The following is a 1,142,369-nucleotide window of genomic DNA, read 5'->3' as shown; positions in this document are numbered from 1 at the left end:
TGTGGCCGCCCACCCAGGGTTGGTTGGGATGTGCCCCTCTGGCCTAGCCTGTCGCTCACTGAGTAGATGGCACCCAGCGCTGAACGGGTGCATCTCCTATCAACCCCTTGGAGCTGTGCAGGCCCTCCGCTTACCCCCTGTTCCCATTAGAATCACTACGGGGCGACGGCCCCTGCCATGCCCTGGCTGTTGATCTAAAAGATCTGCTATAGGTCCTATGTTGGGGGAAGTTCTATAGCCCGTGTTATACAGGAGGTCAGACAAGGTGGTCACAAAGATCCCGTCTGGCCCCCTCAGCCTCTAATCCCTGGCTAACCTAGAACCAGCACACGGGCACAACACACTCTTAAGAACTTTTAAGATGTCCCATAAGCAAAGCCACAGTATGGGGAGGGGAGGAAAAGAGGGAGTATCACAGTTTACAGAAAATGTCATGCGTCTTGTGATGTGTATCATTTTTAATAGCAAAAAGACACCACACAGCAGCCAGAAACAGTAATGATTAACCTAGTCCTCAACTTGGCTTTGAGCCCCAGGTTATCACTGGAAAATCATCCCAGAGCCAGAGAGAATCAATCTACCACACAAAGGACAGCTCAGACAAAATAAGGAGGCAATGTACCAGCCTCCATTTAAACACCAATCTGGGACAAGGAACAGTGGGTATGAATAAAGGATAGTACCATTAGTAAGTACCAAGAGGCCATCCTGTTTAAACCTCATTATTCCCACCAGAGTCAATAACTATTGGCCATGCTTTCTGCTTCTAGGTGTTATTGTGAAATGAATAATGTGTAAGCATTTTGTTCCCATGAGAAGATTGGTTACAGAGTCCTGTGACTGTTACAAATGTCTTAATAGATCAAAACTATGACTTTTAGAGTCTTTTCTTTACGTCTCCTACAAGACATGGTGTGATGAAATGGGGGTATTTTCTTGGTTTTTTCAACAGTTTGCATACAGAGGGGGTGGAACTCAGTTTCCCTGGGTGTTACTGGTTGAACGAGGTGATGGGAGAGGGAGTTTGTTGTTACAGAGGCCCAGCGACGGAACTTGGGACCCCAGCCAACTACCGGGAGAATAGATACCCCAGCGATTGGTGACCGAGTCACCAGGAGGCCCAGCTCGGCCAACACAGATGGTTCTGGCCAGTGGGAAGACAATGGGCTGCAGAGAGAGGACCCCAGTGACCTGGCCAGCTGGGTCCAGCTAGTGGGGAACAAAGGATGGCTGAGAGGAAAGGAGGCCCAGGCGACCCTGTTTACTTGGGCAAAAGACAAAGGAGAAAGGCGGGGCTTGGGAGCAGGTGATATTGGATGCCCAGCTGGAAAGCAGGAGGTCTCTGAGCTGGAGAGGGAGAGAAAGAGAGCCCACGTGGATGTAGGGGAGACTTAGATGTACTGTGCTGAGGGAGGCCAGGCCTGAGGGCCCTGAGAGTTTCCTATGCTGTGTTCAGACACTCAGTAAACCCTCCTGTTTTACACTGAATGAGAGTCGCTCCAGTCTAAAGAACAGGGTTGCATTATTCCCTCTGGGAGTGGAGGCCCTGGGGTTCCAGAGCGAGTGGACTCCCTGAGCGGGCCCACGGCGAGAGACAGGTGTGCTAAAGGTTCAGAGAGGTGTGGTTCCAAGAGGTGGAGGGGTTTAACCCCCAAGAGTGGACCCCGAGAAGGATGAAGTGAGCTGTAGCTCACAAAAGCTTATGCTCAAATAAATTTGTTAGTCTCTAAGGTGCCACAAGTACTCCTTTTTTTTTTTTTTTTACACTGAAGAGGGTTCCCCCCAGGGACTGTAAGGGGCCAAGAGTGGGCATGACCTATGAGTCCGTGACACATGGCAACACACAGCACTTGAAAACCCTGATAATAGCAAATGTTAACGAAGTTAAATATTAAACCTCTTAAATATTTGCAAGGGAAGAGTAACTTACATTAATTAACTTTTAATCTAAACAAAAAGAATCCAGGGGTCATCTGGTTTCCCAGCAGCAATTGGAAATGCCAGCCTTTGCAGATACCCCCATATGCTCTCCTGTGATGCTCCCCAGGGGTACCCAGGGTTGTGAGGCACCTCACCATTGCCTGCTCTTAGCACAAAATAGTCTTGTCTGTGCCAGTTGTGGGTCAGTACCCTGAAACCACCAGCCTCTAGCAGCAAAACACCACTTTCCAGGCCTTGCTCTCTCTGTACAGGTAGTGATAGACACACACCAACCCCTGAATTCTCACTGCATTCTCTGGAGCATCCAGCCCTTTATCCACTGAACACTCCCAAAATCACCAGGCCTGCTGTTCCCAAAGGAACAGTACACTGAAGCTTGTAAGATTCAGTTTAGGACTATCAGTTTGCTTAGTTAAATTTACTCTTGTTTTCACTATAACTATGTTATCAAAAGAGAGATTCAAATAATAGTGAGTAAGAATACTGGAAACAAATGGCTACATATAAAGCAAAATCATAACTTGCTTCCTAGAGACTAAACTTAACTAACAGTTTAACCTCTAAAGAAGTTTATCTCACCCCAAGTCCTCTTCAGCATTTTCATCCAAGGCTGGTTGAGACCCCTTTTTCATGAAGAAAACTGATGTCCTTCTCTTACTTAGTGAAGGCTGCCTGAGTGTCTTCGCTATCGCTCAGATATACTCAGGCAGATCTTTGATCTGTACCACCAAATAAGATTCTCTCCCCCAAGCTGTTTTTCTCTGTTGGTTTCTTTCTGATGTCCTCACAACCCTTTGTTTGCATTCAGTTCAGACTAGTGATGGGAGACCCATTGTGAACAAGACAATACTAATTTCACATGTAAACAGGTAGATAGATATACAGCTCTTCTCTGACAGGAAACCGGGTTTTTCATTTTTGTTGATGACCAGAGCCGTCTCGTCCATAGGACGGACTGGGGCAACTGCCCCAGGCCCTGTGCTTTGGTGGGCCCTGCATTTCAGGACGCGGGGTCCAGGGCGGCCTGGGGATTTAGCAGCCTGGTGCTGGCAGCAGTAAGCAACGCAGCCCCAGCCTGCCCTGCTCCGCCCCCACAGCTCCTGGCATCACTCGGGGGAGGAGGTGGAAGCCGGGGCTTGGTGGAAGGGGTGGAATGGAGATTGGGGGGAGCAGGGGTGGGAAGAGGTGGGGCAGGAACAGGAGTGTGCAGGGGCTTGGAGAAGGGGTGGAGTGGGGGCAGGACTGGCAGACTCCCTACCGGTTCTGCATGTCCCTCCAGCTCCTAGGGGGAGGGAAGGCCAGGCGGCTCCATGCACTGCCCCCGCCACAAGGTCCTGCTATGCAGCTCTCATTGGCCAGAAACCGCAGCCAATGGGAGCTGTGGAGGCAGGGGCAGCGTGCAGAGCTCCCTGGCCCCTCTGCCCAGGAGCTGCAGGGACACACTGGCCACTTGTGGGGAGCCCCTGCCCCCAAGGTAAGCAGCACCCTGCACCCCAACCACTTGCCCCAGCCCTGAGCCCCATCCATACCCAAACTGCCCCAGCAGCAGCTGGTGCAGCTGGCCCAGGGGCTGCCTGATCTGCTTGGGCAGCCCCGGAGCCAGCCACACCAGCTGCTGCATAAGTCACGGAGGTCACAGAAAGTTACGCAATCTGTGACCTCCGTGACAGACTTATGTGCAAGTTGTAGCAGAGGAAGGGTTTGATGTTTGTGTGAGTAGAGGAGGGGGCGTGGAAGTAGGATACAGGAAATTAGTTAAACAATTTTCTAGTCTTTTGGGGAATTTTCAAGATTAGTCAATAATTGGGATGGTGCTACGCTGTGACACAAAAGGTGGCAAATACACATTGCAAATGGAAAAGGGGAACTGTTTGCAAAGGGAGAAACTCCTTTAGACAGAGGGTAGCCAGTCTATTATCTATTTTATCTAAGCCTTCCTACTACACACATCACCATAGTTCTACCTGAATGTCCAGGGCCATGAGCCTGGAGAATTGGTTTTTGAGGAAATATTTGTTTCCCCAGTGCTTTCCTGCAATGCAATGATAATAATGACTGATATTTATATAGCAGCTTTCATCTGAAGATCTTAAAGTGCTCTACTAGCGGATTTAAAAGCTATTTATAAAGAATCACTTCATCCACCGCTTGGGTGGAAGGTGGCAGGTATTTAACAGTGCACCACAACACTGCACAACAGAAAATCAGTGTTGTATCCAGCTGAAACTACAGGTGCATTTTTAAGGAAATCGACACATAGCTCAATTTCATGTCAATACCCAGCATGGTTGTGAGCTGGGAAAGCATTTTCCTAGCTGTGCTATTGCTGGAACCTACTCTGGGAACAAACTGAAGGGTCTGGCCTTGTTTTGGGATTGACCAAGTTCTTCTCTGTGTGCGTTGCAAACTGTAGAGAAAAACATAGCAGCAAGTCTGTTCCGTGTCCAACTCCTGAATAAGGTCACATAGCTGAACTGTTCTCCAAGTTTCTTTTCTAATCTTAGCATGAACTCACAGTGACTTCTCTTTTGGTGGCTTGTTTGTTTGTAATTTAGCTTTGTTTAAAGTGTACTACGTGTAGGAAATTGACTTCAGAGCAATAAAGTTGAAGAATACTTGTGTAGGGAAGAGACCTGAAAAAACAATACATTTCCTGTGCACCAGACTAACCACCCTGCATCAATACAACAAAGGCCGTAGGCTGTGTCTGCACTGCCACTTTCAGCTCTAAAACTTTAGTCATTCAGGGGTGTGAAAAACACACCCCTGAGCAACAAAAGTTGTAGTGCTGAAAAGCATCAGTATAGACAGTGCTTTATTGCCGGGAACTGTGCTCCTGGCAATAAAGCTACCACCCCTCATTCGGGGTGGGGTTCTTTTTTTTTGTTTTTTTTTTAATTATTATTATTATTGCTGGGAGAGCTCTCCCCCGGTGATAAAGTGTGTCTACACTGCCTATGTCACAGTGCTACGGCACTGTAACATGGACAGTGTAGACATTCCTTTTCATTGCTACTAAGGGTAATGACAAAACTAGAAGTAGTAATAGGGATGGAGGGAGACCAGACTATTTCTCTGAAACTGTGTATGGATAAAGGAACAGAACGGCCAACATAAATTTCCAAAGCACCAAATCTTAAAATTCAGCAGGTAGATAACCTAATAAAGGAAGATGATTTCTGTTCCCCACCCCAGATGATGGCATATCAAATAGAGAGAGAGCCTGGATCCAAATCTGAACATCCCAGCTCAATCCCTTACAAAGATAGATCAAAGTTATGAAGCTTGAATCCAGCTCTGAATGCTCACTCAGAACTTCCCCAAAATTCTGAAAGAGGTTTGCATACAATGTTCTGGATTACCTGGACCATCTAATATTAGTATATTCTGTGAAATAACTGAACCCTCTGATAGGAATGGAGGTTGCTCTGGTAATCAGCTCAGAGGGAGATAGTTGACCAAGGGGATAATTTAAAATGGTTGAGAACTCCCTCAAAACAAATTCTAAAGGGTGCACACACTTCCTTTCTATCAACATGATATTTTTACTAAATGATTGGATGTCAGAGATGCCTGGGACAGGACTCGTCCAGAAGTAAATGCCTAGTGATGCCAGGTTCCAGACTAAAAAACTGGGTATCACCTGGATGCCATCTGAATAGCAAGCAGTTCTTCACCAGCATGCCCCAGTTTGAAGTCCCGGTTTGGGCAGACAGCATTCCAGTGTTAAAATTGAAGTCTAATTAAAATGGTCCAGATTCTTTGCTGCAAGATTCTCCTCCCAGAAGGTTCCTATAGCCTGGAGTCACCAACTATTCTTATTATTCCCCACAAACTCCAGGTTAGTGTCCCTAGCATAACTAAGGGACACTCAGAGCCCTGAGGCACTAAGTGGAATTAAGAGCCAAGCAAACCCAGAAGTCAGGCCAAGGCTGGGGAAAAAACCAAGAACTGATTCAAACAAACAATCTTTCCACTGTAACTTAAGTCAGAAGCAAAGAGTGAACATGGCCGCAGGTCAGAGCCAGCAGACAGGATTGTATTTATAAAGTAGAATCTCTGTCTTCCCTCCTGCATAATTAGTCTGTACATTCCTGCCTCCACCCCCCAGAATGCCTGTGTTTCTCCCAAGACTCTGTTGCTTTCTCCTAGATCACATATCCTAACCATTTCTCTCACCATCATTCTCTGAAAGAAGACCCAAAGATCTCTCCAAAGAGACTAGAATGCTAACACCTGGCACCCTTGACCCAGCAACACCCTCTTACCTTCCAAAGGGTTATGCTGCTTTTTATTAATATCAGCAAAGGGATTTCACTGCATGTGGGGGCAGCGGAAACTAGTGGTCACCTAAGCTCATGCGTAACTTCACCCCTGCTTTCTATGTTATGGTGCCATTGCCCTTATCACCTGGAAAAAAACCAAAACAAACTGTGCTGCAATGTGCCACTGAAATGGATTCTGATAGCAGACATGCTGGCAGGATTCACTCCTTCTAATGCAGATATGAAAAAAATCCCTCACCCAGTATTTCTGATCAAAGTAATTCCATATGTTTAAAAAAAGATGGTGGTCAGGCAGCAAATGAGCAAAAGAACAGAGGTATGACAGCTATAAAATAACATGGGGAGGAGAAAGGACTAGCTGTATTACATTAGTCAACGTGTAACGAACACTATCTAGCTTTTTTCTGGCCCCTCTTTGGTTCGCAAACCAATCTAGGGGACTTCTGTGGGGCATTTGTGGTGTGGGGAGATTCCCTTTAGCTCTGTTTTAAACCGTCCCCTTTACAACATGGCATCTTGTCAATATCATGTATTTTTTTTTATACAGTATAGTTGACTGGGTCTCTTTCTAATTCTGCTTTATTCAAATGAGAGAAGTATTTGTGTCAGATTTAGAGATGGGCCCAACTTGGGGCAGGGCCAAAATTGGGTTTATGTTGGTGGGTGGTTTCAAAATCTGAACCCAGATCAGAATTTTCCAGATAGCCCTTATCTTTATAATGGATCAAACTAAAGCCCGAGATTTGATCACTCCTGGGTTGGGGGAAGCCCTGTATATCAGAAACCTGACATAGCTGGCTTTATGCCATCTACTTGGCCTCTTGCCAGAGTAGGCGGCATGTTGGAGATCAAAAGAGGAGTTGCTGAAGCCCCTTGGAAACTGTTACTGTTGGCATAAAATTTAGGCAGGTCTAAATCATGCCAAGGACCAAACCAACTCCCAGTCAGCCCCTGGATTGGGAAGTGAAAAGTGACTTCAAGCCACCTTCCTCTCCTCCACAGGCCCTGCAGATTAGCCAGATGTGAGAATCCTACCCACAGCCTTCATGGTGGGTAGTGAGCCCCAACTTGTGCCAATCTAGCTTCTGAGGGGTCCTTGTCTCTATCTAGAAAAACATTTCTGTTTAACTGGAGTGAAAGGTTCCATGGGATAGCGGTCTAAGCACTCGATTGGGGCCAGAAACTAGTTGTAATTGCATTTCTCACATTGACTCGCTCTGACACCTTGGTTTGGTCACAAGTTAATTTCTATTTCAGTTTCCCCATCAGTAAAATGGGGCTAATATTACAGTTCACAGGGGTTCTATGAAAATTAATTAGCTCATGTTTATAAAGCACTGTGAAGATGAGGAATGCTAGTAATTATTTATCTGCTGCAGCATTGTGCATGTTTAGCACTCAGGATAAAAGTTCTTTTCTTCTGTACTTAACCGAAATATTTAAAGAGTAACAGTTTTCAGCTGGCTAAAGCCGTATGGAAAATATTTTACAAGCTGATGTTTTCAGCAATGTGGCCACCAGCAGAGGGCTCTCAAATACCCATTTTAATTAAGGGCAATTTCACATTCACTTGAGCAGAGTTTAGAAAGCTGCTTTCAGTAACATGGGTGCTGGCTTCTTTTTAACATCCTCTGTGAGTAAGAAAGACCAAGAAGTTCAAATGTTGAGGTTATCCTGTAGACTACTAACCTTTCTGAAGATGGTCAGTAGCCAATATAAATTGTGAGTTTGATTCCCCAGCCCTCACTTGCTCTTCAGTTCTATGGTGTAATGCTGAGCATGTGTCTGCATATATTTGTTGACTAGTAGCTTGAAATGAAGGGACACACCTAGCTACATTATATTAGACAAAGGGATTTGGGGATTTCCTCCTGTGCTCCCCACTCCCATTCTCCATCCAGCTCAACAGTTCACCTGAATCCCTGCCTGTGTTATGTCTTCCTCCAAAAGGGTGTCAGTCATCTGCTGCAGGCATCCTGAACTCTTAAATGTGGCTCAGAATCCTGTGATGCTGCAAAGGAGATTAGAGGTAGCCCTCAATCCCAGCTGTTTTTCTGTCATTTTCTCATTGCTCAGTTCAAGGGGGAAGCTCTTGTTTGATCTCTAGTCTACACCTCTGCTGGCAAGATTGTAAATGGGCATGTGGCATGGAACTGCTCAAAGGAGAATGCCGACTTTCACTGTTACTGGTTATTACTGCGATTAGATCATAGGAGAACAGATTTGGATGTCAGTATACAGTGTGGTGGTCTAAAGAGATAACCTGCAGGACCCACTGAATTCTGAAGATCCCCCACATCCCATGGCAACTATTTGGACCATGGTATATGGCAACCAGGGAATTTTGAGCTAGGCTGAGAATCATTCTGGAGAGCTTCTGTGTTACTTCTGCGAAGAGGAACGGTCAGCTCAAGCAGAGACTCTGGAGCTGTGAGGGATCTTTACATCTAATCTATAGGCATTTCTAAGGCACTACGCCAGCACCAGTTCTATTTTAACTCCATCCCACATACTGCACATGCTGTATTAGATTTGGATTTGGGTGGGAGGACTACATTTAATATCAACTGTCTCCAACATGACAACACTGCCTCCTCAATCATCATGATGAACTGAGTACCCACTGGATGACATCTGGGCTACCCTGGCACTGCAGCAGCATCCAACCAAGTTCCAGTTGCAACATCAGACGCCTTATCCATAATCAAATAATGGACTATGTTAACCTCATTAGCCTCTGATCATCCACTGAACAGCATGAAATGGAGAGCAGGGTCTTTATCAGCTGACACCCAGAACTGTTGAGAAGACACTTCAGCTGTGACCAAAGGAATCAGTAACAAAATATCTTGGGCTTGTCCAACTCCCAAAGAACAATGTGTTCCTACTCGTACCTACAACTGGAACTGACAGAGTCAAATTGTAGTAATTAGTCCCCCTTGAACCTTTATATCCCCAAGCCACAGCAGTGTCACTCAACCCTCTCAGATAGTAAGGTGTCCAGTAAAAGGTCACAGTACAACAAATGGGTTCTCAGGTGTAGACGTCCATGGCAGATTGCATGGATCTGCAGGAAGATGCAACGTTTGATTTTGCAGACTCCCCTCAATTACCTAGATTAAAAAACCTCCCCAGAGTCATCTACTCTCAACTGTTCAACTCTCATGAGTCTCTCAAACTCTATGGAGTTGACGTCCAAAACTGCGGCTATTACCACTAGACCATACCTTCTCTCTTACATTAGGAGGCGTGGAAGAAACACTGAGCAGGATACCTTTTTTAAAAGCAATTCTCATGTGAGGGTTGTTGGCTAACCCCACTGATGTTTTCCTTTGGCTTCTTAAGGCTAATACTACTGGCTCCACAGTGACACATGGAATTGAACAGACAGACTGAATTCTGAAAATAAACAGTAGTAACTTAAGTCTGACATTGTAAATGATGCTTATTGAACCCATGTCCTGATGAAAAGGCTAGGGGCTGGCAACATGGTATATGGAAGACAAAATAGAAGCTTAATTAATTTAACAGGAAAGCAAAAAGCTTTTATATAAAAGGGAGAGGGCCAATTCTCAGCCAAGAGTTTAGAGGGTTCTCAGACTTTCCAAGAACAAACAGTAACGTGTGTAATGCTGACTTCTTTCCAGCTCTCTCAGTGCCAGAAATAACTTCAACAGTTAAGGAAATTGGTTAGGGAAGTGGATTGGACTGAAGCACTTATGGATCTAAAGGCAGAGGAGGCCTGGGATTACTTCAAGTTAAAGTTGCAGAAGCTATCAGAAGCCTGCATCCCAAGAAAGGGGAAAAACTTCATAGGCGGGAGTTGTAGACCAAGCTGGATGAGCAAGCATCTCAGAGAGGTGATTAAGAAAAAGCAGAAAGCATACAAGGAGTGGAAGATGGGAGGGATCAGCAAGGAAAGCTACCTTATTGAGGTCAGAACATGTAGAGATAAAGTGAGAAAGGCTAAAAGTCATGTAGAGTTGAACCTTGCAAAGGGAATTAAAACCAATAGTAAAAGGTTCCATAGCCATATAAATAAGAAGGAAAAAAAGGAAAGAAGAGGTGGGACTGCTAAACACTGAGGATGGAGTGGAGGTTAAGGATAATCTAGGCATGACCGAATATCTAAACAAATACTTTGCCTCAGTCTTTAATGAGGAGCTTAGGGATAATGGTAGCATGACAAATGGGAATGATGCTATGGAGGTAGATATTACCATATCCGAGGTAGAAGCCAAACTCAAACAGCTTAATGGGACTAAATGGGGGGGCCCAGATAATCTTCATCTGAGAATATTAAAGAAACTGGCACATGAAATTGCAATCTCATTAGCAAGAATTTTTAATGAATCTGTAAACTCAGGGGTTGTACTGTATGACTGGAAATTGCTAACATAGTTCCTATTTTTAAGAAAGGAAAAAACATGTAATCCAGGTAACTACAGGCCTGTTAGTCTGACATCTGTAGTATGCAAGGTTCAGGAAAAAAATTTGAAGGAGAAAGTAGTTAAGGACATTGAGGTCAATGGTAATTGGGACAAAATACAACATGGTTTTACAAAAGGTAGATTGTGCCAAACCAACCTGATCTCCTTCTTTGAGAAAAAAGAACAGGAGTACTTGTGGCACCTTAGAGATGAACAAATTTATTAGAGCATAAGCTTTCGTGGGCTACAGCCCACTTCATCGGATGCACAGAATGGAACATATAGTAAGAAGATATATATATACATACAGAGAGAAGGTGGAAGTTGCCATACAAACTGTAAGAGGCTAATTAATTAAGATGTAACTGTACGCCTCTTACAGTTTGTATGGCAACTTCCACCTTCTCTGTATGTATATATATATATAGATATATATATCTTCTTACTATATGTTCCATTCTGTGCATCCGATGAAGTGGGCTGTAGCCCACGAAAGCTTATGCTCTAATAAATTTGTTCGTCTCTAAGGTGCCACAAGTACTCCTGTTCTTTTTTGCGGGTACAGACTAACACGGCTGCTACTCTGAAACCTGTTCTTTGAGAAAGTAACAGATTTTTTAGGCACAAGAACAAATGGATATAAACTGTCCATCCGGAAGTTTAGACTTGAAATTAGACAAAGGTTTCTTACCATCAGAGGAGTGAAGTTCTGGAACAGCCTTTCAAGGGAAGCAGTGGGGGCAAAAGACCTATCTGGCTTCAAGATTAAGCTCGATAAGTTTATGGAGGAGATGGTATGATGGGATAACATGATTTTGGTAATTTATTGATCTTTGACTATTAGTGGTAAATAGGCCCAATGGCCTGTGATGGGATGTTGATGGAGTGGGATCTGAGTTACTACAGAGAATTCTTTCCTGGGTATCTGGCTGGTGAGTCTTGCCCACATGCTCAGGGTTTAGCTGATCACCATATTTGGGTCAGGAAGGAATTTTCCTCCAGGGGCCCTGGGGGATTTTCACCTTCCCCTGCAGCGTGGGGCATGAGTCACTTGTTAGAGGATTCTCTGCACCTTGAAGTCTTTAAACCATGATTTGAGGACTTCAATAGCTCAGACATAGGTGAGCGGTTTATTGCAGGAGTGGGTGGGGAAGATTGTGTGGCCTGCATTGTGCAGGAGGTCAGACTAAATGATCATAATGGTCCCTTCTGACCTTAAAGTCTATGAACAGAGTGAATTCCATCAATGTACCTTTTACACAAAGCCAGTTCCTCAAAAGAAAGCAGCACATGCTGCTAAACTGAAAGGTAAATGAGGAACAGGAAAGGAAACTCCATATGTGAAAGTGTGACACTCTCCCCACACTTATGCCCCAGCACATGAGAATGGCTGCCACCTTGTAAGAACATGAGCTAATCAGGGGGAAATGAGACCCAGGGGGATGAACCTATAGCCAACAAGCAGCACGGAAAGGGGAAAAGGGTGAGATCGGCCTCTCTGTGGTCCTGGGCTGGGACACATTGGCATCTTACATCATTGGCATTGTCGTTAATTTCTTGTCATTGTTCCAGATTGTTGTCTCAACTACAGAGGTGTAAATTTAGAGTTATTTAATATGTATGCCATGCAGCTGAGATTGGAATCTGGCCAGTTAGAGCAGAAAGCTAAAAGCAGTTACAGTCACCACCCAGGAGCCGGCCTGTTATCTGAAGGAACCATACATGGGGCCCTGGGCTGATAAAACCACGAGAGACTCACATTGCCCAGAGGGTCAAGCATTCAGACACCAGTTGTATCTATGTTGCCTCCAGGACCTCAGCTTTCATTTAAAGAGAAAAGTTTCTAGCCATCATGGTTCCAAAGACAACCTGCCAAACGTGACCCAAGCATAACTAATGCAGTGCTGTCTGCCTGAGTCAGTAGCCAACTTGAAACAAATCCTCTGGGAGGAGTGAATTCCCCAACCCAGAAATCTCACCAGGGTCCTAACTCTAAAAGCTGATAATGACACTTTCAAATACCAGCATTAATTTCTTCATTGTTGGAAGGAAGCCTATGGGGGCAGGAACTGGAACTAGCTGCAGAGGGAAGAAAAGAGGAGACACAAAAAGATGAAGGGAAATAGAAGCACAGAAAAGAGAGTGGGGACAGAGAGAAACAAAGGCCAGAGATAGCCCTGGGCTTAAAGAGGAGGATATTTTCAAATGATACTTAAGGTGCCAGTAAGGTTCTGAACAAATGATTAAGGATAATAATAACTAAAGGTTTAGCTGCTAACTAGATTCTACCCTTGATCTTTGTGCAGACCTCCCATTGCCATCAGTGGGAATTCTGCTATGGGTCCAGAGGAGAATATAGCCCTAAATTTATAGCCTGCCATTAAAAATGGGATTTGGTCTTCTCCACAGAATGAGTTTGACATCCCTGATATGGCTGAATAGAATGGGTTTTGTTCTTTATATATAAATCACCCCCTCCCTCCTATGCACTGCGCTGCTTCCTGAAACATTTAAAATTTGTTTTCCTTTGGTTATTTGTGGTTGTAGCCACCAGCTGGCCTGTCTCAATGCTGAAATGCTCTGCATATTATTCCATTATCCCATTAGGTTGAACATGTCCTTCCTCCCTCAAGAGCTGTTAAGACATCAGTCGTACTGGGGAGAGACAGTCCTAGTCACAGGCAAAGAAAGCCCTGCGTCCAACAGGCACTGCCACCCCTTCCCCTTCTCCTTGGGGAAGACCCACTGCCTGTAGACAACCAGCTGGGTGATCCTGTATCTCAAGGGGCACAGGTGACTTCTCACTCCATGCCAGTGTCTTGTGCTCGTGCCTTAAGAGGCGATACTCTCGTCATTTGGTGCCAGGCTCCCTGACTAAGTAGGTCACATTTATGTTATTTCTCATTTATGTATAAAATCTTATGAATACTACTAGTTGGTTTGAAGCCTGCTGCTTTATCTTTTCAGATGGCCATTTGCTAATGCTGCATTATTTCAAGGTCTCTCCCTATCCCTCCCGTCAGGACTGGAAACTATATTCTAGAACTGCTGCCTCCGTTGCACAGAATCTTGGGAAACGGCCCTGACTCAGGGCAATGACTTTTAAATTGGGGTAACGGTCACCTTTATTTCCCCTCTGAACCCACACTGTCCTCCTGGGTAGTGTGAGAGAGAACATTCCTGGCTGGCTTCCCTGACCCTGAAACTGGGCTTAACAGATCATTCCTTGTTCGTGGAATTCTCTTTGCCCCTGCAGCAAATGACAATGATGCAGCTGGTGTCAGCAGAGGAGATCATTCAGACAAAGCCACTTAAACTCGAAGTGGGTCTGTCCACCTGGCCACACTTTCCTGTCCTGCCTTCCACATTAGGGAACTCGCAGTTGACCATGTCTCCACCCACAAACACAATGACATTAAATTAAACTTCCCCTGGCCCCAGCATAATGAGAACTAGCAGCATCAGCTCAGCTCTAGACACTGAGCAGCATAAATCATCTTCCTGATGCTTCCATGAAGCCAGCCTGGGCTTGGAGGCAGGGGTGGAGAGGAGCCTTCTGACATAATTAGACGGTCATTGAAGGACAAAAACAACCCATCTCCACACAAGCCCAGTTCTCCCACCTCACTCCAGCACATCACTTCACTGGCAGAGCACCATCTGATGCTCAGAGACAGGGGGTGGGGGTGGAGAAGCAAGACACACACGCACACACGGCTTCTACCAGGAGGACCAAGAGGTTGGAATGTCCCAAGAGGACAGCTGCTGGTCTCTGCTGCTGGACTCACTCCAGATGGAATTTTTCATGGCCCTGACAGGCAGGGGATTGCATGGTTCCCCCAGAGAGGGATATGATGGGTAAAAGTTAACAAACGTGCATCTAACGGGTGAGCGTGGGAAGTTAATGAATTAGAAACCAATGGCAAGGGAAAGAGTTTACTATTGGCAGCTCCCAGTGCAGGAGAGGTGAATGGATTATCGTTTACTGATGATCCCATAGCTGGCTGTGTCTGGGAATCTAGCTTTGGAACAGCCAAGATGTTTTACACTGAGCAGCCACTGCCCACAAGAAACAATTCCTAACACAGCCAATCAGCAACATTGGTGTCGTTGTCGTTAGGGGATGCCAGAATGCTTCTCGCAGTGCTCTGCAACTCGGCTCATGCCCAACCTCAGTTCTTATACACAGGGTACTATTTTTCCTCTCCATCACTGTTTGGCTCCCTTCACTACTGTACATCCAGATACAGGCCTTGGGAAGGAAATTATAACAATGATAATCCAGCTATCTATTTACAGTGTTCATTCACCCCTTTCATGTTTTGGCGTGGGCCCACATTTTCTAGTCTTCTGTAGAATATTTTTCATAACAAAGGGCTGGTCAATACCGGAAAATTACATCATGTTGATCATAAGAAACTTTGGCAACTAAAATAAGGTGAAATATGATTTAGCTCTCAGTTTAGACAGGAACTGTCATATTTAACATCATGTCAGCTGGTCATGGTTAACCCTATTTTCTTAGTCTACACTGAGTGTTTAACATGTTATCAGAATTCCTCAACATTGCTTTCTAACACAATTGAATTTTCCAGTGTAAACAAGCCCTCTATGGTAGTAATCTCAAAAAACTATACAGAATAGTTTTCTTTGCATGATACTTCAGTTTTGAGTTAGAAATGTTGTGCCTTACCGAGGCTTGAAGCAAAGAAGTCTTATATCATTGAAAGGGGTGAATTCCTGGCTGAGGGTATAAAAAGCACATTTCTAGCCCTGATGAATCACAAGATATCAGACTTTGAATTAGTGGACCAAGATTGAAAATTGCCCATCCTGCACCTCAGCCCTGTGCAATGTTTTAGATAAGGGAGAGGAGTAGAGATGGGGGTAGAAATTCACTGCTGGGAAAGAAAGAAGGAACCCTTTAATTCATTTTAAAATAGCAGCTGTTTGAATCTGGTCAGAAAGTTTTGGAATGTTAGAATAAATTCCAGGGGAGATGGAATAGAGGTCAGTGCCTAGGGGAGGAAGTCAAAGGTTCCTGTAAATGCTGTGTACCACGTGGCAGTGTAATTCATCACAACTGTCAGCACCATGTACGTGAATATAGTGTGTGTGTACAGTTTACTGATTGCATCAAACACATTGACTATTTATGTAGTATTCAGCCTTGGGGGTGGGGGACACTTTTTTTTTTTTAATCCAATGATAAATATACCCACATGGCCTTTCTACAGGATCTCTCCATTTGTCAAAGCTGCAGCTCATGCCTCCTCAGGATGGCAGAGCCTCTCAGTGTTGGACTTCTGATGTATTAGAAGCCCATGAAATCCTCCTGGCAGAGAAATGCAGGGGAGAGGACAGTGATGGACATACAAGTTCTTTAAAGGTGGAATTTTCAAAAGTGCTCATTTTTGACCTAACTCTGCTTCCATTGAAATCAATGCATGTTTTACTATGGACGTCAGTGGGACCAGAGTTAGGCCAAGGATGAGCCCTTTTGATAACCCCACCCTAAATCCCTTCATTGGCTCCCTTACCCTCCACAGTTTAGCCCTGCCCTATCTTCCCATCCCACTGCAAGGGTAACTCCTGCCTTTGCTCTGCCAGCTTCAAATCACTTCTTTGGCTGCTTCACCCACAAGCCCCTTTGTACTTGCTCCCACATTCCCGTCAAAATCCACAAAGCCACCACCTTATCTTCCCCCAAGTCCCTCCTCAGAGCTCACACCTTCCGAAATGCATACAGGGAATTACTGCTCCTGACTGGCTACGAACTGTACACAGCTAGTCTGGGCTAAAATATCCCAGCACTTGTTACCCGTATTCCCACATCCCTCCTCCTGCTTGTCTATCTCTATCCTCTAAGCTCTTTTACTGTGTGTTTATGCCACATCTGGCACTATGGGGCCCGAGACTGTTGAGGCCTTCAGGTGCTACCACAATACAAGTGTTTAATACATTCACTTCCCTTCTTACACACACAGCTTGGATTAACCAGTAAAGACTCTCTCCCTTTATTAGTTCAGCAACAACCAGATATATGCAAGACCCCAGGGCATTTTTCTCAGACGCATTTACAGGACTGGAATCTGGCGTTTTCTATTTATGTATTGGGCTGGCCTGCAATGACACCTTATTGTCCAGTCTATGACAAAAGATGGGGAAAGGCACTGAAAACCATCCAGTGCCAGGCCTATTAGGGTGATTTACCCTATTTAATTAGCAGCCCTTTGGGTCTGTTAAGCCTCCAGGTAAAAATATCACAACGTGTGCACGTTATGACATGTTAGCAACTGTACTGATGGGAAGAAAATGGCACCTTTATGAGCTGCAAGGTAAGTGAGCAGAGTCACAGCAGGTGTCCGGAAGCTGTAGAGAATGCCCTTTTGCTCTCAGAGCTACTTAGACTGCAGAGGCCCAGCCTACATGAGAGACATTTGAATGTATTATAGGAGAGATTGGAAACTTCTCGCTGATCCTGCCCCAGAGTCCTGCCTTGCCAGAGAAAGATCTGGAAAAACTGCCCACGACTGAGACCAGAATGAAGGAGGAACCTCTCCCTCCCAAACATGCAGCTACCTCAAAGAGAAAAGGACACACTGGCCTTCCCAAGGCAAAGAAGGAGAACAGCTCACCCCTTCAGATAACGTAAGTGCCACCGGGAGAGACTGACCAGTTGAATTAGAGGGAACTTTTTCTAAATTTTCAGTTAAACTCAGACAAGTGAGGCCACAATGACTAGCTAGGAATCTAAAAGGGCCCAGTGTTCAGAGTAAAGTTGGGGCATTAGGTTTTCAAAAGTGCCTATGTCAATGGGATTTGTTCTCCTAAATCACTTAGGAACTTTTGAAAACCCCTGCAGGAAGAGCCAGAGCAGGTTCAAACAGCTCTTTTCCACTGTTCCTGACAATGCACATCAAACGGGCACATCAAAGCAATGGCAGACTCACTGCTGCTGATGGAGGGATGATTGGTAAGTGTCCAAATGAGTGCGCCCTCCAGCAAATTAAGAGTCTGTTTCATGGCTCTGTTTACATAAGGAAAAGATTCCTGAAGATAACTATTAAAATAAGAGTCAGGACCAGGGGAGTGCAGCTTTAGGCCAGTAGTTCTCCTTCAGGACTCAGAGAGAAGCAGGCTGTGCCCAGGAGGGTCTGGGGTGGAGGGTTTCTGGTGGCAGACATTGGTCAGAGGGCATGTTCCACTAACACCACTCCTGACCTTTTGTGAAATCCTACAAGAGATTTCTAGCTGAAGGAGCCCTGCCAAAAGGACATGGGATTTGCCTTCGCTGAACAGATGCACGGTTCTCTAGTCTGGCATTCTGTCTCGGCACCGCATGCTATACTGGAGGCTTCAGAGAAAGGAGCTAATGGTGGTTTTAAACTGTTTGGAAATAAGGCACTAAACAGAGGAACAGAGTAACCTGCACAGGAGTGATGAGCTGATCGCCCCCTAACTACTGGGGAAAGGGAGTGAGTCCTGTCTCAGATCCCTGCCACGACCAACTTTTTGACCATGATTCATGTTCCTCTGAAAAAAAGAAACCTCAGGGGTTTTAAATACACAAACTCTACTTGGGCTGGGTTTTGTGCATGTTTTATCTTCTGTGCACTAGTGTCTGTGTCTTAGTCTATACAAGTATGATCTGGGGCGTGTGTGTGGCCTATAGATTCTTCACAGGTCAAACCCAACTGGGTGTGTAAGAAGGAAAATGAATTTGTTAAACATTTATGTTGTGGTAGCACCTAGAGGCTTCATGGGAGTAAGTCCCATTCCTGTCTCATGTTCCTGGTCAAATTTTCAAAGAAGGTTCCAATGTGGGGGGGGAGGGACGGAGGGATAGCGCAGTGGTTTGAGCATTGGCCTGCTACACCCAGGGTTGTGAGTTCAATCCTTGAGGGGGCCAATTTAGGAATCTGGGGCAAAAATTGGGGATTGGTCCTGCTTGAGCAGGGAGTTGGACTAGATGACCTCCTGAGGTCCCTTCCAACTCTGATATTCTATGATTCTATGATGCTGTCATGTGCTGACAGGACAGGCACAGCTGTGGTGAGAGCAGGTGGAAGGGAAGGCAGAGATGACAACTGGCAAACAATCCTGAAGGAGCAAGTGAGAATGGTGCTGTGGAGAGGAGAGGATATGGCGGCGGGCATGTAAAAAAGGAACTTGTAAGCAGCGACAGACAAAAGCTATAAAAAGTGTGAGAGGAGAAGATCTTCAGAGTATAAGTCCTGGGAGGAATGCAAGAAAGATGGGGGGCAGGGGAGTAGGTGACAAGGAAGTGGAATGAACAGGAGAGCAGACTGTTGAATGCAGAGAATGTGGGTGGGATGTTGGGGACTATGAGACCTTGTACATTAAAGAGTTAACAGGAACACAACTATCATTGCTGTGCTTAAAGCACAAGAGTGAGAATCAGGCGCTCCGGGTTCTATGTCAATTTCTGCCACAACGGGGGGTAGTTCTCTCTTCTGGGGGCATCAGCAAGGCTGTCTGTTGCTGTCTGTAAAACACAGTGAGCTCTTTGGACAGAAGGCGCCATTCTAGTACAAAGCAACCGGTGGTGACCAAGTCAAACTTTGACATTTGACCTCAGCTGGGATGAATGAGGAAGCACAAAGCACTAAGACAGGTTTCAGAGTAACAGCTGTGTTAGTCTATTTGCAAAAAGAAAAGGAGTACTTGTGGCACCTTAGAGACTAACCAATTTATTTGAGCATAAGCTTTCGTGAGCTACAGCTGTAGCTCACGAAAGCTTATGCTCAAATAAATTGGTTAGTCTCTAAGGTGCCACAAGTACTCCTTTTCTTAAAGCACTAAGAGGAGCACTAAACAAGTAGAAACGTACCCAGACCAGTCTGACTCAAAGGCTCAAGACAAATGTGCGTGCACTTGACCAACATGCACTCTGGTGGCCAGCTTCTGCACTGACTTCCACAGTGAACAGCCTTCTGGAGCCAGTGGGGTTTCCCTTAACTTATCTAAGGCTGCCCGAGGGATGCTTTCCCCCAGGATTAACAGCAGGCCCTGGAACTTGGATGTTTACTGCCAAGATGGCATCCTCCCAGTCTGTGCTCCCTGTTCTCATTCTCCCTGCTTTCCATTCAGGTCCCTCTGTGACCCTATTTCTCTCCATTCAGGTCTCTTCTCTCTCCACTGGGAGTAGAGGGGAACAGCACGGGAATGAAGTTGCAGGCCCCCTGATCCAGCCCTATGTAAGCATGCTCACTCGCTGCTGAGTCTGCAGGTAAAACCATGCATCTTCCCACCCTGCTCCCACTGTGGTCCTTAAGGGAAGCAGCTGTGGAGTCAGCTCACACGTCCAGGCGTGCAGGCTCCAGCAGTGCCCAGCTAGTTCAAGCCTCTGTCCTCTGCTCAGCCCAGCCTCGGGCAACCTTCACGGACACCCTCACCTCCCGTAGCATGAAGCTTTCTGGGAAGTGGGAGAATGGGAAGAGGACAAATGGCGGCAAAACACAATGTGAATGGGAAAGGGGGAGAAGAAGAAAAGAAAAAGAAAAAAAAAAGAAAGAAAAACGGAAAAAACAAGAGAGGAAAAGAGTGACAGCAGCCACTGTCAGGATCTGGTATGAGGGGACAACACACACCTGTCCACTAATTTACGCCAAAATTTAGTTCTCTCCCCCTCTCCCCTTCATGCAGATCCCCCCAGCTCTCTACTTTCCCTGCCATCCCCTCCCCAGCCCCCTGACTTCACATTCAATTAGCTTCAGGAACATTTGCTACAGGAAGATGCTCAGAATGTATCAAATTAACGCATTATGAAAATACAGTCAGGAAATGTCCATCTGATCCTTATTCAGTTAACAGGAGATGATAGAGTGTGGATGTCAAGCTAGAAGCAGGGGACAGTGTTCTACCTAGACATATGTTTTCTGGGACATGGTGTCATATCATCTTCCAAACGCTGCTGCTGCCAATCTCCATCACCTCTTTCTGCTTTCACCCTTGTTTATACCCTCAGAGAGGGGATAGGAGGGAGATAAGAGACAGTGAAAGTACTCCTCCCTATTACTCTTAAAGAACATGCTCGTTCTTGGCATGACAAGGCCAGCATAGACCAATGAAATTTTTTTCTCTAGGATAGCTACAAATGGCCTGTGGCTCCTATTACATCACTTTCCTTTCCCAGCTGTTTTCATAGCAACCCCTTCCTTTACTGACACTTTTCTACTATCTGAGATCTTACTGGGATCCCAAGGAGAAAGGCCAAAAGTCACTATTATTAGAAGGGTGGATTAACTACTGTGAATTAAGGGCTAGATTTTCAAAACTGACTAATGATTTTGGGTGCCCAACCTGAGACACCTCAAAAGGGCCTGATTTCCAGAGGGTGAGTGGCGCTCACATCCTGAAAATCAGACCTCTTTCAGGTGTCCATTTGGGCCCTCAAAAATCCAGGCACTGGAAACGAGTAGTCACTTTTGAAAATGTAGGTCTTAGCCCTTGTTTCTGTTCATGAACAGATCCTAAGCTCCAAGAACACAGTAGTTATTTATAAATATTCCCCAGATCTTTTGGAGAAACAATTTTCAGCTCACTAACTCCATTTGCTAATCTTTATTCACGTACTATTATTTCTGTTCCTTGATTAGATGAAAGAAAAGGAGTACTTGTGGCACCCTTAGAGACTAACCAATTTATTTGAGCATAAGCTTTCGTGAGCTACAGCTCACTTCATCGGATGCATCCAGATACATGCAAATAATAAACACTGATTCTAATTTAACTGTCTAAAACTATGCTCATGTTGTGGCTGAAAGCACACTAGCATCAACAGTCTTTAGCAGGGCACTAACACTGTTTCCCTAGCTGATGTGCATGAAGTTATCATCCTGAGATCCATGCTACAGTCTAACCCCACTGGTGCACAGGTAGGATATGTTTAGCACAGTTTAGTAATGGAGTCTCCGGGGGAAAAACACCACAGCTGTCCATGATGCACCGGGGAAGCTGAGCTGGCATGTGTTCAATGCGTCAGCTGTGGTGTGGACAGGCCCTAATAGAGATGGAGTCCATAAGTCCAACAAGGGCTGAATGTGCTCCAGATAATGAGCTGCACATCACCCAGCTCTCCACTCTTGCTCATTTAAGCAGAGAACCTCTGAGATTCCACTTTGAGCAAGCGAGGGAAAGTAGCTGAGCAAGCCTGCTTAGATCTATTTTTATATACTTTCTCCATCTGTTCCTCTCCACAGCTGGCAGAGCCTGGGACTGCAGTGTTAGATCTTCATAACAAAAGCTTCCTTATGAAACATGGGGCACTCCTCTCTCCCCACCGGGTTTCGTTGGCTGGGGCAATCTATTTTGGAAGACACAGATGGCATGCCCATCTTCTCACTGAGCAGCAGAGAAGAACAAGCAAATGCTAGCCAGTGATAAATGCTCAGCCAAATACAACATTTTCACCACATCAAGGGTCTGACAAACCCACAGAGCCGGGGGGATGGGGGGGAGTTCATGGCTTGGGCTGACACACAGGTCCCATCAAGGGGAATGGGATTCATGGGTGAGTCTGAGTTACTGGACAGTTTTCACTAGTATAAAGGCTTTTGAAAGGCATAAAGACATAGCAGAGCGCTCCCTGCCATGGTACCTTCATAGCACAGAGCTGTATGTCCCAGCTCCATCCTGTCTGTTATTTGATTCTGCTGATGCTATGTCCTGTGTTTATTTTTCTTGTGCAAATATCCAGGCGGGGGTGGGGGGACCAGGTTTGACCTGCTGGAAAGCCATTGCATCCCTAACTGCAGCACTGACCAAAAATCAGTGAAGAACTACATGAGGCAGCTTCTACCTACCTTAGGGTGCGCAGAAGCAAGGGGAAGTCAAAGGCTGTGGATCTTGAAAGGAAACAGGTTCCTGTGCATCTCATCTTGAAGGCGATGTCAGCAGCTGTGTCTATTCAGGGAGAAAAACAGGGACACACATTTTAACACTGAGATATCTGACACACGGAGCATTGGACCAAATTGAAAAACAGCAAATGCATTGCTGAACACCTAGGGATCTCCCTTCTTAGGCAGGCAGAACATGGCTGTACTGGGGGCAGAGTAGCACTTCTATCAGGGCCTGATTCATAAAAAGGCCTTAATGTAAATGAGATCCAGGCCCTCAACATTTAGTCTTGCTGCTTCTGAGCTATCTGCATTTTACAGACCTGCAGGCCCAAAGGCCAGAGCAGCTTGACCCGGGGTTTGAAGGGAAGAGAAGGTTAATCTATCGTTACAAGGGTTCCATGCTGAATACACCATTTTCCAGAGTGAGAGGTGAATCGAAGATCCCTATGGGGAGAAATGAAACAGAAGGTGACATCAACCTGCTGACACCGCATCTCACACTTGAGTGGTACAGTGAAATCTTACTGTGAGATTGTTTCTGATGGTCATCAAGAAGGCCATGCTGCATTAACATCATGGGAGGTGCAATCATCCTGGGGATCTCTGATAACATAGGGTATGCTGTCTGGCTCTCGTTTTGTGGAAAGCGTTAAGTTTTGACATCATTTTAAAATGCAGGAATCAGTATGGAAAGGAAACTCCTTGGGGAGCAGGTGTTAAGAGACAGCAGCCAGCTGAAAACTGCCTTTTAGACAACTGCTACCCACAGAGTTGGGGGCAGATCTAAAGAACACAAGACCCTGGTTTTTGATCACACACATGTATGTTGCATTGGTTAGTTCCGCAGCTTGAAAGGCTTTAGTGCGAATGAGAGATATTACTGTGTATTTCCTCTGGAAGGAAATCAAGATGTTGGGTCTGATGAATTCAGAAAGACACAGCTGTAGGACAAGCAGCTGGCCTTAGGCTTTGTTTATGGTGTTGAGATATTAGTAATGGGAGAAGAGAATTTTTTTATGCAACCTTTAGCATCGTCTCCTGTTGGAAGTAAAGGAGGGTCTCTGGAAGGGGTTGATCTTCTCCCTCCCCCCCACTTCTGTTCATGTCTTCAGAAGGGATTTAGAGAAAGGCAGGGAATACCTACATTATTGTGCCAATCCCAAATGGTAAGCACCTTAGTAATGAAGGAGCCAAGAGTGTGTTGCTGCAAGGTGTGAGCACCCCTTTGGCAGGTATGAAGCACCCTCATCTCCTATCAAAATCAGTCTCTGATGCTGAAGGCACCTTACAGGAGATGCGCAGCACCTTTGGCGCTAGGCCCCTGGGTATAAAGCTGGGCATGAAGATCCCAGTTCAGCTCTGGGGTTACACTCTCATTGGCATCACTGGAAAGGGGAGGCCATTTGTGCTAGGGCTGAATTTGGGTGAGGAGTGGGCTGTATAGACATATGTGGATGCAGCCGAACATCTGAACTTGCTTGTTAACATACCTGTGTCTGTAGGTTCACAGCCAAAGCAGCAGCATTTGATTACCCATCACAATGAGGTCTTCAGCATCCCAAAATACAGAGAAGTTTTCCAACATGTTCTGGACTATTGTACTCAAAGAGATGTGTGGGGGTTACTTGCCCACAGTAATGCTTGTTCTCTGAACATATTGCCCCCCAGAGCCTCACTGTAGGGTCTACCTAGATGCACCCTCCCTGAGCTGGGTGACTAAGGATCCCTGCTGGTGTAACAGCAGCATGTCTCTCCCCAAGGATCATCTGCTCTTGCTGCAGTGTCCAGAGAATAGCACTTGGTGTCAGCTCAGGAATGTGTCATTAGTTGTAGCTCCACTTCCCGACACAAGGGAGAGTCAGTAAAAGGCACCAGATCTCTCACTTATAACTCCACACCCAGTGCTGCAGATGGTTAAAAAAGGAGTCTCTGTAACAGGTTGGTTAGAGTAGGTCAGTGATAACCGGCCTTATTACAACACTAGAGCACCACATAAACCGAAGCACAACCTTGTGGGCCAAACAGAGTCTACATATTTTAATAAGATTTAAAGTCACCTGGACTGATTTCTATTTTACGTTCAGCTTCATAGAGTCATAGAATCATAGAATATCAGGGTTGGAAGGGACCTCAGGAGGTCGTCTAGTCCAACCCCCTGCTCAAAAGCAGGACCCATCCCCATTTAAATCATCCCAGCCAGGGCTTTGTCAAGCCTGACCTTAAAAACTTCTAAGGAAGGAGATTCCACCACCTCCCTAGGCAACGCATTCCAGTGTTTCACCACCCTCCTAGTGAAAAAGTTTTTCCTAATATCCAACCTAACCCCCCCCCACTTGCAGCTTGTTTCATATGTATTTAGATAGACAATACTGGACATAGACAATCTATGTACACACTTGTGTAAACTAAAATGATGTAAACATGACGACAAAACGCTAATGAATCGGCCGTTAGTATATTATGGTGAAGCCTTATGAAATTCTCTGGTGGACCATATACGGCCTGCAGGCTGTAGGTTGGGCACCCCTGGAGTAGGTGGTGGCTCTGCCATTCAAACTGATGTGTGTGTCTGCATGGGGCTTGGTCAACATTGACTTACTGTGTGTAGCGTAGAACTTAACTGTGACCATTTTTGGTCTCCATGAAAGTCTCCTGTCCACAATTTCCATAGGATGCTATGTGGCCAGCTGGCAGCTTCTTTTACTTGTTTCTTACAAATGGATCTTTGGTTTGAGGCAATCCATTCGAGAATGAAGTATTCATCCAAAAAATAAGACAGTCCTTAGACAGTGCTGCTGTGTGGAGCATTTCTGTACGTAGCTAAGAAGTTGACCAGTTTCTCTTCCATGTCTTCTGTTGCAGTTTCCATTGATACAGTAAATCCACACGTCAGGAAAACACAAGATCAATCTCCAGTGGCAAGCATTTCTGTCTGGGTTCATGTTTGTGGGCACACCCAAGTGACCGAGAGCATCATCCAAGTTTGCTCCTGATTCACAGTGCTGGTTCAAACTTTTCAGTTCTGCCAGAAACATCTACGGACTTTACAGATTGCTTATTCTGTGGATGGAACCAGAAGTATTTTCATTGGGACAGCGGTATTGGAGACAAATGTCTTCATGAGTTAGCTGCAATCACCATATAACTCTTCTTCTTTGGCTTTAGTGGTACTATAAGTACACACAACAGTCCACAAGTTCACTTATGGCTCAAAAGGGATAATACACAATTAGCATCAAGAAACTGCTCCAGTATTTAATTATATGATTCCCAGCCCTCTTTATAAAGATCCATATGTATCAGAACCCCAGCCACCATGTCTAGGACCAGACAGATTAGGCACACTCTTACTTATGCTAATATTTAACAGAAGAGGGGATGTGGCAGGAATTCATCCAAAAGCTAGCAAGTCTTAAAGCTACAATTCATGCTGCTTGCTATGAGCCAAGTTTTCCAAATGACTGAACGATTTAATATCAGTGGTGTCCATTGTGCAGCAAGGGAAGGGCTATTTGGAAGGAATGAAGGCAGGAAGCAATAATGGAGGAGTTTTGTTTAATCCTCAGAGCTGCTGAGCACCTGCGACTTTCAATAATTCCGAGGACTGGACTCAGCCACAGGGGCTGGAGGGTCTCCACCCCACCAGCTTTCAGACCACTGAGAAAACTATTGGTTTGTTCTGTTTCTGTTTATGGCTCAGTTTTAAAGGCAGAATCAGCACAGAGTCGAAGCAATCTTCTCCATCCAGGATCAGCAGCAACAGACACATGCACACACCAAATGCAGTGCCTCTCTCCTTCGCAAGGCAGCTTCAGCACCTACCACAGCTTAGTCCTTTAACATGCCTCTGAAATAGGCATTTAAAGTTAAACAGAATACATTGCTAAGCAGAACATTCTGCCAAGTCCTGCCACCAGGACTGCATGTTATAGGGCACTTGCCAACTCCTTAGTCAATTTTATTTATTATAGTCTAGGAAAGGTCACAAAGAATCTCAAAAGATAAAAATCTGTGTCTGTCAGGCTGCCTTCCTTATTTTCATTGGCCCAGGCCTCTGCGTTCCACACTAACAATAACAGGATACAGGTTCAAGAGGCACCATCAGTGCAGCACACACTTAAATGGTCTGGGTTTATTTTTCATTCCTTGTATAGCTGATCCTTACTGCTCAATTCTCTGTTCATTAGATTTCTCTTGGATAATATTACCATAAAGTATAAGAGCCTGACGCCACCCTAAAACCCAAACACAGACACATTAGACATTTGCAGCCCAGTGAGTGCCAGCTCCCTTCCAAAGGATGCAGCTGCAAGTCCTTAGTCCAGATGTAAACTCACCTGTCTGGGGCATCCTTAGTCCAGATCCTTAGTCCAGATGTAAACTCACCCGTCTGGACTATCCTCAGCTCTCACACAGACATTTTACACTGCAGTTCCCATGTCCATACTTTTCTGAAGTTGCAAGACCATTTTAGTGTCTCTATCCCTTACCCTCCTGTCCCTCAGAACCATCCTAGCTGATACCAACCGCTCCACTTGGCTGAGAACACCTCTTGTAAGGCACCTGAAATCATCTTTGTAATGCTCTCCTGGATTCTGAGCAGAAGCTTCCTGTCTCCCTGCAGGATCTTACATGGGACAGTTCCTGCCATGTAGGATCAAGGTGCCAACTTGGCTGGCACTGCACACTGCAGCCCTCTGATCCCATCCTGCTCCTGTTGTGGATCTCAAACGCAGTCTGTCTGTCAGTGACTTTAAAAGGAAGAGTTGCTTCCCTGTAGCACCAAAGTGCTGAGCTTGCTTCCCTTACAGGCATGTGAGGCTTTCCCCTCAGCTGCATATTTAAACTGCGATTTTCAAAGAAGCATAAGGGAGTTAGGCATGAAGGTCAATAGGAGCAGTACGTGCCTAACTCCCATAAGCTCTCCTTTGAAAATCCCACCCCCCCATTTTATGAGGAGAGAACATTAATCTCAGATATTTTAAGTGCCCATCATTGCACACACATTGTCCTCAGGGGAGTCAAAGAAGAGATGGGGGGAAATACAGTCCTCTAACTACTCATTATAGGTATGTCTACACCCCAAATTAAGGTGTAATTGAGGTTGCTTTCATCTCGCTAGTGTAACAATAGCAGTGAAGACACAGTGGCACAGTTTGTGACAGGTCAACAACCCACGTATGGACCCAGGTTTAATCCTCACTCCAGAGCAGGGACTTGAACTCAGAGCTTCCCCCCACCCCAGCGAGAAGGCTACAGGCTAGTCTGGAGTGTATTGCTCTCAGTCTTTCCTGTTGAAGCTGTTCCACTTCATATAAATATGTAACTGTTCATTGGGCTAGAGCAAGTGAGCATGACTATAGCCTGGTGATTAAAGCACTTACCTGAGAGCTAGGAGATGTGGATTCAAATCCCTCCTCTGAACCAGGCAGAGAGAGCAGCCCACCCCAGAACAGCCGGTCACCTGGGGGTTAGGATGCTCACCTGGGAGGAGGGATGATTGGGTTCAGCCCCTGCTCCAGAGTGGGGATTCAAACCTTTGTCTCCCACATCCCAGGCAGGTGCCCTAACCATTCTGCTAAAGCCTCCAAAGGGAGGGAGGGAGGGAGGCACACGCACACAGTTTGCTGGCCTGGGAAAGGTTTTTCCCAACCAAAACTAATCAGGTCAAATTCATGAATCGTTTCAGGTCGATTGAAACAGCATTCTTCAGCGATTAAGCTACGTGACTGAAAAATTTCATCCACTTCTCGTGCTGAACCCCTTCACCTGCCACAGACTTCAGTCTGAAATCAGGGGGAACTGAGGGGGCTCTGGACTTTTATGGGTTCAGTCCCTAAGAGAACTACCAATGGGCTCCTAGACCAGGGAAGAACCAGGTAGGGAAATTGCATTAGTGATAGCTTTAGGATGCTGGCTGTTGGCTAATACCAGCACCACCACCTTGGGCACACAGACGTTGGAGATGGAAAAAACACTCAAGATCATCTTGCCTCCCCATTCGAAGGGCAGGTCATCGTCTCTCACAAAGCATGTAACATATTAAACTGTTACTGGGGTAGATCTCAGCCCGGGACTGCAGTGAAAGCACTGTGAAGTCCCTTTGTTTTCTGCCTTTGCCTATGCTGCTTTGGATGAATGAGCCAAGCTGTGGGTCTTGAAGGTTAGATTTCCTGAGCAAGCCAATTGTGTTTTAAACTGGGTGCTCTCTTTGTTCTCCCAAGGACTCAGCTTTCTTCCTGCAGGACACATACTGCCATTGTTCCTCCAGGTACTCCCACTGTACTTGGGAAGGTTCCCATTGTTCCTCCAGGTACTCCCGCTGTACTCCGGCAGACTCCCATTGTTCCGCCAAGCTCTCTCTCTTTGATGCTTCAGAACAAAACACAGTGTTTGTGAAAAACATTTTCAATTTCACCCTTGACTGAGCAGGTCAGGCCTTGCTTGCCCTGAGTCTACAGGGACACCAGCTCACTTCATCACCTCCTGCTACCTGATGTTATGGATCATATTCACTTTCACTAAGCCCCCCTTCCTGGCTGCCAGCGGAGGGGATGTGGACACAGTTCTTTCTTCAGCCTGTCAATGCTGTCCCACACCAGCCTGAGAGGCAGAAGAGGGGTCACTCCCTCCCTAGAATTCCCAGCACTAGCAAAGGGCCAGGACTGGAGAGGCAAGGATGGTGCAGATCAGGATTGACGTGTATTGACACAGCCATATGGGGTTCCAGCAATGGAATAACAAGGGCACTGCAGGCCGGAGGTCCAAGGTGCATTGAGGTGCACTGATAAAGTAGGGGCACCCAGCCAGACAGGAAGTGTGTGCTAAAGTCACAGCTGGCAGGGTTGTCTAATGGTCCAGGTGGTTTCCCCACTCATGTGTCTGGCTATTTAACAACTTGCCATATGCCATGACAAGACCCTGTACCTTGGCCAAACCACCCAGTATGCCACTCAGGCAGACAATGTACAGATATTACATAGCACATTAATGTTATTCCTCCCGGTGCCAGGATAACAGATCCCAGTGAACCAGGGATGCAAACGGCTTCTAGCCTCTGTCTGGGTCTGTCATCTTGGAGCATGTTAATACTTTCAGGGAAAGTCTAACAGAAGGAGCCGGAGATGGGAAGAGGGCAGAGGAAACGCTCTTCCAGGATGAGCCCAGCAGAAATGCTCACAATAATACATTGTTAAACAAAACCAGAGGGCGGGCCAACTTCTGCAGCCCAGGACACAAAGGCACTCACACGCCTTTAGAAATATATTTTATTATTTTAATGCTCATTTAAAAAAAATGTAACCAAGACATTACATTCAGCATCACCAGCAGCGGGCTCCTCAGTTCCCGGCTGTCTGATGACTCATCACATTCTAAACCATTGGTCGATGCACTTAAAATATAATTACATGCACAGAATCCACCCCCTCTTCTCCCACTCCTAAGTGATAGACATTGATAGAGGGAAAGGGGGAGCAGCCAATATATCATTTATAAAACGTTTAAATTAAAAGGGTAAGAGATACCACATATGTACTGGGGTGTTTGGGTCCCCTTGCCCCACGGGTCAGTGGGAAGGTGTAATACAAGATGGAGATGATGGCTCTGAGAAGCAGAGGAAAGAGGAAAAATTCTCCTGTGAGTGGGAAGGAGGCAAGGAGTGAATGCAACAGTTGGTCTGGGATAAAAAGGATCCAGTCCTGATTTTGGTACATTGTGGCTTGAACTAATCTAACTTCCAAAGTAAGGCTGGGAGGTACAAGAAACAGATTCAGGCCTGATTCTTGCATTCTAGGCATTTGGGGCCCAGATTGTCTTCTCACACCAATTTCCCACTGGTGAAACTTCATTTTAATTACTCCTGATTCATGCTGGTGAAAGGAAGATCAAAATCAGACCTTTGACCTCTTCCACTCAGCACTGGAGCGAGGTGCCAGGGCCGATTCCCCTGCCAATGGTAACTATGGAGAGGATTGATCTTTAGGCAGCTTCCTTATCAAAGAATGATGGAGTATTCTACAGCTGTGATGGCCCAGCCCGCTCAGTAGCACTGCTGTTCTTTGGTTAGCCATTCCTGTAGAATATTGTTAGGTTATTTATTCATTCTGAAATAAGGGCTCATCAGATGCAGATCAAGAAGAAAGGCCTTTGCTACATCTGGACGTTCTAAGAAGACGAGCAGCATCTGTGAAGGGGGAGCCCCCCCAAAATCTGACCAGGTGACCAGGTGGGAACAATCAGCTACACCTGCTTGGGGAAATCAAGCATAAATATGGAAAGCATGGGTTATCCAGGATAGCCATGCCACCTGTGTGTGCCCCCGGAACCCACAGTGCATCTCCCCAAATCTTCCAGCATGTGCCTGTCCCCTGAATGCCCCAGAATCCTCCAGCACACTTCTGCCCCCCACCCCGAGCTCTCCAAAATCTCCCTATTTTTTCCAAACCTGTCCCTAAACACAAGCATTCACTCACTGACCAGCACAAATTACAAATTCATTGGTAAACACTCATTGTCTGAAATAGCTCTTCCTGTTTCTTTCCACCAATTTTCAAGTGTCATCTGTCATTCAAACATCTTGGTCTTGTCGATACATAGCTTTCCGCTATTTAACTCTGCAATTGTACTATTCACACAGTCCGTCTGAACCATGCTATACAGAATAAAGTTGTGACGCATTGTGCGCACACAACCAGACAGCACGCTATCAAGCAAAATGCCCTAAGAATGGCTCTTGATAAAGTCAATCCTCGCAACCAGCCAGAACCTCGTCTAAAACTGTGCAAGGAAAATAAACCCTGGAATTTGCTAGTCTCTTGGGAATGATGAAATTCATGGAATCTTCCTCATACAGAATCAGACACTAAATAGCTCTCTCTGTGGGGAGAGGGACATTTTTAGAAGAATAGCTTCACTGAACTGGAACAGACTCCCTCTAGCCCCTACTTCCTTCCCATTGGCCCAATCCCCTGCATCTTGGCTTCCCTAAGAGTCTTCTCCTGCTCCTTCCCTGATTGCCACCTCCATACTCCCCCGCCCTCTGCCCCAGGCTCCTTCTCTTCTTCAGAACAGCTGTGTTTCATCAGCTAACCATTCTCCACTACAAAGGAAGTGAGGAGGATGTGGGAGGGGGAGAAGCACATCATCTTTGACCTTTGTATTGACCACTGATTTTTGAAGTTGAGAGAAGAGCGGTATAACAGATAGATAGTTGAAAAGGACAGATAGAAGAGTCAAGAGAAAAGGATATACTTTGCACAGAGCTCCTCTTCTCTGGCTCTCCTCAGACTCTTGGCCTAAACAGCCATCAGATTACGGTGGTGATGCCCAGTGTTGCCAGTCACAATCAAATAAAGAGCCTCACAATGTGTGATGGTTTTGCTACAGCCCCAGCTCCTGGAGTCACGTTCTCACATTCAAATCTGTACATCCAGTTCACAAATATGGAGACAAACCTGAAAACATGAATCTGAAAAAGGATCAAAAAGAGGAAGGCAAATAAACAGAACCCAAAATGCCCTGCTTTTTAAAAATCTTGTAGTATTTGGGGGCCTGACTGATGATTTTTCAGTGCTTAGGGTTGGCAGCACCTTGACAGGGAGTCCAATACTGTGTCTGTGGAGTTTGCTGTCAACGTCACTATGCGCTAGCAACGCTGGCTCCTAAAGCTATTGATTGCCCGTTTAACATTGTCCAGTGAGCATAGGGACACTTGTGTCCAACCAGTGCTCCTGAGCATGGCAGCCCTCATCTGCTTCTCTGACATTTCCCCAGCAAGATATCCCGAAGGTCCACCCCTAACACATATCAGCCAAAAGACAGACGGGTGTAATCTGATGGGCTCCATGTCATCTCCTAGTCATCTTTTCTGGATGATGATGATCATAGCACCTACAAATCCCAATCATGGACCAGGAACCCATTGTGGTAGGTGCTGTATGAACCTGGAACAAAAGATGGTCCCTGCCCCAAGGAGCTTGCATCATCCATAAATCCTTACAAGCTGAGCTGCCCTCTGCCTGGGGAAGGGATAACAATCTAGTGCAAGCTCCCCCAGTCCTGCCCACAACCCGTGCATCAATCTCAGCCTCAGCTTCCCTTCAGCTTTGGGGGCTAGGGAGACCCCATTTCCTTTCAGCTCTGCATGTTAACAATGAAAGAGCATTTGACACAGCTGGTTGAATGCCCTGAACAGCAATACTGGAGCCAATTCCAAGACCGCTGAAGATCAAGTGAGCTTATATGACAACCCAGTTAGGATGGAGGGTTTTCCAGTGGGACCCCCCAAGTTTGTTAAACCCACATAGATCAACTCTGTCCTTGTAGTAACCAAGCTGCATGTTTGGGTGTGAGGAAGCTTGGGGAGAAGTGGAAGGCAGCCAGCCTGTGTTGGTTCTTGTAAAGTTTGATGTAATACAGCATCAGGCAGATCCCAGAGTGACAGCCACCAGAACGTGACAGCACACACTTTCTGAACTTGTGTGTGTTCCAGCACATGAGCAATGCTGATATTTTCCCACACTTCCTTCCCTGCTTTGCTTCTGTGTAGACCTAATTGTTATGATATGAAGGCAGGATGTCATCTTGTGTTATTCTTAGTAGCATTTCAGCGCCTAACTGAGTTCTGAAAACATCAGAGCCCTTCATGTATTCCTCCACTGCTGGAAGGTTACAGAAGGTTGGAGATGCACAATCCCCCACATAGCATAGAGGAATATATTCCACCAGGAAAGATCACAAGTAATAAAATCCCAAACGCAAGCTATGGAGCCTGATAATACATTCCTCTGAGAGACTACATGGAAGACTCATGCCAAAAAGGAACTGATTCAACTGGACTGTGATGTCTATTGTTTTAATACAGTGGTTCTCAAACTTTTGCACTGGTGATCCCTTTCAAATAGCAAGCCTCTGAGTGTGACCCCCCCCCTTATAAATTAAAAACACTTTTATATATATATATATATATATTTAACACCATTATAAATGCTGGATGCAAAGTGGGGTTTGATGTGGAGGCTGACAACTCGTGACCCCCCCCATGTAATATCCTCGCAACCCCCGAGGGGTCCTGACCCCCAGTTTGAGAATCCCTGTTTTAATACTTGCTTTGTCTTTTTGCTGAGCTCTTTGGTGGCAAAAGTAACTTTTTATCTGTCTGACAGACGTACTTGCTGAAAGCCCTGTACTGGCCTGGGAGCTTCACTGCTAAACTCTCTCCAAAGTCGTACACCAACCCTCCCACCCCCATTCACCCAGGGAACACAATGGAAAGGAAATGCCCTTTAAATAGCTTGTCAATAAGGAATGAAGAAGAATAAGCATTGGGTTTCCTTCTCTTGTCCCCAAATTTCAGAATCTTTCCCCTCAAAAAAAGTTATCCTGATCTGAGGTCTGGGATGGCCAATGCTCAGACCTGGACCAGTGACAGGATTGAGTGGAGATATATAAATGCTTCAGGGTCAAAGAATGGATCACTGGAAAGGGGAGATTCCTAGGTTACCAGTGGGACAGATGGCACCTGCCTCTAGCCCCAGAAGGCCCTGGGATAGATTTTTTTCCACACCAGTGCTACAATAATAGCTATTTTAGGTGATCTTTGGAATAGTTGGGTTTTTTTTTCCGTAACCATACATGGCAGATGCAGCATACAAGCTGGTTGGGCTTGGATAAAGATTTTATTGGCCCCCTTTAGGATGAGTGGCTTCACCAGTTACAAGAGGCCATTCCAAACACATGTAAAAACCCTTTGTAACGCACCACACTGTCACGTACCCTGTATTAGAGACAGATTAGATCATGGTCTATCAGACAGGCAGGCAAAGCTAATGCTATGTCTGCACAGATCCGGGTGGTTATTTTCCAGTTCTCTGAAACACAAGCTTCTCTCTCTCTCAAACTGCACTCACATGCCCTCCACTTGTACTGGTGCACACATATGCACGCGCACTCATTTGTAATGCACACCCACATGCTACAGGGCTTCACGGTTAACCAGATTCCAGGAGTTGTTTGAAACAATATAGAAAAAAAAGGTTTTAATGAACATGGGCTCATTTGAATTCCAACTTTAAAACAAAGTTCAGTTTTAAAAGTTATTTTTACTTTCAGGAAAGATGAGAAATTAAAGTTCACCAAAAAGAGGAATTCTAGAGAAAACGTAACTAAGGCTGTGGAATGAATGGGCATTCTGCGTACACAGGTGCAGAGATACAAAGATAGACAGACGAAAGAATCACCCACAAAGACATTGCAACCATGGACCTAGTACCAGCCTGTGGTCACCTCTCACTGCTACCAACACACCTGCCAGCAATTCACAAAACCTGCCATCACCACCCGATCAGCCCTTCCCACACAGACCTGCCCCTGCCCTGCTGTTACCCACAGCACACAGACACCTTCCAGTGTCCCTTTGGCTAACAGAACTATCAAATCATCATATATATTGTTCTTTCAGTGAAATGGAAGGGTCTGAAATATAGTTACCAGTTTGCTTCAACGTGTCAGGATATAGCTGGGACACCGTAGGCTTGGATGGAGCCACCCACTCTTGTAAACATTAATAACTGACAACATAATAGCACAAGTAACTTCCCAGTGGCCCATCTCCATGGAACACAGGGGAGGTAAAACCTTCTGTCCATATTCCAGCTCACTGGAATATAACTCATAACTGATCTAGCAGTGAGCGAAAAATCAGGAAACCTGTTGCACTATTAAGTTTTAAAAACTGATTTTAAAACAGAATCTCTCAGCTGAAGATGCTGAAAGTTCCCACCAAGTGAATCCCTTCACTCTCCAGGCAGCATAGGCATCTTTCCTGACCAGTAGGCATTGCTATACCCGCTACTTTTGTTGAGGCCACAGTGTTAAAAGCCCCCCCCCTCTTCCTCCTCAGGAAGTAGTAAATGTTTCAGCCACACCTTTATTTCTGTTGGTAAAGACACTAAACTGATGAACAATCACAGACACACAGTACAGCATAATGTTATAACACACCCTGCTGGAGCAGAGTCTCCCAATGCTAAAATTCAGATGTCAGATTTGACCTTTGCTCTCTTCAATCTGAGCTGGGCCTTTGACAGCTATAGTGTCCCTCCTCTTCCTTTGTTTAAAACGGTGCCTCTCGATCTTTTTCCAGTCTAGTTCTTCGGATCTTCCCATCAGTCCTGGGTAGGGACCCCCTATGTGATCGCGACCTGGCCTCGCTCCTCTTTTCCCCTCATCCTCCTTTTCTGCCATAGCAGAGGCAGCCAACAGAAAAAAACAAAAAAAACCAACAGATTTCGTTCCAGTGGGAAGACGTTGTGAGAATCATCAGGAAATGTCAGCTGCCACCAAGGTTGAATTCTCCAGTTCAGAGTAAGAGACACGAATGCCAATTAGCTCTTCACTAAGAAGCTCCATGTTCTTGCATGCATCTGAAAGGTTCCCATTTTTGCAGGAATGTGGGAGATGCCCATTTATCTCCATGTCTAGTGAATTCCCATTGTGGTGCCATGCCAAATCTGTCTTGCATTTACTCAAGTCCTGCATGTCAGTATCTTTGTGGATAGCACCCAACTCCCCATTGGCGTATATGTCCAGGGCGTACTCACTGATCCTAATGCTGGCATTCTCTCCATCCCCACCATAAGTGGAAGTCCTAGTACTGGCAGTACCAGTCTTGAACTGCTTCTTGCCTACAATATGCTGCCTGAGAATTTTACGGAAGGTGAGTCGGAATTCCCTGATCCGGTAGGCATAAATCAATGGGTTCACTACAGAGTTGGCATGAGACAGGATAATGGCCAGGTACATCAGCCAGAGGGGAGGACGGGCACAATCTGGGCAAAAGAGCGTGAAGCAGTTTATTATGTGGAGTGGAAGCCAACAGACAGCAAACAACCCAACGATGATGGCCAAAGACTTGGCCGCATGGACTTCCTTCTGCAAAGTAGAGCGTGAGCGTTCCCCATGTACCATCTTGTTCTCCATCTGTTTGAGCTGCCGCCTGGCTGCCAGAAAGATTTTCAAGTAGATGCCAAACATGAGGAGGAGGGGCACCAACACACAGGCAAAGAAGTTGTAGTAGACCATGTACTCCATGGTGACCACTGTCTCGAAGAAACAAGCTACCATGCTTTTACTGCAGTTGCTGGACAAGGAGTTATTGGTGTCCTGAGTTTCCCTCTTGGAGCATTTGTTCCAGCCCAGCATGGGCGTCAGGCCGATGATGAAGGATAAGACCCAGCAGATGGCAATGATACCTTTGGCTCGCGAGCTGGTCACCAAACCATTGTACCTGGAAAGCAGAGGAGAGGAGGATTAAACAGCGTAACTGGTACAAGCACCTGATGCCCAAGTAACTTCCCAATGCTCATCTCCATGGCATGTATGGGGGAGGTACTTTCATGGAATACTCCAGCTCGCTGCAATGTGCTTATCCAAAGCATCACTGAACTGCAGTGCTGAGCCCATTTCCCTCAACCCAGTGAGGGCCAGAGTGATGTTGCACCTGAACGAGGAGCCCTTCTAATCTATCCTTTCCACTCTTGGGTGGCGAAGCCAGCAGCACAGGTCAGCTCCAAACAAATAAAGCCGATCAACATTTCCCTTCTCTGCCTTACAAATACTCACTCATGGTTATGAGCCTGCTTGTCAAAGCATAGAGGAAGCAACCACCCTGCTCTGCCCCTCCGCCCGCAGGGAACTGAAACACCCAGAGCTGCTGCTCTAACTTTATCTCTATGTACTGCCAAAGGCAGAAATAGCTACTCAGCATCCCTGTTGTATAGTGTTGCTTGCTCCCTGTCTGAGTGCAGGTAGGGTCCCAGGAGTACAGTACAACTGCCCAGTGTCACAGAGCTCTAGGATACTGTGCTAGTTGCCCAATTCATAGAGTTTACAGCCGGGTCTCAGAGAAAGGTCACCATTGGTTCAGTATCAGAGCTCAGACAACACAGCACTCCTTTGATGGCAGTCACTGGGAATTCAGTATGGCCAACCCAACGCTGATCAACTGAGACGGGATCCAGAACCAAGTCTCAGAAGCTGAGCAACGCTGACAGTTGGGCCTTTCACAAAATACCCAATGCAGCATGGCTGGCTGCCTCAGCTGAAGATAAAGGACTCTGAATAACAGGACCTACTGTGGTCTGGCAGAGCTCTGTGGTGAACACATCACTATACCCCTCACGCCCGTGCTTTCGGCAATAAATCCACCCCACTATTTTGAGAGAAAAAACAGAAGCACGGTAAGCACACCACCAAAAGACCTTTGTTTGTTTCAAATATTAGCTGATCCCTGGGGCTAGCAGGCTGCTGTAAGCCCTCAGCTGAAGGTACCAGTTGTACGCTTTGAAAATATAAGTCGTAGTAGTGTGTCACATCTGAGTACAATCTCTTTTCCCCTCATAGTACTTCACACAGAAAGGGAATGGCAGGGTTCCCACATTGTCTGTTGCTGGGTCCCACACTGTACTTGACCCTGTGCGGGCGTGATCTGACTAGGGGCTGCTCCCATGTTCTCCACTAGTTGCACTGCTTCTTTCCCCATGTCGGATTCTTTTAACAATCAAACTTTAAAAAAAAAAAGAAAGAAAGAAAAACAACCCTCGCTCTCTTTCTCAATGGGTTTGTTCTTCCCACACACACTCCTCTCGTAAGGCGGACTAAAGCTCTGCAGGGAAGGGGAGGAGGGATGCTGCTTGTCTCAGCCAGAGAACAGAACTGGGAGCTGGCATGTGTTCTTAGCTCCTGGAAAATACAGCCAGGCCTGAGATGGGAGTGCAGGATGATCATTCATTTATTCTTTAATCTCATTTCAAAAGCATAAAAAGTGGGAGACTGGGGGAAAAACAAAAAAGCATGCTGCAACTCTTTTCTCTACAAGCTGGCGAGAGGACTCAATCCAGATCTGGAAGCTAGATAAGGTTTCTCTAGAAACTGGTGACAGTTGTGTGAATCCTCAGAAAGTGTCAAGAATACTGCCAATCCAGGAGGAGAGAAGTGGAGTTACTCTTAAGTTCAGTTTTAACCGACATGAATGGAATTATACCTGTGCTTCAAAACGTATATTTAAAATTACAAAGAGGGAACAAGAGATTGGCAGATGGCACTTGAAGCTTTAAAAAAAACCCTAGAATTGGCTGCATCTTTGTCAGGAGGAATTTTGAAATTGTACAGCTGTTATCCCACGGCTGGAGAGGTCCCTTCCCTGACACTAAAAATACATTTATTGCAGCTCCCAGTGACCTCTTGCCTCCCTGTGCTCTTACCCTCTGGGGATTTCCATGCAACAGGCTTCAAAGGCTTGTGAAACAGCTTTTAACCCAAGCATCCTCCTTGCTGTACTGCCCTACAGTACTGGGCTGGCAGTAGAATTAATCAGCATAGAACTGGGTCCTTCTATAGCACCTCTCATTCAGGGATCTCCAAGAGGTTTGAGTTGTGCCTCAAACAATCCCGTTTGACAGGTCCATAGAGACAGAGAGAGATGAAAACACATTATCTACAAACAAGTTTGCAGCAATTCTGAAAGTGTCAGGACAAGGTGACAAACCTCACCACCTCTATAACCTAGTAAGAAAGTGATCTCAGGTCTGTAGAGATTCAAGGACTACACACAGACTGGATTTATTGCTGTAGAGCAGCCAAGTGCTTTAGAGATGGGAACCAAATACAAATGTTTAAATAGATAGAAATAAAATCATTAATATAGGATCCAAGAGGGCGCAGGCTCTGAGCATTTAAAAAGTCAGATTCCTGCCCTGAAGAGGTTATAATCAAAGGGACTGATCCTATCAACAGTTACTGCAAAGCTTGACCCCCATTGATTTCACTGGGACCATTCATGGATAATAAGTAGTGAGTCTGGTAGCAAGTGATACTCCAAGGCAGAACATCTTCCAGATGTCAAAAGCCTCGTTACAGTGAGCTGTTCTGGTGCTTCTCAAGCAGCCAGGAACTAACACATGGCTATTGGTGTTAGCATACAAATGAGGAAATAAACTACATTCACTCCAAGCAGGGCTGTTTAATTCTACGCCAGCAAAAGCAAGGGTGTGAAAAACAATGTTTGCCCCAAAACAGGTTACATCGGGAGGGAAGAGCATTACAAACTATGGACAGAAAAAAGGGTGTGAACCCAGGGATGTTTAAGGGCGCATCTGACTGCTCAGATCCAAAACATGGGATTTAAAACAGAAAATCAGCCATTTCAGCAGCCACTTTACTTGCATACGGTTCAATTATCAAGCGTGAGCTACCATACCACATCTGAACTCCAAGATTAGCAATAGGGCAACTAAAGTGGACATTTAAGAAGACTTTTCAGCATTTCAGGTTTCAAGCAGGGCTCACTACATCCAATTAATTTCAATCTGTGGTGATGAAAATGTGACCTTTCATTCCAATATGAAAGGTCACACTAGCCAGCAGGAACACCTTACAGAGAACTTCCAAGTGACTGGGAACATGGGTCTCCGCAATCCTAAGAAAAGGGGTGCCCACAATTACTTGCACATCTAGGTTATCCAGGAGCAAATCAGAGTGGGAAGAAAGATTTCCAGTTCAGCATGTTGTTATATGTATTGACGTTGGATCATCACAAATAAAAGGATTTCTTCCATCGTTGTTTGCAGTGTTGTTGTAGCCGTACTGGTCCCAAGATATTAGAGACAAGGTGGATGAGATAAAATATTTTCTTGGACCAACCTCTGTTGGTGAAAGAGAGAAGAGCTCTATATCAGCTCGAAAGCATGGCTCTTTCACCAACAAAAGTTGGTTCAAGACATTACCTCACCCACCTTGTCTCACAAATAAAAGCTTGTTACCTTTGAGAATGGGGACAATGTGCTGGACAAATGGTAATTTGAGAACTTTTCTGTTTGACTGCAGGAAGAAAACCTGTCTTCTTCTATCCAGTGCACCTCACCTACCTGCTATTTCATCATGGGAATACCTTTTATACCACCCTCCCCCCACACACGCACAGTCATATGCTTGGACATTGTGCCCTCTTAGCCTTTTCTAGCAGCAAAGGACTTGGGAAATGCCTATTGTTCTTGGCCAACAACTTTACCCTAGGGCTAACCAGGACCAACCAGTTTTATTTATAACACCCAGGTTTTGTTGTACCAGTGAGCAGAGGCTCTCAGTGCACCTGGCATATTAGGGACATGAACGACTTACCCCTGAACCATTCAACATCAACATTTTTGGAAAATAATGTTTAGAATTTATGGGATATTTTTAATTCATCACTGATTGTTTGACACCCACTTTTTAAAAAAAATAATTATACCCAAGCGTGTGTATTTTCCCCACCAGCTCTCGGACAGGTCAGGAATGTTGCATCTTTAACAAAAGATCTTTTCCTCCAACTGTCTGTCAAATGTTTGTGTTACTTAGGTGTTGAAAAATGACATTTTGAACACTGTGAATATCACTTCCCCTTTCCATTAACCAGGTTTCGCTTTCTCCTCATGTCTGAGGTCAGAAATCTATTAAGCGATCTATTGATCCATAGATTGTTCTAGGGGAAACAGAGTTGACAAGATTGACCACTGCTACTGGAAAAGACAAACAAAGGGGAACACACAGGCCCTTTTGTACACCAAGCTACACACAGGTTTTTGTACTGATTCAGCGATGTTGCTCATGGGTGCAATTTGTTACCGAAATAGTTAAGTTGGAACAGTCCCCTTGTGTGGGCACAGCTATACTTGTATAAAGGTGCTGATATTGACGTAGCTTATTTCCATAATGTAATGGTATAGCTTACATCCTAGACATGTGTCCAAACTAGGGGGCTGTAACACAACTTTACTGGTTTCCAAATCTATCTGCTAAAGGATATAGTTATAGTGGTACAAAAGGCCATACAGACCAGCCTTCAGGTGAAGAGCACTGCATTAGTTCACAGTGCAGAGAATGTCTTCACAATGATAAGGGACAGAAGCCTTTTTTTCTTAAAAGGATGATTTTATTAATCAATAGGAGTTCTGGATGGCCACGCTGCTCACAAGTGGCAAAGCCACAGCTAAGCCATGCAGATCATCTCAAATGTTTCACCCTCAGAGGTGGTGATTGCAAAAGTATGTAAGTGACTCAACCCTTCAAAAGCCAAATTTATCGCATCACCATGGAATTGTTACATACCACACTAAAAGGGGTTTTGCAGATACATTTGGGAGACATTAAGCCTTATGACCCCAGTCCTGCAAACATTTACATATGCTTAACTTTAAGCATGTGAATAGTCCTAAGGGGACTACTCACATACTTAACTAAGTCTGGTACTATTTTTATATCCTTCCACCTGTAACAGGCCAGGTTTCCTTAGCACCACGAGTCCCACTGTGAAGACCTCACAGGAAGAGAAAAATATAATTAACACATCCTAGAAACCTCTAAAAGAGGCATAAAACAGCTTCCCTAGACATAATAATTAGGCTTGGAAGGATTTGATTTTTATAGATAAATGTTGGTAAATGTTTATTTTACCCCACACACCCCAACGAAAACATATTTCCGTCTCTAATCACTGAAGTTTACCAATAGGCAAAATTAGAAAAATCCTGTTTGAGAACTTAGTTTTACAGATATTAACTTTGTATAATTTTGACATGTGATGTTGATAATTTGTGTTTTAACAATTATAAAGCTTAACTATTTGAACCTCAACATTTACTGTCATTAAATAATTATTTTCTAACTCTCCCTGAATTTCCTGCAACTGTGAAAATTTAAATCAATAAAATTTTTAAAAAGGCTTAAAAATTAAACATCCTTATCTGTCAAAATTATAAAACATAAAAATCTAATTTTGGCAACCTATAAATAATGATGGGATTTTAAGGCCTAACTTTTAGGAGCTTCAGGGCATAGAAGCAAGGGTTGAGCATCCTTTTCAAACCCTGGGACTCTCCCTTTTCCAGTGACAAAATGCCCCTTCAGTTTCTAGCCCTCATGGATCACAAGATGCTAAACTTACCAGTCACTTATACAAGAGTGAATATTTACACTTCTGTGCCTTGGGCCAGTGTAATTTGGGGGAAGAGATGCCACCTTTCTGGGGAAGATGGTAACATTTGTATCCTGGATACTGCCTGGTTTAATAAATAAATACAGTGTGGCCTGACGTGGTGTGCTATTGTACATTATCCTTGGTTGCACACTGCTACATATTTTGCATTCTTCTGATTTTCACAAGCATCACAAGTCTTTTGCAGACTTTCCACTAACTTTAAGTTCTGCTGTAGGGGGAATTAGCTACTCCATATGTTAGTCTTCTACCAGTTACATGAAATTATGCAATCTTTCTATTACATATAGGCTTGGCACAATTAGATTTTGATGGAAAATATCAATGTTTATTTTTAAGCATTTAAAATTCTTATTGCTTTAAAGTTCCACAGTTGTGCAAAATGACAGGGGTGTATGTCAGACAGTAATTATTAAATAACAGCAGACACTGAGATTAAAAAAATTAAAGCTCCATAACCAACTAACACAAATTGTCATCATTACATGTCAAAATATACCCAGTAAATATCCTTAAATCAAATTTAGTAAGTTCTCAAGCAACATTCTGCCTATCAGTAAATGTTGATTATTATAGATATATTTGCTCATCAGTTTCTGTGTACGGTGAAATCAACATTTACCAATAAAAATTTAATCTTTTCAAGCCTTCTGCTCCTCAGTAAATATGCTCAAATTCATCTGATGCACTATTAATAGAGATGAGTGAATAATTCAGACTCATTCAATGAGGTTTGTCTCTCTCTGTGGCATTCGCCTGGGACACAGCACTTGGAAGAGTACCGTTCAAATGAAATTAGCCATTCTGCAGCCTACTTGGCTGATCGTTCTAAGAAATTAGAAGCCTATTGCTAAATTGTGCAGCCATATTTAATTCCTATGCAGAACAGGCAGCAGGCCTATCCTTCCCCACCGCTGGGCCAGGTCTACACTAAAAAGCCAGGTCAACCCAGCTATGTTGCTCAGGGATGTGAAAAAGCCACACCCCTGAGAGACACAGTTAAGCCAGTCTAACTCCAAGTGTAGACAGTGCTAGGCCGATGGAAGAATTCTGCTGACCCTGGTACCACCCCTACAGCAATGGAAGAACTCCTCCCCTTGCCTACACTGAACCGTTACAGCTGCACCATTTCCAGTGATAACAGAGCCTTAGAGGTTACAGCATGTTCCCGGTGTGTCTAGCCTGCTTTGCTGACTGGGGCTGCCATGGAGGATGGGGGAAGATGACTGCCTCCTCCATGCTCCCTTTGATCTGGCAAAAACACCCACAGGGGCACTGGGAAAGAATGGTCAAAGGGATGAAAACTGTCTCTTGCTCCTGCCTTTCCCCATCCTTTGTGCATCTCTGCAAGGATCAGCGGAGAACTGGGCCCTGAGGGTTTCCTTATTGCTAGAAAGGCACAATACCTGGAAATTAGGCTTTATCTCATTATTTGCTTTGGGGTATAAGTCAAAGAATTACCAAACGGGCAGCAAATTGCTTTAATTCATCAAATAGTCAATTAGCTGCAATACTGAATGTGCCTGCCCCCAGGGCGCTCTCGGTCTCTCCCCACTGCCAGGTTCCTCCTCCATCCCTCCATTTATGTCTGAGGGGGGAGGAGAGGAGAGGGCAGGAGAACAGCCCACATCCACTGAGCAGGATCAGGCTGCAGTCACCACCTCAGGAGTGTCTGGGTGGCAAATAAGAAGCAAGAGCCGTTACAATTTCCCTCTGCAGACGAGGGCATCAAAATAATCTGCTGGGGGGTACAGGGGTGAGGTGTGGCGAGGAACAAGCGAGAGGGGAAAAGGAGAGAGAATGATACATAGGAATGGAGAGACAGTTCAGAGGTGTCACTAGTCACAGCCTGCTCTGCTCTGGTCCAGGTTGCCCTTGCTGGAGAATGGAGGGTATCACTCATTTACAGGCTTCCTCTGTGTCTTAAATGCCTGAGAAATGATGCAGAGGCATTGTCAGTTAACTGCTCCACAGAGCTCCCCACTTTGTAATAAGCCCAGGACGTACAGGGTTTGACCTGCGCCGGGTGACAGTCAAGTCCCATCCTGGCAGCATGTATCTGCAGGACTGTGATGATCAGATAGAGTGGCAGCTTCCACACACAAGGTAAAATACCCCCCTGGCCCACGTGAATCTGGCCACTTGTCCATAGAGCAGCAAATGATCTGTTTCAGTTTGCAAGCTCTAATTTTGAAGATCCTTTTCTTCCCCAAAAAGATTCAGTGTGTGGGGTGCCCGCTTGTGGGATGGATTTGGGACAGGACCAGGCCGTCACCAAATAGCTTTCTCTGTTAGAGACGCTGCACCTGATCCACTCTGGATCCTCTTGCTCATGTTGAACAAAAAGCGCACTCTCCCTCTTAGCCTGTGTAGGATTAAAAGCGCCCCCCACCCCGACCCCCAAGAATGCCTCCCATTCCCATCTGCATGCTTATCCTAGAGCAGGGGTTCTCAGGACAAATTATTTGGTGGCCTCAGAGTGTGGCCACTCACACTCTGGTGGCCACTCACACTTTTTCCTAAAATACTTAATTAGCTTTAGGTAAAACAAATAAATATGCAGATACACATGTCCAAATCGTTGTAATTTATGTATTACTGGCTAGTAAGTCTGCTGTGATAAGTGATATTAATCAACATACAAGTATCACTTATCACAGCTGACTTATCAGCCCCAGCAAGTCTGGGGACAAATTAAGCCTTGGATGGGAGATCGGGGGAGGCATCAGGGGCCAGGGGAGATGGGGTTGGCTGGGGGAGGCAGCAGGGTCTGGAGCCTGAAGCCCCGTGGCCGGAGCCCAGGCTGGAGCCCAAACCCTTGCAGCCAGAACCTGCCTTGCCTGAAGCCCAAATCCTGAGCCCCACTGCCTCAAGAAGGTGGGGAACTCACCGGCTGCCAACCCTTGCTGGAAACCCCAGCAACCAACACCAAGGCTGTCCATCCAGGAGCACCATGGAGGGGGCGGGGCTGCTGGTCCTCCCGCCTCCCGCAATCACAGCCCAGGAGGCTGTGGCCACAAGAAAAGCCCCTGGTGCCTGCATGTCACCGCATTTGAGAAACAGTGCCCTAGAGAATCTCACTGTAACAGCACTCCTCCACCGACCAGACAGAGCCCCTGCTGTCCACAGTGGGGTGATACTGAGTGACCTCTCTTTTGTGCTCAGCTTTCCCACGGGGATCTGTCTGGCACTGTCTCCTCCAACTCAGAACACAGATCATTACAGCTAAGTCATGAGTCTGTCTCAGTGCAGAACGTAAGCTCCTAGGCAGGGTCCAGGTAATGCCATGGGCACATACTACATGGGACAAGGAAGAGCTAGAAATAGAAATGCAACATCCAGGAAATCCAATAGGAAGGGGCAAGTTTTGAGGTCTAAAAAGCATTTTCAGATTACAGTGGAAGTGGCGTCATTTCCTTTAACTTTCTCTTCCTCCTTGATTACAGCACCTAGGATACTCTAGAGATGCCCATTCCATCTGCACTCTTCCTCCCCCCGTCCCAGGTCCCACCCACTCTGGGCTTACCTGAGGGGTATCCGGATAGCAATGATTCTGTCAATGGCAATAGCCAGGAGACTGAAGATGGAACTCTGAGTCAAAACCAGGACGAAGCAGGCAATGAAGAGGCAGCCATAGAAGAAGGCACAGAAGCCAGTGCTGATGGTGATGGCAAAGGGGATCGCGAGCACGCCCACTGCAATGTCAGCTGCAGCCAGGGACACCACAAAGTAGTTGGTGACGTTTTGCAGGTTGCTGTTCAGATAGACTGCCCAGCAGACCAGGGCATTCCCCAAGATGGCCAGCACTGCAATGACCAGTTCCAGGATGATGTAAACGACATCCGAGAGGAAGTTTTCATTCCCATATACTAGCATGGTGAGGCTGACCAGGCCAATGCAAGAAGGTGCCAGAGAAGCTCAGTGTCCATATCTGCAGTGCTACGAACAGCCACCAAGGCACCTCAAAACGGTTTGGGGTCTGATGGGCACTCAGCTGCCAGCTGTTGGCCGGAGGCTCACCTGGCCCCCTTCTCCCTTCAGTTGATTTAGCGGTCTACCGCAGAGGGCATAGAAAGATGGAGTGCAGAGTTTGCCAGCTTCATCAGATAGGATAAACCTTGCAGATTCTTGGCATGTTCACAATAATGCAGAAGCACATTAGTGGTCCACTGAACTCCAACAGATACGGCCCCAGGAAAAACCTCATGTAGATGAACCCTTTGCCCTGCAGATGTTGGGTGTTTGAAATGTACTGCCTGGCATAGTCATGTGTGGTGAGGATCTTGGGTGTCCTGTTGACAATCACAGGTCTTGTCACGGTTTCCTGCCACCTCTTGGGATCATCATCTTGTTCTCCCTTTTTTCCTTTTGCTGAATGCTCTAGGACTCAGGGAATCTTCCTGTCAGCTGTTGCAAACGTCCAACTTCTCCACTTGTTTCCTTAAATACAACAAAAATAACCAAACTAAGTAATCAGCGCCAGTGACCAGCTAGGAAAAGCACAATCTCATTCAAGTGGCATATCCAAATGATGTTAGAAATAAAACAGACCTACATGAACATCACGGGCAAAAAAAATCTTATACTTTGTTCCCCTCAAAAGCTGCCTGGTTGAAGTCAATATTGCACAACTGTTTCTGAGGCTACCAACTGAGCTGACAATTCAGCAGCTGCTTGATAGTCTGCCATGAAACATGAGTGCCCAGCTAATTATGCCTTAGCTTTGTGCCCGGATTGGAAAAAGGTGGAGACTTTTACACACATAAACCTGCCTCCATGCGATCACAAATAAATGACTGGTTACCTGCGCGAACACACCAGTGTACTTTATCATTACACGAATGCTGCATGCTGTTGCACAGGAATAACACCACATGATCACAGACAAACCACTCAGTCTAACATAAGGAGGCTTACACTGTGTGCATATGTAAGAGTTCTGACATTTCCTTGGAGGGCTGGGGAAATTCCAAAACACGACTGACCACACAAGAAATCCCCCCCAAAGAACTCAGAGTGTAACATCCTTCAGTACTTTCCTCCCCAGAAGAGACAGACACACACACTACTCCAAGGACCCACGCACAGTGCAGACTCCCACACTCTCACAGACACACACCCTTGCCTATGCACACAATCCCTCACACCATAAGCAAACATATAATAGCTAGCTCTGCGATAGCATTTTTCATTCCTAGGTCTCAAAGCACTTTAAAAAGGAGGTCAGCATCAGAATGATGGACACAACCAGTGATACACACATACTTATGCAGACACATGATCATGGGTATACATACACTCCCCCTGCACAAAGGTACACACACAGATGCTCACATAGTATCACACCCACCCACCCCTGCAAAAAGCAGCAAGCTGGGCCCCAAGGGGACACACTCCCATGCACAGAGAAGCTCTTAATGCCATACACACTAACACAGTAATTTCTGGACACACCCACACGAGTTAGATACATGCACAGCACTTACCGCCACTCCCATCACACCCTCTCTTGTGCAGAGACGCACACACATTTGCACGCAGATAGAGACTCCAATCAAAGAGTCACGCTCAAGAATGAGGCATGGTGAGCTTAATTTAAGGCTCTGGTCCTTCTCAGTCCGTCAGGTGACTACAGGATGCCGTGCTTTAGTTCCTCTGTGGTGAGTTTTAAGCCTCATTTGCTGCAAAAGATCGCTGGGGTTTTGTCCTTTGTTTAAGGGAAAAGTACAGTTATGGCAAAAGAACACGAGTAGGGATGGGAAAGAAAGGGGCCTTGGTGTCAGTTGCTAAATCACCACTGGGTTCAGTTTCTGAAATACATATAAGCCTCCCAAAATGAATGTTTTGGTGCTGTAACAACAGACGACCCTGAACAGCACCACCAGCTGGTTTTCACATCTTCACAAAAGAGACAGTGATCTGAAGTCGGAAACAGAATTTCTCAAAATAAAATAAAGGAGTAAAGATAGTGAAAATACAACGAACTTGTGATTCACATCTAATCTCAGGGAGATAATCTAATTGTGCACCTTTCACTGGTTTTGATCTCTATTGCTAGTACTGTGTTTGAAAGGAGAGGGAGAGGTTCTTTATGGTTTAGAAGTGCTAAAAACATACCTTTTCATCAACTCCCGAAATCCCCTTTTGTTTTATATGTATATTTTGGGGAAGTCAATAGGGGAAATGAACTTGCAATGTAGCGGGTAAGAGGCAGATAAGGATCTTCCGTTTTACCAACAGTCCCTTGAGGAGGGACAGTCTCTATTATCTTTCTCTGTCCAGTCCCTCCAAAAGCTCTTCTCTCCACCGTATGTCAATAAAGTTAAAAGTATAGTCCTGTTTTACCTCTCAAAATGTCATTATCCATTTCAAATCCTGCCTGAAACACACTGAAGGGCCCACTTGCCAAAATGCATTCTAGCCTGAAATCCAGCCCAGAGTAATAGAGTTAACAGCAGATGAACAGAAAGAAAGAGACAGAAAAGCAGGAAAGAGGGCAGAAAAGTGAGATGACAGGAGACAGAGAAAAAGAAGCAGAGATGACAGAGTGAAAAAGAAAAGAAGAAAAATGGGGAAACAAGTGGCAACTTTAGGGATAGGAAAAACACTGCTCAAAATGTTATGAGGAGTGTCTATTGGAAGTGCCCTGCTAGGAAAAGGTTAGCCATTTGAATTGAAGGGTCACAGCTAGAGCCCACAAATGAGGCCTTTGAAGTGGGGAAGGGGACATCAGATTAGTTCACATCTCTCCAAGAGTGCAAAACACACACACTGAGAATGACTAATACGTTGAGTTTAACAGGACTTTTTTTCAAACAATGTGGGGCTTCCTAACTCACATTCATATCTCCACACACATAAATTTAATGAAACTCAAGCTTAAGTACCAACTCACTGTTAGATAAAGACTTAGTGAAATTTAACAACTGCATATGGAGTATCTCAGCCAAAACCTTTGACCCATAAAAAAAAACAACTTTAAAAAGAACAGATCTGTCACATCAAGCTACGACAGCTATAAAAACAGCCATGCTGGAAAAGAACTAACCATTGAAGTAATCAAGTTAAACAGGATGCAGAGAACAATAAAACTGACATCTACCTCTTACATCAGTAGAACTCAAAGCACTTTACAAAGGAGGTCACTAACATTCCCATTTTCCAGAAGGGGAAGCAGGATTAATAGGATCTCTTTTCCCAAATCAGCACTTCTTTGTGCAGGCTGATGAACTCATCTTAATCCTATTTGTGCTTTATTTCACTTGACCACTTCAGCAGCTAATCTTTGTCCAACATGGCTATCTTTAATCTGATTAGGAATGAGACAGCAAGTTTTTATTGGATTTTCCTGATGCTCATCATTCCAGATAAGTCCCACCTAGTTCAAATCCACGCAGGGAGAGACGGAATTTTCTACAATCGAGTACATCCTCCAGGAAAAAGATGCTGTAATTTTAAATTTAACGACTGTCTTTAATTGTCTTATGTCACGAGAGTTCTTGTACATTCTACTTCAACCAGTTGTATCACTGACTGATTTCCTTTTTATAATTTAGTCTCTGGAGGCTCTGAATTTGGCTCATGCCTAGTTCTCTGGTTCCGTTTGCACGCTGCAGTCTTATTTTTCCACCATAGTCTTCACTGTTCACCTCAGTGTTATGTTCAGAAGGAGGACAACTGGTTCTTATACGCTGCTTCGTCATGGGATGGAAAGAAAGCATTCGAGCTGGGTAGAGTTGATATATCTCAGAAGACAAATGACTGGAGGTGAGCAAACATTCCAGCCATGGCATGCCAGCATTGCATCTCCTTCAGCACCAATGTTTCTGTGGTAGCAACTGGCATTAGGTACAGTGTTTGAATTTACGACACTCCAGCATTGTGACTGCCGCAAGCACGCTGGGTACAATGGCCTCTGAGGTGCAAGTGCCATACACCCATTCATTCCCCATCGCCTTCATTTTCCATGTTGTGGGGCAGGACTTACCTTCATCCCACCTGCAGCATGACTCTTTGACTGCAGAAGTATTTAAAGCTTGCTTTAGTTCCAAAATTAGTTTGCAAACCAGGCCCCAGTTTGTTCAGTTCATATTGCTAGAACTGAGTGAGCTGGAATGAAAATAAATATGGACATTAAGGGAAAGACGTATATTCTGTGGGTACTGATTTCTCTGAGGAGCATCTATTCCATGTATGACAACAGTTCAGCAGCCAGCACTGATGAAATTAATTTAATCACAAGCCTGCTTTACTTACAAAGGTACTAGGGGTGGTATATTTAACATTTCAGTTAGGTCCTCAAGGGATCAGTATTGTTAACTTCTTGTGAATTGGGAAAAATAACCTGTACCATGCAGCCTGCAGGACAGCTACAATTAATATTGCTTCTCAAACTCATGTCTTGTTCTGTTAATTGGATTAATCCCTCCTTGTTACCCTGGGCTATGTTCCTGTCTTTCTCCCATTATTAAATAAACCTTTCTTGCCACTTACAACCCCCCTCAGCTGCTCCCCTGTTCATTTTTAATGACTTGGAACACTCTGTTCTAGCTCAGGTTTCAGCCCCAATGAGAATCTGTCCCTTGAAAATTGAATAAAGAATCTGAACAGCATGTTCCAATGAAGCTGTTCACATCTGGAGGCAGAACAAGCTTTTGTTCTGAGCTCTTCCAATTGACTTTGGACTGAGCTGCTTGGGGTTTTTATCCGGAATGAAGGCTCAGATAGTGTTGATTCAAACATTCCTCATATCAACTCCTCTCCTGCTATTGTCCCCTTGAGGCTCAGTTTTGACCTCGTGCTGTTGGATACACATGCCTGCATTATGTATCATCATGCTGGTGATAAGTGGACTTGTTCTTCTCACCATCCAGCCTCCTCATTCGATGAGTATTTTATTCCAACTGTGGAGTAATGGGTTTGACAATATCCACAATTTTCAATGTTGTAGCCAATCTCAGGGGCATTAGCAAAATCCCACAGGGTGCAGGATTTCTCAGTCTCTGATCCTCCAGCCATCAGAATGTGACCCCTCTCTGGGAGCCAAAAATCTTAGAGTCCATTCCCTTTGTAGCCAGAGTGCAGGACCAAGCAGCTCGAGACAGTGCATGAAATGGCCAGGTAAATGTACATGTTGCAATGAATCTCAGCACAGGGGAACTTCCCTGGCAGTGTGATGCATGAGGGAACCATGTGAATTTCTAACATGCAGAAGCCGGAGCTATTGTGATCTAGCACTGTGAGGACTGAGGTGAAAGAAACACCAAAACCAAGCACCTCTCTCAGCCCCTTATTGCTCCTTTAGTCCCCAAGCCCACACTGATAAGCTGAGGGCCTACCACACCCCAGCCTCCTCACAGCACTACCAATCCCACCTCTTTGCCTGGAGCCATTCTGGACTCTGACTGGTCCTTCCCCATTCCAAGCAGGTCTCTGGACCGGAATGGGTTCTCCCGGCCGGTTCCAGGTCAGTGAAAACCACCACTAGGGAAAGTGGGCCATGCCAAGATAACACAGGGAGGGAAGAAGTGGTGTCCCTACCAAGAGAGAGACCATAATTGGGACTCACTCCACAGACAACAGTTTTGAGCTGGCCCCATGGTCCCTCCTCCCCAGCACAGTGCCTCCTAGTGTATCCCTGGGAAATTACACAGTCCCAGGTGCCTAGTTTCCTAAGAGCAAAACCTAGGACTTTTACAGGGCATTATTCCCAAATACCCTAACCCTAAAATTGAGCCAGGAGGTTGGTGCTGTTAATAAGCCATATGTTTCCTGCTTTCGGAACTCAGAAAGGAAACTTTTAGCCACTTGGGAACATTCTCCTCCCTTTGAAGATGCTTTAACTTAGGGGAAGATTCCATATCTTTTAAACCTATTGAAATGTCAAAGTCACATTGCCTCATGCCATATATTTAGAGGATCATCTATCACACAAATTAACCAGCATCCATACTTTACCTGTAGCTGAGAAACATTTTAAGCAACAAATGTACTGAAAAAATCTGTGTTTTGTTCCTTGTAAATTGCTTTTAAATGCTGCTCGCTAGTTTGTTTCCTGCACTTAGATACCAAGGTTTTAGATGCCTTATTTACAATTGTTTCCCAAGTTCCCCATCTACCTCATGTCATGCTACACTGGCTGGCTTCTCCACATCCTGCTTCTCTACATCCTGAATGGGCTTCTCTCATCCTGGCTAACGGGTGAAGAGGGTGGCTGGGGTGCGCAGGCAGGAGGAAGAGTTGCTCTATCTCAGCAGGATGTGGCTCTTCTGGTTTCCTTATTGGCTTTTTATTGGTTACATTTTTAATTGATCTTTTAGTCATCTGCTTCCAGTAATAAGAGGAAATTAAATATTAACAATAGACTGTTTCCCTTGTGACTGTTCGTCATTAACGATGGATGAAAATAAAACCAAGTAGGCAAGAAAACCACAGCACGTTATGAGCCCGATTTTCAGGTGCTCTGAGCACCCACAGCTCCCATAACCTTCAGCTGGAGCCATGGGTGATTGGCCCCCTGGAAAATGTAGTCCTAGACAAGTATAATAAAGATTGAACTATCTACCTACACACAGTATGTGCGCTTATGTACACCCTGACCCCCACAGGGGATAGTCAACATCCCTGTCACAGACCTGGAGAGAACTTTTCCTCATTCTTTTTATCCCAAAGATCTTTTAACTCGTCATCCTACTGACTGAGGAAAGTGTAGATAAGACACCCGTGTGAACCCATCAATGCTGTCCCTTACTCAGCCAGATGAGGAGTGGTGTGTGGAACTCCCACTGCCAGGGCCTGTGTCTGCCGCATTCCCAACCTCTTCCAACCTGGGGAACAGGAGACTGGGATTTAGACTCCCACTTCGGTTTCCTGAGGCTTGGCAGTATGGAACACTTATGCCCAGGCTACTCCCTCATCTATGAATGAAGTCCTCCTTCAGAGAAGCAAATGTAGAAACCCACAGCTGAGCAACCAAGTCCTTTAAGGGCTCCTCCACACCCTCCATTGTTTCACTTTTTATTTGGAACAAAGATGGTTTCAGCCATTTCTAAGACTGAACCAGTCCATTCTGCTGTCCACCAGGGCACTGGTCCCTCTGAGCTGTGCACATGTGCGTGCGTACACAGATCCTAAACCCCGCGGACATGGTAAAACTCTGCGTGCACAAAAATTTGCACAGAAGCACAACAATTTGCACAGAAGAAATTTTTTGCGCACACGGCCTGTCAAAAATTAGAGGGAACACTGCCCCAGGGCAGTGGCAGCCTGTCCCTGCACTCCAACCCGACTCCTCTGTTCTACCTGGTTGAGGGGGGCAAAGAGACCGTCCCTCTTCAGAAGGTTGCGCTACACCCAACCCCAGCCCATCCTGACTTCATTTACTATCAATAACTTTAGCATATTGGATATGGCCTATGCTTTAGCATAACTATCCATAACTAATAAAATAATAATTAAGCCCTACCTGACCAGCCCATTACTGTTCCTCCCTCCTCTATTTATAGATTCATAGACTCTAAAGCCAGAAGGGACCATCATGATCATCTAGTCTGACCTCCTGCACATTGCAGGCCACAGTACCTCACCCACCCACTCCTGTAATCGACCCAGAACCTCTGGCTGAGTGGCTGAAGTTCTCAAATAATGATTTAAAGACTTCAAGTTACAGAGAATCCACCACTGACATTAGTTCAAACCTGCAAGTGACCTGTGCCCTATGCTAGAGAGGAAGGGGAAAACCCTCCAGGGTCTCTCTGCTCTACTTACCTCTAAAGTGAAAATCATAATTTAAGAAAGGCAGGAGGATATACCATCCCAGGTACCAGCCTGAAAGCAAAGCCCATGATGCAGGATGGACCCAGTGTTGCTGCTAGCAGGGGGCCCTCAGCAGAAATATTTTTGCCGCCCCCAACACATAGTAATAATAGGGGGCCCCCTTGAGCTGCTTAGGGCTTTAAGCAATTTCTTAGTCTGCTTATGCCTAACACCGGCTCTGGATGGACCAGCCAACAAGAATGGTTAATCTGAAACTTTGTCTTGGGCTTGGTGCTCCACACTCCAAGAACTAGAAGTGGATCAATTTTTACTGCTGCACTGGAAGAGGGGTTGGAACGGGAAACACTTGACCATTATTTTCTGAGGGGATATTGTAAATGTTAAACAAAACCAAACAAGAAGAAACTTCCCCCACAACAACTCCTCCAACTGTAATGTGCACCAAACCAACCAGTGCCAGTAAAAGTCCAGGAGGGACACAGCAGGCAACTGATAGCACATGAGCTAGATTAAAAAACAAACCCAAAGAAACAGGCTCCTTGGCACCCACTTTAGCTGAGTCTCAGTAACTGCAGTAGACAACAGGAACTCTGCACTCTCCTGCTCAGTAACATGAAGGACCCTGGCCTGAGCCGTTGGATCAAGAGTAGACAAAATATTAATATTCTTACAGTGTCAGTTAAAAAAAGTGAGTGGCTAGACAGTTTCACACAAGAGTAAGAAAGATGTTGAAGAGAATCCTAATGAAAACACAGAAAGAGAATACTGTGAAAGTGAAAGTGCCCTTTTCACTAACAAGTTACCGCCAATGTTAGTCAGAAGAACACGTGGTCTCTTGTGGGAAGATGCCTGGCTGTTGATTGGACTCAATGCTAGTTCTGTTTTTCAGATTCCTCTTCTCCTATTACATCAAGTACACCATTTGCAGACAGTTATGGCTCCACTCAGGAGCACTTAAAGAGCAAAGGAAAAGACAGGGTTTTAAGTAATTCATGAAGAACTAGGCCTTCCTGGAGCACAGTAGGAATTTTCTCAATATTTTTTCGCCATATTGTTGAAACGCATCTGTTCCAGTGTATTTTCAGGTGATGGAATTGACCTCTCTGTGGATGTTCCCTCACCTCTTTTTAGAATGCTCATGGTATCTATAATTCAGAGTGGGGTCTGCCATACCGTTCATCTACACACCCATATATTTTTTTTCTCAGTTTAATTTTAGTCCAGTTGCTCTCCGAGCTCATCTCACCATTATGTCCCCTTTTGTACCTGAAGTGTCATCCATGAAGAATGCCCTCCAGTCTCGCAGATTCTCACTCATTTTCCTCTGGAATGCTTCTGGCACGGCAATAGAGCAATACTCGTCAGATGGCTAAGAAAGTTCTCTGCTTGGCACAGTCAGGGTGGACAGGAACATGTCGGAATCCAGTGCCGAGGATACTGTTGCACCAGCTAAACTGAGCGTGTTTCTTCCATTGTGGGGAGAATACACCTTTCCTCCCTTACTTCTTCACTGAGCCTTTTTAGGTCTATGCAGACCTGGATGTGCCCTCCTGCTACCCATGATGGGCACACTACTTTGCTGGGTCAGTAACATGCCCTATTGCACTGTTCTCCTTGACTTGTCCTGCTCTTCCTTCAATTTGGGAAACAGGGACTGGCACCCTTCAGGCTAGACTTAGTACATGAAGCTTGGCCCCTCACATCAGCATCCACCCTGTCATCTTTAAGGTGGACATTCTGGCTGAACACCGTACCTGCTTCCTCTGTGTGTTCCACCAGGTCCATCTCAATGACTGTAGGTTGGTCTAGAAGGTGACTTGTGCTGGCGCAATTAATACGTGTCAAACCCACTCTCCTTGGGCCTCATAGTGAGGATGGGCTTTCAGTTGACCCAACTTGGCTACTGAGCACTACTCTGGGCTGCTCCAGCTTAGGGGGCATCTCCATAAAAGTCTCTTTATAAATTGGTGTCACTCTGCCCTGGGATCAATGTGTAAATGTAACACCATTGAAGACTAGAAGCCCAAGCCTGCCCATGAATGTTAGCTTTGGACATGGCTCCCAGGAAGTAGGCATCATTCACCACTGTTTGTACTATCACCCTAGGTTTTTGGTTTCCAGTATCTTTTCCCCTTACATTAATATACATCATCTGTCCTGTGTTATCCCTTGTTACACCCGTAACATTTCTGCCCCATGAACTCAGTGCAATTAAGAGGGGTTTGTTTTGGTCTTTTTAATGATGCTTATGTTCTCTCCCTGGGAATTTATTCTTCTGCTACTTGCACTGCAATTTTATTAGTTTCTTGCTGGATGACACATTTTCACTAGCACAGTCTGCGGAGCCAGTTCGAACACCTTTTCTAGAGGGCGCTGAGATCAATTTTTTTTCTAAAAGTTTTGTTCAAAATCCTGACTACTAGCAAATCTTAAGTGTTCTTCTTTACTAACTCAAAAGTGACAGTGCTCACCCTGTGCATTCAGGGATCTAACAAAAACTTCCCTTCTTTCTCTGGGTCTCCATGTTCTTTGGTAAAATCATGCCTGCTTATGTATTACATTCTGCTATGTTTGCTAAATCCGTCCTTTGGATCTGCTCAGCCACTAGACTCTGATGCTCCATTTTGGGGAGAGCCTGTATTGCTAATTACATATGACTTAAAAAGTTTGGAAGCACCATGTTTGGAGATGTAGCTTGCCTTTTCACAAACCACCTTATAAAACATTTTATTAGCACGTGTTTCTTGTTAATTGTTTATGAGCTAAAAGGTTTGTCTAAAGGAAGTGGAAAGGCAAAGAGGTCAGAAAGCAAGCACAGATTCCTTCCAGTAGTGACTTCCAGAGAATGGTCCTTTGCTCCTCTTAATATTTTTCTTGCTTACAATAAAGACTAATTTTTTAAAAAAGCTCCAACCCTTGATTTAGACATTCCCATCCATTTCTCACATACGTGACCCAAACCCAATCCTTATGGTCAGCAAATAGGAAGTGAGAAGATATTCCCAAGACAGATTTTTAAGTGGGCTGTGGGATTTGCTCTCAAGTACAAGGAGGTTTGTAATGGAGATGGGTCCAAACCAACCCCCCAGGGAGAAGATTGAATTCAGAAGTGTTGAGCCCACCTTGGTTGTACCAACCCCTGTAAATGGAAGGAGAAGCCAAACACAAACTATGCAGTAAGGCTGTAGTATGAATGCACGGGAGAAGTCACTGGTCCCCTCAGGAGGATTGAGTATCTGCCCCTTCTCCGGGTAGGTAGGGAGAAACAGACAGCAAAATGAACTGTAGCAAAGGGCCAATTGCATTAAGACTACCTCAGCCCATAGACCCAAAGGATACAATTTTACCTCATCTTCTAACAACTGTAGCCATCCACTAAAAGTTCATACTACCCAGCCACCCCCAGAGTGGTTCCATCTTTGTACAGTTACATAACCTTTCCCAAGTTCCCCCTCAATCTTCCCTGTCCACCTGCATTAGTTAACTTGGACCCCAGTTAGACAGGCAGCTGACACTTCTGTTAAGTATCCAAATGAGCCCCATCTGGTTCTGTAAAGACAGGACTAATCTGGGCTTTTTAAGTGACTAGTGATTTGGGGCACCTTTGCCTTTGGGTGCCCAACTTGACAGCTTAAAGTGGCCTGATTTTCAGTAGGGGGATGCTCAGCAGTTCTATAAATCAGGTCCCTTTAAGGTGTGTCAAACTAGAAACCCAGTATCACTGGTCATTTTAAAAAATGTAGACTATAGGTTTTTAACACATTAGAAATGAATGTGTCTACTTTCTAAAGCCCCCCACACTGCACACAACTATAACCATATTGGCCACTACCAAAGTCAGACTGATAAAATGCCCTCTAGATGCTATCTGGCAATATTATTTTCTTGAGCAGGGGTCTCAAACACGCGGCCCGCAGGCGGCCCACAGAGTTATTTCCTGCGGCCTGCCATAGCTCCCCTCACCCCTGCCTACCTCCCAGCGCTTTCTGCCACCAAACAGCTGTTTGGCAGTGCTTAGGACTTTCCAGGAGGGAGGGGGAGGAGCGGGTACACAGCGTGCTCGGGGAGGAGGCGGAGGAGAGGTGGGGATTTGGGGAAGGGGGCGGAGTTGGGGGGGGACTTTGGGGAAAGGGTTGGAATGGGGGCAGGGAAGGGGTGGAAAAGGTGGGGCAGGGGTGGGGCCTCATAGAAGGGATGGAGTGGGGGCAGGGACGGGGGAGTTTTTGTATCTTTGTATGAAAAGGTGTCAGTGATGTGGCCCTCGGGCCAATGTACTAGTCCTCATGTGGCCCTCGTGGTGATTTGAGTTTGAGATCCCTGTTCTAGAGCACTGTAGAATATGGAGATTGCTGTATGGACTAGATACATATGAACATTACAACTCTCGTAGCAATTTAAGACTCCTGTGGATTGCATTAAAAAAATCACACACCTCTTGGTGACCTTTTATTAAGGGGAACGTTTCCTGCTGAAAGTTTCAGAATTCCTCCCATGAGTGCCCAAGTGCACTGATCTCAGAGTGAAAATGAAGCTTTTATTACCATGCAATGTAAGTTTTGTTAATCCACTTCCCATGACACATCAGCCTCAGGTACTGATTTGTACCCGGACTTACTTGACATTTCTAGAAAACTGAGTGTTAACAGCCAGTTAAGAGAGGTTCCCAAATAAGTCCCAGAGGCCTGAGCATTCCCCTCCCAGAAGATCAGTGGTTCTGGGAATGACAAGAAAAGAATAAACCACTACAAATTCTCACCTCCTCTCAACCCAACATCTGGGGATACATGCAAGTGAGAGATGAATTACAAAACGGAATGGGCACAGATTTAATCCCACCTACGCTCCCACGCTACCACTGCAATACCTGTTCTACCCAGATACTAGACACTTCACTTTGGAAACACTTGTCCCCTTCGTTATGCCGGCAGTGACTGAAAAAAAGGGGCGAGAGAAAAGGAAGGAGGGCATGGTAATGTCACCGCCCAGGGGAAGGGGGACAGGTTGGGAGGCTCCAACACTGGCTGAGGCAAGAGACCAAGCGCGTGTTACTGTCCCAAGTGTGAGAACACGGCAAACCTTGCCACTCCCGAAGGGAAACATTCAGAAAACAGAACAAGCCTGAATCACACTGCACCCTGCTCAGCTTTTCTGCCTCATTCACTTGAATGGGTGAGGAACTGGCCCATTAATATACACAAAGGGTGACCCCCGGCCAAGGCCAGCTCAGAACAATTCCTGCTGCCTCATTGCGCTCCCAATTGGAACAGCTTGCTGCCTAAGGATCCTGAGGGTCCCTCCCAGTTAGGCTTGGCTGGGATAACACGCAGGGTCCGGCCACAGCAAACGCAGGCACTGAATGCAAGACTCTGCTAAGTCAGCTTCAGAGTCTAGCAACAAGTTGGCAGATACAACAAGCCTGATCCTGCAAGGTACAGAGAGTGCTTCCTAGCAGATACTGAGCACCTTTCCCTCCACTGACTCCAGGGTGGTAGAGTGCACTCAGCACCTGGCAGGAAACAGCCCAGCAGGTCATTTCCCACATCACCAAATTTCTCTGAGACCCACCTTTCCTCTAACTGTCCTGACAGGCTAGTTCAAGCCTTTGCACTAGTAGAAGCTTGGGTCTCCACCTGCACTCTCCAGTCCATGCTTGAACCTCACTAATGATTGGGTCTCGCTCACAGCAAATTGTTCCATTGTCTCAATGTCATTGTTAGTAAAATGTTCCCTAAACAACTCTAAACAAAATGTTCTCTTCATGTTTCAGGGTTTGTTATATCACGCTGTAACACCTGGAATCATTCCTCTTTGGCAGCGCTTCATGTGTAATCAGGCCTGACGAAATTCCAGGCTCCGGGGTCAGGGCCATCCCTTGGGGGGCAGGGCCTGGGATGGAAGTGACGAATGTGTCACTTCCAGAACCACCCACGCCAGCACAAGGGCCCCCCAAAGTGCAGGGCCTGAAGGGGTCTCACACGCCTAGTGCCCTGCAGCCTGGGCCCGCGGGCAATTGCCCTTTTTGCCACCTCCCCCCGGTCAGTAGGCCTGTTTGTAATGAAAGAGGTGCCGAGGCTCAAGCAATTTCTTTTACTTTCATAACGGATATGCCAAGCCCAGAGTGCCAGGGCTAGGAATGGCCACAACTTGGCACAAATTAAGTACTTCATCCTGGCCTTTATCTTACTACCTTTCCAATATTGTACAGCTGTTACTATGTCCCACCCTACGCTTGACTAAGATGAATAAGATCAATTGATGGCATCTGTGGTAGAGGTTGCTGCATATACCCCTGTTGCTGCAGCACTTGCTGGTTGACCGGAGGCCTGGATGCAGAGTAGGTGGGAGTAGAGACTGGTTGGCCTTGTGGAGGTGGCAGAGGTGGGGCTGTTGCTATGATATAGCCAGACTGTTGTGTGGGTTGAAGGACTGCAGTGGACTGGCACATGGTGGGGTGAGGATCAGCACCATCAGCAGATGACTGGCGGGCAAGACTCATATGGCTAAACTGTGATCCTAGGTTGTCTTGCTGTACACTGTTGTCCTGGACGCTGCTGTGAGTTGCATGGGGAAGATGTTCTAGGAAACTGCATTAGCTCTGATCCTGGAGGCTGCAAATATCCTGCTGATGAACTTATTCATTTAAATTAAGGAAAGCATCTATATTCAGCACAGCACTTAAGCACATGCTTAAAGTTGAAGTCCTTTCCTAAAACAGAGCCTTATAACCTGTTGCCTCGTGAGAGCAGCTCCCGAGTTGATCTTTATAACAACTTAATTCAGTCTCGTTCTGTTTGCCCGTTTCTCCAAATTCTCGAGATCGCTCCGTTTGTGGCTCAGCAGCTCATTTTATAATACCATCATAGCATGTTCATCTAAACAACTTTTCAATTCCCACGTGCCTATAAAGGCCTTTATTAAATATCACATCCACCAAATTCCCTTGTCCACTAAATTTTGTAATCATATTAGAGTACGCTACCGGAGTGTCTTTATCATTTGGTTTTTATAGAATTCACACTGTCTATTGCTCATCAGGTTATCTTCTATGGAGTCACCAACAACAACCCTTATTGTTCACTCATATTTTCCAAGTCCATAGGCTGAACTTGTTATAAGTGATAGAGCAGTTCCACAGTTTTCTCTTCTAGTCCTTTAAGGATTGAGAACATATGGATGGCATCTGGGCGTGATATCTCACTTGTAGCCCAATGCCTTAGCAAAAAAGGAAGAGGAATGAGAGTTCCCCACCCCATAAAAATGGATGAAAAAGACGCTAGGCCCAGCAGCAAAGATTCTTGGACTGCACTAAACTAGTGGGTTCTTCTGGAGGCTGTCAGTGGGTGTTGGAGAGGGTGAAAATCCAAAACAAAACTCTTCCCAAAGCTCTTATATTTGGCTGCATTTTTTTCTCTGCTCGTTTTTATCAGGATTTACTCACAGGGCCCAACCCAAACCTCATTATAAGGGATTAGACTAAACGATAAGAAGAATAGTTGTTAAAAGCTGATTATATTAAAATGTGGGAGCAAGCAGTGGCTGTTATGGAAAACTATTAAAATATCAGCAATAAAAGATGCAAATACAGAAGTTTGGGCAAAAATACTCATTTTGGATCGATACTTCCCTTCCCACCCATTCTGACAGTTTGATACAGTCCAGGTATCTCCTGCAGGGCAGAGGTGCTGGAACAATTTGCATAGTGGGGTGCTGAAGATGGAAGCCATGTATTTAGGTTATTACGACTTCAAGCCCTGGGGTGCTGCAGCACCCCCAGCACCTATGCTGCAGGGTTCTAATGCCTTTCATCAAAAGCATGTTCCCTTCATCTTTCCTTGGAATGGGGGGCTTGATGTTTATATGTACATTAAAAGTCCATTCCACTGAAATGGATGAAAGAGACTGCCCGCCCGCTTTCCATGAACTCATGCTGCCTGGCATATGTAGTTTTTATTTTCAATACACCCGTGTACACACAAGTAGCCATTGTTTTATATATAAATTTAGGGGGTTACAAATTTTGATTGTTAATTTACAGTTTGAGCTACTTGCCACATCAGAAAAGGTTCTCTTTTATTTTCATATTATTCATATACTTTGAATATTTAATCACATTTGTACTGGGTTTCTTTCTTTCTTTCTTTTTAAACTGAGATTCAATATAAGTGAATTCTTCCACAAATCTAATCCAATTTGGGGATTTCCCATACCCCTGCTTGTTATTCTACCTAATCCTTTTGTAGGCGGCTGTAACGATCTGATCTTGTAGTTTTCTATTTTAAAGTCAAAACAGAAAGGACTGTGCCCCCTGTATAACTGCATGTCTCTATTGCATGCAGGAAGTCGAATTTGTCAATTACCACAGTTCTTCAATTACGGCAAGAGGGGGACTTAAAAGCCTGAATACAAATACGTTCAAAGACAGAGTTACCTAATAGATGCCCATCTGCTTGGTACAATAATTTTGGTTTAAATAGTTAATAAAAGTTGCCTTAATTACTATTTACCCAAATGACTCACATTAACCTTTTTAAGTTAACCCCTTCTGTTTTCTCCTTGCGTCACACACAGACACACCAGAAAGACTCTGTCAAGCACGTTCTTCAAAACGATGGTGCCTTTAGGTTTGTAATAAGGCAGAGGCACGTTGCACTCGTGGCTTATACCAGTGTTTGTACGGCACAGTGCTCAAAAACAGCATTAGAGACACTATGGTGCTTTATAGTGTGAGATCTGAACGGCACTTTGCATGGGTTCCGCCCCTGCATGTTCCACACCCTGTGTGTGTCGCTGCCGCTGATGGTGTCTTTCTCCTTACTGAAAGGAAGGGCTGAAGGAATCCCACCCATCTCCTGGCTTCTCAGTGCCTTGGAATCACACCCACTGCCATCCAGCACCTTGGATTCCCATTAGAAACACCCTCTTTTCCTTACACCAGATCTGGAGGGAGGAACAGAGGAAGCTGTGGCCCTTTTGCTGATAACTTCAGACAATTCAGAAAGCACTATGTAGGGTCCATTCAGAACCACCATAACTTGGATCTCACCCTTGTCATGATCTTCTCCCACTTGCTGAGATACCGGCCACCTCTAGTGACAGCTTCACTAACAACATTTCCACGTACTAAAGCTCAAAGGTCTCCACTTTCAGCAGATAAAGATGTTGTTGAAATGCTGGACAGCATTGAGCCTACTGTAAATATCACAGAGGAAAAATGAACCATCTCATTTATTTCTGGTTAAGTTGTTTATTTAGTCACATCACTTGATTTCAAAGTTAAATGACAAACTCACGACCATTAAATGCTATTGTGTATATACTGGTATCTGATACTGGGGAAACCACAGTTTCCAGTTGACTAAGAGCACATACATTCAAGGAGTCAGCAGCAGTGCTGGGTTTGAGGGGAACAAAGTTAAGTCCTAGAAGTCTGAGGATGATGGGGGGACAAAAGCCGAGAGTTTGAGCACTGGATGGCCGTGAGAAGTCAGAGGGCTGGGGGAGCAAGGAGGATGAAGAGCTTAGACTCCAAACTCAAGAGAAATCAGGGGGGAAATCAAAAGTTGTGGACATCTAGGAATTCTGATGACAAAGAATTGTCCCAGTCTTGCAGTTGGAGGTTTAGGTGAGAGAAAAGGGGGAGTGGATGGTTATTTGCCTTTCCCCCAATGTTCAAAGGCTGTTGATGGAAGGGCATGCCTAACTGTACTACTAACACCCGAAAGGGAAGAGATTCAGATCTAACACCCATGCCATCTCTAAAGCCTGCACACGAACTCTTACTTTCATCCCTCTGAGGGATGCTGGCAAAGCTGGATCTACCAGAATCCTGCTGGAACAAGCCAAATTTTGGCCCCAATTCCAACACCCAAATAGAGAAGTCGAGGTATTCCTACTTCACCACAAGAGTCTGGATTCTGGTGCACCTTGGCACAAGTGCTGTAAAACCTCAGCTCCAACACATGGAGCCTCCTGAGTCTATCCAACTTCCACCCTCTCCCCCCAAATTCCATGGCATGAACAAGGGGAGCTGCTCCTACCCTGCCAGACAGTTCCCAACTTGAACCCATTCTAGTGCCTTAAATTGCACAAAATCCTGGATCTAGCGATAGGATCTTGGCAGGCTTTGGCCCACAAGCCCAACTTGTATGGTCTAAGCAGACGACAAATCTAGCCCTCCTATTTCTCAGGGAAAATCAGGATCTGGCTGTATCTCAGCCCAACAGAACTGGGAAAATACATAACTAGCTCCAAGATCCTATTGGGTCTGACCAATTTTCAACCCCAATTCCCCAAATTCTACTGATCTTAATACAGAAGAAAAAAAACCCAGCAGCTCCTAGTTCACCAGACCTTGCTACAAACTGAGACAGCCCCACTGAAAAGCCATTGTGTTTGGCAGCAGGGTCTTTCTGGAGACAGGGAGCTTTTTACCCCAAACCCAAAACTTAAACCAGCTAAACAGACAAGAAGTGCGGCTACTCCATTTCCACCACAAAATCCCAAACCCCAGTAGTCCCTGCTCAGCAGCATCACAGGCAGAGTCAGCACCTGGACTCTGCTGGAGTTTGCATTTTTGGCCCCAGGCTCCCAAGTTGTATTGTTAAAAGAAACAAGGGACTGATGCTACTTGACCAGAAAATCCCAGCCTCTGACATACAGCAGGGGCTGAGTCTGGGGCCAGAACAGTACCAACCCAGCTGGATCCAAGGGCCAGATCAGAGTTTCTGAGGCACTTCCACACTGGGAAGCATCACAGTCTGGACTCTGTCTGCGGCTCTGGACTTGGGAAGGAGAGGGCTAAAACTTGGCTGGATCTGGCAGGATCCAGGGGCCAGATTTGGTTTGGGGGGCACTTGTGCTGGGATGTGCCAGAGCCCAGAGGCATGGGGGGAGCGGGGGCTGGATCCAGGTTGTGGTGGGGCCGAAGGGGAGGCTCTCTCTCTCTGTCCCCCCCACACACTCCCCCGGCCCCACGCGCAGGGCAGCTGCAGGCTCCTCTCCGCTGCTCTGTCTCTGCAATTCCCAGCGCCCGGGCGGCTCGGAGCGCGATGCCCCGCGGGGCCGGGGGGGGCTGAACACCCGGAAAAGTCCCGGGGAGTGAGTGACTGGCTAGGGGAGGGGAGCTGCGAAAGGGGGAACTTCTCCCCTGCCCGGGGGTCCCCGCCCCGCGCGCGGCACCCACCTGTCCTGGGCAGGGTGTTTCCTCCGCCCGCCCCACGCGCTGCCGCCGGGCTCGCCTGCCCGGCTCCGAGCTCCTGCCCAGCCCGCTTTGGTGCTCGCCACCGACCGGCCAAGAAAGTTTCTCCAAGGCCGCGGCTGCTCCCGCGCCGGCAGCTGCGCCCGAACCGGCCTCTCCCGCTCTGGCCGGCCCCCCGCTCGCTCGCCCGCTGCAGGCTGGTGACTTGAGGAAATAAAACCCACGGACTGAGCCCTGGCGCCGCGGGGCCGGGAGACGCGGGCTGGGGTCTCTAGGGCGCCCCCTGGAGGGTATCACGGCCCCAGGCACGCGAGCCAGGCACGCCGGCGGGCGTTCTCCCCGCAGCAGCCACGTCCCAGGCGCTGGCTCGCCCAAGGTAAAAGGAGGACGAGCCCGGCTGGCTCAGGAACACCGCGCGCTCTGAGCCAGACTTCCTGGGGAGGGCCCGCTTTGTCGGCCCAGTCACACCCTCGCCGGTGGGACTAATGTCACTGAAAGAAGAGGGGGGAAAGGAGAAGGATGGAAAAACACGGACCCAGACAGAGGAATCCTATTTCAACGCAGTTTGCAGATACTCCAGTCTCCAAGGGAGTTCCGCCTACCTCGGGAAAGCTGTCTAGATCGGAGTAAGGGTTGGAGTCTGAGATTGACTTCCATCAAAAACCTAGAGCTCACTTTTCGGGGGGGGGGGGGGGGAGAGAAGAGCTGAGCCATCCTAGCCAATTCTGGAGCTAGGCTATCATTTTCTGTTAAAATCAAATGGGTGTGCCAAGCAGCCTCTGGAAAGGTTAACACTCTCTCCAGTTCTAGAGGACTCTCTCCATAAAAGTAAACACCCTGCCTCCCACTTTCTCTATGCAGTCCAACAGAAATGTTTCACAGCTGGCCTTGTAAAGTGGTGCTGTAAAACTTCTCACTTTCACCCTAGGAAAGCAAGGCCCTTGTTACCCAGGTCACACCCCTGTCAAGTTTCCGTGGTGGGTTTTTTTTGTTTTTGTTTTGTTTTGAACTCTTCCTACTGCCCTTCCCTTCCTCAGCTCCAAATGAAGCAACAACATGTACATTTAACAAGCTATCTGAACCTTAACATGGTTCTATTAAGTAAGGTAGAGGCAGACATGGCACTTTAAACCCTGATTACAGGAGATCGGAAATAGGATGCAGTTGTCACTGGCCTGCTTTAATATCCTCCTCTCTTCTAGGCAGCAATCTAGCCAGCACATGCCTACATTTTGCTAATGAGGCAATTTGATTATATAGGTACTAAAAGCAGGGAAAATCGATTTTGTCCACATATCATTAATAGAGTGTCAATAGTAACCAAATGGATGATAGAAAAGAGCCTCACTGTCTCTTAGAAGGCGTAAAGGCAACCTGCAAAGGTTTGTTTTTAAATTAGGATCAAGTGTTTTTGCTGCTTTATGATAAAGGCGGCCTGAAAGGTTCTCTCTTTCTGTTCCTGCTTGTCCTTTACAGTAGAATTGTCAGGAAAAGATGTTGCTTACCCTACAGTAACTGTCAGGTTAGTAGGTGGCTTTGTTTTAGGTGTAGACCAGGCCTCGATTCCCTCAGAATTTCAAGTCAATGTTGCAGAGGATTCTGAAAGAGGGGATGGAGGATGGGTTGTGGGAGGATAGGACGAGGAGTTCCATCTGCATCAGCTGAACAGTTGTAGTACTGCTCTCCCAAACGTGGTCAGTCCCAAGCGTAATGCTTGTCAGAGGGTCACAGCTTTGCAGATTTCTGATCTGGGCACATTCCTGAAGCAGGCAGAGGAGGCCACTTGAGCTCTAAGGCTCAAGGCTCTAATGTTGGATGAGAGAGTTGGGCCAGCTAGCTGATAACATAGCAAGACACATTGTGTTACCCATTTCAACATTCTCTGTGAAGAGATGGCCTGACCTTTAGAAAGTGTCAGGTTTCTTACTCCCTGTGGCTCTCCAGTTCTGATCAAGGACTTGGAGAAGAGATGTCAAAAGAATAGTAAATATGGCAGGCGACCAGCTTGGCCTAATGGTGAAATCCTAGCGGATCTTAAGCATAAAAAAGAAGCTTACAAGAAGTGGAAGGTTGGACATATGACCAGGGAAGAGTATAAAAATATTGCTCGGGCATGTAGGAATGAAATCAGGAGGGCCAAATCGCACCTGGAGCTGCAGCTAGCGAGAGATGTTAAGAGTAACAAGAAGGGTTTCTTCAGGTATGTTGGCAACAAGAAGAAAGCCAAGGAAAGTGTGGGCCCCTTAATGAATGAGGGAGGCAACCTAGTGACAGAGGATGTGGATAAAGCTAATGTACTCAATGCTTTTTTTGCCTCTGTCTTCACGAACAAGGTCAGCTCCCAGACTGCTGCGCTGGGCATCACAACATGGGGAATAGATGGCCAGCCCTCTGTGGAGAAAGAGGTGGTTAGGGACTATTTAGAAAAGCTGGACGTGCACAAGTCCATGGGGCTGGACGAGTTGCATCCGAGAGTGCTAAAGGAACTGGCGGCTGTGATTACAGAGCCATTGGCCATTATCTTTGAAAACTCGTGGCGAACGGGGGAAGTCCCGGATGACTGGAAAAAGGCTAATGTAGTGCCAATCTTTAAAAAAGGGAAGGAGGAGGATCCTGGGAACTACAGGCCAGTCAGCCTCACTTCAGTCCCCGGAAAAATCATGGAGCAGGTCCTCAAAGAATCAATCCTGAAGCACTTACATGAGAGGAAGGTGATCAGGAACAGTCAGCATGGATTCACCAAGGGAAGGTCATGCCTGACTAATCGCCTTCTATGATGAGATTACTGGTTCTGTGGATGAAGGGAAAGCAGTGGATGTATTGTATCTTGACTTTAGCAAAGCTTTTGACACGGTCTCCCACAGTATTCTTGTCAGCAAGTTAAAGAAGTATGGGCTGGATGAATGCACTATAAGGTGGGTAGAAAGTTGGCTAGATTGTCGGGCTCAACGGGTAGTGATCAATGGCTCCATGTCTAGTTGGCAGCCGGTGTCAAGTGGAGTGCCCCAGGGGTCGGTCCTGGGGCCAGTTTTGTTCAATATCTTCATAAATGATCTGGAGGATGGTGTGGATTGCACCCTCAGCAAATTTGCGGATGATACTAAACTGGGAGGAGTGGTAGATACGCTGGAGGGCAGGGATAGGATACAGAGGGACCTAGACAAATTGGAGGATTGGGCCAAAAGAAATCTGATGAGGTTCAGTAAGGATAAGTGCAGGGTCCTGCACTTAGAACGGAGGAACCCAATGCACAGCTACAGACTAGGGACCGAATGGCTAGGCGGCAGTTCTGCGGAAAAGGACCTAGGGGTGAAAGTGGACGAGAAGCTGGATATGAGTCAGCAGTGTGCCCTTGTTGCCAAGAAGGCCAATGGCATTTTGGGATGTATAAGTAGGGGCATAGCGAGCAGATCGAGGGACGTGATCGTCCCCCTCTATTTGACATTGGTGAGGCCTCATCTGGAGTACTGTGTCCAGTTTTGGGCCCCACACTACAAGAAGGATGTGGATAAATTGGAAAGAGTCCAGCGAAGGGCAACAAAAATGATTAGGGGTCTGGAACACATGACTTATGAGGAGAGGCTGAGGGAACTGGGATTGTTTAGTCTGCGGAAGAGAAGAATGAGGGGGGATTTGATAGCTGCTTTCAACTACCTGAGAGGTGGTTCTAGAGAGGATGGTTCTAGACTATTCTCAGTGGTGGAAGAGGACAGGACAAGGAGTAATGGTCTCAAGTTGCAGTGGGGGAGGTTTAGGTTGGATATTAGGAAAAACTTTTTCACTAGGAGGGTGGTGAAGCACTGGAATGCGTTGCCTAGGGAGGTGGTGGAATCTCCTTCCTTAGAAGTTTTTAAGGTCAGGCTTGACAAAGCCCTGGCTGGGATGATTTAATTGGGGATGGGTCCTGCTTTTGAGCAGGGGGTTGGACTAGACGACCTCCTGAGGTCCCTTCCAACCCTGATATTCTATGATTCTATGTTTTTTGTTTTCTTTTTGGGACTTTCCTTCATGTTGGGAGCTATGCTGGAGCTCTGTCTGGCTCAGTGATTCAATGTCACCTTTATGTGCCACAGGTGCCAGCTTTGCTGCCTAGAGTGGCAGTATGGCTGGGGGAAGGGTAGGTTTTCGGCACGGGGAACTTCACCCTCATTGAGAGGTTGGTGTCAAACTCATTGGTGCTGGCTCTGCTAGTGTCCTCTGCCTTCCTTCCACTTCCAGATATCCAGTGCTCAAGAGAGCACTGGCCGATGCTGGCTTATCCAGCCTCCCTTTGGTAGCGTTTCATTTTATGTTTGTACAGCACCCAGCACAAGGAGACCCTGATCCTGATTGAGGCCTCTGGATTTTACGGTAACACAAATAAATTAAATCACATGGGAACATTCACAGAAGCAAGAAAGTCAAGACTCTTACCCCTATAGAGTTTAAGCCTGGAAGGGACCATTATGATCATCTAGAGCCTGTCCTTCTGCATAACACACACCAAGAAACCTCTCAATTTCTGCATTAAGCCCAGAGTTTCTGTTTGAGCTATACCATATCTTTTAAAAAGTTAATTCTAAGACTGAGTGATGGAGAATCCACCGCATTTCTATGCAAGTTGTTCCAATGGTTGATGACCCTCAGTGACAACGTGTCTTATTTCTAGTCTGAATTTCTCTAACTCCAGCTTCCAACCACTGGATGCCTTTTTCAACTAGATTAAAGAGCTATCTACTGTTCAAAATCTCTTCTCCATGTACGGACTTGTAGACCATGATTGAGTCACCTCAGTCTTTTTTTGGATAAACTATACAGATTGAGCATAAATCTCTCACTATAGAGCATGTTTTCCAGACCTCAGATCATCATTGTAGTTCTTTGTTGATCCCTTTGCAATTTGTTAACATCCTTTTGGAGTGTGGACACTGGAACTGGACACAGTGTTCCAGTAATGGTCTCACTAATCCCACATACATCTCCCTTATCCTATTTGATATTCTTCCCAGTTTATACATTCAGGAATTGTGTTCACCCTCTGAGCTACATCCGATGAAGTGAGCTGTAGCTCACGAAAGCTTATGCTCAAATAAATTTGTTTGTCTTTAAGGTGCCGTAAGTACTCCTTTTCTTTTAGCATCCCACTGGGAGCTCATATTCAACTCTTTGTTCTCAATGACTCCAAATCCTTTTCAGTTGTTGCTTTCCAGGATGCAGTTCCTCATCTTGTGTGACTTGCATTCTTTGTTCCTAAATATAGGACCTGCCTGTATTAAAACCCATGATGTTCAAATAAGCCCATTTTACCAAGCAATCCAGGTTGATCTATATAACTGACCTGTCTCAAACATTACCACTCCACCAACTTGTGTGAGATTCGCAAGTTTTGATAAAGATCTTGAACAGCATTGAGCTCAGAACGGGTCCTTGGGGGAACCACGCTAAAAACACCTCCATTGGATGACTATTCCCCATTTACAATTGCTTTTTGTGATCTAGCAATATCCATATACTAGTGGCTACACTGATTTTGAATTTGTTTATCAGAATCTCATGCAGAACTAAATCAAATGCCTTACAAAAGTCTAAGTGTATTATGTAGTTACCTTTAGCAGCCAAGTCTGTGATCTCCTCAAGAACCAACAATACATTTGTTTGACAAGACCTATTTTCCATAAAACCATGTTGACTGGCATAAATTATGCTACATCTTTTAATTATTTATGATTTGCATCCCATATTGGCCTTCTCATGATCTTACCTGGGATCGATCTCAGACTAACTGGGCTATAGCTTGTCACGTCATCCCCTTTATCCCTTTTTAAATAGAGGGGCATTGGCTTTTTTCCAGGCCTCTGGAACTTCCCCAGTGTTGCAATGTTTGTTAAAAATCAACATTAATGTACCAGATAGCTCATCAGCCAATTCTTTTAATACTCTTGGGCACAAATTATCTAGTTCCACAGATTCAAAGGTGTTTAATAGTTGCTGCTTAACATCCTCTTAGTTATTGCTGGAATAGAAAGTATTTCATTATCACTAAGATATGATTATCTTGCTTCTTCCAGAAATATTTGTTGAATACATCTGCTTTTTCTATGATTGTCTAGACCTATCCCATTGTTAGGACTTTGCTTTTTCTCAATATATTTAAAGAAGCCCTTAAACCCTATCGACCATAAGCTTCCTTTATCAGGAGTCTGCATTTCCTAACTGCAGATCTGTATTCACTGCTATCAGCTTCCTCATTTTCTATTTGTAACTTTTATATTGTTGTCTTCACTTGCCTTCTTATATCATGATAGCTTTTACAGCAAAGAAGCCTTCTTCTATGACTACAGAATTATGTTTTCCTGAGCATCTAATAAAGCATTCTTAAATAACTGAGTTATCATTCACTTTTTTTTGTTTAAATATTTATTCTCCCTCAATTTTGCCCATCATTGTTTTAAGCTTTGGGAAATTGGTATGTATGCGCCTGTGTATGTTCCTGGGGTAGGCACTATATTCTGATTGAACATAGCAAATGGATGTAGATCACAAGCAGTTACACCTTCATTTTTTAGTTCAAGATACTCTACCCTCTAAAACTAAAAGAGTAAATAACTCTAGAATAAATGTTACTGTTAACCTACGCACTACTCTTAAATCACAACAGAGACCTTTCAGCCATAAAAACTGATCCAAAATACTGAAGTCTGTAGGAAACTAGTGTAACATGAATCTTGAACAAGTTTCCTTCTAAGACAGAAGTGAACTCTGTATAAAGAAACATTCACCTTTGAAATGTGCCATGCAAACTATACTCTATGATCTACTCTCTTAGTTGATGATGCATCAATGTTTTGCTTGGGTAAGTTATTGGAAAAAGTAGTGCAAAATAATATAATCAGAAAGAAAACAGCTACTTCCGGCCAAAGTTTCACCACTCCAGATACTTCAGCTGCAAGGTGGTGAAAAAAACAAAACATACTTCCGAGCTCTGTTGGCAAAATGTTGAAGCTGCTTTGAGATTGGAGTGAGCGTAGACTCCTGCTGAAAGTGTGATCACTCAGCTCATCTTGAACAGAATAATGCTTTTGATAAACAGACTTGCATCTATGGATCCAGAGATATTTGTGGCATTGATAAAGACTTGTGTTTGTGCCTTAACTTAACCTTTAGTCAGGCAGGAGGTATCAAAGTTATCTAGCAGTTAGAGATATTAGTCAACACAAGAAGTGAACCTGCAAGTTAAACCACTAAGCTAACTCAGCTCTGGGTAAAGTTTGCTCTGACATCCAGCTTCTAGTGGAGAGGTATTCATATGACAATTGCAAGGCTCAGCAATGGCAAAAGACTGAATGGTCGTGGTCTGTGTCATATACAACTTGTACATGGTAGGTTGCAAGGGTTCTACTAGAAGATCAGGCTTCTGTAGCAAATATGGACTGGCCGTAGAGCTACCATCTCAAAGAGATGCACACTAGAGGTGTTCAGTATAAGATCCTTTAATGCTCCACCAGGTATGGCTAAGTTAGGGTTGAATAAGGTATGTGACACAGCACCACCTAGTGTCCAACAGTAGAATACAGTTTAGCATTCCATTCCATCTCCCCCTTCAAGTTCTTCATTTCTACTATCATGCTGTCTTTGAAGTTCAGGATGGTTCAGTCTGCTGTGTCCCCTTCTTCATGGCTGAACAATATAATAGAGTTTAGAATTCCATTACAGTCTGGAATCTAATATACCTCAGTGACCAAAACAAGCTTCTCACTGTAATCATGCTGTATCAGAGATAGGACCAGAGTGTTTTAGAGTTCCTTTGTGACAGAAGATGCTGTAAACCTTACAAGCCATGCAGGAATGGACTAACTTTCTTTCCAGTTTTCTTGCTCTTTTCATCAGATATCTTCTCCAACATGTGGCTCTTCTTTTCATTCTCTACCCAAACTGGATCTTCCTGCATCGTGACGGACCACATCCAAGCCATGCCCATCTATGGAAATGCATCAAGTGGATGCATGTATAATGCACACACTGGAAGTGTGTATAATACGCATATTTTAAATGCACTTATTGGTGTTTGATATGTAGCTATCAAAATGCGGTTTTGTATAAATAATTGCTTCCTGAACTGCCTCAAAAAGCAGTGAAAGGCACTTTTGTTAAGCATGACAGGAGCAGTGAATTTTGTTTCAGAGATACGATGAGGTAAGAAAGTGACAGGAAAATATTTGGAACATGAATGACACAGATCATTAAAAAACCTCATCGCATAATGAGTTTAGGAGGATATTTGGCAAAAATTCTCCACAAAAATTCTACCCTAGGATGAGATGTGAAATTTCAGGTGGATTGGTTTGGTTTTGGGGAAGTCTGGGGGAAGGTAGTCTTATAACAAGAAATTTACTCATTCTTCCAAAGGGAAGGTAAAATCTCTTAAAAGTTTTTAATCAATCTTTTGAAACTTACTGCACTCTTCTGTCCATTGCCACTCCACCTGCAATGACCCCCACCAGTAAGCTCCCACTGCCCTCACTTACAGAGATTCCCTTGGACCTCCCCTGCATTTCTCCCCAACTTCTACAGGCTCCCCTGCACAAACATATTCTGCTTTTTGTCCCGCCCCCTCCTGCATTTCTTTTTTTAGGCTTGTGTTACGCTATCCTTCAAGATATACCCCAGTTTGTTACTGCTTCTTCATTGTACTTCCCAATGTGTCCCCCATCACTCACCCCTGTAAGTATGCCTGGGGAGTCCCTTAAATCCTCTGTGGCAAGGACCTTTCCTCTCATTTCCCATCAACCAGGAGAAAGCCTCATTTTAAAATATACTGGAATAAAAGTTAGAAGATGCATGATTTTGTTCTTTTCTCTTTCTGATATTCAGGATTTGAACATTAAATACTTGTAAGTAATGTTGGGTCAACTGTTTAAAACTTAAGTTAGACCATCAAATAAGAAGCAGGTCCTTAAATAAAGTTACATATACAAAATGCTTGGAGGAGTGCTTAACATAGACTCTTGTGTTGCACAACATGGCTTTAGCGACAAACCACCCAAAGGAAATTGCCTAAGTCTAAAGACTTAGGCATTCACAGAACCCATTTAAGTCTAGAATAAAAGATTACATAGTATTTACATAATCTATCACAAACAGAGTGTAAACCAGGATCAAGGAAGACATCAGACAATTGTTGCAGATGTTCTCAAACAAGAATTCCCAAACACTCAGCCACCTCACTGTATCTATTCGACTCTATACATCATGGCTAGACATTGGGGAGATGATTTTCTAAAGCTCCTAAATCACTTAGGCATTCCTGAAAATCCCATGTCTGTTGTTAAGGTTTCTTCACTTTTTTTTTTTACTTAATATTTCCTACTGCTCTCTGGCATGCAGTAAAATGGAAAGATGTTGTTCCACAGTAAGTTTAGGTGTTGTTTGTGTACTATTAATAGAAAACTAGTTTGAAGCATGAATTACCATATGCATGTCATGGAGCAATAATTACTCGTGCTCTCACAGTACACAGAATTCACCTTTGCACAATAATACAGCTGTTGAAGTTGCAGTGCCCCAGCAGGATGATGTTAGCAAGGATCAGATGATTTTTTTCACTCAATTTCCATTTTGTTTTCAAGAGCAATGAGAGGGCATCACTTATTAACCAGGATAAGTTCAACATTCTGACTGGAGCTTCGCAACACAAATTTGTAGATACAGAAGAGAAAACAAAACCACGCATCTTAACTATTGACCCCCTTACCCCACTAGGGATAATTGTGGTTTCCAAATACTGGGAACATTGATGTGAGATGATGGAATTTTATTAGCTCATAAAGTTTTAGCGTCTGGGCAGCTCGTTCCAACATATCATCACCCCTTGCCAGCAACAACACTGTCTCAGACCACCCCCAATGTGTTTTGTTTTCTGGGCTGAGTCTGTGACTCCGCTTTCACCATTTCCAATAAAAAAACAAAGCTTGATTTTCAGAAACTCTCTGGACCCAACAACTTTGGCTTAACTGGAGCTGTGGGTACTCAGTACTTCTCAGAATGAGATCCTACAGTAGAATGTAGTGGGATGTGTCTGGCTCTTTGTGGCCCCCTGTAGGAGGCCCTGAAGTCCTACTACACCCATCCCAGAAAGGAGCAACGAAGGTTGGTCCTCCAAGTCTGGCTATTTCCATGAAACCTCTCTAGGAAATGAGACCCCAGCTGGCTCAGCTAAAATGAGCTGCAGGGCCTGAGCAGGTCAGCTCCTGGCTGGGACCAGAGAGGTGGAAAAGGGTTCTCCTCCCTGGCCAAAGGAGCTTGACTAGCTGCATTTACTGGGGGAGAGAGCACCTGAGAAGTGTAACCCTAAGGTAAGAGGTAAGGGAGCAGGCAGTAAGACACCCAGGGAAAACAGCAGCAATTAATTCAAGGAGGGAGTGTGTGGCTGCTGTGGATAGGATCCCTGGGCTGGAACCAGAACCATTGGGTGGGCCTGGGTTCCTCCACTGGCAAAGGAGTCTAAGCCCTGAAAAGGGGACAAGACTCTTTGGGAAGCGCAAGCTAAAGGCTGAATTTATAGGGCTCAGAGAGGGATGAATACCCTGGTGAGGGCAGACAATTTGTTGAGCTCTTTAACCCCAGAAGAGGTTCATTCATTTTTTTTTTTTACTGAGACACCTGGCTGGAGGGCTGAGCCACTGAAAAACCACCTAGCAAGGTCAAAAACCTATAGGGGGGAGCCAGGAGTAGGAAAAAGATTGCAATAGCACACCCAGCTGCTAGGAGCCATTCAAGAAGTGAGTGCCCTGTCACATGGTAAAAACAAATTTCATCTAAGGGAATATGCTGTATTCTTCACCTCTGAAAGGCCTGATCCAGTGCACACTGAAGTCAATGGGAAGACTTCAGTGGGATTGGATTAGGTGCCATAAGCGCATACAGAGCAACTTAATACTGTACTTGAAAAAGTTTTAGTGCACTGCAGGTTATTTATTTTTGAAAAATATGATCTTGTCAACAGCCTTGTGAAGCTGTCTCCAGACTCCCAGGACTCAAGGGTTTTTCATTTTAGAAGGCTTAACTTTCAGTATTCTGGTGTCAAGAGACCCTAAAATTACTTGCAAAAAGGAGGCTTAAAAGATGGGGGAATGAGCTATCCACAGCACTTTACAGGCACACAGATATTTCCCCGCAATATCTATTCAGTACAAAAATCTAGCATTCTAGATATACACTCTACTGGTTTGTTTGATTAATTTTAGTTTTGTAAGGAGCTTAAGGAGGCCTCCGACGATCGGACACCCTGCAGATAGAAGGAAATAAGATTTCAGAAAAATAAGATGGAGACCGTTTAAAAAAATCTATTTCATACACAGAAATTAAATTCTATAAACAGAACTGAATTAAATCATAGTGATAAGGATGGCAACTGAAGGTATAAGAGCAAATAAAAACTTTATTAACTTGGACTAGACTTGTGGCATCAAGTTGCTCTTTATCTTTGTTTTTGGAAGTCTGGATGGAAACCAGGGACTTTTATAAGCAAGGACATCTTTGGGTAAGTTTTAGAATGAATTCATTTGTGATAAAAGAAATGAGGAAAACAAAGCCATTCAACTGGTACTAAACACTCTTCTGATCTTTAAGAAGCACGGGCACTGATATTATAAATCAGTGGAGTTCCCCTTTTTAGTATATGGTTCACACAGCAAACACTAGTTTACATGGACAGTTTAAGAGCCCTCCAGACATGGCCACTTCCTTTCACAGTCTAATTCAAGGAAAAATTTTGTATCATATTCCACTTTTGGACTGGAGAAAAAAGCCAGAATAAAAATCAGTTTAAGATGTGGGGAACAGAATTGTGAAACCAGGCAGAAATCATATGCTGGGCCTACATGAAGATACTGTTGGAAACAGAAATTAAGCAGAGCACTGGGGAGAGAGCTACAAAAGGCTCGACTAAGTTACAATGCAATTGCAAGGAAGTGTTGGGAATAAACCGTTCTACCCAGGGAAGAAAGTCAGTTTTCATAATAAACGATCCTGCAAGGATTCCCTATTCGTAGAGTGACTGGCCAGATCAGCGCCCAGGACATATACAATGTAATACATTAAACCATCTGTGCCTTTGATCAAGATTTAGTTGAGAGCTCCTCCTTTAATAAGGATTTAGTAGAAAGCTCTGTTAAATTGGTTCCTACATAAAAATCCTAATCTAATCACAAAACTTAATTCCCTCCACCACTAAAATAATTTCCCACCCAAAAATATAACAGAGAAAAGTACTGTTGAAATTTCTTAAGATTTTTTTTTTCTTTTCTTACTGCAGATCTTTCACCTGGCATTCGTGGTAAGATTTTTCAATAGTACTTCACCCTAGCATCACAATTGCTTAAGTGAATTGAAATTAAAACGGTTTTAAAATAAATAAAAATACTGAAATGTTTAGAGACTTTTAAATAATGAAAGCTTGCCCTGTCTTCATCTTGGACAGGAACCCTCAAGATCTTTGTTCAGGAACAAAACTATATTTAAAACACTTATTTTATCTAATATGCTCAAAGGAAAGAATTGAAACACTGGCTGGAGCTAGGCAAAGGATCGGCATGTAATGTGCAAGTTTTCCCTACACCACTGTATCAACATACCTCAATCCTGATGTGCAGTCAACCTGCTATATCTGTCCTGGCCCTCCAACTATGCCACAGTGTATGCTGGTTTTGTTATGTTGATAAACGTCTACAAGGGAACAGGCTGAGACAGTCAAACATCTTACTTCTGACGTAAAACAGGAATTCATGTCCAAGTTGATATTAATATATTGTGCTACTGATCCCTGGTTTAAAAAAAATTGAAGAGCTTTAAGGACGTCCATTTCATCAATTACATAGCCCTTCATCAGATTTGGCTCCTATGACATTTTTAAAGTTCCTTTCCTCAGCTTCCCCCTCTTCCCCCCTTCCCCAAAATATGTAAGCCTGCAGATGTGGCTGTTTGAGAAGTTACATACAGATTGGTACTTAGTTATGATTTTCTATTGTTCGAGAAACACAAACCGATATCCAAGACAATGACAGGAAGTGTGCCCTCACAATTTAGTCAGCCCAAGATAATCTTGTGCACAGGGGTATTTATTATTGTTAGCATTATTAATTTTTATAACAATGTACTAGTGAAAAGACAAGTAGGCCTGGTTAAAATTTTTTGAATGAAAAGTTTATTTTGAAAAAGATTTGACCTAAAGTTTGCAACAAGCTGTCAAAAAAATCTTTCCAACATTTCACTTCTTGCTTTGATTTTTCAATAGATTTTTTTAAAATAAAATTTACGATTTAATCCCAACATGAAACTAAACTGCCCTGTCAAAACAAAGTTTACATTTTTAGCCCTGCTCCATCTTTCTTCCCTTTTTTGTTATTTATGTAACTTGTGACTGAAGATGGCCACGAATGGACATTAATTGAATATACAAGTAGACCCACTCCCCGCCGCATAAGGACCTAGGCCACAAATCAATCCAGGTGGCAGCCAAGCCACATCCCTTTGGGACTTTGCATTATGAACTTTTGACTGATCAGTTTTGTTGTGTGATGGTTTTGAATTTTTTTTTTTTAAAAAGCCCATTTACGTTTTTTCTAAATTTCTTATTCTGTGGGATATGGACAAGCATGGCAAAGGATGGCCAGAGGGAGAGAAGATTGGAAGACGTGTTGTGATTGGCTCAGTCTCAACTGATGAAGGACCGACAGTCTATGCAGTCTTATTCTGAAAACAAAAAAGGTGTGAAAAATTGTGAAGAGCCATTCTATTTTGAAAACTGAAAAATGATATTGACATTGTCCACATTGGAGTTTTTTTTCCAACTCGCTCTACTTACAAGTTCAGCGACAGCCATTATTACAGTAAAACTGAGGCAAGATGCGCTTGCTATGAGTAATATTACTGAGAAATAACAAAAGCATATTTATGAATTGTGGGACAGTTAGAAAGCACCCACTAGGGGCCCGCTCTGACTCACTGAGGGCTTGTCTTCACTATTGTGCTCCATCAGCGCCACTGCAACGCAGCTGGTGAAGACATGTTATGTCGCCAGGAGAGAGCCTCCTATCAACATAATTACCCCACCTCAATGAGAGGAGGGAGCTTTGTTGGCAGGAGAGCATCTCCCACCGACATAAAGCGGAGTCTACATTGCACTAAGTCGATGCAACTTATGTCACTCAGGGGTGTGTTTTTTCACAACCCTGCGTGACGCACGTTACATCGACTTAAGCGGTAGCGTAGACAAGCCCTGAGCCAGCCTTTCCTCTAACTTCAATGGGAATCAGATGGGACTCCAAATATCCACCTATATTGGTCTATACAGAATTTGGGAACCACATTTGCAGTAAAGATGGGCCCAACCAAAGTCCTAAATCCCAGCACCCACAAACCTTGGAACAATTGAGCCAGATTTCAGCTGTTTATATGTTTCAGATAAAACAGCATTCACAACTCAGTTATGAGCTAGTATGAAAGAGGCCAAATATAGTTCTCCTTGTTTGCCTCCTTCACAATGACCATCCGTTTACAGTAGTAAATTAAAAAATTGGTTCCTGCATTTATGTGGTAGTGAACACGAGCGTCATTTAAACAACTGATCTTGTGGTCACTGCTACTGAACGGCCCCCATCCTAGTCTGTTTATTTATCTCATTCACCTATTTTGTCCTGTACCCTGGAAGATCTTAGGGACCGGAATTGTCATCTATGTTTGTACAGGACCCAGCAGAACTGGTTGTGTCCTTTTGGTGCTCTACAGTATAAGCTTTTAGTAACAGAAAAAGCCAATCCTAAAAAAGCGGAGCTCAGATCCGCTTTGAAAATTTAAGCCTAGAGAAAAGAATGCTTATAGTGCAACAAAAAAATGCAGGACCGTGGTCACTCAACCCGCGCAGGGAACCAATTTTACCTCTCTCTAAAAAAAGCAAATTTGGGGACTTGGAGAAGTGAACCGATTTCTGTTTTAATCCATCTTAAACATATTATACACTCCAGGCTGCACTTCTACATATCACATTTAGCTACGTGTTCGGTTTTCGTGGCAGAGTAGCTAACATCCGTTTCTAATATACCTTATCACCAGGTTATCCAAGCACTGACCACACTTAATTAGCCCCAGACTCAACAGCATCCCTTAAAATTTTTTTTTTGCCCAACCAATTTTATAAATTTCAATCTTTAGTTATTGTAATCTTTTTGCATACAGCTGTGCAATGACACTCCTCGAAAGCAAAATCTGTAAAACAATACAGTGTTTTTGTAGCCTGGTTGGTCCCAGGATATTAGAGAGACAAGGTGGAGCAGGCAGTATCTTCTATTGAACCCATTTCTGTTGGTGACACAGGCTGAAGAAGAGCTCTGTGTAAGTTCGAAAGCTTGTCTCTCTCGCCAACAGAAATGGGTCCAATAGAAGATATTACCTCACTCATCTTGTTTGTGTAAAGCGCTGCTTCTTCTCCTGTGCAGCTATCCTGAGATAATCCCATCTTCACACTAATCCCCTTTAGGGAGGAGAGGATCACAGCAAAAGTAGGAATGGATAATAGCAATAGCTTATAACAAGAAAAAACAGCAATTCCCTTCTCTATCAATTGAATATTCAAGACCAGAACAATCCAATGTGAAGACAATACATCAACTACCCACTTTTATCATAATATCTAAGGATACCCATTACTATAGTACATAAACCCGTTAGGACAGATGCTTTAAGTTGTGCTGCTAGTGCTAAAATTCTGAGAAATCCACATACAAAAATCAGGAATTAGTTACACCCTCCCATGCATTACATATATGCCACACGCACGACTGTAAACTACCCCTTCTAAATATTGCTCCTGAAAGTCAGTAATGGTGACAGAATGGTACGAAAAGCTAACTGGATCTGAGTTTGTAGGCCCATCTCAGTCAATACAGTACACATTTTAATATCTGTAAAACTTTATTTCACAAACTTAAGAAGAAAACATGGTAACACTGGCAAATGGAAGGCATATATACTAAATACAAACGCAGAATACATTGTTTTGTATAAAGCAAATGCCCAGATCCTTAGTGGAACTTGCAAAACTAAAAAACACACTGTTCCTCCAAGGGCTTTAATTTAAAATAGGATTGCCAGCCTTGGAAGTCCCAATGATTACTGATTTTTGCCTTTCAAACTGGAACCAGGCTGCAGTCTAATTGAAACACATTTTGGATTCCTCCTCTGCTTCCAAGTCTCAGATCCAACTGGAAGGGAAGCTGAGAAAAGATACTATTTTTTTCCCCACTCAGACTGTAAGGTCAAATCTGTGACAACTATACACTTAAAGCTCAGACATTTCTTGAAGCCTTTTCAGTTGTAACAATAGAATGTGTGGTTTAAGAAAGAAGGGAAAGTGCTTTTTGCATAGAACTAGAACTGCTACCCTCACTCAACCCAATCACTGCTAGGGTGATCTGTCATGTTTCAAATGCACACAGAAATAAATAAAACTTAGGAAGAATGTATGGAAAGGTCTTTTTAAAATCAGTTTTGTTTTCATGATTCTTAAAAGCTATGGAACATTCCAATTCTCTCTAGAGCAGTTATGCCAACTGATAAGTTGTGGGCCACTTTGTAAGCAAATACAATGCTTGTGATGCCAGACTGAAGGAGATGGCAATAAAATTCTTTTATTCTTTCTCAACATGGGCTGGAGTGGGTGGGGATAGGACAAGCTTCCCACACTATTCTGCCAGTTATCTCAAACTGGAATTGAAGGTACCACTTCTAAGGGCCAGAAGATAGTTCAGTATCCATCCCTTTGGGTGGTGCCAATTAGTGTCACTCTGATTTCCTGATGTTGACCCCTGCCCGCTATTAACTGGATCACAGATTCATTTCATGTTGACCAAACAACCTTCAGACAGTCATTACTGGCCCAAGCTGGATTTGAACTGGCAATCTAGAGGGGAAATGCTCCATATCCCAGTTAGCAGTCTCATACTTTTCATTTGTATTAACCAATAGGAAAACTAAGGCTTTTTTTGTTCAAGCAAACTTTAGCAGATGAAACATGGAAGAGGTGCAAGTTTTAAAAGCAAATCTACATTAAACTAGTAAGAATAGATTGTAACAAACTGAATATTTAATGATACACATATTTAAAAATATTTTCGAAACACTCATGAAACACTATGTAATTTTTACATGTATAAGTTACTTGGGTATGTCGTCATGCATATGTCCCCCATTTCCTGAAATTCACCATAATTGTAAATACATATTTAGCTGAAAGAAGTGAAGCAGAGAGAGTGTGAGAGAGAGAGCGAGAGAGACATTTTGTGAAGTGGAGTTTTGAGCAAACGTTAACTGTTCCTTTGTTGCCAATACAGTCTACCCTTTAAAATCTTGGTTCATGACCTGTGTATAACACAGACTGTTAGGGCTCTTTTGCACCAATAACTGTTTGTTGTGCCATTCTAGCTACCAAACACACACACGAAGTGCATACGAGTAAAACTATACATATTATTCACTGGAAAGAGGAAATGCACGTAACATAACATGTTGCTTATTCACAGTGGAGTCACAGCGAGTCATTTTTAAATCTTTTCCCTCCAAGAAATCCAGTTCACATTCTAGCACTATATGCAAAATTCTCAGTTTAAAATTCAAAAGCATTAGAAAAGCACAGCGATTCTAAACCCATGACATTTCCTTTAGTTCCTATACCAAATACAAACTATTTCTTCAAAAATACTATTAAACAGAAGGATACTCCCCCGGTGAGAGCTTATATACCAAGTTTCAGCCTAGATTGAGTGATTTTGGCAACACTGCAAACCTCTGAAAATGGGGATGATTGTGGTGCCACAAAATATTCTGTAAGTGACTTGTCTATCGTTCTGCACGCAGAACTCTCACTGAAGTCGCTAGGAAATCTGCGTGCAACTCAACAGCAGATACAGCCCTGTATCAATTAGGGTCAGGAACCTCTCAAGTGAAAAATAAACCACTTTAAACGGGAGAAAAATGCAGAAGCATCCGGCTTCTGTAGCTAAGTATTATTCAAGTTTAGGTGTAGGCAAACAATTTCTTATGGAAGGAAAAGAATTACATATAATTAATTCAGAGACCAGGAGAGTAATCCTGTCAAGCTGAGACAGTTGAAGATCTTGCCACTGTAAAAGCTGGCAAGCATGGAATACACAAGAAATAAGAGACCCACTTCAATATTCTGCTTAATGGCCAAGCCCTTTATACAAAATTACATATAAAAAAGATCTTTTAAACAACTTAGACACCATAATGAACTAGTCAAATGTTCCCAGACCCTAGCACGCTGACCTTTTGACAGTTACCAAATGTACTCAACGCTGACCTAGTTATTACAGAAATTAAGAGCAGACAGAGCTGAACAAATTCTTAGAACTGTCCAGTAAACCCAACTGAACTCCAACAACAGATTTTATTTTAAATTAAACACTGCAGTTCACAATCCGTTCTACTGCAGCAAGCAACTCATTCTTTGAGCATAGGAACTCTCCCTGAGAAACGAGCAGAAAAACTACTCTAGGGGCACAGTCAGTATTAAATCCACATTTTTAGTTGGGGCCATTAAATTAGAAATGTCTAACACTATTTTCATTTATTGGAGAGTTAAGGATTTTAATGCAAAAGCACCAGACAAGCATTACAGTGAGATGTAAGCTCTATGTACGACATTTCTTGATGTGAGGGGGAAATAGGTGTCAACTGAAGAGCTGAAATGATCTGACTTATATTTGGCCAATCAACGTATACAGGCAAGTGGAAGCACAATGAACGGTGTCAACTCTGGGGCACAGAGATGACAATGACTTTAAAATGCAGGGTGGTGTCCACTTTCACAGGGATTCATGCCTTGGCCATTCAGCTCAGGCAAGGCACTGTAGCAGTAGCCAACAATGTGGTTTGGAGGGACATGAAATAAAAATAAGAGTCAAAGGTAAAAATCATTGATCACGTCAAGTCCGGAAGATCATAAAAACTTGGGGACAAGCAATTTGTGCAGATATGACGACGATAATGCCCTTTTCCACAGGTAGCCTTCTTGGGGCTGTGTCTTGAATCAGGGCAGAAAAGGACTACGGTTTTGACATTCTTGGAGCAAGCTGTGAAAGGGATGTCAGCTTGTCAATGGACAGGCAAGTAGGGCTCTTAAGACAACCATGAGTAGAACACAGCTGGTAAAACAAAATCTTGAAAAAGCATACGCTCCTATTTGTTAATTTAAAGCAGAGTTATGGGCCAAAAATTTCATACCTTTGTCAGAATTGCACAGAAACTAGAGATGCAAGAATAAAATATTCTGTTCTACCTTTCATATGAACAACAAAACTGCTGTCACTACCAGGTTCTTTATTACCTGGAATGGTTGATAACATCAGAGGTAGAATGGGTGGTGGGGCGGGGGCAGATGAGATTTGATGTTGAGGTCATTGACAGGGAACAAATATGAAACACCATAGAGATTTTGCTGTCACTGACAACTCCTGAGGCACATCTTTATAACGATTTAAACCACAGTTTTGCGCGCATCATATTAGATTTAGTGGGCAAAATTCTGCTCTGTTCATACGTGTAAAACAGGAGTAACTACTGAAGTCAGTGGTGTTCATATGGATTTACACCAGTGTAACAGCTGAATTTGGTTTCATTGCCCTGGCAAAGTTAGAGACCTCTCAAGGCAGACTGGTTGACTTTTCAAGAGCACAGAAAGATAGGGACAACATATTATTAAACTGGAGACATATATCACTCTCTGATAAATGCAATTTATAATTGGCAGAAACAATGTTTAATATAAATAAGGCAAAGAGTGACATTTTATTCTTTAACCAGGATATCATGTAATTATTAATACAACATTCTGGGTTGCCTCTCCATGGCTGCAGTTTCAATTAGAGGCTTTTGCTTAGAATTTCTAGCAGGTATTGCTGTAGTGAAAGGTCATTATGAGGTCCATTGAGTTACATGGCTAAAACTAATGGATAAGTGTTTTCAGTTAAACATACGAAATACCTGAAAACCCAATCAGTTGCGTCTCATCGATTCCAAAGGTTCACATCACCTTTTTATTGTTACTCTGGACATCAAAGAACTCTGGAGACCGTCTGTCTGAATATTAAAAAATAAGTTATTCCTCCTTTGATGCTAACTGAAGGTAAAGAAAAAGCTTCAACTGTTCATTCAGTTCGCCGCTGATGTACCATGAATATTAAACAAATCTGACACACCTGACTGGATACTGACATCTTTACATTCAATGGAATGTGTTTCACTTAACATTATCCAGACAGCAACAGAGCCAAAACTGCATAAAGACGTCCAAGCTGTTTTGGTTATGTGCACCTCTTACAGAGATGGACATGAATAACACAGACTACTAAAACACAGGCATTTGCAAGGCACATACTAAAATGCAATAAAAATAAATCTACCATATATTGTTTGGCATTTTAAGTACATTAAACAGAACAAAAATATCAAGTCAAACAGCACAAAGCTTGCACTCTACAATGTGTAACCGAACTGGCCCTTTCAGGGTGAAGTATGAGTTGGAACCATACTGAAGAGTATTATTTCTATCCAGAAAGGTTACATAAGTCATTCTTCCAATTAGCAAAAGGAGAGATTTGTTGTTTCCACCTTTCTGAACATTCTGTTACTGGGTACCAGGGTTCAGTTTGTTTTATTTCTTCCATCCCTTTCTTGAATATCCTTTCATTGTGTCAGAAGCACAGTATTCTATTTGTAAAGGCTCAGATGTGTGTCTCGGAAATTTCTTTATGGAGCCACATGCCTCTTTCCAGATGTAACTCCAATACCTGTGTACCATCAACACCAAGTATAACTTCAGACCAAACAAACAAACAAAAAAAACCCCAAAACCAACCCCCAAACAAACAAAAACAAAACCCACCAAAACAGACAGATCGCGCCAAGAAGCAATCTGTAGATTTCTTCATTTCTAATGAAGGTCTATGTTTATTATTTTAAAACTTCCATCTCTGCAGATTCTTAATGCTTCTATCATGTTGCCTAACTGGATATAGTTGAAAAACTGGAGCTCCCTTTTTATGGATGTTTACATGATCAATATTATTACAATTAACAACAGAGATTTCCAGGCAAGTAAAGTTCAGACACCACTTTGCAGAAAAATAGCTAAAATTAGCCCTTGGCTCAAACTATGTTAAAGAAATAGGTTACTAGTGAATTTAGAGTAAGGAGTGCTATCTTTTTAATTAGAATTTTTTTTCAATCTTAATGTAATAAATAAAATGATGCAACTGTAAATAGACAACTTAAATTCATAAGGAAAAGAAAACAGCCTCCCATAGCATAAAAGTGCAGAAATGGGATTTCAGCAGTTTGTGAAAGTGATAGTGTACATTTCCCACTTCTTTCTATTCAACTCTTATGAAGATATTTTTATTTGAAGTCTCTTCTGCAACCGTTTTCTCTTGGTTGCTGAGGATCTTCAAGCCTGTTTACTCACAGCCTGAGAATTTTTAGCTACTTGCCTAACATTAGCCTCCCAATCTGAGAGGAAGTAGTCACCAGAAACAGCTTCTCTGGAAACTTCTCCAAGTGTCCTCTCTTTGGACTAAATGGTTATTTACCAGACATTTAATAAACCCTTCCCCCATCACTAAAGACATTTGTTTTATTCCTTCCACTACAGACACTGATCAGAATTTAAGAGTTAGTTGAGCTTTATAATATAGGAGTTAAGAGGTGCGAGGTCTGTTTAAATGCCAGAGGCATGCTGAAATGCCCCCTCTTCAGATTGGTTACATTCTTCAGGGCTCTAGCTATTCTGACTGGCTATATAGTTTTAATTTGAATCAGTGTTTTTTCTATTCCTGATAGCACTAATAGTTGCCAAGCACAGTTGCATTCACTGAGTTGTTAACATCTATTCATTCAAACTGTCCATAAGAGTTATAGGCACACAATAGGAATAACAGAATCATTGTTTCTAACAGGGCTGTTGGTAGGTTAAGTGTATTTATAAAGGTGGTCATCAAATGAAAGCTTCAGCTCAACATTAGAGAGAGGCTCTTTCCTGTGGCTTAACTGTTGCTATCTATGTAGGGAAGTAAGAGGCAGGAACACAATGGTAGGGTGAAGGCCTCCTCTTGGTATGACAAGTACAGGATTACAAAAATCATTTTAACAACACACGTCAGTTTGCCACTAGAAATCCTTCTGAGTTCCTAATGTTTTGCACAGTGCCCTGGAGCTCCAGGGTCTACCAACTCAAGGATATTTAAGGCACTTGCTTGAACTCTTTTGCCTAGAGAGTTTTGCCACATGAACGGAGGGGCATTTTAGGAGAATACAATCTGAGCAGACCAAAGCTTTTCATTCTTTCCTCAGGAGCATTAGTCTTTGTGATACAATATTCCAGATTGGAACAGGATTACATAAAAATTAATTCCACTACAGTTCTCTTCATAGCATGTTTTGCTTTCTTTTAGTTAGACCAGTATCTGCAAGATCCAAAGAAAAGTGTACATGGAACACTGCAAAGCTGGACATCCCATTACTGACAATTATCTTCTCTGTAGAGGGAGAAATCCCACTGGCATAATTCCACCATTGAAATCAGAGACACTATGCTTGTATTGCTGGAAAGGAAAGATCGGCATTTCTATGTGTGCTATGCAGGCAAAGGAAGAAGGGGATAGAGACAAGTTCTACGAGGATAAATTCTTGATTAATCTCATTAGTTATAATGGAAGCACAGAAAATTATATGAAATACAACTCCTTGTAAATACAGTATACTCTTCAAGCCAGGAATTGTATGTGCTAGTCCTTATAATCCATTAGATAAAGTTGGAAGCCACGTTACTGTGTGACAGAGGTAGGCTTAAACAGAGCTTTACACTGAAGAGTTCTTCTGCGCCAGATTTGTCCAGGTGTTGAGAGCACTTTTCGTCAAGTAAGCCTGACAGAATAAAAGCTCCTTTCCCTTGAATATTGTGCACATTAGAGGAGGAAAAATAATGAAGACAGTAACTTCAGTTACTATTAAGATTTTTACTGTATTGGGGTGCAGTGTATATAAGGGTAGAATATTCACCCAGACACTGTGGTTTCTGATAGTAGAGAAAATTGATTATGATGCTGTTTCATCCTTTTCCTTCTCATAGTTCTAGCTGTACATTCAATCCTGTATATGCTACAGCATTATACACCTCAGTCTCTCTTACGGAAATACGAAAACTTCAAGAAGTCTGGATGTAAAAGCAGTTCCTAGAAGGCCAGTTTTATTAGGCTACGTAATTAATTTGGATAACTCAATACCATGGGATATGCCTAGTACACTGGTAACAAGTTATTGCTTCTAACCTGTGTTACAAGGTTTGTTGGCTGAAGCAGTTTGAGACAATCCATGATAGTGTCACTGAAGGTTGGGGGACATGAATGTTGCCAGATTTTAATGAATCTGGGATTAGCATTTCAGTCATGTTTCTGTCTGGCAGCTAGTGATGATTCCACCCTGCAAATCTTTTGGATTAACAAGGTTTCAGGTTTCAAAGTATTTGTAAATTGCTGTAACATACAGCATGACATTCTGCCAGTCTGGACGCTCAGTTCGCACCATTTCATTGATGTCCTGTCACAAAAAGAAGATCAAAATTATTAATTACCACCTTGCAAGTTCATGTCAAAGCAGTGCTCATCAAAGCTGTAAAGCTCCCACTCTGAGAAAAGCTTAGGGAAAGATCTCCATTTTGCTCAGCATGTCATTTGCAAAGTTCAGATGGTGAAAGGTACTTCACGACTTAAAAGTTTAAAACAGTTATTTCTGCGCCATCTGCAAAGGGCTACCATTTCATTGAAAAGCAACATTAACTTTGTGACCTGCAGTTCATGAGTCCAATATCAGAGTATACCTCAGGTTTCTTCTCATTTAATACTGCTAACAATAAAAACAGTTCAGTTTTGAAACACAAGAACCCCAATGCTGCAGTTAATGGCACGCATGCAGATATCTGCAACCGCACATGCACTTTCAATAGCAGGATCAAGGTCTAGCTTTGTAACAAATGTCCTGGCACAAACTTGCTCTCTAACGGTCAACCTTTTTACTTGGCACTGTCAAGCGTCACTTTACAACAGTATAGTGCAGTGGTGGGCAATCTGCGGCCTGCATGCAGCCTGTCAGGTTGCCCACCACTGGTATAGTGATTTCCAAGGTAGATGTTTAACTAGGAAAAATGAGCATTACCAAATCTAGTAAAATATGTAATCTGAAGGAGAGGCAAAACGTGAGGAGTTAATTCCTACCTCACAAAACTATGAACTGATCTCAAACTATTCTAATTATTTATATTGCACCATAAGTGCGTAAACAGATTTACAAACAATTAAGATGGATACATCTTCCTCCACAATCTACGCATGGAACCTGTACGCAAAGGAAGGGATTTTTAATAGAGTTCAAACAGAAATAGCAATTATTGTGTTAGAGTTCACTTTATGAAAGGAGCTGTGAGTAGTCAAAACACCCTGTTCAAGGAAAAACTGAAATAATTTTCCCTAATGTTACCCTCATTAACATTTGTAGACACAATGACCATTTGCCACACAAAACACACAGTGTATGCTGCATATACTGCTAACAAACTTTCCCTTTGAAAGATACAATTTCCTCTTATAAAATTTAATTCAGTTTGGATGTACCTGAGCCTATGAAAGTGTCTGCATGTGTAGGGATTACATTTTAAGATAGTTTTTGGTCAGCCAGTTCCAGGTATCTTGTAAAGTACACTTTCTAGTACCGTTATGTACTGTAATGTCAAGGGAGAGGAAACTGCCTGTGACACTCTGTACCTCGGGGGGGACACCCTACACTCCCATGTTCATCCTTATAAAATGATTGTGTGGTATCCAATGCAAAGTTGGTTATGTTGGGTGTCTTCGGAAGGCTCATGATGCACTGAGCATGGCTGTTATAGTGATGTTATAATAATTGTTACAGTAATGTTATAGTAAAGTTATACATTATATTTTGATGTATATAGTTATGAGGCTGAAAATGTATCCTCATGGCTTAAAGCAAGCCCGTGCAAAAACGCTCCAAGAACAGAGAGGTAGTTCACACCTCAGCAGGGCATGGATGAGACAAACCCAGCCCAGCCTCACAGGAACAATGGACACTGGCTTAGGCAGCAACAAAAGAATCTGTTAGACCCTGGAGGGAGTCACCCCCTTCCTTTGGGCAGTTTGGGACTGCAATGAGGTAATGCTCACCTGACCCTGAAATGGGGGGGGGGGGCAAAGCCCAGAGGGAAGAAAGGACATTATAAAAGGGAGAGACATTTTGCCATGCTCTCTCTCTCTCACACCTACATCTACAGACACCACCAAGCGACTGAAACGCTGAACAAAGGGGAGAGCTTGGCTGAAGGGCAACCAGCCAGCAGTGAGAAGCATATAAGTTGTTAAGGACATTGAAAGTATTAAGATCAGCTTAGAATGCATTTTGCTTTTATTTCATTTGACCAAATCTGACTTGTTATGCTTTGACTTATAATCACTTAAGATCTATCTTTATAGTTAATAAATTTGTTTGTTTATTCTATCTGAAGCAGTGTGTTTGGTTTGAAGTGTGTCAGAGGCTCCCCTTGGGATTACAAGCCTGGTACATATCAATTTCTTTGTTAAATTGATGAATTTATATAAGCTTGCAGCATCCAGTGGGCATAACTGGACACTGTAAGACGGAGGTTCCTATGGTTGTTTCTGGGACCGGACATATTGGCTAGTGTCATTAGCTTGCAAGTAGCAGGGAGCAGCTTACATGCCAGAGGCTGTGCAAGGGGGTTCTCGAACAGGGGATCTCACAGCAGATCAGGGTAAGGCTGGCTCCCAGAGTCAAGGACTGGAGTGGCCTAGCAGATCACTGGTCCAGACAACACCAGAGGGGAACATCACAATGCCATTTTACTGTAGCTAACTGCATGCTGGCATTTCTACAGCTGCTCTCAATAGTCTATTTTTATATCTGCATTTGGTAAAAATCTTCACATTTCAAAATCACTAACTTCTGAGGTATTTAAAAATTCTCAGTAGTTGCATCTCCATTGTGAACAAATACAATGGCTGGTCAGAGGTTTTGATAAGGATCAAGGAAAGTGCTATTTTTAAATGTCTGACTATATAGCATTGTGAATCGCTAACTCAATGGCAGCTTTGCTAGAATCCCAGTTACACAAGTCCTAATGAGTTATTTAAATTCTTTTTCTGGTCCTGGCAATTCTAGCTGAATTGCTGGAGACATCTACCAGGGCTTGGGTTTCTTCCAATTCAATGGCTTCAGAAAAGTCTTCCTCTTCTGATAATTATTTTCATAATGACAATTAGTAATTCTTTTCAACTCTGCTCAGGAATTTCTTCTTGTAGGAATTACAAAGCCTCTTAACTATTGTTAGAGAAACAGTTTCACAGTTAAAAACTTAATTCATTACAGACCTAGTATCAAATTTTCTATTAATGTTGCCAGTGCTTGATTATGAAGACAAAGAAAGCCCCTCTATCCAACAATAGTTTGGACCATTTGCTGGTCTAACAGATGGACCACAGAAATCATGACCTTCCTACTTTATTGAAAAAAACAACTTTCAAGGGTTTGATTTGCACCTTCAGAATTCTACTAAATTCAAACAATTTGAAATGTAAACCCAAATCTAGAATGTAGGTTGTACCCACAGTTCCTTAAGCCACCAGCACAGACAAATACCAGGCTGTGTAAGAAGCCTAGTATGTCTGCCCTGCAGACTTCCCAGGTCAGAGTATCTGTGAGCAGTTCACCTGTACTCTATTTTAGCTTGGCTGTATTGTTTTGAATATTAATGGTTTCTTTATATCCTACAGTTTGTCACAAGACAAAATACCTGCCCTGTCAAGGAAGAAGCCAAGAAAAACAGAAAAATTCAGGTGAACAGCAATGTCTACATGGAAAAGCAGGCTTCATACAAAATATACAACCATTTTACAAATCACTCTGGGGCAAATTAACTGTCCTCATTATATTGCTTCAGGCCCAAAACACAGTAATCTTTCTGTCACAGAGCTTCATTGTGCAAGGTATAAAAGACATTTAATAAACAGGACATTATCCATTTAACTTAACACTTACCAGAGTGGATTTGATGCCAACACTTTCAGCTGCCTGAAAGGCCAGAGTGAAGTTTCTTCTCTGTAAATGTAATGCAACATTTATATGAAAACAGAAGGGAAACTACTTAAAATTTAACGGACTTGCTGCTTGAAAACATTTCTAATAAAACCCTGTATTGACTTCAGCTAGAGTTTATAACGAAATCACATTTATAAAGATAGATTTCAGAGTAGCAGCCGTGTTAGTCTGTATTCACAAAAAGAAAAGGAGTGCTTGTGGCACCTTAGAGACTAACCAATTTATTTGAGAATAAACTTTCGTGAGCTACAGCTTCGATGAAGTGAGCTGTGGCTCACGAAAGCTTATGCTCAAATAAATTGGTTAGTCTCTAAGGTGCCACAAATACTCCTTTTCTATTTATAAAGATGTGTCACAGGCATCATTCTGTACTAGGGATACATGAATGTCTGTAGGAAGTATTTACTACCTGCTGGATTGGGGTAAAGATTTTTCAACAGTGCTAGGACAGTGATAACTGGGGACTTTAATTTGCCACAGATAAAATTAAAAAAAAAAAAAAACCCCACAAAAGCCAAAGTATCAAATAAGTAGGGAAAGAATTTTGTTAATTCTGGAGAGGGATATGTTTTTACATCTGTTTGTATAAGAAAGATGCAGCTATAAGGGATTGCATTTTAAATTAAATGTTATCAAATAAGGAGAATAAGTGAATACTGAGCAAAGTTTGGGAAATAATAAGTTTAATAAGATTCTAAACTTCAACCATTAGAGGAATTGTTCAAATAAGAGGTAAATATAACTTTTAAAACTTCATTTGATAAAAAGTACAATAGCCTGGCAATGGTAATCAATAAGAGGTACTTGTAGCCACTTCTATAGAGGTGGTGGAGATGCACTCAGGAGAAATATATACCTTTATTAATCTATTCTAGGTAATCCTATAGCACTCCTTAGAGTAGTAACAGATACCATATGAAATAAATCTTTATACCAATGTCCAATGCAGCTCATGGAGGATTCTTCTCTTAGCTCTTACCAGTCTTAGTGTTTATGTAAAACCAGATATAACTTTAATATCAATATGGATACATGATAAAGATTAAATTGAATTTCAAATAAAATATAGCTCTACACAAGTAAAAAGCTGCAGCATTAAGTCTTAGAAGAAACAGAGGGCTGTAAAGACGATATTTAAAGAGAAAAAAGGAAAACATAAGATATTAAGAAACAATTATTTAATATATACCAATGGACTGAACAATAAGAATCAGGTGATTCATTAAGGTGAAAAATTATTTAATTGTCTATAAAAATGGCAAAAGTAATAAATTATCCCTTTGCCTCTGTTAAGAATTTTTTTTTGCATTTGTCACGGAGATTATTAACAATGCATCTCTGGAAGATGTCTCCGTGGGTACGAATTACAACACATTGGAAAAAAATTGAGATTATTCTTTTTCCCAATTTATCTTTAACTTTTTTTCCTCTAAAACACTGATTTTAAATTTTGCTCTGGAGGAAAGCAATAGACACCCTGAACAATATGGGATGGAAGCATGTTCAACAAAAACACATCCTATCACCCAAAAAAAGGGAATAAACTACTCCAAAGCACACAAGTTGCTGAATTTCAGACCTTTAACATTAAACAACAGGGAACATTTTGGTTAAAGACTACTGAATTGTATCACCTCAACTGAAAGCCCTTTCCACCCACTGTTTGTTATCTCCTCACGTTAAAATTTATGGGTTTCAGAGTAGCAGCCATGTTAGTCTGTATCCGCAAAAAGAACAGGCATACTTGTGGCACCTTACAAACTAACAAATTTATTAGAGCATAAGCTTTTGTGAGCTACAGCCCACTTCATCGAATGCATAGAATGGAACATATAGTAAGATATTATATATACATACAGTTAAGTTGGAAGTTGCCATACAAACTGTGAGAGGCTAATGAGTTAAGATGAGCTATTCTCAGCAGGAGAAAAAAACTTTTGTAGTGAGAATCAAGATGGCCCATTTAGACAGTTGACAAGAAGGTGTGAGGAACTTAACTTAAGGAAATAGATTCAATATGTGTAATGACTCAGCCACTCCCAGTCTCTATTCAAACCCAAGTTAATGGTATCTAGTTTGCATATTAATTCAAGCTCAGCAGTTTCTAGTTGGAGTCTGTTTTTGAAGCTTTTCTGTTGCAAAATTGCCACCCTTAAATCCTGCTGATAATAGCTCATCTTAACTCATTAGCCTCTCACAGTTTGTATGGTAACTTCTAACTTATCTGTATGTTTGTATACATAGAACATATGCAAAGAATGGAACATACAGTAAGATTATATACATATCTATCTTACTATATGTTCCATTCTATGCATCCGACGAAGTGGGCTGTAACCCACAAAAGCTTATGCTCTAATAAATTTGTTAGTCTAAGGTGCCACAAGTACTCCTGTTCTTCTTAAAATTTATGTTCGCTCATTGAAGTCTTCTTAACTTTGTCCCAAAGTTCTCATTTGTCCAATGGCCTCAAATAATTGATAGGTCTTAATTTTATAACCACGCTTAACTAATTTAAGTAATATAGTCATGCTCCCATTTACAATTTTAATGCAACAAGTAATCCCAATTTTGTTTCTCTACCGTTGCATGCCCATCCATTATATGTATTTTTTTTAATCTGTCTTAAGTTTTTTTTTTTTTAAGCTTAACTATATTTTCAGTTAACATAGGCTAAACTGGATATTATAATACTGTACCTTGTCCTGGCTGTTCAGTTCTTGATACGGAATGTGAGCTGGGAGGTAAGTATGGAGGACTGCACAGAAGGCCAACCCATCATTCCAACTGCTGCTGAAGTTTGTGATGTCAATATTCTTTAAGGGAAAAAAAGAGTCTATAAATGATAGTAGATTACCATTTAATACTGCTTTAGAATTTGACCTAAGTGATTAGAAAATTATTATTTATGTTGTACCTTTTACCAAAAGAATGCCAAAGCACTTTAGAAATGGAGATGCAACGAAAACTCTTTCAACTTCAGTGCTGAAATGGTCAGAGACCAGAATCCAACACTACTGAGGGTGACAAATAGACCAGCACAGGAAAGGCAGATTAGTTCTGGAACTTAATTTGCCTTACTATCCACAAAAGATACATGACACACGTTAGCAAATGCTTTTGTGTTCCTTTTAGACAGTAATGTTTCAGTGAAGAACATGTTAAGACACAAGCAGAAACAAATTATAGATACATACCTCTGGCCTGGTTTTGAAACTCCAAAAATATGCCAAGCTGCTATGATGTGTTTTCAAAGCATGGGAAGATCAGATTTTCTCATATTCTACTGTATTACTAATTACGCAAAAGGATTAATCAATGAACACAGATATTTTCTTTCCAAATAAGGTGATAATTTTCATTAGGTAGCTGATGCAAAACATTATACAAACCCTTGTATAATTTACAATGCTGCCAAGTTACGTGAAATATCAGACCTCTTCTATTTCAACTAATTCCTGTTGAAAGATGAGCCACTGGAATACCCAGACATGAAATATGGCAGGGAACCAGTTCCTTGAGTAAGACATAGAAGTAAAATCCTTATTTCTTCACTCTGCCATCCCACACACCACAAATCTTTCTGTCCCAATCAGGAGCTAAGTGGAACAGTTAAACAATTCCCTTTATTCCACAAGAGTTTGTACACAAAGTTGTTGAAAAGAGTCTATGGCCTCTGCCAAAGGAAGTTAGGAACAAGATGCCTGAGTGAGCTTTCTAAATCACTGTGCACTTGGCTGCTGTCAGGAAAATAATGGTAAAGAGGTTACTGCCACCCAAATGGATGGCAGTGAGTTTAGATTCTTTTATTTAAGAACCAGTTAAAAACTGCATCTACTGACCTATCATTTGAGATCTGTATGGGGAAATGTAAACTTCTATATGCCAAGTGAACCCCTCCCTTAACTGGACTAGACAGCTCTGCTATTGCTTTATATTTGATGTTGCACTAAAACAGAAACAATCTGCAGTCACAGAATCCAAGAAACAGCAGATAAATCAACCTTTTCCCTCACAACAGTAATACCAATCACACCTCTTCACAAAAGCCTAATTCTAATCACTCCGTCTTGTTTAATCTCAATCAGAAAAGAATGTACAATACCAAACAGGATAAAAACTAAAGACAATGCAACTTAAATCATGCGACTCAGTGTCTTATCAAGCCAATGAAGATTTTGGATTACAAATGGAAAGTAACAAATGCTGCTACTCTGTGCCCCACTGACCCCCTGAATCTTCATTTCCTACCCAGTGTCAGCTCTTTTTATACAAACTTCACAAAATGCAAGTTCAAACTATGGTGATGTAAGTGTACGTGCTTGGACTCACAATGCCTGCAGGCAGTAAGTAGCCTGTGCCTTGCTTTGCAATCCAGCAGCCTGCTTCCAAACGGAAATAGCTTTGTTTGAACCCCTCAGTGCTGTGGGAATATGTTCTTTACATAGTCTCAGCTTCCTCAAGACACAGAATGGAAAAAAAGCTCTCCCTCCTTGCCCCTCAAACCACCAGGAAGCTGGAAACCAACTGAATTAATTTGATTCAGGTTATTTTCAGGAGATGTCAAAATTAGCTAAACGCTACTTGAATTAGGGAAGAAGGGGTCCTTTCAATTTCAGCAAAAAAGAATTGAGCAAATTTTATACAACAGACAGCACCAAAATTCAAAACAGCTCAGTCAAAGCTAATACAAATTCCTTGCCATCTATTTATTCTAAGCTGCTCTATGAGACCTGCTGCCCCGCAAACCCCCAACTCCCAGTGTTACAGGCACTCCCTGGGACTCACCTTCCCCATCACATTTATGCAGAGAACACAGATGAAGCTACAGGGAGGGGCTCTCCTCATCAAAATGCTTGTAAATAGCCTAGCTTTAAAATGAATTCTCTCTCTCTTAGGCCAGAACATAAGGACTCCCACTGCTGCCTTTCATCTTTGCCAGTATCCTGCTGCAGTCTTGGCTTCTTCCAATGTCCTTTTGATAGCTTTCTATTCTGCTTCTATTGTTCATTTCCATGTTACCCTTGTTGTCTCTTGCTCTGGGGGTTCCAGTATAATACCTGTCTTGTTATGTTCTTTGGGTCTTTCCTCCATGTATGTTCTAGTCACCTCCATTTTCATTCCTGTCCTATCAGTTTCTGTTTTGTCCTCCTCCAGAATTCTTCGTTTGTGATTTTTTTCTGGCCATCTGATATTGAAGATTTGTCTATGTCAGCCGTTTATGAAAAATTGGAGTTTAGACAGCAAAGTCTTAATAAGTCTCCCAAGTTTCAGCATCATCCAGTAAGACCAAGTTTACAATGGTATTAAATATTCAAAGTTTAATTTGGAGGGCAAGATTTCTGTTTCTCCAGATTAGCTTTATTGTTACAAATGGGTGTCTGGCTTTCACTAGTCTGGCTTTAATGTTTTCATCTGTTCCATCTGTTGCATTTACAATGCTGCCAAGTTACGTGAAATATCAGACCTCTTCTATTTCAGTTCCAGAAAGTGTTATTGGTGCTTCTTGTGTGTTGATTCTCACGATTTCAGTTTTCTCACTGTTGATTTTCAACTGTACTAACTGTGCACAGACCTGGAGAATTTATTTTGGCTTGCATGTATCTGTGAGTATAGGATAGCTAGCTGATGTCATCTGCAAAGTCAAGGTCTTCTAACTTCTGTGTGAAAGTCCCTTGTATATCCCTTGGTGGTTCTGTTTACTTTATGTTAATTTTTTCCCCAAAACAGTCAGCAGAGAGCAAAGTTAAGTCCTGTCCACCCTCCCAAAACAACCACGTTTGGCTACCATAATTCATTTAAAATTGATAAAAGTCCCTAAAGGTGCCCATCCCATAACTACAGAGACAATGCAATAGAGAAGACTGACCAGACATACATAAATATCCTTCAAACCTCTCCCGAAGGGCCATGGTTTTTTCGGGGTGAGGGTGGTCACCAAACCAAGTTATAACAAAAAAAGGGCCGTTGGCACACATGCCGGACAAACTGTTACATGGCTTTAAAAATTCTTTAACCCTGGACTTAGCCAAAGAATGGTCATATCACACCTTCTGTGAAGTCTAGGAGGCAACTGTTGAGAAAAACAAGTACAATACAAAGAGGAGACAAAAGTTACTTACAATCAAAGAATTAAAAAATGCAGATGCTTCGTGTAAGAACCTATGCCTCTATTCCTCGCCCCTCCCCCACCTTTTCCTGCAGGGTGTCATTTTTCCCCATTAATACCATTGTGGATACCTCACTTAACCAGACCACTGAATGACGTATTCTTGAATTTCTAGTTAACCAGTGAGTCTCTTAGCAACCAATTACAGAGAAAGTAGCCACTTAATACTGTTTCATAGAATCATAGAATATCAGGGTTGGAAGGGACCCAGAAGGTCATCTAGTCCAACCCCCTGCTTGAAGCAGGACCAATTCCCAGTTAAATCATCCCAGCCAGGGCTTTGTCAAGCCTGACCTTAAAAACCTCTAAGGAAGGAGATTCTACCACCTCCCTAGGTAACACATTCCAGTGTTTCACCACCCTCTTTGTGAAAAAGTTTTTCCTAATATCCAATCTAAACCTCCCCCACTGCAACTTGAGACCATTACTCCTCGTTCGGTCATCTGCTACCATTGAGAACAGTTTAGAGCCATCCTCTTTGGAACCCCCTTTCAGGTAGTTGAAAGCAGCTATCAAATCCCCCCTCATTCTTCTCTTCTGCAGGCTAAACAATCCCAGCTCCCTCAGCCTCTCCTCATAACTCATGTGTTCCAGACCCCTAATAATTTTTGTTGCCCTTCGCTGGACTCTCTCCAATTTATCCACATCCTTCTTGAAGTGTGGGGCCCAAAACTGGACACAGTACTCCAGATGAGGCCTCACCAATGTCGAATAGAGGGGAACGATCACGTCCCTCGATCTGCTCGCTATGCTCCTACTTATACATCCCAAAATGCCATTGGCCTTCTTGGCAACAAGGGCACACTGTTGACTCATATCCAGCTTCTCGTCCACTGTCACCCCTAGGTCCTTTTCCGCAGAACTGCTGCCTAGCCATTCGGTCCCTAGTCTGTAGCTGTGCATTGGGTTCTTCCGTCCAAAGTGCAGGACCCTGCACTTATCCTTATTGAACCTCATCAGATTTATTTTGGCCCAATCCTCCAATTTGTCTAGGTCCTTCTGTATCCTATCCCTCCCCTCCAGCGTATCTACCACTCCTCCCAGTTTAGTATCATCCGCAAATTTGCTGAGAGTGCAATCCACACCATCCTCCAGATCATTTATGAAGATATTGAACAAAACCAGCCCCAGGACCGACCCTTGGGGCACTCCACTTGATACCAGCTGCCAACTAGACATGGAGCCATTGATCACTACCCGTTGAGCCCGACAATCTAGCCAGCTTTCTACCCACCTTATAGTGCATTCATCCAGCCCATACCTCCTTAACTTGCTGACAAGAATACTGTGGGAGACCGTGTCAAAAGCTTTGCTAAAGTCAAGAAACAGTTTGGCAACGTTCAGCCAATATCCCTACTCAGCACAAGCCCATAGTCAGTTGATATAAGTGATAGTTGGCTGCAAGAGCCTAGTATTGAACTTGGAGCTCTGACTTTTCCAAATAATTGTGTAGCTTATGGCAGAGTAAAAAATAAGACAAATTAGCCTGCTATTCTAACAGTCTTCAACATTTACTGTGATTCACTAAACCAACTTTGAATAAGCACTCTGGTCTTATCTTATTTTGTAAAGTGCTCAAATATAGAGAACGTGAGATATCTAGCATTTTGCTATTAGGTTTCCTGGTGATAAGCAGTCTTTTCCCAGTTGCTTTTGAAGTTCACTTCCAGTGGTTATTACAGTAACTCCAGCTATTTGTACGTACACCCAGCCAAATGTGTTTGGTTGATATATCTAACCATTTAGGCATCACTTTGGATTTGGTTTTTATTTGAAAAAATTTTTCTTTGCAGCCGTAAAGGTCACAATTTTTAAACCAAAACTTACATTTTGTAGAAACTGATGGCTCACATGCTCACCACTTCACTTGAGTGAACAGGGACCCCAAAGGCTAGCATTACATCATGGAGCCCAAGAAGGACCTAGAGGATCTGGCTGACATGGAGGTTGGGATTTCCTCTTTATTGCTACTAAGGAAAGATTTTTATTCCTTTATTGGGGAAAACCGTCTCTTGAGCAGTGTTTCTGACAGACAAATGAAAAAGTGAATGGCTTTTTTTTTTTTTTTTTTAAATAAAAAGACCAAGAGTAATATCAGTTTAACAGATGAGTCTATCTGAGGTAGTATTTCATGTGCTGGTAGGGGAATGGACAATCCAAAAAGACAATGAACTCTATCTTCTATGACTTAATTAAATATTAATATAATATGGGTGTACATCAGACCATGAAAATTCTAGTCACTCATTATAGCTAATAAGTTATCCTATTGGTTCAGAATCAAAAGGATGGTAAAGCATTAAAAGCAGCAAAAAAAGTGTAAACATTTATATACAAGAATAGTGATTCCTTTTTGGACTGCTTTCAGAAAAGTGTTCAGATATATCATTAAATCCAACAGACCATTTTCATTCTCTGTAAAGAGATTTAAAAAGTCAAATATACGAGAACTCATGCTTTGCTTATAATGGTTACATATGGTTATATAGTCATATGCCTTTGCAACAGGCTTATTTCAAAAATATTACTCGGATAAGTAGTCAATATATTAACTTTGCTCTTGTTTTTTCCCTAGGACATGAAGACTCTCCCCTGAATGTTATGACTTAAATGGTGGGGTTTTATGTTTGTTTTTTCCCCTAAATAAAGCTAAATTATTACAGAAGGAAGAGTTCTGCTGGCTAACTCACTAATACAGAGATTGTATTCTAAATGAAGTCTCATTGGTTACCAACAGAAATTGAACCTTATTTCTCCAATTGAAGAGAAAGTTACTCTTTCTTAACAGGGAAAGTTTAAAAAAATACCAGTGAGACATATTACCTTAGAACACAGTGAGACATACTTATTGACAAAGTCTCTCTAAAAAAATAAAGCTTTTCTTATCTCCTCTATATTTCTACTGCACACCAAGTATACTTAAACAAATGGAAAGTAGGAATAGTGACCTTGGGAAACTGCACCCTCAAAATGATTTCTGGAGACACAACTGATCTGTAATATGCTCAAAGGAAATGTAACTATAGATCCTCTTCTTTGGGGGTATCCTTAACTTCTAATCCAGGACCTGGCCAGCAGTGCCTTCATCAAATTGACAGGGACTACCTGGATAACAATATCATCCAGAATTATCATTAATGGAAACAAAAGTTTTGGAAGGAATATTAAACCTCATGGCTTCAGATCATAAACCATTCTAACTATTAAAGATTAGGATGTGACTTAATATGTAGGCGCTGGAGGAGGTGGGCTGGAGGGTTAGATTATCTCACATTTGCCTGCTGTGCAGTTCCTATACCTTCCTCTGATATACTGGCTATCACCAGAGATAGGATATTGGACCAGATGAACCTCAGGTCTGATTTAGTATCGCAATACCCATGTTCCCATTGGCACCAAAAGGCGTATAACAAAACACAGATCTATACTTTTGGGCTTGTCTACATTACCTGCAGCAATCAATCCAGCGGGGGTTGATTTATTGCGTCTAGTCTAGACAAGATAAATCGACTGCTGAGCACTTAACTCCACCAGGGCAAGAGGTGCAGACGGAGTTGACGGGGGAGCGTCAGCCATCGACTTACCACAGTGAAGACACTGCGGTAAGTAGATCTAAGTACGTCGACTTCAGCTATGTTATTCACACAGCTGAAGTTACGTAACTTAGATTGATCCCCCCCCTTAGTGCAGACCAGGCCTTTGGTTGCACAGCTGAGAAAAGTTTCCTAATGTTACTCAGAGCAAGGTGTCAGCCAAAAAGAAAAAACAACTGTTTTCTTTGTTAAAACTGCTTCTTTTCAAGTAGAAAAAATTGAACTGGCTCCCCAATAACCAGATACAGTGACTCATGAAAACAGACCAATGAAAAGATTCATTTTACATGATGAACATACTCACTATATCAGATTTTGAAAAAATCTTAATGCCATTGTGACACTGCACCTCATATTCCTCATAGTGATATGATTATGACATAATTATGATGTATTTTATCCAAGTCATGTGCGGTGTCACTGGAAAAGTTTTTTTTACTGAATTGATTTGCTGAATACGATTATCTTATTTGTTTTGCATGTTGTATGCATGTATCATTTTTGTATCTGAAGTTATGAATACTGACTATGTAACTAGCCTCCCCACCAAATCAGCACCCCAGTCTTCCCAAGCACACATATCCCTGTCTCGGATCACTTTTTGGGAGAAAGATATGTATTGTTTGTGAAGAGGCAACTCTTTTCCGAAATTCTCCTGACTTCTTTGACCTCCTTCTCAATCTGAGTTTAGGCATGAATATGGAAAGAAAACCATGTCTATCTGATCTCCTGAAAATTGTCTTCTAGAAATGGATGGTCAGGTGTTCACACTTTTTTTTTTTTTTTTTTAAAAAGACCTCTTAATCATACCACTGAACTCCGATTGTGGCAGATGGTATTGCTGGAGTGGTTCATTTTTTCCTCTCAGAGATCCCAAATGGTGGTACTGGACTCATCTATCTCAAAGGTTCTCCTGTTTTGCAGGGATCTGTGCTCTCATCCTTCCTGCTCAATATGGGAGGCCACTAGATGAGACCGATGCTACAGTTCTGGCTGCCATGCCAAGTATGCAAATACCACAGCCTTTTCTTACATCCACATGAAAGGTCTCTTGACTCTCCCAGTGCTTGTCAAAGACTGCGGCTCAAATGAGTTCCAGTTGGTTGATGATCAGTACTACAAAACTGAAATGATACTGATAGGGGCACAATTTGGAGAGGGCAACAGGGGTGATGTCTGACCCTATGACTAGGTGTGTTTGTTCCACAATATGGGACTGCTTCTAAATCACTGATAATTTCTGGAGTGCAAGATTGCATACGTAGCCACGAGCACCTTCTTCCAATCTGTGTTTAGTGCCTTTGTGACCTCAAATCAGTGCAACTTTACATGAGGCTGCTTTTGAAAAAACACTGAGAAACTTCAACCAGTGCAGAATGCAGATGCCTGTTTCCCTCCTGGTTGTCTCACTGTCGTGAACAGTGATAAAACTCAGTTCTGTAAATCAATTATGGGTGCAATGCAGCTTCTCTCTTTCCAGAACACTCCAAAATGCAACTCTCTGAGGGGTCTTAAACTATAAATGGATCGCTTGCCATTCTGAATCCCAATGAAGCAATTCTGACACAAAAAGTAACTAGAAACAGCTAAGTTCTAAAAGAGCAAAGAAGAAGGCAAACCCCTCAGAATATACTAACCCAAATGGCCCATTAGAAACCAAGTTTGATTACCTTCAGATTACCCAGCAAAGTTCCCCTATTTACTCGGGGTTTTGAGAGACTGAAATGCAGAGGGATTGTAGGGAGTTATTTTGATGAGGATGAAATTTGTCTTCGTTTTTGTTAACATGATTTAAGATTATCAGATCAGCACATTCTAATAAATCAGAAAATAAATATTCTTGAGAAGTGTCATATAACTATCAAAAGAAACAGGATCCAGATCCTATTTCTATTACTTGAGTTGAAACTGCTGTTATAAGTGTTTTCTACAAGTTGTATGTATATTTTCCTTTGAATATAAATCAACTGAATAAAAATGAAACCTTAAATAGAAAAATCAATATTTTTCACCGGTTTCAAGGGCAACTAAATGCACACAACACCTGGTCTTTATATATTTACAAAAGCACCAGGTTAATTTGAAGAGACACAATGCATTATTTTTATGCACATTGGGCAAGAAGCCAATATCATTTATGACACCACAATTAAGATTTATGGACAGATTTTTTTGCCTTAATTTTTATTTGCCTCTATACGCTCTCTGGTAACTATAAATATACCCAGAGCAATGCATGCAGTCTCAAATTCAGGCTGATTAAACTATCACTACAATAAAGTTTAAAACAAAAGAAGCTTTCTGACACCATAGTTTCCCAATAAATAAATGTAAATGTGATTTAAATATAAATATTAATAAAGATAAATATTTAGCACATGCAGTATTTTCATCTTCTTGAGTGCCAAGATTAATTAATCTTCTGCACTTTTGTGAGGGCAAGCAGCATCCCCATTCTACAGATAAAAAACTGAGGCAGAAGTTAAATAATTCATCCAAAACACAGACCACAACTGTTAAGAGTTGGGAACATACCACAAGTTTTCTAGTCTCTCAGCTCTGTTTAAGCTATGCTGCTCTCATTTTTTTCTGAAAGATGAATCCCTTCTAGAATGTTTATAGTATATCAAATTATTTTGATAACAAAATGAATTCCTAATGGAATAAGACACAGTATTTACCTTCATATTAGTCTTAAACAGTGCACATTATTACCCTTCGCTTATTCTTTTCTATAAATGCAATACTAAAAGTAGTTTAATTTCAGGACAGTTTTTTTCCATTCTAATTGGAACCACTGGCTACTAGTGTACTAGTAACAAGCTGCTCAAATGCCAGTGTATTGCACACACACTATTTTAGTTCAATAACTGTATGGCCTCTAGTGTTAAACATCACAGAATTATAGGGCTACGCTGGAGGCAAAAGGAGGGACCCTATTGTTAACCAAAAATTATGAACATGGTGTTATATGTAGTACCTTTCTCTTATTCATTCCGATAAACAAAGAGCCAACTTTGCTTATGCTAACACAAACCAGATCACTGAATGTGCCAGAATCCAAACCAGGGATTAATTATGAAATGCTTTTTCATCAAGGGAAGGAGAAATATATTATACTAGCTCTGGCTCTCCATGGGATGAACACTCAATTTGAAATCCAGTGAATTTCAAAATGTAAGGTAGAATTAGTTTCAAATCCTACACCTGTCTGAGTCCCGCTGGAAATTTTTATGGTTTTATAATTATATTTTTCCTCCCCTTTCAAGTGCCTTTTTCTGTCCCTTCTTGCTATGCAGAAGACAGGGGGAAACTGAGTACATGCAAAACACTAGCAGAAGCACAAAAAAACCCTGAAAAAAATGGAGAAAGCTACTTTTCCTTTTAATATTGTAATTACAATAAACTTAAATGTCAATTGCATCAACAGTAGGTAAAAGTTTTCACACAGAGTGTGAACTTTAAGATGATGGCTTCCCTTTAATACACACAACTTTGAATCTTTTAGGAATGTTTCATTATTTTACAGTGAAAGTTCAAAGTGTAAAGTCAATCTGAAAGTGACTGTTTCCAAAAGCTTTATGTAGGAGTTAAGAACAATGTTCAGAAAAAATAGAGCAATCCCCACCTCTCTAAACCATTCCTGTCAGTTCCAGCTTCTCTTAAATAGCACATAGAAAACAAATCCATCTTCCGAGAACGTTAACAGAGCCAGAAAAGCCAAATGGAAGGGGGAAAAAAGCCACAATGGAAGGAAACAATTAAGGGGACCTGCTTCTGTTTACCAGCTGCTTTGTATGTTATGGATGATTTTTATTACATCTAATTAACAGGAGGTACAGCATGGCCTGACGGGCTGACTGAACAGCCAGGAAAGGGACAACTTATAATTTGAATGAAAATCTATGCCCCAAAACATATCCAATTATATTTTCAGGAAGCACGAATACAAAACTGGCATATTTAAAGACAGCAGAATAGTAGCATTGTTGGAGAACCTTCATTATGATGAACTCAATCTACTTTAAAGCTCCACTTTCTTCTATTTAATTTACACTAAACTCTATTCCTCAGGGAATCAATAACAGAAAGATGTCAATTTAAGACCTCCAACAAAACTTCTTTGTCATAGATTTGTATCACTGGCTAAACTCAGAGGAGTCTTTCCTACTGAAATCCAATCCAGAACATTTCTGGATGCTGTTTCAGACCATACAGAGTTAAAGCAATAACCACAAAGGGATGGGTTTCAAGAAAGCTGTCAATCGAGAAATAGAGGACAAGTGGGTCAGGGAGGTTGGAGTACATTTACATAAAAAAGATGGGAGAGCATCTGTCGGAGTATTGGCGGCATTTTAGGAATTAGCTACTGTATTGTAGTTTAAGTAATATTTATTAGTTATGTGAAATCATCTCTAGTATTTGAGATAGATAGTTCACGAAAAAAATCAACTCTATAAAAAGGGATTAGTCTTAAAAAACCCTGATGTCATAATAGGCTTTCTTTGGAAGGCAGATATAAAATGGGGATGAAAGAACATAATTGAGTTCTGGTTTTGTAAAATCTTTACTGTGGGCAGGGACGTGAGAGAAAATATGAGTCCTCATTTCAAACAGATCACAGATTTTATAGCACATCGCACTTAAAAAGCTTCTAACCAGTGGGTTTGTGGTTCTCATAAGTAATTAAATTTCCAGCATTTCCACTGTGAGCCAAAATTCTTGTTTAACTGTACAAGGCAAAGCAGCAGCACCGGTCTGACTGAAGCAAAACATTGCCCTGCAGCACACTTACACAGAAGGAGACCGGAAGCTGCTCCAACAAGAATGAAAAGCAAGAATGAAAAGGTGTGGTCACCTGAGGATAAATGCATTTTACTGGTTAAATGAGCAACTGAACTATTTTTAAACTTCATTATCTCACATGTACAAAATACCACACTAACATAGTGCTAATTCTAAAATTTTCAGCAAAGGCGATCAGCTACTGGTCTCACTCACATTTCTCCTCTGGCTCTACGTATGCTTAAAAGTAATATAGTATCTTGTGTAACTTCTAAGAAGGAGCAGAATACCATTATTTATGAAAGACTGATGTTAAGTAGGTTATCCGTGATAGCCTCTTTTTGGCTAGCTCCACAACTAAAAACCATGGAGATCCAACACAGTTCACAGCTGCAAGTTACAAACCAAGTAGGAAACGTGGTCTCACTTGACTATAGATACTATACTTTGATCATGGGGGCGGGGAGAGGAAGATATACTTACACATCAGCTAGTCCTCTGAACCTAGCTCTGTGTCAATAGGAGATGGGAGACAAGACACTGCCCAGACTCCCACACTCAACTGAACTTGGCTCCTAACTTAGGAGATGGAAGGAAATGAGTAAAAGACAAAGGCTCCATTCCCCTTGGCCCACATTGTGGCAGCTGGTGATAGGACACTGGAAATCAAAAATTAATTTTAAAAATTACAGCTTTGCCAGTGGCAAACACCTAACTCTGCACAGGCTAAGAAACCCCTTGTTACTATAGCAGCCAGCAGTGCCACCTGAGCTCAATAATTTTATGACTAACATGTACAGTTTTGCAAGATGTGTTAAAATAAGGGAAAATCCAATCTCATGTTTCACAGCATAAGCTAATTTCCAGAGAGGTTACGAAGTAATTTTGTTCCTTTCAGCAATGTTTAATACCAAACAACCCGGTAGGTACATTATGGTTTTTGGTTTAGTTTCCAACTTCCTCTGACACATCCAGAATGACAAATGCTGAAGGCAAGACACCATACTTCATTGACCAACAGCTTGATCAATCCTGTATTCCTCTCTGAGTTTTGCTTCCACCTGTTCACATTGCAGGTCCAACAGCACATTATCCATTAGGCTCCTGGGTGCTGCAACACCAAAAACTGCCTCCCTTCTCCCACCTGGTGCTATTCATGCTTGGGACTGCCTCCCTCCACTGCTGGGATCAGATTCAGCTACCATCACCAGACTCTTATTTCAGACTCCAGCGAGGAGTGCCTATTGCTAAACCTTGATGTGATCCTTTTGCCTGTCAGTCCTCGCAACCATCCCTGAATGTGTGTGTTTTGCATTTCCATTCTTGCACTGGGATACTGCAAGGGTGACAGTCTGCAGTTAATGCAAACTGTTATTCAATCTCTACTCGGTTGGGAGTGGCTGGCTCTCAATCCCTACAGTAAGCAGACATTAGGGGGAGCAGAAACAAACATTTCTGGAAATTACTGTTGGGATCCACAGCAGTCCCAATTATCCCCTCATTCCCAACTGCCATGGAAGTGAGCACCAGACAGACAGTTGGAAAAGGCAAATTCCAAGTCAGAGCCATTGTTTGTCTTACTTTTCCCCATTACAATATTAACGACCCCACTGGTGTTTCTTTCCATGCTGAAGACTCATTACACTCCATTTGGGTGAGACACGACCCACAAGGAGTAATCTCTTTTTTCAGCAGTTTTTGGCTAGAACTTCATAAGTGGAAATGCAGAGAGTGGAGTTTTGGCAGTCTGAATACTTTGATGACTCAACCATCCAGGACCAAGGAAAGTTATGTGTAACCTAGAATATTTTTATTTGAATAAAGCCTTATGTTGACAGAGAATTTTGCCCATTTCATTCTTCCCTACTTTATATTCTAACCTATTCAACTCATCTCCAATCTAGTTTAGTGTTCCAAAGACTTTCCTTGTATAAGAACAGGTTTTAAAAATAAACCCAACTAGTTTACACTCCCCACTTCATTATGTTTCTAAAGCACAGTGTTCTAGGTTCATTCTGCACAAGCCAATTAAGCACACATGAAAACATTTTTTTTAGTTTGGCGTTACATTCATTCATCTCTTAACACTCAATCACGATGCAAACCATACAAAAGAGGCTGACCTTTGGTTATGGAATTAAGACTAGGGATGCTTCAATTTAAAATCGTATGTTTGGTTAATAAGAAAACTGTACCTTTTTTTGGGATCCATTTTTGAAGTCAAGAAACTACAACAAGAGTCTGTGGTACAACATTACCTCTGGCTCAAGAACTCTAATTTCACTTTCCTCAAAGATTTTCAAAACGTCTTCTTATTTGGTTCCACAAAGCAAGTGAGCTGCCATAAGAACCTCTACAGGGTGTCTAGTGACCATTAACATAATTAAATAAAGCCAAGCAGCATCTTCAGAAGTTATCTATCTCAGTGCTTAGACTACCCTACCTATCTACACTAGGCCCAGGCAACCTCAGGATAAACTAATCTATGGAAGTACTAAGCAATATTTAAACAAAATTGACCTACCAAATCCCATATCCTCTGGATGGCATCCAAACCACTTTTTTTTTTGGCATGAAGTGGGGGATGAAACCAATAAGGAAATAAAAGATTCACCCCTGCTACAAGGAAGAATGTGTGATAGAAGAGAAAGTGATTGTATTTTGAATGACAGAATATTTGACACAATTTAAAGATTCTGCTTTTATTAAAGTTATTTAAAGCATTATCTATCATTCTTTCCTCAGTAAGATAGTAGGTTGGAACTACAGTTAACAGTAGATTTCCCCTTGGGCATCCCCTAACTCTATACCACAAAATGTACTGGGGCAGATATCTCCAAATTTGCAGGAACATGGCCTGATCTTAGGACCATTTAAAAAACTAAAAAAATTATCCCTCCAAAATCGTCATTAAGCTACATTAAGGTGTAGCTACAGCTGCAGGCACATATTAGCAACTTCAGTGAATACTACCAAGTGAAAACTCTTAGAAATCCAAGAACTATGCAGTTAATATTGCATTTCTCATATCAGACACCAAAACTATTTCAACTCTGCCCCTGAAGTAGTGCCCTTAGTCAGAATCTTATACTATCTTCTCTAGCCACATCTTCATTTTACCACTGACTACAAAACCTAGAATGCCTTAATCTGAACAGCACAGTGATAGAGTTGCTCTGCAGCCTTTTCTTACAGTCCACACAATACACAGAGAAGAATTTTACAGTGTCCTGATTAGAAAAATAGCACACTGAGGCAATCATTCCCAAAACCCTATTAAAGGCCCAAACCTGAAAGGTACTCATGGCACCCAACATAATTTTTCAAGCAATTATCCAATTGTCAGTACACAGAATTAGCATAACTATAATGGCTGGGTCACTACAAAAAGTAATTTTTCCTCTGTTGATATTCACTCCTTGTCAACTGTTGGGAATAGGCCACTTCCACCTTGATTGAACTGACCCCATTAGCACTGACCCCATTTCACTCCATGCATCTGATGAAGTGGGTTTTAGTCCACGAAAGTTTATGCCCAAATAAATGTGTTAGTCTCTAAGGTGCTACAAGGACTCCTCATTGTCATTACTATAAACAAATTTCATGTGTCATGGATTTAGAGCATTAACACAAAAAAGATCAAAGATTAGTGTGGCAAAGCAGCACACTTGGGGCCAAACACAAAGAAAGATAATAAATTTTATAATTACGGAATACATCTTTTGAAACTCCACAGGCAAAGAAGGGAAGACAGTAGGTGTACCGTACTGGGTGCTCTGTTTGAATATAGAACTAACTGTGCTTTCCTGGGTTTATGTTTGTTATTTAACTACAGTTCTTGGAAGAGAATATGCATTTAAATCACTTGTGTGCACACTTACAGTAATATATGGCAATATTAATAAATACTGATACTCATGAGCCTAAAAATTAAAATTTGTTTACTTGTCCAGATGGGGTACTTGCTATGTGTAGTAGTAAGAACTAGATATACAATCAGAAAGAATATCCATTTATTTATTTTATTGCTGAGCTGCAGGTCACATTACTGAAAGCACTATATTGTGTCAAAGTTAACAGGAGTTATGAGATGGAATAGTTGGTATGGTATGCATGAAATCAGATACAAGAGCACAGCTCTGCTCTCAACTATAGCAGAAAAGAATCAGCAATAAATGCTAATCAGCATGTTCTTTAAAATGTCAAATGACCAGCTGAAAAGCGAGTTTTAAAGACATTAGCTTCCTGAGAATAGATATGAAATTTGCTGTCAAAATTTTTGAGATCACTAAATTCACAGGACAGCTTGTGAAAGAATTCAGAGTAGCAGCAGTGTTAGTCCGTATTCACAAAAAGAAAAGGAGTGCTTGTGGCACCTTAGAGACTAACAAATTTATTTGAGCATTCTTGTGAAAGAAGATTCTGGGAAAGCTTTTTAACAAGTTGCTATGTTAAGCATGAAAAGGAATTCCTTTCCAACAGGAAACAGTTTGCTCACTCCATTGTAACATCCAAGTAGCTTTGTTGTTAATTCTACTTGTGAGTCCTAGCATCTGACCTAGACAGACAGTATCTTGATGAGAAAGCACAATGTTTTCTTCTTTCTTCTTACATGTAGGTCACAGAAGTTAGAGGAAAAACTTGTATGCCTTTTTCTATTGCTATTTTTCTAAAATGGAAATAAAGGAACGTTAATGACTGCCATCTTCTGTCTGCATCTGAGCTGCTTTGGTGACAGAGTAATACTGAAGAATCCATACATTCTTAATTATTTTCTACACCTTAGAAGCTAGTAGTGACAGGGATGTATGCACACAAGGTCCAAGATACTGTGGAGTGCTGACCATGTAGTTTTTTTTGTTTAAAGTTGTTTATAATCTCTTTCTGGATTACAGAGTTTGTATTTAGTTTCCACATGAAATTATGTTAATAAATATTTATGCTTTTAAAAACACAACAGTCAAGGAAGGTAGAAGTTAAAGCCTTCATTGTAACATTAACTTATGCTCACTGCACATACTGTAACTGTTGACCTCCTTACAGATACCTCTGGACTTGCATACCTTAGCTGCCATCCTTTATTATCTTATTTGCCCGAATTAGATAGTAAGATCACATTTACAGTATTTAGACATGTAACTGGCTAACCAGTGTGCTATCAAGGCTCCATGTATTCTGAGGTCAGAGATCCACTCCAGAACTGTGCTCCAGAATCTAGGCTTTCATTAAAAAGATTAAATTTCTAGCCCTTAAAATTGAAGAAAACTTTAAATGTGAATAAATTGTAAGAAGGAACGTGCTCTTCCAAAATCTTTAGGCAGCCTGGGACAACAGGTCTGAGAGCTGTAAAATGCCCCCATTCCTGTACAGGACTTAACTCTGAGACCTACTTACGAAGATTTAAGCGTAACCATTAAATATTTTACTGATCATATGAGAAGAAACATCCTGAACCATACACTGGAATTACTTCTATTGATCACTGGGGTAAACTGGGAACCACTAATGCAAATGGAAAAAAATCTCTTCTAATTGAAACCAATGGGGGAACTATGGTTTACCATTGCATTTATCAGAGCTGGAATTTCCATGTAAATGGTACTTGCTAAAGTGATACAGACTCCAGAATGACAGCAAATGGCCAACTCATCTGTTCTTACATCTCATCTTAAAGAGGACTCCCTCCAGCAGCACACTTGCAGGGATCTAGTGGTTGCCACTTTTTGTATTATGTTTCTGGAGAGAAATTCTTTCATCTTCAAAAACAAACGGATAGTAAGAAATGGATTCAAATTCTATTGCCCCCTCCCCTCCAAAAAATATACTGAGTGAATAAGAGCTGTTCAATTATTGTTTTTATTCTATTCAGTGTGTCACTCCTTCCATCATTACTGTACACTGCTCAAGCTGCACAATGAATGAAATAGGGGAATTGTGGATAAAATAGTATGTGATCCTACCAAAAACTAACAATGTACTGATAAAGAGGCAGAGTTAAGACAGGAAGGGCAATCTTACATTGGTATTTCCTGGCTTGAGTGTTTCCTTTCGAACCCTAAAGGTTCTTTTAACAGTTTCTATGCATCACTTTCTAGTGTTCTTTATTTAAGACAAACTAAAAATCCATTATGTGGAATTACTTGCTAGACAGGAGCATGATGCTCTTCCTAGCACAACACAGTGTATCTGCATGTATAAGTTTTTAAAACCATTCTGTTCTATGGTGAAAATTCATTATGATTTGGATGCAATCAGAAAGGCACCTCAGCAAATGAGGGACTATATCCCAACAAACTGCAAGTTTCTACCACCTTCTACTAGGATAGTAAAAATGTTTTTTTAAAAGTTTCAAAGATAATTTCATAATGGCAAAAAAGTATTTTCCTCCACTCTTTGTACGCAAAGAATGGCACTATATTAGCAATGTAAGACATTCGCCGTAAGAGTCACAGGGCTCTGGAACACCCTCCTGCCCCGGTGTGAAACAGCCCAGCCTGTTCTCTATTAACACTTCCAGGGCACACTGCAGGGCTTATTTCTTTCATCTGGCCTTTGAAGAGAGGGAGGTGAGTTGATGTGAAGACTGATCTCTGAGGGTTTTAGTATTTGATCATGTGCTGCTGCTTGGTACAAAGGACCAGCTGATTGCATTGGATTTTGTTTTTGTAATTGGCAAGCTACTTAGAGCCCTTTGTATGGGCACTTTAAATAAAAAAATAAAATACAGACTGGATCTGGCTATTTTTGTCTGGTTAAGTTTGTCTAGTTCATCAGTTTATAGATACACAAACTCAACCATTCTCCACTTCGACTGGGACAAATCAGCCCTGGGGCTCCACAGAAAAAACTTCCAAAACAACCCCCCCCCCCAAAAAATATTATGCCTGGATCTATGCTCTCTACCAAACACAAGCAGCTGAAGTTATTTTAAATTTTCACACCCCCCCTTTTCAATGCCTGCTCTAGTTACAGGCAATCAACTTCACAACCTGGAAGGCTCTGGCCCATATTTATTTAATAGAAGAAACTATAGCTGTTTCAAAGGGGAAAAAGTATAAAAGATTTGAGAATGAGATTGGAGAAGCAGATTTTTGTTGACCGTTATGATGCTGGACTAAACAAACCTTTCCTAAAGTTAGCAGTGGCAAAAGACACAATAAGAAAATGCAGATTTATAGGGTCTGAATAATCATTTTTACTCTTATGCTAATGCTTTTAATTGAACACAAAAGAACTAAAAGTTCCTCTTTTACATTATCACAATAACTAATTCAACACACACAAATGGAAATTAAATCAGAAGAGACTATGCCTAACATTCTAATTTTTCCATCATAATCAGAAACACAGCAGCAGTTTTCAGATAAAGTATGATCTGGTCTAATTATACTATGCTACCGTGATCTTTGACACTGCAATAAGAAATCTTATAAAATTGAGATAATGCAGTTAGAATGAAAACAATAATAATTATACAGCATGATAAGAGATCTAGAAGGGTTTTTGTTTAATTATAAATCATGATTTAAAACCTTCAGCACAATTTAGAAGCTATATTGGATCATATTTGAAAGTTTTATTCTTTTAACCTAGAGTATGTGTGTTACTGAAAATTGTTTCAACTTTAATTATGCTAAACAGTGATTTTTAAGAGTGTAGCCATCTTAGTCTGTATCAGCAAAAACGACGAGTCCTTGTGGCACCTTAGAGACTAACAAGTTTATCTGGGCATAAGGTTTCGTGGGCTAAAACCCACTTCATCGGATGCATGGAGTGGAAAATACAGTAGCAGGTAAATATACATAGTACATAAAAGATGGAACTTGCCTTACCAACTGGGGGGTCAGTCTAATGAGACAATTCAATTAACAGTAGAATAACAAGGGAGGAAAAATCACTTTTGTGGAGGTAATGAGGATGGCCCATTACAAAAAGGTGTGAGTAACAGTAGGGGGAAATCAGTATGGGGAAATTAGGTTTTGTAATGACCCATCCACTCCCAGTCTTTATTCAGGCCTCATTTGATGGTGTCCCAAATTAATTCCAGTTCTGCAGTTTCATGTTTTTGAAGTTTTTTTGTTGAATTGCCACTTTTAAGTCTGTTATTGAGTAACCAGGTGTTTTTGGTTTTGTTTGTTTTGTAAAGATTTCTGAACACCTAATTAAGAGTTCCCCCTCTTCAACCTGGGGGTTATAAATCTTTGGGATCTATATCCTTGACAAAATTACCACAGTCTCTAGACAAATCTGGAAATTCCTGATGTGGAATATACATTTTTTTTATATTATAATGGGGAGAATCAGGAAAATAAATAGAAAGAATGACATTGGGTGGGTTAACATCTCTAAAATTTGTGGGATTTTGAATCAGATCAATTAGATTACACTGCAGCGTGAAAAAATCTCGTTTGTGATGTGCAGAGTTTTAAGGACCAACGGCAGTCACAACAAGACTATCCAAAGAAAGAAAATGTTCTCAAATTAAGTAGACAGAAGATGGGACAACAGAGATATGAAATCATCTGCCCAATAAGCAGCAATTACAAATATGTGCTTCCAACTCATGATCCTGTGGAAGCACGCAGCCGAAGTCAATGCCTCATTTGCTGTCTTGGCTTTACTTGACAAAGCCTTGGCTGGGATGATTTAGTTGGGGATTGGTCCTGCTTTGAGCAGGGGGTGGGACTAGATGACCTCCTGAGGTCCCTTCCAACCCTCATATTCTATGATTCTATCCCCTCTTTATATGTGCTATTCGTTTTAAATTTCTTCAGGACATCCAGAGCTTCTCCTTCCTAAATACAATTTTTCACTCTTTTTTGGCAGACATATGGCTGTACTGATTTCTGTGCTTTATTACCCCCCAACTTTCAAATCCCCCCTCAACTTATTTTTTTGGTCAGGCTTGTTATTACAAGTCTCCCACTAACTGACAACTTTACAAAAAAGTCTTGCAAATACTGAAAATACCCCCTTTTTAGAAGATGTGAAATCAGGCTGGGGTTTTCTTTAAAGACAAAAACCAAACAGGTCCAACAGGGGGAAAGGAATTTTTGCTCAGAAGTGGGGCTAGTATTACATTCTTTGAATATTAAGTGTTGGGAGGTTTTTTAAAGACGATTTTTATTCTCGCCATCCATTATTTATCTTTAAGTTACTACATAACGGACTTCACTCTATAAGGGGTGGTGGTGTAACTTTAAGGTTTTGTTTCCCAGAGACATCCTAATACTTATAAGGTATTGATAATGGGGCTGAGATGTCTGGATAATCTCTACTCATAGTGAGCACATTTCAGAATACATTTATAGCATTACAAAAAGCATAGCAGCAACACCCCACATGTACACCAGAATTGAATTTCAGGGGGATCTTGAAAAACAAATTTAATACAGTACAACAATTTAAAGAGAAATGATAAATGTGGATGTCTAAACAAAATACATTCTTCTGCGATAGCTAACTTAATATGTTCCAACAGTACTAGTCTGGCTCCTTCAGAAAGAGGTTTACGTAGCTCAGAGACATGAGATGATATAGCCCTGCAGCAGCAGCACATGCAGAGAGTCACGTAATAGCTGTCAGAGCAAGTACATGAGGTGTCATCCCTCCCTCCTCCTGTTACCACTTACAAGGGTCCATGTAGATTGGCTAAGCAGCTAGTCAACGTGCACAAGAGGATGGCCTTGTCTGTGTGCACAGCCAGAGAAGGAAAGGTCTTGAGTACTTTATAAAACTTTGTCCTGATAAATTAAGGATGCTGTCAGATGCATCTTTCATTTAGAGATAACAAGCTTCAGATATTTTTCCATTTAGACTTACAGGCTTTAAAGAAAAAGATCTAACATCCTGCCTTTTAAAAAAAAATGAGGAGGAAGGACCATTTCCATAAAGACACTTACACTCAGAAATAGCACAATTTGGTATCAGAGACATGCCACAGGAAGTGGAAGAGGGGCAGCTTGGGTTTATAGCACAAGACTCTCTATTGTACTGAGAGACGACTTTTCCTATGGATGGTCAACCATCCTGTTACGTGGCTTTCAGCTTCCTCCTGTGTTGTGAATTTCAAGTCACTGAAAGAGTGAAGTTTTTAAACTGAGGTCTGTGCTAGGAATTCAAAACACTTTCAATACAATTAACCAAACAAATACATCGTGGCTAGACTCTAACATCCTGGTTCAGTTTGCCGAAGTCTCTATTGTTTTGAAAAATTATGTAAACACAGGAGAAATGTGGGGAACTATCTTGTTAGTTCTTTCAGGTTCTGACAACATTAGGACTAATTGAAAAGAAAGCTGAAAATGCAGCAGAAAGCCAAATACAGTGTGTATGTGAAACAATGCAATCTCCAAAAAAGAAGGAACATGTCACTGTGAACAGTGATATTAAATGAAAGATCCTGAAAGATTCACCTAGGCTCATCCTACACTAGAAAATTAGGTTGGTTTAGCTACGACAGTCAGGGGTGTGAAAAGTCCACAACCCTGAGCGGCATTATTAAGCTGATCCAAGTCCCCATGTAAACAGCGCTAGGTCGACATAAGAATTCTTCTGTTGACATAACTACTGCCTCTCAGGGAGGTGGATCACCTACAGCAATGGAGAACCTCTCCCATCAGCAATGAAGCGCTACAGCAGAGTGCATTTTAAGTGTAGACACGTCCTTAGAACCTCACTGTTTACTTACTAATAATTAACTTTTAAACTCAAAAGTGTTACATTAGCTGTATTTGTCAGATGGAAATCTAGAGTGAACTCTGAATATCTGGATATTAAAGTCTTTATCAGCCTTAAATTATTACTCCTTTATCTGAGTTTCAAATGTGTAATATGTATGATAGTTGTTTTAAAAGTGCCTCAATGGAAGGTCAGATGGTTCTCTTAAAAAAAAACACAACCACCCCAAACCCCCCACATTTGCACTGTGCTGAAAAGTGACTAACTATTCATGCTAGTTAGGTTAGGACTTGTAGCATGTGTTCCTGTAAGAAAGTACAGCACATGCCAGTTTCATTGCGATCTATGCAGTGAACTGTGGAGCAATCTGGTTTGTGCCTTTGGCAGATTTTCATGTGTTGTAATAAGAGTGTGCAGTATTAAACAGCTTTGGAGTTACCTGATATCCTTCGGTTTTCTTCTGACACCACTTCAGCAAGGCATTTCTTTTGGAACCTCCATATTCTCTTGCAAGAGCAGATAAAGGGTCTTTCCTTTCTTCCCTGAGAGTAGAGGAAAAACAGTAAAGTTTTGATATCACACCACTTTTTGCAATAACTGTTAGCAAAGTGAGTACCCATCCCAGTGAGAAGAATAAGGCTCAAAATGCTGTCTGAAGGAGGAATATACCCAGTTAAGCCTGCAAAATTTTCCCTGTGAAGTGGGATCAAATCAATTGTTCCACCAGCAATCACTGTGCATACTGATCAGACAAAGACACTGATTGTGACTGTATTAAGACCTTTTGGTGTTTTCACCACTGGTGTCAGTCAGTTACCACTCACTTTAGGATTAATTTATTTTAAATTAAAGCCTCCTTTATATACAAACAAGATTTTTTCTAAGAGTTCATAATATTAAGCTAATGTGCTAGACTACACCACCACGCACCTGAACTATAAGCTAATTTAAACAACTTTAATTTGTGTTTTACAACAATGAACTGATGGTATCTCTTTTGCATCTCATGGCTGATTAGGCATATAACCTTGAAAGAGCAAGAAATTTGAATATTAATAGCACTCAATTACTGCTAACAAACTGTCTCAAGATCTGGAGCTTTCAGTAGGAGGGACATGCTCAAAGAGATAGTCTCACTGGTCTACTTTATATGCAGGCAATGTTTATTATTTACTTTACTTGTAATGGAATGGTGTCCAATTCCCAATAAGTGCTATTATAGATATAGGCCCCTCAGTATCCATAAGTAATGCATAATTTTTGGTATATTTAGGAATAAGACAAACATGGATACTGAAAGCCTTGAAAAATTGAGTTTGCCCACTCACCCAGGGAGAGGAAGGGTTTTTTGGCTGGGAGGCGGGAGGGGAAGAAATATTCATTTTTTCCCTATGATAAAGGTCAGGAGGAAAAACTGTTCCTGGGCTGGTATGTTTTCATGACAATTTTGAATTATAAATATTATACTTTTATTAATATTATAGTTTTATTAGACTAAAAATCACACTGCTCAAAATAGAAACTGCTACATTAATAGTGTTATTACTGAAATTCACATTTCTGTAGTTGCAGTAAGTCTTTCTGTAATAAAGGGTTTCTTATGCAACTAAAAGGGTTAGGTAGAAAAATCATGGAGCAGGTCCTCAAGGAATCCATTTTGAAGCACTGTGAGGAGAGGAAGGTGATCAGGAACAGTCAGCATGGATTCACCCAGGGCAAGTCATGCCTGACCAACCTGATTGCCTTCTATGATGAGATAAGTGACTCTGTGGATATGGGGAAAGCGGTGGACGTGATATATCTTGACTTTAGCAAAGCTTTTGATATGGTCTCCCACAGTATTCTTGCCAGCAAGTTAAAAGGTATGGATTGTATGAATGGACTATAAAGTAGATAGAAAGCTGGCTAGATTGTCAGGCTCAATGGGTAGTGGTCAACAGCTCGATGTCTTGTTGGCAGGCGGTATCAAGTGGAGTGCCCCAGGGGTCTGTCCTGGGGCCAGTTTTGTTCAGCATGGGGGAAGAGGTAGATATGCTGGAGGGTAGAGATAGGGTCCAGAGTGACCTAGACAAACTGGAGGATTGGACCAAAAGAAATCTTATGAGGTTCAACAAGGACAAGTGCAGAGTCCTGCACTTAGGATGGAAGAATCCCATGCACTGATACAGGCTCGGGACCGACCGACTAAGTGGCAGTTCTGCAGAAAAGGACCTGGGGATTACAGTGTACGAGAAGCTGGATATGAGTCAACAGTGTGCCCTTGTTACCAAGAAGGCTAACGGCATATCAGGCTGCACTAGTAGGAGCATTGCCAGCAGATCAAGGGAAGTGATTATTCCCCTTTATTCGGCACGGTGAGGCCACACCTGCAGTATTGTGTCCAGTTTTGGGGCCCCCACTACAGAAAGGATGTGGACAAATTGGAGAGTCCAGCGGAGGGCAACAAAAACCACTGGGAGCAGAAGCACATGATTTATGAGGAGAGGCTGAGGGAACTGGACTTGTTTAGTCTGCAGAAGAGAAGAGTGAGGGGGGATTTGATAGCAGCCTTCAACTACCTGCAGCGGGGTTCCAAAGAGCTAGGCTGTTCTCAGTGGTGGCAGATGACAGAACAAGGAGTAATGGTCTCAAGTTGTAGTGGGGGAGGTCTAGGTTAGATATTAGGAAAACTATTTCACTAGGAGGGTGGTGAAGCGCTGTAATGGGTTACCCAGGGAGGTGGTGGAATCTCCATCCCTGGAAGTTTTTAAGACCTGGCTTGACAAAGCCCTGGCTGGGATGCTTTAGTTGGGGTTGGTCCTGCTTTGAGCAGGGTGTTGAACTAGATGACCACCTGAGTTCTCTTCCAACCCTAATCTTCTATGATTCTATGAGGTGTTATGCATTCTAAGTAGCTTAATGAGCAGAAGTAGGGATATTTCAAAAAAGATTTTGCAGTTAATCCTAACGTTCTCTATTTAGAAGAAAAATAATGCTATGGCTAGCTAGTACTCTGTGCATGGTAAAGGAGGATTATTTTTAAATAATTCTATGCATATTTAAATAAGATTCTCAGATCCCCATGTCAGTACTACAAAAAATTACCCCTTCCAGACACCTGCCTTTCAAACACAGCTAGCGTATACTAATTATTTAATCCTTGGCTCTGTGTTCTTTAGGACCAGCCATTTCAACCCCAGCAGAAAATAATGTTCCAGTGGAACTCCTGCAGACATAGACCTGGTTTACACTAGAATTTTACATCAGTACAGCTATATCTCTCAGCGGTGTGAAGAATCCACACCCCTGAAAGAAGGAGCTACACTGACTTAATCCCTGGTGTAGACAGCATGAGGTAGACGGAGAAATTCTTTCATCGACCTAGCTTCTGTCTCTCAGTAAGGTGGATTAACAACTGTGATGGGAGAATTCCTCCCATTGGTGTAGGCAGTATCTACACTGAAGTGCTACAGTAGACAAGAGTAGACAAGCAGCTGAAATGTATCAATTTCACAAGCCTTGCTGGAAAAAAAAATCCTGAAATCTGAATTTCACAGAATTTCGTGCACTAATACCTCAGTACAAATTACTATTCTACATGACTTGACGATCTAATTTAATTCCACATGCCATGTAATAGTTCAATGAACTCTAGCTTCAGAAGAAACAAGATTATGCTCCAATGTCAAAATAATTATTTAAGAAAATGAGAGTTTCTTAGAATAGTCATTGTAATATCGAGTCCTAATGCAAAATTGTAAAGTTGTTCAGAATCAGGCAACTCAAATGCCAGACATTGGTATTAGAGAGACAAGATGGGTGAGATATATCTTTAATTGGACCAGCTTCTGTTGGTGACAGAGACAATCTTTCAAGCTTACACAGAGCTCTTCTTCAGGTTTGGGAAAGATACTCAGTGTCACAGCTAAATACAAGGTGGAACAGATTGTTTAGCACAAGTAGTCAACACACTTCAAGGGACCATTCAAGGTGAAGTGGCCCCTTGAAAAGTGAATAGTGCCTTGAAATGTGTTAGCTACTTATGCTAAACAAGAAAAGAAATAAGTATATTTAGACATAAATGCCAATCTCATGAAGAGTTATATTAAAGAAAACAACTTTCTTATATACACTGTATTTACTTTAGAACTAAGAGACAAACAGAATCAGACTCCAATACTGGGTCATATTTAACTTGATAGGCAAGCTAAGGAAAAGTAGTCTAGCTGAATTACTGTAAAACAGTTGTACAACTGGCTGAAAGACCACACTCAAAAGTGCAGTTATCAGTGGTTCAGTGTCAAACTGGGAGGACGTATCTAGTGGAGTCATAGAATCATAGAATATCAGAGTTGGAAGGGACCTCTGGAGGTCATCTAGTCCAACCCCCTGCCCAGAGCAGGACCAATTCCCAACTAAATCATCCCAGCCAGGGCTTTATCAAGCCTGACCTTAAAAACTTCTAAGGAAGGAGATTCCACCACCTCCCTAGGTAACGCATTCCAGTGTTTCACCACCTTCCTAGCGAAAAAGTTTTTCCTAATATCCAACCTAAATCTCCCCCACTGCAACTTAAGACCATTACTCCTTGTCCTGTCATCTGCTATCACTGAGAATAGTCTAGATCCATCCTCTTTGGATCCACCTTTCAGGTAGTTAAAAGCAGCTATCAAATCCCCCCTCATTCTTCTCTTCCGTAGACTAAACAATCCCAGTTCCCTCAGCCTCTCCTCATAAGTCATGTATTCCAGACCCCTAATAATTTTTGTTGCCCTTTGCTGGACACTCTCCAATTTTTCCACATCCTCCTTGTAGTGTGGGGCTCAAAACTGGACACAGTACTCCAGATGAGGCCTCACCAATGTCGAACAGAGGGGAACTATCACGTCCCTCAATCTGCTGGCAATGCCCCTACTTATACAGCCCAAAATGCCATTGGCCTTCTTGGCAACAAGGGCACACTGTTGACTCATATCCAGCTTCTCGTCCACTGTCACCCCTAGGTCCGTCTCTGCAGAACTGCTGCCTAGCCATTCGGTCCCTAGTCTGTAGCAGTGCATTGGATTCTTCCGTCCTAAGTGAAGGACTCTGCACTTGTCCTTGTTGAATCTCATCAGATTTCTTTTGGCCCAATCCTCCAATCTGGCTAGGTCCCTCTGTATCCTATCCCTACCCTCCAGCATATCTACCACTCCTCCCAGTTTAGTGTCATCCACAAACTTGCTGAGGGTGCAATCCACACCATCCTCCAGATCATTAATGAAGATATTGAACAAAACCGGCCCCAGGACCGACCCTTGGGGCACTCCACTTGATACCGGCTGTCAACTAGACATGGAGCCATTGATCACTACCCGTTGAGCCCGACAATCTAGCCAACTTTCTACCCACCTTGTAGTGCATCCATCCAGCCCATACTACTTTAACTTGCTGACAAGAATACTGTGGGAGACCGTGTCAAAAGCTTTGCTAAAGTCAAGGAATAACACGTCCACCACTTTCCCTTCATCCACAGAACCAGTTATCTCATCATAGAAGGCAATTAGATTAGTCAGGCATGACTTTCCCTTGGTGAATCCATGCTGACTGTTCCTGATCACTTTCCTCTCCTCTAAGTGCTTCAGAATTGATTCCTTGAGGACCTGCTCCATGATTTTTCTGGGGACTGAGGTGAGGCTGACTGGCCTGTAGTTTCCAGGATCCTCTTTCTTCCCTTTTTTAAAGATGGGCACTACGTTAGCCTTTTTCCAGTCTTCCATGACTTCCCCCGATCGCCATGAATTTTCAAAGATAATGGCCAATGGCTCTGCAATCACATCCGCCAATTCCTTTAGCACTCTCGGATGCAACACATCCGGCCCCATGGACTTGTGCACGTCCAGATTTTCAGATTTTCTAAATAGTCCCGAACCACTTCTTTCTTCACAGAGGGCTGGCCACCTCCTCCCCATGCTGTGCTGCCCAGTGCAGTAGTCTGGGAGCTGACCTTGTTCATGAAGACAGAGGCAAAAAAAGCATTGAGTACATTAGCTTTATCCACATCCTCTGTCGCTAGGTTGCCTCCCTCATTCAGTAAGGGGCCCACACTTTCCTTGGCTTTCTTCTTGTTGCCACTATTCCTGAAGAAACTCTTCTTGTTACTCTTAACATTTCTCGCTAGCTGCAACTCCAGGTGTGATTTAGCCTTCCTGATTTCACTCCTACATGCCCGAGCAATATCTTTATACTCATCCCTGGTCATATGTCCAATCTTCCACTTCTTGTAAGCCTCTTTTTTGTGTTTAAGATCAGCAAGGATTTCACTGTTAAGCCAAGCTGATCGCCTGCAATATTTACTGTTCTTTCTACACATGGAGATGGTTTGTCCCTGTAACCACAATAAGGATTCTTTAAAATACAACCAGCTCTCCTGGACTCCTTTCCCCCTCATGTTATTCCCGCAGGGGATCCTGCCCATCAGTTCCCGGAGGGAGTCAAAGTCTGCTTTTCTGAAGTCCAGGGTCTGTATTCTGCTTGCAGAGGTCAGTCCTGGGTCTGGTACTATTCAATATTTTCATTAGTGACTTGAATAAAAGTGGAGAGTATGCTTATAAAACTTGCATGTGACACCAAGCTGGGAGGGGTTGCAAGCACTTTACAGGACAGGATTAGAATCAAAACAACCTTGACCAATTGGAGAACTGGTCTGAAATCAACAAGATGAAATTCAATAAAGATAAGTGCAAAGTACTTCACTAAGGAAGGAAAAATAAAATGCACAATTACAAAATGGGGACTAACTGGTTAGGTGGTAGTACCGGGGGATACAGTGGATCACAAATTGAATATGAGGCAACAATGTGATGCTGTTGTCAAAAAGGCCAATATCATTCTGGGGTATATTAACAGAAGTGTTGTATATAAGAGACAGGAGGTAACTGTCTCATTCTATTCTGCACTGATGAGGCCTCAGCCAGAGTACTGTGTCCAATTCTGGGCACCAGACTTTAGGAAAGATGTGGACGTATTGATGGAGTCCAGAGGAAAGCAACAAAAACGTAAAAGATTTAGAAAACCTGACCTATAAGGTATGGTTAAACCATTAAGCATGTTTAGTCTTGAGAAAAGCAGCCTGAGGGGAGACCTGCTAACAGTCTTCAAATATGTTGAGGGGTGTTATAAAGAGGACTGTGACTAATTGTTCTCCATATCCACTGGAGGAGGGATAAGTAGTAATGGGGCTTAAATCTGTAGCAAAGGAGATTTAGGTTAGATATTAGGAAAAACCTAACTAGCAGGGTAGTTAAACTCTAGAATAGGTTTCCAAGGGAGACTATGGAATACCCATCATTGGAGATTTTTAAGAACAGGTTAAACAAACACCTGTCAGGGACGGTCTAGGTTGAGTTGGTCCTGCCTCAGTGCAAGCAGGGGGCTAGGCTTTACTTCTCAAAAAGTCTCTTCCAGCCCTACATTTCTATGACTCTATGCTGTTAGACTGGTGTCTTAAGGAATTAACTTTTCTCTGATATCTCCAGATCAGCACATGCTTTAGCAACCCACATTCTTGCTTAAGTTAATTAATTTGGAGTTTGTGTTTTCACACTAGAATGAAGATTATGCAATGCCACTATAATTTAAGAAAAGAATGGAGATAACGCCCTATAAGATTTGTGACAACATATAAGGAACCTGAGTCAAAATTCTCTTTTCCTGTTAAGCATGCTGGGTAGCCATGAGGGAACTGTACAGCCTGTTCCCAAATTCCAGTAAGGCACATGGTTTATATCAAGTTCTTACTGTTATGAAAACAGTGTGGAAGGAAACAAATGAAAATGAATTGTAGGGAGACAATGAGAAATGGATTGTGATTGATATAAATCTTAAAATGAATATCTTAGGCCAACTGTATTCCAAATCAAAGAACTGATTTATGGTTTCAGGTTGGAATCCAGGGGTTTATATTTATTGTGTAAATTTGCAAAGGCTGATTTTCTTAAAATCCTTATTTTAAATCCTATAACAAAATTTTGCAAGCGACGCACAACATATTAAAAACCCAACAGCAGCTCTCTTCTGAAGAGGATTCCCATGGGGCAATTATTTTTCATTATACTTGCCCTCCACTGCTCTAATAGCAGCAGGTTTTCTTCCTACAGGGCCGAGCACGCTACTTCATACTTACGCAGAGCAGTTGTGCTATTGTGATGGCCATTCTCCATCTATGCCTTATTTATAATCGCATGCTTTCATTGCAACTTTTGGTCTGCAAACAGTGCACGTGTAAATCTTCAGAGGTTAAGATTCATGTAGAAACGTTAGTGAAATTTTTACCCTTACTCAAAATCGAAATGTGGGACTGCCAATAAGAGGTCTGTTTCTTTAGTGTTATTTGTAAATTACCTGTAAATTAAATGGACAAACTGTACATAGGCATAGAACTTCACATAATCAATGACTAAAACTGGCATTATGCTGAAGTACGCCTCAATTAATCTCAGTGAAATCATTGCTCTGGATAATGTCCAGAGCAGCAAACAATTTCTCAGTGTTATAATGTATGTATTTATTTATTTGTCGATGAGACGTTTTACTGTCAGGTGATCTTGGGAAAAGTCATTTAACCTGTGGACCAGTTTCCCAACCTGTGAAATGTACTTAGCTCACGTGTGTTGTAAGACTTGATATTTAAAAAACCTTTTGAGTCCTTGTACAGAAGGCACGATAAAAATGAATATAAAAATATCAGCATCAGTAGGATGATTTATACCTTTGCCACATGCTCTACATGGAGCCAAATCTTAAATTAACGCAAAACTGAGGCTGGTTCAGAATGTTACAGGTCACTTGTTAAATGTAGTTTCTCACTACAAACACAACTTCAAAGCTCAGAGATCTGTCCTGGCTGTCTGTTGGTTTCCTGGTGGAGTTTTTAAGGTGTTCATATCGACCCATTAAGCCGTTAAGTGTCCTGGGACCTGTCTTCCCAAGACATCATGCCTTATGGTGCTACAAAGAGTCTACGCGAAGTTCCAGAGGTTACCAAAGAGCACTATTGCAAAGACAACAGTCAAACGTTGGTGTTTAATGCTCGGACTAAATTCTATGCTTGCATAGTATGGTGTTTCACAGCTCTGAAATTAATACTGGTTTAAAAACATACTGTGTAATAATGGGTTGTACCTTATTCGATTTCGTGTTGTAGGGGTGACAGATGCTGTAGGAGAGGAGGAGAGAGAGAGTTGTGGTGAGGTGGTTCCGATTGCCATGAGAGAGGCTGGAGATGCTCCGTCAGGTGCACTAATGTCCCGTTTGATTTCTTCACTACTTCGTCTAGACACTGAATGGGGGAAAATTCAAAAGCTCTAGAAACAAATATATAACCCCACATTAAGCAAGAAAAACACAAGCCTATATCATTTAATTCTTGATATTTCACCCTTAGTGAAGAATTTTAGGAAAGGAGTAAATTGCTAAAATTACCAAAGTTTTGTATGATTAAATTTTACCTGAAGCAAGGGCAATTTGCTGAGTGGATGACTTTATGCCATCTCTCTAACAGTCTTGGAATGTCTTGAGTAGGGGAGACATTACATAAAACCAAACGATTATATTTTCTTACGGTCCATGCAAAAGTAGTTATGAGGTTAGAATTTTGGTTTTTTTTATAATTTGTTTATAATTTATAATTTATTAAAAGTTCAGTAAAATAAAACAGGCACCTGAGTGAAAGTTGTCAGATGATGTGAAGAAGAAATCCTATTAGCTGTGATAGCTGGCCTTATCAGTAGTCAGAGGGAGATTCTTATTAACAATGAAAAGTACCCATGTAACACCCTGGAACAGTATGGACTGCTATAAGTTTGCCTGATGAAAATTTTAATTACAAAGTGACCAAGACGATCCGTTACTTTACACAGAAAGAAGCTAGAGTGATTTACCACAGGGCAAACAGTTTGCATTTCACCTGCTGGTACCAACACCACATCCTGAACGTATGTCAAAACTCAGAATGGCTGTGTAGTAGCATGTTCTTCTTCTATATAGAGTACTTTCTAATTAAATAAAAGTAGGGAAGCTGAGTTTTGCTTCCTAAACTTGCAAACAAGCTACTGATTGCATCTGTGCAAGACAGAAAAATATGAAGTGCTCCAAATACTTCCAGAGAGATTTAATTTCTATTGGTATCAGGGACTATGTTAATTTATAAATACTTTACACAGTAAATTAGGAAGACATTGAAATAAAAATTACAAAATATCAGTCTTTTGGATGGTTAAAAGACATCTGAAAATCCTGTTTTAAATACATTTTCTTACCTATGTCACAAGATTGAAAGCTTTAAAAATACAATTTACTTTTTACCATTTATACTATTTACTTGCTTTTCTACATCTCTCTCTCAACTTGGATGGTAAAAAGAACATATTCAGACCCACTTTTTGTTTGTATCCTGAACCACTTCCAGGTTCTCAGTGATGCAACATATGTGCTGCACATATTGCATGGGAAGATTTGTTTAAAAATATCCATTGGAATTTAAAAATAGGTACATGGTTTTATATTGTACTTAGGTTTGTTTTTATTAATCTAGGGTTTGGTTTTTGTTGTTACTTTTGTTTTTTTACTTCAAATTAGCATGGACTCTACTTTCTATATAAACTAAATGACACTGATACTGGTGGCCCATGTAAATATTTTCTGTTTTGGAAGCATAATTTTAAAAATGATTACAAACACATTCACTTCCCCTATATGGTTAGCACAAAGTTTGCATAGTGACATATAAAGGAGTACGTTTAAATGCTTTCTAGCAACCATTTCATGTATTAATGTATGATAATATGCTACCACAAAACCTAGCAGTCTCATATTTAAAACAAATAAGCTGGATGGAATTCTTTGCAATGGGAGAAGACCTATATATACACACCTAAAAAAGAATAATGAAAGGCATATTAAACTGCTGTCTATTAAATTAGCTAGATAAGGCAGAAGTCTGAGTGTACTGCCATTATTTTATCACTTAAAAAACTTGTATCCAAAAGGTAAAAACTAAAAACTAGTAACAAACATTTCTGCGTACCTTGCGAGTCAAAATTCTGTGCAACATTGAGAAGAACGGTTATAGAGCAATACTTATTTCCTGGATGGCTGAAGATGAGTCATGCATGAATCTTGGTTCTAGTGTATACGCACAACTATTAAAATATGCCATAGGAGGAAATTGTTCCACAGAGTTAAGCTGCTCAGTTCTGTTTGATCTAATAGGTCTGAATGTTTTATCAAGGGCTTTTATGTTTTTTTCATGTATAAATGTAAGATTAGACTTTGACATTTAAAAATAAACAATTCCAAATAAGCAAGTGGTGCTTGCATACATCAACTGCTAAGTGGTTATAGAATCTATCAGTCACAAGACAGAAATTCTCTCTAAAACCAGTAGATTGGGCATGTAACTACAGCACTGAAAAAAGGGGGTTCCTGCTTTTATCAGGCAACTAGATACAAGTTATTACCTGAAATAGATTTGGCACTTTCCATGGCAGGTACTCTTGGCAATGAGGCTGGTCTGCTGGTAGAGGAAGTTCTCAACAAATGTTCTTCTCAGAGGAAAAAAAAATAACCAGATGCGTCACTAAAGCAGATTTCAGTTGTAGGGATGCAATCAGTGCGGAGACCATGATGGTCATTTATGAATTATAGAATCAGTTCATCTAGCTTATTGTGTTAGATAACTGATTATATGTCTGCCTACAAGGAGGCCGAAGGTTTGTCCGTTACCATAAAGTTCACCATGGAGCCATCCTAACCATCCCTCCACAACACCACTTAATAGACTGCTGCCATGATTTGCTATAATGAAGCTTGTAAACACAAGGCTGGGCAAGAACCTCTGTCTTATGGAGTAGTTTTGGCGTGTGCTAAGTCAGGCAGTAGGAGGTGCTACTAAAGTAGATTGCGGCCATCCTCTATGGATAGGGCCCTACCAAATTCATGGCCATGAAAAACGCGTCATGAACTGTGAAATCTGGTCTTTTGTGTGCTTTTACCCTATACTACACAGATTTCACGGGGGAGACCAGCATTTCTCAAACTGGGGGTCCTGACCCGAAAAGGGGTTGTGCAGGGGGAAGGGAGGGTTTGCAAGGTTATTTTAGGAAGGTCACAGTATGGCCACCCTTACTTCTGGGCTGCTTTCAGAGCTGGGCGGCCAGAGGGCGGTCGCTGTTGGCCAGGCACCCAGCTCTGAAAGCAGCACCCACCAGCAGCAGTGCAGAAGTAAGGGTAGCAGTATCACAAACCACCTACAATAACCTTGTGAAAAAAAACACACCCCACCCCCATTCCTTTTTGGATCAGGACCCCTACAATTACAATGCTGTGAAATTTCAGATTTAAATATCTGAAATCATGAAATTTGCGATTTTTAACATCTTGTGACCATGAAATTGACTACAATGAACTATGAATTTGGTAGGCCCCTATCTATGGATTCAAATCCATCGTCGTCATAACAACACCTTTTATCATCCCATGCATAATAGTAAGAAACTGCTTTAAACACTAAAATGATGAAAGATTAGTTCTGCACACTGGCAGTCAATGAAAAATTAATTTCTTAAAAAGATAAATAGCAATAAAATGGATTTTGTATAAACATAAGCCCCATTTTGATCTAACTTTTAGATTAAAAAATAAATTTTAAATCAAATTCTTTAAAATGAGCACACAAAAGAAACCTGGTTAGAGAGTTATACAGCAATACATTGTTAATAAGTACATAAAATCCAAAGAGTCAGTAACTTTTGAAGAAAAAATGAACAGAAATGCTTTAAATATATAAATGAACCTAATTCATTAACAGAATATATTGGTATATATGAGCAACATAGATAGGTGTAAAAAATACGAATATATACATTTAAAAAGTAACAGATTTCTTACCTACCATGCCTAGCGTTCAGATCTGTGTCTCTCTCTGGTACAAGTTGATTATATTAAATGCATAAAACAATGTAAAGAATGCAGCTGCCTTTTTGAGCACTTAATATATTAAGGTTATTAACTCTTGCAGGAGAAACAAAGAACTCTGAACACAGGTCCTGGCAGGCAACAAGCCTTTCAGATTACTTTGAGAATGTATATATTTCTAATGTTTATGTCTACCCATGTATTTTGTTACAACAATTTAAGATGCAAAATCATTTACTTGGTAAGGCATTTCAATTTTACTTAAAAAAAAAATCAAAGTATTCTAAAAGTAAAACCCCCACTTTACTGAGCAAATAACCCCAATTTGCAGTCAACAAAAGTACAGAAAGAAGTCTGGCATATATAGACATAATTAAAGAGGAAATATACCGCTTGGAGTCATATGGGGATTATCTTGAGAAAACATCTACAAAAAAGCTCCCGAACAGGCATAAATCAGACAGCTACACCCAGCGTATGAAAACAATTCATTCTTACAGGAAGGGCACATTATGAATAGAGTTTGAGAGACAAAACAAAGTTACCAGAACAGGGAACTATTAGGAAATAGAGATATTAACTTGTTAACTTAATTCAGTTTTCTGTCCTGCTGTCAAAGCACCATTTCTTGAATATTGATAACATAGCAAAGAAAATGTAATTCATTTGCATGTGATAGCGTACCCTGTATTTTTAATCTTGAAACCATGGACAGTAATACAATAATTACAGACAAATGTCCTCTTTTAACGACTTTGGACAGTCCTCTGGGACAAAGTAGCATGACTTCATGTCATGGGTGCCATGTTGGCCTGGCTTTACACTGGACTTTAATATATTTTGGCACTTTTAAAGGCATGCATATCCTGATAGGAGGACATGGGATGGCTCTGTCAAAAATTCACACGAGCATGAACTCTACAGAATTCATACATGGGCGAGACAACCTTTTAAATTTTTTTACTAATTTACCAAAGACACACAAGGGAACATTGGAGCTCTGTGTTCCACTAACAGAGACCAAAAGTTTGGGAGACTATAACTAAGGCTATGTTTATGTCATGGAGATCATGGAAGTAATGGAATCTGAGACTTCCAGAGACCTCCCTGACATTCTCTGCTGCAGTCCGAGGAGCTGTGGGACTCTGGAGGTGGCAGCTAGAGGGGCACTGGCAGGGTTCCAGTGACAAGCGACAATGGGCCCCCTGCAAGGTTCTGGTGACAGACTCTTGAGGGGGCCCTCCTCAGGATTCCAGTAATGGGCGACAGCCTTGCGAGGAGGGAGTGGGAAGAGATGTCTCAGGTGAGTGGCTGGGAGTGTCCAGTTTTCTCTCTGGGAAATATGGTCACCTTGCAGCTCCCAGCTGCTGTGAGCGGAGGAAGGCCCCCATGCAGCTTTCAGATGCCGCGAGCAGAGGGGGAACCCCACAGCTCCCAGCCACCGAAAACCAAGGAGCCACAGCAGCAAAAGTCACGGACAGGTCACAGCTTCCGTGAATTTTTGTTTATTGCCCATGACATGTCCATGACTTTTACTAATAAAAACCATGACGAAAATCTTAGCTTTAACTATAACCCATGAAACAATGAACGAGGGAAGATACACACCTGGAAATTTCATTTAAATATAAATTATATAGTGTGTCAAATACTTGATGGGAGGAAACCAGTGTTTATGGTGAGGAATGCCCTGATGGGAATGGCTGAGGTAACCAATTCCAATGTACTAGCCTGTGTGTGGTACTAGTCTATAAAAATGAATTGTACTTACGGTAATTGACAAGGCTGTTGACAGTGAAACATTAGAATTCTGATATATTACAAGCTAAAGTTATCAGACTGAAAATGAAAGGAATGATCACAACTTAATAGCAGGTGCAAGCTGCATAAGTGAAGAGTTTCTAAAAGCTGTTTGCTGCACATTCAGGAGACAGAAACTACGTGGCTCATAAAAAAGGCCATCTACTGTCACAAGTTAGATCTGGAAGAGTTACATGTAAAACTGGCCAGTGTCAGTAAATGTTCATTCCACACAAATCAATTTGCCGTTAGTTACACGTTGCGCTTGTAGAAAAAGCTATATATTCTTTTCATGTCAAATTAACAATAAAAAGTCATAATGAAATATGACTACTAGGATTTCATTTATGAATCTGTTCTGAATAATTAATGTAATTTCAAGTAAACAATATTTAATTAAAACCACTCTGGCTATTGCAATCCATACAAACAAAAACTGAATCCTTTCAAGGGTCTTTATAAGTAAAGAAAAATATTCGGATGCTCAGGATCCCCTCAACCTTTTGAACTGGGATTATCTATGGAATGTGTTTAATAAACTTTGGCAACAATTTTTAAAGACAGATTAATTGTGCAAACAGCTACAACATTCAAAAAAGTACCAGGAATTATTTGTTTTGGGATATCAATTCTTGAACTGCAGTGAAAAAAATGTACATTTCTTGAGAATTAGTCTCTCTCCATGCATCTTTTTGATAACAGACATATATATTGAAATGCACCAAGGTTTTGTGTTTCAGCCTCTCTCTGAAATTCCTAGTTTTTGTGGGTCCAAGTCACACTCACTCAGTGTTTTTTTTTTTTTTTCTTACTGAGAAAAAATATAAAGGTGAAAGCACCACTACCCACTTTACTCTTTATATTAAAGATACCAATTACAAGCCAATGGTAGCATAAGTTTTACAAGAAGTAAAGCTAATGAAGTAGAACACATACCTTGAACAGGGATTTCTGCATAGCTTGGTCTTTTGTCTGACAAAGGTGTAAGGGGTTTGGAGGTTGATATTGGTCCACTTATAGAATGCCTCTGAAACAGCAAGATATCATATAGTAACATATTTAATTTGAAGATAAAGAGGAACCATCAAAATGGACTGTAAAGCAAGTAACCTCTAGTTTGAGGAGTTAATAACTGTATAAAGTCAGCTTAACAAAAAGAACCAGTACACTTATCGTGGTGTCAGAATGTGGCATAAATATATTCAGGTTGGCATAAGGCAACATGAAAAGAGAATTCATGCTCATTTTTGCTTCTGTGAGATAAATAAAGAAGGCAAATGTTACTTTTTCATCTGAGACCTGGTCTACACACAGACATTGCACCAGTTTAACTAAAACTGAAATATTAAACCAATGCAGCTGTGTGTATAAAATGTGGAAAGAGTCCACACACACAACTGCACTGGTTTAATATTGCACCTTTAGTTAAACTGGTGCAACTTCTACGTGTAGACAAGCCCTAAGTCTTACTGCCTGTGCATTTACATTATTCACACTAAGGTCCCATTTACCAAACGATAGTAGGTTTGACATAACAGGTACCAAGGAACTGAAAAATCAAATCAAAGAGTGATTTTTATTCAGAATGACAGTTTGGTTTGGTTAACACCTATTTAATTTGAAACACTCTACAAACAGCTGAAAGTAAATATCTTTGTTAAACATTTATCATACTTCATGATATCAATCTAATTACTTTTCGTATGAAGGTCCTCTGAATAGCAGTTCTACTCTGAAAGGTAACTATGTAAAATTAGCACAATTTTAACATATTTTTGGCCTTTGTGAATCCAGTGTCACATCTTTTTAGTGATACAAGTAAGTTCTCACTGCTCTTTACAGAGCCTACTTGACAAAAATTGAGCTGGATTTTTTATTTTTTCCTTCTTCAACTGAATTTACTAAATTCCAACCAGTTACACTTGTGGAAACTCACTGACAAAACAGTGGAACTCCAAAATGCCCTGTCTACACTCACTTTCAGAGTAGAGCTGCACTTTAATGTTGATTTTTGTGACATGCTGACTCCACTGTTAAGTACATAATCTTTTTCATAGTATACTGTTGTCAGGAGACCTCACGTTCCATTCAAGCACAGCCTTCTGGATACCATCATTGAGGAACTACAGCAACTACTTTCCTAATATTTTTCTTTGTAAGCATTTACATATTTTTAGCTGTAATGAAGCTTTACTCTCTGAAAAGAAGGAGAGCCAGCATTGTGTGATCCGATAGTGTTCCACAGATCACATGCAAACTATGTGTGGACTACTGTTTTGGAATCAATAGGCTATAATTGTGGAATTACATATTTGTTCTGAAATCTGGATTTTGCGTACAGCATGTTGCCATTCTACCACTACATGTCTGAATCTGCCTTGTTTCCAAAAGTGTCAATTTGCAGTATTTTCCAGTGAAGTAAACACACCTACTGGATGCACACACTATTCTTTCAGTAGTTGAATGAACTGTACAGTTTGATAATCATTCTCTACAGTCACCGAGACAGCAGTTAATTTACAGAGGGAATCAGGAAAGACTATTTGCATTATTTCCTGGAAAATTTAATTTGGTTTCAAAATATCTAACGCAAGTTATAGTATACCTTCATTATTTACTTCCCTTGTCCCTCTTAACTATCTGATCAGCCCACTAAAGAGTTCAAAATGAACACCCTGTCAACTTCCCATCTGGCCCATGCTAAGATAAGATGGCTAAACGAGTGGGCCCCCTTATCTTCAGGAGATTTAAAGGCTCAGGTGCTTCTCATGCCAAGTCATGTAGAGAAGCTAAACCCAAAGATAAGATAAAAAACACAAAAGAACAACCTTTAAGTATAGAGTTTGCAACATGTGCTTGCATACACAGGATTACCAGGCTACTTACTCTAGCGTGGCTCTCATATATAACAACCTTTTTGCACTGGCAAGAAAATGAGAAAACTGCCAATGTCCAGGAGTCTAACCCCCATAATATAGCAAGAGGAATTGTATTTCATCACTTCATTATCAGATTATGCTATAAAGATGGATATTTCTTTGTTTAAACATGCTGTCAACTGCAAATCAAGTACACCCTGGGAGAGCTATTTCTAATCCATGCATGAAATTGCTTCTGATAGCTAATTTTAAAAGCTAATGTTCTCCACTTATTCAGAAACTTTAACCATCATGTCAGAGTGAATTTCCCTATTTTACAAAGGAAAAGGAAATAACAGCTATAACTGAAAGAAAGGATAAAATTAAAAAAGAGGAATAAATACATTTTATTTTGGCTAGGCACTGTTTACTCAGATCGCACAGTCTCAACTCAATCAAGGCTTCCCACTGATGTCCTGGGGGCTATGCCTCTCCCAAATATTAAACATAATTGTACCTGGCCTGCCAAAATTGAGAAGCCAAAACTCTTGACAGTACAGCAGTAAGGATTGTAAGATTTAAACCTAAACCTGTCCCATATTTTTCTAAGATCCTCCACCCCTCACCTTCTTTAAAAACAAAAACAAACCCACCCCTCAAAGGGTTTGTTTTTAAACACTTTCCTCTACCAAGGATCATCAGGCAATCACCTGCTGCATTGCCTATCTTTGGGCTAGCCCTGTAAGCACTCCAGCACTCTTAGCATACAGCAGTGGTTTTCAAACTGGGTTATGCGAGCTCTCGTCAGGGGGTATGTGAGAAAAATCCTGTAATGGTGGACAACGCATTTTATTTAGTAAGACTTGGCAATCTAATCATAGGCATATTATGTCCCTATTTCAGATGAGGGTATGTATTAGACTGTATTATTTGGAAAGGGGTACACAGCCGAAAAAGTCTGAAAACCATTGGCATAGAGGATGAGGAAGACCTCCCTTTCCAATTCTACCATCCTCAAAGACTCCAAATTAGTGGAAACCTCCCCCACCTCCAGGAGAAAGCTCCTGCTAAAGCCTATGTAAACATGGAGCCTCGATAGTATTCCTATCCTGGAAGCAAGGGAACATAGCTCCAGACCGCCACCTACCCATGTTTCAATACTACTTCCCCAACCCCCAAGTTCTACTATGTACAGTACTTTAAAAACAAACATTCTTTGAGATAGGGTCAAATAAGTGACAGTCTTACTCAGCTGGTAATTTTCGGTATGTTAGTCATTTCTATTTGTCATAAAACAAGTTGGTTTGGTTTTCTGCTTTTTACTTCTGTTGGCACTTCAGAGCCAATACCATTATATCCAGCCATGTCTGCTCTAGCTAATTTCCCCTAGAATTTTCAATCATTCATACTACCTGTGTTTGCACTAGCGTAGCCAGGCCACAGACATTCTGCGAAATTTTAGGGGGAAATGGATCAACTGAATTATTTACCAGGTTCCAACCAGCAACATCTGCACTAGCCTACTAAGACAGTGACATGCAGCACAGATGTCACTAAGGGAATAATCTGCCCTGCAGAACCTTAATTACACATGATGAGGTGCAAGAAACAATTTTACTTGACTGAGCCTACGATGAGCATAAGGGATGGCGTTACACACTTTACTTGTAAACTAAACTCATTTGATATAGAATCAGACACTAGTATGGAACCTGACCCCCGCCCCGCCAAAAAAAAAACAAACCACCCCTAAGAAACCCCACAAAGTCACTGTTGGACTAGATTTGTCACTAGAACTGCGCTTTAAGTGTAACATTAACTGACTCCTACAAGCCAGTTCTGAGGAACTGGACATGTCAACAGTCAAAGCCCACAATACTAAAAACAAAATGTTATCAAAAGGACAAAAGGGATACACGTCTTCAATACAAACAATGAAGGGTGCACAGATGTGAGCCATAATATTAAATATTGATATAAAAGACTTTCTGCAATCTGTATTCTGTAGCTCCTATTGGTCACTTTTCAAACTACATTAAGAACTCGCAGGAGGAAAGGGGTGAGGATGTTAAAATCAGGCTCATTTGAATGAACTGTATAATGAAAGATGTCCACAGTCTTAAATAAACTGGACCTTCCATTCAGGGCTGTTCCCAAAACATAAAGGTATTTTATAAAAAAGTAAAATTATACTTGCTCTTTATATAAAAAATAAGTTTGATATAAATATACCAGATACTATATGGGAGTCAGCAAAATGTACATTCCTGTTTGCCAGCAAACGCGCAGGCTTATTCTAAACCACATTGGAGAGCTAAAACCAAAACTAAAAATGCCTAGAAAACATTAACAGCGGAGGGGAAAAGTATTATTGATATTTACTTTCAAATAGAAATACAGATTAATTTACCCCTGGAGTAAGGATGAATCTGGCCTAATATGTTTAACAAAAAAGTGGTCTCAGAATTAGAAATAAGATTTACTATGCTAAGAGAGGAACAGCAAGTACACAATCTCACTAATAATAAGAAAATTTAATGTCAGTTACTTTTTTCTGACATTTTCAGGCTGAAGGCAAAAGTTCTGCTAGATAGTAATGATCTCCTGCTTATTATCTGTTAGCATAAATAATTAAGTTAACAGTTTCAGACATCAAAAATCTAATTTTAAATGTTATGGTGTTGGTACTTTCTTAGGTTAATACAGAAATCCATCATGCAGAAAATAATTTGATTAAGTTAGGTTTCCTGGAAATCACCCAGGCTAGAACAATGGGAGTTACTAATCGATTCATAAAGAGAAATAGAAACATACATAATCCTTTAAAAAAGGAAAGTAATCTGTATGTACATAGGTTTTTCAATTTGAGAGGCAGAATGGTGATGGACTGAGTTAGCCCATTAACCTCCAAAGATTGTAGTTTAAATCCCTGGTGGAAATTGGTAAACATCGCTTAAACCATAATCCTGAGTACCTCAGGTTAGTTGTAAAAAGTGTGTGGGGAAGCCAGCACACATTACCAATCTCTGTCTGCTTATCTGTAAGTTATTATATATTTATATTACAGTAGAGCCTAATTACAGAGGGCCTAATCAGGACTGGGTCCCCTTTTGCTAGGTGCTGTACAAGCAGAGGCAGACATGGTCCCTGCAATGAAGAGCTTACACTCTAAGACCTTAATGCTATTAGTCCAGGTTCATGAGAATTACATATACAACATTTTAAAAAATAGTGCTTTCCAGGAAAAAAAAAAAAGGGAGAAAACTATGTATTCAGTTTTTCTCTTAACCCTGTTTTATCAGTTTTCTAGCTACTGAGAGAGAAATATACTACTCTTAATTCCCCATCGAAGGAGATATCTTCTTTTGTACTTTTACATTGAGTGCCTCACTCGGACACTGAGATGAAACCTGATCTACACATGGGAAATTTTGCAAAAATTCCCCATTATTGCCAGCACCAGTTCAGATAAATCCGTGGTAGGAGCCTTAGTGTAACGGGGCTGCCAGCTGTCAGTTAGACCTGCTTTGAGCTAGATGACCGTGATTACAATATAGGTAGCAAGTCAACTCTAGGGCTCCATTGTTGCAAACACCAGCAGAGAGGGAAAAAAAAGTTAGAAACTGAGGAATTTTTGCTATCACAGTTTAAGGAGTAACAGTGACAATCACAGAAATACTCCACTTTGACTAAATCTTATCGCTCTGCCTATGTGCTTTTCGGCTGAGGTGAAAATGGAGGGGTGAAACACCATGCTGAGCTACACTTGCCGATGTCACTCATCAGCACAGAGCAGGAAAATGCATGTAAGACTTGAATGTTGCAGTCGAGTCAAAAGTAATTTAAAATAGTAGATTAAACATAACCCAGTTTGCTCAGCAAAGTTAAATATGACACTGGCATTTAAGCGCAATGTTGGTGACATCCTCCTACTGAAGTGACACTGAAGTACAGACAGACACCTCTTTTGCTAAAGTGTTTTGCAACATAGATATGCACTGTTAAACAGCTGCTCTACTCCACCACCATGTTGACTGCATTATAGTGGAGGGCATAACAAATCCTAGATATGCTGCAGTTACGACTATACTTTGTAATCCTTATAGGTGCATAAAGTAAGATTAAAAATATTAAACAAAATGTTTAATATTCACACATTAGATTTGCTAGAGATGCCTGACACACAAGATAGTTTGAGTGCTGATAAAATGGATCAAATCACAGAAACCAGCCTACCAGTAGTCTAGGGAACTGAGATCAGCAGAAGAAGGAAAAGAGGAGAAATACCTGTCTCAACAGCCAGGACTGGAGTGAAGAGAGAATTCAAGTAAGAACAAAAGAGACACCTTAATGCTTTCCTTTTCTGAACTGGAAGAGAGTAGCAAGATTTGCATTGAAAATATTAAACAGCAACATGCTATAATTGGGCTGTGATGTTCTATCACACCATGATACTGACTTGGATCATCAAGGGAGGTTAAAGGAGGTGTTATGCCTACGTTTGCATCTGGTCTTAAATGGAGATGGGTCTCACTCCAAAACCTGGTTTTGACAGTCTGTCTATCTTACAAGAATACCAGGATGGGAATAAATGGGATTTGTGTTGGCATACAGATTGTCATACTGACCCAGAGTCACTACTTGATCAGACAAGTGCTACCACAAAGAAACTGAGTCAGCAAGGGTATGTATGTCTACCCTGCCACATACAGCATGCTTCCCATAGCACATAGATATGGGCTAGCTCTGCTCAGGCTAGTGCAATAAAAACAGCAGCATGGGCAGTGACTCAGGCTAGGCACCCGAGGATGAACCAGGGGGTCTGGCACAATTGTGCTCAGGCAGCTAGCCCAAGCTACTGCTTGTGCCACTGCAGCCACATCAATGTCTTTAGTATGCTAGCTAAAGATTAGACTTGTTCTAAAGGATTTCAGTACTCGTGCAGTGGACAACCCTTCCAGCTTAACTCAGATCTCATGGCCACAATGACAAACTTGGAACTGTCCCAGGCTGTCACACTCTTAAATCTTGATTCCCAATGTAACTAGAGAAGGAATAATGAACAGAATATTAACGCTGACATCATTGGCAGGGGAGACTTGATAGAAGACAAATTCTAAGAAGTAGGCTGAACTGAATTATTTAGTGCCTTCAAGGGGAAGACAGTAGAAATCAATGTGGTAACATGATGGAAATTCTCTGGGCCTCATTATATCATTCCTTCACTATAAATGGCTGCTTAGATATAATACAACATAAATAAGGTCAACACAGAAAAGTCTCTCTGCATAGTCACACACATTCAGTAAAACCACTTATTTTCAAAAGAAATTAGAGGGAAAGTTGCTGTGTTACACTATTATATTCCTTTTTCAGGGAGTTACTTCCATTCCAGAGAACATCCCACTTCTGACATTCTGCTTGTGCACCAGAAGTGCAATTCAAGATTCAAATTATGGCAGACAGAGAACCTCAAATGAAAAGTAGCAGGCATCATGTGCTAGCTCCCCACTAGTTTAAGATGTTATTTTGGTTACAAAGAACTGAAGTTCATGGTTAATTTATGAATAAATAAAGCAAATAAGCCTCAGGCTACTGCGAAAAGCCTTTGGTGTTGCCAAACCTCTAGTCTAGCCTTTCAGAGTGTGAGATTAAGCATGCTCTTTTCATGAGCAAAGAAAAAAATATAAAGGCAGATCAATGCCGACTGAACCCCCAGCTGATACAAAGCTAGTCAGACCCAGCTGTCTTCTGAAAAACACTGTCACTGCTGACTGAACCACAGAAAGCAACAAATTTTCTGATTAAAACATCTAATTTCTCCACTTTTGTTTTGAAGCTATAACTGTTCATCTTATGAATTGAGTCTCAGTGTGAAGGGATATGACTTATCAATATCTGCACTATAAAATGCTGCCATACTTGGACAACAGGTTTCAAACATTATTCCTTCACTGCCACAAGCCAGGGTTCAAAAAGGTGCTTCCTCTCACAACAACGATTGTAAAATTGTGCCACCACGTATTACAATAAATTGGCAGCATTTCTGGCCTCCAATACTCTGAATCTAATAGAAGAACTACTGATAAGTGAGCATACACTGTCACTGAAGGAAATGAGCACTGCCAGTTCCTTAAAATGCTTCATCCTGCCAACAACCACTACCTTTACTCTTATCTGTTCTGAGCCCAACCCTGCTGGCTTTCGTCCACGTCCACACATCATCCTGATACTGAGAAAACAAAACAGCGGTGTCTAGGTTCATAGAAAGCAAGACTGAGCAATATTCTCAGTATACTGATAACTATGCAATCCTGTGATACTTAATGTTCTCCCCTAGCAGTTGACCAAAGGGGTGGGAGGCTGGAAAGGGGACAGAGAACTTAGCGTACATCAACACGTTGAACGTAACTCTCTGGATCCCTATATAATGAATTAAAATGCCAATTTATGACTTCATCTCTCTAATACAGGTCCTATAGTGAGGCCCACAACACTGATAAATTTGTATCAAAGGCTGATGACCAATCCCACACAGATGCATGACCTCTATCGCCCAAAGGAGACAGAGGACTGAAAACTGACAGACGAGTTCAGGAAGACTGAAGTTAGTCTTCCATATTACAAGAATATCAATTCTCAGTAGCACAGGAATAGTTAGTATCTGACTACAGAACTGTCTTTTTCAGTGTTTCTTACTGAAACCCCTCCCCCCCGCCCGAAAACCACCACCACCACACTCTACAAGTTACACATGCATTAAACAAATCTTTGGTAATTTTTCTAGTACTCCAGTTGGTTAAAGATGTCACATAACCAAACAGTACATGCAATAAGATGTTCCTTCATTAGAATATACCCCAACAGAAAATATTGCTTAAAGGGTAGTCAGAAGTGTGTCTCCATGGGAAGCAAAGTTGGCCCTGACAACATCCTTGGAAATGGGGAGGGAAGAGGGACAGACTGCCTCTGTATCAACAGTAAAATATGGGGGAGAGGTTGTTTCACCCTAACATAACTGGGCTTTAAGGGCAATAATTTTTTTCAAGTGCCCTTAGGCTGTATCAGTTCCTTTGTCCAACTCTACATTTAGAAACTATTTTACCTCAGGCAATATTTTAATACTGTTGCCCACAAAGTCAATCAGCGTCTGTATAATACCATCACCTCCTTTTGCATGATTTCTTTGACAAACAAAGGATGAAATACCATCACATGCACTTACCTGCATAGGAGACACTGCAGCGGCTGGGGGTGTTTTCATGGGGCTTGGACTGAGAGGAGTGCGAGGAATTGTGGCTGTAGCAGGACTTGGAACTACTGGAAAAATAAAAAGGAAGCTATCCCAAATGCAACATGGTTTTCAGTCAAATGGAGAAGTGGCCATATAGCCACATGTCAAGACAACTGTTTAAGGGCAGAACCTGACAAGTGTTTTGTTTGCTCATATTGTGCAGTGCTCATTTTTTGGAAAGCAACTTCGAAAGTTTCAAAAATGCTCAGAGTACCACGTTGGTCACCTCCTAACATGAGCCTGCACTACATCAAAAAACAGAAACCATATAAAACTATTTACAGTATCCAGCTGTTCACAAAAAAAATATTCTCCCCCCTACTTAACTGGAAGTTTTATATACCAAAAGTGGCTTTGGTTTTCTGATTTAGAGGGTTACATGCTTTGTTGCATCTCTTGGCAGTGTACATTGCACATACCAGGGGCTCCTTACTTTCCTCCCTTTCCCACACAAACTGCCTGTGTGACATGCACCCATCCATCTTTATGTCAGGGACTCCCTGCAACCAGCCATCCCCACCTTCATGACAGAGGCTCTAACTCACATTCACCCATGCTAGGGTCCTCCATTTCCCACTCATTAATCTCTCCGCCACATTTCAGGGGGTTGGAGTATCCCCCAGGACATCCTCCCCACATACCATCACCCCCATTTCCCCACTCAAGCCAGGGGCTGTGTGCCCCCTCATTCCCTCCTAACCCCCATATCAGGGCCTCCCCTTTTTCACCACAGGGAACCCTATTTCCTCTTCCACATGGTAGGAGCTCTGTGAACACCCCCATTCCACCCACCATGCCACCATTCTAATTTCCTTTCTTTCTGTTCTGGAGAAGCATTCAGGGTGTCAGCATTTTCACACTATATTGGGAAGAATGGTAGAGCTAAGATAAGGGGTACTGTTATGCTGGAAGATGTTAATGGCTGCCACCAACAAGTTATTTGATCTATAGACAATCACAGAGGTAGTTGTAGTTGCTGGGTCTGCTAATCAGATGCAAGGAACTGAGAGTCCCCTTCATCTCCCCGCTCCAAGTTTTCCAAATTTCAGATAGAAGTGCCATCAAAGTGTGTGTAAACCTCATTTTGCTCAGCCAGTCAGCTGATTCCCTAATTGCATGACTAGCAAATGATGTAAAATTTCTTACCAGGAGGATAGTTTTTATTTTGATATAATTTGTCTGAGCAATCGGATCCTTATCCAAAGCCACAGATGAGCAAGTTTTCTGCTGATTCACTCATGTTACTTCCTCCTTTTACTAGAATTTTTTGCATAATTATCATCAGCAAAAACACTAACAGCCCTCAAATTAGAACGGAGGAGGTTGAAAGCGACAAAGACAAATACTAACAGGGAGAACACAGATGTAAAAATATGACAATCTACAGAATCTCCATATGATTTATAGATTATACTGAATCATATGACAGGTCTTCAGGTGGTGAGCATAAAAATGGGATGCCATTTATATTACGGCTGCTTATATCACTCTGGTAGCACTAAGGGACCTTAAAGTGTATGTAAATGTAATTCAAATGTAATTTACACCCACATTAAGGCCCCTTTGTACTACGAGAGCAATTTAAAGCTGTTTTAATGTAAATGAGACTAAGGGCTTGTCTACAAATTGGGGTAATGTGCTCTACGGGGGATACAATTTCTAAAGCACACTAATGTGTTGTACGTTAATTGGTCTGTGTAGATCCTACTGGTGCTTACTGAAGGTTCCCTAGTACGATTTAATGTAATGCTGTTTCAAGCACTGGTATAGTGCACTAGGAAACTTTTAGTACACACCAGCAGGATCTACACAGACTAAATAAGGTACAATGCATTAGTGTGCTTTGGACATCACAATCCCAGAAAATGCATTATTTCACCATGTAGATAAGCCCTAAATTTGTATAACAACTCTTCAGAAACAGGACCTTAAAGTCAGGCTCTAAATCTACAGGTCCCATTTCCTAAAGTGCCGAGTGCCCAATAGTTCCCGCTGAGGTAAATGGGAGAAGGAGGGTCAGCACTTTTCTGACAGGCACTAAAATATGGATTTTAGGAGCTCAGGCATTTTTTGAAAAACTTGGTGCTAGTCATAATATAGCTTCTAGGATGCTCATTTGGGGGCATGTATTAATGTCAGTGTCTTAATGGGAATACTGAATATATCCTTCAGCTGGGGACACAGCTGAGTGTACAATTGGTATTATATTCCTGTTGAGTGAGTGCTGAATCACAAAGCCTCTAGTGTCCAAATCACTAGGTAAGTGACAGTGAGGAATAGAGAACATTTAACCCCTGGGGTTGGGGAGAGAAGAGGAAGAGAAAGGATAATTCTTTAACAGTAACGTACCCCAGTAATGCAATTTATTGTACGTGGGTTTGTTTCAGACAGCACCTGTAGGTTGCTATTGTAGTTTCATGCAGCTGCATTTTGAATCAGCCAGATCAGAAGTATACATGTCAACATACATAAACCTCTAACTTTGTACAGCTACTACACTGACTAGAAATAATTACCTTGTGAGGCACTGTCGAAGGATTTGATTAGTGTTTTTACGGTGGGAGTTGGCTCCGAGGAAGTGGAGGACCTCCGACTCAGCCCCATTCCTTGTCTCAGAGCTGCCAAATCCCTCTCTACAGCATTCATGTAATTGTATACTCGGCCACGTTCCTCTTCCTGCCTGTAAACAAAAGCTAGGCCATCTTAGACACATCAGAAAAATTTTTTCTTTATGTCAAAAGGCTTAAATGTAAACACAGGAATTGAGCTCATAACTCTACTCATTATATTAACCTACTTTGCTATTTATTGTAATTTAGGTTTAAATTAACAGCCTTAGATACCAGTCAATTTCTTTAATATCTGTCAACAAGAGACCCTAAGTGAACTGAAAGGCTCTCAAATTTTGGGTCTTATGTTTTCTAGTGAGTTAAACTTCAAATTTGCCATAGATTAAAAACTAATCTGCTGAAATCATCAAAATAAGCCTTTACAATTATTTCTGAAGGGGGCAAACTTTTTTTATGCCTGCATAAGTAAAGAAGGCTCAACTCTTTTTTGGGGGGAGGGGAATGTGGTGGCACCGGTAGGGTGGGAGAGGGAAAAATGTATTTTTGAAGTTCAGCTTTGAATTGAGACTGAACTCTAGTTGCAACCCAAAGGACACTAAAATTTAGAATGGAAGGGCCCTTTCAACCTAAGTTTATGTTGGTTATGACATTCACTGGCACTCTGATGGAAAAACCGTCATTCTGTCTGGAGAAAGTCCCCTCGCGCCCCGGGATCTGAGATGTCATTCATTGCCTCAGTTTCAGATCAAATACCATGCTAACTAAATTTTTCAACAGCTATACCATTTCTCTTCTTCTGGAATCTTACAACAAGTTTTTAAAGAATCATTTTCAGCTACTTTTGAATTCTTTGTTCTTAGGAAACCAATGACCAGTATATTATTTTACCTCCATCTGCAAGTAATATGGATTTAGAAAGCACTTCTGGAATCAGTATCAGAACAAACCAAGCAACAGGCTTCTGACATCCCAAAGTGCGACTACCGCATAAAAGGCTTATTTTCAAGTTGACATTTGGTAAATGATTCTGTTACATTGTTAACACAGATTCCAAGGAAAAATGACTTCTAGCTGATTTGCAGGCAGTACATTTATTGTTCCAATATATTTTACCCACCAGGGTAGTGAATTGATACTGCAAGTCAAGCCTTAGCTTCAACAAGGGGATTCAAACAACTCACAATTAGTCTGATTAATTTCAACATAACAGATTTTCTAGATCTAGATGCCAGATCCCTATAATGCAAAGCATAAATTGCAAACTTCCTATTTTGAAAATGCAAAGATTAGGTTAGAAATTCCTATCAAAAGTGGGTGCTATAACATTATGACTTAAGGCATTAATCTCTCTAAACTCCTGGTATGAGTATCTTCTAGGCCAATAGTAATCAGGAGTTTTACTACCTGACAGCCTATTCAAATGGGTAGCTTCACTTCAGATTAATCTGCTTTACCCTCACCATCCAGGTCAACTCTTATTTTCAATTATATCCTCCTCCAGTCTGCTCTCTGCATTTCACATATGCAGCCTGTGCAAAATTCCACTGCAAAAATAATCTCACCCCACTCTGGTGTTCAAAGATTTATATCTGTATTTACAAAGTGTTTATCAGTGTTAACTTACATGGCTCTTTATAGAAGGTTTTAATAATGGGAACATGTATACATGTCACAAACATCATAACTGTAACTGCCGAGTCTCCAGTCTGAATCAAAAGGACCAAATAGCCATGGAGACCAAACTATTCTTTAATTCCTAGAGAGGACTAGTGGTCAGGGCTCAGGTAGATTGGCAGGACAGGGGAAAACATGAATTGTGTCTGAGCTGTATGAGCTATGGATTCATTGAAGACTGAATTTTGTGCTTTTTTGAAAGATGCCCTACTGATGTAATTAGGATCACTGAAAAATCACTACTACAAAAAACCCTCCACAACCAGTTGATTATGAGGCAAAGGCTTATTATTGAAGAAAGTTGACATCAACTGCAGAAAATCCAAGTTGCCGGTTTTCCAAAGTGCTATAAGCATAATTTAATTTTAGGTAAGAAGCATACTGTATCGGCTTCTGTTCAATATATAGGAAAGTCCCTTTTAAAGGTGAGGCTTTTAGTGATTGGTTTCTCATTCTATTTTTTAAAGAGCACACTGCTAGAAGTTCATGGAATGAGCTACACAGTAATATTAACAGATTATTTTCTGATGGTATTTTGGGGAAAAAATTAAATTACTGCAGTAATTAAGTGTTGCAGTAGCAACTACAGGCACCACTGTGCTAGTCACTGTATAAAGTCAGCAAAAAGACTATCCCCTGCTTCAAAGAAACTAAGCATTACGTATCTGACTGGACAAACTCCTTTCCTTTGAAACTGACTGATCATAGTCATTTGTAAAACTCTAGCCCCAAAGAAATCAAGGCCATAATTAGAAATCAAATACCAGATACGAGAATGCCCAGGTTTAAGTAGGTTGTATGCCTTCTAATATTCCAAGAGAAATTGGTTCACATTACCAGTCTATGTAGATTATCTAGAAGTAACCATCTCTTGTAGAACTCCTAGGGATTTCTGTCTCAATTCAAGCTACAACAGATCACAAGTGAGAATCTAACATCTTTTATCTGAGTAGCTTAGCTGTCAAGAATCAAACCCTCCCTTCTCCATGGTAAGATAATCTTGTGTTTTGCTCCCCTCTAGAGGGCCTGACAGCTACACAAAATATACAGTGGAGTCGCATCTTACGCGGGGATTAGATTCTAAAGTCAGTGCGTAAGGCAAAAATCGCCTATAGTAAAAATTACCCTTGAAAATCCCTTAAATCTCCCATAAAGTACAGTATACACTCCATCACATTAAGATTGGTATCAGCATCCATAGCGCTATGTATCCATAAGCCTCGTGTACGTGGCCTTGAAACAGCGTATCACGCCTTGGTCAAGAGGTTGGAGGTGGTATTGGGGCAGGGAGAAAGACAACTTCAACGTAGTTATGCACAAACCGGAGTGCCGCAGGGTGGCCAGGAGCATTGTCTACGATCAGCAACACTTTAAAGTCAAGTCCTTTCTCTTCGAGGTACCGCTCAACCTCTGGAATGAAACACTTGTGGAACCACTCCAGAAATAATTCTGCCATCACCCAAGACTTTTTATTTAATTGCCAGAACACAGGCAGGAAATTTTTGTTTTTGCCTTTTAGGGCACGGGGATTTGCAGCCCTGTACAGCAAGCCCGGCTTTATTAAATGCCCAGCCGCATTGCCACAAAACACAGTCACACGGTCTTTAGCTGCTTTGAAGCCAGGGGCTTGTCTTTTTGATTTCAAAGCGTTAGTGCGGTTGAGCATTTTTTTCCAGAAAAGCCCAGTCTCGTCAGCATTAAAAACTTGTTCCAGAAGATAGCCCTTTTCTTCTGTGATTTTCTTTAATTGTTCGGGGGTAGGCTTTTCCTGCCTCTTCATTGGCAGATGCAGCTTCACCGGTAGTTTGCATGTTTTTGAGGTTGAAGCAGTTCCTAAAACTGTTAAGCCAACCTTGGCTGGCTTTGAATTCCTTCTAATCAGAAGGCTGTCCCTCTTCGGCAGGAGGTTTGAACAGGGCATAGAGGCTGAGAGCCTTTTCTCGCAAAGTGTTGCCATCGATAGGCACACGTTTACAGTTCATGTCTTCCAGCCATAAGTTTAATGCCTTTTCAGTGTTCACAAACACACACCTGGCTCATCACCTTAGCAGTTATTGGAGCATTTGATGCCACGGCTTGACGAATTTCTCTCTCTTGAATCTTGATGGCATGGATGCTAGATTCGTTGCGGCCATATTTATGTGCCGCACTGGACACGGACATACTGTCTCTCAGTAAGTCCAACACAGCCAGTTTTTCTCCAGCATTGGAACAGATCGCTGTTTCTTCGGTTGGGCACCAGATGAAGTAGTTGGCTTGCGTTTAGGGGCCATGTTTTATGAAAAATACGTTCAGTATCTTTAAACACTAGAATCACACTCAGCGCGACGAGATGCTCACAGTATGAGAGGCACGCGGGAACTGAGACTGACGAGGGAACAGCAGATTCACATCTCCCATCTCACGCTCTCTCTGGGGCATATGCTCATTGAGTGGAATGGTGGGCGGAATTGCCTGCACTATTTACAGGTATCTTATTTTTCCTTTTTTTTTTTTCCCCCCCGAACGCATATAGTTGAATCCACGTAAGTTAAATGCACGTATGATGCGACTCACCTATACTTGCAACAGCACAGAAGAGACATTCGTTGCTTGCTTTCCATGCCCTACTCGGGAAGTTAAACCCAAGTCATCAACTCTTATTTGTGACTAAAAACAGACTAATGACTTTCCTTTTTGTGTGCGCGTGAAAATGCCAAAACAGGTACATTTCCTCCACTGCAGAAAATTAAGAGGCCACCTATGAAAAAAAACCCTCTCTCTTACAGGTTTGCCCATTCTTTCAAAATTGTTCCTAGAAGCATGCAGAGAGATCTTAGGCTGAAATGATCTTGCCTCAAAATGTCAGTCTAGCTCTGTGAGTTTCCATGAGTCTCAACAGTGACAGTTAAGAAATCAGTTAACATCTCTAATTGTGTAAAAGCAAAAAAAATACATAACTCAGTTTTCATCAACATACTTGCGTGACTTTATTTCTTCCAGCTCTTTAGTGAGCTTCTCATTTTTCTCCTGAGACTCATGCAGTCTACGCTTTAGGTCTCCTATCTCCTCTTGGGCCTCAGATTTGATATCGTTTGCTATGACCACTGCTGTCTGTAGATCAGCTTGGAACTGACGCCATTCTGCGGACTCCTCCTATAAATAACCAAAACTGTAAACAGCAGCAACTAGGAGTTTGAAATCAAAGAATTATGCTGATGCAAAGTTCCACTGAACTCTCAGAGTGGAAGATTTAAGTGGGTGGTAAAAGTACTCATATTTGACAGTCCAAAAGCAAAACACTAAAGTTACAAATCTTAAATATGAAGATAATTTAATCAGTAATCAGCTTTGGGGTTTTGGAGCAGGAGAATTGGGGAGGTCCTAAAATTTCCTTTTATCTACAAAAAGGAAAGATAGTGAATTCTTTAACCGTTTAGTAAATTTATCCCAAGATGAAGTATTTAACTTCATCCTTGAGCTGATGCCCCTCTCCCCAAAATTATTCAAACTGCTTTTAAACACAGTAATATTCACTTCCCCCCCATTAGTACGTCTGTCATGTGCTTTGTCTTTGGTCAACACCATTAATACCCAGTAAGACCAGTTTCTACCTGTACATATTGAAATCCTATGTACACTATTACACAGCTTTGAAACATTTCTGGTATATTTTTAGAGCAGTATGCAGGGAAGGACAGGCAGACTGTACTATATATGTTTATTGCTGGATGATGTCTCATGTACCACTCTTACGGTGTCCCCCCACCTCTTTTAGTGTTCCGTTGCACACTGGGTTGTAGGTGTTAACCTACCCGCAGCCTCCTGTGAAGAGTCTTTATTTCTCTTTCCATGTCATGCTTTTGGTCCTGAAGTTTTTTAACTGTATCTGGAAAGATAAGTCAAATCCACTTTAAGATAACACCTTACTCAGTGATTTGTCTATGAAAGAGCAACTGAAGCCACTTGTGCATTTTTAAGACTTCCTCATGAAAACATTTTTCATAAGTATAATTTAAAAATAGTTTATTATATAATTATTAATGAATGTCTAAGCATGAAGTTATTTAACAAAGCGCACACTCCTGAAAGTGGGAAATTAGTGTAAACTAACTTGATGAGTATTAGGGTTCCAGTCTCTGCCTTACCATGAACATTAAAAACAAACAAACAAAAAAATAATCACTAAAATGTTACCTGCAAGGTAAGCACAGTGACATGGGAGGATGCTGAATAAAGGTTTTGATGTCAGCAATGTTTAAAATGGGCTGGGATTTTCCCATTTAAAAATAAAAATAAAAGCTGGGTTACCACACCTACGGATTCACACTTCACTTCCCTGCTCGAAGACAGCTGCCATCAGGAATGATTCCCTTCCTTGTTATTTCAACAGGAATAAGATTCCTATTCTAGCCCTCAAAAAGCTCCAATTCTTGTGTATCACAGCACGGTTTGAGATAAGCTGTATTTAAAGCATGAGGGGTAAACATTACAGTATATTCAATGAGATCATAATATGGAAGTAAGATGTTCACTTAAATAGGTCAGCAGCTACACAAAGGGTATGCAGTTTGACCACTACCAACTCCTAATCTGGCGTCTGACAGACTGACTACTGTGATTGTTATTCATTTGTTGCTTTATTCAATGCACAAGAGAACAGCATGATTGATTATTCCATTCCTATAATTGAATAACTGATGAAGATGCATGTGGAATACATTTCTCATTCAGTACCACTTCACTAATCCTTGAGTCTTAGGGGCATTCTATTTCTATGGTTCTGTATGCATATGTAAAATGTAAAGATGCAGGGCCTCTCCATTTGTAGGGCCAACTGTGATAAATTATATTTTTTAGTTCAGGTTCAATATACCAGGAGCAGCTGTGAGCAAATATCTTCTGTGTCTACTGGCAGCGCTTTTCTCACCTGAAGGCTGCAGGTAGCCAACGTATTAAGCTGCTTAAAATCCAAGACCTTGGCATACACTACAGAGCAGTAGGCACATGCTTTCTGATTATTCAAACATCTACTGTACATTAATTTAAACAACTAAATTGACAGAAGGTAAAATTGTGTGGTTCTTGTTCTGTTGCGAAACTGAACTTCCCTAAGTGCTTATCAGTTACAATTAGTTTCAGGGATAATTATGCAACATCGGATTATTTTTAGAACCTGAAATTTAACAATGCTCTTGCTTGTTTCCCCACTTTTTCAAAATTGAGCCCTATATTTTGGCACCCAAAACAATCCCCTTGGTCTGTAGGTGGAGAGCTGTCTTCTAGCATTACAAGACATTTTAAAAACAGCGTATGGTAGACTAAATCAAAATGCTAAGCAAAACCACACACTTATTCACAAAAAGATATTCCATTTCACATGATTTAAACTGGATACTAATTTGGAGACACTATTTGAGCAAAGACAGATTGATCTATAGTTCTTCTGAAGGCTGACAATTTTGGATTCATCAGCTTTGTTATGCCAATAGTCCTAACTACAGCCCCTTTTAATGCCACAGCTAATTTCTTTGTAAGAATGACATAAGCCCTTAAGTGGCTTGAAAAACAGTATTTCAGGCTTGGAAAAGTTCAAATACTTCAAACCAGACATTTTCCTACATATATAGCTATCTTACAGGACTACATATTCTAAGATGCACATTTAGCTGACCTTTTAGCATTGGATGTGGTAAGCTAATTAGCAGTGAGGGTGACTCAATCACATGGTGCCATGTTGCTTAAGCTACAAAAAACGGAAACTTTTGCTAGTCTTAGTACAAAAGGAGGAATTAGCATGGATATTTTTTTTATAAGGCTGAAGCTAACATGCAAGGTTGCCTGTTTTAGTGACAAAGTACAACTGAAGAATTCGAGAACAGGATTTTCAAGATTACTTAAAATGTACAATTTCTTCAGTACTGAAAGTTGCCTACTGAGGGAGCCAGCAAGCCCTACCAAGCTCCCCACACTTGTTTGGAGCAGATTCCAGGAGTGTGGAACTCCAGTGGGGGGGCCAATTTTTTTTTTTTTTTTTTTTAGACAATTCAAGGGAAATGGGTTTATTTTTTAAAAACTATTGATTTTTTTACTCCTAATAATGAGTCATAATTTGTCTAAAAATAAACAAAAAATAGAAAAATAATCACCACAAACCAGAAAACCTAAATGTGCCCTAGAGTTAAAGACTGGGTAATGCCATTGTTTTGAGCTGTTTGTGAGATATGCGACACACCATTAAATTTTAGTACATTTGTGCTTTGAAGTTCAAAACAATGGCCTGAATATTCTCCAGCTACTATAAACAGTGCAGAACATTAAGTGTTCAGTTTTTTTAAACTCTATCAAGGGTTTAAAAAAACTACCTGAAAGTGGGTTCCAAAGCGGATGGATCTAGACTGTTCTCAGTAGTAGCAGATGACAGAACAAGGAGTAATGGTCTCAAGTTGCAGTGGGGGAGGTTTAGGTTGCATATTAGGAAAAACTTTTTCACTAGGAGGGTGGTGAAACACTGGAATACGTTACCTAGGGAAGTGGTGGAATCTCCTTCCTTAGAAGTTTTTAATGTCAGGCTTAACAAAGCCCTGGCTGGGATGATTTAGTTGGGGATTGGTCCTGCTTTGAGCAGGGGGTTGAACGAGATGACCTCCTGAGGTCCCTTCCAACCCTGATATTCTATGATTCTACGGGAGAAGAACATAGAATTGCCAACACCCAAGAATTCAAAAGTCATGAATGAACACCCTAAAAAGTCATGCAATTTAAAAAAAAAGAAAATCATGGTTTTCTGTACTCCCCTTAGCCATCCCAAATGCGTGTGCATCACTTAAATACATAAAATATACAGGCACCAACTTCCCTGTGTACCTACTCTGGGTTAACCCCTTTCTGTCCCCATCTACTATCCAGAGCCCTCCATGACCCCCAACAAGCTCCAGGGTTTGTGAGAGTGAGGCTGCTGCTGCCGCCAAGCTCAAAAAGAGAGACTACTGCAGTATAGCGACCTCATGATAATGCAGGCAGCGGCTATAGCTTCCAGAGGTAGAACAGGGAAACCAGAGTTCTATCACTCAAACTTCCTGAGTTGCCTGTGTTTTTTGCTACGTGAGATGGTTATTTTTATTTTTAATTACTTGCTTTAATAAATAAATAAATATTTAAGTCAGTTGTACAAGGATATGATGTAACTGGAAATTAAGTGCTATTGCAATTTTAGATTACAATTTGTAATGAACTAGGTTATAGATGCTGGGTTTTAAATTGACTTATTTCAGTGTTAGAGTATTTCACTTGAATTTTATAAAACTGTGGAAGATAAAGAATATTAAAAAAAATACTTAATTGTATTTTTATCTATAACCTTTTATAAATCCAAATTGGCACCAAAACTGTCACTATAAAACAAAAGTTTTTTAATGTTAACACCCAATCTGATTAATTTCAATACATTAATACATTTCAAATTTGTTAAAAACGTTACAGTGTTAAGACATCCATATTCTTTCATAATACATCATTTTAAACAAATTACAATCTGTGAACAATCACAATTCAGTTACCACTGAATCCAACTATTCAGATCCACCAAGGATACTTTCAAGACTTTCTGAATTAAGATGCTGAAGAAACTAATTCTGAAGTCTTATCTGTTTCCATGCAGTTTTCTAGGTTTTGAATGCACCAGGCCACATGCATCCGATGAAGTGAGCTGTAGCTCACGAAAGCTTATGCTCAAATAAATTGGTTAGTCTCTAAGGTGCCACAAGTACTCCTTTTCTTTTTGCGAATACAGACTAACACAGCTGTTACTCTGAAACCTGTCATGATGAAAACAGAAATTCTACACCAGCTACTGTCACAATCATAGCCTTGTTTTCTCCCAGGACATTTACTTGAGATTTTTCAGTGTTTCATTGGAGAACAAGACTTTGAAATAATGGAAACAAGGCTTGCAGCTGAATTACTGATCACAGAACCCCACATTCAACATAAACTTCTGCAAATTGAAGAATAAGTACTGATTCCTCTGTTGCGAGGGGGAAACTAGTATGTGATGACTGACACATGCTGGAAAATGACATGGTATAATGGCCAGCTAATGCTTTCTCAACACCAATTTTGCCATCTTTTAACTGCAATTTCAAATCAGGGCTGGTTTTTTTAGTCTTCATCAGCTTCAACATGAATTCAGAATCAAAGGCTATTTTACTGGCTTTAACATATGGACCAATTACTCAACAAGCTTCTTCAAACCAATATTTTTCATCTTCTAACAAACAATGGAGTGTATTGTGACACTGCTTCCCATATATTTTATCGTAATATTCGGATATGATTGTGTCATAATTACGGCTGTCAAGCAAATAAAAAAATTAATCGCACTGTTATAACAGAATACAAAGTGTACAGTGCTCACTTTATATTTATTTGATTACAAATATTTGCACTGTAAAAAACAAAATAGCAATTTTCAATTCATGTAATACAAGTTCTGTAGCACAATCTCTATCATGGAAGTTGAACTTACAAACGTAGAATTATGTCCAAAAAAAATGCATTCAAAAATAAAACAATGTAAAAGTTTACAGCCTACAAGTTCACTCAGTCCTATTTTTTGTTCAGCCAATTGCTCAGACAAACAAGTTTGTTTACATTTGCAGGAGATAATGCTGCCCGCTTCTTGTTCACAATGTCACCTGAAAGTGAGAACAGGTGTTTGCATGGCATTATTGTAGCCGGTGTTGCACAATATTTAAATGCCAGATGCACTAAAGATTCGTATGTCCCTTGATGCTTCAACCACCACGCCAGAGGACATGTCCATGCTGATGATGGGTTCTGCTCGATAACGATCCAAGGTAGTGCAGACCGATGCATGTTCATTTTCATCTTCTGAGTCAGATGCCACCAGCAGAAGGTTGATTTTCTTTTTTGTTGTTCGGGTTCTGTAGTTTTCGCATCAGAGTGTTGCTCTTTTAAGACTTCTGAAAGCATGCTCCACACCTCATCCCTCTCAGATTTTGGAAGGCACTTCAGATTCTTCTATCTTGGGTCGAGTGCAGTAGTTATCTTTAGAAATTTCACACAGGTATCTTCTTTGCATTTTGTCGAAAGTGTTCTTAAAACAAACAACACATGCTGGGTCATCATCCGAGACTGCTATAACATGAAATATATGGCAGAATGCAGGTAAAACAGAGCAGGAGACATACAATTCTTCCCCAAGGAGTTCAGTCACAAGTTTAATTAACACATTTTTTTTGGACAAGCGGTATCAGCATGGAAGCGTGTCCTCTGGAATGACGGCTGAAGCATGAAGAGGCATTTGAATCTTTAGTGCATCTGGCATGCATCTGGCAAAGCCAGGTATAACAGTGCCATGTGAACATCTGTTCTCACTTTCAGGTGACACTGTAATTAAGAAGTGGGCAGCATTATATCCCGTAAATGTAAACAAACTTGTTTCTCTTAGTGACTGGCTGAACAAGAAGTAGGACTGAGTGGACTTGTAGGCTCTAAAGGTTTACATTGTTTTGTTTTGGAGTGCAGTTATGTAACAAAAAACCCTATATTTGTAAGTTGCACTTTCATGATAAAGAGATTGCACTACAGTACTTGTATGAGGTGAAATGAAAAATACTGTTTTTGTTTTTTACAGTGTAAATATTTGTAACAAAAAATATAAAGTGAGCACTGTATACTTTGTATTCTGTGTTGTAACTGAAATAGATATTTGAAAATGTAGAAAAACATCCAAAAATACATTTCAATTGGTATTCTCGTTTAACAGTGCGATTAGTTGTGATTAATTTTTTAATCACAATTAATTTTTTGAGTTAATCATGTGAGTTAACTTTGATTAATTGACAGCCCTAATAATTTTGTACCTAAAGTTAGCAATATTGACTATACATCTGTACTACAGAAGTGTTTACACCTGGGGAATGCCCACCAGACAGAATGCAATCAGTCTGTCTGGCTAGCTAGCTGGGAACAAGTCAATGAATGGACCATTAGGGAGAACAATAGGTCTTTGAAGATGCTAATCTCCCACCTTCCTGACAAGCTTTCCAGGGATGCTTTAACACTGCATGATCATGTGATCAAGCCACCTGGTACTGGACTCCATAACAAAATACCAGTATTTTTCCACTGGTGGGAGGGGGGAGAACCACACTGGAAAACAAAAGCAAAGAGGAGTCCGGCAGCACCTTAAAGACTAACAGATTTATTTGGGCATAAGCTTTCGTGAGTTAAAAAACCTCACTTCTTCAGATGCATGAAAGCTTATGCCCAAATAAACCTTTGTTTTTGTGGATACAGACTAACACAGCTACCCCTCTGATACTTGAAAACAAAGGATTCCCGTCATATGTCAAACCTATTTAAGGCAGGGGAGTGACAAACAGTGTTCGTTCTTCACTGAATCCCTGCCCAGAATGACTGCTGGAAACGTCTAAGAAACAAAGACAAAGTGGGGAGGGGCAGGAGTGGGCGGGTGAGGAGAAGAGCTGAGCTGAGCCCAGGCTGGAAAGGTGTCTAGCCTGTGAAAAATACCTGGAGTTTTAATCTGCAAGCAAGAGCTGCTTGCCTCAAGAACCACTGCAATCTGTCTAAAATAACGTTTACAGTGAGAAATTACTACTTGTAACCAGTTTCTTTAGTATCTTAAGCTTAGTTTGCATGTTTGTTTCATTTGATAGGTAATCTGCTTTGATCTGTTTGCTAACCCTTATAATCGCTTAAAATCTCTCTTTTGTAGTTAATAAACTTGTTTTTGTTCGTAACGGGAGAGGGTGGGGGGAGGAGCTGTACATATCTTCCTCCACATTGAGGGAGGGGGCGAATTTCATGAGTGTACGCTGTACAGTTCTCTGTGCAGGCCAAGATGATACAATTTTGGGTTTACACTCCACTAGCTGAAGCCTACGCATGCAGTGCTGATTTCAGTGTTTGTGTCTTTCTGCACCTGGGTGTGTCCCTACCTGTGTGTATGCTGGAGGAGACCTGAGGGCCTGGCTCGGCAGGACAGTGTAAGGGAGCCCAGGCTGGTGGAACAGGCGGGCTCAGTGTTACCCCAGTACATCAGGTGGCACCCTGAGGGGGCACGGGGGAGGAATCCGTCACATCTATATCTTGTGTATGCGTCAATGATTCTTATTCCCTTGGGCCAATCTAAAACAAAATCTTATAATCTACAAAAGCATTCCATTTTTCTTCTTAGGTCATGATATTCACTCTTTTCAAGTCTTTTGACAATTTTAAAATATGTGCAGTCATGTGTCATGTATTTTCTTGCAAAACTTCCCTAATCTTAGCCATATTGCCTGGGTTGTTTGTCACAAAATAAATCATGTGGCATTTACTTCCTCTCACTCTTTGAGAAACATTAGAAACTGTAGAACAATAGATGAATATGAACAACTGAAGATAAATGCTTGTCCCACAAGTAAACATTACTTCCCTCAGTAGCTACTGTAACACAATACAGTAGAACTTCAGAGTTATGAACACCAGAATTACGAACTGACCAGTCAACCACACACCTCACTTGGAAACAGAAATACACAATCATGCAGCAACACAGACCAAAACAAAAACAAAAAGCAAATACTGTACTGTGTTACACGGAAACTACTAAAAAATAAAGGGAAAGCAGCATTTTACTTCTTCATGGTAAAGTTTCAAAGCTGTATTAAGTTAATGTTCAGTTGTAAACTTTTGAAAAAACAACCATAATGTTTTGTTCAAATTTATGAACGTTTCCGAGTTACAAACAACCTCAATTCCTGAGGTGTTCGTAACTGTGAGATTCTAGCGTAGGCTTGTTGTTAAACTTAAATCACTCATCCATAGTTGCACAGGCACTCAGTTTCTGAAGATACGCATGCTATGCCTACAACAGAAGCACCAGATTATTACACTAGAACAGTGCTCTAGTGTGGACACAGATTATACCAGCCAAGTACCAATATAGCAAATACACCCCCCACAAAGGAAACAAATTATAAAAGTGTAGTTTTGCCAGTATAACTGCATCTCTTTTTCAGCTTTCTTGAATTGTGGATGTTCTATGTAGGCCTGGTCTATATTTGAAAGTTGTACTGGTAAAACTGCCTGTTACTGATATAATTTTTTTTACCAATATACTTACACAGCTACAAGCCTAGTGTGCATCCATTATATTGGTATAAAGGAGCCTTTTACTGGAATAGCTATTTCCCTTAAAGTAGAGTATCTTTATACCAGTAATAACTGCATCCACACTAGCAGAGTTACACCAGTATAATTATGTTGGTATATTGGTGAACCTGACAATAGTTGTAACAATGCTGTTCAAAGACCATTTGTCTATTATGCTCACCAAAATTGTCTCATTGTTTCCTTGTACTCTGCCTGTATCCAGCTGCTCTCTTTTGTCTTATTCTAAGATGGTGCCTATCCAAAAAGAGTAAATGGGTTTCTAGAGCCAAGACCAGGACTCCTACATGCTAAATTAATACAAATAATAACAATAAAATAATGGTTTAAATGATACAGCTTTCTAGAGTAGGAAAACGGTTTGGGTCAACAATACACGGAAGCATGGGCTTTTTGCTTATCTTTTTTGTGTTTGAGTTTCTGTTATTGTCACACAAAGGTGTTAAGTCCATATGATCAGTCTTACTGGAAGAGATTAACACTTTCAGTGACAAATTTTAGTAGAAAGTCACCTGTGTTAAAATCTTAAGTTTTACTATTAGTAAAACTCACTTGCGTTGAATGAATTGAATCATTTTTTGTGTCATACAATAAAAGTGGTATAAATAACCCATCGGCAAGGGTTAAGATGACTGAATTCCACTGAGATTTTAGAGATCTGTGTTTCAAAATATCTTGCATTAAATAAAAAGAAAAGGAGTACTTGTGGCACCTTAGAGACTAACCAATTTATTTGAGCATGAGCTTTCGTGAGCTACAGCTCACTTCATCGGATGCATCTGATGAAGTGAGCTGTAGCTCACGAAAGCTCATGCTCAAATAAATTGGTTAGTCTCTAAGGTGCCACAAGTACTCCTTTTCTTTTTGCGAATACAGACTAACACGGCTGTTACTCTGAAACCTTGCATTAAATATATATACAAACATCTTGATCTTAAGAAGAAAATCTGACAACTGATGTGCTGATTGAAATAGCTAATCTCTGTTATAAAGACAAAATTCACCAAGAGCGTGTGTTTCAAGTGTTCATTCAACATTTATTGTCTGGGTTTTATAGACATAGGGGTTGTTGGTTTTTTTCCCCTTTTTTTAAACATTGAAAACAAATGGCTACTAGACAATTTAGCATGCTTATTTTACCAAAAGACTTTCAGTTCAGTTCATTTGGTTTTTCAAAGCCTGTATCCAAAACCAGAGCAAAAACGCCATCTAGTGTAATGTTTCTATAAAATACAGGCTTAGTTATACTGGGAATTTCTGTACCTAGTATAAATGTGCTGCACTGGTGTAAAAAATACACATGCAATCTTTATTCTGGAATTTGTTAACTTTTTAGTGCATGACCTGGGAACCTTAACATTCTTTAAAGTAATTTTTACATGCTTATACATAGGATTTTTTTTTTTTAAGTTGAAGGGAAAAGTCATGTCACAATCATTAAACACAGTTTGTTTTTTAAAGACATGATTGCATGGAGCATTTTCCTGGTCTTCACTTTCTCCTAGTGCTAACTTTGGTCCTCTCAAACACGTACTAGTGCACAACAACCTATAGTAAGAATCCTTTTCAATAGTGATTTGACTTTTACTGCTCATATTGATTAGCTCATTTAGTTTTGCAAGCTGTTGAACATTATCTACAATTAAATTCCTCATGCAATTAAGTTTGAATTTCATGCCCAGACTGTTGTAATACACTTCTTGCTATATTCCCAGTTTCGTCTTTCTAGTCTCTAGAAGCTATTCAAAGCAATGACACACAACTTCCTGCACTTGAGCTTCTCATATGTCACTCTATTATTTATTCAGGCTGCTCATTAAACTGAATTCATTTCAAGGTCTTATTACTAATTTCATTTATGAAATACACCCTCCTACTTTTATGGACTTGTTTCTATGAATTCTCCAATTGTTCATTAATATTCTGTCACTATTTATTGCTTCTCACATCATTCCCTTCATTTAGTTAGCTTGACACTCAGCACATTCTCTCCTCAAAGAGCTACAGCAGTCACTCTATCCTATTTTTTAAATCTAAACCAAAGACTTTTCTTTCCTATTACTCTTTACTATGGTTTAGTTGTTTTAATATGGAGAACCATGCTTTTTCTGAATGGTGCTATATACAGAAACATGTAATGAAGAATTCTCTACATTTAAAAAGCCATTAACATGGACACCATGTATCTGGCCATGCATCTCAGACTAATTCAAGGCCAAAGGAATTGGTTAATCAATCAATATTAGAGAATTTGCTGTTGTGATGCATTTTTCTGTCACTTTTATACCACCATCTGTTAAATTTTTGCTCATCATTTATCTCTAGGTTCTAGATCTGGGCTCTGAGCACAAGCCCTAAAGAGATTTGTTCCTCCTCTTCAAGATGTTGCCTTTTTTTTTTCTTCCTATGGGAAGCAGTGACACCAAAGAACTACTGCAAGAATTTTAGTTTTGAAGCCATGAAGAGTTGAGTTTTTAAAGGTACTGATTTATTAGAAGAATATTAACAAAAAGTTAGTTTTAATTATACTATTATTTGGTTACCACACTTTACAGCTACCTGAAGGTGTCATTCTCCTTCCTGCCTATACTTACAATACAGGTTGCTTCCTGAAGCTATTACATCAGATTACTATCCATAAAATTCAACTACAACAGATTAGTATCTAGATAACAGATCAAAGAAGATATGGAATTTCTCATGAAGCTTTGAGCCTAGCAAGATATAGGTCTGCTAACTGACTGAACTGAGGTATGCAGCCTCATGACTGCACACAGCCCTTTTGAGACAGATCTGTGTGACGAAATTGGAACTGCTTAGTAATATTATAAGACGTTCTTTTTAACTCCTGGAAATGTGCTGGAAATGGCCCACCTTGATTATCACTTCAAAAGGTTTTCTCTCCCCCCCACCCCACTCTCCTGCTGGTAATAGCTCATCTTAAGTGATCGCTCTCCTTACAATGTATATTTTTTCATGGTGTGCGTGTGTATATAAAATCTCCTCACTGTACTTTCCACTTTATGCATCCGATGAAGTGAGCTGTAGCTCACGATAGCTTATGCTCAAATAAATTGGTTGGTCTCTAAGGTGCCACAAGTACTCCTTTTCTTTTTGCGAATACAGATTAACACGGCTGCTACTCTGAAACCTATGTGGATACCGTATATTAACCGGATTATTGGAGTGTTTACCATATGATTTTGCTTAATCGGGGACTGTGAAGACAAATCAAGAAGGAAAAGAAAGAATGGCTCAAGATAAGCTACCACTAAGCAAACATTTGAGGGACGTTATGTGACAATAGCAGAGCCATTGGCTGTGAGAACTCCTGCGTGATCTTCTGCTAAGCCTACTGGACTGATTTAATCCAGAAAGACCAAAGCCCAAAAACATAGAAGAATAAAAAACTATGGCAGTTCAGGGAAAGTAAACTGATATGAAGACACCTGCCAGGGCATCTAAAGATGTTATGCCTACTGAAGTTACACTCAGGTTAGTCTCTAAGGTGCCACAAGTACTCCTTTTCTTTTTGTGGATACAGACTAACATGGCTGCTACTCTGAAACTCAGGAAACTAAGTCTTTAGGTAAGACAGACAAATATGTAGAATGTTGTTTTAAGATCCTTATTCTTTAAAGGCTTTGTCCCTATTGTTGAAGCAAACATTACTTTGATGTTAAGAAGGATGTTTTGTCACTGTATACTACTGGTCACAGACTCCCAAAGGGAAGAATTGCAGGTCTCTGAACTCAGTCAGATGTGCTGGGTAAGCATGGTTAATCCACAAGGTACTGTAGCTCAGGGCTTGGGTTCAGAGTGGGACAAATGCAGACTTCCATACCAAGATATGTAAAAGGCATGAAGCCTGACACTTGCGACAATGCACTCTGAAACACCGGAAGGGGGACAAAGGTGCTGCTAGCTCTGTAACCATGACAATCTATATTCAGATTTTCAGACATAGACACTCCCCACTGAACTACTAGGCAAGACTGGCAGGCATGATTTTTGCTGGATGCTTTGAGTGAGAGTCTTGAGCCACGCTATTCAGGAAATGGACGCTAAGAGACAACAGGATAGAAAGTTTTCCCAACCTGCTTGAGTTTTCCCAACCAGAGCTGCCAAATTCATTTTCAGTTTCACAGTTTGAGCAAGTACACATGGATGTGACCATGAAGACAACAGTATATGCAAAATTCTTTAGGGTCCCTGTCCAATTTCTCCATTGAAAATACATTTTCTTCAACAGGGAGACTTTTCTTGGTCTAGAAACAATCAAATTATTCAGATGTAGATCTATTTAACTTTTGGAAGTTTATGTATCTTTGCTGTACTGGAGAGATAAGAGAACTTGGGTTCTCCCAGACAGAATTAAATCAAATCACAGGTAATAAGCCACAATCTGAATCTATAACTACATACAGTTCTGCTTGAAAAGTGACTCAAAATGGCACTGAGGCGTCATATTTATTCTCACGATTGCCAGTTCATATTTTCTCAATGTACATGTGTCCGGCCCCATCCCCAACTACTAGTCCTACAAGCCCAAAGTCAAGCTGAGTTCTTTCTTTCTGCAAGGTTTATTCTGATTTCAAATAACATGTGCAAACCACAATTAAAATACTTTTACTATCCTGTTTCAGCTGTTTTCAAGTTAAAATACGCTACAAGAGGAATTCGTATCACTTACTCTCTAAGTCAGATATGATGAGGTTGTCATGAAGTTTCACAGCTCGATGTTGCTCTACTTCATCTTCCAACTCGAAGATGGTTTCTTTCATGTCACTTCTTTCAGTCTCTTTTTCCTCCAGCTCTGCCCGAAGCTTTTCTAGAGTCATATTGAGATCATCAATTTGCTTCTTGGCTTCTTCTTGGAAGACTCTGTATTCATCTTCAACCTGAAGAACAACCATTAAGTGACCATAATGAATTCAGGACAAAGATGAACTCTTAAGATAAAAATTGGTTGCATTTCATTGCCATAGCAATCATCCTTAAAATATTTTTTAAAATCTCATAAGAACTAAATTTAATATCAAGAAGTGTTATGTGAATTGAGAAGCTTTATGTAAATTCATTAGGAATTGCTATATCTGGACCAAGGTGTGATGTGTGATACGTAACTTTTGGTTGCACTGCAACTATCAATTTGGACCACTTTCACAGTTAAGCTTTTATTTCCGAGCTGAATTTATTTCAGAATCTACCAAGCATCCCACCACATGACAAGTGAAGCAGTAACAGAATAGTACTCAGAGTAACAGCCGTGTTCGTCTGTATTCGCAAAAAGAAAAAGAGTACTTGTGGCACCTTAGAGACAAACCAATTTATTTGAGCATAAGCTTTTGTGAGCTACAGCTCACTTCATCGGATGCATACTGTGGAAAATACAGAAGATGTTTTTATACACACAAACCATGAAAAAAGGGTGTTTATCACTACAAACGGTTGTCTCTCCCCCCACCCTACTCTCCTGCTGGTAACAGCTTATCTAAAGTGATCACTCTCCTTACAGTGTGTATGATAATCAAGGTGGGCCATTTCCAGCACAAATCCAGGTTCTCTCCAATGGCCCACCTTGATTATCATACACATTGTAAGGAGAGTGATCACTTTAGATAAGCTATTACCAGCAGGAGAGTAGGGTGGGGGGAGAGAAAACCTTTTGTAGTGATAAACACCCATTTTTTCATGCTTTGTGTGTATAAAAACATCTTCTGTATTTTCCACAGTATGCATCCGATGAAGTGAGCTGTAGCTCGCAAAAGCTTATGCTCAAATAAATTGGTTTGTCTCTAAGGTGCCACAAGTACTCCTTTTCTTTCAGGATAGTACTGAATCACAAGCTGAAATGAGAAGCAGCCAGAAAAATGAGTAATAGTCCCCCCTCCCACACACACACAAACCTGACTGCAAGAACAAGGTTTAAGCCCTGAGCTAATATTTTCATCATTTTATGCTAATTATTGAGAAAGAATATTAGAGTACAACGCATGAGGTACCCCCAAAGTAAATCAACTATAAATTATTTACACCTGCTCAAGGCAATATTTAAAAACAATGATTTGCTTAATTCCAACTAAGGTTTTACACATCTATATTTTCCCTTAAAAACGAGTCATTTATATGCGTAATCCAGTACAACTGCGCTTAGATGTAAAAAGCTTCATAAAAGGATACACTTTTTTTGTACATAAGATCCAGTAGAAAAATCTTGAATACAGGCACATTCTGGTAAAGCTCGTAACTGGTCACATAACTCCAAGGAACAAATTGAAAAACTGTAATGAACAGTAGAGGGAGGGTTGGAGGCTTATACGTATAAGATATAGAATATAATTGTTTGAACACTACCTTAGCAATGGCATCCTGCAATCGATTGGCATCATTGCGAGTGAGAGCCAGCTCTTCCTGCAGACTGCTAGCCAAAGTCTCTGCTTTTTCCTTGTCCAGCCTGACACTCTCCAGCAAATCTTGTATATCTGATTTATCTCCAGAGTTGTGTATAGAGTACAGTTCAGCCACTTTTTGCTTTTCATGCTCCAGCTGAGCTTTTAGCCGGTTCACCTCAATCTGATCACTGGCTACTGTGGCTTTGTACTCCTCTAAGGTGGCTGCTAATGCTGCCTTACTTTTCTGCTCTGACTCAATAATTCGTTCCATGTGGTGGTTCCGTTCTTTCAGTGCCCCTATCATTTCTTGGGCCTCCTTGTTATCTTGCTCTGCCATCTTCAAAGTGTTGCTCAGATGCTGCTGGACACCCAGCAGTTGCTCTCGTTCAAAACGAGCATTCTCAGCAAGGTCCATATAACGTTGCTCTAACTCCATATACCTCCCACTTTTCATATCTTCATCAATAACATATGAGATGTGATGTTCATCTAAAAGGGAGCGGAAATATTCAATCTGTCGGCTGAAGTGTTCTAACTTGTCACTCTGCTGACACAAGGATTCCATAAGAATTACTTTTTCTTCTCCAAGTCTTTCATTCTCACTGTTCAGCTCTTGAGTTATTTGTTGTAAATCTGCAAGTTCCTGAAGCGTTGCTTGAAGCTCCTCAGATGTACTATGCTGGTTCTCTTCCATCTGGTGTATTCGTTCTGTCAGACAAGCTACAGAAACTTCACTTGCATTGCCACTGCTTCCTTTCCTAGATCTTTCTATGCTTGGTACTCCTTCAGACTCTGAAGACGATGGAGCATCTAAGGCATCATCACTTGATGTAAGTGGCTGATAAACTTCACTGCACTCACTGTCTAAATTATCCATGGAGTTACTATGTTGATTGTCCATTAAGGTGTTTTCGTCCTGACTCAACAAATCTTCCATTGAACCAGGAGCAGAACCTTCCACTGAAGATGTAAGAGTGCCACCACCATCACTGTGATTACCAGTTGTGATCTCTGGGCTCAAAGATTGGTAGCCAAAGAGTTTCTCAGAGTTGTCTAGCCTTTGTTCCAAAGAAAAGCCCAATGCATTTAATCTGTCCTTCAACATTCGATTCTCATTCTTCAATTGGTTGAGTTCTTCTCGGATGGCAGTGTTTTGCTCTTGTAACTGCAATAATGTAGACTCTACATCAGTTGGCTGGTGAACAACAATGGCCTCTTTTTCCTCAGACTTCTCATCACCCTCAGGCTGATCTTCATTAAGGCCAAGCTGAGCACGCATGTCTCTGAGTTCATTCCTCAAGTGTAAAATCTCCACATCTTTAGTTTTTGCTAAAGTCAGAAGATCTTTCACTTTAGCTTCCAAAGCAGCTTTGTCACTAATTTGATTGTCCGATTTGGATTTGCTCATCCGAACATCAGACTCTGGATTAGTACGACTACGGGAGCGTTTTGCCAGAATGGTATCATTAGTCCCCTGTCCTGTCAAAGGCAGTTTTTTGCTTTGGTTCAGACGGGAACGATCACGTATTCTTTCCCTAGAAGAGCTAGATTCTTTATTTCCAGATGAAGTGCTACGCTTGGCTGTGGAGGTCGAACCTGTATGTTTTTAAAAATGTAATTTTAATTCATTTAAAAAATCAGCAACGTGAGTACAGGTATGAAATTACATATGACTATATATGTTGCTATGATTATAATAGGGCTGACATTCCAAACCACACTTTTGAAATGAAATATGTACAATCTATTTATGAGTTTCAAATAAGGTTTAAATATTCTTTACAGTGTCTGAAGACATGTTAAGCCCCCCTCAAAACAAGGATTAAAAAACCTATTGTTTGCAAGAGGAAAAGAGATTCTCCCCCAAAGTTTCTAATAAATTGTTTAAAAAAAATGAAGAGTAACTATATGTAAGATACTTGATATTCTTTCTTTAAGTTCACAGATCATAGGTACATCTTCACGTTTAGGTGTGGGAACACAGTTCCCATTTGAGTACTTTTTATAAACATGTATATTCTGATCCAAGAATGAAATCAGTGTATTTAAATATTCTCACCATCAAATTCAATTTCTCACCATTCTCACTCAAAAATGCTGAAGCAGAGAGCAGCAGCATCACTTCTTAACTGCAAGGTGACTTACAATTTTATTAACTTTACTGAGCCCCAAAACTACCAATCGGACAACAAACATATTTCTACTAATTGTGTTGTGATAAACACTATGGAATGTCACACCTGCCTGAAGGCTTTACAAAATTATTTCTCCTTATTTAAGTACATGAGTAGAGATTATTAGCTTAACACCTTGTATTGAAGATATTCATCCCTTACCTAAAACCTTTAATGACCAAAGTAGGGATTTTTCTAGCAGCATGTGTCTACACTAGTTGTTGGTCCCAGTGAATACCACTATAGAAAAAGCTAAATGACCAATATAAAAAAATAGTATATGTAAGGATTTGCAGGTGAATATTTTATCAATACAAACTGGGTGAGTAGGGTCATTGGCAGAATGTTCTATTTGGCCTGGCCTTTGCTGAGCTCTTTGTTAGATGCTTTGTACCCTGCCTATGGAAGAGTTGCAATGGTTTCATAACGGAACAACAAAAAGCCAAGGAAACAACCCTTTGAGACTAATATCTCCTTGTACCTGTAATAGTCTTGGGTTTATTCTCCACGTTGTTCATGGTGGTCCCTGAAGCTGAAGATGCTGTAGATGTGCAGGTGCTCTTCTTTGCCTTCACACCATTGGTCATAGTCACCCCACCACCAGCCATCCCCGCTAAAAGGTCATCACTACTTTTTGTCTGAAAAGGGAAAACGATATTAACATGACTGGATATGAAGTGCAGGACCGGAAATGTTGACTAATCAAAGCTGCTGTTATTACAAGTGAATATTTTTAAACACAATATATTTTAAGATCTAAAAAACACATTCAGTACATTATTGCTTAGATAACACCCACTATTAGTCAATCCACTACTCTGACACACAAGGTGGGTCAGGTAATATCTTTTATTGGACCAGCTTCTCTTGGTGAGAGAGAGAGAGAGAGACAAGCTTTTGAGTTATACAGAGCTCTTATTCATGTCTGGGAAAGGTACTAAGGGCTTGTCTACACAACAAAACTAGGTGGACTTAATTTAGGTCAACCTACAGCTACCACAGTAATTCAATCAGCTGTTGGTGTCCACACTACCCTCCTTCTGCCAGTGTCACATGTCCCCACCAGGAGTGCCTACACCAGCTGACAGCCAAGTGTGGGGCACTAACAGCCATGCAGAGCTCACAGCTGTAGCCCCCACCCTCCCTGGTGTGCCAGCCCAAGCTGTGAGCCTGGCGGAGGCTTATGGAGCCTACCAGCGGTTAAACTAACATGGGGGAGGGGGTGGGCGGCTCACAGCTGGAGCCCTGAAATTGTGCTGGTAGGTTCCTGGCTGTGAAATTGAGCCCCACGCCAGGCTCACAGCTCAGGTGGTCATGCCGGAGTGAGGGCTCCAGCTGTGAGCCCAGTGCCCGGCCATCAGCTTTGGGGGGCTCAATTTCACAGCAAGGATCCTACCAGCAGCAAAATTCACAGCTCTGTGAAATTGACAAGGATGTGAAGGAGACACAATAGCAGCCATGAAACTGACAAGAATGACAACCAACAGCTGAAGTAATGCAGTGTCTACATGGACACTGTGTCGCCTTATCTACTCCAGTATAAGCACTACACCTCTTGTGGAGGTGGAGTTATGTCGTCAGTGTGGCGGCCACTTACTTCGGTGGAAGCAGCATTCCAGAGAAGACACTGACATAATTACGTTGAGGTAAGCTGCCTTACTTGCACCTAACTAGTGCAGACCAAGCCTGAGAGTGCCACAACTAAATACAAGATTAAACAGATAGTTTATCTTAAGTAGTTAGCACGTATTCTAAGGGATCATGAAGTGCCTGTTAACACACTGTTGTCATAGGGGAAAAAGGGGGGGCAGGAATTAGTGAGTTACAGATTGCTGTAATAAGCCATAAATTCAGCGTCTTTATTAAGACCATGATTTTTAGTAGCTAGCAAAGTTATGAATTTAAGCTCCCACGCTCGTCTTTTGTTGTGCAGGTTTCCTTTGAGGATAAGGACTAACAGATTAGATATAGAGCGATCACTTGCTGAAAAGTTTCAGAGTAGCCACTGTGTTAGCCTATATCTGCAAAAAGAAAAGGAGGACTTCTGGCACCTTAGAGACTAACAAATTTATTTGAGCATAAGCTTTCGTGATGCATCCGATGAAGTGAGCTGTAGCTCACGAAAGCTTATGCTCGAATAAATTTGTTAGTCTCTAAGGTGCCACAACTCTTCCTTTTCTTTTTACTGAAAAGTGTTCACCCACAGGTGATATGGTGTTTGTCTTTTATCATTTCTTGTGTCTCTCACCAACAGCAGTTGGTCCACTAAAAGATATTAACTAACCCACCTTGTCTCTCTAGTATTGTAGGATTGACACAGCTTCAATACCACTGCATAATCTACTATTCTAGAACTTTGAAACAAGTTTTTAAAAAGTTTTTAAGACTATTTCAATGCAAGAACCCTGGATACCAGTGCATCTATATAAGCATCCTATTCCAAAGTATAAATACAAATCATCAGTTTCACTGCAGGTGCATGTATAGTTCTGAGCAGCTGTAAAACTAACCCCATCCTTTAAATTTTTCTGCGCTACTGAAATACAGGGCAAGTCTACAATACAGTAAATACAGTGCAATACAATAAAATACAATAAATACAATACAATAAAATCAGTGCAGCTGCACCACTGTAGTGCTTCTGGTGAAGACACTCTAAGCTGACAGGAGAAAGCTCTCCCATCAGCTTAATAACTCCAACCCTGTGAGAGGCAGTAGGCAGCTCTCCCGCTGACATAGCACTGTCTACACTGCGGGTTAAGGTTGGTATAACAACATCACTCAGGGGGATGGATTTTTCACACCCCTGAGCGACGCAGTTATACTGAAGTTTAGCATAGACCAGGTTACAGACAGTTTGAATCCTCTCTCCCTCCCAGATCAGAGAACTGAATTGCTGTATCATTTTTTGTTCACAGAATGAAATATTAGTGAAAGTAAGTAATGAAGCTTTAAAAATTCTCTCTTTTTCATTACTGGTTGAAAAGATGGTCTGTTTGTTGGGATGTGTGCCTTCCCAAGCCCAAAGAGTTGGTTTTCACTGTTCAATATAAATCAAACTCTAGAAATGCCAAGTCATTAATTAGATTGACTGAATTTAAAACCCTTAAAACAATTTTTTTTGTAAATAAAGAGGCAGAAGGTTATTGATTTTATATAATCATAACACTTAAAATGAAAAGAAAATGTGTAAATAAATTTGCTACTCTGAGATTTGGCTTTCTTCTGTTTGCAACACTTACCACCTTTGATTACATGGCAGAAATTCTTAAGACTGGATGACTACAATATGTTGAAGTTTCAACCGGCAATTGCCAAAACCTAGCTCTTAAGATTCACCATGAATTAAGCTAAACTGAATTAAAGACTTTTTTAATTTTGAATAAAAGTACTCACATGGGGATTTAATGTGGTTTAACTGACCACTTCAAATTCACACCATTAGTTAATTCAGATTAACTTTCTTGGATGCCTCCATGTAAACAAACCCTATGTCTTGATTTTCCAGAAAATTTATCAGTTTATAGCACTTTACATGTTCAGAGCAGAGCTCTTATTGACTTCAGTTGCGAGTGCTCAGCATTTCTGTAAATAGGACTTCAGGTGTCTTAATTTGGGAACTCAGAAAATGAGAAAAACAGTTAGCAGCCACCTGTGAAAAAATTCAATTAAGTGACTTCCCCAGCATCATATAGAAACACTGTGGCAGAGGCAGAGATATAATCCAGTTTTCTGGGATGACATTCATCTGACTAAACCACGCGATCATACTTTCTCTTCCTGCAGTCCTCTCTCCATCGCACATCTTCCTGCTTCTTCAACAAAACAGGTGGGGGTCCTGCCAACAACCACTGTATTAACTACACAACTGAGATTCATTCCCAGAGTTCCATCCATTCTTTGCACTGAATGAGGCAGGGCTCCTGAGGACAAAATGCAGTTAAGTCTCCCAGACAAACTTAACACTGCCCTACAGTGACACCATGAGGAGAAAAAAAAAGAAAAAAAAGAAAAGAAAAAGTGTGTCTTTAAATATCAGTTTAATGAGTTCAGTCTGATCTGGAACCAAAAAAATTATTATGAACCATAATAATTTTATGATTAATTACATGGGGTCACTACAGGTTGGTGTTTGAGTGCCTTAACTGTGCATTTCCAAACCTTGTTTGGATTTCTTTAAGTTTAACTTTAATTGAGTGTTCTGTGTTTATATAATGATCTATATAAAATTACATCACTATTTAGGTATTTTAATTAGGGCTGTCGATTAATCACAGTTAACTCATCACAGTTTTTAATCACAGTTTTAATCACATAATTAAACAACCGAATATCAATTGAAATTTATTAAATATTTTTGATGTTTTTCTACATTTTCATATATATTGTATTCTGTGTTGTAATTGAAAGCAAAGTGTATATTACTTATTATAAATATTTGCATTGTAAAAATTATAAACAAAAATAGTATTTTTCAATTCACCTCATACAAGTACTGTAATCTTTGTTGTGAAAGTGAAACACAAATGTGGATTTTTTGTTGTTATATAACTGCACTCAAAAACAAAATAATGTAAAACTTCAGAGCCTACAAGTCCACTCAGTCCTACTTCTTGTTCAGCCAATCGCTAAGACAAACAAATTTGTTTACATTTACAGGAAATAATGCGGCCGTCTTCTTATTTACAACGTCACCAGAAAGTGAGAACATGGCACTTTTGTAGCCGGCATTGCAAGGAATTTACATGCCAGATATGCTAAACATTCGTATCCCTTTCATGCTTCAGCCACCATTCCAGAGGACATGCTTCCATGCTGATGACACTCATTTAAAAAATAATGCGTTAATTAAATTTATGACTGAACTCCTTGGGGGAGAATTGCATTCTGCCATATATTTCATGTTATAGCAATCTCAATTGATGACTCAGCACATGTTCATTTTAAGAACGCTTTCACTGCAGATTTGACAAAACGCAAAGAAGGTACCAATATGAGATTTCTAAAGATAGCTACAGCACGCGACCCAAGACAGAAGAATCTGAAGTGCCTTCCAAAAATCTAAGAGGGGAAAGGTGTGGAACATGCTTTCAGAAGTCTTAAAAGAGAAACACTCCGATGGGAAAACTACAGAACCCGAACCACCAAAAAAGAAAATCAACCTTCTGCTGGTGGCACCTGACTCAGATAATGAAAATGAACATGCGTTGGTCTGCACTGCTTTGGATTATCATCAAGCAGAACCCATCATCAGCATGGATGCATGTCCCCTGGAATGGTTGTTGAAGCATGAAGGGACATATGAATCTTTAGCGCATCTGGTACGTAAACATCTTGCAACGCTGGCTACAACAGTGCCATGAGAACGCCTGTTCTCGCTTTCTGGTGACATTGTAAACAAGAAGCGGGCAGCATTACCTCCTGCTAATGTAAGCAAACTTCTTTGTCCGAGCAATTTTTGAATGCAGTTTTTGAATGCAGGTTTTATTTTTGAATTCAGTTTTTATTTTTACTTAATTCTACATTTGTAAGTTCAACTTTCATGATAAAGAGATTGCACTACAGTACTTGTATTAGGTGAACTGAAAAATTCTATTTTTTGGTTTTTTACAGTGCAAATATTTGTAAAAAAAATAAATAAATAGTGAGCACTGTACACTTTGTATTCTGTGTTGTGATTGAAATCAATATATCTGAAAATGTAGACAACATCCAAAAATATTTAAATAAATGGTATTCTATCATTAACAGTGCAATTAATTTTTTTAATCACACGATTACTTTTCTTAATTGCTTGACAGCCCTAATTTTAACCTGAATTACGGATATGTTCTCAATCGTAACTCCAGCTAAACAACTTTTGTCTAGGAATATGTATTAAAATTCACAAAAAAAATACAACAGACACCAATAAATTTTAAGGTTAGATGACATTTTCTGCATGAAGATGACAGCATGCCAGAGGCTTCATAGACAACACCATAAATGATAAAATTACATAGATAAGTTCCTTTTAAAATGGCAGTAGCTTATTGATATTTTAACTCCCTCAGACATATAAATTGCCAGCGCGCTTAAGTCTACAAACTACAACCTTCAAACTTCTCCTACATATGGGAACAGTTGAAAGATGTACATAGTTTTATTTCACACAGCTGGCATGATGACAACCGCATGAGAATGAGTCACTCAGCTATGTCACTAAAACCGAGCTAAAACCCTTAAGGTGCAACAACGCTCAGTCACTAGTTAAGAAGGGAATTTCTTGCTCTGCCTAAGATACGTGTAATTGGCATAATACTCTTTAAAACTGTACACCTGAGTTGCCTGAAGTGCTACCGATAAAGAGAGAAAATTGTAAACACACCGTAGGCCAAATCCTTTCAGAGACAGCTAGATAGATCATTCTCTTCTTTGTTTTGATTGGAGGTATGACAGCTGGAAGCTCTTGATGAGTAAGCTACATACCACAATCAGAAGTACATGCCAGTCAGCTCTTAAGAGGACAGTTGTCGATGACACTGGACACTACTCAGAATGGCTACGTATCACAAGATGGTTTTGTATTAAACAGGATGCAAGGTACAAACAATGTTTTGTCAGGAATCTATTTCTAAACATAAGAATGTGCAGATTCACCAGCTGGGGAGAGAAAATAAAGTCCCAAGTACAAGGCATTTCACATGTCCCTGTATTCAAGGCTCATTTTATTGTTAAAACAACATCCCAAAACAAACATCACAAAATTCAGGGTAGTAACTATCTAAGACTTTCCTAATTTCTATTAGCTGGTAGGGGAGAGGAACACCCTTTGATTTTGGTAATCCTGTCTGGTTATTTTGGAAACCCCGGACATGGATCTCCCAGATCGTGGGTCTCTCCTGTCTGCCACCCATCTGAGAGGCAAGAAAGATTATACTTGGCTTCCTGTAAGTCACATGCTTGCTCCCAGTGATGTTCCCTGAGACTACACCACTCAATTTTAAAGGGCCCAGGGGACGTAAAAGGTGCAATGTGATGTGCACATATACTCCAAAGCCTGGTGCCTTGTTAAGCTGAGAGTAAGGAAAAACCTACAAGATAAATAAGAAGATGGAAAGTAGGAGCAGCACACACCAGTTAGGCTGAAGCTCCACTCCTGATACAAAATGGAGAGAGCATAGAAAACTACAGGAACAGTGCGGCTGCAGGGATCTGACACCAGTCACCAACGTTAAGTATACCAAACACGCAGTCTCTTAAAATATAGTCCTCTCAATTCCCCACTGAAGTATCCATCTTGAGAAATTTCAATTGGAATTTTTAATCTTTACACAGAGCTTATCACATCCTACTACCACTCCACGAGTCAGTCAAAGAAACTTATTCAAGAGCAACACATGGCACTCCGTTTGAGACAGCGATTCATGACACCCAGTGGAAGGCAGCTCAGTTCCCCTTTTTACAGAGAAGTCAGGAAAGTTAAGTTCCATAAGGTGCATTGCCTTCCACCATAGTACATATAAACACATCAAAAGCAGCAATACTTAATGACCATAGCATTCGTAATCTCTCATTATGTCCTGCATTGTGTAACTACTGAAATTCTCTTCAGTCATTGAGAGATTATGAATCCCAGTTTTCCACTGCATCAGTATACTTATTCTAAAATTCTATCCTTCCAAATCCCTTACTGTCCAAAAAAATCAAGGCAGTCTATTAGAGCTTACCTTCAGCAGGGATGTTGATGTTCCAGTTTTTGAGAGTTTTGTTACTGCAGACACTGAGGAGCCGTTTTCTGGTTTGATTTTTTCTATTGTTTGAGTTTTATTTATCCCGGGCACTTTGGGCACTGAGCCAACAGACCTGCTTGCTTTCTTCATTCTGGGCTGCCTCTTTGTGATTCATTTACAAACAAATCTGTGAACCCCAAAAAGTGTTAGAGAAGTGTTAAATACAAGACAAGTGAGATGTAATATAGCTCTTTGAATGATTTGTTTAAAATCAGTACCCCAATGGTAACAACAACAAGCATAAGCCAGAGACAAATGCACATGATTGAGGAAGAAGAGTTTTCACAGTAGAGAGATTTTTGCCAAAAATTAAGTGTTCAAAGCAACAGAACTCCCAGGTTATATATAAAAAAAGTCTTCAAAGTCTCTTACCACAAATAGCACTGAACTGATGGCATTTTATAATCCTGCCTCCTTACCAGCAAAAACAAGGCTCATCAGGACAGTGATGTTTTTGATCTCTGACTGAAGCGAAGAAAAATACAGTGGGAGTACTCTCTATCAACTGACTGATAAATGATTACCAACACTGGCCTTAGGGAAAGAGAATCTGCCAAGCTGAAAGGAAAGTGCTGTAAAAGTTCTGGCAGTTAGAGGGGAAAGACGTATTAATATATAAAATTCAATGTTTGAAAATCCACTCTCCCTCTAAACAGTTGTGAAGAGAACGTTGTCTCTGGCATTCATGGGGGTCCAGCCATGTAGTTTAGAAGAAATTACGTCCTTAGCTCTTATGATTGGGAAGATTTCCTTCTGAATGGGAGCCAAACATAAAACAGTACACTACTGTCTTCCTGAGTCTGCAGACAGGCCACTTCAATGCTTCTGTCATTGCTCATAGTCTTTTGTTGCTTGTGAAAACTATCAGTTTCACTACTACAATTCCCAATATGTTGAGAGCATATCAGAATTCCAATTTCACCCTCTGGTGCACGAAAAACCTATGAGTAGCAGCAGTGGTGAGCACTACTGCTGTTCACAAGGGCAGACAACTCAAAATAGAGACTAGAGCAGGGGTCTCAAACACGTGGCCCGCGGAGTTATTTGCTGCGGCCCGTCAAGCTCCCCATGTCCTCCCCCCCGGTCCCCTCCCAGTTATTTCCTGCAGCCGCCAACCTCCCCTCCCTCACTGCCCCCCCCCAGGGCACCTCGTCCCCGCTCCTCTGCCTACCTCCAGGCACTTCCCCGGCACCAAACAGCTGTTTGGCAGCACGTAGAGGTTTCCAGGGGGGAGGAGCAGGCAGCCGCGTGCTCAGGGGAGGAGGCAGAGAAGAGGTGGGGCAGGAGCAGGGATTTGGGGAAGGGGTTGGAATAGGGGCAGGGAGGGGGCGGAGTTGGGGTGGGGACTTTGGGGAAGGGGTTGGAATGGGGGTGGGGTAGGGGTGGAGTGAGGTCGGGGCCAGCTGCAGCAGGGGGTGGGGGGCGGAGGCAGTGTCAGTGATGCAGCACTCGGGCCAATGTATTAGTCTTCATGCAGCCCTCCTGGTAATTTGAGTTTGAGATCCCTGGACTAGAGGGAAAGGCAAAATAATGGAGATCCACCACCCACAGCAGCCAGGGAGCTGGATGAGGATTAGAAAAGGAGGGAACATTCTCACTCTTTCAGGAGCCAATTAGTGAAGAAAATAGCTATTATCACTCCTCTCTCCCAGTCAAGAGACTCTGGAATGGAAGAAGAGAAGGAAAAGAAAGCTTCTGCTCCTACGAGGCAGCCATAAAGTCAAGGGAAGTAGGTGTTCAGATTTATCAGAGTCTCATTATCTAGTGCTTACTGGAAACATGGAACAAGAACATCTTTCTCCCCTTCTACAAAAAAGGGCATTTGAACTACATGAATGGTTAGAGATGATTCAGAGTGTGGAGAAATGCTGCATATAAATGCAGTGATCAGGACTACCAATAACGTTTAACAAAATAAATGCCTAAAAGAACCTTACACGACTCCCCTTGCCCAATATGCACACAAACTACTTTTTAAATTTAAATTTCTTTCAACTTAAAAACCTTTATGTATTATTTGGATGCATTCAAATCTGCAGATACTGTTAGCAGCAGCACTTTTCATTTTTAAACTCCTGAAATTTATTACAACTGATCACAAGTGTTCTTCTATTCCCCTGGCAATTACATGTAATTGGCAAATAGAAAGTAAGAGGAATTTGCAATTAAATGGTTGTTTATAACCTAAACCTTCCTCATTGTCAACCATTTGATATGGCTGATTACAGCAAGATTCTTCTCCCATCCCTGAATTCGAACATTTTAGTTTGGCCATTTTTGAACGATCAGAAAGCCAAAAAAGCTTTTAACTACCACCACATTTGTGTAACAAATTCTGCTCTGTTTTACAGACAGCATTATATAATCAATGAAAGACCTTTCAGAATGTCTATGCACAAGACAGAAGAATTCAAGGGACAAATTTTTTTTTTAAATTATGATTTCAGGGAAAAACCTACAGTTACTACGGCCTTCTCAACTTTACATTATTTACAGGCGACTTATAATTGCTACAAGCGCCCTGTTTGATTTGTAGTTGGAGACTGAAACTAATCTGACTTAACAGTAAAGGTCAACCAAGACATATGGATCTTCCCAATTCCTCACACTGTATTAAACCCTACCCTTTAAATGCTCAGAGCTAAGACCAAGTTGTCACACCTACACTCGTATCATTTATCAAGTGATAATTTGCAACTATTTAAAATATGACAAATATTAACTATATATTCACACCCAAGATGAGAAATATTCTTATCCTTTCATCTATGACAAAAGATTGTGCTTTATTAAATTGTGAAAAATATATGGCACAGGCAAAATTCAAGATGTGAGGATTATTATTTCTTGAGCAAGCTTTTGCACTATGATGAAGTATGGGATCTCTTCTTATAATTTTGTTTACTGTTCTAAAGCATACAAGCTTTGCCTGTGTACCTGTAAAACAGGTTGCAGGCAAAATTCAAGTTATATCTTGACTTAAGACAAGCACCTTGTACAGCCAATATCTCACTGCTCTAATGAAATCAAGAATACCCTCTGTGGTGGTAAGAAAAGAGCATGTGAAAGATATAAATATAATATGTGGTTGATGTAGCATAAGGAAAAGTGTTTGGATATTTCATGTTATTAGCCTTTCCTAAGAATGGTTAGGAAGAAATGAACAATTTAAAAACAAGGAAACTGAGAGGATGAGCCTTAAGGGACTGCTTGGCTAATCTAGTTATCTATTTAAAAAACCCTGGTTAATCTGAAATCTCCTTTGAAATTAAAATAAATTTAAAGTTTGCATACCTGTCCAAAATGTGTTAGTATTCCCATCCCAAACTGTGTGTCTTTCTGTAGCCAATGCCCCTTTCAGATTTACACCTTTCTATATTTTACTATTTGTATGTAATTACATAGACTAGAGGAACTGGTTTACTGCAGCAAATAAAGTCACCAGATTAGTCTAAAAAAAGATACAAATATAGGCAGTCAAAACATTTTCACAGAAAGATGCAGTTTAGACTTTCTGCACTTGAATTATGGCCTTAATCTTGCACTAAAGTAAATGTGAGCTTTGTCACGGACTTTAATAAACGTAGGATCTAGCCCTATGAGAGCAAATATAACAAAATAAAGTATCTGTTCAAGATCAGATGGTTTTTATTCATAGTGAAGCTCAGAGAAAACATACTGCTGTAATTTTCATTCAAAAATTACTAGTATATACTCCAAGAATAGCAACTACATGGTAATGTGACTAAATATTTCTACGGTATTTGGAAAAAGAGAACTTTACACCCAAAAAAACAAATACCTTCAGATAGGACTCAAAAAATTACACCCTTCAGATCAGGGATCATGCCTGCCTCTATAATCACAGTGTATGGCACAATGGTGCCCCAGTCCTAGCTGGGGCCACTGGTTATTACTGAAACACTGAGTATTAATGAAAACTGTTTCAAAACATTTAATGTAGACAAAAATTGTATGTAGATAATAATGTATTTGGATATGTACAGAATCTTTTTTCAACATGAAAAAAAGAAAAATACCTAAAACAAGCACCTGAAATTATTTTTGGTCACTTTAGATTTGAATTAATTAACAGATATAGACAATATACACAAATTCATTTTTAAGCCAAAAACTCAAATACTAAGTTTCAGTGCAACACTACTGTTTAAAAATGGCAGTTAAAAATCCTTCCAAAACATTTTATAATAGTAAGACAGTTATGATGCTATAAATACCCAAAGACTGCACTCAAGTAGGAATTCAATACTAATAAGTTTCAGAGCGTACTATGAAAAGCATCTGCAAAAACTTTGCTATTATCTTTTAAGGATCAAAACTTGCAACAACCCCTTCTCATGAAGGGAACTGAAAACAAAAATGTCTACTTACCCATTTTTTATTCTTTTAGATGTAAGTCAGAATCCAGTGTGGATTTAGCAATAAATGAAAAAATACTGAGAGAGAGAGAGAGAGGGACAAGACCTATATAGCTAAATCCAAAGTGATATTATAGGAGGAGTTTTTTTGTGTTAATGTTGCACTGAGAGAGAATGTCAACACCATACATGAATTATGAACTAGGGCATAAATAACAAAAAGGAGGACTAAAACAAGTCAAAAATAATCACATCAAATAAGTCAGTGTTAGCAAGAGAGGGAAAGAACAAGCCACAATAAGCAGAATGTGAACATTCATTCTAACCTGTTTCCTTTGCCTGACTTCTCTTTCAGCAGAACACATACAGCAGAAAACTAAAACCAATACTGTGCAATAGTCTGTCCTCACCGTTCTAGTGGAGACAGATGCAGATAGTCCTACACTTTTATATCAGCTGCAAATAAAACTCCAGAAACATTTTTAAAATGCTTTGCCCAATAAGAAGGCACAACACTGTACTACAAACCGATATGGTATGGCTGCCCAACAGCATGAGATTCTTTCAGAGTTACTGTTTGGACATCAATTAAAATGTTCCACTCCATAACTCTGTAAATGAGGAGTAGGGGAGGGGCATCTTTCCCTATGAATACTAAATTTATGTTACTTATAGATTAACTAGTGGTTTATTTTAACAGTTCTTGGTTTTGTCGTCGTAATTTACATCTCATCCATTCTATTAAACAAGATTACTCATGCCAATCATGCCATTATAGGAGAACCTTGGAAAAAAGTGCCCGAGATATTCCTTAGTGAACAAGATATCACATCTTCTATGTATGAAATGAAAAATATATAACCTAAAGAAGTTATTGAACAATAGTTCTAGCTACATAAGAACCATTAAGAGAAGGGTAGAATGGCCTTTTCATGAGAATTCCATGAATCACAGCAGAAAAAAAAATAGAGACCTCCCAAATTCCAGTGAGTATATTAACAGTATCTTATGAAAAGTCCAAGAAACAGATTATAAAACACCTACCAAAAACAAAGGGTCACAGAGCTTCCCAAGCCATTAAGGGTGCTGGCCCCACTAGACTGTTGACTCTTGAGGGAATTCTGTGTCAAAAAATTAAAATTCTGCAAATTTTGTCAATAAATAAATGTGGAGGCTCCAGCATGGCAGCGGGGAGCACAGGGCACTGGCTGCACGGAGGTGGGACATCACCCTGCAGCTCCCTGCCCTCTCCCAACACAGACTCAGCAGCGAGGCTGCACCTGACAGTGCAAGGGCCAGGCCTGCCCCAGAAACATCCCAGGGCCCTGCCCCTCTCCATCAGGCACATCAGATATGGGCAGGCAGGCTCAGCCCGGCAGGATCCAAGTGTGGCAGGGCTAAGTGTGGGAAGGATACAGGTGTGGGGTGAGAGGGTTCTCTCTGGGGCAATCTGGGTACAGGTGGCTCAGTGGGGAGTCCGGGATGATTTGGATGCAAAGGGGCAATGGGAATCTGCAGAGGGTCCAGTTGAAGGTGGTTAGGGCTGAGTGTGTGTGGGGGAACGGGGGGGGGAACTCACTCAGCAGGGATGGGTCCGACTGCTGTGGGAGTGGGGCTTGGAAGGATGGGGGTCCAGGTGCAGCTGGTTGGGGAGGCAGGGTGCTCAGTGGGGTGGTCCAGCTGCATAGGAGGGTAGGGCTTGTCAGGGTGGGAGTTTGAGTGTGGGAGGCTAAGCTGGAGTGGCCTGGGTGCAGCAGTGGGGGTTCATATACTGGGAATCAGCGGTGGGGGTCCGGATGCAGGGGGCTGGAGGTCGGCAGGGATTCATCTCCGTGCAGGGGTGGAAGTTGGTGGGGAGGGACAGGGAATTAATCTGACCTAGCCCTGGTGCCCAGTGGCTCTGACTCAGCCCTGGCTGGGCCATCCCAAACCCCACCTGCCGCACAGCGATTTACCTCTCCGCCAGCTGCCCGAAACAACTTGCCCACGCTGCTGGGGAGGGACATGTGACCATTCGTGCAGCTTCCCTTTGTTTCCTCGTCAGAAAGTAATTTTTCTGCGGGGAAGGAAAGAAATCTGCAGCAGACAGGAATTCTGCACATGAACACTGGCATAGAACTCTCCCAGGAGTAACTGTCATTTCATATCCACATCCACACATTCCCTGCCCCAAAAGCCATTCACCTCTAACAGTGTAAAATTTCAAAATAAATAATTAAGGACAAACTATGGCCAACTGAGCAGTCACAGAAGGCCACTGGGGTGGGGGGAAGGAAAGTCTATGCACAGGAGGTTTTACAGCCCCCTTCACGATAGAGAACCACATTCTGCTGAAATTCCCCATGCCGGAGCATAGACAGAAATTTTTGGGCAAACTACGGGCTGGCCAGTGAATTGATATACAGGCAGTCCTCGGACTTATGACACAATTGGTTCCTGAAAATTGAGTTGTAAGTTGAAACATTGTAACTCGGAATCACAATTCACTCCACTGCAGGACCGAGCATCATAAAGTCTAAACCAATTGTTGTAAGTCGAATCAGGGGGTCAATTCAGAAACATCATAAGTGCTGTTCGTTGTAAGTCGAATGTAGTAAAGTGGAGGACTGCCTGTACTATACACAGATGCAGTGAATTCCAGCTCTTAGTGCTATAGCAGATGTAGCTTATACTTTCAGCCCATGAGCTCCACAAGTGCTTTGAGCCTTGCTTCTGGGTAGAGGGACAGGGAAGGAAGAAACTCTATTATCATTTCTGAGCTCCCTAGAAGTTCATGTAGTTTCTTTTTAATGGGTTTGTACAGGGAACCAGAACTTCAGAAAATACAAATTAAGGGTGAAGTATCTGAATTCCTACTTATTTTGGGAGCACAAACTAAAAAGTACATTTCTCTATAAATTGTGGAATAATCACTGGGCAAAAACTAGATGCTAAGCATCCTGATTTCCTTACTCCTTGTTTGGAGAAAAATTAAGCCCCATGTCTCTTTGAGCAATGTTTAACGGCTGCTAATACTTAGCATTCCAGACAAGTGATAGAAACATTCACAGAAGAACTGCCTAATTTATGATGAACTGTGTTCCATCTTTTAATAAAACAAAAAAATTCATTCTTGTTTTTAAGCTGGTATTATAATTTAACCAGCAGGTATATCAAGACACTGTGGAGAAAAAACAGTGACTGCTTCTAGTTAACTCAAACTCTGCCGTTAAAAAGTTCAGCTAAGTTTTCTGGAAACTGAATTGCAAAATACAGAATGCTCACACAAGGATTCCAAATGTATATTAATTTTAAAACAAATTTAAGATAATTGTATCCCTATAACAACCTTTGTAGATAGTGCACCCGTATAAACTTTCTATTACAGAAGGATTCCTTTTGTTTCTTAACTGGATTTTCCAAGAAATTCATTTCTTGCAGGAATTAAAACTAGAGATGAGGAAAAAATTCCAAGTGAGTTAATGGAACAAAGGAATAATTATTCCTCAAAAGTGCTATACCAGTGACTTAGAATACAGTCCACAGTACAATTATATAGGATTTGCTATGTTAGCAATATTAGGATCCACATTTGTATGTGTATTTGAATGTATATATAAGCCCACTATAATGCAAATTGAAACAAAGTTTAACTGTCAAAAACGCACATTAAGAAGAAACACTGAAGAAAATCGAAGAAGAAAAATATAAAGTGTGGCATGGTTCTCCTTTAAGGTTTCTGTCATGCCAGCAGCAAAACAAGGCTCTGTTTAATGTTATTGTTTTCCATATCCCATTGGTAAATTTTAAAAGTTATACTCAAACTAGCAAAAATGGGCCAGCAGTTGGAATAATACACAGAGTTTCAGTATATCAGTTACAGCTCCATTTCAGGTCATAAAAGTATTACACAGACAACAAAAAATGTAGTCCTCAGCAAGAGCCTTAGGCTGCATTTTCATGGAAAATTAATCAACTATTACTCTGAAGACTGGGTTTCTGGGTTAATAGCATTGGTGGACAGAAAAGAGTTCCAGTTCTAGCACGCAAAAAGAAAAGGAGTACTTGTGGCACCTTAGAGACTAACCAATTTATTTGAGCATGAGCTTTCGTGAGCTACAGCTCACTTCATCGGATGCATACCGTGGAAACTGCAGCAGACATTATATACACACACAGAGATCATGAAACAATACCTCCTCCCACCCCACTGTCCTGCTGGTAATAGCTTATCTAAAGTGATCATCAAGGTGGGCCATTTCCTGCACAAATCCAGGTTCTCTCACCCCCCTCCAAAAACCACACACACAAACTCACTATCCTGCTGGTAATAGCTCATCCAAAGTGACCACTCTCCCTACAATGTGCATGATAATCAAGGTGGGCCATTTCCAGCACAAATCCAGGCTCTCTCAGCCCCCCCTTTCCCACCCCCCCCGGGACACACACACACACACACACACACACACACACACACACACAAACTCACTCTCCTGCTGGCAATAGCTCATCCAAACTGACCACTCTCCAAGTTTAAATCCAAGTTTAACCAGAACGTCGGGGGGGGCGGGGTAGGAAAAAACAAGGGGAAATAGGCTACCTTGCATAATGACTTAGCCACTCCCAGTCTCTATTTAAGCCTAAATTAATAGCATCCAATTTGCAAATGAATTCTAATTCAGCAGTTTCTCGCTGGAGTCTGGATTTGAAGTTTTTTTGTTTTAAGATAGCGACCTTCATGTCTGTGATTGCGTGACCAGAGAGATTGAAGTGTTCTCCGACTGGTTTATGAATGTTATAATTCTTGACATCTGATTTGTGTCCATTTATTCTTTTACGTAGAGACTGTCCAGTTTGACCAATGTAAATGGCAGAGGGGCATTGCTGGCACATGATGGCATATATCACATTGGTGGATGTGCAGGTGAACGAGCCTCTGATAGTGTGGCTGATGTTATTAGGCCCTGTGATGGTGTCCCCTGAATAGATATGTGGACACAGTTGGCAACGGGCTTTGTTAACTCACATCTGACCAATGACTGACTGGCTTGCTTTAGCTACAAACGCTGTTAGTTTAATAAAAGGACATGATCAACCTAAAAATTACACTCTGAAAATGTTTTTTCTTTCTATTGTTACAAGTAACACCTAAGATGAGTGATGCTGAGCATCAGGTAAACAGGAGAGAGAAAAGTAGCCCCCTTCCACATCTTTTGCTCATTTGATTGCTTACTGCACTATACATATAGTCAGTGTCCCCACTTACCAGCTGTCAGTTCTCCCTGCAGGTATGAGTGTTTTACACAGCAAAACTGAAAGAGAAGCATTCAAAAAAAAGCAATTGTAAGACCACAAAAACTGGCAGGATAAGTCCAGCACCTGCCCTTGAGTTAAAACTAAAACTTTAATTCATTTTTTAAAATGACTAGATTTCAAGCTGTGTCCTTTACAGTGTGATTTTCACCCACTGACATAACTCCTCACAAAAATAATGGTCAGAGTAAGTGGCCAGTGTTTACCTTTTAAGAAATTTTATTTCTGTATTTAAGGGCCCCATACCTGATCCTATCCTTTCTCCAGTCTGAAGCCCCACCCAGGTATACTCCTATATCAGCAGAAGCGGCAAAGCCAGCATGAGCAGCAATGGTTGCCTAAACAGGCTTTAGCAGCCCTAAGACCAACATAAAAGGAGCACCTGTGCCAAAAAACTAATCTGATGCAGGTTGTAGAGGGGCGACAAGGGAGAGGTGACAGAGTTATCAGGTAGATCACCTGTGACATCCCCTATCCCAAAACCTGGAGCTCTCTGGAGGGAATGGGAAGATCTCCTCCCATCCCAGAACTGGGGAAGCGAAAGAAATAGATCTAGCAAGGTGCATTTGTAAATCCCCACCACCACTACGCAGACATGCAGGCAGGGTGGATTTGATTTAAATCACTAGTCAGGAAAACTCAATTTAATCATGGTTTTCTACATAAGTGCATTCTTGTTGGTTGTTATAACCTTAATACATATTCTTCACAACTCAGATATAGATGTAGGCTTTGTTTTTAGAAGGTACACACCATATATTTTTAAACAGGGATTTATTTTGAAAACGTTTCAGATTAGTTTTACAGCTACATCAGAAAATTAATGTTTGGTTATTTCATTTACCAAAAGTAATTGAAGCAGATATTTATGAAATCATTGGGAGGTGAACTATGTCCAATTCAACAAGTTAATCCTTAATATTTGGAGGATTTTCTTGCCATGCTGTATAGGAGGAGAACACCACCAGACAGACATTAAAATGTTTTTATGTAACTAAAAACAACAACTTTAAGTATTCTGGATTTTTTTCTTCAACAGCAAACATACAATATTTTAACAAAAGAAGCACATGTCCCTCACTTCTCACATTTATCTCCAGACTTCTTCTCCTTGTCCAGATCTATTCCACCCCCAACAATCTTCTATTCACTGAACTTTCTGAAATTTTGTCCTTTTAGAGAGAGGTAAGGGATTGACTCTGTACACAAATTTGCAGAGAAACAATAGAGTTAAGGTCTGTTATTTCTCACCTCTATATATTTATTTAAAAACATTTTTTCCTGTTAACAAGCACGCTGCCTCTAGAAAACAAATCCACAGTTTGAGAACTGCAAAACTAAGCATCTCTAATGGCATCTTCTAGACTGAGCCCCATTGGGTAGATAGAAAGATTAACCTAAATAATCTATACAGAAGCCTGTGGAATCCCATAAGATTGGGTCCCTAATCCATGAACTATTGGAACTCGTTTAAAAAACTTGTCTTTAACATTACATGAATATATTGTCTCATAGTATAGAATTAAAATTTATAATCTCTATTCCATGATGAAATATCTTTGAGCTATAATGTATCTTAATTAAAACTATCTTTAGATAGCCTTTTTCCTCAAAAAGCATTTTAGCAAAAAAAATCTGATTTAAATAAAAAAGATCCAATTTAAATAAAAAATGTTGATTTTTTGGATTTTTTTTTTAAATAATTGATTTTTATCCACCCTGCATGCAGGTATATTTTTTGTGTAGACTGGGGAATAGGGGAGAAGCACACACATGCCCCCCACCTCCCCCCCCGAAAAGATGGCAAAGAAGGGAAGGTGAACACTGTAGGGGGCTCAAGATTGGTTACTGGACCCACCTCTGAGCACCCTGCTCCCTCCTGTTGTTGCCTACAGAGATGACAGAAACCCACTGAGCTCCTCTCCCAGCATCTCTCCAACTTGCCCTGCAGAAGGAAGTAAAAGGAAATTCCATTTCTGGCTGGCAAAGAACTGACAGTGTGTGCAAATTCCATATTCTAGAACTATTTTACTGATTCCATAAGAACATGATCCTTAACTGAGGCACTGGAATCTAGTTGCCCAAGACAGAGGCCTTGTCTGGTTACTCACCAGTAACTTACTTTGTTTTAGCTACATTCATGCCAGCATTGCCCCAATTAAGAATTAGTAATTACTAATCACTATCCTTAGCCTAAGAGTTTCCTTGGAGAGAGAGGGAAGAAGCTGTAACAGCTTCTTAACGTATTTTGTTCCTATGGAGTATACTGCAAGTGTATTTTAACCATACATAGAACCTTTCTTCCTAAAACACTTTACACGTTATATACGTACAGTACAATGAAACTCTAGGAGTAGCAGCAACTGACACAGACAATACTGCATAACAGCTGGAGAGGAAAAAAGTTTCATGAAATGACAAAAGCAAACCCCCATTCTTGAAGAATGCTTCACAAACAGCAAGCAGACTTTCATATTTTAAAGCCTCATCTGAAAAAAATCTACATGGTAAACAGCCTGAAACTTGCTGTGTCTAACTTGAGAATGCAAGTAAACCCTGCTTGGGCTTAGTTTGCATTCCCATAAATCACATCTTTATTGACTGGTTCATTGAGAGTAAATATTTGCAAGCTTTATGTTCAGACGACTACACAAACTCCTCCAACAAGGCCTGAACACTCCTTTTCTATGGATAGCTTCTCATTTTCTTTTAAAAAATGTCACTCTTCCTGCAACCTAATCTATTCTCATTAATAGATCATAAAAATCTCCCACCTCCTCCAGACTGTGTGGAAGGGAACAGATATAGGACATACTGACAAATGTTTGTACTATATCATGCAGTGCTCTGTACTCCTCCGAGCTCTAGACAGCAGGTAACTGCTGAATTTATTAAGAACTATAAAATATTTCTATTTAATATTCAGAGCCTGGTAAAGCATTAATATTTTTATCCCCTTTTTGACCTGAGCAGCTAGTCAAAGTCAGGGCCCCTGTGGATGTTCCAGTTAGGTATAGAAATTGGTGGTAGCCAGGTATTTCTTTGAAATAGTCTTATATACAAGAACTGTACAAATTCCTCTGTCTCTGAATGCAGAAGGAACCAAGAACAGTTTCTTAGATTACCAGCCCCCCCCCCCCCAAGGCCCCTTTAGCCGACATCAGAAGCAAAAATCATTCTCCCTAGCATCTTCCATACTTCTGCTTGTCTTTTCCTTGTCTCTTTTCCTATGCCTCTCTTTCTCTGTTCTGGTCTGTGACCTCAGTATCTGTGTGTTCTCTCACACTCCCAAACACACCTACCCAAAACGATACTCAGCCTAAAAGCTCCTGGGCAGGTTCACACACACCTTTTGTCCTAGGCGGGGCTTATGTTTACAGCTAACTGAAGGGTGAGTTCACACTTACCAACTTCAATAAGGTTTTAAGAACAAACAAGGTTCATCCAACTCATAAAAATATCCCCATTTTATAAATGGGATAAGAGGTTCCCAAGAGTGCACAGCAAGAAAGCATCAGACTGAGGAGTAAAACCCATGTCTTTTGGCTTAGAGGCTGAGGCCTAATGCACTATCCCACAGGACAAGTCATTCAGCCTTTCAGTGACTATTCTCTTTTCTATAATATGGACCTAATATTTTATACTATCACATCTGTAAGATTCAAAGCACTGGACAAAGGAGGGTAGGCCTGAGTGACCAAATTTAGTGCAATTAAGCATATATTTGAAGTAATTTTACTCAGACACTATTATGAGGCATTCCATCATTACATATAAACTATTACAGCAGAATACAAGGTTCTGTTCCCAGCTCTTCTATGACTTTCTCTAAGAACCTGGGCAAATCACTGTATCTTTGTGCTTTGGTTTTCATTTGTAAAGTGGAATAATGATATATGCATTCATTCTTCAGCAGTAGTGCAAAGTCACCTTTAAAACTTTATTCAAACCAAGGGTATGTCTACACTACCCGCTGGATCGGCCGCCAGCAATCGATCCAGAGGGGTCAATTTATCACGTTTAGTCTTGATGCGATAAATCGACCTCCGAGCGCTCTCCCATCGACTCCTGTACTCCACCGCCGCGAGAGGCGCAGGTGGAGTCGACGGGGGAGCGGCAGCAGTCGACTCACCATAGTGAAAACACCGCGGCGAGTAGGTCTAAGTACATTGACTTCAGCTACGTGAATAACGTAGCTGAAATTGCGTAACTTAGATCGATCCCCCGCCCTAGTGTAGAGGAGGCTACATCCTCACAGGAAAGAATGAAGGATGACTTTACAGTTGAGAAAACCATCCCTGCTAATTCTGTACTAGATAAGTAGGAGAGAATAGGGCAGTGGTGGAATTATACATAAGAGAATTAAGCCAATTGTAATATATTAATTTTTGTCAAAAAGAGCAAAGGAATAACAGAATCTAGAGGTGCACCCCATCTAATATTTATCTTGTCTAAATGCCACATCATTAAGATGAGATAGTCCAAAGGGAATTTGATGGTATAGCTTCCAACAGCTGACTCCATAATAAAGTGTATGCACCATCTTCACGACCCATATTTAAGTCTTTACTCACTCATATCAAGCCAAGATATAAAACTGCTTTGTAAAATTCTATTTGCTTTTTCTTTGGGGTAAGGCAGGGGTGGCCAACCTGAGCCTGAGAAGGAGCCAGAATTTACCAATGTACATTGCCAAAGAGCCACAGTAATACATCAGCAGCCTCCATCAGCCCCCTCTCCCAGCACCTCCTGCCTGCTGGCAGCCCTGCCAACCAGCACCTCCCCCTCCCTCCCTGTGCCTCCTGCCCGCCGCGATCAGCTGTTTCGCAGTGTACAGGAAAGCTCTGGGATGGAGGGGGGAAGAAGCAAGGGTGCAGTGAGGGAGGGGGCGGGAAGGGCCGGGGCCTGAGGTCGAGCACCTGTCACTCCAGCCCCAGAGTCAGCACTGATGCAAGGAGCCACATACTAACTTCTGAAGAGCCGCATGCGACTCTGGAGCCACAGGTTGGCCATCTCTGGGGTAGGAGGAGAAATACAGGTGAACTCATCAATTTTTTCATCTTCAAATCACAGTGAAGAGCAAGCAAGCAAACTTGTTCTGATCAATTTTGGCAATACAGCATGACCATGATGCCCATAAAGTAGAACAAACCACATGAACTTTCCCAAAGAAAACTTGAAGGACTCCACTAACAAATCCCTCCATATGATGACAATACTTACTATATGACTTTGTGATGTCCATCAGGTAGGGAATTACAGAAACAAAGGGATATTTGTTTAGGAAAAGCAAAGCCATATGTAATGAGCAAGGGAGTGCTGCTGACAGGGTAAGAACAAAAGATAAGAATTCTCCTGCCCAATGGATACACAGTTAAAGTAATTGCTGTCAAATTTCAGGGACTGCTTGCTGAATAAAGATCAGTGGAACTTAGTAATGCAAGTAAAACCAGCTAACCTCTAACTCTAAAAAGGTCAAACTTCACTGATCATTTTTACAGACTTTTCTATTTTAAGATTGCCAAAGTTTTAGCATCGTCATTTGTACAAGAAAATACGATGAAGACTCTCTCCCCTTCCCCCCCAAAAATACTGAGGAAATTTCATATCACAGTTTTTAAAGAGTGCCCCATGTGTCAACACCAATGTCTGCTTTTAATTAAGAATGAAACTTGCTACACATTTAAACAAAGAGTTCTAAGAATTTCAAACTCTTGGCCAAAAGTCTTTTCAAGACTGTTTTCAAGCAGCCACAGGTTTATTTTCCATTAACAGAAAAGTAGTTCCTCTGTACAAGAGTGCAGAAAGGAAAGAAAAAAATTAATTCCTTTTCAACGTTTAATGAAGAGACCATCAGTCCCTGTGTTATATTGATTACATAATGTCTTAATTTATTTGTAATGAACTCTGGTTCAAGCGATGATCAAAGTCAAGTAAACTTTTAGATTAAAAAAGGGAACACAAAGAAAATTAAACTACCGTAACTGATGTCTAATTACAAAATTACCAACAACCACTTCAATTGTCTTCAAGATACACAGTTATTCAGAAAAACAACAAGGGAGTCTGGTGGCACCTTAAAGACTAACACCGGACTCCTCGTTGTTTTTGTGGATACAGACTAACACGGCTACCCCCCTAATAGTTATTCAGATGTCTAGGTTTTTTTAACATGATCAAAAATGTGAATGTAGCAAAATATGACAATCTAGAGTTTCAACTCTAGGGAATGGTCAGTAAAAGAGTGCATGCTGATTTATATGCACTCATCATACTCACCAATTTGTGCCAGGATGTCCACTAGTTTGACTGCAATTTTGCAAAAAGATGCAAGAGGATTGCAAAATTGCCAAACATTCAGTATGAAAACAGATGTAAATTTTGTCTAAGTCTTAGCAATGAAGCCAAGTTTAAAAGATGAAGTATGTAAGGAACACTGGTGTGCTTCACCTAAATATTCTTCCCAGAAGATCTGATTACTTTACAGCACCTAACAAGATGTTAGAAGTGCCTCATCCTAGAATCTTCCGTTTCCTATGCAGTGAGCAATCCTAGGATCTGATCCTGTAATTTACACCCATACTACATTTCTTTCCCAGTTTAATTTCTGAGTAGCTTGCTCTGTGGTTTATTTGGAACATATTTCTTGTAAATAACTAACATTAAGAGATCCTGAGGCATTCAGACATTAGGTACAAAGATAAAAATCAAAGTAACTATTGTTACCACATAGGAAAATAAATATGATTAACGCAATTGTCCTCTTACTTATGAAGAGGAATGTAATTGTGTGTGTGTAAAAAGTTTAAACGGCACATTATTTGTCGTGTCTGCTCAGACATGGCAGCCAACCATCACCAGCAAGTTGTATTAAATAATAAGTACTCCCAATGGTGAATTCTCAAGTAATTTTAATTTAAATTAGTCCATCAAAGCAGAATAAGTACACTTTTCTTGTGACTATACACATAATCATATCCTCAAACTCATTCAATCTCTACAGCCAATTATCTTTTTCTTCTTCATTATAAGTGTATTACGAAAAAAGATTAAATCTTTAGGGTAATCAAAACAAACAAACACTGAAGCACATGCTTAACATTATTCACATGATTTTTCCCATTGAAGCATATGGGTTTACTCACATTAGTAATGTTACACACTTGCTTAAGCATTTGTAGGATTACAGCCAATATTTGCTAGTTAGACTCCAAAGGTACAAATAAGAGGCTGAAGAACAGGATTTCTAAACAGAAGTAAAGGATTCCTTGCTTTAAAAAGTAAAAAGCAACCAGAAAACTCCTTTTGAAAACAATGCAGCCAAAAAGGCAGGTCACCTACAAGTACTATTATTTATTTACACTTAAAACAGTAACAGAGACCTATTGAATGCTCTATTATCCAGTACAGTGAAATTCCAGAAGCACTGCAATAATCATTTCAACAGGAACTTGGCCTGCCAGGCACATACATAAACTAATTTCCAACCCTTCATCATTATGGGAAGCACACCCTTCAGCCCTCTTCTCAAACCCTAGCAAAAAGATGTCTTTTACAAAGTGTCTGGAAGATTACAAAATTTGGGCTATTACACTCCTGAGTGGTAGGGATAAATTCCAGAACATAAAAAGCAACCCATGAAAAATTAAAGATCCTGGCATCACAGACCACGGTAACAGAACCTGTATTCCTCCTCCATGGACTCTCAAGGGCACCCATTCTGGATTCCTGGCTCTCCAACTATCACCTCTCTTGGCTAGAGACCCATGTCTCTCTCCCTCTTGACCTGGGTATTTCCAGTCTGCACAGTTCCCTGCCTACACTGTGATGTTCCCAGCAAGCCAGAATGCCTAAATAGGCCAGCATCTGCACTTTACTTTCTCTCCAAAGGCTAACAGCATCATGACCCTCACATATAAGTTCTCACACAGCTTTTTATAAGCAAGCACATTTATTCTTAATGCATTACAGCAGACCATTAAAAACAATAAAAGAACCTTAGACATGCACACCAGAGATCACCCAAACAGCAACCTTCGGCTCTGGTAGGTTTCAGTCCTTCAAAACACACAAATGGGTTTTCCCCATTGTTACAACCACCACACTTTTTGTTCTAAAAGTCCATTCTTGTCTGGCAAATTGTTAAATATAATCCTCTAAACCCCCAGATCTCACATCTTTTGTACCTCCTCCCCCAAGACGCTGCATGCAACCATGTCTCATAATTCCAAAGCCATTCACTTAAAATAATGCACTCCAATGCAACTCTGTTTTACACAGAAATTCAAATCCCAGGCAGCTGACTGTAGCGACTGGAGAAATAACAAAATGGTGACATTACAAGAGACAACAGAGTAAAAACTGAGCATCTGAGAGGAAAAGGGATTTTTAGTCAAACTACTTAAAACTGGTTTGGGTTTTCAATTAACATCTACTTACCCACAATAACTAAATTTTTGGAAAAAAAGGAATACTTTGTTAGAGATACAACACCTATGGTATTCACAAATATCCCCAAGACACCTCAAAGGTCTTCCAACAAAATCAAGGATGACCAGACTTGATACTTTTATGTTGCTAAGGTAAAAAAAAACAAAAAAAAACCCCAAGCAAGTGGGGGGGGGAGCCACTTTCAAGACTATTTTATAATCAACATGGTGCTCATGCCAGCAATAGCCAGTCTTTTCTATGACTCTCAAAGTTGTTTACTTTGGTGAAGAAGAACTGGTGTTACCAACAGTGGGGGGAAAATGTTCAAGAGCCCTAATGTAGATAGGACCTTCATATCTGTAGAACAATATTCACACTGTAAAACCACTTCCCAATATAACTGGTTTCACTCTAGCAGAAAGGTCCTCTAGGAAGGTGCCAACCATTTCAACCACCAGCATAGATAGAATACTTCATCCACAACGTGTTCCAGGCTTTTTGGTAAGGAGAAGGGAGTTCAGTGCCGTGTGCTCAGCAGGTGCTGAACCCCCACCACCTTGATTTCTTCTCTGATAACGTGGGGGGACTAGGGAATACAGTGAGCCTGAGCTTTAGAGGGTACATTCTTTGCCATTTACGTGTGTAAGGCCACTCTCTATATTCGTTGCCTAGCCAGCATGAAAAGTTTAGGAATTCCTAGCTGCAAAAATATGCAAAGGTAGCCACACACACACACAAAATTAGAGTCCTGGTAGTGATGATTTCTCTTCATTACACAGTAATCCCACTACAAATAGGATAGAATTAGGACATGCTGCTCTTCTTGGAAACATATTCAGCTAAATTTGCCTCTTTGGGGGAAAAAAAAACAACACATGAGGGAAACAATGCTGCTTAATTAAAATATTTAAATAGAATCATAACAACTATTTCAATCAAGTCACAAGTAGCCAGTGGGATATGTTGATTTTGTTTAGTTAATAATGAAGGAAACTTTTTTCTTGTAATGTCTTTTTTTTTTTTTTGAACAGTGTGATATGTGAGTAAAGTGTTCTAAAGCCCACGGGGGTTAGTCTGCAGGTCCCCTGCGAATAGCTATACAGAAGAGGCCTTGGGGAAAACGGAAAGGAAAGGAGTCCTACATGGGCACGGGGGTACAGGGAGAAGCAGTAAGGCAAGGAGGGAGAAAACAGGTAAGGGAATAGATCTCGAGGAAAGAAAGTAAACAAGAGAGTGGGGGAAGGAGTAAGGAAACAGCAGGGCAGCCAGAGAGAGTTAAGGTGGAAGGAGGGAGCAGAGTGGAAGGGGAGGGGGTCGCTACCTTTCTTGGCAGGACACCGTACACAAGCCCGATGAGTGAGATAACACGGCTTTATTGTGTCTTATCTGGGTGAAATATTCGGTGAACGGTTTATTTACGCCCCGACGCTGCCCCCAGCGCCGTACCCGAGGCAGAAATGCTTGCCCCGAGCAGCTAGGACACGCTCGGCCCCAGCGGGAGCCCGCCGGGGCAGGCGAGGATGACAGCCGCGCAGGGGCGGCACGCTGGCTGGGCAGTGGGGCGAGGGCGGGAGACGCGGGCGCTGGTGCCGGCCGGAAGGGAGCTCTAGCAGCGGCCGCGGCAGGGTTAGCCCAGGCTGGCGCCTGTCAGCGCCATGGGGGAGGGCTGGGCACAGACCGAGGGGGAGGGGACAGGCTGGAGCGAGGGAACAAAGATGGGGGGGAGCTGCCGGGGGGGCCCCCGGAGCGGAGAGCAGGCTGCGAGGCGGGAGGGCGGCGAGCAGGGAAGAGGGAGGCCACGGAGGGGGCTTGAGGCAGGGGCGAGTTGCGGGCCCGGGGGGGACGCTGGGGGCAGGACGGAGAAGGGGTCAGTTGCCCAGGGCCTGTGTGGCCGGCACGGCTCGGAGCCCCCCCGGGGGTGGCTCCCGGGCTCGGTCCTTACCGGGCAGCGCCGCCTCCACGCTCGCTCGGTCGGTCACACGCCCGGCTCCCGGGAAGCCGCTCCGGGACCCGACAGCAGCGAACGGGGAGGGAGGGGTCGTTACGGCGATCGTCACTCCCCCTCCCCGACCCTCCCCTCACAAGAGCTACTACACTGCGCAAGCGCCAAGCTAGGGTAAGAGGGCGGGAACTGGGCGCAGGCCAAGACTACGCAGCACACGCGTTGGGACAGCGCATGCGCGGCATCTCCCTCCGTCAGGTGAGGGCCGCTTGGAACGTTTGTGCGCGTCGACCGTTTCTCTGGGCCGCCGTGAGGGGCGGAGCCAGGCCCAGCGCCTGGAGAGGGCGGAGCCAGGCCCACCTGAAGGCTCCTCCCACCTACTGGTGCCCAGCGAGCGAGGACCTCGCCCCGGGTTGGCCTGGTCCCCACCGTGCTCGGGACCCACTGCCCCAAACGGTAGAACGGTTTTGGCGGCTGCTCTGGTCAGGCGGGGTCCTGGATCCAGTCGCACTGGGAAAGGACCCTCCACCCCCGTCTCCTCAGCGGGCACTGAAGGGGGCTTGTCAGCCAGTGGTAGACAGGGATTGGCCTAAGACCCATCCTGCTCTGCCAACGCTCTAGCTCACTCCAGGGTGACCAGATACCAAGTGTGAAAATCAGGCCCAGCGGTGGGCGGTAATTGGTACCTATCTGGTCACTCCAGTCCACGCAGAGATGCCATGAAACGTGTCGTAGTGCCGCCTCCGGAAGCAGCCAGACAGTCATCAGCATCACATAGGGGGAAGGAGAACAGAAAAGCTGACGTGTTCTTGACAGCCTTGCTGGACTACCGTCCTTTCCCTACTGGTGAAGGGCTCAGCAGGAGCCGGTTTACAGGGTGTAATCCATACAGATGTTTAATTTGTATTGAAAAAAAATTAGTGCTAGTATGGATGCAAGTGGTTGTGGCCAAGTCAGGCCCGGGCACCTAGAGACACAAGGTGGGTGAGGTAATATCTTTTATCGGGCCAACTTCTGTTGGTGAGAAAGACAAGCTTTTGAGCTTACACAGAGCTCTTCAGGTCTTCACCACTAGAAGCTGGTCCAATAAAAGGTATTACCCCACCATCCACCACTTTTACCCCACTTTTAGCATTAATATGACATTCAGTATGAGCTACTAAGAGCAACCAAATTCCCAAAACTTAATGTTTCTCCCATAACACAGATGTGGCAGCTTTGCACATATCTGCAAATTTTATGGGATAGGTTAAAAAGAAACAGTAGGACGATAGTTTAAATTAGTTATTTAACATTTATATTGCAGTTTCATCCAGAAAAGCAAATCAGGGTCCTGTTAAGCTAGATATTTTGGTGAAGAGCTTACACTAGAAGGAGAACGTGGAAAAAGAATTTCCTTTTTGTTCAACATAACCAATTTAACATGTCAGGAGAAACCTTAACTTGTGGAATTCAACAAATTAAGAATACTTTGTCACTCCACTTTACTGTTGCATAAACTCTGGCATTTGCATTTAATATCTCTGGATTTTTAAGGAAAGCAGTCAGGTGGCTGTAGGGAATAAGATCAAGTTCACCAGAGGTTGGTCCTGCATTGTGGGGTTTACATCATGTGTGTGCAGGCATGGCGTGGAAAGGGGCATGGCCACAGTAGTTAGGGAAATGTGCCGATTTAGCACATCTCTGTGCAAGCCCTGACCACAATTTAAAGCTGCCCTCCCTCAGCAGAAATTCAAAGGACGGACTATGACACCATCATTCCCTGCTCTCTCTTGGGATGTGTCATTTACCTCACTGCATCATGTTGGATAAACTTTAATTTTTAGTATTTTCAAAGTCAACATGACCTGTAGATTTTCAGAGTTCACTTTAAAATGACAACGTGACGAGGATGTTTTCTTTTCAAGTGTTGAAACAGAACTGAGTTTTCATGATGGATTACATCTCCTGCTTGTGTATTTTACAAAAAAAAACCTGGCCTTCCATTTAGATGTCTTTCCCAGCTCATTTCTCCTGTGTGTCTTCAGTCTTGACTCAGCATTAACACTGCATGTCAATTGGCATTTTCAGGCACGTACAGAGATTAATTTGTTCCCCTCCCACACATCCTTGAGAGAGCAGAGGAATAATTCTATTAGCAGAGATGTGGTTCAGGTCAGGACAATATTCAGCCTTTTAGTAGAGGGATAAACTGAAAAAAGAGAGTGAGTTTTGTTGACGTGAAACAGTTTTTGCAAGTATATATCAAAGTATGTATATTTTGCAAAGTAACTGTTAAAAGGGTTTATACTGCAGTATTCCCTGTACTTAAAATGGGAAATCCCTCAAACATCCTTGATCCATTTACCTGCTGCTAGGGGAAGGTGTCTAGTTTTCAATATTTGGGGTGTGTGTGAGTGTATTTATTCAACCGTTTGTAAAAGATAAATCAGATTACGCAACATCTTCACTTGTTTCCTTTAAAGAAAAAACACTTCCAGTAGGATGTAATAGTAGCACTACTTTGGCCTGAGAGCTATAATAAAAATGATGAGGTAGCAGTGGATTGGTGAAGAAATTAGCGGTGGGTGATCTGAAGCCAGTCATGGGTTCAAATCCATCTGAGATGGGTGATGACAAAAATGGTGCTAGCAGATGGTGTGTACTGAGTGGCCTATGTGAAATGAGTTTTGATCTTAATCCAGTCTTAACGAGGGAGTATCCACATCACAAAAATCCACCATCATAAATGGCACCCTAGTTGCAATCTCAAGAGGTCTGTACACAGGCATAAAAACCTTCTCCGTTTGTTATTGGTAAGATCCAATACTTCCCATTAAGATTCCTCACCTTTGGCTTAGTAAAAGTACTATTAGTAGTATTCTGCCAGCTCTACTTTGAGTCACTACCATGTTGTGCAAAAAGGTAATTTTATATTAAAATGAAAATGAATCAGCTTTAATTTTGGACAGGGATTTTAAACTGGCAATGATTATCTCAGTAAAACAAGCCATTTGCTGTTCCGTCAACATGAAATAATAGCAGCATTTGTCTTACTGTTTTAAAGTTATCGAACATGGTTTGCATTGCTAGTAGAGAACACATTTCTCACTTTAGTCAAGGAATGTTCTGCCTTCTGTTTTGTAGCAATGGAAACATTGTACAGCTCAGTAAATTAATATTGAGAACAGGGAAAGGACTTATTATAAGACTGTTGTAGTCTCTTATTGAGACCTGCCTCTGATCAGCTAGTCATCCCAGGTGAGGTGGGTACACAGATTCCCTGCTTCCTTACATGCACTGCCAGGCATTTGGTTAATACTCTCACTGGCATGACAGGCAGAACTCTGTATTGGTAATGGTTGGGTCCCACTGAATCTGAGGTATTTCCTGTGGGCCAGATGGATAGCTATATGGAAGTATGCATTCTTCAAGTCGAGAGCTATAAACTACCCTTGAGTTTGAAGAAATGGACTGATGGAGGCAAGTATTACCATCCTGAATCTGAGAGGGTATATGTATTTGTTGAGTTTCCTCAGGTGTAGGAGTAGACCTCCTTTCTTCTTTCAAATGAGGAAATACCCAGAGAGTGTGGTATTTGAGTCCTTTGGTGAGTACAGAGTATCATCTGTCCTCTTTCTGAGCAGCTCTCAGTCCTGAAGCAGCAAACCCTCAGTCATGGCCTATATGTTTCTCTGAATGCCCACTGCCTGGAGCTGTGAGGGCTAGCACATTGTCATCACAGTGGTCATAAAGGTAGCCTTAGTTTTGGAGGCATCCATGGCCACCACTTGACCTTCTTTAGTCTTGAGGCTCTTCTTGGCTGTAGTACCTTCACAAGGTAAGTGTTACTCTCTCTTATGTTAGGAAGGCAGTTAGCTGCACGCAGTTGTAGGGAAGCTGAGAAGTACGATCCAAAAAGGTCCAGCCTTTTCAGATCCTTGCCTTACTCATATTCAACTTTTAGTATATTGTGGATTTGAAGAAGGAGCTTGGGTTGTGGTGGATGTAAAATATTCAAACTCCCAGGGAGGTACTTGGTACCTCTTCTTGACTCGCTTTGCAGTGGAAGTTAGCATGGTCAGTGTATGCCATAGGGCCTTAATGAGGTCAAGTAATCCCTCATTTGTGGGGAAGATGATCCTGGCTGGATCTGAAGCTGACAAGACATCAAATAGCTTGTGTGATTTCTCAGTTATGACTAACATCTCTATCGCCAGTCAATCCTCACAGGAAACTTCTGGAACATTACTATGTCTGGTCTGATATCGAATGCTGAGGATACTGCTTCATCAGGTGACGAAGACAAAAAGTGCTTTGGATCTGGCTGGATCTGTCCCTGGATCTGGCTCTTCCTGGTAGTCTGGTGTAGGAATGCTAATGGGGAGTAACGTCTTCCTCTTGAGACTGGCATCTTAATGCCTGAGATAGTGGATCCCTGTACCTCCAATAATTACACTGTGGCATGCCATAAGAATACAGCTGTCTTGTTGGGTATTGGTCAGTCCACAGCCATTCCTTACAGATTGGTGGCAGCTGAGCCCTATAGGGTAAGCTGGGAGGCACATCCATAGTGTCAATCACTGACCTCAGAGGAGAAAGTTCTTAACTGGGAGATGGGGAGAATGTATGCCCTGGTGATGGTGAGGAGTAGACCACTGTCATGGGTTGTGCCAAAGTATATGGGATTCTTGCTATTAGAGTCGATAAATGTCTTAGCTCAGATGACGGTCTTGGTTCTCTGGGGTCATCCTCCAAAGTGAGCACTGACTCCAGTGAGTGGGTCATTGTAGCTGGGGTTGGTGCTAGAGTTGTCTGCTACATTGTATGCTGCTTTTCCTCAACCCTTGACACCATGTGGGGCATTGTGGGATTTATGTCTGGAGGCTTTATGGCATCTGTCCTTATGGGATGAAACTGAGATCCCTCTGAAATCTCTGTATTTGAAGAGACTTCTTTGATACCAGAAGTGTTGGTGCCAGGTTTGATGCCAATGATGTTGAAGATGGCTTTGATGCAGCTGCTGGATTTTGTGCTGGTCTTTAGTGTTGCTTGTCTGCAAGGTTGGATGCTGGATGAAGATAGAATTCCGGAATTTGTCTCCCAAGGGTCTGAAACCTTCATGGACTGTGCCAGAAAATGGAGCTTTAGCCTTACATCTCATAACTTGCGCATTCTCATGGAGAGTGACAAGTATACCGACATGATGCTCCATCTATGAGTCCTACTGTGTCCTTCTTTTGGGGTAGTGGGGGGTTAGACCATTGTAGAATGGACAGGATTAAAGCCCACAGATTTTGTCTCCCCCCGGTTAAGGGGCCCTGTATAGGTGGACAGGGGTGGGTGTCTATAGTGTGTTCTGTACAGAAGTGTCTGACTTGTAGAGTTCATAAGGTTGGAAACTGTTCACAGAGGTCTATATAGAAGATCGGAAGTAGTTCTGAAGATTTTCTTAAAGATTTATAAAAGTTTTGCTAGAGCTAAGACTAGTGGGTCAGATATACACCAGGTTCTATTTCGTGGCCATGGTCACAAAGAGGAAACAAAGGGATGGTTGCAGCCACCCTAGCCTTTATACTGTCTTTTGGGTGGCACAAGGAAGCACAGGGTGCATGCCTGACCTCAGCAGCCACTGCTTTTGAAAACATTTCAATATGTGCACCTAGAGTGGGATCCACACTGGAGCATGCTGTAAGAATAAGGGTATTGGTTAAAATAAAAAAATAAGATCCAACACTTCCTCCAGGGCCCGTTCCAGAACTCTCGCTGAAATCAAGGGATTCTTTCCATTGCCTTCAATGAGAGAGAGAGAGAGAGATCATGCCCAAAGCAAGGAAATATGTCACTAACCTACACATCTCAGAGCACTATATCTGAAATACTTAGATATAATTTGTCCTATTAAATTCTGTTTACCAATATGATAATCTAGGCATTGAGTTTTGATCCATTTGTAACAATGAATGGTTACACTTAAATTTTATTTTCTGTCATTTAGATTTTCAACCAATCTTTGTTCAGCTTGGTTCTTAGGATTTCCTTAGAGTTTGATATCCTTTTGCCATTTAATTTTTTTATGCTTATAAAACAAACTGGCAACTAAGTTAATTAAATTGTGACGTGGTGGCCTTGCCCCATGTGTAGAACTCTACATCTCTGCAAAAGTGGGTGTAGAATGCTACCAAACCAGAATAGCAATATTTTACGCCCACTTTGCACAAGAATAAATTACTATACCAGGGCAAGACAGTGGAGAATCATGTCCTGTAATTACTTTGTACAGAGCATTGATTAAACATACTGGGAAAGGTGTGCCCATTTCTGGTGCAATAATAGAGGAAGCTTGGAAAAGGTACAGGTAAATAATATCAAAGGCATCAATAGTTAAGAAAACTAGGCTAGCATTTATTAAGAGCCAAATACTTGTTCTGTTGACAACAATAGGAATTTTATTATTTACTTCAACTGGAAAAGGATATAGCCTTAAGGGATTAGCTGAGTGGAAAGGGTCTTGGAGGGAATCTTAACAAAGGGTTGTTGTAATTATTTAGGTGGAATATATGAACTAAAAGTGTTAATGTAGCCCAGTCAGTGTCCTACATTAAACAGTGTTAATTAAACGAGGTCTGGGGTTTGGTATACGGAGACTTCAGCCTGGGTAGTATTTTGGCAAACATACTATTTCCAAATCTTTTAAACTTTTTATTAACGATACCGAAAAGGAAAAAACAGTTAAAGCATTTTAAATGTGAACTCTTAAGGCAGGCTTTCATTTTAACAACATTTCTTGTACCCTTTCCCTTTATCTGGAAAGTTTAAAATGGTATCAACTATGGCAATAACTGTCCTTTTGGGGAACGGAGAAGAAATTAGCGGAGATGGGGTGGAGGAGATGCTGCTGCTGCTGTTAAAGTCCAATCTTAGATGGAAACGTGCCCTTGTTTGACAGTTTCTTAGATGGTATCAAAGATGGTAATACCTGTCATCCCGAGTGGTGTTTGGGATTCAGCTGCAGCCAGTAGAGGTCACCCAGTCTCGGGCCCGGTCTGTTCAGGACATTTCTCAAGATTAGGGCGATGAAGGCCTGGAGTCCCAGAAAACCAGGGGGCGTAACAGCCATGATCGTGAAGCTTGCTCTAGTAGCCTTTGTCTCTTGGTTTTGTTTTTTTCATACTTTCCCAACAAAATCTTTTTCTTTTAAGAATCCGTAAATGGAATGATAGGTGGAATAGTCCATCCCCTCATCATTTATTTACTAATTAGGCTTATTATTTGACATATCTTTTGGCTTTACATTTTTTTTTAACAAGCATAATTTTAACAGTCTTAATTATGTTAATGTGGCCTTTTTCTGTTTAGACTTCGTCAGTTATTGTCTCCCTTTTGTACCTTCCCCGTTAACATTGCTTATTATAGGTTATTGTAACATCTTATGAACTTTTATATACTTTTTACAGTTGAACTCACAATTCGGGTAAAGTTGTAGGTCCAATTGTTACAAAAGGGCTCAATCCTGCAGTTGTCTTGCAGGCAAAATATATCCAGAGTCATTAGAAATCTGTTAGAAACCAGCAAAGGATGTTCAAAGTTAACTCCGGTCTTTCAAAAGAGCACTTCATAAATGAATTTAGAGGCACAGTTGTGAGATAAACAAGTAAGGAAGTACTTGAGAATTTTGTTTTATATAAATATCATACTATAAATCTAAGATTAAATATTTCAGATCTTTCCTTCATAGTTTTTCTCACAATTATGCCAAACACCCCATCATATGCCACATTGTTTGTACATAATCTAAGAATATTTGAAGGTTTACCAGTCCCAGAATGCTGCCTAGTGTATTTTAAATTCTACTGAAATGTAATGGTCTGGCATAGAATACAAGGATGCTCTTTGACTGTGATTCCCAAACTTTTGAGTACTGTTGCTCCTTTATGAATATTTTAAAACTTGTGGGGTTCCGCACAACCAAATTCTGTGTTTTTTTACTGATTCAGGACATGGGAGTTTGAATGGTTTTGCAACTTCTTTTCAACTGCATACAGTTTGTTTAATTATATAATATGATTTAAGCTGGGTTTTTAAAACTATAATTTGAAAATATGGATGTTTTTGCGTGTTCACAGCCTAAGATTTTAGTGAGAAGAATGGGCCTGTTTCAGACTCCGTAATTGTACAGTATTTGGTTGAATTTCTAATAGCACCAGATATAAATAGTTTTCCAAGTTGAACTATTTCTGTGTTTAGTTTTCACAGAAATTATTGCTGAAAACCCAGACTCACAGAAATAACTGGAAGCACGCGAAAGCAATATTTTCATAGCTTCCTCTCTGAGTTCTTTATACTTCTCTTTAACAGGAAGCCAGAATTGCCGGTTTGAAAATTTAGTCTTTGTGATCACTCGACAATTCTAAGCGATTTTCTTGTTTTGAGATACTTAAGTTTGGAATGGAGTCAGCAGTTACCAAGAATGGGTATAAAATCCAGTCAGTATCATGTTCCGCTGAATCTATGCTATGTGAAGGCTTAGTACCTGTCAAAATTCTTCCATTATAAAGATAAGAATCACCTGTCTCTCCCTCAGCCCCCCCTCCCTTATTTGCTAGTGCTGGTGCTGCTGCCAGTATTGGGAGGCTCTCTTTGTTCTCTGCTCCAGCAAGGACTTGCAGGTGAGAGACTTCCTGCTGAATGCTTCCTCCAAGAGAAAGTCCCTTTGTTGAAGGCCCCCTACAGGAGCAGAGGGTACCGAGATGCTCCCATCCCCAGTACCAGCATAAGATGCAGACTTGTGGGTAAGATACAGGTGATTTTTAAGCCTAGAAATGGGGAAAAAATGGCATATTGATTAAATCAATCCCCCCCGTCCCCCCAACCACTCATAGCTCCCCAAGGGAGCCATCCCTCACAGTTTGGGAGGCGTTCTATGGTTACTGAACTGCAAAGGGATGCTCTCTGATTGGCTCAGGGCCAGTCAATGCACAGGAATTTCCAGTCAAAACTGTACTTTCAATTCCTATACACAGGGCTAGACCTGGAAGGGGGAGCACATCCCCTTCCTTTATTAAAAGCAGAGGGGAGCTTCCCCTCCTCTTCCTGACTTAGGTAAGTAAGCAGTACTCACCCAGAGTTCCCCACCTTCTTGACTGGTGTGTTGGGAGCTCCCCTTCCTGATTCAGTGTACTTCAGTCACTGTACAGCCAAGTTGCAACTCCCTCCACTTTGATTAAATATTGCCATCCGTTATGCCCACAAACCATGGCTGTCTCAGAGTAACTTGAAAGATCCTCAGGCCAGGGGCCATGTCTTTATTCTCTCTGCAATGTACCATGTGCACCTAACTGCTCTATGTCGTAGTGTTAAATTACGAAGTTTATGGCTGGTTTCGTTTTGGGGCAAGAAGCTTATAACAAGTTTGGCATAGTCCTAAAATACACTATTCTGCATCTGCCACTGTCTGCATGTACATCTCACGGTAGCTTCCATTTAACTCAGCAATAGTTGTAACCTGGGTCATGGAGTTCATTTAACCCAGAATCCTATTATCTTGCAGATAGGAAGTAGCCACAAGATAGCACTTGATAAAAATCTAAAGTTTAAATTGTACATCATAAACTCTTATCAAATGCCATTCACACATTATCAGATGCCATTCACGCATTCAGTCCAGCTTTCATGGACCAAATGTTTATTTAAATAAGACCAATGGAACCTGGCAAACACAGATACAGGAGATTTTATTTAACCTTGTGTACAAACAACGGCTAAAAAAGCCTTAGATTTTTATTTTCAAATACAGTTTTTGAATCCTTTTTTATGCCATTTATCTTCAGAAAATTTAAATAAATCCAGCTTGACCATTTTTTATTTTTTCTCTGCTGCACTCTTGGGGCCTAATCCTGAGAGATATTGAGCCCTGCAAGTCTCATTAATTTCAATGGGAGTTACACGTGCTCAGCACCTTTTAGGATTAAGGCATTTATTTCAGTTTTTGAAACAGAGCTCTAATTGGGTATTGAAGCACTAATAATAGTGGTATAAAATGTCGAAGCAGAGTCCTTAACATGAAACATGGTGGTCTTAAACAATGCAGACAATATTAACTCTACGGTGAAACTCAAAATTACCCACCAACAATGAACAAGTTTCTTCTACACCGCATACTTTAGCACTAATTATATAATTTAATTGTATTTATATTTAAATAAATAGTTCTATCATCTGCTTTCCTTTGAACTCTGCATGGATTATAAACACTTGCAACAGTAGAGATAAGAACAAACTACACAAGTTACATAGGCAAGAGAAGGCTTGGTTTTTATTTTATTTTTTCGCTAAACAGACACAGAAAGGTCATAAATTTCACAATGTCCCTTTCTTTTTAAATTCACTGTTTCATTCTGACTTCCTCAGTTATCCAACATCCTTTTCTTCCAGTTTTAGTATCTCGTAGTCACTTGTAAGATCTTGGCTTGGATACTCATCATTGGAAACATTTACTCTGGTGTAGGTAACAGTTTTACCAATGCTCCTATGTTGCAGTTGTTGTGCAAGATTCACAAGCATTTAAAAGTTGATGAGAAGCCCAATCCAAGACATCAGGCTGTGAGTATCTTAAGAAGGAATCAGGGAGGGGATAGGTTAGGAAGTACTGCTGTGAAGGATTTGTTATGGTTCTTTCTGCATTAAGTATTTGAAACAGTTTTCAAATATGGTTTTAGCTTACCATTACTTCCACAGTTAATGTCTGCACCCAAATTCATTTCTGCAGGCCCAGTTGCTTCCCCAGTTGGCCTAAAAGGGAGGAAATGTGAGGCTCTCTTTGCAAAGATTGATGCTTGATGATTCCACCAGGGGTGGAGGAAGAGGTGGATTTGCCCCTCTGCTGAACAGGCAGGCAGGCCCACACTTAAACTCCATGCATCCCTTGGGAGCAGTGGGAATCTGGGGAATCAGTAGGAGATCAAGGTCATATGCGTGGAGGCCCTGTCCATTATCCATGCAGGAACCCCAGACTCACAGAGCATCTTCCATGGCATCTGGGGTAAGCAGAGGGGTGCTGCCACTTAGGCAACTCAGCTCTCATTCCATGCAAAAAGGTATGTTCCACACACAGAAGGTCCCCTCCACACATAAATTAGGAGATAAGACTAGGCCCTGTAATACAACTGCTTTCAGAGTCCAGACTATGGAGTAGCTAGATGGTTAATCTGGTGCACATCTTGAGCTAATATGACTTAAAAAATAGCTTGTCTCCACTGGACTGAGAAACTGCTATAGCTGTTCTAACAGCCGTCATACTGGCAAATTCATGTGGAATGTTTCTGATAACAGTATTGGAACATAACTGTAGTTAATACATATCAAGCTGTAGAGCAGACAGGGCCTAAGACACTACTGCTATGCTGGGGCCCTTTGTTGAAGTACTGTAGTTTTCAGACATGTTTAAAACATGGATCCTAAGAGTGTAAATGCAACCAAACTGTTTTAATCATGTCTCTAAACAATGGTGCAGCCCTGCAAGTCCAAAGCGATAGCACAGTTGGTCCACTGTGTATTCAAAGTCTAAACTGTCTCAGATATATCAGAGAACAGCCACACTATAACTGGCTCTGCCAAAGGACAGTTTATACACTGTACATGAACATTAAGTGGCTCAGATTTTTGCTAGAAAAGAGGTGCTTCTTTCTCCTTCCAGGGTTGAAGGACAGCCAGGGACATGGAAAGTACATGCATAGATCACCTGCATATGCATTATTTTACAATGGCCTCACCTAAGGTTTCAGTACAGCAGAGTAGTGCACAGAGACTCAGCAGCAGGAATGGGGGGGGGGAAATAGCATGAGTCACTTCTATATTTTCTGCTTGTTGGCAGTTCCATTGCTACGGTTTGTGTGCCCTAGAAAGGCAGACTGGACTTCCTAGAGATGTGCCCAGGAGAGAGGACGACTCAGGAAGTTTCAGTTCGCCTCCATGTCAAGGTTGTTTTGGTCCTACTGCTGTGACCACTTCACAGTTACTGTATATTGTGACATTTTATGCTCACCGTGTAGAGGTTGGCTCTTTTTTTTTTTAAGTCAACTTCCAAGTGATTATCTAGTTCTGGACCGGGTTTTATGAGCTTTTTTTCCCCTTCCTTTTTTGTTGTTACAACCACTAATGTATAGAGCTTTTTTCCCCCCTCAACAAAAGAAAACCATATTTGAGGACAACAAGTGACCAGACAGAATACCGATCATTGGAATGTAACTGCTTCCAGTAGCAAGAGTAAAGGATTACAGCACATCATAAGTGGCACACTGCAAGTACTGAATACAGTGTTTTAGTTTACTGAAAATACAATCTTAGCTCAGCGTACGTCTGGGGGCCTGGGCTTTTCCTGTGACTTTTAAGGAGAGGGGGTTGTTTTCTCTTTTGCCAGACTATGTGATTTGTGTGATTCCCAATCAGGCTTCTCTCCTTATAGTCTTTTATTTTTCTTACTTAAAAATCTGTGGGGTGTGAGGGTGGATATTAATTATTATTCCGCTGTAAGAGTTTCCTTTAAAGGAGATTCCCTTTGATTTTGAGGTCAACCTAGGTACACTCAATGAGAACTTTTATATACTGAGCCTTAACGCTCACTCTTCATTGTAGCTTAGTATGGGGAAGTTATTAACACTAAACCGGAGACCTCAGTGTCTTAATGCTAAGTAACTGATTTAGAAGACATATGCTATTTCTTCAAGGCACATAAGTACAGTGTGAACGCTTCTGTCTTCCTGTAATAAAATTCCTCCTCCTTTGAAATTCCAAGTGGAAAAAGGAAAGGGCAGAGTTCATTTGAACATTTCAAATTCTTTTTAAAAAAGTTTCCAAAGTAGGACTGCTGCACCCAAAATAATGTCACCTTAGTACATAAGTAGGCACTGAAATAAATGATGGACAGGAAGGTATTATTTTTCCATTATTAAGATTCAGGTTTTAAGCACCTTCAAAGGCCATGGTGATCAATTTCTTATGCATTTTCGAGGAATGGCACAGTTGAGAGAAGTGAACACATACCATAATGCCTGTAAGTGTTGCAATGGGTAATGAGAAAGCTAGGAGATCCTTTATACACTTTACAGAACATCACATTTGTTTAAATGAACCTATACAGAAAGTGAACATAACAATATATCAGTGGATCAGATTAGGGAACCTTTAAAATGAGTAAGTAGTGTAAAAATACTGCATCTCCCATTAACAGATTGCATGGTTGCACCACCTAGTGGCCTACAGAAATGTTGCAGTTTCACATCACATGCTACATATTGATTGCCCTATACTTCACTTAGCAACTGAAGGTCAGAATGAAGGCAGGCAGCGAGCATCAGTGAAGGTAATCAGGCATTGCTGTATTTTGCCCTTAGCTGATAGATGAAAGTTAGCAGCATATAAAAGTACAGCCTAATTTAGCCTAACCACTACCTCACCTCTTTAAATTGTGCAAGAGTAAAATTCACCAGCAGCATTTCAATGAATATGTTTCAATTTGGTTTCAACTAAGACACTCCCCCCAATACAAAATGACACACACACACAAAGATGAAACAGATCTAAGTAATTAATTTTTATCAGTCCTCAAAAGCTACTTTTCATGGTTTATTTGCCCATTTTACTCAATATTACGTTACTTTGCTGGTTTAAAAACCTACTCAACATTTAAAATAAAATAAAAAGGAACAAAAACAAAGCTATTTCTGAATGAAAGGAGACCCTTGCTTTTTTTTAAACAAATGGTGATACACAGACAATGTTCAAATCATCTGGAAAATCCTATATGAATGTTCTAATGTTTCAAATTAAAGTAGCTGAAAGCTACAGGCTTGGAAGGGTCTGGTAAATATGTTGATACCCAAAAAAGTATTAGCCCCCAACACGTCACAATCAACTTTAGGGGGAAATTCTTACCAGTTTTCTCTGTCATACCATCTGTGTTGCATCTTCTTAAATGTAAAATGGGAGAGCCTGGTTTTCTCAAAAAGTTCAGCAGGAAATATGAAACTGTGGTAATCAGAAGGGACTTTGGCCCAAGCTAGGTTTTGCCCATTGCTTTTTGTTTAGTATGGTGGGGCTTAAGAAAACACTTAATGGATTACTAGGCAGAGCAACAAAAATCCTTTTGTGAATTCTGAATTTCTGAAAACACGGTCCATTTGTAAAGCTTACAACTCTAGGGGAAGCTCAACTACTCCATTCTCACATTTCAAATAAATCAACGGTCTCACCCTCATTATAGGATGTGCTATTTCTCCAGCCCAAAATTACCAGCTTTGGGGAAAACGTACACTTATACTCAACTGAAATAATTCATGTGTTCTGTTAAATTAACTACAAAAACTCTTCTCATCCACATGCCTGCATGTTAGATAGGGTTACAGCAGAATCAGGCATTGTATTGTACTGAAAAACTAAAAGCAACAACCTGTAACAGTAACCAAAGCAGAAGCAATTTTCTTATTGTTACACAATATAAATTGGTAACTTAATATTAAAATTATACTTCCTATATAAATAAAAATAAAAAAGTCAGGCAAAAGTAAATTGGCACAGTCATTATGGTATTGCTTTCCAGTTTAAACACTGCAACCAGCACCCACAGATTACAAACACCAAAAGGGGGAAACGGTCACCACTGATCGGAGTGGAAGTTCTGAACTAGAAAACCCTACAGTGCTGCCGCCTTAAAAATAGCAAAGAAAGATTTGAATTTTGTCAAGGAGTGGGTGGTTGTGCAGCTAAGAAGCAGAGCTGCTATTTAAAAACAAAAACAAGTATATAAAAGCAGAAAACTCTGGAGTATGTTACTGGTCTGTAACCCTTTCTAGAGACAGTATCTTTCAGGATTGCCCAGTTTTTACCTTTAGTTTTACAAAAGGCCAACCCCCCCCCATTTTTAAACCAAGGTTTTGTTTCTCTTCACCCTCCCCCTGCAAGCACCTCTTTCTACACACACCTTTCTGTCTCAGGGGTTCTAACAGCGAGGGGGGTTGGAAGCTGGAATGTAGTGGAAATACAGTTGAGAGATTTTCTGGTTGTATGTTACAACACGCAGAGATCTGTTCCCAGACCTAAGAAAAGAGGGGTGCTAAACAATAGTAACTTCCTCTAAGAATCCTTACAATAGCATGCAAAATGCTGATATACTCACAAAATCGAAATCATTTATATTTTTCTTTTGAATTTCCAACTTCACAGTACAACGACATCTATTTTGCAGCAGTCAATTATGTTGACTGCTAAATAGTTTCTCTTGTTTTTTAATTTTTATTTTATTTTTTTCTCCCTCTTGTTTGGAAGATTCCTCTTATTTTTCTGAGTGGAGAGTAGGGAGACCTTCAGAAAATTTGGCATAACAAGATTTGTTTTTTCTCTTTAGTATTTCCCCCTGCCCCAAATGGTGCTTACGATTCAACTACGCAGATTATTTTTAAATTTGCTTTTCTCCCCTTCCCCCTTATTCTAATTCTTTCTCTTGTCTTCAGGCTGCCCTTTCCTTCGAGCCAGGGTGTTGATGGGTGGTTGCAACTAAAGTGGATACTGCATACTGGGGTGGCTAGTACAGGCTAAGGGAGACTCTGATGCAGCTGAAATCTCTCCCCAGATGCTTGGCACATCTATTTCATGACCTGAATAGCCTCCTCTGGCCTGGAGACCATGCAGTTAGCTTATGCTTACAATTCCCCAGGCAAATACTGCTCCCACTTACACCCATGTAGCTCTACTGACGTCAGTGTGGTTGCACAGCTGTCAGTGGAGTGGGTATCAGGTCGCTTTATAGAATTTTCTGCACCGCTCTCAATTCAAACAGAATTTCTGAAGAATACAAAATGCCACCTGTTAGCAGATTGTCCACACAGTACATTCTGACATATCTTATCAAAGTATTTGTAGCTATCAGAAAAAGACTCTTGTAGAAGCAACATACAAAGCCTCAAAAAATTCAAGTATCAAAAATGTCATTTTGATAAAAGTTTGGATTAAGCAGCCAGTGAGAAAGACAGCTGTTGATTTTTTGTCCCCAGACACTTGAAGATATTTCAGTACATGTTTGTAGTGCTTTATTTTAGCACAGGTAATAACATCTGTTTGTGTGGAGAGCTAGGAGTTTCGACCATTCAGTTTCCATTCAATTCCAAAGGTCTCAAAGAATTTAGCCACCATTTTTGGACAACACTGCCTCTGCTTTAAAAACAACTAAGTGAGCTTGTTTGTTCCAGATAATGGAATTAAAGTGCTCAGCCTAGTTCTCCCTGCTTTTATTTCATGTACTGTACTTGTTTGTTGTATAATGCAAGTGGGTCTGGCTCTTTTAACACCAAAAGAAAATGTCAGAAGTGCATCAAAGAGGCAAGAAAAGGATACCCCCTTTCCTAGAGTTTGTACAAACATTTACAAGGGAAGGGGTAGGAGAGAGACAAAAAAACAACAGGTCCAGTTGTACACAAAACTTCTAGTTTATTTTTTAAAAACCCTGTTCAAATCAAGACTTGAATTTCTCAGTGGAGGAATCAAAGATCCCCTTGCTGAATGATACTATTCTGTGTGGCCCAGGACAGTATTTTAAAACAGCAGTTATTAAAGACACACTTGTGATATAGCCTTTAATTCCCCTCTAACCCCAGAAGGGCATCCTGACAAGTGTTCGTGTAGAAAGCTTGAAGCTTCTTGATGATAAATTTCATCCATAAAAATGAGGAATACCATCTCACCTTCCCAAGAGCAACAACCGCACTCTGTGTTGCATTTGTTAAAGTGTCTGTTGCTCCTTCTACTGGAGCCTTTCAGCACAGCTCCGTGTCCAGTCCAATTCTTCCCTATTCTACGGATCAAAACTAGAGGGAGTTTCTCCTTTCTCTTCAGCTTAGCTCTGTTTGACAAACAGCAGAAGCACTGAAGGCTATGCTTCCTTATGACAGGAACAGGCCAATAATGTCCGAAGAAGAAACAGTCCTCCTGTTCTCAGAGTGGCAGATTCACACCAAGAACAGTTCTACAAGCCCCCTTGTTGTGACCAGACTCCTACACCTCTGTGGAAAAGAGGATGCTTTGCCTTTTGCTGTCTGGGGTGGGGATAGTCTCCAACTGCAGGAAGTAAAGAAGAACTTGAACCTGGAAGGAGGAAGGGAGATGAAATCGTAAATCAGCCCTATATTGCAGTGCACAGTGTGATCATGAATATTTCATAGAATCATAGAATATCAGGGTTGGAAGGGACCTCAGGAGGTCATCCAGTCCAACCCCCTGCTCAAAGCAGGACCAATCCCCAACTAAATCATCCCAGCCAGGGCTTTGTCAAGCCTGACCTTAAAAATATCTAAGGAAGGAGATTCCACTACTTCCCTAGGTAACGCATTCCAGTGTTTCACCACCCTCCTAGTGAAAAAGTTTTTCCTAATATCCAACCTAAACCTCCCCCACTGCAACTTGAGACCATTACTTCTTGTTCTGTCATCAGCTACCACTGACAACAGTCTAGATCCAATTTAGTCAACTTAAATGTTTCAATGGCTCTCTGTTCATCCTACATGTTAAACTGAGGTACAGTGAAGTTGTCAGTATTCCAGATCAGCCCAGTTTTGAAATCTTTCTGATTACTAACTCACCTTTACCAAAGCCAGAGAATCCAAAAGTCTAACCTGCTTAACTAGCATGCATATTGGAAATACCTGCCAAAAGGCATTGTAGCATCAGTGGACAATGACTTCTGGAACCAGCAAAAAGTCTCTTTGAATGTTGGTACACATGGTACAGTGTAAGAGAAAGAAGCATTGTGAAAAACACCAACAATTACAGCTGTGTGAATAACTGATTTTTTGGTTTGGTGGCAGTTTTGAAAAATTGAAAATAAAATCTGAGTTGGGTCGAACCAAATCAAATATTTCGGAATTTCTGGTGAATCAAAAAAGTCCATTTTCGGCCTGTTCCAGGGCAGGGATATTCAAACCTGGGTCTCCCACATCCCAGGGGAGTGTCCTAACCACCAGGCTAAAGGTTATGAAGAGTTGCCACAGCACCTCCTCCCCCTTCTTGTTTTCTTTCTCTGGCCATTTTATGAATGGGTGAAAATATCTGTCTGAAATTTGCGAACAGTTTCAGGTCAGTTCAAACAGTATTTTTCATCAGATAAACTATTTACCTGAAAAATGTCATCCAGTTGTACCAATAATCTGTTAGCCCCAGAACCAGTTACTAAGGCACTGAGAGATGTGTGTTATGGGAATTCTTGTTACTGAAGTACATACAGAGCTGTGATGTGGGTGCACCAAAATGTTAGTGCTAGCGACCGAGTTGGTACAGATATATGCTGAACTGTCTGAGCAAACACTGCCAAACTTGGTTTAAAGATGGTGTTGAGCCTCACATGGTGGAAAGTTGCTCTGTAGATTAACCCTCTGGCTTGTTAGCAGTGTAGTTTGTAGCACTGATTTTACTAGCATGCTTTTTTAAAAATAACCCTCATTCACACTGAACATGCTGTTCTAGTTAAACTGTGCTGGAAAACCGGAAGAAGAGCTTTGTATAGCTCAAAAGCTTGTCTCTCACTAACAGAAGTTGGTCCAATAGAAGATATTACCTCACCCACCTTAGAGAACAGCTGTTAAGGATGGCTCTGCCAAAGCCTCTTGGAATGATTGCAGGTAGCCCGGTTATGGACAAAGAGGCTAAGATATTGTCTCTATCAGATTAATTAAAATATTTAGCTTTTTACCTGGGACATGACTTCTAGTGACCAGCTATCTGTCATTGTTATAGGCTGGGTTGGGTTAGCAGGAATCTTACTGTCCTTCTCTGAGGGTCTGAGCAGCGTTGGTCCAAAGACAGTTGCCAGGTTGTGCAGGGACATCTTGTTGATGCTTTCTCTCTCGGCAACCCTAACAGGAGAAAACAACGGAGAAAGAGGATGTTTCTACATTCTGTGGCTCAAAGAAACATTCCTATTAAGCAGCTTTATTTTTACCTACTTTTAAGAGGTTTTAGATACAGACATTCAATAAGCAACTATACTAGCTATGTCTCTCATTCATAGATTCTAAGACCAGAAGGGACAATTGTGATCATCTAGTCTGACCTCCTGCGTACCACAGGCCATTAGACTTCCTCAAATTTTTATTATTTGTATTACAGTAGCACTTTGAATTCCCAACTGAGATTGGGGCCTTATTGGATTAGATGCTGTACCGTCACGGGGGCTTGTCTAAGTGCACTAACTATCTGCCTGGATCCAGCTGCCATGCTCCAGAAGTTCTATAGTGTGCTTTAATCTAACCCCATTTCAAAGTGTGCAGCAGCAGGGTCCACACAGACGCTTAGTGCACAGCACATTAGTGTGGGGTAGATTTACACCCCAGCAGGGTTCTAAACCCAGATCTCCTGGATCCTAGACCAGAGCCTTAACCACAAGGCCATCCTTCATCTCTACGTTCCCTAGCATGAACACAAAGCAAATACATGAATATTAAAAAACTACATTTCTTACATGAAAACACCGTGCATGTAATAAACAGGCTCATTTCATGAATACTAAGGTGCTCCGAGCACTGTACCATAATCTTGTAGTAATTACAAACACACAAAAGCACCATATACTAAAGTCCCCCTGAAAAAATGGCAAACAAATAAGACCAAAAAAGACCTTTAAGCGAGGAGGAGGATAAAGGGGAAGAAACATCTAACTATGGGGTGACAGTAATAAGCACCTTTGAAAATGGAAGGTTTATAGGTGTTAAACAGTTGGGAGGACTGATACAGCTAGGAAGGGAGAGCGAATTCCATATAGCAGGCCCCACTCAGCAAGGAACAATCTCTTGCCAACACAAGAAGTATTGTTGCAATTCCTAAAAGACGGGTCTTGTTAAAGTGCAAATACCTGGTAAGACAAGGCTCCAGGAAGAGCCCTTGAACGTAGTCAAGACTTTTAAGATTTATCCCATTTACTGTGTTTGGTTACTTCGTTCACGCACAAGTGTGATTTTATGGAGATATGATGTGTGTCCTTCAGGGTGTGTGTGTGTGTTGCAGATCACATTTTCACTGTAAAGATCTTTCTCATCCCTTCCTTGGGAACAATTCATAATGGCTTCAGTAACAGTGAGCATGGAACACAGGACTTAGCACTTTACCAGGCCTATTTTACCTGCATTACTCAATACAGAGCAAAGGAAAATGAAATCAGTGAAGGGGCTCTTTGAGTAACACAGCACATCTCCAAGAAAGGGGCACCTCTCTCCACGGCACTTGGAATGGATTTACACATGAAATGCACCTGTCTGAAGGGTCTGTATATTACCTTTTTAAATGGTCCAGAAGGAAAAGGAATGTCACGAGGTTGGGTTCTGGAAGCGAGAGCAGTAAGTTCAGCATGCAGCTTTCCTTTGCAACAGGGTCTGAGAGTGCTATGGGAGGAGAGAAAAAAAAATACAGGAAGGGAATGAGAGCTTTACTGACGGTGTAAGAAATGTGAAAATATGGGTGATGCTCAATGTGCTGCAATTTCATTATAGAGACAAGAGGCTTAGAATTCAATCCAGGCACAGCCTCACTCCCCGTCTGAATTCAGTTCTCCCCTGTTAGACAGGTGATGGAGAATCCTTTCTTCTGTGCAGGAGACCACAAGTGCATTGCAGACTCAGAACACTTAGGCCTTGTCTACACTACCGGGGTAAGTTGACCTAAGTTACGCTACTCCAGCTATGTGAATAATGTAGCTGGAGTCGACGTAGCTTAGTGCAAGTTACTGTGTTGTCTACACCACGCTGTGTTGATGGGAGATGCTCTCCCATCAACTTACCTTACTCTTCTCGTTCCGGTGGAGTACAGGAGTCGACCAGAGAGCACTCTGCGGTCGATTTAGCGGGTCTTCACTAGACCTGCTAAATTGACCCCAGCTGCATTGATCACAGCTGCATTGATCACTGGTAAGTGTAAACGTGGCCTAAGATACCTCCCTTCTGGGTCAACACAGGAGATTACAGCCCATCTCAAACCAGATTTATCTCGTTTTGGAGAATGAATAGGAGAGATACCATTTCAGGGCCTAGACAAATAGGATTTCTCTTCTCTTAATAGGTAGGCAATGTCCATCCTAGTACTTGAATTTTTCCATTCTTGCAGGTAAGTGAAACCACTGCCCACACTAAAACCTGCACAGTAAGGCAGGATTTGAATTCTCTTCTGAGCAACTCATGAGCCAAAGAAATAGCCTCTGCCTCCCTTCTCCACAGTCTGTCACAGGACTTCCTTCTAATATTCTAAATATTATTCTTCATATTGAGTAAAGCCTTTTCTAAGGCCTCAGGAGCAACCTCCTAGAGAAAACCATCACAACACTTAGCACATGGTAGATATCAATGATTTCTTCTGTTACACACCAATGCCCTCAGCAAAGTTGGGGTACAGTTCATCTGTGAAGAGGGGTTCAGGCAGTTCTCTGAAGTATAATTTTAATGTCCCTGCAATGGCATTAACATCCATCTCACTCATCATCACGGACACATCTTTGTTGTCTGTAAGAGAAAACAGGGAGACATACAGGTACTGAAGCTGGTAGTCCTTCAAAGTCATTCCTTATTCTTGTTCTCTTTTTCGGTTCCCTCTGTTTATCCTTTATTTATCTTCTCCCCCTACCCAAATAGCTGACGCTCATCACCTGTAGTCACTTTGCTCAGGTTGGTTTCTGAGTTCTCCATTTATATTATCCCAGTGCTGCTTAATAGATCAGAGTAGCTATAATGTGACCACTTTGCAGCTAGACCCCCCAGGACAGCCAGGATGACATCTAGCTTTACATCTGCTGGGGACGGGAGGAGGGCGCAAGAAAAGAAACTTAGCTTTACTTAGAATTACTTCTGCTGTACCAGTGTCGTGGGCTGGATCCAACACCCAGTGAAGTCAATGTCTTCAATGAGATCCAGATCAAGCCCCGTATGAGGCTGAGCCAGTGTCAATTAAATGCTTTTCAGCTTCCTAATAATATGTTGTATAATAACTAATAACAGCCACGTCCCCATCGGGAACACTCTGGTACAATCAGAAGCACCCTCAGTATCTCCCAATTAAGCAGAGTTCAAGAGACAAAAATCAAGCAATTTAGGTCAGAAATGTGAATTTTGTTAAAAACACCTCCTCTCACCAAAGACAGCCTCATATGAAATGTGTTAGCATTTACACAAAAAAATTGCATTTTTTAAAATGTAAATCATCCTCCCGCCCCCATGGTGCTGGAAACCCAGAATGTAGGTGAGGACATTCTTTAAAGTGTAGCAATAACATGGGACCCCTTTTGCATCCAAGGGACTCAAAGTGCTTTACAGAGCTTATTATCATCCCATTTTACAGATGGGCACGCTGAAGAACAGAGAAAGCTTTGCTTGCCTGAGGTCACACAAAGCACTAATGGGAAGCATTGGGAAGAGAACCCAGGAGACCAGACTCTCAGTCACATTCCAATAACCAGAATTTTCTGCTTCTCTATCAAATCCTTCAAAAAAAATTTCTCAAATTATTTTGATGTTGCCAGTGCTCCTTTAAACAAGAGTCTCAAACAACCATAGGGACTTCCTGTTAATCCAGAATTCTCATTGACATTGTGGAAAATAAGACTGCTGGTTGCTCCCATTTCCCCTGAGGAAAGTGTCTGCCATTTACCATGGCAAGGCACACAAAATCGCCATTTCAGGGCTGCTGGGAGGAATAATAAGTATTTCTCAATAAACGGGTTCATTCCACTGAATACCTCAGGTTAACATCTACAACATCCGATGAAGTGAGCTGTAGCTCACGAAAGCTTATGCTCAAATAAATTGGTTAGTCTCTAAGGTGCCACAAGTACTCCTTTTCTTTTTGCGAATACAGACTAACACGGCTGCTACTCTGAAATCTACAACTGGAGGACAATAATAAAACACACAGCCGGGGTAAGAGGATACTCCTTTGCACCAGGGTCTCCGCCTCTTCATGCTTCCTGGGCTACATGAGATTAAAATAGCACAGTAACCTGAAAGGAGATTGTCATAAATATAAAGGGAAGGGTAAACCCCTTTGAAATCCCTCCTGGCCAGGGGAAAGCTCCTCTCACCTGTAAAGGGTTAAGAAGCTAAAGGTAACCTCGCTGGCACCTGATCAAAATGACCAATGAGGAGACAAGATACTTTCAAAAGCTGGGAGGAGGGAGAGAAACAAAGGGTCTGTGTCTGTCTATATGCTGGTCTTTGCCGGGGATAGACCAGGAATGGAGTCTTAGAACTTTTAGTAAGTAATCTAGCTAGGTATGTGTTAGATTATGATTTCTTTAAATGGCTGAGAAAAGAATTGTGCTGAATAGAATAACTATTTCTGACTGTGTATCTTTTTTGTAACTTAAGGTTTTGCCTAGAGGGGTTCTCTATGTTTTTGAATCTAATTACCCTGTAAGATATCTACCATCCTGATTTTACAGGGGGGATTTCTTTACTTCTATTTTTTATTAAAAGTCTTCTTGTAAAAAACTGAATGCTTTTTCATTGTTCTCAGATCCAAGGGTCTGGGTCTGTAGTCACCTATGCAAATTGGTGAGGCTTTTTACCAAACCTTGTCCAGGAAGTGGGGTGCAAGGTTTTGGGAAGTATTTTGGGGGGAAGAACGCGTCCAAACAGCTCTTCCCCAGTAACCAGTATTAGTTTGGTGGTGGTAGCGGCCAGTCCAAGGACAACGGGTGGAATATTTTGTACCTTGGGGAAGTTTTGACCTAAGCTGGTAAAGATAAGCTTAGGAGGTTTTTCATGCAGGTCCCCACATCTGTACCCTAGAGTTCAGAGTGGGGGAGGAACCTTGACAGAGATCATCACTCAGGAGATCATAACGCAAAGGAAAACCTCAGGAGCAAATACTTACTGACATCAAAGGCAGCTTTCAAAGCTTGGATATCAGTTGCAACCCCAGAGACACGGTAGATGCCCACCTCCTCCATCCCACGTCGCTCTATCTCCTCCACGCACTGGCGCACAATGTAAGGCACCTTTGATCTCTCTCTCCTTGAGAAAAAACAGGAAGAAGAGTTCAGTATGACATAGGCAGAGAAAACATGGTTACCAGAGTTACATTAGGCACTGGATAAGATGAGACTGCTTGAGTGAAAGGAGCTCTAGGCCAAGATTTTCAAAAAGGACTGAGTGAGCACTCACCCTATGAAAATCTGCTCCTTTAAAAATGTCTCAAATTGGACACCCAAAAATGGAGACATCCAAAATCACTAATCACTTAAGTGTTTAGGAGGTGCAGACTAACACAGCGGTAAGGATGAAAAAGACAGTTACCTTTTCCATAACTGGTGTTCTTCAAGATGCATTGCTCATGTCCATTCCGTATTAGGTTTATTTGCTTGCCACATGCACCGGTGCTGGAAGTTTTTGCCTCAGCAATATCCGTAGGGGACCGGCTCTGGCGACCCCTGGCATGGCATGTACTGCATGGCATAGTATAAGGGGCACCGGTGGCTCCCCCCAACCTCAGTTCCTTTTTGCTGGAAACTCCAACCATGGGGAAGGAGGGCAGGTCATGGAATGGACATGAGCAACACATCTCGAAGAATACCAGTTACGAAAAAGGTAACTCTCTTTTCCTTCTTCGAGAAACTTGCCACATGGAGACAGAGGAAGCCCTGGTGCAGGAAGCAGCATCTGATGTTGCCTGGAGGGCTGCCCTGGCCACAGTAGTACCCTCATCAAGGATCGCTTGGAACTCCTTCTTGGAAACCTCAGGGAGCAACCCTTCGAACTTGGCCATAGCTTGCCACATATTGAAATCATATCGGCCAAGGAGGGGTTGGTGGTTGGCTACTCTCAGCTGAAGGCTGGAAGACTAATAAACTTTACGTCCAAAAAGATCCAGCCTCCTGTAGTCTTTATTTTTGGAGGTGGCCCTGGGTTGTCCCTGCCTCTCCTTGTGGTAAACTACTTCAACCGCAAGGGAATTGGGGGCTGGGTGGGTGTATAGGTACTCATGCCCTTTGGTGGGCACAAAGTACTTACGTTCGACCCTTTTAGAGATAGGGGCCAGGGAAGAGGGGGTCTGCCACAGGGCATTAGTGATTTTGGAGACCCCCCTCATGAAGGGGTAGGTCCACACTGGCGGGAGCCGAGAACATCAAACAGAGAGTCTGAGGGCTCTTTCAATTCCTCTGCCTGAAGACCCAGGTTAGAAGTGAACCTCTTCAAAGTTCCTGGTGCGCCTTGGTGTCATCCTGAGTAACTGGGTGAAGGGGCCCCATGATAGCCTCGTCCAGCGACGACAAGGATAATGCCAGTGCCGCGGGAACGTCCACATCCATTGGTGGTACATCAGCTTGCTCCCCTGGGTAGTCCTGGACCTGCAGGGTCTTACCCCTCTGAAGTCTTGAGCACCGTAGGGGGACGGGATACCGAGGCCTCTGGCCTCTCCGAGGCTCCCGACACCAATCGGATAGCCTGGGAAGGCTGGGTGAGCCCCCAGGGGTTCTGGCCACTGCGCTTGGGGCTGGTTTCGGTGCTGATAATATAGTCAGCACTGCCGGTACCAGGGCTTGTCCCGCAGTCAGGGAATCTTGCTCCAAGCCAGAGCTACCAGCGGCGCAGTTGGTACCAGGTGACCAGGATTGGGCTGAGTGGTGGCTCTTGTCCGACCCATGCTAGTTGCTGCGTCCCGAAGCCAACCTGTCCAAGCGAGACTGTCTTGGTCGGGCTCTCTGAAACCAACTGTGTTCGGTGGATCTGTGTTGGATACCCAGTGATCTACACCTCCACTACTTGACCAGTACCGGGACATCGAACAGGACCGGGAGCTACTATGGGCCAATTGCCAGGAAGATTGTCCTGAGTAGGGCGACCTACTGCTTGGAAGTGGGCGATGATGGCCCAGCAATCGGCGGTCTCTGGTGTTCCCTACGGATACTTCTTAGGGAAAAACTTCCAGCACTGGTCCATGTGGCGAGCACACACACCTAATATGCAATGAACATGAGCAAGCATTTGAAGAAGAACCTTGCTCCATGTTAGAGGGTTTACTTGACCAAATCAGCAAATATCTTCACAAAAATACTGACATTGTACCAGCATTTTTCTATAGCCCAACACTGTTAGAGAGGAAGAATATCCATTTAGGAAGTTCTCTGAAAAACCCTCCATTTTGAGAAGTCTGGGCTGTTATAAAAATGGCAGAAGATACTGGTTATTATGAGCAAATTATTCCAGTCTCAAGGGTTTAGAATCAAGAGCAGTCAGAGCTGGTGTCCTCTATAGCGAGACGACACTCAAATGGTGACACTCACATCTGTGCTCTGGGCAAGCAAAAGGCCCATGCACTTTACAAGTCTAACTTTAGCCATATTGTGTAGCCCCTAAGCTGGTCCTTTTCACAGGGGGTGTATTCCTAGTTTAGGAAAATTTAGCAGCTAATTCCCCCGGAGAGCTTATCTGTTTTCAGCAATAGCAAGACTCGTATACATCACACAATAGCTGGATTCTCATAGTCATATGAAAACTGTCCATAGAAAGCTCGTTTGTTTGTTTTTCCTGAGTAGCTGATTTAATGTCTGTTTTTGTAGAGAGGTTATGAACTGTCTCATCTCTGCACATTCAGTCCCATGAAACCTCTCCCATGGAGGAGCTGCAGTCTTATAGAGAAGTAAGTTTGGTGAGCTTGCAACGCTAGCAGGTGATTAGAGGATTCCTATGCAGCCCTTGGACAAATAGCAGTCATACTGCTCTCAAGTTAACAGTAATTCCGTGGGGAGGAAGTACCAGGTCTCCTAAATTATCTAACACGAACAAACAGGTTTCTTCTGGCAAACGATACATGACAAAAGATCAGGGGTTAAAATAAAATAAATGGCTCCAAAGAGCATGAACATTTCCAAGTATGGAAAGGAAATACTGCAGTTCAGTAGCTTTGGAAATTTGTTACCAAGTCAGCCAACTACAGAGGAAAAGGGCCAGGGTGTTTCCGGAACACGGCAGAGTGAGAGATGTTGAAAGTAAACATACTGGATTTCCAAGCAAGGGTGTGTGTGTGTTGAGGTCTTCTGGAGGTTTTTTTCCATACACGGGATGAAGCTGGGAGAATGTGAAACAGCTCCTGCCTGCAGAAATTGCCATGTGTTAGCCACACAAGGGCAAGAAAGTATCTGCATACCTCCATTCACTGAGGGCTTAAGTAGGTGCAGCCCCATTGGCCTACTGTGTTTAAAATAAAACAACAGAGAAAAGCATGACCTGACAACTCACTTGGTGACAACGGCAATCTTGACTCCAAAGACCCCAGTCTGTTTACGAGATGGCATTCTTTTCAGACTGAACTCCCGGCTGGTAAATTTCACTGACAGCTTCACTTCAACCTGCAAGGATGACTTTAGTTGTTACTTTTCAAGCAATAAATGTTTTATTTAGTTTTCCAAAATGTTATGACAAAGAAGAGAGAGAATAAATCTGACACACAAGGTCAGGCAAAGAAGCAGTGCCAGCAGTTTGTACTCTACTTACTCCATTCATTGAGATGACTGTGCGTTGCCAATCTTTATCCTGTAACACCTGCGGATCCAGCTGAAAAACATGGAAGTTGCCTGTGAGTTGAGAATTGGTTTCAGAGACTAAATCACCCAGTTTGAAAAAATCTATGCAAGTCTGCATGGCAATGCCTTCACCACTTACTCCCATTTCCACAGGGGAATCAGAAAAGCCCTGAGTTTCAGATGTCGGGTAACTCATACAGAGTTCTGCACTCTAACCAAGGTATGGGTATGGATCACACATGTGTATATGGAAACCCCAGTGTCAAATGTGCAATATCCACTTAACAAGAGAAACCTCAAGAGAGCTAAAACGCTCTTCTAAAGCCAGTAATCTCACCTTTGATAGAAAAGGAGGCTTCCTTCGCTGCCATAACATAGGAGCCATATTTAATAGACAGCAGAGGATCATCCCACCCCAGCGAATCGGGAGTCAGGAAGGGAGAGAGTAAATTTTCTAAAAGGAAAGGGCTAAGATCTGAAACACAGCTAGGGCTTGTTTCTCTCTGAAAACACAGGTAAGCAAGCTGCAGGTCCCAAACCCAAACACAGGTCCTAAGCCCAAATGCTGGCACCAGTTTGGTCCATGATAATACACTTCAAAGAGTATTTTAACATTTATTTCCAAAGGTCATGAATAACAAGATTAAGAACAGGAATTAGGGAATATTACATATATACGATTCCCAATTCCTTCCTGTTCCTAATAGAGTGAGTGAGTGAGTGTGTGTCTCTTTTTATTTTAGCTTTGGAAGCCTTTTCTGTGGGTGCAGTTTCACAGGTCCAGGGTACATAAAGTTTAAATACTGAGTTATTTACAGCCTTTTACATCCTCTCCATCCAACTGAGTATCAGAATTTTTCTAGCTCTTTTGTTCAACTCCTGCTAGTGAAACAGCTACCAAGGACACTGAATAGACATTTATAAACATCTGCTCCAACAATCAGAAACTGCTGATTAGTAACTTATTACATCTTCAATAATAATCGTCTTGCCTCTGTCACTTAGACTCTTTCTATCTGATCCATCAAGGTTCTCACAACACACCCATCACCACAGTTGCTGAGTACCTTATACGTGTATTAAAGTGAACACAAGTACTCTGTATCGGGTGCTCTCCTTCCCCCATGCTGTAGGGTATTCTTATTTAATTAATTTTTTTATTTAGAAGTCTCTGGTTTTGGGGGTTACTAAGCTCATCCTCCTTACAGTCAGTCAGGACGTCTTCAGCTCTGCACTCTGCTGTTTCCCCCTCTGTACCAGCCCACGGAACTTTCTGGGAGTGGAGAGAGAAGTCTGCTCCCCCGTCCAAACAGACGATGCAGTCTACATGCAGAGGACATGTGGCAGAGATTGTACTGCCTGAAACACCTTCCCTCCAAGAGCTACCCCCAGGTGGTATGGCTCCCACACTTCCTCAAATACAAGCCAGAGGCCAAACGCTACAATCTGGCCGAGAGGGGAATTTGGATCACAATTTCCCAGAGACAGGCAGGGCTGGAGTACTCAGCCCCAGGATGAAGTGAGGAGCGGGGCTTGAGGGAGTGCTTCACCAGCATCTCTGTCAAGCTTCCCTAGCACTGGAGCTTTGGGTCGGTTTCCAAAAAGGAGCTACATCCAGTTCTCCTAGGCTCCAAAGACATGATGACCCGATGCTGGGTCTGACAGTCAGAGAATGGAGGAGGAATATGGGGTGATCCAGGAGGACTTATACATGCCATCCAAAGAAAAAATTAAGCACACAGAACGCTCAGAAAGAAATTACTACTTTTTTTAAATCCTGCTCTGATTTGGGAATGAAGCAAGAGAAGAGCTGAATGGGAAAGCAGCCCAGAGATCACAGGAGAAGGTAGATATAGTGTCTTACTCTGGCCTGCCCTATTCTTTTTCACTTCAGCTCCAACACAAAGGGAGAAAATGCACCTGAAACTGAAAGAGAGACCCCTGCTGTTGCAAGAATCCACTGATCAAAACCATGCTCTGAAATGAAATCCTGGGTCTCCATTGCTAACCTAGCTTGATTTCTTTCAACAGGAAAGTTACAAGGCTGGGAAATAGCTTGTCAAGTTCTATAGGAACATCCCCCAGCAAGGTCGGTGATATCTGTGAAACACTCACCTCCAAAGAGCCACAACTGGCTCAGACTGAACGTACAGAAAAGGAACAACAGTTTGAACATGGAGCTATACCAGCAATTAGAACCAGACAAAATGAATCTGTGATTCCTTACATGGCTTTGCAATACCAAAGTCTATTCCCTGAAAAATGCAAGGCAAGGGGTGGGTGAGCGCACTAATCTTTCACCTTGAGACGCACAGGTTCAAATACACCTTCATGCACAAATGAAAAGGAATTTAGTAACTAACACTAATCTCATACCTCATCAACCCTGTCCTTCCCCCCCCTCCAATATAACAGCACTGGCATCTCACTGCACAGCGGAGGATGAATGCTAGACGAGCAGGGGTAATGCAACCCACAGTATCCTTGACTCTACCGAGTATGTTCAGCCTCTCCCTTTCCGAAGCCTAATTCCCACTTCCAGCTCTCAACACACAGGGCAAAACGTTGCTGTCAGTTACACACATGAAACCCCAGAAAGAAAAGCTTCTCCTTCTCCTATGTTTCAGAGACCCCAGATAAAAGGAGGAGGAGAGAGAGTCAAGCCCACCTTTTCTCTGCGTACTTTGTTTCGGACGTGAGTCCACAACGTGGTGTTGCCGGCATGTGTGTGTTTCCCGGTCGAATCTGCCTGGCTCCGATAGGTGCAGCTCTGGTAGAAATATCTGAAGATCCCTTGCATAGTGTAGTTGGTAACCAGCAGTTCCCACATCGTGGCTGCACTGTGTCTGAAGTTAACAAGGCCAGTTGTGCCAAGTCACTGTTACTTCAGCAACCCCAGACTCTACACTTAGCCAGGAGGTTTTTGAGGAGACTTCTTCCTGAAGGCCCGCCTCCTCCTGTCAGGCTGGCCAAGTCACTGCCAGGCAGCCACAATCTACGTTGTTCCCACCCACACCACAAGAGTTTCCAAGCTGGAAGAATTCTGCAGTGTAAGAGGTTTTTTTTCAACAAGCACATTCTCTTCCCAGGCTCAGGAGGAAACCAGTTCTGAAATGTTTGGTTTCCTATGCAACGCAGCTGAGCCCAGCCAACTGCAATGGCCTTTCACTAAGGACTCTGCTGAAATGGCCCTTCTGGTGATCTCTCCCATGATGAATAAGGCCGAGGCTCTCTGACCAGGATGTTTTTTGCCCTGCATCTTACAATGGTGGGTATTCATAACCTAGAAGCAGTAGCTAAGTTTGGAGGTGGGAGGGGGCAAGAGAGAGTTGGGTGCTAGCACTCAGAGTGGGCCTGGGTGTTCCGAACTTTTACAAGAGAAGCTACACGAAGGGTGGTACCAGCAGGCCCCAGTTAGAGTTTCCTCCATTATCAGTGGAGTTCAGGCTCACAATTACTAACTCACACCAGACTGGCAAGATGAATGCAAGTCAACAGATGTTTCAAAGCACAAGCCAACTGCATTCTTGTTTGTTGTCTCCAGAGCACATGCCATATGGCTGGTTAGGACCGTCAGCGTCCTCAGGCGAGTACTCTTTGGAAGCAACAGCCAGATGGATGACTGTGAGTGAGCCTTGGTGCCTGCTGAAGGCTGACATAATAGCTTCTGCTGCCTGTCCCTTCCTCCACCCCCCACTTGAACACATGCTCCCCCAATCCTGAATTCTGGATTGGAAGAACTCCTACTCCCCCCAGGCTGGAACCTCTCCAAACAGAACAGTGTGTACTCAATGGAGAGGAAGCTGGGAGGAAGGTGCATGAGAAATTCAAGGTCAGGTGGTAAGTGCCATCCCTGTATATTATATAATCAAGGTTAAAGTGCTTTTCACGTTGTTATTTAAAGTGCTATTGGGATAAACAAATAAAAGAATGAGACCTGAAAAAACCACTCGGCGCTGCTGAGCAAGACAGGAAGATCAGGCCTAACAACACAGGAGGAAATAACAGAGCCAAGGGCAAGCAGAGCTTTGAGCAAGCCTGCAATACTGGCCTGTGCAGACAGTTGACCTCCAGCGTGGGGAAAGGGCAGCTGGAGCAGACAGGGCGCTGGCTGGAGGATGAAGACAAAAGGTGCTAGTGAGTGAGACACTTCAGCACAGAGGGGGTGCTGACAAGCAGGGGGGGGTCACATTGACTGGCTTTAGGTCTGATTTATTGATCAATGACCTGGAAAATGGAACATCCAGGAAGAGAACAAAATCTGCAGATGATGTGCCCCCACAGAGGACAACTGCTGTAAGCGAACTAGGCCACAACGATGCTGTCAGTCTGAACGTGTTACAGAAGGCTGGGGAGGGCTCTGAGAGAAGGCTGCCTCTGTCATGATTTCAGACTGTGTATCAGTTTCATTCAACTTGGTTTAATACCCAGGGCTCTCTCCATGCATCTCCTGAATCAGTTAAAGCTTGTGTCTGGTGTGTTTCCACAACCAAAGAGGACAAGGACAGACCTGCCACAGACTCCCTCCTATGAGGTAGGGAAGACAGTCTATAACAGAGTCTGGCTAGCATAGTTCTCCTCATTGCTCAGGGAAACCAGGCCAGGACCACCTTTAAACTCTGCTGTTGCTAGCAAATATTCAGCTGCAGTGTGAACAGAACTGCTCTATTGGCCCTGCTGAGTTTCACAGCTGCCTGTTCCTTGGTGTTCCCTTGTGGTGACCTATAAAGTGAAACGCAAATGAGCCAAGCAAATTCCTCTCTAAAGCCTGCACAGATCACAACAGCATAAACCAGCTCAGCACAACAGGGATTTCTGCAGGAAGGACCTTGGCCCAGAAGCAGTTAAGGAGCCTTGGCACCCATTTAAGTAAAAATGATGATGACCAGGAGGAAGAGGAGGAGGAGAAGGTGGTGGAAACGGGAGCTGAGGGCACTTAGCACCTCATGGGTCAGGCACAAGGAGAAGAGACCCAAATTAGGAATGTAGGTGGAAAAGGCATGTGGCAGAGGGACAGCAGGAAACGGGGTGGTGGGGAAGGTAAGCCAGGGACTAAGGAGAAAAGGCTCTGGTCTGGCTCAGTAACCCATCACAGTGTGCACTGGCTTTTCACAGAAAGAGCAAAGGAAAGATACATAAAGGGAAAAAGGAAGGACTGAGAGAAAGAGGAATCGACGGAAGAGGGAAGCGGAGGAAACAAGAAACACCTCCTTTCAGGTAGTGCATTTTATGTTATTTATTCATATTACTTCCTCCCTTTATTAAATTTCCATGGCAGTTTCACACTCCAGTGGTTTCTAACTGTAACCAGTGGGAAACTATTGTCTGTGGCTTGTTACTTCTGGAAGCACCCAGTCCTGCCTGGACCCAGTCTTCCTAGAGCTCTCCACTGTCATGTTAATCCTTCCCCCAGTGCCCTTTAGGCATGACCCAGAGCTTTCTTCATTTCCACCCTCTTTTCATTGCTAGGATGCTGTTCCGCATGGCCAAGCTTCTTAAATTAACTCGAGTGTGGAAATGGTTTTGGAGGTGGATCTTGGGGGCTGCAGCCTGTGACTGTCAGTTTTGCATGAAAAACATGTATCTGTAGGTCTAAATAACAGAAAGAGGAAGAGAGATAGCCCGTGCAATTCTACAAGCCAGCCCAGATAATGGAACAGATAGGGGTGATGGTCTTGCATGGCAACAGAGGAATATTGGCGAACTGCTATTAGAGCATCAGAATATTTGTGCTCTAAGGTCACATCCTCCTTCCCACCCCCACCCCCACCCCCACCCCCTGATTTTCCAGCACTGTTTTGGGGGAAAGAGGGTTGGGCTTGCCTGAGCTGCTCATGCAGAGAAAGGGACTGTTGTTCAGAACTGTACTGGCTTTAGGAGCAGGATCATAGTGCACAGTGTCAGTTCACTCTTGCAGCCTATCCCAGGGCTGGGCATATTTACGCTGACATCCTCACTCACCCGGATGCAGTCAGAAGAGTAAACAAAAGGCTTCCATGTTAATTCCTGCAGAGCTAGAGACACAGGGAAATGAGCCTGCTAGACGGAGAAGGGCAAAATCCAGAGGGCAAAAGGGCCCAATGGAGAGGAAAAAAATCTTAGCTAGAGATGAGTGGAGCTGATAGTCTCCATGCAACTAAACCAGGAGTTCCCTGCTATGGTAATACAAAACAATATCCTAACACCAGCCCCCGCATCCCTGCACCGTGCCCTAGAACAGGGGTTCTCACAACAAATTTTTTGGTGGCCTCAAAGTGCTGGTGGCTGTGCTGACAAATTTTTCCTAAAATAATTAACTTTAGGAAAAATAAATACATATGCACATATACACAGCCAAATCATTGTAATTTACTGAAACGTTTTGAAGACTCAATAATAAAAATAATGCAGTTGTCTCTACTCTTTACTGGCCCTAAACAGAATAGAAACATAAATAAGATGCTCTGCAGGTTCTTGTATTTTTTGTTGTTGTTTCTTTTGCTTTTTTAAAAAGACTTGCTAGCAAGTAAGTCTGCTGCTGTGAAAAGTGATATTAACAGGCATACAAATATCACTTTTCACAGCAGAAGACTTACTTAGTCCTGGCAAGCCAAGGGACAAATTAAGCCTTGGATGGGGAGGTCAGTAGGGGGCAAGCAGGGGAAAAAACAATGGGCTGGCAGAGGCAGCAGGGGCCAGGGGCGATGGGAGAGCCCCGCAATTGGGGGTTGGAGCCCCGTGGCCAGAGCCTGCTGCCTGCCACCCCCCGAGCCTGCTGCTGGAGCCTGGCCCTCCTCTCCCCAGGAAGCTGGGGAACTCACTAGCTGCCTGCTCCGCCAGCATTTGTCTCTCCAGAGGGGGGCAGGGTCCAACCCCTGCTGGTGGCCCTGTGGGAGGGACCACTGCTTTGCCCCCCCCCCCCCGTCTCCCATTACTGCCCAGGAGGCTGTGGCTGCATGAAAAGCCCGTTGTGGCTGCAAGCGGCCACAGTGGCTGCTTTTGAGAAATGCTGCAGAAGCCCATCTTCTGTCTTCACTTCATTTATCAGTGCATCGGACATGGTAAGTAGGCATGTCTGTGCATACACAGGGTGTTAAAGAGCCCTTCAGCTTGCTGCCCTTCCTATGACAGGGAGAAGGGGCCCTAGGAGGGGGATTTTACTGCTAGGTTCACAAGCAGCACACTCACAATAAAGTTCTGAGGCTCATAAAAACGTGGGGAAATTTGGAGTCTACAAACAATAATAAAGCTCTTACATGTGGATGTAAAAGAGGTAGGTAAAACATTCCATAGGAAAGGAACATATGAGCAATGGGAGCCATTAAACTGCTGCCCGTTCCTGGAAGCCTCCACAATTTTCTGCACACCATGGACCAATTTAGAGCCTTCCTTCCTCCTCTTCCATTATGCAACAGACAGAGCTAATAAACTTTTCACAGCAAACACAGTCCTGGTCTTCTAGACTCATTGTCTTTGTCTCTGCAGCACGGAGTTTGGTGATTCACAAATCCCAGCAGTGGGAAGTCACCGATTTACAATAATAATAAATGGTTTCTAATAAATGGTTTCTAATACACGGTGGTTTTAGCCAAAATAAATGTTTTCCTAGTTTTTGCAGAGGGAGGATGTGGATGTGACTCTGACTGTTCTGGGAGGCTAGGTTAGGCTCAATGAGCCCGTGGAAAAGCTCACCCCACTCCCATTGGCTTCCATAGAATGGGTATTTTCCACTGAATGCATCCGATGAAGTGAGCTGTAGCTCACAAAAGCTTATGCTCAAATAAATTGGTTAGTCTCTAAGGTGCCACAAGTACTCCTTTTCTTTTTGCGAATACAGACTAACACGGCTGCTACTCTGAAACCCATAGTTAGAATGGTGTACATCTTAACCCAGGGCAGACTTTGGCCTGGATAATGACAACACCACAAAGCCCCAGAGGCTATTAAATGAAAAAACGGCACAAACCAAAAGTCTCTGGAAAAGTCTTGAAAGAAAACAAATATTCAAAATAGCAAAAGGAGCAAATGCGGACATCACTAGTTAGAATTCCCACCAGTTTATCCCCAGGATTTTTGTTATATTAGAAGTATTTCCTGATTTTAAAAAGGAGCGTTCAGTGGCCTCTTAAAAAAATAAATCGGCCCGTAGCAATTCTTATCAACACAGATCCCAGCAGTGTGGTTATTTTAGGACTGCTTTTTTTCCTCTTTTCTTTTTTTTGAACTACACAATAGTCCTGAAAATAAACACTGTGATGAGACAGACGTTCCTGAGAATTAAGGACAGCCTGACTTGGCCTAATTTCAGCCTGTTCAGAAATGTGACAGAAGGGTTTCTTTGTAAAATTAGGGGGGAAAAAAATCCAGTAAAACATGAAAAGGTGGGAGATTGTTTATATTTAGTGCTACAGTGGAAACCTGACTTTAGAGCCGGTCAAAAATTATTTTATTGAAATATTTCCTTAAAAACGTTCAGGTTTTTTGTCCAAAAACGAAAATCCCCCAAACCAATTTTAATTATTTTTATTTTTTTTTGTTTTGTTTTCCTGATTGAAAACTGAGAAGTTTAACCCAAAACAATTTTGTTTTTTCAATTATGAAAAAATGGAAAAATTTAACAAAAAAATAAGGTTTTTGTGAAAATGTCTGTTTCACCGAAAAGCCATTTTTTGTCCAAAAAAGTTTTAAAGAATTTTTTTTTAAACCAGCTCTACCTGAAACCTTTGGAAAATCCAGGGTTTGGTGACTTGGGGGTGCACTGACGAAAGCACAACTAAGAGCTTCAGGGCTGAAACTTTGAGCATCAGTCAGCACAGCCCCAAGGGAAGTAACCAGTCCCCGTTAGCCTGACTGTGCTATGCGGGAGACAAGGTGTGGGAGGTAATATCTTTTATTGGATCAACTTCTGTTGGTGAGACAAACATGCTTTTGAGCTACTCAGAGCTCGTCTTCAGGTCTGGGAAAGGGACTAAGGGCAGGTCTATACTTAAAACGCTGCTGCAGCGCTTCACTGAAGACGCTCCTACCCCAATGGGAGAGCGTCTCCCATCAGCTCCGCAAGAGGTGGTAGCTATGTCAACAGGAGAAGCTCTCCCGCCAACATAATGCTGTCTACACCTGGGTGGGATTTTTTACACCCCAGATTGACGCAGTTATACTGATATAACAGATATGGATCTGTAGGACTATTTCCCTTGGAAACAGGAGGACAAGGCCTGTGCAGTTACCACTCAGCTGTCCAAGAAAGCGATGCCGAGGAAGTGGTGAGGAAACGGACAGAAATGGGTGAAGAGTGCTGGTAGTTATTTCATAGAGTGCCATAAGCATACAGGACGCTTTACAGAACACATGCACAGACAGGGTACATGCCTTGAACAGCTTATGGTCTAACTCAAACAAATATCATACTCAGGACAACTGTCCAGGCATGTCACTGGGGCTTCAGAACAGAAGGGAAGAGATTTGGAGCCGGAGAGGGAATAATTCAACATGTTCAACCAGCCCCCATCCTATAACAGCTGGGATCTTTGCCAGAAACTTAATGCCCAGAACTTTAGGCCACCGCCACTCAATTCTCTGGGAGCATCAGCCCCTTTTGCTGCCAGCCCATCATCTCTCCAAACTCTGGTGCTTGCAAAACACAGAAATGTTACACGCTGAATGAAGAAGAGGTCAAACAGCCCATTTAAATCTTAGATGTACCCTGTTGTCATGGACACAAAGTTCTGAACATGGCTGTTGTCAGAGTCCTGCTTGGTTTTACCATCACGTCAATACACTCACGGCATGTACTTTAGGGCAGATAGCATTTTCTCTAGACTGACTTATTAGGGGACTGATAGAGGCCACCCCGTGTCTCTCACACAAAGCCACTCCCCTCACTTTCTCTTTCCCTGTGCAAATGGAGCACATAGGCCCCAGTGACTTCGAGTTGTGACCATGAATTCTCTCCAGGGAGGATTTGAGACAGGACAGAAGATGAATCCCCCAATTATCTCCAACAATAAACCCCCTGCAGAACGCCACCACTGTTGCGGCCAGAGGAGTATAAAAAAGGCCAGTAACACATTTAACCTCCCAGCGGTGTCTCAAAGAATCCTCAACCTGGCTGCCAGTCTTCCAGCATTCGGTGCGTTCTCCAAGAGACAAGGGAGCTCCAGGAATCAAAAGCTCCACTGTTTATCCTAGCGCAGGGCTTAGGAATGGATAAGGGCAGCCCCACCTGGATCTGGCCTTTTCCCATGATTCGATCTGTGATCTCTCCATCTTCTTTGGTGAGCTTGGTTTTGTTATAGCATTTTTCATAGCACAAAATCCGTAGGGTCTGTGAGCCCTCCAGCTCAATCTCAAACTCCTGCAGCAAGGGGAAGGGAGAGGAGAAGGAGAAGAGCAGCAATTAGTTAACAAGGAGATAGTGTCTTCTGGATATTTGACTCTGTATAGCCTCACTGAAATCAATCTGAAGGAACCACTCAAGTGACTGACAAAGATCTTTCATCTAATGGAGTGGGTCTTAAAGAGAGGTCGAGCAGAACAGTATTGAGTCCATTTGGGGGGCACTTTGGAGGCGAGCATGAAAGATGCTTGGTCCCTTGGTCAAGTTTCAATATGTTGTAGTGGTGTACCGCTGAAGAAATAGATGGTCCCATATTTCTTGTGTTTAATTACACTTCACTAGGTTTAAAATAAGCCTGCTATAAAGAAGGTGGAGGCTGAAAGCTAAATTTATAACTGTACCCTCTCCTTCGAAAAATACTTCCCTATTCAATGTGTTTCCACAGATACTTTAAAAAAAAATACACAGACACAGACACACACACAAATAAAGGCTGTGCAATCAGCTGGCTGATCATGCAAAGTGCATCTGCTGCTGAGACATTCATTTCATCAAGATTAAAATCTCCTACAAATGGTAAGAGCCCAGAGGAAATGACAGGAACCCTGCAGACTGTGCTTTCAGGTGTGCTGCACATGTGAGAAGGGTCCAGTTCATGCAGTACAGATTGCAAACCAAACAGCCTCTTCATTTGCAAATGTTCTGCCTCAAGGGGATAAACAAGGCCCAGCATGGCTGATAAATCACACGAAGAACTATCCATACCCACCTCATTCCAATTGGGCTCTGTAGTGTCCCTGTACACTCTGGTCTTAGCTTTGTTCACAAAATATCCAAAGGAATCCACCTCCAACGTGCAGTACAGGTCTGTAGGGGAGACATAGAATCAGAGGCTTTGTTAAGATTAACATAACCTTTTTCTATAACCACTGCTTCCTAGATTCTCTCTCACCTAAAGGCCTCTCTATACTGAGGACACTGGAACCAGTGTAGCTACACCAGTGCAAACCCTCCGTGTAGATGGGTGGCATAGTGAGGCTTATCCTGGGCTAGTGCATGGCCTGTATTACACTGTGATTATAAAGTCCTCAATTCAGCCCAGGAGGTGCATTTCTGTCACTTAGTAGAAAGGGCACTTTGTCTCCTCTTTTCTTAGGCTTGTTTTGTGTGCAGTTACACAGAGAGAAGCGTGTGCACCCTGGAAGTTAGGGTCCATTCCAACGCTCAGCAAAGCCCACAGGAAGACCCCACTGACTTCAATGGAAATTGGATTGGTTACCTTAGCTGCTGCAGAAACCGTGTGTGTATTTTAACAAGGACTCTCTCCACACCCCACACTGCTCAGCTTTGCCTCCTGCTTGATCCTCCAGTGAATTCCTAATCCAGTGTTTATTACCATGGACATTGTTACTGTGGGGTCAGAGACTGAGCCTTGACATTTCACTGCAGGATCAAACAGGGTTGGAAAATGGGCAATGAGGGAGCAAGAGCCGATTTACCCATAAACTGTTGGGTAAGCAGCACATATGGTAAGAAAAATGACAGAAAACAGGGTAAGAGTGAAATGATTAGTGTTGGAGCCTGATCTATTTGAGAGTTTTTATTGCTACAAAAAGCTAGTCAGCATCCCCCAAATGTACACTAATCTCCCACTCCCAATCACCCAAACTGATTCTCCTCACCAAACCCTGTATCCCCAAACTGACATCTCTGCGCCCAGAGTACCCCATTCCTGTCCTTTGGCCCTAACAGACCCCCACTTGCACATCACAGATCTGCCACTCACTTGTGCTCTGCTTGAACCCCGTGGCAGAATGAACAATGACGTTCAGGAATCCATAAAGCCCGGGCGATTCATCATCTGTACAAAAGACCCAAGAGATTTTAGTTCAGCTTCAGAGAGGTGGCAAAAGGGAAGACACTGAGAGCAGATTTACATCACAGAGATTGCAGGGTGGAAGATGAAGTGTCTAACCCTGGTAGCAGGAACATGACATCTAGTCAGCTTTTTTTAGAAAGGAGTTGTAAGTTGCTCCAGGTATCGCTCCTGTCCCAGAGTCCTCTTGACAATTCTGGAGCTTTTACAATCACACTTCGTTATTTTTAAATTTTTCATCTCCCCCAGTGTTGCTGCGAAAGACCCAAACAACAGAAGAAACCAACTGACTATACAGGTAAAGCAGTGAAAATGACTATTCACAGAGGGCTGTCAACTGCACAAAGGAAAACTGAAAAATATTATTATTTATATTACAGCAGCACCTGCTGGTCCTAAGCGAGATCAGGGCCCCAGTGAGCTGGGCACTTTACAGAGTAAGCGAGAGTCCCTGCCTCAAAGAACTTCTCATCTAAACAGGCGAGACTGGTAAGCATTGCAGAGGAAACAGGCACAGAGCAGTGAAGGAATTTACCCAAAGTAACCCAGCCAGTCAGTGGCAGAGTTAGGAAAAACGTAGGTCCGACTCAGCTTTTCTTCTCTCTCGATCGAGGATTTTCACTCTAATTTGTCAGCGACACTGATCTTAGCCGTTACTTGTAACCACAGTAGGTAAAACTTTTCAGACAGAAGCGTGAGTCTTAAATTGCTGGCATCCCTTTAAGCAGTGGCCTGGCATTAAGAGTCAGAGATTGTAAGGATCTGCGGGACTGGAGTCTGGGGCAGCTGACATTCCCCCATCACCACCAGGACACCATGCAGAGCTGCAACCTAGGAGCACTGTGGAGATTAGTTGCTGCAGGAAGTGCCGCCCAAAGCGTTCAGAGCAACAGTACCCTGCGGCCTTCTGATTGGCCCACGGTTACTACTTAACCCTGGAGGTGATCCAAGAAGTTGCTTGGGCAAGCACACAGAATTCTGGCTGCCGCAGCTCCAGACCTTGCCCCGCTGTCTGATCTTTGGTCTTCGACTCCGGCCTGCCACTGACTCTTGCCTCCTGACTCCAGCCTGGTAACTACTCCTGATCCTGAGTCTCTGACCCTGGCCTGACTCTGACCAGGACTCTTGCCTACTTATTTCAGTTCTTGCACCGACTCTGATCCCTGCTTGCCAACTACCATCTTGTGGCCAGTCCTTGGCTCCATGACACCAGCCCAGTAACAACCAGTAGGCCAGACTGCCTACGCCCCGATCTCTACAGAGAAGACCATATGATACACAGTGATTATGTACAGGCTGCATTTCTGAATGCTGGACTCATATCTGCAAAGTCACCATCACACTAACTGACATGCACCACTCCTCTGCAAATCTACTCACTGAGAACCAGCAGAAACGTGCTCCCAGCATCTCAGACATCTTGCCTCCCTACGTTTGCTTCATTTCACGTTTTTGCAGCAGCAGCACCCATCATTTCATTACAAATGCCCTCCCCGTCAAACACGTAGTCCACGAATTTCACCAAGTCAGCTAAAATGATTTCACACTAATGCCTTCAGCTGATGAGGATGGAGACAGCACAACGGAACAGAGCGGCTCCCCCACCACAAACATGCAATCTGAAAATCCTGCGCCTGTCTCAGTCATAGGCAGGGCTGTGGCTACTTTACACCTTTTTCTCATGTCCAGCCCGTTCGTTTTAAAATCACATTCTAAAGAATATACCAAAGAGACAATCCCACAGACATACGTGTGCCAGGGAAGTGGAGGGGCTGTACTCCAGGAGGAAGGAGTGGGGTTGTGGGTACAATGGCTAGGGGGTTAGTGGTAGGAGGACAGGAGAAGGGACTTCAGTCCATTGAACGATGGGGGAAAGCAAAAGGAATGGTAATGACTGAAATAATATGAGAATCCACCCAATAACAATGGGAGAGATGGAGTAAAGCTACAGAGGATGGGCAGGAATTCATTGTCAAAGGAGCAGTGGGAGAGAAACTAGGAGGAGAGAAAGTGAACTGCAAACATTCCACAGGTTGTTTATTATACTGTGGGACTGAATAACTCTGGAACCTTTGAGCAGACCCTCCCCTGCCCGCTCCCTCTGCTTGCTGCATCTTGTCTACCCAGAGCAAACTTCTGGGGGCAGGGATTGTGCAATCAAATCTTCCTACAGTAACTAGCTGCAGCAGAACTGGGTTGTTCAGGGTTTAAGTGTGGTCAGAATTGGGATTGTTTTACAAGACCATCCACTCACAGCTGCCTTGAGGCCTCTGGCCAGAAGGAATGGTAAGAGCAGGACAAGGGGGTGTAAAGGAAAGGCAGGGGGTGGGTCATGACTGCAGCTGGTCCACACAAGGGCACTGACGACCGCTCTCACCTTCTTTATTGATGGTGAGGGGGATGTTGTGGACGGTCTGAAGCTTGACGCAAGAGTTTGTCAGCATCTGGAGCTCCACGGATGTGAGTGAAAAGCTTTTAAAGCCTGTCAAGGAAATTCAGAGGGAAAGGTATCTGCACAGGGCACAGAGCTCCCTGGACACTCCCCCCAGCCCAGGCAGGGGGTACTTTCAGATGCTTCCAGGGCAATGTTAGCAGATGGCATAAGGGAGCGTTTCTGTGTTTGGAAGGAACCATGGTTCAAGCACAGACCCCCAGCCATACTTCAGCCCAGTCACATGTAGGGGCTCACTTGTTCTATGGATAGTCTCTGGATCTTGCACACAGAATGAAAGAGACTCTTCTCCCCTTGCAGAGCCATAGCCAACCCCTTTCCAAAAATAAAGCAACCCCTTCAGACAAAGGCCAGGGGAACGGGGTGGGCCTTTCACTGCCCCAGAAAGGCAGATGACTCTGGTTTTGGCAGGCCAATGGGAGAAATGACTCCATTGGGGAGAGCTCTCCCTGTGCCCTTGCTCCTGGACGTTCACTTCTAGGGGCTGGGAGCAAAAGCATCTCCACTGGCTTCAACTGCAGCGACAGGGCATGAGAAGAAAAGGCATCCACGTTGTCTCCTGGATATTCATGCATCTCCTCTTCCTTGTGGCAGGGGGCCATTCCCCACTTCTATCTAACTCCCCAGGATAGGGGAAGGGTTGGACAATCCCTTTCCTGACTCCTCCTCCGGGGGGGGAGGGGGAAGGGGCATATGCGCTGAGGTCACCCAGTTGGATGGTCCCTAGAACGCCCTAAGACAAGGGCTCTGATTGGTCAAGTGACACTCACATTTCTTCTGCTGCTCCCGGATGTTCTCTCTCCACTCTGCCCGTTCGTAGTCCGATGAGATGAGGAATGTGTAACTCTATGCAGGAAGAGACATGGGAACAAGGAACGTGACATTCTGACCCGCCACCTCCCAGTGAGAGTTACTGGATCCAGACCCCACTAGTACACCTGCCTGCTTCCTCCCAGCACTGCTTTGGCAGTGCCAGATGGGACCGTGGCACTGTGAACGCCCTCCCAACAGCATGCCTTCAGCACCAGCAAGGACACCTGCAGCCTGGGCTTCTTCAAACGACCACCCTGTCAATGGCAGCTGGGACTGTGGCAGCACGAGGTTCCATGACTGCAGTCTACTCTGGCCAGGCCATCCAATAGTGCGTGCCATGGGAGACTAGGCAGATGTGTGGCTAAGGAAGCAGATGCCAAAATGCCTTCGAAATGAGCTGAAGAAAATGCTGGTGACTAGATCTTGAAATGATCCACTGCCGAGTACACACAGATACCACAGTCACCAATAACCCCACACATACAGCGCTGGAGATAAACCTAACACCATGAGCCTCTCCTACTAGCTGAGAGAGAATCTCCCATAGTCTGTTAGCAGTCAGGGGCCAATGAAATTAGACCTATGAGTACCCTCCCCATGCAACTTTACTAACGGATGAGGCTACGGCACAGCAGTTGCAGGGCTTTGTCCCGGGGAAGTGATGCAGTTCCCACCCCTATCCAGTTAGATCCAAGCACAGGCAGATACTAGGGTGAGGGGTAAATTTCTGATTTTATTTTAAAAAACGCAAATATACATGCAAATTAACCCTTGGGCTCCTAGTAAGTTGCCGAAGTGGCCTTCAGTGCGGCATGGGCTGGACACCTGCAGCTTGGAGACTATTTTCAGATCAGCCACTGGACAACGAGACAATTACAAACTGACAAATGCTTGAGCAGCTCCGATTCCCTTGGGTGGGGCACAGTGACACGCACATGCACACAAACGTCCCCCTGGTGCCTCATTCTCGGTCCTGTATGCAAGGCCCCAGAGACACCCGTGGAGCAGCTTACCTTGCCGTTCCGGTTGTGAACCCGGAAAGCCATGTTGGGAGACATCAGCAACAGCAGGGATTCCTGCTCAGACAGCTTCTTTTTCAACCTCTCAATGACCTTGCTGCCCTTGTTAGCCCTCTAGAGAACAGAGACACATTCACAGAATCATAGAAGATTAGGGTTGGAAGAGACCTCAGGAGGTCATCTAGTCCAAACCCCTGCTCAAAGCAGGACCAACACCAACTAAATCATCCCAGCAAGGGCTTTGTCAAGCGGGGCCTCCAAAACCTAAGGATGGAGATTCCACCACCTCCCTACGTAACCGATTCCAGACCTTCACCACCCTTCTAGTGAAATAGTGTTTCCTAATATCCAACCTAGACCTCCCCCACTGCAACTTGAGACCATTGCTCCTTGTTCTGTCATCTGCCACCACTGAGAACAACCGAGCTCCATCCTCTTTGGAACCCAAAGGCTGCTATCAAATCCCCCCTCACTCTTCTCTTCTGCAGACTAAACAAGACCAGTTCCCTCAGCCTCTCCTCATAAATCACATGCCCCAGCCCCGTGATCATTTTCGTTGCCCTCTGCTGGACTCCCTCCAATTTGTCCACATCCTTTCTGTAGTGGGGGGCCCAAAACTGGACACAGTACTCCAGATGTGGCCTCACCAGTGCTGAATAGAGAGGAATAATCACTTCCCTCAATCTACTGGCAATGTCCCTACTAATGCAGCCCAATATGCCGTTAACCTTCTTGGCAACAAGGACACACTGCTGACTCATATCCAGCTTCTCATCCACTGTAATCCCCAGGTCTTTTTCTGCAGAACTGCTGCTTAGCTAGTCAGTCACCACTCTGTAGCGGTACATGGGATTCTTCCGTTCTAAGTGCAGGACTCTGCACTTGTCCTTGTTGAACCTCATCAGATTTCTTTTGGTCCAATCCTCCAATTTGTCTAGGTCACTCTGGACCCTATCCCTACCCTCCAGCGTATCTACCTCTTCCCCCAGTTTAGTGTCATCTGCAAACTTGCTGAGGGTGCAATCCATCCCATCATTCACATAATTAATAAAGATGTTGAACAAAACCGGCTCCAGGACTGACCCCTGGGGTACTTCGCTTGATACCGGCTGTCAACTAGACATCGAGCCATTGATCACTACCCATTGAGCCCGACAATCTATCCAGCTTTCTGTCCGCCTTATAGTCCATTCATCCAATCCATACTTTTTTAACTTGCTGGCAAGAATACTGTGGAAGACCGTAGCAAAAGCTTTGCTAAAGTCAAGTTATATCACGTCCACTGCTTTCCCCATAGCCACAGAGCCACTTATCTCATCATAGAAGGCAATCAGGTTTGTCAGGCATGACTTGCCCTGGATGAATCCATGTTGACTGTTCCTGATCACCTTCCTCTCCTCCAAGTGCTTCACGATATTTAGCTGGAGGACCTACTCCATGATTTTTCCAGGAACTGAGGTGAGGCTGACAGCTCTGTAGTTCCCCAGGTTCTCCTTCTCTTTTTTAAAGATGGGCACTATATTTGCCTTTTTCCAGTTGTCTGAGATCTCCCCTGATTACCACGAGTTTTCAAAGATATCGCCCAATGGCTCTGCAATCACATCAGCCAATTCCCTCAACACCCTCGGAAGCATTAGATCTGGACCCATTGACTTGTGCATGTCCAGCTTTTCTACATAGTCCTCAACCTGTTCTTTCACCACTGCGGGCTGCTCACCTCCTCCCCATACTGTGTCGCCCAGGACAGCAGTGTGGGAGCTGACCTTATCTGTGAAGACCGAGGCAAAAAAAGCATTTTTCCACATCAGCTTTTTCCACATCATCTGTCACTAGGTTGCCTCCCTCATTCATTAAGGGGCACACACTTTCCCTGACCTTTTTTTTGTTGCTAACATACCTATAGAAACCCTTTTTGTTACCCTTCACATCCCTTGCTAGCTGCAACTCTAGTTGTGTTTTGGCCTTCCTGATTACACCCCTACATGCTCAGCAATATTTTTATTCTCCTCCCTCGTCATCTGTCCAAGTTTCCACTTCTTATAAGCTTCCTTTTTTTGTTTGAATTCACCAAAGATTTCACTGTTAAGCCAAGCTGGTCGCTTGCCATGTTTGCTATTCTTTCTGCACATCGGGATGGTTTGTTCCTGTGCCCTCAATATGGCTTCTTTAAAATACAGCCAGCTCTCCTGGACTCCTTTCCCCCCTCATATTAACCTCCCAGGGGATCCGGCCAATCAGTTCCCTAAGGGAGTCAAAGTCTGCTTTTCTGAAGTCCAGGGTCTGTTTTCTGCTGCCCTCCTTTCTTTCTTTTGTGAGGATCCTGAACTCAACCATCTCATGGTCACTGCTGCCCAGGTTGCCACCCACTTCTACTTCCCCTACCAATTCTTCCCTGTTTGTAAGCAGCAGGTCAAGAGGAGAATGGTCCCTGGTTAGTTCCTCCAGTAGTTGCACCAGGAAGTTGTCCTCAACACTCTCCAAAAACTTCCTGGATTCTCTGTGCACTACTGTATTGCTCTCCCAGCAGATGTCAGGGTGACTGAAGTCCCCCATTAGACCACATTATGGTGGTCTCATGCCAGAATCAATGTGGAGGAGGAGATTTGGCTCGATTTTCTGATCTGTCCCCCTCTTCCCTGTACAGGTGGCCAAACAACACTTCCACGCAGCAGTGGTTCTGCTGACGGGGTGGGTGGAGCTCCACCCCACTTAGGAAAGAGGGAACTCTAGGTACAACAGTCAATACATTTCCCATCAGGCCCAGCTCTGGGCACTACTCACAGCTGTTCATTTGAACAGCCCTTCCTGCTGAAGGCTCTACATGGGGAAGCTATTCACTGCCCCAGACTGTACAGTGCACATTTGACTAGGAGCCTCCAAACCCGTACGACCAGTGCTCCCCCACAGAACAGCACTGAGGGGCACTTTCAAAAGCATCCTTAATTAAGCATCTCCTGTGCAAATGGTGTGCTGGAGCCACTTGGGTTATGCAGCAATAGCAGCCCCCAATCCTTCTCCTAGCTGTATGCATCTAAACCAGTTTTCAACAGAGGAAAACTAAGAGCAAGATTCTCCTTGGATGCTTAAATCCCAGAGCCCAGTCAGGCACATGCTTTGGCCCTGAAGTGTCTAAACTCACGTGTGAATCACCAGCTGAGTCAGTTAAGAGATTTTCCCATGGATGCTATTCATACTACCCTTCTCTTCCCAAGAAACCTCTCTGAAGAGCTATCCAAGACTGTGGACTGGAAATGTGTCCTTTGTAACTATGGGGGGAAAAAATGCTGAAGATGTTTGTACCCTGCTGGTTACATAGCAGGGTTCTCAACCTCTGCACTCTTGGCTTTCCTTCTTGGGGATAGAATGGCTTGGATTCTGCGACACCTGAGAAAGCGCACGTCTAGCAAATGAAGAGAGGCCAACATTAGAGGCACAGAGCCCACTGTTTGCCTGGTGACAGTGAAAGAGGTTGACATGTTTATCTATAGACTTGCTTATCCATCCAAATCCGCTAGGCTTCAAACACACTTAGAAGGCACTGCTGATATGGTGAAAATTCAGAGGTATCTTTGTATGTGACCAAAGCCACACCCAGGCTCGTGCTTAGATATCCAAGAGCCGAAATCTCTGAAAAACAGGCTCACCACACTTCTATCTGCTCTTGTGTGCCCTCGGCACAAAAGCCACCCCATTCCTCCTTCAACAGGACGTGTATCCAAAGACATAGCACCATGAGCAGGGCCTGCCAACACCATGAGAACAATCAACACCTAGCTACTGGATGCTGTGTTATTCCTGGATGCCCAGAGGACACTATCACACAAGGGATAATGCATCATGCCTAGGTATAGCTGCCTGCCCATCAACTACATGCATAACCAAAGTTTAGTTCTACAGCATATCACAAGCAAGTGCTTGCTTGCGGCATTACCTGTCCAAACAAACAAACTCTGGAGGTGAGTTACTCCCCAGCAGCACCCCATCTCCAGTTTCGGACGCAACGTGCACCCTGGGCTTGGGGAAGACAGCTCCACCTGCCATTACCTTTTCTCGCTGGATGTCATTCTTTATCTGGGAGATCTTGATCTTCATGGCATCCAGCTCCTCGTCAGGCACGAGTGGGATGTTGGGCACTGCCTCGGACTCGTCCACAGTTTGGAAGCTGAGGTCTGTGAGCGGAATGTACCATTTACAATCATACTGCTGGCTTTTCCTGAAAAGAAGAGGGGACAGGGCTTTAAACACCCTTGCACTCCATAAGCTCACACTGCTCTTTCCATGCTTTTCCCCCGTGACGGTTTCAGCACGGCAAGTTACAAGATAGTGAAATAGGCTCAACCTCACTGTAATCCCTGAGATGGAGGCACAGTTGGGGTAGGTCTGTTTTCCAGCAATGAACCTTGAAGGAGCCAAACCCCCCTACCATGCTATGTACAGTTTGCTGCCCGCTGGTGCTGCACGTAGATTTTATTTCTTTTAAAGTGCTCACTCTGAAGCATCCCAAAGCACTTCCCAAATACAGGGATATCTTTCAATACAACCATCTCTGAGGCAGAACGCAGCAGCTTGCTGCACAAGAGCTTAAGGACTGAACCTGGGACTTCTGGATCTAAAAGCAGGAGCCTCTGCTGCCTGCTGTAGAAGTTTTTCACAAGCTGTAGCTGCCTCATAAACCCCAGTGAGATCCAGCCACTAGAGGGAGATAGCAAGTAACACTACGTGCAGGCTGCAACAGGAAGCGAAGACCACCACCTGAAACTGCAGGGGGAATAAAGGGAGGCAGAGTTAAATGACCCCTGCTGGAATTTGTCCAGGATGCCGCAGTTAGCACCCCGGCTCTCTGGAAGATAGCCACGCAGTATTTAACTCCCCGAAGCGTCTCATCTGAAGGACAACGCTGCACTGTACAATGTTCCCTGTATGGGCCGCAGCTTTGCTGAGTTGGGTGCACAGGTGCAGTCAGTATGCACTGAACTAGCATTCTGCCAAGTCCACTGCTCTGCATATAGGGTGTGAAGAACAGGAAAATGGGGTGTGAAGCAGGGAAATCCTCACCCTCCAAGCTGCTTCTTGAGCTTGGCGCACAGGAACAGGTCAGTGAAAAGAAAGACGTGGCGCAGTTTCCGAGCCCCCTCTACCAGCTCCACCATGAAACTGTCCTTCAAGAGCTGCCGGTGCTGTCAGAAACAGGAGACACAGTTCTAGTTAGGACAGGAGGGGTCAGTCTCTGAGCCAAGGCACTATGGCTCCTCATCAATACCTCCGGTAATATAAACCTCCCTAGCACCACCCCAAGGCTAGATCCTCATTTGATCGATCACTGGTGGAACATGGCAAACCTGCCCCACCCACTGCTCTCTCCATGACTTTCTGTTCCAAGGGAGACCCTCTCTGTGTGCCTGACTGAAGGGGGGCCTGAGAAATGGATGATCAATGGATGGGTCTCATTAATTGGCCTGCATGTTTACTTTTTTCCCCCACTCGTGCTCTCTCCTTTTCATGCCCTTCCTTGGGACTTTATCGCCTGGCTTTCTCAGACCCAATAAGGATGCACACTTTGCACAGAGGGCCATCCCAGTGACTTGGCTGGGGCCATCCTCTCTGTTGCTAATCCTGGCCACTGAATTAACTCTTTGCAGTCTGGTCCCTTCCTGTTGCTCTCTCCATCACTTGCAGGAAGTGCATAATCAGAGAAAGTGGCTGAACGTTGGGTTTCAGTTTTTAACTGGAGTCAAATCTCCACCTCCAGCTGGTGAACTGCCAGCTGGCTTGGGGCAAATACTTCTGAGAGCTGCACAGAGCGTGGTCACCCTCTGCCTGGTGCAAATGCTGGACGGCTCACCCAGACTCTCCAGTTCTCAGCCCCTCTTTCCAGTCACTCTTGACTTTCCAAGTATTTTCTCTGGGGGCTGAAACGTCACCTGCCTGCTCTCACTCAAAGGAACCTGGCTGGAAACATCAAGCAAAATCCTTTCAGCTGCTTTAATTTATGGCAAGTCATTGACAGACCATTACCATACACACAGGGCTTGCCAGCAGCCTTCAACAGCAAGGCATTCCACCGTTCACTAGCAGAGGGCAGCATACACCACTTCACCAGGTAAGCTTTCACATCTAGCTGCAGCCACTCTGCAGAACTACCAAATCCAGACCATGGAACACCCTCCTCCCCACTCTGAACCTGTTTGTACACAGCAGCTGCTAAATATTCCTGCTGCTTCCCTATTCCAACAAGTGCTGCTAAGGGACCTATATTTGCTTAGAAAAGCTAAATCCACCAGCAGCCCCTAATCAGCCAGTACTTGAACAGTCCCATCTGGATGTGTTTTTCCTCTGTATTTATTTAAAGCCTTTTTCTGTTCCTTATAAAATTTCCCCAAAACACTGATCAGACCTCAGAATTAGCATGAAGCATAGCTCTGCTGCCTTTATCCCCCTCAGAAGACAGGCTCCTAGTTTCAAGGGCCTGAATGAGTTCCTTGGGCCAAGTGGTTTGTTTCAGACATGCGGACTGTCCCCCTTTTCCTCCCCTTGGGCCTCTCCTTCGGGGTGGGGCTCTGGAGTATCATTCAAACAAAACCAGGCAGTAGTACATAGTCATCAGCGAGTTGAGGTGTTCTATACTCCGACTCTGACCCCCCCCCCCCCCCCCCGAATCAATGGCAGCCTGAACGTGAGCTAGGGGAGGTGAAATATTGCAGGAGGTTCCAAATTGGGCTTTGGGGATTCTCAATTTGGGGGCAAGTCTGATCCTCACAAAAGTGGAAATCTTCTAGCACTGCCTTGATCCAAGTACCGAGCAGGCTTCTCTGCCCAGTTCTGCCAATGCACCCTAATCCTGACCCACGTCACCCCTGTTACTCTGGTGTTGGGTCCACACACGTAGATACTATGGTGATCGGTGCTTGAGCAATAACTTTTATGCCTACGTATTCTGGTGACAGCTCTGCCAATGTTATTCAATACTGATCGAGCCCTCCCTCCCCGGGCTGTTTTACTATCTGCCCCCTGCATCAGCCCCCACACAGACAGCTTTGCCAGTGCACCGTGCTCCTCACCTTCAGTATCTCTACTATTGCAGTACCAGGCTCTCGCATGCAAAAATTGCCAATTCCCAAGCTGTGCTACGTTTTGATTGGGAAATGGATGAGGTTGAAACATCCAGATAGTTACTTGTAACCAAATCAGAGCTTAAACCTACGCCTGCGAACGTAACGCCCTGTGCATTAACTCACGGTTCTCATGTCCTCAACACCTGCAGAACACTCTCAATGTGGAGGACACATCTGTAGGCGTGTTCATACCCACCAACCCGCTCTCTAAACTATCTTTATCGATACCGTGATGTGAGTCCCAACAGACATGGTAGGGAATACAAGGCAGAGTGATGAAGCACAAGAAGCAGTTCTTGTTTCCACATTCACAGTCAGAGCATTATGCATTTTTCAGTATAAACCAACACATTGCACAAGGCTGCACTAAAGCCTTTTCAGGGTGCTAAAGAGCAGGAATCAGTCCCAGGGATGCTTGCCAATCCCAAATGTCACCGCAATTCTGTGACCACTAGCAGCAAATGTTCCACTCAGTCAGTGGTGTAAACCTGTTCCCTGACAGGTTACGGTACCGTTTCTGGGCAGGATCCTGGGGAGCAGGGAAATCCAACGGTGAGTCAGGCTCAGAAAGGTCTGTGGATGTGCCGATGTTTATTTTTAGGTGAGTGTGAGCCTCCTCAATCCTACCTGGGTTTGGAGAGCATGCCTGCCTGCATTAATGTCTCTGCTACTGATGTGTGCTCATTTCCCGCCCCCCAAGGACTAGACAGCGACCTGCAGCCCAGATATGGAACCAGGAGTATCTGGGCAGAAACAAAGGATAGGCCTTGTCAAGAGCAAACCCCCACCTTCCACAGCTGGGGAGGATTCAATTTGAGAGAGAAGAGAAATGAGGCAGAAAAAATGGTATTTTTCAGCAATCCAGAACTCTAATTTAACGTTTTTAGAGCTGATGAATATTTATTACGATGCAAATCAACTCTGCTCCTCTGAGGCATGTGAACAGCTGCTTGTTGCCAGCCAAATCTCTGCTCACCATCCTTAGGTGTAAATATGTTCTCACACATCAATCTCATTTGTTACCTAGTTGCAATTCTGGGGTGCAGTGCTGATCCTCCATTCCTCCCCCCACCCCACAAGGGTCTTGTGGCACAATCCTGCCTTAGGGGAGGCTGCTACTGTGCCCCTGTGGCAGGCCGGGGATGAGAGGGTTAGGCAGGTGTGGTTAACAAGGTCCCGACTATTTGCTCAGTAGCCAGGCAGGAGGTTCCTTTCATAACACTCTTTGAAGCCGATGGGGAGCAGGAACAGGGCCACTGTCTGCAGCCTCTATCCCCTGCTGAAGGAAACCATGTCTCTAAATTCTGATCTGAAAACAGAGGGGACAGGCCACAGTGGCTGCTGGGTCAAAGGCAGCTCTTGCCCAAAGAGCTGCCCATTCAAGGCAGGACTCCCATCCTGCCGAGACGTTGCTGGCCTAGGGAGAAAATTTCCTTCTTACAGGGGCCTTAGATGAAGCCATTCCTGGTAGCTGATGCCAGGTCACAGACAGTGCGCCCCCTTCTGAGAAATTCAGCGAAGCCAGCAAATAGCCTAATGCTTGGTCCTTGCACAGACTCATGTGAGCTGTTCAAGAATGAATCTGTTCTGCTTGGCTCTGATTCAGTTTCATCTCCCCTCTGGATGTGTCAGAGCTCTGATACCTAGGCTGAGGGTCAGAACGGAAGAGTCTCCACAGGCCTGGACTACCTTGGCCATGGCTCCAAATACAACCAGGGACTGCAGCCAGTGGAGTGCTGAGGGTTCCCACCTGCCCCCCATAACATCACAAGAGTGTGAGGGAGGGGGTAGGTGCCGGCAAAGGCAGTGACCGCAGGGGACTGAGTGTGAGAATATTCTCACATGGCATTGGGATTCCAGATCCACCCACTGCCACCGACCCCACTCAGGGCATCCACTCCCTTCTGTTACCAAGAACCTCAGTCACAGGGGCCATCTGCATAGCCCCTGCCTGTAAACATCCAGGCAGGCTCTTCCAAGTAGCAGGTTCCCTCTTGCTCAGAAAAGTTCCATGTCCAAAATTCCCCATCAACCCAAACAGGAAGTTCAGTACCGCCACAGGCAGAGAGCCCTGCTGTGATGCGGAGAGCCACCATCCTGTCAGCCTGTGATGCTGTTCCTGAGGCGATGCTGATCTATGCTGAGTTTATCTGATCTAGCACTTGGGGGATAAATTGTCCAGATCCTCGAGACAAGACGCTAGCATGAGGCACCGGAATGACTCCTACGGAGGTGGGATTTCTCAGGAAAGGAGGCTGGCTGGGGAGCCTGGTGGAGGATGTATTCTAGTCAGGCGTAGGAAGTCAGGGAAGGGGGCGGAGGGGATGTATTCCAGTCAGCGGCTAGGAGGGAAAAATTTACCAAGCCGCACAGAGAGGAGGATTTTCTTCCCTCTTCTGCTCTATTAACAGTCCTGACTCATGAGCCTACCAGAGACATGTCCCTGCAAGGGGGACCCAGGGAGATACCTTCATAGGAGATGACCCAGGGAGCTCCCAGCTACTGTGGGCGAGGGGCAGGGGGAAAGGAAGCCTGAAGAGTGGCTTTGTAGAGCAGGCTGGGATCGCTCTCTCCACAGCAGGGTGCTTGCTGAGCCTGAGCTGGGAGATGGATTTAGCTGCCTGCTTCTCCTGGAACTTGACAAGACTTGGTATAATAGGTGCACATCAGGCTGCTGATCACTGATTGGGGAGGTGGGGTGGGGGAGTGTTTCCAGTAGGGAGCTGCTGGGGTTACATCCTTTGCTGTGATGACTCATCTGGCAGGAAGGGTTCAGCAGGTCAGAGGGAGACAATAAAAGGATTTCCCAACCAGCTGACTACAGGCTTCTTTGTGAGGGAGCAAAGGGTGCCTCTCCCCATGAGTTGGTCAGCACATGCCCAATCCCTCCACCCAGTCCCAGGAGAAGTCAGCATGCCCCTCAGACCCCCAGCATGCCCCCAGCACCCGTCTGCATGCTCCCAGCACCCGTTTGCACACGCCCAGGGTTCACACACTGCCTTAGCCACATTTCCTGGGCAGAGGAGACAGAGTCCAACAAGGAGCCTGCTAGACAGAATCTGCTGTACCAGCAGCTGTGTCCGGCTACAGGCTGCCTCAGTGCAGGGGAGCGAGAGGCCCAGGGAGCATGCCCTACAGGACTGCAGTCAGACAGTCTCCCTGAGGAAGACAGAGCCAGCCTCACAGATGTGACCCCGTCAGCCCCCTAGAACACAGAGACTGTTCACTTCCTCTTCAGAGTCCTCACCAACCCGGCCACTGAGCCAGCACCCATAGACCTTGGCAACTCACACCATACAAAGGGGACCCCAGCAGCTCAAACCCTGGCTGGAGGGTACTGGTAACCTAGGTCAGGATGTCTCCAAGTCAGCGACATGGGTCCCCCATTCCTTTCCCTCCCCATCTCTTCCCCCCCCCCCCCCGCCCAATCAACCTCCCTATCTAGCTGTCTCCTCACTGGCATCCTTTCGGGGGCCCTATGTTTATAACAGACTTCTGGGCCATAGGGTGTTTTGGGCAGATGGCTGTTTGCTGCAAGGCTTTCCTGTCAGAGTTACCGTACCCACCCCACTTATCCAGCTTATTCCTCCTGGCCTGACTGAGGAATAGCAACACAATCACCAGTGTATAAACAACGTAAGAGAAGAGCCTCCCCCACCATCCAAAGACCCTGGGGGGGCATATGGGCTACGGACACATTCAGGTGGGCTTCATACCAGAGTGGTGACTGGGCATCCAGCACACATACTTCCATCAGTAACACCCTAAGATGAGCACCATTCCTGCCAGGACAGTGCAGTACTGCCAGGCAAGAGCCTGGGCTGGGTCCCAGCATCCTGCTCCAGCCTTACCTCCCAGACCTTCTCTCTCTGCCTTACTTCCTATTCCCTTTACATATCTAGCACCTGCCTCCTCCCTTTTCTGTCAGTGCCTCACTGCTTTGGGCATAAGAGCCTTCCCCCCTGCTGCTCCTGCCACCTGGACAGCCTCCCTGCGTTTCCTGCCTCTTCATCTCTTCTCTCCCTTGCCTTTGAGTTCCTCAACCAGCCTCTCAACCGCCTGCACCTTCATTTATTCATTGCATCATTTTTTCACTGATTGCTGTCTCTAATGTCGTGTGCTGTCTGCTGTTGTGTATTATTTAACTCCAGATAGCGAGGCAGGTTACCTGTTTGTCTGAGATGCACAATGCAAAGTAAAACTTGTAATAGCTGTTCATCTGGATTTAAGATCTGCAAAGGGCTGTCTGCCTGTCAGAGCTGAGGAGGTGTATCCTGGGTGGTGACGGCAGAAGACTGCAGTGCGTGTGGGTGAGAGTTACAGGAAAGAATGGAACGTGTGATGCAGGAGGAGGATGGTAAAGCGCAAAAGGATGGATACTGGCACACGTCATTATGGATATTGGCACATGTCATTAAGGTTTGGATTTCTGCAGAGCGTAGGAGGAGAATGATTCCTGTGTGTGATGCAAGAGCAGCGTGACAGGACATCGGGATCATCTGCTGAGGAATTAATGGGCTTCTCTTAATAGTCTAACAGCCTTTTGTTTTCCAAAGTGACTGTCAGTGAGAGCTATAGGGCTTCAGCCAGGAGACAGGGCGTGGGATCCAAACCTGTATTTCTGAGTACACTGCTGCAGACAGCATCTGCCCAGGGCCACTAGAAGCAGCGATCCCCAGGCCCCAAGGGGTCCAAGACCAGCCCACAAACCCAGTGACGCTCCAGTTCACACCCTTGCCGGTTTCCTTTTGTAAACAGTCCCCTATTGTTCTCTCTTTCCCTACCTCAAACTCTCCCTAATGCGACTGCAGCCTAAACCCAATGATGCTCTGCCATTCAGAGGTCACCTGGCTGATCCCTCAGAGGCAATTCACCATCAGATGCGTTTACCAGTTAACTTCAGAAATATGGCAGTCCACAGCCAGGCTTGAGCATCTCAGATACGATGGTGAAAAACATGAGACAGGCTCAGACAGACGGACTGGGGCCCTCCCACAGTGGGAATCTGCCTCTCTCCCCTAAGGGGCTCAGTGCTTTTAGCAGTTCCATTAACTCCTGCGTTACAAGAAAAGGCAGAACTGGATAGGGAACAGTGGAGGGGAAATTTCAGCATTAAGCTCTTGCTCAGAAAGGAGACATTGACTCCTCCAGCCAGCCATTCTCACACCGGCTGCAGCTAGGAACCTCTGGGAAAGCTGCACCGGAGTGGTGCCAAACCAGCCTCCCCACTGGAGGTTGTGCAGGATCGCTGGTACAACCTTAGGGACTGATCCTTCTGGAGCGCTTGGGGATTTTTCCCCTCAAAAGACCCCCTATAACTGAAACAAAGGAAATGAATGGTGGCGGGTGAAGAGTCGGCTGTGAGCAAACAAGGCCCCATCCACAAAACGAGGTCCTGGCTTGGAGCTGCGGCAGGGCCACATGCACAAGACAAGAAGGAATCTGAACTTCTCACATGCCCTAAATCAGGAGGCTTCATGTCACTCAGGGACACCCCAGCGAGCTTTTTATTGCTACTTGGCAAGTTACTGAAATGGGCACTTAGGGAAGGATCAATCAGAAACACTAACAAGCAGGAAGGAGAAAAGAGGATGAGAGGGAGGGAGGCATTTCCATGCTCCTTGGCAGGGGAGATTCTGGAGCTAAGATATGTCCCCAGAGGCATAACATTCCATCCAGGTTTCTGTTCCTTCGCAGGGGGATGTCCCCCCATGATGGGTCCAATGGTTATCTCCTTCTGCCACCCACAAACCAAATCCTAGACACTGCATCTTTCCCCACAAGTCCATGGGTTGTATGCTGGGGAGACAAGCGACTCAATTCCCCACAACAGGCTAGAGAAGAACCCCAGAGCCACACCTTGGCCTTGACAGAGCCTCATTTCTTCTGGCTTTTGTTGTAATTAGCATCCTACCCACATCCCTGAAGCATGCAGAAACTCTGCCCCCCTCCTTACGTCTGGGACCCGCCAGGCCCACACACTCGGGGAGCCACAGGCTGCCTCAGGACCATGCCTCCCACTTCAATTCCCATGGAAGGATCGAATGCACAGATCACAAAGGAAACGGGGCTGGGGCTGAAGCTCTCCCTTGCCCTGTCAGCATTGCTGTATTGCACAGTAAGCAGAGACACTGCAGAGAAGGGGGACAGGTAATATCGATGGCCTTGAGAGCAATGTGCTGGGATGTCCTTGCCATGCCATACAGGTCACAGCACGTCCTGGTTTGGGCATGGACTGAGAAGTGTCTTGTGCAAGATGCTGGAGTTACTTTATGGAATATTCCAGTGGATAGGATGGGAGAGAACGAGCTCCTCTGTGGTGAGCAACCCTTGTTTTCCTCACTGTGTGCAGGATGCGGCCAAGTGCCTTGTAGCAAATGAAAGCTCCTAAAGCAGGGGATCAATAACTTTGGGTCACACCTTGGGGGAGGGAGTGTGTGTGTGGAAGGTTGTGTATTCACACACACACACTTACTTTTAGGAGCCTGTCACTAGGGAGATTAACCATTGGCTGCTTTCACCAATTCAAAGCAATCCAGCAAAAGAAAGCAGCAGCAAGAGGCAGGCAAAGGGGATTTACATCCTCCCTGTGCTGTGCTCACCAAACACTCCACATTAAAGATGGGGATTGGGAGCCGTTTGCTGGCTGGAAAAAAAAAAGGAAGAGAAACAGGGCCCCTTTATATGCACGCTAACAACGGAGGTCGGTACCTGAGCACTGTATGAGAGGAGGAGGCTGGAGCTACAGCAGCTAGCCCGCTCCCCCGCCAAAGGAATCTCCAATGGGAGGGAGGTAAATAATGAATAAAAGCCATCAAAGCAAGCTGGCTATTCATTAAAATAAAAAATGCATTATGCATTGAGAGCTGTCAGTTAGGACATATAGACTGCATGCTATCCCATCACCCCGGGGAGGGCATAGACAAGGGGAGCAGAAGGAAAGGCTAAGCCAGAGATTTACACACACACAGACAAAACCCAGCTCTGATCCCAACCTGGAAGGGCTGTTGGTGGTGGGGAGCGGGGCTTGTTAACTCTTTAGGAAGATAGTGCACAAATCCTTCATTAATGAATGGCTGGGAGTCTACTCCTGTTGCAGGCAGTTGGATCACAATTTCAAACCATGGAAATGGTGAACACTCCCCAGTCTGGACAAGCTTTGGGGAAGAAGGTGGTGCCCTGCCCCTCTTAGAGGCAGGGCCTTTGGTGCAGAAAAGCCAAAGGAAGCAGCTAGCATTCGACTCCCAGAGGGAAAGGAAGTTAAAGGGCAACACAGAAAGATCTGGAATAAGCATATTCTTCACCTTGGCTTGGAACAGATTGTGAGCAGAGTAGGTGCATGCGAGTGAGAGAGAGTTATAGATTCCCTCCATCGCATAGGAAAACCTGTTTTCAGCTCTGATTCTGCTGTCCCTGCCACAAGAGTAAACACGGAGCAACCACCCAAAGTCAATATTTTCACCACCGCGTGAGTGGGAATAGGAGCAGCCCTGCTGAGCCCACTCTTTACACACCCCATTCTCACTTTGTAAGTGGATGACAAATCCACAGCTCACCAGAGAGCACAACTTCATTCCCACTGCCCTGGCTCCTGTCACTTCATTAGGATTCCACAGGACACGCTGCAAAGCCTGCATCCCTCATTGAGATGCTAACAGACAATCTGAGACTACCGAGCACTCCCTCTCCTGGGACAGGGGCATTCCAGCCTGTGATACCTGCCATGACTCGATCAGCATCCACTTTAATGAGGCCTTCTGCTGTCTCCAAGGCCCTGGCCACTGATGTGTGTAATTGCATCCCACCCTGCTACTGCCTGGTCCCCACAGCTCTAGTCTCAGCACATCTCAGCTGCAGCCTTGGGGTTCCAAAACAAGCCCCAAAGCAGGAGGTAAATGGGGGAACTCCTGCTCAAAGCTGAGGAACAATGCACTCTGGGGCCCTGTCTGAGTACCCCAGCCCCATTCTGCGTCTGCCAGAGAACCCTCAGAGCTGAAAGGGTCAATGAAACATACAGTAATAACCCAGGAATGTGTATGTTTATAGGGCTGGGGGACTTTTCACTGGAATGTCTTCAAGGGGATCCCTGGGTCCAGTTGTAGTCATCTTGGGCTTGGCAGGGGACTACAGGGCACAGTGCTGACGTGACAAACTCCAGCTGCAGTTCCTCTACCACAAATCTGAGGCTCTTGATTCCGCTCTTTCATCCAAGCTTCCCCACCCCATTTCATCCAAGCTTCCCTGCCCCCCAACTATCTCCTCCAACACTCCTCATCAGTCCTGGCTGTTACTGAACAGGAGGGACCAAATTCATCCCTACCAAAACCACACTGGAGTTACCTTAGAGATGGATCTGCCCCAGGAACTCAGGGAGCCACACAGAGCCATACCACTGCAGAAGTCTGTCTCCATTATAAACAGTCTAGTCTGTGGGTGAGGGGGGACAGAGCCCAGCACTTCTGGGTCCCAATCCAATTCCCACAGAGTTAATGGGGGGCTTTTTTCGGACTCTAATGGACACTGGATTGGCCCCTAGATAGATGAACAACCCTAAGCTTCCTATTTCAAGGGGACTCTCTCATCCCATTTCGATTCCTTCCTACTTCTCTTTACATTCTAGCTGAGAAATGGCTCTGATTTTCCACCTCTTTGCCCTCACACAGTGAGTCTCTGTGTATTGGACACTGGGGCTGTAACATGTATTTCTCTGCTGTACCTTGGGTCCTGACATCATTCTGGGGATACTTAAGAGACAGAGATCACAGTGCCAACTCCTAGCATCATTCAGCTTGCCCCCCTCTCGCTCGCCACAGCAGATTGCTATAGCACGCCCCCAGGTGAGATTTCCCTCTTGCCCAAGATTGTAAGCTTCTAGAAGATGCAGAAAATGCATTTCATTCTGAATGTGCAGATTTAGGTGAACATCCTGCCAAGTTGGTTCCTGAAAGGGGATGTAAGGGTCACGAGTGGCTGGAAAATGCCCTTCTAATCTTCCATTACTCCAGCAGCTGCCTTCCTTCCTTCTGATCCATAGGCCCTTATTTGGTTTCAGTTTGCACACAGAATACTACCAAGAACTCTCCCTGAATTGGGTTAGCACACGCTATGCACGTTGCAGCAATAAGGTCTGCGATTCTAGTCACAATTCCCCTTTGGTAGCTCCAAATAGCCTTCTGAACAGAACGTGCAGTGAGCCACACCATGTCCTGGGGAACACAAGGACTGTGCATAAACTGTGTCTCAGCAACCCAGGAACTAGTAGCATGGGGTTTAAGAAAATCTACAAGAAGGTATCAACCTCTCACAGAATGAAGGGATGGCCTAGAGGAGTGAACACTGGTCTGGGAGCCAGGAATTCTTGAGTACTAATTCTGGGTCTGCATGTAACTTTATCTGTGTGTGCCAGCATGACTCCCCACAGAGTATTAAGATTAGCTAGCATGCCAGAGTTCTACACCAAAAGGAGGCCTAAGTCCTCCGATATCCCTGCATTCACTGTAACCTTCAGAAGGCTAGGGTAGTCTCCTAATTTCCAGCCCTCCCAGAGAAAGGCAGAACTACTGTTTAGAAATAGATCTTGTCACTAGAGGATGGGGACTCACCTCTCCCTTCTTGACTGTCATAGATTGTCTGCGGGGTGTGATCTCTTCGTTGATACTGGACAAGAAGTTCTGAGAGATGCGCAGAGCATCCTGCAGGAGTGGGTGGTCGGGGTGGCTTGCTGGAGTGTGTTTCAGTAAATCCTACCACCAAGAACACAAAGAAGGGACAAGAATAAGGAACGGCGCCCACCAGAACAGTGAGCCACAGGCTCCAGGAGCCCTGTTATTGGAACCCTTGGCACAGGTGGCTCTGGCCTCCTCTCATAGTTTAGGGCAAGGCTGCAGATGACTGTCCCATCCCACTGCAGCTGTGGAGTCTAACCTAGCCTGCTAACCCCGCTGGGGACACGTCACTGGTTCCGCACATGGAATTATTCTCCACCAGGAACTTCAAGTTGCTCCTCCACATATAAAGACAAGACACACCCAGGCAGAGCGGCAGCCTCTTAATTTCCCCAGTCCTGTCTGTGCAGGAAAGGCTGGAGGGAAGAGAAAGTGGGGACAGTGCCTGTGCTCTTATACTTGCCATTTAAACACACAAGCTACTTACATGAAGAACAAGTGTGCTGCGTGTCACTCGATCCACCGGCTTGTATAGCAGAGCTGTGGACAGAAAGCAGCAGAGGCATAAGAAAGGCAGCCATCTAAAAACAGAGTGCTCTACAGAGCACACTGAGCCATGCAACCAAACATACAGGCACAAAACTAGTACAGAAGAAACATCCTGGAATTCTCTTCTCCACCGTTAATGAACTACAGAGTAAATAAAACACACAAGTGTGTGGAAAGAAGCAGTCAGCAGCCACACTGGGCACACCCCTCCGCCCCCCACAAACATTCCCCCCTCCACACACAGAGTTCATTACTGCTAATTCAAACATTCAAAACACACTGCACAAACACAGAGAGAGACACACACAAACACAACCTACTGCACACCCCAAGCAACACACAGCTGAGGGAGAGTGAATGGTGAGCTCGCTGAATGGCACACAACACTCCCAGCAGGGCACTCTTCTGATTAACCTCTTACATCCTCCAGCTCTAGATCTTCATGGCTGACCCTGCAGCTGAGTACTGTGCCTAGCCACACCCTCTAGAGCCATTCCCCTTCAACGCCTCTCCTAATCTTGCCAGGAAGGTCTCTGAAAGGTGATCAAGGCACCACCTCCCCTCCCAAGCTCAGCATGGCATCTCTAGGGTGCTCCCAAATCCTGCCATCCATGAGGCTTTGCCTTAAACAAGTCTGGAACCTCCTTGGAGCAGGGACGATCTCTTGCTATGTGTACGTACAGGGCCTAGCACAAAGAGCCCTGACCTCAGCTGGGACCTCTAGCACCACCGTAATACAAATAATAATTCCTTGTATGATGATGTTTGTGCTACTATTAGGCAATAGATGCTCTTCAAAGATCATGGTTGTTCTGTGCATGGTCCATTGTTGCCCAAGGGGAATGACTAGCCAGTAAGATGAATGGAGGCTTCCTGTGCAGACATGCAGCTTTCTAGGCAAGTGCTCTGCTAATGAGCAAAAGGGAGCAGCTTCCCGGGGACAGCAAGGAGTCACCATAACCCACCAGCATTCAGAAAGTAAAAGGACCATGGAAGGTGGGACTGGGGAATGGTTATTCCACAATATATCTACCCTCCACCCAGGGCAACAATAGCCAGCTCCACTCCCACCCCTCCAAGTGCCGACAAACCAGTGTCTCCTCCATACAGAACACTCACTTTCCAAGGAGTTTTTGGTTGTCTGATCTTTTGAGTCCTTTGTATTTCTGGCCTTGAGATTCTAAAAGAAAAAGAAAATCCATGTAGGAGACCGTTCATCACCCAGAAACGCCACCCTGGAACCCAGAACCTCCTCAACACCTCCAAGGGAGGAAGAGGTGCCTGTGTTCATACAGTCAGCCTAAAGCAGCATCCAGAAAAGCCCTGCCATATTCCATGTCAGTGAAGGAAAATGTATTGTCCTGATGGTAACTCTACCACCACCATGTCACAGTCTGCCAGGAGCCTGCAGCTCCAAGCAGAATTCCTAAGAGTGAGTCCTTAGAGACCTGAGAAACCAGGGAGCCACGTACAGCATATGGGAGAAAACCTGAGGATGGCTGAGTTACCACCAGTCAGACGGGCGGATGTCCACAGGGATGCATGTGCCATTGGCCCAGTGTACGTATAGTCTGGTAGCTAAAGCACAAGGTGGGCAGTCAGCAGACCTGGGTGCTATTCCTGATTCTGCTGCTGCCCTGAATGTTGAGGCTGAATGTATTAATGTGGGTAAAGTGCTGTGAAATCCTTAGCAGGACATGGGCACAGAAGTGCAAAAGTACCACCATATTCATCATCGTTACTATTTATTACATTATGGTCATTGCCAGGGCTTTAGCGCTTACCCACCAGGAAATCACATAATATGTGGTGCCCAGAATTTGCATTTGAACAGTGCCTAGCATGAGGCGGCCCGGATCCCTTTTGTGGCATTACCACAACACAACTCATAAATCTAACGATTAGTCAGAGGAGACTTTACAGACTGTATTTATCTAAATTTAAAAAATGAAGGGTGGGGGAAGCTGCCCTGATAGCAAGGTGACACTGCTGATGCTAGGGGCTGTGTCTGAGGCTCAAAACCCCGCAAAGAGCCATGGCTGCAGATGGGAGGTGGGGAACCCCCTCACACTGTGATGAGAACCACAGCATGTTTCCAAAGGGCGTTGCCAGTTTGCGTTCCCTCAATCTTAATGTCTTGAAACGTTTTACTTTTTAATTTTAAAGATAAAAAAAGATTTGGGCTCCTCGACGAACTAGTGTTTTGAAAAGAAATAAACGCCTCTGGCACCGTGCAGATCCGATACAGAAAAGGTGGTTCCATTTAAATCCAATTTTTCTTGGCAGCTGCTTTTTTCCAGCTGTGGCGTTTCTTGGGGCTGTAATCACCACAGCGACACTGTCCGCTGGACAAGGAGCTCCACCCAGGGCCCATGGCATGAGAAGCCTGCAAAGTACTTCAACACACAGAATCCCACTCAAAGGGAGGAAATCAAAGCAGCCTAATAAATAATAAGATTCCACTTGACACACTTGTCATTTTAAACAGCGCATTCTAACGCTACCTCTTTCAGCACTTGAGGCTAATTGAGCCTGTGGTTCTACCGACAGACATCATGCAAGCTGTTAGAGACGGCCTTTTACACCACAGGCAGTGTCATTATTTGCGAAAGAGACATCATGAGCTCAAACACAACCTTCCTCTTTAGGACTGCATGATGCTGGAGCAGAGTTAGGAAAGTTCAAAGCCATGCCAGTCACTATAAGAGTCACTGTGGGGAACAGTGAGCAAAAACTGCCTATGGGAGAATTCATAGTTCCTCCCGGGCCAGCCTTAGCTAAAGGCCACTGGAGAGGCTGGGGCTGGGGCTGGAGCAGTGGCTGTGGGGAAGCTCACAGCTCCTCCAGTCCCAGCCTCTCCAAGGAGCGATCGCTGCAAAGGCACTCGGAGGCTGCACAGGAGTGACACTGCAGCGTATTAATCAGCTCCGGGGCGGCGCATGTGTCTGAACATCCTGACATTACCTCGGAGATTTCAGCAAACTGAGCATTGGCCTGGCAGCATTTCTCTGCTGTCTCCATGGCAACCTCATAGTTATCCACGAAGGCCCTGTACACTCCCAGCTGGCTGGCCTGCAGGGATCAAAACAAAACAAAGTAAACACCAGGGAGGGGGATGGCTTGGGACAGCTGCTGGTGGGAGTCAGAATAACCAGGGAAGAGGCTGATTTACACCAATCCAAAGAAACTCAGGATACTCTGAACAGGAAGTGCCCTCCCTCCTGTGGGTTCTCCCCCACTGGAACAGGTGCTCCTTGTGTGGTGGCTCCCTTTACCCAACAGAAGTTAATTTGCAAGCCTGGGAGGATGACAAATCTTTATTACCATCGCCTAGTTTTTCCCTTCTAAACTGCCAGATTAGCGACTATTAATATTTTAGCTCATGGATGAAACTTTGCAGGAGCCTTTGGCTGTTTGCATGAAATATGAATCAGACAGGAGTGATTCAGCCGTATAGCACGAATGTGACCCCAATGAGCTACTCGTTTGCTTCTGTGCATCTGCTGAAGCTGTTAAAGCAAACCCAGATATTAACCAAGATCTACATATGCAGACATTATCTAAAGCCACATGGTTGAAGCATTAAGGACAGAAGTGCTGAAGAGTCAAAAACAATACACACAGCATAGAACCACTGCTGGAAGGCATGGACGGCAATGCAGGATTTTGCAACCGTAGAATGTGTGGTGGACCCAGATAAAGATACGGCAAGCCTTGGATCCTGTAATGAGCCATTATTAATCACTAGGTCTTAGCACTGATCCTGTTCGCTGATTTCTAAATAGCAGTCATGTTCATGCCAGACAGCATAAGATCCAGCTGGGAAATCCATGGGCAAATTCCAAGCATGTCTGAACTCTAGAGTAACCTTTGTGTTGCAGACCCATGCAGCTGTGCTATAAACACCTCAGCAGTTCAAATGGGCTTCCCAGCGTACAATCAGAAAAACACCAACAGAAGGAGCATTGAAGGACTCTACTGAAAAGGAGAGTATTTTCAATCCTTCACTTACCCTATGACTACCGTGGGTCCACTGCCAGCATGGACAGTATTCCCTACTGTGACTGCTCTGGGAGACTGGGAACGGAGGAGCTGAGAATTTCCCCACAGTCAGTGATCCTCCACCATTCTAGAGAGACTCCAGCTCGGAGACTCTCCCACTAACATAGCTGTGAGCTTCCCCCACAAACAGTACTTCTGCATCATTCCCTACATTGCCTCCTGCAGGAGAGCCTGGCACTTGAGTAGCTTCCCAGTACCTCTGTGCATCTTTCCCTACACAGTTTATTGAAGTAATGGTGGCTTGAGAAATGGTGAGCTACCTCCTACAGTGATCTTCACAAAGAGATGAGGGAACTAATTGCAGCCCCGCTGTACAATGGCACAGCTCCTTCTGAAATCAGTGGCAATTGTGCATGGATGCCAGGGAGGGTCTGGCCCCAGGCCTGCAGAGAGCACATGATCCATAGCTGGCACTGTTGCACCATCCCCAAATGAGCAGTAATCCTGACCGTAGCCTCTGCTGGGAGAGACTTATAACATTTCAGTTTTGGAATCATGTCCTAGAGATGGCAGCTAGGATGTAAATGCTTTGATTTCTCCATTAGTGCAAGGGCTCTTGCTTTCCCTACCATGCCTGAATAGAGTTGGTAAAAATCATTAAGACATTTTTGGATGAAAAATGCCTTTTTGACCCAAATAACTATTTTCACAGAAAATTCTTATTTTGGTTAAAATTTTCCCATTTTTCTATGAAAAACTGGAAACAAAATTTTTTTTGGTAAAACAATTCAGTTTTGTTAAAAATCATTTTTCAGTTTTTGAAAAATGAAAAAGTTAAACCTTTTAAAAAAACAAAAAAAATTTTTTTGAGACACAATTTCCGTTTTTCATTAAAAATCAAAAAATTTCAAACCCCTCCAATACAATTTCAAAATATTTTACCCAGTTCTACTCTTGACAGCTGGTGCTTTTTATCCCCCAGCTGAAAAGATGGGATAACACAGCTACCTTGTCAGCTTCTGATAGCAGCAACTCACTGCAGAGTGCCACCGTATGTAAGATTTTAGAATCTCCTTTGTATGCTGCCTTCAGTTTCGATCTATGGTTCTTTATTTTACAGGTTAAATAAAATGAATGCCACCAGTGCCCTGAAGATAATTATCAAGACTCCAAATTATCACCATAATCATACCTCATGGCATGGCCTCACATGTGAAAAGGACCTGATGTGCATCCTGACTGACCATGCATTAATGTCTAGTATTTCAGCAATCTCTCTCTTGTCGAGATGGTTTTAACTGGCTGCTAAGAATGGTTTGGCTCTGTCCAGTACAGCAAAACACTCAGTTTGTCAGAAAAAATAGCGGAATAAAGTGACTGCTGCAGTATCTGTCAGAACACTGCATTGAATTACCAGAGCTGAAATAGCTAAGCAAGCCCAGAGCTCCCCGGGATATTCACTCTGCGTAGCTGAGTTATTGCTACACTAGGGCAAGCTGCTCCCAACACAGATCCAACATCGCTTGCCAATTCTGTAAAAAAAAAAAGGTTCAGGGGAACAGAAAAAGAGAGTATCATGGATGCCCGGTACATGGACCTGCCAGCCTCATCTGCATGGCACGGCCTTAAGCTCAGGCCAGAGTAGCAATACAGCAAGTCAAAGTTTGCTGGGACAAGCCAGCTATGGTAATTCATCTGAAGAGCTCTCCCTCAGCTAGTAGCATTATTTCGCCACCCTCTCAAGGCAGTTTATCAAGCATCATTTGATTGCAGTGCTCTTCCTGCATCTCAGCTTTAGCAAGCTGGGGAGCAGCAGCAGGCAGCTGAGACCTTGTGAGCTAATCTCTGAGCACCGCATACCATGTCCATGAGCTATCTGCTAAGGCACCAACTAATCTCCTCCTGACTAAAATACACCAGCAGTGAAAAGCAGCTTCTTGCGGTTTCATCTTGAGCTGCTGGAGGGCACATAAAATATTGTCCCCCTGTCTCAAGTCAACAGGGAAGGGAGCTGGTGCACTGCTGCACAGATGTTAACAATTAAGTGACCTGGTGAACTGCACTCTCCATCCAATAAGCTACTCCATGGAATGTCTCACTAACTCAGGGAACCAGAGGCACCTAAGGAATGCGGAGCTTCTTTTCTTTTTAGAAAAGAAAACGAAGCTCCCATAATCCTTTGCTTTCTGCACACTATCGGGGAGGGGCTAGAGGGATGCCTTTTGAATGCAGACAATCAGGTATATCTGGCTTGGGAACCCCTAGGTCATCTTCAGGCTCTGTACATTGCTTTATTCTTGTCTGTTCTGTTCTGCACACTGAGGTCTTTTGTTGAACTTTGCTAGGGGAACTCTCCGCAGCAGACTGAAACAACACAGCCACAATCACAGCAAAGGGAATAGCACAGGGGGAGGAGGGTGGAATATCAAAGTACGAGGTAACAACAGTGCAGATGGAGCAAAGCAAAATGGGGAGGCGGGGGGTGGAACAGAGCAGCAACAAGTGGAAATGCACATAAACACACACACCAGTTTCCTTTTTCAAACATCTGAAACTAATTCATTTCTCTGGCCAAGTGAGAGCGGCAGTGTCCCGAGGCAGTCAGTGCCTAAAAGAAACAACCATCTGATAATGGCTTGGTTTAAACTAGCTACAAGAGAGGACCGGCTGCCAGAGCAGAGACAATGGGTATGTCTACACTACGAAATTAGGTTGATTTTATAGAAGTCAATTTTTAGAAACCGATTTTATACAGTCGATTGTGTATGTCCATACTAAGCGCATTAAATTGGAGGAGTGCGTCCTCAATACCATGGCTAGCATCGACTTACAGAGCGGTGAACTGTGGATAGCTATCCCACAGCTCCTGCAGTCTCCGCTGCCCATTGGAATTCTGGGTTAAGCTCCCAGTGCCTGATGGGGCAAAAACATTGTCGCGGGTCGTTTTGGGTACATGTCGTCAGGCTCCCCTCCCTCCATGAAAGCAATGGCAGACAATCGCTTCATGCCTTTTTTCCTGGGTTACCCGTGCAGACGCCATACCATGGCAAGCATGGAGCCCGCTCAGCTCACCGTTACCGTATGTCTCCCGGGTGCTGCTGACAGACGCGGTACTGCATTGCTACACAGCAGCAGCTCCTTGCCTTCGCGGTAGACTGTGCAGTAGGACAGACAGCCGTTGTACGTCTCCTGGGTGCTCCTGGCAGACCTCGGTGATGCTTATTGGGACGCCTGGACAGACAAGGCTATTCTCCTCTTTGAGCACCAAATGGGAGCCAGAGACTCCAGGTCATTCTCTTCTTTAAGTTTCGTCTCATGGAGATTCAATCCTGCCTGGAATATCATGCAACCTGGAGGCTTCTGCCTCAGGGTGCTCGCCCAGCCGGCAGCACCATGCCGTTGCACCTACCCCAGCCTACCACTTGCTCCCATGGCTCATGAAGTCTGGACAGTAGTAAGGAGCAGTTCAACTATAGGCTGAGCAAGTGCAGAATGGTGGTAGAATGTGCCTTTGGACGTTTAAAAGCTCGCTGGCGCTGTTTGAGGTCAGACCTCAGCGGAACCAACATTCCCATTGTTATTGCTGCTTGCTGTGTGCTCCAAAATATCTGTCAGAGTAAGGGGGAGATGTTTATGGCGGGGTGGGCGGTTGAGGCAAATTGCCTGGCGTCCAATTTTGAGCAGCCAGACACCAGGGTGATTAGAAGAGCACAGCAAGGCGCGCTGCACATCAGAGAGGCTTTGAAAACCAGTTTCATGACTAGCCAGGCTTCAGTGTGACAGTTGTGTGTGTTTCTCCTGGATGCAAACCCACCCCCTTTGTTGATTTTAATTCCCTGTAATCCAAACACCCTCCCCTCTTTGAAATAAAGTAACTGTTGTTTTGAAACCATGAATTCTTTCTTTATTAAAAAAAAAAAAGAGAGAGAATGGACAAGGTAGCCCGGGTGGGGTGGGGGAGGAGCGAAGGACAAGGCCACATTGCTTATTGTAGCCACACTAAAAATCAAACTGTTTGAATTACAGCGTTCTGTTGCTTGGGCCATCCTCTGGAGTGGAGTGGCTGGGTGCTCAGAGCCTCCCCCACTCCCCCCCGGCGCGTTCTTGGGCGTCTGGGTGAGGAGGCTATGGAACATGGGGAGGAGGGTGGGTTATACAGTGGATGCAGCAGGGGTCTGTGCTCTTGTTGGCTTTCCTGCAGCTCCAACAGACACTTCATCGTGTCCATTTGTTCCCCCATTAGCCTCAGCATCGCGTCCTGCCTCTGCTCTTTGCACTCACTTAATTCTTTCCTGGCCTCTGCCACTGAATGCCTCCGTGCATTAAGCTGTGCCCTATCAGTGAGGTAGGACTGCATGATCTCAGAAAACATGTCATCGCAAGTGCATTTTTTTTGCCTTCTAATCTGCGATAACCTCAAAGACGGAGATGATAGGGGGAGCGTAGAAACATTCTATGCTCTACGACTCTGGGGGGACTGCATGGTCACCTGTACTGCTGAGTTCGCCACGCTGACCAAACAGGAAATGAAATTCAAAAGTTCCCGGGGCTTTTCCTGCGTACCTGGCTAGTGCATCGGAGTTCAAAGTGCTGTCCAGAGCGGTCACAATGGAGCACTCTGGAATAGCTCCTGGAGGCCAATACCATCGATTTGCACCCGCACTACCCCAAATTTGACCCAACAAGTTGATTTTAGCGCTATTCCCCTTGTTGGGGAGGAGTACAGAAGTCAATTTTAAGAGCCCTTTAGGTCAACAGAACAGGGTTGGTTGTGTGGACGCAGTCATTTTTATATCAACCTAACGTGGCTAAATTCAACATAACCCAGTAGTGTAGACCAGGCCAAAGAAAGGATTTGAGATGCTAATTCCTAATAAGGGGCCTTCTGTGTGTATAACCTAAGCAGCTACCTGTAGCTTTGACCTTGGCCATGGTTATAGTGAAAGAACATGGTTATTCCCCATGAGGCTGCCTCTCTCTACTACGCCCAGAATTGTGACAGGTGAGCACAGACAGCAGGAACGGTTCAAGGAAGAAGAAACACCACCAAGGTCCTAGCAGCTGGTCTGGCAGTCTAGTGCAGAGCTTGCAGAGTGTTATGTGTCTGTTAATACAGGGTAAGCAAGGGTCTACTGGTGGTGGAGTAAAATCTCATTCATTTTATCAATATCATCACTGGCACGGTCAGGCTGGGCACATGGATTTTGTGCCTGGGCTAGTAAGTTTTCATTAGAATTTTGCAAATGCTCGTGAAATGCACTGCCATATGTGCTTAGGGGGTCAGCAGGGGATGTGGATGCAGCAGATCATGATTTGGTTCTCCATTTGTACAGAGCAATGTGGTCAGGGTCTGTGACTGGGGCTCCTAGTTGCTATCACAACACAAGTAATAAATAATAGTAGTAAATCTCTAGGATGAGAGAACACACTTCCTGTCCCTCTGTAGTAATCCCTGTAGCTTGTTCTGGAACAGGACTGGCAGGCTCCAAAGGAAATTGTGTTCAAACAGAGGCTGGATGGTCAGGTCTGACACAGGACGTTTGAGGACAGAAATATAGGGAAGAACTTTAGGGTTCTGAGAGCTGCTTGGAAGTCCTCCGCCACAGTGGTTCCAACCTCCAAGGCAGAGTACGAATTATACTGAGTAACTGCACAGCCAACGCACCACCAGCATCTAATTCACTCCTATAGAGTGTCACGGGATATTTTATACAAGAAGTGAAATATGAAACTGAACTCTATGCTGTGTGTCCCCAAAGGGCTCCGACACTGTCTCTCTCTCAGATGTCAGGTTGCCATGCCAGCCTCCTTGGTAACTGAATGATCAGCAAGTGACACACTGCAGGCTTTGTGGAGAGCTCTAAAGTCTTCTGGAAGACTGACTGGTTTTGTAATATTGGTGGGGTCATGATGTAGCCTCTAAGTGCAGAACACAAAACTGCCAGCCTAGTTATGACCACACCACAGTGGAAAGATGAATTTAGAATTCTACCACCTCATCCAGCCATGGACCTCCACACACCAGAGCCATGCAAAGGAATGAATGTGAGTCTCAGACACACCTGGAAGACATGCCTATTTAACCTGCATTGAGGTTAAAGGAACGTTGGTGGTGGCAGCTTACTCACCAGTTTCTGGAAGAGGTCTCCGACACGCTGCTGGTGACTCCACTGCTGGACTCGGGGAAAGAGCCCATCATAGAACTCTTTGTGGATCTCATACAGCTCAGGCACTTTGAAGAAAATAGTCTCAATCTGCTGACTGGTCAGTACAGGCTGAGAAGTGGTGGCAGCAGCTTTCAAAGGCTTCATGGGCTAAAAGTAGAATCAAGGAGATTGTTACTACACGCACCAAGTAAACCTGTCTTTGTCATGTTCTAATGCCTCCTTCCTAGCCTGTTAAGTGATGTTCCCACTGACACTTCAGTGACTCTCTGAATACTAGACTGTACCATTTCTCTCCTTGGGGCAATTCAGCAACTCCCAGTTCACAGATTTTCCCAGGACACAAATGCTGAAATTACAGTCCCTGTGCCCCTTGTTTTGCTCCCTTAATCTCTTCCACTAGCTGCGGGGCAGCAGGTGTAGTAGTTAAAAGAGGAGGACTAGAAGTCAGGGGTCCTGGATTCTATTCCGAGCTCTGCCAATGACTCCTTGTGTAACCTAGGACAAGTGACTTTGCTTTTCTATGCCTCCGTTTCTCCACCTGCAACCTGGGGATAACAGTTACCTACACTTCACCAGGTTACTGAGAGACAGTCAGTGTTTGTGAAGCTCTTGGAAATCTTTGGATTAAAGTTGCTCTGGAAATGTGAATATTATCATTAAATCTGGTGTCTGTGACAGGTGCTTACCAGCAGCAGAGCCTCTAGGTGGCTCAGGTAGGTTTCCTCACTGGCTAGGATTCCAGACAGGACCCATTTTCTCATCTCCAAGCCCTTCTCCAAGTCTGGCTCACTCTACAGAGAAAGAAGATGAAAGGATAGGATTAGGGAGCACTATTCAGCATAGAAAATATGACCTCAGGACAAACTAAATTTATTGTATTTAGGTACAGAGTAATAAAGAATGTGACCATCACTCAGCTTCTGGACACACGAACAGAGATAAAAATAATATACACAGTTTATTTACCCAGTATCTTAGAAACGTAATGATAATTCTCCATGAGCTTGACTTAATTGTGTGTGTCACTTGGCACCCCTCCCCACCCCAGTAGCCTGGGGTTTCCACAAGATGACTGCTTGTTTCTTTTCTGCCATTTGTTAAGATAGTTCTCAGGTACCAAATTGCCCCAGTTATTCTTTTAACAGGTCTATTTTGAGGGTAGGATAATCTGCACTACTTGGGATCTCAGTGCTGATTCTCTAAATGGGTTTTTCTTATCTGGATTACATGCAATATTAGTATTTTCACAGAGATAACCCAAAAGAGAAAATGCAAAGACAAGAGAAAGACAGGAAAAAAGAATTCAGAGTCATGTGAGTAAAAATAAAGGCTAGAGATAGATATTATGGAGAGCTGGCAACTAGAGCTGGGCAACATTTTTGTGATGTATAATAAATTAATCAAAACATGCAGTTTGGGGGCAACCAAAACTAACTGCAAATTCGGCAAATATTTTCAGCCACATAAAAAATGAGGGGAAAAAAATCAAAACACTTCACTTCAAAATGTCATTTCATTCATATTTTTTAAGTTTTTCATCAGCGTGAGAAAACCCCAGAAAATTCTATTGTTTTTTTTCAATTGTTGACACCGAATTAAAAAAAAAATCAATGGTTTACTCTGTTCTAGAGGTAACCTCTTCACAGTTGACGTGTCTGCTATAAAACCCCATTTTAGCAACTCAATAAACCTGTGGCTTGGAAACTTTGTTTGGCCTGAAAACAGCCAGATTTTATCTCAAAGGTAAAGGGGAGCCATTCTGCAAAGTTTGAAGAAAAAGTGTCCAATGGTTACAATACAGGTCATTAGAAGTGTCCATCTATTTGAAATTCTATTATACATTTCTTGGTCTCCCTCGAACGCAAAACACAGCTTCTTACAACCCTCTCAAGCACTCATACAGTCAAATCTCCTTGAAAACAGGAGAGTAGTTTAGAAGAGTCATTATGGTGCTTGTGCATGGATAGTTTGGGGATCAGTCCCGCCCCAGTTAGTATCAGAAGGGTTTGGGCTGTTCATGTCAGTGGGAACAGGACTGCGATCGATGTGAATATGACAGTAGGCTGCATGCTATTGGCCTAATGTCAGTCTTTCCATATCTGAAATCTAACAAAGCTCTCCTTTAGCTGGGAGACCCTCGTTTTGGGCTCTGGAGATACGTGTGATTTATTATGGAGAGGGGATAGCCTCTTCATCGTAAAGTTTGCAGCAACAGTCCCATTATGAGGTTGTTTTGAGCCCATATGCAACTCCAAGAAAGAGGGATGCTCAGCGACAATTACAATATTTTTTAGCACGTTTATTAAATTGTGTAAGCACTTTTTGAGAGTGAAAGACCTTAAAATGGCTCCTCTCTGGTAGTTCTGCAACGTGTCAAATACCGCAGCACCTCGTGAAAGGAAACGGCAGATGGAAGCTGCTCTAAAGAAACTGGTAAAAACTATACACAAGCCAACTAAGATATGGAAGAGGAAAGCACTTGAGTTTGCAACCTCCTTTCAGTGAAATTCTTAGAGAAACAATGTATTTTGTCATCTTGAAAGGGAGTTTCTGAGGAGCTCAGGAATTTGTAATCCAGCAGACAGTTTAAGCTTCAAGGAAAACACACCAGTGATTAGGCACAGCATCTTAAATACTATACTGAGCTGGACACAGAATCAGAACTGCTCAACTATTTATGATTATTATTTATCTCTCAGGTAACAGGAATGCCTAGGAGCCCTACCCTGGACCACAGCTCCACTGGGCTAGGCACAGTACAAACACACAACAAAAACATATGTCTAAAACTTTTAGCAGATTTCCTTCAACTCAAGGGGAAAGGGCCAGGTCATTTGAATGATCAGAGGCCTCTCCTGGCTGTATCTGCGAAATGCCCAGTGGCCCAGATCTGCAAAACAAGGCCAAGCACGAAGCTCCTGGATGGCCAAGGATTTGTTGCAATGTTTACAAGTAACTTCACAAAAAACGTTCAAATCCCATCACCGCTTCAACCTCCCTCCTGCTGCAAATGGTGTGATTGGCACCTTATTGATATGGCACTGTAATTCTCATTAGCAGGCCCAGCCTGATGACAGAGTGTAGGACTGTGAGAAACCAGGCGTGATCTGTAAGCACGGAATTGCAAAGTCGTGGAACAGGAGCGATATAATGAATTTTGTATAGACAGAGACAGTCGGATTCTGATGAGTCCTTTAAATCTCTTTTAAGTTAACCCCAAAAATATTGCTATAGATTTACTGTCACGCAGAGTTTCCCTTCCAGCTCTAGAAGCCCCTGTTTTCCCATTCATAGGAATAGGTCTGATTTCTAACAATCCCTACTGGGTATTCTCGGATGGTAAAGATGGAAGTTTCTGGTTTGATTGTTAAAATTTCTTATATACATATTAAAATTAGCAATATATATATATAATTTCTTATATATATTATAAATATATATTTTAAAAAAGATTTACTCCCCAGAAGTTCACACATCTCTCCCAGGGCTCTGCCGTGGCTGGCCTCCCCAAAGACATCAGATGGAGAGGTCACCTCTGAAAGTCTTTGGAATGGTTTTTAATCCCTTTTATGTAACCAGCTTCAAGTGTGATGCTGGAAGATTCTTGTCCCCTTTCAGTTCTATCCAGCCCAAGTGGCCCGGCTACCTCGGCTGCAGTGCAGCAGCTGCATCAGGAAACCCCAGGGGAGTTGAACCTACAGCCGCAGAGCACATTAAAGGTTTCCAAGGCAGTATCTGACATTTACACACAGATTCCTAGAGCTCATTCAGAGGATCTGCTGCTGCTGCACCTGCTGCTGTCAGGGATCAATAAGACACCATGTTTCTTCTGTCTGGGTTGTGCTGCTGCTCAGCGTTCCCCTCCCGAGAACTGATTATCCAGTGCACATTTCCTGCTGAGGACACCCTGTTTTGACACTTTTATCTAGTACCTTACTGAGTGGGCAGCTCTCGCCACCAGAAGCGAATCAGGATCCAGCACCAGTGCCTCTTCACCCTCCAAGGGGGACTGCATCCTCCACTCTTTATATCCCACTCAGGGAAATGTACTCTGGGCCCAGGAAAGTCACAGGGAATTTGGCACCAGACTTCAGCTGGTGCAGGAACAGGGAGTTAGTTTCGATCATCCAACTGCTGTTTCCTTTCCCATCTGCAGAACTGGAAATGGTCTCACCCTCTCATCAGTGGTGAGTCAAAGTGGTGAGCAGCCCTGGGCAAGGAGGCAACACCCCTCTCCCCCACTGAAGCAAAGAGGCAGAGCAGGGAGGAGCACACCAATTCCAAGAGCACTCTCTGCTCCGCCTGGTGCAACTAACAAATGAGGGCAGTGCCCCTGGGACCAGAGCTTCACTCCTTGCCTTACTTCTGCAGTCCAGGTAGAGAAAGAAGTGGAATGCCCAGCACAGAGGCATGGAAGAACAGCCCCCTTGCCACACATGGGGGAGAGGAGAATCTGCTAGGACTAGGAAGTCCTTCCCTCACCTTCACTCACAGGGAGCAGGAACTCTGAGTCTGAGCACACCCAGCTGTTGCAGAGGAGGGTGGGGAGTAGGCCCTGCATTTACCAAATTCACACCGGCCAAGCAGCAGCGCTCCTACAAGACGAAAGTGCAGCCAAAGATGGGGAGTCCTCAGTCGGGTGCAGGAGCAGCACATGGCGGAAAGCAATGTACTCCCTGCCTGGCCTGGGGAGAGGTGGATGCTGGGCTTCCTCTAATGCTGGCTTGGCCCATTTTTCACCTGTAGGTGTCCAACAAGCATCCTGATTCTATCCCTCCCCCTTTTCCTCAGCACCCTCCCTGAGCCCTTTCCTCCCTTCTAACCCTCCTCCCCCCACCCCTCAGCTACACTCCTCCACAAATTTAAAAATAAGTGTATCTTGTAAGAGCATCTCCTGGCAGCAGCCAGAGCCCATCTGTCAGTCGTGGGAGCACTCTCTGTGAAGCTCTGAACAAGCTTGTAATCAGTGCTCTCTGCTCCTGCCCTCCCTGAGCTGCAGGCATAACATGGAGGAGGGAGAGGGAGCACTGATTAGAACAAGAGCTTCAGGAGCATCGTTCGCCAGCAGCGCTATTCACAGGCTGGTGTTTCCTCCACAGCTGGACTGTGCATCACGCTCTCCTGGGGATTTCAAAGCTGATATGTTGAGTCGCTCCCATTGGCGCAATCCTGCAACCTGAACCCAGGCCAGTCTGAGTGGTTAAAAGTGCTGGATGTTATACACCCTGCATATGCTGGCCCAGGGCCAGGGCGGTTTTGAATGTGTTTACAACTTGTCAGTCTAAGTACTTTAGTTTACTAACCAGGTTGGCACTGTGTGTTATATTCAATTACTGCAAGCCTGGGATTCACCAGCCCCAAGGATGAGACAGATACAGCTCTTCCCAAATCTATTTAAAGGACTCGGGGCTTTCTGGCTGTTGTTTAAATTAACAGCAATAATCGTTTTATTGTGAAGGTTGGGAGCATACGAATTAAGAATCTGGAAACACGATGAATAAGATTTTACAAAGTAGTCCCAGCTGGCATCTCCCTGTGAAGGGGAATGTTGCCTCTGAGTGGGTGTATTAAAGGGAGCTTTAAATTTCTCCCCACCCTTTGGTAGAGTGTTTTCAGAAACCACGCAATTAGCATGTTCAAAGGAGAAGTTTCCAGTAAGGATGGTTCTGAGTCTCAGAGAGAGGCTGGCAGCCTTCAAAGGGAAAAATTATTAAGTATGGTTTTTAAAATGTAAATATCTTTGGAGGCTTCTGTTTAATAGGCTGGGGGTGTCTCATTGTCTGGGAGATGTTAAACAGGGAAGCATTCTGTAACCAGGCCAGCCCTGTTTCATGCAAGGAGGGCTGGGTGGGAGCAGGGAGAGGAGCCAACATTATTTATAACATCAATGCTGTGTGTGCCAGCTATCCTCAGGAAGGGCTTGTACATCCAGGCAAAGCCATTAAACAGCAAAGAGAAAGAAAGAATAGGAGAGAAAGAGAGTGTGGGGGATGGATGCGATAACAGAAAGCGAAGACAGGAGAGAGATCACAAACAAAACTGGGAAGGAGATGGAACGAGAACGTCTGAGGGGAAATGACAGAATGAAACAGGGAGAAAGCAGGAGGGGGCAGATTTGGAGGTGCTGGAGAAAGATGTGCAGACAGAGGCAGAGCAAAGTCATAGGGCTGCGCTGGGGACAAGATCCTCTGAGGTGCTGATGCAGTTTCAGAAGTCACCTTGCTTTTTCTTCCCTGACAGATCCTGTCAGCTCCATGTGCAAACCTGAGTAGGAGGTGCCCTGCCTGTCCCCTCCAACATGGAACAAGGTCTGTAGGGAAAAAAAACCTGGTGTGTTTTGCCCCAGGGGTGCCACAGTGGGAAGTGGAGTCAACAGCTGGGAGCAGATCAGGTGGGGTAGCTTGCACCCCACTCCCTCACATTGCTGGAGGATATTCTCTGACTCCCAGGAAGCGCCACCTAGGCTGGTGCAGGTCATCCTTCCAGTGACGGTCACCCAGAGAGTGTCTGCTTTGGTAATTTGCAATAAAGGACTTTTGTAAGCATGGGAGGCAGAGCCTGTCACACCAGTCAGAGGCCAGCTTTATAAAAGGGAGTTCCAACTCTTGACGCTACTAGTTTCCAGAACTCCAGCCCTGGTTATATTGGCAGGAACAGTCAAAGTTCTGGGTGATTTAAACACAGAAGTGTAGCCTTACACAGTAACTTCAGTGTTCTTCCTAGCACTCACCTTCACCAGGCTCTGGGGAATTTAAAACCCTCTGCTTCCTGCTTGAGCTCAGGATTGATGAATCACAAAGCAGGAGGAGAACAAAGACTAATTAAAAAAAAAGTAATCTCTATAGTTTAAAGACTATTTAAGGTCCTTAAGCATTCACAGAGGGGCAAGACTTTAAACACTTTGGGATGGGGATTTTTTACCCTGCTAAGGCCTGAATCCAGGCCCTCTGCTTACCATTTATTATTTGCAGAGCAACAACAGTGCTAGGCACTTTGGGACAGGTGAGAGGACCTGAGAACCTAAAGGCTCAGTGCACAAATGAAAGACGGGGTAGCAGACTGAATGGGAGGTAGTGTGATGGATCCAGAGCAAGCAAAGAGGACTGACGGGGCAGCACTGTCTGCAGGTCTGAGGGACGTTCTGGACTCCTCAAAGAGCACAGACGGTTACAAGAGCAGGCTGACATGGGTGCCCAGCAGAGGAACCGCAGAGATGTAGGCACCAGTGGAGAAAAAGGGATCTAAAAGCTGGTGCCAGGGGAAATTACCATAGGTGGGCTGAAGCTGACAGCACTCTATCCAGGGATTAACGTCTAGCTCCCCCTACTTGGCTAAAGCAAAGGGAGAACTCCCCCTGCTCCGGAGGAAATCTGCTCCCCCAGAGCTGCTGCTCCTCTCTGGTTGTCAGCGGGACCAGCAGGGGGAGCTGGAGCCTGTGTAGCAGAGGCATTACTAGCCCATTGGGGGCCCTAAGCAGAAATATTTCCCCCTCCCCAACACATAATAAAAAGTGAATAGGGGATCCCCCTTGAACTGTTCGGGGTCCTAAGCAATTGCTTAGTCTGTTTATGCCTAGTGCCGGCTCTGCTGGCTAGGGAGCCCCTGGCTCTTTCCCTGCAAGTGGGTGTTAGCACAGCTGAACCAGACCTGGGAAGAGGGGGCATCCCAGCCGAAGTCCCCATTCACAACCCAGCTTCCTCCTTCTACAGGGAAAGGAGGCCAGTTCTGACACTCCCACCCCTTGTAAGGGGAGAGGGAGAGAGAAATAATCCAAAAGATTGGATTTGGAATAAAACTGATCTAAACATGCAAGAAATGGATATTTGTAATTTTTCTGGGGGCAGCATGCTTGCCCTCAACCCCACATTGTCATTACATCCCTGCATTGCTGGAGCAGTTCAGATGGGGAACACCAGGGACGTGACCCAACCCAGCTCCACATACTGCATGTGTCTGGCTGGCGCGCGGCTTGGGGACAGGAAGTTCTTACGGATAGATTTCTCCTCTTGTCCCTCTTCTCTTCCCCTTGCTTCCTTCCCTCACCTCAAGAGGATGCAACACTCACTCCATCATAACAAGCCCCCCAATAGCCACCACCAAGACTGGGGAACTCCCCACCCTATTCTGACCTGCTCTGAGCTCTATCCCTTCCTGTACCCTTCTTTCCAGCAACAAGCCCCCAGTTTGAATCCCAAGCTCTCTATCAGAACTCTCCTTTAGTGACATGTGCCACTGGCTGCCCCAACACGCTTATATACCCAGAGGTAAGCTCCTTTTATGCTGACCTGCTCCCAGCTACTAACTCCAGTTCCCACTCCCAAATACAAATGTAACCTCTATATTATAGGCAAGGCTGGTAGAACTGCCTATTATTAAGGTTGCCCCACACTTCATATTATTACATCCCGTTTTCAACTTTGCCAAACTTCAACTATTTGGGCTGAAATTTTCCTAACACTTGTACGTCTCAGGCTGAACATTTCCAAAAAGTTTCAGACAAAATGATTCAGCAGTTTCCAAGAATGAGGCTAGGAAAAAAACCACATTGCTTGGCAATGTTAAAAAAAGAGTCTGGTAAGCTTTTCTTTTGAGAAGCTCGAGTACTCGATGTTCAGGAGCAGGGACTTGAAATTTGGGCAAGGAGGTGGTCTTTGCGTCAGGGACATGCCTTGTGCTGTTCCTGTCAAAATCCTCCCAAATTTGACCTTTGAAAAAAATCTCAGTTCGCACCTGCCAGTAGAGATTTCTTAGAGTTTAGCAGCAAAAATCTCCAAAGATTTTATACACAAAGAACACGCTCTAATTCCTCACGCCTCTACTGCAGGCCAAACAGCGTGTGCACCATCTCCTCACAGAAACTAAGCACGCTCCATTTCCAGTCCCCACAGCTCCTACGTGTGACAGAACTATGCAGGAACAGTCCATCTCTTCACAGTTGCTCTGGGCTAGGGTGGGGCTGGGCACTGGTACTGAAAACAGGGCGTCTGTCTCTTCTGTGCTCTCTCCCGCTGCAGGTTCTCAGGGGCGTGGAGGAGGAAGCCACCTGACTCCAATATAATGAGACAGATCATGGGGCTGGGGGTATGGAAAGGAGTAGTTTTGGCCAAGGAGCCTGGAGACACTGCCACTGGAGGGTGGCGGGAGAAAACCCCCCACCTGTGACTGGAAACTGGGGAAGAGTGGAGACTGAACTGGATGGGTAAATAAACTGAGAATTGTGGGGGAGGGGGGTGTTGGAGTCTGGAACTTGATAGGCAAGAAGATTAGGACTGAAAGCTGGGGGAGAAGGAGGGGAGATTGTGATGGGCTGGGTAAGGAGACTGGGAGTGGGGGATAGGTAGGGGAGGCTGTTAGTGGCTGGACAAGGAGAATGGGACTGAGAACCAGCGAGAGAAACTGGGGGGACTGGAGAATTTGGAAAAGTCACCCTAGACACCAGTGACTGAATCAGGCAGAAGAACAAAGCTACTTATAGAGGAGAAAGTTTCTATTTACACACCATCTTCTGGGTTTCAGCGACTGTGGGAAAGGAAATTCAGGAGGTTCATGTTACAGCTTTACAGGCTTCTGGTCAAATACGTTTTGTGCGCTTGCCCCAGTGCACCACGTTGGGCACTTTATACTTTGTTACAGTGACACCTTCTCCAAAGCAGCTGCAAGTGCAACCATGATGACAAGTGGTTTTGCAACTTGCAGTAACGAGGGAATTAATGTGGCTGTAAAATATTGTAACAGGGTTGAAATTAACCTTGTAATCCCTGTGGCTGACACTTCCTCACACGTGCTGGCACCAATATCTGCAGATTACTTACAGTGTAATCAGGAGTTTTAATTGCAGCTCAAGGTCAGGAGTTTGAGGTAGTGCTGGGGTCCCTCCCTCTCTCGGCAACTGTACTGTGCTGGACAAGAACTAACCATAATTAACACAGCTATCCACTCATCTATGAAGCAATAGGTACAAGCAGATTTCCCCATACTCTATTTGTAACAAGCCACTTTGACATCAGCACCTGCAGCAAGTGGTCACTCCAGGAAGTAAAGGAGCTCCACCCTGATGCATGTTAGCACTCTTCCTATCAGAATGAAATGACCCAGGTGCTCCAGCAGGATATGGCAGGGCTGCCCCAGGAATGCCCGTGCTGGGATTTTCTGTCACAGCCCTCTCATCCTTCTAGTTACATTTTTGCTCTCTTTCCCCCCCCCCATATTTAAATTTCTGTAATAAAGAAAACCAAGAACTCAAGTATGAACAGAAGCCCCATTCCTGATGGGTAGAGCTGTAGTGACAGCGAGTGGGACAGGGGCCTGAGAGGTTACACTCAGCTCAGCTTTACCTACCCTCCGGAACAGGTGCTCGGGGAAGGACTGCAAATTGGCAGCTTTGAAGTAGGGGGTGGGAACGCCTTTTGGAAAGTCAGGCCCTGCACCCAGAGTCACGGGACAGGGTGGAACTCCAGGCCGGGGAATTTTCCATTACACCTCTTTGCCTAAGTCAGTAACCCATTTTGGTTTCTGGTCATAAACATTACTTTGGAAGAAAACCCTTGCTGTCTGCAGCTGCGTTTAGTTTCTAGTGGATCACACTGAGCTAACAGTTAAATTTGACTGAGCAAGAATTAATTACCCATATAGTTATTGGGAGGGGGAGGGGGATTATTAATTCTTTTAAGGTTAAAAAAACTCCCTCCTGGAAGTATTTACACATGGGCACAATGGATCCAGTCAGCTCTAAGGTCTATTGCAGGGGGTCACATGAGCTGCTACTGAGTGCACACAGTACATTTTTAAATGAGAAGCATCTATTTCATACGCACCGTCACCACCGCTTGGCAATTTTAATTCCTGTTGTCCTCCAAGCTTCAAAACTTGACTTTACTTGTCAAAGTCTGAGAGTTACCTAAGCATAGTTCACTCCCTTCCAACCCCCTCCTGTTCCTCCCTCCCCCAATTTTTTTTGGTCGCAAATCATAATTACCATGTACCCCCTCAGCATGTCTTTTTACTGTGTTTGGTCCCAGACCTTCTCTAAAAGCACCAGCTGGTATTTAGAGCTTGATTCTGCAGCCCTTATTCACTGAGTAATCTCACTGATTCAACAGGGTTACATATTCACAGGAGTGAGGCTGAACAATTCGCCTTAAATTTGTACACACGTTACACACCCATGAAACATGGGATTAACACATGAAAGCCACTTTAACCATAAATGCTTCATTCCTAGCAGGTACCACTATCACGTCACTCAGTCCTCCTTCCCATGCTCATGGCCCAATGCTCGTCTCACTCGCACACACACACACCATGCTGATTCCATGCTTAAAGAGAGTAAAAAGGACTCACTGATTTTGTGGACTCCAAAGACCCTGAGGAAAGAGTATCTCGGCTGCCCCGACTCTTGGAACTGAGATGGGGTGAGGAGGATGGAGAGTCATCAATGTAGGGCATCATGTCATGGTGTCGCCGCTGTTCTTCGGCACGGTCTGCATCATAGGCATAACTAGGTGGTATTCCACTGAATGAAGCATCTGTAGAGAAAAAGCTTAGCTTAAAAACAGAACTGGGAAGGAGATAAGCATAGGCCGAGTCCACTCCCTGCTCCCAACAAGGACACATACCTTGTCAGTATTCAGCAAATCCACAATTATTGATAGCGAGATTCAGCTTCATCCCAGGCTTAAGTGTAACAAACTCCCGCTTGTTAAGCGGACACCCTATTCCACTCATTATCAACTCTGGGAAATAAAGCCTTTTCTGATACATAACAAATTCTTCTTTACTTAATCACAGTTCATATCCCTGGGTTTTGCCCTTATTGCATAATGTTAAATATTGATGCATTTGTGCTTGATGCATCACGTTCTTTAAAGTGTTAAAGAATTCCTAGCAAGATTCTTGTGGGGTGCCCTCCATGGGTTGCCAATCCTTGATTATGTCTCTCAGTGCCCCATTTTCCTAAGATGAGTATGATGGGTCAGGGCAATGAACCTTGTCCACTTAGCACAATCAATACAGATGAGGCCTCCATGAACGTTAGCAATGATACAGACTTCATAAACTGACATACACTAGGATGGAAATCCAGGGTTTCTCCAGACCTCTCAGCAACAGGAAGACTAGGAAAGAAAGATCTTAAGAGCAAAGCGAACAGCCTTCTGCCAAAAACAAAAAACAACCCCAAAAGACACCCCTCCTTCTTAGATTCCTGATTAATTCCTCAAGTCTGGGGAGAGAGTGTCAAATTAACCATCATTTGGTGAAAACTGAGTGAACTTCTGCAGAAAAGGCAGATGGGAGAACTGCTGTTTGCATCCTGTGCTGGAGGAGGACAGGAGGCTGCTGTAAGTGGAGTGTGAAGGCCACACACTGAACACCTTGCCCAACATCTCTGCTGTAGCCTAATAATCCTCTCTGATCACTCTGCACATACAGATGTACCCAATGAGTGAAATACACCACCTGTGCAGGGAGCCAGCACAAGACCTATTTGACTGAAGAGAGACCCAAGCCATAGAGCTTAAGTGGTACATAGCTCTCTTATTTATCCTCTGCACAGCGATCAATTTCATTTATCTGAAATTGCCCAGAAATGTCCCCTTAGGGCTACTGAACATGGGACCTGAAGCTGCAGGGCTACAGCTTATTTCTCTCCCCACTCCCAAGTATTACTGCCCTTCTTTTACAAGCTATTGAGGGGGGGAAATGATACACTGCAAAAGAATAAAAAAGATTTCTATAAATCAGCATGTACTGTAACAAGGGGAGCCCAATACAAACAGTGCCATGTGAAGTGAATAACTCCAGCTTTAGATACCACACAGAAGACAGACCCTTCTGTTTTGGAGGTATGAGGAGCCCAGCATTAAGACCGTGCATTAAATACAGGCTGAAATACAAATAGGACTGAGTTGGACTCTTTTCCACAACACTATTTAGGTTCTGCCAATGTAATGAGGACAAGCAGCTACCAAATATACCCAGCAATCCCCTGGGAAAACCTGGACAGGTGGCAACCCTGCATCTCCAAGAAACTGTGACTCACTCCAGCAAAGAATGCACACACTGTGTGAAACACAAAATAAACCTTTAGAGATGAGGGGCTTGTTCGCGGTGGGAGGGGTGGGGTGTGTCTGGGGAATTTATACAAATGATACACTTAAAACCCAACAAACCAACTGCAGAAGTGAACCTCTGTACTGTACCAAACACCAGCCAGTTAAATAACTGCAGTGCCTGAGACCTGGGCCTCGTAGGTCCTCACGGGCCCATGACAAAGTTATTTTAATAGGCCTCAGGGGCCTTGAACCACCAACACCCTTGTGGTGCTACCCTAAGTTCCCCAAGTCCCTGGAGTTTGCTAGACAGTGCAAGAACCACAGGACTGAAAATTAAAAGCAAACACGTGTTCTTTAGGGAGGCCTTTGCACAGAGGCCTTCCAGAGTCCCCTGGTGACTCAGTGGAGTTGGTCTGGACAAATGGCTGCTGGGGAGGGAATTGTATGTTGGATTAGGAATAGGGTGACCAAATAGCAAGTGTGAAAAATCGGGATGGGTGTAGGGGGTAATAGGAGCCTATATAAGACAAAGCCCCCAATATTGGGACTGTCTCTATAAAATTGGGACATCTGGTCACCCCAATCCGGAAACTTAGTGGGAGTTAAAGTCTCTTTTATCTGGCACTTCACCTATCAGCAAACTCTATAAACCGGAGGGGCTGCTGGGAGCGCTCTGGGAGTGATTTGGGTCTGGGAGGGGGCTTGGGGTGCAGGAAGGGTTCAGTGGGCACTCACTTCCAGCTGTTTCCTGCAAGCAGCTCCCCATCCCTGCTGTTGCTGGCAGAGGTGCAGCCAGGTGGCTCTGCAGGCACGCTGCCTCCGTCCCCCATCCCCGAGCACTGACTCTGCATCTCCCAGCCCATTGGCCAGGAACCATGGCCAATGGGAGCTGCAGAGGCCGCATCTGCAGACAGAGGCAGCGTGCCTGCTTGCTTCCGCCAGGAGCGGTGGGGACAGGGAACTGCTGGAGATGAGCGTCCCCCCATCCAGCATCCTAAGCCCCCTCCCACGCCCCAACCCAATGCCCTAAGCCCCCTCCCGGACCCAAACTCCCTCCCAGAGCTCGTGCCCCGCAGCCCCTCCCACACCCCTCTGCCCTGCGCACACACCCCCCACCCCGCACTCCAAACCCTTCCCTCTGAGTTAACTGGCATTTTTAATTTACTGGCACCCCCCCCCCCGTTCCCCCAGCATGCCTGTTAAAAAAGCTTTTACTGTAGCATCTATCACCATGGTACCTAAAGGCCTCTAATTAAGCTATCTGTTTTTTCATGTGGCCCTTGTACAGTTTTCTAGCCTGACAAGTTTGCAAAATATTGTTATTTCGAGTTTCAGACTGGCATTATCCAAATAGAATATCAGCCTCCGTACAGGGCTCTAATCCCATTTTCCTGCCTTGATTAGGCAAAAGCACTTTCTCCCTCAAAAGTTTCTTCAACCCACTCATAATCAGACTGCTTTCTCTCTCTCACACACATGCAGAGGTGAGATAGTGCTGCAATGCAGAGCCAACAGAACCACTAACCCAGGAACCTATCCTTGCAACAAAGCCCGTTGCCAACTGTGCCCACATATCTATTCAGGGGACACCATCACAGGGCCTAATAACATCAGCCACACTATCAGAGGCTCGTTCACCTGCACATCCACCAATGTGATATATGCCATCATGTGCCAACAATGCCCCTCTGCCATGTACATTGGTCAAACTGGACAGTCTCTACGTAAAAGAATAAATGGACACAAATCAGATGTCAAGAATTATAACATTCATAAACCAGTCGGAGAACACTTCAATCTCTCTGGTCACGCAATTACAGACATGAAAGTTGCAATTCTTCAAGAAAAAAACTTCAAATCCAGACTCCACTGTTGAATTGGAATTCATTTGCAAATTGGATACAATTAACTTAGGCTTGAATAGAGACTGGGAGTGGCTAAGTCATTATGCAAGGTAACCTATTTCCCCTTGTTTTTTCCTAACCCCCCCCACCACACACACACACGTTCTTGTTAAACCCTGGATTTGTGCTGGAAATGGCCCACCTTGATTATCATACACATTGTAAGGAGAGTGGTTACTTTAGATAAGCTATTACCAGCAGTAGAGTGGGGGGGAGGTATTTTTTCATGCTTTGTGTGTATAAAAGATCTCCTACACTTTCCACAGTATGCATCCGATGAAGTGAGCTGTAGCTCATGAAAGCTTATGCTCAAATAAATTGGTTAGTCTCTAAGGTGCCACAAGTCCTCCTTTTCTTTATGCAGAGCTGGAGGCAGGAATATTTCTTCCATTCCCGATGGCCACACTGGATAATTTACTGTCTACTTACTTACTGCTTATGGAGGAGCTGACTCTGAAATCTTTTGGTACAAGCCTCTCTGCTAATTTAGTTTAGATTGAATCAATGTACCTTCTCTACCCTGCACTCTAGGGAATGGTCTCCACACCTCTGACCTCCAGAACTCACTCTGTCCCACACTGCTCTCTCTCTTTACGAAAAGGCAAGGCACAGAACTAGGACTCAGGAGAGCCAAGTTCTAGTTTCGGCTCTACCCCAGGCTTCCTGGGTCACCTTAAACAATTCACTTAACCTCTTGTATTTCAGCTTCCCCGCTGTAAAATGGGTCTAATATTGCCCTCTCTCCCTTCCTCGTAAGAGTTTGAATCCATTAGCATTCACAGAGTATCTGAGATCTGAAACTGGAATGCACTGTACAAGCACAAAATATAGTTATTATTACCATCCCACCTCTTCTCTCTACTGTTTGTTCTGGGCACAGGGTGCAAACTCATTTGCGGAGTTTTCCCACTGTCCCAGGGCAGGAGGAGCTTTCTGCTTTTACTCCCCATGGGAGATTACCCCCACCAACGGAAGCAGCATGTTCCTGTACTCAGGGACCACTAGAGAAGGCCTGATGCTGATAACCGAAGTAGATTTGTCTTTTCCCACCCTGTGATTAAAAAGACGGTTGTGCTAGGGAAACTAGGTTATTCAGATCCCTCGGAACCCAGGCTGGCACAGTGTGGCCCAGACTGTGAAGCTTTGAAGTCCTCTCCAGAAGAGCGGAAAGAGTGTTGAGCGAATAGGCTAAAACCAGCAGCACAGATACTTTCAGCTGCTCTGGATGCTGTTACTGTAAGTGACGAAAGGAGGCAGGTTTCTTGCCCAGTGTCTCAGGTAGCTGAGGGCGCCCCTTCACACAGTCAGGCAGTGGGATCTGACATGGCAGTGCATGTTCCGCTGCTAAATCCCACGAAGACTCAACCCAGTTTGTTTATTTTCCAGTCACAGGCTGGAAGTGTTTGTCTCACTCAGCTCTCCGTACCTCAAAGGTACGGCAGCCAGGGAGAGGGGAAGTGAGCAGTGGGGTCTGCCCGCCTCCCCTTCCCACAGATACTCGCCAGTCTGTCAAGAAACAACAGGTCCCAGGAGGTCCCCAATCATCCCAAACAAATCATCATTGGGGGTCTCTCCTCCCTGATACAAGGGGCAGCCTATCGCAGACTCCTGCCCACTCAGAAGAGCAGCAGTAGGCATGGAGACGAGCCTTCACAGCATCCTGTAGCAGCCAATGCCACCTCATTCACATCCCCACCAATTACCTCCAGGACTCTAGGGGTGAGAAGAAGGCCTGCCTGCCTACCTACCTACCTCCCTTCCATGTACCGGTGAGATGCCTGGAGGGCTACTGGGTGGACTACAAAAGCCCTTGCTGCTACTCAATTCACTCCACAAACCGCAGGACTCTGGCCTCTGTCACCACGAGGTGGGTTCATTGACACTCATCTCACTTTGCCTGCTTTCCAACTGATCTGATGAGCCTGCGTTGCCTCCCCCCAGCATCTACCTTCATCCCTCTGACCTGTGTCTCTACCCTGTGCCCTCTCCCTTCTCTGTGCCAGCCATTAGCCTACCTATCTCCTGATCCTTCTCCTCTTCCAGTCTCTCTTGCTCTCTTCATGCCCTCTAACTTCCTTCACTCACCTCTTCTCAGTTACACACATACACACACACCACCGACCCCACCCCAGCACACCTACATTTAGGTACTGAATGTGATCTTTAAGGGATTATTATAATAAAGCCAGGTAATTGCATGCTCTTATTGTTTCCCTTGTCCTCCTCACTTGTCTTACTCAAGGGGAAAATATGAAAATATAAAATAGGTCTTTAAAAATCAGCCTAATCTCATTTGGAACCACAAATGATTAAAATATGTCATCATACTTATACAGTTAATGCATAGTGTCACTACAAGACAGTTAAGGTTCCTTGGGAACTTGACTGTGCACTTCCATACCTTAATATAATTGGATTTATTTCAAGTTTAACCATAACTCTGAATTTCCTGGGTTATAACACTTGGTTCGGGGATAACGTCCCTGTAAATTTTTTTTACCCTGAAGTTACAAGTCTGTACTCTCAACCTTAACGCTGTCTTTAGATTGTTTATTGCCAGACCAAAAAGACACCAAAACCAAAATTATAATATATCATGGCACCATTTTCCCTACAATGGAAGCTGCTTGCGGTCTGGTGTGGGATTCAAACTCAGCACTCAGCTTCTGCAAGAATAACCAGATGTGGAGGCCAACCCCATGTTCTGTGAATGCAACTGTGCAAGGTGCTAGGGAGAGTCACGAAGCACTTTCAGGCGTAACATTAAGCATTTTGTTTGTTTCTCTGGCATCACTCCCCTAAGTGCAGGAGGAAGGGGCTGATGGTATTGAAGGCTGGTCTACACTGGAAAGGTAGGTCAACCCAGCTATGCCACTCAGAGGTATGAAAAATCCCCATCCTGTGCTGACCTAACCCCCAGTGTAGACAGCAATAGGTTGACGGAAGAACCTCTCCCACTGCAGTAGCGAGTGTCCACACTGAAGCGCTGCAGCCGTGCCACTGTCGCATTTTAAACGTAGATTCAGCCTTCGTGCCCCCTACCCCAGCTCAGACTCACACACCATAAACACACTGCGCGCCAATCTCTCCCTATAGCCAAGATCAAATATCACAAGGAAAGGGGATGCATATTTGCCATGTCAAATCCCAGTGGCTTTATTCTGCTCAGCTGGATGAAGAGAAAGCGGAGATGCTAAACAGAATCAGAGGAGATTCTGCTCCTAGGGCACTGTATCTCTTCCATAAATAGGGCAAGTGTATTAGCATGTAAAGAAGCTGTTTAGCAAGCTCCACTCACACATAACTGGCTCTGTACCATCTCCTGAATATTTGGAAGCTGTGGTCTTTTCTTCTGGATATGCAAAGTCACCACCGCGATCCGCACAGCTGTAGCCTCTCAGCTGTACTGATGCAATGCTCCTTGTTTGGAGCTAACCTTGAAAAGCCACCCCTAGATGTTGCAGGACGCAGCCACTGTCTTTCTTGGAGACGGCTGGTGATGCCCACATTCCATGGGCTGTCCGTTTACTAGCTAGTGAGCTCCAACATTTTCATATCAGCATCTAAAGCCCTGATTAAGTCTACCTGAGGGCCTACGTGCTGCTCTATTAATTTCAGTGTTAGAACGGCAAGTTATACAAACGCTGCCAATGGGGAGAGAGAGACTCCGTCAGCTACCTGTCAGAGGTGGGCACTGTGCACCCAGCACAGAGCTGCACAGTGTGTTAGGGGCTAAGCCTGTGTCCACTCCTGACTCAAGTGCAGGTTATGTCCCAGCTTCATGCAGTTCCTGCCATCTTCCTCCTTCCTCAGTTTCCCCCCACATCATTTCACAATGAGAGTCCTGATCATTTAACGAAATCTCTTTCTTGCACTGAAACCGCTCACCATCCAGTTATACAGGGCCTGCTCCAAAGCCCTTCAAAGTCAATGTGAGCCTTTCCCAATTGACCATAATCTGGAAAGTGCAGGAGGCAGGGCCTTTTCCATCGAGGCCCATGCCTTTGGAATCCTCCCCTGCTCTTCTACATTCCTGGCAGCCTTCAAGGTTAGACTGGAGACATTTTCATGTTCAGCTTGTACTGGCAGTATGCATTTTAGATGTTCTCAGCAGAGTAAGTGTCAGGAGCTGGACTCGTTTCCTTTCCCATCTCTTGCTCGGGATTGTGCATCAGGGCAAGTTGCTTTCATTTGTTGTAAGTCTAGAAGCGTAATGTAAGTTTTAAGGCACTGGACGTCTGCAACCCAGTCCTCAAGAATGGAAAGCCAATTTGACTGCGATGATACACGCACAGGCAGACAGACACACATGCACAAACACACACAGCTGTGCACCCTGGAAGCCAATGGGAGTTTTATCACTGACTTCAATGGGAGTAGGAGCAAAACCACAGTGGGTGAGCAGCATCAGTTTCACTAGAGACAGGACAAAAACTAACACATGCGGTTATTATTACAAGAGAGACAAAAACAAGCCAACCCATTTCAGAACAGCAGCAGCTGCATTAGGAACGGAGATAGTTTTAGTTTCCTTTCTGCAAGAAAGTACCTGGTTTCAGAAAATCCAGTAACTCAAAGCCTAGAGGAAACAGCATGTACTGGCCCCCCACTTTGGAGCTGCTGAGAGTCTCATAGCTGGTGAGGATATATTCTTTGGCAGGACGAGCAGATGAACAGACGAAACAATAACCAGCATGCTGCTTCCTACCGTGTTCCCAGCAGCCGTTTCCACAGAGAGCTTCACGTCTCCTCCTAACTTCAAACAAAATACTGCAGTGTCAGCTGCTGGAGAGACCGAAGGGATTAAAAAACAAACAGAAAATAGAACAAATGCCACAGCAGAGGTTATTTAAAAAAATTAAATAAATAAAAGCCACCACCATGCAGGAGCAGGCCTATTTCCTGCAGTTAACTGGAAACGGCGAGAAATTCCTGCCATGCAAGGGGGAAAGTGTTTGTACGAACATGGGTTTGTGCTAAAGGAATGCATGGGTCTGAGAGTTGGGAAGGAAGGTCCCTCCCGTAACAGTGGGGGGGATTTACATTTTATTCAATAACATCAACAGGACTGATAAGAAAACTAGCTTGTTTCCAGACCTTCAATCTCCATTCCCCATCAGGATCACCTTTGCTCTGCTGGTATTTTTCTAGTCAATGTGGCAAAATTAAAAGGCCAAGAGGCCAATAAAGTTGGACACTATTCCTGTTTAGGCTCTACATCTAGACACTGAGATCTTATTTGTATGTAGACTAACAAATAAATAAACAAAATCACTGAGTTATCACCTCTGCCTAGAACAACTAACTCATGTGTCACTGAACAGATAGGCCCTGTCCGTCTACACCACACTAACAAATCTTTTTGAGCACAGCTGTGACCCAAACATGGTGGAGAGGGAAGGGGAAACTGAATGTGTTATAACAAAGGCAGAAACAGGCAGACTGGACTAGATGACTTTTCAAGTCCCTTCCAGCCCTATGATTCTATGAAACATTTTTTAAAGCTGGAAGATGTTTACGGTAGGACATGGCTTCCTACCAGGCTTAACAATGTTTGTTTATTTTTTGCTTTGCACCAAGGTAAGAGGAAACTGTTATAACATGGTTGGGGCCACTCCACGGTTTGTTCTTAGCCAGTATGTAGTGGCTTCCTTCTTGTTCTCCAGAATCTGTTTTCATTAACAAAGAAAGGTCAGGTCTACACGTAAAACACTTCTCTCACTGGCTTAGTTAATCCTCCTCTGCAAGAAGCAGTAGCTGTCTACACTGGTGCTTAGGACAATACAACTAGGTCACTCAGAGGTGTGGATTATTCACACTCACGTGATGTAGTTACACCAAAGTAATTCTGTAGTGTGGACCAGGGATAAGTCTCAAGTTGTTACATCTATAAAGAAAACCTTGAAAACATGACCTGAGTATAACCAATACAGCCATGTCTGCTTGAGGTTTGGTCTACACTACATACTTATGTTGGTATAACTATGTCCCTCGGGTGTGAAAAATCCGCACCTCCAAGTGACACCGTTATACTGACCTAACACCCGGTGTAGACAGTGTGATGTCAACAAGAGGGCTTCTCCCATTGACATAGCTACTGCCTCTTGAGGAGGTGGAGTACCTACCCCGATGGGAGAAGCTCTCCCATTAGTGAAGGTAGTGTCTTCACTAAGCGCTACAATGGCACAGCTGCATCAGGGCATGCCTACACTACAAAATTAAGTCGATCTAAATTACATTAGCCTATAGCCACTGCAGTAATTACATTGCTTGTGCATGTCTACACTTTGCTCCTTGTGTCCGCGGTGTGCATCTCATCAGCAGCACTTGTACTGATTGTAGTGTCAGTGTGGAGCATTGTGGAACAGCTTCTGAAAGCCAGTAACAGTCGATGTACGCAACACAGTGTCCACAATGACCCTACGTCAACCTAACTACATCAACATTGACTCTCACAGACACTTCCTCAGTTAGGGTGACCCAAGGCAGCTTATGTTGACCTAACTCTGTAATAAAGACCAAGCCTCAGTGCAGCTTCGCCCCTGCAGTGCTCTATGTGTAGACAAGTCCAAAGATCATGAAAAAACAGCTCTGAAGTGTGGACTGTCCCATTCATTCCAATGGGTGTTCACTCATGTGCCAGTGAGGGTACTTTAAATGTCAACATGGTTAACTATTCCTCTGCTGCTCAAAGCATGTAAAAAAAAAAAAAAAAAAAAAAAAGAGAGGGAGGATCATATTATGAAGATCTACTCAGTCTAGGAAGGAGCCAAGCCCCAGGACTCCAGCGGGGCATTGGAGCCACACCATGGTGGAAAACAATCTTGAGGAGCTCACAGCCCATGGATTTATCTGAACCTCACTAAGAGACAGCCAAGCCCAAGGAGGCCAGAGAGCTGCATGATCTTATTTTGAATATCTGCCCAAGCTACAGAAAATAGCATTTCATTCTGGCATTTTGAATGTGTGGGTCTTACTCTGTGGGCAGAGCTTGGAAGAATACCTTTTCCACACCCCAATTTGAGCCTGGTCCAGTGGGTTATTTCTGTACTGTAGACAGAGCTATAGCTTGCCCAAGGGCTGCTGTTTTACTCTGAAGGCTTCAAAAGACCATTAAGATCAAATAGCTGTGAGCGAAGGACAATCCAAGAGGAGCCCATGTCTTGTGACAACAGAACTCTGGAGGACACAGGCTGGGTAGCAAGGTTTCCCAGGGGCCTCTGGGAAGGAAGGCAGTGGTTCCACTTTAGCCTGGATACACTTGCAAGAAGCAGCTATGTAATAACCTAAGACTATGACACTGGTGAGGACAGACTGCATTTGACAGAGCAGCCCAAGCTAGGTATAGAAGCTGTTTCAGGGGCGGGGGATGCATCTTCAGCCCACAGCCTTCATCTGGAGGAGGGAACACACTACACCGTTCTGCAACGTAGCTTATGAGGAGTCCCCTTTTCCAGGGACTGCAAGTACAAGGCTCCAACAGGCAGAGTCAAGTTGTAACAGCCCACATAAATAATACAACAACAAAGCTTTGTCCTATTTCCAACAGGGTGCCCACAAAGTGAAGCGGTCTGCGTGGATGCTAGCACTAAAAGCGCAGTTGCTGAAGGTGCCCCTGTCAGCCAGTCACACACTAGTTCGAAGTAATAGCCCTGCACAAAGGCCGGGTAGAAAAAAGCCCATGGTCTCATTTTCAAATATACTGAGCTCCCACATCCCACACCAACTTCAACAAGCGCTGAGAGTGCTCAGCACCACAAGCAAATAGACTGCATGCTGATCTAGGACCAGCTAGGCAGGAGAGTTGGTACTCAGATTAGAGACTGGCTGTCTGAGCACACAGCACATAACTGTGATTTCCACATGGCTGGCTCTACAAGAGCAGCAGTTCAGAAGCTGGACTGCACAATGGGTGGGTAGGGGAAGGGAGAAAAGCGTGAGAAGGAATTACCTGTGAAAACACAACCAAGCTGCTCTCCGTGCTGCAGGCCCCACACAAGTCTTTGTGTTACAGTCCACTGAGGACTGTTGGTAACAAAGGAACAAACTACAGGGCTAGTCACAAGGGAAACAACTTTTCAAGGGATTTCTGACTTTTCTGGAAGATCCCCCTTTCCTTTCCCCTAAGCTGATGGTGATTTACTAGAGGATTCCCTGGTACCAGGTGCATGAAAAATGTCAAGATCGACTATGCATGCTGTGTGAATGCGAGAGAGATGAATTATCTGAGGTAATTTCACATTCGCTTTTGCTCAGAGGGAGGGTCCAGGGTGGTGGTTGTGGAGTTTGTAATTATTGTCACCCCAACCTTCCATTTCTCTTCTCATCTCCTGACCCAGGCCTGAGCCAGCAATCCAGGCAGCAGAAGAACACAACAAGAGCTTCTCTGTGACCTGGCACTTACTCTTTTCCAGCACCTGTAATGTCCTGAGGACAGCCCCTCCACATTCTGGAGCAGGAACTGGCTGTTCCAATGAACAGATTGGCACCCAGAAAATCCTCCCCAGGTTTCACGCTGAGCCCAGAGCATTGTTTGGACAAAATTTTGAGAGTTCAGGGAGGGACATGTGGATACTCGTGGCACAATGAATAGGGCCCTACCAAATTCATGGCCATGAAAAACACATTACGGACAATGAAATCTGGTCTTTTCTGTGCTTTTACCCTATGCCATACAGATTTCACGAGGGAGACCAGTGTTGCTCAAATTGGGGGTCCTGGCCCAAAAGGGAGTTGCAGGAGGGTTACAAAGTGATTTCAGGGCGGATCGCAGTGTTGCCACCCTTGCTTCTGGCATTGCTTTCAGAGCTGGATGCCCGGAGAGCGGTGGCTGTTGGCCGGGCTCCCAGCTCTGAAGGCAGTGCCCTGCTGGCAGCAGCGCTGAAGTAATGGTGGCAATACCATGCCATGCCACCCTTCCTTCTGCACTGCTGCCTCCGGAGCTGGGCGGCCAGAGAGTAGCGGCTGCTGACCAAGGGCCCAGCTCTGAAAGCAACAGCGCAGAAGTAAGGGTGGCAAGACCACACCAGGCCATCCTGACTTCTGTGCTCCTGCTGGCAGCGGCTCCGCCCTCAGAGCTGGGCCCCTGGCCAGCAGTCGCTGCTCTCCAGCTGCCCAGCTCTGAATGCAGCACCGCTGCCAGGAACAGTGTGGACATAAGGGTAGCAGTACCGCGACCCCCACACAACTCCTTTTTGGGTCAGGACCCCTACAATTACAGCACTGTGAAATTTCAGATTTAAATATCTGAGATAATGAAATGCACGATTTTAAAAATCCTATGACCACGAAAGTGACCAAACTGGACCATGAATTTGGTAGGGCCCTAACAATGAATGATGAAGCTCCTTGCTGTTAATACCTCAGTTCAAGTCCCCGTGCTTTAAGCTGCTCCCCATAACCCAGGTCACAACAATACTTTCCAGCAGAGCTCAAAGCACTTTACAAATGTTAATTAAGTCTCAAACCCTTGTTTGATAGGTACTTTTATTATTAGGCTCATTTTATGGGTGGGTAAACTGAGGCAGAGAGCAATTAAGTGACTTATCCAAAGTCACATAGCAAGCAGGTGGCACAGCTGGAAATGGGACCCAGGAGTCCTGGCTCTTATTCCCCACGATCTAACCACTAAACACCACTCACCTCCAGAGCAGATACTTTAAACACAACACTGTCAAGAGAAACTTCTCTGATTTGTTTTACAAACAGCTTCTTCCTGACCTTCCACTGGCCTCCCACTCTCTCTTCCCATTGGAGGCGGTGAGTCCTTCCCTGGGCGTAGCCACTGAGAATCCAGAAGGACTGAGCTGCCATAATCACCAGGATCTGACACCAGCACTTAAGGCCTGTTTCTCATTTCAAGCCTAAACAAATCAATTATTCACCACAGCAATGACCTACTTAAGAAACCAGGGCTGGGATCCGCCATGAGCAACATTTTGCTCCAGAACAAGTGGATTTAATAAGGAAAATAAACAGGTACAGTTAGAGCAGCTCTTGCAAGGCTGCCATTGTATCAGCCACCAACCTGAGCTGTTAGAGGAGCGGCTAATGAACAGTCCGAGGCAGCTTACCCAGCTGGCAGGAACTGGACACCACCTCCCATTGTTTCAGTCACCAATCAGCAGCTCCTCCTTCTTTCCACTAACTCTGGCACCCCATGAGGGCACTCGCTCGAAAGAGCCTGCAGACTGCCAGAGCAATGAACAGATCAAATGATTGTGACAGGTGCTTAATCGTCATCCTTGTCATTGCTATCTCCCAGGGGCTCAGCACTGGACAACATTCAATCCCAAGTTTTGGCAGGCAGAAGCAACCCCAAATCCATGGGTGGCTAAGAAGAGAACCCTTAATAGGGCACCTGCAGCTGGCAGGAACTGGCTGTTCCAATGAACAGATTGGCACCCAGAAAATCCTCCCCAGGTTTCACGCTGAGCCCAGAGCATTGTTTGGACAAAATTTTGAGAGTTCAGGGAGGGACATGTGGATACTCGTGGCACAATGAATAGGGCCCTACCAAATTCATGGCCATGAAAAACACATTACGGACAATGAAATCTGGTCTTTTCTGTGCTTTTACCCTATGCCATACAGATTTCACGAGGGAGACCAGTGTTGCTCAAATTGGGGGTCTTGCTAATGGCAAATTGGGGGCTTTGCTAATGGCAAAACCCAAAAATGGCAGCCCAGGAACATGATGGCTTCCACAGCACTGCCAGAGACCATGGGTGACACACAAGGGCCTGGATTTCTAACACAAGGCAAAACATTACCAAACGGAGTTCACCTCATACACAACCGTATTGCAAATAAGCATGTGCCCCAAGCACCCTGACTACACAGCTCTGGAAAGGGGAAAGGGCTGAAATAACCCCAGTCCTGTGGGTCAGCAAAGTCTGCAAGATGCAGGAACAATCCGACATCACTTTCTACTACACTTGCTTTCTGACCTGGTGGACCATTTTAAAGGGAGTGTGGTGGAAAAAAGGTGTTCCTGAAATGATCAGCCAGACACACAGTCACTTTTATATCCCATGCAGTGCCATCTGTATGCATACAGCTAATCCTCTTGCTGAATAGCATGCTACGCACCAAGAACCATCATCACACTCCTGCACTTAGCACAGCTGTGGCTTGCTGGTAACTCTAAAGGCCAAGAGCCTTGTATCTTTGTTCCCATTATAGAATATTTATTTACTTATATTAATCACCCCTCTTTCATACAGCAGTTGGATGCACTTTGAAGTATTTCATTAGGATATAGAAAACCTCTGCCCTCTTTTAAACAGAGCAAATGTAAAATCAGAAGCAAATAAACACAGCCAGGGGAAAAAATAAAGGGACACTTCTGCAAAGATGCTATATTTAGGCCCTGCTTTACTGGGACTATTACAGAAACTTGGAAGATGTGCTGGCTTGATGCTTGGTCAAGCCTTAAAGCTTCAAGCTATTTGATGCAGCCCTGAAACAGCAGTTCTGACACTCAGCTGCATGGAGCCAATACTGTTCAGCAGCACAGGGTCTGTTCCCTGCACAGCCTCTGTGTACAGCTACATTCCTGGGATTAATAATAAAAACGCTGCTGCAAGTGAAAGTGTAACAGCAATGGCTATGATGTCTTGCAAAAACGGCTAATGTCACGCTGAGGTGTATTAACAGGAGCGTCGTATGGAAGAGACAATTGTTCTGTGCTACTCGGCACTGGTGAGGCCTCTGCGGAAGTACTGTGTCTAGGGGCACCACCCTTTAGGAAAGATGTGGACAAATTGGAGAGTCCAGATGAGAGCTATGAAAAAGTGATAAAAGTTTAGAAAATTTGACCTGTGAGGAAAGGTTACAAAAAGGGGGCATGTTTAGCCTTGAGAAAAGCAGACTGAGTGGGGGACCTGGTAAACAGTCATCAAGTACGTTAAGGGCCATTATAAAGAGGACGGTGATCCACTGTTCTCTATGTCCACTGAAGGTAGGACAAGAAGTAAAGACTTCATCTTCAGCAAGGAAGATGTAGGAAAAACCTCCTAACTATAAGGAAAGTTAAGCACTGAAATCCCTGCCACTGGAGATCGTCCAACCTGTTCTTAACAAACACCTGTCAGGGATGGTCTAGGCATACTCAGTCATACCTCAGTGATGGAGGATGGAGCAGAGGACTTCTGGAGGTCCCTTCCAGCCCTATATTTCTATGATTCTGACATGTCATTGGAGAGCTGGAAGACTGGCGAAGATGGCAGGGCTCGTGTGTTGTTTGAGAACTAGGATAGAACCTAGTAGCCCCAGTCAAGGCCTCACTGTGCTAGGTACTGTATGTACACATAACAAAAGATGGGCTTCACCCCAAATGTTAGGTTTAGTCTGGACCAAAGAAAGCCAAGAGCTTCAACTTTAAATACCCACTGGAAAGTAGAAAGTCAGAGCCATTAATTATTTCCATAGCCCCAGAGATAATCTATGTAAAGCACTATGCCTATTTATTACAATTCATATAAATGTACCCATCCAGCACTCCGGGCACACATTCGTTATAAAAACCATACACAGCAATTGGAACTCATGGACAAAAAGAAAAGTTAAATTTAGCCATGCAGATATCCCCTCCCAGATTTTCCCCCAGAAGAAAAGCCTCTCTCACCTCACCCCCAACTATTCAACCAAAAATAAAACAAAAAACAAACCATGGAAAAGCAAACAGACATTGCACCATGCCCTGGGAAGGTGAACAAATTTAGGCTTTTGAAATAGAAATTAGCAAGGGGGGAACGTTTCCAAAAATGTCTACCTGACTCAGGAGCTTAAGTCTCATTTTCCAAAGTCACTTGGGTAAAATTTGCAAAAGCACTGAAGGATCCTGTTTTAAGAGACTTGCAATCTAACTGCAGACAGTGGGTACAGAATGTCTTAAAAATGCAATGAGTAAAAACATCACTTGGTTAGGGTTGGAGGGGAAATAGATGGTAAACAGGGGGAGAGAAGGTTCTCAGACTTTTTTTTGGTACACTCAGTTACAACCGTTTGCGTTGTCATTTCCATGGTAGTGAGTTTCTAATCCCGTCCATCCCCATCCATGGTTGGACACTGGTGAGGCAAGAGGTAATAGAACAGCCCCTCCATGCCAAAGCTAGTGTTGGCTGAGGGTCTCTGCAATCACACTAGTTTATGGAGGATACATTTTCTGTTAGTGGAAGGTATACAGCATTGGCCAATAAATCCGGCTGTGCTGAATGATAATTTTGCCCTCAGTTGGATTTGCAGGAATATCCTGGGGTTTTTTTACGAGACACAAGGGAGAAAAAACAAAGTGTTGCTCCTTCTTTATATCTTCAAACATAGCAGCCAGGAAACAAACACTCAAGAGACCCACACGAGCCTGAACAGACGATCCATGCACATTAATGGATCTTAATAGCTTATTTTGTTCACAAGGGTGAAAGCAGAATTCATTGTGCAAGATGATATCTGCCTGAGTGGAGCTATGGTGCCTTTCTACCTACCAACTCACTCAAGGCAGACAGACCCATGAACCTTTCTGGTGCACCTTTGTTGGGAAGCACCCTCCAGCATGAATGGGAAAAACTATACTCCACTGAGGTGTCCCATCCACATGTGCCCAGCACCTGATCCATTGTGAAGCTTGGGCTGGGGAGGAGGCGCAAACATATCTCACCCTAGTGATCCATTTCTAAAGGAAGCATCAGTTGCTAGTTAGCTAGACGGTCTCTAAGTCTACAACGTCACACACTAGCTAATGTCTCAAGGTCCCATTCCCAATTGGCTTGCTCTATCTATTGCTCCCCAGATTAGATACAGGCAAGCCAGTGGACCTTAAAGCAAGGCCCTTCCTCCAAAGCTTCCCTGCGGGGGTTCATCCTGCAGAGTGCAATTACACAGAGGTCACACACTGCTGCTCTGCCTCAGGAGAGGCAAGTCCCAGGAGCAGAGGCGGTGGGAATGGAACAGGGCTTCTCAGGAGCTGAAGTGCTACCAGAAGGGACATTCGGTAGGTAACCACAAAGTGCTGCTGCCGTTTCTTGGTTACCTGGGTTTGAGCATAACCTATGAGCCTGCAACTATGGCAGTTCCCTCCTGCAGGGGAAGACGAGCACTGATGGGTCTCTAGAGAACAACAGCCGTCACCCCCTCTCCCAGCAGCTTCTGAGAAGCCGAGTTCGCTGTGGGACTCGGCAAGAGGCCAAGGGGTGAAAAGCAATATTTAGAAACAGCAGGAACTGCAGCACAGCTGCCTCATGGTACACAGACTTCTCTAAAGGGATTACTGACTATCAGCCGCTCTCAGAGGGGGCTCTTTATGCCAGGCTGGCACCTCTCCCAGGAAAAACTGAGGAACAGAGGCATAACCACCCAGCACACTCTAGTCAAGAATTATCCCCTTTCGAGGAGCCGGGAAAAGCAGTCAGTACAGCAGGGGGTCTTGCTAAATGAGAGTAATAACACTGCAAATGCCAGCTGTCCGCTGAACAGCTCTTAACCCAATAGTGCCTATGTCTGAGGGAGATTATCCCTTCCTCCTGCCCTTTGGGTAGGCATGTGGGACAGGGGAACTTTATGCTCTCAGGGCACTCGCTGTAGATGGCCACTGTCAGGATCTGTGTGTTCTTCCACCCAGTTTAATGAGATCATTACTTACAGGTGCCATTTTTCAGCAGGTGGGTGGAAATCTCAGCCAGGAGAGTGGGAATGCAGGCACCACACACCTTGTCCACATTCACCAACTGTGGTGCGCTGCACGTATTTCGAGAGCGAGCCTTGGGACAGGGACCACAACTCCACAGCCCGCTCCAAAATTTGTAACTGTGAACCTCAAAATATGCAGTTTCCAGCACTGTATAAAATCTCTCATCCAGACATGATCTAGGCCCTGACGCCCCTTTCAAGAACATAAACAGTCCTGAATTAATGGCCTTCTCTCCAAGGCACAAACAGAAACGGTCCCACTCCGGGATTCTCCCGAGACTAGGGCAGCCTCACCTCTCCCTACTGTTTCTTTGGGCCTGGTATGTAAAGCAGCTGGGCCTGGCCGCCCATGACCTCCAGCTGCCTTGACCTCCCACATACTTAGCCCTTTCCTACTTGGCCCCTGAATTCTTCCAACAAGCACAGGACAGGGAAGGGTTTCTGAGTCTGAATATTCTCACCCCAGTGTCCAGAGTCCACAAGACCCAGATGTGAACTATACTCCATCACTGTACCCAAAACCAGGCTGAGGCCAAACGGCACAGTGCAAGCAGCCTGGCAGGACGCTGCATGCTGCACTTTTATCAGAAGTACGTTCTGCACAGAGAGCATTACAAAAGGCTCTTGGCCTCCCTGGAAGCCCACTAAAAATTCTCTCCTCCTACTGAGCGCTGGTCACATGATACAGGGAATCCGAGAATGCTCCAGCGTGGGTACAGCACACAGCCCTCCACATCTGAAGGCCTGTGAACAATGGAAGGCCATGGTTGCATTGCTCGTCAGATTGCTGCAGGCACCGTGCACTCAGCCAGTTATGTGGTTATGCGCCTGGTCTCAAAACACCATATTCCCTTTTCCATCATATCAAATGGCCAAAGTGATTAGCCCAAACACTGTAGGTAAAATATATATTTAAAACAAAAAACCAAAAACATGCAGCCACGAATAGAGGCTTTTATGTCAGGTCTCAGACCATCTGGCTGCTGGATATTTTAAACCTTTTTCTCCACTGCCTGTGGTTAACCGAGTTCAAGAGGAGAAGAGGAGGGAACGGCCTCGGGTAACTCACTACTGAGCTTCTGCTTTAAATGGCAACAGCTTCCAATTTTGCTTCACCAAGTGGAACGGAATATTAGCATTTCCCATCACCACAATCACTTACTTCATATAGTTAGTTACTTATAATTCACTAGCAGGGCTGGTTTTCAAGGTCTTTTCCTGGTTTCCAGCACTGATCTCTCCCTGTTCTCATGCTAGAGCAAAGACAAGTGCTCCTCCCCAAGAGAAAAACATACATACATACATATACATATACATATATATATATATATATATATATAATATCTCCCCCTCCCCCCTGTTACAAAAACCCATGAGAATTGTCCTGTCAAGACACTGAATAAGACCTTGGTTGAATCAATCATCTGCTGCTATAAGTTCTATATAACCACTTGGAGGGAGGAAGTTGAGATTTCTTGGCTACCATCATATTAGAAGTCTGGACCACACACAGAGGAGATGAAAAGGGAAGAAGAGGTGAACCTGGCTCCTGACGGGCAGGTGCAGTGCTAACGGCAAGGCTGTTATAAGAATTCAGTTGTTACAATGCGAAACGATTCCACCCATGGAACACCCTTCTTCCCTCAGGCGAAGCACCTACGCAGACACTGAACATTCTTTCAACACTTCTACCCCAAAATGCGAGTATTTCATACCTAGACAATTTCCCAGTGAACCGCGTGCTAGCCTGGACTCTGCAGGAAGTCTGCATCGAAGCACCTTTGTAAGCACCTGCTGCACTTGAGAAAAGAAGAGACACAAGAGATGTGAGTGACTGCATGGGGGCACACCTTTAAGGCCAGACTGCTAACATGTTACCAGGCTTGTTTACTAGCTACTGCCAAGACAGGCAACAATTCACTTACATATGTGTAGTGCGGAAGCAACATCAGTTTTCCAGCACATGGCATCGGCCCAGGGCAGAGCAGCCTGTGGTCAGAATTGAGCATGACTGGCACATGCCTCTGGGATGCCCGTCTTTCCTAAGGAGGGTGGAGAGGAAATTCAAAACAATGATAAAATCAGAGCAGCTGGGTTATTGGCACAGAAAATTCACTCGAGAGAGAGAACAAGAGAGGATATGGCTTCCCTAAAAATGACAGCTGGAGAAGGGAGAACCTCCTGGCACATGGGAAACCAAGACAGGAAGCAGCTTCCAGACTCCCTAGACTGCTGGAGACTAAGAGTAGCCCAGGAGCTTGAACCAGGGATAAGTAACATTAAAGCACTATACGTGCAACCACTCTAGCCGGGAGATAAATAGAACCTCCCACCACCCCTCATAGTCAATATCATTTGTGAGAGTGAAGTTCGTCACTAGTTCTCTATTCCATACTCTAAGCCCATCAGAACGAAGAACTTCTCAGCACCCTGCAGATATGCACAGCAGACTCTACTGTTCAGTCAGTGGTACCCAGTGAGCAGCAACCTTCCTACTGAGAGTAACCTCAGATTCCATTTTAAGGCCACTTGACTCCTTCTCTACCACGTCCATCATCATCCCAATTTAATCATTGTGAAAGCCTGGAATCACTCCATGTAGGTTGTACAGACAGTGCCAAGGTTGGAATTCTGGTATGGCTGAGATATCTCAGCACATGTCATACATACCCCTCCCAAACCAAGCACACGTGCTGGAACAATCTGGGGTGCACTGAAAGGTACACCAGAAAAAAGCAAAGTGACAAAAATCCATGAAATTATGGGTGGGCTAGTGAGATAGGCTCACAAAGGGATCGGTTGATGGAAGGAGTATGGGATTAGCTCAGCACACAGGCACCAGGAAATGTAGCCCAAGCCTTGCAAAGTTGTATTAAAATGTCTCTCAATCCCTCTCAACAGGAAACTCAACAAAAAATAATGCTTTGTGCAAGTGTCCTTACAAATAAAGGGGGTCCACATTGTCAGAGCTTGCCAAGACAGACTATTAGGAGAGTTCAGGATGTAAAAACCTTCTCTCTCTTCTTGTCCCGCATTGTTTAGGCTTCTATGTCACAGAACTTTCTCTTGGTCTGCTGGGGAAGCAGCCCAGGTACCCTCATGTGAACAGGCACAAAGTATCTAACAGCACCAACTTCTCATTTCCTTTGATCTCTCAATAAATCTGATTTGTATTATGTTTAATTTTCCTTTCTATTATCAAGATGCATGTAACAGAAGACTCATGCAGGCCATGACTAGAGAGACCATTATATAGATTTTACAGCAGCGGATCGGGAGTCAGGATCCCTGGGTTCTATCCTGCCTTTGCCACTAACTCCATGTATGATTCTGGGCAAGTCAGAGTCTCTTTCTATGCTTCAGTTTCCTCATCTTTAAAATACAGATAATGCCTACTTCCTAGAAGTGTTCAGAGGCTCAGGTAGTTAACATTTGCAAAGTTCTCTGATATCCCTGGATGAAAGAGCCTGTAGGTCCTTACAGGAGAGTACAGGACAGCAAAATAAATAGAACTATTACCCGAACAAACCTTCAGTTAACCATCAGCTGAAAACTTACAAGGCTTATAAGAGGCTTTGGTAAGGGATATACGCCCCCCTGTGTCACTAGTATGAGAGGGGCTGACTGATTTGATAGCACAGACAGAAATGTGAAGGACCATTCAGGAATAGATGTTAATTCACTCTGTTAATTAATGAATGTTAATTCCTAATTCAGAAATCAGTTAAAAATATACAGAGCAGCAGAACATGAGGATCACATAAGCCAAAGCCTCGAACCATAAGACTACCCATACAGCCACACCCAGTGGTAACAAATCTCTTACCAGCCATCCTAGAAAACCTGGTACCAGGAAGGAGCCACAATGGGCTGTTAGTGACCATCTGGCCGATCTGCCACCCAACAGGGCGGGCAGAGAAGGGCAGGGCTGAACGGCAGACATACAATCTCTTTGCACTTTGAGACATCATAAAGAGCAACGTGTCATTTGTTCCACATCAGCTGCAGAAGAACAACAGAGACTAGACCTACAATGCTTAAGGAGAGATGAAGGGGAGTGCCTGCCTGTCCTGTGCAACTGACTTTTGTCCAGCCACACTTCGCCACACTGAAAGCACCCACCCATGCCGCGTTACCCCAGAGCCAATGAGCGAAGCATCTCCAATCTCATAGTCCCACACAGAGTGTACCCACCCCCACAACAGCTACTTCCCTCCAATCACATTCTGCAACAGTAAGAGAGCCCACCTCTGCGATATTGCTCAGAATACTTACATCTCGTGGTAGCTACCCCCAATGTGAACAACATATGGTTCTAGTCCTGCAGTGTAGATGGGACTGAACAACATTTTAACCACGTTTGTGAGCCAGGCTACAGCCCTACAACATCCAACCTTGTGGCACTAGTCCGAGACATAGCAGATGGGAAAGCCAAGCCACGCTCCAACTGTACTGGGGGACAACCGAGTTTTAACTGAGCCCCCAACCCCTGGTTGACATCACAGTGCAGATGAAACCATGGCTTTCCTACTGTGAGTGAAAGAGCACTTAATACCTACCCCCATACCTCCATTTCTCAGGAAGCAGCACAATGTTCTAATCACTAAGAGTCATTTTCATTAAGATCTATAGCTGGCATTTTCAAAGAGGTTCCCAACTCCCATAGGGCCAGCTCCCACTGAAATTCAAAAGGATTTAGGTTCCCAATTTTCTTAGACTCCTTTGAAAATCCCATATGTCCTCTACTGTTCAGGTCCTGCCAGCTCTTCACAATGAAAACAGAGGATGTTGAAGACAATGATCTTTCTATCACTTAATCTAAATTCAGAATACCTTCAGCCCTCTCCTTCTTCTGCTGCTCATAAAGGAACCCTTTCCTCAGCTGCTAACCCTAACACTGCATCAAAATTTTGGCTCCACCTCTCCCAGCTCAAGCTGTTATATATGATCCACCTCTGAGGAAACCCAGGGGATTGGGCTCGATAGTCGTGGTTTGGGAAGACACAGATAGGTTCAGCAAGTAGATTTATCATACACATTCACCCAGATGGGTTGTCCTAGAGGCGATATCTCTGCACTGTGGGAGACTTGGGATCTGGATTCATGTACACCTCACACTGTTGGACGAAGACCCCCTGCAGCCAATGAGGTGTTGCACTCGCAGGCTCTGAAGAGAATCCCAGATGGTGTTCAGCTGAGAGGATGCTAGGGCCCTGGACTGGTGTTTGAAAGTAGGGCTACAGCACAGGAGAAGGAGGAGGAGGAGGATACCCATGATTTAAAGAAAAAGGAAGTGAAGGGAAAGTTGACTTTTTTGGGGGTAATTAAAGAGTCCGCAAGCATTATTAAGCATGAGCTCTTTGTTGCATCACCTGAAGACTCAAGAAGCTGCAAACAAGTAAAACCACAGCTAGTATCCTCAGGCTAAGAGCATGACCTGTCCAGACTATAAACTTTGCCCTTCCATCCCCAGCCCCTCATCACCACCAAGTGAAATTCCACGCTACAATCTGCTACTTACTAAGCACCTGTGAAATCACAATATTCCCCTTCCTAGAATGGCCCCAAAACCACAGCCTGACCCTGCAGCAATGCCAAGTAAACTGCAGCTTGTTTAGTGGAATATGGAGGGTAGAATGTGTCAGAGAAAAACCCTAAAGCTTATGAACGAGAAATATGAGTTTTCCTGAGCTCTCTGTTCAAGCCACTCTTGCAATGTGACTGCAAGCACTTGAGCAGCAATTCCTGGGAAAGAGCTGAAATTCATGTAGGGATGACATGGCACCTTCAGATAAGAAGGGATGAGACACTAACTACTTGTCCCCCTCACACTCCCCGTTTGGTGTTTGAAAGTAGGGCTTTCTATGACCATTAGAATCATGCTCTGTCATACAACATCATATTCAGCTGTCAAGGGCACAGCAACATGAGCCAATGACCTCTGTACAAGAAAACATAGCCAGCTCATACCTGGGTGCTCCATGTCCATGCACCCAGGCAGTCTTCCAGAGCCCAGCCATATCCACAGTGTTATTCCAAACTACAGCCTGCCATGTGTGCTTCTCAGGTGACATTTAAATAGAAAGATTTGTAGAAAGATGATCTTTTGACCTCAAGGTTCTGCTGCCAAAGTGCTGATTCAGCATGAGAGGGCTCAAACCCTGGGAACCTGTGCTTGCCATGGGAACAGGCCGCGGCACATGGCAAATAGCACTGTGGCCACTTTATACAGATTCCAATTGCTTGGGGGTTATTATTCTCTTACTCTCTCTTTAGAGCCGAATCCTGGGTTTTCCTGTTGTCACAGGCTGGGATTCACTGCCTCAGCCCTGCTTCCTCTAGGACACATGGAGCGGAGAGATAAGCCCTCCCTTTCAGTCGTGACAGCTAGAGATAAGGGCAGGAGCTTTATTATTTTGCACCTGTTGCCTACCAACCACAGCAGAATACAAGTAAGGAGAATCTTGAACTTCTCAAGCTGGGAATCGGGAGGAAATAAAAGCTTCCTAGATCCGTCTCAGCTCACTAGTAAGGGTTAATCAATGTGAAAGAGATTCTGGGATTAGAAATGAGCCAGACTTCGGTTCCTGGAGGACAGAAGAAACCTCTCTGCTCTTCCGTAAAAATGAGTTTAAATAGCTAAAGCATACAGCCATTTTTTGGAAAGTAACATGCCCTGAAACAGCTTCTTAGGCCAGCCTAGAAGCTGTGTCAGTGCGTGTTACTTTCCAAAAAAAAAAAGAAAAAACTTTCCATTCGCTGCGCGGCTCTGCAGTAGGCCTAGCTCAGACTCCTTTCTCTGCAGGTTGCCAAGCCTCGAGGTCATAAGCCAGGCTCCAAGATCAAATAAACTTCTGAAGCAAAGATGCTTGTAGGGGTAGCGGAATGGATGGGGAAAAGAGTTTTGTCTGACCCACTGCTAGAAGGTAGTGGCAGCAGTGTTTAAAGACTAATTTAAACAGAGACAAACTGAAGGAAATTAAGGGCCAAAAATTAGATTTAAAAATAAACTGTCACTACAGTATGGCAACAAAAGGCAGGAAATTCCAAGTCCTGGCTCTTATTTTGTTCTTAAAACATGGCCCTGTGTATGGGAAGGGTGTGCGAAAAGCAAGTAATTTGGTGCACTTACACCATGTGATGCTGCACAGAGATAGCACAAGTACATTCCAAATGGAATTTTAGTCCAAACTCTGGACTTGTTGGCTCCCCTCTATTTATATTGCAAGAGGTACAATTTTTTAGCATGCTTTCATACTGTACCTAGCAGCCAGGGCTCTGACTGGAGCCTGCCACAGAGGTTTTTTCCTGGAATAATAAAAATGCCCATTTTGAGAGATACACAGAGAAGGCTAGCTGGCCACCCACCTAGATCTCAGCAACCACCCATCTCACCTTCTAAGAGTGGTACACGTGAAGGACGCTTAAGTTTATCGCCACACTCCAGAGGACAGATGCCAACATGGCAACTGCAATAACAATGGTGTTCAAAGCAAGATTTCCCAGCTTCAGATGGAAAAAGATCTCTAAGCTCAGGCACATGGCAGCATAACACAAAAGCTATGGTCAAGGTTGCAAAGAGATTTCTAGGCTAAGTCCCTGGTTTGAGGCGCACGTAACTTTCTGAAATATTCGCCTCTCAGGCTTAAAATTTCCAGTCTTGGTCTCCTCAAAAGTGATTTACTTTTTCTGAAAAATGTGAGCCAAAACAGTTCTGCCATTTTTGAGTACAGGGAAAGTGGAAAAACAAATTTAAAATACACCTGGCCAGTTATAAAAAAATCTTGCAACGATTTTGTGAACAGCTGTGGCACAGAAAGTGCTGGGGTTAGAAATTACAACTGAGCAGGGAAATAGCCTTCAATGAAGAGAAGTGCCCTTGGGCAACTAGCTGAAAAATTATTGAGATTTGACAGCATTATGAGCCCCTGAATGTGCTGCATATGATCAGAACAATTCGTACACTTTCTCATTTAATTCATAAGTACACAGATAAGAAAGGTCATATTGCACACACATCAATAAATAACCTAGCTGTGCAAGCAAACATTTAGGGCTTGTCTACACTTCGCAGCTTTTAGCAATAAGGCTGCTTCAGGGTGTGTGAATGCTCTCCGTCGGTATTTTATTGGCATTTTTGAAGACAAAATACTTCCAGCCCTGCAAGCAGCATTAGCTTTGTCGGCAGGAGAGCGCTCCTGTGGACAAAGCCACATTCATACTGTCACTTGTGTTGACAAAACTTTTGTCTTTCGCGGGGAGGCTTTTTTAAGTACCTGTGAAAGACAAAAGTTTTGTCGACAATGTCGCAGTGTAGACAAGCCCTCAGTGAAAGCAAGCAAAGAAGGAAGTTCTGTAGGAGCCCTTGCCTCATTTCACTGCATGAGTAGTGGTGGAAGCCTGGCGGAGATGAGGACTTCATGTTCAGGGTGCACAAAGTTTTCTAAACACACCCCTGCATACTTTGGAAGGTGAAAGGCGCATGGCTCCTAAGGCCACAGGATCGGAGCTCTCTCCTGCAGAGCTCAGATGGTGCATTGGGTAGAGCATTCCAGTGCCTTACTGAATCATTTCATGTATAGTACACTTTTTTTTTTTTAAACCAACCCCTCTCCCCCTAGGAAATGCAAACAGACAGGGAATCAGCAGTAAGGGTACTTGTTCAACCTTAACTTAATCATTTTGATATTAGTGTAGCTAACCATCCAACTTTCACATTCTTCTGACAATGTTTTTTGATGTGGTATATGAGAGGAAGAGTGAGATGGGTTAGGAAGAAAACTTTGTTCCTGATGAACTGTACCGGAAGGATGTGCCCTGATTGGATGGCAGAAGTCCCTCTCATGAATCTCTCAAAAATAAACACACATGCAGTGCAGCACATCAAATTGCAAAGCCCCAGAGCACCTCACCTTACTTCATCTTCCCTCTTCACAGCAAGGGCAGAACTACACCTCTACGAGGGGGAGAGTAGGGAAGGGTGCCCTATCTCTCTTGCATTAAGTCCGTGAGACAGTCAGGTTTCCTTGGAAAGCTGCATTTCAGCATCATTGCAACACAGAGCATAAGGCCAGACGGCCACCTCTACCTATAAAACATGGTCACATATTACATCACACACACAAAAGCGGTGTCTCATATCAACTCGTATTTGTTTGCAATTACAGCCTATTACAGCTGTAGCCAGAACAGAGTTATTCACCAAATTCTGAAGACATTAGCCTGCTGGGGAGTACAAAATGTTTTTTCAACACCAGAAAGACCATCTGGCTGGGGATTATGGCTGTGATAAAACCTCTTTTGCCCTCTGCCCTCTTATGAGGAGAGCATCAGGCTATAAGGCAATGGGAGAGCCACAAGTGCTTAAGTAAACTGATTTATGAAAGGGAGAGTTGAGGGAGCCATGGATCAGGTTCTGAAGATCACTCATCTAGAGCCAACTTAAACCAAAAAAAGATGCCACCTCAAAGGAGGAGCACCCTGGCTGATGACAGTCTGTAGCGGGGTAGGCACTACCCTGAGGGGCTTAGAACAGCCCCATAGAGGGCTGTGGCTGGGGAAAAGAAGCCTGGGCTGACTGAGGAAGGCAGCAACAGCTGGGACCAGGCCCCAACCAGGCCCAGCTGGCCCCTATGAGAGGCTGTGAGCCAGGCATCCAAACACACTCTCTCTGCCTGTAGAGAGAGAAGCACCTGGCTGCTGGGGAGTCTAACCAAGTGCCTAGAGTGGAGTAGGGCTGGGGGAAGGCCTGCGGAGCTCTGGCCTTGAAACCCCTCAAGCTGTGGCCTAGTTGAAGGCCAGTCAGGTACTGGGGTTGCAGGGGGCAGGCCATGGGCAGGCAGAGGCAGCAGGTCCAAACTCCCCTTGCCTGTGATGAGTGGCTTATTATATACTGCAGTCAGCTCCAGTGAACGGAGGCTAGATAATGACTAGGCAGTAGTCAAAGACTGAGGCGAAGTGGGGATAGGGGGTGGGGGTTCCCCTGGGTGGGGAGACCCTGCAAGTGAGGGGTTACTGCCAGGGGGCAGCACCCCGGTGCACAAGGGGCACCGGGTCCGGGAGGGACATGAGAGCCTGGAGTAAGCAGGACACTGGCCTGCAGAGGGTTCTCCAAGGCTGGAAGTAGAGCTAATTCCCACGATACCAGCAGGAGGCGCCGGAGGGGTGAGTCCCACATGCTTACACAGTCCCATACAGATTTACAGACTAAATGCCATTAAAAAGAGAGAGCAACTCCACATTTTACAATTTGGATCCCATCTTCTTAGCCACCAGGGATTAAATATTAAACTAATACAAAGGCTTCTACAATTTTAGCTCTCACAGAGGCCCAACTATACTCCCAGAGCGAAGAATACAGGCCAAAGGGGAAGGCAGAACAGCTGGTCATTCCTACTGGACTGCACTGGGCAAATGGTGCCTCGTTGCACCAGCACGAGAAGTCAACCCACTTGTCCATAGTCAAATTATGCTGCTGAGACGTCCCCAGAGTCATTTATCAAATCCCCCCTCAACCCAGTTCCCCCTCCAACCTGAAGATGGCCCTTGTACTAGTGGCAAAGTAGACAAAGCCATAAGCCAATGAGATCAGCTCAGCAGGGAAATGTTACTTTAAAGTAAAATAAAAGGCACAGAATATACCAAGCTATTCTGCTAATTTCAGATTATAAATCCAGCTTCATAACAGCTAAAAACTGATCGCTACATCCATGGAGACCTCCCTCCAGAGCACATCCTGTCCAAGACCAACCACTATCCTGTCTCAGGATTTGTCTGCATAAGAATGTTGCACCAACTTAATTTAAATCAATTTAAAATCCAGTTCAGTAAAAGCAGATGAAACACTGACTTTAGTTTGAGAGTGGTTTATTTCAGCTTGTTCAGCTTTTACTGCGCATTCTGTATTTGTGTTTGCTGTGTGGAAGGAAGAAATACAGCTAGAGACTTCTGCATAGTTGGTGTCAATTTGGATTAAGCCTGAATGCCTAAAACAGAGCCCTGCTCCATGAGGGTGACTATTTGTTTAGACTTGAGCCTCAGGTGAAATTTTCCCCACATCACCCCCTCCCACCTCCACACACCACCAGTCATAGACACGTATGAAGCCGGGTCTATTAGCTCCCACTCCTCCAAAAATGACAGTTCCAAGCTCCACACCTCTGGATTTCTCCTCCGCTCTGCTTCCTGTCTGTGTGGGGGGGAAACAACACAACAAAACACCACAAACTTCTCCCTTGGTGTCTCCCATCAATTGAACCGAAGCTAAGTGAAAAGGCGTTTGAAACTTTGCAGATGCAGTGTGTGACAGGGTGCATTTTCCTTAGGGCTTCTGCTAGGTCTTCTGCGTAGTACGTCATCCTTGGACCTTTCTGTCAGCAGGAAGGAACAAATGGTTCTTGCAGTTTACACAAGTGTGCACTTTTGGCACAAGGGCTCAGCTGTGCCAGGCTGCGTTTTGGACAGACCCCAGAGTTCATCTTGATGGAGGATTATATAAAAAGATCATGGTGTTGCAGACCTTTTATAAATGAGGTGCAGGCTAAAGAGTTCTACTGATCACACTTCTTCCAGAGACCACCTGGCATATCCCATACACAGAGAAATGCCAGCTGCCCCCATCCCAGAAGCAGTCTCGAACACATACATATAAATGAAACATGCCCCTGTGCCCGAGTCACACACCCACCTAGCCAAAAACAGAACTGGCACTTTACAAGGCATTACTCTCACTGGCTTCACGCAGGCAGCGTCCCAAAAATGCCAGCCAAACAGCTATAAAGATTTGCCATTTTCAGGATTTACTAAGTTTACACAACAAACAGATTTAGATTCCTTTGCCTATTGCAAAAGTTTCCAGGTACTACAAGATTGGGGGGGGAGGAGGGAGGAGAGTCCTAGAGACACCTTATGTACAGTACATCAGCAGTTTACACATTCAGGATGTTAAAATGCAAAGAGGCCTCAATCCTAGGTGTGTCTGCCACACAGCGAAGAGGGGTGACAAACCAAGACACGCGGAATCTGACATTTTACAGGCAGCCATTTCCATACATCTGCAAGCACAGAGAAAAACTGGATCCAAATCAGAGAAGGACCCCATCACGTGATTTTGAGCGGATCCAGAATAAACCATCAATAGTATATGTGCAAGAGCCAGAGATGATCACCAATGCCAGCGGAAAGCCAGTCTTTGCTCGCTGCTGCTGCTGGTAATTTCTTGGCAGATGATGCATGTAGCTTATCAACACAAAAGCAGCAAGAGAAGATTTGTTTCCGTCTCTCATCTTCAGAACTTTCAATGAACACTCATCAAAGTAGTAACTCTCGCTCAAGCTTCATAAATACAGACCACGTTCAAATAACGATAAGGTGCCGGCTGAGACAGAGAATTCTATGTCAAAGCCCCATTCCATCCTTAATTCACCCTTCTATCAACAGGTACCGCAGAGCGCATGCTGAGCAGATCTGCAGCACCAAAAAGGTTTTACAAACCTCTTCTCTCTCATTACACAAGATAAGCTGATCTTTACCTTGGCCCTGTTCCCGCAGAGCTCCTTCCCATCCCTATCAGAATCCTCTGCAAACCTCCTCTGCTTTACACAAACCCACCACCACCTCCAACCTTGTCTCACACTTGGCTACTACCACTTTATTAGCCAACGATGGAAGGATGAAACCTGCCATCCTCCAGAGTAGACTCTTTGAAGGGATGAAAGGGGCTCACTTGCCCACAGGATTCAGCTCACTGCCTCCACAGCACTTCCAGCCCAGGAAGCAAGAAGCTTAGCACATAGCTCTGCTATACGGCAGTGCAGATCTCCATGAGTATTTTATTTTACCTTTAAGAGTAGGGTTTTCAAGGGGGCTCTGTGTTCGCCTAACTGCTCCCACCAAAGTCAATGGACGTTTTACCACTGATTTCAACGAGAGCAGAGTTAGGCCTATGCAGAGCGTTTTTGATAAAAACCCATCCTTAAATAATAAATTAAGTCTTGCTACAACGTGTTGACAAAGGTATTCCCACCCGCACGCCATCCTGTAGTGACCTCCCCTGGCAGATCAACAAATGACACGGTGGCCTGCCAGGGGAGTCTTCTGGGGCCAAAGAAATATTGCTGGATCACAGCAGCTTGAGGACTATACGTCACTGGGGGGAGAGTCCTTGGGCTCCCTGCCCAGAAATATAGCATCAATGTGGAGAGGGGGGTTGATTCCTTGAATGGTTTCCAGCACAGCTCCTGCAGCAGCAACAGCAGCTAAAGATTCTAAACACCATTAACAGAGCTGTCAGCTGTGGTCGAGGAACAAGCAAACAAGATATCTTTTGTGTTGCTCAGTACTTAGGCAGCTGCAGGAGACGGGAGCGGAAGGGGGAGGGAAAAGGAGATGTTTCAGCAGAAGGACCCATGGGTGATCTCCCCGACACACCCAACAGAGAAGAGCATCAGCAACCATGGAATAAAAAGGGAGAGGCTATGGAATAAGCACACAATTTCCCATGTACTGACATCCTATCCTTCCTTTTAGCTTGCAGTTATTTATTCCAAGGGCTATTTTTTAAACCTGGGGAAATTCCAAGTCCAGTTAAGGTTGGAAATAAAGCACATTCAAAGTCTTGTCTGTCCATAACCCTTAAGGGACAAGGGAAATGAAAGCATCCTAGTCAACTGCAGTAACTCGCAGTGTCCATTAGCCAGTGATTGGCAAGAGGCAGACAACTGCAAGGCTGGAACAAGCTGGGAGCTCCATGGGCTGCCCATGCAGGCACATTTATGCTGGATGCCAAGAGCTCAGTCTTGCAAGGCAGCCAGCCAATATCGTAATGGTATGAGCAACGTGTTTACATACCACAGAAAAGGTGGGACAGGACACGTGGCAAATTAAAAGGCAGGAAAAGGGAGCAATGGCTGATGGGAAAAGGAACATGCACACAACCATCTCAATCGCTCGCAGCTGTAATTAACAGAATATATTACAGGGCAGCAGTAGCAACTCCCTAGTTAGGGTGACAGTGCAACGTGCACATAACACAGGACCAAACTCCCTTTGTTTCACATTTTAAGGATTATACGTAGCCTTCAAACCTGGCACAATAATTCTTTGGAGGACAATGGAATAACCCAGATAATGTGTCTAGATAACATTTACTAACTTCTGCAGAGGAAACATGCTCCTTCTGGAAATGTTGCCCCGATTTCCCCCAAACTTCTTTGGATTCCTCTAACAAAACCACCACTATCCCCCAAATTCCCAGTTTCTCTCTCTCACACTTGCACAGACCCCCACCAACCCCCTTTCTGAAATCTAAGCTTCTTTTGAAATGTTAAAAATTAAGCACAGAGTTCCTCGTTCTGGATAGCATAAATCAGCAGGGTTAAGATTAGCAGCCAGAACTGCTCAGATCAGTCTACTACTTCTGTTTTATAGCACTGGCAGACAGACTTACCAGCTGTTCTCTGCACATACCCCTGGCAAACCATGGAGGCAGTCTGGGCAGGAGAGCTTATGGGGATGGGCTCTAGAAGTGGGGTGGAGTGGGATGGTGCAAACACAGATGAGAAGTGCAGCTCTGAAGAGCACAGGAGTGGAAGCAGGGTTATGGGGAGGCGGGACCATGGGAGACATCGGCTATGCGGCACCCTATATGCTGAGGCATATAATACATAACTCTGATAGCTATCAGCACTTATTAAAAAAAAGGAAATTCCTTCATGAGTAACTACACTAAATTTGATTTATGATTGCTATAGACTCATAGCTGTCCAACCCCTGGCATAAGAAGTAAGGAAATAAATAAATAAAGTAATTCAACACCCCATCTACACTCTTCTCATCAGTTTCCCATCCCAAATCTCAACTGCTTCCCTTCCATCACCCGCGGCCCATGTATCCATTGAATAGTCTGAACTCAGACTACTAATATAATACACCAACATATCCACATTTCAATCCTGCAATTGCTACATAAAAATCAATACCAACCTCAGAATGATCTAGAACATAGATCACTCATTCCTAAAACATTCCCTAACTGTTCAAGAAAAACATCTCTCAGCCATTATAGCTTGCTTCCCCATACCGTTACAAGAGCCACATACACAGCTAGATACAATGCAATTTATGACAGCCAGATCAATCCTAGATTAATCATCAGAACACCGGAACATACAGCCAGTGAATGTGGCTGGAGTTCAGGGGTACTCACTGGCATTCCAGACAAAGGTGGAGATGCATGGTCAAATACACTCAACATTGTCCGCAGAGGATGATAATATTTGAATAGGTTTTATCTTTCCCATAATAATAATAATACCTAGCTCTTTTATAGAGCTTTTTATCAGTAGATCTCAGAGAGCTTTACCAAGGAGGTCAGTACCATTATCCCATTTCACAGATGGTGAATGGAGGCACAGTGAGATTAAGTGACTTGCCAACATCACCAAGCTGGCCAGTGTCAGAGCTGGAAATAGAACCCACATCTCTGGAGTCCTAGTTCAGTGCTCTATCCATCATACCACACTGCCTAGTTTCCCTTCTTGTGCCGCACCATCCCTTTCTTGAGAAGTCAAGGCAGGTTCTAAAGTTTCCCTCCTCATGTACTTGAGTAGAGCAGGTCTCAGTTCAACTGGAAACCCATCCTTCCACCTGCGCCTAGTAATGTGATGAGAAGGAATGCTATAGGGAGGAGACAGCATTGTGGAGCAGTGAATAAGGTGCTTTTAAAACATGTGTCCCCAGCAGGAGTCTTCACTGCTCTAACACCCAATTCTTCAGGTCACTCTGTGTCTGTGTGATACAGGAGCAGCATCCTCCAGGCTGGCATTGTAAGGAAGTTGGGAGGGAGGATGGAGAAGCACAGATATTGCAGAGTATCAGGGGGGAGCCGTGTTAGTCTGTATCCACAAAAACAACAAGGAGTCCGGTGGCACCTTAAAGACTAAGATTTATTTGAGCATAAACTTTTGTGGGTAGAAACCTCACTTCTTCAGATGCATGGAGTGAAAGTTACAGATGCAGACATAAATATACTGACACATGAAGAGAAGGGAGTTACCTCACAAGGGGAGAAACAGTGTTGACAGGGCCAATTCGATCAGGGTGGATATAGTCCACTCCCAACAAAGATGAGGAGGTGTCAATTCTAGGAGAGGCAAAGCAGCTTATGTAATGAGCCAGCCACTCCTAGTCCCTATTCAAGCCCAACTTAATGGTGTTAAATTTGCAAATGAATTTTAGTTCTGCTGTTTCTCTTTGAAATCTGTTTCTGAAGTTTTTTTGTTCAAGTATAGCTACTTTCAAATCTGTTATAGAATGTCCAGGAAGATTGAAGTGTTCTCCCATTGGCTTTTGTGTGTTACCATTCCTGATGTCCGATTTGTGTCCATTTATTTTTACACAGGGACTGTCCGGTTTGGCCAACATACATGGCAGAGAGGCATTGCTGGCACATGATGGCATATATAACATTAGTAGACATGTAGGTGAATGAGCCTCTGATGGTGTGGCTGATGTGGTTGGGTCCTCTGATGGTGTCACTAGAGTAGATATGGGGACAGAGTAGGCAACGAGGTTTGCTACAGGGATTGGTTCCTGGGTTAGTGTTTCCGTGGTGTGGTGTGTAGTTGCTGGTGAGTATTTGCTTCAGGTTGGGGGGCTGTCTGTAAGTGAGGACTGGCCTGTGTCCCAAGGTCTGTGAGAGTGAGGGATTGTTTCCCAGGATAGGTTGTAGATCGTTGATAATGTGCTTGAGATATTGCAGAGTTCCATCAGCAACACAGTAGGGCTTCAGTGAACTCACATTATTTTACAAAAAGAAAAGGAATACTCGTGGCACCTTAGAGACTAAACAATTTATTTGAACATAAGCTTTAGTGAGCTACAGCTCACTTCATCGGATGCATACTGTGGAAACTGCAGAAGACATTATATACACAGAGACCATGAAACAATACCTCCTCCCATCCTACTCTCCATACTCTCACTTTGGATAAGCTATTACCAGCAAGAGAGTGAGTTTGTGTGGGGGGGGGTGGGCGGAGGGTGAGAAAACCTGGATTTGTGCTGGAAATGGCCCAACTTGATTATCATACACATTGTAAGGAGAGGTTTCAGAGTAACAGCCGTGTTAGTCTGTATTCGCAAAAAGAAAAGGAGTACTTGTGGCACCTTAGAGACTAACCAATTTATTTGAGCATGAGCTTTCGTGAGCTACAGCTCACTTCATCGGATGCATACCGTGGTCTGCTGCAGTTTCCACGGTATGCATCCGATGAAGTGAGCTGTAGCTCACGATTTGTGCTGGAAATGTCCCACCTGTTGATCACTTTAGATAAGCTATTACCAGCAGGACAGTGGGGTGGGAGGAGGTATTGTTTCATGATTTCTGTGTGTATATAAAGTCTGCTGCAGTTTCCACGGTAAACATCTGATGAAGTGAGCTGTAGCTCACGAAAGCTCATGCTCAAATAAATTGGTTAGTCTCTAAGGTGCCACAAGTACTCCTTTTCTTTCTCCCTACAATGTGCATGATAATCAAGGTGGGCCATTTCCAGCATAAATCCAAGTTTAACCAGAACGTCTGGGGGGGGGTAGGAAAAAACAAGGGGAAATAGGCTACCTTGCATAATGACTTAGCCACTCCCAGTCTCTATTCAAGCCTAAATTAATAGTATCCAATTTGCAAATGAATTCCAATTCAACAGTTTCTCGCTGGAGTCTGGATTTGAAGTTTTTTTGTTGTAAGATAGCGACCTTCATGTCTGTAATTGCGTGACCAGAGAGATTGAAGTGTTCTCCAACTGGTTTATGAATGTTATAATTCTTGACGTCTGATTTGTGTCCATTTATTCTTTTACGTAGAGACTGTCCAGTTTGACCAATGTACATGGCAGAGGGGCATTGCTGGCACATGATGGCATATATGACATTGGTGGATGTGCAGGTGAACGAGCCTCTGATAGTGTGGCTGATGTTATTAGGCCCTGTGATGGTGTCCCCTGAATAGATATGTGGGCACAATTGGCAACGGGCTTTGTTGCAAGGATAGGTTCCTGGGTTAGTGGTTCTGTTGTGTGGTATGTGGTTGTTGGTGAGTATTTGCTTCAGGTTGGGGGGCTGTTTGTAGGCAAGGACTGGCCTGTTTCCCAAGATTTGTGAGAGTGTTGGGTCATCCTTCAGGATAGGTTGTAGATCCTTAATAATGCGTTGGAGGGGTTTTAGTTGGGGGCTGAAGGTGACGGCTAGTGGCGTTCTGTTATTTTCTTTGTTAGGCCTGTCCTGTAGTAGGTGACTTCTGGGAACTCTTCGGGCTCTATTAACTATAAGCTAATAAGCTATAAGCTATTACCAGCAGGAGAGTAGGGTGGGAGGAGGTATTGTTTCATGGTCTCTGTGTACATAATGTCTTCTGCAGTTTCCACAGTATGCATCCAATGAAGTGAGCTGTAGCTCACTAAAGCTTATGCTCAGATAAATTGGTTAGTCTCTATGGTGCCACAAGTACTCCTTTCCTTTTTGCGAATACAGACTAACACGGCTGTTACTCTGAAACCTCACATTATTTTAGTTAGTTATTTCCATTTTTCAACCTAATTCGTCTCCCTTCTCACACTGCAATCTTCCCCTTATGGAGGATGAGGTAGAACCAACCAGTTCTGGAAGGGAGGCAAGAGAAGTTAGAGGCAAATATAACCAGCCCCAATAAAAGGCAGGGGGAAAACACAGGGCAGGCCTGACCAGAACCTGCTTTGATCCATGACATCTGGCAGACAGAGGCTTAGGGACAACTAGAGCATGGGATTGCATCCCTTACCATTTTGGCAAAAATCCACCGATGGACCTATCCTCCATGAACTTATCTATTGTTTTTAAATCCAGTTATAGTTTTGGCCTTCACATCATCCCTGGGGAATTCGTTCCACAGGTTGCCTGTGCGTTTTGTGAAGAAGTACTTCCTTTTGTCTGTTTTAAACCTGCATTAATTTCCTTGGATGGCCCCTGGTTCTTGTGTTATGTGAAGAGGTAAAAAACACTTCCCTATTCACTTTCTCCACACCATTCATGCTTTTATAGGCCTCTGTCAGATCCCCCCTTAGCCATCTCTTTTCCAAGATGAATAGTCCTAGTCTTTTTAATCTTTCCTCATATGGAAGCTGTTCCATACCCTTAATCATTTTTGCTGCCTTTCTCTGTACCTTTTCCAAGTCTCATATATCTTTTTTGGGATTGGGCAACCAGAATTGCATGCATCTGAGCGTACCATGGATTTATATAGTGTCATTACGATGTTGTCTGTCTTATTACCTATCCCTTTCCTAATCGTTCCTAACATTATTAGCTTTTTTGACTGCTGCTGCACATTGGGCGGATGTTTTCAGAGAGCTATCAACAATGACTCCAAGTTCTCTTTCTTGAATGGTAATGGCTAATTTAGACCCCGTCATTTTGTAAGTATAGTTTGGATTATGTTTTCCACTGTGCATTACTTTGCATTTATCAACACTGAATTTCATCTGCCTTTGTGTTGCCCAGTCACACTATTCACGGAGATTTCTTTGTAACTTTTTGCAGTCAGCTTTGGACTTACAAAATTACTCAAGATAGCTATCACTTGCAAATGTCGTCACCTCACTGTTTACCCCCTTTTCCAGATCATTTATGTCCTATCCCACACCTCTAAAGTTCAAATCACTCTTAAAGTCTGTGGTTAGCAGTGGCCCCACACCAAGGAACGTGATTTCCACCATAAGACACTTCCACCATGGAGAGACCCCACAGAGAACAAAGGATGCTGCACTAGCCCCATGGAGAACACAGGTGGTGCCTTATGCTAAGTCACCACCTCCATACAAGCAGGCCCATAATTAAAGGACCAGCCTGCTTTTATGATCTCTCCCTTCCCTTTCGCAATAGATTATTTTTGAGGGATTATGTTTCCTGTTTTCACTGCTCTGCCTCCTCCATTTGTCAGTCATCATCACAGTCATTAAAGCAGGAGGGAAGCACAGGGACAGCCTGATACCACACAAACCTTTATGGCTCAGCAAATGAGGGATTAAATGTTTTCTCATCTCTGCCTCCAGCTTCCTGCACCCTATTACACACACACTCCCGAAGCAGGCTCTCTGTAAGCAAAGCTTCTCCTCCAGCACATATCCTGGCTCTGACCTCCCCTGAAGACCAGGGATTTCTGAATGGAGCAAACAAGCAGTCCATTCATCTTGGCTGCTGACAGCCGCATACGCTCCACAGCTAGTTCATCCTGGGACAAAATGAACAACTGTTCGGATAGCCCTCTGAGCACCTCTTGCAGCTGGGATGCCACTGGGCCCGTTAGGTCAGATGGAGGGGGCAAGGGCAAGACACCCTCTTCAGAACACCTTCTAGTCAGCAGCTTTGTGAAGAGTGTGGGCCCAGTTCTGCCCCCTCTCTCACACGCTGCTAAGAGTCAGGAGTAACGCCACTGAAATTAATGACAGGTTTCAGAGGAACAGCCGTGTTAGTCTGTATTCGCAAAAAGAAAAGGAGTACTTGTGGCACCTTAGAGACTAACCAATTTATTTGAGCATGAGCTTTCGTGAGCTACAGCTCACTTCATCAGATGTTTACCGTGGAAACTGCAGCAGACTTTATATACACACAGAAATCATGAAACAATACCTCCTCCCACCCCACTGTCCTGCTGGTAATAGCTTATCTAAAGTGATCAACAGGTGGGCCATTTCCAGCACAAATCCAGGTTTTCTCACCCTCCACCCCCCCACACAAATTCACTCTCCTGCTGGTGCTAGCCCATCCAAAGTGACAACTCTTTACATAATCAAGTCGGGCTATTTCCTGCATAGATCAAGGTTTTCTCACATTCCCCCCACCCCCATACACACACAAACTCACTCTCCTGCTGGTAATAGCTCATCTAAACTGACCATTCTCCAGGTTTAAATCCAAGTTAAACAAGAACATCTGGGGGGGGGGGTAGGAAAAAACAAGAGGAAACAGGCTACCTTGCATAATGACTTAGCCACTCCCAGTCTCTATTTAAGCCTAAATTAATAGTATCCAATTTGCAAATGAATTCCAATTCAGCAGTTTCTCGCTGGAGTCTGGATTTGAAGTTTTTTTGTTTTAAGATAGCGACCTTCATGTCTGTGATTGCGTGACCAGAGAGATTGAAGTGTTCTCCGACTGGTTTATGAATGTTATAATTCTTGACATCTGATTTGTGTCCATTTATTCTTTTACGTAGAGACTGTCCAGTTTGACCAATGTACATGGCAGAGGGGCATTGCTGGCACATGATGGCATAGATCACATTGGTGGATGTGCAGGTGAACGAGCCTCTGATAGTGTGGCTGATGTTATTAGGCCCTGTGATGGTGTCCCCTGAATAGATATGTGGGCACAATTGGCAACGGGCTTTGTTGCAAGGATAAGTTCCTGGGTTAGTGGTTCTGTTGTGTGGTATGTGGTTGTTGGTGAGTATTTGCTTCAGGTTGCGGGGCTGTCTGTAGGCAAGGACTGGCCTGTCTCCCAAGACTTGTGAGAGTGTTGGGTCATCCTTTAGGATAGGTTGTAGATCCTTAATAATGCGTTGGAGGGGTTTTAGTTGGGGGCTGAAGGTGACGGCTAGTGGCGTTCTGTTATTTTCTTTGTTAGGCCTGTCCTGTAGTAGGTAACTTCTGGGAACTCTTCTGGCTCTATCAATCTGTTTCTTTACTTCTGCAGGTGGGTATTGTAGTTGTAAGAAAGCTTGACAGAGATCTTGTAGGTGTTTGTCTCTGTCTGAGGGGTTGGAGCAAATGCGGTTGTATCGCAGAGCTTGGCTGTAGACGATGGATCGTGTGGTGTGGTCAGGGTGAAAGCTGGAGGCATGCAGGTAGGAATAGCGGTCAGTAGGTTTACGGTATAGGGTGGTGTTTATGTGGCCATTGTTTAATGGAGTTGCTGATGTGAGCAGGAGGAGAATCAGGCGCTATGTTTATAATGTATTTCCAGGCACTAAGCTGGCAGCAGACTCAAGGAGCCCAGCCACAAGCCACCTCTTTAATAAGTTTATGTCTTTCTCCACAGCAATCTCACAAACCTGCACAGGCAAGCGGGTGGTTTTGCTTCTTGCCAAGTGTTGTATTCCCTCGTTTGATCGACTCTTCCACAATGTGGACTCGGGTGTGGCGGCCCACAGGGACGGCTGTCTGGGAACAAGTGAAGGGCAACCTTATTACAGCCATCATGGTGCAGTGGCTCTTCCTCGCAGAATTCAATCTTTTGTACAGCAAAGTTCCTAAGAGTATCACTATCTTGTGCCGTCTCAAAGCATGAACTATGCAGATTCTAACACCATACCAGCAGCATCTCCAGCATGCTGTGGAACAGGGGGTGAAGGTCAGCTAAAAAAAAATCAGTTTTAGGGACAGTGAGTGAGCTCAGGGACAGAGAGACCCAGAAAATGAGCAGAATTTAATTGTTTTTATTAGACAGAGGGATAAGAGTCACACAGATGGGCCTTGAAAAAGGGATCTGAAAGGAAGGAGGTGGTAAGTTAGGCACAGAGTGGGGGTCAGCATAGGAGAAGAGACAGGGCCAGGAAGAAAGATGTTCGGGATTTGGAGAGGGTGTAGGGCGGAAGCAGGAGAATTGGAAGTGAGGAGATTGAATGGCAAGGAGAGCAAGTAAGCGTATCAAGATCTTGAATAGCAGGAGGGGGATTTGGTATGGAGTCTAATGACTGGGGCCAGCGTAGAAGTGGATGCGTTTCCATTTCCAGGGATAGTGCAGCAGTAGGTTTAGTCTTAGGGAACCTCAAAACAAGTGAATTGCAGCAGTCCAGAGGAGAGGAGATGGAGGTATGGCTAAGAGACAGGTACTGTTTGCCATGGCAGAGGTTAGAGCAGAGGTTCTCAAACTTTTGTACTGGTGACCCCTTTCACATAGCAAGCCTCTGAGTGCGACCCCCCCCTTATAAATTAAAAACACTTTTTTAATATATTCAAACACCATTATAAATGCTGGAGGCAAAGTGGGATTTGGGGTGGAGGCGGACAGCTCGCGATCCCCCATGTAATAACCTCCTGACCCCCAGTTTGAGAACCCCTGGGTTAGAGGTAAGGTGCACAATGAAGTGTCAGAGTGCTCGGCAGAGGTGGGGGAGGAGAGGTGCTGATGCTGAAAGTGGAAGCAATTTCTCCATGGCCAATATCAGCCTGTTCCTTGTGTAGGTAGCATTAGAAAGTAACTGGGTGTCACCAGTGCCTTTGCCAAGAATGGCTGCATCACCTAGCACACGAAGGGGAGTCCTACACAATTGGTGTTTTCAGCCCAGGAGAGGCACCATAATGATTAGTGTCAGTCTGTGGTTCTCAAGGTTTCCTAGTGGTCAGGATGCCCATGTGGGAGAGAGCAAGTGACAGACTGTAGGGTCACTCAGGTCAAAGCGAGAAGAGAACTGGATGTACCCTTATTAGATTTTAAATTCTGCAGAGGGGGAACAGTCTTCTTGTTCTGTTCTGTGTTTGTACAGCACTTAGCACAATGGGGCCCTGGTCCAGGACTGGTGCTGCTGCAATAAATTATGATACTCAGCCAAGGTGGAAGAGATGGGTCGGTTTGAGAACCACCCCATTTGTTCTCACAGTACAGTTGCACTCCCTGGCTGACTGAACATGCCATGCCATGACCTCATTGATCACGTAAGAATGAACATTAACAAGGCCTAATTGGGGACTTTCTAAATTTCAGGGGAGTTTTGGCAGGGAGAATCCTGACAAGTTAACTCAGGCTTAAATGCAACTGACCTTTGCTGTAAATGCAACTTCTTAAGCACCAAGAACAACAGGCAAGTCTGCGTTTGGAGAAATGTAAATAAGAAGAGCCGGTTAATCTGGAAGTCAATCCTGTAGCACAGGAAAACTGGAATGTGTTTAATTCCGGTCTCCTTCATTCTGTTCCCCACTCTCTAAAATGTAAATAATGCCTGCCTCATAGGAAGGCTGTGAAGCTTAATTAATTAGCCTTTCTAAGGCATGTATAGGTCCTGGCAAGTGTTGTTAGTGCTACCTGTTCTTATTTTGTGACAGGGAAGACTCCCTCCCTCCCCCCCAAAATCAATTTTATATACTGTCTTCTTCCTTTCCTGTATGGAAAAGCTCCTTCTCAGACTGACTTGTTTTTTCCTCCCTCACACATGCATTACATCAACATAGGATGATTTTATTTGCCCTTTTAAAGCCAATAAAAAAATGTAAAGTTCTGTAACATCAACTGTAGATAAAAATCCTTCATCTAGCTCATAAGGGGTCAGCAAAATCTTCCCACAAATCCCACACAGCTCAGCGTGTTCACAGTTCTTCAACCAAAGTTTTAAAAAGGAGAGTGCTATGCTTCCCTAGAAACACAGCCCTTCCGTGGAACTACAACTTGCAAAAGACTCGCCCACCCAGTTCCTCTTATCAGGAACCTGCTACATTCCAAAGTGCTTTGCTCAAGGTTGTACTGTTCCTTCCCAGTCAACTTGCTGACTAGTTCCTTGCCAGCTCTAGCATTTTGCAGGATACACTTGTTTGCAAGAGCTCAAAAAGTGTGACATTACAACAGGTCTGCATCACACGTTGATGGTAAGGGCCAGGGTCCTGTTTACCTCTGTCAGCAGGAAAGGAGGTGTATTTTTAAAACCAATTAATTTGTTAATATCTGACATGTCTCTTGATTCAGTCCTTTGATTCCAAAACAAAATAGGGTATATACATAAGTAAAGCACCACTGACATGCAGCCACCTCCGGAGTGAGCAACCAGAGCTTGCCGCTCCCTCATGTTGTGCCTTCACAACACACAGCACAAGGACAAACCCACATTCTTATGAAAAAAGACATAGCATTTTTAAAGTCCTAGCAGAGCAACCAGGACCTCAAAGTCTGACCTGAAAGCCGCACACGCAGCCAACAGCATGGTATTCATGGTAAACAGCTCACTACTTCCTGCATCTACCTCTAAATAATGATGAGCCCTCCCCTTCTGCCCCTGCCCTGAGCACAGCACAGCAGTTCCTGGGTTCACACATTATGTGTGTGCTGAGACATGACCTGAGAGGACCTGACAGCAGCAGATTCCACTTGGATTCATCTTCTAGGAAATTCTAAATGAAGCAAAATCCACTTAAGCTCCTGATACAGAATAAAAATAAACCTGTTAAAAGGATCATTCTGCATACATGTTTTTTTTCCTACAACAGCTGTATTGGTTGCAAAAGCCCTTTAAGAGAATACCAGATAAGGGAATGAGCCTGTGGCAGACAGCCCCAGGCAACAGCATATGGGAAACAGGATTCTCAAGCCCAGCATAAGTAGAAACAAGCTATGTAAAAAGGGAAGGGAAAAAAAGTGCCCCATCTTTATGTTAGAACTGCCTCCAATATTAATCCTATTTCAGGAATGGAGGAGGGTTCTGGGCACAATGAGTCAACAGGATGGGGCATTGTTTTCCATGTTGGTAGACCAGGCAGGGAACAGAAAGAGCAGAAGACCAGGGGTGGCAGGTTTATAGAAATGTTGGTGGTGCCCAGAACCCGCCCCCCCACCTGCCTAAGGCTCTGGGAGGGAGTTTGGGTGTGGGGGAGGAGGTCTCAGGTGCAGGTCCTGGACTGGGACTGGGGATTAGGGTGCAGGAGGGGTTCAGGGTGCAGGCTCTGGGAGGGTGTTTGTGTGGGGGAGGGGTGCAGGCTCTGGGATGAAGTTTGGGTGCAGGCTCCAGGCTGGGGCAAGGGGTGGGGGTGCAGGCTCTGGGAGAGAATGCAGAGGGCTGGGGTGCAGGCTCTGGGAGGGAGTTTGGGGACAGGCTCCGGGCTGGGAGAGGTGGGCAGGAGGGGGTGAGGGGTGCAGGCTCTGGGATGGAGTTTGGGGATAGGAGGGGGTACAGGGATGAGGGCTGTGGGACTGGGGCAGAGGGTTATGGTGCGAGGGGGATGATGGCTCTGTCTGGGGCTGGGGATGAGGGGTTTGGGGCATTGGAGAGGCTCAGGGTTCAGGCGGAAGGGCAGCCTGCCCTGGCCCAGTGACGGGGGGCACTAGGACCCTGCGGCAGCAGTTGATGCTGGAAGCCAGCAGAGCAGAGTCAGCCTGAGCTGCAGGCTCCGGGGCAGCAAGTGGGGGCAGCAAGCGAGGGCAGGGGAGAGACCCGGTCCCAAACATTGGTGGAGCCAGGCCCCCGGGCCCTGAATATTGGTGGAGCCCAGGCACCATGAGCCCATGTAACTCGCCGCCCCTGCAGAGGACATATTAAAAGCCAAGAACCCAGCACCTGGCTACTATTACATTAGGCATATAGCAAGACAAAGCAGAACAGATCACAAATATCTGTGTCCTCAGGGTCCACAGAATGGAACTGTTTATCTTGACAGAGTCATGGAAACGACCTGAGTGAGGCAGACAGAGGTAGACTGAAAGCAGGGATGTTTTAAAGGGACAGGCAGAGCAACAGAAGGCTTTTAAAATTTCTTCACAATTACTTTTGCTGAACATCTGTGGTTCCCCTCCTCACTTTAAAACCAGTATATCAGACGAGCGATGCTGCTGTTAAGGATTATTTGCATTTTTGGGTCAGGAGGGTAAAATTCTGTCTTTCCCCAAAAAACCACGAAGGAGGGTCTGGCAATGGTCTCGGCATGAAAATGCTCAACTAAGGAAACTGTCCATGTACTGTGCAGCTATGGGGGACAGAATGCTGCAGCCGAGTGCTTATTACAGCAATTACATCAAATGATAAAAATAAAGCAAGTCCTACTCCTCACCACCCTCCCCTCTTCTAGACACACAGACACAGAGTATAAGTTAGCCAAGAAGACCTACCTAATCAGATTTTCCAAGGTGATCCAGTCTCCTCGTAAGGTGGTGCTGATCTAGCATCCACCCCAAGCTCTCCTTCCAGATGGTTTATTGACCCAAGCAGTTTTCAAGCAGGAGCCAGAGGTCTTTCTATTCTTGGAAGAGAGGGATAATTGCATCCTCTGTCCCAGCCTCTGTTGGACACAGACACCCAACACAATATTGCTGATGTAATAAAAAAAAATTATAAAAATACTTCAATGGGTAGCTGAGAAAGAAGAGTCCGTCACATGGGTTTGGGAATACCACCTGGTCTGTCTTTTAATGATGCTCTGAGCTGACCCAGAAACTTGTTTTTCCCTTGAAGGTTGTAACTGATACTAGACAAAATGATACATAGGTGGATTCTATTTAATCATCTATAAAACCTGAACAACTACTGACATACATTTCCACCCCTTACACCTGCAATCAAGCCATTATAAGCAGGGGTCTGACTGCAGAAAGGATACTCTGCTCCAAATTTCACCCCAAATCTCCTCCACAGAAATTGGATGATCAGCCATGAAATTGTTAACAAAGTTTTACAAATATATGTGAATATGAGAGAGAGTCATCATTATGGAAAGTCAACACCCCCGTTATTAGCACACCCAGTAGCACCTAATGGTCCCATATTGGGCTCACTGATGCTGGGACCTGTACAAACATGTAATCAAAGAAAGTCCCTGCCTCAAAGACTGTACAGTCTAAACGAAATAAGAGAGACAAAGGGTGGGAGGGAAAGAGATGCAACATCCGAGCAGAACAACTAGACGGATGGGTAGCAAATGCCATGTGAGTTTTGCATTTTTGTTTTTAATTATTTAGTGGGGGGGACACATTGAGGGGAAGAAGGTACAGGGATCAATTAATAAGCACGTGGATTTAGGAATAGATAGCAGAGGGAAGGAGAGACAAGAAGAAAATGGAAAGCAGAAGGAATGAGGCTGCAGCAGAGAGACTGCGAAGGGAGCTGGTGCTAACAGAGATGAGGCACAGTTCATACCTTTCAGAGCTATTATTTCTCCGCAGAAGCAGTTCTGCAATTATTTGTGACAGTTTTCTTTGCTATAGAAGAGCTAGAAACAAAGGCCCAACCTACACAGTTGTAACCCTGGCAGGAACCCCAGTGGAACAGGCCTTAAGTTTACTTTGTTTAAAACACAAAAAACTAAAGCTTCCATTCTACAGAAACTAACTACCAGAGATGAGTGCCAATATGGCTTTCTATCACAGACTAGAGCTACCCATCCCCTGTCTGCAACAGCTATTAGAATCACCAAAAGCCAGGGATCATCATTTTTGACAATTTTTTTATGTCAAAACGATGAGAGGGCTTTGTAATTTATTTGTAATCACATAGCTGTAGACAAGCTTTTCCACTGGAAGGCAGTGTGACCCACAGAAAGTGCACTATACTACAGTTCAGGAGACCAAGGTTTCATTCCCAGTTCTCCTACTCGGCTGTGGGTTGACCCTGAGCAGGTTTCTGGGCCTCAGCTTACCCATCTGTAAAATGGAGATAACGATACTGACCTACCGATCTCTAAAGCACTTTGGGATGAAAAGCACTACACACAAGCTAGAAATTATTTTAGAAGAGATTCCTTCAAGGTTGGAGGTAACAAAATTTGACCTAATTTTTTCCTTGTATGTTTCCATAGTCTGTGCAACTATGTCTATTTCCCTACCCCATCCAATGTAAAAAAACAAAGAACAAAAGGAGATAGCTCATATGCTCTTTTTAAAAAAAGTAATCTATGATTAACCCTATATAAGAGGAGAAAACAAATTCAGTAAGGAAACAGATTTTAATGCCAACCTAGCTCTGGGTTATTATAATAATAGCAAACTAAAATACTTTGAAATAGTTTAAAAATGAGCAACTTTAAAAGGTGTAACACTGTACATCTGCACAGTGAATAGTATGAAACACGAACACATGGAAATCGAACAAACTTCTGAAGTTCCCACCCTGGTCTTGACTGCTTTGTTTTGTAGTAGTTGTTTTTTGCTCACTCTCAAAGCATATATGGAGCTTGTTTACACAGCAGATAATAAAGCAAAGTGACATGAAGTGGGAAAACCCAGACCATAATAGGTAATAAAGCTGGAGATGGGGACTAAAACTTGAGTTACTTCGGTCCTATCTGCAGTATAAATTTTACTGTGTTTAAACATCACACTTAACAACAGCAGCACACTAGCCATGTTATAACATGGATTAGTTTTGCCTGAGTGGGTGAGATGAGATTCATAGATTCATAGATATTTAGGTCAGAAGGGACCATTATGATCATCTAGTCTGACCTCCTGCACAATGCAGGCCACAGAACTTCACCCACCACTCCTAAAAAAGACCTCACACCTATATCTGTGCTATTGAAGTCCTCAAATTGTAGTTTGAAGACCTCAAGGAGCAGAGAATCCTCCAGCAAGTGACCCATGCCCCATGCTACAGAGGAAGGCGAAAAACCTCCAGGGCCTTCCAATCTGCCCTGGAGGAAAATTCCTTCCCGACCCCAAATATGGCGATCAGCTAAACCCTGAGCATATGGGCAAGATTCATCAGCCAGATACTACAGAAAATTCTTTCCCGGGTAACTTGGATCTTACCCCATCTAAAAACCCATCACAGGCCATTGGGCCTATTTACCATGAATATTTAATTACCAAAACCATGTTATCCCATCATACCATCTCCTCCATAAACTTATCGAGTTTAATCTTAAATTAATGATGATCCCATGTTATTTAAAGGTCAGGGCTCAAACATGTAGGGGTTGGCTGGTCAAGGGCAGAGTGAGGGCATTAGCTTAACATGCTTATAACACAGTCAGTCACATCAAAACAAATTAAGACCAAACAATGTTAGAACATGTCTAGAGCATGTTGCCTAAACACCATCCAGCTTACAGGTTAGATGGTGTCTTGTTTTATTCTTAGACAATATAGTTTAATTCAAAATACAGAAACATAGCTCTCCTTATATAAGTAAAGTGTACTTTAAAATTTTTTTAATCTATTAAAAGTTCAAATGACATCTCAAGATTAAGCCAATTAGAGAAGCATGTTGAAAGAGTTGTATGAACAACTCTGTATGTTTGTGAGCACATCGACTTTTTTTTGTCAGCCTCAAGATATTTGTCGGTAGAGATGTATGCTGACAAGTGTTAGCAAAAAATGCTTTCCAAACTGGGTTGGCGTTTCCATAGTACCCAGAGCAAATGCACGTGAGCACTCAGCACAGTTCTCAGACAGGCAGAGAAACATTACATCAAGAACGTGTTTGAAACTGCCTGCCTAGCAGGGCTCAGATACCTGTCTATGCTACTACTTCCAACATAGTGGCTGTAACATGGCTTTTGAAATTGGGTGATACGGATGCAAACCAGGCTCTCCACTTTTAAACCATTTACAAACAAGTAGAATGAACACCGTTGTTGGTTTTTGGGGGGTGGGGTGCTGTTTGTTAGAAACACACAGGCTTAGGAGTTAAACATCAAGCCCAGCATCTCACTTTGCAACCTCAGGCAGGTATACAGAAACTCCTAGTTATCGCTCTGAGGCTGAGCCAAAGCTGACTGAAGTCACTGCGGGATCCTTCCCAGCCCGTAGTGAGCAGATGTTTAGTACATGCCCCTGCCCTTCAAAAGGGACTCAGTTGGGGTGACCATCAGCATGTGTAAATGTGTTAACTAACAAAAATAATAATACCTGCAAACATAAGAACAATCCCTACTGTTTTCTCCAATTGTTCCCGTACAGCAGAGGCTGCACTGGGTCACCCTCATCCATACTGGGACCCTTCTGGAAACTCCACCCCATCTAGTCATGATTTAGTCAAGAATCTCATCCCATTTAGCAAGATGGGAAGGCTGTGGTGGTTGCGAATCCCCGACTCCTGTTCATGACCCACAGGTTGAGAACACACATCAAATATAAACCTCCTTTCCAAGGCCACCCTTCAATAGCCCACACCTGGTCCAGATGCATTTTAAGAGGCTTCCTTATACTTGACCCATAGAATCAATCCTGCCTGGCCTCATAAGGACGGATCCACGCAGCTGTTTCTTCTAAATGTGCCTTATTTTGGAGGGCACTGGGAGGCTCTCTTGGACTTTAGCACAGGAATCAGCTTTCCAAACTGTCTTTCTAGTGCAACCTCAGGCATCCCTGTGAAATTCCCCACTGCAGCTCAGAATTCATGAGGATTGGAACACATTCAAAGGGAGTATCTGAGCATAGATACGAGAATACTAACCCTGTGGATCTAAGGTGCTGTCTGCATTTACACTCTAACCAAGTCAGAAGACCTATTTACAAAACAGCTAGCCCATAACCCAGTTAACACTATGGTTTGAAGTTGTAGCATAGACAGGTTCAGTAACTGCATTAAGACTTGGACTGTCCAGTGCATTAGCCTGGGTGTGGAGACAAGGTTAGTGCCCATCTACACTACAACTTTTAACCACATTTCAGAGTAGCAGCCATGTTAGTCTGTATCTGCAAAAAGAAAAGGAGGACTTGTGGTTGTTAGTCTCTAAAGGTGCCACAAGTCCTCCTTTTCTTTTAACCACATCGTGACCAGGTCAGGAGACAACTAGGTTGTAACCTGTTCTCCGGACACTTTTATAGTTACAGAGTAGATAAAGCCTTATGTAATATTGTTGGAAAATATATACCTGCTGGAGGATTATTTTAGAAGCCTGAATCATCAATGCCTGGACTTGACACTACCTACAGGTAACAGTAGCCATTCACACTTGGATCACCTTACTGCAATCCAGCAGCTTTGTTAAATCTGCTTAATACAAAACACATCTGGGTGGGTTTTCACCCAGACAGCTTCAGGTTTTTGAAAAGGTTCAATGGTAAGCAATACTGAGCATGTGGCTAAGTGTTCTGAGTTTTATTGCATGTATGGGCCATCAAGTCACTAAGGTAAACATATTCGACTAAATGTGGAGGCTGAGAATAAATTCAGATTTGAGGGGGTCAGAGTGGCAGGTTCGTGCATGGGATCTCCCTACAAAAAAATCACTGCAGTTTCCCAGCATATTCAGGGAGATGATGCGCCTATGTCACCTTGTTCTCGTGGGCCGCAGTTTAGCTTCCTCCAGGCAACAGACAGACCAAAAACCTAGAACTGCGCTAAAAGCAGCTTCCCAGCATTAGGGAATTCTTATCCTTTCCCCTCTCCGGACACCACATAATGATTAGCTAGCAGCAAGGGATTCCACACTTGGAGAAACCTCCCTTTGGGAAGGAGGGAAGAGTGCAAGACACTGCTCTGGAACATGCCATAATCCAAAGTCATGAAGCAGCAGAGCTCCTAGATGTGCAAGGAACAGAACCCAGCTGCCATCCGAGTGTTAAATTAAGAAGAGCCCCATGTTAGGAAAAGATGAGCTTAAAATTCCACTTTCCTGCTCACCCTGGCAAGTCAAATCAGGGAGTGCGGCCAGCCTTGCAGCTCAGCGATCTCCCTGAAATTCAAAGGCAAAGCAGGAAGCAGAGCTCTGAGGTCCTAGATACACTTGTATGAGGAAGAGCAGAGCATTGCAGCATTATCAGTGCTTTACCCTGTGCACAGCAGAGTATGCACTATAGGCAATGAAGTATAAACACTTTCCTTCTAACATGGTTAAGGGACATTCCATTGAGATCCCTCATGCATGAGTGTGGTGGAGGGGGTAGGAGGGAGCGAAATGGGAGATGACAGAGAGAGAGTCTCCAGCCCAGCACCTAGGATGGCAAAGTTGCATGCCCCCCTCCTCCTGTATCCAATTAGGAGGGAGCTCTGAGCTTCCCACTGAGGCAGTACCCAGACTCCGCTAAGTATACCCTTCTCTCCTCCCCCTCCCACTATGCTTCGATACCGAGTTTGATTACTAGATTACGTGATCCATATTTTTTTGAGCCACAATGTTAATAGAATTCTTTTCTGCAAACCCCCCCCCCCGACTAGCAGAAATCATCTCCTTTCTGCTCCGTGCCACACCATTCCCTTGCACACAAAAAAGCAAAGTAATTCACTCCACTGTTAGAAATCCTTTTGGGATAACTTTGCTTTGATCTCTCTAGTGAGAGCTCTCTGTTCCTGAGCAACACGTATGTCCCAGGGCTGAAGAATATATTTCCATCCTACTACAGCTTCAGTCGTAAACAAAAGAAAGCCGTTGCTGTTCGTAAACATCTTGAGAGAAACAGAAAGGATAAAGATGCCAAATTTCGTCCGATTCTGATTGAGAGCAGAATTCACAGGCTGGCTCTTTACTACAAGACCAAGAGAGTACTCCCACCCAACTGGAAGTACAAGTCATCCACTGCCTCTGCTCTGGTGGCATAAGAGTTCACTCTTCTTTTTACTGAAAGAATAACTCAGAGATTTTACTTATCAGCTCTTAATAGCCTTAAAAGCAACACACTTCAATTGTGTTGCTCCATGCCCGTGGTCTCCACCCTTCCCATGACAGCAATCATCCTGAAGTCACGCAGACTGCACAACCCCTTCATAAAACAGCTTTTAATCACTACTAAGTTTAAGCATCAAGCTTGCTAGCAGCCAGTTAGGCTCAGACTGGAGATCTGCTACGATGATTAACAAGATGTTCTTTTACTGACTAACCCACAAATCCATACAAGTAACTAGTGCAACCAGCAGAAAATTCATCCAAATACCAAGATTCCCTGAAACAAGGACAATAACATGACACTGCAAGACTCCAAGGCATGTGAAAATGTTGACTTCCTCCCTGTTAAACTTCAGTCCAGGGATGATCTTAGGGGAACATGAAGCAAGTGGTCACAAAAGACATGAGAATGTGGGCAGGGAACTCCCAAGCCAAAGCTCACAACCTATCAGGATCTAAAAGAGATACACAATATGTGTGTGTGTGTGTGTGTCACAAAATGAAGGGCACCAAAAAATAGCATAGGAAGCCTCAGACAATGTGCAATAAATTTCCTTAGCATCTTATTTTTTGTAACTTTATATGTTCATATTTCAGCATTGTCTACTGTGAATAATTTGTAGGACCAAAACAGAAATATCAGATTGGTGGGATATGGATGTCATGTGGCTCTAAACTAAGAGGCAGTTGGAAGGTAACATACTCACAAACTCTTCCTTCTCTTGCCTTATTCAGAGCATCATAATCTAGTCTCAGTTAGAGCATAGGAAGCTGACACCAGCCATGCTGATGAGTCATTATTATCTTCCTGGGTGAACGCACCGAAAAATATATAGTTCCTGCCGACTTTAGTCCAAACTGTAGCAGATACAGTTCACTCCATGTTATTGGAAATGCATATTGTGCAAACAGACCAGTAATACTCAGTTTTCACTGTCTTGGGCGCATGTTTGAAGCCCAATGCTCAGGGAACTTAAGTGTATTTTCTTCAAAACAGATTACACGGGGATGCTCCTGGCCCATTTTCACAGAGCGTGCGGCTGTCACTGTCCATACTTGAAAATGATTTGGGGACTGGATTTTGAACTGTTAAGGCCGTGTTCTAACAACAAGAGCCCTCTTTCGCTGCAGGCTCCCACAGGGCATTCTCACCCAGCTGACTCTCAGGCAGTGAAACTCAGAGTGTCTTCCTTGTCCTAAAAATGCTGTGCAGCAAATTACTGGTGCCATTACAATGGCTGTCACAACCCATCTCAGATGTAGCTGCATTTCAGAGCTAGGTGAGGCGGATCAGAATCCTGTTCTACGATATTAAGTCTTTTGGGGGTCAACAGCAGGCATAAGGTCCCAAGCCTGTGCAGTTCTTGTGTTCCCAGACACCACACACAGAGATAGAAATGCACTAAGTTTATAGAGTCCAAACACACGGGCTGTCCATTATTAAGATACGTCTGCAACCCACTATCCCATAGGTTTGGAATTACAGGATAAAAAATATTTGATCCACACAGTGCTATATGCTACAGCTACTACTTTCCTACAAGCACAGTCCAATCTATAAGCACCTTGGGTCCTTGCCACACTACAATCTGGAGTGACATGCAGAGAAACACTGTTGATTTTGGTATAACACCATAAGAGGTTTCTTTCTTTGAAAGATGCAGTAGGGATTAGGATGCAAAAAAAAAGTGGCCACTAGAATAGCAGTTTATTTTGTAGGCTATGCTAGATTTGCTGGTAGCAAATACAGAGATCCCCATCAGAGACTGTTATACCAACGTGTACCGTTCAAAAATATTAGCAGATATAAAAGTGAATGTGCAGCACTGATAAAGCTCATTCAGACAGTATGGCCACCATGGACTCACATTTGACAGGTAACCATATGACCATGAGGCAATCCAGCTCCAGCTGCCACATTTACATTGGGTTTCCTCTCAGATAAAGGAGATTCTGATCTTGTTCCGTTGCCTAGTTAAATAGAGGGTTTGAGTTGTATAAGTTTGAAAGGGGGAGGGGAGTAAGGGGAGAGAAACTATTATTTTAGTAACTAGAACAGATATGTTTCAGAGTAACAGCCGTGTTAGTCTGTATTCGCAAAAAGAAAAGGAGTACTTGTGGCACCTTAGAGACTAACCAATTTATTTGAGCATGAGCTTTCGTGAGCTACAGCTCACTTCATCGGATGCATGCCGTGGAAACGTTTCCACGGCATGCATCCGATGAAGTGAGCTGTAGCTCACGAAAGCTCATGCTCAAATAAATTGGTTAGTCTCTAAGGTGCCACAAGTACTCCTTTTCTTAGAACAGATATGCAAACCACATACAAATACTGTGACTGGAGCACCCCGCATCAGCTCTGTACAGATGACAGTTTTAGTGCTTAAAATACGCACACTGTAATTCAAAACAAATTTTAGGATGTTACGGATTACAAAGCCCCGCCTCAGCATTTACAGAAGCTTTGATGTTCAAGGATTTATTTACAATGTACAACAATCCCAGCCCTCTGTAAATTACACAATTTAAAATTTAAAAATCAGGGCAGAAAAATAATACACCTTACAATTGGTGCGCTGGCTAAAAACTGCTTTGTATCTCAAGAATTTGATTTCTGCTTTGAGAGGACTTCCTTCATACACTGCACACACCCAGCCAAGACACTCAGGAGTCTAGATATCAAAATGTGCAGTCAAACTCCCTCTCTCTCTGACAATGTTTGTGGTCCACTGGCTGAATCACGATATAGCACTAAAAACCTGTTTCTTTTCTCACGTGTACCAGCAAGAAACAGACGTAACTCCACTGAAGTCAATGAATTTTCAGCACAGTAAGAGCAGAATCAGGCCCTTATAGTTCTTTCATGCTTATCTGGGTGGGTGAAGCACACTAAAAGGAGAAAGTCAAACAACCTGCTGCCCTGGTCTTAGTTTCTCTGGGGGAAAGGTGGCTTCACGAAAGCTGTGCCTCTGCTCCACAATCGGATAGGTTTTCCTGTGGTAACTGAAACAAAGCATTAGTCCTCCGACGGCCAGTTTGCCAAGTCTTACCTCATTAACCTTTATGGACTGACCTCCAAAATTCCTTGAAGGCAAAGCACTGGCCCCTTTTGCCTCGGGCATTGTGACTGATTATCCCCAGTGGGCTGGGAAAAGGGACAGGACTCTGTTAGGCTTACAGTGCACCACAGTGCTCGACTCTGAAGTCAGAAGCATGTTACCGGGTCTCAAACTCACAAAGGCTTCTTTGCTGGCCTGTCTTTCAGCTGAGGTTCAAAACTGTAGCTTGGATAATTAATTAATGATAATTAAAGAGCCTACATTACTTCTTGCAAGAACTGGGAGCATTTGGTCAGCATGCTGGCCATCTTTCAACTTGGGCCTCCTTAAAAATTCCTGTCACTTCACTTGAGTAAGACATCTTTTGCCCCCAAATCTATCCATCTCCCCCATGCATGTCATCCACAAGCACAGCACATTCCAAAAGTAAAGACATTACCTCACCCCACCCCTCAACGTTGGCAAATTCTTATTATCTTTGCTTCCTGCCTTACACCCGTGGGCGTAGTTTAGCTGGCATTGTTCTATAGCTGCCGTGACCTATACTCAAGTGGCTGCATTTCTGTGAATGGTAAGGTGCTCTCTGTAGGGAGCTGGTAAAAGTCTGAAAAGCAATCACTTTACATATTCACATAACTGCACATGAAATAAATGTTCTACTTCAGTCAAATGGCAGGAGGGAAATGCTGGCAGCACTAGCTTGAGCCATGGACAAGTGCACAGTGAATGGCCACTGCTATTCCGTGCAGAGGCAGGGTAGGCAAGTGACCCCCACCTCCCCCAGGTTTATTATTAGTCATCTCTCTCCTCTCTTCTCCACCAATGGGGAAGCTAGTCCTATTTCTGTTGCTTCTACATTATACACTATAGGAAGGCCCTCTGCTGTCATGGAGCAGGATGGTGACAACAGCATCCTCACAACAGACACAACTACCATACTGGTTGGTTTGCAGCCTGCTTGTCCTTTGGGTATAGCCAGGCCCAACTGGAAACAAAACAAACCAGAGTACACAGCGAGCTGGAGAAAAAACGGTTTATCTGCATCTCCCTGTTCTGAATACTGTGCAGGGCCACAACTGAGAGTCTGCATCCACTTGCAGGAGAAAGAGGGTGCACAGGAAGGAGGAGAGGTCATGCTCAATCACATTAGCAGGGCCATCAGCAACGAGCTTCAGCTCTTTCATCAGAGCTGGTGGGGGAAGAAGAGGGCGTTCCGCTCACGCACTCTGGGAAGGGGGGCAATATAATAAGCAGCTAAATAATGTCAAGAACAAACAATCTCTGGAAAGCACTGAGGGGGCCATTTAGGACAGTGTATTGTCATTAGTGTGCCTAGAAAATCCGCTGCCTGGTACTGAAAAGGATTAAAGTGGGGGCTGGGTTATAACAGAGAAAGGCTTAAAAAAAAGAAAATAGCAAAATGAACTACAGACAAATGTCAGAGACTAGATCCAAGCCTCATTCTTGACGGAGCGAGCCACTGACAGACCAACAGCCAGGAGCTACAGCCAACAGCCCTAGACTTAGATGCCACAAAGTAAGTGGCAATGCCTTAACCATATGCGTGTTGTAAAGGCCACTAGGATCTCTTCCATCCTTATCAAGGGGAGTACTAACCTTCTCTCCTTGAGAGAAGGAGGGCGAAATGCACTTTATGGAATTTCCTAGGTTTGAGGTTCCCAAGAGTAGAAGGAAAGTGCAGCAGATAAAATCCCATTTTAGCTGCTCATAGTAGAGTGCTGTTTCTAAACAGTGACAAAGGCACAGCATCTGCCTCACTGACAGTCACTGTTTACATTGCTGTGGAATAGCAAAGCACTTTAGAAACAAAGCATCCTAAAATCCATGGGAGGTGGCTAAGCATCATTGCACCCAATTTAGCAGGGAAACTGAGGGATAACAAGGGCAAGAGACTGGCCTAAGATCACACAGCAGAGAAGTGAGGTATGGTCAGGAAAAGAATTTAGGAAACATAGCTCCTGATCCCCTGTTGTAACCACCAGACAACACTCTCCCTCCCCTGTCCTCTATATTGTACTTTGTCTGGGCTGCACACTGAAACGGTATCAGTAATGACCTTTAAACCAATACTGCTAATAGCCAGGGACTTACATGCTTGACTATCTAGCTAGGCATTTGTAACTGAAGAATCTAGGTCCCTGACTGGGCATACGCTTTACAAAGCTATTCTGTTCCAAAGGGACCTAAATTGAGTTTTGAGCCAAGCATTCTGTTTGCATGGATCCATTTCAGAGTACTTTTCTCCATCCATAGCCTGATTATATGCACTGCTCCAGGAAGAGGCACTCTGACTTTCTGTGCTAGCGGAGATACAAAAATAAGCATTATTAAACCCTGCCCATGAGCTGACCAGGGGTCTACAAACTTATTACCAATGGAGTAAAATGACATACAAATCCTATTCCCAAATTGAGCAACACTGGTTCCTGCTAACCTTCTGGGGTGCCATTGGCAGAACTCTGAGGAGAGCTTTGTTCAACTCTCCCAGGTGGACAGAAGTCTCCACCGCCACAAGGGTATTCACAGGAAAGAGCTTTGTAGACAAATACTGCCTTTGTGGAGAATGTAAACTGCACTTAGGACCCAGGCAGGCTACCTACTAACCAGACTCTAGATGTGGGGTTTCTTGCTCTTCAGCATGAGGGCACAGATCATCTCATTCACAGAGCAAGCATCCGTCAGACTTCCACATCCTGCTGAGCTGGAAATATAAACACAAGCTACAATTTTGGTGTGATCAGTAGCTAAAAGAGAGGGAGACTATTTTAAAAACTGAACTGACCAAGGTCACAACGAGACCTCTCCATTTCATAGAGGTCCCTACATTACTTTTCCCCCTTAATTACGTGCAGGGAGCACCATGGGGTTATTTGCAACAGCAGATAGAAAAAAAGAAATAAAATCCATTAGAAAATGTGTTATCATTCTCCATACAAATAATTGTGATAAATCTGAGAGCTTTTAAACTATGTTAAGACTTTTCCCCCTCCACTCACATTACATGAAATAATTATAAGTGTTGCATAATTCACCTGAGGATGCAAGATGTTGGATGAAAGTTGTTTATGAAATTTTACAAATAGTTATTAAAATGCCCACACTCACGGAGCAGCATCCCCCCTACAGCCATTCAGAAAGGAGCTGAGTCCCCGCTACCTGGGTCTGCTGTTAGAATTCTAGACACCTCTCATTTCTGGAAATCTAGGTTTAAAACTTGGCTTAACTCCCAAGTGAGAGCGTTTAGTGATCTCACCCTAGTCCCCATCCACATCATAGAACTAACACATGGTTTGGCATGACTGGCAGCCTCTGCGCGAGAGGCCTAGGACTGACGCAGCAGGTGTTTGCTGGCTAGCATGAAGATACACTGGCAGACCCACAGAGGAAGTGTGCATAGCACACGTCTATATGCCTGGTTCAGTTCAGTGTTAGCATGAACCAAAGTCCTGAAAAAAGATTCACCCACAGAATGTAAAGCCAGGAAATATATGAAATCTGGATGCATGAAGGAGCCAAATACCGTAGGACAAGTCCAACTTGACACTAATTACCATTAAGGCTGAACAGAACCTGCGGTGACCTAGACCTGCACATCCTGTTCAAACAGCTTCAGGGAAGATTGGCAGGACTAGCAGTGGCATGGCTCAAGCACAGATACAGTGCAGGCTGGCTGAAGCAAAGAGATAGTTTCACAACATGTAGTCTCTAAGGTGCCACAAGTACTCCTTTTCTTATAACATGTAGAGTGGAGGATAGTCCCTATCAGGCCATATATGGAACACCACATGATGCCTCTTACACCTTTGGTTTGTGTTTGTTTTATGAAGTCAGGACTCTGTCAGTTTGCTTAGGCTCAAATATACACCTTCCTAAGCATAAGAAAAAATCCCATTCAGCATGCCTGCAGAATGACTTATAATGGAAATGAACAGCAGTGAACAAGAAACGTAGTTGTCTTGTGGACATAGAATCCTTTTTTTTTGCAGTAGAGTAGAAAGTAGCCACTACTTACCAGGTTTAGACAATTGTAAACAGCCACCCCTACAAAACCAGCTTATGTTATCCCCTAGGCTGGAGAAAGCAGGGAGGTAAAATATACCTGGTCATGTGTCTGCAGTTCTCTGGTCATAACCAGGAACAAATCATTGGGCTGCAAACCAGGAGTTGGTTTGGGGATCTCAGATGCCAGCAGGCTCTTTTGTTAACATACGTTCGCACATAATGTATTTCACTTATCCAGCAGTATTTAAAATAAAATCAGATCACTGCCTTTCAGGAAGCCCAATCTAGCAGGCAAAATCTGCCTTGGAGAACAAGCTTTATCCACCGTTGTTGTTTTCTCCCCATTGTTCCTTTCTGGAAAATTGCAACAGCTAGAAGGCTCCCCAGTCATCTAAAGCACATCAGTAAACAAAAAGAGCAGAGACAGATGGCTGCAGCTCAGTTTAAACCAGCATTGGATCCAACCTCCCTCTGCTTCTCATCTACATCCCATAAGAACACACAAGACCAAGGGAGAGCACAGAAGTCATGGAACAGACAGCGCATATGTATATATAATCTGATAAGGAAGGGGTTGCTGCAAGGACAAGGTGCCAAGGTTTGGAATGCTCAAGCAGCTTTCATTTTTAGTAAACAGACATTTATACAGAACAGCCTTTCACTAACACAACAATGGAACTCCAATTTCATGGGGGTTGAAACTGTATCTGTGAAACCTTCCAGCCAAATGCTCACCCAAATACATGCCTCCAACAAGCAGCAGGGAGATCTCCTTCCATTTAAATCACTCACTCTGAGAACTAGAGCAACTTGAGACAATGAAAACATCCTTGATAGACCTCCCTCTTTGAACCTCTTCAAAGCTTTGAATCCACCACTACTACAGGAATTCAATCCTGTTTGCAGACATCTGAGTTAATCCCTTATTAAAATATTGACTTAAAAAGAGAGAGACGGAGATTAAGATTACATACAAACTCAGAGAATGATTGGACTCTGTTAAACCTATCTCAGGGATTTCTTCACTCCTGAAAACCACTTCATTTCTTTCCCTTTAAACGTTGGAAGGCTAAATGAGTCAAAGGAAGAGGTTAGCTGCTATTGCAATGCATAATGACAAGGAGTTCAAATGTCTACATAAAATCCAGCATATCCCTTTAAATCAAACAATGTAATTAACTGTTAATTTCTACTCATCCAGACCCAACTCTGAACATGGTCCCAGTGTTTCCTTATTTCATCAAATTCAGTCAGATGCAGCCCTGAATACATAAATGTAGGAATGGGTTCAAACATGCCCCTCCCTTCTCAAAACAATCCATTTCTGTTTTGGGTCTGATAAAGCTAAACTAACCAATCTCCCATAAGGCATCATCTAGGGCTTCCTAACATCCCATGAACCTCACTCATTTAAAAACACAATAAAACACAGGGGAAGGGCTGGATTATCATTCCTTTAGCTTGTGTAATAATTAAAGGATGATACAGCAGACAGAATGATGTCTGAGGTCCCCAAATACCAATGGGCAGGAAAACAGAAATGAGGGAGCAGCATTTCTATTGGTAAAGCCCTGGGGTAACAATGCCAGGTTACAGCATCACTGACATGCACCCCATGCAGCTATGGGATGCAGTTCAACCACTATACAGCACAACAGCAGAAGGAAGGGAAATATTGGCAAAGGACACTAGGACAAACTTCTATCTTTATAAAAAGGGGTCAGAGGAGCTTCACTCAAGGCACTGGTTTATATAAAGTCTTAAACACATGAAATAAATTGCATGGACCCCAATTTATTACCTCCAGAATGATGCAGAGTTGTCAGCCTTCCTGGGAACCAAATCTTTCATTCCAAGAAGTCTAACTACCCCAAGCTTGAGTTTTAGCCTATGAGGTCAACCCCAGATCAGGGCAGCTTTGAGTTATAGCCCGGGTTCTCTTTTTAGACCGTTGCCTCCCTTTGTGTGGTCAACCCAAAGCACCCTTCCTTCCCCACATGTGGACACGAACATGTGAATTAACCAAACCCCTGTTTAAACAAGATGTACACACCTGCATCTCCATGGAAACAGCTGTCCTGAGGACCTCTCCCAGATGGCATATCTCCATCATTTGGCCAGATCTGTCCCGTTTTCCGTACTCCCACAATAGTGGCTTCAGACACAATGACTGGCTGTTGCCTGGGCCGCTTTTGAGACTGGGGTGTTGGTGGGCTGCTGCTGTCGAAGGATTGTTGAGAATTTTGGGACGGAGAACGGCTTTTCTCCCGATACATGCGGTAAGTGGTGGGGCTGGGGGAAACATGGCTAGACTGCCCTGAAGAGAAATCTTCCTCACTGGATGTGAGGTTCTCATTTGAGCTACAATCTGGAGTATACCCTCCCCCAATGTCCTCAAAACTCCTTGGGGAATAAGACCTCCTGGGCCATGTAAGATGCTTTTCCTGATCAGAGGCACTCTGATTCCGCAGTACAGGTCCTTTGCTTTCTCCTTCCCCCATCATCCCACCCACATAGATGCTTTGGTAGGGCTGAAAGTCCATTGGTTGCCAAGGGGGTCGATTGCCTCCATTGACATTTATTAGGTTGTCTTTCAGAAACCTGGGGTTCAGTTCAGCATCCTCATATTCTCCATCATAGCCAAAGCTGCTCTCAGAAGACCTTCCCCGGTAGGCCGGCCTCTGGAACTCATTAAAGCTGGGTACCACATTAGACGGGAGGGAGTGCAAGGATTTTTTGCGTTCCATCTGCATGGCTTGGCTACCAAGGGAGCTTATTTTATCAGAAACTTCTTTATCATTGACCTTCACTAAACCCTTCTCATGGTGGTACTCCATGTTCACATAGAAGGGCTTCTCAGCAGCATCCTTGCTATCACCAGAACAATGCGAATTAACCTTTTTAATCCTCTCAAAGTTGGACCTGAGTGCTGCCACACTGGTTGCGTTCCCTTTGTCCTTAGCAAGGGGCTCAAAGGACCCCTCTTTCTCAGTGGAGCCCACCAGCCTGCGGGTGGAAGAGGGCCTGTGCTTTGAAGGGGATCCATCCATATCACAGCGATTCTCCATATCTTCCGCCACTCTCTTCAGTTTCTCTTCACTGTAGTATTTACACCTGTCTTGCTCCCCTTCCCCATGCTGGGGGCTCTCCAAGGGCAACAGGTCCGACCCATCGCTCTGGGCAGACAGCTTCCTCAGAGAAGGTATCCTTGGCTTGAACTTCTCCTCTCCGTGGTGGGGTCTGTTTTTTTCTGGATCCCCTTGCTCGGTGCTTTGGTGATCATGTGGGTCCTGGTTGTGCAGCTCTGCATCCCCTTCAGGCAGCTGGGAAATCCTCTTGAAACCCCACCTCTGTCGGTCATAGCTCTTCTTCTCCTTTGCCAAGAGAGTCTGCAGGTAAATCATACGGAACCTCTCCTTGTTGACCTCCATCTCCAGCCTCCGGATAGAGGCTTTGCACATCTCCAGCTCCTGCTCAATATCTCCCACAGATTTCAGCTCCATCTTAGGAGGCTCGGAGTCTGCAAACTGGGCTTTCCAAGCCTCCACAAACCCCACTGGGTCCACCATTTTGCATCCAGGGAAAAGATCACGATGGGGGAACAGGAGGTGGAGAGAATCCGCCCGCTGAATTTCACATGGAGCGTTTTCACAGAACGGCCAGAGACAGGTTCACACTCACGGAATGGATCTTTTCCCCAGTCCACGCATGAAGGTAAACCAGGGAGGTAAAGCCCGGTGGTCCTGTGTCCGAGAACGTCCCCTCTCCTCCCCTCCCCTCCTGCTTCCGACCCCGCAAACACCCCCTACTTCGCCCCCCGCATGCCCAAAGATAACAATGCCCCCGACCCAGCAAGCCGGAGCCCTTCCGAGGCAGCGTGGACAAAGGAGCGGAGGTGGGAGGGAGGGAAGGTGAATCTCACCCACCCCCGCTGCCCCGGGCGGGGGGCCGAGGACCTGGCGCAGCTGCGCTCGGCGGCAGGGATGTGCGGGGCAATGGAGAGCCCCGCCGCTCGGTCCTGGCTCCGCGTTGCGCGCTCCCTCCTCCCGGGCTATTGTGCTGCCCTCTGGCCGCGCACACTCCCAGGCCCCGCCGGGCACGGGCGGCAGGGCTGCGGCTTGTCCCTCGCCAGCTCCGTCGCTAGCCCATGGCTCCGGAGAGCCCGGCGCCCCTGCGAGTAGCCTCCCGGCGCCGCCGCCGCCGCTCCCGGCTGCCCATCTCGCCAGCCCAGGCTCTGGCGGCTGCTCTGTGAACCGCACTCGCAGCCGTTGCAGGAAGGGGAGGGGACGCTGCGATTGACAATCCAGGAGGGCCTCTTAAAGGGGAAGCGCTGTTTGACTGCGGGCGGAGGCTCAAACCTACCAGGGTCAGTCCCTGCGGGACAGGGGAAGGCTCCTAGGCCGGGAGAACCTTTCATTGTAGTAATACACCAGCAGCATTCCGCCTCGGGAGCTCAGCTGGGGCTGCCCCATGTGGCACATGCAAACAAACACACACACAACCTCATCCCCACAGATGCACACACCCGCAAACTTGCTCAGATATGGACACACACAGAGAAGCTGGTACTACTCACATCTACATTTGAGCACACACAAATATGTATACATTCATAGCTGTGTATCATGACCTACACATTCACCTGCGTGCTCAAACCTAGGAAGTATACATGCCCACACAGCTCCACATCCGCTCTTGTGCACACATATACACTCTTGTGCTCAGACCAGCACTCCAAATACCCACATATAACACACTCAGACCTGTAATAGACCTTCATAGGAACATGCTGACAGGCCAATATCCTTCACAAATTCAAAACATGATCTGTATAGGAATAAGGGCAAGGAGTTCCCAATACTCCACTAAATGATAAGCAGGACACTTGTGATGGATCTGCAAACTAGTGGCCAGAAACTAGCATGGTCTTCATGGATTAGTGGAATCCTGTTGCTAGACTCATGTTTTAGTTCTGCAAAATTACAAAAGCCAAAGCTCCCGGGTGGGATGCTCAATCCTCAACTCTGAAACAAGGATGGCCAGTAGCTAGAGTAGGAGTTTGGGAGCTGGATTCTATTCCTAGCTCTGCAACTGATTCATACATCCTTGGACAAGTCCCTTATCTTCTTGCTGTCTCAGTTTAACCATCTGTAATATGATGACAATATTTACTTGCATCACACCACTGAGTATTCTATTTTAACCAGGTACTTATGAATTCATCACTATCTAAGCATCTTACAAAATATACATAAATCCAACTGGACAGTCCTAGAATTCACTCTTCTCTCCCCTTTTTCATGAATAAGAGGGTTTTTTAAAAAAATATATAATGTTAGATTTTGTTTAATGTTTGATACAAGGCTTGTTGCAGGACTGCTATATAGCTTTATATATGTGTGTATGTGTGTAAATACTTAAAAGATAAAGTAGCAGTAGAAGGGATCACGACTATGTAGAACAGTTCCTCCAGTTTGTAGGACCAACGAAACTTCTTATGACTTCTGCTGGTAGCTCTTTACATCAGCTTTTAATAAGGTTCCATAAAGTATCAGACAATTCATTATATTAAATTTGTTCACTAAATTAATTCAATTCATTAATATTTGTAAAGTGCTTTGAGGTCCTAGGAGAAAAAAACACTGCTGTCCACAAAGTTAGCTAAGATTAGCCTTTTATACTTCTGATGTTGTTCAATAGCCCACAAAACCTTTTCACGCATCAAAAATGCATTCTGCAACTGGCTAATAGTGCCTTCAGCTTTGCATTGTTCTTTCTTTTGCTGTTTATTGCAGAGCTTTTACTTTCCCCCTTCCTTCATAAAAATGCCTACCTCAACTAGTACCCAGGCTTCTAACACATATGGGACAGAGATTGATCAAGGGTTACGGATTCATTGACATTACATTTGAAAAAAAAATCCATATAATGACATTTATGTAAACAGCAGTTTTTATAAGGCCATATGCATAACATTATAAATTACTAATCAATAATTTATATGTTTAAATATACAGTTTGGATCTAACTTGTCATTTGAATTCACATGCTGATTTAAGATTACTCAAGTCTCAGTTTCCCTTGCTCTTTATTTCTCACAAAGATGTTGTGTGATAGCCTAAAGTGCATGGGAATCAGGCAGGTAAGGTTTCCATGCCCTTTCTCCCCTCTCCTGTGTATCCAACAGAGTGAGAAAACACAAGAATTCTGATGAGTATTGAAGCCAGAGGCTGAATTTCTGTATGACTCATTCAATTTTAATTAGTATTGGAATTAAACAACTCAGTCTCCATACCTATTGCGGTCTCTGTGTCTGCATCAGGAATTTGGAGGAGCATGAGAAGTAGCTGCTGGACTTCTGAGCAACCCCCAAACACTTTATTTACTCAGAATAGTACCATTCTAAAGACACACAAAACTTTGTAAAGGCAAAGTTATGATGGCAGGCATATAGCAGTGGTCTGAGTGCACATTACTTTTCAAGTACAAAACTGTTATGATTTTGTGGCTATGACTAGCAGTTAGAGCAGCCAGCATGCCCCCTCTAGTGGCACAGAAAATAAACTACAACATGGCTTCTCTACTTCAAGCAAGAACAACCATAACTGACCCTGAGGCACCCTCTTGTGGGCAAAAGCCAGTCACTTTTCCTAACAAACTGTAGCCCTCCCACAGCCGCAGCACTCTCTTCTCACCAAGGGCCTGATCCTGAAACAAAAATCAATGTGCGTTTAATATAAGTGAGACTGGGACCCTAACAGCAGAGTCCTTTTCAAGGAGTTTTTAAACGCAGTCTATCATTTGCCTGTGATCGATGAAAAATGTTTTCTAACAGTGTGTGACTTCTGCACAAGAGCTGGAAAGAGAGAGGACTCCCACTCAGGATCCTGCCAATGAATATTTCTGTATTTCCTGGAATGAGTCAAAGCCTGAGAGGAGACAGAATGGGAATAGACTTATTCACCTATCTCGAATGAACGTGTAGCACAGAAAGGAGAATAGCCTGCACTGGGTTGTGGTGCACATCTGAAATGGACTCTGATCTCAACCCACTAAAGGAATGAGCAGGGTGACTGAGATATTATTTTTCCCTCTTCTCTCATCCATCTATCCTCATGGTTTCTGTTCTGCCCAGGATGTTATTACACTCAGCTTTCCCTTATCTTTCCCATATCTGGCATGGGAGTAGTTGGGCAGACAGAATGGTGACCAGAACAATGTATTCTAACAGATGCATGTCAGTTATTAGTAATAAAGCACTGAATGGATATACAGCACATTACAAGAGGAAAACTGCACTCAAGTCAGTCCTCAAACAATTTATAATCTAAGAGCACAAATTAGCAGAAATCTGACACACAGCAGTAGCACCTCTCTCATGTGACTCACCAAGTGATCCATGTCACACTCACTCAAAGATTAAAGCCTCTTTCCTAACTTCCTACCCCAGAAAAGAGAAAGACATGAAGGCAAAGGACTATAATGTGGTTGTAGCCCCTCTGGGAAACTTGAAGTAAGTCCCATATTTGTTCCCTAGCTCCCAGACCTGCAGAGACTGGGAGTGTCATGAGGGCAGCACACTCAGCCCCTGCTTGAGGGAATGCCTCCAACAACTGCTCCTGATGAACTACCAGGAGGAGAGGTTAGTGTAGCAAGGACCCTGGGATGCAGGGGAGTAAGAACTGAAGGGATCCAGGGTTCTGAGAGGGACATGAAGAACCCTCCTGTTTGTAGGGCTAAAGAGAAATGAAGGAGAAAACTGATAAGACCTGGGATGAAGAAGATGAGGGGAGAAACAGGTGATGAAGAAGGTAAACAAAGAGCTAGAAAAAGTAGGAAGCACTGCCTGCAGAAAAGCCAGTGAGATTCTGACCCTGCAGTTCTCATGCAAGAGACAACTGATGATTATACTGGGAACAATGCACCTGTAGGGACAGCAGGCTTGAATCTTGTAGGTGCTGAGAAATAACAGGAGAGATGTGAATCACATGACCTACTGGCAATAAGAAAACTGACCTTCATATATTCACTCACATGGCAAAACTGATACTAAAAAATAAAATCAATTGCTCTTCTAACAGCTCCTGGCCTTAACCTGAAAGCCCACAACAATATCACTTGCCACAGGGCTGTTTGCTAAATGGCCTGTGATCAACTATCTACTGCTTTGACTAAAAGACATACATACTCATTGTTTAAAACAGGCAATCAGCGCGTTAAGTTCAATTTATTGAGAAAAAAAGAAGCATCACATTTGTATTTGTTCTGAGAAAAATTACTACACCAGCACCTTAGCTTTGTCTTCAGATGGCCCCCAATCACCACCCTTCTCCACACTCTCTGCAACAAAAATCCCCAAAGGAGACAGGCATTGTTGCCAAATGTACTGTGGGGGATTCACCAGCTAGTTCCAGAGTTAATATATCTAGGAATGCTACAGACAGCCACATTCAGAACTGATACAGTTGTCCTCTTTCCTGACATATTACTCACTATATAAAAGCCTTCTTCAAAGCAACTAGGCTTTTTGTTAGAATTAAACACACACAACTAAAATCTAGGCCAGAGACATGAACATCTGCCCAAGAAATTACAAATGAACAGTGGTGTTTACTTTTCAGAGAGTTGGAACCCTTTCCTTGTGTTCCCCTGTCTAAGTAATTCATCAATAGTAACATGATCAGAGTTTCATTTTTACAGAATCAATTATTAATAGTGGGCTCTGTGCTCTGGAAATCTCAATGGGGTTTTCAAGGCAGGCCTTGCAGCATCCATCAATGACTAGGATGGATTAGGCTCTTTCCGAAGGCTATTTATTGTCCTGCTGTTATAAGTGTGATTCTTGGAGGTAGAAGAGACATAAAATGGTAGTGACAACAAGTTACTGTGTCATTTCTGTTACTAGAAAACAAAAGGCAGTTTTCTTCCAAGTTCAGTATTTCCAATACATAGAAAAGGGAAGGGAGGAGCCCTCTGGAACCAAATCTCACTTTCCCTTGAGGCCAAGGTACTGTGTGGTTTTAAAGGACCCGTACTCTTCACAGACATAAGGTGGGAAAGCTGCCCATTTGATTTTCAGAGCAATATCATAGCATTGCTGAAGAGACTGTATCCACGAGTTTTTTGCACAAAAGTCTAACAATAATAAAAGCAACACTTGCAGGGCAATTTAAAAAATATTCTTCTTCCCAGCTTTGTCACTGACTCACTGTGTGACTGTGGGCAAGTCACTTAAGGCCTGATTTTAGAACCATTTTTAGAGGCGCAGTTTTCTGTCTATAACAAGTTATGCCCACACCTCAGCACCAACAGTGAATTGCCAGGACAAAGCATGACTGAACCCGGGATATAAAATTTTGGGGCCCAAATTATTTCAGGCACTATGCCCACAAAAATAGGGGCCTAGTTTGAAAATCAGGCCTGTTATCCTTGTGAGCTTCAGTTTACACCTCTGTAAAATGACGCTAATACTACTCACCTACAATATAGTACCTCAAAAGGGGGCTTACGTGACAATTCATTTATGCTTGCAAAGCATGTTGGTTGCTTCTGCTGAAAGACATCATATTATATACATATATGGTATCCTCCAGTACAGTAAGCCACCCCTTCTACTCACCCATCCAGTAGTGATTCAAACCCAGTAATCACAAAGAAGTTAGATATGCTGTCCACTGAATGGAATGAGCATGGTTTAAGGGAGCATCTATTCGTCATCCTCATGAAACAGTTTTGAGAGATAAACAACTACACAGAATATCATAAGGTCAAAACATTACATATTTGGATCGATAACTCTACACAGGCACACATATTCACCTCCTCCACCAAATGGTACACTCATTTTCTGTGCCAACAGGACTCGCATGGTTGCTAATGACAGCCTTGTCTGAAGAGGAAAGGAAGAGAGAAGTTGCTAAGAGAAGTTGCATACATACAATTCCATGAGACTGTTCTAATTTACGCTGTGAGCAAAACAGAAGATGGGAAATACAAAGGCAGCTTTAAGCCATATTTCTCCTCACTTTCCGCCCATCCCTATCTAAATGCAGGAATGGAATAACTGAGAATCAGGCCCATTGTGTCTGATTATTTTTTATATTATTAAGGTCTTTCTGTTATTTTCCTTGGTATGTTTTGAGGCATTGGGCTCCAATTAGATTGTTACATTCAGCACCCTGTTTACTGATGCATGTGTAGTGACTACATGATGGGGTTAATAATTAATAACTGTCCTAGGGTCTTCTGCTTTCTTTCCGTCCAAACCATTGTACTATGAGTATACTGTACATTATGGGAAACATTCTGCTCTCACTTATGCTGGTGTAAATTCAGAGTGATTCCATTGGCCCTAGGGCTTTGTGGACATCAAATTATTGGTGAACAAGATTTCTGGAATGGTGGACTGATGCCTTGGTTTGATTCTTGAGGGCGATTCGTTAATTGACTCAGAATGTTTATAGTAGTTTTTTATGGCTCTGAGTTTTCCTGGTTTCGTGTAGGTGAAAGTTTTACAATACATCTTTTATGTTTGGAGGAATACTGCCTATTAGGTACCTTAGGCTGAATGTTACAAATCAGTGAGAGATTGCCTTGTTTAAATTCCTTCTTCCTCTCTAAAATTTGTTCCAGTAAAGAAGAGTGTAAGAATAATGTAGTGTGTTCTATATGAAGTTTAAGTCCATTTCTTTATGTCAATGTATGACCATAGATATCAGCTAGTTCCTTTCAACATACTCTTGGGTGTTATTTCTTGATGTTTGCCTTGTACTTTTGCTGTATATGCTGAAGTTCAATAAGCAAAACCAATCTGATCAGAGATTTATAAACAATAATCATGCATGGTAAAAGCGGTCTCACAAATACTGATCCAGCAGGTATGTAATACAGTTATTTCTGACAATACTGTGCCATTTAAATCAGCAGGGACAACTAACAAGGTTTAAACAGGAGTCCCTACGGCACCAAGTCGGGGCTGCCCACACTGCAGAAAACTCTCCAGCACAGAGTTGCTTTACTCTATTTCCCAATGCCTCTGATTTTCATACAATCTGTTCCATGTTACATGGGTCTTGTTTTAACACATGATCATCCTAGCTCCTAAAGAATCAAACTTATAGGGGTAGGGCAGAAAGGTATTTAACTCTTGGAAAAACAGAGGAAACCAGGGAAAGTGCATGACCTGACAAGCTCACCAGGATGTGGCAATCATGTAGAGAGTGCTCGTTCTGCAACAGCCACTCAGTTAAGAGACCTGCACACAGCAAGCACGTTAGGGTTTCTGTATTGGAAAATTCTCACTCTCTCTTTCTATGTAGAAAGAGTGCAAGTACACATAAACACACACCATTTTGGTAAAAGTAATATGAAAATAAGGACAAAAATCCTTCCTTTTCAGTGTTGCTTCAATTCAGCTATGGAGCAAGCTGCTCCTAGCATCAAGGGACTGGAACACTTTTTCCAGCCAGGGTAGTCAAACCAATTATATGCCCAGCCACAATATAGCATCTAACCTTACCAGCTAACAGTTGTCTAGCATGGAGAGGGGTGACGAAGTTCATTACTTCGGCTGTAACATGCTTCAAAAAACCATGTCCTATCTATATTATGAACAAAAAGAGACATTAGAATATGTCACTTATAATAGCTGTGACTGGTTAGACTTGTAGCGTAGACGGGATCTATGAAAAACAAGTGGAGGGGAAAGGGTATACCCACTTCCTCTTGCAATTACAGAATACATGGAATCGGATTCTCCTGTGCCTTGCACTTTCTGTTGCCATTCACACATGCACAAAGAGTGAAAAATTATAATATTCTGGTTATATATAAAGAGCTGGTACTATTTTACACAGATGCACATGCTTATATAAAGCATAAGGCCGAGAAGAATCAAGCCTTTGGAATGTTAAGCAGAGATGGAATTAAACTAGAAATTTCAGATCTGGACTTCCACAAAGTTTTGGAATATTTGGATCCTGGGTTCTGGTTTTGCCCACCTGAAATGTCAAAGGCAGAAACACAGTGACACTAGATCAATAAAAAAATCATTATCAGAATTTTGCTACAACCTCATAAACTTCCTTTCCTATCAGTGTTTATATGTTCTCCTTTACTATACCTATTACATAATTTCACAGCTTTCTCCATTCAATGGAATCTCCCTTTTTGATTTTTACCCTGAAGTTGTATCCATAGGACCAGATTCTGATGGCAGGAGGAAAGATCTGCCACCCATTCTACAGAGAAGTAAAGGGGAGCAGGATTAAGGTCTTCTTTCAGCAGACTTGATATGCTTTTAAAAAAATTATAAAAGCAAAATGTAAAAACTGTCTCAGACCCTAACTCATTAAACAGGAAAAGAACAATTACTTACTTGTAACTGTTGTTCTTAGAGATGTGGATGCAGAAATGTAGTCAATTCGGGGGTGAGGGTGGGTACGTGTGCGCGCTCAGCATGCTGGAGCCAGATATGTTTTCCGCAGCAATACCTGTTGAAGTGATGCACATTCCCTGCGCCTCCTTATGACCCCACCTGAGGCTATATAAGGGTGATGCTGTCCCCATCTACCTCAGCTCCTTTGTACCAGCCAGTGGCCTAAAATTCTGATACAGAGGAGATGACAGGTTGGTCATGGAATACACATCTGTACCCACATCTCTAAGAACAAACAGTTATAATACAGGTAAATAACTGTTCTTTCTTATTCGAGTGGATGCAGATGTGTATTCCCTTCAGGTGACTCACAAGCAGTATCATAGATGGCAGGGCTTGAACTCTATTTGAACAGTGACCTTGCCAAAGTTTGCATCTTCCCTTGAAGCTCTTGCGATCGCATAGTGACAAGTGAATGTATGTATGTATGTATGAATGTATGCATGCACATATATATGTAGGACCAGGCAGCAGCCTTCTGAGTGTCCAGAAAAGGTATATCATTGAGAGAAGCTACAGACATCACTTAAGCTTTGAGTTGGACAAAGAGACGTTAAGGAGGTGGAATACTAGCCATATCATAAACAGTGGTAATAGCAGTGATCCATCTACAGACTGTCTGGGTCAAGACCACTTGGCCCTTCATCCTATCCTCGTAAGAAACAAAATGTCAAGGAGAACATCTAAACAATTACCTCTGTCTATGAAAAAGGCCAATGGCCATCTTACATCCAAGGTATGTAAAACACCTTTCTTCCCAACTGACATGCAGGTTTGGAAAGAACACAGGACTTAGATATAGCGTCTTATTAAGGTGGAATGTTGACACTACTTTAGTTAAAAACTTTGGGTGAGCCATTTTGTCCTTAAAAAGTGAGTGTACGGAGGGCCTACCACTAATACTTGCAGCTTGCCAGCTCTCCTCACAGATGTGATGGCGATAAGGAAGGCCATCTTGCAGGACAAATGTGCCCAGGAGCAAATAGCCAAATTCTTCCCATGAGAGTGGCTAACATTGTGTTCAGGTGAACTGATGCTTTTACAGGTGGAAACAGACAAGTCATTTACTTGAGAAACTTTGTAGCCATAGGATTGGAAAACACTATTCTCCCCTGAGTGGCAGAAATAGCTGCCAGGTGAACCTTCACTGAACTTAAGAAAGGGCCAGAACATTTGTCCTGGACACTCATCCTTATTGACTGAATCCCTTGAGCAGAAGTCAAAAGTGAAGAACACTTCCACTTAGCTAAATAGGTGGATCTAGGTGATTGTTTCCTTCTGTTACGTAAACTCTCCTGGAACGTGATGAAGCCTCTCTTCCTGGGGGTATGTGCATATCCCTTGGGCCCCCATGAACCACCCAGGTGAGCATCCCAGCCTAATGTAGAAGTGTCAATTATAATTGTCCTAGTTGGAAGGGGACAAGAAAAGGGATTCCCCACACATACAATGTCCTGGTCCATTCACTACTCCACAGAGTGTAAGACTACAAGAGAAACTTGGACTAACTTTTCCAGATGCCTGCTTGGTTGGTAAATCAACTTTAGCCGTGTTTGTATGTAAAGGATGAAAATGCAGTCTGGAATGCATGGTCACGTACATACATGGAGCCATGTGACGTACCAATGTGTGACATGCTCTGGCCATACTGGACAGGTGAGACCTGAGGGACACACAAAGATTGTAAATGGTCAGAAACCTCTCAAGAAAAAAAGGCCCTCGCTACCATAGAGTCAAGCAAAGCCCCAATGAATGTCAGCCTCTTCCTGGGCACTAATGTGGACTTCTCTTTGTTCTGCATGAGCCCTAGCCAGTTAAAGAGATGGAGAATGAATTGGAGCTGACTGAGGACTTCACAAAGTGATATGCCCTGGATGAGGCAATCATCTAGTAAGGGAAGATATGTATCCCAATCCTTCTCAAGAATGCTGACACTTCTGCTATGCATTTCATAAACACATGAGGAGCTGACAATAGGCCAAAGGGAAGAACTGTGTATTGATAGTGTCTCCTCACTACCATAAATCTGAGAAACTTCCTATGACTTGGTATCACTGTGATGTGGAAGCAAGCACTGCAAAGATTGAGGGCAGCAAACAAATTGTTCCAATCCTGAGGGGGAGGATAGATGTCAGGGAAACGATGTAGAATCTCATGTATTTAGTGAACTTGTTGAGACTGTAAAAGTTCAAAATGGGCCTTAAACAACACTTGGACTTGGGAATTAGAAAATGGCCAAATAAAACTCCTTTCCTTGAAACTGTATAGGAATTTCTTCCACAGCCCTTACAGCAAGCAGTATCTGGACCTTTTGAAGGAGCAGAGGCTTGTGAGTTGGGTCCCTGAAAACGGATGGGGAAGGGGGAATGGAAAGGAATTGGATTGACTATCCCAGTCTCAAGGTACTTAGTACCCACTTGTCTGTCATTATCCAGAAAGCAAGATAGTTTGCTCCCAAATGGAGAGACAATAGTGTGTGGATTGTGAATAATTAGGTTGCTGTCCTCATTGGAAAAGTGAAAAGGCAGATTTTGCTTGCAGATGTCTGAGAATGGGCTTGCTGGTTGGAGTCTGAGCTAGTGGACCTTCTTCTCTGAGGTCTATGCGTACTTTTCAGCATGTCATCTTGCCTAGTAGAAAGGATTTCTATAGTACTGCTAGGAGTACTGGGTATGCTGGGAGTTGTGTACGTCTTTTCTTGGACACTGGGACATAAACTCTTAAGAAGCAGAGGGTTGCTTAGAAGTCTTTTAAAATGAGTGCAATATTTCACCAATTTTATCTGAAAATAGAAAATGCCCAAAGGGAAGGTCTTCTATACTGTTGTATGTTGCAGGCTATCCCAGAGTTATATAGTCACGAAACTCTTCACATTATCATCATTGCCGAGGCCACAGTCTTTGAGGAACCATCTGCAACATCCAAGGCAGACTGAAGAGATGTCTTTGTGACCAGATGGCCCTCTGCCAAAAAGGCTTTGAACTCTTCCTTGGAGTCCTCGGAGAGTTTATCTGTAAATTTTGATAAGGCTCCCAGGTACGAAAATCATACTTAAGTAACAGCACCTGCCGATTAGCTATTTGCATTTGGAGAGATAACTTAGAATAAATCTTTCTGCCCCAGGCCATCATTCTTTTCAGTTCTCTTTCTTTGGGTGCTGACTTGAACCTTTCTTGCCTTGACTTCTCATTGGCAGCCAAAACTACCAGGGAATTTGGAGACAGATGAGAGTAAAAGACACTTGAACCCCTGGGCAAGCACACCATCGCATCTGTGAGTGCATTTGGCTGTGGAAGCCAGCAAAGCAGGTGTATTCCATAACACTTTCGCTGGCTCTAAAAGTGCCTCATTTACTGGGAGGGCTACCCTTCTTGAGATTGCAGCTTGAAGAATGTCCAATAGCTTGTAGGTATTCTCCTGTAAATAACTTGGAATATATACCAAGTGCAGAGGCCATTCTTCTAAGCACATCCTGACAGGATTAAAAATGCTCTGGGACTGGCAAGAGTGAGCCTGGGGAGGGAGAGGATAAATTGACCAGAGCTGAAGTAGCCTCCTGAGACAGAGCTCGTTCCTCCAACATGGCTCATCTTATTGAGCTGGTTGTTCAGAGGGGAGAGCTTCTAGTTGCTCTTCCAGTGCACAAGGCCCTGATGTGGATGGTTCCAGGGACTTTCTCCTAAAACAGGCTGAAGATCAAGATCTGGAGGATCTAGGAGCCATCCAAGCATTCTATATTGTCACAAGTGGGATGTGTGCAGTCTGACCTAGTGGTTGGAGAGCGAGTTAAGGAGGCAGGCAGGGTCAGGTTACCAGGAGATCAGAGTCAGGCAGTAGGAGCAGGTAGCACAAGGGAAGCAGTCCTAAGCAGGGAAAACCCAACTGCATGGACAACTTCCTCTTCCTGTGTTTTGTTTAAACACAAGCAGAGAAAAAAATCAGGACTCCCATTGTTCCACCTATCAGATCCCAGGACTGGAGTTCTCTGTTGGAATTCAGCTTCTGGTTCTGGCAACTGTTAGCAGGTCACTGGGTGGCAGGTCAGAACTTCCTGGTTCCTAAGAGTCCTGTAGACCAGGGTTTGAGATGTGCGACCCCTGACACATATAAGCCAACAGGTCATTGGAGGTCAAAATGTCTCAGGCCACACTGGCCTCTCCTTGTTATTGGAATGGTACTGATTCCAGTTCCAAGGGTCCCCCTCTTAAGGTGACCTAGATGGTTTACTAGACTTTGCATGCCTTGGTGGGGATGGAGAGGAGCTAGACAAGTCTGACCTAGATAGGCCTTCTGAATAATCAGTCAGCATACCAGTGCCCAACCAAGTGGGGCTATTGGATGGCCCAATCTGTCCAACTCCCAGCAGGGGGAGGTAAGTTTGGTACCAGTGGTGATACTGCAGTCAGTACCATAAATTTATCTCGGGACATAGAAGGTCTTGTTTCTAAGTCCAGTACCAAAACAGGCTCCAGAGGAGGTGATGCGTAGCCTGATGTCTACACCCAAACCCAAAACTGAGGTTGCAGTCAGTGCCAACACTAAAGAACATCCAAGAGCTGATGTAGAGGACACCCAGGCACCAGATGGTGCAGATGAGACTGTCTTAGACTGTCCCCTTAACCAGTACCAGTGCTGATGCTGACAGCATTCTCTGCTCCAGTGCCAAAGAGGTTGATGGTCCAGAATAGCCAGAGGTAATACCAGCCCCACGGACTCCTGGATCAATGGCAAACCAGGGATAGATAGGCAGAGCAGGTCATTCACCACCCCAAGTGTCTGTGAAGTTGTAAGGATTGAAATAGGTGGCGCTGAGACAGCATCCACCAGTACCAGACTTGATGGCTGCTGAGAGGACAGATCCAGAGTCGATGGTATGGTACCAGGAGTTGCTCGCCTAGCTACTGGGGAAACATGGGCTTACAGCCCTGCCCTACTCTAGGTACCCTGTGAAACTCTGTGTTACACCAATCCCCTATTTGCGGTGGAAGAGGAGCCTCTCTTGGAGCTCGAGTGGCTCTTATTAGTCTTATGGGTCTGTGTGCAAGGAACCCAGAGAGAGAAAGACTGACCTCTCCTTCTCCTTGGAAAGGAGTCCAAGCCCAAGAGCCTGTCTGAAGTCTTTACCATAGTAGTGACTGACTGCATACAGCGCAATCTGGCAGGGCACAAATGCAGAGGCAGACCTCATGGCCTATGCTAGGAGATGCTGCATAAGGTGCAGATCCTGGAAATCTGAGTGTGTTTCTTGAAGGAGTGGCAAATGCTACACTTCTCCTTGATATGTCCTTCACCAAGACACAACACACATAGGGCTTGTCTTCACTAGGGGCTAAATTGGTGCTGCTGCGATTGATGCAGTGGCATCGATTTAGTGGGTCTGGTGAAGACACAATAAGTGGACGGGAGAGTGCTCTCCTGTCGACTTCAGTGCTCCACCTCAACGAGAGGCAGAAGCTCTGCTGAAAACTACATCGACTTAATATATGTAAGTTACATAACTTAAGATGCGTAACTTACGTCAACTTAACCCCCCCTAATGTAGACAAGGCCTATGTGTGTGTGTGTGGGGGTCATTATTAGGAAGAGATGCCCCACGTGAAGGGCAGTGCTTGAAGCCCAGAGAGTGCTCCATGCCATTCTAGAAATAAAAAATGTACAGAAAAACCTATCTAAAGGGTGCTAACTGATAACTTCATTAAATCTGTAAATAGCTAAGAGCTAACTATGTAGCAGAAAAAAAAGCATGAGGGGAGAACCACATGGGAAGTTGCGACTCAGGCCATGAGTGATAAGAAGGGACTGAGGGGGGTCAGGGTGGCATCAGCCTCATATAGCCTTGGGAGGAGCCATGAGGAGGCTCAGGGCATGTCTGTCGCTCTGATGAGTACTACTCCAGCACACTGATCACACACACACACCTGAGTGGAATTCTGGTCTGCATCCATTCGAAGAAGAATATGTATAGACTTAAAAATTACAAAGGATCGACAGATATCCTGAAACCAGATATCCTGACCCCAGATACAAGAGGAATATTTCTCTCACTACTATCATGGTAAACTAGGTATGCTTAAGTGCAAGTCAGCATAATTTTGTACAAGGATTTTGTGTTTAAAAGATAAAATAGATCAAATGCACCACAATAATCAGCACTGCCATGGGTTTTCTGCTCCCACAAGAATGGGGCCAGGACTTCACTGTCCAAGATTCTAGAGTTCTGGTAGCTACCAAGAACACAAAACAAGTACAGAACATTGTTTACAGGTCCTCCTGGTAGCAGGAGGAAAAGTTGGGTTGAGTCCATCCCCTTAAGTAAAGGCAGCTTGCCATCACACAAGCAGTCTCCCCCTTGCACAGGGAAGGTTTATGTACCATTGTGCTGCCTGCACAAGGTGAGCACAAAGCAAGGGGTAGAAGAGAGATCATCTGTCTGAAGGCAAGTTGCTTGAATCATTTTCAGCTCCTCCATTCTTTCCTGAGATAAACTGACTTTCAATCTCTCAACTGGAAGCTACTTGAGAGCTTTCCCTGCTGCAGGTGTACGCACATGCAGATGGAGGTGTGATGCTTGCAGAAATGACTGGCAGCTAGCAGCAGTTCAGGCTGGCTTGGCTGTTGCTTTCTGGAGTCTCAAGTGAATTTCCTTCTATTTCTGTAATGAGGAAACCAAAGGAAACCATAATTAATCCATGTAGAATCACCTTCCTGTAATAAAGATGACAGCGACCAGATTCAGCCTTCAGTAACACTTGTGCAACCACACATAAGAACCAAGAAAGACAAAAAATTAGGTCAGAGGTTGCGCTGGTATAAATGAGGCAGAATTTGGCCCTCAAGAAACATCCGCACTTCCCCAAACTTTTAAGTGATTGAAGTGTACAGGGAAAGTGAAGTTGAACGTACTGATGAGGTTTCCTGCCCCGATCTGGACCATGCGACCATTGCTCTTCTCCAGCTCCTTCAGCATAGACTGTTCAAAGGCCAAAGCAGCAACTCGAGAAAAAAACTCCTTTACATTTTCCCCTGGGAAACAGGAGAGAAACACCATGTTTTACAAACCCACAGCTAAGCAAGATCAAATATACAAATATGAACACAAACCACGGGTCAAACTGGAGAGAAAAGTGATAGTGTGCCACCCTAAAAGTGCTCCCCACAAAGTGAAAGTATACTCTGGATCCCCACCACCCCATGGTGACGCTTTCTCATTTCCCTCCTTCAACCACACATACAAATACATTTTTGATGAGCAGCAGTAGAGGAAAGTTGTGGTGCAATATAGCTTCCTATGGCCCCAATTTGAGCACTGATACACACACACTCAAGCACTTGTGCACCATCGTTTATGAATAAACCTAGACAATGCATAAAAATACAATGCACATTTCTGCAACCATGACTGTACAAATGCACATACATACAGCCATACAGAACCATTTCGAAACACACATCCTCAAACACATATATAGCCTCATGTGCACATGACCAACTGGTGTGCACATAATCAGGGGAACTTGATACCCTCTTTCCCAGCAAATGGCACTGGCCACACTCAACCAGTCTCCAATGCAGTGACTAACCTGTTTTTGCTGAGACAGACCAGTATTCAGCCTTCATCTCATTGGCAAAGCGAATGGCATCCAGTTCTGTCCGCTCACATGCGGCACCTGACTAAGAAAAACAGCAGGGAATCACTTTGTCTGTAACATAAAGCAGGCACAATACTCCCAGAATATATCTGGGGTAACAGTAACACAAAGATGCTACCAGTCCCTACATTGTGAGGCTTTCACAGGGGTCAGTCCTTTCTTTTCCTGGCCTTGCCTTAGAGCTTGTACACCAGGACGTCCCATATATCAAGACAGAACTAGTGAAAGAAAACAGCTAGATAGATATTTGACAGGGGAAATCACATAGGACTTCTTTTTAAATATAATTCTCCCCCTGTATTCCACAGCAGTGAAGCATCAGATAGCAGAAGTGAACCATTAACAATATGGTAGTCTAGAGAGCTATCAGATGCTACCTTCAGGTGGTTATTATTATTATCATAGCAATGAGGAGCCCTACTCAAGGACCAGGACCCCATTGTGTTAGATGCTATACAAACACAGAATAGAAAAGATAGTCTCTAAATAATTCTAAGCAGAAAATTACAGGAGCCACCAACAATAGGGCATTAATAATTGTGAAGGTCCTTTCTCCTTTCTCTTCCTCCTCCATCTGTCTCATGTTGCTCTCCTAATTTCACTCCTCTTTCTAACCCTTTTGTTTTTACTGTTTTCTCCCCCGCCCTGACTTTTTTTGCTCTCTTGCTAGTCTTTTTTCCCTCTTAATCTGCTTTTCTGTTATTGCCTTCTTTTTCTTTCCCTTCTATTTTTATTTTATTTATTTTTAATTTCTTGTACCTTTATTTTCATTTTAAAAGACTTTTTCCTCTCTTAATTTGCTCTCTATGGTCAACGGGCTACAGATAGAAATTGACTAGTATTGTATAATCCCAAAGCCCAGTCCTGCAAAGTGCTTAATTTAAACATGTGAGTAACCCCAATAAAGTCAATGGAACTACTCAAATGTCTAAAGTTAAGTATTTGCATAAGCAGCAGCGGGATCAAGACCCAAGTCAGTTTCCCATTGCCACTGGCTACATGTATTAAGAGCTTCTCACTGCTTCAGCCACTATTCACTGGCTGACAATTACCCAAAGTGCATCTGGGAGAGTGACAGATGATCAGCAAGCACCTCAAGAGTATTAATAGGTGGGGAGTCTAATAATCAGCCTATTGTACCTGCTGACAACTTTCCAGTTTTAATCCAATATTCTCCTGCCACACAAGACAAAGTCCTACATGCCTCCAAACAGAATTTCTTCTTACTTCCAGTTCCACCTGAGCCCAGCTCGTGTCCCCTGACCTCTCAAACCTGTTTAACTTTTTCTGCTACCTACCCTATCTGCCCTGATACACGCCAGAAGATTCTAAGAGCTTCTCATGTTGTAACTGACAGGAGCAAAGCCTTCTGCGGTGCATTAGCGCTCCTTCAGACAGCCAAGGAACTGATGGAAAATAAGTGGGCTAAGGAGCTTTAGGGATATGAATAGCATTGCAGGCAGCAACTGAAAGAAAATATAGCTAAACAGCAGGAAAAGGGTGTTTACTTTTGAATCTTTGAATTTTGACAGGGTGGTGGCTAATGAAGGAGATAAACTCAAGTCTGAAGAGGCCAACTGCTCCCTCCTCCTTTTGCAAATGACCCCCTCAAAGAAGCAGGGGGTGGGGACATAACTGAGCTTTTAAATCCGTTGTCTACAAAGCAGTCTTTAGGGGTGTTACCATGGCACTGAATCTTCTCAGGTCTTAAAACTTTGCTGTGTGTGATTTCAGGTGTGTTTGGTAAAGCTGTGCCTCCATCAGAACAGGGAGTGATTTGGGGACCTCCAGCACTCTAGACAATGTTTACTCTCTTCCATTCTGTGAGGCTTACTGCTCCAGGTCTACATGACCCCTCTTTGCTTTGGAGTTAATACAGTTTGTTTCTCAAGATCTTTGCAGCAGCTACCACAGATTGTGGGGACTCAGTACCTGGACTTAACTTCAAATGGAAATTCGCTGGAGTGGGTTAGGAGAGACATATTTTATGAACCGCTTTTGTACTACTTACCACTAAATCTTTCTTTGTTCCAACCAGAAAGATGAAGCTGGACCCTGGCTCATTCTCCCTCAATGCATCCTCTAGCCACTGCCTGAAACACAGAACGGAAGGAGTAAGATGTAATGAGAGAGGAAGAAAGAGGGCAAAGAGGAGTGAAAGAAATAGAGGTATATGGGGGAAAGGGAAAGAGACAAAGAAACCAACAACAAAGAGAATGAGAGAAGAGGAAGATGCCGATGTGTCATGTGCCTTTCCCACTAGAGAATAAATGGCTTGAAAGCTCCTCTGGATACACGCTTACCATCTTGTGAAAGTAGTTCTTGTTTCAGCCAACCTTGCCCACTTTAGAATGTAAGTCCAACAATGATCAGAGCCCCTAGAGAAGGAATGCAAAAGTGCCACAGTATTCACCCACAGCAAGGGATGTAGCCAAAGTAATGGTGACACTGCACAGAGATAAGGAATAAGATGCAAGAACAGGAAGAGAGAGTGAGAAGCAGAGATAGAATGAAAAAGATGAATGATGAAGTAGAGAAGAAGAAAGAGAGTGAAGGAAAGCGAGAGAAACTCCCACTGGGGCAAGAATCTAATGGAAGAGATCACTCTGAAGCTGTGCCTGATTCTTATCTCGCACCAGTTTTACACCTGTGAAATGCCATTGACTTAGGTGGAGTGATCTTTGAGTTATCAATGTAAGAGAAAGAAAAATTAGGCCCACAGACTTCAACCTTCTTCTACCAAGCAGAGACACTATTTAATAAAATGATATTTGTACACGCTGCAGACACTGCAGTACTTATGACTGATCTGTGCAAGGTAGTCTCTCCAGTATCCCATTCCCTCCTTTACAGCCCACATTCTGCTTTAAATCTAAGTACCAGAATCTTTTCTATCAGAATCATCACTACAGACAGTACTGGAGTAAGAAAAAGCTAGTTGGTAAGTAGAAAGCCTAGGAAATGAGTAACATTTGAGACACTAAATTATTCAGACACATTGGCTAAATCCACCCTTCATTTTTCTGGCTTAGTAAGATACCTACACATAAAATCAGGCCCAGTGAATTTTAATTCCCAGTTCAGTTTTATGCTGGAGACCTTTTACTAAAATCTCAAAGACTTGGCCAGGAACTTACTTCGTGTGATCCAAAGTCTGGATATCAGCCAGATCAAACACTGTTATAATAACTGCAATAAAAACAGCACAGAAAAAATGATTAAATGAGACAGTGGATTAGAAATCTTACGGATTCAATTCAGTTCCTGAAGCATACAGTGAGAGCACAGTTCATTTGATCCTGACTGTGAAGTGCTTTCTGACTTACTCACCCTCTGCTCCTCTGTAGTAAGCAGATGCAATGCACTTGAACTTTTCCTGACCTGCTGTGTCCCATCTGTGCAGAAGGAAAAGAGAAATTTCAGGTCAATCAAACCCAGTGCAACCTGAGCAAACACACTAATGAAGCAATAGACTGGTACAAGTTGGAGAAGAATGTGATACCAGAGAAGCTTACCATCTGGAATATGTTACCCATTAAGTACTGTTAGACATCCTGTAAAATGTAAAGCACCATTATTTTAATGAAGGCATTTTAACCCTGTATTTGCTATTCTCAGAACAGACATGATTTAGCCTTGGGGAAGCCATTTAGGCCCAGATCCACAAAGGGTCTTAGGTGTTGCAATGCTGAGCATCACAGCATCTAACTTTTAGGTGTGCAGAAAATCACAGTAACACCATTATGAGCCACAAAGCCTGAGTTAGACGCCTAGACTCCCTGTACTCTCTCTGACTCAGTGACTATTTAAGTCTATCTATCCATAGTGAAAAAGTCACTGGCGGAAGAGACAGAGAGATTGGTTCTGTAGCCCAGTGATTAAGGCAACAACTGAAGGAGGTGGGAGACTCAGGCTTCAATCCCCCTCCTCCAATTACTCTTTAATTATTTATCCAAACTAGAACAGCTTCAGCAGGAGAGACTGAAGTAGCCTCAAAGCTCAGTGGCTAGAGCACTCTCCTGAGAGGTGGGAGACCCCCCCCCCACGCACCATTCAAATCCTTTCTCGCACTCCAGCAGAGTCCCAGGCACGTGTACTAACCATTGGGCTAACAATTATAAGGTGGAAAGCACTACTTCCTCCTCCAGCAAAATTCTGAATGGGACCCAATACAGTAGATGGTCTCGGACCAAGCCTGGCGGATTGGGCCCTGCACATGATTTAGGCAGACAAACACCTATCTTCCCCGGTTTGTAGATTAATCTGGGGTTTAGACAGGAGATAGGCATCCAGATACTTAGAATGAGGTAGAAGTGTGCATGCCCAGAGGCAGAAACTTAGGTGCTGAGGGAGCTTTCACCCAGAAAACTTTAGAGCCAAGTGAATTTAGGCATCTACAGGATTTGGAAAGAGTTTTGTGGATCACAGTGGAACCAAAACTGGCATCTGAAGATGAAATTTAAGCACCTAAGTCTGCGGTTTGTGGATCTGGGCCTTAGTGCTTGATCCTACGCCACTGAGAGCTTTGCCACTGACTTCAATGGGTACAGGAGCAAAGCCTGAATCTCATAAAACCAAATTCTGTATTCATTTACATCCATGTACTCCCACTGAAGGCAACAGAGTGGAATAGATGTAGCCAAGGATATAATTTGCTGCTCAGGGCTTAATTCAATCTTACAGGAAGACTGAGTAAAAAGAAAGAACCCAACTAAAAAATCAGACGTGGTATCTAAGGAGAGTGTGGGTGGTACAATTATAAAGCTTTCAAAGACAAGGAACCCAACAGTTTGAGGTTTATACTAAAATCCTGAAATTCTTCAGTGCCCAAGGACAGCAGGTGTTTCTCACACTGCACAATGTTGTATGGAATATAAACCAGAGGTTTTGATACCATTAAAGCCTGTAGCAATTCAAGTTCTGTTCAAACTGTAGGCATGTAAGAAAGAAAACAGCTGGTACTATAAGGTTCCAACTTACATCTGGAGATTATATGGCACTCCAGCTATTTCAAACCGCTCAATTTCAAAATCTACTCCAATGGTTGCCTTGTAGTCTCGATCAAAAATATCTTTACAAAACCTGCAATGAAAAAGGTATTAGGAGAAAGCTAATAGCATGGTGTTTTTTAAATTTTATATCATGCCTCAGTATTGTGCAAGGTGTGTTATATAGGGAGGAGTTGAATAACTGTGGAGCAGAAGTTCAGTCACATTGTATTTCAAAAATATTTACCAAATCAATGAGAAACAAATTGATAATGAAGAGAGTAGTTACTCTGAGTAAGGATGAAGTAAATGAAACATAAAGGGAAAACTATAGTGGGCTTCTCTAAGGGACTGTCTACACTGAAGCGGAGAGCGAGCCTCCCAGCCCGGGTAGACACACTTGTACTAACAGGCCTTGAGCTAGCATGCTAAGAATAGTAGTGTGGATGTCGTGGTCCCAGCAGAGACTTGGGCTAGCTACCCAAGCTCAGATCCAGACGGTTAGGTGGACTTGAGAACCTGTGTTGCCTCCCAAGCCGCAATGTCCACACTGCTATTTTTAGCATGCTAGCTCAAGCCCCACTCTTAGGGAGTCTGTCTATCTGTGCTGGGATGCGTGCTCCCAATTGTAATGCAGACATACCCTAACAGACCCCCAGGACTGGAGAAAATCAGAATAAACTATTTCTTGACTATCAAAGAAATTAAAACCACAGAATACTTCATTTATAAGGGATATCTGATAGGTGGCAAATATAGATGAATATGGATCACATTAAGTAGAGAAAAATGAATTATCCAAAAGGATGAGAAACCATCCAGAATCTACTTCTTACCAATATTTAGGAACTGACTGAAATTGTGAGGATAGTAAGGAAGCTATCGTGATAACAAGCTATTTAAATTCCATATCCTGATACTGTCATCACACCATGAAGTATAGAACTGGCCTGAGGATTCTGGGAAGTATCAGTGAAATTAATGCTTCAGGGTCCTCATGCTTAACTGACTCAGTTTATACACAAAGGTGTGAGAGGAATCTCTGGGCTCCCAACAATCTCCTGCAGAAGTAGAAGTGGCCTGAGCTGCTTCTATTGGGGTCAGTGAATAGGCAAGATCTTTTAAAAATGTTTTAAGGAACAATTCTCCAAACAAGACTGAGAATCTGAGGGCCACTCCAGCCTTCCAAAGGAAATGTTGAAAGCCCCATATCTTGGGATCATTTAAAACGAGACTGGTCAAAATATCTGAGAATATACCATAGAGGGAATAATCCTGCACGGCCAAAAAGGACTGATCAAGGTGCTAACAGGGATTTTCTATGATGCTGTAGTGAATTTTAGTGCCTATAATTGTAGGTTTTCTGGTTTTCCTTCAGTTTAATGCCCAAAAACCATCTTTAGACAGACAATGTGGGGCACTGTGATCAGCAGAGGGGTGAATAGAAATACTTAATATTTTTATTACTGATTTAATAGAAAACTGAAAGTCCTTACTACAATGAGGCAATCATCCTGAAAACATAGATGGTAAAGGAAGAGAGTCCAGCATGCAGAGAAATTGGTATACATTTAAACAGAAAACCCAATCTGCTGAGATATACTGTACCTGTTGATGAGGCTGGTTTTCCCAACATAGAGGTCTCCAACCACAACCACTTTGGATATTTTCAGCCTGTAACAAATATTTTGTTATTGTTCAGTAATACTAGGGCAGGTCTACACTACAGCCTAAGTCAATATAACTTACGTCACTCAGGGGAGTGAAAAAGCACCCCTCCCCTGAGTGACGCAAGTTTGGTGCTGTTCACACCGGCACTATGTCAGTGGGAGATGCTCTCCTGCCAACATAGCTTCTGCTTCTTGCCGAGGTGGAGTAATTATGCCAACAGGAAAGCACTCCCTCATCGGCATAGCACGTCTTCACCAGACACGCTGCAGTTGTGCTAATGTAGCTCTGTAGTGTAGACTTGCCCTTAGTTTCAATATTCTTACCATGTAATGGTGACTTAGGCTCCTATCCAGTAAGTTGTAATGCACAGGCAGAGTAGTATGCTTTCGCAGAATGTGTGCAGCTGCAAGAGTCCGCCCTAGCTTAATCAACTGCAGTATCGGAGCCTGAATTTGCAATTACTAAAGGAGGAGAAGGGAGGACCCTGAATTTGCAATTGCAAAAAGAACTGGATACTGTGAGCGGAGATAAATACTGTGTTTCTTACACTGTACAGTTTTTCTTAAATTGTAAATTCTTTGGGGCAGAGACTCTCTCCTACTAAGAATGCTTGTACTGTATGTTTATGTGTGTGTCCAGGTGTGAGCATCTGCACTAGGGTGATCAGACATCCCAATAAAAGCAGGACTGTCCCGATTTTTAGTTATTTGTCCCGCGTCCCGACCGATGCACGGTCGGGACCCCATTTGTCCCGATATTACGGCTTTGGCTGCTCCGGCGGGTTTTTTGTTTTGCTTTGGCAACTCAGCTCCGGCCGCTTTTTTTTGTTTGTTTGTTTCTCCCATGTCTCCCAATATTTTGTCCGTTTCATCTGGTCACCCTAATTTGCACATAACGGCATATAAGAATCTGTGTATTTGTGAGCATTTGGAAATGTGCGGCCTCAATCCTGCTGCCACTAAAATCAACAGCAAGACTCATTGACTCAAATGGCACAGTATCGGGTCCTATGGACCTGAACAAGAAAATAGCTTATAATGACTAATCTACTGTGAGATTTATCTCTGGAGAAAACACATCATTTAGTGCCAAAAGATTTCCTGACTATTTGGAATAGTATTAATCTGAGGCTGGCTTCAAATAATCCTCTTTGCTCTGGATCCTCCCACAGGAAGCAGCGGATGGGCTTTAAGTTACTCAAGTTGTACTCTTAATACTGTAATTTTGTATGTCTTTAAGGAGCTGCAGGTGGGTGGGTAACTGTGACTGATTTCAATGAACTAACCTCTGAATGATAATTTAGTGTCTCCTGTGTGTATGCTACAGTAATAGCTTAGTAGATTTAATAGTTTTATACTGAATTTTTAAAAGAGAAACAAATCTTTTATTTAACAATCTATCAGGTTATATCACGGCTCCATGAAATTCTGATCCCTGATTATTAACTGCTGATGATATGATACTTGATGAAATCAGCTCCATTAAAGGCAAAAGGAATCAAAAGAAGAATATAACTGTTTGAATATGTGACTTCCATTAACTCCTAGTAGAACAAAATACTCTGGGGCTCACACACTGATGGAACATGAACAGAGACTTAATATATGGTCCACCGGTCACTGAATTGCTCACACTATTTTGCTGCATGCGAGGAGAAATATTCCACATAACTAAAAATAATAAGAAAGGAAAATAACAGCTGTTCATGACAAGTAATGCTCTTGTTTTGTATATATTGGGTCAAACCATCAGCTGTCTGCCAAGAAGCAGCATAAGAATGGTCCGATCTAGTGACCATTGAAAAGAGAGGGCTTTAATTTTATTAAGGAGCCAAAATAAAAATCCTTTTAGCCATTCACTGGGGCCAGATTAAATGAAAGGGGAGTTACTATAATTCTTGTAAAAGCAATAATGTCTGGGTTACAGATGAGAAGAATATTTCTGTTCAGTAAATAGTATTTTGCCAGCATGCTGAAGATTCAGAAAATGGCCCTGGGGTACCTGCAACAGATGTACAGCAAAGAAAAACTAGCAATACAGGGCCATAGTATGCCCTTATATCCTCCGTTTTTAAGCAAGACTTCCCAATAAGATGAATGAGGAGTTCTGCTTAAAGATGGATATAGCTCAATAAAATTAACAAGTTTTGTCTTTAAGAGTAGTAAACTACATTCTGAGTACTCAGAATACAGTTAGCTTCCCTTAGAGAGAGAGATTTTCACACTGGAGCAACCCCCCCCCAAAAGGGAATATTTATATCATTGACATACTTTGCCAGTAACCTTCTCAATTTTATTTTTAAACTATTTATTGTAGTTGAATAGGGATGATCTCCCTCACAGCTCAACTCTCTGCCTTGACTCAGCAATGAAATCATAAGGCTGAGTTTGTGAAATTTAACTTTACAATTTAACTGAAGGAACGAGTAAAAGGAAAGCCTGCTCTGGGAGAGATGACATTTCAAAAAAACAATTCAAGAAGCATTATGAAAGGCAAAAGAAGAAAATTGATTTGCATTTCTCAGCACAATATATTATTCTTCTCCAGAATAATGCTCCAGCTTTAAGGAGAAAGTATAAAATGTCTGTTTTCCTGAAAGAAATAGTTTTGAAGGGTTACGGCCAGATTCCTAGGTAACTCCATTGACTGAAAATGGAGCCACCCCACATTTACACCAGCGTAAATGAAAACAGAATTTGGCCCAAAGATTTGTATTAATTACTGGTTTTCTATACTCAATCAGTATTGGTGTCAACTGAGAGGAGGACAGCAAGGCTACATCTACCCTATTCCCTACTGCTAGTTTTGAACTTGGTTGTCCTGCTGGTGTAGACAGGACACTGCTGGTGTAGACAGGACAGACTTCCACACCCATTTAAAAATCACGGTTGACCCTTTGGACTTGGATGACCCTGACCGTGGTTGACCCAAGTTGTTGAACTTGGCTGACCCTGTCTACATCAGTAGGAAAAACAACTTCAGCACCAGTTTGTGGGAAGCAGAAGGAACTCCATTGGACAACTATTGTCAAATATGACTGAGAATTCTAGTACAGACACAGCTTAAAATACATGGGGGCAGGGGAGAAGTGAGGCTAACACACTAAGGAAAGTATACATAAGAACTTAAAATAATTTTTAAAATGTAAAGACCAGTTTATTACAGAGACTCACCCAACTGTCCCAGTATTGTGTTGCTGACAGGCACTCCTGACCAGTGCATGGAAGTGATCTTTGAACTGGAGACAGGCCTCTGGTGTGTACCACTGCAGATAATACAGAGCAGTCACTTGGATGTATTGTGGGATGATGTCTAACATATTAATTTGTTCCCATTTGGCTGGACTCCTTACAAGATGATGAATTTGAAGCCCTCATCAAGGACAGGTATGGGAGAAAGATTCCCTGGATTAACAGGCAGTGAGGCTACACAGTATGTGGGTCTGTCTACACATGAAAATTAATCTGGAATAAAACAGGGTATGAATTTAAAGTGGATTTACTATTCCAGATTAAAAGCACCCACACATGGAGTTAATCAGGAATAACTTCCCAAGTAGACCAGCAGCTTCCCCTTCAGACAACAAAAGTATCGTCTCCATCACTTATTTTATCACTTTTTTGAGTGTAAGCCTCCTTCATCATGTAAATCCCTAGATAAACTCCACAGTACACAAGATATCTCTGTGTTTTTTGTCTGGCGTTAAAGATTCAGGAACTTTAATTTCCTCCATAAAATGAAAAAAATTCACAGTTGTGGTCATGCTATCCATCAGGTCATTCTTACTACACTGTCTTTTATACCTCATCTTGTGCAGGGAGCTCTTTCTGTTATGACTGATTTCTAATAAAGCAGGCTTGATTTCCCTTCCCTTCCCACTCCCACAACCCTCCCAATAAGTCCCTGCTATTTCTTAAATTCAGTCATAGTATCACGAATTTAAATGTCCCTAGCCTCTGTTTCCCAGTAGCTGGGAATGGGCAACAGGGGATGGATCACTTATTACCTGTTCTGTTCATTCCCCCTGAAGTATCTGGCATTGGCCACTGTCGGAACACAGGATACAGGGCTAGATGGACCACTGGTCTGACCCAGTATGGCTGGTCTTTTATTCTTATGGTTATTGTACCCTGCTCTGACTGTTGCATGATTTAGGCAGTGGTTGTTACCCTTGTATCCTGCAAGATTTTACAGGTGTGCAGGCTAAGGCTAATAACACCTCTTTCGCTAGAGGGAATTATGCAAGTGCAAACATTTCAAATGGAATATTTTAAAAAGTGTATTTCCCTCCATGCTTGCATAATTTATTAAAACAATTGAGCTGACTCTGACCAAATTAAAAACAAAATCTTTGGGCTGAGATCAAGCATGAACTATTTCAGGCACAGCCCAAAAGGACTGTGTTTAAAGAACTTTTGAGCAACTGAAAAAAAGAACATGAGAAAGAAAACTCCATCAAATCCTATAACCCCCACTCGATCTATTTTCCTTTTTTGCCTATTAAATCCCAGCCACATTTTTCATCTTTCCCAAAATACTGTAACAACTCCTTAACTGTGGCAATTATCTGTGTCAGTTGAAAGAACAGGTGGGAATTACAGACAAGGCTTTTGTGTCAAGATGTATGTCCATTTTTGGTTGAAGGAAGGGATCAAGGTTGGTAATTGAGATACCAGCCTTGGAAGGGAACGGAGAAATGATGGTCCCTCTGAAATGCTGAGAAATTATTAAAATTTCTGCATTTAAAAAAAGCAAAAAATAATTGTATGTAAATGGGGGGAAAAAACTCCTCGGTGGGTGGGGAAGGCACTACTTAGCCTGCCAGGTGCCAAGCTGTATGGGCACAGGAAGGAGGAGCTGCTTACCTTGGGGAAGTGGGAGATTATTCTGTCCCTACTCACTGGAGGAATCAAATGCATTAGGCTGGACTTCATCCTCCAAATCCAGTCTGTCTCTGTTAGACATGAAACCTGTAAAGGAGATAAACAATCATCTCAGCAGACCCCAAACATGAATGAAAAAAGGAAATGACCATTCCTTATGGATACTGCATCTTTGTTTTCCTGGTACAAAACCAGGCAGTTGGCAGCCCACTGCTTGTAGATCTTTGATTTCACTTTGTAATAAATGCCCCATTTCTTAGCTAAAAGGAACTCTTTCACTATGTTGCTGTAACAGCAATGAGTGGCTTTCTGAGGTTACAATGCAGCCAAGTCTCATTTCAGTAAGATGGAAGAGACTCCCTCACTCAGGGATTAATTTTACAGACAAGTGTTTATAGTTTCTCCATCGGATAAATAATTTTGTAAGGTGTTGAAACACCACATTTAAAAATCTTTCTCATAATTATTTGAAATCTCCCTCATGCCCCTTCCCAATGCATGTTACATTATAAATCCTACATGACATCATTTCATCCAATTGGTTGGAGGCGGAAGGATCATGAAGTTGCCACTTTTCCTGATACTGAACAAAACTGTCATCCAAAAGCAGCTCAGACAGAATTAAGTCAATACACAACGTGACTTGGAAGAAGGGTAATGTTCATATGAATCATGCATATATTAAGAAATCCCAGTCACCCCAGCCACCTAGAGACGTATTCCAAACACATCCGTTTAGCTACACAATGTAGCTTTGGGGAATGCAGGGAAAAGTCCTTTATTAGAGTAATTATCTGCTACCAGAATTTACAATAAAGACATTTCCAATAAGAAAACTGATCATGTAGCAAAGTAGGACTCACCATGCAGCAGCTGATGCAGCAGGTTCTCAGCTACACGAGCAGCTCCGCCTGCTACTGCGTGACCATAGCAACTGGTTTGAAACATTCCACCCCGCCGCCCCCCCCATCTGACGGTGGAGCTGGAATAAAGAGTAACTAACTACATAGGGATACTGCAGATCTCTCTAACAAGGAGCAGTTTTAAAGGGCTGAACTGGTTACTTATGGATGTGGGTAGTCAGATGCTATTGGTTAGTAAGCACAATGGGCCTCTGATTCTGCATTAAGGAGATAGTGCCACTGAATTCAGTGGGTGGTGGGCCTGAGTAAAGACTTGCAGGATCAGCCCCTTAGATAAGGGCCTGGAGGGCTGGGAAACTAGCAATAAAGTAATATTAAGGATACTAACGATGGAACCCCTGAGAGAATGTGATGAAACCCATGAGGAATTTTCAGAATTTCAGCTAAATGGATTTCAGCTCAACTTCAGAATCAGGCTGCACAGTTCACCAGCAAACTGTTTTAAAGAGTCCTTTATACAAAGAATTGTTTGTTCTATCAAGCCGTTAATTGATCTCACCTCCTAACATCCTGGGAGCAAGAGACAGGCCCTGAGGAATCAAATGCAGATCTGCACGGTAGGAGCACTCTCCAACCTATTTATTAGTACACAATGCATACCGTCCTTCCCTCTATTCCAGGCTTATGGATTAATTCTAATCTTGTATAATGAAGGATTTTGCCATCTCTTTCAATGAGATTTAAAAATCGTGAATAAAAGAAATCTCTCACATTCTATTTCTCAGTCCTGGAGTCCAGCCTGGAAGTCCTGGAGCAAAGTCTTGAGGGGCAATCCCACTTGGATCAGTACCTTACAAAATGACACATGAATGTACAATGAAAGATTGAGAAACTACAATGATTTTTTCAGACTATACACAATGAATATTACACAGCTGAATTCCTAATCTGCTACCTAGAACCAGTGCTTTTGTTCTCTATTGTGTGCAGTTACTTTTAAATATTTTTAGTCATTCATGTGAACATAAGCATATTGCAAAAACAAACAAGACCCCAGGGTTTGCTGTCAATAGATCATCCAGAGAAGCTGGAATGTTATCAATTCTACAACCCCTGGACTAAATCCAGCTTGTTTTACTTATGTGAATAGTCCTAGGAAAGTAAATTAGCTTACCTGTGTGTGTACAAGGTGAGATCAATTTACCAAGGATCATGGGGGATTCTCCATCACTGGCAATTTTTAAATCAAGAATGGTTGTTTTTCCAAAAGATCTATTCTAGGAATTATTTGGGGGAAAGTTCTATGGCCTGTGTTATACAAGAGGGTCAGACTACATGATCACAATGGTCCCTTCTAGCCTTGGAATCTATAAAGGATTTAGCCCTTTACGTATAAAACCCCTTTGTGGCTAATGGGGATAGATTTTAGCTAGTTTTCACATTTTAAATTAATAATTTAAAATCACAACAAAAACCTTATTGCCTGGGTGACAGCCTCACCATGTAAGCTGCTTCCTTAACCTCCCCCTATTCTGTTCTAGAACATCCTAGGCATGTAAATAATTGCCCTGTGTACACAGGCTGAGTCACTGCTTGTCTCCTAGAGCCCTTTCACAAAAGGAACTATAAAAATCAATACCACTCTCAATGAATCCAAAGTGCAACAGAGACCAAGGTAACCAATTTAAATAAACAGGTTGTCTTTGTTGGTACCCAGTATATTTACTTTGCTCATGCTTCAGTCCCACTCCCCCAGCAAGTAAATCAATAAACTGTACTGTACAATGAGGGAGCATGGATAATGATATAAGAAATACAACTCTGTCAAAGAACACTGAGGAAAATAAGAAAACTTTAAAGCTGACTATGACCAGAGGTCTGTATTAAGGCCCAGATCATTTCCTCTGCCTACGGGGTTGCAGGGGACCTGGTCATAGAGAAAAAAAAGGGACACACTGCCTTCATGGCATCATCCCGCATTTCCATCAGTGCTAGAAACACCTTTATCAGTATTCTATGTAAAATAGACTCTATGGATAGAGAGGGAATTTGGGTCTGGCAGGCCAGCTACTCTCCATCTTTCTCTCCAACATCCTTCAGAAAACTAGAATAAATTAATGCTGCCCCTCTTACTCCTGAAGGAGTGTACAAAGCTAATGGCCTCTGGAGAAGCCCAGGACAGCAAGGTTCCTGCCAAAGGACCAAGGAAGTAGGAGAGAAGGCAGAGTGGAGGCACGGGTCCTTTGTAGGGATGGCCTGGTTTCCTGTGGATATTGGGAGGTCTGCAGGTTATTCAGGACACCCTCTTCCCATTCTGCAAAGGGAAGAGCCCACATCCCAATGGAAGTGTACACTCAATGAGTTTCTAACCCACAATATGGGACTAGCTGGTTTACTGGATAATTTGCTCCCAAATTCTGAGATTAAGAAAAGAAGTATGTTTTCTTGAAAACCATTTTAACAGTAACAAAGTTTGCCACTGTGGATTTCAATGACAAGCCAGCATCTATTCCTTTGTCTGATGTTAATTCTACTGATCTGACTGACCCATACCATTGTCTTTGTAAAATCCTGTCTAAGAACTCTGATTATTATAGCTGTTGCACAACCATAATGAAAATTAGTTCATGGGCATGAATATTTAACTGCTTTGTGAAGAGTGGGGAAGTAACCTTTTTTGTAGCACAAGCTGCACAAACAGTTGATTTTCCCTGATGCCAGAACATGTCACAGTCGCCTGCGTGAGAACCCAGAGCTCCCTGAGAGTGAGGTAATCAGCATTGCAGTGACATATGCTTCCTGCCTACCAAGCTATCAAATTTTAAACTTACACATAAAGCTATGTCATAAACATTAATGGGCTGATACTTAAAAACAGAGGCAAGTCTCAAGACCACTTACGTGGATGCGTAAGGGTCTACCAAGCGGAAACAATGTACAGAAGAAATAATCCTCATATAATCTAGATGTCACATCTGTGGTGGGTCTCCGGAAAGTAATGTGGAGGAAGAAATGTGGGCATGGTCCAGAAATGAGGGTATGACTAGTAGATCTATGCATAAGGTAAAGCCATATGGCCAAAACCCTGCATAGGTGGAGAACAGCAGCCAAAGCAGTGTATGTCTAATGGAAAGCATAATTTTATATTTACTTTCAATTGTTTTAAAATGTTTTTGTTTTTAAATCAATCTTATTCTAGAGTGATTAACTAGCATTCCCACATAATTGTGCCCTTTTCAGTCTCTAACTTATAGGCTCCAACTCTCAGCTATTTTAAAACAGTAGTTGGATCTTTTTCAAGCATTTGGCTGCACCAAAGTTTTTTTCTGAGCTACGTGTTTTATTTCTGTGACAAAAGTATCAGGAGGGATGCTGACAAACCAGTGCATCAAAATAATGATTACTACGTATCTTAGGTGTTTGCCCAGCATCACATGGCGTGGTTTTCATAAGGTCCCGAGGCCACTGATACAGCTATTTCACACCTTCAGGGATTCAAAGTCCCCTAGAAGCATAGGTTTGATGTGAAATATGGCTCCCGCCCCCCCCCTTTTTTTAAATATGCCTGAAATTTCCTTCTCTCTTAAAAGGCTGCATGGTGAGAAACCATTTCACTAATTGTTTTAGGTGCAAAAGCTTTAACATAAATAAATTAAATATATACTTTTCAATTAAAAGGCAAGAGACCCTATTCTGCTCCAATTGAAGTCAATAACAAAGCTATAATTAATTTAAATGGGAGAAGAAGGAGCAGGTCATAAATCTTACTTACTATTCACAAGACGTGTCCCGTTGATTTCAGTAGAACTACCAGTATGAGGAAGGCAAACACAGGACTGTGCCAGTCTCTATGAAGCATGGGGATTTAGTATGATGTAAGCATTGTTAAATCAAATAATCTTACACAAGTTCTTTTGTTATGCATATTTGATCTGAGACAATATCCACTTTTACATCTTCACATACAGAGGGATTAAAATGTCTTCAACCATCTGCTGAGCCTTCTTTTTTATTGTTCTTTTTATTAGGAAATCACAGAATCTTGAGCTTGTTTGTGCCCTTGTGATACCAATTTTAATGCAGATCAGTCCTTTCACCCTGTAAGAGTAGAACTCTAAATCAAATAACATGAACCAGGCTAGATACTCTTATCTTGGCTTTCTTGAACCGAGAACACGAAGCTATTAGATTGTTGTTTTCATGTTCAAAGCACTTCACAAAAATATACCCATCTACTGTAATATTTACAGCAGTTCTGTGGGGTATGCAAATATTAATCCACTTTAAAAATGGAGAAACTGAGACAGCAGCTAAATGACTTTCCAAGGCTATAGAAAGAATTAGAGGCAGAGCTAAGATTAGGATTCAGGAGTGCCTGTCACCCAGTCCCACTATTAAATTACTAAACAATGCCTCTCTCTTGGTCAATATTAGTATAATTTGAAATATTTTGTTTTCTACAGAAATAATAGTCTGCAAATAGGTCCATTAAAAAGTGTTGCCTTATTATAAATCAAGATTTTTTTATATATTTTGGTCTTTAACATTCCGGCATATTTTCCCCAAAATAACAACAATATTCTGCATTTATATATCACCTTTCATTTGAGGACCTCATAGCACTTTATAAAGTTGAATATTATTATCCTAATTTTGCAGACCAGGAAATTGAATCAAGAAGTTAATTGATTTGCCCAAAGTCATGCAGCAAGAGAGTGAGTGGCACCCAGAAATATAACCAACAGCTTATATAGTTCTTTAAGCCTGCAGGAGACACTTGGATAATAGTCATGCTGCATATATGGTCAGAAAACAGGGATCTGCATACCATACAGCTATTGAGAAATAATCTTACAGTAATTATGGAAACCCAAACTCCTCAGCTAGAGTGCAGAAAGAGGCATAAAAGAGCCATAAGCATACAGTTATAGGTCAGTCACTGTGCAATATCCCTGCATTCTGACTGTCTGAAATCATTCAAGTTCAATATTATTACCTACAAATAATAGGTACAGGTAAATAATGCACCTCCTTCTCTTTATTACCAGGCTAAATAAAATTATTTTGTATTGACTTCCCCAAACCTCCTTCTTTTTTCTCCTCTGTCTCTTCTCCCATCTTTGGGCCTGATTCTTGAATCTTTATACAGGCTACACTCCCATTTTCCTCAGAGTGAACCTTGGTGCTGGCCTTTCTCCACAAATGATTTAATTATATCCTCATATACATTGGGATACTGTGTACATCTGCCCCTGATTATATATGTATAATCACAGATAGGCCAAATTCTGGCCTCAGTGACACCCCATGCAGCCTCGGTGATGTCAGCGGGTTGCAGGGAGTCTAGCTGTGGGCAAGATTTGGCCCAGGGACCCTGGGCAGGGTGTATAAAAGGAGTGACCAGCAGGCCAACAATCCTAGTGGAGGGCCTCTCCATGGCTCTCATTTGAAGAAGGCAGATTTCAAACACTGATAAGGGAGGGTTCAAATGACCCACGCAAACGCATACAGGTGCGCCCTCCCCCCCATGGGGCAGGTTGGGGGCGTCTCCACTTTCCCCAGGGATTTATAAACACTCTCCTCACCGGGGATCACATACTCCCCCCGCATAGGAAGGCGAGATTATCAGCGGGCCCCCCATTATCCGGCCCTAAAGAGAGGGGGGCTCACCCCTCCTAAGAAGAGTCTCTCTCCCCGTCCCGCCCAGGAGGGACATCGCCTCCCCAGCTCGATAGTTCGGTCACTTCTCTCCTCAGTGCCCTCCCCAACGCTAATAACGGCCCCAGTTTCCTATTCACCAACTACGTCACTGGCGCTGGCCCAGCTTAGCAGCAAGCGGAGAATGCCTTAGCTGCGCTGTTTGCGCAGGCCGGTAGCCTGCAGTGGCAGGCCCCGCAGTTACCTATTCACAGAACCGGGCGCACACAGAGAGCGTCTCCGCTGCTTAGCAACCGGCGCCGGCCCGGGCCCCAGTGAGCTGGGCGAGGCGCGGCGCAGGGGGTCGAGGAGCGGGGCCCGGCGGGGTACCCACTTGGCTCCGTTCGGATTGGGATTTTTTTAAACAGGACAGACCCTTACGAGGTGTTGTTTTTAAACTTCAGACCAAACCAACGGCTTCGGGGAGTGCCCTGAAAACGACCCTGTTCCCGTAATTCGGTCAGAGGGGCGGTTTTTAACGTTTCTGGAGGGCGGGAAAAAGCCCCCTTACCCCAGCTACCCCACTGTAAACCTGCCCCGGGGGGAGGGGTTTCCTTTCGTTTTTTGGCTTTACACCAGTCAGACCCAAACTATCCAGCCGAGACAGCGCAGCAGAATTCGACAGAGACAGAAATAAACGAGGGGGGGGCGCGTCCTCCCCCCGGCCCCCCATCATCCTCTGTCCTAGACTCGTCACCGTTTGACTCCTTCCCAGAGTAGCTCTGCTTGGGGCTGGGAGCTTAGTGCGACTTGAAAGCAGGAGCTCCTGCTTCCTCGGGTACTTTAGCCACCCCCTCTGGGAGAGTGATTTTTGGGGTGTCTTTAGCGAACAGAGGGAATCCATTCCTTCGTACCTAAGGATGGCACATGCTCGTATCTCAGCCAAACTGCCCCCCGACATTGACCCCACTAAAGCCCCTATTGCTTTTGGGGAGAGGGCCCTACCTAAACTGAATGAGGAGTTAAAGTCCCCTGAGCTGCTGACCCGGCAGAGGGCACTGATGGCCCTATGTGACCTGGTGCATGACCCAGAGAATGTTTACCAAGCAATAAAACTAGGTAAGTGATCTCTGATGCCACAGATTTCCAGAATACCTGGCCCTGGGAAAGGGGACAAGTGGTTTTGTTTCTTTCTTTGGGATGTACAAAAGCCCTGTAAAGGTTTTCATTTTATTCCTGCTTGTTTTTTACCTCAGAAATACAAGGAACATCATGCCTCACATGCCCTGGTTTAGCAAATGTTTTTAAAAAGTTGTAAATAGTCCAAGAGAAAAAGACTTTCCCTATCCGTTAATTAGATTTTATGTGCATGGGATTTCTGCTACTTAATGCTACCAGTTCTCCTGTAGTAAATAAGCCTTCCAGGAGACAAAAAGTAAGGGAGACCTGACTTTTAATATGTAAAAAATGTAAGCCACCCCCCCCCAATGGCTGGGGGAAGAAAAACCTTTCAGACTAGCATACAGGAAGAAAACAGGGCACAAACCCACTTTTTTTTAGTTGTAGGTTATCTTTAACTTTCTTCCTACATTGTGTCTGAGGGTGGAACTGTTGTTCTCGGAGTCCCCGAGCATTCAGGCTGTTCTGCGCAGTTGGACACTTACGCCCACGTGCAGATCTACTGACTTCATTGGGGCTTTGCACAGGGATAGAGTCCACTCATGGAAAACCACCCACGTAGATCAGATAGTGCTGACATTTACATCCATGTGGAGTCCTGTTGACCTCATTGGCATTCTGCACAGTTGTAACAGTCCAAACCATCAGTTCACATTGCAGGATCAGGGTCTACTCTGATGAACCTTTAAATAATATGGAATAAAATATTTGTCAGGCTTACAAAACTATGAATATTATAACAGTCATCTGCATTGTATCTTAGCACCTCTGTTTTCCCCAGATTTGGATCAATATTTTCCTTTAGTGTGGGCAGGTGGGGGGAGGGATAGCTCAGTGGTTTGAGCATTGGCCTGCTAAACCCAGGGTTGTGAGTTCAATCCTTGAGGGGGCCATTTAGGGATGTGGGGCAAAAATTGGGGATTGGCTAAATGACAGCAGGGGGTTGGACTAGATGACCTCCTGAGGTCCCTTCCAACCCTGATATTCTGTGATTCAGGTTAAATGAGCTTCTGCTGCAAATGGTCATATAAAAAAACCTCCACAAACAAACCCCAACTCAGCTCTGGCACAGCTCCATTGAATTCAGTCTCCTATGCATTTTTTTGGCACTTCGGGTGCTGCATACCTACAGCTAGTTTAACTTAAACTAAAGAAGGAATTTGCCTCAGCTCTGCCACCATTCTAATCTCCATGCCCCATTGCAATCCTTGAAGTCCTTCCTCTGCTGATATTTCCTCTAGCCAGGAATACTGGTCATCCCATTAGGAATCTGTCAGGTTATTTTTTAATCCGAACTACAGTAGCAAAGGTAATAATAAAAGGAGTACTCCTTTTCTTTTTGCGAATACAGACTAACACGACTGCTACTCTGAAAAAGGTAATAATGTGAGACTCATATTCTGCCCTTGCTACCAGGTGTACCACTTGTCTTCCACCCCCAGCCAATAATGGCTTAGTAAATGTATGGCCAAGTAAGGAAATCAAGTTCATTTCTTCTTCACATAACTTCTGCTTGGGGCTACCCTTGAAAAAAGTCCAAAAATTTTAGGCTCCAGTCCTACAAACATGTATGTTCTTAGTCACATGAGTAGCTCCATTGACTTTAGTGCAGTGCTGGTTGGGCACCCAGCTCGGAAGGCTGCGCCACCGCTAGCAACAGTGCAGAAGTAATGGTGGCATCATGGGCAGTGCGTGAACCACCGGCCCTGCCCCTTCTACACCCTCCCACCCCCCGGTGGCTGCCGGCTCTGGAGTGCGGGGCGATGTGGCCCCAGCCCCAGAGTGCCGGGAGGATGGGCAATGCAGCCCCAGCCCTGGGACCACTGCACAGGGGGAGCCGCGGAGCATGGGCCTGGCTGTTTGGAGACGCACGGCCTCCCCAGCCTATATGATACCTGCCGCCCATTGGTGGAATGGTATTGGAGAGGGGTGCGGGGAGGGCTCAGTCATCACAGCCTGAAATATTTTCAAAGGGGGTCCAGCAAAAAAGTTTGAGAATGCCTGCCTTAGTGGGTTTACTCTTAGCTTAAAAGCTTAGAGTTAAGCAAATGCATAAGTATTTGCAGGATTAGGGCCTTAGCTAGTGCAGAACACAGCAGCCTAATTACTTATGGCCCCACCAGTGCCCACTGAAGTTAACAAAAATCTTTCCATTGTCTTCACTGTGTTTTGAATCATGCCCTTAGTGATGCTAGCTGTGTTAAGCATATTACAGCTATAACTCATACACTACAGTTGTGAAATTTCAACACTGGGAGATTCGTGGCATGGCATTTTTGGTGGTAAATCTTCAACTCTGGAAGTCACTTTCTTTCTTGATGTGTTAGTGCCAGAGTTTGACCCAATCATTGCAATTTTAATAAACTAACCCTGAAGTAAAGAAATGTTAAAAAAAAAATCTATTCTGTTTTTTAGGATTCCTGGATAATCTGAAATATTTGCTTCTTGACGAAGATAGCACTGTTCGAGAAAAAACAACCGAAGTCCTTTATATAATGGCTACTCATAATGTTGGCAGGTAAGTATATTCCCCAGAGTTTACTGGATGGTATTGGAGAGTGGAGATGGTAGCTAAAGTTTAAGTGAAGAATACTCAGCAGCAGTTTCCAAGTTTCATCAAGATTGCTGGAATGATTTAGATTTAGAACAGAATGTCAGTGAGATTATTACACATTGGTAGGATTTATGAGTTTTGTTTTGCCTAATTAAATCTCCCATAAACCCAGCTTTCTGGTTTTAGGGATGGCTTTATAGAAAATGGAGTCATTCCTGCCCTGTCCCAGCTCTTGAATGATCCAGTGGATATCTGTCGGAGAAACATGCACCGGGCGTTTGAAATAATGGCAGAGTTACCGGCTGGTAGGATTTTTTTTTTTTTATTCAAAGTATTTCTTTCAGAAGGATACATAAAGTGCTCTGGCATCTTAATCTTTCCAGGTCTATTTAAGTATGCATTTCAAATGATTAAATACTTAAGGAGGCGAAAGCAGATAGTTGAATGTACCTTATTCCAAAATAATTTACAGCTTAAATTTTTTCAGTTTCCTTAAAATTCCATTAATGAGAAATAACTTTAAGTAAAGAAAATAAGATCAGCAAAAATAAGTAGTGTCTTATTTTTGTAATTTATCATTGAGTTACATCTGAAGACTTTAAAAGAATGTCTTGCTGCTTTTGAGTGAGGGACAATTATACTGCACGATGATCTGTTCTCACTTTTTAAATTGTTTGCAGGTTTTGTAATAGCAGTGTCAATTCTTACTTTTAAAAGATAAAAGGCTCACTCAGTTCACAGGTCATGTTGAAACAAGGTTCTATTGTAATGTGTCAGAAAAGCAATGTATGTTTTTTTCTTTTGGGTTTGATCTTGCAAACTCTTACTCACAAGGCATATTCCATTGACTTGAGTGAGACTGCTTGCATGTGTAAGGCTACTCTCTTGAATAAGAATTTGCAGGATTTCAGCCCTCAGATTTGGATTTCAGGAATTCCCATGAATGATATTGCATTAAAGAGGCTGCTTATTCTCTCTCTTAATTTTAGGGGGCTGACTTTGGCTACTATTCCAGCCCCCATACTCTACTCTGGCAGCTCATAGGGGCTACACAGGAGCTGCAAGAGGCTTGGGGCAAATTTCTCCAGTGCAAGGGTAATGCAGATCCTGTGTAAATATCCCTCACCTCACCCTACTCGCAAGCTCTGGTGTAGGGGGCATATCAGTGGCAGAAGGAGCACGCCAATAACATCAAGTGCTCCAGGGGTTCTGGGCTACTGTGCCTAGGCTATGGGCTGCTGTTTCAGCCCTCTAGCAGCCTAGAATTCATAGGGTGCAAAAATAACAAAACTGCATCTTTGCCCCCCACCAATCTTGTTGGGCTGCATCTCTCAGGAAGTGGAGTACAGCATTTAGCCCTAGGAGTTCAATCATAAGAATTTGTCTCTGACTTGAAATAATAGTGGGATAATTCATTATACTTTTTAAATGTTTTCTTTAGTCTAACTACATACATTTTTAGTTTTCTGTCTTCTTTTTGCCTTAAGGGTTTGGCCCTGATTTTTGATCCTTTTGTCCACATTTTTTAAAAATACTGATTTGTGTCAGAGTTCAGAAGTACAATAGTATCTACAGGAAATATCCATTTAAAATCCATTATATTAAGACAAAGGAAAACATACCAAATTTCAAGTGGAAGACTTCCATCATAGTAGTGGTGCTTAAAAGGCATTGAGAGAATGTTTAAAAAAAATTGCTGAGTGAGCATGCTTGAATTATAGAAGAGAACTTTTATGTGAATGCAGCCCGTTGTGAAGTTTGAAGTGAATAAATCAGTTAATAGCAGAGCAATCCAGTGGAAAACAAAACAACCAACAACTTTTATGTGATCACCATTAAGGTGTAGTAGATCACCTATCTATCAGATAAAAGGATTTTCTAGTAGAATTTAAAATTTTTTTTGCATTATTTTGTTCTATTAGTCATCCTGTAGACTTTCAAATCTAATGAGAAGGTGGCTTGCAACGTGACTCTTTAGTATGTCCTGATCTATCAGGGTACTTATTCATTCAGCTCTGTAGTCAAGATGATAAATAGCATTTTGTGGCACTTGTGAGAGAAGAAAATGTCGCAGGAAGAAAATATGCCAGTTGGTTCACAGCAGAATTATATGTTTAAAGAGTTGCTGTCAAGGCTAGCAGGCTTAAAATTAGACATATCACTGTGTATGTATTTTCAAGCATCTGTTTGAATATCACACTGTCCCTTTGCTTTTCCTTGACTGACTGTTCTTCAGTGTTGACAGTGTGTTGAAATGTTAAAGGCAAGCAGGATTCTTGGTATATCCTTTTCAGAGCAGAACAGTTTAACATACAAATAGTCGCAGATAGCAACGTAAACAGACCTTAACATGAAATAAATTACATTACACTCACATAACCCCCTTAACATTGCCAGAGTGATATAAAGGGGCTTTAGTGTATAAGAAAAAAAATCACACCTTTCATGTGTCATTTTTTTAACCATGCTGCCAGGAATTTCTTGCAGAACATAATGGCAGTATGCCATATATTATAAATCCAATGTATTCTCTGGCACGCCCGGAGCTACTAATACTGAATTTATTGCAGGATCATCCATTAGAGATGTTTGAATGTAAAAAGTACTGCAGCCTTAATTTTAGGGAACTATTCATGAATATTTTTGGCGAAGATTTCAGTGGCTACCAGAAGACATGTCTGACCCCTAACTGCTGTCAAAAACCTTATTGGAGCTCGTGGGCGTGAGTGCCAACTTTCATTCAGGATAAACATAAGCAGCACATAAGCTTCTTTTTGGAGTAAGATAGCTGAAACAATAGCTTCCACGGAAAACACAAACCACATACAACACCAGTCAGAAACTGAGCTGTGTGGGTGGAATAGTTTTATTGGGATCTGATTGCAAATGCATGGGGCTGTGGATCAGAAGAAGCTGTAGGGAGGCAGAAAGCAACAAGATAGGCACAGTAAACATGGTCCTGAGATAAAGTAAAGAAAGAGAGAGCCTTTTGGCAGAGTGATGGGTTGAAAGAGTCTTGGAGTATTGAGCTTGGAAACAGTCTCTTGTTTGCTTTCTGCTGTGTTCAGGGAAACAGGACCTTGTGTACGTTCTTTGTAAATAGAGGTATTTCTTTGATACAATCCTGTTTAACTAATTTCTCTTGCTAATGGAAACAACTCTCAAGACCACAAATATTGGCTAACAGCATGGGTCAAAGGGGGTAATACATAGTTCAAGTACCTTTTTGCAAAATAAAGTCAAGACATGGGACTTCTTACTCTGTGTATTTGTTTAGTATCAGGAAGTGTTTCTATCTGGATTTTGGTTTGTAGAGAAAATGTTCTATAAAGTAATTAATTTTGCAGGACAGGTGAATGCTGCTGTCTGACTTCAGGTAAAACACTTAGATCCTGATCCTGGAATGAGATCTTTTTGGATTCAAAGGTTCACCTACATGGAGCTCACTGCAGGGTTGAGACCTTAGTTTGTTCTGATCAGTAGTTAATGGAAATGGGTGACACTGTTGAAGAACAGTCTTATTTTACCAGCCTTAGATACCGATCCTGAATAGAAATACAAGTCCAAAGTTTTGTGATTTTGCATACCTCAAATTTTGGGAGCCAAACTGGAGAAATCTTAAAGGATCCTGATTTTCTCTAGAGTGAGTGCTGAGCACCTCTTTTGTGACTTAATTTTTTTTATAAAAGACAACGTGAAAAATACAAAAAGGTGGATGACTTGTAGTTTGTATATGTTTCCAAGAACCATACGCTTCATGGGATCCCCAAAAGACTTATGCAGTTTTACAACTCAAAGCTGCAAGACCAGACAGTACAAAACTAGACAATACTACAAATACATAGTTACAGTGGGGGGTTATAGTAATCAAATAGGCAAAAATGTATACAAATAGGAAAAACAGGGGACCAAAGAGGGATAGAAAAGGAGGTGGTGTTTGAAGGAATGGAAGTGTGTTCTTCTTTGAGCAGTCTAAATATTTTTAATCTAAATATATCTAGAAATGCAGTCAAAATTTCTTTGAATCCATATAACTGATCTTTACAGCGATAGGCTATTCTTTCTTTGGCTGTTAACTCAGATTGGTCTATCTATCACTGCTCTATTCTGGGCATAAGCCTACATTTCTGTAAAATCATGTACTTGGTGCTCAGCATTTTCTGAAAATCAGGGCCTTTCAAAGTGTCTCAAGCAGCACCCCGAAAAACGGATGCACCCAAAAATCATTAGTCACTTTTGAAAATCCATCTACGGCATATTCTCTGTGTATATTTTACCGTCAAACATTTGCACAACCTCTTGTTATCATTTTGCTATCAAACTGTGACACATAAAGCACATGCCAGGTAAAGTTATTTCATTAGTAAACCTGAGGGTTACCAACATTGTATTTAAAAAATAAGGGACAAATTTTGAAATCTGTATTTCAAAAATTAGCACCCCTGCCTCACCTCTCCTCCCCACCCCTCCAAATATTATCATCATCAATAATAAGCAGTACTCACCTACATTTGCCAGGGCTATTTCTTGCTGCTTTTTGCAGCACTTAGCAACTCCCAATCTTGTAATACAGAGATGAAAAAAAAAAAAGGGATGTCCCTTGTAATAGTGCACTGTTGGCAATCCTAGTAAACACTCATTGTGGCATACATGATCTAAGCCTTGTATACTTGGAGACCACCCTGACTTAAATTCTCCAGGAAAAGCTCCTGAATTCTGTAGCACTTCAGTATGACAGACTAGAGATTCTGTGGCATCTTCAGATGATTTTTTTTTAATGGAAGATTTTAGTGAATTAAATATGAAGGTGAACGAAGGCTGGAAATAAATAATACAATCAGGATAGTATCCCTTGATAATAAATTCAGTTTATGCTGTCTAAATTTTCAGTGTAATGCAGAACTTTGCATTGAAAATGTATAACTGCATTGTAGAAGTTGTTGGGGGAAGCAGGAATTTTGGCAGTTAATGAAGGAATAATTCTTTTGGCAGCAGCAAGGTGTGGGAGGCAGTTTGGGATTGTAGGATAAACACTTTAGGTGTATATTTGTGCTGAAATCAGTGATACAGCTAATAGTTGACATTTAAATTGTAATCATTAAGCTTTTGAATTAACACTCCATTGATATATGTGGGCCAGATCACAACTCCCATTCAAAGTCTATGGAGTTTGAGGGCACTCAGTACCCCAAAGGACCAGACCTAGCATGTAAAGTACTTCTCTTGTAGCCACTGTAGGCTTTTAACAGGGAAGATCACTGTTTACTTATGAGTATTTTAGTGAGAAAATGCTCTATTTCCTAATATTTTAAGGCCCAGTCTCAGGATGTGCAGAGTACCCTTAACTTTGATTAACTTCAGTGAGCAGTGAGGATGCTTCCTGTCTTTAAAGATCAAACCATTACTCTCACATTTCTGAAGCTGTGTGATTGCATGGATCTGTTGACTGGTGCTTCTTCAGGTTTTATATTTAGTTTATAATTCAAAGTTATTAATGAATTACCTGTATGATTTAGCTGTATCTGTCACACAGCTTTTTTTGTTCAGTGTTTAATCAGATGTGTGTGACAAAAACAGTTGATGAAATATCTCAAGCTGTAGTTTTCATTTTATTCTTCAAGTTTTACAAAGACAAATGATACAGCAGTAGCATCTACTTCCAAAATAATTATTTTTCCAGGAGCACTATCACTGCAAAACAAAACTATTTTTTCTTTCACATGAATTTCTAGAGACAGACTTTTTTGAGGGTTACAGAAAAAGCAGACAGCTTTGGATTTCATTAGAACATCTGAATCTATCTAGCAATGTAATGCAGTAGTAAGCAAAATTGGCTCTTGGTGGTGCCAAAGCCTAAAACATTACTACTCAAAAATTCCACATAAAACAAAATGTGCTGTTAGTGTGTGTCATAGTGATATCTAGACCATTATTGCTAGTGGCTAATAAGCAGATAACAAAAATCAAATATTCCATACATTTTTGACTAGTGTGACGGGGCAAGGCCAGATGGCTATAGAAAAGTAGAGGGAGATAGATATATTAGCTCAAGGCTAAACAAATCCCTGGTACCAGGTTAAGTGAAATGGAAGCTGCTCCAGGTCAATTAAGACACCTGGGGCCAATTAACTTTCCAGAAGGCAGGGAGAAGGCTGGGTTGATTGGGACACCTGAAGCCAATCAGGGGCTGGCTGAAACTAGTTAAAAGCCTCCCAGTCAGTCAGGTGGGTGTGCATGTCAGGAGCTGTGGGAGGAAGTTGTGCTGTTGGAGAGACTGAGTAGTACACACCATATCAGGCACAAGGAAGGAGGCCCTGAGGTAAGGGTGAAGTGGAGCTTGAGGAAGTGAGGGCTGCTGTGGGGGAAGTAGCCCAGGGAATTGTACATGTCATGTTTCTAAAAGGTCAGCTACCATAGCTGATACTATTAGGGTGCCTGGGCTAGAGCCTGGAGTAGAGGGTGGGCCCGGGCTCCCCTCCCCCCCCGCACCTTTGCCCCCTGATTAATCACTGAGACTGGGAGACAACAGAGACTGTGCAAGGAAGGATAACTTCTCCTCACCTCCCTTGCTGGCTTATGATGAAAATGGCTCAGTAGACTATGACCCTTGTCTCTAGAGAAAGAAGGGTTACGTGGAGGATCACAGTGAGCCTCTGAGGCTAGCGAAATCCGCCAGGAAACGCGGGACCCACGGAGGCAAGGACAGAGCTTTGTCACGACTGGTGTTAAAAGTGGGATTTCGTTCACAGCGTGGCAGAAGAAAGAGGTTTAAAAAAAAAAGCGCACTGGGGTTTTGGATTTTATTTATTTATTTATTTAGGTTCTTGTTTGTTTGCTTTGTACCACAATGGAGGAGGTGGTAAGAGCTCTGGTACAAGCCACTGCAGCCCAGCAGGAGGCCACCCGGGTTCAGGCAATGGCACAACAGGAGTCTATGCGGCTACAGCAGGAAACCAATCAATTATTGATGAGCCAGACGACGCAAGATCGTGCCCTGTTGAGGGAGGTGGTGAACCAGCTGAAGATCCTCACCACCCAGGCCCGTGGGTCTGACAGTATGCGAACCCTGAGGGCCACTGGTTGTCTGCCAAAGATGACGTCAGGAGATGACGTAGAGGCATATCTCCTCTCATTCGAAAGGACTGCTCAGCGTGAGGCGTCGCCCCAGGAGCACTGGGCCAGCATTCTCGCCCCTTTTTTGTGTGGAGAGGCCCAGAAGGCCTACTTTGACTTGCCTGCCACGGATGCCACTGACTATACCCATCTGAAGGCAGAGATCCTAGCACGATCAGGGGTAAAGGCAGCGGTAAGGGCCCAGAGGTTCCATGAGTGGAAATACTAGGAGAACAAACCCCCGAGGTCCCAGCTATTCAACCTCATACACCTCGCACAGAAGTGGTTACAGCCCGAGGTGTACAGGCCGGAGGAGATTTTTGAGATCCTGGTCATCGACCATTGCATGCGGGGACTGCCGCCAGATCTCCGCAAATGGGTAGGTCAGAACGATCTGTCCACGTACAATGAGATGATCACACTGGTAGAAAGATGGATGACAGCCAGGGAACTGACCCGACTACCCAAGGAAAGCCACTTTTGAAGCAAGCACCCGACCCCAACCCTGGAAGCTTGGGCAGCCAAACCCCTGGGGAGTCCTAGGTGGAAGAAGGGGGGTGAAAACCAGCAGGGACCCCAGAAGGAAGGGATTGGCCTGAGTGGGGGGAACCCCGGGACTAAACCCCCTAACACCCAGGATAGGGGAGTGATTAAAAGCAATTATAGATGTTATGCATGTGGGGAGTGGGGACACATAGCAGCACTGTCCCAGCACCGAGGAGCCTATGCAATGTAACTTGGGGGATTGGGAGGTCCCATGCTCCCTTATCCACCTCCTGGGGGTCGCATTAGCCCCGCATAATTACACCAGGCCAGTGAGGATAAATGGAACAGAGACTACAGTGCTTGTGGACTCTGGGAGTGCTATCACCCTCATATCGGGTAAGCTGGTAAAAAATAGTCAGCTACTACAAGCCAAACGCGTAGCAGTGATGTGCGTGCATGGGGCCATGAGCCATTACCCCACCATCCCAGTGGAGATAGAGGTTCAGGGAAACCCCACTGAGGTGGCCGTGGGCGTAGTTCCTAAACTTCCATATCCTGTAGTCATTGGCAGGGACTATCCAGGGTTTGATAATTTACTGCCCCTGGAGAGGCTGGAGGGAGGTGGGAACTCTGAGGACAGCGACTCGTCACCGGGTGAATGTCAACCCCCGATGTTCGCTGAGATTTCTCAGGATCTGTTCTCAGCCACCCGAAAGACCCGGAAGACAGAAAAAGAGAGGAAGGCTGCAAAGGCCCTGGGAACCTGGATCCTGACCCAGGGCCAGAAGACCTCCCTAATAGGCAGGTGGACGCGAGCAGCCAACAGAGAAACTTCCACCACAGAAGGTGAGCCAGAAGCTGCCCCCAGCCATAACGGTGGCGAGCCATTGGAAGAAGCAGAAGCCGGCCCCTGGGAGCTTGGGCAGGTTAGTCCCAGGAGAGAGACTTTTGGGCGGGACCAGGCGGAAGACCCCAGATATGATAACACCAGGAAAGAGGTGGCCGAGATCGATGGGATACCCGTGGATGGGAAGGTCCGGGGTTCCGGACCTTACTTTATAGTGAAGAAAGATCTCCTGTACCGCGTGGTGCAAATGCAGGAGCAAGAGATACAACAACTTCTGGTGCCACGAAAACATCAAAAAGCCATATTGAGTCTCGCCCACAGTCACCTGTTTGGAGGACACCTGGGGTAGAGAAAACCCAGGCACGGATCCTGTGGAGGTTCTTCTGGCCAGGAGTACATGAAGATGTCCGGCGATACTGCACCTCTTGTCCGGAGTGTCAGTTACATACCCCTTGCCCGTACTTGCGGGCTCCTTTGATACCTCTTCCAATAATAGAGGTTCCTTTCAAACGGATAGCCATGGATCTGGTAGGGCCCCAAGAGAAGACAGCTTGGGGCCACCAACATGTGCTTGTGGTACTGGACTATGCAACCCGGTACCCGGAAGCTGTTCACCTGCGCAACACAGCTTGCAAGACAATAGCTAAGGAGCTAGTACAGATCTTTGCCCGGGTTGGGCTACCCAAGGAGATATTGACTGATCAAGAGACACCTTTCATGTCCAAGTTGATGAAAGATCTCTGTTCATTGCTCCATGTACAAGCCCTACGGACCTCTGTATACCACCCGCAAACAGATGGCCTCGTGGAAAGGTTCAATAGGACCCTCAAGGCCATGATCAGGAAAGTGGTGAGCTGGGATGGGAAAGATTGGGATACCCTATTGCCTTACCTCATGTTCGCCATCCGGGAGGTTCCGCAAGCCTCCACGGGTTTCTCTCCATTCAAACTACTATATGGGCGCCACCCTCGGGGCATATTGGGTATAGCCAGAGAAGCCTGGGAAGAGGAGCCAAATCCCAGAAGGAACATAGTTGAGCATGTAATGCAGATGAGAGATCGGATAGCCCAAGTTACACCCATTGTACAGGAGCACTTGGAGAGAGCACAGGAGACCCAACGACCCCATTATAACCATCAAGCTTCAACGGTTCCAACCAGGGGATCGGGTGATGGTACTGGTGCCCACAGCAGAAAGTAAGCTGTTGGCCCAGCGGCAGGGACCCTACAAAATAATTGAAGCCATGGGACAGCTGAACTATAAGGTGCGGCAGCCAGGCCGCTGGAAATCAGAGCAAATTTACCACATCAATCTTCTAAAACCTTGGCACGATCGAGAGGCATGCTTAGTCATGCAGGAGACCGTTCCCCAGGAGGATAACTTACATGAGCAAGTGAGGATATCATCTGATTTGACGCCCAGCCAAAAGATCGAGGCAGCCGACATGATTAATCGCAACCAAGATGTGTTCTCTACAAAACCAGGGCGGATGACTGAGACCTATCACCATATCCGCACGATCCCTGGAGCCAAGATAACATTGAGACCCTACCGAATCCCAGCAGCCAAAAGAGAAGAAATCAAGGCCGAAGTAAAAAAAATGTTAGAATTAGGGGTTATTGAAGAATCTTACAGTCAGTGGTCCAGTCCAATTGTTCTAGTGCCTAAACCTGACGGTACCATGAGATTCTGTAATAACTTTCGCTGACTGAATGAAATATCCCAGTTTGATGCATACCCCATACCACGCATCGACGAACTGGTTGACCGACTGGGTAGTGCCCGATTCTTAACTACACTGGATCTGACAAAAGTGTACTGGCAGATTCCTCTGACCAAAGAAGCTAAAGAAAAGACAGCATTCTCCACCCCGGATGGGCTATTCCAGTACACTGTGCTCCCTTTTGGGCTACATGGGTCCCCAGCCACATTCCAGTGCCTCATGGATAAGCTGCTGCAGCTGCATACCTAGATGATCTCATCATTTATACGGCAGACTGGGGAACCCACTTGGACAAAGTTGAGGCAGTACTGCGCAACTTAAGGCGGGCTGACCTCACTGCTAATCCCGCTAAATGCGCCATAGGGCTAGCAGAGGCTAGGTACCTGGGATATATTGTGGGAAGGGGCATATTGAAGCCCCAAACGAATAAGCTAGAGGCAATTCAAAACCGGCCCCAGCCGACCAGAAAGAAGCAGGTCCGTGCGTTCCTAGGTGTGGTAGGCTACTACTGACTGTTTATTCCCCACTTCGCCACTAGGGCAAGTCCCCTAACAGACCTGGTGAAGGCCTGAGGTCCAGACATGGTAAAGTGGACCAATGCAGCAGAGGGGGCATTTACAGACCTCCGGACGGCCCTCTGTAATGACCCCGTACTCATAGCCCTGGACTTTAACAGGGAATTTATTTTACAAACAGACGCTTCCGAGGTGGGGTTGGGAGCAGTTCTGTCGCAAATGGTGGGAGAAGAGGAACACCCGATCCTCTACCTAAGCAGAAAGCTTCTCCCAAGAGAACAGAAATACACAGTAGTCAAGAGAGAATGCTTTGCTGTCAAATGGGCTATGGAGACACTGCATTATTACCTCTTAGGCCGGCGATTTACTCTTGTGATGGACCATGCACCCCTCCAGTGTAATAAGGAAAAGAATGCAAGGGTCACCAGGTGGTTCTTATCCCTCCAATCCTTCCAGTTCCGCATACGGCACAGGGCTGGATGCCACCATGGCAACGCTGATGGTCTGTCATGAGCATACTGCCTGGCGTCCCAAGTTGCCCAACTCTATGGTGTTGGGGGGGGTGGATATGTGATGGGGCAAGGCCACATGGCTAAAGAAAAGTAGTGGGAGATAGATATATTAGCTCAAGGCTAAACAAATCCCTGGTACCAGGTTAAATCAAATGGAAGCTGCTCCAGGTCAATTAAGACACCTGGGGCCAATTAAGAACTTTCCAGAAGGCAGGGAGAAGGCTAGGTTGATTGGGACACCTGAAGCAAATCAGGGGCTGGCTGAAACTAGTTAAAAGCCTCTCAGTCAGTCAGGTGGGTGAGCATGTCAGGAGCTGTGGGAGGAAGTTGCGCTGTTGGAGAGGCTGAGTAGTACACACCATATCAGGCACAAGGAAGGAGGCCCTGAGGTAAGAGTGAAGTGGAGCTTGAGGAAGTGAGGGCTGCTGTGGGGGAAGTAGCCCAGGGAATTGTACATGTCATGTTTCTAAAAGGTCAGCTACCATAGCTGATACTATTAGGGTGCCTGGGCTGGAGCCTGGAGTAGAGGGTGGGCCCAGGCTCCCCCCCGCACCTTTGCCCCCTGATTAATCACTGAGACTGGGAGACAACAGAGACTGTGCAAGGAAGGATAACTTCTCCTCACCTCCCTTGCTGGCTTATGATGAAAATGGCTCAGTAGACTATGACCCTTGTCTCTAGAGAAAGAAGGGTTACGTGGAGGGTCACAGTGAGCCTCTGAGGCTAGCGAAATCTGCCAGGAAACGCAGGACCCACGGAGGCAAGGACAGAGCTTTGTCACATTAGTTACATTGAAAAATACTGGAGTTCTCAAAAGAGCAGGTGTGAAAATAAGATAGAGAAGCTACAGCCATATTTTATATGGGGAGAATAATAGCTATCTGTAATGGGATACACTCACCTCACGCAAGCACCCTTTGGTCAAGTGTGCGCGTGCCTGCAGTTTTTTCTCCGCTCACAGTACCCCCTGTCAGCTGCTGCGCTTGTCAGACAGGTCTTCAGTGACTCAGCCCTCCAGCCAAGTCACACACAGTCCATGTGCAAAACAAACTAATCCCTTCCACTGTACAGTCCAAAATGTCCTGCAGCTCTCCCTGGGCTCAGTCTTCTAACAGTCCAACAGGGCCTGTAGCATCAACCTAAGGGACCTCCCTGGGCTGAGGCCCTTAATTAGTCCAACAGGGGCCTATATCAGTACCCCCTCAGGTGGTGCATCTTCCTGTAGCCCTTCCTAGTCTCAGTCTTTAAGCAGTCCAACAGGGCCCATTACGGTACCCTCGATTGGTCCAGCTAGTTTGCAAGGTTCCTACGCAGGTACGGAGCAGCACCCAGAGGGCTTCTTCCCTGGGGACACCTTGCCTCTACTTGAGTCCTCAGTGACCCCAGCCTTCCTGCTGAGCCACCCCTCTTGGGCTCAGTTCACTGACCACAGCTCCCCGCTGAGTCAGTCCCAGTGCAACCGCCTTCTCTGGGCTGCCACAGTTCTAATTCCCTTCCTTAGGATGTATCCACTTCCCCCCAGTGCTGATGGGGGGAGGATCTGGTCCCATCCATTGCTCCAGGCCCCAGCCCAGGGACCCTATAGGTAGCAGCCACATGCTGCATCCCTTTACTAATTGCTGCTCTACATTTCCCTGGGCCACTTCCCCATAGCCCATCTTAGTTGAGTCCCAGCAGCCAGCATCTCCTTCCTCTTTCCTCCAGTCCCTGCCAATAACTAACTGCTTAGTTCCAGCAGCCCCCCAGAAGCTATTCTTATACCCCCCCAGTCCCTACCAACAACTGATCTGTCCAGCCCTTTCAGCCACTGCAGCCAGCCAGGAGCACCTTTCACTCTCCCATTCTGTGCCAGCAGACTGAACTCAGTCTGGCCCAGCAGCAGCTTTTACACAGGACTGCTGGGCCCTGACTGGCTGCTCCCTGCAGCCTCTTTTCTGATTGGCTGCATCCCATGCAGTCACTCTAGGGAGCTTAGAGGACCCTCTCCACTACCCTTTTCTGGGGTAGGGTGTGGCAAGACATCCACCAGGGGGCCTGAGGGCCTAGTCCACCCCGTCACACTATCTAAACTGTGAAATCTTTTCTCATTAGATTTTCTCAAATAGATTCTTTGAACATTTGTTACCTTTTTTTCTACAGAAAGACTCACAACAGTTAATATTGAGGAAACAACAGATTTACATAGTTGTGAAAATTACTTAGTTAGGCAGTAAGAAAAGGCCACAAGTACTCCTTTTCTTTTTGCGAATACAGACTAACACGGCTGTTACTCTGAAACCTGTTAGTTAGGCAGTAAACATACTTGCACAAAATTGTCATGTGCCCTCATTGCAAATTCAGTTGAAAGGAGGAGGCAGAATTGCCTTATCAGGGACCAAATCGCAGAGGTCTTTTTTTTAAAAAAAAAAAAGTTTGTGTTACTGTTGTATGTTGTTAGTATTTTGAACACTTCCACTCATTTCTGTTACACTTGGTCCAATCATGCTATGTATCACTTTGGGCCAAATTCTGCTCATTTTACATGTGCGAGTAAAGTCAAACTGACTGCAATGGGACTATTTGCATGTGTGAGAAAAGCTGAATTTGACATACATTTTTCAAGCAAAAAGTTGCTGTCTCCAGCACTGTCTTCTTATGGTTTGTTTGAACCATACCCCTCTAACTGAACTCTAATCTTTCTGTTAGAAACTCCATTTCTTTTGCTGTGGAGTGCCTCAAAATTTTTACTTTCATCTCCTAGCTAACTCTTAACTTCTTGCTATTAAATGTTTCAAAGACTAATGTTATTCTGGGTAAAGAGCTCTTGGCTGAGATTAAGACAGGGTCTTTGCTATCTTCTGCTGGTCTAAATATTGGTATATGACTCCTAAGGCAGAAAGTTTGTTGTGAGGAGGTTGTGGTGATAGAAAGTGGCTGCAACCTTTGTCTATCAGGAGGACTTGGGGGGCTACTGCAATGCAAAAATGGGTGGCAGTCTCCAGGAATGGTGACTGGTCAGGGTGGCTGGGGGATGCAGTGAGTTGGCACGTTACTTGAGAAGCCTCAGGTGGCAGAGCCCTGATAGCAATTTGAAGCTGTCTTTGCCTAGCAGAAACCTTGAGGGAACTGTAACATCACCTCCCTGAAATCTCCCACGGCCCATGGAGGTATGAGGAATACCTTCCTGCAAACAACTTGAATGAATCTAGCCCTTTGATGTCCCATGTCTCCAACTCTGCTATCATTCTCCCTAACCCTTAAAACATTGGAATTTTCCATTTGGTGAGCCAAATAAATCTTTAGACAGATACGTATATAGACCCACTGTCTCCGTAGTTCAAAAACCAGTCAGAGAACACTTCAATCTCTCTGGTCACTCGATTACAGACCTAAAAGTGGCAATTCTTCAACAAAAAAACTTCAAAAACAGACTCCAACGAGAGACTGATGAATTGGAATTAATTTGCAAACTGGATACAATTAATTTGGGCTTGAATAGAGACTGGGAGTGGATGTGTCATTACACAAAGTAAAACTATTCCCCCCCCGCCCCCCACTGTTCCTCAGACGTTCTTGTCAACTGCTGGAAATGGCCCACCTTGATTATCACTACAAAAGGTTTTCTCCCTCCCCCCCACCCCGCTCTCCTGGTGGTAATAGCTCATCTTAAGTGATCACTCTCCTTACAGTGTGTATGGTAACACCCATTGTTTCATGTTCTCTGTGTATATAAAAATCTCCCCACTGTATTTTCCACTGAATGCATCCGATGAAGTGAGCTGTAGCTCACGAAAGCTTATGCTGAAATAAATTGGTTAGTCTGTAAGGTGCCACAAGTACTCCTTTTCTTTTTGCGAATACAGACTAACACAGCTGCTACTCTGAAACCTGTCTCAGTAGGGTTAACTCAGGTGTTAGTTCTACATCTTAATCTTGCCTGATGTCAGCTTTGACCCTGAACTTACTTTTGTCTCCCATAACTCCCTTATCTATAAATAAGCCTGTCCATTACCTCTTCTGGAACATTGCAAGAATTTGTCCTTATCTTGACCCTGTTCTCTGCTGAAATCCTTATTCATGCTTCTATCACTTCACATCTTGACTATTGCATTTCTGTCTTTTATAGTTTTCCTGAATCACTACCTTATAAACTTCAAGGAGTCCAGAATGCCATGCCATGACTGCTTTCTTCCTTCAGGAAATGAGACTATATCAACCCCATCATTTCTCACCTTCACTGGCTTCCTATCCATATCTGAATCCAATTAAAAAGTGACTTGCTGGTTTTCAAAACTCCATGTGAACTCATTCCACGCTGTTTCTCTGACCTGATAGCCCCCCATTCCCCTGCTTACTCATCTGCCTTTCCAGTGTTATCCTCATCTCTGTTCCTTCATCTTGACTCATCACATTTGACGTTTGCTTGACCTATCAATCTGAAACTTTCTTTTTCTCTCCAAGTTACAGAGACACTCTGCTTTTAGCACTTTCTGGTGCATTATTATGAAGTCTTCTCAATTTCTTACCAGTAAGTGGCAGTATGTGATTAATCTTGCAGGTGCTGGTGAATGTTAAATAGTTCCTGTAGAATTCTTTTTTTCTGTGCATATTATTAAGGTACTTACATCTGATACTCCAGAAGAAGCCTTTTACTTTCCTCAGGATAGTGAGTCTGGATTCTTAAAAATGTAGTAGTATAAGTAGAAAAAGTATACAGAATTTTGCATATTTTTGCTTTCACGGTATATTAATGGGATATAGATGCCACATATTGTTTGGAATTTGGATACAAGTATACTGAAATATATGTGGAGATGTATGAGGTTTTTTTATACTTACCAGTATATATTTAGGGGTAGATTTTCAAACATATTAGGCAACCTACTCTCATTGACTTTCATTGGGAGTGGGGCATCTAATTGCTCTTTCTGCCTTTGAACATCTTCCCTTTAACATATACCCCGGACAAAAACTTAGTTAAGATTATTTTAATGTTGAGAGTACATATCAATAATTTAGGATTAAATACATTCTTCTTCAAGGGCCTCCATGCATTACTATTTCTGGGATATGATACTCCTGGAGTTGAACTGCAGAACTACTGTGAAAAGCCATGACTATTGGGAATGACAGAGATCTCATGACAAGGTGACTTCTTCACCCTATTCTGTATAAGGGAGTACATCCCCTGCCAAAACAGAGAGCAAATGGAATTCATCTTCATGTCCACAGATGAGACCTTCCCTTAGCCTAGTTTAATAAATAATAATTTAGGATAGTTTAGTGAGGATATCCCTTTCCTTGTCCTGGGAGACTTTGGCCCCTTACCGGGACCATGTCAGACCCAGAGCCCCATAAGTGTTTTCAGAAGGTGCATCCTGTGCCCATCAATTGTACTGGAGACCAACGCGCAACTCTAGTGTCTTGTATGTCTGGGCAAGACCCTCTCAATAAAGCAATGTTTTGCTGTGCCCTCACTTCTCATGGTGCAAGGGAGAAACACGTGGGGCTCCAGGCTCATCTAGCTTCTTGATGCCTGCATCCTGATACTCCAGTGGGCCCATTCAGGGAATTAAAACCAGACTCTGTGTTGAGGTCCTCTGACACATGACCCCAGGCTCACTTTGCTTCTCTGGCCATCTTCTATTATGGGTTCAAGACTGGAATATCCTATGCCTTATGCTGGGAGTGAAGCTCTCATCCAGCACCAGTTAAATCAAAAGCAGCACTGAAGACCAAACCACCACTGCCTGTAAAGGCCTCAATAGCCTTGATGCTGATGCAGGAAGCACCCACCTAAGTGTTTACCTTCACCTGGCACCACTGACCTTGGGATATTGGACTTCTTTCGTTGCCTCAAATCCAGGCGGCATGGAATGATATCATGCAGGGCCCTCTTGTGTTACGCTTGTGGCTCTACATAGAGGACTCCATGAAGGCCATTTTGGAAGGCCACTTTGGTGGCAGTGCTCATACTCCTTTTGGTACCAATGCCCTCAACCAGAGCCTATTCTTCATCTGGTGCCAGTACAACCTTCCTTACTGGCACCAGATTCCTTACATATGCAGGGGGATCTGCCTATATTTGAGGAATGGAATGAGGCTTCAGAGAAACCATACAAGTTACCTTTGGAGGAAAGTACAGAGCTCCACAGCAGAAAAACAGAGTAGTGATTCATCTGTTTATCATCCTGATGATCAAAGATATTTTCAGGAGCAAATGGAACAACTGCAAATACTCTCCAACTGCAAACAAGGGTCAAAGCACTGGAAAAATCTAATTCCCTATTTGACATATCTCAAATGCAGACCATGGAGAATTTGGCTCTGCCTCTTAGCTCTGGCTATCCCAATCCAGGTAAGGATATCTGTCTATTTCCCCTTTCTTCTCTTCTCTTACCCAGTTGTGGTCTCCTGTGTCAGTTGAAGGACATACAAAATTCTCCAACTAACATCATGGTGATGCCTGCAGCACAAGAGAGAGTCGGGGCAACAAAATGTTTCATTCGACTTCTTCTGACAGAGAGGAACATAAACTAAGTGCATTTGGCAGCTCTTAGTCAATAAGCCTTCAGATGGTCAACTATCAGGCAATTGTCTCACTACAGTTTGTTTTCTGGGATGCCAGGATCCCTGTATTTGTATTCTCTTCTGTAAAAAACAGAGGATGTAGTCATATCATATGATGATGATAACTCTCTTTCCATTCCATTAGTATCTCAGGCGTATGTTAATCAGCAGCTACTGAAGACAGACATTTTAAAATCAGCAGGTCCAGATAACTTGCATCCAAGAGTTTTAAAAGAGCAGGCTGAGTTGGTTGCTGGACTGTTAATACTGGCTTTCAATAAACCTTGGAACACTGGGGAAATTCTAGAAGACTGGAAGAAAGCTAATGTGCCAGCTTTTACAAAGGGCAAACTGGATGACCCAGGTAATTTTAAGTTTGTCAGTCTGACATCAATCCTGGGCATGATGATGCAGGCCTCTGTTAATAAAGAATAAAAGAGGATAATATAATTAAAGCCAATCAACATGGGGTTATGAAAAATAGATATAGTCAAACGTGATATCTTTTTGATGGGCATACAAGTTTGTTTGCAAGTTTATTAAAGATAATAGTGTTACGTAATGTACTTAGACTTCTGTAAGCCATTTGACATGGTACTACATCGCATTTTGATTAAACAACTTGAACAAGTAAAAATAGTGTGGCACAGATTAAATGGATTAAAAGATGATTAACTGACAAGTATCAAAATGTAAATGGAGAATCATCACCGAGTGGAGGGTGTTTATAGTGGAGTCCTGCACAGATCAGTTCTTGGCCCTACACTATTAACATATTTATCAATGACCTGGAAAAAAACATAAAGTCATCATTGATAAAGTTTGTAGATAACACAAAAATTGGGGAAATGGTAAATAATGAAGAGGACAGGTCACTGATACAGAGCGATCTGGATCACTTGGTATGCTGGGTGCAAGCAAACAATATGTGTTTTAATACAGCTAAATGTAAATGTATATGTCTAGGAACAAATAATGTAGGCCATACTTACAGGATGCAGGGGGCTCCATTCTGGGAAGCAGTGACTCTGAAAAAGATTTGGGGGTCAGGGTAGATATGAGCTGAACATGGGCTCAAAGTGTGATGCTCTGGCCAAAAGGACTAAGGCAATCCTTGGCTGCATAAACAGAGGATTCTTGAGTCAGAGAGGAGAGATTATTTTACCTCTGTATTTGACACTGGTGCGACTGCTGCTGGAATACCGTGCCCAGTTCTGGTGTCCATAATTCAAGAAGGATGTTGATAAATTGGAGAGGGTTCAGGGAAGAGCCATGAGAATGATTAAAGGATTAGAAAATATGCCTTATAGTGACAGACTCACGGACTTAGTCTATTTAACTTAACAAAGAGAAGGATAAGGGATGACTTAATTACAGTCTATAAGAATCTACATGGGGAACAAATATTTAATAATGGTCTCTTTGAATCGTATAACACGATCCAATGGCTGGAAGTTGAAAGTAGACAAATTCAAACTGGAAATGAGGCATACATTTTTGACAGTGAGTGTAATCACCAAGTTTCCAAGAGTTGTGATGGATTCTTTATCACTGGCAATTTTAAAATCCAGATTGGAAGTTTTTAAAAAAGATTCACTCTAGGAATTATTTTGCGAAGTTCTATGGCCTGTACTATACAAACAAGAGGATCACAGTGGTCCCTTCTGGCATTAGAATGTATGACTCTCAGATTCCTTGCCAGAGGAACAGAAGAAAGCAGGCAAGACTCTGGTCGCCAAAGGTCATTGTGATGGGTTCCCTCCGATGTCCCACTTAGAACTTGGATACCATTGAGCCTGCCTGTTCCACCAGCCTGGGTTCCCCTTACTCTGTGCTGCTGTGACAGGCTCTCAAGCCCCCTTCCAGCACACACACAGGTAGAGACACACCCAGTTGCAGTTATATTCACACAGATGCTGAGATCAGCTCTGCATGGAAGAGCTCAGCTAAGGAATTGCCCAGCACACAAGTGCACACCTCCTCTGGAGTGTAAACCCAAAATTGTATCGTCTTGCACTGCACAGTGAACTATATAGCATAAGATCATAAAATTCTCCCTCAGTGTGGAGAGAGATATGCAACAGCTTTCTGCTCCAAGTAGGAGTTCCACACTGGTTTTAGAGACAAACCAAGACAAGTTTATTAACTACAAAAGATAGATGTTCAGTGATTATAAGTGATAGCAAACAGATCAAAACAGATTACCTTAGTAATTAAACAAAAACCGCAAACTGAGCTTAACACAACAGATAGGTAGGATATGAATTAGCAAATTCTCACCCTGAGTGATAAACAGGCTAGCAGATTCTTAAGCACAAGTTGCCTTGGCTTTCCCAGGTTTTCATACACAGGCTAAAAATCCTTCCAGCCTGGAACCATCAATCACTTCCCACAGTTCAGTCTTTGTTCCTCAGGTGTTTCCAGGTGTGTTGTTATAGGGAGAGTGAGGTGCCCCCATGATGTCATTTTCCCCCTTTTATATCCTCTCCCCACTTGCGGGAAAGCTCTTTTGCTGTGTCCTGGGTCAAACAGTTCCCATTGTGTAGTGCTATCTCTGAGAGGTTTCTATTGTACACAGTTCCTGGAGTAATCCTTGTGCTTGTGTGCATTTCCTCAATAAGCCATTAACATTGTTTGGTCCTTTTACTGTCCTACCTGAAAGGCTGGTTGTGGGTGTTCTCAACTTCAGGTCATGTTTCAGCACCACATACATAGCCACACTTCAGAACTTCACATACATCAATAGCATATACAATCCAATGAGATATTACTGTCTAGCAGATGAAGACTTTTAGAATGACACCTCACAAGGCATACTTTGTATAAGAGTATCCTAATTACATGACAGTGGTGAATATTGGGGTGTCAGGGTGTCACAGTTGTATGCTTGCTGACACTCTCTAAGAGCAGCATATAATGCCTCAGACACCAGTGCAAGGCCAATGGCTTCTGGAGTGGCTCTTAGGAGGTACTCCTGGCTTAGATCCTCCAGTCTCACATTTGACTATCATGGAAAATTTAAAACATTTCATCTGGGGGCAATGGCCTTTTAAGCATAAAAAAGGAGGTGACCCTGAAGAAGATCAAAGGTCACTAAGGCCGCTGCCCACTTCCTGGAACTAACACAGTCCTCTTACTCAGCTGAGAGGAGGTTCTCCTACCTGTCACTCCACTTGCAGAAACAGACTTCCTTAACACCAAGGGATGTAGTCCCAGAGGTGGTAGAATCCTCTTCCTAAACCTACTCCTGCAAACAACCTCAGCATTATAAGAGCATGATTCCTCATTGCATGTTCTCATAGCCCTTAGCAGCAGCCCCCAAACATCTATTTTGATATAACTGAGTGCTATACACTGATTTGCATCTCTGATGGGGTACACAAACCCCACAGGGGACCACAAGGGGTTAAGGAGCTGCTCTTAGCTCAACCAGCTCCATCTGGCCACACCTGCAAGACATGCACAGTCTGGAGAAGGAGTTTAAAAGAGAAGCTGAACAGCTCACTTGTGAGCAGACCAGGGAAGAGAGCAAACTTCAACCCTCAGCTCCTGAGAAAGGGCTGACTGAAGACAGGAACTTCCCTGACAACCACTGCCTGAAAGTCCCTCCCTGAGGGAAGGGAAGGCCTGACCCTGATACACCCCGAGAGAGAGTCATTCCCCTCTCTCTGTTACTAACTCAGTTTATTTGTGTTAATTCCCTTTGCTTTTTGTTTATGGATTATACCAAAAGGAGAGGGACTTTGAAGTGACCTGGCCGGAGAGCAGCCTGCAACAACAGACCCCAGTGGAGAGAGATCTGCCACAACACACCCTGCCCCAAGGAGATGCCAGTAATGAACCGATCCTTTTACAGCACCACATCTCATGTCCATCCTCCCTCATCTGCTCCCTTTGGACTTTATCTCTCCTCTCATAGAATCTGATACAAGATTACTTCCAACAGTGGTTACTAGACATCATCAGCGACAGATATTCCATCCTGTTCTGCATCAGGCCACCTCGCCATCTCTCTCTCATCCTCCTTAAGGACCCATTTCAAGAGAAAGTCCTGCTGGGAAAAGTGGATTCCCTCCTCAGGAAAGGAAAAATAGAAGAGGATCTGTAGGAACACAGTGAAGGAATTTATTTTTGCTATTTCCTGGTCTGTAAGAAGAGCAATAGTTTGAGATACATCCGAAACCTCAAACATCAACAGGTACATAAGAACATTCAAGTTCAGGACACTTAATCTAAGGGACATTATCCATTCCTTATCTTGGGGAAATTGGTATGCAGCTCTCAACTTTCACGTGGCAAACAAACAGAGTCTGGATATTCTGTGTTGTGACAGGACACTACCACTTCAAAGTCCTTCCTTTTGGCTTGTCCACTTCTTGTATGTCTTCACTAAGTGCCTTGTGGTGGTGGCCCTTTCTTATAAAAACATTAAATTATTTTAGGCACCACTTGAGCTGGACTGGCTTATCAGTCTGCCACCATCTCTTTTTAGAAACAATTCCAGTTATAATACTTTCCCAACTCTCAAAAGTGTCTCTTCCATCCCATCCTTCAACAGCTAAAGAAATAATAATCTACATAATCCATGGATAATCGGTGTTGAAGGGGAAAAAAATTCTTTTTGAAGCCAGTGTTGCTGCATGGAGTGCCAAAGCTGAAGGAGGACAGATGGCACCCTCATTTCAACAGATGAAACATCTATTCTGTGAATGTCATCTTTGCTAGGGTGAAGTGGAATCCCAGGTGTATTACTGGACTTGTCCTTCCACATAGTAGTGTACTGCATCACTGATGAACAAGAAGACTGAGGAAACAGATGCATATTTAATTGAATGATTTATCAACATCCAGGAAAAGACTGACTCCACCATGTCTGAAAAACCAAGAAAGGTAAAAAATTGTGAAACAGGAAAGAGGAGGACAGGTGGATTATGGGAAAAATATAACCTAACCCAGAACATTATTTTTTCCTTAGATATGATAAAAGTGCATTGCAGATGAATTGCTCACATTGGCTATATTCAAAAATCAGGAGTATAATCTAAAAGTAAGAATGAAGAGTTATTTTCAGCAAAGCTAATTCACACAAAGGGATGAATCCATTAAATAAATTAGGTGGAATTTGGGGTCAAGGAGCTGTTTTCGCAATCTTTATGTCAAATGTTTGAGTTGGCTGAAGATGTGAATGGAATACAGTCTGGAGGGTAAAGCAAAGGACTAGGACTTGGGGACTTTGGTTCAACTCCAGTCCCTGGGATAGGCTTCCTGTGTTGTCTTTGACAAGTCACTCAGCCACATCTTTGTGCCTCAGGTTTGTTATTTATATGTTGGGGATAATAAAATTACTCTACTCCATCTGCGTGCTAAGCTGAATTAATTAAAGTTTGTAAAGAGCCTTGAACTCTTCAAATAGAAGACACCACAGAAGTTATTCAGAACACAAAGAACAAATATTATTGTGCTTTCATGAACAGAGATCGTCTCTGAATCACAGGATTTAACAGCAAAAAGCAGCTATTTAAGAAACAAGTACTGAATATATGGAAAGAAAGATGATTTAAACTTAAGTGTAAAACTGCATTCCTCCTTTCCTTCTCTTTACCCTCTTCTGGGGCTGAGTAAGCTATTTAAGTGAACTGCAGTGCTTCACCTTTTCTCTTCTCCCCTGAGACTAGTTGTACTGTTGCAGTTGTAAGGGGACTGTTGCCCCCTTACTAACATTCAGTGAGGGTGTTTTAGTTGCTAGCTCCCAGTACTAAAAAGGGGGAAGGGTCGATGGGGAATCAGGACCCTGAGACTGACAGCCCCCAGGAACAATGGGGAGAGGCCAATGCTCCAGGTCAGTCTGAATGACAGGGCGGGCAGGCTAATCAGGGAGTCAGGAGGCCAGGGAAGTCCCATCCTCTTCTGTGTGAGCTGGAATTGTCTGGCTCAGACAGAGTGGGGCCGAACTAAGGAGAAAGCAGGGGCCAAAGCTAAGCTGGGGAGCAGAGCTGTGCCAGATCCAGAGGGACCAGAAAAGCAGCCCAGAGAGAGCAGACCCTGTCCTGGGAGTAGAGCTGCAACCCAAAAGCTAGAGGCACAGCTCAGAGAGAGCAGACTTGCCCTGGGAGCAGAGCTGCAGAAACCAGAGCCAGAGGGGCCAGAAAAGCAGCCCACGAAGCAGGTCAGTGTTGGGAGCAGAGTCACAGAAGCAGCCTGCAGAGCAGACCTGTCCTGGGAGCAGAGTTGTAGCAACCAGAGGCAGAGGGGTCAAAGAAGCAGCCCAAGGGAGCTGGAGGCAGAGCAGCAGCAGTGCTGAGACAGAGTGGTGGAACTGGGGCTGGAGCAGTCCGGAGCTGGGTGCGGTGAGGAGCTGGGGAAAGCGAGGTGGACCCTGGGCAGCGGGCCCAGCACAGAGAGACGCCTCAGCCAAGAGGCTCTGCAGGCCAGGCTTGGATTGTAACCCTGACAGGGCAGGGGTGACATTGGGAAGAAGGGTCCTACCACTTAGAGCCTGAGAGCGTTTGACCACCACCAGAGCAAGTGTCCAACCCACAGCATCCCTGCAGCACAGTCAGGGCCTGAGGAGGCAGCCTGGGACTTACAAGGAACAGACTGTGAACTGCCCTGACATTCCAGAGACACTGTTTGTGAAGTTCCCTGCCACAGCGCAGGTTGATGTGTCCTTTAACCTTTCCCATTTTTCCTTATTCTTTTTAAAATTGTTGATTAAATAACTTGCATTTGCTTTGAATTGTATGTAATGGTCAGTGGGTCAGAGAAGTGCCCAGTGCAGAGAGAGTACCCCGGATTGCGGACACCCTAGCCCCTGTGACCACAGCAGGGTTGGGGGTTGAGCCCCCCAGGAATCCTGGGCCCAGCCTTGTTGGGGTTACGAGGACTCTGCCAGACAGGAGAGTGGAATGGGAGTCCTCAAGGGCAGGGAGGCCACTGGGTAAAGGAAGTGGGAGCGAGGACTCAGATCCTTTCGCTAGCCCACTTCACCGGTGTAGTGCAGAAGCCAGGAAAGTTCCCCACCATAGCAGGACTATTCCCCCGCTTACACAGTGAGTGAGATAGATGTAACCAGTGCCCTACGGCTGAGCATTTCCACTGCCTGTGGTGCTGCTGTTCAAGGACCTGCCCAATTAAAAGATTTTTTTTTTAAATTAAGGAAACTTTTCTCGCAAGTTTCTTTTGTCCTTGCTTACATTGCCTGGCAGTCATTACCATTTCCAGATATCTGTTCTGCTGCAGTTAAGAGCATTGCTTACTTCTGATTCCTCTGGCCATTTCTTGTCAACCTGGAATGGCCATAAGAAGTAATATGGAGGCTAGTGCTGAAATGAAATGGTCACACTGTCAGTCAGTACAACATATAACTCAAAAGGAAGCATAAACCCATTTTACAACTTTATTTTCCCAGTTCAAATTACTGATGATAGCAGATTATGATATGGAGGGAAATCTAGACTGCAATGCAGTCCCAGTATGGGACAAATAAATGCCTTCATAGGGGCTAGTACAGAGGTGGGCAAACTACGGCCCGCGGGCCACGTCCAGCCCGCAAGACTGTCCTGCCGGGCCCTTGAGCTCCCGGCCAGAGAGGCTGTACCGTCTCCTCCGCAGCCTCAGCTCACCATGCCGCTGGCGCTCTGGGTGGCGGGGCTGTGAGCTCCTGCCGGGCAGCACAGCTGGCAGACATGCTGCTCTAAGCCGCATGGTAAGAGGACGGGGGGGTTGGATAAGGGGCAAGAGGTCCCAGGGGGCAGTTGGATGGGGCAGAGGTTCTGGGGGAGGGCGGTCAGGAGACGGGGAACGGGGGGGGTTGGATAGGTGTGGGAGTCCCAGGGGGCCTGTCGGGGCGGGGCTGTGGATAGGGTCGGGACAGACAGGGAGCAGGGGGGGTTGGATAGGGGGCGGGGTCCTGGGTGGGGGTGGTCAGGGGACAAGGAGCAGAGGGGGTTCGATGGGTCGGAGGTTCTGAGGGGGGCAGTCAGGGGCGGGAAGTGGGAGCAGGCGGATAGGGAGCGGGGGCCAGCCTGTTTGGGGAGGCACAGCCTTCCCTACCTGGCCCTCCATACAGTTTTGGAACCCCGATGTGGCCCTCAGGCCAAAAAGTTTGCCCACCCCTGGGCAAGTACTTTCACCAGTGGACTAAGTCTAGAACAGTGATACTGACAGTCATTAATGTGTTTCCTGCGGCTCTTTGCAGTACATGATATTAAAATACTGTGTGATTTAATTATTAACCAATCTAAGTTATTAACTAGTCAAGATGCTTTTTCTATGTTATTAACCAACTGAAGTTGATAAAATAATACCTGATTAATCATTTTGCTGTAAGTATATAATAAATATAACTATAAACTAAATATTTTCCCTGTCATACTGTTTAAATATGAATATATAGTACTATAGTAAATGAAACAATGAATTCATACTACTGTGGCTCTTTTAGGTAACATTGATCACTAATTTTGTTCCTGAACCACTGAGGTCTGGGTATCACTAATTTAGAGGATCTTGCACTTATGCATTATAATATTATCAAACATTGGCATTTATAGTTGATAGGAACCATAACAAGTCAGCACCTTGAATACTTGAGAGGGATTTTCTCATAATTGATTTAGGGCAGTGCTGAGTGCTTTTGAAAATCCCACTGTTAGTTTATAACTTGAGACAGTGATGCCCATATACCAGGGGTAGCCAAACTTGCTGAGCCTCTGAGCCACATACAATAATCTTCATAACCTCCAGGGCTGGGCATGCCTGCCGATGCTCAGGACTGCCCCAAGCCCCACCACCCCACTGCAGAGCAGAAGCCATGAGCTCCCCCCTGCCAGTCTGGTAGGCAGAGAATGGGGGGCATGGTGGGCTCTGCGAGCTGCACTTTAATTGTAAAAGAGCCACATGTGGCTCGTGAGCCACAGTTTGGCCACCCCTGCCATATGCCATTTGACTACTTTTGTACCCTCCCAGTGCTGTTGAAAAATATTTGCTCTGAACTCAGACCATTGCCTTTGAATGTACTGTAGTCCATATAGCAATCTCAAATTCCTATTAGACTGTGCCGCCATGTTGCTTAAAGAAATCCTAGCCAACCAGCAGACCAAATTTTGTGATGAATCCTGGTTCTGTGCAATCTGAGGCACGTTGCTCATACGCTAAGATGAAGCCTGAATTTAGATGTTTCTGACTCCCTTAAAAGAGAGTAGGTTCTTAAATAAGAGATGGGAAAGGTGTGACTTTGGATGCACACATGGTGACATGTATAGAGGCAAATCAAAGGGCTTCAAATTCCCCCAAGCACTTAGAATAAGAAAGGAGTGCACAGTGAAATTATTATTTCCACAGCTGATCTTAAATGTGATAAACAAGGCTGAAACATTGCAAGTCAAACCAGACTTTACCTCTAAGGATGTTCTTTATCTAAGATCTTTCCAGCAACTAATCTTTCCAATAACTTTAATGATTAGAGAAAGGAAGAAGGAAAAGCTCCATACTAGAGCTGCAGCAGCTGTCGTGCCTTCAGGTCACATTATTGGTTTGTATTGCTTGTCTGGACAGCAGTACAGCTAGATTATGTTGCTCTTTTTGCCCTGGGCTCCAAGCATTGAATCCTTCACAGCTAAAAACTCTTTTATCTTTGAGTGAGCACATGGTAGATTGGGCCAATGTATCTAGGAAGTTTTTCCTCTCTAACACTGGACTGTTTACCTTTGTGAGTTATGGAAATCAATTACTACTATTTCACTCTTGTGGCTGTTTTGCCTGAAAACAGTTTAGCAGGTGGGAGTTAGCATCAGAACCTTTGTCCGTTCATTTATATGCTCATCAATTCATACCAAAAGAGTGACAGCAAAACCTTAATGACAATCTCTGCAGTACTAAGGTAGAATAATGTTACTCATGGGGAATGTGTGGCAGCCAGGTGTGCCACTTTCTTGATACAAGAGGGCATGAAGTTGGAGATAATGTTTTGCATTAGAGTGCAGCCTAGGTGAAGGTGTGGTATATATTGCTTTTTGGTAACTGTTGGAAGTAGAAGTGAATGTTTTGTAAAATGTAAGAGTATGTTATTGACACCATTGTAGATTATTTGAATGTGACAATGAATTCTGAAGACTTCCCTTAACTTCTTCCTTCCATATTTTTATGGTTTTCGGTGAGTGGCGTGTGCCTTGTTATCTTTGTTTGTGTTATTGTAGATGGATGAGATTTCCAAAGAGCCTAAGGGCAAATTTTTGAAATTTTCAATGGGACTTTTGTGACTAAATCACCTGGGCTTCATTGAAAAATCCTTCATATATGGCCAGCATTTTGAAAAATGGATGCTCTTAAATCCATATTGAGATCCCTAAATAAATGGCCTGATTTTCAAACGTATTAGGCAACCAGCAGTACCTGTTGATATTAGTGAGAATTGCTGAGAGCTCGGCACTTTTGAAAAATCAGGCCACTTCTTCAGGCCCCTAAGTATGAATTTAGAAGCCTAATTTTAGGCATGAATTTTTAAAAATCTTGGCTATATACATACCTATATATAGACATATATTGCTGAACATGAGGCTTGTGAAAGCACCACCTAGAGCCAGGCAATGCAGGTGGGTGTCATGGAAGTTTCCTCCACAGAGCTCCATCTCAATCTTGAACTGCAGTACCCCTCTTAGAGTTACTACTGGCCCTTTTCTGAGGAATCCTATTGAATTTTGTGGTGGTTTTGTCAGAGGAAAAAACATCCTCTCTGAAGTAATTTGAGGCTTTAGATACAATTTTTGCTGTACACTAAGATTATCCTTAATCTTGGTGGATGAACTGTGAAAAGAGGTTTGTAGCAAATGAACAAAATTCTGCAGTCTGGCAAAAAGATTTAGAAACATCATTCAATTGTGCAAACTATTAAATTGTAATATCAATAAATGAACACACTGTGGACCAGTTCAGTATCATTCTGATTATTTATTTTCTTAATGTGGACAACCTTTAACTTTGATGGTATAATTAACTTTTTTTCTTTTAAATTTCTTAGAGCCCTTGGCTGAGAATTCTCACACTAATCTTGGTACATGTGGGGAACAAAGGAAGAGAGGAGATTTTCCATAGTGTGTGTGAATGTGCTTTACAATTCTTGAATGTATATTTACACATTGACTTTACACTGAAGTCTGTAAGAAGTCTTTTCTATGGAAGGGGGTGGGGGGTAAAGAATCAAATGACCAGAGATTTAGGCCCATTTGATCCATGTGAGATTTTCCAGTATAGTCCCACAGAGCTCGTCTGACATTCAAATATGCCATAATTTCGCTGAAACAGTACTATATCCAGTAGTATTTCTGTACGAGATGAAACCTGGAACTAAGGAATGCATCTCTTCTGTTTCTTTAATTTCACTAAACTGCAAATAATTTAAATTATTAAATTCAAATATCAAGACATTTAGTTATTGTTCATATCGCTCATCTGTTAACCTTCTAATAATACATCACATTTTTTAAATAAAAAACAACAAAAAAGACTTTAAAGGCTATATAATACACAGTTTCATTGGCTCCAGCTCCCTGGGAAGGTTTTTACGATATCACTGTATTTCCCAGAATTTCTTTGGAGCAATGGAGCAGAATGTCCATTGGCAACTTTCACACTCAGCAATCCAGACACTAAAACGATAGTTTAAAAAATTACCTTGTGATTTTTTAAATTTTTTTGATTGTGTCTGTGTTTAAAAAAAAGAACACAGCTTTTTTTGACTTTCAGGGTTTTTTTTTTTGTTTGTTTTTTTGTGAAACACCACAAGACTTGGCAAAAAAAGATGTAAAGAAGACTCTTGATGTATAAAATTCCTCACTGGTAGAAGAAACACTGACCTTGATTTGGCCTAGTTTTAATTAGTTATTTCATTCATCTACTCTTGCTGCATATTTTGAAGCTTTGAAGAAAGGGCTAAAGGTCAGGCTAGAAATCATAGAACAGTTCTGTACCAACAATTCCTTTAACAGGAAAGGTGTCCATGACATAATGAAGCAGAGCAGAAGTGTGTAAATAGTATATGCTGCGAGTTGTGTGCATCTCTTTACATGATGTGTGTGTATATACTGTGTGTGTGTGTGTGTGTGTGACAGTATGGTGGATACGTTTTCCTTCTGTACAGCTGTAAGGAAGACTCTACTGAAATTCTCCTGTTCTGTTGCCTTTAGATTGGAACTAGCTCTTCTCCTAGAAAAAAAAACTGCAAGGCAGGCCCATTTCCCATTCAACAGCTCTGCATCTTCCTCGCAGTAAAATGGATTTTAGGACAGTTGGATGAAGTATTATTTCTTACACAGAATATGGTAGCTCTGCCATCTGAGGAAAATGAAATGAAACAAACAGAATGAGCCAGCGGTGACTGTGGTGATAACATTTCCACATAGTTACACCTCAACTTTTTTTTGGAGCCTTTGCACCCTGCAAAACATGTATTTTTGAAAAAAAATGTTTGTGGCGGGGATAAGAGGGATGTGTGGGGGCTGTGAACATAATTCAGCTTTCCCCCTTCCTCTCCTTGGGCTTCAAGTACTACCCCATTGTTTCCGCCACAAATGGAGGTGGTAAGACCCTTTTGTGTCACCTCAGGAAAACAGACTGAGGCCCATAGATTTTTAGCAGAGGCCAATATATTTGAGATTGTTCTGAATGATGACATCTGTCACCGCATCAAAGACAAATTGGATATTACTGGTATCAGTGGCACAGGTGAAGTGCGAATAAATCTCCTTGGTCTCCTTGTTGCGATTCAAGTCCTCAAATTGGCGTTGGATGTAGACTGCTGCCTCCTCGTAAGTGTTTTGGCCCTTGTACTCAGGAAAGCAGACTGTTAGCGGGATGCGTCGGATTTTTTCTGCCAGAAGATCTTTCTTATTCAGAAAGAGGATGAGGGAAGTGTTGATAAACCAGTTGTTGTTGCAAATGGAGTCAAAGAGACGCAGACTCTCTGCCATCCGACTCTGCAAGGAAGGAACCAACAATGTCAGCAACAGTTTGTGAACAAAACTATATAAAATACATAGAAATACATAATCACAGCTGTTAGTGAACAACTCCCTTTTGTTTAGAATGTTCTTATCTGTTTCTCATTCCTGCTTCCTGTCTGACTGTACATCTTACCTTAGGATGAATTTTCAGGAACCTTAATTCACTTAAGTTGACATATTACAGTTCACTATAGATTACAGCTTCATTTAGTTTGATTTAATTTTTTTTAATAATCGGTAACTGTGAGGCAAAGTCAGACTGAAGTTTTTAAGAACAGCTGCTGTAGTACTTCACTGTTTTCCACAATCAGGCTAGCATTGCAAACACATTTTTTGGGCTGCAATGACCAACAAGCACATAATTTTACAAAAATAGAAGAGTAGGTTTATGGCCAGAATAAAGCAGTGGAATTCACACCTGTCTGAGTTAGCAGCCAAAGAAAGAATAGCTTATTGTTGTAAGGATAAATTATATGAATCCAAAGAAATTTGGACACTGTTTCTAGATATATTTGAATAAAAAATGTTGAAATGGCTCAAAGAATGCCAGACCTCCATTCCGCCAAACCTCTTCTCTTTCCCCCTTTCCACCTGGTCCATTCCTCCCTTCCTCTTCCTATTTATGTATGTCTTCACCGGTTTTGTTACAGGTATCCCCAACCTAACATGTTATATCTATGTAGTATTGTCTCGTCTTGAAGCTTTGACAAGTTGTATATATAAATTATGCAATTTTACTTCATTTTTGAATTGATCCCTTTTTCTCCTGTATTTCCTTTCCCATTTAATAATAGTAACTTTGGAAAGATATATATGAAAAAGTATATTTTCCTCCAGATGGCCAAATCCATTCTCAGACAGAAGGGGCAACTCAAAATGAAGACAGAATTTGGCTAAAAGGGTTTAGTAGACACCTCTGATCTTCCACTTGCCACTCTAAACTAATAACTACCATTGACAACACGTTGAAGTGACTGACAGGAACCGTTTATTTTGGAAATACCAATTGAGTCATCATCATCAGCGATCCCTCGATTCAAGGATGATCTCTACCACAGATTTACTATGGGTCCTGAGATGTCTCAGGAGTCCGATCCTGGAACCACAGATCCACCCGCAGTAAGTATAGACATTTCCTGGCAGGCCAGATGCCTGCTGGGAAAAAGTTCTTTCTTTTTCCTTCCTTTTCAGCTTTGAGGGCAAGGTGCTTTTCCTCAAAGCGAGCTACTGCCTGATGGAGGATGTGGCACACTGGGGTCAGTTGATGGCTTGTTCCTCCCACCTTGTGATGTCCATCCACATCAGTTTTCTTGAAATACGCTTTCAGTGTGCCTTTGTAGCGTTTCCTCTGACTACCACGGGATCTCTGAGCATGGGTGAGCTGAGACTAGAGGACTTGTTTTGGGAGGCGAAAGTCTAGCATCCACACACAATGTTCAGTCCAGTGGAGTTGCTGAATGAAGATCATTGCTTCAATGCTGGTGACACTGACTTCAGTGAGGAGGCTGGCGTTAGTGCAGCGATCTTTCCATTTGATGCGAAGGATCTTCCGGAGGCATCAGTGGCGCTGGAACACTTTTACTAGTGGGGGTGCTAAAAGCCAGCCCCATTACCCCTGTCCATCCACCCCCGCAAGCTGGGTCCAGGAGCAGGGCCATGTCTACAGGAGGGGGGAACCCAGACAGAGGTAAGGGGGCCAAGGTTGGGGGTGGGTGCAGGGCCAGCAGCTGGGACCCCACATGTGGGGCCGGGAGCAGAGCCCGAGGTGCAGGGTGGAAGCTGGGAACTTGTGTGCAGAGCCGGGGTGTAGCCCCCGGCATGAGGGTAGCAGCCAGAACCCCATGTTGGGAGCCAGAAGCAGAGCCCCAGGCATGGGGCTGGGACCCCACATGTGGGCCTGGGAGCAGAGCCCCATGTAAAATATGGGGGTGCTGCAGCACTCCCCATACCCGTAGTTCCTGCACCTATGGGAGGCATCGTTGGTGGTACCTCTCCAGACTCTTGAAGTGCTGTCGATAGGTCACCCAGGTTTTGCATCCATAAAGGAATGTTTGAATAATAGTTGTCTTACAGACCTGGATCTTGGTGTCCTGCCACAGGTCATGGTCTGTGAAAACGCATCAGAGCAATTTTGCAAAGGAAGCACTTGCGCACTAGATCCTGTGCTGGATCTCACTGTCAATTTTTGCATTTTGAGAAAGTTGGCTACCGAGGTAGCAAAAGTGCTCGACTGTCTCCAAAGTCTGTCCCTCGATAGTGATTTGTGGTGGGTCATGTGCAAGGCATGAAGAAGGCTGACAGAGCACTTTAGTGTTCTCAGTATTGACTGAGAGTCCTAGGCTTTGGTAAGCTTGTGCAAAAAAATACAGTGTGGACTGAAGATCATTCTCAGTGTGTGCGAGGATAGCAGAGTCATCAGCATACTGAAGATCAGTAATGGACACCTTGAGGACTTTAGGCTTCGAGCGGAGATGTCAAAGATTAAAAAGCCGTCCATCCATTCTGTATTGAATGTCAACTCCACTGGGGACGCAGTCTTTAACTAGCACTAAAATGACTGCTAAATAGATGGGAGAACAGGGTTGGGGTAATAATGCATCCTTGCTTAACCCCAGTTTTGATGATGAAAGGGTCAGTCTCAAGGCCATGACAGAGAACAGTGGCATTCATCTGATCATGGAGAAGCCTTAGGACCTTAATAAATTTTGGAGGGCAGCCAAATCTGGCCAGCACCTTCCATAGGGCTTCGCGATTGACTGAGTCGAAGGCCTTTGTCAAATCAATGAAGGCCATGTACAGGCCCTGATTTTGCTCCCGAGACTTTTCCTGGATTTGGCTGGCAATGAAGATCATGACAGTTGTCCCGTCAGTTGGTCTAAAATTGCACTGAGATTCTGACAATATTTTCTCAGCAAGGGAAGTAATTGGTTTAAGAGGATACAGGCAAACATTTTCCCTGCTGTAGATAGCCAGGCAATGCCTCAATAATTTCCACACTCCGACTTATCTCCTTTCTTAAAGATTGTAACAATGTTGGCATTTCTCAAGTCTTCTGGAATCTTCTCATTATACCAGATATGAAGAAAAAGTTTGTGGAGCTTACTTACCAGTTCTTTACCTTCAAACTTATAGACTTCAGCTGGCATGCCAGCTGCTGCTTTATTGTTCTTGGTTTGCATAATGGCTTGTGTTGCTTCTTCCAGGACAAGGAGGTCAGCAAGAGATTGTCTTTCATGTCGTTGAGGTATAGATTCAATAGTGGCATCAGAGACAGTTGACTCATGGTTCAAGAGTAACTCAAAATGCTCCTTCCATCTGGCTTTGGACGTCCTTAAAATATGTCAACCCATCTTGGGCTCAGAGTGGTGTGGGACTACGGGAGCGGGGACCATAAATGGTCCTTACTGCCGGAAAAAAGCTCCTTATGTCATGTTTATCAGCAAAAAGCTCAATCTCCTTGGCTTTTTCTCACTACCATTTATTTTTGATGTCATAGATTTTCCTTTGGGCTTCAGCCTTGAGTTGCTTGTATGACTCTTTCTTCTGCTGGTGTAATATGTCATTTTGCCATAGCAATGAGCTTTTCTTTTCTGGTCGAGCAGACCCTGAATCTCAGCATCATTCTCATCAAATCAATCTTGGTGATGGTGGGTGACATAGCCAATGAACTCAGCATATGCCAAGAGAATGGCAGTCTTTAATCCTTTCTAGAAATTTTCATTATCATCATCAACTGTAGGCATAGCACTGAACCTCTCTTGGAGACACTGTTGAATTTTCTCCCAAGTCACTATATCTTCAAGGGACTTGATGTTGAATTTGTTTTGTACTGTTTTTGCCTGCTTGCAATGCCATGAGGCGATCTGGAAATTCATGGTAGATCTAACAAGGCAATGGTCTGTCCATCAGTCATCGGTTCCATGCATGGCCCTCATGATGAGGACATCCTTCCGATCTCCAGAAGGTGCCAATGCCTGGGGCAAGGGTGTCTCCAGGTTGTCTTATACGTCTCACTTTGTCTGAAGAGGATGTTTGTGATGACCAGGCCATGTTCTACATATTTGCTCAGGAGGAGGATGCCATTGGAGTTGGCCTTTCCTACTCCTTCTTTTCCGATAGAGCCATTCCAGAGATCCGATTCATGCCTGACTCTAGCGTCAAAATCTCCGAGGAGCATGATCTTGTCCTCCTTGGGAATGTTGGTCAAGACTCTGTCAAGATCTGTATAGAATTGTTCCTTGATATCCCTGACAGCATCGAGTGTTGGGGCATATGCACTGATGACAGCAGTAGACTGGTTATTGCTGAACTTAAGATGAAGAATCATATGACATTCATTGATTCCTACAGGAAATTCTGTAAACTGACTGACAAACTTATTCCTAATTGCAAAACTGACACCATGAATGCGCCTGCCCCTTTGCAGATTTCCCTTTCCAGAAAAAGGTGTAGCTTCCACCTTCTTCTCTCAGTTGATCTTCATCTGGGCACCTTGTCTCACTAAGGGGAGCGACGTTGATGTTATATCTTGCAAGCTCCCTGGCAACGTTAGCAGTTCTTTTTTCCAGTCATGCATTATATTTGTTATACATCAGGGTGCGAACATTGCATCTAGCAAAAGTCACTGTCTTTTTATAGCTTTGACAGCAGGCAGAGTGATCCCACTGGACGCGGTAATCCAGCCAGGATTGGGTGAGACAGCCTAGGTTTTGGGCACCTTTTCTAGCCCTCTCCCCATGTGGGGTGAGCAGAGGGAATCCTAAAGAGGACTGCTCAATTGTGATAGTAGCTGCCAAATTGCACCCCGTCTCAGTCCAGGTGCCAGACGACCATATAACTACCACCACCTACATGCAGATTCGTGGCTAGGGAGTGCCAGATTCACTAATCCTGTCCCTATCACCACTAGTCTGTTGCCACACAACTTGGAAGGCTGGAAAGATATTATTTCCCACTGGTGAAGCCTGCACATGATTTCTTTTAACATGGGGAAGCTGGTGCGCTTACAGCAACCACACAATCACGACAAGTTGGAGGTCTGGGGCAGGGAAAGTCTGCAACAATTGGAGATCTCCAATTTGCTGCAGCCTTCATCCGCTTTCACAGCTGTTAAGATCTGAAGATCCTTTTCCACCTGATCCGCTGTTGAGGACTTGAGGGATTGGACCATGCTTTGTCTGGACCTCCCCTCAGACCTGTTTGCCTTGGGAGACCCTACCAGGAGCATGAAGCTCCCAACAGCATAGTTCTCCGATCATTGGAACAGGCAAGCCCCTTCAGCACAAGAAGGTAACAGTCCCCGAAGAGGACCTAAGAAAACTAACGTTGGATTGAAACATCTGTTAGAAATTGTGGGCCATATTTTACCCTTCTTCTGCACACTGTTCTCCCACATATTGTTGCTTTGAAAAATAAAGGCTGTTTATATGGGGACATCATAGAAAATTAATATGAATTAACTAAAGATCTGTATTTTAAGTGGATTAGTTAAACCGCATTAAACTGTGGTGTGAAAACCCTCATTCCGAATTAAAGTTGCCTTAATTTGATTTAGTTTAATTAACTTTGGTTTAATTAACTTACAGGGGTTTAACTAATCCACATGGGGATGTCCCCCTGTAGATAAATGGCAGATGGAGCTGTCCATGGTGCCAATTGCTATTGGAAAGTTGTGTGCCAGAAAGGACCTTCTCCTTTGTAACATACGTTTTTTTGTGCAGAGAAGAAAATTGTTCTAGCAGCTGTCAATATTTCAACTAAATATTGTCCAAAAAGAAGACAGAAAGAAGTCTCACGCTTACAGATATTTACACTAAAGGACATTTCTTTCCAACACGTTGCAGATTAGGTACTAATTCCTGTAAAAAGTTTTATTGGGATTTCAATCTCAAAACTTTAGTCGGCTCTTTTGGTCTTAAAAGTTCAATGTTTTTTATTCAACATCAAAAGCCTTCAGACTCCAACCATTATGTGTGTACCACCACCACACTTGATAGTGACACACCATTAAATTTCACATAGTGAGACTCTCAGTGAAAAAATATTGTCTAAAACTGTTTGCTGAGATTTCAAAATCATAAGATCAGACAAGAATTTATAAAAGATTTCAAGTTTACAGTCAAGGTCTCTTTATATGTGTTGAGGAATTTTAAATAATTTTAGAGTTGAAGTGGGCATCACAAATCTTCAAGCATTTGCCCACCTCTGATATTTTCAGTGTTCTCTTTTTAGAAGACAAGAGCATCTTTTAACAAAGTCATTGTGGTATTGTACAGGCCATCCTTCCCACTTAGAGCTGGTAAAGAAGCACCATCAATTAATCTTAACATATCACCAAGGAGTCATTCCAATCTTTTTCTTATTTTTGAATACTCTTTACTGATATTTCTTAATAGAAATAATGACAGAGCAAAGAAAGAAAATGGATACACAAAGGCAGAGGTGTTTTTCCAGCCATATAATATCATGATAATAATAGAAGAGATAGATAAGAATTGGATACAGGAATCCGCACTAGAATCCCCACATATGACAATATTTCTCAACTAACCCAGTAACTTAATTTCAGTCAATACTAGATTAGTCATGTATAATCCTCCCGAAAAAAATCCAATCCTTAGATATCCCAAAAATCCTTCTTCCTCCCTCAAGTTTAAAATAGAAAATCCTCATATCATTAAAAGGGAAGATGAAGAAGTACAATTCAAAACCCCATTTTACAAGATCTCAAATTATTGTAATTTAGATAAGAAAGTGCTTTGTGTTAAGACTTGAAAACATCCCAAGAATCCTCAGTATTTTGTATCTTATTAGACTTATAACTGCTGTGAAATGTTCAAGAAAGTGTAGACAGAGCCACAGCAATATGTGATTTCATTCTGAACAACTGGAAAGGTGTTAAGTATTACCTTTCGGAGCAGTTCACTGTATATGTACCCACGACCTGTGTAAAGTGAACTGAAGTCAATAACTCTCAGTAGCAGTTCTATTTATTTAAGCAGTGATATGTTCCTATCCAAATCTTATGCCCAATTTACGACCAGATCTTTGTGTCAAGATGTGGTTAATAAATTGGCTACAAAGAAGGAAACATCTTGGTGACATTTTCCAACCCCAGGAATAGTTTGGGTTTGGCAGGTAGGGGATATTTTTGTCCAAAGTCCCTTAAAGAACTCTGCCTCCAGATAGTCAAATTCCAAGGCTGAGTGTCGTATCATACTTTTGTCCAGAGCGTTTAGTTGGTAGCCCTTGTAAGGGTGGATCTGGTGTAAAAATATGCTAGAATGGATTGGAGAAGACAGGACATGTTGTGTGTATTCTTAGTGGCAATCACTGTGTATGTATGTGTGAGAGGGGAGGATGCCTCAAGTGTCTTCTCATTGTCTCCCTTGGCTACCAGAATTTTATTCTCTAGTGATGTCACACACAAGTTGAGGGGCAGGGAGTAGTAATAGGAGGTCTCTGGTAGTGATGGAGCAGAGAAAGTCTGAGAGTTTCTTCCACAGGAGAGGGGAGATGTCTTCTGCCGCGCTCCTCTGCTGGTGATTACAGGTATTCACAACAGGAGGCAGCTGAACAGATCTGAGAACTTGTTCCTCAAAGATGTGAATCAAAGTGTTCTACTATGCTTCATTGGCTAGCATGATAGGAAAATTATTCCAAGACTGGGATAATGCTTGCCAAATGTATCTTGTCTTAAATTAGGGCTTCTGCTTTATTTGCCCTGGTACAACCCCACTGAAGCAAAAATTATTGCAGCATTGCCAAGTGCCTCTAAAAATGGTCTCTATTTCTTAGCAAACTGTCATTATTTAAATTCTGTACCATCTAAAATTTATTTACTGCAGTTCAGTTCACTGGGTGTTAAAAGTGTCCCCGTTGTTCCCTTCAAATGTTTCTATCAGAAGCACTGGCATTTGGACATCTTTCATCTTCCTGGTGAGGCATGGGCTGATAAGCAGCCCAGAAAAAAATACTTTGTCCACCAATCAGGGGTAATGCACACATCTTTGGTTGCTAGAGAGGCAAGTGCAGATTCCTCATCATAAAGTACATGCTCTTCATCCAGAGCATGAGGCATCTGGATCCTAATTAGTGCCATACTACAATTGCAGTGTCTTGAAAATGACAAGGGTTCTGTGTTTCCACTATCTCCTAAGAACTGTTTTTGAGCTCACAGAATATGCTTTGAGTTTTTTCAGTTTCAGGCTTGCCTCAGTTGTAGTGCTCTGACTGAGATCTGGGTTGTTGGGTACAGCTGATGAGGAGTGTTTTATTTAGGATGCTACAGCTGGAAATAAAATGATAGACAAAAAAAATTGCACAGGAGGAGAGACTGGAAAATAATTTAGGAGTTTAGTTTAGGACTCCCCTTTTTTCCTCTTTATCTGAGAAAAATGGCTATGGCAAGTAAAAGAAATGAAAAATGAGTGGCAGCAAAACAGACACAAAAAGGCAGCCAGAAAAAGAACTGAAATAAAAAGAACAGATGAAGGATGAAGAAACTGAGAAGATGGGGAAAAAAGGAGTGACAAATGTTAAAAAAAAAAAAAACAACCCAGAAAATGAAGCAGCAAATGAGAAAAAGCAGTTAGAGGAAAATGAGAGAAAGTGGGTAAAAATCCCTTACAACTACAGGAGTTAAACATTTTATAATAAAGTCAAATAGAAACCCATCAGGTTTGGAAGCATACTGTATTTCCACGGTATTTGAACAAGAAAATATTCCACATTCCATTTGAAAGCAGAATTTATTTTTTATCTCCTTGTGTTTTCTGAGATAAAGAAAAAAAGCCACTAGCCACACTAAAATATCATCAATTTTTATGTAATCTCTCTCCAGCATGGGGAGCTGGAGTAGTTTGGGTATATACACACAAATAGCCATACTTGTCTTATTGAACAGGATCAAAGAACACCTAAATGCATACTTATATGCAAGTGCCTGATGTCCAGGTCTAGAGTGGATGTGTAAACACAAGATGCTAGTTTGATGTAATCTTGGCTACAGGGTGGCTAATTTGTTTCTTGAACATTTACAATATGGTTAGATAGTCAGGATTAAAACAGGCTCTGAACTCTTAATGAAACTCCAAATATTCATAATACAAATATATGATATGTGGAGCTAGTCATAAAACTGTAGTTCAGATACCTCATACTCCCGTTCTCCTCTATAGATTGGGCTCATGGATATGATACCTCACATGACGCACCACAATCGTCTTTCCCAGTGAGGAAAGGCAATACATCCTGGGAGTTCCTTGGTCACAATTCAGCATGGGAGAGGGAATCCAACTGAGGAGCCTGCCCATGGAGAAGAACAGGGACATGAGGCAACCATACTGCAACTCTCATGAAACACTGCAGCAGCATCTCTAAGTTAAAATATTTTGGTTTTTGGTTAAAATATTTCAATTTTGATTTTAAGATAAAATCAAAATTTTCCTAAGGAAAGCAGACACTTTTTACAAAAATGTTTAGCGAGGCCTAACCGTATGAATTTTGAGAAATGTATACTGTGATGGCCATACCTGTTCAACATCAGCTAATATTCCAAGCCAATAAAGTCTTTTCCACATTCTGCAAGCTCAGAGCTGTTTATGTGACAGTTTCATTACTTTGCACTGTAGAGGAGGGATAGAATGTGAGCCTGCTTAAAACTCATTCTTAAATCCACTGGAACACTGACACAAATTAAGTTAATCATATTTGGATTTGAGATCCTCCAGCCATATATATGTTCCTGTGACATGTGTCTTAGTAGGAAACAGAAAAGTGACAATTTACTATGGAAAATGGTTGCAGAATATGAGTGAGGCTAAGTGGTATCATGCTAATCCACATTGAATACAAAAGATACAATAGCTAAACATGATGATCTTAATCCTCAAATCAAATGGATTTTTGCCATCTTTATGCTCCCCTGATTTGGGAACCAGTTGGAGCCCCTGGAGCAATTTAGGATCATAAGAGCTGTAGCCTAAATTTTGGTATTTTTAATCTAATATTTTCAGTAATAGCTTGAAGTTATGGGACTACTGTTTTAGAAAAAAAATATTCCTGGTCTAATTGGTGGCTGTGCTGTATTACATCAGTGGACATCCTTTAGCCTATAGAGCTCATATGCCAATAAATAGAGTCTCTCATAAGTTTCTGAGCAGCTTCAAAAGTAGTTATCAGACTGTAGGTTCACTTTCAACATATTTTAGCAAGCTAACGGACATTTCTGAGAATTAGTTAATCTCTCAGTTGTAGAATGTACTTAGTGAAATAAACAAAACTAAGTAAAAAAACATTGGGAAGTGGAAGGTTAACCACCACCTGGGTTCTCATGAGGGAAACAATGCAAAATTCATAGAAAAGCATTAAAATACATAATCTTTTAATCCCATCTGCTTTATCTCACGCATCCACTCAGTGACTAGAGGAATTAGATTAAAAACAAATCTATAAACACACCAGTGAAATGCAGAACTAAATGTAAAAGCTCTCTTGGGTTCTAACATAACCAAGGATCAATAAAATCAAGGTCTTTACACAACATGTTCTGTGTTAGCACATTTGGAAAGAGGACTCACTAATGAGAGTAGTTCGGATTCAAAATACAATTGTAGTTTTCCTATACCAACCACGGACACAAAATAGTGGAAATACTACACATATGCAAAACAGTCCTTAGTAGAATCTCTCACAAATGTCTAGACATTAATCAGAGTAATTTTTCTGCCTAAAAATCATCTCTTGGGCCAGCAAATATTATCCCTCTGGATCCATGAACTGTTCCACAAAAACAAATGGTAAAGCCTTACTAAATAAATCACCATAGCATATTTCTTGGAGGTAAATTTGGCCAGAACAACTTGGTAAACTGATCTCCTTTATAGTTTTGCTTCAACCTGAAACAAATGAGTCTCCTACAAGAAAATTATTTGCATAAGCAGATTTCTAACGTGTGTCAAGAATCTTAGTGGAGCTCTGAAGCCTTGCTGCAGAATCACACTTCCACATCTGGGTACAAAAAACACATACACCCTGAATGAAAAATCTAGATTTTATAATAATTTTTTACACTTACTTAAATAGCACTTTCTATCTATGATTATGAAAATGTTTTATAAACATTGATTTGGTAAGCCTCAAAACAACTCAGTGAAATTGTTAAGTATTACAGATTATTCATTACAGATGTGTGAAATGAAGTTCAGGGTTGAAATGACTTGCCCACAGTCAAACAATTCTGTGGTAGAGCCAGGAATAGAATTGAAGCATAAGTTCAGCATTGTCATGACATCTTGATCAGATTGTGAGAAATAAAATCTTATTACTTTGGAGTTTAACTTTGAATTTGGCTTTGAACGTTCTCTGTGAAGTTGAATATTATGGATCCGATTCATCACTGCACTGATTATGTAGGTGCATCTCAGCTAATTTCATGGAGCTCTACTGGTGTAAAACTAGACCAACACAGTAGCAAATCTATATTTAAAATTCTTTAATGATGATTTTTAGATTTCTGGTCTTCATTTTTCTTTGGAACTAAAAAACTGAGTCCATTCATGGATAAATCTCTGCTTAGTATAGTAAGTTAAACTTTAAATAATTGTTGCAGAGATTTTATAGGATGTGGAAATTTCATCTCCAGGAAAACCATAAAATGAAGATTGATAACTTGCATTGCTCCCATGATGTCATTGTTTTTCATTGAAAAGGTCATTTCTTTATGTGCCAGTTCTACTTCAGAAGGTATTGGCAACTACCCACTTCTCAACATGTGTGATTTGCTGCTATTTACTTTTGTCTTTGTGTTGCACTTCTCTGCCCTGTGCCAAATCATGAGTTGTATTTTTCATCACACTTACCCACAAAACAACCACCAGATTTCCTGAAACAATCACATAGTGATTGTTTGAACATCTGTGGTACATCTTAAAAGGAAACCTTGAGGCATGTCTCCTGTGGAATTGATCTAGTGAATAGGTCTCTGAATAAATTTCAAATGTGTACACTAATATTATGTTAGATAATCACATAATATGAAATTCATTCCTCCTAGTGCAATACCACAGACAGTTCTGCAAGGGTTGGGAGAATAGCATTCACCTTTCAAACCATGAAAAGTTGCAGAGCTGCAACTAATCTTCTAACCTATTGTTAAAATACTGACCATACCCTTTGTGTGTTTTACACCACTGTAATCATGAATATGAGGATACTGGAGTTTCTTCCACGTTTTCACCTTCAGCATCCCCTTCCACATTTGCCGGGTCAGAACTGGCACAGAGACTCCCTATGCAGTACTCATGGGGTGCAGAGGATCTCTTGTGTTCCTGTATCCCTGGCATGCCAACACACCAGGGGCTTAAGTATAATGGAAGGCCTTTTGTAAATCCCTATTACAGTGGTTGAATTTAACCTTAAAAAAGAGTAAAAGTAAATGAAACAAGTATGAAGTTTAAAATTGGTTAAACTTATAACCTGTACAAGAGCTTCAATGTTAAGCTTCTCTATAGAGATGCAGATATTCAAAGGGCTGTACTTTAGGATTCATTTGCCAGTGTCTTGCAGTCAGATGTATCTGTCTGACCTTGAATATTTCTAATTGACTTCTTCATTTCACTAATTTTTGTAATCTATTTGTACAATTCAATATAGTTTGTGTCATTTTCACTTTTCCTTCACATAAAATGAGTTTGCAATATTGGCATGTTAAATTAAGAAAAGCAATCATGTCCCATTACGAATACATTTTTTTTCAAATCAATATTCTCTGCTCAAGAGATTGCACATGCTTTGATATAATGTCTTTAATTAGTTCACATACCAAATTTAATTAAAATTAGGCAGAATGATCTGAATAGGGCATGAGACAGCAGAAGGGTGCAGAGTAAGTAACTAGGCATGATTAATGTGGCAGTGTTAGGGTGCGGTTCCAAATTCCCCTTCTTTGTTGCCCTTGCCCTCATTTTGTATCACACGCAGACCCTGGGTAATTTAATAATTTGTGCTAACATTCTTTCACCATGAAGTTGTTGATTTCTGAAGAGAGGAAGAGTATGTCTGCGAGATGGTAAGCAGTTTTGCACATTGTGATTGGCTTACTAATTAAGAGTACAGGCAGTTGGTTTAGTATATTGTCTTAACTTGGATTTATTTTCTTCAGACTGGAAAAAAACAGTTATTGGAAGGATCTGGTGTAGAGTTTGGAGCTAGGCTTTTGCTACTAGCATTTCCCGATTGTCCCAAAGGGCACAGTAAATCAATCTGTGTTTACAACTGGATTTTCTCAAACAATTCATAGAACAGTTTCTTTCAAAGAGCCTAGACTCACCCCCAAGAACTAAAAGTTCTTCCACAGTCAGAAGCATTATGGTTTCTTCCGAACCTACTGATTTCCCTGCTGATGACCATGTTTGTTGCCCTCATTGATTTTCTGATCTTTTAGCAGAAGATAAGAATAAATGAATAAAAAGCAAATTAACTAATGGACACTTCGGAAGGTTATTTTCTTCCTGGGAGGTGTTTTAATTGCACTCCCCAGAGCCTAAAGAAGCTTTACCTCTTCCTTTACAACATGCTGTGTTGCTCAGGGCAGGAGCTTCTCTTGTGTTTCCTGTGCAGGGAGATGTAATGTCCCAAAGAATAGTGCAATCACCTTGGAAGAACCAGGTCGAATGCCCAAGCATCAATGTAATTCAATCTCTTGTACTCACACTGCACTCCATCTTGTGTGCAATTTGTTAGCAAGTATGCTCTATTGCATTAGGAACTTCATTTGGCTCCTCGAGTGAGTGTAACAGAATCCTGTCTTTCTGAGAATCTGTTCTCAACAAGAGGGCAACTGAATTCATTATGCTGATGAGACCTCCGTGAAAACTTCTAAATTAATAATTTATTCACGCCCTTGTGACGAAGTAGGAATTTTCTGTGGTATTTTTATGAAACCTGTGTGTGCCTCAGTTTCCCCCATATGCTGCATTGTTACAATGAGGTGGAAAAGGACTGTGTGCTCTCAGGGCAGGCTAAGAGACACAGATATGAGTGTAACCTAGCTGTCTAGGCATTAGTCCCTGTAGCAATGGAGCATCTGAGAAGACAATGGCAAATCCAGTCACCAGGACATTGACACCTACCAACCACCCACAGGGAAGATTTCACCACCTCTCATCAGGCCTACATTAGAAAATTAGGTCGATATAACTATGTTGTTCAGAGGTGTGAAAGAGCCACATCCCTAAACAATGAGTTAAACTGACCTAACCCCTGGTGTAGACAGCACTAAATTGACGGGAGAATTCTCCTGTCAACCTAGCTACTGCCTCCTGGGGAGGTGGATTACCTACATTGAAAAGAGAAGCCCTGCTGTTGCATAGGTAGTGTTTTCACTGAAGCACTAGAACATTGCAGCTGCACTGTTTTAAGTTTAGACAAGCCTAGAGCAACAATCCTCAGCTGGAGAACAGAGGACTGGAGAGGTGTGAGATATGAGTTGGCTGCTGGAGGGAGTTGGGGCTCTTACCTGGAGTCAGACCAAAGAGGTCAGATGGAGAGATAGGCTGAGCTTGAACAAAGGGGTTCACTAGAGCTTGGCTGGGCTCTGGGCTAACCAGATTGGACTATGCTTTAACCTTTAGTTCTGTATGCTACCCTAAGGGCTTCCTGTGCTGTATTCCAGCTGACTAATGAACCCAACTCTTTTGACAATGCTGTTTGGGGTCACTACAAATGCTTGGTGAGCTGCATTAATCCCTGAAGAGCATACATGTCTCCTTCAGCAGTCTGTCTCAGTTGGGCTCTCTGAACGTGGTATGGAACGTGGAGATCATAGTATGAAGCAGGAATCCTGAAAACCCAGAGGTCCAGTCTAAGGAGGCAGTGAAGCCATGTGGCTTACGCTGGAGGAAGAGTGAGACCCGTATGGGATCTGACACTCCTAGAGACTGTTCCAAAGATGAGGGCATAGCACCAGTCCTGTGGCTCTGTGACAGTACTTTTCCGCATTTCTGGATTATCTCTGAACAGTCTCTTGTTTTTACAAATTTTATTTTATTGCTATTTATAACCATGACATGGTTTTGTGCAAATCATTTTCAGTTTATGGATTGCACACAAATTGTTTGGTGCAAGTATTCTTTAATTGCTATTTGCATTGTGCAATTGATCATCTAAGGCATGTGATTTTGTTTCTGTTCTATGATTGGATCATCTAACCTTTTATAAACAAAAGCTGTGCCTTTAGAAATCATTGTGACTTTGATTATCTGCATGAAGAGATCAGAACATTTTAGGGCAAGAGAGACAGCAGTAGATAAGCTGAGTCTTGGAATATTAGAACATTTAAAAGTCTTTCCCTGGCTTTTATCACACAAGAAAACATTTTATTTAATTGCCTGCACAGATCCCAGATGTAAAAGTACTTATGTTCTTTCCTATCTGAGGGAGAGAGAAAAAAATATTTGCTGTTTAATTGATTTTACATTCAGTTTTCTTTTGTGATACAAAGTGGCATATTTTGGACATGTGCACAATGCTATTTGAAAAGAATGCAGTCACCTCTCTTTCTGTCTGTCTTGATTAACTGCCAGAATGCCAGGTCTCTGGCTGGGGCAGTTTGGAAAGCAGCTAAATATATCGTCGCATCTAGAACATACTTTTTTATACATCTGTCAAGTATATGTATTGAATCCACTGGTCTCTATATCATCACATAACAGGACAAACCATTCACCACAGTCATATAGGGAACTGGATTCAGTGTCCCTGCACAGTACTCTTTACAGGACTAGCAGAATCCAGTATAACATCAAGTGGAAAGAAAAGAGCCACACACCCTTCGGAGGTGAAGCTGCCACCAACAAGATACAGAGGGACAAAGGCCAACAACATGCCCTCAATGTGATTCGAACACAAAACCTTCTGCTCTGAAGTCAGACATACATCAAGTGCATGAGCAGGCACAACATTCCTTGTAGCAAAAATAGCTGAAGCATATTCAGCAGACGTGGTACTGCTCCTACATGTGCTCTCACAATGCCAGCAGCCACATGCCCTTTGAATGTTCTCTGTGTTTGAAGTCCTTTGTAGTCATAACAGTTGATCATCATAAATTATTGCCCTGAACCTGATATGTCAGTATGCTAGTGACCGCTCTGCTGCCATTCTTGGTGGGTTGCCTGGTTGCACATCACTTCTGTACCTACTCCTCATTTTATTTATTTTTAATTTTTCCATCTGTTTCTTTGAAGTAGTTCCACTCTTTCCTTCTCTTTTCTATTTCCAACCCACAAAAAGTTCACCATTTCAGAACAGGAACAGGAACATTTCCATTGCAAATACTCTTGCAGATATTAATTCTTACTATCCTATGCAATGCTTTTCCTTCCTACGAACACTGTATATACCAAGTCACTCACCTGAATGTTCCTGAATAAGTGCATAAAAGATTAAGAATACCAATGAAGGGTATCAACAGATTTTATTTGTAAGAATATTTGCAAATAGAGCTGTGGTGAATAGTGGACTTTTCAGTTAGCTGGTAATTCTGCGAAGAAAAAAATGTTTCGCATCAAACCAAAACTGAAAATTTTGGCAAATCAAAAAGTAAAAAAACCAAACAATTTTCTAGATTGAACAGCCTTCCAAGGGGCAAAGACTGAGCTTGATAAATTTATGGAGGGGATGCTATGAGATTGCATACAATGGCATATGGGCCATCCATGATTGCTATTTAGCAAATATCTTTAATGGCTGGAAATGGGACACTAGAGGGGAAGGGCTTTGAGTTACTACAGTGAATTCTTTTCCAGGTGTTTGACTGGTGGGTTATGTCCACATGCTCAGGGTCTAACCGATCACCATATTGGGGGTTGGGAAGGAATTTGCCCCCAGGTCAGATTGGCAGAGACCCTGAGGGTTTTTCGGCTTCATGACACTGGGGCATGAGTCACTTGCGGGTCTGAACTACAGTAAATGGTACTGTCTGTGTAATTTGAAGTCTCTAATTCAAGATTTGAGGACTTCCGTAATTTAGCCAGAGTTTATGGGTCTACTAGAGGCATAGGTACATGAAGTTCTATGGCCTGCAATGTACAGGAGGTCAGACTAGATGATTATGATAGTCCCTTCTGGCCTTAAAGTCTATAAGTCTATGAAATGGTTTCCATGTAAGAAACACAAAGGAGTTGGAAGTAAGGAAATCTCATCGCCCTGTCCATCAGTGGTACTCAGGTCATTTGTATCTGGAAATATAAGAATTGCCATATTGGATCAAACCAACTCCAGTGTTCTGTATCTGTCAGTGGCCAGTATAAGATGCTTCCGAAAAAAAAAAAAAGCAAACAACATTGTAGTGGACAATAATGTAATAACTTCCCCATTAGGTAAATTTCTTCCTAACTCCATCAGCTCTTGGGTGTTGACTTATGCGCTGAAGAATGAGGATTAATATTTCTTCTACTTTTTTCCCATCTAATGTAAGTGTGAATGTTCTCATTAGTCATATAAATATCTAATCCTTTTTTAATCCTACTGAACTAATGGCCTCAATGGTATCTGATGGCAATGAGTTCAATAGCTTAATTGTGTTAAATGTTCCTTTGTATCAATTTCACTGAATGTCATCTTGTTCTTGAATTGTGAGAAAGGGTAAATAGGAGGGGCTGATGGAGGAAGGATGGTCCAATGGTTAGAATGCTAGCTTATGACTCATGAAATGTGGGTTCAGTTCCCTTCTCTCCCCATACACTCTGTATGACCTTGGGTAAGTCATTTAGTCTTTCTCTGGCTCATTTCCCTATCTGTAAAATGGAAATAAGAGAACTTCCCTACCTCAAAGTTCTGTTGTGAGGATATAAAGAATGTGGGGTGCTGAAATACTTCAGTAATGGGGGCCATACCAGTACCTTAGATAGATTTGCCTTCCCTATGCCATTCGTTAGTGTGTACACCTTCATCTTGTTCTCTTATTTGTCATCTCTTTCTAAACTTAATCTTAAATCTTTGTGGCCTTTCTTCATATAGTAGTTCCCGCCCAATGGGAGCTGCAGAGCTGGTGCTTGGGGCAGGGGAGCGCACGGAGCCCCTTGGCTCCCCCTACATCTAAGAGCTGGAGGCGGGGACATGCCGCTGCTTCCAGGAGGGAGGGAGCCTGCCTTAGCCCCGCTGTGCTGCTGACCAGACTTTTAACAGCCTGGTCAGTGGTGCTGACTGGAGCCGGCAGGGTCCCTTTTCAACCAGGTGTTCCGGTCAAAAACTGGACACCTGGCACCCTACTGGGGACTAGAACCCAGGTCTGCAGAGCTTGGGGTGGCTGGTATTCCCACAGTGTCACTGGAAGGCCCTGCAGACACACACCCAGAAAGCACTGTGGAGAACAGGCACCCCAGGAAGTACCACCCATGAGACCCAGAATGACAGTACCCTGCGGTCCTCTGATTGGCCAAGTGCCCCTACTTAACCCCAAGTAGTTGTCTTGGCAACTGCACAGATCATGACCTGTTACTGTGTTGGACTTTGCCTTGTCTCCTCATCTCTGGTCTCTGACTCCAGCCTGACTTGCACCCTGATTCCTCCCTCTTGATTCTAAACTGATACTACCTGTGACTTCTGGTCTCTGACTCCAGCCTGACCATGACTCTGACTCTTGTTTACAGAATCTGGACTTGCAATTCCTTTAACTCTGGCTCGGCAACTTCCATCCCTGGTGGGCAGACCTCAGCCCAACCGCGACCATTAGACAAGACTGCCTATGCCCTTGGCCCCTTACAGTGTCAAATGGAGAATTGCCTGAGACATTTCTGGGGCACTGCTTTTGTCCATCTGTACAACAGGACATTTCCACATTGTCCTGAACAATGTGAAACCCAAAACAAGGGATGTCAACTTCAACCATCACAGTTACCCAGTTAGGCACCACCTTGTTGGGTGTGGTTTCTGCTGAGCAGATGTTCATATCAAAGGTATACAGATATAAAAGTGATGTGGTTAAAGAAGCTCAATTCATTTGTTTACATTGAACTCATTTTATCCAGATTTCAGAGTAGCAGCCGTGTTAGTCTGTATTCACAAAAAGAAAAGTCGTACTTGTGGCACCTTAGAGACTAACAAATTTATTTGAGCATAAGCTTTCGTGAGCTACAGCTCACTTCATCGGATGCATTCAGTGGAAAATACAGTGGGGAGAGTTATATATATAGAGAACATGAAACAATGGGTGTTACCATACACACTGTAACGAGAGTGATCACTTAAGGTGAGCTATTACCCCAACCTGGGATATTCTGTCTACTACCCAAGATCCATAAACCTGGAAATCCTGGATGCCCCATCATCTCAGGCATTGGCACCCTGACAGCAAGATTGTCTGGCTTTGTACTCCTCAGGCCCTACGCTACCAGCACTCCCAGGTACCTTCGAGACACCACTGACTTCCTGAGGAAACTACAATGTGTGTGCTCACATTCTCCACTTTTCCCCTTTCCTCATTTTCCCTTATACTCTCCTTCTACCCCATATCATGATTTCCAGTTTTCTTCCCCATGTCCAGGGCTCTGTGTGATCCCCAAGTCCTCCCATGCCAAGGGCTCTGTGTGCCTCCCTTTCCCACATCCAGGGTTCCATGTTCTCTCCCTCGTGTCAGGGGCTGTATGTATGCCCCCCATTCCCTCCTTCCTCCTGTACCAGGGTCCCCCAATCTTCTCCCATCAGGGGTTTTATGTGTCCCCCCCTCCCGAAAGTCCCTTTTTCAGGGTATCCCAATCCCCACCCCTCCCAGCCAGAGGCTCTGTGTGCCTACCCTTTCCCCACTTCTATTATTTCTCTTTCTGTCTGGGAGATCAGTCATTCAGGGTGTCAGCATGTTAAACTCTATTGGAAGAATGAGCAGGTGTATTGTTATGCTGGAAGGTGTTAATTGGTGTTATCAATCAGTTCTTTGATCTATAGACAATTGCAGAGGTGCTTGAAGTGTGACTGTGTTAAACAGATGGCAAAGGCTCTGGGTGTTCCCCATTTTCTCCCCTTCTGCATTTTCAGTTTCTCCCAAATCAGGGGAGAAATGCTCATCAATGCCTAGAGCATTTCCTGAAATTTTGCAATTAATCAGATGCAATGTTCAAAATTTCTCACTTTACAGCCAGAGAAATGTCATCTAGGTGAGTGGGTGAGGTAATATCTTTTATTGGACCAGTTTCTGTTGGTGAGAGAGACAAGCCGAGCTTCTCTCGGCTTCTCTCTCTCTCACCAACAAAAGCGGTTCAATAAAAGATATTACCTCACCCACTTTGTCTCTCTAACATCCTGGGACCGACAGGGCTACAACAATGCACACATCTAGCTGAGTGTAAGGCTTGCTCAGCCAAAAATTTTCAAATAATCTTCAAAAGACATACAGTAGCAAGTGATGGACAATGCCCATACAAAACAAATCCTCTGTTACTCTCTTTTCTCACATACTAACAGCCAGAAAATGGAAAAAGGGAGATTTTGGTCCTACCTTGTAAATTGTATCTGAAGAAGTGGGGTTTTTACCCACGAAAGCTTATGCTCCAATAAATCCGTTAGTCTTTAAGGTGCCACCAGACTCCTTGTTGTTTTTGTGGATACAGACTAACACGGCTACCCCCGATACTTGTAAATTGTGTTTCTTTGAAGAATACCTGTTTGCAGTCTGTGCTATGCCTAGCAGTACCACAAAATTAAGTCCAGTTGGACTTAATGAGGTAGACCTAGGGAGCACCTATTGCCACAGTCCTGGCACTGGCCCAAGGACTCTACATCCAAAGGCCTCATCTATGGTTGCACAGACATCAGCTCTGTAATGTTGAGTATATATGCAGACTGACTTCTTGATATCAGGTTGGCACATTTCTTCCACTGAGAAATATTCTCTTTCTGCTCAGGCTATGACTGGCAAGTGTCAGAAATAATGAGTCACAAAAAAAATTGCTTTCCTTTAACAATGAACAAGAAACTAACTATTAATTGAAGCGAAGGGAAAAATAGACCCCTGCAGCCCTCTGTGTAGACACTTCAAATGCAGAGGTGGTGTGCAAAATGCGATTTATTTTTCCACCCCTTGCATGTGTTCTGCCTTTAGCCTTTGTGCCTCCCACATGGAGCAGACCACCTACTTTGTCTCTCTTTATGCAAATGTGCTTGGTCTTGTCAGGTCTCCCTTCCCTCTCTGGGATAGTGAGGTTCCCACTGTGTGAGAGAGGGAGAAGGTGCATAATGGGAAATTTTCAAAAATGACTAAGTGACTTAGGAGTGCAAATACCATTAAAAGTCACACTCCAAACACATTCTACAGTGACTGAAGTGATGTGCTTGCTGCTTGGATCTCACCACTGTTGCCATTGCTGCATGAACTTCTGCCCAATTGTGAAGCTCAAGAATGTAAATGAGTGAGGGCTGCTGGAAGAAGGTGCTGCTATATATGGGCATGCACATACATATACCCTATTTATTTATCCATCTACACACAAACACCTGCCCATATGCATGAAGACACACACTCACTATATATGCGTACATCATGCCCCCTATCTTATCTATATAGGTTCTGTGGATACTGTGCCCATCACCATGGTTTTATAAAAATAGTTTACAAATGTATTAAAGTGAACACAGGAAGATCTGTCTCATTACCCTTTCTCAATTCTATATTAGGTTTTTGTGTTTTTGTTTTAAAATATTTTATTTTGGTGGTGCTATTGGGGAAAGGCTAAGTTGGAGAAGTGGTCAATGAAATTTTGAATGAGCGGTGGTTCATGAGACACATATGTGGGGCCCACACCATGAAAAATTTGAGAACTCCTAGTACAGCGTTGTGCTCATCTATACCAAGGAGTCAGAGTTCTACAGAGGGAATGATAGGCCTTAATACTTTGCAGCTTGGAAGCAGATGGTTGTCAAAGTGGAGGCTATTTTCTGGCAAGACAACATAATGTGTGATAATTAAGGCGGGGACTACTTGCACCTCCATAGGGCTTCAAAATATATGAAGCTTGTTACCTGTAATCATAGAATCACAGAAGATTAGGGTTGGAAGAGATCTCACTAGTGTGCAACAGAATCTGTTTGGAATTTTAGTCTGAGTTAGGCATAGACTGGGTAATGAAAAGGTAAACATTACATTGTGCTTAATTCCTCTAATGAGACAAAGTTTTCTTCCATTTTTTTCTAGACAGATAGGGAGAAATACAAAATGGCACTTAGCCACTGATAACGTTCACATTAATACATACCTTCCCTTATGAAGGATATGGCCAGATGATTCCCCAACATCCACTGCACATATAGTCAATGATGCTTTACAACTGAGAGAGAGACCCTGCCTTGTCATTCTGTGACATCTAATCTTTTCCCTTCTCAATTCTGCTAGTCTAGCCACCCACATGGGACATTCTAAAAGAGAAATAGCACTATCCGAGTCTAATCTCTTTTGTTTACTCGATTCTCCCCTATGGAACAAATCACATCAGAGGAACAGGTGAAATTGTATAGGAGTTTAGGAGTTGCCATACTGGATGAGACCCATAATCCATCTTGTCTAGTATCCCATCTCCAACAGTGTCCAGCACCAGATTTTTCAGAGAAAAGTGCAAGAAACTCCACAATAGGCAGATGTGGGATAAATTGTCCCCCATAAAGGTCTCACATTAAACCCTAATAGTTAGAGACTGGCTTAAATCCTGAAGCATGAGCTTTTATCCCCCTTCCAATACTCTGTTATCATTAACTGTTACAACTAGATAATCATGTTAATCTTTTGAGTCATGCTGAGTTCTTGGCTTCAACAACATCCTGTGACAAATTCCACAGTCTAATTATGTATTTTGTGAAGAGTATTTCTTTTTATCAGTTTTGAATTTGTCACCTTTTAATTTCTTTGAATGTTCCCATGTTCTTATGTTATGAAACAGGGAAAATAGAAGTTCCTGATCTACCTTCTTTATTTTATATACTTTTATCCTGTCCCCTCTTATTTGTCTCTTTTCTATGGTAAACAAACTCACTTCATGCTTTTCATAATACTCAAGCAATTTTGGAGTCTTAGACTCAAGCCAACTATTTTACCTGAATACATATGAAACAGTTCAACAGAGCCAAACTCAGATACATTCCTGAACCTACCTCCTACCCAGGATATTCATCATCTCCAACTCCAGTAGTCACCAGGTTTTGTGAAACAATAGTAATGGCATAATTTTGTTTTACCTAAAGTGGGCGTCCACCATTGCTGATGATTAATTCCTTGAGCAAGTAGCAAGCAGGCATTGAATATATGTATATGTAAAGGGTTTTTCTAATATGTTTGTAGTATATAGAATTGAGATGTATTTCTTTAAATAGTTTGAGAGTCCTCTAGTGTCTGTGTTTTAGAAACTAGTGAGAGCAATAGTATATATATATGTAACTAGACCTTGGATGCTGTGTATATATAATAAACGCAGTTGTTGGGAACCCCACAGCTCTCATGTGGCTTCTTTATATTATTACTGTTGTGTAAAGGACAAAAAACAACACTGGTATCTAACTATTACTTTGTCATCACAGAGAAAAATCAAACTGCTGAATGTTTTCCTATATAGAAGCTATATGAAGAACAAGACGAATTTATTCAATAGTCCTTAAACCTGAGAAAAATAATTCTTTCATTATGCAAAGGGAGCTTTACTCTGTACTTTCTCTGGGCCTGTCTACACTATAAACTTAAGTCAACCTATGTTAGGTCAACTTACAGCCACCACAGTAATTACCGTGATGATTCATGTCCACAACACACCCTTTCTTCTGTCACTGGTACGCATTCTCACCAGAAGTGCTTCCACAGACTTAAGAGGGGTAGTGTGGGGGGCTGAGAGCCAGGAACGGGGCTGCTGCACCAGGCTTCTCATGTCCCTGCTCCCAGCCGGGAACTGGGCAACTGCACCGGGCTTCTCAGTTCCCCACTCCCAGCTGGAAAAGGAGCAGCCTCACTGGGCTTCTCCACTGCTCGCTCCAAACAGGGCAGCCTCACCGGGCTTCTCCACTCCCCACCAAGAATGGGGCAGCTGCACCAGGCTTCTGGGCTCCCTGCCAGGAACGGGGCAGCTATACTAGACACCAGGTGCAGATCTCCCCATCAGAAGCCCGGCTGCCCCCACAGGCTCTCGGCTCCAAGCACGGCAGCAATTGAAAGTGATCTGGCAAGATTGGTCAGTTTCAATTACATTATTTATTCATTTGCTGTGGAAAAAGGCAAGAAAAGCACCATTATAAGTTAAAAATCTTTAAATAAATTTTATGGAAACATCTTTTATCCTTTAGCTTTTTTACTGCATTCTTTATTATCACAGACTATTAGTTCTCTCTCTGCTTATAGTTAGTTTGTACTTCAATCTTGTATTCATCATCTCTTTGCTTGTATTCATCAGTTGAATTTATTTATTTCTGGAGATACTGGTACTTTATCTACACAGATGTTACAGACATTTTGGGGGCTCCAGTACATTATTTCCTCTTTCCCTGGTCTTGTCAACCCTGATGCACCAGAATTATGCTGAAACAAAAAATGAATAATTGTTCTGCTGTAACAGCAGTTATAGATGAAAGTGCCATACATGACAACTATCTTTTTCTCTGATGGCACTAGGACCCATATGGTGTCCTCTCCAGCCTCGCTATATGGGCTTGGAAAAGTAAGAAATTCCAGGGAGGAGCAGCTCTGAGGCCTAAGAAACTATCCAGAAGGAGAAAATGTAAGGAGCAGCCTTAGCAGGTATTGCAGCACATGTCAAACACTGCTGTCATCACACTCCTTTCTATAGTTTTCACTCTGGATGTTCTCTCTGACTGTTTGCTCAACCTCCACTGCTTCCCTCTCCCTAAGTCTCTTCATTTTAGCCTCTCTCCAGCTGTCCTCCACCTTTCCCTCCCTCCTTCCTTCCTATCCTGCCCTTATCCCCCTTATCTCTTTCCCTTCTAAATATGTCCCCTCTCCCTTTCTTTGTCTTTCCTTTGAGCCATTCCCCAAACAAGATGCCACCCACAGATGCGTGAAGAGAAAATTGTGGAACATGACATTAGCAAACCATCATTCTCCTTGTATGTTATATATCTCTTTCCCCCTGCCTTGTGTCCGTCTCATCTATTTTGACTGTAAACTCTTCAAGGAAGGACTATTATGCTATGTTTATACACTGCCTAGCAAAATGGAAGTCCATTTTTGGTGGGCCCCAAGGCCATACCAGAGTGCTAGAGGAGCCAACTAGGGGGGGAGCTTTTCTTGACCTGCTGCTCACAAACCGGGAAGAATTAGTGGGGGAAGCAAAAGTGGATGGGAATCTGGGAGGCAGTGACCATGAGTTGGTTGAGTTCAGGATCCTGACACAGGGAAGAAAGGTAAGCAGCAGGATACGGACCCTGGACTTCAGGAAAGCAGACTTCGACTCCCTCAGGGAACAGATGGGTAGGATCCCCTGGGGGACTAACATGAAGGGGAAAGGAGTCCAGGAGAGCTGGCTGTTGAGGTTACAGGGACAAACCATCCCGATGTGTTGAAAGAATAGTAAATATGGCAGGCGACCAGCTTGGTTTAACGGTGAAATCCTAGCGGATCTTAAACATAAAAAAGAAGCTTACAAGAAGTGGAAGGTTGGACATATGACCAGGGAAGAGTATAAAAATATTGCTCAGGCATGTAGGAATGAAATCAGGAGGGCCAAATCGCACCTGGAGCTGCAGCTAGCGAGTGATGTCAAGAGTAACAAGAAGGGTTTCTTCAGGTATGTTGGCAACAAGAAGAAAGCCAAGGAAAGTGTGGGCCCCTTAATGAATGAGGGAGGCAACCTAGTGACAGAGGATGTGGAAAAAGCTAATGTACTCAATGCTTTTTTTGCCTCTGTCTTCACGAACAAGGTCAGCTCCCAGACTGCTGCGCTGGCAATCACAACATGGGGAATAGATGGCCAGCCCTCTGTGGAGAAAGAGGTGGTTAGGGACTATTTAGAAAAGCTGGACGTGCACAAGTCCATGGGGCCAGACGAGTTGCATCCGACAGTGCTAAAGGAATTGGCGGCTGTGATTCCAGAGCCATTGGCCATTATCTTTGAAAACTCGTGGCGAACAGGGGAAGTCCCAGATGACTGGAAAAAGGCTAATGTAATGCCAATCTTTAAAAAAGGGAAGAAGGAGGATTCTAGGAACTACAGGCCAGTCAGCCTCACCTCAGTCCCCGGAAAAATCATGGAGCAGGTTCTCAAAGAATCAATCCTGAAGCACTTACATGAGAGGAAAGTGATCAGGAACAGTCAGCATGGATTCACCAAGGGAAGGTCATGCCTGACTAATCTAATCCCCTTCTATGATGAGATTACTGGTTCTGTGGATGAAGGGAAAGCAGTGGATGTATTGTTTCTTGACTTTAGCAAAGCTTTTGACACAGTCTCCCACAGTATTCTTGTCAGCAAGTTAAAGAAGTGTGGGCTGAATGAATGCACTATAAGGTGGGTAGAAAGTTGGCTAGATTGTCGGGCTCAATGGATAGTGATCAATGGCTCCATGTCTAGTTGGCAGCCGGTGTCAAGTGGAGTGCCCCAGGGGTCGGTCCTGGGGCCAGTTTTGTTCAATATCTTCATAAATGATCTGGAGGATGCTGTGGATTGCACTCTCAGCAAATTTGCGGATGATACTAAACTGGGAGGAGTGGTAGATACGCTGGAGGGCAGGGATAGGATACAGAGGGACCTAGACAAATTGGAGGATTGGGCCAAAAGAAATCTGATGAGGTTCAATAAGGATAAGTGCAGGGTCCTGCACTTTAGGACGGAAGAACCCAATGCACAGCTACAGACTAGGGACCGAATGGCTAGGCAGCAGTTCTGCGGAAAAGGACCTAGGGGTGACAGTGGACGAGAAGCTGGATATGAGTCAGCAGTGTGCCCTTGTTGCCAAGAAGGCCAATGGCATTTTGGGATGTATAAGTAGGGGCATAGCGAGCAGATCGAGGGACGTGATCGTCCCCCTCTATTTGACATTGGTGAGGCCTCATCTGGAGTACTGTGTCCAGTTTTGGGCCCCACACTACAAGAAGGATGTGGATAAATTGGAGAGAGTCCAGCGAAGGGCAACAAAAATGATTAGGGGTCTGGAACACATGAGTTATGAGGAGAGGCTGAGGGAACTGGGATTGTTTAGTCTGCGGACCCCCACCCCACTCTCCTGCTGGTAATAGCTTATCTAAAGTGATCACTCTCCTTACAATGTGTATGATAATCAAGGTGGGTCATTTCCAGCACAAATCCAGGGTTTAACAAGAACGTCTGTGGGAGGGGGGTAGGAAAAAACAAGGGGAAATAGGCTTGAATAGAGACTGGGAGTGGCTAAGTCATTATGCAAGGTAACCTAAGTTAATTGTATCCAATTTGCAAATGAATTCCAATTCAACAGTCTCTCGCTGGAGTCTGGTTTTGAAGTTTTTCTCTTGTAATATCGCAACTTTCATGTCTGTAATCGCGTGATCAGTTACTCACGGCTCAGAACAGAGTGTAGACTCCCTCCTCAGGCCCTACGCTACCAGCAGTCCCAGCTACCTTAGAGACACCACTGACTTCCTGAGGAAACTACAATCCATCGGTGATCTTCCTGATAACACCATCCTGGCCACTATGGATGTAGAAGCCCTCTACATCAACATTCCACACAAAGATGGACTACAAACCGTCAAGAACACTATCCCCGATAATGTCACGGCTAACCTGGTGGCTGAACTTTGTGACTTTGTCCTTATCCATGACTATTTTACATTTGGGGACAATGTATACCTTCAGATCAGCAGCACTGCTATGGGTACTAGGGGAAGGGGAGAAGGGATCGTCTTGTGATAAATGAGCAGAAGAGTCTGTGCCCACTAGAACACATTCTCCTCCAGAGCCTAGAATGGAACCCTTGACTTTTGAGTGTCACCATTCCTCTCCTCTCGGCCATCTGTGAAATCCTATGGAAAGTGTCTCATCCCTTCTAGTGCTGGTCCACACAGAGGATGACAACTAACTTAGTCTCTAAGGTGCCACAAGGACTCCTAGTTATTTTTCCTGATACAGACTAACACAGCTACCACTCTGAAAACTAACTAATGCTATCAGTTACTCTGTTAGCTCAAGTAGCAGAGGTCTGGGCAGTGGATCTAAAGGTTCCAACCCAGCTGATAAAACATGATGGAATTTGTTGTTTTCAACAGGCATTTTAAAAAAAACCTAATACATTACACACCAAAACTATATAAAAGGAAATTAAGTTGCAAAATCAAGCCCTCAAAAGTTAGGAAATGCCAAAATTAAGGTTTAATGTGTAGTCAACTGAGTTATAATTCAGTATAACTATAAGAACTGAATGCCTTTTAGTAGTGTATTAACATGACTAACATCTGTCAGGTGTGGGTCATTCTTTCTTAACCTCTTCTCTGGGGGGAAATTGTGTGTGCAGTGTAGTGTCTTAGTTTGGGTTTGTGTTGGAGTTTGTTTTAAATGTGCATGATGTCATGTGTTTATATTAGAAAAGGCAAGTTTGAAGAAGTATTTCAATTTGGAGTGGAAGTTTTGTGATGGTTCTAAGTTCCTGTAGGGGTTTGTTCCAAAGTCTTGGTCCAGCACCCAAGAAAACTGTGTCTCCTGCACAGCTCAGCTTTACTGTTATGGTAGAAAGTTCCATTTTGCCTGAGAAGCAGAGCTGTCAATCACTGTCTTCAACCCAGAGCTTTAGACCTTTTAAATATGCTGATCACTGACCACTGAACATCTTGAAAATAAGGACCAGGACTTCGAATTTGACTTGATATTTTACAGCAGGGGTAGTCAATAGGCGGAGTGAGGGCCAAATATGGCCTGCCAGACACTTCTGAATGGACCCCAAAATCTTTTTATTTACTTATTGTTATCATTATTGTTGGATTTTTTTTATTATTTTCTCTGGGATATGGACCTTGACTATACCTGGACAAAGAAATCTGGATCTTGACAAAAAATAACTATCCTGTTCTGTAGGAAGCCAGTGTAAAGAGCAAAGCACAGATCCGATTTGCTCACAGTAGCCCATGTTTCTGTGATGTGCTGCAGAGTACTGTACTAGTTGGACTTTCCTAAGGGCTGATGGTTTTATGCCCAGATATATTACATTGCTGTAGTCCTGACAGGAGGTGACAAAGGCATGTATAATTGAGGCCAAGTCCACCAGCCAACTGGAGATGTCTGAAAGGGTTACTCATAGATGCTTCTACATAAGAATTTAGTGTCAGTAAGAAATCTAGGAGCACTCCTAAACTACGGATCAACGGAGACTGCATCATGGCTGCAAACCCTTCGAAGTGCTTTCCTCTGTCTGCCAGCATAACCTCTGTCTTGCTTGGGTTCATCTTCAACCAGCTGTTATTCATCCATGAGCTGGTTTTGTCCAAGCACTGGGCTATCTTTGTGGTAGTGGTCTGGTGGTAGTGAAAGATAGGTAGATTAGCATATTGTTGACATTTGATTCCATGTCATCTTACCAGTTCATCTAGTGGTTGCATGTAGATGTTGAATAGGACTGGAGAAAGAACTGGTCTTTGTGGGACTTCACAAAGTGAGGGGTCTAGCAGCAGAGATGGAGTTTCCCATCACTACTCTTGTGATTCATCCCTCCAGGAAGGACTTAAACCATTTTATTGCATTCCCCTGGACCATTACTACCTTTCTCAGATAGGACAGCAGTATCTCATGATCAACAGTGTCAAATACTGCAGTGAGCAGGGCCAGCCCACAACATTTTGGCACCTGAGGCGGGGAGCTCAAATGAAGCCCCCATGCCCCCTTGCTTGGGTCAAAACTTTGAAAGGTCTCAATTCTGCCTTCTTCCTGTTCTACTCGTCTCATGGTACTGCTCTGCTACCTACCCCAATAAAGGAGAATTAACAACTTAAAATGCCTTGTTCAAAAATTTCAAGTAACACCTAACTTTCAAATGCCTGAACAGCAAATGTAACTTTTCTTGTCTGCATAGTAAACACTGGCATTTTTATCTGTTTGGATAATCAAAGTGGTGCTTTCCATGCCTTCTTGGTTGCAAAGATGTGAACTGCTTCCTGAAGGTCCACAGTCTGGGCCAGCTCATGCTCTATTGAGATGGTTGCAAGGCCGACCAGACTCTCCTGTGTCATTGTGGAGCGTAGATGTGTTTTTATTAACTTCAGCTTGGAGAAGCTGCATTCTCCACTGGCAACTGTTACAGGAAGTGTTAGAAGTATGCGCAGAGCAACAAAAGCATTTGGAAAAAGGATGGTCATCTTATTTGTGCACATATATTCCAGAACAGCCTTTGGAGTTGATCCTGCTGAAATGTATCTTGAAAGGGCTTTCAGTTCATCACCTAAATCACTCGCATCAATATTGCACATGTCATGATGTGTCAACACTGTCTCTAGTGCCCTGCATTGCTGGTGTAGGTCTTCTTCAGGTATGGTGAGGAGTTTTGGAATATCATACAACATGCCAAATATACTGCTGTGTTCCTTGAGCCGCATGAAACGTTCTTCAACTGACTTTTGTATTCCACAATCTAGCACCTGGTTAAAGAATTCAACTTTGAATTGTTGTTTGGGGTCTCTTATGGGATTATCCCGTGCCTTGTAATCAAAATGTCGTCTTCTTTGGTGACTCTTGTATTCTTGAATGGGTGAGAAAATAGCTTCAGTGTGAAGTTCCTCTGCCAACTTCTGTGCACTCTTCCGAATGTTTTCAAATCCCTCATCTGACCAGTAAGACTTTGCTTTGTCCAGTTGTTCCATTGCTCCAGATACATCAAGGTCAACACCTTGGAGTCTCTTGCTTACAACATTTATTTCAAATAGTAAGCCACACAGAAATTTGAAGTTATGTATGTTTCTGGTGATTCCATTTCCCTCTGCCACTGTTCTCCCACAAACAGTTCCTGTCATAGCATTATCCTCCATAATGGCAACTATGGCATCATCTATTTTCCCAATTTGGTGTTTGATAGCTTTATCGCCTCCACTCGCCTTTCCCATCGTGTGGCACTCAGTGGTTTCAGTGTCAGAGAGGATGTTCCCAGATGTTGCTTCAAAATTTGCAGTTGATGCAGAGAAAAATACATCGATGCTTTGAATTACATTAAAAAATTCAGCAGCCTCACTAGAAGCTGATGCTGCATCACTGACCACCAAGTTCAATGAAAGAGAACTGCATGGGACAAAAAAAGCTCGAGGGTTTAACTCTCGGATCCGTGTCTGCACTCCTCTGTTCTTTCCTCTGATGTTGGCACCATTATCATAGCCCTGACCTCTCATGTCAGCTATCGCAATTCCCGTATCTTCCAGCTTTTTAAGAAGCACATTTGTCATACCAGCTCCTGTAGTATCATCAATGTCAATAAATTCTAGAAAATGCTCTCTGACAGTCACCACTGCAGGGACATTTTCACTAGGTTCTGTTGTTGTTACAAAACGCACCATTAAAGTAATTTGTTCCATATGGCTGATGTCAGGTGTGCAGTCCAGAATAATGGAGTAATATCTTGCTGACTTCAGATCTGCCACAATCTTCTGTTTGACTTTTGTTGCCAGTAACTGTATGATCTCATTTTGAATTGTTTTTCCAAGGTAGTGGTGTGTGTACATTTCTTGGGTGGTGACCCTTCTTAGATGCTCCTGGAGTACAGCATCAAACTCAGCCATCAGCTCCACAATTTTAAGGAAGTTTCCATTGTTTGGCACCTACAGCTGATCTGAAGTGCCACGCAGTGCTTGGTTTTGGGTAGCAAGCATTCTCACAATGGCAATGAGCCTTTTCAGAACATTTTGCCAGTAAGGGGACTCAGAGGCAATCTTCTCTTGATGCTGATCATCTATGGTGGCCTTTAACCTTAGTCTCATCTCAAGTTCTTTCCGCCTATGGCATGCTGTCTGGTGATTTGCTGCCTTCTCATGGCATGCCAGATTTCTAGCCAGATTTTTCCAGTCCTTTGTACCTGTAAAACCCAATGTGGGTGGAACATTAGACTGGAAGAGTTTGCAACAAAAACAGTATGCAGCATTCTGGGTTTTTGAGTACATAAGCCATGGGCTCTCTACTTTGTCGCCATTGGGGATTTCACGCCAGTAATGTGTTGGATGGAAACTTCTATTTTCATTGTCTTTGGGGAACATTTGGGAAACTTTGGGGAAGCTTTTCACTTGCTGTGGTCCATGCAGTACAAGGAAGTCCCTCAGGCTACTGCTCAAGTGGGTCCACAGTCCTGGATCATCTAGACTGAAGGAACTAAACTCAGCAGCAGCTGTTTCTTGTGCCTCTACCACACTTCTTCTCTGAGCTATACTTTTCTTCAGGAATGTGCTTGGTTACAGCCATTTGAGATGGAGATATGGATGCTGCAGTAGCTTCCAGGTCACCTGCACTCTAACTGGAAGATCGGGCATCTCCTCACCACTCACATCCTCACTGGGGCCGGAAGGCTCACCGTGAACATTTGTGTCTATGTATCTCAGGAGTGCTCCTTCCTGCTTTGATAGAAAAGCTTCCTTTGCTTGCTTGCTTTTTCTGAATGCTGCCCCAGAGGAGTGTTTTCTTCTTTCATTCATGACTGTTGTTCTGTGCCAGCTATAGTGGCTCTCAACACTCAATTGAAGGGGACAAATAAGCAGGCTGGTAGCAGGGCCTGAGTGAGGGAAGATATCAGTGTCTTAAGGGCTTAACTGGTTCCTACTACTTCAGTTGACTACCTGTTCTCCTCAAGTGGGTTCAGGGAAGCAGCAGGAAACAGGAAACTCCCTGAGAAGTTGGTTTTAGAGAGGTACATAAGAGGCTCCTCCTCCTCTCTCTCCCTGAAGCTCCTGCTGCTTTCTGTTATTCCCTCTCAACTTTTCTCCTACCTGCCTGTTATGTCTCTTGTGCCTTCCTTCCTCCAGCACAGCAGTCCACCATCTCTGTGCATCTAGAGCAGAGAGAATACATATGCACCAGCAGCAGACACAATTTTCTACACTCTGGGTCCTAGTGGCCACCCTCCACCCCAGTCTGACACCTGAGGTGGCCTCCTCAGTTCGCCTCATGGTAAGGCCAGCCCTGGCAGTGAGGTCCAGAAAGATGAGAATGGATGTCAGTCTACCATACACTGTTAGGAGGAGATCATCCATCAGTACTACTAGAACTGTCTCCATACCAAGAGCTGGCCTAAATTCAGATTGTGCCAGGTCTAGGATATTAACTTAAATTAGATGAACTTGTGTGGCAACTTTCTTTATAAGCTAGCTCAGGAATGGAAGTTTTGATACTGTTAGTATATCTGTGATGACTGGCTGTGATCTTGGGTCTTTGTAATAAAAGATACGTTCTTGCAAGATGCTGAGAGCACCCAATTCCCACTGAATTTTTTACCTAGTTGAAAAGGGTTAGATTGTTGGCCTTGATTTGGCACAAAAGGTTTGAAAAACTGGGGTCCATTCTTAAGGGACCATTCTTGCCAGCTGTTTGGCTGTTCTAAGGTGTGCCTGGGCCAAACTAGGCTCTGGCCAGCTCCAGCATTTGGGAGTGGTAGGGTTGGTAGGGTTGGCAGATAGATGCCTTAGAATACAGTGGCTTCAAAAATATTATTTTTCCTACAAAAAACTTCAATGAAAATGATGGAAAAAATGTTGATTTTTTGGTCTAAATTTTCAGTGGAATTTTTTGACTTTTCATAAAAAATCTTCAGTTTGGGGGGCTTGTTGGTTTTCTTACAAAAATCAAAAATTATGCAGACATTTCCACAAAATATTTTCATTTAATCAAAAACTAATTTTCCATTGAAAAAAGTTTCTAAAAAATATTTTTATTTTCTTTTTTTGTAATCTGCTTACAGCATGTATTATAATAAGTACAAATGAAAACTGAGACCTGGAGAAACCAGGATGAGTCCTAAGGTTCAGAATGTTGTTCACTAGCGTGATTCTGAGCCAAATTCTGCGTACAATTACATCTATGTAAATCTTGAGTAACACCAGTGACATCTTGAGTAACACCAGTGATATCAGTGGAGTGACTCCTAATTTACATTGGTGTTACTGTAAGCAAAATTGTAATCTTTGGCCTTTTACTGCCCTCCCAGCTATCCCACTGATTCTAAAGTGGGACAGACAGCAAGAGCATAGCTGATGATTGCACTTCTGCAACAAGCCAGGGAGAAGAGAGGCAGTTTTCCAGGATCCACCATTTTCCCCCTTTTTACTCTTCTGCCCACACCCTCAAAGAACAGATACCATGGCAACCCTCCCTTAAGCTGAAAAGGACTGGATGTGATTCCATTTAAAAACCAACAATGCTACCTGAAAGTCAACCAGAATAGACGACTGGTGCCTCCAAGCTAAAGGGGAGGACACATAACCACCCCAGGTATCTCCCCTGCCCAGTGACCCCTCCCGTCCTGGGCCCAGCCTGGGGCCACAGTGCTCATTTGCCCCATAACCTCATCCGTACAGAACACAATGCCATCACAATGCCACAGTCTCAGAAACAACTCTGACATCATAATCAAAAAGACTGACAAAGGAGGTGCTGTCGTCATCATGAATAGGTTGGAATATGAACAAGAGGCTGCTAGGCAGCTCTCCAACACCACTTTCTACAAGCCATTACCCTCTGACCCCACTGAGGGTTACCAAAAAAAAAACCCTACACCATCTACTCAAGAAACTCCCTGAAAAAGCACAAGAACAAATCTGCACAGACACATCCCTAGAACCCAGACCAGGGTATTCTATCTGCTACCCAAGATCCATAAACCTAGAAATCCTGGATGCCCCATCATCTCAGGCATTGGCATCCTGACAGCAGGACTGTCTGACTATGTAGACTCCCTCCTACACTACCAACACTCCCAGCTATCTTCGAGACACCACTGACTTCCTGAGGAAACTACAATCCATCGGTGATCTTCCTGAAAACACCATCCTAGCCACTATGGATGTAGAAGCCCTCTACACCAACATTCCACACAAAGATGGACTACTATCAGGAACAGTATCCCCGATATTGTCACGGCAAACATGGTGGCTGAACTTTGTGACTTTGTCCTCACCCATAACTATTTCACATTTGGGGACAATGTATACCTTCAAATCAGCGGCACTGCTATGGGTACCCGCATGGCCCCACAGTATGCCAACATTTTTATGGCTGACTTAGAACAACGCTTCCTCAGCTCTCGTCCCCTAATGCCCCTACTCTACTTGCACTACATTGATGACATCTTCATCATCTGGACCCATGGAAAAGAAGCCCTTGAGGAATTCCACTATGACTTCAACAATTTCCATCCCACCATCAACCTCAGCTTGGACCAGTCCACACAAGAGATCCACTTCCTGGACGCTACGGTGCTAATAAGCGATGGTCACATAACCACCACCCTATACCGGAAACCTACTGACCGCTATACTTACCTACATGCCTCCAGCTTTCATCCAGACCACACCACACGATCCATTATCTACAGCCAAGCTCTACGATACAACCGCATTTGCTCCAACCCCTCAGACAGAGACAAACACCTACAAGATCTCTATCAAGCATTCTTACAACTACAATACCCAACTGCGGAAGTGAAGAAACAGATTGATAGAGCCAGAAGAGTTCCCAGAAGTCACTTACTACAGGACAGGCTCAACAAAGAAAATAACAGAACGCCACTAGACGTCTGCTTCAGCCCCCAACTAAAACCTCTTCAACGCATCATCAAGGATCTACTACCTATCCTGAAGGATGACCCATCACTCTCATAGATCTTGGGAGACAGGCCAGTCCTTGCTTACAGACAGCCCCCCAACCTGAAGCAAATACTCACCAGCAACCACATACCACACAGCAGAACCACTAACCCAGGAACCTATCCTTGCAACAAAGCCTGTTGCCAGCTGTGTCCACATATCTATTCAGGGGACACCATCATAGGGCCTAATCACATCAGCCACACTATCAGAGGCTCGTTCACCTGCACATCTACCAATGTGATATATGCCATCATGTGCCAGCAGTGCCCCTCTGCCATGTACATTGGTCAAACTGGACAGTCTCTACGTAAAAGAATAAATGGACACAAATCAGACGTCAAGAATTATCACATTCATAAACCAGTCGGAGGACACTTCAATCTCTCTGGTCACGTGATTACAGACATGAAAGTTGCGATATTACAAGAGAAAAACTTCAAAACCAGACTCCAGCGAGAGTCCATAGTTCGTTTGTTTTTAAATCTTCACAATCATTTAAAATAGTAAACTGTGCTCCCCAAGAAGCTGAGTATCGGACCTTGGAATTCCTGTGCTGACCTTCCAGTTATTGGCACCCATCCAAATCTCTGAACACCAGTCAAAGAGGGATGTTGAGAGAAGAGTTGCCTTTTGCTGGGATTTGGAGACCCTGAAGGAAGGTTTTAATTGGATCATTGAGGCCGAACCAGTTGTAACTGGAACAAAGGTTACCACTGTTCCTTCTCTTCAGTAGTATCACAGTAAACTACAGTGAAAAAGCCTATTCTAGAACAAAAGAAAGGTAAATGATTAAGCTGTCACTTTGCTCTTTCACTGCATATGTTCACTGTGGGAAAAAAATCCTGAGGCTATTTTTGCTGTTGTGTGACATCATGATAAGAGTGTTCTCAGAGCTTTATGCAACTGCAGTTCTTGTGGGAGGACTGGCTGCCTTCTCCTTTTATCACATCTTTGAAGATATTTTAAGCAGAATGCTTGCAGAGCTTGGTTCAGTTCAAGTTCTTACAGGAACAATGGCTATCTTCTCCCTTTATCCCATCTATGATACATGGTAAAAGTAAAAAGAAAAGGTATACTTGTGGCACCTTAGAGACTAACAAATTTATTATCATTATACTATAACAAGAGTGATCAAGGTGAGCTATTACCAGCAGGAGAGTGGGGGGGGAGGGGGAAGACACCTTTTGTAGTGATAATCAAGATGGGCCATTTCCAGCAGTTGACAAGAACATGTGAGGAACAGTGTGGAGTGGGGGGGAGGAGGGAAATAACCATGGGGAAATAGTTTTACTTTGTGTGATGACACATCCACTCCCAATCTTTATTCAAGCCTAAGTTAATTGTATCCAATTTGCAAATGAATTCCAATTCAACAGTCTCTCGCTGGAGTCTGGTTTTGAAGTTTTTCTCTTGTAATATCGCAACTTTCATGTCTGTAATCACGTGACCAGAGAGATTGAAGTGTCCTCCGACTGGTTTATGAATGTGATAATTCTTGACGTCTGATTTGTGTCCATTTATTCTTTTACGTAGAGACTGTCCAGTTTGACCAATGTACATGGCAGAGGGGCACTGCTGGCACATGATGGCATATATCACATTGGTAGATGTGCAGGTGAACGAGCCTCTGATAGTGTGGCTGATGTGATTAGGCCCTATGATGGTGTCCCCTGAATAGATATGTGGACACAGCTGGCAACAGGCTTTGTTGCAAGGATAGGTTCCTGGGTTAGTGGTTCTGCTGTGTGGTATGTGGTTGCTGGTGAGTATTTGCTTCAGGTTGGGGGGCTGTCTGTAAGCAAGGACTGGCCTGTCTCCCAAGATCTATGAGAGTGATGGGTCATCCTTCAGGATAGGTAGTAGATCCTTGATGATGCGTTGAAGAGGTTTTAGTTGGGGGCTGAAGCAGACGTCTAGTGGCGTTCTGTTATTTTCTTTGTTGAGCCTGTCCTGTAGTAAGTGACTTCTGGGAACTCTTCTGGCTCTATCAATCTGTTTCTTCACTTCCGCAGTTGGGTATTGTAGTTGTAAGAATGCTTGATAGAGATCTTGTAGGTGTTTGTCTCTGTCTGAGGGGTTGGAGCAAATGCGGTTGTATCGTAGAGCTTGGCTGTAGATAATGGATCGTGTGGTGTGGTCTGGATGAAAGCTGGAGGCATGTAGGTAAGTATAGCGGTCAGTAGGTTTCCGGTATAGGGTGGTGGTTATGTGACCATCGCTTATTAGCACCGTAGCGTCCAGGAAGTGGATCTCTTGTGTGGACTGGTCCAAGCTGAGGTTGATGGTGGGATGGAAATTGTTGAAGTCATAGTGGAATTCCTCAAGGGCTTCTTTTCCATGGGTCCAGATGATGAAGATGTCATCAATGTAGTGCAAGTAGAGTAGGGGCATTAGGGGACGAGAGCTGAGGAAGCGTTGTTCTAAGTCAGCCATAAAAATGTTGGCATACTGTGGGGCCATGCGGGTACCCATAGCAGTGCCGCTGATTTGAAGGTATACATTGTCCCCAAATGTGAAATAGTTATGGGTGAGGACAAAGTCACAAAGTTCAGCCACCATGTTTGCCGTGACAATATCGGGGATACTGTTCCTGATAGTAGTCCATCTTTGTGTGGAATGTTGGTGTAGAGGGCTTCTACATCCATAGTGGCTAGGATGGTGTTTTCAGGAAGATCACCGATGGATTGTAGTTTCCTCAGGAAGTCAGTGGTGTCTCGAAGATAGCTGGGAGTGTTGGTAGTGTAGGAGGGAGTCTACATAGTCAGACAGTCCTGCTGTCAGGATGCCAATGCCTGAGATGATGGGGCATCCAGGATTTCTAGGTTTATGGATCTTGGGTAGCAGATAGAATACCCTGGTCTGGGTTCTAGGGATGTGTCTGTGCAGATTTGTTCTTGTGCTTTTTCAGGGAGTTTCTTGAGTAGATGGTGTAGGGTTTTTTTTTTGGTAACCCTCAGTGGGGTCAGAGGGTAATGGCTTGTAGAAAGTGGTGTTGGAGAGCTGCCTAGCAGCCTCTTGTTCATATTCCAACCTATTCATGATGACGACAGCACCTCCTTTGTCAGTCTTTTTGATTATGATGTCAGAGTTGTTTCTGAGACTGTGGCATTGTGATGGCATTGTGTTCTGTACGGATGAGGTTATGGGGCAAATGAGCACTGTGGCCCCAGGCTGGGCCCAGGACGGGAGGGGTCACTGGGCAGGGGAGATACCTGGGGTGGTTATGTGTCCTCCCCTTTAGCTTGGAGGCACCAGTCGTCTATTCTGGTTGACTTTCAGGTAGCATTGTTGGTTTTTAAATGGAATCACATCCAGTCCTTTTCAGCTTAAGGGAGGGTTGCCATGGTATCTGTTCTTTGAGGGTGTGGGCAGAAGAGTAAAAAGGGGGAAAATGGTGGATCCTGGAAAACTGCCTCTCTTCTCCCTGGCTTGTTGCAGAAGTGCAATCATCAGCTATGCTCTTGCTGTCTGTCCCACTTTAGAATCAGTGGGATAGCTGGGAGGGCAGTAAAAGGCCAAAGATTACAATTTTGCTTACAGTAACACCAATGTAAATTAGGAGTCACTCCACTGATATCACTGGTGTTACTCAAGATGTCACTGGTGTTACTCAAGATTTACATAGATGTAATTGTACGCAGAATTTGGCTCAGAATCACGCTAGTGAACAACATTCTGAACCTTAGGACTCATCCTGGTTTCTCCAGGTCTCAGTTTTCATTTGTACTTATTATAATACATGCTGTAAGCAGATTACAAAAAAAGAAAATAAAAATATTTTTTAGAAACTTTTTTCAATGGAAAATTAGTTTTTGATTAAATGAAAATATTTTGTGGAAATGTCTGCATAATTTTTGATTTTTGTAAGAAAACCAACAAGCCCCCCAAACTGAAGATTTTTTATGAAAAGTCAAAAAATTCCACTGAAAATTTAGACCAAAAAATCAACATTTTTTCCATCATTTTCATTGAAGTTTTTTGTAGGAAAAATAATATTTTTGAAGCCACTGTATTCTAAGGCATCTATCTGCCAACCCTACCAACCCTACCACTCCCAAATGCTGGAGCTGGCCAGAGCCTAGTTTGGCCCAGGCACACCTTAGAACAGCCAAACAGCTGGCAAGAATGGTCCCTTAAGAATGGACCCCAGTTTTTCAAACCTTTTGTGCCAAATCAAGGCCAACAATCTAACCCTTTTCAACTAGGTAAAAAATTCAGTGGGAATTGGGTGCTCTCAGCATCTTGCAAGAACGTATCTTTTATTACAAAGACCCAAGATCACAGCCAGTCATCACAGATATACTAACAGTATCAAAACTTCCATTCCTGAGCTAGCTTATAAAGAAAGTTGCCACACAAGTTCATCTAATTTAAGTTAATATCCTAGACCTGGCACAATCTGAATTTAGGCCAGCTCTTGGTATGGAGACAGTTCTAGTAGTACTGATGGATGATCTCCTCCTAACAGTGTATGGTAGACTGACATCCATTCTCATCTTTCTGGACCTCACTGCCAGGGCTGGCCTTACCATGAGGCGAACTGAGGAGGCCACCTCAGGTGTCAGACTGGGGTGGAGGGTGGCCACTAGGACCCAGAGTGTAGAAAATTGTGTCTGCTGCTGGTGCATATGTATTCTCTCTGCTCTAGATGCACAGAGATGGTGGACTGCTGTGCTGGAGGAAGGAAGGCACAAGAGACATAACAGGCAGGTAGGAGAAAAGTTGAGAGGGAATAACAGAAAGCAGCAGGAGCTTCAGGGAGAGAGAGGAGGAGGAGCCTCTTATGTACCTCTCTAAAACCAACTTCTCAGGGAGTTTCCTGTTTCCTGCTGCTTCCCTGAACCCACTTGAGGAGAACAGGTAGTCAACTGAAGTAGTAGGAACCAGTTAAGCCCTTAAGACACTGATATCTTCCCTCACTCAGGCCCTGCTACCAGCCTGCTTATTTGTCCCCTTCAATTGAGTGTTGAGAGCCACTATAGCTGGCACAGAACAACAGTCATGAATGAAAGAAGAAAACACTCCTCTGGGGCAGCATTCAGAAAAAGCAAGCAAGCAAAGGAAGCTTTTCTATCAAAGCAGGAAGGAGCACTCCTGAGATACATAGACACAAATGTTCACGGTGAGCCTTCCGGCCCCAGTGAGGATGTGAGTGGTGAGGAGATGCCCGATCTTCCAGTTAGAGTGCAGGTGACCTGGAAGCTACTGCAGCATCCATATCTCCATCTCAAATGGCTGTAACCAAGCACATTCCTGAAGAAAAGTATAGCTCAGAGAAGAAGTGTGGTAGAGGCACAAGAAACAGCTGCTGCTGAGTTTAGTTCCTTCAGTCTAGATGATCCAGGACTGTGGACCCACTTGAGCAGTAGCCTGAGGGACTTCCTTGTACTGCATGGACCACAGCAAGTGAAAAGCTTCCCCAAAGTTTCCCAAATGTTCCCCAAAGACAATGAAAATAGAAGTTTCCATCCAACACATTACTGGCGTGAAATCCCCAATGGCGACAAAGTAGAGAGCCCATGGCTTATGTACTCAAAAACCCAGAATGCTGCATACTGTTTTTGTTGCAAACTCTTCCAGTCTAATGTTCCACCCACATTGGGTTTTACAGGTACAAAGGACTGGAAAAATCTGGCTAGAAATCTGGCATGCCATGAGAAGGCAGCAAATCACCAGACAGCATGCCATAGGCGGAAAGAACTTGAGATGAGACTAAGGTTAAAGGCCACCATAGATGATCAGCATCAAGAGAAGATTGCCTCTGAGTCCCCTTACTGGCAAAATGTTCTGAAAAGGCTCATTGCCATTGTGAGAATGCTTGCTACCCAAAACCAAGCACTGCGTGGCACTTCAGATCAGCTGTAGGTGCCAAACAATGGAAACTTCCTTAAAATTGTGGAGCTGATGGCTGAGTTTGATGCTGTACTCCAGGAGCATCTAAGAAGGGTCACCACCCAAGAAATGTACACACACCACTACCTTGGAAAAACAATTCAAAATGAGATCATACAGTTACTGGCAACAAAAGTCAAACAGAAGATTGTGGCAGATCTGAAGTCAGCAAGATATTACTCCATTATTCTGGACTGCACACCTGACATCAGCCATATGGAACAAATTACTTTAATGGTGCGTTTTGTAACAACAACAGAACCTAGTGAAAATGTCCCTGCAGTGGTGACTGTCAGAGAGCATTTTCTAGAATTTATTGACATTGATGATACTACAGGAGCTGGTATGACAAATGTGCTTCTTAAAAAGCTGGAAGATACGGGAATTGCGATAGCTGACATGAGAGGTCAGGGCTATGATAATGGTGCCAACATCAGAGGAAAGAACAGAGGAGTGCAGACACGGATCCGAGAGTTAAACCCTCGAGCTTTTTTTGTCCCATGCAGTTCTCTTTCATTGAACTTGGTGGTCAGTGATGCAGCATCAGCTTCTAGTGAGGCTGCTGAATTTTTTAATGTAATTCAAAGCATCGATGTATTTTTCTCTGCATCAACTGCAAATTTTGAAGCAACATCTGGGAACATCCTCTCTGACACTGAAACCACTGAGTGCCACACGATGGGAAAGGCGAGTGGAGGCGATAAAGCTATCAAACACCAAATTGGGAAAATAGATGATGCCATAGTTGCCATTATGGAGGATAATGCTATGACAGGAACTGTTTGTGGGAGAACAGTGGCAGAGGGAAATGGAATCACCAGAAACATACATAACTTCAAATTTCTGTGTGGCTTACTATTTGAAATAAATGTTGTAAGCAAGAGACTCCAAGGTGTTGACCTTGATGTATCTGGAGCAATGGAACAACTGGACAAAGCAAAGTCTTACTGGTCAGATGAGGGATTTGAAAACATTCGGAAGAGTGCACAGAAGTTGGCAGAGGAACTTCACACTGAAGCTATTTTCTCACCCATTCAAGAATACAAGAGTCACCAAAGAAGACGACATTTTGATTACAAGGCACGGGATAATCCCATAAGAGACCCCAAACAACAATTCAAAGTTGAATTCTTTAACCAGGTGCTAGATTGTGGAATACAAAAGTCAGTTGAAGAACGTTTCATGCGGCTCAAGGAACACAGCAGTATATTTGGCATGTTGTATGATATTCCAAAACTCCTCACCATACCTGAAGAAGACCTACACCAGCAATGCAGGGCACTAGAGACAGTGTTGACACATCATGACATGTGCAATATTGATGCGAGTGATTTAGGTGATGAACTGAAAGCCCTTTCAAGATACATTTCAGCAGGATCAACTCCAAAGGCTGTTCTGGAATATATGTGCACAAATAAGATGACCACCCTTTTTCCAAATGCTTTTGTTGCTCTGCGCATACTTCTAACACTTCCTGTAACAGTTGCCAGTGGAGAATGCAGCTTCTCCAAGCTGAAGTTAATAAAAACACATCTACGCTCCACAATGACACAGGAGAGTCTGGTCGGCCTTGCAACCATCTCAATAGAGCATGAGCTGGCCCAGACTGTGGACCTTCAGGAAGCAGTTCACATCTTTGCAACCAAGAAGGCATGGAAAGCACCACTTTGATTATCCAAACAGATAAAAATGCCAGTGTTTACTATGCAGACAAGAAAAGTTACATTTGCTGTTCAGGCATTTGAAAGTTAGGTGTTACTTGAAATTTTTGAACAAGGCATTTTAAGTTGTTAATTCTCCTTTATTGGGGTAGGTAGCAGAGCAGTACCATGAGACGAGTAGAACAGGAAGAAGGCAGAATTGAGACCTTTCAAAGTTTTGACCCAAGCAAGGGGGCATGGGGGCTTCATTTGAGCTCCCCGCCTCAGGTGCCAAAATGTTGTGGGCTGGCCCTGCTCACTGCAGTATTTGACACTGTTGATCATGAGATACTGCTGTCCTATCTGAGAAAGGTAGTAATGGTCCAGGGGAATGCAATAAAATGGTTTAAGTCCTTCCTGGAGGGATGAATCACAAGAGTAGTGATGGGAAACTCCATCTCTGCTGCTAGACCCCTCACTTTGTGAAGTCCCACAAAGACCAGTTCTTTCTCCAGTCCTATTCAACATCTACATGCAACCACTAGATGAACTGGTAAGATGACATGGAATCAAATGTCAACAATATGCTAATCTACCTATCTTTCACTACCACCAGACCACTACCACAAAGATAGCCCAGTGCTTGGACAAAACCAGCTCATGGATGAATAACAGCTGGTTGAAGATGAACCCAAGCAAGACAGAGGTTATGCTGGCAGACAGAGGAAAGCACTTCGAAGGGTTTGCAGCCATGATGCAGTCTCCGTTGATCCGTAGTTTAGGAGTGCTCCTAGATTTCTTACTGACACTAAATTCTTATGTAGAAGCATCTATGAGTAACCCTTTCAGACATCTCCAGTTGGCTGGTGGACTTGGCCTCAATTATACATGCCTTTGTCACCTCCTGTCAGGACTACAGCAATGTAATATATCTGGGCATAAAACCATCAGCCCTTAGGAAAGTCCAACTAGTACAGTACTCTGCAGCACATCACAGAAACATGGGCTACTGTGAGCAAATCGGATCTGTGCTTTGCTCTTTACACTGGCTTCCTACAGAACAGGATAGTTATTTTTTGTCAAGATCCAGATTTCTTTGTCCAGGTATAGTCAAGGTCCATATCCCAGAGAAAATAATAAAAAAAATCCAACAATAATGATAACAATAAGTAAATAAAAAGATTTTGGGGTCCATTCAGAAGTGTCTGGCAGGCCATATTTGGCCCTCACTCCGCCTATTGACTACCCCTGCTGTAAAATATCAAGTCAAATTCGAAGTCCTGGTCCTTATTTTCAAGATGTTCAGTGGTCAGTGATCAGCATATTTAAAAGGTCTAAAGCTCTGGGTTGAAGACAGTGATTGACAGCTCTGCTTCTCAGGCAAAATGGAACTTTCTACCATAACAGTAAAGCTGAGCTGTGCAGGAGACACAGTTTTCTTGGGTGCTGGACCAAGACTTTGGAACAAACCCCTACAGGAACTTAGAACCATCACAAAACTTCCACTCCAAATTGAAATACTTCTTCAAACTTGCCTTTTCTAATATAAACACATGACATCATGCACATTTAAAACAAACTCCAACACAAACCCAAACTAAGACACTACACTGCACACACAATTTCCCCCCAGAGAAGAGGTTAAGAAAGAATGACCCACACCTGACAGATGTTAGTCATGTTAATACACTACTAAAAGGCATTCAGTTCTTATAGTTATACTGAATTATAACTCAGTTGACTACACATTAAACCTTAATTTTGGCATTTCCTAACTTTTGAGGGCTTGATTTTGCAACTTAATTTCCTTTTATATAGTTTTGGTGTGTAATGTATTAGGTTTTTTTTAAAATGCCTGTTGAAAACAACAAATTCCATCATGTTTTATCAGCTGGGTTGGAACCTTTAGATCCACTGCCCAGACCTCTGCTACTTGAGCTAACAGAGTAACTGATAGCATTAGTTAGTTTTCAGAGTGGTAGCTGTGTTAGTCTGTATCAGGAAAAATAACTAGGAGTCCTTGTGGCACCTTAGAGACTAAGTTAGTTGTCATCCTCTGTGTGGACCAGCACTAGAAGGGATGAGACACTTTCCATAGGATTTCACAGATGGCCGAGAGGAGAGGAATGGTGACACTCAAAAGTCAAGGGTTCCATTCTAGGCTCTGGAGGAGAATGTGTTCTAGTGGGCACAGACTCTTCTGCTCATTTATCACAAGACGATCCCTTCTCCCCTTCCCCTAGTACCCATAGCAGTGCTGCTGATCTGAAGGTATACATTGTCCCCAAATGTAAAATAGTCATGGATAAGGACAAAGTCACAAAGTTCAGCCACCAGGTTAGCCGTGACATTATCGGGGATAGTGTTCTTGACGGTTTGTAGTCCATCTTTGTGTGGAATGTTGATGTAGAGGGCTTCTACATCCATAGTGGCCAGGATGGTGTTATCAGGAAGATCACCGATGGATTGTAGTTTCCTCAGGAAGTCAGTGGTGTCTCTAAGGTAGCTGGGACTGCTGGTAGCGTAGGGCCTGAGGAGGGAGTCTACACTCTGTTCTGAGCCGTGAGTAACTGATCACGCGATTACAGACATGAAAGTTGCGATATTACAAGAGAAAAACTTCAAAACCAGACTCCAGCGAGAGACTGTTGAATTGGAATTCATTTGCAAATTGGATACAATTAACTTAGGTTACCTTGCATAATGACTTAGCCACTCCCAGTCTCTATTCAAGCCTATTTCCCCTTGTTTTTTCCTACCCCCCTCCCACAGACGTTCTTGTTAAACCCTGGATTTGTGCTGGAAATGACCCACCTTGATTATCATACACATTGTAAGGAGAGTGATCACTTTAGATAAGCTATTACCAGCAGGAGAGTGGGGTGGGGGGAGAGAAAACCTTTTGTAGTGGTAAACACCCATTTTTTCATGGTTTGTGTGTATAAAAAGATCTTCTGTACTTTCCACAGTATGCATCCGATGAAGTGAGCTGTAGCTCACGAAAGCTTATGCTCAAATAAATTGGTTAGTCTTTAAGGTGCCACAAGTACTCCTTTTATTTTTGCGAATACAGACTAACACGGCTGTTACTCTGAAACCTGATTCTTGTTAAGAAACAGGATGTTCTGTTATAGATGGTTATATTTTATTGGTTGCTTTTATTCAAGGAAGGCACCCAGCTACCTTAGTGATAGACACCAATATGCATCCTGTAAAGAAAAAACATACATTCAAAATATGCGTATTTTAACAAAACTGCAATAATAAAATTGTTTCTTATGATGTAAACTACTGCCCAAATAGTATGTCAAAAAGGCACAGAATATATTTTAGGAGGTGTTATGCAAGGGTGACTAAAAGCCTTTCTTTGCACTTTCATATCCTGGTGAAGCTCTTTGCACGGCCTATCCCTCTGTGTCATGTTTAGGGCCCTACCAAATTCACAGTCCATTTTGGTCAATTTCACAACCAGAGGGTTTTAAAATTGGTCAAATTCAAGATTTCAGATGTTTACATCTGAAATTTCACAGTGTTGTAGCTATGAGGGTCCCAACCCAAAAGGAGATCTTGGGGGGTTGCAAAGCTGTTGTAGGGGGATCACAGGATTGCCACCCTCATTTCTGTGCTGCCTTCTGAGCTGGGCTCTGAAGCAGCAGCCATGGAGCTTCCTGCAGTGGGAGGAGGTTCCCAAAGGTGGAGGTGGGTTCAATCTCCCCCATGTTGCTGGGAGAGCCCCAGCCAGTGACTCCCAACTGCTAGTTCCAGCCAGTGGTGGATTAACATAGGCCCACAGAGCCAGTGTCCAGGGGCCGCATCCAATTTGGGGGCCCCTTGGAAAAATGGGCACCCTGAGCCCAGGCAACACAAGCCCCAGCAGAAGCTACGGGCAGTGGAAGCTCCGAACCCAGTTCCGGGGCTGCTGCAGCGCAGAAGTGAGGATATACCATCTTCATTTCTGCACTGTCTCTGGCAGTGGGCTCGATCTCCCCATCGAGAGTGGCCTTTCCTTTGACCACATCGTCTTTTCACTGCTTTACCAATGAAGAGCACCTAAAATGGCTCTATGTCATCAGAGGGATTACCCTTACACTAGGTTTCAGAGTAACAGCCGTGTTAGTCTGTATTCGCAAAAAGAAAAGGAATACTTGTGGCACCTTAGAGACTAACCAATTTATTTGAGCATAAGCTTTCGTGAGCTACAGAAGTGAGCTGCAGCTCACGAAAGCTTATGCTCAAATAAATTGGTTAGTCTCTAAGGTGCCACAAGTACTCCTTTTCTCCTTACACTAGGCTGATTCTTCCTGGATTGGCTAGAGAAAATATAAGGAATCCTTTTGAAACTGTATGCATACTACTGAAGACTCAGTTGCAGATTCAGCCATCAGCTTACTATGTAGCCACTGGGGTCAATGGAAATCAAGTTTCAGTTTCTCAAGAGAGGCCAGCTACATCTATTAGCCACATTGCCTGTGAAGCCATGTAAAATGTCATGTGTGTTGAGCATGTTGTGCTGACACTTTGCACAGAAGTGAATTTCCCTCCCAGGGAGAAGAAACATTACAATAAAAAGAAAGCTCACAAAACCTTTTGCTGCACAGGTTACAAATACCTAAAGCAGGATTCCCCCAACAAGGGAAGCAATGTGGTAAGACAGCCAAGCCAATGTCACCAGTACAAGGCCAGCACACTGCTGAAACGCAGGCATGGCCAGGAGCCAGGCAGAAGGGGACAGCTACCCTGACGCCGTTAGCTGTGTCATTGATACATTACAGAAACACTGAAGAAACAAAAAAAAAGTAGCATCACATTAACTTGCTCTAAGAAAGTAAAGAGAACACACCAGAAACTGCTAATAGCAAAAACGTTTGTGAGCTGATCACATCTCCAAAACAGAGGTAGTCCTGGTAACAGAGTTGGAGAAGATATGCCATGAGGGTCCACAGTGCGTCTTCAGCAGGTTTTTCTCTGTATACATGAACATATATGGTGCTGCAATCTTTTTATGTGCTGTTTAATCTTCAATAGTTTTTCTATCTCCAGTCCTCACTTCACATTATTTTTATTATTATTTGTATTCATAGAATCATAGAATATCAGGGTTGGAAGGGACCTCAGGAGGTCATCTAGTCCAACCCCCTGCTCAAAGCAGGACCAATCCCCAATTAAATCATCCCAGCCAGGGCTTTGTCAAGCCTGACCTTAAAAACTTCTAAGGAAGGAGATTCTACCATCTCCCTAGGTAACGCATTCCAGTGTTTCACCACCCTCCTAGTGAAAAAGTTTTTCCTAATATCCAACCTAAACCTCCCCCACTGCAACTTGAGACCATTACTCCTTGTCCTGTCCTCTTCTACCACTGAGAATAGTCTAGAACCATCCTCTTTGGAACCACCTCTCAGGTAGTTGAAAGCAGCTATCAAATCCCCCCTCATTCTTCTCTTCCGCAGACTAAACAATCCCAGTTCCCTCAGCCTCTCCTCATAACTCATGTGTTCCAGACCCCTAATCATTTTTGTTGCCCTTCGCTGGACTCTCTCCAATTTATCCACATCCTTCTTGTAGTGTGGGGCCCAAAACTGGACACAGTACTCCAGATGAGGCCTCACCAATGTCAAATAGAGGGGGACAATCACGTCCCTCGATCTGCTCGCTATGCCCCTACTTATACATCCCAAAATGCCATTGGCCTTCTTGGCAACAAGGGCACACTGCTGACTCATATCCAGCTTCTCGTCCACTGTCACCCCTAGGTCCTTTTCCGCAGAACTGCTGCCTAGCCATTCGGTCCCTAGTCTGTAGCTGTGCATTGGGTTCTTCCGTCCTAAAGTGCAGGACCCTGCACTTATCCTTATTGAACCTCATCAGATTTCTTTTGGCCCAATCCTCCAATTTGTCTAGGTCCCTCTGTATCCTATCCCTGCCCTCCAGCGTATCTACCACTCCTCCCAGTTTAGTATCATCCGCAAATTTGCTGAGAGTGCAATCCACAGCATCCTCCAGATCATTTATGAAGATATTGAACAAAACTGGCCCCAGGACCGACCCCTGGGGCACTGCACTTGACACCGGCTGCCAACTAGACATGGAGCCATTGATCACTATCCATTGAGCCCGACAATCTAGCCAACTTTCTACCCACCTTATAGTGCATTCATTCAGCCCACACTTCTTTAACTTGCTGACAAGAATACTGTGGGAGACTGTGTCAAAAGCTTTGCTAAAGTCAAGAAACAATACATCCACTGCTTTCCCTTCATCCACAGAACCAGTAATCTCATCATAGAAGGGGATTAGATTAGTCAGGCATGACCTTCCCTTGGTGAATCCATGCTGACTGTTCCTGATCACTTTCCTCTCATGTAAGTGCTTCAGGATTGATTCTTTGAGGACCTGCTCCATGATTTTTCCGGGGACTGAGGTGAGGCTGACTGGCCTGTAGTTCCTAGAATCCTCCTTCTTCCCTTTTTTAAAGATTGGCATTACATTAGCCTTTTTCCAGTCATCTGGGACTTCCCCTGTTCGCCACGAGTTTTCAAAGATAATGGCCAATGGCTCTGGAATCACAGCCGCCAATTCCTTTAGCACTGTCGGATGCAACTCGTCTGGCCCCATGGACTTGTGCACGTCCAGCTTTTCTAAATAGTCCCTAACCACCTCTTTCTCCACAGAGGGCTGGCCATCTATTCCCCATGTTGTGATTGCCAGCGCAGCAGTCTGGGAGCTGACCTTGTTCGTGAAGACAGAGGCAAAAAAAGCATTGAGTACATTAGCTTTTTCCACATCCTCTGTCACTAGGTTGCCTCCCTCATTCATTAAGGGGCCCACACTTTCCTTGGCTTTCTTCTTGTTGCCAACATACCTGAAGAAACCCTTCTTGTTACTCTTGACATCACTCGCTAGCTGCAGCTCCAGGTGCGATTTGGCCCTCCTGATTTCATTCCTACATGCCTCCTTTTCTCTGGAGGAGAATGTGTTCTAGTGGGCACAGACTCTTCTGCTCATTTATCACAAGACGATCCCTTCTCCCCTTCCCCTCCAACCTGTCCCATACCAGACCTTGTCCCTCGCTGAGCATGGCAGAAAGAATGAATCATTGGTGTTACCTATTATTTCAGTTTCAACTCTTTGCTAGCTTTGCATTTTTGAAATTATTTTTCACTCATGACTTTTTAGGGTAGTGGAGATAATGCCTCTGGCCTGACCATAACCTCAAATGTCTCAAAATACCTGCAGATCTGCTGAATGACTGATTAGGTATATCTATGGATCTGTGCATTTTCTTAGCCTGAAGTTACTGGAATGGGGAGGTTCTTTGTTTGCATAAAAGTTACTAATCGGAGCCTGTCTGGTGATGCCAGTGACCCCAGAAATTGAGTGCCCCATTCAGATTTGCCAAAAAGCTCCTGAGGGGAGTTCCACTGGGAAGGAACCAGCCAGTGCCCCATCTTCAGAAACTGAAAAAAGGAAGAAGCCTTACTGCTGGCTTGCTTGGCTTCTGGCTTATTTGCCCGTGATCATTGATTGCTCATACCAGTCACAGACCAAATCTCAAGGGCCACATCCCAGCCAGCATACAATGTCAGGAAGAATTAAACACCAACAGCAGTTACTGCCTGCATTGCAGGTGCAGTTATTTATGTATTTATTTTACCAAATATGGTAAATCCTCATAAATTTTTAAGAAATTCAACAAATCTGCAAGTTTTATTAAAGAGGAAGAATAACTTAAAGCTTCTGGGTGTTTCTTCTGAGTGTATATATTTTTATTTGTTTGCCTTTTGTGACATTCATGCAATCTCCTAGATGTACAACATCTGTGTTACTCCTGCTTGATTTTTCTATGACTATTCCCACTGGTCCAGTACTCAACTTTTTTGGGGCTGTCTCACTAGAGCTCTTACTGCCCCTGGCTCGTGAAAAGGAGAGAGTGAAAAAAGATTTTTGAGTCATGGATGATTTTTTTTTCCTCAGGGTTTCTCAACAATCAACTTCAACGTAGGTCCCTAACTGAGATGTCTAAAATTACTGGCCCTGATGAGTCAAGCCAGCATATTTTTAGTAAGGATGAAATACTGGTATACTGCAGCTTTGTTTTTTAGCATTGAGTCAGGTGGTGTCTTGTCACCTTAATGTAACGTGCATCTTTTACACAAGTTCAGTAACAGCAGTTGTAGAAGGAAGATGGCTGATGTTGAATGGAATTTATAGGATTTTTAATTTGTGTATATGGTATTTACATAGTAATTAGTTTTCTGAGTAGAACTCTTAAAAAAAACTGTTGCAATTTGTGGGACCATTCAAAAAAGCTGACTGACTTTTTTAGGCACTGTTTTGTTTTTCTTCTTTAAGAGGTTAGCTTTTCCCCAAACCATGGCAGTATCAAACACCACAGGTTGAAGTGGCTGATTTTCTGAAAGCTGCTATAGAATTTAGGATCTGCCACATTACTAAAGCTTGTTATACATTCATATTTTTTTAATTAATGACAAAAAGCTGGCTACATGCTTTTCCCCTATAACCTTTCGAGATTTACCGATCTGTGGAAGAGTAATTTAGCTAATTAGCTCTAGGCTGTGTAAATACAGGATAAAGCCCTGATACTGCAAACACTGATGCACATGCATAATATTATGCACATAAGAAGTCCAGTTGAGCTCAATAAAACTATTTCCACGTGTGCAGTTACAGACGTGTGTTTGCAGGATCAGGGCCTTTCTGTAGGCATAAGGTTTGAAATGTATTAAGTAATCCTATCTTCTCCTCAGTTTTATGAGTTTTGTCAAGAGATTATAATACATCCCACCTCCAATGTATTTGAAGCCAGCCTGAGTATTAGATATTCGTGAACTGCTGTACAAAAGACTCAAAAGACTGATTTGTTTCATTCTGCAGTGAGCTGCATTGTTAATCCTAACTCTGTTGTTACTGCTGTATGCCACATTTCATTGTATTTCATTTTTCTTTTCATCCTCTCTCACTACTCCTAGTGTGTCTTCCTGGGAGCACCTGTTAAGTCTACCAAGATAACATGTTATTAATACTTTTAGGCCACATCTACACTTAAAAGGGTTTGTGGGTATAGATATACTAGTAGAGCTATACTGGCAAACCCCTCCTAGTGGGGATGCAGTTTATGCTGACAAAGTTATTTTGCCAGTATAGCTTAAACCAGTCCTCTGACCAGATTAAGATAATGCGATTATTTTTGCTAGTATAACTGAATCTACATTAGGTCTTTTGCCAGCATATGTATGTTGGTTATGGGTGTGGGTTTTTTTACACTAATAACTGACATAACTTTCCAGATAAAGCTTCCTAGTATAGACAAGGCCCTAGAATTACTATTCTTCAGGAAGTTCCCTTAGTGTGTTTTTGCAGCATCACTGCCTCGAACAGATGTTGGAAATGATGCTTCTGGTAGGGCAGCTTTCATACATGGCTAAATTTACAGACAGGCCTCATTGCATGAAGCACCTCTTCCAAAGGGATAAACTCTAGCTCCCCAAGTTCCTGGGAGCGTTAACACCCTTACAAAAATAGAAACAGTATTGAATACATAGATCACATCAGTGCCACAAGGAGAGGAATCAGTATCTTTGCTCCTAAATTCCCTTTTATTCCAAACTGGCAAGAGGCTGTTTTCATACTTCTAATCCCTGTGGTTTTTTTCTGTGCCATGGTATTTTCGCTTCATACCTCTAACCTTCAGAGTACTTTCTTTCTCACATTGGGAAGGGACACTCTACACTATTCTTCTAAACTTCAGGAGTTCCCTCTCTCACACATTGGAAAGTAGTAATTTTTATACTACCTCTAATCCCTAAAATTTACTCTGCTCTTCTCTGGAACATTGGGGAACTATTTCAAAATCCTTCCTCAAATAATTCCTTCTGCCCCTCACTGGGAAAAATATTTCCATATGTCTAACAACAACATGACTTTTTCCCGTCTCAAACTGTAAAGAAGGTGTGTGTCTACACCCTTTGGCCTCAATTTTTGTTCTTTTCTTTGTTTGATCTGGAAAGGATATTCATTATATAGACAACGCTTGAGTATGATATTCTGAAATTTCCCTCCCCTAAAACTACTGGAATATATGGGATTCTGTGGATTTCTGGATATACTATATCTGAACCACATCACTGCATTATTATAGTTTGTCTTAGAATATGCCTCACTAGTAGTCCCAGATCACACAAAATTTTGATACAGCTGTAAGTCGGCAGCAACAGAGTCCAACAAGGCTGCTGGACTCTGCCAGGCTAAATGACCCATACTGCTGCTGCACCTTGGGGTGGCGAGAAGGCAATGGGCCACTCTAGATGCCTTGAGGTAGTAAAAAGATGACCACGGGATTCCTTTGGAAAATCACCCTATTGCTTGTGATGGTGGAAAGTTGTACTATAACAAAATCAAAGGTAAAATCATGAGATAAATATTGGTCATAGAGAAGGAGAGACTGTTGAAGTGGGGAGAGGAGTAGGGTGATATTGGGGGAGATATGGAAGAGAACCCTCCAAAAAAGCAGATAATCTTGGGGATGAATATCTAAACTGAACCAATTCCAAACCTTCAGAGGTTCACCCACTTAGGGTGACCAGATGTCCCGATTTTATAGGGACAGTCCTGATTTTGGGGGCTTTTTCTTATATGGACTCCTATTACCCCCCACCCCATCCCGATTTTTCACACTTGCCCTCTGGTCACCCCACACCCACTACAAGTAATGATGCAATAGTCTTTGTAGCCCATCTGAGGTCTTTTTCAACAATATCTTTTTTAGTGCTGTCTCTGCAAAATGAGAGCCTTCTGGTGAAGGAGTTCTTAATTAATGGCTCATTGACTGAATCAAGAAAGAGCCATTCAGAGAAAGAGTCGGACCAGAGGAAAAAAGGGTACTACTAACCAGATCACTAGCTACTGCAATCTTGAAGTGAATTTAGTAATTTACCTGGCTATTTGTCACTTGTCCATCTCACTGTCTTATAAAAATAAATTAGAGATCTACTGAATCATTAGAACAGGGCTGTTTGTTTTTCTGCTTTTCTTTTTCCATCTTTGGGTTTACAGATGTTGACAAATGTTCAAAGCACTTATTTCCTGCAGTGTGCCAAATTCATTCCTGGTGTAACTAAATTGAAGTTCATAGAGTTACACCAGGGATTAATTTGTCCCAGTGACTCCTGAATTTATCCTTGTAGGGAGAGAGAGCAAGATGCTTTCTCCTCTATCCTGTGCATTCGAATGCTGTCATTCTGACTGACTTCCTCTGCAGGTTTCCATGGAAATAGCAGAGAAGTGTGCGTATATGCTTGGTGTTAAAATATTCACAGAGAGGGAGAAAGAGATAAAGAAATGATTTATATGGCAGATGCTGTACTGCTGAGGCAGACACATAGAGTCAGGAATAAAACTGCTTGCTATATGTAAATGTTCACATGCCCATGTGCACATACCCTGTTGAGAAAAGGAGAAGGAGTTTCACAGAGGGAAAATGCCTGGTTACTCTGAAAATGAGATCTGTAGTGCCTGAAATAGGAGATATCCTAGAACAATAAAGAAATCACCACCAAGTTTCTCCCATTAAAATTACTAATGTCTCTCAAGGGAGTGGGGATGATTTTAGACATGCAGCAAAGATGAATAAATACTACACTAATGGTCACAACATTTACTACAAGATCTTACATAACTATCGTACTATTATGTTTCTAGAGTCAGAAATTTATAGGTTCTCTTAGCAGCCAATATATCACAGGTATAAAACAAAATAAAAGCTGCCCTATTTATAGGAAAAACCTCTCCCTTTATAGTATCCTTGACTGCACTCACTTGTTTCTCTTTGCATACTGAAATCTATACAGGGTCATCTTACTAAGACTAGAGACTTACTAAGGCTTGTATCTTGTGTGTAATTGTGGAGACTAGTTTCATTGAAAAACACATTATCAATATTCAATGTTTTCTACTCTGCACTAGGTACAAATAACAATCATTCTTATTCCTTAAAGAGAAATAAACACATTTTACTCAAGTCATTTCCTATATAGACTCTTTAGCAAGTTCAGAATTTGAACTGTTATCCCAACGGAAAAATGCCCAAAGCTAATATAGGACACCTGTTCACATTGGTCTCCTCATTATTTCCAACATCCATCTACTAGATCAGATGACTGTACCCAGTGTGAAAGGAGATTACACATCACTAACGAAACACAAAGAGAACTATTCTTTGTCATGAAACTAGGACTAATTTAGGATTCATATACTCCAAAACCTAAAGTAAGGGTTGTGTATAAACAGTCACATGACCAACTAAAGATAACCTTTTCACTAATTCAGAGAAAACTATGTGGCCTTTCACTTACATTTTTTCACAATAGTGATCCTTCTTCATATTTCTTGTTTTTTTGGGATATTTTACATTGGTGATGAGTCTTTCATTTATTATGTACCTTGGTGCAGGTATGTGTGTGTGTTACATAAAATGCAATCAAGTCTTAAACACAACAATAGCTAAGACTGCCTTAGAGTATAATGGAAAAATTGTACAAGGCTAGGTCATGAAATCAATTCAAGATTGGGGGGCAGTTTGTAATCCTTAAGGGACATTTACCCACCTCTTAATATTTCCTACTTTGTAAATCCCTCCTCAACTGGAACCAGTTGGGTTTCAGAATTTCTCGCAGCATCCTCACAGTCAGTGGTCTTTCCAGCACGAAGTTGCAGTATCAATAGTCTCAATAAATTTTGTATAAACAACTGTTCTGAAACTGTAGCCATAAAAAAGCTTTACTGCAAGTCAGATATTTTTTCTGATCACTGATTGCCATTCTACTGCTCCCAACCCAATATTCAGTAGAGAGTCAGTATATAAAATAGATATTTTGTTGCCTAACTTTGGGATTTTGATGCCAAAATTAGGTATCCTAGTATGAAAAATAGATCTTTGGCTTCCATCTGGCCTAAAAGTGATGGGTTAGCAGACATGTCCATCTCCAGTTTACACTTATTCTCCTCTGATGGTTACTGAATGGTTTTGAATCTCTTTATGCTGTAATTTAGAAGTTTAATGAGTATCTGAGTAATTGCTGTAAATACCAATCCAATGTCAGAAACCATTATCTTTTTAATCCCATGTTTAACATCCTGATTTTCCTCCTAAATGCTCAAAACTTTGCTTCTGTTACTTCATATGACACTGATTGCTGCAAAGCCTTAAAATAAACTTGAACTAGCATTGCTAATAAAAGGGTGGAAAGGGGTTTTTGTGATGAGAGCACTGTAAGAGAAGAATAGGTAATGTACACGAGGTCAGAAAGATGCATTCTCAAGAGTTTGAAATGTGATTAAGGCCAGCTGCTTTTGTCAAAAGGAAGTGAATGGTGAAATACAATTTTTATCAGAAGATCTTATACCTGTGAATAAATTCACCTCATTTCTTGAATTTAATTTGACTGGGAATAATTACAAATATCATCTGCCACTGGGTAAAGACTGAGTAGAGCTGGGCAAGAACTGCAGAAATGTCTCCATGTTTCAGCAAACTCAAAATTCAAATCCCATCAGTCTTCCTTCAAGAAGATTCCGGACCTCCCAGATTTTACCAAGAAAGTGCAAATGAAATTAGAGGGCAAAAAATCTGGCTTCATGTTATATAATAGCATGAAATGTGTCCTCCCACAGCTTATAGCAATCAGCAGATCTATTTCTTTATCTAGTTATTGAGAACTTTTGAAAAAAAACACACATAAGGCTCCTTGTTTTGTTTTTTTCCTAATACAAATGCATCGTCATAGACTACTTATCTGTTAGGTCCTCAGTTGGGCACTAAACCTACTTCTCACCTATGCCTGTCTAAGACACAATAGTATTCTAAAAAAATAGTGTAAGGGAGCACCGTGTGCCTACATGTGGGAAGACATATTCCATGTTTCACTCTTCACTGTGGATTTACGTGGCAACCATGGAAAATTTCAGCTTCATCTCTTTTCTACTTGAACTAGAGCAAAGGACTTAACTTGCCTTAGTCCTGGAATGGGAGAACTTGGTGTTGGGTTTCCAGGTAGAATTCTGCTATGGCTGCCCTATGGGTAAAGCACTATTGTAGAAGAGGAAACCAGGAAGAATGGGACTACCAAAACCTATGTCTTCAGCAGCAGGAAGTTTATCCAGTGTGATATACCCACCTGATCCCAATAGAAGACCCCCTCTTGGTACTCTACAGGAAAGCAAATATCCCCCAAGTATCTTCCAATATGTCCCAAGGAAATATTTTCTCAATTTTAAATCTGGTAACCAATTTAATATTATGCATATAAACAGAAATCACCATATTTAAGCACCTAATACCCTTTGATATACCACAGTTGTCCAGTTTTTCTTGAATCCTACTAAGATGGCTTCTATCTGGCTGACACAGGGCATGGTTGCCAATAGGGCCTCTTGATGGTCAAGTGTTGCACTGCAGCTACTCCCTGCCTCAATTTCCCTCCCTAAGGTGAGTTTCCATGGCTCTCCATAGTTCTGGAGATGTCTCTTAACCCTCCAGCCAAGTCACAAACCAAGAAGTCCAAACTAAAAAGTCCCCCCCCTCCCCCCCCAAAAAACCGGTTCTTCTGCCCTTTGGCGCTTTTCTTCATCCCACCCTTTCACTGTATTCCATCCTCCTTTTTTGGCTATCTTTGAGAGGCTCTTTCTCTGCTCTGGGCTAGAATACTGGCCCAGGCTGGTTGCCCTGGAGTAACCTTTCCCCTGTAGACCCTGGCTCAGGGCTTTCCACAGGAGCCTACTCACTCCCTGTAGTTCCAACTGCCAGACTAATCTCTCTCAGCACTCTTTTATAAGGACCACGTGTCCATTAAGCTATCACCTGGCCCTCCTTAGGCCCACCCTCTCACGTTGAGAAGCATCTAATTAATTATGGCACAGGTGTGTCTTGCCCCATGTCCCCAGGGGAGAGATTCCAAATGTTATTTACCCTCTAGAGAAAAAAATCTTTTCACTTTGTATTTGGCCTACACACACACACAAAAAAAGCATCCCTGTGTTCTTCTGGCACCTTAGCAGCACTTCTAATTTCAGCCCATTGTTTCAGCTAGAGGATTTCCACTCTCAGCGAAATCTTTTAACAGAATTACCCTCAGACAGTTGACCCCTTTCTTCCCACTAATAGTAGTTCTGCTATTGCCTAACTTCGCTTCATTGCTAACGGATAATTAAATGGTATTCTCTATGTATAATACACATCCTCCTCTTCTACCCTTCATGTTTCTACGATATAACTCATCGTGCTGCATCACTAGTCAGATATAAGTGCCAGTCCTCCAGGCTGTGAAGTCTGTACTCAAGGTCATAATACTTCCTGATTATTTGAATCCAGCCATGGCTTCTTGGATTATCTGACCCCTCTGTGTTCTCAAGAGCTTCAGATAACCAGGGTTCGCTTCTGCTATAATTATGTCATGTATTCTGTGTTCAAACTTTACATATTCAGCTTATTTTATCAGTGTATTTACAGCCAGATTTTCAGAGATGCCACACACTCATAGTGCCCATTGACTTGACTAAGAGTTGTGGGTGCTCAGTACATCTGAAAACCAGGCCCATAGTTTATGGTGGTACTGAGAATGTAACTTTTAGTATGGTGCATGTATAGTGTACATCACCTTGCATCCATAATTTTTCATACTAAGTTAATAATTGGACAGATTTGCTGTTATAGTTATAGCCTGTGGAATAAGGGATTTCTGCAATAAAAACTACATAGCAAATATTTGTTCAAAAGCAGCCTGGTCAAATGAGGAAGGCGAAATCATTTTGTTGCTAAGGTTTGGGCTAGAACTCAGAAGATCCTGGTTCAGTTCCTGGCTCTGCTACAGACTTCTGGTATGATCTTGGGCCAATTACTTAACCTCTGTGTGTTGCACTCTCCCACCTCTTAAATGAGCATGATAATACTTGGTACTTCAGAGGAGTATTGTGAGGATAAATCCATAAATACGTGGGAGGTTCTCAGATATTTAGTTGTTACTGAAAATAATCAGTGACTATCTCAATGAATAGTTTCAATTATGAGCCTTAAATGCATTTTTGTAGGGGTGGGAGGGATGGGAACAAAGGTATGTCATGAAGACAGAATAAATTAACATTGCTGTGGAATATAGGGGTGCTTGCATATGGGACTGTTATACTATGGAGTACATAATCCCACAGCGGTGGTAATGGAAACAACAGAAGCAGACATACAGGTATGAGACTCACAATTGAACAGATAATGAGTATCTGAATGCTGTAAAATGTTTCAAAACACCTTTTTAAATACCTCAACCTGACTGACATGGTCACTGTTTCTGGATAACAATTGCCAGCTGAGTTTCTATCATTGGTTTCTCTAACCTGTTAGCTTTCAGGTCACTTATGAACTCTGTCATTCATCTGCCTGATTAATGTATTCCGTTGTGTACCCCTAATTGAAATACACTCCCTAAACATGTCTGCAAGTCCATTTTATTCTACTAAAACCCATCCTCAGTGATAACATTTCTCCTGACCCAGAGGATGCCATGGTTTCCTAAGAACATAAAACTCTTCTCTTGCAGTATTGTCTTAGTCATATATTGAAGCCACTGATCTACTTCTGCTCAGTTTCATCATATTCCTAACTTGTGCCATGGGTGGAATTTCTGGGAGACCTTGCTGATTACTTTATTACACAGGTCCTGAAATAGATGGTGTGGAACCTCTGGTTTCACTCTTCCTACATCATTGCTGTCAATGTGCACTAGAACCTCTGAATTCTTTCCATATTAAACAGCAAATGACTAATACCAACATCTGAGTGTCCTGGGCTCAGAGCAAAAATGATCTCAATGCTGATTCGTTCCTGGACCAGCTCTCTGCTTTTTGACCCTCTGTGACAAGGTGCTGGGCGAAGGGTTGCAGATTCAGCCCTCTGTCATGCCTGCTCCTTGTTAGGGGAACAAATTAGAGCAGACTGGAGGTAGCCTGGCCCTAATTGGGGAGGTGGAGACAGCTGCTACCTAATTAGCCTGCGCCTGCATAAAAGCCTCAGGGGAAGGAAGCCAGGGGAGAGCAGGAGGAAAGGGAAAAGGCAGGGAATGGAAGCAGGGAGGTAGCACTCCACTCCACTCCACTCCACTCCTTCCCTTCCCTTCCCTTCCGCAGATGGTGAAGGGTTGTACATGGTGAAACGGTAGTGGGAACAAGCCGGAGAATAAAGTGCACCAGTGGTTATTAAACCTAGGTCTCCAAGTGACTTTGTGAACGTAGCAGACAGAGAAGCCAAGAGAGGCCTGCTGCACTCTGCTACATCCTCCTTCTGCAATACATTATTACTCCTGAGGGCATTCTGCACCAAAAAAATTAAAATTCAGTACCAAAAAATTAAAAATTCTGCAAATTTTATTTGTCAAATAAACATGGAGGTTCCAGCATGGCAGTGAGGAGCACAGGCCACTGGCTGCACAGAGGTGTGGGTTGAGAGGGTTCTGAGTGGGGCAATCTGGGTGCAGGAGGCTCAGTGGGGGATCTGGGTGAGGGCAGGATCTGGATGCACAGGAGCTTGTTGGGGGGGTTCTGGGTGCAACAGTAATGGGACTCTGCAGGGGGGTCCAGGTGAAGGTGGTTGGGGTTCAGCGGGGGGTATCTGGGTGTGGGGGGATAGAGCTCAGCAGGGGGGTCTGGGTGTGGGGAGCTCAGTATGGGGGTCCAGATATTGGGGGAGTGGGGCTCAGTGTGGTGGGGATCCAGGTGCAGCTGGTTGGGGCTTGGTAGGGTGGGGATCCGGGTATAGGTGGCTCATAAGAATGGTCCAGGTGCAGGGGGAGTGTGGCTCATCGGGGGAGTTCTGGGTGGGAGAGGCTCAGTGGGAGGGTCTGGGTATGAGGAGGTCTGGATGCATGGGTGTTGGGTAGATGGGGGAGCAGCTCCCTGTACAGTGATCCCTCCCCCTGTAGCTGAGGAGCAATGGGTGCAGGAAGCGCCCCGGGGTGGGGGGGACAGTTTGCAGAACTTCCTACAGCCGGGGGAGAAATCTGGGGGTGGGTCTGACACAGCCCTGGATGCCTTTCAGGGGAAGAGGAAGTCCCATCCTTCCCAATCCAGCCAGGACTAGCAGCTGAGCCCAGTGCAGAGTAGGAGCCACCAGCTGAGTCTTCCCCAGTCCTGCCCCACAGTGATTTACCTCTCTGCCCGCTGCCCTGGGCACCCAAAACATACTGCGAGGAGGGTCGTATGACTGCCCTTGTGACTTCCCGTTGCTTCCCTGTCATAAAGTCATTTTTCTGCAGGGAAGCAAAGAAATCTGCGGGGGACATAAATTCTGCACTTGTGCAGTGGCACAGAATTCCCCCAGGAGTAAATACATGCTATTTGTTTCTGCTTCATCCCTCCCTTATTTTCAATGCTTAACACAGCATTCCATTCACCATTTTCCAACATAGTAATGAGCAAGGAATTTATAGGTCTACATCTTCTGGCAAATGAGCTTAGACCATTTGGCATTCAGCCACAATTCATCTTGCTCAGCTATTGTTCACTGACCTCTAGGCATTTGAGCTCTTTTAAGATCTCATTGTAACAAACATGTTCTGCAACAACACACAATTACTGAATAAATCACTCGTGCACACTGTGGGGTTGTGACTAGAACTCTGGTTCTTCATCCCCAACAATCATCTAAGATAACAGTGAACACCTTTTGCTGGTATTATTTGTCCTTTGTCCTCTTAATGGAGACAACATCACTCATTCATACACACAAAGCCGAGTCCACTCTCAAAAATCACACACACACACAAAAATCCTAATCAGAAAATAGCAACCAGCAAGCGTCTAAACAGTAACTCTCAGAAGCTAAGTCAAATATTAGCATAGAATGCATCAGATAACTCACTATCCATTCAGACTATTTGGATGACCAAAAATTGTGAACCTATTAAAGAGAGTCCACTGGACAGTGAAATGGGCAGAACATAGCTCTTACAAAAAATCCAATTTTTTTTCACTCAAACAAAAGATATTTTAAAATGTTCATCATGATAGCAGGAAGCTTATTTTTTTAAAAAGTCTGCCTTTGATAGAGACATCCTGCTGTGATTCAATATGACAATCACTTGACCCAAATACACCACTGACCAAGTTTTTGATGTCCCCGTAAATAGTTTTTGCTAACCTAATTTTAATTTACATGCTTTCTTGGTGTTACATGCAAGGAGAAAATGATTAACAGTGGTAATTTATTTATATATATATGCATGCAGGATCAAGTTTGGGACTACAGGCAAACATACCAACAAGGGGTTAGACTGGATAATGACCACTGTTAAAATTATACACACACATACACACACAATAGTAAAATCACCCTGACTGGTTAATAATTAATGACACAGTGTTTTAATATCATGTTCTGCAAAGAGTCACAGGAAACACATTAAAGAGCCACTTGGAGCTTGTAAGCCTCAGTCTGAGTATCACTGTCCTAATGTATGGTGTTAATGTAATACTGTTCAACATAAATGACACACAGTGGGGAAATAATGCGTACTAAGGCTTCTAGGCACTGCAGTGTTAAGATTATAGTGTTCAGAGTAACAGCCGTGTTAGTCTGTATTCGCAAAAAGAAAAGGAGTACTTGTGGCACCTTAGAGACTAACCAATTTATTTGAGCATGAGCTTTCATGAGCTACAGCTCACTTCATCGGATGCATACCGTGGAAACTGCAGCAGACTTTATATACATACAGAGATCATAAAACAATACCTCCTCCCACCCCACTGTTCTGCTGGTAATAGCTTATCTAAAGTGATCATCAAGTTGGGCCATTTCCAGCACAAATCCAGTCACTTTGGATGAGCTATTACCAGCAGGATAGTGAGTTTGTGTGTGTGTTTTTTGGAGAGGGGTGAGGGGGTGAGAGAACCTGGATTTGTGCAGGAAATGGCCCACCTTGATTATCATGCACGTTGTGTAGAGAGTTGTCACTTTGGATGGGCTATTACCAGCAGGAGAGTGAGTTTGTGTGTGTGTGGGGGGGGGGGTGGAGGGTGAGAAAACCTGGATTTGTAAAATAAAAGAAAGCTCATATTTTCCTCAAGCTTCACTGTATTTTGTTTTTGTAGTTTGGTTAAGCAGTCAAATAGATAGCTTTACAACTCCAACTTAAACTAGCAATGGTCAAGAACCTGGAATATACCTCACCAGATAAAGATATATTTTGTGGACTGTGTCTATTAATTGGAGCCATTAATTCAAGTTCCATAGGAACCTAAATAAAATCGAAATTATTGGTATTTGACACAACAGAGCATTGTAGAGCCTTTTTTGTATTATAAAAAGCTGATCCAGTACTCAACGCCAAGGGCTGACAAAACATCTGGAACCTAGATGCCCCCAAAACATCTGGAACCTAGATGCCCCAGGAAGCCATCTGTAGCTTCCTCGCTCAGTAGTGTTTACTTCAGCCATTTTTAATGCATGGTGGAATAAAAAATTTAAATCTCACAGTTCGATAGGCAGAATGTATAAATTTCTGCAGAAGTGAGTACATAAAGAATACTTAAATGAACAGATGTTATCACAGTTTTACAATAATCAGGATTTATCTAATCACAGATTTTGGCAAGCAAGAACTTCAGTAGGTTTTCATGGTAATTTGTTATTGCAGAACAAAGCCTCATGTGTTCTTTGTACTCAGAAGGTGGAGGTCTTGGGCGCAGCTGATATTTTAGCTCTTTTCCAGGTGGCCTCTGCTTCATTCAGATTTGTGAGATCAGAGAATCATAGGGTTAGGAGGGACCGCAAGGATTGTCTAGTCTAACCCCCGACCAAGGTGTAGGATTTGTTGTGTCTAAACCATCCAAGACAGATGGCTATCCAGCCTCCCTTTGAAAATCTCCAGTGAAGAAGCTTCCACAACTTCCTGAGGCAATCTGTTCCATTGTCCTACTGTTCTTACAGTTAGGAAATTTTTTTCTGAGATTTAGTCTAAATCTGCTGTGCTGTAGTTTGAACTGCCTCTTGTCATACCTTCTGTGGCAAAAGAGAACAACTTTTCTCCATCTTTTTATGGCAGCCTTTCAAGTATCTGAAGACCACTATCATATCCCCCTTAATCTCCTCTTTTCCAAACTAAACATACCCAGTTCCTTCAGCCTTTGCTCATATGACTTGCATTCCATCCCTTTGATCATCTTTGTCGCTCACCTCTGGATCCTTTCCAGTTTCTCTACATCCTTTCTATATATTGGTGACCAAAACTAAACCCAGTACTCCAGCTGAGGCCTAACCAGTGCCAAGTAGACTGGTACTATCACCTCCAGTGACTTGCATGCTACGCCTCTGTTAATGTAACCTAAAATTGCATTTGCTTTTTTTGAACCAGCATCACATTGCTGACTCATGTTGAGGTTGTGATCCACTACAACTCCCAGATCCTTCCCAGCAGTGCTGCTGCCAAGCCAGTTTTCCCCCATTCTGTATTTGTTCATTTGGTTTTTCTTCTCTAAGTGTAACACTTTACATTTGTCTTTGTTAAATTTCATTTTGCTGTCTATAGCCCAGTTCTCCAATTTATCAAAATCCCTCTGAATTTTAGCTCTATCTCCAAAATATTGCAACCTCCCAGTTTTGTGTCATCTTCAAACTTGATCAGTAAGCTCTCTATACTTATATCCAGGTCATTAATAAAGATATTAAACAAGACTGAACCAAGAAGAGATCCCTGTGCAACCCCACTTGAGACCTCCCTCCAATCAGATATCATTCCATTAATAGTTGCTCTTTGTTTGTAGCTGTTTAACCAATTATGTATCCACTTAATGGTAGTTCTGTCGGGCCCGTATTTCTCCAGCTTACTTATCAGAATGTCATGTGGGACTATGTCAAAAGCCTTGCTGAAGTCCAGGTATATTATGTCCACCGCATTTCCCCTATCCACCAAATCAGTTACCCTGTTAAAAATGGAAATCAAGCTGGTTTGGCATGCTTTGTTCTTGGTAAATCCATGCTGGCTGCTCATGATTACCCCTTCATCCTCCAGGTATTTGCAAATTGAATATTTTATATATTACTCTAGTATCTTCCCAGGTATTGAAGTCAAGCTGACTGTTCTATAGTTTCCCGGCTCCTCCTTTTCCCCCCTTTTAAAGATGGACACTACATTAGCCCTTCTCCAGTCTTCCAGGACCTCTCCTGTCATCCATGAGTTTGTAAATATTATTGCCAGTGGCTCCAAGTTTTCTTCTGCTAATTCCTTCAGTATCCTTGGGTGAATAGCTTCTGGCCCCGCTGATTTGAATTCATTCAAATTAGTCAGAAGATCTCTGATATATTCTTTACTTATCCCAATCTGCATTCCCTTCCTCTTTATCGTCTATGGTATCTTCACTAGTCTTCCGGTCACATGTTATTTTTTGTAAGAAGATTGAAGCAAAGTAGGAATTGAGCAGCTCTGCCTTCCTATCATCTTCTGTTATCAGCTCAGCTTCTCCATTGAGCAGTGGACCCACACTGTCCTTGATCTTTCTTTTTTGTCTGACATATTTGAGAACCACTTCTTGTTGTCTCTAACATTTCTTGCAAGCTGAAACTCATTCTTTGCCTTGGCTTTCCTGATTTTGTCCCTACACTCTGATTTTGTCCCATGTATACTTCCTTGGTGACATTCTCCTCCTTCCATTTCCTGTATGTATCCCTTTTGGTTTTTAGATAGCTAAAATGCTCCTTGTGCAGCCACATTAGCCTCTGTGATTCTTCTCATCTTTCCTCTGCATCAGAATAGCTTGGTGTTGAGCCTCTAGTATTACATATTGTTGGAACTGCCAGCCCCCTTTGACTCCTTTTCTTCCTAATTGGGACCTTGCCTACTAACTATGTCTCTGAGTTGGTTGAAATCTGCCTTTTTGAAGTCTAGTCCTTGTTTTGCTGTTCTCATGTCCTCCTTTCCATAAGATCTTGAATTCAATCAAATCATGATTATGTCCTCCCAGAGATGTGCCCTCTGCTGTTGATGAACTTTAGGAACCTTCTAGAAAAGCAATTTGACATTTATGAATGTCCCCTTATGGCACTTTGGTTCAGAGATGAGGTTTACAAGAAACCATGGAGTGATTTCCTTCCTTCCATAACTAGCAGTTGCTGTAGGGACCTTCACTCCAAGTCCAAGAAGCTTTTTCTTGGTTTTTAAGCAAAAATACCCTGTCAATCTGTTTTTCTACTTTAAAGACATTTTAAGCAATTTAGTTAGGCAATTTTAAGTAGTTTTTTGCAGCATTGCATAATCTCGATTCTCAGACTAACTCCAGCTTTGTTCTGAGATGTCTAATCCAAAAGATTAGAAGAAAGACCAGGTTTAAGCTGTGTGTTTCTTGCCCCTTGGTCTTCTTGGAGTTGGATGAAAATACTCGCTCCCTGATGTGCCTTGAGGAAGGCTGTTTAATAGATTGTTGTTCACCATGCCAGGCTTTTACACTTCAGGCCCAAAAGGACAGGCACACTAAATTAGTGATAAGATTGCATTGATGGCCAGTCTCCATAATGTTTCCAGTGTAGAAATCTATAGGGTTGCCACACAGTTTGAGTCACATAACTACATACAAATTCTACTCTCTTGACTTGGCATCTACATCTGAAGCTCACTTTGCAAAGGCTGTTCTGCAGTTTTCATTTAATCAGAACTAAGCCTCTTTTCTTCGGGGCTGCATTCCTTGTTAGGCTCCCAAGAGTGGGAGTATGCAGAAGCCATGTCAAAGAGGAAAGACAGGTTGCTTATCAGGAACTGATTCCTTGAAAGCTTCCTCTGCTTTTTCATACTACCTGCCCACCTTTGCTTCTTTCTTGGAGTTGTACTATCTTAAACACTGTCGGGTTTTGAAGAAAGAGTTGCGTTAGCTAGGTCAAGTATGACCCCTTACAACCTCAACCCCAATTGCTTGGTGCTGCAAGAGAACATTCATCTCGTCCTTATGGGCACTGCTTTTCTAAACATTTCCCAGAGCACAGCAGCAGAGGCAATGTTTTCAAAGGATCACTTATTGGTGAGTAACCTATTTGTGAGCTTCATCACCTCTATCACTCCCCTTTCCCTCCTATCACTCACGTAATAATTTCATCTACTTGTCATTTTAATCTCTTTATTAAAGAACTGCTTGTATAATGATTGTGAATCAAGCTGCAATTGAAATCAAGAATCAGGCTGAAACTCTGGATGGATAGCTGACCCACTCTTGTCATTGAACACTGATGATTAACCAACACAGCAGAGAATTTCAGGAGGATATTGTGGAGAGGTCTGTGTTCTACTCTGCTAATTTTGGGGGCTTTGTTTTGTCTTTTTAAAAATAACTGGCCTGCCTCCTGAATGAACTATGACAGGTGTAGGCTGATACAGAGTAGTTGCTGAAGAATACAGCTTGTGTTGTGACCGCACAGTTTCGAAGTGTGAGTATTCAGTCGCCTACAGTTTCTCTCCTTCCTCTGCTAGTATACACAAGGTGTAATTACCCTCAGGGTAGTAATAGCTCCAATCCTAGCTGCATTTTAAAACAGCAAGAGCTGTTTAAACGAGGTAACAAGCTGAAGGTAAAAATATAATTTAAGCACAACTGAATTTTTAAATCTGACAAACAGTCTGGATAATTATTTCACCCTGTATACTACAATTTATGTCCTTTTCCCCATTACTTTGCAACATGTTCTCTTTTAACATTGTACAGAGATACACTTACCAATTATCCTATTTCCAAATAAGCCTAGAAATAAACATAATTCTTGTATTTCGTTGTTTCATTCAGAATCAATATTAAAATTTGCCATTGAAATAGCCTGCAGTAGGTCTGTTTGACATGTTTCTCAGATTTTTTTTTTTTTTTTGAGTCAGGGGAGCTGCCGTTTTGATTTTCTACTTCACCTTAACCCTTTGAAAGTGCAATCCACCCTCATAATATGTAGCATTCCACTGCCAAATATATGATACGCCCCACCACAAAGAATGCAGAAGTTCTCCAGCCACAACCCACAGCCAAATCCTTTCTTATCACCTGCCCTTGAAACAATGCTGGATTAACACCTAGGCTTTAGGGCTAGGATAAAGAATGACTCTCCTGCCTTTGACATAATTTAGGGTAATATTGTGGTTATGCACTTCATTTCGCATCAGTTGGTGGCTGTTTACAAACTGTAGTGTAATATGAGTAGTGCACAAAATAGTCACATTACTATATATTATATAATAAGATTCATATATAGAATTGGACTTAGGGATGTAAAATATTAACCAATTAACTGGTAAGCATCAGTCTTCGCAGTTAACCCTCCTTAACCGTTGGACCGGCCGGCCCCGGCAGTCCTGCGCCAGCCAGCCCGTCAACCCCAGCTGGCCAGCCCTTTAATCAGTTAGCTGTTTAAACAAAATATTTTTAATTGTTTAAATGGTTAACATTTAAAATTGTATTTACATGACTAATTAGAATCTGCTCAGTGGTATGCTTATACAGTAGGGGAATGAGTTCAGTACAGAAGCAAACAGATAGCAAAGAGCACAATAGGGATCTCTCCCCTTCTCTCTCATCCATGCACAAAAAAGGATTTCTTCATAGCAGTCAAAACAACACTAGGTGAGCAGGTTTCAGAGTAACAGCCGTGTTAGTCTGTATTCGCAAAAAGAAAAGGAGTACTTGTGGCACCTTAGAGACTAACCAATTTATTTGAGCATGAGCTTTCGTGAGCTACAGCTCACTTCATCGGATGCATACCGTGGAAACTCAGCAGACTTTATATACACACAGAGAATATGAAACAATACCTCCTCCGATCCCACTGTCCTGCTGGTAATAGCTTATCTAAAGTGATCATCAAGTTGGGCCATTTCCAGCACAAATCCAGGTTTTCTCACCCTCCACCCCCCCACACAAATTCACTCTCCTGCTGGTGATAGCCCATCCAAAGTGACAACTCTCTACACAATGTGCATGATAATCAAGTTGGGCCATTTCCTGCACAAATCCAGGTTCTCTTACCCCCTCACCCCCCTCCCAAAAACCACACACACAAACTCACTATCCTGCTGGTAATAGCTCATCCAAAGTGACCACTCTCCCTACAATGTGCATGATAATCAAGGTGGGCCATTTCCAGCACAAATCCAGGTTTTCTCACCCCCCCACCCCCATACACACACAAACTCACTCTCCTGCTGGTAATAGCTCATCCAAACTGACCACTCTCAAAGTTTAAATCCAAGTTAAACCAGAACATCGGGGGGGGGGGATTTGGAAAAAACAAGGGGAAATAGGCTACCTTGCATAATGACTTAGCCACTCCCAGTCTCTATTTAAGCCTAAATTAATAGTATCCAATTTGCAAATGAATTCCAATTCAGCAGTTTCTCGCTGGAGTCTGGATTTGAAGTTATTTTGTTTTAAGATAGCGACCTTCATGTCTGTGATTGCGTGACCAGAGAGATTGAAGTGTTCTCCGACTGGTTTATGAATGTTATAATTCTTGACATCTGATTTGTGTCCATTTATTCTTTTACGTAGAGACTGTCCAGTTTGCCCAATGTACATGGCAGAGGGGCATTGCTGGCACATGATGGCATAGACTCATAGATATTAAGGTCAGAAGGGACCATTATGATCATCTAGTCCGACCTCCTGCACAATGCAGGCCACCGAATCTCACCCACCCACTCCTGGAATAAATCTCTCACCTATGTCTGAGCTATTGAAGTCCTCAAATCCTGGTTTAAAGACTTCAAGGTGCAGAGAATCCTCCAGCAAGTGACCCGTGCCCCATGCTGAAGCAATCACATTGGTAGATGTGCAGGTGAACGAGCCTCTGATAGTGCGGCTGATGTTATTAGGCCCTGTGATGGTGTCCCCTGAATAGATATGTGGGCACAGTTGGCAACGGGGTTTGTTGCAAGGTTAGGTTCCTGGGTTAGTGGTTCTGTTGTGTGGTATGTGGTTGTTGGTGAGTATTTGCTTCAGGTTGCGGGGCTGTCTGTAGGCAAGGACTGGCCTGTCTCCCAAGATTTGTGAGAGTGTTGGGTCATCCTCCATGTCAGCCCTCCACTGCTCCAAGAGGGTGTGTTAAACAAGGGACATGTCAATTTTCCTGCCCACAATCATTGATACTGGGATTGTCAGCACATGCTGAGAGGTACACACTTTTCAGAACAGCAGTAAAGTGCACCTGGCACAGTCTTTCAGGTCCACACTATGGCATCTTGCTGTGGCCAGCCAAGATTCCTGGATCTTCTCTTAGTGTCCCAGCTCTCTTTTGCAATCCAGTCAAAGCAGGATTTGAACTTTATCAGTATGTAATACCACCTATTGATAAGCCTGGGGCACTTTCCAGTATTAAGCTGCGATACACAGACAGGCAAAGCCTAAAAAGAATTTTCTTTGTTATATTTCTTTCTCCATCTTTATCTGTATTATTTAAATGTAATTTAGAGCATTTAATTTCCATGTTGGAGTGTAAGCCTTTCTCCACTAAATCAGTGTTAAACAACAATTTACAATAAATTATCAAAGCCTTATTTTTTAAAAGGATAGGACAATTTTAATGTCAATATTTTCATTTTCTATTTCCAGGAAAACAACAAACATTTGCACAATACTTAATATGTTGTCAGTTAATGTGAGAGTTAGTAGTTTTAACTTTGTAATAGCGTCCTAAACTCATGCTGACATTCTTGTAAGCAAAGCAGCACTTATCCTTGGCCAAAATCTTTTAATAACATTGTTTAATAACAGTTTAATCATAACTTTAAATTCTTATTTTAAAAATATTCTGATAAAATAAATCCTTCCCTTGAAAAGGAACAGGAATCCTTCCATTGCAAAGGCAAACAACTACCCCGTCTACCTCCCACAAGAAAAAAAACTCCAGGAATCCAAAGTGTTTAATTAAAATTAAAAAATCCCGCCAGAGTCCTATCTAGAAATTTAATGTTTGTTTCGCTTATTGCAAAAGTCTGATACTAGATCCAAATTAAATTAAAAGTTTGGGATCCCTAAAGCAAACAAAAGTAGTTTAATTCTTTTAAACTCTTTTAGTAAAATAAATGTTATAATATCAGCCTTAAAACCTTAAACACATCTTTAACCTGATGCAATTTGAAACAGGTAATGTATTGAGTTTGTGATCTACTTTTTTGTTGTTCTATACAATGTAACTATTTAATTTAATTTATCCAGTTTCGAGAGAACTGAATGCTGAGCGTCACTCTCTAATACAATAAATGAACATGTAACTTAGAACTTAACTTAGGTTTGTTAATTACAAAATTAGGTCCCATCCCTGTACTGAACACTGCATAGGTAGTATCAGGGCCCTTATGGGAGAAGGGAACATAGTAGGTGTAATATCCAGATTTTGTAAAGTATCTGACAGTAAAAATTAGAAAGATTAAAGAGTAAAAGCAGGCAACGTATTAAACCTCACTGATAAAATATTTACAGTGTAGAATTTTCATTTGTCTTAAATTTTCCAAGAGACTGAGGTAATTTTTAAAAAGTCTTAAAATTTTTAAGAGTATGAAAGCATAGCACATATGACATGAGTAATTTAGTCACTTTCAGACATACAATGCAAAAGTCAGAATTGTCAAGTACATTACATTATCCTGCCCTTAAAATTTAAATCCATTAAAAATGCCATGTATTTCCCCAAACCTAAAAAGTAATAGTTATATTTCAACCCAAATAATTTGTTTCAGGATACATGTGGGGTTTTTTTGGGGTAATTTATAATTGCCCTCTTGATTTATAGCAGTGTTTCTCAACCTTTTAGATACCAGAGACTGTCTTGCTGCCTTCCTAAACTGTGTCAGGGAAATCTCAGGGACCGGCCATCAGTGCACAGAATGGTCGCTGAGAAACACGGATTTATAGTACCCTTGCTGTCAGACTGAAGCTGCTCTCGTGAATGAAATGACCAGTGTATTTTTCAGTAGCATAGCCAGTTATTCCACATTTTGTACCTGTACATTTGATTTTTCCTTCCGAAGTGAGGTACTTTGCACTTGTCTTTATTGAATTTCATCTTGTTAATTTCAGACCAATTCTCCAATTTGTCAACGTCCTTTTGAATTCTAATTCTGTCCCGCAAAGTACTTGCAACCCTGCCCAGCTTTGTGTCATCCATAAATATTATAAGCATAATTATGGGTTTAATTTGCAGTAAGGGAGATTTAAGTTAAATACTAGAAAAAATTTCTAACTATACAGATGATCAAGAACTGAAATAAGCTTCCAAGGAAAGTTGTGAAATCCCCATCATTGGAGATTTTTAATAACAGATTAGATAAATATCTGTCAAGGATGGTCTAAATATACTTGGCCCTGTCTCAGCACAGTGGGTTGGATTAGATGACATCTCGAGGTCCCTTCCAGCCCTGCATTTGTATGATGCTATGAATTTAAATCAAAAGGCACTGTTAGGAAGAACATGAAGGAGTTAAAAAAGTGGTCAGAGGTTAGAGACCTCTGGGTAAACAACTTGAAGGGAGTTAAGAGAACAATGGCTCGGCCATTTCTTGGGAAGACACTATTTCTAGGTACCAGCCAAAAATTACCGCAGTTGGTTTGCCAAGACTGAGAGCCTAAGATCAAAAGGACATTAAACAGTTAAAAATATCTCTCAATGGAGGGAGGGAGGAATGTTCAGTCATCAGAGGGATGTTCACAGAGAGCAGATAGACAGAGCCCCATGGGATGGGTTGAGGTAGCAAGGCTTGCTTTAGCTTTGAGGGAAATTATAAGATGTAGGAAAAACCCAGGTGTGTAGGCCTTTCGTTTTTTTAAAACACTTTTCTCTGATTGTTATGTGCCTTTGGATGAAAGAACAATGAGTATTTTGAAGAAGCTGTTCTGCATCACTTCAATCTGCTGCTGGTCACAGGCTTCCTGAGGGAAATTTCTTGTAGGTGCCAAGTAAAGTTGAGTCTGTTGAATTATCACGGCTGGTAAACAGGGGGACTGCCATAAAGAGAGCCGTAAGAGTGGTTGAACTGAGGGTTCTACTCTTGAGAGGACAGAAGGAAGCAAAGATTGTGAGAGGGATGTACTCGAGGGGGACTGCAGTGAGATCAAAAGTACTGCTCTCCCTGTAACTGAAAACGGTATTATCACAGTTCCCAGCATACCTTTCTCTCTCTCACTTCCTCCAAAAATTATTTAGTCATTACACAAGTTGAATAATTTTTAAATTCTTCTAATTTAAGAGTGGTTTTGGATCAATATCTATCACCAAAGTTCCCTTAAAAATGTTAGCAACTGGCAGCCAAAATATTTTCAGAATAAACTACTTGTTAATGTACAGTTAAATTGTTGAGAATTAGCATAATTTCTACTCAGCACCTGAAACAGGTGCTAGGTGTTTCATGGAAAGAATTACATAACAGCAAAATGTCATAAAAACTACAAAGATTAAAAGTATCATTGTTCTAAAGATATTTTGGTTTTGTGCAAGATAATAAAATCTGTTTAATATTTTAAGTGGACAGTGAATTATCAATATTATTTCTACCAGTCTGATCTTTGTAGGCTTGGTTCCCTGACATGCTATGGTCTTTTGAGGGTGTTTTGGGTGCTCCCAGTTTCTGTGGCTTTTGAAAAGCATTGTAACGTTATATGAAGAGATCTAGGTCCATTTCCAAACAAGAACATAATGGAGAGACAGAAAGTCTTTGAAAAATGAATGACTCTAGGATTTAGTAAATCCTTTAGGAGGCAGTTTGTGTAATAGTGAGGAAGATGTAATAAAAAAGCATTTGTGAGACTGATTTCAGAATCAATGATTATGAGTATGCACTGGAACTTTCAGTTTCCTGTAAGGAGAAAGGATTCTTGGTGAAGGCTGGAAGGGAGGAATATAATTACCGTAAAGGTTTCTGTTTTAGCTTGAATCAGTATTTTTCAGTAAAACCCTGAATGAAAGGAGTTTCCCATCAAAACAATTATTCAAAAGATTATCATCACCAAAACCACCATTGACCAACAATGACAACTACATTCCACTGAAACTATGGATTGTCAGCAACAAGGGAGAGACTCAAGAGTATAGGGGACAGAAATCTCTTGGCAGCTGTCTTACAGCAGTGAAACTTACTCTTGAACACATCAGAATGTCCATGGATCTTATTACCTTCAGCACAAAATCCAAAACTAATTTATTTGACTTAACTTTGCCACAATAAATAAATTACTTTTTAAAAAATTATGTAGAGAAGGATGGGGAAAATAACATACTTAAAATGTTTTTAAATGTGTATGGTGCTCAGGTATCACAGTGGTTAGCATAGTTTTTAAAACTTTGATTATCTCATTATCATGGTCTGGTAAACCAGTGTTAGAAATCCACCTCAGGGATGAACTCCTGACCCCACTGAAGTCAATGGCAAATTTCTACTGATTTCAGTGGGCTAGGATTTCACTCCAGATCTGTATCTTCACTCCTGTTTGGCAAGTCATGGAATGCTTAGTAGAGTACCTCTGCATAGGGCATCGTCTCATTACTACAGTTTGGCTCGTTCACCTTTGGTAGTGATTAGAATCCATCTCTGCCAAATCTCATAGTCCTGATGTTATAGATAAGATAATAATTCAGCACCACAATTATTAAAACAATTTTCCTGAGTGAGACTGGCTTTCATGACTTTTGATGAGCATAACTAGTCTGTGTCTGACATGATTTCTTAGGAGTGTTCTGCTTGTTTTTCTTGATGAGTCTTTATCTTAGATTCATCCATCCATACCCTCTGACATTAGAGTGCTTCTGATAACAGACTCCGTTTTTGGTACCATAATATGGTGATATGTCTCAAATGAAAGTGAAATGCGGTATTTAACAATATGCATGATGTAAAATATGTCTTGAACTTTCATGTTGAATAAATGCATAATGATTAGTGATAAAAGAGAATTAGAAAAGATGGTAAATTAAACTGAATTTTATAGCTCTAATTAAGTGAAATAATCCTTAAAAGATTTTCTTAAGGTTATACCGGTTTGTTTTTTTAAATGTCACGCAGAAGTCCCTAACCGGGCTGCTACAGTAAGTTATTGAGTGGCTTTTTACGCTAATCTGTTTTAAAGAAGCAAATTAGTTCCATTTTTAGCTATAAGCTCTATTTAGCTACAAATCAAGCAGTGTAGAGGGATGGGGCGGTACAGAGAGCTCACAGTAGAAAAGTCCCCGAAGGCACCATTTTACAACCTCATTTTATGTTGTTCCTTATGGATAGATGGGTAGTTGGGAAGAGGGTGTGGGGGAAGAGGAACAGGATGGCTAACAATTCACAAAGCTCTGCTAACTGAAGGCAACATCCGCTCTCCTTAAACAGTGAACAAGCAAATTGATTTGGCTTATGTTGTATAAGATGTATTATCCCTGTTCTATATTTCTTCAGAGACCAGTTAATATGATAGACCACCTTTGTCATCCAGAACTTGTTATTAGACAAGAGCAGCAATACCAGGGAGAAATGGCTATTACAGCAGGACAAACACTTGTGATTTCAGTTTGAGTTTAGCCTGAACTTCTCATGTTGTCCAGTTCATATGAATTTGTAAACCACCAAAAGAGCTCTTATTTGAATGAATGAGAGATTTTTCTTAAATTCTGTACATAAATGCTAGGAGCATCCAAAGCAATTATGTGATGATGTAGTAGATGATATAGAACACATTAGTGACACTTGATGTGATGATTTTCACAACTGGAAAAGTGGAATATCAATTATAAATGGGTATAATCTTTGAAGGATAGATATTAAGGAAGTAGGAGGTTGGAGATGAGTGATAATTATTTCAAATGTATTTATAATGCCAGAGAGCTATAATCCATCAGCAAAGAGTGTGATGGTAAAATTATTTTCATAAGGTTACAAAGAATGAAAACGAAGAAACAGTAATGGTAATCTTATACAGATTACCAAAACTGAAGGAGAGCAAGAATGATAGATGACCAAATTGGAACCGCAAGGACCAATTACTTCCATATCTTTTGACTAATAAATTCAAACATATATTATCAGCTCCTCAGTTACACAGACACAGAAATTAACTTTGTGAATCAGAAAGTAAAAGCTCCAAACTAAAAGTTGCCAATAATTTACTTATTAATGAAGGAATATGCAAGATTAATAAAGAAGATAAAACCAAACACAATTAACTACTTCCCCACATACAGAATGTCTGCAATGAACACAGAAATAAAAAGCACTACATTTCAGGGCAGCAAAGTACAGGGAATTAATATATGGGGCCTGGTTCTACTCACATCAAAGTCAATGGTAAAATTTCCAACATCTCTCTCTGCTCTACTGCTATGAGAATTCACACTACTGGGATTCAAATTGGTATTGAAAAGGCAGTAGTGTAAAAAGGAGTCAGCACTGCTAGGTCCACAGACATCCAGGGCTGATATTATCAGGGCACTGCTTCATGAAGGTTCCCATAACTGGAATCCCAGCTGACTTTTTCATTCCATATTTTCTTTTTATTTATATGGCTAATGAACTTTTTACTATTGGTTTTAATTTCCTTTGCAAGGTCCAGGTCTGCTTGGCTTTTGGCAGTTCTCACTTTAGCTCTAAACTTTCTGACCTCTAAGAGGTAGCTATTCTTGCCGATCCACCCCTTCTTCCATTCCCTATAGGCTTTTGGCTTTCTCTTAATAACTTGTTTGAGATGCCTGTTCATCTAGTTGGGTCTGCAACCATTCTCTATTAATTTTTCCTCCTTGCTTGGGATGCAGGTTCCAGATACCTTAAGTTAAAGGTATAGAAACTAATTCCAAGCCTTCTCCACATTCAGATCCTTGAGTTCTGCAGCCTAGTCAACTTCCCCAAATAATTCTCTTAACTTTTTTAAGTTTGCCCTTTTGAAAACAAGGACCCTAGTTGCAGATCTATTTTTGTTTATCTTTACATTTAGTTTAAACTGAATTAACTCATGATAACTCAAACCAAGGTTGTCCTCTACAAACAGGTCTTCTGTGAGGTCCTGCTACTTCCAAATACTAAATCTAAAATGGCATCACCTCTTATTAGTTCATTGACTGTTAGGTGAAGAAATCTGTCAGCTATCACATCCAGAAATATCTGGGCCCTGCCATTTTTAGTAGCACTTGTCCACCAATCTATATCTGATAAATAAAAAACTCCCATAATCACACAATTCCCAATAGCATTTATTTCATTAAAAATATTAAAAAGGTCTCTATCCATATCCAAATCAGAGACTTGGTGGTCTGTAGCAGACCCCAAGCACTATTCCAGTACAGCCTCTTACCATTCTTCCCCAAAGTGATTTTGACCCAAACAGATTCAGTTTTATCTGTTCTATCACTTCTAATTTCTTTACAGTCTACCTCATCATTAGTATACAATGATACTCCACCATGTTTACCTTTATTTCTGTTTTTCCTGAACAGCACATACCCTTCAATACCTGTATTCCAGTCATGACGACTATTCCACCATGTTTCCATTATCTCTCTGATAGCTGATTTAACTTCCTGCACCAGTAGTTCTAGTACCTGCATTTTGTTACCCAGGCTCCTTGCATTGGTGTTCAGACATCTTAGTTGTGTCTACTTGGCTTCTCCCAGATTCCTTGCAAAATTAAATACAGTCATTTTGCTGACAGAATTGCCTATCTGACTGTTACTGTCATTAGTACTGGTGCAATCTTTCCTCTTGTTGTCCATTCTCCTACCCTCTGTGGTTCCTTTTCTCTTTTATTTGATTTACCTCCCACTCAATATCAGAATCCGGCATGAAGATTACATGAGCAACTCCCAACTGTGTCCCCCAAATTCCTAGTTTGAAACTCTTTTAATCAGTTGTTCCAGTCTTCATCCCAGAAATCTATTTTCCTCCCTACTCAGATGAAGTCATCCCATCAGAACAATCCTGTCTATGAATGCCTCTCAGTGGTTGAACATCCCAAAGCTCTCCTCATAACACCATTGCCTGAGCCATCATCTGTTGATCCCCATAATCTTGTCTCACCTTCACCCTCCTCCTCTAGGGACAGGTAGAATTCCACTGAAGATCAACTGAGCTTTCATTTCTTTAAGCATCTTCCCCAGCTGGAGTAGTCTTCCTTGTTGCATCCCAGTGATAATCTAGCAGTAACATTTGTTCTGACATGCAGACAATTAGTGGATTCTTTCTCATGCTGGTTAGGATTTTCTTCAGCCTCAGGTCCACCTCCTGCATCTTTACTCCCAGCAGACAACACACATTTCTGTTCTCTGGATCTGCTCTGGTTACAAGCCTATGTGTTCTTTTTAGTACGGAGTCTCAATTAGGTAGACCTGCCTCTTCCTGATGTTCAGGTGATTCCTATGCCACCCCCCTTCTGTTCTTTCGGATGAAGTGAGCTGTAGCTCACAAAAGCTTATGCTTATGCTCAAATAAATTTGTTAGTCTCTAAGGTGCCAGAAGGCCTCCTTTTCTTTTTGCGGATACAGACTAACACAGCTGCTACTCTGAAACATGTCACTCAGTAGTGACTCTTGCAGCCAATTTAGGAATGATGCCATTGTGCTGTCAAAGGAGTCCTGACTTGTCTTCCACAGTTAGGAGGATAGTAGCTCTGATGTGGAGCCTTGAAGGTGGAAAATGTTAAAGAGGGAAAATAGTGAGCCCTGAGGTCTCTGTAGGGATCACAAAAGATTCCATGTGGGGAAAAGTGTTTTGATATGCATGAAGAATAGCTGGCTTTCTTATATAAATGCATTGTTTCTGGGGGTTTTGAAGATCACAGGGGCCTAATCTGATTACAATATAGCATTCTGTATATTTTCATGTAATGAATTTAAAATAAAGATAATCACTAGAAAGAGTTACAAATATAAAATATGAAGTCAAAATGCTTTGTTTCTCCTTGCCTCTTTAACTGAAAAAACAACCTGGTATGAACCAAATTCTCAATGTGAAATTTGTGCTGCAAGTAAATTTTAACAGCCCAAAGAATAAGGTTTAGAATGTAAACACTGACAGTTCTGCAGAAGTTAAATAAAAGAATGGAAGAAATAAGAGAAAACAATCACAAAACTTCTGGAGAATAATGGAATCCGATTTTTTTTTTAAAGAATAGATTTTGTTGGACATTTCTGTTGATTCATTGGTTTGACAGAACTGCAAAAATAGCAGAGGAAGAGAAAGTGGCCAGTGCAACATATTTGAATTTTAGTAAAATATTTGATAAAGTGTCTCAAACTGTACTCTCAAAATTACTTAATATTGGTTTTGATAGGAACTCTGAAAATAGACAAAGTGGCTGAAAGACCAAATAAAAGGGGAGTGCTAAATACAAATCATCAACTTTAGAAGAAGCATCTAGCCAGATACCACAGGGATCTGTTGTATGTCCAGGCTTATTTAATATCTTAATTAATTATAGAAAAGAGAGTACATACCATCTAAATGAAATTCACAGATACTACATAGGAACAAATTTTAAACACCAGTGAGAATACAGAAAAAATACCAAAGGATTAAAATTAATTAAAACTTTGTGCCAGATTCAAGTCTCATTTGCACCATTGTAAATCTAGAATAATTCCATTTAAGTCAGTGAAGTTACTCTGGATTTACATTGGTGTAATTGAAACCAGGATCTCACCTTGAGCCTTGGACTGAAAATAATAAAATGAAATCAGGTTATGAAACTCCAAATTATTGCATCTGGACGGAACATTTTCAATTTGAAGGAGAAATAGAGAAAGAAGTAATGTTCAGAGGGGGTCTGGTCTAACCTTTGAACCTATCTATGCAGGAACATAGTCTTTTTGTCTATACTCATACTTACAATCAGGCAGTTTTAAAATACTAATATGCTTGTGCTGTTAGTCCCAATGTTTCCCAAGATAGAGCCAGTTTTGTTGAGGGAATCAATTGGCCGCTTTTCACTCATGCTGGCCAATTCATATGGGATGCTCTCATGATATAACCAAACAAATGGATAAAGTATTGCCAACCTCAGGAGATCAAAAATCATGACCCAGACCCTCAAAAATCATGAGATTGACACAGACATTCATGAGATTTTCTTTAAGTCAAATTATGTTTTTTAGTTTGTCTTTTGACCTACCCTATATTAATCTACTACTGTGTGAGAGAGAATTTCACGGTGAGAAGTCAGCCTTAAATGCACACAAAAATGGACACCTCTCCCTGGCTGTTCAGATAGATATTTCACTTACCCTCTCCTCACCTCTGAGACAGAGGAACTGCCTTCCATTTTCTATTGTAGTCATGAACAAGCAGCAACATTTCTCTCCTTCCTGCTGCCCAAGGACACCTCTACCTGGAACCCAGCAGCACTATTTCCCCGACTCCCCTCCCAGCCTGCCGCCAGCTGCCCTGGGACCTTCTTTCTGCTGTTGAGCCATACATGAAGGCAGGGCTTAGTGGTAGGGCAGGACTGTGTCAGGAGGCTCTCGCACACAGCTCTGCCTATGTGCCCAACCCTGAAAATCATGGCATCAGAGTAACTTCTTGAGTCATCACAACAGCTGCTCCTGCGGGCTCCAAAATTCTGTTATTCATGATCAGTTGACAAGAGTGGGAATACTGGAATACTTCCTTCCTCTGGCTGCTCAAAGGGAACTCCTTTTACCCACCACTACACCCAAGCTGGGGGAGCCACCATTTTATCCTCTGTCTCCCACCTCCATCAGCCTCCTTCCTGCCCCCACATCCCTCCTGTACTCCATTCCCCTGCAACCTCTAAATCTGCCTCCTGCTCCCCCTGCTTTTTCCTATCTATTGTTCACAGTGTCTCTGCTGCTTCTCACACTTCCTGTGTCCTGCTCGCCCACAACCCATAGAGTGGCAGCCATTTAACATTTAGCTTCAATCTAACTGTAAACAGTGAGACATAGCAACCAACTTTATTAAGGGCAGCCTCTCTTCCATATGCACATAGACTGTAGGGAAATGGCAGCCATCTTGCTGACTTCAGCCCCATTGACAGTAATAGAAGGTGGCCGCTTTGAATACAGGAAAATTTTTTGTGCTGACAGCCTTTCATAATGTTTTCATGAGTCAGGTAAAAACCCCGAATCACTAGAGTTGCAATAAAATCATGAGAGTTGGCAATACTGTGGATATTCTGTTGAAAGCAGCTGCAGAGACACACCCATTCCTTTAGCAGTGAAGGTATTAACTATAGTAACCTTGCATTCTTCTTCTTCTCATCCCAATGCATCTTTTCAGACACAGGGAACAGTACAGCATTGCCATTCATTCCTATCCTTCCTTGCTTTGTTTGTTCTTCCATTAAACCTGTTCTGGTCATGTCCCTGTGTACAACATCCCACTATCTAGTTAACTGTTGGGCTCTGGGACCGATTGACCTTGGTTGCATTTGCATTATTTTTAGGGCTGTCAAGTGATTAAAAAAAATTAATCGCTATGAATCACACTGTTAAACAATAGAATACCTTTTATTTAAATATTTTTGGATGTTTTCGACATTTTCAAATATATTGATTTCAATTACAGCACAGAGTACAAAGTGTACAGTGCTCATTTTATATTTATTTTGATTACAAGTATTTGCACTGTAAGAAAACATAAGAAATAATATTTTTCAATTAACCTAATACAAGTACTGTAGTGTAATCTCTTTATCGTGAAAGTTGAACTTACAAATGTAGAATTATGTACAAAAAAATGCATTCAAAAAATAAAACAATGTAAAATTTTAAAGCTTGCAAGTCCACTGAGTCCCACTTCTTGTTCAGCCAATCTCTCAGACAAACAAGTTTGTTTACATTTGCAGGAGATAATGCTGCCTGCTTCTTGTTTACAATGTCACCTGAAAGTGAGAACAAGCATTCTCATGGCACTGTTGTAGCTGCCGTCGCAAGGTATTTATGTATCAGATGAGCTAAAGATTCATGCTTCAACCACCATTCCAGGGGACATGCACCCATGCTGATGACGGGTTCTGCTCTATAACAATCCAAAGCAGTGCAGACTGACGCATCTTCATTGTCATTATCTGAGTCAGATGCCACCAGCAGAAGGTTGATTTTCTTTTTTGGTGGTTCAGGTTCTGTAATTTCCACATCGGAGTGTGGCTCTTTTAAGACTTCTGAAAGCATGCTCCACACCTAGTCCCTTTTGGAAGGCACTTCAGATTCTTAAACCTTGTGTTGAGTGCTGTCGCTATCTTTAGAAATCTCACATTGGTATTTTCTTTGCATTTTGTGAAATCTGCAGTGATAGAGTTCTTAAAATGAACGACATATGCTGGTTCATCATCAGAGACTGCTATAACATGAAATATATGGCAGAATGCGGGTAAAACAGAGCAGGGGACATACAATTCTCCTCCAAGGAGTTCAGTCACAAATTTAATTAACACATTTTTTTTAAACTTGCGTCATCAGCATGGAAGCATGTCCTCTGGAATGGTGGCCAAAGCAGTAAGGGTCATACAAATGTTTAGCATATCTGCCATTTAAATACCTTGCAGTGCCAGCTACAAAACTGCCATGCAAATGCCTGTTCTCACTTTCTGGTGACATTGTAAATAATAAGAGGGCAGCATTATCTCCTGTAAATGTAAACAAACATTTGATGAACAAATAGGAGGACTGAGTGGACCTGTAGGCTCTGAAGTTTTACATTGTTTTTGTTTTTTTTTACAGCAGTTATGTAACAAAAAAATCTACATTTGTAAATTGCACTTTCACGACAAACAGATTGCACTATAGTACTTCTATGAGGTGAACTGAAAAATACTATTTCTTTTGTTTATCCTTTTTACAGTGCAAATATTTGTAATAAAAATAATATATACTTTGATTTCAATTGCAACACAGAATACAATATATATGAAAATGTAGAAAAGTATCCAAAATATTTAATAAATTTCAATTGGTAGTCTATTGTTTAACAGTGCAATTAAAACTGCAATTAATCATGATTATTTTTTTTAATCATGATTAATTTTTTTGAGTTAATCTCATGAATTAACTGTGATTAATCGACAGCCCTAATTATTTTCTTTGGTATCCTATCATCTGTTTATCTTCTATGATATCCCTCCATCATAATATTTTCAGTTGCAGCCAATCCTGTATCCTGACTTCACATTCTACTCCCCTTCTAACTTAATTTGTCTTAAAATCATTCCACTTTACAATTGCCATCTTCTGAATAATTCTCATTTCTTCTGCCTCCAGCCTCATGATGTCTGTTTCATTTAATGCAGCTGCTTCCAGACCATAAGTAACATTGTTAGTACACTGGTTTGATAAATTTTTGGTTCAGTACCAAATGGTTTTTACTAATCCATAATTTCATCAACTTCTGTACAGAACTTGTAGCCAAAGGACATAATCTTTTAACCTCATCCTTGATGGAACCATGGGCACTGACCAAGCTTCCCAGGTACACCTAAGATTTTACTTGTTCTATGACTTCATCACTGTGACATTTCAACACTATCTGTTGTCCCTTTTCCAAGATGAAACCACTTTGTCTTCTTGGCATTTATTGTAAATCCACGTTGACTATACCATTTTTCATTAACTCAAACATATCAACCACTTGTACAATGTCACCTACATAAGCTAAGGAGATTAACTCCAAGTGTCATCTTGTATGCTGTCCTCATGGATCTACTCTTAACTTATCAAGATCAATTTTTGCCTTGCATGGTCAGTCTTACTTCTGACATTTCCTAACTTTTGATCCTTGACTTTGCAACCTTAAACTTCTTGTATTTTTTTGTATGAAATAGGTAGGTAATTGAATATCATCAGTGTAAAAGGTCATAGACAGGGTTAACAATAAAACCAAGAGGAAGAATCATAGAATCATAGGACTGGAAGGGACCTCACGAGATCATCTAGTCCAGACTCCTGCACTCATGGCAGGACTAAGTATTATCTATACCATCCTTGACAGGTGTTTTTGTCTAACCTGCCCTTAAAAATCTCCAATGATTGAGATTCCACAACCTCCCTAGGCAATTTATTCCTAGAGATATTTAGACAGGAGTAGAGGGTCAAGAATTGAACCCAGTAGTACTTTGTAGAAGAGGGGTGTTAACGCAGAGGAAATGCCAGTCCCAGAAAAAGGGAAAGAATGGTTAGATAAGTTCAAGTGAGTCCATGACAGGAAGGAAACAGACACGTGTAGCTAAGACGAATATGTGACATTGCACCCCATAATGCTTTATAGAAATATGCTTATGAGTGTAAATATGACATAACTGGAATAGGTTTTAAGATAGATATGCCATGTAACATATCTTTGCAAAGGTTATGTTCTACTGCATATATTCATCCTATTTGTATGCATGTATCATTTTTATATCTGAAGTTATGAGTGTTGGCTCTATGCTTGTATTTAAAGCGTTTGCTGTAGAAAGCACCTAAGGCAGATTTGGTCAACATAGTGTGAAGGGGTTATTCAAGTAATTGGGAGTACTTGGCTAACAATGGACCTTGATAGATGCCAATCCACATCTGAGCTTTCCTGGGAACGTTCGGGCTAACTTGTGTGCAATGGCGTCGGCCTGTAGAGAACTGAGTCATGCATAGACATGTGACTTGTACATGTAACTCCAAAACTCCATCTTGTAGCTGTGATTCTACACAGGGGGAGAGAGGGGTTTCCACCCACGAGAGAGACTATATAAGCCCCTGGAAACCCCTCCATTTTGTCTTCAGCTGGCTCAAAAAATAGCCTCTCCATCCAAAAAAGATGCCTGAAAGAAACTGGAACAAAGGACAGTAACTACAGGGGAGTGAGTGATTGCTGGACCCAGACTAGGAGGAAGTCTAGTCTGTAAAAGAAGCTTATTGGAACATCTCTGAGTGTGAGATTTACCTGCATTTATTTCTTATTGTAGTAGGCTTAGACTTGCGTGTTTTTGTTTTATTTTGCTTGGTAATTTGCTTTGTTCTGTCTGTCATTACTTGGAACCACTTAAATCCTACTTTTTATATTTAATAAAATCACTTTTTACTTATTAATTTACCCAGAGCTGTGCATATCTCTCTATCAGTGTTACAGAGGGTGAACAATTTATGAGTTTACCCTGTATAAGCTTTATACAGAGTAAAACAGATTTATTTGGGGTTTGGATCCCATTGGGAACTGGGTATCTGGGTGTTGGAGACAGGAGCACTTCTTAAGCTGTTTTCAGTTAAACCTGCAGCTTTTCAGGGATGTGGTTCAGACCCGTGTTTGTAGCAGGCTAGTGTGTCTGGCACAACCAGGAAAGGTGCTGAAGTCCCAAGCTGCCAGGGCAAACAGGCTCAGAGGTAGTCCCAGCACATCAGGTGGCAGTTCCCAAGGGGGTTTCTGTGACCCAACCTGTCACAGAATGAATAGATGGAGTGGTCTACATTGTCAAAGTCTGTACTGAGATCAAGGAGAATGAGGAGAGATAAGATGTTATCCACAGAAATGAGGTAAGATTGCTGACTTTACATAAAAGAGAGACATCTGTCCTATTGGAAGAGCAAAACAGAGATGAAAGTTTCTGGATAAAATGTTAAACTGTTATGTGTAAGGTGATGGTAGAGATGAGAGAAGGCTACTTGCTTAAATACTGTGCTAGGAAAGTTTAGGTTAGCGATGAGGTGGTCGTTAGAAAATGTCACAAGTGCATAAATAATTATTAAAATTATATTAGTTGCTAAATTTAAGGGTTTGTGAGGCAGTGCATACATATAGTACTAGGAAAGTGCTGCAGTTAGGAAAGAAATGGAGAAGCTTTAAAATAGGTTTGTTCTTCAAAAATATTTATATAGCTTTCTTTTTTTAGATCCAGCACAGGAATAGGTTTTCCAAAGATCTAGATCTGACTATCAGATGGCTGTGAGCAGCTCTTTAGCCAACTTTTGTCCAAATTTTACTTTTTTTAAAAAGTAAAAATTCATGTTCTTATTAAGTGAGCCATTTCTATTTTTTCACATTTTATTACATTCCTCTAAAAACACATCTATCTGCTCAAAACTAATATTTAGGTGTTAATTATTTCTTCTCTCTTTTCCCCTTAATTGTCTCTCTTCTGTCTTTGGCCCTGTCTGAACTATAGCTTCAAACCAAACTTGTTATAATAATTTTTGAAAATGGTTAAGCACATATCTGCTTAGCAGTGTCAAGTATTCACACTACTGAATCCTGTTATGGATAATGGTGCTAGTGCATCCATGTTGAACAAGGTTCAGAAATACCATGAATAGGTGTGAAAATGGGGATGAGTTAAAATACACACTTCTCCAGGGTGACACCACATCCACTAGGTAGAAGAAAATAGGAGTTCACCCCGGGATCCCAACCTCAGACAGGGAAAAAATGAATCCTCTGCTCAGGGATCCCCATGGCATTAGCAGCAGCTGTTTGAAAACTATTTAAAATGTGGTTATAAGCTCCAGGGTTAACGGGACTTGAGATGCAGTGCAGTTGTAGTCGCGTCAGTCCCAGGATATTAGAGAGACAAGGTAAGTAAGGTCATACCTTTTATTGGACTTGAGATGTGCCGTTGAAATCTTTACCACTCACCTTGTAAATATAAATGGACACCTAATGCTTTTGGATTTCACAAGTGATTTTTTGTCAGCTTTGTCAGAAAATTTTTTTCTTGTCCACTAACAAATTTAATAAAAATGTCTCACATTTTTCCAAGTTTGGAAATTTGATTTTCACTAACTCAGATAGGGTAACCTCAGTGAATTGTTCCCTGACAAAAATATTTTTAAGCACACACGTATTGTAAATTTCAAATGCACTTTCCTCCTCTTCCCCCTCCCCCCCGCAGTGCAATAACACCTCAGAAATGTGTACACTTTTACTTGACAGATTACTGGCATTTTTAACAAAATACAGGCTACTCCCTGGATGAAAATTAACTGTGTATATTTAAAGAGCTATTTAACCAAATTAAGGTGAGGCAAACTATATTTTAAAATCTAACCTTATAGCACTAAAATGGTCTCTGAGCCAAACTCATAATTTCTGTTTTCTCTAAGTATGGGAAATATTTTTGTGTTTGGACTACAGATATTTTTTAAATTAATGTGTACTGATGTTGACTGCTGGAAGAGCTCATGGACTCCGTAAACTAACCACATTGGTCAATAATGGTCCAATAGAGCCATGTGGTTTTTAAAAGTTTACTTTCAACTCTGCATATTGTATGATGGACTGTGCCACTGAAAGTTGTTTTCCTGCTGTTCTACCGTGGGTGACCAGGTGTCCGGTTTTTGACCAGAACACCCGATTCAAAAGGGACCCTGGCAGCTCTGATCAGCACTGCCGACTGGGCCGTTAAAAATCCAGTTGGTGGTGCTGTGGCGCTAAGGCAGGCTAGTCCCTACCTGTCCTGGCTCACACCACACTGCGCCTGGGAAGCGGCCAGCAGGTCTGGGTCCTAGGCGGAGGGGCCAGGAGGCTCCACGTGCTGCTCTCGCCTACAGGGGTCTTGGTTGGCTCCTTAACGGTGTGATTCCCCATCCAATACATGCTGCCTGTTCTACTGAACAAGTGATGAATGTTTTTTGCAAATGTGCTGTTGATTTAGTGTTTTATCCAAACTGTATACATTTTATGGCCAAAGGAAACATCAACAAATATCCTGTAAAATTTGACAATAAATCTGTATGTGGGTGCAAACTCTTGTATATATGCGTGTGAATTAGTACATTAGCTGCAGTTATTCATTTTACAGGCATCGATGTCTGTGGGCATAAGTGTGTGTTCCTGCATGTATAGTACTGTAAATGGGAGTGCTCTTAAGTTTTCTGGGCATGTTTTTGGAAGCCCCTCAGAATAGTGAGTTTATTAGTCAATTCTTTGGTTTGCAAAATTAAGTATAATATAGGAACAGGGTCTCATCCTGCTAACATACTTGATACTATTGGATGGAACGTGATAGTTTTACTGGTGCATAAAATAGCTGTTTCACCATAAATTTCGTAATACACATTTTTGAGAATTTGGTAGTTACTTCAGTGAGTTTTCCAGCTTGCCTATATGTTTGATACATGTACAAAGCATTCTGGTAATATTCTATATTGTTTTCTGACAAATGTTGCAATCGCTGTAAGAGAGTATAAAAACCTGATTCCTGCTGTTCTCATGCTCCCCAAACTCTGGACATTCAATGTCTGCAAGATCAGACTGCCTTCTCTTGATTTTTCCTTAACTACTTTTGTTCTGTAAATACAGATGCTGACTTGCAGGATCTAATGCATAGTTAGATATATGAAAACAAAAAGAAATAAATTAAGTTCTTGTCATACTGGAGTAAACTTCAAAAAAGATATATTTTCTCTAACAAGAAAAATACTTGGCCAGTATTTTTATGTGTTCTCTTGATATTTAAGAATATATTTATGGGGGGAGGAAGAGAATCTTTGGATTCAATCTCATTTTCCTTTTAGAACTACCTTCTCCATCCTATTGATTCTCAAGCCCATTCCTCCTTGACCTGCATAATAGCCTTCGAAGCCCATTAGTGTTGCTGCAAGCAGCAGTCAGAAGTAATATTTTGGAAGTGACATGATCTGCTTTCCTCCCTCAGCAGCTGAACTAACTTATCATGTTTCTAACTCCTGCCAGCCTGGAAGGCTTAGAATCCAAAGTTGGATTCCTTTGTGACAATTAATAGTAGTTATTTAACAAGGGCAGTCTTCCTTGAAGCCTAATCTCTTCTTCAGCGTGATCCTTCAGTGAAATCAGTCTTACGTTTTTCACATTGCAATTTGCTGCTAGAAGTTATTTTGTTGTAAATTCAGCATTATGCCCTGATTCTCATTTACACTTAATGCCACCTTACACCATCCTAGAGGTGTAAAAGAGCCCTATAGCGAATGTAAAAATAATTCACTCCCGTTCTCCTCTTGACCTGCTGCTTACAAATAGGGAAGAATTGGTAGGGGAAGTAGAAGTGGGTGGCAACCTGGGCAGCAGTGACCATGATATGGTTGCGTTCAGGATCCCCAGAAAAGGAAGAAAGGAGAGTAGCAAAATATGGAGCCTGGATTTCAGAAAAGCAGACTTTGACTCCCTTAGGGAACTGATGGACAGGATCCCCTAGGAGGCTAATATGAGGGAGAAAGGAATCCAGGAAAGCTGGCTGTATTTTAAAGAAGCCTTATTGAGGGAGCAGGAACAAACCATCCCGATGTGCAGAAAGAATAGCAAATATGGCGGGAAACCAGCTTGGCTTAACAGTGAAATCTCTGGTGAGCTTAAACACAAAAAGGAAGCACACAGGAAGTGGAAATTGGGACAGATGACTAGGGGGGAATATAAAAATATTGCTCGAGCATGTAGAGGTGTAATCAGGAAGGCCAAAACACAACTGGAGTTGCAGCTAGCAAGGGATGTGAAGGGTAACAAGAAGGGTTTCTATAGGTACGTTAGCAACAAGAAAAAGGTCAGGGAAAGTGTGGGACCCATAATGAATGGGAGGCAACCTAGTGACAGATGATGTGGAAGTACTCAGTGCTTTTTTTGCCTCAGTCTTCACAGACAAGGTCAGCTCCCACACTGCTGTCCTGGGCAACACAGTATGGGGAGGAGGTGAGCAGCCTTCAGTAGTGAAAGAACAGGTTAAGGACTATTTAGAAAAGCTGGACATGCACAAGTCCATGCGTCCAGATCTAATGCATCTGAGGGTGTTGAGGGAATTGGCTGATGTGATTGCAGAGCCATTAGCTATTATCTTTGAAAACTTGTGGCGATCAGGAGAGGTCTCGGACAATTGGAAAAAGGCAAATATAGTACCCATCTTTTTAAAAGAGAAGAAGGAGAACCCGGGGAACTACAGGCTTGTCAGCCTCACCTCAGTCCCTGGAAAAATCATGGAGCAGGTCCTCAAGGAAACCATTTTGAAGCACTTGAAGGAGAAGAAGATGATCAGGAAGAGTCAACATGGATTCACCCAGGGCAAATCATGCCTGACCAACTTGATTGCTTTCTATGATGAGATAAGTGGCTCTGTGGATATGGAGAAAGCAGTGGACATGATACATCTTGACTTTAGCAAAGCTTTTGATACAGTCTCCCACAGTATTCTTGCCAGCAAGTTAAAAAAGTATGGATTGGATGAATGGACTATAAGGTGGACAGAAAGCTTGTTAGATTATTGGGCTCAACAAATAGTGATCAACGACTCGATGTCTAGTTGGCAGCTGGTATCAAGCAGAGTACCCCAGGGGTCAGTTTTGTTCAACATCTTTATTAATGATCTGGATGATGGGATGGATTGCACCCTCAGCAAGTTCGCAGATGACACCAAGCTGCGGGGAGAGTAGATACACTGGAGGGTAGGGATGGGGTCCAGAGTGACCTACACAAATTGGGGTATTGGGCCAAAAGAAATCTGATGAGGTTCAACTAGGACAAGTGCAGAGTCCTGCATTTAGGACGGAAGAATCCCATGCACCGCTACAGGCTGGGGACTGGCTGGCTAAGCAGAAGTTCTGCAGAAAAGGACCTGGGAATTACAGTGGATGAGAAGCTGGATATGAGTCAGCAGTGTGCCCTTGTTGCCAAAAAGGCTAATGGCATATTGGGCTGCATTAATAGGAACATCTCTAGTAGATCAAGGGAAGTGATTATTCCCCTCTATTCAGCACTGGTAAGGCCACATCTGGAGTACTGCGTCCAGTTTTGGGCCCCCCACTACAGAAAGGATGTGGACAAATTGGAGAGAGTCCAGCGGAGGGCAACAAAAATGATCAGGAGGCTGGGGCACATAACTTACGAGGAGAGGCTGAGGGAACTGGGCTTGTTTAATCTGCAGAAGAGAAGTGTGAGGGGGCATTTGATAGCAGCCTTCAACTACCTGAAGGGCAGTTCCAAAGAGGATGGAGCTAGGCTGTTCTCAGTGGTGGCAGATGACAGAACAAGGAGCAATGGTCTCAAGTTGCAGTGGGGGAGGTCTAGGTTGGATATTAGGAAACAGTATTTCACTAGGAGGGTGGTGAAGCACTGGAATGAGTTATCTAGGGAGGTGGTGGAATCTCCATTCTTAGTTTTTAAGGCCCGGCTTGACAAAGCCCTGACTGGAATGATTTAGTTGGGGATTGGTCCTGCTTTGAGCAGGAGGTTGGACTAGATGACCTCCTGAGGTGTTTTCCAACCCTAATCTTCTATGATTCTATGATTTTAAGGCACCCCTTACAATGCCAGAGTGTCTTTATTATAAATGAGATTGTCATTCTACAGTTTTAGGAAGCAGTGAATGAACAAAGCTCTTATTTAAAACACAGACAGCATTATTAATAGCAAACATTTAAAAAACCTATTAAATTCCCATGGACAGTAAAATGGTTGTTGGGTGTATGTGTAGGTCCAAAATATTAGATAGCCTTTCCCAGTATAAAAACTTGTTCAGAGATTTTTTTTTAAATGGCTGATATACTGCCCTCTGTACTACTGATGTGTCTCTACATGTCCACAGCAGAATATATACATAGGGATCTATGACATAGAAGATTATCTGTTAGTTCATAAAGTCTAAGCCTTCAAAATGGCAAGCACATTGACCTTACTAAGACACCATCCCCCACACTAAATATGCAGAAATAAGTGGTCAAAACTGTCTAACTCTGCCTTTCAATGGTGGATTTTGTTACATGGAATTAATGCGGATTTCAATGAGATGAAATGGGGGTAAAACAAACAAATATATAACCCCATAAAGCTGAAGGAGAAAGAACACTCACATGAAAAAATCCCCTCTGATTGTTCATGCTTTCACCATGCAGAGAAGGGTACATAATGCTGTTATTTCATAATGGAAAGCAATAAAAATCAATTCATTCTTATCTTCTCAAACTTTGAAAATACAGTACTTCATGTGAGGGGAAAGGATACACCATCAGTAGCTATCTAAAGTAGTTCCTTGTTATTTGTAATATGACATCTATTTCTCACTGTTAATATTTCATTGTGGGTTTTTATTGTGGGTTGGAGTAGGAAAATAGTCAATCATTCTCATCCATTCAGGAAATCGGAATTAGTAATCCATAAAGGGTGGTCTGTGTATTTAGGCTTTTTTTTAAAACCAGATGATCTAAACAGAAGCTTGGAATGAATAAAAACCGTTGCTGACATAAAAGTTATTGTGATGTAACAAGTTCAGCATGAGGGCTTCAGGATCAAGAAGGAAGAGAAGATTGGCAGGGAGAAAAGATTCCCGTATGTCAACACAACAAACTTTGGTATTAGCAAGTAACGTAGGAAGAAGTATGAAGATGTCTGATGGATAAGTGGTTTTATATTTTTAGTCTGGAATATTTGGTAACTTTCTTGCAGCATCAAAGTTCCTCTAAGATTACTGTCCTAAAGGACACAAGAGAATTACAGTATTGGGAGAAGTAGATCATAACCAGCAGACAACTGATACTCCATAACCTAATGATGTTTAAAATATCAATCTTTCATGTTAATTTTCACAGACATTTTTAAACAGATCTTGAGAGTTGAGTTATTTTAAGATAATTCCATGCCAGGGAGAGCAGTACATGAAATTTCCCCCTCAGAAAAGGTAACATTAGAATGCTTTATGGACTTGCTGTGTTTCATTGCTTGACAATTGCAGGAACCATCTTAAAGTAAGCATTTTAGATGTACTAATAAATGTACTGGAGATAGGGAACTTATTTTATATTTTTGGCACCTAAACTGGGTATCCAAATATTTTATGTGAGCACTCAAAATTGCACGTATGTGCATAAAAGAGGCCACTATATATATATAAAGGTTCCTTAGTTTGAACATTGAGTCCTAAATGTTTAAGAAGTGAATGAAAAAGAAAAACCTGTCCACAAACAGGAATAAACCAACAATGTTCATGGAAAAAAAGAATGGAAGCTAACTCTAGAAACAGATGTCCAGCCTTCACTGATTGTGAACCCTCCTGTAATCAATTTGGACATACTATCCAATGAAGGTTTTGCCTCCTTGCAAATAGTTGTCAGAACTGATGCTGATATCAGCTCATTTCCCCAGTCAGAATTACTGTTTCTCCGAGCTAGTATAGCATCACACACAATGACATGATTGTTCTAGCCAGTGTATCAATGATGGATCAACTATGATACCTAAATCTGTCTGCCTAGCTGTTCGAGTTATCATAAAAATTAAACAGCAATGTATATATATGCTGGTATACAGCTTATAACAAAATATTGTTTAATTGTTATCTAAAATGTATCATGCATCTTCTCCATCTTTACATAACAAGTGTGTTATTTTATAAATACAACTGCCTCTATAGGCCAACAGCATCTCTCCAGACAGGGTGTTTCTATGGACACCAGTGTGGGCTCTACTTCCTACTACACTTACTCGTTGCCAAGAAAACCAAACTCCCAATGGGAATCATATAATGAAGGTCGGGAAGGTGGACAGCCACAAAAATACTTGTAAAGTATTACTAGCCCAGAAACCACATGACAGTAGCAAAATAGAATGATGGTGAACAGAGAAAGATGACTTGCCATTCTGCCACTAAAGAGACATGGTATAAAAGGATTTGGTTACACAGTTAGTACCACTTATCACTGGGATTACTTTATATTCAATAGCTGCCTACATTAGAGTTTTTCCACACACCAGAAGTGCCATGGCAATCTGGAGAAAATCTGCAATACAAACTTAAATGTAAATATGGGAATTTCACATTACAGCAAAAATGATCACAAGATCCCTCCTGATTCTTAATAGCATGAATAAACCTGGCAAATCATTTGGAACTGTGGCAATGTAGACATTGGGGTTAAAGGAACTGAGATCAGCTGGTTCCATTTTCGCAAGAGTTTTTGTTGGGCTTATTTGCGATGGAGTCATAGGAAGACATAATTTACTGGTGAGCCACTTTGGATTATGATTGCATTTCTAACAGCATAATCTGGGGAGTTCAGTGAGACGACATAACCTGGAGGCTTTTCACCAGCAGGTTTTTTCTTCCTAGCCAAAGTCTTTTTCTAGCAAAGATTTTGTTTCACATGTTGAAACCAAAGGAAGTTTTTCTTCAGAACCAGTCAGAAAAGTTGGGGATGTGGAAATTTACGTAAACCAATTAAATCTCCTAAAGGGCTTGCTATTTGTATTTGGCTATTCCTCCATTTATTTGAGAATCTGAATAAAATGCGGGAAATAAATGCCTTTATTTGGGTGCAATGTTTGTGAGAGTTTTGCAGTCAGATCCTGTTTTTGTGTTACAGATTATTGTTGTGGGAAAAAATACTTCTGCACAACCTGGTCTCAAGTCTTAGAATTACCTAATTTCCTTTTATTCAATTAATTTTGCCACTTTCTGTCTATAAATTATCCATAAACTAACAGCAATTTTCTCAAATTTATTGCTCAAAAATAATTCTCTAAATAATGTCTTAGTCTGTAGAATGTCAGCTGGTAGCTCATTTTTAGTATTTAATGTTCTGGAATACTAGGAATATTCTGGAATACTAGGTCAAATTTCAGTTTAAGTGCACATTCCTGCCAGTAAATTTATTTTCTTGAAAAGTGAGCACACAAGAGGTTTAAATAGTCAAAGCAATCTTTTAAAAACAGTAAATGAAAGTTTGTGGAAAATATTTTGCAGTCTTTGCTCAGACCTAAGTGTCACTGCACCTAGGCAGCTTTGCTGTACTTCTGAAACTTTTGCTTTAACTACATTTAACGGGAGGAACATCTGCAAGAAACTGGATTAAGCAAAACAAACAAACAAAACCCACATACCTCACAGAGAAGTGTTATAGTATTTACAATAAGAAGAGATTTTAGCAGCTTCTTTAATGTACCAATAATTATAGTAGGTTTCACATCATGATATTTAACCCACCTCCTTACCTGTTACATGAGGAGTGGAGGGAGTGGATTTACAGCCCTATAATCTAACATTTAGACCACGCCTAGAAGAAGAACAATGTTATCCTACTGCCAGACCTTCCATTAGAATCTTGTCTGCTTAATAGAGTGGCTTTCCACCAAAAAATTGAAATAAGGTTCTTGGAAAGTGCTGCTGCAAGAGTCTTGTTTGTTTTTTGTTAAATAAAAGGTCTGGCTGGAATGGCACCAGATAAATAACTGAAATAGATTAGAGAGACAAGTCTTAAACAGTCTGAAGTACTGTCATCAACTTGTCTTCATTCAGTGACGTAATGAATATGATGTGCTACAATTTTCAAGAAGCTGTTACAGATTTTTAAAAACCTTGCTGCAGTTATTCCAGGAATTCCCAACCGTAGAGGTCTTGACTATGTGTTATGCATCATTAAGCATGATAGCCCTTGACTGCCACAAATCTTAGCAGAATACTTAACTGATCAATGCTAAGGACGATTGGGCCCAGTGCAAAGCAGTGAGATAGTTAAAGTCTGAAAGGTTCCACTCTCCAGGTAAGTGGTATGGAGCTCTTTAGGGGAGTGGGAAGCACATGAAAAGTAGTTCCTCACCCTGCAAGAAATCCTATCTGGCGCCTAACACTTCCACTTCACCTCACAGAGCCCATGAAAGCTATGTTCTTCCCCCCATAAATTTAGAAGGAAAGGCATCTTCAACCAGAAGAATACATTGTCTCCCCAGGTTTAAAGATCTATTTCTGAGTTAGTTGTCAGATTAGACCACAGGATTCATTCATTCGCTCAGGATGTTACGTATTTAAGGAGGAATTTAGCTCCCTGACCTTGCTGGGATGTTAAGGAGACACTCCCCCTTTCAACTTTATTTCCCAGCACTTGGCTGCTCTGTGTCACAGCCATGGGAAGGGGATGGATTTAGTAGGTGCTACTTGCCACTTCATCGTGGAGTCCCAGGCACCCAGAGTTCATTTTGGCATCCGGGAAGCCCAGCAACATCACACAGCTATTAGTAGCTTCACATCATGAATTCACATAGGGCCTGGATTTGATCCCGTTTATGTATGTATGAGCAGATACACAGAAAGCACATTATCATGAATTCTTACCAGGATATTCTCTGGCAAAGCTCAGACATAACAAACACACTACATACAGAAGAAAACAATAAAATGACTGAACTAGCTATGACAATTAATGCGGTTAGTGGAGTATTTCCATAACGAGCAGATCCCGTAACAGTCTGCCAAAAACAGATCATTAGAGTGGTAGAAAGGATTTCTTAAGTGACTTACTGTAATACAAACACTGAGAATGTACATAACCATCGCAATTAGAGTCTAAATACTGTATACAAAACATATTCTTGGGATCCCCCTTCACTGAAGTACTGTTTCTTCTGTGAAAGAACAATGCACACAGCATTCTGGGGTGCTCCAGAGGCTGCCTTGCCTCAGGAAAGTTCCACCAAGGTGAAACAACTGAAGATGTCTGAGGGGGATGATAGGAAGTGGGTGCACCTTTGGGTAAACAGTAAATTAGTTGTCTCCAGACAGTGATTTTCTGGGGGTGGATTTTAGTTCCTCCTGATGGTCAGTTGTTTTTAAACTGGAATATGGGCAAGTAGGGAGCTGTAGGAATCTTTAGATATTTCTACCAACACATCTGATTGTTTCTTAAGCATCATGTCCATTTATGGGGTTACAATAGCAAAAAATATGTAAAATGTCCAAATAGTACCTAAAAAGGTCAAGTTAAGCAGTCTGAAAGCGATAGCAAACACATGCATACACACACTCACATATACAACTATTTCCATAGTTACAGTATCTGTGTGCTAAGCAAACTGAAGACTAGTATTAGTATTACAAGGAGAATTCAGGACCAATAGTTATTTATTGGACAATAAGTAGACTGGTTGCATAACAAAAGTAGCCATAAAGCAGACTTCTAATGACAGTTTCCATGCCACTTAAAGGGCACTCACTGTCAACTTGATTGTTTGGAAACTGACTAATTTTAAAAATCCCAGTTTCTGATCGCACCCTTTAAAATTTTATCTTTTTATAAAACATTTCTTTTAAATGTTTTAAAGGCTTTTTCTGCTCACGCTGATCTTTATAAGCAAGAACAAAACTGACGCTACAGGGGAAATCAAAACTGACTACGCACAAAATGCTGTCAAATGCATAAAATAGATTGAAATGGAGAAAATTATTTTCGCTAACTTTTCAATTATAGTAATTTTAAGTGTTATTTGTCACTGTAGTAGGTACAGTATTTCCCATCTGAAATGTGATTTTCTAGTTGACTGTGTCCCTTTATAAAAGGAAGCCATAACTGCCCAAAGACCTCTCCCAGATTTTTACTGACTTTTGGAGTAATGCTTAGCCCAATAGGTCCGAAGCTTCTGCCTTAGACACAAACTCATTTTGCACTACTGTGCCACATGAGGAAGTCCTATTGATAGCACTGAAGAAACAAAGCCAATGGAGAAAGGCTACGTGCTGCTAGGAAACATAGTTGCCACGTTGTGAGTGCAGAAAAAATACTACTAGATTCCATGTATGCTCTTTTGGACAGGTGTCTTTTTGTTACCTGTGTAGGACAGTGGGGCTTGGGCCTCTAGACACGACTGAACTACAAATAATAATAAGCCAAAACATAGAAGAAACCCAGAAGTACTCACCGTTTGGTTATCCTCATACAGCTTCAAGTCATATCCACTCAGCTCCACGCAGAAAATTATTGCTGTAACCCCTTCAAAGCAGTGGATCCATTTTTTGCGCTCAGACCTCTGTCCACCCACATCCACCATTTTGAAAGTCAGCTCTTTGAAGGTAAATTTATTTTCCACAATCCCTGTGGTCATGTCCCGAGAACGCAGAATATCTTCCACTGTAGGGATATAGTCCAGTGCCGCAATCCTTTCTAGGTCATTCAAATAGTATGCAGCATTATCCTCTAGGTGGTACTCATTGGATCGGCAGAAGCACTCCTGCACACCAGGGTCTGCCCAGAGCCGTTTCATGACTCCCAGAAGCTCAGGAGTAATCTCTCCTTTGCTTTCAGCTGGGCCTGTCAGGGCAAAAAGCTGCACGGCATCATAGGCCCTGTCAGGATTGTGGAACTCTATCTTAAGGGTGGCTAGAGCACGAATGATGCGTGTGAGGGAGTCAATGGCATTATAGATAATCAGAGGTTTGTATTCCTTGCAAGCCTCCAAGTTAAAGCCACCACTGTGAATGATTTTCATTTGCTTGACAATAGTACTCTTGCCAGAGTTGCTTGTACCCAGCAGTAGGAGCTTGATCTCACGTCGTTGTCGTTGACTCTCAGAGCGCAGGTGGCGGTCAATCCTCCGGGACCGCCGCGCTGCCTCTTTCTCCTCAGAGCTTTGCCTACATCCCATGGTATAGCAGACAGTAACAGAAGAGGAGAACTGGAGATTCTCTCTCTCTCTCTCTCTGAGCAAGAGCTGCAATATCTTTCAATTCTCGTGCCAGGTGCACCCTGTGGGAAAAAAATCAGTATCCAATACCTGATGGGCCAATAGGCCTGTACCAACTAGTTCAGTCCCAGCAGGGGCGCAAACAAATGTAGAAATGCAACCACAGACAGATAGTCTCCTCAGTAGATCTCATGGCACTCCCCTTTCCTGTGAATAAACAGTGGCACATTCCTGTTAATGAAAGGACACTTCCCTATTCCATAGTGTGCCTGGATCAGTCAAATATTCTTTTCTCTTCTGCATAATTATTTTGCTCTCTTCTGTCCAAAGGTAAGGAGCTGCACCTTCATATGCTCCGCTTTAGCCCCAGTTGTCTTTTAATTGTATTTTCTGGTTGCTGTGGTGATGCTGCTAGTTACAGCTGAAGGTCTGGTATGGTTTTGTTGTATTTGTTTTGTTTCTCCCCCCGCCCCCACTTCTTTAGGCTGATCCAGTTCAGATCTGTGAATCTGGGCTCTCCACCTGTCAAACAGTGAGAGAAAAGAAATTAATACAACTGGGGGACTTTGCTTCCTTCTGCAGAACATTCACATTTTCTCTGCTTCTGACACTTCTGAACATTGTATTACCCCAAATAAAATCCCGATGGAAAATGTGTAAAGAAAAGCAATAAAAATATTTTAGAAAATCTGTACCCTGAGCAACAGTAAATCAAATCCCTTTTCTCTCCCGCCTTCTGTGTTTTTATTACCCAAATCCACGTGAAAACAAACAGTGCTGAGCTCTGTCCCAATTCTCTCTCAGCAAGAGCTGATGGCAGCCCTTTTCCTGCACAGCCCTGTTCTGACCGGTTTCCCAAAGTAGAGTGCATGAGAGATTCACAGCTACTTTCCCCCCCCTCATTTATATTTATATTGTTGTCTGGCACTAAAATGTGTGTACACATGTCCTCCTGACTCTTCTTTCATCTTTTCTGTCCATTTTGTTTGCATTGAACATTTTTGTAAATAAATGATGAAATGAAAGGTGGGGATTAGGTTTGCATGAGGGTTTTGTGAAAGGGTTTATCTGAAGAGGCACAATTATTGATCTTCGCAGGAAACTGTGACAAGATGTACCAGCCTTGCAGTCCTACTACACTCCGCCTCAGGGAAAGAGCTGCAAAGGTAGGCCCTCCAGGTCTGTCTAGAGAGGCAGAACAGAAGCAGCCAATCAGAGCCTGGCAGACTCAGATAAAAGGAGCTAAAGGGGCTCAGCAAGTCAGTTCCTGGCTAGGGTTGGAGAGGTAAGGGAAGGTGCTCCTCTTTGGCATAGGAGCTTGACTGATTGCATTTGCTCAAGCTGGGAGAGAAAGGACATGAGAACTTCAACCCTAAGGTAAGGGGTGAAGATAAAGGGCCAGGTGGGAAAAGGCCCAGGGAAATAGCTGTAACTAAATGAAAGGAACTGTATATGGCTGTTCTTTATAGGGCCCCTGGGTTGGAAACTGGAGTAGTGGGCTTGCCTGGGTTTCCCCACCAGCCACTGATGAAGTGGCCTAAGCTTTGAGAAGGCTTGTTTAGAAGCCTGAGTGCAGGACTGAATTTAAAGGATCCAGAACCAGGGCTGACGACCCTAGTGAGGGCAGACCATTTATTGACCACTTTGCTACCCTGGAAGGGGTTCATTGTTGACTGTAACACCCAGTCTAATGGGTGAGCCACTGAAGACCTCCAAGTGAGGCTGATAACCTACAGGGTGCCAGCAGCAGGAAGAGGTCTGCAGTACCATACGCAGCAGTGGGAGGGACTCAAGAGGTGTGTCCCCGGTACAGAAACATTAACAAATTCTTTCTTCCCCTTAGGAAACAATATTTTGTAGGGTATGATGCCTGTCCCCAGCTTAATTGATACAGTGATATATTAGTCAAACAGATCATTCTATTTTAACTCCCCTGTTTCTGGTTTTATCACAGTAAAACTAGGGTGCCATTAATATACAAGGTGGATGTTTTGTACTCTGAATATGTAGAAAATATCTTCTAAAGAGCCTTTTATGAGAGAGAAAAGTATGACAGTTCATGCAGTTCTTACTGACCTTCATATACTGGTAGTTGTGATACTCTGGAAAGTAGACCAAGGGTAAAATTTTAAAAAATGCCAAAGTCCCATTTTTAAAAGTGACTTAGGAGATCAAGTGTCATTGTTTTTCAATGAGACAGACTCCTAAGAGCCTGAGGCACTCTTGAAAATGGAACTTAGGTGCTTTTGAAAATATTATCCTGAATGAATCTCCTGGCATTTCAATCTAGACAGGAACAGGCACTAGAAAATGCATTAAAGGGAACAATTCAGTCTACCGGGGGGGGTGGGGGGTGAACTTTTTCTAACAGGGCTTTTCCATTTCTAGTTCCTATGAGCTAGATTCAACTTTTAATGAGCCCTGAAAACAGACTGTGACTCCGTCACTGTTCCTTCCCTGCGGCCCCATGGGCTTGAGGAAAGTAATTTACAGCATGAAGCTTACCTTCTCTCTGTTCTTGCCAGTTCTGCTGGCTAGCACTTTGGATGCGGAGGGTGGAGCCAAGGCTCTGCCTACTCTTCATCCACTGGCTTGGGAGGGAAGTGCCAGGTTCACAGCCCCTATTCTCCCTCTGCCACACTGGAGCCATGATGTGAGGACCAACTGCACAGCTGTGCAGTAGATTGATGTCTCACTGCCATATGAGTACTTTAGTCAGGGGCACAATCTGGTCTACATTTATGACTTTTTAAAGCCAATCTTTCATCTTTCTTAAAAAAAAAGTTGATCAGTGCAGCAGTTCTTTTATGTTACAGTATTTCTTTGAATGGCCCTGTGAAATTTGCTATTTGCACATTTCAGTTTTGTTGGCAGAATTCATCAGCAAGGGACTTAATGAGATCTACCCTCCCCAATCAGGTGTCATTGCAGCAGAGGGTAACTATAACAGAGGATAATTTTAACTATTAAGAAAACAATCTAAATTGAGATACAGTATCAGGGAGCAAACTGCCCTCATTTATACCCATGCAACCTGCCAATGAAGTCAACTTCCAGTTGACAGAGGTTGCATCAGTATTAAATGGAGGCAATTGAGTCCAGTTTTTATTTCATAGTACTTTATGTGTAAATGGGAAACAACCCTTTTCCTTTCCTTGGAACACTCATCCCTAAATGGTGGGAGGATGAACTGCTATTTCTAGGATTTCATCCCTCAGTGAGGTGATGAAACAAGTTTGGTGATCTCACCTCCTCCGCTTAGCAGCACACACTTCTATTTTAGTGCTATATTTACTTTAAACCTTTATAACAACGGACTCTGAGCAACATGTGTGTATCAATTTTAGTTTCTGTCATGCGGTTGTCATCACTTGACAAACTTGAAGCATGTTGCAAATATATCTTGCTCTGCGCTGAGCCCTTAGGTATAGATTGTGTCCGCATTGGGGGCCTTAGCCTCCATTATTCTAAATCACTGGGGCCTGCAATTACGCAAGAGTGCCTTGACGTTATGCAGGTTCATGTACTGCAAAAGCTTGATTCACAGCACAGGTTCTATGACATCTATATGAAATCATTCCAAAAGGGCTGAAGTGTATGCATACAGAAATGCAAACCCAGTAGCAGCAAAAATCATTGTTAACTCATCCAACATGCAGTTAAAGGGTTTATTTAAGGGTGGCCAAAGTCCACAAACAGCAACTGTGCCCTCTCTTTGCTGAGCCTGTCCATGCTCTTAACTTGGTGTGTAGGCTTTGCTACAGTTGAGGCCTCTGCTACTTATTTCCCAAGTTTATTATTTGTGGACTGTGTCTTTATCCTTACTCCGAGTCTGAGTCAGGTATCAGAGTGGTAGCATGTTAGTCTGTATCAGCAAAAAAAACGAGGAGTACTTGTGGCACCTTAGAGACTAACACATGTATTTGGGCATAAGCTTTCGTGGGCTAGAACCCACTTCATCGGATGCATGCAGTGGAAAATACAGTGTTACACCCATTTTTTCATGTTCTCTGTGTATATACATCTTCCTACTGTATTTTCCACTGCATGCATCCGATGAAGTGGGTTTTAGCCCATGAAAGCTTATGCCCAAATAAATGTATTAGTCTCTAAGATGCCACAAGTACTCCTCGTTTTTTTTTTGAGTCAGGTATGGATTTAAAGCATAGACTTCAGAGCTGTGGGGGCCTCCCAGGGTACATGGAAATTAGGGTTGTCTCTTGGCTGGTTTTTGACTTGCCTTGCTAGTTTTTCTACTTTCTTGATGGTTGCCAGTTGAGAGATGTAATTTACCTTTTTTTTTTTTTTTTTTTTTTTTTTTTTTTTTTTTGCTGCACGTGTGACCACACATGAGATCTGGCAACCAGTGGCCACACATGTTATGGCTGGTGGGGTGCACCGCACCCGGCACTGGGTCCCATTCCATGAGCACAGTGTGCCACATGCTAGGCCCTCACCTGTCAGCTGCCAAAACTACAGCAGCTCCACTCTGCACCGAGGAGCAGGTGAGAAGCAGGACAAACCTGTCACCTGTGGGCAAGGTTTGCCAGTGGGGGGGGTAAGGAGCAGGATGGGGAAGGAAGGGATCCTGGGAGTGGATGGGACAGGGGACTCCCGCAAGGGGGTAGGTGCTCATGGGCTGGGTGGGTCAGGTTGCTGATGAGGGTACCAGAAAAAGAAAGAAGAGGGCCAGGGAGGAGGCGGGGGGAAAGCAAATCTATCTCCCCCACTTTAAATGGTACTTCACAACTTCTGATTTAAGGAAGACTTCAGACTGAACCACTGTAGACACTGAAAAAATCATGGTCCCCAGAAAGTGTCAGAGGCGTCCCTATGGATCAGAGTTGGCATTAACAGGAGAGCTGTACTGAGGAGAGTTTCAGACTATTACCTACAACAATCTGCTCTGCAAGTAAAAACAATCTACACTTCTGTAGCCAAAGTTGGCGTTCTCACTACAGAAAATTCACAGAAGAAGTTGTTGTAGATCTGGGCCAAACAGACTGTGCTTCAAAGTCCCATTCATTCCTGACTGTTGCTGTTTCAGATTCCCAGCCGCTATTGTTAACATGTATATTTTTGAAAGAGCTGCTCGTACACCTGTTCTAACAAGGGTTTTCATAACATTGGCTACACCTTTTCATATCACCACATCGCCTTTTCTTCCTTGTTGCTATTTAAATCCCTGACCTCTCTCCTCCTTTCATTTATGTGCTCTAGCACCCACCCATACATGCCAATTCCCACCTTTAGATGTGCTAGATAATTTTACTATTGCTGGTCTCTTCATGAACCAGTTTCAGAATGAAGCTCCCCTTGTCATGCACCCTCTCCTTTTCCCCCAAGTAGCACTTCTCCATGGTTTAAAAAAAAAAATGGGAGCATGAACAGAACATATAGGCATATCATGTAAGCCTCAAATGCATTCAGGACTTAAAATCTGTATATTATACAGGCTTCATAAAGTAAAGAGACTTCAGTAGTTGAAATATTTCAAGTGTATACCACACATTTTAAAATAATAAAGACTTTTGAATCTAGTGAAGGTGAAATAATCCCAGAGAATTCATTTCAGGGCCTGTTAGTTGTGCGTGTCAAAGTTAAAATACATATTGTACACAAAGACACTAGCAGAAGACCAAATTGCCCTCTGCATCACTAACGGCACTCTATCAAGCCTGCTGAAAAAGAGCGCCAATATCAGCTGTTGGTATTTACCTTGTTTTTCTTTACTACTTCCCTTGTCTCTTGGGTATTCAGTTGGCATGTAATGAAGTCATGAAGTACAAGTAATGTATCAGCATAAAATGAAAACATGACACAGTATATGATAGAGTGGTAATTACCAAAACCTTGCTCACCGTGGCATAGCCAAACACACTACTTTAAGAAAACCCTCCACTAAAATGTGGAGCTGTACTTTCTTCACAGAAATAGCTTTGTCCTAGTGCTGCATTTGAGACAAAATTGAGGTATGATATCTAGATTTCTGTTTGGCCATGTGAATCAGTACTTCGGGCCAGAGTGGAAGAGTGATGTGACGACATTAAAAATATGGCGAAATTCTGCTCTGTTATATTGGTTTAAATCTGGAGTTAGCTCCAGTAACCTGACTCTGAGCATAAATACTCTGGCGTACCTGGAGGCAGGATTTGTTCCACTTTTTCTGTAGAGTCCCTTTAATGGAGGATTCCATTATTTATTAACCATATTGCCTTAACTTAAAGGGTTTTTTCTTTCTATGCTTCCTGCTAATGGTGTTGCCATTTCAGATGCTGTTTGCACAGACTTTTCCCCCCTCAATCTATGCCTGTTGTAGCAACATATAAATTGCCATACTGGATCAGACCAGTGGGTTGCTGTCATCCAGCATGCTGTCTCTGGCAGTGGCCAGTACCAGATGTTTTCAGAGGAAGGTGAACAATCCTGCAGTAGACAGATGTAAGATAAGCTGTTGCACAGATTAGGTCTCTTATTCTGATCTCAAATACTTACAGGCTGCCTTAAACCCAGAAGGCTTAATATCCTTTCCAAAATTTGTACCAGTAGTTATGAAGTCTGGATATAATAGGTATCTATATAAATATACAATCCCTTTTGGAACATTAAGTTATTGGCGTCAACTTCCTGTGGCAGAGAGTTCCACAGTTTGTTTATACGTTGTGTAAAAAACACTTCATTTTATCAGTTTTGAATTTCTCACCTTTTAACTTCATTGACTGTTTCCTTGTTCTGTCTTAGCCTTGGTCTACTCTAGGTGTTGAGGTCGAATTTAGCAGCGTTAAATCGATTTAACCCTGCACCCATCCACACGACAGAGCCCTTTTTTTCGACTTAAAGGGCTCTTAAAATCTATTTCTTTACTCCACCCCCGACAAGGGGATTAGTGCTGAAATCAGCCTTGCCGGGTCGAATTTGGGGTAGTGTGGACGCAATTAGACGGTATTGGCCTCCCGGAGCTATCCCAGAGTGTTCCATTGTGACTGCTCTGGACAGCACTATCAACTCAGATGCACTGGCCAGGTAGACAGGAAAAGGCCTGCGAACTTTTGAATCTCATTTCCTGTTTGGCCAGCGTGGCAAGCTGCAGGTGAGTGCAGAGCTCATCAGCAGAGGTGACCATCATGGACTCCCAGAATCACAAAAGAGCTCCAGCATGGACCAAACGGGAGGTACGGGATCTGATCGCTGTATGGGGAGAGGAATCCGTGCTATCAGAACTCCATTCCAGTTTTCGAAATGCCAAAGCATTTGTCAAAATCTCCCAGGGCATGAAGGACAGAGGCCATAACAGGGACCTGAAGCAGTGCCGCGTGAAACTTAAGGAGCTGAGGCAAGCCTACCAGAAAACCAGAGAGGCAAACAGCCGCTCCGGGTCAGAGGCCCAAACATGCCGCTTCTATGATGAGCTTCATCCCATTTTAGGGGGTTCAGCCACCACTACCCCAACCGTGTGCTTTGACTCCGTCAATGGAGATGGAGGCAACATGGAAGCAGGTTTGGGGACAAAGAAGATGAGGAGGAGGAGATTGTAGATAGCTCACAGTAAACAAGTGAAAAAACTGGTTTTCCCGACAGCCAGGAACTGTTTCTCACCCTGGACCTGGAGCCAGTACCCCCCAAACCCACCCAAGGCTGCCTCCCGGACCCGCCAGGCGGAGAAGGGACCTCTTGGTGAGTGTACCTTTTAAAATAGTATACATGGTTTAAAAGCAAGCATGTTTAATGATTAATTTGCCCTGGCATTCGCGGCCAGTACAGCTACTGGAAAAGTCTGTTAACATGTCTGGGGAAGGAGCGGAAATCCTCCAGGGACGTCTCCATAAAGCTCTCCTGGAAGTACTCCCAAAGCCTTTGCAAAAGGTTTTTGGGGAGGGCAGCCTTATTCCGTCCACCATGTAGGACACTTTACCACGCCAGGCCAGTAACACGTAGTCAGGAATCATTGCAGCGTTTGTTTGCTGGCGTTCAAACAACATCCGATCTTTATCTCTGTGTTATCCTCAGAAGAGTGATCATTCATGGTCACCTGGTTGAAATAGGGTGCTTTTCTGAAAGGGACATTCAGAAGTGCCCGTTCCTGCTGGGCTGTTTGCCTGTGGCTGAACAGAAATGTTCCCCGCTGTTAGCCACGTGGTGCAGGGAGGCAAAATGCGACCTTGGAACGAAAGAACATGTGCCATGTATGTAATGTTAACAGCAAGGTTTACTGTGAAAGAGTGTACCCATTGTTCTATAAAATGTGTCATTTTAAATACCACTGTCCCTTTTTTCCTCCACCAGCTGCATGTGTTTCAAGGATCACAGGATCTTCTCCTTCCCAGAGGCTAGTGAAGATTAGAAGGCAAAAAAAATGCCCTCGCAATGAAATGTTCTCTGACCTCATGCTGTCCTCCCACACTGACAGAGCACAGACGAATGCATGGAGGCAGACAATGTCAGAGTGCAGGAAAGCACAAAATTAATACGAGTAAGTGGCGGGCTGAATGCGGATGATACTAAACTGGGAGGAGTGGTAGATACGCTGGAGGGGAGGGATAGGATACAGAAGGACCTAGACCAATTGGAAGATTGGGCCAAAAGGAATCTGATGAGGTTCAATAAGGATAAGTGCAGGGTCCTGCACTTAGGACGGAAGAACCCAATGCACAGCTACAGACTAGGGACCGAATGGCTAGGCAGCAGTTCTGCGGAAAAGGACCTAGGGGTGACAGTGGACGAGAAGCTGGATATGAGTCAGCAGTGTGCCCTTGTTGCCAAGAAGGCCAATGGCATTTTGGGATGTATAAGTAGGGGCATAGCGAGCAGATCGAGGGACGTGATCGTTCCCCTCTATTCGACATTGGTGAGGCCTCATCTGGAGTACTGTGTCCAGTTTTGGGCCCCACACTTCAAGAAGGATGTGGATAAATTGGAGAGAGTCCAGCGAAGGGCAACAAAAATGATTAGGGGACTGGAACACATGACTTATGAGGAGAGGCTGAGGGAGCTGGGATTGTTTAGCCTGCAGAAGAGAAGAATGAGGGGGGATTTGATAGCTGCTTTCAACTACCTGAAAGGGGGTTCCAAAGAGGATGGCTCTAGACTGTTCTCAATGGTAGCAGATGACAGAACGAGGAGTAATGGTCTCAAGTTGCAGTGGGGGAGGTTTAGATTGGATATTAGGAAAAACTTTTTCACTAAGAGGGTGGTGAAACACTGGAATGCATTACCTAGGGAGGTGGTAGAATCTCCTTCCTTAGAGGTTTTTAAGGTCAGGCTTGACAAAGCCCTGGCTGGGATGATTTAACTGGGAATTGGTCCTGCTTTGAGCAGGGGGTTGGACTAGATGACCTTCTGGGGTCCCTTCCAACCCTGATATTCTATGATTCTATGAAGCTGATAGGTGGTGGCAGTGTGATGAGAGGAGGCAGGATTCAATGCTGAGGCTGCTGGAGGATCAAACTAATATGCTCCAGCGTATGGTTGAGCTGCAGGAAAGGCAGCTGGAGCACAGACCGCTGCTACAGCCCCTGTGTAACCAACCACCCTCCTCCCCAAGTTCCATAGCCTACTCACTCAGACACCCAAGAACACGGTGGGGGGGGGGCCTCCGGCCACCCAGCCACTCCACCCCAGAGGATTGCCCAAGCAACAGAAGGCTGGCATTCAGTAAGTTTTAAAGTGCTGTGTGGCCATGTCCTTCCCTCCTTCACCACCCCTCCTGGGCTACCTTGGCAGTTATCCCCCTATTTGTGTCATGAATTAATAAAGAATGCATGAATGTGAAGCAACAATGACTTTATTGCCTCTGCAAGCGGTGATTGAAGGGGGGAGGGGAGGGTGGTTAGCTTACAGGGAAGTAGAGTGAACCAAGGGTGGGAGGGTTTCATCAAGGAGAAACAAACAGAACTTTCACACCATAGCCTGGCCAGTCATGAAACTGGTTTTCAAAGCTTCTCTGATGCGCACCGTGCCCTCCTGTGCTCTTCTAACTGCCCTCGTGTCTAGCTGCGCATAACCAGCAGCCAGGCGATTTGCCTCAACCTCCCACCCCACCATAAACATCTTCCCCCTTACTCTCACAGATATTGTGGAGCGTACAGCAACCAGTAATAACAGTGGGAATACTGGTTTCGCTGAGGTCTAACCGAGTCAGTAAACTGCGCCAGTGTGCTTTTAAATGTCCAAATGCACATTCTACCGCCATTCTGCACTTGCTCAGCCAGTAGTTGAACAGCTCCTGACTACTGTCCAGGCTGCCTGAGTATGGCTTCATGAGCCATGGCATTAAGGGGTAGGCTGGGTCCCCAAGGCTAACTGTAGCCATTTCAACATCCCCAATGGTTATTTTCTGGTCTGGGAATAAAGTCCCTTCCTGCAGCTTTTGAAACAGACCAGAGTTCCTGAAGATGCGAGCGTCATGTACCTTTCCCGGCCATCCCACGTTGATGTTGCTGAAATGTCTCTTGTGATCCACCAGTGCTTGCAGCACTATTGAAAAGTACCCCTTGTGGTTTATGTACTCGCCAGCTTGGTGCTCCGATGCCAAGATAGGGATATGGGTTCCGTCTATGGCCCCACCACAGTTAGCGAATCCCATTGCAGCAAAGCCATCCACTATGACCTGCGCATTTCCCTGGGTCACTGCCCTTGATATCAGCAGATCTTTGATTGCGTTGGCTACTTGCATCACAGCAGCTCCCACTGTAGATTTGCCCACTCCAAATTGATTCCCCACTGACTGATAGCTGTCTGGCATTGCAAGCTTCCACAGGGCTATTGCCACTCGCTTCTCAATTGTGAGGGCTGCTCTCATCTTCGTATTCTGGCGCTTCAGGGCAGGGGAAAGCAAGTCACAAAGTTACATGAAAGTGCCCTTACGCATGCAAAACTGGTTTTCAAACTGGGAATTGTCCCAGACCCGCAACACTATGCGGTCCCACCAGTCTGTGCTTGTTTCCCGGGCCCAGAATCGGTGTTCCACGGCATGAACCTGCCCCATTAGCACCATGATGCCCACATTACCAGGGCCCGTGCTTTGAGAGAAGTCTGTGTCCATGTCCTCACTCTTGTCACCGCGCTGGCATCGCCTACTCACCCGGTTTCGCTTTGGCAGGTTCTGGTGCTGCATATACTGCTGGATAATGCGTGTGGTGTTTAATGAGCTCCTAATTCCCAAAGTGATCTGAGTGGGGCTCCATGCTTGCCGAGATATGGCGTCTGCACTGAAAAAAGGTGCGGAACGATTGTCTGCTGTTGCTCTGACGGAGGGAGGGACGACTGATGACATGGCTTATAGGGTTGGCTTACAAGGAATTAAAATCAACAAAGGGGGTGGCTTTACATCAAGGAGAAACAAAAACAACTGTCACACAGAATAGCCCCTCAAGGACTGAACTCAAAACCCTGGGTTTAAGCAGGCCAATGCTCAACCCACTGAGCTATCTCTCCTCCCGGTATTCCAGGCAGGACTGAATCTCCATTAAACTTCTCAAGATGCCCCTGACAGACCTCACCAAAACTATTGTCGGCTATTGATTTCATTGAGGGAGGGAGGGGGGAGCAAATGAATACAAAACAAATCTGGTCTATATCTTGTTTTGATCTACTCCATCTATCTTTTACATCTTTGGCTGGCAGCAGACGGTGCAGTAGGACTGCTAGCCATCCTCATCTCCTGGCTGCTTGGCAGAAGACGGTGCAATAGGACTGCTAGCCATCCTCATCTCCTGACTGCTCAGCAGAAGATGGTGCGATAGGACTGCCGGCAGGACTAAAGAGAATGACCTGGTCGAGTCACTCCTATTTCAGTCCCTGCGCACATGTCTGCCCAGGCGCTCCTGACCAACCTTACCGAGGCGGCCAAGAGCACCTAGAACATGATGACGATGGTTATCAGGCCTGTTGCACCGTCTGCTGCCACAATGCAATGAGCTGCTGCTGTGTAGCAATGCAGTACCGCGTCTGCCAGCCCCCAGGAGACGTACGGTGACAGTGAGCTGAGCAGGCTCCATGCTTGCCGTGGTATGGCATCTGCACAGGTAATCCAGGAAAAAAGGCAAGAAACAATTGTCTGCCGTTGCTTTCACGGAGGGAGGGAGGGCCTGACGACATGTACCCAGAACCACCCATGACAATGTTTTTGCCCCATTAGGCATTGGGATCTCAACCCAGAATTCCAATGGGCGGCGGAGACTGCGGGAACTGTGGGATAGCTACCCACAGTGCAGCGCTCCAGAAGTCGACACTAGCCTCGGTACTGTGGAAGCACTCCGCTGAGTTAATGCACTTAGCGCATTTTGTGTGGGGACACACACAATCAACTATATAAAAGCGATTTCTAAAAGAATGACTTCTATAAATTCGACCTAATTTCGTAGTGTAGACATACCCTTAGATACTCACATCTATTTCTCTGTGCAGCCAACATGAGAAGTATATTAGGAGCTGCTTCATTTATATTTATTTTCCTCCTTATAGCAAACCACAGTTAAAGTCCTCCTCCTCTGCCCTAACACTCTTATTTGAGTAATTTTTTATGTTCTACAAGTTTTAGAGGGAGTCTGACATATCTAGAACATTCACAACTAACCTAGTAATTCAGGTTTTCTGTGAATGTTTACTATGAATTTCCTTTAACCCTGTTCAATTCCTCTGTTTGCTTTCTGTCAGCATTTGAGAGGTCAAGTTTTGCTGGCATGAATGTTCAGGGACAGTAAATTTCAAAGTCATGTGCCTGGCCTGATTGTTGCAGAAATGAATCAACTTCCTACAAGCTAGTGTTTGTACCAGCAGAAGTACTTTTGTACCCATCCAACCAGGGAACAGAATCATGTGAATTTTCTGACCACTGATGATTAAGCAGAAAAGAAGAGGGTAAAGCCATTGGAAAAAATTGTGAATTATTCATTCAAATTCTACTTCTAATTCAGATTGTTGTCATCTAGCATGGTAACTAAAGCTGTGTTAAACTGTTGTTACAAAAGCAGGAGGTCAGACTAGACGATCATAATGGTCCCTTCTGACCTTAAAGTCTATGATTCTAAGCAAGGGTCTCTGAAGTTCACATACAAATCTGAAACTCCAAGTGAAACTAAAACGGCTGTCAATCCCCATGGACTGAATCTACCAATTTATGTTCCTAAAAATGGGAACTATACAACTTGTGAGTTTCACATCATCCCACTAATAGCTTTTTTCATTAGACTGCATGATACAGCAATTGTGATAGGGATGTTCAGGCTAAATTAAAAATGAGATAGCATTTGGAATTTTAGTTTGGAACTCAAATATTCATTTAAGTGGAAATGTGTATTGTAAACCTGTCTGGGAAATATTCTAGGTATATACTAAATAGCTTGTGCCATCCCATTCTACTCCACAAATGCTGGCAGAGCCAGATTCTCAGACATGTATGGCCCCTTTGCAACATTCAGGTAATGTAAAGGGGCTCTAATTTGCATGTAAATCACCAGCAGAGAATTCTCCTGGTTTAGAGGAACTCCCTGGATAGTGCACTTGTGCCACTGCCTGCACAAGTAACACCAGTAACAATTTACTGCTCTAGGTGTGGCAGATCATCTGAGTCAGAGGCAGGGCCGGCTCTAGGTTTTTTGCCACCCCAAGCAAAAAATTTGCTGTCCCAAGCTCCAAGAGCACAACTACCCAAGCAAAAAAAAAAAAAAAAAAAGGTGGCCGGAATGCCGCTCCTGGAATTCTGCTACCCCAAGCTCATGCTTGCTTTCCTGGTGCCTAGAGCCAGTCCTGCTCAGAGGACAAAGAGCACTTTCTATAGGAGGCTTCTGTACTCTAGTTCATTTCTTTGAAACGGGTTAATGCTCATCTTGAGAAAGTACTGCAAACATTACCAGCCATGCCTTTGCAACGAAGTAGGGCTCCCATTTTAAATACAAGTATCTACATCTTATGGCAAAAATGTACTTCAAGTTTGTTAAAAATATTGTAAAAATGTGTAAATATGTAACTTTCCCAATAATAAATTTAAATGCAAGAAGGATGGGTCTATAAAATACCAAATGATATATAAAGTTGCATGGTTGGGGTAAATCTATTCTTTATTTTGAAATAGTAGTTTCCTTTCAAATTAGCCCAGGAGTAGTGAATGTATGGTAAGAGAAACCTAAACAAGAAAGGACAACATTCTTGAGATCCGACTACCGCAGCAACTTGTTCAGTCACACTATGCCACTAGTCCTCAGTCAGTCAATGCACACAAGTGACAGTGCTGCTGGCACTAGGCAGATGACAACTTCTGGGAACTTTTTCAGCAACTCTCTGCTTGGTGAACAGAGGCATGAAAAAGAGTCACGTTCAGGAAAATAATTGTTTTACAACAGTTTACAGATTCTGTAGGGCATTTCTACTTACACTCTTTTACCACATGACCATCAATTATTCATTCATACCATGGGCTTGCGTATGCGAGCAAATGCAGTACATGCTCATCTATTAGGATGTTTAGCACAGAAGAGGAGGTGCTTCCTCATAATTGTAGGAAAGATCTTCAATACATACTACACCTTGTGTTTATGAAAGCAAACTTGACAGTGATGGATTTTTATGTAAATTGTTAGTTTTTAAATTTTATTTGTATGTAATTAATTTTTAATTAGGCCATTACCATAATGGCTAACCTCCTGTGTATTAAATAATAGAAACAAAATGAAGTGATATCACTGCTTTCCTGTTTTACAAGGCACTAATATAAATGCTGAGTAGATAGTTTATTACAGTAAGGAAATCCAATCATGGCCAAAGAAAACAAAGACAACAATACTATTTATGTTGTAAATAGTACTGGTTCAGCACCCTCAGATGCGCAACCTGTAAATCAACTAAAGTGAACCAAATTTACATATGTGCATTTCTCCAGTAATAAACAATTGATAACTGAAAATTTTCCATATTGTAAAAGATGCCTCCCCTGTAGAGTTATAGATGCAAGCACAAAGTCAAACTTGTTTAGGGAAAAATGGATGTCTGGCCAAATAAATACACTAGTACATACCACCCTCACCCAGTAGCATATCAAACATACTGCAACCTTAACAATAGTGTGCATATCCAGTCACTGTAGTGAGAATAACTTGGCTGCTATATAAACCTGCACATAGGCTCAGTCTCTCCATAGTGGTTGTTTACATGAATAATGCTGATGCCTGCATTTCTTGTGATATTTGTATATATGTGAGGATTAACTTGGGAGCCTTGCAAGTTCTGGATCTGATCCTTCCTTTGTCTGTTCTGCATTCTCATTTTATTAAGAATCCAACAGCTGTTGCCCTCATGCATTTAAGTTCAATGGCATCGAACTAGCTGGACTGAGAAGTGCATCTGTTGACCAAGCTCACTCTACCATCCTGCCGGGGCAGAGGTGAACCCTCTTTCAACAGTTTTACTTTTCTCTTGGAATAAACTTAATCTGGCCTTTAATGCAAAATTAATAAACCATGGGTTTTTAAATCAGATTTGGGTTTTTTTTTTAATACTCATTAAGGGCCTGATCCAACTTCCAATGCTATCAATGGAAGTCTTTTCATTTACTTTCGTGGAAGTGGGATAGGGCCCATATAAAGGACTGCCACCTCCCTACACCATGCCAGGATTCTTTATATATGTTGGCCAAAAGAATATTACATAACTGATGTCTAAACTCATGTCTCTGCCTTCTACTGACAGTTGAGGCTATTCAGACTGTACAGAAATCTGATGTTACATTAGTCATTTTAGTATGATTAAAAGAACTAGCTCTTTTATCATAAAATAAGATTACCATGTCCCTGGGTTCTGAGACAAGGATCCACTTAATAGAATTAACACCATAAAAGTTCATTAGTTGGGGTGGGGAGCGCACATTATACGTAAATAAAATTATTATTTTATTATACAGATGTTCGGCCGCATTTTGCATTGACTTTCATGTTATAGTCTACCGAACCCCATTTAAGAGAGTGGAAATATCTAATGCTAGCATGGTACTCTATTCATGCTTCTTGAGCCAGTTATCAGAGCAGTCATTACTACTGCTATTTGTCTAGCACTGGCATCCTGTCTCTGCTTGTCTACTGTGAAGTTCTGCAGCTACGATCTCCCTCCTCCTCTTGGCTGTGGGAGCAGGAAACTGTTCCATCCCCAGATTTGTCTAAGGCTTCCTAGCAATGGAGGGCTACTCCACACACCCTCCTCTGAACTGGCTATTTAAAAACAATCCTTTTCTTCAACGGGACTCGAACAAGTAGTGTCTCTTGTTGCAGTAAGTGCCATCACTTTGCCGTGTTAATGCCCTAGTTGAGAATAGTACCTGTCCAAAAGACCTTACCTGGAGAAGCAGCGAGTGAAGGATGTAGGAAGCAGGAGTGATAATACCAGTGATAGCTGCTCTCACAGTCAAGTTAGAGAACATGCTGTGAGGTGCTAGTAGCAGGCAGTGTAGCCAGCACAGTACGCTGGGTTATAGACTTCACACTTATAAAAGAGACTAACATTAATGTTGCATTAAGCTTAGACAAATGGAGGGTACAATCAAAGTTACTTCATTGACTTCAATGGGAGTTGAGGGTGTTCAGTACTCCACAGGACCAGGAATTAAGTATGCCATAATCAATGGACTGAATTTTTGTAGGACCATAAAAGTCAATCAAGTTACACCAGCATAAAAGCTAGCGTAAGGACCAACGTTTGTACAGCAATATTAACCATCGTGGCCAACAGCCCTGATCTATCTAGAATAGTCCCAGGTTTTCAAACCCATCCCTGGAAACTGCTATCTTGGCCAATGTTCTGGGACTGTGTGCCAGCAGAAGAAACCTCCTCTGAGCTGCTCTTCTCCTAGTAACAGATCACAGGCCCTGATTCCTTGCCTGCTTCTCCTTTCACACTGTTTGTTTTCACACGGTTAGACAAACACCTGTCAGGAATGGTCTAGATAATATTTAGTCCTGCCACGAGTGCAGAGGACTGAACTAGATGACCTCTCAAGTTCCCTTCCAGTCCTACGATTCTAAGACAAGCCCTTGTTGTCTGCAGCCTGAACCCCAGCCAGCTGTCAGGGAGTAGGAAGCACCATCTAGGTGGAAAGTGAAGAAGCACAAGTGGGGGACGAGGATGAAGAATGTGGAGGAGTGAATTCTATTGAAGGAGATTAGGCAATGTCAGAGATAAGACTTCAAAGAGTGAGAGTATAGCTTGGAGTAAACACCCTGTTCAGGAAATTACCCTGATGGTGAGTGAAATAAATCCAGAACTGTGGATCAGATGAGGTGGCTAGTGAGAGAAAGTGAATAGCCACTCATCCAGTCTAGATTCTGCACAGTATTTCATTTATTCTGAGCTAAAAAGATTCCAATCACAATAAAAATAATAAAATAATTTGTGCAACATTGTTTTAGAAAGTCCTCAACTCCTTCTGCCAACATTCTTTCAACTTCTCAAATTCTAACAGAAAATGAAGAAAAAAAGATGAAGAAAAACTAGAGGGGAAAAAAATACCAAACAAGGGTGTTTATTGTTCAGTTAATGAAAATTAATTGGAGACTGGAACATGGAGTTAGGAACAGGCTTGGGGATTGACTGAGATTCCTAGATTCCATTCTGTACATTCTGAGATTGGATGAGAAGCCAAGGGAGGGAGACTGGAACTGGGAGCCAGTGGGGGGTGAGGTGGGGTATAGAGAGATCAGATGAGGAATAAGGATGGGGGGGACAAGGAATGCCAAAGCAAGGAGGAGACTGGGGCTAAGGGTGGAAGGGGGAGAGACTGGGAGGCAGGGCTGATAACCTGGCTTATTAAGGTTGCCCAACAGTTACGATTATAAGACCTTTCTTCAGTTAGTTATAACCATTTGAAATTTCACCCATTTGGACTGAAATTTTCCATGATAGACGTCTGCCTCAGGCTGAATTTTTTGGAATATTTCAGTCAAAACAGTTGAACTGCTTCTGAGAATGAGGCTAGAGAAAAGTACTTGTTTTGCCCATGTTAAAAAAATTCTTGGGAGTATTTCTTTGAAATCCTCTACCACTTACGTGTTCTGAAGCAGGGACTTGACATTTGGCAGGTAGTGACCTTTGTGCTGGGGGTGTGCCTTTTGCCATTCCCCGAAATATGAAAGTTTAAGATATAAGCCTTTAAAAATTATGGTTTGTACATGCTCACTAGAGACTACTTCTTTTAGCTGCTAAAATCTCCAAAGAGTCTGTCTTCTTTGAGCACGCTCAAGCTTCTCTCAGTGCCTAGTGCTGACCAGACTGCATATGTGCGAACTCAAAAGAGCAACTGAGTATCACAGAACCTGTGTGTGACTCACCTGCTCATGTGCCATTCCCACAAAGCCACTGAACATGCTCCTACCCAAGGCTGCAAGGGCTCAGAAAAACCTTCCCAATAATTGTTACTCTGGATTGAGGAAGAGCCAGGCACTAAAAGTGAGAGCAAGGACCCATTCTCTCCTGTGCTCTCACTAACACACTTGCTGGCACCTGGGCAGCATGGAGGAGGAAGACATCTGATATAAATGCAGAAGATACAAAAGCTATACAGGGAGGTGAGAAAGGGTAGATTGGGACAAGGAGATCAGTGAGACGGCGTTGCAGGGGAGAAGAGAAACTTGAACTGGTTAGGTAAGGAGGCTGGGAAGACTGGAACTGGGATAGCTGGTGTGAGAAACAGGATGACAGGGAGCCAGTTGGCAGGGGAGTGGTGAATATTCTGAGATCAATTGAGGAGCTGAAGCAATAGGGAGACTGGGACTGGCTGGGCAAAGAGACTGAAATATGGAGTAATGGAGGGGTTTGGGTGACTGACTAAGATTGGATGAGAAGCCCAGGGAGGGAGACTGGGACTGGAAGCCGATGAGGTGGAGGGTAGAAAGATGAGAAGCAAGGAGGGGGGAACAGGGACTGCTGAGGCAAGGAGACCGGTGGTCAGATGGCGATCCCAGAGGGAGAGACTAGCACTGGATGAATGAGACTGGGATGAGAATCGTGAGGCGTGAAGACTGGGACTGGGGCAATGAGGATGGGGTGGCAAAAAAGACACTGGTTGGAAGGGACAGGGTAGAAGTGATCAAAGCTAGGGAGAAGAGGCAGAAGAGTGTGCCCACTAGACCCCACTCCCTCTCCAGAGCCTAGAATGGAACCCATGATTCCTGAATGTCACTATTCCTGTGCTGTCAGCAAATGTCTGTGAAACCCAGTGACTATGTGTCTCATCTCCCACTGGTGCTGGTCTACATGAAGGATGGCAACCTGCTATCACTTACTCATTTAGCTCAAGTGACAGGTCTGTGTGGTTCCAACTCTGCTGGTTAACCATGTGGGTGTCACTGTGAAGACACATGATGGAATTTGTCTTTTCAGTTTGCTTTTTTAAAAAGTTAGCAAACTACACATACATTTAAATTAAAAGAACATTATTACTGCTGGAATGTCAAGTACTCAAAAGTTGTGCGTACGCATTACGATACAATCTTTAATTATATGATCACAGACTACTTTTTCCATAGGATCTTTGCCTCATTCAGTGCACATCATGGAGCTGCTGTGGGGATGAATTAGTAAGAGAGGCTGTTGTCTATGCGATTCCAGCCTCCTTTACTGCAGAAGTTGGAAAGTGTGTAGTGAATGAGGCAGGAGACTGCTGGAAGAGAAAGGGTGGTGGTCCCATATTTAAGAGACAATTGAATGCTGCCTTGGAGAACTGGATTATATCCCTTCCTCTGCCACAGAGATCTTTTGTGATGCTAAGCAACTTGCTTAAACAAAACTTTTCACAGGTGGTCACTAATTATGTGTTCCTTGTTTTCTGGGTGCCCTATTTGTGATCTAGCAGCCTGATGTGAAGAAGTGTTGAGAACTCACCACTGCAACTGAAGTTAATGGGAGCTGTTCATGAATATAATATACAGGGTGCTATATAAAACTAAGCATGCTGAAAAATCAAGTCCCAGGCATCTCAAATTGGGCACTCAAAATTAGCGGATACTTAGATCTTAATCTCTGAGTGACTGAACTAGATATTAGTAAAATTGGAATAATATCCACCCTTCACATCACAGGATTTTCAAGATAAATTAACAGTTGGGTAGCACTCTGATACTATAGCGATGAAAGCCATGGAAAAGCCCACGAAGAAATTAGTAATTAGTAGGGTTTGAATAATGTGCAGTAGGTAAGGCCAAGGACTGCACACTGAACAAGGAGGATAAAACAAAATATTAAATAGCTGTTTATCAATTGAGTGCAGTCCATCCTGTGCACTGAATGAGGCAGGAATTCTGTAGAAAAAATAATATGATCATGTAATTAAAGACTCTCACAATACATACAAAGGGGTCAAATTAAGGTTGCACAGGCAACCTTAATTCTGTAATTTCCTAGCTTTTGGGTGTATGACTTTGCAATGTTAATAATGTTCTTTTACCCTAGTTTGTGTGTAATTATAATACAAATATTATCCCATTGACAACAGACACTCTCAATGTGATAAACTACTTGCCCTTTACTCTTGTAGTTTTTCCACTTGGAAATCAAATTGTTCCCAAGACAGACAGTAGGACAAGATATTACTGAATTAAAATATAAATATGATGTATTTTGGGGGCCCCAGATACATTAGTGATCATCAAACCAGTAAGGTGAGCTCCTTGTTACCAATGGTGGTGTCTCGACTGCTTGGCCAGCTCACTAGCAGCTGCTTTTTAGTTTTATTTTTACAGAAATGGCTGGGAGGAGGCCCATTAATTTCCTTTTTTCTAATTGTGATTATTATTACAGGACTTCATAGATCTGTGGCCTAAAACCTTGGCTCAGTCTATAAAGTTGCCAGATGGGCACATGCAGGCAGGAGAAAGGAGGGAGACTGGAAGGGCAATATTGGAGTGAGTATGAAGAGTATGTTGAACAAAGTTTTAGAAGGCACAGGCCCATGTGTACAGTGTGTGCACATGCACAGACATTGGTTCATACATTTACTGTAACTGTTCCAACACATTAATAAATGCCTCTGCAAATTGGGTATTTAGACATGTTTGTGCACACATCAGTAGTAATAGTGCATGAAAAGAGAGATGGACATGTGGGCACTCAGAACTCTACCTCCCCTTTTAAAAACTTTTGATCAGTAATTTAAAAATATAGGAATTTTAATGGTGGAATGGTTCAGTGAATTGCTGTTGCATGTTTATTTAGGTCATGATATGATCTAGACATGACTGACAGGTTTCCTGAAGTGAGATTTTACTAATCTGTTTTATATTCATAGTGTCTGTGTTTGGGAAACACCTAACATAGTTTAGGCAGTATCAAAATATAAATATTAGTTGTCAGTGGTGTCCACAGGCTAAGATGTGCACCACAGCAGACCAGGTTTCAATAATTTTTCATTCAATTCTATGAACGTGCACAGGAAGCATGCCATATTAATTCCAGGCCTATCTTCATGAGACCAGATTACAATCTTTAGTTAATGGAGTTTCTCAGGATTTATGCCAGCGGAACGGAGATCAAAATCTGGACCGTTTTAGAGCCTGAGGTAGAACTGCTAGCTGAACTGAGGTTTTAGCTACACCAATCCCAGACTCTTCTAGCAGGAGCTGCTCTGGAAAATGGTGATGACTACTGGCTATGAGGCATTAACACTTCACTCCCACTATGTCTCAGCAGGAGCTCCTGTATGGGAATGGTGTAATTCCTGCCCTGTTTAGTAACTCTAGACCAGAGGTGGGCAAACTACGGCCCATGGGCCACGTCCAGCCCACGGAACCCTGAGCTCCTGGCCCGGGAGGCTAGCCCCCAGCCTGTCCCCCGCAGCCTCAGCTCACTGTGCCACCAGCAAAATATTCTGGCCAGCAGCGCAGCTGCAGAGCCATGGCCCGACCCGGTGCTCTGTGCTGCGCAGGCGGCATGGTTGGCTCCATTGGCTGCCTGTCCTGGTGCTCTGGGCGGCGCAGCTATAGCGCTGCCAGCCACCGGTGCTCCAGGCAGCGCGGTAAGGGGGCGGGGAGGGTTGGCTAGAGGGCAGGGGAGTTTGGGGTAGGGAATCAGGGAGCAGGGGTGTGGATAGGGGTCGGGGCGGTCAGAGGGCAGGGAACAGGGGGGGGTTGAACGGGGGCAGGGGTCCCCAGGGGGCAGTCAGGAAGGAGAGTAGGGTTAGATGGGGCGACGGGAGGCAGTCGGGGCAGGAGTTCCGGTGGCAGTCAGGGGACAGGGAGTGGGTGGATGGGGCAAGAGTCCTGGGGGGGCTGTTAGGGGACAGGGGGGGTTGGATGGGGCAGGAGTCCCGGGGGGGCCATCAGGGGGCAAGAAGCAGGGGGGACTGGATAGGGGGCAGGGGCCGGGCCACACCTGGCTGTTTGGGGAGGCACAGGCTCCCCTAACCAGCCCTCCATACCATTTCGGAAACCCGATGTGGCCCTCAGGCCAAAAAGTTTGCCTGCCCCTGCTCTAGACAAACACACTTACACATTTTCACACAATCAAAATAGTGTCAACACAATCACCACAGCCAGCATGCAATCCCAGTTGCTTCCTGAACTGAGATAAAACAGGCCAAATTCTGGTCTGAGATGCATAGATGTAAATCCAGATAAACACCACTGACTTCGGTTAGAGTTACTTTGCTTCATAATGCTATAACTAAGACCAAAATCTATCCACAGTTGCTCTAGATATGACTTTTATCCTTTCATAGAGGATGAAAAGATACAAGAATATTACAACAGATATCTAACAGGTGTGTGGAGAGGCCTGGCTGATAGACAAGGAATGATACAAACTACACACACAGAAACTGCCTTAGGGATGTACAAACATCATACTCAGTGAAAGATGGAGCAAAACAATGAAAAAAGGCAGTGCCCTGTCAATATGACAACAGCAGTGTTCTGTCAGCCTCAGAGGAATAGAAGTTTCACCCTGCTGCAGGCTATGACTTCTTTGGTTAAATTTTCCTTATTATTATTTATTATGTATATTACCATAGTTCCTATGAGCCCTGATCATGGACCAGCACCCCACTGTGGTAGGCACTGTACAGAGAGAGAACAAAAAGATGGGCCTTGCCCCAAAGATCTTATAAATCTAAGTATAAGACATCAGAAAAAAGATAGAGACAGATGGGGGAGTACAAGGAATCAGTGATACAATATTGGTCAGTACATTAGGCAGTATCAGCAGATCCACAGTCTAACATTGTCAAGTTTTTGGTAGACATCACAGCAAATGAGAATTTTGAGGAGGGACTTGGAGGATAATGAAGTAGCTTTGTGGATGTTTATTGGGAGCTCCTCCCAAGCATGAGGGGCAGCACGGAAGAAAGCACAAAAGTACTTGTTTGCAAATGTAACAAGTGAGAGATGGAGGCTGGTATCACTGGCCAACCAGAGAAAGAAGTGATTTTGATACTGACTGAGAGATGATAGGTAGGTTAGGATAGGCTGTGAAGAGACTTGAAAGGAAGGACAAGCAGCTTGTGTTTGATGCAATAGAGAAGGAGGAGCTAATGGCGGGATGCAAAGAGGGATGATATGGTCAAAGCGACTGGGTGGGAGAATGATCTTTGCAGAAGCATTCTGGATGGATATGACTGAGGCAAGATTGCATTTGTCAAGGCCAGAGAAACCAAGATGTGAAATGATGAGAGTCTGGATGAGCGTTTTCATTGTATGGATGGATAGGAAAGGCCATATCTTAGAGGTGTTATGCAAACAGAATCTGTAAGATTTAGTCATAGCCTGGATGTGAGGATCTAGAGAGAGCTGAGTTTAAGATGACATCCACGTTATTGGCCTGAGTGACAGGCAGGATGTTGGTGTTATACCTCAGTAACTGAGAAAGGGGGTGGGGGGATTTGGGAGGAAAGATTAAGAGCTCCCTAACTATGAGCTTGATCTGACAGCTGGACATCCATGAGATGATGTCAGAGACACGCAGAAATTTTAGTTTAGACAGAGGGTGACTGACCTGGAGTACAATAGATCTGATTCATCAGCATAGAGATGGTTGTTGAATTTATGTTGGAGAATGAGATTTCCCAGAAATAAGGTATAAAAGGGAGAAGAGAAGGGAACTAAGGATAGAGCCCTTCTGAACCCCCACAGAAAGTTGCGGGGGGAGGGGGGGACCTCTGAGAGACACACTGAAGGAGCAATTAGAGAAGGAAGAGGAGAACCAGGAGAGGAGAGTCACAGAAACCAAGAGGACAAGATTTCAAGAAGAGCAAGATCAGCTGTGTCAAAGGTGGCTGAATGGTCAAGGAGAATGAGGGTGGAGTACTTGTTCTGAGCTCTAGTTAGGAAGAGGTTATAAGAGACTTTGAGAATGGTTTCAGTGGAATTCAAGGGGTTGAAGAAAGCCAGACTGGAAAACATCTAGCCTGGAATTGGAAGGGGAAATTCCAGACAATGATTGTAGACAGCCTGTTCAATAAGCTTAGAGATGAAGGGTTGATGAAGCTGTAGTTTGAGATACAAGTGGGGTCAAGAATGGATTTTTTAAGATAAGAGAGACTAAGGATTGTGAGGAGAAAGAGAGATGAAGAACAGCAAGGGAGGGGATGAGAGTGAACGTGAGGGATATCAGGGAATGGGGTGGGGTCTCTGGAGAAAGTGGAGGAGTTAGAGGATGATAGCAATTGAGAAACTTCTCCATCTGTGATAATGAAGTAGAGAATTGTAGGAGGTGAAGGGAAGGCAAGCCAAGGGATGGCAAAGGTCACATCATATTTTGTCATATTTTCTCTTGGATTAAATCTGTAAGACCCTGTGCAGAGAAAATAATGGAAACAGGAGTGGGGAGAGTTTGTGGAATGAGTCAAAGGTGATGAAGAGGCAACCAGGATTGCAGGCATAGGATTTAGTTGAGTTGAAGAAGTATAATTATTTAGTTAGGAAGATGGCAGAACTAAAGGAAGAGAGAACAAATTTGTAGTGGAGGAACCAGCCTGGTCATGAATCTGCTAGAGATGCTCTACAGCGTGAAAGCAGGAGTGGAGGAAGTGGATGTTGGGGGTGAGCCAGGGCTAGGAGTTGGCAGGGTGGACCTTGCAGTGGGAGAGAGGAACAAAAGAGTTAAGGGTGGACGAGAGTGAAGCACGGAGAGAATCAACAGCCCAATCAGTGGAAGAGAGAGCTGAGAGCAGACAACAATTCACTGCTGCTGATGGAGTGGAAGTCACAGAAAGGCCAAGTGACATGGCATTGGTATGTATATTGAGAGATTTTTCAGAAAGAGACTAGATGGTGCCCAGAGAGAGGGATCAGCGAGAGGGCAGTGCCTGGTGAAGACCAACTTAAATGAATGGCCTTTTGATGAGTCGGAGAGTTGAACCAGGCCTGCAAGTCAAATTACCAGGTGATAGCAAGGAAATGTGCAACAAAGGGGTCGAATGGATCTTCAATGCAGAAGTTGAAGTCACCAAGGATGAGTGTGAGAGACTGTGCGATGAGGAAGAGAGATCCAAAATGAGAAAGAAAGGCTCATGAAAGCAACATTGAGAGGGAGAGAAGAGTGAGATGCAGTGCTATTCGAAAGAAGAAAAGAAGTGGGAAGAGTGAGGCAATGGAAGCTGCAAGAATGGAAGAGGAGAAGCCCAACATTCCCACCATGGGTTGATCCAGGGTAGGATGTGTGAGAGAAGGAGAGGCCTCCATAAGAGAGGGCAACTGCAGATGCAGTGTCAGATGAAAGGACTCAGGTCTCTGTTAGAGTCAGGAACTGGAAAGAAAAGATATGGAGAGGCCGTGGACGGTTGTGATATTTTTACAAATATAGCAGGCATTCCAGAGACACCAAGAAAAGGGGGGAGGAATGGGGATGAGGTTAGGAACAGTGGCACAAGAGGGGTGGTGGTGGGGCTGGAGGGAAGGCCAGGGTTGGGGTAAATATCACCAGAGGTGAGAAGGAGGATGTGGAAGTGGAAACCTAGATTTCCACTGGCAGAAGAGGAGGCAATCAGGGTGGAGAGCAGGTAAAGCTGGTGGGAACTACAGAGGGGTGAGTAATCAGGAAGGGGAGATGGAGCCAGTGGGAGGAAGGGAGGAGCAAGGAGGAGGAGGGTGGCTGGTAAGATGCAAAAGAGGGGTGTGATAAGAGCCATGAGCAAGTGGCAGCTGGACAAGATTACTATGGACCAAACTGAAGTTGCTATTTAACAAGGGCTAAATTTGGCCCCTAGTCTGCATATAGAAACAATCATCTGAATGCTGTCTTAGAAAGGAGCTGTGGATCACTTAAGTTCAGCCTTAAGGATTCAAATTAGGCAATGATTTTATACTCACTGAGGGAAATGGAGAAAGTGGAAGAAGCAGTAGGCTGCAGCCCAGAGCTAAAACGCAAGGGGCTAACCAGAATTCGGAGTATACTCTAAAAGGTGACTCAAGGGAGAGGCCATCCATGGTATGACGCGCAGCAGTTTACAGCGGCAGCAGCTTACAGCTACAGCCTATGCCTTGTCTAATTTTCTGTTTCTCTACTGGGATCCTGAAATACTGACAACCTTAAAACCTTACAGCATGCTGTAGCATCAGCAGGTATATATTTCAGTCCTAGATGGTTACCTTTCTTCTTTCTTGATCCTGTCTAACGATTGTTCCAGTGCGTCTGTTTCACTGAAAAAACAATCACTGTCTCCATTTCATTTTAAGAAAGAATCTTAACTGGAAAAAGAGCTGGGTGCTTCACTTGGAAGACATGGCTCAACTCAAGAACAAGAGACTTTTGGGGGCTTTAGAAATAATCTCCTCTCTTTGTTTTGCAGTTTACAGGATTTTCTTTCTCCTTAAGATCAGATACTTTGAAGAGCTTTAACACCATTACTTTTATTGATTTTTAAAGGGACCTTATAGACTCAATTGGCCATTATCCTTGTCAAGAAATGAAACCTTTACCAGCTAATGATAATTAAGAAACTAATATAAGATCCCCTTTTTCTGTGGCAACCCTCAAAGATCTAATATTATATACTATGCATTGTTTTTAATATTCCAGCCTTGTACTACAAAGCTTTATTATCTTTCAATAGACTAGATGAAGCCAAATATGTGTTTGCACTTACTGTTGCCAGATTTGTAATCCGTTGCTATGTCCTCTCTACATCATCTGACCTGCACTAAAAGTTGTTTATTCAAGATGCTTCCTTAGAAATAAAATGTGAGCAACTTTTAATTGTTGCTTGAATGTGGTCAGATTTCTTCAAATGTGGGTTCCAGTACTTCTCCTTTTGTATAAACATACATGGGAGTTGAATTACTGTTGCTATGAATCTCAACCTTTAAAGATATCCCTCTACCTTTGCAGTTCCATATCTGGGCTTAAAGAAATCTTGCTGCCCTGTGAACCTGTCATAAATATAAAGGGAAGGGTAACCACCTTTCTGTATACAGAGCTATAAAATCCCTCCTGGCCAGAGGCAATATCCTGTTACCTGTAAAGCATTAAGAAGCTCAGCTAACCTGGCTGGCACCTAACCCAAAGGACCAATAAGGGGACAAGATACTTTCAAATCTTGGGGGGAGGGGAAGGTTTTTGTTTGTGCTCTTTGTTTACATGGTTGTTCTCTCTTGAGACTGAGAGAGGCCAGACAGAAAACCATCTTCTCCAACCCATCCTAATCCAAGTCTCCAATATTGCAACCAGTATAGGTAAGCCAGGCAAGGCGGATTAGTTTATCTTTTGTTTTATGTGAATTTTCCCTGTGTTAAGAGAGAGGTTTATTCCTGTTTTCTGTAACTTTAAGGTTTTGCCCAGAGGGGGATCCTCTGTGTTTGGAATCTGAATACCCTGTAAAGTATTTTCCATCCTGATTTTACAGAGATGATTTTTACCTTTCTTTTTTTTTTTTTAAATAAAATCCTTCTTTTAAGAACCTGACTGATTTTTCCATTGTTCCAAGATCCAGGGGTTTGGGTCTCTGATGATTTTGTAACAAATTGGTTAGGATATTATTCTCAAGCCTCCCCAGGAAAGGGTGTGTGTAGGGCTTGGGGGGATATTTTGGGGGAAGACGTCTCCAAGTGGTCTCTTTCCCTGTTCTTTGTTTAAAGTGCTTGGTGGTGGCAGCATACTTTTCAAGGACAAGGCAAAGTTTGTACCTTGGGGAAGTTTTTAACCTAAGCTGGTAAGAATAAGCTTAGGAGGTCTTTCATGCGGGTCCCCACATCTGTACCCTAGAGTTCAGAGTGGGGAAGGAACCCTGACAGAACCCATGTAAACATGCTGAGTCCCTACCCCATCCACAACATAGCACACAGACCCTGAGTTAGTGTCCAGACTCATTCACTTCCAGGATTTTGGCAATAATGGTAACTCAAAAACACCACCATACAGTTTAATTTTCCTCCCTCAGCTTGGCTGCCCCTAGGATTTCCCATCAGGCCCTCCTCTAGCCCAGTCTTCTAGGGCTAGTTCCACAAAAGGATTTTGGTGCTTAACTGCCACTTTAAGCACCTAAGTCCAACATTTAGGTGCCACAGAGATCCTCAAACATCCCAACTACACTGCTATTAGGTATTCTGGCATTGGGAGAGGGTCTATATCTTTATTTGTGAAGGGGTTGACCTGTTAGGTATCTAATTCCAAGGGAATGTTCACGCTTGAGAATCTCAAATGGAATTAGGCACCTAGCTACCTTTGAGAGGCAAGGCTTAGGCCACAGTCCTCTTCTCAGCATTTCTTCTAGCAACTTTAGGGAGCTACCCAATCAGCTTGTTGGCTTCTTTTAATCCCTTTCTTGGGCACCTGACTCTCCCCAGTCATTATATGGGGAGCCTGGATACCTAACTCAAGGCTGTAGATTCCACTGGGCAGCAGGGCACCTAAAAGGTATTGCAATGCTCAGCATTGCTATGCTGAAGTCCCTTTGTGGATCTAGTTCCTTCCCTTCAGAGGGACACGCCCAACTTCCTTATACCTCTGTTGGAATTAATTAGCCACACCTGCCACAGTGAATCAGAAGAATTTCAGAGGCTTTATGTAGGCTTCCAACAACTGCTAACTAGGTGGGTCTACAGAGGAGCTTTGCTATCCTGTTGCACTACACATACTGCATATATTAGGGAACACTGAAGCAATTTATGTCTCTTACATCCAACTAAGTTTTTGTTTTAAGCAAATTTAGCATGGCTGGAAAGTGCTGGCTTGATAGTCCTAGGGACCAAAGGCCTAATTTATCCACAGAAAAAGCACAGTACAAGCTTTCCTGATACTACCACCAGTGCATATTCAACACCAGTCCTAAAGAGAACCATGTCTACACACAAGGTTAGTTTTTATTCTCATTCAGTCTTAGTCTCTACAGAGACATCAAAAAACAAAGGTTCCAGTTGGTACTAACTGTGATGGTCCTTTTTTCCTTTAACATGGACACTAAGAACAAAATGAGACCACAAAACTTATTTTATATAAGGTCAAACAACCTACAGAGGATAACAACTTTGGGGAGTGGGGGAATGGTCAAATGGAAATAAAGTACTGAAAATATGACAGGTAACCTTTATGTGATTCCCAGCCAAATTCTGCATACTTAAAATATTCAGATAATTTGATATTTCAGATATGCAGCTGCACTTTTGAGAACTTATTCTGAACCAAGCATTAGTAGTGGGGGGAGGGAGTGAAACTAGAGAAGTGGAAGCCTATGATACATATAATGAAGTAGTATTCTGGGGCCACAGCATTCATAGTTTCTCATGAACAATGCAAACACTGGCATCATTGTCAGAGATGTTCTGGGCCAGATCCATCTGCCATTAATGGAAGTCAGTGGGAATTTTTCCATTTACTTTAATGTGAGTTGGATTGACCCCTATGTTTTGTTTTGAATGAGATAAAGATAAAGTGAATGCTTTGCATCCACAATACTGTATGTGGAATACTTATTAAAACTAGCAGATAATTCCTTTCTATTGGTGGAGATCTGATCATGTGAAGGGAAAGTTTGGATCTCTTTCCTCCAGCCAGATTTGCAGTGCAATGAGAGAGGGTTCAATAACCAAAGCATTTAGTAAGTGAGTCACAGCAAAACAGCACTTTTATCTGGTGATTTCTGTGGCTGTTCAGTTTCACATCTACTTTATTAGTTCCACATTACTGTATAGTTGTCATCTTATTATACTATTTGTACATGTCACAGCAGAGGTGGACAAACTATGGCTGAGGGCCACATCCAGCCCACGGGACCCTCCTGCCCGGCCGGCTAGCCCCCGGCCCTTCTCCTGTTGTCCCCCCTCCCTCGCAGCCTCACCTCACCGTGCCACCAGTGCAATGCTCTGGGAGGCGACCTCCTGGGGCAGTGCAGCTGCAGAGCCCAGCCTGACCCAGTGCTCTGAGCTGTGCTGTGCATGGCTGGCTCCAGCCAGGTGGCACGGCGGTAGCGCCGCCAGCCATCAGTGCTCCAGGCAGCGCGGTATGGGGGCAGGGAGTGGGGGAGTTGGATAGAGGGCAGGGGAGTTTGGGGGCGGGTGTGTGGATAGGGGTTGAGGCGGTCAGAGGGTGCGGAACATGGGGGTTGAATGGGAGCAGTCAGGAAGGAGGGGGTGTTGAATGGGGCAGTCAGGGGCAGGGGTTCCGGAGGCAGTCAGGGGAGAAAGGGTGGTGGATTGGGCAGGGGTCCCGGGGGGAAAGTCGGGAAGGAGAGGAGGGGTTGGATGGGGCAGTCAGGGGCGAGGGGTCCAGAGGCAGTCAGGGAACAGGGGGCATGGATGGGGCAGAGGTCCCGGGGGGCCATCAGGGGGCGAGAAGCCGGGGGGGGGGTCAGAGAGGGGGCAGGGGCCGGGCCATGCCCGGCTGTTTGGGGAGACATAGCCTCCCCTAACCAGCCCTCCATACAATTTTGGAAACCTGATGTGGCCCTCAGGCCAAAAAGTTTGCCCTTCCCTGTGTTACAGCATTGTTAGATCATCACTGTTGATGTTATTTTATAGATTATTAGTTTCCAGCTACAGCTAAATGCTACTACATGGATGTTGTTGGTGTTGCATTATGTATAGATGTCTCTTCATAGGCTTAAACAGTACTGCATGTATAGAAGACAAATTTTACTATGCAGGTTCTGTTTTTACTGTATTGTGGCAATGCAGGAAATTGGTTAGTATGGCTTTGTGTGTTCATAGAATCATAGAATATCAGGTTTGGAAAGGACCTCAGGAGGTCATCTAGTCCAACCCCCTGCTCAAACCAGGACCAATCCCCAATTTTTGCCCCAGATTCCTAAATGGCCCCCTCAAGAATTGAACTCACAACCCTGAGTTTAGCAGGCCAATGCTCAAACCAGTGAGCTATCAGATTATTTCAGTGTGGTTCATGGAAGTTACTAAATGGATTACTTCAGGTTCATGCTCTCTGTAGATTTTACTGTAGGGGTTTTGTCACTGTTAAAACATACGTATCCTAGGTAGAATATATCTGTACAGATTTGTTAATATTGAGCTGCGTGAAGATTTGTCTCTGTTGGTTGGGTCAGGTCTGTTATCAATCTCGATGTATGTGAAGTCCTATCTGTCCATATCTTCATCTAGGTATTTATATCATGTATGAGCACTGAGAGTTTTGTTAATAACAGGCTGTGTGGACGTTACCTTACAAGCATGAGCAGTGGCCTACTCTGTATAATATTTACAATACAGGTTATTTCAGTATTCAGTCATGTATGCAGTAGACTGGTTCTGTTACTAGTAGAGATGGGCCAGAATCAAAATCCATAGATCTGGAAAATACTCAAACTGGAGGTACTGAAAATCCAGATGTGAATTTTTGTGCTTGATCACATCCCCAGTTACTTTTGAGTTGTATGTGGTTGTAATTCTCCTGGTTTTGTCACATTTTGTCACAGTGCTGGTGTAATGCACTGAAATAAATAGAGAAACAGGGTCTTAAAACTTATGTAACAGACTGAAGATTATGGCCCTCAGAATGGCAGAAAAATCACACAAACTGCTAGCAGGATTTTCCTTGGATTAATTCAGTACGACAGTATGTCAGTAACTGGTGTGACAAGGGTTTCCAGTGGGATACAAGACGACAACTGTTCCAGAGGTACACCAGACAACCTTTCAGCCATCTGTGTAGGAAAGGTCATCCTACTGGGAGAGGAAGACTATTTCACAGTACACTTCCATCTCATCCTAGTGCCCAGTCCTTCCAGGACTTTCAGCTTATTAACAACCATGATTATTCGAATGCTCAGCCCCATCCCACTGTCATTACTTCTCAATTTTACACCAGTTCAATCTAATCTTCGTCCACCGCAGTCTCCACCATTCTTGATTCCTTTTTACCCCTTTCTCCCATCACTTAAATCCTATCAGCCAGCCCCCAGCTCTGGCTCACCCCCAACATCCATTTCTACAGCACATAGCTGTGAAAAGTCCCATGATTATGCTGATTTTTCTCCACTACAATTTCCTACTTTCCTCCTTCAGTTCTGCCATGTCCCTGCAAGCAGCACCCTCACTGAATCCATCACCTGCACCCCAGTTCCGTTTTTGTCACCTCCACAACTCAGTTCTTAAACCTTCCTGCCCCTCTCTCTGTGCAAGATCTCCCTGCATCTTTTCAGAGTTAATATTGACAAAATCTACCCAGACCCTTTCATCTCGCATCTCAACTAGTGTAACCTCTTCTCGGATTTATCCAATTGTTCTCACCATTTTGTCTCTACTCATTCACTGATCTTATTTAGCTAGTATGCAGTGTTATTCTATTCTTGTTGGAATGGTCCCAGGATGATAGAGAGGCAAGGTGGGCAAGGTAATATCTTTTATTAGATCAACTTCTGTTGGTGAGAGAGAGAAGTTTTGAGCTACACAGAGTTCTTCTTCAGGTGTGGGATGTCTCTCACCAACAGAAGTTGGTCGAATAAAAGATATTACTTCACCCACCTTGTCTCTTTATTTAGATAGTAGGCTTTTGTGACCAGTGTACATCTCCATCTGTGTTTGAGAAGTACAGTATTAGCTTATGACACTATAGACAGGTAAGGTTCTTTTTGGAGCCATTGTAAATGCACTGTTAAAATGACACACAGAGCTGAAAAGGTCACCTTTAACAGTAAACCATAGGTTCCCATATTAGTTGGTGCTTTTACACATCACATAGGCTCTGAAGGCAGGAGCTGATAACTTAATATTTCACATCCCTTCTACTTGCCAAAAGAAGGTGCAGCTGCTGTCACTGTAGGGAAAAAGAACAGGAGGATTTGTGGCACCTTAGAGACTAACAAATTTATTGGAGCATAAGTTTTCGTGAGCTACAGCTCACTTCATCGGATACATACAGTGGAAAATATAGTGGGGAGATTTTATATACACAGAGAACATGAAACAATGGGTGTTACCATACAGACTGTAACAAGAGTGATCAGGAAAGGTGAGCTGTTACCAGCAGGAGAGTGTGTGTGTGGGGGGAACCTTTTGTAGTGATAATCAAGGTGGGCTATTTCCAGCACTTTACAAGAACAGTAGGAGGGGAAATAAACAAGGGGAAATAATTTTACTTTGTGTAATGACACATCCACTCCCAGTCTCTATTCAAGCCTAAGTTAATTGTATCCAGTTTGCAAATTAATTCCAATTCAGCAGTATCTCATTGGAGTCTGTTTTTGAAGTTTTTTTGTTGAAGAATTGCCTCTTTTAGATCTGTAATCGAGTGACCAAAGAGATTGTAGTGTTCTCCAACTGGTTTTTGAATGTTATAATTCTTGATGTCTGATTTGTGTCCATTTATTCTTTTACGTAGAGACTGTCCAGTTTGACCAGTGTACATGGTAGAGGGGCATTGCTGGCACATATCACATTGGTAGATGCACAGGTGAACGAGCCTCTGATAGTGTGGCTGATGTGATTAGGCCCTATGATGGTGGATACAATTAACTTAGGCTTGAATAAAGACTGGGAGTGGATGTGTCATTACACAAATCATCAATCTCAATAAGGGCAGAATCATCAATCTCAATACCATAGAGCATATGGAACTTGGAGAAAATGACAGAGAGGAATGGAAGAGAGTGGTTTCCTCCCTGTGTGGCAATATTGGCGCAGGAAGGATGTAATGTAATGTAAATTTGAATGAGCCCCACTGGAGGGAAGAGTAGGAGCTATCTGTGCCAGCTCTATGCCTGTTGAGGACTCCATCACACTGGTGGAAGCCTTGAGTGGTTTCTTCTCCCTTTATGCCACATGACTTGCACAGAGATAGTGGAACAGCAGAGCAAATCTGCCTAGAAGTATTCATTGTGGCCCTTGACCTTTCTGAAATGTGTTCAGACTCAAGCTGAGAAGGTGGGATATCATTATCCAGATATGTGCATACTCACTTTTTTGACTTTGACATTTACTAGAAAGAAACTCCATCTATGGCGCATACAGGATTTCCATAAGGAGAATTTATTAGGATAAGGCCTCCATTCTGAAAGATACTGAGCACCTGTAACTGCCTCTGAAATAAGTGGAGTTACATGTGCTCAGAACCTCTTAGGATCAGGCCTTAAGCCAGGAAGTAAAATCTTGGTCTCTTTCAGGGCTGGCCTTATATACTGTAAACTGGTGCATTAAGTAAAAATGCAATTTGGCTCTGATCACTCCAAAATATTTTACATTGGCAGCAGGAGGTATCTCATTATCCGGTTTAAGGTCTCTCAAGATTTTTTTTTTTTTAAATAAAGAGGTACAAAGCCTTAGGAATGAATCTTATCTCCATCTCATTTTCTGAGTTCTCCTTTTAATCCATCTTGTCCTGAAACTGCTTTGTACTCTTCCAATTGTTTTCTGATGACCTCTACTTTCCTGGAGCGTTGCAAGCTTGGTAGTTCCAATACTAGAGTTGAGCAAATAATCCACAGCAGATAATTGTATCTGATATGAACGTCATAACTAAGCAGCACTGAACTACTCATAGCCTTTTTTAAAAGAAATATATTTTAAAAAATACTATATCAGTAGTATCAATGATGATTGAAAGAACAGAAGCATATACAAAGGAAACAATATGATTCAAATGCTCTTAATATAACTGTCAAGTATAAGTCATCTAAACTTCTCAGATAAAGAGCATCATTAAAAAAGAACTAAGATAAAATCCACACTGCACTAGCATATAATTTTTCATTGGTAAATAAGAACAGTACTGCCACATATTGACAACATTCCAGCTGGCCTCTCTCTCACTCTCTCTCTCTCTCTTTGTTTTTAAACAAAAATGTCTGAAAACAGTTTACAGTTTTCTTGAATCTATTTTTTTTATTACAAATCTCTTTATTTTCCAGATGACTTTTGTGAATAATTCTTGGTTGGGTAGCTTGATTATGAATAGTTTATTCAAAGATATTTGATATTCAGAATTTGAGCTGTATTGATTAGCTTTGACTGGACATAGATCAGGGGTGGGCAAACTTTTTGGCCTGAGGGCCACATCAAGTTTCCAAAATTGTATGGTGCAAGCTTTTTGAGAATGTGGTGGTGAGGCAATTCTGGAAACATTTGAGCTCCTTAGATCTCTTTGAACTTTCAATCATACTTTTAGCCTGAGTATGGTATGGAGACTTCACTGGGTTTGTTGGTTGAAGATCAAGGTCGAAAATAAGGTTTCCGTGGTGATTCCTGTATATGTTAGTGGCCTTTGATACTAATGATCAAAAGGTTTGACTTAACTATGGAGGGGTTTATACTTGAGCAGTTCTTGTTCTTGCTTTCAGAGAGATCTTAGAGGGTGACACAGGGTAATTGCTCATCCATCTTGCATGTGCTTTCTTGGGTAATTTTGTACAGTTCTAGTCAGTCAATCCTTCCTGTCCAGCAAGTGTGGCAGACTGCTGGGGGGATGCTGAGGTGATTTAGGCTGTAGTACTAGTATGCTTCCCTTTTGAATTGAAACCAGGTGAGTTCCATGTCTTTATTTTCTCAGTATCAGGTTGAGAGTCTGTCGGCTGAGGCTCTTTCCAAAGAGGATAGAGGAAATAATTCCTGGTGGGGGAATTATTCATAGAGTTTGTTAGAGAAGACCATGATTACCCAATGGCTGAGGGGTTCTCCCACCCTTTGTCAATGAGGAAGGTGCACAATTTAAAGAGTCTGGAGTTCCAGCTGACTGTGGTGGCCAACTTGCTTTTTTAAATGTGTTTTTGTTGCAACAGATGTTACTTTTTCTTTCTGATACAATTCTTGTAAAAGTGATCCTGTCCCCTTTTATGTTCCCCAGGCAAGGTTACTGTAATGCATTTTACATGGGCCTTTGGTATCTTTGAAGAGTCTTCAGAAGGTTCAACTTGTGGAGGGGCGTGGCTGCTTTCTTTCTTCAGTGTTAGCCCAATGAGCTAAAGATTGCCTAGATTCCCCATTTTACAGTTCAGCATGGATCTTTAAAGCCCTATATGGTTTGATTCCTAAATACTTGAAACAAAGCTATTTTCTCCTGTGCTTCCTGTGCACAGCTGAACTGATGAGCTGTTGATAATTGTGCCTACATTTGAATGTCTGATAACAGGAGGCAGTTTATTTTCAGTGGATGACCTTTGCCTTTGGAATTCACTTTCCCCTCATGGTATGGCAAAGCTCAAGTCTGTTGAACTTCAGATCAACATGGACAGTCCACTCTTTACTCAGACTTCTGTCTGAGGAAACAGATGATGGAGCATGTTATTTGGATAGATTGATTTTAAAATGTCTTTACTTGGCATGGATTGGCTAAATGTGTATTTTTAAAAGAATTTCTATGCAAGTACCTAGGGCAAGTCAAAAAGTCAAAAATGCATGCTGGACCCAATTCTTGGGACCAGCTAAGCTGTGCTAAGTGCAAGATCCAAGAGGGGCAATGGTGGGCTTACATCACCTTTGTGGATCTTGGATTCTGAAGCCATCTGAGGGTTGGTTCGGCCCCCAGTTTGACTCAAAGTAATCTTGATCTATGATTAGCAAGTTTTTAAGCATATAAACACTTAGTAAAGCAAATTTTAAGTTTGCTTTTGGTGAACACTTGCAGCAAGAAAGCAGTCCAGGAAGAGAAATAATACTATAATCAACCAATAGCTCAAATCTAAAGAAGACTAGTCTTAGAATTTTAAACATCATATTAAAAGTCATTGAATAACAAATTAAAATAAACTGATCTGTTGTGGACACTTGAAAAAGCAACAAAATGTACCCAAGAAACTATTAATGACTGTGAGAATGTACTATTGCCTGGGTATTAAGAAAGGGAACAAAACATAATAGGCACTTACCAGCAGGAAGAGAGAAAGCTACAGTTACAAAATGGTTACTATAGCACTGCAGCTGCTTGGCTCAGCCAAATTTAAAGGGCCAGCCACAGAAAGAATGCTGGGAAAAAATTCCAATAAGAGAGCAGCCATGGCCAATGAAGATTTCATGTAGGACTAGGAAGTCACCAAAGTGATATGGACTGCTTTAGTTTTGTAGCTGTTGCATAACACTTATAAATTATTCACTCAGCTCTATTAACCACTCAGCACGTAGTTGAATTAGAGGGCGGCTAGTAGTGTTATCTGCATTATTTGATTTACAGACTTATAAAGTCTGGTGTCTTTATTTATATAGAGCAGTTCTTAATTCTATTTTTATAGAGTTCTGGTTTCATAAGCCTTCTTCTATCATAGCACAACCACAGTGGAAGTTAGCCACTGAACTTATTTTCTTTTCTTTTTGTTTTTAAAACACCAAGACAGAAATATCACTTTATTCCATGTATAAATGTATTGTGGGTGTTAAAAATCATTTTATTAATATAGTCTGACCATTTTGATTTTATGCCTTAATCAAGTGTCAAAGGGAAGGAAAGGTGGTGGTTTGGGTTTTTTATTTGTTGTTTATTTTAACAACATAACACAAATAATACTTCTGTGTGCTACAGGTCCTCTCAGCTAAACCCTGAGTATTCACAGATAAACACCCATTCTGAAGAATAAGGCTCTATCTGTGCTATAAAGGACAGCTTTATTTTTGTAACCAGATTGTCACACTCTCATCTGACCTGGTTACAACAAACATAGCTGAGTTAGTTTTTCACAACACAACTATGTCAAGTGCATTTGTGTATCAACACCTATAATGCTGCCTGTTTCTGTCAGTGCATTTTTGGAAAATGCAAGCAGTTATTTCACATTGCCTCAACAGAGAACTGAAGTCCTAGAGGACATGCACACAGACCAGCACCAGTAACACGTGAGGAATGAACTCTTGAAGGTTGCTCAGAGAACTAGGGGAAAGGACTGGCTAACTGGTCTATTCAGGGCTGGTTAATGAGTCCCACCTACATAATAAAATAACATTGTTAGGATTGGGTTACAGGAAAAAAGTTATGTGCCAGCCTAAGCAACTAACAAGACCATGATTAGCTGAAATGGGTAGTTACTGTGCATTAACTGTGTGTGTGACTATAAATCATGTTGAGAAGCAATTATATCACTAACTAGTTACAATGTTGATTAAACATTATAGTGTAGATGAGACTGAATTCAGCTAGTGCTGAGCCACATGCCTTGCACTGTTCTATGGACCTACTGCAATCCCCCCACCATACTAGCTAGTTCAGGGTACCTGTCTCATGGACATGGCCAGGTCTGTTTAGTGATTTAAGAAATAGCTATGAATTTTCTGATTACAGGTATTTTTATTTGATCATCATAACATAATCATGGTCAGCAAACCTCCATCATGGTTAATGCCTGCAGTGACAAACTGAGATGGTCCCGATATGTGGGGGCAAATTTTCAGCCAACCTGATACTGTCCCCAATGTTGTATGCCTATTTTTGAAACATGTAAAAACATGTAAATGTTAGTTCATCCACCATTTCAGCCATGCAGAGAAAACAAACATGCCTCTATTTTTGTGGGCACAGTCAGTTGCATGTTCAAAAATACATGTTTAGAATTTGAGACCATTTCTGAACATTTGTCCTTCAGTGTTTCTCTGTTGGCTAATATGATCCTTAACAATTTGGCTGGCTCTAGTCACAGCAAGACCATCTCTAGAAATGGCTTCTCTCTCTTCTTCCTCAGTCTTTGCTATTTGCATGTGAGCCAGGAGTCAAGGGGAAAATAATCCATGGGATGGAATGGGTTTGAGGTCCTGGAGAAATAGGGGCAGGATTGAGCAGTAATGTTTGTAGGACTGGACTGTATACTGTTAAATATATTTTGAGAGTTTTAATAATATGAATAATCTATGTCCACTTGGGATATGGGACTGCAGAGAGATTTGAGTATCTGATGAGCCACTGAAAATAATTATGTGATTGATCTTTACGACTTGAAGTGATGTCTTGGAAGACTATTCCTTTCTGAAATCATGCCATTAATTCTGTAGGCTGTGATTTAAAAAATTATTCTCTGGTGGGAAATGTTTAAAGTCTAAAGAAAATGGAAAATGATGGCCCAGATTAATAGACAGCACTTTCCCACCCTACTTCACCAACGCTCTTCAGCCTTAAATAAAAATGACAATTGAGAAAGCTGAGTTCTTTCACTGTATTTTTTTTTATTTCAGGGGCTAAATTCTGCTTTCAATTACATTAGTGTAAATTTGGAGTAACTCAAATAACTAATTGGGGATATTCCAGATGTACACCAGAGTAAACGAGAGCAGAATCTGGTCCTCTCATATCATAGGCTATGTAACTCTACCCTAGACTGAGTTTCCAGAGACCAGTTGGAATGAGAAGGAATTTCAGACTCTTTGCTCATTGAGTCCAGGTTTCCCCACTGGAGTCATCTTAACTTTATGACAGCTGAAATTTGGACTTCTTAGTCACTGTTCTTTGACTCTGGAAAGATTATTTGATAACGTGAATTTTGAGTATGGATTATAAAGTATAGGCCAAATTTTGCTCTTGGGTATCCTGAAGTAAATGCAGAGTAACTCTGTTAAGGGCAATGGATTTACTCTGGATTTTCACTGGTGTTACGGACAGCAACATTTGGTCCTATATTATTCAATATAGGACAACTCATCCCACGAGTTAGGATCTTCCTTGTTCCTGAATGTGGTGTTAGTACTGATTTGAATCTGAAGTTATCTGGTCTAAAGAGAGTTACTGAATATGCCATACTATCAGGAAATATACAGTTTAAAATAAACTTATCTCTGACTTTATTCTTACAAAAATGTGTTAATTACCATTTTATCATGCTGTTACTGGTGCAAGTGGGTAGTGTCAACCTTTACAGTGTTTATGGAAGGCCAATTATTTAGCAATAACACAGCATATTTCACAGCAACTACAATGCAATTTCTGATTTCTGATAGGTTACATAGTAGAGTTGATGATGTTGTATAGAGTGATGGAATTTGCCATTGTGTCAGTGACCTTGTTGAAATCTGCCACTACATTGTTCAGCATTATTGTTCCTAGAGGGTTTAGGAGAAATTGATTAGCAAACATAGTGGATATGTGCACATTCCTACTGAGTCTGCTCCTGCTCCCATTAAAATCTGTGACAAAACTTTAATTCTTCTGAGAACAGGTTCACGTCTTTAAGCTGAGACAATGGGCCAAATTGTGCTCTCACTGACCCTGTTGTCAATCTGGAGAAGCCCTTTAGAAGTCAGTGGTGTTACTGCTATGTACACCAAAGTAACAGAGTATAATTTGGACCAAGGATTCTAATCAGATTAAAACGAAGTGATAAGATTCCTCCATACTGCTTCATTGTTGCACTTCAGTCTGTACGTGGTGAGATCATTATCTGCTGAAGGTAGAGGGGAATTCATTCTCTGGGCCATATCCTCAGCTGGTGTAAATTCATGTAGCTCCACTGAAGTTTAGAGAGCTGTGCTGAATTACACCAGTTGAGGATCTGATCCCTTGTATTTGTCTCTTGAGTTTTCCCACACACCTAACATGATTATCACTCTAACCTTCACCTCAACACACACTCCGTAAGATGGAGGGCCAGGTTCCATCTTCTGTTTCTGTCTATAAATTGTTGATCAATTTTATCTTCTTACTGTTAACAGCAAAAAACCATTCACATGTAAACTGACCCGAAACAAGGTACACACTTCCATTTCAGACTTTCAGAGCCACCTGAAAGTAATTTTTAAACACTTCTGTCATGTCTAAATTCAAACCCAAGTCCTATAGATGAAATGCCAACTGTACTGGAAGCTTATTTTCTCTGATTCTGTATTAATTACTTCAGAAGAGTCTCAGTTCAGTTCATCACTGATCACTGAAGCAAGAATGTATTCCACAAACTGGGGTGCTCTGAAGCATTCTTTAGGTAATATGTAAGAGTTGATTCATCTTTTTAAGGTCCACCTCTCAGATATGAGAGAGGTCTTCCCAGCTTCCACAGAAGTTCTTTGGTTTCCCCTCCATACATGCACATACACAAAGAATAGGGACTCTTCTGCGAAAAAACAAGATCCAATGCATTGGTACTGGGGGATGTCAAAGGCTTTAATTTTAAATGTGCTGCACACCCAAAAGCTCCTCTACTTGATTGTACACATCCCCTGCTCTCTTGTAGAAAGCAACCCCATCCTTCCTTGTATTTGGGCCCATCCTGTGATAGTGTCCTCCATCCAAGGGCAGAGATCAATCCCTTTTGGGTGACAGTTTCCCAACCAAATCAGTCAGTAGTGAGCCATGTTAATGGCATGAAGCATTGTCTCCTGCAGAAAGCTGAAAGTATCCCTTCTATTACCAGATATATGCACTACTAAAGAAAAGTCAATACACCTACACAAACAGAAGATTTTATCTATCACTTGGATATAAAATACTTAAATTCATAAGGTTAAAAAAACTTCCTTAAACAACAAAATACAAACTAGTTTTTACTTCTTGTTAACACATATAAGTATTCACATTGGCAGGGGTTTCTAACTGACCTACTGCTATAACCTTTACAGTGAAATTGATTTTTGTCTGTCACCCTAAGGGTGTGACCCACAATGGCGCGAATTATGGAGTCAATGTTAAGAACAGATTGTGGTGACAGGAGTGTCAGTGACAGCATATTAATGAATACTGAGTGAAAAGCATTGAATTTTTCACAAATCTTGCAGAGGCAAAACGTAATAAAGATAGGTCAGTAGCCCTTAGAATTAGTACTGCGAAAGCACATATTAAACAGTTTGTACAAAGCAATGGCCACAAACAGAAGAATTCTATTACCAGAAACAAAACTGGCATGTATTTCCCTGCAGGTATTCAGAGCTGTAGTTTCCTGGGCTATCTTTCCATGTTTGAATAACTTATTAAAATGTAGATACACACGTATCTAAAAACTCATGGTTCAGAACTGCAGATGGGAACCGTGCACAAGTACAGATTAATATAATAAAACCTCTCCACGCCTTCACATGCATGAACACACAATGAGATAATGCGCCCCAGCTCCACAGAGCTGCTCCTCACAGCCAGGCATGCTTAGGATTTAGCAAGATGTGCCATTTATAGGGAGAAGCTATCCTAAGAATCCAACAGCTAGGTGCCTTTTCTAATTAATGTTATGCTATCTGCATCCCTCTAGGATGAAGTGGTCTTGTGCAGGGGAATGTGAGGGGATGGAGGGAGGAAGGATGGCTTCCAGCAGGGACAATCTGGCTAATTACCTTTCTGAAATATTAGCTGAGCACAATGGACCTTAGTATGGATCAGGTATTGGATATTTGTGGATTAGAATCCAGAATAGTAAAGGAGATGATGACTTTATTCTGTGAAAAAGAGAGCAGGCTGAACCAGCAGCTGACACAAGGCCAGTATCCCTTGGGAAGGTCATTTTCACTGTGTCAGCAGCCTTCCCCCCCCCACTTACTAATTTTTTCTCTACACAGTAAAACATTTCTCCCTCACAGTGACATTCAGCTGTGCCTTCAGACAGCAAAACCTTCCTCTATTGTTTCAAAATCACAGCTTTCCCTCCTCCCTTCTACAAATTCCTTCCTATTCAGAAAACAGAGGAGAGAGTTATGCTAATCCTTAATCTGATTTAAGAGAGCCAGAGAGAAATGCCGAGCATTTCACTTACCTCCTCACGGCCAGGCAAGCACCTACCTCCACCTCTTCAATTCATCAGTGTCAACGTTCCCATCCACGAGAAGAGCTTCCCTGTCTCTCCTGTGGCCCTTTTTCACATCAGTGTCTAGGATTCACAGGGAGAAGCTGGACAGCAGCTGCAGAGGCATTAGACCAAAAGCCCATGTGAGGCAGAAAATTTGCTTTTTTCCATTTTCTTCCTTTTAAAAAAATAAAAACGAAGCACTTGTCTGTGTCCTGTGGTCCCCTGGTGTGAGACAGGGAGGTGTTTAATGATCACACAGAGAAGACAGCGCAGGGGGAGCTTTTGGTTGGCTGTAGTGGGAGGAGTCAGGTAGAGAGCTTGTTTCCAAGTCAACAGAAGGTGGGGGTACAGCTATCGTTACACTGAAAGGAGGACCACACTGTAGAGCACAGCTGTCTGAGTCTGAGGTGCTGGCTAACTTGCAGAGGCATTGTACTTCGGGATTGGCTAGTTTGGAAACAGAGCCTGGATTGTCACACGCGTTCTCCAATGAAATAGCAGGGAATGTGCTGCTGCTTAGGGAGGGGAAAGGCAGTGCTGGAACCGTGCTCACTGCAGTGCTTCGCTTTCTCTTGCTCTTTCCCTGTCAGCTAGGTGGGTCTCCTTGTATAAGGAGCTATGTTGCTAAATAGTTTTCTTGCCTTCGCTGCTATATTACACACACATTATATAACACACATGCACATATACACACTGTACTGCATACTCTACCTATACACACACACACACATTCATTTTACTCTTCCATTTTTCCTGCAGTTGTACAGATTTCCCTCATGTCTGTCCCAGTCTAGATGAGTGTTGATTATTTTTTAAAAATAATTGCACTGTTTATTTCTTTCTAAGGCAGTGATGCTGTTGTACTAGCCACCATCTACATACATTTTAGAACAACAGTTCTCTTGAGGGAGAACATAAGTGTATGAGGGCATAGATTTATTTTTGTGTTTCTGTTGCAGTTTTTCCTTCTCGCTCACTCTCTACTTAGCACATATTTTCTTCTCTTTGTTTTTCCTTTTTCCTTTGACATTTTCTCATTCTTTGTCCCTTTCACAGCTATAGATTTGGGTGACCATTGCACTATTTTGCACAGTGTCCAATATCAACATCTTACAAGCTTCAATTTACCTGTGAAATAAAGCATTCCATTACTGTGTTAATGCCTTCATTAGCTTACTTATTATTTTCCTTGTTTGTTGATGAGATTTTCCTTTTAATTCTTTCAAGCTAATCAGAAACTTCTCAAACTGTATATGAGTAGCCTCTAAAAATGTGTGATCCTCCTGTCCTGATTGACTAAGGCCATTTCTTAGCCATATTTCATCACGTGGGCATCTCCACTGGAGGTAGCAATGGTGGAAGCTGCAGTGGAGATTGGCCTTGAGTGTTTTTGGGTTTTTTTTACCAACAAGTAGGGCTAGACTACAAGGTGGTAAAAGCACCCCTGAGTCCTGTCTACATTACCAATCCTCCAATTTGTCTACAGAGGGACCTAGACAAATTGGAGGATTGGGCCAAAAGAAATCTGATGAGGTTCAATAAGGATAAGTGCAGGGTCCTGCACTTAGGACGGAAGAACCCAATGCACAGCTACAGACTAGGGACCAAATGGCTAGGCAGCAGTTCTGCGGAAAAGGACCTAGGGGTGACAGTGGACGAGAAGCTGGATATGAGTCAGCAGTGTGCCCTTGTTGCCAAGAAGGCCAATGGCATTTTGGGATGTATAAGTAGGGGCATAGCGAGCAGATCGAGGGACGTGATCGTCCCCCTCTATTCGACATTGGTGAGGCCTCATCTGGAGTACTGTGTCCAGTTTTGGGCCCCACACTACAAGAAGGATGTGGATAAATTGGAGAGAGTCCAGCGAAGGGCAACAAGAATGATTAGGGGTCTGGAACACATGAGTTATGAGGAGAGGCTGAGGGAACTGGGATTGTTTAGTCTGCGGAAGAGAAGAATGAGGGGGGATTTGATAGCTGCTTTCAACTATCTGAGAGGTAGTTCCAGAGAGGATGGTTCTAGACTATTCTCAGTGGTGGAAGAGGACAGGACAAGGAGTAATGGTCTCAAGTTGCAGTGGGGGAAGTTTAGGTTGGATATTAGGAAAAACTTTTTCACTAGGAGGGTGGTGAATCACTGGAATGCGTTGCCTAGGGAGGTGGTGGAATCTCCTTCCTTAGAAGTTTTTAAGGTCAGGCTTGACAAAGCCCTGGCTGGGATGATTTAATTGGGTATGGGTCCTGCTTTTGAGCAGGGGGTTGGACTAGATGACCTCCTGAGGTCCCTTCCAACCCTGATATTCTATGATTCTACCACTTCCACTGTTGTTATTGCTGGTTGAGCTGCAGCACTGATTGAGTTTTCAAGTACAGATACAGCCTAAAAGCGTGCTCTCACATCCAACACATAAATAAAAGCCCAGCATTGAATCTCAGAGTAAAAGGAAGATTTCCCCCCAAGCTTTAGGCATTTTCTTCTTAGGCACTGTCTACATTAGAAAAGGTTTGCCAGTACAGCTATACCAGCAAACTCTTTTCGTGTAGCTGCAACTTATACTAGCAAAAACGTGCTTTTGCCAATAGAGCTTATACCAATTCACCACACAGAATAAGTTCTATTGTCAAAATCACCTTTTCCCCTGTATAATTGCATTTACATTACAGCTTTTACTGGCACAAAAATGTAAAATATATTCAAGCCCCAACCAACATTATTATACCAGCAAAAGTTTTAAGTGTAGACCCACTAAATGTTCTGGGAGACTGTTGCTAGAAATTCTAAATATGCAAATACATTCCAAGGTGCATATGCATTAAGAGACAATGACCAGTTTTGAAATCCTACTAGAAATAATGTTTTGCTTTTAATTTTCAGTGTGCCTTTTCCTTCCCATTGCACATGAGACCATCTCAACTACACTGCTAAAGGAATGCAGTCACAGAATAGTTTCCATATATGTGAAAGGACAGTATGTGGATAAAAGAATCATAACAAGTTTTGCAGGTTAATCTGCTGTTCCATAAAGAACAAGTACTGTAGTTACAAAAGAAGCTGACATTACATTCTACTGTACCTTCAGAATAGTACTTTACATTTGAAAAACAGCACCAATACATGGATAATGAATTTTAGAAGTGAAGCTGTTCTGAGAATGAGGCAAATCAGTGGTGTGGCAACTCTCTTTGGTGACACAATTTTTAGTTTTGTTGTGGCAGTTCAACACTATGGAGACAATTCAAATCTTCTTGATCAACGGCACAGACAAAACCCATGTTTCCATACAAACTCATACAGGCAAAAAGGGTTTCAGTATCCCTATACTGAACACAAGCATATCTTTCCCTCCATTTCATCTCCACATCCTCCTGCAGACAAGAAGTCTCCACATCTTACTGCAAACAGCAAGTCTTCAGTATGGCATTTCTTTTTTGAATTGATTGTAACATTGGCACTCCAACTCCCACAATAATTGTAAGGAAAATATATGGCAGACGAGCCTGTGAGGCTGGCAAATGACTCTTATAGGAGATTAAATGCCAAAGTAAATCTGGGGTGTTTGATAACCAGAAAAGCCATTTATTGTTAATAGATTTCAATGCTGTAACTGTTGTTCTGATTATATGCCCAAATAACCCCATCCCCACAAAATCCACAGCACATGTTGAAAAAGAATATGTATAGCTTTCATGTCTTGAGATTGTTGGACAATTCTATGGTGCTGTCATCTTCTTAGGAATTCCATAAATGTCACTTTGTGAGGTGAGTCTTGATGAATAATTTTTTGAGAGAGTAGTTTGGTTAGGGTGATGTGTCTGGACCCTTTCTTCCCCTAATGCCTCTCTGTAGGGCAGACCAGGATTTTACCCATATTTTCAATAAGAATTTTTATGTCAATCTGAAGGAGATAATGTTTACCTAGCAAGATGTCATGAAATCCTTTTCTTGTAAAATACCCAATATACAGTATAGCTGGATCCATGGTTGCCCAAGTATTTGTTCATCTTTACATTGCCAATCACTCACTAAAGCTGAATCCTTGCTTGTTTACTGGCATTTTGGGGAGGGGTAGGTTTGTTTCTCAGACCAATCAAAACTCTTAAAGTTATACAGAATTCATACATGTTTAGTTTCAGTGTAAATTCTCATAAAAATAGGAATATGTTAGAAGAAGCTGCAAAATCCAGTAGGGTTTCTTTCTAATTTATTTCACTGAGGTTTATTATATGTGAATAACAATATCACAACATACACACATAGTTTTTGTAGAAAAAAGCAATTCAAAGACCAGAGGTATCCCTCAATTTCCCTTCTTTGTACTGCAAAATTTAATTATAATGGTTTCATTTCATTCAACTTTCTATCTAGCACCCTCTTTTTAAGGAGTAATTTTAGATTGGGGTTAATTATACATAGAAAGACCTGTGATTCACTTTTTAGCACATGAAGAATTTAACAGAATATTTAGAGAAGATTACAAGTAGCTGTATTCTTATTTTTAATTTTTCTCATGTGGAGTTATTTGAAATAGCATCAGATACAGATGACTGGATTCTGATATTTATAACTTTCAGCGATACAGCTTCTTTGATACCAATGGCTTCAAGAAGAGGAAAGAAATAATGAATGCACTTTCCTGAAGGTGAACTTGTGGCACCTTAGAGGCTAACACATTTTTTTGAGCATAAGCTTTCGTGAGCTACAGCTCACTTCATCAGATGCATTCAGTGGAAAATACAGTGGGGAGATTTATATACACAGAGAACATGAAACAATGGGTGTTACCATACACACTGTAACAAGAGTGATCAGGTAAGGTGAGCTATTGCCAGCAGGAGAGCGGGGTGGGGGGGATCTTTTGTAGTGATAATCAAGGTGGGCCATTTCCAGCACTTTACAAGAACAGTAGGAGGGGAAATAAACAAGGGGAAATAGTTTTACTTTGTGTAATGACACAGCCACTCCCAGTCTTTATTCAAACCTAATTTGAAATTCTAAGTTAGTTGTATCCAGTTTGCAAATTAATTCCAATTCAGCAGTCTCTCGTTGAAGTCTGTTTTTGAAGTTTTTTTGTTGAAGAATTGCCACTTTTAGATCTGTAATTGAGTGACCAAAGAGATTGAAGTGTTCTCCGACTGGTTTTTGAATGTTATAATTCTTGATGTCTGATTTGTGTCCATTTATTCTTTTACGTAGAGACTGTCCAGTCTGGTCAATGTACATGGCAGGGGGGCATTGCTGGCACATCATGGCATATATCACATTGGTAGATGTGCAGGTGAATGAGCCTCTGATAGTGTGGCTGATGTGATTAGGCCCTATGATGGTGTCCCCTGAATAGATATGTGGACACAGTTGGCAACGGGCTTAGTTGCAAGGATAGGTTCCTGGGTTAGTGTTTTTGTTGTGTGGTGTGTGGTTGCTGGTGAGTATTTGCTTCAGGTTGGGGGGCTGTCTGTAAGCAAGGACTGGCCTGTTTCTCAAGATCTATGAGAGTGATGGGTCGTCCTTCAGGCTAGGTTGTAGATCCTTGATGATGCGTTGGAGAGGTTTTAGTTGGGGGCTGAAGGTGACGGCTAGTGGCGTTCTGTTATTTTCTTTGTTGGGCCTGTCCTGTAGTAGGTAACTTCTGGGTACTCTTCTGGCTCTGTCAATCTGTTTCTTCACTTCAGCAGTTGTAAGAACGCTTGACAGAGATCTTGTAGGTGTTTGTCTCTGTCTGAGGGGTTGGAGCAAATGTGGTTGTATCGTAAAGCTTGGCTGTAGACAATGGATCCTGTGGTGAAGTCTGGATGAAAGCTGGAGGCATGTAGGTAAGTATAGAGGTCAGTAGGTTTTCGGTATAGGGTGGTGTTTATGTGACCATTGCTTATTAGCACCGTAATGTCCAGGAAGTGGATCTCTTGTGTGGACTGGTCCAGGCTGAGGTTGATGGTGGGATGGAAATTGTTGAAATCATGGTGGAATTCCTCAAGGGCTTCTTTTCCATGGGTCCAGATGATGAAGATGTCTTTAATGTAGCACAAGTAGAGTAGGGGCGTTAGAACAACTCTTCCTTAGCTCTTGTCCCCTAAGTCAGCCATAAAAATGTTGGCATATTGTGCGGCCATGTGGATACCCATAGCAGTGTCGCTGATTTGGAGGTATACATTGTCCCCAAATGTGAAATAGTTCCTGAAGGTGGTATCAGCTTGGGCTCAAAAAAGTGAGAGCCCAGTGGATCTCAGCACTGTTAGGGTGAAATTCTGGCCCCAGTCAGGCTTTCACATTTAGGCCCTAATCCTGCATCATTAAAGTAAATGGGAGCTTTGCAGAAGATCAAGCCCTTGGGGTATGTCTGCACTATGAGCTGGGGGGTGAGTCCCCTGCTCACGTACACATACTTACACTGCCAATACCCATGCTACTGTGGCTTCACTGCTATTTATACTCACATTAGCTCAAGGAGAGCTAAAGAGAGTATGTGTACAGGAGCAAGGGACCCACACCCCTAGCTCCTAGTGTGGACATAACCCTAGTCTCCCTGTCAGGTTTGATAGTGAAAGACACTTTTGAGGATTTAAACCTCAATGTCTCATTTGATACTGCTAATATTACCAGTAGGCTAAATGGGATGTCCTTTCTATTTTTGTATCTTGAAAGACTAGAAAAATCTAAGAATCAGGTGTCCCATAAACAAAATGTTTTTCAAGAAAGTTATTCCTCTGAACTGAGTGCATCTGCAGATCAGTTCTTACTATGTAGGAGTTTTTCCTTCATATTTTTGTTATAGTCCTATTATATCTGTCACTCCCAGTTATTGGGTCAAATGCAGAATCAGCATTTACCACAGAAGCCACGTCTACAGTAACAAGCACTGAATCCAGCAGCCGGCGGACAGCTGCCTAAGGGCTGGCCTAGAGACCTGGAAGATATGCTAGTTTTAGCTGTGCAGTTAACATTACATAGCAGTTTTCACTTATCATAAACCTTAACTCTTACAGAGTCTCAGAAAAAATAACCGAACAGGGATTGTATAAAATAAGACAAAAGTATAATTCCTTGTAAAGCATCCAGCCTTCAAAATTACAGCACCATTAGGGAGCTACTGCTTTATGGAAATATTTTGGAAAACAATGTAAAAAAATAAATAAATCTTGTTTGTTGGGTTGTACTGAACGGCTGTAGTTTTCTCTTAGTTTTGTCTTCATGCATTTGTCCTTATTAGTAAAAAACAGTCTGTCACAAGATAGCAATAATTGATCATCATGAAAAACTGTAAAATGTATTTTTGGTTTTCAAACAAATCAGAGGTTTTATATTTAAAAAGTACACAAAGTGACCCTGAATCTTCAGCTGTTGCAAGTACACACACAAACAGAACAACACCCAAACTAGACCTAGCTCGTGTTTCTGAGAAATAAATACACGATCAGAAAAGTGAGTATTTGACAAACTGTCATTTATGACCAATAAGAAAATAAAGTATATCTCCCATTAGTTCCTGAGAGACAAAGCAGAAACAGTAGTAAACTTAACTCTCAAAAGAATGCTTTTTTTTTTTTCAAATAAGCAATCACAGAAAAAGTAATACATCAGATTTCACAAAGTTCAGTTCTATTTGTATTATTTTCAGGTGTTAGTGCCATAGGCAGGAAGCAATTATAGAATACAGCCATCATATGAGTAGCCAGCACTAGGATATTCCCAACCAGTATCTGAGCCATTAGAATAGGAGTTCAGTAATGAAGAAAGAAAACTGAAATATTCAGCCATTGGATTTCTCTTCATTGTGCTGTGGACAGAAGTCATGGCTTAGCTCTTGTGCTGTACGAGCAGGCTGACTTCAGACTCTAGAAGATGTAAGATTTTTGTCTTTAGTTCATTTTCAGTTGTGCAGGAAACAGCATGCCATCAATATCTTCGGCTTTGTATTTCAGGGTTCAGATTGGGAAGAGGGTTTTTGCCCCTAACAAGGATATCTTTGTTTGGTTCTAATAACCTTACAGGTGGGCTGCAAAATAGAGCTCTCTCTTATAGACTTCTGACTAGACCTTTGGAACATGAACATAAAATGCCCCTCTATTTGGCATTGGTGAGGCCTCATCTGGAGTACTGTGTTCAGTTTTGGAGCCCATGCTACAAGACGGATGTGGAAAAATTGGAAAGAGTCCAGCAGAGGGCAACAAAAATTATTAGGGGCCTGGAGCACATAATTTATGAGGAGAAGCTGAGGGAACTGGGATTATTTAGTCTGCAGAAGAGAAGAATGAGGGGGGATTTGATAGCTGCTTTCAACTACCTGAAAAGGGGTTCCAAAGAGGATGGATTTAGACTGTTCTCAGGGGGAGCAGATGACAGAACAAGGAGTAATGGCCTCAAGTTGCAATGGGGGAGGTTTAGGTTGCATATTAGGAAAAACTTTTTCACTAAGTGAGTGGTGAAGCACTTGAATGGGTTACCTAGGGAGGAGGTGGAATCTCCTTCCTTAGAGGTTTTTAAGGTCAGGCTTGAAAAAGCCCTGGCTGGGATGATTTAGTTGGGGATTGGTCCTCCTTTGAGCAGGGGGTTGGACTAGATGACCTCCTGAGGTCCCTTCCAACCCTGATATTCTATGAAGGGAGAATGTGTCCAGAAAATTCATCCCATGCTTTACTCTAAATCCAATGCATGTTGGCACACACCTTGGTAGCTTAGCCAGTGCAGTGCAGATACCCATGCAATACAGACTTGATCAAGAACGTTCAGTTATATACTTCACTATAGAGTCTCAGGGCCTGAATCTCCACTACCCTGCACATTTTATAGTCATTTACACATGTGCAAACTAAGTGCCAAGTGGCTGTACAACATTACCACACGTGCACGTGGAGATATCTGATTTGGTAGAACTTTATACCAATTTTACACAAACATCAAGATACTTATCTACTTCATAAAGTGTTTTGAGATTTATGGATGAAAACTACTATGTAAGAAGGAAAGGAGTACTTGTGGCACCTTAGAGACTAACAAATTTATTTGAGCATAAGCTGTAGCTCACAAAAGCTTCTGCTCAAATAAATTTGTTAGTCTCTAAGGTGCCACAAGTACTCGTTTTCTTTTTGCGGATACAGACTAACATGGCTGCTACTCTGAAACCTGTCACTATGTAAGTGTTAGGTATTGTTATTAGGTTAATATTATTATTACTACATAAAGTGCAAGATAGTAGAGCAACAAGCACTGTCAGCTCAAACTTGTCAGTTGTAGAAAAGGAATAAGTTTCAGGACTTACCAGTCCAATTTTTGTGATTTGATGATACATAGCAAGAAAGGAGAGAAAACACTTTTAAAAGACCCATGCAAATCACAGAGGGAACTGACTATACATGGAAACCAGTGAAACAGACAACACAATCTGCTGCCAAGTATACACAGCAAACAAACTGATTTATAAAAAAAACCTTTTTCTTCTAATCTTTCTGCTATTGTAGATTTAGGAGTTGCTTATAACAACAACAGTACATTTTAAAAGCTCCAGAAAGAAGTGTGATTTTAGAGTTGCTTGTGTCCTTTTAAGAGGACAGTTCCTGGAATCTCTTATAATTCAGGTATTGTTTGTTTTCCCTTCCCAGTTAAGGCCCCAATTCTGCAAAGACCTTTGCAGGTGCTTAACTTTAAACATATGAGTAGTCCCAGTGAAGTCAATGGGATTTCTTGTGCTTTAAGTTAATAATGTGTATTTTTGCAGGCTCTGAGTCTAATACTTTAAGGTGTTACCCGGGGTTCTTTCAACCCAAAGTCTCCCTGTACAAAGGCAGATTAAATAGGAGGTCCTTTTTATTTTTAATCTTGAAAGTTTAGAAGACTAATGGGAATGCTGTAGCATTGTACTCTTTTTACTAAAATTACTGAAAACAACCACCTGTTTTCATTGTTCAGCTGTCCTGGTGTTAGCACCAATGGGAGCTGTAGTGTAGAAAAGGATCCAGTGGCTACTGGTAGATGTACCATTTGCTAGTTCAGCAGATCTGGCCATAGGAGCCTTGTCCATGTTAAAGTTCTAAATCCACACTTCTGGGTGCTCCTGGTTCAGTTATCCTCTAGATGCTTGGAGAGTTTTTCTCTACATATTGATTACATATCTTTCCTAGGGATCAAAAAAAAAAAAAAAGTGTGTGTGGGGAGGGGGGCATAACTTAATTGTTGTAAAGCCAACTGTAAAAATAACCAGAAAATATTTATAGTAAAATGATAAAACTTGCTGTGCTGTGGCTTTAAAATCCTCCCTTACTTGCAGGGTGAATGCCATTGAAAAACACTGAATTCCAGTAGCAAAGACACCCCTCAAAAGAGGTGGAAGTTTAAGGGGCAAGGACTATACCTTACAGCAGTTTTGAAATTCTGATTTATAATTTTTTCAAATGGAAAATCAGTTTTTTCAATCTTTGGACACAAACCTGCTCCTACTGAATTTAATGGGAGTAATCAGGTCTCTCCTGCATCATCAACCTGGGCCCTTGCAACAGAGGATCATTAAGGCTGCAGCTCTCACAGAGAAACAACAACTTCTTTCCCTAAATGGCGATAATGCAATGACAACAGGGAGTTTAGAATATGCTTAGAAAATTCTTTTAGAAAAGAATATTCCCATTTATCCAAATGAGATTTTATAATATACTAAATAATAATAATATGTAGCTCTTGCATAGCACTTTTCATTAGTAGATCTCAAATTACTTTACAAAGGAGGTCAGTATCATTATCCCCATTTTACAAATGAGGAAACTAAGGCACAGGGATGTGATGTGACTTGCTCATGGTCACCCAGCTAATCAGCGGCAGAACTGTGAATAGAACCCACATCTCTTGACTTGCAAAATAGTAGTCTAACCAACAGGCTGGAGGCCCAAATCCTTAAAGGGATTCAGGTGTTGCTAACTCCCAAAGGTTCCCAAATACCTTTGAAGATGTGGGTCACACTGCCTAGAGTGATAAACAGAGTTTGATTGTTCGCCCAGATCTCAGCATAGTGAGCCTTTTGTGTGTGGATCCCCACTTCTTCATGGAAGGGGGTCAGAAGTCAGCCTGTACCACAAATGCTCTATATGCATGAATAGGGAGGACTCTTGGGTTCTGTTTCCAAGTGAGGTCTAATGGTTAGAGCAGGGGGGCTGGCATTCACAACTCCTGGGGGTCTAATCCCAACTCTGCCACTGACTTACATTCTCATCTTGAGCAAGTCTGGCCCCTATGCTGTGCCTCAGTTTTCCCAATTATAAAATGGGGTGTAGTACCTTGCCCTTTCTCAAAGGGTGTCATCCACTAGGGAAGTCTTTGCATTCCTGTATGTGCACTGAGCAGCATCTGCAGGGTTAAGGAGCTGTGTCTTTACAATGGATTTAATTTGTGGGTTTTATTTCTTGCCCCAGTCCCTGGAGTTATATTAATACAAAATAAAACAAATGCAAACAGGAACTGGGGTCCTTGGGCTCTGAATACACATGATCCTTCCCCTAACCCCACAAATTCTTGGCCTTACCTTTTGTGCAAAGCCCCTGCCCAATAGGGAAGGGAACCCTTGGTTCCAGAAACAGCTGCCTGTGGGGATTCCCTGGCAGGCCGCTAAACTGGAACAGTGTACGAGTCAGCTGGGAGGCAGAGTGGCTTGAAGCCAGTGTGAAGGATGGCACTGTACCTCTGGCAGTTTCCTGAGATTAATGAGGCTTAGGGGCCACACTCTCTGCTTCTTCCATGAGAGGGATAAACCTGACCAAACAGAAGACTTTGGAGGAAACTCTACAAAGAGAACAGGGTTTTCCTCCTGCTCCTTGGGATTTTCCATTCCCCTGGGACTGCTCCACATTATTTGTAAGTTGACTGTGTCCAATCACACCACTTTATGCAAGTCTACTAAAATACAATATCCTCTTCCCAAAACTGGAGCAGAGTGACTGGAAATGAATCCCTAAGGGAGAGCTGCTCACACTAGAGCTCTGTTCTGCATGCTGATCTCCAGGCACTACTGCATAAGCTGCTTTAAGGTAAAAGATGGGGAGGAGGATTATCTGTGTTTCAGAGCTCTTTATCTATTTCATGCACATCATCTAGGGGCCAGGCACAGGTTGAATTTTTTTGGTACAGCTTGCGCAAATACAACAGAGTCTGTGGGCCTGATTCTTCATTGCCTTCACCTTGTATAATCAAAACGGATAGCAAATGCTACCACATCAGAAAGACAGTGTTTTATTCCCACTTTGCATCCTTTCTGCCTCTCTACTGCCCATCACACAAAGAACAGGACAGGAGAGAACTAGGCCCCTTATCACAACAGACAGCCTCAGTTGAAAGGCAGAAAGACGTCTCTAGAATATGCAGTACCCACCTGTCTTGTTTTAGAGAGTGATAGTGATCCAAAACCAACGTTTCGCTCAAACATTTGACTCCCCCAAATTTCACATGGAGTTTCCAGTTTTCCCTAGATTCTAAGCAAATCTGGACTGAAACCAAGTGAAACTCCTTGGTTTCATACAAAATCAGGGAATTTCACCACCCTTTTTTTCAGGGGCCGCTGTCTCCCACCAAACTCAGCCTGCTTCCCAAGTTGTCTTTTGTTATCTACTTATGTAGAGTGGGTATTTGGCTTTTTACTTCATCCTTGCTTAATATGTGAAGGGGAGGGCTGGCTGGCATCCTCTGTCATTCCAGAGCTTCACAGGGCATCTGCGTTGTCTCCCTTTCCTTCCTCTACCTCTTTGGGAAATGACCTCGGGTGTTTGAGCAATCTGGCACCTTCTCATTTAGTTACAGAGCTAGAGAGTGCTCCTCCTGTCTTTGATTCTCATGGACCCTAAGTCTGAGATGCACCCAGTATGCACTGAGGCTATAGGAAATCCCAAGAATTTAACCTGACTTGTTTCATTATGAAAAATTCACACAACCATTGGCAGAAACCACTGGAAACAATTCCCCTGGGATAGGAAACATCTGTTCTTAGAAGCACTGAGAACTGAAAATACCTTGAGAGGGAGAGAGATTCAGGAAAAACAATGTATTGAGGCATGTCATGGAGCACATACACCCCATCACTCCTGGGGAGTGGGGTAAGGGCATGTAGCTCCACAGTTGAATCGATATGGCTGCCCTTTGCCTCAAAGAGATGTGGCCTAATGGACAGAATCAATTGGACTCCCCTCCACTGCAGGGAAGTGTGTCCCAATGGCCAGAGTCAATAGTGGAGGTTTGGTGGGCCACCCCACAAAGTGGGGATGGCCTGGGTAGGGGGACCCAGGCCCCCCCTGCTCCACCAGGTCCCAGCACAGGGGCCTGGTGGTGGTGAATGGGTTTGCCACCCGGTTGGCGGGGAATCCGCCTGAAACACGCTGATGTTTCGGGGACACTGGCTAGTCCCTCTACAGATGGCCTTTGGGATGGGGGAGTGGGGCAACAGGGTGGCCCGCCAAAAAGGGTGTTGTGAGCTGGCCCAGCCCAGTGCTCCACTTGCGCATTGTGGCCAAGCATCCGCAGCACTGGTTCCTCTCCCCCCCCCGCTCCCCAGCGGGCCCAGGGCTGCCTTCTCCCCCCCACCCCGCTCTTCTCCGCCAGCTGAGCGCTCTGGCCGTTACTGGGCTGGAGAGGAGCCCTCAGCCACTGCAGCTCCGCTCTGGCCCCATCTCCTCCCCCAGAGGCTCTTACCGCTTGATGGTGTGAGCAGGGGAGGAGGGAGAGGCTTGGCGGCAGGCCCAGGGGTTTCTGGCTGCCGCAGACAGCTGGGCTCCCCCATGGCATGGCCCCTGCCTCTTCCCTGGGCTCTCAGGCCCCTGCTGGGCCTGGGGCAGTGCTGGTGGGAGGGTGCTGCGCATGCAGCTCTCTCCCCGCCCTGTGTGCCCGCCTTAGCCCCGCCATTATTGGAAAGCCCCGCCATTATTGGAATGCGGAGGCCGGGGAGCGTGCAGGTCCTGAACCATGCTGGACAGGAGGTGCACCAGCACACAGTGGACGGACACCCCGGCCTGTGGGTGCTCCTTGCTCCAGGTAAGTCCCCTCAGTGCAGGCCCCACAGAGTAACTGGAGTCCCTTTGCCCCATCCCCCCACCAGCACCCCTGGGAGAGACCCAGTGCGCCCATCCCCCCACCAGAGGCCCTGGGGGAGACTAGACCCCCTAAAAGTTTCCCCTGCCCCATCCCCCCCACCAGTGCCTCTGGTCTAGGGAGGGATGTGGGTCTGGTTCAGTTCAGGAAGTTTGGCCTGGTCTTTTGGGAGCACAGCTGGTCCTGATCCTAGTCTCTGTGCCTCTCTGCCTTGGGGTGGAGGGGAAGGACTAGCAACAGTAGTATGAATAATGACACTGTAAATAAAATGTGTTCAAGCTTTTCAGATTTTTTATGTTTAAAAAACTATTTACAGTGTTTTAATTCACCCCAATTTCATACAAAATTTTAATTCAAGGCCTGGTAGTTCATATCAGAAATGTGAAGGGTGAGATAGTGTGATGGTTCCCTTTTAGTGGGAGCAGCACATGGCTGGCGTTTTGGCCAGCTGTGGCTTTTGTTCGCGGTTTTTACCCACACACACTCTCTCACACAGTTTCCCTCACACAGTCCCCGCAACGTGCACGCCAGGGCTCCTGCATCCAGGTCACTTTCCCCACCTGGGCTGGGCTGGGCTGAGGCACCAGCAGCTGCTGCTCTCGCACCCTCTCCTTATGCAGCCCAGGCTGGGAAAGTGACCTTGACACATGGAGCCCTGATGTTGCTCCTCCCCTCACAGCCCCTTGGGGTGTGCAGGGCAGAGGAGCAGCAGTCCCTGGGGAGCAAGTAGCAATGCCAGCTGCTTCATGCATCCAGGTCAGTTTCCTCACATTGGTGCAGGAGGGAGATGCAGGAGTTAGGAGTGAAGGGGGTGCAGGGACTAGGGGCACAAGCCTTTGGGGTGAAGGGAGCATGGGGAGCCCATGAGGGCCAGGGGCACCACACCCACAGGGGCCAGGAGCACCAAAATGCAAGTTCACCCAGGGTACCATTTTCCCTAAGACCAGCCCTGAGTCCCTCCCTGGGTTACGTCCTACTGTGATTCCTGTAGTTGAAGTCTGGGCATCTTCGGAGACCCTGGGCTCTTCGGGCGGCGCTGCTCCTAGCGACCACAATCTCCCTGGGGCGTCTGCAGGTGTCTGGGCACCTGTCTGGGTCTCGGTATCACCTGCGCCCATGGAGTTGGCAAGGTGCATCCTCCCTCCTCTGCAGTCAGCCCTGACTGAGCTGGGCTGCTTCTTTTTATACTGTAGCAGCAGTTGGAGCATGCCCAGCAGGGACAAAGGGACGTGGCTTCCACTGCCAAAAGTGCTGCCTTAACTCCTTCCTCTCTGATGCTTTGTTGTAGAAATGTCAGCAGATATTTCAGGCTTCCGCAAAGAGATCCTCAGGTCCACCAGAAGATTTCACAAGCCAGTCAAAAAACTAAATGCTACCCTGTAAGGGTAATCCTAAATCTTTGGAATTAGCAATGAAGCATAAAGAAAAAGGGGCATACTTGCCTAAAATAGTTTGCATTTTCTCCTGTCTCAAAGACAATTTTTCACTTGTAAAACTACCTTTCTCTTGACTGTATTTTAATTCCCTTATTCATGCTGAGTAGTTCCTTATCTGTCAAGTAGCCCCACTGAAGTAACTGGGAGTACTCATGGAGTAAAGTAGTACTCAGCTTGTATGAGTCCAGCAGCACATGGCCTTCTGTAAATCCCCCATCTCTGTTATCAACAGCATGAGAAGCTCTTTTTTCTGACAAAAATAGAATTAGGGCAGAATTTTAGAAATCATGCTGATATTGCAAAATTCACACACACTTTACAAAAATCAAAGAATTAACTAAAGTATTACACTTACCTAAATTTCAATAAGTAATCTAATTAATTGTTTGCACAAAAAAGAAAGGAAAAAACAGCGTTCACAGCAAAAAAATCTGGAAAATGAAAACTTGTAAGTACACATTTCTAGGAAGGAGCCCAAGTGAAGTGCTCTTAATTCCTCTGGCCCTTAAAGTAGCTGGATTTAAAAGTTGAAAGCCACTTTTGTTAGTGTGAAGCACTACCACTGCTCTCAGCAGTGAGTTTTCCCAGTGTCCAAGAAGGTGTTTGAACATGGAGTGTGTTTATTCTTTGTTGGGAGAGAAATGTGTGTGTGCTCTCTTTTTCTCTCTGCCAAATTCTGACCTCAGATATATGCATGCAATTCCTGTTGAAGTCAATGTGAGTTGTTCATGTATATCCCAGAAATGTGGTCCATTTTTGCTTTGTTGATTTATTTTGCTATTTCTAAGAGTGGAGCTGCTTGTTGGCTCCTTTTCAAGCTACCTAAGTAATCTTAGTTGTACACTAATGCCAACAACTGTTCACAGCATGGAGAAAACAACACTCCCCTCTTGTGTGCCTGCCCTTTAAAGGAGACTGGAAACCTCACCATTTCTAGCACAGTTTGGATTGGAAACACTGGGAGAAAAGCCAGAATAGCCCTTTTCATGGGATTTCTGCTATATCCAGCAGGTACAGAGATGTGGAGATTTTTCTTCTTTTTTTTGTTTTGTTTTTAAGATAGAAAAATCTTTTCAAACTTCAGAAATTCATGTTTTGTTTGGACGAAGAATGGCGAGAGTCAGTTCATATTTTATCCAAAACGTTCCGCTATCTCTTGTTTAAATGAAATTTACAAATGAAAAGCCTGATTGTAAAAACATTGTTTAAAAACAATTAACATTTATAAACCACTCTTTCCCGATGCTTAGATAACTTAAGCTGCTCAACACATTTTTATGAAACTTAATTTAAAAAAAAAACCCACCAAATTTCTGCATTAAGACCAAACGTAAGACATTTCAGACTGAAAGGTAGTGTTTCAAGAAAGTTGTCTGAAAATGGAGATATAGAGCCAAAATGCCATCTCTACCTGTAAGTGTAGATGAAAATGAATAGTTATACTAGCTTTGCATTCTTATGCCATATAAAGAGAGAGAGAGAGAGAATCTTGAGAGGCAGAGTAGTCTAGTGGATGGTGCAGTGGGCTGAGCATCAAGAGCCCTGGGATCATTTTCATACCCTTTCACTGACCTCTATCTCTCTATACTTATATTTATATTTCCCCTCCCCTCCTTTGTCCGTCTTCTCCATTTAGTCTGTAATCTTGTTGAAGCCGAGACTGGCTCTTATGCATTTGTACAATGCCTAGTACAATGGAACTATGATCTCATTTGAATCCTCTAGGCATGACTGAGATAGAAAATAAAATACATGTATATAGTTACAGAGCCTGTGTATCTCAAATATGGATGATTATTTTATTTGTTTTAGTGTATCCCTTGGCTGCAATTGAATGATTTTTTCTCTTTTTAAATATTGGGCTGTCCATCCTTAAATCGGAGCTTAAAATAATTGTTTAGGGTGCCAAGGTAGTCTCTAACTTCTTGGCCTTACTGTCAGAGAAGTGAAAAGTCAACTTCTATATGCAGGAGTCAGTTTTAGGACTTTTCATAAATATAATAAGGTAAATGGTTTAAATGAGAATATCCTACATGCAATATCAAAGCCTGTTTAGAAGAAGAACACAGGGAATAGAACAAATAATGAAAAAACAATGCAGCCAAACTCAGAGAGCTATATCGTGGACTTAGACAGTCAATGGAAAATGCAGAGCAGCATTTGATAAATTATTAGATCTGGTAGAGGCTTATTGTAGTAACAGTTAATGATTGTCTGGGCCCTCGATCTACACGCACAAGTATTTAGGCAAGTATAAAATCCACTTTTAACTGAAGAGACCCGAATCAATGCAAATTCTCTTATGAACATGTTCACTTTGTTATATGCATTGAATTATCTTTCCTTTCTGTAAACAAGTTAAATCATGCCAGGTGTTTGTGGAAGCAATGATGTCATCAGAGCCTTTTATGGCAGGGTGTTTTATGAGTCACTTTGCTCTTACTCCATATTTGTATGTCTCCCTTACTGCTCAGAGGAGCAACGAGGGATTTGTAATCTGTCACATCTGAAACTTGATTGTAGCACATGGCTGGAGCACAGATCCTGAGCATTAGTTATCATCTGAATGCTTTAATTCACTGTATATCATTTGAACTCAGCTCTTCAGAGCAAGCAATACAAATGTCAGATGTGTTTCCTGCCTTCATGTTGTTTTTTAGAAAGATCTTCACAGTGGAGGGAGTTCATAAACACGTGAGGATCACATTCCAGTTAGTAAGTGAATTATCCCAGACAAGAACCTGTGGCCAAACAACATTTTCTTCTGAACAAAATAAATTAAATTATTTTGCATACACTACAAGATGTTTCCTAATTTATGATCATCCAATATATACAGTTGAAGCCAAGATCTCAGAAGAAGAGATTAGACTTTATATGGATGGTGAACATTCAGAATTAAATGAGACAGGATGAAAATTTGTATCATAAAAGATAAAATACTCATGCTTCAGGGCATGAGCCAACCACTAACTGACAGGGCTGGGAAGAAACAGATGTTCCATAATTTTTCACAACAGAGTTTTTTAGTGCCCTTCCCTGAAGCATCTGGTACTGACCACTGTCAGTGATAGGATGCTGAATTTGATGGACCATTTGTGTGATCTAGTGTGTAATTCCTATGTAAAAATGTAATCCAGGATCTATTTTTTTAATTTGGAAACCCTGAAGTGTATTCCTTTCTGCCTGTCTGAGAACATTCAGACAAAAGATTATTTTTGTTCTCTGAGTATTCTTGTAGACACTGACTTTCTTTCTAAGACAACTTTACTGTAAACAGAGCACAGATTTGGATCTGCATTTAAAAGAGAATTAGTTTGACATTTCAAGGGATGTCTATAGAATGTCTCTCTTCAGTAAGAAGACTGAACATAGTTAGCTAGATGTTGGAAGTAGTGCACACAGGTGGGCTCTTTTTCACTTTTGGTGGGCCTATCCACTGCTTCAAACACCCTGGAAGGAAATATTAGTCTAGTTCAAGCATACTGCTATCCTTTATCTACTCATTGACATATCTTTTGGGGGAGAGTGGAGGGCCCTGCATTCTCAATCTTAAAATTACATTAGCTACTATGGGACTTTCAAACTGTGTTTTATAGACCACCAGTGGTCAATTCTTTCCAGTGGTCCAATGAATGAAACATTTTGAGAACGATACAGTGGTGGATCAGGGTGTTGTGATGAGAGGAGCACAGAGAGGATCACTCCTTTACAAATTGGCCTGCAGAAAGGAAATACTGGAGAAGCACTGAGCTACTGCATGCATTTAATCTATGCTGCTAGTCACACAATTGCCCTAAAAATAGGTTGCTCCTAATCTAGAATGCTGGTGATGTCAGAAGCATGATGTTGCAGTTACAGGTAAGGCTTACTGACTCTACATGACACAAAAAAGAGGTGCTGCTAAGTCTGAGACCTATTACTGATGCATTTTTGTGCTTCCAGCAGCTAGTGACCTTCCGTGTTGGACTTTCTCAGCTACTATGTGCTGGACAGTTTACAAGACGTATCCGATCCGGTTCTGTTTCCTCTTTTAGTTTTCTGTCCTTCACTACAATGAGATGCTCTGTTGAGGACTGCAAGTAAATATCTAGAAATCGCAACTCAATGCTTCATATTAACAAATGACATGTAATATAGAAATCTGTGCTGAGATAAAGCCAGTTTCTTTAACTTAACTACAGTGTTCCACACTGTACAATATTTACTAGAGCTTTTCAAATGTTTGCTTCTCATTAAAAAGGACATTTTTAAAGTGGCTTTGATTTTAAAAATGACATTTGTAATCAATAATGTAGTGTAATTGCTTAGGGAATTAAAAATACTGTTATTTGTAAATGTTTATTATGTCCCCTGCAAAATTTCATAAAACACTTAAAACTTTGTCCTACAGCCTGATTGAGAGAACACAATAAAATGGCAACACCACTTTGAGTCTATTTTTTTAAAAAATGACAGGAAAGGAGACAATGGGACTAGCCAGAGGGCTGTGAGAAGGAGAAGATGAGTGCGGAAATAAGAAGAAAAAGTGGCCCAAGGGAAAATGCAAGTTCTCAGAGGACAATGGATCAATACTGAAGTTAACTATGCAATTCCAATGACAGCAAGTTACATTTTGTAACACTTCTTTCACATAGTCTTAGATGTCCCTGTGACGTGCCCAGGCTACAGTCCGGACTAATGAGTGGCTTGTGTCAACCCTGCCTTCTAACCTGGGGTGCCCTTTACAGTCCTTTGCTGCTGTAACCTCCAGTCTGGACTGCACACAAACAGTCTCTGGCAGGCAAGTCATGCCCAGCTAGCTCTGCGAGTGTTGCAGCCAGCCAGCCACACCTTGGCTCTTACCAGCATTGGTTATGCTGCAGGGTGACTCCAACACACTCACGGTCTTAGATTTCCCCCAGAAATGTATGCCTGGTATTGCCCAGACCTCTGCTGAACAATAAAAATTCATATAAAGTCTGCATTTCTTTAACAAAATAATACACATACACTTTGTTACCCCAAATGGAGTTTCCCAAACATTTCAGTTTAAACACACTGGATTAGATATAACAATAGAACGAGTTTATCAACTACAAAGAGAGAGAAGATTATAACAATAGTGTGTAGGGTGTGGACACAGGAGTACATTCTGTTACAAACCTTAAGTGTTACTATTCACTGCTCCAAATGTATCTGGTAGACTGGACAAATCACAGCACTACTGCTGCACAAAGTAAGTTACCTTTGAAGTGCCAGTATTTCAGTGGAAAGTTAAGAGTTCAAGGGATGCCACTGCATTTGTCAGCAGCATAGAAGCTGCAGGAGCTGCCAGCTCACCCTCCCCATCCATTGTTTGTACAGTCAGGTGTAAGGAATTCACTTCTTTCACTTTAAGATTGCTCTAATTTGCAAGCATCACCCCTACAAATGTTCACTAATTATTTCTCTTTCCTTTTCTTTTCACTTCTCTAGTCCCCTGATCTTTTCTGGTATAACTTGGTCTCCTAAGGGGAAAAAAAAGAAATTTCAGTCTGGATTTTTCAGTCTTCTGTAAACCAGTCTCTTTTCTGCTGACACTAGCATCGCTTGACTTCAGTGAAGCCTTTGGGATGGAGAAGCAGCCCATCTTCCTAGATCATATTCTTAACTGTGCAGTTTTCTTTAGTACCTTCTCATCATGGTAGCAGTCCTGTCAAGCTGCTCTGTCTTGGAGCAGAGACTGAACCTCCATCACGGAACACTTGACATAGCAGATGAATATTAGTAGTGAAAAGAGCCAAAGTACTTGCACAAAAGTAAATAAGTAAAATGAAATATTTTTTAAAAACCCGTCTAAACAGAAATTGTGGAACTAGCTGTGATTCCTCAACTCAAGAAGTCATTACTTCTTGTTACAGTCCAGCCAGCAGCCTCTTTCTACAGACTGTAGGTTCTTTTAGGAGAGACCTTGTGTTCCTACTTTGTTTGTCAAGCTCCAAGCCCACTATTTGGACTATATAAGATGCTCTGTGCAACCCCAGCCAACTCACTGTAACAGAAGGAGACAAGATGGTGGGTGTGACACATATTTTGCACTCAGAGCCTCAATAGCAAGGGCCTCCACCAATGGCGAGCCATGAAGAGGAAAAAGTGCAGTTGATTAAAGATGACTGAGTCAAAGAAGATCAATAAACATTAACTGGCAGACACAAACTCAAAAGTCAATGAAAATGGGGCAAACAGTCAAATAGATCAATGCCATATGAAGAGACGAGAAGTGCAGGATGCAAACACAGAGACATGGGACATTAATTTTGATATGTAGCAAAAGACATATGTAAGGTTGCAGGTAGAGTAATGCTACTGGAGATAGCAAAAGCGCTAGGCTAGTACTCAAGAAGGAAGGCATGAGAGAGAGACGGAAACAGGAGAGAAAAGATGATGGGATAGCACGAGGCAGAAAGAGATGCATGGCAAATATTTGGCAGAAAGGAATTAAGAAGAGTTGATGAATGGACAAACACAAACAGAAAACAGGCATGAGAGGAAAAGCATTAAGAGAAAAGTAATAACAGACAGAAGGAAAATGAAAGTGACTGATTGCTTGTCATGGCTTATATCAGAGCTGAGTGTGCTATATGAGAAGCATGTTTGTCTTATGAAATGTTAATGCCTAGATTGTGACCCTTACCTGAGGAACAGCAGTATGATTGTGGATGAAAACTACACACAGGGCCTGGAAGCAGGAGGAATGTAGAGCTTTTAACTTCCGTTCCTCACTATATTTATTTTTACATTTTGCATTCAGCATGCCATCTGATCAGGGAAGACTAAGTCTGCGGAAGAGAAGAATGAGGGGGGATTTGATAGCTGCTTTCAACTACCTGAAAGGGGGTTCCAAAGAAGATGGATCTAGACTGTTCTCAGTGGGAGCAGATGACAGAATGAGGAGTAATGGTCTCAAGTTGCAGAGGGGGAGGTTTAGGTTGCATATTAGGAAAAACTTTTTCACTAGGAGGGTGGTGAAACACTGAAATGCGTTACCTAGGGAGGTGGTGGAATCTCCTTCCTTAGAAGTTTTTAAGGTCAGGCTTGACAAAGCCCTGGCTGGGATGATTTAGTTGGGGATTGGTCTTCCTTTGAGCAGGGGGTTGAACTAGATGCCCTCCTGAGGTCCCTTCCAACCCTGATATTTTATGATTCTATCTGCTTGCAGGTCAAAACCTCCTCTGACATTGAAACCCCCAATTTTGCACATAGTTATTTGCATGGCAGACCTACATTTGCAAATATTAGGAAGTTTTTGGCTATCCTACTCTCATGTGCCAGTGGGCTTATGGGGAGATTTTTCTCATGAACAACTAAGGGGGCAGTTTTAAAGGCTGTTTTTTGAAAGTTTGTCTCTTACTACACAACTTACTTCAAAAGACCTTCAAAACATGTGCAGGCAGATTTTTGGGATCAGACCGGTGAGAGAAATATGTAGGTCAGCCCCCACAGGTTATATTTTAGGCTGCTCTCAGTTATTCCTGCAGGATCAGTTCTCTCGGGACCAAGCTGCCAGCCAGGAGATCTTGGCACACAAAGCACTCCGTGCTATATCCCCACTGTTCTCCAGCCCACCCCCAACACAGCTCTATGGCAAAGGAGCCAAAAGTCAGTGAGAGTCAGCGATACAGACTTTATTCCTTCATGAAGAGAATCTCTAACTGGCCCATTAGAGAAGCCAGTCATCCCTTTTGTTCCATCATTGGGCCAGAATCTGGTCATGAGTTTCTTTCTCCTCGTGCCGGAAAAAGAGAGAGAAAATAGGTTAAAGAAAGGAAAATGCAAATCATGCTTAATTACAATATCATGCCTTGGCAACATGACACCCCACTGCAGTCACACTGATCTATGGCATTATGGAAGACATGTATATGCTCTCCCCACATCACTGTCCTGTCACAATACACAATTCCAAGCTTAAAACATCACTTATTTGTAGCCTTCAACATAATTTTTATGATTCCAATTTTCATTTTTTCCAACTTAATCATTTTTGTATTCCTACAGCAACTGGCTTCCAAATGTAGCAAAGGTAGCAAAAGCTTTAACAACATCACTGTCACGGCTTCTTCTGCATTAGGAGAGTAAAGTCCAGTAAGTAATGACATATGAAATTACTCAATGTCAGCAAAACCTCAGAAGTAGAGTAGAGGTTATTCTGTTCTATACATTGATAAAGGGCCATATTCTTAGGCTTGACTGTGAACTCAAGGAGTTTTTCCCATGGGTTAACAAAAGGTCATTGAAATCCTTTTCTAGCTGTACTTGCGGGAAAGATCCCTTTATCCCTGAATAAGGAGACAGCCTTTTTGCTTCTCATACTTCCTTATCCAACTACATATGAATCACTTCAAATGGAGCCACTTTTCTCTTAGCAACCAAAGAACTGTCTTAGCAACCAGACGCTGAGGATTTTGTTTCCACATAGTTACTGGTGGACAATGGGTTCTCTTCTGCTTGCTAGTTTTCCATGGCAATGCTGTTAGTAATGTTGGCTTAGTATTATCTAAGAAACAGAACACTTAAGAGTCAGCCACTCAGCCCTCACAGAGAACTGGCTTGCTGGGCAGATCACAGCTGTGCTGTAGCCCAGTAAGATTCTCCTCTCTAGGACGTAGCGAAGTGCTGACGGCTGGGAAGCTCAAAGCCCCGTTTCTACCAGTATAAATTTTTGCAAGGAATGGTGTAAGGGAGCACACAGCTATTCCACTTTTGTAATCTCTCAGCAGGAGTTATTATAGGGAAAAATATTGCACTTGTGGATATGGGAAACATCAGAGCAACTGTAACTTGAGCCTCACCTGGGTTGAAATCATTGTAGGAACAGCCATGAGCTGTGGCAGTAGATAATTTGTTGCCTCTTAGCAAATGACGCTGGAGAGAATAAGGTTGAAGGGAATGACTCTGCAAGAAAATACATTTGAGAAAACTATAAACTGCTTACAGTTTGCAAACAGGTGAAATTTGCCAAATAAATCCTGGGGAAATGTTGGAGGAGTGCTGGTACGGTGCCCACAGTTACAACAGTCTCCATCTCTCAACACCACACTATTGTAGGGACAGAAATAGCTGGGTACATTTTGATCATGGTAGCAAATTTCAAAATGTTGATTGAAACATTAAATGGCTTAGCACTTTCAGTCCAAGTTTCCTTTCTGTCTCCACCTGCAGGTGCTGTTGGCATAGTGGAAAGCAATTTGATTTCTTCACTTGTTCTTAAACTGAAAACTGAAATGGATGAAATCCAAGAGTTGATACTGGACACGCTCTCTGGCTGCCTATGTGTAGAGGCTTTTGAAGCTCTAGCAACAGGCGCTGTTCCCATTCTGAAGGAAAAGCTCACTCATCCATCAGTGGCCATCAGGAGCAAAGCTGCCCGTGCCCTTTTGGGAATTAGGTAACGGAAAGAAAGAACTATGCACATGGGTTGTTCCAAGACAATATTTATCTACTGATTGAGTCCCATGCACTAGTTTGCAGTTGTACCACCTTACACTTTAAACTTGTCTCATCTCACATTGCAGCGTAACATCAGGCTAGATGTATACATGGACTTAGCTGCTCTGGTGTTGGCGATTCAGTAGATGGCACACTTTCCCCTCCACCCCCCACACCTGCCGCCTATGTTAGCAGTGAGCTAATGCCCCTGCATGGTGCTAAGCAGTGCAGCACTGCTGGAAGTACCATTTTGTATAAGAGACAGTGTAGAACCAAAATCCTGATAATTTATGATCACAAAATCGATCCCATAATAACTTTTTGCAAGAGGAGGAATGTTAAAATAAACTAAATTATTTTTTGCCTACCTAAATTTTCATTTGGATACAGCATTCTTCATTTCCTGTTATAAACTTTGTCGTATTTCTTACTATGTACTGTTAAATAGTTGCTGTATTTCATCCTAGAGTAGCTGTATTTCAATGGATAAAACATCCCTGTGTATACTTTGTATATCAGTTCGTTAAGTTGGTAAAGCATTTCACAATCCTTGGAGTAAAATATACAATATAAATGCAATATAAATGTTGTTAATAGAACACTGCAGTATGGTGAAGGATAACACAGTTGGTCACTATGATGTAATACAGTTCAATATAATAATCCTCCATGGAAATGGCATCATTGTTTTTGAAAACTACCATGCTAAGTTCAGCCCAAACAGATGCTGAACAGGGAGCTACAATATGGCAGATCTTCTTAAACAAATGAGATCTGTGCACTGAGGATCATACTGTGGCTCTTCATTTAAGACTTAAATTCATCATCCACAGAGTACACCAATAAGAGTTTTTAGTGAATCAAACCCAAGAGTTCAACTACAAGCCTGCATCAAGGCAAGGACCTTGTATTTTATGTTATTTGTACGGTGACCAGACAGCAAGTGTGAAAAATCGGGACGGGGGTGGGAGGTTATTGGAGCCTATATAAGAAAAAGACCCAAAAATCGGGCCTGTCCCTAGAAAATCGGGACGTCTGGTCACCCTAGTTATTTGTGAGGCACCGCATTTAAGATTTAGAATATTAGACAATATGAACACTTGGTTTCTGGCTTTTAAAGGCAAATGGCTGTGGAAATACTAGGCACTCAACCCCAGTGCTCACTGCTCGTATCACCAAAATACCTCAATGAGTATTGAGGTATTATATAGAATCATAGGACCGGAAGGGACCTCAAGAGGTCATCTACTCCAGTGCCCTGCATTCATGGCAGGACTAAATATTATCTAGACTATCCCTGACAGGTGTTTGTCTAATCTGCTCTTAAAAATCTCCAATGACAGAGATTCTTCAACCTCCCAAGGCAATTTATTTCGGTGCTTAACCACCCTGACAGTTAGGAAGCTTTTCCTAATGTCAGCCTTAACAGCCCTTTTTGCAATATAAGCTCATTCCTTCTTGTCCTATCCTCAGAGGTTAAGGAGAATTTTTTCCCCTCCTCCTTTTAACAACCTTTTATGTACTTAAACTGTTATGGCCCCCCGCCCACCTCAGTCTTCTCTTCTCCAGACCCAGTGTTTTCAATCTCCCCTCAAAGGTCATGTTTTCTAGACCTGTAATAATTTTTGTTGCTCTTCTCTGGACTTTCTCCAATTTGTCCACATCTTTCCTGAAATGTGGCACCCAGAATTGGACACAATACTCCAGTTGAGGCCTAATCAGTCTAGAGTAGAGCTGAAGCATTACTTCTCGTGTCTTGCTTATAACATTCCTGATAATACATCCCAGAATGATGTCTGCTTTTTTTTTCCCAGTAGCGTAACACTGTTCACTCATATTTAGCTTGTGATCCACTATGACCCCCAGATCCCTGTCCACAGTACTCCATCCTAGGCAGTCATTTCCCATTTTGTATGTGTGCAACTGATTATTCCTTCCTAAGTGGAGTACTTTGCATTTATCTTTATTGAATTTCATCCTATTTACTTCAGACCATTTCTTGAGAACATTTTGAATTTTAATCCTAACCGACAAGCACTTGCAACCCCGTCCGCAAACTTTATAAATGTATCTCTATGCCAGGGGTCTCAAAGTCCCAGTCCATGGGTCACATGTGGCACGAGAACCTCCCCACTGCAGCCCGCAGAAACTTTTTAAAAAGTTCTTTCATCCAGCCCTCATGGCTGCTGGCGGGGTCAGGGGACAGAAGGGGAGCGGACTGGAGAGATTTACATGCCCCTACCCCAACGTTACTCCATCCTGCTGCTCCTGGGACCCTCCCAGGGGTTGCATTTGGCAATGTGTCGTTCACCTCAGTCAGCTCCGCTCTCTGCGAGCGGTTCCCTATCCCTGCTGTTGCTGGCAGAGCCACAGAGGACAGACCCACGCAGCCACACTGCCTGCTACAAGCGCCGCCCCCCCATAGCTCCCAATTGGCTGGGGGAGAGGGACAGAGATACCATTACTAGTTGTTGGGCAGAGTCATCCATGCAGGCAGTGTCACTAGTCGCCGGTCAGAGTCAGCCGGGGCAGCACATGAGGCCAAGGGAGTGAGGAAAAAGGGTGGGAAACGGGCTGGGAGGTGGTGTGAACACCATCTTCAGTGACATTATTGGCCTGCTCAGAGGATTTGAGGACTGGTACTGGCCCTAAGGTAAATTGACTTTGAGACCCCTGCTCTGTGCCATTCTCTAAATCACTGATGAAGATACTGAACAGAACTGGACCCAGAACAGATCCTTGAGGGAACCCACTTGATATGCCCTTGTAGCTTGACTGTGAACCACTGATAACTACTCTCTGGGAGCAGTTTTCCAACCAGTTATGCATCCATCTAAAAGTAGCTCCATCTAGGTTGCATTTCCCTAGTTTGTTTATGAGAAGGTCACGCGAGACAGTATTAAAAGCTTCACTAACATCAAGATATACCACGTCTACTGCTTCCCCCCTATCCACAAGGCTTGTTACCCTGTCAAAGAAAGCTATCAGGTTGGTTTGACACAATTTGTTCTTGACAAATCCATGCTGACTGTTACTTATCACCTTATCTTCTAGATATTTGCAAATTGCTTAATTATTTGCTCCATGATCTTTCCGGGCACAGAAGTTAACCTGACTAGTCTATAATTCCCCAGGTTGTCCTTATTTCCCTTTTTATAGATTGGCACTATATTTGCCCTTTTCCAGTCTTCTGGAATCTTTCCCATCTTCCATGACTGTTCAAAGATAATTGCTAATGGCTCAGATATCCCCTCAGTCAACTCCTTGAGTATTCTAGGATGCATTTCATCAGGCCCTGGTGACTTATTTTAGCCTCTGATCCTACTCATTTTCACTGGCATTTACTACGTTAGATGTCCAGTCACTACCAACCTTTTTGGTAATAACTGAAACAAAAAAAGTCATTTAACACTTCTGCCATTTCCACATTTTCTGTTATTGTTCCCTCCCCCAATTGCGTAACGGGACTATTTTGTCCTTGGTCTTCCTTTTGCTTCTAATATATTTGTAGAATGTTTTCTTGTTACCCTTTACCTCTCTAGCTAGTTTAATCTTATTTTGTGCCTTGGCCTTCCTAATTTTGTCCCTACATACTTGTGTAATTTGTTTATATTCATCCTTTGTAATTTGACCTAATTTTCACTTTATGTCGGACTCTTTTTTGAGTTTCAGATCATTGAAGATTTCCTGGTTAAGCCAGGGTGGTCTTTTGCCATACTTCCTATCTCTCCTATGCATTGAGCATGTAGTTTCAACACTAACCACTCTGCCACGAACTGACCTCTCCCCTGTCCAGTTTGTAGCTCTAGCATGGGTGTTTAAAGTGCCCTCTAACATTCAGAATAATTTGGCTCCAAACAGAACAGAAGAGAATTCTGCATCAGCATTCTTGTTATGAAATGAAGGGGGGGCATGGTAGGTGACTGTAGTCAGTTGTACATGTACAACTCACATGACTGGAGTACTGTCATGGGATGGATATAAACTGTTCAGGAAGCACAGGCAGGGCAGAAAAGGTGGGGGAGTAGCACTGTATGTAAGGGAGCAGTATGGCTGCTCAGAGCTCCGGTATGAAACTGCAGAAAAACCTGAGTGTCTCTGGATTAAGTTTAGAAGCGTGAGCAACAAGGGTGATGTAGTGGTGGGAGTCTGCTATAGACCACCGGACCAGGGGGATGAGGTGGATGAGGCTTTCTTCCGGCAACTCACAGAAGTTACTAGATTGCAGGCCCTGGTTCTTATGGGACACTTCAATCACCCTGATATCTGCTGGGAGAGCAATACAGCGATGCACAGTCAATCCAGGAAGTTTTTGGAAAGGGTAGGGGACAATTTCCTGGTGCAAGTGCTGGAGGAACCAGCTAGGGGCAGAGCTCTTCTTGACCTGCTGCTCACAAACCGGGAAGAATTAGTAGGGGAAGCAAAAGTGGATGGGAACCTGGGAGGCAGTGACCATGAGATGGTTGAGTTCAGGATCCTGACACAGGGAAGAAAGGAGAGCAGCAGAATACGGACCCTGGACTTCAGAAAAGCAGACTTTGACAACCTCGGGGAACTGATGGACCCCCTGGGAGAATAACATGAGGGGGAAAGGAGTCTAGGAGAGCTGGCTGTATTTTAAAGAATCCTTATTGAGGTTGCAGGGACAAACCATCCCGATGTGTAGAAAGAATAGTAAATATGGCAGGCAACCAGCTTGGCTTAACAGTGAAATCCTTGCTGATCTTAAACACAAAAAAGAAGCTTACAAGAAGTGGAAGATTGGACAAATGACCAGGGAAGAGTATAAAAATATTGCTCTGGCATGCAGGAGTGAAATCAGGAAGGCCAAATCATACCTGGAGTTACAGCTAGCAAGAGATATTAAGAGTAACAGGAAGGGTTTCTTCAGGTATGTTAGCAACAAGAAGAAAGTCAAGGAAAGTGTGGGCCCCTTACTGAATGAGGGAGGCAACCTAGTGACAGAGGCTGTGGAAAAAAACGAATGTACTTAATGCTTATTTTGCCTCTGTCTTCACGAACAAGGTCAGCTCCCAGACTGCTGCACTGGGCAGCACAGCATGGGGAGAAGGTGACCAGCCCTCTGTGAAGAAAGAAGTGCTTCGGGACAATTTAGAAAAGCTGGACAAGCACAAGTCCATGGGGCCGGATGTGCTGCGTCCGAGAGTGCTAAAGGAGTTGGTGGATGTGATTGCAGAGCCATTGGCCATTATCTTCGAAAACTCATGGCAATCGGGGGAGGTCCCGGATGACTGGGAAAAAGGCTAATGTAGTGCCCATCTTTAAAAAAAAAAGGAGGATCCTGGAAACTACAGGCCAGTCAGCTTCACCTCAGTCCCTGGAAAAATCATGGAGCAGGTCCTAAAGGAATCAATTCTGAAGCACTTAGAGGAGAAGAAAGTGATCAGGAACAGTCAGCATGGATTCACCAAGGGCAAGTCATGCCTGACTAATCTAATTGCCTTCTATGATGAGATAACTGGCTCTGTGGATGAGGGGAAAGCAGTGGATGTGTTTTTCCTTGACTTTAGCAAAGCTTTTGACACGGTGTCCCACAGTATTCTTGCCAGCAAGTTAAAGAAGTATGGGCTGGATGAATGGACTATAAGGTGGATAGAAAGGTGGATAGATTGTCGGGCTCAACGGGTAGTGATCAATGGCTCCATGTCTAGTTGGCAGCCGGTATCAAGTGGAGTGCCCCAAGGGTCGGTCCTCGGGCCGGTTTTGTTCAATATCTTCATTCACGATCTGGAGGATGGTGTGGATTGCACCCTCAGCAAGTTTTCAGATGACACTAAACTGGGAGGAGAGGTAGATACACTGGAGGGTAGGGATAGGATACAGAGGTCCCTAGACAAATTAGAGGATTGGGCCAAAAGAAATCTGATGAAGTTCAACAAGGACAAGTGCAGAGTCCTGCACTTAGGAGGGAAGAACCCAATGCACCGCTACAGACTAGTGACCGAATGGCTAGGCAGCAGTTCTGCAGAAAAGGACCTAGGTGTTACAGTGCACGAGAAGCTGGATATGAGTCACCAGTGTGCCGTTGTTGCCAAGAAGGCCAATGGTATTTTGGGCTGTATAAGTAGGGGCATTGCCAGCAGATTGAGGGACATGATCATTCCCCTCTATTCGACATTGGTGAAGCCTCATCTGGAGTACTGTGTCCAGTTTTGGGGCCCACACTACAAGAAGGATGTGGAAAAATTGGAAAACGTCTAGCGGAGGGCAACAAAAATGACTAGGGGACTGGAACACATGACTTATGAGAAGAGGCTGAGGGAACTGGGATTGTTTAGTTTGCGGAAGAGAAGAATGAGGGGGGATTCGATAGCTGCTTTCAACTACCTGAAAGGGGGTTCCAAAGAGGATGGATCTAGACTGTTCTCAGTGGGAGCAGATGACAGAACGAGGAATAATGGTCTCAAGTTGCAGTCGTGGAGGTTTAGGTTGGATATTAGGAAAAACCTTTTCACTAGGAGTGTGTTGAAGCACTGGAATGCGTTACCTAGGGAGGTGGTGGAATCTCCTTCCTTAGAAGTTTTTAAGGTCAGGCTTGACAAAGCCCTGGCTGGGATGATTTAGTTGGGGATTGGTCCTGCTTTGAGCAGGGGGTTGGACTTGATGACCTCCTGAGGTCCCTTCCAACCCTGATATTCTGTGATTCTATGATTGTTGACATAGGTTCAAGAAAGCACTTTAACCTTCTCTCTTCCTCAGTGTCCCTCTGGAAGGAAAAAATGTTGTGTGGGATGAAGAGGTTATCCCAGTGCTGGTCAGCCTGTTGGAGGATTCAGATCCCGAGGTCCAAGCCAATGCAGCAGGAGCACTGATGAATGCCACCATTACGACCCAAGGTGAGAGAAGCAGCTCCTGCTGGGATACTTCCTGTAAAGCAGAGAATTCTTCGTTCAGCTATCAGACTAGTGCCATTTGATCAGCTGACAGTTTTATTTCATAACTTTCCAAGATAAATTTAAAAAAATCTAGGTTCAGATAATGCTAAAGTTGTTGCAGAAACTAGTAAAAACAGGACATTTCATTAGGTCTGTCCCTCAGCTACTTTTTTCACCCATAGTGTCTAGGTATTGCAATATAGTTGGTTTGATCTACCTCCACTGGCTCAGGGAAATGTATGTCAGATCTACTTGTGCCTGGGGAAGATTCACTCTGGCAGAGGGCAAGTAATGGTTATAACGCCACCCTCCCTCAAAGATGCTATTAGGAGGAAGCCTTAAGTTCAGGTCAGAGTCCCACAACCAGCAACTGCCCTGGGAATGCTTTGAACCTGCAATCCTTAGCTGAGAGCAGGAGTGCCTACGTTTTCCATTACTTTCCTGTAGTTTTGTGTGTGCTTAAAAGGTACCGTTTCCCCCAACAACCGGGGGGGGAGTGGGAATTGGAGAAGTGCATAAGTTCTCATCAAAGTCAGATACATGACTTTGAAAACACGAATGGGTAACTTTTCAGTGTGCTGAATGTGTAATTGGACATACAAGAATCCTTAATAACAGTAATTGTGTTTCAATCCTCTGCCTACCATTGCAAATGGTCCCCTTGCTCTGGAAGATAATACAGGAGTGGATCTAAGTATTTACTTAGACGGTCTTAGAAAAGAAAAGAATGTAGGGTGTTCCTGAAGACATTTGCCCTGAGACATTTTTTCTTATCGTTTGATGTCTCTTGAGATCGAAGTGATTCTTTTCAAAGTAAAATAAATAAAATGTGGAAAGTAGGGGGAGTTAACTAAAGTAGTGGGATTGCTCTCTTAAGAATAAAAAATTGAGGTTTATTGTGGTCTCTAATAGAGATGGGCTGAACCAAAACCCACAACTCTCAGCACTACCAAACACTGAAGTGTTCAAAATCTAGAACCAGAGCTGGAGATAGAGCTAGATCTCTTTGTAGTGTGTGGTCACGGCTGTTTATTAACAGGTTCAGGCTTGTTAAGTGGTTATTTGATTATAGTCAATAACAAATTTTAAGTCTAATTATTTCTTGCTCAGGGAAATTTGCAGCTCTTAATGCAGATGCCATTCCACCTTTACTGAAGCTGGTCAATGATGAAACCAGCAAAGTACGCTTGAATGCAATCAAAGCCCTAACCATACTGTCTGAGGCACCTGAGGGTCGCAAGACACTACTGAATCATGTGGACCTCTTTCGAGGGCAGTTGAATGACTCCAGCGAGGCTGTAAGCAGAGCAGCAAAAATTGCCATCAAAGTCATCGAATGGAAACCTTAAACCCAGGGCATCATGAAGCAATAAAATAGCAGCAAAACCCCTGCACATTGTGTGACAGACTTTTTCTCAAATGTTCTGTATTAAATCCCTACCTGTTTTAGCACATCAAGAGTTTTACTTCACCTACAACTGCTCCTCAGTATTTCTGCCCATAGAAATCTATAGGGAACAGTGTGGTCTTGGGGTTAGAATAGGGAACAGGGAGTCCCTGAAATATTTACTTTATTACTCCAGTATGGCCATTCTGTGTAACTATCTTTTACCTATGATAAGTGAAGGTACTATAGCTGGGGGTTACATCCCACACTGTACCTTCTCTGTCCTTCTTCAAGGCACCAAACTGTATGGCAAGTAAATGTTGCAGTCCCTCAGATTCTAGAACTTTAAAACCCACTCAGGGGTTCATTTTTCCTAGAGCTCAGTAACATTTTGTAAAGGAGTCAAACCACTCATGCCCTCTCATTGAGCTCCTTGGCATAAGCCAAAGGGAATCAACCTATCTTGGAGCATCCTAACATTCCCTGAAAGAGATGTCACATCTTCAGAGCCCCCTAGCATCTTCTGCAGGGGCTGCCCAATCCTGGAGCTCTTTGATTGTTTATGCTTCTGCAGGTGATTTTTCTGTGACATCTCTTGAGTGGAGACTACCATCCACTATGGTACTATGTATCTTCTGAAGGCTCCATGTCTTTCAGGATCTCCATGATGTTCTTTGATGAAGCCTAACCCCTTCTTAATAGTTCAGTCCATTTTCTGAAGGGGCGAGGAAGGCCGGTTACATAGATACACCTAACTGGACATTATTCAGCTAATAAAGCCCGACTTTTCAGTGCAAACATCACAGATAGTCCATAGTCCAATGGTATCGTCCATAAGCAGACTTTCCATCTGTAAGAGGGCATCGACAGTCCTGACAAAGCCCAGGACACTGGGCAGTTCACCCCATGTGGGCCCTCGATACACTCTCCTGGAAGACGTGGCTATCTATGCAGCTCCAGAGTCCATAGTTTTTGTGGCACCAACACTGTTGTGGAAGGTCCCCACTCCATTGATGCAATATTTGCCAGTACCAGGGCCTTGCTGGGAACTGGAGGCTCAGCCTCCATCTCTTTCCTATCCACCTCTGACAGAAACAGGTCCCATCAGCCCCAGTGATGGAACACAAGGACAAATCTATTGGACAAATATGAGTCAGTACTGTCACTCCCTTCAGCTAGCCGACAGAGGTCTATCAGTCATGACATGGCTTCCAGATCAACTCCATTTCCCTGCCTTGTCAAGAGTAATTCTAGACCAGGGACCAGTGGTACCGAGCATGGGGATCACCTCTCTTCCACTATGATCCACCACAGTGGATTTAATCAAGCTCCTGGGATCCATGCTTCCGGGCATCTGAGTATGAGGATCCTGAGTTCCTCACCCAGCAAAGTAGTAATCTCCATGGGAACAGCTGATGGAGGAGGATCAACCAGCACCACCTGCTCTCCAGACAAGGCAGTATCACCAGTCTCTCCCTCGCGTCCAGATGATTGTAACCAGTAGCAGGCCTTCTCAGGAGAATTGCAGCACTCTCCAGACTCCTCTGGAGGAGGTCCAGAATGAAACCCTTAAGCTCCTAGACATATTTCAGGCTACAGCTCTTTTTAAAATGGCACTCATGATTAATGAGGCTATCATGGAATCTCCCAGTGTAGTCTGGCATATGTCTGCATCCGAGCCCCCAGCCCCAAAGCAGGCTGAGAAGCATTTCTTCTCTCCTCCCCCACCCCAGGGGAGTGGAATTTTTCCCTCCTTAACCCCAATTCCCTGGTGATGCACACAGTTACAGAACCAAGTCGGCTATACCAGCCCAAGTCCACTCTCCCGGATAGAGATACCATGCAACTAGACATCTTTGGAAGGAAGCTGTTTTTCTTGGCTAGCTTAGCATTCCGGATAGCAAACTAACATGCTTTAATGTCCAAATATGACTTTTTACATTACAATAAGCTATCAGAATTTGTGAACAAGCTCCCTCAAGAATGTGGACCTCAGTTCCAGGACATCCTGGATGAAAGAAAGCTAGATGCACAAACTTCCCTCCAAGTGCCCCTCGATGTGGCTGACAGCGGCACACTCTAGGGCTACTTCGATAGTCATGAGAAGAGATTCATGGCTACAGGCCTCTAGTTTCCCCAAAGAGATCCAAACCACAATTGAGAACCTCCTATTTAAGACTACCAACTTATTTAGTGACAAGACTGACGAGTCGCTACATACCCTCAGAGACACTTGTGCTACCCTCTGCTCTTAAGGTATTTTTACTCTGACACCCAGGAGAAAGTATTCTAGGATTCCTCCACCTCATCATCATTCATTGCCTCCATCCTTTTTCCATCAGAGGACAGATGCAATGGAGTAGACACCCAGCACCACTGCCCTCCTAAATTCTCTCTAAGCTTTGTGGCAGTGTGGCTGCACAGCAGGCTATCAAGTGCCACGCACTTCAGGTGCCCCTCTCCCCACTGCTCCGCTGCTCCTGCCCTCTGCCTTGGAGCCGCTCCTGGGAGCCTCCTGCTTACTGTGCGGAGCTATGGGGGGGTGCTGATGTCAGGGTGTCCTCTCTCCCCCTGCCCCTGTACCCCATCTCTGCAGATGAGGGGGACGTGACAGGGCTCAGGAGTGGGATGAGGGAGCTTGCTGGTGGCTGCTGCTGTATCTGTTTTGAGTGCCGATCTACTTAAAAGGGCAACATATTTAAAGGGGCAACGCATGTCTCTCTCACACATACAACAGTGTCTGTCTGTCTCTCTTTCTCACACACACACTGTCTTTCACACTCACCTCCTAACACATACTTGTATTGTTGTTGTTGCTGCTTCTTGATACTTCCTGCAATGCACATATATTCTCTGCAATTTTATTCTTTCAAAGTGCTGTTATTTGAGTTTTTTGACTGGTCTATGCATTTAATAATTTGTATTTCTCTCTTATACTTAAATTTAATTCTTTGAGTAGTGAGTTCTAAAATGCCTAACCTGTCCTGGTTGGAGTAATTATCCCTATGGTAACTTTTAAAAAATATATATTGTATCTAGGTTTTTTGTTTTTACTGGTGGCGCACAGCCGCACATTACCTCGATATTGGTACACAACAAAATTCATTCTGCACATTAATGGAAAAAATTAGAGGGAACATTGCTGCCCTCCACTTCTCAGTGTCATCCACCTCCTAGGAAGGTGTTTTGATGTGGTGCCCAAGACTCCACAGTCAGTCTCTAACACCTGCTACCATCCTCTTTGGGGGCCACCTAGCCCATTTTTTCTCCGATGTGGTGTACCATCACAACAAATGGATCCTGAATATTATATCAAAAGGCTATACTCTAGAATTGCTTCCCCCAAAAAAACCCCTCACCTTCCCATCCCTTTTCAGGGACTCCTCTCACAAGAGGATTCTCAAACAAGGGGCGGTCTCCCTTCTTCAGTTGGAGGCAAGAGTCCACCCAACAATCTCACGTAGGCAAAAGGCTTTTGCTCAAGGTACTTCTTCACTCCAGAAAAGAACAAATGTCAGAGACCCATTCTGGACCTTAGCAGTTGAATGTCTTTATATGACATAAACTTCAGAATGACCACCTTGGCCTCTATCATACCCTCCCTCACATCAGTTGACTGGTTTACAACCCTTGATTTGAAGGGGACACATTTTCATTTGGACTTCAGCACACTTACAAAAGGTCTCTGTGCTTTGCAATGGGCCAGAAGCACTTTCAATACAGGGTGCTCCCTTTTGGTCTCAGTGACCCCAATGGTATGTACAAAAGTTTTTGTGGTGGTGGCCACAGATAAGGGAGTTTGAGATTTCCTTACCTGAACAACTGGCTGCTCACAGGTTGGTCCTACCAAAAGATACAGGCAATTACCACAGCCACACTTCAATTCTTTCATTCCCTAGGATTTCAAGTCAATTTAGATAAGTCCATATTAACACCCTTGAAAAACATACAGTTCATTAGAGAAGACCTGAACTTTAGTCACAGCAAGGGCCTACTTACCTCTGGACTGATTCCTAGCCATGAAGGATCTCATCAGCCAGCTTCATCTCAGCCCTCCTCCTACAACCTGGTCTGCTTAGTTCTGTTAGGCCACATGATGGCGTTTTCCTGTGTCACTTCTGCCTCTGTGATGCCTTCGTATCTGGTTAAGGGCAGTCTATGCCCCAAGAAGGAACTCTCTAGACAAGAAGCTCTCTCTTCCTCAAGACATACTGACATTGCTCACATGGTGGGAAAAGAAAGGCAGTAGGTGTGGGGGTCCCTTTTGTTCCCGTACCACCTACAAAGACTCTTATTATAGATACCCCCATGCTAGTAGAGAGGCATCTCAATGGTCAGACAGCTTGAGGCTCCTGGTCCTCACAGGAATCCAGACTACATATCAACCTACTTAGGCTTTGAGCAGTTCTCAAAGCATGCAAGACATTCCTGCCCATCTGTCACACTATGCCCCATATTCTTCATAGAAATATTGTTATAATATGATTATAGCATATCTAAGATGTATTTTATGCAAGATGAGTCTTGTGGATATCATTGGAAAGGTTATGATTTACTAAATCTGATTATCCTATTTGTATGCATGTATCATTTTTTTTATCTAATGTTAGGAATATTGACTATACATCTGTACTACAAAAGTGTTTGCACCTGGGGAATGCCCACCAGACAGAATGCAATCAGTCTGGCTGACTAGCTGGGGACCAGTCAATGGACCATTAGGGAGAATAACAGATCTTTGAAAATGCTAATCTTCCACCTTCCTGGGATGCTACAAACAGCCTTTGACTCATGGCTGCTTTGACACTACAGGGTCATGTGATCATGTCACCTGGTACTGGACTTCATGATAGAATACCAGTATTTTTCCACTGGGAGGGATGGGGGGGGACCACACTGGAAAACAAAGGATTCCCGCCATATGTAAAACCTATTTAAGGCAGGGGAGTGACATAATCAGTGTTTGTTCTTCACTGAATCCCCGTCCAGGATGACTGCTGCGAACATCTAAGAAACAAAGACAAGGCGGGGTGGGAGAAGAGCTGATCCCAGGGTGGAAAGGTGTCTGGCCTGTGAAAGAAATACCTGGAGTTTTAAGCTGCAAGCAAGAGCAACTTGCCTGCAAGAACCTCTGTAATTTGTCTAAAAACAACATTTAGGGTGAGAAATTACTACTTGTAACTGTTTCTTTAGTATTAAGCTTAGCTTGCGTGTTTGTTTCATTTGCTGGGTAATCTGCTTTGATCTGTTTGCTAACCCTTATAATCACTTGAAATCTATTTTTTGTAGTTAATAAACTAGTTTTTGTTTTCTCTGAAACCAGTTTGTGGAATTCATACCTGGGGGGAAAAAGGCTGTGCATATCTTCCTCCACATTGAGGGAGGGAGCGAATTTTATGATCTTACACTGTACAGTTCTATGTGCAGCGCAAGATGATACAATTTTGGGTTTACACTCTAGAGGGGGGTCCACTTGAGTGCTGGACAATTCCCTACCTGAGTTTTCCCATGCAGAGCTGATTTCAGTGTTTCAGCTGATTTCTTTCTGCAGCTGGATGTCCCCCTACCTGTGTGTGTGCTGGCGGAGGCTTGAGGACCTGGATCAGCAGGACAGTGTAAGGGAGCCCAGGCTGGTGGAACAGGCGGGCTCAGTGGTACGTCAGGTGGCACCCCAGAAGGGGCGGGGGGAGGCGTAACCCATCACACCATCATTCTGTTCATACTTTTCCATGTCAGGTCAGTCAACATGACCACCATCTACTATATAATTAAGCAGGGAGTAGTGAGATTCCTGCTTTGTATGAAGACATAATCCACCTTTGGAACCAGTGCAGTGGATCACCCTCTCAGGTGTACACATCCCAGGGCTAATGAATTTATGGACAGACAGCCTCAGCAGGCATTTCTGCATGGATCACAAGTGGAAACTTCACCCAGCAATAGGGCATCCCATCTTGGGATTGTTTCAAGCCAGCACAACAAAAAGCGTCCAGTTTATTGTTCCCGGACTGCCAAAGGCCTCAACCCCAGAGGGGGCACATTCCAGGTACAATTGTCAAAACTGCGGATATGTGCCGTGTCTCCCATCCCTTCTGTTTCCTCAGGTACACAGGAAGATCAAACTTGACAGAGTGACAGTGATACACATAGCACCCTGGTGTCAAGGCAATTTTGGTTCACAACCATACAACTACTAGTCTTTTGCCCATGCATCCTCCTGCAGCCATTTCAGGGGCTATTGTCCCAGACTGAGAGCAGGGCAAGCCAACCCATAACTTTTGACAGTGTGACTTTTCAATGGATACTGAGCCTAGAGCAAGCCTGCTCTGAGGGAGTTCAAGCCATTCTCCAGAACAGCAGGAGAGCTACTTTGCGAAATGGAAACGATTCTCCTGTTGGTGCCTGTAGCACTGCTTATGTGCAGAGGCATCAGATATCACTCTTCTACTGCCATTTCTTCTCTCGCTAAAGACGTCTGGTTTGGCAGCTAATGGCATTTTCCACTCCCCAGTGAAAAGCTATTTTGTTTTTACTCACCCCATTAGTGCAAAGTTCCTAAAAGGCATCATAAGGACATTTTCTCCAGTTTTGAAACCAGTCCCTGCCGGGAACCTTAACCTTGTCCTTTCTGCCCTCATGGGACCACCTTTTGAACCTTTAGTTTCTTGTTCCCTCCTGCACCTGTCCTTCAAAGTTACCTTTCTGATGGCTATTACCTCTGCCAGAAGGATAGGGGAACTTGGACCCCTTAAGGCAGATCCACCTTATACTATTTTTCACGAGGACAAGGTTTCTTTACACCTACATCCTAAGTTCATATCTAAGGTGCCATCTGAGTTTTACCTTAACCAATCTGAATACCTCTGCTGTGACATCATGAAAGCCCCTCCTCCTCAAACTGTCAGGGCCCATTCTATGAAAGCTCAAGTTGTAGCTGTAGCTTCCTTACAGGGAATTCCCCTCTCAAAGACATGCAGAGCAGTCACTTGGAGTTCCCTACACATTCACCAGGCATGATGCTCTGGTCCAAGCTTTGGCCGCAGATGCCTCCTTTGCTCAGTGATCCCCCATTCTGTGGTACAGCATACTTCCTCGCACCTCCTCCTCAAGGAGCAATGCTTGGGAGTCACCCACAATAAATAACTCTAAAGACCATCACTTCAAGAAGAAAGGAAGATTACTCGTCTTAGAGTAGCTGCAGGTCTTTGCAGCTGTGTGGTCCCAACTGGTATTCACAACCCACCCTCCTTCCTCTCGCTGTAGTCGGAACTGGGGTGCAGTCAGTCCATGCTGCCCTTTATGCCCTCACATGGAAGTACAAGGAGGCACAGGACACAGGCATGGATCAAGAGACACTATTAAAGAATTTCCAGCCCTTAGCACCCAGAGCATGTGTGCACCTACAATGAACAGCCATAGGGACCACACATCTTAAAACTGCAATTACTATAAGGTGAGTAGCCTTCCTATTTTCCTGCAATAGGAGAAATTGATCCCTACAGGATCCATTCTCTCCCTCTTTTAGTATGAGTTCCTTTCCCTTCCTGATCTTAGCTGAACCAGCAGTAACCAATTTCCATTATAAGCAATTCCTTTAAACTTCCTGAACAGCCCTGTCTATACTTAGAAATTGCCCCATTACTGACAGTTGACAGAGACTTGATGAGACATGCATTCTGTAAAGATGCTGATAGCCATCTTGTCCAGATGCTAACAACAGCAGTCAACAATATAGCATTTTCCCACTTTAGACAGAACTTAAGATGAGAACATACCAAGAATGCAGGATAAGGATAGAGCTAAATCAATCTATCCCGTAAAAACACAGGTATTGCCATACCACTTTAAAACAATGGTTCATCTAAGTCAGTGGTACATACCAGATGCATCAGCAGAAGGTGTAAACCTTCATTGTGGACAATTATGCAGTAACTTCCCACAGGCAAATTTTCTGCCTAACCCCAGACAGTTAATGGTTGGCATATGCCCTGAAGCACAAAAGTTTTATATCCTTTACATATTTTAACCTAGTTAATTTACCTGTGGATATATATTATTTTCCTAATAGATGACTATTGATTTTTGTAATGCTACTAAACTCTTTACTATATATTTTATATATTCTGGGAGTGAGTTCCACAGGTTCGTTATGCGTTGTTTTTGTTACTCTTTCAGTACCCTATGGAACAATATTTTCCCAAGCACGAGTGGAAGGACTAGATGTTTGTAGGTCTCTGGAGATGATCTATCACTTGAGTGTAAAAAACTAACAAATAATCAAATCAATTAGTTTAATTTTTTTTCAATCTTTGAGGGGTTTTGTTGTGGCATCTTTTTTGAGAAAAAAATAAACACTGAAATTACTTTTATAAATGAATGGATGAAATAAACAGTGCGGTGAATTGAAGAGGATAATTTTCTACTTCGGAAGAAATTCCTCCCTGAATTTTCCTTGTACTAATTCACCACTTTTAAAAAAATCGTCCTATACACAGAATTGAAAACAACATAATATTTACATGAGCAGCTTTGAGTAAAACAGCTGCCAAGCAACACAAATATTGACTTATGGAAACAAAATTTGTGAACTCTGGACTCCATTGGTTCCTGTTTTAAAAGCTGAGGGATAGTTGTTAAAGAACAGGAGAGAGAGAGAGTTAAGAATCACCTTACTCACTACAGAACAGATGACTTACAATGGTTGGTGACTTGGTTTCAAGACGATTCATAGATTCATAGATATTTAGGTCAGAAGGGACCATTATGATCATCTAGTCTGACCTCCTGCACAATGCAGGCCACAGAATTTCACCCACCACTCCTAAAAAAGACCTCACACCTATATCTGTGCTATTGAAGTCCTCAAATTGTAGTTTGAAGACCTCAAGGAGCAGAGAATCCTCCAGCAAGTGACCCGTGCCCCATGCTACAGAGGAAGGCGAAGTGGAAGTGTTACATTACTAGATGAGAATGGTGATAAAAATGTCAGATCCCTACTCAGGAAACAAGAAGTCCATACTATATAGACCTGAGTCTTAGGCTCAGTTGCACCCCTTGGGTATGTGAATGCATCATGCTTCCCTCCCAAGTACCGCACTGGTACTATTACATCTGCCCGTTTAAAATGCATGCGTCATTTCAGTCACAACAATTTTTTTCTATACTGGCCTCATATTGTTGTGTACATATATTAATTAAAAACTAGTTTTAAAATGTTAAATTCCACATACAGTACAGCAGTGATCCTTTGTACGATCCTATTTGCATTATGAGGCTATGTTTGCCAGACTGCTGCCAGACTGTGCATAACAATAGATTAAACTCATTTGCTTTGGTAGAGCGCTGCTTGCTGCAGTATACTGCAAGTGTGAATTGCACAGATAAACATTTGCAGTAGCAAAGTGGAGCATGCTGCATAATGGTGAAAGTATTAAGCAATACATATGATACAAAGAATGCTACAGGAGAATGTATGCTAGTGCAGAAATAATCCCAATTATTGCAACACAATGCATCTACCCATTCTACTCTATCTAAGCCATAGTAATTCTTGAGCCCTTGTCACCTTGGTATCTAAGTGCATGGTATCTCATGCTGTAAAATACTGCAGAGGAGCAGTGTGTTGTGATGCACTGCATTGACACAGTGCAGAAAACTGTGGAATACCACAGGAGACAAAGGAACAAAATACAGGTTTACCTGCAGTATCAGAAAATTGCTTTAATGCCATCACTGTATCCCTGCCCCTCAAGAGCCTGAATTAGGAGGGACTTTTTAATTTTTCAGTTTAAATTTGTAGTGGCTCATACTGCCTCCCCCACAACTTCATGGTGATCCCTGCATCTCCCTGCTAAAAATCAGACCCTCAACCTCAGCTCGATATCTGAGAGTTCCCCTCCAGGATCTGATCCTCCTGTTCAATCTCATGAAGGGCTCTGGGACCCTCAGATAGGGCAAGAACAAACTAAATGGGTTAGATGGTCTTAACCAGGATTTGCCACATTCCTCAAAAAAATATTATAATGCAACCTTTCTACAATAGATGGCACAAAATAATCTCATTTCTTATGAGAGGAACTAACAGAGAAGGAAGAACCATAGCTATGCATGAATTATACAGCAGAACTTCCAATGTGTTGTGCACACAAGACCAACATTCCGGTGCCAAGAACATTCATCCATGTTACGGATTACCACCTAGTATGTCCTGTAGGTCAGTGTATTCCTAGCCCTTCCTGTAAAGTGGTGATCATGAAATGAAAGGACAGATATAGCAAGATTGCACTGGGGAATCAAGCCAAACAGGAACATATATATATGTAAGGAAGATTTCACACACAGAGAAGTAAAGGGATCTGCGGGTCATAGTGGACCACAAGCTAAATATGAGTCAACAGTGTAAGGCTGTTGCAAAAAAAGTGAATATCGTTTTGGGATGTATTAGCAGGAGTGGTGCAAGCAAGACATCAGAAGTAATTCTTCTACACTGATTAGGTCTCAGCTCGAATATTGTGTCCAGTTCTGGGTGCCACATTTCAGGAAGAATGTGGACAAATTACAGAGAAGAGCGACAAAAATGAATAAAGGTCTATAAAACTTGATCTATGAGGGAAGATTGAAAAAACTGGATTTGTTTAGTCTGGAAAAGAGAAGAGTGAGAGGGGACATAACAGTTTTCAAGTATGTAAAAGGTTGTTACAAGGAGGAGGAAGAAAAATTGTTTTTCTTAACCTCTGAGGATAGGAAAAGAAGCAATGGGCTTAAATTGCAGCGAGGGAGGGTTAGGTTGGACATTAGGAAAACTTCCTGTCAGGATGGTTAAGTACTGGAATAAATTGCCTAGGGAGGTTGTGGAATCTCCATCACTGGAGATATTTAAGAGAAGGTTAGACAAATACCTGTCAGGGATGGTCTAGATAATACTTAGTCCTGCCACAAGTGCAGGGCACTAGACTAGATGACTTCTCAAGATCCCTTCCAGTTCTATGATGCTATGAAATAAATGAAATGTTTACATATTGTCAGAAGGCCTAAAGTAAACTTCGAAGAGAAAGTCAATCATGTACAAAAACTATAGGTGAATGAAATTTAGCAGAGCATTTTCCTGAAGCTTAATTGTTTCTGAAACACTAGATTAGAATTTTACCTGTAGGGCTCTTAGTGCTTCTACTCTTCATCTGTTAGGCACGTTTAATTTAAGAATTTAACAATTAATCATTTTAATTAATACAAATCTATATTTCACATAAGTTTCTCTCTGTACAATTAACAAATTTAAGATTTCTCTTTTGAAGAACACAGTGCAATCTCAAAACAACAGCACTAGAGTTATTTAGGTCATCATAGCAACACTGATTTATAGGTGGAAAATATCCATAGCCAAATACAAGCATGCTAAGTTACTCGTATTTGTTACTTCTTAGTAAATGCCAACAATGTACTCAGCACAGACAGAGACATAAAATAAGACCGTCCCAGTCCTGAAAAGCTAACATTCGAATAGAAACAGAGACAACAGGATGGATGCACTGCGAAGCCTTGAGGCAGGAATAACTTAGAGGTCATTTGGATTTGTTAATATTCAATTTGGTTGAGTTCTTTGTGGTCATCTCCAGTGAGATGATGACAGTGACACTTACTTACCTGTCTCCAAATGGGCAGCCAAAAGTGCTGATCAAGTTTCTCTGCATAGCTTCCTTCTCTTCCTTGTTCAATTTTGGACTTATATTCTGGTTTAAGCACAGAACCGGTTATGTCTTGAAACATCCCTGCTCTTTGTCAGGTACATCTGTGTTAAATTCATGAGAGCACACAATAGAGGAACATGCAAAGTCCTAAAATGTGGTGCATGTGTAGAATCAAAACACTATCAATTAAGGACCTGACCCAGTTTTCACTGAAGCCAATGGAAAGACTCCCATTGAGTTCAATGGGTGGTAGATTGAGTCCCAAAACAATATCTTACAGTTACAGAGTACTCTGAAGTATCTTTACAACACATCTACATTTGAGTTAACAGCCCCTAATTTGTGGGCTTGACACTTATGTAAAAGAAGTCTGGGGGTTAGCGGCACAACAGCTGCATCAGCAAAATGTGGCTAATTGATGGTACGTACATTCACTGACTAATTAAAGACCACTGAATAGTCCCCACATTTAGTTACTGTAAGCCTTAGACTCCTTGTTCATTTCAGTTGATGCCACCGTTTTTCAATTGACTATACCAAGTGATATAATTGCAAAAGACTTAGTCACTCACAAATGCTAAAAATCCCTTTGAATTGCCTCATGCATATTATAAATACTTAAATTAACATGTCAGGAGCTGGCATCCTCATACCCTGTAATTTAGCCTGGTGTTTCTGAGGAAATGTGTTGGATACAGCAAGTCCTTGTTTTTAGCACTATGTTTTTATGCTCCCCAAAGTGTTGTTCTACATTGTGACGCCATCAGCATGTAGACAAACTCGTACATCGATAATAATTTATTTGTCTTTTTAGCTTGATGCCAACAGCGATTAAGACCCAGCTATAATTAATATGGTCATGGATCAATGAGATGAGTTCACTTACACATGCAGAGATCACATTTTCAGCTTAGCCAGCCATCACTGTCAGTTAATGAAGAAGGTTTTCTGATTACGAGAATGACAGATGAAGTGGTGCGGGCGGGTAACTATGCTCACTGGGAGTGGAATTCACCCCTATGTATAGGTCTTGTGTTGACCCTTTCCATGTGGAGGAATCTCATCCTGGAGGCACAAAGGTTTATATTGTTTTTCTCACCCTTATTTTCTGGAAGGATAAGGACCCGCCGACTGTATCTGCTCACGGATATGCTTACCATGTGTTCTTATATGCTGTTAAAATATGCTCATCTGGGGCAGGAATTAAAAGCCATTAAACACCAGTGTAAGTTTTAGAAGCTTTGGGAAACGGCAGCTTTTAATTCTATTTTTTGATGCTCCAAAGGAAAATTTTTCTCCCATCTTTTTGTGTGAAGAGTTGTAGGATCAGACTTATGTCAAAAGGAAAAGACATCAGCTGGCATTTTGTCTAAGGAGAAAGTAAAAACTAAGTGAGGACCTTCAATTTTGGTTCACTGTTAATTACTATAATATCTGTAAAAAGGAGAACGGTTTGTCGTACCCAAATGCAAAACCAGTACACTAAAACTCTGAACCTCAGACCCATGCTAGCAAGGGCAACTGCTTTTGCAGACTTCTCCCTCTATTGCCTTGCCTAGACATCAAGGTGTTGCTATTGATAAAAGATTTCCATAACTATTACAGTGGTCTGTTACAAAGACAATTTTGAATATCAACTCTCAGTTACTTGAGTTTCAGCCTCTTCTAATATAAGGACAGGCTGTGAGGGAGTTCAGTCTGTCCGAGCATCATTCTCTGTAGAGAACAGGTACACGTTCTACCTGTGTGAGTTTACATTTACTCCAGTTTGTGATTCTTCCAGTTAGAGTCAATCCATAGAACAGTGTAAGTGCTGCTGGCTGGGGGCACTCACAGCTACTCTAGCCTGAGCCTCTCACACTAAAGGGAATGGGGCGGGACTGGTGACTTCAGGAAAAACTCAGATGCTCTATCCCAGTCTCTCCCAGCAGGGGTCTCTTGCACTGAAGGTAAAAGTCTCTTGCACTGAAGTCACTGGAGAGAATATATGTGCACCCAAGGTGTTTCCATCCCAGATCTGCACTGGAATTGATCCTCTATACACATTTCACTGAACAATGGCATGAAGCCCTGTTGAATGCAGTTTTCATCATAATTCCTAGTGATCAGTTGTCCTCTGTTGTTACATCTGTTAGTGGTACGTTATTTTAACGTAAGCAGAATGAGAGCTATATAAATGCAGCTCCCTTCCCCTGCTGCTCTAGTTAGCTTCTATTACAGTTGTTTGTGTCTCATGCAGAACACAAAGAAAAACAGCTGGGCAGCCTACACTGCATTAGAAAAAAAAACCTCCTTCACTTGCCAGCAGCCTCTCTAGTTTACTCCATTATCCCACTACCTACTCATATCCTCATTGTCCCTCTTCAGCCTCCATATCCAGTGCAGCAGATTCATACCTCCCTCCAGTATCTGAATCAAACAAATTCAAGGTCTCGTCAGAGAAAACTACCAGTGTTCCAATACATCATTTACCCCATCTGTCAATCATCACCTCAATACAATACATTGCAATTTGTCATTACCCTTGTGCGTGGACCTCCAGTCAGTTTTTAATATGTGGAAGTGTTCCTAGCCAAACCAATTTGGAATGAATTTTGAGTCAGTCTGCGAACAGTTAGATACTTTATTAAATCTGAACGTATTACATCTACTACATTCACTTTGTGCCTTAAGATCTCAGGCCTGTGCGGTGCTGAGTGCTCTATACTCCCCATGGCCTTGGAGGCTAAGGCACTGGATTGGGATTTGGGAGATCAGGGTTCTGTTTCTAACTAAGCCACAGACTTCACAAGTGATTTTGCTTCCCTAGTTCACAGCACATTCTCAAGCATATTCATTAATGTCTGGGAAATGCTCAGATACTTCAGTTACAAGGATACAGAAAATAAAATGAGAGTAGGGTTGAAATGAGGGTAATCAGCACCTCACAGGATTTGACCCTAATTTAGTAATTCTATTAACGAAAGATCACACTTGCCTGACAGCATTTGTTCTTTATAAATCAATACTGTTTATGGCTCAGAGTGCTATTAGCCTAGATACTTACAGATTTTTCACTACATGGTTCTTCCTTTATATCACTAGAAATTAATGTAGGTTTGCAGAACTATTTTATAAGAAATGTATACATCTAGATACGAAAACATGACAGGCTATGCTAACCTGTCCCAAAAAATCTCTTGCTATTTGATTACATCATGTCATGAGGGTGCCCTGATGTTTTTCTGAAGTAACTCCACTGACCTCAGAAATTCCAGATTTACAATGATGTGAGACCAGAATCTGCCTCCCCCATCTCTACAGGAAGGGGGATTTTCAATTCCTGTGCACTTTAGTCCTTGACTTTGTCTACTGATATGCACCAGTTTAACAGCACCTATGTGATGCAGACAGTAGGTCTGCTAGAAATTGGACTATTGAAATTGAAACCACCAACTCGATTAATAAAACCCATGAAAGTGACATCAGATAGTAACACTTACCAACCAACGATGGAGTTGAACGGCTCCATGTCCCATCACCAATCGCTGAGACATACAGTTTCACAGGCAGCGTTTAGTAGAACTCCCACAGGGCAAGACAAATTATCCTAAGATGCAGTCAGCTTTGTCTATGGTTGTGAACCCTGGATTCTGCCAGCTCTAGTTGTCAGGTCACTTCACATGTGTTTCAAATGTTTGTCCCTGCAATTCTCAGTCTATATTTTTAAAAAGCTTCATTACTCAGCCTGGGTGGAGAAATGAAACATACAAGCATGACAGACCTTGACTATCAAGAATGCCCAAGAAGGGTGTCATGGTATAGGCTGCTCAGCTTGGCTGGGAGATCCAGCTGTGTTATTTCTGCCTTTATCCAAAAGGTCTGATCTCAGTGTTTTCAGGGTAGTTACAAACAATAGCTAAGAAGGAGCTGCGTCATCCACAAGAAGGGCTCATTTACCAGTTTCTCATCTGCTACAGCAACCCAGAGCCACCGTATGATACTAGACCCCTAGACATTGGCATCGGACTCCCAGGTGTGCAAGTGATCAGGACTGAAGAGATCTGATTTCAGCATTTAATCAAAGAGAATTTTTTTTATTTTTTACATTTTCCATTGTCTTATACAACGAACTCTTGACTTTGCAGACCCCAGACACTTTAGAAAAATTTTAATACATACAAGCCTTCACAGTTAGTGAAATATAATGAATTCCACAGCACAATAGAAGTGATGACTTAAGATGCTCCCTGCTGCTGTATTCATTACAAGAAGACAGTTTGCATTAGGATTTAGATTATACTGATTTGATTTGGCACGGTGCAGTACATGTCAGGATTCTGTAGGGAGACAGAATTATACTGAAGATCATATTGCAGCTGCAAGAGGACAGTACATTCTGTTATGCACTCCTCTGAAGTAGCAACAGACTGTGAGACAACAGCACAGTGTGATGAAAGTTAAAGGGATTTACAGAAGACCACATTGGCTTCCCTGTTACATGTTGTAGCACAGTTCACAATGCTGTACAATACTGCTGGTAGATGAGATGCATGTTACACCTCACTGTGTAGGAAGCTGTAGTAGATAAGGCAACAAAGGATTGTAATACAGATTAACTGTGCCAACTGGGAATTTCCCAAGTGCCTTCTCTGTATCCATGCCTCCTGGGGAAGATGAATTAGATGGTAAGAAGTTCTATCTATTTTCACTTTTCAACCTGGACTTGCAGTATCACACATTGTCTCATCATAGTGGTCTCTGAGACCCAAACCAGGATCATTGCCTCATCACTGTCTCTCAGTCCCAAATAAGGTGAAGACAAGTGGAATGGTTTAGATAGTGTCAGAGCAGAGACTGTTTTCCTTGGGGAAACTATAGTGTAACAGTCTTACTCATGGCATGAATGAAATTTCGTAGCGAAATTGTCAGAGAAGGAAGATTCATAATTTGGCAGGAAAAATACTGTAATGTCTTTGTGTACTTGGAAGCAAGACACAAGGCCAGTGTTCTGATGCTTAGAACATTCACCCATGATAAAGAATTGCCAGGTGGTAAATCCACTAACTAAGAAGGGGAATTAAGAGTACACTAGGGCCTTCCTTATAAAATGGAGGTCTAAAGTAAATGCAAATGGATGCTAACTTTGACATATCATGCCAGGGAAGCAAAATCAACAAGAATATATTTTTAAAAATAAAGCTTTTACATTCAAGGATAAATTCATATTAAAACTAAATGTACAGTCTGTGTACGAACTTTTAAAGCTAATCTTGAAGAGTCAGGCATAAACACAACTCTTATTAGGGCTGGCCAGACTTGTTTTGACTAATTTCAAACCAACTCACACAGAACAAATACAAAAGTTAAACTCAGAAGCTACTGGGGTTCATATTTCACTTAGGAGAAAAAGTGAACAAAGAGTCGAGAGGAAACAGTCCACTGGAAAATAGCATAACATATGGAACAGAGACTAGAGGCGGAAAAATTCTACTGAAAAAAATAGCTATAGTAGCAAAGGAATACATCAATAAAATGTCATGCATAGGGAACTTACATAAGGCAGCCTATATTTTGAAAGGATTCATTTATCCTGAATCTATAGCACAGCCCTCCATACAGCTGAACTGAAAAAAAACCGGGATCACTTTAGGGATCTAAAGCAAGGAAAAAGGGGCATAGAAATCAAACTAGTTTCACCAACTTCTAAAAATAACAATGAATAAATCAATTTAATGAATTCAATCTCAGCTTACTAGTCTAATACGTGTATCTAGTGTAGTGTTGTTTATCTTTTGAAGAATACAGTGCAAATTCAAAAGGAAAATTAACTTGAGTTAGACCTTCATAAAAACTCTGGAGTGTAAGGTTGGATTTATGCAAAGAAGGCATGACAGAATATAGCCACAGCCAATAGAATGACCCCATTGATGTTCACAATATTTCTCCAGAATGGCACCTCGGAAGTGTCAGTCAGTTTCTTCTCCATCGCTTCCTGCTCCTCTTTGCTCAGTTTGGCCTCTTTTTTCTGATCGAAGCCACAGAACCAGTTGTAGGCCTTCTTCAGGAACCCTTGTCCTTCATCGCCTTCTTCTGTGATAGAGAGAATAACACAATGGTCAAGAAACATGGTGTGTGTGGACCTATAAGATTGGCACTAAAACAAGGTCTCAGTAATACAAAGCATTCTGAAGAGACTCTTGTAACTGAAATAACAGCCCCGAATTCGTGGTCTTAATGATTCAAAAGCTCTCTAAGATGAATATTGTAATTCCACAGCAGACCTGTGAAGTGAGTGATTCATGACCACCAAATAGCATTGCAGTCAATTCTTTTGTACCCTACAAATCCCTATGCTTTCCAGTTCACTAAGAAATCAGTATTTACTGTACCTGTGTTCTTTGAGATCTTAGGCAGACATGTATTCCACCTAGGTGTATGCATGGCCCAATGCACCAGAGCTGGAGAAATTTGCCTTAAAGTACCCGTAGAGGGACAGTGTTCATGCCCTGTGGCCATAGCCCCTCCCCAGCTACATGAGATAGTGCCACCCTGGCCCTCCTTGAGTTTCCTCACATTGAATGCCTGGAAACGAGATTCTGATGCAGAAGGGACAGAGGGTAGGTCATGGAATACACATCTGCATCACATCTTGAAGAAATAAGAAACCATTTCTTCTTCAAGTAGATGCAGAGAGGTCTTCCACTTAGGTGACAAACAAGCAGTACCCCCTCCAGGAGGCAGGGCTCAGAGTTTACCTAAACAAGGACATCAGGACCACTCTACCACAGCCTCCATCCACCCTGGAAGATGCAGCTACGGCATAATGGTTCATGAACATATGTATCTATGACCACGTAGCTGCCCTGCAAATGTCCAATATGGAAATCATGGAGGAATGCTATGGACATTGCTTGCACCCTTGTAGAAAGAGCTTGCCCCTACTGAAGGGGGGTAGCCAAAGCTATTTCATATGCAGCCTTGATGCAGGATGTTGTCCATTTGTATACAGTCGGTGAAGAAACTGCTCGACTCTTCATGCCATCTGCACATGACACAAACAAACGAGGCAAAACACGAAACCATTATGTCCTGCCCAGACAGAAGGTTAGACATCGCCTAACATATAAGGTGTGGAAACACTGTTCCTCTGGAGAGGAATGTGGCTTAGGAAAGAACACAGGTAAATATACCACCTGGGTCAAATGAAATTGAGAGACCACTTGGGACAAAAATTTTGGATGCAATCACAAAGTCACTTTGTCTTCCGAGAATTGTGTATAAGGAGGCTCTGCCATTAAAGCCTGCAACTCACACTTGCCTTGCTGATGTTATCAACACCAGGAATGCTGTTTTCTGACACAGAAGTGGAAAGGGACAAGATGCCTGAGGCTCGAACAGAGGTCCCATTAAGGCTGCTAGGACTGAGTTAAAGTTCCACAGAGGTACTGGCTCTCAGACCAGAGGATATAGACAAAGGAGCCCTTTTTAGACTCTTGATAACATGGCACTGGAAAAGACTGATCTGCTTTGAATGGCAGGGATGAAATGCCGATACCACTGCCAGATGCACTTTCAATGTACTAAACACAAGACCCAACAACTGAAGGCGAAGCGGATACTCCAAAATGTCCAGAATAGAGGCCAGGGTTCACTGGATTCCACAGGCTAGTGACCACACTGAAAATCACTTCCATTTTGCTGAATAGGCCATCCAGGTGGAGGGTTTTCTACTGTTAAGGAGAATTTGTTGGATAGCTGCTGTACACTGCTCTTCCTCCTCATTCATCCATGAGATGCAGGGAGCTGAGTGCAGGATGCAAGGTGCAGCCTTGGTTCTGAGGGAGGAAGTCGGGATGGGGAAGAAGTGGTACAAGAGGCTGAAGGTCGGAGAACCAGCACTGTCTCGGCCACACTGGGACAAGAATGAGCTTGTCCCAATCCAGTTTCAGTTTGAGGATGATCCAAGGAATGATCAGGATTGGGGGAAAGGATGCACCAAGCTGTGAAGATGACCCGGAAGACCTTGTCTTCAGGGACCACTCATCACTCAGGGAAAAATACTTGCTGAGATGGTCTGCAAGATGATTCTGAACCCCAGGCAAATGAATAGCTGTTTAAATAATGCTCTCCTCGATGCAAAACTACCACAACCTGATCGCCAGAAGGCGGAGCCACCTGGAGTCTGCTCCCCCTTTTTTATTCACATAATACACCACGACGGTATTGTCGGTAAGTATGTGAACCACTGAGTCTCTGATACAGTCCCGAAAAGCATGACGTGCATTGCAGATGGCCCACAGCTCCAGCATGTTGATATGGAGTGATTACTCCTGTTCCAACCACAGCCCTTGTATTTTCAGTGACCCAACGTGCGCCCTCCAATCCCTCAGAGAGGCATCAGTAACAACCAACATGGTTGGCAAGAGCTAGATAAAGGGAACGCCTTGGCAAACATTCTCTGGATGCATCCACCACTGCAAGAAGTCCAGGGCCAGTGGAAGAAGATGGACCAGTCTGTCTAGAGGGTGAAGAGTAGGATGGTAAACCTTCCTGAGCCACATTTGAAGGTGCAGACTTGCAAACTGGACCACCTGCATTCAAGCGGGAATGCAGCCCAAGAGTCTCAGACACGTCCAAACTGTTGTGGAAGGCTAAGACTGCAGACTGAGGCAATGGTGGTGAATTATCTGAAAACAGTCAATCAGCAGAAACACTTTTGACATCATGGAATTTGAGAGGGCCCCAATGAACTCAATTTTCTCAGCGGAAACAAGGTTGCCTTCCCAATGTTTAGGATGAGACCCAGACAGCCATGCGAGCACAGCGTGGTGCTGATGTGAACAAGAACTTCCTCTCTGGAGTTCTGTCCCTCAGTAACCAGCCATTCAGATACAGGAAGACGTGAATTCCTTTCTTCCTGAAATATGCTGTAACAACGACCATGCATTTGGTAAAAACCTGGAGGGGAGGGGGAAAGAGAAGAGAGGCTGAATGGAAGCACTGTGTACTGAAAGTGGTGCTCTGCCATGACAAATTGAAGGAATTTTCTGTGGCTCAGCAAAATTGCCACAAGGAAGTAGTCATCCTGAAGGTCCAGAGCAGCAAACCAGTCGTTCTGAGACAATGCAAGGAGAATATTAGATAGACAAGGATTTGGAACCTCATGTACCTGATATATTTGAGGCCGTGAAAGACAAGCATAGGTCTTACTCCTCCCTTGGATCTGGGTACCTGCTTGAGGAGCAGTATCTCACGAGAGAGGGGTCCCTGAAGAGGGACTAGGAGGGAGGATGGGGAGATGGTGTGTAGAGAAACTGGGTGGCATAACCCAATCTGACAGATCCAGCTGTCAGTGGTAATCAAGCCCCAAGCATTGTGAAAACAGGCCAGCCTGTCCCCAAAAGGGGGAGATGAGGAGGGAGGAGCAAGGATGGGAATAATGCTCTGGACCAAGGAATCAAAATGGGCATGTGGAGGGCGCCAGGGAGGGGCCAAACCCCGAGTCCAACTGCTTTCTCCTGTGGGGTCTCTCCCTCTTTCTGGGGTAGTCCCATTGCCTCAGAGGAGCGAAAGGCTGGCCAAGCATGCACTGCAGATGATACTGCTGTTGCACGCCCTACTGGCTGGGGTCTACACCCCAAAGACCACAGGGTGGCCCGGGAATCAAAGGAGTGCAGCCATTTTGTCCAAAACCAGTGTTTAGCCATTGAAGGGCAAATCCTCAATGGCTTGCTGGACATTAGGGGCACTGCCCAAATTCTGCAGCCAGGAAGCCCTCCTCATGGTGACCGTGGAGGCCATCACTCTGGCTGAGGTGTCTGTGACCTCTGGTGTGGACTGCAACGACATCTTAGCCAGCAAGCAGCCCTCAGTGACAAATGTCCAAAATTCCTCTTGTGAGGCCTCAGGGAGCTGCTCTGCAGACTTTGACACAGTTGTCCAGTTAAAAAATCGTACTTGGACAGTAAGGCTTGCTGGTTAGCAATTCACATCTGTGAGGTGTAAATCTTCCTGCCCATGAGGTCCAATCATATAGAATTCCTATACTTGGGGTTGGATTTAAACCAGCCCTGCCTGGCTGTTATTCACCACAGTTACAGCTAAGGAATTTGGGGCTGGATGGGAGTAAAACCCCTCAAATCCCTGCATGGGAATGAAACAATGCTTTTCCATGTGCTTATCTGCAGGCAGTACCAAAGCCAGCATGCTCCAGAGGGCCTTAACTGGTTCAGGGAGCGCATCATTGATAGGAAGGGCAATTCTACCAGGGCAGACAGCTGCAGATATCCAATAATTTGTGGGTGTTCTCTTGCAAGAACTCCACTTGGATACCGAGGGAAGCAGCTACTTGTTGCAAAAGGACTTGGTATATCTTAAAATCCCCCAGTACCAAAGGGGAGGATGAGCTGGGCAGCACGGAATCGTCTGAAGACAAAGATGAGGCCCTTAGCTGAGCCAAACCAGATCCTGTTCCAGGGCTGATGGGCCTTTATGGGAGGACTCTGAAGACTCTGCAGGGTGAAGCATCACCAGTGCCTGGGCCTGCGGAGGATGGACAGTCACACCACGTCCTGGCTGATGATCTTGCCTTTGAGCAAGACGAAGAGCAGGACCTCCAAAACTGAGGGGCATTCCACGGATTCCATGGAGGCCACGGACATGGGTAAGGCATTGGTGGCCAGTAGGTGCCGAGCCAGGGCCCTCCATCCTGACCACAAGACGTGTGCCAATCCTGGTACCCGTAACAGTCCATCAACAGCTCCCAATGCTGGTAGGTGATGGAGAACAGGAGAACGATGACACCAACTCAGACACAGAGGAGCCTCGGGATCCTGGAGATAAGGACAGAGCGAGACCAAAGGGAGTGAGTAGGAACAAAGCAGGAGGCAGCACTGCTAATAGAAATGATACTGTTGGTACAGAGCATGCTGGTGCCAGAAGGGACTTTTGGTCCTGAATTGAACAGTGATGCTGGGGTGTCTTATGATACTGATGTCAAGGGCAGTGAAAGCCACCACAGAAGCATTTGCAGAGCCAACTGCAGCGGTCCGAGGAGTTTCCCGGTACTGAGGTCCCCTGTATCAATCCCAGTACCAGCCCTGCTTCCACAACATGTGGAAGGGGAACACTGGGGTGCAGTGCAAACAGACCTGAGGGGTCAGTGGCTTGTTCAATCAATGGGGCAAGAGATGATACAACCCTGGCAAAGTCCTGGACCAAAGGAGAAGTTGGGACAGAAAAGCAGAAGTCTGTAGCTGCCTGGTATGCTCTCAGTGTGGAAACAGTCAGTACCAGAATTTCCCTCATTGGTACCAGACTAAACAGACACCCAGAGGCTGGAACCAGACTCAACAGTACAGGGTTTCTGACCTCCTTACTCGGTACCAAAGAAGGGATGGAGATACCCGTACCATCCTGTGTGCCAGCATCAACTCCGTGCTGGTCCACGTTTTTCCTGGGGGAGGTGGAAGAGTCACTCCAAGATTTGGAATGATCTCAACTGGTCTTATGCAACCTTTTCCTCAGCACAGTTGACAGGGAACAGCTCCTCTGTTTCTTCGGACAGACACATAGCTCCAGTGTTCTGGGCGAGCATACATCCTAAGTGGAATATGGGCCTGCATCTACTCAAAGAAGAACAGTTTGTTCCCAGTTAGCCGTGATATATCTGAAAACACTGGTAGCTCACAAATGCTCACTGGTAGCTCACGTCACTAAGCTGATTCAAGCACATTATAAATACTTAAATATACATGATTTGCGACAGGACTGAAAAATGTTGGGTACATAATAATGGGCCAGATCTTCACCCCCGGCCCTCTTCCACTACACGGCCATTTGCAGCAGGGGCAGCCACACCCACTTTCCTTCCTCAACCCGCCTTCCCTCCAACATGCTCCCTCTGTCTCTTACACAAGGTAAGGTTAGGGAGGGTAGCTGCACAGACGGCAGCTCCAACGTTCTGCTGGAAAAGAGATGCCTTGCAAGGAGCATAGAATCATAGAATATCAGGGTTGGAAGGGACCTCAGGAGGTCATCTAGTCCAACCCCCTGCTCAAAAGCAGGACCCATATCCAATTAAATCATCCCAGCCAGGGCTTTGTCAAGCCTGACCTTAAAAACTTCTAAGGAAGGAGATTCCACCACCTCCCTAGGCAATGCATTCCAGTGTTTCACCACCCTCCTAGTGAAAAAGTTTTTCCTAATATCCAACCTAAACCTCCCCCACTGCAGCTTGAGACCATTACTCCTTGTCCTGTCCTCTTCCACCACTGAGAATAGTCTAGAACCATCCTTTCTGGAACTACCTCTCAGGTAGTTGAAAGCAGCTATCAAATCCCCCCTCATTCTTCTCTTCTGCAGACTAAACAATCCCAGTTCCCTCAGCCTCTCCTCATAAGTCATGTGTTCCAGACCCCTAATCATTTTTGTTGCCCTTCGCTGGACTCTCTCCAATTTATCCACATCCTTCTTGTAGTGTGGGGCCCAAAACTGGACACAGTACTCCAGATGAGGCCACACCAATGTCGAATAGAGGGAGACGATCACGTCCCTCGATCTGCTCGCTATGCCCCTACTTATACATCGCAAAATGCCATTGGCCTTCTTGGCAACAAGGGCACGCTGCTGGCTCATATCCAGCTTCCCGTTCACTGTCACCCCTAGGTCCTTTTCCGCAGAACTGCTGCCTAGCCATTCGGTCCCTAGTCTGTAGCTGTGCATTGGGTTCTTCCGTCCTAAGTGCAGGACTCTGCACTTATCCTTATTGAACCTCATCAGATTTCTTTTGGCCCAATCCTCTAATTTGTCTAGGTCCCTCTGAATCCTATCCCTGCCCTCCAGCGTATCTACCACTCCTCCCAGTTTAGTATCATCCACAAATTTGCTGAGAGTGCAATCCATACCATCCTCCAGATCATTTATGAAGATATTGAACAAAACCAGCCCCAGGACCGACCCCTGAGGCACTCCACTTGACACCAGCTGCCAACTAGACATGGAGCCGTTGATCACTACCCGTTGAGCCCGACAATCTAGCCAACTTTCTACCCACCTTATAGTGCATTCATCCAGCCCATACTTCTTTAACTTGCTGACAAGAATACTATGGGGGAGACCGTGTCAAAAGCTTTGCTAAAGTCAAGATACAATACATCCACTACTTTCCCTTCATCCATAGAACCAGTAATCTCATCATAGAAGGCGATTAGATTAGTCAGGCATGACCTTCCCTTGGTGAATCCATGCTGACTGTTCCTGATCACTTTCCTCTCATGTAAGTGCTTCAGGATTGATTCTTTGAGGACCTGCTCCATGATTTTTCCGGGGACTGAAGTGAGGCTTACTGGCCTATAGTTCTCAGGATCCTCCTCCTTCCCTTTTTTAAAGATTGGCACTACATTAGCCTTTTTCCAGTCATCCGGGACTTCCCCCGTTCGCCACGAGTTTTCAAAGATAATGGCCAATGGCTCTGCAATCACAGCTGCCAGTTCCTTTAGCACTCTCGGATGCAACTCATCCGGCCCCATGGACTTGTGCATGTCCAGTTTTTTTAAATAGTCCCTAATCACCTCTTTCTCCACAGAGGGCTGGCCATCTATTCCCCATGTTGTGATGCCCAGCACAGCAGTCTGGGAGCTGACCTTGTTCGTGAAGACAGAGGCAAAAAAAGCATTGAGTACATTAGCTTTTTCCACATCCTCTGTCACTAGGTTGCCTCCCTCATTCATTAAGGGGCCCACACTTTCCTTGGCTTTCTTCTTGTTGCCAACATACCTGAAGAAACCCTTCTTGTTACTCTTAACATCTCTCGCTTTAGCTGCAGCTCCAGGTGCGATTTGGCCCTCCTAATTTCATTCCTACATGCCAGAGCAATATTTTTATACTCTTCCCTGGTCATATGTCCAACCTTCCACTTCTTGTAAGCTTCTTTTTTATGCTTAAGATCTGCTAGGATTTCACCGTTAAGCCAAGCTGGTCGCCTGCCATATTTACTATTCTTTCGACACATCGGGATGGTTTGTCCCTGTAACCTCAACAGGGATTCCTTGAAATACAGCCAGCTCTCCTGGACTCCTTTCCCCTTCATGTTAGTCCCCCAGGGGATCCTACCCATCTGTTCCCTGAGGGAGTCGAAGTCTGCTTTCCTGAAGTCCAGGGTCCGTATCCTGCTGCTTACCTTTCTTCCCTGTGTTAGGATCCTGAACTCAACCAACTCATGGTCACTGCCTCCCAGATTCCCATCCACTTTTGCTTCCCCTACTAATTCTTCCCGGTTTGTGAGCAGCAGGTCAAGAAAAGCTCCCCCACTAGTTGGCTCCAATTCTCTACCAACTACTTCTGGCTGATTTAAGGCAACTTTGCTCTGCTTACATGGTGCACAGAGGCCTTAGCAGTCTATAGACTCTTCAGCCTGAGATTGAGAAGCAGGTCACAGTGCACGTTTCTCTCTACTTATTCCACTGTTTTTGTATTTTTTTCTTTTTATTAAATGGCTGAATTCAGTGATGCTTGGTATCAGAGCCTGAAGCCAGGCAGAGTTTTGTGCAAGTTTCCCCAGTGCAATTCTGGGAAAACATCTTCACCCTGCTGTGCACCACCTTTACTGTTCCAAAAGCTAACCCCCAACACACCACTTCCAAATACATCTTTGTTCGGTCCTTTCGCACAGCTCTGCCATCACCCCTCACCAGCACCACCCCCTTTGTTCTAGCCCTGAGTCTCTCATCTAATTACATGAAGTCTTTTGTGTTATGCACAAAAATCAACAGGGAACTAGACTGCCATCATGTAGTTCATTTCACTCCCAATCTACATCAGACCCAACAGACCAAGAGTGGTGAAAAATGAGTGCACTAACTCTCTGTGCCTACTAGCCCTTCAGCATCTGTTTTCAAGGGCGTACAAGGCACTTCATTGTTTCATCAGGAACGAAGTTAGGGACCTCAAATATGTTGATGGCTTCTACAAATCTAAACAGAATTTTATTCAGAAATCACCTGATTCATCCTCTTTACTCTCAAGTACCTCAATCCTCTCATCTGCGTCCAGGTCAATACGCTTCTCCTTGCTGTTCCGCAGAGTCCAGCACAAGCCATAGAGCTGCCATTAAACAAAATGAGCTTATAAAGCTGCAGCCTTAGAGTACTGAAATCAGCAAATTGAGATTGGTATAGTATTTGGGGGTCATGAATGTTTGATAAATAATATTCAGGGATAATTAGGGATCTCATAAGAGTAGGGAGATACTGTAGGAGACTATTCCTGTTTCCCTTCCTTAATAGCTTCATTCTTGAAATCTTTGCTACACCACAGAAAATGTACCACCTACTGTTTGTGGCTCTTTGGGGTCAACTTTCAGTATTATTCCACATTTTATACTATATAATGTCTTCAAGGTGTTTCTGATTACAGAATAATCTCCAGAACACTGTTTATCTAGCAGAGAGTGCTGCATTTCCAGAGACATCAGGACCAAGGAATAATTTGGGGAAGATGTAAAATTTCACTGTGAACCCAATTAGCTGGGAGGATCCTATATGATTTGCATACTCTAAATTCTAGGGTTGAATATACTTATTAATACTTGTAAAGTGTAAATTAAAGTGATGGGTTTTTCCATTGCTCTCCAGTAGCTCAGGGAGCAGGAGGGGGAATAAAAGAGCAGGAGAGACAATGATACTCACATGTACATCAGGAATGGGTTTAGTTATCAATGAGATACCCAGAATGACGATGGTGGAGATCCCAAAAAGGATTATAGCAAAGTAAAGGTAATGAACTCCACAAATGATCTTTGGACAGTTGCTGGGGTTTACACAGCTTCCAGAACCATAGGCAAACTCTGCAATCATTCGACTCAGCCCAACGACCAGCCCAATGAACAAGCCCCAGAAAGCACCCTGCAAAAGAAAGTGACCCGCAGAATTATCAGAAAGAGCTGTTGTGGATATAGAAATACATCACCTCTTTTAATCTCTCAATATCAATACAATATGTAATGCTGCCATTGGACACGTGAGCAAACTACAGCAACAAGTGGTTAAGAATAGAGAGAACATGAGCATTCTTATTGGCCAGAACCAAACCAGTTATTAAAATGTACTGGGTTAGGACAACAGGAGAATCTCCAAAAGTCTTTTGCTTTTCCTGATTTTAAAAGTAATTCTTGTCTTTTCTGTATAAAACTGCATCTTAGAACCTTGAGCCCCACTTCCCTCATTGAAATTACACACAGGTTAACTGTAGGAAGAAAAGGAGGACTTGTGGCACCTTAGAGACTAACAAATTGCCACAAGTCCTCCTTTTCTTTTTGCGGATACAGACTAACACAGCTGCTACGCTGTTAACTGTAGGATGGCTTGGGAGTGCTAGCCTGTACTTGCTACTTTGTTGTTGAAGGTTTGCTCTTGAGTGCTGGCTTATTGGCAAGGGTTCTAAGAAAGAACAGCAGCACTGCAGAGCTTGTTTTTAAAATAAATTCTCTCTCAAGAATGACATGCAATTTGCACACAGACATTAGAAGTAAGGTTCTTCTTCAAGGCCTGGCCTACACTGGTGGAGGGGGGGAAGGGAATCGATCTAAGATACGCAACTTCAGCAATGTGAATAACGTAGCTGAAGTCGACGTAGTTAGATCTACTCACCGCAATGTCTTCACTGCGGTGAGTCAACTGCTGATGCTCCCCCGTCGACTCTGCCTGCGCCTCTCACGGCAGTGGAGTACAGGAGTCGACGGGAGAGCACTTGGGGGTCGATCTATTGTGTCTAGACTAGACGCGATAAATCGACCCCCACTGGATCAATTGCTGCCCACCAATCCGACGAGTAGCATAGACATACCCGGGCTGCAGATGTGTATTCCTCTGAGATGTGTGAGCACCCATCACAACGAAGCTGGAAAACTTTGCCTAGCAGTACCCACAGGGGTGGTGCTCATGCCCAGGAGCTCTAGTCCCTTCTCTGTCTATTTAAGGGCAGCACGGCCTCTACCCTTCTCAGTTCCTTCTCACTGCCCACACCTAGAGTCGGAGCATTCTATGTGGTGATTTACCTCACACTGTTTATCTCAGTTTCTTTGGGAACTCATTGTATATAGCTCTTCTTCTTCTTCGAGTGCTTGCACATGTCCATTCCAATGTGTGTGTGCGTGTGCATGATCATTGGAAGGTTTTACCCTAGCAGTACCCGTCGGGTCAGCTGCAGAGCCCCCTGGAGTAGCGCCTTCATGGCAGTGTACATAGGCCCCTGCCGACTCGCCAGTTCCTTCTTACCGCCAGTGACGGTTGTTGGAGCAGCTTGTCTCTTGCTTTAGCAAGTGCTTTCCTAGTGTTTTTTCCTGTACGTATTGTTAATCATTATTATAGTAGTTAGTTTCTTAGTTAGTTAGTTAAAGTTGGGGGTTCCCCCCTCACCAGGCCCCAGGGGTTCAAGCCGTGTGATAGGTGTGGTAAGCGTATGCCCAGAAGGGATCCACACACCACTTGTCTGAAGTGCCTGGGAGAGGGACATTTGCAGGACAAGTGTAGTATTTGCAGAGGCTTCAAACCCAGAACCAAAAGGAAGAGACATCATCAGCTGAAACTCCTTTTCATGGAGTTTGCTCTCCAGCCTCAGCCAGCACAAGAGAGGGCACCAGCAGCCTCGGTGCACAGCACACCAGCCTTGGTGCGCAGGCGCCGAGGAAGGACTCTAATAAGGAGCATCGGCACCACTCCCCTGCGCGGAAGGCCAGCTCATCGGTGCAGCACCGATCACAACCTCTGGTGCCACATAAGAAGAAAAAGGTGGAGAGGGGCCGTTCCCCCACCAACAAGAGTGGACAGGACACCAGTGTGGCATGTCCCACGCCGGGACACCAGAAAGCTGGTCCGTCGGTCCTGACGCCGTTGACTCCAGCCTTGAGGGGAGGTCTGTTGAGTCCAGTGTCAGTGTTGGAGGAGGTCTGGGAGGTGTTGGAGGAGGGCCTGGACCTTCCCTCCACACCAGACACTTTCGAGGCCACGTGGGATTGATTGCCAAAAGGGCACAGTACCCCGCCTCGCATTCCCAGGCGCTGGTTTAGGTACAGATGCCACATGCCCCGGCTCATCCTGCAGCGCTGATGCCCAATACATCTGCTACACCACTTTGGGCACTGACGGCGGCACTGCCTGCAGCTCCGTCTGCGGCACCGATGTCAGCACCAACTATCCAGTACTAGGGCAAGCCCACCATGATGCGGCACTGTTCCCCATCGCCTCAGTACCGCTCCCTGGCACCATCCGGGTCCGCCCCTCTCTGGTTGGGCTCTGAGTCAGGGGCAGAGTTGTTCGTGTCCCGACACAGCTGGTACCACCAATGCCTGCAGCACAAGCACCACCAGTCTCAGCAGCGGTGGACGTCCCTGAGCACATCACCAGGGAACTGGAGGGGCAGGAAGACCCTGTCCCACCTTGAGCCTCATTTTCTTCCTCACCAGACAAGGCAGTAGCAGGTACTACTACGTCCCTCCTGAAGCCCACCAGGACCTCCTTAGGAGGGTGGCCCAGAACCTCAATGTGCAAACTGAGGAGGTTGTGGAAGACTCAGACCCAATGGTCGACATACTCGCCCTGGAGGGGCCCTTCAAGGTGGCATTGCCACCTATAAAAACTAAACAAAACATGAAGGTGCTCTGGCAGACCCCGGTCTCTATACCACCTATGGCCAGGGGTGTAGAGAGGCGTTACTTCGTCCCACAAAAGGGATATGAGCACTTCTTCACCCACCCACAACCAGGGACCTTGGTGGTGGATGCAGCAAACCACAGGTTGCAGAAGGGGTAACCGGGACCCACCCCTGAAAATAAGGAGGCCAAGAAGCTGGACCTGTTCGGTCAAAAGGTATACTCGACTGGGGGGCTCCAACTTCGAATTTCCGACCAGCAGGTGGTACTTAGCCACTATGCATACAATTCTTGGAATGCCCTCTCCAAGTTTCAGCAACTGCTCCCATCAATGTCATGACAGGAATTTGCTCCAGTCCTAGAGGAGGGCAGAGTGGTGGCTAGAACCTCCCTCCAAGCTGCTTTGGACTCCACTGACTCAGCAGCACGGACTATGGCTACGGCCATTACAATGAGGCATAGCTCATGGCTGCAGGTCTCGGGACTCCCCGTGGAGGTCCAGAATACAATACAGGACCTTCCATTTGACAGTGACGAGACGGACTGGAGACTGCACAGTCTCAAGGACTCATGAGCAACCCTCAAGTCTCTGGGAATTCACATGCCAGCACCTCATAGAAAGCCCTTCAAGCCCCAGCCCCCCTCACACTGCTATCCAGGACCTCCTAAGCAGGACTATAATTGAGGGAGGGGCAGAAACAACAGGAGGTATCCTCCACAGTCCTCCTCCGGCCAGGGCCAGGGCCAGGGCTCCTCCAAGCAGCCGTCCACCTCGAAGCCGAACTTTTGAAAGTGCGCCTGAGGACGGAGCACCAGCCCAAATCTCGGATCCTTTTCCTCCCTTTGTGAATCGTCCGTCCCGCTTCTACCGTGCCTTGGCCCAGATTACTTCAGATTGCTGGGTCCTGAGCATGGCAGGGATGGGATATTCTATCCAATTCTGTGCCCTTCCACCCTCCTACCCACTTTCCCCGTCCCTCTTAGGGACCCTTCTCATGAGCAACTCCTTCTACAGGAGGTGCAAACACTCCTTGCTCTAGGGGTGATAGAGGAGGTTTCTCAGGAGTTCAGGGGCAGGGGATATACTCTTGATATTTCCTCATCCCCATGGCCAAAGGTGGGCTCAGCCCTATGCCAGATCTGTGAAACCTCAACATATTTATAAGAAAGCTGAAGTTTCGTATGGTCTCTCTGGCCACCATCATTCCTTCCTTGGATTCAGGGGACTGGTACGCCACCCTTGACCTGGAGGATGCATACTTCCATATATCGATTATTCTGGTGCACAGATGATTCTTGAGATTTGTAGTGAGCGGCCGACATTACCAGTCCATTGTACTCCCATTCAGGCTTTCAACAGCCCCTTGCATGTTCACAAAGTGCATGGCAGTTGTGGCAGTCTCTCTCTGCAAATGCCAGGTACAGGTCTTCCCATACCTGGATGACAGGCTCATCAAGGGCGATTCTCGAGTGCAAGACCACATGGCATTAGCACAGGCCACTTTCAGCACGCTGAGGCTCATTCTGAACATGCCCAAGTCTACCCTAACCTCAACCCAAAAAATAGAATTTATTGGGGCTCCCCTGGACTCACCTCAAGCCAGGGCTTCCCTGCCCGAGTCCCAATTCCAAAGCATCGGGGGCATCAAGAGCCTCCGCCGGTTTCCAGCAACTACGGCCAGAAACCGCATGAAGCTTCTGGGGCATATGGTGGCCTGCACGTATGTAGTACAACACGCCAGATTGTGCCTTCGCCCCTTCTAGGCTTGGTTGGTGAAGGTATACAGACCGAGCCGGGATCCTCTGGACAGACTGGTGACCCTCCTACCCCCAATTCTCGAGTCCCTCAGCTGGTGGCTACAACCTCAGATTGTCTGTGTGGGAGTGCCCTTCACCAAGCCTCAGCCCTCACTGTTGCTGGTCACGGACACATTAGAGATGGGCTGGGGAGCACACCTGGGCAGTATCAGAACTCAAGGCCTGTGGTCACAACCAGAACTATCGCTGCATATCAACGTCAGGGAGCTGAGAGCGGCTTGTCTGGCTTGCCAGACGTTCCAGGCCCATCTTCAGGACAAGTGTGTCTCAGTGATGACGGACAACACCACAGCAATGTTCTATATAAACAAACAGGGTGGTGCTCGCTCCTCTCCCCTGTGCCAGGAAGCTCTCCGACTGTGGAACTTCTGCATCGCACACTCCACCCAGCTACAGGCCTCGTATCTGCCGGGAGCACAGAATGAACTAGCGGACCACCTCAGCCACTCGTTCAACACTCATGAGTGGTCACTCAAGAGCGGACATTGCCCTTTCCATCTTCCAGAGGTGGGGCTATCCCCATGTGGACCTGTTTGTGATGCAGAGCAACAGAAAGTGCCAGCTGTTCTGCTCCTTTCAGAACCACAGCCATGGCTCCATAGCAGACTCTTTTCGTCTCCCATGGACGGGTCATCTGCTATATGCTTTCACGCCCTTTCCTCTCATACACAAGGTCCGGCAGGACAGATCTTAGGTGATCCTCATAGCAACAGCATGGCCCCATCAGCACTGGTTCACCACGTTGCTGAAGCTATCAGTGGACAGGCCAATAGCCCTTCCTATGCTCCTGGACTTCATAACACACAACCACAGTCAACTACAGCACCCCAGCCTGGAGTCCCTCCACCTCATGGCATGGAAACTCCATGGTTGAACCCGCTTGAACTGCAGTGTTCGGACCTTTTAGGGAAGTTCTGTTGGGGAGCAGGAAACCCTCCACTCACACAACGTACCTGGTGAAATGGAAGTCTTTCTCCATTTGGTCCCTACAGAAAGGTGCCTCCCCGCAGCAAGCCCCTATTCCCCTTGTGCTAGTCTACCTTCTGTACCTGAAGCAATAGGGGTTGGTGATATCATCTATTAAGGTGTACCTGGCTGCCATCTCAGCCTTCCATCCAGGCGTGGCGGGTAGGTTGGTCTTCGGAAATCCAATGGTTGGTTGATTTCTCAAGGGCTTGGACAGGCTTTATCTGCAGGTGCAGCAGCCCATTCACCAGTGGGATCTCAACCTGGTTCTCTCAAGACTTATAGGGCCCCCCTCGAGCCCATGGTGACCTGCCCTCTATCCTACCTGTCCTGGAAGGTGGCTTTTCTGGTGGCCATAACCTCAGCCAGAAGGGTCTCCAAGCTCAGAGCGCTGACTTCTGAGCCCCCCCTACACGGTTTTTCATAAAGACAAGGTGTAGCTACACTGTCACCCAGTGTTCCTACCAAAAGTAGTCTCACACTTTCATGTAAACTATGACATATTTCCACCAGTATTCTTTCCTAAACCTCATGCCAGCAACAGAAAGCGAGCACTCCCTTCTCTGGACATCAGATGTGCCCTGCCTTCTACATTGAATGCACAAAGCCATTTCGTAAGTCACCACAGCTCTTTATTGCAATCGCCGAAAGGATGAAAGGGCTTCCCATCTCATCTCAACACATTTAGTCGTGGATCACGTCCTGCATCAGAATGTGCCTCAACCTGGCTAAGATTCCAGCCCCGGCATTGACAGTGCACTCCACAAGAGCACAGGCTTCTTCGGTCACATTCCTCGTGCAAATCCCTATTCAGGACATATGCAAGGCAGCAACATGGTCTTCCATCCACACCTTCACATCGCACTACGCCATCACTCAACAGGCGAGGGATGATGCAGCCTTCATCAAAGCAGTACTGCAATCAGCAACTCTGTGAACTCTGACCCCTCCTCCGTGGAAACTGCTTGGGAGTCACCTAATGGAATGGACATGAGCAAGCACTTGAAGAAGAGAAAACTGTTACTTACCATCTCGTAACTGTTGTTCTTCGAGATGCGTTGCTCGTGTCCATTCCAAATCCCACCCGCCTCCCCTCTGTTGGAGTATTCAGGAAGAAGGAACAGAGCAGGCAGGGGGTCGGCAGGAGCTATATATACCACCAGGAAGGTGCTACTCCAAGGGGTTCCACAGCTGACCCGACAGGTACCACCAGGATAAAACCTTCCGATGATTGTGCACACAGTGCGCACACACCCCATTGGAATGGACATGAGCAACACATATCGAAGAACAAGAGTCACGAGATAGAAAAAACGGTTACTTACCTTGTGTAGTCTAGTAATGCCCTTAGGTTTAGTTAAAATAGTTAAGATAGCTAGTTTGTTGCACTGGATGATGCTCTTACTGTGGTTTAAACGTTGTCCATTGTATGGGGTCGCTATCCCCAACAGTGAACCTCAGCCATGGTGTTTGTTGTGCCTAGGAGAAGGGCACAATAATGAAAGGTATTCTATATGCAAGTCCTTTAAGAGGAGGACTCAGGTTTCAGGTCCCTTGTTACAACACCTCTCAAAGTAGGCCATGAGGCCCTCAGTACTAGGGACTTCTTCAAACCACATAGCTCTGTGCTCTCTTTCAGAGCAGACATGAAATGTGGCTCCTAGCTTAAGAGCCAGTGCTTCTCCTAACAGAAAAAGAAACTGTTCTCCTTCCTCAGGTCCTCCAAAGAAGAGGTCTCATAAGACTGAGCAGGACTACTGCAGGGCTTGGAGGGGCTGCATCATATAACTGCATGCACTTTTGTAGACCAGCATGCAAGACTGTGCTTTTGCCTTCTTCAAATGTGAAGTTGTCGACTGTTGGACAGTCTTGTCTGAGTGCCTCTGGAGATCCTGGATTCCCTACAGCAGTTCTGAGCATGTATGCCAGGATATTCCCTTTGCATGTCCTCCACTGACCAGGACTATAGTCACCAATGCCATCACCAATAGGTTGGAGAGCACATCTAAGAGCGTTGAAAATTCAGGGCTTGTGCTCAGAACAAATCAATGTCTTTGAGCTTCAGGCCATTTACAATGCCCGCCAAGCCTTCTGGGATCACATCAGTAGTACAGCGGTTCATGTGTTTAACAATAACACTGCAATATGTTACGAGAACAAGCAGGGTAGAGCTCACTCCAATTTGCTGTGTCAGGAGGCAATAAAGTCATTGGCAGTTCTGCATCTGGGAGAGCATCATTCCCACAGCCACTCACTTACCTGGGGCTCAGAATCACTTGGCAGATCACCTCAGCAGGAATTTCTCCCAAAATCATGAGTGGTCTCTGAAGTCTTGTATTGAGGTCCATCTTTGTGGAATGGGGCATTCCCAACTGTTGACCAGTTTGCAACAAGACACAACCAGAAGTGACATTAATTTTGCTCTTGAGCAAATCTTGGTCCAGGCTCCTTAACTGATGCCTTCCATATCAATCATGGATCAGCTCTAATGTATGCTTTCTCTCTGATCCCAAAAATCCCACAGTTCATTCTCAAGCTGAAATTGAACCATGCCAAACTGACTCATCGCTCCAACCTGGCCAAGGCAATGTTGGTTCTCCGACCGTCTCAGTCTATCAATTTGGCCTTCCATATCTCTTCATCCCGACCTACAGACTCAGCACTAGGGTCGAGTTTTGCATACAGCACTTCGCATTTTACATCTCACAGCATGGATGCTACATGCTAGATGAGGAGGACGACTGATGTTCTGAAGCTGTTCATCAGGTGTTGCTTAACAGCAGGAAGCCCTCTCCACTTAACCAAAGAAGTCGCCTTAGTAAACATTTTTCAGTTTGGGCACTTGCTCGGGGAAATCAGCCAATGCTGGTTGGTATTCAGGGCACTTTGGAGTACCTATTACACTTTCAGTCTCCTGGTCTCTTCCTCAGCTCATTAAGGGTTCACTTGGCAGAAATTTTGGCATTTCATCCACCCATCCAAGTAAAGTCAGTTTTCTCAAAACCCCATGGTGGTGAGATTTCAAATGGGAATCATTCATCTCCACCTGCCTGTGTAAAAAGCCAGTTCCCTTGTGGGACCTTCATAGTGTCCTGGCTGCCCTTATGGGTGTCAGTTGAAATCTCTGTCCCTCCTACATGAAAAGACAGCCTTCCCTGAAGTTATGAGATCTACAAGAGTATGCAGCTGAAGACCTTAATGGCAGAGCCCCAATACACACAGTTTTTCAGTGACAAAGTAGCTTTATGGCCGCATCCAAACATTTTCTAGAACGTGGTTTCATAGTTTAATCTTAACCAAATTTTATTTACTTTATTTACTGATGTTTTCCTAAACCACAGTCCAACACAGATGAACAGTGCCTTCAGATGTTGGATACGAGGCAATGGTTGGCATTCTACCTGGACTCTGTTTATCTCCTATGCACTTTTAATGAAGGGACAGGTGATTTCTGGGCAAACAGTTTCCATGGATAACTTCTTGCATTCCTTCTGCATGTGAAATAGCTGAGACCATGCCTCCATAACGACTGTGGGTTCATTCGACGAGGGCCCAAGTGATGTCAATAGCATTGATCAGTGATGTTTCAATATTGGACATTTGCAAGGCTGCTACCTGGTCTTCTATACATACTTTTACCAAGCGTTATGCAATTACCACTGCATCTAGGTCAGATGAAACTTCATGAGGGCAGTCCTGCAACCATTCTTTAAGTATATTCCAAGTTCAACCTTCTATGAGTACAGCTTGTGAGTCACATGAGTGGAATACATGTCTACAACCATTTGAAGAAGAAAATATAGTTACTTACCTGTATTGTAACTTGTTCTTCAAGATGGGAGGAGGGAAATGCATATTGCATGACCTACCTTCTGTCCTCTCTACATCAAAGTTTCTACCCTTGATATCCAGTGTGAAGAAATTGAGGGGGGACTGGGGCAGAGCTGCCCCTGTGGGTACTCCTAGGAAAGTTCTCCAGCTTTGGTGCACTGGGCATGTGCACACCTCAGTGTAATATATGTACACCCACATCTTGAAGAACAACCATTACAATACAAATAAATAACCATCTTCTCCTATCTTGACATATGCCAATAAGATTCATGAGTATGCCTGCCCCAGTTCTTGGGTGATGTTTTTTGGCCTGTGTTATGCAGACTATATGATCATAGAAGGTCCTTTCTGACTTTAATAACTATGAAGAAAGTAAAATCTCCTGCCCCTACAACACAGCTCACATTCAAGCTGTTTTTGAAGTCTGGAGAATGTCAGATGAGCAGCTAGCATTATCTGAACCAAAACCTTTGAACCGTCAGAGCACTGTCTTTCCTTATCTATCTGTTTACTCTGTCTGTCGCTCTCTATTTTGAATATCATAAATATAAACAAAATATACAGAGCCAGATTCACTTCTGAAGTAAACAGGTGCAGCCCTATTGACTTTAGTGCAGTTGCACCCGCTTACATCAGCAGTAAATTTGGTCCATATGCTAAAAACCACACGACTAATGACAGTGGTATGGAATTATAAACCCTGCTGGAAATTTTCTAGTTAGAACAAATTTATTATTAAATGGTCAGAAAAAAAATCACAAAAAGGTATTGGAATAAGACAAGATGAGAACCTCAGTTTATCATAAAAATAAGAACTTTTCAGAAAAGTCTAATCTTGGATACTAAATAAAAATTGGTCTATGATCCAGGCAGTGCTTCAAATCTCTTTGACTTTTATTTGTTCCCAGTATTTATTCTAATTAGGACTGCGCCTTTGACCAAATGCTGAGAGAGTCTTAATAGTTCTTAATCCACTCTTACTCAGGCAAAATTCCAACAGAAGTCAATGGAAGACTTCCCTGAATAAGGACCTCAGGATCTGATCCATTAAACCATGAGGTTCAACCAAGCAGTGACTGGAAATGGAACATCCCTGCTTACGAAGTATCTAAGCACTAGTAGTATATACACCAATGTCCAGAGAAAGAGAAGTGTTAGAAAGGAGTCAAAGTAACTAGAAAGCTCCAACCCCACCTGGAAACAGTGTTAAATTATTTATCTGTTGGCTTTCCTCACAATTGCATCTGTGAACCTCACAAACATTAATGAATTTATCCCCATAGGGTCCACAGGGAAGTATTATCCTCAGTATTACAAGTGGGGAAATGGAGCTACTGGGCTATTATTGGAGTGATTTTCAGAGGTGCTGAGCACACAGTTCCCACAGACTTCTGAGGGAGTTGTTTTCAGTGATCAACACCTCTGAAATTCAAGCCATCAGTGACCTGCCTATGTTCTCACAGGGAGTCTGTGGCACAGCTGGGACCAGAACCCAGATCTCATAAGTTCCAGTCCAGCAGCTTAATCATAGGACTTTCCCCCTTCCTTGTTGAAGCCTACAGAACCCACAGAGAACCTATAAGGTTGCATTAAAGCAGTGTTTCCCAGAAATCATCCCTTCAGCAAAAGTCACAGTGAAACAGTAGGTGGTTCCAGCTTCACAGCTGTCTAGGAGCCAATAAAGTCCAACAAAGTCCATGCATATTTACATATATGTGGTGGAAGGAGAGTATGAGGATTCCTCAACTGAGCTAAGAGCCCCTCAAGCATTCGGCTTTGGAACCTCAGGCACTAGGCTGTAGCAGGAATAGCCAAAGAAATTGAGAATCAGATGCATTGAAACTAAGAAAGGGCAGTTGTCCCAATGCACAGATGAATGTCTTTTGTGAACTTTTGCACACAGAGCTCTTCTCCTAGCCTGTACTCACCTCCTCATTGACCCTCTTACAGAAGATAGCAAGCAGGAAGACAGCAGCAATGGGTGGCCCCAGATAGCTGGTGATCGACTGTATATAATCAAAAAGCTGCCCACTTTGAGCTGACTGCACCACAGGAATCCAAGCAATGCTGATACCAATTAAAGCTAAGATAAATAACCTGCAAATACAACCAATAAAAAAACTGTTAGCCACTTATTTATAAACATCAATCAGAAATACAGAAATCACAATGAACCAAATCAACAATTTAACAATTCATTGGGTTATTCAACTAGCATTAAAACATGAGCAAAAATAACAGTAATCAGCCATCAGCACTGGGGAAAAAGAGCAAGCAGCAATGAAATCTCACCCGATCCATCAGCTCTCAGTCAACTCAAAATGAGAACTCTGCTCTCAAAACAATAAATCAATAAGTCACAAATAAACACAGCAATCAATAAAACAGCAGAGAGAGATGAATAAAAGAGAAATCAGCAGCATAGCTAGTGAATATTACTGATGTTGTAGCTTTGTGTAACTGGCATCTTGGAATGAAATTTAAACAGATCCCCTGGAATATCTGTAGGGAATAGACACCTCAGATTAATCCCTAAATAAGAAACATGGCCTGGAAACTACCTCACAGAATACCCAGAAAGGCACACATGGGATTAAGCTGTCAGGCCACAAGAGGTCACTGCTGCACCACATGCATTCAGTGAAAGGTTGTTCATCAAGGCACTTAAAAGTGAACTTTGAAGGGTACAGTTTTGTTAGGTTCCTAATGCTGGGAAAGGGCGCAGTAACACTTACCTTCCAGCCAGCATGAGCTCTCTCTCAGATGCCCGGGATCGTATTTTGGTGTAGATGTCCATGGTGAACAGAGTGCTAGCACTATTAAAAATGGAAGTCAGGGAGCTCATGAGAGAGGCCAGCATGACTGACAACATCAGACCTCGCAAACCTGAAACACAGAGAGACACCACCTGAGCTGGGGAGGGTCAGTCACTGGGAAAGCTCCATCAATGACATCTCTGAGTGCATGATCTGACCTCCCCAACCCAGCTATCTCTTAATAAATGAAGTATGCCCAGGTTATAACAACTGCATGGTACCCTACTGGACATAAGCAGAATGATGCCTTCTAGGTCAGGAAGCACAACATTTACAATACCACATAATACCCAGGCTGGGCTGTTAGGAGATGGATAATGCCTGTGTGTATTTACTCAGATGGGGTCCTTTGTGTACAACATCAGGGGTCAGAGACACTCCCAGAAACATACATGATCGTCATTTATACTGCCTGATTGGACTCTGGGTCAGTGGGAGAGAAAGAACACCGCCCAGGAATTACCCCTAGAGGGGTACATGATCAAACAGCATTATGATACTCAAGGGAAGATACCAGCATTACATACAACTTGCAAGAGATGACTCCACAAGGGGCATAGCAAAACCAATCCATACACAAGGGAAGTGATAAGAAACCCAGACATTGATAATCATAGGTCTACCTAATACGGAAATGTCAGCTATCTCAATTCTCAGTCCCTGATCCAAACTCAGCTTGTAGTTACGCCAGAGTAAACTTTAAACATTTATTCTAAATTTATATCTTAAAGTCAGTGGCCCCTTGTGACCACTCTACCTTTTCGCCCCTAGCTCACAAATGTTACGAATTACACCTGGTAGGACATGCATACAACTGCTGCGAATTATACCTTGTAGGACACGCACACAAATGCTACGAATTACACCTCATAGGACACGCACACAAATGCTACGAATTACACCTGATAGGACACGCACACCAATGCTGCGAATTATACCCGATAGGACATGCACACCAATGCTGCGAATTATACCTGATAGGACACGCACAGTTCGAATCTAGGCTGAGGCACAGAAACAAAGTCCACAACTGCAGAGTTCCCAAAAGACACTAAGTTTATTACGCTCGAGCGTGGTGCCCCCCTGCTAGCCGGGGGGGGGGACCCTGAATACAGATTATACAAAGGTTATACACTTTTTAGCAAAGCATGTTGCCCTTGGGCATCGGAAACCTTAGCCAATAAACAAACCCTTGTCTTATCTACCACCTATCCCTGCTTGGTGCATTCCTCGTGCTATACCAGTATGTTAAATTACACAGCATGGTCCTAAAACCATGCATCAGTAACTTTTATTATCAGAATGGGAGGCCTCACATCAAGGCCAAGAGACAGGGAGTTAGAGACTAACAAAAAACAGATACTGGGAGTCAAGGCAGGCTGGAGACAAGGAGGAGGATTTTCACAGGGATTCAGTATCTAAGGATCACTCCTCCTGGTGTATGATGTGCTGGCATTTAAACAAAGGTGGGCCCCAAACCAAAATGGAGTCACATGTGCTAACTTTTCCTTAACACAAATGAGGCTCGGATGCAATGGATGATCATTTCTCTTATCTGAGAGAAATGGCAGGTCCCCACTGAGTTGCTGATGGGTGGCAGCTGCTGCTTCAGTTGATAGGTCTAGGCTTTGGATCTCATTGGAAGCCAAGCTTTTCACCTTGGCATTACACATCCTCCACCCTCCACAAAGCCCTGCTGCCTTTTACTGTGTTTAACTCCAGGTGCTATCTTTTGTCAGGGCAACTATCTGTCCCTTCTCTGTACAGGCCTTCCTACTCTCATGTTTCCTTGGCCATCTTTCCCTTTGCCTTCTGTGCTCACATCCCTGGGTCTAGCTGGCTACTTCTTCAGCTCATGTCTCTTGTAACTCTTCTCCTTAGTGGTCTGAGGCCAAACCTGCCAGCATCACTGTCTAGCAGTCTCTTCCCAGAGAGGGGCAGTCTTCTCAGCATGCACTGAGTTCTCAAACCTTCCCTGCTGTACCCTTCTAAAATCTGCCAAACTCATAGGCCAGGTAAAGCAGAGGCCCCATGTGTATGCGGCTTGGCTCTCCCAGCTCCTCTTCCAGGAATGATGCTACTTTTCCAAGTGAGAGACTCTTGCCAGTGAGAAGTGAGGGAAACAGACCTCAGGCTGAGTTCTGCACAAGCAGCCTCCCTCAAGTAGCTTTTCCTAATGCAGACAGCTGAGAAGCAGCCCTCCTGGCTGTGGCCTAAGTCTGCACAAACCCATCCCTTCTTAGTGGTCCATTTGGAAACCATGGGCATAACATGAAGGCTTATACTTAAATGAAGTATAAGCCTTATCCACTCCTGTGGGCAGCCTCCATTTCTTTTTCTTTTCCCTCCATTTCCATCTTTCTGAGTTCTACCCGTCTTTCATGTTTCTTTTGTTCTTCCTCAGCTTCAAATCTGGTTAATTCCAACTTCTGTTGAACAGTGCAGTCTGTCATCCTAACCTCTCTGTTTTTAACTAACTTTACACCCAAGAGTTAGAAAGAAAAACAAATAAATAAACAAACAAACAAAAAACTGGCTTGTAAAATTTTCCTGTGCTGTAACCGGATACCTTTTTTGCCCCCTGATAGCTGTTCTCAGCCTACACAAAAATCCTTTTGTTCTGCCTTGGGGACAGAGCAGCAGGCATAGAGACAGATTCTACAGCTGCAATCACCTTTTACAAAACCTTTTAAAATCCTGCTGTGCTTCTGGTTCAAAATTATCTCAAAATGATCCCACCGCTCTGCCACCATGTCAAGGTTCTTTCCCCACTCTGAACTCTAGGGTACAGATGTGGGAACTTGCATGAAAGACCCCCCTAAGCTTATTTTTACCAGCTTAAGTTAAAAACTTCCCCAAGGTACAAACTTTGCCTTGTCCTTGAACCCTTTGCTGCCACCACCAAGCGTGTTAAACAAAGAACAGGGAAAGAGCCAATTTGGAGACGTCTTCCCCCAAAATATCCTCCCAAGCTCTACACCCCCTTTCCTAGGGAAGGCTTGATAAGAATCCTCACCAATTTGTACAGGTGAACACAGACCCAAACCCTTGGATCTTAAGAACAATAAAAAAATCAATCAGGTTCTTAAAAGAAGAATTTTAATTAGAGAAAAGGCAAAAGAATCACCTCTGTAAAATCAGGATGGTAAATACTTTACAGGGTAATCAGATTCAAAACACAGAGAATCCCTCTAGGCAAAACCTTAAGTTACAAAGAGACACAAAAACAGGAATATACACTCCATTCAGCAGAGGTTATTTTAACCAGCCATTAAACAAAAGGAAATCTAACGCATTTCTAGCTAGATTACTTATTAACTTAACAGGAGTTGTAAGTCTGCATTCCCGATCTGTTCCCGGCAAAAGCATCGCACAGACAGACTAACTCTTTGTTCCCCCCCTCCAGATTTGAAAGTATCTTGTCTCCTCATTGGTCATTTTGGGTCAGGTGCCAGCTAGGTTACCTTAGCTTCTTAACCCTTTACAAGTGAAAGGGTTTTGCCTCTGGCCAGGAGGGATTTTATAGCACTGTAAACAGAAAGGTGGTTACCCTTCCCTTTATATTTATGACAGCATGTATAGGAATATACTGTGTATACTGGAATGATCTAGGGCCTACGATAGCTGAGCCCTGATAACTCAAGAAAGTGCTGCAGTACATTAATGATGTCAAATCAGACTAAATGAGAATGCAGGTCCCTAGTTCTGGTAGCCGAATTCCAGCTCTGGGACATCTCTCCCCCACGACATCCAGCTTCTATTAATCCGTCATCCATGTCTTTCCCACAAAAACACTATCTTACCATTCGGCATAAGGTCCACCACCATTTTTGGATAAGCAATGTTTGAACAGCCAACTTTGGTGCCACAGTAGTTCTCACATATTGAAGGCACGACACAAGCCACCATATCTGAGAAAAAGATAACAAGACAGGGTTAGCTGGAGTCATAGCAGCAAGTTACCCATAAATCAAGAGAAGTTCCCAAACCCATCTCCATGCTAAACCACTGGATTTATTTGCCTGATCTCACCCTTGACTCCGCAGCTGTGGGAAGGAATTCCATTCCTGCATCACCTCTTTCCTAGCCGGAGAACGGTGATGATGGTGCTGAGGTCAAGCCACCAAAACTGCATTTGCAGAACTGCACAGGAGGTCGGGACTGAATCATGCGAGGACTGCAAAATCGGGGCTCAGGGGCCAGGGCAAAGTTAGCGTGTGCTCTGAAAGGCCCTCTCCTGCTCCGAGTCACCTGCTCTCCTTTGTTGTTGTACACACAGCTCATCGGAGAGGGGAAAAAACAACTGGTCCTGCGCTCACACTGAGCTCTGGCAGCCTGCAACTCACAGGCATTTCCGTGATCTGGGAACACTCCTCTGTGGGATCCAGGCACAACTCCCTCTGCGCCAGCGAAACGTCACTCACAGACAGGAGTGTTTCCCACCCACTCAGGTAGAGCAGGAATGCTACCAACGAAGAGGGCAGGAGAGAGAGAGACTCAGCGACACCTGTTCTGCACCAGGGACAGTGGAGCCCTGAGCAGGGGATGGAGAAAGAGCAATAGCTTCTTATTTTGTGGGAGCAGCTGGTGTGTGCATGTGTTTTGGGTGAGGAGAGGGGCTGAAGGAGTGGGGGAGGGGGAAACAGTGAAGAGAAAACTGAGTGGGGCTGGAAGAGGAGTGAGAAGAGAATAAGGAGGCTACAGTACTAGGTCTTACCTGTGTACAGAATTCGACTGATCATCCCAGGCATCACCATCACAAACATGGGCAGCAGCTTCAGGTACCCACACATGACACAGCCGGCCTTCACATGGGACATGTTCTTGGCTGAGAGGCATCGTTGAACAATAACCTGTCAATGAGACAGTAGATGTGAATTACTCCAGCTTTGTCACCCACATACGATGCCGGGCACACCAAGGCACAAATGAGACTCTTTAAACTGTGTTCCAATTTGCCCTTTCCCATAATTACAAAAACAAAAGAGCACTTGAAGGTCTTAGAACAAACCTAAATGGATAAAAGAAAACACTTTTGTCCAGGGTATGTTTAACCTGTGAGACTCCCTGCCACAGGATATTATTGAACCAAGAAGCTTAGGAAGTTTCAAAAGGATTAGACATTTAAATGAATAAGAACAGCAGACACAGTTACACTAGCTAGGATACAAATTATAAGGACTTTCAATCTGATCACCAGCTGGGGGCTGGAAGAATTCCCCCCAACTCATACATGGTATGCAATACTGCAACATTACAGTAGTACATTTTCCTTCTGAAACATACCACTTTGATCATTTTTGGAGACTGGAAGGACCATTGACCTAAGGAGAAGAAAAGGAAAGGAAACAGATGGACAGTCCCCCAGCCTAGCACGGAGGGACTGACATACACAGACCATCTGCCCAGCATTGTTTATGCAAGGAGATTGCAGCAGCACACATACAAGATACACCTAGTACAGCTGGATGGAAAGCCAGGTCTATACCAGGATTGATAAAGGTCATTATATTTATATTGATGTCCTACTAAGATGCGCACATTTGAAAACTAGATCACAAGAAAGGGAGAAAAGCAACACACAGAACATATGCTCAGCCTGACATCAAAAGGGTAGTAAAGGAACACACACACACCCCATTGACTTAACATAGAAAGGGCTCAGCATTTAAAAGCTATAGAGAAAAATCACCTTCCCTTAAGGAGATAAAGGCATGGGGGGTGGGGTGGGAGAGAGATCAGTCCAACTACACTGCAGATTTTAGAATGCTCTGAAATTCCAATTGTTGCCTTTACACTACCTGATCTGTGCACCAGTACCACAAAGCGAGGATGCTCAAGCCAAAGGTAAGCCCCGGCCATGGCAGGTCTCCAGTGATTGGGTCTCGGAAGATGTGGAAAGAATCTTCCCGAGGGGTGTAGCATTTTGGATCAATGTTAATATTTCCATATGAGGTGTTTCCTGGAATTGCTTTCATATATTTCTCCTTAAAGGCCTCATATCCTCCTACTTTGGCAAATGCTGAAAAACAATGTAAAGATGCTTGAAATTCCTGATGGAGTGGAAGAGCCCCAGGAGAAAACTCCATGCTATCCGTGTGACAAATCTGCCCAACAGAGATCAACACTGTCAGAAGACATCAAAGTATGTGCTATGAACAGTCTCAAAAGCAAGGAACCACAGTGGCTTTCCTTCTAAAGATTCCTTTATACTCCACTGTCCTTCCCATGCCTCAGATGCCTGCTTACACCTTGCCAGAAAGTATAATGTAGGTATAATATCTCCAGGCTGCCTGACCCAGGTAACGACCAGAGACAGAGTCCACCAGATGAAGTCAATCTGAAATGTTTATTGTGAAGCAGGGGGACAACTTCATTTCAGTGAAAAGCTTCCAAAGAGGAAGACCAAGCAGTAAGAAGCTACAAGGTAAGGGAGAGGAAATTACAGCCTCACAGGGCTCCCTGCCTTTACTACCTCCTCTTGATTAATTTTGTAGGTTGATCCCTAAATACTAGGGTTCTGTGTCACAGGTGGACTGCATTTTAGTATCTTTGTGATCTTGTGGACACCCAGCCTCCTATTCACAATCACGCGGCCCACCTCCTCTGCCACTCTATGCCATCCTTATGGTAACTACAGAACCTGCATAAATATTTAATGTATTTGAGCTTTCGTCATGCAATTTAGCAGCTGGAATCAAGGTGCAGCCATACCATATGACCAACCAGCTCCCCAGTTAGCAACAGAGGTCCATGGACCACAGACTCAGAATCTTGGTCCTACTTTAATATTATGCATTCCTGGATGTGTTGAAGGTGCAATGGTCGGGATGACAGGAGGGCTTAGCAATGCAGCCTTCCCCTTTCCCCCAGCTAATACATGAAGCAATTGGACCGCCTCAGCTGTTAACCTGTCAGGACTCCACAGTGCTGGATTCATTTCCACAGGACACCGGGGGCTGCAGCTGATCATTCCAGCTCTCGTTCATCAGATTTACTTACCAAATCCTGTGAGAATAAAGGATCCCACCAGCATGATGATGGTCTGTAAGGTGTCTGTGTAAATCACGGCAGCAAGGCCACCTAAAGGCAAAGAAAAGCCAGAAAAATATGAGAGCCCCTGTGCTAATGCCTTAGTGGGAATCACCTCTCTTTGTTTCCTTCTCTCTCTCACTCACACACACACCCCTCTCCCCTTTCGTGCTCTCATTTTTACCCTCTTACTCCCCACTTCCATTTTCATCTTTCTGGATCCCCTTTTAACTTGTTTTTAATTTATCAATCTGTTCCACAAACTCACCTGTGATAGTGTAAAGACCAGTAACACCCAGCAGTATGATTATGGCCAAATAAAGGTTTAGCCCCATGGCCATTTGGATAAATATAGCTCCAGAGAACATGTCTGCCTAATAAAAGGAAAGATGACAGTTTAGGGAATGCTTAAGACTCATCTCTACTGATAGCATCTCTTTCCCCCCCACTCCCCCAAGCACTGCACAAAAGAATAAAAGCACATGCAAAATAAAGACTAGTCCTGTCTCCTTGGTCACCCAGATCTGCTTTATTTTAACTGCCAGTGGATTTTTGAAGTTCACGTCTTTGTTTCTGCAGTTTTTACAATGGTTTCCAGAAATCTGTCAGTGATCCTTCCTAGCCAAATCTGGCTACCCACCTCTCCAGGCCTGTGAATTTATGTATAGGGAAACAGTTCCACAAAGTTCTTAAATCCCAGACCATCCAAGTCTTTTGATAACCTTTGCATTATATCCAGGAAGAGTTTTATTTAAAAACTCTTTTGTCTTTATTTAGGTCTTTGCTCAATGCCATTCTTCCAGGCTCACCTTTCCAGTGCAACACAGATGCTTGGTATGACTGGTCTGCCTAGTTGAGGACAAACAGAAATCAAAGATGACACCTTATTTTACACAAATTCCATGAATATCTGTCAAAGTAATTAGCATTCAACAGGCCAGCTAGAGAAACAATTAGCTCTTGTAATGACATGGATTTTCAACTTCGTGAATACGGCCTGGGATTTTAGTTACCAACACATTTGCACCAAGGAAACCCCCTAAAGTAGAGATAATTTGAAATCAGGGTAACCAATTCATGCCTCATCAGTGTAATTTCTATCTCTATTAGGGGTTTGCAACAGTGCAGCATGCTGCACCACTGCAAAGGGGGGAGTGTCTGGGGGTGGGGATTTTCCACAGTGCCTACATGCCTTAGGAGCATATATGCCATTAAAAGTCATCTCACTGAATTTGTGCTCCTAAATCACTTAGGAGCTTTTGAAAACCTCACCCTAAAATCCCAGGGCAGACAAGGCGTAAGAGGGATATTTAGTCCTCAGCTCTACTAGGCTTTAGGGCAAACATTTATTCAAGGAACATAGGGAGCGCATCTAGTCAGGTATTCTGCCACAAGGAGAGGGGTAATATAAAAGTCATGCCTCTGGCTAATTGTGCCATGCTGTACATAACACTACTTAGCACATTTTACCTTTCAAGCCCTTTACAATCAGTAAGTAACATATCCTCATGACTCCCCAGTCAGCCAGGAAACTGAGTATCATCCTCCGCATTTTACAGACAAGAAAACTAAAGCAAAAATATAAAGAGGCAAATCCATTCCACAGCACTCAGCCTGAGTAGCTGGGCAGATGCTGGAGGAAGAAAACCTCTCCCCCAGGCCACTGAGGAAACTCCACCTTGAGACTGTCACCACCTCAACACCCCGCCCCTTCACCCCTTCTGCCTTCCGGGCAAGGAGGAGACCTGTGCAGCTGCAGATCCTCCAGACTTGCTCCCACCACCAGCCACATGCAGAGGCATTGTGAAGCTGAACTGTGCACCACACAGGGTGTGAAACGTATGCCTGGTCCCACCAACGAATTCCATCCCTGCTTTCACCATCTGTGGCCATGGAGGCTGGGGCTGGGTTAAGATGCAGGAATTCAGAAAGCGTAATCCCACAGGCTAACTATGAGCCCGTGCTGCTCTGTATGGGAGATGATTCATTCCTGACCCTCACAGCTGATCATCTTATGCCCCAAAGTTTGAGGTTTAAAACGTAGTTAATTATTTAACATCCTGAGCAATATGTAAACTCCTTGGATTTACTGAATCGCCTTCCAAGTTCACCTCTTCTACCTCCCAGTTACATTATTTACTGCTAATGTTTCCTTGTTATGGATACCATTAAAACGTTATATCTCTGAATGTACTAAACCTTCTCCATGCAAAAAACTCACTCTAGAGCTAGGCACACATCATTCAAGAACCACTAGGCAAAACTATTAATGACATGAGTGTCCTTTTACAACTTCCATTACATCTAAAGAATTCCAAGGAACACTTGCACTGCATTCACAGACTTGGGTTTTAAATTCCTTCAGATTACGGGGGAGCATCCAGGTACTTGTTTCCCCAGACACCTAGTCTTAATGTAATCAGTTACTGGTCACCAGTGCCTTGCCTACACTAGATGATTTTCTTAAAACTGCCCCCCCCCGCTCTACCATGGGTACAGCTCCACTGGTGACAGCGATGGAAGAAGCACTAATGGTTTTCAGCTCCCTGAAAGCTACCATGGCAACAGCTCGCACAGAGCTGTAGGCTCATGCAGCAGCCAACTGACTTAAGCGTCTCTACTCTGCTTCTGCAGAACTCATCTTGGTTATGGGAGCCCCATGGAGTCAACCCTGACAGCACGGAGTTTCCCAGGGAGCCACAAAACAAGATGGGGGAGGGGAGGACAAAAAATACACAGAACAGAAACAAAAGAGAAAAGAGGCAGAAAATGGGCAAGAAAAAGGAGAGACGGTAGCAATTCTGCAAGGAAACATGGAAAAAGGGGAGCCCATCACTGGTGCATCACACAGGGGAGGAACTCTGCCCCCAAAAGGAAGGGAACTTCTGCAGTAGAGAAACCATGGAACATAGAATGTTGCACATTGAGCAAAACCCCAACAATCACATGTACAAGTGATGTAAATGAAGAACCAGCATGTAAAACAGGCACCCACGATACAAGATACTGTGGAGATACAAATATGAACTGCACTGGGCGTCACTGTGACCTTATACTTTATTTCAGCTTCAGCCTTGGCAGCCACAATGCCCTGATGTGCTTTGATCATTAAACTGAGAACTTCATCAAAAGCCAGCCCCCCTTGGAAGCTACCAACTCCCCCATATTCTTAATTCCCAAAACAGAATTACTAATTAAAAGCTTTGCATAGGGGGTGTTGGTCTGCCAGTTATGAACCACCCTATTTCATTCCCATACAGAGGATAACCACTCATGGTAGTTCATGGGATGCTCTCCCAGAGACTGATTAATATCAGCTACGGGTGTTATTCCAGTTAGTCCTGGATGGAGAATATTCACAGTGTTGTTAAACAACATTCTCCCTAATCTATAGTCTTTGGGGAGAGCATTCTAAGCATTTTTATCAACAGCCATTTGTAACACATTAATTAAAATCTCCCTGATTAAGATGATACAACCCTGCCCGCTATTTTAACCCTCTTAGCAAGCAGAATGATGAAATCACCTGTGTTCATATTCCAATATGCTCATCTACAAAGATTAATGCTTCTATATTGGTCAAGGGACATTAGGTGTATTTCCCTCCTCATCTGAACTTTCCTCCTCATCTCAGCTTTTTCCCTGACAAGACCCTGCTCCTCCAGGTCTTCTGGTGGTATCAGGTAGCAGCTCTGATATTAACCTTCCTCCCAGAGAACCTGTTTTCTGTCCCTACTTTTTCTTACTTCTACCAGCTGCCACAAACAACGCTCACTTAGGACTTTCCCAAAAGTTGTGTAACCATGAGCCATCACATTCCAGGTAATAACCTTCCCAGTCACCCTCTTCAGGCAGGCTCAGATAAGGAGATGCAGAGGGGTAACCCCAAAAACCAGATTTGCCCTCTTAAATACCCAAAGCTATTCTTGTGGACCCTCTTGTTCCAGTCTACACTTATTAGGACCAACCAGAGTGCCTTGATTTGCTGTGGTGAGCTGTTCTTCAACCACTCTGTAGGCACTTTTAAGGTCCTCTGCCTGCCGCAGTAACCCCAGCCTACCCAATCAAAGACAAATGTCATATTCCATTATACCCTACATTTCAGTTTTAACCTGCTTAACAACATGTTTTTAACCAATCATTTCATTTTGTCCTTTGTGGTTTGGAATGTCTTATACATTGTCCAATCATATGTTAATATCACATTGTGATTATGCTCCTGCAAGGTGAATCGTCTCCTCATACATTTCCATTGTATAAGCCCTTTCTTTTCATTTCAGTAACAACTTCATTAGAGAATCACAGGCATAAAAACAACCTTAAAATAGATTATGAAACTAGGTCACACTCAACCATATTTTCACTCTATAAGTAAGGCTACGATTATGTCACGGAGGTCAGAGAACTTCCATTGATTTCCATGACTTCCATTGACCTCCGTGCACTTTCTGCCCCAGGGCTGGAGTTCCCAGCCAGCCCCTCCCCCCCTCCCCCCCAGCTCCCAACCCCTACCCTGGTGGAGGGACCCTGCAGCTGTCCAGTCATGGCAGGGGGCTGGTGGACCCTGCAGATGCCCACATGCCCTGGCTGGTCAGCTGCAGAGAGTCCCTGCCGCCCGCCATAACTGGACAGCTGCAGGGACTCCCCACTGCCTGCCGTCTGGGCAGCTGGAAGACCAGGGGCAAGGGGACCCTGCAGCAGCCCAGTCCCACGGGCAGGGGGACCCTGGAGCTCCTGCCCACTGCAGCGGTGGGGGACGTGGGAGCCCCAGCAGCGGTGGGTGTTGAACCCGCTGACCCCTTTTTGTCAGGGATGTTTTTGGTGAAAGTCAGGGACAGGTCACGGGCTGCTGTGAATTTTTGTTTATTGCTGGTGACCTGTCCCTGACTTTTACTAAAAATATCCATGACAAAACCTTAGCCTTATCTATAAGCAATATAAAAATCTACCTACTTGCAATTCTTTATTGTCTTCTTTTAATGTAAGTCCCATAAAGCTTTGCAAAATAAAGCTAACAGTTTCATACATAAGGGATGCTTGGAACCCTAGATCTATGTGCTAACAATACCATGCCCGATTAAATGGATGCAACATTTCCAATTACAGCTGCATATAAGAAACAACAGTTGTGTTGACAGCTCCTCATGGAAATAAATGCTACAGAAATGAAAACGGAAACCAAAAAGCCAACTTGGGGATTCGCCATAGACCTAGCCTATTTAATTTAACCTTGGTAAGAATCAGTCATTGTAAGAGAGTGTGAGAATGGGAGCAAAAGGCCAGCTCTTTTAGGTTACATTGGACTATTATCACACTCAGCTCCTATGCAGAGGGCAAAGAGTAACCTTCCATGGCAACTGCAGGAAAACAACAGAGCCAGGTCTGCCTGACCTGTGGACTTGGATGGAGATTTAATGGGTTCAAAAGGGAAGGAAAATCACAGCTCCCTTTGCTCCTGCAATCCCCTTGTTAGCCACACTTCATAGCTCAAACTAATCCACAGACAGGCTCTTTCCTCTTCCCTCCCTTCCTCTCCTTGCACTTTCCCACTCCTTTATTTTCTAACCCCATCTCTCTTCTCCCCACCTGCCTTCCTCTCTTTTCTTGCTTTTGCTTCATTAGTACTAACAGGTTGCATGTTCAGCTGAGGATACAGATGGAAGGATGTGTGAAAAGTGGGGACAAAAAAACCATTTCTTGAAAGCCCAAGGCCCCTTTTCTCCCACTAGAGCCAAAGTGAGTTACTCATACTCTGCAGCAGGAGAATTTGGCCCAGAATGGGAGACCTTAGAAAGAAGGCTCTAAAACAAAATGCTGAAAATGGGGTGGGGTGAATGTTCCTGGGTAAGAAGCAGCAATAGTTGCCTTTGAGGGACAAAGGCAGAGAACCGGGTATTAAAATTCTGATAGTTTGAGACCTTCTCTTCAGTTTCTCTCACTGACGCCTGAGATGGCGCATACAGTATGTAGTACAAGGCTCCAGCCAGCCTAACCTGTTCCGGAGGGGAGCACATGTGGAAACAAAATCCTGGAAAAAGAAAGCTAAATCATAACCACCATCTAGAGAAAGAGTCCCCTGGTATAATCCAACATGCGCAGACAAACAGAGCTGTAGAGCTGGTTTGGATGGTCCGCACTGCTAGACAGACGAGTGACAACATGGAGACAGATTTTTACCTACCTAAATAGAGTCCAGGCAACAAATGAGAGAAGTGAGCCAGACAGGTAGAGAGATTTTATGTGAGCATAAAATAATAATACAGATAGGAACTTCACTTAGAATAGAGGAACTGGAAAAGCTTAACTCACCGAGATCTTGGTGAAAATATAGAGGAGCAGAGAAAGGATTGACAGATATATCTGAATCCGTCGGCCACCAAACCGCTTCTTGAGATACTCTGGCATCGTCACCACCTGCAGAGGGAGAGGGAGAAGAATTCACACTATGAACAAAAGACAATTACCATAGGGGGCAGAGGCTCTTCTGTCCAGATACCACACTGGTAAGTGCACTAGAAATGCAGATGGCCTCCAAGAAGCACAGAAAGACAGTCTGTCAGATGCTCCTCATGTCAGGATCTCAAAGACACAGAGACCTTGTTTAAATACATAGAAACAACTTATGTCGAGTCCCTGTCACAATCAGGTCTCTCCTCCCACTGACAATTGTTTTGGGATAGTGCTAGACCCACAAACACAGCAGGCTGAAACAGAAAGATGAAAGCTGGGAACAATAAAAGGCATAACCTAGTGTTTGTACTTACCCCAGCCCTGATGTAGATGGGTACAAACAACCAGCCAAGAACAAATACAATTATCAGGGCCTGTAACCAAGGAAAGAACAGCTGAATTAGCCTCTTGTCCTTTCACCAGCACTTTCCAAGGCCACGTATCCAGCTGCAGAGAGTAAAACGGTGACCAGTGCAGGCGCCCCTGGCCTCATTCTTTCTCCTTGTCTGGCATTTTACAGTTGGAACTCCAGGGGTGAAGTCCCAGCCTTACTGAAGTCAAGGGGAGTTTTGTCTTTGACTTGAATGGAACTAGGATTTCACCCCAGGTGTACAATAGAAGCACCCAAGGAAGAGTCCCCCACTGCAGCAGACTTATTGAAGTATCAAAGAGAACGTTGCTTCAGCATTTCCCCATGTCTGTCCATGGGGAAATTCACTTGTAGTGTGTCTAACACTGGTCTCAAAATGTCCTTCTGTTGCACTATCCCACTACAGCTCCACCAGTAGTAGCAACCACCAGAGCATTCGTGTACCCTGGGCACAGGTGCTTAAACCACTGTTTCATTAGTCTTGCCCGGAGCAGGCCAAGGCAACATGGTGTTTTAAACACCAGAAGCACCCAGAAACCTCTCTGTGTTGGCAGATTCACCATTGTTACCACTGGGAAATGTGAAGAAAGTCTAGGGATGCCACCCCAGCACCCTTTACTAGTCTCCAGGCAGCCACCGACACAGGAAAGAAACCACTAACAAATCCAAGTGTGTTATGAACAAGTCTCACTTGTGACTAGCTCTGCTACTCCAAGGTGTTGGACAGCAGAGCTTACTTCCATGCCCATGTCACCCACCAGACTTGCCCACTGACCTGCCTTCTGCAGTGGGAGTAGTTAAGAGGTGTCCTTATATATTATAAGACATATAATACTCTCATATTTGGGACTATACACTGTAAAGTATGGTAGCTCTGCGATACTACATACTGTATATTCTGAGCATCAGATATTTTATTGTAGATCATACATCAATATTTCTTACTTAAATGTTAGCGATTTGTTTTGTGCAGACTTGTGCACATTAAAACCAATATAGAGCTAAATTCTGCTCTCAGAACTGCACTCTAGATCTCTCATCCACACGCTAGTTCTTTATTGCCTCTCTGAAGTTCTGCTCATAGATCAAGCATAGGACATGCCAGCCATATTGGGCACCATGCTGCTCTCACTTCCACCCATGTACATCAAGAGTAACTCCACTGAAATCAATGGAATTACACTGACACAGAGGCAGTATAAGTGAGAGCGGAATCAGGTCCAGTTCTCTCTCTTGCTAACACAATCAGTATGGATCCCAAAGCAGCATTTTCCCATGTATATTAGCATGTTTATCAGTTCCATTGTGTTGTTTGTATTGTAATGAGCTAACTAGCTAGCTTCTGTGTACATGTACACACATGCACATCACTGTCCTCTACGTCATCAGAAAATAATAAAAAGTGACAGTTTAAACTAACTGATTCCTATGTGTGCATCTCTCTAAGCGAGCGTCTACTCCCTTCCCCTTACACAAAGAAGTTGCAATCTATATGGGGCTCATTTTATACCCAGCACACTTCTATTTTAAAAAAACCTAAGGCCCATATGCTTCCTTTGATGATTCAAATCAATTACAGGGAAACCCCAAATCTCCAAGGTCTTTTGTTGTGTTGCATAAACTCCTTTGTGAAGTGCAACAGCCAGGGGCATGGCCACTATTATTCCAGAGGCTGAGGATCTAAGGGAAAGAGCTAGATCTCAAGGCTCTTGGCTCATTCATGTTCTCTCATGTCCAGATCTTCCTGGAGCACCAGGTAAACAGCAGCCTGCTCCAGACTCCTTGCTGCCAGGAATTGACCTCCTAGTAACTGTGTCCCCAATTTCCTTCCAATGAGTACTGATGGTAGAGAAGCTAGTGCTGTTCAGGGCAGTGGTAACATGTGATGCAAACTGCACCTTCAGACCAGCTAACCTGAAAGGGGAAATACATCATAAAGGGGAGTTCCCCAACTCCCGGCCACACATACATGAGCTTTGTTGCTGAATCCATGGAGGACTACATGACTACTACTGACTGAGGAGAGGGAGCACGTTACCTTTTGTCCTGCTCTCTCCCCCAGATCCTTTCCCAAACCTTTACGGTTCTTCTGCCACGCTCCAAGCAGTAGTCATAGTACTTTTAACCCATTGAGGTGTTTGGTTATAGGACAGGGGTCTGGCCCCAGCAGACTGAGCACAGACCCACACTGGTGGTGCATTAGGAGGTAGCCTCTGCACTCCTTCACTGCTGTCCCTTAGTGAGAGGGGAATGAGAGGACACGTAGGGGGTGAAGGCAACCCTAAATTCCTCACTTCCTGGAGGAAAGCAAAATACACCTCTCCCCCAATCCCACTTCTACAAAGCAAATTCTCAGCAAAAATGATACAGATGAGATCAGAAAAGCTGTCCTTTCCCCCGATATCTGGAGATGTTGTTTATAAGTATTTGAAAAGCAACCAAAGGACAAGGATAGAGTGGAGGAAATCACCAATATATTTAGAGAGAGAGAAAAACACCTCTGTGGAAAACTGGTTTCCTAATATAGCAATGGCCTTTTCTTCTCCCATTGACTGCGCTGCAGGTGGGAGTGGTGAGAGAGGCTGAGGAATGGGAATCGACACAGTGTTCTTGTGGTGGGTGGTTCTGCCAGTCGCCAGCCCTTGGGGAGGCAGGTGCTGCTGGGCGAGGGCTCTGACGACACTGAAGTGAGTTGGAGTTTTAGACAATGTGGGCTCGCCTGATCTCTTTGGATACCCCCGAGGTTACAATTTTTATTTAAATGTGTACCACTTACGTTCCATTCAAATCCTGCAATGGCGATTCCTGCAGCCGCTCCTGTGCCTGCCAAGCCCACAAAGTGCCCACTACCAATGTTACTGGCAAACAGAGAAGCACCAATCTGGAAAGAGAGAGACAACAGATGTGGGTCATAGATCCTGGGCTCAGGCCCTGGCTAAAACAAGAGTTGTATTTGTGATTTTTTAAAAAGTGCATATTTGGTGTTTTGAGATTTCCTGTCTGCCACCACTATGGGACCTGAGTGCCTGATTTCTCCTCTTAAAACCCAACATTGCAGCCATCATCCCTACAGGCAAGGAGGACTGAGCAGGACATCACATATTAACTCAGCCAGAGGGGACACCGGTGAATGCTAATACTCCCTCCTCCACTTGAGCTGAGCGCGTGGCCTACGCCCATATAGAATTTCAGCTCTTTGGAGAGCATTTCCAACGAACATGTGGGTGATGCATTGCGGAATGAGCAGCCAGTGATCTCGGCTAGAGGTCCAGGCAGCTAGCACAAAAGGCTGATGTCACACATCTAATCTGCTTCAGGGACAAGAGGCTGATTCATGCCCCTCTCAGGAAAATGAGATATCTCATTGGGCGAAAGATCCACAAGCCTTACAGCTGACTTGTATCTCCAGTGGGACACACACCCTTTTTGCACTTGACCATCAAGGGGAAAATAGGTTAACTGAATGGGACTCTGGGAGGTGCTATGGTAGATACAGCTACTGACCCAAGGGTGCAGTACATGTGAGTGACACACATGTGCATGCAAGGCATGTTGGTATCTCTAAAACCTGTAACATCCTGTATTGATCCCACGGACTGAGTAATGGGGAGAAACAGGAACTGCTGTTATATACGGATGGAAGGAAAGAAAGAAGTTAGTGCTGGATTAAAAGTAAGACAGAGATTCACAAAAGGGAGATCATACCTATGTAACCCTTCTGCCGGGTGGTGGCAGCAGCAACAAGGGACAGGTTAAATATCTAGAGGTCCCTCTTAACATTACAAAACTGGCTTGGGACCCCATCCAGAAATCTTGGAAAACAATTTACTACCGACCCCTGGGAGCCTCTAGGAGGTAACACTTCCCCACTTGCAAACACTGAGTCTGAGTATAACAAAAGAAAACTTTATTAAGACGAAATGAAATACATCGTTAATCTGGGAAAACACAGCAACAATTACTCAAAAGTATGCTAACAAAAAGTAAGCACTGGCCCCATATTATCTTGAGCAGTAGACTTTTGCCTCAGTTTCCCACCTTGTAGTGTGAAAGTCCAACAAACAAACCACTCCCCTTTTCCCTCCGCTGCACCCCACTCACATTTGTCATCTGAGGGCAGTGAAATCCCAGCGTCCAGGGCTGTATTCAGGTGGGTTCACCTCCTGCCCCCAGGCTCGTGGGATGGGGGAGAGATGCCTCTGCTCACCACTGTCACTGTTGCTGCACACCACCATGAGCCTTTGACCAAGAAGAGGCAGCTAAAACCAATGCCCTAAACAGCCTGATGCTAAGACAAGTTTGCCAGGTCTCGAAAGGGCTGACATGCTGGGCTTTTTTTCCAGCAGCAAGGTTGCAGTGAAACTGTATTTTCTATCTTTGCTAATCTTTCCTCTCCCATTTTTGGGTGGTGCTTGTCTGGTTTTGTCTTCTAGGAAATGGGACTGGACTTTAAATAACAATTCCAGCCCATCTCAGCTAACTTCCCCTCTTTCCCCACCCCAAAAGACAGTTATTACCATCTTTAATGCCATCTAAGAGACTGTCAGACAAAGGGTGTTTCTTTCTAAAAGCTCTCTCCACCTGAAGGGAAAGTGAATAAGGGATATTTTTAAAATGAGAGCCTTACTTAATATTTCAAATGCTTTAAGGTTTTTCCTTCTTTTTCCTATATCTTTAATAATAGGTTAAAAAAAGGTTTAAAGGTGTGTTTGCTAGGGTACTAGGCAGCCTGAGGTCTCTGTATACCAAACCTTGTGTAAACTGTATAAAGATGGACAGTTTCAGGGTCACATTGACTCTTTGGGCCCATATATTCCATCTATATCAGGGGTCTCAAACATGCGGCCCACATGAGGACTGTGGGGTTATTTCCTGCAGCCCATCAAGCCCCCCCTCTCAGCGCGCCGCATCCCTGCTCCTCTGCCTACCTCCAGGTGCTTCCCGCTGCCAAACAGCTGTTTGGCAACACTTTCCAGGATGGAGGGGGAAGGAGCGGGGAGCCTTGTGCTCAGGGGAGGAGGCGGGTCAGGGGTGGGGATTTGGGGAAGAGGTTGGAATAGGGGCAGGGAGGCGGCGGAATCTCATGGAAGGGATGGAGTGGGGGCGGGGCCAGGGGGGTGTCAGTGATGTGGCCCTCTGGCCAATGTAGTAGTCCTCATGTTGCCCTCGTGGTGATTCGAGTTTGAGATCCCTGATCTAAATTAATACAACACCACAGAGTAACATTCCCAGCTTTACCCATGGCCGTATTGTATTGTCTGTGTACATTTTTAAAAGAAAAATACAAAACCAAACAAAAAACAATGCAGTTAGCAAAACATTTCAATTAACACAACAGTCATTATTCCCAATTTCAGGACAAAAGAATGCCAACATATGGGTCTATTACTTTCTGCTTCTGTTTGTCTTTCTGACAGGGGAAAGACTCTGTACAAGAGGATCATAAGATCAGCATACACTAGTTACAAATACAATCTAAAAACAAAATCTTTTTCCATAATTGCACGTATATACATAGGGACAGATTTTTTAATTCAGAACTGTGAAAAGAAATTTGCATGTTTTGCGCCAATACTTTATTAATTTGCAGCAAGAAAAAGTTATGTGGAAGAGGTTAGCTGATGGCTGGCAACATGTTTGGCAGTTACTATGTTTTAATTAAACCAGAGTATCTACATAATGCAGATGTCCAGGGCATTCTGCTTAACTTTTCAGGATGGGATCTTAATGCCCTTAGGCTGCTTTGACAAATCCCAGCCTTAGAATATAAGAGCAGCCATACTGGGTCAGACCAAAAGTCCATCCAGCCCAGTATCCTGTCTACCGACAGTGGCCAATGCCAGGTTCACTCCTTCTGGGGCATCTAACAGGTAATGATCAAGTGATGTCTCTCCTGCCATCCATCTCCACCCACTGATAAACAGAGGCTAGGGACACCATTCCTTACCCTTCTTCTAGATACATCATAGACGTAAGATAGAGAAACTGGGCCTTAAACTTTGGATTGTCCCAGACAGAGTTGGACACTAAATCTCATCAATGAGAGTATGTGGGTGCTGTAATATATCGCTGCAGAAACTAAAGGATTCTGGCCTATTTTCCAAGCAACTCCATGATGCCGGAAGGTTGTCCCTTCATGACAGGGTCAGCATTATGATTTTCAGGGAGCTGGCCATTAATGATCTCCCCTTATGATCATGCTGTTAGAATTATGACAAGTTGGAGGGGGTGGGTTTTCTTCTCCTCTGAACAGACCTGACAGACACAGAGCGTGCATAGGATGTGGGGCCGTGAGGGTACACTTGCTGAGCCTGCTTCTCTGATGAGGGAATTTCAAGGAAAAAGTAGCTCCCTCCACCAGTTAGCACTGACTGCGTTTCGGAAAGGATACAGTGGAACTAGAAGTGGGCATGAGGGTTTGAAAGGGAAGGGGTCAACTGTTCAGTGAATGAATGAAAGATATAATGGAAGAGAGGAGATGAAAGATGACGAAAAGGAAAGAAAGACTGTTTGTCATAAATATAAAGGGAAGGCTAATCACTTTTAAATCCCTCCTGGCCAGAGGAAAAAACCCTTTCACCTGTAAAGGGTTAAGAAGCTAAAGATAACCTCGCTGGCACCTGACCAAAATGACCAATGAGAAGACAAGATACTTTCAAAGCTGGAGGGGCGAGTAGAAACAAAGGGTTCTCTCTGTCTGTGTGATGTTTTTGCCCGGACCAGAGCAGGAATGCAGGTTAGAACTCCTGTAAAGGGCGAATAAGCAATCTAGTTAGATATGCGTTAGATTCTGTTTTGTTTAAATGGCTGATAAAATAAGTTGTCCTGGATGGAATGTATATTCCTGTTTTTGTGTCTTTTTGTAACTTAAGGTTTTGCCTAGAGGGATTCTCTATGTTTTGAATCTGATTACCCTGTAAGGTATTTACCATCCTGATTTTACAGAGGTGATTCTTTTACATTTTCTTCAATTAAAATTCTTCTTTTAAGAACCTGATTGCTTTTTCATTGTTCTTAAGATCCAAGGGTTTGGGTCTGTGTTCACCTATGCAAATCGGTGAGGATATTTATCAAGCCTTCCCCAGGAAAGGGGGTGTAGGGTTTGGGAGGATTTGGTGGGCGGGGGGGGAGGGGAAGAGACGTTTCCAACCAGGCTCTTTCCCCGTTATATATTTATTAGATGCTTGGTGGTGGCAGCAATAAAGTCCAAGGGCAAAAGGTAAAATAGTTTGTACCTTGGGGAAGTTTTAACCTAAGCTGGTAAAGATAAGCTTAGGGGGGTTTTCATGCAGGTCCCCACATCTGTACCCTAGAGCTCAGAGTGGGGAAGGAATCTTGACACTGTTGAAAGAGAGAGAAGGAGAAGGTTACTTTAAAATCCTCTGACAGGTCAATTGTTGACAGGGGCTCACTATTCAGGAAAGCACAGTCAGGCTGAAGCTATAAGAAAGTTACTGTATATTTGACACGTTATTCATTAATCTATTCGCCTTACTATTTTCATTGGCTTTTTGCTCCCCAGAAGTCCTGGTGCTTGCTGCCCCACAGGCCTCCTAAGGAACCTGGAAATCCTACACTTTGCCTAGCAAAGTAACTTAAACAATCCCGAGCCCCTACAGTGCACTATTTATGCCATTGATCCACCTCTTTACGTAGGGACTTTACCCTTGTGGAATGACACTGGATTTTTTTTTTTTACTTAACTATTTTGGGACACAAAAGTGTATTTGTGCAAATCCACAGCTCTCCCCACCCTTAACCACTCAAACTTGCATATTGCTTAGCGCCTCTGTAAAACCTTTGCATGCACCTCTCAAGACTCAGCTACCTTGAGAAAGGAAAACAGGTTTGCTATTCTGCTGCCCTACGTTCTCTGCAAGATCTACATTTTGCATTATCATCTAATCAGGTAGTTTTAAAATGGCACACAATTCTTTAACCAACAGAGATGGACATAGATTTCTCAAGTAGCACAGGCTATGTTGTAATGTGGAATCACCTGTGTCCCTTCTTTCCCATCCCCCACCCCCTTCCCTGCTCGGTGCTATGCAATTACTTACCTCCTCAAACCTTGCATATCCAACAATGTTTTAGGCATCTTGCTGGGACTTCATATGCAAGCGTTGGCTTGGAAAGCAGCCCAGCCTCTGCTAGTTGCTTAGCAAGCCAGCCTGATACTTTAGCTTCCCCATCATCAAATATGCAGGCACCAGACCCCGTGCCCACAGTCTTGGGAAGGCATCCCACTACTAGTCCCATTAGAGGAGTTGGCAGAGTCATTAGAACTTGGATTTACTGCACTTTTCCTTTTCTATCAAAGATTCACTTTGGTTGAATGTTTGGTTGGTCTTTTTACCTTAAACAGTGGTGGTTTCACCCTGGCCTACCACTAAAAATGTTTCTACCTCAATCCACTCCTTCTAGGGACAGAAAGCAAAATATTTATCCCTACTACCCACCTCCTATAACCTGCCTACAGAACTGCTAAATTAACAAACAGGAAAAACTTTTAGTATATAAAATAATCCCTTCACACACAATGATCAGAGAAACCTACTCAGTGGGCAACAACGAAACATGACTGCATTAAACTGAAGTGAAATTATCTGCATATCCCAATTCTCTTCCCTTCTTTGACTGCTGGGTGTTACTCATTTACTGTTGCCCTAAGCCTTGGCCTGTCCAGCCCATAAATTAATATATCACTGACCCGAAATGGGAGAGCTGGATTTAATTTCTGTTTTAAGGGAAACACACATACACGTCTCCAAATATTTCCCACTAAGTAGTCACTAAACTCTTCAAGTTATTGTTAAACTTTTCATGCCCAGATAGTTTATGTTCTTCAGCTTTTCTGTTCCTTTAAAATTTATTTCTTAAAAAGCACAGATTAGGCTGGGATGTTTCTGTGTGAATCAGAGCACCCTTGAATACAAACAGAGAACAGAAATAGGTTCCGACTCTGACATTTTTATTATTGTGTGTGTTTATTTTCAGGGCCTGGTCAATACTGAGAGATTGGCCACATAATGAAGATATCAAGATTTCTGTTTGTCCAGAAACAGATAAACACTTCCCTAAAACAATACACAGCCGCCAATTATCTGGCTGAACTACTCACCCCTCCAACTAGCAAAAAAAGGGAACATTCAGTTTCATTCAGCAAAGAACAGGGAAAACACACCACCTCTTTTCTTTTCTCAATCCCCAGCTTATGCCTACCGCTGCTTGGTATAGCAGGGAACAGCACGACAATTGAGGAATGAAACTAATCCAATGGAAATTTAATTTCTAAAACAGGTTATTGGAGTTATATTTTCTTTTATTCTCTATTGCAGAAAGCAATGAATTGTGCAGTCAAGTCTCAATAAGCCAAGTCAAAAGGAACAAATATACTATGATGGGAAAAGTCCATTTATAAAGCACCATCCCCACCTACAGACTTGGGAAACTCACCCTGGTTTCCCTGGAACATTCCCAGGTTATAATCACACATGGCACTGCCCCAGAGTGAAATCAGAAAAGGCATTTCTCTAACACTTTAAATATTGCATTAGTTGGCACAGCACCAAGCTGGTATTTCTACTCTTTTTGGCCTTTTTATATTTTATCCCCTCTCCCGCCATATCTATTTGCACTAGGAGGCCTGAGACTGGCCCAGACTAAAACCAGGGAAAGGGTTTTCCAGAATCTCACATTCTTTCATTCAGAGTAGCCCTCCAGAATAGTATTGTTAATATAAGTGTTTACTTTAACTAGGGATCTGAGTGCTCGCCATGTCTTTTGCTTTTATCTTACCAGGTGCTGCCAAGGGTGGAGAGGAAGAGATTTCCTGTTAGGTCACAAGGAGGTATGTGTGCGTTCCAAAGTGAAGGAGCTCATAGGGAGGAGGCAAAGATGGTTTCAAGCAAATATTGATCCTAGAGACAATTCTGGCAATACAAGATCATCCCCTCTGGCCTCTGATATGCCTCCTACATGGACAAGAGGCTTAGGCGATATAAAGCTGGCTACATTGCTTTATGTCTCTGGGGGACTCCCCTGTGTCAGGGGAATTCCCGCCTGCCCCTTTAGGGAAGCTTTAAATCCCCTTTGTGGCTTTAGAGTGGTGCAAAGCAGCTTACCCAGGGCTGAGGGTCTGACCCATGGTGTTTTTGTGTTGTAGACACTGGGCTGGATTCCCCACTGCCTTGCACCATGTGCCATCATTTGCACCTGTACAATGTGATAGTGTTTTACACTCACTATTCATAGGTATAAAGAACTATACGAAGTGTAAAGCAGCAGAGAATCAGGCCTAGTGCATTTAGTCAGGCAGGGGTCCTGATTGACCTCTATGTTTGTTATCCAGTTTCAAGGCAGCGTCACTCCACTGATTAAACAAAACAAATTTGCCTTAAAATAACTTTGAGATTCTCCATTTCCCAATGGTTTCTATTAGTACCTGAATGTTCTCAATCCTAATCTACTCACGAGATCCTCCTCCTGCTTGGAAAGACAATGCTCTAACGTTAAAATGGCAATTCCAATCCTGCCCCAATTCAGGCAACGCTGAATGGAGACACTGAAAAAGTGGCAGGGATTTCTGAAAGCTGTTCTGAAAATTCCTACAGTCAGTAAATATTTATTTAGTTCTCCAAGACCCCATCCTGCAATTGTATCCGGGTGGACAAAGCTCTGCATCAAATCCCACTCCAGTGCAAAGGTCCTGCCGCATGGGTCCAACTGCAGGATCAGGGGTAGGTATTTATAACCAATCACTGGAGTTTTCCTTCCAGGGCGAACTGCAAAGATGATCACTAAAGTACCATATTAGTGACACTCAGAGAATGCATCTATCACTATCTGGGATGCAATCCAGACTAGCGAGAGCTTGTGTCACCACCTGCTCTGCAACCTTAGGTGCCTCACAATGCTTTGCTGCTGTAGCTCCCAACCTGGCCACTCACAAACAGCCAAACACCCCAAGCGTCTTTGTATAGCTGCAGCCTTCCAGCTACACATGAGCCCCACTCTAGATTCCCGCAGCCTTGGTTACTACTTGTGGGGTAATCCCAACACACTCCCAGTCCCAAATTTTCCCAAGAACACATGCATTCTGCAGTGCCTAGCCCTCTCCTGGACAGTCACATATTAGAGGTCCATTGCCCCATAAGGGGTCAATGAACAACAGTTTACTACTTTAATTGGAGTTATCAAACAATTCAGTTTAAACACAACACTGGATTGGTATTGATTAAAGAATAAATATCGTTTATTTAACTACAAAGAGATAGGTTTTAAGTGACCACAAGTACAAGATATTAAAAAGTCATAAAATGCTTTCTAATGCCCCCACTTAAACTAGATTTGGTTCCAGGTAAAATCCTTACCACACATTCCCAGCAACATAGCTGACCAAATTTTCAAGTCAGGATCTCTCACAAAGTCCAAAGGCTGGTTCCTCTGTATTCTTGGGTGAAAGAGAGACAGACAGATAGGGAGAAAAGAAAGTGAGAGTACCTGGGGCGTTTTGCACCTCATTGCACCTCATAGTCCAGTCACCCTCAAATGCATTTTGCTGAAGTAAAGTTCCTTCAAGCTGTGGAGATGGAGGCATGGAGTCTCATGGTGAAAGAGGTTCCCTGTTTGTTAAAATTCTGCTAAAGGATGGCCACTAGACTGCTGATTGCAAATCAATTTTGATCACACCTGGCTAAAGGCATTGGCTTGTCTTTGAGAAATAGGTTTACCCCCTCCCCAAACTTGTCTGGTAAACACACTTCAGCCATAATTTTAGCCTATGTTCATAACTTTACATGTAACATTGTTACATACATTTCATCTTGATATTATTGGCCAGCAAATTATTAGTTTTCAAATGATGGCTCACAAGGCACATTTTGTACAAAGATTATTACAGTGGTGTGTAGGGTGTGAATACAGGGATGCATTCGGTCACAGAACCACATTTATCTAGAAAGATTTCTCCTTTGCCAGGAAGTCTCATTCAATAGAGAGATGATGACCTAATGGAGAGAGCATTCGACTAACTCAGGAGACTTGGGTTCTCGTCTCAACCCTTGCTACCGGCCTGCTGGGTGACCTTAGGCAAGTCACTGCACCCATCTGTGAATCACTTTCCCCATCTTAAAACAGGGAGAATGACACTTACCTCCTCGGTAAAGTGGTTTTGGATCTACAGCTGAAATGTGTTGTGTAAGTGCTTGATACTATTATTATAAATATAAACTCTGATTTGTTATCGGTAATTTATTATGAACATTCCAGGGTTCTCGCCTTGCAATGTTACAGCAAAAGACTAGATTACGCAGCCACATGAAGGCAATACAGCAGCACCACAGAAACCACACCTACAAATCAATTCCTCTCTCTACCTTGTACCTAACAGCAATCACCTCGCATGAGCCAGGCCCTCATACAAAAACATTAGGGTCCAGAGAAGGTAGTAAGCATGGGCGGCGAGTCCTATGGGCCCATGGTGCCTGGGCACCAGGAATATTCTTGGCCCGGGGCCTGGCTCCAGCAATGTTTGGGGCCGGGTCTCTCCCTCGGCCCTGCCTTCCGCTCCTGGGTCCCCCCCATGCATCTCCCGGGCTATTTAAAACAGCCCAAGGCCCCCACTCATACTGGCCGCGCAGCAGAGCTGAGCGACTTCCTTCCTGCTCGCTCCATGTGGCTGCCGGCCCCACCCTGCAGCCCCTGGGCAGGGTGGGTCTGTGCCCTGCCCCAAGTACCCCTGCAGCCAATGGGAAGCTGTGGGGGCGGTGCCTGGGGGTAGCAGCACATGGAGACTCCTGGCCTTCCCTGCCTAGGAGCCCCAGGTAAGCGCTGCACCCCTCCACCCCTTCCCAGAGCCTGCACCCCCTCCCTCCGTCCCTCTCTGGCCCCAAACTCCTTCCCAGAACCTGCACCCTGTCCCTCTGCACCCCCTCCCGTCCCCAAGCTCCCTTCCAGAGCCTGCACCCCCACCCTGCACCCAAACTCAGTCCCAGCACCTGCACCCCTCATCCCCTCCTGCACCCCCAGCCCCTGCCCTAGCCTGCACACAGCACCCAAACTCTGTCCCAGAGCCTGCACCCCCACCCCCTTCCCACACATCCCCTCCTGCCCCCAAACTCTGTCCCAGAGCCTGCACCCCCACCCCCTTCCCACACATCCCCTCCTGCCCCCAAACTCCCTCCCAGGGCCTGCACCCAAACTCTGTCCCAGAGCCTGCACCCCCACCCCCTTCCCACACATCCCCTCCTGCCCCCAAATTCCCTCCCAGAGCCTGCACCCAAATTCCCTTCCAGGGCCTGCACCCAAACTCCCTTCCAGGGCCTGCCCCCCTCACCCTCCCCCGCACCCCCAGAGCCTGAGCCCAGCACCCAAACTCCATCCCACAGCCCAACCTTTCACCCGTCCTGCACCCCAGTCCCCTGCCCCAGCCCAAGGCCTGCACCCCAGACCTCCTCCCCCCACCCAAACTCCCTCCCAGAGACTTAGGCAGGTGGGGGGCAGAATTCTGGGCACCACCAAAATTTATACAAACCTGCCACCCCTGGTAGTAAGTACAAAACACTGAATAAATGGTGAAAGTGATGTGCAGCCAAACATTACGTGTGGACTAAAAGCAAACTTATGAACACACATACACACACACAGAGCAAATAATACAAACTCACCGGCCACCACACCATTTTATGTCCAGCCAGGAAGAATCCTCCCACTGTCCCTCGGTTAGACAAGAACATGGCCTGGAAAAAGAATGACTGGTTAAAATTTTCAGCTCTAAAAGGCAAACTATAGCCTGATGGCATAAATAACCAGGGCATCAATGAGAAAGAGGAACCAATATAATGCCCAGAAAGGGCCAGGGGAGAAAGATTTTGAAGGGAATAATATGACCTACCAATGACTGAGAAATGATTCTTATATCAATCTATAAATTAACCATTTCAAGCTTTATTGCTTCAACTTTCATTACACAAAGCCTGCAAAACCCAAATCTAAACACTGCACATGTTAAATACAACAAACTATACAATAAAAATAAAACACAAGAAAGGCATCACTGACCAAGGGCCTTGCCTGCAAACTGTCACTCATGGGAGCACTCCTGAAGGTGAGCAGGCCTCAAAACTGCCGATATAGCGAGTTTTATGTTCATGCACTAGAGATGACATACCTAGCTTTCTTACTCAATACTAGAGTGCTCCAGAGTTTCCCTGCAGGAATCTACTGCATGGCAATTTAACCTTTCCTGTTCTGATAGGATTGCCAAGGTACCCATACTTGTTAGCCTTTCTTCACTTCCACCGAGTAGCCAGTTAGGAATTATTTCCCTTACTCTCATATATCTATCAGGAGTGACTTTACAGGAAGTTTCCTTCACATATTTCACAGGGCCTGATCCAAAATCCTTTGCAGACAATGGGATCAGACCCAGAGAGGGCGTAAGCAAAAGTGAGCCAGATCGCAGATCCTAATATAGAAGCAAGAAAATAAACAAACAGGGACATGTTTCACTACATACAATAGTTGAATCAATATTTGTCTAATGGAAAAGGACAACACTGGTGGAAAGACACATTTAACATTAAACTTCTTAGCAACTATTCAAAACAAGTAGAAACTTCAATGCTCCAGTGCCTGAAATGCCACCTGCCAGCCCTCTTCTGCCCCAGGAGTTTATGTTACAAAGAATTACAGTCAATAATAAATTACAATAATCACACTTCAGGTCAGATTGTACCTTTAAGGCACAAGCCTGGTTCCCTCCCCAAGATGCAATGGAAGTGTTTCTGCCACAACACTCCTTAGAGGAGAGCATGCTGCACCCTTCTGAGTCAATGGACAGCTTGGCTGGCTAGAATGGGCTGATGAGGGGGCCTCCTCCCCATTCTTCCCTGCTCAGCTGAGGTTGCTTGCACCTCAGGGTGCGCTAGGAAGAAGCAGTGCTCTCATGAAAGGTATGGACCCTCAATTGTGTTTTGCTTCTATGGGACGGAAAATAAATGGACAGCCTCTCTGGTACAATCCAACCCTTGGCCTCCAATACACTCGGCCAGAGGTACAGGTGCAGGTACTTCACATCTTCTAAGTGCTGAACAAACTTTAACTAGTTCATTGGCCTCAAAAGTTAATCACTTTTCAAAAGTCTGACAGGCTGCTAGTGTGGAAGATTTTGTCTGCAGCTGCTGCTCTGTTCTATGGCATGGACTCCTGGGTTATTTCAGGGGAGTGCACAGGTCGGTCACCGAGGGGCAGGTTTCCCTGACTCATTCTGGTTAACTGCTGGCTCTTTCCTCAAGGGACTAGCAGCATTTTCCCCAAGGACAGTCTCTGATCTCTCCTCAGATAGAATACACAGACTCTGTTCCTGAAAGGGATCTCAGCTCTTCAGTCAAGTGACACACTAGTGTTTTCCACTAGGGCAGCATCACAACAAAAACTATCTCCCTTTTTCCTTTGAATGTTTCAGTATCTAGACCTACTTTACCCATTAGGTGTGAAAGAACTGGTTTTTCTCTAAGGGCTTTTCTACACTAAGAATTTGTTTGCAGCCACCTGGGGTGTGACTCTATCCTGCATTAGCCTGCCATGGACTAACTTCAGTGAAATCCTGTTGATGGAAAGTCGTCATTCTCCTGTGTCCAGACCTTGTCTGTGCTCTCATCCATTTCATATCCATCCTGCAGTAATGCCCATCTGCCACTCCATTACCACCTCTCTTCCACCTTTAGCTCTATTCCAATTCCCACCATTTGCAACTTCGTCCAGTACTCATCCCCACCTTCCTAGCACAATCAACCTCACTGCAATCCCCATTTATCCCACCTCTCACACTTCACTCCAATTCCTACGCCATCATGAATTCCCACTGCAGTTGCCTCTGCTCCAGGACCCCATCTCCAACCATCCACCACCATTACCATCCCATTCCCACCTCCACCCCCACTCTGTACTTCACCAGGTCCCCACCTCTAATCTGCTAAAAACTGCACTTCACCATTATCCAGATCTCCATCCATCAGCCATCTCCTGTAGTCCTATCAGTACAGATATCCCTCCTCCACCTTCACTCCGAGCCACATCTATGCTCCCCTCCACCACAATCTCATCTTCTTCACCCCCAATCCAGGCCTCATACCAGGTCCTACTTCCCCAGTACTTCCCAACATAATCTCCATCCTGCCACCTTTTAATCCACACCCCCAATAAAGCAGCAGGCAATTTATACATTTTAATTTATGAAGCCATTTTCCTAGAATCCAATAAACTATATTTTCATTAAGAAAGAAAAATCCAGACGTACCCACATTCCCACTGCCAGGGTTACCAAGAAATAGAGGACTATGACCAAGATGTCTGCAGCATTATTGATTTTTGTGGAGGAGTCCATCCTGCTTGCTTCTTCGGTTCCCTTCCTTCTCCTATCCTTAGATCACCGTTTGCAGACTTGAGATAATGATAAACCCGTTATTCCCCGACGTTTTGTTTAATGTTTAACTTCAGATTCACTTATTTCCTATGAGGTGCAAGTTGAAGCTGGTGCTTTTTCTTGAGCTGTGATTCCCACCAAAAACCTGCTCCTGTATTACAACTGTTGCAGTTTTCATAGGCAAAGGAAGTCCCCAGTTCACATCCACTGCAGAAGGTACTCAGTGCACTTGTAGCCTGAGAGCAGGTGTCTGGGAAGCAGTGAGCTGTAGAAGGAGTGGCGTGGACATAACATACTCAGTGTACGTACCTCACTCTTTGTGGATACTTTTTCTGTAGTGGTGGCTCCTGTAAATCTGGTCATGGAATGAACTGTTTCCTTAAGAACAGGATGCTTACCAAGACCAAAGGAAGAGTGACCTGACAGTTAGGGAAATGCCACGGTTCTCTGAGCTGACACTCCTGCTATGCTATCCCTCATTCCAACAAGAGTACATAATGGAGGTACAGCCCAGGATTTCTGGGAACAAGACAATAGGAAGTCACTTTGATCTCTTACATCCAGATATTTACAGATGTGTCTGAGCCATAAAGAACTGGATAAGGAACTTGCTGGACCGTTAATGTTGATTTTGAAAAGCCTTAGAACCCTGCGGAAGTTCCAGAAGACCGGTAGAAAGCTAAAGCTGTGCCAATATTTAAAAGGGGCAAACTGGATGGCCCAAGTAATTGTAGGCCGGTCAGTCTGACATCGATCCTTAGCAAGATAATGAGTGACTGATATGGTACTCAATTAATAAAGAATTAGAGGTGGATAATATAATTAATGCTAATCAATATGGGTTTATGGAAAACAGATCCTATCACATTAACTTGATTTTTTTACATGCAATTACAAGTTTGGTTGATAAAGGTAACAGTGTTAATGTAATACAATGGCTCTCAAACTTTCCAGACTACTATACCCCTTTCAGGAGTCTGATTTCTCTGGTATACCCACAAGTTTCATCTCACTTAAAATCTACTTGTATACAAAATCGGACATAAAAATACAAAAATATCACAGCACAGTAATACTGAAGAAGTGTTTACTTTCTCGTTTTTACCATATAATTATAAAATAAATCAACTGGAATATAAATAATGTACTTATATTTCAGTGTATAGTATATAGAGCAGTATAAAAAAAGTCATTGTATGAAATTTTAGTTTGTACTGATTTCACTAGTGTTTTTTATGTAGCTTGTTGTAAAACTAGGCAAATATCTAGGTGAGTTGATATGCCCCCTGGAAGACCTCTGTGTACCCCTGGCTGAAAACCACTGATGTAATATACTTAAACTTCTGTAGGCATTTGATTTGGTATCAACCACATTTTGATTAAAATCTAGAACAATATACAATTAACATGGCACACATTAAATGTATTAGAAACTGGCTAACTGATAGATCACAAAATGTTACTGTAATGAGGAATCACCATCAAGCAGCTGTGTTTCCAGCAAGATCCCACAGGGATCAGTTTTTGGCTCTATGCTATTTAACATTTTAATCAATGACCTAGAAGGAAACATAAAACCATCATTGATAAAGTTTGCAAAAGACTCAAATTGGAGGAATGATAAATAATTAAGAGGACAGGTCCTGGATAGCGATCTGGATCACTTGGTAAGCTGGTCACAAGCAAACAATATGTATTTAAATATGGCTACAGGTAAATCTACACTTTGTAGGAACAAAGAATGTAGGTGGTACTTAAAGGATGGACAACTCTCTCCTGGGAAGCAGTCACTCTGAAAGAGATTTGGGAGTAGTGGTGGATAATGAGCTGAGTGTGAGCTTCCAGTGCGCCACTGTGGCCAAAAGGGCTAATGCAAACCTTGTGAGCATAAACAAGGAAACCTCAAGCAGGAGTAGAAAAGTGACTTTACCTCTGTATTTGGCACTGATGTGACCAGTCCTGGAATACTGCATCCAGTTCTGGGGTTCACAATTCAAGAAGGATGTTGATAAATTGAAGAGGGTTCAGAGAAGAGCCATGACAACAATTAAAGGACTAAGCAGACCTTATAGTGGTAGACTCAAGGTGATTAAATCTATTTAGCTTAACAAAGAGCAGATTAAGGGGTGACTTGATAACCATTTATAAGCACCTACATGGAGAACAAATATTTAATAATAGACTCTTCAGTCTCTCAGAGAAAGATATAATGTGATCCAATGGCTAGAAGTTGAAACAAGACAAATTCAGATGGGAAATAAGGCATAAAACTTTAACAGTGAGGGAAAGTAACCATTGGTACAATTTACCAAGGGTCATGGTGGATTCTCCACAACTGGCAATTTTTAAATCAAGATCGGATGTTTTTCCTAAAGATCTTAAAAGGGTTTGGTGGGGAGTTCTATGGCCTGTGTTATCCAGGTCAGACCACATGATCACAGTGGTCCCTTGTGGCCTTGGAATCTACAAATAACAAACAAATAAAGTTGAGATTCAGATATCAACATCGTGGAAGTGAACACAGTTCAGCTGTTCAGAACCAGGGTTTTTCCTCTGCCCACTGTCACCAATTATATAGTTCTAATTCCAGATGCCAATGGCCCCAAAGTTCAGCAGTGCTTAGGTCTGGTCCCATCTCCCATTATTTATTCTTTCTTGGGCTTCAAAATTAAATGAAACAAAATGACCTGATGCAAAAGAGAACTCAGATGTGGGGCAGGTTGTGACTCAGCAGAGTTTCTAAGTCAGTCAGAAACAGACCCTGAAAAGGGAAGTTTCCTTTGGAGATTCCTGTGATCACCTCTGATTGAGCAGGAGGTGGGTATCACAGTCATGATCAGAGGAGTGCAGGAAATGTAGGCAATAGGCCCAGGCATGGGTGGCGGGTGCCATAGGCTGGCGGAGGCTGTGTCTCCCCAAACAGCCAGGCGTGGCCCTGCCCACGCTCCACTCCCAGTCCCTGCCCACGCTCCACTCCCAGTCCCTCCTCCTGCTTCACGCTCTGCGTACAGCTCCAGTCCCCCAGTGCTGGCTCTGGCTATGCCACCTGCCATCCTGGCGCTCCCGGTCTGGGGGAGGGCTGCGGGCGTGTGCCACCCACCCTCCTGGCACAAGGAGGGCTAGCCTGGGTTGGGGCCCAGTGACTGCGGTGGACGGGGGGAGAGACTCTGAGCTCCAGCGGGAGAAGGGGCGGGGCCTCGGGCAGAAAGGGCGGGGCTGCGGGCTAGCCTCAACCAGCCGGAAGTTCACACACCACCCATGGGCACAGGTACAAGAATTTCAGGGCTCTGGGGATATTTTGAAAAAGTGTTGTCTCTACCTCTACTTTGCCCCATGCAATCACAATTCATTTACAGTTCAGTAGGCTGCCTGCCAAAAACTGATTGCCTCATGGCATTTATCCTAAACAGTACACACAAAGCACAATGGGCTTGATTGTGATCTTATACAGGTTCTACATCATTGACTTTAGTGGAATTACTCCAGATTTTCAGTAGTGCTTGGAATCCTTTCCAAGCTATAATTGTTCTATGACAGCTAGTCTTTTTTCCTGTAATTAGTAGCTAAACAGGTGAGAGTATCTATATCTAAAAGATCATCAGAAAGAACCATTCATCTGAAATCACAGAGTAAAAGAAGAATTCCATCTTTCTCATCTATACACTGCAATGCAATTTAAGCACCTACACATTTACAAGACGCTGTCCTCCAATATTTTAGGCACCTCTTCTTCAGCAGTCTGAAACCTCAGTTTGTTCTATAAACAGGTTGTGAAAATGCTACTTTTAAATCCAATAGGGAAAAAATAATCCTAAAAGCTGGTGAGCACCCACAATTCTACAACCTTTTGTAACCACAACCTCTCTTGTCGTCTGCTCCAGAGAAAAAGGTCTTATTTACCAACCCTACTTACCAGGCAACGGTTTGTCTAAGACAGTATCATACAAAGGCTGATGCAAATAGATTCCCATGTGTCCTTGTAACACAAATTGTTTCGTTTTCACTCATTCTTAGTTCATGAATTGAATTCCCGTTTCAGCTCCTGTAGCCACAACCAATTCTGCCAAAAGCAAATAGTAGGTTGTTGGACCTGTTTCTCCACGGCCTGGCGCCCTGAGTTGTCATCCACCCCTGTGCAAACCGTCAATAGACTGTAAGATGCTGCTATTGGTGTAAATGACTGTAGACTTCTGCTTTACACCCACGGCACAGGAGAGACTCAGACCCCAAGAATTAATAATCACACAATTCACATCTTTACCTGTGGTGGCTGTATTGGTTTGGTTCTGCTTTCTCCTTGTCAGGTACAGATGTAACTGAGACACTCATTACAGTGTCAGGAAAAGACTGGCTGTGATCATCACAATGCTTGTGCCTCCATATCCTCCAGAGCCTGCAGTTCATATGGAATCCTACAGAGGCGTTGTACTCAGCACTGCACACAGCCTCTCTCTCTCTCACACACACACACACACACACACACACAGCACAAAGTCAGCCTGTGGAATTCACTGACACGCAGGTACTCTAGCTGATCTTAAAAAAAAACCTGGCCAACAACAACATTTGTATTTATTCATGCAAAGATAGGAGCAAATAAAGTTCCTGCTGCAAAAGTGGGAGCTTCTCAGCAGGGGGCAGGAAATAGACTTCCACCCCACATTCCTCGGCAGGACATTCACAATTAGCTAGGTCCATTACTGGACATTTTCATCTTCCTGAAATACCAGCTCCAAAACTGGGCACTACTGGAAGCAGGACACCAGACTTGAGTGACCAGTAATCTGATTCACTATGGAAAATCCTACATTCCTTCTTATGGGTCCATTTCAATTCCCTTTAAGTCAGAGACTTTCCATGTATATTAATGGGAGTGGGAGCATTCTCTATAGACCAGAGATGGGCAAACTACAGCCCGGGGGCCCACATTCAGCCCTCCAGATGTTTTAATCCGGCCCTCAAGCTCCTGCCGGGAAGCAGGGTCTGGGGCTTTCCCTGCTTCACATGGCTCCTGGAAGCAGTAGCATGTCCCCAATCCAGCTCCTACACATAGGGGCAGCCAGGGGGCTCCACACGCTGCCCCCACCCCAAGCGCAGCCCCCGCAGCTCCCACTGGCTGGGAACTGCAGCCAATGGGAGCTGCAGGGGCAGCACCTGCACACAGGGCAGCACGCAGAACCGCCTGGCCACGTCTCTGCATAGGAGCCAGAGGAGGGACATGCCGCTGTTTTGGGGAGCTGCTTGAGGTAAGCGCTGCCCGGAGCCTGCCCCCCTCCCGTGCCCCAGCCTTGATCCTACCCTCCAAACCCCTCGGTCCCAGCCTGGAGCATCCTCCTGCACCCCCAACTCCTCATCCCCACCCCAGAGCCTGCACCCCCAGCCGGAACCCTCATGCCCTCCTGCACCCCAACCCCCAATTTCATGAGCTTCATGGCCTGCCATACAATTTCCATACCCAGATGTGGCCCTCGGGACAAAAAGTTTGCCCACCCCTGCTATAGACTGTATATAGCATAACGCAGAACTGGGTGAGAGTCCTGAGTCCAACCTATGCTGACTGCTTCTCTCTGGATTCAGTTTGGTGGATGCTAATCCATCATGGAGATGACACACTCAGGGTTAGATTAACTCGAGCCTTGCACAGGTAGGGAAGAGGGTACAAAAAGCCACCCTCTGCCCTGTGCCTCTGTTTACAATTAAAGATAATGGATTTTTCACCTATAACTGTAGAGACAGAGAAATTCTGCATCCTCCATCTCAGAGACAAGCTGCCAGCATGCTTGTCTTCTGAAGGGGAGGGATGGAGCACAGCCAACCTGGTTGTTAAATGCTGAAAGAGAGACTTTTGGATGAGACAACCTTTATGAGTAGGGCCCTACCAAATTCACAGCCATGAAAAACGCATCATTGACTGTGAAATCTGGATTCTCCCTGTGAAATCTTGTCTTTTGTGCGCTTTCTCCTCTACTATACCGATTTCACAGGGGAGACCAGAGTTTCTCAAACTGGGGGTCCTGATGCAAAAGGGAATTGCAGGGGGGTTGCAAGATTATTTTAGGGGGGATTGTGGTATTGCCATCCTTACTTCTGTGCTGCCTTCAGAGCTGGGCAGCCAGAGAGTGGTGGCTGTTGGCTGGGCGCCCAGCTCTGCAAGCAGCAGCACAGAAGTGTGGCAATACAGTACCAGGCCATCCTTATTTCTGCGCTGCTGCTGGCGGCGGCTCTGCCTTAAGTGCTGGGATCCTGGCCAGCAGCCGCTGCTCTCCAACCGCCCACCTCTGAAGGCAGCGCCAACACCTGCAGCAGTAAGGGCAGCAGGGCTGGCCTTACCATGAGGCGAACTGAGGAGGCCGCCTCAGGTGCCGGACTGTGGGGTGGGGCGCCACTAGGACCCAGAGTGTAGAAAATTGTGTCTGCTGCTGGTGCATGTGGATTCTCTCTGCTCTAGATGCACAGAGATGGTGGAGTGCTGTGCTGGAGGAAGGAAGGCACAAGAGACATAACAGGCAGGCAGGCGAAAAGTTGAGAGGGAATAACGGAAAGCAGCAGGAGCTGAAGGGAGAGAGAGGAGAAGGAGCCTCTTATGTACCTCTCTAAAACCAACTTCTCAGGGAGCTTCCTGTTTCCTGCTGCTTCCCTGAACCCACTTGAGGAGAACAGGCAGTCAACTGAAGTAGTAGGAGCCAGTTAGTCCCTTAAGACGCTGATAGCTCCCCTCCCTCAGGCCCTGCTACCAGCCTGCTTATTTGTCCCCTTCAACTGAGTGGTGAGAGCCACTATAGCTGGCACAGAACAACAGTCGTGAGCGAAAGAAGAAAATGCCCCTCTGGGGCAGCATTCAGAAGAAGAAAAAAAACAAAGGAAGCAGGAAGGAGCTCTCCTGAGATACATAGACAAAAACGTTCACGGTGAGCCTTCCGGCCCCAGTGAGGATGTGAGTGGTGAGGAGATGCCCGATCTTACAATTAGTCAGAGTGCAGGTGACCTGGCAGCTGCTGCAGCATCCATATCTCCATCTCAAATGGATGTAACCAAGCACATTCCTGAAGAAAAGTGTAGATCAGAGAAGAGTGTGGTAGAGGCGCACGAAACAGCTGCTGCTGAGTTTAATTCCTTCAGTCTAGATGATCCAGGACTGTGGACTCACTTGAGCAGTAGCCTGAGGGACTTCCTTGTACTGCATGGGCCACAGCAAGTGAAAAACTTCATGTTCCCCAAAGACAACGAAAATAGAAGTTTCCATCCAACACATTACTGGCGTGAAATCCCCAATGGTGACAAAGTGGAGAGCCCATGGCTTATGTACTCAAAACCCCAGAACGCTGCATACTGTTTTTGTTGCAAACTCTTCCAGTCTAATGTTCCACCCACATTGGGTTCCACAGGTACAAAGGACTGGAAAAATCTGTCTAGAAATCTGGCATGCCATGAGAAGGCAGCAAATCACCAGACAGCATGCCATAGGCGGAAAGAACTTGAGATGAGACTAAGGTTAAAGGCCACCATAGATGATCAGCATCAAGAGAAGATTGCATCATGGTCTCTTTACTGGCAAAATGTTCTGAAAAGGCTCATTGCCATGGTGAGAATGCTTGCTACCCAAAAACTGAGCACTGCGTGGCACTTCAGATCAGCTGTAGGTGCCAAACAATGGAAACTTCCTTAAAATTGTGGAGCTGATGGCTGAGTTTGATGCTGTACTCCAGGAGCATCTAAGAAGGGTCACCATCCAAGAAATGTACACACACCACTACCTTGGAAAAACAATTCAAAATGAGATCAGACAGTTACTGGCAACAAAAGTCAAACAGAAGATTGTGGCAGATCTGAAGTCAGCAAGATATTACTCCGTTTTTCTGGACTGCACACCTGACATCAGCCATATGGAACAAATTACTTTAATGGTGCGTTTTGTAACAACAGAACCTAGTGAAAATGTCCCTGCAGCGGTGACTGTCAGAGAGCATTTTCTAGAATTTATTGACATTGATGATACTACAGGAACTGGTATGACAAATGTGCTTCTTAAAAAGCTGGAAGATACGGGAATTGCGATAGCTGACATGAGAGCTCAGGGCTACGATAATGGTGCCAACATGAGAGGAAAGAATAGAGGAGTGCAGACACAGATCAGAGAGTTAAACCCTCAAGGTTTTTTTGTCCCGTGCAGTTCTCATTCACTGAACTTGGTGGTCAGTGATGCAGCATCAGCTTCTAGTGAGGCTGCTGAATTTTTTAATGTAATTCAAAGCATCGATGCATTTTTCTCTGCATCAACTCATTGATGGCAAATTTTGAAGCAACATCTGGGAACATCCTCTCTGACACTGAAACCACCAAATGCCTCACGATGGGAAAGTCGAGTGGAGGCGATAAAGCCTGTCAAACACCAAATTGGGAAGATAGATGATGCCATAGTTGCCATTATGGAGGATAATGTTATGACAGGAACTGTTTGTGGGAGAACAGTGGCAGAGGGAAATGGAATCACCAGAAACATATATAACTTCAAATTTCTGTGTGGCTTAGTGTTGTGGCATGACATATTGTTTGCAATAAATGTTGTAAGCAAGAGACTCCAATGTGTTGACCTTGATATATCTGGAGTAATGGAACAACTGGACAAACCAAAGTCATACCTACAGTCTTACCGGTCAGATGAGGGATTTCAAAACATTCGGAAGAGTGCACAGAAGTTGGCAGAGGAACTTCACATTGAAGCTATTTTCCCACCCATTCAAGAATACAAGAGTCACCGAAGAAGACATTTTGATTACAAGGCACGGGATAATCCCATAAGAGGCCCCAAACGACAATTCAAAGTTGAATTCTTTAACCAGGTGCTAGATTGTGGAATACAGTCAGTTGAAGAACGTTTCATGCGTCATCTGAGCTCCCTGCCTCAGGTGCCAAAATGTTGTGGGCCAGCCCTGGGTAGCAGTATCGCAATCCCCACTACAATAAACTTGCGACCCCATGACTCCTTTTTGGATTAGGACCCCTACAATTACAACACTGTGAAATTTCAGATTTAAATAGCTGAAATCATGAAATTTACTAATTTAAAAATCCTATGACCATGAAATTGACCAAAATGGACCGTGAATTTGGTAGGGCCTTATTTATGAGACAGGAGAATGTCTTGTTAGTTTAGACTCTAATATGTGTAATATGATTTCATTTTACATGTAACCCTTTGTTTCCAATATTTATGCTTGCTAGCGTTTGAATGGCTATTTTGTTAAATAAGCTTATACTTGGCTTTCTCTGTAAACAAATCTAAGTGCTGTGTTCTACAACCGAGCTGTGTTCTACATTTAACTGGTAAGCGGTGGTGTACTGTCCCCAGTGCGTCTGGTAATTCTGTGAGTGATCAAGGGCTAGATGTTGTGGAGGGATGCTCAGAGGACTCGGGGTAAGACTGTGCTTATCATGATCCTGTAAAGAGGGAGTAGGGCCTGTGGAGGCCTGGAGGGGAGTGCTTGTGTTGTCAATAGCCAGTGGAGTCAGGGAGCTGACCCACAGAGAGCACAGACAAGGCTTCCTCATGCTAAGGGCACGTGGTAGTGAGGTACATCACAACCCTGGGTATCCCCAGGAAGTGTTAAACCTCCCAAATAGAGGTGAGGGTGGGTCCAGGGCCCCTAGCAGCCCCTTCTGAGATTGAAGCATCATTGTGCTAGGTGCCGTGCAAACACAGTATGAGACAGTCCCTGCCCCAACAAGCTTACAGTCTAAATAGGCAAGAAATATGAAGGGTGAGAGAAGAAACAGGCACAGAGCAGTAAAGTGACTTGCCTAAGGTCACACAGCAGGTCACTGATAGAGCCTAAAAATGAACCAGACCATAGATTCTCAACCTGAGGGTTATGTCCACAGCACTGACATGACCACCCTTCTTGTACTTACAAGAGCATGGGTGTCGACTGTTACCAGTACGTCACATTTCAGAACACTCAACAATTAACGCAATGGGACACTGAACTAGGTGTATCTGCGGTGGCTGATAATACTTTCCATGCGCTCCCTTCCCCACCTAAGATATATGTTTCCTGATGCAGTATTATAACAATAAATGGGAATTTGCCCCTTCTGTCACAGCTACAAAAAGAAGTAAATAATGGAACAAATACTAAGAGTGGATGCAGAATCACCACCACATCACTCACAACTATGTTTATTAGGGATTTGAGGCAGGAGAGTGAGTTTGTGTGTGTTGGGGGGGGGTGAGAAAACCTGGATTTGTGCTGGAAATGGCCCAACTTGATTATCATGCACATTGTAAGGAGAGTGATCACTTTAGATAAGCTATTACCAGCAGGAGAGTGGGGTGGGAGGAGGTATTGTTTCATGGTCTCTGTGTATATAATGTCTTCTGCAGTTTCCATAGTATGCATCCAATGAAGTGAGCTGTAGCTCACGAAAGCTTATGCTCAAATAAATTGGTTAGTCTCTAAGGTGCCACAAGTACTCCTTTTCTTTTTGCGAATACAGACTAACACGGCTGCTACTCTGAAATAAGTCTCCACTGATACATTGCAGGGGACAGACTCCAGCAGATGACTTTCTGGCAATCCCTTCAACACAAATGATTCTCTGCTTGTTCAGGTTATAACAATGAAAACCCAATCTACGAGTGGATTTTGTTTGAAATAAACAATCATTCTTAACCAATGGACAGCTTAAGCTACTGTGGAGGCTTGGAATGCTCTGAAGCCATAAGCAATAGCAACTATATTATTATTTATTAAACTGACAGATTCATTTGATGAAAAAAATTTCAGAGGAAGAGGGAAAAGAACATAACTTGCTAAGATACAAGTCTGACATCGGTTTGATTATTTGCTGTATGGGATTCCTGGGGCATTTCAGTTGACTACTTGTTTGTGCTTCGTCCGTTTGGAAAATTAAATGATGGAAATCTAAATAAACACTGCCATCTCCTTGATGTGCAGAGTTTTGAAACCTATGGGAAAGCTTTAAGCTACGACAAGCCTCATGGGGGATTGAGGGAGAAAACCAGAGGAAATATTATTAGATGAGTGGGAGTTAGCACAGGTAGTAGTCACCCTTAACTCACATTATTTAATTGCTCCGGCAGCATAAAGGCCCCAGAAACAGCCCCCAAGGAATATCCTCAACACAAGGGGAGATCCCTGAGCAAGACACATCTCTGGCAGAATGGCCCAAAACCAACTTATCACTAGAGAGGTAGAAGAGTCCACAAATAGACCATGCATGAAATGATCAAGCCACAAGTTTTATTAGCTTGGCAGTAGGACTTTTTAGAAGAGACTGATGGATGGATTGAAACTGAAAACAAGAACAGGAAGAAAGGAACAGAAAACTGAAGGAAGGAAGGAAGGAACAGAAAGACCCAGATAGGAACTCCATAAAAGGGAAGTAATCTTCTTTTCGTTCTTTTGGATTAGAAGTAAGGATCACATTTGAGAGACTGAGAATTGGGAATAATGAATAGGGAGGAACCTTTGCTATATTAAATGAAAACCTTATAAGCAGGGTCTGGAAATAGATGTTAGCAAACTTACCCTACTGTCCAAATGTTTCTTTCAGCTACACCACAAATTTCCTTACACATTCAGAACAGAAAAAAGAAAACAGATGTTGTTTCACACTAAGTGTTACTTGTGGCACCTTAGAGACTAACCAATTTATTTGAGCATAAGCTTTCGTGAGCTACAGCTCACTTCATCGGATGCATATTGTGGAAAATACAGAAGATGTTCTTATACATACAAACCATGAAAAAATGGGTGTTTACCACTACAAAAGGTTTTCTTTTCCCCACCCCCCTCTCCTGCTGGTAATAGCTTATCTCATTTATAAAAATGAGATATAAAAATGAGATATAAAAAGATCTTCTATACTTTCCACAGTATGCATCCGATGAAGTGAGCTGTAGCTCATGAAAGCTGATGCTCAAATAAATTGGTTAGTCTCTAAGGTGCCACAAGTACCCTTTTCTTTTTGCGAATACAGACTAATACGGCTGTTACTCTGAAACCTGACACTAAGTGTTGTTTATCATGTAATAGGGTGATATATAAAGTATCAGTCTAACTGAGAAAAAGAAATTATACCCATTTCTATATCTTCAGTACCACAGGCAGAGAGAGGCCAGGTCTCAGCCCTTGTGCCAGGCAGCCATCTGGCTTTGGGGTTTTGCCATAGGGCACAACACACTAAATGAAAATCTCATGAGTCATATTTGACCCACAGACCAGACTTTAGCTGACCCTGATCTATATAGAAAAATCAAGCCTGATAACCTTGCTTCACTTCCCTCCTAAGAACTCCTTGTTGCTAGAGAACTTGCTGGGGCCTTCCTTGAACCAGAAGATGTTTCTTTAAATTCTGAAGAGGTCATAGGGCCTGGTTTCATTTAAGTCAAAGACAAAACTGCATGTATGTAACTGGTGCCATATCAGGCTAGTGATCATAAGCCATGGCACCATCACCTGCAGTGCCTCAGTGCCCGTCTTCGGTGCCTCATATTTCCGTTTAATAACAAAGGTATAGGTTCTGAAAACTGACAGGAGACACTGGATCATGAATCTGCAGAGCAACAGTCAGAGAACTCCAGCCACTGGTAAGCTTTGGAACTTGCTTTTAACATTATTTTAAGTCTGCACCTGTATTCATTTTTAACATACACATTCCTAAAAATATAGATATACACTGTGGAGCATTAACATTGTATAAATTATTAAAAGTATTGCTTTTTGTACGTTTCTGAAATTAATGCTGATGAAAGGAGCTGAACTGACAATTCTGAAGAGTAAAGTCCTCTATCCCACTAAAGTATTGGAAGCACCAACAGACCTCTGTTCCCAGTCTGCTTCATGAATTTGCCTCAACCCTTCCTTGGAGGGGACCAACCTTAATGGCAAGAGGGGAGTTTAGTTTCCACCTCCTTACGTTCCATAGCAGCTCTGGTGAGACTGTTAATGAGGGTACCAACTGGCATGATGGTGGTTTAATAATGATAGATGAAGACTGGTGGTTGTTTTAGGGCTATAGACACCTACACCTGTCTATCAGAACTTTGAACTGAGATCACCCAATTATCTCACCTATAGTTTATAATCGATTAATCATCCATCAGATGGCAATGACGTCAAGTCACTACCAACATAGACTGGATTTGACCATATAAAGTTAAAAGGAAGAAGATTCTGTATCCTGTACTTTTGGGTCACCCAGTTCCCTGTTTCTCTAATATATTCCAGAGAATCTTTTGTTTCATGTAGATTCCAATGCATCATCCTGCCCTGTCATAAGACCACTACAACACTTCAATAGAATAATAGGGAAGAGGGAGCCTCCCTACTTTTTTGTTCATTTCAAGAAAAATCAAATGGCTAATCCATCAACATGAACCCATCAGCATCTCAGCATTCTGGCCAGAAGATATTGGAACTATATGGACACTTTGAAAGAAATATACCAGACAATACTGCAAAAAAGGACTAAACTTACACCTACCAAGATGGAGAAAGCAGCAAATAAGCTTGTACTAAATGGGGCTGGAGGTGAGGAGGTAAGACTGAAAAAGCCATGGAGTTTTGTCATGTCCTTGGGAATAAGTAATCGAATTAAGGGCAGATAAATGCTGAAGAGATAGTTTAGTGGACTCTAACCTCCATACCACAGCATACAAAAAGGACAAGAAGTGTTGGAACACAGAGTCTTTCATGCAAGGTGCCAGATAATTAGATCATTTACACTCTCATACTGTAGTTCAAATGGTGTCATATGATATAACAAGGTAAGAGTGCTGACACATGCCCTGTAGAAACCTGAATAGCAATTACAGGCAGTATTTTACACAGTACCCAAAGTTAACTGAAGCTGCTGGGAGTTGTGCCCCAATTCTGTGCTCAGTGGGAGCTTTGAGGAGCTAACCTGCAGCACTTCTAATCAGGGAACAGGAGCTCATTGGAAATAAAGCTTAGTTTCTGCTTCCTGGGCTTGGTTTTCACTAGAAAATTAAGTCACACTTGAGGACTTATTAACATACCTGAAGTTAAATATGACTTAACAGTCAGCGTAGACAAGGGCCGTTGGGTTTCAGTTCACGTCAGCAGGCTGTGGATAAAACCTTACTGAAACCAGTTACCTTTGACTAGCTGACAAAGCTACATATGACTTGTCCCCATCTACACTGACTGCAAAGTTATGTTCTACATCACAGCAATTAAAACAACTACTCAAGTTCATGTTCTAAGACGACCTGATTTTCTAGTGAAGACAAGCTCCCCTGAGTTAATTCACTATGGGCTCTTGATTAGGCTTGATTATTCAAGACTTGTGGAGATGGCAGGCTCTTGCTGACTCCCACTGATGCTGTATAAATGAATACATTTTCTGTATAAATAAATACATATGCTGAACACAAACCCAGGTTATATCTTCTCCCTTTAGCCCCACCTCACTCCCCGCATATATCTCAGAACTAATATATCGTCAGTGGTTTTCAGACTTTTTTCATTTGAGGACCCCTAAAAATTTTCAAATGGAGGTGTAGACCACTTTGGAAATCTTAGACATAGTCTGTGGACCCCAAGGTTCCGTGGACAACAGGTTGAAAACCACTGCTCTAAACAGTACTTTTAAAAATACCTCCTGCCAAAAGAGGATGCATCTGCATTTGGGAGTGGGAAGGTTGTTAAGCTCCTTAATTCTAAAATAAGGTATGGCCTTCAATACTTCCCTCTTGATTAAGAAAGCCCCACAGCCCTCCTTCTAGATCTTGGACTGATCTTCTACTGTGTCCTTTTAATTCACCCTTCACCAGCTCCTCTCAGGCTAGCAACAAGTCTGCCATGAACAGAACTCAATGGAGTCTCTCCCCTGGTAGCCCAACACAAACCAGTTTTAAACTGGGCCCAGCCCACATTTTTACCTGGCTGCAGCTCAGCCTTCTGCCTTCCATGGTGTCAGGGTCTTTCCTGCATGAGCCTTTCTTCCTCTGTGTAGTTTCTTGAGCTTCCCCCCTTCTCAGAGCAGCAGAAAGCTGCAATGAAGCGGCTAATCCAACCCAGATGTGCCTCTTTAGTAATCAGGCTTGACTAGCCCCAAGCCTTCCAGCCCTTAAGAGGCAAAACACCCTGCTACAATAGTGTGTGCAGCCTGTCTTTCTGAGAGGAGGGAAACCAAAGATGTGAATGGTTCATATGGCAAAAGCATTATGTGGGCTCTCTCAGATGGGTACAATACTACCCATATCTTGTTTACACAACTCCATACAACTTATTTTCAGCCACTCCAGTTTTAACGGCGGTATAACATATAGGCTCCACCTAAGGATGGGTTCCACCTATATCAAAACGGAACCAGATTGCCGGCATGTAAAATTAAAAAGGTTGTAGAGGTGCTTGTAAACTAAGGGCTGAGGGAAAGCCAACAGGTCCAGAGGATCACACCATTCAGATAGACACGTCCCTTAGCAAAGGATTTATTAAAGAGGATACTCTATTTCTCTTCAGTTCTTACCTGTACTTTATCCACATAAGTCTACCTGAGGATGTTCAAGGAAGTATGTAAACCATGGCCGCTACCTGTAAGTTCTGAGTCATGCAGGGACAGTCAAATGAAAAAGAGTCCCATTCAATTACATCACATGAAGGCAGACAACTAAATATTGACTAATTTTATAAGTGCTTGTATACAACTGCAAAAAGTCTAAATACTCGGAGGAACTTGAGTGCCTGGTATTAAACAAGGATATTGATATAATAAGCACTGCAGGAACTTGGTGGAATGATGACAATCAATCAATGGGACATTGTAATTCCAGGGTACAAAATATATCGGAATGACAAAGTAGGTCATTCTGATAGGAGAGTGGCACTATATGTGAAAGAAAGCATAGAGTCAAATACAGGAAAAATCTTAAATGAATCAAACAGTACTATAGAATCTTTATTGATAGAAATTCCATGCTTAAACAATAAGAGCATAGCAGCAGGAATATACTATTGATCACCTGATCAGAATGGTGACAGTGATTGTGAAATGCTCAGGGAGATTAGAGACTACAAAAACAAAAAAACAACCAATAATGATGAGAGTTTTCAACTATCTCCATATTGACTGGGAAATGTCACCTCAGGACAGGAAGCAGAGATAAAAGTTCTAGACACCATTAATTACTGCTTTTTGGGGCAGCTAGTCCTGGAACCCATAAAGGGAGAGGCAATTCTTGATTTAGTCCTAAGTGAAGCACAGGATCTGGTCCAAGAGGTGAATATAGTTGAACCGCTCAGTAATAGAGACCATAATGTAATAAATTTAACATTATTGTAGGGAGGAAAATACCGAAGAAATCCACTACAGTACCATTGAACTTCAAAAAGGGGAACGGCACAAAATGAGGAGGCTAGTTAAATGGAAATGAAAAGGAACAGTCACAAGAGTGAAATTCCTGCAAGCTGCATGGAAATTTTTTAAGAACACCATAATAGAGGCTCACGCTATATATACACCCTGAATTTAAAAAAAAAAAACTAAGAGGAACAAAAAAAGGCCACCATGGCTAAACAGAGTAAGACAAGGCAGTTAGAAACAAAAGGACATCCTTTAAACACTAACAGTCAAATACTAGTGAGGAAAATAGAAAGGAGTATAAACTCTGGCAAGTCAAATGTAAAACTATAATTAGGCAAGCCAAAAAAGAATTTGAAGAGCACCCTAGCAAAAGACACAAAAACTAACAGCAATTTTTTGTTAATCAGAAGCAGGAAGCCTGCCAAACAGTCATTCTTTTAAGGTGACAGAGCTGAGGAACAGTCTCAGATTGAGGCATCAATAGAGGTTTTGGAACAAATTGATAAATTAAATAGTAATAAGTCACCAGTGCGACGGTGCCCCCCATAAGGCTTTATGGAAATATGCTTATGAATGTATATATGACATAACTAGAATATGTTTTATGCTATATATGCCATGTAACACATCTCTGTAAAGGTTATGATCTACTGAATCTATTAATCCTATTTGTATGCATGTATCATTTTTGTATTCGAAGTTATGAATATTGGCTGTGTACTAGCTTGATTTTTAAGTAACCTTTATGAAGCATTTGGTCAGCTTCTTGAGAAAGGAATGTGCAAATTAAGTGCCCGATCAAGAAGCACTTAACGAACAATGGATCTTGGAATGCGTCAATCCACATAAGTCTACTTGAGGATGTTCAAAGAAGTTTCTAAACCATGGCCACTACCTGTAAGTTCTGAGTCATGCAGGGACATGTGACTTGACCATGTGACTCCAAAACTCCATCTTATAGCTGAACTTCTACACAGGGGGAGGAAGGGGTATCCACCCACAAGAGAAAGTCTATTTAAACCCTGGGAGACCCCCTCCATTTTGTCTTCAGCTGGCTAAAGAGATAGCCTCTCCACTCCCAAGGTTACCTGAAAGAAACTGGAACAAAGGACAGTAACTACAGGGGGGATGAGTGATTGCTGGACCCAGACTAGAAGGAGACTAGTCTGTAAAAGGAAGCTTACTGGAATTCCTCGAAGGGTGAGGTTTTTATCTGTATTCAGTTTTCTTAGACATAGATTTGTGTGTTCTATTTTATTTTGCTTGGTAATTGACTTTGTTCTGTCTGTTACTACTTGGAACCACTTAAATCCTACTTTCTGTATTTAATAAAATCACTTTTTACTTATTAATTAACCCAGAGTATGTATTAATACCTGGGGGAGCAAACAGCTGTGCATATCTCTCTATCAGTGTTATAGAGGGGAAACAATTTATGAGTTTACCCTGTATACAGGGTAAAACAGATTTATTTGGGGTTTGGACCCCATTAGGAGTTGGGTATCTGAGTGTTAAAGACAGGAACATTTCTTAAGCTGCTTTCAGTTAAGTCTGCAGCTTTGGGACACGTGGTTCAGACCCTGGGTCTGTGTTGGAGCAGACTGGCATGTCTGGCTCAGCAAGACAGGGTGCTGGAGTCCCAAGCTGGCAGAGAAAGCAGGGGCAGAAGTAGTTTTGGCACATCAGTTGGCAGCCCCAAGGGGGTTTCTGTGATCCAACCCGTCACAACCAGGACCAGATGGTATTCACCCAAGAGTTCTGAAGGAACTCAAATATGAAATAACAGATCTATTAACTGTGGTATGCAACCTCTTTCTTAAATCAGCTTCTGTACCAGATGACTGGTGGATAGCTAATGGAACACCAATTTTTACAGAAAGATCCAGATCCTGGCAATTACTCACCGATAAGCCTAACTTAAATACCAGAGAAATTGGTTGAAACTAATGAAAAAAAAACAAACCAGAATTATCAGACACATAGATGAACATATGCTGGGAAAGAGTCAATAAGGCTTTTTTAAAGAGAAATCATGCCCACCAATTTATTAGAATTCTTTGGGGGGGGTCAATAAACATGTGGAAAAGGGTGATCCAGTGGATATATTGTACTTGAACTATCAGAAAACCTTTGACAAGGTCCCTTATCAAAGGCTTTTAAGCAAAGCAAGGGGTCATGGCATAAGAGGGAAGGTCCTCTCATGCATCAGTCACTGGTTAAAATACAGTAAACAAAGAGTAGGAACAAACAGTAAGTTTTCACATTGGAAAGAGGTCAATAGCAGGGTGCCCCAAGGATCTGTATCAGGACCAGTGCTGTTCAACATATTCATAAATGAACTGGAAAAGGAGGTAAACAGTGAGGTGGCAAAGTTCGCAGATGATACAAAATTACTTACGGTAGTTAAGTCCAAAGCTGATTGCGAAGGGTTATAAAGGGATCTCACAAAACTGGGGGACTGGACAACAAAATGGCAGATGAAATTCAGTGTTGATAAATGCAAAGTAATGCACACTAGAAAACACTGTCCCAACTATACATACAAAATGATGGGGTCTACATTAGCCATTACCACTCAAGAAAACGACCTTGGAGTCATCATAGGTAATTCTCTGAAATCATCTGCTCGGTGCGCAGCAGTACTCATAAAAGTTGACAGAATGCTAGGAACCATTTGGAAAGGGATAGATAATGGAACATAATGCCACTACATAAATGCATGGGTACGTCCATACCTTGAATACTGCGTGCAGTTCTGGTAACCCCATCTCAAAAAAGATATATTAGATTTGGAAAAAGTACAGAGAAGGGCAACAAAAATGATTAGGGGTATGGAACAGCTTCCCTCTGAGGCGAGATTAAAAAGACTTAGACTGTTCAGCCTGGAAAAGAGATGACTAAGGAAGGGATATGTTAGCGGTCTATAAAATCATGAATGGTGTGGAGAAAGTGAATACGGAAGTTTTACTTACTCCTTCACATAACAAGAACCAGGGGTCACCCAATGAAATTAACAGGCAGCAGGTTTAAAACAAACACAAGGAAGTACTTCTTCACACAATACACACAGTCAACCTGTGGAATTTATTGCCAGGGGATGCTGTGAAGGCCAAAGTATAACTGGGTTCAAACAAGAATTAGATAAATTCATGGAGGATATATGGTTATTAGCCAAGATGGTCAGGGATGCAACCCCATGCTCTGGGTGTCCCTAAACCTTTGACTGCTAGATGCTGGGAATGAATGACATGGGATGGATCACTCAAAATTGCCCTCTTCTCTGAAACATCTGGCACTGGCTAGATGGACCATTGATCCCATCCAATATGGGCATTCTTATGTTTGTATATAATCAATGTTATAGTTGATGTAACTGGGCTAGATTTGATAATCAGTTCTCATGGTAGTCATTTGGCAAAATATAGATCCTTTAAAAGACCTCTGTCTTTAAGACCTTTAAACTTTAAGATCTACACTGTCTTCTAGAGACACTCTTACCCCCACTGAGGACAATACAGGGAATAGGATCTCAAATCTAACATCCCTGTTGGCCACTGGGCTGAGGCTGAATACCAGACACTCCATTTCTGACCTCCCAGGTTAGGCTAATGTAACAACATTTATTTTGTCAGTGCCCCAGCCAAAACACATGAAGTAGGAAGCAAAGACACCATTGCCTACTAACGATGTCAAGCATCTGCACCTCTTCAGTACATCTGCTGTGGGAATGCCATTTGGTTAGAGAGTCCAGGACCACATGTACACGAGAATCAAGTTCATGTTCAAAGTGACTTCTGCCCTTATTTAGTTTAATTCTGCTGACAGCAATCCTTAATCTCTCAGCTTCAAACTCTGTCAACAGATGATTCCTCAGAGCCTCCCTGTAAGCAAAAGTCTAGATATTCATCACTGTAAACTGACAGCAGTTCCAAGATCAAAAGAACAGGGAAATGAAACAAACAAGAAGGCAGTTCTGGAGAGAGCCACTTACAAAAGCCTTGAAAGAGTTAAGAAGTTAAAAAAAATGGTCTGGACTTTGGGACTGTAACTCACCTGGATCAGGAATTGCTTCTAGTGCTACAGAACTGTAAAATTGTACTGGGCTTGTCCATGTTATACTGCACACATCTACCTGATTATCCTTTCTTTTTCTTCAAATAGCTCCATGTGGATCCTTTCTTCTCCTCTGTGTTCTTCAACTCTCTTTCTTTCTTCATTAATTTATTCTCCAGGGAGGGAAGCTCTCCTTTGTCCATTGTCATTCTGTAGTCTAAGCTTGTCTGCTCAGTTTGTTTACCTGAAACAATCAGAAACGTTAGTCATGGAAAAAATGGTATTTAACTGTTGCATATGAACAGGAGAAACACAGTGTAATGTAAAGGAATGGAAACAAGATCTGAAAGACAGGTGGAAGAAAGGGGACAGAATTATTAATAGATACAACAGACCTATTATCATGGGGACCTCTCAAATTCAAGGTTAATTGACTACAATAGGCATGAATAAATGTAATGTGTACTGGAAACACTGGTGGGAGTTTAGGTGAGGAAAAGGAGGACGGGGAAGAAAGCAAGAAAGTAGAGCTGTTACAATTGGTGAATTTGTTTAAATAAAGAATCCTATTTAATCTTTCTCACTGCTTGCTTATTTCAATCAAAACATAACAGAGGCCTGATGCATGCAATCAAGATGGCTTGTTGCTATTGTGCTATGAAAGTGCACAATAAGAGAGCCAGACCTATTTGTTTTATTGGTGTAAGAACTCAAGGCACACCTGAGTAGAACAGACCAAGCAATGACAATAACCTAAACCATCTTTCAATAGATTAACCTGTTAATTATCATATTGGACTCCTTGAAAATCAAGCCCTGGGAGTATAATTTGATTGGCTGGGAGGAAAGAAGGGCCCCAGCCAGCTGGAATTTGTTAGTGGTAACTGGGGATAATAGGGACTCAGTTTATGGAAAATGAGGAACCTATCGTGAACAGGACTACAGCATCAATAGGAGATATCCCAGATGGGAGCAGAGAGGAAGTAGCTCTGAGATTACGAAGTTATCTGATTTGCACATTAATAGCAGCCCAGAATATTAGAAAACTACAGCACAAGGATAATAGAGAGGGGGAGACTTAATTTTGCTGGATTTGGGAAATCAACCTTAGAGAGAAGGAGGGAGCCTCTGCCAGCAATGAGAGATCGTGGAAATAAAGCATAGACGACAGACACAAAATCCTTTTTAAAAGGGATGTCAGAGGAGAGAACTGTGAGTTGGGATTTGTGAAGAGGAGTACTCTGGGAAAGCCTGTAATCTCTGGAGGGCAGAGGGAGCTACTGGAGATTGCATTCCTGAGGGTGTTAAACTTCATTTAATGAGGAGGAGTTTGGGGGGATATTTTTGTTGTAATGCTGATTTTTATTAAGCTTGGTTGCTCCCCCTCTCCCATTGAACTCAAATGCATAGAACCATTTTAAAGAACCAGGAAAAAAGATTTACTGACCCAATATTACCTTGGATTATTTATCAACAGTGCTAATAGCAATTTATTGGATTCACTGTCTGTTCCTTCTCAATCCTGGACATATTATTATATAGTGGACAATCAGCCAGAGACCCTGTAATTCATACCAGCAGAAGCAGCCAAAGCAGGGACAGCTGTATGGAAGAAAGGGGTAAAATGGGACCCAACTGGAACCACCTCTCCCCACAGCATCCCTCAGGACCTCGAACTTTATGCAGGTATCACACACACTCACTAGAAGCCAAGTGATGCCTCCCTTCCCCCCAGGATGTGGCCTTGGAAGGGGTGGGGGGGGAGAGGCTGAGAGCAACCAGCCAGAGACTCCAACTAGTAGGGGCAGATGCAGCCAAAGCAGGTACCTCAGGACATTCAGAAAACATTCTACAGGTTTGACTGCAATTTCTCTGCCCTGTACAGATTGGCTGCTTGCTCCAACACTTTCCCTCCCAGTCTCTTCCCCCGAACTTGCCTCCTCTACTCCCTCTCACCTCCTTCCCCTTCCTTTTTCTTTCCGTTTAGCTTATTCCCCTCCTAGGTAGTCTCCCCCCCAAAAAAATTGTGGAACTAACAGGACATTTGCTGCCATGCTATTGTTCACTCTGCTTATGTGTTATACCTCGTCTCCCACCCTGCGTCTGTCCAGTTAGATTGTCAACTCTTCAGGGCATGGACGTCTACTACTCTGTATTTGTACAGTGCGGCCCCAATCTTGCTTGGTGCCAAGGGAGAGTTACTTCAAAAAAGGAGTGGACTGACACCCTTCCAGATTTCCCAGGACTGCTACTTCAAATAAGGGACAATCCTGAGAAAGCCAGGACAAGTGGCAACCCTATCCCCATTACCAGACATATTGCTGTGGTAACAGTATAGGAAGACAAAGCCCAAGTGTTAAACTGAAGGGGGCATTAGCATAATATTCTGGACCAAGATTCCCTGAAGTACAGTGATGGTATCAAACCATCTGTATTGACGTATCATCATGTCACACAACAAAGTCAATCTAATCACATACTTTCTCCTGAGTATCTACAGAACATGGGAGGGGAAAATGTTCACAGATCAGAAGGGAAGAGTATGACATGTTGCTTTTCTAGAAAATTGATCAAATTGCTATTAACCACTTCCAAATTTGTTTTTACTACCCGCAGGCAGATTGCATAACTATTTAAATACAAGCTCAAAATCAAAGCTTTGGGGGTAGTTCCTGTAAGAATAAAATCAATTAATATCTGATCAGTTGATAAGTGCTGAAGTTAAAGCATACCAACAATGGCAAGTGACTGGATGCTATATTTTAAGTGACCAGGTTCAGTCAATAGCTTTACTAATACTGGGAGGACAGGACAACATTCATACCAAACAGGTGCTAGAATTAGTGACAGGAGTCAGAGAACTGAGTTTAAAAAATGGGTCTAACAGCCAATGCAACATATTTGAATTTTACTAAAGTATTGCTCGTGTCTCATGAAACTCTACTCTCAAAATTACTTAATAGCGGGTTGGATAGGAACGCTGTCACAGACTCTGATCTATATTAAGTTTTAATTCATTGTTATCCTTTTGTATTGTTTCTCTGATCTCACTGGTGTTTACAGATTGTTCCTAGTTACTGCCCATAGTATCATGTTACTGCCCTTTTAGTGCTGGCTTAGTACATGTATGATGTGCAAACAGGAGAGGGATACCTCACAGTCTCTGGACAATTCCACCATTTTTGTCGCCTGGGCTCGTTTGCAAGGCTGCTGATAGATGCCAGACTCCTTCTGCTGGTCTGCTAAAGAATAAAGCTACTTGGCAGTGCTTCCAGTGAGACAAGGGGTTTACTCTCACTAAGGCAGTGGTACCACCCTAGAACTCACACTCACACAAGCAAACAAATTAAAAACAATAACTATAAACTTTACAGAAGGATTTGATTAAAAAGAAATACAGGATTAGTATAAATATTAAATGACTAAAATGATTAGATATATTAATGCATTTTAATTACTAAAGGCTATGCCAGCAAGCACACTAGGTCATGTGACCACATACTCCCCCAACTTTCCTAAACAAAAGCCTATCCCCTCTCAATTCCGTCTATTTCCCCCACATACCCAGGTGGTGCACATGGAGACACACTGCGGGCCTGCAAGGAGATCCTGTTAGAAACATACTTGATTATACTGGGAATTTGCAGATGCAATGTACTTTAATGGTGCAAGATTAAACCCTAACTACCTCACTATAATACAGGGTACTCACTCAAAAAGAAAAGGAGTACTTGTGGCACCTTAGAGACTAACCAATTTATTAGAGCATAAGCTTTCGTGAGCTACAGCTCACTTCCTCAGATGCATATCGTGCAGCAGTGGGCTGCAGTTTCCACGATATGCATCTGAGGAAGTGAGCTGTAGCTCACGAAAGCTTATGCTCTAATAAATTGGTTAGTCTCTAAGGTGCCACAAGTACTCCTTTTCTTTTTGCGAATACAGACTAACACGGCTGTTACTCTGAAACCAGGTACTCACTCAGGCTCCTATTTTGCGTGAGCAGTCAGAGGACTGATGTAAGCAAGCAGGTCCTCCCTGGGGATTGTTGGAGAGGGACTAATCCCCCAGTCCCTTCTGGAGCTGTGCTGACAGTCTTTAAAATTTGGAACAAAGTTCAGCTGCAAGCAGGTCACGTCTCTTGATCTAAAATCCCAGATCTGGGGTGGGCTGCTACGGGGGAAGCAGGCTGCAGTCAGTGGTAGGAGAGAGAGGCTGGTGGAAGGAGGAGCGGATTGTCCCCTCCTCGGGCTTTTCTGTAGGCTGAGGTTACAGACAGGCCAGTTGCTGGTCCTGGATGTGCTGTGCTGGTAGGAGACCTTCTTTCCTGTCTGCTCCCCAGTTGGTCTCTGCCTGGTGGAGGAAAAGCATAGCTATTGATAGCCTTCCTCCTGCTTTCCCAGGCATCTGGGGCACTGCACGGAGCCAGACGCTGCTTGCAGTCTTTCTGGCTTTCTTCTGCCCTCTAAGCTTCTGGGGTCTGCTGTCTTCCTTCCTCCCATTGGTTGAGGGAGGAGGGTCACAAGGGTGACTGAGGGGAGCCATATCCCCCTCACCTGCCCTGCTGCTCTGGAGAAAACAGCAGTGCAGGACTCTGGAGTGGACCCCCTAGTACCAACAGGTGGGTCTCTTCTCTTGGGGCATCCCTGCTTGTTCAGGGGGCTACACACAAAATGAGATTAAGGTTGGAAAGATACAAATTATTGCATGTGGGAGGATATTTTTAATGGTGGGAAATAAAAAAAGACAATGCTAAGAGAGGCTTTGGTCTAGAGTGATGAGCCTTTTGAACCTACCCATATCAAAGAGATTACATTCAGACTTACAAAATGGGCAGTTTTAAAACACTAATAAGATTGTGCTGTCACTCTTAATGTTCCCCAAAATTGAGCCAATTTTGTTGAGGGAACCAACTGGTCGCTTTTTACTGGTGCTGGACATTCATCTGGGATGCTCTTATGAGATATAGAGAAACAAATGGATAAAGTATTGCCAACCTCAAAAGATCAAAAATCACAAGATTGGCCCAAATAAATTGGTTTTAAAAAATCAAATATGTTTTCAGTTTGTCTTTTGGCCTCCCCTCTATTCTTCTGCCACTGTGAAAGACAGATTTTCAGGTTGAAAAGTCAACCTTTAACACACACAAAAACACAGGCCTCTTCCTGGCTGCCCAGATGGACATTTCACTTACCCTTTCCTCATCCCTAGACAGGGGAACTGCCATCCACTTCCTATTACTGTCTTGACCGAGCAGCGACACTTCTCTGCCTCCTGCTGCCACAGGACTTTTGTACTTGGGATCCAAGAGTGCCACTTCCCAATTCTTCCCCCTCCCCAGTCAGGGTCCCAGCACCAGGGTCCCAGCACTTCTGGACTCTGCCCCTGCAACTGCCCCAAGGCCCTCTCTCTGCTATAGGGCTGCACAAGAACACAGGACAGGTCTGTGTCCCGAGCCCCTTGCACACAGCTCTGCCCAGCCCTGAAAAATCACAGAATCAGAGGAGCTTCTGGCAACATTGCCACAGCTCCTCCTGCGGGCTCCAAAATCCTGTGGCTCGTAATCAGTTATGAGAGTTGGCCTCACTGCAACATTGCCTTCCCCGGCTGCTCAAAGGGATGCCATTTACCCACCACTGCTCCCAGGATCGGGGGAGCCACCAGTCCATCCCTTCCATATCTCTCATGCCCATCACAGTCCTCTGTTTCCCCCCTCATCCTTCCTCCAGCCCCCAGTGCTTCCAGCCCCCCATTCCTCTGCAACAACTAAATCTGCCTCCTGTTCCCCTCACTCTCCCCAGCTATCTTTCACAGTATCCCAGCTGCTTCTCACAGCCCCCTTCTCCTGTCTAGCCCCCGAATGATGGAGTGGCAGCCATTTTTCCTGTGGGCATGGCTTCAGCCTCCTTGAAAACAGTGGGAGGTGGCACCCATTACTGAGGGCAGCCTCTCTTCCATATGCAGCTAGACAGTTGGGAAATGGCCACCATCTTGCTGGCTTCAGCCCCATTGACAGTAAGAGAAGATGGTGGCCATTTTGAATGAGGGAAAATCCATGAGTTGGCGCCTTTCGTCATCGTGTTTTCCTCAGACAGATTTAAAAAAAAAAAACACCCAAAATCGCTAGAGTCACGATAAAATCATGAGCATTGCCAACGTTGGGGATAATCTGTTGAAAGCTGCTGCAGAGACACACACGTTCCTGCAGCACCGAAGGTGTAACTATAGCGGCCTTTCATGGGCAATCTTAATTCTGGCATTAATTCCAGGGCTTGACATCGCAACCTTCAAAAAAAATTAAAACGAAGATTAATGTAATCTCAGGGCATTTGCCCTGGCTTCTGTGATAGGGTTGCCAACGGTCCCTTATTCCAAGGGACGTCCCTTATGTTTTTCATCTCTGTACAACAAGATTGGAAGTTGCCGAGTGCTGCAAAATGCAGCCAGAAATACCCCTGGCGAATGTAGGCAAGTATGCTTAGTATTATTATGAATACTAATCATGATGATAATAGGAGGAGGGGTGGAGCGGGGGTGCTAAGAAAACAGTCCCTTATATTTGAAATAGAAGGTTGGCAAATCTATAATCCGCCGTGTCTCCATGCCAGTAGCTCGGGTGGGGAGTGCCGGGGAGAGAAATGCTGCTCCCAGGAAGTTGACAGCCAAGGCCCGGCTCAGCCTTGTCTCCCCTCTCTCCCTCTAGTTTGAGAGGTAGAGGCCTCTGCCGTCTCAGGGAGTTATTGCTGCGTGTGACTGGATGGCCACCAGCACACCTTCTCAAAGGAGGCAGCAGAGAGAGAGAGAGAAGGATTACATTGAGGATTATTAACTGGTTAAGCCCAGAAAAATGGAGCTAGCATAACCAATGAGGAAGATGCTTGAATAGGCCATTATCCACCACCCCCAGTTAAGGAGGGAATAGCTGTGTTGGGAAGAAAGAGGAAGAACCTGCCACTGAAAGGATATGCTTTTTGGTGAGCTTGGGTGTCCCATGCCTGCAAGGAAGGTCACCCTTGAAAACTGGCCTCTGGGTACTTGGCAACAATATTCCTGGTCCTTGTTAAAAGGAGCTCTCAGTTTACAGGTTTCAACTGGGAAAGCTCCCAAACTAGTTTAGGACTAAATTAGTCTCTTAGCTGTCTAGCTAAAGCAATAACTTCTAGATTTCTAGCTAAAGCATAAATACTTCTTGTTGCTAGACCAGGAGTTCCTGCTTGTTTTAACTTTCAGTTGGGTTTTATAAAATAAGAAATGAGGATAGGATTTTTTGAATTGTTTTTTATATTGTCTGCACCTGTTCCCTGAGTCTCTTCATGGGGAGAGTTACCTCAGAGGCAGAAGCTGTATAATTTGGGTAGTAAAAATATTTCTGTATAATTTTGGTAAAAAAAAAAAAAAAATCTACACGACCAGTTTAGGATTGCAGGGACCTTGACCGAGACAGCCTTTGGTTTGTAAATGGTAAAACTTTAATGGAAGTTAGTGGTTAAGAGTAGGTGAAGATAAAATGGCAGACACCATCTGAAGAATAAGGCTTGTAATTCATTAGTGTTGTAGCTGTCACTATTGCATTAGATCAAAGCAGTCCCCATCCCATTAGTGACTTCCTAGTTTTACACTAAATCTCCACTCCTCAGGATTGCTCTCTTACAGGATTTTTTCCCCCAGCATTCCTTTCTGTGGCTGATCTTTTAAATTTGGCAGAGCCAAACAGCTGCAGTACTATTGTAGCCATTTTGCAGCTGGTAGCTGTAGCTTTTCTCTTACACCTGGTAAGTGCTACTTATGTTTTTTCCCCCTTTCTTATTGCCCAGGCACAATAACTTTTATGACTTGTTAGTGAAATAGATGGTTCTTTACTACCCATGTCAGCTAATCATGTCCTTGTTAGTGGCCTAGGCTGGCAAATTATTTTCTTCCTGTAACCAAAACAATGTTATTTTATTATGTAGGTGGGACTCCCTTACTAGGTTTGAGTACCCAGGTTAGCCAGTCCTTTTCCCTAGTTCTCTGAGCAACATTCTAGAGTTCACTCCTCCTGCTCTGTGTGCATGTTCTGTAGGATTTCAATTCTCTACTGAGGGTCACAACCTGGTTACAAAAACATAGTAGCATTTATGACAGGTTTGAATGCTGAATCTCTACGTAAAAGAATAAATGGACACAAATCAGATGTCAAGAATTATAACATTCATAAACCAGTCGGAGAACACTTCAATCTCTCTGGTCACGCAATCACAGACATGAAGGTCGCTATCTTAAAACAAAAAAACTTCAAATCCAGACTCCAGCGAGAAACTGCTGAATTGGAATTCATTTGCAAATTGGATACTATTAATTTAGGCTTAAATAGAGACTTGGAGTGGCTAAGTCATTATGCAAGGTAGCCTGTTTCCTCTTGTTTTTTCCTCCCCCCCCCCCCCGATGTTCTGGTTTAACTTGGATTTAAACTTGAAGGGTGGTCAGTTTGGATGAGCTATTACCAGCAGGAGAGTGAGTTTGTGTGTGTATGGGGGTGGGGGGGATGTGAGAAAACCTGGATTTGTGCAGGAAATAGCCCAACTTGATTGTCATGCACATTGTGTAAAGAGTTGTCACTTTGGATGGGCTATCACCAGCAGGAGAGTGAATTTGTGTGGGGGGGTGGAGGGTGAGAAAACCTGGATTTGTGCTGGAAATGGCCCACCTGATGATCACTTTAGATAAGCTATTACCAGCAGGACAGTGGGGTGGGAGGAGGTATTGGTTCATATTCTCTCTGTATATATAAAGTCTGCTGCAGTTTCCACGATATGCATCTGATGAAGTGAGCTGTAGCTCACGAAAGCTTATGCTCTAATAAATTGGTTAATCTCTAAGGTGCCACAAGTACTCCTTTTCTTTTTGCGAATACAGACTAACACGGCTGTTACTCTGAAACCAATAAAATAACATTGTTTTGGTTACAGGAAGAAAATAATTTGCCAGCCTAGGCCACTAACAAGGACATGATTAGCTGACATGGGTAGTAAAGAACCATCTATATCACTAACAAGTCACAAAGTTGATTCAATGTTAAAGTGTAAATGGGATTTAATTCAGCTAGTGCCAAGCCAGATGCTTTGCTAATTTTTGGACCTGCCACAAAAATATCAAATTACCTAGTTCAGGGTACCTGTCATGTGGACATAGTCAGATCTGTTTAATGATTTAAGAAATAGTTATTACTTTTCTGATTACAATCATTGTTGTTTGACGGTCATAACTTAATCATGTTCAGCTTCTCAGCAACCTCCATCATGGTTAATGCCTGCAGTGACAGATTGAGTTTGTCCCCCTGATATGTAGAAGCAAATTTTCAACCCTACAACTGGCCTCCAGAGTTGTATGCCAATTTTTGAAACATGTAAATATGGTAGTTTGTTTTCTCTGCATGATTTAGACAGTGGGGAACTAACACGCCTGTACTTTTGTCAGCACAGACATTTACATGTGCAAAAATAGATGCTTAGAATATGAGATCAGTTCTGAAAATTTGCCTTTTGGTGGGTCTGTTGGACAATGTGATCCGTAGCAATTTGGCTGGCTCTAGTCATGGCAAGACCATCTCTAGAAATGGTTTCTCTCTCTTCTTTCAGAGTAACAGCTGTGTTAGTCTGTATTCGCAAAAAGAAAAGGAATACTTGTGGCACCTTAGAGACTAACCAATTTATTTGAGCATAAGCTTTCGTGAGCTACTACCCAAGATCCATAAACCTGGAAATCCTGGCCGCCCCATCATCTCAGGCATTGGCACCCTAACAGCAGGATTGTCTGGCTATGTAGACTCCCTCCTCAGGCCCTACACTACCAGCACTCCCAGCTACCTTCGAGACACCACTGACTTCCTGAGGAAACTACAATCCATCGGTGATCTTCCTGATAACACCATCCTGGCCACTATGGATGTAGAAGCCCTCTTCACCAACATTCCACACAAAGATGGACTACAAGCCATCAAGAACACTATCCCCGATAATGTCACGGCTAACCTGGTGGCTAAACTTTGTGACTTTGTCCTTACCCATAACTATTTTACATTTGGGGACAACGTATACCTTCAGATCAGCGGCACTGCTATGGGTACCCGCATGGGCCCACAGTATGCCAACATTTTTATGGCTGACTTAGAACAACGCTTCCTCGGCTCTCGTCCCCTAACGCCCCTACTCTACTTGCGCTATATTGATAACATCTTCATCATCTGGACCCATGGAAAAGAAGCCCTTGAGGAATTCCACCATGATTTCAACAATTTCCATCCCACCATCAACTTCAGCCTGGTCCAGTCCACACAAGAGATCCACTTCCTGGACACTACAGTGCTAATAAACGATAGTCACATAAACACCACCCTATACCAGAAACCTACTGACCGCTATTCCTACCTACATGCCTCCAGCTTTCATCCAGACCACACCACACGATCCATCGTCTACAGCCAAGCTCTGTGATACAACCACATTTGCTCCAACCCCTCAGACAGAGACAAACACCTACAAGATCTCTATCAAGCATTCTTACAACTACAATACCCACCTGCGGAAGTGAAGAAACAGACTGATAGAGCCAGAAGAGTTCCCAGAAGTCACCTACTACAGGACAGGCCTAACAAAGAAAATAACAGAATGCCACTAGCCGTCACCTTCAGCCCCCAACTAAAACCCCTCCAACGCATTATTAAGGATCTACAACCTATCCTGAAGGATGACCCAACACTCTCACAAATCTTGGGAGACAGGCCAGTCCTTGCCTACAGACAGCCCCCCAACCTGAAGCAAATTCCCACCAGCAACCACATACCACACAACAGAATCACTAACCCAGGAACCTATCCTTGCAACAAAGCCCGTTGCCAACTGTGTCCACATATCTATTCAGGGGACACCATCACAGGGCCTAATAACATCAGCCACACTATCAGAGTCTCGTTCACCTGCACATCCACCAATGTGATATCTGCCATCATGTGCCAGCAATGCCCCTCTGCCATGTACATTGGTCAAACTGGACAGTCTCTACGTAAAAGAATAAATGGACACAAATCAGATGTCAAGAATTATAACATTCATAAACCAGTTGGAGAACAGTTCAATCTCTCTGGTCACGCGATTACAGACATGAAAGTTGCGATATTACAACAAAAAAACTTCAAATCCAGACTCCAGCGAGAAACTGTTGAATTGGAATTCATTTGCAAATTGGATACAATTAACTTAGGCTTGAATAGAGACTGGGAGTGGCTAAGTCATTATGCAAGGTAACCTATTTCCCCTTGTTTTTTCCTACCCCCCTCCCCCCAGACATTCTTGTTAAACCCTGGATTTGTGCTGGAAATGGCCCACCTTGATTATCATACACATTGTAAGGAGGGTGGTCACTTTAGATAAGCTATTACCAGCAGGAGAGTGGGTTTGTGTGTGTGTGTGGTGGGGGGCGTGTGTCTGAGAAAACCTGGATTTGTGCTGGAAATGGCCCAACTTGATTATCATACACATTGTAAGGAGAGTGATCACTTTAGATAAGCTATAACCAGCAGGAGAGTGGGGTGGGAGGAGGTATTTTTTCATGCTTTGAGTGTACATAAAAAGATCTTCTACACTTTCCACAGTATGCATCCGATGAAGTGAGCTGTAGCGCACGAAAGCTTATGCTCAAATAAATTGGTTAGTCTCTAAGGTGTGACAAGTACTCCTTTTCTCTCTTCTTTCTCAGTCTTTGCTATGCTGCATGTGAAGTAGGAGCTCAGAGGGGAAATAACCCCCTCAGTGAAATGGGTTTGAGGCCGTGGAAATAGGGGAGGTTTGGGGCAGTCGTGTTTGTAGGGTTGGATTGTATATTATTAAATAAATTATTCATATGATTAAACTCTCAAAATACATGTCCACTCTGATATGGGACTCTAGCAAGATTTGAGGTTCTGCTGAGCTATCAAAAATAATCAAGTGAGCTGCACCTCTGGAGGTGATGTCATGGAAAGCTGTTTCTTTCTGAAATTATGGCATCAGTTTTGTTGGCTGTGATTTAAAAAAAGATTTTATGGTAGGATATGTCTGAAATCTAAGGAAAGTGGAAAATGATGGCCCAAATTAATGGACAGCACTTTTCAATGCTCTTCATTCTAAACTAAAAATGACAGTTGAAAAAGTGAAGTTCTTTCACTGTACTTTTTTAGGGAGTAAATTCTGCTCTCAGTTACAATTGTGTAAATTTGGAGTAACTCAAATAACTAACTGGGGTTATTCCAGATGGACATGAGAGTAAATGAGAATGGAATTGGGTCCTCTCCTATCATATGCAGAGTATTTCTTCCCTAGGGACCACATGGGATGAGAAGAAATTTCAGTCTCTTTGCTCTTGAGTCCAGAGTTTCCCAACTGTGCTTGTCTTATATTAATGATAAACTGAAATTTGGACTATAGCCACTGTTCTTTGACTCTGGAAAGATTATTTAAGAGGGTGAATTTTGAATATGGGCTATAAAATATCAGCCAAATTCTGCTCTCAGATATCCTGAAATAAATCCAGAGTAACTCCATTAAGGGCAGTGGACACAAGGCCAGTATCCCTTGGGCAGGTCATTTTCACTATATCAGCAGCTTTCCCTAACCCCTTACTAATTTTCTCCCCCACGCAGTAAAACATTTCTAGCTCACAGTGACATTCAGTTGTGCCTTCAGACAGCAAAACCTTCCTCTATTGTTTCAAAATCACAGCTTTCCCTCCTCCCTTCTTCAAATTCCTTCCTATGCAGAAAACAGAGGAGAGAGTTATGCTAATCCTTAATTTGATTTAAGAGAGCCAGAGAGAAATGCCGAGCATTTCACTTACCTCCTCACGGCCAGGCAAGCAGGGAGCCTCCACCTCTTCAATTCATCAGTGTCAATGTTCACATCCACTAGAGCTTCCCTGTCTCTCCAGTGGCCCTTTTTCACACCAGTGTCTAGCTGGAGAAGCTAGACAGCAGCTGCAGAGGCATTAAACCAAAAGCCCATGTGATGGAGAAAATTTGTTTGTTTCCATTTTCTTCTTTAAAAAAAAAAAAAAACAGAAGCACTTGTCTGAGTCCTGTGGTCCCCTGGCGTGAGACAGGGAGGTGTTTAGTGATCACACAGAAAGGACAGGACTGGAGGAGTCTTTTGCTAGCTGTAGTGGGAGGAGTCACAGGGACAGAGCCTTTTTTTAAGTCAACAGAAGGTGGGGGTACACTAGAGTTACCGCCTGGCTGGTATTTGACCAGCCTGGCTGAATTTTTAATATGGATTTGCCAGAAAAAAAACCAAGTAATCTGCCAGGGTTTTTTACATAGGTCTAAAGATTTGCTTTATCATCCCAATACACTGGGCTATCTAATGTTAAAAGTTTGTGTGCCCAGCTAAAGATGCTGCAGTGTTCCCACTTATGCAGTTTAAGCAATAACAGATCGAAAGTGTTGAAAATACAGCAGCTGGCTGCCCACTAAAACACAAGCACACTGGGCATGTGTGAGAGAGAGATTAAATCAGAGTGAGTAGACCTGCAATGTTATCAATCTTACCTATACGTGTTTCCTCTCTAGATACTATATGTGGCTGTTGAATGTGGGGGTCACGGAGTTGCCTTCCGTTTGGGAGATGGGGTTGGGGCAGGCTTGCCTTGTGCAGGAGAGTGGGGTGAAGGGGGCTGTTTTTTGTTACATTTCAAAAGTGGTAGCCCTAGAGTACACTGAAAGGAGGACCACACTGTAGAGCACAGCTCTCTAGGTCTGAGGCGCTTGCTAACTTGCAGAGGCATTGTACTTCGGGATTGGCCATCTGAGGAGACAGAGCCTGGATTGTCACACGTGCTCTCTAGGGGAATAGCTGGGAATGTGCTGCTGCTTAGGAAGAGGAAAGGCAGTGCTGGAAGCATGCTCATTGGAGAACTTCACTTTCTCCTCTTTGCTCTGTCTGCTAGACAGCTCTCTTTGTATAAGGAGCTATGTCGCTGGTGTATTGCACACACATTATATAACACACATGCACATACACACACTGTACTGCATACTCTACCTATACACACACACACACACACATTCATTTTACTCTTCCATTTTTTTTCTGCAATTGGACAAACATGCAGGAAATCAGCACCAGGCTAGATTAGTGTTGATTATTTTTATTATTAATTTTACTGTCCATATTTCTTTCTAAGGTGGTGATGCTGTAGTGCTAGACTCCACTAATATACATTTTAGAACAGTTCCCTGGAGAGAGAACAAAATTCAGTTTAGGTAAGGGGGGATATAATAGAGGTCTATAAAATAATGACTGGTGTGAAGAAAGTAAATAAGGAAGTGTTATTTACTCCTCATTACACAAAAACTAGGGGTCACCAAATGAAATTAATAGGCGCCAGCAGGTTTAAAACAAACAAAAGGAAGTATTTCTTCACACAACGCACAGTCAACCTGTGGAACTCTTTGCCAGAGGATGTTGTCCAGGCCAAGACTATAACAGAGTTCAAAAAAGAACTAGATAAATTCATGGAGGTTAGGTCCATCAATGGCTATTAGCCAGGATGGGCAGGAATGGTGTCCCTAGCCTCTGTTTGACAGAAGCTGGGAATGAGTGACAGGCAGTGGTGAGCTGAAGCCGGTTCGCACGAACAGGTTGTTAAATTTTGAAGCAGTTTTAGAACTGGTTGTTAACCCGCTTCCCTGCAGGGGGCGCTGAGGCTTTGATAGCTCTGGCTGGGAAATGGTGTAATTCTCCTCCGGCCGCCGGGGGCGCTGTGCTGCAGGAGCCACGTGGGCTGCCACCTGGCCCTGGGCATGAGCCCTGGTGCTGCTCCTGCTCCCCCGACTCCTGGCCCTGGGGCTGCCGCTGCTGCCTAGTGGGTCCCCGGCTGCTCTGCTGCGCTGCTCCGAGCCGCCCGCCCTATGAGTACCCACTACCCTGCCCGCAGCCAGCCCCCATCTCCAGCCACCCCCTGCACCCCCTGCCTGCAGCCAGGCCGCATCTCCAGCCACCCCCTGCCCACAGCCAGCCCCTGCCTCCAGCCACCCCCTGCACCCCTGCCCACAGCCAGCCCCCATCTCCAGCCACCCCCTGCCCACAGCCAGCCCCTGCCTCCAGCCAGCCCTGTACCCCTGCCCACAGCCAGCCCCCATCTCCAGCCACCCCCTGCACCCCCTGCCCACAGCCAGCCCCTGCCTCCAGCCAGCCCTGTACCCCTGCCCACAGCCAGCCCCCATCTCCAGCCACCCCCTGCACCCCCTGCCCACAGCCAGCCCCTGCCTCCAGCCAGCCCTGCACCCCTGCCCGCAGCCAGCCCCTGGCTCCAGCCAGCCCTGCACCCCCTGCCCGCAGCCAGCCCCTGGCTCCAGCCACCCCGCACCTCTGCCCACAGCCAGCCCCTGCCTCCAGCCAGCCCTGCACCCCTGCCCGCAGCCAGCCCCTGCCTCCAGCCAGCCCTGCACCCCTGCCCGCAGCCAGCCCCCATCTCCAGCCACCCCCTGCACCCCCTGCCCGCAGCCAGCCCCTGCCTCCAGCCACCCCGCACCTCTGCCCACAGCCAGCCCCTGCCTCCAGCCAGCCCTGCACCCCTGCCCGCAGCCAGCCCCTGCCTCCAGCCAGCCCTGCACCCCCTGCCTGCAGCCAGCCCATCTCCAGCCACCCCTGCACACCTGCTTCAATGAGGGGGGGCAGGGAGCAGCTGGGATCCACACATGTGCACACCCTAGGGTGACCAGACAGCAAGTGTGAAAAATCAGGACAGGGGGTGGGAGGTAATAGGACCCTATATAAGAAAAAGACCCCAAAATTGGGACATCTGGTCACCCTAGCACACCCCCAGGGAGTGACAGGGACCCACACACATGTGAAACAGAGCTCATTTCTAGTTCAGGCCCATCTTTTTAAAAAAGAAAATTAGGTAGGGTTAACATACGTCCGTATTTTCCCGGACATGTCATACTTTTTGGTTCTTAAATTTATATTTTTAAATTTTAAAAATTCCTCCCAGGAAAATATGGAGGAATGGTAACCCTACTGGTACAAAAAATACATTCTTTGGCACATCCCTTAAACCAGAACTTTTTATAGGGAACCGGTTGTTAAGATTTTGGCAGCTCATCACTGGCGACAGGGGATGGATCACTCGATGATTACCTGTTCTGTTTATTTCTGTTGGGGCACCTGACATTGGGCACTGTCAGAAGACAGGTTACTGGGCTAGATGGGCCTTTGGTCTGACCCAGTATGGCTGTTCTTATTTGAGAATACATTTATTTTTCTGTTGCTTGCATTTTTTCCTTCTCTCTCTCTACTTCACATATTTTCTTCTTTGACTTTCCTTCCCCTTTGACATTTTCTCAGTGTTTGTCCCTTTTACATCTATAGAATTGACAGACCATTGCACTTCTTTCACAAATAGTCATTGTCCAATAGTAAGGTGACCAGATGCCCCATTTTTTAAAGGGACAGTCCTGTTTTTTGGGACTTTTTCTTATATATGCGCCTATTACCTCCCACCCCCAGCCTGTTTTTGCACAGTTGCTATCTGGTCACCCTATCCAATATCAACATCTTACAATCTTCCATTTACCTGTGAAATAAGACATTTCATTGCCATGTTAATGCCTACATTATCCTACTCATTATTTTCCTTTGTTTATTGATTACCTTTTCTTTTAATTTTCTGGAGCTGATCAGAGACTTTTCATAAAGATGCATACTGCATATTAGTAGCCTCAGAGACTATGTGGTCCTCCTGCCCAGATCACTAAGACCTTTTCTTAGCCATATTTCACCACTGGTACATCTCCACTGGAGGTAGCAATGGTGGAAGCTGTAGTGTAGACAGGACATGGGAATTTTTAACCAGCAAGTACGGCTACACTACAAGGTGGTAAAAGCACATGAGTCCTGTCTACATTACCACTTCCACTACTGGTCTCACCAGTTGAGCTGCACTATTGATGGAGTTTTCAAATGTAGATATGGCATAGAAACCTGCTCTCACACCTAACACATAAATAAAAGGTAAGCATTGAATCTCTCAGTAAAAGGGACATTTTTCCCCAAGCTGTAGGTTTTGTCTTCTTCAGCATTGTTTACATTAGAAAGGTTTGCCAGTACAGCTATACTGGCAAACTCTCCTAACATAGACACAGCTTCTGCTGGGGAAAAAAAAGAATGCTTTTGCCCATACAGTTTATACCAATTCCCCAAACAGAATATGTTATGCCACCAAAAACATCTTTTTGCCTGTATCATTGCATTTACATTAGGGCTCTTATCAGCATGGAAATGTCATAAAAATAATCACATCCCAATCAACATTGTTTTACCAGCAAAAGTTTTCAGTGTAGACCTACCAAGTCTTAATAAAAATTATGATCACTTTAACAAAAAATCCTGGGAGATTATTGCTAGAACTTTTAAATCTTGCAAGGTACATGTGTATTAAAAGACAATGATCGGTTTTGAAATCTTTCTAGAAATAATGTTTTGCTTTTAGTTTTCAATATTCCTTTTACTTCCCATTGCACACGAGGCCATCTCAACTACAATGCCAAGGGAATGCAACCAACAGAACAGAGTCAAAGTCAGTTTCCAGATATGTGAAAGGACAGTACATGGATAAAGAAACCATAAGTGTGCAGGTTAATCTGCTGTTCCATAAAGAACAAATACTGTAGTTACTATAGAAGCTGTCTTATCTCTTGGTACTGTACTTTCACAATAGTAGATTTGGGAAACAGCACCTTTAACACTGACCAACTTTCAAAGAAATTATAGTATTATCTACAATGTTCTAAAGGATCATCTTTCAACATATTTTCTCCAGATTGTATTCTACATAATGTTTCTCCAGATTGTGTTATACACAATGTTTGCTTTTGAATATTTTGGGGAAAGAGACCCAAGGGTAGGAGACTGAATATTAGAAGTGAAACAGTTGAGGCAAATCAAGTGTGGCAGCTCTCTGGTAACAATATTAGTTTTGTTGTGACAATGCAACAGTTTATGGGCACTATTCATATCTCCACAAATGTTCCCATACAAACTCATCTAATACAGGCAAGAAGGGATTCAGCATCCCTTTGCTGAACAAAAGCAAATCTTTCCCTCAGCTCCACCTCCTCCTGCAAACAGGAAGTCTTCAGTATGGCATTGCCCTTTTGAATTGATTATACCATAGGCACTCCTCCTCCCACAATAATTTTAAGGAAGCTGTATATTGCTCTTATAGGTGATTAAATACCCCAGATTAATTTCAGCATTTAATAACCACAAAAGCCATTTATTGTTAGATTTCAGTGTTATAAAATGTTATTCAGAGTATATGCCCAGATTAAAATAATCCCTAAACCCACAATACATGTTGAAAACTTTTTGTCCCTTGAGATTGCTGGAAGATTCTGTGCTGCTGCATTTTTACGCATTCTATAAGTGTCATTTTGTGGGGTGAGTGTCTAGGTGAATAACTGTTTGTAACTGCCATCTATTTGGGATGATGCAACTGGACTCTTTCACCCCCTAATGCCCTTGTGTAGGACAGGCCAGAATTTTACCCATATTGAAGGCATTTGATTTCAGCATTTGATCAAGAAACTTTTTTAATATTTTACATTTTATGTTGTGTTATATAAAGAACTCTTGTCTTTCTGGTCTCCAAACACATTAGAAACATTTTAATACATACATACATACATACAACCTTCAAAGTTGATGCAGTAAGAGGACAGCACATTTTGCTATGGACTCATCTGAAGTAGCAATATTCTGTCAGAAGACAGTGTGTCATGAAAGTAATAGGGATTTGCAACAGTGCAGCATGCTTCAGAAAGACTGCATTGGTTTGCTTGTTACATGTTGCAGCACAGTGCAGTGTGCTGTAGAATACTGCAGGAAGATGCATGTTACACTGAATTGAGACATTGCAGGAAGCTGTGGTACACAAAACAAAAAGGACTGTAATATGGATTAGCTGCAGCAACTGGGAATTTCCCATGTGCCTTCTTGGGAAGATGAATTTGGTGATAAAAAGTTCTGGTTTCACTTTTCAGCCTGGAACTGAAGTATCACACATCTCTCCATAGCTTCTTACTAGTCTCTGAGACCCAAGCCATGGTCATTGCCTAGAGTTGCCAACTCTGACTGAAGCTATCCCAGGAGATATTTTTTTCCAACATGACAATGTCATTTTCGTAAAATATCCTATTAAAATCTCCTGGATTGCTTTTAGTAGTCACCAGCAGATTGATGCCAATTCTGGAAAACTCCAGGCCAAACCTGGAAGGTAGGCAACCCTATCATTGCTTCATCAAGGTCTCAGCCTGGTTTCATACTCCCAAACAAGATGAAGACAATTGGAATGGTTTACATGATGTCAGAGTAGTGACTGTTTTCCTTGGCGAAACTATAGCGTAACAGTCTTACTTCACGGCATGAATGAAATTACTTAATGAAACTATCAGAGAAGGAAGATTCGTAATTTGCCAGGAAAAATACTGTAATGTCTTAGTGTACTTGGAAGCAAGACACAAAGCCAGAATTACCAGGTAGTAAATCCATTAACTAAGAGAACACTGGTGCCTTTCTTATAAAATGGAGGTCCGCAGTTAATATAAATGGAGTCTAATTTTGACACATCAAGCTAGGGAATCACAACTACCATGAATATATTTTTATAAATAAAGCTTTCACATTTAAACAGAGATTCATATTAAACTAAATGCTCAGATTGCGTTGGAACCTTTGAAGCTAATCTTGAAGAGTCAGGCATAACCACAACTCTTATTAGAGCTGGTCAGACTTAGTTTGCCTAATTTCAAACCCACTCAAATAGCACAAGTACACAAGTTAAATTCAGATGGTACTGGGTTCATATTCCACACAGGAGAAAGAATGACAAAAGAGGAGAGAAGAAAAAAATCCACTAAAAACAATGTAATAGATGGAACAGAGAATGGAGAGAGAAAAGGGCTATTAAAAATAGCTATTGTATCAAAGGAATACATCAATAAAATGTCATCTATGGGGAACTCACTTAAGGCAGCCTTTATTTTGAGGGGATTAATTTATCCTAAATCCATAGCACAGTCTTTCATATAGCTGAACTTTAAAAAAAATCACCTTGGGAAAATGGCACAGAAATTTTCACCAGTCTCCCAAAATAGTTTACAAAATCATGAACTCCATGCAGCTCATCCAGCCCTGGTTCTCATGTTCTGAAATTGAGCTGTGAAATGTATTTCATAAGAAGAGAGATTTACTAAATTCTCCCTGATGTATGGGATTAAAATTCTACCCTTTGGGACTTCAGTACTCCTGCTCCTTAGCCAATAGATGTTTATTTACCACCATATAACCAATGAATAAATCAACTTATTCATACAATCTCATTGTACAAGCCTCATAAGTATATCTAACTGTATAATTTAGAAAGCATAATTTCTTTTGAAGAATACAGTGCAACTTCAAAAGGAAAAGGGAGTAGAATTAGACCTTCATGTAAACTCTGGATTGTGAGATGAGATTTATGCAAAGAAGGCATGACAGAATACAGCCACAGTCAGAAGAATGATGCCATTGATGTTCACAACATTTCTCCAGATTGGCCTCTCAGAAGTGTCAGTCAGTTTCTTCTCCATTGCTTCCTGTTCCTCTTTGCTCAGTTTGGGACCTTTTTTCTGATCTAAGCCACAGAACCAGTTGTAGGCCTTCTTACAGCATCCTTGCTCTTCATCACCTTGTTCTGTGATAGAAAAAAGAGCACAGTGGTCAAGTAACGTGGTGTATGTGGCTCCATAAGACTGGCATTAAAACAAGGTCTCAGTGATACAGAGTATTCTTTATAGCATTGTTTTTCGCATGCGGCCATCAGGGCCTTTTCTTGCGGCCACAGCCTCCTGTGCTGTGATTGGGAGGGGGGGGGTCCCACAAAGCAGTAACCCTCTCCCAGGGCTGCTGCCCCCACAACCCCCAGAGACACAAACGCTGGAGGTGCAGGCAACTGGTGAATTCCCCACTTTCCTGGGGGCAAGGGAGGCAGGCTTCATGCTCCATCCACACAGTGGCAGGCTCTGGTTCCAGTCTCCGGAACCAGGCTCACCACCCCCACCATCATCACTGGGCCCTGCTGCCTCTCTGCCCACCTCCCCATCCAAGACTTAATTTGTCCCAGGGCTTGCGGGAACTGAGTAAGTCTGCTGTGAAAATGATACTAACAAACATACAAATACCACTTTTCACAGCAGAAGACTTACCAGCTAGCAAGTCTTAGGGGGGGAAAAAGCGCAACCAAAAAAGAAAAAGAAACAACAAACAACAACAGAAAGACAAGAACACGCAAAGTGCCTTATTTGTGTTTCTATTCTGTTTAGGTCCAGTAAACAATACAGACAACTGTAAATTATTTTTATTACTGAGTCTGGAATAAAACCCTACATAAATAAAATACAATGATTTGGACATGTATACGTGCATATTTATTTGTTTTTCCAAAAGTTAATTATTTTAGGAAAAATTGTCAGCACAGCCACCAGCAAGAATTGGTGGCTGCACTCTGAGGCCACCAAAAAATTTGTTGTGAGAAGCGCTGCTTTAGAGCCTCTCGTAAGTGAAATAACAGCTCCAATTTGTGGTCTTAATGATGAAAAATGCTTAAGGAGAGATGGGGGCTGTAGGATCAGATGAACACTATGATTCCACAGCAGACATGCAAAGTGAGTGATTTATGATCACCAAATTGCTCTGTAGCTATTGCTAATAATTTTGAACCCTACAAACCCCTGTGCTTTCCAGTTCACTAATTGTTTGTTCTCAGTTTGCAGTGACATAGCTGAAAATAATGGTAGCTCACAAATGCTAGAGATCACTAAGTTGATTCAAGCACATTATAAATACTTAAACATACAGGATTGAAAAGTGTTGGGTACAGAGTAATGGGCCAGATCTTCACCTCCTGGCCCTCTCTAACTACATCTCCTTATTCTTTGTGCTGCTATGGAGTAGGGAGAGAGGAAGGGGCCACAGGGAGCCATATGGGGCACCCTGGGTCAAGGCTGCACAAGGACAGCCCTAATTTACAACAGTGAACAATCTGGCACAGCAAAGGTCCACTCTGCCGCATCCACTCTCCTTCCCTTTTCTCCAACTTGCTCCCTCTCTCCCTTACATGGGGTAAGGTTAGGGAGGGCAGCTGTGTAGGAGGCAGCTCCAACTTTCTGATTGCAGAAAGATCTCCTGCTGGGGGGATTCTCCACCAGCTGTCTCTGGCTGATTTAAGACAACTTTGCCCCGCTTACATGGTGTGCACAGGCCTTGGAGGATAGAGACACCAGCCATGTCTCTTCAGCCTGAGATTGAGAAGTAGGTCACTGATTTGTGCAGGGTTTACATCTGCTTATTCAAATTTTTTTGTATTATTTCTCTTTTTTATTAAATGGCTGAATTCACTGATGCTTTCAACCTTGTGGAAGTGAGCTTTGTGTCAGAGCCTGGAGACAGGCAGAGTTTTGTGTAAATTTCCCAATGCAGTTCTGGCAAAACACCTTCACCCTGCTGTGCACACCACCTTTGCTGTTCCAAAACATACCCCCCTACACACCACTTCCAAATGCATCTTCATTCTGTCCTTTAAAGTATAAGGCCCACACACAACTCTTGCAACCACATCACTCCTGAGCTGTACCACCCCATTTTGTTCTAGCCCTGGGCTTCTCACCTAATTACATGAAGGCTTTTGTGCTGTGCACAAAAATCAACTGGAACTAGATTGTCATCTTGTAATTAATTTCACGGACAATCTACACCAGATCCAATTAATGGACAGTGGTGAAAAATCTGTGCATTAACTCTGCCTACTAGCCCTTTAGCATCTGAGTTTTCATGAGAGTACAGGGCACTTTCACTGTTTCTTCAGGAATGAAGTTGGGAACCTCAAATACACTGATGGCTTCCACAGATCTTAAAAGAGAATGCTATTCAGAAATCACCTGATACATCATCATTGCTCTCAGGTTCCTCAGTCTTCTCATTTGCATCCAGGTCAATACGTTCCTCCTTGCTGTTCCGCAGAGACCAGCACAAGCGGTAAAGCTGCCATTAATCAAAATGAGTTTACAAAGCTGCAAGCCTTAGAATGCCGAGACCAGCACATTGAGATCAGATTAGGACTTGGGGTTCTCATGAATGTTTGCTAAATAATATTCAGGGATTAGCAAGGTTCTCGTAAGACCGGGGACAGATAGTGAAGGAGATTATTCCTCTTTCCCTTTCTTAACACCTTCATCCCTTAAGTCTTTGCTACAATGCACAAAATGCACCATCTATTGTGTGTGTGTCTCAGAAATCAAATTCCCTTCTTATTGCATATTTTTGCACTACAGTAGAGCTTCAGCGTTATGAACACCTCTGAAATGTTTGTAATTCTGAACAAAACATTAGGGTTGTTCTTTAAAAAGTTTACAAATGAACATTGACTTAATACAGCTTTGAAACTTTACTACACAGAAGAAAAATGCTGCTTTTCACCATCTTAATTTAAATGAAACAAGCAAAGAAAGTTTCCTTACTTTGTCAAATCTTTTTTTTACTTTTTTTTTTTTTAAGTAGTTTACACTGAATATAGTACTGTACTGTATTTGCTCTGTATGTGTGTGTGTGTCTTTGTTGCTGCCATATTGCATACTTCCAGTTCCAAATGAAGTGTGTGGTTGACTGGTCAATGCACAACTCTGGTGTTTGTAAAACTGCGGTTCCACTGTACATAATGTCTCCAAGGTGTTGCTAGTTACAGAGTACTCTCCAGAGCACTGGTTTTCCTAGCAGAGTGTGCTCCATTTCCAGAGATATCTGGACCAAGGAATAATCTGAGGAAGATGCAAAACTTCTCTCTGAACCCAGTTAACCAGGAGGATCCTATATAATTTGTAATTTGTATAATGTAAAATTCAAGGGTAGAATATACTTAATGCTACTTTCAGTGTAAATTAAAGTGACTGACTGGTTTCATAGATCTCCCATATCTCGGGGAGCAGGAGAGCAAGTGAAAGAGCAAGAGAGACAATGATACTCACATGTACATCAGGAATGGGTTTAGTTATCAATGAGATACCCAGAATGATGATGGTGGAGATCCCAAAAAGGATTATAGCGAAGTACAGGTAGTGAATTCCACAAATGATCTTTGGACAGTTGCTGGGGTTTACACAGCTTCCAGTTCCATAGGCAAACTCTGCAATCATTCGAACCAGCCCAATGACCAGCCCAACAACCAAGCCCCAGAAGGCACCCTTCGAAAGAAAGTAACAGGCAGATTTATCAGAAAGCTGTTGTGGATATGTAAATACATTACCTTCTTTAACCTACTAATGTCAATGCAATGTGCACTACTGCCAGTGGACACGTGAACAACCTACAGCACCAAGGGATTAAGAACAGAGAGAACATAAGCCTTCTTATTAACCAGACGCAAACCAGTTATTAAATTGAACTCCTAGTGTAAATGCACATCATGTACTGGCTAGGAAATCCAAGAGAATCTCCAAAAGCCTTTGAAAAGGTCAAAGTGCTTTCCCTGGCTTTAAAAATAATTCTTCTCTTTATATAACCACACCTTAGAACCCCGCCTCCCTCCCCTACAAATGTAGGGTGACTGTAGGGTGGCTTGGGAGGATTAGCCTGTACACGCTACTATGTTATTCAAGGTTTGCTCCTGAGTGCTGGGTTGCTGGCAAGGGTTTTTTTAAAAGAGCAGCAGCACTGCAGTGTTTGTTTTGAAAAGAAATTATCTCTCAAGAATGAGATGAGTTTTGCGCTCAGACATTAGAAGAAAAGGCTCTGCAACCTCGACATGTCCCAATAAAAATGCTAGATTCTTTGGCCTGTGATATGAAGGTTAGACTAGATGATCACAAAATTCCTTTCTGGCCTTAAAATCTATTAAATCATTACAATCCTCTGCCCCCACAGCACAGCTCACATTCAAGCTGTTTTTGAAGTTTGCAGACTGTCGGATGAGCTTCTAGCATTTTAGATCCTTATCTGAACTCATGCTGTGCAGTAACTGAGATTTTTCAAGATCTGTTTCCCTACAGGTGCTCCCCTGTAGATGCAATAGCATCCCTGCACCTGGGATTGGAGATCTTCACTAGCAGGACCTGTTAGGCCGCACATGGGCTCCTCCTCCCAGTCTCGTGCTGAGAGTGGCGTCAATATAGCGCTATGTGGTCCAACTGCTGTCAGTTCCTTCTCTGCCGCAGAGTCAATGTTTGAACTCTGAAGCAGTGGGGAGGAGGGCGAGTAGTGAGCACCCATAGGAAGACACATCTCAAATAATCTCAGTTGCTGCATAGGTGAGTAACTCTCCTCTTCTTCAAATAGTGTCCCTATGGGTGCTCCACTGTAAGTGACTGGAGAGCAGTGCCCCTAGTTGGAAGGCTGGGAATGATCTCTACTGAGGAGGACAGGCCTGGGTGTCCTAGTAGGGCACCTGATGCCATGTTGTGGGTGATCACGTACTGATGACTGAAGGCGTCTATGGACACCCAGGTGGCTGCCCTACAAATGTCCGTAATCAGCACATTATTCAGGAAAGCTATTGATATGGAGAGCAATCGAGTGCCAGATAGGGGCCGAAGTTTGTGATGTTGGTAGCAAAGGTGGATGCACCCCAAGATCCATGTAAAAAGATGTTTGGATACAGCTGAACCTTTTGATCTTTCAGCAATAGAGAGGAATAAAAGTGGCCATTGTCTGAACAATTTGGTTCTGTCAAGGTAGAAGGCTAGTGCCCATCTGACCTTGGGCTGGTTACCATGTGGCTCAGGGAAGAGGAAGGGAAGGTGGATAGGTTGGTTTGGATGGAATGAGGATGGTATCTTGAGTAAGAACTACTGGTGAGGTCAGAACATGACCTTATCTTCATAGAAGATTGCGTACGGGGGTGGGTGCGTGGGGGGAGTATGCCGACAGGGCATAATCAGTGGACAGACTGCCATGCACAAGAGGTTAGGATACCATATCTGTCGTGGCCATGTTGGGGCTCTGAGGATGATCCTCACTCATTCCACTTGTATCTTGTTGAGCACTTTGAATGGTACGGAAAAGGGTGGGAATCCATAGAGGAAGGCATCCCTGAGAGATTGGTGACCTAGACCTGCTCTTGAGCAAAATTGTGGGCATTTGGTGTTTTGGGGAGTGGCGAACAGATCTATGTTCGGAAATCCCCAGCAACTGAATGTGTGTTGTAGGGTTCTTGTGTCCATCTCCCACTCGTGTTCTGTGAGAACCTTCTGCTCAGTGAGTCTGCCATGGTGTTTAGATGTTCAAGTAGGTATGTGGCAGAGATGTCGATGCCATGTTGGATACACAAGTTCCACAATTTCAGAGCTTCTGTACATAGGGATTGGGACCTCTCTCTCCCCCCATCTGTTGATATAGAACATGCACACAATGTTGTCCGTCATTACTCTTATGGTCCTTTGCTGATTATTGGCAGAAAGTGTCAGCATGCATTGCAGACTGCACATAATTCTAGGAGGTTGATGTGCAACATGGATTCTGCCGGGGATCACTTGCCCTGTACTGTGTGAGTCTGTAGATGTGCTGCCCATCCAAATAGTGAGGCGTCGGTTGTCAATATCAAAGACAGTGTTGGTTGGAGGAAGGGGACCCACATGCAGACATTTCAGGGTTGTGTCCAGTCTAATGAGTCCTTGATCTTGATTGGTATTGAGAGCAGTATGTTTAGGCTATGTCTGTGGAGCATGTATTGTGTTTGTAGCCAAACCTGAGGGCAGCGCATGTGCAATTTTGCATGTTTCACCATGAACTTGGCCACTACCATATGACCAAGCAGCTGTAGACAAGTCCTGGCGGAGTTCCTTGGGCTGGTTCTCACAGTGGAGATGGGGCTGATTATTGTGGAAAATCTGTGCACTCTGAGAAAGGCTCTGGCCTTTATAGCATCCAGTTGGGCCCCAATAAATTCCAGATGCTGTACTGGCATCAGTACCGATTTTCGTATGTTTATTTGGTGGCTGAGGTCTGAGAAAAGGTTCATCTGGATGGAGCCTTGAGGAAGCAGTCATCTAGGTATGGGAATATTACAATCCCTTGTTTGGAAAGGTGCGCTGCCACTGCTGCGAGGACGTTGGAAAATACCCTGGGTGCTATAGAGAGGTCAAAGGGTAGTACCTTTTATTAATAATGGTCAGACCCCAGATGAAATCTGAGGAATCACTGTGGAAAGGGTGATGTGGAAGTACGTGTTTTGGAGGTTGAGGGCCCAGTCCCCCTGTTCTAGTGCTGGGATTATTGTTGATAGTGTGACCATCTTGAAGCATTGTAGTTTGATAAACTTATTGAGGTTCCTCACGTCTAGGATAAGTCTTCACCTGCCGGATTTCTTTTGGATCAGAAGATAGTGGGAATAAAAACCTTTCCCTCTGTGTTGGAATGGGACTAGTTCTATAGCACCCAGTCACAGAAGGTGGTTTATTTCTTCTTGTAGAAGATGTTTGTGAGAAGGGTCCCTGATACGAGACAGGGAAGAGGGGTGGGGGTTAGGGGAGAGAGAGGAACAGAATAGAATACCCCTTGCTGATAGAAGAAAAAGAGTACTTGTGGCACCTTAGAGACTTAACAAATTTATTTGAGCATAAGCTTTCATGAGCTACAGCTCACTTCATTGGATGCTCACGAAAGCTTATGCTCAAATAAATTTGTTAGTCTCTAAGGTGCGACAAGTACTCCTTTTCTTTTTGCGGATACAGACTAACACAGCTGCTACTCTGAAACCTGTCCCTTGCTGATGATTTCCATGACCCACTTGTCAGAGGTGATTTGTCACCATGATGGCTAGAATGGAGTCAAGCGGTTGCCAGACTGATGGATTACTGGAGATGGTTTCAGCAACTGAACCGGGGGAGGCATCTCAGGACCTCGACCACATTTTCAAAATTGTTGTGTAGAGGTGGATGGGTGGGGTAAAGTTGCTTGCGCCAATGTCTGTCTGTGCTTTGGAGGAGGTCTCTGTCATCTGCATTGTGTATCTCAAAGTCATTGAAGGAGGAGGTCGAAATCTTGGAGTAGATTGATATCTACCAGTCTTCTCTTCAGCGCTGGTGTATATATGCCAGGAGAACTCAGTGTCACTCTAGAATTCATTAAAGAATGTAGGGACTCATCAGTGCGCTCAGCAAAAGAGTTTAGATCCTTCAAACTGTAGATCTTCTATCGTGGTCTGCACTTACCTGGGGAACCCTGAGAGATGGAGCCATGAAGCTCGTCTCATCACTACAGATATTGCAATGGAGCGGGCCACTGTGTCCGCAGCATCCAGAGAGGCCTGCAGTGCCGAACAGGCCAGAAGTTGTCCTTCCGCCACCTGCTCCTTTTTGTCCTCTGGAGATGTTGACTGACCTCATGAAACTTGGAATAGTTCATATGGTTATATTTAGCTAGGAGAGCCTCAATTAGCAAATCCTCTTCCTCTTCCAGTTCCTGTCGTAAGGAGCTGTCCTGGAATGGTTTTGTCATCCTTTCTCCTGCACCACATTGACTACGAGGGAGTTTGAAGTAGGATGAGAAAATAGGAATTCCATGCCCTTAGCAGGGATATAGTACTTCTTGTCCACTCACTTGAAGATAGGTGGTATTAATGCTGGGGTTTGCCAGATCACCTTGTCTGGATCCAACAAGGCCTTGTTGATTGGAAGTGCAATCTTTGCCAATGTGGAGGCCTGCAAGACGTCAAGCAACTTGTGCTGTTGCTCTCTAACTTCCTCCAGGGGGATCTGGAGAGAATCCAGAATCCTGCGGAACATTTCGTGGAACTGTTTAAAATCATCTGCCGATGTTGGAGGTGATGGCCTCATTGTGGGAGGACGAGGAGATGTGGGCTGGTGATGTAACCTCTTCCTCTGTTTCTTCATCATGCTCCTCTAGCAATTCTGGTTCAGAGTAGGAAGCCTACAGTCTGACTCTGCTCCACAGGCGGTTTGGAAAAGAGTGACCTATATGCAGCCCAAGGCCACTGTAGGGGAACAGGCACCTGGGGCTGCCTCCAGGAGTGTCCATAACAAGCACCTGGGTCATTTCTGGTCTCTATGTATCAAGGGCAGTAGTATGATTCTGTGTGGGGAGCCCTTTGAGATGATCATGGGGTGTGAGGCATGATGGAGTACTCCTCTTCTTCTTCCTCGCTGGAGAAGGGTGGAGCGGTATTCGATGGTGAAGGAGTCCGGTGTGTGATATGGACTGTTGGGAGCTTGGTACAGAAGAGCGGTGATTCTGGAGTGTCAGAGATGACTGGGTCTCTCAGGTAGCGGAAGTCTTGTGATACCAGCAGGAGCATCATCGGTACCGATGGCTATATACGTATTTGTGCAGACATAATGGATAGCGATGGTGCAGATGTTAAGTGTCTTCTGCTGGACAACCAGTAGATGGTGCCAGGAGCTTAGTGGGCACCGATTGGACTCAAAGTCATTGAGGGAGAATTTTGATGTCTGTCTCAGTGCCAAGTGATTGTGTGTCTGTTTGTGGTCCTGTCCTATTAGGGCCCTTGGATCTTAACAGTGCTGGGACTGGAGGTGTCTGGACGGTCACAGGAGCCAGGAGTTTCCCCCAAAGATGTTGAGGCTACTGACCTTGCGGGAGTTGCCTTTTTCCAAAGTGGCTGCTTGGTGAGTGAGCTGGGGGCCTGTCTCTTCTCCTCTTGATGTGAGAGAGAAGATTTTCTTTTTGTGGTGCGTGGGGGTCGGCTGATGACCATGCTGATTGTGACTGCCACGAAGGAGAGGTATCGGGGCCATGGTCGGAGGCTAGTCGCAGTGAGCTCTCCATTATTAAAATTTTTGCCTCAATTCATGGTCCTTTCTGGACCGAGCCTTCAATTTGAGACATTGTGTGCACTTCTGTGATATGTGCCTCTCACCCAAACAGTGTGAGCTATGAGTAGCCATCGTTCACTGGGATGGCTTCATGACAGGAGAAGAACGTATTAAACCTGGAGGATCTGGGCATAGCTCCAGTAGGGACAGCTAGGGAAGGGCATAGAAAAGGAAACCTATGCTAATCTAAAAACAACGGGAGGGAAAGAGCTAAAGGAAAAATTATATTTTTTGTAAGAGAGGGTAAAGGAAATTTTAAAAATTTTAAGAAAACCGCTAATAACTAAGAAATAGTAGCAAAAACACTAGTATTATGAAGGACAGTAAAGACATATGCAAGACTCTGCGAAGGATTCAGTCACAGACCAAGGCAATTGAGATGGAACGGAGGGCGGTTGGACCGCACAGCTCTGTACAGATGCTGCTCATGGTGCAAGTCTGGGAGGAGTGCCTGTATGGCCCAACGGGCACTGCTAGGGAAGATCTCCAATCCCAGATGCAGGGATGCTACCACACCTGCAGTGGAGCACCCATAGGGACACTACTCAAAGAACCACCTTCAGAGATTTGTCCTTCCCTATCCATGTGTTTACCTTATCTGACTCTCTCAATTCTGCACCTCCTAAATACAACAAAACCAACAGACATACAGAGCCAAGGTCACTCCCGGAGTAAGCAGATGTAGCCCTCTGACTTTAGTCAAGTTGCAGCCATTTAAAGCAGAATTTGGCCCATAGGCTAAAAAGGAGACAAGTAATGGTACAGAATTAAAAATCCTGTTGGAAATTTTCTACTTTGAACAAATTTTATTGTGTGACTATTATTGTTAAATTGTCAGAAAATGACAGAAATATATTGGACTAAGACAAGATGAGACACTCTGTTTACAGTAGAAATAAGAATCTTTCCGAAAAGTCTAATCTGGAAGATACTAATAAAAATGGGACTTTGATCCAGGCAGTGCTTCAAATTTCTTCTGCTTTTACTTGATCTCAGTATTTATTCTAATTAGGAGTGTGCTTTGGACCAAATGCTGAGGAACTTACTAGTTCTTAATCCATTTTTACTCACGACCTCAGGATTTGATCCATTACATGAGATTCAACCAAGCAGTGACTGGAAATGGAACATCCCTGCTTGGGAAATATCCACCACTACTACTATTAGTATATCCACCAATCTCCAGAGAAAGGAGTCAGAGTAACTAGAAAGCTCCAGTCTCACCTGGAAACAGTGTTATTTTGTTTATCTATTGGCTTTCCTCACCATCGCATCTGTGCGCCTAACAAACATTAATGAATTTATCCTCATGGGGACCATAGGGAAGTATTACCCTCAGTATTACATGTGGGGAAATGGAGCTACAGAGCTATGATTGGAGTGATTTTCAGAGGTGCTGAGCACACAGTTCCCACTGACTTCTGAGGGAGTTGTTCTGAGTGCTCAGCACCCCTGAAATTCAAGCTTCAGTGACCTGCCTGTGTTCTCACAGGGAATCTGTGGCACAGCTGGGAACAGAACCAAGATCTCATGAGTTCCAGGACAGCAGCTTAACCACAGGACTTTCTCCTTCTTTGTTGGAGCCGACAGAACCCATGGAAAACTTAGAAGGTTGCATTAAAGCAGTGTTTCCCAGAAATCATCCCTTCAGCATAAGTCACAGTGAAAAGGTAGGTGGTTCCAGCTTCACAACTGTCTAGGAGCCAATAAAGTCCAACAAAACCCATGCACATTTACATATATGTGGTGGAAGGGGAGTATGAGGATTCCTCAACTGAGCTAAGAGCCCCTCAAGCATTACACAATATTTACAATTCCCCTCAGGCACTGGGCCGTAGCAGGAATAGCCTCAAAGAAATTGAGAATCAAAGAAATTGAGAAACAAGGAAGGGCACTTGTCCCAGTGTACAGATGAATGTATTTTATGAACTTTTGCACACAGAGCTCTTCTCCTAGCCTGTACTTACCTCCTCATTGACCCTTTTACAGAAGATAGCAAGCAGGAAGACAGCAGCAATGGGTGGCCCCAAGTAGCTGGTGATAGACTGTATATAATCAAAGAGCTGCCCGCTTTGAGCTGACTGCACCACAGGAACCCAAGCAATGCTGATACCAATTAAAGCTAAGATAAATAACCTATAAATACAATCAATAACAAAATCTGTTAGCCACTTATTTATAAACATCAATCAGAAATACAGAAATCACAATGAACCAATCAACAATTTAACAATTCATTGCGTTAGTCAACCAGCATTAAAACATGAGCAAAAAATAACAGTAATTAACCATCAGCACTGGGGGGGAAAGCAACCAGCAATGAGATCTCACCAGATCCCTCAGCCAATCCAAAATGAGAACTCTGCTATCAAAATAATAAAATCACCTATAATAAGAAGTCACCTATAAATACAGCAATCAATAAAACAGCAGAGAAAGATGAATAAAAGAGAAATCTGCAGCATAGCTAGTGAATATGCTGTAGCTTTGTATAATTGGCATCTTGGAATGAAATTTAAATAGATTCCCTGGGATATTTGTAGGGAACAGCCACCTCCGACTAATCTTTAATTAAGAAACATGGCTGGAAACTACCCCACAGAATATCGAGAAAGACACACATGGGATTAAGCTGTCAGGCCACAAGAGGTCACTGCTGCATCACATGCATTCAGTGAAAGGTTGTTCATCAAGGCACTTAAAGGGCAGTTTGTGGTGCTCCAATATTTAATTAGGTTCCTAATGCTGGGAAAGGGCGCAGTAACACTTACCTTCCAGCCAGCATGAGCTCTCTCTCAGATGCCCGGGATCGTATTTTGGTGTAGATGTCCATGGTGAACAGAGTGCTAGCACTATTAAAAATGGAAGTCAGGGAGCTCATGAGAGAGGCCAGCATGACTGACAACATCAGACCTCGCAAACCTAAAACACAGAGAGAGACATGACCTGAGCTGGGGAGGGTCAGTCACTGGGAAAGCTCCATCAGTGACATCTCTTTGAGTGCATGGTCTGACCTCCCCAACCCAGCTATCTGTTAATAACTGAAGTATGCCCAGGTTATAACAACTTCATGGTACCCTACTGGGACATAAGTAGAATGATGCCTTCTAGGTCAGGAAGCACAACATTTACAATACCACATAATACCCAGGCTGGGCTAGTAGGAGATAGATAATGCCTGTGTGTATTTACTCAGATAGGAGTCCTTTGTGTACAACATCAGGGGTCAGAGACACCCCCCCACAAAAACACACTCTTGTCGTTTATACTGCCTGATTGGACTCTGGGTCACTGGGAGAGAAAGAACACCGCCCAGGAATAACTTCAGGAGGGCTGCACTTTCTGTTCCCAGACCAGTGAGTTTAGTGGAGGAACCGGAAGTACATCCCTCAACACAGAGATCCTGCAGAAGCTGCCTCTTAATAACTGGCAAATATAGGCCAGATTTATTTCTCACACTAGGCTAACGCCAGCAGCATCTTACTGCCTCATGTTTGCAAATAAGTAACATTGTCATGGTTAGTTTGTAACCATCTGGGATCTATGGTCACATTGATCATAACGCACGGCACGTACAGGAATAAACTGTGTATTGGAATGATCTAGGGCCTATGATAGCTGAGCCCTGATAACTCAAGAAACGAGTGATGTCTAATCGACTAAATGACAATGCAGGTCCCTAGTTCTGGTAGCCGAATTCCAGCCCTGGGACATCTCTCCCCCTCAACAACCAGCTTCTATTAATCCGTCATCCATGTCTTTCCCACAAAAACACTATCTTACCATTTGGCATAAGGTCCACCACCATTTTTGGATAAGCAATGTTTGAACAGCCAACTTTGGTGCCACAGTAGCTCTCACATTCTGAAGGCACAACACAAGCCACTGTATCTAAGAAAAAGATAACAAGACAAGGTTAGCTGGAGTCATAGCAGCAAGTTACCCATAAATCAAGAGAAGTTCCCAAACCCATCTCCATGCTAAACCACTGGATTTATTTGCCAAATAAACAAATATTTATTTTATTTGTCTCACGCTTGACTCTGCAGCTGTGGGAAGGAATTCCATTCCTGCATTACCTCTTTCCAGTGATGATGGTGCTGAGGTCAAGCCACTAAAACTGTATCCACAGAGCTGCACAGGAGGCCAGGGCAAAGTTAGCATGTGCTCTGAAAGGCCCTCTCCTGCTCAGAGTCACCTGCTCTCCTGCCTGCTGTTGTACACATAGGTGGCGAGTTATATAGGCTCATGGTGCCCGGGCTCCAGCAATATTCAGGGCCCGGGGGCCCAGCTCCACCAATGTTTGGGGCCGGGTCTCTCCCCCAGCCTTCTGCTGTCCCTGCGCACCTCCCCCAGTCCCGGAGCACAGTGTCCCTGTCTCTCCCCTGCAGCTCCCTGCTGCCTCCCTGCATCAACTGCCACCGCAGGGTCCTAGTTCCCCCCATCCACTAGTGGCAGGGCAGGCTGCCCTTCCTCCTCAGACTCTTCCCTTTTCTGGCAGGACCTTCCACCAGCACAGGGCCCCCGCCCTGCCTGCAGTCACCGCTCCTGCCCCATGCTGGGCAAGAAGCAGCTCCATCCCTCACCCCCAAGTGAGGCTACAGTGAGGGGCATCAGCAGAGGAGGCGGCGCACATGTGATGGCAGTCCCCCATCCCCGGCCCCACCGCAGGGGAGGCGAGGGGGCTTCCTGGACCTGAGAGGGGCCCTAGGAGCACGTGCAGTGACAGTGGTGCGGGGTGAGTGTGCTGCCGGGGGGGGGGGGCCCTCCCGCAGAGTTCACTGCTGCCAGCGGGGAGAGGACTGGGGGGAGTCCTCCTCTCTGGCCCCATCCCGGGGCAGCCTGCCTGCACCCCAAACTCATCCCCAGCCCTGCCCCATCCCAGAGCCCGCACCCTCAGCCAAAGCCCTCACCCCCACACATGCCAACCCTCTGCCCCAGCTCTGAGCCTCTCCCACACCCCAAACCCCTCAGTCTCAGCCCTCATCCTCCCACACCCTAACTTTCTGCCCCAGCCCTGAGTCCTGCATCATGAACTCCTTATCCCCAACCCCACCACACACCCCAACCCTCTGCCCTAGCCCCGAGCATCCTCCCAAACCCTTCATCCCCAGCCCCACCCCACAGCCCTCACCCCAGCACCCCCTCCCTCCACACCCCCTCATCCCTAAACTCCCTCCCAGAGCCTGCACCCCTTTCCACCCCCAAACTCCCTCCCAGAGCCTGCACCCATTACCCCCTCCTTTACTCCCAGCCCAGAGCCTGCATTCCACCCCCTTCCCACACACCCTCTCCTGCCCCCAAACTCCCAGAGCCTGCACCCCAGCCCTCTGCACAGCCTCCCAGAGCCTGCACCCAAACTCCATCCCAGAGCCTGCACCCCTCACCCCCTCCTGTACCCCCACCCCTTGTCCCAGTCCAGAGCCTGCACCTAAACTCCATCCCAGAGCCTGCACCCCTCACACCCTCCTGTGCCCCTACCCGGAGCCTGCACCCAGCACCCAAACTCTCTCCCAGAGCCTTAGGCGGGGGAGGAGGGTGCAGTTTGGGGGTGGGGGGGCAGGTTCGAGGCACCACCAAAATTTCTACAAACCTGCCACCCCTGGTTGTACACAGAGGTCAGCGTGAAGGGAAAGAACAACTGGCACTGCAGTCACACTGAGCTTAGGCAGCCTGCAAATCACAGGCATTTCCATGAGCTGAAAACACTCCTCTGTGGGATCCAGGCACAACTCCCTCTGCCCCACAAAATGTCAGTCACAGACAGGAGTGTTTCCCCCCCGCTCAGTCAGTAACAAATTCCAACAAAGAGGGGACACACTCTAGGCCCTGGTCTGCACTGGGTCGGGGGTTGACCTAAGATATGCAACTTCAGCTATGCGAATAGCGTAGCTGAAGTCGGCGTATCTTAGGTCGACTTACCTGGCCGTGAGGACAGCGGCGAATTGGCCGCTGCTGCTCCCCCGTCAACTCCGCTTCCGCCTCTCGGGAGCTGGAGTTCCAGAGTCGATGGGGAGTACGTTCGGGGATCAATTTATCGTGTCTAGACGAGACATGATAAATTGATCCCTGATAGATCAATCACTTCCCACCCATCCAGCAGGTAGTGAAGACCTGCCCTTCGATTCCTGTCCCCACAAGGGACAGTGATAGCATCACTGGGAGCCCTGAGCATGGGAAGGAGAAAGAGCAGTGTCTTCTTACTTTGTGGGAAATGCTGGTCTGTGTATGTTTTCATGGTCTGAGTCAGGAGAGGGACTGAAGGAGCTGGGGGGTGGGGGGGGAACAGGAAAGAGAAAACTGAATGGGGCTGGAAGAGGAGTGAGAAGAGAATGAGGGGGCTACAGTTCTAGGTCCTACCTGTGTACAAAATCCGACTGATCATCCCAGGCATCACCATCAAAAACATGGGCAGCAGCTTCAGGTACCCACACATGACACAGCCGGCCTTCACATGGGACATGTTCTTGGCTGAGAGGCATCGTTGAACAATAACCTGTCAATGAGACAGTAGATGTGAATGACTCCAGCTTTGTCACCGACACACTATGCCAGGCATACCAAGGCAAAATGACTCTGTTTCAGCTGTATTCCAGTGAGAACTCTTTGCTCTTGCTCATAATTAGAAAAATACAAGGGCATTTGAAGGCCTGAGAACACATTTAAATGTCTAAAAGTAAATACTCTACTGTCTAATGTATGTTTAACCTGTGAATCTCCGTCACAGGATATTGTTGAACCAAATAGCTTATTAAGAGTCAAAAGGGACTAGACATTTATATGAATAAGAACAGCAGACTCTATTAAACTAGCTAGGTTACAGATGATAAAGGCTCTCAATCCTTGTGCTCCAGAGAATAGGTTGATCACCAGCTGGGGGCTTAAAGAATTCCCCCCAACTCACACATGGTTTATAATACTGCACAATTACAGTAGTGCAGTCTCCTTCCTCTGAAACATCCCAATTTGGTCATTTTTGGAGACTAGATGGACCACTGACCTAGACAGAAGGAAAGGAAAGGAAAACACATGGACAGTCCTGCACCATAGCACCTGATGAGGGGACAGACACATACACAGAGCAACTGTCCAGCATTCTTTATGCAAGAGATTAAAGCAGCACCAGTGCTCCCAGTCCTGCCAGATCACTCCCGAATGGTGTGGCACTTTTGGGGGGAGCTGGAATGGTGTCTTGAGGCACTTTAGTACTACCTTTCTGGCACTTCTCAAGTATTGCACTTGCCCCCGAGCAGCCCACATAGACAGAGTAGATATGCCTAATATGGCTGGATGGGAAGCCAAGTCTATACCCAGATTGATGAAGGACATATGCATGTAGCTGTCCTATTAAGATGCCCATTTTTTAAAAATTGGACCGTAAATGTTCATCCAGCGTGTCGTAAGAAAGGGAAAAAAAACATCACACACACAACATATGTCCAGAATGGCATGAAAAAAAAAATAGTAAAGGAACATACACATCCTATTCACTTAACATATGAGAGGCTGAGAATCAAAAAGCTATAGAGAAAAAAAAAACACAATTTCCTCTTAGGAGATAATAGCCATTTTTATGGCACAGGGTTGGGGCAAGAGATCAATCCACCTACACTGCAAATTTTAGACTGCTCTGAATTTCCCAGTTGTTGCCTTTACGCTACCTGATCTGTGCACCAGTACCACAAAGCGAGGATGCTCAAGCCAAAGACAAGGCCCGGCCATGGCAGATCTCCAGTGATCGGGTCTCGGAAGATGTGGAAAGAATCTGCCCGAGGGGTGTAGCATTTTGGGTCAATGGTAATGTTTCCATATGAGATGTTGTTTGGAATTGCATTCATATATTTCTCCATAAAGGCCTCATATCCTCCTACTTTGGAAAATGCTGAAAAACAGAATGTAACGACACTGATCATGGTACTGGACGCTTGAAATTCCCGACGGAGCTGAAGAATCCAAGGAGAAAACTCCATGCTATCAATGTGATAAACCTGCCCCAATAGAGATCAACATTGTCAGAAACATCAAAGTATGTGCTGTGAAAACTCATTAGCAAGAAGCCACACTGGCTTTCCTTCTCAGGTCGCTATGGAGCTCTAAAAGATTCCTTTAGACTCCACTGTCCTTTTTATGCCCCAGATCCAAGCTTCCACTTTGCCAGGTATAATATCTCCAGGCTCCCTGACCCAGGTGAGGACCAGAGGCAGAGTCCACCTGATTAAGTCAATCTGAAATATTGTTTATTGTGAAGCAGGGGGTCAGCTTCTTTCAGTGAAAAGCTTACAAAGAGCAAGTCCAATGAGAAGCCACAAGGCAAGGAGGAGGAAATTACAGCCTCACAGGGCTTTACTACTTCCTCTTGATTAATTATGTAGCCTGAACCCTAAATACTAGGGCTCCATTTCACAGGATGGACTGCATTTTAGTACCTACATGATCTCATGGACACCTGGCCTCCCATTCACAGTAACACAGCCCCTATTTTGGGGAGTTCTATAGGCTGTTATACAGGAGGTCAAAAGAGATGATCACAATGGTCCCTTCTTGCCTTGGAATCACATCCCTATGGCAACTATAGAACTTGGTCAGGATGACAGGAGGGCTTAGCAATGTGGCTCTTCCCCTTCCCTGGCAAATACATGAAGCAATGGGAGTTCCTTAGCTATTAACCTGTCAGGACTCCACAATGCTGGATCCATTTCCACAGGACACTGGGGGCTGTAGCTGATCATTCCAGCTCTCGTTCATCAGATTTACATACCAAATCCTGTGAGAATAAAGGATCCCACCAGCATGATGATGGTCTGTAAGGTGTCTGTGTAAATCACAGCAGCAAGGCCACCTAAAGGCAAAGAAACGCCATTACATGAGCCTCTCTGCTAATGCCTTCATGGGAATTGGCCTCTTCTTGGCCCTCTCTCTCTCTCTCTCTCACACACACACCTCTCCCCTTTCATGCTCTCATTTCTTCCCATTTACTCCCCACTTCCATTTTCATCTTTCTGGATCCCCTTTTAACTTGTTTTTAATTTATCAATCCGTTCCACAAACTCACCTGTGATCGTGTAAAGACCAGTAATACCCAGCAGTATGATTATGGCCAAATAAAGATTCAACCCCATGGCTATTTGGATAAATATAGCTCCAGAGAATATATCTGCCTAATAAAAGGAAAGATGACAGTTTAGGGAATGCTTAAGATAAAAATAACATTTCTATTAGTATCTATTGATATCCTCCCCACCCCAAAGCTCTGCACACAAAAATAAAAGCACATGCAAAATAAAGACAGATCCTGTCTCCTTGGTCACCCAGACCTGCTTTATTTTAACTGCCAGCTGCTTTTTGAAGATCACTTCTTAGTCTCTGCACTTCTTACAATAGTTTCCAGAAATGTGTCAGTGATTCCCTCCTAGCCAAATCTGGCTACCCACCTCTCCAGGCCTGTGAACTTATGTATGGGGAAACAGTTCAGCAAAGTTCATGAGTAAGTCCTGGAATTTTAGTTACCAACACAGCTGCATCAATGCAAACTCCTAAAGTAGATGTAATTTGAAATCAGAGTAACCAATTCCAATCCAAATCATGCCTCACCAGTGTAAATCGTCTCTCTATTTGGGGTTGGCATGTGCAACAGTGCAACATGCTGCACCAGTGCTAAGGGGGGATTTTCCAAAGTGCCTACATGCCTTAGGAGCATATGCCATTAAAAGTCATCTCACTGAATTTGTGCTCCTAAGTGAGCTGTAGCTCACGAAAGCTCATGCTCAAATAAATTGGTTAGTCTCTAAGGTGCCACAAGTCCTCCTTTTCTTTTTGCGAATACAGACTAACACGGCTGTTACTCTGAAATAAATCACTTAGGTGCTTTTGAAAACCTCACCCTAAAATCCCAGGGCAGACAAGGCTTAAGAGGGATATTTAGTCCTCAGCTCTACTAGGCTTTAGGGCAAACATTTATTCAAGGAACATAGGGAGCGCATCTAGTCAGGTATTCTGCCACAAGGAGAGAGGTAATATAGAAGTCATGCATCTGGCTAATTGTGCCATGCTGTACATAACACTATTTAGCACATTTTACCTTTCAAGCCCTTTACAATCAGTAAGTAACATATTCTCATGACTCCCCAGTCAACCAGGAAACTGAGTATCATCCTCCGCATTTTATAGACAAGAAAACTAAAGCAAAAATATAAAGAGGCAAATCCATTCCACAGCACTCAGCCTGAGTAGCTGGGCAGATGCTGGAGGAAGAAAACCTCTCCCCCGGCCACTGAGAAAACTCCACCTTGAGACTGTCACCACCTCAACACCCCGCCCCTTCACCCCTTCTGCCTTCAGGGCAAGGAGGAGACCTGTGCAGCTGCAGATCCTCCAGCCCTGCTTCCACCACCAGCCACTGCATGCTCACATGCACAGTCCCACCAACAAATTCTGCCCCTGCCTTTGCCATCTGCTGCCATGGAGGCTGGGGTTAAGATGCAGGATTTTGTAGAGCATAATTCCACAGGCTAACTGTGAGACCATGCCCCTCTAGGGCAGAGGATTCTTTCCTGACCCTCACAGAGGATCAGCTTATGGCCCAAAGCTTGAGGTTCATTTATGTTTAGCATTAGCTTAGTTTGCATGGCTACAAATATTAATGGTCATAAAATGATCCCACAAGAAAACCTAGTTAATCATATAACATCCTGAGCAATACATAAACTTCTTGGATTTGCTTAATCACCTTCCGAGTTCACCTCTTCTACCTCCCAGTTACATTAATTTACGACTGATATTTTCTTGTTACTCCATTAACTCTCTTTTATGGATACCATTAAAACCTTATCCTATCTTCTCCATGCAAAAAACAAACAAACAAATCACTCCAGGGCTACACACACGTAATTCAGGAACCAATAGGCAAAGCAACATATGACATGATTGTCCTTTTACAACTACCATTACAGCTAAAGAATTCCAAGGAACACTTGCAATGCATTCATAGACTCAGGTTTTTAATTCCTTCAGACTATGGGGGAGCATCCAGTTACTTGTTTCACCGGATACTTAGACTTAACTTAGTCAGTTACTGGTCACCAATGCCTTGCTACACTACATGATCTTCCTAAAATTGCCCACCTTTTCTACTACTGGTGACAGCAATGGTAGAAGTGCTAGTGGTTAGCAACTCTAACCCTGAAAGCTACCATGGCAACAGCTCACACAGTAGAGCGACCATGGAACATACATACAATATGGCATGTTACATATGGTGTTTGAGATTTTGCCCAACGTGGCGTAAGTGAGGAAGCAGCATGTAAGACAGGCACCATGAATGCAAGATCCCTCTGAGATGCAAATATAAATTGCATCAACACTGTGAGTCAAATTGTTAGGTGTGACTTGCTAGCAAGCATAAGAAAAGCTGTCCTTTCAAAGCAGGATGACAAAAGCCCTAGGAACTGCAAGGCAGGGAGTGTCTGCTAAGGCAGCAGCCAGGGAAGCAGCATGCAGATCTCTCAAATCTCTTGGAATGTTTTGATTCACGCTGCTGGGCAGCACTGGGTCTGCCTCTGGCACCTGGAGTGAAAGATTCCCACAGAGCCATGTGCAGCTTGCTTCCCATCCCGCATATGCCACCTGCAATGATGCCTAGATAGCACAACAGATGAATCTACATAAACAAAATCTCTTATGTACAAGAGCTGGTGTCCACTGGCCTTCTGTATCGATCCTTTTCCTGGTGACATGCTGGACTGATGGGCACTTGGCCACGCAGCACGGTGCACTGCCAGTGGCCAGATAGCTCCTTGCCATGGCAGCAGGCATACCTTCCGGCCCCTTGCTGTGCACCAAATACATCTGAATTTCCACAGTGGTCACCACTGGACAAGCTATAATTGGAGTGGCATTTGGACTGGGCTGCCCCTCTTATTCTGGGGCATGTGGGCCATTCTTCTGGGTTAGCTGGGTCCATGACTTTGTTCCACCTGAGCTATACCAGCCATCAACAATCCCCTAACTTACAGCAAGTTAATTTAATGCCTTTCCCCTCTTACACCACTGAACATGATCTTATCCTTTTGGCCTAGACATGCCCCTTTTCTCTGAAGGGCACAAAGCTTTTCTTTCCCCTGCTCCCCACTTACACCTTCCTTTCAACTTTTACATGACTGCACTGGTGCATCTCAATGTTCATGCTTTGCCCAGTTACACAGCTCAGAGGCGTAGGCATAACTGAATAAGATGCCATTTACAGTACTACAGGATTTGGTTCTTTAGTGATCAAGATGCTAGCCTGCACCTTCAAAGTTCTCTTCCTCCTCTCATTTCCTCCAACTCCTTCATTCTACCTCTCTCTCACCTGTCTCCTTCACCCAATCTAGACTGCATGTTACACCATATGCTTCACACATTATTAATTTGAATCGTTCGCCCTCCCCTTCCACCAAGCAGATGCTAAAGACCCACCTATTCCATGAAGCATCACAGCTTTGTTTGTTTTCTTTTGTGCTCTATTGTATCTGCCACATCTTTAGTTCATCAGCAAGTGGGCGTTGGTGTCTTGCACACTACTGTACACTAACAGTGCTTCATAACAAATAAGAATGGGAACTGAGTCCTAATAAACACAATACTGTGCATATATTCAATGAAACACAACATGTAAATCAAACCTTCAGTTCGTTCTTTAACACAAATCCTGCCCCCTTTTCTACTGCTGCAGAGGACTACAATGCAGCAGAAGCATTAGGTGCATTCAATACAGTGAAAGATTGTGAGGCACTCAGATCCTACAGTAACAGAGGCCATACAATTACCCAGGAGTCAGACAGACAGAGGAAGAGTGCTTCTGCTGTATCAGGAGGAAGGGCGTGATTTGGGGAATTTATGCAGGAGCTAATACACCGAAGTGCCAGAAACCAGTTCCATAGTGGCTCCCTGTGAGTACTTGTGCAGCTCTGTTTGTGGGCAAGGTGGGATGATTGTATGGTAGAGCCAGACTGGGACTAATTGATCTGTTGCTGTGCAGACCCACCAGCTATTGCCCTGCTCCGCACTGAAAACTGAGGGTGCAAGAATATTAGGGGCTACTTCATTTTCAGGACTATAATGATAACTGCGAGTGAGTGGAGCCACTCCATTTGCTTGGGAGGAGGGTCCCTCTGCTGGAGTTGATGGAAATCCCCAATGCAGAGTACCGATACGTAAGTTGGACACAGGGAGGAAATTTACCCATAAAAAGGGAATTATTTTTGTGAATCTGGCATATAGGTAGCAAGTGATCATACATAACACAGAAATAGAGATATAGGTTTTGGATTAGAATGATGAGCCATTTATCTGTATGGATTCACTCCACATCCACTAGAGTTGAAGGAGTGATACCATCCCCTGTGAAATGAATGCAGCATTTCCAATTACAGCTGCATATAAAAACAGTTATGCTGACAGCACCTCACTGAAATAAACGGAAAGCAAAATCCAATTTGCGGGTTCTTGATAGTCCCAGCCTGTTTAATTTGTAACCCTGATAAGAATCAGTTATCATAAGAGCATGAGAATGGGAGCAAAAGGCCAGGTCTTTTAGGTTAAATTATACTATTATCACTCAGTTCTTATGCAGAGGGCAAAGAGTAAACTTCCATGGCAACTGCAGGAAAACAACAGAGCCAGGTCTGCCTGACCTATGGACTTGGATGGAGATTTAATGGTTTCAAAAGGGGAGGAAAATCACAGCTCTCTTCACTACTGCAGTGCCCTCATTAGCCACACTTCATAGCTCAAGCTGATCCACAGAAAGACTCTTCCCTGCCTTCCCTTCCTGCCCTTGCTTTTCTCACTCCTGTATTTTCTAACCCCATCTCTCTGTCTCTTCTCCTCATCTGCCTTCCTCTCTCGTTTCTCACTTTTGCTTCATTAATACTAACAAGCTGCATGTTCAGCTGATGGAAGGATGAGTGTGAAAGCGGGGCCAAAAACCCAAGACCTCTTTTCTCCTACGGGAGCCAAACGGAGTTACTCATACCCTGCGGCAGGAGAATCTAGCTCAGGAGTCAGAATAGGAGACCTTGGGCCCAGATGATACATAGGAAGCTCTAAAATTAAATGCCTAAATGGGTGAGTGAATGTTCCTGGGTAAGAAGCAGCAATAGTTACCATTGGAGGACAAAGGCAGAGAACTGGGAACTAATACTAATGGCTTGAAACCTTCTCTTCAATTTCTATCAGTGATGCCTGAGGTGGAGCATACTGTATGTAGTACAAGGCTCCAGCCAGCCTGACCTGTTCCAGAGGGAAGCACATGTGGAAACAAAATCCTGGAAAAAGAAAGCTAAATCATAACCACCATCTAGAGAAAGAGTCCCCTGGTATAATCCAACATGCGCAGACAAACAGAGCTGTAGAGCTGGTTTGGATGGACAGCACTGCTAGAAGGAAGAGTGACAACATGGAAACAGTTTTTTATCTACCTAAATTAAGTCCAGGCACCAAATGACAGACAAGTGAACCAGACAGGTAGAGAGTTTTCATACAAGTGTAAAATAATCATACAGATAGGAACTTCACTAAGAATAGAGGAAATGGAAAAGCTTAACTCACCGAGATCTTGGTGAAAATATAGAGGAGCAGAGAAAGGACGGACAGATATATCTGAATCCGTTGGCCACCAAACCGCTTCTTGAGATATTCTGGCATCGTCACCACCTGCAGAAGGAGAGGGAGAAGAATTCATACTACGAGCAACAGACAACTAACATAGTTCATCAGCAAGCTCTGCCGCCCAGGTACCACACTGATAAGTGCACTAGAAATGAAGGCGGCCAAGGAGCAGGGGCCTCCGGGAAGCACAGAAAGGCAGAGTCAAATGCTGCTCATGTTGGGATCTCAAAGACAAAGAGACCTTGTTGTTTAAATATATACAGACATAACTTATGTAGAATGCCTGACACATCCAGGTCTCTTTCTTCCCATTGAGAATGGTTTTGTGATGGTGCTAGACCCACACACAGCAAAATGAAACAGAAAGATTAAAACAGAGAACCATAAAAGATGTAAGCCAGTGCCTATACATACCCCAGCCTTGACGTAGATGGGAACAAACAACCAGCCAAGAACCACCACAATTATCAGGGCCTGTAACCAAGGAAAGAACAGCTGAATTAGCCTCTGGTCCTGTCACCAGCACTTTCCAAGGCCACATATCAGGCTGAATGCCAACTATAAACACTGCAGTGAGTAAAATGGTGGCTAGTGAAGGCACCTCAGCCTCATTCTTTCTACCTGTCTAGCATTTTACAGTTTACCCTAAAACTCCAGGGGTGAAATCTTGGCCTGATTGAAGTCAATGGGCGTTTTGCCGTTCAGTTGAATGGAACTAGGATTTCACCCCAGGTGTCCGACAGACACACCCGAGGAAGAGTCCCCCACTGCAGCAGAGTTACTGGAATATCAAAAAGCAGATTGCTTTGGCATTGGCCCCATGTCCGTCCATGGGGAATTACATTTGCAGTGTGTCTAATGCTGCTCCTAAAACGTCCCCCTGTCGCCGTATCCCATGGCAGCTCCACTAGCAGCAGCAGCCGCCAGTGCATGAGTGTACGCTAGATGCGGGCATTTGAATCGCAGTTTCACCAGTAGCGTAGCTGGGGGGGGAGTGGGGCAGGGCCGCCGGAGATGCCCGGAGCGAGGGAGGCCCGGCCGCCGGGGCGCCGCCGGCTGAGTAAAAGCGCCGCAGTGGGTGGAGCCTTTTTTTTGGCTCGCTCCCCCTGTTCCCTCCCCCTGGCTGCGCAGCTGGGCTTCACCTAGCCTTGCCCCGAGCAGGTCTGGACAACGTGGTGATTAGAATAGGAGCAGCCCACAGAAGCCTTTGTATGGTGACAGATGATTATTGCTACCACCAGGAAACTGAGAAAGTCTAGCGCTGCCCCGGCCCCCTTTACTTAGTCCCTCGATCCAGTCTCCAGGCAGCCACCAGTACAGGAAACATTCCATCCCCAAATCCAAGCGAGTTATGATCACGTCTCATCTGTGATTAGCTTTGCTAGCCCCAGGTGTTGGAGAGTGGAGCTTATTTCCATATTCTTGTCAACAACCAGACTAACCCACTTCTTTAGATAAAATGCAGGTGTAACTGACGACCTTCTACAGTGGGGTTCAGTTATAGGATCATAGAAATGTCGGGATGGAAGGGACCTCAAGCCCAGCCCAGCCAGCCCCCTCCACTAAGGCAGGACTAAATATACCTAGACCATCCCTGACAGGTGTTTGTCAAACCTTTTCGTAAAGTGACCGGGATTCCATAGCCTCCTTTGGAAGCCTATCCTTATAGTTAGAAAGATTTTTCTAATATTGAACCTAAATCTCCCTTGCTGCAAATTAAGCCCATTACTTCTAGTCTTACCTTCAGCGGACATGGAGAAAAATTGATCATGGTCCTCTTTATTATGGCCCTTAACATATCTGGAGACTTATCAGTTGCTTTCGTCTGGACTCTCTCCAGTTTGTCCACCTCTTTCTTAGAATGTGGAGCCCAGAACTGGACACAGCACTCTAGCTGAGGCCTGCTTATGAAGTGGCCTTGCGCATTATAAAAGATGTACTGTATTCTCCTGTATGGAACTATATACTGTCAAGTATGGTAGCGCGGCTGTACTATATACTGTATATTCTGTGTATCAGATATTTTGTTGTCGATCATACATCATAATTTTTCTGACAATATTAGCAACTTGTTTTATGCAGAGCTGTGCACATTCAAACAGATAAATACAGGTCAAAATGCTGCTCTCAGAGCTGCGTGCTAGATCTCTCATCCACACACTAGTTCTTTATTGCATCTCTGAAGTTCTACTCATATATCAAGCACAGGATATGCTAGAGATATTGGACCCGATTCTGCTCTCTTTTACACTGGTGTAAATCAAGAGTAACTGCACTGCAGTCAATGGAATTACACTGACACAAAGCCAGTATAAATGAGAGCAGAATCAAGTCTAGTATCTCTTTTGGTAAGAGAATCAGTGTGGATCCAAGAGCAGCATTTTTCCTGTGTATATTAGCATGTTTATCAGTTCCATTGTGTTGTAAGTATTGCAATGAACTAACTGGTTGGCTTGTGTGTGCATGCATGTACTCATATACACATGCATCACTGTCCTCTACCAGACAGAATCAAGACAATTCAACAATGTGTCTTAGGCTGCCTGCTACTATCAGTTAGGGGAGAGTTCCCCCTTGAGCTCAAGTCCTGTGCTTATGAAAGAGGATCTGGATTCTATCCCTTCAGATGTCATGAAGATCCAGTAGCCTTGGTTTGGAGCCTGGATTTGTTAAAGCAGTGGCAACATAAAATATTAAAAGGTGACAGCTAAACTGATTCCAATGTGTGCATCTCTCTCAAGTGAACTTCTACTCCCTTCCCCATGCATAAAGAAGTTCAAAACAATATGGGGCCCTATTTTATACCTAACACAATTCCATTTTTAAGAAAACTTAAGGAGGGGCTTGCAGTGGAGTGCAACAGTCGGAGGCATGGCCAATAATTCTTCCAGTGTAAGGATCCAAGGGAAAACACAGGGCTAGATCTCAAGGACTGTGCTCATCCATGTTCCCTCCTCACGACAGGTCATCCAGAGCACCAGGTAAACAGCAAAATGCTCTGCAAGGAGCTGTGCCCCCAGTTCCTCTCCAGGGAGTACTGATGGAGGAGAAGCTAGTGCTGTTCAGGGCAGCAATAACATGTGACGCAAACTGCAAGCTATGACCTGCTGATCTGAGAGGGGAAATACAGCATAAAGGGGGTATTCCGCAACTCCTGCATCTCCTCCTGGTGCACATATTGAATCCATGGAGGGTTACAGGTAGACTGACTGAGGAAAGGAGGCACATTATCTTACCCTTTTCCAAACCCTTACGGCCCTTCTGCCAATTCCAGACAGTAGTTGTAGTCATTTTAATCAAGTGAGGTGTTTAGTTATAGACAGGCTCTGCCCCCAGCAGGCTGAGAACAGAACAGCACTGATGGTGGATTACAAGGTAGCCTCTGAACTCCTTCGCAGCTGTATCTTAGCGGGAGGGGAATGAGAAGACAGAAGGAGAAAAGGGCTCTTCGGATCAGGAAAGGAGTGAAGACAACATTGAATTCCTCACTGCTGGGATGAAAGCAAAAATGATGACAACTCCCCCCAACTCCTACACACCACGCTCCCAGAAAAATGATGCAGAGGAGATCATGATTTCTTAATATAGCAATGGGATTTTCTTTCCCCACTGGCTAGACTGCAGGTGGGAGTGGTGAGAGAGGCTGGGGGAATGGGAATTGACATAAAGTGTTCTTGTGGTGGGTGATTCTGCCAGTCGCCAGCCCTGAGGGTTCTGACAGCATTAGACTGAGCTGGATTTTTAGACAATGTGGACTTACCTGATCTCTTTGGATACCCCTGGGGTTAAAATTTTATTTAAAATGTGTACCACTTACGTTCCATTCGAATCCTCCAGTGGCGATTCCTGCAGCTGCTCCTGTGCCTGCCAAGCCCACAAAGTGCCCACTACCAATGTTACTGGCAAACAGAGAGGCACCAATCTGGAAACAGAAGAACAGACATGGATCATAGATCCTGGGCTCAGGACAAATCTCTTAAAAACCGATGCTTATTTAGTGTTTTCAGATTTCCTGTGTGTCATCACTTAGGGATCTGAGTGCCCAACAATTTTGAAGGTCCCCCAATATTTTCTCCTCTTAAAACCCAACATTGCAGCCATCATCCCTACAAGCAAGGAGGACATAACAGGATGTTGCATATTAACTCAGCCAGAGGGGAAACTGGTAAATGGTAATACTCCGTCTTCCGCTGCAGGTGCACACGTGATCTCAACCCATACAGAATTACGACTCTTTGGAGAACTTGTCCAATTAACACATGGGTGATGTATTCCAGAATGAGCAGCCAATGGTCTAGGCCAGAGGCCCTGGCAGCTAGGGCAAAAGGCTGATGTGATATGTCTAACCTGCTCCAAGGACAAGTAGCTGATTCCTCCAGGAAAGTCAGATATAACTCTTTGGACTTAAGATCCAAAAGTCATTAAGGCCGGCTTCTATCTCCAGTGGGAAACACCCTTTTCATACTTGGTTTGCTTTCATCAAGGGGGCAATAGGTTAACTGAATTAGATTCTGACACTGCTGTCATAGGTACAGCACTGCACCCATGGGCATCTAAAGTACTGATCAAGGATTTGCAAATGAGGCATGTTGATATCTAAGACCTGTAAACATTCTGTATTGATCCCACAGAGAGAGTAATGGGTAGAATACAGCAACTGCTGACTGGAGAGATGCCAAAGAAAGAGAAAGAAATTAGCGCTGTATTAAAAATAGACAACAGCAATTCACAGGAGGGAGATCATACCTAAAAAGTCTCATTCTTCATCAAACAACTCAAAGAGACAATAGGAGAAAATGGAGAGAGAAGCTGTGAACATCATTTCCCTGTACTGAGAGTTTTGGAGGCAGTATAACACAGCAAACCATCAGAGGGGTAGCCGTGTTAGTCTGGATCTGTAAAAGTGGCAAAGAGTCCTGTGGCACCTTATAGACTCACCCATGAAAGCTTATGCTCCAATATGTCTGTTAGTCAATAAGGTGCCACAGGACTCTTTGCCGCTTTTACAGCAAACGATGATTTACAAGGTCAGGAACTGAAGTATTAGGGGTCAGACACTTGAATAAGGGGCGAAAAAAGACTGGCTTGGATATTACAAGCAGAGGGTACTCATGAGCTGCAGTGATTAGAAATGAAAAAAGTCAGTCAGTGAAGTGTTTTTCCCCACGCCTATTTATTCTTCAACATCTAGGAGAGACAAAGAAAGAAAGAAAAAGAAAGAAAGAAAGAATAAGGGAGGGGGTCTGAGTACTGACCAGTTGCCACTGCCCTTTGATAATTAAATATTATAATCACCTCTCAAATCTAATAAGAAAAGTAGTAGTTGTGGCACCTTAGAGACTAACCAATTTATTTGAGCATAAGCTTTCGTGAGCTACAGCTCACTTCATTGGATGCATACTGTGGAAAGTGTAGAAGATCTTTTTATACACACAAAGCATGAAAAAATACCTCCCCCCACCCCACTCTCCTGCTGGTAATTGATTACTTTAGATAAGCTCTCTCCTTACAATGTGTATGATAATCAAGTTGGGCCATTTCCAGCACAAATCCTGGGGGGGCGGGAACCGGATTTGTGCTGGAAATGGCCCAACTTGATTATCATACACATTGTAAGGAGAGAGCTTATCTAAAGTAATCAATTACCAGCAGGAGAGTGGGGTGGGGGGAGGTATTTTTTCATGCTTTGTGTGTATAAAAAGATCTTCTACACTTTCCACAGGATGCATCCGATGAAGTGAGCTGTAGCTCACAAAAGCTTATCCTCAAATAAATTGGTTAGTCTCTAAGGTGCCACAAGTCCTCCTTTTCTTTTTGCAAATACAGGCTAACACGGCTGTTACTCTGAAACCTCTCATATCTAATATAGACCATTCACATTAAAGGATCCCAAAGGGCTTTACAACACAGATATAGCGCTCCTGTGATTAACATACTTTCCTCATCCACTATATAGTCAGTTGGAATAAGTTTACATATCTATTGTAACTAGGGTGACCAGATGTCCTGATTTTATAGGGACAGTCCTGATATTTGGGGCTTTTTCTTATATAGGCTCTTCTATACCCCCCACCCCCGTTCCAATTTTTCACACTTGCTATCTGGTCACTCTAATTGTAACAGGTCTCAGAGTAGCAGCCGTGTTAGTCTGTATCCGCAAAAAGAGCACGAATACTTGTGGCACCTTAGAGGCTAACAAATTTATTAGAAATTTATTAAAAAACCAGTAGGAGAACACTTGAACCTCTCTGGCCACTCAGTAAGATTTAAGGGTGGCAATTTTGCAACAGAAAAGCTTCAAAAACAGATTCCAAAGGGAAACTGCTGAGCTTGAATTAATATGCAAACTAGATACCATTAACTTGGGTTTGAATAGAGACTGGGAGTGGCTGAGGCATTACACATATTGAATCTATTTCCTTAAGTTAAGTTCCTCACACCTTCTTGTCAACTGTCTAAATCGGCCATCTTGATTATCACTACAAAAGTTTTTTTCCTCCTGCTGATAATTAGCCTCTTACAGTTTGTATGGCAATTTCCACCTTCTCTATGTGTGTGTATATATCGTCTTACTATATGTTCCATTCTCTGCAACCGATGAAGTGGGCTGTAGCCCACGAAAGCTTATGCTCTAATAAATTTGTTAGTCTCTAAGGTGCCACAAGTACTCCTGTTCTAAATGTAACAAGGAGAGATACTCAGTGTCTACCACTGAAAGAAAGGTTGTAGGGTCCTGGGGGGGGGTCTGAATGGTAGGGGAGGCAAAATCCCCCAAAACCCTAATCACTGTAGTGAGCTCTCCAATATCACAACAAAAATTAACTCAATCTTTGATCTTCAATCTTAACTTAATTTCAGTCTTCTTTTTTGAACTCATATGGATAGGAAGGGGGGATTTTAGTATAGAAATTAGCTACTGAAAATGCGGCTTGTATTAGTTAGGATATGTCAAAGCCAGGAATACAGTCTCCAGCTCCTGACTGCCAGTATTGTGCTTTAATCACTAGATAGTTCTTCCAGACACATTTTATATGCAAGATATGCCATGCATGTAACAAAACTGAACAGAGAATCCCATAACTTCTTTCCCCATTCCTATTTTCCCCTCATTTCTTCATAGTGCTCTCATGTTTTCTTCCAGTCTTTTTGTGAAGGAACAGCTCTCTCAGAACTACAGGGAATGTCTGTGTTCAATCCTGGATTTCCTTACACTTTTCCAATCAGTCCTGCCATCAAGAAACTTAACCTCTTTGTGACATCATAAGCATTTCCATAGTAATGCTTTGTGATATAACGAAACACTAGTGGCATCAGTGAATGAGTCAAAGAGGAAGAGCAAGCTAATTATAAAGATGAAAGCTCCTTCATGCGGCCAACACTATAACAGGGTTCAAAAAAGAACTAGATAAATTAATGGAGGATAGGTCCATCAATGGCTATTAGCCAAGAGGGGGAGGGATGGTGTCCCTAGCCCGTTTGCCAGAAGCTGGGAATGGGCAACAGGGGATGGATCACTTGATGATTACCTGTTCTGTTAATTCCCTCTGGGGCACCTGGCACTGGCCACTGTCAGAAGACAGGATACTGGGCTAGATGGACCTTTGGTCTGTCCCAGTAAGGCCGTTCTTATGTTATCTTCTTAAAGAGAAGGGATTCATTGTCCCCACATACATTTAATTCTGGACTTCCCCTGTGTTTTCCCACCAGGGCCCCAGAGTGGGAATTAAGCTTTTATCTTCCTTCAGACCTGTGAAAACATCTAAGAATAACAGCTCAGCAATGACATTACATGCCAAGTTCTGAGAAGCTCAGATCATCTACAGCTCTCACTGAAGTCAATGGGAATTGTGGATGCCCAGTACCTCTCAGGATTTGGCCAATAGGCCTGATCATGTTTCCACTGAAGTCAGTTGCCACTGCCTTTAATGGGAAAGGAGCAGTCTCTAAAAGAGAGAACAGTGTTAATGTCTTTTAAAAGAGAAGTAGGCAGGCTTTTTCCCTCAAAGAGATTTTAGCTGCACGACCGGCAACTGGAACTCATTGCTGAGAAGGCTGGCTTCAGGGCAAATATGAATGCTTTTTATTAAAACTTTATTGATTTATTTGGGGGAAAATTCTACATCTTGACTTTTAGCTCATCGTCAGCTGTTGTTCACTCAATCCCCTATAAATAAATTATTAAACCTCATTTTGAGTTATTAGGAATGCAGTCCTCAGAAATGATTAACCACATTATCCTCTGATTCTCATTAAATCTGTTCCTTCCACCCTAGCTGCTGCTTTAAAAGCTCAAAATAGCCTTTTTAACAGTCACACTGCACTTTCAACAGCTTCAGGTAACAAATGCAGCCAAAGAAAAGCCCAAAAAAATGACAGCTGCAGCTACCATGCCTGTAGTGCCCCTAAATGTGGGGCACATTGGCGCACTCACCCTCACAGGAACATTTCCAGCTTTACCCAAGCAGCTCTGTATTTTCCTTGTTAATTTTTAAAGAAAAATACAAAGCCAAACAAAAAACAATGCAACTAGCAAAAGATTTCAGTTAACACAACAGCCATTATTCCTGGTTTCAGAACAAAGCAATGCAAATATTTCAAATCTATTGCTTTGTATTTCTGTTTCTCTCTTTGATATAGGAAAGACCATCTGCTGGAGGATCATAAGATCAGCATATATTAGTTACAAATGTAATTATATAGGATATCTTTGAATTCAGAACTGGGAAAATAGATTTCCATGGTTTGCTCCAATACTTTTGTAATCTGTAGCAAGAAAAAGTTATGTGGACAAGGTTAGCTGATGGTTGGCAGCATTTATGGCAGCTACTATGATTAAGGGTACATTTATGTCACAGAGGTCACGGAAGACACGGAATCCATGACTTCCAGAGACCTCCCTGACATTTTTCTGCTTCAGCTCCTGGGGCCCTGGGACCGGAGCTGGCAGCCAGTGGAACCCGTGCAGGGTTCCAGCGAGGGATGACAGCTTCCTCAGGGTCCCCCTGCAGGGTTCCAGGACAGGCAACTGCCTCCTCTGGGTTCCAGTGAGAGACAGCACACGTGTATGCACAGGGGGCGGGGTGGGGGAGAGGGGTGTTGGAAGAGATCTTCAAAGGAGCTGAATTCCCTTAGGCTGCTTGGTCAATTCCAGCCTTGTTCTAGAAACATTGTAGACAGCATGAGCAAAGGTAGAAAAACTAAGACTTAAACTCTGGATTGTCCCCAACAGGGCTGGATACTAAAATCTGATCAGTCAGAGTAGGTGGGTACTGTAATATAACCCCTCATTAGCTAAAGGATTCTGACCTATTTTCCAAGCTTCTCTATGTTACCATACAGTTATTCCTTCACGACAGGGCCAGCACATTACCATTTTCAGGAATCTGGCCATTAATCACCTCCCCTTATTCCAGAGGTCTGATGAGTTAGATGAGTGTGATTTTTTCTTTTCCCCTCTGAACTGATCTAAGAGATACAGAGCTTGCACAGGCTGCAAGGCCCTAACGATACACTTGCTCCACCTGTTTCCCTGCTGAGGGGATTGCACGGAGTAAGGTTCCCTCCACCAGTTAGGATGGACTGGAACTAGGAGAGGGAGAGGGCAGGAGGGCTTGCAAAGGAAGGGGTCAATTGTTCAGCTAGTGAGGGATAGTGGAAAGAGAGGAGATGAAAGATTAGGGGAAGGGGAGAAGGATTGGTGACAGGGAAACACATGGTAAAAAAGTGAACTGGGAAGAGAGGAAATGTGGAACATTAACGAGTTTAAAATCTTTTGACAAGGGCTCACTATTCAGAAAATTACCATCAGGCTGCAGCTATATGAAAGTAACTATATTTTACATGTTATTCATTAATCTAGTCACCTTATTATTTTCATTAACTTTTTGATGCCCAGAAGTCCTGGTGCTTGCTGCCCCACAGGCCTCATAAAGACCCTGGAAATCCTACACTTTGCCTAGCAGCCTAAATGAAAAATTCCCTAGTCCCTACAATGTGCTATACATACCACTCCTCTCCTAACCTAATGCTGGGCCTCTTTTGGTGGTGACTTTACCGTTGTGGAATGAAACTGGTTCGTCTACTTCATTCTTTTGGGACACAAAAGTGCATGAGTGCAAATCTACAGCTCTCCCGACCCTTAACCACTCGGAAAACCTGCATATTGCTTAGTACCTCTGTAAAATCTCATTGTAGATCTGTCAAGACTCAGCTCCTTGAGAAAGGAAAGCCGGTTTGCTATTCTGCTGCCCTCCTAACGACTCCGTACGTTCTACATTTTGTATTACCACCTAATCAAGTAATTTTTAAATGCCACACAATTCTTTAACTAAAAAGAGATGGACATGCATCTCTCAAGAATCCTAGGCTTTGCTGCACAGCGTAATCACCTGTGTCCCCCTTGTTGAAGTGCAATTATTTACCTCTTCAAACCTTCAGTTGTTTAGGCACCTCACTGGGACTTCATAGGAGCATGATGAGTGTGAGATCAGCACAGCTGCTGCTACTTGCTAGGAAGCCAGCTTGATACCTTAGCCCCTCCACTCTTAGATATGTAGGCACCTGACCCAACACCTCCCATCTTGGGAAGAGGCATCCCACTGAAGGGCTTGGAGAAATCTATAGGTGTTTGATTTACTGTATTTTTTACTTTCCTATCAAAGCTTCACTTTGATCGAATTTATGGTTGGTCTTTTTATCTTGAACAACCATCATTGTTCACCCTGTCTCTTGCCCTGGGCCAAGACTAAAAGTGTCCACTCCAACTAGGGACAGGAAACAAAATATTTATCCCCAGTAGCCACCCCTAGGCTTCTTACAGCCCTGCTAAATTCAACAAACAGGCAAAACTTTGAGTATACAATAATCCTCTGGACACAATGATCAGAGAAACCTATCCAGTGGGCAACAGTGAAACATGGCCATATTAAACTGAAGTGACAATTATCTGAATGTTCCAATTCTCTCTCTTTTCTGACTGCTGAATGTTACACATTTACTGTTGCCCTAAGCCTTGGCCTGTTCAGCCCTTAGGTTAATATGTCACCGATCCTGAATGGGAGAGCTAATTTAATTTCTGTTTTAAGGGTAACACACAAACAAGTCTCCATATATTTCCCAGTTACCATTAACTAAAGACTTCATGTTTAACAATAATGTCTGATCCCTAGAGAATTTATGTTCTTTGTCTTCTCTGCTCCTTTAATACTTATTCCTTAAGAATAGATTAGGCTTTGACATCTCTTTGTGAATCAGAGCTCCTTGGTATTTGAGGCCCTGACTTGACATTTTTATTATTGTGTATGTTTATTTCCAGGGCCCTGTCAATACTGAGAGATTGGCCACATACCCAGGATTATCAAGATTTCTGTTTGCATACTTCCCTACACTGGTAAGACAAGGCACTGTCTGCAGCCAATTATCTGGCTGAACTCCTCACCCTTCTAACTAAGGGGTGGAGGAAGGAAAAGTCCGTTTCCATGGTCAAGAGTTATGATGTTGAAAGTTGGCTTTTGAAAGGAGCCACAAGTAGCTACAACTGAAGTAATTGAAGCAACCTTGAGAGCTAAGGATTACCAGATCCAGACACACTCACTGATCGCCCAGTAATGAGCAAGTGCTGAGAGAATGCAGAATCAGTCAACGCTTCGCTCAGCTGATGCAGCAACTCATGGTGTTGGACGCCATCAGGTGGTTGAGGGACATCTACATAGAACACATCACAGGACGTCGGCAATACCAGGAGGGATGAGCTGAGTGCCAATGAGAAGTGCAGTCAGGAAAGTAACAAATACTTTCCTCATAGATTGTATTTTCTAAATGGACAACCAACCTAATTCTCAATTATTGAGGGACAATCTCCAGTCATTGATATATTTTGCTTTCCACAACCAAATCTCTGTACAACCTTTCATGAGTGATGTACCCGAGTATTTGGATTCTAATATCTAAACTGTACTGTTAAATCCGTTCACCTAAATTTGGGTTATTGCAGACTATGTACACTATGTATCATATTACTTTTAAAAACTAACTTTATAGTTGTGGATAATCTAAGCACTATACCCAGATGTACAGATGCTCTTTTCCCAACCTATGTGTTATATAATTTTTTTAACATTAGCTTTAACAAAATTTTTAAATCTTTTATTGGACCAACTTCTGTCGATGAGAGAGAAGGTTTCAAGCTTACATAGAGCTCTTCTTCCAGTCTGGGAGAGGTGCTCCCAATCTCACAGCAAAATGCAAGGTGGTACAGATTTTTCAGCATAAGTAGTTAGCACATATTGTAAGGGACCATTCTAGGTAGAGTGGCCTGTTAATACCTCTGCAGTCATAGGACATACATGTCTTTCCTGAACATCTGTGCCTGAATCCTCAAGAGTAAAAACAATTCATTTGGTATTGTTCCCTTTTTAGAGCAGGCCCAAGGAGAGGCCACAGCTTCCATGTCCTATGGGAATGAACCGTGGACCTCTGGCAATCAATGAGAATGAGAGTTACACTGAATCCTCTCATTAATTATTGGAGCTATTGAATCCAATTAATCTCTGGCACTGCTGACTTAAGGGGAGCAATACTAAAGGATGAATTGGGCCCACAGACTGGATGGAACAGCTAGCCAGTGCACACTCTGTGCCTCATCCTGGTAAATGCCGACCATCCTCAATTCCCATGAAAGTCAATTTTTGAGCCAAACATAGGAGCCAAAAGTGGGCAGGTTTTGTCTAATTCAACTGCATTATCCCCCTTTACAGTTAGAGAAACTAGACACAGAGGAGAAAGTGACTTGTCCACTCACACAAGCAAGTCAGTGTCAGATGCCAGATTACACTCCAGTTCACCTGACTGCCAGCCCCTCATCTAGAGACACAAGGTGGGTGAGGTAATAACATAAAAGATATTATCAATAAAAGTTATTACTTCACCCATCTTAACAACAAGGAGTCTAGTGGCACCTTAAAGAAGTGGGGGTTTTTACCCACGAAAGCTTATGCACAAATAAATCTGTTGGTCTTTAAGGTGCCACCGGACTCCTTGTTGTTTTTGTGGATACAAACTAACATGGCTACCCCCTGATACTTCACCCATCTTGTCTCTCTAATATCCTGTTGTTGGATCATATTAAAGAAGTTCTGTATTAAAATCACAAATGAGTTTGATTCCCCATAGTTTAAATTCCAGGGTATTACTAATTAAGAAGTCTCTTGGTTTTTGGTACTGTTTCTCTCCCTCTTTGTGTGAAACTTGCAAGCTGCTAATTGTGCTAGTACATTCTAAGACAGAGTCTGTTTTCAAAGCAATTCTTTGTAACAACAACTACTCACACAGAGACTCAAAGCAATACTCTGTAACAACAGAAACAGCACCCAGAGACTCCCCGCCCTTTTGTTGTATTCATCTCACTTTGTTAACAATTGTGATTAAAATAGAGATAGAGGATGTATGTGGATGGATGTTTGGTGTGGATAATAACTGAACAATCAGGGAGGTGCCAGCCTAAGAATCCAGTGTCCATCGGCTGAAGAAGGCATCAAGTGGAAATAACCAGAGGGCCCCCCCACCCCCCACCCCCCGGAGGGCAGACTGGAATCCACCCAACAGCCTCAAGAATGGGAGAACCAAAGAACAAGATAACATCTGGCAGCACGGAGCCGTCAGGAATGTGACATCTGCTGATTGATTCAGCAACAGCATGATGAAGCAATTCCCATAGACTGACATAGGAAGAAATTCCTATAAAACTGGACTCTGGAAAGTGAGAACTTTGGGGTCCGATTCTTCAAACCAACTTCCAGGAGCATCAGATGTGTATCTGATGAGGCCCTGCTCCCTCCTGATGTCCAGGCCACCTGGCCAGTGGCTTGGCATGAGCAACTCTAAGGCTGGTAACTATAACAACCTTGCAGAAACTGTTTGTGTGTTTGTATGAATTAATGTGTGAATAAATATGAGATTGAATGGAATGTTATAGCTATAACTGCTTACTATGATTCTTTCTGTATTCACAATAAATGTGGTATTTTGCCTTTTCCCTTTTAATAAGATCCTACTGGTTTTTATTTTATTGGTAACACTGTGACTGACCCGGCTACAACTACTTTGCATATAGCCCCTCATCTAGCCTCCTAGACCACAGCTGCACCATTAAAATTAACAGATTCATATTATTGTTCCTATCAGGAAGTAGTCCTGGAGAAGCCACAACTAGAAACTTCCATGAATGTGGAATCAACAAAGAACAGGGAAAAAACACCATCCTTGTTTCTTTTCTTAATCTTCAACCTATGCCCGTAGCTGCTTGGTATAGCAGGGAACAGCATAACTGAAGAATGAAGCTAATCCAATGGAAATTTAATTTCTATACTAGGTTATTAGAAATATATTTTCTTTTATTATCTATTGCAGAAAGCAATGAATCATGTAAGCAAGTCCAAAGGAACTAATATACTATGGTGGGAAGGGTCCATTTATAAAGCAACATCCACATTCTACAGACTTGGGAAATAAGTCATCCAGGTTTCCCTGGAACATGCTCACATGATTATAATCACACATGGCACTGCCCCAGGGTGAAGCCAGGAAGTGGCACTTTTTCCAAAATATTACATATTGCATTAGCTGTCGCAGCACGAAGCAGGTAATTCCTGCTTTTTTTGAACTTTTAATGTTATTTCCCCCTCCCCCCCCCCCCCCCCGGAGGCTCAACCCCCACCCAGACTCTGAAACCAGGGAAAGTGCACATTCCCTTGAGCAGAGTAGCCCTCCAGAATAGTATTGTTAATGTAAGTGTTTAACTAGGGATTTGAGAGTTTGCCACGTCTTTTGCTTTGGTGCTGCCAGGGTGGAGAGGAAGAGATTTCCTATTACGTCACAGGGAGGTATGTAGGTGTTCTAAAGTGAAGGATTAATGAGAATGTAATCAGGAATGTAGATCCTCAGCTGCACTGAGCTCACAGTGTAGCAGGGAGGCAAAGATAGCTAAGCAAACGTTAATCCTAGAGACAATTCTGGCAGTACAGGATCATCCCCTCTGGCCTCTGACATGGACAAGGGGCTTAGGCAATGTAAAGCTGGCTACCTTGCTTTATGACTCTGGGGGACTCCCCTGTGTCAGGGGAATTCCCAGCTGCCCCTTTAGGGAAGCTTCAAGTCCCCTTTGTTCTTTAAAGCAGTGCAAAGGGGCTCACCTAGGCCTGAGGGTCTGACCCATGGTGTTTTTGCGCCACTGGGCTGGATTCCCCTGCTGCCTTGCACCTTGTGTCATCATTTGCACCTGAAGGTTGTTTTATACTCACTATTCACAGGTATAAAGAATTACACAAGGTGCAAGACAGCAGAGGATCAGGCCTAGTGCATTTACAGTCACTCAGTCACGGGTTCTGACTTACCACTATGTTATCCATTTTCATGGCAGTGTCACTCCATTGATTAAACAAAACAAAGTTTACCTTAAAATAACTTTGAGATTCTCTATTTCACAATGGTTTCTATTAGCACCTGAATTTTCTCAGGCCTAATCTACTCATGAGATCCTCCTCCTGCTGGGAAATACAATGCTTTTATCATTAAAATGGCAGCCCCAACTCCTCCCCAATTCAGGCAATACTGAATGGAGACACTGAAAAAGTGGCAGGGATTTCTGAAAGCTGTTTTGAAAATTCTTACAGTCAGTAAATATTTATTTAGTTCTCTAAGGCCCCAATCATGTCATTGGATTCACATGGACAGAGCCCGGCATCAAATTCCTCTCAAGTGCAAAGGTCCTGCCCCATGGGTCCAATTGCAGGATCAGGTAGTTATTATAACAAATCACTGACGTCTTCCTTCCAAGCTGAACTGCAAAGATAACCATGAAAGTACCATATTAGTGACACCTAGACAATGCATCACATTTGTCTAGAAGGTTTTCTGCTTTGCCAGGAAGATTCATTCACTAGAGAAAGGGTGACCTAATGGAGAGAGCACTGGACTAACTCAGGTGACTTGGGTTCTACTCTCAGCCCTTCCACTGACCTTAGGCAAGTCACTTCTGTCTGTGACTCAGTTTCCCCATCTTAAAACGGAGATAATGATACTTATCTCCTCTGTAAAGCATTTTTAGATATACAGCTTAAAATGTGCTATACAAGTGCTAAGTACTATTATTATAAACGTAAACTCTGACTTGTTATCAGTAATTTATTATGAACATTCCAGGGTTCTCTCCTTGCAATGTTACAACAAAGGACTAGATTACGCAGCCACATGAAGGCAATACAGCAGCACCACAGAAACCACACCTACAAATCAATTCCTTTCTGTACCTTGTACCTAACAGCAATCACCTCACATGAGTCAGGCCCTCAGTGGAAAACTTCGGTGGGTCCGGAGCAAATAGTAAGTACACGGCATTCAATAAAATGCTGACGTGATAAAGTGATGAGCAGCCAAACATTGTGTGTGGTGTGGAGTGAAAGTACAATTCCTTTGTGTGTGTATTGCACTTACCGGCCACCACACCATGCTCCGTCCAGCTAGGAAGAATCCACCAACAGTCCCGCGGTTTGTTGAGAACATGGCCTGATAAAAAAAAAAAAAAAATGGTTAAAATTTTCAGCTCTAATAAGCCAAATTTAGCCTGATGGCATCAACAGCCAGGGCAGTGATGAGAAAGAAAAATTAACGTAATGATCAAAAATGGCCAAGGGAGAAAGATTTTGAAGGGAATAATATGACCTGACAATGACTGAGCAATGATTCTTATATCAATCTATAAATTAACCATTCAAGCTTTATTGCTTCAACTTTCATTACACGAAGCCTGCAAAACCCAAATCTAAACACTGCACATATTAAAATACAATGAACTATACAATAAAAATAAAACACAAGAAAGGCATCACTAACCAAGGGCCTTGCCTGCAAACTGTCACTCATGGGAGCACTCCTGAAGGTGAGCAGGCCTCAAAACTGCTGATGTAGAGAGTTTTATGTTCATGCACTAGAAATGTCATACCTAGCTTCCAGAGTGGTAGCTGTGTTAGTCTGTATCAGCAAAAATGAGAAGTCCTTGTGGCACCTTAGAGACTAACACATTTATTTGGGGTTTTAGCCCACGAAAGCTCATGCCCAAATAAATGTGTTAGTCTCTAAGGTGCCACAAGGACTCCTCGTTGTTTATACCTAGCTTTCTTACTCAATACTAGTGTGGTCCAGAGTTTCCCTGCAGGAATCTACTTGCATGGCAATTTAACCTTTCCTGTTCTGATAAGATCATCAAGGTACCCGCACTTCACTTTTTAGCCTTTCTTCACTTCCACAGAGTAGCCAGTTAAGAATTACTTTCCTCACTCTCATTTTATATGTCAGGAGTGACTTTATGGGAAGTTTACATCACATTTTTCACAGGGCCTGATCCAAAACCCTTTGCAAACAATGATCCTTTGGATCGGGCCCAGAGAGGGTGTGAGAAAAAGTGAGCCAGATCATTGATCCTAATATAGAAGCAAGAAAACAAACAAACAGGGGCATGTTTCAGAGTAACAGCCGTGTTAGTCTGTATTTGCAAAAAGAAAAGGAGGACTTGTGGCACCTTAGAGACTAACCAATTTAGTCTCATCGGATGCATTCAGTGGAAACTGCAGCAGACTTTATATACACACAGAGAATATGAAACAATACCTCCTCCCATCCCACTGTCCTGCATGTTTCACTACATACAATAGTTGAATCAAGAGGCACATTTAACATTAAACTTCTTAGAAACTATTCAGAACTAGAAACTTCAATGCTCCAGTGCCTGACATACCACCTGCCAGCCCTCTTCTGCCCCAGGAGTTTATGTTACAAAGAATTACAGTCAATAATAAATTACAATAATCACACTTCAGGTCAGATTGTACCTTTAAGGCACAAGCCTGGTTCCCTCCCAGAGCTCCCCAAGATGCAATGGAAGTGTTTCTGCCACAACACTCCTTAGAGGAGAGCATGCTGCACCCTTCTGAGTCAATGGACAGCTTGGCTGGCTAGAATGGGCTGATGTGGGGGCCTCCTCCCCATTCTTCCCTGCTCAGCTGAGGTTGCTTGCACCTCAGGGTGCGCTAGGAAGAAGCAGTGCTCTCATGAAAGGTATGGGCCCTCAATTGTGTTTTGCTTCTATGGGACGGAAAATAAATGGACAGCCTCTCTGGTACAATCCAACCCTTGGCCTCCAATACACTCGGCCAGAGGTACAGGTGCAGGTACTTCACATCTTCTAAGTGCTGAACAAACTTTAACTAATTCATTGGCCTCAAAAGTTAATCACTTTTCAAAAGTCTGACAGGCTGCTAGTGTGGAAGATTTTGTCTGCAGCTGCTGCTCTGCTCTATGGCATGGACTCCTGAGTTATTTCAGGGGAGTGCACAGGTCGGTCACCGAGGGGCAGATTTCCCTGATTCATTCTGGGTAACTGCTGGCTCTTTCCTCAAGGGACTAGCAGCATTTTCCCCAAGGACAGTCTCTGATTTCTCCTCAGATAGAATACACAAACTCTGTTCCTGAAAGGGATCTCAGCTCTTCAACCAAGTGACACACTAGTGTTTTCCACTAAGGTAACATCAGTACAAACACTATCTGCCCTTTTCCTTTGAACCCTGCAGACTCAAGACTTATTCTAACAGGACAATATCTGCCTTTCACCCACTAAGTGCAAAATAATTCTTCTCTTCCTAAGGCTGCAGTCTCCGTACTTCCCGCTGCATCATCAGCATGCTTCAGGAGGAGGCACAATCCTATCTGGGCTTTAAACAGAAAAGACCCGAACACCAGCAGCATTTGTCCTCACTGAGATTTGTTCCTCCTCGGAGTCTACATGCACCTGCTCTCTGCAGTGAAGTCTTACTGATGAAAAGCTGGCATTCTCCTGTGTCCAGACCGTGTCTGTGCTCTCGTCCATTTCATATCCATCCTGCAGCAATCCCCGTCTCCCACTCCATTACCATCTCTCCTCCACCTTTAGCTCTATTCCAATCCATACCCATTTACAACTCAGTCCAGTACTCGCCCCCCATTCCTACCACAATCAACCCCACTGCAATCCCCATTTACCCCACCTCTCACACTTCACCCCAACTACTACTCCATCACAAATTCCCATTTGCAGGCTCCTCTGCTCCAGCACCCCAAAGTCCATCCCCACTCACCACTGCTACCATCCCATTCCCATTTTCACCCCCACTCTGTTCCTTACAGGTCCCCACTCTAATTGGCTAAAAATGTCCACTTCACCATTATCCTGATCTCCATCCATTGGCCTTCTCCTATAGTCCCTTCCCCATCCATACCCCTTCTTCATCCCAGCCCCATCTATCCTCTCCTCCACTACCATCTCATCATCTTCACCTCCAATTCAGATCTCATACCCTGGTATCCTACTGCCCCACTGAAGCCCAACTTAATCCCCATCCTGCCAACTTTCAGCCCATCCCCCAGTTAAGCAGCAGGCAATTTACACAATTGTAGTTTTAATTTATGAAGCCATTTTCTTAAAACCGAATAAACCACACTTTCATTAAGAAAGGAAGATCCAGACATACCCATACTCCCACTGCTAGGACTACCACAAAATAGATGACTATGACTGAGATGTCAGCAGGGTTATTGATTTTTTCAGAGGAGTCCATCCTGCCTGCTTCTCCGGCACCTTTCCTTCTTCTTCTCTCCTTATAATGTCTCTCACAGACTTCAGGTTAATGATAAACCCTTGTCGTCCCCCTCTCTCTTGTATAATATGTAACTTTAGATTCACTTGTATGGATACAAAGCAAAGCTGATGTTCTTTCTTGAGCTGTGATTTGCTCCAAAAAACTGCTCCCCTATTACAGCTGTTGCTGATTTCAGAGCCAAAGACCGACCCGAAGTCACATCCCCCGGAGAAGGTGCTCAGAGCTGTTGCAGACAGAGAGCAGAGTCTGGGAAGGAGTGAGCTGTGGAAGGAGTGGCTTGGACACAATATACCCAGTGTATGCACCTCACTGTTTGCAGATACTCTTCCTGGAGAGGTTGTTCCTGTAAATCTGGTCATAGAATTAATTGTTTCCTTGAGAAATTGATACTTACCAAGCCCAAAGAAAGAGTGACTGACACTCTGGGAAACCCCACAGTTCCATGAGCTAATACTCCTGCTGTGCCATCCCTCATCCCAGCAGGAATACACAATGGAGGTACAGCTCAGCATTTCTGGAACAAGACAATAGGAAGCCACTATTATCACTTACATCTAGATCTTTATAGCGATGTGTCTCAGCCATAAATTTGAGATCCAGAAATGAACGCTCTCCATCCCAGTGTTCAGAACCAGGGTTTTTGTTCTGCCCACGGTGGCAAGCTATGATGTTCTAATTCCAGATTCAAATAACTCCCAAAGTTCCGTGGTGCTTAGGTATGGTTCCATATGCAGTTATTTATTCTTGGAGTTGAAAATTTGACCAAACAAAATGACCTGATGCAAAAAAGAGAACTCAAAATGTGGGGCAGGCTGTGATTTTCCATGGAGCTTCTAAGTCACTCAGAAACAGCCCCTGAAAAGGGAAGTTTCCTCAGCTCCCTGTGATCCTCTCTCATTGAGCAGGAGGTGGATATCACAGCCAAGATCAGAGGGGTGCAGGGGACATAGGCAACAGACAGGTGTAAGAATTTCAAGGCTCTGGGGATATTTGAAAGTCTGTCTCCACCTTTGCTTTACCCCACGCAATCATAACTCATTTACAGTTCAGTAGGCTGCCAGCCAGGAATTGATTGCCACATTGTATTTACCCTAAAGAGAATGAACAGTACAGAACATACAAAGCATAGTGGGCTTAATTCTGATCTTATGCTGGTTATACATAATTGATTTCAGTGGAATTACTTCTGATTTTCAGTAGTGCAACTGAGATCTGACCCTCTGTTAGGGAATCCTTTCCAAGGTGTAATTATCCTAGGACATTTTGCTTTTTAAAAAATTATTATGGAGTAGTAGTAGTAGCTAAACAGAAGCATATCTATATGTAAAATACCATAACAAAGGACCATTAATCTGAAGTTATAGAGTAAAACAAGAACTCCGTCTTTCTCATCTATACATTGAAATGAGAAAGATACCTACCAATTTCCTACAAAATGCTGCCCTCTGATCATTTAGGCATCTCTTCAGCACAGACTTTTATTTGTTCTACAGACAGTCAGTGACAATGCTGTTTGTAAAGCCAATAGGTGAAAAAAATAACCCTAAGAGCTGCTTAGCACCCACAATTCCCATTAACTTCAACCTTTCCTGTTGTCTGCACCACAGAAAAAGGTCTTATTTACTAATCCTAATTACCAGGCAACAGTTTGTCTAAGATAGCATGTAGCTGGTCTTTCATACAAAGGCTGATGCAAATGGATTCCCATGTGTCCTTGTAACAAATGAATTGTTTTGTTTTCACTCATTCTTAGTTCATGAATTGAATTCCAGTTTCAGCTCCTGTAGCCACAACCAACCAACATAAGAAAATAGTAGGTTGTGGAGCACATGGGCTTGATTCTCCACTGCCTTGCCCCGTGAATGGTCATCCATCCCTGCGCAAAGCAACAATAAAGAGACTGTAAGATGCTACTACTGGTGTGAGTGAGTGGAGAATTCAGCTTTACGCCCACTGCACACACTTTGGCCAGGTCTAGATGATTCCACAACATGCAAAGGACAGGAGAGACTCAGACCCCAAGAATTAATAATCACACAATTCACATCTTTACCTGTGGTGGCTGTATTGGTTTGGTTCTGCTTTCTCCATGTCTGGTACAGACATAACTGGGACACTGATTACAGACCGGCTGTGGGGTAATCACAATACTTGTGCCTCCATATCCTCATACCTGCAGTTCATATAGAATCCCACAGAGGCGTTGTACTCAGCAGAACGTCAGCACTGTACAGCCTTGCACGCACACAGCACAGACAAAGTCAGCCTGTGGAATTCACTGCAGTGCAGGCGGTCAAACACTCAGGTACTCTAGCTCAGTGTTTCTCAACAACTGGTCCGTAGACCGGCGCTGGTCTCTCAGATTTCCCTGACACAGTTTAGGAAGGCAGCAAGCCAGTCCCCAGTATCAAAAAGCTTGAGAAGCACTGCTCTAGCTGGTTTTAAAAAAAATTTGGCCAACAATATTTGTCCCTATACATGCACAGATACAAGTAACTAAACTTTCTGCTGCAAGGTGAGAGCTGCTCAGCAGAGGGCAAGAAAGAATCTCTTCCACCGCACAACACTGAGCAGGGCATTCACAATTAGCTAGGTGAATTATTGGAAAGGCTACGATTTAGTCACGGAGGTCACGGCAGTCACAGATTCCATGACTCTACCAGACCTCCGTGACTTCTTCGGTTTCAGCTGTCAGCAGCCGTGGCTGGGGCTGGAGCCGGGGCTATGCGCCCCACATAGCCCCACGGTGGGGACCACTGCCGGGGCCATCCCTGGGGGGGTGTGGGGCCCGGGACAAACCCCCTCAACCTGTTGTACCTTTTAATAGGTCACTCTTGGATCCCCACACAGCTTTGCTTGCCCATTGCGAACGTTGTATGCAACAGCAGTGCTATTTCATTCCTGGGCCCCAGACAGTTCTGTTGATGCCCCTTGCTTCTCCTGACTCAAAATGCCTCTGCTAGTCCAATCTTTAGGCCTCTCTCCTCAGCAGAGAATTATTGCGATGCATAGTGTGGTACGCATGTGATGTAGACAGCCACAAGTGTTAAATACATGCTTGTTGATAATATTGCAATTAACAGTGTACATTGATGTAGTTTTTCGGTGGGGATTGGAGCCAACAAAAAGGATTAACAGCCCTACAGATGCATCTAGTTGAGGACGAGCTGGTTAACAGATGAGAATAAATTCTCTTAAACATGCTGTACTGGTAACAGCAGACATTCAAATCCTTTTGCTGATGAGAAAGGTTCTGTGAGTGAAAATGGGTTTCTTGTTGCAATGCAAAACAGTCACAGGGACAGTGACACACCTGCCCAGCCCTGGGAAAAATCCAGCCACTTTGGACCGCAGGTGGCTGAGGCTGGTGCCCTCCCAGAGACACACTCTTAGGAGAGGACTTAATTTTCCGGAGAGGAGTTCTGACACAGTCTTACAAGAGCTGGCCACTCCCAGATCAAAATGTCAGATCATCCCTTATTGTTAGCCTTCCTCCTGAATGCAGCAAATGATGTTGAAAATAATAAGCAAAACAATAAATGATAAAACACAAACCAAAAGAGAAGTTTACTAATGATGAATTAGATTACCTGAAGCCCACAGATTACCTCCATATCAGAGAGGTAAAGAGCTAATACTTTGAACCATCATCCCATGGGAGGAAATTCCATTTTTAAAGGCTATTCAGGATGGAAAGTGACAGGGCTCATTCTGAGGAGTGACAGTAGAAATGGCGTGGAAACAGGGGCATCTCCACTAAGCCTCTTCTGACCATCCCTCTGCAGTAATATATTCTATCATGGTGGAGGACTCATCAGTGACATCATCCCTCTTTGTACACAGTGGTCTATGTACAGCGGATAAGGGACAAACCAAGCTGAAAACATGCAGATATTTAACTCCCATATGCAAGAAGCCATGCAGCAGGCTGGTATATTCCCTTCTCTCCATCCCCTGGTTGGGTTGTTATCCATTTTTAATAATATGGACATTTATTTAAGGAAACTTTACCCTAGGATGGTACTGAATGTGACATATCACCGGTACTAAATCGGGAAGTGTCTGGAAGTGGACAAGATAGGCGTTCACAGGCTTCCAATGGGTTTTGCTGAGATGGCTCTAATAATACGGCAGCTGGAGGACAGCAGATGTGGAGCACTTACTGTCTCTTCTCTAGTGCTAGGTCTTTACACCTTTGTGCACTCTTGTTTATTTTGAGCAATATTTTAATTTGACTAATTTGAGCAATTTCATAGAAGGGGAGCAACAGTGATGACTGTTTGAAAATTAAACCTGTGTGAGGGATTTTAAAAAATAGAAATGTACAGTTTAGAGAGAATGGAAGACAGTAACCCCTGTCTAAAAGGATGTCAAAAAGAAGGTAGGGCTCCTTATCAGCTCAGAGGAGCAAATCAAGAAGCAACAAGCTTAATTATGCACAGGAAAAGCTTTATAATTATGTCACAGTTAAGATCTGGACAATAGGTGAGGTTATTTCCTTGCAGGGAGAGAAATGAATGGATATGAACACAAAATACTGTATTCCTAATCTAATTTTCAACCAAGTATCTATTGCTGAATAGAGCTATTGGAAGACAAAAACAGAGTCCAGCTTATAATGCACAAATGTAGCACAACTGAATTCAAAACAAGCAGCTATTTTCAAACCTTCAGCCAATTTGTGGTCTCTGCCTATCTATGCATTTATAACGTGCCCATCCCCATGGTATCTGAGCATTACCAGGATTATAAAAGCAAACAGTAAAAAGATTGCATTCTGCCCAGGTGATGTCCTCAGAAAATAAGTGAGATAAAGCTGGTCTTTGTTTAGTTTATTAATTCATTATTATTTTAGTTTTCATCATTTGCCATCTTCAGAGGTTACTGTGAGAAAGCTAACAACAAAGAGATGAAACTGGCATTTCCATTTCAGAGTGCTAAATTTTACAAGACTGTGTTCTAACTCCTCCCTAAGAGATTAAAAATCCCTGCCCAAGAGTACATGCCTGGAATAGCAACACCTTCAATAACCAAAGGGACAAAGCAGCTGCGTTTTTCTAAGGGCGGTGCAGAGGTGTCACCCTCCTTGTCTGTTTCACATTGCAACACAAAACCTATTTAAACTCAGTGACACTCCCTCTTAAAAACAAGAACATGAGTGTCTTCTGTTACCAGTACATCACGTTTCAGAACGCTCAACAATTAACCCAACGGGACACGGAACTAGGTGTATCTGCAGTGCTTGATAATACTTTCCCTGGGTTCCCTTCCCAACCTAAAATATGTTTCCTGATGAAGTATTATAGTAATAAATGGGAATTTGCCACTTCTGTCACAATTACAAGAACAACTAAATAATGGAACAGACTACCAAGAATGGATGCAGAATCACCATTACATCACTCACAACTAAGTCTATGAGGGATGTTTTAGGAATAATTAAGTCTCCACTGATACAATACAGGGTAACATACTCCAGTAGATGATTTTCTTGAGGTCCCTTCAACCTAAATGATTCCCTGATTGTTCAGGTTATAACAACACCACCATTTACTGGTGGTTGGATTTTGTTTGAAATAAATAATCAATCATTCTAAAACAATGGATGGCTCAGCTCCTGTGGAGATGCTTCGATTGCTCTAGAGCCATAAGCACTATCATATTATTGATTACATTTGATTAAAGAAATTTCAGAGGAAAATGGAAAATATAATCTGCTAATGTATGAGTCTGATATCTATTACTTCCTGTACAGAATCCTTGAAACATTTCAGCCAGCCTCTTATTTGCGCTTTGTTTTGAAAATTAAAATATAAAAATCTGAACAACACAGCCATCTCCTTGATGTGCAGCATTTTGAAACCTATGGGAAAGCTCTGAGCTACAGCAAACCCTTGGGGCGGGGGGGAAAGGTGGGATAGTGAGAGAACTAGAGGAAAGACTATTAGATGAGTATGAATTAGAACAGGTAATGGGCACATTTAATACACATTACTTAATGGTTCCAGCAGGTTAAAGGCCCCAAAAACAGCCCCCAAGGATCATCCCCAACATAAGGGAGATCCATCACAGCATAGAGCTGGCAGAATGGCCCCAAATCACCTATCAGTCCAGAGGTAGAAGAGTCCACAAATAGACAATATATAAAATGATCAAGCCACAAGTTTTATTAGCTTGTCAGTAGGACTTCTTAGAAGAGACAGATGGATGGATTGAATTTGAAAACAAGAACAGCAGACCTATCCAAACCAAAAGAAGGAAGGAACAGAAAGACCCAGATAGGAGCACCACAAAAGGGAAGAAATCTTATTTTTCTTCTTTTGGATTAGAAATAAGGATCACATTTGAGCGACTGAGAATTTGGAATAATGAATAGGAAGGAACCTTTGTGTACTGAATGAAAATGTTATTAGCTGAATCTGGAAATAAACATAAGCAAACTTACCTCATACACTGTCCAGATATTTCTTTCAGCTCGTCCCCCATTTCCTTACACATCCAGAACAGAACAATAAATGTTTTTTCACACTAAGTGTAGTTTAGCATGTAATAGGGTGATATATAAAGTATCAGTCATGAAGTCTCACTGAAAGAAAGAAATTATATCTATTTCTATATATTCAGTACAATTTACAGACAATGCTAGATTTGTAAAGGTAACCACCTGCTCTTATCTCAGAGAAAAATACTAATCTAGTCTGCTGGCTAAAACTCTGATTGTTTTGCAGACCACAGACTATCCCAACTCTCTGGGCATGGATACCCTTCTTACCAGGTGATGATGTGACAGAAACCAGAATAGCTACCTGTTCTGGTGACCACAGAGGATGTGGACATAACATGAAGTTTCCAAAAATACTAATGATCATAAGAATCCTCAAGTTTCAGAGTAACAGCCGTGTTAGTCTGTATTCGCAAAAAGAAAAGGAGTACTTGTGGCACCTTAGAGACTAACCAATTTATTTGAGCATGAGCTGTAGCTCACGAAAGCTCATGCTCAAATAAATTGGTTAGTCTCTAAGGTGCCACAAGTACTCCTTTTCTTTTTGCGAATACAGACTAACACGGCTGTTACTCTGAAACCTCTCCTTACAATGTGTATGATAATCAAGGTGGGCCATTTCCAGCACAAATCCAGGGTTTAACAAGAACGTCGGGGGGGGGTAGGAAAAAACAAGGGGAAATAGGTTACCTTGCATAATGACTTAGCCACTCCCAGTCTCTATTCAAGCCTAAGTTAATTGTATCCAATGCAAATGAATTCCAATTCAGCAGTTTCTCGCTGGATTTGAAGTTTTTTTGTTGTAATATCGCAACTTTCATGTCTGTAATCGCGTGACCAGAGAGATTGAACTGTTCTCCAACTGGTTTATGAATGTTATAATTCTTGACATCTGATTTGTGTCCATTTATTCTTTTACGTAGAGACTGTCCAGTTTGACCAATGTACATGGCAGAGGGGCATTGCTGGCACATGATGGCAGATATCACATTGGTGGATGTGCAGGTGAACGAGCCTCTGATAGTGTGGCTGATGTTATTAGGCCCCGTGATGGTGTCCCCTGAATAGATATGTGGGCACAGTTGGCAACGGGCTTTGTTGCAAGGTTAGGTTCCTGGGTTAGTGGTTCTGTTGTGTGGTATGTGGTTGCTGGTGAGTATTTGCTTCAGGTTGGGGGGCTGTCTGTAGGCAAGGACTGGCCTATCTCCCAAGATTTGTGAGAGTGTTGGGTCATCCTTCAGGATAGGTTGTAGATCCTTAATAATGCACACTCTCACAAATCTTGGGAGACCTGGTCTGAGTAAAGCAATAGTTAATCTGATTTCTCTGATATGAGAGTGCCCGGTTACATAGTATGTGTATGAATGCGAGCATCTGCATGTGTGTTTTAGAGTGGAAGTAGATCTATAAGTGTTGGCATATGGATGGGTAAGTGTCTTTCAGGGACTGGGACTGTGGCATGAGGAAGTTGTTTATGTTCAATGGGTGTGCATTTGACAATACCAGTGTACAGGAAGTACTCCATCTTCCCAAATGAAAGGCAAAGCGTATGATTAGTCTCTCTCTATGGTCCTTTCTACACTAGGGACATTTTTTAAAATGTTTAACTGTTGCTAACACTGAATCAGCTCACCTAGCATTGGCAATGCTGAAAGCCCTAGTGTAGACAGACTGCTGGTGTTTTAAATGCTATATTTAAACTTCTGCTTAGAGCTCTTCTAATTGCAACAGTGGCAGCAGCAGCCACTGGGCCTTCTATGTTAGTGCTCCCAGTGTTGCTGGGAGCTGGTGGAGCTGAACCAATGTCAACAATGGCAGGAAATGTGGAAAGTGTCCCTAGTATAGACAGAGTCTATGATATTTTTTTATAAAGACGCAATGAGGATCTGACATGTTCTAACACACAACTTTAGTGCTCATGCACAATAAGGAACAAGCCTTCTGGCTGGTAGCCAGGCCCTCCCTTATTCCCACCCACAGATGGGATCAGTTTGTAGAAAGGGAAAGGAACACACAAAGCAGCTATAACCAATGGGATGCACAAATCAGCAGGGAAAAGATGGAATGTATTCAAGAGTATGCCGTTTTTAAGGGCCACATCTTCCTCTAAGTCAGTGGTCCCCAAACTGTGGGGCACACCCCTCTAGGAGGGCATGGAGGAAAGTTCAAGGGGACACAGCAGGACCTAGGCCAGCCCCCATGGGCAGGGGAGAGGGAGTGCCAGCCAGCCTCACTCTGCCTCCAGCTCTGCCCCAGCTTTTGGCCCCGGCCTCGGCTCCTGGCCGAGCGACAGCTCTGCCCCCAGCCCTGGCCCCCTTACTCCTGCCCATGCCCCCCCAGAAGCCACAGCCCCACTCCCAGCCCTGGCTCCCAAATGCAACTCCCAGGGTGAGCGTAACGTGAAACGTTTGGGGACCACTGCTCTAAGAACTAACATCTCAAAACAGACAGCAATCCAGCTTAACTAGCTAAGTAATAATCCCTCCCTCATGTAGAAAGAACGAGGAGTACTTGTGGAACCTCAGAGACTAACACATTCATTCATTCATGTAGAGACACTGTAGGAGGCTTTTCCAGAAGAAAGGGGATGTGGCTGGAGCAATGCTGCACTTTGGTTATTCCCTACAGCTAGAAATGTGCCTTGTGGCCAAAACCCCCTGAATCTGTTCTATGCTGTACCGGGGTCCAAACAACCCTCTGGATAGCCATAGGATTGGAAGGAAATAAGAGTGGAAATCATTATTGCATCATCCACTCCCTTGCTCCTCACCTATGTCAGGCATTGCTCCAGTGCTGCTGAGGATCTGGCCTGTAGCCTTTTATTTTATTTAAAGTGAACATAGTATGTTGTATTACACCACCATGGGTTCAGCTCCAGATGCTACAGTTTCAAGCTCAACAGAGTAAAATTGCCTCTGGTGCTTCTCTCAAATTTGGAGTCTCTAGGAACACACAAAGTCCAAGGATAATGACCACAGACACAATCATGAGTACAAAGTACTATCTTTGACAACTATGACAAGCTACATTAAAGCAATAAGTAAAGTTACAATTATCCGTACATATAGAAATCCTACAAAAACCTATGCAATAATTATAACTGTAGTCATAATCATACTCATATCCTCAAAGATATTCTTGGGTCGGATGGACCTCTCACTAATTGATCATCAGTAGAGGGATGGTCCCTGCTGGGGTTTCCCCATGGATATTCCCTTGGGTCTTCCCACTCTTATACAACCAGGGAACCCTCTTTTATATTGTAACTCTGACTAATTCTGTAATTATACATCTAACACCTTATGCATATGCATTAAGGTGTCAACCCTCTTTTCCTTATCTGTTCTTCCACACCCCAGGAATATTGGGGTGCCCCATTTTTCATAGGTTGTTTGTAGTTCCTCTTATTCTCATTAGCATCTACACATAACATGTACTCTGCAGTCAAGACAGACATTCAAAGATGTTACAATCAGGTTTTTCGTCGTCTTGGACAATACATTGCAATCTATTGCAATCCATTTTTCAGTAATCTCATCTGTTTGCACATTTTATGCGGTAACCTTGTGACCTTGCTGGCATAGGGTTATTCCTAGGCCACCCAACTCATATTAAGGATTCTTAAGTCTATGACATAGTCTGGCTAAGCTAAAATCTGACAGGTCTCAGCCTGTAGGCCTTGTGTTTCAGCCATGCTTTACTAACACTATACTTCTATATTCCTACAATTTAAATCTATTTAGCATACATTAATTGTATATGAAAGAGCACATAAATTGACCATAACATCACATAGTTCATTTTATCATCCATTTATCATTGTGTTAATTGGCTATAGCCCCTAAGTCTATCTAAAGAACGGGTGTCGTTTCCAGTCCTGCAAATAATATCCCTTCTAAGAAAGGACGCCCTCTTGGATCTCAACTTCCTATTGTTGGAGACCCCAGGGTATGGCCACTAGTTAAATTGAGGGGATGGAAGGCCATAAGGGTCAAGGAAGTCTCCCTGCTCAAGGCCTAAGGGCTTCTTCTCAACCCCCCTTAATAGAATTCAGGCCTGGCTGGTTTGAGTAAGCTCTTTTGCTCTTAAAACAATGTTGCAGCCGCAGATAATGCCTTATAGTGTAAGGTTTGCTGACACCAAGTTAAAGATAATAGGAGATAGTTACAAGGCCAGACAGAATGTGCTGGTTGTTTAAGTTGCTAGGAATGCTTGTTAAAGGTTGCAGGAAATAAACATTGTTGTAACCCATATAAGGAAGGCAGAGTATTTGTGTAAAGTTTTGATTGGCTAATGTGTAGTGCAGTAGCATTAAGAAATATAAAAGTGTGTGTAATGACCTGCTCTGGTGTGCAGGATTTGAGATTCTATTCTCCCTGTACCTTGTTTGCAGCTGCAAATAAACTTTTCTGCTTCTCCACCCCGTTGTGATTATTGAGTGAAGCACACCGGGTAACGAACCCCTGCTGTTGTTTTGCCTCTCGGCACTGAGTGCCGGTAACACTATCCATTACCATGATGTACCTGTTTCTCTCGAAAAGTACTCTCTCCAAAGAGAGATGGTTTTCATTTGTCAGATGTATTGCCCACTTTCCAGATGACTTCCAGAAGAGACCTATTTTTACGTCAGGACACATATTAAATTAGGCAGTTCACAGTAAACAACAACATTATGTAGAAACAGTAACAAAATTGTGTACAGGAAAACTAAGCCAATTTGGTGGGGCGAGGGGTTGGATGGAGAGGAACCTCCTGAGATTACATCATTTTTGTTTACTAACAACAAAGGGATAAGGCTGCCATATTACCATCATATGGGTTTAAGTAATCCAATTTTCCTCTCTAAACCAAGAGAAGGAAGCTATTGGGCCTTACTGGGAAATAGAAAACAAATTTTCATTAAAGCTTGTACAGATAACAGGGACATAATAGGCTCACTTGTCTTCAAGGTAAAACCACCAACACAGGAATTCGTATCCATTTAACTGGGTCAGGCAGCTCATTAACAGCCTGAAAGCTCAGTACCCGGGAAATTTTTGGCCCGAAATTGATGTGACAGGTCATAACTAGACCTGGCCAATCTTCTCTGTAGCAATACTTGTTTTATTACTTCCATTTGATGTAGTAATTATTATGTATTTAGCTGCATCTTAGAACACAATCACTTGTCCTGGAAAACTTACACCCACAAATTTGTTACACCTAACGTAATAGGCTTCCTGAAATTTGCAAAAGCAAAGCCATCTGGAAGAAGTAAGGGCTATTAAACATATCCCCGAAAGTCCAGAGTACAAACACAAAGACAGCCAAATGAGCTGAGTATTAATAGAACAAGGAAGTTAAGTATTTTGTTGACAGCTTCCTAATATACAAGCCCATAAGATAGGAAGATGTTTAGCCACAAATGCTGAGACAATAGCCTTTGCTAATTTCCCAGTTTAAACTTCTATAACAAGGGAAATGGGTATTCCTAGATAGTGTGCTGCATTTCAAAAGGGTATGTAAAATTTTCAACAAGTTAACGCATCATGCCTTTGTTCACAAATTCTAGTTTATGGGCCAAATCTTGCAGGTCTTTCTCAGGGAAAAATCCCATTAAACCAATGGGAGCCTTGTTTAAATAAGGATGGAAAAAAGAGTTTAAGGTCTGGCAAACATATTGTATTGATGTTTTATCTGAGCAGAAACTAAGTTGGGACTGAAGGAATCAACCCATACTGCAGTGTCATGGTTTGTTCTTTCTGGGCTTAGTCCTGAAATCCTTACTCACCGTTTGCTTAGTCTATACTCAGGCCAGCACTTTCTGGAGTGATGGGCATTTTATCTGAGCAAGGACAGAGCTAAGGTACTGTGGATGTCAGGATTTAACCCGTGAACAGCCCTAGTTTATTGCTTTATGCATTCCAAACACTTTGAGCATCACTTGGAGACCAAGGTTACCTATCCCAGTTATTGCACTATGTAACCTCCTTTAGCCCTGGGGGACAATGGTGAAAAAGAGATTACTTATCTGTACAGTAACTGATGTTCTTCGAGATGTGTAATCCATGTACATATTCCACAGTTGGTGAATGCACATCCAGTGCACACATGTCGGAGAATTTTCTAGTCAGCGATATCTAACGGGACAGCACATGTACCCCTTCCTTTCCTCGTTCACTTCACAAAAGGTACAACAGGCAGAGCTGCCTCATCACAATCAGTTCCTTCACCTCCACAAGAGGCTGACATCAGGACTCTGAAGTAGCCGGGATGGCAGGTAGGCTGTGGAATATGTATACGGACTGCTCATCACAAAGAACAACATCAGTTCCTGTATGACTAAGTGACCTCTTCTTCTCTGAATGTTTCTCTGTGTACATATTCCACAGTTGGTGACTCCCATGCAGTAGTCATCGCTGGGGGCAGGTACAGGGAGTCTCTGTAAATACAGACTGTAACACAGCTCTTCCAAATCTTGCATAGTCCCTGGCTACATTCACCAGCTTGTAGTGCTTCATGAACGTATGACCAGGTCACTGTTTTCCAAATATCCTCAACTGGCAAGTTTGTTGCAGAGGCCACGAAGGTGGAGTGTGCCCTGGTGGAGGCAGCTGTCATTCTGTCGGGCAGCTGCCTACCTGCTATCCAGTTACATGACCTGATGCATTCAGTAATCCAGTTGGATAGTCTTTACGTAGACATGGGCCATCCTTTGAGTCTCTCTGTGTAAGCAAGAAACCACCTGGGAGATTTTTTTTTGAAGGCCTTGTCCAGTCCAGGTAGAATATGGCCCAGTGGATGCCCACCGGGTGCAGCCTCTGCTCCACTCTCCCAGTGTGAGGCTTGGAGAAGAACACAAGCAGGTGGATGACCTTGTTGGTGTGGAATTTGGACACCACCTGGGGAAGAAATCTGGGATGTGATCTCATAGAAACTTCGGAGACTCTTTGGACACTATGAATGACTGTATAACGTGGCTCAGCCATTAGAGCCTGCAGTTCCTGGCCCTCCTGACAGATGTAATTGCCAAGAAAAAGGCCACTTTCATGGCTAGATAGGGCAGTGAGCCCACAGCTAGAGGTGCAGAGGGGACATCCATCAGCTTTGAGAGGATAAGTTTAAAGTCCCACCCTGGGGCCATGTCCCCGACTGGTGGGTACAGTATTGAGATGCCTTTCAGGAACCCCTTTGCCATCAGGTGGGAGAAGACTGAGGACTGGTCACTCGGTGGGTGGATCATGGAAATGGCCACCAGGTGAACCCACAATGAACTCAGAGAGCCCAGAGCTCTTCAGGTGCAGTAAGATCTCCGGTATCCCAGAATGTAAAGGGTATATCTGGTGCTGTTGCACCCAGTGGGTGAACTTCATCCATTTAGAGAGCTAGGTGAACAGAGAGAAATCCTTCCTGCTACTAATAAGGATCTGATGAACGGTTGCTCTCCACTAGCGTCAACCAGTGAGCAGCCATGCTGTCGAGCGGGGGGAGCTTAAGTTCGGGTGCAAGACTGAGCCCTTGTTCCAAACTAGGTAAGGGATCAAGCATAGACAGATTGGCATTACTCCGGAGAGGTCATGGAGATCCCTCAACCACATTTGCCTCAGCCAATCCAGGGATATCAGGATTAATCTGGCTTTCTCTTGCCTGATCTGCCACAGCACTTTGGGGAGCAGGGGAATGACAGGGAATGCATAGAACAGTCTGTTCGTCCATATAAAGAGAAAAGCATCAGAGAGAGAGCTGGGACCGTGTCCCCTCCTGCATGAACAGAAGCGGCAACGCTTGTTTTTCTCCATTGTTCCAAAAAAAGTCCATGTGGGGAACCTCCCTGTCGCTGGACAAAGTCCTGAAGGTATCAGGGTTGGAAGGGACCTCAGGAGGTCATCTAGTCCAACCCCCTGCTCAAAGCAGGGCCAATCCCCCAACTCCCTAAATGACCCCCTCAAGGATTGAACTCACAACCCTGGGTTTAGCAGGCCAATGCTCAAACCACTGAGCTATCCCTCCCCGCTCATGCGTCCACCACTCGTGAGTGTTCCAAAAGTATCTGCTCAGGCCATGTCCCTTCACATTGTCCATCCCCAGGACAGGGACTGCTGTCAGGGTAATGTGCCCTATGGCAATGTCCGAAAGCTGGATGGCCTCCTGGCACAAGAGCTCAGACTTGCTCCCTCCCTGTCTGTTTAAATAGAAGACTGCTGCCATATTGTCCAGCATTACCAAGGAAGGCCAAATATAAACTTTATATGGACCTGTATTCTAGAATATTTATGTGTAAGGCCGTCTCCATAATTGACCACAAGTCCTGAGCCATGACATTGCCCATATGAACTGCTCCCCCGCCGCCCATTTGAACATGGAGGTTTCCGTGATCATGGTTTCTGTGGGCAAATTGGGGCTGTATGGGTCCCCCTTGCAAACAGTGTCTAGTGACTGAGGACTACCAGGGAAGATGCATCGCTCTGCCTAGGTAATGTCTGTCTTTTGTGAACTACCCAAGACAACATCCCTGAAGTCGTCAGAAGCAGAGCCTTGCCTATGGAATAAGAAATGTACATGCCACCATAGGACCCAATAGTCTGAGCCAGGATCTTACTCACATCACTGGCTGGAACTGCAGGCAGAAACAGAAAGATTGTAGGTAAGCAGTTGTCTGCATGCTGAGTGCAGCCCCAATAAACTTTATCTGCCATGTAGGTGTTAACATGGACTTTCTCTCATTCAACAAGAGGCCCAGACACATGTGAACAGCTAGAGAATAGATGTGATGTAGGCCTGGACTCGAGATACTGAGTGGCGCCTGACCAGTCAGTTGTCTAAGTATGGGAACACTTGGACACCTGACTTTCTCAGGCAGGCTGCCACCATTCATAAAAATAAGGGTCCTACAGAGAAAACTACAGGTAAAATACAGTACTGGTAGCGATTGTCATCCAGCACAAACATCAGGAAGTACTTGTGTGCCGGGTGTATCATGATGTGAAAATTTGCATCCTTGAGGTTGAGGGCTGCATACCAGTCCTTCTGGTCTAGGGAGTGATGATGGACACAAGAGAGACCATCTTGAACCTGAGTTTCTTGACACAGGTGTTCAAGGCTCTAAGGTCCAATATTGGTCAAAGTTTCCCAGTCTTCTTGGGAAAAAGGAAATACCTTGAATAGAACCTCCTCTAGACCATCCAAAGAAAAGAGGGGGTGCACTTCTTGTTGAAGCAAGCTCTTGTTGGAAGGGTTCCTGATGAGGGATGGTGAAATTGGGGGGAAGGGAGAGGAACTGAATGGCATAGGCTTTCTGGGCCAAATTCCTAATGGTCTGAGATGATGCTGGACCAAGCCTATTGGATGTAAGCCAGACAGTTGCTGAATGGAAGGAAGGGCAAGGATAGCAGAATTAATAGTGTACCGTCTTCAGGCACTGAATCAGATCTGCTGCCTAGTCAATGCTGAAGCAGGGTGGTGCAACTGAGAGGTAGACCTCCCCTGTGGATTTTATTCTCATGGGCTTCTGCCTATGGCCCAGGGGCTCAGCCAGCCTATACTGGAAGAAAGGCTGCCACTGAGGGTTGGGGACTGAAATGCCTCCTTTTGGAAGCCAGGGCATAGAATGCCAATGATCTGCAGGTGGCCCTCGAATGCTAGAGGGATCTCATTGCTTTGTCAGTCTTCTTGTGGAAGAATGAGCAGCCCTTGAATGGCAGGTCCTCAGTAGTCGCTTGTAACTCTTTCAGTGTGCCTACTGAGGCTAGCAGGGGGAGCTGGATGGTGTGACCACCATTGCCATCACCCTTGGCACAGAGTCTCGGCGTAGGGAGGCCTGACTGGATGGTGGAACCATCAAAGCCACTGGGACCAAGAACCTGCACTGCATTGGGGTGAACATGGGTCCAGAAGTCACACACAGGTCATTGTGCTGAAGGGACACACTGGAGCCAGTGCTGGAGGCAATAGAATGGCTAGCACCAGGGTCAGACTTATACCCAGTACCACACTTGCCAGTGATCTTTCTGATTGCCTTGATACTGAGGAGGCTAAAACAGCCATGGCATGGCTGGACAGGGCCTCTATTGCGGACAGATCTGCTCAGCTGATGTTGGCTCCAAAGTGCTCAGGGAAGTTTTCCTAAGTTTTGAGGCACTCAGTGTCTGACAGCCTGGTACCTTTATTTGGTCTAAAAGCCAGATCCAGGGAGGGTGATTTTTACCTCTTCTCCTTTTAAGACTTAAACTCTGAGACTGATTTGTCCACGCTTCCCAGACAAGGAAGCCGCAGGCCTGAGTGACCCTATGTCTGGTTTTTAAGTTGATGCTGGGACAGATTTCAACTGCCTCTGGTCCCCCACAGATCCAGCCATCTGGAATCTGGGGTCAGAGTCTGCTCTCACCACCTACTCCATGAGGAAAGCCCTCTGGTGCACCTACCTCTAGTGTTGTGTCTGCTTCAAGAAGGACCTGCAGATTTCACTGCCTCACATGACAGGCAGTTCTTAAAGGCTGGGGACTTGCTATGGTCAGTATGGTGGCTGATACCACCAGCGACAGTGGGGAAAGGAGAGGAGGAAATCTAATTTTAAATGTCTAAGGTATTAAAACAAACTAATATAAAAATGTTTCCAATTGTCTAATTCTTTCCTTCACCCTTTTTTTTTTTTTTTTTGGTATTATATTCTAAAGGTTCTTCTAGAAATCCTGGCCCTGATCATCCTCCGACTTACACTGACTTTACACTAACATGACTGCACTGACTTCAGCTGAAAGAAAAGGAGTACTTGTGGCACCTTAGAGACTAACCAATTTATTTGAGCATGAGCTTTCGTGAGCTACAGCTCACTTCATCAGTTGCATCCGATGAAGTGAGCTGTAGCTCACGAAAGCTCATGCTCAAATAAATTGGTTAGTCTCTAAGGTGCCACAAGTACTCCTTTTCTTTTTGCGAATACAGACTAACACGGCTGTTACTCTGAGACTTCAGCTGAGTTACTCCTGATTTATAACATACGTGGAGAATCAAGCATTCAATACATTACTGATGTGAGAGGAAGAAAGCACACAAAGGCCCCGCTCCCATTTGCTCTATCCCAGACTTAGAGCTAAATGACTTGTAATTTCCCTTTTCACCCTTTCATTCCCCAGGCACACTGTTTCCATTAGCTGGAAGGGTGCAAGACTATTTCATTAGGGTTTTCACAGCACTAAGAGAAAGAATGTTTACAACCATATTTATTTCTTATAAATTATGCTTTTGGAGTTTAATAGCTCATGTTTCCTTGGCAACACTTCATTTGCTGTTTCAATAAATTTTGCATGTGTGTTGGGTAAATCCCAGTTGACAAGGTTAGGGTACATTCGGCACCCAGAGAAGTGGTTCATACTTTGGCCAGCTGAGGGCCACACTGGCAACTTGGCAAGGGGAACAAGAGCCTCATCTAAATTTTTATAAATGGTGCAGATCCCTTTATCTTTAACATAGTGAAGGAGAATGTGTGGACCATCAGTCCCAGCATGCAATGCTCTCTCTTCATCAGAGCTAAACACTGTAGTGTAGAACTCCATGGATCTGATCCTTATCTCACTAGCATTGTTTTTGTAATTCCAAAGACATCCTGATATACCCTGTACTGGGTGAAAGCAGAACCAAGTCCCATGAGTCAAATTTGCACTTTAGCCTACTGTGACCTACGGAGAAAAATCAAGCCTTCTAACCTTACTTAATTTCACTCCTTAGACCTCCTTGTTACTAGTGAACAAGCAAAGGCCTTCCTTGAACAAGATGTTTCTTCAAATTCTGAAAAGCTCATACGGCCTTAGCCTGCATTAATTTAAGTCAAAGGCAAAACACCATAGAGGTCATTGTCAGGCTAATGAAGCATAAGCCTTGGCACAATCATCTGCAGTGTGCCTCTTCAGTGCCTCACCTTTCTGTTTAGCAACAAAGATACAGATACTGAAAAGCTGAGAGGAGACACAGAATCAGGAGTCTGTGTGGGTGTCAGCAACATACCTCTGCTCCCAGTCTGCCCTGTGAATTTTCCTCAACCCTTCTTTGGAAGGGACCAAACTTAAAAGTGAGAGAAGAGTTTAGTTTCCATGTACTTATGTTCCATGGCATCCCTGCGGACTGTTTATGGGGCCACCAGTTGTCATGATGGTGGTTTAAATGATGGTAGATGAAGGCTGGTGATTGTTTTAGGAATATGGACAGCTACACCTGTCTACCAGAAACTGAACTGAGGCTACCCAATTACCTCACATACAATTTATAAACAATTAATCAGCCATCAAATCACTACCAGCATGGACTGGATTTGACTTAGAGAGTTGAAATGCTACTGCAGAGGTAGAAGACACTTTGAGCCATCCAGGTCCCTTTGTTTCTGTTACGTGTTCCAAAGAACACTGTTTCCATGTGCAGTACACCCATCCTAATATAGCATTCTTCCCCTTCATAAGCCCACTACAACACTTCACTAGAACAACAGGTGTGGGGGTAAGGGTGTTCCTTTCTATCTGAGCTGGCTATGTTGCTCTCATACACGAACACAATATCCCTAATATTTTGTTCACTGCAAGGAAAATCATGTAGTTAATCCATCAGAATGACCCCATGAGCATCTTCTGTCTGAAGATATCGGAACTATATAGACACTTGGAAATAAATCTGAGAATGATGTAAAAAAAAAAAAAGACTAAACTTGCAGATGGAGAAAGTAGCAAACAAGTTTTGTATGAAATGGAGCTGGAGGCGGGCAGGTAACACTGAAAAAGTCACAGATGTGTGTCATGTTCCTGGGAATAAGTAATCTAATTAAGGGCAGATAAATGCTGAAAAGATAGTTTAGTGGACTTTAACCTCCATATCACAGCACAAAAGAAGACGTGGTAAGATGAGGCCCTGAAACATAAACCCTTGTATCAGAGGCCCGGTATGAGACCTAAAGCCTGAACTAAAGTAATGGTCAAGACTTTGCTGACATAAAGCAAAGTTAAACTGTGAGCCAGAGGCAGGCTCTACTCACAGAAGTTGGCAAGAAGGTTGACGTTGCAATTATACACTGTCATAAAGATACAGCTAAGGGTAGCATAAAATCCCTCCTTTACCTGTAAAGGGTTAAGAAGCTCAGATAACCTGGTTGGCACCTGACCAAAAGGACCAATAAGGGGAGAAGATACTTTCAAATCTGTGGGGGAAAGTTTTTGTTGGGTGTTTCTTTGTGTTCTCTCTGGGTCAGCGAGGAACTAGGGCAGGGAAAATACATCTCCTAAACCCATACCTGAACTAAGCACCTAAGATTACAAATTGTAAGTAAAAGGAAGGAAATGAGTTAGATTATCTTTTGTTTTAGCTTGTGAATTTTCCTTAGGCTAAGAGGGAGGTTTATTCCTGGGTCTTTTTGTAAGTTTAAAGTTTTGCCTAGAGGGGAATCCTCTGTGTTTTGAATCTGATTACCCTGTAAAATTACCTTCCATCCTGATTTTACAGAGGTGCTTCTTTTACCTTTTCTTTATAATAAAGTTCTCCTTTTAAGAACCTAACTGGGGTTTTTAGTGTCCTAAAAACCCAAGTATCTGGTCTGTGCTCACCTTGTTTACTCTCAAGCCTCCCCAGGAAAGGAGGTGAAGGGCTTTGGGGGATATTTTGGGGAAACAGGAACTCCAAGTGGTCCTTTTCCTAAATCTTTGTCTAACTCACTTGGTGGTGGCAGCGATACCGTTCCAAGGACAAGGAAGAATTTGTGCCTTTGGGAAGTTTTTAACCTAAGCGGGTAGAGATAAGCTTAGGGGGTCTTTCATGCAGGTCCCCACATCTGTACCCTAGAGTTCAGAGTGGGGAGGGAACCCTGACATACACATACCTAAAAGGTACTAAGCACTAGTGCCAGGATGGTACTAGAACATTCCGGTATGAACACATTCCACACAGATAACAAGGAACATGCTCACTCCTTCTAAAGATAGCATTAAAAGGGTAACATGCTGTACAGAGTTGTTTTGTTCAAACCAACATGTACAAGGTGAGAGGCAGCATCCTAACACGTAGAGGGGTTGCACCTCTATACGTTGGGAGTGATGTGTAAATTGGTCAGTCTCTAAGGTGCCACTAGTACTCCTTTTCTTTTTGTTTGTATCTGTGTATAAAAGCGTAGCCCTGAAGAGTTGTCTTTGTCTGGCCTAGGGGGTAGTGATAAGTACCACCACTGACTGACTGAGTCCACTGTCAGGGGCACATATCCATAGTATGTCCTGTAGAGTCTGCGGGAAACTATTACTGTGTTTTGTTTGACAATAAACCTGGCCGGGTGCCTTAATACCTTATCGGAGTCTGCGGTCATTGGGGGTTCTCTCAGGGTCTGCTGTGTCAGCTATCTGCGCAGAGCCAGGGCAGCACACAGAGGGAACACATGCACGCAGCCAACTGTTATCAACGTTGAACAGAGCAGAGCATCACACTGGTGACGTCTGGCAACAGAAGACAAGTGTTGGAACAGGGAGTCTTTCATGCAAGGTGCCAGATAATTAGATCATTTATACTCTCATACTGTAGTTCAAATGGTGTCATTTGATATAACAAGGTATATGAAATATTAAATGAGTGCTGACACATGCCCTGTAGAAACCTGAATAGCAGTTACAGACAGCATTCTACACAGTACCCAAAGTTAACCAAAACAGCCAGGAGCTCTGCCCCAATTCTGGGCTCAGTGGGAGCTCTGAGGAGCTGACTCACAGCACTGCTAATTGGTACTAAAACTTAGCCTATACTTTCTAGGCTTGTTTTCACTAGAAAATTTGGCCACATTTGAGGACTCTCATTAACGAGCCTGAAGTTAAACCCGACTTAACGGTCAGCATAGACTAGGGCTGTTGGGTTTCAACTCATGCCAGCAGGTTATGGGTAAACCTTACTGAAACCAGCATTACCTATGACCACCTGACCGCAGTTAGCTACACATGACTTGTCCCGATCTACACTGACTGCAAAGTTATGTTCTACATCATAGTAGTTAAAGCAGCTACTCATGTTTGTGTGCTAAATTGACCTAATTTTCTAGTGAAGAAAAGTCCCCCTCAGTTAGCTGTGGGCTCTTGATTAGGTTTGATTGTGACACAGAGCTGTGGAGGGGCAGGTTCTTGATGACCCTATTGAGGTTGTGTATGTGAATAAATTGTCTAGACTATTTTGTGCTGAGTGCAGGTTATATCTCCTCCCTCCAGCCCACCTCACCCCCAAATACCCCAGAATTAATACTCTGAATAGTGCTTTTCAGTAGGGTCCAAGCAAAAATGGAGAATTACCTCTTGCAAAAAAAGGATGCATCTCTTTTGCGGATGGGGAGGTTATTAGGCTCTTTAATCCTAAAATATGAAGTATGGCCTTCGGTACAGCCAGGATTGGGGAAGGGATACTACACTCACCAACCTATCATGGGTACGGGCAGAGGCTCTCATACCTCTGACAATTCCACATCTATTGGGCTCTACCTATTACAAGCAATTAGTATCCTTCTTCCTGTAATATATACTACTAGATGTATTTGAACAGAATTAACTAGATCCACATGATTCAGTCCTTTATTACTTGCTGAATCCATAGTGCGTGCAGCCTGTTTTTCTGTTAGAGAGAAATGGAAGATGTGAAGGGTTCATATGGCAAAAGCATTCTGTGGGGCTTTTCAGATAGCTACAATGCTAAGCCTTATCTTGTTTACAGAACTCCATACAAGTCATTTGCAGCCACCTCACCCAATTTTGGCAGAGGTAGAATATATACTCAATAAAAGCAGCAAAGAGTCCTGTGGCACCTTATATAGACTAACAGACATATTGGAGCATAAGCTTTCGTGAATACTCACTTCGTCGGATGCACGTAGTGGAAATTTCCAGAGGCAGGTATAAATATGCAAGCAAGAATTAGGCTAGGGATAACGAGGTTAGTTCAATCATGGAGGATGAGGCCCTCTTCCAGCAGTTGAGGTGTGAACACCAAGGGAGGAGAAACTGCTTTTGTAGTTGGCTAGCCATTCACAATCTTTGTTTAATCCTGAGCCGATGTTAACATCAATGTTATAGTTGACATAACTAGGCTAGATTTGAGAATCACTTCTAGTCCCTCATTGTCTTTTGGCAAAGGATTGATTCTTGAAGAGGCCAGGTACAGCCATCTCCACTGTCTTCTAGACACACACTTGTCCCTGCTCAGAACAGTATGGGAATAGAATTGGACATTAACATCTTGGAGGGCCACTGTGATGAGGCTGAATGTCAGACACCCCACTTCTGACCTCCCAGGTTAGGCTCATATAACAAAACTTATTCTGACAGTACCCCAGCCAAAATACATGGAGTGGGAACCAAAGATGCCCTGTTGTCTGTTAAAGATGTCAAGCATCTGTACTTCTTTGGTACATCTGCTGTGAGAATGCCTTTTGGTAAGAGTGCTCAGGAACATGTGCACAAGAATCAAGCTCATGCTCAAAGTGACTTCTGCCCTCTCTTACTCTATTTTTGCTGGCAGCAATGTTTAAATCGCTTAGATTCAGATTCTGTCAACAGATGGTTCCTCAGAGCCTCCTCTGTAAGCAGAAGACTAGATTCTTAACATTGGAAGGTGACAACAGCTCCAAGATCAAAAGAATGGGAAAATGAAACAAAGAAAAATGGCAGTTTTGGAGACAGCCACTATTAAAGCCTGGACAGTCTCAAATTAAAAACAAATAGTTTATACTTTGGGACTTTTTCCTCAAGAATTGCTTCTGGTGCAACAGAACTGTAAAACTTAACTAGGTTTGTCTGTGCTATGCTATAGACATCTGACTGATCACCTTTTCTTTTTCCTCAAATAGCAGTCCATGGACCCTTTCTTCTCTTCGTTCTTCAGCTTGCTCCCTCTCAAACTTCACTGACTTTTCTCCAGAGAGGGAAACTCTGCTTTGCCATTGTCACTCTGTAATCTATGCTTATCTGTTTGGCTTGGTTATCTGAAACAATCAGAAACTTTAGTCAGAGAAAAAAGGTGTTTAACTGTTGCATTTGAACAAGAGCAACAGTGTAAAGATTATAAAATGAATGGAAACCAGATCTGAGAGACAGGTGGAAAGAAAGGGGATAGAACTTAATAAATATAACAAAACAATTAGCATGGGGAACCTCCTGTATTCAAGGTTAACTGAATAGAATAGGTGTGAGTAAATGCAACCTGTACTGAAACAATAGAGGGAGCTTAGGTGAGGAAAAGGAAGAAGAAAAGAAAGCAGAGCTGTTCCAAATGGCGAGTTTGTTTAAATGAAGAACCTGTTTAATCTCTTTCACCACACAAACACAAGGAGCCTGATGGATGCAATCAAGATTGCTGTTATTGTGTCATAACAAGCCTCGCTGAACATCAAACATCAGATCAAATTCATCCATGTCACTAATCCTTTGGCTTCAGTGGAAGTACACCAGGAATCAATCTGGTGCATTAGACTACAGCATGATCAATGTAAAACTCGATCAGCAAGTTTCAACTGTGAGTGCAGCCCCTTTGAAGCTTGCAGACTGCGGCATCAGTCACAAAGGTTCAACAGGGAACTCCATGTGCATTAAATCAGCCTCTCACAGTTCTGCAGAGGGGCCAGAGCACAGAAAGTTTCCAGTGAAAACAGCACTGATATTGCAGAGGAGTTTCACCAGATGGATTCATAAATAATCAGCTGCAATGTTCAGTCCCCATCTTTCCAGGATCCATGAGTAGTTTGATTTCCTGACAGACTCCACACACTGGGTGCATCAGATCATTTGTCTCCTACCTTTCTTTTTCTGAAGTAGGCAGTTTGCTCCTATTGTTTATGGAGCACAACACTGTGCTTAGTACTCTACAAACATATCAGGAGGCATAGTCCTTGCCCCCCGAAAGCTGACTTTGTAAACTTCTTTAACAATTACTTTCACCTACCATTATAATATCAGATACCATGATTAAAATATTCCAAATCAATTCCATTCAGTAGACAGAGAACTGGTCTGGTCCAGGGTATTGGGAGTCGGAAAGCCTGAAGCCTATACCTGACTGTATCACTAATTCACTATATGAACATGGGCAAATGACTTGACTTCTGCACCTTTGTTTCCTCAATTGTAGAAGAGGGATAATGATGCTAACCCTCCTTTGTAAGGCACTTTGCACTCTATATTATTAGATACTAAATTAATCTATATATTGATGACTCTTATGGCTTTTAAAAATCATCCATATAAATATATCAGAGCCTTTCCTGTCCATTGCAAGGCAAACACCTTGCCTTCTTGCATCCTTTCCCCTTTGTGGGTACAACAACTCCCACGAAGCATATTCATCTCACTCTCTTTTTCTGCAAAAAGAAAAGGAGTACCTATTATCCACTATCACCATTTTACCAGGAGATGAGCAGGTCTTGCATTTGCACTTCATGAGGAGGCCAGCCATGGGTTACTGTAACTTCTTCACTGTCATCTTGTCTGGATTCCTCTCCTCCTGTCTCTACATGAGATAAATGAAGACATTAATCTCCTTGGCCCACAGCAGCTTTTTAACTGGCCTCTGTCCTGCGAGCTCCCCTGCCCAACTCCAGAACACTACCTGAGCAGGCTGCACATTCACCTACTGTTCCATCTCTGAACACCCCCCCAGAGCCTCTCTTTATGGATATTTCTAAACTGCAGTCATGAAGTATAACATACCAAGTTAGTTTAAATCTGTCTCTTGCTGAGGCTCTGGCTGAAACCTGCTCCTCTATGCACACCCTATTCATGGCCCCACTAAGTCACGAGACTCTCTCATCAACCTCCTCTCTGCACTGGCCAAAATGGCCATCTACTAATGAAGGAGGATTTAGAGGCTCTCTAACTTGTCTTTGACTGTTGGGCCTTTTTCCATTCCCTGGCCATTTCATGCATCTGGGCAGAGACTCCTCTGGGTAATATTCACTGTCTCCTTGGACTCCTTCATGGAGCAGTGGATATTTTTGGGGATACTGAGCAGTGAATCTCAATCTGCTTCCCCTGTTTCACACCTTTGACCCGACTCCCATTCCCATTTCATGATCTGTTGTCCGTTCAGTTTATTCCTGGCTCCGTGGCCCCTCTCCACATCCTTCCAGGATTTCAGATAGGCTAGCACCTTTCATGATCACTAAATTCACTTACATTGGGGATTATCCCTGCTGACTGTCAGACATTTCCTTCCAGCCCCACACTGTTAGCATACGGTAAGTCAGTTACAGCCCTTCCACCCCAGAGATTGCTGCATTTAAGTATGTATGCATACAGTTCTAAAGCATTTGGAATCCTTATAGATGAATTAACACTCTGGAAATGTAAATTATATTCATACCATATCTGAACAAAGGATATATTTCCAAACCAAATCTTTTAAATATCCAGATTCAGACTTGGCAAACAGTTATACAAACATCTTTCAAATTTAAAACAGTGTGGCACCTACAGAGCAGTTTCTGTGCCAGTCACTTAAGATGCCCGAAGAACTATCCTTGATTTTATTACTAGCATAAGACTTCAGATCTCATCTACAGAGCACAGTACAGACTCCATGTAAAAACAAACTACTCCACTAGGTGGTAGTATTGCCCAGTAAAAGCTGAGTTGCCCTATGCACAGAAAGAAAAGGAGTACTTGTGGCACCTTAGAGACTAACCAATTTATTTGAGCATAAGCTTTCTAAGGTGCCACAAGTACTCCTTTTCTTTTTGCGAATACAGACTAACATGGCTGCTACTCTGAAAACTGCACACAGAGCTAGCTATCTGCTCAGCATTGCTGCATGCCACTTCTCCCGCTCCTAACCCCCTCCCCTCAGGGTTTTACTGACCCCTGGTCCCTTGTGCTTCTTAATTGCTAGAAAGCAGTGTAATCCCTTATTAGTCTGACATCTCTGGTTATTAGTATCAGATTGTTATTGAGGGGCTGGCTGTCCTGTACCCATTAACAAAAAGAGGACATAGGGAGGAGGGAGACGAGGGATGCAAAGCTGAGCAATAAATCAGGCCTATCTAGAAACTCTACAGAATTCTTTATTATTAGTGATATTGAAATGGAATTACCTCAGCCAGTGAGGAAAGCTGTGCAATTATAGACCCACATCTCCCAATTATGCAAGTCCCTGAAGTCTGATTGGCTGAAGGGGACTGATTTGCATATTGATTGTAAGGTTATTTCTCAACATCCCAATAGGCAAATAGTTCTACTCTTATTGCCTGATGACAATGACCAAGCCAATGAACCTCAAATCCTACCCCAATCACAAGTTTCTATACTACACCTTTCATATCAGGAACCCTGGAATCCTACACAAATCTCAGGGGTTGCAAAATTCTCTTGTTTTGCCTCTCAGATCAGGATTGCCACCAGTGCCCAATGATTTCTCTAATTAATTTCCTGTTCCCAGCTCAAAATGCAATAAAAGTTGTGTGATTTCAGGTTTTTAGCCTAGCACATGAGTTCTCAGCCTAAGGGTCATGACTCAGCCTCTCTGTACAGCTAGATGAGAGGAGGTATCCCAAATCTATGCGGGGAAGGATCCCAAAATGTTTTCCCGATGAAACACACTGTGGTATGAAAAAAAATTGAGAATCAATGGCCTGGAGAGATACTGGAAGATAGACACAAGGCTTCAGGGTTCTCTTTATCAGGACACACAAAAATGCATGCACTTCACTTGTACTTCATTTCTTCTTGTTCACCATATCTGAGGGAGTTTGGTAACTGATTATTTTGGTAGTTATTTAATTGAGATAAACCCTGTGTCTTTATCAAGACCCTCTCCTCTGTTCCTTTTGAGGCTGCGGCTATATGGAACAGGAGATCTGAGTTGCATATACGTATCCTGGCTCCATAGCAGATGCAGAGAAGACAGAAATTATGCTTATTAGCTAATGCTTCTGGCAGATTTCTGCAGCTGCTTAATGCCACTGAAATGCAGTAGCTTGCAAGCTAGTTTCTAACAGAGCTCTGGAAAATTTGCAGACATTAAGTACAGAGACTATTTGTTCTGCTGTTGAGTAGAGTTAGTTACTCCCATGACTGCATGGGGAACAAGAAATTCTTTTGAAATACACAGAGTCTAGAGAAGCAGCTTTCATAACAGTGTATTCATCCACAGGGTTACCGCAGGCAAAACATACGCACTGCTATACCAGAGGTACTCGCATGTACGTTCATACACACACACCTGCCACGTGATGCCATTCCTACCACACAGCTACATTCCCACACATCCCTACGCACATTCAAGTGCATCAGACACTGTCCTACATGAAATCTCACACACCTCTGCATTTATTCAAATGTACATGCACATAAGCGCACACCCCTACAAACACTCCTACACATATACACATTCACGCAAACTCAAGCCAAAGGCACCAGATCTTTTTATGTCCATTAATGTTAGAATTGAAGTCCTTACCCGAAGGACATGGTCCAAGGTTTTCCCAACAAGCTATATATGGTCAATATTGGAAGAAGATCCATTCTAACAGAACATTCAAACAGCATTCTGAGTCACATGCAATTTTGGAGCAACAGGCTCAAGCCACCCATTTTACCTGGACACATCATCCATCTCCCTCCCCATCTATTCATGTCTCCAGCATTAGCAGTTTTGTTTTGTGAGACAATGGGTCAGCTTCTCAGGCTTTATAAGGCATTTCTGTCTAATGGAGCAAAAACTGGTTTACATGCCCATCTGAAAAGGGCAGAGAGAAATCCTCAGATGGCATATAGTTTATTCCTTGCCACTTCCCCTGCATAGCCTTTGGCACAGGGGTAATGCTGGAGTGGACTGTACTCCAGTGATTCCTCAGGTGCCATAACAAGTCCCTGTATACTATTGCAGGTAGCTGTACATTATTTACTGCATTTATTGAGGCTGCTCTAAATTATTTTGGGGGCCAGGCAGATCCAAAGATGGCGAAGCACAAAGTCACCTTTCCTAGCCCCCCAAGTCTTGCACCAAGCACAGCTACACCAGACCCAAAGACTGAAGCCAATGTTACCATTGCAGGACAGTATCAACTTAAACATATTTCCTACTTCAGCACAATCATTTATTGGCTGGGTAAATCTATATAATCTATCTAATTTATGTATTTATAATATGGCCATTTATATATCTGAGTGCCTCCCAAACTGCAATGCATTTATCCTCAATTCTTCTGTGTGGTAGAGCAGTTCCACTGTCCCTATTTTACAGATAGAGGAACTGAGGCACACAGAGACTAAGTGACTTTCAAAAAGTCACAGAGGGTGTTATTGGCAGAACAGGAGAATTGAATCCAGGTCTCTGACTAGCACCCCAAGCACTGGACAATTCTTCTTCTTTGTCTTTGGGTCAGATGAAATCTTACTTTCTATTTTTGGTCATTTGTTTCTGCAGGAAAGTTCATCTCAGATGCTATATGGGTTGGTCAGTAGATCCCTAGGTTTTTACACACTGTCCTGCTGGGCTGATTAAGGCAGAAGCCAGGTAGGTTGCCTGAGATAACGCAGTGCTTCAGTGCTTCATCCAGGATATCAGAACCCTCCTCTCTCCTTCAAACCTTTTCCCCAGTTACTTGACTATATTGCATTTTAAAGTTGTGAACTCCTGCAACCTGATTCTGCTTGCTTCACCTTTGTGGTATCTTCCGGAAGGGATTTCACCTAGGGCTGGCCATTATTGACCTATAATGGCTGAATCTTCTTTTTTGTTAACATGTTTCACCTTTCAGGTTAGACATTTTGTGGAGCTGCTGGAATTACTAAGGTATGTTCCCATCATCAGTGATAGACTGGAAACAGGAATGGGGGAGGCAGAAGGGGGGGGAAACTCAGATTGCTGGTTGAGGTACAGAACTATATCCCCCTCAGCCGCATGAAGCTCACGCATGTAACATACCATAGACGTCTGTGTGGTCAATGACTGTGCTGGATTATTCATCATGGAAATGAGAGGAACCTGACAGTAAAAGAGGATGGACAGAGCAATAAAGAAAAGAACCCATGCCACCAGGGAACACAACTGGACTATGGCTTATTCTGCTTTTATTATGGCCAAATGCTGCCTATGGTGGCAGGCACATTAGGAAATATATGAGAGAGATCAGATAGATAAGAACACAGATAAGCTGAGACTTAGTTGAGCATTCTATATCAAGATAAACTGAAAACTGAGATTTTTGAATCTTTGGCGGCTTCTTTTTCATTCCCCCACCACACACACCATTCTCCCTCCTCCTTAATGGGAACATTTCCTGATGTGGGTCACATGACAGCCCCTGTTCCCCACCACAATCACCCTAGCAACGGTCTCCAGTACAATGACATCACGCCATCTCCTAGGTAACAGTTCCTAGTACAATGACATCATGACATCACCATAGTGATGCTCCATGAGGCCAGGGAGAAAATATTTTAAGTGGGTGGATTGTGGGAAAGAAAACAGAAAGAGGATTCTGTTGGGGGAAGCTGGATAAAAGATACCTAGGGAATGAAAGATAAAGCATGAAACTGGTGAGGAGAAAGAGGAGAGGGGGATGGGAAATGGAGTGGAAGGTATGGGGGAGGAGGAATCTTAGAACACTTTATGTAAAAAAACAATAAAGACACTCTGATCTACCTTAACCGATAAATTATTTAGGTCAGACTGTGGCTTGAGATATTGGAGCAGAGTGAGGAGGGGCCACACAGCAAGCAGGAGTCTCTACCGGAATTGCCAGAATTCCTCCAGGAAAGCGCTGACTGGAATGAGAGTGTAATCACCCAGAGTGCAGCAAGTCCAGCAGAGGAAGGGCTGTGTCACAGTCCTACCCTTGACCATCCCCACTGGGGAGCTAGTGTAGCAGTGACATTAACCTGGCAGCATTCATACTCCTGTGCAGGGCAACAGAGTGAAGGCTCAGTTGTTGTCCTCTCTCTGCCCTTTGTGGATCCACACAGGACCAGCCACAATCTGGCCAATTATTGCTAAAAATGTCCTGTTTCCATTGACCAGAATGGTCAGACCTCCACAGAGAGGGGAATCAAGAGGTCAGTTGTGCCTCTTTCCTCTTCCCTACCTTTCTAGATCTTTCCCCCCTGCTTACATACTTTCAAATGTTTGGGTTTGTTGAAAGTTTAACCTTCGTTCTGAATTAGTTTGCTTATTAATTCTGGACAGTCTCAGGTAGTGGGTAATACTGACAGCAGCCTCTGTCAGAAAAACAGAAAAACAACAATAAAACATTTGTTTCTTAGTTCTGGGCTGACTTGGTGTTGTGTTGCTGTTGCACTGTGTTATAACATCACAACATGATGCAATAATATGGCACTGCAACAAATTACAACATTTTGGATATTCATGTTCTGAAAAATAACCTCATCATGGAAGCTAATGAATTAAAGAAAAGATCCATTTATCCCCTCAAGCTTCTGAGAAAACAGTAGATCCTACCTGTTTTTCAACCTAGTGAGTAGACACTGTGATAAAAGCCATGGGTTAAGAATGAGTGTGTGCACATAACCTTGCCTTCAGTGCTATTGTTATCTCATGACTTGAGGAAAATCCCAACTCAATTTCACACACACACACACACCCACCCACCCACAAGGTTTCTGTTCAGCTACATGCCCTGAAGACGCCTCCTCCACCTTTCCTTCCCACAAGAGGGCTTAACAAAGGACAAGAAAACTACCAAACAAATTTGCAATGTGATAACGTGACTGACTTCTTTGACCAAAAGGGACAGAGTTCATTTCTGATCATTAGAGAAACTCAAGTCACAGAATTCAGATTTCAACTACCACCAAAGTTCAGGACTTTTGGGATCAGGCTTTGGGTTTGGATTTCAAACGTGCCCAATCAGAGAGGGGGGTGGGGAGGCGGAGATGGGGTTAGAAACAGGTTTTGGTTCAGGCCTAATTCTCAGATAAGCAGAATGGAAAGGTCAGTGCTACTGGAACTTGTGAAAATGTCTATACATTTCAACTGAAAGGAAGATGGGGGGTTGGGGCTAAGTATATCAGATGTTTTGTAGCAATAATCAGTAACTAAACAATCTCACATCAGGTACTCCTGCACCAGACCATTATTATTTGATTTGCAGCAGTGCTTTTAACATACTAGTCACTTTGAAACACACACACACACAGTCAAGTATAGTATAGCCTGGCTCCTATGAGTAGGGCATTTTGAGATACAGCCCTACTGCAGTAATTCCCACAAGAGTCTCATTGCAAAACTCTGCAGTCATCAGGCTGGAAATATTCCAGGCACTTAATCACAGGCAGGGTGAGAGTGGAGAGAAAGAAAATCTCAGGGAGATAGCAGCAGCACAAGGATAGATATGGGGAATGAGGGAGAAAAACAAGAAAAGGAGATGGGGAGAGGAAAGGGAGAAAGAAAGTCTCACATACTGTTGACCAAAAATAAACACCCTATCTGAGAGACAGGTGCAGGAAAGCAGGGCCAGCTTTAATTCAGCAAGGTTATTTTTGTCCCCCTCCCTCTCTGAAAAATGCACTCAGAGAATAGCAAATTACACATGCCCCATGTACAATTCATGCCTGTTCCACAACAGTTCTCCTAGAATCAGGTAGCCCAGCCCATCACCCAAGGTTTTCACAAGTTCCAAATGCTGCCTCTGCAGAAGGAAAAGTAAAAGGGAGATAATCTTAGAGAGCCCAGCACCAACATGAAGGGAAAAGAATGCAAGAGAGAACAGCAAGTGGGAGAAAGGAAAAAACATGTTTTACAGGTTTGAGCTGTAAGGCTGCGGCAGCTACATGAATGGAGACTTATGTTTCATTCTAGGCTGTCATATCTCCAAAAATAGGTATTTTTAATGACACAGAAATGGTGGCAAAATATAAGCCAGTTTCAGTTTTACTGCTGATGCCCTTAGATTTTGAGTTCCTATAAAGACAGAAGACAACACACATGTGTACTTCTCAGAAACTGCCAGGGTTCTGCTCCTAGGTGGTGAGGAGAAATGGGCTAACCAAAGAAAAGAAAATTCACTACAAGGTTTTTTTAAATACGTTTTCTTAAGTCATTATAATGAATGAATATATACAAATGCCTAATACGTTAAAATTACCATGGAAAATACTACATTTTATATTTGCACATACAGGTATAATGCAGCCATTAAGTATGAGCCAAATTCTGCTCTTATTTACAAGCAGAATTTGGTCCACTAGATATCACAGGGAAAATCCACTTTAAGGATATGAACAGCAGCAATTTAGTGTGATGTATTAATAAAACCTAATTAACGTGGAGACTCAAAGCCTCCTTTATCAGTTGCTACAGTGCCTGTGGAGTTTTAAGTACATAGGAAATGGGGGTATAATGCTAAGAGTTGTTTTTTTTTTTTCCCAGTAAATGTGTATTGCAGTAAGACAAAGCAGACTCCAGAGAAAAAGCCATTCCGGTTGGAGATTAGAACCCAGACATAATTGTGACTGGCATTGGGATAGATGAATGAATAATGTGTAAAGTTTCCCACCAGATACACAATGCCATCAGCACTTCCTATTAAAGCCACAAGCAACCATTAGAAATGTTTTGGAGAATTAAGCAATATACATGGCATACAAACAGAATAAATAATCATGTGTGAAATGCTTAAGATTGAAATACGAAGATAAACTCAAAACCATCTCCTATACTCCCATTGTGAACCTTTTGCAACTGATACTAATCACAGTGACACTTCATGGCACAAATTGTGTGTCATGCCTGTGTGACATATTGTGGAAACATATTGCATGAAGGTTATGAATAGCTATGTATCACTGTGGGCCAGAGATTAGATGTGGCTCCAAGGGGGAGAGTTGCCAGAGGTCTGCCAAAAAATAAAAACAGTGGGATGATTAAGGTGCATCACCCTAGGTTATAAACACCTCCAGAGAGGTACCGCCTCCTAAGGAGGCATGCATATACTGTTTCAATTTTTTTCCCCCCCAGAAACAGGCAAAAAGGGCTTTTGATTTAAAAAGGCTAGGTTTAAACTGACTCAGGTCTTTCTTTCTGAACCAGCAAGCGGACAGGGTTCCACAAGACTGATGGATGACTCCAGGTACGTTTAGTGTGTGTCAATCTGTTTATAGTTTTTATTATCTTTATGCTTAAGGTAAATGCATTAATAGAAATATGCTTGCTTAGAAAGATGGGTGGTAACTTGTAACTGGGCAATACATAGTTCATAGCCCTTTTATACTATTCATAGTCCTTGGAGAGAGAGCAAAGGACAGGCACTGACCTTTTTAGGCAGTCTGGTTTGATGGGTATATCACAGTGTAAGGCAGGGAGCTGTGCAGCCTTAAAACCTCCTATCAGAAGGGAGAGATGTAGGTCTCCACTCAAGAGAGGTGACAGTTGGGAGCCAGAAACCTTAAGTGAATGTCCTTGAGGGTCCATAAAGGGGGAATATAAGTGTGGTTACCCTGAAACTGTAAAACCTGTTAGTTGCAGATTCTTTCGTCCCCAGAAAGGCTAAACTGACCAGTTAAATATTGTAAATTCCAGGCTCTCTACATGTCATACTGACTGAGGATAACATGCCTGCAACAAAAGATAGCAGGACAAAAGACAGGTAGGACAGGGTGCTGAAGGTCTGATTCTGATTTAATTTACACTGTTGTCACGGTTCCTCCCCCACTCTGAACTCTAGGGTACAGATGTGGGGACCTGCATGAAAAACCTCCTAAGCTTATCTTTACCAGCTTAGGTCAAAACTTCCCCAAGGTACAAAATATTACCCCCGTTATCCTTGGACTGGCCGCTACCACCACCAAACTAATACTGGTTACTGGGGAAGAGCTGTTTGGACGCGTCCTTCCCCCCAAAATACTTCCCAAAACCTTGCACCCCACTTCCTGGACAAGGTTTGGTAAAAAGCCTCACCAATTTGCCTAGGTGACTACAGACCCAGACCCTTGGATCTTAAGAACAATGAACAATCCTCCCAACACTTGCACTCCCCCTTTCCTGGGAAATGTTGGATAAAAAGCCTCACCAATTTGCCTAGGTGACTACAGACCCAGACCCCTGGATCTTAAGAACAATGAACAATCCTCCCAACACTTGCACCCCCCCTTTCCTGGGAAATGTTGGATAAAAAGCCTCACCAATTTGCATAGGTGACCACAGACCCAAACCCTTGGATCTGAGAACAATGAAAAAGCATTCAGTGTTTTACAAGAAGACTTTTAATAAAAAATAGAAGTAAATAGAAATAAAGAAATCCCCCCTGTAAAATCAGGATGGTAGGTATCTTACAGGGTAATTAGATTCAAAAACATAGAGAACCCCTCTAGGCAAAACCTTAAGTTACAAAAAAGATACACAGACAGAAATAGTTATTCTATTCAGCACAATTCTTTTCTCAGCCATTTAAAGAAATCATAATCTAACACATACCTAGCTAGATCACTTACTAAAAGTTCTAAGACTCCATTCCTGTTCTGTCCCAGGCCAAGACGACTACAGACAGACACAGACCCTTTGTTTCTCTCCCTCCTCCCAGCTTTTGAAAGTATCTTGTCTCCTCATTGGTCATTTTGGTCAGGTGCCAGCGAGGTTACCTTTAGCTTCTTAACCCTTTACAGGTGAGAGGAGCTTTCCCCTGGCCAGGAGGGATTTCAAAGGGGTTTACCCTTCCCTTTATATTTATGACAACTGTGTAAGGGCTTTCCTACACTTGGAAATTTACTGAAATAGCTATTTTGGAATAATTATTAATTCCACTTCCAAAGTGGAGTAAGCTAAATCAGAAAAAGGCACTTTTATTCTGGAATAAGAGCGCCCACACAGGGAGCTATTCCAGAATACCTATTTTGGTAAATTTCCAACTGTAAACAAGTCTTTAAGGACTGACTGCACTGAAAACAATGAAGTTACACATCAGTAATATAATTAGTCTGAGATCAGATTCAGGCCCTAACATATCTCATTATAGAATTTTTATTTCTGTTAAGAACTCACTCAAATCAAAAGAAAAAGCGGCAGCTGTGAGGATATTATTCTGAAAAGATATGTAACATCTCAAGCTTAATTATCTAGATCATATGAAATTGCTTAAAATTTTTAACTAATTTACCTGTTATTTTTATGCCATTTGTTCACATTTTGCATCTCAGTTTGGGCAAGAAGAACTTAAAAATTTCACTGATTTTTATAGTTTGCTTTTAGTCAATTTCACTTTCAACTTCTCATGCACTACCATTATAATCTGATATTGGCTTTGAAAAACAAGGAAACATTTGTGGTTTTTTGGGGGGACGGGACTCTTTTCCTTGGAATAAAAAAAAAGGCAGGAAATAACGATGTTTGTTTTTAGTTATGCTTTTTTTTTTTTTTTTTTTTAAAAGAACAAAACCTACATTTGCAATCAAAATATAGCCTGACAATATCGCTAAGATACCCAGCTACTTGGGCAGGCAGACCTTTACACCTGCATGGAGCTCCTCTGGATACAATGGGGTTCCATGCAGCTGAAGCAGTCCACACACGATGTTACTTACATGATCAGAGTCTTATTAGACCCAAAAAGTCAAACTTTCCCCTCTAGGTTTTGGCTGTACACCTTGTCAGAGTTTCAGGCTGGTAGAGTGTTGGCCAGCTGTCACCAGGTATCAAAGAAAAGCTCAGGCATGGAAATTGGATAAGGGGCCTGTTGAGTTCACACACCTTATCCTTCAGTTTCTAACCAGAACAAAGAAATAAGCCTAAAAATGCACAACCAAATGTTTTTACACTCAATCAGGAAAATGAAATGGCTTACCTGTTTCTTTTCCCATCTGAATGTACACATTATGGAATTTTTCATAAATCAATGGAAATTTTAGATATGTAGTCTTTACAGATTGCTTTGTATTCCAATGAGTGGCACTGATTCATAAAATGAGGCAGAATAGCACTCTCTATTATGTTTTTGTAAACTTGAAATACTGTTGATTTTTATTATAAAGACATACTTTTTACAATTTCTTTTATGTTTGATACAATGTTAACTACAAAAATGGAAGAAATATTAATTCAAGGAAAGAGAATTGCTAGGGCAACTAACTGAAAACCAAGAGAACTGCAAACCTCAGATATGGAAGCCAGGACAAGGGTTAACTCAAGGTATCAAACCACTTTTGTGCACTAATGTTGACAGATTCTTTTTATTTATTGGTATCATCAACCAGTATAACAGATGAGTGCCAGCATATGCTTTAAATCCAAGTCAGCCATGCCTTGAGACCCCTTGCTGGGGAATCTTTATAGGCAAGGAAGCCTTAATGGGACATCTGTTAGAGTCAGCAAATACAATACTTAGAAAGCTAGAGGGGGCACTACTGAGCAACAAGAGATATTCCTTCCCTAAGGACATGTTGGAATTCCAACATGGCTACACTACATCACCATGCTGGCCAACCAGCAAAATACTTGGGAGACAGCTACACTATTTCCAGCCAAACATACTCATGCCACCTGCTTCCATCTCTGAATTCAGGCTGCAAAAACAGTAATGTGAGATCTTTACTTCAGCACTGCTCTGGTTGCTATGGCGACAGGAAGCTGCTGCAGATGGTCCCTGATTGTCTCTTATAGTCCTCACAACACACAGCCCCTGGCAGCACACATCAAGAATTCACATAATCTGACTAAAGTACTAAGGTCCTTATTCAATTTATATTCAGCCCTCTTTCAGGCAAAACTCATTGAAGTAATTAGGAATGTGCTGGAGTACAAATTAAGGATGCCAGAATTTGGGTCTAGTATTTTTTTTTAAGACACAAGTAAACATGGAGACTACGTGTTATTTTCTCATCCCAGACAGAGCACTTTCTCTGTATTTAATACAGCAGAGCCAGTGAATCTGTTTCTATGCCCATCCACCAGCCACTGGCCCTTGCAGAGCTGGGCTTCAGGAACCATTGACACTACTGCAAACACTGATGCTGCTGCGACGCACCCTCTATGTAACCCTTCTGCCCGTCAGAGTTGGCAGCAACAAGGGCCGGGTTCAATATCTAGGGGTTCCATTCCAATAACACAATGCAAACCGGCTCGAGCCCCCACCCAGTGACCTGGGAAAAATATATACCACCCCCGCTGGGCGCCTCCAAGAGGCAATACTTCCCCTCTCGCAAGCACATAGTCTGAGTGTAGCAAAAGTCTTTTAATAACAGAGAGAAACAATGTGGCATTATGTTGGGGAAACACCACCAACAGGATTCATAACACAACCCATGAGCAAAAACAACCCCACCCCAGGCAAATTGGGGCATGCCCTTTTCCCTTTGGTTCTTGAGTCCAGCAACCCCAAATCACCCAAAGTCCCAAAAGTCCAATGCCCCAAAAGTCTCTGTCCCTGGTCAGGGCAGCCCCAGAGTTCGAAAGTTTATCGGAGGAGCTTTACCTCCCAACCTGGGTGGAAATGGGACGGGGGTAAGAGGCACCTTACGTGATCTGAAGCTGACCGCCCCATAGCTCCATAGCAGCGCTCCGCTCCGCCAGCTGCCCCACGAACTCCTTCGCTCAGCTGCCCCACGAACTCCTTCGCTCAGCTGCGCTCCGCTCCGCCAGCTGCCCCACGAACTCCTTCGCTCAGCTCCACGGCCCACAAGCAGCTCCTGCCATCCACACACTGCTCCGCGTCGAACTGCTTCACCAGCCGTCCCGCAAACTGCTCCACAATATATCTTCAGGCTCCCCCACTACTTAACACAACACTCAGTGATTTCAGCTCTTAGGTGAATTCAGCTTATAGTAGGGGAGCCCCAGTGCTGGTGCACTGTCAGCCCAAAGTGAGCTCAGCAGCCTATAACTAGACTTCTAATGAAATCAAAATTAGCTCTGATATTCCACAGTGGAGAGAGGAGGAAGTGCAATCAGCATGTAAGGCCCTCACCAAGGGGCCCATGCCACCAAGTACTACTACTTGTCCCCAGCCTCTCTCCATTCATGCAGTTTTGGAACCCATGACCCTTGCCTAGCGAGTGCTACTTAGTTGATGGTGAATCCCTCCATCATAACAAAAGGCCACGTACAGTTCCAAGCACAGTTCCCATAATCAGGGTAATAACAATTTATTCTTCCTGCCCCAATAACAGAGACACTGGGGATCCCACAGCAGCCAAAGTGACCATTTGGGCAGCTATGGTCTCATTCTAGGCGTGGTGGGTGTGCCTATGCAAATGAGATCGGCCCCTGAAGTTCTTTTCCACAACTTGCCACACCTCACCACCAGATGTCAGGGTGGAGCTCATCCTGACACTGCTTACATCTATATAAAAAGAACAGGAGTACTTGGGGCACCTTAGAGACTAATCAATTTATTTGAGCATAAGCTTTCGTGAGCTACAGCTCACTTTATCAGATCACAAAAGCTTATGCTCAAATAAATTGGTTAATCTCTAAGGTGCCACAAGTACTCCTTTTCTTTTAGCCATTAGGAGGAATCCCCGAGCAATCACCTGAGCTGGAACAAGGGCTGTACCGGGGGAAAGGATTGTGCCCAGACTAGGAAGGTGTCCAGCTCCAGTCTGTGAAAGAAACATATTGAAACATCTCTAAGGGTGAGATTTTATCTATATTCCGTTTTTATTACTGTACTAGACTTAGACTGGTGTGTTTTATTTTATTTTGCTTGGTAATTCACTTTGTTACTACTTGGAACCACTTAAATCCTCCTTTCTGTATTTAATAAACTCACTTTTTACTTATTAATTAATACTTGAGGGTCAAACAGTTGTGCATCTCTCTCTATCAGTGTTATAGAGGGTGAACAATTTATGAGTTTACCCTGTATAAAGCTTATACAGGGTAAAACAGATTTATTTAGGGTTTGGACCCCTTTGGGAGTTGCGCATCTGAGCGTTAAAGACAGGCACACTTCTGTAAGCGGCTTTCAGTTAAGCCTACAGTTGTTAGGGTATGTGGTTCACACTTGGGTCTGGGTTTGCAGCAGGCTAGCGGATCTGGCTCAAACTAGGCAGGGCACTGAAGTCCTAAGCTGTCTGGGCAGGAAAGCAGGGGCAGAAGTAGTCTTGGCACATCAGGTGGCAGCTCCCAGGGGGTTTCTGTGATCCAACCCATCACAGCTGCAACAACAGAGCTCAGCTAGGGGGTAAAATTTCTCTCAAACTCCATATAATCCTCCAAAATGAGTATGACTGCTCAGAGCTCCGGTACGAAACTGCAGAAAAACCTGAGTGTCTCTGGATTAAGTCTAGAAGTGTGTGCAACAAGAGTGATGTAGTGGTGGGAGTCTGCTATAGACCACCGGACCAGGGGGATGAGGTAGATGAGGCTTTCTTCCGGCAGCTCACGGAAGCTACTAGATCGCATGCCCTGATTCTCATGGGTGACTTTAATTTTCCTGATATCTGCTGGGAGAGCAATACAGTGGCGCATAGACAATCTAGGAAGTTTTTGGAAAGCGTAGGGGACAATTTCCTGATGCAAGTGCTAGAGGAGCCAACTAGGGGGGCGCTTTTCTTGACCTGCTGCTCACAAACTGGGTAGAATTAGTGGGGGAAGCAAAAGTGGATGGGAATCTGGGAGGCAGTGACCATGAGTTGGTCGAGTTCAGGATCCTGACGCAGGGAAGAAAGGTAAGCAGCAGGATACGGACCCTGGACTTCAGGAAAGCAGACTTCGACTCCCTCAGGGAACAGATGGCCAGGATCCCCTGGGGGACTAACTTGAAGGGGAAAGGAGTCCAGGAGAGCTGGCTGTATTTCAAGGAATCCCTGTTGAGGTTACAGGGACAAACCATCCCGATGAGTCGAAAGAATAGTAAATATGGCAGGCGACCAGCTTGGCTTAATGGTGAAATCCTAGCGGATCTTAAACATAAAAAAGAAGCTTACAAGAAGTGGAAGGTTGGACATATGACCAGGGAAGAGTATAAAAATATTGCTCGGGCATGTAGGAATGTTATCAGGAGGGCCAAATCGCACCTGGAGCTGCAGCTAGCCAGAGATGTTAAGAGTAACAAGAAGGGTTTCTTCAGGTATGTTGGCAACAAGAAGAAAGCCAAGGAATGTGTGGGCCCCTTACTGAATGAGGGAGGCAACCTAGTGACAGAGGATGTGGAAAAAGCTAATGTACTCAATGCTTTTTTTGCCTCTGTTTTCACTAACAAGGTCAGCTCCCAGACTGCTGCGCTGGGCATCACAAAATGGAGAAGAGATGGCCAGCCCTCTGTGGAGAAAGAGGTGGTTAGGGACTATTTAGAAAAGCTGGACGTGCACAAGTCCATGGGGCCGGACGAGTTGCATCCGAGAGTGCTGAAGGAATTGGCGGCTGTGATTGCAGAGCCATTGGCCATTATCTTTGAAAACTCGTGGCGAACCAGGGAAGTCCCGGATGACTGGAAAAAGGCTAATGTAGTGCCAATCTTTAAAAAAGGGAAGAAGGAGGATCCTGGGAACTACAGGCCAGTCAGCCTCACTTCAGTCCCTGGAAAAATCATGGAAAAGGTCCTCAAAGAATCAATCCTGAAGCACTTGCATGAGAGGAAAGTGATCAGGAACAGCCAGCATGGATTCACCAAGGGAAGGTCATGCCTGACTAATCTAAATCGCCTTTTATGATGAGATTACTGGTTCTGTGGATGAAGGGAAAGCAGTGGATGTATTGTTTCTTGACTTTAGCAAAGCTTTTGACACTGTCTCCCACAGTATCCTTGTCAGCAAGTTAAGGAAGTATGGGCTGGATGAATGCACTACAAGGTGGGTAGAAAGCTGGCTAGATTGTCGGGCTCAACGGGTAGTGATCAATGGCTCCATATCTAGTTGGCAACTGGTATCACGTGGAGTACCCCAAGGGTCGGTCCTGGGGCCGGTTTTGTTCAATATCTTCATAAATGATCTGGAGGATGGTGTGGATTGCACTCTCAGCAAATTTGCAGATGATACTAAACTGGGAGGAGTTGTAGATACGCTGGAGGGGAGGGATAGGATACAGAAAGACCTAGACAAATTGGAGGATTGGGCCAAAAGAAATCTGATGACGTTCAACAAGGATAAGTGCAGAGTCCTGCACTTAGGACGGAAGAACCCAATGCACAGCTACAGACTAGGGACCGAATGGCTAGGCAGCAGTTCTGCGGAAAAGGACCTAGGGGTGACAGTGGACGAGAAGCTGGATATGAGTCAGCAGTGTGCCCTTGTTGCCAAGAAGGCCAATGGCATTTTGGGATGTATAAGTAGGGGCATAGCGAGCAGATCGAGGGACATGATCGTTCCCCTCTATTCGACATTGGTGAGGCCTGATCTGGAGTACTGTGTCCAGTTTTGGGCCCCGCACTTCAAGAAGGATGTGGATAAATTGAAGAGAGTCCAGCGAAGGGCAACAAAAATGATTAGGGGACTGGAACACATGACTTATGAGGAGAGGCTGAGGGAGCTGGGATTGTTTAGCCTGCAGAAGAGAAGAATGAGGGGGGATTTGATAGCTGCTTTCAACTACCTGAAAGGGGGTTCCAAAGAGGATGGCTCTAGACTGTTCTCAATGGTAGCAGATGACAGAACGAGGAGTAATGGTCTCAAGTTGCAGTGGGGGAGGTTTAGATTGGATATTAGGAAAAACTTTTTCACTAAGAGGGTGGTGAAACACTGGAATGCGTTACCTAGGGAGGTGGTAGAATCTCCTTCCTTAGAGGTTTTTAAGGTCAGGCTTGACAAAGCCCTGGCTGGGATGATTTAACTGGGAATTGGTCCTGCTTTGAGCAGGGGGTTGGACTAGATGACCTTCTGGGGTCCCTTCCAACCCTGATATTCTATGATTCTATGAAAGGGTTGATTGGTTTGATTCACGTTAACAATCCTTAGACTCCTCTGCTGGTTGCTCTCACCATATTATGGCTTACCAGAAAAACAACACCACATACGTAAATACTATCCTTCACACTCATGCCCAACACCGATGTGCAACTAACTATAGAATATTTAAGACATTATCAACTATAATGAGTGTATCTTTAGCCTTCCCATTTATGACAAGAAAAAATGAGCATCTCTAATTGCAACAGACAGTGAGTTCCACAGCTAAGGCTCATAGTTATATCCTAGTTCTTATCGCCTCTAGTTTACAACTGAGGGAAATCTAATAGCTTGCTGATTCTAACTATAAAATCCATCAAAGACTCTTACTGGCAATGAGGATGAGAATCCTGGGCCTTGATCCCAAATCATTAATACTGATAGCCATGTGTCCGAGATTGATATGTGTCCCTTTCCAACTAAGTTATTCTCAACCACCACCCCAGATCTCTGCAGCACCTGAAATGTTGAAGTCACAGTAGGACATCTGCTCACAATTTGCTCCTTCCACAAGTCTTTACGCTCTTTCTTCTACACCATACCTTATGCATGGACACTCTTCCTTAACTGATCCATAGAGCTACAGCCCTTACCTTCAAATCCCTCCTGAGGGCTTACTTCTGCTGTGACCCCGTCAAGAAACCAGACAACATATGAAGCGAGGCTGAAGAGCACTTGGGAAAAGTCCATGTTTATGGAACTAAAAACAAAAAAGCAAATATCCATAAAATGGCATGTTTGATTTGTTTTCCTTCACTTTCCCACCTTTTTATGCTGCTTGTCTTCTTGGAGCGGACACTCTGTCTACCTCTCTGTTTGTACTGGGCCGAGCACAAATGGGCCTTGATCCCAAATTAAGCCTCTGGGGCTTGCTGTAATATGAATATTAAATAATTTATTTATATCAATTATGATTTCCCAACTGAGTACTTAATACGTCGCAGAGGCATACCATACTATATCATTTTCTCTAACACGAAAACCTCTAGCAGTGACTGTTTTTCAAGTTAGTGATCCCACATGAGGCATATATAACATTTGCTTTTCTAGGAAACACTTGAACATCTAATTAAACTATCTTCTGAAGAGCAAGCCTTATGAAAAACTGAAAGCAGATTGGAATTATGCACAATTTCCAGTGGGAGTTAACTTTTACTGTGTCTAGCTTGAATACCAATGCAGTGTATTCCTACTACGCTTGAAATAAATACCCCATCCTACTGCATAATCTCCTAAGTAGTTTTCATGCTAACTAAATTGTGTTTTGTTTTCTCTTTATTTTGCAAATGTGCAACAGGTTCAATCATTTGGCCAATTTCTAGACTTGATTACATATTACAATCAGGTGTTAATAAAACTTTCAAAGATTTTGCATGGTTCATGTATAAGATGTGTATGCATAGCCAATTTCAAACAGGGACAAAATATGTCATTAAAATTGGTGCATCAAATTGCATCAATGAAAGAGCAAGAGAGTCTTGAAGAACACCACCACTGGATGCAGAGCTGGTAGGCTTTTGTAGCATGGCTTTTAACCCCTGGGCATGTGTCTAGATTGGATCACATTCTGAGAAATCTTGACCTCTTATGAAATTTGGAGATGGGCATATTTCAGCCTCTAAACTTCTTTTTTATTTCCATTTATAATTATCCGCTTAACATAACTGCTCTCTTTAATATTGCTAATACAAATATTTCTGATGTACACGCAATGTTTCCAAGCTTAGATTTAAGTAAACACAACAGAAGAAAGACAGAGCAAGGAAAACAGCTGATGCGCGGTAGTACATTGAACAGGGAATACACATTGTCTTATGACATTTATGCATAGCTAGATAGGCCTCCCATCTAAACAAATATTGCTATTTATATTGCAATAGCACATAAAAGCCCCAGTCAGGATTGGGGTCTCATTGTGCTAGGCACTGTACAAATACCTAGGAAGAGATAGTCTCTGCCCTGAAGAGTTTACAATCTAAACAGAAAAAACAAATGGAGAGGGGGCAGGATACAACTAGCAAAATGAAGGAAATACTAGTTAATGAAAAACAGTCTCAAACACAGTAAAAACATGAAACACTATAGCATACAGTCCCTCTACATACAGTATGTTAAGTCTAACAAGCATGCCACAACCCCGGAATTACTGCACTGATTGTAACCCTTCTATATCAAACAAAAGTGAAAGACAAAACAAAACAGAAAAGCTGGGGTTAATTAAAAGCACAATAGAATAAGGCAAGAATCAAACAAATAGATGTAAAAAAAATTGTAATTTGCCTTTTTTCTATTAAGCCGGGTTGGTGTTTTTGTTTTTTGGGGGTTTTTTTGGAAGACTGGAACTAACAAAATCTAATGGCCAAGTGTCTCTCTGACCATTTGTCCAAGAGATGAACTTAAGATTTGAAGATTGCCATGCTGCTAAGCTACAACAGGAAACCAGGATGGGATCTACTACTACTTCTCGGAATTCACTTACTCCTGAGGACATTCTGCGCCAAAAAATAAAAATTCGGTGCACAATATTTTAAAATTCTGTAAATGTTATTTGTCAAATAAACGTGGAGGCTCCAGCTTGGCATTGGGGAGCACAGGCCACCGGCTGCACAGAGGTAGATCATCACGCTGTAGCTCTTCCCCCTCCCGGGACATGGCTCAGCAGTGAGGCTGCACCCAACCCTGGCACAGCCCAAGAACCAAGCCTGCCCCAGAAACACCTCAGGGCCCTGCCCCTCCGTACCAGGTGCACCAGGTGTGGGCGGGCAGGCTCAGCCCAGCAGTATCCAAGTGTGGAGGGGCTTCGGGGGGGGAGGGGTGTGTGGAATTCAGGTGTGGGTTGAGAAGGTTCTGTGTGGGGTAATCTGGGTGCAGGAGGCTCAGTGGGGCAGCCGGGGGCAGAGATCTAGATGCACAGGAACTTGTTGGAGGATTCTGCGTGCAACAATAATGGGACTCTGCAGGGGAGTCCAGGTGAAGGTGGTTGGGGCTCAGCAGGGCAGGGTCTGGGTGTGCAGGGGATCGACAGGGGAATCTGGGTGTGGAGAGTTCAGTGGGGGGTCCAGATACTGGGGGAGTGGAGCTCAGTGGGGTGGGGACCAAGTGAGGGTGGCTCGTCTGGGTGCTGGGGGAGTGGAACTCAGCAGAGGGGGTTCTGGGTGTGTGTGTGGGGTGTGGTTTGGTGGGAGGGTCTGGGTATGAGGGAGTCTGGATACACGGGGGTTGGGGGGTGGATGGGGGAGGAGCTTCCTGTACAGTGATCCGTCCCCCTGCAGCTGAGGAGCAATGGGTGGGGAGTTTGGAGAGAGTTTCCTGCAACCTGGGGAGAAATCTGGGAGTGGGTCTGACCCAGCCCCGGATGCCATGCAGGGGAAAAGCAAGTCCCATCTTCCCCAGCCCAGCCACGACTAGCAGCTGAGCCTGGCGCAGGGTAGGAGCCACCAGCTGGGTCTTCCCCAGGCCTACCTCCTGCCCCACAGTGATTTACCTCTCTGCAGGCTGCCCTGGGCACCTGAAATATATTGCAGGGGAGGGCTGCATGACTGCTCGTGGCTTCCCTTTGCTTCCCTGTTAGAAAGTAATTTTTCTGCGGGGAAGCAAAGAAATCTGCTGGGGACATGAATTCTGTGCATGTACAGTGGTGCATAATTCGTGCAGGAGTAATTCACTGTCCACTACCAAAAGAGCCATGGACATAATCAGAGAGAGAATCCTGAGGTGTTTTGAGTTTGTTGCCTAGAAAACGTGAGAAATACCATTTTAAATTAAAAACTTGGTTTTCAAATATATATTTCAAGCTTTTGGGTGGCTGAGCTGAGCTCATTGACGAACCTAAAATAGTCTTAAGCCTGAAAATGTTTCTAAATTATTGTTGTTGATCCATGTACGTTTTTCTTTCACTTATCAAATGAAACTTATCTTTTTCTCTAATAAATCTGCCCACTCAGCTGAGCTCTGAGGGATCTCATTGGTTAAGAGCTAAAACAAAAGTAGATTTCCTGAGCAAATCCTCCCATGGATGCCTCAAATTCCAAAGCTAGAAGCTATTTAGTTTTAGGTTAATAAAGTTTTGAAAACATTTTGGTTTCAAAACTGAGGTGCACAAAGCAATAGCTGAATCATAGCAACATAGCTGGAGTTTAAATTATCAGCCCCACCATCAATTATATTACCATGACAATTAAGTAACTATCTGAAATAAGCCACACATAAAAGAGCCTCTGCAACATTCATGAAGCAGCAGTAGATGATATTGTGCTGCATTACCCACTGTTACAGCCTGGCCTAGTAACCCACTGTACGGTCACCAATCAGTTGCAAGTGGACCTAATTACTGGGTCCTATGTGCTGGTAAAGCAACTGGGTCTGGATAGGTCTACCCACCGTTTCCAGATCTGGGTCTCCAGCAGGGGTCTCCAACCTTTTTATGCACAAGATCACTTTTTTAAATGTAAGTGCAACCCAGGATCTACCCTGCCCCTTCCCTGAGGTCCCAGCCTGCTCACTCCATTCCCGCCCCCCACTGCTTGCTCTCCCCCACCTTTACTCACTTTCACTAGGCTGGGGCAGGGGTTCATGAGGAGGTGCAGGCTCTGCACTGAAGGGTTCGGAATGTGGGAGGGGGCTCTGGGCTGAGCCTGGGGCAAAGGGTAGAGGTGCAGGAGGGGGTGCGGGCTCTGGGAAGGAGTACGGGTGCAGGAGGGGAGTTGGGGTGCAGGTTCTGGGAGGGGTCTCCCAGTCTGCAGCGCAGTGGGGCTAAGGCCCCAGCCCCACTCAGGCACACTGGCACCCCCACCCCATCATGAGCTGAGCCAAACACCACACCTTGCCAGCTGGTAGTGCACCACATGGCCATGCCGCTCCCGGAAGGGGCCAACATGCTCCTGCAGCCCCGGGGGGAGGGGGGGCACATGGCTCTGCGCGCTGCCCCTCTCTGCAGGCACCACTCCCATAGGCCACAGCTCCCCATTCCTGGCCAACGGGAGCTGCGGGGGCAGTGCTTGCAGGCAGGAGCAGCACATGGAGACCCCTGCCTCACCCGCGGGGGCATGCTGGCCACTTCCAGGAGCGGTATGCGGCAGGCATGAAGCCTGCTTTAGCGGCAGCCCCACTGAGCCACCACAGCTGGAGATCGCGATCAACTGGTCAGTGACCACTGGTCAATAGGGTACATACCCAGGCTCAGACCTCCTGTTTGATGACTACCTTCCTTGGGCCACAGCTGCTCAGCCACTTTAACTGCCCCCCCCAGCAAACCAATGTCTGAGACCTCCAAACCCTCCTAGTCACTTATCCAAACTCCCCCAGAGCTCCATCTAGTCTGTTGACTCTCTGGGCTTCTACATTTATCCGTATGGGTAAAATATGGCAGGAAAGCCAAGAACACCGGCTTAGCAAAGCAATTTCTTAACCATAGTCATTTTACTCTTAAAAAGCACTTAAGGGTTGCAGATCTTTGAAAAATAAGATCTGAACTACACTTTCCAATTCCAAGGTTTGTCAGCATTTCGGGCTGGGCAGAGTCCCTCCTACCTTCTCTCCTGCACTTCCTGCCTACTTGTGGCAGTGGTTGGCCCCCTGCACAGAGAAGCACCCACTTTTAAAATGAGTCTCTGTCTCTTTTGCCGTGTGATCCACATAGCATGCATGTCCCCTTGTGGACTCCTGTATAGGAAAATCCATTGTTTCATGAGGATAGGCCAGTAGTTCAAAGACAGAATCAATAGCCCTAGATTGCCATCTTGAAAAACTATCATCAAGAAGCCATCAAAAAGTTGTCTAGACTTTTTCCTGGATAGTGCATTGTCTGGAATACATTACAGTAAATTGCCATGGACAAGTTTATACATGTGATAAGTGCAGTAAATAATACAAAATGAAGTTTATAATTGGATATAGACACATCCCACTGTCACACCCAGCCCTTATGTGGTGGGGGTGTCATGTCTGGAGGCAGAGGCATAAGGACAAGATGGCAAGAAGTAGTTATGTTTTTTATAAACCTATTTTAGAAATAAAAGTGTTGCAGATTGCCTGCATAGCCTTGATCTTGTTTAAGGCTTCCCTCAAATTTACAGAAACCTGCCTTTGGTCCTGGGAACTTGTTACACATCTGTTTTCTCCATAACTTTCCCAGTAAAGCTATCAATGACAGGAAAAGAAATAGCTTCTATTTATTGAACCAGGTGGAGACAGTCTGGCAGAACAGCTCCCTCAGAACTTCAGATTCTGAATGACTTATGATGACAAAACATTTGCAAACTGATAGAGCCTTATCTCAAAAATAAACTACACACTTCGCCCTCCTAAGCATGTAGCCATTGGGTGTGTCTGATTTGCAAATCCCTTCAACTAAACACAGAAAGCCAATATTTAAATTGGATTTTCAGTGACCTTTTCTATTCTAGAGAGATAACCACATACGGTGGAACAAATTTATCTAGAAGTACTGAGTTTGATAATTTAAAGTCCTGAAGCTTACTCTATTTTACTGGCCAGTGGCAACAGAGGTAGCAGAGTTTATATTAGATGGCTCTTCTACTAAATGAACTAGATTCCGATTTCAGTTACATCAAAGTAAAACCAAACTAACCCCACTAAAGTCAACAGTTACTCCAGATTTACACAGTGAGATCATATCTGATCTAATATGTCCACCAATTTAAACATCAGCCAAGTGACAAGATATTAAAAAGGTACATTGCAAAATGGCAGTTTTAGTAACTAAGAAGTAATATCAGATCTGAAAAATATCAAGTTCGCTAACTTTCACTTTTGACCCTTTGGGTCACTCAGCAATAGAGCTTTTCATTTTCAAAGCTCTTTACAAACATTAACTAAATAATCTGAAGAACAAAAATCAAATCAGTGATAGGGAAAAATAATTTAGTTAAGCAAAAATAAACTAAAATTAGGATAATTTAATGGCTGTTCATGAGAACTACAAGTTTTCAGACAGCCAAAGATTCACAATTGCATTTCTTATTTTGAATGCAAAATGAAAATGAATTGTCAAGTGGAGCCAGAGAACACCATGTTGGCCCCCCCAAGTTCCCTACTATTAGAGTACCAAAAAGATATTTTAAACAGCAATCAAATGTGCATATTCACTCCTTAAAATAGATGATAACCACAGTCAAATGATAACATCTGGATCACGTCTTCAGTGTAACATCACACACAATAAAATGAGCTATCAAATAAAACTAAGGAATTCATTTCTTTTGGGAGCAGCAAACAGAAGCCTGCATTCGTAATTCATAACATTTACAGAATAACTAACCCTCATATAATCTATCAAGTTTGTCCACCACCACCACAATATTCTTACCAACAAGAGTGAAACTTTCAAGGACTATTGTCCCAAAATGCACTTGTTGGACTTGTTGCCAGTGACTGACTAATTTCTGTGCCTCTGATTCATGAGTCACCCAGGGTGTGGAGAACTATTAAAACAAAAGAGAAATTGTGCTTTGATACTCTAGTATAATATGAATGGAGACTGGTAATGCCAAAAGATATTCCTTGCACTGTTCTTTACTTAAAGCCTCAGGTATCTCAAGCAATTAGATTAACTTTACATAAAGACAAAATCAGAATAATTCTTAAACCGTGGAAACCAACCATTTCCCCTATCAGTCATACCACAATGAACCTACCTTCAGTAAAGCATGTTGGAAAGGGATCACACCCTCACTGAAATACTTTCAGGACAGTACCAACAAAATCAAAATATCAAAGTGACAAACTTGGTGTGACCAAAACGAAATGGTATTTCACATTAAAGCAGCAACTTTAATAAAGGTGTCATATACAGGAGGGCTGCCCAGAGGCTGAACTTTATTTCCTGTTCCCAGTCACCCAAAATCAGATCAGGATTACAAAAAGAGTATATCCCGTCACACAGTGGGATTCAGTAACCATTGATTCCAGTGGTTATTACAGTAAGAACCAATGTTGCAATATACTTTATGTTTTGAGACTTTAAACTTTGGCAAAAAGTGGTTTAAATTAGCTGTAACTATCCTTTGGATGACAGGTTTCAGAGTGATAGCTGTGTTAGTCTGTATCAGCAGAAACAATGAGTCCTTGGGGCACCTTAGAGACTAATATTTATTTGAGCATAAGCTTTCGTGAGCTACAGCTCACCTCATCAGATGCATGGAGTGAAAAATTCAGTAAGCAGAATATATAGCACATGAAAAGATGGGAATTACCTTACCAAGCGGGGGATCAGTGTTAACTAGCCAATTCAATTGAGGTGGAAGTGGCCTATTCTCAACAGTTCACAAGAAGGGGTGAATACCAACGGAGCGACAATTACTTTTGTAGTGCTAACGAGATGCAATGCAATCAGGGTGGCCCATTTCCAACAGTTGACAAGAAGGTGTGAGTATCAGCAGAAGGAAAATTACTTTTTGTAGTGCCCATCCACTCCCAGTCTTTATTCAGGCCTAATTTGATGGTGTCCAGTTTGCAAATTAATTCCAGTTCTACAGTTTCTCGTTGGAGTCTATTTTTGAAGATTTTTGTTATTGAAGAATTGGCACTTTTAAGTCTGTTGTTGAGTGTCCAGGGACATTGAAGTGTTCTTCTGGTTTTTGAATGATACAATTCTCGGTCTAATTTGTGTCCATTTATTCTTTTCCGTAGAGACTGTCTGGTTTGGCCAATGTACATGGCAGAGGGGCATTGCTGGCACACGATGGCATATATCACATTGGTAGATGTGCAGGTGAACGAGCCCCTGATGGTGCGGCTGATGTCAAGTCCTATGATCGTGTCCCTTGAATAGATATGTGGACAGAGTTGGCAACAGGGTTTGTTGCAGGGATTGGTTCCTGTGTTAGTATTTTTGTTGTCTGGTGAGTATTTGCTTCAGGTTGGGGGGCTGTCTGTAAGCGAGGACTGGCCTGTGTCCCAACGTCTGTGAGAGCAAAGGATAGTCCTTCCAGATAAGTTGTAGATCCTTGATGATGTGCTGGAGAGGTTTTAGTTGAAGGATGTAGGTGATGGCTAGCAGCGTTCTGTTACTTTCTTTGTTGGGCCTGTCCTGTAGTAGGTGACTTCTGAGTACCCTTCTGGCGCTGTCAATCGGTTTCTTCATTTCACCAGGTGGGTAATTAGGCCTGAATAAAGACTGGGAGTGGATGGGCACTACAAAAAGTAATTTTCCCTCTGCTGATACTCACACCTTCTTGTCAACTGTTGGAAATGGGCCACCCTGATTGCATTGCATCTAGCTAGCACTACAAAAGTAATTGTCGCTCCGTTGGTATTCACCCCTTCTTGTGAACTGTTGAGAATAGGCCACTTCCACCTCAATTGAATTGGCTTGTTAGCACTGGTCCCCCACTTGGTAAGGTAATTCCCATCGTTTCATGTGCTATAATATATATTCTGCTTACTGAATTTTTCACTCCATGCACCTGAGAAAGTGGGTTTTAGCCCACGAAAGCTTATGCCCAAATAAATTTGTTAGTTTCTAAGGTGCCACAAGGACTCCTCATTGTTTTATCCTTTGGATGGCTTTTATAGCTATTTGTCAGCTCAAAATATGTCAAATGCAGCCAAATAAGGCTTTTCAGGGATGTAGCAATAATTCCATTAATTAAAGAAAATGTGAAAGGGGTAAGGAGAATATATGAAAACTCCAGATCCTAATGATTGTGTCATTTACTCCAAGTACACCACTGAAGACTCTCTATTAGACATGGGACAAAATCCTTAGATCAGACTAGAACAAACATTCTCTCTATAGCCAAGGAGCAACATCCCTTTACCTTTCATCTCCTATAAAAAGGATCAGAGCTGACATCAGGCAGGTCCCACTCAGAGCTGGTCTACACTAGGAACTTACCCCTGAGAGACATAGCTGTACTAATGTGTGAAAAATCCACAATCCTGATATAGCTAATACCAACATAACCACCAGTGTAGATAGCACTAGGTCAACGGAAGAATTCTTCACTGACCTAGCTACAATTTCTCCAGGAGACACAGCTGTGCAGCTGCAGCATTTCAAGCATAGACCTTCTCTTTGTTCAAATATTTTACCCTATACACAGAGTTGTATGACCCTTAGAGGACTTACAGACTCTCACAATCACACTGTGAAGTTGAATGACCAGGTGGTGTGGAATAATACCCTGGTTGCGTGCCATTACCAAGGAAACATAGGATATAAATTCTAGAAGCTAGATCTGCAGAGGTGAATGAAAAGGCAATGAAGGTCACTTTTGGAACAATCTGATGAAAGCAAAACAAAATTTATTTATTTTTTTAAAGTACACTGAAGGGCTGAATTCTTAGCCCCAAAAGGCTCAGTGATCTTGCGCAGTATGATGGATGGAGATGAGACTGGGGACGGTCAGGGGACAAGGAGCAGGGGGGCTTAAATAGGGGGTGGGGTCTTGGGAGGGGTGGTTAGGAACAAGGGGGTCTCTGGAAGGAGTAGTCAGGGGACAAGGAGTGGGGGGAGGATTGGATGGGTCGGGGGTTCTGAGGGGTCAGTCAGGGGGCGGGAAGTAGGTAGGGATCGGATAGGGGCAGGGCCAGGCTGTTTGGGGAGGCACAGCCTTCCCTACCTGGCCCTCCATACAATTTTGAACCCTGATGTGGCCCTTGGGCCAAAAAAATTTGCCCACCCCTGCATTAGGCGTTCTCATCTCTCCCACCTATTTTAACTTCGTTTCTAAATTGTGTTCAGTATAGACTAAACTTAAATTGTCTCACTAGTTGTATTTTGGAAACATTGTAACTCTATGCTGACATTTTCTAAACAATTTTAAAAAACTGTTAGCATTAAAATACCATTGACGTGATGGCAAGTAGTTCACAGCCACGGAAACGAAAGGCATGGACAGTCAAAGAAAAACTGGAAGCTCTGGACAGACTGAAATCAGGAATGAGGCAAACGAAGGTCTCAAAAGAACTAGGAGTGCGGGAAACAACATTAAGAGGGTGGATCAAAGATGAGGAAAAATTACGATCAATGCTAGTTGAACTGGATGAAAGTGCAGGTCTGGAAAGGAAGCACCTAAAAACTGCCCAGGATAACCAATTAGATAAGAGTAGTATTTACATGGTTTACCCAAGAATGCTCCAACAGCATGCCAATTTCCAGTGACATTATAAGGAAACAAGAGGAGAAATTGAAGAAGGATCTCAATTTTAGACGCTCAGCCGAGAATGCTTCTGCACACTAAGGTAATGAATTTAAAGCTAGCAGTGGATGGCTTAATCGTTTTTAAAAACGTCATGGCATTCGGCAAGTTGCAATTTCAGGAGAGACGCGCTCCACAGATATAAAAGCTTGTGACGAATACCCGCTAAAGTTACAAGAAGTCATCACCGAGGGTGACTATGCTCCGGAGCAAATCTATAATGCCGATGAAACCGGCTTATGTTACCATATGCTGCCAGATAGAACACTTGCTTCTAGGACCGAAGAAGCAAAGGCCTAAGGTTTTAAGGTGATAAAAGAGAAAGTAACAATACTTTTCTGTGTGAATAAAACCGGTTCACATAAACTTAAACCTCTGTGCATAGGCAAATCCAGGTCACCTAGGCTTTCCACCATAAGAACATGGATTTGCTTTCATTCATTTATCACCATTCAAAAAGTGCCTGTATGACATCGGATATTTTCGAGGAATGGTTTAAGAAATATTTTGGACCAGCTGTCCGGAGCCACCTATGCAGACAAAACCTGGAGCCAAAGGCATTGCTCCTACTTGACAACTGTTCTGCCCCCCCCCCCCCCCCCCCAGTTGAGACCTTAACCAGCAAAGACGGGAAGACAAAGGTGAGCTACCTTCTTAAGAACACGACATCCAAAATACAGCCCCTAGATAAAGGCATTATAGCCACATTTAAAATGAACTATTGTAAAGCCTTTGTAAAGAAAATTGTTGAGAACAACAGTAACATAATGGGATGTAATCAAGAAATTGAATTTGCTGGATGTATTTAACTTAAGCGAGACAGCCTGGCTAGGAATCACTCCGTCAATGATAGAGACATGTTGGCATCGTGGTCTCAAAAGTGCTTTTGTCGCTGAAAGCGAGGACAACCAAGATGAGGAAGACGACGAAGATGAGAACAACTTTGAAGGTTTTACGGAAGAAGAGGCCATGGAGGCAGAACAAGTCTACAGGAAACTTATGGCTCAAACCGGAATAGCTGATGTTCAAGAGTGGATGGAGGTGGATGCCATGTGTCCAACCTATGAACCGACTTACAGATGAAAATATAATTCATAATGTTGCCCCTCAACCACCTGGTGCCTCAGAAAATGTGTCTAACCCTGAGGATAGTGACAAAGAGCCACCGCCCAAAGCTGCTGATGCAGTTGTAGGGTTAGATATTGGTCTTAAGTGGCTAGAAAGCCAGGATGTGGATAGACTGCAAATACTGCAGTTAAAATCCATAATTGACCTGGCGAAGAAGGCAGCTCGCGGTAGTATGAAGCAACAAAGTATAACAAGTTTTTTTTTTTAAATTAAAAAAATGTTAAGGGGTGCATCTTAAATAAGAAAGCATCTTGTACCCCCAAAAGAGGGTATTTACCAACGTCTCTAAAACTGGATTATTTTACCTTTTTTAGCTTCATTTTTACCTTTTCTATAAGTAAAAACTCCCATCTCCAAAATGTTTTCAAACTGCAGTCTATTTAATAGTTAACAGTTCATATTACAGTACTTCAAAAATCTACATATAACATAGTTGGCTAAGTGACAAAGTGGCCCATGCTCCTATTTGCTAAAATACCAAAATCTTTTTTTACAACTATGTGTAAGGACGTGTAATTAAAAGCATTTTCTGATATTTTATGTAAATTTTGCATTTTCCTAAGCATTACACGCAGAACAATTGATGTATGATGAAACCTAGCCCACATGGTTGCATTTAGCAGTGTTTAGTTTACCTGTGTTAATACATTGTATCTTTTAAGTAAGCTTATAAAAATAATTGTTGTAATTAAAGGAGATAATTTAACCACTGTAGAACAGATCTATTTACTGCATACACCGTGTTAGTTCTAACAAAAATGATTTGCTGACTAATAATGGAAATGCTCGAGGCCAAAGCAAGTTCGATAGAACGCGGTTTCACCTATAACGTGGTAAGATTTTTTGGCTCCCAAGGACCGCATTATATCCAGGTAGAGGTGTACTATTAAACTTCACATATTTGATGTAGTAACTTCCCAGACAGTTGGGTGAGGCTTGAAAAAGACTAGATGAATGAATTGGCTCATATAGAACTCAAAAGAATTTTGGGCAGGTACTTGGGATGTGGCCTCAGAATAACCTTGTCCTATGATACATTGTACAAGGGGGACATGCAATGAGGTCCCAAATCAAATCTCCCCTACCCTTCAAATTGATACAACAGCTGCCAAAAAGCCAGTCTTCACTGGTAGGTAGTAAAGGGAGCAGGTGAGCAAGTTTCTAAGGGCTCCAACAGAAGGATCCATCAACCTTGTTAATATTACACTGTGGTCACAAGAGAATCAGGAAAAAAAATTCATTAGATGAAATAAAACACCTAGATTAGTACATCATGAAAAAAAACAAGCATGTCTAAATTAAGAGTAAAATGAGTTTTTAAATCAATGGTTCAGTCACTAATTTATACAAATTCCCTGAAAACTAAGAACTACTGAATGTAATTTATATAGGCATTGAAAGATTTTGATAAAGTCTCTCATAAGAGCTCAAGAAAATAGTTACCTCAGGGCATTCCTTTAGTATTTGAAAAAGTGATTTTCCCCATATTCCTGCAAATGTTTAAGGGAAGAAGCATCACCACCTCATGCATACCCCTCTCCTGTTCACAGCCCTATTTTCCCTCCCAGCCAAATTCATGCCACACAGAGTATTCACACACCTTCAATTATAGTCTTTAACTATCCAAGGTAATTCTTGTAGGAAGTAGACTCTTCAATCCCTGCAAGGCTGCTACCTCCCCACATAACTTCTTAGATCACTCCTTCTCCCTCCTCAAATTGCTCATAGATATGACCATACAACTGCTGTCTCCTCCTAAAAACACTCAATCATTTTTAATATAACTGCATGCTAACAGTATTACTAATGTTTTTAACTGTAGTGTAGGCAGAAATGGAGGTGTTTTTAATACTGCATCAGGTAAGCATAGCTGAAAAAGCGTAACTGGACTTAGTAGGTTTTAACACAGAAAGGACATAGGACGAAGCTGCTCAGAACAGCAGCTGTTTGTGAAACAACCACAGCCTTGCATAGCAGAAACTGGATGAGTAAAGTATGCTACTCATTAGCTGAATATTCCTCCCTCTACATATTACATTGTTAGCTGTGAGCAATCAGTGAGAGAAGCAGAGTGTGAAGCAATTCCTCTCTGACACCTCTGTGGCTGACTGACCAGTTGTTGGGTCAGAAAAAAGTGTCTTTATTCAGCCAGGACTCAGCCAGCTCAACTCCACTCCAGAGTGGGACTCTGCTGCCTAGGACTCTCAGGAACTTCAGGGGCTGCCTGGATGGCCCAGTGATTTCAGGCTGAATTTAAACCACACGGTGAGAGGTGATGGCCTGTTACGGATAAAAATGTGGCTGAGATAGGAAGAGAAAATGACTAAATAGGTTAATGCAAGAGCAGACAAGGAATCAATACATATTAACTAATTTGTAAGAGGAGATATAGCAATTAAGTGAATTTGAGAATCAGATTTAAGTTAGTTTGAAAGGAACTCCTTAAGATCCAACACTAATTAAGCAACATGATTGCATTTTGTTTGGATAGACAAGTGCAACATAAGGCTATGATTTTAGTTAAAGAAACTTAATTCAGAATTCATTAATGGGTACAAGCAACTCGGTTGAGATTTCTAAGAAAAAAAATCTACAAGTCATTATGGACAGAAGCAATAAATACAAGTCTTTTTGTACCTAATTAGTAAGTCAACAAGTAATGCTCTTTAGAATCTTGTAAACATTAACTGGCAGGCTTGCATTACAGCTGCACTGAATATGCAATTGGCAGCCCCAATGGGATATAGGTGAGCAATGTTACGTATTTAGTTTGGATTGCTACATTCTCTTCAATGTATTTAGTACAATTTAAATCTTTGCAAGCTGGACACCTCTATAAATCTCCATTCTTATGAAAAGATGACAGGACAGCTCACGTAGAGATAATATTTCCGAAGCAGCATTTTATTTTATTCTTTTAATTCCAAAACATTAAATTTAGAAGTCTGGCATCTCAGAGAGTCATCCATCTTAACATGGGCTAACACTGACATGGCGCTGTCAGAACACAGACAACTAAACAGCCAAAGAGTTTACAAAAAATAAATTCATGATTTTTCAAAACAACTGCAAAAAAGGTTACAAGTATCAAAACTTTTAAGTAGATGCACTGCATTAAATGAAAGTCTGTGCACATCATAAGTTAAAGAGGCAAAAAACAAGTTGCTACCAAAACCTCACATTCTGAATAGTTTGTAAACTGATAAATAGAACTAAGTTGTCACTTCACATCAGCTTAACTGTTTTCATCGGTTGAAAAAGTTTTTAGGGTGGCTAATTTGCTTTGCATGCACAAGATGTACTGCTTAACAAAACACTATCAGCTTGTTTCAAATGGAAAATTTAAAGATTAGATTTCTGATTAATTCACTTTCTATTATTCTTGCCCATATTTTATGATCAACAGGCAAACTAAAATGCCTCTTTAATATGCATCTTTCTGCACCACTCAAGTGCAACTATGATAAACAGGGCAGCTCAATCAATCAATCCAGCAATGCTCATGAAGACTTATCCAAAACTGCCTCCTGATAAAGTGGACTGCAGATCTGAACAGCTGTGCTGACAATACAGATATGCTTAGCACTAGATATTTAGTGAGACTGGCAAGGAAATATTGTGGGATGGTGATAATGGGGATGGTGAAGTGGATGATGGAGGGCTAGGATGAAAGCTCTTTAGTTATTGCCCTCTCCTGCTTCCTCATCCTGCTGGTCACTTGTCCAGAGAGTGAGGTTGTCTCGAAGTAACTGCATGATAAGTGTGGAGTCCTTGTAGGAATCCTCATTTAGTGTGTCCAGCTCAGCTATGGCATCATCAAAGGCTTGTTTGGCTAAAAGGCAGGCCTGCTCAGGTGCATTCTGGATTTCATAGTAGAACACTGAGAAGTTGAGTGCCAACCCAAGCCTTATCGGGTGAGTGGGCTGCATGTGCTCTTTGCTGATTTCAAAAGCCTCTTTATAGGCAGCCTCTGAAGCTTCCACAACACTGTTCTTCTTCTCACCAGCAGCAACTTCTGCCAAATAGCGGTAGTAATCTCCTTTCATTTTCAGATAAAAGACCTTGCTCTCATACTGGAAGTCATTGCAATTCTTGATCAAGAACTTATCTAAGAGGGCCAAAACATCATTGCAGACTGTCTCCAGCTCCTTTTCAATCTTCTCCCTGTAAGCTTTAACTTTTTCCAGCTTTTTCTCATTCCCATCCGCCATAGTTTTCTGCTCTATGCTGCTGATGACTCGCCAGGAAGATCGTCTAGCCCCAACCACATTCTTGTAGGCTACAGACAGCAAGTTTCTATCTTCATTGGAGAGGGGCTCATTCAGCTCAGTCACCTGCAAATATACACAGAAAGATCAACTTAAAATAGCTTGACATTGAGGAAGAAGAGAATGCAATCCTCATTCAATATTTCCATCATACCAACTTAGAAACTGCAAGGGGAAAAAAATTCCTTCTAGACATGATGGTGTTCTTGTTCAGTTTAACCAAAATTGAAGACCTGAGTGCAAGTCAATTCCTTTAAGAAAATTCATATTTCACTTTAAACTTCACCATATCACCTCCCTAAGGTATTTGTAAACATTTATATACTACGCTTTTAAGTCTTATCAAGGAGACTTTATTAAGAACAGCCACTGAACAGTGTTCATCTAACTGGCAAGATGCAGAAGTATTCAAGAGGAAGACAACTGATTTGGAAAGTCTTTCCAAAAAGGCAAATACACTACACTTTTCCTATTGAATTCAAATGCGTTATACTGCCAAATCGCCTAGCCACAGTATAGGGCAGCCAGACAATTCAGTTCCTCTCTATATTCAAGGTGTGTACTAAGGAGACAGTATGCTCAGCCACTGGAGGAGAACTGGGTTGTACTGCTCCACAACACGTCCTTTATTGTGTCTTATGGATTTAATTCATACAATCTGATTAAAATTTGTCCTGTTTTCAGCTAAAATGGTGGTTGTAACCCAGGATTTTGAAGCTAGGCAAGGGAAGAAATTATATAAAATGGAGTAGGTTGGAAGGTTCAAAAGATAGAGGAATGTCCGTTGGGAGTAAAAAATAAAAAAGTTAAAAACACATATTGCAATAATTACAAATGAATTGTTACAACTTTTATACTGACTCATGACTATAGTAACATTTTTAAATATTGCATGTTTATAATACATTTAATTTACTGCACTTTACTATAGTTTGTGAAGAAAGTTTCTGAACTCTATAGATTAGGATTAGTTCTATTTTAGCAAACAATTGGAGGTTCTAAACTGGAGAATGGTTCTTGATGAATGCAAGTGTTTTGACTTATCTAAGTTTACAATACTAAGCATACTTCATTAGCAACACTATATTAAAAATTTATGACAACTGTGGAAAAAAACTAATGTGGCAAAGGAAATGGTTGCTTCCCATTGCCACTGAGATGAAGCCAAAAAGAAATTTTTATATTTACACTGCAATACACAGGCATGCTACAAATAACTAAATCAGACATTTAAAGTTCTCCTCACCAAATTCAAGAGGATAACTTATATTTCTAGAGTACCGCAGTAACCGATAAACTATTCAAGAATGGCATCTAATTTTTCAAATACAAAACAGTTCATCTTAATGAAATATTAGAATTCTCATGGCACTAATGGTTGCACCACATTTAGAACCTCTGAAGACACACTAACTTCTTTAGTATTTATTTGCTACCCATTCCTCCATAATGCACTGTTTCTACAGCTCAGTGACTCAAACACAGAGTATACTGCTCCCCATCACTTTCCAAGGCAACCTATGGAAAGCTAGGTTCCCAAGAACCAGCTACAGTCCTCTTTAATGACATCTTCATTTAAAAAGACAATTTGAATAATAACCTAAGCAAAACTATTGGTTGTGCTTGCAATTTAGAGAAACGATACACCATGTTTAGCCTCAGTTCACCGTATCTATAGCATATTTTTTAAAGCTAATGTAATCCATCAGCTGTCCAATTTCTTTCCATGCTCATGCTTCTCATACTCCTGCCTTTATATCTTTCCCCCTCAGTTTCTCTCTCCTTTCCACTTCAAACTTTAGCATCCCCAATTCCCCGCAACTGTGTGCATAATGAAAATTTTAAAAGTGTGAAAGTTGAAAATAAAGTGCATTATAACACGTGGATACTGGACAGCAAATTAGTATACATTAATTACAAAGCCATTTGACAAAAATAACTGAAGAACTCTCCCTCGCCAATCACACAGAAACTCAAGTTATGTATATACCCATCCTTAAGCAAAAGAGTGAGCAACTAGAATACTCAGGGGACTGTTGCAAAAGTGAAACTGACTATCAGACCAACACAGGAAAGCTCATAGACTGGAAAGATCTCAACTGAGAACACCTTCCCCCAAGCCCCTGACAACTAACAACTTTAAAAACTGAATTAAGTGTCTCAGCAGATCTTAATTTCCACATAAAGCTACATAATTTCCACATAGTCTACACAACAGCCAGGATCCAAACCACACGTGGTTTTATAGATCAAAATGAACACAATTTATTACACCTACAAGAAAAATAGGAGGCTGTGCAACTTCGAGAACACAGGTCTAACATGCTCCACACAAGAAGCACCAGTTAGTGAGCCACTAGATTCTGCATCACCTGAAACTCCAAAAAGGTGTTTAGGGGCACAAACAAGTCACAAACATGAGGCTAAATGCAGCCTGTATTACACAAGAGGAAGGTTGCGCCCTCCTTGCCAGAAGTATCTGTGAGAAAAAACATTATCCAGGATCCTCTCACAGATAGGCACCTAATGGATTTGATTTAAAAAAAAAAAAAAAAAAAGACAGAACTGGGTATCACCAGCACATATGGCTACATAGCTCAAACTGTCTAACTATTTCTCCTAGTGACCTATTATGTACTGACCAGGAGGAACTGACAGAACAGTATCCAGTGGCATGCCACATAAGCAGCAACCTCAAGGCAAATAAGCAGTTTCCTCAACACCACAGTCTGGAGACCTCTCAAGTCATTTCTGCAAGCAGGTCAACTGGAACAGAGGCTGCTGAAAGATACAGAAGAAGCAGTATGGACATCTAATTCATATCCATTGCTGTAATACCACTAAGCAAGGAGACCAGCAGTGTCTTTGTATCATACTCCAATGCCAGATTAAGTGGGTGGTTCCAAAGGTAATCAGAAGATTTTGGTCTGCCATACATAAATTTCAAGAATTTTTTTCCTATTAAAGGAAGTCTAAGAACAGCTTAGTAACTTCAACATCCCAAAAATAGTTTGACAAACAGGGCTTGCTTTCCACACAGCTGTTCTATAGATACAGTCCCTTTGCAAATCCATACTGGGGAAGTCATTTGGCAAAACATGTAATTCCCACAGTGAGTGCAAAGCCAGGGTCATGAAGGACAATTAGCATTCAATTTGAAAGAAGCAAGTATTTTTTTTTTTTTTTTTTTACAAGAAGTCACGGTATTAAAAAGGTGATAAAAAGCCTAAAAAGCGTTGTGAGTACTTTTTTTGTTACTTTATGATTTATTAAGGTAGCCTGAAAGTGAACGAATTTTTGTTAAAAGATTCATTCTGCCCCCCTACCTTGTTTAAAAAATAAAATAAATAATTTTTCTGCCCTTAAAAGCTACAGATGGTGGAACAAGAAGTAAGATTTTAAGATTGCAAGTACCAAGGAAGTGAAACCTGACTGACTCAGTTATTTTTATTCTTAGTTCAAAACTGTTAATAACACCTGCTTAACTACAATATTTGAGAGAAGAGCTTTATCAAGCATTCAGCACCCATTCCTTTAATTAAGGGATTAACTTCCAGAAAACATCTGAAACCTGCAGTGTGTGTGAGAGAGAAAGAGCGCTTTCAGGCTGTCTTTATAAATCAAGGAAACAAAAAAAGTACAAAAAAGTACAGGGTACCTTTAACTATCTCACCCTGTAGTGGGCCCAACACCACTTCACATTTGCCTTTGTCAGACATGACAGGTATGGAATCTTGTAGGTTGTATGCTGAAGCTATCTATGCATCACCATGAATCTTCAACCTGGAATCATATTCTGAAAATATTTTTTTAGATGAGCAATACATACAAGTGAAAACAACACACCCACACCATTCCCAAATCTATCTGTCCCCTGCCCCACCTCCCTCACCACAGGGTTATAATCAGATTAGTTTCATGTAGAAACTGACACTGACATGATTACCTTCAAAATAGGCATGGGCACATTCACCTCTGTACACAATTGTGACTATAATACAGTATGTGGTACATACACTGCATTAAACTCAGTGTAGAACTGTAGTGACCATACACTGTTAAATCTCAACACAGTTTTGGAAAGACCTGTTTTTCATCAAGGGCTGCCTGAATGGAGTAAAACTCCACTGTAACCTCAGCTGTTTGGCCTGTCAGTTGTCTACAACTGAGGAAAAGGGCCTCAAAATCTGCAACTCAGCAGCAGCTCATGGTAGGAGGAGGCTATTCAGTGTACTGAATTAATTTCAGCACTGCTTTTGTTCTGCTCATGGCAGAAGTTCTCTACATTAGTGTCTCTCAGTCTTTTTGATTCCAGGGACCAGCTTGCTGTCTTCCTAAACTGTGTAAGGGAAATCTCAGGGACCGGCACTGGTCTACAAAGCAGTCCTTGAGAAACACTGCTCTACACTTCTGAAGCAGCACTCCCTGCCTTTCTGTGATCAACTGATGGGTACCCCTCCTTTCTAATGTCACCCTTGCCCTATGTTCCAGGATATCATTTTTTCTGTCCATCTTTTTCCTGACCAGCTTTCTTCTAGTGTGTGTTTTTCGAAAGGGTTTTTTTGAACTATTTTATTGTTCACTCACTCAGATAGCCTTCTAAATGGATGGACAACAAACAGGAGTCTCAAGGTTCCAATCACATTACTCCTGTAGTTTACTTCAGTGCATGAAGAGTGAGAGAAGCAGGGTGTTACAGGCCTGCAGATTTAAGTTGCTTCAGTAACCAACAGCATTTGGGTATACTGTGGGAGCAGAAATGGAAGGCAGGTGGCTATCAAGAAGTCACCTCCTGCTTTACCCACTGCAGGAATAAATTTCCATTAATGGTGGATGATACACATTTTGATGTAATGTAGAGGTCTGTGGCATGCAGACAGCTTCTCAACCCCACCATCTCCCACACATGGGTGAAAAACACTGTCTTGAAAGACAGAAGGCAGCTTCTCTTCCCCTATACCCATAGCCATCTCTTGTTGGAGATAGAGGACTCTTGGGCTTTGCAGTGGGTAAACATTACCTATTACCTGATGGTCAGCAAAAAGCATGCTCTCGCATTACTATGGTAAAAGTCACAGCAGTGCTAGGAGTATGATAACGAGCCACTGAGGGTGCGTCTTCATCCAGTTAACTCAGGCTCTTATTCAGGTGTTGCCCCTAACACCCCCCCACCCACCCCCAATCCATGTAAGACTGGAAATTTGACCAATTCAAAAATAACTGGTCAATTGCCCAGTCAGGCTTGATCAGATAATGTCAGAAATGGTCAAATATTTTCAAGCACTAGTTTATTAGAACATAAACAACGGTAATAAAAGGAATAAGACTTTATGGTCCCCAATAAGATTAGCCTCAGATAGAATTTTATTGTTTTGCATTTTTCTGAGTTAAAATACCCCTGTTAAGTAACTTGTTTTTCGTAAATGAGGTATAAGTATTTAACTCCCCCCCCCGAAAAAAAAAAAGAATGGCACCATGATGCAATCAAAAAAATAGGCTGGCACCTATATCAGGATATGCTTGCTGAATATTTGACCGTCAAATAAGCAGCGGTCAAGTAACCTTTTTGACTAGGCAACTGACCAGCTTGCCAAGCCTGCATCCACACAGAAAATCCACTCACGTGAGTCTACCTGCGCTTTCAACTCAGGCTAGCTGGCCTTTCTGAGAGCGTGGATTAAAGTCCAGCTGCCGATTTAACTCAAGGTAGTAACCCACCCACTGTGCAGTGGGGACATCCACTAAATTATTTGAGTTTGACAGTTCTCCAATGCCTTTCTACAATTTGACACCCTTCTCCCCAGGTCTGACTAACTGGGCACCCAAGTTCTCCCACAACTGGCTCAGAAAGATTCAGAGAGGCTCAGTTTACCATAGCACAAAGAACATGGGATAGGACCCCAAAAGTCCTAGAGAAACACAGGTGACAAATAGCATCAGTGAGAACGCAGTAATCTGGGTATGGCTTTGCAGTGTGGCTGCTCACACCTGGGCCAGGCTAACTTGGATGCCAATCTCACAAGTTAACTCTGTATTGAAACCATACCCTTAGTATCAAACCAGCACAAAGCGCTAGACAGTCTTGCAGCAGGCAGGGGTACTCCTCGTTGTTTTTACTTACATCAAAAGCATCCCTGCTACCTGCTTCTCCACACACACAATATTACCAAAAAGGGACAATCACTGGAAAAAGAAAAAAGAGCCAGAGGATGTAATACTGAAAGTGCAAATCTGTCAAAATTCTTTAACACCTAATGTGAAAAAGGAAATTTCAACAGCTCCCTAAAAATTAAGTTAGAGCCCTATTTTAGATAGACAAAAATACTGATAAAAAGTGAAAATGATGTGCTTACCATATTCATTTATGTTCTATATATTTTTTCCATCTGCAGTGAGCCTTGGCAAGGAGTTCAGTAGTCCACATATCTCACAAGAATTACTCAAGATTACTTCCTCTCAAAATTAATAATTCAGTTCTACTTAACTTACTCATTTCTAATTAGTGTATAAGATGTGTCACTAAATAGCAACACAGACTAATCAAAATCTTGAGCAAAATGTACAAGAATTCATATATTTTGAGTTCTACAACTCATGGTGTATATAGCAGAATAAGCTTAACTCTTTTTTTTATTAGTCAATATTTCATACCATTTCTGAAATTCATTTGAACAACAAAACATTTAATGCAATATTGCTTCTTCATATAATTTTTCAAACATCAGACATATGAAGTGCCATTCTTATACTAAAAGCATATTTTTATTTACTCTGTTTTTTCACAGCTATGGCCTGTTCCTGTTCTCTGTATAATAATTAAAAACATCAATACGGAAGTCCAGCAGAAGAAGGAATGTTAGTTTGCTGGAGCCCTAGAGAAGGGTTTTATTAAATGAATGTGCCACACCCCTTGGCAAAATGCCATTTTACAGAGGTACATTTGACTGTATTTCTCATGGAGGGAACTTTAGGGTTCTGAAAGAAAACCAAACTCACTGTCTATGTCACACTGCAGTCTTATCTTCCTCTCTTGCTACTCATCATGGTAGGTGGGAAAAGGCTGGCATTCAGCCAAGAAGAAAAACTCGACGGCAGTTAATAATTGTTCTATTACTTTAACAAATATACAGTATTTCCTATAAGGTTTAAATTATTAGAATTGCTACATCAACTAGCTTTTTACAAAACTACCATTAACTTGAAACATGCTGTTAAAGTCTTTAGTCTCTTTGGCAGAAAATGTGAAATGTATTTCTCCCACTATACACAAGTGTTTTTGAATCCTCATATTAAGAAATGTCTTAGTTTAAGAATATTCACGTCAGTTTACATTTTTGCATGTAATTGTCAGAGAAACTAATGTACAGAGGAAAATATTTGCTTTTGTTTTTTAAAACAGGGGAAGGGCTACTTTAAAGGACAGAAGCTTTTTACTTAGGTTATACGTACTGAAATTAGAAGAAATGTGTTAGTTGTGTGTAACTGTAAGAGCCCACATAATACATTTTTATATGAAAGACAATATAAGCTCCCACTCTTTCCCCAAAACCTGCCCAAAATGGATGTTCTAAGTTACAGCATGTTCTAGAATGAACACCTGCAAAAAAGTATCCAGATAACCAACACTTTATTAAAAATATATTTGGAGAAACTGGAGTGAACTACTTTTGTATTCAAGGAATAACTAAAGTTATTTCACCATGTGTAATAAAGTGGAAACATTTTAACTTCCATTTTAGTTTGGTTTTTAATTGCTTATGTGAGGTATACATTAAAGAAGCAATTAGCACCTTTGTCAAAATTCAATGCATTGAGCCAAATATTGAAGTAAGAGCCCGAAAGGAACTGCACTGTCATATGCATTATTGGAGGGCAAAGGAAATATGGTAAAGCAAAGGCGAATGATTTTGAAACAAGACGGAATGATAAAAAAAATAGAAAAATATTTTTAAATTTAAAATGGTCTATTAGACAAACACTAATTATCCGCAGCATTTCCTGAAAGATGGTAGCTCCACTCTGCTTTTGTGTTCTAATTTCATGCATTCCAATATTTGAATAGGAAATTTTAAATAGTAAAAATATTTCAGCTATCGTTTTTGTATTTCTAAATTTATCCCAGTTTTACAAAGTATTTCCTGGATCACCAACAGACTTCACTAAAACCTGTATATGGGCTTGTCCAATTCAGTATTTTTTAGAATGAGCAATGAAAGGTATTTCTAAGGGTAGAGTCATTCCCACTTCAATTAGCAAATCTAGTAGTGCCATTAATATAATTTCTCACTTCAAACATAATAGCTCTGTTACAGATATATGCAAGAGCCCTTCTGTGTAAGAACTGTATTAGCCAAATAACAGGTTGTGCTGTACTAGATTACATACAAAGCAGACCATAAAAATCAGTACCGAACAGAATTTGAGAGGTTTTTTAATTTTTATTTTAAGGTGTGTGATATAAACGGAGAATTTGATGCATCATAACATTTTTGATCTTGGACAGATTGATTTTGTTATGATATGAACTCCATTTGAAACCCAGTTCTTTGGGCAGGGACTGTCTGTCTATTTAGATAGCACCACCCCACAACATGGCTATGAACTGGCGGGGCATTTGGGGGCTAACACCGTACAAATTAATATGATCATAAATAAGAATTAGGTAGAGCAGACGAGCTGGAAGGATGCTGAATGTTAATTCAACATTTAATTTTAAAAAGCTAAAATACTCTTCACTGGATCTCACATATAGTAAGAGAAGTTTAGACATGAGACTTTCGGTTTGCTAATTTATTACCTGTTCAGTACAAGTTACTGTTAAATGCTTCGTTTTAAAAAGGAGCAGGTTTAATCCACCTTTAAATATTATTTGAATACATTTCAGTATTCAAAATTATGTACAGACTGTAGGCAATATAGCACTGAGAAAAAGAAAGGCATGTCTTGAAGGATCTTGTGCTGTGAGTGATTATGTTCCCGGATGCAGCTATTACATGATCTTTGAATGAAAGCTCCCCAGGTTGGCGAGTAAGGCCTCCTCCAGTCATGCCTTCTTGATGCAACAGAAACATCTAGAAAGGAAAAGGTCCTCTTGCCATGTTAGGCTTCTCCAGACCCACCTCTAAACACAGAAACTGACCGGGCCCCACACACAGCACCATGAGCCCACGCCTACAGCTTTAAGACTGGTCCCAGGTTAGCTGGACGCGCTAAACCAACGCTCCAAGGTCAAACCCAGCATCTCCCGCCCACCCCAGAGGATGGGGGGCCCTGGGCCGGCGTCAGACAGGGGCGGGGCAGGATCGATGGGGAAGAGGAAGTTTCCCCCAGCAAGGACAGGACGAGACAGTGTTAGTCCATCCGCTTGCCCCGGACACTCACCGCTGAGAGAGAAGGAAGAGGGGCACCCAAGTACACCCCCTCTGTGAGGAAGTGTCCGTAGCGTGCGGGGGCGGGGGGAGCTGGAGAGCGGAAGGGCTGCACACCCCGCTGCAGCCATGGGGATTTTGGCTCCGTCGGCTGAAAATGGACCGGCCCCCTCCACTCCCAGCTTTGCCGAGATAAAGCCCAGGCTCCCAGTGCCGAGCTATAAGGCGCCACCCAGGACTCCTGAGGGGACACAGCAGCGAGCGTGCCGTGGTGCCGGACCCCACCCCGCCCTGCCTCCCTCCCTCCCTCCGGTGGGACCCAGCGGCCCGCCTCACCCGCCGGGGCCTCAACTCCGCCTTCGAGCAGCTTCCCGCTCTCCCTCCGCGTGGGAGCCGCCGCCGCCAACACCTTTCTCCCCACTCACCGCCTTCATGGCTGAGGCCATGTCGTCGTATCTTTCCGCCTGCTCGGCCAGGCGGGCTCGCTGCAGCAGCTGCTCTCGGTCCCCCATGGCCGCTTCCGTGGTGACTGCCGGGCTGGGCACTCGGCGGCACCCCTCTCACGCGGGGACTGAGGGGAGAGGTGGCGCTTCACGGGCTACCTGGCGCGCGAACGCGCTCACTCCGCGGCCGTTGGCGCCTTGCGCTCAGTGACCGTCGGGCTTTTCAGCGGCCGTTGGCGCGTCGCGCTCGCCGGGCAGGGGTTAGTGGGTACCTCAGTGACCGTAGCAGAGCGAAGATCGCGCGCTCGCTCTGTTCCCTCACCAGCGTGTACAGCTCGCGAGTCGCGCCTGTCTCACCCCGCTCTGTGCCTCGCGCACTGTTACCGCCCCCCGCGCCTGCGCCCTGTGAGAGCAAGGGGTGGGCGGAGTTCAGGAGACTGCAGGGGAGGGGAGGAGGCGCTGCTCCCCCGCGTTCTATTTCTAGGTGACGTCACTTACTATAAATAACCAGGACTCGACTGGGGCAAACGCATGCGCACTACGAATGCTGCATTTTACTGCTGCAAAGGTGGAGGTGGGAGACAGGGAGGGGGTATTGCAGAGCGGCTGAGGGAAGGAGGCGGTGCTGGGTCTGGCCTGCTGCCCATGCATACACACTGTAGCTATAGCACTGACGGTAGCTGTCGCGAACCCCTTGAGAAAGGAAGGGCCTGGCTGACATGAAATCCATTGACCACTGCAGAGAATCCCCACTAGCCAATATCCAGGCAACCCTCAGCTGGTGACTAATGCCTCAGAAGGTCAAACAGCAGTGTCAGCTGTATGCCAACAGCATTCATGCAAAGCATCATACCTTGCCTTACAAATGTGAGAGATTTTTCTCCTCTGTACAATTTTGCACAATGTTTCTCCTGTGTACAGCCATTGCTTGTGGGGTATTTTCTCCAGTGCATGATTTTGGCTGTGTATGACTGTCATTTTGTATGTGTAATAAAACACAAGAGTTCTCCCTTCAATATAAGCTTTGTATTTTTCACATACTATTTTTTTCTTCCATTTCACTGAAACTGTTGGTCACTGTAAACCCTGCATACCAGCTATTACGACCCTCCAATAATGGGGTCAGTGGGAATATGCCGTTCACATGATGCTGCCTAAAAGTGATGGCACTAATTTATATTTTAGTATATATTTTATTTCATAGTGATTAGATATTTATTTACAGAATTGACAAAGTAAATGGTGTACATAAAAACTACCTCTAATGGGCAATATTACAGAAGTCCTGCAGATGCTGGCCATGCCTGCAGAAATGTTAGCTACCACATTGTTCATCTGCAGAAATAAAAGTTAAAATAAAATCAAGATCAACCCAAAGCTAACCCAAATGTAGCTGTCTTGTCCATCCCTGAAGCTCACTGTAGTCAGGGCAGACCAGCAGTGGATTGTTATCCCACTTCATGCATCCAAAAAGCTCAGTCTCATGCATTGCAGTGTTGTTAAAAAAGGTGTGTGCTTATTCCCTACCCACTCCCAAAACATGCCCATTTATTACTTTCAAATATAGATTCTGTACAGTTTTTAGTATTCTGTTAGGGCTGCATTTCCTTTAGTAAGTGGATACTGTGACAAAGCTCTGTCCTTGCCTCCGCGGGTCCCGCGTTTCCTGGCAGATTTCGCTAGTCTCAGAGGCTCACCATGATCCTGCACATAACCCTTCTCTCTCTAGAGACAAGGGTCACAGTCTACTGAGCCATTTTCATCATAAACCAGCAAGGGAGGTGAGGAGAAGTTATCCTTCCTTGCACAGTCTCTGTTGTCTCTCAGTCTCAGTGATTAATCAGGGGGCAAAGGTGTGGGGGGGGGGGGGAGCCCAGGCCCACCCTCTACTCCGGGCTCCCGCCCAGGGACCCTAATAGTATCAGCTCCGGTAGCTGACCTTTTAGAAACATGACACGTACAATTCCCTTGGCTACTTCCCCCACAGCAGCCCTCAAGCTCCACTTCACCCTTACCTCAGGGCCTCCTTCCTTGTGCCTGATATGGTGTGTACTACTCAGCCTCTCCAACAACGCAACTTCCTCCCACAGCTCCTGACATGCACACCCACCTGACTAACTGGGAGGCTTTTAATTAGTTTCAGCCAGACCCTGATTGGCTTCAGGTGTCCCAATCAACCTAGCCTTCTCCCTGCCTTCTGGAAAGTTAATTGGCCCCAGGTGTCTTAATTGACCTGGAGCAGCTTCCATTTCACTTAACCTGGTACCAGGGATTTGTTTAACCTGGAGCTAATATATCTATCTCCCACTATTTTTCTATAGCAATCTGGCCTTGCCCTGTCACATATCTGCCCCCCTCTGCTCAACACCATAGAGTTGGGCAACTTGAGACGCCAGGCAGTATGCTCGTGACAGACCATCAGCGTTGCCAGGGTGGCATCCAGCCCTGTGCCGTATGTGGAACTGGAATGGTTGGAGGGATAAGAACCACCTGGTGACCCTTGCATTCTTTTTCTTATTCCGCTGCATCCACTGGAAGGGTGCATGGTCCGTCACAAGAGTAAATCACTGTCCTAAGAGGTAATAACGCAGTGTCTCCATAGCCCATTTGACAGCAAGGCATTCTCTCTCGACTACTGCGTATTTCTGTTCTCTTGGGAGAAGCTTTCTGCTTAGGTAGAGGATCGGGTGTTCCTCTTCTCCCTCCATTTGCGACAGAACTATCCCCAACCCCACCTCAGAAGCGTCTGTTTGTAAAATAAATTCCCTGTTAAAGTCTGGGGCTATGAGTACGGGGTCATTACAGAGGGCCCTCCGAAGGTCTGTAAATGCCCCCTCTGCTGTGTCGGTCCACTTTACCATGTCTGGACCTCGGGCCTTTACCAGGTCCATTAGGGGACTTGCCCTAGTGGCAAAGTGGGGAATAAACCATTGGTAGTAGCCTACCACGCCTAGGAACGCATGGACCTGCTTCTTTCGTGTCGGCCAGGGCCATTTTGAATTGCCTCTAGCTTATTCGTTTGGGGCTTCACTATGCCCCTTCCCACAATATATCCCAGGTACCTAGCCTCTGCTAGCCCTATGGCGCATTTAGCAGGAGTAGCAGTGAGGTCAGCCCGCCTTAAGGTGCGCAGTACTGCCTCAACTTTCTCCAAGTGGGTTCCCCAGTCTGGTGTATGGATGATGACATCATCTAGGTATGCAGCTGCATAACTAGTATGGGGGCGCAGCAGCTTATCCATGAGGTGCTGGAATGGGGCTGGGGCCCCATGTAGCCCAAAAGGGAGGACGGTGTACTGGAATAGCCCATCCGGGGTGGAGAATGCTGTCTTTTCTTTAGCTTCTTTGGTCAAAGGAATCTGCCAGTACACTTTTGTCAGATCCAGTATAGTCAAGAATCGGGCACTACCCAGTCGGTCAACCAGTTCGTCGATGCGTGGTATGGGGTATGCATCAAACTGGGATGTTTCATTCAGTCAGCGAAAGTTATTACAGAATCTCATGGTACCGTCAGGTTTAGGCACTAGAACAATGGGACTGGACCACTGACTGTAAGATTCTTCAATAACCCCTAATTCTAACATTTTCTTTACTTCGGCCTTGATTGCTTCTCTTTTGGCTGCTGAGGTTCGGTAGGGTCTCAATGTTACCTTGGCTCCGGGGATCGTGCGGATATGGTGATAGGTCTCAGTCATCCACCCTGGTTTTGTAGAGAACACATCTCGGTTGCGATTAATCATGTCGGCTGCCTCGATCTTTTGGATTGGCGTCGAGTTGGATAATATCCTCACTTGCTCGTGTAAGTTATCCTCCTGGGGAAGGGTCTCCTGCATGACTAAGTATGCCTCTCGATCATGCCAAGGTTTTAGAAGATTGATGTGGTAAATTTGTTCCGATTTCCAGCAGCCTGGCTGCCACACCTTACAGTTCACCTCTCCCACGGCTTTGATTATTTCGTAGGGTCCCTGCCACTGGGCCAACAGTTTACTTTCTGCTGTGGGCACCAGTACCATCACCCGATCCCCTGGTTGGAACCGTCGAAGCTTCGCTTGGTGGTTATAATGGGTTCGTTGGGTCTCCTGTGCTCTCTCCAAGTGTTCCCGTACAATGGGCATAACTCGGGCTATCCAATCTCTCATCTGCAGTACATGCTCAACTATGTTCCTTCCGGGATTTGGCTCCTCTGGCTATATCCAATGTGCCCCGAGGGTGGCGCCCATATAGTAGTTCGAATGGAGAGAAACCCGTGGAGGCTTGCAGAACCTCCCGGATGGCGAACATAAGGTAAGGCAATAGGGTATCCCAATCTTTCCCATCCCGGCTCACCACTTTCCTGATCATGGCCTTCAGGGTCCTATTAAATCTTTCCACAAGGCCATCTGTTCGCAGGTGGTATACAGAGGTCCGTAGGGCTTGTACATGGAGCAATGAACAGAGATCTTTCATCAACTTGGACATGAAAGGTGTCCCTTGATCAGTCAGTATCTCCTTGGGTAGCCCAACCCGGGCAAAGATCTGTACTAGCTCCTTAGCTATTGCCTTGGAAGCTGTTCTCTTGGAAGCTGTGTTACGCAGGGAAACAGCTTCTGGGTACCGGATTGCATAGTCCAGTACAACAAGCACATGTTGGTGGTCCTGAGCTGTCTTCTCTAAGGGCCCTACCAGATCCATGGCTATCTGTTCGAAAGGAACCTCTATTATTGGAAGAGGTATCAAAGAAGCCTGCAAGTGCGGGTGAGGGCTGTGTAACTGACACTCAGGACAAGAGGTGCAGTATCGCCAGACATCTTCATGTACTCCTGGCCAGAAGAACATACGCAGGATCCGTGCCTGGGTTTTCTCTACCCCTAGGTGTCCTCCAAACAGGTGACTGTGGGCGAGACTCAATATGGCTTTTTGATGTTTTCGTGACACCAGAGTTGTTGTATCTCTTGCTCCTGCATTTGCACCATGCAGTACAGGAGATCTTTCTTTACTATAAAGTAAGGTTTGGGACCCCGGACCTTTCCATCCACGGGTATCCCATCGATCTCGGCCACCTCTTTCCTGGCGTTATCATATCTGGGGTCCTCCGCCTGGTCCCACCCAAAAGTCTCTCTCCCGGGACTAACCTGCCCAAGCTCCCAGGGGCCAGCTTCTGCTTCTTCCAACAGCTCGCTGCCGTCATGGTTGGGGGCAGCTTCTGGCTCACCTTCTGTGGTGGAAGTTTCTCTGTTGGCTGCTCGCGTCCATCTGCCTACTAGGGAGGTCTTCTGGCCCTGGGTCAGGATCCGGGTTCCCAAGGCCTTCATGGCCTTCCTCTCTTTTTTTGTCTTCTGGGTCTTTCGGGGGGCTGAGAACAGATCCTGAGAAATCTCAGCGAACATCGGGGGTTGACATTCCCCCGGTGACAATTCGCTGTCCTCAGGGTCCCCACCTCCCTCCAGCTTCTCCAGGGGGAGTAAATTATCAAACCCTGGATAGTCCCTCCCAATGACTACAGGATATGGGAGTTTAGGAACTACGCCCACAGTCACCTCAATGGGGTTTCCCTGAACCTCCATCTCCACTGGGATGGTGGGGTAATGGCTCACAGCCCCACACACGCATGTCACTGCTACGCATTTGGCTTGTAGTAGCTGACTATTTTTTACCAGCTTACCCGATATGAGGGTGATAGCACTCCCAGAGTCCACAAGCACTGCAGTCTCCGCTCCATTTATCTTCACTGGCCTGGTGTAAATATGCGGGGCTAATGCGACCCCCACGAGGTGGATAAGGGAGCATTGGACCTCCCAATCCCCCAAGTTACATTGCATAGGCTCCTCGGTGCTGGGATACTGTGCTGCTATGTGTCTCCACTCCCCACATGCATAACATCTGTAATTACTTTTAATCACTCCCCTATCTCGGGGGTTAGGGGGTTCAGTCCCAGGGTTCCCCCCACTCAGGCCAATCCCTTCCTTCTGGGGTCCCAGCTGGTTTTTGACCCCCCCCTTCTTCCACCTAGGACTCCCCAGGGGTTTGGCTGCCCAACCTTCCAGGGTTGGGGTCGGGTGCTTGCTTCAAAAGGGGCCTTCCTTGGGTAGTCGGGTCAGTTCCCTAGCTGTCATCCGTCTTTCTACCAGCGTGATCATCTCATCGTACATGGATGGATCGTTCTGGCCTACCCATTAGCGGAGATCTAGCGGCAGTCCCCGCATGTAATGGTCTATGACCAGGGTCTCCAAAATCTCCTCTGGCCTGCACAACTTCGGCTGTAACCACTTCCGCGCGAGGTATATGAGGTCGAATAGCTGGGACCTCTGGGGTTTGTTCTCCTGGTATTTCCACTCATGGAACCTCTGGGCCCTTACCGCTGCCGTTACCCCCGATCGTGCTAGGATCTCTGCCTTCAGACGGGTATAGTCAGTGGCATCCATGGCAGGCAAGTCAAAATAGGCCTTCTGGACCTCTCCACACAAAAAAGGGGCGAGAATGCTGGCCCACTGCTCCTGAGGCCACGCCTCACACTGAGCAGTCCTTTCGAATGAGAGGAGATATGCCTCTACATCATCCCCTGACGTCATCTTTGGCAGACAACCAGTGGCCCTCAGGGTTCGCGTCCCATCGGACCCCCGGGCCTGGGTGGTGAGGATCTTCAGCTGGTCCACCACCTCTCTCAAGAGGGCACGATCTTGGGTCGCCTGGCTCATCAATAATATGCTGTAGCCACATAGCCTCCTGTTGTGCCATTGCCTGAACCCGGGTGGCCTCCTGCTGGGCTGCCATGGCTTGTACCAGAGCTCTTACCACCTCCTCCTTTGTGGCACTACCCACAATGCACAAAGCAAACAAACAAACCAAAAGAAAAAAAAATCCAAAACCCCAGTGCACTTTTTTTTAAAAACCTCTTTCTTCTGCCACGCTGTGTACGAAGTCCCACTCCTGACACCAGTTGTGACAAAGTCTGTCCTTGCCTCCATGGGTCCCGTGTTTCCTGGCGGATTTCGCTAGTCTCAGAGGCTCACCGTGACCCTGCACATAACCTTTCTCTCTCTAGAGACAAGGGTCACAGTCTACTAAGCCATTTTCATCATAAGCCAGTGAGGGAGGTGAGGAGAAGTTATCTTTCCTTCCACAGTCTCTGTTGTCTCCCAGTCTCAGTGATTAATCAGGGGGCAAAGGTGTGTGTGGGGGGGAGCCCAGGTCCACCCTCTACTCCGGGCTCCTGCCCAGGGACCCTAATAGTATCAGCTCTGGCAGCTGACCTTTTAGAAACATGACACGTACAATTCCCTTGGCTACTTCCCCCACAGCAGCCCTCAAGCTCCACTTCACCCTTACCTCAGGGCCTCCTTCCTTGTGCCTGATATGGTGTGTACTACTCAGCCTCTCCAACAGCGCAACTTCCTCCCGCAGCTCCTGACATGCACACCCACCTGACTAACTGGGAGGCTTTTAACTAGTTTCAGACAGCCCCTGATTGGCTTCAGGTGTCCCAATCAACCTAGCCTTCTCCCTGCCTTCTGGAAAGTTCTTAATTGGCCCCAGGTGTCTTAATTGACCTGGAGCAGCTGCCATTTCACTTATCCTGGTACCAGGGATTTGTTTAGCCTGGAGCTAATATATCTATCTCCCACTACTTTTCTATATTCTTCCATTGACCTAATGCTGTCTACACCAGCGGTTAGATTGGCATAGCTACATATCTCAGGGGTGTGATTTTTCACAGCTCGAAGAGATGGAGCTATGCCAGAGTAAGTTCCAAGTGTAGACCAGCCCTAAGTGTAGTCATACCCTGAGGCATACACAGGTGAAAAGTGTCCAAGGTGTCTCAGAAGGTGAGTGACAGAGTTACTAGACCACACTGCCTCCCTAAAAATGCAGGATGACATACAGACTCTACCAACAAGAATGGGAAAAGCTCATTCATATGAGTTATAGACAGGGGGTGAATTCTGCTTGCATTCATGCCAAGTACAATCCCATTGTTTTCACTGTTGTAACCAAGAGTACAATTTGGCCTATTATGTCAATCTTAAATTTTAGCCTTATCTTCAAATTCCCTAGGAGTTTAGGTTAAACCCTTAATGTTAATTGTAATTAGTTTTTAAAAGGGACTAAATACATTTTATGGTCAATAACAACAAACTGTAATTAGGCATAAAATATGGGTGATAAAATCTTATGTTTAAAAATATAACTGATTGTCAATAGGATTTTGACTTGTCCCAATGTGCAGCATTGGACGAGAGACAGGTGCATTATGGGGTGAAGGATCTGTCTTCCTCTGAAGAATCAACCATGCACATATCATGGCTGGTGCCAAGATATTGGTCTTGAGAGGCCAATGGTCGAATAAGGCTTGGCAAATTCTGTGTCCTTTAGTGTAGTTCTTTTGTGACTTAATTTTCTTTTCTTGTTTAGCATATATTTTTAAGAGAAGGCAGCGTTATCAGTTCTAAAACCATAGCAGAATGAATATGATCAGTCCAATCCTTACTCATGCAAGAGTCCCATTGATGTCAAAAGGAGCTTTCTGTGAGTGGGATCAGGCTCTGAAAAAGGGGTAATTAGACTTTTTGGAGATATTCTTATTTATTCTTACATTAATCTGTAATAATAAAAGATGGGCCCAAACCAAAACCACAGATCAAATGCTCAAACTTTGGAAAGAGCTGGATCCAGGGACAAACTTTGCAGCTTGGGTTCTCTCTAGTAATAATTAGCTGGCCCCATAAATTGTGCCTACACTTTTGGAAACTTGCAGTGTACTTTCGAGTCATGTGAAGCTGTTTCAGACTCTTGAGGAACACACATGAACATGTACTTTTAAAACTGGTGTATTTATTTAAACTGCTAAACCAGATAATCTGTATTAGTCTGTCATATGAATGTAGATTTACCCACAAAAAACTAACACTCTCATGAAATGGCTTTTAAAAAGTTGCTTCCCCTGTGTAATGGCCATTCTTCAGTCTAAAATATCTCAAGTATGGGACTCACCACAGCGGCGCTTCCCGCTGGTTGCTCTGGGAATTAGGTCAGTCCAGCTCTGGTGCGCCCTCTGCAAGTGGCATCTTGCCCATTATCTGCTCTACTCTGCTGTTTCGGACCTGCGTTGCTCCCCCGCTTCAACGATATCCTCTGGCAGTGCCCACTACTTTTCTCCCTGCTTTCTGGAGTCACGGCAGTCCTTTGGCTTGCACCCGCCACAGGAGCCAACCACAACTCAAAGTCTAGCCCCTCACTTCAGGGGCAAGTTGCAGTCTGTATTGGCCATGCTCCTCCCCGGCCAGGTGCAGTGCAAAAGGGGGACCCAGGCCCACCCGCTACTCTGGGTCCCAACCCAAGGACCCTCTAGCAGCAGCCTCTGTGCCCTCCTTCTCTCCCCTTGTCTGCCTATCATCCCTGAACCTCTTCCCCTTAGCCCTTGCACCTTCTTGACCCTTTTTGGCAGGGGCCTGCAGCCTAGCAGGTAACCAGCCAGAGCTCACCATCCGCTCCCCTGAACCTGCCCAACACTGGACTCTCTCAGGTGCTATCCCTGGGAGCCAATCCTCCTCCCTGAGGTAAGTGGGAAAGCGGGATACCGGGAGGAAGCACAGGTAGGAACATCTGTGAGGGGAGGGCTCCTGCCTCATACTGAGAATGAGGGGCAATGAGCAGGTTATCTCAAGTGCCTATATACAAATGCACAAAGCCTTGGAAACAAGCAGGGAGAACTGGAGGTCCTGGTGATGTCAAGGAATTATGACGTGATTGGAATAACAGAGACTTGGTGGGATAACTCACATGACTGGAGTACTGTCATGGATGGTTATAAACTGTTCAGGAAGGACAGGCAGGGCAGAAAAGGTGGGGGAGTAGCACTGTATGTAAGGGAGCAGTATGACTGCTCAGAGCTCCGGTATGAAACTGCAGAAAAACCTGAGTGTCTCTGGATTAAATTTAGAAGCGTGAGCAACAAAGGTGATGTAGTGGTGGGAGTCTGCTATAGACCACTGGACCAGGGGGATGAGGTGGATGAAGCTTTCTTCCGGCAACTCGCAGAAGCTACTAGATCACACGCCCTGGTTCTCATGGGCGACTTTAATTTTCCTGATATCTGCTGGGAGAGCACTACAGCGGTGCATAGACAATCCAGGAAGTTTTTGGAAAGTGTAGGGGACAATTTCCTGGTGCAAGTGCTAGAGGAGCCAACTGGGGGGGAGCTTTTCTTGACCTGCTGCTCACAAACCGGGAAGAATTAGTGGGGGAAGCAAAAGTGGATGGGAATTTGGGAGGTAGTGACCATGAGTTGGTTGAGTTCAGGATCCTGACACAGGGAAGAAAGGTAAGCAGCAGAATACGGACCCTGGACTTCAGGAAAGCAGACTTCAACTCCCTCAGGGAACTGATGGGTAGGATCCCCTGGGGGAATAACATGAAGGGGAAAGGAGTCCAGGAGAGCTGGCTGTATTTCAAGGAATCCCTAATGAGGTTATAGGGACAAAGCATCCCGATGTGTCGAAAGAATAGTAAATATGGCAGGCGACCAGCTTGGCTTAATGGTGAAATCCTTGTGGATCTTAAACATAAAAAAGAAGCTTACAAGAAGTGGAAGATTGGACAAATGACCAGGGAAGAGTATAAAAATATTGCTTGGGCATTTAGGAATGAAATCAGGAGGGCCAAATCACACCTCGAGCTGCAGCTAGCAAGAGATGTTAAGAGTAACAAGAAGGGTTTCTTCAGGTATGTTGGCAACAAGAAGAAAGCCAAGGAAAGTGTGGGCCCCTTACTGAATGAGGGAGGCAACCTAGTGACAGAGGATGTGGAAAAAGCTAATGTACTCAATGCTTTTTTTGCCTCTGTCTTCACGAACAAGGTCAGCTCCCAGACTGCTGCGCTGGGCATCACAGCATGGGGAGTAGGTGGCCAGCCCTCTGTGGAGAAAGAGGTGGTTAGGGACTATTTAGAAAAGCTGGATGTGCACAAGTCCATGGGGCCAGACGCGTTGCATCCGAGAGTGCTAAAGGAATTGGCGGCTGTGATTGCAGAGCCATTGGCCATTATCTTTGAAAACTCATGGCGAACGGGGGAAGTCCTGGATGACTGGAAAAAGGCTAATGTAGTGCCAATCTTTAAAAAAGGGAAGGAGGAGGATCCTGGGAACTACAGGCCAGTCAGTCTCACCTCAGTCCCCGGAAAAATCATGGAGCAGGTCCTCAAGGAATCAATTCTGAAGCACTTACACGAGAGGAAAGTGATCAGGAACAGTCAGCATGGATTCACCAAGGGAAGGACATGCCTGACTAATCTAATCGCCTTCTATGATGAGATTACTGGTTCTGTGGATGAAGGGAAAGCAGTGGATGTATTGTTTCTTGACTTTAGCAAAGCTTTCGACACAGTCTCCCACAGTATTCTTGTCAGCAAGTTAAAGAAATATGGGCTGGATGAATGCACTATAAGGTGGGTAGAAAGTTGGCTAGATTGTCTGGCTCAACGGGTAGTGATCAATGGCTCCATGTCTAGTTGGCAGCTGGTATCAAGTGGAGTGCCCCAAGGGTCGGTCCTGGGGCCGGTTTTGTTTAATATCTTCATAAATGATCTGGAGAATGGTGTGGATTGCATTCTCAGCAAATTTGCGGATGATACTAAACTAGGAGGAGTGGTAGATATGCTGGAGGGCAGGTATAGAATACAGAGGGACCTAGACAAATTGGAGGATTGGGCCAAAAGAAATCTGATGACGTTCAACAAGGATAAGTGCAGAGTCCTGCACTTAGGACGGAAGAACCCAAGGCACCGCTACAGACTAGGGACCGAATGGCTAGGCAGCAGTTCTGCGGAAAAGGACCTAGGGGTGACAGTGGACGAGAAGCTGGATATGAGTCAACAGTGTGCCCTTGTTGCCAAGAAGGCCAATGGCATTTTGGGATGTATAAGTAGGGGCATAGCCAGCAGATCGAGGGACATGATCGTTCTCCTCTATTCGACATTGGTGAGGCCTGATCTGGAGTACTGTGTCCAGTTTTGGGCCCCACACTTCAAGAAGGATGTGGATAAATTGGAGAGAGTCCAGCGAAGGGCAACAAAAATGATTAGGGGTCTGGAACATATGACTTATGAGGAGAGGCTGAGGGAACTGGGATTGTTTAGTCTGCAGAAGAGAAGAATGAGGGGGGATTTGATAGCTGCTTTCAACTACCTGAGAGGTGGTTCCAAAGAGGATGGTTCTAGACTATTCTCAGTGGTGGAAGAGGACAGGACAAGGAGTAATGGTCTCAAGTTGCAGTGGGGGAGGTTTAGGTTGGATATTAGGAAAAACTTTTTCACTAGGAGGGTGGTGAAACACTGGAATGTGTTACCTAGGGAGGTGGTAGAATCTCCTTCCTTAGAAGTTTTTAAGGTCAGGCTTGACAAAGCCCTGGCTGGGATGATTTAATTGGGGATTGGTCCTGCTTTGAGCAGGAGGTTGGACTAGATGACCTCCTGAGGTCCCTTCCAACCCTGATATTCTATGATTCTATGATTCCCTTGCTTGTCAGGGAGAGACTCCTCTCTGCTCTGATGGGCAGCCCCTTATATCTGGGCTGCCCCAGCAGCGGCCTCCTGTCTGGCTCCTAACAAGCCTCGCCCTAATTAGCTGCAGGTTTCCAGAGCCTCCCTGGCTGCTTCTGCCCCAACCCCTGCTGGAGTGGGCCACCTGCACCACTACACATCCTTTCCTATGAATTTGCAAAATGGCATGTCACATGATGTCAAACATCATTCCTTTAAAATCAAAGACCGTTCCGAATCTGACAGTGGCAAAATCCAAAGTCAGTCAAGATTTTATCTAGCATTTGGATAGCTTGATTATAGCCAAAGAAGGGACAGATAATTGATTTAAAAACACACAAGCTATTTGGGCAGGAACTTTATTTTTGTTAAACGTGTGTACATAGACAAGCACAATGGGGCCTCAGTCCCTAATTGGGGCCTCTAGGAGCTATCACAATACAAATAAGAAATAACCATTAGTATGTCACTAAGAACTTGTGCACTGAGATTCATTTTGTCACAATATTTAGGGGCTGAATTATGAACGCCTTGAAAAAATGAGACTATAAACAGAGATGCTGACAGACCCTTAAGCAGAGCATTACATGTAGTGTACCACGCTGCAGAGTGCCAGGGCTTCCCACAGAACTTCAGACTCCAGGCATTTTGCATAATGCTGTAGAGCTCCAGGATTCCCAGCAGAGCTCAGAAATATTGTTCTTATAAAATGGGATTCAAAAGTTGTTGGCATGGTTACCACACAGAGCAGGGATTTATCGCTGGAGAGATTGGACATTTATGGTGCTGAGAATCTCATCACCATGCCGGGCAGAACCAGTACTTTGTTGCATGTCAGACAGCTGTAAAGAACTGACATGCCACATCTGGCTGGCTAGAGTCCCTTGTTAAAATGTCATTTGTCCTCACTGCTCTACTACACATTGGATCAATAGGAAGAGCAAAGCTGTCTTAGATCAGTTTTTCTCCTGTTACTGACATGGAGCAGGGACAGAGTGCAGCAGACAGGGGGCAGAGCTGCAGGGGCCATTGGCAAGGAGGAAGCAGATGGCAGGGAAAGCTGCAAACACCCTCTCCCAGAACCATCTTCTCTCTCCCTCATTTTGCTTCAAGGCCAACCTCCTTGGTTACAGGTGGTGAGAGGCTTTGAAGCATCCTCTTCCTTCTCATTACCCTTGAGGGTAGCTGCAGAAGCAGACTGCACAGTGGAGGCACACACTTCTGTATGCCCTCTGGGTCATGGGAACACTGCAATGGCAGCCTAAAAGGTCCCTGCTGCTGACAGCCTCTTCATCCCTGGAGCAAGCAGCCCTCTGTCTGCCCCTCCCCTGCAGCAAGGAGACCTTTTCCCCTAGGGACTCTGAGAAGCGGAGAGAGAAAAAGGAGCAAAGCACTGAGGAAAGGAGAGTGAGAAGAGGCGCAGTTATCAAGTGATGGGCAGATGAGGCTAACTAGCTTCCTCCAGAGAAGAATTTGAATTTGCCAGGAAGTAAAGAGGGCAGAAGGGTGAAGAGGGAGATGCTGAGGGTCTGGATTGGGATGTATTGGGGAGTTCACCTGGGACTAGAAGCATTGGGTGATACTATGATGATGGATTGTACAGTCTAGCAGGCTAAGGGCCACCACTGTTATTGCGTTAAAGTGAGATAATTTCACATCAGTGAGGGCAGAATGCTGCAAGCAATGGTGGGATCAAAGCAGAAGACAGGAGAGGGCACAGTTTAAGTATCACGTAGAAAAACTGAATCTCTCGCAAACTAGGAAAGACTGTAATTCAATCACATATTTCTAGTCAAGCCATACATCCCATTTTAACAACTGGTAGAGTCTCCCAAGCAGTCATGGTATGGTCTATAATTCATCATATTTCACCTTGATCATAATCTGTAAAATCCTTATTTTAGAGGCCCAGCTTGAGTCACATGGTGCTTGATTTTTAAAAGTGCTCCTCTGAAAACGAGGCCCAAGGTGACTCAAGCTGAGCACCGAAAATTGAGCGCTGAGCGGCCATTTGAAAATACTGGCTTTGGAAGCTGCCTCTCCTACCATTTGTTTAGGACAGGTCTCTGACCAACCATTTCAAACACATTTGCATTGAAACTTCCTCACAACGGAAAAGGATGGCATAGAGAGACGCATGAGAAAGATTACACAGGTTTCTACACAGAAGCATTAGGGGTCATGCTGTGAGAACATATTCAGCAAATGTGGGGAAGTACTCAAGAGAGAAGGGAAGTGGATTCTGCAAGATCAATGAGGCTATTGCTCACTAGGGTAGTGGGGAGGGAGATCTGTATAGTGAAACCTGCCTGGGGCCATTGCACAATATTTAATAATACTCAGCATTTACGAACAGTAGCCCTTTGCGTGTTCAAAGCTCTGTCCAGGCATGAGATAATGATAAACACCCCTCACAATGTGAAATACAATATTCTCAAGCATTTTTCACTTCAGAGTCCAATGAAGAATGAGCACTATGTTTGAATAAAAGATTATGGCTGTGATTTCCCTTGCCAGAATGATTCAAAGATATGCACAGGGAGCTGTGAAGCATGCTCAGTAGTGGAACATTTGTGCAATGGCGAGCACATAGCAGCTAATGCAAAGCAGCTTTATCTTTAACTCTTAGAGGGCTGGTTCAGACCATAATGCCCTCCACGGGCCTGTCGAGACAGGAAATTAAAAAAAAAGTCACAATAATGGAATTAATCAAAAGTAAACTAACTAGAGATACAGGAATAAACAAGAAAATAAGATAAGTTGTCATCACAAAAATTCACTAGAACAAACTAGGGGAAAATAGGAGAGAAAAATCTTCCTTCTATAATCAGTAAACATCAAAAGGAATAAAAATAGGATATTTTGCATGTGTTTTCCAGAGGGGCTGAGGACGTACAGCTTCCTTTGGCTTCATATGCAGGTTCGGTGTTCAGTATTTCTGAAATCAGGTCCAAGATGTCTCAGGGTGGGCACCCAAAACTGATGCACTAGAAATCAGTGGCCACTTTAAAAAAATTGGCCCAAATCTTTCTCAAGAAATAATTTTTACTGCTGTTCAAACCTTACACTCTATTTTGAGTCATGAAAGACCTTAGGGATACGATTAATGGGGTGGAGAAACAAAATGAAGGTACTGCAGCCTACATTTTCCAAAATGGCTCCTTATTTTAGAGGCCCAGCTTGAGTCACAGGGTGCCTGATTTTCAAAAGTGCTCCTCTGAAAACGAGGCCCAAGGTGACTCAAGCTGAGCACTGAAAATTGAGCGCTGAGCAGCCACTTGAAAATACTGGCTTTGGAAGCTGCCTCTCCTACCATTTGTTTAGGATAGGTCTCTGATCAACCATTTCAATACACGATTGCTGGCAGAGACTGCTCAGGGGACCCAAAGCAGGCAAATCTATTTCCCATATAATTAATCCTCTTTGGTGTTGCAGCAGATTGAGTTCAGAGAAACTTTTGATGAGCAACTGCAGTGCAAGCTTCCCTAAACTGCTGGCTAATGTTCTTCATTCCTAACCCAGAAGGACCATCTTTGCTGAGCAAGGTGACAGCTCAGTCTCCATGTCCCACTCAGTCCTTGGCCTCTCTGCTGGGACTCCCAGAGGTGCTGATTGTGGTGGCTGTTTTTTTGTTGTTGTTTGTTTGTTTAGAAATGTGGATACTTGCCTATGTGGAAATGGATGGAAAACACTCATCTCTTTGCAGAGAGTGACTACAAAACAGGATTTGCAGAAGTTGCTTATGGCAAATTTCCATCTCTTTTTCCATGATCATTTAACACAGTGGGTAGACAGAGACTGGGTTTTGTTCTCTGGGGTCATACTTGCATTTTAAGACAGAAATGCTGTAACTTTGGCTTTCCAATTTGGGGTAAAATCTTTCCTTTCCTAGGCTGTGCCATCTTCTAAGGGTGGAGGAATGATAGCAGTGCCAGTGCAGAGCAGCAACATGCTCAGCAGTACTTCTTACTGCTGCTCCAAACAGGAAGACCACATACATCCATATCCACAGCCTGCTACATTCGGCAGCATATGCATGGAGGAGGGAAGGACCTGGCTACACTTCTTGGGTCAACACTGTGTTAGCTGGGTCCTGGTCTAGCACTGAAGGGAGCACAGGACTGTAATCCTACCCTGCTGTTGCACAGGTGAAGATTTTCTTTGCACCCATTTTCCTGCTAGAATACCCACAGTAGGCAATACAGGATTTTGCCCTGGCTGGGCTACCCTGAACCTGTTTAGTTCTGCACTCCTGTGGTTTCTCTTACTGTATTGTATCAACAGGCAAAACCTTCAGGAAGCCACAGCAAAAAATCTGGGCTGTAAACCACAGGAAACTAGAACAAGGCACGATGCAAAGTGGGTGATTTTAATACTGACCCAGATAGTGCTAGATAACATCATTTAAATAATTTCCCTGCCTTCTTCCTTAAAGACTAACTCCTTTCAGCCCCACTTTTTGTAGGGCGGGGAGGATCACACTATAGGGGGTCACTGATGTACAGCGCTGACTCACTGGCTTTTCTTCTATACCCTCACCATGGATCCAGTCTGTGCCAGCTCACAGACGGGGAAATGATAGCATATTTCTGGACTCCTCTCTGCTCCCAGTAGGTCAACATGAAAAGCCAGATCCTTTGAGACTTTCTGCAAGAATGTCTTTTCCAAATACCTGTTCAACTGCACTTATCGCCTCAAAGTCTCTCATAAAAATTCAATATTATTGAGGCTACATGATGCAAAGACTGGCTGGGGGTCAGACTGGGGTTCTGCTTCAGCCACCTGACTTCATGTGTCTTGCAGATGAATATGAAGAACCCACTTTTTTGATTTTTTGGGTACAACAGACAAACCTTAAAAGAGAAGGAATAAAATATTTCATCTGGGAAACGACCTAGAAAATTCAACTGTCCTCTGAAGAGCATTTGTACCAAATTTGGAAACATAATTAATTAATTAAACCATGGGTTTCAGAGTAACAGCCATGCTAGTCTGTATTCGCAAAAAGAACAGGAGGACTTGTGCCACCTTAGAGACTAACCAATTTATTTGAGCATAAGCTTTCGTGAGCTACAGCTTACTTCATTAAACCATGAAACAGAGCGGTTTTATTCCTGCTTTAAGTACTAAGCTTCATGTAAATTTCACTATGGAGTAGCTACCAGTGTCTCCAGATAAGTCAACCTCAGGGATTCTGCTGATTTGAGCTTCATTCTTGCGTCACAAAAAAAATCTAAATTCTTGGATAGTTTTAAAAAAATAACAAAACAATCCAAGGTGGACTGCTGTTGTAAGGTAAGAGACCAAAGGATAATTGCCTCCAGCACTCAAGAAGTATGATATCTCAAACAACTGCATGCCTTGGCATGTTATTTCTCTTAGAAATGGTGTCTTTAATTGTAATCAATAAGAACATAGGAATTGCTACACTGGGTCAGACAAATGGTCTAATAATCCAGTGTTCTGTCTTTGACAGTGGCCAGGACCAGATGTTTCACAGAAAGGTGCCAGAAATATGCCTCACTACAGCACAGGCATAATTTCCCTTGTGATTCAAGGTATCACTCTTCAGTAACAGTGACATGGAACCCTCCATGGTTCCATGTATATACATCACATAGCACAGAATGACTGTATCGTAGATAATGACAGTGGAAGATTATTTTGTTGGGGGTAAGTGATCAAATACCTTCTCTGGTGTCCTATGTCTACATTTACCAGGATCCCTCATGAATGGTAACAGAAGGCCATTTCAACTCTGGATTTTACACCAGTGTCGCTGAGATCACAATGCAGCCCTTTGTTCACACTGGAAATGCCTGTTATAAGCAGTTTCTGGATCTGCCTGCTTATTTTTCCACGTCTTGTGAAGATTCCAGCATTTCCTCCAGAATATACTTATTTATTCATGTGCCACTTGCACATTAGATGCACAAGGGAAGTGCCCGTTGCTTTATTGTTCTTGTAAGATACTGCAGCCCAATGTATCTGTCAGACAGAGCCATCTTCCGCTGTTGCTATGGCTCGACAGCATGCTACAGCCAATTGCGAAGGAGATGGATATATTTGTCTCTGTTGCTAAAGGCAGACCAGGATCCATACCCAATCAGGAGGCAGACGGAAGCAGGGCTGGGACTTGCTTTGAAACATCAGCTCTCTATAGGGACCAGCATTTTCTTCTCTGCATTTTATTATTTATGTAGTTTTTAAGAACGACAAATGGCCTGTGGCAGCCCTTCCATGCTGCAAGACTATTCTACACATGAGAGGGATGGGTTAACTAGCCAGTCAGTGTTGAAAATGACAGCACAAAGCCAGTCTGTTACGATAGGAAGTACACATTTCAAAATGACTTGAAAGAGTCCTTCTGCCTCCACTACATCAAATGACTGCTCCCCTCCTGACCACATATACACTCCAATTCACCTAAATCCCCCTCACTAAAAAACAGCAACAATCTCATATAGCCCCCTCCAAACACAAGTGTTTCAGATGCAAAAAGTTTGGAACCCGAGTTAGAAAAAGCAATCAAATGCCAGTGCTGGTACTGAGACTTAGGTAAGAACTATAGAGATGAATTCCTGAGGGAGCTCCCTGTACACCCCGCAGTAGTAGGTTCACAGCACAAACGTGCCTGAGGCCTGGTGGAATTATGCTTTTTAAAAGACTTTTTATAACCACACAATATTCTACTCTGTGGAAAATGAACCATGGAGAGAGATGTCCATTCATAACCTTTATTTGCAAACTTACTTCATTACAAGAGAGTCAATGTGGGCATCAGCCTTCCACCCGTGAACCCCAGGCCTGGACTCTAGGCAAGAAGGATCCTCTTTTGTGATCCAGAATCTTTTTTTAAAAGATACACAATTGAGGTAAATACTTAAAAAGCTAAACAATGATTTACCCCTCAGTTTTTTTAAGCCTGGGTGCAAATGAACCCCCCCTCCCCTATTTCTCTCACAATTTCCATTTTTTAGCCCCAGGTTGAGATAAAAGGAAAAGTGCAGGGCTCCTGATCTGTGATATAACAAAAAAACACAATGGAGAGGGAGCAGAAGCAGATGGCTTGGAGGCTGGTTTGGGAAAAAGTATCTGGACAGAGGAACAGTTCGCAGTACACTCCTCCGATCCTCAGTTATTTGAGGAGCCTCAGCTATTTGCCCAAAATTCAGGTATTAGACTTCAGCTGAATACAGTTACCAATTTCTATTAGAGGCCACATACTCCTGCAGTCTAAGGGAATCTGGGGCTGCACAACTCAAAAGCTGCTTTGCAAGGTACTTGGGGACATACAGGGCCTGCTTCTCCACTGCCCTGCACCTCAAGCAGTCATTTGCACCTGCAAAATAAATGCAAAGTCAATTTAATATGCTACCAAATGAAAATGGTAGTGTTCTACATTCACTTTGTACAGGTGTAAGTGCAAGGCAGTAGAGAATCAGGCCTTCAGTTTCAGTAGACTGTGGGAAAGGCAACCATTAGGACCAGTTGCAGAGCTCCTGTCCAGCTGGAGTTGGGATTCTAAGTGTGGACTGAAAGGGTTCAGATGTCCCCACCCTCTCCATTCCTCCGACCTTCATGGGGAATTCAAGGTCCACCTGCTACTGGGCCCTGACACTCTGGCTTTCCCCATCTCATCCTCTATAATACAGTTTTGTTGGGTGCTATGAATTCTATAGTGCTCCAAAACGTGTGATCTGTGGCACTATGGGATTTGCAGTGCCCCAGAATTCACAGCACAAGTGAACTGCAGAGGCGGGAGGAGGCAGCTTTGTATCAAGGCTCAGCTAGGTCCCAAATTCTCCAGCCCTAACAAACCCACAGGGCATCCACACTGTAGACGACATTTCTGAGGTTTTACTCCCTTTGAATTGAAGGTCTTTTTACACAACTTCATCAACAACAACAATAGGTGGACCCAGAACCATCTCATCCAGATACACCCCAGTTATGAATACGGGGTGATCTGAACAATTTAACTTCCATAGAACCAGTGACTAAATACTTGCAACGGGCTACGCAGCTTCAAATTGTCCCAGTTAAAGTCTGTGATCGGCAAGAACCTCAGAGAGCACTGCTTTTGTTACTTTTAAAACTCTTGATAAAACTGTAGTCAAAATGAACTTAGTAACAATTAGAAAAGGTCTCCTTTCCCAGTTAACTACACTGTGTTATCTCACAGCCTCTTTTGGCGAGAAAGGGGCAATCACTGGAGAACTGCAGACCACCATACAAAGTCTAGCTATGTGAGTTACATTCGACCACCAACTGAGAATTCAAAGAGGAGCCATGCTGCCCAGAATGTGTCGCTGGTCATGGGATCGCTTAGTGGATTCTCCAGCACCTGAAAGACAAAATAAAGAACGACAAACTTCATTGTACACTTCCTTTAAGGATGCAATTACCATCTGCAGAGGAGCTCCTGTTTTCCTTCCTGAGCAGAGATACAAGAGCACAGATGTGTGTGGGAGTACCGGGGTAACGATGGAGTATATGTACAGAGGGGGCTGAAAGCAAGAGGAATTCTTGTTCCTTTTACTGAATACCAACAGGGCAAATCATCACACAGAGTGAGAGAGAGAAAGGGAAAAACTGTTTACCCACAATGTCTCCCTTCCAGATGGGAGAAATGTGAAAGCTCTAGCAACAGAGAGACTGCGAGCCCTGGAAATCTTAGAACAGGCTCATTCATCATCAATGTCCAAAGCTTTCCTAGTCATCTGGTTCATGTTATGGCTGTAAAAAGGTCATTTTCCAAGATAAAGATCTTCATCCTGCTGCTCTTAGAGGCTCAAAGGGTGTCTCTGTTACTGTCTTCAGAGCTGCAGCTGCCTCCCACAATAGGGTTAACAGACATTTTAAACTATCTTTTCAAAACATTTGTTCCACCAGATTATATCAGTATAAGAAAAACAGAAACTGATGCTAAGTGGTCTCTACACCAGTAAATCTGAGGCCAAGAAATAAACGTGACAGGTAGTTCAAGATGGATGTCAGATGGAAATTTCTTAGGTTGTACTGTTTATCATCCAATTCAGAAATGTGTCACCACAACTCTCAGCACACTGGATTTCTTGCTTCCATCCTCAGGGATGCTGCTGCCTTAAATAGCAGTGTTAAAAAGCAGGTCACCTACTAAGGAAACTAACTCATTTGTTTTGTTTACTATTTCCTGTTGCAGCATTACTTTCTGCTTCTATAAGATGGTTGTTACGGGGGGAAAAATCCCTTTTCAGGGACAGTAAGAAACATTTTGTAAAGAATGTCATATCTAAAATGCTAATGACACTGGGAGAACAGATTCAAACCAGGGATGTAAATATTTTTAAAAGTACCTATTTAAACATCGGTTATATCGGTTAACCCTTTAATCATTAACAAGTTCACAATCTACCCCACCTATCTATTATCTTTGTCACTTTTCAGAGGCAGTACTAGCCTAGTACTGGCACCCAAGTGAAGATTTGTGCTTTAAATATATTATTTTTCACCTGACGGGTCCCGAGAAAGCCGCTGCAGACACACGGCAAACAAGCCAGAGGGAAGGGGTCTGCAAATGGAGGCAGTGATCCCCAGAGCCCCAGCCTGTACGGCAGCCGTGGGAGGCCATGGGACCGGTGGGTCTGGGTGCCCAGACAAACCCATGCTGAACACATAGGGGTTCCTGAGGGGGCACGGGCTGTAGCTGTCTGAACTGAGCGGTTAGGGGGGCAGGGACAGGTTGTGGCACCATGAGGCAGACCGGCACTTCACACTCGCCCTGTAGGAGATGCCCCTTCTGCCCGGCCGGTCGTTGCCTCAGGAAGGAGGTTCCTCCCTGTCCCCCATCACAGGGATTCTCCCCTCAGGGGAGGGGGTGGCAGAGTCACACGCTCCACATCTGGTCACACCAACAGCTTGGGCGGAGCCTCATGCGTCCCCTCCCTTCCCTTCCTGGCTGGTGACAACTGAATTGTCATAGTAACATTAGAACTCAGAGGCTGGGAAAGTTCCGCTTCTGCAGTTCCATCCCATCATGTGACACCCTCACCCCCGCCAGCCCCAACCAAACGTTAACTGCAATATATTAACGGTGAGACTAATACTTATCGGTTAACCGTTTAACCATTTAATATTTTACATCCCTAATTCAAACCACACAGCTGCTGTTAGAAGGTGCATACCATTTAAGCATGCACAATCTAGGGTGGTTAGCTATACACAGTTCTGTGCAGACCTCCTACAGTGTGCATAAACAGTGCATTAAACGATATGTTCTGCAGGATCAGCAGCTACAGTGACATATGTTTAATTTAATCAGGGTTGGATAAGCAATTTATGTGAAAGAAAATCCCTCTCTAGTATTTGGTGGACACTGCCCAGGGAATTGGCCTCTGACAACTTGCCTAGATTGGGTTCGGAGACCTTGGGGTCGAGGGGTGTCTCTGAGCATTAAAAGGAGAAGAATTGCTAGGACATGAATCAACATCTTTAATATGCCACCAGGAGCTAATCCTTCCTGAATGCCTACTGGACTCTGTGACTAAATAATGGGAGTGAGCAATAGACGGCTGGGATTCCCCATACCAGGCTTCTCAGTCAGAGACCCAAATTGCTTACCAGCTATTCCCATTTCAAGGATTTGCCTCTGAGCATGCAAAAGCCAGTAAGCAATGGACAGCACTGAAGGAGTTTATATTCTTCCTAGGAAGAAATCTTATCACACTGTAAATATCCTGAGATTGCAATGGCCCAAATATCCAAGTCACTGTGCATGAATGTCAGAGCCAGGCTAGCCTGCCTTACATAGGATCCAAGACCTTTAAGGGACACAGGAATAAAGATAATAGGAAAGGAGAAAGGAGAACACTAGTCAAACCTGCCTCACAGCTCTCAAAAAGAAACACTCAGAAATTTACCAATATCTTCACTTTCTTTTATAGGACGGGACATGATGCCATGGCTGAGGGAGGAGATAAAAACATTTCATTTACAAGAGATAAATCCCACCTGTACTGAGGGAGAAAGCCAGTAGAAATTAAACCTTAGACATCCAATGCTCAATCTGCTAAAGAAAATGTCACCTTGTAAAAGGCTGTGGCTGGAATAGCTAGGTGGCTCCCTTGCAAGGAAGGCTGGATTTTCTATACAGAGTTCAGCACCCCCTTTCAAAAGGGCCCAGGACCCAACACGCACTGACTGTGCTGAGCTCTTCTGAAAATGAATGGGAATTCTGAGTGCTCAGCACCTATCAAAATCAAAGCACTGAGTTATGTGTTTATACCAATTCTGGTGACTAATTTTAGACAGCCACATTTGAAAATGTTGGTCAGTGGAGGGGACCTACCTCTGGTGGAAGAGCCTGGAAATAGAACACTTGTGTGCATGTTTTCACCACATCCTAAGAACATCAGCAATGGGATATGCTGTTGTTACCTGTCCCATCATGATGATCCTTAAAGAATTGCCCTACTTTCTACTTCACATCTCCCATCTCCATCTGGAGAGGATTACGCTCCCGATGTCTCTTCCTTTATAGGTTGAGTGCATTCTCTTACCTGGCTGTGTCCCAAGGCCTGGATTTCCTCCAGATGGGATGTGGAAACAGGTGGACACTGGGATTTGCCAAGCACAGCCTGGGGGGAACTGGAAAACCATCGGAACAAGTTAGCTCACATGAGAATCTGAGACCTCCTGGGTGTTCCCTTTGCAATCATGCACGACCCATCATTTACTTTAGCCTCACAGCAGCAGGTCTGGAGGGACATTTGCAGGAGAAGCTTCTGTGCACAGACTGGTGAGCACTTACGTAAACCCACGCCACCTCCCTACCCTTATTAGAATGGTTTAATTAAACAGATCCTGCAGTGAGAACACTGTCACTGCCAGCAGGGCTAAAGAGGGCTGGCACAGAAGCAAAATCAGGAATCTGTGTACCCAGAACACACTCTACAGCAAGGAGACATCTACCAAGGATTGTGTCTATCCTGGAGAACAGGACAAAAACAATGATTTTAGAGTCAAAATACACAGCTTTTCGAACTAACCAAAACATCCTTAATGCTGCCTCTACAATCTGTCAAGGCCTCTAGCTGAGAGTCTCAGATCTCAGCCTGCAGCTTGCCCCTCATCCAGACATCACATCTGGGCTTTCCCCCAAGGGTCCCATCTTGGGGCCACAGAAATGCTGGCTATGCTCAGAGCCACAGGTGCTAGGCCAGGGAAAGGGGAGTGGGGGGAGATGACTTGACAGATGGGATGAATGCATCTCTCCCTTTCTCTCAATAACCACCTCCAAGTCTCAGAGGTACCTCCAGATCCTGCCCGCTGTGTTAGCAGTACTGTCCATGCTGCTCCCAGCAACACTCCTCACTGTCACTTGGCTTACAGCAGATGCAGAGCAGAGGACCCATTGCTAGAACCATTCCCACCAGCCTGAGTTAGGTTCCCAACAATGCAGGCAGCACCCACAATTTGCAATGAGCACCAAAGCATTTGTGCATCCTAAACCAACATGCTGTCTGGAAAATCCAGGTTTTCTTGCTCCATGAGGGTGAGCGGGCTTTTCTGTTTCAAATGCCCATCACTAGGGACTTTTGCTCTGCATGAATCATGAGCTGCGTCAAATTTCACCCCCTCCAACCAGAGGAGCAAGGAGGACACAGCAAGGTTGGTCTGAACAAGCAGTGGCTTGGGGCCCCACACGGAGCCATAGTTTACTTGCTGGACACAACTATTCCCACCCAGCAGCATGACCAGATAGTCCAATTCCTCCCCCACACTCCTTCCTTGTAGCCGTGGGCCCTGCAAATCACAAAGCCGGATTTGGATACAGTCCAGGGGCTTAAGACAGACTATGAAGAGATGCAGGAAATCTCCTGGAGTTGTTCTAATGAGCTTTCAGGCTGAGTCCAGTCAGGGTGAGCACCTTTACAATGACACAGAAGCAGACTGAGGTGCTCTCAGTTGACCTGTAGATCTGCTCCTGCAATTGTCACCAATCAATAAGGGATAGAGGGTGATCTGGTAGTGAGAGCATGTGGCTGGAAGTCCATTCCAGGCACTGACAGCATGTGACCTTGGGTAAGTCATGTCCCTCTCTAGGCCTCACTTTTCTCATCTGTAAAGTGGGGACAATGCCATTGACATGCCTTACAGGGTGTTTGAGAGGCTCCTTTAATTAATATCTGAGATCCTCAGATGGAAGGAGCTAAGTGTGATATTATTATTAATTACTGTTGTTATTATTGAGTGGAAGGAACTGGAACTTTTCCTCTGAGGCAAAGATTAGTTGGGGTTACAGTGGCCCACCAAGCACAAAGATATTCCCCTTTCACCATTGGGCCAGATGTCCACTGATTAGAGGTCTAGCCCATAACAATGAAGGACAATCCTCTGTGGCTTCCAGTCTCCATGGGTAACATTTTCAAAAGCACCTAAGTGACTAAGGAGCCCCTAAGTCCCATTGCCTTTATAGAGACTCAGATCCCTAAATGCCTAAGTCACTTCTGAAAATTCTACATCTTGTGCCAATTTCAGAACCCTCCTGGGAGAAACTGAGGCAGGTAATAAGTCAATGTGCAGCAGTAGCAGCAGGGATAGGAGAAGAGGAAACTAACTCTGTCCTCATGTCTAGGTGTCCTTGCAATCAGCAAGGGTTACCACTGCCGGAGTATGATAAGGAGGGATGGCATGCAGCTTCTTGACATTGGTTATGTACCCAAGTCACATACCGCAACAAGGAGACATTTACCCTATATTTTCCCCAATTGCAGAATATATTTTAAAAATAAATATGATTCATTCTAGAAACAGAACATACGGTTTTAAATCCAGCCATAACGTCAACAGCGGCTCCTCTATGATCCTTCTTGACCTTTAGTTGCTATTTAAGACTGTATGAATCCCAGAACTCAGCCTGCAGCCCTGCCCCATTGTGTCTATTACAATCCCCAGGCCTGGGCAATCCCAAACCACCCAGTATGGGATATTTGAAATGCTAGTCCTGGCAAAAACTGCAGAGGAAGACAGGAAAAGCGTCAAGACATTTCAGCAAGGGACTGGGAATGAGAAGTTTTGAGTTCTATTCCCAACCTTCACACTGACTCCCTTTGTGCCCTTGGCAAGTCACATAACCTCTCCATGCCTCAGTATCCTCATCTATAAAATGGGGATAATAATGCTTATCTATCTACTAGGACTTCTGTGAGAATTAATTACATAGTGTTTGATAATGTCATTATTACACAAATGGTAGAAAGAATGGAGGAGAAGGTCTGGGATAGGAGGTTGCTGATTGTATTTTCTCCTGCAGGTTAGTAAACAAAAGCAACTTCATGATATTTTCTCTGTGACATCTACTGCTATGTAACATTACGATGGTACCAGGGCATTTTTGCATCCCATGAGCTGCAAAACCTGTAGGGGAAAACCTGCAACCATGAAACATCTCGTACAGACAGAAACCTTGGTGCAGAGACAGACAGACAGTGCAGCTGGAGTTCAGGGACTGCCACCTTTGATATCCTGCTGGATGGAAGAAACTTGTTTTGATGCTGTGCATCTCCAAAAGCTATTTCAGGATGATTCACAGGCTCCATAAACCCAGCTGTCAGGATTGAGGATGGGCCCATCACACTCAGGACAGGTGGCATCCACTGTTAGAAACAAGCTGGGCAAGCAGTTCAGACACTGAACCCAGTTCAGATGGGGGTGGGATGGATTTGTCCCTTCTCGTACAAGACTGGGGGCCTGATTCTCCTTTGCCCTGTACTATGTGGAGGCATTTACGCTGCGCACAGTGAGTGCAATTATGTAGCATTTCACACCCCTGTGCACAGATGAAGACGTCAACACAAGGCCAGGGCAGTGGGAGAATCAGGCCCCCGGTGTGGGAAGTATCATCACACTGTTCCCAAAGCCCTGCTCAAAGGCAGGGAGCCTGGAGACCAGGGAAAGAACGGAGCACAGAACTCCATTCTCACTTGTGTCCTCCACGCCTGTTACCTGTGGGGAAGAATGGCTTCCAGGGGCCCTAGATGTCCTTCTCTAAGCATGAAACTTTCAATCTCTAAATCTGCCTGGTGACTGATGCTTTCTGAACTGGCCTCAGTACAGCCACCTCGAGGGACCCTGCTCCCAGAAGCTCTGACACCTGCTGGAGTAAATGCCAATGTTAAGCGAGCTGCGGATAACAAGACTCAGCCCACAAACCCAGCCTTCCTCATCAGAGGCTGCATGACAGACGCACCACAATCCCACACCCATAATTATGGCCAGCCACAGTAATTAACTGGCACCTAGCTGCTGCAAGACTGGCTGCTCCTCTCCCCACCACTTCCATCCAACTTCCCTTCTCAGCTCTGGAGACATGAATTAATGTGTCCAAATTAGACCATTCCAGAGAAGGGGGAGAAGACAGGGAAAGCTGCAGGATCAGTGAACTACATGGGGTGGGACAGGATGGAGCGAGTGAGAAGGCAGGGGAAAGAAAGGGAGAGGTGCAAAAGACAAGGAAGATCAAGTAAGGACAAGAAACTGAAAAAGGGTATGTTTCTGAAGGACTGATACGCTCTGCTAGCAGGAGGGCTTGGGTGCCCTGGAGTGACACACAGCCAGGAGGTGAGTGCCTGCTGAGAGGGACTGCCTAGCCAGTGCCAGGGCAAGCAGCACTCGGCTGTTGAGAACCAAGAGGGTTTAAATATTTAAAAGCTAGTAGCCGATTAAGGTGAACAGCAAACAGCTGAAGGGAGCTGGCCAGGGGAGCAGCTAAGGAGTAAGTGTGGCCTCACAGAAGTGGCTGGAGGGCCTGCAGCCTGAGCAAAGAGGTACAGGGGTAAAAATAAACGCTGGTCAAGCCCAGTGATCTCAATTTTCAGACTTGCTCCCTGACCTGTTGAGAGCAGGACCCAAGAGCTCAGGTTAAGTCCAGCTCCCCTGCTTGTCACTAGACAGAGGAGGCTGCCTGTGGAAGCAGGAAGGTCTAAGACAACAAATCAAGTTGTTTTCAAACCAACAATGGCTCTGAACAGAGGGCAGTTCCACTTACCTGCTCTACCAGGGCTGCTCTCGCCAGAGACTCCTTCTGCACTGGGAGTTGGCTGCGTTGCGTCCAGATATTCTGTTTGGAAGGGAAGCGAGCGACAGGAGCACAGGACAAAGTTCTCCAGCCAGGGGCTAGTGGCAGTAAAACTTGACGTCTGTCTGGTCTCCGTGGTGGAAGAGCTAAGGCTTATTCTGTGCTCAGCCTTAGTGCAGAAAGCGGTAGGCTCTTCAGTGTTGAGAGGGGTCACTGAAGTTTTAGTTGACCTCATTTCCTGTAACTCACTGCTCTGCAGAAAGCTATAGTGATGCAGTGAATGAGAGGCTTGACTTTACTGCTCTACAAAGAGCATGATCATCTCTTAATGGGAGAAACCGCTGCTCAGTACCTATAGCAGCTCCACCCCTAAGCCCCCTGTCTCCTAGAAAGGAGTCACTGCCAACTGAACCCCGGAGCACCAATCCAGGGGGATGGCGAGTCTGTGCCAGCTGCTCAGAATGGCTGAAGCTGATTTTGGGGCACTGATCACTCCCATCTATGAAAGGAGTCAAGACTCCAAACTGGTCTCACTGGGCACTGCCAGCTTGACGGGAATGTCAGTCCTGCGAGGGAGATTAAAGTCACGCAGTCACTGCACTTCTCCTAGAATGATGAGATTCCCTCATACATCACCTGGATTCTAGCAACTTTGAAAAGGTCCCATCAGCAGACCAGTCCAGACCCGCAGCTGACTGCTCCCACCCCGGACCACAGGGCACAAGGGTAATCTCTTTCTGCTCCGAGCCAACGCCTGCATGAAATGCATCTGCAAGACACAGAACAGGGTAGGTGACCCAATACTCCTGGGAGCCCTAGGGTCAGTACAGTTGTGATGCCGAAAGGAAACTAACAAAGGTTGGTGCTAGTGGGCAAATACAACAGGGCTCCCCCTGTCATTATTGATGACTGAATTCTGGTTATGACCCTGGAAGGGTGCAATGGAAATGCTCAGGTTTTGTACTAAGTTTTACTGGAGTGAATTGCGGCTCCAGGGTCACATGTCTGCACCAGGCTACCCCACTTATTAGCTTGGGGAACAGGATTCTTCTAAACTATTATTGTGTTGCTAGCAACTCTTAGTATTCATGATCTAGATTGGCGCTTTGCACCCTGTCCAACCTTGACAAGGCATTTGGGTAGTGTGAGAGACGTAGGTGCAACCTTCAGATTTTCACTTGCCAGGCTGGTGAAGGGCAAGACATTAGGAAAGTGACATGCTACGTCCATGGAGGTGTGGGGCTGGAAGGAACCAGATGCCAACTTCACCAATGCGTGAGCACTGTCAACTGCCATGACACCCGCTATACCCTCTCCAGAGTGGTGTCTACCATGTTAACAGTTGGATGCAGCAGTAGGAGTCAACTCTGCTATAACTCTTTTGACACCCATTGTGTCAACAATGATGCCCTACAGGAATAGAGTGCTGCAAGGAGGAGATGACTTTGATACAAACTCCCTATTTCCACACTAATGGCTGACAGCGCAAACAGGAGGCCTGTATACCAGAGCATAATCCTGCCATGTCTGCTTGATTCAGTAATGCTGAGTTACTGATCCCAAGGAAGCAGGGGTAGCTAATAGTGACCCCTCTGTTTATCATGAGGTGATCCTAAAACAGGCTTCCATATCCCAAGCCCACTCGGAGGAGACCAACCTGCAGCTTGTGGAATGCAGGATCCACTATCAGGCTGATGTTTTGCTTGGTGAGTTGACGGCTCCTCATTGGTTGAATTGATGAGCTTTTCCAGCCGACTGAGCCGGGTTTTTTGACGACGACGGTAATTGGCAAACCAGTTATAGACCTGATTTGGCTGCAGGTTCATATCCTGAGCCAAACCCTCCTGCAGATCCAGGTAATCAGGGGAAAAAGAATAAAGCACATCCAAATAACCATGCTCGTCCCTCCAGTTTCCAAAAGCCATCAGACAGTATGAGCTTCCAGACCCTTATGCAGGTACCTGGAGAACATGCATAGCTCCCACTGATTGATCAGCTCATAAAGAGGAAGAGAACAGAAAAAGTTAATTCTCCCTTGACATCCTATTTGAGAAAGGGAACCCCAAGAATCCCAATGGGTTTTTGCCTTATTTGTAATTTAACTGATATAAATAACCAACTAATGGAAATAAGCACATTTTTAAAACTGAACGTAATTTACCATTGGAAGACAAATTATTGGGCTCAACGCAGGAATCACTGGGTGAAATTCTCTGGCTTGCCTTATGCAGACTAAACTCTCATAATGGTCCATTCTGGCCTTAAGAAATAATCTATGACAGGTCTTTAAAATCTCCTGTGTATTACATTAAAAAACTACATTAAGAGAACATTTGATTTAAGCAATCAAAAGTCAAGAAATGCCACAGTTAAGGTTACACATGTAACCTTTACTCTTCTCCCTTATATATAATCATTACTATAATCTTTCATTAAATGATCACAGATTTCTTAAATACAGTATAACATTTTTTTCTATATTAGATACATGTGTAGCATCTTGTAATATATTTTCTTACTTTTAAACGTACTATATTATCATTGTGATAATGAAACTATGTCTTTATTGATTTTGGCTATTTATATAATAGATTTTCCTCTCTCTCAAGTAAGTAGTTTAATAATTTAGTCAACATACATGTATTATATATTTTCTTTTCAATCAGAAGTGCAACCTTCCTGGGGTGTAATTCAGGGAACAAGGAAGTTAACTACAAAGCTAATTTGGTCACAGACTTGGGTACCTTATGCATGCTAGCAAATTTCACTATTATTCTATGTTGTTATATTTAATCAGTAGAATACTGCATAAGAATGGCTTGTTGTGTGCATTGCATAAAATAACTTTAAGAGACTCGAAGTAGTACACATGCACATATCTAAGGCTATAGAAAAATTATCTATTATATTAAACTACTTGATAAATTACATGATCGTGTATCATAATGCCCGCACACAACAGGACAAAGTAATGATCTAGTGTGCTACTTTCCACTGTCACTTCCTGACTTTTAAGTGCTTAACTGAGCAACCTTAGCATTCTCTTAAAACAGATTTTTGTAAGTTGCTGCTGTTTTAATGAAAAATATTTAAAAAAAAAAAACAAATTTCACAATGCAGAACTAAGCTAAACATGCCCAGAATAACCTGTTCCCCATAACCTTGGGGGCTTGAAGGAGGGAGCCCCTTGAGTGAAAATTTTAGGAGCACTGCAGTTTTTACCTTATAAAACAGGGAATCAGACAAGGATTCCTGCCAAGTCCTGGCTCATTCAAAGGCCACTTTCACTACATTTGTCTCTGTCCAGCTAAGCTACATGCACATACGCACAAGGGCTGACTATCCTGGTTGCAAACTTTACAAGTCTAGCAAGAAAACTCAGTGCACTTTTAAATGGGTTATAATTCAGTCAAATCACAACCAGTTAGCACCAGAACGCCTACAGTGCTTCTCAGTAAGAGCTATTTCCCTGCCAAATTTCACCCAGCCATTTCAACACTAGAGCTGTTAAAACACTATTATAACAGGGAATACATTTTCTTCCACTTCTTTGCTCCACATAACAACTGGATTTCTTTTGCTTTAGCTTAAAAAAATATTAAAATGCACACCCCTTTGGGCAATGATCAAACATGAGAAACTTCAGTCCAAAAACTGACTGAAACAAGGGATTAGATTGGAAACATTTATGTGGCTTTGATCACAGTAGTTGCTGCTGTTCCCGTGCAAGGCAACCTTCAGCAACAGCCTGAGTAACACTGTGGCATATTGACAGGTTTCAGAGTAGCAGCTGTGTTAGTCTGTATCCACAAAAAGAAAAGGAGGACTTGTGGCACCTTAGAGACTAACAAATTTATTTGAGCATAAGCTTTTGTGAACAATGGGTGTTACAATACACACACTAACGAGAGTGATCAGGTATGAGAGAGTGAGCTATTACCAGCAGGAGAGAGAAAAAAACCTTTTGTAGTGATAATCAAAGTGGGCCATTTCCAGCAGTTGACAAGAACGTGTGAGGAACAGTGGGGGCAGGGGGGGAAATAAACAGGGGGAAATAGTTTTACTTTGTGTAATGACACCTCCACTCCCAGTCTTTGTTCAAGCCTAATGTAATGGTGTCCAGTTTGCAAATTAATTCCAATTCAGCAGTCTCTTGTTGGAGTCTGTTTCTGAAGTTTTTTTGTTGAAGAATTGCAACTTTTAGGTCTGTAATCGAGTGACCAGGGAGATTGAAGTGTTCGCCGACACCACATTCTACAAGCCATTACCCTCTGATCCCACTGAGGGTTACTGAAAGAAACTACACCATCTGCTCAAGAAACTCCCTGAAAATGCACAAGAACAAATCCACACAGACACACCCCTAGAACCCAACCAGGGTTATTCTATCTGCTACCCAAGATCCATAAACATGGAAATGCTGGACGCCCCATCATCTCAGGCATTGGCACCCTGACAGCAGGATTGTCTGGCTATGTAGACTCCCTCCTCAGGCCCTAGACTCCCAGCACTCCCAGCTACCTTCGAGACACCACTGACTTCCTGAGGAAACTACAATCCATCAGTGATCTTCCTGAAAACACCATCGTGGACACTATGGATGTAGAAGCCCTGTACACCAACATTCCACACAAAAATGGACTACAAACCATCAGGAACAGTATCCCCAATAATGTCACGGCAAACCTCGTGGCTGAACTTTGTGACTTTGTCCTCATCCATAACTATTTCACATTTGGGGACAATGTATACGTTCAAGTCAGTGGCACTGCTATGGGTACCCACATGGCCCCACAGTATGCCAACATTTTTATGGCTGACTTAGAACAATGCTTCCTCAGCTCTCGTCCCCTAATGCCTCTGCTCTACTTGTGCTATATTGATGACATCTTCATCATCTGGACCCATGGAAAAGAAGCCCTTGAGGAATTCCACCAGGATTTCAACAATTTCCATCCCACCATCAACCTCAGCCTGGACCAGTCCACACAAGAGAGACACTTCCTGGACACTACGGTGCTAATAAGCGATGGTCACATAAACACCACCCTATACCGGAAACCTACTGACCGCTATTCCTACCTACACGCCTTCAGCTTTCACTCAGACCACACCACACGATCCATTGTCTACAGCCAAGCTCTACGATACAACCGCATTTGCTCCAACCCCTCAGACAGAGACAAACGCCTACAAGATCTCTATCAAGCATTCTTACAACTACAATACCCACCTGCTGAAGTGAAGAAACAGATTGACAGAGCCAGAAGAGTACCCAGAAGTTACCTACTACACGACAGGCCCAACAAAGAAAATAACAGAACGCCACTAGCTGTCACCTTCAGCCCCCAACTAAAACCTCTCCAACGCATCATCAAGGATCTACAACCTATCCTGAAGGATGACCCATCACTCTCATAGATCTTGGGAAACAGGCCAGTCCTTGCTTACAGACAGCCCCCCAACCTGAAGCAAATACTCACCAGCAACCACACAACAGAACCACTAACCCAGGAACCTATCCTTGCAACTAAGCCTGTTGCCAAATGTGTCCACTTATCTATTCAGGGGACACTATCATAGGGCCTAATCACATCAGCCACACTATCAGAGGCTCGTTCACCTGCACATCTACCAATGTGATATATGCCATCATGTGCCAGCAATGCCCCTCTGCCATGTACATTGGCCAAACTGGACAGTCTCTACGTAAAAGAATAAATGGACACAAATCAGACATCAAGAATTATAACATTCAAAAACCAGTTGGAGAACACTTCAATCTTACAGTGTGTATGGTAACACCCATTGTTTCATGTTCTCTGTGTATATAAAATCTCCCCACTGTATTTTCCACTGCATGCATCCGATGAAGTGAGCTGTAGCTCACGAAAGCTTATGCTCAAATAGATTTGTTAGTCTCTAAGGTGCCACAAGTACTCCTTTTCTTACTGTGGCATATAGCATCCATACCCGCTGATCCTTGTTTGGATTCACTGTCACATTTGCAGCAAATCTGTGCAGCTTTTGGCGCACTTTTTCAGGATAGTTTCGATCCTTTATTCCTTCAGGACAGAGGGAAACTGGTGGAGGATTCCTAGGCAAAAAAGAAAGTATAATCACCAAGGTCCCGAAACTGCACCATTAAACTCAATGGAAGTTTTGCCATTGATTGCAATAGGAATAGGCCAAAGTTTCAGGTTAACGGTGAAACCTGTTCCCCAATAAACGTCTATCTTAGGATGTGAATACAGCCCTTGAGTTTCCATCCACCACACCCCCAAATCACAGTAAAGAAGAGCACCAGATCATCCCACTGCCAAGGTACCTCTTCCTGCACCGGAATTTCTGCACCGGTGTCAGGGAATCTGTGTGGTGTTTCTCCATGACTTTGTGGTAGTGGATCTCATTCCAAAGTTGCACCAGCTCCTTCTTTTCTTTCACCCTACAACACTAAGACAATGGCAGGGCTGAGCACATCCTCTCCAGACAGTCAACCAATGTCTTTCACAGAGGGGGAAAAAACCCTCAGCATCCTGAAACTTACTGAAAGGGATTCACACTGGGTCAGCTGAGTTGGTAGCCTTCCCCAGAAATATGAGTCTCTTATGGCCCACTGTTACTTCTCAAACCTGCACAGGGCTCCTTGTGCAAGAAAAGAGCTCATTATGCACCTAGTGAATTTAGACCTGGTGTATGGACCTAAGTTGACAGCTCTGGAAGCTGAAGTCTCTTCTCTTCACAGAACACACATAGCACGATCACTGGCAGCCCAAGCTTCCTCGCACCATCCCACCCATGAGTCCATCCTCTCGCACCATCCCACCTATGGGTCCATCCTACAAGGGGCTGAGCACTCAGGACCTGATCCAGCGAGACACTTAAGGACATGGTGAGCTTTAAGCACAAGAAGGATCCCAATTCTAATGGGAATTGCACTTGTGTGGTCCCTGGAGTCTTTTACATGCCAAAAATTGCTTTCTTTTACTAACAGATGTTTTGTCCATGATTTCCCTCAGAGATCAGCACTGTATACCCCTCCCCCAAACTCCTCAGGGACCCCAACAGGCTAGTCTCCTACTTGTTGTTGCTGTAAGCACTGATGTTCTGACTCCTGACATGTATGTTATCATTGCTTGTCTAACACGACTTCCTGCCCTCCTTGTAGTTTCACTGAAGTGACCAAGAACACATTCCTACCTCCAGGAGTCTGCAGGCTGTGTCATGCTGTCCCCTGTGGATATGGACAAGCACATAGGCTCGGACTACATTGATGTTGGTGAGGAAATATTCCTGAAGCTTGCACCCCATCATTGCCTCAACCAGCTTCTCCAGACTGGGAGACATGCTCTGAAGATTGCAGCAGAGCTGTCCTGCTAGATCGAGCAGCTTGGCCTGGGGAGGGTCCTTGTTTTTATTCTTTTTAAGCAGCGCCATGAACCGCTTCATGCTTACACTCCTCTGGACACCTCTTCTATGCAACAAAGAAACAGAATCTGATGTTTGAGCTGCTAGACGAACACTCCCCTCCCTATCAAGGCACATTGCTAGCTTCTAATTCTCCCTTATACTATACGTTAAAATACTTCACTGCACTTCTATAGCACTTTCTACCTGAGTTTTTCAAATTACAAAGAGTAGTTAAGCCTCTCAATCCTCCTGTTAAGACAAGAAGTATTCCAGGCTTGCAAGTGGGAAAACTGAGACACAGAGAGGTACAGTGACTTGCCCCAAATGACAAGACGGTGGAACACTTTGTAATCATCAAACTTAGAGAACAAAATACAGGGCAAATGAGCATCAGTAAAAGGTAAAGAGAGAAAATACATTGAATACATGTTTAAAGTAATTATTTATAAAAATGCTCCTCCCACAAAAAATTTAGTCTGCTACATAATTGTAACCACCGACCAGTTGGGCAAAATCTAATTATCCAGCAGAATGGGGTAACTAAAACCTCAATCTGGGTCGGTGAGATAAAGTTACTTTCTGCCCATTGGAAAAACACTGACTTGGAGCATCTAAAACTCCACAAGTGCAATAAATTACAGGGACAAGTGACCTGCAGGTGATTCACTGGTCTCTTGTATTCTTGTAAATGCCATCAAGTGGTAACTTCTCTGCACACTGAACTTTGGAAGGAGTACCTACAGAATTAGCTACATATGCTCCTCTTGAAGAATAGGACAGAATAGTGGTTCTCAAATTGTGGGTTGGGACCCCAGTGCGTCGTGAACCCATTTTAATGGGGTCACCAGGGCTGGCGTTAGATTTGCTGGGGCCCAGGGCAAAAGCCCGAACCCCATCGCCCAGGCTTTGGCTTTGATCCCGCCACCTACAGCAGTGGGGCTTGGGTAGGCTCAGGCTTTGGTCCCCCTTCCTGGGGTCACGTAGTAAATTTTGTTGTCAGAAGGGGGTCACAGTGTAATAAAGTTTGAGAACCCCTGGGACAGAATGCAACTTGCTGAGAGACAGAGTTTAGCTAAGTAGACTAGACCACATGGGCAAGTCATCCATTGCTGACCCTCAGGCTTTGTCTTCACTGCAAAAAAGGTGTGTTTTTGCATCAAGTTGGCCATCTCACTGTATAATCCTAGTGGAGATAAGGCACAGGTAATTTTTACCTCTATGTAGCTAGCTGGGGTTGGTCTCAGGTTTCACTGAGGTGAAAACTTCAGTGCCTGGTCTCGACTCGGATTTTACATTGAGACAACTACATTGATTTAAGCACACTTTTTACTGTGGTGAAGACAAAGCCATATGCCTTTTCTTGATGAGGAAAAGGGTGTATTTTTAAATTTGTTAACTAATCTGTGTTAAAATTCTGGTGAAGACAAGGCAGTTGTAGGTTTTAACACATATTACCTGGTCAAGGTAAACCCTAGCATTTAATCATAGTTGGCTCATGCTTAAGTCTTCTCGCTCCCCTTTCACCCCCCCCACCTTTTTATTTAAATTATGCCTTCATTTGGATGCTTAGCATTAGTTTTATATTTTATTTTTAATCTATTGCTAGAAGATTAGGAAATTCTACTGTAGAGTTTACTTTGACTAGCTAACATGAGTTAAAACTACAACAACCTTGTCTTCACCAAGATTTTAACACAGGTTAGCTTAACATGGGTTAAAAATGCACTCCCCACCACAGCGAAGAAAAAGCCCTAATTGCATTTACAGTGGTTCTGGACTGGGAGTCCAGTTTTAATTTTCAACCTCAAGTCAGACAGGAACAAATCCAACACCCACTGAAGTCAACAGGAATCTCTCCACTGACTTCAAGGGGCACTGGATCAGCACACACAAGAATTTTAAGTGCTGACTGGCTCTGCAACTTGTCCTTGAGGTAGGGACATGCAATATCCATACAACAGATTCATTTTAATAACTCATTTTGGCTCCAAAAATAATCAGGACAAACACTTTATCATCAGACAACCACACTGTCGATCCCAGTTGTCCTTGGACAAGTCACCTTAAAAAGAATTTCCTAGCCTGCAAACAACAGGGGAAAACTAAAATACACAGCCAAAAGCAAATAAAGGCATCACTTAAAAAAAAAAACAAAAACCACACACACAAAAAGGTGGGGAGGTGGGAGGAAGAAGTCATCCTACATGAGTCCACAGCGATTAAAACAGAACGCACATCTGAAATTATGGTTCTGAATATATTCAGAGTTGGGCAAGAGTGGTGTGGTGCATATCCAGTGGTTGGAAGTCCCAAATGCTGTGGGTTAAGAACAGTCTCCTGGTTCTCCAGGGCACAATGGGGAAACCCCCATAAGTGGCGAGTTCTGTGGGCCCGTGGTGCCTGGGCACCAGGAATATTCCTGGCTGGGTCTCTCCCACGGCCCCACCTTCCACCCGGGGCCCCCACCCACCACCGGCAGCGCAGTGGAGCTGAGCAGCTTCCTGCCTGCTCGCTCCATGTGGCTGCCGGCCCCTCTCTGTGGCCCCTGGGCGGGGTGGGTCTATGTCTATGCGCGCTGCTCCCACCCCAAGTGCCCCTGCAGCCAATAGGAAGCTGCAAGGGCAGTGCTAGGGGTAGCCCCCCCAGCCTGCCCTGCCTAGGAGCGCAAGGTAAGTGCCGCCCCCCCTTTCCCCCACACTCCCTCCCGCCCCCAAACTCCCTCCCAGAGCCCGCACCCCCAGCCCAGAGCCTACACCCAAATTCGCTTCCAGAGCCTGCACCCCTCAACCCCTACTCCTGTACCCCTGCCCCAGCCGAGAGCCTGCATCCCTCCCCCCCTCCTGCACCCCCACCCCCTGCCCCAGCCCAGAGCCTGCACCCTCCCCACAACCCCCCTCAAACTCCCTCCCAGAGCCCAACTTCTCACCCCTTCTGCACCCAAACTTCCTCCCAGAGCCTGCACCCCTCCTACCCCCCAAACCCCTGCCCCAGCCCAAGGCTTGCACCCCAGACCTCCTCCCCCATACCCAAACTCCCTCTCAGTGCCTTAGGCAGGTAGGGAGCAGAGTCTGCAGGGGCAGGCTCTGGGCACCACCAACCTTTCTGCAAACCTGCTGCCCCGGGGAAACCCCTACAACACCGGCGGTGTCAGACAGCTAACACTGTTCTGATGGAGGCTCATGAATTTCCCCTGTGGTATCCACGAAATACAAATGCAGCTGTGAAAACTCCATGAACTTGGGAGAAAAAAGCTTTATCTTCGGGCAGGGCTACCAGGCCTGGCCCACACCCCAGCCAGGCACTGTGTGAACCAGCCCCGGGGCGCAGGGCAGAGTGGCTAAGCTCATGCCAGCCCTAGAAGCAAGGGGGCTCGGGCTCCTCCATGACACGCAGGCGGAAGCCCACCAAGGGGTGTTGGGCTGGGTCTGGAACACCCTAAAAACCTTTTTTCCAGACGCTCTTCAGGGGCCCGCAGAAGAGGCTGCTGCTGCCCCACCTAGGAGCCTACCCCCTCCGGGCCTCCTTCAGCCCTGCCCCCGCTTTGTAACCGGCCCCCCGCCGTGTCCTGCCCCCTCTCCCCGCAGCGGAGACACGGGAAAGGCTAGGCGGGGAGCCGGCCATTAGGGGCCCTGCCTAGAGGGCGCCCAGCGGGTCCCCCGCGACAGCAGCCGGAGAACCCCCGGCCCGGGGGGCCCGAGCCCAGGGCGCGCCCGGCCCCCGCTGTACCTCCCGCGGGCGGCCATCGGCGGCCTTGGCGCCGGCCGGGCTGCGAGTCCCAGCGCTGCCGGGAGCTGCCGCGGGGAGGAGCTCGGGGCCGCCCCCGGACACGCGGCGCCCGTGGGACGCGCCCCGGGAACGCACCCCCTGCAGGACCCGCGCTGGGGCCCGGCCCCTGCTCCGTTGCCGCCTGGGCTCAGGCCGGTTTATTTCTGGCACGTGGCCTGCAAACGCCCCACGGCCAAGGGCCAGAGCTCTCTGCCCCCCGGGGTGCGCAGTGCGGGATCCAACAGGGCCCCACGCGGGTGCGGCAAGAACAGCAAGGCCCGGGCCAGTGGAGGCGGGGCAGCGTTTCCACTCAAAGTGAAGTTTCGGAGGGATTTAAAATCTAACCACGTTTCAGGGTAGACCGGACAGTCCGGAAGTAAATAGGGCAGCTGAACGTTGGAAAGCCGCAACTCCCTGTGATAGGGACAGTCTCGTTTTAAAAAAGGGGTTCTTTATAAAACCTTTCAGTAAACATTGCAAGGGGATTCGCTTCTCTATCCCCCCCACCAAATACTTCCCTGCCCCTAGGAAAGTGTAGCAGTCAACTTTTTTTTTTTTTAAACAAAAAGCTTAGTTAGAGGGAGCGGCTATTGTATGTGTAAAATAGGGACTTTTCATAGTAAGGCAGTTGAGTAAACTAGGTGACAGCAGTTTACAGCAAGGTACCTGCATGGAAAAATGGTAGGAAATAACTTTAAAAAAAAATTAATGTAATAGGAACCAGACATGCACTGGTAATTACAATACACTGAGATGAATTAAATGAAGAGGGTGGCAGCTCAAACCAGACTTTTGTACATACATAAGTACTCCTTTTCTTTTTGCGAATACAGACTAACACGGCTGTTACTCTGAAACCTATCAGATACAGTCACTCAAACACTGGTTCTTGGATACAGAAACTTTTTGGGGATAAAGACACGTTTTTGTTGAAACAATGTTTATGACCCATCTCTCTCTCTCGTTTCTGTTCACAATCTTCCTCAATCCTGTAATCAACGGCATCTTGTGTTCAGCAGTCATTGATTTCTCCCGAGACGTGGATCTTCCCCTACAGCAACTGATTCCTTGCTCCTGCAGCATGACACACATCTCTGGGCCCAGAGTACCCCAAAACAGCAAGTCCTGACAGCTTAAAGGGCAGAGACCCAATTCAACTGAAATTTAAAGTAATTGTGACCTTTTCACAAGCATTAAAGCTTCATACTTGCCATAAGAAACAACTTCCTTCGGGCAAGGCTCCATACTCTGCATACTCCTTTATTGACCTATAGAGCCCTACAAATCCATGGACTGTGGATTGGATGAGGATACACACTTAGTATCTGCACAGGGCTCTATTCACCAATAACTTCTCTTTTACTCACTGCCTGAGTCATGGCAGAACCACATTACCCTTTTGATTTTCTGCATTTTTTATTTAATAATATATTAAAACATATAAACACTTACCATGATTGTATGATACAGTGTATCTTACATATGCACACAAACATACATGCCAGAGATGTGAGGCATGATTTTGCCTGACATGTCACAGGCTTACAACACCTGGTCATTTCCAAAGGTCACAGAAACGTATGGTGACCTCTCTTCCCTGTAACAAACCCCTGGTCTCAAAGTCTTGCCTTCACCTCAGTTTAGGTGAGTTCTGGCAAGTAGGGGATGCAACTATTTGAAGCATGGCTCTGTTCAGGTGATGAGTATTGGTGTGAAAGGAGTGTCCCTGGGATACAGTCTCTTCTCCCAAAAGCCTACTCAGCTTCTATTGATTATCAATAGGAATACTGCTCAGATTAGGCTGGGTTCCAAGGTAAATTCACCCTAAGAATGGCCTTATCTGGCAGTTCTCTGAATCTTCTTCCTCATCACACTCCCACGCTTTTAATTTTCTCTCCTGCAGATGCACGATCTCATGGTGCACTGGCATGCATCTTATCCAGACAGCCAGTCCAGAACAGGACGAGCCGGCCATCTTTGTTCCAGCAGAACTCTGTGAAGTCTTTCAGCAACCGATCTGCAAACTTCTCATCCCCTGTGGCACTGGACCTCCACGTTTTGGTCAGCATGGTATTGTGGGCCCAGTTGTAACCAATGCGCTCTTCACAAAACATGTTCTGGTTGGCTGAGCTGGTGGAGTTGCGCCGCCGTCGTTGCTGTCCACAGGAAAATTTCCGCTTGGAGTAAGGCAGCTGCAGAGAAACCGTCCCTGTGGGAACCGGACAGGAGTTTAGTCCGTGGTCAAGGCTAGATCCTAGCACTGTCAGCTGACCCAAATGTTTCTAAGGGAAAACTAGACTGAGTTTCATTTATTGTCTCGTGTAGCAGGTAAAGATGCACTCAGCATTACCCCACTGCTACTTGCAAGGGTAACAAGGCTCATCGATTCCTTAAAGCAGGTACTCAACCTGCTGCTTTTTACTCGTGGCAAAAGTAATAATGCTTTATACTTATTGTAGGAGATGACTGGTCTCTCCATTGCCTTCTGTTTATGACCCTTTGTCCCAGCTGCTACAGCTATTGGCCAGCTGATCAGTGCTACTGAAGAACAACATTGGAACTAGGAGTGCAAGAATGGCTCTCATTGCCTGCCAAGCATTGCTCACCTGTGACATGGATGTACTGGGGTTTGTTCTCAGATGGGAAGTTGAATGCAGAGGCAGAGTATTTATCTTGCACAAATCCAAATCTGGGGAAACAAACACTAGAAAGAATGAGGCTATTCCTGTTGGGACTCCTACAACCCATGGGATGGGAAAGGGGTGGGATGGGGAAACACATATGCACATCCTTCTCATGGTCCAAAGGGAAGGAGGCAAAGAGGGAAGGAAGGGATCCCCAGGTTCTCCAATCCTGTTTTTTCCTGAGCATGGGGGTGGGGTTGGTCTCCTAGCTTATGTATGAAGCAACAGAACCAATAACCCAATCTGGAATGTTATCTGGCTGTCTGTTAAAAGGACCCAGCTCTGTGTGTGTGTGTACACACGTATGTACGTACGTACACATACACAAAAAAAATTAGGAGAAAGCTACAGAAAAGCTTCTGGTATGGTGCATCAAGTTATAGGAATTGTTTGATCAGGCTGGACAGTTCTGCCAGATGACTAGTGCTGCTTTGGGAACACACATCCCCCTCTGGGCTGAAGAAAACACCATTTTGAAGCAAGAAAAGGTCCATTCCAAGAGCCACCTTCTCCGTGATAGAAAGAGAGCCTGAGTTAAGCACTGTGAAACCAAATTCCAGTCAGGGACCACACTGAAAGCTTTGTGAAGACCCATAACAGGGGATGTTACACAGCCAGCCAAAGGCAGGAAGGATTGGCACTGGGAAGCTTATTTGTGCCTTCCAATTAACTCCTCCACCCTTATTGGCCCTTCTCTCACTAAGCAGTGTTCAAAAGAACACCATCAATTCCTCCTCAACTTGTTCCCAGCCTCTCACTACAGGTGTCAGATCCCAGTTACTTGCTTATTATCACTTAAGTTATCACTCAGAGATTCAAATCAGGATTGTCCCAAATGCTGTACACAGAGATGATGACAGTCGTTATCAGAGATACAACAATTTACCTGTTTCTAGCCTAAGAGAATGGGACACCTTTAGAACCTAATGTTACACTTAAGACAATCCATAGGGTTTGCTAATGAGTGACAACGTTCCTCCCACATATTGAGAGCATCCATCCCATTCCCACCCACTGCCAACTGTGCACATTTGAAGACATTCTGATTAACTTAGTATCTTTCAGAGGACTTCAAGGAGACACATAACTCATGGTCTCAAGTTTAACAGTACTACTTTAAAGCTCCAAAATCTGACTAGATCTTTACACCACACTCCACCATCATAGCCAAAGATGGATTTGACTCTCATCTACCGTGCTACACACATACCTGTGTGCAATTGCCTCCTGAAGCAGATGCATGCGATCCCAGTAAGTTTCAGGTTCAAAGCCTGAAACAAGAGAACCAGACAAAGGTCAGCTGAAACCATTTAATCTTAACCAACCCATAAGAGGCTTCCTCAGGCCAGCTCCATTGTGTGCTTCCCCCTATTCCTTTAAGCCACCTCCTTTGGTCCTATTTTATCTGTCAGCACTCGCCCTGAACTCCCAATATCCCATTAAGAGGATTTTTTAAAAACACCAACAGTTGATTCATGAACCAACCCTGGATTTGGCTTTTATGACCCTGGAAGGAACATACATAAAACAGTAAATACATAGGATTTGAGAGGGGAGGTTTCACTGTTTGTTGCTCTTGCGATACTATCGAATATTGTCCCATGTTTCTACTTTGCCCACCTTTGGGCATCAATAAGAACTTAGTTTTGGCAAGGGGGAAGGTCTGGGGTTAAAACCAACTCACCCTCCGTGAGGGTCCCTCACCCCAAATGATGAATATATTTTTATTTAGTGAGGATCAGGAAAAAAATTAGCATGACCACCATTTTGAGCATCAAGGCATTAAAATAGCCTATTTAAAGCCAGTGGGGCTACACCTGTACCACAACATGTAGAGTGTTCATTGCTCTTTCTGCATTTACAGTCAGACTCCAGGAAGAGTGTTACCAGGGGTGAGAACAATTTAATCAATAAAATGAATTTTTAAAATTTGTAAACTGTGTTCCTTTTCAGATCATCCCTCTGTATGATGCATCTCTCTGTGCTAGGACTCATGAAGCGCTGACCTCTGGGCAAGGCTCACAGTTGAGGCTTACCACAATAGCGTCACTAGGAAGGGAGAGGTCATACTAAAGAAAAAAAGGATTGCAGTTCCAGGCACTTAATCTCACAAGCAAACCTTCCTACCCAGAATGTAACCATGGCAACAAAAAGAGGATGCCAACCAAGGAAGCCTAGCCAGTATAATCTCAGAGAGAAGGGAATGAACAAATGCAAGATACAAATGCAGACTGGCTAGCAGGATGGATGGGAGCTGTTGGCAGAATGGGCTTTTATAATTTTTACAAAATGACAGCACGGTTAACTACCTGACATAGTTTCTATAGAAGCATTCAGTGTCATGGCAAAAGAGGAGAATGAAGGACATGGAACTCTCCCTGTTGATGGGCACCTCTCATTACCAACATGATGCTGTGGTGTGTGCCAACTGCCCTGAAGTACAGCTTCCCTCCTCATCTTTCCCTCATCATGCTGAATGAGCTGTATCCTTAATAGCAGATAGGAGGGAATGTAATGGCAGGCATCTTATGCAGCCAGAGAACATATTGTAGGTGTGATTCTTTATGCTAGCTACACATCCCAGTGAGAGTTCTCCCTGCAAGAAGGTACCCAAGGCTGGCTGGGGAATATTTCTTACCATCAAACAGATGCTCACTGCCCTCCTTCAGCAAGCAGCTAACATTGAGTGGGATGAACAACTGTGCTCGAAGTGGGTCTCCATATAGGTAACTGGGCAATGCAAATGGACCCTCCAGGACTGGAACCAGCAAGAAACCACAGGACGTAGCTTTCCGATGCCAACCCTGAACCTGTGAAGGGATTCAAATAATGAATCACATCGTGTATACCTGCATGGAAAGGAGTACTTATGTGGATAAGAGCAGCTTGTCTCGCCAACAACAAATCAGACACGCTCAGTTACCAAGGGCTTTGCCTGCTTTGCATACTGAGCATGCAATCATCTTCATAAGCAAAGCAGCACAAATACAAGATTTCAAAATTTTATTTTTTAAGGCATGTCACATAAATCAGAATGCTCAATTAGATCAGGCCATTGCAGAGAAGCTAACTGAAGTCTTGCATCAGTCCTCACTGCAGAGGATGTGAGGTAGATTCCCCAAACCTGAGCCATTCTTTTTAGGTGACAAATCTGAGGAACTGTCCCAGATTAGAGATGTCATTAGAGGAGGTTTTGGAACAAACTGATAAATTAAACGTAATAAGTCACCAGGACCAGATGGTATTCACCCAAGAGTTCTGAAGGAACGCAAATATGAAATTGCAGAACTACTAAGTGTGGTATGTAACCTATCATTTAAATTAGCTTCTGTACCAGATGACTGAAGAATTCCTAATGTGGCTCTAATTTTTTTTTTTTTTTCCTTTTTTAAAGGCTCCAGAGGTGATCTTGGTAATTACAGACTGGTAAGCCTAACTTCAGTACCAGGCAAATTGATTGAAACTACAGTAAAGAACAGAATTATCAGACACATAGATGAACATGATTTGCTGGGAAAAAGTCAACAAGGCTTTTGTAAAGGGAAATCATGCCTCACCAATCTATTAGAATTCTTTGAAGGGGTCAACAAACAGGTGGACAAGGGTGATCCAGTGGATATAGTGTACTTGGATTTTGAGAAAGCCTTTGACAAGGTTCCTCACCACAGGCTCTTAAGGGAACTAATTAGTCATGGGATAAGAGGAAAGGTTTTCTCATGGCTCAGTAACTGGTCAAAAGATAGCAAAAAAGGGTAGGAATAAATGTCAGTTTTCAGAATGGAGAGAGGTAAATAGTGGTGTCCCCCAGGGATCTGTACTGCGACCAGTGCTGTACAACATATTCCTAAAAGATTTGAAAAAGCAGTAAACAGGTGGAAAAATTTGCAGACGATACAAAACTACTCAAGATAGTTAAGTCCAAAGTAGACTGTGAAGAGTTACAAAGGGATCTCAGAAGACAGGGAGACTGGGCAACAAAATGGCAGATGAAATTCAGGTGTTGATAAATGCAAAGTAATGCACATTGGAAAACATAATCCCAACTATACATACAAAATGATGGGGTCTAAATTAGCTGTTACCACTCAAGAAAGATCTTGGAATCATTGTAGATAGTTCTCTGAAAACATGCACTCAATGTGCAGCATCAGAATATTAGGAACCATTAGGAAAGAGACAGATTATAAAAAAAAAAAAAAAGGAAAATATCATAATGCCATTTTATAAATCCACAGTACGCCCACACTTTGAATACTGTGTGCAATTTTGGTTGCCCCATATCAAAAAAAGATTTATTAGAATTAGAAAACGTACAGAGAAGGGCAACAAAAATGATTAAGGATATGAAACAGCTTCCATGTGAGGAGAAATTAAAAAGACTGGGACTTTTCAGCTTGGAAAAGACGACTGGCGGGTGGGATATGATAGAGGTATATAAAATCATGAATGGTTTGGAGAAAGTGAATAAGGAAGTATTATTTACTCCTTTACACAACACAAGAACCATAGGTCACCCAATGAAATGAATGGGCAGCAGGTTTAAAACAAAAAAGAAAGAACTTCTTCACAAGATGCACAGGCAACCTGTGGAACTCATCGCCAGGGGATGTTGTAAGGGCCAAAAGTATAAATGGGTTCAAAAAAGAATTAGATAAGTTCATGGAAGATAGGTCTATCAATGGCTATTAGCCAAGATGGTCACGGATACAACCCCATGCTCTGGATGTCCCTAGCCTATGGCTGCCAGAAGCTGGGAGTGGACGACAGGGGATGGCTCACTCAATGATTGCCTGTTCTGTTCATTCCCTCTGAAGTACCTGGCATTGGCCACTGTTGGAAGACAGGATACTGGGCTAGATGGACCACTGGTCTGACCCATTATAGCTGTTCTTATGAATGCACTTAAAATGGGATATTTCTAAGGAAACTGATTTAGCCTGATTACAGTGAATGGCCAAGGACTGCTTAACTGGAACAAAATTTCCATTTAGAAAGAGGATGTACGTGACCAATGCCAAGGGTCTGAATGGAGAGTAAACGGTCTGGGATTTCTGAATGCCAGTTTCTTGATACAGAAGTTGCCAAATTACAAAAAGAAACAAAGTTAAAGTAAACAGCAAATGTAGAGAACTTCTTGTATTTTTATCCTTGGTGTTTTCAGTGGGTTTTTAAAAAGCCTCTTTGCTGAACTGGGACAACAGGCTGCCTACCCCACGGGCTCCATTAACATTTTTCACTGCTTTTCATTTTAAAATTCAAGGTACAGTGGGTTACACTGTACTGGCTCTTTGCACAGGGTCAAATCCTACACAGTGGCTCAAGTGGGACTTAAAAGTAATGCCTTGGCCTCGTGCTGGCTCTCTGCACAGGGTGAATTTAACTCATTAAAAGAAAGAGAATGCTACACCTAGGATAGGGTGACTAAACACACTGATTTATAGCAATGATAAGGGACACAAACTCAGCAACACACATTCATAGCAGTAGCAACAAGCAGCAAAATGGTCATTCAAAATCATACAAACTTCACACCACAGCATCTATCCTAGCACTTCTCACTGGCTTCCCACTAATTGCCTTGCTGAATTTCCCTGCGCACTCGGGTAAGGACACATTTAGTCAGCTTGGCAAGTTTGAGAGCATCCAGAATACAAGGACCCTTACCATCTCAAAGAGAACAGCTGCTGTTACTGCCATCCAATGCAATTTGATCTCGAAGGCAGCATTCAGCGAGAAATTGCCATGGTAGTAACAACTGCACCACTCCAGGCGGTCAGTGCGGTTATTCACATCCACATCCAGAGTCACTGTTCGCTGCTCGGGTACTGTGGCAGCTATGCAGTTACGGAGTCAAGAGTATTTTAAAAAATGTATCCAGAAGGGGAGAGAAAGAAAATTAAAATGAGACTGATTCGTTTTAAGCATGGGTTGCTTCATCCCCCTGCCTTGCACTTTTAGGGCCAACAAAAATAGCTCAAAGAATCTTGCTAGCCTAGATCACAAGAATGAAAAGGAGAAGAGAATTCCACCCACACCAGGGAACTCTGCTGCCCCAATTCCTCCTCCAGAAATTATTACTCTAATCAGTCCAGTGACATCTAATCTGGGGTAGATGGGGACTCCCTCCTCTAGGAATCAGAGTAGCAGCCGTGTTAGTCCGTATCTGCAAAAAGAAAAGGAGTACTTGTGGCACCTTAGAGACTAACAAATTTATTTGAGCATAAGCTTTTGTGAGCTACAGCTCACTTCATCGGATGCATTCAGTGGAAAATCATTCTATAATATGTTCTATAATTTAGTAGTATTCCAGTGTGGAACTGAAGGTGCTATGGAGGGCTACCCATGTAACATTTGCCTCTGAGGCATTCCAATTTGATTATAATGTTCTTTACATTTCTCCATACAAATCACAACACTGCACATTTTTACACCAGGGAAGGAGTATTCCAGAGTTTACAATGACAGCAAAAAGGAGATGAGGAATGCATTTAGTTTCCAGAGTAAAAGTGGTCTATATTAATGCAATGTTAAGGCTGCACATTACAATTTTTAAAAAGGCAAAAAACCAAAAAGGTTCCTACAGTATTATCATCTTTGGCTTATTGCATTTAGGTAGCATTCTTTTCTTTTTTTAAATTAGTATTTCTGTAATGCGTAGAGGACCCCTCCAAGACCAGGGCCACATTGTGCAAGGCCACATAGTACAGCCACATAGTAAAAGAAGGTCCCTGCACCCTAGAGCTTACACTCTATATAAGTGAGGGCTTGTCTACACTTACGACTAACTCGGCTACAATCGATGCAGTGGTGTCCATTTAGTGGGTCTAGTGAAGACCCGCTAAATCGATGGGAGAGCGCTTTCCTGTCAACAAAGCGCAAAGTAAGTCAGAGGGAGAGTGTCTCCCGTCGACAGAGTGTGGTGTAGACACCGCTGTAAGTCGACCTAAGTTACATCAACTTCAGTTACATTAGGTCGACTTACAGCTTTAGTGTAGACCAGCCCTAAGACACAAAGGGTAGGAAGGGAAAACAGAGGCACAGGAAGAGGGAGGGACTTGCCCAAGGTCACACAGCAAGTCAGCAGCAAAGCCAGGAATACAACCAAGGTCTCCTGACTCCCAGTCCAGGACCCTACCCCTTAAACTAGACTGCCATTTCTTGATTTTCTTATTACATGCCTTAGTTTAATATGTTTCTGTGCTGTTCGATATTGGACATAAAATACCAACGATATGCACTAAGGCTGTGTTAATATTGCTGAGACATTTCCCAACCTGAATATTTGAACTGTCTTTGATTAACTGTTTGGTATTTTTTAAGCAGAGAAAAGGAATTGCTCATGTTTTGTAGTCTTAGCATTTAAAAATTCCCAATTAAGTTTTGAAATTCAGCGCCAAGATGGAGGGAATTGGGGCAAGGGCAGAGTTCCCACCTTTGCTTCTGCTCTAATTTGTCAGAAGACCATTTTCTAGGAGGCTGGGTTAACAGTGCAACATCCTATTGTTTATGCTGTAATTACTTTAGCTTGGCAACAGAAAAAGAGATCGAAATAAATAATAATAATAAATGACAGAGGTGTCATCTTGGAGAGCATGCAGATGCTCTTTTGTAAATAAGTCTCATCACTTCCTGGCAAAGATTTATCTCCTCCTACTCCCATCTAGGCCAGGTATTGTCAGACATACCAACATCTTATTCTTTTATTTTTCTTGCTGCTTTTTACTCAGATATCACTGAAGATGCACTGTTGTGGGTGGCTTAAAGTTACAATACCAGCTTTTCAGGAGCCATGCAATGTAACGTAAATGATGAACCACCACAGAAACCCAGTTTGGGATGTTTGAGGGAAGCATCCCAATAGGAGGTAAAGCAGAAGCAACTAAATCAGTAAGGAAGGCAGGTGCTGTCTGCCAGCGCAGCTGCCAGACACAACAATACACCAGCCAATTTGTATAAATTAGCACATGCTGAAGAATGAACTCCCTGCTCCACTGCTAGATCGTTTCTCCTCCAAGTTACTGGTAACACAAGACTCTCTATCAAGACTGCAAACTGTCTCGTTCTACCTTACCCAGTGCCTCTATTCACAGACCAAACAACTGGAGGCAAATCCCCATAGGAGCACTCCTAACAATCCCACAACTTCAAAACTATCACTGGATTAGCATTTTAAATCTCTCTAAATTTAGGAGACTCAAATGGGTTCTTAGAAAATGGTCCTAATTTGAAGTTATAACAGAAGACCTCTGGCTTCCATACGCTTGGCTGATTTTAAGAGAACTCACCTGCTTCCCAACTGTGTCTTGTACCAGTATTAACTAATGAGTTATAGTGCACATTGGAGAGGAGCAGACAGGTTACTCTTCAACCAGAGATTAATTATGTACATGGTTATAATTACTAGTGCAGCATGCATTGCTATAAATCAAAAGGGACAAGATTACATATATCACAGATCAGATTTTCATTGGGAAGGGAAAAGGGACAATCATCAGATAAGTGATAGGGAAGTTGGCAAGGATAAGGATTTTACGGGTACACAGAGCTTGTTCCAGAGCTCCCAACACTTGCATGCTGTTTCATATCACAGGCTGACATTTAGGGAAGGTGGAGGAGGGGAAGAAATCAAATGCAGCCAAAGTCAAGAGAGGAACAAATGAAGTCACGTGGACCGGCTGCCATTGAGGTTAGTAAAGCTTCCTGCCTCAGATGTACTGGTAATGTTTTTGGAGTGTTTAGATGAGAAACAGCATTGAAGTGGCACACAAACTTGTTTCTTTCTGAGAACAGGTAACACCACATTGTTTACTGTAGGAAAATCCAATCATCCTTTAGAACAAACCAGAATGGACAACAGCAGCAGTATGGAAGTGCTTTTCATCCCAGAACAGCAAAACTGATTACGGATCATTATCTCCATTTTATAATGGGGAAACTGAGGAACAGAGGAGTGAAGTGGTTTACCAAAGCTGCATGGTGAGCCAGACAGAGTCATGAGCAGAACCAAGGTCTCCAGAGCCTCAGTCCTCTGAACCACACATTATCTGGACACCAGGCTGGGCTCAGGTTCACCTAGCTCATTAATTATGCCAATAAGGTTTTGTACTGGCCAAAATGATAGCTTTAGTGTGTAGTAGGTAAGGAGCCTCCTGCTCACTTTAGCTTTAGATAATAGAATTGTGAGCTTATTGGTCTAGGCCCCTCCCCTCATTTTTCAGTTTCTTATGCTGTTCCTCTTTGAACAAAGCTTTCAAAAATATACACAGATTACCATAGCTTCAGATTTAGAAGATACAGTTACTATACAAGAAGAAGGGTTATGTCACTTCTCTTCAGAGGAGTCAAACATATAACAGAAGAGCACTGGGGATTCTCTCTTTCTAAATTTAGATGAGATTTTATAAGATGCATCTTATAAATCTGAAGTTATGGCAATGGACTTTTCTAGCATGTTTTACAGGGAACATATAGCATATGGCAGGAGCAAGTGACTCAAACTGGCCTGGAAATGCAACAAGAAGATGACAAAGCACACATATTAGGACATATAACTAGTGAGTTTCACTGGCTGTTAGCGGTAGAAAAGGCACCGTGTGTGTGGTCTCTGTGGCACTCTAGTGAAAAGTGCTTTACAATGGAAGGAGATTTTAAGATGGGATAATGATATCCACTCCCATTGCATGCCCTGATGTTCCAGATTCAAACCCCCAGTTCATTCACACTGCTGGTATCTTTTGTAATTGTGGCCCCAGGTGTCTGACCTGGAGTTCTTCCCCATTACACCCTAGACTGGTGCCACCACGGTCTCCAAGTGTCACTGTACACAGGACTCTCCTACACTTCACTCCATTCTCAACAGGAAGAGTATCACCAGGGCTCTTGCCACTGGCAAACACTTGTTGAAGAACATTAGATTTAGTTAAGTGAAGTTTTGGTGCTCTGTTGTTCTGACATGTCATCATTTCCATGTGCACAGCAGGGACCGAACTCCATCATGTGGTTGTGAAGAGTCACACCAGCTCCACATGGAGACAGGAGAGGAGTATTATCTCTTCCTCAAACTCTGAGGATGGTGGGAATATTTTAATTTTTTGCTTTTAGGTAACAATGAATAGAGATTGTTCCTCTCAGCCAGTGAAACGCATCCCAGAGACATGACAATGAGACCACCTGCATGACAAATGTACGGCCAGCATGAGATCTGCAGCCTGTTGCTGGTCCACGTGAGATCATACCCTTGGTTGGCTGCTATTCCCCTTCAAAACTACTCCCTTGTACTTCACCAGATGTCATCTGTGTTCCGCATCTACCTAATAGTGCGGCTGCCTGGCTCCGTCCTCCGAAACTGCGGCTAAAGGAACTGTGCCTACTTGCATAAGAGGCTGGGCGGCTGGGAAGCCAGGGCAGGAGGAATGCTGGGATTTCTGAATGCAAGAGCTCTTCTGCCACAAATGCCACCTCGAACCATTTCCTCTGGAAAGTGGAGAAATCGTCCATTGCTGCTGTGTGCCACATGGTGGGCGGCTGCTGCATACCCACTGGATAAAGGCAATGGGAAAGACTGGTCAGTCAAGAACAAGACCCCTTAACACACAAGGTTACCATTACACTTCCTGAGTTTCTAGAGTCTAGGTTCAGAGGGAGCTGGAGATCTCACATTTGTCCTCCGATTCCCATCCTGTGAGTCGACAGTTCAAGGAAATCTGGTGATCTTTTCTAAAGGGTATGTGGTGAGGAGGATGGGGAGAGCTGAGCTGTCCAGCTGTCATTAAATTACCCTTCATTTTTTGGTGTTAAATTCACAAAGGCTAGTACATCTCTTTGGATCCCTATACACCAGAGGTCTCAATATCCCGGCCCGCGGGCCATCTGCGGCCCGAGAACCTCCCCACTGCGGCCCGTGGAGGAGAGACGCATGTAGACAAGCTGCTGGCAACGTCTGCTGCAGGCGCCGCCCCCTGCAGCTCCCATTGGCTGGGGGAGAGGGACAGAGATACCATCACCAGTCGCCGGGCAGAGTTAGCCACGGAGGCAGCATCATTTTTTTCCACAGAGAATATAAACAAGTCAAAATACAGAACACAGCTATCTGATGCCCACCTTGCTGCAATCCTGAAGGTTTCAAACTGCTCAGTTACTGAGGCTAAACATCAACAAACTGACAGAACTGAAGCATTGCCAGGTTCCTGACAAACACTAAAAACCTCTCTGGCAGGCAAAGAATTGTATAAAGTTGTATGACAGATTCATTATTTCTGAGAAACTCAAAATAAAAAATACAATATAAACGTTTTCTTTTCTGAACACCATCTTCAGTGACATTACTGGCCCGCTGGGAGGATTTGAGGACTGGCACTGGCCCTAAGGTAAACTGAGTTTGAGACCCCTGCTATACACCATCCCCCCTCCTGCAAACATTTATTTAAGGGTGCTGCTCCCCTTTCAAATCCCTTCTCAAGATGCACTTCTGCTGCAACACCTACAACAACTCAACAAAATTCAAGGGCTACACTGAAGGGCAATAGGGGAAAGCTCAGTAGTTACATAAAAGCCTGACCTCGGTCCGGCTCCTTATCGACGACAATCTTGTAGAAATAGAACCCATAGATGAAGGTGCGCAAGGCCTCTCCAGATGCGTGAACGATCAGCTGCTCATCCAGCATTTTCTAAAGAAAAACAAATGAAAAGCAGCTTTCAGTGGTGAATCGGGGCTTTGGGGTTGGAACGGGGAGACATTAGGAAAGTGAGTCTTTCCTTTGGAGACATTAAAGGTTCAAGCTCCTCACCTGTAAAGATGAGAACGGCAGCAGTGCTTCCCTAGACGTGCCGAAAACCCAGCAGGCTAGTAGTGAATAGGGTCAGAAGTCCTCATCTTCCAGATAAACTGTATTTTGTCCCTTTGAAGTTCCCTACTAACTAGACTCTTTCCACTCTGTGTACTACCTCCAGTGTTTGCCGTCTTACTTATGTGCCTTTGTCTAACATATGGGTTTTCAGGAGCTGTAAGTAGCCATCATGTGGCTTCAGGGCTCAGAAAGGTTCTAGGATCCTCTTTGCTAGCTGGTGTGGTGTGGAGTCTCAGTAGAAATGAATTCTAGAGCATTTCTGAGCCTCAAAACACAAACCCTGATGTGGTTCAACAGGGCGTGTGTGTGTATTACACATAGTGTGTGTACTTATGTAAGTATCCTTGAACAGAACAGTTTTATGCTCATTGTTCTCATGACAGCTCCAGTACCCAAAGCAGTTATTAGAAGAAAATACAATCACACTGCAGTGACTTACACTCCTAGCTAAAACGAGGGCTTTTGGTAACCACCAGTCAGTGTGAGATTGTATGTAAAACTGCCACCATCACACCAGCAGGGGAAAAAAATGCAACACCTATCGCACATCATCATGCTGCTCTGTGATAGGACATCTAAAATCAAACCACTGAAGAAAATATTTTTTCCAGCCAGTATCTGACTTACAAAACAAACATTGTTGCATATTTATTGTGATCTCCATCTCAAGCTAATACTTACTGGGGGAAGGAGAGGTATAAAAACCTAGTGATAGAAAGTCACATTTCCCTACACATACGTAGTAGTGGAGACACTCTTGAAAACTATATTAGTAAGAGGATTTTAAATATGAGAGAGAGAGAGAGACACACGCACACACACAGTTTCCCAAGATCTATGCTTTCCCCAGTAAATGGGACATTTCTCTCACCTGCATGATGTCAATGGCCATAGCCTGGGTCTGCACCCCTTCCAGGTTGTTCACCAGCCAGTGGACAACCTCAGCACTGATGAAACAATACGGAGAGAGGCCCTTCTGTTCAGAGAGCAGCTGGATCCCTGTACTGAATCCCAACAAGTTAAGCATGTAACTAACATGAACTGAAATCACACAGGAAGACAGAAAAATTACTACTGCAGAGGAGGAAAACCCAGAATGAGAAATCTGAAGTTCTCTGTAGCTTGTGTACCGTTAGTCTCTGAGACTGCAGAAGATTGTATTTTACAATGGAAAAAGCTCCGAAATTACTCCCTCTACAGTGACTCCTGCTTAGGCAGGCCTGGGACTGTAGCACCTGACCTCTGTGTAGCCACATTTTGTACCCTAATTTCTACAGTGACTCCTGCTGGGAGAGGCTAGAACTGAATAATACAAAGATCACTTAAGAAAAGCTATTCCACCCTAGACCATGAAACTCTTCCATTGGGGGCCCACCTATCAAATCCTGCTTCAAAGCCTCACAGTGAGATTTTAGGCATGTTTTGACTCAAAACTTACGTGGGGTGCTTCATGGCTTCAAGAATCTCGATCAGAGTAGAGGAAGAAGTCAGGGAGCTCGCAGAAGACTGCTGAGAGCTGGAAAGTAAACAAAATTGTGTTTACAAGTCCTGTATCTGCCAGTCTAGTTTGACAGATGTTGAGGAGAGCTGCTGTTTCTTCTCTTCACAGCAATAATTGTTCCACGTTTTATCTTCTGTTCTTGGTGCATGTGCCAGTAATTTGCAAAAGGGAGGAGAGTCCAAGCATGCAGCTCTTGCCTCAGAAAACCTCCTTAGTGCAGCACAGAGCAAAGGGGAGGAGTTAGTTACCTTTAAGGAACAGAGATGACTAAAGAAGAACAAGTGAAAGCTGCAAGCACATTTTTGCACTGGATTTACTCATGCTATACAAACCCTATTTGCACGCACTGTAGTTCAGAAGCAATTCAAAGCATGCCATTTGAAAGTTATTAACACGGGAAACAGATGCTACTGTAGGTTTATTTTTAATACCACTTCCCCCATCGTGTTTCACCACCAGATTGGAACCCCTTGGATTCCAACAACCCACTTGATCTAACGATGCACTGGAGGGTCCCCTGTCTCCTCGGAGAAGAGGGGATATGGATTTCCACACCCATTCAAACCCTGGCTTTCTCAGAGTGCTCCACGAATAGCCACAAAAAAGTTCTGGAAGGAGCAGACCGTTGCGGTGAGGGAAATCCGGCTCATGTCTATTCAGTGCTGGACAACTGGGCTAGAAGGCTGGTTTTTGGTGCCACTATTCAAGGACAGCGTTCTCCATCTAAGTCACAGAACATGATCTTCAAGTGACATGTGCCTTCCAGTGCTGACACACATGAAATGAGCACAGCACGTATTGTCCTATGTTTCCTGTGCTAAGTACCCCTCCTGCCCCGTAACCAGCAAGAGGAATGTATTGAACAGAATATCATTACTGAACTGCTGTGCTCGTCTTACCTGTTCTCAGTGGAGCCAGCTGTGGCATATCCCTGGTCTCCTATATTCTGGGAGCTTCCAAAGGGCTGAGTGCTGCCCCTATCAGCTGACTGGCCTGTGTTTATCAACATGTTGCCATCTAGGGTTGGAGGAACTGTCTGATCTAGAGAGACCTGTAAGGAGTGAGACATAGCAACACCTTTATACAATTCACAGCACATTCCTTTTTCGACTTTCCCTGCCTCTCGTAAGCACCCCAGCTCAGACTCTTCACAGGGCAAGCAGTCCTTTATGCAACCATAGACATGTACAACAAAGACAAACACGGCCTTGTTTTAGTTGGAGCTACTGACAACTCTGCAATTCATTACATCAGTGTCCCAGATTGACCCAGATTAACATAAAGATCACCAAGTAAGCAGCAACCGTGCTAACAGAATTGGTAGCAAGGTAGCAAAGCTGGCTGCAGCCTGATATTTTCAAATTTTAAAAACGAACAAGGAAGGATTTAGATTTAAGAGAATAAGCACCACCACACAGCCATGGTGACTGACAGAACAGGAACTCAAGTCGCTGAATGGAAGCGGTGAGCAATTTAAAAGCTCACTGCTCTTCCTCTGAGATTGAAGCATGTGAATTCACCAGAGGGATTTCAGTTTTCATTATGGAAAACAAAAAATAAAAAAACACCCATGCACACCTCTCTCTCTCTCTCTCTCTCTAAAAAGAAGCCATAATCCATCTATCTTTGATTTTTTTAGGGTAGTATCAGAAAACTGATTGGCACTCGCCCACAGCCATGACACTGAGTGATACTACAGGACACTTTCCTCCTGCAGAAACACTTGTACTAGTCCATGGCAGACTGAATAGTTAGCAAAAATTAACATAAAAGCCTTTCAGAAAGAACAGGAATGCAGAAAGATTCAGCAAAAGACAGGCTGTAATTATCAGCTGCCATCTGCCATTAACACATATGGCTTAGGGAAAGACACATTATGTAAAAGCTACATAAGAGGAGTGGGTGAGGGAGATGTGAATGGCAGAGAAAGTCTAACTCAAACAGGTGTATAATGAGGGCTTATCTGCCTTTATGATTCCACAGTGCCCAGAGTCAAGCACAGGACCTGACTGAAGGCATACAGCTCCCCTTGGCAGGGAGTTTGATGGAGGATGACAGCCAGTTCGGGGGGTTGGAGAAGGCTTTTACTCTGTGTCACCTCTCCTCACTGCCATCACCCAAGCTCTCACACTTTGCAAATTGTGCCCTTTCGATACAGCCAAAAGTGGCAGATGCTCCATATTGAAGCTACAGCACATTCATCCCTCCCAACCCCAGAGCTGGCTTGGACTAGCAGCACCTTCTGAGGATGCATTACCCTGTAATCAACTACTAAGGAGTGCGCAAATGGCATCTGACACTACTACCCCACGTTTCAGAGTAGCAGCTGTGTTAGTCTGTATTCGCAAAAAGAAAAGGACTTGTGGCACCTTAGAAACTAACAAATTTATCTGAGCATAAGCTTTCGTGAGCTACAGCTCACTGCATCCGATGAAGTGAGCTGTAGCTCACGAAAGCTTATGCTCAGATAAATTTGTTAGTCTCTAAGGTGCCACAAGTCCTCCTTTTCTTTTTACTACCCCATGAGACCACAGTGAATTCCACAATGTTTCCATCCCTGAGTAAGCTAAGAATTCTAAGGTGGCACCTTGACCTGGTTCTCTACAGCACCAGCTATCGAGGCAGATACCACAGGAGATATTTAACAGAGAATTAGACAAGTAAGAGCTATTGCCATCCTTGTTTAGTGAAGGTAGAAATCAGGAACTTACTAACAATGTGAAAGGAAAAGTCTGAGTATTTGGCAAGTAAAGAATAACAAGGAAGGGTTCAGGAGCATCCAAAACACAATACAAATACAGAGCTGTGGATGGAAATAAGTGCATTCACCAGCAGTCCCTTTGTATTAATTACTACCCTTTTAGTGCAATGCACATCTCACCGCTGCAGAAACCAATGAGCACGGGTGGTAACTAGCGCAGGCCTAGCTTCCTCAGTTACAAATTCAGGACCTGAGATGCAATTCATTGTTTCAATCCAGATGTCAGGGATGGGAAGATCTGATTCAAAACTGACCTGCGGGTAGAAGGTCGAAGCTGTGCGTGGGCTGCGAACAAACTCCATAAAGAAGGCCCCATCCTGAAGGCATCGGAGGAAGTAGAAGCAGTAGCAGCAGCAGCAGTGACAGGAACAAGGAGGTGAAGAAAAGCAAAGACAGCATTGTGCAAGTGTGCAGTCACCACAGGGAGGGAGTGAAAAACCAAAAAGACACCTCCATCCAGATAGGCAGGCAGATCAGAGTTCAGAGCATCGGCAGACTCTGCTCTGAGACATTCCACCTCCCTGTTACAAATGCCCCAGACAATCACATGAGACTATCACACTAATCAGGGGCCTGGCCAAGCACATGCAGCTCTAAGCACAGCCTCAAAGTCTATTATGGTGTAAGGGAGAGGGAGAGAAATTCACTGTAAAGAAGCTCTTTCACCAATGTCAAAGCATGCACAAATTAAATGGGCACGCCCCCTCCTACACACATACCTGGCATGGACTCTTCCCTTGCTGCTAACCAAGGTATTGTGCCAAGATTCTCTCCCGAAAAAAGATAAGGCAATTGAGCCCTTTAGCTTTTCATTTGTGTTTTCATTCTTTGTTGCCTTCTTTAGGCACAAGCCTTTCTCCAGTCTGAAGTTACTAAGATGGGCCTGTACCTGCGGGTACATGTACACCTGACTTAAGTCCTTAGGGACTTCACCACGTGGTTATAAACCTGGCACCTTCTTTGGTGCAGGAACATGGCAGGTAAGCTGTGGCCCCAATCACAAATGCTAATACAAGTAACTTTACAAACTGCCAGGTGTTCCCCGAATGGTTTTTGTACCAAGCTAACTCATCATGCTAACCACTCATGGTTGGCTGAGAACTACCCGCTAAGCTGATCCACCATAGTGTCCTGCAGCCTGGGAAGGTGCATTTTGGTGTGACTTTGACTCAGAATGCTCCCTCTTGTCTGTTGATATAACACACAGCTGTGGTCGTGTCTGTCAGCACTTGGATTGTTGATCCCTGGGGTTGCAGCAAGGATGCCTTGCATGCCAGGTGGATGGCTCCGAGCTCCAGGATGTTTATGTGATGCATGAGGTGATGTATTCCAGAAGTCTGAGACATGCTCTCATTGATGTTTTTGGGTGAGGCTGAAGTTGCTTGATGAGGTTTGCTATTGTTCGGAATCTTTCATATACTAATGGAAACATTTAACTGTAACCTGTGAATGTGAAAATACCCATTGCTCTCTTTAAAATCTCTATTTGTAGGTATTTATAAAAGAGCTTTTCACTGGAGTATCCGGACACTGCCAGTGACTGATGAACTTGTCTGAACTCTACACTAAATCTTCCATGAAGGATAGATTTTAATATGGCTACTTTTTGATTATGGCCAGCCGTATTTGTGCTGAGAGCAAGGTCTCCTATGTAGCATGTGATAAAATACTTTGCCAGTGGACTCAGCAGGAATCACTGACAGCCAAGCTATTCCTTCCTCCATCTGTAGAGCATGCTGGTTCCCCATATCACTCTCCTCCCCCACGTCCTGCTATGTGAAATCCCAGCAATGCAAAAAGTAGTGTGGTTTTTAACTAGGGAAGAGGAGAGCAGAAGTGCAGGCTACTATGCAGTAGAGGTTTAAGAGGAGATTTTATAGCACAAATTAAGGTCTGAAGGTTTGCAAATGTACTTCAGTCTTAACGTTCTGCATCTAGCTTTTCCAAGTTTAAGTGTATTGACCCTGTCCTCTCATGGAGCTCAGTGAGGTCCATGTCTCCAACATAAATAAGTTTTTTTCTTAGTGAAAAGGTCAAAACTTCAGTGCCAGTTCACTTGGCAATACAAACTACATTCCAACGCAGATCTTCAAGGGGATGCTGTATATGCCCTGGATACTGTACCATCGGGCACTTTCTTAATGGTCAGTGCCAGGGCACCAAAGGGGCCCTTCTCAGGCTGTTGGCTGCTCCTTGACAGTTAATCGTGAGACAAGTCAGACTCATGAATCTTGTGTCATGACTCAGTAGGCACCTGTGCCTCAGCTCTGGAGCAGTGCTCATGACGACCCCATCAGACATTATGAAAGCCAGAACGGAGGCAAATAAGTGCAACTTCTTGGTCAACATAGCCCTGGAGGCTTAGGGTGGAATCTCGGCTCCCTGGGGCTCTCATGGAGAATGACAGACTGGAGGACTGAGGTCTAGAGCTGCATCCTTCCTTTCAGTGTCCAATGAGGCTTACAGAGTAACAATTTTAAGCAGCCTTTGAGTTTGCTTAGAAAAGAGGTGATATATGGTACATCGCTCAGGAACACATCCCTCTCCTAAACAAAATAGGCACTTAGAGAGCTCATCATTAAGTGGCATTGAAGCTTCCCACAAGGGCCAGGTTTCAAACCTCGGAGATTCAGCTTCTGCCATTTTGCTAGAGCCCCTGTATGGGGCTGTGTATGTGGTGTTTCTGTCTTAAAACCTGAACCTGTCTAAAATAAAGCATACCAAGTTGTGTGTGGTCAATGGGCAAGAAGACTAACTTACGACTAACTGAGCACAGTGTGCAGAGAAGCAGGCCAACGCGCCAGGGGTTCTGTCTGTCACAGGTGTTTAGAATGAACTGAGGGACAGCTGGACCTGCCCCACCCTTTCTGCCTTGGGGGTGTGGGGGGAGCCACAAGGACATTTAGGATGCAGCAGCAGCTCCAACAGACATTGCTAGCTTAAAAAAATCTGACCTCACATGCATGGCACATATGCGAAGCAAGACTGGAATCTATGTGTACAATCACTCCAAGAACTCTCTGTTACTTGAGAATGTCTCCTCTGAAATTATCAACTAGAGACTGGGCCAGAGTGTTGTTACCTTGCGTGGGCTGTCCACATAGGTGGGAGTGATGGCAATACTCCCACTCTCAGCAGGTTGGGCAGAGCTCTTCCCAGCAAGCATTGCTGCCTGCTGCTCCCCCAGGGTCCTAAAACAAAGGATAAAAAGCCATAAAGATTGTTACATAGTGTCCCAGGTTGGACCATACACTGGCTGAAAACTATTGTTTTGGGAGGAAGCATTGGTGTGCTTTCTAGAGACAGATGCTTTCCCCTACACTCAAGCTCAAAGGGGTCTATCAGTTTTTTAGAAAAGGATGATTTTACCCCATATACACAATACCTTGGAGCCCTGAATCTATTAACTGCTTTTCCTAACACACAATACTTGCTGCCCTCTGAATATGTTCAAAGCTCTCCCCTAGTACACTAGCATCACACTCCTTGTTTTCAGTGGTGTATCTGGTACCAGCACTCTTGGAATTTACTCACCATCATTCCTAAATTATTGCTGGTAACACATCTACTTAGCCTCAGTTTTACAGCCATTTTAGGCAGACACTTTTGTGCAAATGCAGCTAACGTAGAGCACTTTCCACCAGGATTTGCAAAAGGAATACTACTAGAGTTTATAAAACGCGACCAACTCCTTTGTCTTATGATGGGAGTTGTTAGAGTGAAAATCTCTTACAAGTAGCTGAGCATTTGGTTGTTTTTTAAGAGGAAAATGGCAGTTGGGACTGCAAAAATAGATTATGTCTTTTTTTTTTTTTTTTTTAAACCATGAACCTATAGACTATTTCTGCCTGAGCTGACGTATCTCAAATATGGACATTCAGTCAAAACAGAGCCAGGACACAAATATTTTTCAGATATAGAAAAGAAGATAAATTGACATTTCATAGAAAATGAACAGGTGCTTCCCCCATCCCACAATGTATTGCTAAGCCCAACACAAAAACAGAAGGAAGAGGTAACTAGGCCCTGGTCTACACTAGGAGTTGAGGTCAAATTTAGCAGCATTAAATCGATTTAACCCTGCACCAGTCCACACAACAAAGCCCTTTTTTTCCCCCGACTTAAAGGGCTCTTAAAATTGATTTCCTTACTCCACCTTAGCGCTGAAATTGGCCTTGCTGGGTCGAATTTGGGGTACTGTGGACACAATTAGATGGTATTGGCCTCTGGGAGCTATCCCAGAGTACTCCATTGTGACCGCTCTGGACAGCACTCTCAACTCAGATGCACTGGCCAGGTAGACAGGAAAAGGCCCGCAAACTTTTGAATTTCAATTTCCTGTTTGGCCAGCGTGGCAAGCTGCAGATGAGCATGCAGAGCTCATTAGCAGAGGTGACCATGATGGAGTCCCAGAATCGCAAAAGAGCTCCAGCATGGACCAAACAGGAGGTACGGGATCTGATCGCTGTATGGGGAGAGGAATCCGTGCTATCAGAACTCAGTTCCAGTTTTCGAAATGCCAAAACGTTTGTTAAAAATCTCCCAGGCCATGAAGGACAGAGGCCATAACAGGGACCCGAAGCAGTGCCGCGTGAAACTTAAGGAGCTGAGGCAAGCCTACCAGAAAACCAGAGAGGCGAACGGCCGCTCCGGGTCAGAGCCCAAAACATGCCACTTCTGTGATGAGCTGCATGCCATTTTAGGGGGTTCAGCCACCACTACCCCAACAGTATTGTTTGACTCCTTCAATGGAGATGGAGGCAACACGGAAGCAGGTTTTGGGGACGAGGAAGATGAGGTTGTAGATAGCTCACAGCAAGCAAGCGGAGAAACCGGTTTTCCCGACAGCCAGGAACTGTTTCTCACCCTGGACCTGGAGCCAGTACCCCCTGTACCCACCCAAGGCTGCCTCCTGGACCCGCCAGGTGGAGAAGGGACCTCTGGTGAGTGTACCTTTTAAAATACTATACATGGTTTAAAAGCAAGCATGTTTAATGATTAATTTGCCCTGGCATTCGCGGCTCTCCTGGATGCACTCCCAAAGCCTTTGCAAAAGGTTTCTGGGGAGGGCAGCCTTATTCCATCCACCATGGTAGGACACTTTACCACTCCAAGCCAGTAGCATGTACTCAGGAATCACTGTAGAACAAAGCATTGCAGTGTATGTTTGCTGGCGTTCAAACAACATCCCTTCTTTATCTCTCTGTGTTATCCTCAGGAGAGTGATACAATTCATGGTCACCTGGTTGAAATAGGATGCTTTTCTTAAGGGGACATTCAGAGGTGCCTGTTCCTGCTGGGCTGTTTGCCTGTAGCTGAACAGAAATGTTCCCCGCTGTTCGCCATGGGGAGGGGGATGAGAGGAGGGCTAGCCACGCGCCGGGGGGGGGGGGGAGGCAAAATGCGACCTTGGAACGAAAGCAAATGTGCTATGTATGTAATGTTAACAGCAAGGTTTACCATGAAAGAGTGTACGCATTGTTCTAGAAAATGTGTCTTTTTAAATACCACTGTCCCTTTTTTTTTCTCCACCAGCTGTATGTGTTTCAAGGATCACAGGATCTTCTCCTTCCCAGAGGCTAGTGAAGATTAGAAGGCTAAAAAAAAAAAACATTCTCTGACCTCATGCTGTCCTCCCACACTGACAGAGCACAGACGAATGCGTGGAGGCAAACAATGTCAGAGTGCAGGAAAGCACAAAATGACCGGGAGGAGAAGTGGCGGGCTGAAGAGAGGGCTGAAGCTGAAAGGTGGCGGCAGCGTGATGAGAGGAGGCAGGACTCAATGCTGAGGCTGCTGGAGGATCAAAGTAATATGCTCCAGCGTATGGTTGAGCTGCAGAAAAGGCAGCAGAAACACAGACCGCCACTACAGCCCCTGTGTAACCAACCGTCCTCCTCCCCAAGTTCCATAGCCTCCTCACCCAGACGCCCAAGATTGCGGTGGGGGGGCCTCCGGCCACTCCACCCCAGAGGATTGCCCAAGCAACAGAAGGCTGGCATTCAATAAGTTTTAAAGTTTTAAACTTTTAAAGTGCTGTGTGGTCTTGTCCTTCCCTCCTCCGCTACCCCTCCTGGTGCTTCTCTCCTCCACCACCCCTCCTGGGCTACCTTGGTAGTTATCCCCCTATTTGTGTGATGAATGAATAAAGAATGCATGAACGTGAAGCAACAATGACTTTATTGCCTCTGCAAGCGGTAATCGAAGGGAGGAAGGAAGGGTGGTTAGCTTACAGGGAAGTAGAGTGAACCAAGGGGCGGGGGGGTTCATCAAGGAGAAACAAACAGAACTTCCACACCATAGCCTGGCCAGTCATGAAACTGGTTTTCAAAGCTTCTCTGATGCACACCGCACCCTCCTGTGCTCTTCTAACCGCCCTGGTGTCTGGCTGCGCGTAACCAGCAGCCAGGGGATTTGCCTCAACCTCCCAACCCACCATAAACGTCTCCCCCTTACTCTCACAGATATTGTGGAGCGCGCAGCCACCAGTAATAACAGTGGGAATATTGGTTTCGCTGAGGTCTAAGCGAGTCAGTAAACTGCACCAGCGTGCTTTTAAACGTCCAAATGCACATTCTACCACTATTCTGCACTTGCTCAGCCTGTAGTTGTCCAGGCTGCCTGTGTATGGCTTCATAAGCCACGGCATTAAGGGGTAGGCTGGGTCCCCAAGGATAACTATAGGCATTTCAACATCCCCAACAGTTATTTTCTGGTCTGGGAATAAAGTCCCTTCCTGCAGCTTTTGAAACAGACCAGAGTTCCTGAAGATGCGAGTGTCATGTACCTTTCCTGGCTATCCCACGCTGATGTTGGTGAAACGTCCCTTGTGATCCACCAGTGCTTGCAGCACTATTGAAAAGTACCCCTTGCGGTTTATGTACTCGCTGGCTTGGTGCTCCAGTGCCAAGATAGGGATATGGGTTCCGTCTATGGCCCCACCACAGTTAGGGAATCCCATTGCAGCAAAGCCATCCACTATGACCTGCACATTTCCCAGCGTCACTACCCTTGGTATCAGCAGATCTTTGATTGTGTTGGCTACTTGATCACAGCAGCCCCCACTGTAGATTTGCCCACTCCACATTGATTCCCGACTGACCGGTAGCTGTCTGGCGTTGCAAGCTTCCAGAGGGCTATTGCCACTCGCTTCTCAACTGTGAGGGCTGCTCTCATCTTGGAATTCTTCTGCCACAGGGCAAGGGAAAGCAAGTCACAAAGTTCCATGAAAGTGCCCTTACGCATGCGGAAGTTTTGCAGCCACTGGGAATCGTCCCAGACCTGCAACACTGTGCGGTCCCACCAGTCTGTGCTTGTTTCCTGAGCCCAGAATTGACGTTCCACCACACGAACCTGCCCCATTAGCACCATGATGCCCACATTGCCAGGGCCCATGCTTTGAGAGAAGTCTGTGTCCATGTCCTCAACACTCTCATCACCGTGCTGATGTTGCCTACTTGCCTGGTTTCGCTTTGCCAGGTTCTGGTGCTGCATATACTGCTGGATAATGCGTGTGGTGTTTAACGTGCTTCTAATTGCCAAAGTGATCTGAGCGGGCTCCATGCTTACCGTGGTATGGTGTCTGCACAGAAAAAAGGTGCGGAACGATTGTCTGCCATTGCCCTGACAGAGGGAGGGGTGACTGACGACATGGCTTATAGGGTTGGCTTACAGGGAATTAAAATCAACAAAGGGGGTGGCTTTGCGAGAAACTGAATGGCCCCCTGAAGAATAGAACTCAAAGCCTCAAGGACAGAACTCAAAACTTGGTTTAGCAGGCCGTTGATTTCACAGAAGGAGGGAAGAGAAAATGAATACAAAACAAATCTGGTCTATTTCTTGTTTTGAGCCACTTCATCTATCTTTATACATCTTGCTGGCAGCAGACTGTGCAGTACGACTGCTAGCCATCGTCATCTCCTGGGTGCTCGGCACAAGACGGTGCAGTATGACTACTGGCCATCGTCTTCTTCTGGCTGCTGATTAAAAGAGAGTGCGCTGCCAGTAGAACTCAATCGCCATGAGACGAAACTTAAAAGGGAAATGACCTGGCTGAGTCACTCCCATGTTTGCCCAGGCGCCCCAACCTCATCGAGTTCGGTTAAAAGAGCACCTAGGACTACGTCGATGTTGGCTACCAGTCATACTGCTCTGTCTGCTGCCAAAAGGCAATAAACTGCTGCTGTGTAGCAATGCAGTACCGCGTCTGCCAGCACCCAGGAGACATACGGTGACGGTTAGCTGAGCGGGCTCCATGCTTGCCGTGGTATGGCGTCTGCACAGGTAACTCAAGAAAAAAGGCGCAAAACGATTGTCTGCCCTTGCTTTCACGGAAGGAGGGAGGAAAGGGGGGCCTGACGATATGTACCCAGAACCACCCGCGACAATGTTTTAGCCCCATCAGGCACTGGGATTTTTTACCCAGAATTCAAATGGGCAGCAGAGACTGCGGGAACTGTGGGATAGCCACCCACAGTGCAACGCTCCGGAAGTCGATGGTTGCCTCGGTACTGTGGACACACTCTGCCAACTACATGCACTTAGAGCATTTATGTGGGGGGGGACACACAATCGACTGTATAAAAACGCTTTCTCCAAAACCGACTTCTATAAATTCGACTTAATTTCGTAGTGTAGACATACCCTAGGAGGTTTGAAACTTGCTTATACTGAGTTGTTAGCTACCAGTGCATCCACACCCATACCTAATCTTTAGTGTAGACATGATTTAAAACAAGGTAGCTCAGTTTCTAAGATGCACCAATATCAATCACATTGGACCAGTGCAAGACATGTCTATTCTAGAGGGTTTGCATTAGTGCAGCTACACTGGTGGCTGAAATCTCAGGTGTGGATAAGGCTTTAGTCTTGCATCAGAAAATCAAATACACTGAAGGTATTCCAATAGAGAGGGAAGGAAGCTCACAAAACTAATGCGCAAACATAATTAACCAGCAGCGTATCCTACAGTGTATGAATTGTGGCTTCAAAAATCCTTCTGCAAGACTCATCTCCCTGCTGGTGTCACCTGCTCAAGGACTTGAATCAATTCTCTCCTCGTGTGGGAAGGTGCATTCGAGTGTGTGTGTAAAACTGATTAGCACGAGTGGGCGTTAACAAGGAGTTAGAATGTCTGTGATAATGGGACTTACTCTCAAATCCACCCACAGCACTGAGAGCAAAGCAGACTCTTGTGTGATCACAAAGTGGAATTTGGAATCACACCAGCGATTCCCTGTTTAGTCTCTTTCCTCCCTGTACGTTATATTTCCTGAGTTGAAGTAACTGTCCTGCCACCTCCTCTGAAGTGTTTTAGTTCATAATGAAGATTTTGAATATTCTAACAACATTAATCAGGAGATTCAAAATAAACTCGTTGTGTCATTAAAGATCTTGGTTTTAATCCATAAAGATCTCTACAGTTTGGGATCTGGTTAGCTTAGAGACTGCCTCTCTCCCACACACCATTCCAATGGACTAGATCATCTGAGGAGCTATTGCTGTCAGTCCTAGATGGGCACAACTGGATTGGAAGCAGGGTGTCTTCAGCAACGATCTGGAAATAGTTCTGTTTGCACTGACATTGGTACAGCCTTCCTGTTGGCTTAGTCTTAATACATCACACACATTACATCGGATGTTTAATACCCTCAGAACAGTAATAGAAAGGAAACAGTGATGTGTTACCTCCTTGAGATATGCAATAGCTAATGGATATAAACGAGCATGAACATGAACTCCATTACTGGAATGTGAGTGTAGTTGAGAGACCGTCTGATGTTATAACTCAAGGATGTTAATGACATATCACTGGACGCTACAAACCATATCCCCAAACGTTTTATGAACAATTCTGTACAAAGTAATGCTATACTGACTGCGCTGTATCCTACCAGCTGGAGGGGAGGATCTCAAACGTGGAGCTCATTCCCTCTGAACTGTCAGTGCCAGAGATGGTCATCCTTCAGAGCCTGGTGCAAGGCTCATCTTTTTAGCCAAGACTTTGCTGGGTGGATCTAAACGAAGGCACTTCCTTACCACTCTCTCCACTTTCCTTATTTTGCTCATAGTGGGCAGGTGATTAATTCAGGGGTAGGGACAGTACTGCTGCCCATAGCAAGTGGTACAAACATGTTTCATGTGTGACGCACCAAGGTACCATGGTGATGATCTTGTAAGCTACTAATATAATCTTATCTCTTTGCTACCCTTGCACTTGTACAGATGTAACATACCCAGTCCTACTGAAAGGAATGGCATTTCCCCACCATCGTAACTCCTCTCAGGGAGCAAAATCTGAGCTGTTCCCTTTGTTTGATGATAAATTCCCCAATGTGCTGAGCCCGTGCCAGGTGGGTGCTCTGGGATAAGGGTGTTTATTAACTTAAGTGTTGAGACTCACTTCTGACTGGCTTCCATTTCCAACAGGGCTGAGAGGGCAGAGGTTCCCTTCTTCCCAACAGGCGGCCCAGAAGGCTCCAGAGAGTGAGTGGAGATTGGGCCAGCCAACTGCAAGCCTTTCATAGCAGCCCCTTTCTAAGCAAAAAGGAACAGAAGAGGAAACAATGAGTCAAGGTCTTCAAGGTTCAGCTGAACAACAATAAAGTCAGACCTTATAACAGTGATAATATTTTGGAGACAGCACCTAACAAAAGAGCAAGGGCTTCTCTACACGGGGAAACTAACTAGAATAGCAATTCCAGAATAGCTCCCCATAGGGACACTTTTCCAAAATAAAAGTGACTTTGTTCTGGAATAATTACTGTGCTCACAAAATGGAGTAATTATTTCAGAATTTATTCCAGAACAGTATCTCCACACAAGCGAGTTATTCTGAAATAGGTAAGTGGGTCATTCTCCCCCTTTCAGATAAAACCTAAGACAGGAAAAATAATTAGACTGCCCTGAACTAGCAAAGTTACGAAACATACCCTCCTTCACTTATACACTTCTGAAGCTGCACAGGACTCTTTGGGTGAATTTCATACACTTGCAAACAATAACTAATAGTACTGGCCATTTGGTGATTCTCAAAGTACAATTATAGACAACGGATCCACCAACCTGTATCACTTCCTCCACTCGAGCTGCTGAGTGCAGCACTCGGCCTGCTCAGTTCGGAAAAGTAAATTGTTCCATTCCATCGAGAACAGGGATCTCCCAAGCATCATTCCCTTAGAAGCAGGATGCACAATGCCCCCACATTCACCATTGCCACAGTACAAAGCAGTGCAAGAGTCCTTCAGTGGATGGTGGTTCCCAAATATCAGTCTTGTTTCAGCAACAGACTGTCTCTGAGCAGAAAGCAATGCAGCCAACAGGCTTAGTGTACAGTACAGCAGCGCTTACTGCAATGCCAGTCAATTGGGAAGGTCACTAGAGGGCTAGAAATGCTTCAAAAATTCAGGCTCTCACCCCACTAAGGTTTAGTTACAACAGTGACTCACCCTGATCATCCGGTCTGATCGATGGCGCCGACGAATGCGATTCAAACCCTCCACAAACCGGATGAAGCCATCCAAGAGCTGCCATTCCTCTTCATCAGAACGGGGCTTGTCTCCATACACATCACAGTGTGCTTCACCTTCTGTAATCCGCTTTGTGGCACTGATGCAGGCTGGGAGCAGCAGAAAGCGCGTCCTCCAGAATTTCAGTGACTCAATAAGGCTGGAGGAAGGAACACAATGGACAAATAAAAAAAGCAGACGGTACAGCATACATCACAGCTGTGAATGAGAGATTCTATAAAACATAGCTGCGTGCCAGCTTGCTTAGAGTCCAACATGTAGATGACAATATCCCTGAGTTACATCTGCAAAGATCACCATGTCCCCACTGCACTCCCACTTTAATTAACGGAGTTAATACTCGCTTGCATCCATGGTTTTAATGGATCTCATGGCTGTGCCATTAAGCATCAAATGTCCTACATGTGATGGGGCATTCAGTAGGATGAATGTCAGTGGGAGGTATTTAGCACCAAGCATGTTGAAACACAGTACAGAAAAACTAATTTCCAGGTTGATAATGTCACACGGACCCTCACTTTTAATGTAACCCATTAGGCAATGCCGTAACAAGTTTTTACTGTAAAAAGCAAAGGAAAATAAATTTAAGATATACAGGCTAAGGCACAGAGGATTTCAGCTGAGACTTGAAATGAGATGGAAAGATACAAGGAGGTGGGTTCACTGGATAGACGATATAGAAGAAAAGGGGCTCATCACCTTTGGGGATACTCTGTGAAGGGACAAAGAGAAGGCCAGTTTTAAAGTAGACAGAGGGATGGAGTAGAGTTAAGCAAGGTCTGTGACTTGAACAAGTCCATAGAAGGTTTTAAAAACTAAGGAAGGAAAATTTGAATTGTATCTAGAAATGAATGAGAAGTCAGGGAAACTCTCCAAGGATGACAAAACATCATCATATTTCTTTGCATGCCCGGGGAATGGAGGAGGGTAAAAAATAGATCACAAATACCAGCATGCGTGAGACTTTGCACCAAAATCAGGCAATGCAAAAATGGTGCTATGTAAAATTCAAATAAGTTAACAGAGCTGCTAATAGCATATCAATGAAAGCAGGTCAAACACTCCCTCAAGTACCATGTCATCAGAGGTATTCAAGCCTTTACGGAGAAAAATGTTGGATCAATTGTAGATCAACAGGAAAAAAGAAAAAACAAAAAAACAAAAAAAGCATAGGACAAAGAGCAATTAGGATGGAAAATGAGATCTCTCACCTGAAGTCTTCAGAGCCAGCGGAGCAGATATACTGATCCAAGTAATTCCACTTGTACTCTTCCAGCCGCTCATGGGAGAACTCGACCCAGCAGGAGACAAATTCAGAGTCAGAGTGCGAAGGGCACAAGCTGTAGGTGTAGTTTATCTGAGCAGATTCATATGGATACCTGACAAAAGACAAAGCTAGCCTCACCAATCCTGGCACTATCAACGGCAGCTCCTCCTTGTAATAGAAGGCACGGAATACAGTCATCCAAGCAAGTACAGGTAGGAGGAGACAGCAAGTCTACTGGACAGGTGGTGCTAACTTACTTGAGTGGAGAGATACTCACTTGGGCAGGTATCGAGTGACAGTAATTATTTTGTCCTTTAAGATGACTTTGTGGAACGTACGGCCCATGCTCAGCCAATACTGATCTTCCTCCTCAGGTTGGTTTCGTGATACAAGGCCTATAAGTAATGCATAAAGAGAACATCTTTCTATTAACCTATGTTAATAGTCACAGCTTTGTTGCACAAACTGCACCTATACTGTAACATTCCATGAATGAGCTTCCAAACACAATTTAAACCAAGCGTCATCTTTAATACTGTTTCTCTGAGGAAGGCTTGCTCAGCAAGATCAGCAGTAGACATGCTGCAGGAAGTGTTGTGCACCTAACTGATGGGCTGGTAATTTCAACATCATTTTCCATCCTTCTCTGTGCTTCATTCCTGGAGCTAGCCCCTTAATGTGTTGTTTTTCCAAACGAGTCTCACCATTTAAGCCTCCGCTTCCCACCCGAAACCAAGAAGGGTAATAGTTCTAGTTCCTACATTCACCTCCCTCAAGCCTCCCCTTACTTTAACTCTGTCCAAAAGACACCATCATTAACAAAATTTTAAATCAAAGCTTGCACTTAGACTGTGATTCCAACACAGGGAAGTGGGACCGCATTCCCCCACATAATCTAGAGCCCATCTACACTGGCTATTAAACTGCATTAGCGGAAACATGGTTTTAAGACAGTTCTGGCTAACCATGCCCACTCTGGACTGGACACAGCCATTTTTAAGTCATGTTTCAAAAAAGACTTATTCTAGACTAAAACTGGAGAGAAAAAAAAGTTTCAGAAATAGCTGTACCTGTTCAACAGTGACTAGGCAAACTATTTAAACCTGTGTTAGCCTGAACTATGTTAAACTGGCTCACCTACATGTTTCAAACCCCAGTGGGTACAGGGCCCATTTTTTATAAGTCTCCAAATAGAGGTCAGAACTGCTCTCCTGGATACACTATGCAATCCCCTCCCTCCCACAACCCCATATCCATCTCCTGCAGTCACAGCTGACTCTCCATTGTCTGCAGTGGAGTACTCCAGGACATGTATCACAAGAAATACGGGGGTTGTTTGTTTTTTTTTTATTAAAACAAACAACTGGAAATCTCTCCCTCCAAGTAACCAATCACAGAAGACAAAGTAAAACATGAAGAGAAAGAATGAGTCACACTGAGAGGGAGGGTTACCACCAGCTCTTACTCCTGATGACTGCGGAGGCTGTTGGGGGAAGAGGAGTGAAGGAAAGACAGGACAGAATTTATTGTGGAGAAAAGGAGCTACAAAGCAGGTGACGCTCACCTCGGCTGTAGAGGGGGCTGCTGCTCAGAGGGGGTGGTACAGTGGTAGTTGGTTTCTGTGGTTTGGGATGCACAATGATTTGATATCCTTGCATAAGACGCTGACAAATGAACTCCTCAAACACTTGTTGAGCTGTCATCTGCACACCTTCCTCATCTCTCCTGAGCACAAGGGGTTAATCACAAGAACAATCAGCATAATGAACTGACCACACACCTGCTCTTGTTTCCACTTTTCCCAGTTGAGGCCCTATTACTGCAATGGAATCTGCACCGGTGGAGCCTTGTGCCTGCACAGATCGACTTGCAAGATCAGGATGTAAGACAGTTGCATTTCTATCGCTTCTATCAACAGTTCATGGGGATGGATATGACCAAATTGTCTGCAAATATTAGCTGGCATTTTGCAAACAATTTTGAAGCTAGTGAGAATAAGAGGTATTCTGACCATCAAGATTTATTTACAACAGCAGAAGTTAAACTTCTGACAGTTGTATTTTTCAGCACTTGTACTATTTAGCAAATATATTCACAATGATATTCACTTCTATAAGACTTTCCATCAGAAAGTCACAAAGCAGCTCAGTAACGTGAATTAAAACTCAAACACCTTTAAAAAGGGGAGAATACTTTCCTTCCTCAGAAAGGGGCAATTTAAAGCACAAAGAGATTAAAAGATCATCATTGCCAATGAGCAGGAGAGCTGAGAATAAAACCCAGAAGCCCTCACTCCCAGTGCTGTGCTGTAGCCAAGAGCCCCTATTATCCCCTTCTTCTCCTGAACACTGGTATCCTGCTCTTAGAGGGGCAGACATTTCTCCAAGCAGATTAATTGACTTTAATGCTGCCATTTATTATACCTTCTAAGTGCCTAAAGTGTAAGATTTCAGTCTCTCATGTGAGAGGTTTTATTCCTCCCTAACAGGGCAGTAGCCAACATAGCTCTGTTTTGTTACTTCACAGTTGGTGGGAAGTTTCAGAGATGTTGAAAGGAAGACGCATGGTTTTGGGAAGAGTGTTCTGCTGTCTGGTGGCTACTGCAGAGTTGCAAGAGAATCTCAGAGTGTCTTTTGGTTTATCACACCACGTTCCTTCCAAAATTCTCCCAACAAAGCATCTCTAGAAAGGGGATGGAGAAGCAGTATTTTTTTTATTTTTTTATTTATTTATTTTTTTAAGAGATACTCAGTATTCCAGGACATTTATCACAAGAAATGTGGGGGTTGTATTTTTTTTAAAACAAACAACCATGTCAAGTTTTGTACCCAAACTAAATTTCTAACAAACATCCAGAGGGAGGCAAAATGGACAGATGTTACCAGTGGACAAGGTGCAAAGCTGTCATCTAGAGAGAAAGGCTATCTATTCCACTGCCAACCATGTTGGCAACTCTATATATTGTACGAAAGGCACAAAATGTTCATCTTCCACCAGATTATCCCTGCCTGGGATTACCTGGAACCTTTCAGTTCAATGCCAGAGAGTGTACTAGAGGAAGTGTTGGCACAAACCTGTCAATGTCGGCTTCTGGGAGCAGGTCATAGCAGCCCTCAGTGTAGTCATTCTGCAAGCTCTGGCGGTCTGGGAAGTAGTCCGTGGTGAGAGGAAGGCATGCCGGAGTAGTGAGAGATTTCCAGTCCACCCCAACTGTACAACAGAAGCCTGGCACTACGGGGGGAGCAGACAGTGTCAGAACTGCCTCGTTGCATCATGGGGAGCAGACAATGGGGGCACGTGTGATCACACATGAAAAATTAGGGGTGGGGAGGGAGAAGACGGATGTGTGAACAGAGGAAAGTTGGAAAGAAAGATAAGTGTAAGATATGAATGAAAGTCACCAGTGGGTTGGATGGGGAGGGAAAGAAGGCAAGTAAGAGAGAAAAGGGGAGGGAGAGAAAGACACAGTTTGTTAAACAATGCAGTGCACATGCTAATTCAATCCCATCATGCAAATGGGATTCAAAGTTAATACCTTAAATTATCTGTTGATTGTAAGCTAGAGCTGAAATAGCTGCTGAGGTTACTGCAGATCAAGTGCAATTTCATATTATTAAACATATAAAAGAAAAAAAATCAACATTCCAAGTCTGGACAAGCAAATCAGACCAGCTCCTCCTCCTGGATGATTGTAGGAGAGGTTGGTGAGGGAAAGAATGACAGCCTGTTTCTGGAATAGGTAGCATACAACAGCAGAAAAGAGAACATTTCTACAGTTATAAAAATAGAAGACAGCCAGAAGAGGTGGGAAGAAAGGAAAAATAGTATCTTGTAACCTGCTTTCCCCCCACACCCCTTTAAATTTCGACTGCTATTGTAAGATTCTGGAGATCTAAAAACACAGATAATTCAACATCAAATAATCTACATCAATCATCTGTCCAGGGATGCCTGAATCAACCTGCCCTAAGAGCTCTTGGTGATTACTGTTACAAAAATCATTGTTGCACAGATCTCATTGACAAAACTGTTTCGCTTTACCTTAAACATTTTATTTTAACATTAATGAGGGGGGAAATATTGTTGCAAGGAACTGATACAAGACAGACTGTTGCAAGAAATGTTCTCTGAAGCAGAGCCATGCCCATACTCTTGTAATAGATAGAAGCATGTAAGCGTCAGTAAAGGGTATCTCGTACATAAAATGCTGGCCTTCCTGTTCTCTCATTATATTGTCCAGCTGGCACCAAACAGAACCTTTATGGTTCAGGAGCAGACACAGGAGAGTCCAACAGCCTCTTAACCTCTTTATGTAAAAATTATGGGCAGAGGATGAATTTAGGAAATGATACAGCTATTGATTTAATGAATTCTTAGACAGGAACAAGTAAAGCCATAGTATATAAGGGCTCTACGGAGAGCCACGGACAATGACAGGGAAGCAGAATGTAAACCCGACTGCTGCCACATAGTCAGGGCATAACTACACTACAGCTGCAGTGCTGTAGTTTAATACTGCATCAACGGAAGCGGTTTTTCCATCAGTGAAGTTAGATTAACTACACTGATGGAAAACTCTCTCCGAGAGGTGGTAATTAGGTCAATAGGAGAATTCTTCTGTTGACCTAGCCCTCTTTACAGAGAGGGTTAGGTCAACCTAACTACATCGCTTAGGGCATGACGTTTTTCACAGCCCTTAGCAACATAGCTATATCAGTCTATTGAGGCCTGGTCTACACTTAAAAATTAGACTCCCAACTCCTTGCTCACCAACCCCCTAATGCCTTTGCACATGTACACACCCCAGCCCATGTTTACACAGGCCTCCTGCCCAACCCTCCCCTCCCGCTTACTTGGATCCAGAGAGGTTGAAACAGCATCTTCCAATGAATCTTTGTTCTGCGTTCTGAGGTTCATCCCTATGAGAGGCAGACATGTATTTTATTACAAATAATCATTTGTGCATAACATTCATTCCTCTTCCCTCCAAGAGAAATTCAGACAAATGTGTGTAAAGCTCTAAGTAATTATATAATGCCTCTCCCCACCCCCAAGATATTCAGGGCACCGCATAACATAAAATATGTAAATACAGCCAACACATACAAAGCCACCATCTTTAAATTCAATTAAAGTGGTCCAGTACTAAAATGGATACCACGGTGATGGGCACCTTTATAAACGCTTGCAATACAAAATAATTGAGAGTTACTCGTAATTATTTAGCTTGCTAGCCTCTAGATTTTATATTTAAAGGCTAATCCATTTTTTCCTAAATTGGGCACTTTTTTTGAACAAGCAGGATGTTTCTGGTTAGATTTTTTTCTTACTTAAGGGAAAAAAGTGAGAAGAATTAATACATATAGAATGTATCGAGGAAGATGCTAAAGTTAGTAAAAACAAACAATGGAAACTGCAACAGAAATATTTATATAGCAAAAGAGGAAAAATAAGATTTACTACAGCGTTCAAATAATTTATCAGAATAGATTATGGGGATTCAAGGTAGCCCAGATGTTTTAGACACAGACTACCAGTGTACATGGCTTTCTGAGAAAAAAAACCACACAGACGGTCCTTTGGATTCAGCCAGTATAGCTCTACCTGGCTGCCTTAGCACTTACTGAGCTGGAAATTTGGAAAGCAATAAGCTGCTAAGGATTATTGCAATAGATTATATCGGGGGGGAAAAAACAAAAAAAAAACCCTGCTAAAATATTTTTAAGTGGAGAATATTGGTGGATAATAAAAGTAATCAAGGTGCTGAAAATATGGACATTCATTCATTATTTTTCAATATATAAACTGTACTTGTCTGCACCATTCTCACATAAAGGGGAAAAGAGACAATTACCCATGATCAAGAGGGAAAAATTACAACTCTTGTGGGCATTTTCAGATTTTGAGCCAAATTTTCCTCTGTGCTAGACTTAATCAAAACTAACATTGAGTTAAACTGAGTTACTATGGATTTATACTAATGCAACTGACTGCAGAGTTTAAACCTTTGTGTTTAACATCTTAACTATCATGTTAAAGATATGAAATGGATTTACAGTTCAGCTAAGTTGGAGAACACATACTTGGCACAGTTTCTAAATATTCACAGGGGCTGATTTTATAAAGTTGGAACCCACTATTTTATCCAATGAGTGAATATCCAAGAAAATCATGTTCTCTACATTATATAGCAATTACTGTAAGAACAGATGGGTTTTTGATTCCATGATGATGGCAGGAAATCAGAAGAGGAGGCAAGGACAAGTTGCCATTAATCTTACGTCAAACCCATTAATGACATCCGCCATCCACTTAGGAAAATGCAGTAAGACTTGTTTTCTCTAAACTGCCATCTGGCATCTGCTGGACAATACAGATAACATGTTGAATGCCAATGTAAATAGTTGGGGTAATTTTTTACTAAAGAGGCACATGTTGCAATACCTGGATGAACTATACTGTAGGCAGGAGAATGATGCCCTGATGTGTTGGAAAGATCTGTTCTGAATCATAGATGGCTCATGCCATAGGAAATGGAAAGATATAGGCTGGAGACACAGCCGTGCAGTAGTGGCTTCAGCTCATTAGAGAGTTCAGTTATGAAGAGATGCTAATAGGGACTTTTAAGAAGCATGATAACTATAGACATAATTTTGCCTACAAATCACATATGTAGTGGCTGTTACAGAGGTTATGAGGCTTCTCAAAACAATACAGTTGAAGAAGGAAAACATTTTTATTACTAGGAAAAATTATATATTCCGTGCATTCATGTTGCACAAATTATATACAGTATTTGAGGTGCAATCCAACAACTACCAAAACAAAAAAATTAAATCAACTTGGAAGATATAAAAGTAAGGTAAGAATATTAACCATGTTCAAATGAAACCCAGGGAAGGACATGAAATAGAAATAACTTTACAGTGACTAGTTAACTGATACGGATTTCCACACAATTATAGATGCAAACAAATGTTATTGGCAGTAAGTTTGCTAGCAAATTGTTTCAGACACTGTATTGTGTGGAGGGATGTGTGTAATAAGTGCAAAAATCATAACTGTACATTGGAAGGCAAAAACTCAAAATTAACCCGTGAAATTAGAAAGAAGAAGAGAACAAGGGGAGTCTAAAATACTCCATTCGAAGTGTTGGAAAATTCTACCATTTATCACGTTTCATCTCAATAGTAGATCGGGGTCAGCAACCTTTCAGAAGTGGTGTACCAAGTCTTCATTTATTCACTCTAATTTAAGGTTTCATGTACCAGTAATACATTTTAACATTTTTAGAAGGTCTCTTTCTATAAGTCTATAATATAGAACTAAACTATTGTTGTATGTAAAGTAAATAAGGTTTTTAAAATGTTTAAGAAGCTTCATTTAAAATTAAATTAAAATGCAGAGCCCCCCGGACCGGTGGCCAGGACCCAGGCAGTGCAAGTGCCCCTGAAAAACAGCACGTGTGCCATCTTTGGCATGTGTGCCATAGGTTGCCTACCCCTGTAGTAGATGATACTTTGAAAAGTTAGGCCACAAACAGACAGTTACTGCAACAGAACGCTTAGTTTGGCGAATTTGTTTTACTGGCTTTAAGAGATTCAGAAGAAATTTTCAGTAACTGGGGTCTCAGTATAAGAGAGACACTCCTAATAATCTGCAATTTAGTGTTTAAAAGTGCATCTTATTTCCACAAGTACAGATTCTCATCCAATTGTTCACACAGGCCCAAATCCAAAAAAGCAATTAATCACATTATGTAATCTTGTTTTAAAATAGGCACATGCTTAACTGTTTTGTTGGATCTAGGCCTTAAAGGCTGTAAAAAGCTACCAACCCAGCACCTACAGTTCAAAATGGAAAACCCTATTTACAACTTCTCTTGAAGCCTACAGCTCACTACTAATTACCACAGACTTTATTCTCTGAGAATTATTAGAAAGATGGAATCATCTCAAACAAGCAACTCAGATATTTTAATACATATTCAGATTCATTTTGCTTTAACCCAAGAAGGGGAACACCCAATATAGTATAGCACAGTAAAGCACACCATGGAGCATTAGAGAAAATTTTGCTCCATTTTTTCCCCCCCCCCATGTCTGGACACCAGATTTTGCGTTAATGGAACAGATTATCTTACTTTCAACTGAACACATTGTAAAAGCGTATTTGTTAAGAACAAACAATAGACATCTTTTCTATACAAAGAAATTTATAAAATGTAACTAGAGGAGCGGAAAGACAGATACAAAACAATAAGAGGGGATAATGGACATTAATTTCTCAATGTACAGTTATATATTAGTTTGGAACTATTAAGTGCTTAGTGTTATTCATCACCTGTACCCTACAGCTCCTGGACCCATCCATGTTCCATGGGTCCTAGCTCTGTTACTTTCTGACTGTTATCCTCTTACATAGCATCCTCTGGTAGTTCCATATCACCAGTCCTTTCATACTTCTATTTAAAATCCCCAAGCCTGCTCTGTTGACTGTTTATTACCTGCACCATTAGTGCTGACCAAACTGCCTGAAAACTCATTCATTCCACCGAAGCTCAGGAAGGAGATGCTGTCACCTGGACAACGAGAAGTGATGTGCCTGGAGAGAACAAGATGCTGACAAATTGGTTCATTACAGAGAAACAATACCCCCTCTCAGAGTTAGGTCAAGTCTTTTAATCAAAATTTAGATGCAAAAGCAACCTGGGGTCTAAGCTCAGCCTTTGGTGAATCAATGCTCCATATGACACACAGGGATCAGGACAGGCCTGGAAGGATCTTAGGAGATTCTGTACCAACGCAGAATATTGGTCCCTATAATTTGGTACCCAATCTATGGCAGTGACCTATACTGTCTTCTCACAGGATAATGGATTTCATGGATGACTAGCTACCCATGCATCCACTAGGAGACAAATACAGCTAAACAAGGATGAAGAAGATTCCCATGTTATGCACAGGTCCAACTTTAAAAAATGGAAATTCCAACCAGATCCAAATCTACCATGGATCTATTTATGTTCAATAGGGAGGAACCAACTGAGAATGTATGAGTAGGAAAGCCTGATGTTAGTGATCATAAATTTAACATATAAGGAAAAGCTTCAAATGAATAGATTTCTTTTTTAAAAAGCAAAATTTGAGAACTAAAACTTGGTAAGTGTAGTGTAATGGGAACATTAATATCCATTGTAAGTGGGAGGAGGCTAGAGAATCGTAAAAGACAACATTGTTTAAAGGTGAGACAAAAACTTGTCTTGAAAAGAAAATTGCAAAGAAGAAGAATTAACCAGTGTGACTTCCTGAAAAACTGCTTAAAAGATTGGAGAGTGAAACAACCCTGTACTGGAAATAGAGAAGGGAGAGGAAACCAAAAAAAAGGAGGGTCAATCACAGCTAGGGCTTGAAGTGAAATGACAGAGCAGCAAAAAGTAAAAGTTAATATCAGCCAAGAGATGAAAGGGGAACAATAAGGACTTTTACAAAGACATAAGAGAAAGTAATGCTTGAAAGGAAACAGACCCATTAAAGTTAATGACGGAGGAAAGAGATTAAGTTAATGACAATTCTAAAGTGATTAAGTTACTGAACATTAAAAAAAAACTTTAAATGAGAAAAAAGTGAAAAACATGGATACAGAAAATAATAAAGACCTTGTTAATAGAGATGTAGCTAAAAAGCTAGTAAGGGAATACCTTCGTGGGAGGAGTGTGGGAGGATAACTGTGCAGCTCAGCAGATAGACCCATCACTAGATCTAGGCTAACTTCCAAAATAACTTTTAAAAAAAAAAAATCATATACATAGTGACTAATGAATGATTTAGCTCTCGCAGGGGGCAAGATGCAGTGACTATGCTGATACTGCAGGTCTGTGTAATCTCCCAATACTGTTTGGTGCATTGAATGAGATTTGTAGGTAAACAGAAAACTTTAATTGAAGAACAGGTAGCCATTCTTACAGTCAGTCCAGCTCTTGCCTGGCATTTTTCACATTTCCCTATCCTGTCAAACACGGTGTTATTTCTCACCAGGTCTCAGTAGTGGGGAAAAAGAGGGCTGAAATTGCTTAACAGTACTATAAGGCAAAGCTCTTCCTTATGCTCAAAATATACTTCTCTGGAATGGCAAGTTACCGCTTTTGAGATAGCAACTGCTTCCCTGCACCAAGAAGTAAGGCAGTTACTGAAGGCCTGGGGCACCTGCCATGGCCATTTCTTGGATGATCCCAGGGGCGATACACTGGCATGATTGTGGGTCTCAGAGAGCCAGCAAGAAGTAACCTAAGTATGAATGAACTGAGCGAAAATAAACCCTATTTCCCATGCTTGCTCCTGGGGCCTTATGCCTGACCATAATAATTGTGGCATACGCACACAGCGCTGGTGCTGCATGCTACAAAATATGTATGTCCTGAACCTTTATTTTCTTTATCCCACACGTGGCTAGCCTTTGACACATTTTTTTTTGAAACTCAGATCAATTTCTTTACTTGGGTGATGGCCTTACCTGCCAGTTGCCTCATGGTAGGCTAGCTCCAGCAGCTCAGCAGAGGAGTGCGTCAGATCCCGCTGCCCGTTGCCCTGCATTTCTGCCATGTTCTGACGAGTTTGGTGGTGGATCTGGATTGCTTCTCCTGATGGACCTATCCAATTATATATTTATCAGTCTCACCCAATCTTCTCCTGTTGCGTTAGTTTTCCCCAATTCACCCCCAACTCCTTCTCCACAGCAGAAGCACCACTAATAGATACGGAGCACTAAAATGCCCCTTAGAAATTTTGTAAGACACAGTCCTCTCAATCTGCAGGAGGTATCAAATGAAGTACTGAAGATTCCCGTTCTAAAATACATAGACATACTTTTTGGAAGGCCTTTTTACAAGACTCAAGGAAAGCTGCGCATAGTTCATAATTTGAATCTCAAACCTGGAACATAAAGGTGTGCACTTCCATAATAATTCGCTTATTGAGCTCAGTCACAGCCCCTCCAGAATCTCCTGTCTAGTAAAGGCCACCAGAAATTCCCATCTGCTGCAGACAACAAAAAAGGAGAACTCTGGGCTTCCATATCCTCCGTCTTCCACAAACTTGCTCCATGATATTCAAGCACTGAAGACACCAGCAGATGACAACATTCCCAAGAGACAATAGGGCATCAGGTTGTGTCAGTTCTTGGCTCAGTCCCCATTGTGCTGCACTCTACCTCAGAAAACCAGAACAGTTCACTCTGCCAGCTTATCTAGAGGGGTGCCCTCCCCATGTTAAAGCTCAAAAGCTTTGACAGTTTCAAAAAAACATACTATAACAAAGACTCACCCACAGGAAACGTGTGCATCCAACGCCTCCTATTGGATGTGAGTTTCATGGGCATGCGGGATGGCGCAAAGGGATTTATTAATGCCCGCTGTGGTGTATACCCCCCAGGACGAATGTGCAGCATGGATTCTGCACTGCCTACATGAAACCTCCCTGGTGCACTGGAGTCTCGTTGCTGTGACTCTAGCATATTCTCAAGGACATCTGCAAAACACAATTTTCAGTTAACAGAAGACCGAACGAGCCACACAAAAGAAGGTACACTACTTAGTAAAATAAGAGCCACTAGGACAAGTGGGGACGGGCAGAGGGAGGCTGAAGGAGGCAGACGGCACTAATCCAGAAATTACACTATAAATCGGAGTCCAGACAAGACAGAACCAGGATTTTCTGAATTTAAAAGCATTAAAGTAGGAAAGCCAGAGAGGAAGCAATTTTTAAACAAGCCATGAAGAACTGTTATTTCTTCCTGTTTTTCAGTAATAAACAGGGGGTTCTCACCCAGAACTCTAGACATTCCTGACAAGTTATAACAAAATATTGATGATGAAGCAGAAATTTAAAGAGAGCAACTGCAGTGAAGTTATAAGAGATGGGACAAAGGGGAGATCTAAGTACTCCATTTTTTAAAAAATGGGCAGTTTCAACCATTGAAAGAAGTGGCAGGAATCATTAAACTAGAGCATGCTTTCACCACTGGATACAAGATCTTGGTGAGCTCAATTAAGTCACTACTATCTGATGCACAGCACAAAAGCATTTATTTAGAATTAAGTGTAAATGAAGGAAAGAAATGAAGTATGCAGGAGAAGGAAGTGTTGAGGATTGGAGAACACAGAAGAAGTGTCTTAGACAAAGGCAAACAGGGCACCTAAGAGAAAGTCAGTGAAGAAGTTAAGAATACAAAAAGGTCCAGACTATGCAAGAGGAAACTCAAGGCAATAAAAGTGTGCAGTGCAGAGGAAACTGCAAACAACAATGAAAGAGGATATTCAATAACGAAACAGAGTTCCCAAAAGCCGTAAAACAAAAGATCCAATTAAAGAAGAAAACAGGTGTGACAGAAACAGAAATGGAAGAGCTAATAGAGTACATCCTGGGCATAGTTATAGCAAAAAATGTGAAGGGGAAAGAAGAGGCTTAAGACCGTACCCATATGGGGCAGACACTCCTGTAGTGAGGCAAGAGGGATAGTTTCCAGATTACAGAAGATGACATACACTGACATCCATCAGTAGGAGGAGATGGGCTCTACTGCAGAACTCTTAAGAGCCCAATGATAGCTATCTGGCTCTTATAGAACACTTTCCACCTATAGATGATGAAGTACATTACAAAAGGTAAGTATCAATTATCCCCAGTTTACAGTGGGTAAACAGACTCAGAGGGGAAGTGACTTGCCTAAGGTCACATAGTTGGTCAGTGGTAGAAATGGGGAAAAAGTCTTTGACCCCCTTCCTCAGCCCAGTCCCCCAGATGGTCTCCTTAAAAAGTAAAGCAATATCTGAAATACAATCATCTTGATTTATACATTGCTTGATATAGGGAAAGTACTGGAGAACTTAAGCAACAAAAGCAGTAGTACATTTTTAATAGGACAGTCGGCAGTTACAGGCCAGCATGTCCAACTCCTTTCACAGGGCAGATACTGGTGTCAGATGAGATGGCAAGACCGCAGTGAAAAGGAAAGCACAAGCAGCCTTCATTAAGAGCAGATTGAGTGAAAAAAAAAAAATCAGACTGATTTCTTCTAAAGAGCATCAAAGTACCGGTGAAAGGTGGACAGAGTGCAATTTACCTAGATTTCAGCAGGGCTTAGGAGAAGGTACCACATGCTGTCAGTGAATGAAATTAATAAAAAGGGCAGGCACCAGTGCTAACATGGCAAAATGGCTCTGTTAGCTGGCAGGAGGAAGGATCAGAAACTATAACCAGAAAGTTATAGTTAATGACAGTAAATCCTCATGGAGAGGAGTTATAAAGGGGGTCCCACAGGACCCACTGCTGAGAGCAATTCTATTATACAGATTCATAAGTGGCTTGGAAAATGGAACATCAGTTGCACATATCCATATTGCAGAGGATCCAAAGGTAGGAGGGGTCACAGAAGAATACAGATCTCTTAAAGGAAGATGTTAACAGCGAAGGAAACTGGGCAGATCAGTGTCAGTGCCTATACAGGGTGAGCCAATAAGAACACACAAGGGAACTGGACAAGTATAAAGGGAGAGACAGTACTGAGCGCAGAGGTGTGCATTGCTGATAAACACATTTCCAAAGCTGTAACAGGAATGCTGATGCGAAAATTTCCCCCTCTGTGTTGCTCTGGAAGTGACTGACATGAACTCAAGACCTCTCTCTTCCTACCCCACAACCAATGGGCACAGCAAAGGGACTTCCCCATCTCCATTCGTGCCTCAGTCTGACCTCGGGTGCTGGTGTAGCCCAAGGAGCTGCTGACTTCGTATTGGTGCAAATGAGGCCGTGGGATCATCAAGATGTTGGAGATCTTTCCCAGGGAGCTGTCATCGGAAGCTTGGCTCCTCACCTCCTCTGGGAGCAGGCTGCGGCTCTGCACAGAAGGGCTGGACGAGACATCATAAGAGCTAGAGCTCTTCCTGGTGCGGCTCTCTCTCTCCCTCGCAGACCTACTGAAGGATACATAGGTTCAATAGCACTGAAGTGAAATCCCACTTCCTGGGCAAATCAAGAGGATCCAACAGCTTCCCACTTATCCAGGAACCTGTAGACTGATAGCTGAATCCAAGCCCAGTGGTAAAGGGTTAGTGTCACCATCTTTGAATATATGAGTGCAATGGCACATTTGCCTTCCCTAGCTAGCATATTAAATAGTTATCCAACAACATAGGATACCGAACACTAGAAATCTCCTAGCTAGGCAGCAGTGCTCCAAAGGGAGCCTGCTCAGCACCTCCCACAGTTCTGCAGCCACCCATGGCATTGACAGAATTTGGAAGGAACCAGTCCCAGCCCTACACAGCTAGAAAACCAGACTGCCCAGGGAGTTCTAGAGTGCCCTTAAAATTAAATTAAAGGTCTTTAAAAGGTACTGGCATCTTTCCAAGCTGAACTCGATCAGCTCAGTACATGAGGGAATGAATCCATGTATGCAGATGTTTGTGTACAAAGCTCCCCTATATAATGCCTCCTAAGCCCTGAAGGAAAGATATAACTGATGACACTCTGAAGCAGCCCCATTAGGCCCGTTTTTGTGAAACTGCTCCTGGAACTTAGGGAGATTGAATGTAATTGGCCAAAAAAAGCATTTGGCCAGGACATCAGGATGAACACCCTATCAAAGTTTCAGTGACCCCATGGTCATAGCTCTATTTCAATTTGCATCCAGAAATTAACACTTTCAGTTGTTCAGGGATTCTACACCCCCTACCCACTCTGTTTGGTATCATCTCAGAGGACAGAGCACCACTCTCTGAATGACCATTTCCACTTCCAGCAACTCCGATGTGTTCCTCAAAAGTCATCCAAGTATGAAACCAGCCTAACCATGCCTAGCTTGCAAAATCTGACAGGAGCACAGGAAAAGGAGAAATGGCTACAATAATTTGTTTGAACAAGCAAGCAAAATTTAAATTGGATGGAAATATATTGATAGTTATTCCTTTTACTTGCCCCCATAGCATTAGTGTGGCTTCACAGTAGTATGGTGGGAAGGCCACCAGCAGGAAGGTCACTGATACCAGCAAAAAATATTAGTTCTAAACACTATTCTCAGACAAGTTTTAAGCTCTTGGTGTTTAGCCTTCCCCATCTTTCCCAAGAGCATTTTATACAACAGCAAACACACAGAAGTGGTGAAGCTGAACCAGAATCAGTTTGCTTGAAAGCGTCTTACCTGAAAGTGGTACAGCGCTGGGCTCGGGATGGGCCAGGCAGTCTGAACACTTGGGCATCATAGCCATCATAATCAACTTGAATGGGAAGGGCATTCTCAGCATCTTTAGGAGCCCCTAATGCTGGAACACAGAACATTTAATTCTGGAGTCTCATTTATAATTACTGTTTAAGCTCTGAGATTGCTGGACAAATTATAAGCAGCCAGCTATCACTTCAGAGACAAGGAATTGTCCCCAAATATATGGTAAGGAACCGCATAGAAGAGTCTTGTGTATAGAACAACTGAACCAGATCTATTAGCTCAACTGGGAAAGCAATCACCTAGGAATCAGCAATTTAGACTCACTATTAACTCCTCCCTTACATTCAGTCATTCGCAGACAAGTCTTCCTATTTCTATGAGGTGTTGTGACCACCTCCAAATCAGGACGTGCAAGTTTGCAGAAGACCTCTTGTGTAAGGACAAAATAATTACCCCTTCTGTTCATATGCACATTCCTGAAAAAAGGTGGTACTGAAGTATGAAAACCCAGAGATTATGTAATTCTGTATATACGGCATTGCCAGCACTCGACCACGGCAGTCAAGGCCCATCCTTCCCACGAGCCACACTGCTAGAGGGCCAAGGCCTATAAATCAACTTGACACTATCTCCTCTAGCCATTGACAAGCAGTCAGGGCTAAGAACCTACCCCATTGATCACATACCAGGAAGTCAGATTAGACACCTATACCAGCATCCCAGGACACATGAGTCTTGTTTTCTGCCTTTTGCCACAATTATCCCCTTTTCAATCCCATCAATAGTGGTTTCATTGCAGTGTCATTGGCTTGTTAGAGCCATTTATTGTTTTTTTAAATCAACTGGGTCATTCCAGTACTGAATTACTCACAGGGGTCTCGACCATTTTTCACTTTCTCTGTCAGCAACTGGAGGAGCAGACACAGGAAATGTGATAAAGAAAATAAAACAGGTTAGCATGTACTAAGGAAATTTGACCCCACAGTGATGGAGTGTCAGACTTAATACTTGGTATCAGACTGCAGGGTTTATTCTGCTGACTCAAATCAGGCAGCCAGACCATCTCAGTGATGCAGAAGTTTGATACCCAGTCACAACCCCCAGAGACATTTTTCCTCCTCCTCCCCAGTGTCCCTTCTCCCTCCCAAGACAGACGGAGGCTTTCTAATGTAATAATTATGTAATAATTATGACAGAGCTAGTAGCGGGCTTTGATGCCTGGCACCAAAAAGAATTACAAGTATTTTTGAACGATAAGAAGACAGGGGTTCCTTTAGGTCACAACTGAATTAGTATGGACTGTGGAAAAGATAAGCACTGAACACCATGCCTCAGCTAAGGAGGCAACAGTTTGTCCAGATGACAGGAAGAGATCCCAGCAACCAGCCTACCTTCCTTCCTGCCAGTTTAATCCGTGGGGTGAAGCTGTTACATAGGAGCTGGCTTTTGGATGTGTAGAAACTGGAAAGGAAAAACATAAGCTTGTTTAGTTAACTTTTAGGAAATAGGCATTTTAAATAAAAGTGTTGAGTTTCGTTTATTTTCTGCCGGTACAGACTGGGAAAAGGGAAGAATTTTGAGCCAGGCTCTTTCTGGAAAAGAGATGAAGTAGACATCAGGAAAGATTCGGATAGATGGTTACAAAAGCACTTTAGTTCAAGAAAAAGTTGGAATCTATAAAGGCCCCGGCCTTAGACTCTCAAATGCAACTTAACCCACAGTTCACCTCAATAATCTAACAATTGAACTCTCTCATTTCCTTCCTCTTTCTCCAGAAAATTGTTCACGTCCATTAACTTTTGCAAGATGTGATGCTACGTGCCATTGGTGACTCTCTCCCTAATTTACTTAGCCCCTAATGATCTCACCATAATTGTTTATAAGCTGCTCCCATCTGAATTTGCAACCAGTCAACTATTTGCGATAATGTGCATCTTGCCGTAAGAAAAGATTCAGATGAGAAATCCTAGAGCACTCTTTCATATAAGGCAAAGAACTGATGAGAAGATCAATCTATTTGGAAGGACAGAATATGAGCAATCTGTGTGAGTGATCAAGACACCCAGGCATGCAGAGACATGAAGAGGAAACTTGCCTCTACTAGCAGCAGCTATATTGATATTGTTGAATGTGTGCACGTGTGGGGGGGGGGGGGGAGAGGAAGGGGGGATAATTCAACCTCTGGCCCAGCCTCTTATGAAAACAGAGAATACGGTCAGAGTACTTAACAAAAAGATACTTGAAATAATGAAATATAACTATACCATGGCCTGGTGGTTGAGAACATCACACTTATAGGTCTCAGTGTTTCACTAGGATCATATACTTGCTCCAGTCTTTACCCACTTCAGACCCATTTTCCTTACCCGTAACAGCTTATTCAGGATTTACTCCTGAGTTGGTAGAAGTGATCTGACTAGTCCATTCTGATTTCCATAACTTCCTGCATTTGCCCAAGCAAACTTCAAAGACAGAAATGAGTCTGCTGGACATGGAGCCTCAGAGCAAGACTCCTTCCTTTACAAGTTGCTCTATAACCTTCAAAATTTTGTATGTATGCACTTTGCTTTACTTGTGCTTTGCATGCTGTGACAAAGTTCCTCCCCTACCTTGGTGGGTCTTGCGCTTCTTGGCAGATTTGCTCGCCTTGGAGCTTCACGGCAGCCCTCAGCTTGGCCGTTTTTCTGAACGCACAGTCCAGGTCAACTCCTCCTGTGTCTGACCAGGAGTTGGGAGGATTCGTGGGGAACCTGGGCCTGCCCTCTACTCCAGGTTCCAGCCCAGGGCCCTGTGGAATGCAGCTGTCTAGAGTGCCTCCTGGAACAGCTGTGCAACAGCTACAACTCCCTGAGCTACTTCCCCATGGCCTCCTTCCAACACCTTCTTTATCCTCACCATAGGATCTTCCTCCTGGTGTCTGATAATGCTTCTACCCCTCAGTCCTCCAACAGTCCACATTCTCACTCTCAGCTCGTAGTGCCTCTTGCTCCCAGCTCCTCACACGCACACCACAAACTGAAGTGAGCTCCTTTTTAAAACCCAGGTGCCCTGATTAGCCTGCCTTACTTGATGCTAGCAGCTTCTTGATTGACTGCAGGTGTTCTAATCAGCCTGTCTGTCTTAATGGTCTCCAGAAGGTTCCTGATTGTTCTGGAACCCTCCCCATTACCTTACCCAGGGAAAAGGGACCTACTTAGCCTGGGGCTAATATATCTGCCTTCTATTACTCTTCTGTAGCTGTCTGGCCCGACCCTATCACAATGCATAGAAACTAACAACATGGAATGAAATGAAGACTTCAGCAGGTCAGTGGAGAAGAAGAACATGCAGCATGAAGGCTCAGCACTAGCTGATATTTACCTATAACCCTAACAACACACCTACCTATGGTTTATCCAGTGTGGAATATTGTAGTCATCTCCTAAGCGAGAATCTCCAGGACCACTGCGATTGTGCAGCTAAAAGAAGAGAGAGTTCACAGGTGCAATAATCACTGTGAGTTTTGTCCAACTAGTCTCATAATAAGCAGCACTTTCAGGGGAGCCAAGATTCTGTTACCTTGAAGAGCGGAACAGCATGCAGTGGTTGCTCCCCCATGCACACTAAATCTACACCAATCCCTGAAAACAAAGAAATGAAGGGGTCAAGCCACATATTATCCAGAACTGTTGCTGCTGGCCTAATCCAAACAGGACACAAGTCTGAGTTAAAGTTACATAAATCTGCTGTATTTGAACCAAATTTTTAAATCTGATTACAATAAACTGCTAATGATCCCATGCTTTCTTTGCATTAACTACTGAGAAGCAGAAGCAGCCTTCTTTATAAGCAGGCTGCTCTTTCTCATCTAATCTTTAACACAATGGATTTGCTTCCACAACAGTGATCTGCAATGCCAAAAAATGATGGAGAGCATAGGTGTGCCCAGATGTTGTTATTGCTGTGGTTTACCTATACAGCATGCAGGAAGGGAGATAGGAAAAGTTTCCCCCATGACAAATGCATATCAGATAAAATTGTCTTTCAACAGAAAGTTCCTCATGGCCTGATTTTAAGAAGTGCTGAGCACTCACAAATCCCAGTGAAACTAACTGGAGCTGCAAGTGCTTAGGACCCCTAAAAATCAGCCCATTATTGCACTTAATATGGAAATAAGTCTTCCAGCTATAAACAATCATTGAGATGGATACAGGACTTTGTGATGGTGACTTTTGGAGAGCTAAGGTTGTTTGCATACATGGAGGTTGTAAAACATTGCCAGTTCGTTATGAAAACTATTTTACCATTATCTATCATGCGCTGTTTGGTCAGGATCATGAGGAGACGGTCCACTTCAAACACACCCACCCCAGGTGTGATAACCACAGACATCTGTCCAGTCCGGTCAAAGTTTCGGTTTATGTAATGCTTGTCAAACACTATGAGATAAATCAGAATCAAGGAACAGACATATTTTAAAATAAAATTATGTTAAAGTTTTCATAAGCGCTCAAGAAATAAACTCACTACTGATGGTGCTAGGAAGCAACCTTCCCCAAACACAGGAGTGCAGCCAGTTAGTGCCTACAAGGCCATGACCAAAAATGTTTGCACCCTGATTTTCAAAGACATGGTAGATTGGCAGTAGAGTTACGCAGAAGGGCACAGATGATGGGTGTAGGCATCTATATACATGGGTGCCTGTCCTGTCAGCTAGAGTTTGCTTTACTGCCACTTACACAAGATGTCAATGACAGTGAACAACAGGATCAAATAGTATGATATGCCTCTTTACAAAAAAATAAAGCCACTGCATTATGGTGACTGGAGGACTCTGATGTATAGAAGCCACACCAATACACATTTAGACAAAGGAAAATTAAATATTTAATGCAGACACAGCTTTGCAGTTTGTTCCAAGAACCTAAACTGTCCAGCTTCAGATCTTTCATCTTTAATATCAGTTCTCACTGAAATAGATACAGACTAGTTACTGTTGAATGAAAGAAGTGACAACTTAAATAGTTTTCCCCTCCTTGCTTTCACAGGTTAGTGTTAGGCAAGCAGCACTCCACAGAAAGCTATTGGCTGTAACTCTCTGTGGTCCCACCTCTCTGTACTTTGCACAAATTTATGCTTCATTACTCACCATTGAATGAAAGATTTATGGCCTCCAGGTAGTTCCCTTGTGCTGAGGTAGAATTATACCCTGGGGGGAAGCCATCTGGACAAGAGATTGAAAGAAGTAATTTTTTATTAAATTATTATTTTATTAAATTATTAAATTTATTTAGTAAATTTTCATTTTTAATATAGGCAGACAAATGGACACTTCCTATACTTCAGAGTTATTCCCACACCTCTCCCCTATGCAGAATCACAACCTGCACTTCCTAGGCCACCTCAGACAGAGCCACAAGAAACTGGAGGCAGCAAGACTGTCATTTGTGGCATAAGCATTGGAACAGGCAACCTCAGTGTAGAGTGTTGCTAGACGGAGAGCTAGAAGCTTTGCAGCTAAGTTTCACTTAAAAAAACCACCACTCCCTGTCTTCCCCCCGGGGAAAAAAACCCCCAAAACACCTAAGGAAGATCTCCCTACCTGCCTGCTCCAGTCGCACCAGCACCGGGTACTGAATAAAAAGTTTTTTAATGGTCACAAGCAAGGACGTCCACTCTTCTCGTCTCTCATTCTGAACTACAACCCTGAAAGGAACACAACTTTTGAGAACCATGGAAGGAAGGAGAGCACGAGGCTTCTCAGATGAAGTTTTAAGAGGCAGAGAAGGATGCACAAGCTACAGCTTGAGGAAATGAATGATAGAGAAGAGAGTGAATACTTCTGCAACTCTGTCTCCAAGGTGAGATAGCTACCACACATCTTATTATGTGTATTGGTATCCATTCGTACCCACAATGTGCCAGGTGCTGTACAAACATCAAGGCAGGCAAGGTCCCTGCCCTGAAGACCTTACAATCTATGGCTTATACAAGATCTTACATTATAGCCTACATGTAGGACAGAAATATAGTAACATGTTCTATGTTTAATATGGAAAAGCATCATTTCTTTTTAAAGGAGGAACTGGCATTCCAAGCTGGACCAACTTTACCAGCTGGCGAAAGCTTCAATAACCATATCCCATCCTGATCAGTAGACACAGAACTTAACTGGAAATATAATCAAAGTTTCAGCACTGGCAACCCACAAAGGGTTCACCTGTCCTTTGGCTACTCAAAAAAGTAAAAATTCTAAAGACAGCCAAGTCTTACATAAAATGCTACCATCAGCACTACAGAGAAAGCCCTAAAGCCTCTGAAGTTTGTCACTGATTTCTATAACTAAGCAGCAGTATGACTGTGTTGTGTACCATCCACTCAGAAAGACAATTCAGCAAATGTGAGTGTAGGGAGAACTGGTCAATATGCGAGGACTCAGAGAGGGGTGTCTCTCATTGTGCTAAGATCTTGCCCTTGTGATGTATTCTAGCAAGAAATGGGTCTCATTAATAAGAATTACATATGTGTTTGTTCAAAAATATCCCCTAAAACACAAAACAGTCACAGGGGAAAATATACTTGTAGAAATCTTCATAAAATCTTCCCTCGTGATCCTGCCGAATTGAGGCACGGTATATCTCAGGAAACTCATCTGAAATGGAGAGGAAAGCAAGGATGAAGATGGTTCATTCAGAAATCTGAAGGGGGTCCCAAAGGCTTACTCCCCTTTTTAGCCAAGGGAAGTTATTGCTAGAGCACATCTAAATCTGTAAGAAAAACTTCAGATCTCTCTGACAATATTAAATTTGGTTTAAAAATGAAGTCACAGGGGTCTTTCTACAAGAGTGAGTACTTTGGGGACAATTTGCATATATGCTCTTGTCATAAAAATAAAGGGAAAATCCCTCCTGGCCAGAGGCAAAACCCTTTACAGGTGAAAGGGTTTTGCTTTTCAAAGGGTTTCACCTTCCCTTTATTTTTATGACACGCCCCCTAAATCACAGATAGGGTGAAAACACTGGCTGTGATTTCTTCCTGGAGCTCTAGGAGAAAACAGAGTTAATAAGACACATGCACCTCTAAATATACTACCAACTGTATAAAGATTAACAATATTTTCCACATCTCAAGGACGATTTTAACCAGTTGATTCTGGGAAACTTTCACGGGAGAGTGCATCAGCCACTTTGTTAGAAGCTCCTGAGATGTGTTGGATGTCGAAATCAAAATCTTGGAGAGCTAAACTCCACCAAATAAGTTTTTTGTTATTTCCCTTGGTGGTATGAAGCCACTGTAGCGCAGCATGGTCAGTTTGCAGGTGGAAACGCCGTCCCCAAACGTATGGGCGTAGCTTTTCCAAAGCGTAGACAATAGCTTAACATTCCTTTTCACTGATTGACCAGTGGCTTTCCCTCTGAGACAGCTTCTTGCTGAGAAACATGACAGGACGGAACTCTTGATCCGGTCCTTCATGCATTAAGACTGCTCCCACACCACGCTTGGACGCATCTGTAGTTACTAGGAACGGTTTGTCAAAATCTGGGGCCCTTAGCACAGGGTCAGACATGAGTGTCGCTTTAAGCTGATTAAAGGCCTTCTGACACTCTTCAGTCCACTGAACTGCATTTGGCTGTTTCTTTTTGGTTAGGTCTGTCAGTGGGGCAGCGAGGTTATCTTAGCTTCTTAACCCTTTACAGGTGAAAGAGTTTTGCCTCTGGCCAGGAGGGATTTTATAGCACTGTATACAGAAAGGTTGTTACCCTTCCCTTTATTTTTATGACAGCCCCACATCCTTTCATGTTAGGTTTTTCCTTAAAGGATTCACATAGGGACTGATCAAGCACCCACTGTGTTTGGCACGGACTCCTTTGGACAGAGAGTGCATCCACCTAACACAAAAAGGGCAGCTGTGCTCACCTTTTGAAATATACTTGAGTTACAGTACAAGAAAATAAGGTTCTCTGCAAGTTTACAGATACTCTGATCCCTTCTCATCCCCACCATTTCCGAGGATAACAAGGACTTAACAGAAATTATAAAAACAGACTCAGAGTTGTGCAAGTTGTACATATGCAATTTTGAGGACTGTACGTATCTCCTGAAGCATCCACGGTCACTGATACTCCCTGCGTAACACATTCTTAATGAACTCCAGAACACAGCACCCAATAATGGAATTAAGTTTCTCATTGGCACAAACTATTGTTAGCTAACACCAGCCTCTAAGAGATAAGGGGGACAGACTGAAGACAAGAGTATGGAAAGGTGGGGCAGGAGAAGGAGGAGAAATTATTATTCAATAGCTTCTTACCTATGGATTTTGCTTCATAAAAAGTTCGAGAAAATAGAACCACTGTCACCTCATGGCTACAGTTCTTCTCCTGTTCAAGAGGAATAGAAAGAAGTTGGGGGCGGGGGAGAAGAAAAATAGTTCTTCTCCCTGAAATCACACACTCATCAGTAAGTGACTAATAGTGCACACATACAAAAGAATAGGGAGCAGAGATGATCACAAACAAAAGGAGAGCAAACACTGATACACCTGTAATCAACAATGCACAGGGCTTATATGGCTGTACAACACTGCTGTGTAGGTCCTGTAGTGCCAAGCTAGTAGAAGGGGGTAGGAGGCATACTACGCACCATTCTCTAAGAGGACAACTTCTTGCCAATGCAACAAATGGCACTAATGAGCTGTAGAGAGCACCTGAACCAGATCTCCCAGTCTCCCTTCAAAACGGAAATATGGGCCCAGGTGAGGAGTTGAGAGAAAGAAATACTGAGATATCCAAGAGGATAACCAGAGGGCAACTTCTCCTCCTCTTCCCCCAGTCCCAATATTAAAACAAACTATACTCACATCTCACAGTTTCCAGCTGCATAAAGTCTTACGTGGCTCCTATCAGTTTCATAACATTGCCAAAAAGCAGCACGGAGATAAGACAACCCTAAAGTGTACACTTCTCGCGTCCTGGACTCCTGGCAATGTCAGACACACTTTGCATGCATTTGACATGTTCAAGATTTAGGGCTCTTGATTATTTAAATCTACCCTTGCCCTCTAATTTGTTGATTTGACATTCACCCCTATCTTAAGTGTCTTATTCAAGATTGCTGTGATTTCCTTATTTAAACTAAACTTTTTCGTGCCAGGGCCCTTGTTTGTGAAGGTCCATGACTAAGGGAGTCATGACCACTGGAAATTACAACTGAAGACTCACTAAATGTGTAAAAAAATCAGGGTCTTATCTTTTAACTTTGAATAGCCGGCTTGTGGCTCTTTTTAAAGAGGATATCAGCACATTAGATAAACAAGTGATACTGGAGAATGGACAAATACATGGGATGACTTGTTCTTTTAGAAGCAGGCTCTATACGAAACTGCAACAGTACCTTCCATTTGGTGAAAAGATCAGCAAGGAAACCGTTCACAGCTTTCTCAAAGTACAGGTCCCCTGCAAAAAAAAAAAAAAAGCAGCACAAAGGTATCAGAAAGCTGCCATTATTTTTATTACACACGCACCCACACACTTCCCTGTTTTGAGGTAAACTTATCTTGAGGGTTCCAGTACAAAAAGTTGTATTAGGATCAGGGCAGCCCACCTTACAGGCATTAAGAGTCACTGCTGATGTTACCAGAGAAAGGAACACGACAAACAACAACAAGCAGGGCTAAGGTTTTAGATGATGGGAAGAAAAGCACAACTTTGGTGTCAATAGCAACTGACCCTAACTTCATATTTCCAATGCATTGTCTACGTACAAGGCAGGACATTTAAATCAAGTACGTGAGAAAAAAAGTTATCTACATACCATAGATGTCAAAATCCCACATTTCACAGCTCATCTGGATACAGATGTAAACCATGGCTGAAGTTGAGCGGAACACCACCTAACGAGGAGTGAGAGATAGTGTCATGTGGTGACATACCTGCTGAAGGCTTCATAAGGTTATTAACTAGAAGGAAGCTGTTTAGCTCCTGAGCAGTTATCCCAACATTCTCTAACATGGGCATTAATTATTAAGCTACACATAAGCTCCGCCTACATAGACTGCACTACAGTAACCTCTGAGGGGTTTGCTTTTCAAAGTCCTGTGTAATTCTTAATATAGTTGAACTCATTGCACTGGAGAGTGTTAATCGTGTGATTTCTGGAATTTGTTATTCTCCACATCCTTCATAGCCAGCAGCATGTGTCACCATTAATTTGTGAGTGAGCAATAATGAAAAGGAACTTGCAAGGGTTTCACTTAAAGTATTTGTTGGTGAATGGGGCAGCACATTGTCCTTTGGTAAAATTCCATTTTGTTCAGAGTTTACATTTCAGCGTCTCTGTTATATTTTCTGCCAGTTCAGAAAACAAAAAACAAATAGTTAATGAAAACTTTCTGTTAGGGCTGTCAAGCAATTAAAAAAATTAATCACGATTAATTGAGCTGTTAAACAATAATAGAATATGATTTATTTAAATATTTTTGAATGTTTTCTACATTTTCAAATCTATTGATTTCAATTACAACACAGAATACAAAGTGCACAGTGCTCACTTTATATTTATTTTTGATAACAAATAAAACATTGTAAAATTTTAGAGCCTACAAGTCCACTCAGTCCTTCTTCTTCTTCAGCCAATCGCTCAGACAAACAAGTTTGTTTACATTTGCAGAAGATAATGCTGCCTGCTTCTTGTTTACAGTCACCTGAAAGTGAGAACAGACGTTTGCATGGCCCTGTTGTAGCTGGTGTTGCAAGATATTTACATGCCAGATGCACGAAAGATTCATATGTCCCTTCATGCTTCAACCACCTTTCCAGGGGACATGCGTCCATGCTGATGATGGGTTCTGCTCGATAACGATCCAAAGCAGTGTGGACTGACGCATGTTCATTTTCATCATCTGAATTAGATACTAACAACAAAAGGTTGATTTTCTTTTGCGGTGGTTTGCATTCTGCAGTTTCCGCATCAGAGTGTTGCTCGTTTAAGACTTCTGAAAGCATGCTCCACACCTCGTCCCTCTCAGATTTTGGAAGGCACTTCAGATTCTTAAATCTTGGATCGAGTGCTGTAGCTATCACATTGGTATCTTTTTTTCATTTTGTCACATTTGCAGTGAAAGTATTCTTAAAATGAACAACTTGTGCTTGGTCATCATCTGAGACTGCTATAACGTGAAATATATGGCAGATTGCGGGTAAAACAGATCAGGAGACATACAATTCTCCCCCAAGGAGTTCAGTCACAAATTTAAATAACACTTTTTTTTTTTTTTTTAAACAAGTGTCATCAGCATGGAAGCATGTCCTCTGGAACCATGGCTGAAGCATGAACAGGCATATCAATTTTAAGCGCATCTGGCACGTAAATATCTTGCAATGCCAGGTATAATAGTGCCATGTGAATGCCTGTTCTCACTTTCAGGTTATATTGTAAATAAGAAGTGGGCAGCATTATCTCCTGCAAATGTAAACAAACTTGTTTGTCTTAGCGATTGGCTGAACAAGAAGTAGGACTGAGTGGACTTGTAGGCTCTAAAGTTTTACACTATTTCGTTTTTGAGTTCAGTTATGTAACCAAAAAAACCCTATATTTGTAAGTTGCACTTTCATGATAAAAGAGATTGCACTACAGCAGGTGTTCTCAAACTGTGGGTTGGGACCCCAAAGTGGGTCGTGAGCCCATTTTAATGGGGTTACCAAGCCTGGTGTTGGCCCTGGGCCCCAGCAAGTCTAAAGCCCAAGCCCCACTGCCCAGAGCTAAGGTTACATGCCTCCTGCCTAGGGCAAAAGCCCTTGGGTTTCAGCTTTGGCCGCTCACCTGCGGCGATGGTGCTCGGGTGGCAGGGCTTGGGCGGGCTCGGTCTTCGGTCCCCCTTCCTGGGGTCATGTAGTAATTTTTGTTGTGTGAAGGGGATCACGGTGCAATGAAGTCTGAGAACTGCTGCACTACAGTACTTCTATGAGGTGAATTGAAAAATACTATTTCTTTTATTTACCATTTTTATAGTGCAAATATTTGTAATAAAAATAAAGTGAGCACTGTAACCTTTTTATTCTGTGTTGTAATTGAAATCAATATATTTTAAAATGTAGAAAACATCCAAAAATATTTAATAAATTTCAATTGGTATTCTATTATTTAACAGTGTGATTAATTGTGATTACTTTTTTTGATCGTGATTAATTTTGAGTTAATCGCGTGAGTTAACTGCGATTAATCAAGCCCTACTTTCTGCTCATAGCAACCTCAGTCCAAAGAAAAGAGCAACCAAAGGAGATCATCAAATAGAGAGAAATCCGATATACAGTAACATATTAAACATCAAAACTGCTACCAAACCAGTAATATGGCTATAGCCAATGGCACAGTGGCAAACTCACTGGTTTGGTAGCCTGAAACATCAGCTGAAGGAAAGGGAGAAAAATTTTTAAAAAATCCTACCCGGGTATCTTCACTGATGTACCCACATGTGACCTTCTCGCTCTTAACCCATAGCTCACCCACTTGTGCCCTATAAGCAAAACAAAGAAAGGAATTCAATGCAAAAATAACCTTTGTTAAAGAGAGTTGGTATGGAGATTAGAGAACTACACGCTATGTTCTAGCTAGAGATACGACAAACATTGCATTCAGTTGGGACATTAATATAGCCCTTAACGGTCTTTGGGTAAAATCAATTGAAACAAAACATACTTTAAATGGCTGCCCCTGCATGGCACCAGTGCCAAGTGACCTCCCATTGCAGCTCCCTACCACAACCATTCCCTCTTGTCACCTCAACACCAATCCAAAGGAACCCTTCTTTTGCTCCCTCTCACCAAATCTCTTGTCACAACAGTATTCCGTTATCACCAAATACCAAAGGCAAATTATGTGGCACTCCCTAAACCAAATGATTAGATTTGTCCCATCACTAACTCCCACAAGTCACCAAATGACATAAAGAAGACCACTAAAATGTGGAGCTTTAAGGTCTTTTGCATACTGCTCAGAATTCCTGCCACAGGTTTATTTTTTATCAGGTGCAATTCATTCCTTTTCATTCCAGATTAGAAACAAGCAGCCTGCACTACACCCATGAAGTGACCAAACAAAGAATTATGCCACTGAATCAGTGTCAGAACACAGGGACACAATGAAAATTCCAGGGAAGTAAAAACCAGTGTAACCATGGGAAATATACTTTATGGCTCTCTTGGAACAGAAAGCATTCAAGATAATTTCAGCCACAGTAAACAGCTGACATACATTCAGTTATTCCTGTAATGAGGCCCAGTGTTGCTCAGACAAACAGGTCATGTCCTCATTTGGTATACTTTCCTCTGCCCCATCAGTCATTGACTTAAGAGGGATCACTACCAACAGAATTCTCAAGGCCAGCATAGTGCTTAGTGTTCTGCACTAGCATGATCACTCCCTTGTCCAGCATCAACAGCGATATCTATCAAACAGCACATAGCAGGGAAAGCCTATACCTACACCTCTGGGTGACATAAGAGCAGCAGTGACAGTCTCTACAGGAAACATCATCCTCATTGCTGGAAACAGTTGAGCACAATATATGAAGTAAAGGAGGTTAGTGATCAAACAGCTCCAGAAGACTGGAAGAAAGTGAATGCTGTGCCAATATTTAAAAAGGGTATATGGGATGACTTGGGTAGTAATAGACTTGTCAGTCTGACATTGATCCTGGGCAAAATAATGGAATGAATGATACAGGACTCAATTAATAAAGAATTAAAGGAGGGTAATATAATTAATGCCAATTCACATGGGTTTATGGGAACTAGATCTCAGCAAACTAATTTGATATATTTTTGATGAGATTATAAATTTGGTTGATAAGATAATAGTGTTGATTAATATATCTGAACATCTGTAAGACATTTGATGTGGTACTGCACAATATTTTCATTAAGAAACTAAATGATACAAATGCAACATGGCACATATTAAATGGATTAGAAATTGGGTGGCAGATCTCAAAATGTAATTGTAAATGGGGGACACAGAGAGGATACGGTTCCAGTGGGGTCCTGCAGGGACTGGTTCTATACGATTTAACATTTTTATCAGTGACCTGAAAGAAAACATAAAATCATCATTGAAAGTTGGCAGATTGTGCAAAGAATGGGGGGGATGGTAAACAATGAAGAGAACAGGTCACAGATACAGAGCAATCTGGATCATTTGATAAGATGCGCACAATCAACCACTGTGTTTTAATATGGCCAAAAGTAAAGTCATACATCTAGGAACAAAGAATGTAAACCATACTTACCAGATGGGGAACTTTATCTTGGGAAGCAGTGACACTGAAAAGGACTTGGGGGTCATGATGGATAATATCAGCTGAATATGAGCTCCCAGTGTGATGTTGTGGTCTACAGGGCTAATGTGATGCTTGTAAACTGTGCAACCTTGGGTAGGAGTAGAGAGGTTATATTATGTCTGTATTTGGCACTGGTGCAACTGCTGCTGGAATACTGAATCCAGTTCTGTTGTCCACAATTCAAGAAGGATGTTGATAAATTGGAGAGGATTCAGAGAACAACCATGGGAATGAATAAAGGATTGGAATTGGAGAATATGCCTTACAGTGAAAGATCCCAGGAGCTCAATCCATTTAGCTTAACAAAGGGAAGGGTAAGGGGTCACTTGATCACAGTTGTTAAAGTACCTAACAGGGGTGAACAGAAATTTGATAATAGAGGGATCTTCAACCTCCCAAATAACAGTATAACAAGAATCTATAGCTGAAAGCTGAAGCTAGACAAAGTCAGACTAGAAATAAGGCTCAAATTTTTTAACAATGAGGATAATTAACCACTGGAACAACTTGCCAAGGGTTGTGGTAGATTATCCATCACTGGTAATTTTTAAATCAAGATTGGATGTTTTCCTAAAAGATATGATCTAGTTCAAAAAGGAATTAATTCAGGGGAAGTCCCAGGATCTGTGTTATTCCGAAAGCCAGACGAAATGATCACAATGGTCTCTTCTGGCTTTATAATCCACAAATCGATTAAATAGGTAAACTGGGGAGAAAAGGGATACTTAGAGCTTTGAGATGGGAAGAGGGAATGTACTAGAGAATAAGATATTTCAGAGACTGGAGTGCAGAAAATTTACCTGCCCTTTGTTTGTTCTCATATTGGGTGTGCTCAGCTCATTGATCTAATGGCACAGGCAACAACAAATATGTTTACTGTACCTGGGCAGGACGGCTAAAAGCAGCAGCTTTCTGCCTTGACATTTTCATTAATTAATAGCTAGCAGAGTTAAAAATATGGTATACAAACCCCCAAGGCATTTCTTCTTTCATTCAGTTACTTGCACAGCCAGATATCTCTGCATATAAACACTTCTCTACATCTACTCATAAGAATAAATCAGGACAATTCAGCACTCACCGGATACCTGCAAATTCCACCTTTTGGGTGACATAGGCACATGTGCTGACCTAAGACACAAGAGTTACAGATGATGGAAAAAGCAATAACTCCCAAAGCAGCTAGAATGAATCATAGGAAACAGTTGTTAGAACCCTGAGACCCTGATCCCCCTCCCTGAAGTCCACCTTAAAGGCTGGAGGCCACTTAGCACATTTACAATTAACATCTCAACCTAGGGAGTATTCTGCTATGGCTTGCGTAGGTAAAGGGATATAGTTTAATGTAGCAGAGAGCACACGAGCAAGAAAAACAGCTATCCTTTATCTGGTATACTGCTCATCTGATTGGACACTAGCTGCACTCCAGAATACAGAAATGTGGGAATTCTCAGCTGTTGTCTAACAATGGCAATGTCATGAAACAGTTAATTCTAGCACATTTTTGGCTGAAGTTCACTTGGACCCAACCTCTCCAAATATTCTAAATTCTTTTCACTGAACAAAGAGTATGATGAACAACCATTAGCATTGTTGGCTACCAGTGATCCACAGTAATGAACACTATTTTCCAGAAAAAGGTTGTGAAGCAACTTAATTAAATACTGTAATATTGTTACATACAGTTCCCACTCAAGTCCCACTCACTAGTACACAGAAAGGAAGGAGGCAGATTTCTGCCCTTGAGCTTTTCCTCAGTGCTCCATAGCTTTGCATGATAGCCATGTTCATGTCTCATGTTCCTGAACAGTGAGAAAAGACAGTGTCCCCTCCATCCCACACATTACAACCATAGGCCTTACCAAGCTTTTTTTCAGTCGCCACATATCCCCACGCCCAATGTATTGATCCTTAAAGGTCAGCTCCACCAGGTCAAGAGTCACATCCTTAAAAAAGGAATCAGTACATAGATTTCAGTGTGTGTTCCCAATACAGCACTCTCTTATATGACCTCATGTTACATGAAAGGCCCTTTCAAAGCAAGTAAATGCTCTTAAAAGGGAAGGCCTAAAACTACAACTACTGAAAGCTCATATGGCTGGAATACAGGGACAATCATGAGTGGCAGGCTGGCATATTCTGGGGATTAGTGAAGTTCAAAGTAAAGGTCTAAGCACACTCCCCACCCCCAGCATTGATCTGAAGCACAAGAGAAAATACCTTTTTACAAAAAACAAACAAAGGGGGAGGGGGAGCTTTATTCTAACTCTAAGGCAAATAAGATCTCTGAAAGACTCCCATTTGTGCTAAATTAGGAGTAGTCAATAGGCAGACCGTGAGCCGAATCCAGACCACCAGATGCTTTTGAACAAACCCTGAAATCTTTTTATTTACTTATTATGATTACGTTATTATTTTTATTATTTTCTCTGGAGTCTGGACCTTGACAAAGAAATATGCACCTTGACAAAAAAAAAAAATGACTTCCCCTGTGCTAAGTGCAGAGGCAGATGGAAATATTGTTATTCACGGTTGTAATATTACATACCTTTGGGTCGACAACATTCACATGGACATCCTGGTATGGTCTCAGTCGGAATACCTGAGCTACAGTCTGATCCACACTTATAGTTTCTGCCATAAGGAAGAGAAAAATAGGAGAATACTTATTCCCATTTAATCCATCCCTTGCTATAGCCCCAATGAGAGAATGGGCCCTGCTTGTGGACATACAAAGTAAGCCATTATTTTGACAATACATTTTAGATCTAGGTATCCACATTCCACTTGAACAATGTGAATGGAAACTGCCATTGTCCTGAGTCTTCCAAGCAGTTTGCTGCAGATAGCAGGCATGCAGCCCCCAACAGTTCCATGAGAAAAGCAGAGATTTGACAAGTTGCAATAAAGAGAGTCATTTAAAAAAAAAAACCCAAAACAAACCTAGAAATTGTGGTTAATTTCATTGTGATTTCCTCTGTTAAGCCTTATAGTCACACTATAAGAGTCTGGAATCTTACCTTTTTGCAAATCTTCCTTAAGTGACTTCACTTGCAGGAGCAGAGGGCTGGAACACAGAAGACAGAAGGTGAACAACGACATGGAGAAACCAGCCATCTATCCTGCTGTCACCATGGAGGGCTTGAATTCCTCCATCTCAGTAAAGGCACCTCAGCATAGGGGATAAGCTAGAGCATTAACAATACTCACCTAGCAGAAAAGGTGCTCAGAACCAGACAATTTCTAAGAGAACAAGTTAAAACATCCCTTCCCCTTGATCTGATCAGCCATTACCATTCTTTACCCTAAAAAAGCTAATTATTATTATACAAACCTATTCCTCAGGACCCATGGGATTAAGGAACCATCGCTATGTAACAGCAAGAAAGAAAATAAAGGCCTGAGGACCTACTTCAAGAACAGCTGTTACTCATCCCAAGTATGGCCAGCAAAGCCTCTAATGCCACATAACACGGAACATGTCAAACTACAGAAGAAGGCCATTTGATAAAGTCACCCCTTTATTTCCTTTCAAACAGAAAGATATACCTCTATGCTACAGCAAAATATCTATATTGCATACCCAGTGGTCCCTCAGTATCTACTCACTCTTCAAGTTGTTACACACTAAAGGAATGGAGAGATTAGTATTTTAGGTGCTCCAGCTACACTTGGCTGATATTAGCAGAAAGACAATTCACCTGTACTCATCATTAGGGTGTGCAATCTCAACAACATCTCCCAGCTTGATGTGAAGAAACACTTTGGGATTCATCATTAATTCGTCATCTGGAAAACAAAGATAGCAATTCAGTGAGGCAGCCTGCAATCAACAGATAAAAATGAAAACGCAGGAACTTATGCACTGTAATATGCTGTATATCCATCTGTTAATTTACAACTCAGTACACGCTTCAGACAGAGTCCTAGGTCCTGCCAGTGGGACCCACAAACTCTGAGTCCACACATATCCATGTGCAGCAATACGACCTGGCACTAGAGCCTCTCCCAATTCTGTAGCTAAGCAAGAGGCAACAGGGATAGCAAAAAAGGAGGCCAAAATGACAAATGAAAAGGTGTCAAAGATATTTTATGTCACAGAAACTAACATTTTTACTGTAATCTGGCACTTGTGGATTTTAATTTGTATTCTACTATCAATCGGCTTTCCACCTTCTGACGAGTGACATTGTAGGTTACAAAAAGGCTAATCCCTTAATATTTTGTTTGAAAAAGCCTAACAAAAATGGAAATCAGCTTTGTCACTGTTAAATTAGAAAAATTATGGAAAACTGCTGATTATTCATTAAACCAGCAGTCCTAAAAACACTTATGACTCAATGGATACTGACCACTGCCCCCAAATCCCTTCTTATGTATGACGAGTTTGTAGACCTTGTTGGTTCTCATTTTGAATCCTGGTTCTTCTCAGCTACTCCAAGTAAAGAGAACAGATGACATCTTGTCTCCCTGGTAAGTAAAAACAAAAACAAAGCAAAGAAACTCAGCCCTTTCCTTATTATAAAACTCTTCTACAGCTCTACATTTCAAGAGGAAACCTTGGAGGTTCCAGTCTCACAGAGCAACACCAGCATCACTCATGCTCCACAAACAATGCGCTTGTACCAATTCCATAGCTGCCTAAGATTTCCTATTTGTCAATATGCGTCATGCTGGTCACTTACGACTTGACAGTCACTATTATGATAGAATTTGGGTCTTTCATATGAAAAAGACAGGATGCCACACTTTGAACTAGAAAAGAATTTCTATTATCTGTTGACCGTACAACACAGTTCAGGAGCACTTTCTCTCTCACAGAGTCACATACACACACAGTCCAGAATGTAAAATTCAAGCCTAACTCTTTAACCAAAATGCTGTAGCTTTTCTGAGCTGCAAACTGTCCATAATCCTTCAGATCAATCCCCACCCCCCATGACAAAAACTGGAGTCAATACCTCATCTCAGTGACACAACCCACGGCATAATGACAACTCCTGGGCCAGCAAAAGGCCCCCAGCCAGCACTGCCCGCTACTCAGACAACTACAGGGGTCAAGGAATCCGCAATTAGGGGTGTCAGATCTCCTGCAGTCCAATGCTCCACCTACCCGTGGGAACGAGCCCCCGTGGGAGCAGACACTCCCCAGCAAACAGAAACATAGAAATGAAGGGCTGGAGGGGACCTGGTCCAGACCCCCTGCCCTGAGGCAGGACCATGTAAACGTAGTGTCTCCATCCCTGACAGGTGTGTGTCCACCCCAACAACGCAGTGACCATGCCTGGGGGTGAACCCCTCCCCCAAAGAGAAAGAGACCCCCCCCCCCCCCATCCTAGAGAAGGGGCAATTCCTCCCATCCCCATGACAACCACGCCCCCAAAGGGGAGGCAAATTCCCCCGCTCCCCGCGGCGAAGGAGATGAGCGAGAGGCAAATAAACCCCCACGCCAAAAACTACGGGGGTGGGGGAAGGGCCAGAGCAGGCCCCGGCTCCCCGATTCTTACTGGTCCCGGCGGCGGCTGGAGCCAGGGCAGGGGGCGGCTCCCGAGGCGAATCACCAGCACAGCCCACAGAGCGGCCTCACTTCCTCATCCGGGACTTGCGGAGAGAGTGCGGCACCATAGAGACGGGAGGGGAAAGAGAGGCTTCCTCAGGCGGGACCGCGCCACCGCGGGAGCCGGGGCCCGTGGGCGGGGGAAGCCGTTGTAGGTCCTGGCCCGGGGGCGGGGCGGGAAGGTGTCCTTCCTAGCCAGTTCCCTGGCGGTCCCCCAAACCTGTGGGCAGAGACCAAGCCTGGAACATGCAGCCCCCAGCTGACAGTATCAGACAGTCCTAACCAGGTGAAAACGGGGTCGTGCTGGGGGAAAGGGCTCGCTACTAGTGAACAAGGGGTTAACGCCACTCCTCCCCCATGGCCGAGGCGGAGGGGAGGAATGACTTGGACAAAACAGAGTGAGGACAGTGTGTTGGGTGAGCCTTTTGGCCGGGGTCAGAGGATGAGGCGGTTGATGTTCCCTTAAGGGAAAGATCTTCCGGACTGTAACTTCGTACTCGGTTGCGTTGAGCTTCATAGTCTCAAGCATTCTAGAAGTTCACAGCCGCGGGTGCTGCCTGTTTGGCAGCTTCAGTGGGGTAACTAGAAAGGGTTTACAGTTTAGACGATAAAATAACCCCAGAGTGGGCTGAATACATTCTGAGATTGAAGGCCCAATGAGTTTATTAGACTGGGATATTGTTACTTGTTAGTTAAAAGTAAGCACCATCTGGTTGTTAGGTTGAAATTAAATGTTCAATTTTTAAATATGAACAATTATAAACAGAAACAAAAGCGGTTGCTAGACTGCTATAAGTAAACTTAAAAATTTTGCTTCTTTCTTTTCCCTCATCATTTTTTACCATAATTTCTCCCTATTTCCTTTTACTTTGCCTTGGTCCTCTTTCCTTCCTATGTCATGCAGGTTCTTTTCTCCTGGACCGAGAAGAATAGGCTGTAAATCAGCAAAGGCCAAATCCTGCAAACTGATCATCGTGGGCACACCCCTGCATTTGTATAGAAACTAAATGTCTTCATGAGAGCATAATGGTGTACTCACATGGATAGATTTTCAGAATTGGGATAAAAGAAAGAAACTTCAAGAAATAATGGGAAAACACATGCTTTTAGGATAGCTATTGTGGGGACATGAGCACTTCTGATCTTAGGGATCAGAAAAAGGAATGAGAAGAAATGCCAGATCTTGTCTTTTAGCATGTAAACTCTTTGAGACAATGTCTGTAATTTATTATATATTTATACAGTGCCTACCACGATGGGGCTCTAGTTGGGTTGGCTTTTAGGGGGTTGATTATGAGTTAAATGTTTTAAATAATATGAAGTCTCAGAGGGCCAAACTTCCTCCCAGTCAGCTCAATAGGAATTTTGCCATTGCTTTCAATGGGAAAAGGATCAGATAGTGAATCTGGAGGTATGTGACATATCTTTTCTCAGGAACATAAGTGGGTATGAAAAAAAAAAATCATGCCTTTCTTCTTTGTCCATTTCTGAGAAATGCACAGTCAAACTTTGCATGGATTTTAACTTTTCCGATGTCTCTTCATCCACACATGCTGAGTATAACAGGACAAATTTTGTTTTATTGCAGGAGTTGGCATGTGTTCCACTATATCATGCCACCAAGTAGCATGTTGTTAGGAGCGTTCTGCCCATCAGCATGGAACCTGGGCATGTTCTACCTCTTTGTAGACTACAAGGCATTTGTATGTGACACAGTGCTGCTGACTTTATGTATTTCACTTGGTAAGTCGTGCTGTGGTGAAGTGGGGCCAGCGGGAGAGGTACAGTGTAGTACTGTAGCGTGGGAGGAGCAGCTGGGAACACTAAGAGCCTTTGTGTGGAGAGGTGCTGAGAAGAGTTGTGGACAGGCAAGGAGGGTGGTAGTGCTTGGAAGAGTTGTGGCAGGTGAGGAAGGGGGGGGTGCGTGGAAGAGCCCGCTGGGACGGCGTGCCGGGGGGGGTGCGTGGAAGAGCCCGCTGGGACGGCGTGCCGGGGGAGGTGCATGGAGGAGCCCGCTCGGTCTACGTGCTGAGGGAGGTGCGCGGAAGAGCCCACTGGGAGTGTAAGAAACCGCAAGCGAGGCAGCAGTTGGCTCCTGGCGAGTGAGCAGCAGCCAATGGCTGGATGAGGAAGTGATGTGACCATAGAGAGGAGGCGGGGGGGAGGGAAGGAGGAGAGAGCGGCTCTGGAAGGAAGAAGCGGGGCTGGCGGCGGGCCCGTACCCCGCTCAGGTAAAAGGGGTAGTGCGCCCCCTGTACCCCCCGGCCGCACTTCAGTCACGATCTGGCTGTGCTGGGGACCTTCCGCCTTGGGGTGGGTACGGTCCCGTCTTTCGCCGAGTTCGGAGCTGGCAGCTCCCGATAGGGAGGGACCCGGCACCCACGGGGGAGCCCTCCTTTTTGGGGAGCAGTTGTGCAGAGACCTGGCACCTGTGAGGGAGTACCCTTTGGGGGAGGGGTGCGGAGACCTGGCACCTGCGGGGGGGCCCCTTTGGGGGTTGTGTGGAGACGTGGCACCTGTGGGGGAGCACCCCTTTCTAGGGAGCAGTTGTGCGGAGACCTGGCAACTGTGTGTGGGGGGGCACCCTCTGGGAGGGATGCGGGGACAATCCATCCATCTGGGGGAACGTGTGGGGCAGCCGCTTGTGAGTGCATCAACAGGGGTACAGGGTCTCCTGGCATCCTTCACAGGATGATGAAAACAGCACCAGCTTGATGCCCTGGTACTTTTATCCCGAGGGGCCTTGAGATGGCTGGGATAAGGACTGTGGATACTGCTGGCCTTGTTTCAGAGTCCCTTCGGTTATGAAAAACTGTTTTCATTTTCAGATTTGGGATGGCTGGCTTTCCTTGGGCTTCTCCAAAAAATGAACTTTGGGGCCTCATTAAAGCGAACCTACTCAAGCTTGTTTATAAATATTTTTTTTATAATTTTATTTTACATTGTTTGCTTTTTGGTGGGCCACTTTCTAGATGTTGGAGCAGGTCACGGGTTTGGGTGACCTGGGTTCTATTCCTGTGTCCGAAAAAGAAAAGGAGTACTTGTGGCACCTTAGAGACTAACAAATGTATTTGAGCATAAGCTTTCATGAGCATCCAATGAAGTGAGGTGTAACTCTCAAAAGCTTATGCTCAAATAAATTGGTTAGTCTCTAAGGTGCCACAAGTACTCCTTTTCTTTTTGCGGATACAGACTAACACAGCTGCTACTCTGATTCCTATGTCTGCAACTCTTTGTTATTTTGATTTTGAGCAAGTTACTTTACCTCCCTAATACCTGGTAGAGGTTGTGTGTGTGAGAAGCATTTCTGGATCACAAGAAAAGATGTAGATGACTGGAATGTGTTTTTCCTGTGCTGAAAGACAGGCTAGAAGAAAATAAATCTGAAGTGTTTTTGTAAATGGGTCCTTCTTCCTATCTTTGGTAAATATATGCTAAGATTCTGCAGCCTCTCAGCTGTCTTTTGCTTACAACTGATATTGTCATTTTAAAGAGGGATTAAAATCAGGGTCTAGAATTTAACCCATGTTTTTATTACCAATTCCTGAGGAAAGAAGCCATGCGTAGTGTTTATTTAACTTGTAGATGGTCAGAGTTTGTGTTTATTTGTAGCTCATTAGTGTTTTGAGACCATATTATGTTGTTTTTCTTTTAAATTAGCCATACGCTAGTCAGTACTGCTAGAAATGGTGTAAGTTTTTGAAGATAAAGGTTTTAAATTTTTTTGAGCAACATTCCTCCTCCCCTATTGTTTCTTTTGTTTTGTTTTTTAAAGAATCTTGAGGATTTTAGTTATGTATAGCATAGAAATATTGAGCTAGGAGAAGGGATTGATGTTCATCTATGTTTTTGAGCTGTGTAAAGAGTGGCAAGATCAACATTTGAGTAATAGGATTGGGTTTTATTAACCTTCTGTTGGCTGTTAGCTGAGTGATTGGTGCAACCTGACCTAGCCTATGGTAGCTTTGTGTAGAAACTCTCAATGGAGATTCATGAGCATGTCAGTGTTAAGTATATAGTATTCTTCCATCAGGGCTCTATTAAAAAAATTTTTTTTTTAAGTGACCCTTTACTTAATGTAGTTCAGAGCACTTGTGGTTAACCATGTTGTGGTCATGCTGACACTATGGTTAGAACTGTACTAGCAATAACTGTTTGAGCATAGATATTGCTAGCATAGTATTGGCCATTGGATACTGATGAGTTGGGCTCTCGGCTATAGGATGAATCAAAGGTTAACTTTAGATAACAAACCTAGTGATAGCACCATATTTTTCCTCTGTTTATAATGGGAAAGTCACAAGGAATGGCAAGTGATAGTGCATGTGTTAGGATGCATTTTCTTGTATGGCTTTTCTATCTAATGAGAAATTTTTAAAAATATAGAAAAGTAAAGGAAATTTGGTTACTACTATACCATCAAACTGGCAGGATGTTTGACACCCTGTTTTAGGTCCACAAGTGCTAGTAAATACTTTTCCTCCCCATTACCTCTCTTCCCATTTTCTACAGACACCCATACAAGGTCTTAGTTTTAGGCTAAGAAGTGATGTTGGGGTAGGGAGAAAGTGTTATGTGAGAAGAGAGGAATAACCTTATTCATGGTTTGTGTGGCACTTACTCTAACACTCAGTAATTCTAGAATCACTTTCTTACTAGGAATTCATTTGGAACATACTCTTCTAGAAGACACACATTTGAAGCACTTAGCCTTTTATTTTTTGGTTTAAATTTTTTATTAAGGCAAAGTTATAATAAAATGTTAACATACTACATTTTATATTACTTATTCATGCTCAGGTTAATATTCAAAGAACCTGGCTGAACATTTTGGTTTGCTGACTGAGGAACCCTCCTACTGTGAGTGCCTTAAAAAGGGACCAAACTTTCTAAATATCTGTCCCCTTGTTGTTGCTTCTCGGGTGTACGTACCTTTGTCTCAGACAACAACAAAAACAATGATTACTTTTGTGTATGTGTGTGTGTCTGTGTAGTGACTTAGTGTTGTCTTTACTTTTAGGGTGAATTTAGAAAGGCATAGTCTTCAGCTGCCTTTATGCTATCATCTGGAGTGGAGTCCCAAGAGAGAAGCCACCCACATCCCCTTGATTCCTCCATGTCTGCTGTGGTACAGGAATTGTACACTGGACTGCCAGTCAGCATCTCTGCTGAGCTTACTGTTGGGTCTGATCCTAATGTTAGACTAGATACAAAACCTGAAGCATCAACACTTGTGCTAGGACGTAGTAGCAGTTTGTTGTCTGAGTCCTACAGAATTAATGGGGTGGAAAGTTGCTCACAGGAAACTGATAACCTGGATCATGGGGACAAGCTTACATCTGATGGGCTGGTGGGATCCCTTTCTGAAGAGCCTATGGGGGCTGGAAACCTTGCTGAGAATGAAGAGGCCAAAAGTGGAAGCTTGGGGAAGCAGGACACTTGTGCTAATGGGATCCAGAAAGAGGAGAGAGGATCTGCGAAAGAAACACAAGATGCTGAGGAAGAGCTTGTTGGATGTTGTGCTTTAACCTCTGAAGACAAGTGGTGGTTGAGACAGGTAAGAAATAAATTGATTACAGTGAATGTTTGAACATAGCAGAGAGGGATTTGTTCGGAACTTGATGTCAATGTGCTTTTTGTTCTCTTTCTTTAAGTCTTGCTATCATAGCATCTTGCTCTATGAGTAATTGTTTGGCTCTTCACTGTTTCAGTTTAAGTGAATATATGTCTGAATTGTCTACATGCCTGTTAAACATATTATCTTTATTTTCACTTTAAGAAATATTCCTAGAATGGTATTTGGCAGGTTTGTAGCAACGTGAAGAGCAAAACCTTTAAAGAAGGACAGGAGACGCAAGCGATTAAAAAAAAATTAATTGTGCGATTTAAATAACAATAGAATACCATTTATTTTAAATATTTTTGGATGTTTGCTACATTTTCAAATATATTAATTTCAATTACAACAGAATAAAAAGTGTACAGTGCTCACTTTATATTTTTTATTGCAAATATTTGCACTGTAAAAAAACAAAAAAAAATTATTTTTCAATTCACCTCATACAAGTACTGTAGTGCAATCTCTTTATCATGAAAGTTGAATTTACAAATGTAGAATTATGTACAAAAAAACCTAGCATTGAAAAATAAAACAATCTAAAATTTTAGAGCCTGCAAGTCCGCTCAGTCCTGCTTCTTGGTCAGCCAATCACTGACAAACAAGGTTGGTTACAATTTGCAGGAGGTAACACTGCCTGCTTCTTGTTTACAATGTCACCTGAAAGTGAGAACAGGTGTTCTCATGGCACTGTTGTAGGTGGCATTGCAAGATACTTATATGCCAGATGTACTAAAGATTCGAATGTCCCTTCGTGCTTAACCACCATTCCAGAGGACATGCTTCCATGCTAATGATGGGTTCTGCTTGATAATGATCCAAAGCAGTGCGGACCGACACGTGTTCATTTTCATCATCTGAGTCAGATGCCACCAGCAGAAGGTTGATTTTCTATTTTGGTGGTTTGGGTTCTATAGTTTCTGCGTCAGAGCGTTGCTCTTTTAAGACTTCTGAAAGCGTGCTCCACACCTCGTCCCTCTCAGATTTTGGAAGGTACTTCAGATTCTTAAATCTTGGATCAAGTGCTGTAGCTATTTTTAGAAATCTCACATGGGTACCTTCTTTGCATTTTGTCAAATCTTCTGTGAAAGTGTTCTTAAAATGAACGTGTGCTGGGTCATCATCCGAGACTGCTATACCATGAAATATATGCAGAATGCAGGTAAAACAGAGCAGGAGACATACAATTCTCCCCCCAAGGAGTACAGTCACAAATTTAATTCACGCATTATTTTTTTAATGAGCATCAACAGCATGGAAGCATGTCCTCTAGAATGGTGGCCAAAGCATGGAAGGGTTATACAAATGTTTAGCATATCTGGCATGTAAATACCTTGTAATGCTGGCTACAAAAGTGCCATGCAAACGTCTGTTCTCACTTTCAGGTGACATAGTAAATAAGAAGCAGGCAACAGTATCTCCTGTCAATGTAAACAAACTTGTTTTTGTGATTGGCAGAATAAGAAGTAGGACTGAGTGGACTTGTAGGCTCTAAAGTTTTACACAGTTTTGTTTTTGAGTGCAGTTATGTAACCAAAAAAAATCTGCATTTGTAAGTTACACTTTCACAATAAAGAGATTGCACTTCAGTATTTGTATGAGGTGAATTGAAAAATACTATTTCTTTTTATTATTTTTACAGTGCATATATTTGTAATCAAAAATAATATAAAGTGAGCACTGTGCACTTCGTATTCTGCGTTGTAATTGAAATCAATATTGAAAATGTAGAAAAACATCCAAAAATATTTAATAAATTTCAGTTGGTATTCTATTGTTATAAGTGCGATTAACCGTGATTAATTTTTTTGAGTTAATTGTGTGAGTTAACTGTGATTAATTGGCAGTCCTAAAAAAACCCAAACCCTCACAAATGCCAAATGTCCGTCTTCCCAACTGTTGAGGAGGATATGTTGTAGTCTAAAATGTCATAATACAGGTAACAAAACTAGCCATTATGTGGTCATACTATTGGTACCAGGTTAAAATGACTGACAGTGCTAGATCTGATGCTGAAGCTATATATGACATCACTTATGTCTTAAGTACAGTCTCTGCAGTATCTTTCAACTCAACTCTTCAATAATTGGACAGTGGATCAGTGTCTCTATTTCCTTTTTTACTTCTCAGCTTATATGTTGTGTTTTTGTCCAGCAGACACTGACATTCCAATTATTATTCCAAGGCAAAAAAGTTTGTGAGTTTAGAGATAAAATTGAAATTAATACTTCGCTGGGGAAAAACCCCACAAACATTCAAGTTTTATTTAAAAAAAAAACTTGAAAATTCCGTGTTACAGGTTTTACTATTTGGCACAAGGAATTCCAGACACTTGAAAGTATGCAAATACAGTAAATGAGAAAGATTGATTAAATTAAGGAACTGAAAATTGAGCTTATATGGGGAAGTGAACTTCAAACTTAAATTTCTGAGAAATAATTGTCTCTCCATAATGTGGTCACATGATGACATTTAGGTTTCTTTGATGTCTTTATAATACGTATTAAGATGGTTTAAATGTTACAGATGCTCATTAAACTTTACAATTGCATCTGCTGTTTTCTTTCTCTCTGAGCAGAATCTCTCCCCAAAATCCCCTATCATTTTAAAAGTGTATGTGAGAGAGGAGATTTAAGTCAAAGCTTGTTATTTGGTAGTTACTTAATTTTATACAACCACACTTCATACTTAGTGTACTACTTTGCTTTTTTGCTGGGGGTAGTGAACAAAAAGCTATTTTTTCTAGTAGTAGAAGCAGTGGGTACACAAACTACAAAGCAAATAGTAGGAGTTGTACTAGAGAATTATTTAAATTTAGCATGTTTTCAATGGGAGACAGAAGTTAGTTTTGAATTTTTATTTTTAAACAAGGATGGTTCTCTACAGTTCCAAAAAAAGCTGATTTCATAGTGAAATCTTCCTAATCATATGACTAATCCTACTTTCTCTTTTTCAAAGTTCTTATTTTCTTTTCCAGTAAAGCCACTGTAGACTGACTTTACATTTGTTTGCATCAGTGGTACATCTTCCAACTATTTCTATGGGTTTGGGTTTGATTAATTGAAAATTAGTGTGGAGGGCAAGACAAGATAACTATAAATTTGCTCTAGATGTTTATAAAACCTGAAACATCCATCGTGAGATGGAATGGATTTTGGAGTTTTGTCACTGGAAAGAAAAAGTCTACGTGTCTTACTTGATTTGGCTCATCTATGCTCTGAAAATATTGGACTGTACAGTTGTGAATTGACTGCTGCTTCTGTTTGAAAATTTATTCTCTGGACATGTGACATGGGCTTTAACATGTCAAGTAGCTGCTAAAGCTGGAGTGCACACAAGCCAGAGCTTACCCCAAGGGACAAAATAGAAAAACTGCTTCTTCCATCAAGAGTCTTCACTCTGCATCCATCAGCTTCACCCATCACTGCCAATTAAATATAACAGACTTTGCTAATGTAGATAGATTTATAATTCATACACACAAAGCCAGTTCTCTCTCCATTTCTCAGCAAGGCATTAATAGCAAAATGCTGTAGTTAAGGCTCCTGTTCATTTAAGACTTCATTATTTTACAAAATATACTAGAGAATGTTTAGTACATGAATGTCATTTTTTAGATAAATATATTAAAATATTTTTATTAAACATACATTTTTATCCATTTGCCAGTTCTGGAGCATGTCTGCATTTAAAAATTTTGAGGGTGAGGGTTTATTGCAGGGAAGTTAATAAATATGATTGTCACACTGCTGTTGCCTTAAGAAGGAAACTGTGATTTAGCGGTTCAAAACTGGGGTACAATATTACAAGGCCTGGATTCTATTCATAGCTTTGCAATTTACAGTATTTACTGTAATACTTAAGATGAGTCACTTAGTCTTTTTCCTTTCCAGTATTATAAGGAATAGTATAAGCAGTATTGAGACAATGTTTGAAAGCACTTTAAGGTCTCCATAAGGAAAGTGTTGTAGAAATGCATAATAATTCATTAATAATCTTTTTGAGGAACACATAGTTGGCCTTTCTAGTGCCTTTACTAATGAATTTCTAGAGCCTTCACATTCTAGTGCCTTTACTAATGAATTCCCTTTCATGTGTATCTGGGTGCAAACTACTTAACTGTTAATGCAATACTAAGTTTGCACAATGAAAGTAGTCAGAAAATGCAGGAGTTAAGGTTTGGCAGGAGAGTTAACTATCCACAGGTAGTACAGTGAGGAGGGTAATATTTTCTTGTGCGTTTTTCATCTGCACAAGGGATTCCACTGTGAGGGATTATAATAATGGTTTGGGGTTTGATGAACAATTACCATTCTGTTTCATATTGGGACGCTTTCTGTTGTATTTAAACCACTTACTGCTTTAATTGCTATTTTGGCAAGACTTTACTGGTGCTGAGTTTAAATCTTTTCTGGATGTGTCTCCTCCTGAGGATAGGAAAGACTAATGCAGTATCTTCAACAGTGAGTAAATTTAAAAAAAAAAAAAAAAATTAAGAGGAAAGATGTGATGAGGCAGTGGGTGAGAAAGGAAGGAGAATTTCTCATGTTAGGTGCTTACAGTTTAATTACTTTCTTGTATTACCACCCTTGTAAGTGTGTTTATGGTGTACACATGACTTTCTCCATCATTTCCCCCCAAAAGCCTAGCATATTATGTGGTATGCTAATGCTTAGTGCATCCAGAGTTAGAACTGGTTGAGCAGGTACAGTCCCTGGAGTCTAGGAATAGTCTCTGAAATCTATAATTACCAGTTAGTCTCAGGTGTTGCTGCTACTATGGTGACTTGTTCCTTTATTTCAGGAGACGCCTCAGATAAACCGAAGTGGGGGAGAATTTTCAAGAATCTGCTGTACTGAAATGGCAGTCCCTCTGAAGAGTAAAGGTGTGTATTTCAGTTATTCAGCTTTTTTCCTTTAGGATCCTCTTTCATTCACAGACGTGCGTGAATGATTGCAGGGATAGCTCCTCTGTTCTTTTTGGTAGTGGAAGTTATTGCTCTGTTTGTGTAGAACAATAGCAAAACTTAATCCTGTGCTCTCTCCTGGCCATGTGCTGATGTGATTGAAATGCTCTGATGAAGAGAGTCCGCATTTGGTACTACTTAGTCTGAAATACTTTTTGACTCCAGTGCAGATACTCTTGTTTGTAATTATTGTTTTGTATTGTCTTATTTCTCAAAACCAAACTATATGAAAATGTTAGCAGTAGAAATGTGCAAAAGAAACAATAACTGGCTGACTCAGTCACCATCTAACACTTTAGAATATGCCGTTTCCAAAGTGAGAGGGTTTCTGCCCTAATTCTTAGTCCTCCTGTTAATGATCTGCTCCTGCACACTTCTGTCCACACATGCTTTGATCACTTTGCCTGCATCTGATGGCTATTCTCTCTCTTTTTCTCCACAACAAGCAGGCATGTTGTGACTCTATTTAACTCCAGGATTCTGGAACAACCATATATTGATTTTAGTCCTGTGTTTATTGCAAATCAGGCCTGCTTGGCTGTGGCTAATATCCTGTTCTATCTTGAGTTCTCAATCACCACAGATTCTGTTGACTTCATACTAAAAGAGCTAGTATTTCAAATAGAAAATTTGGGTCTGTCTCTGCATGTAATTTGGTGGCACCAGATGTATCTGCTGTTCTGTGAATTACTGTCATTCAGACTGAGCATAAAACAAAACCAAGAGAAGACCAGCCTTAAGCAACACATCAAATTTATGCTTGCCTGGAGGCCAGTTTTCCGGTCTTGGTCTCTGAAAGTATGGAACAAGTCTTCAAATGTTTGAGCAAATACTGTTCAGATGTTTTTGAATAAAGAAATTGAAAATTCTTTTCCAAAACTTATGACCTCCTTTGAACAAAACTATTGTTGAAATGACCAGAAGTAAACACAAAATGAAATTTGATGTGGAAATAACTCTTGTTAAGTGTCTTTGAGTGTTCTGGTGGAAAGAGTTTTGATTTGAAAATAGTTTGAGAATTCCATGGTGCACAGTATATTTTACCAATTCATAAAATGCCAGCTAGAAAAACTGCTGCATTGTACATGTTTATGGCTAACCTACTAGCACAAGGAAGAGTGCAATGAAGAGATTAGGGAGGGCTGCTGTGCGTTTTGAATGGCAGCAAGGCAAAGGGCCCCAATCATGTACGCCTCAGAAGGTGCTTGGGACAGGGAATTCTAGTGGTGTTAAACCAAATAGCTTCCAGATTATGGAATTTACTTGTTGCCATTTTTTAAAAGTCTGCTAACTCTTGGATTTTTCTACTCTTTCAAAAAAAGTAAATTCCATTGAAAACAATTAAGAAAACCTCATGTTTGTAGCTCAACATTCAAATCAGGAAATACTTAGTTAAGGTTGCATGTGCAACCTTTAATTCTGTGTCTTGTGTATATACATTGTGATACAATCTGATTATGTACCATTTTTGAATTATGATATACAATTTTTTTCTTAAATACATGTAGCCTCTTGTAATATTTTGTACTACAATGTGCATGCTAGACAGTTCATGAAAGTCGCTTATATGAAAAGCATGGAATAAACCCTACATACGTAGCATACCATATTTAAGAGTAAAGCCTAAAGCAATGTTTAAATTTTTTTGGAATGCATGAGCTACATATGTTTCTAGCTAAAATAGTTTTACAGATAACTGCCTCATCCATTTAATTTCACAAAAGAAATCTTTGTAGCTTATTGAAGAGACTGCATATAGTACATAATGATTAAAGCCTCAGTTGTACAAACTCTCATGCCTAACTTTATCCATGTGCATCGACGTTGGCAATGTTGGGGCCTAAACTACTAAAATACACACGTTACAGAGAAGAAAACTTTTCATGTAAAAATTCAGTCAGTAAAGAGAGGTTTCAGAGTAGCAGCCGTGTTAGTCTGTATTCACAAAAAGAAAAGGAGTACTTTTGGCACCTTAGAGACTAACCAATTTATTTGAGCATAAGCTTTCGTGAGCTACAGTGTTGCTGCACCATTGTAGCAATGAAAATGTGAGCATAAAAGAATGAAAAGTTTATTAAAATGAAAACCTAGCACGAGATGCTGCATCTGTTTCTAAAGTTACAAAAAAATTGTATTTTTGAGAAATGTGATCATGTAATTAAAGACTGTATTGTAATGCATCTGCAAAAGAAAGCAATGTTAAGGTTAAGTCCTGTTTCGACCATATGTCCTAACTTGTAAGGCACTTAACTGTACAACCTTAATGGTCTCAACATAGCAATTTGGATAGAAATTCAAAATTACATGGTACATTAAAATCATTGTTTCCTTCCTTTTTCTGACCCTTCCTTTTGTGGTAAGGGTTGGAGGGGACAACCTTTTGGGGGTTTGAACTCCTCTTCATGCTTCATTCCAGGGGGCTGGACTTGATGACTTCTCGAGGTCTCCTCCAGCCCTACTTTTTTATGATTCCAGTAACTAGCTACCACTGGTGCCACTTACATTAAATCAGTGTTTCTGTTAAAGTGATCATTAGTGAAATAATGTTTACAGTTAAACTTTCTTTTGGTTTAACACCTGTTCAAAATTAATGGGGAATTTGAATGGCTACTGACAAATTTCTGTCCTCTGTGCAATAAGTTTTCTCTGTCTTCCACACACACAAACAAGGATTTAAAAATAGGAGAATGTGATGGTAAAGCCATATATGGCAAGGTGGACTCAGGAGTAGCCATCATATGTGTAACTATTCTAATTTTTTTTTTTTAAATGACTAAATTTCAAGATAGTGGTGTCCCCTTCAGTACTTTGCTGAGCTGTTTCAGGTTGTTCTGCAAGGAGGACAGCATTGCATTGGCTTATGTTCAGTTCATTTAGAAGGTTATCCGCCACAAGGGCTAAAAATGTAATATCTTAAAAGGACAGAAGCAAAATTGAACATGTTCTACCCAAAAGGAGGCAAAAATCCTCTTGTCCTCCCTTCGTATTGAGAAAAAGGTTGGAAGCCTCTCCTGACTCTCGGTTGTTTTTCATTCAGATTAAGGGAATGAGCAGATCCTAGAGAAACTCATCAAATCTCTAATATCTTGACAGAGCAGGCCCAAGCAACATAGATTCATAAACTGGGAAAGCCAGAAAGAGACCATTGTGATTATGTAGTCTAACCTCCTGTACAACACAAGCTATAGGACTTCCCTGAATTAATTTTTGTTTGAATTAGAACATATCTTCTAGAAATCCATCTGTCTTCCTCCCCATCATCATTCCGTGAATGTCTGGAACTTAGCTTATCAAAGGAAAAGCACCCACACACCCCACCCCACTCCCCAAAAAAGTGTAGGTTGGAAAATTCCATGTCCCCTGCTTGCGAAGAGAGACAATTGTCAGACTGACTCCAAGTCTCAGGAGAACAAGCCTTTTTGTCTTAATGTTTTGAATCTCTCTTGAAGTATAGTAGCAGGCCTGGAACACTCCTAAGAAGCCTCCTCCTAGTGGAAGAAACTGAGTGAGGAAGCCAAATATTTTCCATTGGAGCTGTATATTCTGCTGCCTGCAGCTATAGAGGATGCCATTGGGACTGAATGAGAATATGGTTAAGGCCAAAGTAGATGCAGTCTAAGGATCTAATGTACCAAGGAATAGATTCTTCCCTGAGAAGAAATTATGGCAACTTCCACATCTTTTGTTAGGGTATTAATGGCTTGGACAGTTTCCCTGTCTGAGCTAATTTCCTTAAAAGTAAGGAAGTCCGATAGCCATCGAGCACCATTGGGGAATTTTTCTTTCCTGGCAATTGCTTAATTGGACACCCTAATATTTTTCCACAGAGCATTCGGACCTAAAATCATGTCTCACAATCATGTGGGTAAGGTGACTGAAGGCTGACATACAGGCAAACCAACCATTAGTGTCCTTCAGGTATTGAAGAGGAAGATTGTTTTCGGAGTGGGTGGACATGGTTTATCAAGGAGTCCTACAGAAAGACCTTGGCCAGTGCTACACTGTATAAGAGGAAGTACAAGCCAAGCCTTTCATGCCTGCTGTTTGGGAAATATGGGAGTAAATCAAAGTGCTAAATCAAAGTGGAATAAAACATGACCGGGATGACGTAAGGGTGACTTCCGAAGAAAGCTCTTCGTATTGTCCTGCTTACTGCTTGGTCTCCAGTAGGTTTACAGTAGACTAGAGCCCTACCTAGTAGGCAGGTTGCACAAAGTTAGCAAAGAGAGAATCCCAACTGGATTGGACAAATGGGTTCTAAACATAGCACATCAGGGCTAAGTGATAGTTACAAATCTGCATGTGGGAGTCAATGATCTTCCTTCATTGAATTACCTCCTCTCTGTAAAAAAAAAAAAAAAAAGAAAAAAAAGAAATATGGAGGCAGCAACCCAACAGTCTAGATTTGGGAAACAGAGGAAGTTTGGAGAGTGGAGGTGGCCCTGGGTCCATACTTTCTTCCTGGTTCCCAAAGGCCCAGGGGGATGCAGGGTAGTATCAGACCTTAATGTCTGACTTTTTTCCAAAGAGACTTGTAACTTTTATATTGTCTCAACTTTTGGGTGTACCAATTTATCTTAAAGAAGACCAGATTTTAAGTACACCTCTACCATGATATAACGCTGTCCTTGGGAGCCAAAAAATCTTACCATGTTATAGGTGAAACCGCATTATATTGAACTTGCTTTGATCCACCGGAGCGTACAGCCCCGCCCCCTGGAGCGCTGCTTCAGCGCTTTATAGCCGAATTCATGTTATATCAGGTCGCGTTATATCGGGGTAGAGGTGTAGTATTGAGCATTTACCTTCTGAAAAATCAGGTCCCTTAATGTGTCTGAAGTTGGCTACACAAAATCACTCGTCACTTTTGAAAATTTAGGCCAAAATTCATGATGTCTGAGGGAGCTGGGATTCAAGAGGGAAATGCTTAGGTTCACTCTTTTGGTTATCTTCGAAGGTGAAATGCTGTTGTCAATCAAGCTGAGACATGATATGACTGTACATCTTTATAACACTGTCTTTAGAAGAGGATGCTTTCCTTACAGTAGCTGTCATTTCTAATACACTCCCACCTAGCAATATACATAAGTTTTATGAAAGAACTTAGTAACGTCAGTAAACTTTTCTCAAACAAGATGAGATCTATGTCTGCCCCTTGCTAGATGATTTGCTTATATCTAAGAGTGCTCTCACAGAGAATAAGGGGAAATGGCCAGCCAGTATGCAGCTCAATGTTTAGACAAGAACATTATTGTCATAAGTCAGTACAAAGAATAGGTAGATGCCAGAAAAATTGATCTTTCACTGTAGAGTGTGAATTGATAGCAAGAGCCACAACAAGCTCTCTGGAGAGGAAAGAGCTTGGATGTTAAACACACAGCTAAAGAGGTCCCTAACTACAAATAGCCAAGGACTGTTGTTTCTACTAAGTGTCATGCTGTTGGGCAAGACTATACGTGAAATTGTTAGTTTTCTTCTCTAATTGCCCTGGCATATCTTACCAATTTATCAACCTGTGGCACTTAGGTTCCAGGAAAGATAGCTAAGTCTCTGTGCTAATGGCTAAAGAACAATATGTATCTAGCGGGTCACAGGATTACTGAGCCAGAGCAGCATTTTGATAACTGTAGATGCCACCTGAACAGCTGGGGTGCACATACAGAAGGGAAGTCAGTACAAAAGGAGGAAGGATCCATGACAGGAGCTCATAAAATGAAAATCGACTGTCCTGGTAAACTGGCTCAGCAGACAGTTAATAGATTCAAGCTTCCATCTCAAGATTATTTTTTAATTGCAAGTCAGGTTTTTGAGTGGACTCTCACTGGATTTAGTCATGTCAAGATTGAGCAACAAGACCTCCCAGATTCCTTTCCAGGAGAAGGAACCACAAGGGTAGAGCAGTTGACATCCGGTCCAAGAGATGGCTGAAATCCTTTCTGTATGTCTTGCCTCCTGTATTCATACTCTGCGAAATGATATAAAGGAGAGAGCCAAGGTGATTCTGATCGTTCCTTAGTGTCCAAAGAGCCTTGGTCTTCTGACCTGATCAGTCTATTGGTCTGTCTGCCCATCTTCTTTCCCTGCAGGAGAAAATATGCAGTTGGGGGTCCAGTTCTGAACATGAGCCAGAAAAGTGAAGTTTAGCTGCATGACACTTGAAAGGAAGTAATTGAAAAGGGAAGGCTGGCCTTCTACACCACCTTACCTACATCTAGACTGTTACCCAACAGTCTGTATTATAGAACCTGGTCATGGGTTCAAGCACCAATGGAGGTGCAATCATGCAGTACTGTACAAGTCAAGGCCAAAGTTATGTTCTGAAATCCCTAAGTCAGGGCTTGACAATACATCTAAAATATCGGACTTTAAAATCCAACATTGAAGCATTAATAGTGCACTGGATTCAAAAGAAAATAGACTTCACTCTATCCTGACACCAGAAGGTTCGTCAGGACACCTTGGCTAATTAACCATCTATATGTGTATGGAATACAGCACTTGTGTTCAATACTCTGTAGATGTTAGAAGGGCACTCAAAATATACTGTTCATCTCAGTGCAATCTGATGTTTTTACACTGTCTTTATTCTATACCAGCTGCCTGGTGAGCAAGGTAGCCTTTTAGGTTTCAGTATCTGAGTGGATCAAATTAAGTGTATCAGAGGCTTCTAAAGCTAGAATTCGTACTCTCCCTTCAGGACTTGCTCCTTACCCTTAAGAGCTGTGGCAGCTCTCTGGGCAGATACGACCGTAGCACTTATGAGGGAATTTGTAAGGCACACACTTGAATCTCTACTAATATGTTTACCAGTTGTATAAGATAGACCTGCAAGTTTCATCGGATGCTTCCTTTGGCAGAAGAGTTCTGCATGCGGTGGCACTTCAGTGATTAGGTAGTGACAGAGAATGAATAGAATGCTGTGTGTGTTCATGGAGCCATACACATAGACATCTTTGGTGATCTTAACGATAACATTCTGAACACCTGTATAAAAGGGGCATGAATTCCCAATCCAGAAATATCAAACTAGGAAAAATTTTCCAGTGAATTGATGGAAGCTAGCTGGCACAGAAGTAGAGGCTGCTAAAGGAGAATCCTTTTTACCCAAGAGTGGGAGAAGGCAATAAAGGGAGTGGTTAGAAAAGAAGATACACTTGGAAACAAATTTATTCAAATCTTTGAAGGTGAAGCTGAGGCATTCGTTTTTTGTAGAGAAAGAAGAGGCATTAGTGAAGAGATTTACGAAAAAGAAGATGTAATCAGACTGTTTCGGTATTGAAATGGACTTGAACAATCTAATGGGGTCTCTTCCACCTCAAGCTTCTTACTTTTAACTTTGGTAATATTTGGATAGATTGGAAGAGAGAAAGGGAATAAAAATGCAAAATGCTCTTGAAAGAGTTGCTCCATTGTAAAATTTCATTTCAACAGTGCATACATATCTTCCTCTAGTTCCTTGTCTGCAGAAGAACGGTAGTTGGCAGTACAAAAGTTATAGTACAAAAGAGGAGACTTTTTAATCTTCTCTCCTGTAATACAATTAAGACAGTATAAATTCATTCAATTTTGAAACAGCTTACTCTGTCCCACCAGATAATTTAAATACACATCTTGTCTACTTCCCACACTTCTAAATCTGTACATACAGTATTTTAATTTGCTGTTCATCACAGAAAAATGCTACTGAAAATAAGCACTGCCACTAGTTTGATAGAACTCCTATGAGCTCTGGCTCTGAACTCCTGAATTACAGTGATCTGAGAACTCAGAGTATTGGATCCATACCAGGTATGTTTAATATCCATGCAAATAGGTTACAGTTAGGATTAAAAGATAATTTTGATTTGTTTTAAAGTAGACTGGTGGTAGGGTTTGTCAAAGTGATTAAGGATCAATCAGTAAAACTGTGCTGCTAATAATTGTATATTAAGTAGAGAAGAAAGTAAAACGGAAGTTTTTTTTAATTTATTGTGCAGTACTGATTTTTTTTTTTTATTGTGCAGAAGAAAACCAAACAAACGTACAGGTGACACCTGAAATTCTGCCAAAGCCCACTGAAGAAGTACAAGGTATGAAGGCTGATGGGACTAGGATATTTAGTAAAGCAGGACACAGGAATGACAGAGTGAGTAAAGGTCTTCCACCTGAGAACAATGAATGCCCAGATATAGACACTACCATGGCCGGTGGTGAGGTTTCAGAAACCAACACCTTAGTTCCCTTAGAGCCTTTAACAGTTGTGGAGACTGGATCAACAAAAGAACATCCACAAGAAGAAAAAGAATGTAGAGGATTAACAGCCTGTACTACCATGTCGTTGACCACCATGGGTTGTGCTATTTTTGATTCAGAGACTGGAGAAGTAGAGTTGTCTAGATCAAGCCATGTTAATGAAACTAATGCAGCACCTGCAAGTTACCAGACTTACCAGCAAAATGAAGAAAAGAGCCCTCATAACAACAGTGCTGTTTCTGTATCTAAAAGTAGTGTTGAAGTTGATATGCCTCTCTCAAAAGAAAGCTCTGAAGCTTTATGTGGTTCATTAAGAAGTTTGTGTAGTCTGGAATCTGGACATATGCCACTAGAAGACAACACTATTGAGATCTGTGAAATACAGGAGGAGTATCTTGCAGAAGAGATAGAAAGCCCAAGCTGTGATGATGATAGTCAAAGAACTGAGTTTCTAGAGAACTGGATCTCCAAGCCTATGGTTGAAGAACAGCTCTCTCCAGTGCAGAGTGAAGAAATGTCCAGTGATGAGCCCGAACAATCGGAAATGGATAGTTGCACTGACCATTCATACACCTATGGTTCTGGGAAAGCTGCTGAAATCCAGAGAGAAACTGCTATGAAGAACAGTTGTGGCATGAATAGTGGGCATGATATTCAAGAAAGTGTTCATTCAGAGAGCTCTAATTCGCCAGTTCCTAGTTCTGTTGCTTCATCAACTGAGGAGTTTCCAAAAGGAGATTTAAGAATCCCCTCAAAAATTAATAGCTTGAAAAAGGATGGGGACCAGTGGAAAATATTTATTAATGATGTGTGCTGGGGTGATATAGTAAAACAACATACAAAAGAAAATGGCACTCTATTGGTGGACACAAAAAACCTTGTCAGTATTAAGACTCGAGACATGCATACATGCTATAATATCTACAATAAATATGCAAACTCTCCTCCTACTGTTCATGACTTTCTGGACTACGGCACCAAGGTAGGTGAAGTTTCCCTTGAGGCACAACTGTTTGAAAAGGAAACCAACAGCAGTTCAGTGGTAGAAGATCTGAACAACAGTTTTGGTAACGCTCCAGAAGCAAATTGTGTTAATGTTAACTTGCCTGCATGCAAAGAAACTAACTTTGCTTCTACACTAGGTGAAGCTCTTAGTCATGATGCAGAAAAATTAAGAGTGTCTCTTGGAGTTATAAGTGAACTTTCTTCTTGTAATACTGATATAGTTTCAAACCGAGATGTGTACCTGTACAGACTGTCTAAAAAAGAATCCATCCTTGCTTCTGCAAAACTGGAGACACAACATACGGGCCTTCTGCTTCATAAAAATGAAGAATTGTCTTTAGTAAATCACAGGAATTTCAATACTTCTAATGTAGCAAGTGAAGGTCCCCAGAAGAGCATCCACTTTGCACTGGGGGCTACAGAGAAGATGGTCACTGATATGGAAAATGAAGAAAGTAACCTGTATACTCATAATGACCAGTGTATAAAAGACCACTGTTCAGCTGTCAAGACCTGCTTCATCTTATCAGATAGAACCAGCTTGGATAATACTACACTGAACAAGGATTCTTTTAAAGTGCAGACTAAATTGAAGACTGAAGAAGTCAATGGCTTGGAAACAGGAGACTTACTTGTACATAATGATAAAAAAGCAGTCAACCGTCCTGAGGAGAACACTCATGTAGCATGTGAATCTGTTCCTTGTGAAGATAGTTGGAATTGCAGCAATATGTTTCAGTATATGGCAAATCGTACTTCCACAGCAGAGAAGCTATTGCATTCAGCTTGCACTCCAGATGAGTCCACGACTAGATTATCAGAAGTGGAGATTTCAAATACAAATATCGAAGTAGAAAGCTTGAAACTCTATGATGGCCAGAGTGAAATAACAGAGGAAAGGCTAGATTCTGGCACCACAGAGAGAACTTCTGATACAGATAAGGGACAAGAACAAATTAACTCTTGTGCATTACAGAAAGATGAAATTGATAGAATAGAAACTGTGGATAGTGTAAAAGCTCATGAAGGCAGTCACCAAAATGAGACTAGTGAAGAGTCAGTCAACAGAGATTTGAACAAAACCATATTTGGTATCCATCTTGATCTTGGCAACACAACAGTAGTCCTGGGAGAGGGAGAATTAAAGATGTACAAGAAGACTGTGTTACCTTGTGAATACAATTTTTCTGAAGGCGGCACTTCAAAGAATGACACAGACTCCAGCATCCCAAGTCATGAAAAACATTTGGACCAATCCTTTGACTTAGAATTGTCAGGTTTTAAACATTCAAAGCAACCAAATGAGACCATTTGTCAGATGGGAAATCAATATCTTGCATGTCAAAGTGAGCTTAATGGGCCGGTTTCATACAAGCAAAATGAAATCCGAGTAGCCGATCAAGTTCTAGAGTTCCAACAGTATGACTTAGACATGTCCAACACTGGTGTACAAACTTTGACAAGTTCAGTGGATGAACCTAAAAGATCTATCCGCTCCAAGGAAAATGAATCATTAACTCTAAAGAAAGATGAAGAAACAACTCCACTGGTTCATGAGTCTTTAAGAGAAAAGAGTTTTCAAGGAACTTTCAAAGAAATAATGGTGGATAACTCTTCCAATAGTATGGTAGATACAGACTGTTCCGAATACACAAATTCCATCAGTGATCTATCGGAAGGGGAGAAAGTAGAATTAAAAGAATCTGATAATGTAGGTAGCAGTACAAGGGAAGATCAAGGAACTTTCAAAGGAAGTATGGTGGGCTGTAGTTCTTCCAAAAGTTTGGTAAATGTGAACCATTCAGAATACACAGACTCTCTCAGTAGTGCAAAGGAAGATCAAAAAGAAGAACATACAATATTGGCAGAAAATACCAAACTTTCTGCATTATTGAACACGGGTAGCTTGGTTATGGGCCCGGAAAATAAAATTAAGACCATTGTTGAATCCTTTTCTGTGTCTCAGTCAGCCTGCAAGAGTCTTTCATGTGTACCAGAAGATATGACTCTCGTTCCAGAGATCACAAATGAAACATGCTTACTGTTGGATTCTTCAGTAAATCATAGAATCATAGAAAGAAATAAAGCTTGTCCTCAGCCAGAACTTGTGACTTTTACAGTTCCTGATGGTCAAGAGCGCGTAAATCAAGTGCAGTCTGAAGAGTTCTGTGTGAATCAAGAGCTTTCCAGTTTGAAAGGAGTAATTTCAGAAACACCTTTAACTCAGAACTCAGAAATCTGCCTGCCTCAAAAAGATGAGCTGCCTGCATCATCTGAGAATGCACAGATAGTTGACCAGGATTCGTCTTCAGCAAATGCCCTCTGTCATGACTATTCTGCTATAGAACCTCTTGAGCTGATAGAGTCATTTGAGAGAAGAGCTGATGGCAACGACAGCCCATCTGAAGAGAGAGAAAAAGCAATTAGCTCCCTAAATGATGCAGTTAAACTAGAAGTGTGTACGGCTTCTCATGCTCACAGCAAGGAGAAGTCTGTAAGTGCAGGGCCAGTTGTAAAAGAGATGGATGTAATTTCATCAGACAGTATTGATTGTGTACAGAAGTTTAAAAGACCATCTGTAGACGACCAGAGGCAAAATGCAGTAACTGCAGAAAAAATAAAGAAGCCAATGCATTCTATTTTTGACCATAAAAATTATTTAGGAGTTTTGCTAGAAGACTTGAAATGTTCCGGTGACGAAGTTAGAAGCTGTGTGCCTCTGAATGCTGAGACTTATGAAAAGCCTTCACAAACCTACTCTACTGAACAGATCCCAGAATGGAGTTTGAATAACCTTTCAGATAAAGGGAAAACTTACGTTAAAGATCATTCAGAATTAGGAGATGTCAAGTTGCTTTCAGAAATCGTAGACAATTATTTGCAATCTAAAGACTTAGTTAACAAAGAAACATCAGAAGTCCATTATAACACAGTATGTAGCAATAAGCTGTCAAAAAACGACACAGAAGCATCTTTAAAATGTCTCGATTGCAGCGAAGTGTGTCTGCCTTATGAATTAAATTCACAGAGCAAAGACAACAGGAAGGAGGTTATAGGAGACCAAATGAAGATACCACATGACTCAATCAGTGCAGAAAATGAGGTGTCTGATGCAGAGAGATTGGGCAAAGTAGGCGAATGTCAAACTCTTAAGCGAAAGATGTGTGAGGAGACTGAAGAATATCCAGCTCAAAACATCCTACTCCGTAAGGGGCAAGCACAGCAAATAAAGGAGTCAAAAGATCAAGAGAAAGCAAAAATCCCATTGCAGGAGAGTGTGATGTTTGATAGTGAGCCTTTAGATAGTTCTTCAGATGGACTGGTAGCATCTTCGAGAGTCATGAAGATCGAAGGTCCTGGAGAGCAGCTCTTTGCTGTCATGAGCAGTATAAATGATAGTGACAATAAACAAATATATAGCACTTTACAAGGAGTCAAAAGGCCAAAGATTTCCAAGGATGAAGATAAGTCAGAGCATATGAAGACTATGGACTCAGAAGTGGAAAGCCTGAGCTTTCATTTAGGGACCCACATTGAATTGTCAGCAGATAATACCCCTTTCATTCCTGTTTCTCTCTCACAACCACAAGCTAAAAGCTTTGCTGGGGATGATGAAATCCACGGTGCCTTTGGAAGTACACACAGACTAAGAGGACTTTTTTCATTCAAGAAGCAGCCACGAAGGAAGTGCAAAAAGGTCCCCACACCAGATGAGCTAAAAACTGTAAGAAAAAGTAACAAAGTTAAAAGCTCAGCTTTTATAAGGAATTTCCCTGAAACTGTTCCTATGCAAGAACACAAACTCCTCAGCTCTGTATATTTTGCATGTAAACCATCAGTAATGGAAGCAGAAATAGCCATGAGACTCGACCATATGTCAAAGCAGAGAGCCAATAGGTGCAGTTTGTTGAACAGCTTGAAACTTAGTAAATGTACCAAAGAACCAATACTGTTAAGCAGGCTGTCTACTATGGCCAATAAACTGCTGGCCCCACCCAAAAGCACCCACAGGTTAAAGACTCTGCAATGTTCCTCTGAACGTCCAATGGTCGAAAGGTTCAGCCAACTTAGATCTAAAAAGCTACTGGAAGGTTTTTCATGCATTAACATGAAGTTAAACTCTCACCAGGCTGATGGCTTGTGCACCAAGATGTTCAACCTTCAGCCATTGGCACTTTATCCTGTAGACTACACCAAAATACACATTTTAGACTTGAGTAGCAACATTCCATCATCAGTCTTCAATACCCCCATTTCCCCAATTTCTTTTCATACAAAATTGGACTCTGATTCTTTGATAAACCTCAGAGGGATTACATCCCAACAGTGTGTACCTGATATACCAGCTTTAGGAGAGGCACCAGTACATCCGTCACAGCCTTCAAAATGGACCTTCTCTTTCCTCCTGTCCCAAAGCTACTCAGGTACAGCAGCTTTCAGGGAAGACGCTAATCTCAGTAAGGAGCTGCACTCTTCTACTCTAACAACCACAGAGGCTGTAATCCCTAGTCATGACATTAGGAGAAATCTCATAGCTAAAAGAAGAACAGGGTGCTCCATGCTTGGCCTTCACACAGTGTTAGCACTTTCTTCCTCTGGATGTTACAGGATCTGGACAAAAAGAAGAAATGTAACCCGTCGAATTCCTACTGTCCAGAGACTGTTTATGTCACAATTCACACAGGGTTTGAAAGGGTTAAGGTCTCCATCTTCGGTATCAGATGACCTCTTCTCTTCATGGCCCTACTCACTGGGCAGGGTACTTTCCATATGGAGCCAGCATGGTCCTTCTGCCTGTCCCTCCGAATTCACTCCTCTCCATTCCAATCACTGCAAGTGGCAGCCAAGTCTGGGCATCGAGAACAGGTAAAATCCATCAACTTCTTTCTGAGAATAAATACATAGTGTATATAGTTGCAGCTTTTGGGGAGGGAGAGGGGTATTAGAGTTTGGAGTAGAGGGTCAGTTTCCGGTACTTCCTGCACACTCCACTCAGGAAATGGCTCAATAGAAGACTCTTCCGTACAGAACCATCTCTGTTATCTGAATTTGAGTACGTTTTCATTGGTTTCTTTAATAATCTCTTCTGGCAGAACCGCTAACTCTTCTTCTTCTGCCTCTCTGCAATACATACACAGCATGCACCAGAATATATATTGCAGAAAGGTGAGCTACTTCACTAACTCTGTTCTAAATGACTGCAGAGCTACTAGATTTTTGAGGTAGGAAAGTTTTTCAGACACCTGAGTTACCAGTCTAGCTTGAGCCATGACCAGATGGATTTACGTGGCTGGGCAAATTCTAAATCTGAACAGAAAGGAATAATTGTGTTGCACCCAGTTGAACTTTTAATCGCATTCTAATGAATTGTTCTACATTAATTTTAATTGTAACCTGTTCTGTATAACTGTTCCTGTTGACCGTCCTGCAAGATGCACTGTTAGCATAAATAAGTGCAGCTCCACCGAGATCACTGATGAATTTTGGCCTTTTTATCAAACTGAAAAGGAGTAAGAGAGGAATAAAGACTGTTTGTTTTTTTCTTTTGCTGCTAATTACATGAGAGGAAGGGTGGACTTGTTAAGGCATTACATGGGGAATGAAGAGAGATGGGACCACTGGCTCTGCAGCTGCTGCAAGCTTCCTGTGTGACATTTCTGTGCCTCAGTTGTCCCATTTATAATATAGGATAATTCTGCTGCCTAACCTCACAGGGGTGGGCTGTTTGAGAGGTACTCAAATACTACAATTATGAGCACTATAGAAAAGCCTATAAATTAAAATAGATAAACTGATGAATTCTCTTGCCTACCACTGTGATCTCTAAAGAAATGTTGAACTTGGCTTCTCTGTGTCCCTGTTTGGCTATTGGTATAGGCAAAAAATCTTGCCAGATAACTAACTACATACATTTCACTATCTGTGAACTGAGACCTTTGAAGTTTAAAGTGGCCCTTGCTGGCCAGAGCTAATCAAGTATTCAGTCCACTGATTTAAATTCTCTTGGTCTACCAAGGTCTTGACAACCTTCTATACCAGTTCAAGTGTAAAGCATAAGCTTTGGAACTTTTTAAATAAAACTCCTAGGGAGTAAAAGAATGGAGCTGAATAGTATCCTATGGAACCAACTTTATCATCCTGTGGAGCTGTGATCTCTCTGCCAGACTTTGTGAAGCAATATTTCAAGTACAGCTTTTTATAATATAGATTCATAACTGTGTTGGAGTGACCAGGTCTAGCCATAGTTTGAGAACTGAGCAGAGTTGGTAACTCTTAATCACCACCACTATCCTAAGAAAAATGTAAACCCTTTTTTTTATAATTTACATCTGTGTATCAGGTGAGTTTTTATTATTTTGAGCTGAGAGATGTAGCACTTGGCATGGGAAGCTAATGCTGAGTGCAGCCCTTGATAAGCTAGTTTTTTGGGCATCAGCCTTTCTTCCCACTCTTCTTTTCCACACAAGTCAGACTATCTAACAGGCTGTGCTGTGATTGCAGACTATCAGTCTGTTAACATAAGTGAAGATTTAATCCCTGCATTTAAAGGCCAATTTTAAAAAATCACTCTGAAATGTACTTTACTACTAATGGAGAGAAGCCAAGTAAAATCTAAGTACTTCTCAGGACAGATAACAAGAGTCTGAAATGCAGTATGCGGTCCCTAAAATTCAGTCCAAGAAATGTTACGTTCTTAAAGTGAGAAGAAATTGTGGTTGACTCTTCTGTCCCACTCACAGCTTTTTTAAAGAGAAGTCATTGGAGCATGCTATAATAGCTGGAAAGGGTGATGCTCAATGAACTCTCAAGTACAGCACTGAACAAATTCTGCTCCTAAAATAGGCAATCAAAGTGATATTTTGAAGGATTTGGTCATAAGACAATGTGGGAGGAAAAGCCAGCATAAATGTTTAAAACAGAAGCTGTGAAATATTTTAAAAAATTTAAAAACTCAAAACATGTTATAAATATTTGGATAAACTAGTAAGATGTTCAATTTTTATTTTAAAAAGGGTGTAATCTCTAAATTAGGCAGAAGTGCGAGGGGGACTGAATCTTGTACTCAATCTTTCATGAAGGAATTGCTGCTGCTTTGTGGAGAAATATATTTGCTGCAATATATGCCAAGGCCAAGTAACCATCTCCATGTCCGCACTTAATAGGATCAAAAATTTATTAGGCTATTCTGATGAGGATGGGTGAATATCGGGAAAGGATTTGACATGTACGAATGTCAGCAGAGTTTGACACTATCAATCATAGCAGGCCTAAGCTTCACATGGACCTTTTCTTGTGATGAGAAAGTTCCCTTCCAGTTGGATTCTTTCATTTAGCTTTGGCTTTTTCATAACTGACCAGGCAGTGAACACTGGAATGTTTTTTTCCTTCCTGTAAAGCTGCTGCTACCAGACAGTGATCAGAATTTTTACTTTAAGCAAAACCTTATTCCACATTACTGCCTTTCTGAGACTAAACTTTTTAGAGGAGTGGAATGTTTTCATCATTCTTACCTGCATTTTTACTGCATGAAGCAGAATATTTTGTTACCAACAGGTGAGACTTCCATGCACAAACTACCAGTTCAAATTCTAGCACTGCCAGACTAGTAGTGACTAGAATACTGGTGGAGAAGAAGCACTGTACATGTGTCACTTAATGATAAATGTGGTAAATAAATTCATCGGGTATCTATGTAAGTGTCTTCCATGCCTACTGCTGCTATGCTGTCTGCATTCTACAGCAAAAGTATATATATGCTTCTTAACAGATTGTTTTCCATGTATCCCAATCTAAGTGTCAAGCTTTCTAACTTTAGTAGGGTTGAATATATTTAGTTATAGGCACATGGAGAGAACAGGTAAGGGACTTGGGTCTGGTGTACACTACAGAGTTAATTTGATAGAATGCAGCTTATGTCAACCTAACTATGGAAGTGTCTACACTTAAATTTTGCTTCTGCCAACGTAACTGCTCTGCTTGCTGACCTGATAACTCCACTTCCATGAGCAGTGTAGAGTCACAGTTGATGTACTTAGGTCGACACAGTGTCAGTGTAGACACTGTGGTGTTTACTTCAATTGTTACTGGCTTTCAGGAGCTGTCCCACAGTGCCCCACACTGACAGTACAATTGATACAGGCACTCCTGTTGAGGAGACACACCACCGACACAAGGAGCAAAGTGTATACTTGCACAAGCAATGTAATTACTGTGGTGGCTGTATGCCAATGTAGGTTAGGTTGACTTAATTTTGTAGTGTAGACATGGCCTTAAACTTAACAAATGAAATCAAAACTGTTCCAGATAACTGAGTTGTTTAATTTTTCTTGTGTGTGATGCGAATAGTGCACATACAAAAAATAGAAGCTTAGCCTTAGAAGATCCCAAACTGCTGTGTTGGTCCTTTTTCTATAGATCTGTGTAGCCAGTAGTCTTTATAGAATAGACTTTGATATTCCCATCAATTAAGAGCATTCCATCAGGAGTTAGAGAGGATGTGGAGTTAATCTTGTGGAAGTCCTTGATCATACTTGTTTGGCTACCATGCTCCTTTTGTTTGGCAGACAAGTCTGTCAGGGCTTGTTTTTTTGTTACTTTAAATTTACCTTTCAAACAAACACACAAAACCAGCTTGCAATGGAGAACCCAGGGTCTCTTGAAAACACCTCTAGCTTTCATACTAAAACAAACTTCCTCCCCTTCTGAATTTTTCTGAGTTTCTTCATCTTACTTTTCAGTTAAGAAGTGAAAATAGAAGTATTTCCCTCCTGGATAATTTGTCAGTGAATCTTAGACACTAATGACAAATGTAGGTTGCTGTCATGTTAGGTTTTTGGTGGGAATGGAGTGGGGTAAAGAGAGGGTACTTTGACATCCCTGACATTTCTTTGCTTCCTTGGAGTCTAGATTATACTGATGAAGTCTTTCCTCCCCTTTTCTGGTGTAGACCTAATTTAGCTTTGTTTGTTTGTTCTTTTTGAACTAGTTATGCCGTGTTACCACACATGACTGTCCAGGGAACAGAAGCTGCAAGGACCACGGGTGCTGAGATAAGGTAAGACTCTTACTCTGTAATATTTGTTACATATGGTGGGAACGTGAGTTTTTCCACATTCTGGCAGTCTGGCTTTTCAGGTTTTGGTAGATCCCTTTACAAGGGTTTGTTTGCCAAAACTGCAGTGTAACACCGATTCTGAATGGCTGGGTATGGGTATGTTTATACACACAACAGTAGATGCTGAATGTAGCAAATGTAGATAACCTTTCAGACCTTCTGTGTTGCTTGTCATGAAGATGCATGAAATTATTGTGGTCCATTTTCTCACCTGAGGTACTTTATCTTGTTCAAGAGCTGGACTTCAAACACTGGTATTCACTCACATGTACCTTTGGTGCTTATGTGGGAGATCAGTCTCCTTTTAAATATATCTAGTGAACAAAGCAAACAGTTGGAGCAATCCAGTCAAGGTTCTAATTTATAATATGGCCTATATTCTAGAATACTGTCACAATAAAAATCCATCATTAATCTAAATATTCTCTCTTCTTCATCCCCCTTTTCCCTCTCTCCTCCTTCCCCTTCCCCCCCAAATTTATAGGCTGGAACATTCACTCTCTGATTTGCTACCAGAGTCTTGCACATTTCCAGAATCAGCAATATCTCCACTCAGGCTTTCAGTACCTGAATTACAGGTCCATCCCTTTGATGAACTCGATGCTTCTCTCCCACTATGTCCCACATCCCAGAGCGCCACCGAACTGAAAAAAGTGAGTGTCTTCTTGCCTTCATTAGTGGAAGTAGACAGGCAGCCAGTGTTTGTGCACACAGTAAAATGGTGGCTTTGTTAACCTAGTAATCTAGTGTCGCATTGCAACTAGACAAGGATTAGGGTTTAGGTCTGAGCTTGGACCTTCATTCCCCAGGCACACAGGACCTGGATCACTATAAAGGCAGAGCTTTTACCACTGATAGAGAGAGCTCCTTGCATTCCTCTGGTCTATGCTACTCCTGTGTTAATTGGGAGTAGTTGGTGCTGAAGCAGAAAGAGATAAGCAAAACATAAAGGGATAGAGGGCCTATGGGAGCAGAAGAGAATTCTGGAAGACTGCTTTCCTCCTTACCTTTCCCAGAAAGCCCTTGGTATATTGCACTGAAAAACATTAGCAAGATTCATTGATTTGATTTTTTTTTTTTTAAAGCCAAATGGGACCACTGTAACCATCTAGTCTGATGTCCTAAGTCATAGAATTTGTCCCCATGATTCCTGCATCAAGCCCAATAATCTGTGGTGGAAATAGAGCATTTCTTTGAGAAAGACATCCAGGTTTGATTTGAAGAAACTCAGTGATGAAGCTGCATCACTCAGTCACTCTCCTTGCTGAATGGCTTGATGTTTCATACATTACCGTCAGAATGGATATACATTTGTATTGCGTGGAGCATGTACATTTTGTTGCCAAAAAAGTGTTATACTACAAAATTTCCCTGATATGTGGCCTGCCTTAGTTTCATACAATGTTTTACATACACACACTTAAAATGGACACCCCAAGTGGAAGAGAACACTGCTGATAGGTAATCAATTGCTCCTTTATTTTATATTTCTTTCTCTTTGTCCAAAAGGCTGAGCCAGAGAAGAGGCCCAAGAGAGTTTCTCAGATCCGGATCCGGAAAACTGTTCCCAAACCAGACCCTAACCTCACCCCCATGGGACTCCCCAGACCAAAAAGGTGAGATCTCTCTCTTAAATGGACAGTGATACTGGGATCTGCTATTTCTAAGAAGTGTGTCCAGCACTGTAGCATCACCATTCCAACAAATGGCTTTCCTCTTCTGTCTGTTCTCTCTACTTGCACAGTTAGTCTTTTCCGAGTTAGGTGGTCTTGGTACTCAGTTTCTCCATAAGCCAAGGTTAAGAGCGGAGTATGTTGTCTGTATAGAAGAATGAGGAGGTACATAGCTGTCTCCAAACAAATAGAATGTTACAGAGGACAGAGATCAATTTTCATCAATCAGAAAAGAAAGAACAAGGAATAATGGACTGGAACTACTCCAAGTAATATTTAGAGTAAATATGAAAAACTTTAGAAGCAGCAATGGAATGAGTTGCCAAGGAAGGAGATGGAATTCCCCTTATAGTCTAGCCTTGAATAACTCAAGTAGACACAGGTATGTTAGAAATAAATCAGTCCTGCTACAGTTTAGGGAGAGAAAACTGATGACCTTCTAGAATCCCCTACCAACCCAAATTCTGAGATTTTTTTGTCTGCAGTCTCTACTTACCTGACTGTCCAACAGGATGTAGGAAAACCAAAGTTGAATGTTAATTTGGGCAGACTCTATGTCAACTACATACACAGCGTTTTCAATTTACTTGAGTCTGACGTGTTCTAGTCCAGGACCACTGTTGAAGAGCAGAAGTGGCAAGTTGGTGGATGGTTGAGGATAATCCATTTCTTCAGAGATTACATTTGAAATTGCATCAAAAGAATTACCCTTGTCTATAGTCAAATTTTAAACCAAGTCTCGAGATGAAATCCATTTTAATTAACCTTTTGTGCCATGGAAATGTTTTTTTCCTCCTCTCCATTTTTCATAACTAGGGATCTACTTAAATTGCGGAGAAATTGAACATTTTTTTTGTGGGTTGGTCACGGCATAAACAGCAAATTTCAAACCATGTGCCATGACCAACCCACAAAAAATGTGCGATTTCTCTGCAACGTTTCTCAAACTGGAGGCCCCAACCCAAAAGGGAATTGCAAGCCTATTAGGGGGCTGCAGTATTGACACCCTTACTTCTCCAATACTGCTGGCTATGGTGTTGCCTTCAGAGTTGTGTGCCCGGACAGCAACCGCTGCTCTCTGCTCTGTCTTCAGAGCTGGGTGGCTGGAGACCAGATTTCATGGACAAGATTTTCACAGCCACGAATTTGGTAGACCCCTATTCATAACCCAGAAGGCAGTGTCCTGTGAGGGTATGTTTCTATTTTGTCTTTGAGTATCATTTTTTAGAAATATCACTTCATACTGGGAGGAGCATTCATCCTTGCAGAAATGCCAGGTCACAACCCACAACTTCGTCAAGCACCATTTGAAAGGTTCATCAAAACTAGCTTCTCAGATTTCTTTCTAAAACTCATTACAAATTAATTAATAGAGTTTGAGGAGTGGGAGGAAAACCACACTTTCTCTATGTCAGGTTGCCTGTGTAGGGGAAGATGGTTCTGAAATTCCCCTGGCTTCATTGCTTCATTCACTACTTGTTTTTCCAGGCTGAAGAAGAAAGAATTTAGTTTAGAAGAAATTTACACAAACAAGAACTACAAGTCCCCTCCAGCGACCAGGTTGGTTACATTCACCAACAGGTGGGGTGAGGCATATGTAATTGAACTGGTTGGAGATATGAAACTACAGGTCTTATGGAAATAAAAAGAGAAAAATAAGCACCCTTCAAAACAGAGTTGAAATGATGGCTCTGATTTGAACTGCTGAAGAAAGGTAATTCAGAAAGCAGGTTGAAAATCTGTCCTTAATATCTGAGAGTGATTGGGGATGGGGCGTTTACAGTAGCAGGAATTGAGAACTTATACATGTTGAATGTTTAAATGTCACTTTTTTGTATTTAACTTTTATTTGCACTCATTTAATTGTGCAGCCAATGTATAGCACCCATTATTTCCAAAATTCAAAAGCAAACAAGATATTCCAAAATTATACTGACATGGAATATAGGGACTGGACAAACCCCATGTGGACCTCAGTGCAAAATAACAAGAATGCTGCTTTACAGACAATTTTACATTTTTTTTCCCCCTTTTTAAAAAAAAATCCTTTGTCTAGGTCTAAATGCCTCTGTTCCTTAGGATAAAGATGCCTCTGTTCCTTGGTCTGCGCTTTTGGACTAAAACAGGCAGAGGGAGATTCCACCTGGATATCTATGCACCAACAAGAAACTATCCAGAAAATATACTAACAGCTGGGTGATGTGAAACTGTTTCTAAAGAGAAGTGGTCATTGGTTAGAAGCATGAGCTCCAGATAAATTTGCATGCGAGAGGCACCAGAAGGATCATTGAAGTGTAGAATCCTAGAAGTTAGAAATGTAAAAGGCCTGAGTCATCTAGTCCATTTCCCTGATGCTGCAGGATGGTTCCTTTCACTTCTGTGAACGAAGAAGTATATCACTCTGATATTCTAACTTCTACCCTTTGCCCTTCCCAGGTGTCTGGAAACCATCTTTGAGGAGCCCAAGGAGAAAAATGGATCCTTGATCTCAATCAGTCAGCAGAAGAGGAAGCGAATTCTGGAGTTCCAGGACTTCACTATTCCCCGGAAGAGGAAGGCACGAAGCAGAGTGAAAGTGGCGGGTAGTTTCACCCGGGCAAAAAAGGCTGCACTACAGGGCAGAGAGCTAGATGCCCTCCTGATTCAGAAACTAATGGACCTTGAAGCCTTCTTTGCAGAGGAGGAAGAACGGGAGCAAGCATCTGGAAGCTGAGGGAAGCATCCAGTGGGAAATGGCTCAGTTCCTTCAATGCTTTGATCTGCTTGGGGAGGGATCTGCCTATTCCTCCAGACCTTACCAACCACTCAGTTCTAATACCTGATGATCATTTGTTGGCTGTCACCCTCTTTGCGGTGCTAGTGTGTGTGTGTGTTTTAGTGATGCAGGAAAGAATCCTTTAATTCCCCTGCATGAGTGTAGCACAGCCAGGAGGCATGCTATTCCTCCCCAGCCTCTTTAGAAATTGTGGCTAATGTTTAAACACCACCTGCAGGTGGGACAAGAAGAGTAAAGGAGGAAATAGTACACCTTCAATGACACTAGGATTCTAAATACTCCTGAAGTTTTGCACATTCATTTGAGTCTGCTGTTTACTGTAGTGGCTTGTCCAGACAACTTGACGATAGAGGTAGGTGAGATGAATTCAGAGAGATGAATTTAGGTAGGTGGGTTCTTGAGATTCCACAAACGTCAAAAATTAAAGAAAAATAGTTTGTTTGCTTTTAATTACTTCCATGTCTGTGCCCAGAAGTTTTCTTCTGTGATTCAATTGCCCTTCCTACACTCAGTAGCAGCAGCCATGACCAGGTCTTAAACAAGTTGCACTTTGTATGTGTTTTTCCTTTATTTGCTGCATGAAAGGCGCCTTTTACTGTTACTTGCCTTGGTTTTTTAATCCCACATTAAGAAAAATGGCGCTAATTGCTAAGTTCTAACAAATTGTAGAGTGGATTTGTTAACCTGGTTTGCTGGTGCTTTGCCTTTGGGCGGAGGGGGAAAGGTAGGGAGTAGCAGAAGGATATTACTAATGTTCAGTTAGTGGGACTATGCTCAGAGACATGGCACCAGGAACTTCAGTGTGAAGTTTATACTCTTTTTAGCGTTTTTAATTCTGACAAGAATACTAATTTGACCTGAACAAGCCAAGAAGATTTTTCTCCATCTCATCTTTCTACCATTTTAACTTAGAATTCTAGTTTGGGATAGAGCTTCACATAGCTTATATAATTAGAGTTTCACTATACAGCAGTGCTGTACTTAATGGCTAGTGTTGTACAAAGAGATTCACTCAAGCCTCCTAATGTATAAAAAGTGGTTTGGTTTGGTTTTGAAAAACTTAAGGCCATTCGTAATTTGAAGTAGCACTGGGTAGTTTCTCAGCCATACTTTTGAGGGATCAGTGTTCCCCTCTGGGATCCTTACTTGAAGCTGCAATTCAGGTAGTTTCTGTTCTTCAGTGCCTACAGGAGTTATTCAGGCAAAGCTTAATAGGATGCTGTCATTGCTGACATTCTCAAAGTTTAACAGTTCCATTGTTTCTTTTCCCTGCAACTTGCACTTTTTTTACCTATGTGCCCCTACAGCAACTTTCTATTTACCTCCAAAATCAGCGTGTACATCAGACATCTCGTGAATGAGCTTTATGACCCAGTCCAAACATGGGTTGAGGATACCCCGCTATCTTTTTTGCTGGTCTGCCAGCTTTGTTGTTGACCTGACAGAGAACTTAAACTGACAAGCCATCTGTTAAATTCAAGAACTTTGAACAGGCAGGAAATGTTGGATGATTGCGCTGTGTGACTTCAGTGAATAATGTTCTGGGTTTGTTTTGTTCTCAGCTCATTTGCTGTGATTCTTGCACTGTTTACACCCTTGTTTTGGGGGTTGATCATCTTTACCCAGTGAGGAAAACTGAAATAGAAATGCAAACTATCGCTTTGGTTGTTTTACGCTGATGGAGGCAAAATTTGGGCCTATTGACATACCATTTTGGCTACTGCTGTACAGGTCCATTTGATCCATTGAGGCTACTAAGTGATACCTTAATCAATCCTCCTCATATCATGAAAGGGATCCCTGAAAATAACTAATCACAGTACTGTGGATATTGCCTTCTAAAATGTTTTTTAAACTCCCCATACATTCATGACATCAGCACAGATATTGACTGACTGTGCTTTCATTTTTATGCCACAATGTGGAATTTCATGACACACTATTACAAAATGAATTAATACTGATGTGGAATTAATGCTAATGAGGGAACTTCTGGCTCTATGGTGGAGTTGGGATGTAACCTCAGTGGGGGTTTGTGAAGTGGGTGGGTGGGGAGAAAACTCAGGTCCAAGCAGGGTTCTGCCCGCTTAGCATGTGCTTTGAAACATTTAATTTGTTTTTACCTTTTGTTCTTTGTCTGCTTCTTTCCTCTCAGCCTTGTTTATTGTCATTTTGAAATAACATTTCACAGAAAGCTCTTTTTGTTGCTACAGCAGAGAGAGGCACAATGAAAATATTCAGCTCCATTTCTCTTACAATCGCTGGAACTGTTCAGGTCTGTGATTTCCCCAACATACCACATTCCCCAGGATTTTTGAAAACTCTAACACTTCAGCATTATCATGATCAAGGGTTTTTTTTTATAGCTGTGTAATGAAGGTATAAGCTAATCTAGGTACCCCCTGCCCCCTCTCTTCAGGTCATCGAACCTTAATCATGCTTTTGTGCTTCTCCACAACTTCTGTTCCTGTTTGCAGTGCTCCTAGAGCAGCAGCCTTGCTCTGACTTTTGTTTGTGGCAGCAACTTATACTGTGAGGGACAATAGTGCAATGATTGGGTGTCTCAAACTCCAATCTGAGCTGCTTTTGTCCCATATAGTCTTTTTATGAGAGAAATGTGGAGGATGCAAACTTTTGGGTATTGACATTTTTCTCTAGCATAAGGAAGTGTACACTTGCCTCTTCCTAAGATGGAGCCACCCAAATGAGGATTTTTTTTGTCGTATGGAAAAGACCTTGTACATATGGCTCTGTGAATTACTGAGAGTGCATTTAAAAGGAGAATTTGCAGAGTTGTCCCCATGTACCCTCTCAGGAAAGAGCCCAGCAATGCAAGCTGAGCATCTGACAAACGTAGTTGGCTGGGGATGGATGGGATTTTTACTTTACTGAAATCAAAGCTTAATGTTCTCATCCAGCTGCAAACCAAGCAGCAAAAGGTACTTGATGCATATTGAGGGGGCTTTCATGATCCTGTATCTCCAGGACTGTGTACGCTTGAGTTCTGATGCTTTCCGGATATGGTTTTTGGCAAGCCATTCTCATTTACTGTATCCTATTCAGAGTTGGGTTCTGTGGTGTGGTAGATGTCAGTCACTCCGCTGGAGAGTGGATGCTAACTGCCTGAATGAGATGTGTGTCTGATATTATCATGTTAATAAATAGCTCAATGGAAATTTGTACTCTCTTTGTAACATTAGCCTCTATTATGCCTCTGCAGATTAGTTTCTGTTTAATAGTTTGTGAATCTAAAATTCCACTGATTTTTTTTTCTTTTGTGTGTGTGTTTTTAATTTATGGAAATAAATTTTTTTTGAGAATCTTTCAGTTGTTTACTCAAGACTTTGGGTTTTTAATCCCTCAAATACCACTCTTATTTTGTGCCTTAAGTTAGTTCAGGTTTCCCACCTGTGAAAGGAGGATAATATTTGTCTCTTAATGGAGCTGTGAGAATGAATTCATTGTCTGTAAAGTGTTTTGAAATCCTTGAATAGAAGTGCAAATATTGCTTCTCTTTAGCCAGTAACTGTTTAGGCTACTGTGTAACATTTTGCACACACATGAGATGAAGAAACTGCATGCAGGCTTGTGTACAGTACAGAAAAACAAATCTCCAAACACCACCTAGGTGCTCAGGTAAGGTCCTTGGTCCTAATGTTTTCCTGTTTATAAACTACCCAACAACACTGGCAAGTGCAGGATGGGCTGCATGAATTCTGTATTCTGTCCCTGTCTGATTCATTCCTTTTTTCCCCTCTGCTCTCTCCTGTCCAAACCAGAGGCTACATGTTGCAAGCACCAACATGCCAAAGAAGTCACTGGTTAGCTGGGGTAGCTGCTGAGTGTTGCACTGCTCCTTCTGAATTCCACTGCTTCTATATAGCTTTGCTGCCCCAAAGAAGGTGGGGAGAGAACTGGGGTATTAAACACAGGCCTACTACACTATACATAGCAGTTAGTGTTGCATGACAAGGTTAACCTCTGCAAAGTAGTAAGGTATTGTAAATTCCTGCCTATGAGACACTGAACAGTCAGACAGAATTCATAACCCATGAGAGATTAGAAACAATTAACTAGGCCTGCTCTTCATATACTACAATCTGGAAGAAACCAGGCTGATGACTTCAAACTAAGAATTAATCACTTTGATATAACAGATTTATTGCTCTAAAGTTTTGTATCTAGTCATTCCTGCAGAAGACTGATTTTTTTTTTTTTCTCTGTGATTCGCATTTCTCATAACAAAGGACATCTGGCATTCTGGACAGACCCTAACTACCTATAAAAATGTTGCTGATAAAACAAAACTTGCAGTTGAAGCTGTTATGCTTTTTAATTTTATTAATCCTACATTCTATAGTAGTCTTACTAATGTTTTCTACTAGTTTATGTACACTCAGCTGTGGAAGTCCCCTCCTGGGTTCAAAGTGCAGTGCTGCATCAGTCCAGTAGATGGTGTATGAACTCAAAGGAAGGAAGTGGAGGCATGAGGAAGCCTAAACTTGCATTAAATATGGCGGAACGAACAGATTCAGCCCAGGAGCATGACCCTGTGTACTCTGCAATTCAGTGGCTGCAGTATTTGACACCAAGATGCCACAGACTTCTCCTTTTTGCTGCAGCACGATGCACTTTCTTTGGTTTCCTTGTCATATTGGGACTCGGCTATAGGTAGCTTTCCCCAGGAGGGCAAGTGAGTTGGATTACAGTGCATGCTCCCTGCACTGTTTCATCAAGCCAGGCAGAAAGGAGCCAGGGAACAGGGGAGCCAGAAGTAGAGAGACTGCTTGGAGAACAGCACAGCAGCCAGGGAAACACAAGCTGATAGAGATGGCTACAAGCTTCTCTCTTCCCTAGAATGTATGAGACAACCTGGAGAACATCACAGGAAAAGAGGCCTGGAAATGGAATTAAGCCATCTGGAGAATACAGCAAAAATGTTGAAATTCTCATCAACAAATTTTATATCCATCAGTATTTTTGACTAATGCTTCACAGTCAAATACTCGGTGATCAAAAGTGGTAAAATATTTTCAGCAATGATTATTTTCAAGTTTTATGTGTGGTTTTTTTGCTGTGCTAAGTGGCATGGCTCCCATGACCTGTTCTCCAGATAACGCAGGAGGCTAGCCTTCACTTCTTACTCCTCCTCCCTTGGGTAATTTAGGGTAATCTAAACCTAGTGGAAATGGGAGGGGATGAAAATGAGGGCTATTTCATAGCAACAAAATATGTTAATCTTGTTACCTAATCTAGGAGTTCTTGCTGCAGAATTTGATGAAATGATGTTGCAGAGAACACAGATCCCTGTCCATGAGTAATGTCCAGACCAGGGGATGTCCTCTATCATGGGAAACAAAAATTACAAGTAATGAAACTAACGTGCTCTCACAATCCCTACTTAAATTTCCTATCATCTGTCTGAAGAGGACTGGCTTGGATTTGTTTTGCCACTCTTAATATCCTGCTGAATGGTGGTGTTCTTTGCACCCTGGGCTAATGAGGCTGCCTGTGCAGCATTCCCAGCCCATTCTAACTAACTAACTAAGAGAATGGTTCTAGGAATCCGCCTCGTACCTGGTAACGTACAATGGTTCCACAAGGTTGCAACTGAGTTCTTAAAGTTAATGCGAACTACAATGCGAACAAGACACCACTCCCTTTCAGAGACCTTGCACTGTGTTCCAGCACCTCCTCTTGTAAAAAGCGAACAGTTTAACCATATACATTGTGAGAAGGTTCCCAAAGGTTTGGATGAACACAAATTAGATTATTCTCAGTCATGAGAAATACCCTGTTATGTGCTGCTTTTTTGGACAAGAATGGGAACTCCATTGTTGTTCCCTTCCCACCATCCCCACCTCCTATTAAGAATATAGGAACTGGTTCTGATGGTAGAAATTTATTCATTATAGATTGTTAATTTCCCAAGGGATAACTGCAAAATCTGTTGATTCATTTGGTACACATTCTTGGCTGGTCATACAAACAGAAGAGAAATAAACCCTTCCCTGTTCATAGCAGAAATGGATACACTTGTCTGTGCTAGATGTAAATATATAGGTAGTGTGTAGCAGCTAACTATCGCAAGATTTATGCATATAAAAGTAATGTTGTAGTTACCTCAGATAACAAGTTGTTTTAAATGAAAATGTAGTATAAATGAAACATGTTAGGGGAACGACGCACTAACCTGTGTTATGTACTTGGTCTGTAAAGGGAGGAATAATTCCTAGGCCCAATGTGGCCCTCAGCGTGGCCCTGTCCTTCCTATAAAGATGCTGAATTGTGGGGGTGGGGAGTGGGGTTTAAACTGGAAATACTGCGTTTTGATCTTAATTGTTGGTGCTGCTTTTTTGATGCCAGTGGCCCAGTCTCAAGGTTTGCTGTCTGATCTGTACTGCTCTGCATGGTGCCATACTCCACACCAAGTGGAGTGAACGTAGGTAACAGGCAGTGCTTCTGGATAGGAAATGGGAGTGACATTTGAGAAGCATTATCAGCACCTCCAGCCCAGTAGTTGTCATGGGGGAGTGTATATATTAGTAGGTGCAAGGTAACTGCAAGGTTTGGGTTTTTTCAGTATTTAAACGAGGTCTGTCTTGCTTTTATGAAATAGAAAATAGCCAGTCTCAAGTGGTGAAAATCCTCTTGGCATCTCTTGATTTCAACTTGGGTGGCAGTGGTGGATGTCTTGCGGAACTTCTGTGTGTCATGTCTGTAGATATGTCTGCACATCTAAGATGTGCAGATATCCTGTTTGCAGAATTCTAAGATGTCTATAAATCAAAATACAATGTTTTTAATTAAAACTCTCAACTATAAAATTACAGTTCTGTCTGAACAGTTCATACATACCACACCTAAAGTCAGTAAAACTGAAATGCTAGTATGAATCTTTTTATTTTCAGTTTTACTCTGCCTTTAACAGCACTTTATATATAGTTGGCTTCATGATTTTGTTGATGGCCAGCTGCATACCTTGATATTACTCTCAGTAGCTTTATACAAGACTTTTATAGTAATTTAAAATTCTCCAGACATACTATTGAAAAGAGTTTTGGTTTTTAATAATTCAGTGTGACAGTGTACCTTTTAAAGGCAAAATTAAAATTTTAACTGTAAAAAAACTTGACCTCTCTCTCCCCCAATCTTGGCATCTCCAAGAAAGAAATCAGTGACTCTTTCCCATCTACCCCCAGCCACAGAGCTGGTCTGTGGAGATCAAAGGGCAAAATCACAGCTGGTATAAATGGACTTGTCTTCAATAAACCTGTGCCTGCTTTACACTACCATTGATTTAGCCACAAGATTAAACTATAACCTGCTTAGCTATTCACTGTCTTCCCCCTCGTGTGAGAATCTTTTAAACTGTGCAGTCAATGGGTGTTACTGCAGAAGTGCTGTCTCTGCTGGGAGCAACGGTTATTTTAACAATGTCTGTGGGGAAGCTCCCTAGAACAGGGATTCTCAAACTGGGGGTCGGGCCCCCTCGGGGTCACGAAGTAATTACATGGGAGGGGTTGCGAACGGTCAGCCTCCACCACAAACCCCGCTTTGCCTCCAGTGTTTATAAAGGTGTTAAATATATTTTAAAAGTGTTTTTAATTTATAAGGCAAGGGTCGCACTCAGAGGCTTGCTACGTGAAAGGGGTCACCAGTACAAAAGTTTGAGAATCACTGCCCTAGAACATTCACATGCCAGTGCCCACAGGCAGGAATTGCTGTCAGGAATTTCGGCTGTGGGGGAACTCCCTAGCAGTAGTTGAAGTAGCAAAAATGAGTTTGTCAGTAGGAGCTGACAGCTACTGTCCAGGCATGCTTCTAAGGTTGTATGTTCTAGCTCAACATGAACTACGTCACATTACCTGCATGTGTGCAGTTAAACACAGATTCTGCCAGCTGAAAGAAGGGCTCTCCAAGAATGGACTGATAGCCCAGGTGACTTGTGTGAACAAGATACTGAGTAGCATCTTTAAAGAGCAGATCACTTTCTCCATACTTCTGTGAGTGAAACAGATGGAACTTAGAATCCAGATTTGTTTCCAGAGTTTCCTTAACAGAAAAGAAAAGAAAAAACTCAGAAAGCAGAAAACAAAATAGATGAAGCAGGTGAGTTTTCAGCCATGTAGCAACCTCGCAAAGAGAGAGATGTATAAGGTTCAGCTAGTGCTAGCCTTATTTGGGGCTCTTGCAAACTCCTCCCACATGTTAACTCATTGTCTGTTACAGGACCACAGAGGCTTGTTTCTCAGCAAGAATATGAACATGATGTAGGAGCTACTCGTGCTGAAACTCTCCTTTAGTGAATCCGAATGGTCTTTTCGTTAGTCTCCTGTGCAGTCTTAAACCTTTAGTGCTGGCTGTGGAGGTACTTTTATTTCTTATTTTGTTTGGAAGGTTTTGGACTCTGGACCTTGATGGGGTTTTCAGTAGTGTGTAACCAGAACAGGATAACAATCTTTCCCATCTTCTGCCTTACCTGGGATTTCATCAGGAAGCCGTAGATCTTGGTGGTGGTCACTGGTCGAGTCATGACTATGTTAGGAGGAACAGGGCCGAGGTTACAGTCTGCCCAGTCTGTGACTGCGACACGCCTTCCATCCAGACACAGCAGCTCAAAGTCGTTGAGGGTATAACCTGTACCCCAACCTGAGCTTTGCAGACCTGCAAAGGAGATGGAGAGGCAGCAGGGTTCAGCTCAGTAAATCCCATGTCCACGCCATCAGCTAGATCTCAGTTGAGACAAGGTGAAATCCCATGCAAAGTATTACCATTGGAAAGGGAAAAAAGAATCAGTGCACTGTGTTCAAAGTTCAACTTGCCACAGGCCTCTACAGAGGCTGTATAGTGGGCACACTGGAGTTTCTGTAGGGAGGCTTTGTATTTCAGTGACTGTAGGCTGTGACAACTGCAATGAATATCAGTGCCATATCAGCCCATCAATCCATCTCAACCTGCCACTGGAAAGACCTCTTAGAGAAAAGCTAATTCAGTCTCCATGACCATTCAGCCATTAACTGCTCTGCAGAAATTGCTAATCAGTGTGTCTGTTCAAATGGAGGTCCAATTCCTTATAGATACGTGTATCTTTTCTGAAAGACTACACAATCTCTTACAAACGCCTTTCCCTGGAATTTAGACGGCAGAAATTTTAATGTGCTGTTGGGAAGACTCTACTTAGTGGTTTGTAAGGCCAAATGAAAATGGAGTTTCTTTTTCTCCTTCCCTCCCTGAAGGCTGTGATCTGTTTTATCTGCTATTAAGATTGGCAAAAGGAATGTTTGGGGGGTTTCAATGCTTTTCTATTGTAAGCGCCTCTAACCAAAACTGATTTTCATTTTAAAACATGCCAGTTGGCAGCCCTTCTGTCTGTTGTACTGCTCTGCTTTTTGCCATTTCTGAAGTAACTTAGTTGAGAACAAGTAGCTAATTTCAGTAGTGAGATTTTTGCAGCCACTTATGTTCACTGTTCTTGTGTCCAAAATAACACACCATGATAAAGTCAGATCAATTCTCTTGTTATGTAGAGTCTGTTGGAGCCACAGAGCATTTCCCAGCATAAGCAAGGGTTTTACACTTCAGCATATACTGTGGTATCTCTTACCTCACTGCCCCGATTTTCTTCACTCTCTGGTCAAGCATAACCGTATACAACTAGTTTCAGAGTAACAGCCGTGTTAGTCTGTATTCGCAAAAAGAAAAGGAGTACTTTATTGGTTAGTCTCTAAGGTGCCACAAGTACTCCTTTTTGCGTATACAACTACTGCAGCTGCCTCTGGACAAGGCTGTGATGCCACGGGGAGTCAATGGGTTTTCTGGAGCTATTTAGGGGTCTTTTTCCCAAATGGGCACTTTCCAAGTCTTGTTTCTCCCTGTCTTCCTGCTCACACTGATTATTTCCTCTTCTTCCCCACCCCACCCCCAAACTAAATTGTAACTGAATTTTGCGCTTCATTGGCGCATTCAAATGCAGAAAGGTCCTTGTGACTTGAAACCCAGACAAAACAGCTGCATGCTCAGATTAGACCTTTGTATGTGGATGTTTTGGAATCATGATCATTGTGTGGGAAGAAACTTTGGTACCAGCTGAAATACTCAAAGGATGGGACAAACAATCTCACTCTCAATATTCTTGAGCAGGTTATGATGTTCCAGGAAAGCCACGTCCCCAAAGCTCCTTCCACTGGGACTGCCGACTAGACACCTAGTGCAAGGGAAAGCAATAGTTTATCACAATATCAGATTAAGAGACTAGAACTTCTGGGAGCAGTAGATGACTGAAGGGTTTGGATACTAATCTGAGTCTAGTCTAGGTCACTGGCTGCCAAAAGGTACCACCATATGCTGAAGCAACTGATAATCTATGTGTGAAATGAGTTAGTGGTCTCAGTGGAGGTCTTGGGGAATGAGTGTCTGTTACAAATAACTATTTGCCTCCTTGCTGGCAATCTCAGCAAACAGACCAAAGTCTCAGCGGGCCTGGAGACTGAATAACCTCCTCATTCCTAAAGCTGACTCCCAAATTGGAGTTGAGGCATATTGGCAGGGCAATATAAAGAAGCGTGCAATACCATATTGTATCTGGATTTCTGTCTCTAGGGCTGCCAAGCTAATACCATTCAACTACAGAGATTGGAACATTCTATTTATGCCTTCTCTGTCTCCAGTTATTTTTTATTCTCTTTCCATTAGCTGGTGGGAATGATTCCCTGTCAACATAATTGCCTTTCATATCCTGCACTACTACTTGCTCAAATTCCACACTAGTTGTGCTGGCTGACCCTGTGGAGCAATTGTTACCTCTTCAGTTGGTCTCAGAGTAGGCTTGGGTTTGTGCACCAAGTATCATTAGTGGATTATGAGTTAAGAATCACTATCTTATCTAGTTTTCCATTAGAAATGGCTATATAACTTTTAAATCTCCAGCCAGCTCAGCTGTCCCAAAGCAATCACAGTTGAAATAAAATACACTGACCCAAAGGCCATCTTTATGGTTACCAGCGTTTAAATATGAGTCCTGCCTAGAAAACCAGCAGGCAAAATAAATGAGCCATTTCTGGGTGATGCTTTTAAGCTTCGTCCTTGCCTCAAACAGAGGGACTTACCTGAGTGCACCCATGTTTCCATAGTAGCGTTCATTATGATTCGCAGCACACCTGCTGGACTCTTTCTCCCCTTCCATCTCACCACCTCCAATACAGACTTTGCATAGGTTCCTGTCTGCTCCTGGCATACAACCCTTCCAAAAGTAACTCTGGTAAGCTAAGAGAGAGAAATTATGGGATTAGTCAATGTGGGGCATTTAAAAATATGTTCTTTCCTAATACAGTACAGGGACTGCTACTGACTTCTCCATTGTAAGATAGTTTGCATTTCCAGAGCCTGTTTCCTTTGTCTCACCCAGCTACTAAGATTAGAGGACCAGACACTTGATCCACTGAGTGGGTATGCTCTAAGACCTACAATAAAAGAGTTCACAAATTTAACTTCTGCTTGGGTGACGGAGAATAGCAAACAGCAAAGTAGTAAAACTAAACCTTGCAGGTGAGTAAGGCTGTCTGGGGGGGAATACTGACTGCATCACATTATCTACCAACAGGGATGCTGCTCACCTGCCAATATCTGGAAGTTTTAATTAGCCACACTGAGGGCAGCTCGGTTCCTAACACTTGACCCCTCTGATCCATTACAGACTGAATCCGCCAACCTTCAGAGCATGGTGCAAGACACTTTGATTAGGTATTAAATTATGGGTTTTAAAGTTGGGTATGGAGGGCAGTTGATGGAGAGGATGGGGTATCTGTTATGGGCAGTATTTAATATTTTTAAACATAATGTGGTGATAAGCACATTATAAATAATTTCCAATGTTGAGGTAATTATCAGCGCTCCCCCAGAACTCCATTTGACCAGGAGAGTATTTTGGAGGGACATAGTGGAGCAATGGTGAATGTCTTAAGTGATGTGTAAGAATGACGGAAGTTTTCCATTCTCCCTCCTCCTTTCCCATACCCCTTGGCACCATCATTTGTCCAGTTGGTAGATATTCTGGTGCAGTCCTTACCAGAGCCGATATCACAGTTCACAGTGTTGTTCTCCAGAGCCCCCACTGTGTACCTGGAGAGGAGCAGCCACCCCCCAGGACTGTACAGGTGACTGTGGCAGGAACGCCGTCTCCTCAGGTTATGGATATTTACATGCCTGGCATTCTTCTTTGCCAGGGCTACAGCGTAGACAGGTGGCAGTGCTGTGTGACAATGACAAGAACCAGTTAGACTGAGACAGCAAGACATCTTGGACGGGAACAGTCTCTATGTTAAAAGTAAGTTTTAGAACCGGTTGTATCCTCCCTAAAATGACACTCCTGCCTCCCTTTCCCTTGTCGTCTGTACTGAGCTCTTTTAGTTGCAGGGAACTGAGAGCTGCATTGTCTTCTGAGCCACAAAAATTCAGTCCTGGCACTGCTGCCTGGAACAGTGAAGTCTCTAGCCCCCAGACAGAAGGATTCTCCTTCTTCCAGAACCAGTGCGTGCATGCCCCTTATGCTAGCGTAAGTCCCAACAGCCGCAGCCTAGGGCAAGGTACCATCACGACCTCTACATACAGCGAGAACTCCTCTTCCTGTCTCATAACCTTCCTCTATCCCTAATGGAGCTTTGTTTGAAAGCGTTTGGGTGTTTTGGCTGAGGGTCTGCTGCATGACATCCTCACGGCTCAGTGGCGGTAAAGTATGAACCAGTAGAGCCCTGCAATTGCTGTTAGCTGCTCTGCTGAGTAGTTGGGAGTCACCCCACTTTCACAGGTCTTAGGAATTCTGTCTTACCCCAGCAGAGTTGCCTGAGCATCCGGGTGGAACCACTTCATTAAAGGAGAAACCCATACCTCAAAGATCCTTCATTACCTTTATCTGCAAGGTGGGTCAGCTTCTTTGTTCTCCCAGCAGCTGGGGCACACCCCTCTCCTGGGCAGGAGAGACGAGCAAGAGCAGAGTGATGTTTGAAAACCCAAAACCATATACACAAGAACTGGTGACTGGTTGCTGAGTGTGCGCTGAGCATGTACTAGATACCAACATAATCACTAAAGAACACCACACGTGTATAGGAAAGATGCATCTGGGAGAGTCTAATCAGTGGATGGGGGGTGGCCTATGCTAGGACTCACATTGCCAGCATTCCCGCCATAGAAAAATGAACCCATGAAGTGCACGTGGCTTGTGGGTCTGGCAGTGAGCACTTACTCAGTGCAGAGGATCTAATGACACGGACTGTTACTGAGACAGAGGGACTCTGCTCAGCTAGATGAAAAATTGGACTATGGGAATGTTTCCTTCCTCATATCCAAGTATCCGATCATAGTCTTCTCGCTTTCCTAGCCATGCTGGATCAGAGAAGGGTTTAAGGTCTGCCACGTTCCCTGTTCCCAAAATGGATGTGGTGTCATGGACTTCACAAGTGCAGAAAAAAGTTTTCTTTTCCCCCACCTCCCTCCACCCATCATTGAAGGTATGCCTACATTGTGATAAAAGACCTGTGGCACAGCTGTGGCTGGTTCAGCTGATTTGGGATTTGGGGCTATAAAATTGCAATGTAGATATTTGGTTTCAGGAGGAAGGTCCCAGAGACCAGGTTCCAGCCACAGACAGAATTTTATAGCCCTGCAGCTCAAGTCAGCTGGCATGGGCCAGCCACAGGTCTTTCATTGCAGTATAGACTTACCTCAAAAGTTCCTGAGGAGATGCAGCTTTCTCTAGATTTTGGTTTCTCAAAGCTAAGAATCTTGCACCCCATCCATTAATTTCTATAATCCTTTGCATTTACAGCATTTTATCCAAGGCTTGTGAAACACTTCAAACACTTTATTAGAGACTTGCAGCATCTCTCTTGTGGCAGGTCAGTATAACTGTTTCCTTTTATAGGTGGGGAAACTGAGGCATAGATGAAGTGACTTGCCCGAGAGCTCACAGCCAGTCAGTGGAAGAACTGGGAAGAATATTCAGATCTCTTGGTTCTCCTTCCCCTGCCTTTGCAGCTAGACACAGCTGTGTGGCAATTTTACCAGGTTTTTAACGGTAGTGTTTTTTGGGTTTTTTTGGTCTCCCCCATGCCAGCCCCTGAGGGATTATTGTGGAACAGAAAACTCACCATAACATTCTGCAGCTACTGAGACCAGCCCACATATCCCTGCAATGTAGGCATGCGTGGCATCCAGCGTGGCTGCATCGGCCTCATTACTCTGCCAACAATATCAGAGAGTAACATGTGGGACCGGGACCGATATTGCAACCCCATGCAGTATCTTTGGGGACCTCAATATTACATTTATGAAGGAGGGTTACCACAGTTTCTTTAGGAAACTGTAGGGGATGATTAAGGTGAGTCACTAAGATGAAACAACTCTTAGAGAGGTACCATCCCCTGGGGAGGTTTGTGTGGACTAATTCAATCTGGTTTTTCATAGATTCAAACAAAAAATGTTTTTTGGTGTCAGAAGGCTGAGTGTAAACTAATTTTCAGTCTTCTTTTAATTCACCAAAGGGCAGAACCTTTTAGAAGGATTGGAAAGACTTTGGCCTACTAGGACCGATGGGTGACATCTAATAAGCTGTTAGCATGCATATAGGAATGTGTGTTGGTTTTTATACATTTTTCTCTAGTATTTTTGCCTAAAAATGAATATATTTTGCTGTGTGAAGGCTGGTTGATAACTGCTATACACTGTTGTGTAGCCTATAGAGAAAGGTTAACGACAGATACTGGACCCCAAGTCAGACCTGCTGGAGGAATCTCAGTGAGGTGCAGAGGGACTGCAAGTAGATGATGGCTGAGAGCCCGAGACCTTAAGTGGGTGCCCTTGAAGACCAGGACAGGTGTTGTCAAAGGTGCAGTTAACCCTGAAATTGTGGCAGTGACAATTTAGAACCTGCATAACCTGTGTAACTGTCTATCTCTCCCATACCCCAGTGGCTGCAGGGGGGGGGCGGCCTGAGGACCCCTTGGTCTCAATTTCTGCAGCGCCTCGGTTGGTTTATCTCCATTGCCCCCAGGTGTTTGGGACAAGGACAGACATGCCTGTGCCTTGCGTTCCTGTTTACTCCATATCGGTTCTTACCTTGATCAGCTCAATGCAGTTGGTCATTGAAGCGGCTTGGACGCAGACAAGGGGGTCAGATTTGATGTTCAGGGCCCACTCTTCGCACTTGCGGAGCTCAGCATTGCTGATGCAGCACCAGCGTACCACACTGTTGTCCAGTGAGCTCCCTGCAGCAGCAGGACAGAGAGTGCAATGGGGTTAGCACCATCCATGTACTGAGCTGTCTTTACCAGTTGGCTTCTTTGGGTCTGTGCATGTCTCTCCCTTGCAAAGGGGTGGGGGGCCTCTCTGTCCCATTCCCTTGGGTGAGCTCTCACCTTCATGGCCTAGTCCCTTCAAGAGGGCTACGTAGTCCAGGCCAAGGATATGGGAGATCTGTGCTTTGTCCTTGAGCAGCTGCAGGTGCTGAGTGGCATCGTGGAACAGCAGGTTCTTCCCCTTGAATGGCACTGAAGTGAAGAGCTCAAACTTGGCCCTTTCTTTTCCCTTCTGCCCAAAGAGATGCTAGGAAAAGTACAATGGCTTTAGCTGTAGAGATGCTGCTCATCTCCTCTGTGACTAGCAGCCTTGTTGCTATACCTCCACTGTCTAGAGTCATGGCAAGCACGGGGTGATCATAATGTCGTACTCAGAACTCTAACACTCCCTGGGATTAGGGCAAACCCTCTGTGCATCAGTCTTAAGTGTTGGTTTCCATCTGTACATGGTCTGGGACCCAGTTATTTGAGGAACTGCTGCTTCTCCTGTTCCATCCGGATTATTGTGATTGGCTGCGATGCTCATTTTCTGCTCCAGCAGGGGAGACTGCTGTCTGCAGCATCCAGGCAGGAGCTCCAGACTACAGCATAAGATGTATCTGTTTTGGTTAAATTATTCACTTACCCTGGGCTATTTCAGGGGCAGGATATGGAGGGTTGTAAGAACTTTCTTATGCAGTTGGTGTTCAGTTTTGAATGAATATGAGATGCTTGGAGGCGGAGGCAACAAGCACTATTTATCCACTAGAGAATGTAAATATGAGGATGGGTGGAGAAGTAATCAAGGGCTTGCACCCAGACGTCCCCGAACCATATGACAAACTGCATAATAATTCACAGTGGTGGGCACTTGGAGGTCAAAGGGCAGGAGACCTTGTTTGTTCCTCCTTTCAATTTCAGTGGCCTGGCCTCTCCCCCTCCACTGCTCGCTCCTACCTGAGCTTGTAGGAGTGAATCAGATTAGAGCTAGAGGAGACCTAGCTATCTCCCCAGGCCACAGCAGGATGGTTCTTCAGGTAGTGCTTTGTCCCTTGTAATTTTAAATATCTCTAAAGGATGGCGCTTTGCCCACTTTGCTTAGGAGACTATTCCAGAGTCTCATAGAGGTTGCTGTCAGGAAGCTTTTCCTGATATTCATCCTATATTTTCCCTTGCGTAATTGTTAGCCAAGATTCCTTGTTACTCCCTCTTGCGTAACTCCTCCCACCTGAGCATTTGCAGTGTTGAGTACTCAGATGTCGTTACACTGTCCCCCACTTACTCATCTCCTAGTCAAGCTATACACCCAGTGCCTGCTTCAGTGCCTCAGCAGAGCACAGGTGAGGGTCTGGGGTGGGAGAAACCTGACCTGGAGGGGATAAAGCTTGGGACTGTAGCACCATCACCCCATTGCAAATCTGTTCTATTTAGGGGGGAATGGGAAGAGAGACAAGGAAGAGACACCTGGGAACTGGTGGGCATAGCCCACAAAATGGCTGTGGCTGGGCAAAAGGCCTAGGAGACGCATTAGTTCTGTGTGTATCCCAGGAAGACACTGCCAGAAGTTGGCGGAAGTTTAAAGCTCCCCGATGGGTGAATCTCTCCTCTGAGTGCACCTGCCCCTGTGACCAAAGAAGAGGCAAACCACCTCCTGTGCCCACAAGGGTGGTCCAAGCCCATACTATTAAATTACCTCCTCCTAATATATGGCATTACTGCTTTCCAAGCACTTCCCTCTTAAGTATGTTTCAGATTATTTTTCCCTTGGATTTGAGTCCACGCTTGGAACTGGGAATGAGACTCCTTTTTCCAGAGAAAGGGGGTACAGGCAGATGCCGGGGTCAGATTTTCTTGGTAATTGCTGGACGCTATTGTTAAATATATATATTGATATGCCCAGAGGCCCCAGTCAGGATCAAGCACTGATTTTAATACATGATGTACAAAAATGGTCTCATAGATATTTAGGTGCCTAACTCCATTGGCTTCAATGGGAGTTAGATACCTAAATAAGTTTGAGGATCTGGACGTTACTATCTAAAGATCTCCACCCTCCGCACATTAATAGCAAATGGAGGGATGTAGCGAGAGCAAAGATCTCTCCAAATTTACACTAAGCAGCTATTAGTATCCTGGAGAGCAGAGAGAGACCTCCACTCTTGCCCTCTCTCTCCAAGACTGTATTACTTTGATACTCTGATCTAACTTTAAAGGCTGTGCACGCTCACCCTCTCTCTCCAATAGCCTTTGGAACTCCCACCAGGGTACCTGTCCTAGCAGATGGCCATGTTGGATGTCCCAGAGCAGCCTCAACACCTGCAGTCTAGCTCATTCCATCTACACACAGAGAGGGCTTGGAACCTGATTAGCAGTTGCAAATTACCTGGATCAGGGTGAGGAATTTCTTGGTGATCTTCTGGAAGTTGTGGCGACTGATGATGGCACGCCCAGGCCCACGACCCAGGTTACAGGTGCCATAGGCACTCAGCTTTGCTGTGGATCCATCAGGACACAAGAGCTCATATTCCTCTTGTTCTGAATCTAAAACAACAGGGCAGCTATCAAAGCTGTGAAGTGAAACCCGGCCTGGCAGAGGAATGGGAGACACAACGTATTTCAAGGGAGCCTGCTCCAAGTCTCAGTGCCCAAGCAGGGCAGTGAATACTAACTCTCAGCAGGGAAGGTTTCTCTCTGTGCTGCTCCCCTTACCAAAGAGAGACGTTAAAGCACAAGGACATTGGCTGGGGAATTTGAGACGCTTTCTGAGAACCAATAATTTTAAATCTTCTTTAAAGAAAAAAGCTGCTAGACCCCTGTGAACGACCGACCTTGAGTATATGATGCAAATTTTTGGTCAAGTAAAAAGCCTGGCCAATGAAAACTGCTCCTCTAGAAGAGGTACCCATGGAATTTTAAAGGGTTCCTCACTGGTATACGATGAGCCATCCTGTATAAATAGTGACTGAGAGCTAAGGCAATAATCTAAAATGGAAAGCTTTGGTGGTTCTGACAAAGAACATCTCCTGTGAGCCACCATTTCCCTCCTAACCTTCCACTCTCCATTTCCCTCTGACTCTTGGAGATCTGAGGCATACCCTCAAGAGTTGCTTGCCTAGATTAAACTCAAACTGGAATCGATAATGAATTGGGCATCTCCCCACAAAGCATCCATGTAGAAAAGAATACAAGTTGCAGGCCAACAGAAATCTGAGTACTTGGGTTTACCTGTGCCATTCATTATAGTTAAGTGATCTAGGAAAGCAACATCTGCTACCCCATTCTTCAAGCACCTGCAGAGAGATGAACACAATCCATTAGCACTTAAACCTGCTTTTCTCCTCCTGCCATCCCTTCTTCCTCCCAACCCCCAAGCCACCTCTAATGCAAGCAGAGTGGGGGTGAGGTCACCTGAAGGCTCCCTCAGAGTTGTAGAAGGGCTCACTGCTGCTGGTCTCACAGAAGTGGTTCTTGTTCCTAACGTAGGATTTCGGTCCTTGACAGAGAGCACAGAGCTGAGGAAAGGTGACGCCAACACCAGGGATGCAGCTGGCATTGAAATATTGACTGATCACTGTAGACATAAGAAAAACAGTCAAGTGGCAAAGGCTGGAAGAGATAACAGTAGCATTCCTTAAGTGCTACTTGTAAAAAGTTGTTAGTCTCCAGTGGGGATGGCTTGGTTGTCCAAGCTTCAGGTATGAAATACTTCCTGAAACTACAGGGTCAAAGCCTGGTTGGGTCAAGTCCATCTTTCTTCCTTCTGAGGGAGTTAAATTAAGTTTTGTGCACTTCCTGCATGTGGGCCCCCTACCCTTAAAAACCAGGGCCCTGTCTGCTCTGTGTGTTCATTAAAGAATCTGTGGCACTTTCTGTAAGAACCTGGAGTCTTTGACCAGCCTCTGCTCACTGTTGTGTACTTGCTATACCACAGCTGATTGCTACTCTCCATCCCAAAGGTGGCTGCATTTCACTGGTGCTGGGCAGCCATAGGATCCAATCCTCCATTTGGTGAGATGTGAGTGAAGAATCAGGTCCATCATTTGTCAAAGGCTTTGGGATCCTTTGGAATTAAAGGCACGATAGAAAGGTGTCAAGGTTCCTCCCCGACTCTGAACTCTAGGGTACAGATGTGGGGACCTGCATGAAAACCTCCTAAGCTTACTTTTACCAACTTAGGTTAAAACTTCCCCAAGGTACAAATTAATTTTATCCTTTGTCCTTGGAATATCCACTGCCACCATCAAACTCTAACTGGGTTTACTGGGAAATGTAGTTTGGACACGTCTTTCCCCCCAAAATCCTCCCAACCCTTGCACCCCACTTCCTGGGAAAGGTTTGGTAAAAATCCTCACCAATTTGCATAGGTGACCACAGACCCAAACCCTTGGATCTGAGAACAATGAAAAAGCATTCCGTTTTCTTACAAGAAGACTTTTAATAGAAATAGAAGTAAATAGAAGTAAAGGAATCACCTCTGTAAAATCAGGATGGTAGATACCTTACAAGGTAATTAGATTCAAAACATAGAGAATCCCTCTAGGCAAAACCTTAAGTTACAAAAAAGACACACAGACAGAAATAGTCATTCTATTCAGCACAGTTCTTTTCTCAGCCATTTAAAGAAATCATAATCTAACACATACCTAGCTAGATTACTTACTAAAAGTTCTAAGACTCCATTCCTGGTCTATCCCCGGCAGAAACAGCATCTAGACAGACACACAGACCCTTTGTTTCTCTCCCTCCTCCCAGCTTTTGAAAGTATCTTGTCTCCTCATTGGTCATTTTGGTCAGGTGCCAGCGAGGTTACCTTTAGCTTCTTAACCCTTCACTGGTGAGAGGATTTTTCCTCTGGCCAGGAGGGATTTTAAAGGGGTTTACCCTTCCCTTTATATTTATGACAAAAGGTAAGACGATATGCTGTAGAAGCTACTGTACAGTGCTTCCCTTTCCCTAACCTCCCATTGAATACAGAACACAGATGTTTCCTGTTCCTCTTGCTAACATAGATTTTCTGTTGTGAGGGATCACTGAAAAGACACTGGCAGAAGAGGGCTAGCAGCAAGTGGCTAAGCTTCCCCAAGTGGATATCTGGTCCACCAACGCAGAGGCTCTTTGGTCTTGGTGTGTTCCGCATAGTTCAGTAGGTGTTATACCTGTCACCACTTTACTCTCCTTTACATAGGCAGGAGCTTGGCCCCATGGTGTTGGTCGCTGTCCACTCACCCACCTTGGCTCAGAGGCTGATCCTCATCCCAGAGGAGCTCATTCCTAGCCAGGAGGAAGCCCAGTGGGATGTTCCAGCCTGATGTCCACCTGGCTCCATTGTGGCAGCTACGCACCCCCCTTAACCTCTGGATGTCCAAAGTTCCTCGTCTGGCAATGGCCACAGCAAACACACAGTTTCCTAATGATGGGAAAGGGGAGATACAGGAAGAATAACTATCCCTTTAATAAACTTAGGACAACTGCTGCGGTGCACAGCGATGTGAGGATCTCTGTTCCAGGGCTAAGGAAAAAAGTCTCAAAATGTAAGAAATGCAGTTACCAGCATAAGCAGGGAAAGGAGAGTTGGTCTGAAAGGAACATTCTGTTGGTTATGTTACTACCAGGTTTGCCAAGACACTACCAGCTAGCCAAGAGCTACCAACATGCAAAGCAAGCAATATAGAACTTAGAGATGGAAAAGGTCTATTAGAAAATCCAGTCCATCTGTCCAAGGCCGGTGTAGCCTTGTTTTCATGAAACATTGCACTGAGCATTTGTGCCATCTAGTTTCAGATTCTGCAACCAATGGGGCTTCTGGCACTTACCTTCTGAATCTTTCACAGCCTAATACATCTTAATTCCATGATGATTCTGATACTCAGCCAAATATTTTTCCCTTCCTTAATTTCATCCCTTTTTTCCCAGTTATTCCCTCAGATATCACTCTAATTCAACTCTCTCCTTTTGGGTTTACTCCCTTCAGATCTTTTCAATCATGAAATTTTAGTTTTGGTTGGGCCAGGCTTTAGTTCTTACTCCTTCCTTGTAAGTCAACCCCCTCCAACCCACTGTTCAGTCCTGTTGTTCTTTTCCCTTCCATTTTTCAGTGTGGTTTCATAAGGGCTTTGTAATAAGGGGGAAAGGTAGGGATGTATCTTCAGTCTAGCTGCAAGGCTTGGAACTCCAGTATGCAGTGGGAAATGGATCTCCAGAGACAGAAGAAGGGGTGGGTTATAGGTACTGGGGACAGGATTGGAGGATGAAAAATTTTATTTAAGTGCAGGATATTATTGACATCTTTATCTCAAAGTGCTTTACAAACTTATATTAAGCCTCTTAAAACCCCTCTGAAATAGATGAGAGCTCCTCAGAGCTACTGAGGCATAGAGATGGGGCAAATTACTTTGTAGTGGTTAGAGCAGAGGATCAGATTTTATTCCTGCTTTGGACAGTGGCTCACTACGTAACAGATACTTTCTCTTGCTGAGGATAGGATTGATTCTCCTATAACGCTCTGGGCTGAGGTCTCCTTAGTTATCCATTGTAGTGCTTTCTATCTTAGTGATAACGTTCGGTTACAGTGAAGGTATTTTAGAAACAGGCGTTCCTGCTAACCTACCTTCCTCATAGATCTCCTTTGCCACCACAGTTAGGCCATACAGCTTCACAGCAGAATAAACATCTCCAGCATCCAAGGAGACAGCATCTGCTTTATTCACCTTTTTTCAAAATAAAAACATCCATTTAAGAGAGTCCCTCCGTCCATGGGAACAATGAGCGATTTGAAGACTAGAGCTCTCACCACAGACTTTTCACAACGCTTGCCTCAATTTTGGTTGGATCCCTGTTTCTTGGCATGGTGGAATGTCAACCTGAATTGATTGTCAAATATGTAACATGTCTGTCTGTGTCAGTATTCATCCTGCATGAAGCCTGAGTATTCTTCACAAACCTAATTTGGCAAGATGACATCCCTTCTCCACCTTTCCTTTGATCCTTCCACCCCAAGGATGAAATCCTGGTTCTGCTGCAGTCAATGGGAAAAACTCCCATTGACTTCAGTGAGGTCTGGATTTTACTCCAGATCTTTTTTTTTTTTCTTTCCTTCCATATCCACCAATACTGGTTGAGTATTCTCCTCACCATTCATCCCCAGAAACCTTTCAGATACTCTTGCGTTCCTTCCTTAATCATACTATCTGCAGCTCCTACTAAGTATAGCTTTATAATCTATTAACAAGGAGCTCAGGACTGAATGAAGAGGTGGAGACAAGGTTCTTCTCTGACCTCAGGAGCAGCTGTTTTTTCCAAGTCAGAGCTGGGATCCAGTGGAGGAAGCCAGGGCTGAATGATAATGGAGACTGAATTCCCTTTTCCCAGTCAGGTTTCAGACACATTAGCGAAACTGAACTACTACTAGGAAGGCCAGGGCTATATTTTCCTTTCTCCCCAAAGGAATTTGTCCTTAAATGCACACAGCAGTATGAGAAGCATTATCCCATCAGTGAAAGCTGTCTTAAACCTCCAGTCACTTCACTGCCTCATCTCATATAAATTATAATTCAAAGATATTTTTATTTGGAAAAAGGATAGCTCTTTGGTTCAGGAAAGATTAACTAGAGGTTAAATGGGGAGGGGCAGAAAAATTGTTAAATATAGTTGAACTAGAATTGAAACCTAAAAGCCAAGGGGACTTTTGGTATGTCTTCATGATTTAACAGCTGCTGGGAGGAGACAGATTTTGCTCATTTGCTCCCACACAGCTCTTATTTATTTCATTGGGATTACAAAGGTGTAGCAGAGATTCTGTTTTGGCTCAGCAGTAACTGTATCACTGATTAGTGATTTTTATCACCTGGATTCTTCTTGTCTGCGCAGATACTGTGTATTTTGTCACAGATGAAATAGCATCGCCATGATTGCCTAGATTTCAATTCCCTATGGATTCTGTGTAGTAGTAGTTACCCCCACCCCCACCCCCGCCCTGCTACAGAAGAACTAGACTTTGGGTTAAGATAAACTCTGGGATTCTCTGCAGACTCACCCTGATCTTGTCGATACAGTCATGCGTATTTTGAGCTCTGATACAGGAAACCCTAGCAAAGGAGTTGATTGTAGCCAGAGGTAGGACAGCCAGGAGTACTTTAGATAACTCAGCACACTTCCTCTGCTCCAGGTCAGACAGCGTGCACCATCTGAACTTCTTCCCTGAAGGATCACAAGGCAAGACACGTGCTCTTTAAATGGGGAGAGGGAGATTCAGAAGAAGGGACATGGATGGAGGAAACTGACCATAGCTGATTTTAGTTTTTGTTCTTTAACAGGGAAAAAGTAGACTAGTTTCTAGGGTCAAAGTGCCAAAGGGAGGAAAGTCTCATCTTTAATGGGAACAGCATTTCCTGACTATTTCCCTGTGACTACCCCTTCAGTGCTAGGATTCTGTTTTCAATAATGAGAGGCCCACACTAAAAGCACCAGATCCAAAAAAACAAAAAAAAGGGTACTCTAAGGGTGAGTTTGAAATCTATACCCCAATCAGCAGTCATTTGCAAAAATCAGACACTATATATAATATGCTGAACCAAAACCCTAGATCCAAACACTACCGAACTTTGGGCTTTTGAGATCACGATGGGAGTTTTACGGCTTGGGCCTGTTCCTAAACAACATAGCTGCCTAAGTTATCCAGGGGACAATGAAAAACTGTTTCCTGGACTTTCCTTTGGTTAGAGAAGTTTGCTTCACTTGCTGAAATCTGCCAAGGAGGAACAGGAACTGGGGTAGCTTGTAAATACTCAATGTTTCTAGAACATTTTAAATTCTCAGAGCACTTGACAAACATTAATCCTTGCCACCCCACCACTCTGCCATGAAGTAGGCAGGAAATATTATCCTCGTTTTATAGATGATGTGCAGAGAGGTTACATGCCTTTCCCAAGACGAGACTGAAAACCAGTGCCAGAGCTGGAATTGGAATTCTGTTCTTGGCTCTCTCCCATGAAAGCAGCCCATAGAGCTGAATGGAGCATCATGAAGGCCATTCTTTACACAGAAAATAGGTTATGTTTTAAACTGGGTTAGCTGCCATGTTTTCACTAACATGATTTTAAGTAGGATTTTGCAGCTAATGTAGACATGTCAAGTTGTGATTGTTAGCTGATTGTCATTAACCCTAGACACACCTTACCCCAAAGTTAGTGGGGGCAGAAATGACACTGTCAGTAAAAAGGATGAGGACTATTGTTTGTATATCCCAGATCAGTAGCAGACTTGAACTGATACTAAAAAGCAGAGACAAGATAAAGAACTAGCTACTAAATTGACCGCATCCATTCAGGTTAGAGTTCTACATAGAACCGACTAAACATTTCCATAGCTCCTGCAGTGGGGTTTGTGGGAGGGAACTCAGTTTTAGAGGTTACAGTATAAGACTGTGAATCACAAATTCTGAGTTCTTTTCCCAACTCTCTCACTGACTGTGGAATCTGAAACAGAGACAGATTTCTTATTGTGCTAATTTCCTCATCTGTAAAATGAACATCCCTGCCTACCTTGCAGGGGTGACATACAGGTTAACTAATGCTTGAAAGCATTCTGAGAGAATCACATGTCCTGATGGCACATATCGAAAGAAACTGATCAAGTCTGATCTCTGATTATTTCCATATGTGTTCAGTCTTCATAATAAGTGCAAAGTATTATTGTTTCTGAAATAATACAGTATATATATAATAAAACATTTTCTATAACCTCAGTTGCATAGGCACAGTTTTTGGTAATATTTTTCATTCTTGGACAATTCTAATTTTGCTGTGATAATGGTCGGTCTCTTTACTGATGTAGGCTTTTTAATATAGTACGTTCTCATAGGAATGTGTTTAATAGTTAGCACCCATATCCTATACATTCTTTTCAGCCATCAGCACAGCCTTCCTTAGTGATATTCAGTGGAGAAGGCAATTAGCTATGAAGCTAATTTAGTTACAGATTTGGTCCTGAATCCTGCAAACATGTATGCACAAGCTTAACTTTGTGCACACGAGTAACCCCCTTGAAGTCAATGAGATTAGTTTTATGCATGAAATTAAGAACATGCATAAATGTTTGCAGGATTGGGACCTAAACTGGCCTATAGATGCTAGTAAATTTTCACTCTTATCTTAAACTCTAGAATTAATCTGTGGTGCACTGTATAAATACAGATTACTGTGCACTCTTAATTTAAATGACTTTCATTGACATTTTGTCCAGAATACATTGTCATACATGGTACGAAGAAATGCTGTGTGTTTGTTTAAAGTTATAAAAAAAAAATGTTATATGCAAAATAATAAGTGATCATGTCACTGAAGAGAGGACCCAAAACAAACAAAAACATGTAATTAAAGACCAGGTCAAATGTATTCAAAGTGTTATATATTCAACTTTACCATTGTAGCTCCCTGATTTTTAAGTGCTTAGCTGTGTAACTTTAATGTTTTCTTAATATAGGGTTGGATTTGGGTTTTGCTTTTGTTTTGTTTTTTGCAGAAATTAGCATTTTATTTTAAAATGTATACGTTTAATTATGTAAACTGCCAACTCTGTCAGGAGCTGCCAAGCTCCATGCTTTAATCATAGTTCAGCTGGATTTGAGAGACCCTTAGTTTCTAAGATGCCCCATTCCAAATACACAAAGGTTATGTCTACATTGCAGCAGTACAGCTATGGGATTGCAGCTGTTCCTCTATAGCACAGATGCTTTCTACCTTGACAAAAGGAGTTTTTCTGTCAATATAGGTAATCCATCTCTCCGAGAGGCGGTAACTAGATTGGTGGACGAATACTTCCATCCACCTAGCTGCATTTACGCAGGAAGTTCGGTTGATATAACTGCAGTGCTTAGGGCAAGAAATTTTTCCACAGTCCTAAACTGCGTAGGTAAGTTGACCTAAAGTTTAGAGGCAGTCTAGGCCTAAATTGTTTCACTGTGTTAAGGTTAGAGAACAAACAGGTCCCATCAACTATTCAAAGCAAACAACCTTGCACTAAAGTGCCAAGGAACAGCTGCATTAAGCTGTTTTCAAGAATCACTAATGAAGTCAACATCTGCCACAGATCAAACAGGGAGACTAACACCAGATGAGAATTGAAGTAATCAGAGTAGACACAGACCTAACAGCAACCATTTTGAACCAAAAGAAGCAAAAAGAACAAGCATAAACTGCCTGAGACTTGTTTTGATGACTGTCACCCTTCTCCCTCCCCCTCTGTACCAGTCTTACCTGACGAGAGCAAGGCGAAGGTAGCTAGGAAAAGTATGGTGGCTGTGGCTGCCTTCATAACAATGCAGCAGTAATCCCACTGTACCAGAGCCTTCTCTTCTTGTCTCATACCAGGGATTCCAATGCAATGACTGGAGCTGCTGACAGAAGAAAAATGGGTTTAGGCATCAGCACAAGAAACCAATAAAAACAACAGAGAAGACTGAAAAAGGGATGGTGTGTCTGAGTAGGCAGAAGGAATGGCAGCCAGCCATGAGGTGAGAGGAGGATTAAGGAGGTGCAAGAGGCCCCATTCCTAGGCACAGATGGAAAGCATTAGTGTATTTTCTGCTCTACCATGCGCAAGCCTCTGCTGGAGGTTCAGTCCTGACAGCCTTCAGGCAGACACAATATGGGAGCATGCAATATCCTGGTGCCTAATTTTTTTTGCTGTCCAAAGGCTTCCAGCAGTAACTTTAGGCTCACAAACACCACGTGGACCTTGAACAGAACTCATCAGTTGCCCTGTCTGTGCTTGTGACAGTCTGTACCCTCATGTTCACCCTTTTTACAAACTGGATTTTGTACAAAGTATGCCTGGTGAGGTATCATTTGAAAACTCATCTGCTGAACACTACCATCCTGGTAAAATATGAGTGGCAACGTTGTATGTGAAGTTATAAAGTTCTATTGTATAAGACATGTTCCAAGTCTGGGGAAACCACTTCAACCAGTTCCCCAGAGACAAAAGGCTATCCAACACCTAAGCTAGGTGTCAACATATTCAAATGGACTATCACATGGTTAAGCAGCCATTCTTTGGCAGGAAGAAGGGTCTGAGCAAGAAATATACATCTTGGTAATGGAACACTAGAGGTTCCCTTGAAAACAGACTTTCTGTTGCCTGAACCCCAGCTGGAGATGAGTCTCAAATAAGAGAATTGCTATAAGAAAGGGGAGCAAACTCCCCAGATTCTCTCTCCTCCCTTTCTCTCTGCTCACAACATCCACAACGTCTGAAAGACAAGGAAAGGAGCACTGGATTGGTGAATGGGTTCTGGCTGAAAGGCATCCAATAAGACTGCAAAACCATGTGATGAGAGAGACATTTTGCTTTCAATTCACTTAGCTTGTTAAGTGAGATATTAGTTACATCTTACCTTTTATTTTCTTATAGCCAAATTCTGACTTTTATGCCTCATTACTTGTAATCAGGTTTCAGAGTAACAGCCATGTTAGTCTGTATTCGCAAAAAGAAAAGGAGGACTTGTGGCACCTTAGAGACTAACCAATTTATTAGAGCATAAGCTTTCGTGAGCTACAGCTCACTTCCTCAGATGCATATCGTGGAAACTGCAGCAAGCTTTATATATACACAGAGAATATGAAACAATACCTATTCCCACCCCACTGTCCTGCTGGTAATAGCTTATCTAAAGTGATTTCCAGCACAAATGGAAACAAAACAAAAACAAAACAAAAACACTTCAAATCCAGACTCCAGCGAGAAACTGCTGAATTGGAATTCATTTGCAAATTGGATACTATTAATTTAGGCTTAAATAGAGACTTGGAGTGGCTAAGTCATTATGCAAGGTAGCCTGTTTCCTCTTGTTTTTTCCTACCCCCCCCCCAGATGTTCTGGTTTAACTTGGATTTTAACTTGAAGAGTGGTCAGTTTGGATGAGCTATTACCAGCAGGAGAGTGAGTTTGTGTGTGTATGGGGGTGGGGGGGATGTGAGAACCTGGATTTGTGCAGGAAATAGCCCAGCCTGATTGTCATGCACATTGTGTAAAGAGTTGTCACTTTGGATGGGCTATCACCAGCAGGAGAGTGAATTTGTGTGGGGGGGTGGAGGGTGAGAAAACCTGGATTTGTGCTGGAAATCACTTTAGATAAGCTATTACCAGCAGGACAGTGGGGTGGGAATAGGTATTGTTTCATATTCTCTGTGTATATATAAAGCCTGCTGCAGTTTCCACGATATGCATCTGAGGAAGTGAGCTGTAGCTCACGAAAGCTTATGCTCTAATAAATTGGTTAGTCTCTAAGGTGCCACAAGTACTCCTTTTCTTTTTACTTGTAATCACTTAATCTTTCTTTCGGTCGTTAATAAACTTGTTTTATCTAAGCCAGTGTGTTTGGACTGAAGTGTTTGGGAAACTCCATTTGGAATAACAAGATTTGTGCACATCATTTTCTATTAATGAAATGATGGACTTTCTATGAGCCTGTATTGTCCAGGAGGGTACAGGGCAGTACAAGACTCACATTTCAGGGGACAAGTCTGGGACTGGGAATTTGCTGCTTTCCATCTGTAATATAATTCAGGAGTGGCTGGCTAGTGATTTTCATCCTGGAGGTTGAGAGAGAGAGCAGACCAGGAGTGGTTGGTCTCACAGAGAAGCAGTGTAAAAGTCACCCCCGGTTGAAGAATTGAGGGGACACAGATGTCCATTGGTCCAGACTGTACTCTGGGTAATGTCACAGTGCTCCACGAAGAAGTTGTGGTGTTTTTGAATTTAAATGTCTGTCCTACACCTACCTGGCATTGTTTCACTTTGTGGTTTCCATTCTAGTTTCGCAGCATGAGGAATTATTAATTCAGTATGGTGCTTTTCATCTGTAAAGTACTTTACAAATAGTAAGAACCCGACTTGTGCCTGTCTTTTCCTGTTCAGTTATTTTGGATATTTGTGTATGCAGAGTAATTAAACATGTAAATAAAGATAATTGTGTAAAAATATCTGCATAAAGATAATTGTGTAAAAATATCTGCATATCTGGGGCTTTCACTCTTTGAAAATCAGCCCCTGTGTGATTGACCTTCACAACTTCCCTGCGTAAGTGTACCAGTGGTTGAAGACTGTTAGTGAGAACTACACACACTCTGTACCATGAGAAATAAATTAAATCTGTGCCATTGGTAAGAGAACCACTGTAGTGACAAAAAACAGATCCTTAGTAGAAAGCATTGCAGTAAATACATTTTTGTGAGACACATAGAAAACGCTAACTTTTTAGCTTTTAAAATTAATAGGTCTCTCCCTTTTCACTGGACATCTATGCCTCTGAGGTAGGTAAGAATTAACCTCAATTTCCCCATCTGTGAGATTGAGGTAAGAGACTTGTTCAGACCACTGGACCATACATCTCTGAGGGCCACTGCCAAAAATAATGTGGTCGTGTTTTTTTTTTAAATGTTTATACCTGCTATATAGTTACAAATAACTAATAATCAAAAAGGCTCAGATTCTCAAAGAGATTTAGGTTATGTCTACATGACAGCCGCTATATAACCTCAGCAGCGGCACTGTTCCTGTGCTCCCATAGCCCTATACTGTAAATACTTCCTGCATTGATGGAAAAACCCTATCCATCAATGTAGTTAGCCCAGCTCTCTGAGTGGCGATAGCTATGTTGATGGAAAAATTCTTCGATCCACCTAGCTGTCTTCATAGGGGTTAGGTCAACATAACTATGGCAGTCAGGGCATGAGATTTTTTACAGCTTTTAGGGTATGTCTACACTACGGAATAAGGTCGAATTTATAGAAGTCGGTTTTTTAGAAATCGGTTTTATATATTCGAGTGTGTGTGTCCCCACAGAAAATGCTCTAAGTGCATTAAGTGCATTAACTCGGCGGAGCGCTTCCACAGTACCGAGGCTAGAGTCGACTTCCGGAGCGTTGCACTGTGGGTAGCTATCCCACAGTTCCCGCAGTCTCTGCTGCCCATTGGAATTCTGGGTTGAGATCCCAATGCCTGATGGGGCTAAAACATTGTCGCAGGTGGTTCTGGGTACATATCGTCAGGCCCCCGTTCCCTCCCTCCCTCCGTGAAAGCAAGGGCAGACAATCGTTTCGTGCCTTTTTTCCTGAGTTACCTGTGCAGACGCCATACAACGGCAAGCATAGAGCCCGCTCAGGTAACCGTCACCCTATGTCTCCTGGGTGCTGGCAGACGCGGTACAGCTTTGCTGCACAGTAGCAGCAACCCCTTGCCTTGTGGCAGCAGACGGTACAGTACGACTGGTAGCCGTCATCGTCATGTCCGAGGTGCTCCTGGCCACGTCGGCTGGGAGCGCCTGGGCAGACATGGGCGCAGGGACTAAATTTGGAGTGACTTGACCAGGTCATTCTCTTTAGTCCTGCAGTCAGTCCTATTGAACCGTCTTATGGTGAGCGGGCAGGCGATACGGACTGCTAGCAGTCGTACTGTACCATCTTCTGCCGAGCAGCCATGAGATGTGGATGGTATGCAGTCCTTCTGCACCGTCTGCTGCCAGCCAAAGATGTAAAAGATAGATGGAGTGGATCAAAACAAGAAATAGACCAGATTTGTCTTGTACTCATTTGCTTCCCCCCCCTCCCCTGTCTAGGGGACTCATTCTTCTAGGTCACACTGCAGTCACTCACAGAGAAGGTGCAGCGAGGTAAATCTAGCCATGTATCAATCAGAGGCCAGGCTAACCTTCTTGTTCCAATAAGAATGATAACTTAGGTGCACCATTTCTTATTGGAACCCTCCGTGAAGTCCTGCCTGAAATACTCCTAGATGTAAAGACACCCCCTTTGTTGATTTTAGCTCCCTGAAGCCAACCCTGTAAGCCGTGTCCTCAGTCGCCCCTCCTGGCGTCAGAGCAACGGCAAACAATCGGGCATCTGAGAGTGCTGTCCAGAGCAGTCACAATAGAGCACTCTGATGGGGCTAAAACATTGTTGCGGGTGGTTCTGGGTACGTATCGTCAGGCCCCCGTTCCCTCCCTCCCTCCGTGAAAGCAAGGGCAGACAATCATTTCGCGCCTTTTTTCCTGAGTTACCTGTGCAGACGCCATACAACGGCAAGCATGGAGCCCGCTCAGGTAACCGTCACCCTATGTCTCCTGGGTGCTGGCAGACGCGGTACGGCTTTGCTGCACAGTAGCAGCAACCCCTTGCCTTCTGGCAGCAGACGGTGCAATACGACTGGTAGTCGTCCTCGTCGTGTCCGAGGTGCTCCTGGCCACGTCGGCTGGGAGCGCCTGGGCAGACATGGGCGCAGGGACTAAATTTGGAGTGACTTGACCAGGTCATTCTCTTTAGTCCTGCAGTCAGTCCTATTGAACCGTCTTATGGTGAGCGGGCAGGCGATACGGACTGCTAGCAGTCGTACTGTACCATCTTCTGCCAGGCAGGCAAGAGATGAGGATTGCTAGTAGTCGTATTGTACCATCTTCTGCCAGGCAGGCAAGAGATGAGGATGGCTAGCAGTCGTACTGTACCATCTTCTGCCGAGCAGCCATGAGATGTGGATGGCATGCAGTCCTTCTGCACCGTCTGCTGCCAGCCAAATATGTAAAAGATAGATGGAGTGGGTCAAAACAAGAAATAGACCAGATTTGTTTTGTACTCATTTGCCTCCTCCCCTGTCTAGGGGACTCATTCCTCTAGGTCACACTGCAGTCACTCACAGAGAAGGTGCAGCGAGGTAAATCTAACCATGTATCAATCAGAGGCCAGGCTAACCTCCTTGTTCCAATAAGAACGATAACTTAGGTGCACCATTTCTTATTGGAACCCTCTGTGAAGTCCTGCCTGAAATACTCCTTGATGTAAAGACACCCCCTTTGTTGATTTTAGCTCCCTGAAGCCAACCCTATAAGCCGTGTCGTCAGTCGCCCCTCCCTCCGTCAGAGCAACGGCAGACAATCGTTCTGCGCCTTTTTTCTGTGCAGACGCCATACCAAGGCAAGCATGGAGGCCGCTCAGCTCACTTTGGCAATTAGGAGCACATTAAACACCACACGCATTATCCAGCAGTATATGCAGCACCAGAACCTGGCAAAGCGATACCGGGCGAGGAGGCGACGTCAGCGCGGTCCCGTGAGTGATCAGGACATGGACACAGATTTCTCTGAAAGCATGGGCCCTGCCAATGCATGCATCATGGTGCTAATGGGGCAGGTTCATGCTGTGGAACGCCGATTCTGGGCTCGGGAAACAAGCACAGACTGGTGGGACCGCATAGTGTTGCAGGTCTGGGACGATTCCCAGTGGCTGCAAAACTTTCGCATGCGTAAGGGCACTTTCATGGAACTTTGTGACTTGCTTTCCCCTGCCCTGAGGCGCATGAATACCAAGATGAGAGCAGCCCTCACAGTTGAGAAGCGAGTGGCGATAGCCCTGTGGAAGCTTGCAATGCCAGACAGCTACCGGTCAGTTGGGAATCAATTTGGAGTGGGCAAATCTACTGTGGGGGCTGCTGTGATGCAAGTAGCCCACGCAATCAAAGATCTGCTGATATCAAGGGTAGTGCCCCTGGGAAATGTGCAGGTCATAGTGGATGGCTTTGCTGCAATGGGATTCCCTGACTGTGGTGGGGCTATAGACGGAACCCATATCCCTATCTTGGCACCGGCGCACCAAGCCGCCGAGTACATAAACCGCAAGGGGTACTTTTCGATAGTGCTGCAAGCTCTGGTGGATCACAAGGGACGTTTCACCAACATCAATGTGGGATGGCCGGGAAAGGTGCATGATGCTCGCATCTTCAGGAACTCTGGTCTGTTTCAAAAGCTGCAGGAAGGGACTTTATTCCCAGACCAGAAAATAACTGTTGGGGATGTTGAAATGCCTATATGTATCCTTGGGGACCCAGCCTACCCCTTAATGCCATGGCTCATGAAGCCGTACACAGGCAGCCTGGACAGTAGTCAGGAGCTGTTCAACTATAGGCTGAGCAAGTGCAGAATAGTGGTAGAATGTGCATTTGGACGTTTAAAGGCGCGCTGGCGCAGTTTACTGACTCACTTAGACCTCAGCGAAACCAATATTCCCACTGTTATTACTGCTTGCTGTGTGCTCCAGAATATCTGTGAGAGTAAGGGGGAGACGTTTATGGCGGGGTGGGAGGTTGAGGCAAATCGCCTGGCTGCTGGTTACGCGCAGCCAGACACCAGGGCGGTTAGAAGAGCACAGGAGGGCGCGGTACGCATCAGAGAAGCTTTGAAAACCAGTTTCATGACTGGCCAGGCTACGGTGTGAAAGTTCTGTTTGTTTCTCCTTGATGAAACCCCCCGCCCCTTGGTTCACTCTACTTCCCTGTAAGCTAACCACCCGCCCCTCCTCCCTTCAATCACCCCTTGCAGAGGCAATAAAGTCATTGTTGCTTCACATTCATGCATTCTTTATTCATTCATCACACAAATAGGGGGATGACTACCAAGGTAGCCCAGGAGGGGTGGTGGAGGAGGGAAGGAAAATGCCACACAGCACTTTAAGCACAGCACTTTAAAAGTTTACAACTTTAAAATTTATTGAATGACAGCCTTCTTTTTGGGGGGCAATCCTCTGTGGTGGAGTGGCTGGTTGGCCGGAGGCCCCCCCACCGCATTCTTGGGCGTCTGGGTGTGGAGGCTATGGAACTTGGGGAGGAGGGCGGTTGGTTACAGAGGGGCTGCAGTGGCAGTCTGTGCTCTAGCTGCCTTTGCTGCAGCTCAACCATACACTGGAGCATACTGGTTTGGTCCTGCAGCAGCCTCAGCATTGAATCCTGCCTCCTCTCATCACGCTGCCGCCACATTTGAGCTTCAGCCCTGTCTTCAGCCCGCCACTTACTCTCTTCAGCCCGCCACCTCTCCTCCCGGTCATTTTGTGCTTTCCTGCACTCTGACATTATTTGCCTCCACGCATTCGTCTGTGCTCTGTCAGTGTGGGAGGACAGCATGAGCTCGGAGAACATTTCATCGCGAGTGCGTTTTTTTTTCTTTCTAAGCTTCACTAGCCTCTGGGAAGGAGAAGATCCTGTGATCATTGAAACACATGCAGCTGGTGGAGAAAAAAAAAGGGACAGCAGTATTTAAAAAGACACATTTTATAAAACAGTGGCTACACTCTTTCAGGGTAAACCTTGCTGTTAACATTACATACATAGCACATGTGGTTTCGTTACAAGGTCGCATTTTGCCTCCTCCCACCGCGTGACTACCCCCTCAACCCTCCCCCCTCCCTGTGGCTAACAGCGGGGAACATTTCTGTTTAGCCACAGGCAAACAGCCCAGCAGGAATGGGCTCCTCTGAGTGTCCCCTGAAGAAAAGCACTCTATTTCAACCAGGTGACCATGAATTATATCTCACTCTCCTGAGGATAACACAGAGAGATAAAGAACGGATGTTGTTTGAATGCCAGCAAACATACACTGCAATGCTTTGTTCTACAATGATTCCCGAGTACGTGTTACTGGCCTGGAGTGGTAAAGTGTCCTACCATGAAGGACGCAATAAGGCTGCCCTCCCCAGAAACCTTTTGCAAAGGCTTTAGGACTACATCTAGGAGAACCGCAAATGCCAGGGCAAAGTAATCCTTTCACATGCTTGCTTTTAAACCATGTATAGTATTTTAAAAGGTACACTCACCAGAGGTCCCTTCTCCGCCTGCTGGGTCCAGGAGGCAGCCTTGGGTGGGTTCGGGGGGTACTGGCTCCAGGTCTAGGGTGAGAAACAGTTCCTGGCTGTTGGGAAAACCGGTTTCTCTGCTTGCTTGCTTGCTGTGAGCTATCTACAACCTCCTCCTCCTCCTCATCTTCTTCGTCCCCAAAACCTGCTTCCGTATTGCCTCCATCTCCATTGAAGGAGTCAAACAACACGGCTGGGGTAGTGGTGGCTGAACCCCCTAAAATGGCATGCAGCTCATCATAGAAGCGGCATGTTTGGGGCTCTGACCCGGAGCGGCTGTTCGCCTCTCTGGTTTTCTGGTAGGCTTGCCTCAGCTCCTTCAGTTTCACGCGGCACTGCTTCGGGTCCCTGTTATGGCTTCTGTCCTTCATGCCCTGGGAGATTTTGACAAAGGTTTTGGCATTTCGAAAACTGGAACGGAGTTCTGACAGCACGGATTCCTCTCCCCAAACAGCGATCAGATCCCGTACCTCCCGTTCGGTCCATGCTGGAGCTCTTTTGCGATTCTGGGACTCCATCATGGTCACCTGTGCTGATGAGCTCTGCATGGTCACCTGCAGCTTTCCACGCTGGCCAAACAGGAAATGAGATTCAAAAGTTCACGGTTCTTTTCCTGTCTACCTGGCCAGTGCATCTGAGTTGAGAGTGCTGTCCCGAGCGGTCATAATGGAGCACTCTGGGATAGCTCCCGGAGGCCAATACCATCGAATTGTGTCCACAGTACCCCAAATTCGAGCCGGCAACGTCGATTTAAGCGCTAATCCACTTGTCAGGGGTGGAGTAAGGAAATCGATTTTAAGAGCCCTTTAAGTCGAAATAAAGGGCTTCATTGTGTGGACAGGTGCAGGTTTACATCGATTTAACGCTGCTAAATTCGACCTAAAGTCCTAGTGTAGACCAGGGCTTTGTGTGATGTAGCTAGTCAATCTAATTGTTAAGTGTGATTAGGCTCCTAATTGACTTTGAAACTTAGGCTCCTAATTTACTTTTGAAATCTGGGCAAAAGTGATTTCCTTGTGCCTACCTGGACCTTCAGGCCAGAGCAGTTGCTTTTACTTACTTTCTTGTCTCTTGCTGTTTCATGTTATACTATGAATGTCATCCAAATCTATTGAGCTATTACCAGCAGGAGAGTGAGTTTGTGTGTGTATGGGGGTGGGGGGGATGTGAGAAAACCTGGATTTGTGCAGGAAATAGCCCAACTTGATTGTCATGCACATTGTGTAAAGAGTTGTCACTTTGGATGGGCTATCACCAGCAGGAGAGTGAATTTGTGTGGGGGGGTGGAGGGTGAGAAAACCTGGATTTGTGCTGGAAATGGCCCACCTGATGATCACTTTAGATAAGCTATTACCAGCAGGACAGTGGGGTGGGAGGAGGTATTGGTTCATATTCTCTGTGTATATATAAAGCCTGCTGCAGTTTCCACGATATGCATCTGAGGAAGTGAGCTGTAGCTCACGAAAGCTTATGCTCTAATAAATTGGTTAGTCTCTAAGGTGCCACAAGTACTCCTTTTCTTTTTGCGAATACAGACTAACACGGCTGTTACTCTGAAATCCAAATCTAGGTTTCCCTGTATTATGTATTCTCCCTTCCCTGAGCACTTAGAATGAAGGGTTACCTATTAGTCATTCGAGAGGGCATATGATTAGCCCTATTATCTGCACACTAGGCCATCCTGCCTACATTAAAAACAGAGTTTCTACAGAGGTGTAATCACTCATTGTCACATAACTGAGCTGGTGCATAAGCTATTGCTAATAGGGATTTCTTCAATATCCTTTCCTATTCACTGGCAGGGTAGGGCACATATACTCCAGTTCCTGTGTTCTGGAGAAAGAAGGCTAAATCCCTAGCGTCATGGTGGTGCTGGTTTTTTTCCTGCAGTGACCCAACCCTCACCTTTCCCAACTTTCCCAGCACACTTCCTTCCTTCCCACCTAATACACTCCCTCTTATATTCATTCATTTTCCCAGTGTTCCTCCCATTCCACATTCCCCACTTATTTCTTTTGCACTTCTATGTTGGGACTACACTGCTCCTTTCTCTGTTCTTAGAAGCTCCCAAGACACATACTATACTGCATTTGTTGCCTTGTAACTTTTCCCATGGTCATGGTTACAAGGCTAGCTCCACCTCTGAACTCTCTCGGGTCTCTTCCTAGTCTCAGATCTCCCATCTTTACCTCTCCTAAGGTAGAATCATGTGGTTTTTACCACTCTGAGAGTGGGGCCCTGGCCTGTAGTGTCCCATGTATTGACTGTCCCTACCAGAACAGGTCTGCCTAGGCTCACAATGTGTGGAAACTGCTCTTTAGAAGCTCATACCCAGCAGTGAATACAGGGACCAGGCACCCTTCCTAACCCAAAGTGTTGTTTAATCTTAACAGTATGAAGAAAATATCACAAGAGAGAGAGGATTTAAAACAAGAGGTCTACGCACACATCTATTTTACTGAGAATCATAACTGTTGGAGGCTGGGTGTCCATCTCAAAAACCTGTTGTGACGAAGTGGGACTGTTCTTAACGTTTCCTCCAAATATGGTGGGGGTGCCTCAGTTTCCCCTACGCAGTTCTTAAGTATCTAGGTGGTGGGGTAAGGGTGTATAATCACTGCAGAGCCCTAGAGGGCATGTGTGTGCAGGAGTCTGGACACAGAGGATGGCCGACACCCTGTTTCCTGGCAACTGATGGCCTGGGCCCTTCCCCCCTGCAAGGTGAGAGCTAAAGAGTTGGAGAACAAAGGAATCAGGTGACCACCTGGCCCAGGAAAGGAACAAAGCCCAGAGGAGGAGGGGCTGAAGGGAGTTTCAGTTTAGGGCTGGCTGGGACATGGAGTGAAGGGCAGACCTGGTTGTCTGGCTCACTGCCCCCCAAAATGGACCCAGCTGAGGGGTCCGGTTCTCTGCACCTACAAGCCCTGTTTTAGACCATGTTGCGGTCGTCTAATAAACCTTCTGTGTTACTGACTGGCTGAGAGTCACGTCTGACTGCAGAGTTGGGGTGCAGGACCCTCCGGCTTCCCCAGGACCCCGCCTGAGTGGACTCGCTGTGGGAAGCGCACGGAGGGGCAGAGGATGCTGAATGCTCTGAGGTCAGACCCAGGAAGGTGGAAGCTGTGTAAGCTTTGTGTCCTGCAGACAGGCTGCTCACAGAAAGGAGACTTCCCCAGAGTCCTGCCTGGCTTCGTAGGGAGCAGTTCCAGAGCATCACCCAGGGACTCCGTGACACCTGTACACTCCTTGAGCAAGTGCGTGTCTCCTAATCCTCTTGGCTCTTTTGATTCCCATCCTCCTTCACAGGGCCTGAGTCACTCCTGCCACAACCTGTGTGGCAGGTCCAAAGGGATGAATTATGGCATCAAAATTAATGGCTTTTGGATTGTCTCTCACATGTTGGTTAAGAGATATGTATCCACCACCACACCTTTCCTGGGTGTCCTTCCTGACAATCCTGCTATTGCATTAATTCAATATATACACGCACTAGGCATCACAATTATCAAGTCAACACATAATATTTATTCATTATTACAGGCAACTCCAAATCCCTCACACCCATCTCTCTGACTTACATCTTGTGTTATCCTTACTTCAGCTGCCTCAACACAGGCATGAAGCAAGTTTTCACATGCAGGTTTTTTTGGTTTGTTTGTTTTAAAGTCCCATGTGATGGCTAACTTTAATCTTAGCATTACTCACCTACTTCAGTCTGCTTCCCTGGCCTCCTCAGACCAGCTCTCCAGGAAGGGATGGGATTTTCCCCCAGCCCTGTAAGGTGGAGAAAGTTATAGTATATAGTATAGGTACTGTATCTCCTAACAATAATAGTAGTAGTAATAGGAGCTGAAGAAAGGGGACCTTTTAAGAAAGATTCAATATAATAGTCTGTACTTTAGAGAAATAACATATGGGAGATACATATTAGGCCAAATTAGGGTGACCAGATGTCCCCATTTTATAGGGATAGTCCCAATTTTTGGGCCTTTTTCTTATATAGGCTCCTATTTTCTCTCCCCTAACCCCAATTTTTCAAACTTGCTATCTGGTCACCCTTCGCCAAATTGATTCCTGACGTAACTGCTCACTTTAAGGGACTGGATCAACTGGGCCCATATTGCATGGTACTTTTACAGACAATTTAAAATGTACTTGCACCTTTATGACACCCTGGGCCTAATTCAGCTGTGGTGCTAATGACTGCTGTTCCTAGTAAAGTCATACCTCTGAGGCTAGGGCTGCATTTGGCTCCCCAGGTTTAAAGAAGACCGAGATCAGAGGTATTTTCACTGCAGATATTAGTCCTGTAATAGTGAAGATGCAGGGAGCTGGGGGGGAAATGCAGCTTCCTTTAAGCTGCTTATACAAATGTTTAGTTCTGCAGCTCTTTGTTTGTGATGTGAAAAAAAAGAGAGACTGGAAATGAAATTATGCTAATTGCTGTTTAAGCTTGGCCAAGGGAAAAATATTAATCACAAATTTAGGATAACATTACGTTTCACAGGAGCAAACAGGCTAAGGTGATAGGGCAGCTGGACTTGCGGGTTCTCGTCCCAGCTCTGCCGCTCACTTGCTACATGAGCTCATGTCAATTCTAGCCCCTTTCTGCCCCATTTTTGGTACAACGAGGAGGCTAATATTTACCGGAAGGGTGCAGGGGGGTTCTGAGCCCAAAGAAGAGTTTGCAAAATGGCCTGCGACTGTAGGAGAGAGCTAAGAGAGGTCAGGGAAAGGCAAACTGTTCCCGGGCCCTGAATGCAGAGAGACTGCTGCCCCCTCCTAGGTAGGGGCAGACTTACAACCCCAGCCCTTCTCTCTGCCCGACGCCACGACCCGCGCCAGCCCCGCCCGGCTCCCCGCACCGCACATTGTACGGACAGCCCCGCCCGCTTTCGGCCCGCCCCGTTCGCGGCCGCGGCTGCGCTCCCACAGGCCGCCGCCAGGGGGCGGGGCGAACACGGCCCCGCCCCCTGCCCTCCCGGAGAGCCGGGCCGGCGGTAGTTCGCGGCAAGATGGCGGCGTCCGTGGAGCGAATGTGCGGGGCCGCGCTGCGGAGGAGCAGGTAGGGGGGAGGGGCCGGCTGGGGCGGACGCTCTGGGAGGAGACAGGCTGGTGGGCGCCCGCCTCCCGCGGCAGGGCATGGGGGGCACGGAGAACCGTCCCAGCCTGTCCTCCGGCAGCCGGAGGCGGGTCCTTGCCTTCACTCCCCGGCCCCCTCCTCAGCTGTCACCTGGGAGACCCCAGCACTTATCGCTGTGGGGAGAGTGGAGACCGGCTCTGAACCCGCCCGCCCCTAAAGCTGCTGAGGATACAGGGGTGGGCACCTCTCCCCCCACACACACGTCCCTCAGCTAGGGTCAGGGAGGGCAGCGGGGCTGGGGCTGGGGTTGGGCACCCCCCCCTCCACACACACGTCCCTCAGCTAGGGTCAGGGAGGGCAGCGGGGCTGGGGCTGGGGTTGGGCACCCCCCCCTCCACACACACGTCCCTCAGCTAGGGTCAGGGAGGGCAGCGGGGCTGGGGTTTGGCACCCCCCCCCTCCACACACACGTCCCTCAGCTAGGGTCAGGGAGGGCAGAGGGGTTGGGGCTGGGCACCCCCCCCTCCACACACACGTCCCTCAGCTAGGGTCAGGGAGGGCAGCGGGGCTGGGGCTGGGGTTGGGCACCCCCCCCTCCACACACACAAACGTCCCTCAGCTAGGGTCAGGGAGGGCAGAGGGGTTGGGGCTGGGCACCCCCCCACACACACACAAACGTCCCTCAGCTAGGGTCAGGGGGGACTGGGGCTGGGCACCCCCCCCCACACACACATACACACATCCCTTAGCTAGGGTCAGGGAGGGCAGCGGGGCTGGGGCTGGGCACCCCCCCCCCACACACACATGTTCCTCAGCTAGGGTCAGGGAGGGCAGAAGGGATCTGAACTCAGCCTCCCTCGTTCATCTCCTTCCAAACAGACAGCCCCTCTCAGTTCGGGTACATTGGGAGTGAGAGTCTGAACACGTGTGTTCATTGCTATGCTTCAGGTTATCGAAGATAGACAGATACATAGGCTCTAGTTACTGAGGGCAAAGTGACAAGACTGATTTACTGACCAAAAAACCTTCCTTAACCTACAGTTAAGTTTGCCTCATTATGCCCTTCCAGACCAGAACATAGAGTTCAGCAAAACTCAAACTTGTAAAAATGAGGCAATTCAGAGTTTAGCAAAACCCCAACTCTGTTTTCTGGGATCTAGCAGTCACCCTTACATGGACTCCAGCTGCATTCCCTGTATGAATGGTGGAGGGATTATGTGGAGCAGCTTGGCAGCTCTGCTTTATTCTATGAGGCCATTTGGGGGGCTGTACCCCTCTAGGGTGTGTGTAAGCCCCTTTCCCTGAGCCTAGTGTATGTGATCCAAGGAAAGAGGTGCCTGTGTACCTTGAGAGATTCAGCACTGCCCTGCCTTGAGTAGCTTGTGTAATTGGCAGGGCACAGGAGTGTTCTTGTTATGGGGTGTCAGCAGTTAGATGGGAGATGAGTGTGGACTGTGGGTTTAATGGTGGACAAGTGAAAGCATAGTGTTAGATAGCATGTGCATAAGGCATGTGGTATGCTTCTTGTGGAGTAGGCTAGTTTGAGTGTGGGACAGCTATAGTTTGCTTTTGCACTATACTGAACAGGAGCTGAGTGCAAGTATGTGCTATGGATGTATCGGAGCATTACTCAAAGATGGTAGAGTTGCAGTTGTGTGCATATATACCTTAACTTTTCATTTCCTGGTTTTCAGAAGGTTGAGTTTTGCTGAATTCTGTGTTCTGCTAAGGTATGAGATACCAAAGGGCAACCGTAACTCTGAGTTAATGAAGCTTTCTGTTGGTGAATTTCCTAGGGGTTTTTTTTTTGTTTTTGTTTGTTTGTTTGTTTGTTTTTTAACAGAAAAATGTTGTTGTTAGGAGTTAGTGGTCATTGAGGCTGTTACCATGTAGATTTGCCATGAGATGCTGCTATGGCCAGCTAATGGTGATAATACCAAGCTCTTAACTCATAATTTTTTATCAGCATATTTCAAAGAACTTTGAGGAAGGAAATGTTGTTATCCCCATTTTACAAATGGGGGAAACGGAGACAGAGAGAGGTTAAAGTGACTTGGCTAAGTCATCCAGCAGACCAATAGCAGGGCCAGGAATAGAGCCCAGGATTTCTGAGTCCCAGTCCACAGTTCTCTTGACTGGATCACACGATTGCTATGTGATTCTTAAATGCCCCACGCCTTTCCTTTATATTTTGTTATAGTGGAATGAGGATAAATAGTCATACATTTAAATGTTTGAGTTTGTAGATATTAACAGGGTCACTTAGTGTATAAAAAGCAAGGTTTTTAGGGGCTGTCGTCAGAGTTTTTCCTTACCCCTCTGGGTCACACGATGGTAAGAAGGTGTCTCCTGGGCCTGAGTCTGTTGTAAGTGTTTTGGCCAGTATTTATAACTGTACTGTTGTGGGTTATAGAATATAGCAGTATATCCTTATATCTGTACTTTGGATGTAACGAACACCAAGTGGCCTTTGGGACTAATAAAGGAATGCTTATGTAACCACTAACTCGTAGTAAACCTTAAACTTATAAGGAAAATATTTTCCAACAAAGTGGCTACACTATGGCCAAATCTACATTGTAAATGTTGATTGACCTAGCTATGTTGCTCGGGTGTGTGAAAATTTGGCACCATGAGCACTGCAATGAGGTTGACCTAAGCCCCAAGGTAGGCGTGGCTAGGTCGACGGAAGAAGGGTTTTGTCAACCTAGGTATCACCTTTTGGAGAAGTTGATTGACTGCACTGGCGGAAAACCGCCTTCCATTGATGTAGGAGGCTACACTGCTCAACTATCACGGCACAGCTCCAACACAATATCTGTGGCACTGTAGTGTAGATATGGTCTATGGCACTATGGCTGTGCTGTTGCAGCACCTGTTGTATAGACATGGCCTCAGTTTACACACAATCAGTGTGGAACAAGAGAGAGCCTATTCTTGGGTGTCCTTTGGAGAATTTTAATAAAGGAGAGTGTGTCCTAAGTGTAAAGTCTATAAATATGTAGGACTCTGTCCTAAAGTCAGACAGTTATGAGACCTCCATCGATCAGACTGTGACATGCACATAAGGAAATGACAACTTACGCAATCAAATGACTGTAGATTGTGCAGTGCCTTGTAGTGCAGTAAGACACTTTTGAATTCAGTGTGTTGTCAAACTAGAAGAACACACAGATCTCAGAGAGAGAGCTGCTAAGACATATCACTCATGGCACCCACATTCACTGGATGAGTAGGTTGTACGAGCTTCTGCAAGAGCTCTGTCCATCTCAGCACTAGAACACTTCGCTTTCATTTTCTAATAACTTGGGCCTGTAGTCCCATCCAGTGGCAGCATATGGTGGGACCAAGCTTCAGGAACATGTTTATTCACTGACTTTGAACAGGCATATTTCTCCTGTTCCCCTTCTCAGATGTCTCCTCTTCAGATGCATAGTTGTGGAAAAGCTTAAACTGTAAGTTTTAAATGTGTAGTTCTTGAGAGAAGCTCCTCACGGTGCTGGCTTGTTAAGAGCTTCACTGTGTGTGTTCAGAGTGGCAGAGCCACTTGGCATCATGGTTCCAGAATTCACCAAGTGACAGGGAAAGAGATGCAGAATCTAAGCTCTAGATAGTCCATAGAGTGATTCTAAAAATAAAGGGACAAGATGTTTCACAAGACCCATAATAGACATGGACCCTCTAGCCTCTACATTTGAGTCTGCATCAAATGAGTTGTCACTGAAAGAAGTTCCCTTATGACAGCTGTTTACTGACCTGTTTGAGATGAAATGTTTCTGGGGCCAAATGGTCACACTACAGAGTCTACCAACGAAGTTGGCAAGAGGCCATTTGAATTGACCATGGTGACTGAACTCCTTTCTCCATTGTAAACATTCCCTCCAGATCAAAGTTGATGCATGTTGGCAAGTCTCCAGAGCCCATGTTCTCTCTCTGGCATGATACAAATAAACTCTTATTAACTTCTGGTAGGGGAAGAATTGGGCTCCAGGGCACTCATCCAGCTCCTCTCACCAACACTAATTCTCTGTTTTTAAAAAAAAAACAAGAGAGAGAGACAGAACTTTGCAAACAGGCTGTAGAAAATCTGGGCCCAGGCAGTATATAAAACAGAAAATGACATCAGAATTTAAAAAGTGAACTAACTGTAACGGAATATTGTAAAATCTTAACTGGAATAAATCTTGCCCCAAATAGCATTGCAAATAAGAACATGATATGAAGCAAATTGTATTCACAGTCACAAACATGGTAGAATTGGAACTTATATATATATATATATATATATATATATATATAATGTGTGTGTTTGTGATGAAGCCATTAATAAATTGTACTGGGAAGGATGGACCAGAGATCCACACACAATACCTCCCTCAAAGGGCGAATCTCTGTAGGAGGACTGATATTTTGAAAGGGGAAAAAAAATCAAGATAAACTGAATTAAACATTTAAATAACCCAAATCTTGTGAGAGAAGTTGGTGAAAAACAGTTAGAGTAGGCTAGGAGGTAATGGGTTCAGTAGGAATTTCATGATGATCTTTGAGATAATTAATTAATTTATTTGTGGGTCTGCTTCTGAATATACAGCTTATCTAGATGTATTTGTTTAATTATATACACTTACATGGTAAAATATGTACATATTTAGACACCTGTCTCTTTGTGTTATATATAGTGTGCTGACTGACTGTAGTTTCTCCTGGCGGAAGAACCTCTCTCTGAGGAAGACTCTGGTCATCTGGAAACAGCCACCTTTCAGAACCTTTTTCACTGGTATGTGAGGGATCTTTTTCTCCTATATTTTTTCAGTTGCAGGTGCTATCTCCAAATACAGCAGTTCAAAGCTGAAGTAATAGGTGATTACAAATAGGTAAGTCTTGTTGGGGGTACGATGGCCTAGTGAATAAAGCAAAAGACTGAGTCAAGAGACTGCATTCAGTTTCTGTCTGTACCATGAACTTACTGTGTAACCTTGCAAAAATCACTTCGCTCTATGTGCCTCTGTGTTCCTATCTGTAAAAAGAGAATATTTACCCATCTCATAGGAGTTTTGATAAGGCTTAATTCTTTGTCAAGTTCTTTGAAATCTTTGGCTAGAAGGTACTATAGCAACACAAAGTATTACATTAGTATGTGGAAGGAAGAAATATTAAATGAAGGCGAATTGGTAGTAATAGAATCTCTTTTTCCCTATTACTTTAAATAGGGATGTAATTGGTATATACATACTTGGAATATTGTGTGTATATTGCTCTTGGAATCAGTGCCTGTGTTTCCAGCCTATTTCCTATCATAAAACTGGCAAATCTCCACTTCTCACTGTAGAAACTGTCTGTGCTGAAGGTAGATAAAACTTTGATTGACCTCATATTGCCTAATACTAGGGAAGGAGAATTTTTAACTTAAGCAGCAAGAGTGTTTCAGACAAATAGTCTGGACCTCTATTGTAAGCTTCCCCAATCATGGGAAACAGCTTCCTTTTTGTTGACCCATATCTGCCATTACCTGTGGAGGAATAGATTGAAATGACAGCAATTCTAATATCTTGGGACCAACACGGCTACAACAGCACTGCAAACAGCTATTCAAGAGAGGTTTCTCCAGAACACTGCTCAACCTTGCTAAAGCAGGAAAAGCAGAATTGATCTCATTTTCAACCATGCAGGGGGATGTTTCCCCAGAAACTAGAAATACTTTTGTTGGGGTGGAGTTGAAGGTATTTTAGTTACCTGGAAATCTTGACTGCAGCATGTGGTTTTTCTTTTGAGTTGTTTTTTGCACTCTTTAGTCCCTATGATCCTCAAAGCTTTGCATCATAGCTGCCTTCCTTTCCATCTGAGGATGGTAGTCACAGTTACAGAGCTAGCTGCACTTCTTACCCCTCTCTGGCCTGTGAATGCAGCCAACTTAGGTCTTGGTTCTCTAACCCTTACCTCTCTCTGAGTGGAATCTTGTGATTCTCCCAATCTTAAACCGGGTCCTAGGGTATGATATTGTGCATCAGCCATGCTTACCCAAGCAGCTCTGGCTGGGTTCAGTACCTGCAATTCCTTTGTTTGGGAGCTTGTGACCAGTGGTGAATAGTGACCAACCAGACTTGTTAAACTGAAGTATTGTTTAATATTAACAGGAGGGACAAAGCATCACACAAGAGAGAGGATTTTAAAACAACAAAAGGTCTACACCCGTGTCCATGTTAGCTAGAGTCCTAGGCAGGCTTATTTATTCCAGACTCTGAACCTCTGAAAACTGAGTTCACCTTAGCTCTTCCTCTGTCCTTTGAGAGATTGCCTCTTTAAATCTAGACAAAGTTCTTTGTTCTGTCTGCTCACAGGCTTTGACTGGCTACCCCAAAACCAGGTTGGTGAGCTGTGGAAGGGGTCAAGCCAGAGCATGAAAGTGAATGGCTCTTGCATTGTCTCTTAAATGTTTGCTGGGAAGCGCATTTCAGGATCTACAGTCTCCCTAACAATACTGTTATTGAATTAAGTTATAACCATACAGTAGACATCACAATAATCAGGTCAACACATAATATTCATAACTTATCACAGGCAATTTCAAAATCATTTCAAGTATCAATTGCACTTCCTTTGGAACTCATTGATGGTACTTTTTAATCTACCAGCGATTATACTGTTGTTTAATGCAAGGAACTCCCTCTCTTTCCCCGGAGCTGTGTAGTTCACTGCAGTGCTTTTCATCTTGGTGAGAGGGAGGCTGGGCATAGCAGGATGGAGCACTAACCATAAAGCTATAGGAACCAGGTGTTCCAGATTTACCTCTTTTTCCAGTTGGGTTGTTTGAAGCACAAGGAAATTAAGATATGCAAATCAAACAACAAGCTAGTGTCTGAATCATTCTTATTACACAGTACCTTCCTAGCTCCTAAGCCTTTGCTCTAGAATACATTTCCTTTTAAATTACTAATACTGGGCCATTAAGTGTACTCTAGAAAATTTTTAAAGGGCTGGTATTGGCAATGTCCTGTTTCCGCAAATACTGAAGCTCAGAACTGCTATTCTTTTGATACCCGTTTTAGAACCAGTCAAAGTAATTGAGTCAGCATTTTGTAAGAGACTTGGAATGATGTTGGGTCATTAATGAGCAAGTCTCATCTTTCTATAGACTGGTTTCATGATTTGTTCTGACCTGCTTTGATAGCTAATTGCTTGTGAGTACCTGTGGCAAAAAGTCTGTGGCCCAAGAACCAAGCCAGATCTGTCTATCTTGCAGCTCTTGCTGGACAGAAATTGTGAAGATGAAGGAGTATGTATGGATGCAGACTGAGCTCTGTGTAATAGCATAATCGTAGATAATAAATCTGACAGTTAAAATGGCATGGTTTATCAATATGAAACCTTCTGAGAGGATAGTTCTGAGTTTTGCGCTGTGAAATGAATGATTTAGTATGGGGACATCAGGCTTAACATATCGTGAATAATATGAAGAAAAGCAGCAGAGCTTAGCAGATAGGTTAGCAGGCTAAAATCTGGGGGTGTTTTTGTTTTTGTTTTTGTTTTGTTTTGTTTTGTTTTAAAACATACCTCCCTCAAGACAGGACATAAATTGTGACCTTGAAGTCAAATTTCAGCCATGTGATAGCTATGAAACAAGTGGAAGGATTAAAGACAACATAAAGTTGCTTAGAACTCCACGTTATTTGTAGCCTGAACTACTCTGAACTTGGGAATCAGGGCAGGGCTAAGGGAGGGACTGTTGCCTTTCCAGAGCAATGTTGAAATCCAGCATAATTTTCCATGTAGCTGGAGCAAGGCTTAAGACGCAGTGGCATATACAGAATAATGTTTACCCTCATAGTTATGCTGGGCATGGCCCTCTCACTTTGAGGGCAAATATTACAGTTCATTTTCATATAACTGTTTATTTAAGAAGTTTGATAAATTCTTGCCATGTAAATATCAGAAACTAAATGATGATCATTATAACTGTGAGCTTTTTTATTGTGTTTAGACAAACATCAAGGAGTAATATAATCAAATCTCTCATTAACAAGGTGTCACCATATTACAGAGTGAGCCTCTTAGCACCATCCAAGATGTGTTGTTTCTGGTGATTTTATTAAATTCAGTGAGACTACTGACTCTACTCCTATTTATCAAACCAGGCAAGTATCAAACATTAATATTTAAAAATATTGGACAGGTGTGCTGGTTTTTCTGCAGGTGAATGTACATGAGAAAAATATAAGAATGGCCATACTGGGTCAGACCAATAGTCCATCTAGCCCAGTGTTCTTCATTGCAAGGCCCGCGAGCCAGTGGCGGCTCCCATTGACCCTAAGTGCAGCTCCCTAAATTCCCTCTAAGCTGCGTGGCCGCGCAGCAGGCTACAAATAGCTACGCAGCAGCTCTAAAGGGCTATGCAGTAGGGACCTGGAGAGGAGAGGGGTAGGAGTGGGCGGGAACTGTGGAGGGGAGCAAGTTGAGCCTTGCAGGACTACTGTGGGCCTCTCCCTCGGCCCCGGAACTCCTGTGCTGCCTGTTGGCCTGGGGGGGAGAGGGCCTTTTCCCCCAGAGCTCCCATGCTGCCTGCCAGCAGAGGGAAGAAAGAGCCCCTTCCCCAGAGCTAGCTGCTGCCGGCAGGGAGAGGGCTGGGGGGAGTTCTCTGGCCCCAGCCCCAAGGCAGCCTGCCTGCACCCTAAACTCCTCATCCCCGGCCCGACCCCAGAGCCCGCACCCCCAGCTGGAGCCCGCACCCCACCCTCTGCCCTACCCTGGACCACTTCTCACGCTCCGAACCCCTCAGCCCCACCTCATGTGGCTCTCACATTGAAGGTTTTTTTCCAAAGTGGCCCACACTTCAAAAATAGTGAAGAGTACTGATCTAGCCTCTTGTCCTATCTTCTGACAGAGGCCAATGCCAGATGCTTCAGAGGGAGTGAACAGAACAGGGCAATTTATTGGGTGATTCATCCTGTCGTCCAGTCCCAGCAACTGGCAGTCAGAGGCTTAGGGACAACCGGAGCATGAGGTTGCGTCTCCGACCAGCTTGGCTAATAGCCATTGATGGACCCATCTTCTGTGAACTTATCGCATTCTTTTTTTGAACCTAGTTATAGTTTTGGCCTTCACAGTGTCCCCTGGCAATGAATGCCACAGGCAGTGTGTGTGTTGTGTGAAGAAATACTTTTTTTGTTTTGTCCAAGGATTGAATAAATAGCAACCAGATATCTAAATATCTATTTGTCTTCTGTCTACTTTGTTGGGTATGTAATTGCTGCCTTAATTTCATGATAACTACCACCTGCCATATTTTTTTCTTTAGTTTTGGACGCTTTCTGTTTTTTCCAGTGAGAGGTTATCAGTAGTCTAGCAGTTACTAGCAGATGGAAGATTAATTCTTTTCTTTGAGTGTGATCAGGTCTACAAGGAAGCCACAGGAGGATTACAAAAAGATCATTTGGTAATAAGTATCCAACAACTTATTATTTGTAACCCAGTATTACATTCCAGTGCCCTCTAATTATTGGACTTATCCACCATATATACATAAAATCTTTCTACCACAATTTCTCCAACATTTCTCCTCGTTTAGTCTATACATATATTTTTAACCTGACTGGTACCTCAAGTACCTCTGAAACAGTATCTTAAAGAAATTTTGTTTTAGTTTGCTAAAGACTGAGGTTGCAGGTCCTCTTTTCCAGATCAAACCCCTTTCCTCTAGGGTAGTTTGTCTATCTAGGTCCTTTTCCCAGCATGTCATATATGGACTTTTTTTGTTAGGAAGGCTGTCTGCGAAGATTTATATAAATTAGATTTTTGAGGAGGGCTTCCTAATCATCCAGAAGCCATTGCTTCTATTAAAATTAGCTTTCTATATAAAACAACTTTGCTAGAAAGTTGAGAAACAATACCTAATTTGAAGGTACTGGTACCATAGGAGAGTGGGCCAGTTAAAGTTAATTTTGATTTCTAAAGAAGTTTTAAAAAATTCTTTGGTGAACAGCTGGTCAACCATGCATGTTTTTGATGTCTCTCCCAATTTTTAAAATTCTCTGGCTCATGGGTTGAGTTAAAATATGGATTATTTGCAGTGAGCATCACTGGCAATGGAAAAGAATTTATTTTATCTCTAGTTCTATCCCAAACCCATAGGATAGCCTTTGCTAAAGGATGTGTATGCATTTCTGAATGGTGCGATTCTTTTAAATGAATCCACAGTAACCTATTAATATTTACACAGCTACAATTTTCTTGTTCAATAAAATCCCAGTGTTTGGGATTTGAGCACCCCCAATCCACTGTTGCTCTGTACAGTTCACTTTTGGTGTGTGTGTTGTGTGTGTGGTGATCGAGGAGGAAGTGTTGCAGCAGGGTCTTATGTCCTGCCCTGTGTCCAGAGAAGGAAAATTCCACTTATCCTTGTTTGCTGACCCCAATTAAGATGTTAGAAGGGGGTCTGAAACAACTTATGAGTTTGATCTTGTCCTTACAGAGTTCTAACATTAATATGAAGACCTAACCTTATTCAGATGCTGTTTCCTCTTGTTTAAATCTGCCTAGACACAAGCTTTCCTTAGCTCCTTGCTCAGCTCACTGCTGAGCTCCTGTCACTCTGAATATCTTTAGGGAACAGGGTGTTCAGCTGAAGTCACTGGGCAGTATCAGCTGTACTGAATGTGGCACCATTGCAGAAATTAGTTACTTATTCTGGCAATCTTGTCACCTTGGAGTTTGAAAACCTATTTTGTCCTTTACGAGGAGATGGAGGTTCATCCAGAAAAAATAACTTGACTTAGGCACAGCATGTTGCACTGCCATTCCAAAGATCGGCACTCGTGCTGGGGAGCGTGGAAAAGATAAAACTTCCAGTCACTCTTGAGCAAGTGGAATTCAAGGTACTAAATTTTTACCCATGAAGCTCTAAATGGTTTGGGATCTGGTTACCTGGGAGAATTTCCTCCTCATGCCATACTGTCACAGCTGAAATCAGGAGAGACTCTTGAGCTGGAGTCCCTGGATATAAATAGGAGGGAGCTCTTCTCTGAGAGGTGCTTTGACTTTGGAACTTGCTACCCTTTTATTTCACCAGAGCCTAGATTTGTTCACTTCTGAGCACACTGCAAAGTCTGTCCTTTTTATTTTTTTTTCCCTTTGATTTTAGGGGAGGTGGGCAGCTGAGTGTTAGAGGGCTTCGATGGATATCTTTTTGTGTATGGGAAGTTGTTCATATTTATTTACTAAGGCAGGTGACCAGAGCACAGGATGGGTGGCTATAGATATTTTTATAAATTTAAAGAGATAAATAAATGAGACTTTCCCCCCAAACATGTAACAATTTTAAATTTTCCCCATCCTTTACTGAATATCTTCCTCTTGATGTAAATTTTTTTCTTGGAGCTTCATAACCTTTTTGCCACATGCTTTATTTTTTCCCATAGCATGAGTATCCCAAAGTGAAGATTTAATCTATTTTCTCTTAAGTACATTATACGTAAGGCTAAGATTTTGTCATGGATATTTTTAGTAAAAGTCACAGACAGGTCATGGGCAATAAAGAAAAATTAACAGAAGCTCGTGATGTGTCCCTGACTTTTACTAAAAATATCTGTGACAAAATGGGAAGCTGTGGGGGCCCAGCTGGGAGCTCTGGGGCCCCTCTCCACCCATGGGGGCTCAGAGTTTCAGGGTCTCCTCTGCCCATCACTGGGAGCTGTGGGTTCCCGCCACCCCCGGAGGCAAGGAACCCCCTGCCACCCACGGCGGCCGGCAGCAATGGACTACCCCCTGCCAGCAGTGGCCAAGGAGCTTGGGGGCCGTAGCTCCCAGCCACTGCAGGCAGCGGCAGGGCCCTTCAGCTCCCAGCCTCGGTGGGCTGAAGTCACAGATTCCGTGACCTTCGTGACAAAGTTGTAGCCTTAATTATACGTAAAGATTTTAAGGCACGTTGATCAGTGTACACTTTAAGTTTACATGCATAAAAATGAAATTAAGTAAACAAGACTTCAGTGAGGCAAAAACTTGATAAGTTTCCTTTTTTAGTATAAGCACTGGAGGTTAGTTGAGCATCCAGGCACAAAAATGATGCATACTAGGCTAGTTGTTTTTTGCTCATGGTTAAAACTTCACAGATTTTGATAAACCATCTGACCATTGTGTTGCCACATTGCTAGAAAGGGATTTGGTACTTTTTAGATACCTAACGATTCAATATATTCGTCTCTTAAATAATGTACTAGTTTGTAGGTGATCCCTAACCTCAAGGCCCAATGCTATTTGTTGACTTCAGTGGGAGCAGGAGCAGGCCCTTTGTGTTTTGATTCTAGTTCATCCACTCTTCAAAGGAATGCTATGGACATGATACCCAGTTCTTTGGCAAATGGATTCTGAGACCTTGTTTCTTGGGCAGTGCTTCCTTACTCCCCACTGAATCTAGTTTGTCCACACCCAGATAGATTTTTTCCTTTGGTAGTTCTTTCTGAAACAAAGTGATTCTTATTCACTAGTGCTGCCTCTTTGATGTGGTACATTATTGAGAAATCTCAGCTTGGCTGCAGTATGAATGTCAGAATTATCAACACATTTTAAAATACCCAATTAGCTTGTTAGACCTGGGTTTTTAAATTTTTTTGTTATAAAGATTTTGAGAGGAGAAAACTTTCTGCTGTCACTTTCCCTCATTTGTTTTGTGCTGCTATTGTAATGTACTGGTATTAGCATTCATTATTATTGCTCTCTCATTGTTACTCTGTAACAATGCAGCATAGAAGTATCCTCCTTGTCAGAAAATGGAAACATTTCAATGTGTAAGGCTTGTTTCTTGTGCAAGAGGAGCTTGCCAATTAACAATTAGCGACATTAGTGGTTCTCAACCTTTTCCATACTGTGACCCAATGCTACAAGAGAAAAAAGTTTCAGGGACACCCCTCCTCCCCTGCCTGCATCTAACCATAGGGTTTCAGGATTCCCCTTACCATATAGCCATAATGAAAGGTATGGTGGTTGGGACCTCTATGGTGAGAACAACAAAGCTATATTACACTGTAATTGTATATAATGCCTTGTTTCTGTCTCCAGCAGCTGATTATTCACTGTAAAAACTTCTAATATTTAACCATGGTGAAGTAGCACCTCTTTGAGGGACCCCATATATAAAGACAGAAAATAAATCTAAAATACTGTGATGTGGAGCTGTTTGTTCCTTGCCCAATCTTGGGCAATGTACCATCTTAACATGAATCCTGATGATCCAGCCTAGATCAGTGACTGATCCTCATGTATGAGGTTAGGTGTTCTTACTTCCTAGTCATTGATCTCTAGGACCATGTGCCCAGCTGACAAGGGAGAAAAAAGATACAGACTATTTGAAGAAGGGAAGGCAAATGTAGAAAAAAAGATAGTTGGAAACCATAAAAGAAACCCAGGGGGCTATATAAATGGAAGCTATGAAAAATAGATGATGTGAAGAGCAGACAGATTACAGGAAAGGTAGAGTAGAGGAAATGAATACAAAGCCAAAGACAGAGATAGGGAATCAGAAAAGCAAATGAAGCATAGGCAAACTGTGTTGCAGGGGGACAGCAGGAGGAGTAATTACTCCTGGGGGAATTCTGTGCCACTGTGCATGCACAGAATTAATGTTCCCCGCAGATTTCTTTGCTTCCCCACAGAAAAATGACTTTCTGACAGGGAAGCAAAGGGAAGCCACAAGAGTGGTCATACGACCCCCCCCCAGCAGTATGTTTCAGGTGCCCAGGGCAGCCAGCGGAGAGGTAAATCACTGTGGGGAAGGGGTGGGACTGAGGAAGACCCGGCTGGTGGCTCCAAACCTGCGCCAGACTCAACTGCTAGTCGTGGCTGGGCTGGGGAGGACCCACCCCCATATTTCTCCCCCGGTTGTAGTTCTGCAAACTCTCTCCCCACGCTTCGTGCACTCATCTCTCCTCAGCTGTGGGGCTGGGGGGATCACTGTACAGGGAGCTGCATCCCCATCCAGACCCCCATGCATCCAGACCCCTTCATACTCAACCCATCCCCCCCACACCCTGAGCCCCACTCCCCTTGCACCTGGACCACCCCGACAAGTCACCTGGATTTCCATTCCACTGAGCCCTACTCCCTCAGCATCTGGAACCCCCCTTCTAAGCCCCCCACACCCAGACCCCCCTACCAAGCTCTATCACTCCCCCTCCTCCCCCCCGCTGAGCCTAAACCACCTTCACCTAGACCCCCCGGCACAGTTCCATTACTATTGCACCAGAATCCCCCAACAAGCCCCTGTGCATCCAATCCCCCCTGCACCCAGGTCCCCCACTGAGCCACGTGCACCCAGATTGCCCGCCCCTCACAACCCACACCTAGATTCCCCCACACTAAGCTCTTCCACACTTGGATCCTGCCTTGCTGAACCTGGCATGGAGGGGCAGGGCCCTGGGATGTTTCTGGGGCAGGCCTGGTCCTTGCGCTGTATCAAGGTTGGGTTCAGCCTCACCACTGAGTCCATGTCCTGGGGCGGGAGCAGCACAGTGATCTCCCACCTCTGTGCAGCCAGTGCCATGCTCCCCAATGGAGTCTCCACATTTATTTGACAAATAAAATTTGCAGAATTTTAAAAACTTGTATGCAGAATTTTTAATTTTTTGGCACAGAATGCCCTCAGGAGTAATTACAGTAATGCATATATCAAATGGATGGAGAAATAGAGGAGAAAGATTGGAAAGAGTATTTAAATGTGGAGTAACATAAGAGCACATTTAAAAAAACACACAAAAAAACCCCATCCATAGCCGTTGCAGTTTGTTAAATGCTTCCATCCTGCACACACTGGGAACAGCATATTGAACAACTATGTTTCTTATTAGTGGTGAGTATCCCTGTCTGTCACAAGGGAGACTGGGGTTCAATTCACCAATGGGGAGGCTGCCCTTGGAGGTCAGATTAGATTATCTAAGGATCCCTTTTGTTCTAAAGTCTATGAAATTACAGCCTTACTTAAATGTATTTGATGCTAGCTACAAGGTTCCAATGCAGCTTCCCTGAGTAGTGTTGACAGGATTGTATCACTGAGAACTGTACTAACCAAATGGTATTATAGATCCCCACTTCCTAGTGGGAGGGGTATAATACAGTTTGATGCCATCCCTGCCTGCTTGGGACGGAAACTGTGTAAGCAGTAACCATATTTAAATATTTTTATAGTTAGAACTACTTCTACTTCTGCTGTGGAAAGAGCCTTCATCTTTACATTTCACTAGAATTCAAGTATACTTCCCATCTAAGATGTTTTTTTGAAATGGGGTCAGGTGACATTCACCACTCCACTGAATATTTAAAATCCAGGGAGGAGTTCTGGATATGATCTTCTGGTTTTGGTCAGTATCATGCCAGCGTCAGCCTTCAGCTAATTTCTTGTGATTTGTCTGTTTAAAGTAAAAATCCGGGTTTGTACTGGAAATATTGTCAGCTCCTTTCCTCGTGCATCATGGGTGCTGTTTTCATCAGGCCCCAGCCAAACAATCTGAGAAAACAAGATTTTCATGATTTCCAGAGTGTCTTTTGATATGGAGGCTGGGGATCAGCGATGCATTAAATCACAAGTTATGCTTTCAGGAAGTGGCTGCTGGTGGCACAGGTCAGCAGTGACCCATCTTTATGTATGTGGATCCTCAGTAACAGGACCTTGTACGCATTTCGTGTGTCAGTGGAACATGACAGCATGCATACACAGTGACACACAGTCCTCTCTAACATTCTCAGCATCTGATCTGACCTTCCTCCCTTATAACTTCGTCTTTACCCTTTGGCTGTCCTGTTTCCTAAAGATCTGCCTCTTCTTGTTAGACAGGAGAAAGCTTCACACTGCACCGGTAGTGCGAACATTCCGACTGCGCCCTTTCCACTTTCTGGTGGCCACAGGTGGGGGATATGCAGGATACAGACAATATGAAAAGTACAAGGAGGAGCAGCTGGAGAAAATGGGCATTGAGATACCGATCAAGCTTGCAAGCAAATGGGAGGTAAGATATTTGTGATGGGTTTGTACCACATGCCACATTTTGCTACAAACTTTTCTGCTGCCTTTCAACAAGGGAAAAATTGGATTGTGTTCTGTTACCAGAACCGACAGAAGACATAAAGCATTTTTCCTCACCTCCCAGTCCTGCTTGCTAAAGCCAATGTAATGACATGTTAAGAACTGTAGGTGTCTCTCATTTCTTAGTACAGCCAACACATTTCCTCTACCAATTGCTGTAACAGATGCAGCTTGGATAGTTTAAGTCCGTTTCTTTTTCACTTGTATCTTAGTGATAGAATTAAAAGATGATTGGCTGGCATAGAGCATAAGGCGTGGGGTTTGCAGCAATTCTAAAGGAACTTCAGTTCTTGTGCTCAGTAGAAGAAATGTTCTCATGTCCCAGCCTTGGAGTACTCTTATAATGCTAGTGAGTTGTAGCATATCTGAAGATTTAATGCACTTTCAAAATTTGCTAACTGTTGTGTATTGAAATGGAAATCTAGCATAAAAGCCATCCAAAGCCATCCACAACTAATTTTTTTATTAAAACAGGAAATACAAACAGTATATATGATACAGAATAAAGATACAGACTGGCATTCTGCAGTTACATATATGAGCATTGAAAAACATTTTGTGATGAGTTTATTATCCTAGTTGATGATAGGTGTCTCCAGCGCACGTGAAGGAGATTGCTCTGTCTAACCCCTAAACATAGGAGTGGGATTCAGGAATTATTGGTAGTATTCTCACTTCTGCCACTGAGTTGCAGCATGATCTTTTGCAAGTCACATAATCTCTCTATGCATTCATTTCTTCCACTGTGAAAGTGTGAGTAATTCTTGTTTACCTCACAAGAAAGTTGAGGCTGAATTAATATTTGTGAAAAGCTTTGAGATCCTTGGATAGGGAATGTACCATGCAAATGTGACTACTATTCAGAATTAGTATGAAGGCAATTCTTATCTAGATCCCTTGTGAACACCTTCTGAGAACTTTCTCGCAGAACAATATCACCTTAATCTCTAATGATTCTAGCTCATGAGCACCATTAAAGAGAGCTTGTCCCTTCAAAGGTGGTTCCTTCTCTACTCTAGTGATTGTAGATCTTTAGTATTGTCACTTTGTCTTTATAAGTTGTAATGAAACTGAAGTATGAATATCAGGTGCATGGATGTGTTCTGTAGTAACCTAAATGACCCATTTTTAGCAAAAAACAGAAAAATTACACAACCCCATATAACTGTCATATCATGTACAGAACATTAAATACATTATAGAGTTCCACATTGACCAGACAGTTTATTATGTATATGTTAGGTTTGTTTTGTTGCAAAACATACAGGCAGCTAGTTACAAACTACTTTATTTGCCCCACTCTGTTTTTGAGTAAATTTGTCATTTCTGAAAATGAGGGACTGATGCCAGTGCAGAACATGCTCCTCTGCCTCAAGCTGACCTGTAGCATCCTTCTGTTCCTCTTCCATTTCTGAGTGCTTAGCCAGTTGGTGTAGTTTTGTGTTTTGGGCATATGTATATTAGGGACTAGACTGGAATCCCTAAACTGACTTTTACTTGGGACCCAAATTGGATTTGATCCTAAGAGTCCAGATGTGAACAGTTTGTACTGTAACAGTTTGTGAGGGATTTATTTGCAATCTATCCTCGAGGCTTTCCTTTCCCAAACTGCTTGAACTTATTTAGAATAGGGCTAGTAAAAGATTGTGTGGCTTTATGTACCATAAATTTGGACTTGTAAATTTCCGGGAAGTAGTCGTATTTAAAAGGACACTAAAGTATTTTTCATAGTTAAAAATTTTTTTTCATTGTTGAGAAACCCATTGGAAGTGTGAAATTGAAATATTTCCTTACCAAACTGTTTTTATTCCATTGTGTTAATACTCTGACTTGTGTTTTTTTTTGGCGTTGCTTTTAAGTTCTGAGGTACAGGCATAGATGTAGCTTTAGACAAGACTGGTACTGAAGGATTTATTTGTGTAGGGAGGAATTGCATAAAGAATTTCAAATGTGTAAGCAGGATTCCAGGTGAGCAGGTACGCACACAGCACACTGACAGGTTTTCCCACTTGCTTTCAGATACTTACTTTGTTGGCTTACTCTCCATTGTATGTTTTCATGGAGTGGGGAAGGGAAGGCTGCCAAATGGGAAATACCTGGAAAAGGGAGAAACAATTTTCAGATTTCAAAGAGGGTGTTACAAACAACGAAGGGTTGAAACAAAATAATAGCTATATTGTGCCTTTCCCTGGAAACTGGAGCATCTATTTTTGTTGACTTGTGTTTTTGCATTATTTCCCTTCTGCATTTTTTGGCATCCCTGGAAGCAAACTTGGCAAGGGAGAGAGGAGGGTTATCTCCTTGTTTATAAGGCCAGGGGATGAGCCTGGGGACAGCTTAGAGGGAGAGAGGCATTTGAAATGCTGCAGTACTGGCAAAACGCTTATTATTTGTGCTAGGTTCTGTGAAAACCTGCAGGTAGATATGGTCCCTTGTGAAAGAGCTTTGTTTTTCATTCTGTTTAGCAAAGTGTATATATTCATGCACAATCAGAAATAAATTAAAAAATAAGCAATAACTTGTGCCTCAATAATTATTCCTACTTGAATTATTTTAGTATGTAACCATATATAATGTGTCAATATTGATTCATCTTGATCAGCAAAAAAGTAGAGTTGGAATATAAAAAAATGAAACTGGGTAGAAGCAATTTCTTCTCTCTGCCTCAAGTATATTTTGAAAACTTTCATACAGGATGTATCATTAATATTTGTCACTAAACAAAGGCTTAAATATGGTCTTCAAGGGTTTGTCGTCTTCTCGTGATTATCCTTCATCAAAGCATTAAATCAGTCCTGAATGGAAGAGCTGTATGCCACATGTAGTTTCTTTAAAGCTGAAATTTTATGTATCTCATTTGTGTTTTTCACCACTGATGCTGCACATCATTGAAACTAGGACAGTCATTTTCAGTGACTGGTTCTCATGCATTAGCACAGCACTGGTTTGTTCGAGGATATCGCTGCAGTAAAGTGAATATGCTATTTTTCAGTGAATTTTTAAAATCATGAAAATATTCCTATTTATATTAGTTTACAAAATCTTTGTGAGGGAGAGGAAGGACTAAAACAATATTTAACTTAATTTAGGCCCATTGTGCCTTAAATTTTTAATGTATTGCTTCCATTTATGACAGGAAAACAGAGAACACTTGGTTTCTGGCGTGGACCTTTCTTCATAACTTTCCTGGAGACATTATGTGGCTTATAGCTTGAACTGATTAACTTATTAGTATGTCTCTTCTGTGATTACTAAAGGGTGTGATTAGCTTTCGTTTAATTAGATGAGGCAAAGCAGAGAGCTCTGAACGAAAGAGGTAGATATTTATCATACAGGTGGAAGAAGGAATTTGAGGCAGTAAGCGCAAATCTATCAGAGAACGTTTTCTGGCCAAGGCCTCTGTGTGCCTAGTATCCTGGATATATAGTATCCAGGAGTAATTCCACTCACTTCCTTCTCTGATGATACTGTGGCATTGTTGATATACAGATAGCATAATTTACACAAGGAAACCTTGGCCAAAGAGTGAGTTTGGATAAACAGTGTGACAAGATGAGTGTTTAAATAGAGGGGAATTCCTTACTGCTGTCCTTTATTTGCTTCCACAGTTCTTATCTCATTTGTTTTGCAATTCTATTTTTTGTGTAATGGTGGCATAGTAAGAGTGGCAAAAACCAAGTAAAGATACAGCTTTAGAGAACCCAGTGAACCTTAGGAGGTGGCACTAGTTTATAGTGACATCTGATATTGTATGCCGCAAATAACAGGGTGAAAACCAGCTCTTCTGGAGGGGAAGCTTAATACCACAGGCCAAGACTTTAAAAAATAGAAGCCTAAAGTTAGGTCCCTAAATTCATGTTTAGGAATCTGTTGGGTGCTCACCACTTTTGCAAATCAGTGTTTCCTACTGAGATGGGTTGGTAGCAGAGGGATAATTCTGTCGTGCTGCTTGTGGACAAGTGAGGCACCATTTTAGTAAGGCAGCACATGGTGGTGTAGTAATAGTATTTTCTGTGATGGGAGATCCTGAATCACAGACCAGGATATCCCAAGAAAGAATCCATGAAAAATCCTCCACCTGTGCGACTCCATACCCTGGCTCTTCTGCCTCTGCAGAGTGAAATCCTATCCCTAGACCAGGTGTCCTGTTATGTGTCATACCTTCTCCTCTGTTTTTTCTGGTGCCTGAGTGCTGTATGGACATATGTCTAATTATACAAAAGAAATCTCTGATTTCTTGTACTGTTGATCAGAAAATTTCAAAACAGTTCAAATTTCAACAGGGAGAGGGGGAACGGTGGGGTGACGTGGCAAAAGTGTTGTCCACAATTTCCCCTACATTTTTCAGCTAGTCCTAAGATGTTGTAGAGTTCAATGTCACGTTCACACTGTTTTTTTAGATGGATAGTTTTTGCTACAGTGTCTCTTTCATTGCACAAGACACCTATTGAGCAATCTATTTTAATGTTGTGAAGGGTTTTATAAAACTGTATGTACTCTTTGGCTGGGAACATGTACATCAGCGTTTCTGGAAATATGTCAGAAAACAGCAACAGAAAATCCAAACTGGATCATTTTACATACATGCTCTCTTCTATCCAACTGGTATGAAATTTAATCCCTGGTCTGGAGAATTGCTCTGTAGTGAACATTTTCTATTGCTTTGTCCAGTACAATTTTTAAATTCCCCAAGTAATATGGTTGTTTCGGAGACTATTCCATGATCAACAGACATTACCGTCAGAAACTTTCCCTGGTATTCAGCCTAAACCGTCTTAATATGTGTTCAGTTGGCGATTTGTTAACGGAGGCCTGGATACTATCTCCCAAGCCCCTGGTATGAGTCTGCTGTTTTGTAAATGCACTGCTGGGAAGCCATCTGGGGAACTGAGAGACTATGTTGTCATGCAGTCTTATCCCCCTCCTTTTTAGTTTCCTTTCAGTTTTTTCCGCCTTGTCTCCTCCTCTTAAAGGGGAAAAAGAGAGCTGGGGCTTTGTGGGAATGCAGATGCTTTTGATGATATTGGGACGTCCTTAACAGTTCCCACCCTGGAGTCTGAATGGCTGAAACATGAGCTGGACAGGAGGACCAGCTGCATCGTGCTGCTTTCTTAAAGCAAAAAGCAGTTAGATCAGATCTAGTAGACAGACTGCGAGCCAGCCAGCTGTTGGGGATCTGAGAAGTTGTTCTCCAGGAGTGTTTTAGAGGTTTATTTTGGCCAACAGCAACAACTGCAGGTGAAATGCATATACCTACTGTGAGGAAGGGAAATAAGTTGTTGCTATATTATAGTAAAATGTATTTTTTCTGCTGAGGGGCGTTCACCACATTTACCCGATTTAGGGTGTAAACTGTTAGAAACTGTATAAATGTGAGAGACAATTGTTTTGTGGCTTGTTTTGACATGAGACGAGGATTACAGCTCAGAAATCCTGATGAACTAAGCGAACATTTTTTGCAATATCAGTGGGTAGTATTAAAGAGTATAGAAAGATGCATAGGCAGCTGGGTTAATACTTTCTATCCAGGGCGGGTGTGTGGGTAACAAAGAACACAGATCGCTTTATGTTTAACCCTCTCTTATTTCTGTGCGTTACAGCATGCATAGACATAGCTTCCTTTGTCTAGCAGGGTGCTGGGTTGGTTGGATTCAGTGTCAGGCCAGAGGACTGGGATTTAGTATTATTTAAGGATGTAGTGACTGCTGGGTGTAGGGTGATCATGATTGGGGGCTGGTGCCCTGCTGGGTTTAGTGGTGGTCTCACATAATCATTTTGCTCCATCCAGCTGAAAACAAAACTATCTTAAGTTTCACATTTTTGCTGAGCTTGTTTTGTTGAAGAGAGTAATACTAAACTCCACAGCATGTAGCTCTCCACAATACAGCAGACTCCTACTTAAATGTCGTGGATACATCCAACTTCACGGCCAGGAAACGGAAGAAGTAGTGTAGAACCAGAAGGTCACAATCAACTGATCTTGGAAACAGGACCGTGGTTTGGGATTAATAGGATGGGAATGTGGACACATCAATGCATATGATTTCTGCAGGGCATGGATTAGAGTTTTTTCCTCCCTCTTGGTGCACCAGTCTTCTGTGCATTTGTCAGGAACACTTATGTGGGTTACATTCCATTTTTTTGTTCACTTGTCTTAGAAAAACCCAAACAAAAAAGCCAGGTCAATGTCACATTTCAGTAGATTAAAAACAAGAAGTCTGTGAAGGAACTGAAACAAGCTTCATTCAGAGTCAGCCTCTGCAGCTGCCAGGAGTGTTGTACAGCCAAGGTAAGCACTTTTAGACTTCCAAATACTGATCGGAGAGGCCTAACTTCCAAAGAGCACCAATTCTTTAGTCACCGTTTTCTTGGGTTTTCAGGTCAGATGAAAAAGGAATTGGTGTATTAGAAATCTCTCAGTTCTGCTGATCTGAGGAACCAACACTGAGAGAGTTAATAGTCCCTTTGTTAAAAAGAACCCCGGCCCCCAGTCTGAAGCATTTGTGTAGTTAGTATTTCATGTAGGTTTCTGAACTGTATGTGAGGCCTTACAGCTTCTTTGTTCAGTTTCCAACTCAGGATTCTAGAGCGCTTAACAGAGCTTTCCTTTTTAGTAGGAAGGTCTAAAACAACCATTCCCCCCCTCCCTCCTTATGCTTCCATTTTAGATGTCTGTATCCTAGAAGGGAATTGGCTTTATGAATACCTTGGGTGAAAGGCATTTTATCAGGTAGTATATGAAATTAAATATGCTTATAGAACCACAGAGAACCATATTACAAAATACTTAGAATGCCATAAACTTACATGTTGCTTTACGAAAGTGGATAAGACCTGTTTCCTTGCCCCGGAGAAGAGATCAAGGACTGTTTACCAAAAACATTGCACAGTCTTTAGTGCTGAATAAACTAATGTTTTATGGCCATTCTAAAAAGTTGATTTATTTCTCTGTTTGTTGAGAAGCGCAACTATACATTTAAAGGAAGCTAATTACACAAACCTCTCTCTTAGAAGGGGAATTACAGGAAACCCGCTTGAGATAAAAAATGGGCAAGAGAATCCTAGAAACTAGAGATGGAAAAAGACCTGCTGTATCAGGGCATCTAGTACATTTCGCAGCCAGTGCCTAGACCAGGGATCAGCAACCTTTGGCACGCAGCCCGCCAGGGTAAGCCCCCTGGCGGGCCGGACCGATTTGTTTACCTGCCGCGTCCGCAGGTTCGGCCGATGGTGGCTCCCACTGGCTGCGGTTTGCCGCTCCAGGCCAATGGGGGCTGCGGGAAGCGGCGGCCGTGACCAGTGGGAGCCTCGATCGGCCAAACCTGCAGACGCGGCAGGTAAACAAACTGGTCCGGCCCGCCATGGGGCTTACCCTGGCGGGCCGTGTGCCAAAGGTTGCTGATCCCTGGCCTTGACACTCACAAAGAAGAGTTAAGGATTACATACCTGCCAGCAGGAATCTAGGGAGTGCAATACACAGCATTAAAAATCATGTGACTTCTACAACAGCCAATCCACGGTTGTTTCCCTAATATCCAAAAGCACCTTTTTGTTATGCTCTTAGAATAGCAGGATCTCCTGATTGATTGTCTGTTGAGGAAGCTATTGTTTCTCCTGCTGGATTTCTCTAGAATAATAAGGTGGTGAGGAAGGAAGAGAGATGATTTTTTGTGCCTATAAATTTAAACAGAAGGTATTGACTATGGTCAGGAGAAAAGAATGAAACCATTGATGATAAACTAATACCTGTCACTAGCAGCGGATCTCCTCTGTATAATAGTGTGATGTGGGTCTTGGAATACCCCTACCTTTTGCTGCTTGATACTTTCTTTTGTTCCACTTGTATGGTTTATGCTTAGCCATACATCTTTCCCCAACAGTACGTGTTAAGTTATACCATATATTTTAAATGGCAATATTGTTAACAAGTGAAGAAAGTGGGGAGGGAGAGGCTTGTAGCATCCAGGCTGGATGATTCTAAACCCAGCCCTGCATGCTTATGTCATTTCAGTTTAATGTACAGTTGTGTGTTTAATCCAGTCTCTGATTCCTGTAAATCCGCCGGCTTAGTGTTTTTGGAGTCCTGAGGGAAGGGCTTTGAGAAATAAGAAGAAGACAAGTAATTAAACGGGGTCACTGGATTTGATGCTTATATGAACTGATGGACCAGAGTGGAGTTGCATAGCTGACAGATTAGCTGTTTGTTGTTAGATAATTCTCCACAGGGGATTTATAGTGCAGATGGTCATTACTTCCTTTGTTCACTGAAGATGAATTCTGGATGAGTTCAAGCAGGTAGGGGTGGTTTGGGGCTGAAGCCCCAGACTCCCCATACAGAAGAGTTAGATAACTCTGAGGCCCATCAGTGACGCTAGTAAGAGAGGCTTTGCTGTATTGTCCTGAGATTTGAGAAGAAATCCAGGTGTAAATCCGTCACATTCATCGCTCAGCGGGGGGGATATTCAGTAACTGATGCCCAGGCTCAGTTGGGCCAGTCCCTTCCTTCACCCTTCCTCAGAACACTTGGGCTGAGAGTAGGGTTGGCATGGTCCAGGATCCAGTCATTTCCCCTTTCTTCCATTGCAGGCATCTTTCGATTCTGAGCAGCCAAACCCTGCTGTATCCTTAATCCCTCCTGTGCAGTAGCTGCTGACATGGCAACTCGCCATGTATGTTTGTATGTCAGTATTTAAGCGGGTCTCAGCCAAGAAGAGGGGCAGACTCTCATCCATGGGTAATAGTCATTATTTGCATCTTGATGAGTGTAATGGGGTCAGTAGGACAGAACATAAGAGAAATGTAAGGCTTCTTACTTAGAGGAGGTGAGTTTTGTGTAGCCATGGAGCAGTATGGCTTATATAGTACTGAAATCCCTCTCTCTCCCTGGGAACTTCACCTAGAAAGGTGAGTCGATCATGCCATGGTTTTTGCCCCAAAGGGGGTAGCCCCCATCACATGTTCCCTTTCCATGAACTTTATCTGAATGTACAGTAGTCTCAACATTAAACAACGGAATTATATTTTCAATGTTCATTCACTTCTGGGGTGCAGGTTGGCTGTTCAATTCACTCCACTCTTTTGTAAAATCTTGGGGAAATAAACCCCTGCCTTCTTGATCTAGGATGTGGTAAGTTCTTTGAAAGGAGAGAGATAATTGGGCTGTTTCCATTGAAATAGACTATACTGAAATGTGTATTTACCTCACCTACTTTTGAAGGAAGAGTAGAATAAATTGTGAGTGCAGATGAAACTTGTTTGCTCTGGCCTTTCCCTCATCCATAGCAAATGTGAAGTGTGGGTGGGGTCCTTTGGAGAACAAGATTAGAATCACAACAAAGAGGAAAACCCTATGCAGGTTCCTTGTGTGTAGGAGTCCCTGCATGTCTGGGATGTGAGGAGGAGGAGAAAATGTTTGTTAGACAGCACTGTTTGTCTCCTGGCCTTTCTGTACCAGTGCTGTATTTTTTCCCTTGTCACAGATTCTGGAACTTGCATGCATGCTGAGCATTTCTTGTGATCTTGGTGATGAAAATGGTTTCCACCTTAGTCTGATTAAGTGTTTTTAAACCTGTTTTTAAAGGGACACTGTTGATTTAGATCACGCTTCTGTTGAAAATTTGCCCCCATTTTTTCTTTTCCCCTCAGCACAATATATAACCTCCTATCCAACCTTGGGTTTATGCAGCAAAGTCCTCATTGACTCACTCCACATCACTTGTGGCACTAGCAGGGTGGGCATGCTTTGGAGATACTAAACTGGTATCTACCTTAGTTTTGACAAAAACCAGTGTTTAACCATTTTGCTTAAATATTGAACCATAAAATATTTGTGGTGTTGGACTTGACACAGAAGCCAGGTGTAAGCTCAGTTCTGATCTCTGGCTCTGGCTTCCTATTGCTGCTAGCTTTCCTCTTTAGCAATCCAGGTGACAATCCAAGAGACACAGAAATGCCAGTTTTTAGTCAACAGCTTTCAGATATAATTTGCAATATGGAAGAGAACTTCTCACCCAATGAATATTCCAAAATCTGTCCATGCAAAATGGGTGTGCAGTCTTCAAGACTGCAACAACCTCTCTTGCCCCCATGGTACTGGTGGTTTGGTTTCTGAGTTTTGCTGGATGTAAAAATTGTTGAAGTCTTGTGCTCTTTATAAAGCATCTGTTCAACTTTTTCTGCAGAGCCTGTTTCCTCAAGCTGGCACGGGAACTTGTTTGTTTCAGTGTAGGGATGTATATCTGTAAGGGAACGTTCTTTCCCTTTTTCTGTCTTTGCCTGCTCCCTCGCTGGACAGTGTGGGATGGAAAGGGTGTCCTGAGATGGGTGTTGGTCTCTAACTGGACTGTATGAGGTAGAAAAGATGTTCCCTCCCTTTCCTCTCCTCTGTTCCCAGGCTGGAAAGTGTGAGAAGGAAAGGGTTTTCTGGCAGAGTGAGTGTCTGCTTACACATCTACTTGCTCAGTAGTCCAGAACTGATCTAGCTGCAGTTACTGCAGTGCAGAATTGAAGCTATGAGTTATCTCCCTCCTCCTCTTCTCCACCATCCCTCCTCCTCCCAGCCTCGCATTCAGGCTGGCTCTTGGGATAACTGTGCGTGGCCAGCTGGCTGCAGTTCTGATCATAGTGCATTAGTTACTAGCAGCCTGACACTGCAGAGTGTTCTTTTGGGAGTTGAGCTTCGATGGCAACCTTGGCTAGAGAGGAGCAGGGGCTGCTTATTGGCAAAGGTTGCTTTTGTCTCGCACAAAGCTGCTTTTGCAGAGGGTTGCTGAAGTGTGATACAATGCCTGTTTGTTTGCAATAGCTGGGAACCTCGTAGCTGAGTTGCAAGTGGGAAAGAGACAGAGAGGGAAGCCGGAGACAAACCAGCGGGGGAATTAGGAGCTGTGACATCGTGTCTTCCCTCCTGTGCCGAAGCGAGCAAGGGAAGGGGAGGTAGAGAAAAAAAGAGAGAGACTGAGACTTACGACCGACCGCCATCCTGATGATGTGTCAGTCAAACACCCTGCAGGGACCAGATCTGCACGCAGGGAAATGGTGAGATGCTGTAAAGCTTTATCTAACCCTCCTCTCTCTTGCTACAACCTCCACAAAGTTAAAATTCATGTCCGAAGGCTACGTTCAGGGAACAGCGGCAGCTGTGCCGGGGAGCAGCACCCGCAACTGGAGAGTCCAGGCCCAGCTGGCTCTGCCGGGGGCACACCAAATAGGAGAGCCCGTTTCAGGTACTGTTTGGTGTTTTCTGCTTTGCAGGATGGCGATTGAAGGGCGAGATAAGGAAGGGAGGGTAGATGGGCAGAAGGAGTGACCGCCATCTGCAAAACCTTTGTTTGGCCTAATTACTATAAATCTCCTTATGCGCTGAATTGGCAAGGGAGGGGTTGCTGTTGTACAAGAGAAATAATGTTTCCTTTCTCTTCCGGTCCCCTTCTGATCAATGGGAGAGCAAAAAATCTAGAGAGGGATTCCTCTAAAACCAGGCCAAGGCGATGGGAAGGAAGGGGGTTTTAGAGCCAGCTGCCAGGATGCAGCTCTGCAGGGATTGGTTCATGATCGTCTGCAGTGAAGGGAGGGAGAAGGAGATGGGAGGGAAGAGCAGTACCTTGTCCTCTGAAACTCTTGGAGAGGCCATCTCTCTGTCAGGCTCTTGGGCCCTGGCGGATGAGAGGGAGGAGGAGCTGCAGGTGAGTTGTCTCTCTTATTCCTGTGCTGTGCGCTGGTCTTGCCTCACGCTGTTGAGGCCTGCTGTAGCGCTGCTGAGACAATACTTCAGCTACTCAGGTCTTTCTTGCACTCCAGCACACGGCCATTCTCTGGCTTTGGAGTTAGTAACATTAGCCTACAGAGTAAATCGGTGAGCCAAAGGCACCATCTTGAGCCCACATGGTGACAGTTGCATCTCTTCAGGTGATGATTTAATTTTTGACCCAAGTCCTCAGAAGGGCAAGTTGACCCTTTCTAGTCTCCCAGCTCCTTTCTCTCTTGGAGAGAACTGTAGAGTGTGTTACAGCTCACGCTTCAAATTTTTTCATCCTGCAAGGGACGGGAGTGCTCTTCAAAATAACTTGTAGCAGGAGCCTTCCCCTTCCAATCAGCATGCACATATAGTCATGCTCAGCACACTAGGTCACCTCCAAAGATGCAGGGAGAAGAATTGTTCCCCAGCTGTTAGCACAGTGCCAAACAGACCTGGATGTTTTGTCCTGGGTTGGGTGGACATTAACCTAATGATGAGACCCAGAAAATCTTGAGAATGAGGCTAAGCATGAGGTACCCCGGGGAGATCCCAAGAGAAGAAAGGAATAAGAGAGTTTGCCCAGGGAAGACTCAAGCACAGCAAAAACTGGAGGAATGAGATGTCTTGTGGAAACAGGAATGAGGTTTGGAGCTTTTCCATGCTGAGTCACTGGTTCAATTCTGGCCCAGACTGGTAATGACCTCAAGTCATAGTCTGTCAGCCACCTGATGGCTCTTTGTGTGAAATGAATTTGTTCTCAATTCAGGCATCTACATCACAGAAAACCCCACCTAAACACAGTTGCTAAAGAGGCCAAAGTTTGAATGGGCCATAGATAGTAACTACCCTGCTACGCTGGCAGATGTGTGTTTTAGTTCTTGTATCATCTATCTAAGACTGAGGTGCCCAATAAGAAATGTAAAAGCTGAAAGATGCCTTTTGACCTCTGCTCTTTGGGCAGTGTGCACTAACTCACAAATCCCACTTCTGTTTGTCTCTGAAGTGTTAAATAGCTGGCCAGATGGAACCAACTGCTAGCAGGCCTGCTGCAGGAGCACTTCAGTTTGACCCCAATGGCTTTTGTGATCCTTTCTAGGACTTACCCTGACTTTATTGTGTCTATGTCCAGATGGGTACTGTCTGATGTTGACAGTTTCTGCTGCTGCCTGTTTCTGGGGCTCACCTGACAAGACCAGGAGGTACAGGCATGAGTCCCTCTTGCTGCTGCTAAAAACAGGCAGGAGAGAGGAGCAAGTATATGCACTTCCCTTTCCCTTAGCAGGAGCACACTGTGCTTATGGCACTGTAGCTGTCTCTCTCCCAACAGAATGAGAGTCTAGGATTAGGTCAGTTTCATCCCACTATTGCATATAGGAACAGCACTGTGGATGTAACTTCTGAAATGCAGGATTCCCATTATGCCAGATCTTGTTGAAATCCTGGAGCCAGAAACGACATTGCCCTGGGTTTGTGGCTGTTTGTCTCACTGGAATATCATCTGTTCTTTCCTTAGCACTTGCCTAACACTTTTGCCCTAAATAGGGATTTTATTCCTAGAATCCTAGATTGCTAGCTTTCAAAGTGCTTTACTGGGCTGATCACTCTAACTCTCCAGGAGCTGGAGAGGGTACAGGCAAATGTTTCCTCTTGAGTAGCTACTTATTCTTCTGGTGTTTGAAAGAAGTTCCTGGGTTTTCCCCCTTTTGGTGTTCCATATCATATTGTGTATGTTCTAGCATTACCTGGCTGGACCAGTTGCTGCCTTGTTTTCACCTGTATCTCAGCCTTTGTCTAATGCAAAAGGTTTTGCCTTTAATTAATTTGCCGGTAGGCATGAATAATGGAAGTTGTCCTGTGCCCCAGGCAGCTCATACTCATGTTTGAGCTGAACTGCTCCTGTATTTTGGGAAAGGAGCAGATCTGAACCAGTCAGGGAGTTGCAGAATCACTGACAAGCATTGAACAAACTCTGTCAGGAGCTGGTGGTTCTGAGGCTGAGTTGGCTGACCCTTTTGTGTGTGTATGTGATCCTACAGGTTGCAATTCCCCCAGCTGGCCCTGAGGCGGAGGTTGGGCCAGCTGAGCTGTATGTCTAGGCCTGCTCTGAAACTCCGTTCTTGGCCTCTGACTATTCTCTATTATCTTCTGCCTTTCGGTGCTCTTAAACCCTTGACCAGAGTGGGATGGAGGCCTATGAGCAGGGTAAGTGTGAGCAGGTCTCTCCTTTGTAACAACCCTGTGGGCAAATGTTCTATTATAATGGAGGGAGGCTGGCAGCAGGGGGAGACTACAGTAGAGCTGGAGACAGCATGGTGCTGATGGCTGATATTAAAGCAGAACTGCAGCTCATACCTTCCTCTCCCCCAACTGCGTGTGGTTTTTTTCCTTTGTGGTGAAGCTTTAGGGATTATGTAATTCTCCTTTCAGAGACAGACGATGAATTTTCAGGGCATAGAATTTGTTATGATCCCCTAACAAACAAGTTCCCAAGCTGGGGAATCAGTGGAAACAGCTGCATTTATTCAGATAGTAACACCCACAAATATCAGAGCTAGGGCTAAGGCAGACCACGCCTCTTCTCCATCCCTTTTCATGGACACATTCATGTAGTCTCTCTGCTGCTGCAATTTGTGTGTGAGAATGGTTGGCTGTTCAATTCCTTCTTGGGCGCCTGGAATGCTGACTGCCCAGAGGATGTGCTAATACAGGCATCCCTGACTCAAATGATGAAATTTTGTTTCAGTACATGGACCTGCATACTTATACAAATGTGCGTGCTCTTGAGAGGATGCCATTTTGACAGCTATTTCATTAAACAGAGACTATCAACTTGAAACCCCATCACTTGCAAAAGTGAAGTATGTATTTTCAGGCACTGCGCCTGTCCCCAAGTTGTCTTCCCAATTTTTGTGGTTTTGCAATCACCCCCCTCCCCTTTTTTTTTTAAATCTCTTCTGTGACTGTCCACAAATAGGTGAAACTCTTTCTACAGGGATACCATGAAACTGACTCTGTCCAACGCCTGTCAAATGTGCAAAGTGTAAACACGAGAAAAAACAGAACAATATTTCTCTCTCATCCTTCTATTGTCATGGTCTAAAGTGTTACCTGTAACAATAGATGGTTTAAAACATTTCAGTCTGAAGTAAGATTAAGCTGACGTGCTCTTTCGCTCTCTCTCTAATGGTTGGATTTTATTTTTAAGCATCATCCATAGCACAGTCAAAACTCAGAATACTGGACTGGTCTGAGTGAAGGTGAATTGAGTGGAGTATTATCCATTAGCAGGTGAAATAAATTTGCTTAATAGAACATACGGGCTAAAAGACCAGTTCTCTGGAGGGGTCTGTATTGCTACATTCTGCAGGTCCTAACGTTGAGGGATACCCATATAGTAGAGAATAAATAGTGCCTCTTAGGAAAGAAATGAGAGAACCCTTTTACTCGGAGTTGGAATTAACCAGCCACCTTGTTCTGCAAACTTTTACCAGAGGTTTTCAGAAAACAGCTTACTGTGCAAAACTTATTTCAGAAGGCTCCAGCCTTCCTCTATGTTTTTGGGATTACAACATGCTCTCGTGAGCTGTGTGGGTGATACCACGTACCACAAACAACAGGTGGGTGAGTTTTTGGAGATTGCCCAAACAATAAGGCTTGGTGTACACACAGTTCTTTTACTGATAAAGCTATCATTTGGGGTGTGATTTTTTGTTTGTTTGACCACTATAGTTACACTGGTATAAGCCCTAGTGTGGCACAGTTATGCCAGTAGAAAGGTGCAATATATGGATATAGTTTATTTGTCTTTATGGTAATAAGCTACACTGGTATAAGAACAGTGTAACTGTGTCCACACCAGAGGAGTTGTATTGCTTTAATTATACCAGTATAGTTAAAAGCAGTGCACCTTTTATGTGTAGACAAGGTACTTTATAATTCCAGAAATAGATGGGCTTGGGAGAAGCAACACACTAGGCATTGAAATGCCAACAGAAATGTATTTCTAAGTCAGTTTTCTTTGGGTTGTTCACAAAAATAAATATATTAGTAATGTTTCACTGCCTCCAATTAGTGCTGTAATAGAATGTCCCAAATGCACAGCTTCTCTGTGAGCTTCCTGGGAGCAGTTTCCACTAACTTGCATATGAAGCTTCAGCATACAAGGGGAAGAGGGTCCATGCATTGTAGCTGCCCTCCACTGTAGGTGGCTGGCAGGACTTCTGTGCTGCGATTGGAAGAATGGGTTTGTGCTTTTATTATTTGCCTTAAGGCAACAAAAACAACAACAGAAATTATACTGACAAAATGGATTTTTTATCTCTTTCTCAAAACAGATGAAACATCCAAATTGGCTTTACTTTTGCTGTGGTCTTCATTTCATCTGGTCCCCCATCCCTACACATCAGCATGGGGGCAGGGAGGGTAAGGTTCTGGTCTTGGTTTATTGAAGACTTCAAGGTAAATTCATCCTTGGTGTAACTCCACTGAAGTGAAGGGAGTCACAGTAGGAATGAATTGGATTCTTCCATTTTGGGAGCAAAGGGAAGAAGGGCTAAAAGCGGTAGAACAAACAGAAATAGCATGGTGTGATTCCTTTCTCTCGTTACAGTGTGTACGGTAACACCCATTGTTTCATGTTCTCTGTGTATATAAATGTCCCCACTGTATTTTCCACTGAATGCATCCGATGAAGTGAGCTGTAACTCACGAAAACTTATGCTCAAATAAATTTGTTAGTCTCTAAGGTGCCACAAGTACTCTTTTTCTTTTTGCGGATACAGACTAACATGGCTGCTACTCTGAAACCTTTCTCTCTAGGTTTCTCTGTACAAATCAGTACCAACACGACTGCTTTCACGAGCCTGGGGTCGTTTGAACCAGGTCGAGCTGCCCACCTGGCTCCGGAAGCCTGTCTACAGCCTGTATATCTGGACATTTGGAGTGAACATGAAAGAAGCAGCTGTCGAAGATCTTCATCACTATAGAAACCTGAGCGAATTCTTCCGCAGAAAGCTGAAGCCCCAGTCCCGGCCAGTCTGCTGCTATCACAGTGTGGTGAGGAGGAGGGTTTGCAATGTTTTATTTTGTTCCAGAGGAGCTACACATTGATGTGTAAATGTTCCCATCCCTCACCTTGGAACGTGTGCTATGTCTGTAGGCAAAACTCTGAATATTGGGCCGGCCTGACTGGAGTTGTGGGTCTGTCACTCACCCCTTTTCTGTATGGGTTGTTGCTCTTGGTTACACCCATATCCAGCCTGTCTGTATGGCAACAGATCATGGCCCTAACTGAACTACTTGGTTGGGGTAGGTAAAAGTCCAGTCTGATTTATTCGAGACACCGGACTGGACCAGGTGCTCTCAAAGTCTCTGTAGTGGTCACAGCATTGGCATTCACTTCGAACAAATAATGGTCTTTCTGGATCTCACGGGCCTTCCTATTTGCCTTTCTTTCTGTGAAAATATCAAAGGTCTTATACAAAAAGAGGCTAGGCTTATCCCTGTGTGGGGGCGAGAGGTTATATAAAGGGGAAGAGATGTGAAATGTTGGGGTTCAAATGATCAGTGGACTTGTGTTTCTGATGGCTAAGTGTGAGAGATGCATGGATTTTCACTGCAGTTTACTTTTTTTGTAGATCAGTCCCTCAGATGGAAAGATTCTGAACTTTGGACAAGTGAAAAACTGCGAAGTGGAACAGGTGAAGGGTGTCACCTACTCGCTGGAGTCCTTCCTCGGGCCGTGCACCAGCACAGAAGATGTGCAGTTTAGCCAAAGTAAGTTGCCTCCTAGCCTGTTTCTGTCATTTCACTGTTCCTGGTAATTGCAGGGACGGGGTGAATCATAGCTATCTGCTCTCAACTAGGCAACTCTGCTTCATTATAGCTCAAACTGAGGAATAACATGTGGGGTGTAATGTTCCATGTTGGATTCCTCTATCTCCTTAGTAGCCTGTCCCTCACTTGCAGCCTCAGCCTCAGATTCAGCCCTTTTCTCTACATTTTACATTTTCAGTTCCCTCAAGTGCATGGTTATATTGGGTAGATTCTGGGTAACTTCAAGGTTTGTGACCATAATGAGGCTTGCTCCTGCTGGGAGGCTGAAACATGTCCAGATGTTTGGCTAGCAAAGATGGAAGCTGTAGGAACTAGTCCAGGGGGTCCCCCCCGCCCCAGTTATTTCCTGTGTCTGTCAAGCTCCCCCCTCCAGTGTGCCTCGTCCCCGTTCCTCTACCTACCTCCAGGCGCTTCCTGCTGCCAAACAGCTGTTTGGTGGCACTTAGTGGTTTCCAGGAGGGAGAGGAGAGGAGGTGGGGCGGGGATTTGGGGAAGGGGTTGGAATAGGGGCAAGGAGGGGGCAGAGTTGGGGTGGGGACTTTGGGGAAGGGGTTGGAATGAGGCTGGGGAAGATGAGAAGAGGTGGGGTGGGGCCTTATGGAAGGGGTGGAGTGGGGATGGGGCCAGGGACAGCAGGGGGATGGGGTAACGTCAGTGATGCAGTCCTCGGACCAATGTATTAGTCTTCATGCGGACCTCCTGGTAATTCTAGTTTGAGATCCATGAACTAGTCTATTAGACCCAATTTATGCAGCAGCATCCCCTGTATGGAGACTGATCTCTGCTCTCATGCCTAGAGGTCTGCCTTTTAGGTCAGGGCTGGGGCACTGTGAGGAAGTTTGTGCTGTCACTGTCTTTGCTGTGCCTGTTCTGTGGAAATAGAGCTGTCTTCAAAGCCCTTGGTTTGGGTGTCAGGATCTTGTGTTAAACCTGTGTATAGACAATATGTGACAGAAAGAAGCCCTTTTTGAAAGCTCCAGAATTGTTTTTGTGATGTGTATGCAAATGCAACTAAAAGCATTTTGTAAGCTGGGACATTACACCCCAATAGTTCTGAGGTGTCTTTTAAGACAAATTATTTGTGTTCTATGAGACTCCGTCTCAAGCCCCTGCTGTTTGTCTGGGGAAGCTGGGGCTCTTTAAAGTTCGTTGGATTCTTCTGGGCTTGGACTTCAAAGATGTTTAAAACCTAGCTGTGTGTTAAAGGGACACGAGCTTTTTAAAATGCTGATTCTTGGCCTTGAAGAACTACCTTCTGGGTACTCTTCTTTCAAAGCTTCCTGTAGCCACAATGGGCCTTTGAAGAGGGACATACGGTCAGCTTGAATTGTCCCTAAAGTAATAGGGAGCAAGCAAAGGAAAAATTGACAAGGCAAATCCCTCCCACTGCATGCTCTGTATCCCCCTCTATGATCCAAGTATCAGCCTCCAGTTTACATGAAATCTTAGGAGTTAAGGAACCCTGTCAATTCAGCGTGGCGTAAAATGTAGATTTTTGTAAAATCAAATTTACAAAATTTGCCAGAAGCCTTCTCCTGCAGCATTTACCCAACCCAAACACTGACAAGTCTGATTTCACTGTCCAAGCTGAAGGAAGTGGAAAAGTGAACAGCATCAGTAGTGAGAAGTAAATTGGATTTCTGTAATTCTTCCTGTTTTAGTAATCAAAGGGTTGTTAATAACACAAGTAAGAAAATGTTTAGTTTATAGTTGCAGAAGGTGTGGCCTGAGAGCATGCTCAACACTGAAGACATTCAAGGAATTAATTTTAAGGCTGACTCCTCTCCTTACCATGTACCCTGCACATGGGTACTGCACAGGGTCCTGCACTTAGGACGGAAGAACCCAATGCACAGCTACAGACTAGGGACCGAATGGCTAGGCAGCAGTTCTGCGGAAAAGGACCTGGGGTGACAGTGGACGAGAAGCTGGATATGAGTCAGCAGTGTGCCCTTGTTGCCAAGAAGGCCAATGGCATTTTGGGATGTATAAGTAGGGGCATAGCGAGCAGATCGAGGGACGTGATCGTTCCCCTCTATTCGACATTGGTGAGGCCTGATGTGGAGTACTGTGTCCAGTTTTGGGCCCCACACTTCAAGAAGGATGTGGATAAATTGGAGAGAGTCCAGCGAAGGGCAACAAAAATGATTAGGGGACTGGAACACATGAGTTATGAGGAGAGGCTGAGGGAGCTGGGCTTGTTTAGCCTGCAGAAGAGAAGAATGAGGGGGGATTTGATAGCTGCTTTCAACTACCTGAAAGGGGGTTCCAAAGAGGATGGCTCTAGACTGTTCTCAATGGTAGCAAATGACAGAACGAGGAGTAATGGTCTCAAGTTGCAGTGGGGGAGGTTTAGATTGGATATTAGGAAAAACTTTTTCACTAAGAGGGTGGTGAAACACTGGAATGGGTTACCTAGGGAGGTGGTGGAATCTCCTTCCTTAGAGGTTTTTAAGGTCAGGCTTGACAAAGCCCTGGCTGGGATGATTTAACTGGGAATTGGTCCTGCTTTGAGCAGGGGGTTGGACTAGATGACCTTCTGGGGTCCCTTCCAACCCTGATATTCTATGATTCTACCCTGAAAGGGTTCTGCATGGTCCCAACAAATGTGTTCACTGAGGGCTATTACATGTTTGGAATTCTGTTCCTGATTCATCTATTAAGCTCTCTTGCCAGTGAATGCCCCCAGGGTCACTTTGTGGGCGGTATTTAGTGATCTGCTGTTAACACTGGTTTTCTGAGTATCATAGTAGCACATTTCCCATTGGAGACTTGTCTCACAATACATTCTCTCACAGATTATTTCGGTTGTTCTTTTTAACCCCTTTTGTCTTCTGCTGTTCCACTGCAGCCTCATCCTGCAACTCATTCCAGAACCAGCTAGTCACAAAGGAGGGGAACGAGCTCTATCACTGTGTCATCTACCTGGCGCCTGGGGACTATCACTGCTTCCACTCGCCCACTGACTGGAGAGTGTCGCACAGACGCCACTTCCCAGGTAGATTCTACTTCCATGAAGGGGAAACAGAGCAGGTGTAAAAGCAGGGGGATTACTGAGAGATGCCTCAGTCAGAGCACTTGAATTGTGATGTGCTAGAGAATCAGAGGGCAGCTATTTGTCATAAAAAACACATTGAGGATCATGCTTCCCCAAAATCCTGAATACTGTGCTAATGAATTTCAGGGCTTAATAGTCTGATATTTGAGTTAAATTGGTAATGTTGAAGATGGATAACTTGGTTTCTCAACAGACCTAATTCTCTCAACTAAACAAAGAGGTGTACGGAGACCCAGATCTGTTTCCAGTAGACTTTACTGAAATGGCTGTTAAGAGCTTGAAGAATGCCAGTCAGCATCTTGAGAGGGAACAAGGGCATTCCTCACCCACCACAGTAAACTGCCCTGTTGCTGGTAAAAGAGAGGATGTCCTAGAGGGGCATCTGATTGTTGTGGATAACCCTGCACATCAGAGATTCAGAAGACGACACTAAGCACAATCACTTGATTTGAATTGGGGTTATGGAGTTTTGCCCTCTCCTTCACAGTCAGTCATGCTCCTTAGTCCAGCAGATGGAAATTCATTTTTTTAATTACCTAGGAACAAAGAGAGGAGTTGGACTTGGTTTCGGTTTCAGATGCTATGTGTGAGAGAGACAAGACCTGGCAAGAAAGTTGATCTGCCAAGCTTCAGCGTGAAGCTAAGGTTTGTGGCTGAGTAAACCCTTTAAGCCAGGGGTTTCTTAGGGAAATGCTGCCAGGAGAGCCATCGAAATAGAGCAATGTGCATAGGAGTACAGAATGAAACATTCTAATGCACTGTGTGCTCCCCTGTATTGTGTGACAGGGTGGAAACCTTTAAGGTTCCTATTGTGATTCATTTTCTTTCGGGATCCTAGATCTATTTATTAATCCTTCATGTTCACATCTGGCCAGCTATGGTGACTCAGATCTGTAGTGCTACACAACCACTTCTTCACACGTTGCAAAGGGCATTTGAGAGACTGGTGGGGTTGGCTGGGGTGGGGTTTTTTTTCCCCTAAAGCTTTGGCGAGGCAGCCCAATGAGCTCATCCCTTAGATATAAAGACTTTTGCCTGCGTCCTTAGACTTTAGAGGTAGAGCCGTTGTGTAGTCAGATCTTAGTCAGCTCCTGTGGAGCACTTGGTAATCCAGGCTCAGAAACAGGCTTGTTCTGGTTTGAGTTCATTAGGTAGTTGGGTTCCTCCTCCTTGCCTGTTTGGTGATAGCAATGTTTTCAGGGCATGTAACAGTGACGCTGTGAACTCTGAGAGATGGCATTAGGGTGAAATACTGTGGTCTGAGCCCAGGGCAAAAATTAATAAGGTTGATATATCATGTGTGGAGGGGTGTTAATATGCCTTAGTTTCTGGCATAAATATTTTCCCTTCATTCAACTCCTGTTGTTTCTAGGGGATGGATGTAGCAGGACCTCGGACATGCTGGATGATAGTGATAGGAGCTAAAGAACAGGAGTACTTGTGGCACCTTAGAGACTAACAAATTTATTAGAGCATAAGCTTTCGTGGGCTACAGCCCACTTCATCAGATGCATAGAATGGAACATATAGTAAGAAGATAGATAGATAGATACATACATCCATACACACACACAGAAGGTGGAAGTTGCCATACAAACTGTAAGAGGCTAATTAAGATGAGCTATTATCAGCAGGAGAAAAAAAACTTTTGTAGTGTTAATCAAGATGGCCCATGCAGATAGTTGACAAGAAGGGGTGAGGATACTTAACGTAGGGAAATAGATTCAATGTGTAAATGACCCAGCCACTCCCAGTCTCTATTCAAACCCAAGTTAATGGTATCTAGTTTGCATATTAATTCAAGCTCAGCAGTTTCTTGTTGGAGTCTGTTTTTGAAGCTTTTCTGTTGCAAAATTGCCACCCTTAAATCTTTTACTGAGCGGCTAGAGAGGTTCAAGTGTTCTCCTACCGGATTTTGAATGTTATGATTCCTGATGTCAGATTTGTGTCCATTTATTCTTTTGCATAGAGACTGTCCGGTTTGGCCAATGTACAAGGCAGAGGGGCATTGCTGGCACGTATCACATTGGTAGATGTGCAGGTGAACAAGCCCCTGATGGCATGGCTAATGTGATTAGGTCCTATGATGGTGTCACTTGAATAAATATGTGGACAGAGTTGGCATCGGGCTTTGTTGCAAGGATTCATTCCTGGGTTAGTGTTTTTGGTGTGTGGTTGCTGGAGAGTATTTGCTTCAGGTTGGGGGGGGGCTGTCTGTAAGCAAGGACTGGTCTGTCACCCAAGATCTGTGAGAGTGAGGGATCATTTTTCAAGATAGGTTGTAGATCTTTGATGATGCGCTGGAGAGGTTTTAGTTGGGGGCTGAAGGTGACAGCTAGTAGAGTTATTTTCTTTGTTGGGCCTGTCCTGTAGTAGGTGACTTCTGGGTACTCTTCTGGCTCTGTCAATCTGTTTTTTCACTTCAGCAGGTGGGTACTGTAGTTTTAAGAATGCTTGATAGAGATCTTGTAGGTGTTTGTCTCTGTCTGAGGGATTGGAGCAAATGCAGTTGTATCTTAGAGCTTGGCTATAGACAATGAGTGTGTCCTTGATGGAAACTGGAGGCATGTAGGTAAGTATAGCAGTTAGTAGGTTTCCGGTATAGGGTGGTGGATGTGACCATCGCTTATTAGCACAGCAGTGTCCAGGAAATTGACAGCTGCTGTGGATTGGTCTAGGCTGAGGTTGATGGTGGGAGGGAAATTGTTGAAATCATGGTGGAATTCCTCAAAGGTTTCTTTTCCATGGGTCCAGATGATGATGTCATCAGTGTAGCGCAAATAGAGTAGGGGCGTTACGGGATGAGAGCTAAGGAAGCGTTCTAAGTCAGCCATAAAAATGTTGGCATACTGTGGGGCCATGCGGGTACCCATAGCAGTGCCACTGACTTGAAGGTATACATTGTCCCCAAATGTGAAATAGTTATGGATGAGGACAAAGTCACAAAGGTCAGCCACCAGGTTTGCTGTGACGGTATCGGGGATACTGTTCCTGATGGCTTGTAGTCCATCTTTGTGTGGAATGTTGGTGTTGAGGGCTTCTGCATCCATAGTGTCCAGGATGGTGTTTTTCAGGAAGATCACAGATGGATTGTAGTTTCTTCAGGAAGTCACTGGTGTCTCGAAGATAGCTGGGAGTGCTGGTAGCGTAGGGCCTGAGGAGAGAGTCCACATAAGCAGACAATCCTGCTGTTAGGGTGCCAATGCCTGAGACGATGGGGCGTCCAGGATTTCCAGGTTTATGGATCTTGGGTAGGGCCTGAGGAGAGAGTCCACATATTTCTCCTGCTGATAATAGCTCATCTTAATTAATTAGCCTCTTACAGTTTGTATGGCAACTTCCACCTTCTCTGTATGTATATCTATATCTTCTTACTATAAGTTCCATTCTGTGCATCCGATGAAGTGGGCTGTAGCCCATGAAAGCTTATGCTCTGATAAATTTGGTAGTATCTAAGGTGCCACAAGTACTCCTGTTCTTTTTGCAGAGACAGACTAACACGGCTGCTACTCTGAAACCTATGAGCTAAAGAACACTCAAGTGTTATCTGCTCCCCACCTAGCGTATCTACAGTGCAGCTGGAAGTGTGGGCTAGAAAGCATACTCCCAGCTGCAGTGTAGACATACCCTTAGTAACCGTTCTGTTTTTGCTACTGCCCAGCTGAAGGCTTTATTTGCTGTGCACAGTGCAATAGAACCTCTGTGCATCTTCTGATCCTTCATATTCTTGATAATACTTAGTATTTGTCTCACTTCTTAGAAATGAGCTTTAATCTGGCCTTTCTTTGTTGGTCTCTAAATTATTGTGCCTTAAATCTATCAAAATACTGCCGCAAGAACAAAGAATATTTCATCTTGCTCTTCCTGTTTACTACAGGCTCCCTGATGTCTGTGAATCCTGGTGTTGCCCGCTGGATCAAGGAACTCTTCTGCCATAATGAGCGGGTTGTACTTACTGGTGATTGGAAACATGGCTTTTTTTCCCTAACAGCAGTAGGAGCCACAAATGTTGGCTCCATCCGCATCTACTTCGACCGGGTGAGTACAAATTCTGCCTTTGAAGTCTCACTTTGTTAGTGAGTCAGTGGTACTGTATAACTCATGTGAGGAAACAAGGGTGGTTAATTATTTGATTTCCTCATAACTAATATCAAGCTAAAGTTAAAACCCAAAAGTTTTCTACCGAGTATTACTCAATTGGCACAACTGTTCATTAGCTTAATGTAGTCCAGGACCAGGATGTGAAGGGGGTGTCTGCTGTCCAGATCTTTTCTTCTTCCACCTTGTATTTAGCACTGTTGCATGTTACTATTTGAAACTGTAGGCCAGGCATAGGGAGTTGTCAATCCTAGTAAATGGATAGAGCATACTAAAATCCACAAATCACATTCCTTTCTCTCTTGTCTATCTGCAGGATTTGCATACTAACAGCCCCTGTTACTCCAAAGGCTCTTACAATGACTTCAGCTTTATAACCAACAATAACAAAGAGGGCATCCCCATGAGGAAAGGAGAACATTTAGGGGAGTTTAACCTGGGCTCGACCATCGTTCTAATCTTCGAGGCACCCAAGGACTTCAACTTCCACCTCAAACCTGGACAGAAAATCCGCTTTGGAGAGGCCCTGGGGTCCCTTTAGAAACTACAAAAGGATTTTATATACAAAGGAACTCAAACTTCCAAGAAAAATGCTTCACTAATGGAAAATATCACTCAGCAGGACCTGGGTGAGGAAAATATTAGACAACACTGCTGTGTAAAACTGGGATAGGAGTATTTGCCCAATATCACATACCTATGCTGAGAGCAGTAAAATAATCAGATGATCCATTTACATATCAGGTACAGATGCCTTTAAGAATGTTGACCAGGGTGGTTTCTATCCCATCCTATGCCTACAGTCTTTCACACTCTCCCTTTCAATGTGTTGCAAACTAGTTACATTCATACAGAGTCTGTAGGTTCCTATTGGGCCTGCCTGCATTCTGGAGTGACACTGGGGAGGGGTGAAGGCAGAGAGATTAGCTACCTTTAAAGGGACACTGTTAGGTTGACCTAGACCCAAGGTTTCAGTTCTGTCAAATATGGTTTTCAAACTTGCAGTCCCAGATGTCTAATGCAAACATGACATCAAAGTATGGAAGCCAGGAAGTCAAATTGCCTAGTCTTACTTTCATTGTCCAACCAAGGTGAAATGCACAATGTAAATTAATGGCATCAATGCTGAAACCAGTAAACTAGACTCAAATTCTGTTTAATAACATCCTGGTAACAGGTATGGAAACTAATTTTTAAATGCCTTTTAACCTATTATTGTCCCTTTAAAACTGGACTTTGCACTGTATTTTAAACCTGAAAACACTGTGTCTACATTCCATGTGGTTGAACTTGTCATCTTTTTGAAAAAAGTGTATTTTTTTAGCTTGCAGCAGTCAGACTGTTGCATACTCTTCTCCCAATCCATAGTTTTGCCATTCTAGGCCTTAAGGATTTTTTGTTTTATCTGAGTGGTAATTACTCTCCTCAGTCACCCAAAAACTACTGAGCAATTAATCTTCTGACATAAAACAATAACAGGTGGTTAAGGGGTCTGCTCCCTTCTCGTTGCAGTGGGGATGCAGCTAAAGTATGTTTCCCCTTCTGCTGTACATGTGCTGCTGCTTGTGTCATAACCTTCAGGGCCTGTCACGGAGTTCTTTGTGTGGAAATTTCTCCATGTACAAAACAATTTGAAATACATCAGGGCCTATAGTTTAGTGCACGGAGTGAAATGCCATGGGCACTGACTGTGTATTAAAAACCCTTATGGACCTTTGGGGCAATCCAAGGTTGCTCCCCATGTGCACTAACTTGCTTTTCTATCCTTCAGTGGACTTACAAAAAAAAGACAACCCAGCCAAACTTCCATTTTTCTTTTGCACTTGTAGCTGGTAGAAAGAAACTGGAGCTGAGTGCTCTGCTCTGAAGCTTCATCCTGCAGCAACTTTCATCTCTGTAAATTCATGCCAAGAAGGGTTAGAATGGAAATAGGAACATGACACTCAGAATAGGAGTTTAAGCTTCGCATTACCAATAATGGGACTAACAGCAACTGGTGCCAAAAGGGTTGAGAGCAACTCACTTCTACTACACTGTATTGCTTGTTCTTACTGAATAAATTCTATTTTGAGCCAAGGAAGTCTATTGCCTGTAAGTGAATAGGATACCTTGACCTTGAAGGAATGGACTAGCTTCTTATCAAACCTGGCCCTCTCCCAGCTTGAGCCTTGTGTGTGGATGGATATTCATCAGGGGAGCTGGTGTTTTCTTTAAAGATCTGCCTCCAGTTCCAAGGGGATCTTCTGAACAGACTTTTTTAAATTCCTTCTAAATGAGACTCAGCACTGTATATCTTGATCCTGTAAAAGAAAGTCTGCCTCCCCTGGATGTGCTGGAGAAAACAGAATCAAGTGTTTACAGTTGGCCAAGCCCTGTACACTTGTCAGTAGGGAAGAAAGACATGTCTGGTAATATAGCCTGCCAAAGGCTCATAGTATGATCTTGACTATTTGGCCCTGTTTAGGTCAATATAGGAGAGAACTAATCCTTTGGCTCCAAGAGTCAGCATTTCCTCATATTAAATGGGGGCTGCTTCAAATGGCTCTTAGCAGCCCCTCCCTTCCCCCTTTGTTCAGCCCCTTAGCGCTAGGATGTATTATGCATCACAATATTCTTCTTCCAGCTAGGCATTAATTTTTTAAAAACTTGATGCAAAATACATACAGACATCATCAGCCCTAAGGGTTGAAGCTATGACTAATTACCCTTCAAGTACTAAAGGCTCTGTGAACAGAACAAGCCTGTTGCAATGGGTTAGAGGAAGGAAGAATTAATCTCTTCCTCCACTGAGGCCTTTTGTCTTAGTTGTGGCTAAAACAACTTTAAGCTTTAAATTCCTCACTACTCAGCATTCACAGTATCTGAGCACCCAGTTCGCCTAACAGGGGATGAGAGAAGTTGCTACTGTTCACTTTAGTATGAATGTGTCAGACAGATCATTCTGCACCAGGTCAGCTCTTTTTGTGATGGTCTTAGCACTGTGGAAACTTGGCTGGCTAGCAGGAATGTCTTACCCACTGATCAGAGGAAGTAGAAGCAGGGTTTCTGGAGAATACTGGTGATGCTGTAACTTTCTCCAGCAGGGAGAATCCATTTAATTTTTCAACTAGCACAGTGTTTTTGTATGTCACACTGTATGACTTACGAACATTAACTCTTAATTTCAAACATTTTAAAATAAAAGTCTTATCAGCATTGTTTTGCTTCTTAATAAGCAGGGGAGTTTAAATAGATACTACAGTGATGGTCTCTATGAATACTTAGCTAAGGACTGTAATGAGTGCAGCTTTGAGCTGCACAGCAGTGTCTCCTGCTTCTTATCACAACTATGGTAAATAAATGAGGCAATGTCTCCCATATGCATGCAGCAAAAGGAAATATACGTTTAAATGGTAGTGAGGTTTGGCTTACTTCCCTTCAGAAGGTTAGAGATCATGTACCTTAGGCCTATGTCCTCTGACATCAAAGATCAAACGAACAGCCAGCCCATTCTACCACTGAGCATGAACTGTTTAGGGGCTTTAGATTTGTTACATATCCAAAGCAATGCGAATGTCCTTCACACGAGTGATGTACCTCTGCAGGCAATGTCTCCCTTCTAGCAGCACTTTGGTGAGAGAGTTGATCTGCACCTCCAACTAGAAGAGAAAATGAAGGGAAGAGGAAAGGGCTAAATTGTTAGTGAAGTCAGGAACAATTCATTCCAGCAAGTTGGGTCTGTAACAGTTCTGACTGCTGTTTGGTTGAACAGCTTTCACACTACCCCCTTGAATAAGAAAGTATCAAGTTACAGGACTGGGTTTCTCCTTTGGCAGCTGTGTTGTGGTTGTGAGGAAAATGTGAATAGTTTAATCTACTTTGTTCATTATCCCCTTTGGCAGCCACTTCTACTCTTTGTTCCAAGGGGCCAGTAAGAAACAAGTTTTCCCCTCTTCTACCTACCCTGCTGTTACTAATCTCCCACAACTGCCCCATTTTGCCTTCAGCCTTTGTTTCACAATCATACAAATTAGACTAAATCTGTTCAGGGCAGGTTCCATTTCTCTTTGCAGTACCATGTGTTATAATTTTTACTCAGTAACTTTGTGGGACTGGCCTTCACACCACTATTTGTCCACATACCTGATCCAGCTCTTCTTGAACTTGCTGCATAACATCTTGCTCCGCTGCCCCGGTGCCCACAGTACTCATTTCTAGCCACTTGTTCAGAATGCGCGCCTGCCGCCGGCATGACCTGAGGGAACAGGATCATAGCAAGCTAGGGTGAGACACGGAAGGTGCATTGTACATTTAACTCATTTGCATCAATAGTTGCAGATGCCAAGGACAGTCACTACCAGCACTAGTTGCAAACATTGTTGGAAAGGAGTTCAGTGTCACTGCTCTTTCTAGACCATTTTATAAAAGATTGCATTTACAGTAAATGCCTTTTGGCAGTAAACGTGCAATGCCTGGCAGGAGGTATAGGTACTTAGCGATGAAACCCAAGCTGCAGCATATTAGGTGGAAGCTGGGTGGTAAGAGCCAGTTTAAAATAAGTTTCAAAAATATTCTAAACATTATGCACCATCAGACCCACTGTAGGAAAAACTAGCTTCACCACTGCCATATAAAGGACCCATTTTCCAGTCTTTGGGCTCTGTATGTTAGCAGGAAAACAGTGAGAATGCGTCCCCGGAGAACACAAGAAAGGTTGGGTGTTCCTCTCCTACTTTTGGTCCACTGCTGCTTCTTTCCCTAGCAGTGGGTTCCCCCTTAAAGTCCTGTTCCACTCTGAGATGTGACTACAATCCCACTTAAGGTTATATGTTTATGTCTAATTTACTCACATCAACATTTTTCTAACTGCCTATTCTACAAAACCAGGCTGGGATCTGAGAGCCAAGCCGGGGTCTTTCCTCCTCATAAATTCAGACTCATAGTAGAGTCTGAAGACTACATTCTGAGTCGGTTATACCAATTCAACCGCACGGATTTCAGATTATGCCCTCAGTGACACTGGTATGGCCACACTTCCTTCATTGGTTGCCATAGGTAACAGTAAACCATTGCCAAGGATGCACAAAAAGGTAACTCCTTCCAAGCTGTATTGGCAGTGCAGGTCTAATAAGAGTAAACAAAAAACCCACAACTCTTACACACTCAAGTCAGCAGATGTGACTGAACAGGCCCAGGAGACAGACCTGCTGAGTAAGGAGGTGTCACTTTTCAGAGCAGAACTGTACTTCCATACAGAAATGCAACATTGGATTAAGAACACTCAGTAAGGCTGGCTAAAGGGGACTTCGCTACGTACTTGAGCTCCTGCTTGCTATCGTGGTAATGCTGCATTTGCTGTCGGATGTGTTGGAGCTCTGCTTCCAGCTGTTTCTGCAGCTCTGTTCCCTCCGTGGAATAGCCTTGTCTGCTCTTACTTTCAACTGAAACCAAACACAAAGCACACACATTATGATGCTGTTGAGGTTCTGACTATTTCCTGCTTCTTCCTCTCTGGGAAGCAGACAGGCTTGTAGGCAAAAACTTACCACTGTGCCGGGCCTGTGGGTCGACATTGCTATCATGTGATATGCTGCCTCTGTTGTAATAACTGGGTCCTGAAAGACCTACCTCACTTGTGAGCTTAACTGTGGAAAAGTGGCTAAAAGTTTATAAAATGATCCAATCACCTCTAACAATAAGTGTTGATGGGGAAAAGATAATGAAAGTCTAACTCAGCATGTTACATAAAATTGCTTATAAGACTAAGCAAAAGTTAAGACAGACTGAATTAGTCCAAACAAAAAGGCCTGCTATAAATCAGGGACTGTGCTGATATATCTGGTAAACAAAAAAGTGTGGGTCTGGAACTCAAACAGACAAACTGTCGTGTCAGAAATTAGGCCTAATTGGTGAGCAGAACAATGAGAAGATGGGCTAGTTTGTCCATTACTTGACTTTTGAGGGGTTTTTTTGTTTTTGTTTTTTTAAGACTTTGGGAGAGGATAGAGATGGGTGAACTAAAGGGAGCAAGCTTCATATCATGGCTTCCACTCACATCATCTCCTGGGACCTCAGGGTCCTTCGGGACACCACTGGCCCTTCACCATCCCGATTTTGAGATGAACAAAGATGACATCACCACCTCCACTAGCTTTGGCTAAATCCCAAATACCATCTGAGGTGTAAAACTTTGGTTCCTGCTTTCACCTATTCTCTTATGTATCATTTTCCTCCTGCACCTTATTTCTTCTGTTTCCTTTTGCCTCTGTCTACTAAGAGTCTTGCTTAGCCTGCCAAGACTGCCACTTTTGCAACAGTACAATGAGCCTATGACCAGAGAGGCAGCTAAAAGCAAAGCGTGATGCTGGTACAATTTTGCCAGGCCTCGGAGTGGTTTGCCACGTACTGGGCCTGTGTTTCTCCAGTAGCAGGGCTGAAAGTAAAATCAGCACTAGAGACAGAAGCTGCATTTTCTCTCTACTGTTTTTTTCTCTGCCTTTTTGTGTCTGTCTGTCTTGTTTGCAAGGAAACAGGATCAGACTTTAAAACTAACTGTAGCTCAAACCCTTCTCGACTAATTTTCTGGGGGTGGGCAGAGTCCTTATACAGCCAAAGGGAAAGAGAACAAAGGATATTGTTAAAACAAAAGGCTTAATGTATTACATACATTTCAAATGCTTTAACTGTTTTGACTTTTTCTGTATCTTTAATAAAAGAGATTTTGAATGGTGTATTTGGCCTAGTACTAGGCAGCCTGAGGTCTCTGTATTCAAAATGCTGAGCCTAGTTTGACTGTTTAGTGTTGCACAGTGACAGGGTCAAGTAAACACCTTTGATTCTCTCTTTGATTCTATTTAGTCTATCAAAATTGACACACCACCACCTCTAGCCTCTCTTTCCAGGCTAACAGCAGAGTGGTTCTTCACCTGCGACTGGAACATGACCCACAAGAGGAGAATGGGCCAAGACTTCCAACATGCAGTATCCTACAGAGCCTGTACGCGTTACTGTTGATTTGACTCACTCCAAATTCAGCTTGCGTATGCATGAGGAGTTGCGAGGTCCTTCAATGTATGGCTTAGCAGCACTAAGGATCTGTGGTTTTGGACCTGTTATCCAGGCTTTGGCCCAGGAAGAACAAGCAGCAGATACACACTGTACAATTTACATTATTCCTGTTAGGAGGAAGCACCTTATCCCCATCCTATGGAACATTTAGAATCTGCACTTCATGCTTCTAATTAAAGGTAGACCCTGGCTGTAGTGCAGACAACCGCTTTGAACTGCAGGCTGTGGTGTTCAGATCCTACCTGCTCACTGGGGTTCACGTAACATCTGGCATTCAGTCAAAGCACTGCTGGGATGAGTGCTATGATGTGTCACTTGCTCCCTTGACTATCCCTCTCCCTCCATTGGGTTCTCTCCTTAAAACCCAAAGCTGGGGCTTTACCTGCACACTTGACCTCTATTCCCTAGCCTTACCCTTTTTGGAGCCCTCTGAGAGTTCTTAATGCCTTTGAGGGTGAGCAGTGCCCCAAAAACCGTGCTTTGTATCAGTGAAATTGTTTCTTGTGTTATGGGACATCTTCTATAGCAAGTTCTACATTCTGTGAGACAGGGAGGAGTATGTATTTGGGTTATGCTATATGAACTCCCCAGCATTAAAATAGGCTCTGCTTTTGGTCTCTCTGGCCAGGCTGGGTCCTAGAGGCTCCCACCCTTCACTTCTGGAGAACTGGTCTCCCAATTAATCCTCTGAACACCCTGGAGCATAGAAAATCGTATCACTTGTATCTTCCCTTTCAAAAAAACAAATGGCTGATTTCTTCCTCCAACACCCAGTCAGCTCCCACACACTGGCTCAATGAGCAGGTAGCTTTGCCTCTTCCCCAATCCAATCTTGCACATATTGGGGGAGGCTTTCAGTGCTGCCAGGTCAGGGATGGCCAGGGGATGGCTGCTGTAATTTAGACATGAGAACATACCTGCAGTTTTTGGCCTGCTCTCTTTTCCTGTGACATCTTCGCGCAGCAGCAGATGTGCCTGTGAGTTTGGCTGCTCCCTCTCCTTCCCCACAGTGGCCTGTTGAGGGTCTTGGAGAAAAGCTTCCAGGTGACCCTTCCAGGGCTGACCTTCACTCTACAAAGTCAGGAGCACAATAAGGTGATATAAATACAGCTATCTCACCTCTCAAATAGGATTTGGGTGAACAGGGCCACAAAGGGTTTTAAAACTGGACTCTCTGTCTGTGGCCTAACATACTAAGCCCTCCTTCCACTGAGGGGGACCCCTGCATTCACTTGGTGTCCACAGGTGCCTTTTCCCATCCTTTCAGGAAGGGTAAACAACTCTTCCCCTCTGCAATAGAGCAGAGGAATCTAAATGCTGTTCAAATGTTTGCAGAGTCCCATTCCTCCCTCCCCCTCCCCCTCCCTTTGTTTGCTAAAGAAACCTGCAGACATAAGAGCTGCTGCTGAATTTGGTCAGTCTCAACTAGATTTCATCTGGCTGTAGCTACTCTGAACCCTTTGATAGAGCAGCACTCTCAGATGTCAGCAGCTAGTAATGACATCTTGCTGAGAAGGGGACAGGACCAGGAAAGACATGAATTCTAGTGCAATACCACACACATGAATTAGCCAAAAAGCAAATTGTTGCTTCAGATTGTCACTGTAGTGACCGTGGCAAGTGGAGGAGAAAGGATTGATGTGCATTTGGAGCCTAGCTAACTTGATCTATTAAAAAGGCAGGACCAGGTGCTAGGGGAGGCACAGGCCAGCTCGGGCAAGAAGGGGTGGGACCCCTAGAAGAAAGTCGGACAGTAAAGCTGTATCAGCCAACTCCAGTTGTCCGGTATTATAGTTACTTCTGCATGAAACTCACCTTTTCTGATTCACATTTCAAACGTGACATGAAGGACGAGGGAGGCAACAGCACTGGTTTTGGACTTGTCTGAACAGGATGGCATGTGCCATGCGTCCAAGATGGTACACAGGTTGGAGGGGTAGGCACAGTAAGGGGGCATGAGGAGTAACTAGTGCTATCCATCTGGAACAGCTGATTACAGCTGCTTTGCTCTGTTTGAGTTGAGGCAAGTAAGGCCCGAGCCTGAGCAGAATATTTGTTCATGGATGTTTGCGGCAAAGGCACCTCTCGTCCCTCCAGTCTAGAAAGGGAAGGAAAGAGAGAAGGGTTTGTTACTTTCCAGCCAGCCCCATATTCTCCTTTATATTCAATTCAATATAGCCAGAAGGGGAACACGTAGTTATAACCATTCACCCTAGTGAAGGTTAATCCATTGTAGTCAGACAGCCCGGTAAGCCACTGAAAAACACTGTATACGTTGCTAAGAAACTGAGCTGCTCCTGCTATAAAAAGCACTGTTGCTAAGGGGCAATAGCAACCTGGTTAGGACCCCATGTCGAGTTGTTTAACAGGCAGCAAGCCTGGAAGAACCAACACAATCATGAAAGATCAAAAAAGCATCAGATAGAGATGGTGCCTGGCAGCGTTCCCTCTAATATTTTACATCCATGGGCGGAATGAATTTTGTTATGTGCACCAATATGAAGGTGATGTGACCTAACAAAATTCATTGGCAGGGGGCGGCCATCAGGTCTCAGGCAGAGCGTGGAGATGTGTGAGTGTGTGTGGGGGTGAGGGCTCTGGCTGGGGCCAGGATGAGGGATTTGGGGTACAGGAGGGGGCTCAGGCAGAGGCTGGGGTAGAGAAAGATGCAGACTCTGGGGTGAGGTCGGGGATGAGGTGTTTGGGGTGCAGGCTGTCCCAGGGCTGCAGTGGAGAGAGAGGACTCCCCCCAGCCCTCTCTCGCCACAGCAGCTCAGGGCTGGGGGAGAGGCGCCTTGCCCTGGCTGTGGCAGCTGCGGTGGGGCTGGGCCGGGCCGAGGGAGCAGCGCCTCTCCCCTGACCGCGGCAAGTCCAGGGCTGGTCCGTGCTGGGTCCGGCAGGGAGGGGTGCCTCTCACCACCACGGCAGGTCCATGCTGGGGGAGAGGCATCTCTCCCCATCACAGCCCTGAGCCCCTGTGTGGGGCTTAATACTGGCAGCTGCACAGCCGCACAGCTTAGAGGGATCTTAGGTGCGCGGTATCTCCCCTCCTGGAGCATTTTAACCTGAACCTGTTGACAGCAGGTTTAAAAAAAAAAAAAAAAGTAGTATTCAGGGAGTATATTTTTACATCATTTTGGTCCTTGCAGTGGGGATCTGATCCAGGTTTAGACAGCACAGAGAATGGAGAGAGAGAGAGAGAGAGAGAGACTTCTCTGAACTGCAGTATCTTCCCTCTCCCTTAAGCTGTACCACTAGTTATAAAAGTGGGGTTTCTAAAGAGAGCATGGAAAAGAACCTACTCAGTACTTTCAATAAGGTTTTCCTGTTGAAAAATCTATGCTTCTACAGCAGGTGCAGCTTCAACCCATTCATTTCTGAGTGAAGTGATACCATAGTCAGAACTTTTAGAGTAGCAGCCGTGTTAGTCTGCTCAAACAAATTTGTTAGTCTCTAAGGTGGCACAAATCCTCCTTTTTTATTGCATAGTTAGAACTAGCACCGATAGCATCACAGTTGGCTCCTTGAGCATCCTCAGCACTGTAAATCACAGTCCGAAGAGTGACTACAAAAATGGTAACTCCTTGCTCAGCAGCTCTGCACCCTGTGGGGACTCAGGGTCAGCTCTGGATTGTTTATTGACTAACAAAACTTACTCCTCTTAGCCCTGCAGAGCAAATTCAGCCAAGACAGAGGGAGCAGGATTCTATTGTAGCTCACACATCATTAACGAAATTGTTAAGTTCCAACGGCAAGGCCAAAATTCAGTTCCATTTAGATTGTCTGGTGTCTTGGAGCAAACGAGGGCAGGGTTTAGGATCCATGAGCCAGAAAGTATCCAGTGTGACACAAATTCCAGGTTAAGGTGCAGGGCAGGCAGCTAGAAAAAACACCTTTTGCTTGTAAGCTGAGCCCACAAATTCTGGAAATCATTGAGGCTCCGAACACATACAGCTCCAAAGCCTTTTTGCACAGACTCTTTGCAGAGTAGAACTTGTGCCTCTTTTGGGAACACACTATGTTTTAGATGAACTACATAAGTTCAGTCTTTCCCTCAAATTTATGTACTGGTGAAACTAAGCTCTTAGCACATGGTAGGTTACTGGCTCTGACTGCTCTGTTATTCTTTTCCATTGTATACGCAGTTTGAAGCTCTTCATGTCACTGTGCTTCCCTTCATATTGCACAGAAGAGATGTCTATGCAAAGCAAGATCTTGGCACAGCTTAATAAATTTCACAGCTCACAAGGTGGTACATTCAGTTAGAGTGGCAGGAGCACAGCAAGAGGTCATTGCAATCACCACTCCGATTAGATTCTCCTCTCCTACTTTTAAAGATCTAGTGTTCTTACTCATTGAAAGGTATCCCCAACAAGCCCTCTCTCTCCAGAGACTGCAGCAGGAAGTCAGGTCTACGGGGCTGTAATCTTGCCTGGCGGACCATGTTTCTGGGAAAACAACAACAAAAAAGTCAATTGCTAAGATCCCGGGGACTCCTGCCCGTGACTGAGGCAGCTTTACAAAATCCCCCCTCCCCAGTCATCCCCCTGCCCACCGAAAATGCACTCTCAGCATGAGATCACCAGCAAGGTTGGCAAGAGATTTATAGGAAGCAGCTTTCAGAAAGCACACAGTTCCCCTTTCCCATAAAGTCGGGGAGAGGACTGACCAATTTCAGCACAACTAAGACCTAGCACTGTGTGGCTTAGTGGCAGCTCTGGGACCTCACTGTGGTCAGATGAGTTTCATGGTGGTAATATTTCTGTCCTTGCACCACTTTGCAGGCATTCCTGTGTGAGCACCCGCTCAGAGACCACCAGGACCCCAATAATCCATTGCCATACAGTGAGGACGTTTCATTGGGAAGGCATTAAGATGGGCTGGGCTAATAATGGGCTGCCAAGGAAGAGTCACAAGTCCTTCCATTATTCATGGGCAGCTGTATACATTATGCAGCAGTTCTATTATAACTCAGCATTAACAGACATACGCTGCAGCATCAGGAGGGAAGGGGAAGTTGTGTGGAAATTCACAGCAGCCACTGTGGGATTTAAGAAATGAACTGAGCAATGCAATGCAAGAGTAATGCACGATGTGCTGAAACACTCACAGCTCACTGAGAACTGAATCGCCAGCAGCCAGGAGGAATGGCAAATCATCGCTCTTCATGGGCTGCGGCACAGAGCACAGAGTCACTGCTTTTGCTGCGTCTCCTCCTGCCCCAGGGTTGGCATCAGGCATGGGCATCTTAAACGTCACCCTCTTCTTCAGAGAAGGCAAAGAGCAGTGAGACTTGTCTAGGTTCCTGCCAAGAGCCTTTCGTTTCCACAACATGGCACAACGATACACGGTCTGGTGAAGGCTGTAGGCTGCCTGCCAAGCAGAAAGAACAGCAGGTCGTTTGATGGCTGAGAGTGGGGGGAAGCAACAGCATGCCACCCAGGAAGGAGGGTTTTCCAAGAAAGGGATGGGCTTGGAAAGTAGCTATGGATAACAGGATGGTGTCTGGCTGCTGGGTCTTGCCCACAAGCTCTGAGTCTAACTGATCGCCATATTTAAGGTCAGGAAGGAATCTTCCCTCAGGCCAGATTGGCAGAGACTCTGAAGGGTTTTCATCTTCCTTTGTAGCATGGGACACAGGTCACTTGCAAGTTTAAACTAGTGCCCATGGTGGATTCTCTGTAACTTTAAGTCTTTAAATTACGATTTGAGGACTTATGTAACTCAGCCAGAGGTTATAGGTATATTATCAGAGCAGGTGGGTGAAGGTCTGTGGCCTGCAATGTGCAAGAGGTCAGACTAGACCAGGGATGGCCAAGCTTACTGACCCTCTGTGCCACATACGACAATCTTCAGAAGTTCGAGAGCTGACGCGCATCTGCTGGGGCTCAGAGCTTCTGCCCAGTGGGAGGCACCTGCCAGGGCTCGGGGCTTCTGCCCCACTCCTGCTGAAGCCCCAAGCCCAGGCAGGTGTGCCCTGCAGGGCTGCAGCCCCTAAACTCCTCTTCCCACTGGGCAGAAGCCTCTACCCCACCACCCCGCTGCAAGGCAGAGATCCTGAGCTTCCCCCCAAAGTCTGGTAAGTGGAGAATGAGGGGGGGGGTCTCCATGAGCCACACTTTAACTGTAAAAGAGCCACTTGTGGCTCACGAGCCAAGGTTTGACCACCCCTGGACTAGATGATCATGAGGAGACTTTCTGGCATTAGAGTCTATCAGTTCTTGGTGCTGGAATCATGATCCTGGTCCTGGTCCTGTTGTGCTCCAGTATAGACAATTATCAGCCATCTCAGTGGCACCAAAACCAGTGAAACAGACCACACATTAGCACAGAGGAGTATGACCCCCTCTATCTTGAAAACTAGGAGCAGGCAGGGAAGCCTGGCCAGGGACAGGAGCAGGGGACCTTCCCTTACACTAGGCTTCATTCCCAAAGTAGCTGCAGGTACTATGGTCCCTGCAGCCACAAATATTTTACGTTGGTACCAACTTTTTCCTATCCTTTCCATGGATTTTTGTTTTTAAAACCATTTTCTAACACAATGGGGCTTTCAGCTTCCTAGAGCTATTCTGCTCCCAACCAACACAGACCCAGGACTCAGTGGCATTTCCAGACTCCCTTTGTGCAGTTGTAGCATAACCATCACGTTGGAAGGAGTCTAGTGAAGAACAGACTAGAACTAGGTTTGATGCAGCATCTTCCCAGGTATCCAAAATGCTTTATACTAATGCAGCCTCCCACAACACAATGATCCTGGCAGGCAGGCAGAGCTCTCACCTCGCTGTGCCCTGTGAGTAACTACTGGGCAGGTGTTGGTCATTTTCAAAGTGGCCTCTAAGAAAGGTTCCCAGGTGAACATAAGAACGGCCATACGGGGTCAGATCAAAGGTCCATCTAGCCTAGTATCCTGTCTTCCGACAGTGGCTAGTGCCAGGTGCCCCAGAGGGAATGAACAGAACAGGTAAACATCAAGTGATCCATTCCCTGTCGCCCATTCCCAGCTTTTGGCAAACAGAGGCTAGGGACACCAACCCTGCCCATCCTGACTAAAAGCCATTGATGGACCTATCCTCCATTAACTTATCTAGTTCTTTGGCCTTCACATTCTCTGGCAAGGAGTTCCACAAGTTGACTGTGCATTTGTGAAAAAATACTTCCTTTTGTTTGTTTTAAACCTGCTGCCTATTAATTTCATTTGGTGACCCTTAGTCCTTGTGTTATGAGGAGGAGTGAATAACACTTCCTTATTTACTTTCTCCACACCAGCCATGATTTTATGAACCTCTATCATATCCCTCCTTAGTCATCTCTTTTCCAAGCTGAAAAGTCCCAGTGCTATTAATCTCTCCTCATACAGAAGCCGTTCCATACCCCTAATAATTTTTGTTGCCCTTTCCTGAATTCTTTTCCAATTCCAATATATCTTTTTTGAGATGGGGCGACCACATCTGCATGCAGTATTCAAGATGTGGACGTACTATGGATTTAAATAGAGGCGATATGATATTTTAGGTCTTATTATCTATCCCTTTCTTAATGATGCCCAACATTCCGTTCGCATTTTTGACTGCTGCTGCAGACTGAGCGGATGTTTTCAGAGAACTACCTACAATGACTCCAAGATCTCTTTCTTGAGGGGTAACAGCTTATTTAGACCCCATCATTTTATATGTATAGTTGGGATTATGTTTTCCAGTGTGTACTACTTTGCATTTATCAGCACTGAATTTCATCTGCCATGTTGTTGCCCCCAGTCACCCAGTTTTGTAGCCCTTCGCAGTCTGCCTGGATCTTATCTCGAGTAGTTTTGTATCATCTGCAAATTTTGCCACCTCACAAAAGTGATCCCTTTTTCCAGATCATTTATGAATATGTTAACTAAGAGTAGACCCAGTACAGACCCTCCGGGGACATCATTATTACCTCTCTCCATTCTGAAAACTAACCATTTATTCCTACCCTTTGTTTCCTATCTTTTAACTAGTTACCAATCCATGAGAGGACTTTCCCTCTTATCCCATGACAGCTTACTTTGCTTAAGAGCCTTTGGTGAGGGACCTTGTCAAAGGCTTTCTGAAAATCTAAGTACACTATATCCATTGGATCCTCTTTGTCCACATACTTGTTGAGCCCCTCAAAGAATTCTAGTAGATTGGTGAGGCGTGATTTTCCTTTATAAAAACCATGTTGACTCTTCCCCAACAAATTATGTTAATCTATGTGTCTGACAATTTTCTTCTTTACCATTGTGTCAACCAGTTTGCCCGGTATTGAAGTCAGGCTTACCAGTCTGTAATTGCCGGGATGACCTCTGGAGCCCTTTTTAAAAATTGGTGTCACATTAGCTATCCTCCAGTCATTTGGTACAGAAGCTGACATAAATGATAGGTTACAAGCTACAGTTAGTAGTTCTGCAATTTCACATTTGAGTTCCTTCAGAACTCTTGGGTGAATGCCATCTCGTCCTGGTGACTTATTACTGTTTAGTTTACCAATTTGTTCCAAAACCTCCTCTAATGACACCTCAATCTGGGACAGTTCCTCAGATTTGCCACCTAAAAAGAATGGCTCAGGTTTGGGAATCTCCCTCACATCTTCATCCGTGAAGGCCGATGCAAAGAATTTTTAGTTTCTCCGCAATGCTCTTAACATCCTTGAGTGCTCCTTTAGCATCTCGATCGTCCAGTGGCCCCACTGGTTGTTTAGCAGGCTTCTTGATTCTGATGTACTTAAAAAAAAATGTTGCTATTACTTTTTGAGTCTTTGGCTAACTGTTCCTCAAATACTTTTTTGGCCTTCCTAACTGTATTTTTACACTTCATTTGCCAGTGTTTATGCTCCTTTCTATTTTCCTCACCAGGATTTAACTTCCACTTTTTAAAGGATGCCTTTTTGTCTTTCACTGCTTCTTTTACTTTGTTGGTTAGCCACAGTGGCACTTTTTTGGTTCTCTTACTATGTTTTTTAATTTGGGTATGCATTTAAGTTGAGCCTCTATTATGATGTCTCTAAAAAGTTTCCATGCAGCTTGCAGGGATTTCACTTTTGGTGCTGCACCTTTTAATTTCTGCTTAACTAACTTCCTCATTTTTGCATAGTCCCCCTTTCTGAAATTAAATACTACAGTGTTGGGCTGCTGTGGTGTTTTCCCCAACACAGGTATATTACATTTAATTATATTATGGTTGCTATTACCAAACAGTCCAGCTATATTCATGTCTTGGACCAGATCCTGTGCTCCACTTAGGACTAAATTAAGAATTGCCTCTCCCCTTGTGGGTTCCAAGACTAGCTGTTCCAAGAAGCAGTCACTTAAGGTTTCTCTCTGCATCCTGTCCTGAGGTGACATGTACCCAGTTGTTAAGAAAAAATTAGCACATGTGACTCCATTTTGGTTTGGGGCCCACCATTTTCCAAAAACAAGCACATCAAGCACCAGTAGCCGTGTTCCTTAGCTACTGCATTCCTGTGAAAATCCTCCTCCTTGTCTCCAGCCTGCCTTGACTCCAGTATCTGTTCTTTGTCAGTCCCTAAACTCCCTATCTCCTGGCCTTTGATGTGAGGCCTCCCATCCTGATAATAAAAGTTACTGATGCATGGCTTTAGGACCATGCTGTGTAATTAACATACTAGTTTAGCACAAGGAATGCACCAAGCAGGGATAGGTGGTAGATAAGAAAAGGGTTTGTTTATTGGCTAAGGTTTCCGATGCACGAGGGCAACATGCTTTGCTAAAAAGTATATAACCTTTGTATAATCTGTATTCGGAGTCCTCTCCTGGCTAGCAGGGGGGCACCAAGCTCGAGCGTAATAAACTTAGTGTCTTTTGGGAATTCTGCAGTTGTGGACTTTGTTTATGTGCCTCAGCCTAGATTCGAACTGTGCATGACCTATCAGGTATAATTTGCAGCATTTGTGTGCGTGTCCTACCAGGTGTAATTCGTAGCATTTGTGTGAGTGTCCTACCAGGTGTAATTCGTAGCAGTTGTGTGCGTGTCCTACCAGGTATAATTCGTAACACAGTCAATATGGGGATAGTTGAAATCCCCCATTATTATTGAGTTTTTTTTTTATTTTTATAGCCTCTCTAATCTCCCTGAGCATTTCACAGTCACTATCACCGTCCTGGTCAGGTGGTTGGTAATATATCCCTACCGCTATAGTCTTATTGTTAGAACATGGATTTCTATCCATAGAGATTCTATGGTACAGTTTGATTCATTTACGATTTTTAACTCATTGGATTCTACGCTTTCTTTCACATATAATGCCACTCCCCCACCAGCACGACCTGTTCTGTCCTTCCGATATATTTTGTACCCTGGTATTACCCTATTATATCAATATCCTCATTTAATACAAGGCACTCTAGTTCACCCATCTCATTATTTAGACTTCTAGCATTTGTATATAAGCACTTTAATAACTAATCACTTTTTAGCTGTAATTGAATGGAACTCCTTTTCGTTTGACTGTTTCTCATCAGATCCTACCTGTATTTTATCATTGTCCCCATCCTCTCCTCCTTACAGGACACAGAGAATCTCCATTAATAGATCCTACCCCAAGAGATGTCTCTGTCTGAACCACATGCTCCTATGCACCTGCCAGCTTTCCCCCAGCCTTTAGTTTAAAAACTGCTCTATGACCTTTTTAATGTTAAGTGCCAGCAATCTGGTTCCATTTTGGTGAAGGTAGAGCCCATCCTTCCTGTATATGCTCCCCCTTTCCCAAAAATTTCCTCAGTTCCTAATAAATCTAAACCCCTTCTCCCTACACCATTGTCTCATCCACGCACTGAGACCCAGCAGTTCTGCCTAAGTGGCCCTGCGCATGGAACTGGAAGCATTTCAGAGAATGCTACCATGGAGGTCCTGGACTTCAATCTCCTACCTAGCAGCACCTGTCTGAAGCATTACAGACCCCGCTGAGGGACAATGAGGTCTGCTGAGCGACGAGGACAGAGTGATACCTCTAGATCAGAGAAGCAATGAACTTAAAACCTGAAATCCCACCTCCTTTCAGGGCAGGTGTAGTGCCCAGGACAGAGCAATGATGTGAGTCTTGTTTACCTTCAGCTGGTGCTGGGCTTGAAGCTGCCCCCGGAACTGTTTCATGCCAGTCATGTATGTCAGGATTTGGGTCACACCCTCCTTCAACAGGCCAGCACGGTAAACCGCTACAGCTTTTTCAATGCGGCCTTTCTTCCGCTGCTGCTCCCGGGCAAACCCCAGCCAGGCATCAAACACCTGCAGTAAAGAGAAGGTACAGCAAGTTGCAAGAGCACAGCTACAAGAGTTACTCCTAGGCACCAAAAACTCCCCCTGCAGACCACAAGTACCTTCACAGGACAGTAACATCCAGATATGTATCATGGCTAGTTTCTGTTCTAAAGGATTGGGGGATGGGGTGAGGAAATGAGCTGGAGTTAGACAGAGGAGTCTCAGGCCAATAGTTTTTATCAGAGCCAGGGACCCAAGATATCCAGAACCTCAGAGCAGCACAGGGAGCTCTGAGGATGAAACAAAGAGGGGAAGGTGCTCCCTGGCCCATCTGCCCAGTAGAGCTGACCCCATATGCATACACAGTGCAGATCCCGAAGTGCACATTATACACACCTTACCTTCCCCTTCAGCGAAAGTGACCAATGCCACAGTGCCCGCACTGTCTCCTGCCGATCCCATTGCTTCTGCGCCAGCTGTTGGCAAAACAAATCACACAGCGCCTGGTTCAGTGGATAGGCATTTATGTGCTATATCCCAGAGATCCCAGCAGATGAAATAGTGATGTGATTTACGGAGGTGATGGAGATTGTAGTGGGAGAATGCATCAGCTCCCTGTGCCTTCTACTCCTTCGTAAGGGTCACACATACTGCACATAAGCTCAAGGAAAGGCCCCGCCTATGGAGCGGCTGAAAGGCATTACCTTTCAGTTTTGAAAGCAAAAGGATTAAATCTTTAGCCTGCAGGGCTGCCTCCCGTCACGCAAAGACATTTCCACTGGCCACAAGAAAGAGCTGCTGAATATCATTCATTGGGGGTGGCTTTTTCTTTTAACACTGCCCACCCTTGCACACTGCAACCTGACACAGACACCCAGTGCATGTGGGTGATGGGGATTTCACTGAACTCCATCCCTTTTCTTTAGGCTGAGAGGGTTACCCTAAGGCCACAGGAATGGGTGTACCTCATGCTAATGGAGCCACCAGCCCAGATGATATAAGCTTGATATAAGATGATATAAGGATACAAGCTTCCTTACTCCCTGTCAAGGTTCCTCCCCCACTCTGAACTCTAGGGTACAGATGTGGGGACCTGCATGAAAAACCTCCTAAGCTTATCTTTACCAGCTTAGGTCAAAACTTCCCCAAGGTACAAAATATTCCACCCTTTGTCCTTGGATTGGCCGCTACCACCACCAAACAAATACTGGTGACTGGGGAAGAGCTGTTTGGACACGTCTTTCCCCCCAAAATACTTCCCAAAACCTTGCTCCCCACTTTCTGGACAAGGTTTGGTAAAAAGCGTCACCAATTTGCCTAGGTGACTACAGACCCAAACCCTTGGATCTGAGAACAATGAAAAAGCATTCCGTTTTCTTACAAGAAGATTTTTAATAGAAATAGAAGTAAATAGAAATAAAGAAATCCCCCCTGTAAAATCAGGATGGTAATTACCTTACAGGGTAATTAGATTCAAAAACATAGAGAACCCCTCTAGGCAAAACCTTAAGTTACAAAAAAGATACACAGACAGAAATAGTTATTCTATTCAGCACAATTCTTTTCTCAGCCATTTAAAGAAATCATAATCTAACACATACCTAGCTAGATTACTTACTAAAAGTTCTAAGACTCCATTACTGGTCTATTCCCGGCAGAAAACCAGCATATAGACAGACACACAGACCCTTTGTTTCTCCCCCTCCTCCCAGCATTTGAAAGTATCTTGTCTCCTCATTGGTCATTTTGGTCAGGTGCCAGCGAGGTTACCTTTAGCTTCTTAACCCTTTACAGGTGAGAGGAGCTTTCCCCTGGCCAGGAAGGGTTTCAAAGGGGTTTACCCTTCCCTTTATATTTATGACACTCCCCCCTCTGTATTTCAGTGCAGCAGATGGAGTCTGAAGGAGAAAGTTGGACAGGACCAGCAGGAGGCTCAGTGCCTGTCTCTGTGGGATAGTTCCTCACCTGTCTCTTCCAGCAAGAAAAGAAGGTAAAGCAGAGTCTCTGAGCCATCAGCTGGCCTCCCCGTCTCTGCAGGAGCTGTCAGGGAATCAGCATAATAAGTCACACTGACAGACACACACCACTTATCTGGGCCAGCTGGCAGGAAAGCAGAACATGGACCCCACCCATAGTCACCTTTCATTAGCATTAATGACAGCCAGACATCATCAATATGACAGCGCTCAACAGTCCATCCTTCAGCAAATATGCCTGAGCCCAGCAAGGATTTCCCTCACCAACAGCCCACATAGGGCAATCCCAGCCCTTCCCAATCTCCCCTCCCAAATGAGAATGCTCTCCACCCCCTTCTCTCGAGGATTTTTTGCTGTGACAGGTGATTCACAGAGATGCCACTCCTCCATGTTACACAAGGCTCCCACTGCTCTCCAGCTTAGACAGCGGAAATGAACTCTGTCTATGAAAGTGCTCCTCTAGAGGGGCATCTGCTGTGGAGAGGGCTTTCTCCTTCAGACTAGAGCTTTCACCTCCCATGTTCCCTGCTCTTTCTTACCATCTTCCTTATGCACTGCAGATGGTACTGCTTCCACTTTATCAGGCACTCTCGCAGCAGTTGCCTCTGGTGGTGCTGAGCTGCAGTGTCTAGCTGGACTCTCAGCACCAAGGACCTTGTGGTGAATTCCTTCCAGTGAAGAAACGTGGCCCGTAAATACACTGTTAAGAGAAGAAGACATGAACCAAGGAACCAGCAGAATGCCCATTTCTATCTCAGTCAGGAACACCCAAGAAATCAGCTCTTTAGTCTCCAGGTTTGTATGACAATTATTTCTCAGTGCCTACTATAGTATTTCACCTGGAAGGAAGGATGGTCTTGTGGTGAAGGCATAGTATGGGGAGTCAGGAGACCTGCAATATCTTTCCAGCTCTGCCAACAACTTTAGTTGTGACCTTAGACAAGTAACTTGACCTTTCTGTGCCTCAGTTTCCTCACCTGGAAAATGGGGATAATACCACCTCCCTCCTGTAAGGGGGAGGGGAAGGGGGACTGTGACATTAAGTCACAAACGTATGAAGGATTCCGTGAGTCTTGGATGGAAAGCATTATTAATTCTAGTTACTTTTAATTAGGGCTGTCAAGCAATTAAAAAAATTAATGGTGATTATTCGCACTGTTAAACAACAAAATACCATTTATTTAAATATTTCTGGATGTTTTCTTCATTTTCAAATATATTGATTTCAGTTACAACCCAGAATATAAAGTGTACAGTGCTCCCTTTATATTATTATTTTTGATTACAAATATTTCTGCTATAAAAACCAAAAGAAATAGTGTTTTTCAATTCACCTCATACAAGTACTGTAATGCAATCTCTTTATCATGGAAGTTGAACTTATAAATGTAGAATTATGTAAAAAAAATAAAAACTGCAATCAAAAATAAAACAATGTAAAACGTTAGAGCCTACGAGTTCACTCAGTCCTACTTCTTCTTCAGCCAGTCACTCAGACAAACAAGTTTGTTTACATTGACAGGAGATACTGCTGCTCCCTTCTTGTTTACAATGTCACCTGAAAGTTAGAACAGATGTTCTCATGGCACTGTTGTAGCCAGCATTGCAAGATATTTATGTGTCTGATGTGCTAAAGATTCATATGTCCCTTCATGCTTCAACCACCATTCCAGTGGACATACGTCCATGCAGATGATGGGTTCTGCTCGATAACGATCCAAAGCAGTGCAGACCAACGCATGTTCACTTTCATCATCTGAGTCAGATGCTACCAGCAGAAGGTTGATTTTCTTTTTTGGTGTTTTGGGTTCTGTAGTGTCTGCATCCAAGTGTTGCTCTTTTAAGATTTCTGAAAGCATGCTCTACACCTCGTCCCTCTCAGAATTTGGAAAGCACTTCACATTCTTAAACCTTGGGTCGAATGCTGTAGCTATCTTTAGAAACATCACATTGGTACCTTCTTTGCGTTTTGATAAATCTGCAGTGAAAGTGTTCTTAAAACGAACAACACGTGCTGAGTCATCATCCAAGACTGCTATAATACGAAATACATGGCAGAATGTAGGTAAAACAGACCAGGAGACATTCTATTCTCCCCCAAGGAGTTCAGTTAAAATGTAATTAACACATTTATTTTTTAAACAGCATCATCAGCGTGGAAGCACGTCCTCTGGAATGGTAGCTGAAGCATGAAGGGGCATATGAATGTTTAGCAGATTTGGCACATAAATACCTTGCAATGCCAGCTACAAAAGTGCCATGCGAACGCCTGTTCTCACTTTCAGGTGACATTGTAAATAAGAAGTGGGCAGCATTATCTCCCGTAAAGGTAAACAAATTTGTTTGTCTTAGTGATTGGCTGAACAAGAAGTAGGACTGAGAGGTCTTGTAGGCTCTAAAGTTTTACATTGCTTTGTTCTTGAGTGCAGTTATGTAACAAAAAAATTCTACATTTGTAAGTTGCACTTTCATGATACAGAGATTGCATTATGGTACTTGTATGAGGTGAACTGAAAAATATTATTTCTTTTATCATTTTTACAGTGCAAATATTTGTAATAAAATAATAATATAAAGTGAGCACTGTACACTTTGTATTCTGTGTTGTAATTTAAATCAATATAATTTTTTTAATCGTGATTAATTTTTTGAGCTAATCACGTAAGTTAACTGCGATTAATCAACAGGCCTACTTTTAATCAAGATTTGCCTGAACCTCTTGGTATTTGTATGGCCCTCATCACTGTATTATTTGAGCTTCTCACAATCATTAATGGATTTTATCTTGACAACACCCCTGTGAGGAGGAAGTGTTACAAGTATTTTACAGATGAAGAACTGATGCTCAGGGCTGATTTAGTGACTGGCCCAAGATCATACAAAAAGCCTGTGGCAAACTGCTTGAATCCTGGGCCAATGCCCTATCCAGTAGGCCATCCCTCCTACCCTAGGAAGGATTTCTTAATTTGTACACAGCTAGTCAACCCATAAACACACATTATACTGCAGGAAACCCTGTAGAACGTCACTACCACACAGTCCTCATGGCAGAGCCAGTTCATCTCATCTATGCAGAGATGAGTTGCCTTACAGAGATGTGTGCTTCTCTGATTCACACACCAATGAATTAGTGTCAGAATTCATGCAACAAAGCCACACGCTGCTCTAACACAGTGACCAGGTCCTTTGGAGAGTGCTTTACACTCCTCATCCCCGAGGCTCACCCATATCCAAACACCTCCTGGCCTGCCTCAGAGCTGCTGCCTTCTGCTGCCGGCAGTACACTCGCAAACAGGTAGTGTCCCTCCACTGGAGTAGCACCTAGGGAGTTAGAGCAGAGAGACAGGATACAAACTAATACAGCAGTACTCTCTGGAGGTTAGAATTGAAGTCATGTGCCCCACATTACCAGTATCACAAACACACCCTGTCACCCCATCACACAAGCCAACTGCAGCAGGTGTGAGAAAACCCGCCACTAATGGAAATTCTGTGCCCCCAGAGCAGGGTTTCTAAGAGCAGCCATTTGACCCGTATCCCCTTTGCATTTCTTGAAGGTGTTTTCCTCCACACAGACAAAGCTGCCATGCTATTCCCTTCCGGGAAATGGGATAGCGAAAAGCTGTGGACTCCCTCACAGCCAGTGCCTGCAGAGACTCCTGCTGAGATAGGCTGGGACTCAGAGCAGCGAGTTCCCCGGCTTCTGCATCCTTCTTTGTAGTGCCTCCTACGGGAAGCTGTAAGCTTCCCCCGACTAAGTACTACTGTACTATTCCCTGAAGTGACTCCTGCCTAGACTGGTTCTACTTCCTTGCTAAAATAGCCTCCAAGTCCCCTACGCAGATCCCACCTTTGAGAGAGTTGATCTCCTGTAGTGCAGTTCTGCCTGTACAGCTTTCTTAGCTTCACCCACAAGGGCAACAGTATTTTCTCTCCAGATACTCAGCACCTGTCTAAGGACAAAGTGGGAAACAAAAACCTAGAGATCAAGAGTGATTTTCACCACATACTTTTCCCCACCTCTTGGAAGCTGGCTCGACCTTTGGCACCTTTCCATTCATGGAGAGGAACCCAAAAAAATTGCTGCATCCACAAACCCACCTTTGTTTCTAGTGTCTTAAACATAGCCAAGCACCTGACATCATGCCCACAAGTGCAGCCAGGCACTGACAAAACAGCAGCAAAACACATTTCCCAGTTGGTACAAAAAACTGAAGTGACTGCAATTAATGCAGGGTGACCAATGCCCTTCCTGGGCCTACCACCTGTAAGAAACAAGACAAACTATATCTGCCCCAAGCGCACCATCACTTTAAGTTCATAGCAGAGCCCATCCACTGCAAGGGCAGGATGTAGTTTACCAGCCAGTATGTTTATTGGGGTCTGATCCTACGTTTGTTCCGAGTTGTGGCTCCAGCAGGCACCACAAGAACAGTTCTGCCATAAGGAGAAGGCTTTGAAACTGGACAAAAGATGTTTTAAAAGATTGATGCATAATGGGCAAAGTCATCCAGGGATTTCTTGATGCCAACTGGCACAAAGAGGGATCTGCTGGGATATATGCACAATAGCTCATCAAATGGTGTCATATGAAAGCTCTACTGAGAGCCAATAGCGCTCTGGTCGTCATTGCAAAACTTATGTAAGGATAATATTTAAGGAGTTATGTATCTCTACTGAAAATAATGTTCTTAAGATCTTGAGTTAAGGCACCAGGAGGTGACATAACTCGGAGATGTTCCTTTCAGGCAGGAGGCAGCAGACACTTATCTCCCTGCCTGGTCATTTGTATACTGTATGCCTCACACTCTATGCCTATTTGCATACTGAGCCACAGGCAAAAGAAGAGATTGTGAAATCTACAAGAAAGGAAATGTACAAGATGAAACAAACAGTGGGGAGAAGAGGTGGTCCTGTTCATGAATAAAGACAAAGGATGGGACTGGTATGTGTTTGGGGGTGGGGGGAATACACTAGTTCCTTCCCTAGGAGGCAAGCTGACAGTGTGTGTCATGAAAGGAAGGTCACAGCCAACCTGGCTGTGAAGCACTGCAAGGATAAGCGTTACTCTACAAGACATTAGAGCATCTAGTTAATTAACTCTAACATCTAGAACGTTATGATTTTAGTTCATACATAACCATTTGTTTCCAATACTTCTACTTACTATTATTTCAGTCTCTATGCTTTGTTAAATAAACGTACACTTGTTTTTACTATAAACATATCTAAGTGCTAGTGTGTTCAGAGGAGCGGTGATCTGAGGTGGAACTGATAAACTGAGGTTTACTGTTTCGTTGGAAGCAGCAAATCTGTCAATACTGTGAGTGTACAGTGCACCAGGGGCTGGACATACCGGGGAGACAATTAGAGGGCTCAAGGGTTGGAGTGCACCCATTGCTAGCCTGTAGAGAGACAGAGGGGCTGGTGGAGCCTAGAAGGGAGTGTTCATGTTGCCCATGGAGCTGGGCAGCTGACCCTTGAGAGGCACAGGCAAGGTTTCCGCATGCTAAAAGCAGGTGGTAGTGAGGTGGCTCACTACGTGAGTATCCACAAGAAGGTCACGGCCAGCATCCAGTCCAATGAGAATGTTTCCATTCCTTTTAGTTCGGCTGAGATGCAGAAAAACAGTGAAGCAAGGGAGAGTTAGTTCTCAGTGTCAAAAGCTCAGGGATTAGTGAATGTGTCAGTCAAGGAGGCCTGGGGCAACTCCTTCTTTCTAGAGTTGCACGGAGAGAGACAGGCTTACCGCAACAGTGCCCTGTTATGCTCCTCCTCCTTTTCATCGACTTGGCGTAGAATGCACTGTATGTTTTGCTGATAACTCTGCAAAGAAAGCAGTGCTGAAGTGAGACTTCCCCCAGCTGTTAGGAACACTATGGTGAGGAGTTTTCTGGGGAACTCTCAGCAGCAGCTGTCCAGGAGCAGATGCAGAAGCTGCAGCCACCAGAGTTTAGCACTTCTCTTGTTACTGTCAATAGCAATTATACATTAGCAACATGGGTTTTGCCATCCTGAGTAACTGGCAGCTATCTACATATATACAGCCACACAAGTCAGACCTCGGACCCGTGTACTCCAGAAACACAGGATTCCACCAATGGAGCTCAAGGGAGACACTCCAGGAGCGGTAGCAGCATCAGGCCTTATACTCTGTGTGGGTTCTAAAGTCAAACACAAATGCAGATATGGCATTCCCTCCTCAGGGTGGAGGGTGCAGACACAGCAAGCTTGAGAAACAAAACAAACATAATCCTCCTACCTTCCAGGCAGCCAAGACCCTGGCCAGCAGTGAGTGCTGATAATACATGTCTGCTTGCACCAATGTCTTCCACTTCTTAGACTGATGTCCCACATACTACAAGCAAAAAAGAAAATCAGACTGTGTGGGAAGCGAAAGAGAAGAAGAGTTACCCGCCTACAATCCCCAACCTCCAAGGAAGCATCACTCCTATAGAGCAGCATAACAGGGTCTTACCTGAACTGGCACCAGACCCTGCTGCCTCAGTTTCCCCCTTCAGGTTCTCAAACTGTCCCCTGGGCTCTTGTGCAAGTTAAACAACGCCCCTTCTTGGAGGCTCGTCTATTAAAACAGTTCCAATCTCACCTGAAACCAGACCCACACTGTCCCCCACTCCAGTTTCTTAAGCCCTTTGCTGGGCTCAACTGCTCATTCCAAAACACAGGTTCTGCTGCATGGTATTTCCTCAAGTGTCTTCTTCTCAAGACTGTTGTTCCCCTTACAGCATCTGCTCCCACCTGTCACTGCAGGTCACTTCAGTCAGGCCTTTCCCTATGGCTAGTATGGAGATTCCTTCCCCTCCTCCTCTTTGACCCTGGTCCCCTCTAGATCCACTGAGGGCACTTCCCTGATGGTCTGTCTCCCAGTTACCCTTGTATTGGGGCTTCAGATCCCAGTTCACTCTCGGATTCCCCTGAGCAGGAGAGCTCTGCCAGGCCTACTCCAGACTCTGCTTATCTCTGGAGAAACTTCCCCATGGCCTTTCCTAGCCCCAACCTTCTCTCTGACAGAGAATCTCTCATAGGAAGCTACAGACTACTGTCACATGATGCCTGGTCTCATCACCCAACCACCATAGAATCATAGAATATCAGGGTTGGAAGGGACCCCTGAAGGTCATCTAGTCCAACCCCCCGCTCGAAGCAGGACCAATTCCCAGTTAAATCACCCCAGCCAGGGCTTTGTCAAGCCTGACCTTAAAAACCTCTAAGGAAGGAGATTCTACCACCTCCCTAGGTAACGCATTCCAGTGTTTCACCACCCTCCTAGCGAAAAAGTTTTTCCTAATATCCAATCTAAACCTCCCCCACTGCAACTTGAGACCACTACTCCTCGTTCTGTCATCTGCTACCATTGAGAACAGTCTAGAGCCATCCTCTTTGGAACCCCCTTTCAGGTAGTTGAAAGCAGCTATCCAATCCCCCCTCATTCTTCTCTTCTGCAGGCTAAACAATCCCAGCTCCCTCAGCCTCTCCTCATAAGTCATGTGTTCCAGTCCCCTAATCATTTTTGTTGCCCTTCGCTGGACTCTCTCCAATTTATCCACATCCTTCTTGTAGTGTGGGGCCCAAAACTGGACACAGTACTCCACATCAGGCCTCACCAATGTCGAATAGAGGGGAACGATCACGTCCCTCGATCTGCTCGCTATGCCCCTACTTATACATCCCAAAATGCTACTGGCCTTCTTGGCAACAAAGGCACACTGCTGACTCATATCCAGCTTCTCGTCCACTGTCACCCCTAGGTCCTTTTCTGCAGAACTGCTGCCTAGCCATTCAGTCCCTAGTCTGTAGCGGTGCATTGGATTCTTCCATCCTAAGTGCAGGACCCTGCACTTATCCTTATTGAACCTCATCAGATTTCTTTTGGCCCAATCCTCCAATTTGTCTAGGTCCTTCTGTATCATATCCCTCCCCTCCAGCGTATCTACCACTCCTCCCAGTTTAGTATCATCCGCAAATTTGCTGAGAGTGCAATCCACACCATCCTCCAGATCATTTATGAAGATATTGAACAAAACCGGCCCCAGGACCGACCCTTGGGGCACTCCACTTGATACCGGCTGCCAACTAGACATGGAGCCATTGATCACTACCCGTTGAGCCCGACAATCTAGCCAGCTTTCTACCCACCTTATAGTGCATTCATCCAGCCCATACTTCCTTAACTTGCTGACAAGAATACTGTGGGAGACCGTGTCAAAAGCTTTGCTAAAGTCAAGAAACAATACATCCACTGCTTTCCCTTCATCCACAGAACCAGTAATCTCATCATAAAAGGCGATTAGATTAGTCAGGCATGACCTTCCCTTGGTGAATCCATGCTGGCTGTTCCTGATCACTTTCCCCTCATGCAAGTGCATCAGGATTGATTCTTTGAGGACCTGCTCCATGATTTTTCCAGGGACTGAGGTGAGGCTGACTGGCCTGTAGTTCCCAGAATCCTCCTTCTTCCCTTTTTTAAAGATTTAAACCAAATGTAAATCTAATACTGTGATCTAATGACAAGGCATATGTAGGGCAGAGCCCTAATAAATTAAAGGTCCAGCCCTCCCCCCAGGACGTATGAGATACACCTCATTAGCATTAACAATGGAGCTGCAGAGTACTCAGATGACAGGATTTATTTCATAATATAAGGGTAATTTAGGGAAAAGGGACCCTGCAATCAGATTGTTCAAAAGAAGGGAAGTGCAGTGTTGACTTTGTTCCCCTCACATGAAGAACACTCAGATCTCTGACTTCCTTATGGCTTACTTTGGTGCCAGAGACTAGCTCTAATAGGAAATGCAGTTAACAAGACAACAGAAACCCCACTCCCGCCTGTGACCCTCAGCAACACAGGTCTGACAGCCCTGCTTCTCCAACCACTTGATCAGCAAATCCTTATATTCTGGGAAAAGGCTATTATCTCTGAGGCTGATATGCCAAACATCATCAATTCTTACTGTCTCAGTCAGCTGCTCCATATCAAGTGGCAGGACAAGATCAGAAACTAGGATATTCAATGCTGAACCCAGCAACCACCTTCATCAGCACTGGTTTGGTTTTGGTGGCTTTCTTGCTTTGCACATATTATAGGAATGAAAAAGCAAAAAATGTTGTGGTGCGTGTACCAAGGAATGCCGCTACAAGGCCGGCAATCCTGTGGCACCAAAAGCTTTGGTGGCATTACATGATTGCCAGTGATGGACATAAATTTAATCAGACCACCTTAAGCACCTTATCAGAGATTGATCCAGGTGGCACTCAATTTGCAAGTAGCCCATGAGCCTTTGGGATTTGCCATGAGGATGATGATCTGACCCTTTCCCACTCAATGTACCTGGTGCATGCTAATTGGGCTGCTACTTCCAGCCAGCAGTGTGTATTGTCCTAGAATGGTTGTAGCAGTGAGAGAGCACTAGGCTCCTGTACAGGGTGCACCAGGGTCCCCTTGGAGTAACAGTCTTTATTGGAGTCAGGCTGGTTGAAACAGCAGCGGACATGGTTTTTGCTAATATCCCATTCACAAGAGATGAGAAGAACTGTTACAATCAGAAGGTTACCAGAAGGTTCTGTGAACTGGGGATAATGTTTCATGCAGATACCAATTATCACAAATCTAGAGAGATTGGTATAATATTTAACTGTCTTCTTTCTAAAAAGGGTTATTTAATAAAAACCTCCCCACTGTATTTTCCACTGAATGCATCCGATGAAGTGAGCTGTAGCTCACGAAAGCTTATGCTCAAATAAATTGGTTAGTCTCTAAGGTGCCACAAGTCCTCCTTTTCTTCTTCCTGAGAACAGTGTGTGGTATTTCCTAGGAGTTCCCCTCAGGCACTGGAGCACTTAAATGATGCTCTGGGAAGCACAGAGAGTGTAATGGTTGGGGAAGCCTTCACACACGCATTCATGTAATAGTCCCAAAACCACTGTCTGGGTAACACCCCTGAGTGACAGTCCTGCCCTCCCCACCTCTGTGAGCAGTGGAGCAATGCAGGACAAACAAAGAACTCCCTCGCACCTTCCCACACACTACCCCTTATTGCAGTGTTTTACCCCGCCTTGGAGAGAGCAGTCTTTGGTTAGAGTAGCCCAAGATTAACTAGCATTATGACCAAACAATGCCTTTAATATGGTGTCTGTTAAGCAGCTAAATGATGAGCATAGGTAATCGATAAATAGAGGAGGATTGAGAACTCTCTACCTGCTCGGATTCTCACCTTTCTCCACTTGCTCCAAGACCACTGCAGGCACTTTGAATAGTGAAACCTAACAGCTTTCATCTCCTTGATCCTCCTAAAGGAAAAACAGACCAGACCTTACTGACCCAGACCTATTATGTTTCTCTAGCACCAAGCCTGAATCCACATTTGCTATTGTGCTGGGAAAGTACATTTATTAAATATGTAAACATTTAGGATGCGCTAACAGCTTCTAAAACACGTGCAGGGTCAGTATTGGCGTGAATAAGAAACTCCTTTGTGAAAGGGGCCAATTTTGAGACTGAATCAGGATCAGTCTCCGTTTTAAGCTGCCTCTTACTCTGATCTGATCTCCTGAACGTTCTTCTTCCAGAGATGGAAAGTCTTCCACAGCAGCAGGTGGCAGTAATGATCACGGGCAAGAGCCGTGCTCTCTCGCTCCTCCAAACACACCACTGTTCTCCTGCGCCAGGAGCACCAGAAACAAACCAGTACCTGCTGCTTAAAGTGAAGAATGGCCTGCAACAGACAGGAGAAAATTGGGGAACTCATGATGTGGTCTGTAATGAGCAGCAGGGCAAGCTTCCTCAGAGGTGGTGATGGGCACAGGAAATTGTCTCATGTGGTCCCCAACCACTCAAGTGGAATAGCAATTGGTGCAAGCCCATCTTGTGCTGCTCATGTTCACAGGAGGTGATCAGGAAACTGTTCCATCTATCCCCTTGGTGAAGTCCAAGGGAAAGTGCTGCATTTACCATTCTCTCTCTCATCCGGTTCTCTCGCTGCTGACATGCACTCAGCCACCACGTGTCAAATACCTGTCTCATCAACAATTCTCTGCAAGCAAGAATGAAGAATGTCAGTGGAACCAATTAATCCTGTCTGACATCTAAGGGACTGGCCTTATGGGCTCTGATGACCATGCCAATCTGTCCAAATTGAAACCATTTGTTATGCCGTTGCTTTGATTTTATAGCTGTGCTTCGTCATGTGCTTTCTAATCAGAAAACTGAAGCGATGCTTAAGTTTAGTTGCATCACACCCCTGCCAGCTCAGAGTCAGGACTGAATTCATGCAAACAATAAGAGCCCACAAAAGTTCTTTTAAAATCTCTTTTAAGATTTTAAAAGATTAGAAGATTAGAGACTTTAGAAGATTAGAATGCACAAAGAGTAATATTTGTTCTCAGTTTTTTCCCCTATCATTACAGAAGTGAAAAGATGATAACAATGTACTGAATAAATATAGCATTTTATATCCTCAACCCACTGTACAAACCATTAACCAACCACCACTACACCCCAGTGAAGTAGGCTAGTAATTTCATTATCCCTACTTTACAGGTGGGGAAACTGAGGGACAAGTTAGTGTCCTAATTTTCAGAGGTGATAAGCACCCACGGCTTCTGTTTATTTCAGTGGGAGAGGGGGGAGCTGAGCTCCTCTGGAGAAGGAAAGCCATTAGTGACATGCCAAGGCGACAATGCAAGGACTTATCTATACAGAAACTGGAACCAGAATACCTACATTGGTTGGAGTTTAGTTATTTTAGTGCAAGTCTGCAGCTGGATACTTATTTCACTGTGACCAACACTGATTTTTACTCACTTAAGTTATACATTTGGGAGTTGTCTATACACAGAAGTTGCTCCGGTTTAACTAAAGCTGTGATGTTGTGATTTAGTTAAAATGAGTATAAATTTGCATGGACACTGCACTAGTTTAAACTTGGCTTATAGCAGTTTAGATTGCCCATGGTAAATATTGTCCCTAGTAAATAACAGGAGCAAACTGAAATGATGTAAACTAGCTTTAAACCAATGCAGAGTGCACATGCCCAAAGTTACATCAAAGTAAACAAAGGTGTGAATTGCAAACAATGTGATTCCAGTTGCACTGGTTCCAGTTTATGTGCAGACAAGCTCCAAGTCAGTGTCAGAGCCAAAAATGAGACATCATGGGTTCCTGCCTCTGTCTCATCTCAATTCACTAGATCACACTGCCTTTCAACAGCCAGATTCTTTCTGTTGTCCAAAGGAACATTACTATTTCTTCAAGGGCCTCTGTGCATTCCCACCTGTGGGATTCTGTAACTCTTGGTGTCAAGATGTAAGGGAACAACATGTGGGAAGGCGCAGAGGCAACTATTGAAGAACGACAGGTTCCAGGAAGTCACCTTTTGTTTTCATGAGGTGACCTAAATGGATTATACAACACATTTTACTCTTAGTTACACAGGCACTGGTTGCTGCAGCCCAATGCACATACTCTTTTTAAAGTCAGTCCATAAGAACAATCCACTGTACCTATGAAAGCATGATGACGTTTCCTTCATCTCTCTCCACCAGCGCTGATAGTTCTTAAACCTCTTCCAGGCCTGGAAGGTGACAGGCAAGATCACTCTTCCATAGTGACTGTCAGCTTTGGCATATTGAATCTAAAAAGCAAATGACAGGCTTGGTTTCATTTCAGAACAGTGCTCCCTTCCCAAGGGACTACCACAACAAGGCCATCTGAACTAACCTATCCTACTTAACATACAAGTGTTAGCTTTTGGGGTTTGTTTCTAGTCTTTATGCAGGTGGTTGGACTAGATGATCTCCTGAGGTCCCTTCCAACCCTGATAGTCTATGATTCATAAAACTTTACTCCACACTTCTCACAGGGAAGGAAGTGGAAAAGCAATTCCACCCAACTAGCTCAACAGTTCCAGCTCATTCTGGAGGCTTCACTCAGAACAAAGTAATATTTCTAAACAAGGCTTACAGTGTGGGCACTACTGGAAACTAAACAATAATAGTAATGATGATCATAAATCAACTAATCAGGGCTTCCTGTCCTTCCTAGAAACTCCAGCAGCCAACATTAGCATGCTTTGGTTCCCAGAGAAGTGCTCTGACTGGCTGATGTACAATTCTTTCAACAAGCTATTGATCAGAGAGAACATGATTTTATCCTATGAATCTGCTGCACCACAGAAATGACTGGCACATTCACCCAACCTTCATCCTCCGGCTTTTAGAATCATTTGGGTTGAATCTCATGTAAGAGCTACTTAAACATGACAAATACTCCATACCTGCCTGTGTCTTCTCCACTTGGCATTCCTTAACCACAACCTGACAGACTTGTGCAGAAGCGCTACCCTGAAATAAAAAAATAAAACCCAACTATTCAGCAAACAGCCTCCCTCTATTTGAAAGAGCAGCTTGGGACCTGGACAACTACATATAACTTAGTGTCCTGAACAGTAAGTCTCTATCAGAAAATAATTGTGTTACCTTAAAGTGCTTTAAGAATGCCACACAGATTCCTCCCACCCCACCAAAAGAAAGGCAAGTTACATATTTATCTAAAAACACAATCTAGGCAGGTACAATTGCAAGAGTTTCTTCTATTGCTTCATAATTATGCACTCAACCCTGAAATAGGTATCTTCACTGGGATTAAAGAGGAATTTAGCCTCTATGGTAGTTAACAACACCTGCCCAAAAAATGATCTCTCCCACTTTAGGCTCCCACGGTGGTAGCACTCATGTAGAGAGGGAAGATGTTTTACCACCCTGTTTTCTAACCCTGCTCAGTGCAGGTCTATGCAACCTGGTGGCAAAACTGCCTGTGCCATGTCTACACTAGTACTCCCACCACTGGTGGGAGATTTTTTTTTAAATAAGCAAACCTAGACAAGGCTCATGGCGTACCAATATCAATTTCCCCCCCCATGTTTCTCAAATGAGGTATGGTCCAGAGCTAGACCACTCTTCATAATGTGCAAGGATGATCTCACGCATCAAATCATTACCAGATTTAAAACCAGAACCAAGAGCTAGTAAGTTCCAGCCCCTTAATTGCATCTAAAAATACATGTCCCTGAAGTACCTGTAGTGGTTGCGAGCTGCTAGTGTCAGGGACCACTGATGCTCTTCCTCCTCCTGTTCTAACCGACACTTCCAGCGATTCCAGAAGCTCTGCAGCAACTGGAGCAAAACAGCAGAGATAGAAAAACTCAGGTAACAAGAGCAGGGGAATCCAAAAGAATGACGACGCAGATGTTCTGCTAATACAGCATTCTGAAGGGAGAGTTCCTTAAAGTACATTGTACTGCTATACAAAACAAAACAGTCTAAAAACCACGTGAGCCTGATACAATTCCGTTTTCTTCCAGCTCTGAATGTCTTTAATATAGATCTAGGAGTCCTCAAAAAATTGAAAATAGAAATGTTGCTACATCCAGGTGCTGCTATAATGTGTGCTCTGCTGAGCTTATTTGAATCACTTCACTCTCCTTGTCACAAGGTTACAGCCAATTGTTCCCTACATACAGAGACTATAAATCTTCTTGGCTACAAAGAGGTTCGCAATGGGGCTTATGACAACACATAACTAGGCCAGTATGTCTGTGACTGACCCTAGACTTACACAGGAGATATTTTCTGAAACTGCTGGTAGCAAGGGAACAATGCAACTGACTAGAGAACACTTCATAGGAACAGGTTTCAGAGTAGCAACCGTGTTAGTCTGTATTCGCAAAAAGAAAAGGAGTACTTGTGGCACCTTAGAGACTAACCAATTTATTTGAGCATAAGCTTTCATTCATGAAAGCTTATGCTCAAATAAATTGGTTAGTCTCTAAGGTGCCACAAGTACTCCTTTTCTTTTTTCATAGGAACAGGTGTGAGAAGGTGGGAAGGATCAGGGAAAGGTCTCACATAAACACAGCATAACACAAATTAAACCCACCATTACTTGATGCTGCCGATGAGCCAAATTTCTTCTCATTTGCTGGAGACGAGCATTTATAATGTTCTTCCGCAAGGCATTAAACCCAAAGCGCTGAGAAAACAATCAGCAGAATTTTACTTACCATTCACTGTGTAGCCTGAATAACCAAGCAGCGAGGAGCCAATTTCCCTTGGGACCAACTGTTCCAACAGAATCCAGCTTTGTTGCTACTTGTAATGGTCAGCCTTACTGCCTTGTCATGGATACAGAGCCGAGCTTCAGTTTCCCTCCCCCTGGTTGGAGAGTTTAGCTCTCCAGCTAAATTAAAAACCTCCCCCTTCCTAGGGTTTCTTTTGAGTCATCCAGCTCTCTCCCTTGCTCTGTCAGCAATTACTGCCAAGGCCCCTTCCCACACCCTCTCTCAATGGAGAGATCAATAGGCCCTGCCCTTTCCCTGTCTCCGTCTCTGACTGGAGACCCCCAACTTGCTCCTGAAGCAGGGGAGGCTCACAACCTGTCCTTTCCCAAGATCTCTCTGTACTGGGAAAGGGGATCTTAAATACTGCTCTCCCCTCTCCCAGCTCTTTACTGACCTCTTAACTCTTATGGTCTCTCTGAACTACAAATCCCAGAATGCCTCAATTCTGGGCTGAACTGGGAAGAATTATGTGCTGAGACTGTACCCTGACTTAAAGGGCCAGCACTTCCTGTTACACTACTATTGCTATTTCCAAAATATAATCTCATTGGCCTTAGGGTCATTGTTTTGATGCTCAACACTGCCTCACACTATAGAATATCATCTGCTCCAACAAGCCAGAGGCCCTGTGAATGCCAGAGATAAGGAATTTATTTATGTTGGTAAGTGGGCGTGCTTTTAAGGATAAAGAAAAAAAAGACTAACTCCTATCCCTCCCCAAGTGGAAGAGACATTTATAGGCTCTCATACAGGTGGCTGGCACATGATGGCATTATCACAGAGGGAAGGTTTTCAGCCTTCAAGAGGCGAGTACAGGAAGTACAGACATTGACTCCTGTAGCACACCAGTGTAAAAAGGAACAAAGCCATTTATCCTCATGGCACTGGGGCAGTAATCCTCCTGCATAAGTAGCAAAGGTGAGAAAAATCACTAAAATAAAAAGGGGAAGATGCTATTTCAGAGTGAAGGGACCAGGGAGCACACAAGGGACCAACTGGTCTGAGTTAATTTGCTTCTTGATTGGAACAATAACTTGATTTGCTCTTGACTGGAAAGACATCTCAGATGAGATTTCCCATCAAGATATGAGTGTCAGTCCTCTATCTTATTAAAGTTAAGCGCCAATTTGGACACAAGAACAAATGGATATCACTGGCCATCAAATTTAGGTTTGAAATTAGAAGAAGGTTTCTAACCATCAGAGGAGTGATGTTCTGGAAAAGACTTGCAAGGGAAGCAATGGTGGCAAAAAATCTAACTGCCTTCAAGACTGAGCTTGCTATGTTTATAGAAGGCATGGTATGATGAGACTGCCTACAATGGTATGTCGCCAATCTGCAACTGCTAGCAGCAAATATCTCCAATGGGACACTAGATGGGGAGGCTTCTGAGTTACTACAGAGAATTATTTCCCAGGTGTCTGGCTGGTGGGTCTTGCCCATAAGCTCAGGGTCTAATTGATCACCATATTTGGGGTCGGGAAGGAATTTTCCCCTGAATCAGACTGACAGAGACCCTGGGGGGGTTTTGCCTTCCTCTGCAGCATGGGTCACTTTAAGGTGTAAACGAATGTAAGTGGTGGAGTCTCTGTTACTTGAAGTCTTTAAATTATGATTTGAGGACTTCAGTAACTCAGTCAGAGGTTATGGGTCTATTACAGGAATGGGTGGGTGAGGTTCTGTGGCCTGTGATGTGCAGGAAGTCAGACTAGATGATCATGATGGTTCCTTTCTGGCCTTAAAGTCTATTAATCTATCTTCTCTGCACACAACACCCTGATGAACAGAGAGTCTGGTGGATTCCATGACAGTTTGAATCTGTGCACCTAGTATCTGAGCTGAACATTTCACAGAAGGAAATGCTATACATACCACCTAAAGCATAACACACATGGTGGCTAGGTGCAGCTCTGGGAAATCATTCCAAATAGCCTAGATTCCCTCTCACCTGAGATATTAGAAAGCGCTTACCAACAGGTGGTGCCGGTGATGCTTTTCTGCAAGCTTGTGCTTCCAGGTCTCTTCCATGCACAGTATAACATCTGTCATCAAGTTAAAAAGAAAGTATCTTTTATAGACACACACAACACACCCTCTCCTTCAGGGACAGACACTGAATTCCAGTCCACAATTGCTTTAGTGTTGGATTTTCTGCACTGGTATGCACACAGAGACATTTTGTTTGCAGTGAAGCTGTTAGAGGCTTCACTGACTTAAAAAGACACATCTCTTGTTTACTGTCAGCGATTCCCTGCTGCCATATCCTAGTGCCTGCAGGTTCTTAGCTAATGTGTTCCAATTGCTAGTCTTGCTCCCTTCCAATGCCCATTTACTATGGACTAACCTGCACCTTTCTAATGAACAGTTGCTTTTCAGTCCAACCATGCCTGACCCAAATGCTGCTTCTTACATTACTGCTCATCTGCCCCGTCCACCTGCAGGAGTATCTTGAACCTGGCATCTCTATGGTAGCATACACAAAAGGATACAATGCTTCCAGTGCGTGAAGACTCTCCGTAAGGTAACCCTTGCTGCTAGCTCACCAATGCACTCCTGGTGGATTTGCATGCTTCTCCTGTGCTCCCAGGCCCGCTGCCAGCCGGAGAAACATTGCTGGAGCACATGGACTTGGTGATGTTGCTGAGCCACTTCTAGAACAATGGACATGAATTACACATGACCAGCTGTCTCTGCTCCTGCATCATTTGTGTCAGGACAAGACAATGACATGCAAACTCTAGGCTCTCAAGTGACAGAATCTCCAGTACCAGCAAGGGATGATGGGAATTTTACCAAGAATTTTACCACCACCTATTAGCTGACATTGTTCTGGTTATTCAGGAAATCCTTGCAGGAACTGATACTAACTCTGAAGTTGGCTTCATACTTCTTCCTGTCAGGTACCCCAACGAGAGTACACACTACAATGTGTAAGCTTTGGTCAGTAGAGCAATTTCCTTTCTAAGATGATATCCATCCTCTTTCCACAATAAGGCAACAGCATTCTGGATGCATCAGTACACAAATCACACAATCCTTGCTAGCCCAGGCCACGACTCTTCAGCATCCAAGTGTCTCCTAAATGGGAAAATATATCAACTTCTCCTATTGGTGGCAATGAGTTGTTTAGGTAGTGAAGCCCTATTCTGTCCCATCTCTCCATTCAAATATAGTATCTATCTATACAAAGTGGAATAAGGACAAGCCAGGGAATTATAGACCAGTCATCTTAACTTCAGTACCCAGAATGATAATGGAACAAATAATCAAACAATCAAATTGTAAGCTCCTAGAAGAAAATAAGATAATAAGTAATAGTCAACCTGGATTTGTCGAGAACAAATCATGTGACACCAAGCTACTATCCTTCTTTGACAGGATAGTCTTTGTAAATAGTGGGGAAGCAGTAGATATCATATATTTCGACTTTAGTAAGGCTTTTGATACTGTCTCACATGACCTTCTCATAAACAAACTAGGGAAATACAGGCTAGATGAATCTACTATAAGGTGGATGGACAACTGGCTCATAAATCATACTCAGAGTAGTTATCAATGGCTCACAGTTGAGCTGGAAGGGCATATTGAGTGGGGTCCTGAAGGGATCTGTTGTGAGTCTGGTTCTATTCAAATATCTTCATAAATGATTTGGATTATGGCATAGAGAATACACTTGTAAAGTTTGCAGACGATAGCAAGCTGGGAGGGTTGCAAGCACTTTGGAGGACAGGATTAAAATTCAAAATGATCTTGACAAACTTGAGAAATGGTCTGACTTAAATAGAATGAAATTCAATAAAGACAAAAAGAAAAGGAGTACTTGTGGCACCTTAGAGACTAACCAATTTATTTGAGCATGAGCTTTCGTGAGCTACAGCTCACTTCATCGGATGCATACCTGTATGCTGTAGCTCACAAAAGCTCATGCTCAAATAAATTGGTTAGTCTCTAAGGTGCCACAAGTACTCCTTTTCTTTTTGCGAATACAGACTAACACGGCTGTTACTCTGAATAAAGACAAAAGCACTCCACTTACTAAGGAATAATTGTACAAATACAAAATGGGAAATGACTACCTAGGAAGAGAACTGCAGAAAAGGATCTGGGGGTGATAGCGGCTCACATACTAAATAGGGGTCAACAATGTAATACTATTCCAAAAAAAGCGAACATCATTCTGGGATGTACAGCAGGACCGTTGTAAGCAAGATACAAGAAGTAATTCTTCCACTCTATTCAGCACTGATAAGGGCTCGGCTACAGTACTGTGTCCAGTTCTGGGCACCACAATTCAGGAAAGATGTGAACAAACTGGAGAAAGTCCAGAGGACAACAACAAATGATTAAAGGACTAGAAAACATTGCCTACAAGGAAAGATTGAAAAAACTGGGCTTGTTTAGTCTGGTGAAGAGAAGACTTGGCAGGGGACATGATAACAGTCTTCAAGTACATAAAAAGTTGTTACAAGAAGGAGGGTGATAAACTGTTCTCTTTAACCATTGTGGACCGGAAAAGAAGTAATGGGTTTAAATTGCAGCAAGGAAGATTTAGGTTAGACATTAGGAAAAACTTCCTACCTGTAAGGTTAAGCACTGAAACAAATTACCTAGGGATGTTGTGGAATCACCGTCATTGGAGGTTTTTAAGAACAGGTTAGACAAACACCTGTCAGGGCTGGTCTAGATAATCCTTAGTCCTGTTTCAGTGCAGCAGATTGGACTAGATAACCTATCGAGGTCCCTTCCAGTCCTATATTTCTATGATTCTCACTCACTGTCCTGATGCTTCTTTTCTCTTTGAAGCTGCAGATGCCCAAGCCAGGCCTTCATGCATCTTCTCAGCTCCCAGTGCTGATGATGATTCACTGCCCAGGCCTCCTTCTGCTTGTCATGCTGGATGTGCAAATACAGCTCCATCCACTGTAGCCAGGCCTGACAATACAAATTAGAAAAAATGAGGAGGAGGGTCAGCCAAGAATAAGCAGAGGAAAGCAAGGGAACATTGAGGGAATGGGCAAGAGCAAAGGAAGGGGATAAGGAAGCCCAAAGGCAACGAAGAGGGAGAGCATATCAAATAGCGACCAGGAGACAAAAATAAAGGAGCCATGAGGTTTTCAGGAAGCAATCATTTATGTTCAATTCTACTGGCCATTTCCAATCTATTTAGGCCAGGACTTTCATTTACCACCTCCTCCTTCCCTCTCATTCCCACCCTGGCTTTCCCTACATGTGCAACCAAACTCCTCTCACCTTGTCAACAGCACTGAGCTGTTTCTATACCCAAAGCATACTGCAGAGTGGAAGGTGAGAGGGAACAGGGAATTCCAGGGTCAGTATTACAACAGCCAGAGAAATTTTAAGTTACACTATCATTTCTTCCTTTTAAAGGGCAGAATGCTACTTTCTGGGAATGAATAATGGGCTCCCAAGTACAATCTTTTAATTTAAAGGAGATGAAGGAGGCAGATATCTAAAGTCCTAACAGTGTTTCCCAAATCATGGGACCAGCCTCCCTAGCAAAGTGCTGATCCCATGCATGGTTGCCATCTTTCAGTCAGGCTGGAACCAAAGACCACACCCTACCCAAGTGGAAAGAGAGCAAGTGCCTTGTTCTAAACTCATGACAGCAGCCATCAACCTTTCAGGGAAAAGGCTGAACAATTCCAGGGCACAGGAAATAAAATATATCGTCTTGACAAATTATTTTCACTTTGGATTTCACAAAAGATTAACTGCCCATTGTACAGTGATTGTCCTACATTCACTTCACTTCTGCTGGGCAGTGAGTGTAAATGACCCAGCGAGGAAGATAAGATGACAGACTCCTTTTGCCCATGTGTTTGAAACATACTAATAAAAATCATTTTCCTCCACCTCTTATTTATCTATTTGTTTTAAAGTGGGGAGCTCTTTGTGGCAGAGACCATGTTTTGTCTTTTTAATGACTCTATAAAGCATCTAGTATCTTCCTGGGCATTGTGTAAAGAATCATAATAATTCCCTTGGCCATGCAGCAACTTAGAAATACACTGAACTCTAGAAAAGCCTGGATGTTGCTTTTATACCTCCATTGTAGAGAAGAAGGATGTTTGAGGACCCCATGTGGAGAGAACCAGGGGATGGTTCTATTTTACTTGCACAACTGAGAAGCAGTTCACAGGTAAAATGCACATGCACATCTGGAGGGGTACGGTGAAACTTATACCTCGCATCACCCAATCTATAAACATCCTTTCATTAGAGGTATCTCAGTGTACAGAGGGATTATTGAGGGTGGAGAATTCTTTATTCATTTGCTAGCTATTACTCACAACCATGCGTGATCTCAGGTATGAAGGGTCTGGGTTTGAAGGACTTACCCGAAACTGCAGGCTCTGGGCCCAGTGCTGCAGAGCCAGAGTATTCATCTCATGGTCAGTACACTTCTGGCACAGTCGTCTTGTCCACACTCTCCATGACACGCTGCCAAAAGCATTTAAGACCCATTAATTCTGCAGTGTGGGGTGAGGAACTAACCTCCTCTCATCAGGAAAGGCAGGGCTCTACATACACATGTTATTGATGCACTGCTTTCTAGATGGAGTTATGTGGTCCTTTGAGGGGTAGGGGAGAAGGCAGTTGAGACAAAACCATAACTATGAACCAGCAAGATACAATGTAGGAACAGATCATGGGACAGAGAAGGTGTTTGTGATTAACATGTGACTGTTTCAAACCCATTCTCACCGCAGAGTGCTTGTTTCCCTGAACGCCAATGCCTCGGATCGCATCCTATGCTTGGTCCTGCGAACATCAATGTAGATCAGCCAATGCTGCCATGTCCAGCGCAGCTTCTGCTTCTCCGCTGTGCACAGCAATGGTCACAAGATTTTTTTTAAATGACATACAAGGATTTGGTATTTTTAAAATCATTATCAGCCTTACATTGCCACCTACCGGGAAAATCTAAAACTGCAGCCACTCCACGAGCTGGGGTTAGAGAGAGGCAGGCACAGATAAGCCTTGTCTGCACAAGGAAATTGTCCAGAATAGCTACTCCTCAATAGCTCCCTGCATGGACACTCTTATTCTGGAACAAGAGTGTCCACATGAAGACTTATTGCAAAATTGCTATTGCACTTTAAATTCATATACTTTATTCCAGAATAATTTATGTAGACAAGCCCCTTAGCTGCTGGCAGAGTAACGGAGATGGGTTTAAGATAAGATCTGAAATATCAATAGCTTCAAATAACCTGCCAGGTATAAATAAAACACTGTGTAATGACTTTGTTCAGGCTGCACAATTCCTGTGGGCACATACTGCAGCTTCAGATACAGTTACTGAGAATGTTGAGGAAATATTATTTGTATAGCAATAGCTGCCCATCACTAACCCATTGTGCTGGACTCTGTACAAACATAGAACAAACCAGCACTTGGCATCTTTTAAAATCTTCCAGATCTCCTAAGAGTATGAAATTACTCAGCATATCTGGCTTATTGGACAAAATTAAAAATATATCTAGTTCTTTATATAGCGTTTCATCAGTAGTCCTCAAAGCACTTTACAAGGGAGCATTATCCTCATTTTAATGGGTACATTGAGGCACAGAGAGGTGAGGATAAGAACTTGCCCAAGTTCAGTAGCATAGCCAGGAACATAACATAGGTTGCCTGAGTCACAGTCCAGTGGTCTATCCATTAGGACAAACTGCCTCCCTCTCAATCTTTTAGAACAAACCCATAGCCCAAGACTGATGATGTTGATTTGGACTATTATTAATGAGAAATGACCCAAAGTGTATCTTTCCCCAAACACAAGCTGGTTAATTTTATATCTTTCTATGACAACGTCCTCCAAAATCTAGTGAGCCAAGATCTAACATATCTGAAAAGGGATTACTTCTTTTTCACTTTTTGACTAATTAATGGGAGGTTTATTATTTTTCTTTGTAAACCAAATAATTTGTGTTAATTGGATATGTGGTATTAACATTTAAAAGCATTGCTCAGAGCTACTGGAGTAATTTCTCCATTTTCTCCTCTTCAATGTTGTAAATTCTAAGGTTTCATAATCAACAGCTCGAGATGCAATTTGTGGAAATGGAAGTAGGGTTCCATGTTAATGCCTGGCCTCCTTACTTGGTGATGGGAAAGCAAATATTTTACATGTATATTACTGCCCTCCATCCTGAAGGATCCCCAAGTGCTTTACAAACTACAGCCAGGTCCTAGTCCCTGTACCTGATCAAGTAAACTGGCTTGGGATAGGGGCATCTGCAGCAGTCGGGGAGGACAGAATCCTTCCTCACCACTGGCCTCACTTTATAGCTGCCACTTAGCCTAAGGGACACATTTACTTCCACAAGAACCTCCCTCCACAAGAAGGTGGATGAGTCTCTTTTGAGTCTACTATACCCGACATAAGGTGCTGGTCTGTAACTTTCCAGGGTTGCACACATATACAAACACCAGTTGTTAGTTGTCAGCTAACCTCCCACTGGACATGCAGTATGGGACAAAAATCTTGACTTCAGCTTTAAAAATACAGTCATTTACCACTTGATCTCAAAGGAATCACTATCTTTGTCAGTAGTCACTGGAAGTTGAGACCATTACAGGCAAGTGGGTCAGTGGGGTAGGCATTTGCAAAGAAAACTAACTTTCTCCTCCGGTGCATCTAGAATATATATCCCCTTCGCACGTGCGATTCCCCAGCTGGATTTCATAGCCACAGTAGACCAGAGAACATGTGCACCCTGCTTTAGTGCACTTAGGAGCTACAGAATCCAGGACTCAACATAGATCAAGTCAGAACTCTATTTCACTGTGAAAATGTTATGAGCTTCATTTCACCTGTAACATGTTCTAAAAAGAGAGGGGATTCAGGATAAGGTGGGTAAAAATCAACATATGCACAAAGAGGAAGCCAGAGTTGACTCCTACATCAGCTGAGGGGCTGGGGAACTCCACCAGTAACTTGTTCTTGTGAAAATACCCATTCAAATACATACCGTACCAATGATCAGACCCACACTGAAGAGCAGATAGGGAGTCCCTTAAGCTCTTTCACTGGCATCCGTAACTATCTGTATAGCTGCACACTACAATGCATTAAGAGCAATCTCCCCTGCTAGCCTTAGGTTGACAACCATCTGCACATAAGATTCAGAGATTCCAAGGCCATTGTGATCATCTAGTCTGATCTCCTGTGTTACACAGGCCATAGAACTTCCCCAAAATAATTCCCAAAGTATAACACCCAAGCTTGATTTAAAAATTACCAGTAATGGAGAACATACCACAAGCCTTGGTAAATTACACTTTCACACAGGAGTCGGGGAGGTAAATACACAAACACATGCAGGGAAATACGTCCTTGAAAAACTGACATTATGTTTAAGAAAGCTGCTCCCCCTTCCCCTCTCACCATGAGCCTCTGCGACACGATACTTGCACCTCTTTTCTCGCTGCTGGCATATAAAAGTCTTCCAGGCTTGGAATATCAGGTTGTACAGGAAATATCTGAACAACAGAAAAGATATTACACTTGGATGAGGTACAGAGAAGGGCAACAAAAATGATTCAAGGAAATTAAGGAGAGATTAAAAAGACTGCCAGTGTTCATTTTAGAAAAGAGACTAAGGGAGAATATGATAGAGGTCTATAAAATCATGAATGGTGTGGAGAAAGTGAATAAGAAAGTGTTGTTTACCCCTTCAGAGAAGACAAGAACCAGGGATCACACAATAACATGAACAGGCAGCAGGTTTAAAACAAACATAAGGAAAAACTTCTTCACACAATACATGGTCAACCTTGGGAACTCATTGCCAGGAGATGTTGTGAAGGCCAAAAGAATAACTAGATTAAAAAAAGAATTAGATAAATTCATGGAGGATAGGTCCATCAACGGTATTAGCCAAGATGGCCAGGCTGCAACCCTATGCTCTGGGTGTCCCAAAACTCTAACTGCCAGAAGCTGGGACTAGATGACAGGGAATGGATCACTTGATAAATTGCCCTGTTCCATTCATTCCCTCTGAAGCATCTGGCGCTGGCACTGTCAGAAGACAGGATACTGGGCTAGACGGACCATTGGTCTGACCCACTATGGCCATGCCCATGTTCGCATGTTAAAAACAAAACAAAAAAAAATCCATCATAAGCCTTGATCCAATCTAGCTAGCTCCTGTACAGCAGACCTGGTCTCAATTGTTCTGGAATGGGCAGGAGAGATTCCTATCACACAGAGCAGCTTCTAGTGAGACTTTATAGTCAGATTCTTTATAGTCTCGCAGCACAGAATCTGGACTTTTTATTCTGCCATTCAATGGAAAAGTCATGGTGGCACAAGGAAAGTGAGGCTTCTTAACATCCAAGGGGAAAAAGTTTTGGATCAACTTTGATTGCCCTTTGGATAACCCATTCTGCACAGGCAACATCTTCACAGAGATATTTTTAGTGAGTGTGTGTGGCCTACACTCTCAATCACTCATCCATCAATGTTCCAGTCTACCTTTAAATAATTACACTGCCCCATACTGAGACATTAACAACAAGAGGATTCTGAAAGCATTCTCAAACTGAAAAGGACTGCACAGAGAGACCATGTAAAAATGAGACAGAACTAGGGTATCCATTAACTCCTCACTCTCTGAGACAAGGTGAGGAAAGACGAAACCCCTTTGTTCCTATGAACAATAGCCAAAAAAGCCTTGTGAGAAAGAGTACAGGAGGCTTTGATGTTACATTAAGAGGTTGAGGGGAAGGTATAAAGGGATTATATGGTTACTCAGGATATATAAAAGCCTCTTGAAAAGAAAACTTAATTTGTCCCATCATACAGCAATATAAGCAGAAGAGGATCTAGAATGCCTGTTTCACTACTAATGGGCTCAGAGTTTGTGCCAACATGGAAGATAATCTGGGAGCAAGACAGAGATCAAGTTCCCAAATCTTAGTCAACATGTGAGCAGCAGACAAGAGGCATGGCAACTACTTTGCATTTTGACACAATAAAAAAAGAACACAAAAGACAAGCGTCCAGCTGCTCATTTGCTCCTTCTTTCCAAGTCAAATAACAGCATACCTCAAGAAAACTTGGCCACTTAGAAGACGAGAGGAATATCAACATGAACATGTTCAGAGTGATCTAAATTAATGATTGATTCCTGGATATCAGTAAATTTGATTCATACAAGGTGAACAGTACTCTGAAGACACCTGAGCTGTGACATCTGATTTCATCTTAGGACAAAGAAAGAAAAATGTACTGTTTGTTGGATGAAGGGTGGCAATAAGGAAGGAAGAAAAAGTTGTAAATAATAAGTGAGGAAAGCATTAACATTGGCCTTTCCTCACCTAACAGTGCTGCTGGGGTAGTTTGTTTACTGACATACACACCATCCTCCAAGACCCAGGGAGGATTTCTCACACCGCTGTGGACACAACAATACAACGTCATTTCACAGACCTGTAATGGCAGTCAGCTCTGACGCTGAGCTTCCACTCTCTGCAAACAATCCACCATTCCTCCTTCCACTCGCCAAAGGTTTTTTGCAGAATCTTCCGATCATAATGACATCTATACAGTTAAAAGATTTTGAGGATGGGAAGATTTGTAAAAATATCTTAGTCAATAAAAAAATACAGTCTCCTTTAAAATGTACCTCTCCTTTTTCCAGTATTAGCTGCTTAACCCAACCACACCTAACTGCATAACAAAACTTTACCCTTCTATACCACGTTTAATCTGAGAATCTAAAAAGTGCTTTAAGATACAATTAACTGAGCCTCACACAACCCTTGTAAATAATTACCCCTTTTTTAAAATTGAGAAACAAAATAAAGAGAGGTTAAGCGACTTGCCCAAGATCACATAGTCAGTTGGTGGCAGACCTGGGAATAGAACTCATCTCTTGAGCTATGCTCAAGCCTCGAACCATTAGACAACACTCTGCTACATTTACATCTCTAGTCAGTCTTGCTCGGTATTGGTTTGTGTGAATGTTTTTTCCAAAAGCTAACTTTTGTTTTAATTTTTAAAAGTATATTTGTAACTAATTTGGATTACAGGTTTATATTTCTCTGAAATATACCAACTGTGCTCCGTGAAACAAATTATTCTGAATTTAAAATTCCAAAAAGGGATGATTAAAAACCTTAGATAATATTCTTTCTACATGCACCATGTGCTAACAGTGTGGCTGCTTGTCAGCCTTTAGTTGACATGTATAAAGGTTTATGAATGAGCTACTGCCTCTGAGTTTATTAACCTAGTCCTTTAGCACAAGCCATAAAGGTCTTTGCTTTTAGATCCAGAGATCCTGGGTTCAATTCCCACAGATGATCAGGCCAGCGGACGGTGTTACATGAACATTCATGTAAATGCTAAACTAATAAAAACTCAGATGGGATGAGGTTTTGAACTAAGGAACTGGGACTCAGATGAGGGATTTCTAATAACAAGATTCTCTGTAATTAGAAATAACAATGACCAGTATATCTATTGTCCCTACCTGAGATACCTCACTTCACTTGAACATTACTCTGGGAAAATGATCATTGGCCAAAATGACATAGCTAATATTCTGAAAAATGTAAAGTTGCACTAGGTGCAAGTGTGAATAATTTCCTCATGTTTCTCATCTACATATTTTTTTCATAGAGATTAGGAAAATGGAAGGATCAACCTAAGAATAGGCAAGAAAACAGAGACAGATAAGCAAACAAACAATGGGCCCAGTCTTGCAGTCCTTGTTCACGGGAAGAATCCCACCGAGTTAATGGGGCTGTTCAAATGTGTAAGGACTGCAGGATCAGGAACAAAATGACCAGCCCCCCCTCAAACAAACAATAAAAAATCCCATATATTACAATTCAAAGCTACCTACCCCATCAAACCAAGCTGCTAAGCCATTCCAAGCACTCAAGCAGGAAAAAATCAAAGAGCCATAGGTTATTCTTTCAGATTGGCTGAATTGTTAAAACAACAGGAGGGTGGTGAACCAGGGCAACGTGGGATTTGGGCAGACCTGGCACTATCAGTGGGGCAAAAGAGACATTTTGTTCCCCCAAATGATCTTCAAGGAGCCCCAAGTGATTGTCAGAAAGGCCAAAATATGTACAATATGTACGTACAGCCTTCATCCTTTATTTAAATTATAAATCATAGCAAAATACTGACACAGTAGCCAAATTTCACTTTTTAAAACTCTTAGATCCCTGGAAAGTCTTGGATTTTAACTACCTCCTTGAAAGGTTGTTCACTTTTTAAATTACAACATTCAAAGGCCCAAAAATACCCTCCCCTAATAATATGACCCTAGATCTGGTCCTGGATTTGGGAACAATATTTTTTAAATTTAAAATAAAGTTATTTTAGTTTAATTTAGCTGGCTGAGCTCTAGATTTCAAAAAGGGCATTTTCATTCATTTACCAGACTTCTTATACTGGATCTGCACATTGCCAAAGCAAGTAATGCACACCCAATATGTGGGAGGAAGAGGGGAAGAGTACTATTCTGGCTCACAGAACAATTCATGTTCACCAGCTAATACAGTCTTGGTAAGAATTTATATTCCTCATACTGGAATCAAATGGGATGACTTGGGGCCTGATCTAACTCATACTGAAGTCAATGCAAGTCTTCCACTGTCTTCAATAGGAACTGGATTATGCCTGTAGAGCAGGGGCGGGCAAACTTTTTGGCCTGAGGGCCACATCGGGTTTCCAAAATTGTATGGAGGGCTGGTAAGGGGAGGCTATGTCTCCCCCAACAGCCAGGCGCTGCCTGGCCCCCACCTCCTATCCGACTCCCCAGCTTCTCACCACAACGGCTCCCCTGGGGCTCCTGCCCCATCCAACCTCCCCACCCCCTGACCACCCTCCCCCAACTCCCCTGCCCTCTATCCAACCCCCCTGGCTCCCTGTCCCCTTATCACGCTGCTTGGCGCACCGGTGGCTGGCAGCACTACAGCCGCGCCACCCAGAGCACTGGGTGAGGCTGCGGCTCTGCAACTGCACTGCCCGGCAGCCCAGAGCACTGCGCCAATGGCACGGCGTGCTGAAGCTGCGGGGGAGGGGGAACAGCAGGGGAGGGGCCGGGGTCCAGCCTCCTGGGCCAGGAGCTCAGGGGCCGGGCAGGAGGGTCCCACGGGCCGGATGTGGCCCACGGACCGTAGTTTGCCCACCTCTGCCGTAGAGCAAGGACAAGCAAGAGTGGACACACAAATTGAAGCAAAATAGGAAGACATTCCAAACAAGAGTGTTGCTTTTTCAGTAGTGATTTAAAACCAAATTTCAGAAGCTCTATTGCTGTAGCAGTTCAAAGATCAAATATGCAAAGCATTTGTGAATACACATCAAGAATAACCTGGTATACTGCAGGATGAAGTGAATTAAATGATCTATTGGGTCTTTCCCACCTTTACTGTTTATAATATTATAATTTTAAAAAACATATAATGAAAATCAAAGGCCAAATTCTACTCTCAGTTTTACTGGTGTAAATCCCGCAAATCTGCACTGAAACCAGTGCAATTTCTCTGGATTTACAGTTAAAGTAAAATTTGGCCACAATTATTTAAGAATAATATTCAGAGACAGGTTTCAGAGTAGAATAAATTGGTTAGTCTCTAAGGTGCCAAAAGTACTCCTATTCAGAGACAGGATCTCAAATAATTTCAGAAGGCATCTGCAAATATTTTCCTGCAAAGCAGGTATCCCTTTGCCTAGCCATACAAATGCTCAGCCATGTCAAGGCAGAATCTTACTACTTGGAGCTTCAATTACCTGGCTTTGGAAGGAAGAATTTGTCCAAAAGTCTTTTTCACCCACAAATAGAGGAACTTCCTGGCCAGATGCCTGGAAGACAAACATAGGTTAGTTGCCTTTCTGCATGTTTGTACTCAATCTCTTAATTTCCAGGCAATGGTTTTGAAGACTCAGAAGCTTGATATATAATAACTACAATACACAACAGTAAGGTCCCAATCCTGCACAGACTTACACACATGTTTAACTTTAACCGTGTAAGTTGTCCCATTAACTTAGGCATGTGTATGGGACACACTTAGCTGGGAAATCCATGTAGACAAGATGTCTCCTCTGGAATCTATTACACCTAATGATACTAAATAACAATGATGGTTGCTTAATTGGGATGCCGTCAGGTGATTTAATGGAGCTTAGGCCCTTCTGTGTTTCATTTGCATAGTGACTCTATCTGATCCCATAACAGAATGGCTTTTTCTAAACAATTTGTAGAGTGGGTCTTAGATCACAGAACTAAGAGTTAAAATGCTTGGCTAGATTCCTGTATTTATATTCTATTCATATGCATCTTATTCACTACTAGTTATTTACATTTTCCTACAAGAGGAATAGCAAAAGATATCAAATGCCTCATAAAGCAAACCATTCAAAATACAGAATCAGCCACAGTGAGGAGGACACTCATAGTACTACTTTGTATTTAGTGAGCACCTTTCCTCTGGAAATCAAAAATAGTGGATATTATTAGTCCTATTTAACAGATGGAGAAACTGAGCCACAAAAAGGATAAATGACTTTCCCAAGGTCACTTAACAAATCAATGGCAAATATGAGAGTAAAACCCAGGTCTCATGACTTCCAGTCCCCTGCTCCAACCACTAGAAAATGCTCCCTTCCGTAGTAGGATTAAAAAACCAAAGCATACAGAGCACAGCTTTCACTATCACCTGATACGGAGTTCTTTTAACCTCCCACCTCGGTTCCAGGTGTATGTGACCTGATACGGAACCTGATGACTCCCATTCCAACACTGATTCCCACCAGGCCGGGGAGTAACAGATCGTCCAAATGTATGGACTTTGCTAGTATGCAATTTCTGGGCTGCATCTCTCTGGAAAGATCTTAAACTTAAAAGGAAAGAGACAAAGAAATATCACTTGTAAGGTCAGATTCACAGTTAGCAGACATTAGTGTCTATGTGACCTCATCCATATAAAAGTATCACACTAAAATCACATATAAAATTAACACCTGCAGACAGTATTTTTAAAAGTTTCATTTGATTCATTTTCATGCTCAGTAAACGGTCTCCTGAAATTTCTCAGTCATTCCCCAAAAGCTGCAGAAACACATGGTGATGGGAGCACAGTGGTCCAAGTGCAATCATCCCATTCACATTTCCTCTTTCTTTAAAAGGTGACATGGAAAAGAAAGAACGTTGGTTTGTATTCTCTTTCACTTTGTTAATATTTATAAAGTCCTGAAACTTTTGTTCAGGTGGATTTAAACTTGTTGTTCTGCTTATTTTTTACCCTCAGAATAATAACAACAATATTACCACCTACTACTTTCTATTTTTGCTGAAAGATTCCTACTAGAGTACTAAAGTGGGAGCTTTCTCAACCTTCAGTTAAAGGGCAAGAAGCATTTGATCTTTCACAAAAAGATCCTTTCTCCTAGCTGTGCGCAGATATGAGTTAAATATGCCTTTCTTAAATAATTAAATAAATAATAGTAGTTTTAAGAAATCGGACTAAAAATCCCTTCCTGTCTCTTGGTACTTGTGATGTCACAGTCCTATTAATTCTCCAGTGTTCCATATAGTCTTACAGGAAAGCTGGTGCAGATGAGCCCTGAACTGAAAAACAAGCAGGGAAAAAATGAACTTTTCTGAAAAAAAAAATCTTTCAGGCCTTTATTGATCATAAAGAAGCCAAACTAGGCAAAACATTTTTTCCCCTTTGTGGGTCATCTTTAAACAGTCTGTCTCAGTCAAAGTGCAGTTCCATTCTGAAAAGTGACTTTAAAAATGGTGTTATGGGATTCCATGTTTAACATTCCTGACTGACTTTATGATAACAACCACAATTTAAGACCAGCTACAACTTGTTGAACCAGTTGCATCCAAGTTTCCTTCCCAGAAGCAAACACCACCACCACCCTCCAGATTTGAACATTAGAACCATAAACACATTCCTGAGCTCCCCAATAGGCAACAGAGGCTTCATCTATACAAATAAAGTGGAACAACTTTTGAACAGACGTCTACAAAACATTGTTAATAGCATCTTCTGAGTAAAATACACAGGTAACACAACTTTTATTTAGATCCAATTGAGTTGGATTGATATAAAAACAAAATAATATAACTGCATCCTTTAACATGGGAGTGCCTATCCACCATTCCTCACCTGCCCTTGGACTTTTTCTCCATCTTTCCTCCAATCTTGGGTCCTCTATAATCAAATCCACGACTCTTCTGCACTGGAATCTCATGTGTTAGCAGTCAAACACCTTTGGACAATATATAAGAATTATTTTGAGTTATTTTTGGTGAATCAGTGGTGCTCATATGACACATACATTTTGTATAATCTCTCAGGTGCACCCCAACCACTTCTCACGCAAACTCACCTGAATAAAATAGTATACAAAACTTCTAGATGTTCAGTCAGTCAGAATGATGGACTGCTGAACATTCACAACCCTCTGATTTTATAAAGTTGATTTCAATGGGTTTATTTAGTGAATAAATGTCCAAATATCATGATAAGGTTCTATATATGCATTTCTAATGTGCCCATCTCCATGTGCTCAACAGACTGGTTTAGTCAAATAATGCAATTGGACTGTTAGAATTTTTAGTGACACCTGGTCCATATGTATCAATATCACAAACAATTTGATATATTTTGTTGATTGCCCCATACACAAAGGAACTGAAAAATAAGAAGCATGAAAGAACTTGACAGCTGGATATAAAAAGAGCAGTCTGATTGGCTGACAGGGATGTCAAACCATATTGATAATGCCCAGTAAGTACACAAGTCTAATTTGTTTTCTTTAGAATAATAAGCTGCATTTCTTAATACATAGAATTTATAGAGGACTACTCTGTTTCTCAGTTGATTAAAGTCAAGGAACCTTTGGATTTGTGCTTTAAAGAACCATCAAATCATGCCAGACACATAATACTTATTGCTCTTTGAAAAGACGACTTTCTTAAAACAGAGCAAATGATCTTTGCTGCAGACTATTAGCTTGGAAAATGCAGCTTAATTTTTTTTTGGGGGGGGGGGGTTCCTTAGAATAGGCTCTTTGTTTGCTGTTGCTTTTTTGCAATACAAATTTCAAAGCTAATTTTGCCCAGTTTTGATTAACAGAAAAATACCTCCCAGATAGTGACCTTTTATTTCAAATTTTAACTTACAAGGAATAGTGTATGCTAAGTTTATAAACCCCATGGCAATCAACAGTTATGATGAAACACTGAGACACCCTAATGATAACATCAGTCAAGATTACTTAACTCTTGAGACAACAAGGGCTGTCCAAATAGAACTGCTGCTGTATAATCAAATCCTGGTATTTATATGAACCTAGGTCCCAGTACCGAGACATACTAGTTATGAGCCAAGATACAAGGAAATAGATAACAGGTGAAACTGCCTCAAACACAAATGAAGAAAATGGAATACCAAATACAGCCTCTGATCCTGTAACGAACTCTGTGCAAGTGGACCCCTAGCCAGTACAGAGTCTGACTAAAATTAATTTGGATCTGAAGATGAAGGGGTCTGTCTCCACAGAGCACACTGTAGCATTAGGATCTAAAAGAAAAGTTTCTCTGAGCAAGGCATGAAAGACTGGAATGAAAGGGACATTAAGGCCTCAATTCCGCAAAGTGATATGAGTGAAGATGTACCCCTGTGCCAATGGAGAGAGTCACTGAAGTCAATGGGGCTCTGCCCACAGTAAACTCCTTGTGGGATCAGGGCTGAAGAATCTAAATATACTCATTTTCAATCAAAACTTTCATATATGTTCATATATATGCTACAGTATATATATATATATATATATATATATATAAAAACACACACACATATACTACAGAACTACACGGTAATGATCCAAACCCTTGCAATAAACACAATTAAGATGTTATGTTTGGGGTCCTGGCTGTAACATAATAATCGTAACCCATCTACTATGAAGATATTTGTATTGTGCTGGTCTCTGTGGTGTTTGTACCTTCCCTATTTAAAGGACTGTAAAACGTTAATAACAAAACTAGTCTAATGCTTTATATTGACCAGACAGTTCTTGGGAAGGGCAACTTCTCACTTTGAATTCCAATCCCATTCCATTTGTGAGAGTTCACAAATCCTCTGGAAACTCTATTTCCGCTGGCACTACAGGGAAGTGTCATAGATTCAGAACAATCCTGTTAATACGGCAGACAATCCCTGGGAGTCCAGATTCCTCTGGCACAGCATCTAGCATTAGAAACCCCTCACTCTCATTTGCCTTTCCCTTTTCATACCCAGAAAAGGATCTGAAAAGTGGGAGAAGGGAAGATCATGGCTTCACAGCCCAAGCTCAGCCCTACTGTATCCCCTCAGCTGCTTTTAGGAGTAACCAGGAACACTTGTGGGGCCCCTACGTTTTACAGGAGACCGTATGCAGACTCAGCAGTTCACAGGATGGCTAGACTCCCCAGTCACAAGGCAGGACCACGGAGGCGGAGTACAATTTACAGTCCCATAACCCACTCCTCCAGTAGCAGGACCAGGATTACCTTGACAGGGAACCAACTTGCTGCTCGATCCACCTGTCTTCCAGCAGGAGACTGAGTTATACAGGGAGGTTGACTCACTGTCCAAGACCCACCCCCCACAACTGTGGGATAATGGGATGGGGGGGCCCACTCACTGCCCTAGAGCCACCCCCACACACACAGCTGTAGGCCCAGGGAGGCAATTCACTGCCCTAGAGGGCCCCCCACACACACAGCTGTAGGACAAGGAGCGGGGCAACTCACTGCCCTAGAGCCACCCCACACACACACACAGCTGTAGGACTGGGAGGGGGGCAACTCACTGCTCTAGAGCCCCCCCACACACACAGCTGTAGGACCGGGAGGGGGGCAACTCACTGCTCTAGAACCTCCCCACACACACACACACAGCTGTAGGACCGGGAGGGGGGCAACTCACTGCCCTAGAGCCCCCCCACACACACACACACAGCTGTAGGACTGGGAGGGGGGCAACTCACTGCTCTAGAGCCCCCCCCACACACACAGCTGTAGGACCGGGAGGGGGGCAACTCACTGCCCTAGAGCCCCCCCACACACACAGCTGTAGGACCGGGAGGGGGGCAACTCACTGCCCTAGAGCCCCCACACACACACAGCTGTAGGACCGGGAGGGGGGCAACTCACTGCTCTAGAACCTCCCCACACACACACACACAGCTGTAGGACCGGGAGGGGGGCAACTCACTGCACTAGAGCCCCCCCACACACACACAGCTGTAGGACCGGGAGGGGGGCAACTCACTGCCCTAGAGCCCCCCCACACACACAGCTGTAGGACCGGGAGAGCGGTCAAACCACTGCCCTAGACCCCCAGGCTGTGTAACCAGGGGGACTATTCACGGCCGGGCCGGACCCCACCGCCCCAGTGAGGCAACTCATATCTCTCGCAGCAGACACCGGGCGGAACCGGGACCAAGCCGTGTCCCAGCGGCTCCTCCCGCGCAGTCCCCAGCGCAGCCTCCAGGCCCGCCCGACGCACCGCCTCTATCACCATGGCGACGAGCAGCAGCAGGACCCCAGCCCGTATCTCTGAGCGATGCGGCCCCGCAGCGGCCTCTAGCGCCTGGGAGGGGAATGGGCGAGAAGGAAACGCAGCCAAGCCCCATCATGTCCCCTTTGCCTCCTCAGTGCGTGCCAGCTCCCACATGGCTATTTGGTATGTGAATGATAAGGCACAGCAGCCACGGGGCAAAGGACATGATCTTAAACACCCACCCACGTCCTGCTCCGAGTAACCTCAAACAATCCCATGGCACATTCTCTGGGAACACCACTCAGAGCATGTCCCCACTCCAGCCCCAATCCAGCAGCAGGTTAGGGGTGCTACATGTAGCCGGCTAATAGCACTTAGATCTCTTCACCTTCAGCACTAGGTGAACTGATCCTTACAACACATCTGCAGACCTAACCATTATCCCTCTTTACCTCAGGTACAGAGAGACAAGGTCATACAATCAGCCAATGGCAGAGTTGGGAGAGAGCATATGTGACTAAAATGCTCTAGGGACTTTGGGGATGAAAACTGCTATACTAATGTAAGCAAGATATATTATTATTTAGTTATTAGTTATTATGGGTTTTGAGAGGGCAGGTCATTTTGAATGACTTTCCTCGCTAATAATCTACTTCTTGTGACCAGTGTCCTTCCTTCTAAGCTTGACAATGTCCCTCTCAGACCATTTGCTAAGCTTGATCCCCAAAATGTCAAGACCATTCATGAACCCAGAGATGCCCTGTACTTCAATACAGGCAAAATTCCACAGGGTTTCTGCCAAGAAAGAAGCCATCTGTCAGTGTCCAAATAAAGAATTTTGGGGCCCTGTGCACAGTGGCAATTTAGGGAACCCCACCTTCCCTGTCACCAGGTGGATGGGAGGACCAGGGAGGGTGTTGGAGAGCAAGCCTCCAAGCACTCACCCTGCAGTGACTTCAGTCCTTTCGTGCTGGTGCAGCTCCCGACTCCTGTTTTTCTGGCTCTTTCCACAGTATGTAGGTAGGACCCTCCCCTGCCCCCTCATTGTGTGTGTGTGTGTGTGTGTGTCCTGAGGTGGGAGCCCTGTGCAAGTGCACTGAGTGCCTTTGGTTAATCTGGGCTCACCTTTTATAGCCATCTTCATGACATCACTTTGAAACTTGCTTTTTAAGCACACGGCATATTAAAGAATGCAGTCCTTATGCAGACAAAATTCCTACTGAAATAAATGTATCTGCATGAGAACTACAAAATCAAGTCCAAAATCAGCATAAAAACTTGACACAGTATTGCATTGGGTTAGTCACCTTTTGCCATAGCTGTAGAAAGAGGAAAATACAGTCCTTTTATATATTGCTGTTTTATGAAGTGTATGGCTATCTCCTGTTTTCTAAGGTGTTATAAGAAGTTACAAAATAGCATTTTAGCTTAGGATGCAGGGATATTTACAAAAGCTACAGTTAAACTAAACAAGTTTGCAATCCATTTCAAAGTGTGTATCTAAAGTATTTTACAAATGCAAAGTAAAAAAAAAAATCCATGGATACCTGTTAGTTATCTATTCTAATAGTGTATTTGTTCCAGTCCTTCTTCCCCCATTACACGTTTTTTCTTACAGAAAGATGCCTTCAATAGAATTTCTGCTCACTAAGAAATGCAGCAGGACTCCAATTCCTGAATCCATTGTACATTCACCATTATTTAAAAAAAAATCTAAATCTATATGCATAATAATAAATAAATCTTTGTACATAGACAGTCATTAAAGAAAACCCTGGTTAAACTGTTCTTTTTAGATTACATAATTAGTTACTTTAAAGTTCACAAAAGGTGCCAGTCTATTTGACAGCCCTGGAGAATTGTATCAGACATAATATATCTATTGCAAACAGCTATAGTAGCAATAATGGGAAGTACCCTGATTATCCCGCCCTAATTTGTAAAATCTATCATGTCTCCCTTCTAACAAATATCCCTGATCCACTCAGTTTCAGTTTTCTCCCAACCCTAGAAGTGCTATGTGGTTCCAGATATCTGCCTCAAACCTCACATGTATTCGGCTCTGATCCTGCACTGAGAACTGCACAGCAGGTGGACCCTGATAACTGAGTGAAATCCAATGAAAGACAATGGGTCTGTGTGCAGACACAGAGTCTACCTACATAGTTTCTCAAAAGAGCCTTACCTTATAGTGGGCCCTTCAAAACACTATACCCTGTAGGGCTCTTGCTTAACCCTCAAGTATGACAGTTGGAGCAGTGCTGAAGAGGTCTTCATCATGCAGTAAGCTAATTAAGGTGGACAAAGAGTGGATCAGCCTGGCAAACTTACTGTACATGGAAGGTATCAAATGGTGGCCATTTTTAAATGCATGTTTAAAGATATCACTGACTTGTAATGTAAGAAATCTTTATATAATATTATTTCATTCTACAATAAAGGTTGATGTCAATGTATTATTTAATATGGACCTTCTGTTTAATTGGAAAATAGTTGAAGATATTGACTTTTGCCCCAATCCTGCAAGTTGCTCCACAAAGGCAGATCCCTGTACTTATGTAGAGTTGACTCAACAGGGCTCCTATTCTGAACAATTTTCACAACTGGGACCCTAAATGGAGTTCTGTGGACCTAGAGGGTCCACTTACCTGGAACTCAATGCAAGATCAAGGTCTCAGATGCTGTTAATTGAATGTTGTCTAAAAAAGTTCTATAAACAGGTGTTGGAAATATATTCTCTATTTCTTGCTAATAGCATAGGTGTACCAGAAGACTGAGAATAAGAAAGATTAAGTAATACAATTCCCTGTTCTTATTTTCCTCCTGTTATGAAGACATACTAAGCTTCACTCATTTGACAAGGGAAATGCCTCATTTTGGATTGATTTAAAGGTTAATTTTTAAAACAGGTCTTTGATGAAAAATGATTTTGCAGTGTGTATATGGGTCCCTGACAGGTGAGTACAGTGCACATGACCCTCTCCCCCCCCCCCACTTACCCCCCAAAAAACACCCCACATACAAACAACAACAAAAATAACCCTGTGCTGGAACTAAGCACTGGCCCTGCCTAAAAACCCATCATTAACAGCACAGTTGGGCTTGTTTTAAAATCACTACCTGGTATAGTTGGTCTAGCAGGGAGTCAGGCTGCACGCTTGACTCCATAGCTATTTTTTTATTTTTTCAGCTCAAAGGGGAACACAGAGCTGAGAAACTTGAGGTGGGACTGGACTGTCCCCTCCAATTTTCAGTCCCTCTTAAAAGCTATGTTTCTGCTTCCTAAGAGAACAGTTGTCCTGCATAGAAAATCCTTGTTCCTCTTCCCTTACCTCTGTCTCTCTGTTCTTAGGCTCCAAGCGCCGCAGGGCAGGGGCCCATCCCTTCTCTTGCGTATGAAAATCACCTAGGACTACTCACACAACATGGGAAATTGTTTACAGGCTCAACAGCATCTTTATAAATACACAACACAAGGACTCAGAGTGGTAGCCGTGTTAGTCTGTATCAGCAAAAACAACAAGGAGTCCTTGTGGCACCTTAGAGACTAACAAATTTATTTGAGCATGAGCTTTCATGGGCTAAAACCCACTTCATCAGATGCATGGAGTAGAAAATACAGAAGCAGGTATATATACATAGTATATGAAAAGATGAGCATTGCCTTATCAAGTGGGGGGTCAGTGCTAACGAGACAATTCAATTAACAGTAGAATACCAAGGGAGGAAAAATCACTTTTGTAGTGGTAATGAGGGTGGCCTGTTTCAAACAGTTGACAGGAAGGTGTGAGTAACAGTAGGGGGAAATTAGTATAGAGAGCTTGAGTTCTTAGTACAAACTCACCCGTATAGGGAATCTGGAAATAAAACATCAGGAAATGATAAATGCAGGAGTCAAAAAAACCCAACCAAACAAAAAAGTCTGTCAGCTTCGGTGCACATGGTCCTTAAACCATGCTCCCGCCCCCGCAGCATGGGCTGGCTGGTGATAGTGCCTGAGGGGTCCTCGCAATTCGTCAAACCATCCGTCTTCTATGGATATGTCTACAAAAAAATCGGTACTAGGCCGTGATTCACTTTTGAAGTTCGCTATAAAGAGGCGAGGAGGCGCCATACGGCGGGAGGCTGTGCTTTTCAGTCAGGCGTTACAGCCGAGAGCTCCCGGGCCGGGGAGCGGGCCGCGCCTGCGCGGTGGCTATTAAAGGGGTGAGCGGTGGGCGCTAGAAAGCCCCGGTTACGGTGGCTGAGGAGAGACAAAGTGCGAGAGTCGGGCAAATCGGGAGAGGGCGCGTGAGCGAGCGAGCTGGAGAAGGGAACGGAGAACAGTGGGGGAGTAGCGGCGGCGCGAGCCGGGGGCGGGCAAGCGGCCGGGCGGGGAGGGAGCCGTGTGTGGCGAGCGCGGCGCGGGGCGCTGCTGGGGGGGAGGGGAGAGAAGCCGGTCACTAGGGCTGAGTAACGCCGCGGGCGGCGGCAAGGCCTTGTGTGGAGCTGAGCCCTCTGGAGGGGACCTCGTCTTCTGCACAGTGAGTATTCTCTTGGCCGGGGCTGGGGCCGCCTACCGCCAGGTGAGGCGTTACCTGCCGCTCGCCACCGGTTTGTTGGTGGCTGGGCCTAGTAAGACCGGGCGGCCCTGGGTCCTCTTTTCTCCGTCCCCATCCCAGACGAGGGCTTCCTATCGCGGTGAGAGTCAGGTCACCCATGGGGCAGGTGGAGAGGGCGGGGGGGCTGCTCTGTCTCGTCTTGCCAGCCATGAGCCTGGGGCCCTCTCTCTGCCTTGTCAGCTGTCTAGGCTTGCCCACAGCCCCTTAGTACGAGGGGCAGCCCCTAATTTTTCCTCTCTATACAATAAGAGCACTGCAAAAAGCAGCAAGAAGTATCTCTGGTGAATATAAGTGGTGTTCACAACAATATTGATGATGATAATATCGGGAAGAGAGGTGGGGTAGGGGTGCTAAGAAAACTGGTCTGTATTTTTGAAATACAGTGTTGGCAACCATACAGAAACAGTGGCACTGGCTCTCTGTGTAGGGCTCTGTTGGCTCTGCAAGCCATGGCTGGGAGGCCCAGGCCCCTCCATGGTATGCCTGTGTGTCTACTGTCCTGCATGCCACAAAATGGGGTGCAAGTGGCTGTCATGGCCAGGTGGCATAGGCATCTAGGACTTCCCTACCTGAGGGAGAGGGCTTCCTATCCAATCTGTCTTTTTCATTTCACGAACTTCCCTTCTGTACTCTGGTTCTGTCCCTGTAATAATCTCTGTGTTAAAGCTGCTTAAGAGCTGGGTCTCTGAATTACAAAGGAGTCTAGGCTCCTATGATTGATTAATATTTGTTCTAGAGCTGTTAGTTAAGATATTTTACAACCAGTTATAGTTTGGAGGCACAAAACAGCCAGCACATCAAACAGTAAAAATATCTTTTGTGGAATGTAATTTCTTATGTTAAATGTAAATTGATGACTGTTCCATGGGCAGTAAGGAAGGTGTACACCATAAAGCCTTCAGCTGTGTTGTCTATTTTATTAACCTAATTCTTTTTTAATCAGGTCCATAGTCAAAGGCTTTCAAGTAGCCATGGATAAGAGAGGGGCTATAGCAGAAATTGAAAATGGGGACACTTTCCTTGACTTGAACAGAATAACAGTAAAATCTCATCGTTACACAAAAGTAAGCTAACCTTTTTCTTTAAAAATTGTATGAATTCAGTGTTTATGAAACACTTAAATGGATTAAGTGATCAATTTCAGGAAAAAAAAAAGTCCTACTTTCCTCCTCCTCCTGGTCCAGAGTAGGATTTGAAGGTGTGTTATAGCTATATATTAGTTTAAACAAGGAATGCTCTCTTAAATGGACACCATCACCTCACTGTAGTATCTGTGCCCCACAACATGTGCTAAACTGATCAAGTTGAAGCCTATGCTTGCCCTCCACTATGCTTCAAAATGTGTTGGCAAATGTGATGCATAACATGTCTTAAATTCTAGTCTGGTCATGGTCCAAATAGACATCATACCAAACATGGAGGAGAGTCCTTCTAGGAGGAAGGGTAGTATAGTCTCCTTGGAATGTTTAGTTCTCATATGGATAGCTGTATCAAACTTGGCTTGTAAATACATAGATGCCTTGTGCAGTGAATGCAGTTTCAGGTCTTATGAAGTGAGTTCAGTTGTGAAGCAGGGGAAAGCTGAGGCCCTACATAAGACAGGAACAGATATTTAATTTTGGAAGAAACTTTCAAGTATTGACACTGTCTAGATATGGCTTAAGCTTTATAGTTCTCACCATACTCTTATTGGTTCATGCACTTGCAAACTATATCCAATTCTTATATATTGGAGAAACTGGTAGCCCGCTTCTGCTAATGTTGGTATTCTGCATTGGCAGCATTGCTGAAAGTGTTTGCTTCACTGTGGGAAGACATGAGGAAACTCTTTTGTTTACTGTGGTGATTAGGATTTAACCATGTTGGGTGCTGTGCAAACAGATTAAAAAGATTGTAAACTTTCCAGGGCAGGAACAATCTGAATATAAGACAAAGCCCAACAAGTGGGCTTAATAAATAAAAGGATGCAGTTAGAGGAGAATGCAGTTACATAAGCTAGGTAGTATATGATGTGAGTTGATTCCATTACTCTCTTGAAAGTATGTCTCTATTTTAAGAAATAGGCTTTTATTAATCTCTAAGGTTTTTGCAAGTTTGCTCATCTCCGTTAAATGAAAGCCTGGCTTCTTTCAGCATGCCTTCTAACACTGACTCAAAACCTATTTTTATAGATAGATATATATATATATATATATTTAAAAAAAAATTAGGAACTAGCAAGATGTGTACAAAGATCCTTACTTTTTGTAAGACCTGGGCTCCTTTTACCCTCTATCTGTATTGGTTTTACTTGTCTGCAGATCACTGTGCTCTGTTATGTATAATATGTTGTCATTCTTTCCCATGATACAATTAACCTCAAGTGAGGGACTGAATTGTTGGGATGAGGCAGGGTTATTGGTGGCTTTACAGCGGTAATGACTTGTAAACTTCCAAAACAATTTTTTTGAACACGGAGGTGCAATTAAGCTGCTTAATCTTGTGCGTGTCTTCCCCTCAATCTTTAGTTCTGCCAGTGTGCCCAGTCCCCTTTGGTATTAGGTTTCTCAGTAGTTTGAGATGGCCGGTGGTGGTGGGGGTGGGGGGGAATGCAAAGTATAGCAGTTTTCCCTAAGACTGAGTACTGTATGAGGCTTCCTTCAGATTCTGGTAGATGCATATCATTTGTTTGGCCTGAGGTGGCTGATAGTCAACGAGGTACATCTTGCCCAAAAGCTAAATGGGTGCCTCTGTCTTGCTCCCAGTCCCTACTGGCATGGGAAACAAAGATCCAAGCTTTGGTCCTCAATCCTGATGTGTGAGACCTAGACTGCTAATGCCCTGGAGTTTCACTCCTCTGCTTCAGGAGTGTGCTACCACTGCTTCTGTGGTCCCTGAACCAACAATAGTAATGATATATGTCTGTGCCCCTAATTTTGATCAGGATGCAGTTGTTAAACTAATGGCAGGATACTTTTAGTCTCACTCAACTGATACTGCAGTTTTAGTGGCAATTGACATCTGTCCTGAGGTTAACATTTCTTGTAATTTCCTCACTTTGAGGTTTTTTTAAAAGGGTTATCTGTTCTCCTAAGTAAAAGGATTGGTTCTAGGGTTTAGCCAGAGCACCTTAAATGCATATAAAAAAAATGATTCAAGTCACCAGATTCCAAACTAGTCTGAAGCACTGATGGTCCAGAACACCTAGTGGTGGTTTGTGGAGAATGGCTATTTATTCTCCCTGTTTCCAGCTGCTAGGAGCATCGTTCAATGTGATTTTAATATCTACTGTGTAAACAATCACTGCAGGGCTATTACATAATTAGAAAGTGGGAAGGCAGTTGGTCCACACCATGAAAGCTTGCAAACCCTTTGATCTAATTTTTTTCAAAAGGTGACCAGTCTAAGTTTTAGAACTAAAATGTAGCTTTTTAGCAATATTTAACACTTACAATTTGTGTTCCAAGTGCTGTGCAGATACTAATCCTCACCATCACTAACAGAAGTGGAAGTGTTATTCCCACTTCATAAATAAAGTGCATCTCAAAGGCCGCATAGTCAGTCACTGAAAGAGCCTGGTCTAGAACACACATTCTCCTGACTAACAACCCAAGGCTCATTATTATAGCTTATGGTGTCTCATGCTTTGTCTAAACCAGTGAACTAAGTAGCTGCTTTTGAACTTTCCATTTGTAGAGAACTTGGCCAACTTACACTGTTCAGGCCTGGTCTACACTTAAAATTGAATTGTAGATTTTTTATTTTTATTTTTTTGCACTCCTGAGCAACATAACTATGTTGACCTAACCTCTAGTGTAGATGCAGCTAATGCTTCCATTGACCTAGCTACTGTCACTCGGAAGTGGTGTTCCTACACTGATGAAAAAACCCCTTGTGGAGATGCAGCCTGCACCAACAGTACAGGATTATGCAGCATAGTTGTGGTGCTATATAGTTGTACATTGCTATGGATGTTACCCAGTAGGCTAGACAATCTTTGGCTGACATCTGCTCTAGATATCAAGTCCTATATTTTGGATGGTCTTGCTGCACTCAAATCTTCGTTCCTTAGGTAAATAAGGTACAGCTTTTCAGCCCCAGGTGTGTTTTGGTATTTCTAATTTGCTTAAACTTAATAGTGGCTGTCAGATGGCTCAATGCTTTTTTTTTTTAAATCCACTCATCACAAGCCTCAAACTTAGTAAAAAAAAAAAAAAAAAAAAATGGCCATATTGGGTCAGACCAGTGGTCCGTCTAGTATCCAGTCTTCTGCCAGTGGCCCATGTTTCATAGGGAATGAACCGAATAGGGCAATTATCAAGTGATCCATCCCCTGTTGTCCAAGCCCAGCTTCTGGTAGTCAAAGGTTTAGGGACACCAGGGTGTGCAGTTGCATCCCTGACCATCTTGATTAATAGCTATTTATGGAGCTATGCTACATGATCTTATCAAATTATGTTTTTGAACCTAGTTACACTTCTGATCTTCACCACATCTCCTGCATTAAGTTCCCTGGGTTGACTGACTGGATTGTGTGAAGAAGCACTGAATCATTAAATGCTAGGGAGAAGTTTCCTTTTCAGGCTAGCTTGGTGCTGCACGTCCTGGCTATTGCTAGGATCCCTTTATTCTTCTGGCTCCTTCTTGCTCAGTATTATCAGTTTGTCTCCCTGATTCCTGAACGAAAACAACTCGGGAGGGAGTAGGGGTAATCAGAAACCAACACAGTCAGTGCCACAGTGATGTAAATTGCTGTCCAAAGAACTGATGCTGCTCCTTTGTGCTTTAAATGGAGCAAATCAGAAAGATGATGGCTGGTCTTCTAGTTTATCTTAAAGGTAACTTCAGAAAGTATGCTGTAGTAGACGTTTTTTATTTGAATCCTAATAGTAAAGGGGGAAAACTTAAATGTGTGGCATATTTATTCTACCCAATGCTGAATTATGAATAACTATTGTACAATATCCACTTATAGTATAAACACGGTATGCATCCGATGAAGTGAGCTGTAGCTCACGAAAGCTCATGCTCAAATAAATTGGTTAGTCTCTAAGGTGCCACAAGTACTCCTTTTCTTTTTGCGAATACAGACTAACACGGCTGTTACTCTGAAACCAGTATATCTAGAGGGAACTCCGTGCTATTTGGAGCAGGGGGAGGCAAACTTTTTGGCCCTAGGGCCACATTGGGTACAGAAATTGTATGGAGGGCTGGGTAGGGAAGGCTGGGGGAGGCTATGCCTCCCCAAATGGAGAGGCATGGCCTGGCTCCCACCCCCATTCCAGCCTCCCAGAACTCCCACCCAACACTCCCCACCCCTGACTGCCCTCCAGGACTCCTGCATGCTATCCAAACACCTCTGCTGTCTGCCCCCATCCAACCCTCCTTGCTCCCCCCACCCCATGTTACCTGTGGTATGGGGGAAAGGGGGGCTCAGTCCTTTCCCTGTGTTTCTCCTGCTCATTTGGCTGCTCTCCCTGGCAGTTGGGCAGAGCTCACTCCCTGTCTGGGCTTTTCTGCTGGGGACAGGGGCCAAGCATTTGGGGGGAGGGGAGGATTGCAGTTGCTCTACCTCTGTCCCTGGCAGCAGGGTCCAGGCCCCTTGACCACCCCCTTGCTCCTCGCCTTCTTCTCCTCTGCCCCCCCCCCCCCCCCCGGGCCAACTCCTCCTGACTGCGCTGCCCTGGAGCACCAGGTCTGGCCGCGCTATAGCTGTGCTGGCCAGAGCTGCAGCCACACTGCCCAGGTGCTGGGGGGGACTGTGACTGGGAGGGAGGGATCGGGGCTAGCCTCTGCCCCGCTCACCGTGCTGCAGGGTGTTGGGCTGGCTCCTCTGCAAGCCTGTCCTGACCCCACTCCCTGGCAGGAGCTCAGGGCCCAGAGGGAAGGGTCCTGCAGGCTAGATGTGGCCCAAGGGCCAGTTTGCCCCCCTCTGGTTTAGAGGAATGACCAGGTTTAGGTTAAGGGCTTCTGAATTTTACTCACTGCTCTGCCTCCATTTAATCATAACATTGGGATAAAGCTTGTCTGCTTCACAAGAGTGACTAATTGTTTAGTAAATATTTTCACAGCACTTCGAACATCAAATTTTAACATAACTGTAAACCTAGCATGACAATTACTTTCCTGCCTTTTTACAATCACTGATGATACTAATATTTTCCCCAGCAGGTAAATGAGTAAAATTTTGCAAAGCTTTTATAAAAACACTTACTTATGTAGTACTGTACTTGCTGTAGTAACACAAGTTTCACAACATGCTGCAACTAAGAAAATATGGGAGAACCTGGAAACAAATTGTAGCTCCACGTGAAGGAAAGGCATCTCATGTCCACTGTAACCTTGTTTCTGGCTGAGTAAAACCATACCTCTAAGTTTAGATAGTAATCTACCCCTGTGTGACTGGAATAGCTGTTTTCACACATTTCACAACTAAACTTAAACATTGCAGTAATTAAACATTTGAAAAGTAATAGGCTAAAAACTTAACTTTATTTTTAGCTGGTATACAGCAGCATGACACGAAATTTTATGTGGAAGTAATGAATATGCTGGGGAATTGCCCAGTAACTGAATGAGTAAAAATTATTTGTAAATTGACTGGTGATGCACTCAGTCCATCCTTTAGGATTTTTTATCATTAGTTTTCTTTCAGACATTCAATGCTAAAAATCTGAAGGCAAGGATTCTTCATTCACTATTCTCAAATGTGGTTTAGAACAGCTTTGGGATTCCAGAATATGTAGTATTTTAATTCATTGTGACACTCTCTCCCTTTTTTCAGAGTAAACTATCTACTTGCCAATTAGCTTTCAAAAGTTTAACCAGTAAAAAGAGCTCCTCTTGACCTCTCAGGCCATGTCGATCCTATAGCACCCATGTCAGAATAGCCCCATAGTGTTGGATGCGGCTTACACAGTGTATCCTGTATCAGTTCAGGATTTGTGCCATTTTTTAGTGCTTCAGCAGAGGGATATAACTGGCCTCGAATTATTCAAGGATTTGTATCTCCTAAATAAATTTCTGGTCCACTTAAAAATTAAGTCTTAGAGTTTCCTGCAATTAATGAAGTTTCACTACCACTGCTTCTGTCTTCATTAACTTTGAATTTGTATGTTCCAAACTCTAATTTTTTGCATTACCATGGGATGTGACTTATTTGCTCCTAGCATCAATAGCGCATAATTGGTTTTAAAATAGCTCTGAATCCTCTGCTTCAACTCTTCACGTTAAACTCAGTTCTCTGAACAATTTGTTCAGTCAGCATCATAATGGTCAGAAAGGCATGTCCTCTCAAAGGATAAGCAATTTGAAAGAGTTCCCATTGGATTGGCTTGTGGCAACATTGTACAACCTAATTCTTAAATTTCTGACAATCCCTTTCAACAATCTCATTTCACTCAAGCCTGCCCCAGCATCGAGACAAAACAGCTTGTTGTTGCTCTTGATCAAACTGAATCTGTCACCAAACCTAATGTTATCCTTTGTTTGGGAATGCCATCTGTCTAATGTTGCTTTTCTGGAATACTAAGCTATCACTTGTGTCAATAGGCAGAGAACCCTTACTTTCCAGTGAAACTTCTAAGACAGATCTGTATTGATTCTTAATGTATATAATATAACTTAAAGGTTTATGTGAAGAAACAGCACAGCAATTGGTATTTCTACATTGTCTTGCTTCAAATTGACACTAATAGCAAATCCTACAAGTACCCAAAATAGACCTGTTGGTAGAATCTTTCAAGTATTGCAGTAATGGTAGTTGAATTGTACTTTGAACAAAAAACAGATCAATAGTTTGGAAAAACCATTCAGATTAGTTAACTTCATCTATGATATTTAAATAAACCTGTATGCTTTGGAACAAGTTTTTTGCTTTGTTTATATCCTATCCAAGTGAGTCAGAACTAACTTGCATCTTTTCCTTTCTAGGAAGAACTCTTGGATATTAAAGAGCGTCCCCACTCTAAACAGAGGCCTTCATGTCTTTCTGAAAAATATGACAGGTATGTTCTGGTCTTAAAATAAACTTGACTATCTTTAACTGGATAATCTTTTAAAAATTCCACAAGAAAAATCCTTAAAGTACTTTTAAAACTGTTTATCTTAAGTCCCCTACCAAGGCTTGTTTTAAGCTAATGCCTTTTAGAAAATAGATGTAGTGTGGGGTAGTCTGAGCAAAGTATCTTTAGCTCTATAGCTGGTATCTATACTACTCCTGTGTATGTTGACATGGTGCATAAACAATTTTTACCGATTTCTTGGCAACATATAGCATGAGTTGTTATGGCAACTTTGATTTCTCATTTCCTTCACTTTAAGATTGAAGGCACATGAATTTCTGGCTTGAGCAAATCATTCATGCTACAAGAAGAATCTGTATAGTGGTCAGATTAGTGTCTTAACCTGCCTCATAGGCAAATGACAATTGTAATTGGTGTGAAAGGAAGCCCTGTTAACACAACAAGATTGGAAGAGAACAAATCTTATTCTTGGAAGATAAATTGGGGATGGAACTGTCAAGTGTGAACTCGATGTTTCATACAACTTTGCATATCTTGTGTTATCTTTATACTGATATTTGATGAACTCTTCCACATTTTGCTACCTTCATAAAGATATCTAGAATACCATGTAAATGGACCAGTTTGAGGTAGGAAACGTCAGAAACGCAGATCACTAGTCTGAGTGCAACCCTTCTCGCTTAAGTATTACTGTAATGGATTAGTGGCTTAAAGTACATCTTGTCTTTGTTAAAGTGAGCACTTTCTTTAAAAAGGGTTTTGTAATTTTATTTTCCTAGTGACGGAGTGTGGGACCCTGAGAAATGGCATGCATCTCTGTACCCAAGTTCAGGGCGAACCTCACCAGTGGAAGGGTTCAAAAAAGACTTGGATTCAGACCGGACTTCTCTCATGCGCAGGATAGTTGGTGAGTGCACCATTTTTACAATATGGGGTGCTCAATAAGAACCTAGGATAGTAGCAAAATTATTCCCTCATGGTTTACAGTGGTGGTATAAAACTGAGTGAGGGAAGTGTTAGATATAATCCTGAAGGAAAGAGGTCTAAAACTACAACTTCAGCAAAATCTCAGTTGCTTTAGCAACAGTGGGAGTGCTAGTGTAGACTGGCCACTAGTATTCTTATCACTGTGTAATTACCTTGTTCTGTTCCCACCCCCACCCCCCACAAATAAAGCACCAGCTGCTGGTCTATTCTAGTGCTTTTACTAGTGGAAATACACTATTGGATTTCCCTGTAACTGTGTTTGAAGTTAAGGCCTCAAACTTGGCTAGGGCATTAAAGGCAGTAATTCCTCAATGTCTGTCTAAATTAATAAAACCCCTCCATATTCTAGTTTTGCGTTGATCTTTTTGGATATCATTCCATCAATGATAAATTATAATGCTTCACTTATCATGCTTTTTGTGGCAGTACTTTGAGGTTAGATTCAAGCAAGGAACCACTTGAAAATGATTTATGGCTTTATAGACATGAATTAGATATAAACCATTTTAACTTAAACACTTTGTTTCTCTAGGTATGGGGAAGAAACATCCATTTTCAAGTACTTGTAGCTAAAACTGGAGTATATTCCAGTGTTTTACAAATGGGCTCTGTAATGCCACTGGCTACTTGTCCAGCTTTCATGTTAATCTGTTCTCAAAATAACACAGATAACTTCTCTAGAATACTACTCTTGCAATCTGCAGATCCTAGGGAGCGGGTGAAAGAAGATGATTTGGATGTAGTCCTAAGTCCCCAAAGGCGGAGCTTTGGAGGAGGCTGCCATGTGACTGCAGCTGTCAGCTCACGTCGAGCAGGGAGCCCTTTGGAGAAGGAGAATGATGGTGTTCGTGTTGTTGGTGGACGTAGGATTGGAAGTGGAAGAATCATCTCTGCCCGCAATTTTGATAAAGACCACCGGGGTGGTGAAAAGGACATGCGTGATTCTAGAGACACAAGGGACAGAGATCGTGAAAGGGACTACAAAGACAAGCGTTTCAGGGTTTGTTCTCATGACTGTTTTCATAATTTAATGATGGGGTGGTCTCAATCCCTGGTCTTTCAAATGAGATGATCAACTGTGGTGGCTTCTGGTGTTGGATTATCCATCTACTAGATGAGCTTGATTTTAAGCTTCCTTTTTACAGCTGTTAGATGGTGGTAACTTTTATGGCAATAACCTGAGTGAGTGAAACAGACAACTCAGGAATTTTTGGTAGTTCTGGTACCCCAAAAGTTTGACAGTTCTTGCTCCATCAGAGTAGAACCCTGCCTAGTGTATATTGTTATCAGAAAGCTGAGTTAATGTGTCTTGAACAGAATTTTTTCTTGTCTGTAGAAGGTGACATGCTCTCTTGCCATAGTTCTCTTTAAGAAATCCATTTCATAATTTAATTGGAAGCTGTTTCTTACCCACCATTAGGAAGTGACTTGTGCCCTGAAATATGAACGTGTATATATCTTCCAAAACTTGGTTTTAATCCTTAGAGCAACTGTGGATATTAATATAGGTGTCCAGTCCTGTTAAGCTCTTTACCTCCATGGTATCTTAGCCTGTGGAACTCATGCTCATACAAGGAGCCACATATTAACTTCTGAAGAGCCGCATGCAGCTCCGAGCCACAGGTTGGCCATCCCTGAGCTAACTGTTCATTGTGTGGAAAAGCATTTTCTTTTGGCTGTTAAATTTGCTGCCTTTCAGCTTCACTAAATGTTCTTGTGCATTTGATTGAATGTATTCTCCTAAGTAGGATAAAAGATAACTATATGGAATTGTAAAGTATCACAGGAATCTAGATTAGGTCTAGTGCTCATTAGTTTGAGAGAATGTGTTTAATGATTCTGCAATACTAAATTGGGTGATGTTGCAAATACAGCTGACACAAGTAATACAAAGGCCCAGAGCCATGAAAAATGGGCAGAAAACATTCTCCTTGAAAGTGGGGAATACAAACTAACATATCTGGGGAACAAGTTTGCATTGTAATGTGGTAACAAACAGGGTGGATTTAAAAAAACTTTTTTAAATAAACCCAGTTAATTTGAAAAAGGCAACTTAACTTAAGGTTTAAACTTACCAATCATTTTAAGTTAAATAAAAAATAAGCATGGTTGCTGCCAAGCTTTAAAGGAAGTAGAAATGCTGGACTGGTGGAACTTGCTGGGTAAGCATCTGGAACCAGTTTGAAGTGCTAAATCAGCTTTTGATCATAGGAGCTTATGAAGATTCAGAGAACACTTCGAGTTTATTCAGGTAGTTCAGTTGAATGACTAGTTGGCTCCAAGTTATGGCGAGTTGAAAAAGCAGGAAAGCTTGTTGTTTTTTTTTTCCTCTCCCAATCTATGGATAAAATCTGGGTGTCAGAGGATACAATTTACTAATTAGAAAATGTTAAAGGAGATAGTAACCAAAAACAAGCTGTTCAATTTGTTAACTAAAGATCATATTTCCATTGTTTAATAAATCAGTTTTAAATGCAAAACATGTTTGGATAAACTTTTCTTGTGTATCAGCACACTTGAGCTTTGCTTTATAAATTCAATTAAGCATAAAACCAGCATTTTAATTTCCATCCAAATACAGCTTAATACAAATCACCAGGAAAATTCTTTATCTAATAAATAAATGATGTACTGTTTTCTAACACAATAAATGTGGTGTTTAGATACCAAATTTAGTGCAGAAGCTATATATAGTTGCAAATCAGCATATTAATGGTTACCAACCAATGAGAATCAACCTTTCTTTCATAAAGAAACTAATCCTGTTTTTCTGTTCTTTAAAATTGATTTAAATCCAGGTTTCCTGCTTGCTGATTTAAATGGTTGACTTGAATCACTCTGATTCAAATCTAGCAAAAAAGCCACACAATTTTAGGGAGTCGAAGTATGTTGCTGCAAAGTGAATAGCTAGATGAGCTATAGTCACACTACTAGGGCCAGACAAAGTACCTCATTACCAGAAGTATGTTGACAAGAGCAACAAATGATTAGGGGATGGAGAATAAGAACTAAATGTATAACTCATCAAAACATACTAGGGGAATGTTACTGTGTATACTCTTTTTTTTTTTTTTTTTTTGAACATCTGTATAAATACCATGGGGTACAGGTCAGGGAAGAGTTCTAAATAGTTAACCTAAGTAGGAGTATGAGAATTAAGAGTAGGTGATAGGACTTAAGTTCAATTGTATACAGTTTACAAACTAATAGATCTTTTAAGTAGCAGAAGCTCACTGATCTACTTAAAATTGGATAGAGTGCTAAAAAGCATACTGATTCCATTGGCAGGGAGATGCATTAAAAGATCTCATAGGTTCATTCTATCTACAGTTTCTCTAGTCTGCAAACATTTAAAATAGAACTGTTGCTTGTAAACCAACAGGAAGAAAACAAACTCTTGAGAAACATACAAATTACCTTTCTTTTTTCTGATTTCCTTCTCCATGCTATAACTACCAACTTCAGAGGGAATTTGGGGATAGTAAACGTGTCTTTGGGGAACGTAGAAGAAATGATTCCTACACTGAGGAAGAGCCAGAGTGGTTCTCTGCTGGACCTACAAGTCAGTCTGAAACCATTGAGCTCACTGGCTTTGATGATAAAATATTAGAGGAAGATCATAAAGGACGAAAACGAACAAGACGACGCACAACCTCTCTGAAGGAAGGTATGTAACAAGCAAATTGGAATGGCAAGAGGAGTTCTCTTGGACTTAAAGCTGGAAGGCAAACTTTGTCTGGTAATACTAAAAATAGTCATGACAAATTGTAGCCTTACCTATTAAATTATGGACAGGTCATGGGCAATAAACCAAAATTCAGACAGGCCATGACCTGTCCCTGACAAAATGAGGAGGGTCCAGCACCATACATCAGCTGGGGATGGGGGACCCTGGAGAGGGTCTCTGGAACCGTGACCTCCATGGCATCATTGTAGCCTTGCTAATGGGTATATAGATAGGAAAACTAAATCAAATGTAGCAGTCTTGGATTTTTAACTTAGCAGCATTGAGGGCTGCAACTGTATTCACACTTCCCAAAAACCTCAGTCCTTCATTGAGTAATGATAAACTATATGGGTTGGAAAATGTGCATCCTATGACTTGGCTTCTGATCATTCTGAAGGACAGAACTTAAGGCCAGTTCTAACTATCATTTTTGCTGTAAAAATAACATAACCTTCTGGCAAATCTGGGAGTGTCATAATGTGGTGGTGGTCATGAGGTAACTAATGTACAACCTCTCAAGGGGGAGAAGATTGTAAGATTCTTACAGTAATACTTTTGCCTGGTGATCCTTTGGGATAGTATGCATTCTACCACCTGGACTACATCTGGCTTTGCTCTCTAGTCCTTAGATATTGCATTGGTTGAAGAAGCAACCTTGGAAGCATCACACAAATCTGAGAAGGCTGCCATGGTAGTGAGGTTGGAACAGCAGTATTCATTATCCTTTCCTAGCAGGAGCACTGGGCATGCTGCTTTAATAAAGTGTACTTCATAGCAAAATGCCAGGCCCACAGTGGTGGCCTTGTAGAGACCTGAGGACTTCCTAAACATTCCTGAAGTAAATAATAAACTCCTTACGACTCTGTGCTAACTTCTCTAGCAAACCACATAGCCATAATTAACTCAGAGAACTAAACTGTAGACATGACTGAACGGTGGGAGGAAATCATGTCTTCTAACCTTCGATAGAATAGGATTATTGCAGCTCTGAAAGGGACACAGTCAACTTTAAAGATCCATAAGAGATTTTTCTAATTACTATAAACTATATGATACTTATGCATTTGACAGCACTACACACACTACTGCTTCTTCAGAGCACTCCTGTAAGGAATATAAGTCTCAGATGTTGTACAATAGTCTATAAACCAATAACTTTTTTTTGTTTGGTGGATTCTCAGAAAATATTTGAGAGGTTCTTGGTTGTTATCCCAATGATGGGACCATAAGTACCTAAATAGAATATTTATAATCATGGCAGATGCCAGTCCAGATGATGCTTGCCCTTACAGGAATGGCCCTCCCTGGAGGGAGAAAAGCAGCAGGAGCTTATCTTCCCCCACCTCAGACAAGGAGTGGCAGTTGCCAGCATAGTGCAGTGGGCTGAAGAGGCCACACAACTTGTGGACACTTTCAGTAACAAACATCTGGCTGTATTTTTGGCTTTTGTCTATTTCTGTGGAGTAGGCAGGGTAAAGAAGTAGATACACAAGTAGCAATGATGCAGCAGGCTCATGGGGACACCTAAGAGAGACAGCTTGTGGTAATTCAGTAAAGCTGTTTAAAAATAGGATTTGTACCTCATTTATATAGTGATTGAAGTAGGTGAAACCAACTCTAAGATCTTAATGTCAGGGATTCTTGTATCTGTACAAAGCTTACTTTGCACAATGAGTCCCAATTCCTATTTGTGCTCTTTGGGTACTGATTGCAACATAAATTGGGTTAAATTCATGTAGTTAGCAAGATCAAAGTCTGGAACAAAAGCCACATCTGAACCCCAATCCTATGGATTAACCAGTAGATGATAATTCTCTGGTCTCTTAATTGGGAGCAATTAACTACGTACTTTTATTCTCAAAGGAATAGAATGCAATGGTGGAGTGGCAGAAGAGGATGAAGTGCAGTCTGTCCTTGCCCATGAAACTGCAGCAGATCAGGAAGTTCCCAGGGAAGCTGTTCTACAAGAACCAGCTCCAGGAGAGTTTGACTTCAATGAGTTCTTTAACCTGGATAAGAGTGTTCCTGGTTTGGCTTCGGTGAGTGAGGTTTTAGGCCAGGTATGTACGTGTGGCAGAAGCACCATCTTTAGCTACTACTGTCTTTTTCTGAACTAAAATTACTTTTTTTTTGGTTATGGAAAAGTTTCTTGGTCCTTGTAAATACTGATGCTTTAAACAGTGAATATTCAAGATTTGGAGAAACTTTCTCATCCTGATTTTGTCAAATGAAGTATTATACAAGTATTACATATTATAGCCCATTTAGTAAAACATTAAGATGTTGCTTCTAAAATGGCTTTTCCTTCTTGGATTACTATTTCTATCTGAGCTTAAAAGAAGCACTTAATATGTGGCACAACTTAATTCCTTTTTTCTCACCCTTTTGGTAAAGGTTGCATGAGTTAATATTATGGATCTCTTTTCTAGGAGTTCCAGAACACTGTATTTGCAGGGAATGGTTATGGTGGAGCTAAAGATTTCCCATCAACTTTTTTGGTTGGATTTCCTTCAGACACTGTACTTGGGTTAAAAATATAACTCACTGTCTCATTTTTCTAGTCTATTAGAATATATCCATCTTAATCATGGATTCTCAAACACTTCAGAATAAGAGGCAGACAACCTCTGAAAATTTGTACAGTAAAGGAAGAGCCTGTTAAAATCAGCCTTTGAAGATTGATTCAAATTGAATCCAGTTAATGGATTATATAGCAGATGTTGGGTAGTATTATGGATAAACTGACATGGGAATATGTCTCATACTTAGTTGACAAGGCTTATGGGCCAACATGGCTTCATCTTATAAGGAATGTCCAGAGGCACTGTTCCATATAAAATGCAACTAACCAAGCCCCTATGGGAGGTAGAAGGATGGATACCAAAAGTAATAAGTGTCAGATTATAGGCTGAAGGAGTATGAAGCTGTGCCAATAGCATTAGCCTGCCCTGTGGTTCTAGAAAATCTTCACTTAACTAGAACTAGATTCCTTTCTATAAGAAAATCTGGAGTAGTTACTGCATTTTGATAATGGACTGACAAAACAAGTAGAGAGGTTTTGATAGATGCTATGTTGCTGAGGTCCATAAACTGTAATTGGTCACTAAATCAATTTTGAAAGACACAACTTGTGGTGCAAATGGAAGTCAACTGTTAACAGTTTCAATACTGAATCACTTAGAACATAAGAACAGCCATACTGGGTCAGACCAAAGGTCCATCTAGCACAATATCCTGTCTTCTGACAGTGGCCAATGCAAGAACAGAACGGGTAATCATTAAGTGATCCATTCCCTGTCACTCATTCCCAGCTTCTGGCAAACAGGCTAGGGACACCATCCCTTCCCATCCTGGCTAATAGGTCCATTGGTGTACCTATCCTCCATGAATTTATTTAGTTGTTGGGGGTTTATTTGTTTTTAATCCTGTTAGTCTTGGCCTTCACAACAGCCTCTGGCAAAGAGTTCCACAGGTTGACTGCATTGTCTGAATACTTTTGTTTGTTAAAACCTGCTGCCAATTTCATTTGGTAGCCCTCTAGTTCTTGTGTACTGATGGACTTTATTTTGGCTTTTGACAGAGACAGAGGCTGCAGTAACAAGTAGTCTTGGCCTGCGAATCATGGTCCAATATCTTGTCTATAGACTGGCAAAATCCTCTTCCATAACTGTCTCTAGAAAGTCATAAACTGCAACTGGCCCATTTCGTTACAAGTTGCCTTTCCCTCATGTCACTGTGAATGACTAGTTCTTGTGACTTAAGGACAAAATAAGTAATAGGCTGAAATGCTACTTCATAAGAGGCTAGTAGTAGTAGAAATTACACATCCATATTTATCTCTGACCCTCCCAGCATTGAGCCAACTAAACTCCTAGGGAGGAGGAACAATTATTTTTCAATCCCAATTCACTGGTTAGAATTAGATCAGGTAATCTTACAGAAGGATTTGAAAGGGATAGTGAGCAGGTGGTGGTTTTCACTGGGGGGGGAGTAGAAATTTGTTTCCTTGGAAGTGGAATTATTGAAACAAATTATCCTAAATAAGGAAGTGAGTGATTAGGCTGCAAAATGCAAACACTGGGGCTTGAAAATTGAGACCTGGCTTAATGTTTTGTGTGGTGGGAACCAACTTTATTGCTAGATTTCAATATACCTACAGAATATACTTGCCTACTTTACTCTGAAACCGTTACCTACTTTGTTATAAAGGTAACTTTCTAGTATAATGTACAGGAAGGCCTTCAAATGTTCTTAATGGTGCATCAAACTTAACAGAGGACAGGAATTTTAAGTCTATAGGGGTGGTGACAAACCAGATTGTCTGTCTGGTTTGTGAGCTTTCAGGATGATGCCTGTTTTTGTTTTTGTTCAAAGGCAGAAACTTCAGTGGCTGATTCAGTGACCACGTAGAAGGAAAACTAGTATTTCAGTTTTCCAACTACCTAAAAATTTAGTCTTATGCACAATGTTGTGCTCGAAAAGCTATTCCACCTATTAGCAGTTGTCCTGTCCATAGGCTTTCTTGTGACCATTATTTTCCCAGTTGTACCATATAGATGTATATGAAATGGATAAAGATTATACCTTTCTATAGAACTGTTAGACTGTTCAGGTTCTTCCAGCTCAACTTTTTTCAACTTTACATGTATGACCAAATGGAATCAAGATGCCAGCCACAAGTAAATGGTTTCATGCTTGGCTCATCTGACAAAGAATTGAGTTTCTTCTCATCTTGGACTGAATGAAACACCAAGGAAATTAAATCAACAAAGCATTGTCTACACCGTGAATGAGGTCCCACACTGTGAGACAGTAAAGGTTGCTTGGGATAAACTTGATGCTCTTGGGACTCTGGCAGAGTTTTTTGAAAAATTAATTTTATACCAGTCAAATATGCATTAACTTGCAAAATGGAAGTGCTTTAGCTTATATTTAAAAGGTCCCTTGCCACATATCGCTGCTTCTGAACTACTTCTAGCAACCAGTGTAGAACTGACAAAGTGGCTTATACTGACAATAGTGTTGGAATTGTACTTGGCTGTTTAGCTTCTAAAAAGCTTCAGTTGTTAAACTGACCGTCAGTAATCTCCAAGAATGAATGAACTCTCTACTGCTCTCTTCATTAGAGTAAGGTACTTCCTGTTTGCTACTTCTGCAAACAATATTTGACAGAACTGAAGGTGATTGGATAACCAACATGGCAGAACACAGGTGGTAGTATAAGCTTCCATACAGGGTCTTGTCAATATGCCTTTCCTTCTCCTGAAGAACAACTTCTAAGTGTTAGAGTATCTTTCTTCACTGAGGCTTACCTCCTGTTTCTGCAGAAGATACTGTATTTTTATGTGGGCCCCTCTTCACTTGAACTCGTATAACCTGAGTGCTCATCATAGGTCATTGAGCCATGGAGTCAAGTGTTAGCCCTTGGGAGAGTAGTTAATTTTTGGACCAATGACTGAAGATTCTGGCAATTGAATATTAATCTGTCAGCTGTTCTGGTAAAGTGGAATTTGCAATAATGGCTTAATCAGAGTTTCAGAATATAAAATATGGAACAGACTTCATTTTGTACAGATAGAAAATGCATGATTGATTATACCAGCACACTGGTTACACAGAAATATGGTACAACTTCTGGGACGGGGGGAAACAAATGATAGCTTAAAACCTACTTCAAATCCTAAATTCTGGGAGTGTAACATCAGGTCAGCAGCAGCAAAGGAATTTTACAAGTTACACAGTAAGTGTCCCTCATCTTTCAAACCCTCCCATTCTTTCTTCTGTTAAGACTTTTTGTCTAAAACTTTCTCTCTTCCCCATGATATAGATGATAGAAGATGTGCTGGGGGAAGGTTCGATGTCTTCTAGCAGGTTCAGTAGGTGGTTCTCTAATCCTAGTCGTTCTGGAAGTCACTCTAGCAGCCTGAGATCCACACCACATGAAGAACTGGAGAGGCTAGCAGGTAAAATTGTCTAACTTTTGTAGTGTCATTTAATCTCTGTACTCATGTCTCCACATTTTTCCCTATGCATTCTTTCAGTGAGAACGTGGTAGATAAGAATATATGGTAATTAACTTTTCCACAGTTTAATCATTCAAAAAATGTCCTTTTGGAAGCAGCTGGAGTGTACAGCTTTAGTCTCATCTGCAAAAGATCTCATCACTTCTCACTGTATTTTCCAGCTGATCTCAGGCAGGGGGTGAGAGTCATGATTTTCAGTGAAGTATTAAGCTTAGTAGCCAGTATGTAGTCATCTTGAGACATTTAGTTGGTAAATTGATGTGGCAGTGCTCCTGGTTTTGCTGTTTCAGGTCTAGAGCAAGCAATTCTCTCCCCTGGCCAGAACCCTGGAAACTACTTTGCTCCCATTCCATTGGAAGACCATTCTGAAAACAAAGTGGACATCCTTGAGATGCTACAGAAAGCCAAAGTGGACTTAAAACCTCTCCTCTCAAGTCTTTCAGCCAACAAGGAAAAGCTTAGAGAGAGCAGTAAGTGCCTCTTCAGATATTGTGGAGTTCCTGTGGTGGCATTCTGGAAAACCTTTTGCCTTGATCTGGCAAACCTTGATTACTGAGGTTCAGAAGTAGGAAGTACTACAAGTTTACTTACACTTCAGAAAACCCACTGGCCCACAAATCTCAGTTATGATGATTCCATCACTGACTTTTTCCATCCTAATCATAGGATGACATCAGCAGGATTTTCATCATGAACATGCTCATTAGCCTGTGCTACTTTAATACATCAAGATTGTGCAAATCTTGATGTATAAATGAGTTTCCAGCTTTACTGTTCCTGGCATCTAGACTAGTCTTCACATTAGACAGTGGTAAAATGTCAGCATTCCTAAACTTACTTGACACTTGAATTCCTATTATGCAGCTCTTCCTAAAACTTGCACCATGAGTTTTTTGCCAAGTACCTGTATGCTGGATCACAAAGTGATCCTGGGAGTCTCAGTATCTAAAATGGGACCAATGAATTTAAGGTGTATGCGGGCCCAGAGCAGCTTTTTCAGGTATATCTGGTAAAATTTCCCATAAACCATTTCAGGGAACTGTACCAACACTTCTGGCACAATAGTCTAAAAGTTCACTTAAGTCTTCAAAGAATTGTGGCTCATAAACACGTTTTCAGAAGCAGCTCTACTAGGGAAAACAACTCCAGTAGTGTAGGAATGCAACAAGGATTGGAACTGACTTTTATTATTGTATCAATGTTAAACCAATATCTAATTAAGAAGGGAATTGTTTCCTTCCATAGTGCTTCTATTCTACTGAAGTCAGATACAACCTTTTCAATATTAATTATAGTAGATTCAGTGCCAGTTTTAACTAGGCACAGGTTTAAGGGCATGCATACACATTGCCGATTTGCATGCTCATTGGGCCTGTTGCATGTGCATATGCAAACAGAACATAAGTGCACATACTGTTGTGAAACTTGAGGTTTAATTGCCAAATCTTTCAATTGCATTGGCAAGCAGCATGTATTGCCATGTAAACTTTAAATTGCTGTGCTAAGCAAAACTTGAAATGCTGCCTGATATGAGTGATGGAAATATGGAGGAACAGGAATTCATCCAACAAAAGTATTGCAAACACTGCTGACCAGCATCCAGTTTGGGGAGCAGGAAGTGCCTGGTGAACATTGGAGGAAAGCTCTCCCCAATTTGGCTTTCAAATATTGAACTAAATCTGAATGTAGAATTCTGCTCAGACTTCTACCTTTACCACAAAAGCCTTCTAATTGTTACATATTCATCACAGAACAAGGATAAAGACTTCTGTTCACTCTTATGTCAAAGTACCTGACATGGGGATCCCCAATGACAAAATACTAATCAAGCACTTGAGAAATTATTGGTGTTTTCTCTCTGTTGGTTAGTCTCTCCTCCAGCATTCAGCCTTTTTCCCTCATGCCCTGTAGTGCATGTCAGAAGTCCCTCTCCTGTCTCATGGCCATACTTCCAGTAAGTCTTCTACTTTCCAGATCAGCATCTCTTACAGAAACCCATTGGATATTCCTATCTTTTCCTCCCTTAATCTTCAAGGTACCCATATATGTTGCCATCTGTTCACATCCGTGCATAACCAAAGGATGTCAGGCACTGGTATATGGAGAAAATAATGAGCAGTACTTACTGATGCTTGTTCCTTATTTTGTTGGCACTTCTAGAAATCTTTCCCATGACCCACAATGGCTTTAGTTTTCTTTGGGAAACTTAAGCCTGGTTGAAAACGTATGCAGTTCAAATTCCAATCATGTGATTGTCTAAAGTGTGTATATTTCCAGGTATGTATTTTCTCTTCAAACAATAGCCATCACTTATATGGCTGTAAAAGTCTGGTTTCCTGAAGTATAAGATAAATTATAATCTATGCATACTTGTAACACAATAGCAAATGACTTTATTTAAATCTACAATAATCTGTATTAAAAAAAACTCACTAATACATTTGCTGACTGTACTTCCTGCTAAGAATTCACTGTCTGTGAAAACTGCAGAATGAAATGTCTTCCCTTCCTAAACTTCCAAGTCTCAAGATAAAGAAGAACTTAAAAAATTCAGCTAAAATTAAAGATGCTTGTAAAGACTTATGTGCCTAATTGTTCATGGCTCAGGTTATTTTTAATTTGAATGAGAATATTGTAATGTAGCTCAAACAGTGGCTTGAAACCAAAGGTACAGCCAGAACTAGCTTCACATATTCATGACACATCACCAGATCTCCACCCCTTCTATACACTGGTGCATATGCTTGTAAAGTGAGCACCTAGTTTAACTGTCTTCCCCTTCCACTTCTCAGCACATTCAGGAGTTGTACTTTCAGTGGAAGAAGTAGAAGCTGGGCTAAAAGGCCTGAAAATGGACCAGGAGGGGAAAAATGCTGCTCCATTCATGGCACAGCAGATGGAGGAAGCCCTGAATGTGGCTGGCTCCAGACAGCTCAAGAAAGATGGAGATATGTCTGCATTTAATAAATTAGTCAGCAGCATGAAGGCAAGTGGGACTCTACCATCACAGCCCAAGGTCAATGTAAGTAACAAATTCCTGACACTAAAATATAAACAGATCCATGACAAGGTACAGGAAATGAACCGGAAGTGCCTCAGCATGTCTCTGATTTCATATTAACCATTGGTTGGATATGATGGGGTGATGGTAAATATACTGGCCTTGAGAATGAAATTAGTAATATTAAGTGAGATTATTTCTGGGGAGATGTTGGCAACTGGACCCCTTCCATGTAGGGGATCACTGACCAGAAGAGCTATGTGCATGTTTTCCAGTTTAGTCTGTAGCTGAACACCTCCAAAGTTTCTAGTAGTTAAAATTTAATAGTGTTGTCTAATCAGACAGATGCTAGACTTCACAAGTGGACCTCGACTGAAGATTTAGGAAGTCTGCTCAGTCTGACCCCCAAGCTAACGGGCAAAGTTCTAGATCTTGCTTGACAAAAATCACATCTTATTTTACAAAAAATTGGCCATTTTGGTTAGGGGAGAAGGCTTATCTCTGCACTTAGTCTTGCCCAAAAAGTTATGCCTTGAAGGGTTAACTTGTATCTTTCTGTTGAAGGTTTATTTCTGTTGCACATCGCACAAAGCACATGTGTTAATGACCTTATAGAGAACACTACCTAATACTGCTTTTTCCTCTTTGTGTTAGTGGAACTGTTGGAGCAGTTTCCCCAGTAGAAACACTGAGATCAGTTGGGCCTCCTGCACTACTTCAGATGATAGCAGTAATACTTGTAATAGTCAGGTGCTCTGAAACCTCTTGGCTTTAATGAGTATTTGTACAATTGTGTTAATACAGATACAGTGTACAATACTAAGACTGTTAAATTTTAAAATAGCACGTCTTTTTACTTAATGGAGTAAATCATGACTATCTCTAACATGAGGTAGACTGAGAATTATACTAAACTTTAATCTTTCAGAAAACAAATGGGATCTCTGTATCCAGTAGGAAGTATTTGATGCATTATTGTGACTTCAGACTATAAATGCACTTTAAACCAATGGATCTTTAGTTATTGTAAAAATGGTGGCAAAACTTGAATATGGTGTCTTATGTATTTCTGTTTAACTTCAGATTTAGTCAGTTGATTTCTTTGTTTTTAATTTCCAAACTTGCAAACAACCTGGAATTTGAAAGTCAACTTCATGATTTTTCTTAATCACTTGTAAGACTTCTCAGGACAACTCATGCTCTTCACTATACCTATCCAACCTCTAACTTTCTATACAGAACCATATATGAAGGCAAAATTAAGAAAGTGGGGTTTCAGAAGTGTAACTTGAGGTATGAATTTGGCCTGTAGAATTATTGCTGTGAACTTATTTTATAGTCAGGTTTTATCTTGCTAAAATGGCGCAACACATGGCAGAAACTGAGCATAGTTAATCTGGAAGGCACAAAGACACACATACAACTCACTTACTGTCTTTAGACACAGGTCAAAAGAACCACACTGTTGTGATTTTAATAAAATTCAGCTTTTCTCATCTAGTCCAGTGCAATCTCTCTCCAATCTGCAAACACCAGTTTATGCATATCTGGAAGGTTTGGGGTTTATGACTTGTGGGTCTCTAAAGACTCTTGAAACAAACTTTCCATGTAAGTGCAATAGAGGTTTTCATACACTATAAATGCACTCATTTAGTACTGGTCTCTCTGCTGGAATTGGAAGTTTCTCTGGGATAATGGATTGCACAAATTAAGAACTGGAGTATGTGCATGATAGCTGTAGGAAAAAGGAGGGCTTTTCCATGTCCCAGTCTATAAACCCTTTGATTTTTTTTCCAAATGTTGACAATATCAAGGCATGTAGTCTTGTATAGTTACAAAGTTTGTAACTATACATCTATTAAATAGAAATTGCTTATCTGTTAAACTAATGTTGTACCAAAATTAAAAAATTTCAACATAATTGTCACTCACACATATTGGAAAGAGGGATGAGAGGACAAGGTTATTTTGCTATTTTGTATCTTTTGTTTTGCTGGACTACTCATTCAAGCTTCAACATTGTATTTGATCAGAAGCAAACTGGGTGAGTGGGAAGATTTTTTATAGCAAGGTATGTCGGGCATCTTAATTTATTTCATCACTTGGTTAATTTTTACATCCCCCATAGATTACCATGCAAGCATCAAGATAATCAATTTTATGCATCAGAAATGGACTCAAAGTATTCTAGATCAGATCTCACCTCTTTTCATATGGTGGACTGACTCCCCTGTCACCCACAATTTCCTATCATCCTTATGGCAACTATAGCATAACTTAAATTGCATAGGTAGCTAAATTTGTGAAATACTTTAACGGATAAAAGCTAGTGAAGCCTGCACTGACAGCACTTGACAATTTAGAAAATCTGTTGGACCTCAGTCAGACCTACAATCAGCAGTTTTAACTGGGACCCATCTGAGCTGTTTAGCTAGCAGTGCTCATCAGACTTAAATTATGAAATTGTAATTATCAGTGGGATAAGAAGGTGGTTTGACTCTTAATGAAGTATGTACAAGGATCTTTATCACGACATCTTGTGGTGGATGTCCCCTAAGTTATGGGAATGGTGTGGGTTCTGAACCTCCTTATTATAATCAAATCTTTACAAACTACATGCAGATGTGAGAAACTGTTTTTTTTTTTTAACTTAGCAAAGCCTTGAAAGCCACTTGATGTCTCCTTCTGAGATCCCAGGCCAACCTCTCCCAAAGAACATTTTGCAGGTATTTCTTTTTGAGATTGTCACCTTGAAATGCTCCTTTACTCTCTTGTGTGAGAAGCAAAAGATCATCCCAAAATGTGATTTTTTTACACACATTGTGGATTGCAATAGGGATATCAATAGTCAGATTCATTCCCACCAGACAGAAGCAGAAAAAGCATATAGGAGAGATGACATGCTAAGTCATTGACAAGATTGAGAACTAGCTATTCAAAACTTGCCACGACAACTGTCCGGAATATCGGAACAGAATTTTCCAGACAATAGAACTTTTATGAGGGAAAAACACTAAAATTACAGAGATTAGTTTCTTCTGTTAAAGAGAAGCTGGATGGGCCATTAAACTTAACTTGACAGACTTCATGTACACACTTACATTGTATGTGTATAGCTGTCAATGTGGCACAAGTACTACTGTCTGCAGATTGTATGAAAACTATATAAATATGTCAATATTTGACCGCTATTCATTACTTTTTTTTCTCCAAGGAACTTCTTGGTCCACCCATTGCCAGACCTGCTTCATCCAATGTTCTTAGTGGCTTGATAGGTGGCTTGGAACCTGCAGCATCTTTGCTGAGCCAACGAGCACTTTCCCCTCCAATTTCACAGGTGTTTCCAACTCGGGCTGCTTCTGCAGACTACCTCCGTCATAGGATCCCCTCACCAATTGGTAAGAGACTGCTTCTAGCATGCAGAACTTCTTATAGGGAAGAGGAGATGGATTTTCTTTTGAAGCTTCAGTTTTAAAGCTGAATTCAGAGAATCACTTTGGTCAGTAACATCTAACACTTAATGGGTGACTACCTTAAGGGCCATCTGTCTCCTCTGCCTCTTCAAAGAATCCCATCTGCTGCTGATGAAGTCTGAAAACTCCAACTGACTTGGTTGGACCTTGATAGTACTGCAAATTAAAGACTAATTATACTTTATACTGTAGACCACAGTGCTATGAACAAGAAAATACTTTTTCAGGCACTGGCTGGCACAGTCTAGTGCAAAGGGCATAGCTTGCTTCCCAGGGCAGCTGAGACAAATGCCTTGATGCTTTGCACAGATCTGCAAGTAAGCTAGAGTGGTATTGAGGAGCTTCAAAAGCAATCCATCTAACCACCTTTTGAATCAAGGAAGGTAACTGGGGAGAGGGCTGGAGTCAAGGGAGGATAAATGTCTGTTCTAAAACTTGTAGATAAAGTTGTCGTCATTCTATAGGTTTTGGACCAAGTTCTCAGCAATTGCTCAGTGATCCATTTCAGGGGATGCGGAAGTCAATGAGCCCAGTTGCTTCACAGGTTAGATTCAGTGATTTCTGAAACTTAAATATTTATTAATGAGCACCTTTTTTTTAACCATTTCTTGCAGGACCTATTGGGAATGTAGGGGGTTTGAATGATGGAATGCTAATTCTTTCATATTGGCAGTTACCATGAAGATGCTACTTGTAGTTGAATCAGGAGGGGAGGGATAGCTCATTGGTTTGAGCATTTGGCCTGCTAAACCCAGGGTTGTGAGTTCAATCCTTGAGGGGGCCATTTAGGGATCTGGGGCAAATATTGGGGACTGGTCCCACTTTGAGCAGGGGGTTGGACTAGATGACCTCCTGAGGTCCCTTCCAACTCTGATATTCTATGATTCAATCTTTAGTTCTGATGAAGCATGATATTCAGCACCTCACTCTTGCACTCCTGGGGGAGATGTGCTTCAGCCTTGGATCGTGAGAATGCACTTGCCATCATTTCCAGTCTGATAACACTGTTGCTGGGCCCAGTGGGCCTATTCTCAAATGTCTTTAGAACTGTGTGTACTTTTTTGCAACAGTATATTGAGATGAATTGGAGACAGTAACTCAGTGGTGCAAGTTTAACTTTCAGATGAACTTACTAAAATGTCTGCCACTCCTGTTGACTGTGTAGTTGTGAGTACTTTCAACTATTTCAAACCTTTGTATTTCCTTTTATGGAATAGTGCAAGATCTGGGATAAAAAATAAGTTTCACTAAGATTCTAATGCCGCCTCCTCCTCCTTGACTTCAGATGAGTCCACTGGAGATGCAGCAAGCTGCCTTAGAGGGACTAGTTCTACCACATGATTTAGCCATGCAGGCAGCAAATTTCTACCAACCAGGTTTTGGCAAACCACAAATGGACAAAAGCAGAGATGGCTTCAGGAACAGGTGAGATTCTAAACTTGCTTGACTGGAAAACACTTACTTATGATAGTGCATGCCTTTCACCTTTTCTATGCCCTGTTCCTTTTCAGTGGAGTCCATTGCTCATTACCCTTCCTCAATAATGATGTACTTTGGTTTCAAGGCACCTATTCTAGCCTTATTGCCAGGAAGTTATATTGGCTTATGGTGTGATGTAAAGCAGACTAATGTGCCTGACTAGAAAATAGGATTTCAGAACTTATGTCATGGAAGATAAAGAAACAGTCCTAGTAAACATCATCATATGGAAAAACCTGAGCTTTTAATTGCAGCTGACAAGTAAAACACCTTGTTCTCGTGGCTCAGTGGCTAGGCAAGTGTATGCATTGCCATAGGCCAAAGTAATAAAGCTGATCTTGGAATTTGCTTGCTAAGCAATAGAGCTCAAGCATAGCATGAAATATGTATCTTTGTGGGTAAACAGGCCATCCACTTTACATATAACCTCTTTGCTAGGACTTGATAATTCACCTGCTATGTCCACCTTGAAAGCTGGTTGTCTAGCATCTTGGCTGGCTTTCATGGACTGAGGTATATTAAACACCCTTTACAGCAAAGCACTCATCTTGAGTCTACTTCTAATGTAATTAGAACTTGTAGAATGAGAAGCCAAAAAAACTAGAACTACTGGAAGATACATGACATTTTAAGCTTATTCAGAAGCTAATGGCTATAAAGACCAGAACTATAAAATAAGATTGTGTGAAAAATCTTAACTAAACTCCAAAACTACTGGATAGAAAATTGAATCTAGTCCTCCTTTACCCACAAGTGAAAATGGCAATTAGGAAAAATCAGCTGTACAGGCTTTTCTTGAACAGCACAATGACTACTTCATTGTTTTTGAAGCAGGAAATTATTATTTGCACTTAAATGGCAATGTGATCTATAAAGGGTGAAATTTGGAGATACCACATTGATACCTGGGCAGTCACTAATTTTGGTATATCCTAAATTATACCTATTTTTTTAGCATCAAAAAGGTGAAAAGCAGGATTACCAAGACTATAATGCTGCCTTCACCTCTTAACATTCATGTCTGTTCATAGGCAGCAGCGAGTGACGAAGTCTCCAGCACCAGGCCACAGAGGGAATGCATCTTCTCCAGCTCCTAGTGCATCCATCACTAGCATGGTCAGTACTTGCATCAATGTTTCCTTAATATGGAGAGGAAGAGGGTTAACTTTAAAGCAGCATACTACCATTCTTGAAATACCTTGCCATTGATGCTATTCTTGAAATACCTCGTAAATAACTTATGATAGGATTAATGCAGTTTGAGAATAACTAACTACTTGTGGCTTGGATGAGTTCATCTCTATTGGCACACTGGATGACCATATACAATATGGTCATCCAAGTGTTAGTCATTCTACTTCCTTAACCTCATTTGGATTACCTCTTAGATTTGGAACAATGTCCTCAGCCTCTCATTGATTTAATATGAAAATTCAGGCCTTCATGTTAATCCTCGAAATTTAGGTTTTCATGACTCGTGATTTTTAGGTGTCTTAATGTTTGAGTTCCCAACGTGGGACACAGTGTGTGTTGTCCCATCCTGTTCTCTCCCTCTCTCCTTGCCCCCCCCCCCCAAAAAACCAAATACTAAGCACTTGCATTCTATCACATAGGTGGTGGGCAAACTACAGCCCACATCCAGTCCATGGGACCATCCTGCCTGGCCCTGGAGCTCCTGGCTGAGGAGGCTAGCTGCCAGCCCTTTGGGCGGTGTGGCTGCAAGCTGCCAGCCCTCTGGGCGACAGTTGGATAGAGGGTGAGGGGGCAGTTAGGGGCAGGAGGGCCCTGGTGGGGGGGTGAGGGGGCAGAGACCAGGCTGTCTGGGGAGGCACAGCCTCACCAACCTGGCCCTCCATACAGTTTTGGAACCCTAATGTGGCCCTCAGGCCAAAAAGTTTGCCCACTCCTGCTCTATCAGATCATGAGTTAAGAATCTAGAATCTTAACTACTCTTGAATTTGGGCCTTTACTAGAAACATTAAATGGCAATTAATTCAACTGAAATTATGTAGGACTTAAATCTATGAAAGTAGCTTTGTCATCCGTTAATCCACAATTGAACAAAAATAAAGGTTTTGACATTTGAGTTTAAGTAAAATATGCACTACAGTACAGAAAAGTCCCCTCTTGATATAAGGACAATAGTTCCCTAGCTGGTCTGCAGAGCACTTGCTGGTGGCCCATAGCAAGAAGTCTGGCCACCACATTCTGGTTCTTTCAAGCTGCTGCATCAAACAGCTAAAAATACACCTACCTAATAACTGGTTCCATGTAGGCAATTGTTATAGTTGCCACAAAGATGTGTAATTTTGGGAGGGGAAGTGCCTTTCATGAGAATCTAAGGGCCTGTCTACACTGGGAGTTATCCACTGAAAGTGGATTAGAGCTAAACCAGAATAAGTCCCTCTTGTCACCATATGGAGTTACTCAGGAATAGCTACTGTGCTTTAAATTCACACCCTTTCTTAATCTGAATTGCCTGTCAAGTGCAGACAAATCCTTAAGTATACACAATGAGAACCCTTGTTCTAAATCTCTGGGCTCTTCTAGTACAAAGTAAACTCATGCACTTCTGGTAAAATGAGATTCATAAAAAGTAAAAGCAGAAAATAAACCCAGAATAGTGAAGACAAGCAAAACAATCTTGGTTGGGGGCTCAACCACATTAGGCATGACAGGAAATGTTGCCTTTAAGTGCGGAATGTTTATTTGAAGGGAAAATACTGATTACTGGGATGCATGTGACCTTGTGCAGGGTTGCAAAAAAAGTCTCTATTTGCAGACTAACAGATATAATGCCTAATACAGTAACTCCTCACTTAACATTGTAGTTATGTTCCTGAAAAATGCAACTTTAAGCGAATCCAATTTCCCCATAAGAATTAATGTAAATGGGGGGTTAAGTTCCAGGGAAACTGTTTTCACCAGACAAACTCACTTATATATTCACTCAAACAACTTAATACTGTACACAGCGATGATTGTGAAGCTTGGTTGAGGTGGTGAAGTAAGAGGGTTGGATATTTCCCAGGGAATCCCTTGTTCTTAATGTGGCCTCTCACTCTACAAGGCAGCACAAATGAGGGGAGGGGAGACAGCACGGCACAGGCCCACACCCTGTGTGTGGGGGAGAGAGAGATGCACATTGCCCTTTAAGTATGCTGATGGCATTCTAAGTACATTGCCTTTAAAAAGATCAGGAAGTTGAGATAGCAGCTGCAGCCAGCAAGCTCTATCTGTCCTGTCCCCACCCTGCTCTATATGGAGAAGGGGTAAGCAACTGGGGGGGCAGGAGTAGGGGGAGGGGATAGCCCCCCTTCTATCCTCCCCTGCACAGCAAGCAGGAGGCTCCCAGGAGCAGCATATGGCAGTGCAGGGAGGGAGAGCTCAACTGCTGGCAATTGGGTGGCTGCAGCACAGGGAACTTACGGGAGCTGATAAGGGGGCTGCCAGTCTACCCTGGTTCCAAGCCCCCACCAGCTTGCTCCAACAGGCTGCTCTTCCTGCAAGCAGTGGACAAAGCTGCCAAATGACATAAGGGAGCATTGCGCAACTTTAAATGAGCATGTTCCTTAACTGATCAGCAACAAAACAACGTTAACTGGGATGACTTTAAGTGAGAAGTTACTGTACCTTATACTAACTGTTCTGGGTATCATTTGCTCACTGTCAGTTACTCTTTTTTTCACAGCTTTCTCCTTCCTTCACGCCTACCTCAGTGATTCGTAAGATGTATGAAAGCAAAGAAAAAAATAAGGAGGAGACAGTTTCTGGGAAAATAAAAGCCAGTGATAGTAAAGATGAAGGTCAAAGGACACACGAAGGTACTATAATGGCTTTGTTCTTGAAGGCAGATTCACAATTCACAACTTTTTTGATTCTAGCCTTGTGTATTCCTGCTCCTTAAATTAAAGTCTGGTCTCTAAAGTAGTGTTAAGACATTCCCAACTGCCAGGACAGTGTTTATGAAGATGTACTTCAAACTTCCTGTACCTCTTACTAGGAACCTAACTGACCTCTCCCTGAGCAAAATCCACCACTGTGGGCTTTGATAAACTCACTTTTCCTGAAGGTCAGGTCCTCTTGGATACAGTTGCACAGTGGTGTCTAAAAGGATGACCTGAAAAATCGAAATGCTGATGATGGCTTAGACTTGCAAACAGGGTTTTTTGGCTTCTAACCTATTAGAAAAGGGTAGGTTGGTAGGAATTGTGTATTTTCCCATGTTAGACACTTCCATCCTTTTCTTATTTGAGAAGAGTTCTTGGGGATCAGGTGCAATCTAGAACTCTTGAGACTGCCCTTAAATGACTTGCTCTGCCAGCTGAGACTTTATTCAGCAGATACTTGTCACCTTGCTTAAAGGATGTCCCAAGCAGAAGTTAAGAAGAAATGCTCAAAATAGTAACTGGTTGACCCAATAAAAATAGTATGGTAGAAGGGTAAACTGGAACTGAGAGAAATTTATATTGTGAAGATTCTGCAACTGCTTCTGACCAGTCACAAACGAAATAATGGCCCTTTTCTCTACTCCCTTTGACAGTCATTTCAGCTGACTAAATATAGCCTGGTAAAAGATTTCTAACTCCCACAGTGATCCAGAAGCAGTTTTGTTTTGTTTTTGATACCTCAGCTGCACCTTGTAGGATTTTTGTTTTGTAGAACCAGCTTCAAATGCAATGGAAGATTGTGGGGATGAAAGTGGTTATAATGGCATCAAGAGCCAGACAAGATTTCTTTAAGATGAATACCTGGGTAAAACATCTACCCCTCTCACATTGCATTTTAGAATTTAATGTGGCTAGATGTAAATAGCCTTACAGCACCTCTTATTCAGATGTTTCTGCCTCACATGGTTAGATTTCATCCACTGATTAACTTTGTAACTTGACAACAAAATTGAGCTGGGGTTTGGAGTAATTGTTAAGTCAGTAACCTTAAAAATGGCATGAGTATACACTGATGGAGGACTGGGCTTAGAGGTTGCTGCAATGGAGGAGCCTCTGGAGGAGAGGAGAGACCTCTTAAGATCTGAAAAGCTGCAGCTTCGTTCTCTTCACCTTCACTAAACGTTAGTGGACATGGCATCCTCAGTTGACTCTGCCCTTGGTTACCAGGATATTTCCTCCTGTATAACTACTTCTATTCCTCAACACACTTGTTGATCCTTCTTCATTTCTACTTCCTAGCAGTTAAATTTTTATGGATGTTGGCTTACTAGATGAGAAGCTTGTTTTGCCTGTAAATTTTTCATCTTTGGGAAAACTGATAATCCTGTGCATTCTTTTCCCCCTCTAACTCTAGAAATATTCTGTGTGGTTGTGGGTGCCTCAGTCTCCAAGGGGCTAAGGACTGAGTGCTAAAAGTAAGGACTACCTCCAATTTGCATGTGATTAATTCCAGTAGTTAAGACTGGATGTGTCTCCCCAAGAATACAAACTTACTGGCAAAACAATTATCACTTAATCAAACTTAGTTGTATTTCTAAATTATAACCTGTCCAACTGGATTCCAGGCATGCTCCTCTATCAGTAAAGACTGCATCCAATCCTGGAGCTACAAGGGCATTGTTGGTAGGCTCATGTAGCTAATCTGAAGAACCTAGGTTTGAAGGACATCACTGTACTGAGCTAGGTTTTCAGACCTAGCTTGTCAGTGTTTCAGTGTGAATTTAATAAAGCTGAGACACTAACAGTGGATTTTTTAACTCAAATACTGACTTCTCATTGCTTCAACTTTCCTTTGACTTCTGAAGGAATCCAGGACAGAGGAGGCAAGTGGTAGGAAGACACCTGACTAAATTCAGACTCTTGTATATCTTCCAGACTTGAAATTGATAGTCTAGCAAATACCATACCTAGCTTTAAGACATTTCTGCCTTTTGTACATTGCACAACTAGAAATCAGATTTAAGTCCTATTTTAATTTGACTACAGATAACTTACTATCAGCTAGCTTGGTGGAGAATGCAGATCAAGATCCTTCACCTGCTATAGGTACCAAACTAGCTGCATTGCAACGCTCTGCATGTTCTACACCGCTTTCTCAGCCAAACCGTTGCACCAAAGAACAAGACTACAGGCCTAAATCAACTGGCAGAAAGACTCCTACAACAGCCTCCCCTGTACCAGGGTCTCCCTTCCTTCGTCCTGTTCACCAGGTACCCCTTGTTCCCCATGTACCAATTGTACGACCTACTCATCAACTGCATCCAGGATTGGTCCAGAGGATGCTGGCACAGGGGATGCATCCACAACATCTTCCTCTGCTGCAAGCAGGTAATCCTTTTACTTGTACCACTTAACTGCAAGGGTGAAACTTCAAAATAAACTTGTTCTTAGCCTCAAAGAAGCACAGACACCCTTACATAATGCAAGACTAAGACATGTGGTGATTGCTACAAATAGGCTATTTTCCCTATACAACAAACACCTTTCATAAGGCTGACAGTACTCTCTCAAACCAATTACTAAACAAGTGTTCCTTGTAAATAAAGCTCCTTGTTTTATATTTCTGACATTTTAATAAAGCAAAGTAATGAGCTTCTCCAACCTTGTCTCATCAATAGGTATGATTCCTCCAGGGATGGACTTGTCTCACATACAGGGAATATCTACTCCCATCCTCGGCCAGCCTTTTTATCCATTACCAACAGCTGGCCATCACCTCTTAAACCCACGCTCTGGGACACCTCTGCAGCTGGCAATGATGCAACAGCAACTACAGCGATCAGGTAGGTTAAACAAGAGAATCAAAGATAATTATGGCGTTCTAGACCTGACTAGATCTGCACCCTAGGAACTCCTTTGTACTGTCCCATGTTCAATGAATGAACTTAGCTAACTGAAGGCACCTGGTATCTGTATGCTACAGTTAAAACTTTCAAAGTAGGAAACTGTCATCCACAAGAACTAGGCTTCAGGGGAGAATGTAAATTCCCTAGATAGCTTGGGAAGTCGGAACCTTCCTTTCCACTTAACTGTAGCATGATTACTCTCTCCCTGGATCATGGGGGTGACCTTTTTTTGGCCTTTCCTTCAGCTGCTGGAGTGGGTTTTTCACCTCCTAGTGCTTCTGCCATCTACTTGGCTGAGCAGCTGCCTCTCCTCTACCTTTTTCCCTTATTTGGGAGGCCTTGGATAACCCACAACTCTTATTACTCTAATCCTTTGAGATTGACACTCATGCTGATGGTCTTTCAGCTGAGATCTGGATGTGGTTTCCTCTAGTAGTAAATGTACTAATTTGAGTTGCTGCTGCTGCACAGTGGCATCAGTATGATCAACATGCAGTTATTAGGCTAGGGAAATACTGAACTCCATAGTAGTTCACATTTGCCCTGTCCAGTTTCCATATTAGCTGTTCATTCACAATTCCTCTTAGGAAAAAAGGGGTTTCCTGGCCTTAACTCTCTACTTTTTTTCTCTCCCTCCTCCCCCCTTCTCCTACCTCTAATAGTTCTCCACTCTCCAGCTTCTGGAGCACAGGGATCTGCTGTTGGTGTGCAAACCACGCCTCAGAATGTGCCATCTCGGACTGGACTGCCTCATGTACACTCACAGCTTGACCATCACACCAGCCAGAGAAGTGGTTCTCCTATTGGCCTTGCAAAATGGTTTGGTTCAGATGTTTTGCAGCAGCCCCTCCCTTCCATGCCATCCAAAGTCATCAGTGTAGATGAACTGGAATATCGGCAGTGAGCAGTGACCTCTAGGAGGCTGGGTAGCTGTTTCTTTAGACTGGAAAAAGAGTCCTGATAGTATACATTGTGCTTCACCTGTTTGTTTTGGGGCTTTTATTTTTAGCACTCTGTGCAGAACTTCTTTTCAAGAGACTAAAGCACATGGCACCTGTCCTGGTCTCCATGTCTGGGTCAAGACTGAAGGATCCATTATGGCTTGAACCATGAAGCCTGAAGACATTTAGATGCAATACAAAGCCAGTTTAATCCTGGAAATGTCTATTTTTTGTTTTTGTAAAATATGTGAATGAAGTGCTGATAACCTCTGGTGTAGAGGGAGCAGCTAAGGGTTCCTCCTGCAGAAAATTAAATGTATAGACCCTTGTGTACAAACTTGTGTATAAACAATCTTTTGTATATATACCTAGGATAGCTTTTTTGAACCTATACAGCTGTACATAAGAGTAGCTGATAAGTTGAGCTTTAGTTGTGCCTATGGTTTGGATCGCTCCATTGTACATGTGGGACTTTTGTTTAAGATTAAAGTTGCAAATGCCAAGTGTGTGAGTGAACAAGATAAAGCTGATTTCTCTTCTTGCTGTTTCTCTCATGTCTCCCTCTCAGCACATTTCTCCTTGTCTTATGTAATGTGCAGATTCAGTGTAGCTGAAGTTGAAGTAAAAGCCCACAACTTGATCCTTGTACAACAAATGTCTGATTCCTTGTGGTTTTTCCATCAAAGGCAGGAATAGTTTCTTGAAACTGCTTCAAAGAGGAGACGTGGTGCAGTGAGCCAAAAGGGTCAGTCCTTTAGTCTGCAGCCCAAGACTTTGCACACTGCTCCATATTCAGTCAAGGTAAATGCATACTGTATTGGTTGTCATAGTGCTCACAGCAGGGTTGGCTCTGGTCCTCTTGTTAGCTGCACTATTGTTTTAATTTGGATCTTCCAAAGTTAAAGGTCAAAAAATTGAGCCTTTAACTTTCTTCAGCGTCTTAGAACCCTTAATCCTTTACATAACCATAGCTACAGTAACTTGTTCTATGCTAATCTCCAGCTCTATTTGTAGAGGGGAGTCCCAGCACCATGTCCCATCTAGCATGCATCCATTGATGCAGTTACTGTGAAATCTGGATGGTTTTTTCTTCTGCTTTGAGGGGTGAGGGTATTCTGAGCCTATTGTGTATATTTGTTTTTTAAAAATGGGTTTTTTAAAGCCTGTGCTTCATCAGGTAGTGTATGTACTCCCATCTTTCTACTGCATGATTCCTGCATTCACTTTCTCACTTGGAGTCTAGTACTATTGCCTTACCTGCTTATCAGACCTTTCACCTTTTTTTTAAAAGGTGAAAGCAAACTCTAAGTTCTCACCAAGATTTGCTCTTCTCTGAATGCAAAACCAGCAGCAGAAAATCACTTGACTATTCTATAAACTGCCAGCAAGCTGCAGGAGGTTTCAGATAAGTAGACTTTTGTGCAGAAAGAGCAGGTGGGCACCTTTAATGTGGAATCTATTGGGATCACAACTATTTCGTATAAAGTCTCACTGGTTATTACTCATACTCAACAAGGTCAATGATGTAAAACACAATCACCACTCATCTTTGTAAAACTTTTCATAAATTTTTAACTTCCCAATAGCATTCTGTAAATAAAAGTCAATTCTACCAGCTTTCTGCCTCAACTGCTCTTAAACAGAACTGTCCCTTCAGATGACAGCTGCCCTTTTGCTGTGACTTGCTTCTTGCCATGTTATTCCATGGGAGTATTAAGCAAAAATACTCATTTTAAAAAATAACTCTGTAGATAATAGCTATAAACCAGAACCCTAACTTAAGATTTCCAAATGCAGTAACTAGTTCCTTTGTCATGTTTTTCTGACTGCCTTGTGGTTACACTGTAAATGTAAGTTCTGTGAAAATATCTTGTAACAAGATTATTCATTCTGGTCTGAATAATCCACTGGTTCAGGGACATATAAAAGTGGGCCTACTTCAAGCTATCACTAGCTTCAGGAAGTCAAGTGCCAAAGTTTTCCTTGGTCAACTAGCTCAAGCAAAAAACACACCTAGGTTGGTCTTTCCAGCTGCCAAGGCTGGGCTAGCAGATGCTTACTGCTAATATTTTTCCAAACCTCAACTGCTGCAAATTATCTATAGTATGAGAAAAGCTAGCTGGAGCTATTGGCTCTGGGGCATGGGGCCCCTGGCAGTTGCCCTGATTGCTACTGCCTAATGCTAGCCCTGGCTCTTACATGCAGAAACAATTGTGGCACAGGTGGGGTGTGGAGTTTTTATAGCGCAGGGGTGGGGGCTCAAAGGAAGAGGCTGAGAACCCCTGCTATAGAACACAGAAGGCTACTGAATCCTGCAAAGCACCTTAATCTTTGACTTATAAATGGCTGAACTAGTGCTATAGTACAGGGTTGTTTCACCAGGCCACCTCTACTTTTTTGGGGGGAAGAGAAAAGGAGAGAACTTTAAAAAAAACAAAACTTCACTACTGTACTGTGTTGCAAGCCTTAGCCTAGTGATAAAATAAGGAAAGGACTGTAGATTGCCAAAATCCAAAGAACCAATTTCTTCACTAGCAGCAGGTCCTTCACTTGCTCTGAGTCTCTGGCAGCACTGAGGGCTGTACTGCTGAAGACCTGGCCAGACAGGACCATCCTGCAGGCTGGAGGTTTGCCTAAACCTTTAACAACCAGTTCTAAACCAACTTCAAAATTTAACTGGTTCATGCACTCCAGCTCATGACTGACTGTAGGTACTACAACTTTTTTCCAGAGCAGTACAGTAAATTCAAGTAAATACAGCTCATTTGTACAATATAAAAGCTATCACAAACTCCCTTTCTGTGCACTTTCAATGAGGCTTTAGTGTTGGGGCAGAGGGGGGTGGTCACTTACTGTAAACAACCTAAATTCAACAGTACACTTAACTGGAGCTAGAATGTTAATAAATAGTCTTGTACCTATGTAATGCAGCTCTAGACTGAATATGGAAGAGACTAGTAGTCTCATGAATTGCATATGGCATGCTACTAGTCCTTATCTCAGCCAGGAAGAGAAGCTACTGTAATATCCTTCCATGCTATAGGCCTTTATGCAGAGGGAACCTTGTATAATTCATTAGCAAATTACTAGTGAAAGAGGTTATCCCAAATGACTTTCTAGCTAGCTGTTACTGAAGGGATTCTACTACCTTCACCACAAGCATTAGCTTACTTTTAGGTATAAAAGTAAGACAGGCTAAAGCTTCCACCAGCATTCATTATCTCTTGATTATCAAGCCAACGTACAAGAGTTGAGAGATGTTAAATTTGTATCTCTTGGCTAGTTTTATAGCCAAGGAGCACTCACCACTGATTGTTCTTTAACCAGATTAAGTTTGTTTAGCATTAGGTAAATTCCAGCATGCTTTTGCTTCTAGAAAGGCAGCAGTAACAGGTACTGTAGACCACATGAATATTCTACTTCTACATTGCAAAAGTCAGAGTTATACTTCTGAGAAGGAAAAAACTCCTATGACCTTATTGCCTTAGAGGACAGACAGAAGTATTCCATAATCTAAAACTTTTTTTTACCCTAAACATTTAATCTTAATAGCAATTTGTAGATCTCCCTAGAGAAACTAGCAAGGCTTTACATCTTAAAAGGGAAATCAACTTTCAGAAGACTCTCCTGTAATATCAAGTAGCAGAACTTTGGAGAAACACTACAGGAATATCCCTACACCCTGTAATCCAAAATTATCCATTCAATGCTGAACAAAGGGCATCCTGTTACTACCCAAGCAGAACTTAAGTTACCACAAAAGAGCACCAAGAAAGGTAAATTCTTAAGTGGACAAAGTGAAATGTAGACCAATGGCCCTACCAAGCAGCATAATTAAATATTTAATGAGATGATGGGAACATCCCTCAGTCCTCTGTATCATTGAGCAACAGCCAAATATGAGGAATCAGCTGCAGAGCTGCAAGGCATAAACCCTTAAATATTTAAACAAACACCTTTTGTGAAGGCTGGTAGAACCAGGCCTTCCTATTCTGAAAGTAGGGTTCATATGAGTTCTGCATTGGTAAAGAACAATTAGTTTCACTCTTGTATAAATTCCCTTCTTCCTGCCAAAAAGCATACAACTTTCAAAGCTCGCAAGGCTTTATTTTAATCCTTTTACCCTTGTGAAGCATGCAAGTACCCAACACATTAGTTTCACACCATGTCCCCAAAAGAAACTTCTCAGATCTTTATCAGGATTGTGACACTGCCTGACAGTAATCAAACATCCTTCTAGCCTTGGCAGTCTATCACTATAAAGGAAGCAACTGTCAACATAATCTTCCCCCTCCACAGCACTCAAAGCTGAGCATAAGGGAAGAAAGTCACACTGACAAAGTCAGCCCCCATGGCAAGTTAGCAGGAACAATTTTATTTCTTCACAATCTGAATGACATCCTCATCCTCAAGTGTGTGATCTTTGCCAACTTTCTGCGGATTGTGTTTAACAGACGAACCCCAGACCAGTGCACTGAAGGGAAGAGAAAAAAAAAATTAACTTACAAGGCATGGCAGTGCCACATAAACACCCTGCTTACTGTGACAGGCAGGTGCTATTCTGTATATACAGAAGGTAGCTTTCTAAAAAGATATCATTTGAGCAGGTACTCGTATATGGGCAAAAGGTCTTTGTCTCAACTCCACCTGAAGAGTAGAAGCAGCCACAGATATTATTAAGCAAACAAAACAAAACAGTCCCTTGTACAGATAGGTAAAGTACCTATCATGCTGTGGATTAGTTATTTTCAGGCTTTTAAACATATATAATCCCAGGAGAGCATTTTGCAAGTAAGCCAGAGACAGAATAGCACAGAAACATTAAATCTAACCATAGAATCATAGTGTTAGAAGCAGTGTTCCCTCTAATTTTTCCCACACGTGCAGAATGAATTATGTGCACCAATATGGAGGTGATGTGTGACATCACCTTCATATTGGTGCACCTAAAATTCATGTGGTGGGGATGGGGTCAAAGGAGTTTGGGGGTGTACTCAGGACTGGGGCAGGAGGATTGGGGTGGGGGGGGGAGGTGAGGACTCCAGCTGGGGGTGAAGGAGAGTGCTCCAGGAGTACAGCAGGGGGAAGAGAGAACTCTGCCCAGCAGCACCTTGGCTGTGGAGAAGAGGCACCTCTCCCTGCCACAGCAGCTCCAGAGTTGGGGCTGCAGGATAGGCATCTCCCTGCCATCCACAGCAGGTCCAGGCCGGGCTGGTGCCCCAGCTGGTCCAGGGCTGAGCTGGGGCTGGGGAAGGGTCACCCCCATAGGCATAAACTCTGTGGGTGCTTCAGGGCTGGAGCACCCCCAGAAAAAAAAAGTTAGCAGGTGCTGCTCAGCAGCAGCACCCACTGGCAGCCAAGCTCCTTCCGTCCTGTCCCCACTGATCAACTCCTCCCCCTCCCTCCCACCCACCATGAACAGCTGTTTTGTGGCATGTTGGGAGAGGGGGGGAAGAGGGGAGTGCAACAATGGGGCATGTTTGGGAGAGGAAGCAGGGAAGATGCAGGGCGGGGCCTGGAGTGGAGAGGGGGAAAAAAAAAATCAAGCACCCCCAACTAGAGGGGAAGTTGGCGCCTATGGGCACCCCTCCCCTGGCAGGTTCCCTGAGCACCTGCATGGCACTGAACAGGCTGCTGCACAGCTTACAGGGAACTTCGGTTAGAAGTGACCACAAGGGTCATGTTGTCTAACCACTGCCAACAGTAACGGAAGACAAATAGAATTCTATTCCAGTCAGGCTAGAAAGTCAAGTCCTGCAGTTTCCTCAAGTTATAAATATACTGGGGGGAAATAAGTAAAAAAAACTTGGCCCAGTATATACCATTGGAAAGACAATGTGGAGGGGGTTACTGCATTTCTGGCATATGGTAACAGTCTTTTGCAGACAGTACTTACTACTTAAATTCTTTAATAAGATTTTTGTGAATCTTCATACAAAAATCCTCCACTGTGGTTCTGGAGTCAGGAAGCACCACAGGAGAAGTGTAGTCTGGTAACTGTCCTTTAGGTTTGGTGTAGCTGCAATACAGAGTGACCAATCAGCCAATAACAAGCACTACCTCCCTTCCCCCCACTCCCCATCTTCCTTTTAACACAGCAGGGTCTTGTTTCCACACCACCCTAAATCACATCTTGAACAATTATTCTTGAGACTGTAGTGGGAGTCCTGATTTTTTGTAAGTTATCCTTTCACAGCATTTCTTTCATCCTCCTACTAGGAAGTAAGGCAACACAGATCCCAAAGCCGAGGAAACAGCTCTTGTCTGTTATCCCTATTGTACAACAGACAAACTGCATGGCTTCTGATTTACTTATCAAATAAAACAGATTTTTGATGACAACGTTCTGTACCTGCTTGCAAGAAGCCATTATATCTAGAATGGATGAATGAGGACTCCCAGCTAATCCAGCAGCCATGAGAACTCACATTCGCACCAGCCTCAGGTAGTCCCAAATTCTCTCCAACAGATCATCAAAATTCCAGCGGTGGTGAGCAGAGATTGGTACACAATGTGGCACTTTGTAAATGATATCCAGTTCTTCAATGGATATCTGGTCAATTTTATTCAGCACATAAATACATGGGATATAAACTCTGCAAAGAGAAGGAAACAGTGGTATGAGGATGTCAGCAACACCCAAAATTACTTCCTTCTACTCTCATAAGAAAAACCATCTGAGAGTGGGTATGAAACAAGGACTAGTGAAACTGCAATCAATATCTTGGCTTGTATTGGAAATAGACTTTGTAGAATAGCTTTTTTGTAATTTAAATGTAGGCATGCTACCCAGCAGGATTTCCATGCCCTGACACAGTACCTGTTTCCTTCAACAACGTCGATTAAGTCATCAGCAGTGGCATCGCTGCGCAGTGTGACATCAGCATTATGAATTTTATACTCTGCTAAGATGCTCTTCACTGTTTCAGCATCTAGCTCGCTCTGAGGGCACTGTAACAGACACAAGTTAGACAGGGAATGGAGGAGTTTACATTCCGTCAGCTATTACAATTACTGATGCCAACACCTAGCACAAAGTGCCTACTAACCAGAAATTATTAATATATTGCACATCACTGGAGCGGATGCTTTTGGCATAGATGGGTTCTGGCCATTGGAGAGGAACCTCAATTCACAGTAGAATCTTATTGATCCCACTTGTCCCACTAATGGCTGTAGTAAGATGTTTTCAGAAGCAGCACTTCCATTCACTTAGTTACAACAAGTACTGCCTCCAAAAAGGTCATTGCTGCAAGAACAGGCACCCGAGATGCAGAAGAAAGACCCTTTCCTAATCACAGAACCAGTACCTCCAGATTCTCCATTCATGGCAAAAGCATCTTCCTAGAATCAAGCAGCTTTCTGAATCCCTCATCGTAACAGCCTGTTGCAATTTCCATACTTACAGTAGCTGTGAGGTTGATGCCACCTTTATCTTTCTTCTTATAACCAATGTTGGGGGGCTTGCTGTTCAGCCGTATTCCAAAGCCCTCCAGTTCATTCTCAATTATCTTTTTGTGTCCCAGTGGTTTCAGTACATCCAGAACAATCAGAATTAGGTTACAGGTTCGAGCAACTGAGGATCAGAAAATAAAGTTCCTCAAAAGGGTAAATAAACACACCCTTTCAAATACCAGTAGAACAAACAAACAAACAAAAATCCATCAAAGTTGGTGACAAGATGAGATACCATCAGTGGGCTGAACCCTACCTAGGTTGGTAGCAACTACAATTTAGTTACCCTCTGAACTTTGTTCAGAGGTCTACAAGAGCTGAATTTCTAGTCTCAGTCTATTTTCTGGTGTTTACGTCACATAAAAATGGCAATCTTATAGTTCAGAGATTTTAAGGTCAAAAGGGACCATTAAATCATCTAGTCTGAACTTAAACCTACCTAGTTAATACCCTGGATAGCACACTGAAAGGCCAATGATTGAATGGCCCTGGAGAATTAATTATCTTTTTACCTCTAGAAGTAATAATTGAAGTCAGCTGGGGAAGCAATGTGGGGAACACTTACTCCCACTATCCGAGCTGTACTTCCAGTTTAACAGAGAACTTCAATCTTCAGTGCCATTACACTGGCACGTTGGGTGAGCAATAAGTTATTTCATGGCTGAATTTAAGACGAGGCATGATGAAGTTAGTGAAACCCATGAGAACCAATAAGGAATAAGTCATGTCACATTTTTAAAGCATCACTATATTTTCTGGCCTATAATCTATTTGGTTTTCCGTTACCAAGTGTTGGTCAAATAATGTCACCTAATGCAGATGTTTGATTCTTTACGTCAGAGTCTAAGTGGCTGAAATAACCCTGATGTCTATGTTTTGATACCACAACAATAGGCATAGGAAACAAGTGAGAGAGAGAGAAATTAAAAACAGCCTTGTTTAATGTGAAATTGTGTTGGACTCTGAAGCATTAGTGCACTTCAGGGCAGAAGCCATGATGACACAAAACATCTCAGCACTAGGAAAAGCCCAACCTTCAGGCAATCTAGCCATGCAAGTGGAAAATAGCTACGCCTCCACTGACTACAAATTAAATAACTCATTTCATCATAAAAAGAAACCAATGCTTCCACAGCATTAGAAATACTGACAGCACATATCAGGAGTTCCAGGGCTCAGAAAGCCATCTCAGACCCATACAACAATCACTCTGAAACCTGGCCTTTCCACCAGCATGAAAGATAATGGATAAATTGGCGACTGACTGCTTCCTCCAGCCCTGCAATACTCACCTGCAATGACCTGCCGGCCTCTTCCTTTCCCATCTTTAGCTCCCTCAATAATTCCTGGGAGATCAAGAAGCTGTGTGTTTAGAAGAGAGGAAGGAAATCCATTATGTACAGAATGCCTCTCTTCCCACAAAGGAAGAAGACCTCATCCCATTTCTAATATTAACTGAATCTATTGGCAATCTGAGTAAACAATAATAGACAATTATTTCCCCTTTGAATACTACACATAGCTTTCATAGATTCCAAGGCCAAAAGGAACTATTGAGATCACCTAGTCTGACCTCCTGTGTAACATAGGCCCCATAATAATCCCTAGAGCATAGTTTTTAGAAAAAACATCCAGTCTTGATTTAAAAATTGTCAGTGATGGAGAATCCACCACAATCCTTGGTAAACTGTTCCAATAGTTAATTACTTTCACTGTTAAAAATTTACACCTTATTTCCAGTCTGAATTTGTCTAGCTTCAACTTCCAGCCACTGGATCATGTTATGTCTTTCTCTGATAGAATGAAGTGCCCATTATCAAAAATCTGTTCCCCAAGTAGATACTCGGGCATGGTAATCAAGTCACCCCTTAACCTTCTCTTTGCTAAACTAAATAGATTGACCTCCTTATGTCTATCACTACGTGGAATGTTTTTTAATCCTTTATTCATTCTTGTAGCTCTTCTCTGAACTCTCTACAATTTATCAACATCTTTGCTGAATTGTGGACACCAGAAATGGATGCAATATTGCAGCAGCAGTCACACCAGTGCCAAACACAGAAGTAAAAGAACCTCTATACGCCTACTTGAGATTTCCCATTTGTCCATCCAAGGATCACATTAGCCCTTTGGGCCACAGCATCACACTGGGAGCTCATATTCAGCTGATTATCCACCACAACACCCCAAACTTTAATTCCCTTTCTGTACTAGTGGAAGGAAACATGGTGATTTGTGTTATATGAAATGAGGAAGAACTCCCCTGCTGTAGGACTTTCCCACTGAAGCACAGTGAGAAGTACTGACAACTGCTTAAAGTTAAAACTCAAAAAAAGGTTTTTAGACGTGTCTTCTCAAAACATTCCCATATACTACTTTACCTCTAACTTATTAACATCAGACTAGATAGTTCAGCTACAGCCAGAGCCAAGCTATACACCCCTCCTTGTGAGCAAAATGTTCTCACCTGTATCTTTGCTCCTTTGTATCTAATGACTCCAGGCACAGTAGTTAGTGTGGTGAACTCATATGCTGCCACTTCAGAATACACACCAGCAAGGTTACTCAGCAGAGTAGATTTCCCCACTGAGGGGAAACCCACAAACCCAATTCGAGCATCACCAGTCTTTGCAACATCAAAACCTACAACATAATAAAAAAAATTAACAAGAAAATTCAAAGGTCCTCTGATGTTGGAGAGGAGGCCCATTAGTATGACGTATACTTTCCAAGGGAAGGAAATGTAGTCCATGTAGCTTTACTATGGAGGCACAGTCTACCTACTCCTCTCAGAATTGATACTCCATATTCACCGATGTACTTAACATGGACTACACTTTCACATTTAAAAATGAGGGCTACTGCAAGGTGCTCCATTAACTGCCAATCTCAGGTCTCTGCTAATGCAGCCCTTTCACTACATCCTCAATAAATCTACATACCAAATACCTAGAGATTAAAGCAATTTCTGTCTGAGGCTCTGTATCTAACAAAGAAAAAAAACCTCACTTGGTTCCTCGCTGTAGCTGCCACCACTATTCTGAGACTATCGGGGACACGCTTTGCAGCAGTGCCACAGTCCAATTTTACAAAAAGGAGGACTTGGGGCACCTTAGAGACTAACCAATTTATCTGAGCATGAGCTTTCGTGAGCTACAGCTCACTGCATCGGATTCAGTCTCTAAGGTGCCACAAGTCCTCCTTTTCTTTTTGCGAATACAGACTAACAAGTCCAATTTTAGTAGCTCGCTGGAGCGGATCCAGTGAGTCTGTCCACCAGCACCGCGGAGCGCCCTGCCAGCGGCCGTGTGGACAAACCCTAGGAGCAAGTTAGGGCACCCAAAAGTCAACAGACGCCCCTTTGGTTCAGCTACCGCCACACACTGCCCCCGGAAACGGGAAGTGACGCCTCTGGAGCGGCGCCCCCGAGGGGCGACCCACCTTCTCCGGGGCCGCCGCCGCCGCCTCCTTTCGGAGTGATGAGCTCCCGCCGCAGCTTGGCCAGGCGAGCCTTCAGCAGCCCCAAGTGGTGAGCCGTTGCCTTGTTCTTCTGCGTCCGGGCCATCTGCGGAAAGTCACAGCGCGACGCTACTGACCCACCGGGCAGGCAGCCGGCGGGAGGCCAGGGCCCGGCACTTTCTGCCCGCGGAGCCCCCCGCACCCTCCAGCCGCCCGAGTAGGCCGGAGAACCCAGGAGCCCTGATCCCCCATCAGCAGCCTGCGGGGCCGTCACCCCGGCGCGGAGCCTGGCCTCCCGCAGGGAGCACCACGGCCTCCCGGGGCCGGGAGGGGGCAGCAGCCGGGCGCAGCGCCCGGCACCGGGAGACCCGCAGCTGGCCTAGCCAGCCGCCTCCGGCCGCTCCCCGGGGAGCCGGCAGATCGGCCCTCCCCCTCAGCGGGTGGGGGGAGGGGAGGTACCTCAGCCTCTATCTCCGCGATCTTGGCCAATGTCCCGCTCATGTTGGCGACGATCCCCGCCCGCTCGGCGACCAGCCACCCCGGCCCCGCTCCTCAGCCCCAGCACTGCGCAGGCGCACAGCTTCGCGGGAGCCTGGCAGCACTCGCGAGATCCCACCGAGTTCCCACAGCAGGCCAAAGGAGCCGGCCACCGCCGGAACATAGCCCCGCCCACTTACGAGCCAAAGCCACGCCCAAAGTCCTACCCACGCTCCGGCAGATAACTCCGCCTCTCCCCAAAGCCACCGCCCCCAGAGGAGAGCCCCGCCCGCACACGAAACTGCGCCCTAGCCCCTCCCTCTCATAAAACCGCCTCTCCAAGCCGAGGAGGACGAGCCTCAAAGTCACAGAGCTAGTGGGTCTGCGGGCTGAGCGCCATAGCGCCCCCTAGGCGTCAGCACCGCCCTCTGCGCCGCGCAGCCTCCCTAGGCCTCACCTAAGCCTCAAGGCGTGGGATGTGGGTAGCTGGCACGCTGCGCTGTCTGCAGTGTGGTTAGAGTGGGCCACCCTAGAGATGCCCTGGCACAACACTGGAGGGAAGCTGTCCCCCCGCCTGCTCCTATCCTTCGCTCAGTCTCCAACCTCCTACTAGGTGCCTTTGCTTGGCAACCTGCACGGGGAGGGGGGAATGGAAACACGCCAGTCAAAGAGCAACTCTAGTTGCTTCAGAGACATTAAGAGAAAATAAAATATCTTCCAGGGTTTCCTCTTTCCTACCAACTAGGCATGGCTGGAGAGAGGCTGGGGAATCATGATTGCCCACTGCAAGGCAGCGGATGCGCTGCAGAGATTGAACCAGGGATTTCCCAGTATAACTAAAAGCATAGGCGACTACAGCTTGAGCTAAAACTCTAGCTGAGGAGAATGTAACAACTCATGTCCTCTGCAGATTACAGGCCCAGTGGGTTACACAACCTTCAATCAGTAGTCAGGTGCCAGAAAATTATGAGTCTGTGGGAAAACACACTCCTATTTCTATTATGGCTGTTGTTTGTATTACCATAGCACCTAGGGACCCCACTCTTAGTTCTTCCTCCAGCTGCAATTCCAAGGCAATAAAACTATGACAATTTGTATGAGGAAGATTTCAAGGTTGGATGAGAGAGTTTTTAAATGTCTCACTGAAGCACACAGCAAAATCTTCCTTCATAAAAAGATAATGGTTTTAAAACTACAAAAGGAAGACATCTCCCTCCATATGAGTGACATGGTGGATCTGTAAATCTTATCAGTAAACAAAAAGGTGGACTGTGATGAGCAGTGCAGGCTCTCTGGGCCCTTAAAATAGGCCTTCTTGGCTGCATAACCCTCCCCAGTTTCCCAAATAAATCAAAGCAAATGTTGCATGGAGAAAGGGAGCTTGGACCCTGAGGAATCCCCTTCAGAGCTCAAGGTAAGAGGGCAGGGCAGCTGTAGCTAATATGTATATAAAACAGATCAGGTTGGGTAAATAGTGGCTTCTTGGTCCTATTGGGATCCAGGAAGTGCTAAAGTGATCCTGCTAAACGACCTCTCCCTAGCCTAAGGGGAGGATCCACAGGACCTGGAAGCCAAATGATTCTGGAGGACAACTAATAAAGGAAAAGTTACTATCCCTTAAAGGGGAAGCTCTTTACTATAGATACTTGTTTGGTTTATTGTGTATTGAAAATTTAGTTTCTTAAGCAGTCCAAGGAACTGAGGGCTTTACAAAGAGCAGTTACACTAGCTCTTAAAATAAATTTAAAGTACTACCTAAAAGTGGATTCCCACCCACCTCTTACCTAATAAGTATGTTCTGTGGCTCTTGTGGAGAGGCCTGTGGGTCTCTGATATACCACAAGGACTTAGTGCTGCACAAAAACACAGTCCAAACCTTTGGGTGTCTCCCCACAGCTCTGATCACATGATACTTCCTGTCCTGTTTAAAAAAAAAAGTCAATAACCATCCTGAAAACATGATTACTAAGACTAACATAACAACCAACCCTCAGGACCAAATAATTCCTAGTTCTATTACTGGTGTAAAACATACATGTGTAGGTGCTTGTCCAGTTGGTTCTAAACTTAAGGGCACATATTGTATCTGGCTAAAAACTCACCCCCTTTGTAGGTTTTGGTTTAATTAACAAAGATACTAACAATAGCTCTGTTTAAGCTTGTTCCTTAGGCTTAGTTGCTCCTAGGGTTCCTACCTCAAAACTGCTTAGCCTAGACCCTCAGAAAGTAACTCATCTCTCTTATGTCCAGGGGAAATAAGGAGCTACCTGCCTCTGAGCTGGAGGAACCCTCCTAAGCCTTTCCCAATAGGATCAACATCTCCAACAGTAACAGAGCATGGTGTTTCAGGCAAGCACCACCAGCCTGCAACATAACCTTTTACAGTGCAACAAGGCTTATTCAAAGCAGACTAATAATGGGTTACACACGGAGTAATATTTTTTCTCTTTAGTGTGATGCCGGCCTACCAGGAAATATATTTGAATAGTTAAATCCAAAGAAGATATTGGAAGACTGACATGAAAATGGACAGGTGTAAGAATGGCAGTTGGGACATCTCGGAAAGTGACTGTTTAAGAAGTAAATAGTTGGGGATTGGGTAGTTGGGAATGGACATATGGAGGCACAGTTGGTATTAGGCCCTTCAGCGCATTGGCTAGAACTGGCGAACTGGAACAGAGCAGTCAAAAATTCAGAGGATACTACTAGAGCACAGAGACAACATAAGGGGGCCCTTGAAAAGGTGAGAGACTGGGAACAGGCAGGGTGGAATGTTAACAGAAAGCTAGATATCGTGTCAGGAGCACAATTTTAGGGACGTGAGGAAAGAAAAAGGGAAGAAGAAACCAATAGAACCTGGGAGAAAATTAGGAGAGAAAGGGTCAGAAAGACACTGAAAAATCCACCCGAAAGTCTGACTGAGCCCCATATTATCTCCCTGCACTGAGGGGCCATGGAGGATGTGAGTTGCTGCTTTACCTGCCTCTTGTCTTCCTTTTTTTTTTTTTTTTTAATAGAAAAACAAAACTTTTAGCTGAGAAAGTTCTGTTCCCTAAGGCAGTTAGTTCTGATGAATGTAAATGGATTCAGGGTGATATCCCCACTACAGAGGTAATTATGTAACACGATCAACCTCTCAACTCGCCCAGTGCCTAAACATGGGACACAATTAGGGATGAAGACCCAAAATGGGAGACAAAAAATAAACAAAAAGAAAAGGAGTACTTGTGGCACCTTAGAGACTAACCAATTTATTTGAGCATGAGCTTTCGTGAGCTCAGATAAATTGGTTAGTCTCTAAGGTGCCACAAGTACTCCTTTTCTTTTTGCGAATACAGACTAACACGGCTGTTACTCTGAAAAAAATAAACAAGTATCTTTAAGAGTAGTAGAAATTGGATAGTGTAAATAAATTGGTCACAGGATATGAGAGAGACAAGATGAGGGATAACTTTTACTGGACCAGCTTCAGTTGGTGTAAGGGAAAGCTTTCGAGCTCCACCAAGTTCTTCTTCAGATATAGAGAAGGTAATCAGAGGTCAAAACTAAATACAAGGTGGGACAGATTGAACCTCTTATGCTTAACAATGTCTCTTCCACACACAGAAGTTGGTCCAATAAAAGATATTACCTCACCCACCTTGTCTCTCTCATTGTGTAAAATCTCAACTTCTCTAATCAAACTTTATCAATAATATAAGATAATGAAAGCAAGGTATCACAAGATGGTGTAGGTGGGGAGCAAATTTGTATCTGAAATAACAGATGCTCCTCTGTCAAACAGTTGAGAGGTATTACACGGTGTGGTTTCAGTCATGACTGCTAGAATAAGGAACTGCAAGGCATAAAACCACATATTCAGGTACACAACCACAGCCCATTAGGGTCATGAAAGATTAAGGGGGTGTTGTGGAAAAAAAATCAGAGTGGAAGTTAGATGATCTATTTTCTATTCTCAGCTCTACCATTCACTCACTCTACCATTAACACTCTGTGTGATTTTTGGTCAAGTCACTTCCCCTATCTGTGCCTCAGTTTCACTTGCTGTACAACAAAGATAATGCTTACTTGCCCTGCAGCAGTATTGAGCTTAATTCATTAATGCCTGTATGGCACTTTAGATCCTCAGATGTAAGATATTCAGATACCACAGCAATGAGTAGGATAACACCGATAGGTGATATGTATTATATGCACACAAGTTTTACCAAATCTCTGATTATAAACAATCTTATTCTTAATGGGCCAGAGCCCAAGGTCCTTACGCAGGTAAAACTTTTACAGAAGCCAATTGACATTTTTGAGTAAATTAAGTAAGGATCTTAGGATTTTGGGTAACTGATGTAAAATGCAATGATGATTGTATGATTATAAAATTAATAATCCTGTAAATGTCTGTAGTCTCTGCCTTATTTATAGTCGTATGTAAAACTTATTTTTAAAGGAGCATTTTGTGTTAACTAATTTCTTCAGTTATATGACTGTTTTCTATAACTGCAAAGGCAAACCCTTAATGAAAAAGTAGTTTATTCACAATGCTGAAAAATATTCCCTTTAACACAAGGACCACTCTGGAAGCTCACAATGGAGTGTTACAGGGTTCTGTAGTGAACCCAACCATTTAGGTAAGTCTTGAGGCACAAGGCCAAAAGTTGTCTGCCTGCTCAGCCCCATAAGAAATGAATGTGTGCCACTGTAGTTACACACTCTGTCATGTCTCTTATTGAGTTTAATCTTTCATGCCAATTACACTCCGTTAATTATTGATACATTTTCCTACTCAGAAGAGCAGATAATCTTCATGTCTTGACTAGTTAATCTGTAAATGTCAGACATTAAGCACTGTTGCCTACTTAAATTACTATCTAACACATTTTATGAAATGGAGAAGATCTATCTAGAGGTAGCTTGGCTGCCCAGGGATGCCCAATTCTTGGTGTGTTCAGCAGTTAGACACTGGATTAGGAGTCAGAACACCTAGATTACATTCTAGGGTGACCAGGTGTCCGGTTTTTGACTGAAACACCCAGTCGAAAAGGGATGCCAGTGACTCCAGACAGCACCACTGACCAGGCTGTTGACTGTCCAGTTGGTGGCACTGTGCAACGGAGCTGGCAGGCTCTCTGATAGCCTCCACACCGTGCAGCTCCCAGGAAGCAGCCAGCATGTCCCCTCTCTGGATCCTACACATAGGGGCAGCCAGTGGGCTCCACATGCTGCCCCCACCCCAAGCGCCTCCCTCACAGCTCCTATTGGCCGGGAACTGCAGCCAATGGGAGCTCCTGGGGCAGTGCCTGTAGATGGGGCAGCATGCAGACCCGCCTGGCTGCACAGGAACTGGAGTGGCGACATGCCGCTGCTTCCGGGAGCTGCTTGAGGTAAATGCCACCCAGAGCTTGCACCCCTGCCCCCCTCCTGGGCCCCCACCCCAACTCTGATCCCCCTCCTGTCCTCTGAACCCCTCAGCTCCAGCCCTGCCCCAGAATCTGCACTCCGCAGCCAGAGCCCTCACACATCCCCTGCATCCCAACCTCTCATCCCTAACCCAGAGCCCCCACTTGCCCTCCAAACCCCTCGATCCAAGCCTGGAGCATCCTCCTGCACCCCAAACCCCTCATCCCCAGCCCCACCCTAGAGCCTGCACCCGCAGCCAGAGTCTTCACTCCCTCAGCATGCCCCAACTCCTCGCCCCAGCCCTGATCCCCCTCCTGCCCTCTGAACCCCTCAGTCCCAGCCCAGAGCACCCTTCTACACCCCAAACCCCTCATCTCCAGCCCCACCCCAGTCTGCACCCCCAGCCAGAGCCCTCACACATCCCTGTGCCCCAAGCCCCAGCCCAGAGCCTCCTCCTGCACTCTGAACCCCTCATCCCCACCCCAGACCCCACTCCTGCACCCCAAATCCCTCATCCCCAGCCCCACATCAGAGCTCATACCCCCAGCTGGAGCCCTCACCCTCCAACCCCCTGCCCCAGCCCGGAGCCAGCTCCCGCACCCTGAACCTAGGGTGATCAGATGTCCTGATTTTATAGGGACAGTCCCGATATTCAGGGCTCTTTCTTATATAGGCATCTATTATCCCCCACCCCCGTCTCAATTTTTCACCCTTGCTATCTGGTCACCCTACCTGAACCCCTCATTTCTGGCCCCACCCCAGAACCTGCACACCCAGCCAGAGCCCGTACCTCAACCCCCTGCCTCTTCCCAGAGCCCCCTCCCATGCTCCGAATCCCTTGGCTCTACCTGCCAGCCCGGAGCCCCTTCCTGCACCCCAAACCCCCAGCCAGAGCCCTCACCCCCTCTCGCATCCCAACCCACTGCCTCAGCCTGGAGCCCCCTCCCACACTCTGAACTCCTCATTTCTGAATGAGGGTGGGGAGAGTGAGCAATGGGGTGCAGGGGGATGGAGTGAGCAGGGGCAAGGCCTCGGGAGGAGGGGCGGGGCAGGGCAAGTAGAAAGTTGGCAATCCTATTATATTCCCATCTCTGCTACAGGATTCCTGTTTTTAAATCTGGTCACTCTGGGACTAAATGAAGAGATCAGATTTAAAAACTGGTTCCTTCCACTCAGGTAACTGAAAATAGAGCCTTTCCACTCTAGACTGTTTGGAAGCACAGAAAGGAGGGATAAAGTGAGGAAAGAAGGGAGGACGGAACACCGGGAGAAAGAGAATGTTTGTATCTAAGATGGCCACTCATGGTCATGTCAGATCAGATTTTGGGGCATTTGAGAGTAAAAAGGTTTTGCAATCAATGCTCTAGTGCAGCAGTTCTCAAACTTTAGGACTCCGGGGAGGGGGTGTGGGCTCTGGGAGAGAGTTGGGTTCAGGATGGGGTGTGAGGTATGGGCTCTGGGAGGCAGTTTGGGTGCAGGAGTGCATGCGGGCTCTGAGCTGGGAGTTTGGGTGCAGGAGGGGGTGCAGGCTCTGGGAGGGAGTTTGGGTGTGGAAGGGGGCTCAGGGCTCGGGCAGGGGGGTGAGGTACAGGAGGGAGTTTGGGTGCGAGAGGGAGTGGGGTGCGGGCTCTGGGCTGGGAGTTTGGGTGCGGGAGGGGGCTCAGGGCTGGGGCAGAGGGGTGGAGTGTGGGAGGGAGTTTGGATGCGGGCTCTGAGCTGGGCACGGGGTTGGGGTGCGGGAGGTGGTGAGGGGTGCAGCGCTTGCTTCGGACAGCTCCCAAAAGTGATTAGCACATCCCTCTGGCAGTGGCTCTTAGGCAGGGGGCCAAGGGGTCTCTGCACGCTGCCCCTGCCTGCAGGCACCACGGCCAATGGGAGTTGCAGAGTCAGCACTCAGGCTGGGGACAGCGTGCGGAGACCCCCCCTGCTCCCCTCAGCCCTATGCTGGGACATGCTGGGCGCTTCCAGGAGCGGCGCGGAACCA

General features: G+C 43.4%; 17 protein-coding genes, 3 long non-coding RNA genes and 1 other non-coding gene across 81 annotated transcripts; 7 read left to right on the top strand and 14 right to left on the bottom strand.

The window, feature by feature from the left end:
- The first annotated feature begins 13,280 nt into the window (after positions 1-13,280).
- LOC140898662 (uncharacterized) lies at positions 13,281-17,722 on the top strand. Its single transcript, XR_012155053.1, has 3 exons — positions 13,281-13,535; positions 17,113-17,308; positions 17,501-17,722. It is a non-coding gene; the product is annotated as an uncharacterized lncRNA (long non-coding RNA).
- Positions 17,723-30,973: 13,251 nt separating this feature from the next.
- Positions 30,974-65,930, bottom strand: ADORA2A (adenosine A2a receptor). Of its 4 annotated transcripts, none has more exons than XM_073312804.1 (4): positions 65,514-65,930; positions 48,043-48,263; positions 46,083-46,996; positions 30,974-36,811 (listed from the first exon to the last, which is right to left on the bottom strand). In XM_073312804.1, the coding sequence occupies exons 3-4, from the start codon at positions 46,430-46,432 to the stop codon at positions 35,845-35,847; spliced, it is 1,317 nt and encodes a 438-aa protein (XP_073168905.1). In that variant the 5' UTR covers positions 46,433-46,996; positions 48,043-48,263; positions 65,514-65,930; the 3' UTR covers positions 30,974-35,844. The 4 variants fall into 4 exon arrangements, with proteins under 4 accessions (XP_073168905.1, XP_073168906.1, XP_073168907.1 ...); XM_073312805.1 differs by having other exon boundaries at positions 48,043-48,237; XM_073312806.1 differs by lacking the exon at positions 48,043-48,263.
- A 15,524-nt stretch (positions 65,931-81,454) lies between these two features.
- Positions 81,455-195,857, bottom strand: SPECC1L (sperm antigen with calponin homology and coiled-coil domains 1 like). 13 transcript variants are annotated; one of them, XM_073312791.1, is made up of 20 exons: positions 195,680-195,857; positions 187,166-187,252; positions 186,396-186,506; positions 185,261-185,306; positions 181,971-182,071; positions 175,574-175,763; positions 168,346-168,502; positions 165,653-167,286; positions 163,989-164,196; positions 150,910-150,983; positions 150,075-150,250; positions 145,388-145,551; positions 142,803-142,897; positions 133,656-133,746; positions 129,464-129,547; positions 127,128-127,284; positions 118,426-118,528; positions 95,459-95,575; positions 92,700-92,759; positions 81,455-89,171 (listed from the first exon to the last, which is right to left on the bottom strand). In XM_073312791.1, the coding sequence occupies exons 6-20, from the start codon at positions 175,724-175,726 to the stop codon at positions 89,082-89,084; spliced, it is 3,363 nt and encodes a 1,120-aa protein (XP_073168892.1). In that variant the 5' UTR covers positions 175,727-175,763; positions 181,971-182,071; positions 185,261-185,306; positions 186,396-186,506; positions 187,166-187,252; positions 195,680-195,857; the 3' UTR covers positions 81,455-89,081. The 13 variants fall into 13 exon arrangements, with proteins under 13 accessions (XP_073168892.1, XP_073168891.1, XP_073168899.1 ...); XM_073312790.1 differs by lacking the exon at positions 181,971-182,071; XM_073312798.1 differs by lacking the exon at positions 181,971-182,071 and having other exon boundaries at positions 142,803-142,894.
- Positions 195,858-205,372: 9,515 nt separating this feature from the next.
- Positions 205,373-340,927, bottom strand: BCR (BCR activator of RhoGEF and GTPase). 2 transcript variants are annotated; one of them, XM_073313721.1, is made up of 23 exons: positions 339,218-340,927; positions 278,510-278,694; positions 267,856-267,960; positions 267,131-267,316; positions 259,965-260,072; positions 258,120-258,180; positions 256,939-256,991; positions 256,389-256,529; positions 244,730-244,851; positions 243,719-243,887; positions 239,669-239,788; positions 238,613-238,688; positions 237,768-237,872; positions 235,301-235,375; positions 234,284-234,381; positions 233,401-233,532; positions 223,171-223,230; positions 222,916-223,025; positions 219,551-219,690; positions 217,051-217,185; positions 215,970-216,075; positions 214,392-214,554; positions 205,373-212,791 (listed from the first exon to the last, which is right to left on the bottom strand). In XM_073313721.1, the coding sequence occupies exons 1-23, from the start codon at positions 340,731-340,733 to the stop codon at positions 212,702-212,704; spliced, it is 4,056 nt and encodes a 1,351-aa protein (XP_073169822.1). In that variant the 5' UTR covers positions 340,734-340,927; the 3' UTR covers positions 205,373-212,701. The 2 variants fall into 2 exon arrangements, with proteins under 2 accessions (XP_073169822.1, XP_073169823.1); XM_073313722.1 differs by lacking the exon at positions 237,768-237,872.
- Positions 334,652-334,780, bottom strand: LOC140899027 (U6atac minor spliceosomal RNA). Its single transcript, XR_012155194.1, has one exon. It is a non-coding gene; the product is annotated as a U6atac minor spliceosomal RNA (small nuclear RNA).
- Positions 340,928-342,521: 1,594 nt separating the features above from the next.
- RAB36 (RAB36, member RAS oncogene family) lies at positions 342,522-375,375 on the bottom strand. Of its 2 annotated transcripts, XM_073313723.1 has the most exons (14): positions 375,325-375,375; positions 373,427-373,502; positions 370,426-370,504; positions 368,774-368,878; positions 367,082-367,173; positions 363,846-363,911; positions 362,230-362,331; positions 360,580-360,644; positions 360,387-360,438; positions 359,261-359,342; positions 357,181-357,271; positions 356,504-356,623; positions 356,148-356,252; positions 342,522-349,762 (listed from the first exon to the last, which is right to left on the bottom strand). In XM_073313723.1, exons 4-13 carry the CDS (start codon positions 368,840-368,842, stop codon positions 356,188-356,190), a joined length of 804 nt encoding a protein of 267 aa, XP_073169824.1. In that variant the 5' UTR covers positions 368,843-368,878; positions 370,426-370,504; positions 373,427-373,502; positions 375,325-375,375; the 3' UTR covers positions 342,522-349,762; positions 356,148-356,187. The 2 variants fall into 2 exon arrangements, with proteins under 2 accessions (XP_073169824.1, XP_073169825.1); XM_073313724.1 differs by lacking the exons at positions 373,427-373,502; positions 375,325-375,375 and adding an exon at positions 370,829-370,904.
- A 694-nt stretch (positions 375,376-376,069) lies between these two features.
- RSPH14 (radial spoke head 14 homolog) lies at positions 376,070-585,326 on the top strand. The gene is made up of 6 exons (XM_073312560.1): positions 376,070-376,410; positions 378,886-378,988; positions 379,211-379,329; positions 576,099-576,324; positions 583,086-583,222; positions 584,372-585,326. The coding sequence occupies exons 1-6, from the start codon at positions 376,212-376,214 to the stop codon at positions 584,608-584,610; spliced, it is 1,023 nt and encodes a 340-aa protein (XP_073168661.1). The 5' UTR covers positions 376,070-376,211; the 3' UTR covers positions 584,611-585,326.
- Positions 407,697-551,807, bottom strand: GNAZ (G protein subunit alpha z). Of its 2 annotated transcripts, none has more exons than XM_073312842.1 (3): positions 551,398-551,807; positions 507,654-508,937; positions 407,697-409,740 (listed from the first exon to the last, which is right to left on the bottom strand). In XM_073312842.1, exons 2-3 carry the CDS (start codon positions 508,374-508,376, stop codon positions 409,396-409,398), a joined length of 1,068 nt encoding a protein of 355 aa, XP_073168943.1. In that variant the 5' UTR covers positions 508,377-508,937; positions 551,398-551,807; the 3' UTR covers positions 407,697-409,395. The 2 variants fall into 2 exon arrangements, with proteins under 2 accessions (XP_073168943.1, XP_073168944.1); XM_073312843.1 differs by having other exon boundaries at positions 551,424-551,807.
- Positions 585,327-600,382: 15,056 nt separating the features above from the next.
- On the bottom strand, positions 600,383-669,684 carry LOC140898530 (sodium/glucose cotransporter 1-like). 2 transcript variants are annotated; one of them, XM_073312433.1, is made up of 15 exons: positions 669,602-669,684; positions 651,917-651,988; positions 641,026-641,130; positions 638,194-638,253; positions 637,739-637,843; positions 631,698-631,803; positions 631,400-631,480; positions 630,199-630,419; positions 629,115-629,250; positions 628,201-628,308; positions 624,317-624,467; positions 623,510-623,678; positions 612,004-612,219; positions 611,317-611,419; positions 600,383-602,407 (listed from the first exon to the last, which is right to left on the bottom strand). In XM_073312433.1, the coding sequence occupies exons 1-15, from the start codon at positions 669,629-669,631 to the stop codon at positions 602,190-602,192; spliced, it is 1,881 nt and encodes a 626-aa protein (XP_073168534.1). In that variant the 5' UTR covers positions 669,632-669,684; the 3' UTR covers positions 600,383-602,189. The 2 variants fall into 2 exon arrangements, with proteins under 2 accessions (XP_073168534.1, XP_073168533.1); XM_073312432.1 differs by lacking the exon at positions 669,602-669,684 and adding an exon at positions 654,550-654,700.
- Positions 669,685-693,372: 23,688 nt separating this feature from the next.
- Positions 693,373-778,049, bottom strand: LOC140898814 (sodium/glucose cotransporter 1). Of its 5 annotated transcripts, XM_073313266.1 has the most exons (16): positions 745,739-745,845; positions 739,688-739,807; positions 736,097-736,168; positions 723,426-723,530; positions 720,023-720,082; positions 719,549-719,653; positions 714,015-714,120; positions 713,721-713,801; positions 712,624-712,844; positions 711,323-711,458; positions 708,746-708,853; positions 707,734-707,884; positions 706,930-707,098; positions 699,143-699,358; positions 698,060-698,162; positions 693,373-695,817 (listed from the first exon to the last, which is right to left on the bottom strand). In XM_073313266.1, the coding sequence occupies exons 2-16, from the start codon at positions 739,766-739,768 to the stop codon at positions 695,600-695,602; spliced, it is 1,932 nt and encodes a 643-aa protein (XP_073169367.1). In that variant the 5' UTR covers positions 739,769-739,807; positions 745,739-745,845; the 3' UTR covers positions 693,373-695,599. The 5 variants fall into 5 exon arrangements, with proteins under 5 accessions (XP_073169367.1, XP_073169368.1, XP_073169369.1 ...); XM_073313267.1 differs by lacking the exons at positions 739,688-739,807; positions 745,739-745,845 and adding an exon at positions 777,222-778,049; XM_073313268.1 differs by lacking the exons at positions 739,688-739,807; positions 745,739-745,845 and adding an exon at positions 774,188-774,353.
- LOC140898816 (uncharacterized) lies at positions 772,682-783,951 on the top strand. 3 transcript variants are annotated; one of them, XR_012155108.1, is made up of 6 exons: positions 772,682-772,844; positions 773,294-773,360; positions 775,795-775,894; positions 778,206-778,335; positions 779,908-780,443; positions 782,034-783,951. It is a non-coding gene; the product is annotated as an uncharacterized lncRNA (long non-coding RNA). The 3 variants fall into 3 exon arrangements; XR_012155107.1 differs by lacking the exon at positions 775,795-775,894; XR_012155109.1 differs by lacking the exons at positions 775,795-775,894; positions 779,908-780,443.
- Positions 783,952-796,754: 12,803 nt separating this feature from the next.
- YWHAH (tyrosine 3-monooxygenase/tryptophan 5-monooxygenase activation protein eta) lies at positions 796,755-808,349 on the bottom strand. Its single transcript, XM_073313271.1, has 2 exons — positions 807,939-808,349; positions 796,755-798,211 (listed from the first exon to the last, which is right to left on the bottom strand). Exons 1-2 carry the CDS (start codon positions 808,023-808,025, stop codon positions 797,555-797,557), a joined length of 744 nt encoding a protein of 247 aa, XP_073169372.1. The 5' UTR covers positions 808,026-808,349; the 3' UTR covers positions 796,755-797,554.
- Positions 808,350-827,162: 18,813 nt separating this feature from the next.
- On the bottom strand, positions 827,163-847,840 carry ANHX (anomalous homeobox). 4 transcript variants are annotated; one of them, XM_073312482.1, is made up of 9 exons: positions 847,797-847,840; positions 843,726-843,999; positions 842,854-842,978; positions 842,499-842,622; positions 838,183-838,369; positions 837,162-837,294; positions 836,496-836,788; positions 832,006-832,093; positions 827,163-828,812 (listed from the first exon to the last, which is right to left on the bottom strand). In XM_073312482.1, the coding sequence occupies exons 2-9, from the start codon at positions 843,972-843,974 to the stop codon at positions 828,794-828,796; spliced, it is 1,218 nt and encodes a 405-aa protein (XP_073168583.1). In that variant the 5' UTR covers positions 843,975-843,999; positions 847,797-847,840; the 3' UTR covers positions 827,163-828,793. The 4 variants fall into 4 exon arrangements, with proteins under 4 accessions (XP_073168583.1, XP_073168584.1, XP_073168582.1 ...); XM_073312483.1 differs by lacking the exon at positions 847,797-847,840 and adding an exon at positions 847,379-847,466; XM_073312481.1 differs by lacking the exon at positions 847,797-847,840 and having other exon boundaries at positions 843,726-845,033.
- A 1,257-nt stretch (positions 847,841-849,097) lies between these two features.
- On the bottom strand, positions 849,098-914,522 carry DEPDC5 (DEP domain containing 5, GATOR1 subcomplex subunit). 14 transcript variants are annotated; one of them, XM_073312467.1, is made up of 44 exons: positions 914,328-914,522; positions 913,782-913,868; positions 913,173-913,290; positions 912,522-912,609; positions 911,841-911,887; positions 911,369-911,454; positions 910,683-910,766; positions 909,902-909,951; positions 906,930-906,999; positions 904,299-904,377; positions 903,879-903,940; positions 902,797-902,866; positions 901,065-901,137; positions 900,088-900,191; positions 899,635-899,709; positions 898,790-898,924; positions 898,065-898,126; positions 897,891-897,964; positions 895,898-895,967; positions 895,378-895,414; positions 894,483-894,603; positions 893,036-893,259; positions 890,609-890,812; positions 889,800-889,935; positions 887,794-887,891; positions 884,141-884,206; positions 882,362-882,545; positions 880,852-881,012; positions 879,565-879,682; positions 879,232-879,399; positions 877,940-878,159; positions 876,895-877,028; positions 869,575-869,683; positions 866,747-866,809; positions 864,631-864,782; positions 863,669-863,746; positions 863,102-863,234; positions 861,942-862,050; positions 860,695-860,922; positions 856,049-856,218; positions 853,023-853,194; positions 851,595-851,655; positions 850,307-850,389; positions 849,098-849,909 (listed from the first exon to the last, which is right to left on the bottom strand). In XM_073312467.1, the coding sequence occupies exons 3-44, from the start codon at positions 913,228-913,230 to the stop codon at positions 849,614-849,616; spliced, it is 4,812 nt and encodes a 1,603-aa protein (XP_073168568.1). In that variant the 5' UTR covers positions 913,231-913,290; positions 913,782-913,868; positions 914,328-914,522; the 3' UTR covers positions 849,098-849,613. The 14 variants fall into 14 exon arrangements, with proteins under 14 accessions (XP_073168568.1, XP_073168567.1, XP_073168573.1 ...); XM_073312466.1 differs by lacking the exon at positions 913,782-913,868; XM_073312472.1 differs by lacking the exon at positions 914,328-914,522 and having other exon boundaries at positions 860,755-860,922; positions 913,782-914,313.
- Positions 914,426-951,082, top strand: PRR14L (proline rich 14 like). Of its 7 annotated transcripts, XM_073312461.1 has the most exons (11): positions 914,427-914,663; positions 915,966-916,120; positions 919,178-919,237; positions 919,398-919,934; positions 924,798-924,879; positions 932,964-939,063; positions 943,184-943,252; positions 943,797-943,965; positions 944,822-944,928; positions 946,474-946,545; positions 947,422-951,082. In XM_073312461.1, the coding sequence occupies exons 4-11, from the start codon at positions 919,434-919,436 to the stop codon at positions 947,696-947,698; spliced, it is 7,377 nt and encodes a 2,458-aa protein (XP_073168562.1). In that variant the 5' UTR covers positions 914,427-914,663; positions 915,966-916,120; positions 919,178-919,237; positions 919,398-919,433; the 3' UTR covers positions 947,699-951,082. The 7 variants fall into 7 exon arrangements, with proteins under 7 accessions (XP_073168566.1, XP_073168562.1, XP_073168560.1 ...); XM_073312459.1 differs by lacking the exon at positions 919,178-919,237; XM_073312465.1 differs by lacking the exons at positions 919,178-919,237; positions 946,474-946,545 and having other exon boundaries at positions 914,426-914,663.
- Positions 951,083-953,655: 2,573 nt separating this feature from the next.
- On the bottom strand, positions 953,656-987,592 carry LOC140898618 (serotransferrin-2-like). 5 transcript variants are annotated; one of them, XM_073312685.1, is made up of 19 exons: positions 987,408-987,592; positions 986,466-986,534; positions 974,346-974,485; positions 971,126-971,289; positions 969,701-969,800; positions 968,324-968,500; positions 966,502-966,664; positions 966,319-966,383; positions 965,477-965,634; positions 963,175-963,361; positions 962,876-963,024; positions 961,909-961,999; positions 960,666-960,725; positions 959,829-960,011; positions 958,870-959,026; positions 957,886-957,968; positions 956,244-956,428; positions 955,630-955,816; positions 953,656-954,540 (listed from the first exon to the last, which is right to left on the bottom strand). In XM_073312685.1, the coding sequence occupies exons 3-19, from the start codon at positions 974,452-974,454 to the stop codon at positions 954,500-954,502; spliced, it is 2,259 nt and encodes a 752-aa protein (XP_073168786.1). In that variant the 5' UTR covers positions 974,455-974,485; positions 986,466-986,534; positions 987,408-987,592; the 3' UTR covers positions 953,656-954,499. The 5 variants fall into 5 exon arrangements, 4 of the variants coding, with proteins under 4 accessions (XP_073168786.1, XP_073168785.1, XP_073168784.1 ...); XM_073312684.1 differs by lacking the exon at positions 987,408-987,592 and adding an exon at positions 986,988-987,049; XM_073312683.1 differs by lacking the exons at positions 986,466-986,534; positions 987,408-987,592 and having other exon boundaries at positions 974,346-974,619.
- LOC140898619 (uncharacterized) lies at positions 960,385-962,728 on the top strand. Its single transcript, XR_012155041.1, has 3 exons — positions 960,385-960,678; positions 961,587-961,656; positions 962,493-962,728. It is a non-coding gene; the product is annotated as an uncharacterized lncRNA (long non-coding RNA).
- A 131-nt stretch (positions 987,593-987,723) lies between the features above and the next one.
- PISD (phosphatidylserine decarboxylase) lies at positions 987,724-1,031,829 on the top strand. 5 transcript variants are annotated; one of them, XM_073313095.1, is made up of 10 exons: positions 987,733-987,825; positions 991,257-991,298; positions 992,523-992,620; positions 995,865-995,975; positions 1,003,654-1,003,829; positions 1,020,462-1,020,698; positions 1,021,280-1,021,418; positions 1,024,330-1,024,476; positions 1,028,414-1,028,574; positions 1,028,951-1,031,829. In XM_073313095.1, the coding sequence occupies exons 1-10, from the start codon at positions 987,776-987,778 to the stop codon at positions 1,029,173-1,029,175; spliced, it is 1,386 nt and encodes a 461-aa protein (XP_073169196.1). In that variant the 5' UTR covers positions 987,733-987,775; the 3' UTR covers positions 1,029,176-1,031,829. The 5 variants fall into 5 exon arrangements, with proteins under 5 accessions (XP_073169197.1, XP_073169196.1, XP_073169198.1 ...); XM_073313096.1 differs by lacking the exon at positions 991,257-991,298 and having other exon boundaries at positions 987,724-987,825; XM_073313097.1 differs by lacking the exons at positions 987,733-987,825; positions 991,257-991,298 and adding an exon at positions 988,486-990,209.
- SFI1 (SFI1 centrin binding protein) lies at positions 1,030,330-1,081,270 on the bottom strand. Its single transcript, XM_073313094.1, is given in 33 exon segments — positions 1,030,330-1,032,272; positions 1,032,757-1,032,868; positions 1,033,931-1,034,054; positions 1,036,599-1,036,752; positions 1,037,497-1,037,779; positions 1,040,034-1,040,129; positions 1,040,792-1,041,054; positions 1,046,754-1,046,930; positions 1,047,305-1,047,379; positions 1,048,869-1,048,943; positions 1,049,419-1,049,579; positions 1,052,104-1,052,200; positions 1,052,730-1,052,832; positions 1,054,629-1,054,705; positions 1,055,142-1,055,237; positions 1,059,112-1,059,187; positions 1,059,434-1,059,612; positions 1,059,849-1,059,930; positions 1,061,399-1,061,529; positions 1,062,172-1,062,238; positions 1,062,972-1,063,069; positions 1,063,833-1,063,925; positions 1,065,985-1,066,055; positions 1,066,503-1,066,664; positions 1,068,789-1,068,945; positions 1,070,373-1,070,475; positions 1,070,740-1,070,857; positions 1,073,426-1,073,520; positions 1,075,472-1,075,582; positions 1,078,793-1,078,864; positions 1,079,722-1,079,901; positions 1,081,186-1,081,255; positions 1,081,258-1,081,270. Coding segments are annotated over 33 exon segments (3,879 nt in total). The 3' UTR covers positions 1,030,330-1,032,164.
- Positions 1,081,271-1,088,985: 7,715 nt separating this feature from the next.
- EIF4ENIF1 (eukaryotic translation initiation factor 4E nuclear import factor 1) lies at positions 1,088,986-1,124,106 on the top strand. Of its 5 annotated transcripts, none has more exons than XM_073313538.1 (19): positions 1,088,986-1,089,092; positions 1,090,114-1,090,234; positions 1,097,082-1,097,155; positions 1,097,953-1,098,080; positions 1,098,865-1,099,160; positions 1,101,626-1,101,827; positions 1,103,751-1,103,926; positions 1,107,715-1,107,850; positions 1,108,201-1,108,380; positions 1,110,703-1,110,932; positions 1,113,566-1,113,637; positions 1,114,126-1,114,309; positions 1,114,849-1,114,928; positions 1,115,670-1,115,809; positions 1,116,895-1,116,979; positions 1,119,555-1,119,687; positions 1,121,800-1,122,141; positions 1,122,432-1,122,596; positions 1,123,322-1,124,106. In XM_073313538.1, the coding sequence occupies exons 2-19, from the start codon at positions 1,090,142-1,090,144 to the stop codon at positions 1,123,561-1,123,563; spliced, it is 2,958 nt and encodes a 985-aa protein (XP_073169639.1). In that variant the 5' UTR covers positions 1,088,986-1,089,092; positions 1,090,114-1,090,141; the 3' UTR covers positions 1,123,564-1,124,106. The 5 variants fall into 5 exon arrangements, with proteins under 5 accessions (XP_073169639.1, XP_073169638.1, XP_073169641.1 ...); XM_073313537.1 differs by having other exon boundaries at positions 1,103,751-1,103,947; XM_073313540.1 differs by lacking the exon at positions 1,113,566-1,113,637.
- A 3,580-nt stretch (positions 1,124,107-1,127,686) lies between these two features.
- DRG1 (developmentally regulated GTP binding protein 1) lies at positions 1,127,687-1,136,895 on the bottom strand. 2 transcript variants are annotated; one of them, XM_073313556.1, is made up of 9 exons: positions 1,136,776-1,136,895; positions 1,134,497-1,134,620; positions 1,133,523-1,133,698; positions 1,132,348-1,132,417; positions 1,131,007-1,131,176; positions 1,130,421-1,130,551; positions 1,130,029-1,130,196; positions 1,129,497-1,129,619; positions 1,127,687-1,128,074 (listed from the first exon to the last, which is right to left on the bottom strand). In XM_073313556.1, exons 2-9 carry the CDS (start codon positions 1,134,618-1,134,620, stop codon positions 1,127,975-1,127,977), a joined length of 1,062 nt encoding a protein of 353 aa, XP_073169657.1. In that variant the 5' UTR covers positions 1,136,776-1,136,895; the 3' UTR covers positions 1,127,687-1,127,974. The 2 variants fall into 2 exon arrangements, with proteins under 2 accessions (XP_073169657.1, XP_073169656.1); XM_073313555.1 differs by lacking the exon at positions 1,136,776-1,136,895 and adding an exon at positions 1,134,974-1,135,109.
- Between the last annotated feature and the right edge of the window lie 5,474 nt (positions 1,136,896-1,142,369).

Source organism: Lepidochelys kempii, chromosome 15 (genome assembly GCF_965140265.1).
Source record: "Lepidochelys kempii isolate rLepKem1 chromosome 15, rLepKem1.hap2, whole genome shotgun sequence".
Classification (NCBI taxonomy): domain Eukaryota; kingdom Metazoa; phylum Chordata; order Testudines; family Cheloniidae; genus Lepidochelys; species Lepidochelys kempii.
This window is presented reverse-complemented; position numbering and strand designations above follow the sequence as displayed.

Coding starts and splice junctions, on each gene's coding strand:
- ANHX (XM_073312481.1), bottom strand. CDS start 844,070: ATGTGCCTTGATAGGGAGGGGAGTGTTCGTCTAGCAGCTCAAACATCA. Junction 842,623..842,853: donor AAATTCCGGTGCAGGAAGAG/GTACCTTGGCAG, acceptor TTTTTTGCCTAG/GAATCCTCCACCAGTTTCCC. Junction 836,789..837,161: donor TCAAAGTTGCTAGAATCCAG/GTGATGTATGAG, acceptor GCATCACTATAG/CTTTCTGCAGAGCAGTGAGT.
- SPECC1L (XM_073312791.1), bottom strand. CDS start 175,726: ATGAAGAAAGCAAGCAGGTCTGTTGGCTCAGTGCCCAAAGTGCCCGGG. Junction 150,251..150,909: donor CTCTTCACAGGAGGCTGCGG/GTAGGTTAACAC, acceptor GGTTATTTATAG/GAGGAGTCCGCAGAATGGCG. Junction 129,548..133,655: donor TGCAGAAATCCCTGTTCAAG/GTATGTGTTCTA, acceptor TCCTCTGAGAAG/AACATTTGTTGAGAACTTCC.
- PISD (XM_073313095.1), top strand. CDS start 987,776: ATGGCGGCGTCCGTGGAGCGAATGTGCGGGGCCGCGCTGCGGAGGAGC. Junction 995,976..1,003,653: donor ACTCCTATTTATCAAACCAG/GCAAGTATCAAA, acceptor TCTTCTTGTTAG/ACAGGAGAAAGCTTCACACT. Junction 1,028,575..1,028,950: donor TCCGCATCTACTTCGACCGG/GTGAGTACAAAT, acceptor GTCTATCTGCAG/GATTTGCATACTAACAGCCC.
- DRG1 (XM_073313555.1), bottom strand. CDS start 1,135,015: ATGAGCGGGACATTGGCCAAGATCGCGGAGATAGAGGCTGAG. Junction 1,133,699..1,134,496: donor CGGCGGCGGCCCCGGAGAAG/GTGGGTCGCCCC, acceptor ATTATGTTGTAG/GTTTTGATGTTGCAAAGACT. Junction 1,129,620..1,130,028: donor TACCTGAGGCTGGTGCGAAT/GTGAGTTCTCAT, acceptor TCTGTATTGCAG/CTACACCAAACCTAAAGGAC.
- LOC140898618 (XM_073312685.1), bottom strand. CDS start 974,454: ATGAGACAAGAAGAGAAGGCTCTGGTACAGTGGGATTACTGCTGCATT. Junction 963,025..963,174: donor GAAGGGACTAGGCCATGAAG/GTGAGAGCTCAC, acceptor CTGCTGCTGCAG/GGAGCTCACTGGACAACAGT. Junction 957,969..958,869: donor GGAAACATGGGTGCACTCAG/GTAAGTCCCTCT, acceptor CCCTTGCACTAG/GTGTCTAGTCGGCAGTCCCA.
- YWHAH (XM_073313271.1), bottom strand. CDS start 808,025: ATGGGGGACCGAGAGCAGCTGCTGCAGCGAGCCCGCCTGGCCGAGCAG. Junction 798,212..807,938: donor TGGCCTCAGCCATGAAGGCG/GTGAGTGGGGAG, acceptor GTATATTTGCAG/GTGACTGAGCTGAATGAGCC.
- PRR14L (XM_073312462.1), top strand. CDS start 919,434: ATGCTATCATCTGGAGTGGAGTCCCAAGAGAGAAGCCACCCACATCCC. Junction 943,966..944,821: donor GCGCCACCGAACTGAAAAAA/GTGAGTGTCTTC, acceptor TTTGTCCAAAAG/GCTGAGCCAGAGAAGAGGCC. Junction 944,929..946,473: donor GGACTCCCCAGACCAAAAAG/GTGAGATCTCTC, acceptor TTGTTTTTCCAG/GCTGAAGAAGAAAGAATTTA.
- RAB36 (XM_073313723.1), bottom strand. CDS start 368,842: ATGAAGTCCAGCCTAATGCATTTGATTCCTCCAGTGAGTAGGGACAGA. Junction 360,439..360,579: donor TTACTACAGAGGAGCAGAGG/GTGAGTAAGTCA, acceptor TTTTTATTGCAG/TTATTATAACAGTGTTTGAT. Junction 357,272..359,260: donor GAACAAAGAAAGATTTAGTG/GTAAGTAGTACA, acceptor TGTTTTTCTTAG/TCAGGTGCCGCATGTGAGCG.
- RSPH14 (XM_073312560.1), top strand. CDS start 376,212: ATGGCACATGCTCGTATCTCAGCCAAACTGCCCCCCGACATTGACCCC. Junction 378,989..379,210: donor GCTACTCATAATGTTGGCAG/GTAAGTATATTC, acceptor TTCTGGTTTTAG/GGATGGCTTTATAGAAAATG. Junction 576,325..583,085: donor CGTGCCCTTTTGGGAATTAG/GTAACGGAAAGA, acceptor TCTCTTCCTCAG/TGTCCCTCTGGAAGGAAAAA.
- GNAZ (XM_073312842.1), bottom strand. CDS start 508,376: ATGGGATGTAGGCAAAGCTCTGAGGAGAAAGAGGCAGCGCGGCGGTCC. Junction 409,741..507,653: donor TGTATGAGGATAACCAAACG/GTGAGTACTTCT, acceptor CCTTCCTTGCAG/AGTCGGATGGCAGAGAGTCT.
- BCR (XM_073313721.1), bottom strand. CDS start 340,733: ATGGTGGACCCAGTGGGGTTTGTGGAGGCTTGGAAAGCCCAGTTTGCA. Junction 237,873..238,612: donor CCGGGAGCAGCAGAAGAAAT/GTGAGTGTCACT, acceptor TTTCCTTGACAG/GCTTTAAAAGCTTTTCACTC. Junction 219,691..222,915: donor AAGATTGCCGTTGTCACCAA/GTGAGTTGTCAG, acceptor TTTTTTCTCAAG/GAGAGAGAGATCAAAGGTGC.
- LOC140898530 (XM_073312432.1), bottom strand. CDS start 654,636: ATGGACTCCTCCACAAAAATCAATAATGCTGCAGACATCTTGGTCATA. Junction 637,844..638,193: donor CCATCTACATCAGGGCTGGG/GTAAGTACAAAC, acceptor CTCCCTCTGCAG/GTGGTGACGATGCCAGAGTA. Junction 623,679..624,316: donor GAGCTCATGCTGGCTGGAAG/GTAAGTGTTACT, acceptor TTGTATTTGCAG/GTTATTTATCTTAGCTTTAA.
- LOC140898814 (XM_073313265.1), bottom strand. CDS start 739,251: ATGGACTCCTCTGAAAAAATCAATAACCCTGCTGACATCTCAGTCATA. Junction 736,169..739,164: donor TCCTAGCAGTGGGAGTATGG/GTATGTCTGGAT, acceptor TTTTTTTATCAG/GCCATGTTCTCAACAAACCG. Junction 707,099..707,733: donor GAGCTCATGCTGGCTGGAAG/GTAAGTGTTACT, acceptor TTGTATTTATAG/GTTATTTATCTTAGCTTTAA.
- ADORA2A (XM_073312804.1), bottom strand. CDS start 46,432: ATGCTAGTATATGGGAATGAAAACTTCCTCTCGGATGTCGTTTACATC. Junction 36,812..46,082: donor GCTATCCGGATACCCCTCAG/GTAAGCCCAGAG, acceptor TCTGCTTTCCAG/GTACAATGGTTTGGTGACCA.
- EIF4ENIF1 (XM_073313537.1), top strand. CDS start 1,090,142: ATGGATAAGAGAGGGGCTATAGCAGAAATTGAAAATGGGGACACTTTC. Junction 1,098,081..1,098,864: donor TCTCATGCGCAGGATAGTTG/GTGAGTGCACCA, acceptor TGCAATCTGCAG/ATCCTAGGGAGCGGGTGAAA. Junction 1,115,810..1,116,894: donor AGAGATGGCTTCAGGAACAG/GTGAGATTCTAA, acceptor GTCTGTTCATAG/GCAGCAGCGAGTGACGAAGT.
- DEPDC5 (XM_073312467.1), bottom strand. CDS start 913,230: ATGAGAACCAACAAGGTCTACAAACTCGTCATACATAAGAAGGGATTT. Junction 895,415..895,897: donor TTAAACTGGCAGGAAGGAAG/GTAGGCTGGTTG, acceptor CTGCTCCTCCAG/TTGCTGACAGAGAAAGTGAA. Junction 864,783..866,746: donor CTTCGACCTTCTACCCGCAG/GTCAGTTTTGAA, acceptor CACTCCTTACAG/GTCTCTCTAGATCAGACAGT.